Below are 1035264 nucleotides of genomic sequence, written 5' to 3' on the forward strand. Positions count from 1 at the left end.
TGTACTGTTGTCCCAAGCATATTGCAACAAACGGTGTATTTATATCGCTGCTCGTTTAGTTTGTATTGCCGTTTCAAATATACCGGTCATTTTTGAAACACCCTGTAGATTCTTCCTGACTAATGTCTTGAACTTCAGCCTACTCTTCATCACTACTATATTGTGATCTGAGTCTATATCTGCTCCTGGGTACGCCTTACAATCCACTATCTGATTTCAGAATCTCTGTTTGACCATGATGTAATCTAATTGAAATCTTCCCGTATCTCCCGGCCTTTTCCAAGTATACCTCCTCCTCTTGTGATTCTTGAACAGGGTATTCGCTATTACTAGCTGAAACTTGTTACAGAACTCAATTAGTCTTTCTCCTCTTTCATTCCTCGTCCCAAGCCCATATTCCCCTGTAACCTTTTCTTCTACTCCTTTCCCTACAACTGCATTCCAGTCGCCCATGACTATTAGATTTTCGTCCCCCTTTACATACTGCATTACCCTTTAAATATCCTCATACACTTTCTCTATCTGTTCATCTTCAGCTTGCGACGTGGGCATGTATACCTGAACTATCGTTGTCGGTGTTGGTCTGCTGTCGATTCTGATTAGAACAACCCGGTCACTGAACTGTTCACAGTAACACTTCCTCTGCCCTACCTTCCTATTCATAACGAATCCTACACCTGTTATACCATTTTCTGCTGCTGTTGATATTACCCGATACTCATCCGACCAGAAATCCGTGTCTTCCTTCCACTTCACTTCACTGACCCCTACTATATCTAGATTGAGCCTTTGCATTTCCCTTTTCAGATTTTCTAGTTTCCCTACCACGTTCAAGCTTCTGACATTCCACGCCCCGACTCGTAGAACGTTATCCTTTCGTTGATTATTCAATCTTTTTCTCATGATAACCTCCCCCTTGACAGTCCCCTCCCGGAGATCCGAATGGGAGACTATTCCGGAATCTTTTGCCAATGGAGAGATCATCATGACACTTCTTCAATTACAGGCCACATGTCCTGTGGATACACGTTACGTGTCTTTGATGCAGTGGTTTCCATTGCCTTCTGCATCCTCACGTCGTTGATCATTGCTGATTCCTCTGCCTTTAGGGGCAATTTCCCACCCCTAGGACAAGAGAGTGCCCTGAACCTCTATCCGCTCCTCCGCCCTCTTTGACAAGGCCGTTGGCAGAATGAGGCTGACTTCTTATGCCGGAAGTCTTCGGCCGCCAGTGCTGATTATTTATCAAAATTTGGGCAGGGGCGGGGATCGAACCCGGGAACCAAGACGTTTTGATTATGAATCAAAGACGCTACTCAAAGTGCTGCTCTGGATGAACACCATACAATACTCTTACTGCTCGCATTTGTGCAATCAATACTTTAATCGATGTAACGCAGCCATGACACCCTCCGCCTGTCCCCCTGTAGCTTGTAATGGTACTTGAATTACGTAACCATTACGGCACCTCAACTTAACCTCTCGATACCAGCAATATTCTACTGTTTCTGTAAAGTAGTTAACATATTTCTGAGACAACATTATATTTGATTTCATTAATGTAGAGGTACTTTGATACATCGATATGTTTATATTGCAATGATATTATTCTTATGTGTATTCTTTCTTTTGTCACTATGATCTTTGACGTACTTGTAACTCTTGATTTTTGGGCGCGTAAGCGATTATTAGTTTAGTTAGAGAGTCGGACCTTGGGAAAGTCAGGTCTTGGACGTCATGTTGGAAAGACGCATATTGTAGCCAGTTTATAAAATGTGAACTTTAACAGTGAGGAAGATGTTTTCAAGTATGTTTTGTATTGTGAAGTGATGTTTTGTGTGTTACGTGATATTACAACAAAAGTAATAAAAAAAAGTGTAACTTAAATTCGGTGTGCTGATTACTTTTTTACGTGACCATTGTCCTGCAAAAGTGTAATCTTCAAGAATGGTTTGTGAAGCGCATCTACATAACTTTTGAATATCGCAGAATAAAACGTAGGCCTCTTTGCATCCGAGCTTGGAATCATCACCACCTAGATTTTCGACGATTGAGCCATGATTTTACAACAAGACCAGCGTGGGAAACACGAAATGATGAGTGCCTAGTTTATTCATTATTACATGAAATGACTTTATTATCTGTGCTCTAATGACACCTGACACTTAATAACTTTGTTGTTGCCCGAAAATGCAGTATTTAGCAGCGTGAGCAACACCACAGTCGTTATTAAATTTTGACCTTTGTTGTGGTAGGGTTGTTAGTAGTTGTACTACTGCGCTTTCGACAATAGAACACCTACCAAGCAGTTGGTTACCATACATCGTACAGAGTGTCTTGTGGTTGTCTTCATAGCTCTGGGAGTCTCCTATCTGGACGGGGCGTTCCTTAACGCGACGCAGCCCATACCGCCTCTGGATCAGCTGTACTATTACCCCGTCGCCAATGGAACGGCCACCAAGCAGCTGATTACCGGAGGTGTGGTATCTTACTTGGCCACCATGGACGAGGGCACCGGGTACCAGGGAGGAAACTCGGGCAATGGAGTCCTCCTAACCATGGAACACTTAATGTCACATCTGGACTCTACAGCCTGGGAAATATCTAACGGTGTCAACACCTCGTTCGACTGGTTGCTGCCGGGGATAACTGTGTGCTACTGGAACTTCACGAACGCTGTGCTGGGTGGGCTGAACTCTACGGAAGAGGTAAGCTGCCAACTGAGAAACATTTCCAACTCCCATAACCAGTAATAAGTTTAACAAAAACACTAACAACAAGTATAACTTCAACATTCAAAAATAATCAGGTTAATCTTAAAAATGCGTTTGTGTGATATTTGTTATTATAAATAAAGGTATATTTGTTACACAAAATTTAGTTCTAATCCCAAGTCGGGCGGTAAAATTTAGCATGTAGAATAGTCTGTCGTAATCTTTGTACAGGTTATCATGTACTTCAAAATGTAAATGTAAATGCCATGTGGCTAGGGCTCTCGTCGGGTAGACCGTTCGCCTGGTGCAAGTCTTTCGAGTTGACGCCACTTCGGCGACTTGCGTGTCGATATGGATGAAATCTGCTGTCTTTTTTTTTTTCTTTTTTTTTTGTGCATACGGAAGATATTGCGCGCATGGCGTGGTCTGCTCGCTCTCCCGATTTGAATCCCGTAGAACATGTCTGAGAGACGGCTCATATCACGTCAGCATCATCCACCAACCAGTGAGCAGCTCTCCAGGAAGAATGGGCATCATTGCCTCAACACGAGACTGATGACATCATTCACAGCATACCCCGTCGTTGTCAGGCCTGTACTGCTGCCGGAGATGGTTCAAATGGCTCTAAGCACTATGGGACTTAACTTCTGAGGCCATCAGTCCCCTAGAACTTAGAACTACTTAAACCTAACTAACCTAAGGACATCACACACATCCATGCCCGAGGCAGGATTCGAACCTGCGACCGTAGTGCTGCCGGAGATGGTGACACCCCATGCTGAGCACACTGACCAGCGGAGTGTGGTGCAATCCATTAAGTTTGGACAAACGAAGACAATTTTTGTCTACCGTTATGCATGTCGCAGTTGTTGCATTGTTTCTACTTTGCCATCACCAGTTTATACTGTTTTGTACTAAATAAACGCAACCTTGAAAAATTTCCGTTTGTTGCAATCATTTTGGACACCATCGCAAATTGCTTGCAGAGTCTCAACATCTTTAACCACTTTGAATAACACATTATGTCCTCCACCTTCATATATCTTTTCCACTAACTGTTGGTCCTTAAGTGGTTCAGATCCTCATTTTAATATATTCAGTGTCCACCCTACTCTCTTTTTCTTTATGTTTCCAATTCCCTTTTCTTGTGGAGTCTTCTGATCTTAAATAGCTATACACGTACTTACTTACTTTACTTTACATCTGGTAAGAGCCTTACCCATCATACGCCTGCTCTTTGAGCCTCTTCCACTTCTGCCTGTCCAATGCGCTGTTTGTCCAGTTGCTTTGCTGTTCATCCTAGTTGTATCCTCCCGAATGTTATCGCACCATATTATTCTCGGTCTTTCTCTTCCTCTCGTTCCAACTATTGTTCTGCTGAATGCCATTCTAGGTAGTCTATTCTCTGTCATTCTTGCTCTATGGCCTGCCCAATTCAACCTTCTCCTCTTGAGCACTTCGACGATGTTACAGTGTTTGTACAGCCCTCATAATTCTTCATTTCTTCTTATTCTCCATTCCATGTTATTTTCGTCGCATACAGGCCCAAAAATTTTCCTCGGTGTTTTTCTTTCGAATATTAACTGTTTTTCTTCATATTTCTTTCTAAATATTAATGTTTCACATCCATATAACATCACAGGTATCATGGTCGATTGATATAAGCTGATTTTGAAGTTACTGCTAAGGGATCTTTTTCTTAGAATTTGGATGAAACTAAAAAGTGTCTTGCTTGCTGTTGATAACGTGCATCTATTTCTATATCTGTTCTGTTGTTATTACTAAAAAGACTTCCTACGTACTTGAAGTGGTCAACATTCTTGAGATGGAATCCACCTACAGTCAGAGGTGCATCTTTCCTGGTTTTCTTACTTACGGGCAGGTATTCTCTCTTTTCTTCATTAACATGTAATCCTGTTTCCTCAGCAATTTTGTAGTAATTTTGCCTCAATCTGATTAATTCTGTTTTGGAACGACTTATTAGTGCTACATCATCTGCATAGGCAAGTCTTGTAATGTTCACATCCTGTATCTGGATCCCTTGTGGACTGGTTTTAGAAAATTCTCTATCGATCTTCTCTAGGACCATGTTAAATAAATGGCATCCCCTTGTCTCAGTCTAGTGTACACCTTAAGATCTTCAGTTTCTCCTACCGGTGTCTCTATGCGACATAAAGTTTCGTCTATACACATTTTAACTAACCTGATTAATTTTGATGGTATCGTATTTTAAATTCCTTCATTATATTTAGGAGCGTCTGTCGGTGTATGCTATCATAGGCCTTTTTAAAATCTACGAATAATATGTGGACATATACATTGAATTCCCACGCCTTTTCAGTTACTTGTCTTAGAGGTGAATAATTGATCTAATGTGGATCTGTTTCTGCGGAAACCGCACTGGTAGTCCCCAATCAGTTCTTCTGTTATTGGAATCAGCCTGTTTAATAGGCAGCTCGATAAGATTTTGTAGGTGACATCCAGTAAGGCAATTCCACTGTAGTTATCAAAAACAAGTGGATCATTCTTCTTAAATATGGGGTACACAATTGCAGTTTTCCAATCTGCAGGAATGGTTTCTGTCTTCCAAATTGTTTCTATTAACGTCTGTATTTCTAATTCCAGTTGTAGGCCTCCATTCTTTAATAACTCAGGGTATATCTGGTCTTCGCCACAAGCCTTGTTATTCTTTAATTTCTTTATTGCTTGCAGTATTTCATTTAATGATCGGGTAGTAACTGTATCAGCTGTGCCAGTTGTATCAGGTTCTTGCAATTTAAACTAAGAATGTGGGTCATTGCAGCTGAGAAGTTGTGAAAGGTATGTCTTCCATCTTTTTGGTATGTCACTTTTGTCGTTCAGTATTTTCCCATACTGATCCTTTATAAACTGTTCCATTTTATTGAATCTACCAAAGGATTTTTTTATATGTTGATATATTTTTATATGCGTTTCCATATGTCATACAACATATATACAGGATGATCCATTGATAGTGACCGGGCCAAATATCTCACGAAATAAGCATCAAACGAAAAAACTACAAAGAACGAAACTCGTCTAGCTTGAAGGTGGAAACCCGATGGCGCTATGGTTGGCCCGCTAGATGACGCTGCCATAGTTCAAACGGATATCAACAGCGTTTTTTAAAATAGGAACCCCCAATTTTTATTACATATTCGTGCAGTACGTAAACAAATATGAGTGTTTTAGTTGGACCACATTTTTCGCTTTGTGACAGATGGTACTGTAATAATCACAAACGTGTAAGTATGTGGTATCACGTAACATTCCGCCAGAGCGGACGGTATTTGCTTCGTGATAGATTACCCGTGTTAAAATGGACCGTTCACCAATTGCGGAAAAGGTCGATATCGTGTTGATGTATGGCTGTTGTGATCAAAATGCCCAACGGGCGTGTGCTATGTATGCTGCTCGGTATCCTGGACGACATCATCCAAGTGTCCGGACCGTTCGCCGGATAGTTACGTTATTTAAGGAAACAGGAAGTGTTCAGCCACATGTGAAACGTGATCACGACCTGCAACAAATGATGGCGCCCAAGTAGGTGTTTTAGCTGCTGTCGCGGCTAATCCGCACATCAGTAGCAGACAAATTGCGCAGGAATCGGGAATCTCAAAAACGTAGGTGTTGAGAATGCCACATCAACATCGATCGCACCCGTACCATATTTCTATGCACCAGGAATTGCATGGCGACGACTTTGAACGTCCTGTACATTTCTGCCACGGGCACAAGAGAAATTATGGGACGAGGAAAGATTTTTTGCACGCGTTCTATTTAGCGACGAAGCGTCTTTCACTAACAGCGGTAACGTAAACCGGCATAATATGCTCTATTGGGCAACGGAAAATCAACGATGACTGCAAGTGGAACATCAGCGACCTTGGCGGGTTAATGTATGGTGCGGCATTATGGGAGGAAGGATAATTGGCTCCCATTTTATCGATGGCAATCTAAATGGTGCAATGTATGCTGATTTCCTACGTAATGTTCTACCGATGTTACTACAAGATGTTTCACTGCATGACAGAATGGCGATGTACTTCTAACATGATGGATATGCAGCACATAGCTCGCGTACGGTTGAAGCGGTATTGAACAGCATATTTCATGACAGGTGGATTGGTCGTCGAAGGACAATACCATGGCCCGCACGTTCACCGCATCTGACGTCCCCAGATTTCTTTCTGTGGGGAAAGTTGAAACATATTTGCTATCGTGATCCACCGACAACGCCTGACAACATGCGTCAGCGCATTGTCAATGCATGTGCGAACATTACGGAAGGCGAACTATCCGCTGTTGAGAGGAATGTCGTTACACGTATTGCGAAATGCATTGAGATTGACGGACATCATTTTGAGCATTATTGCATCAATGTGGTATTTACAGGTAACCACGCTGTAACATCATGCGTTCTCAGAAATGATAAGATCACAAAGCTACATGCATCAAATTGGAACAACCGAAATAAAATTTCAAACGTACCTACGTTCTGTATTTTAATTTAAGAAACCTACCTGTTACCAACTGTTCGTCTAAAACTGTGAGCCATATGTTTGTGACTATTATAGCGCCATATATCACAAAGCGTAAAGTGGTCGAACTAAAACATTCATATTTCTTTACGTACTACACAAAAATGTAATAAAAAATGGGGGTTCCTATTTTTTAAAAACGCAGTTGATATCCGTTTGACCTATGGCAGCGCCATCTAGCGGGCCAACCATACCGCCATCTGGTTTCCCCTTTCAAGCTAGACAAGCTTCGTTCTTTGTAGTTTTTTCGTTTGACGCTTATTTTGTGAGATATTTGGCCCGGTCATGATCAATGGACCACCCTGTATAGGACAAGCTAAAGGAAAAGAAAATAATAAATAACCAACCAAAGCAAATTCCATCACAGGGCATCGTCCCGCTTGAGGCTGGATCACCTGCAGGCTGGGAGAGGGACTTCCCCATATGGTCCATGGACGAGGTGTTCGTGCACCTGCCAGCGATGGTGACCCCCGAGCTGGAGAGGGTGCGCAGCTGGGCCATCGACTTCATCAACGCCGGCATCGACGCCGCCATCAGGGAGCTGCCCAGCCTCATGGAGAAACGCCGCCGGGAGGTGAGCTGCACCAGAGGTCCTTCCGCACTATCTGTGACTTCCCAGGCACTTGGCCACTGCGTGCCGTGTGAAGGGACTGTCACCTATGCTTATGAACCGCTGCTGACTTCTGCGTGGGTCGCCTCTTAAGTTTTGGATAAATGACCCACTCATGGCCTGTTGAAGTGTGACTTTAGTGTTGGCTAAATATTGTCCCTCCTTATCAAAGAGACAGAATACTACTGGGACGCTTTAACATGGGAAGAATCTTGCGCGCAAATGACGTTAGAATGACGTGTATTCGGGCAGTAGAAAGCAATCAACCCAATAAACCGCAAATGACATTAACTTGTTCTATGTCCTGGTGGACCCTCGGAAATCGCGTTGAAAAAAAAAAAAAAAATCAGCTCAATACTTGAGACAAGCAAGAATATTTACTATCAAAAACAGTTTTGATCATAATTTATTTATTACGGTGACCGGTTTCGACCACTACTGCGGTCATCTTCAGACCACACTAGTCATTTTCCAGCAGAAGGAGGTTCTTACTCATTGGTCTGAAGATGAGCACAGTAGTGGTCGAAACCGGTCACCGTAATAAATAAATTGCGAGCAAGACTGTTTTTGATAGTAAATATTTGTAACAGATTGATCACTCTTCTCTCTCATAATGTATTCAACAGTAAGCAAGAATATAATTAACACTGTTGTTCGTTTCACTTGCAGCAATTTAAGCTATGCTCTCAGGTTCCTGCTAAACCACAGCCTCAGAAATTGCGATGTTTTCGGAAATACGGCATTGTTACATGCAAAAATACAGATGTCTTTGCTGCTATTTTCACTCGCAGCATTTCGTCTTTCATTTATTGAGCAAAATGATACCACAAAACCAAGGAAACAAGTTACCTGACAGAATGCACTCTTGTATCTAAGTAACGCTGAATATTGCAGTACGTACAGTATTATATTAACAAAACGGTCCCAGAATCTGTTACTATCGCAAAGATGAAACAAAATGTCAGCAGAACATGAACCTACAACCTTCGTATTCATAACATCATATCGCTAACTACGATACAACACTGAATTAATACAAGTGTCAACAATAATAGGACTTACCTTAGGATCTCCTGAAACCTTTTACCGTCGACATGTTATTAACTGTCTCCAAAGTTGTTTAGTCGTCGACTGCTACCGACTTTGGTGGTCACATTGTCACTTGAGCACAAGATTCGAATAATGCAGACTGCTCTCCTTGAATGTGGCAGTTTTGGGTGAGGCGTATTTCGAACCATGCCTAGAATACACACCAACAGAGAGACTGGGCCTGAATCTCCACACTTAGGACACTGACAACCTCAGCAACCAATCGCGCTGCAGCCACTGTCGAATGCTTTGTGTACTCCACTTCTCTTTGTGTCGTGCGTTGCTCATTGTTTTCTTTTCTTACTCCAAAATGAGTGAAGGGATTAAAGCTTGCCCATGATGGGATTTGAGTATAGCCCTCAAAACCCCAAATCCCTATGACCATGATGGGGTTCGGGTATAGCCCTCACAACCCCAAATCCCTATGACCATTACGTAAGTTCTGCTCTCGCGGGAGCACAAAACACCGTCGCAGGTTGCCAGCACTTCTCTCCCCCCCTCTCCCCCCCCCCCTTCCACCACATCCGCCCTCTGCACCTCACCAGTCGGCCGGTCCAACTTCTCCGTTGTTTACCGCCGACTATGTTGCAGTGTCGGCACGCTACCAAAGGGACATAGCATCGCGACGACAGTTTCAAATTGGACACCTGTCCGCCATATTTTCTATTGCCAAAACGTATCATAAGCCCTCTTGAAATCAACAAATATTATTCAGTTAAATACCTATGGATTACGAGTGGGGAGGACTTAAATCGGAATCATCGTATAACCAATCTTGTCGGGAAGACGAACTAAAGACTGCATTTTATTGGCAGATAACGTAGAAGTTGCAAGAAATGTACTACGGGTATAACTTGCCCGCCCTCTTCTGAAGTACTGCTATGCGCTATGGAACTTTTATCAGATACGATTGACGGAGAACTTCGAAAATGTTTAATGAAAGGCAACACGTTTTGTATTATGACAAAAAGTGGAGTGAGTTCCACGGATTTGATAAGTACGTTGAGGTGGCAATACTTGAAACACAGGTATTTTTCGTTGCGACCCGATATTTTCTCTAAGTTTCGATAATCAACTTCCTTCAGCTTAATTCCATAATATTTTGTTGTCTCCCATGTACACAGGCAGAAATGGTGATAGTGATCAAACAAGAAAAGTCAGAGGTCGCGAGCGAGGTGGCGCAGTGGTTAGACACTGGACTCGCATTCGGAAGGACGACGGTTCAATCCCGCGTCCGGCCATCCTGATTTAGGTTTTCCGTGATTTCCCTAAATCACTCCAGGCAAATGCCGGGATGGTTCCTCTGAAAGGGCACGGCCGACTTCCTTCCCCATCCTTCCCTAATCCGATGAGACCGATGACCAAGCTGTCTGGTCTTCCCCAAACCAACCAACCAACCAACCATCAGAGGTCGCATGTAAAGATTTAGATTTTATTTTTTCCACACGTGCAGTGGAACGGCAGAGAGATGGTGTGAAAGTGGTTTTATGCACCTTCTGCTGAACACTTCAATGAGAACAGCAGAGTTATGAATTTAGAGTATGGTTGTGAGGTTTAGGATTCGTCCTGCATGCGATCTCCTGTTTTGAAATTCAGCCTGAGTTTCATCATCATCATCTCAGCCTTTTCCCACGTCATGGGGGTCGGCGTTGCTTTGCTGGATTCTTTACTTCCATAAATGCCTATCCAGTGCTTCTCCGAGCCATCCTTTCTCCCGTAGGTCCCCTGCTACCTTGTCTTTCCATCTCAGTTTCGGTCTTCTCCTTCATCCTTCATCCTTCGATTTCTAGGTCTTTAATTCTTCTCCCCACGTAGTACTCCCCTCATCTCTGCACATGTCCATACGATCTTAGCCTACTTTATTGGATCTTCTTCCCTACGGGCCCCACTTTCACTGTTCCCCTGATGTACTCACTCCTTAGTCTATCCTTTCGTGTCATCCCATTCATCCACCTTAACATTCTCATTTCTGCCACTTCCATCTTTTTCTACATGATATTCTCCAGGTATTATTTTATTCACAGCTGTACTTTTCATCAAGTATAGTACATATTTTTCAGAATAAAATTCAGTCGTCAGCTGCAAACATATTTTTATTACGCATTACCGGTTTAGACAAATCAATTTGTCATTTTCAGAAGCTCGATATTGGTTTAGTAGATGTCAACATCGTTTTCATAAAAGTCATAATGCTATGGTACCTCGAGAAGTGCACATACTATATGTGATTAATGTGAACGCAGACTGATAATTTACGGTAACTGAATAACATCTAAGTATAGATACATAGAGCTGATTCACTTTCTGTAAAGCCGGCCTGGGTGGCCGATCGGTTCTAGGCGCTACAGTCTGGAACCGCGCGACCGCTACGGTAGCAGGTTCGAATCCTGCCTCGGGCATGGATGTGTGTGATGTCCTTAGGTTAGTTAGGTTTAAGTAGTTGTAAGTTCTAGGGGACTGATGACCTCAGAAGTTAATTCCCATAGTGCTCAGAGCCATTTTTGACTTACTGTAAATTGTTAATCTGCCTTTAGAATAATGACATATTGTATGTACATTTCTGGACGTACCATGGCATTATGCTTCTATGAAGATGATGTCAATATATTTTAAACCAATACTAATCTACTGAAAATGATAAACTAATTATTCGAAACCGGTAATGCGTAATAAAAATATGTTTGCATCCGACAACTGAATTTTATTCAGAAAAGTTGTCGAGTCAGTAGGTCTACTTCCAGAATGGAATTTTCACTCTGCAGCGGAGTGCGCGTTGATATGAAACTTCTTGGCAGATTAAAACTGTGTGCCCGACCGAGACTCGAACTCGGGACTTTTGCCTTTCGCAGGCAAGTGCTCTACCAACTGAACTACCCAAGTACGACCCACGACCCGTCCCCACAGGTCCAATTCCGCCACTACCTCGTCTCCTACCTTAAAAAACCAAAGAAGCTCTCCTGCGCACTTGTCCGCGAAAGGCAAAGGTCCCGGTTCGATTCTCAGTCCAGCACACAGTTTCAATCCGCCAGAGTTTTTTCAAAGTAGGTCTACTTGTTTTTCTAACTCATGAATTAGGACTTCTGTAGTGGGTTTATAGCCAACTGAGACTAAGGAAATTCCTCTGTAAAGTGATTTCTCCACTTAGTATTCAAATAGGCTAATCACTGTACAGACGCATTCTTTTTTCTCGCCACGCCGGACATCCTGTATCATTTTTTGAAGATTCTGAGCCAGGTCGCTGCATCCTGCGTCCCGTGTTGCAGTCGCTGTACCCGATGGCATACACGGCCCAGCTGCGCGCCTACAACGTCCACAAGGCGTACAACCCGCTGTTCCAGCAGCACTCCAGCCCGGACATCTACAGCGCCTACGCCGAAGCGCGCGACGAGCTGCTGGCCCTGGATGTCATCTCACTGATCCACAGCAAGAAAGCGAGAAAACTGTAAACACGGCTATTTTTCCATGAATTACTGTGACCCGGACAATAAAGAACACTTACTCAACGAAGTAAGTACCGAACTATCAGTGTAATAACTCACAGCTGCAAAATACTAACGCGAATTCTTTACAGACGAATGGAAAAACTGGTAGAAGCGGACCTCGGGGAAGATCAGTTTGGATTCCGTAGAAATGTTGGAACACGTGAGGCAATACTAACCTTACGACTTATCTTAGAAGAAAGATTAAGAAAAGGCAAACCTACGTTTCTAGCATTTGTAGACTTAGAGAAAGCTTTTGACAATGTTAACTGGAATACTCTCTTTCAAATTCTGAAGGTGGCAGGGGTAAAATACAGGGAGAGAAAGGTTATTTATAATTTGTACAGAAACCAGATGGCAGTTATAAGAGTCGAGGGGCATGAAAGGGAAGCAGTGGTTGGGAAAGGAGTGAGACAGGGTTGTAGCCTCTCCCCGATGTTATTCAATCTGTATATTGAGCAAGCAGTAAAGGAAACAAAAGAAAAATTCGGAGTAGGTATTAAAATTCATGGAGAAGAAGTAAAAACTTTGAGGTTCGCCGATGACATTGTAATTCTGTCAGAGACAGCAAAGGACTTGGAAGAGCAGTTGAACGGAATGGACACTGTCTTGAAAGGAGGATATAAGATGAACATCAACAAAAGCAAAACGAGGATAATGGAATGTAGTCCAATTAAGTCGGGTGATGCAGAGGGAATGAGACTAGGAAATGAGACACTTCAAGTAGTGAAGGAGTTTTGTTATTTAGGGAGCAAAATAACTGATGATGGTCGAAGTAGAGAGGATATAAAATGTAGACTGACAATGGGAAGGAAAGCGTTTCTGAAGAAGAGAAATTTGTTAACATCGAGTATAGATTTAAGTGTCAGGAAGTCGTTTCTGAAAGTATTTGTATGGAGTGTAGCCATGTATGGAAGTGAAACATGGACGATAACTAGTTTGGACAAGAAGAGAATAGAAGCTTTCGAAATGTGGTGCTACAGAAGAATGCTGAAGATAAGGTGGGTAGATCACGTAACTAATGAGGAGTTATTGAATAGAATTGGGGAGAAGAGAAGTTTGTGGCACAACTTGACTAGAAGAAGGGATCGGTTGGTAGGACATGTTCTGAGGCATCAAGGGATCACAAATTTAGCATTGGAGGGCAGCGTGGAGGGTAAAAATCGTAGAGGGAGACCAAGAGATGAATACACTAAGTAGATTCAGAAGGATGTAGGTTGCAGTAGGTACTGGGAGATGAAGAAGCTTGCACAGGATAGAGTAGCGTGGAGAGCTACATCAAACCAGTCTCAGGACTGAAGACCACAACAACAACAACTCAACGAAAATTATTTATACCTGAACTTTATTCCTACCTAATTCCAATTAGTTAAAAAACAGTCGTAGGTTGCACAGCGTTCTATATTAACTCAAGGACGGTGCGTTTCGCCCAGATAGGGCATCATCAGTTTAAGGGGAGGATGGCATTACAATCAATCCGGCATAATGTCGTCCTAACTTTACACTGAGGTAACAAAATCTGTTTTTGCTTGGCGTAGCGCAATAACTCGACGTGACATTGACTTTACAAGTCGTTGGAAGTCCCCTGCAGGAATATTCGACCATACGGGCTCTATAGACGTCCATAACTGCGAAGTGTTACTGATGCAGGACTTTTGTGCACCAACTGACCTCTCCATTGTATTCCATAAATGTTGAAAGGGATTCACGTCAGGCGACCTGGGCTTCCAAATCAGTCGGTCGATTTGTCGAGAATGGTCTTCAAATCAATCACCAACAACTGAGGCCCCATGACACGGCGTATTGCCATCCGTAAAAATTCCATCTTTGTTTCGGAACATTAAGTCCATCAGTAGCTGCAAATTGTTCCAGACAGCGGAACATAACCATTTAGAGTCGATGGTCGCTTCAGTTGGAACAGAGTGTCCAGTCCATTGCAAGTAAACACAACCCAGACCGTTATGGGGCCACGACCAGCTTACACATTGCCTTGCTGACAACTGGGGTCCATGGCATTGTGGGGTCTGCGCTACACTCGACCCTACCATCAGCTCTTTTCAAATGAAATCAGGACTCATCTGATCACGTCAAAGTTTTCCAGTCGTCTAGAGTATAACAGGTATGCCCTGGAGACCAGGAGAGGGCCTGCAGGCAATGATGTGCTGTTAGCAAAGGCACTCGCGACTGCCGTGTGCTGCTGTAGCACATTGACGCCAGACTTCGGCTCCCTATGCCAACGAATACGTTCGTTGTACGCCCCACTTTGATTTCTGTGGTTATTTCACGCAGTGTTACTTGTCTGTAAGCACTGACAACATTACGCAAACGCCGCTGATCCCAATCGGTAATAGCCACTGTGTTACTCGTGGTGAGAAGTAATGTCTGGAATTTGGTATTCTCGGCATACTCTTGACACTGTGGATCTAGGAATATTGAATTCCCTAACGTTTTGCAAAATGATATGTCCCGTGCATCTAACCACAAATACCATTCTGGATTCAAACTCTGTTAATTCTCGACGCGTGGCCATAATCATGTTGGAAACCTTTTCACGTGAATCACATGAGTCCAATAATAGGTCCGCTTTCTTTTTTTTTTTTTATTTATTGTAATTTCATTCCCCTGCCCCGTATGGGGTACAGTCCACCGCTCTTCAGCCAATTGGCTTTACAAAGAAACAGAAGGGTGGTTACATAAAAAAGGGGGGATAAAAAGGGGGACTTACAAAACACAGTAAATGGAGATGATGGGACTTAAAATACACACTAAGATGGGGACATGCACTGGAAGACAGTTAAAAAGTCGACATAAAAGAACACAGCTGGCAAATCAATGTACACTTTAAAAAATACTGAAGGCAAACACAAGTTAAAAGTCGGCCACACGATAAAAATCACACACAGCAAGACACTTAAAAACAGACCACTGAGAACGACAGAGCACTCATAAAGAATAAAAAACCGCTGACAGGGACCTGCTGAGGGGCTGGAGGCTGGTGAGGAGGGAAAAGACGAGAGGAAGGTGCAGTGGTGGGCGGGGGTGGGGTGGGGGGGAGGAAAAAAAGAGGTCAGGAGGTGCACCAAGAGGCAGGAGACAGGCAGGGTGGGAAATGAAGAGGGAAGGCAGGAGGGAGTGCAGAGACACTGAAGGGGAGCACGGGAAAGGGAGGGGGTGTAGGAGGGGCATGCCGCTCTGGGGAAGGGAGGGGGAGGAGTGGGAGCCCAGAGGAGGAGGAAGGTGGGGTTAGAGTTGGTAGGAGGAGTAGACGTCGGGGCAAAACAGGTCCGCCACTGAACAGCACTTTTATATCTTGTGTACGTGACACTACCGCCATCTGTATATGTGCATACCGCTGTACCATGACTTTTATCACGCTAGTGTATATTTTCAGTTAACTTGGTGATGCCCTGTCCGCGCGAAAAGCATCGTTCTTGAGTTAATAAGGAACACTGTGGAACCTACATATGACTGCAGCAATGGTAAAGTTTCTGTCTAGCACACCAAGATGGAATGGAATAATTTCTCAGTACAATTGTTCTTGTTTGGTAAAGCTCTTATGAGCCATAAAATTGTCTGCTACACACCCGAAAAAAGATGTAAAGAAGTGGCATGGTGTCCTTAAAAGAACCTCAGAGTTTCAGTGGTATACTCAACAGTTTGATTTATACTATTTACAACATACCATACATCAATTTGAAGGTAAGCGAACCCAGTTTATCGTAAAAACGTTCAGTATGCGTACCTTTTGTTTCATGACACACATCCAACCTAGAATCCATTTCTTCACACACTTTCGTTTATAAGTCCAGAGTAATGAAAGCAATAGGCTTTTCAGTTCTGTGTTTCACCTCTGGCGAATTGTCAGATAGTGGTGGAAAGGTAGTGGTGGAAAATACACACAATTTTTTTATGAAGCTCCAACGGGAAAGAAAATCGGATGGCGTGAGATCAGGTGAAAGTGGAGCCCAGCGTGAAAGTGCTCTGTCGAAATGATCGTTACGACCAAGCCAATGACGAGGAACTCTCGAACAAAGAGATGTGGGAGAGTCTCCATTTTGTTTTGAAATAAAGTTTTCACCTTTTCTTCTAATTGGTGAAAGAGGAATTCTTTTAACATATAGAAATATGCCATGTCTGTTACGGTATTTTCAGCGAGAACAAGTCGTCCGTGCCATAGACGTCGCGGCACACTGAAGAAAACGGTAACTTTTCAGGAAGCTTCTTGATATTGTACAAGTTCATGAGCATGTTCTCAGTTCCAGGTAAGAACTTGATGGGTATTTCCTACAGTTAGATGACAAGTTGCCTCATCGCTGAACATCATATGATCAAGTAAGTCATCTTCCCACTGCACCACTTCATTCACAGAGTTAAGACGTACGAGATGCTCATCTGACTTTAATGCAAGTACCAACTGTAACCGGTATCGACGCATGTGTAACCGTTTCTTTGAAACCTTCCACAGTGTCATCTTTGGCAACTGAAGTTCATCCTCTTCAGACACTTTTGGTCGTCTTGTCCTTTTCCCTGTACACAAGTATTTGGACGATTGGAATCGACTGTAAAATCAGTGGATGTTTTTGCCTCATGGGAGATCAAAATCAAACGTTAAATGGTCCCACAGTGCACGGGTGTACTGCCGGTCCATAGTGTCCAACGGGCACAATATTTTGGCGAGGGGAGGGGATTTAAGACGACCGCCCGCCCTCAGGAGCTCAATTCGTCAGCGCACCTGACAATGGCGACATGTCTCATCGCCGAAATATTGTGCCCGTTGGACACTATGGACCGGCAGTACACCCGCGGACTGTTCGAGTAAGAAATACGCCGGGAGAAACTGAAGAGACACAACACGTTAAATGAATTGCATCTTGAACTGAAATTACAAATTCACTCTTAACAAGATGCAGAATACGAAACGCTTGCCGGCCACGGTGGTCTCGCGGTTAAGGCGCTCAGTCCGGAACCGCGTGACTGCTACGGTCGCAGGTTCGAAACCTGCCTCGGGCGTGGATGTGTGTGATGTCCTTAGGTAAGTTAGGTTTACGTAGTTCTAAGTTCTAGGGGACTGATGACCACAGATGTTAAGTCCCATAGTGCTCAGAGCCCTTTGAACCATTTGAACGAAACGCTTTATGCTCAGGAATCGCAACTTTGCCAATGTGGTGCTGCAAGTGGGAAAACAACAAGCGTACTCATACATGCACTTACCTAAAACTGTTTGAGTTACTATTTAACTGTGACCGTGAATCAACACTCTACAATGCTTACACTTGATAGCATTAAAAATTATAACTGAGACACCCTGTATTGCTCTGATTCTGGATAGTGTATCATATGTGTGGCTTAAAGTGGGCAGCATCAATGGCCCTCTGTTCACTTGTTTTGTAGTTGATACCGTTGCGGATTAAAACAGGAGCACAAGAAAGGAAGGGGGAAATTATGTGCTAGCACATTACATACCCTGTATATTTTGTCTTAGCTTAGCTTAGCTTTTCTGCGTCTCTGAAGAAATGCTGCCAATCACTGTGGTGGTGTGGTGGAGTCTGAATGTTGATTGTGTGTGGGGGGGGGGGGTGTGGGGGTGGGGGTGTGGGTGGGTGTGTGGGTGGGTGGGTGTGGGGGTGTGGGTGGTTGGGTGTGGGGGTGTGGGTGGGTGTGGGGGTGTGTGTGACTGCTTGTTTGTGTAAATCAGGTTATGCTTATGTTCCTCACACGGATCCTAAGTGAATGGTCCACGGAGGTCACAGAATTAGTCAAATATTTGAAACATATTTTTTTACTGATCAATACAAAATTTGTTACAAACATTTGAATGTATACACACTGAAGATAACTCCTAGCCGTCTTAAAGGAAAACAATTTACAATTCTTACTTAGACAGATTGCATTGGCCAGCAGAAATGAAGCAAACTCAAACATTAAAGAGAATCCGCATTATGTGACATTGTTAACATTTTATACATCAGCTACTGAGAGATTCGTCAATAAAGCAGCACTTGGCCTCACATTATTCTGTACGTTGCAAGAACCTAAACATTCCATTGTCATGGTGAAGCAGTGCACATGTTTGTTCGTGAACATTGACTACTATTATGGGCCAAAGTAAGAGTTCTATGATTGTGAAGACTGTTGGTATTCCCTTCACTGAACCTGCGAGGGGAGACGTCACTTGAAAAGGGCAGTATTGGGGAGACCGCGACACGTTTACACACATCACTTTTATCGGGAACCATTCTTGCTAAAGCGCCACCGACAGTGGAAGGGTAGTACTATCATCTATTGGGGGCTCCCACAATCTTCACGACACCAGTTGTGGGAAGAACACGTTTGTTTTTATGTGCAGGGTCAGGTTGTTCAAATGTAGAACCTCCCAGCGAGCATACCTTTTAGAATTGAGAATTGATAAATATATAAATGGAAATGAGCGTTTGGCGTCATTGCAGGGGAGGCCCCTTATGGGGCAAGTCCGGCCACCTTGGTGAAACATTCTCAGACTTGTTGCTCGATCAGTTCAGGGTAAAACCTCGAGTATTCGACGATTTCTACCATCGTCATCATCGGAAGAAACTGACTGTCAAAATCGCTGCTGGGGTGGCCTTATACAGCACATAAAGGGCTTCTTATTTGTGAGTAATTACGTAATGCTAGGCCAGATGGTGTCAACGTCTGCGGTGGTGGCGCCACCAGCCCCGTAGTGACGTAAACATGTTGTAGTGGAGACTTCTGCCACCAAATGTATCAGGATGACCAAATGTAGAGGGAAGACACCAAATGTAGTAGGTGGGTGCCAGGAGTTGCTGTATTAAAACTTGACAAGAACTTTCCAAATGATTTATTTGTTTCCACTACAGTGCTCCGTTCACCTCGGGCTGCATCACAGGGTCCCGCAATGCTGAGGCCACCACCCCAGCACCCAGTGCAATGCGCTGCTGTGTGTCCTTGTATGACCGCGTCGTCAGTGCTGCGCCTGCAGCTGGCTCAGTGGTCTCCTTCCCCGTTGACTCAGCACTGCTCTGCTGGGGGCCACCTAGTGGCCCGCTGCTTCCTTCCTCGCTGTCGTAGCTGGGATCAAGGCGTCAAACAAGCGCCCGTGATCCGGCGTCCGAATCTGTGGCCCTCACCTCGGGAAGTCTCCGGCGGGTGTCGGGAGCCGAGACGGCTGCCCGCTGTAGCGAACCAAAATGTGGCCCGCCACTGGATGGCTGTGGACCCCGTGTTGGACTCAGAGGGTCGAACCAACAACCCGCTGTGGACTGGGATGCTGGCCCCCCATTTGTTGCTACTGTAGCCAGCAGTGTCACACAACTTGCCATCCAGGAGAGCTGCCTCTGTTTTGCCAAGCGCGCCACTTCACGTAACGTATGTGTAACACTTAGGTTGCCCGGTGGCCCTCTTCTGCCTGTGACTTGCGCCATGGAAACTGCTGTGTGCGCCCTCTCCGGCAGTTCTACACCCCTGTGGCCTCCATTTGCCTTCACAACTGCTGGTGTGCATATGTTACTGCAATCTGGCCCACACCTGGCTGTAACTCGTGCTCCAAATATCGCACAAAACTAACTTTCCCTATCCTGAACGGTGGCGCCGCTACAATGCGACAAATATCTCTGCCTCTCCTCTGCATCGAGAGCTCACTTCCACGCACCACTAAGATTATATTCACTGTAATCGTAGAACTTCTTCTCGCACTTTCTTACTACTAGTCTCTTTAATTGCAGAATACCAGTGTGTCGGAAGATGAGACAAAAGTTTTGTTTTTTAAAACAGTATTTTGTGTTTGTGAGGCTGTGCTCGGCAACTGCACATTTCTCGAGTTCTCGATTTTTAATACACTGTGGACGTTCCGCACATCGGCCGTAAACGGTGCAGATGAACTGACCGATGTAACTGCTTCCGCACGCACAAAGGATATTATAAATCGGCGGGATCCTGAGGCAGAGAATGCCCTTAACAGAGCGTAGCATTTTTTTGTCTTCTGAGGATGTGTGAAAACACGTCGCATACCTCGTTACTGAAGACTCTGCCTCTTTTACTCGCACACGCGCGCCCTGGCCACAGTTCCTGTCGCGGCCGTCGGCGTCTCAGGGCGTTAGCCGACGGAAGAGGTCGCGCCATGGCTGAGAGCCCTCTGCCTTTTGCATATAAGGAGGAGCGCTGGCCCCGAGACGGACAGTCTATTGTCGATTGTCTGTTGCTAGCCTTTCGTGGAGTTTATAGCGGAGCCATTGCAGTGTGATTTTTGCTACTGTATTCGACTAGGCTCAGTACACGGATTACTCTTGGATATTACGTCGGCTGCTGGTACACGCTTCGTCAGAAATAAAGATAAGTTATCTCTTCATTCTAGCTGGCGCAATTCTTGTCATTAATTTTTTTCGGCCAACAAACTTAGCTACATCCTGGTCACTACCCACGCTTTATACAATTTGTGGTGGCTGCCCCAAAAGTACCGCCGAGGACCTTGGGTTAGGGATCCGTCACAAAATACTTAATACTGTTTCTTCCAGGAGTGCTAATCTTGCAGGTTTCTCAGGAAAGCTTCTGTGAAGTTTGAAAGGCAGAAGTACTGGCGGAAGTAAAGGTGTGAGAACTTGTGAGATTAATGCATGTGAAACGTCCGTTGGGAGTGCTTTATGAAATTACGACGTTGAAAAGGCGGTTACCGGAAAATTTGCAGTGGAATCTAGTGCACAGTCCTAGCATCTCAATAGACGAATTTTTGGACGGCCATTGAAATTTAAATCGCAAAGTAAGCAGACAAATTGTTTTCACAGTGGAAATCATAACTACAGTCCGAGTAACTAGTATGAAAGACATCTGAGAATGTATCAACGGAACGCAAACATCAGTTTTGATAAGGAAAACGGTGACGGGAACAAAAAAAAAAGGTTCAAATGGCTCTGAGCACTATGGGACTTAACTTCTGAGGTCACCAGTCCCCTAGAACTTAGTACTTAAACCTGTCTAACGCAAGGACATCACGCACATCCACGCCCGAGGCAGGATTCGAACCTGCGACCGTAGTGGCCGCGCGGTTCCAGACCGTAGCGCCTAGAACCGCTCGGCCACCTCGGCCGGCACAGGAACACATCCAATGATAATTTTCAAAGCGGTAATGGGAACGAATACTTTCGTGACAGGGACCGACACCAAGAACGTAGATTTGAGGGACCGGTACCTGGCGAAATGATCCAGCGTAATGGGAGATCGGGAAACTAAGTTTCGCCGCATCTCAGGTCCAGAGATGGCAAATTAAACCGGCGATGAACAGGACGCCACAAAACGGAAATTTGATAGGTGTTAATAAATCGGCAGAAAGGCGTCAGAATTTTGAAATGAAATCAGTAAGAGATGAGAGTCAAACAGGTAAATTTTCAAATCAGATCGTACATAAAACGCGTAATCCTAAGATAATGAAAGATAACGATAAAGGCGATGACGACGATTTAGGGCTAAGTGATTTGTTTTATACATGTGAGACGAAGGAGTGTGTGAATGTTAATACAGTGAAGGGTTTTATGTGCCAAAACGAGTCTGAGGTGGAGCTGAATTTGGTGGAGGTAGATGGTATAGAAAATTCTAGAACAAACACCGTCTTGGCTGCCGGTGGACGTCCATCGGGCACTGAAGAATGTGTATGGGGCAGAATGTCTGCCGAAATTCACGGGGGTGGAATGGAGTGCCAAGAAGTGGTGCCGTTTCATGACGACGCTCGTCCCCATATTTCAAATGTCGTAACGCAGAAGTTGCGCCGGCTCAAGCGGGAGAGACTCTACCACTTTATAGTCGTGATCTCTCCACACGCGGTTATCACACTTTCGATCCCTTAGGAAAAAGCCTTGGAAGGGTCGACGATTCCCGTTGGCCGAGGGTGTGCAGCAGGCAGTTACGGATTTGTTCACACAGCAAGACACGGCGTGTTTTACCAGATGGGTATCTTCAAGCTGGCGCCTCGGTGGGATGGTTGCCTCATCGCTCACGGTGATTTTGCCTAACTCGCAACCAATTTTGGACTGTACGGCCTTCTAACTGGAACATTTTGGTCGCCCCTTATATGTTAATTTTCAATCATAAGACGAATAAAAGTCAAGTGCTACCGATAGTTACAAGGCCATCCATACATTTAAACTATCGATATGTCGATAGCATTATCAGCTATAGCCAAGACCAGCTACTGTACATTGCTAGCCTTAATTGAGTTCAGTTGTTGTTTTGTGAATCAGCTCAGTTCGTACTTGCAAAATGGTTCAAATGGCTCTGAGCACTATGGGAACATCTGTGGTCATCAGTCCCCTAGAACTTAGAACTACTTAAACCTAACTAACCTAAGGACATCACACACATCCATGCCCGAGGCAGGATTCGAACCTGCGACCGTATCAGTCGCGCGGTTCCGGACTGAGCGCCTAGAACCGCTCGGCCCCTCCGGCCGGCATCGTACTTGCAGTTGGATTAATGTTAGTGCTGTCGTTTGTGGTTTTTGTGCAGTGTGTGTTGCTCCGATGGTTTCCAATTTATGGGTAAGTCTGTAAGAAGTTAGAAGGGGAAACCCGACTTTGATTCGTTCATAAGCGTTATGATAAAATAAAAATATGGACGCACTACCATAATAGCCTAATTACCTGTCCATAGCAGTTTAATGATAGAACTGGAGTCGTTATTTGGAGTTTCACAATGCAGCGTAGCGATAAACAGCGTTACAAATAACATTAAATTATCGGTGCATAGAAATGCACTTGGATTTCTTGTGTCGTCCAAAAACAGCGCTGATGAACAAAAACAAAACGCCTAATCTGGTCATCCGAGAGATACTCAATTATGAAAACCGTTTCTGATACTGAAGGATGGGGAGGAGTTTCGGGAGAGCGGAAGGGGAATATGACGACAGGGCATTCTATAGCTCGTTTGTTTCTGAAAGATTCCTCCGAGCCGCCTGCGTCCTGCACCACTCAGTTCGTCCAGAATCTATTTACGATCTTGTAATACTATAATAACTGAAGCCACGATTTTCCTGCATAATTAAATCTTAAAATATCCATGCATTCACGCACTTTCGGGTGACGAAACATGTACAATTGAAGCAAAAACGTGCAGTGTCAGAATTCCATCTTTTGTTGTGACAAATTTCAATTTATTTGGAAACAATGTAGAGCAACAAGTTTTTCCATATTCTCCATTGAGCGCCTTGAGGCGATGAGCTAGAATCCCTGAGTCGGAAGCCGAGGTGGTTCGAATCTATACGTCGCCAACATTGAAACTAGTTTTCTGTGGTTTCCCGTTTTCAGTTTAGGCAATTGCCAGGGTTGGTCCAGCACTGTAGAGGCCACAGGCAATTCCTTTCGAATCCCTTTCTTTCATAAAAAAAAACCACTCCGTCTACAGGCCACAAGTGGCCCATCGGGACCATCCGACCGGCATGTCATCCTCAGGCAGGATGCGGATAGGAGGGGCGTGGGGTCAGCACACCGCACTCCCGGTCGTTATGATGGAATTCTTGACCGAAGCCGCTACTATTCGGTCGAGTAGCTCCTCAATTGGCATCACGAGGCTGAGTGCGCCCCGAAAAATGGCAACAGCGCATGGCGGCCTGGATGGTCACCCATCCAAGTGCCGACCACGCCCGACAGCGCTTAACTTCGGTGATTTCACGGGAACCGGTGTATCCACTGCGGCAAGGCCATTGCCTCCTTTCTTTCCTACCAGATTAAAATTCCCTTGAAGATGTAGCCTCTCTGCTTAAATGAAAAGAGCTCCATCGAAGACGAGACGAACATCTCTTCGGAGACTCCCAGCACTAAAAGTCATAATTACACTGAAAGGTTCCGAGGGATCATCTAAACGACAACGTATGTTGTAATTAGAGGATTTTGTTGGCATCAACGGCTGTACAACCATATTATCGTGGATAAGTACAAACTCATTTATGAAGTCGCATACATTTAATACAAACTCATTTATGAAGTCGCATACATTTGAAATCTAGTTGAAATTAATGCGTGAATTACTGTTATGATGCCAAAACAGCAGCTCCTGGCGGGTGTGTATTCCCTTAAGTTTTATGAATAAAATTATTGCTGTAGTTTCAGGTTGACTGTTGAAATAGCATTTTTTTAAATGTTTTGTTAAATTAAGAAAATTAACAATTTAAAAGAAATGGAAGATACCTTAATAAAATATGAGACTGACTAAAGGGAACTGGGATGTTCTGATGTGCTGAAGAAATTATGACGTGGTTTCAGATAAGTAGTAAATTTAAATACAAGATTTAACTAGGAGAAAGAGAGATATTGTCAACAGAGATTTGAACAAGTTTAACTTTGTAAGTTAATCAACCCATTGTTAAGAGTCTTCTCCTCTGCGATAGTGAACCTTTTATTGAAAGACGGCTGTGTTTTGTTAGCAAAAATGCTATGCATTATATTCGAATATAAATTTGTTTGCCAATAGAAAGGAGCTCAAATGGCTCTAAGCACTATGGGACTTAACATCTGAGATCATCAGTCCCCTAGAACTTAGAACTACTTAAACCTAAGTAATCTAAGGACATCACACACATCCGTGCCCCAGGCAGGATTCGAACCTGCGACCGTAGCGGTCGCGCGGTTCCAGACTGAAGCGCCTAGAACCGCTCGGCCACATCGGCCGGCTAATAAAGGAGTTATACTGTCAAATAAAGGAATACTTAATTGCGCATTTAGATTTTTCCTCTATGCTCTTTAAGAGAAACTTATCTTGCTTATTGTTAGAGACCAAATATTATTTATATGAATACCTTCCGAAAGCAAATTACATGCATTAATAAACAAATATTTATAAATAGTTATTTATAAATAAATATTTCTAGCAAAAAATGAAAAATGAGCCTTTTTAAGATCCTCTTTAACAGATTGGATCCCACACCCGCTTTTGACAAAATTCTCGCTATGTCCTTGAATCCAATAAGAATAAAATTAGTCTCGGAACTTTTTGGACAGACGACATAATTCTGTTAAATTTACCAGAAGAGGATCAAAAGTTCTACGAAGATCATAAGTGAACACTATAATGGCCGGCACGAAAATAGAGCTTCAGCGTCATCTCGCCGTCTTAGAGCACTGCCAGTCTTTTTATAATAATAATTTCAAATATTCGTACAAATTTTAAAAAAATATTGGCAACTCTACTTTTAGTCTAGCATATGATGGAATACTTTCCAAAAGAAAGTTCTCACTAGCTACTAGGGAAAAAAAAATGAAATCAAGCGTTACAAGAAATTTTGGGGGAAATAATTTTTTACTTCAACCTGTGGTAGTAACAGAACCACTAATGTAATTGGACTGAAAAAAAAAATGAACATCCTCAAAGTTGAAAGATGCATATGCTGCGAACCATTGACCTTGCCGTTGGTGGGGAGGCTTGCGTGCCTCAGCGATACAGATGGCCGTACCGTAGGTGCAACCACAACGGAGGGGTATCTGTTGAGAGGCCAGACAAACGTGTGGTTCCTGAAGAGGGGCAGCAGCCTTTTCAGTAGTTGCAGGGGCAACAGTCTGGATGATTGACTGATCTGGCCTTGTAACACTAACCAAAACGGCCTTGCTGTGCTGGTACTGCGAACGGCTGAAAGCAAGAGGAAACTACAGCCGTAATTTTTCCCGAAGGCATGCAGCTTTATTGTATGGTTAAATGATGATGGCGTCGTCTTGGGTAAAATATTCCGAAGGTAAAATAGTCCCCCATTCGGATCTCCGGGCGGGGCTACTCAGGAGGACGTCGTTATCAGGAGAAAGAAAACTGGCGTTCTACGGATCGGAGCGTGGAATGTCAGATCCCTTAATCGGGCAGGTAGGTTAGAAATTTTCAAAAGGGAAATGGATAGGTTAAAGTTAGATATAGTGGAAATTAGTGAAGTTCGGTGGCAGGAGGAACAAGACTTTTGGTCAGGTGAATACAGGGTTATAAATACAAAATCAAATAGGGGTAATGCAGGAGTAGGTTTAATAATGAATAAAAAAATTGGAGTGCGGGTAAGCTACTATAAACAGCATAGTGAACGCATTATTGTGGCCAAGATAGACACAAAGGCCATGCCTACTACAGTAATACAAGTTTATATGCCAACTAGCTCTGCAGATGATGAAGAAATTGATGAAATGTATGATGAAATAAAAGAAATTATTCAGGTAGTGAAGGGAGACGAACATTTAATAGTCATGGGTGACTGGAATTCGTCAGTAGGAAAAGGGAGAGAGGAAGCATAGTGGGTGAATATGGATTGGGGCTAAGAAATGAAAGAGGAAGTCGCCTGGCAGAATTTTGCACAGAGCATAACTTAATCATAGCTAACACCTGGTTCAAGAATCATAATAGAAGGTTGTATACGTGGAAAAATCCTGGAGATACTAGAAGGTATCAGATAGATTATGTAATGTAAGACAGAGATATAGGAACCAGGTTTTAAATCGTAAGAAATTTCCAGGGGTAGATGTGGACTCTGACCACAATCTATTGGTTATGAACTGCAGATTAAAACTGAAGAAACTACAAAAAGGTGGGAATTTAAGGAGATGGGGCCTGGATAAACTGACTAAACCAGAGGTTGTAGAGAGTTTCAGGGAGAGCATAAGGGAACAATTGACAGAAATACAGTAGAAGAAGAATGGGTAGCTCTGAGGGATGAAGTAGTGAAGGCAGCAGACGATCAAGTAGATAAAAAGACGAGGGCTAGTAGAAATCAGTGGGTAACAGAAGAAATATTCAATTTAATTGATGAAAGGTGAAAATATAAAAATGCTGTAAATGAAGCAGGCAAAAAGAAATACAAACGTCTCAAAAATGAGATCGACAGGAAGTGCAAAATGGCTAAGCAGGGATGGCTAGAGGACAAATGTAAGGATGTAGAGGCTTATCTCACTAGGGGTAAGATAGATACTGCCCAGAGGAAAATTAAGGAGACCTTTGGAGAAAAGAGAACCACTTCTATGAATATCAAGAGCTCAGATGGAAACCCAGTTCTAAGCAAAGAAGGGAAGGCAGAAAGGTGGAAGGAGTATATAGAGGGTTTATACAAGGGCGATGTACTTGATTACACTATTATGGAAATGGAAGAGGATGTAGATGAAGATGAAATATGAGACAAGATACTGCGTGAAGAGTTTGACAGAGCACTGAAAGACCTGAGTCGAAACAAGGCCCCAGGAGTAGACAACATTCCATTAGAACTACTGGCGGCCTTGGGAGAGCCGTCATGACTAAACTCTACCACCTGGTGAGTAAAATGTATGAGACAGGCGAAATACCCACAGACTTCAAGAAGAATATAATAATTCCAATCCCAAAGAAAGCAGGTGTTGAAAGATGTGAAAATTACCGAACTATCAGTTTAATAAGTCACAGCTGCAAAATACTAACACGAATTCGTTGCAGACGAATGAAGCGGACCTCGGGGAAGATCAGTTTGGATTCCGTAGAAATGTTAGAACACGTGAGGCAATACTGACCTTACGACTTATCTTAGAAGAAAGATTGAGAAAAGGCAAACCTACGTTTCTAGCATTTGTAGACTTAGAGAAAGCTTTTGACAATGTTAGCTGGAATACTCTCTTTCAAATTCTGAAGGTGGCAGGGGTAAAATACAGGGAGAGAAAGGCTATTTACAATTTGTGCAGAAACCAGATGGCAGTTATAAGAGTGGAGGGGCATGAAAGGGAAGCAGTGGTTGGGAAGGGAGTGATACGGGATTGTAGCCTCTCCCAGATGTTATTCAATCTGTATATTGAGCAAGCAGTAAACAAAAGAAAAATTCGGAGTAGGTATTAAAAACTATGGAGAAGAAATAAAAAGTTTGAGGTTCACCAATGACATTGTAATTCTGTCAGAAACAGCAAAGGACTTAGAAGAGCAGTTGAACGGAATGGACTGTGTCTTGAAAGGAGGATATAAGATGAACATCAACAAAAGCAAAACGAGGATAATGGAATGTAATCGAATTAAGTCGGGTGATGCTGAGGGAATTAGATTAGGAAATGAGACACTTAAAGTAGGAAAGGAGTTTTGATATTTGGGGAGCAAAATAACTGATGATGGTCGAAGTAGAGAGGGTATAAAATGTAGACTGGCAATGGCAAGGAAAGCGTTTCTGAAGAAGAGAAATTTGTTAACATCGAGTATAGATTTAAGTGTCAGGAAGTCGTTTCTGAAAGTATGTGTATGGAGTGTAGCCATGTATGGAAGTGAAACATGGACAATAAATAGTTTGGACAAGAAGAGAATAGAAGCTTTCGAAATGTGGTGCTACAGAAGAATGCTGGAGATTAGATGGGTAGATCACGTAACTAATGAGGAGGTATTTAATAGAATTGGGGAGAAAAGGAGTTTGTGGCACAACTTGACAAAAAGAAGGGACCGGTTGGTAGGACATGTTCTGAGGCATCAAGGGATCACAAATTTAGCACTGGAGGGCAGCGTGGAGGGTAAAAATCGTAGAAGGAGACCAAGAGATGAATACACTAAGCAGATGTAGACTGGCAATGGCAAGGAATGCGTTTCTGAAGAAGAGAAATTTGTTAACATCGAGTATAGATTTAAATGTCAGGAAGTCGTTTCTAAAAGTATGTGTATGGAGTGTAGCCATGTATGGAAGTAAATCATGGACGATAAATAGTTTGGACAAGAAGAGAATAGAAGCTTTCGAAATGTGGTGCTACAGAAGAAGGATGTAGGTTGCAGTTAAGTACTGGGAGATGAAGAAGCTTGCACAGGATAGAGTAGCATGGAGAGCTGCATCAAACCAGTCTCAGGACTGAAGACCACAACAACAACAACAACAACAACATGCTGCGTCTTTTATTCTGGAAACATGAAAGTATTCTGAGATAAAAAATAAAATATTATAAGAGGTGTGAAACTGTGTCGACTGCGTAACGAAAAATGTAGTCGCTGGTGAATTTTCGATCTGTACCACTGCGAAGAAACTTCCCGCGAGAAAGTTGTTAAGAAAACCACAAAATTATTTGTGGTAACATTTCAGACATCATTATCGTATCGTATCACGTACAGAGGCAAATTAGTTCCTCGATATTCCGTGTGCAGCAGCGCGCGAGTCGTCGTAGGCCGTCGCCAAGAGTTTTGTTCGGACGGCCCGCTTTAATGTGACCGGGAATATTTCCTATTTCCTGAAGATATGTTACTGGCTGCTAATACATATCCTTCGTCATTGCATCCATCACACAAAACGCCAATATAAGCTACGCAAAAGTAATTGTAGTTATTTTGAAGCCAATACTTTCACTGAAGTCGAGCAAAATATTTGTTCGAAAGGTTTTGTGAAACCCAAGTTTTATCTAAATTTGCTGTATGCCTATTATTCTCAGCACGCAATACGTTCTTGGTACACAAAAGCCTCGCTCTTACAACTGCAATTTCCCTGTCTCGTGTCACAAATTTCGTCCATCATTACAGTTTCTGAATTAAAAACCAAGTGGTCGAAGAAAACAGTGCATTGAAGTGACTGGCCAGAATAATCGGTTTTATTACGGACGTTACCCTGTATTTGTCTAGCCATCGGATACTATCCTTTGTCATACTACAGTAATACAATTCTGCGTTCTAGCTTTTTGTAGAAGTCGTCAAATATAATAGATTTCTACGCTCTACTTGGAGAATCAGAATAGGTGCTGGGACTGTTCTGATGTTACTGCACTGTATACAGTCGATACAGAAGCACTATAACGTTTCGTCATTTTATGAACTGCATTACCCTTACTACGAAACAGCCAGTAAATCCTTCTATGAAAAAGAGTAAAATGGCTCTGAGCACTATGGGACTTAACTACTTTGGTCATCAGTCCCCTAGAACTTAGAACTACTTAAACCTAACTAACCTAAGGACATCACACACATCCATGCCCGAGGCAGGAGTCGAACCTGCGACCGTAGCAGTCGCGCGGTTCCGGACTACGCGCCTAGAACCGCTAGACAACCGCGGCTGGCTGAAAAAGAGGAGATAAATTTCGAATGTACAAGTAAACCGAATGCGGTAAGATTATATCCGAACGTAAAGATATTCGATACAGGTTTTTAGGAAAAACTTGTTGTCAAATAATGCAGAATTGACAATCTTATTTTAATTGACAGTTATTGTCGAGGAAACTAATGGCCACCACTTGCGATGAATTTATTAGACGTCTACTGTAACGGAAAAACATTCCCAGTATGTCCTCTATGACTGAAATGAATAGACAAACATAGACAATCAAGTCATCTTTTTGCATAGATGGCACTTACCTAAACTGAAGGATCTTCTGGCTTCGTGTCTTCAGATAAACTGTCGCTTGTTTCAGCCAGTTGTATCATAACAGATTCCACTATGGTGTCTCTTAAATCCTGGTTCAAGAAATCAATTTCTTGCAATGCTTGTGCGTGTTTTACGCAAGTCTTCCAGTCCCGCTGAGTAACACTGTCAAAAGCTTCGTGTGTTAGCTTCTCGACGTCAGCAAGTTTGAAAGCAGTATTTCTTTTCACTACTTCTCGCTTTGCTTGGGCCCATATCAATTCAGTGGGATTATACTGGCAATGATACGGTGGTAGACGTACCACTTGGTGTCCCATTTCGTTTGCCAGTTGATCTAATTCGTGTCTTTTTGGTACCTACGATTTCTTCCTTAGACAGGAGTTCAGCCTACGTTTCATCGACGGAAAATGAAACATTCTTTCTCTCTGACGACATAATATCTGCCTTGCGCCAGTTTGTACGTGGCAGCTTTTCTATCTGAATGGAGTGGTAGCTGGCGTTATCCATCACGATAATTGACCCTTCTTCCAGCGCAGAAATTTAAATTAAATTTGTGGTAAGGCCTTATGGGACCAAACTGCTGAGGTCATCGGCCCCTAAGCTTATACACTACTTAATATAACTTAAACTAACTTACGCTAAGGACGGCACACACACACACACACACACACACACACACACACACACACACACACACACACACACACACATACACACTTACACAACAGTCGAATAAACCAATTCTTAAAACCTTCTCCATTCATTTCTGAATGTTAAGCGGATTGGCAAGAACTTTTCCTACCATGAAAAACAAGTTTGGCCTCTGGTATGAAGCCTGTGGTTAATGAACGAGCGTGGGCGATGATTAATCGGTTACATCTACCAGCTGGAACCTTCAAACCGCCGTTTCCATTGGAGTCGTGCCATATATACTTCTTGGTGTGGTTCTGTGAAACCCAAGTTTCATCCAAGGACATTACAGGCCTGTTGTCTTCAGCACGCAAGAAGTGTATTGTACGCAAAAACTTCGCTCTTGCTGCTGCAATGTCTAGGCGTTCCATTAAGAATTTCCGTCTGTCATTACACTCCTTGAATCGGACACCAAGGGAGCGGAGAAGACAAAGAAAGGAGGTCTCTGAGCCCCAGCAATTAATTTTTTCACCAAGATAAGCCTGTATTTTTTTAGCCATTGGTTACTTTCCTCTGTCGCAACATCCAAGTAAAGTTCTACGCACAAGCTCTTTGTTAAAATCGTCAAAGTCGGTTGATTTCCGTTCACGTTCGTATCCCTTTCTTGGAAGCACTCGTTCATATCTGGAGATTCTGTCAATGACACAGATTTGCTAATATGGCCTACAGTTGACTTGGACACACCACACACTTTAGCAGTAAGTTTATGAAATTGCGCAAAATTTATTCCTCACTTCTTAATTGTCGGCCAGATCAGTAAAAAACTTGAGTACATTCAATATGATAATTTTCGATATTTTACGAATGTCTTTCTGCCCTTTATGCACACCGACCGGAGGAGTACTATAAGTAGGCCGTTCGTTGCATCTGCATTGTTGTTCACCATCGAACACATTACAAACAGCCTTTCTAAATACAGTAAGACACTGATATCAGACGTGAACACTCAATATAGCATGGTAACACTGAGCTTTCAGCTGCTCTGACCTACCGCACCGCTAACAGTACCTACATGGCAACAAAGCCGAGAGGCGGCCGAATCACAGCTGGCAGCAGGCAGTGGTCGTGACCTTGAGGAATCTACTTTCTTGCCGGCCACTATAGTAACGAAGAATCTTCCCTTAACAGTGGGTTTCTCATCGCTGACAAGGACAATAAGAAAGTGGTGCATGGAGCAATACACAAGGGTGTTCCTCTAGAACTAAAATTATAAAGAAGAGCCAGTTTCTGGCCTCTAGCATGAATATGGATAAACCAGATCTTTCCTCTTGGAAGGGAATTGAAAATATGTCACCAGTATGTTTGGATCTCGAAAAATGTATTTTAGTCACATATAATGGGTAGGATCCGATTATTTTCACATTACACCATTTCTTCATCTAACCCAACTCCATATCAACAGCACGCTACCCCTGAACACTCTTGCCTTAGCAACTCAGCGGGAACACTCATTCCCATCACAGAAATATCTTTCCTCTCCCTTGCCAGCACTCGGCTGTACGTCTAAGTCGATCTCAGTAACACAAACCCCTCATTGTATCACATAACTGAGTAACATCTTCAACTTCCTTGGACATTTGTACTACAACTGTCTGCCGGTGTTCGTACTTCGGCGGCCAAGAAAGGAATAACAGCAAGTTTGGTCCTGTTTGAACGTATTTGGTAATAACGTCGCACACACGTCGGAAAGACATGAACACCATATTAATCCCATTCCTTAAGTGTCGGTGCTTATATACCCGCATCAGAGTCACACTACGCTGCACATCCGCGGCAGCAACGGCGTCAAACGGAAGATCTTTGATCGACCCTTATATTAAATCCGAAAAGGATAAGTTTATGTTTTTAAGACGTATTGCCTTCGCTTCGTTCGTTGCATTTCTTACTCTTCAGAATTTATATTTCTCAGTGAATCTCTAATAGAACTGATAGCTTCTTATCCAGTAGTCCAACGAGTTGGATTTTGTGTCTTTGGGGTTACGTCGAAGGAGCTCACAAAAGTAGTTTCTAAATACCATTACCGTAGCATACTGTGACCGTATAAAGTGTAAAAGTGCTTAACGTTCGAAGGACAGAGTTGCTTCTGATGTTCATATGCTGCATCTACATCGATCCACTTTCAGACTATGACTCAGGGTCCATCGATCCACTTTCAGAGTATCATTCCAGCATTATATTCTCGAATAGCGCTCGGGAAAACCGAACACTTAACTCTTTCCGTCTGAGATCTGATTTCTCTTATTTTATTACGATGATTATTTCTCTCTATCTAGAATGGCATCATCAAAATATCTTTGCGTCCGGACAAGAAAGCTGGTGATTAAAAACTACTTGAAAATATCCCGCCACAACGAAAATGCCTTTGTTTCAACTACTGTTACATCAATTCGCGTTATGACACCTGTTACACTCTCTCCCCTATTTCACAATAATACAATTCGAGCTGCCTTCCTTTGAACTTTTTCAATGTCCTCCGTCAATCCTACCTGACATGGATCCCACACCACGCAACAATACTCCAGAAGAGGATGGACAAGCACAGTGAAGCGAGTCTCTTTAATAGACGTGTTGCATCTTCTTCTAAGTGTTCTTTCAATAAAACGCAGTCTTTGGTACGCCTTCGGCACAACATTATCTACGTGATCGTTCCAAGTTGCTGGCAATTGTTGTCCCTAGGTACTTAGTTGAATTAACAGCCTCTAGATTTGTGTGATTTATCGTGTAGTCGATATTTAACGAACTTCTTTTAGTGCGCATGTGGATGTCTAGACACATTTCATTATTTAGGGTCGATTTCCACTTTTCGAAACGTTACATACACTATGTGATCAATAGTATCCGGACACCCCAAAATACATACGCTTTTCATATTAGGTGCACTGGGCGGCCACCTACTGCTAGGTACTCCATATCAGCGACCTCAGTAGCCATTAGACATCGTGAAGGAGCGGAATGGGGCGCTCCGCGTAACTCACGGACATCGACTGTGGTGTTTGGGTCTCACTTGTGTCATACGTCTGTACGCGAGATTTCCACACTCCTAAACATCCCCAGATCCACTGTTACCGATGTGATAGTGAAGTGGAAACGTGAAGGGACACGTACAGCACAAAAGCGTACAGGCCGACCTCGTCTGTTGACTGACAGAGACCGCCGACAGTTGTAGAGGCGCGTAATGTATAATAGGCAGACATCTACTCAGAGCATAACACAGGAATTCCAAACTGCATCAGGATCCACAGCAGGTACTATGACAGTTAGGCGGGAGGTGAGAAAACTTGGATTTCGTGATCGAGCGGCTGCTCATAAGGCACACACCGCGACGGTAAATGCCAAACGACGCCTCGCTTGGTGTAAGGAGCATAAACATTGGACGATTGAACAGTGGAAAAACGTTGCGTGGAGTGACGAATCACGGTACACAATGTGGCGATCCGATAGGGTGTGGGTATGGCGAATGCCCAGTGAACGTCATCTGCCAGCGTGTGTAGTGCCAAATATGCGGTAGTTTTATGGTGTGGTCGTATTTTTCATGGAGGGGGCTTGAACCCCTTGTTGTTTTGCGTGGCACTATCACAGCACAGGCCTACATTGATGTTTTAAGCACCTTCTTACTTCCCACTGTTGAAGAGCAATTCGGGGATGGCGATTGCATCTTTCAACACGCTCGAGCACCTGTTCATAATGCACGGCCTGTGGCGGAGTGGTTACACGATAATAACAACACTGTAATAGACTGGCCTGCACAGAGTCCTGAACTGAATCCTACAGAACACCTTTGGGATGTTTTGGAACGCCGACTTGGTGCCAGGCCTCACCGACCGACATCGATACCTCTCCTGTGCAGCACTCCGTGAAGAATGGGCTGTCATTACCCAAGAAACCTTCCAGCGCCTGGCTGAATGTATGCCTGCGAGAGTGGAAGCTGTCATCAAGGCTAAGGGTGGGCCAACACCATATTGAATCCCAGCATTACCGGTGGATGGCGCCACGAACTTGTCATTTTCAGCCGGCTGTCCGGGTACTTTTTATCACGTATTGTATATCTAGTACTACTATGATAATTTTCAGTCGATACTGTCAGCATCGGAGACGAAAGAAAAAAAAAGTACTCCATATTCCACTTGATCTATGTAGGTCAACTAAAGTATGGGATACAAATTTTGTGTATGTCGCTTTTTTTCGCCTGCGCGTTGCTCATCTGAGGTACAGTAAGCCAGTGTCACGTGCGTCGATTTTTTCGTCTTCGCTAGTATTAGTATCCTATTCTTCAGCTGATATATATAGGTCAGCTGAAGTACGGTATATATATTTTACGCATGTCGATCTTTTCGCCTTCACTAGTACTAGTGTCAACTGAAGAATTTCACTTGTCTCGTGCTTGAGAATGTCGGCTTGATACAATGAGCAGTTTTATATAACTGACATAACACTGCCTTCGAAAATGACGGAAAGTCAAAACGCATAATGTGTTGTTGGAAAAATAAGTGTGGTCAAAACATAAGAAAAGGTATTAAAAGTTTATGTGTATCTGTTACGTTTATAAACTTATGAAAAACGTTATGAACTTATGCACAACCCGATGGTTCTGTAATTAGAAGTTTATGTCCTTTATGTCCGTAATTTTGTCGGTCATCGTATAAAGTGAATAAAAAATGTTGTAGTGACGAAAGGATTTATTATAATTAAACAGTCTTCACACAAGAAGTAAAAACAAGCTAGTTCGAAATATTTCAGTTATTAGTGCTAAAACAATATCTAGAGCGACTGTGTTGAAGTTACAATGACGAACTCAAATGGACGTGGATTCGCTACAATAGTGCGATCTTCTCGTGTATTAACAGAGGCCCCGCTGAAGTAGTATCTACAGCCTCCGTGGCGGGGCAGTCTAATCGGGCGGCATACAACATGGCCGCCGCGCCTGTAGCGCCGCCACGGCTCCTGATTGGCTGTTCCGCGCGCAGTACTAATCGGGAACTCGAGCGGCGAGTGAGTTTGGGGTTGGGGCAGTGTTCGCGAATCGCTTTAAAAAACCGGCGGGCGGTTATTACAAAAAGCATTAAGCCGTGCCCGGCGATTTCACAGCGCGCTCGCTTGCACGCGTGGAGGCGTACTAGTGGTATTTTGCCGGCAGTAACTTTGCTCTTTCTTTCGTACAGTCCACGAGGAAAAGGAAGTGTTTTTAATTTTCGCGTAGCAAAAACTTGAAGCGGCAGAAATGGAGACGGTCGAGGAATATTACGAGGGTGCCACCACCAGGCGGAGAACCATCCGGACAAGCCTGAAGATAGAGGAAGTAAGTAGACAATTCAGACTATGCTTTTCTGCTTAGCTGGAACATTTTATACGCACGCGCGCCGGCAGGAGATAGTTTTAAACTGAGCCGCCTTTTCGCCCTGGCCGCTTACGTAGCGGAGGCAGCACTCTTCATTGACACAACCGGACAAAGCTTCGACGCGACGGCTAAATTTAGTGAGACTTCGGTTTAGAAATAGACGTCCCTCACGCTGCGGTTAGCTGTAATTTCTCTTTTTTTTCTACAGCCTACAGGCTTCGAACGATTTTGCAACATCCTTTTTTTTATTTTTAACCCTTTTAAGGGAAAATAAATTGTATTTCATTATATTTACTCCTGTTTTTGGAACCTTGAGATACAAACTGACTATACGACCTCCAATCAGAATTTTTTTACTTTTTTCGCCCCTGCAATGAAATTAACTGCAATCGCTCTTCATGCAACACATTTTTGTTCATAATACGTTACGTACTGTTAACGTTATTTCTTATCTAAGATCTCGCAGAGGTCTGAGGTTGAGAGTGTTTCGGTACCAAACTGTTTTTACTTTGTCGTTCGAGCATGTCGAATCGGACTCTACTAATTTCCGCTATGCTTAATAAACAATACGTTGAAAGTTACACAATTCGAATAGATAATCGGGCTTCGGAAAGGAAAGTGCTAAACCGCAAGAGCATATTTTGGTTTGTTGCATCAAATATTTCGTATAGGAGAATGTGATTTCTAGCGATACCTATGGAATTGCTTATTACAAGCATATAGTGCATTTGAATATACAACAAGGTAGTCCACACGAAATTGCAGATTAGTACTTCCTTGTGCCGACGTCTTTATGTTGAATACACTTATTAACGTATCAGAGGCAGTCGGTTAAAAAAAAAAAAAAAAAAAAAAAAAAAAAAAAAAAAGGTCGGATTTAACTCTAGAAACGCTTATTCAAGATGTAGTAAGATTATGGAACGTATTTCCATCGAAAGGAAAGGTAGTTTTTTGTTGTTTAATCTTGTTTGTACGATCTGTTTCAAAGAACGTTTTTAAGTATATCTGGTTAAAACTTGAGTAATGCTCCCCACATCCCCCGTTGCGTTTTGTTAGTTTCGTTTCTATATGTATACATAATGTGCATCAACTAATCGCCAGAGACTTGACCATTATGTAGGCTCGCAGTAGCTTTTCTTAATTTACCTTGCAGTGTTAGTTTTTAGGAGGAAAATTGCTGTAAATGCGACAAAGTTCATTAAATAAGGCACGAATATAGACCACAGCCTCTCTTTCTCGTTGATATTCGTTGGTTTTTCCACCTTCCAAAGTAACCTAGACATCTGGCTACACTACAAATCACTCAATCTTGACAAATAAGATTGAAGGGCTGAGGGGATGGGAGGCTACCCCCTATTATGTACCTGAATTACAAATTTTGTCTTGGCTTCGCTTTTCAGCATGTTTTGTTTTACTAGTCGTATCTCACGTGGCTCACTAAATACTTTCAATGATTGAGTAGCTTCCGAATATTCCGATCCCAAATCGGTGCGCTGTAAGGCAGATTCTCGTAGTATCGGGTACTACTCAGCGTGAACTTTCAGAGTGCCGGATACGTTTATCAAGTTACACGTTAACGATAGTTCAGTGTTTGTGATAAAGGGAACACATTAAAACAGCACCGATTCTCAGTGTACGATACTGACGAAATTTTATTCATTAAATGGGTACAAAAATGTGATACATAACGCACGAAGTCACACACGCTTTGCAAGGAACGGTCTTTTTTGACGAGAAAGTTCTCTGCGCAAGTCCCAGATGGCAGCACAATGGACGCAGCTGAAAAGTGCACCAAACACAAATGTGAAGTTTTATGAATATCGGAGAAATAAATTAAACAAAAATTTTAATTTATTATCACATCTCTCACTTGAATTACTAAATGTTGAACGATTTCACTGTATTTTGTCTCGAACATCTTCAGTATCGAGAATAAAAATAGCTGTCGTAGTTTATCGAAGTAGCTTTAGTGAATTGATCGGTGAGAATATTTGCTTGTTGATCTCCGGAGATGGCATGCGTCAGACTGAAGATGCCCAAGATGAATTTTTCTCGTGTTAGTTGATACTTCGCGTCTGTAATCTCAAAATATTTTGCAGAAATGACTGGATCCACGTGCTTTCTTTTAAATCTTGACAGGAAGCTATTCTGGTTCTTGTTGTTGACAAGGCTACCACATTCTGAAATTTCAAAGTTTTGGTGCCGTCACAAAGATTAACGACAAAACTTGTGGTTGATTCTCGAATAAGAACATCTACTGTATTGCCTGAGTACTTGAAAACAAACGAATACCCCCACTCCTTACAAGATGTAAGCCGTTAGCGATCATTCTCTTTATGTACTTTAAGGTTTTCTTCACACCATTCCAGTGTTCTGTCCGGTTTTTCGAAGTGCTAACCAGCACTGTGTACTGAGAAACTGATTTCAAATGCTAAGTTAGCTACCAACAGCTTGAACAAAAAGTCAGCATTACAGTTCAAACACACTTTTCCACAATGATATAAATGTTTAGATGGTAGTGATGGTATTAAGACATGCTTAAATACTTAAAACGATAATAAATTCTGACATTCCATTACTCACATCTGGGGTTTTCAGTGACTCTGAGTCACTTTTGTGGACGGGAAACTAAAGAATTTTGCCCACAACGGAATCCTCACACAAGATTTTATCTTCATCCATAAACCGAACTATTTACTATCTCGACTATCCATCGTAGCGGATAGGGGGACCGCAACCACATATGATTCACAATTATGAATAAAATAGCCTCTGGCTGCAGGTTGATTTTATAACTTTTTTATTAAATGACTATTTCGGAAATCCCATTCCGATCTTCAGCTGGACCCCAAGTACGCATTGGTCTATGTTACTTACTATTTTCTCAATCACAGCTGACTGTCAACCGACAGCAAGCGTGCAAGCCCCATGTCCGCTACACGAAAATATACCTCGCTGCTACGCGGACTGGGTGCATTTGAAGTTGGGAATGGAATCCCAAAAATCACTCATGTAATAAAAAAAAAAGCTATAAATCCATCCTTCAGGATGAGACACTTTTATTTATAACTGAGAATTTGTTCATCTTCAAAAATCTTCTTTACATGGGGAAAGTTTTGGTGTGGAAGTCTCTTAAGATCTGCCTTAGTAGCTATATTTGATTGAATAACATCATTTTCACTCAGTGAAATATTTATCCTATAAAACTTTTCTTTACGAACTCCCACAGCAAAAAATGCTCTCCATTGAAGAGTCTGCATGTTGTCTTACCAGATTTAAATGTTGTTCAGTTGTCAAGAGCTGTTCTGAATGAGAAGAAATTGAAGTGAATCCGTGGCACATCCACAACATTTGACAGGTGATTCTCAATCCATCTTTGTCCATCTAAGGCTGAAGAAAATGTTTCTCACCTTTTTCTCGTGACGGGTTGAAGCTACCATAACCAATACAGATTTGGACTCAACTCTCAAATGGACTGTGCTTTCTAAATCATTCAGTTCGATTACTGTGATATGCTTTTGCTGGAGCCAACGGTTTTATTCAAGGAAAATGTACAAAAGTGACCATAAAATACACCTCCAAACCCACACTCTTCCCCCACCGGTCAGGATTTATAGTAAGGTTTTCAGAGCACCCTCACCACTACAAAAATTTGCGACTATAAGAATTGATTCCAATATTTGAGCGTTTTTGGTCTCCGTCAACAGGGCTGTTACGCCACCGACTTAGTCGGCTATCCCGTTTTTGGACTTTACCGTAAGGAATATAAAGGAAAAAGACTTTTGTAAACATTATGTAAATCCTAATTACGTCTACTGTTCGATTTAAACTTAACCCTTAAAAGCATAGTAGTTTTGTAGCAAAAAGCCCAAACAAATAAAACGACCGTGTTGTTAATTTTATACTGCAAACAAAACTAGAGATAAAATTTACAAGAACTTAACAATTTGTAAGTGCACGACTGAGGTGGCGGCGTAGTAGCCCCGTCATTGACGACCAAAAAAGGTAGCGTGTGGGAAATAATCTGTTTAGTTGCAAATTTTTTGTTTAGTGGTAGGAAGGAGCGCCACGCACAGTGCACTGAAAATCCTGACCATTTGGGGGGGGGGGGGGGGAGGGGGGATGAATGCTGGAGGTTTTGAGAGTCGCGTTCGTACGTTTTTTCCTGAGTAAATGGAAAACCACTGCCTCTAGCGAAAGCGCCTTCCAGTATAAGTTTAAGCTGCATTAAATTTCCTATAAACAGGTCTTATTTATTTCTTCTGTAGGACTGGTGGTTTCCGAGAAGAGAGCGAAAAGTTATTGCAAATTTCGCGCAGTGTAGCTTAGGTACTTCTTGTAAGCCAGCTTGAAGCTGTTTCCCGACTTGATTCGAGAGTTTCTTATCAAATTGGTCGTCTCAACTTTCTCTTCAACACCGTGACACTTTACACTTACACGTTCTATGTTATTCCACTTGCGAAACACGACAATTTTCTTAAATGCATTAGGTAATTAATTTCGGTTCGCATAACCATCTTCAGACATATAAAGTACAGAGGTGATTTATCGTACTAAATATAACAAAATTACAAACTGAAGGAATCTGAAATAAATTCATGTATAAACGAAGCAGTCACTCACCTGAGTACACAGTTTGTTTATCTTATGGAGTCAGCACCTGTAAAAACTGGCCAGGTGTGGTAGGACTCACGGTGGGAGTGTTCCGTACAAATTTAATTTTGTGTGTAGACAGTTCATCCAATTCGAGAATAGAGAATACCGTCGATTTTTAGGTGTAATCGTCATTGATCCGGGAAGTCCTGGGGATTCCAAGACTTTCGAGAATGTTTTAATTTCAAGTTTGAAGTCGAGTAACAAATGACAATAGAAAATTTATTTTCGGGTGATTACAAATTAGCAATTTTATGATTTTTTTTTTATTTACTTGTACAGTGAAACCACGCTTTCTGTCAAATTTCTTGATTCTAGGTCAACGGGAAGTTCCCTATAGGTTTGATGAGTAAGTTCGCGAGTATTAAAATGTGACATAAATGGCTGTATCTTCTGATTGCATCGACGTGCGAGCTTCAATTTTTTTACACCGCCAAGGACCGTAGATCTTAGTATGTGACATAAATTTCAGCATGCTATGTTTACCTGTTGCTGAGAACGTGTTTTTAATAGTCGGGGAGACAGACAGACACGGATCCTACATGGGTTCCGTTTTTATCAGCTGAAGTACGGAACCCTATAAATGGCAGAATCACACTAATGATCCAAATAAGCTTCGTAGCATATATGTAAAATTTTAAGTATAATATGCACGGTTGTGATAGACATGCTGACTCTATGAAGAAACATGTCTGCGATATGGCACGTCAGGTGTTCCCATGATTTGTGTATAATTATTTATTTAATAAACGAATGCACTAAATCGTTAAATGCGCTCAGCGGGTGTACTACAATATTATACCGCATCTACAAAGAGAAGGGAGCCTTTATTTAACATCGTTAATGAAACACTATATAACATATTTAAGGGCCCCAGACAGGGGCCGACCGATCGACCGACAAACTGGACGTTCGTAGGCGTTTTTGCCACGTGACCTACCGACTTTTCTCGTCGGGCTGTGGGCAGGGTATGAACAGCCGACACGCTCCCACCACTTCAACCAACAAACTGTACATCCATCTTACGGTGTATAAATCCGGGTGCAACCATTCGATGATCAACCTTTTAAGAGATTACACAATTAATCTGTTTGAAATTTCAATGTTGGAACATGGTGCATTCTCTTTTGCCTGATGAAGTGAAAACTTACCAATTGATGATACATGTATAATGATGAGGAACAGGATCTTCATACAGCTAATGCGGCCCTGCAGAATTTTTATTCATTAAAAATTTTTTGAAGGATTCTTGTAGAATTCGTCGGAATTCCTTCATAGTTACAACCAGCAAGCCGGCCGGTGTGGCCGAGCGGTTCTAGGCGCTTCAGTCTGGAACCGCGCGACTGCTACAGTCGCAGGTTCGAATCCTGCCTCGGGCATGGATGTGTGTGATGTCTTTAGGTTAGTTAGGTTTAAGTAGTTCTAAGTTCTAGGGGACTGATGACCTCAGATGTTAAATCCCATAGTGATCAGAGCCATTTGAACCATTTTTGAATAAACGTCGTTGAAGTATGGAAGGCTAACAGAGTGCACGGTTGGTTGGTTTGGGGAAGGGTACCAAACAGCGATATCATCGGTCCCATCGGATTAGGGAAGGATGGGGAAGGAAATCGACCGTGTCGTTTCAAAGGAACCATCCAGGAATTTGCTTGAAATGATTTAGCCAAATCACGGAAAACCCAGTTGGAGGGGGGGGGGGGGGGGGGGAGGGATAGTGCACAGTTGCATGATGGGATGTAGAGGCAACTGTAAAGGGGTTAAAAAATTTTCGATCTGTAGCTGTTGTGCATTAACGCTTAATCAAATGCTTACTGTGTTTGTCGTTACCAATAACCAGATTCAGAACATTTAGAGCTGTTGCAAAAAATCGAAAAAGTACTTAATTTTTAGTCCGAGTTATGAGGACCTGAACGTTTACAGCAACAGTTGTATAGAACACGCTGGATGCTGGAAAATCTTTGTTATTGCAGTGTATATTCATACATATTCTGTTGGAGTGAGTGATGTGGTAGCAACTGTCCATCAGAATGGAAACAGGCAAATGGATATTAACAACAAAAGCCGCCCATACTGTCGCAAGTCAGCATCCAGCATAACGCTTTGAAAAAGCTGTGCTACCTCCTGTAAACCATCTGAAGATGAGCCTGAAAAGGTTCGAAAACCGGTTCGTCCAATAAATATTTCAAAAGAGAGACTGGTTGGAGTTTTATATATTTACATTGTACAAAACAGTACTGAACGCAAACTTGAGGGCGAAGAGTTTGTTGCCAAGTACTGTGAATGCTGGAACAGGTTTGTTTCTAAACAAGACACAGAGCACACCGTCGACATTTGCACTGATGTGCGATACTTTCAGTGCAGTACAGATGCCAAGCTGATCGGGGCAAGAAATCAAACGAAACGCTGCAACTCTGTAATCACCCGCCGGAGACCGTATATAGCTTCTGCTTGTACCAAAATACGCAGAAGGTATCCCTGAAAAACGTCTGCAAGCTTATCGGCGGAGTTGTGGTTCGCCATGTACTGCAGTCCTCAGTTATGTGAAACACTCTTGAGTGACGGACAGGGCGTTGTAGCCTTTTTTATGTGACTGTGGTCTGAACGCACTACACAGGACGCACTCCCTTCTCCTCCTCTCCCCTCAAATCCCTCCCCTACCGGATTTTAGAAAGGGGCCTATCAGCGAGTGATTTGCAACGTCGTCCAAAGAAACACAGCGTCACGTTTGTATACTTGGCAGGACTACAAAAGGACAGCAACTGGAGCGAGTAGGCTGGTCTGTAAACATCCTGGTCTGACGCGGTTAGCCCGTATCGAAAGATTAAGGGCCGATTGTGAAGGCCGTCCTATCTAAACTATCACGCAGCCAGAGTTTTACCCATCGTAACAGTTTTTGTCCAAAATCTGCAAGTATGGGATTTGAATTAAGAACAAAATCACTGTACTGCCCAACTCAGAATGTTGCCATAAATTCTAGCCATTCGACATTGAAACGCTAAAGCAAGTCGTTTATTCCACAATTCAAATGCCATTCACATTGCTTCGTACCACATGCGTACAAGTGACTTCATTTTATAGCATAGATTAATAAATAATAAGAAGGAAACAAAAGAATGTAAAAAATGAGATATATGTAGCAAACTAAATGACTTTCACTTTGAATCATCGCTTGCCGGCCGGTGTGGCCGAGCGGTTCTAGGCGCTTTAGTCTGGAACTGCGCGACCGCTACGGTCGCAGGTTCGAATCCTGCCTCGGGCATGGATGTGTGTGATGTCCTTAGGTTTAAGTAGTTCTAAGTTCTAGGGGATTGATGACCTCAGATGTTAAGTTCCATAGTGCTCGGAGCTATTTGAACCATTTTGAATCATTGCTTAAGGTTCCTGCAAATAACTGTTTACCTCGCTCAGGGTCTACCAAGATAGAAATAAATGTAACTACACATACCGTGTGTATATATCCTAGTCCCTACCACCCAGTAGCGGGCGTTCCAGCTTTCTTGGTGGGCGGCAGGCGTAATGGGTTTAAAAAACCATTTTCATAGCTTTACATAAAAATTTGAAGATAAAGTATTTCGGAACAAACTATTAATATATGCTTTAACTTAATGTAACTCTGCTTTATAAACTAGATAAAGCACAGTTAGTTCCATACTTCTCAAATCACGATTACTGTGGAATCGGTGGGCGGTTAAAAGAAATTTACTGCTATCAGAGATAGAAAAGAGGGCAGTAGGTGAAAATGGTTGACTACCCCTGCTCTACATGACCGCAATCGATATATACTTGCGTTGCCAAGATTAGAGTACATGCTTTCCCATGTGGCTGCTCATCAGTATCATTTTACTCTACATCTATAAATTCCAATTCTGGTTAGTGTATTACTGCTTTGGAAGTGATACTACTTACCATTTGCAGTAGGGTTTTGGAACATATACTGTATTCGAACATTATGAAGTACCTTGAAGAAAACGATTTATTGACACGTAGTCAGCACAGATTCAGAAAATATCGTTCTTGTGCAACACAACTAGCTCTTTATATTCATGAAGTAATGGGTGCTATCGGTAAGTGATGTCAAATGGATTCCATATTTTTAGATTTCCAGAAGGCTTTCGACAACGTTCCTCAAAAGCAGTCTTCTAACCAAACTGCGTGCCCATGGAATATCACCTCAGTTGTGCGACTGGATTCTTGATTTCGTGTCAGAAAGGACACAGTTCGTCGTAATAGACGGAAAGTCATCGAGTAAAACAGAAATAATATCCAGCGTTCCCCAAGGAACTGTAATAGGCCCTCTATTGTTCCTGATCTATATTAACGACATAAGAGACAATCTGAGTAGCCGTGTTAGATTGTTTTTGCAGATGGTGCTGACATTTACCGTCTTGTAAAGTCATAATATGACCAAAAAGAATTGCAAAATGATTTAGATAAGATATCTGTATGGTGCGAAAAATGACAATTGACCATGAATAACGAAAAGTGTGAAGTTATTTAGATGAGTACAAAAAGAAATCCGCTAAATTTCGATTACGTGAGAAGTCACCGAAATCTGAAGGCTGTAAATTCAACTAAATACTTAGGGAATACAATTACAAATAACCTAAATTGGAACGATGGCATAGACAATGTCATGGGTAGAGCCAACCAAAGACTGCGATTCATTGGCAGAACACTTAGAAGGTGCAACAGGTCCACTAAAGAGACTGCTTACTCCACGCTTGTACGCCCTATTCTGGAGTATTGCTGTGTGATGTGGGATCCGTATCAGCTGGGACTGACGGATGACACCGAAAAAGTACAAAGAAGGGCAGCTCGTTTTGTATTATCGCGAAATAGAGGAGATAGTGTCACAGACATGATACGTGAATTAGTGTCAATCATTAAAACAAAGGCGTTTTTCGTTGCGACGGGATCTTCTCATGAAATTTCAATCACCAGTTTTCTCCTCCGATTGCGAAAACGTTCTGTGTCCCCCCCCCCCTCCCCTACAGAGGGATAAATGATCATCACGATAAAATAACTCAGGGCTCGCACAGAAAAATTTATGTGCTCGTTTTTCCTGCGTGCCCTTCTGGAGTGAAACGGTAGAGAGGCAGCTTGAAGGTGGTTCATTGAACCCTCTGCCAAGCACTTTATTGTGAATAGCAGACTAATCACATAGATGTAGATCTTCTGAATTGATTTATTGGAATCTATTGGTTATTCCAGGTTTAGTCTTGAGCGAAGTGTAGTAGCTACTCTTTAAAATATGGCAAGCGATAATATTAATTCTAGTATATAGATGTGGTCTTTCTACAGTTGTTCCAAGATCCCGATCAAACTACCTAGGTCCAGGATGTTCCTAAAAGTCAGGGAGCCAGAGTACAAAATGACCAGTGGAACATGCTCCGCATTCACAGAGCAGTGTATTCCTACATCCCACCCCATTGAGATGTCTGGGATATGGAGAGTAAGCGTTCTGTTCATTTGGTTTTTTTCTTTCTCGAAAATTTATTCCTATTGTTACAACAACGTTCATATGATGCAGTAGATGGTTAAGGTCAGATATATAGAACATGGATGAACACTCTGTTCATGCTAGTGCGCTAAGGACTGCCACGAAATGTGTACCTGGTGCACCTCGCGAATGAATCAATACAAACAATTACTTGGCGTACCAGATCACAAACTGTATTTCAGCGCTACAGCGTCGTAACTAGAAAATTACGGCAGGGAATTGTCGATTCTTTTGCTAAGAGAGCCATGCACCATGGGACAAAGGCGTACCAGCATGTTCCTTATGCAGACCTACTGCAAGACGTGCGACAGTAGATCAGAACCTTGTCGAACAATAAGTGGCATCTATCGTATCAACCAAAAGGAAGGTATTCAGCATCACTATCACACCCTGCACGACCTTGGTACTCTCTTGGTATGTACCACAGAAAGTTTCTGGTTACCATGTCCCACCTCCACTTCAACCACGGACGGTTCAGACTGCACCTGTTTTAGGTGCAACTGATTTATTCGCCTCTTATGTGACTGTGGCGCGTAGAATGACGCCGACCGCATCATTTTCGGCTGCCCATTGCGATACCACGCGAGCCCAAATCGCTGCAGTGCTAGATGCTTAGAGGAGAACAAGATCCTAGAAGTGTGAAGTCGCTACACACAACGCTTGATCTATCATTGCGTACACATACACGAGGGTGGTTCCATCATTGTGGTAAAAGGGCAAGAAAAATGTTCGTTTCGTATACAATCCACCTAACTTCTCGACGGTCTCCTTTCAGGGACATACACTTGTTTCAACAATCCTCCAGCTTTTTCATCCTATCGGAAAAATCTATTCTGTCAAATTCTGCAAAATGCTCGTTGACTCCAACTGTCATTTCTTCGTTAGATGAAAATTTCCTCCTGCAAAGCAAAGTTTCAAGTTACGAAACAGCAATAAGCCGCTTCGGGGTAAATGTGGTGAATAGGATGGATGAAGATCCAGTTCAAAGCCCAATTCATGCACTTTCGCCATTGTTATCATTGATGTCTGGTCTGTGGGATGGAGCATTATCCTGGTAGAAGAGCACTTTTTTGCTTGCCAGCCTTGTATTTTTTCAGTCAACAACTTTTTCCTAACAGTCACTGTCATTCAAATCTTGTCTTCTTTCTTTATCCCTTCCGCTTCTATAATATTAACCAGGTCCCCAAATGTACTAAACTGATCTGTATTACTCCCTTTACTATTGTTACCGTTTATATTATTTGTTAGTGTCAACTACTATAATTATAAAAATATTATCATTAGTGTCTATTATTATAATTATTATATTCCTGTCAATGCTTTTATAATATCTTTGGTATTTGTTGTTGCTGGTCAGATGTAAGAGAGAGCCTTAAGGCCCTAATGTGGTCAGACTAAGTAAGCAATAAATAAATTACGTAGTCTTTTCACGTCCGCGCTGTCTTCTTCTTCTTCCAACTCCTCTTCCTTAGCGGTTGTCCTGCGTGGTGGCGGGGTCCGCTGTATGGCTTGTCGCCACTTCTTGCGACCCTGTGCCTGAATAGAGAGAAGGCCCGAGGTCTTCACGCAGGGTGTCAAGCCATCGCTGCCTTGATCGTCCTGCTGGCCGTTTCCCATTTACATTTAGGTTGAAACTAGTCTTTGCCATTGTTACCTCGTCTGCTCTAAGGACATGCCCGTACTAACATAGGCGGCTTTCTCTCGTTTTGTCTACTACTGGTACAACACCGTATATCGTGCGAACTTCATTATTTGTGACGTGGTCATGCAATGTTAATCCCGATGACCACCTAAGCATTTTCGTCTGAGTAACAGCAAGTCTTTGCTCTACTTCCTTTGTTGAAGGGCAGCATTCAGCCCCATACAGTGAAATTGGAGGGGTTACCGTTCGCTATACTTTTGATTTGAGCTTGTTTGGAATTTTCTTGTCGCATAGTACTCCAGTAACGGAACGCCATTTGAGCCACGCGCTGCTAAGCCGGTTGGAGATTTCTGCACTGAGATTTCCATCGGCAGCAATTGTAGAGCCCAGGTACTTAAGTCTTTGCTATCGGGAAGTCAATACCTTTGATTCTGATGGTTACAGAATCATCTAAATCTTTGGAAAAGTAATATATTTTCAAACACTAAGCCGTATTCCTAAATCTGCAAGGCGGTCATTCCATGCTTAGACTTGAAGTAGTAGGCCATTCTTATCTTCACTGGCCAGTAGCACATCATCAGCATACAGTAACGTCCAGGGTGATCTGCGGGTTTCTTCTGAGGGTATCCATGACAGTGATAAATTGGAGCGGTGAGAGAGCAGAGCCCCGATGAACTCCCACGGTAATAGGGAAGTTGTCAGATAGTCCGGCAGCTGACTGTGTCCTGCTCTTCGTGTTCTGGTACAGCAGTCTGACCAACCCAACGAGCCGTATCAGGTTCACCCTTTCGTGCACCGGATCCAACGCTCTCTTCAGCAGCTTGTGGACGACGGTTCTCCGGTTAGCTTTATGTGGGTTCCTGGCCATGTCGGTATCCCTGGGAACGAAGTTGCAGATGCCGCGGCCAAGGCTGCGGTCCTCCAGCCTCGGACAGCTTCTTGTTGTAGCAGGGTCATTTGTCGGCGCATTTTATCGCTGTGGCATGCCGATTGGGCTGCACTTACGGACAACAAGCTTAGGGCCTCGAAACCTCTTCCCGCGGCTTGGCCGTCCTCCTCACGCCCTTCTCGGCGGGAGGAGGTCGTTTTAGCCCGGTTACGAATTGGACACTGCCGGTTCAGCCATCGCCATCTGCTGACGGCTGCGCCGGCGCCGTTCTGCCCATGTGGGCAATTGCTGACGGTCCGCCACATTTTAACGTCCTGTCCGGATTTTAACACACTGCGTCTTGATCTTGGCCTGCCATGTACTCTAGATGCCATTTTAGCGGATGACCCACGAGCAGCTGCTCGCGTTCTTCGTTTTATCAACTTGACAAACCTCTCTAAGGACATTTGATTACGCTGTTTTTTTAATCCTATGCCTGTCAGTCTGTCTTTTATCGTGTTTTCCCTTTTAGTTGCTGTTTTAAACTTGTGCCTCGCGGTGCATTCCTAACGTAGTCTGGGCGCTAATTACCATTGAAGTTGTGCGCCCTAAAACCACAAAAAAAACCACCCAACGAGCTCTTCAGGTACTTCATGCTCTCGTAGAGCAAGCCACATTAACTCGTGTGGCACTCGGTCAAAGGCCTTTTCGAGGTCGAGAAAGTTAAAGTGTAGATGTTTTGACTTCTCACGGCGCTTTTCGATAAGCAGGCGAGCAGCATGGATAGCATCTGTCGTCGCACAGGCCTTCAGGAATCCACGTTGATTCATGGACGGAGAGAGTATGTCGGATCCTTTTATCGGTGATGCGCTCGAATACAAAAGGCGTATTAGGCAGTAGTTGTTCGACTTCCCTTCTGCTTCCAAATTGGAACTGTTATGCTACGTGTCCAGTCAGCTGGAATCTTCCCCTCCTCAACGATCTTATTAAAGTAATCCGTCAACCATTCGGCTTAGTCCCAGTGTTTTGATTTCCAGATGTCTGCAGGAAGATCATCTGGCCGCCTTGCCTTTCCATTTTTCATAATGCTTAGACTTCATCCTTGGTGACCGGTGCAATGGGTCCATCTACTGGAGTTAACACTGGAACTGGAGAATGTGGAAACTCCTCATTGCAGACTTCCTCAAAGTATTTCCTCCATCGCTCTGCTACTTTCTTGCTGTTGATGATAAGTTTGCCTTCTTCATCATTGTTTCCACAGAATTTTTCAATGTCTGCAGCTTGTTTATTGCGCTGCTTCGCCAGTCGATAAATTTCTCGTTCTCCGGTAGGAGTTTCTAGTTTATGGGAGACTTGGCTGAAGTGGGCTGATTTGGCTGCCGCAACTGCCTTCTTTGCTGCATTCCTAGCTTCTCGGTAATCCTTCCAGTTTTCATCTGTCTTACAGGCGAGCAACTTTTGGTATAGCTGCTTTTTAAAGTGTACAACCTTCTTCACCTCCTGTCCAGTCGATTTTACGTCGGCCTTGTTTTGTGGTGCCTAATTTTTCGTGAGCCGCTGTTATGACACGGTCTTTCAGGGCATCCCATGTTGTTCCTACGTCAGTAATAGGGGTAAGAGTGATGGATGAAATAATGTCTCTTTCTGCTTCTCTGAGTCGCAACCATTTAGTACGCACTGGGCCGTTGCATTCTCTCTTCCTTTGATTTGGAGGTTTGATGCGCAATTTGACAACTAGCGGGCGGTGTTGTGTGGCAACAGTTTCGTATGGAATAGTTTTTGCATCCTAAACGAAGTTTAGGTCGCGTCGCCGTACAAGACTGAAGTCTATCTGGCTAATGTTGTTACCACTGTAGTAATTCCAAAGGTGGGACATCCTCTTCTTGAAGTAGGTGTTCGTGATGATAAGTTCGTGTGTTTCTGCAAAGTTCAATATGCTCTCCCCATCTACATTTCTATGTCCAGCCCCATTACTACCACGGCATCGGTATCCATTTGAACCAACATGACCATTGAGAGCACAAGATGCGACGAGAGTATCTTCAGGTGGCACTTCTAAGATATCATCTTTCGTCTTTTGCGTGCAGCCTGTTTGCGGAGCGTTACACGAGAATATATGGATGTTCCTCTCGTCCATAGCCAAGACAACTTTCATCAAACGCTCGTCAGATCGCACTACTACTGCAACAGAGTCCATAAATTTCCAGCTAACAATTATCCCAACTCCAGTGACTGATTCTGGGCTGCCATTATAGATGATTTTATATCCATCACCGGTATCTCGTGATTTTGCTCCGCTCCACCTGGTTTCCTTCACTGTGTAGACGTCAATTTTACGCAAGCATTAGCTGCCGCTACTTCACGTGTTTAGGTGTGGTGTTGGGTGTTTCTGTACCTTGAGCGTCGCTTGCGTCAGCAAAAGGGACTGATGACCCCTTAGTTTGGTTTATTTATAACCCAAACAAACCAACCAACCAACCAACTTCACGTGTTCTTCCTGTCATAGAGCCGACATTAAGAGTGGCAAATTTTGTTGCTAGAGCTCGTTTGTTTCGCCGACCTCGCTCTGAAAAAGTCGGTAACCCTTGCTCATTTCTCCCGCCATTCGAGCCTGGATATCGCGCGTCGCCTGTGGGGGGGGGGGGGGGGCTTTTCCATTCCTTTATACACATATCAAAAAAAGTTCTGCACCATCCTGGTTTCCACAACTGTTCAGAGATATCACTAAAACCACTCAAAGATGTAAGCTACCATGCATGAGCAGCACCTATTAGACTGAGGGAGTCCGACAGCCAATCAGTTCGTCATTCCACCAGGAAGGAGGTACACGGCTCGTGTTGCCAATAGTTCAACCATCCCTAGACAGTCAATACCGCGGTTCGATCGTCTCTGCATTGTTACTTTCTGCGAGGAAGGGCTCTCAACAAGGGAAGTGTCCAGGCACGTCCGATTGAACCAAAGCGATGTTGTTCGGACATGGAGGAGATACAGAGAGACAGGTACTGTCGATGACATGCCTCGCTCACGCTGCCCAAGGAATGACCGCTACCTACGGATTATGGCTCAGAGGAATCCTGGCAGCAACGCCGCCGTCTTGAATAATGCTTTACCTGGAGCCACAAGACGTCATGATACGACTCAAACTGTGTGCAATAGGCTACGTGATGCACAACTTCACTCTCGATATCAATGGCGAGGTGAATCTTTGCAACCACGACACCATGCAGCACGGTACAATGGGGCCCATCAACATGCCGAATGGACCGCTCAGGATTGACATCACGTTCTCTTCACCGGAGAGTGTCGCATATGTTTTCAACCAGACAATAGTCGGAGACGTGTTTGGAGGCAACCCGGTCAGGCTCGACGCCTAGACACACTGTCCAGCGAATGCAGCAAGGTGGAGGTTCCACGCTGTTTTGGGGTGGTATTATGTGGGGCCGAAGTATGCTTCTGGTGGTCATGGAAGCCGCCGTATTGGCTGCACGATACGTGAATGCCATCCTCCGACCGATAGTGCAACCATATCGGCAGCATATTGGCGAGGCATTAGTCTTCATGGACAATTCGCGCCCCCATCTTGCACATCTTGTGAATGACTTCCTTCAGGATGACGACATCGCTCAACTAGTGGCCAGCACGTTCTCCAGACATGAGCTCTATTGAACATGTCTGGGATAGTTTGAAAAGACCTGTTTATGGATGACGTGACCCACCACCCACTCTGAGGGATCTACGCCAAATTGCCGTTGAGGAGTGGGACAATCCCCTGGACCAACAGTGCCTTGTGGATAGAATGCCCCGACGAATACAGGCACGCATCAATGCAAGAGGACGTGCTACTGGGTATTAGAGGTACTGGATCAACACCTCGGATGGTCTCGCTGTATAGTGGTACAACATGCTATGTGTGGCTTTCATGAGCAATAAAAACGGTGGGAATGATGATTATGTTGATATCTATTCCAGTTTCCTGTACAGGTTCCGGTACTCTCGGAACCGACGTGATGCAAAACTCGACATTGAGCTACAATGATGTGACGGAAGTGTATCGGCCGGCTTGTTACGAGGGTCTGTCACCGATCCACAGTTTTAAGCTGTGGACGTAGTCCTTGATGAGCCAACATCCGACTGCAGGACGGCAGTTTTCCTGTTAGTCCGCGGGAGGTATTTCATTTCCCTCCTACCACCTCTATCTGGGAGACATGCCCCTATCCGCCACCTGGGGACACGCCCTCTAGGGGTACAGGCTCCACCGCTATCGCTATCAGCAAATCACTCTAGGCAAGAGATTAAGCGAATTGAGACTCCAATTTGCCGCCAGCATCATACCCTCCCATAAAAAAAACCAACTAACTTTAAAATAGTCAGGGACTTTCGCATAATTCTTAGCCTGCACATACACGCTGCTCAGCTAAGCCGTTCACCTAAAATATTTCCGGAACTGTTTAAGACACCGTAATTCTTTTTTCGCCAAGATGTGACAGATGTCACCAAACGACATATAGTCTGTTTTCGTAGCTACCAACTTCGCTTCTTAAAATGGAATTATGGTAAGCCGGCCGGAGTGGCCGAGCGGTTCTAGGCGCTACAGTCTGGAACCGCGCGACCTCTACGGTCGCAGGTTCGAATCCTGCCTCGGGCATGGATGTCTGTGATGTCCTTAGGTTAGTTAGGTTTAAGTAGTTCTTAGTTCTAGGGGACTGATGACCTCAGAAGTTAAGTCCCATAGTGCTCAGAGCCAATTATGGTAATTTCCGCTGCTAGTCTAAAAGGGATGAATCCAACGGCGTTTCACTCTGCAAATCCGATTACAGATGTCGGAGTAATTACAATATTTAGAACTTCGGACAGCAGCAGAAATAACGATAGCTCCAACTGAAAAAGGCGAAGTTGACAGGGATATCTCGGTAATTAATATAGGTATGAAAGACTATACGTCATTTAGTAAGGATGAAAACAGAATTACTTTGTGTTAAATGGTTTAGGAAATTTCTGATCCGAACAGCTTAGCTGAATCGCCGTGTAAGGTACAATTATGTACTGTCGTCGATAGCTTCTGTACCATGCGATACCTGCTTGTCCTCTCCGTATTTTTCCAGTGCCATTCCAAAAACAAATTTTCACCCATTCGGCGAATAGTCGTTGTCAGGCGACAACCACGTAGTGTTTAAAACTTTGAACATAGCTGCTAATGTTCAGTGACCGTGTCAGAATTATATTACAACAAATAAGTCCTCGGTGACGCTACCATGAGCGTCGTCTTCAGAATTAGACTAACTGTTCTAAAACACATTAGGTATATAATACATTAGTAAAATTAAAGTTTGTACTGACTGGAAAAGATGCAGTACTTAAGGCACATATTAAAAAACATCTAAGCCGGAAAGGCGACGTCATGAATAGTTGTGAGATGGCGAGCCGCTAAGGGCTGCTCGTACTGTGAACAAGGTTTGCAACAAGAGAGGGCTTATTTGTTCTAATATAACACATAGAGTTTAATTTATATCTATTGCCAGTTATTGTATAAACAGAAGGTACTGTCGCAAACTCGTTTATCTGTTCTGTTCTTTGTCTTTATGTTCTTCAATAACATAAATGAATTGTGATTCTTGTCTGTTACGGTAACTGTTATCAGCTACTGTGTCGTTTGTATATACTTGCCGAGTTTGTTTCAATCAGTTGCACCACTTACGTAACGTGAGCTGTTAGCGTGGTAAATTCACCAAAAGGCAATAAATAACCGTTTAACTTTTGTACGCACACAACGTGCGAAACATATAAGCAACAACGTCTGCTTAATGTAGCACTCAAAAAGCTATGTCTACATTCAGTGCGTAGAACGAACACGGAGTGTCATACGGAACTGAATACGTAGTGGAATGTTAGTAGACGGTAATATGCTGTAATAGAGAAGCGGGATTATGAGTAGTGCTTGTTTGCTTAGCTGCTGGTGCACTCACATTTCTGTCTCTCTCGGGTCTGCTGATGTTCATAGCGTTGCAGACAGAAACCGGCGTGGCCATATGAAACTCTGCAGGGCGGCGCATAAAAGCCGTAGGTTGCCGGCTAATGGGACGCTGTGCAGCCGACAAATGTTTGAGTCTGTCCGCAGTCAACATAGCGCTGACGCAAACAACCGCTGCTGCTTCTCGCGAATCGTTCTATTTCAGTACTAATAGACCTCTTTCTCTCTCTCTCTCTCTCTCTCTCTCTCTCTCTCTCTCTCTCTCTCTCTCTCTGCCTGGCCGTCAGCTAGCTCTTAGACAGTTTTTTGAATCCTTCCCTGTATCGTCAGATACTACAATGGTGTGGAATAAAGGACTGTTCTCACAGGCAGCTTAAGATGAAATGGAAATGAGCGTTTGGCGTCATTGGCCGGGAGGCCCCTTGCGGGGCAGGTCTTATTACATTCGACGCCACATTGGGCGACCTGCGTGCCGGATGGGGATGAAATGATGATGAAGACAACACAACACCCAGTCTCTGAGCGGAGAAAATCCCCTACCCAGCCGGGAATCGAACCCCGGCAATGCGTCAGGCTGACCACTCAGCTATCGGGACGGACAGCTTAAGATAAACCGTTATCTACATGAGAACGGTAACATCAAGTATAAGATTAAACATAAGAGACAACCAAAAACAAGAGTTAAATGATCCATTAGATTTCGAGCGTGCAGCCGTAGTAACTCCATCTCTTCAACTGGTATTTGGGCCATTTTCGGTGATCTGATAGAACGCCGTTTCCACTTCCAGAAGCAGTCTTGGTACGAGTCTTTCCTGGATCGCACGAAGCGCCGTCTGCGAATTTTCTTTTATCTCGTTTATCGTTGCAAATCATCTTCGTTTCAACGGAGTTTCCAACATTGGAAATAAAAAGTCCGCCGGCGTGAGTACGAAGGAAGTGGCAGCACAGTGATTTCGGTTTTTGTGGAATAGTCACGCACCAACAGAAATGGACGTGCGGGTGCGTTATCGTGATGCAAAAGCCATGAATTGTCTCGCCACATTTCAGGCCGTCTCCTTCTCACATTTTATCGCAGGCATCGCAACACGTCCCGATAGTACCGTCGATGAACAGTTTGTCCCTGTCGCTATCGACAGGGGATCTCAAGTTGATTCCGTATTTCTAGATTTCCGGAAAGCTTTTGACACCGTTCCTCACAAGTGACTTCTAATCAAGCTGCGGGCCTATGGGGTATCGTCTCAGTTGTGCAACTGGATTCGTGATTTCCTGTCAGGAAGGTCGCAGTTCGTAGTAATAGACAGCAAATCATCGAGTAAAACTGAAGTGATATCAGGTGTTCCCCAGGGAAGTGTCCTGGGACCTCCGCTGTTCCTGATCTATATAAATGACCTGGGTGTCAATCTGAGCAGTTCTCTTAGGTTGTTCGCAGATGATGCTGTAATTTACCGTCTAGTAAGCTCATCCGAAGACCAGTATCAGTTTCTAAGCGATTTAGAAGATTGCTGTATGGTGTGGCAGGTGGCAGTCCACGCTAAATAACGAAAAGTGCGAGGTGATCCACATGAGTTCCAAAAGAAATCCGTTGGAATTCGATTACTCGATAAATAGTACAATTCTCAAGGCTGTCAATTCAACTAAGTACCTGGGTATTAAAATTACAAACAACTTCAGTTGGAAAGGCCACATAGATAATATTGTGGGGAAGGCGAGCCAAAGGTTGCGTTTCATTGCAGGACACTTAGAAGATGCAACAAGTTCACTAAAGAGACAGCTTACACTACACTCGTTCGTCCTCTGTTAGAATATTGCTGCGCGGTGTGGGATCCTTCATAGGTGGGATTGACGGAGGACATCGAAAGGGTGCAAAAAAGGGCAGCTCGTTTTGTATTATCACGTAATAGGGGAGAGAGTGTGGCAGATATGATACGCGAATTGGGATGGAAGTCATTACAGCAAAGACGTTTTTCGTCGCGGCGAGATCTATTTACGAAATTTCAGTCACCAACTTTCTCTCCCGAATGCGAAAATATTTTATTGAGCCCAACCTACATAGGTAGGAATGATCATCAAAATAAAATAAGAGAAATCGGAGCTCGAACAGAAAGGTTTAGGTGTTCGTTTTTCCCGCGCGCTGTTCGGGAGTGGAATGGTAGAGAGGATAGTATGATTGTGGTTCGATGAACCCTCTGCCAAGCACTTAAATGTGAATTGCAGAGTAGTCATGTAGATGTAGAATTCATAATGAAGTAATTCGCCAAAGTCAAACAAAACAATGACATTTGACCTGAACTTACGAGCTTTTTTACTCTTTATTTAGAGAATTATCCATAACATCGGGTACAGCTTAGGCACTCACCACAGTATGGCTTCTGCATCATTTTGTGTGTTTCTGTAAAGGTTTTCTTGAGTTTCACGCAAAATTTAATGCAGAAGTGTTGCTCCTCTAACTATACAATCTCGAAATTCGCAAGCTGTGCGACACAACGTTTTACTCAATACGGCACTGAACAGTCATTAACAGGTATGCAACAATGCAACTTCAGGCAGTTACACAGAAACACACGCGTGTGCAGGGATACTAACCGCATTTCGCGACAACACACCATTGGCGCGAAATTACGAATGTTACGGAATTTTTTGGACAGACGTCTTATGAAGCCAACCCCTTCGGTCAGACGCTCGACCAGTGCTAGGATATCGATGCATTAACAAAAGCTGCGCTGTAGCGACGGCTTTGCGGACAGTTGAAAGAAAACGCCGGATTTCCTACTTTGTAAAGTGCGCGTTGCGTAAAACTGCTAAGACACATACTGGGGAAAATGAGGTCGGTTGGACTTCCCCATCACTCGAGAATTTGAACGCAGGTTCAGCCAGTGTGGAATACCACGAACCGTGACTCTTTTCAGGTAACACGAGATCGAGCACGCCAAACCATTGTCAGAACTATCCTCGAAATTGTTTCCTACGAACTTTGTATATGTTCCATAGTTTACAGCTCTTATGATGTACGAGGGTTGTCCAGAAAGTAAGTTCCGATCTGTCGCGAAATGGAAACCACTGGGAACAACCACTAAAGCTTTGCACAGATGTATTGGGGGGTGTCCGTAGTATGCGCGTCGATCGATCTTGTCTCGTCGCTCTTTTCAGTTCTGAGTGAACAGTGAGCACGTAAAGATGCGTGGGGAATAGCGTCTCCCGCCAAGTACGAGGGCCTGTTTAGAGATTTCGCCTGTGTCATGCAGCCCACATAACACAACTGTCGAGCAGTTCCTTCCTCATACCAATTCTCGGCCGCACACTGCAGGGGCAATGAAGACGCTCCTGCAGCGTTTCCGATGAGAAGTTTTTGATTACCCACAATACATTCCGTAATTGGCTCCCCCCTGAGTCCCATCTCTGTTCACAAGAACCGCTGACTATGAAGACAAAATATTTCCACAGACAACGAGCTGCTGACCAGTGCAGATAACTGGCAGAAACCACAGACGGCTGCTTTCTATGACGAGGATATTGCAAAGTTGATACAACATTACGACAAAACTTGAGGTTGGAGCGGCGACTATATAGAGAAGCAGGTGGAAAGCGTGCCTAACTGTTGGAAATAAAACGTTTCTGGTTTTCACTGTGTTTTCCATTTCGCGACCCATCGAACTTACTTTCTGATCAACCCTCGTATTTAAATAGTGAAGGGATGAAAGTATGTTTTGAAAAGTTTCATACCTTTCTGCCCTCAGTTTTTGATTTGTTAAGGTGAAATCGTAACTGTCATGGATACTAACAATATTAGGTAGGCTTCAGACATGAAATTTTACATATGAAAACCCAAGTGACAACTTGTGAGAAGTTATTTTCCGAATTATTGTACAGAGTTTTCGGAGATTCCTCTTACAAACTTCTAGGACCTGTAGAGAGGACTGAGTACATAATGTTTTGGATGGGGACCCATATCTGGAAAAGTACCGTTTCTGTTCTAAGACGGTTTAACTCGTCCCCTTTTGTTTGAGGAATTTAATAGGCGTGACAGTACAATACGAGGGTTGTCCAGAAAGTAAGTTCCAATCGGTCGTGAAGTGGACACCACAGTGAAAAGCCGATGAAGCTTTGCACATGTGTTGGGTAGTGTCCCTAGTATGCCCGTCGATCGTATCACGACGCTCTTTCCGGTTGTGAGCGCAGTGTGAGCGAGTAAAAGTGCCTAGAACAACGATGTCTCGCCAAGTAGGAGGGCCCACCGAGAGGCTTCGCCTTGATGAATGCAGCCCACCTAACACAACTGCCACGCACTTCCTTCTTCGTGGTAATTCTCAGAAGCGCTCTGCAGGGGCAGTGAGGACTCTCTTGCAGCCTTTTCGATGGGAAGTGTTCGATCAGCCACAACACAGCCTTAATTGGCTCGTCCTGAGTATCATCTCTGTTCACATGAAACGCCGGATGCGAAGACAACACTTGGCCGCAGGCTACGCGCTATAGACCAGTGTAGAGAATTATCGGAAAGCACAGGCGGCTGCCTTCTACGACGATGGTGTTGGAAATTTGCTATAACGCTCCGACAAATGTCTAAGTCGACATTTAGCGACCGATCGGAACTTACTTTCTGGACAACCCTCGTAAATAGCTAACAATTCGAAAGGAAACATAGCGAAGCATCCATTTATCACTTAACCATTACGTGTTTACATTATTCCAAAGCATAAAAGAACTCAACATACTGTAAGTACAGAAGTGTACTGTTGTACTACAACAACGGTTGCCGGCCGGGGTGGCCGAGCGGTACTAGGCGCTACAGTCTGGAACCGCGCGACCGCTACAGTCGCAGGTTCGAATCCTGCCTCGGGCATGGACGTGTGTGATGTCCTTAGGTTAGTTATGTTTAAGTAGTTCTAAGTTCTAGGGGACGGATGACCTTAGATGTTAAATCCCATAGTGCTCAGAGCCATTTGAACAACAGCGATTCGACGTGGTGACCACCAGCGTTGTTACCGACATTGTACGTATGAAGCGTGCTCTGGTATACTCTCTCCATTCCAACTGGTGTTTCTTCAGTTTGTAGTGCAGCGGCCAGAGCGAGTGCCAGCATATCTTCCTCTGTCTCTACAAGAGTCCCGTGAAGTAAACTTTGCATACGACCCCACAAGAAGTAATCAATAGGAATTAAACCAAGCGATCGCGGCTGCTGCGTTGTTGATCACTTCGGGCTATCAATCTGTAACCATATCACCTATTGGGATGTCTCCGAACTGCACGTGAGAAATGAGGTGGTGCACCATCGTGCTGAAACCGCGTTTCCTGTCGGACATTCAGTGGCACAGCTGCACGTCACCCTGTCTCCCCCATTGCATACCAGGACAAGCAACTATGAGACTTCTCTCTTTCCCTAAGCAGGCGTGGTTGCGTTACACATCTGAACTACAACTGTCCTAGAGCGGAAACGGTACGTTTTCTGACATGGGTTCCTGTTCGAAATATTACGTACTCTTTCCACTCTACAAGTCGTAGGGGGTTCGTAACGGGAATTTCCGAACAACCTGTATATGCCCCATAGCTTATAGATTTTGTGATGTACTTCAGAACTGAAGGTGAAGAAGATAAGTTTTGTCAAGTTTCATGCCTGTGTTTTTTGATTTAAGGTGAAATAGTAACTTTCATGGATGCTGATTATATTAGATAGGCTGGAGATCCGAAATTTTACATACCAAAACCCAAATGCCAACTTGTGATCAACTACTTTGCGAATTATCGTATATTTTGTGTTTTATTTCTTTGGGTAGCTTAATACATAGTTACGCGAGGGAAATTGTTAGGGAAAACACTTTACCAAAACGTCAATACGCACCTGATGAAACAGAGACACTACTTAAAAGTTGCAACCCAACATACCAGCCACGTTTCATGCTGCTGTAAGAAATCAAAGGCACTTGCACTGAAAACGCGTACTTAAGAGATGTTCTCCACTTGATGGTGGTATAACCGACGATACGCGTACCTGGATGAAATAAAGACCCTGTGAATATAGACAAAGAGAAAAAAGCAGATTTTATGGTGTGCCCGAAGTGTGTACTTTACAATTGTGCTACTTGGCACAGCTTCAGAATATGTTATTAATTTGGTGTTGCAGTATCACGACTAAAATTTAGTAGTTGATGAACTGGGTATTTGATATCAACTGTGAAAATTTATTATTTTCTGCCGGGGTACGCGGACGTGGTGCTGACGAATTAAGTCAGTACGAGTAGAGCATGTACTTAGGCCCCGGAGGTCTTCTTTTCTGAAATTTAAAAATTTAATTGCCTGATAATGACATTTGGTTGATAAATGGTGTCATTTGCAAGTGTTCGTAAAGTATGGCATCATGAGGACTGCGACTTCTGATAAATATAAATGAAAAGAATGAAATTTTCACTCAGCACTGGATTATATGCAGATGTGAACCTTCCTTTCACGGTCAAGTGCTCTAAAGTCCCACGTTAGTCTCGGTCCAGCACACTAGTTTTAATCTGGCAGGAAGTTTTAAATGAAGCGCTTTACTCCATCAGTCACTTTCCCATTTAATTTTATTTTTTCACGGGACTTTTGCACCCAAAGAATTAAATCAAAGGAAGAACTTCAGACGTTAATTTACATATTAAAAGTTAATAAAATGTATGTATAAAAATGTGTTGACATCTGAGGTGTCAGAAGATAAGGTCACCTTATAATGTTTTCTTTAACGTTTTTGCTCCTGCTATCGTAGATTTGTTTCGCTATTTGGGCAGCAAAATAATTCATGTTGGTCGAAGTAGAGAGGATATATGATGCAGATTGGCAATAACAAGCGAAAAATTGTTTCTGAAGAAGAGAAATTTGTTAACATCGAATGTAAATTTGTTAGGAAGTCTTTTCTGAAGGTATTTGCCTAGAGCGTAGCCTTATACGGCAGTGAAACTTGGATAGTAGGCAGTTAAGACACGAAGAGAATAGAAGCTTTTGAAATGTGGTAGTACAGAGGAATGCTGGAGATTATGAAGCTCGAGTAACTAACCAACTGAATAGAACTGGGGAAAAAATTCTGGTACTACTTGACTAAAAGAACGCATCAGTTAAGACACCCAGAGGTATCAAGGAATTATCAGTTTGATAATGGACGTAAATGTGGGTGTGTAAAACTTGTAAAGAGATACCAAGACACTAACGCAGTAAGCAGGTACAAATGCACGTAGGTTACGTAAAGATGAAGAGGCTTGCACAGGATATGCTAATATAGAGTCTTGCATCAAACCAGTCTTCAAAATGAAGAGCTCAAGAACACAATATAATGTTACCTGTCAGTTTTTGCTGTTAATTTTTATACTCCCATCTCATATATTTCGATTTTTTGTAATAAAGATTGTCTTTTATAACCTCGCTTTTACCCTTTAGGCACCAAACTGCACGGCAGACAGCACTCACAACACAAGTAATTTTGGCACTGACGTGTGGAAAAAAAAAAACCACCATTCGCGACAAGCAGGTCTCAGTACAGGTATAATATATCACGGACGTTGCAATACACTCACTTGCCTCAAGTACGCGGTTGAGACAATATTGTGTATGAAACAACAGTTTTTTGGTTTAGGGCGCAAAAACAACTGAGGTCATACGCGCTCAAGTCAAAACTATAGAACACGAAGACGCAGAGTAGTTAAAAAACGACTATAGGTCAGTCCCAATTGACATCAAAGAAGACAGCTAAAAACAGGGACATGGAGAAAGGGCTAAAAGAGACACCAAACAGAAGCTAAAAATTAAATGGCGTTCGCCGTATTGCTTTGGCGGATAAAAAGTAAAACGCAGTCGACAGCCCGAGCGTTATTTGTTTTTATTTTCCTTTCAGTTTTATCTGGGTAAGTTTTATTTCCCATGTGATTATCCTTTATCGTATTATGTCAAGTCTGCATCTTTATTTAGAATTTCATGTGGATATTTTCTTTTATGAGTATGTATATTTCCAGTTATTCGAGGATGTTCATACTAAGTCTCTTCGGTGTTGTTTGTAAATGAAAGCTCCACTGTCACTATTTCTGGTGTTTGTGTAAAATTTCGTCGTTTGGCCAATACAGAAATTGTTGCTGTTGTCACAGGTGATTCTGTATATTCCAGAAGTCGCATATTCTGAGATTTTGGTTATGCTTGAAAGTAATTTCGTGCCGGCCGTGGTGGCCGAGCGGTTCTAGGCGCTTCAGTCCGGAACCACGCAGCTGCTACGGTTGCAGGTTCGAATACTGCCTCGGGCATGGATGTGTGTGATGTCCTTAGGTTAGTCAGGTTTATGTAGTCCTAAGTATAGCGGACTGATGACCTCAGATATTGTCACATAGTGCTCAAGGCCATTTGAACCATTTGAGTAATTTCGTTATGAGATGCATTATGGTCGTCCAACCAGAGGTAAGCACCAGTGGAAATATAAACATAAAACTGCCACGAATTGCTTACAGATAATTTTACCAATGTTTTTTTCGTAGCATAGACTCTCTGTTCCGTCGGTTGTTGGTCTTTTGCACGTTATGAATGACACACAACACTGGCCTAATATTGTGCAGCATTATAAAATATTACATCAGTGTTGTGTGTGTTTCTTTGGAAATAATTTTCACAAGTCACTTGATAATGGCAGTTATGCCGAAGCCGGCGTCTCGTGTAAAATATTAAATATATTATCTTATTGCGGCTATTTTTGGAGCGTTAATTTTCATACGCTTAATAAACGTTATTTCTCATTTTGTTGCCACATTTTTGTAGTAAAGCCGCCCCTGTCAGACAGGTGTTTAGTAATCGTAGTGTGTAACAGCCGTCACTAAGGAATTACAGCATGGAAACGCTTGTCTGCTGCGGCGGATATTTGGCCTGAATTAACAATAGTTCAGTTACTACATTCACAACAGACAAAGTCGCTCTTGCAGGAGGAACTGAAGAAGACCGCGTGGAAGTGCGGAGCGTGTGTACGTCCGGGCAGTGCATTCAGAGGCGGCTGACGGACGCGGAAACAAACACGCCGTCAGCTCGGCCGTCTGTACGCCTTCACTACCTAGCGAACACGTGCTGGCCAGGTGAACGCAGTGTTTGCGAAAACACCGCGCGTGGCGTGTGCCGCGGCGCAGATTTGCCACGTGGACACCTACACCGTGAGGAAATAACAGTACGTGGGAGACCAGGAAATCACTGGTCGCTTGCTACATGTGGACTGTTCCCCTTTCGTGTTTCGAGACGAGGTGGTGAACTGAAGGACTTCAATGAAATTGTTGTGTACGTAGTCGGGCGTACACAACTTTCCCACTTCAGCGCGCCCCGCTAAGCACAACAGCGCAGGCGCAGCGCTCGTCCGTCTCTGCACTACGAGATGGCGCTGCCTTAGAGACGGACCAAATTCTGCTTCCGCCGATCCGTGTATTAATATGTAATGCAGCCAATGAGATTGCTGCTAACGTAGAACCTTTTCTCCTTGCGGATCACACTCGCGCAGTGATACCTCAACGGGCGAGGTATTATAACGAGTGCCCGCATCTCGTGGTCGTGCGGTAGCGTTCTCGCTTCCCACGCCCGGGTTCCCGGGTTCGATTCCCGGCGGGGTCAGGGATTTTCTCTGCCTCGTGATGGCTGGGTGTTGTGTGATGTCCTTAGGTTAGTTAGGTTTAAGTAGTTCTAAGTTCTAGGGGACTGATGACCATAGATGTTAAGTCCCATAGTGCTCAGAGCCATATTATAACGAGTGTAGAGACCTCCGATTAGTCAGTCTGCGTTTGTCTGCACCAGTCTATAGTCAAGATTATCATATTCCTGTACATAGCCATGAAGATAAATGTATAGACACTTTTGTCAAGTATCAGAGATATGTGAGAATAAGATTAACGTACCAAGACCAAAGGAACTTCATATTGTCAATTGTAAATAACATCCAGAATCAAGTTGAGTAATTTTTATGCTTCCAGAATGAGATTTTCACTCTGCAGCGGAGTGTGCGCTGATATGAAACTTCCTGGCAGATTAAAACTGTGTGCCCGACCGAGACTCGAACTCGGGACCTTTGCCTTTCGCGGGCAAGTGCTCTACCAACTGAGCTACCGAAGCACGACTCACGCCCGGTACTCACAGCTTTACTTCTGCCAGTACCTCGTCTCCTACCTTCCAAACTTTACAGAAGCTCTCCTGCGAACCTTGCAGAACTAGCACTCCTGAAAGAAAGGGTATTGCGGAGACATGGCTTAGCCACAGCCTGGGGGATGTTTCTCATTCTGGAAACATCCCCCAGGCTGTGGCTAAGCCATGTCTCCGCAATATCCTTTCTTTCAGGAGTGCTAGTTCTGCAAGTTTCGCAGGAGAGCTTCTGTAAAGTTTGGAAGGTAGGAGACGAGGTACTGGCAGAAGTAAAGCTGTGAGTACCGGGCGTGAGTCGTGCTTCGGTAGCTCAGTTGGTAGAGCACTTGCCCGCGAAAGGCAAAGGTCCCGAGTTCGAGTCTCGGTCGGGCACACAGTTTTAATCTGCCAGTTTTTATGCTTGTTATTATTTTAATAATTGTGTGTGAAAATTAATCAAGTTCTGTTTAAAGTTGGTCACCGTCAATCTGCTACTCCAAGCGTGCAAGTGGCATTTCTATCGTCTGACCTAACGGCAGAAGATAAACACGCCACGATAAGACGAGACATATAGCTGGCACTCGCCTACTTCGTTAGAGCGACAAGTCAAATGATGTGTGTACCGAAGGTCTTACAGTATGCACACCACAGAAATATAAAGGTAATTTATTCCCTCGGAAATTGAGTGTATGGTGTCAGGCTAAACATTCCACCTCCGCTTTCTGGTCGTGAAAGCTGATGAGTTGCCGTGCCGCCCTTTGCCGGTGGCCTCATCTGGATGCAGTACAGGAGGTCGTGGGGTCGGCACACCAGTCTTGCAGGGGTTGTGAACTTCATCTCCTCGCAGTTCTCACACCACGGAAAAACCTCATGCAGTATCGAAAATTGGGGCCGAGTCGAAGTCTCCAGTATACGCTCCTGGATGATTAAGAGTTGTTAGGTGAGGATTCGTCGGTTCTAGATTTTTTAAAAAATGTATGACCACCACAAAACTATTAAAATCTTTGTTCTGCAGCTAGTTTGGACAGTATCTCATCTTACGGCACCATTTATATTTTTGAAATATTGGAACGATATAACATTTATTAAAATTGTGTGTTTTAGTGCTGTGAAAGAAAGTTAGTATGCGGCTATGGCACGACATGAAAGCTAGTTGAATTAGGTAAGGCAATATATTGAAGAGAGTAATGGCGAAAGAATAATGCTGAAATGTGCAATGGACTGTCAGCGAGCCGTGGTCGGCTCGCGTCGATGCTGTTTTTCCTTTCGAGCATTTTGTCACCATCGAGGGGCGTCTTATTCCTCCCTCGGTTACTATCTGAACGAGTTGCTCACTTGCCTCCGTCAGTGGCAGCAGCAGCGTTTATCGATACTGGTACCGCTGTAACTTCTTTGGTGTGGCAGTTATATTTCCGTGTCATGGTGTGTGTGGAAGTTTGTCGGTTGCGGCGGAGCAGCTAGGAAGTCTCTGCAGCGTGTGATCGGGCTGGAGCCGCTGGCGGCGTGCACACGCGGTCGGAGTTCTGTGGCAGTAGCTGCGAGAACTGCCAAGTTTGTCGCCCACTGCACCTGCATACTGGAGTTGAGCAACCAGTGAACCTGTCATGAAAGCTCAACCGTTGTCACATCTCTTCGCTGATTGCTGGTTGTTGCATGTTGCATCCTGAGCTGTCCCCGCAAGCAGCAACGTGTTGGTGTGTTGGAGTCGGCGAAATTTTGCAGCCGTCTCCCTGAATGGTGTTTAACCTTTGAAATGATTATAATTTATTAGTAAAGTGCGCCAGCGGTATCTTCTGCCTTGTGGCCGTTAACGTTCCGGTTACCTGTCCTGGTCGTTAGCGTAGTTTTGCGGCAGGGTGTCTTCCCCGCCGTGTTAATGCTGTCCAGCATGGCGTGTAGTTAGACAGCTTGGTCTTGTTCTCCTTTTCTCTTTGTTTATTGTGCCTTATACGCCAGTTATTAAGACATAATCCTGCTGCAATCCTCGTCTTCGCTGGTATTTTTGGTTGTCGTGCTGTTGGTTGGGTGGAAGGGACCTGATTAGGCGTTTGGTTGTTTCGTCAGCCGTCCATAGGTCGTGCTGCAACTAGATTGTTTAGTGTTACGCTTGGCTGTCTGTCTCACCTAAACTGTGGTTAGTTTCCTCCCCAGGCCGACCCTTGCAACACTTCTGAGCACCACTGTTTGTTGTTCGTGATTGTCGTTGTCATTTTATTTGGTCGCAGGTACTGTGTCAGGCCTTCAGCCGTGTATTAATATTGTCTTTTACGTTTAATATATGGTCTTCAGCCGAACTTCATAACAACTTTGAGATTAAGCCTTCAGCTGCGTTTCATTTAAAAACTTGTTGCTCAGCATTTATGCTTTGTGTTGCGTTTGTTTCAGAATCAGTGGCTTTATGTGTAAATCCTTGTCTCTAAGGTTTTTCTTTAGTTATCTTGAATTCTTCAAACGGCCTTCAGCCGTGTTCTGTAAATTTTTCTATTAGGTTGTCTTTAATTATTCTTGAGTAATTGTTTGGGCCTTCAGCCGACAACATACTTCAAGTTTTCTTAAGATGTTGTTCTGTTGTACAGTCTAAAGGCTTAGCTTTAAAGTCTCTTTTATTATGTAAAGAAATCTTTTTGGGGATTTCAGCCGAAGAATTAACTTGAATTTTCCTTAATATGGCTTTCAGCCGGAATTTGTAAATGCTTGGCCTTTAAAGAATTTCCTTAGCTGATCTGAAATAGATGTTGTAATTTTACTTAAGTAAGGCCTTCAGCCGTTACTCTAAATCCTGGTGTTTTAAAAGCAATCATTTAAACTTATTCTGGAGAAGTTACTTGGACCTCAGCCGTGAATTGATCTTTGTTGTTTTAAAGAGAAAACTGTGCATTGGTTTGTGGAATAAAGTTGTGTGGGTTCTTATGTAACTAACACTAATTGACCTTCGCCCCTTTCCACAACCTGATCCGCTCTGTCCTGCGAAACCACATTTCAGCAAGTTTGTGTACTTTGTCTAATACAAATAAGTATAAGGCGATTGACGGCTCTATGAAGAGCCTTCAGAATGTGAGTAGTGAATGTCTTCCCATACTTAAAGGAACGGTAGTAGAGCGTTGTCGGAAGGCAGTACATGTTTCAGGTTTCCTCCACAAGCAATTCTACACGGATCAGAGACGCATCACAGTGTGAAACTGAAATGACACGGCAACTGGAAATGTACGCAGGTCAGCAGGATTCTTGGGGTCAAAACGTCATAATTGCACACATTGCACCCACATTCACCGGCTAACTGCAACGAAATGATACCATCAATTTGACTGAAGCCGCACTGACGTGTATAAAGCCGAACAGCAGTGGAGGCGATCGAGCACAATTGACATTCTGTAGGCAATCGCAAAAATTAATTCGCAGCAGTCGCAGATTTTCCGACGATGAGGACGTTCACATAGCAGTTCTCGAACGGATTTGCGAACAAGGAGTGAATTTCTGTCGTCGTGGGAGTGAAGGATTGGTAGAAAGTTCCGATAGTTGTTTTCAGAGATTTTGTTTCTACGTTGAAAAACAGTGTCATGTGTGTCTGTGTCACTTTGACGTACACAACACTGTGTAGTTTATTTTTTGAATTCTCATGTGAGAGACAGGTACTCATCTTACATGATACGTATCTGTGATGTCTATACATCTGTGTACTAATTTTTAATATCTCTGCGCGTACCGTAATGAATAGTCTTGTTTAGGTACTGCAACTGAAATTAATTAAATACTTGCCGCCAAGGTAGTTTGCTTTACCTTCGTGTAATTTTATCCGTCAGTGTCTGCTGTTGTTGGGAATGCTGTAACTGAATGTTACTACTAATTCAGGCCAAACATCGACGATAGCAGAAAAGTGGTTTTACCGCAAAAGTACTGTAGATACGGCACATTGCACGCCGTAACTATCAACTTAGCCTGGCAGAACGGCAATACCATTTAAATGTGGCAGTGCAGTAAGGAATAATAAAAAATATTTATTACGAGTACGTCACAAAATGGTACTTAATTTGGGTAAAGTTTGATGTGTAGCACTTGATCTCCTAAATCTAATACGATAGAATGTAAATAACTTTTCTGTATTTTTGTAGTCTGTGATATGAATTGATAGGAATGGTCCAGAGACTCTTGATTGTCGTATTACTCTGACAACAGAGACTGCCTAGTTGAAATGTAGTCCTGTCGGAATTATACTGAGCTGGCTGCAGTACAGAACTAAACAGTGTAACTGCTTATTCGGAACTGTGTGTCCGTGGCTTGTCGTGTTTTGTGCCTGAACGTGGAAGAATTTTTGTCCACCGGTACAAAGGGGACGCAGTGTAGTCCACGGCTGGAAGGACACACTTTGCCGGTTGTCCACACTATCGACGGGTGTGTACGATGTTCTGAGGGATGTGGCGCAGAAGCAGAAACAGGTCTGGGTTTGTGAGCACCATTTGGAGGCGGCCTGGGCTTCGAAATGAGAAGCGGCATGTGAGTGGTTGTCTGTGTTGTCAGAGTCTCTTGTGGTATTTGTTGTGTACCCTTAAGCATGGTACCCCGCACCTACGAGGTGCGACTATAAAGTTATGACACTGATGTGAAAAAAATGTTGCTTATCGGTTTAGTCAAATTTAGTGTTGTCTCCTTCAAAGTAGTTCTCTCCTGATTGCAAACACTTTTTCCAGCCCTTCTGCCATTGATGGTAACATTTCTGGAACTCACCCTCTGTAATATCCTCAAAGACCCTCGTCATAGCTTTTGGACTTCTTGTGTTGTCCCTTGACCGCCGTTTCGACTATTGGAAATAGAAAAAAGTCGCACGAAGCGATATCTGGTGAATAAGGTGGTTGTGGTAGTACTGAAATTTGTTTTTGAGGTTAAAAATTGCTGCACTGACAGAGCAGTATGGGTGGCGCATTATCGTGATGCAGAATCCAATTATCAGCAAAGTTGGCACGGACACGAAGAACTCTTTTACGAAGTTTTTCTAAAATTTCTTTGTAGTAATATTGGTTAACTGTTTGTCCAGGAGGCACCCACTCTTTATGAAATCATAAATGGAATCAAATAAGCACACAAGCATGCATTTCACTTTTGACTTTGACATGCGAGCTTTTTTTGGTCTGGGTGATCCCTTTGAGCACCATAGCAATCTTTGGCGTTTTGTCTCTGGATTGTACTGAAAAAAACAACTTTCATCACCATTGATAACACGGCTCAACAATTCTTGATTGATTTCCGTTTGCTCCAACAGATCGGCTGCCACATTTTCCAGTGTTTCTCGCTGTTGTGGTGTGAGAGTTTTGGGGACCATTTTTGCACAAATCTTTCTTACACCAAGATCTTCAGTTATTATTAGACGAACCGTTTCTCGATTGATGTTCAGTTCTTCTGCAATCATTTTCACAGATAATCTTTGATTCGATCGTACAAGTTCACGCACCCTGGCCAAGTTAACATCCGTCCGTGAGGTTGATGGTCGTCCACTGCGGTCTTAATCTTCAACATTTGTTCTGCCTTCACTAAACTTTTTATGCCAATGAAAAACTCGAGATCTTGATATAACCTCCTCTCCAAAAGCCTTCTGAAGCTTACCGTAAGTTGTTGTTGCGTTTTCACCCAATTTAATACAAAAGGAAATGGTATACCATTCTGCAATATTGTGCGGTCCCATTTCCGTGACGAGAGACACAAACACGTGTTAACTTATTACAGCACGACCCACGAATGAGCAGTTGCATCGATGTGCCGCATGGACTAGAAGCAGCCTATCTTGCAAAGAACATGTCTCATTATTGTCACACCTCATATGTACAATGATTCATCTTTATTATTTCGCTATTTACTGTTTTTTATACATTTTTGTTATTGTGTTGCTGAATGGAAGACGGCCACTTGACTAAAATGGGCTGTCCATAAATAAATAGACAGTACAATAACTTTTGGTGGATTCATGATCCCTTTTTCCCCCCTACATCTTTCCACAGTACAGTGTGCAATAAATCAACCTGCTAGGTCACGCACCTTTTATTATTTGTAGGTTTCCCTATTCTACAAGCAGAGTTATCCTGCAACACGTTTAGCTCAGGACGACACATGTGACATGCAAGTGTTAAGACGACGTACATGATCAAATAATTAGAGAACTGTACTGTGTTTGCCAAACACTTAGCCATGTACAGTGCTGTTGGCGTGCTTGTCAAGCATAGATCGTGTTAGACATGTTTGCGAGAAATACTGGTTGAAGAAAAGTTTGAGAAGATGGCGGACATTGTTCGTGTCAACGCTGCGCCGCATGTTTGGTGAAAGCAGTTTTATTACAATTTATCTCATTGTATAGTGAGTTTCTAGAACTATGTAATCCACGATCAGGGACGAAAACAAAATAGCACTGGCTACTACCAGAATGGTAGAAGTGTCACATCTTTTCCAGACATGTATTACGCACGAAGAGGTTACAAACAAAATCAATAATTTACGTATTAACATACAAGCGGGAGTGCAATAAAAGAAATCGAAGTTATCTGGTTCTTCCACGGCCGAAGTAGGCTATATTTTCCGATGTTGTGTTGTTTTAACCATTTGCTATTACAAGACTAAGCTGAAGTTAATAAATTTTGAATACTTGTTTCTTCTTCTTTCGTGTGAAGACAGAGCACCTCTAAAAAAATTAAGATTTTCGCCGTTTGTCGACAAAGTTCATGAAGTCATCGGTTTCTGAGTGTACCATTTCCTTTAACAGATTTTTGTATTTTTCTCCTCACTTCAAACTATTCGCTAAACCAGCGTCTTGTTTTCTTCTTCATTAAGCACAGTACCACAATGTTATAAATGCTTTATCTGCATTTTTTGCAACTCGCGACAGTGTCAAAAAACAGAAAGTAAGGTTAAACTGACAAGCTTTGTTGGTGCTTGTTTGACACATCTGTAGCTAGATAAGAGAGAATTTGGCAGACAAATTTGCTCTTTTACGAATGCCTCAGCAAGCTATTAAAAGTTTGATTGCCGACCCAAGAAAGTTGAGGTAGCCATCGGGTTCTTAGAGTAAAATTTCCTTAGCTGATTTTCGTGAACTCTAATTTTAAGCCATGCCTTCTTTTTTTAAACACAGTGCCAGAAACGCTTTGTCTGCATTTATGGACGGTCTCACTAATGTCAAAATACTCTCTACCACGAAATGAGGTTGACTGGCACGTTTTATTTGAAGAATCTGCGGCTGGGTAAGAGCGAATTTGACAAGCAAGTATGCTCGTTTACGGAGGTCTTTAGGACCAGACAAGAGGATGTGTAGTACGATACGATGTCCCCCTGGAGAGGTAGCTGGTGAGTCAGAGGTTTTACACCGTGGCACTAGGCACTAGCGCTTGCCAGTAGGACCTTAGCACGTACGCACACAGGCGGCCTACGTCACAGAGGGAGGGGCGGTTGTCACCGATGCTCGCAGGAATAAAAAGACATTTGGCAGCAGCGGCGGTGGCTTGGCATCTACAGGGCACGGCTCGTCAGCCGAGGACGTGCGTCCGACGCCTGTGGAGACGGCTCTCAGGGGCTACAGCTGCAGCAGCTCCGCGAGCTGAGCAAGAAAACAGCTGTACTTCTGAAACCACTGTGAAGTGGAAGTGTTTGGCAGAGGGTATTTAACACAGTCCTGCATGCTGGGGCTCCTTCCCTTTCCAATCGCGTTTGCAGCGCGGAAAGCGCTTCGGCGCCTCTCTCCGCGCTGGTCACTCGTTCTTGGCGGTCGCTACGGGAACAGTGTGTTCATAGAAGCCTCTCTATTGCTAAACGGCTGTTTCAGTCCATTGCGCCACTTAGAGGTTGCCTATCTAGCCCCTTCCAGGACGAGAGAAATTTTATTTTCTATGTTTTATATTGTTACAGAGCAACGGCTTTGCCGCAGTGGATACACCGGTTCCCGTCTGATCATCGACGTTAAGCGCTGTTGGGCGTGGCCGGCACTGGGATGGGTGACCGTCCGGGCCGCCTTGCGCTGTTGCCATTTTTCGGGGTGCAATCAGCCTCGTGATGCCAGTTGGGGAGCTACTCGACCGAATAGTAGTGGCTCCGGTCACAGAAAACCATAACGACTGGGAGAGCGGTGTGCTGACCATACGCCCTTCGTATCCGCATCCTCACCTGAGGATGATACGGCTGAGTGTCCGATTCAGGGCGATCTGGGTGGCCAAATAATATGCTCGAATTGTCCAGAATGTTCTTCAAACCAATGGGGAACAATTCTGACCAAGTGATGTGCCTCACTATCATCCATCAAAATTCCATTGTTGACTGGTAACATGAAGTCCAAATGGTCTCAAAGTAGTCGAAGATAACCAGTGCCTAGTCAACTATCGGTTCAGTTGGATCGGAGGGCCCAGTCCATTAGCGACGCTTGTGTGGAGCTGGGGCCACATCGGCATTCCAGGAAACAAACGTGTCGATCGGTTGGCCAAGCAGGCCACCACTTCGCCACCCCTGGAGCTTGGTCTCGTGGAAAGAGACCTCCGGTCAGCCCTACATCGCACAGTCCGCGATGTCTGGAGCTCTGAATGGTCTGCCTTGAACACGCCAAATAAGCTCCGCACGGTCAAGTCGTCCACAGCCGTATGGAACTCATCCTTGAGGGGCACACTTAGGGACTCAGTTGTTCTCTGCTGTGTCCAAATTGGACATACGCGGATGACCCACAGCTATCTCCTTCGTCGTGAGAACCCGCCCAAGTGTCGCTGCGATGCCAGGCTGACAGTGGTCCATCTTCTGATGGACTGCCCCCTTTTAGCCTCCTTGCAGCAGTCCTTTAATTTACCAGCTGCACTTCCCTTAATTCTAGGTGACGATGCCTCTATAGCTGACTCAGTTTTACGTTTTATCCATGCAGCTGGGTTTTATGACTCGATCTAGTATGGGCGCTCTCGCATGATTTCTCAGGCTACACCAACTCCAGCGACGTCTATTTGTGACGTGGATACCAAAATAGTGTCTTTTATGGTAACAAGTTGCGTTGGTACCTCTATCAACGCTTTCCAGCTGGAAGTTCTTCGTTTGTAGTTGAGTGGTTGACTTTTACCTGATCCATCAACCACTGTATGCTTTACTCTAGTCAACTATTTGCTCTGCTCCTTTTAAGTGCCCTCTATTTTGTGTTATTTTAGCTCTGTACCCCCTGGTGTTCCCTTCCTCTGGGTGCAGAGGTTACGCTTTTACTGTATAGGCCTTTTCCAAGTATGTCTGTTTGGAACAGGGGACTGATGACCTAGATGTTTAGCCCCCATCAAACCCCAAAACCAACCAACCATCCAACTTAGTCCATTCCATCTAAACACAGCCCACACCATTATGGGGCCACCACCAGCTTTCATAGTGCTTTGTTGACAGCTTTGGTCGATGGCCTCGTGCGGTCTTCACCTACCATAAGCTCTTATCAACTAAAACTGGGACTCATCCGACCAGGCCACGGTTTTGCAGTCTAGGGTCCAACCGACATGGTCACGGATCCAGGAGAGGCTCTGGAAGCGATGTCATGCTCTTAGCAAAGGCTCTCTCGTCGGTCTTCTGCTGCGATAGCCCATTAACGCCAAATTTCGCCGCACTGTCCTAGCGGATACGTTCGTCGTACGTCCCACAATGATTTCTGCGGTTATTTCAAGGAGTGTTGCTTGTCTGTTAGCACTGACTACGCAAACGCCTCTGCATGTGGTCGTTCAGTGAAGGCCGTTGGAAACTGCGTTGTCCGCGATGCGAGGTGATGCCTCGAATTGGGTATTCTCAGCACACTTTCGTCCGCAGCTCGTGGTCTCGCGGTCGCGTTCTCGCTTCCCGAGCATGGGGTCCCATTTTCGATTCCCGCCGGGGTCAGGGATTTTCACCCGCCTCGAGATGACTGGGTGTTTGTGTTGTCCTCACAGTTTCATCTTCATTCATGAAAGTGGCGAGTATGGACTGGGCAAAGGTTGGGAATTTGTACGGGCGCTGATAACCGCACAGTTGAGCGCCCAACAAACCAAATATCATCATCTCGGTACACTTTCGACACTGTGGGTCACGCAAGATGGTATTCCCTAACGGTTTCCGGATTGGAACGTGATATGCGTCTAGCTGCAACTAACATTCAATGTTCAGACTCTGTTAATTCCTGTCGTGCGGTCATAATAACATCGCAAACTTTATCACACTAATCACGTGAGTACAAATGACAGCTCCGCGAATGCACTGGCATTTTATACCTTGTGTACGCGATGCTACCATCTGCGTATGTTCATACTCGATGACTTTTGCCAACCCAGTGGATGTGCTTTGTGGCAGCGGAACTCATATTACCCAGATTATATTCACCCAGTATTTGGCAATGAGACAACCTGGCGTCTTTCAACAAAATTTGCGCATAACTTCGAACCTTCAAGAAAAGTTTCCTCGCCAATGGCCCCAACAAAATGATGACAGTAAAAGTTTGTCACTTACTGGATTTTCGTTGTTGATGCAGCACAACTTCAGCATCAGGCGTGACTTCTTTCCCATTAACTCTATTCGCAACACACTTTACAGACGGTACCCACATTTACTACCGAATGTACCTGCAATACTATATCGTTATGCACCGAGCGAGGTGGCGCAGGTGGTTATCACACTTCGCATTCGGGAAGACGACGATTCAAATCCGCGTCCAGCCATCCCGATTTATGTTTTCCGTGATTTCCCTAAATCGTTTCAGGTAAATGCCGGGATGGTTACTTTGAAAGGGCACGGGCGATTTCCTTTCCCATCGTTCCCTAATCCGATGGGACCGATGACCACGCTGTCGGGTCCCCTCCCCCCCTAACAAACCAACCAACCAATATCATTATGCAGTATATACTACGCGAGACATGACCTCATGAATACTAAATTCCTGTAAAACTGGCTCTTGCTCCAAACGGAAATCAAAATACCCACTCTATACTCGTCCAGTATTTCATAATGAGAGGGTTTAGTGACTTCCAACAAACTTTAAACGTAATTTCAATCCTTTTTTAAGCTTTTTTCGTTTACATGCATAAAGTCAAATACCCAACACGATAAGTCACTTCTAAAGCACTTAGAAGTTTGAAACTTTTTATACACTGGCGCTCGACTCTTTAAAGAATTGTTCATTGGTGCATGTACTTTCTTCACTTAAAGATGGCTGTATGACATGGAGAAGTAATGTGGATGTGGATCACTGAAAAATCATAAAGCTTGGAAAATTCTGGAGAAGATCTTTATACAGCAATGCACGAGGATGGGAAAAACCGTCATCGGTATTTTAGTTCTGAATCACAGGTATTCTTCGGCATTGTTTGGCATCGGTTATAACAAGTGTTTTCTATTTTTATGTTTTACTATAAAAACAGAATAAAAGACGAAATATCAGTTATCCATAGGAGAAAAGCTACAATTTTTCGTATTTAAATAAACCTTTGAAAAAAAAAGAGTAATTTATATTCGTAAAATTTTCATTGATTTGAAGTATTAAGTTGTTATAGAAAGCGGGAAAAGCAATCGGTTCTGTTTTAATAAGACTGCCGACAGTAACGAGGAACAAACACATGGCACAAGATTTTATAGGCATTGCTAAGACAATAATATCGCTGTTGCCGTGCGTCATGGCTTAAGGCACTCGTGTTCGTGGAGTGTCCAAGACTTGGTCCCACATGTACAATACTTCATTTGCTCTAAAAAATTAAATATTTATCTGCCACTTCTATGAAGTAATATAACGGGAAGGAAATTATGGTAACAGTAATACATTAAAAACTTGAGAACTCATTCATAGTACACAATAAAAATAAAAAGCAGAATATTTGCTGTGTACATAGCACGCCTATATCTACTTTGTAAGTAGTCTGTCTACGTTTTTATGTTCATAACGCCACATAGCGCTCTCTTAAAATCGCTGACTGCGCTGTGTGCAGTCTGTGGTTGGTTGGACTCGTTGTTGGAAGTTATTCGCCAGTGTAGTGTTGGGCAGTTGGATGTGAACAGCGCGTAGCGTTGGGCAGTTGGAGGTGAGCCGCCAGCAGTGGTGGATGTGGGGAGAGAGATTGCAGAGTTTTAAGATGTTAATATGAGCGGACGATCTGGACGTGTGTCCGTCATAAAAAGGAAATCTGTTAAACTGGATGTCAAGAATTTATAAATAAATTATGACTTTTGAATATTATGAACATAAATACATTGTTTGTCCTCTACCAAAATCTTTCATTTTATGCCTATCAGTAGTTAGTGCCTTCAGTAGTTGGAATCTTTTATTTAGCTGGCAGTATTGGCGCTCGCTGTATTGCTGTAGTCTGAGTAACAAGGATTTTTGTGAGGTAAGTGATTCATGAAGGGTATAGGTTATTGTTAGTCAGGGCTATTCTTCTGTAAGGATTATAGTATTAAATTAAAAACTTAACTCATTCATAGTACACAATAAAAATAGAAAGCAGCAAATTTGCTGTCTGTCTACATAACACGTCTATATCTACTTGTAGCTCTCGAAAACCGACAAATAATATATGAAACAATGAATTCTTCATCTTCAGTTTTCAGCCTTTAGCACTGCCTATTCGTAATGCCCAAATGGCGGTACGATCCTCGATTTCAACATGATTTGTGAGCTGAGTCTCAAAAAATTAGAATCAGTAGAAGAATATTGGTGATTTTTGTTGTAATAAACCACGAGAAAAGCAGCGGACGGTGGATGGACTTTCGTTTATTTCCGAATTTAGTTCAATATTTCGATTCTATGTACCTTGAAACTGAGAGAGTCAAAATTTTTCTGTCTTTATTCGAGTTCTACGTTTATTACAGAAAATAATAGGAATAAAAACCGAAAATCAGTTACTTCAGAAACCGATTATTCTGACCGGTTATAACGGTCAGAAGCTGCCGTGGAAAATAACGATATAACCGAAAACCGGTTGTTTCAGCGATAACTGTCATCCCTACAGAGCACGTCGAATGGGTTATCTTATTAGTCCCTACGTTTGCAGCTGAGTGATCGGTGCGACAGACCTGCGGAGGAACTGGCAGCGAGTTTTCTTCGGTGGGAGTAATACGACAGGGCACACCCAGCCTTGCGAGGCTGCTTCTCTGAGAAGTGGCGGTTACCAAAGATCAGCGGAAACAACGTTCGTATTGGTGGTGTGGTGATCCTCAAATTTATTTTTTTCCCCAGTCAGTCATGGGATTGTCTTCGGCACATGCACTTCAGATTCTCGTATTTCCCGCATATATTATTGTCTGTCTACAGTTTTTGCCTTCTACAGCTCCATCTAGTACCATGGAGGTTATTCCCTGATGCCTTAACAAATGTCCTATCGCCCTGTCCCTTCTTGTCAGTTATTTCCATAAATTCCTGTCCTGCCCGATTCTGATGATAACCTCCTCATTCCTCACCTTATCAGTCACCCTAATTTTCAACACTTTTTCTTCATTCTCTCCTGTTCTAGTTTTGCCACAGTCCATGTTTCACTGCCATACAATGCTGTGCTCCTAACGCACATTCTCAAAAAAATCTTCCTCGTATTATGACCGATGTTTGATGCTACTAGACTTTCCTCGGCCAGGAATTCCCTGCCGGCCGCTGTGGCCGAGCGGTTCTAGGCGCTTCACTCTGAAACCGCGCGACCGCAGGTTCGAATCCTGCCTCGGGCATAGATGTGTCTGATGTCCTTAGGTTAGTTAGTTCTAAGTTCTAGGGGACTGATGACCTCAGATGTTAAGTCCCATAGTGCTCAGAGCCATTTGAACCATTAGGAATGCCCTTTTTGCCAGTTCTAGTTTGCTTTTGATGTCTCCCTGGCTCCGTCCGTTATGGGTTACTTTGCTACCTAGTGAGCAGAACTATTGCACTTCATCTATGTCAGCAGTTTCGACGTAAGCTTCTCACCGATTCACTTCGGTTCCTCCTCAACACTGCCTACTTTTCCTCTGCTTACTCTTAATCCATAGCATTTGTGCTCATTATACTGTTCATTCAACAGTCCCTGCAAATACTCCTCTCTTTCGCCGAGAATAGCAATGTCATCAGCGAATTATCACTGATATGCTTAGACCTTGAATTTTAATCCGACTCATAAAACTTTCTTTTATTTCTGTCATGGCTTCTTTGGTGCGTAAGTTGAACAGTAGGGGTGAAAGACTATCTTTTTATCCGAGCACTTGGTTTTCGTTCCTCTATTCTTATTTTCCTCTCTTGGTCCTTGCACATATTATGTATTACCCATATTCACTTGTAGCTTATGTCCGTTTTACCGAGGATTTGGGACACTTCGCACCATATCAGATTACTGAACACTTTTTCTAGGACGACAGATCCTATCAGTTTGTATTGTTTTTTTCTTACATCTTGCGTCTATCGTAGAGCGCAACGTCAGAACTACCTCTCTAGTGCCTTTACCGTTCCTAACGAAGTTGATCGTCATCTGACAGTCCACAATTTTCTTTCTCGTTATTCTGCGTATTCTTGTCAATAAGGTCGACGGATGAACTGTTGAGCTGATTATACGGTATTTCTCGCGCTCATCTGCTTTCGATCCCATATGCCATCCAAAAAAATCTAATCAGAGCGCATTGTATTTGTGGCAACAGTTACTGTGTAGTCGCCGTCTTTGATCCGATGACTCGTTTGAATTAGCTCTCCGCACTCTTTCTATCCTGTGCAAGTCTCTTCACCTCCGCACGACCGAAACCTACGAGGGGTGTTCGAATAGTAATGCAACACATTTATTTTCTGAAACCAGGTTCGTTGTGGTCAGGATTGCAGTACATCATAGTATTCCCCATTCTTTTGGTTACAGAACCCTGTCTCTCTACATAATCTCCGTTAGTTCGATTGTCTTCGTTACTGGTATGGCCTATATGCCTGCATGGTACCCCTCTACCGGTTGACATTGAAGCCAACGTTCCACTGCATGAATAACGTGTCCATCATCGATGAACTGATTCCCGTGGAGTGCATCCTTCATTGGGCCAAACAGATGGAAGGTGCGAGATCCAGGCCGTAGGGTGGATGAGGAAGAACATTCCAATGGAGTTTTGTGAACTTCTCTCGGGTGCGAAAAATTGAGTGCGTCCTTGCGTTGTCATGGAGGAGGAGGAGAAATTCGTTTGCCTTTTTATGAAGACGAACACGATGAAGTCGTTTCTCCAATTTTCTGAAGGCAGCATAGTTCACTTCAGAGTTGCTTGTTGCATCGTGATGGAGAACATCCAGCAGAATAATCGCTTCAGAGTCCCAGCCTTCACCAGCTGAAATTCCGGCTTCGAACTTTTTCTTCGGAGGGGAGGTGTGGCGCGAGTCCTCGATTGACGTTTCGTTTCCGGTTCGTTGTGATGAACCCATGTTTCATTGCCTGTGACGATGTTCGCCAAAAAATTGTGTCCGTCAGCCTCATAACGCGTGAGCAGTTCCGCACAAATGGTCCTTCGTTGCTCTTCCGTTAGGCAGCGAGGAACCCAGCGGCCGTACACCTTTGAATACCCCCAACAGGTGGGCGAGTGTGTCAGCACTGCCAACAGACGCATCCAGGTGAGCAGCGAGGTCTTAGATTGTGACCCGTCGATCGCTTCGAATGAGAGTGTCCGCACGTTCCAACATTGCCGTAGTTACCACTATGTGTGGCCGGCTGGCACGCGGGAGATTGGACAGGTTTGCGCGACTTTGTTGCGGTGATGACAAATGCCACGCCCATAGACTCACAGTGCTTTCGTTCGCTACCACATCTCCGTAGACATTCTGCAAGACCCTATGAATATCTGCGATGTTCAGATTTTTCGCAAAAAACCCTCAGTGACAAATCTCTGCTTGAGTCGCATCTCCGCTGCAGACTTCATTTTGAAAGCTGCGGACAGCGCTACATCCTATTGGAACTTCATGAAACTACAGGCACTGAAGCGGAAGTATCCCAATGTATCACCAACAAATTCCGAGAAAAAATCTGTTGCCTTACTGATTGGACACCCCTCCTACCTCCATTTGAACCTAATCACAGAAGTCAAACATCACTCCACATTTTTTACTCCTGACACTTCCGATCATTACCAGACTTAAGATTTCTTAATGCTCAGGATGTATAATATCAACAAATCCAGTCCCTTCTTTTAAACAAACTATGCCACAAATTGCTTTCCTCTTTTCTCTGTTCTTCAGTAGTTGTACCATCGACGCATCTAATCGTTGATATTCTTACGTAGTGTTACATTCGAAAATTTTTTGTTCCCTTTCTGTCTGAACTGTTTATCGTTAAAGTTTCGCTGCTGTAGAAGGCTTCACTCTAAACAAATACCTTCAGAAAGTACTTCCTGACACTTGTTATCCAGGTAGCAAAAGTCATTTTCTAATCTAATTTCCTCAGCATTGGCTTATTTCATTTGAATAGATTCCATTATACTTGTTTTACGTTTGTTGATATTCATCTTATAGCCTCTTTCCAATATACTTTCCTTTCCGTTCAACTGCTCCTTCAAGTTGTTTGCCACCTGTAACTAATAATAATATTATCGATAAAACTCAGTTTATAGCTCTTCTTCCTGAGATTCATATTATCTTTCAATATTCTCCTCTGTTTTTTCCATCTGGCTTATAGAACATGATGAATAAGATTGACACATATGCTATACGAATGAATATTTTAAGAGAATGTAGTATACTTGGTATGATAAGAAACCGCCCAAGTCAGGCTGATCTACTATCGAATACTTCGGCGTCATTATGGCACTGAGGATCAGTTAGAATTATACTTTCCTTTTATCAGGAGCTGTACATCATCTCGGTTTGTCATTATGAATATGTGAGCAATAAAAAATTTGTGTATTCGCAGTTTAAATTTTTGGTAATAATGTCGGGATGATCATATGTGTTTTGTATTAAAGTGTAATTAGTTTCTCCAATACTATGGTTACGCATAGTGGTATAATGGACACAGGCAAGTTTTGACTGTCACTGGCCGCTGTATGCCCGACGTGGCAGCTACGTCATCGCTTTGTGACGTTTCCTCGCATTTCATCTTCGATTCTGCATCGCTTGGCACTGGACGTTTTTGATTTTTAAGATGCGAGCTCTCCTCTGACTTAAGTTTTCTATAACTCCGAGTATGTTAATGAGTTATACGAGACGACTTATTTCTTTTTTTTGTAATTTTCAATTTGATATCGATTTTCACTTATATTTTTATTGTTTCACTTTAGGTCCTTGTAGTGCTCCGCAATTCTTGACCGTAACACCCGACCGAATGTCCGAGCTAAATACGGTTTCACGGTTCTCCATTTTATAACGTTATAAAAATCAAAGTCGTAACAGTCACGCTGGTACGATGACGTCAGAGGCAAAAGGAATACTGCGCGACAACCACGTATAGACATGATCTGTCCGTTGTGGGCTCAACCATTGTTTACGTTTTGTAGTCTGGTTGTTGTTAGCGAGTCAAATTTGACGGAATTTTTCGGTTTATAATTGAAGCAACAAGAAGCCACAAGTAATGTTTAACATTTTTTGAGTCGAGCCATCACCAATTTCGGATGTTTTAGAAATCCCTCTTCATATGGCTGTTACAGGTTTTGTTGTTTTGTTGCTAGGGCCCCGTTTTGTATCTGTCATTAGTTTGCTGCAGTGCCTCACGGAATCGTCCTCTGATTCTGTTTTCAAATTTTGAAGTCAACACATATGTTTACGTGCAAACCAATAAAGGATACAGAACGAGTATCCAGCAAGAAAACGGCGGAACCTAAAACAACCATCTGAATATGAATTTGTAAAAAATCCGAAACCGTTCATGGTTTTATCCAAATAATCAGTGTTAACCCTACTTTTGAGTAGAATGAAATTTTCACTGTGCAGCGGAGTGTGGGCTATATGAAACATCTTGGCAGATTGTGTGCCAGTCCGAGACTCGAACTCGTGATCTTTGCCTTTTGGGAGCAAATGCTCTACCAACTGAGCTACCCGAGCATGACTCGCGACACGTCGCCACAGCTTCAGTTCCACCAGTACCTCGTCTCCCACCTTCCAAACTTCACAGATGCTTTCCTACGAAATAGCACTCCTGGAAGAAAGGATATTGCGGAGACTTTGCTTAGTCACAGCCTGGGGATATTTCGAGAATGAAATTTACACATTTCAGCGGAGTGTGCGCTGATACGGAACTTCAAACTGCAGTTTTAATCCGGTAGGAAATTTCATATCAGCGCACACTCTGCAGAGTGAAAATTTCATTCTAGAAACATTCCCCACGCTGTGGCTAAGGCACGTGTCCGCAATATCCTTTTTTCCAGTTCCGCAAGATACACAGGAGGTAGGAGACTAGGTACTGGTGGGACTGAAGCTGTGGCAACGTGTCGTGACTCGTGACTGAGTAGCTCAGTCGGTAGAGCACTTCGCCCCGAAAGGCAAAGGTCCTGACTTCGAGTTTCAATCCGGCACACAGTTTTACGTTTCTAGCATTTGTAGACTTATAGAAAGCTTTTGACAATGTTGACTGGAATACTCTTTCAAATTCTGACGGTGGCAGGGGTAAAATACAGGGAGCGAAAGGCTATTTACAATTTGTGCAGAAACCAGATGGCAGTTATAAGAGTCGAGGTACATCAAAGGGAAGCAGTGGTTGGGAAGGGAGTGAGACAGGGTTGTAGCCTATCCCCGATGTTATTCAATCTGTATATTGAGCAAGAAGTGAAGGAAACAAAAGAAAAATTCGGAGTAGGTATTAAAATACATGGAGAAGAAATAAAAACTTTGAGGTTCGCCGATGACATTGTAATTCTGCCAGAGACGGCAAAGAACTTGGACGAGGAACTGAACGGAATGGTTAGTGTCTTGAAAGGAGGATGTAAGATGAACATCAACAAAAGCAAAACGAGGATAATGGAATGTAGTTGAATTAGGTCAGGTGATGCTGAGGGAATTAGATTAGGAAATGAGACACTTAATGTACTAAAGGAGTTTTGCTATTTGGGGAGCAAAATAACTGATGATTGTCCAAGTAGAGAAGACACAAAATGTAGACTGGCAATGGCAAGGAAAGCGTTTCTGAAGAAGAGAAATTTGTTAACATCGAGTATAAATTTAAGTGTTAGGAAGTCGTTGCTGAAAGTAATTGTATGGTGTGTAGCCATGTATGGAATTGAAACGTGGACGATAAATAGTTTGGATAAGAAGAGAATAGAAGCTTTAGAAATGTGCTGCTACAGAAGAATGCTGAAGATTAGATGGGGTAGATCACATAACTAATGAGGAGGTATTGAATAGAATTGGGGAGAGTAGGAGTTAGTGGCACAACTTGACTAGAAGAAGGGATCGGTTGGTTGGACATGCTCAGAGCCATCAAGGGATCGCCAATTTAGTACCGGAGGGCAGCGTGGAGGGTAAAAATCGTAGAGGGAGACCGAGAGATGAATACACTAAGCAGATTCAGAAGGATGTAGATTACAGTAGGCACTGTGAGATGAAGAAGCTTGCACAGGATAGAGTAGCATGGAGAGCTGCATCAAACCAGTCTCAGGACTGAAGACCACAACAACAACACACAGTTTTAATCTGCCAGGAAGTTTCTTACTCTTGACTAGTTGCTGTTTGTTATAAACCATACAGTATTACAGCCACAGTTCTCAACGTTTCAATTTTCGGTAGATAACGTGACGATATTTCGTCGCACAAGAAAGTTCGACCGACGAGCGAAGAGATGATTTCACGTCAAAACTGACGACTGGAACACGATGGAGGGGCAGGGTGTTTGGGAGACGTCGTCCGCTGGTGTGCAGGTCGCAGCGGCTGCGTGTCGTGTGATTTGCGGCCCAGACCGGGTCGGCAGCTCAGCTCGTGGGCAGACGGCAGCCGGAGCGCCAGAAATAGAGGCCTGCCCGCTTCCCGTGACGTCACGCCGCCTGTCGACAGACACCGCCGGCGCTACAATGGCGGCTCCACGTTCTGACCTCCCCTGCTCGTTACCCTTTCAGCTGGTCTGGCCCTGCCCCCTCTATCTGTCCACAACTTGTGCCAATCAATTGTGAGGGCAGCATGGGGAGCATGCCGTGACAGCCTCTGTCAATGACGACAATCAGTCTACTACCCCGCAAAGCGCACTGAACACCTTGCCAGCGTGGCTGTTGTTTTAAAATGGTTCAGATGGCTCTGAGCACTATGGGACTTAACATCTGAGGTCATCAGTCCCCTAGAACTTAGAACTAGTTAAAGCTAACTAACCTAAGGACATCACACACATCCATGCCCGAGGCAGGATTCGAACCTGCGACCGCAGCGGTCGTGCGGTTCCAGACTGAAGCGCCTAGAACCGCTCGGCCACAGCGGCAGGCGCTGTTGTTTATTTCCGTGACCTAGCCGAAGCCTGAAACTGTGTGGAACACAAAATTCTGCACAGCAAACTAAAGTGTTTCAGCTTCCATACTGTGTTTATGTAATCATGCCTAGCTAACAGATAGTAGATGATGATGATGATGATGATGATTGGTTTGTAGGACGCTCAACTGCGCGGTTATCAGCGCCCGTACAAACTCCCAACCTTCGTCCAGTCCAATCTCGCCACTTTCATGAATGATGATGAAAAGATCAGGACAACACGAACACCCAGTCATCTCGACTCTGGCGAAAATCCCTGACCCCACCGGGAACAGATAGCTGAGGCGTCTCTGAAACAAACTGCATGTCAAGCATGAAAACCGGTTTTACTAAACAGCGATTTTGGAGCTCAGTCCGGTTACAGGTTGTCTATGCAAAGGCTTGCAGGGGCAACAAAAAATTGATTTTCAATATTTCTCGTCATTACTGACCAAATTTAAAAATTTAAAATGCTGTCGTAATCTGCTCATTAAGAGATATAATATTATGTTAAAAGCTTAAGAGAAGTATTACAGTTACAAACTGTGTGTTTGTCTTCAGGCAGAATAACTGATAACACGCAAGTACCCAGACTATATTATTCAGTAATTCAGAATGAGAGCACTTTGCGTCTTTCAATGAACTTTCAACATTATTTCAAATTTTTCTTATACTTATTGTCGCGTAGTTGCGTAACCTAAAATACTTGACACATCAAGTCATCTGTAAAATAATCAGACGTTTGAAGTTGTTTCACACATGAGAGTTGGATTTTTGGTGGATCGAGGGTTTACTGGTAAGAACAGGAGAACTTAACATGTGCAGTGACACAGGGATCTGTACTGTGCCCAACTTTGTCTCTAAACTATATAAATGACCTTCCAGTGACTTTAAGCGAGAATTCGGAAACTGTAATGTTTGATGAGGCCAGCATGATAATCAAGAATCCAAACTGTACCCTAGAGGACAGCTCAGATGGTAGCTCAACAGGCCGACAAGTGGTTCACAACTAACAGTATGACCCTCATTCTCGCAAAAATTCTTATTATGCAGTTTCAAACATGCAGTAATGGCTTTTGAGAAGTGGAGATTAATGGTAAGCTGTATAATAAGTTAAAACGGAGTCGACACGTGGATAAAGTAACCAAGAAGTTCAGTTTAACACGCTCGGTCCCACGACCAGCCAGGTACGGCAGGTGGCCTAAACATTGCCCATCGTGTTCTGACGATCTATGCCGCCTAGTCTACAGTATGTTTTGTTCACTGTGCGGGTCCGATTTTGAAACAGTCCGTACCCGGGTACTCTGTAATCAACGTCTGTTGCGGTTTAGCTGTTGGTTTATCTTTTCTACTATTCTGTGGAGAAACTTCTGCGGATAAATGCATTTCTTTTCAGTTTATCATTCTTTATCTATAAAATAATTATTTTCGGCGTAGTTACACACAAGATTTATCTTCAACAGGAAAGACACGCCTGTTTTGAGGCATTTCTATAAAAACAAAATGTGTGTGTGATGTTTGCACTGCTGATGGCATCGAAGGAGAAGAGAGGCTGTGAACGTTCGTGTAAGTAGGCACATTGTACCAATGAAAATTGCATGGGGGCCGGAAGCTTGACATCCCGCATCCACCTCTCTATCTACGGTAGGCTGTTCGAGGTCGCGTACCCATCCGAGGGCAGCCAGGTAGGCACAGCCACAGGTGGGTTGGGTAAACAGCTGACACTCGGGCAGTTTTTCAGCCGGTCCGTGGCGTACGCGATTGTAGGCCACTGGCCAGACACACACGGGCAAGCAGATCGCACATGGTAGGGAACGTGCCCACTCTCCAGTACGGTTCTGTGTGCCCCGGAAGCGAGAATACTGGGAACGGGACGTTTCAGCCATCGGATCATGTACCTCTCCTTCGCTGGTTTGGGCTAAGATCATACGTCTCTACAGATAGCAGACACCTGAAGATGTAACTGGTATTACCTTGAATGGCACTGTGTACATTGACCCAGACGCAGACGCCGAACAGTTTGGTCTGCATTAAGCTCGAGTCTCAGCGTCCTAGAATTAGCAACCTGCCTGTCGTGTTATAAAACAGCGGGTGGAGCGAAAGCGATTATCAGAGTACACTTGGAGCCTTATAAAGCTCCAGTCAGCGAGTGAGAATTCGGCAGTGTCCTAGCCCATTGTCCTGATACAGCCCCAGGGCCAGACTGCATCCACAGCCAAATAGTGTCAGCGTCATATCGTTGCCATCTTTAACAGCATCTGATGTGAGGGCAGTACTGAAACCGGCTAAGCACCCTCTAGAGATAGACGGTTGTCACTCAACCTCACTAACGTTCTTTGTAAGTTGCTTGAACGCATGTTGAACCAGCGGCTGTGTTGACCTTGAGTCTCGAATTCTTCTGGGTCCTTCCCAGGGTGGTTCTTACCAAGGCCGTTCCGCTACTGACTGGTTTATCTAGAGTCTGGTATCCAAACAGCTTTCTGCCGACGTCAACACCTTCTTCGACCTGTAAACGGCTTATGACAGCACATGGCGACCATATCCTTGCTACCTTACACGAGTGGGGTCTCAGAGGTCCGCTCCTGATTTTTGTACAGAACTTCCTGTAGCACTGTGCTTCTTGTGTGAGAGTTGGTGCTTCTCTCAGATCCCCCATATGCAAGACAATGGGGTTCCGCAGGACTCTTACTGAGTGGCCCTCTCTCTCTAGTGGCCATAAATGGTCTAGCAGCAGCTGTGGGGTCCTCATATCACCTCCTTGTGTTCTAACGATTTTTGCCGCTACTATTGCTCCTCTAATGTGGATGTCGCTGAAAGTCTTCCCCAAGGCGCTGGCGTGGGTTTCAGCTGCCAAGATTCGCGTCATGCACTTCTATCGACGTCGTGCTGTTCTTCCACAACCAGAACTTCACCTCGACGACCAACTACTCCATGTAGTGGAGACATTGCTTTTTAGGATAAGTCCTCTATTCTCAGTCGATGTGGATTCTCTATCTTCGCTAGCTTAAGCGAGAGTTATGGCTGCACATCAATACATTGCCTAACACCAGCTGGGGTGCAGACCACACTACCATTCAGCAGCTTTACAAAGCCCTGATACCATCCCATGTTGATGAAAGGGTCTGGCATATGGTCTGGCATCACCCTCAGTGTTGTAGAGTCTGGATCTGATGCACCACTGTAGTGTTAGACTTGGGGCAGGAGTCTTTCGAACTGCCCTGTGAACAGCTTACTCATGGAAGCTTGCAAGCTTGCTACTTTCTTTTGTAATCTATACTTTAATGACGGCTGGGGTGGCCGTGCGGTTCTAGGCGCTACAGTCTGTAACCGCGTGACCGCTGCGGTCGCAGGTTCGAATCCTGCCTCGGGCATGGGTGAGTGTGATGTCCTTAGGTTAGTTAGGTTAAAGTAGTTCTAAGTTCTAGGGGACTGATGACCTCAGAATTAAGTCCCATAGTGCTCAGAACCATTTGAACCATTTGATACTTTAATAAATATGGCAAAGATAATGTTAATCAAGACACAGGGAGGAGTTGTGATCTGTATTCATTCTTAACATCACAAGACAAATAACTGCTAAAGAAACGTCACACAAACATTTTCATTTGACAATATGGGGTCTATCAGTGATCAGCAGGGGATCGACACACGACACTAACCAGAACACTAATTGCTTTATCTGACTTCATACACGTGAATCCAGAAAAAAACGCCACCATCAAGCATTAATAATGTAGTGGCGTAGCAAGACAGCCACGCCACTCGGAAGTAGCCGAAAGGCACGCGTTAAGCTCACGCAGGCTGGCGTGAGGTCTGAAACAGAAAAGTACGTAGCTGCTGGAATACTTAACTTTAATCCACAATTGGTGAACATTGGTCTTGTTACTGTACATGCTTCATTAGATACATAGCAAAGGATAAATGGCGCCTTGCTAGGTCGTAGCAATTGACTAAGCTGAAGGCTATGCTAACTATCGTCTCGGCAAATGAGAGCATAATTCTCAGTGAACCTTTCCTAGCAAAGTCGGCTGTACAACTGGGGCGAGCGCTAGTAAGTCTCTCTAGACCTGCCGTGTGGCGGCGCTCGGTCTGCAATCACTGATAGTGGCGACACGTGGGTCCGACGTATACTAATGGACCGCGGCCGATTTAAAAGCTACCACCTAGCAAGTGTGGTGTCTGGCGGTGACACCACAAATACTATTCCAAGGAGAAAAATATGGTTCGAAAGAACATGGTGCTGAGAAGCATATATTGGAGCCCTACGCCATAGCAGCTAATACTTTACCCTTCTCCTGGTCAGGGCGGCACACCACGATGCGTTCAGCGACTGAAGTCATGGACGGCAGCGGGCGCCCCAAAAATGCAAGTACACGGCCTTGCGTTCAGCTAATTCGGAATGCAGATACTTCCCTATGGGCCTCTGAAACCACGGTGGATTCCAGTGTGCAGGTGGACCCGTTTGCTGGTCTGCCAAACCAGTTTGACTCTGTGCCACGGCTATGCATGACGAAATATGTCAAATGTTTAGACGGCCGACTGAAGACAAGTAAGTCCACCCACGCATCCCGCGTTGGGTGCATGATGATAGAAGCAGTACCTCTAACGGTTGAGAAGGTGACTGGCACATGCTCTAAGTGGCACAATAGCAAAGGACGAAAGTCTCACTGTTTAGGTAGAGACCTGCAGTTCTTTACTAGCGAAGTGCCAGCACAAGAGTGACCACTTCTCTCCTTCTCTCCGCTTTCCTCCTAAGCTTGGTAGCAAAGCACATTTACATCTGACTGCTCCCACCTTAGCAGAAGCCAATCACGGGCTGGAGCGCCACATTCGAAGATGGAAGACTGCCCCTTGCTCTGCATACGTAGATTTGACCAATCAGAGACTTTAAAGTTAATTGAGAGAAAAGGAAAAAAAGATTCAGTTTCGCGGCCTCTTTCCCACGCGTTTACGCCGTGTCTTTGCTAACAACGTGACCAGGATGGAACCACAGCCCTCCATAAAAAGTTATATCCCCTGTTCCGCCAATTTCTAATTTTCCAAAGAACGGCCATAAACTAGCTAAAAGCCTCACGCCTTCACAACAGAGTCTGGACGTCTGGGCACCAGTGACCTGTCCCATGGAAAGTCGCAGAAACTCACAGTTGCCACGTCGGCTTCCTGCCTAACAAGGACCCATCCTCTACTTTATTGGTGGTCTTCAATGCACTGCCCTTTGCAATGGCGACTTCTCGGCGCTAGTCAGTCTACTTGGACGGAGCTCCCGACCAACTGACGCCATCCAGTGTGTCTGCACAATGAGACTGCAGAACTCGGCAGTCCGCAAATGTTTTCACCCAGGTTCTGCAGAAAAAATGTTCCTTTCTGTCCTCAGTTGCCATAAGCTTTTACTGCAGTCGTTTAAAGCAGTACCCTATTACTTTGAGCACATTTAAATCTTACTGCTATTCTTTCACTAGACCACACAAGCAAGAGCGTTAACTACTGCCCACGATTTCATCATGATGTATGAAGTCAGATCGTAATACAGATCACCTTCCCTAAGAACATTAAGCGGCATGACACCGAATCAGAAGCGAGAGTACCCTGTAGTCTCTCAAGCTGTGGTCCCTCCATTGTGGATCAGGCGCCAACAACAGCTTATCAATTATTCTACCATCGTTTGCAGTTCCTCTTCGCATTTGAACTATCATCTTCTCTTTGCAAGCAGTCCAGATCAGGGATTACAATCGCAATCCGCATCCCTCTCTGAACTCCAGTTGTTTGCTCGTCCACCTTTCCTCAGGGACCACTCATGCACACCTCCTTTCAGACCCACCAGAGGCCGTGTGCCACCAACTCTTCTCCATCCTTGTTGCATCCAGGGGTTCAGAAATAATCTGTACTGATAGCTTGCTGGCCATGTGGGCTTTGCTTGTACTCACACTGGAGATGTTGAACTATGATCCTTCGGAATAGCTGTAGTGTTTCCACTGCAGAGTTGGTAGCCATCTCTCATGCACCAGTGGGGTCATTTCTCACCTGCAGGGACTCCTTGAGCAGCCTGCAAGCTCTTGACCAGTGTCACCCTCACCATCCTTTGGTCATTGCTATCGTGGATTCCCTGTATGCCCGTGAACAATGTGGATGCCCAGGGACCTTCGTCTGGATCCCAGGCCATGTTGGAATCCCAGGAAATGAACTTCCTGATAGTCTGGCCAAACTGGGTACCAGTAAACAGACACTTGAGATTGGTATTCCAAAAACAACCTCCAATTAGTATAATGTCATCAAGTTTTAGGAATTTGGAATGGCTCACTATGATTCTACTATGATGAGGCTACAAATCTGTTGAGGTCCTCCATGAATACCTCTCACAAGGACACTACTGTCCTTTAGCAGCTCTGCATCAGCCATACCTGGCTGACTCGTGGATCTCCTCTGTAGCGAGGACCCACTCCATTGTTGTTGTGGCTCCCGTTTGATGATGGTCCACATTTTGCAGGGTAGTCCCAACCTAGCTGCCCTTCAGTGGACTTTTAATCTCCCTGACTCACTACTCCTGGTATTGGGAGAAGATGCATCAATGTCTTAGTTTTACATTTCATTCATGAAGGGGACTTCCACTAGTCTCTCTAAGGTGTGCCACTTAACCTTATTGGCTTATTGAGGGGTTGGCGGAACACACTGTGCCCTCGAAACTTCCTAGCAGATTAAAACTGTGTGCCGGACCGAGGCTCGAACTCGGGACCTTTGCCTTTCGCGGGCAAGTGCTCTACCATGTGAGCTACCCAAGAACGCCCCGTCCCGAGTTAGAGTCTCGGTCCGGCACACAGTTTTAATCTGCCAGGAAGTTTCATACCAGCGCACACTCCGCTGCAGAGTGCAAATCTCATTCTGGACACTGTTCCCTCCTCTGCCCAGATCGGGCTGTGGCTGGGCTTGGTGGTCCAGCCCAGTCCTCACCCTACCTGCTCTTTTACTCGTCTTCGCCCTCTTGAATGGTCTGTTAGACTTGATCATCTTTTGTCTCTCTGTGCTTCTCTTGCCCTGTTCGTATTGCTAGTCTTTCCTAGGCAATTTCTGGGTGGTTTACCTTCTGATAAGTGGCTGAGCCTGGGAGACGTATGCCTCCTCATTGAGCTGTGCTTTAGGGGGGGGGGGGGGGAGGGTTTCAGGCTGCTCCCTAGATGGGGCACCTTGCCTGCTGCCTGCTTTTCTTCTTTTATCTCCCTTTCTTCTTTTTGTCCTATATTTCACCTTCATTGACATTTAGTAGATGTTGGGTATTTTCCCTCTAGATTTTGCTCAGTGGGCTATCTCTGATCTACAGTCATGTAGCCCAGTCTGTTCGAGAAAAAAAGGAAGTGATAACCTAGTAGTTCCGTCCCTTTAATCATCCAACCATTCCAACATGACCCTCTGGCGGATGGCATGCACTATTTGCGCCAGTCTGATAGTGTAATAAACAGCGCCTACGAGCGCCTTTGCCTGATGAGAAGAAGAAACCCTACAAAAATCTGGAATGAATCCTGGAATTTTGGGGTAGGATGTGGTGATCAGGGGATGAGTCACCACATCTGTCCCTCATGTCAGATAAATCCTGGCAAGAATAGTTGTTTCTTGGCCATTAAAATTACAGTGTCATGAAGACAGCGTGCAACAGTTGTCGAACTGGAATGAAGTGTACTACATGCTTGGATATGCATATGATTTGCAATTTGTGCAAATGCACAAACGTAAGTGAACCCATGTACATGCTGTTTTTAAGAAAATCTCCAGCCTATAGACTCCCAAAATGAGGTGTCACACTGTGTACTAAATGTCACACCATGTATACCCCCAAATCACCTGTAAATTTAATTCTGGATACTTCATACTATTTTGCATACGAGCAATAATTAAAATATTGTTAGTTTCTATGCTGCCTAGTGTTGGAATTTAAATGACTAAAAGTGTACATCGCTTCTGAATCCAGCAGCTTCTTTGTTTGTGGCAGCAATTCAAGAATAATAACAAAAATGTAGAAGGAAATAGGCTAATAAATTGCATCCATGATTCCCAGGAACTGCGCAGTCTAATGATGGATCGGTTATGGCCAATGCAGAAACCATTTCTTTAGCAATACAGCGGCCTCGTCTGCTGGCAAGAGCGTCCTCGCCTTGGAGATGGCACAGCCTGTTTATTGTATTTCCCGAAGGTTGGCCAGCGGACTCTTCCTCCGTGTATTTACGCGCTCGTTGCGATACGGCCGGCTGTCGAGAGATGCGAGGACGGCGGGCACTCTGGAGCCTTCGAGATCGCTGCCAACCGATCACGTGGTTCCGCTGTCGAAAGCGCCGGGCGCTGCGCATATTTTGTGCTCGCGGACGCGCCCGGTTTCTTTCGTTTTGCAACGTTGGCAAGGCCGCCTGCAAGCGGCGCGCTCTCCATCACGGTGTTTACACCACCGGCGGTTCATATGGGACCGATCACCTCCACGTGCGACCAAGCCGACGTCTGTTGTTCAAACATTTCCTGTCGGAAAACAAGTCTCGTTGTCTTATTAGTAACTGCGAATATTAGGGTTTCACTTCCGTTGCTTTTGTCTGTGTCGTAAAGAATGTCGGACTACCAACACATAATACGCGCTCGCCCGGTTGGCCGTGCGGTCTAACGCACGGCTTTCTGGGCGGAAAGGAGCGCCGGTCCCCGGCACGAATCCGCCAGGCGAATTTGTGTCGAGGTCCGGTGAACGTCTGTGGATGGTTTTTAGGCGGTTTTCCATCTGACTCGGCGAATGCGGGCTGGTTCCCCTTATTCCGCCTCAGTTACACTATGTCGGCGATTGCTGCGCAAACAAGTTCTCCACATACGCGTACACCACCATTACTCTACCACGCAAACATAGGGGTTACACTCGTCTGGTGCGAGACGTTCCCCCGGGAGCCGAACCGCACAATAACCCTGAGTTCGGTGTGGGGGGCGGAGGGGTGAAGTGGACTGCGGTAGTCGTCGTGGGGTTGTGGACGACTGCGGCTACGGCGGGGACGGAGCCTCTCCATCGTTTCTAGGTCCCCAGTTAACATACAATACAATATAATCTGCAGTTGGTTCAAAATTTTAGTACGCCATTTACGGTACTTTAATTTGTGGAAATAACTTTTATACGTTTCTTAAACGATCAAATGTTTTGTGAAATGAGTTGTTTAAAAGTTAGAAACAAAATATATTAGAGAAAAAATTGTCGCAACTTTGAATGATGCTCGAAGTCAAAGTGCGCATTCTACATAATCCACCCGAGAAATGTCGTCTAACACTCTTTAAAATTCTACGTTAAATACTGAACTTTAAATTTTATATGTACTCCTGATTGGTTGCACATGATTCTACCGTCAAAAGTGGTTAAAATGGCTCTGAGCATTATGGCACTTAACTTTTGAGGTCATCAGTCGCCTAGATCTTAGAACTACTTAAACCTAACTAACCTAAGGACATCACACACATCCATGCCCGAGGCAGGATTCGAACCTGCGACCGTAGCGGTCGCGCGGTTCCAGACTAAAGCGCCTAGAACCGCTCGGCCACTCCGGCCGGCATTCTAGCGTCAACAAATGTTTCTCTAATCTGTTTAGTTCCTTATTTTTAGAGAAACTATTAAACAAAATATTCAACTGTTTTTCCTACACTTCTTTTGTTTTGAACTTTTATTAAGGAAGCACGAAAAACATGTATAACAAATTTGTTCAAAAAAATGGTTCAAATGGCTCTGAGCACTATGGGACTCAACTGCTGAGGTCATTAGTCCCCTAGAACTTAGAACTAGTTAAACCTAACTAACGTAAGGACATCACAAACATCCATGCCCGAGGCAGGATTCGAACCTGCGACCGTAGCGGTCTTGCGGTTCCAGACTGCAGCGCCTTTAACCGCACGGGCACTACGGCCGGCAACAAATTTGTGATAACATTCTTACTAGATATTTTTATTTTCATGTTACCTTCAGAATAATACTGTACTTGTCAATCAGATCACTACAGTAACAAAGTTTTTGCTAATTAGTGTCATTACTTTGAAGCAATTAAATTTTTTTGAAAACTAGACCTCACTGCGGTCAATTTGGTATCCCATTTGTCCCTTTCACACTCTCAGTTTAACTACGCAACTTCGAACAAAAATCCATTGTGTAATTTGTCTTATTTTCGTTCCACTGAAACACTTGAAAAAAAATTAGCGGCCACAGGCACCGTCTGCAGGGGAACAACCGCTGTTAGAAATTAAAATTGTATAGCAGCCACAACTCGCATGATACTTTCCTTTCTTTGACACGTTTCACTCCACCTGTAGACTCTTGTACCACAAGGAAACAAGGGAGAGAATGATGTTATGAGTGGCTGGTATTCTATCTCTACAACACAAATGCACATATCGATTAATACGGTTCTTTATTTACAGAAACTTGAATAGAGTCCATGTTTGTGGTACAAGCTCGTCAGCAGTAGTCTCGCTATGGTCACTAATCTCCTCACTACGTACTGTCATAGCCTGTGATGAACTAAACCCGCTCTGCGAGTATACTGACAGACGTCAAACTGGATGATTGGATGTGTGAGTGAGGGCCCCCCCCCCTGTCAGCGGTGGCGGTCTGGATACATGTTGTCGAGAGGGCGTTGGCTGCGCAATGGTTGTGGGTGCGTCTTTGGCCTGTCTCGTGATACGCGCGCTTGATCCAGCGCCTAGTAATCGATCTTTGCGCTTCATCTTTGCTGACCAGTGTGCTGGCGACAGCTTAAGCCATCACACAACCAGTGCGAGCATCTTGAGAAATAGCATGGCTGAGGGCCACACGATACAAATGTTGAGTTGTGTAGAGCGCCACCGCTGTACATTAAAAATGATAATAAACGTATGATGGCGTCGCTCTACACAGCTTAGTATTTGTATCGTGTGGCTCCCGCCACGTAATTCCTCAAGATGCTAGTGTTGGTGGAGTGAAATGTGTCAAAAAGAAAGTTATATGTGACCTATGGTTGCTACGATAAAAATGTGTGTGTGTGTGTGTGTGTGTGTGTGTGTGTGTGTGTGTGTGTGTGTGTGTGTGTGTGTGTGTGTGTCATGTCTGATGATGATGATGATGATGATGAAACACGAAATAAAACAGCCGGACCCCTGATTTGGGATTCACACTCCAAGAAAGAAATCCAGACAAGGAATTGAAAGTGAACTGTTAGTTTGTTGTACCTTTTTGGCAACAGCGAATAGATCGGGCTTCGCGTTGAGCGCTGTGGAGGAAACCAGCTCCAACACGCTAAGTGCCAATTGGCAAGTGACTTTATTAATACAAATATTATAAATACGAAAGTAACTATGTTACGTTTTCACGACTGAACCTCTGGACGGATTTTGATGAAACTTGGTGTGGAGGTAGCTTCAATGCAGAGGAATAGTGTAGGCTAGTTAGAAAGTCTGTAGTACAAGATATTTATTGATTTAAAGTATAGAACTCGAAATATGGAAACATAATTACCGTTTGAGGAAACTATTTCCTCTTTGACCTTTGCTGTTGGTCACATTATTTTATGAAGTAGTTCCACATAACACGATTCAGCGTAATGAATTGGATGTTTATACAATCCGAAACGTGTTTAATCCACACTTCCACACTAATATCAGTCGCAAGCCCGTCGCGTTTTAGTCGCTGAGTGTCACGTGTGTCTCACAGCGTCAGGGACACTTTGAAGACACACAGCGACGGCGTTATTGAAATGCTGCACGATAAACAGAGAAGCGTCGTGCTTTAACGTGGACAGCGTAGGAGGCCTTTAGAGAGGCTGCTTTTGATTATGGTATGCGAGAGATGGCATGGGTAACAGGCAGAAGAGTGAGGGCAGCTGACGTTATTACAAAATTTTGCGCTGCACTGAACTACTACTTACTTGCCGATTGCATCAAATTAGAAGCTTCTATTTTCTTGCTAGTGGTGCCACTGGATACCTCAGCACGTGACATAAATTTCCAGACGATAAATGTAAACGTTTCCGAGAGAAAAGCGACCAATTTTAGAAACTCCACATTTTATTTTAGTGGCATTACCATTACTCACCATAACAAAACTACTTTTATGTGTCAACAGCTTGTAGTTTTGTACTCCAGTCGGCATGTCACCACCAATATTCGCGTATGACGCAGAACCCCAGCCGCAATATGTGCAGTGGAATTTCACTGTCGGAAGTCACAGGGTGAACGAATCTCTCCATTTCACAGCTTTTTTTTTTTTTTTTTTTTTTTTTTTTTTTTTTTTTTTTTTTTTAATACCAACAAGCGTTTAGCATCCACAAGTAGGCCCATTTTGCAGGAGTTACCCATCGACAGACTGTAGTAGCGTTTGGCGAAATGCTCGTCAAAAATTCCTACCGTCAGATATCAAATGCCCGTGGTTGGATGTAATCTACGGAAAATAGTTCAAATGGCTCTGAGCACTATGGGACTTAACTGCTGAGGTCATCAGTGCCCTAGATATTAGAACTACTTAAACCTAACTAACAGGACATCACACACATCCATGCCTGAGGCAGGATTCGAACCTGTGACCGTAGCGGTCACGCGGTTCCAAACTGTAGCGCCTAGAACCGCTCGGCAACCCAGGCCGGCAATTTACGGAAAGGTACAACGCATAGCTACCCAAGCCCCTCCACATGCAGGGCTCGGCTGTGCTGTGCTAACCCGAAAAGGCAGGCAGGTGAGGGGAGCTGATGTTGTTGCACGTACGGCAGCTTACTAACTCACCATCATTCATCACAAGAAAACAGCCGATAAGCGAGCACAGCCGCGGGAAACAGGTAGTCAGACTATAGTTTTAGTTGAGACACAAAGCAGTTACAGACATTGGCTGCAAGTAGGCATTGATTTAAATCAATGAGGGACGTTGAAAATTTGTTGTAGACTGGGATTCGAACCCAGGTCCCCTGCTTATTAGGCAGAGGCTTTCACCACTGAGCCATTTGGACACTGCACGGTCTATCTTAGCATGGCTCGCGTTAGACCCAAATTCTCAACTTATCCACGCACTACTAATATTGTTCCCCTTCGCGGTCTGGCACAAATTTTCAACTCTCTCCATTGATTCAAATCACTGCCCACGCGCAGCTAGTGCCTGTAATGCCTTCGTGTTTAATTCATAGTGGATGATGTTGTTGTAGTCTTCAGTCCAGGGACTCGTTTGATCCAGCTCTCCATGCTACTCTATCCTGTGCAAGCTTCATCTCCCAGTACCTACTGCAACCTACATCCTTCTGAATCTGCTTAGTGTATTCATCTCTTGGTCTCCCTCTACGATTTTTACCCCCCACGCTGCCCTCCAATACTAAATTGGTGGTCCCTTGATGCCTTAGAACACGTCCTACTAACTGATCCCTTCTCCTAGTCAAATTGTGCCACAAATTTCACTTCTCCCCAGTTCTATTCAATGCCTCCTCGCCGGCCGTAGTGGCCGTGCAGTTCTAGGCGCTAGTCTGGAACCGAGTGACTGCTACGGTCGCAGGTTCGAATCCTGCCTCGGTCATGGATGTGTGTGATGTCCTTAGGTTAGTTAGGTTTAATTAGTTCTAGGCGACTTGTGACCTCAAAAGTTAAGTCGCATAGTGCTCAGAGCCATTTGAACCAATAGCTCTTCATTAGCTATGTGATCTACCCATCTAATCTTCAGCATTCTCCTGTAGCGCTACATTTCGAAAGCTTCTATTCATGTCTAAACTATTTAACGTCCATGTTTCACTTCCATACATGGCTACACTCCATACAAATACTTTCAGAAACGACTTCCTGACACTTAAATCTATACTCGATGTTAACAAACTTCTCTTCTTCATAAACTTTTTGCTTGCCATTGCCAGTCTACATTTTATATCCACTCTACTTCGACCATCAGCTATTTTGCTCCCCAAATAGCAAAACTCCTTTGCTACTTTAAGTGCCTCATTTCCTAATCTAAATCCCTCAGCATCACCCGACTTAATTCGACTACATTTCATTATCCTCGTTTTGCTTTTGTTGATGTTCATCTTATACTCTCCTTTCAAGACACTATCCATTCCGTTCGACTTCTCGTCCAAGTCCTTTGCTGTCTCTGACAGAATTACAATGTCATCGGCGAACCTCAAAGTTTTTATTTCTTCTCCCTGGATTCTAATACCTACTCCAAATTTTTCTTTTGTTTTCTTTACTGCTTGCTCAATATACAGATTGAATAACATTGGGGAGAGGCTACAACCCTGTCTCACTCCCTTCCCAACCACTGCGTCCCTCTCATGTCCCTCGACTCTTATAATTGCCATGTGCTTTCTGTACAACTTGTAAATAGCCTTTCGCTCCCTGTATTTTACCCCTGCCACCTTTAGAATTTGAAAAAGAGTGTTCCAGTCAACATTGTCAAAAGCTTTCTCTAAGTCTACAAATGCTAGAAACGTAGGTTTGCCTTTCCTTAATCTTTCTTCTAAAAGATAAGTCGTAAGGTCAGTATTGCCTCACGTGTTCCAACATTTCTACGGAATCCAAATTGATCTTCCCCGAGGTGGGCTTCTACCAGTTTTTCCATTCGTCTGTAAAGAATTCGTGTTAGTATTTTGCAGCTGTGATTTATTAAACTGATTGTTCGGTAATTTTCACATCTGCCAACACCTTCTTTCTTTGGGATTGGAATTATTATATTTTTCTTAAAGTCTGAGGGTATTTCGCCTGTCTCATACATCTTGTTCACCAGATGGTAGAGTTTCGTTAAGCCTGGCAATAAAATTGCTACACCAAGAAGAAATGCAGATGATAAACGGATATTCATTGGACAAATATGTTATACTAGAACTGAAATGTGATTACATTTTCACGCAATTTGGGTCTATAGATCCTGAGAAATAAGTACCCAGAACAACCACCTCTGGCCGTAATAACGGCTTGATATGCCAGGGCATTGAGTCAAACAGAGCTGGGATGGCGTGTACATGTACAGCTGCCCATGCAGCTTCAACACGATATAGTAGTGACTGGCGTATTGTGACGAGCCAGTTGCTCGGCCACCATTGACGAGACATTTTCAATTGGTGACAGATCTGGAGAATGTGCTGGCCAGGGCAGCAATCGAACATTTTGTGTGTCCAGAAAGGCCCGTACAGGACCTGCAACATGCAGTCCTGCATTATCCTGCTGAAATGTAGGGTCGCAGGGATCGAATGAAGGGTAGAGCCACGGGTCGTAACACTTCTGAAATGTAACGTCCACTGTTCAAAGTGCCGTCAGTGCGAACAAGAGGTGACAGAGACGTGTAACCAATGGCACCCCATACCATCACGCGGGGTGATACTCCAGTATGGCGACGACGAATACACGCTTCCAATGTGCGTTCACCGCGGTGTCGCCAGACACGGATGCGACCATCATGATGCTTTAAACAGAACCTGGGTTCATCCGAAAACATGACGGTTTGCCATTCGTGCACCCAGGTTCGTCGTTGAGTACACCATCGCAGGCTCTCCTGTCTGTGATGCAGCGTCAAGGGTAACCGCAGCCACGGTCTCCGAGCTGATAGTCCGTGCTGCTGCAAACGTCGTCGAACTGTTCGTGCAGATGGTTGTTGTCTTGGAAACGTCGAGACGGCTGCACGATCCGTTACGGCTTTGTGGATAAGACGCCTGTCGTCTCGACTGCTAGTGATACGAGGCCGTTGGGATCCAGCACGGCGTTCCGTATTACCTTCCTGAACCCACCGATTCCATATTCCGCTAACAGTCATTGGATCTCGACCACCGCGAGCAGCAATGTCGCGATACGATAAACCGCAATCGCGATAGGCTACAATCCGACCTTGTTCAAAATCCAAAACATGATGGTACGCATTTCTCCTCCTTACATGAGGCATCACAACAACGTTTCACCAGGCAACGCCGGTCAGCTGCTGTTTGTGTATGAGTAATCGGTTGGAAACTTTCCTCGTGTCAGCACGTTGTAGGTGTCGCCCCGGGCGCCAAACTTGTGTGAATGCTCTGAAAAGCTAATGATTTGAATATTGCAGCATCTTCTTCCTGTCGGTTAAATTTCGCGTCTGTAGCACGTCATCTTCGTGGTGTAGCAATTTTAATGGCCAGTAGTGTATATATATATTAGTGTCTAGAGGTACTTGAATTTGTACGAGGCATCTGACCAACGTACGCTACAAGACGGTGCTGCCATGTTCGTCGGCTGCCCTGCCACATAACTGGGTGCAGTGCGGCGTCAGTAAGGCGCCTCCCACCGCCCACGCAGCCGCTGTTACGCGAGCGTGCGCCCACAATGCGACAATCTGCATTCCGCGAGCCGACGCCAGCGGCAAACGGCCCGTGCACCGGCCACAAAGCGCCGTCTCTCCAAACAGGCGGCTCTCGTGCCAGCGGAATGCTATTCTGCTCCTCACTTCACTCTCGTGTAAGATTGGAATCATTTATCACGGTTTCACACGTACGGCGGGTCCCTGAGCCTGAAATGAAAATATTTCGGAACCTGTGTGGTGTCCTCGATACGTTACACGGCCATTATAAGCTTCCACCTTCCTCTATCACCTATATTTATAGCCGTTACCTGTCCCAAATTCAGTTAAAGGTAGTCAGTCTACACTTCGGTACACATACGCTATCTGAGTAACACTATCCGGACACCTGTTGGTGAACATCATCTGCGGTCTGCCCACCGCTGGCCCTTATAACGGCGTCAACTGTGATGGCGATACTTACTCTGAGGTGTCTGAATCACTGTGCAGGAATGGTATCCCACTCTTCCTCATGAACGGAAAGCAGAGAAGGTACTGATGCTGAATGCTGGGCTCTGGAGCGAAGTTGACGATCTGACTCATCCCAGAGGTGTTCCTTCAGGGTCAGGTCAGTACTCTGTACAGGCCAGTTCATTTCAGGAATGTTGTTGTCCACAAACGATACCCTCACACACGCTATTTAATGATGCGGTGCGCTGACATGCTGATACAATCATCGTCTCTGAATTCTGTTACTACACTACTGGCCATTAAAATTGCTGCACCAAGAGGAAATGCAGATGATAAACGAGTATTCACTGAACAAATATGTTATAGTAGAACTGATATGTGATTACATTTTCATGCAGTTTGGGTGAATAGATCCTGAGAAATCAGTACCCATAACAACGACGTATGGCCGTAATAACGGCCTTGATACGCCTGGGCATTGCGTCAAACAGAGCTTGGATGGCGTGTGCAGGTACAGCTGCCCATGCAGCTTCAACACGACACCACAGTTCATCGAGAGTAGGGACTGGCGCATTTTCTGTATCCAGAAAGGCCCGTACAGGACCTGCAACATGCGGTCGTGCATTATCCTGCTGAAATGTAGGGTTTCGCAGGGATCGAATGAAGGGTAGAGCCACGGGTCGTAACACATCTGAAATGTAACGTCCACTGTTAAAAGTGCCGTCAATGCGAACAAGAGGTGACAGACACGTGTAACCAACGGCGCCCCATACCATCACGCCGGGTGATACGCCAGTATGGCGATTACCAATACACGCTTCCAATGTGCGTTCACCGCGATGTCGCCAAACACGGATGCGACGATCGTGATGCTGTAAACAGAACCTGGATTCATCCGTAAACTGGCGTTTTGCCATTCGTGCACCCAGGTTCGTCGTCGAGTACACCATCGCAGGCGCTCCTGTATGTGATGCAGCGTCAAGGGTAACCGCAGCCATGGTCTCCAAGCTGATAGTACATGCTGCTGCAAACGTCGTCGAATTGTTCGTGCAGATGGTTGTTGTCTTGCAATCGTCCCCATCTGTTGACTCAGGGATCGAGACGTGGCTGTACGATCCTTTACAGCCATGCGGATAAGATGCCTGTCATCTCGACTGCTAGTGATACGAGGCCGTTGGGATCCAGCACGGCGTTTCGGATTACCCTCCTGAACCCACCGATTCCATATTCTGCTAACAGTCATTGGATCTCGACCAACGCGAGCAGCAATGTCGCGATACCATAAACCGCAATCGCGATAGGCTGCAATGCGACCTTTATCAAAGTCGGAAACGTGATGGTACGCATTTCTCCTTCTTACACGAGGCATCACAACAACGTTTCACCAGGCAACGTCGGTCAACTGCTGTTTGTGTATGAGAAATCGGTTGGAAGCTTTCCTCATGTCAGCACGTTGTAGGTGTCACTCCAGGCACACAGCGGGAAGCTGGGGCGACGCCCTTACCTCGCCACGATGCGAAGGGCCCGTCTGACAACGACAAGCTTGCCGAGAGCTGATGGACACCTGCAGCCATTAGGATGGAACGCCAAGAATGGACGAGCGGCAGTCATTTTACCTGCCTTAGAAAACAGGGATGCGCCGACATTTGCAGCACCCCATGGGCACAGGGAGGAGCATGCAAAAAGCGCGGGGAATAGGCGCAGGGAGGCATGTGAAAGAAACCAGCAATCTTAAGACGATGTTTCCCTGGACAGTGACAACATTCCTTGGAAAAGACGGACGCCGGCACATTTTGAGATGGAGCCTTAACCTGAGTCTGTCCAGGGCTCACACGGAGAGCAGTTATAAACAAGTGTTGTGTAGCTGCTCTCCCAGGAGCCTCAGAATTCAGGAAAACATGTTAACAATGTGAAGTCGTGAGGAGGATGCCGATTCACGAGTCACACGCCAGGCCACGCCAGATCGAAAATTTCCACTCTGCATGGAGGGGCGTGGCGATGAAACGGCGATCTCTCATTGGGCGAAATTGAAAATTTCTTCCCCCAATGACAACGCTGTAAGGAATAATGTTTCGAAGAGGAGTTGTGCTAAGAGATGGATGAGAAGGGAAATGGGGAGTCGTGGAGATACCGCGGAAGTGAGAGGATATGGGCGCTCCTCCACCCAGCGCAAACATCCGCCTTACGACGCCGTGATAGCACAGCTTCGGCCACGCTACAGACAACGGGCAGACAACGCGGAGACCGGACCTGGGACCCGCCGTAACGCCGCTTATTTAAAGCAAGCCTGATTTGCGTCATCAGAGTGGCGCTACCAACAGCACTCTTACGCGACTGCCACGGAGTTAGAATAGACGTAGATACACGCCTACCAACTTTCGCTTATGTGGCCCAATTACTTCTTGGTGTTAAGAGTTCTTTTCCGGGAGTGTAAACGACGTGTCTAGCAGGACACTAGTAACTCTGAATTCGGATGTCACGGGTTTGTTTTTCATATTGATCGGCATTAACGTACATTTTTCTACATTTAGGTCCAAGTGCCACTCACCACACCAATTAGATATACTATTCAAGTTCTCTTGTATTGTGCTTGAAACGTCCCCTTAGAAAAATTTATGAATTACTGTGCTGGTAAACCTCTTACATTATTTGATTTTCAAACAGCTGAGCAAAACTGAACGTACTTAGACATTTCACTCTTTTACCTATTCTGGTCAACTGACACACAATATTTTTAGCGCAACGCAATCTGAATTTCAAAAATCCCTACAAAAGAATGGCCCTGATTAACAATAACCTATACCTTTCATGAATCACTTACGTCACAAGAATCTTCGTTACTCGAACTACTGCAATACAGCGAGCGCCACTACTGCCAGCTAAATAAAAGATTCAAACTACTGATAGGCATAGTTGGAAAATGAAAGATTTTGATGGAGAACAAACAATGTATTCACCTTAATAGTGTTCAAAAGTCATAATATACACTCCTCGAAATTGAAATAAGAACACCGTGAATTCATTGTCCCAGGAAGGGGAAACTTTATTGACACATTCCTGGGGTCAGATACATCACATGATCACACCGACAGAACCACAGGCACATAGACACAGGCAACAGAGCATGCACAATGTCGGCACTAGTACAGTGTATATCCACCTTTCGCAGCAATGCAGGCTGCTATTCTCCCATGGAGACGATCGTAGAGATGCTGGATATAGTCCTGTGGAACGGCTTGCCATGCCATTTCCACCTGGCGCCTCAGTTGGTCCAGCGTTCGTGCTGGACGTACAGACCGCGTGAGACGACGCTTCATTCAGTCCCAAACATGCTCAATGGGGGACAGATCCGGAGATCTTGCTGGCCAGGGTAGTTGACTTACACCTTCTAGAGCACGTTGGGTGGCACGAGATACATGCGGACGTGCATTGTCCTGTTGGAACAGCAAGTTCCCTTGCCGGTCTAGGAATGGTAGAACGATGGGTTCGATGACGGTTTGGATGTACCGTGCACTATTCAGTGTCCCCTCGACGATCACCAGTGGTGTACGGCCAGTGTAGGAGATCGCTCCCCACACCATGATGCCGGGTGTTGGCCCTGTGTGCCTCGGTCGTATGCAGTCCTGATTGTGGCGCTCACCTGCACGGCGCCAAACACGCATACGACCATCATTGGCACCAAGGCAGAAGCGACTCTCATCGCTGAAGACGACACGTCTCCATTCGTCCCTCCATTCACGCCTGTCGCGACACCACTGGAGGCGGGCTGCACGATGTTGGGGCGTGAGCGGAAGACGGCCTAACGGTGTGCGGGACCGTAGCCCAGCTTCATGGAGACGGTTGCGAGTGGTCCTCGCCGATACCCCAGGAGCAACAGTGTCCCTAATTTTCTGGGAAGTGGCGGTGCGGTCCCCTACGGCATTGCGTAGGATCCTACGGTCTTGGCGTGCATCCATGCGTCGCTGCGGTCCGGTCCCAGGTCGACGGGCACGTGCACCTTCCGCCGACCACTGGCGACAACATCGATGTACTGTGGAGACCTCACGCCCCACGTGTTGAGCAATTCGGCGGTACGTCCACCCGGCCTCCCGCATGCCCACTATACGCCCTCGCTCAAAGTCCGTCAACTGCACATACGGTTCACGTCCACGCTGTCGCGGCATGCTACCAGTGTTAAAGACTGCGATGGAGCTCCGTATGCCACGGCAAACTGGCTGACACTGACGGCGGCGGTGCACAAATGCTGCGCAGCTAGCGCCATTCGACGGCCAACACCGCGGTTCCTGGTGTGTCCGCTGTGCCGTGCGTGTGATCATTGCTTGTACAGCCCTCTCGCAGTGTCCGGAGCAAGTATGGTGGGTCTGACACACCGGTGTCAATGTGTTCTTTTTCCATTTCCAGGAGTGTATATATCAGTCCATGACATCCAGTCTTACAAATTTACTGTCTCTGTCCAGATCATCCGCTCTCAAAACCCCGCCATCTCTCTCCCCACATCCACCACTGCTGGCGGCTCACCTCCAACTGCGCAACGCTACGCGCTGTTCACATCCAACTGCCCAACACTACAATAGCGACTATTCCAACAATGCAGACCAGCCACAGACTTCACACAGCAGTCAGTGGTTTTCATATAGAGCGCTACGTCGCGTTACCAACATAAAAACCTAAACAGCCTACTTACATACTACAGTCACACGTTGCAGTACACCTCAGCAAACAACCGCAGACTGCTGCTCACACTGTCCGTCAGATAATTTATGTACATAGGAAATAACAGCGGTCCTACGGCATTTCCTCAGGGCACTCCAGACGATAGCCTTGACTCTGATGGACAGTCGCCGTCAAGGACATCGTACTTGGGTTGTTTTTCGAGCCAGTCAGATATCTGGGAACCAATTCCTTACGCTCGTATCCTTGTTAACGGTCTGCAGTGGGGCGCCGTGTCAAATGCTTTACGGAAATCTAGTAATACGGAATCCGCCTGTTGCTCTTCATCTATAGTTGAATATTACGTGAGAAAACGGCAAACTGAGTGCTACATCTAGGTCACTCTAGGATGATTCCGTCACCTGTAAATAAACCAACTACTGGTGCTGTTGTCTCGAAGGTATTTAATGTAGGAATAAAGGAATTGCATAATGGATTACCCGTGGACCGAAATATGTCTACCTGTGCCCGGATCGACGGCGGTAACGAGATCGCGTTACGCCTAAAGACGGCTTCGGGCACGCCGGTGATCGGTACCCCCTCTGGGTGGACGATGAGGCGTAACGAATGCAGCCCCGTCTGAGCCGAAAGCAGCACACAGGACATCCATCACCGGCGACAGGTGCTGGACGGCGGCCCAGCTGCGTGCTCCTGCGTCCAATCCCCCCTCCCCCTCTCTCTCCCGCTCCCTCCCACTACACGTCGCAAGTGCTCTGTTCCAAGGACAGACAATAGGCGGGTAAGTAATAGTGAACCCCACACTAGATTCTCTGAATTAGGCGTGGGCAGCATTTGGTGACCGGCGGCTCTGATTGAAATAGCCAGCCGGAGTGGCCGAGCAGTTCTAGGCGCTATAGTCTGGAACCGCGCGACCGCTACGGTCGCAGGTTCGAATCCTGCCTCGGGCGTGGATGTGTGTGATGTGCTTAGGTTAGTTCGGTTTAAGTAGTTCTAAGTTCTAGGGGACTGATGACCTCAGATGTTAGTACTCATAGTACTCAGAACAATTTGAACCATTTTTGTATTCAAATACTTAAGCTCGCGAGCCGCTCACAAGCTTTGTTGGGGAATGGTGCAGTGCAGAATTGTTAAATAGGGTTTCTCAGTATTTAATTCACCAGTTTTTTTATTTAATGTGCTAATAAAACCTTATCGTGAATTGACCATCGCCGGTGCTTCATCAGAATTCTAAAGGGCTGAGTTCACTCAGGGCTGCCAGGTATCCCGATTTTGGCGGAATTGTCCCGAATTTTCAGCGGAGAAACTGACTGTCGAATAAACTTCGTCGCAATAGGTAAAAATCCCGATTTGTACCATGGCCGTGAATCGAACGTTCTCCTGTTTATTGGGTAGGTGCGTTAGCCACTGAGCCACCTGCACGGCGGCCGGCCGGGGTGGCCGATCGGTTCTAGGTGCTACAGTCTGCAACCGCGCGACCGCTACGGTCGCAGGTTCGAATCCTGCCTCGGGCATGGATGTGTGTGATGTCCTTAGGTTAGTTAGGTTTAAGTAGTTCTAAGTTCTAGGGGACTGATGACCGTAGATGTTAAGTCCCATAGCGCTCAGAGCCAGGCCTTTCGTGAGAGGGGACCGCTGCTGTAGCACTTTGACCAGTGTACGCCCACTGACTTCGCAGTTCTCAGGGACTTTTTGTGACCATCGTCTACTGTGACGATGCATCAAGCGTGTGGCTGGAGTTATCAGTTAATTCTCTGAAGTGAAATTTTTTCTCTGGTACAGTTCTCCAAACCGTCTGCAATTCGCAGGGCTCTAGCGTTACTGCTGAACTGCAGTATCCTAAAAGCTACTCTTTTCTACTGCTATCTGCATTGTGTCTCTGATTTCCTATCTTGTAGTGCCCTTGCTGGCTTCCAATAGGCTTTAACAATGAACAAGCCAACACATTGTCAGTATGTGACAATATCTTCATAACGAACGAACTAGAAGCTAAGCAAGATTTTTCTGAGTCGGCTTTTATTTTTTCCGCCATCCCTTGGTTGCTTCTGTATTCTTGAAAGGTAGCCCGTCTAATGCAACTAAATAAAAGTATGTTTATTTTGTGCAATACGCATTTCGCTTCTTTGTATTTGTGAATTGGCATGTAATACAGAATAATAATAAAAATGGTACACTTTACATACTAACAGAGATCAACACACAGAATAGCAAATATAGTGACGAAACAAGTGTGACGTATCCCGTACAGAACAAGAAACACATCCCAAACACCAACAGAAAAATCAGACGGAAGTCAAGTAGCTGGTATATTCCAATTATACAGAACAGTTAAATCACGATGCCTGAAAGTAATGTATATGTGTCTATACAATGACACGTCTTGCTTTGCAAGTAGTGACTTCATAGTGATAGGAAACTGCCGTTCACTAACGACCAAGCACTGCACCAGTACGGCTGTCTTGTGGCATGCCAGTAGGCAGCCGAAATGAAGGGGTCGATGTCTTCCTTCACTCTGCACTCACAGAAAGGCGAATAAATCACCTGTAGCCGGTAGAGGTGCAGCCAGAACCGCCCATGGTTGAAACGGAGGTGGGACATAGTAACTAGCTACACGCGAAGGGAGTACCACGTCGTAGGATAGCTGCATAATGCCTTCCTCTTTGTTGATACGATAGGCGCCACTTATTGTTCCACAAGGTACTCATCTGCTGCCACACGTCTTGGAGTAGGTCTGCGTAAGGAACATGTTGGAAGGCCTTTGTCCTGTGGTTGATGAAACTCGTAGCGAACGTGTCGACAGTTTCATTTCCCCTAATACCATTCTGACCCCTTTACCCACAGCCTTCTGCGAGGTAAAATGTAATTTGGTGAGGGATAAAAACAAAGGGATTCAGTTGTGTTTCGATCACGAAACTAAATTATTTTTGAAGATCATCACTCTTTGATAGGATGTTAATACTGTATACGTATGTTACCAATAATTTTTTTTTTCAAATACGAACAATATTGCGTAACAAAATGTGGTTGAGGTTACAGCTTGTGAAACGAATCTGTGAACATATCCCTCACATTCTCCTCCCACTATACACATATTTTGCACTTACAAATAAACCGATCCAAGGGTTACAGTTCGATTTTGATCGGCTCTGAATAGGTTCTAGTGAAGAGCAAAATAACACACACACACACACACACACACACACACACACACACACACACACTTTTTTTTATCCCCTCAGGGGGCTCGCCACTCTTTAGCGGGTTCGTGCTTGGCTCTCATGGGGCCCCAGCCTTTGCAGCATATTTTCCCTTCCGTCCTGTATGTCTATCCTGCTAAAATTCTTTTTCCCCTCCCTTGGGAAACCTGTTTGGGGTGTTACAGGGAATGTTCTGCATTGTCTGTCGCTGACGTAAGAACAGTGTCACATTTATTTTTCGCTACCTTTTCATTTCTTTGTTTCCCTTCTCCCCTCGTTCCTCCGCTTCGGCGTTTGAGGTTCCTATCTTTCTTCTTCCTTCCTGTGCGATCTTGAAAGCCGGCCTACGCGTCCGACGCGTAACAGGTGACTGGATAACGCGTAATTCCCAACCCCGGGTAGACAGGTAGGGTTTGCACATACCCAATAGTACAGGCCAGGCACAGGGAGTGGTGATTGCCTGAGCTGCAACCTTCGCAAATCCCTCGGTCAGGGTGTTCGGGAGGTGTGACCTGAGACGTGAACAATCACGTAACGCAGGTGTGCCCCCTTTTGAAGTGGGCCCCCAGACGCATGGAGTGCGCCATCAGAGACGCTGGTAATCGTGGGGGATTTTCCCGCAGTCAGCCAATCATCTTCACAATCAACGTCTACAAAACGTAAACGTAATGAGGCTAATGATTCAAAGACCCTTCAAACTGCACCACAGTTCCTCATGGTCTCACATACTGACGTCAGGAAGGCCTTTGGCACTGTAAATCCGTTTATTATTCAGAAAGGTGTTAATGCAATTGCCAGCCTTCTGAAATCCTGCTCAAGTTTACAGAATGACACTTTGCTTTTGAAGCCTACTTCTGATTCTCAAGCACAACAACTGCTTGCCACCTCGCTTCTCCACGGCTACCCTATTCGTGTTGAGGGCCATAGAATTTTGAGTTCATGTGGTGTCACTTACACTAGGCTGCTTGACGGTCTAACCGAGACCGAAATCCAATCTTACCTCTCTGATCAGGGTGTCACTGCTGTATATCATGTAAAAAAAAAGGTAGATCCCTCCTTAGTGCCCACCTGCACTCTTCCTCTCACCTTTGATAGAGTGGTGCTTCCGTCCAAGATCAAAACAGGCTATGAAATTATCACAGTGTGGCTGTACATTCCGAACCTGAGTGCGTCGTTTCAATCACACTAGAACATCTTGTCGACACCCAGCCAAATGTGTAACTTGTGGTAGGGATGTGCACGAGGGAGATTGTCTGCCTCCTCCTCCCCGCTGTATCAACTGCAGTGGCGGGCTGTCCAACAGATCCGCATAAAGGAAAAAGTGCGTTACCCAGTCGCTCGCAAGTTATTGGCTAGTCGCAAACCCTGCATTCTCCCGTGTGGCACCTATAGTTCAGTTCTTGTTACCCCTCGCTCCATGAAGGACATGGCCATGCTGTCATGCGTCCTCCAGTTCAGCTCTGAGGTTGTGAAATCGCCCAGTGTCAAGGTAGCATCGCCGATCCCCGTCCAGCAGTGCAGTACGCCTCAAGGGGCGAAGCCACCAGGTACACAACCAGTAGGTCGGAAAGGACAGGAGTAGTACTCCCGTGACGACTTCCACCGCCCCTCCAGCCAAACAACTCCTTAGTCTTCCTCTAATCGGAAAGGCTCTAAGAAGTCCACCAAAGGCAAACGGTCTTCTCCTTTGCTGACTCGCAGTGCACACCACCAACCGTTTTTCAGCATTGGACTCCACAGACCGACCGCACAAGCAAGCCGATGCTTCTGTGGACCCCATGGAGCAGCATCCTTCTGCTTCTGTGCCCTGTAGTGTCGACTCTTCACAGGCTGTCACTCGGCAGCCGCCGAGATGACTCCCCTCCAATGGAACGCTCGCAGTCTTTGGTTCCACAAAGAGGACTAATGGCTGCTTTTAGCATCGGAGCGTTCCCTCGTACTCTTTGTTCAAGAAACGAAATTGCGCCCACACGACCACTTTGAGCTTTCACAATTCTTTCCGGTGCATTTTGACCTTCCCCCTGTGTTCGGCATTCTATCTCATGGGGGCATCATGGTGCTCATACGGGATGACCCATCTCCCTCACTACCCATCTTCAAGCTGATCGCCTTTTCCTTCCCGACCTGACTTTTTCCCTCTGTACCATTTACGTCCCTCCGCCATGTCACCAGGGCAGACTAACTTCAGCTTATTGGGCAGCTACCTCCCCCATTTTTGCTACCCGATGACTTTAGTGCACATCATCTCCTTAGGGGTTCTCCCAGGACCTGTCAGAGAGGTGTTCTCTTGGCTGACCTTCTTAACCAACTTAACCTCTTCTGTCTTTGGAGCACCCACTTTCCTTTCAGACTCCTCGCACACCTATTCCCATTTGAACCTAGCCTTCTGCACTGCCCAGCTTCCCCAGCGTCTTGAGTGGTCCGTTCTTTCTGAAACCCTTATCGAGCGACCATTTCCCGTGTTCTATCCGTTCGCTGAATCCTGCCTCATCTGTGTGCACACCCAAATGGGAGCTTGTTAAGGCTGACTGGCAGCTTTACTCCTCCCTGGCATCATTCGAAGAACATCATTTCACCAGTTGAGATGACCAGGTGGAATATCTCACAAACGGTATCCTTACCGCTGCAGAACGTTCCATTCCTCGCACTTCCTCTTTACCACGTCATGTCGCAGATTTTTGGTGGACTGAAGCATGCCGCGACGCAATTCGCTCATGTAGACGGGCTCTCCGCGTTTTTAACTGTCATCCTACGATGGCAAACTGCATTCGTTATAAACAGATGCGTGCAAAGTGTCGTTGCGTAGTTCTTTTAACAGTTCCACTCCTCCTCCTCCTGTCGTGTGGGCCAGCCTCCGACGGCTCTCTGGGACCAAGATCCATTCCCCAGTTTCCTTCCTGACAGTGTCAATGTCATCAAGGATCCTGTTGCTATCTCCAACACCTTGGGCCGCCATTTTGCGGACATTTCGAGCTCTTCCCACTATCACCCTGCCTCCCTCCATCAGAAACGAGCGGAGGAGTCTTGGGCGATATACCCTTCCCTTCTCCAAATCGTCAGTGCTACAATACCGCCTTTACTACGAGAGAGCTAGATCATGCCATCAGTTCATCTTGAACCTCCGCGCCAGGGCCAGACGCCGTCCACATTCAGATGTTGAGCTTCTTTCTCTTGTGGGCAAGCACTTTCTGCTTAACACGTACAACTACATGTAGGCAGAGGGCACATTTCCCGGACATAGGCGTCAAGCCACTGTCATATACATACCTAAGCCTGGTGACGACAAAAACCTAGCTACTGCCCCATCTCTCTTACCAGCTGCAAGGTGATGGAACGTATGATTCATGCCCGACTGGTATGGTGTCTCGAGTGTCGCAATTTACTGACGAATACACAGTGTGGATTTAAAGCGCGGCGTTATGCAGTTAACCATCTCTTTACTTTGTCCACCTATGTCATGAATAGTTTTCTGCAGTTCCGCGGAAATACTAGACAGTGGCCGTGTGTTTCGATTTGGAGAAGGCCTATGACACCTGCTGGAGAACTGGTACCCTATGTACTCTTTTCACGTGGGGCTTCCGCCTGCCCTGTTTTCTGCAGGAATTTTTAAAAGACAGAGTTCTTAAGCTACATGTGGGTTCTGCCTTGTCGGACACGTTTAACCGGGAAAACAGTGTGCCTCAGGGTTCCGTCCTCTTTGCTATCGCCATAATGGCCTGTCTCCCACTGGACATTTCCAGCTCCCTTTTTGTTGACTATTTTGCCATCTGTTGCAGTTCTCCGCGGACATTTCTCACTGAGCGGCTTCATCAGCGATGTCTTGATCTTCTTTACTCCTGGAGCACCGACAGTGGCTTTCGCTTCTCCCCTGTATGAATTTCTGCGGCGCAATTGGTTTCTCTCACCATCTTTCGTCTTGGGCCTGCTGCCCTTCCGTTCGTTGAAACTACGAAATTCCTGGGGCTCATGCTCGATAGGAAACACTCTTGGTCCTCCAATGTCTCTTACCTGGCAGCCCGCTGTATGTGGCTCCTCAATGTCCTACGTGCCCTCAATGGTACTTCCTGGGGTGCTGATCGAACCACCCTCCTCCGTTTGTATCGGTCCCTTGTCCGACTATGGGTGCTTTGTGTGTGCACGTCCATCCCCCTTACGCCGTCTCAACACTATCCACCATCGTGGCACCTGTTCGACCATTGGCGCCTTTTACACTTGCCCAGTCGAGCGTCTGTATGCAGAAGCTGCTGAACTACCGCTGTCGTACCCCGGGACTTTCTCCTCAGCGGGTATGCATGCCGTTTGTCTGCCATCATGGCCTCCCATCCCATGCCTCCTTCTTCGATGGGTTCTTCTGATACCTCCTGGAGTTCAGTTTCGGAATTCATAGAAGTGACTTCTCGACGTAAACTTCGTGTAGACGAGGATCTGATGATCGAAAAATGTGTGAAATTAAACGCCTTTCTTAGGGAAAAAAGGAGACCTTTTTAAGCTCATTTAAACTGTGAAAATTTGTTCAAAGTTGTCTATTTCCATTCCAGTACCGCTCCAGGACGAATTTTCAGCCAGATGAGGAAAACGTGGCGAGCTAAGAGAAACGCTTTTCCAATGGCTAAATTAGAAGCTGAATAAATGGTGAAAATAAATTACTCATTTACTTTCCTACCGATTCAGTTTTCTCGACGCGGAAGAAGTGAAGATCCTACTAAGGAGACTGAAAAGCGAGCAGAAATATCAATAAGGCAAAACGCAGTGCTTTTTTATATTGTTTTTGAATTTTAGCCTGCCGATTCAGTTTTCTTTGGGTGCGCATGCGGTATGCAGAGATAATTATAGCTTATTTCTGACAAATGCGCCTCTGGAATACCAATTCATTATATGACTGAATGTTATATTAACGATGCTATATGTTCTGCTTTTAGTCAAATGTCGAAACGAAAAAAAATGTGGGGCAGGGATTTCGAAAACAACGACTTGATCGACAAATCTGGGTATACCAATATAACGCACATCAAAAAACCACAGGACTATTTGATGTTATTTTATATTTGTAACCGTTTCAACGGTATCCCTTCGGAAACGTCACCCCCTTAATGACCATATGGGCACGTACAACAAAATAAATCTCTTATTTTGCTCTGCACTCCAACATATTAGTCAGCTTAAAATCGAAGTGTACCCAAGGGGTACTTGTTAGTACCATGTGTCTAAGAGTAAAATTGTGGCGTATGCATCACACATGGTTAAATATCTCATGAAAATTTTCTGCGAGTTTTAGGTAATTCCCACAATAGGTCAGAAGTGGATTCATTATTCACTTCGTATGCCTTCTGCACTGCTGTAGGATCTATACTGTATTATTATTTTCATTATTATTAGCGGCGGGGGTTAGACACAAAGCATTGGCACCCAAAAGTCTTCCAATTTCTGCCAGTTCAGAAGTAAAAAGTTCAGCAATCAGGTGATTTACAGACAATAGGCCTAATTTATTTTATTTTAAATGGGCGTACAGGGTGTGGGTGAAGCATGTGTCGCTAGGGAGATGAATGGTACGGACAAAATGTTTAGTAACCAGTGTATACCTCAGTATGAGTTGTATGTAGCACTTGCGATGCGCTGAGGACTGCTTGAGCATTCTATAAAAGAAGGTTGTTAGAAACAAACAGTTTGGTTATCTCATTAACTTGTTAGTTCGTGATTTAATAAAGCATCTACAAAAGCTAAATATTATTTGTCTTTTGTAATTGTAAAAATCGATTTTCAAAGAATTATTTTTCATTCTAAAGCTTAGTTTATCGCTAATGTTGATGAAGTTGTGGGTGATGGTAACTAGTTAATATCGGACTGGATTCAGGGGTAATAGTGTAGAAAATGTTTGGAGTTCGCACGTCTGTACGGCAAATCACTGTACTGAAAGATGACAGACAGGAATTTCAAAAGTAGATGTAAAGAATACGTAAGAAACTGAAAATATGATGGCCATTCTACCTTCGCTGTAGACATAATGAAACATGGACATAAAGCATATAACATTGAGCACGATATAGAAATTGTTACGATGAACAGTCACAACAGAAGACCGTAACTCCGCAGGAAAACTATCACATAGAAAGAGCCCTTGCAATAAACAGGAAAGTGATAAATGACCGAATCAACATAGATAACAAATCGTTGATCGTTAGCCATTAAAACAATGTAAACAGAGAAGCAGAACATAACCAGACAAAATAACTCTTATCCCAAAAAAAGACGCCTACAGACTTGCACACATGCATGCACAAACATGACTAACAAAAAGTATTAAGCTACATGTAGACACCACAACACAAACCAATGACAAAACTGTCGAATATGGGAAACTATTCGTATAGTCACCAATTTTTATTCTAGGTGGGAATGCCATGAACAACGTACAAAAATTATGATCGGTGGGATGTGAGCGTAGCTGTGGGGGGTGCGTCTAAATGTTATTTTTTATGTTTTTCTCGAATAACTCGAAAACGTCGGTTTCTACCACTAATGTATCGCAGTACAAAAGTAATCTACATTAAAATTTCTTACAAAATATGTCATGTTCATCACTTCTCTAGAAATAATTGTTGCCGCGTTGCTGGTGATAGAAAAATAGCAATCTCAGAATTTTTAACATGTTGCATCCCTGTCAGCAACTGTGATAAATTGTGTCGAAAAACCGCCTCAATTGCGAAATGTTACTGGTCTTTATCCAGGTTTCAGCTAGAGTAACCTAGCCTTCTTCTTAAACATAAAATAAACTAATACATATATTAGTTTCTGCTTCTGGAGAAGGCTAATACATGTATTAGTTTATTTTATGCTTCTGAAGAAGGCTAGATTACACTAGCTGAAACCTGGGTAAAGACCAGTAACATTTCACAACTGAGGCGGGTTTTTGACATATTAAAAATAGCAATTATTAAAAATGTTTTAATGGTGTAAAGTTAAATTAAGAATAAAATTCAGTCATCAGTTGCACAGATATTTTTATTTCATTTTACCTTTTCAACAAATTAATTTGTTAGGGGAATCATAAGTCATTGGACTTTGTAAGATGTAAGATATTATGTAAAGTACTGAGCTGGAACATAAGTTCGTAGCGTTTTTCCGTAAGTTTATTAAACGCAACAGATACACGTAACAGAGACGTTTGTGATCAATAATACAGGGTGTTACAAAAAGGTACGGCCAAACTTTCAGGAAACATTTCTCACACACAAATAAAGAAAAGATGTTATGTGGACATGTGTCCGGAAACGCTTAATTTCAATGTTGGAGCTCATTTTAGTTTCGTCAGTATGTACTGTACTTCCTCGATTCACCGTCACTTGGCCCAATTGAAGGAAGGTAATGTTGACTTCGGTGCTTGCGTTGACATGGGACTCATTGCTCTACAGTACGTAGCATCAACAGGTTAGTGTTCATCACGAACGTGGTTTTGCAGTCAGTGCAATGTTTACAAATGCGGAGTTGGCAGATGCCCATCTGATGTATGGATTAGCACGGGGCAATAGCCGTTATCGAGACAGATTTCCAGAACGGTGTCCCGACAGGGAGACGTTCGAAGCAATTGATCGGCGTCTCAGGGAGCACGGAACATTCCAGCCTATGACTCGCGACTGGGGAAGACCTAGAACGATGAGGACACCTGCAATGGACGAGGCAATTCTTCTTGCAGATGACGATAACCCTAATGGCAGCGTCAGAGAAGTTGCTGCTGTACAAGGTAACGTTGACCACGTCACTGTATGGAGAGTGCTACGGGAGAACCAGTTGTTTCCGTACCATGTACAGCGTGTGCAGGCACTATCAGCAGCTTATTGGCCTCCACGGGTACACTTCTGCGAATGGTTCATCCAACAATGTGTCAATCCTCACTTCAGTGCAAATGTTCTCTTTACGGATGAGGCTTGATTCCAACTTGATCAAATTGTAAATTTTCACAATCAAAATGTGTGGGCTGACGAGAATCCGCACGCAATTGTGCAATCACGTCATCAACACAGATTGTCTGTGAACGTTTGGGCAGGCATTGTTGGTGATGTCTTGATTGAGCCCCATGTTCTTCCACCCACGCTCAATGGAGCACGTTATCATGATTTCATACGGGATACTCTACCTGTGCTGCTAGAACATGTGCCTTTACAAGTACGACACAACATGTGGTTCATGCACGATGGAGCTCCTGCACATTTCAGTCGAAGTGTTGGTACGCTTCTCAACAACAGATTTGGTGGCCGATGGACTGATAGAGGTGGACCAATTCCATGGCCACCACGCTCTCCTGACCTCAACCCTCTTGACTTTCATTTTTGGGGGCATTTGAAAGCTCTTGTCTACGCAACCCCGGTGCCAAATGTAGAGACTCTTCGTGCTCGTATTGTGGACGACTGTGATACAATACGCCATTCTCCAGGGCTGCATCAGCGTATCGGGGATTCCATGCGACGGAGGGTGGATGCATGTATCCTCGCTAACGGAGGACATTTTGAACATTTCCGGTAACAAAGTGTTTGAAGTCACGTTGGTACGTTTGTAACGCCGGAAATGCATATCCTCCTATTTCCATCTATTGTACTATAATTTGTTTTCCTTATTTTTGTTACCTGAATATATGACATTTCTGTGTCTTTACATATTGTAATTGTTTTACTATTTGTATATATATATTTATGCATTTATGTTGATGTATAATTGGTTTGTTTCGTAAATATTATTTGTATTTTTACGCTGGGTCTTGCCTAGGGAAAACTGCTATCGAACGATTACATCGATAGGTCGTGTGAAGACTCAGTGTGTAGGATCTTTGGTAGTGTTAACTCTGCCGCGTGGAGCGCGGGCGGGGCTGTAGAGAGTCTGGCTGGAGTAGCGAGTGGAGCAGGTGTGTTGTGTGACGCTCCCGCGAGTTGCCGCGCTTTCGGGGTTTGGCAACATGTAATTGCGCTCGACTCGCGATGATAGTTTCTGACATGGTGTCGCGGACGGGAAGCATTAGCTGGCGCACATCAAGAGCCCGTTTCGCCTGGTGACCGTGTCGAGAAGAAGGCGCGCCAACATCCAGCTTCTGCAACAGCGACGGCCGACAATGAGTGACTGTCGCCACCTCCTCGATCGACGGCTTCAAACCTTCAATCAACCAACAAGGAAGACTAAAAGCACGTCAAGTTTCAGAACTGTATGGCAGACCTCAGCTTTTCAAATTGTTCCATTTGCCTCGCAAAATTACAGCAACTTAGCATGAACCTTTGTTGCTCATTGTCCCAATTGCATTGCCAAGCAGGGTCCCTTCCTTTTCCGAAATGAACCCGAGTGTCGTTGAAATTCAAACGCCAGCATAATTCCATTTCACTGCTTTAATTTCAAAGTTCAATTTAAGTATTCATAGCTGGCTACAATAGTTAGATTACACAAGCACAAATTAAGAGTGCGAGTTTTGTTACCGTATTTTAGCTTACCTGTGACTGCAGCTCAGCTTGGTACGTACTAAATTTTACTATTGTTAATTGTTCAGAATCGTTTAATTCAAGTTCAAAGTTAAATCTCTTCTTTCTAAATTGCGTAGATTCAAGTAGCTTTAGAAATGATTGTTGAGGTAGTCCAAGACTAACTGTATTTCGATGTGCTTCAGGAAGAAAGCTCACTATTAACTTCAGTCACTGAATTAACTTTCGATTTTCCGGTTTCATTAATTCTTTTGCTAAATTAAGTGTAGCGAAATTTATTACTTCTGACAAACTTTCAGTTTTCACACTACACGTGTCAACCTTCAGTTGCCACGCTTCTAGTGCTAATTATACGTGTAATAACCTTTCCTTTTCAGTTATTATAGTAATTGTCCATAGGACTGGCGACCGTAATTTCCCCCAAATCTCAAATATCTAATTACCGCTAGTTGATTGTTAACGTAACGGCCGCACATTTACTTTCTTTATTAACTTCATCCCTATTTCAAAATTAATTTCCACCAGTTTCACTTGCAGTTTTCCTTTCATTTAGATGTAACCCTTTCCTCCCTCTTTACCGACAGGTTAACTTCGGTGACGATTGCTTTTCCAAAATTCCCATTAGGTACACGCGGTTTCATTTTTCACTGTCATTAAGGTCGATAAGTGAGGGGGAGGTTACACGTTCTGTTGCTGTGTGTTTCCATTCCATGATTAATGTGATTCGAAGAGAAGTAATAAAATGAGCTCTAACATGAAAAGTAATCGTTTCTGGACACATGTCCACATAACATATTTTCTTTCTTTGTGTGTGAGGAATGTTTCCTGAAAGTTTGGCCGTACCGTTTTGCGACACCCTATATAACTTCCTCCACTATTTACAACAGTCTGCCAGCAATGGGGTAACTTTTCGGTTCTGTAAGTCGAAATGTCGTAGTTTTGAGTTGAAGAATTCGTAGACACATGTTCGAAGCGCATTATAATCTTGCAAAAAGGTTCCTTGAGGATTGCTAGACAGATGATGATGTTTGGTTTGTGGGGTACTCAACTGCGCGGTTATCAGCGCCCGTACAAATTCCCAACCTTTGCTCAGTTCAAACTCGCCACTTTCATGAATGATGATGAAACGATGAGGACAGCACAAACACCCAGTCATCTCGAGGCAGGTGAAAATCCCTGACCCCGCCGGGAATAGAACTCGGGACTCCGAGCTCGGGAAGCGAGAACGCTACCGCGAGACCACGAGCTGCGGACGTGTTAGATAGAGAGAGGAAAATGTGAAAAGCTAGGGGCGCCAGATCAGGTAAACATGATGGTTTCCCAACGAAACTCGGATGTTGGGTTTTTGTCATTCTAACGGAATACAGGCGGTCGTTATCGTGGAGAAGCAGCACTTAACGCAGTCTTGCTAGTCGTGTATTAACAATATATGTGAGCAGTTACGTCTCGGGGAGGGAAGTCGTACTACACCACACTGTCGTTGTACCACCAGATGGATAACATTATATTTTGCGGATGCGCGCACGTCCTCGTACGGCGGATTGGTACTTTGTTTGGACTCAACCATTGCCTTCATTTCTTTACGTTAGCATGAAGACAGCATTTCCCGTCACCAGCAGGGATACAGGATAGGTATGGTCTGTAGATGGTCGCGAGCAGATTGATGATAAGCAAGTAGAGATATACATATGCCCAGCTGTTGATCTTCGTGATTTTAGCTTAGATTATGTGGTGCCCTTACACACGATTTTTGAAGGTTTCTCGTTGGATGCAAATGCCGCACGATGGTGGAACGATCATAGTTTATTACCTTTGCCTGTTTTCGAGTACGTTGACCTGGACCATTGTGGATTAATGCGTTCAGACGATCTGCATTAAACAATGTCTTCCTGGACGTGGAAAGTCACTAATGTCAGACCGAGAGAGGTGGCGCAGTGGTTATCACACTAGACTCGCATTGGGGAGGACGACGGTTCAATCCCGCGTCCGGCCATCCTGATTTAGGTTTTCCGTGATTTCCCTAAATCGCTCCTGGCAAATGCCGGCACAGTTCCTTTGTAAGGGCACGGCCGTCTTCCTTCCCCATCCTTCCATAATCCGATGAGACCGATGACCTCGCTGTTTGGTCTCTTCCTCTAAACAACCCAACCCAGTCACTAATGTCAACAAATTATTCACTGGAATTATCCAGAATGCTCTTCAAACCAGTCACGAACAATGGTGGCCTGGCGACATGACGCACTGTCAACTATAATTATTTCATAGTTGCTTGGGAACATGGATTCTGTGAGTGGCTGCAAACGGTTTCCACATAGCTAAACGTTACCAGGACCCAGTGCATTCCATGTAAACACAGCCCACGGCATTATGGAGTCACCAGCAGCTTGTACATCCCCTTGTTGACAACTTGGGTCCATGGTTTCTTGGTGTCTGCGCCTCACTCGAACCCTACCATCAGCTCTTAGCTAATGAAATCGGGACTCTTCCGACCAGGGCACGGTTTTCCAGTCGTCTAGGATCCTACCGGTGGCCATGAACTCAGGAGAGGCACTGTAGGCGATGTCGTACTGTTAGCAGAAGCACTCGAGTCTGTCGTCTGCTACGGTAATCCATTAGCGCCAAATTTCGCCGCACTGTCCTAACGGATACGTTCATCGTACGTGTCCGCCCTCGGTAGCTGAACGGTCAGCGTGACGGATAGTAAATCCTCTGAGCCCGGGTTCGATTCCCGGCTGGGTCGGGGAATTTTCTCCGCCTAGGGACTGGGTGTTGTGCTGTCATCATCATCCTCATCGGCAGCAGGTCCCCGAAGTGGCGTCAGATCGAAAGACCCGCACCTGGCGAACGGTCTGCCCGACTAGGGCCCTAGCCATACGATAAAATAAAATACAATCGTGCGTACCACATATATATTTTTGGTTGTTTCTCGCAGTTCTGCTCGTCTGTTAGCAATGACAACTCTACGCAAACGCCGCTGCTCTCGGTCGTTAAGAGATGTCTGTCACCACTGCGTGCCCGTGATGAGGGGTAATGCTTGAAATTTGGTATTTTCGGCTCTGTCTTGACACTGTGAATCACGCAATACTGAATTCCCTTACTATTATCGAAATGAAATATCGCATGCGTCTATCTCGAACAACCATTCCGCGCTAAAGTTCTGTTAATTCCCGTCGTGCGGCCGTAACCACGTCGGAAAACTTATCACTTACGTGCACATCGTTACCCCATGACCTCGGTGATTAACAATGCCTCCTATCGAAGCTGTCGGGCACGACATGAGGAAGTCGCTTTCCCCTTCAGTTTTTTGGGACGGGGTACGGCAGCTGAGCGTGGACCAGCCTGTTGTAGGACTGGAGGCTCTCCAGACGGCCGGGGTGGAGCTAGGTCGGGCCGTCAGCGATATAAATACGGAGCCGCGGGCCATCTGGCGCCGAGAGGCGCAGAAAAACCCGAGGCGCCGGGCGGCGTGGTCGCGCCTGCACTCTCCCACTCACAGCCGGCGCCCGCCACTGCTCTTTCTGCTCCACTTCCCGGTCCTGTTCTGCTTCACTCAGACTCCAACATACTTCTCCTCTCGTCTCTTACTTGCACTTCTTTTAATCGAAGATACCATTGCTGACTAAGGTTTCCTAATGTTATCTAGCTTCCATTGGGTCGCTTCTTTCCTATCCGTTGCAATCAAGCAAAGAACGTCGTTGGTCAATGTATACAGCTGACCGCTAAAACTGCATCAAAATGCGGACGGCATCAAACGTCAAATTGACATACAGCCTTTCCCAAGCTGCGATTTGCAAATGATTGTCGTTACAGTGCAACCGTACAAAGAAGAAAGGACTAACGCATCTGTAAAGTGCGGTGAGTTTTTTTTTGTATGTTGGATTCCAGTTGTTATGGGTTTATTTTTGTTATTTGACCTTGCATATTGTCAGTTTGTCACTTCGAGGTAGTGGGTGGAGTTTTGGACGCTAGAAAATGGAGTGGCAAATCGACAAATCGGAAATGTTCCCAGAGTTCAATGGAGGGGTGACAGCAGCGGAGACAGCCAGTAACATTGTTTTCTCGTTTTAAGGAGGATCGTTTTGACATTAGTGAACCTCCACGTTCAGGATGTAGGACGTGTATATTTCTATTGTCTAACAACAATTTATGAAAGATGTTTATATTTTATTAATAGGATTAAGTAGGAATAATTAATATTTGTCATGTTGGAAACAATTGTGGTAGCAGGGAATGTCTGCACCAAAGTATTGTTGGCAGGAGGGGCCGCACATTGATATAAATTTAAAAAGAGCGGGACAGACCGCGTATGGATACATTTTTAAGAAAAGAGTGAGAAAGACCGCGCATTGATACATTTTGTAATGGTAACACGGATTGTCTGCACCAGAAAGCATTGTTGGCGGGAGAGACCGCACTTTAGCGTTCGTAGGAAGTCAGTAGTAAGCGAGAGGTTGAGAAGAGCGGTGTGCCTGCCAGCCACTAGCTATGATTTATAAGAGATTGTAAACGGATGTACAGAGACATCAGCTAACTAGTATCATACGAGGAACTAATATTATTGAATTATTTTTTGAGAAACTCAAGACTACTGAAAGTATGTTTGTGCAACGCTAGTTGTAAGATTATTGTAAAAAGTCCCATTTGAACGTTTGTAAAATCATTTCATTCAGAATATAATTAATTTTTGCCAGGAATATTGCATTACTCATTATAATCCAGCCCAAAAACCATCAACGTAAAACTTTGCAAAATTTTATTGTTTTCAAGAAAAAGTGTAACTATGAATTTCGTAACTTCAGTCAAATTAATTAAAGAATAACCTCAGCTCTGCTATTAAAGAATAACGTGAGCTTTGGTAATAAATACAGCCACTTATTATGACAGCCCACCAGCAGTTAATAGAGTATAGTAAAATAGAGTAAATATATTCATGTCGCAGTTCGATGTAGCGGTCAGATGGCGATCCAGTAACAGTAAAAAAGGTAAGGAACAGTTTTGGGTTATTGCAGGTAACGACTGAGGGCCACGGCGACGACACATTCTATGTTTCGTCGAAATAATCAGCAAATCACTTTCAATAATCAGCATTAAAATTTGTATACGAAGATTGAGAAAGAGAATTAATTTGAAAGGGAAGATTTCATTTGTTGTTATTAAGCAAGAGATAGAAGTCCTAAGGGAAGGTTTCATAGGTTATTGTAGAAGGCAAGGTTAGGTAACAAAAGAAAGATAGAGGAGACGGGAAGGTTTCAAGGACGACCTGCGGGGTTTGGTGAAGTGCGTTTAAACGCCTTAATCAACAACGACCCCTGTCAGTGTACTCGAGAACTACCAGTCGTGATGGACTCTCCTCATTCGATCATCGTGCTTCAGCTGAATGCAATGGAGAAGGTTCAATACTGTGCCGCTGGTTCCGGCGGAGGTTCAAGTCCTCCCTCGGGCATGGGTGGGTGTGTTTGCCCTTAGGATAATTTAGGTTAAGTAGTGTGTAAGCTTAGGGACTGATGACCTTAGCAGTTAAATCCCATAAGATTTCACACATTAAACACAAGGTTCAATAATGGGGTGTATGGGTACCACATGCTCTAAACCATAATCACAAAAAACAGCAGGTCACGATGTGTGGATCTCTGCTTGCTCGTCATCGTCTGGCTCTTGAACAACGACGATGATTTCTATCCTGTATCTCTACTGATGACGAGATATGCTGACATAATGGAATGTTTGAGATAAAACAAAGCAACAAGTCTCCGTACAAAGACCTGCGCGCATCCACAAAATATAATGTTACGCATCTGGTGGAACAAAGACAGTGTGCAGTACTAAGAATTCCTCCCCAGGCGTAACTGCTGACGTGTATTGTTAACAACTGAGACGTCTTGCAGACGCAATCCAACAACCACCACCACCACCACCAAAAAGACTGCGTGAAGTCGTGCTACTCCACGGTAACTCCCGCCCTTGTGGTAGAGTGACAAACACTATACAGGCCTTGGATCTTACTGACCTGACCTTGCGCCCGCGTTGATCATGCCGTAGCTCGTTAACGCCAAATTTCGCCGCACTGCCCTAATGGATACATTCGTCGTACATCCCATATTAATTTTTGTCGTTAGCTCATGCATTGTTGCTTATTTGTTGTCACTGATAATTATAAGCAAACGCCGCTGCTCGAGGTCGTTAAGTGAAAACCGCACACCACTGCGTTGTCCCTGGTGACAGGCAACGCCTGAAATGTTATTTTCGGCCCACTCTTGACACTGAGTATTTCGGAGTATTGAATCTCCTAATGATTTTCGAAGTGAAATGTGACATGCGTGTAGCTTCAAGTGCCACTCCGCGTTCGAAGTATGTTAATTGCCGTCGTGCGGCACAATCACGCCGGAAACATTTTCACACGAATCACTTGAGTAGAAACACCAGCTCGGCCAATGCGCCTGCTTTCATACCTGGTGTACAAGATACTACTGTCATCTGTTTACGTGCATATCGCTATCATATGACTTTTGTCACCTCCGTGCATTTTTGGGCAATAGATTTCGGACACAATCTGACTAGCCTCGTGCCGTCTGTACCGCAGGGAAGAACTGTATGTCAAGTACATACAGTTACTTTACATAATTCGTTAGAAAACATCTTCCATCGAGTGTAAATATGTTATATTGTCACTGAAGTATACAAAGAATATACTTACAAAAACATATTCAACTGTGCATTACAGAATTGGAATAATAAATCAAAATCTTCATGATCCACTTTGGTATAATTTATTAAATTAACCCGCCAGGGTAGCCGAGAGCGCTAACGCGCTTCCTCCTGGAATCTGGTAGGCACGCCGGCCCCGGTTCGAATCCGCCCGGTGGACTACCGACGAGGGCCGGTGTGCCGTCCAGCCTGGATGTGGTTTTTATGTGGTTTTCCACATCCCGCCTGGTGAATACTGGGCTGGTCCCCACGTTCTGCCTCAATTACACGACTCGCAGACATTTGAAACACGTTCGGGCTATTCCATGGAGTACACTAGGCGCAGACAGCTGGAGTACACATATTCTGTACTGGGAGGGGGGGGGGGGGGTTTACAGGGTGGTGACAGGAAGGGCACCTGGCCACCCATTACGAATTAGTAGCACGACAGATGTGGTTAACTATGACAGCAGACACAGCAAGTTGGGATTAATGCTTGGAAAGAAAAAGAGAGAGAGAGAGAGAGAGAGGAGGGAGGGGGAGAGAGATAATTTATTAAATTAGTAATATTAACGTTCTGTTGTCTTCCAGTGAAAAGTACGAATGCGCTTGGAATAGACAAGATACTAGTGTTGTACCAAGAGTGGTGATAATTTACGCTACAGGAGAGAGGTAGATGATTATTTAAATCAGCAGTTGTTGCAAAATCGGATATTTTCAAGCTCTCGATGCATTACTGCATTTACCAAATCCACAGTTAAACAGATCTTTCATAAGTAAATTTTTTGTATTCTTCAGTGACACTCGTGTATAGATGGTCGTGTGTTATGGGGTACTGTTTGGTTTTGTAGTTGCACTTCTCTCCAAAAGTGAACTCATTTTTAGCTATGACACATTTTATGATAAAGTTTAAATATTCGCAAATAACTTTCTGTATTTCTCGTTGTACTATATAAACCCCTATCGCCGAAAAAAGTATCTTTTTAAAAAATTGCACTTGGAGGCTAGTATGGAATAGTCTGAAAATTTGGAATATATCCATAAAAATATAATTGTGTAAATTTTGGAAAAAGTTATTTTGTGTACACAAAGTACAATTCTGAGATTATTTATCACAAAAGAATTAGGGATTAGTAGAAAGACCTTTGATTCGATAATAAATCTGATATATTCATTAACTTCAAAGCAACTTTCTGAAACAAATATTTGTTTATTCAGTAGAACTTATTCGTTTCTGATTGACCTATTTGGACGTCACGAATCTAATCTTTGTTCTCAGCATCTGCACAGTCTGTGTGGGTTTTATGGAATTCCAACTATTCCGTATTGCCAGATATGCCATCTAGATTTCCACAGCATAAAAAAAGAACCAACTGTATCCGAAGTCGCCGGCCGTGGTGTCCGAGCGGGTCTAGGCGCTACAGTCTGGAATCGCGCGACCACTACGGTCGCTGGTTCGAATCCTGCCTCGGGCATGTGTGTGATGTCCTTAGGTTAGTTAGGTTTAAGTAGTTCTAAGTTCATGGGGACTGATGACCTTAGAAGTTAAGTCCCATAGTGTTCAGAGCCATTTGAACCATTTTTTAGAACCACAACTAAGCGATGCAAACGCCCGTAACAGGAAAACGTGGTGCCGATCCAAAAAATTTCAACTGTGGAGAAATTGAAGGAGGTCATGGGACCGGATGGACGTTGTTTCAGGCTGTTTCCAACAGTGAAACGGGACTTCGGTGATTCGGGGAGCCATATCGTAGTATTCAAAAAATGGTTCTGTGGTGTGCGTACTGTTTAAGACCTTCAGTACACACACCATCAGATTATTTGACATGTCGCTCTAACGAAATAGGCGAGTGACAGCAATATGTCTCGTGGTGTTATTGTGGCGCGTTTATCTTCTGGCGTTAGGTCCGACGATAGAAATGCCACTTGCACGCTTAGAGTAGCAGATCGACAGTGACCAACTTTAAACAGAACTTGATTAATTTTCACACACATTTATTAAAAATAATAACAAGCATAAGAATTACTTAACTTGGTTCTGGATGCTATTTACTATTGACACTCTGAAGTTCCTTTGGTATTGGTGCGTCAATCTTATTTTCACATACATCTCTGATACTTGACACAAGTGTCTATACAGTTATCTTCATGGCTATGTACAGGAATATGGTAATCTTACTAGGTGCAGACTGAAACTTGACTATAGACTAGAAGAGTCAAATGTAGAACTCGCACAGGCTGGTACAGACTAATGCAGACTGACTAATCGGAGGTCTGTACACTCGTTATAATACTTCGCGCGTTCATGTATCACTTCGCGAGTGTGATCCGCGAGGAGAAAACGTTCTATGTAAGCAGCAGTCTCATTGGCTGCGTTACATATTAATACGCGGATTGGCGGAAGCAGAATTTGGTCCGTCTCTATGGCAGCGCCATCTCGTAGCGTGGAGATGGACGAGCGCTGCGCCTGTGCTGTTGTGCTTAGCTGGGCGCGCTCTAGTGGGAAAGTTGTGTACGCGCTGACTACGCGGAACTATGTACAGTGCAGGTTCAAATGGCTCTGAACAGTATGGGACTTACCTGCGGAGGTCATCAGTCCCCTAGAACTTAGAACTAGTTAAACCTAACTAACCTGCGGACATCACACACATCCATGCCCGAGTCAGGATTCGAACCTGCGACCGTAGCGGCCGCACGGTTCCAGACTGTAGCGCCTAGAACCGCTCGGCCACTCCGGACGGCTCGTGGTATTCCTCGAACCCCAGGGTTACTCCGCAAGGTCGCTTTACTGCCTAGGATTATGTGACCATTTGGCTGTTCAAGTTAGTCCCATAGTGCAATGTTTGTTCCCCATCGGTGATGGTCTGTTCCTAAAGGACAGGGCCCCTGTTTACACAGCTCGCATCGTCTGGGACTGGTTTTTTCACCACGAGGATGAACTGTCGCATCTCCCCTGGACGTCACAGTCACCAGATCTCAGTGTTATTGAGCATCCGCTTTCTACTATCGAGAGAAGAATGCATGACCGCCATCAACCTCCACCATCGTTACCTGAACTTGACACTGTTTTGCAGGAAGAACTGTACAGGAGTTCCCAGAAAACCATTTAGGGCCTTGTATTTATCTATCCTGACATGACTGAAAGCTGTTTTGAATGCGAACGGTTTTCCTACATCGTATTAGGTATGGTAATGCGTATTACTACTGGCCATTAAAATTGCTACACCAAGAAGAAATGCAGATGATAAACGGGTATTCATTGGACAAATATATTATACTAGAACTGACATGTAATTACATTTTCACTCAATTTGGGTGCATAGATCCTGAGAAATCAGTGCCCAGAACAACCACCTCTGGCCGTAATAACTTCCTTGATACGCCTCGGCATTGAGCCAAACAGAGCTTGGATGGCGTGTGCAGGTACAGCTGCCCATGCGGCTTCAACACGATACCACAATTCATCAAGAGTAGTGACTGGCGTATTGTGACGAGCCAGTTGCTTGGCCACCATTGACTAGACGTTTCCAATTGGTGAGAGATCTGGAGAATGTGCTGGCCAGGGCAGCAGTGGATAATTTTCTGTATCCAGAAAGGCCAGTACAGGACCTGCAACATGCGGTCGTGCATTATCCTGCTGAAATGTAGGCTTTCGCAAGGATCGAATGAAAGGTAGAGCTACGGGTCGTAACACATCTGAAATGTAACGTCCACTGTTCAAAGTGCCGTCAATGCGAACAAGAGGTGACGGAGACGTGTAACCAGTGGCACCCCATGCCATCACGCCGGGTCATACGCCAGTATGGCGATGACGAATACATGCTTCCAATGTGCGCTCACCGCGATGTCGCCAAACACGGATTCGATCATCATGATGCTGTAAACAGAACGTGGAATCATCGGAAAAATGACGTTTTGCCATTCGTGCTCCCAGGTTCGTCGTTGAGTACGCCATCGCAGGCGCTCCTGTCTGATGCAGCGTCAAGGGTAACCGCAGTCATGGTCTCCGAGCTTATAGTCCGTGCTGCTGCAAATGTCGTCGAACTGTTCGTGCAGATGGTTGTTGTCTTGCAAACGTCCCAATCTGTTGACTCAGGGATCGAGACGTGGTTGCACGATCCGTTACAGCCGTGCGTATAAGATGCCTGTCCTCTCGACTGCTAGTGATACGAGGCCGTTGGGATCCAGCACGGCGTTCCGTGTTATCCTCCTGAACCCACCGATTCCATATTCAGCTAACAGTCATTGGATCTCGACCGACGCGAGCAGCAATGTCGCGATACGATAAATCCGCGATCGCGATAGGCTACAATCCGACCTTTATCAAAGTCGGGAACGTGATGATACGCATTTCTCCTCCTTACACGAGTCATCGCAACAGCTTTTCACCAGGCAACGCCGGCCAGATGCTGTTTGTGTATGAGAAATCGGTTGGAAACTTTCCTCATGTCAGCACGTTGTAGGTGTCGCCACCGGCGCCAACCTTGTGTGAATGCTCTGAAAAGCTAATAATTAGCATATCGCAGCATCTTGTTCCTGTCGGTTAAATTTCGCGTCCTTCGCACGTCATCTTCGTGGTGTAGCAATTTTAATGGCCAGTAGTGTGCGTGTGCGTGTTGTTTCCATATTTTTGTGCTGCCCCTCTATTTCTCCACAATTTGTAGTACTTGGGAATATTTTCGTTTGTACTTTATTTATAACACAACTATTGGCCCTTTTACTGATCAAGTGTAGGATTCGGCAGATAGCAATGTATTGTCAGGGAACGGAAAGTTGGAGGGAAGCTCTTCCCTGTGTAAGAGGTTGGTTAGCGCAAAAAAATAAAAGCCGAGAAGACGCGTAGTGAGTGCAGCGAGAGATAAACGGCCACCACTCAGTCGCTGTTCTTTAGAATGTCAACACAGTGGAGAGGAAGCGGAGCTAAATTACATGCGGATTTACTCGAAGTGAGCCTCTGATGGGCGCATTACCAGGTTACTGCAGCACTCTGTGGTGTTTACATGTGGAAGGAAGAATTACGTTAGAGCAATTTGTACTTAGTGCCACGCTTGCGCAATACTGGCAACACCACCATCACCGAAGCTCGTTTATCGTCGCCTCCAGGCAAATAACTGTTCCTTTAGCTTCGTAAAAAAATCATTAATCATTATCGTTTTTACTGTGGTTAACAGATTTAATCTTCATATATCCGTAGTCACCTAGTCTGTGTTAGGATAATGACCCGATCCCTAAAGTTGTCTTGGTATTCATAATGGTGAATCTTATTAGCAAAATAACTTATTGTTCTCGTTAATATTAGAAATAATAATAATAATAATAATAATAATAATAATAATAATAATAAACCATTACGGGAAATGAGACTAACCACTAGTAATGAAATTGGCCAGGTGCTTGGATGACGAGCGTACTGAGGGTTCCGTACAAGAATAATTATGTATATAGAAGATTCATTCATTCCGGGACTCGTGAAGCTCAAAGAGTTTTGCTTGTTATCAACATTGATTGAATTGCGTAATGGGAGACGAACAATTTCGTTTCGGGCGAGGAGTGGGAACTAGAGATGCCATTGAGTTACTGAGAGTGATAAGGGGAGAGGTACATGGAGCAAAAAAGGAAGGTATATGTTGTGTCCATTGATCTTGAGAAGGCTGTTGACTGTGTAACGTGCGACAAACTGATGGAAATCCTAAGGAAACATGGCGTTGACTGGAGGGATTGACAGCTAATTAGAAATTTATATTTGAACCAGAGAGCAAGAGTAAGAATAGTTGTGATGAGTGAAGAAACTGAACTGGGAAGAGGTGTAACTAAGGATGTTGTTTATCACCAACACTGTTCTATATATATCTGGAGGAAATAATTAATGAAAGTTTTGATGGAAATAGAGGAGTCTGTGTAGGGGGTCGGAGAGTGGAGTGTGTAAGATTTGCAAACCACATGGTTGTGATAGCAGAGAGTGCGAGAAAGATGGAACAAATGTTAGATGATCTAATTTTGTGTTTAGAACAATATGAAATGGTCAACAAGAAGAAAATTAAAAGTACGGTAATTGGAGGAAAGGGGAGAAAATGTCGTATGGAAATATGGGGAGAGGAAATAGAGCAAGTCAATTACTCGAGAAGTGTAATAATGGATGATATGTATTGCTAAACAGAAATTACTAAAACAATTGCAATGGCAAAAGGAGGATTCGAGAAGAAACAGAAATTACTTTGCGGACCACTAAACGAAGATCCGAGGAAAAGACTTGGCAAATGGTACGTCTGGAGCGTTGCACTGTATGGTGTGGAGACCTGGGCATTGAGGAAGTAAGATGAAAGAAGATTGGAGGCACTAGAGATAGAGATATGGAGAAGAATGTAAAAAGTGAAATGGGAAGACCAAGTAAGGAATGAAGAAGTATTAAGAAGAGTTGAAGAAGAAAGAAACATGATGAAAGTAATCAGAAAGAGAAAACTGAAGTGGATTGTACATTGTTCGAGGAGGGACTGTTAATTGAAGGAAGGAATAGGATAGAAGGAATGGTGGAGAGAAAGAGGGGAAGAGGAAAAAGAAGATTTCAAATGCTGGACTATATCGAAGGAGACAAATATTCAGAAATGAAAAGACTTGCTATGGACAGACGAAAGTGGAAGAGGCTGAACCCGTGACAAGACCTGCAGAAAGGCAGAATACCATACTACTACTACTAACATTGATTCTGGTAAGATAACGGTCCCAGGAAGACGAAGATTTTCGAGAATATTTTAATTCCAAGTTTCACGTCGGATAACAAATGATAGAAGAAATATTTTTTCGTATGATATAATCACAAATTAACAATTATTGGGTTGTTTCCTTTACTTGTACAGTGAAACATTACTTCTTACCATGTTTCATGATTCGAGACCAACGGAAGCACCATATAGACTCTGATGAGCGAATTTTGGAGTATCAAAATATCAAGTAAAGTAAATAGCCGTATCTTTTGGTTGGTTTGACTTAGCTCACATGTATTGTAGCGCCAAGGGACTATAGATCTTAATATGTGACGTAAATTTCAACTTGATACAGGGTTTTCAACAGACAACAACAACGTGATCCTGTAAAGGGTTCCTTTTTAACCAACTGAGGTACGGAACACTAAAAAAAAATCTTGGGTTCGATAATCTGAACCGAAAAATCTTTTCGTGAGGAAAATAACTTCTTTTCCCATCCTGTTTTGAAGCAAGAGTCTTCCAAACATGTGCTGCTATGTGTTATCTTACTGGGAGAGCTTCTGTAGTCTAAGAGCAGGTTTCCTCATGCATTGAATAGACATCGTAAGATAGATATCTTTTAGACAGACAGTTCGGCCAACGAACGGTATCGCGACGGAGCCTGTTAACATCTCACTGTAGGGAGCTATATAGAACCTGCTGTTTGTGATCGGTTTTGCGAATATTTCGTCACCGAAAGTGGAAGCTACACGACTACATTTTATCTGATGAAGTATGAAATTATTAACACTTACTTAAGAATTCCCTGTCAGATTTGGACCGAGGCTGTATTTTTACCGGACTACATATATTGGGTGGGTGCCCAAGTTCGTCGGGTTTTTCGGTAAGTTTAATAAAGACGTTGCATGGGGGCTTAATTATTTATAATGCAAATTATTTTAATTTTAGTCGCTGTTTGTCCGGTTACGCTGTCTTGTAACCGGTTGGCCCTGAGTGGTATTATTACGCAACCTGACTGCATAGAACAACAACAAGGAATGAAAGGAAATTTCCGTTAACACAATTAATTAATTAATTAAGTCCCCAGCAACTATAAAACCTACGAAACCAAAGCACAAGTGTACCTGTTCTGTGTGTAGAAGTGTGATTCAACGTACACATCTGGCACGGTTCTTCCTCAATACGACAAGCCATTTACCATGAAGAAATTAAAAAAATAAACATAAATACTATAATTGCACATCGAAACCAGAAATACAGTCTAATACAAGAACACGAGCCAAATGCTTTGTTGACTGAACCTGTGACCAAGGGGCATTATTGTTTAACACATTTGAAATAAAAAATAAGAAAATTTTCTTCTACCTTTATATATCTTGACGAAAAGTACTCTGATCATTACAATATCTCCATTCGAACAGCATCTGGTGTCTAGCCCATCAAAACATCTGCACACAACATGGCCTCAAATAGTACAGGTATCAACATCCTCTCTCCAAAGCACTAACTACCACCACATCTCAACAACGACCGACTACTGCTACTTCTCAACAAGCACTGCCAGTGGAGGCGGCGGAATAATACTCTCTGGCGCGATCTCTGGCGCTGTGGATCAGTGTAACCACCTTTCATATGCCCCTCCTCCACGGGCTAGAATTTGATGGTATTTTTGCCAGCATTGGTGGTGAAAATACCACCAAATTCGTCAAAAAAAATACAGACAAAAATAAAAGATAATATTAATAAGTAAATAACACGTAATTAGATAAATTTTGCACTGACCTTTCAATAACCTAATATATAAAATACAGTAAGGAATACAAATGCTTTCAAACATGTGATTTTACATAATAGTTTACACAAGTATCATGTGGATAAACAATTCAATCAATAGCGTCAGCAATGACGAATATGTACAGGTAAGTCTCATAACATTTCATAAACAGTAAATACACAAAAAAATCAGTTTATACAAATATTCACATAACATCCTTTCAATAGTTCAATAAACAGGTAGCACTTCTCAGAGTAGTTGACAGATCCAACAGTAGCACCTAGCAATGGTCAACAGGTGCAAATAGCAGTCTCATAACATTTCATCAACAGTATTTAAACAGCTCCAACAGTGGCACCCAGCAATATTGAATAGGTGCAGACACCAACAAGTGACATTATGTCAGTAGAAACAGTTCCATCAGTGGCACCCAGCAATGTTGAGCAGGCGCAGACACCAACAAGTGACATTATTTCAGTAGAATCAGTTCCATCAGTGGCACCCAGCAATGTTGAACAGGTGCAGACAGCAGTCCGTAGTATTCACTATCACTAATCACACTGTTCATCAGAGTTTATCAGCAGAAATTAAACATGTCCTAGTGGCACCAATCATGTAGAAAAAGTGCAAGTAACAGTCCATAATATTCACTATCACTAATCACACAGTTCATCAGCAGAAATTAAACATTTCTAAGTGTCACACATCAATGTCGAACAGGTGCAGGTGTGAACAACAGTTTGAATGCACACACAATTGCTTTTACCAAATTATTATCAATGCTCTTACACTAAACATACAAATTATAATAAACACACAAATGATATCAGATAATTGTCATATTAAATATTACAAATACACAAATATCAGTAAACCAATAATATTTATGGTGTCAGTGCAAGCCACAACAAACAAGTAAAATAATATTTAGTAGATAGGTCGGTACCAATTATCTGGGATTAGGAAAGGAAAACACACAAAACACACTCACTCATCTCTCATCCACATTAAGTACTACTGTGTAATTGAATAGTGTTAACTGTGTAAATGCAATTCTGTCAAAATTTTATGTTCAACTTGTGTATCAAGTAGTAGTGGCAGCAATGTAAAACAGTCGATACTAGTTAGTCAACCTCATAGTCATAATGTCAAGACCAATGTTTGCCAAGCCAAATCAAATGTACGGTTGCTGAAAAACTGTCAGTGTGCCAAGATATGCAATTACTTCCTCTCTCAAAAAAAAAAAAAAAAAAAAAAAAAAAAAAAGTATATACTGCTTATTGATTTAACAAAGTGTGTGTGTAGACAATCTTCCTTCCACTTGAGTGTTCTAGTCTGCCATCTTCATCCTCCTTGTTCCATATAAACCAACAAAAAAAAAAAAATATGCTCCTCACTTACTTTACCTCTTGTCCACCAAAACTCCAATAATCACCAACTTCACATAATCTCAATACCTCAATAATACCTCTTCAATACGTCGATACATATAAACCATAGCACCAATATCATTTTACTTCCATAAGAACTCTTTCCTCTAGTCAGTCTCCTCGAACAAGTACAGATAAAATCCTAATGCAAACTTCATCATCCCATACAATCCGAAGACACAATGTCCACACACAACCTCTGTGTAATCCATCTGACCCAAATCTTCTACTCATTATGAATTATAAGATACATTTTGGTTACCTCGTCCATCATTAAACAAAAGAAATGCATACATGACCTTTAACAGCCTTTACTTCGAATAACTTTCAGTAAGTAAGTACGAGTACGGAGTGTGAATGATCATAATATTTCACAGTGTGTACACCACTTCAAGAATTGTGGCAAAACAGAAGAAAGCATGTGGAGTATTTTTTTGTGTCAAGTGTCACTTGCTATTTCAATTGCTCACGAAGAATGCAGTGTAACAACTGTCAATGGTCTAAACCTAATGTTGGTATGTCATGTCGTTATCTTCCTTCCTATTAGCATAAATTTATACAGCTTCCATAAAACCTCCAGCTCGTGTGACTTCAATGATGTTTCTTGTACTAATGTCGTTCGTAGCATTATAGCAATTTATTTTCTTATCTTAAAATATAAGGCACTAAGCGTAAGCAAAACATGCAATAGCGAGTAAATATACCAGTAGAGAACAGAATGTCAACAAGTGGATGCAGCACAATTCCTACAACGAGGCTCTGCCAAGCGAACAATCTATAATTAATACCATGGTGTGACCCAAACTCCATGTTCGTACACCGTATATCAGCATTTCTATATACTAAATTAAAGAGTAGTTATGACAACGAAACAGAAATGTGTAAATATGCAATCCATACGCAAAGCAGCAAATAGGTATCTTACATAATAAACAGGTCATTATCGTCATATCAGCATAAGCAAATAAATGTTCATACGTAATCTTAATAAGTAAACATGAAGGCGCAAGCAGATAAATCGCAAAGTATAACTTACACACATAACCACACTCAGCACAATTAATCAGGTGACAATTATAATTTAAATAAATAAGCACAGCGGGCACATAATAAAAAAATGTGACATCAGTGAATAAGCATAGCAGCCATTCAATGCATAATATACACAAATAACAACCCTGTTCATTAATCAATCATTGTCAAAATCAGTAAATGTACGCAAGCACGTCGCTTCATAAGTAAATTCATAGAACATGAAATTTAGCACAAAGTATGAATCACGTAATAGCGAGCAGCAAATTACGTGTAAAGTACGTACCTAAGTGGAAATATATTACCTGAAAAATAAACTCAATTAATAATTACCCTTTTCAGTTTATTACTTTCTTCTTCGAAATTACATTCTTCCTGAAAGTTTCTCGATAGCAAGTCGCCTTAACATCGGTCACACACAGAATTTACCTGAAGTTCTTAAATATTTTATTCAACCATATCCTGAAAAATACTGAACGTTAATAACATAATTTATCAAGTCACTATAGCTTTATACTGAATTTATTCAGAGAAAGTAGACTGTGTATTTGTTTACGGCTGTCAGTGCATTCGCACTGAGCGCTCGATCAGCTGTAGGTACGCGTGACGTAGGAAGTAATTGTTTGCGGTCAACGACTGCCTTGTGTGGCGCGCAGACTTCACTGTTGCTTTGAGTATCTGCCGCCGCCGGAACACGGCGCGGTATCCTTATACTCTCCGTGTGTTTACGTATAACTGCTGATGTCTCAAAAGTATGTCATTCCACAAAAATTTTAACGTTAGATATATGATGTATTCCCTTAGAGCGTCGAGATTTGAGTTTCTACTTCGACAGTGTTATCATGAATAATTTTGCGAATTCTATATGGACCGTTATAAAGCAGAAAAAATTTGCGACACAAGCCTTTTCCTTTGTGAGACAAACGATGAGACTTAATTAACACCTTTTGACCAACTGACAAGGTTTTTAAACGACCAGGACGTTTAGCTGATTTCTCTCTTCTAGCAGCCGCAGATGCAATATTTTGTAGAGCCAGGTTGACAACTTCAGAATGCCGCAGTTTCCGTGAAGGCGGAAAAGGAACGATTTCAGAAATGCGATTTGACGGTGCTTTATTTGTTAATATCAATATAGGCGGTAAAGAAGTTGAATCATTAGGGAGTTCATTAAGAATGTTTTGAAAAATATGAAGATACTGATCCCATGTTCTGTAATTCTGATGACAATAAAGTCGACACTATTTATTGATTTCCTTCATCCATCTCTCTGAAGCGTTAGATTGAGGGTGAAAAAGTGAAATGAAAATTGGTTTAATCTTACGACACCGTAGAGTACGAAGCCAAATTTTAGAGCGAAACTGTGATCCATTATCTGATATAACCTTATCAACATGACCCACTTCTTTAAGAAAATGTTTGATGAAAGCGTTAGATACTGCACGAGCTGTTGCTTTGCGTAAAGGTGTACAACACACATATTTTGATGTCAACTCCACTGCTACGAAAATGTACGCAAAACCATTAGTAGAACGAACCACTGGACCGAACAAATCGACTGCAGCCATGTTTTTTAATTTCGCTGGAATGATAGGAAACAACGGTGCTCTGTGAGAAATAGTTGCCGGCTTAGCCTTTTGACATAATTTGCATTTAGCAAGAACAGATCGAATACGTTTTTTCCATATTACTGAAGTAACAATTTTCTCGTAATTTATGAAAGCATTTTCTGGGACCAAAGAGTGCATAACTGAAATGTGTGTACCAAATCAATTTATTGACCCACTCATCAGGAATACAAACTAACCAAACAGAGTTGTCGACCGATTTTCGTTTAAAAAGAATATCATTGCGAACTAAATAATGCTGTCTAATCGCTACGCTTTCCTTTCTCCTCCACTTCTCCTTAATGTCCTTCCAGATTGGATCCTTATTTTGCTCCTTAGCGATGTCCTGGAGCGAAGACGAAATAAAATTCTCAAACGCAACACCTTGAATATACATCAAACAATAATTGTTTTCTTTGCAGTCCTCCTCAGCACTTTGTTTCAAACCCACAGGTGCACGTGATAAAGCATCAGCAATAATATTTGAAGAACCCTGTATGTAAACAATACTAAAATCAAATTCCTGTAGATACAACGCCCATCGTGACAATCTTCCATGCATTAATTTTGTTGACATAAGAAATTCCAGAGCTCGATGATCGGTGTAAACCTTAGTATGTCTGCCATACAAAAATATGCGAAATTTTGTGAAAGCCCAAATAACAGCCAAGGCTTCAAGTTCCGTAATCTAATAATTCTTTTCTGATTTAGAGAGAACACGACTTCCAAATGCAATAGTTTTCTGTACTACGACGCCGTTTTCTTCTATCTCTTGAAATAAATGTGCACCTAGGCCTTTGTATGATGAGTCTGTCGCCAAACAAAAATCTTTAGATAAATCCGGATGTGAAAGAAGTGGAGCAGCAACTAAAGCATCACGAAGTTGTTCAAATTCTGATTGAGCTTCCTCATCCCAACACCAATTAGAATTCTTTCCAGATAGTTCACATAAACGAGGTGTGGCCAAATTGTCCAATCTAACAAAGCGTCTAAGAAAATTGCAGACACCAAGGAAACTACGAACATCACGTTTTGTGGTAGGAACAGCATAATTACGAATAGCGTCTAGTTTCTCTGGATCAGGAAGAATACCTTCTGTAGAAATAATGTGACCGAGAAATTTCACCTGAGAACGACCAAATTCAGATTTTTCCAAGTTCACTGCAATGCCAACTCTTGCAAAGATACGTAATAATGAATCCAAAATTATGTTGTGCTCACTCCAAGAATGTTTAGCAATAAGAATATCGTCAACATATGAAGTAATATTGTCACGAAGATAAACAGGTAAAATTTCGTTTAAACTACGAATGAATGCTGCTGAAGATACAGTAAGTCCAAACGGTAATTTCCGAAACTGGTAACAGTTACCAAAGGCTAAAAAGGCAGTGTATTTTCTACAATCAGGGTGGAGTTCTATCTGCCAAAAACTTGCGCGCATATCAATCGTGGACAAAACTTTAATTCCATGGAAATGTTGAAGAAGTTCATCTAAATTTTGTGGACGGTCAGTTTCAGGAATGATGATAATATTATTTATCTGTCTGGAATCCAGAACCAAACGAATTGACCCATCCTTTTTAAGAACGACGTGTAATGGGCTGGTATAAGGACTGACTGCTGGCTCAATAATGCCTTGATCTAACATGTATTGAAGTTCACTCTTAACCTTGTCTCTGTAAGCCAAAGGAATACCGTACGTTTTCCCCCGAAATGGTGTGTGTTCTTTTACTTTAAATAAATATTGTAAGCCTTGTATAGTTCCTGTGTGATGACTAAATACTGTAGCATGTGAAGTCAAAATTTGGTGCAGTTCTTCTCTTGCAACGTCATCTGGCGCTTCAGCTTTCTTAACCTTTTCATTAATTAATTCTTCACTATTAATTATATCATCCATCGCGTCTCTGTATCTATTGTCGTTGTCATGAATAAACACACTGTCGTCATAATGCTAAACGAAAACATCAGAAGTAAGAAACCTTAAACATTTTGTATCTGACTCAGATCTTGTTAAACACTCGAAAAATTTCAAACATTTCGGCATTCCGGCAACAGTCAAATTCACACTTCCTTCTTTAAAGTTCAAAATTGCCTTATGTATGTTAAGAAACTCCATACCTAATATAATTTGTGTACTGAGTAATGGAACAATAATAAAATGAGCAGAAAATTCGTATCCTTGACAAATGAAATTTAGGTTGGTCTGTTGTTTGACTTACACACTTTTTCCAGAAATCGCTCCTCGAATTGTAGTTTTAGAAACAGGTAACACAGGACAAGCAATAGTTCTTACACATATACGAAAAACTGATTCACTAATGACATTCAATGGGCTCCCAGAATCTAAAACTGCAGTGAACTTATTCTTACCCACACATACTTCAATAACAGGATGTAAAAATGCGTCTACATTATTTTCCTTTTCGTCTAGCAAAATGTCCCTCATGTCTTCCAGGCGTACGTAGTGTAAAGTCGTAGTGTTATTACTTTCAGAACCGTCTATATTGCTGCCAGAAGCCGAAGCTACAAGTCATTGTCGATTGCTTGCGTCACGTCTTTGATTATTCGCGTCATTTCGCGGATCAATTTCTACGATTTGCACTTGTCTCTCTGAAGTTCTGTCACGTGGAGGATGCCAATTAGGTCCCTCCTGTCTGTTAGATGCAAATTCTTGGTTGTGTCTGTTATTAAAATTTCTATTTTCCTGTCTATCTGCTTGAGTGCTTCTTGTGTAATTTCGACTGTCACTTCTGAAATTATTGTTGTATCTACTACCCTGGTTATTTCTGTAGTAAGAATTTCTATTACTGTACGAATAATTTCTGTCTTGATGATACCGATTACTGTTTCCGTATGATTGATCATTCCGGTAGGAATTTCCGTTATTATAACTGTCTGTGTAATTTCTGTTAGAGCGTCTGTTATTGTCATAAGGCTGATACCTATTGTCCTGTCTGTTTCGTCTGTCATTCTCAAAATTACCGCTATAACGTCCGTTCCGATCACTATCCCTTTTCTCTGAAAATCTATTGTAATTACTGTTACTGAAAAAATTACAAGAAGTCCCGTCGTCGTTGTCATACTCAAGTTCTTGTAGCAAAGTCTTAAAAGTCTCAATGTCGTGTTTACATCTTCCAGCTAAACCAATTTGTCTTATGGATTGTGGCAGCTTAGTTAAACAAATGCGAATTAATTCAGTCGGGCTATAAGGGTTGGAAAGGAACTGATTCTTTCGAATCATGTCTTCAAAATATTCTGCTGGCGTGCGGAACTCAGACTGTTTGAAATTACGCTGCATAATAAGACTATGTTTGACTCTGTCTTGCGTGTTTTCGGACCAATATGCCGATAGAAATGCATGATAAAAATCATTTAGATTATTACAATCTCTAATAAGTGCGCGCATCCGCGTCGCCGGTTCGTTTTCTAAATATCCACACATAAATTCCAGTTTGTGACTTAGTGGCCAATTTGGTGGAAGTGCGTACATAAATTGATCTAACCATGAACATGGATGTATGTCATTCATAGAATTGGGAAAGATCTTAAATTTCCGAACAGTCAAAAAGTGTTTATAGTCAAAGTTTTCACCTCGTGGCGACAAAGACCTACCGCGTCTGTCCCAGTCCGAATGCCGATTATTGTCAAGTTCGCGCGCCTGGCGCTCTCTTGTTGCATCCCGTAAATGAAACAAATTACTTTCTTCAAACCCCTCTGCTATCTGTGATTCTAAATTTCTTTTGCTGTCTTTTCCTACGATTTCGCCTTCAATTTGTTTGACTTGCTTTTGTAATGCCTCAAATTCCCTTTTAACGCGTTCATTAAATTTTCCCTGATTTTCAACATGCTTATTTATGTTCTGATACTCTTCGGTTTCTGCAAATGGTAATGGAACTGTATCATCCGAATCTCTGTCCCCATTTAAACTAAGACATGTCAATTTATCTGAAATCTCCTCAACTCTTTCCGATAAGTCACATATTTTTTCTTTCTGTTTATTTACGTCTTCCGTAAGTGTCGCGACTCGGGTTTCAGTATTGACACATTTGGTAGTTAACTGTTCATATTGTTGTGTTAGGTTATTTAATATGTCATTTGGTACGGATTCCTCGATTCTTTCAAATATTTCTTCCTTATCGTGTGCACGTTGTAAATTTAACTCTGAAAATTTTTGTACTATCAAGTGATCTTTCTTCCTGTTCTCTATCCTGTTCCTTTTGTCTAATCTCTACTGCAATTAATCTATTATTGTGAGCATTCAAAATCGGCTGTACTTCTTCTCTGATTTCTTTCTTTAATTCATCTTTCATATTTTTGAAACATGTCCCTATTCGTGAGTCTAACCGTGTTTCCATTGTTCCCATCTCAGTTCAAATTGTTCCTATTTGTGATCCCAGTGAGTCTAACCGTGTTTCCATTGTTCCCATACCAGTTCTAATTGTTCCTATTTCTGAGTCTAACCGTGTTTTTAATTCAGATCCCAAATTTAATATTACACCCATCAAGTGCTCCATATTAACTGGTTCAAAATTCTTTTCGCCCCTAACATTTCCCGCAAAACCAACTTCTTCCGTGAAAGCTGTAAACCTATCTGTGTTTGATACTATTCCAGAATCATCTCGTATTCTGAAAATTTTTTGATTGTGAAAAGTTTTGAAATGGTTCCGGACTATTTTCCCGACTTATTAAATTGTTTTCAACTTCATTATTCATCACACTGTTCTCCTGTGTTGGCGAGTTCGCCATGTTAACAATTTCGTCATTCTCACTATCCATCATTTTCGCCTCTTTCATTGATCGTGTAAACATTTACAAAACATAGAAAACTCGTCACTATACGAAAATTACACACAATGACACTGTATCTCCAACAATACCATTCACACGAAATGTTTCCCTCAAACACGATTAACGAACAATTGAAATAATTGCACTAAATTGTCAAACCCGTAGACAAGACAACAAAAATTAAATTCTGCAAAAAAAATACCATTAGAAGAATGACAATTACCAAATCTACACATGCAATATAGACTACAATTACTAAACTACAAATTACTACAACAATACTACTGTCTGCTATTTTTACGATCAGAAGAATTCCAAGGGACGATCCGAAGCGGCGGTCGCCACGTGCATGGGGGCTTAATTATTTATAATGCAAATTATTTTAATTTTAGTCGCTGTTTGTCCGGTTACGCTGTCTTGTAACCGGTTGGCCCTGAGTGGTATTATTACGCAACCTGACTGCATAGAACAACAACAAGGAATGAAAGGAAATTCCCGTTAACACAATTAATTAATTAAGTCCCCAGCAACTATAAAACCTACGAAACCAAAGCACAAGTGTACCTGTTCTGTGTGTAGAAGTGTGATTCAACGTACACATCTGGCACGGTTCTTCCTCAATACGACAAGCCATTTACCATGAAGAAATTAAAAAAATAAACATAAATACTATAATTGCACATCGAAACCAGAAATACAGTCTAATACAAGAACACGAGCCAAATGCTTTGTTGACTGAACCTGTGACCAAGGGGCATTATTGTTTAACACATTTGAAATAAAAAATAAGAAAATTTTCTTCTACCTTTATATATCTTGACGAAAAGTACTCTGATCATTACAATATCTCCATTCGAACAGCATCTGGTGTCTAGCCCATCAAAACATCTGCACACAACATGGCCTCAAATAGTACAGGTATCAACATCCTCTCTCCAAAGCACTAACTACCACCACATCTCAACAACGACCGACTACTGCTACTTCTCAACAAGCACTGCCAGTGGAGGCGGCGGAATAATACTCTCTGGCGCGATCTCTGGCGCTGTGGCTCAGTGTAGCCACCTTTCAACATCACATACACATAACGACATTAGCCGTCAATAATACATTTCCCTTAACTATTTACGTCTACCAATGTTGGCATAATTTTTCGATTTCGGGACTGTAGAAATTACGTGGTTTTGAGACGAAGAACTGGCCGGCCGCGGTGGTCTCGCGGTTCTAGGCGCGCAGTCGGGAACCGTGCGACTGCTATGGTCGCAGGTTCGAATCCTGCCTCGGGCATGGATGTGTGTGATGTCCTTAGGTTAGTTAGGTTTAAGTAGTTCTAAGTTCTAGGGGACTGATGACCACAGCAGTTGAGTCCCATAGTGCTCAGAGCCATTTGAACCATTTGACGAAGAACTCTTCGAGCCTTGTTTGGAGCGAATTTTCATCCGCAAAGGAAGTTACTAGAAGGTTGTTCGACAGAATGAGGAAAATGAGAAAATCTTAGGGCACAAGATCAGGTGAATGAGGTGCGTGTTGAATGACTTCCCAATCCAACTCCTGCATAATGTTTTTCGTCAGTCTAACACTATGCGGAAGAGCGTTATCAAGCAGTAGCATCATTTCACGCAGTCTTTCTGTGGTCGTTGTTGTTGCATTCCATCTGCAAGACGTCTCAGTTTTTGACAATAAATGTCAGCAGTGATGGTTACACCTAGGGGAAGCAATTCGTAGTACACCGCACCGTAGCTGTTCCAACAGATGCATAGCATTATCTTTTGTGAATGCACAGACGTCTTTGTACGGGAAGTTGCTGCTTTGTTTGGGCTCAAATATCCCCTTCTTTTTCTTATGTTAGCATAAAGGCACCATCTATCGTCATCAGTAACGATAGAGGGTAGGAATGGTCGGTGTTGCTCACGAGCCAATTGATGAAGGGGGCAAGCAGGGATGCACATACGGCCAGCCGCTGATGTTTGTTATTTTTGTCTTAGAACATGTGGTACTCATACACCTGATTTTTGAACCTTGCCCATTGCACGCAAATGTCGCATGATGGTGGAATGATCGCAGTTCATCACATTTTCCAATTCTCGACTACACTGACGTGGATCATTGTGGACTGCCGGCCGGTGTGGCCGAGCGGTTCTAGGCGCTTCGATCTGGAACCGCACGGCCGCTACTGTCGCAGGTTAGAATCCTGCATCGGGCATGGCTGTGTGTGATGTCCTTAGGTTAGTTAGTTTTAAGTAGTTCTAAGTTCTAGGGGACTGATGACCTCATAGTGCTCAGTGCCATTTGAACCATTGTGAACTAAAGCGTGCAAACTACTTCAATCGAACCACGAAATTATTCCTGAGCGTAGAGAATCGCTAATGTCAAAACAATTCGCCTAAAAACTAAGAAACCATTTACTTGCCGTTCTGCATCCAATGGCTTCATCCCGATACATGTTTCTGGCTGCCTCCGCTGCTATCACCCCTCTATTGGACTCGAACAGAAATGTCGGAAATCAAATTTCTCCTGGAAGCCGTTAGGATAGGCAACCTGCAACTGGCAGCGGGTTCTTACAAGGGAACCTCCCCATCGCACCCCCCTCAGATTTAGTTATAAGTTGGCACAGTGGATAGATCTTGAAAAACTGAACGCAGATCAATCGAGAAAATAGGAAGAAGTTGTGTGGAACTATGAAAAAAATAAGCAAAATATACAAACTGAGTAGTCCATGTTGAAGATAGGCAACATCAAGGCTAATGTGAGCTCAGGAGCGCCGTGGTCCCGTGGTCCCGTGGTTAGCGTGAGAAGCTGCGGAATGAGAGGTCCTTGGTTCAAGTCTTCCCTCGAGTGAAAAGTTTACTTTTATATTTTCGCAAAGTTATGATCTGTCGGTTCGTTCATTGACGTCTCTGTTCACTGTAATAAGTTTAGTGTCTGTGTTTTGCGACCGCACCGCAAAACCGTGCGATTAGTAGACGAAAGGACGTGCCTCTCCAATGGTAACCGAATACATTTGATCGCAAGGTCATAGGTCAACCGATTCCTCCACAGGAAAACACGTCTGATGTATTCTATTCGACACTGGTGACGGCATGTGCGTCACACGACATGAATATGTTGTCGACCCACCTAACTTATACGCTTGGCGAATGGGTAAAAAGATTCTTCTACCTTGCCCGATTAAGGTTTTCTTGTGGATGTGATAACCACTCCCAAAAAAGTGATCGCATCGGACGGACAGATAATTGTCTGAAAATAAAAAATTAAACTTTTCACTTGAGTGAAGACTTGAACCAAGGACCTCTCGTTCGGCAGCTGCTCACGCTAGCCACGGGACCACAGAGCTCCTGCGCTCAGATTATCCTTGAAGTTACGTATCTTGCGCATGGACTACTCAGTTTTTATATTTTGCTTTTTTTTAATAGTTCCACACAACTACTTCCTGTTTTCTCGATTGATCTGTGTTCAGTTTTTCAAGGCCTATCCACTGTGCCAACATATAACTAAATCTGAGGGGGGTGCGATGGGGAGGTTCCCTTGTTAGATGGTAATATAGGTAGTAAACAGAGGCGCACAACTATAGTCCTGTATTGCTGACTTGTTTGTTGTAGCATATAAGAACCCCTTTTTATGCCCTCTTACGACTATTTTAGAGACGGAAAATCATCTTCTGCAGGAATAAATATGAACTCCGAAAACACCGATCGTGTGAAACACAGATCGTTCTCTTCGTCCACGAGATCCAGAAGGCAGTAGATACCAGCGCCCAGGTAGATTTTATGTTTCTTGACTTCAGGAAAGCGTTCAGTACTGCTCCGCACTGTCGCGTAGTGGCCAACCTCGAGCGTGCACTAATCAGCCTGGATTTGCGATTGGATTGAGGAGTTCCTACAAACAAACACGGCATGTTGTTCTTTACCGAGACAAGTCGTCAGACCTTAAGGCAGCTTAGAGCGTATCTCACGGGCATGTTAAAGGACCATTACTTTTCACAACATGGGGGGGAACCAGAACTCCGAGAAACTTCCAAAGTTGGTAGTATGGACCAAAATAAGAAAGAAAGTTGTGTAAGCATAGGCTCTAAAATGCGTATCTTAGGAGCTATGAACACTTCAATAGAAGAGATGTTTCAAAGTATCGAAGATGAAAAAGTGATTATAGATCTTAAGCATTTTGCTTCTGTGGCCGTGTATACAAGTCCTGCTACGCCGTTCCACAGGTGCTGTGGACGTGTAAAAGCTCGCCGCTTTGGTTTCCCTACAGTGCTGTGGACGTCTGAATACGACCTGAGCCGCCGACGTCTCACTGCTGCGGACGAGTTAATTCCATATCTCGGTGAAAAAGTAGTATTTATCATACAACTTACGTGTCTCATCATCGCGTGCTATCGTTTGCAGAAACCCTAGTTTCTATACTTTGAATAGTTTATGATGTATGATGATTGTTATGACAACATGATTCGCAATGCGCAACGATGTGAATGGGCGCATCACGGGCGACCGTCCGTCGAATATCTAACGTAGTGACTCGAGAACGAAATGGGATATCGTCCTGCTCTCAATTGTAAATAAAATTTGCATAGCTTACCTAAATTTCATTGACTGTAATGTGTGAGCTAAAATCTACCACACGCAAAGTTTGCTCAATGCGTTTTTACCTCTGCATAAAATTTCGCGCAGTGTACTTAATTTTATTCAGTCCAGTAAGCACGACGGATAAACAAATTCAGGGCTTTATCGAACGAAGGTATCAGACTGTGAGAGGTGCAAAAATCAAATTTTTTCACCTAATAATTTTCAAAAAATATCGGCGAGAGCGCCGTCTCTAAACAAGGACTCCAGCATTTGGGGAGCGCCACAGGCATAACAAAAGCCATCCTCAGCACCGAATGCAGACATCACATCTGTAGCAGCGAAACTGCATTTGAACTCATGTTAACTAGACATTCTTTCCTTGTTTTGGTCCATACTACTACCTCATAAAGTTCGTCGGTTCACCTTATATATAAAAGACCAACATGGATAGCATCGAAAATTCCTTAAGCTTTTCGCGGGTGCTGATGATGTGTACGGAAAAGTTAAACATCTCTGGAAAACAGACTTGAGCCAAATCCAGAAAGACGTGGAGCGAATGGACGCTTGGTACAGGAAATGGTAGTGAACTGTCAACATAAAGAAATGTAGGCAGAACGACCCGTCATTCCGTTGTTGCACGATTGCAGAAAAATTAACGGAAGCAGTCACATAGACTAAACGTTTGAGGATTGCATACAGCGCGATTTAAAGTGCACCCATAACATTGAAACACGTATTAGGAAAGGCAGCTCCCTAACTGAAATGTGTTGGAAGTGTGATAAAGGTGTGTAGTGGATCTACGACGGAGATAGCGTACGAAAATCTTGTCAGACAGATACTTGAGTATTGCTTATCATACTGGAGCCCTTACCTGGTAGGATTAATAAGTGAGAGAGAAAATATTCAAAGAATAGAGACGCGTCCCGTCAGAGGCTCTCTAGTCAGCCCAGAAGCGTAACGCAGGTGCTCATTCAACTCTAACGTCCCGTCCACATCCCGGTCATTAGAGACAGAACACATTCGGAATGTTTCAAGGATAGGGAAACAGATCGGTCGTGCCATCCCGGCATTTTCCTCGAGCAAATTAAGGAAATCTCGATGGCCGAAAGCGTCGTCCTCCCAAACTATAGTGGCAGAAGCTACAAGAGAGGCGTTGTGAATCTGGCACTAGTTTAAAACTACGAGATGAAACTAGCCTAGGAGAGTGAACCAATAGCTTGCTTTTTCCTGTGTGTATCTGGCGAAAACGACCATAGGGCGAAATGAAGACATTGCTTACATAGAGGATTGCCGACTTCCATTCTTCCTTCGGTCCTTTCACGACTGGAACAGGGGCGCGGGGAAAGTAACGAGGTACGAGAAGCACCCTCCACCATGCACCGTAAAGTGGTTCGTAGAGTGCATGTGTAGACGTAAACTTAAATGGTCGCAGATGGAAGAAGATACACGTCGCTCCTACGCGAAACGGGACAGCGCGCTCGCTTTTTGGACCGCGGCACGCCTTGGCAACAAAGAAGCGGTTTGCCGGCGATCGCACATCAGACACGCGCTGCCGTGTCGTTGCCGCTGTTCCTGCCTGTCTGCGGCGTGTGGCAGCGGCAACCTGCGGACAGTAAATAAGACTCGCTCTCCCACTCTCGCGTCGTTAACTGCAGCGCCTCCCGCCGACAGGATTGCACCTGCTGCAGTGCCAAGAAACGTGCCGCCGGTGCGTTCACGTGGAGCGGCTCCAGGAGCAAAGACCCCATCAAGATCAGAGGTCCAAACTGCCAGGCTGTTAAAATAGTGCCACACGTATCACACCGGATGTAAGTGTCCTCTTCTTGGTGACATTATTGCGTTTGGACTTCTGCGTAGGTGTTAGAAGTCACCGTTAAACAAGTCTGCCCTCACACCTTGGAAAAAGTCGGACTCGTACAAAAATGTAGTAGATATGCCCGGGGGAGTTAGATCAGAATCTTTATCTTGTTCGAAAACTGAGAGAAGTGGTAATGAAGATACTGTGCAACCATTCCGGTGCCTCAGTCGCGTGTCTTGTGCATGGATAGTCAAATATGAGAGAGGTTGTAACACGTGCAGAGGCTACTGTCTCATCTCCGCCTACGTTTTGTGACGAGACGTGGTCGACCAGTGCCATACGGCCTAATCGTTACTTCACCACCCTTCAACCAACTCACGACAGTAGTACGTCAATAGGCGACCAGATTCGCCGTTTCAGAGAGTGGTCGTTTCCTGCCACATGAATGTGCCTTAGTCAAAACCGCTTATATTAGTGGGTATCTACATCTACATCCATACTCCACAAGCCACCCGACGGTGTGTGGCGGAGGGTACCATGAGTACCTCTATCGGTTCTCCCTTCTATTCCAGTCTCGTATTGTTCGTGGAAAGAAGGATTGTCTGTATGCTTCTGTGTGGGTTCTAATCTCTCTGACTTTATCCTCATGGTCTCTTCGCGAGATATACGTAGGAGGGAGCAATATACTGCTGGACTCTTCGGTGAAGGTATGTTCTCGAAACTTTAACAAAAGCCCGTACCGAGCTACTGAGCGTCTCTCCTGCAGTGTCTTCCACTGGAGTTTATCTATCCTCCGTAACGCTTTCGCGATTACTAAATGATCCTGTAACGAAGCGCGCTGCTCTCCGTTGGATCTTCTCTCTCTCTTCTATCAACCCTATCTGGTACGGATCCTACACCAATGAGCAGCATTCAAGCAGTGGGCGAACAAGCGTACTGTAACCTACTTCCTTTGTTTTCGGATTGCATTTCCTTAGGATTCTTCCAATGAATCTCAGTCTGGCATCTGCTTTACCGACGATCAACTTTATATAATCATTCCATTTTAAATCACTCCTAATGCGTACTCCCAGATAATTTATGGAATTAACTGCTTCCAGTTGCTGACCTATTTTGTAGTTAAATGATAAAGGATCTTTCTTTCTGTGTGTTCGCAGCACATTACGCTTGTCTACATTGAGATTCAATTGCCATTCCCTGCACCATGCGTCAATTCGCTGCAGATCCTCCTGCATTTCAGTACAATTTTCCTTTGTTACAACCTCTCGATTCACCACAGCATCATCTGCAAAAAGCCTCGGTGAACTTCTGATGTCATCCACCAGGTCATTTATGTATATTGTGAACAGCAACGGTCCCATGACACTGCCCTGTGGCACACCTGACATCACTCTTACTTCGGAAGACTTCTCTCCATTGAGAATGGCATGCTGCGTTCTGTTATCTAGGAACTCCTCAATCCAACACACAATTGATCTGATAGTGCATATGCTCTTACTTTGTTCATTAAACGATTGTCGGGAACTGTATCGAACGCCTTGCGGAAGTCAAGAAACACGGCATCTACCTGTGAACCCGTGTCTATGGCCGTCTGAGTCTCGTGGACGAATAGCGCGATCTGGGTTTCACACGACCGTCTTTTTCGAAACCCATGCTGATTCCTACAGAGTAGATTTCTAGTCTCCAGGAAAGTCATTATACTCGAACATAATACGTGTTCCAAAATTCTACAACTGATCGGCGTTAGAGAAATAGGTCTATAGTTCTGCACATCTGTTCAACGTCCCTTCTTGAAAACGGGGATGACCTGTGCCCTTTTCCAATCCTTTGGAACGCTACGCTTTTCTAGAGACCTACGGTACACCGCTGCAAGAAGGGGGCAAGTTCCTTCGCGTACTCCGTGTAAAATAGAACTGGTAACCTATCAGGTCCAGCAGCGTTTCCTCTTTTGAGCGATTTTGTTTCTCTATCCCTCTGTCGTCTATTTCGATATCTACCATTTCGTCATCTGTGCGACAATCTAGAGAAGGAACTACAGTGCATTCTTCCTCTGTGAAACAGCTTTGGAAAAAGACATTTAGTATTTCGCCCTTTAGTGTGTCATCCTCTGTTTCAGTACCATTTTGGTCACAGAGTGTCTGGACATTTTGTTTTGATCCACCTACCGCTTTGACATAAGACCAGAATTTCTTAGGATTTTCTGCCAAGTCAGTACATAGAACTTTACTTTCGAATTCATTGAACGCCTCTCGCATAGCCCTCCTCACACTACATTTCGCTTCGCGTAATTTTTGTTTGTCTGCAAGGCTTTGGCTATGTTTGTTTGCTGTGAAGTTCCCTTTGCTTCCGCAGCAGTTTTCTAACTCGTTTGTTGTACCACGGTGGCTCTTTTCCATCTCTTACGATCTTGCTTGGCTCATACTCATCTAACGCATATTGTACGATGGTTTTGAACTTTGTCCACTGATCCTCAACACTATCTGTACTTGGGACAAAACTCTTGTGTTGAGCCGTCAGGTACTCTGAAATCTGCTTTTGTCACTTCTGCTAAACAGAAAAATCTTCCTACCTTTTTAATATTTCTGTTTACGGCTGAAATCATCGATGCCGTAACAGCTGTATGATCGCTGATTCCCTGTTGTGCGTTAACTATTTCAAATAGTTCGGGTCTGTTTGTCACCAGAAGGTGACAATACAGTTAATACTAAAATTAAGGCAGCTCGCTGCACAGCAGACGTGAAGCAGACTGCGGTTAGAACCGCATTTACGGCCCGTGTCTTAGCTGAAATGACTGCTGATTGGTCTGTCTTCAGTTTACATCTTTCCTTACTGCGTCACGTGCCTGCGACACCAGAAGGAAGCATTTAACACCGTGGTGGGCAGTGGTCATACTGTTTCGGCTCGTCAGTTTAAACACAGCCGATATCATTTTGGAACCACCACCGCCGGCCGAAGTGGCCGTGCGATTAAAGGCGCTGCAGTCTGGAACCGCAAGACCGCTATGTCGCAGGTTCGAATCCTGCCTCGGGCATGGATGTTTGTGATGTCCTTAGGTTAGTCAGGTTTAACTAGTTCTAAGTTATAGGGGACTAATGACCTCCGCAGTTGAGTCCCATAGTGCTCAGAGTCCTTATTTTTTGGAACCACCACCGGTGTAAACAGTGTCTTGTTGACAACTTTCGCCCATGGCTTCGTGGAGTCTCCGCCACATTCGACCCTTCGATCAGCTCTTGCCAACTAAAATCTGGACTTATCTGACCAGCCACAGTTTCCCAATTGTCTAGGGTCCAACGGACATGTTACGAGCCGAGGAGAGACGTTGCAGGCGATGTCGTGTTGTTGGCAAAAGAACTCGCGTCTCTAGTGTGCTGCCATAGCCTATTAACGCCAAATACCCCCTGCGGGTCCGGGGATTAGAATAGGTCCGAGGTATTCCTGCCTGTCGTAAGAGGCGACTAAAAGGAGTCCATCCCCCTCACGGGGGTAGTTAGCGCCTGCGTCCGGAGACGGACGGTTTCACGACCTATAATCGTGGTCTCTTTGGTTTTTCACTTCTCGTTTCTTCCTTCCTTTTGTTGGTTCCTTTCCTTGCTCTTCTCCACTTCACTGTCTTCCTTACTCTTTCCCTTGACTTCTCCTTGCCTTCTCATTGCCTTTTTCTCCTTTCCTTCTCATTGCCTTTTTCTCCTTTCCTTCTCATTGCCTTTTTCTCCTTTCCTTCTCATTGCCTTTTTCTCCTTTCCTTCTCATTGCCTTCTTCTCCTTGCCTTCTCATTGCCTTCTTCTCCTTGCCTTCTCTGGTCTCCGCCTCGGCGTTTGAGACAGTCTGTCCTCTTTCTCCCTCTCTCTCTTCTTTTTCCTCTTCTTCCTTCCTACCTGTGCGTGTCTGAAGGCCGACCCACGCGTTCGCACGCGTAGCCGGTGACGGGGTAACGCGTAAGTCCCCGCCCTGGGTAGACATGTAAGGCACGCGCGTACCCCCTGGTAAAGGCCAGGCCCGGGGAGGGGTGATTGCCTGAGCTGATACCTTCTGACCATGCCGATTGGTCCCTCCGTCTGTTTCTCGGGAGGTGTGACCTGAGATGTAAACATTCACCTAAGGCGGGAGTGCCCTCTGAGAGGGTCCCCACAAGGAAGGAGCGCGCCATCGGAGACGCTGGCAATCATGGGGGATTCCTCCGCAATGGATTCTACTCCATCGCTTTCGACTTCGACCCAAAAACGGAAACGTGACCAGCCAACAGTGACAAAAGTACTACCGCCTGCCCCACAGTTCCTCGTAGTTTCTCGATCTGAGGACGGAAAGGATTTTTCCTCTGTCAACCCTTTCGTCATTCAGAAGGGCGTAGATGCCATAGCCGGATCTGTCAAATCTTGTACCAGGCTGCGTAACGGTACCTTATTACTAGAAACTGAGAGTGCCTTTCAGGCGCAAAAACTGCTTCGGGCCACACTCTTGTACACGTTCCCTGTCCGGGTGGAGGCCCACCGCACTTTGAATTCGTCTCGTGGTGTAGTCTATAGTAGCTCCCTCGACGGATTGACTGACGAGGAGCTTCAATCTTTCCTCGCTGAGCAGGGTGTGACGGCTGTCCATCGGGTCATGAAAAAGGTCAACAATGACCTTGTACCGACCCGGACACTTTTCTTGACCTTCGATAGTGTTAAGCTGCCATCGCGCATCAAGGCGGGCTACGAGGTTATTTCTGTTCGCCCCTATGTCCCGACACCTACGCGCTGCTACCAGTGTCAGCGTTTCAATCACACTCGACAGTCTTGCTCCAATGCGGCTAAATGTGTCACTTGTGGCAGGGATGCCCATGAGGGTGACTGTCCACCTCCGTCTCCTCGTTGTGTGAACTGTCAGGGTGACCATGCCGCATCCTCCCGCGACTGTCCTGTCTATAAGGAAGAACGCTGTATCCAGGAAATTCGAGTCAAAGAGAAAGTGTCCACCTCGGCTGCTCGCAAGCTATTGGCTAGTAGGAAGCCCACGCTGCTCCCAGCGGGGAAATACAGCACTGTCCTCGCCTCTCCTCGGACTACCCGGGAGGTAGCAACCCAGACATGCGATCTGACCTTCAGCACCACGGTCGTCCGTTCGGCCAGTGCTAAGATCGCGCGGTCGACGTCTCCTCTTCCTCCCGTCACCCCACAGACACCAGCCACTTCCTCAGTTTCTGCCAAGTCGAAGACCACGAAGTCAGATGCACGGGCCTTCAAGAAGGAACCATCCCGTGCAGACTTCCTCCGTCCCTCGACCTCCCAGCCTTCGACCGGTACTTCCACCAAACGTCCTTCTAAAAAGGCGCATAGGAAGCACAGTTCTCCTTCTCCGCCGCGGCGCCTTTCTTCTCCTGCGCCACCCAGCGGTTGCCGCCCCAGGCCGTCATCCGTTTCGCCTGGCCGCACCGCTGGTAGCCGAACATCTGGCCGTTCACCGGCGGAGGAAGCTCCCCCTCCCGGCCATCCTCCCGAGATGGCCGATGACCCTATAGACCCAATGGACGATGACTGTCCGCCTCCTGATAGCGGCGGCAGTGCTCGCTTGAAGCCAGGCCCTAAGCGGCCTTCGAGGTGACCACTTCTATCATCTTCCTTTTCTTACGATGGCACTTATTCACTGTAATATTCGCAGCATTCGCTCCAACCGAGAGGACTTGAAGTTGCTGCTCCGCTTGCATCGTCCGCTCGTCGTAGCCCTCCAGGAAACGAAGCTACGCCCATGCGATCAAATTGCCTTGGCACACTACACCTCTGTGCGTTTTGACCTACCCCCTGTGGTAGGTATCCCAGCTCATGGAGGGGTTATGTTGCTGGTCCGGGATGATATTTACTACGATCCCATCACGTTGCACACCGGCCTGCAGGCAGTTGCCATCCGCATTACTCTCCCCACTTTTACGTTTTCCTTTTGTACCGTTTACGCTCCATCGTCATCTGCCGTTACCAGGGCAGACATGACGCAACTTATTGCTCAGCTACCTGCACCATTTTTGTTAACTGGAGACTTCAATGCCCACCATCCCCTTTGGGGCTCTCCAGCATCCTGCCCGAGGGGCTCCTTGTTAGCAGACCTTTTCACCCAGCTCAATCTTGTCTGCCTCAATACTGGCGCCCCTACTTTTCTTTCGGACACATCTCACACCTATTCCCATTTAGACCTCTCTATATGTACTCCCCAACTTGCACGCCGGTTTGAGTGGTATGCACTTGCTGATACATATTCGAGCGACCACTTCCCGTGTGTTATCCATCTCCTGCAGCGTACTCCCTCTCCGTGCTCCTCTAGTTGGGCCATCTCCAAGGCAGACTGGGGGCTCTTCTCTTCCAGGGCGACCTTTCAGGATCAAACCTTCACAAGCTGCGATCGTCAGGTCGCACACCTCACGGAAGTCATTCTCGCTGCTGCTGAATATTCCATCCCTCACTCTACTTCTTCTCCACGTCGGGTACCGGTCCCCTGGTGGACCGCAGCATGTAGAGACGCTTTACGTGCTCGTCGACGTGCTTTACGCACCTTTAAACGCCACCCTACAGTGGCGAATTGTATTAATTATAAACGATTACGTGCTCAGTGTCGTCGTATTATTAAAGAAAGCAAGAAAGCCAGCTGGGCTGCTTTCACAAGCACCTTCAACAGTTTTACTCCTTCTTCTGTTGTCTGGGGTAGCCTGCGCCGGCTATCTGGCACTAAGGTCCACTCCCCAGTTTCTGGCTTGAAGGTCGCGAATGAAGTCCTTGTGGCCCCTGAGGCTGTCTCCAATGCCTTCGGCCGCTTTTTCGCCGAGGTTTCGAGCTCCGCTCATTACCACCCTGCCTTCCTCCCCCGCAAACAGGCAGAGGAGGCTAGGCCACCTGACTTCCGCTCCTCGAATTGTGAAAGTTATAATGCCCCATTCACCATGCGGGAACTCGAAACCGCACTTGGCCGATCACGGTCCTCCGCTCCAGGGCCTGATTCTATTCATATTCAGATGCTGAAGAACCTTTCTCCTGCGGGTAAAGGTTTTCTTCTTCGTACATACAATCGCATCTGGATTGAGGGACATGTTCCCGCATGCTGGCGCGAGTCTATCGTTGTCCCGATTCCTAAGCCGGGGAAGGACAAGCACTTGCCTTCCAGTTATCGACCTATCTCGCTTACCAGCTGTGTCTGTAAAGTGATGGAGCGAATGGTTAACTCTCGATTGGTTTGGCTGCTCGAGTCTCGACGCCTACTTACCAATGTACAATGTGGATTTCGTAGGCGCCGCTCTGCTGTTGACCATCTGGTTACCTTGTCGACCTTCATTATGAATAACTTCTTGCGGAAGCGCCCGACCGCGGCTGTGCTCTTTGATTTGGAGAAGGCTTATGACACCTGTTGGAGGGCGGGCATTCTCCGCACCATGCATACATGGGGCCTTCGCGGTCGCCTCCCTCTTTTTATTCGTTCCTTTTTACTGGATCGACAGTTTCGGGTACGTGTGGGATCTGTCCTGTCCGACACCTTTCGCCAGGAGAATGGGGTGCCACAGGGCTCAGTTTTGAGCGTCGCTCTCTTCACCATCGCGATCAATCCAATAATGGATTGCCTCCCAGCTGATGTATCAGGCTCCCTTTTCGTGGACGATTTTACCATCTACTGCAGCGCGCAGTGTACACGTGTCCTGGAGCGCTGTCTTCAGCGTTCTCTTGACCGTCTTTACTCCTGGAGTGTCGCCAATGGCTTCCGTTTTTCTGCCGAGAAGACGGTCTGTATTAACTTCTGGCGCTACAAAGAGTTTCTCCCACCGTCCTTACGACTCGGTCCCGTTGCTCTCCCATTCGTGGAGACAATCAAATTTTTAGGCCTTACCTTTGACAGGAAACTTGGCTGGTCTCCACATGTGTCATATTTGGCCGCCCGTTGTACCCGTTCTTTAAATGTCCTCCGTGTTCTCAGTGGTATGTCGTGGGGAGCGGATCGAACCGTCCTACTTCGTCTATATCGGTCGATCGTCCGCTCCAAGCTGGATTATGGGAGCTTCGTATACTCCTCTGCACGGCCATCCATCTTACGCCGCCTCAACTCCATACAACATCGGGGTTTACGACTTGCGATCGGAGCATTTTATACCAGTCCCGTAGAGAGTCTTCATGCTGACGCTGGCGAATTGCCACTCACCTACCGGCGCGATATACTGCTTTGTCGGTATGCCTGTCGGCTACTGTCAATGCCCGACCATCCGTCTTATCGTTCCTTTTTTGACGACTCTCTTGACCTTCAATACGGGTTGTATGTCTCTGCCTTGCTACCCCCTGGAGTTCGCTTTCGTCGCCTCCTTCAACACCTTCATTTTTCACTCCCTGCAACCTTTCGAGTGGGCGAGAGCCACACGCCACCTTGGCTCCAGGCTCAGGTCCGCGTTCACCTCGACCTCAGCTCGCTCCCAAAAGAGGTCACCCCCGGTTCGGTCTACCACTCCCGTTTTTTGGAACTTCGTTCGAAGTTCATCGACATGACTTTAATTTATACAGATGGCTCTAAGACCAATGACGGGGTCGGGTGTTCCTTTATTGTTGGGGCACAAAGTTTCCAATACCGGCCCCATGGCCATTGTTCGGTCTTCACAGCTGAGCTCTTTGCCCTCTACCAGGCTGTTCTTTACATCTGCCGCCACCGACATTCTGCTTATGTCATCTGCTCAGATTCCCTGAGCGCCATCCAGAGCCTCAGTGATCCGTACCCGGTTCACCCTTTCGTACACAGGATCCAACGCTCTCTTCAGCAGCTGGTGGACGTCGGTACGCCGGTTAGCTTTATGTGGGTTCCTGGCCATGTCGGTATCCCTGGGAACGAAGCTGCAGATGCCGCGGCCAAGGCTGCGGTCCTCCAGCCTCGGACAGCTTCTTGTTGTGTCCCTTCGTCCGATTTTAGCAGGGTCATTTGTCGGCGCGTTGTGTCGCTGTGGCATGCCGATTGGGCTGCACTTACCGACAACAAGCTTCGGGCCTTAAAACCTCTTCCCGTGGCTTGGACGTCCTCCTCACGCCCTTCTCGGCGGGAGGAGGTCGTTTTAGCAAGGTTACGAATTGGACACTGCCGGTTCAGCCATCGCCATCTGCTGACGGCTGCGCCGGCGCCGTTCTGCCCATGTGGGCACTTGCTGACGGTTAGACACATTTTAATGTCCTGTCCAGATCTTAACACACTGCGCCTCGATCTTAACCTGCCTAATACTTTAGATGCCATTTTAGCGGATGACCCACGAGCAGCTGCTCGTGTTCTTTGTTTTATCAATTTGACAAACCTCGCTAAGGACATTTGATGATGGTTTTTAGTCCTATGCCTGTCAGTCTGTCTTTTATTGTGTTTTCCCTTTTAGTTGTTGTTGTCAACTTGTGCCTCGCGGTGCATTCTTAGAGTAGTCAGGGCGCTAATGACCACTGAAGTTGTGCGCCCGAAAACCACAAAAAAAAAAAAAAAAAAAAAAAATTAACGCCAAATTTCATTCACTGTTCTAACGGAAACGTTGGTCGTACGTCCCACATCGATTTTTGAGGCTATTTCAGGCGGTATTGCTTGTCTGTTTGCACTAAACGCCGCTGATCCCGGCCCTTAAGGGAAGCCCGACGGCCACTGCCTTGTCTGTGGTGAGAGGTCATTATCATCGTGGACAGTTTCTAGCCTCTGGCCGGATCTGTATGGAACATAGGCCTCTCCATCGTCTTGCGAATCTCTCCGTCTTCACCTAGGTCCAGTCTTCTCCTTTCTTCTGGACGCATTCATCTACTCATTTCAGCCATCTGTCTCTTGGTCTTGGTCTCATACCTTCCAGTTTCATCTCGTGTATCCTCCTGGGTATACTCTTCTCCTCCATTCTCTTGATGTGTCCGTACCATCTCAGCCTTGATCTCTCACTCTTCTCCCGTAACGGTTCCACATTCATTAACTCTCTGATCCTATTATTTCTTAACCTGTCTATCTCTGTCACTCCAATACTGCTCCTCAAGAATTTCATCTCACTAGCTTGTACTTTGCTTTACTCTCTTCTTTTCATAACCCAGGTTTTGGATGCATATGTCAGGATCGGCACATAGTATGGCCGGTATATAACCTTTTTACTGATTTGGGGTACATCCTTGCTCCATATCAGGCTTATGACACTATTCCCCAGAAATAATAATCCACTACTAGAACCGCACGGCCACTCCGGCCGGCATATATCGTTATGCCATGAGTTTTGTCATGGCATCTTCACCAGTGCTCCGTTGGCCGTCAGTTTTCAGGGTTCCTGTAAGACCTTCACTGCTACCGTGGCGGTCCCGGGGCATACACAGACGCCACTGTACCTCGCTCCTACAGGCAATCCCCTACTTCATGCCGTTGCCCGTCTCCCACGACTTGAACGAGGGGTTGGACTTGTGAGAGACCACTTGTCCGTTGTGAGAGGTATTGCCTGAAATTCGGTATTCTGGGCACATTCTTAACACCGTGGATCTCTGAATACTGAATTTCCTAACGGTTTCCGAAATAGAATGTCGCAGGCGTCCAGCTCCAACTACCATTAGCGTTCAAAGTCTACTAGTTCCCATCGTTCGACTATAACAACGATGCAAACCTTTTTACATGAATCTCCTGTGTACAAATGGCAGCTCTGCCAAGGGTCTGCCCCTTTATACCTTGTATATGTGATACTACCGCTATCTGTATATGTACATATCGTTACGGTTCAAATGGCCCTGAGCACTATGCGACTTCTGAGGTCATCAGTCGCCTAGAACTTAGAACTAATTAAACCTAACTAACCTAAGGACATCACACACATCCACGCCCGAGGCAGGATTCGAACCTGCGACCGTAGCGGTCGCCCGATTTCAGACTGTGGCGCATAGAACTGCACGGCCACTCCGGCCGGCACATATCGATATGCCATGAGTTTTGTCATCTGTATGCACGTAACGTACTGCGTGTAAGTGAAAAGAATCTGCTACTTTAAGAGTACAATATTGGGGAAGCGTCACTAAAAACAGTAGCTTCCGTAAAATACCTAGGAGTAGGTCTAAACCATCTGTAGCTACCTAAATTGAGATGACCACCTAAAGCAAAGCGTATTAAAAACGTGTCAGGCTGGCTTTCATTGGAAGAATCTTGTAGAATTGTAATTCATCTAAGAAAGAAATGGCTTACAGAATATTTGTTCTACCAGTGATGGGGTACTGTATCAGCACGGGACACGTATCAGGCTGGATTAATAGAAGAGGTGGAGAAGATCCAAAGAAGAGCGGCGTGTTTCGTCACGGGACCGTTCACTGGGCGTTAGTGTTTTACGGAGATGCTCAACGAACTGCACCGGCAGACGGCATAAGGAGAGCTTTAACTGTTAATATTCCGAGAGCCTACGTTGCAATAAATCAGGCAACATACACTGGTGTGCAAAACTTAGGACGAAAGTAGCTTGGGCACCATTACTTTCAAGTAAAATGCCTCGAAGAAACTTTGACCATACACAGAAATAGCTGCTACAGAGAGTACAGCAGGTAACTGAAGGAAACAGTCAATGAGGCGAACAGAAACGACACTTTTATTCAAAGACAATAACTACACTAGAATCAAAGCGATTCGCTATGGTGACCTGGACGTGCTGCACTACGCATCCCAACCGTGCTCGATGGGATTTAAGTCCCCGAAACGGGCAGGCCAGTCCATTCACCGAATTTCCTCTCGAAATTAGAATTATATATTAATATCTTCAGATACTGACGGTCGTTTATATATATCAACGGGGACAGATGAAAACGTGTGCCCCGACCGGGACTGGAACTAGGGATCTCCTGATTACATGGCAGACGCTCTATCCATCTGAGCCACCGATGGCACACAGGATAGTGTGACTGCAGGTACTTACCCCTTGCATGCCTCCCGCGAGACCCACATTCTCACCTCGTATGTCTTCACACTACATTTGTAGTTCATATGTGTGTGAAATCTTATGGGACTTAACTACTAAGGTCATCAGTCCCTAAGCTTACACACTACTTAACCTAAATTATCCTAAGGATAAACACACACACCCATGCCCGAGGGAGGACTCGAACCTCCTCCGGGACCAGCCGCACAGTACATTCGTAGTGTCCAACACACTCATTACTCGTGGAAGAGATTCTTACCAAGTCCCGTAAGAGTTCGGGTAATATGTGTGCATCCGCACAGAAGTAGGTCATGGCCGGCATTGCCAGAACTATATACTTATATTCGGACATGTCCGAAAGAACAGACACCATATCCATATAAGAATTTGCTCTCGTTCAAATACTTCCTCCACTTGCACTGTTCGGTGCGACTGTACATTGTCGTCCAGAGCCGAATGCACCCCTGACAGGACGCATACGGGAAAGGAGTACAGTTTCAAAACAACATTAACCGGGGAGTTTATTTCCTTCAAGGACTTGGGGATGAGTACGCCCGTACAACATTTTGTCCTCCCTTACCATAAGATTTGAACCACCAAAAGGGTCATATTCTGCATGATCCTGGGGGTACCCTCTTATGGGGACAGTTGGGAACATGTAACAGACGTAGGAACATTGTCGATGATGATAGTTTTGGTTTCCTAGATGTTATTGTGTGAGGACACACAATGTTGCATATGCGTACTGGCCTCCAACACTCACCGCTCAACGTTACTGTCACCATGTATTCCTTCCCCATGTGCATGTTCTCGGAATTTTATTCGATCTCGACTTCATTTTTATGGATGAGAACGCGTGACCGCATCGATTTCCGCAGGACTTCTGAGAACGGTTGGATATTCGGCGATTGCATTGGCCTGCCAGTTGCCCAGACTTGAATCCCTCCGAGCTCGTGTGGTGGGATGCATTGGGGAAACGCACTGCAGTACGTAGACATGCACCGACGATCATCGAGCAGTTGTCAAACTTAATGGTGAGGGAATGGGGGCCGGCATTGGAGCACGCTGCAGAGCATTCATTGCCATCCTTGGCGATCAGAAGCCCTGTTAAGAAACGCGATGCGCCTTTTGTAATGTACAGGGAACCATCATAAGTAGCGGTGATTTCAATCCAATTACTGTCTTGGTTAAAAGCGCGATTTCTGTCTGTCTCACTGCGTATTTCTTTGCTACATTCTGTACTATACTGTAGCACTTGTTTCTGTGTATGGTCCAGGTTTGATAAGTTTAGTTACTTGACATTGACAAATTACGCGAGAGCTACTTTCATCCTTAACTGCATACTCTTGCCCGTTGCGGCCGCTCTGTGGTCTTTGTGTGGACCCCCGGTCATGTCGGTATCCGGGGCAATGAATATGTTGACCGCCTGGCGAAAGAGGCCATCAGTAAACCATCTATGGACATTGGCCTCCCAGAGACTGATTTGCGAGCAGTCCTCCGCCGAAAAGTTTTTGCGCTTTGGGACGCTGAATGGCGCGATCGGGTCACGCCCAATAAACTCCGTGCCATTAAGGAGACGACGACTGTGTGGCGGTCCTCCATGCGAGCCAACCGCATTGGCCACTCTTGGCTGACACACAGTTAGCTACTGCGTCGGGAGGACCCTCCTCTGTGTCGCTGCGGGGCGGCTTTGACAGTGGCCCACATTTTGTTGTCCTGCCCCCTTTTAGCTGTGGTCAGGCAGAAATTTGCGCTGCTTGATACGCTCCCTGCCCTTGTAACTGATGACCCTGCTATGGCTGGCTTAGTTTTACGTTTTATTCGGGCAGGGGTTTTTTATCATTTAATTTGAGTGTTTATGTTTTATTTTATTGTTTTGTGTTGATTCTGGCCTTTGGCCTACGGTTTTAAACTGAGTTTTTAATGTGTTCTCGGTGGTTGGCTTTTCCTTTTTTATTCTATGGTCGGCCAACCACCGCCACACTCCGTGTGATTTTAATTTGTTATGTCTGTTCTTTGAGTTTTTATTGTCCTGTGTTGTCTGTTCTCTCTATTTCCGTTTTTTTACTCCGTGTGGTAGTTTTTAAGTTTTGGAACAAGGGACCGATGACCGTTGCAGTCTGGTCCCTTTAATCCCACAAACCAATCAACCATCCTTAACTGCCGCGTGGGGTAGCCGCGCGGTCTGGGGCGCCTTGTCACGGTCCGTGTGGCTCCCCCCTTCGGAGGTTCCATTCCTCCCTCGGGCATGGGTGCGTGTGTTGTCCATAGCATAAGTTTGTCAGATTAAGGAGTGTGTAGGCTTAGGGACCAATGACTTCAGCAAATTGGTCCCATAAGACCTTAGCACAAATTTCCAGTCCTTTCGCACAGCAGTATATTACATTCGCCCTCATACGTCTCACAAAATGATGAATGGTAGCAAATCACAGAAACCTGATAGCAATACGACGTTTACTGACAATAATTCTCACGCGCACTTCGCGAATGGAAGAGGAAATGGGGAGAAAACATATTGTCAGATGTGCCGTCCGCCACACGTCGTAATGTGCCCCGCGGAGTATATATGCATCTGTAGATGGCTCGTGTTGTTGTTGTAATTGTCAGCAATATTGTCAAGTAGGCGCAAACTGTACTCCTACGTTTCGTAGGTTTGTGAATGGTGTACAGACGCATCAGCTCGCAGACGGCCCACGCCCCCGTGTTCTGCATAAAGTCTCGTCGCGAGTGGCCAGTGATAGAGTGGTGCGCAGATGCGGCTGACGTCAAATCCGGGGGCTGTTTTTAGCGGCACACCGCAGTGGTACGAAACAACAAAAGCTACGGCGCAATTCCCTGACATAGGATACTCCTGCTGATCGGTCCACCGCATTGCGCAACCGGAGAAATTTCTCGGTCTCTCTCCTCTGTTTCGGTCCCTGGCCGCTGACTAGCTCGTTGGCAGTGAAGTAACCCGTGGTTCACCATTGGGAAATGACACTTCAAGACAGTGTCCAGTAGCCATCTGAGAAGAATGCCAGCGGACAGCAGAGGAACAGCCCTTCTCCTCGCACGTGGTTGCCTGTAATCTGTACTACTGGCCGGGCGAAAAGTACCGGCAAATCACAACTCAATGAACTCCCATGTCCCGACCGGGGTGACTGAGCGGTTCTAGGTCGCAGGTTCGAATCCTACCTCGGGCATGGATGAGTGTGATGTCGTTAGGTTACTTAGATTTAAGTAGTTCTAAGTTCTAGGGGACTGATGACCTCAGAAGTTGAGTCCCATAGTGCTCAGAGCCATTTGAACCAACTCCCATGTATAGAAGAGCGTCGAACTTCCGATTATCCTGTAAATGTTGATGTGTTACGTACCTGACGTTAAGCATGTAGGCCAGAAAATTTTTTGAAAAGGCTACAAATTGTACTTAAAATCTGCTGAAAGACGCCACGTGTTCTCGTTATGAAACACTGCATGAATATATACTGAAGCGCCAAAGTAATTGTTATAGGCAAGCGTATTCAAATACAGATTCTGCCTGTTTATAAATACGCCGCTACTCTCGGCAATGCCTATATTAGACAGCAAGTGTCTGGCGCAGTTGTTAGATCGGTTACTGCAGCTACAATGGTCGGTTATCAAGATTTAAGTGAGTCTGAACGTGGCGTTACAGACGGCACACGAGGAGATGATTCTTCATGACAAATAAAAACACCTACAGCCGGCCTTATGATTTTATTTTATCGCTACAAGTTTCAACGCTTCAGTGCGTCATCTTCAGGCTGTTTTTGATGCGATACAGGTTGGTATGATCACCATCAACTGCCAACAGTTGATGGTTGGAGTGCTGACGCATTATCTGCGTATCCCGTAAAGCTGGCAACTGATGTGTTATGCATGGGGATCATACCAACCTGTATCGCATCAAAAACAGCCTGAAGATGACGCACTGAAGCGTTGAAACTTGTAGCGATAAAATAAAATAAAACACAAGCATAAGGACGGCTTTAGGTGTTTTCTTTGTCACGATAGTAAACATCCGTCGTCCCAGAGACCTCTTGCTAAAATGATGGACATACAAGAGATTTATTCAAGTTTCGAAACTTCTCAAAAACTGGATGTTTCGATCTTGGGGCTCAAATGATCAGGATTCTTTGCGTGTCCCCCTATGTTCAGCTGTTTCAATGAGAATAGCTACGAAAGCCCACAGACTTAAACAAAAAGCGATATTTCTCGAACGATATCTCCGAAAGTAGCAAGGATAAAGTACAGTGAACGATAGGTCACCTTCAACTTGTACGGAACGAGATTGCAGTTTTAAGAATCGACAGACGCGGCGAAGCAAGAGTTGAAGAGGGAGTGAGACAGTTGTAGCCTATCCCCGATGCTGTTCAACCTGAACATTGAGCAACGTGTAAAGGAAACCAAGGAGAAATTTGCAAATGGAATTAAGGTTCAAGTAGAAGAAATAAAACCTATGAGGCTTGCCGGTGACATTGTAATTTCGTCAGGCACAGCAATGGACTTGGAAGAGCAGTTGAACAGACTGGATTGTATCTTGAAAAGGGATTATAAGGTATACTTCAAAAAAGTAAAGCAGAGGTAATGAGACGTAGCCGCTCTGTTCCAGCAGTTCCTGAGGGATTATTTATTTAGAGTATGGCGCTACACACATGGTTTACACTTATTACATTATGAAATTATATGATAAAATACACTATAAAATAAATAAGTGGAGGATACATATTCAAATAAAATATAATACATAAACACAATAAAAAGTAACATCACAGCAGATATTTTGCGTTACGTCAATTCTGACGTCGAAATTGGCGATCCATTCGAGGCAGGGCGGTGTGGCGTTGAGGCGTTGAAGTAGTCAGCCCGACTACACTGGTAGGCTCTTAATTCACAATCCTGGGTGATGTGCTGTATTGTTTGATTAGGTGCCCCACAGTCACAGGTAGGGCTGGAAAGATTTCCCCACTTGTGTAGATTGTGTGCACATAGTCCATGTCCTGTTCGGATTCTGTTTAGGCTTTTCCATAGCTGTCGTGGAAGTTCAAAGCCCTTAGGTTTCTCTGATGGACAGATAAGTTTATGGTTGTCAGAGGAGGCACTATCACTCCAGTGCCATTTAGTATCAATGCTGAAGTTAGCAGCTGACAGTTGTTGGCCCAGTCTTAAAGGGGGATTTCTGGAGCGGAGTCGTGTTCTTTCCAAAGTTGGGGCATCTTCATGGATAGGAAGTAGGGGGTTATTCATTATTTTTGTGCATTCCTTCATCAGAGCTTCCTGTCTTCGCAGGGAAGGTGGAGCTATATGACTAAATGTTGGAAGCCAATATAGTGGGGTAATCTTTATGTATCCATTTATGGTTCTCATAGCAGCGTAGAGCTGGGTGTCCACCTTGTTTACATGCTTGCTGGTTAACCACGCTGGTGCACAGACTCGGCTGCAGCGTACAGTAAGGCGAGTGCAAAAGTTCATTAGATCAGGAAATGACGCATTAAAATTAGTAAATAAGCTTTGGCACTTGGGTAACAAAAATACTGATGATGACCGAAGTACAGAACACGCTGTGTAGCCTTTTACGTAAGTGAAATATTCGTGATAGAGACAGTCGAGAAGAAGCGTTTGGAAGCTTTTGAAGTGTGGCGCGGCAGGAGGATGCTAAGGATTAGCCGGTAGACTGAGGAACAATTGAGGAGGTACTCAATGAAATTGGGATGAAAATAAATTTATGGCACAACGTGTTTAAAGAAAGACACTAGTTGACAGGACAGATCTTGAGGCATCGAGGAATCGTCAGTTTGATGATGGAGGCAAGTGTGGGCGGCAAAAACTGCAAACTGAGTTCACTTCTGTAAGCAGGTTCGCGTGGGTGGAGGGTGCAGTTGCTCTGTGGAAATGCAGAGGTTTCGGCAAGATAGACGAGCGTATAGATCTGCACCAAACCAGTCTTCGGCCTGAAGAGAGGCAATCCTACCACACACTAGCTCGCCGTTGCACTCTGCCACATCTGGCGCAAGCAGGTTCAGGTGGATGTAGGTTGCAGTAGCTATTCGGGTTCCAAGCGACTTGCACAGGGTAGATTACCATGGAGAGCTGCATCGCACCAGTCTTCAGACCGAGGAAAGTCGAGAATTGCTATATAACAATACACCAGCCCACTGTCACGAAAGTACGAGGCGTTTGATGGGGGAGCGTTTGTAATGCGACGTATTTACCTGTACACAGCGAGACTTAACTCGTCAGGAACCCGAGTCATGGCGTGCAGATCGGCTTACGGTGTCACGTTTATTTCCGAAGACGCCAACAGCTGCCCGCGACACCTTGGCCGTCGCACGCCTGCGCCCTTGGAGACCGTAAATCCGCGGGCCGCCACTTGGCAGGCGAGCTGCTCCCGCTGGTCGTTAGCCGCTCCGAAGATGCGCCCTGCGTGGGCGGCGACCACTTGTGCTGGTCGTAATGGATGCTGCTTTCTGTCGTCAGGAGCAGTAAACATGTGTCGCACATCCGTGACTGATTTAAGGGGGTGGGGGGAGTAACCGCAGGAAATGTCGTTTGTTCTTTCGTGTCCGGCGTATTTGCGGTGCTAAACAATAGCTTAAGAACAGTACATATTGCCATTGATTGTTTCATTCATTTCACATCTGGAAGGTAGATATAATGAAGGCTCTTCAAATTGCTCCAAGCACTATGGGACTTAAAATCTGAGGTAATCAGTCCCCTAGACTTTGAACTACTTAAACCTAAGTAACCTAAGGACATCACACACATCCATGCCCGAGGCAGGATTCGAAACTGCGACCGCAGCAGCACAGTTCCGGACTATAGCGCCTAGAGCCGCTCGGCCACAGCGGCCGAAATGAAGACTGTCCTCCAATGTCAACCAATAACGAATAGGTGTGGTGGTGGTGGTGGTGGTGGTGGTGGTGGTGGTGGTGTGGTTGCTTTTCTTGATTAACACTTCCGGGGAAAAAGAATGCAGCACCATAAGGACAGTTATTATATTGACACGGGAGGTGACACACAGTTCATCATTGTAGGTGTATGTTATTGTTGTGGTCTTCAGTCCTGAGACGGGTTTGATGCAGCTCTCCATGCTAGTCTATCCTGTGCAAGCTTCATCTCCCAGTACCTACTGCAGCCTATATCCTTCTGAATCTGCTTAGTGTATTCATCTTTTGGTCTCCCTCTACGATTTTTACCCTCCACGCTGCCCTCCAATACTAAATTGGTGATCCCTCGATGTCTCAGAACATGTTGTAGGTGTATATGATAACAGAATCACAGCAAATGAAGTACAATTTAGATAAAAGGGTGCCCATACAGTCGCATCAGTACACAGTGTCCCTCCCCTGGTGACAACGCCGGTATTTATTCACGTAAATGACATTCCACGGTAGATTGTTCCAAGCATTTTGGGCCTTCCATTGGAATCCGGCAACGGTTGTTCCAGGCGCTGGGGTACGAATAACTTCCCGCTGAATCGTCTCTCATGCGTGCTCAGTTGGCGAGAGACCTGGCGATCTTGCTGGCCTGGACAGTTGTTGTACACGCCGAAGAGCATGTTGGGTCCCAGCGGCCGTATGTGGACGTACATTGTCCTCCTGAAAAACCACACCACCTTCCTGGTGAAGGAAGAAATGACAGTAGCATGGGCATAAGAGCCTATACGATCCCCCCAGGGGATCCACATCTCTTTTGTGGATACGTGCGTAGCGAGCACGGGGCCCCGAGCTAATGTGGCCTTCCTTCCTTTCCGGGCTGCATACCTTCCCTTTCCGCATCCTTCCCCATCCCCTGTCTTCACCCCCCCTCACCTCTTGCTCTTTCCTTTACTTTCTCCCCCTCTGGGAGCATGGTTTGCGCCTACGTCCGGAGACGGACGCTTGTAAATGTACCGCATTCTTCTTCTTCCCTGCTTGTCTGTCTTCTTCCTTCCTTTGTCCTTCTCCTTTCCTTATCTCTTCTCTTTACCCTTTTCTCCGCTGCGGCGTTTGAGACCCCCTCTTCTTTCCTTTCCCTTTCTCTTTCTTCCTCCCTGTGCGTGTCTGAAGGCCGACCCACGCACTTCCATGCGTAGCCGGTGACGGGGTAACGCGTAATTCCCCGCCCCGGGTAGACAGGTAGGACACGTACGTACCCCCTGGTAAAGGCCAGGCCCAGGGAGGGGTGATTACCCGAGCTGATACCTTCCGAAAGTGCCGATTGGTCCCTCCGTCCGTATGTCGGGAGGTGTGACCTGAGGTGTGAACAATCACCTAAGGCGGGTGTGCCCTCGGTGAGGGCCCCCACAAGGGAGGAGCGCGCCATCGGAGACGCCGGTAATCATGGGGGATTCTTCCGCAATGGTTTCCTCACCTTCCACTATGTCTGCTCACAAACGTAAGTTCACTGAGTCTCAGCCACAGACGGTTCTTCCATCGTTGCCACAGTTCCTTGTTGTTTCTCGGTCTGACGAAGGTCACGACTTTTCCACGGTCAACCCTTTCATTATTCAGAAAGGTGTCGACGCAATTGCGGGTCCTGTAAAGTCTTGTTCCAGATTACGGAATGGTACCCTGTTGTTAGAAACACACAGTGCCCTCCAGGCTCAAAAATTGCTGCGTACTTCTCTGCTCCATACCTTCCCTGTCCGGGTGGAACCGCACCGTACCTTAAATTCCTCGCGTGGAGTCGTTTATACACGCTCCCTCGATGGATTGTCTGACGAAGAAATTCAGCACTACCTGTCTGACCAGGGCGTCACCGCTGTTCATCGGGTTATGAAAAGGGTTGACTCGAACATCATTCCAACCCGCACTGTCTTCTTGACTTTTGACAAAGTTCAACTCCCATCAAAAATCAAAGCAGGCTATGAGATAATTTCCGTTCGCCCGTATGTCCCAAACCCTACGCGTTGCTATCGATGTCAGCGGTTCAATCACACCAGCCAGTCCTGTTCCAATCCGGCCAAATGTGTTACATGTGGCAGGGATGCCCATGAGGGTGCTTGTCCACCTCCATCCCCTCGCTGCATCAACTGTATGGGTGACCACGCTGCTTCCTCTCGAGATTGCCCTGTTTTTAAGGACGAAAAGCTGATCCAGGAAATAAGAGTGAAGGAAAAGGTGTCGACCTTTGCTGCTCGAAAGTTACTCGCCAGTCGACAGCCCACCGTGCCTCAGAAAGGAAAATACAGCGCTGTCCTTGCTTCTCCTCGGCCAACAAAGGAGGCGGCCACGCAGACTTGCGACCTCACATTTAGTACCACGGTCGTCAGATCGGCCAGCGCAAAGATCGCCCGTTCAACCTCACCTCTTTCGCCTGCCCACTCTATGGCTCACCCTTCGTCGGGTTCTGCTAAATCTCGAGCCCAAAAGTCAGACGCCAAGTCTACAAAAAAAGAGCATTCTCGTGAAGAGTTTTTACGTACTGCAACTTCACAACCATCGGTTCCTCCTTCATCTAAACATACCTCCAAGAAGGCTACGAAGAAACACAGTTCCTCTCCTTCTCCGCCAAGGCGTGTCCCATCTACAGCACCACCTGGCGGAAATCGCCCTCGGCCATCTTCCGTGTCGCCGAGGCGCACTGTTGGTGGCCGGTCAACTGGCCGATCGTTGGTGGCAGGAGCTGCTCCTGACCAACCTATGGATCAGGATCTTCTGCCTTCGACTGAATGCCATTCCATGCTGTCGGTCGCAAGCTCTGAGCAGTCGTTGAGTTGACAGCACCCTTGGTGCCGTTCCTCCATTTTCTGTTCACCCTATGTCCATTATCCACTGGAATATCCGCGGCATTCGCGCCAATCGGGAGGAATTGTCGATCCTCTCACGATCCTACTCGCCGGTCATCTTCTGTCTTCAGGAAACAAAGCTGCGTCCCCATGACCGCTTTGTTCTCCCTCATTTTCAGTCCGTCCGATATGACCTCCCCTCAGTTGAAGGCACTCCAGCCCATGGAGGACTCATGATTCTGCTCCATGATACTCTCCATTATCACCCAATCCCCTTAAACACTTCCTTCCAAGCTGTCGCCGTCCGTCTTTCCCTTTCTGGATACACGTTCTCTCTTTGTACGGTATACATTCCATCGTCTACACCAATGGCACGAGCTGATCTCCTTCATCTTCTTGATCAGCTTCCACCCCCCTATTTGCTGGTTGGGGACTTCAATGCCCACCACCCGCTTTGGGGATCTCCACATCCTTGTCCACGTGGCTCACTATTGCTAGACGTCTTCCACCAAGCGGATCTAGTCTGCCTCAACACTGGGGTCCCTACATTTTTGTCTGCCTCCACGGCAAATTTATCCCATTTGGACCTTGCGGTCGGTACTGTTCCGCTAGCTCGGCGCTTCGAATGGTTCGCCCTTGATGATACACACTCGAGTGACCACTTTCCATGTGTTCTTCGACTGCAGCCTCAACTGCCATATATGCGCTCGCGACGCTGGAAGTTTGCCCAAGCCGATTGGACACTTTTTTCGTCTCTAGCGACATTCGATGACCGTCGCTTTCCCAGCGTCGACGATGAGGTCACACATTTTACCGACGTTATTCTCACAGCTGCGGAACGTTCAATACCACGCACCTCCGAATTGCCCCGGCGCCCTCCAGTTCCGTGGTGGAACGAGGCCTGCCGTGACGCAATACGTGAGCGGCGACGTGCTCTTCGCATTTTCCGTCACCATCCAACTTTGTCCAACTGTATCCGATATAAGCAGCTCCGTGCGCGATGCCGTCGCGTCATCCGCGATAGCAAGAAGGCAAGCTGGAAATTCTTTACTAGCTCATTTAACAACTTCACTCCCTCCTCGGAAGTTTGGAGTCGGCTTCGACGGTTCTCAGGCGCGCCTAGTTTCTCCCCGGTCTCTGGGCTCACTGTCGCGCATGATACCTTAGTGGACCCCGTCGCAATTTCTAACTCATTGGGTCAGCACTTTGCTGAGATTTCGAGCTCTTCAAATTACCCGCCAGCGTTTCTCCCGAAGAAACGTGCAGCGGAAGTGCGACATCTTGCTTTCTCCTCTCAAAATCGCGAAAGCTACAATACTGTTTTCTCCATGCGCGAACTCCAACATGCACTCTCTACTTCTCGCTCCTCCGCCCCAGGACCGGATGGTATCCATGTCCAAATGTTGCTGCATTTATCAACCCATAGCCTGCGTCACCTCCTTCGCCTTTATAATCGAATTTGGACCGACAGTACCTTTCCCAGGCGATGGCGGGAAGCTATTGTCGTTCCCGTTCCGAAACCTGGAAAGGACAAACATCTCCCCTCTAGCTATCGCCCCATTTCTCTCACGAGTAGTGTCTGTAAGGTTTTGGAGCGTATGGTGAATTACCGTTTAGCTTGGTGGCTGGAGTCCCGCAGTCTTTTAACACCAGCCCAATGCGGATTCCGAAAGCATCGTTCTGCTGTTGACCATCTTGTTGCTCTCTCCACTTATATCATGAACAATTTTCTCCGGAAACGCCAAACGGTAGCAATATTTTTTGATCTGGAGAGAGCGTACGATACCTGTTGGAGGACAGGCATCCTCCGCACACTGTTCTCTTGGGGCTTTCGAGGCCGGCTGCCCCTTTTTCTTCGCGAATTTATGGCAGAGCGCACATTTAGGGTGCGGGTGAACACTACTCTCTCCCGTACCTTCTCCCAAGAAAACGGGGTACCCCAGGGCTCCGTGCTGAGTGTTGTACTGTTTGCCATCGCCATTAATCCAATTATGGATTGTCTCCTTCCTGATGTCTCGGGCTCCCTCTTTGTGGACGATTTTGCGATCTACTACAGTTCTCAAAGGACCAGCCTTCTTGAAAGACGTCTTCAAGGATGTCTCGATCGCCTCCACTCGTGGAGCATCGAAACCGGCTTCCGTTTCTCACCCAGTAAGACCGTTTGTGTTAATTTTTGGCGACGTAAGGAGTTTCTTCCGCCCTCCTTACATCTAGGTCCTGTCAACCTTCCGTTTTCCGACGTCGTTAAATTCTTGGGTCTTATGTTTGACAGAAAACTGTGCTGGTCCTCCCACGTTTCCTATCTTTCGGCTCGCTGTCTGCGTTCCCTTAACACCCTCCGTGTCCTGAATGGTACCTCTTGGGGAGCGGACCGGGTGGTCCTTCTCCGCCTCTATCGCGCCTTAGTGCGCTCGAAATTGGATTATGGAAGCATAGTCTACTCCTCTGCTCGGCCGTCTATTCTTCGGCGTCTCGACTCTATCCACCACCGTGGATTACGTTTAGTGTCTGGAGCTTTTTACACCAGCCCTGTGGAAAGCCTTTATGCTGAGACTGCTGAACCTCCGCTGTCCAATCGGCGGGCAGTCCTTCTGAGTCGTTATGCTAGCCATCTGTCTTCCATGCCTGCTAATCCAGCCCATAACCTTTTTTTCGACGCCTCCTTTGATGTCGGGTATGCAGGCCGCTCCTCCTCCCTACTACCCCCGGGAGTCCGCTTCCGTCAACTGCTCCATTCTCTTTCCTTCCGCTTTCCTAAAACCTTCTTGACAACTTGGGGTACAGCACCGCCTTGGCACCGTCCCCGGATCGACTTGCTCAGAGACCTATGTCAATTTCCCAAGGATGGTACCCCTACACTTGTTTACCGTCGGGCATTTGCTGCTCTATGTGCACAAATGACGGAAGCCACATTTATTTACACCGATGGCTCGAAAACATCGTTAGGTGTAGGGAGTGCCTATATTGTTGGCGACACCCCAAATCACTTTCGGCTTCCCGACCAGTGTTCGGTTTATACTGCGGAGCTTTACGCTGTTCTCCAGGCTGTCCACTACATCCGCCGCCATCAGCGGATACAGTACGTAATCTGCTCAGATTCTCTCAGCTCTCTCCTAAGTCTCCAAGCTCTTTACCCTGTGCACCCTCTGGTCCACCGGATTCAGGACTGTCTGCGCTTGCTCCACCTGGGGGGCGTCTCAGTGGCGTTCCTCTGGCTCCCGGGACACGCTGGTATCTGTGGAAATGAGGCGGCCGATATAGCGGCCAAGGCTGCAGTTTCTCTTCCTCGGCCAGCTCTTCAGTCTCTTCCGTTTAGCGATCTACGGAGCGGTTTATGTCGCCAAGTTACTCATTTATGGCATGCGCATTGGTCAACACTTTCCCACAATAAATTGCGGGAAGTGAAAGCCTTTCCTTGCGCTTGGACCTCTTCCTCCCGAACGCGTCGTCGGGAGGAGGTAATTTTAGCTAGACTCCGGATAGGGCACTGTCTTTTTAGTCATCGACATCTTTTAAGCGGTGATCCTCCCCCACTCTGTCCCCACTGCTCTCAGCTGTGGACGGTCAGACACCTTTTAATTGAATGCCCCTATTTTAATCCGTTACGCTCCCGTCTACAGCTATCGCCTGATCTATCGTTGATTTTAGCAGATGACACGCGCTCAGCTGACCGCGTTCTACAGTTTATTAGTGACAGTGAAATGACGTCAGTCATTTGAACCTTTTTTTTTTGGGGACAACCAACCCCTTTCTATAGTGGACTTTTAAGCATTCCTTCTGCCTTTAGTTTCTCAAATTTTCTGACTTTGTTTCCATTGCTGCTGATTTTAAATTTCGTTTTTTTCCTGTTTTCTACGTCACGGGCTGGGCGCTAATGACCATAGAAGTTTTGCGCCCTAAAACCACAAACAAAAAAAAAAAAAAAAAAAAAAAAAAAAAAAAAAAAAAGAGCCTATACGATATAGCAAGCACTGGTTACTCTACGCTGCAGAAACATCATTTGGGACCGCGAGTTTTAACTGATGCAGCCCCCTCCCTCCTCCCCCGCCTCACTCTTCGGCGAACATGCTTTGAAGCCTGGGATACCTCCCACACTTTGAAGTCTGGTGTGGAACCTGTGGATTGTGGGCGAATGTAGATTAGGTAGATCACCAGGTCTAGGCCATACACGCGAACGTCCATCACTTGCAAAAGGACAGAACCGTCTCTCGTCACAAAAAAACAACAAAAAAACGCCTTTTAACGTTCATCTCTTTCACGACGCTACAGCAGCCATGCTTGGCGGTGTCGTGGTTTCAGTGCTAGCCTGGCTCGAGGCACACGTGACATTAGCCCTGTTGCAAGCAGACGGTTCCCAATAATCTCTGATACCAGAACAGGTGCAACATGTATAAGGATTTCGTCCCCGTCGGCCACCGGTGCTCGCACAGTGCATCGATCTCGACTTACGCCCAGAACCTGGTTTACAGGTGTGAGAATGTTCCGCGAATCACTTTTGGAAGCATTGACGCACCTCCGAGACGCTGTGCCCGAGATGTGCAGCAGTTTGTGGATATGTCCATCCAGCTGCCCGCACACCCCCAATACCACTCCACAGAAATGGCTGAACGAATGCTGCCAACACTGCTGAGTTCTAAACTCAGCACAGGGTCAAAACAAGGGGCCCCACACACAGGACTCCTGAGCGCCAGCTGATCTCCGATGACTGGGCCAAACGAATCCCTAGCACTACAGCCCCTCGCTAGGCACACACTACACTCTTGCCCCACTGAACACTGTCGTTGGGTGTTGCACTCTTTTCCGGCAGTCTATAGCTATGATTTGCCACTAAATACGACAACGTGCACAAAAGTTTATTCTCTCTGCAAATAATACAATTGTTATTATAAAATACGTTGAACGTAATATAAAACTCTAGCATAGTTCCCACTACTTCGCTCGCACAGACTGTATTGTCTGCATAAATTTTGTTTTTTGTTTTTCTTTAATCATATTTTTATATTGTTCACAAATTGCAACATCTTCTTAACTTTTCGTGCCATAGAGGCATGGTCTTTTCCGTATTTGCTTCTGACCAAAAAGCGGTTCCGGTAGCTGGAGTCAAAAGTTTTTGCTATCATGCCTTTTGCGTTCCTGTGGTGATATTTCCATAGGAACTTTCGTCCCGTAACACACATTTCTTGATATCTGACGGAGAAGTGAGATATCACTTTTCTTAGATTTAGGTTAGCAAAATTTTTGACATCACGACATATTTTCTAAAAAATTTTCATCCCTTATTTCGTCCCCTTAGGGGATTAATTTCCAACAGTCAAACATGTATTTATATCTAAAGGAGAACCCAACTACAATTTTTTTTTTAGAAAAATGCTTTCATAATAAATAATTTCAACACTTTTCATTCCCTATTTCACTCCTTCATACGGTCGAATTTTCAAAAATAATGAGGCACTTATTTTTTTTTCTAACCAATAAATGAAATATCAGTTTTCATAGATGCAGTTTTAAAAATGCGTTAGTAATTCTTTAATAATGATTTATTTAAAAAATCTTTCATCCATTATTTTAGACCCGTAGTGGTTAAATTTTCAAAAATGCTGAGACACGTATTTTTTAATACCTGCGTGAGAACCCAAATATCAATTTGTGCAGTAGTAGCTTCAAAATTGCCTTGATAATAGCATGTTTTCAAAAAGCTTTTCATCCCTTATTACACACCATTAGGAGTTAAATTTCGAACAATAAACGATGCCTAAAGTATAATTCCAAATTTCAGGTTTTTGTACTCAGCGGTTTGTGCTAGGCGATGGTGAGTCAGTGAGTCAGGACATTGCCTTTTATGTACAGGATGATTCATGAAGATAAGCAAATATTTTAATATGTTAACCTACAAGTAAAACTAAGGAAAAAGTTTAGTCATGGAGTTACGGCTCATAAAAGATTTTGCCTGAAATTTAGCAACTTCGCTAATATGAAGCCACCGCAAAGCCGTGAGAGGTGAAAGTAAAGAAAGATTTTCATTTATTTTGTTGTTATTGATTTGGTGAATCTAATGAAACACGTCCCAGACATGTATATGCAGTAGTTTTCCAGAACATCGAGACAAGCAAAGAAGTAATTTCATAAAATGTTTAATTTATTGGCCCAATTTGTTTTTTTAAATGCTAGACAATTGCACAAAGTTTTCAACGGAAGTTGTAGAGAATTTAATTTTGGAAAAATGATGATAATAACGTTAACCGAAACTGTCTGAATGTGTCAGATAATCTGCATTTATTAATACCATATCACACGTGAATTGATGTTAAACCGGAAAAAACAAAGCTCAGTGTTAAGGAAGTTGTACAGTGTACATATAATTTCACAAATGATTCACAATAAATGTTCAAAAATGCCTCCACCGACTTCAGTGCATTTAGTTGCACGTCTATGAACAGATTTTGTTCCTCGTTTAAGTTTCACACGGTTGTTCATCATATCGTCTATTGTATTCACAATGCGAGCAAGTAATGCCTCATTTGTATTGAATTTGTCTTTACAAACTATGTATTTCATCCATCCCCATACACAAAAATGCGTTGGTGGGTGGCCACAGACGTGTAGCATCACGACCAGTCCATTACTGGGGAATATGTTCATTTAATTGTGTAGTAACGGCGTTGGTGGAAATGTTGAGGCGCGCCCTCATGTTGCAAATACATCTGCAATCGCGTAGCAAGCGGGACATTTCTTCTTGAAGGAATTGCACGTCTCGCCAGTTAGATGTCTTGGGAAAATAAATGGTCCAATAAAGTGTCTGTTGATTATACCACACCACACATTCATGCTAAATCGCTGCTGGAAATTGCGTTGCACTGTTGCATGTGGGTCGTTATGTAAATTATTTATAGCATTTCGAGTAAACTGTGCCTCATCAGTAAATAAAATGTATTTGTGTAACTGCCGATTAGTATTTAACCAGAATGAGATTTTCACTCTGCAGCGGAGTGTGCGCTGATATGAAACTTCCTGGCAGATTAAAACTGTGTGCCCGACCGAGACTCGAACTCGGGACCTTTGCCTTTCGCGGGCAAGTCCTCTACCAACTGAGCTACCCAAGCACGACTCACGCCCGGTACTCACAGTTTTACTTCTGCCAGTACCTCGTCTCCTACCTTCCAAACTTTACAGAAGCTCTCCTGCGAACCTTGCAGAACTAGCACTCCGCTGCAGAGTGAAAATCTCATTCTGGAAACATCCCCCAGGCTGTGACTAAGCCATGTCTCTGCAATATCCTTTCTTTCAGGAGTGCTAGTTCTGCAAGGTTCGCAGGAGAGCTTCTGTAAAGTTTGGAAGGTAGGAGACGAGGTACTGGCAGAAGTAAAGCTGTGAGTACCGGGCGTGAGTCGTGCTTCGGTAGCTCAGTTGGTAGAGCACTTGCCCGCGAAAGGCAAAGGTCCCGAGTTCGAGTCTCGGTCGGGCACACAGTTTTAATCTGCCAGGAAGTTTCAGTATTTAACCAGTTGCGCAACTCCAAGCGAAGGGCAGGATCTCCCAGATGTAAATAATGCACGTTTGGTTTATAGTAAGGATAGAGATTATTGTACTTCAGTGTATGCCATAACGTAAACTGAGTAATGCCTAATCATTGAGAGATACGTCGTGGACTCGTACCCGGGCTACGTTGAACAGCATCGATAATATTCTCATCATCGTCTTCATGTATCGAGCGCTCGTACTGATTATGAGCGATAGGTTTCCTGTAACATTCGAAATATTCCGCTAATGTTTCGTGCATTCGGAATCCTCCGAGTTGGATAACGTACGCGATATTCGTTAAATGAAGCCATAGTATTACCATCACATTTGGCATAAATAAACACCATATCAGCGTATTCAATTTGAAAGGCATCCCTATTTCATAAATAATCTAGAAACTACGACAGTTACTATGTGGTTTCACTTGAATACACTGTTGTTATTATGTTCTTTCATGGAACAATACAGGGAACTAAAGGTTAGGAAACGACTGAAACAACTCATTAACTGTTGCCAACAATGACATAAACGTTTCTACATCGTTAATGGAAAGAAACAAATTTGCTCCTCTGGATGGGCTTGAAAACTACTGCAGATACACGTCTGGGACACGTTTTATTGGATTCACCAGACCAATAACAACAAAATAAATGGAAATCGTGCTTTACTTTAACGTCTTACAGTTTTGCCATGGCTTCATGTTAGCGAAGTTTCTAAATTTCAGGCTAAATCTTTTATTAGCCGTAACTCCGTAGCTAATCATTTTCGGGCCTATGTTTAACTGAACTCTTTTCTTTAGTTTTACTTGTAGAATAACATATTAAAATATTTGTATACGTGTATAGGGATGTAGGTGATAGGGTAGTCTCCTTCAGAGAACAGATTAACGCTTCACTGTAACGAAACGCAGTGCATGCAGTTCTTGAAACGATACTCTTCTGAAAACAAAATTTTACTGTCCGAAGGTAGTCAGTCACTGAAGGCGAACATTTAATATCCTTAGTACTGAGGGCAGGTAAAAAGCTTTCTTGGAAGTATCACGTTCAAGACCTTGTGCCGAAACTGAACTCTGCTTTATTCACTGTAAGAATGATCTCCACGGCCTCTAACACTGAAACGCGTAGACCTGTTTTCAGTACTTACTTTCATCATTACTATGTCGTATGGTGTTCCAGTATTTCGAGGCAACTCCATGCACTCACCAAAACTATTCTCAGCCCAGATACGGGTACGGGTACTCAGACTCTACTGAGTTGTCAGTTTGCGAGCTTCGTGCAGGCCCCTGGTGAGGTGTCTCGGAGTTCTCTCTAAAAGCTTTGTATATTTATTGCATCGCGGGATGTGTCGTTGGCAATATTGGCCCATTCAGAAGAAACTGCAGTATTCATTCTGTAGACAGAAAATAGGTATGCTTTTGTATAACACATCCTTAAATATTGTACGGGAAGCTGTGCAGTACTTTGAAAGTTACTTTTTCAATGTGCTTCGAGAAGAACTGAAAAAAAGGAGTGACAGACCCCAAGTATTCAAATCCAATTCGAAAGGTTTCCTTGTGGTTCAGCCCTTTCGTTCTGAAGAGACTTCCTCTCAATACTTGACAACTTTATTTATTCGTATACTCTGCTTTTTCGTGTTTTAGTAATTCTTTAAACTCTTTGTTTATTAATTTTCTATTCTGCATTCTGTAAACTACGTACTGATTCGTTGGATGACACAGTAGTTTTGGCCTACATGGTTCAACAAAACCTGATAAATAAATTAAAATAAAAGGGGCGATCTTAAGAGGGGGACACGCACCAGGGTGAATTATGAAGAATAATATTCTCTCTGCATAGTTGAGATGTGGGTGTCATGACCGAGTTGGGTTGCCCTGGAGATATTGTAGACGTCTTGATGAGATGGGAATGATGAGCGCATAACGTTTTTAGTATTAGCTCCTTTTCTAGCTGATATTTTAGAGATTCGCTTGCACAGTGGAAACTCTCCTGCGTCCTGAAAGTAGCTCATATCCACCCTGTTTACAAAATGACTAAAAGATGTGCACAGAATTATAGACCAATATAGTTGACGTCAGTCTGAAGCAAAATCCCTGCTCGTGTTCTAAGATCAGGTATTACGGCTCTTCTCAAACAGAATCAGCACTGCAGTCATGGACTGTGCGGCTGGTCCCGGCGGAGGTTCGAGTCCTACCTCTGGTGTGTGTGTGTGTGTGTGTGTGTGTGTGTGTGTGTGTATGTGTGTGTGTTTGTCCTTAGGATAATTTAGGTTAAGTAGCGTGTAAGCTTAGGGACTCATGACCTTAGCAGTGAAGTCCCATAAGATTTCACACACATTTGAACTTTTTTTTTTTTTAAATCAGCACTCTTTCAGGAAAACACTCTCTTGTGAAAGACAGTTCGCATAATTCATGCACGACACCGTGGAAAAATAGATTCACGTGAAGTGTTCGGTTCCATCTGCCTAGCTTTCCGAATGGCGTTCGACACGGTATCATGTCGTAGAAATAGTGTAATTTGGTCGATCACTTCTGACTAATAGAAGCCAGCACGTATGCTAGACAGCGGATTTGCACAGAAACGAATCTACCATCTAGCGTTCCCCGAGGTGGTGAAATACATGGGGTGGACAGAAATCTGGAAACACCAAAAACATATTATTCCTAATACGGTGTACAAAAACCGTTGGCATTCAAAAAAGCTTCCTGTGGTCTCTGAATGGATAAATACAGGTCCTGTATGGTTTTCGAGGAAATATTATACCATTCGTCCTGCAAAATAGTGGAAGTTCAGGTTACGATGAAGTAGACCACAAAGGCTCAATAACATTGAGATCTGGTGGCTGTTGTGTCCCGGGGGGATGCTACAGTTCCTGTTCGTGTTCACAAAACCAGCCCTAGACGGTTGGAGCACTGTGAAGTGTTGTCACCGTTGGGGAACAAACTTTGAACCATGGGATTGACCTAAACAGCCAAATTGGTCACGCAATCCGTGGCTGTAATGCGACCTTGCAGAAATCCGATATCACGATATGGCTGGCCAAATCATCACTCAACCCCAACTGTGTTTCACTCTCGGCAGCGAGCAGTCTGCGACGCAGCTGAGGACGGCGAGCATCAGGCGTTAACTTGGCCAGAAGTTGGAAACAGTGCGCAGCGAGACTCGTCCGACAAAATCGGCGCCACGTTTTCCCATGCGTGATCAACTGGGAAGCTTCGGTTCTCCATATTGCTGGTGTGACCTTTTACCTGTAAGACAGATGCAGTTGCTAGTAGGCCTGTGGCTCCCTCTGGCCCACATGCGACAAGACAAGGCGCAGCGCAGTGCCGGCAACCGTTATTTTTAAAGCGGCGCCGTCTGGTCGGGTTTTTCCGGGCACAGTTGGCACCGCTGACGACAGGTGCCGCATCAGGGGGCGGGCAGGCTACGGACATTCATCACGCTCTCCTCAGAACAGCAGTGGCACGAATCTCCCAGTGTCTCAGACTTCTGCTCACAAAGCCAGGCCAAAGGTCATACGAACACCAGTTTAGATCAATGGACAGGGATATTAGTGATTGCAGAACCACACCACATGTAGAAAACAGAAACGCATTAGTGGATATGGCATTTCTCAAAGTTCTAATGTACATGAATGTGGGCACCGTTTGTGATGCGGTACACATCAATACGTGAGTGCAATTCATTGAAGTTGATGGCAAAAACAGTCCGGAAAGACGCAATAGCAACCCGCTTTGGAAATCTGTTAGGAGCGAAATCTAGAGGCGCGAACTAAATTGGACACAACAGGTTGAATATTTATTTATTTATTGTTCCGTGGGACCAAATTAAGGAGATGTCTCCATGGTCATGGAACGAGTCAATACATGAAATTATAACACGATATTAGAAACAGATAAAATGAAATATAAAAAAACATATTCAGGTGACAAGTCGTAAGCTTAAATAAAGAAAATCAACAATGTAACACTGGAATTTGCTTAATTTTTTAGCTCTTCCAGGAGCTCCTCGACAGAGTAGGAGGAGTGAGCCATGAGGAAACTCTTCAGTTTAGACTGAAAAGAGTTTGGGCTACTGCTAAGATTTTTGAGTTCTTGTGGTAGCTTATTGAAAATGGATGCAGCAGAATACTGCACTCCTTTCTGCACAAGAGTCAAGGAAGTGCATTCCACATACAGATTGGATTTCTGCCTAGTATTAACTGAGTGAAAGTTGCCAACTCTTGGGAATAGGCTAATATTGCTAACAACAAACGACATTAAAGAAAATATATACTGTGAGGGCAATGTCAGAATTCCCAGACTATTGAATAGGGGTCGACAAGAGGTTCTCGAACTTACACCACATATAGCTCGAACAGCCCGTTTTTGAGCCAAAAATACCATTTTTGAATCAGAAGAATTACCCCAAAAATAATACCTTATGACATAAGCGTATGAAAATATGCGAATTAGACTACTTTTCGTGTTGAAGTGTCACTTATTTCAGATACTGTTCTAATGGTAAATAAAGCAGCATTTAGTTTCTGAACAAGCTCCTGAGCATGGGCTTTCCACAATAGCTTACTATCTATCGGAACGCGTAGGAACTTGAACTGTTCCGACTCGCTTATAATATGCCCATTCTGTCTGGTCAAAATATCGGTTCTTGTTGAATTGTGAATTAGAAACTGTAAAAACTGAATCTTGCTGTGATTTAGCATCAAATTATTTTCCCTAAGCCACGAACTTATTTCATGAACTACGTTATTTGCTACTGTTTCAATATTACACACAAGATCCTTCACTATCAAGGTGGTGTCATCAGCAAACAGAAATATTTTTGAATCACCTGTAATACTAAAAGGCATATCATTTATACAAATAAGAAACAGCAGTGGCCCCAGCACCGACCCTTGGGGAACGCCCCACTTAACAGTGCCCCATTGGAACTGAACATCACTACCACTCTCAACATTCTGCTTTCTGTTCTTAAAGTAAGAGGCGAACCAATTGTAAGCTACTCCCCTTACTCCATAATGGTCCAACTTCTGCAGTAATATTTTGTGGTCAACACAGTCAAAAGCCTTCGTTAAATCAAAGAAAACACCTAGCGTTCGCAACCTTTTATTTAATCCGTCCAAAACCTCACAGAGAAAAGAAAATATAGCATTTTAAGTTGTTAAACCATTTCTAAAACCAAACTGTACATTTGACAGCAAATTATGTGAATTTAAATGCTCCACTAACCTTGTACATACAACCCTCTCGATAACTTCAGCAAACACCGATGGCATAGAAATATGTCTAAAATTGTCAACATTATCAATGTCTCCCTTTTTATAAAGTGGCATCACTACCGAGTACTTTAATCGCTCAGGAAACCGACCACTCCTAAAGGAAAAGTTACAGATATGGCTAAGTACTGGGCTAACTTATATAGAACAATACTTCAGTATTCTGCTAGATACCCCGTCATATCCATGAGAGTTTTTGGTCTTTAGTGATTTAATTATTAACTCCTCCCTCTTGTCAGTATCATGGAGGAGCATTTCAGGTAACAGTCTCGGAACACTTTTTTCTAAGAGCGCTATATGATTTCCTGTTGGGACTAGTTTTCTATTTAGTTCACCTGCTATATTCAGAAAGTGATTATTAAATACTGTACATATATGCGACTTATCAGTAACACGGACATTCCCACTACGCACTGATTCTACACTCCTGGAAATGGAAAAAAGAACACATTGACACCGGTGTGTCAGACCCATCATACTTGCTCCGGACACTGCGAGAGGGCTGTACAAGCAATGATCACACGCACGGCACAGCGGACACACCAGGAACCGCGGTGTTGGCCGTCGAATGGCGCTAGCTGCGCAGCATTTGTGCACCGCCGCCGTCAGTGTCAGCCAGTTTGCCGTGGCATACGGAGCTCCATCGCAGTCTTTAACACTGGTAGCATGCCGCGACAGCGTGGACGTGAACCGTATGTGCAGTTGACGGACTTTGAGCGAGGGCGTATAGTGGGCATGCGGGAGGCCGGGTGGATGTACCGCCGAATTGCTCAACACGTGGGGCGTGAGGTCTCCACAGTACATCGATGTTGTCGCCAGTGGTCGGCGGAAGGTGCACGTGCCCGTCGACCTGGGACCGGACCGCAGCGACGCACGGATGCACACCAAGACCGTAGGATCCTACGCAGTGCCGTAGGGGACCGCAGCGCCACTTCCCAGCAAATTAGGGACAATGTTGCTCCTGGGGTATCGGCGACGACCATTCGCAACCGTCTCCATGAAGCTGGGCTACGGTCCCGCACACCGTTAGGCCGTCTTCCGCTCACGCCCCAACATCGTGCAGCCCGCCTCCAGTGGTGTCGCGACAGGCGTGAATGGAGGGACGAATGGAGACGTGTCGTCTTCAGCGATGAGAGTCGCTTCTGCCTTGGTGCCAATGATGGTCGTATGCGTGTTTGGCGCCGTGCAGGTGAGCGCCACAATCAGGACTGCATACGACCGAGGCACACAGGGCCAACACCCGGCATCATGGTGTGGGGAGCGATCACCTACACTGGCCGTACACCACTGGTGATCGTCGAGGGGACACTGAATAGTGCACGGTACATCCAAACCGTCATCGAACCCATCGTTCTACCATTCCTAGACCGGCAAGGGAACTTGCTGTTCCAACAGGACAATGCACGTCCGCATGTATCCCGTTCCACCCAACGTGCTCTAGAAGGTGTAAGTCAACTACCCTGGCCAGCAAGATCTCCGGATCTGTCCCCCATTGAGCATGTTTGGGACTGGATGAAGCGTCGTCTCACGCGGTCTGCACGTCCAGCACGAACGCTGGTCCAACTGAGGCGCCAGGTGGAAATGGCATGGCAAGCCGTTCCACAGGACTACATCCAGCATCTCTACGATCGTCTCCATGGGAGAATAGCAGCCTGCATTGCTGCGAAAGGTGGATATACACTGTACTAGTGCCGACATTGTGCATGCTCTGTTGCCTGTGTCTATGTGCCTGTGGTTCTGTCAGTGTGATCATGTGATGTATCTGACCCCAGGAATGTGTCAATAAAGTTTCCCCTTCCTGGGACAATGAATTCACGGTGTTCTTATTTCAATTTCCAGGAGTGTATATCCTCGACCTGTCTCTGCAGACCAGCCACTTCCTTTACGACTGACCATATGGTTTTAATTTTATCCTGAGACTTAGCTATTCTATCTGCATACCACATACTTTTTGCCATCCTAATAACATTTTTAAGCACCTTACAATACTGTTTGTAATGGGCTGCTGTATTTATATTTTGACTGTTTTCTAACTTTTGATATAATTGCCACTTTGTTATACAAGATATTCTTATCCCTCTAGTCATCCACCCAGGCTGCCTGTTCGTGCTAGTATCCTGTTTTGAACGCTCTAACGGAAAGCAGCTTTCAAAGAGCACGAGAAAAGTCTTGGTCAGTATCTTATGATACGCCTGCCACCAAGTACAACTATGCCATGGAACTTATCATTAATCTAAACTTGGAGATATTCTCGACCTACTTCTACGCACATAGTACGGTACCAATATTCTCAAAAAATCTGCTCGTGAAAATGTGATTTTTCCGGGTGTCGTATCTCAGGATTTATTGATAAGAGCGTTAAGTTGCTCCATTGATCTACATCAATGCCCACTAACTGCTAGTGTCTTTAATTCCCTTGTGTATTAATTCATAGTGGCTGCAGGGTCAAACTGGTTTCTTGACTTTGAGACATGTCCTAAAATACAGATGTGACATAAAGACTTAGTAAAACACAAAAATCGGTGTGGTTTTTTTTTTTTTGCGTGTGATCTATTTCTGTTGAGCTGAATCACTATTAGCGACTGCGCCAGTGTACTCTTCTGAAACTAGTACACAGTAAATTAGGCCCCATAAAATAACTCTTCTTCATTGGCAAGTGATCTCTTCCAGTCGTAATGTCCTCCAGAGACTTACTTATGTCCGTATCGAGAAAGCAGCGCTAGGGCTGCGGTGGTTCCATTACCAAATTTGTATTCCAGTACGGGATCTGTCCGCCCCACTTTCTGGTAACTTCATAACTGTGATGGTCTTCTATAGAATGCGACCCTCGGACCATAGATTGTAACACCGCACGGACTGCTACAGTGGATCCGTATGATTGGCTGTCGACGCCAGAGATAACGACCTCTTCGCCCGTTGGATCTCCGGCTGATGTTATGGTTACCCGTGGCTGGTGTCCGTGAGAGGTGGCGCTAACTGGTTCCTTCGCCGAAATGGACCTCTGTTGTCAGCCACCGAGGCTGCTCATTATTTTACCTGCAGAGCTGGCAACCCGCAACACAGCGATGTGGAGCGGGATACAACCGGCAGGGGTAATCGGAAACTAATATGAATCAATGAAGTGCTGAGAGTACAAGTGGTAGGAATGCGCGCTGAAGCAAACTGAATAAATGACTGCCAAAGTTAAATGGCTGTTTATCAATTATGAGAGTACCATCGAAACATCAGATATTTTTTCCTAATGGTCAGCTAGTCATTGTATAACTATAGGTATAGTTCGAAACTGACTGCTTATGAATTATTTTTATAATATAATAAAATAGTTATTCTGCTTGTATCTTAAAGCTTTTTAGACTAGAACAGATACAAGAGCAAAAAAAATTTCTTTGTTTTGCTTTATTTTGAAGATTTTTTTTTTTTTAGTACACATGATGCTTATAGTACAATACATGCTCGTTGTAAAACAAGAGCATGTGCGTAACTAATGCAAAATTAATATAAGAAGCTCAAATAAAATAAAAATAACAAAACTAATGTATATTGGTATGGTTTCAACATGTATGAGCGATTGTTAATTTTTATTTTCTGTAATTCTCTCATAGTGGTATTTCTTGAAGAAGAAGATCCTTCCTGGCCAATACTCGCAATGCTGCATCATTGTAATGTGCGTCTTTCAGCCTTTGTTTTTCTCTTCCTTGACCACGTCCTCGTCTTTCGCTGCTCCCTCCTCTTACATCCACTGTAACCACTGTCCGGTAATGGAATATATTGTTATCGAACAACTGAGAAATTGGAGGGATGTCGTTCTTTATTTCCTGAAGAGTCCTGCACTTCTCAGATTTTATTTCATACTCATTTTGATGCAAAGACTTTAGAAGAGGATCTGATCGGTGATCAGTATTATGCCTCCTAAAATCAGCTTCAACAAGCTCAGTTTCAGTTTTAGTAGACTCTTGAACTGCACCGTTACAGGATTTTCTTTCCTGATTTTGATCCTACTAATATTCATCAACCGTATTCTCTTTCCTTGAAAGTGTTTAACAACTTTGTCCTTTGCTATGGTATCTTTGGCTTTAATTTAAGAACGTATTCTGTTTCCATTCCCACATCGGAAAACTGTAGGCTGGCCTTCTTATCTGCTGTTACTTTACCCTGTCTTGCGGAAAAAAAACAGATATTTCAAGTGTTTCTCTGCGTTATCACATTCCATGTACGTATGTCCAGGTTCAACGAACTTGTGACGGCGTGTCAGTATATTGGTCCTGCGTCAAGATATGCATCTACTATCTCAAAGTAGGGCGTATTTAAACATGCATTAATACAATAATAAGTAATCTTAAAAGCCTAGACATCAGGCTATTGCTCTGCTTTCAAAAAATACACACCCGAAGCTTCTCCTTTCGTCTGGCATTTGACTTGGACCAGTTGTATTTTAAATGCAGTCTAGGCATTGGCTTAAAGCCTGAACATCAGACTGCAGAGCTCTGCAGGAAATAGTCTGTACTAATTTTACTCTAAACAGGTCCACATTCATCTTAACGGATGTGCGCTAAGATTATTCTCTTGTGAAATATTAATTGTACCAAGTGTAATCTCAGACCCTCAAATAATACATTACAGAGAAAAGTTCTCAAGTACTGTGAAGAATTCCCATTCAGAATGGAAAGAGTGTGCCGAGAGGAAACCTTCCAACTAATATTTCAATAATCTGGGATTATCACTGTTTCTTTCTGTTCTGCTGGAATCATATTTAAAATGAAACCTGCTCAATTGTGCATACCTGTCTTGCAGAAGTTACCCAAGTATATATCGCTTTCCTGTCTAGAGTTTACCGAATGAATGTTGCAGTTCCTTCTGAATGAGTCAGTATTGCCAACAACAAACCTCATCATGGAATATATACTTACAGGGACGGCAGAGGCAGGATTCGGAGACACCTGAAGGACGACCTGCTAGAACTTCAGGAATTGACCCAGCAGATAACTCTGGCCTCTTGTTTCTGCGCTGAGAATATTCTTGGAGAGTTAGTGTGGGAGGCATGGGCTTACTGGTAGGATACTAGGAAAATGCATTCAGTCTACAAAGGAGGCAGCTTACGAAACACGTCTTCGTTCTATCTTAGAATGTTGCTCAAGTGTGTGGAACAGACTCGTTGTGGTCATTCCGTCATTCATAATGTCGTGCGCAACCGTGAAAAGACAATTAAGAATTTCAGTGTTGGTATTTTTATAGTGAAATAACTCTTCAAAACAGTGTCGGACTTCGTAGAAAAATCAATGTGATTGCGACATGCAACTAAAAATACAACTGAACGCTATCACACATTAATTTTAAACTACATATACACTCAATCTTGTCATCTTTAATTTGAGAAGCTGTCAGTGTTTCTATGAATGTTTCATTATATCTTCCGCCGTCGGTCATTTCTGACGTTAGTGTACACAGCACCATGACAGAAGGGATGATGAGCGTGTTCCGGCAGACTGCTGTCATTGAATGATACACGACCTCCTAGAACTGTTTCTTCCCCGCGCGCGTGACGTAATACACTACGTGATCAAAAGCATCCGGACGCCCTCAAAAACATACATTTTCCATATTAAGTGCTTTGTGCTGCCACCTACTGCCTGGTACTCCATATGACGGGCCGGAGTGGCCTTGCGGTTCTAGGCGCTGCAGTCTGGAACCGAGCGACCGCTACGGCGCAGGTTCGAATCCTGCCTCGGGCATGAATGTGTTTGATGTCCTTAGGTTAGTTAGGTTTAAGTAGTTCTGAGTTCTAGGCTACTGATGACCACAGAAGTTAAGTCGCATAGTGCTCAGAGCCACTCCATATCAGCGACCTCAGTATTCATAAGACATCGTGAGAGAGCAGAGAACTCGCGTACTTCGAACGTGGTCAACTCATAGGGTGTCACTTTGTAATACGCCTGTGAGCGAGATTTCCACACTCCTAAACATCCCTAGATTCACTGTTTCCGATGTGAAAGTGGAGTGGAAACGTAAAGGGACACGTACAGCACAAAAGCGTCTGTTGACTGCCAGAGACCTCCGACAGTTAAAGAGGGTCGTGATGTGTAATAGGCAGATATCTATCCAAACCATCACACAGGAATTCCAGACTGCATCAGGAGCCACTACAATTAGGAGGGAGGTGAGAAAACTTGGATTTCATGGTCGAGCGGCTGCTCATAAGCCACACATCACGCCGGTAAATGCCAAACGACGCCTCGCTTAGTGTAAGGACCGTACACACTGGACGACTGAACAGTGGAAAAACGTTGTGTGGAGTGACGAATCACGGTACACAATGTGGCGATCCGATGGCAGGATGTGGGTATGGCGAATGCCCGGTGAGCGTCATCTGCCAGCATGGGTAGTGCCAACAGTAAAATTCGTTGACGGTGGTGTTATGGTGTGGTCGTGTTTTTCATGGAGGGGACTTGTAGCCCCCGTTGATTTGCGTGGCACTATCACAGCACAAGACTACATTGATCATTTAAGCACCTTCTTGCTTCTCACTGTTGAAGAGCACGGAATGGCGATTGCATCTTTCAACACGTTCGAGCACCTGCTCATAATGCACGGCCTGTGGCGGAGAGGTTACACGACAATAACATCCCTGCAATGGACTGGCCTGCACAGAATCCTGACCGGAATTCTACGGAACACCTTTGGGATATTTTGGAACGCCGACTTCGTGCCAGGCCTCACCGACCGACATCGATACCTCTCCTCAGTGCAGCACTCCGTGAAGAATGGGCTGCTATTCCTCAAGAAACCTTCCAGCACCTGATTAAACGTGTTCCTACTAGAGTGAAAGGTGCCACAAAGGCTAAGGGTGGGCCAACACCGTACTGGATTCTAGCATTACCGATAGAGGGCGCCACGAATTTGACATTTTCAGCCAGGTGTCCGGATACTTTTGATCACGTAGTGTATGTTCGCCACACGCATCACACATCTGGGTATGAATTTCACTTCCGGACACTCGTTGCGCAATCAGAAACTGCATAACACCTCGCTGTTGCTCTTCCTCCGTGAAGTCGGACAGACGCACTTGCGACTCGCTGGCCTCACACGGATCACGTCTTACAGACAAATGTCACAGCTGTGAACGTTTGCGCCGTGATTCCCAAAAGAGGTCACTGCCATGCACACAACTACATACGTTACCCTTACAGATTTTCATTCACCTTTCTTGGTACTGCTTCCTGCTGCGTGATACATTGAATGCAGGGTCGAACGCTTAAAAACCTACACACGCAAGCTTCTGAGGCGAATAGCGTACAGATAATTGAGAATCAGATGATACCATTTTATTTATCAGGTATCGTAGAGGCACCAAATAGGTAGGTGGGTCGTTGCACTTGGCAATGGCTGCAAAAGGCCAGGAAAACCAAACAGTTTTATAGTATTTGTCGAATTACAAGGAGGACTTGACAACGTAAAATGGAGCAAGTTGTCTGAAAAGATGCCGACTCAAAAAGTCTCATTCAAGGCTAAGTGCGAAAGTCCGCTGGAGAAATAAAGGGCAACAGCGCACTATAAGCAAATGTTCACAATAAAAGTTATCCTACGTCACTGCGTTACAGAGACTGCAACACTTCGTGCTTCAGACTCGGAGTGTGCCTAGAATTTTGTGACCCTCAACTTAAAGTGCGTTAACATAATGCACTAAGAATTACGTAGAACGCAGTGTAAGAAGTCGCTTTTGATGCAGTCGCTTAATGTCACCATTAAAGTATAAGTACATTTTAAGAGAAAATAAATATATCGCTACACTAGTGTAGTGGGAATTGAAGTGATACCGAGAGTAAATCTCGCGCAAAAAAGTGGTGTTGCTATTCAGAGACGCATTTTTGTTGCAAGTGCTGGGCGAGTGAGTCCAGTTTCTAAGGGGCAGCCGCCTCGGTTGAGTCGTTTGCCGACATGCGCAGACTTGTAGCGCAACTGTTGCCTCTCTCCCCTACACAGCACGGCGCCGCCGTCTCCACAAAGGTGCCATAGGTCCAGGGAAACTTTTTCATAAACAGCGATTTAGTTTATGTTGGAAGCAAAAATCTCATTATAAAGTGTGCGTGAGGGATTTGTACGAACCATTAGATACAGATACAGATTATAAAAATGCATATACATGTGATGGTTGTAATGCATATTCCACAGCCCGTAAAGCACGTAACCAATTTCAACGAAACTTGGTACACACATCATTCTCTGTCTGGAAAGAACCAGTGTGGAGGCAAGGACAACCCACCTATCGAAGGGCTGGGAGTGGGCATGAAAAAGCAGTGTGGCTCACGACGCGAGAGTGCCCATACTTCAGTCATCCAGTCAGAGTGATAGCGCTCAGAGACTTGCAACAAGCTTTACGCATAATTTCGAACTTTTATGAAACTTTTTGTCACTGACGACGCCACTAAATGATGAAACAGTTTATCGCTTACTAAGTTTTCGCTGTTCAAGCAGTAAAATTGCCGCGTGAAGCATGACGTTTTAATTTATTGCTTCTCCAGTACTGAGTATATTCGCACCTCATCTTGCTGACAGTGTTCATTTACAGCAGTGAATACACCAGAAAAAGTAAATCACTGTACGAAATTTACTTCAGGAGATATGACGTTTTATTACTTTCGTACTACCAACTCTATTCACTACACATTTCGCAGGCTGTAGCCGCGTATAGTACTGGGTGTATGTGCACAGTTACATCATTGTACAGCACATAGTTCACGACATACGGCGTTATAAACAGTGATCTGCGTGAAAATGAAACTGCAAGACGAAATTCGCTGGAAATACAGGTGAAATATGTGAAAAAATACGCATCAGATATGACAAATGTGTGTGACAGATATTGCGAGCAAAGCGACGTGTAAAATGCTCATCCAAAAAGTCTGGAACGATTTCAGTCGACGATAGTGATGGAAGCTGCAGGAATTTGATTCACATACACTAGTATGTGTACTAAATTTGATTGAAATCAAATTTGGTACATATACTAGTTACTGTCTTGAAAGAAATGCTGTAGCGGTAAGAACCAGCCTTCCACTGCAGTGAGTGTGACAATATGGAGCGAGGAGTACAGGCAGATGTACAGACAGACAGGGGGACGTATGCACGGTGAGGAGGAGTAAGAGATGGACAGAGATATGGGAGGGGGAAATGGAAAGAGAGAGGGGGGAGGAGGTGATGGACAGGAAAGAGGGGGGGGGGGTGATCGACAGAGATGGGGGGGAAGGAAGGTGCAGGCAGAGAGGAGATGAACAGACAGAAGGGAAGACTGTAATGAGCAGAGTAAGGAAAGACGAGGATATGGAGAGAGGGGGAAGAGGAGATGAGAGAGAGAGAGAGAGAGAGAGAGAGAGAGAGAGAGAGAGAGAGAGAGAGAGAGATATGGGGGGAGGGGAGGAAGGGACAGAGCAGCAAGAGTTGGACAGAGGGACAGAGGAAGGAGAAGAGGGGGAGCGAGAAAGGGGGAAGAGCGCAGGAAGAGTTGGACATACTTTTTTATTTATTTCTCAATAAAGAACTGCCGCCTGTTAAGTAGCAGGTCGTACATTGTGTGATTTTGTGAGTTACAGCAAACTAATTTATTGTTACTAGCACATTTTTTGAAATTTTTACAAAAGGATAAAATAAAAAATAACAAATGAAAATATACGAGGTGTGGCTAGAAAAAAACCGGACTAGTACTGGTGAAACAATAAAACGAATGCAATAAGGCTGAAAGTCGCGTGGCCTGTCACGTGACTCTCGCTCCGCCTACTGCTCGAGTTTCATCTGCCTCCTGCACTCAGTCTGCCCGTGGCGTCTGTTTTAAGTAGTTGACGTTTTGTCTGTGCGTCGGAAAATGTTGAGTGTACAGGAAGAACAGCGTGTTAACATCAAATTTTGTTTCAAACTAGGAAAATCTGCAAGTGAAAGTTTGTAATGTTACAACAAGTGTACAGCGATGATTGTTTATCGCGAACACAAGTGTTTGAGTGGTTTAAACGATTTAAAGATGGCCGCGAAGACACCAGTGATGACACTCGCACTGGCAGACCATTGTCAGCAAAAACTGATGCAAACATTGTTAAACGGCGATCTTGTCGAACAAGTTTACCGATTTTTTCAATCAGAGCAGTGTCTGAGTTAACAGGAGTTGACAAGGAAAGTGTTAGGCAGATTCTTCATGAAAGTTTCAACATGAACAAAGTGTGTTCAAAAATGGTTCCAAAGTGTCTCACAATTGAACAGAAGGAACGCCGAAGAATGAAAGTGATCCCACCGTCTTACAAAATGTTATTACTTGCGATGAATCGTGGTTTTTTACTTACGATCCCGAAACTAAACGCCAATCGATGCATTGGAAAACTCCTGGTTCTCCACGACAAAAAATAGCACGAATGTCAAAATCGAAATTCAAGGCAATGATGATTGTTTTTTTTTTGACATCAAAGGGATTGTGCACATTGATTGGGTACCAGAGGGACAAACAGTGAATCAGCATTACTACATTAGCGTCCTGGCTACCCTACGTGAGCGAGTACGGAGAAAACGGAACGATTTGTGGAGAAAAAAGTCATGGATCCTTCACCAAGACAATGCCCCAGCTCACAGTGCGTTGTCAGTGAAGACGTTTTTGGCAAAACACAACATTCCCATCTTAGATCATCCACCCTACTTACCTGATTTGGCCCCCTGTGACTTTTTTCTTTTCCCTAAAGTCAAGTCAGCTTTGAAAGGAACTAGATTTGAGACTGTTGAAGCAGTAAAAGAAAAAGCGACGGAAGTAATGTGTGGACTTACCGAAAATGATCTGCAGCATTGCTATGAACAGTGGAAAATTCGTATGGAGCGGTGTAGAGACCGAGGAGGAGAGTACATTGAAGGAGATAACATGAAATTGTAAATAATTGTAAATAAATGTGTTTTCCAGCATCAGTCCGGTTTTTTTCTAGCCGCACCTCGTATATAAAAAGGTATAAATGTACAGATAGTGTAGTAACTTTTGGAGCTGTCGTCGTCTTTATTTTTCGCCGCAATCCTTTTCAGTGGCCATCTGTCACGATCACTCAACACAGACTTCCGTCCGCTTTGTGACACAGGGGATGCCGCGTGGGATTAAGCGAGCGGTCTAATGAGCTGCGGTCATGGGCTGTGCGGCTGGTCCCAGCGGAGGTTCGAGTCCTCCCTCGGGCATGGGTGTGTGTGTTTGTCCTGAGGATAATTTACGTTAAGTAGTGTGTAAGCTTAGGAACTGATGTCCTTAGCAGTTAAGTCCCATAAGATTTCACACACATTTGCAGATTTTTGAACACAGGGGATGGTGTTCTTCCGCGTTCTCTATATGCGGTATAAATCTTCGATACGGCACCTCGTGAAACACCATACCCTTCAGCTATTGTGATTTCGAAGCCCGCACCATACCAACACCGAATTGAGGGGATTGCGCAGGTGCTTTTCGAGATGAAATAGAGCAGCACGCCGCGCAGGCTCGCCTAGCGTCTGTATTTATGTTCAAGCGTGCATCTCTCGCGTCGTTTGCATATTTTCGTGCAACCCCTGTATTATAGTTTAGTTGCCACCTCGCGTGCTCACCACGCCACGTGACGGCATTCAGTATCGCGGTGGGCAGTGGTCATCGAAGTTTGGCTTGTCATTGTAATTGAGGAATTGCTATAAAGAGGTATAGGGTTGGCACAGTGGGCCGGCCGCTGTGGCTGAGCGGTTGTAGGCGCTTCAGTCTGGACCCGCGCGACCGCTACGGTCGCAGGTTCGAATCCTGCCTCGGGCATGGATGTGTGTGACGTCCTTAGGTTGGTTACGTTTAAGTAGTTCTAAGTTGTAGGGGACTAATGACCTGAGATGTTAAACCCCATAATGCTCAGAGCCATTTTGGCACAGTGCAGGAAAACACGGCTGGACGTGTTGGACGAGAGAAAGGAATTGATGGCGGCGCTGGTTTTAGGCTCGTACCGCGGTGACGCGCGTCGCGCGCTCTCGCTGTAGACATAGTTGGCGAGCGCCGCGCCGCCGGAGGCCTTGCCCGCTCGCGTAACCGCCGGCCAGACGCCGCTTGGCGCGCCTCCCAGGGCAGGCGTCGCTCTGACCTCACCGACACCTCGCTCTTACTCCGGCCGCGCTTTCCCCATACTGTACGTCCATCCACACTGCCCGGCTGGAAAGGGCACCGTCAACACAGTGAGAGCACGAAAAAGAATAGTTCAACTTACTAACAGCCTGCTTGCTGGAATGTCATTCCAGGTCATACTGGACAATGAGATAAGCTCTTCAAAAACGCTAAACGGTGCACTACACTTCATCCCACTGCTGTTCAATCTGCACATCTCCTGTATACCTATACAGTACTTCCCGCCTCCTCATGTTCTGGCGGGTCCGCTTCTCCTGACAACTAGTGGTCAATTCTTCATTACACAAAGGTGTCCGGATACTTTTGATCAGATAGTGTATAGCACGTCTACATAATGTAATACTGATACAACAGCTGTTCTGTTAAGAGGTGAATCTGATCATCACACTGTGAGATTTACTTTTGAAATTTCGGGACAGCACTTTTCAGGAGTCAGGCAGCATATCATTTTCCCCAACGTACATCTCACATAGTGCTCAGAGCCATTTAAACCATTTTTGGAACTGCGTCAAATAACCGCAGAAATTAGTGCGGCGAAATTTGGCGTTAATGGGCAATGGTAGCAGACGACCGACTCGAGTGCCTTTGCTAACAGCACGGCATCGCCTGCAGCGCCTCTCCTACGCTCGTCGCCACCTCGGTTGGACCCTAGACGACTGGAAGACCGTGGCCCGGCCAGATGACACCCGCTTGCAGTTGGTAACAACTGATGGTTCGAATGTGGCGCAGACCCCGCGAAGTCATGGACCCGGGTTGTCCAGAAGGAGCTGCGCTAACTGGTACTGGCTCCGTAATAGTGCGGGTTGTGTTTACGTGGAACGCTCTGAACCCTCTGGTCCAAATGAACCGATGTTCGACTATTTGGAAACCATTTACAGTCATTCACGGATTTCGTTTCCGAACAACGATGGAATTTTTATAGATGATAATGCACCATGACGGGCTTAGACTATTCGGGATCTGTTTGAAGAACATACGGGCTGAATTATTCGAGCGAATGATTTTGCCACCCATCAACATTTATGGCACATAAGTGGTCAATTCCCCTGCACAAAATACTGCACCGGCATCACTTTCTCCATTGTGGACGGCTATAGAGGATTTCTGCAGGGGATTTCCAACGACTTGTTGAGTCTATCCCACGCAGAGTTGCGGCAATACGTCGAGCCAAAGGAGGTTCGATATGGTATTAGGAGGTATCCTATGACTTTTGTCACGTAAGTGAAGATACGTAGACATGAAGAATGAAGATCTAGAATGTGGAGAAAGTTCGCTTTACTTTCAAGGCTTCCAAGCGCTTATACATAAAAAAATTCGGAGTCATTAATTTTCAGCACGGCATCGTATATTAATGACATGTCAGAAAATATTAATAGTACCCTCAAAGATATTAAAGATGCTGCAGTTACCTATAATGTAAGTGTTCTGAGAAAGCTGCACAAGTATTCAGTTGAAACTTGATTAGAATTCAAAATGGGGCAAAGTATTACAACCTGCTTTCTTGCTTAAGGCTTTAACTACTAAAGGAAGACGAAACTGCTGACTTTGTTGTTCCGTCCCTCTTGAACTTTCTAATCAATAAACCAAATCATGTCAAAAATGGAGATTTTTTGAATCCTATTGGTACGTGGATTCCCTGATTGTATCACACTTATCTTAGATACCATAAAAGAGGAACCGGGATGGAATCATGGGTGGGAGTCACAATTTATAATTAAGATAGTTTATTGACATTATGCGTTTTAACGAATTTGACAATTACAAATTGTGGACGAGCCACTAGATAAAGCTTTACAAATACCGTTAGAAACCCAGCGTACTCAGTACTGAAATAAACAGTCCCTTAACAGAAAGCTATAAGAAACTCAATGTGCCAGGCATTTATAGAAAACTTCAGCATAGCACTTATCAGTTACTTCATACAGCCACTTCATCAAACTCCTCAAAACTAATTATATTGCGATGGCCACACTTAAAACATTCTTCAATAAAGTACCCTTACAACTTACTATTCCAATCCGTTAAAGAAGCAACAGCTTAACCCGCCGTGGCAGGAGGAAGATAAATAGTAAACTTTGGAAGGCGGTCTGTGAACAACTCCCGGTAGTGGCCAGGTTCTTAAACACTGCCGGGCCTAGACCTCGGATGACATTTCACTCACCGCCAAGGCGCTGGCACAATCAAAGGTTTTTGCACGAATTACAAAGACATTACAATAACACTGAAACATAGAAACACTCGGCAGAACCTTTGGTTCGATATATGGGTGAACGTGTAGAGGAACACGTTACACTACTGACAAATTCGCAAATTTGGACTTAAGCATTTTACACTTGGACAAATGTATTACTAGAGTGCAGGCTTTGAAAACGCCAACATAAAATGATTTGATTACAAGAAACACAGAGCACTAGTAAAACTATTGAGAAAGCTTTCAGATAAAGGCCACCATTTAACTAGGCCAATTGAACTCTTGCACACCATCTAAAAAGTTCGACTATGAAAGTCTCACAAAATAATAATAAAATTTAAATGCCTCTGAGTGCGTCGGGCAACAAAACTCATATCATGTACACAATACTAAGGAGCAGGTTCCACAGCTTCACCGGTTCATTTCAAATTTTGTTCCCAGTGAAGTCGGAGAACTTGTATCTCCAACCTGCCCATGTCGCCAAAACGCCCGACCAACTTCACACCACACCACATCATATCGGTCATCACGCTCGTTCGGCAGCCGTTGACACTGTTCTCCCAGCGAAAGTCACGAGATCTCGAGGGTTACCCGTCGAAGGCTAACAACGAAATCGCTTCGCCCGGCAACCCAGAAGATAAGACACGCGAAAAGCAAACATAGCTTAGCTGAATCACAATCGATCTCAACGATACATGGACAAAATAACACTGGCGCCAGCTCGCTACGGCTCACCTATTTCACAACATTCTACGAATAAATGTTGTTGAAGTTATACCGAAGTGGAAAAAGTCGTAAGATGCCTCCTAATGTTGCGTCGGACCTCCTTTTGCCCAACGGAATAATGCAGTAATTCGACGCGACATGGATTCAAGTCGTTGGAAGTCCCCTACAGAAATACTGAACGATGCTGACTCTATATCCATCCACAATTGCGAAAGTGCTGCCGGAGCAGGATTTTGTGCACGAACTGACCTCCCGATCATGTCCCATAAATGTTCGGTGGAATTCATTGTTCATTGGGGGGGGGGGGGCGGCATCTGGTGGCCAAATCATCCACTCGAATTTTCTACAGTGTTCTGCCATGGCGCATTTTTTGGTAACGTTAAGGCCATGAATGGCTGCAAATAGTCTCCTAGTGGCCGAACATAAACATTTCCAATCAATGATCGGTCTAGTTGGACCAGAGGACCCAGTCCATTCCATGCACACAAAGCAAACGTCGTTACACAGCCACCACCAGCTTACACAGTGCCTTGTTGACCAATTGGGGTCTGCGCCACGCTCGAACCCTACCATCAGCTCATTTTTTTTTTTTCCTAACTGAGTCCGTCCCAATAGCTGTGTGGTCAGCGTGGCGGTATGTCATGCCAAGGGGCCCGGATTCGATTCCCGGCTGCGCCGGAGATTTTCTCCGCTCAGGGACTGGGTGTTGTGTTGTACTCATTATCATATTATCATCATCAGTGGAAGGCAACGGGAAACCACCATTGGAATCACCTCCCTAGACGCTCATGCGGTGGACCTCTCTGACGAGGCTCCCCCCATGGCAAGACAATGTTCATAACTGAAATCTTGATTCATCCGCCCAGGAGACGGTTTTCCAGTCGTCCTGTTAGCGAAGACACTCGCGTCGGTCGTCTGGTGCCATAGCGCATTAACGACAAATTTCGCCTGGCTCTCCTAACGGATACGCCCGTCGTCCGTTCCGCATCGATTTCTGCGGTTATTTGACGGAGACCTACGCGCGTGTTAGCTCTGACAACTCTACCCAAACTCCTCTCTGTCGTTAAGTGAAGGCCATCGGCCACTGCGTTGCCCGTGTGAGGTAGTGCCTCCTGACTGTTTCGATCTCGGAATACTGAATTCCCTAACGATGGAATGCCTCATACATCTCTCTCGAACTACCATTCCTTGTTTAAACTCTGTTAATTACCGTCGTGCGGCCATAATCGCGTTAGAAACCATTCCACGCCAATCAGCTGAGTCCGAATGACTGATCTGCCAAAGTACAGCCTTTTTATACCTTCTGTACCACGTATTACCGCCATCTGCACATGTGCGTATCGCTGTCCCACGACTCTTGTAAGTACAGTGTATATTCAGACTTTAACTTGGACATAAACGCCATCGTCAACTAACGAGCTGGGAACTGCTGAGTCAGCTTGTGTACGCGTAACGAGCGTGGGCGAGACACGTTTACGGCGGTCTCGCGGTTTCTTCAGAAAGACGGCTGTTTGCGTCTGGTTTCGACACAGGGAGGATGGTGGGGGGGGGGGGGGGGGTTCTGCTCGGGCAATTGCAGAACCCCGTCCCACGCGCAAGACCTGTTTTGTTCCAGCACCGAAATAAACGGCAGAGACTAATAGCCCGCGATCCTGCGTCGACCTGACCCACGCCACATCGATTACTCACGGTCTCACTCGGGTACTCACCGACGGCCTGTGGCGGGCACGCGGCATCGCTGATGATGGACCACACCAAATATACCCACTCGGATTAACGCGCCACAATTGGGCGCGTATAAAACTGTGAAACGTAACTCCGTGCACAGGCCCTGGTGGCAGCAGTGTACAAATTCACCTCCCAGCCTGCCTGCCCGCCCCCATCTCTGCCGCAAGGATTAAAGCAGCTCAACCTGCAGCAACAGAGAAAAAAGAATGTGTGTTGTGTACAGAATCACAGTGGTTAAAGCAGGCCAGCCTGGGTTTTCCGCTAACCTGACAACAGGTTGCGCTATCAATCCAGCGTGACTACAGAATAACCAGGTATATATTTGCGTAGGTAGTTTCACTGCACTCATTTATCGTAAAGGTTGGTGTAGCAAAATAAACAAGCCTAACTTAAAGGAGTTTGAGGTGAGGGGGATATATACCAGTGACTCAAGAGAGCGCAAGTCCAGCAGGGAAAAGCTGTCGTGTGTTTGTGACACACCTTCATATATATCGGCAATTGTCTGGCAGTACAAATTATGTAAGAAAATTACTAATCACTCATTTTGTAACCTCTAATATCTTACGACATGTTTGTAAATTTGACCAGCAATTTCCTCCTTCCATAAATACTTTGAAAGATGACGAAGACTTGGTGGATGACAAGTGTGTGGAAATGTGTGCTAAGTAGTTGAGGCCATTTAGCAGTTTACGGGCTTTCTAAATTTGGGTCAAACAATTATCGAAATAGCAAAAATATATGGCTCAATGGATATTAAAAACGACATTCTGTGGTGTGCAGTTTAGTGCGAAGATAACATAATGTGAAAACAAGCTGCTTCTTTCAGACAAGTGCTTTTTGGATTAACATAATATGAAAAACGAACTTCGTGTTTGTTAAAATGAATTTGAGGAATTACGAATGAACTATTTTGGCAACCAGAACGAATTCAGCGAACCCGCAATACACATCAGGGAGAAAAGTAATTGAAATTGGTATTAATGGGGTCATATTTGGCTGGAACACACTGCGGTTAGAGAAACTAGAGTTCCAAAACCTTACTTTAGTTAGCTTTCCAATAGAATAGACATCTCAGGTTCTTAGGTGCAAAGGACATCGACTTCCAGAAATGTTTTTCATTATTACAGAAAACATGTCAGAGGTGCCCTGCTAATGGTTCTAATTGAGAATAGTACTAATCGAAAGAGGTGAAGTTGCTGAGAAAACCTTTCATATCGAAATAAATAAGCTAGAAATACGCTGAAAAGAAAAGTAAGGGCAAATGAGTCACTGACCTACAGTGACCCAAATTGAATACCCCCATCGGAGGTTCGAGTCGTCCTTCGGGCATGTGTGTGTGTGTGTGTGTGTGTGTGTGTGTGTGTGTGTGTGTGTGTGTTGTCCTTAGCGAAAGTTAGTTTAAGTTAGATTAAGGAGTGCGTAAGCCTAGGGACCGATGACTTCAGCAGTTCGGTCCCATAGTCCTTACCACAAATTTCCAAATTGAATACGTAGTTCACAGAGCGTTTTCTTGTGACACTCCTATATTTTCATCACCTTCCAAACCCTACTCACAATGCTACAGTGAAAGAGTACAGAATAAAATGCTACGTAACGTAGCACAGTGGGAAGACGGGCAGACAGGATAGACTCCTGTAGCCTGCTTGGGGTGGCCATCGCTTGACTTGGATGGGAGGAAAATAGCCTGTCCGTTGTGCCGATAGCGCGCGATAGCTTCCCTGTCTAACAGGCACTGGGGGACCCTTCGGTACCGACCGTCCGCCGTGTCATCTTCTATCAACGACCTCTCTCTATGCGGAACGGAGGGATGTGGGGTCAGCACACTGCCCTCACGGCCGCTGGATTTCATGACCTGCAGCCGTTACTACTCTCGCAAGTAGCTCCTCAATTGGTATCACGACGCTGAGTGCACTCCGTTCCAGCCTTCCTACAGAGGAAAAATTCCTGTCAGTGCCAGGAATCGAACCCAGTCCTCTGCATGTCAGTCAACCACGCTGATCACGGAGTTGGGCATAAAATAGTCTGTCTTCCATTCAAAGACAGACAAGAAGAGTTAACACATAAGATCCTCTCCAGATTTCTCTCCAGTTTGTGGCCTGTACCATTAATAAGAAATAATGTGTGACAAGGATAATCCGATTTGTACTGACGCATGACAGCATGCTGCACTGCCCCTGCCAACAATACACCACTCCACATTTACATCTACATCTACACACTTGTTCGCAGCTCGTGGTGTAGCGGCTAGCTTTGCTACCTCTGGATCACAGAGTCCTAGATTCGTTTCCCGGCCCGGTTGCAGATTTTCTCTGCCGGGTGGCTGCGTGTTTGTGTTGTCCTCGTCATTCCATCATCATTCATGCAAGTGGCGAGATTGGATTGTGTTCAGATTGGGAATGTGTACGGACGCTGATGACCGCGCAGTTGAGCGCCCCACAAACCAATCATCATCATCATCATCTACATACTTATTCTGGAAGCCACCGTAGAGTGCATGGTGGATGGCACATTTCCTATTCCACTATCAAATGGCGCCACTCTCTATACGCCTCTGTACGAGCCCTAATTTCTATCCTCAAATGCCACTTCTCTAAATTTTCTCAACAGTGTTTCGCAAGAAGAACGTCGTCTTCCAACCAGAAATTTCCAATTGAGTTCACAAAGCACATGCATGTTAATCACATGTTGATCGAAGTAATCGTAGGTGCATGCTACCAGGCAACCAGTTGATTCATCTGTGGTGCCAGTCGTCCTCATCGAGGCGCCTAACACTACTTGAAAGGTTTTCTCTTTAAAGATATATTTTTAAAATTCTCGACAAATGTGGACGGATGCCACCTATGATTTTACCGGTCTTGCAGGTCCTCGAAGGACCATTTCCCGTTTTATTCACATATGTGTCAATGTCGGGCCTCCCCATGATGACGCCACAGGAGGATATGAAACAGAAGCACTGAAAATGTGTAAGAACGCCCCAGATCATGTTCAAATTTCGTCGAATGATTTTGGATGGTCCCTAGTAGTCCCACCCTGTACACGATCGCACTCCATACTCCATTCCAAAGCGGTGGGATCAAGTTCGGTGGGGCTGCTAGGCCACGATGTCCTCAGAGTAGAGTTGAAGCCTCAGGCAGAGGTCAGCAGTAACTAAGGTTGTCAACAACACTACTACACAGAGAATAAGAACTCTGGTGAAAAAAACTTCGTACTTCATAATAAAACATGATATGCTATATCTGATAACTTGCTAAGGTTGCTTCCATTTTGGTATTGTTATAAAGTAGCGTTTTATTACAGTTTCACCGGCTGATATTATGAGGGAAGGAAAGGATTTAGCAGTCGAGGCATGTACAACATTTATGTTATTTCAAGGACCCCCATCATCCAGTAAAAGAAGAAATGACGCCAGTGGATTACCTCTCTTTTTTAAAAAGTGTATTCCGGGGCGTGGAATGAAATTTTCTCATCTTAAAGATGAATTGGAATATGGGCTGCTATATAATTTTTCCTAATGACAGCTTCAGATTTCGATGTTATCAAATTCTGTAGGCTCTTTAGGAGTTACATACGTGCAGCAGAAAGATTAATGGTCACTCTGAAATATTTAGCTACTGGTCATATGCCACCTTAAAGCACATCTTTAGCTAGTCTGAAAAATTCTACCACCGGCCGGAGTGGCCGTGCGGTTCTAGGCGCTACCGTCTGGAGCCGAGCGACCGCTACGGTCGCAGGTTCGAATCCTGCCTCGGGCATGGATGTGTGTGATGTCCTTACGTTAGTTAGGTTTAATTAGTTTCTAAGTTCTAGGCGACTGATGGCCTCAGAAGTTAAGTCGCATAGTGCTCAGAGCCATTTGAACCAAAATTCTACCTAAAATTTATTCAGCTATTATCGAAAGTTTACAGGAATATGTTAAGATAGTTACTTTTGTCATGTTCAGTAATATTGCCTATATTCATGAAGTGGGACACAACATAAGCAGTAACAATACATTTATAGTAGAAAGTAAGTATTAATTTTTGAAAACTGACCATCTTCTTGTAATATCTGCCTGCTGTGGTAATGATGTATGAACAAATTGTGCCAATAGTGAGAAATCTGAGTCTTACGGAGGAACGTGTGCAACTTCATGAATCGACTGTGGAGGTGCTGTGTAGATTAATGGTATATAGGTACTGTAGTGTTGCTCAGCATCTCGGGTTTCGGAAGTAACTGACTGGGATGTGCACTTGGAACGAGAAGTTCGTGGCAGAGGTGGAGATGGCTATTTCTGACATGTGGCTTATAAGAACTACACACTGAAGTGACTCAAGTCGTGGGATAGCGGTGTGCACATAAACAGATGGCGGTTGTATCGCGTACACGAGGTATGATAGGGGGCAGTGCATTGGCGGAACTGTCATTTGTCCCTACATGATCCACGTGAAAAGGTTGCCGACGTGGTTACGGCCGTGCGACGGGAATTAAAAGATTTTGAACGCGGAATGGTAGTTTTTCATCATAAGAATGAACCTGATGTAAACATTACGCCGTGTATTCTTCTGCGTTTCCTTGAATCTCATTGGATTTCGTTTAACGTGGAGCGGATGCCAGTACAGTCAAGCACGTTTTATGCTGTGTTACACGCACATAGACTGAGCGGTAATGCGGGAAACAGCTTTACCGGAGCATTAAAATTGGACAACACTGGTCAACCAACTGGTACAACTACCCTGCAATGATGTGAGCAGTTGCAGTTCAGAAGTAAAAAGAGACTACCAAGAAACGGTATAGCTTAACTTTTAGAGTGTATGAAATAATATTCGGCAAATCTCCAGCACTACTGCGCTTCTTACGTTACCGGACGGAAAAGCAAAAAATGCTCTCGGTATCAACTGACATAGTATTCTAATTACAAAGTGATGAAAATTCCTAACTTTAACGAAGGGTAATTTTTCAGAGCGAGATATGTGTGATGCAAAAGCATACTGCAAGGATTTCACCGTATTGTTGAATACTGGAGCCAGTGAAAGTATTAATTCCAGTCAGTCGTCTCGTAATCTCTTAGCTCCTCCGAGGAATACGTTTCAGTTCTGAAACACTCATCTGCTACGTTGATAACGAGGCGATCAACAATGGAATCCACGAACCCAACTTCTCGTCTCCTTTTAAAATGTGCTGTTTTATATCCCACCAGCGTTCGGCAGTGACATGCGAAAAAGCTGCGTGCTTTAGCTCCGGTACGTCTGACAGCTTAACAGGCTTGTCATTTCTCGGGCCAAATCCCTTATCTTGGGTCCATATCAGTTCTGCTGGTTTCATGTTGTCATGGAACGGTGACAAACGTAAAAATACAGCATTTGTGCGTGTGTTCGATGGTGTAAAAATGATTGTTTTTCTTGTTTCTACGACACTTCTGTGGTATAAAACAATGGAAATAGTTAAAGTGTATTTGGCTTTTCATTTTTCCCTTAAGAAATTAAATTGTTACGCTTTCTTAATTTAAGCAACCTTTATTAAGTCTTTCATAAAATATTGATGATTAAGAATTTGTTGTAAATGGGAACAGGAATTTCGCGTGCTGTATGTAATTAGAAACAAGAAGAGTTGCATTATTCATACAAAATGATGAATTTTACAAATATGAGATGTAGGTATTTCAGAATGGACGAGGAAAAAAATGACTGACGATGAGATTTGAACCATGGTACCATTAATTGCAGTTGGATACGAGTCTACCACGCTACCAATGTCGCTACGCATCTGGCTATTACTTTGGAATCAACTGTAGCTAATACAGTCCCTCAGAGAAGTTCAAAGCCGATTATCTCTCAAAATTTATGAAAAGAATTAATAACGACCTATTTCTCGGCACTTTTTAACCACGGTCCACACGTGTGTTTCACTACTGAACAGGAAGCAGCCTCAGCCATTTTCATACTATTAGCAGCGCTGCAATAAGGTCACAACAGTGAAGTTACTGTGACTGTACACGATTTTTGAAATAAAAACGTACATTGCTAAAGCGTGGTTAAGAAAAAGTTGATGGCTGTTAATACATTTGAACATGTTAAAGTTAATTTAACATAACTTAGTACTAATACATCTAACACATTAGTAGGACCTACTTCCAACAGCGTATCACCACCAGTGTACGAGCGCTATGACTTCTGACCAATCATCGCGCTTGTGATTTTTACATCAGGTTTATTCTTATGATGAACGGAATATAGACGTATGGGACATCACATTTCGGAAATGGTTGGGAAATTCAATACTCATAGATCCACGCTGTCAAGAGTGTGCCAAGAACACTACATTTCAGGAGTTACCTCTCAGCACGGACAATGCGGTGGCCGACGGCCTTCACTTAACGACCGAGAGTGCGGGGTTTGCGTAAAGATGTCAGTACTAACAGACAAGCAACACTTCTTGAAACAACAACAGGAATCAGTGTGGGACATATGACGAACATATCTGTTAGGACAGTGCGGCGAAATTTGGCGTTAATGGGCTGTGGCAGTAGGAGACAAAGGCGAGTGCCTTTGCTAGGAACACATCGCCTGCAGTGCCTCTCCTGATCTCGTGACTTTATAGGAAGGACGCTTCTTTTTTTTTTTTTTTTTTGAAAAAGCTTTGTGTTCTGCCTTACGGCAGGTCTTGTCATGGGGAAGCCTCGTCAGAGGGGTCCACCGCATGAGCGTCTAGGAAAGTGATTCTAGTGGCGGTTTCCCATTGCCTTCCACTGATGATGAAATGATGATGAGGACAACACAACACCCAGTCCCTGAGCGGGGAAAATCTCTGAGCCAGCCGGGAATCCATCCCGGGGCCCTTGGCGTGACAGACAGCCCCGCTGACCACTCAGCTATTGGGGCGGACGGAAAGACCCTAGACGACTGGAAAACCGTGGCCTTATCAGGCGAGTCCCAATTTCAGTTGGTAAGAGGTGATGGTAGGGTTCAAGTCTGGCACCAACCCACGAAGCCATGGAACCAAGATGTCAACAAGGCACTGTGCAAGGTACTGATAGCTGCATAATGGTGTGGGCTGTATTTACATGGAATGGACTAGGCAATTGAACCGCTCACTGACTGAAAATGGTTATATTCGGCTGCTTGGGAACCATTTGGAGCCTCTCATCGACTTCATGTTCCCAAACAACCATGTTATGTCACCGGGCCACAGTTGTTTGCATTTGTTCTGAAGAACAACACAGTGCGAGCGACTGATTTGGCCGAAACGAATCCCATCGAAAATTTGAGGCATAATTGAGAGTTCAGTTGGTGCACAAAACCCTGCGTCGGCAACACTTCCGCAGTTACTGACGACTGTACAGGCAGCGTAGCTCAGTATGTCTGCAGGTGACTTGTTGAGCCCCTGCCATATCGAGTTGTTGCAACACGCCCCGCAAAACGGGGTCCAACACGATGTTAGGAGGTATGCCGTGACATTACTCCCTCAGTGTGTATGACCTCTGATTTTCTTGTCACGACCTCCAACAAATTTTGAACGTTATTTCAGACCTTTTCCAAAATTAATCTCGTTTACATGATGAAAGTCAAATATTAGACATCAACTCATTTATAAAGTAATGAAACGTTTGAAGCTGTTTTGTACACGTGAGTTCGATTCTTTAAGGAATCGGGATTTACTGGTTATTTACGATTGTAAAGGTTACTTAACTTCCCACAGTATTATTTCTGTCTTGCCAAGTAATTTGAGTTATTACAGCAGAAACAGTTAATTTATTGAGAAAGTCAGATAAATCAATTTACTCATTGTTGATATACTATTCTCGCCACTTTTGATTGCTTCGGTGGTCTTACGTGTGATGACTTGTCGCCACCATGCCTTGCCTCTGGTCTTAGCCGTGTTAGGAAAAGCGTAACTGTTCGGAAAGAAGCACTGAAATTTTTTTCTCTTCGTGGGTAGAGATGTTCATAAACCCACTGACAACCTCCGTCAAAGAGAAAGTAAATGCATTCTACAAACATTGAAGGTAAGAATATCACACCCGCGAACCATCGCCTACACAACTATGAGAAATTCAGCTATTTGCTATTAATTATACGAGTATCACAACTTTCAGGGAAATGAAGCAAAAAATGTTTCAAATGGCTCTGAGCAGTATGGGACTTAACATCTGAGGTCATCAGTCCCCTAGAACTTAGAACTACTTAAATCTACCTGACCTGAGGACATCACACACATCCATTCCCGAGGCAGGATTCGAGCCTGCGACCGTAGCGGTCCCGCGGTTCCAGATTGAAGCGCCTAGAACCGCTCGGCCACACCGGCCGGCGAAATGAAGCGCAGAGAGAGAGAGAGAGAGAGAGAGAGAGAGAGAGAGAGAGAGAGAGAGAGGGAAAGTTATATGCACTAACACAAAGTGCCATTAGTCAATGGCAACCTACAAATAAAAGTAATTTTTTTTTTACTGTCGTATGTCTGGTATGATGCATTCTGAAGACATTGCTAAACTTACGTGCTTAATTATACAATGTGGGTTTTGCAGTGGAGTACGACATGTTTGTAATCCGAAAAACTAAAGCTATTTACTACTAGAGTTTGGTTGATCAAGACCATCGTACTGTGTACTGATTTTTACCTATAGACCATCTCAAACTTTGAGGACTATCTCCTTTTTCTTTTTATTATTATTATTATTATTATTATTATTATTGGTAGCTTCCACATTTGCATTCAGAACAAAATTTGAATCGTGTGACAATAGGTGTGGGTGATCACTAATGTGCGCTATAAACAAGAAAGTTCTTAAAATAAAACCTTGTGGTACGCAATATTTGCTAGTTGAAAACTCACACTCTAACATCGCATAACGTTAGGGAAAAGTGAAGTGCTACAGGTTGTATGCTTGCTTTCTGCTCTGGCCAGCTATGCCTGGTACGTATTTATAGAAAACGGTCTTGTTTCCGGAAAAAAACGTACAAATGTTTGGCGGTATGTTGCATAAGCGCTGTCTATACAGACGAGCTGTTACGTTTATTTCTGTTGGCTGATTCGTGAGATGAGTGACATAGCTGCTTCTGCATTCAAGAAACTGTTCTTGTTCATTGTCAAGTAGCTGCTGTGCTAGTGTCGGACAGGAAACAAACACACAAACACGCACACACGCACACATTATGTACACTCCGACCACACCGCTCTAGGCAACGGTGACAGATGTCCACACAAAACAAACTCGCGGAAATTAAGTTTGCTGCGCAGCTGTGGAATATGTGTATAACTTGGGTACAGCTGTGTGGAAACCGGACAACTCCAGTATAAGAATCGACGTGGACGTCTTCCTGTGGGATGCGGTTTACTATTTTCCTTCGCGCTCTGAGATTCTCGAGCTTTGAAAAACCTTCAGTACGCTGCATGTAGTAAGGAAAACACGTGCTATCGGAAAATTGGACAAACTATGTAATTCCCATATATGCTTCTTGTTCGTTTTCTTACTCCCATAAATGCTTCTTGTTTTTTTGAGGAGTAGGCAAATCGCTTGTTCTGGTCACAGAGGAAGTTGTTGCCAACGTTTTCCTTGTCCTTCAGTGTCTCTTATCATTGGATCTATGTCCTAAAACTTCTTTTCGCACTCTTTCTTGCTTTCTCTCCAGGTGTGAGAGGGATCCTTCTTTACTGTGGTTAATTTAAATTCTACTTCAAAAATAGTTGTCTCAATACAGACCGTTTAAAATCCATCTGATCTCGTACAGCCCTTCGAATCTCATTTATGATCCCTGTACCTTACTAAAATGTTTAATATTCGTCACTTATGTCCCTTAAACCTTGAGCTATCTTCAAATTCTGTAGCACTGGCTTTTTCCACAACTTGAGGAGGCTCCGGTGACTTCATTTACCAACAGGATGGAGCTCCAACACATTGGCCCACCAACGTATGTCAGTTTCTCCATGAGACTATGCGTCAACTATAGATAGGGCGCTCGGGATCCCCAAACGCTCCCCTGCATCTTGGCCTCCAAGATCGCCATGCGATTTTTTCTTATGAGGGTATCTGAAAGAAAGTGTGTTCATCTCTCATTTACTTCGTGACATAGAAGAAGTGAAGAACAGAATAAGAGCCACTATAACTTCTGTAAAAGTAGGTACGTTGTGTAAAGTTCATGTGGAATTTAGCTGTTACCTATTTGTAGTTCGTGCTGTTGGTGGTGGACACAGAGGATTTGTAATAGAATAGCTAAAAGTTTAAGATTTTGTGACTGTTTTGCAATGCAACCAATATTTTCTTCTTATGAATAATTATGGAGTTTTTAAGTCAAGTCATTCTTTTTGAAACACCCTGTGTTATCTATGTGAATATTAAAAACTGCAGAGGACCGGCTACACCCCTGAAGTACGCTTCTTCAGATAATTGGTTTTCTGTTCCCAGTATTATTTGTGTGTCATGAAATAAGCTTTTGACATCGACAAGATGTAGGGGATATTCTCGTTTAATCATTGTCCATAGGAGGAATCTTTTGACTCTGTCAAAGGCTTTTCACAGTCAGTAAATGTGAACTGTGAAAGAAGTCGAGAATTTAATCTTGCACGCTCAGTATTTTCAAAGAAAATACTGCGTCTATATATAATCGACACTTTCTAGACCTATCTTATTCTACAAGCAGCAATGTGACGATCGCCTGCGATCGACGTCAACGCCCAGTAACCACTCACAGACGGCAGGTGGAATCATTAGCAGCGGAGGGTGTATAAAGCTCGTCAGGGGACTCGGAAAACAGTGTAGTCGTTGTCGTAACGCGGCAACGGAGCGATTTAGCTGATGTTCAGAAGGGCACGTTCACTGGCTTATAGGCCATGGGGTGGAAGCATTTCCGAAAGGACTAAATTTGTAAAACTGTTCGTGTGTCGCCGTGGTTAAAGTACATCGTGCAGGGCAAAATGTCGCTATCCAAAACCGGCGCCGAGGCAGCTGTGGTGAATCACAAACTATAGATGATAGGGCTGAACGATAGTGGCCGAGGCGTGATCAGACGTCTGTCGAGCAGCGTACCGCCCAGACACGCTAAGGTGCTTGTGATCTGGTTGTCAGGGAGAGTCCGGATAAGGCAACGATTGTGGATGGGGCCGTAATCAGCTACCGTTGGATACAGTAAACACATACACTTTGAGGAAATAATTTTCAACGATCATTGTAAAAGATTTTACCACACTGACGGCTGAAGGCCTTACTAAGAAAGAATTTTTTTTTTGTGTGCTGACGGCCACAAGCAACTTCAGAATACTCAACGGCTGAAGGCCTGAACTTCAAGTGAGGAAGGTAGTTACACATTAACAAATACTAACATATTTTCTTCTTAAACAATCAAAACTGTAACAAGCTACAGTAAGGGCTGAAGGCCTTATTAAGACAATTGAAAACTATTTGTCGGCTGAAGGCCAAAAGCAGTGTTACACACAATCAACGGCTGAAGGCCTGATTAAGAAAAAGTTTCAAAATAATTCGTCGGCTGAAGGCCGCAAGCAATTTCAGAATAATCAACGGCTGAAGGCCTGAATTACAAGTGAGGAAGGCAATTACACCTTATAACATTAGGGTAAATTTTAAACAATTATGACAAGTTGACCAAGTAAGACGGAGCGATCCGGGATCGACCTGAGGAAGGTGACTACAACTGTGTAACCTGTCAGACTGGCAACCAAGAGTAATGTTCACCTAAGGAGAGAAACTCAAACTAGAGACGGTTTAAACGCCGACCAACCTTCTTAGCAAATCCACCTAACGCCAGACAACCAGTACACCGAGTACAGGCGAGAGCAAAGTGACGGACAGCACTGCGTCTCCAGAATCCGGTGTTTAAAACACAAAGAGACAGAAGGAACCACTATATCCCAGGCAGACAAGGAAAACAATTATCCATACCACACTCAAGGAAGCTGATTTAACGCCATGCTGGACAGCATCGGCGAGGAAAGTACACTGCCGCAAAATACGCTAACCTCCATGGCAGGTAACTGGGGCGTTAGCGGCCCCTAGGCAGTAAGATACCGCTGGTTGCACTTCAGCAATAACAACACTAAATCCAAACTAACATCAAGCAGTAGAAGGCGGCTAATAGCGTCCGCCAACCTGACAGGCTCCACTTGCGGTTGGTCTCATCGACCCTGGGAGCAGCAACGTGCAAAAAACAGCGAGGTCCCAAACAGCGAGGTCGCAAGCAGCGTTGGTTTCACTGCTGGATAAGGTTCACTCAACTTCAAACGTCCTGGGTTCGGTTGTCAGCTACAGCCCCTACACCTACATCTACATACATACTCTGCAATCCACAATACGGTGCGTGCCAGAGGGTACCTCGTACCACAACTAGCATCTTCTCGCCCTGTTCCCCTCCCAAACAGAACGAGGGAAAAATGACTTCCTATATGCCTCTGTACGAGCCCTAATCTCTCTTATCTTATCTTTGTGGTCTTTCCGCGTAATGCAAGTTGGCCGCAGTAAAATGGTACTGCAGTCAGCCTCAAATGCTGCTTCTCCAAATTTCCTCAGTAGCGATTCACGAAAAGAACACCTCTCGAGGCTACCACCCGAGTTCCTGAAGCATTTCCGTAACACTCACGTGATGATCCGACAGTGCCTGCACGCCGCCAGCGGTCCCCGCCTGCCCGCGCGCTGTGGACCTCCTCGCTGCTCTGTCCGAAGCCGAACTGCCTGACACACACGACGACCGGAAATACTAGCCGTGGCAACAAAGATTGTACTACAGTACTGGCTATCGATAACCGCTGCTGCTGCCGCCACCCGCGGACAAACAATACTATCAAACTCAGTGGCGCCATTAAGAGGAAACGAGACGCCACTACCGCTGTTACAAGACGCCAAGTTACGAACGGCAAGAACGGAAGCCGCACACGGCTCAGTGCTACCTCCGTGTCTCCTCAACAAGTGTTCAGCGAACGTCCCTGCGTACGGACCTCCGCAGGCGTCTGGCTCATGTGCCCATGCTGACAGCTGTTCATCGGCGACGAAGGCTGGAATTTTCACGCCAGTACCGCAAATGTACACTGAGTAGCGACAGGTGGTCTTGTCAGATTAATTACATTTCATGCAACATTGGACTGATGGCCGTTGGCGTGTGCAGCGTGGAACGTCTGAATGCAGACACTTTGAAACTGTCTTCGGAAGGGTCCACGCCAGAGGAGAGAGCAATAATTCAAGAACAGTCTTAATCGCATTTATTATTGTTATAATACCGTCAACCGGTTTCAACTCGACGTAGGGGTCATCTTCTGGCCGTTTACACCATTGGTCGACTGCTGGTGGTGTCACTCCTGTCTACATAACGGCCAGAAGATGACCCCTAGGTCGGGTTGAAACCGGTTGGCTATATTATAACAATAATAAATGCGATTACGACTGTTCTTGAATTATTGATTAATCATACTAATCGCTGCTTCTCTCCACAACCATGTTGTCCAAAAATCAGAGGAGAGAGGGTTGTCGTATACTGAACGTTTTAGTCTCATTTCCTAGGCGATCTCGTCATTCTAGATGGAACATTGGATAAAAAAAAACCATGCATCTGTCCTTGGGGACCATATTCACCCCTACATGCAGCTCGCTTTTTTTTTTCAGCACGATGGCATCTACCAGCAGGACACTGCAACGTGTCATACAGCTCGCAGCATCCGTGCGTGGTTCGAAGAGCACCAAGATCAGTTTACCGTACTCCCCTGGCCACCAAACTCCCTGGATTTAAACGCAATCGAGAATCTGTGGGACCACCTCGGTCGGGCAGTACGCGCCATGGATCCTCAACCGAGAAACCTAGCGCTGCTGGACACGACACAGGAATCAGCGTGGCTCCGCATCCCTGTCTCTATCTTCCACAACCTCGTTGACTCTCGTCTTGCACACCTTGCAGCGGTCCGCACTGCAAAATGTGTTATTCAAGCTTTTGACAAGTGGTCACATTAATGTGACTAGGCTGTGTAGAACGTGTAAAGGAAACGTAATAGGACTATTATTCTTTATTTCTTGATGCAATAACTCACCAACAGCCGTACGTATTGTAGAAATTTATTTATACTAGTTAATTATTATTTTTAAAAAAATTCTTCCACTGTTCCATTGGACATACCGATGTATGCAGTACAACTGATATGTTGCATGGCCTATTACAACTGTGTTACGATTTTATGAATAATAGCGTATACACATGTTCATATATCATGCTTTATTTGAGTAAAACAGTGAAAACTATTAACAACAGCATGACATAGGCAGAAGCATATGTGCCCTAATGTTACATATAGTTTTATGATATACAATATATCTCTTTGAGCCACTTACATGATACCTGTCAATTGTTAACGTATGTTCTACGTTTTTACAATTTTTGTGATAGTAAATTTCTTCTACTCATTGTACAAGGGCCTGAGGGTGGCATCAATGTAATGCCGAAACTGGTAGCACATAGAAGTTCATAAAATAAAACAAACTTCTACAAATCATACAGCTGTTGGTAAATTATTGCATCAAGAAGTTCATGCCAGCCGTCGTCCCACGATCCATGATGGATCAACGAAGATATTATTCTTTATGACGTCAATAAATGGCGTGATAGAATTATCATTTCCGTTTCTAAAGCTGATAACAGACATTGGAGTTCCCTACTAGAATGTCACATCGTCGGAAAAATTTCCAGATGGTCAACGCTTAGAGGCAAAGTTTATCAAGTGACTCTGAAATAAATACAATCTAATGCTCACAGATAAATGAAATGACACTGTGTTCGATTTCCAGTCAACAGCAGAGAGAAATCGTAAACGATTTACATGGTAAATCACCTAAAACTTGCACCGCAAATATTGCGGAACTGGGAAGTGCTATTACTTTGTAGTTTACACAGAATGGATTGGGAGTCAAGGTCTCATAAAAATGTTTAAATGTGTGTGAAATCTTATGGGACTTAACTGCTGAGTTCATAAGTCCCTAACCTTACACACTACTTAACCTAAAGTATCCTAAGGACAAACACACACACACACACACACACACACACACACACACACACACACACACACACACACACACACACACACACACACCCATGCCCGAGGGATGACTCGAACCTCCGTCGGGACCAGTCGTACAGTCCTCAAGGACTCATATTGTTGGCCAATCAAAAGATTGTAATAACACTTAGAAAGTGTATGTTTTGTGTAAACATGTTTTTACCTGGAACAATGGGTATTGATATTAACAAACTAAAAGTTGGGAAAATTAGAATGTTAGTGGTGCATGTTCCAGGATTCCCGTGTGAGTCGTTTATGAGATACCATATTTAGAAAAGTTCCCATACCGACACTTGTTTATGCCATTAAACCTGTGCAGTTGCTGGGTACGATGTTGTCAAGTTTTCTTGCAGTGTGCTTGTTTGTTCCCTGAGTGGATTATGACTTGCTAATCAGTCAGTGTATTACGATCCAAGCTGTAGCTCGTGAGTGGACGATGGGGTTTACCTATGGTGTATGGAAAGTGTAGGAAGAATGCAGTTCGTTCTTGTAGGACGTAAGCGTGCAAGGTATCCCAGTATGTCAACCATCTTGGCAATTATTTTTCTGCCTCCTGCACCACTTACGTAAAGGTGTTAGTGTAATACGTAAAGAAACAGAAGGAAATAAGTGACGACAGAAGGTGGGAGAAATTAATGTTCTTGCTGCTGTTGGATGTGATCCGCGTAATCGCACGCGGAAGTAGCATGAGTCAGACAAGTGTCCTACACTCTCCATTCACATAGGTCTGTCTGGAAATGGTTATGAGAATCGTGTTAATTTCTGTACATGGACATTAAGAGTATACTCCAGATGTATCATGCATCGTGTTTAGTGATAAAGCCACAATTAACGATCATTGTCAGGTAAACCGCTGATGCGTGTACTATAGGGCTGTTGACAATCATTGTTCTTAATTCAGGTGGAACGTCAGCGACCACGGAGTGTAACCGTGTGTTGTGGAATAGTGAACCGTAAGCTCAAGCCCGTTTTTCGTAGACATATCACTGAACGGCAGAAACATTGCAGCCTCTTAACAGACCATTTCCCACAGATAGTAGAAGACGTTCGTCTGCAGACTAGGCGGAACTGTGGCACCAATTTGATGGCTGCGCAGCTCATACTGCACAAAGTAGTACAGCATGTCTTTACGTATTGTTTCCAAATCATTGGATTTGACGCAGAGGACCTGTACCTTGCCCTACCCGCTCTCTGGTTCTGATGCTTGTAGTCTTTTTTTTTTTTTTTTTCGTGGTGAAAGCTGGAAGATGCTGTCTACAAAGAGTAGCAACTACACTCAGTGATATTAGAAACAAATAAGCCCTCGGTCACAAATATTAAGTCAAAATTGACCAGGTTTCGACGCTACTATGAGCGTCGTCTTCAGAATTAAACTAACTGTTCTAAAACATATTAGGTATATAATTCATTAATAAAATTAAAGTTTGTACTGACTGGAAAGAGATGCAGTACTTAAGTCACATTTTAAAAAATCTAAGTCGGAAAGGCGACGTCATGAATAGTTGTCAATAAGATGGGGAGCCGCTAGGGGCTGCTCGTACTTGAACGAACAAGGGTTGCAACAAGACTTGTTCTTTGAAAACCGCTCATTTGCGGTGCAAGTACCTGAATGATTTAATATGGGTCTTATAATTCTTTGGAGGAAGGCGTCAAAAGCTGGGCTCGCTACGGTAGCTAAACGCCAGTGCTCTCCCCCCTGTGCTGATAGCATCTGCTAAACAGGGGACTTTTCCAATAATCATGACTCAGGGCTCAGCTTTGATTCTCTACTGCCAGGCATAATTAACGCCAGAGTTTAGCTTCATCAGATTTAACATTATTAAATCTCGTATTGGAGATAGACAAATCTTAAAACACTACTCACAAGGGGAGGCCGCCAATTGTGAAATTCAGATTCGATTCATACTGCGCATAATAAAAGCTCATGGCCAGAGGTGTAATGTGGCAAAGCACCAAGACGCACTTCTCAGCCGTTGTCGAGAAAATCGACCGACAGTTAAAAGAAAGCGTTGCGGTGAAATACTCTCTACGATTAATAATTCTCTACAGCGTCGTGGCGCAGCGGTAAGCGCTCGGGTTCGTAATCCAAAGGACGCCGGATCGAATCTAGCGCTATGCAACCTTTTTTTTAGTATTTGTTTTTTATAATTCAAATATATATATATATATATATATATATATATATATATATATATATATATATATATATATATATATATATATAAATTCCCGGCAATCAGTTGCAACAATTACGCATATAATAAGTTGTTGAAAGTCGTTTGTCGTGGAAAAACTGGCGACTTCGAACATCATTATGTTTTCCGCAAACAAAGTTGTATTTCACAAATGTTATTAATTGTCTTCATAATGTTAACGACGTATAGTTAACGGAAGACGTAAAAACGGTATTCCGAAACGAATACGTATAGCGTAAGTCAAACGTTCGATTTAAAATAGAGACCCCACGAACACAAATTTGCTGTGGCAGGTATGAAATATAAACCCCGTTACTCGCTCGTTACACTTGAATGACAGATGTTGAATGGGCCGAAACGAGCCGCCGCATAACAGCGTAGTTGCCTTCTAACTTCGAAAGAAGGTAAATGCGGTCCCTAGCGCAACTTATAACATCGTCGAAAATCAGTGCGGACGGGCCAGCTTTGGTACACCCTGTTAAAAAAAAAAACGGAAAAATGGAGGCGGTACAATTGGAGAGCGATCCGCCTTCACCAACATGCATAAGCAATTCATTAATACTTTATATATGTATATATTTGAATTACAAAAAACTAATAATAAAAAAAATTTCATGGCGCGAGATTCGATCCGGCGACCTTCGGATTACGAACCCGAGTGCTTACCGCTGCGCCACGACGCTGTAGAAAATTATTAATCGTCGAGAGTATTTCACCGCAACGGTTTCTTTTAACTGTCGATTTTCTCGACAACGGCTGAGAAGTGCATCTTGGTGCTTTGCCACATTACACCTCTGGCCATGAGCTTTTATTATGCACAGTATGAAACGAATCTGAATTTCACAATTGGCGGCCTCCCTTTGTCAGATTAGAAACAGTTACACTGAAGCCTCCCAATTACAGACACAAAGCAGCTCTGTATTGCCCAACTGTAATAGCACTAAAATAGGTATCAGAGAGTTCTCAAATTCTTCAACATGAAGATGGAATAAATCGGCAGTCGTCTCTCATTCTATTGAACATTAAATATCACAAGAAATAAAGAACAGTAGATCAAGAGGTGACCGAGAGGGGTCATTAAATGTGGTATAAGCAGCAATATCAGCAGGGCATTCGATGTTACCTGAGAAGCAGCTTGGATGAACTCGTGGCTCGGTAGCGGTCACACTTTTGAGCTATCATCGTTGATTTAGCTAAAAGAGTTATCGTCACTAGTGAGCAGTAAATTAATCAAAATTATTGATTGTTGATGGTAGACTCCCTTAAACTTCTGAGGCATGAGCAATCGGGTAATCGTTTATAGATCGGCCCATAAACTGCAGGTCCATTCACTCCAGACGCTGGAACGGTAGGCGTGTTGTGCTCGCGGAGACCAGCTCAGTGGTGACAGTGACTGAGCTTCCCAGGTCCTGTTTAAAAGCTCGTATCGCAAGAAAAGCAGTCCGTCCTCACTGGTGCTCTGTAGCAAGTTCTTGAAGAACCAGTCTGTGATGTTAGCTTACGACGCCCTAGCAACGTTTTAACTGCGAGCTTTACCCTGTAGGAGTGTCCCTACGCCTGAAAGCGGGCTCTTATCCAGAAGGACTGGGTTTTAACGAAAATCGTCATTTCTCTATTATTTCTGTACCACCGGAAAGAGCCGTTGAAGAGGACGTAAACGGCATAACGTGTGGTACACACAAGATAACAGCACTGCAAAGCAACTGTCCCGTCGTCACGAGTATTAGTCCCAAAAATGTCTCGTCTCCTGTACCATGTGTTTCCAAACACGTGCGATTCATCTGTTTAATGTATTGTGATGTGAAGTGCTCAAAATTTTGGCCTTAAGCGTTAAGTACGACCACCAGACTTGTAATATTTGGACGTTTATCTGTGGGGAAAATTAAAATAAGAGGTCTAAAAGGAATCACCATCAGACCCATGAAGACACCGGCCTATATCTTGATTAAGTCCAGATGAAATTTCACCAATTCTCAACGTCAGTACGCTGAATACGTGATACGATGACGACAACGGAAGGGACGATGGATCTGGAGGATACGATGGAGAGCGAAGAGATGCAGGAGACAAAAGAGATGATATGACATGGAGATGATACATATCTTACCTGAATGATGTGATTGTTTATATTTCGTACTGCAGGGCAGACAGTGGTATGTGGCACAGTTAAGTTGTTACTGTTTGATCAAGTTCAACACGTTATGCTGTTGAAGTCCTTTGAGATGGCTGCCTCCAATGCCATAGAAAAACAGTGCATACTTACACTAAAACAGGACATAAACGTTAAAAATTACTTGCATTAGTTAGAAAATTCTACACATTATCCGCTATAACTTAGCGAAAATCGTTTCTCGATGCTTTTACTCACTCTGAATATATACATGGTGTGTGTATGCATGGTAGCCTGACTTCGGAGCGTCACCCTGTATGTTATGCAGTTCTTTGTATCAGTTTTTTTAAGGACGATTAATCCTACATATTATATTGGGAACGTCAGCTATTGGGCAATGGTTTCTCGTGGCACATTCAGTGTCATGCTCTTTGTTGATAACACCAGAACTTCTGTGCTTTCTGCCAGAGAATAACAAAGGTGTGTACCCCTGACATATTTGTATAGCGTGGTACTGCAGAGTTTGTCTTGTTTAGTACAGATTTTGAGACATTTCCACATAACATAGAACAAATCATGCCACATAGACAGGACTCTAACATCGGCTCGCCACCATAGACGGGACAACGCTCTATGATGTTGAGTGATCGAGCGACCTTGGTAACGAAATGTTCCACGTGGCGCGCCCACGTCAGTATGCTGTCGACCTACAGTCCAAGCTATTTCACTGGACTGGAATAGTGAAAGGCCCAATTAAGGTGGTGGTGTTGTACATCTCTGGCGAGTGAAGACTGCCCCTAAAAATATGGTGTCTGCCAGGTTGAGTCCACTTCTACCCATTCACCAGAACCATACGTCCGCCGCTCGTTCCAACTAGTTTGGCGTCACCTCGTGCTCCCCTGGCATTTCCACTTCACAATAACGTTGTTAACAGTGCATCTCTTCAGTTGTGCCCTGTTAAGGGTCTTTAACTTTCCTCTGTTGACATAATTTACGCCTTACGACGGTGGTGCAGTGTTGTGGCCACCCATTCATAGGCTTACCCTCTGCCAAGCATGTCTGCCCCAAAACGTTGACGCTGACGCTAAAAAAGACGCGTCTGTCCTTGGCTCGAGGTGGTGCAGTTTAGACAAAAATTGTCATTCCTGCGGTTCCTAAGCGGGAGAAAATAGATATTATCTTTCTTCTTGATTCATCCTTGCTGTAAAAAAGAAGTAAACACACTCTACTGGGGGATTAGTAAGACTTCATCCCTCAGCAGGTCAGGCCAACGAGTGGTTGGGGGTGTGGCCCGCTTTCTTGTAGAACTTCCTGGCGATGGCGCGGATCCTATCCCGAAGCGGCAGGACCCCGGTGTCCTCGCTGAGTTGGTGCGTCGAGAGGCGCCTCGGATGATGCATGGCAGTCTTAACGGCGCGATTCTGTATCCACTGCAGAGTCATAATGTTGGCATCTGCGGCTTTCCCCAGACCACGGCCGCATACTCTAACAGTGGGCGGACCAATGTTGGGTAAAGCGTGATGCCGTGTCGCGGTGGCAATAACGACTGCGGGTTTAGCAGCGGATACAGGGAGCGAAGGCGTCCTATTGCTCTCCCTTTGACATCACGAATGTGATGTTTCCAGGTGAGCCTGCGGTCTAGGGTGACCCCAAGGTATTTCTCCGTCCCACTCCATGGGATAGGTTCTCCCAGGATTTCGACTGGCGTAAGCCCTGTTGGCAGGTGTCTTAGGGTGAAGACAACTGCCTGGCTCTTCGTGGCGTTGAATTTCAGCCGCCCATGAGTCCAAGGCGTCGCAACCGCGTTGGAGGCTGTTTCTCAGCACTTGGGCGTTCATGCTGTATCATCCACTTACAGCGACAGTTCAACTCCTGCCACTTTCGGGCCCCAAAACGTTCGTGGGGTATAGGACTTGATAGCGGTCGGGTACAGGGTCCACCGGCGCACCGGTACCTGCTTGCCCCACCCCCTATCTGCCACTCCCCACTCCATCTTTTTCTCTTCTGGCCGGCCGCGGTGGTCTAGCGGTTCTAGGCGCTCAGTCCGAAACTGCGGGACTGCTACGGTCGCAGATTCGAATCCTGCCTCGGGCATGGATGTGTGTGATGTCCTTAGGTTAGTTAGGTTTAAGTAGTTCTAAGTTCTAGGGGACTGATGACCTCAGCAGTTGAGTCCCATAGTGCTCAGAGCCATTTGAACCATTTTTTTCTCTTCTGTTTTTGCATGGTGAAAACTGACACGCAACTTGGGCGCAACTAGGGTCGGCCACGCAGTTTGAGTGTGCCCACACACACAGTCAGATGGGTCGGTAACCCCCTCAGTGGGTGGCGAAGCTTGGGTGGGAGGGGGAGGGGGCAGGGCGGTTGCCCGACTCGTCGGCCTGTGAATGGGCGGGTTTACAGTCTCCTGAGGGGGCACCGACCGCTATTGGTGGGCCGTCCGGAGGAGAGCCGCGAACTGCTGGCCCGAATAGTGCGTGTCGGCCGTCGAGAGAAGAGTGGGACGGGCTGACAGGTACACGTGTGGCAACAAGCGGCAGCAGGGGGCCGTCAGCGCCGCCGGGCCCTCCTCCAGCCACAGCCGCTTTCATTAACCCACTTCACGCCGCCTGCCACGCAGGAATAGAATAGCTCCACGCGCTCTCAGCAGCCCAGACGCGCGCCCTTCTGACGCAACTGTACGTCTGTCTGTGTGCATGTTGCAGCCGTCACACCACCGCCTGCAACCGCTGTGGTGCCAAACATTTCTTTTTCTTTCATTCCCCAGAAAGGATTTTTGCTCTGTAACGGAGAGTGCGCTCACGTGAAACTTCTTGGCAGAGTAAAACAGTGCGCCAGTCCGACTCTAACCTGTGACCTATGCCTTCGCTACCAGCGGAGCTCCCCAGGCACGGCACAGGACCCGCCCTCACATTTTTACTTCCTCCAGTACCTTAACTTCCATCTTCCAAACTTTAAAAAACTTGAAACTTTCTGGCAGATTAAAACTGTGTGCCGGACCGAGACTCGAACTCGGTACCTTTGCCTTTCGCGGGCAAGTGCTCTACCAACTGAGCTACCCAAGCACGACTCACGCTCTGTCCTCACAGCTTCACTTCTGCCAGTACCTCGCCTCCTACCTTCCAAACTTTACAGAAGCTCTTGGGTAGCTCAGTTGGTAGAGCACTTGCCCGCGAAAGGCAAAGGTCCCGAGTTCGAGTCTCGCTCCGGCACACAGTTTTAATCTGCCAGGAAGTTTCATATCAGCGCACACTCTGCTGCAGAGTGAAAATCTCATTCTTTAAAAAACTTCCCTTCCTCAAGAAAGATAATATAAGTCATGGAACAGCGATGTGAACATAAACAGAAGGCCTTGGTATCGAGTACACAAGGTGTAAAAGGCCAGTGCATTGGCGGAGCTGTCGTTTGTACTCTCACCATATGTGGCAAGGCATTACGTCGCCGAAATATAAGTGAGGCATGCTGCGGCTTCCGTTAGTACTGTTTGTAGGTTTCCATCCTCTGTTGGAGGCTAGACCGTATCGTTTAGTTGACATGGTTGCGGTTTTGTCGTCTTTCCGTGTTGACTGGCGCCACTTGGTTTCGCAAGCGTTGCCTGTCCGCCAGTGGCAGCAGCGGCGGTTATCGATGTGTAGTAACTGTGGCCCTATCTTTGGGGTGACGTTGTTGTTCTTCCAGGTCGAGTTAGAGTGCAGTTCAGCAGGGGGGGGGGGGGGTGAGGGGGTGAGACTCAGGAGGAGCCAGGTCCGCATAGTGCGGAAACACGCTGGGACCGCTGGCGGCGCGTGTGGACTGCCAGGTGGAAGGGCTGTGGTCACGACGGTGCACGACCTCGTCATAAACCGGATCCTGCAACCTTTAAGTTGAGTGCATTTGGATTCAAGTAGAGAAACCTTCACCATTGTGTTTTTACTCAGGTGATCCACGTGAAGAGGCTTCCATCGTGATTGAGGCCACATGACGAGAATTAACAAACCTTCCATGCTGAAGGATAGTTTGACCTAGAAGCATGGGACATTCCATTTCGGAAATCGTTAGGGAATTCAATATTTTGAGATTCACAGTGTCAGTAGTGAAACGGCTGGTTAAATCCGCAGGACAGAACAGGTAGATGGAATTGTGGAAAAAAATGATTGGGTGTCAGTTACACTCGAACACAGTTGTCCAAACATTACAGCGCAAATTTCCGAGCTTAACTATCGACTCAATATGTCACACGATCTTATGGCTTAAGGGCACAACCTCTTTAATTTTTAAAACGGCTGAAGGTCCATGATTTAAAACACAACGTGAATAAATCTTCAAAAGGCAGAAAGTGCAAGGATTTATCCTTAAATTATATTTCAGATGATGCTGAAGGCCCAAACAATGCAAGACTTGAAACTTCCTGGCAGATTAAAACTGTGTGCCGTTCCGAGACTCGAACTCGGGACCTTTGCATTTCGCTGGCAAGTGCTCTACCAACTGAGCTACCCAAGCACGACTGACGCCCCGTCCTCACAGCTTTACTTCTGCCAGTACCTCGTCTCCTACCTTCCAAACTTTACAGAAGTTCTCCTGCAAGACTTGACAAATAAGGAACTTTCAGTTTTAAAACGGCTCAAGGCCCATTGCTTAAAAGTCAACTAAAAGCATACAAATTCAAACCATCGGCTATGGGCCATTAAAATACACAGTCAAACACCAATAAGAAAAGGCAGTACAGCCAGTGGCGCTCAGAAGTTTCCGGGGGTCGGTCTGCACTTGAAATATTAACGTTCGCTTAGGGGAGGCAGGTAGTTCGCCCCAACTGTATCCAATCCGCCGGGAATCCAACCAAGAGACAGTCAACGGACCCATCGACAAGACGACATGCTTTCCAGCCGACCAGCACACAAGGAACTCCAAAGCCAAAACGTAAAAGGCGTAGCCGCCCACAACCAAGTTTGCATAGGCTGTCAAAACTACACAAACGTCTTGGACAGGGACGAAACGGTTAGGAAAAGACACTGCCTGAATTTTACGTCAGCGGCCAGGGCAGGTAACCGGAACGCTAACGGCCACACGGCAGAAAATTCCGCTGGTGCACTTGGACTTCAGATAACCAAACACAGTTAAACTTTCGCCAACTCGAACACTCGCTGTTGCTCACGGGAATACCCCCAACAGCCAACATTGATAAGCAGCGGCACAATGTGAACAGACTGGTTTAGGTAATTAAATCACCACTCAACCTTGATGTCCCGGGTCGGTGAGCCACGAACCTCGTAGCAATCGGAACAGCTCCCATACACTCAGAAACTGCGTAGAGACCGCCAGAGGGACCGGCCCACCGCACCGGGCGGAGATTTCCTGGCTGATCCACACCAACCGACCGACTGCCGCACACCGTCTAGCCGGAAACTATAAGCAAGAGACAAAGATAGTACAAGGTGCGAATATCGATACACACAGATGCTGCCGCACGTAGAAAGAGGAAGAACCACGGCATAACCGCAATAACCGAGGGAAGCCAAACGCAGAGTAACAGTCAAGGTTTAAACCAACGCATAAGCTGGGGCCATCACGGCTCAAGTAGTGTGCCTAGAATACAAATTTCAGACATTACCCCTCACCACGAAAACGCAGTGGCCGAAGGCCTTCGTTTAACGATCGACAGCAGCGGCGTTTGCGTAGAGTTGCCAGTGCTAACACACAAGCAACAGTGCCTGAAATAACCGTACAAATAAATGTGGGACGTACGACAAACGTATCAGTTAGGACTGTGCGGCGAAATCTGGCGTTAATGGGCTATGGCAGGAAAAGGCAGGCGAGAATTCATCTGCTAACGTCACGACATCGCCTGCAGCTCTTCTCCTGGGCTCGTAACCATATCAGTTGGATCCTAGACGACTGAAAAACCGTGGCCTGATCAGATGAGCTCCGATTTCAGGTGTCCGACATGCAACGGAGGCCTCCACGAAACCGTGAACCCAACTTGTCAACAAGGCACTGCGCAAGCTGATGGTTTCTCCATAATGGTGTGGGCTGTGTTTATATGGAATGAACTGGGTTCTTTGGCCCAAACTAACCGACCATTAACTCTAAATGGTTATGTTCGGCTAATTGGAGACCATTCGCAATCATTCAACTGTGGAATTTTTATGGGTGACAGTGCGCCATATCATTGGGCCGGAATTGTTAGCTACTGGTTTGAAGTAAATTCTGTACATGATTTGGCCGCCCATGAATCCCATCGAACATTTATGGGACATAATCAAAAGGTCAGTTCGCTCATAAGATCGTCCACCGGCAACGCTGTAGTAGTTATGGACATCTGTAGTGGCAGCATGGCTCAGTACTTTTGCAGGGGGCTTTCAACGACTTGTTGAGAAGATGCCATGTCGAGATGCTGCACTACGCTGAGCGAAAGGTGGTCCGATATTGGATGGTATATCAAGAGTTTCGTCGCCTCAGTGGAGTTCCGGCAGTACCTCAGCTCCTATATTCCATACTGCACAGAAGTCCCCTTCGTTAAGAAGCCTTGGGAATAAGACTGTCAGCATGAAGTTTTTTCTACTTTCTTCTACAAATGATCGTTGCTTTCATCCCTGAATATTGACCATACAGCCTGGTACACAATGTATATAGCTCTGATGTAATATTAAAGTGATGTCCACGTCGGGGACATCCACTATTCACGTCACACCTGTGTACCCATACATATGTCCGACATAATATTAAAATAACTCCAAGGTAAAAGACACGTACTACTAGATGCAGTGCCCGGTGTTGCTCAGTATGTTTAATATATGCCACACAAAGTGAATGGCCCTGTGCCTATTAGCATTTTAGTTCCATTTATTCAAGAAAATTTTCGCAAAATGTATATTTTCCTGTATGAAAAGATGAATAGCTGCGCCATGTGATGTTAAATATTGCGATAACTATCTCACTCTATTTTTGTGGAATTCGTCTTCTGTTGTTTCAGCACAGTTTTCACTATAAGTACGGCGGTGTCTGAGCACTGTTCGAACAGTTTACTTCACAGTTATGGAAATCGCGGTTCTGTTAGATGTTCTAATCGGCCCGAGATCTAGTGACATTTTTTTGATGCTCTATCTACGACCTGTCTTAGGGTTTGTATGGCACTGTGGATTTTAATAATAAAAATAGCTCTGAAAGACGGGCTAAAATATTATTTAGGGTGTCTGTCATATGTAACAACGGGAAGTCAGCAATCATATTTCTGTCAAATTACCAAGCTTACGCTCGTCCTGCAATCCAATCTAATGACGTCCAAGGCAGATATTGTTACTGCAAATTATGCTCGTGACAGGAATTACTGAAGTTCACCAAGATATATTTCGTTTGTTTCGCATTTGATTTTTCATTAAATTTTTCATTAATTTTCTCTATTGTTTCATGTGAATTTAGAAATTTGAAGTAAATCGGCCAAGAACTTTTAGAGACTTTTGGTAACAACCTTCTCCCTCTATATTACATAGTTATGTTGCAAGTCAGATTACGAAACCTTATGTGGACAGTGATCTTCCTCTTGTCTTGAAGGTATAGTGTCCAAAGTTTCATCAAGATTGGAATAAAACTGTGGATTTTTATGAGTTACAAACAAATGAACGGACACTTCTTAGTGCACTCTCACAATGTCTATATATATGGTAATCTGGTTCCGCAGGATAGAGCGGATCAGGTTATGGTTGTGCAAATGGGCCGTAATGAGTTACTGTTAGTTGCACAAACCTTTATTTTCCTAAGAACGATTTAATTACATTTTGCCTTAAAAGGATCGAATTTTAAAAAATGTTCAAATGTGTGTCGAATCTTATGGCACGTAACTGCTAAGGTCATCAGTCCCTAAGCTTACACACTACTTAACCTAAATTATCCTAAGGACAAACACACACACACACCCATGCCGACGACTCGAACCTCCGCCGGGACCAGCCGCACAGCCCATGACTGCAGCGCCCTACACCGCTAGGCCAATCCCGCGCGGCATCATATTAAAACAATACGGCTGAAGACCTAGTTAAGAAAACTTGCAATACTGAAGACAAGTTAATAAAAATGCTTCAAGGAATACACACGGCTACAGGCCTTTAAAGGAGAAAATAAATACTTGGCTGAAGGCCACACACAAGATATTGAACAACTCAGGACAGGGCCTGAATAACAAGAATTTCAGGTAAAAAATTGTTTTAAAATATTTAGTTTTAAACAAATCAATTTCCAAAATTTAATTTAAGATGCCTGAAGGCCTTTAAAAAAAATTAAAGCAAGGTAAATTAATAGACGGTTGTAGGCCTCCCACAGTACTTCAGACTAAAATGATCACAATCTAAAACCAACAGAACAGTGGTGCTCTGAAGTGTTCCAAGAGCCGGCCTGAGGAGATTAGCTGTAACGTAAGGTGAGGTGAGACAGGCAGCCAAGAGTAAGGTTAAATAATCGGATGGCAACCTGACCCAGGGACGGCTGAAGGATAGACCAACAACCTAATCAATTTCCTTCCGCCCGACCAGCGGGACGGCAACGGAAAGTATCAGCCGAGGACGAAGATACCAACAGCACTACGTCTTCAAAATTGGCGTCGAAAAACAGCCAGGGCACAATAACCACTCTAAGAAAAAATATGAACAAACAACTAAAAGCCGATAGAACTACTCACCGTGCCGGACAGCATCAGCATGGCGAGGAGAAACACACTGCCACAAAACCACGCTAACGACCAGGGCAGATAACTGGGGCGTTAATGGCCATCAGGCAGACACTTCACTGATAAGTAACAACCAATTTAAAAGAGACCATACAGGAAGACGACTGCAAAATTTCGCCAGCTGCAACACACCATACGTTGCTGCTAGCCGGAACGGCCCAGGAAGCAACAACTAGCAATGAACGAAGAGATGTCACAGCAGTTGAGGTTTCATAACAGGTTAACTGATCACTCAACTTCAGTAGCTCTCGCAGTTAGCGCCTCACAATGCGTGGACAATATTCAGTATTGCAGAACGCTCAGTGTAATATTGAAAATGAACACACACTCTCGAACAATCACTATGTAGACGACCATCCATCAAGAGCGTCGGTGAGGTCCGTCGGAGCTGGTGCTAGCTCGGCAGGGAACTGGCTGTACTGCTGCTGCGCTGGCCTTACAAAGCCGGCGGTGGCCGGAGGAGTACTTCAACTTTCCCTGTGTCTGTGAGGCGGCCTCTGCAGAAAAAGGTTCGCATTAGTCTCTAGCAAGTTCTGTTCGTTTTGAAGAATTGTTTTCCTCTTGGTTGCACCTACAAGTGCTTGCGTATGTTATGTGGTACACAGGAGTGTCTTCAGTGTAGTCTGCATGGCAGGGGCCGCCTGTGGCAGACGTAACAATGCGACTAACAAGGGAACCTCCTCATCGTACCCCCCTCAGATTTAGTTATAAGTTGGCACAGTGGTTAGGCTTTGAAAAACTGAACACAGATCAATCGAGAAAACGGGAAGAAGTTGTGTGGAACTATGAAAAAAATAAGCAAAATATACAAACTAAGTAGTCCATGGGCAGGATAGGCAACATCAAGGACAAATTGAACTCACGAGTGCCGTGGTCCCGTGGTTAGCGTGAGCACCTGCGGAACGAGAGGTCTTTGGTTCAAGTCTACCCTCGAGTGAAAAGTTTAATTTTTTGTTTTCAGACAATTATCAAAGTTCAGGCACTCACACATAATCAACTTCGCTCTCCAAAATTCCAGGACATGTTCAGATTTGCTTGGACATATGCAGGATCAGACGGTCTGCACACGGAAAAATTTGAAAACGTTAAAAACATACGTTTTGGCAGAGCACAGGGAAAACTGTGCGACTGTGAAACTGTTGCATTCATTTGTTGCAGTTTATGTGACAAACTCTTATGTTTTCATCACTTTTTTGGGAGTGATTATCACATCCACAAGAAAACCTAAATCGGGCAAGGTAGAAGAATCTTTTTACCCATTCGCCAAGTGTACAAGTTAGGTGGGTCGACAACATATTCCTGTCATGCGAAGCACGTGCCGTCACCAGTTTCGTATAGAATATATCAGACGTGTTTTCCTGTGGAGGAATCGTAAGACCTTGCGATTAAATGTTTTCGGTTCCCATTGGAGAGGCACGCCCTTTCGTCTACTAATCGCACGGTTTTGCGGTGTGGTCGCAAAACACAGACGCTAAACTTATTACAGTGAACAGAGACGTCAATGAACGAACGGACAGATCATAACTTTGCGAAAATACAGAAATTGAAATTTTCACTCGAAGGAAGAGTTGAAACAAGGACCTCTCGATCCGCAGGTGCTCACGCTAACCACGGGACCACGGCGCTCGTGAGCATACACTACCATGATGTTGATGTTGCCTATCTTGCGCATGGACTACTCAGTTTGTATATTTTGTTTATTTTTTTATAGTTCCACACAACTTCTTCCTGTTTTCTCGATTGACCTGTGTTCAGTTTTTCAAGGCCTATCCCTGCGCCAACTTATAAATAAGTCTGAGGGGGGTGCGATGGGAAGGTTCCCTTGAAAGTGTGCATGCCGCCAGTGGTCCCGGCCTGATTGCGCGCCGCGGAAACTTCCTCGCTGCTCTGTCCCAACCGAACGGCTGCCACCCACAGCACCACCCAGAAAAATAGCGGTCACACCAAATATGATACAGCAGTACTAATATAGATGAGCGCTGCTGCTGCCACTGACGGAGGCAAGTCAGCAACTCGCTGACTGATTTTGCTCTTTCTTAGGACAATATCAGAAAATATAATAAAACAATTTCCAGTTTTATCCTTACGCTCATCTGAAGACAGTTGTCCAGAACACGGCTTCAGTTAGCACTCGGTAGTCAAACTACAAGCATCTGTGTGTCTCTGTTAATTTCTTTCAGTCGGTCACTCTGCAGTACTTACACGCAAGTCGCCGAAGTGGCGTCAACTCGAAAGACTTGCACCAGGCGAACGGTCTACCCGACGGGAGGCCCTAGCCACACGGCATTTACATTTTACTCTTATTGTTAATATATCTGTGGTGCTGTCAGTTAATGATGTGTAGCCAGTACCACGTCAGTGTAATACACAGTCTGCAGGTATCAAACACTCCATTCACATTGTGTATTTGTGACTCTGTGTGAGTGGAAGAAATTTCTGTGTGCGTCATATCCATGTAACTCTTTGTAACACACTGTCACACAGTCATATCGTGTCGGATCTCCATTTGCCTGTCTTTGTGCAGCATCTCGAAGTGGCATGTTCGCTGGACGTCTGCCACTCGATTGTGAAAAGATGCCAAAGAACAAACGGCATCCATGCGAGCCAGTTACAGCTCATTGTTAGATTGCACTAATATCTCACTTGTGCTGCTAGCGTCAGCCGGCCGGTGTGGCCGAGCGGTTCTAGGCACTACAGTGTGGAACCGCGTGACCGCTACGGTCGCAGGTTCGAATCCTGCCTGGGGCATGGGTGTGTGTGATGTCCTTAGGTTAGTTAGGTTTAAGCAGTTCTAAGTTCTAGGGGCCTGATGATCTCAGAAGTCCCATAGTGCTCAGAGCCATTTGAACCACTTTGCTAGCGTCACCACTGGGGTAGGATAGTATGAGAGCAATGTCTTTAGTAAAATGTTGCCTGTTGCGCCCCGCCCCGCGAGGTGCGTTCCACCTCGCCCGCCGTCCTCAGTCTGTCGACTGAGCCGTGGAGTGGGAGGCAGCGCCCACAGTGGGAAGTCAGACCGCGACCAGCTTCACGCGTCGCTGCTCGCCTGTGTGGCAGAGGTGATGGGGTACGAAGCAAGTGACAGCACAGTGGACGGCGTGCGTAGGCACTCTGTCAATGTTTATAAACACCCTCACGCATACACTTTTTCTCGGCTGTATTAGGATTTTAATAGTCCTCAGAATACTTCCCATTATACCTCTCGCAACTTCATGTAGGAGAAACATTTTTTTTTTTTTTACCTTGGCACAATGTTTCGCTTTTCTCTCTCAACTGTCGCTCGAATTGAAACAGATGGCTTTCCCTGGCCCATACAGTTTTCCCACATGCTCCATACAAAGAATGTATAGAAAACAAATTGCGTAACACAGTCTATATTTCCAATAATAGCACAGGGTTATTACAAATGATTGAAGCGATTTCAGAGCTCTACAATAACTTGATTATTTGAGATATTTTCACAATGCTTTGCACACGCATACAAAAACTCAAAAAGTTTTTTTAGGCATTCACAAATGTTCGATATGTGCCCCTTTAGTGATTTGGCAGACATCAAGCCGATAATCAAGTTCCTCCCACACTCGGCGCAGCATGTCCCCATCAATGAGTTCGAAAGCATCGTTGATGCGAGCTCGCAGCTCTGGCACGTTTCTTGGTAGAGGAGGTTTAAACACTGAATCTTTCACATAACCCCACATAAAGAAATCGCATGGGGTTAAGTCGGGAGAGCGTGGAGGCCAATGTCATGAATTGCTGATCATGATGTCCACCACGACCGATCCATCGGTCTTCCAATCTCCTGTTTAAGAAATGCCGAACGTCATGATGGAAGTGCGGTGGAGCACCATCCTGTTGAAAGATGAAGTCGGCGCTGTCGGTCTCCAGTTGTGGCACGAGCCAGTTTTCCAGCATGTCCAGATAGACGTGTCCTGTAACGTTTTTTTCGCAGAAGAAAAAGGGGCCGTAAACTTTAAACCGTGAGATTGCACAAAACACGTTAACTTTTGGTGAATTGCGAATTTGCTTCACGAATGCGTGAGGATTCTCTACCGGCCAGGTTCGCACATTGTGTCTGTTCACTTCACCATTAAGATAAAATGTTGCTTCATCACTGAAAACAAGATTCGCACTGAACTCATCCTCTTCCATGAGCTGTTGCAACCGCGCCGAAAATTCAAAGCGTTTGACTTTGTCATCGGGTGTCAGAGCTTGTAGCAATTGTAAACGGTAAGGCTTCTGCCTTAGCCTTTTCCGTAAGATTTTCCAAACCGTCGGCTGTGGTACGTTTAGCTCCCTGCTTGCTTTATTCGTCGACTTCCGCGGGCTACGCGTGAAACTTGCCCGCACGCGTTCAACCGTTTCTTCGCTCACTGCAGGCCGACCCGTTGATTTCCAGAGGCATCCAGAAGCTTTAAACTGCGCATACCATCGCCGAATGGAGTTAGCAGTTGGTGGATCTTTGAACTTCGTCCTGAAGTGTCGTTGCACTGTTATGACTGACTGATGTGAGTGCATTTCAAGCACGACATACGCTTTCTCGGCTCCTGTCGCCATTTTGTCTCACTGCGGTCTCGAGCGTTCTGACGGCAGAAACCTGAAGTGCGGCTTCAGCCGAACGAAACTTTGAGTTTTTCTACGTATCTGTAGTGTGTCGTGACCATATGTCAGTGAATGGAGCTACAGTGAATTTATGAAATCGCTTCAATCATTTGTAATAGCCCTGTACATACTTCTTTCAATAAAGCCCTTTTATAGTAACCTCTGTCGTTTTAATCTACTAATAATCTAGGGTGCTTTATATTCGTTTCCAGTTGGCGCGACACCCTGTGATGCATCTGCTGTCAGTAGCCCAGCAGCACCATCTGATTTTTCCTTATCCCCCAAGGCCAAAACAGAGAGATTTCAGTCCGTTGAAGCTGTAAAGCGGTACGCGTCATCAAGAAGCTCACAGGGGAAGACTACCAGAACTGTTTCCACCAATGGAAAATTCGCATGGAGCGTTGTCCGGGATAGAGCATCGGAACATCTTGAATGTATCAGTAACTGAATATGCGTGTTTTTGAAATAAAATGCTCTGCAGCAATAGTCCCCTTACTTCATAGCCACTCCTCGTATGTCAATACGCCGTTACCTTCGACGTAATTCATAATGTTCGGACACACCATACGTTCCAAAATTCTACTGCAAATAGACGTCAGTGGTACGGGTCTGAAATCCAGCGCGTTACTCCTGTTTGCTTAACTGAGTATTGGTTTGACCTGTGCAACTTTCCAGTCTTTTGGTACGGATCTTTGGTCTTGCAAGCGTTTGCATGTCTTGATTTGCATTCTGGAATATTTACTTCGTCTTCTTTGGTGAAGGAAGCAACTCCAGATTTGGGGAGCGCTGTCATCGGTAATTTTACCGTTAGTAAACCGCAATGGAGGTATTGTGTCTTGCCTTGGCGTACTGTACATATGACCCGAATGTCTCTGCATTTTCTGTCAGATTTTGAGATAGAGTTTCGTTGTAGAAGCTATTAAAAGTATCTCACATTGAAGTCTGAGCTAAGTTTCCAGCTATAGTTAAACACTGCCAATATTAGAGATTTGATGTTCTTTCAAATTATGCGTGCTCTTATCGTCGCTTCTCAACAGTTCTAACTTGATACTGATCCCATACGGTACATAAAACATCTTTTATTAATTTATTCGGTATAAATCTCTCAATTGCCTCATATACTACTACTCTGAATTTGAGCCACATCTGATTTAAACTTAAGAAGTTGGGAATGAGCGGAGACACTCTCTTAGGAAACCATCAAGTTAATTTTTGTCTACCTTTTAAAACACACATAGTTGTATTTGCGTTTACTTTTGATGAATTTGGATCTCCCGATGGTTAGTCTCGCTACAACGCCCTTCAAATCACTAATCCTGGTCTCCTCACAATCCCCCCTATTTGCTCTGGATTACTTCTTGCTATAAGAGGTCGAGTACGTTTTCGCAAACATTTACACTTCTAGCAGGAGCATGAACTAATTTATCAAAATAATTTTTGGAAAAAGCCTTCAGTAAAATTTCGGAAGACGTTTTATGTATACCACCGGCTTTAAATAGGTATTTTCGCCAACATATCTAGGGTAGATTGAAGTCGCCACCAACAATTTATGAGTGGGTTACCTATTTTAAGTAAGATTCAAGTGTTTTTCCTTCTTTAGGGCCAGCAGTATAATATGTCAGATAATGACATTATCGTTAGAGAGATGCACCAGAACAGCTGCTTGTAATGATTAATCCTGGTTAATGACAGACTGTTTCAGCATTTATCACCATTGTCTAGCGCGTCTAGAATTACGTATCGTCCATATTACGTCATTATTGAACTTTCAATGTTTTGATTAGATGGCAAATGACGTAAACACATTGAAAATAATAACGTTAATTATGGCTCGACAGCAGTTTGACAGTCCTACTCTTACGACGTAAGACGCTTCCGTGAATTCGACGTGAATGTAATAGCACCGCTGTTGCCTTTTAAACTCTTTTTTGTTCACCTCTCTGTGGAGCTATTTATCGACACTCCTAGGAGGAATGGTCAGTATTCAGGAATACACAGGGACGCTCTTTCGGAGCAAAAAACTTCATATGGACACACTTACTTCTCCGAATGGTTTCAGGGACAGAATATACTAATTGACATTTGTCCTTTGGGTAGTTATTACGTCCAGTCATTGTAGAAGAGCGGATGAATGCACAGAATGATTTATGGTTTTTGGAAAAGTACTTTGTTGAACACTTTGAGGACGTTTCTTCGGCCACACGGACCGCAATGTTCTTCCAGCATGAAGGACCCAGCCCTCATTGTACCAGATGTCTGAGGAAACATGTCAAAGCACACTTACCCTAAACGCTGAACTGGTCGTGGTAGCATAGATAGGCCACTGAGATAGCCAGATCTTGGGCAATTAGATTTTTGTTTATGGGGTTGGAGGAAGTCTGTGATGTAGAAACGAAAGATGGGTAAGCGAGATGAACTGCTTGGTCGCCCCATGGACTCTACATTACGGAACGTGCAAGGGGCTCCCAGACAGGAATGCACAAGCGCATTGAAGTTGACGGTCGGATATTAGAACATTTACTGTGAACTGTGCAACAGCTGTAATGTCACGTACACGGTAATGTTTAGAGGTCAATGCGTTAAAAACACTTATTTTTTACAGTTGACACTACAACAAACGTTATTAACTGATTAATATACGTAAACCTGTCAATTTACGGAAGAATACACGAAATAAATAACTATGTATATTAAATTTATTGTATCAGGGAGACCATTCTGAACAGAGCTTATGCTCTTCTGAAGTCTTTTGCTTGAAATGATCGGTCCAGCCACATCCCTGCTTATTGACCATTCCTCCTGAGACGCCCTATGTTAAACGGCTATGAACAACAACAGAAACCTTGAAACTCCGAGAGATTTGTGTGCCGGACCGAGACTCGAACTCGGGACCTTTGCCTTTCGCGGGCAAGTGCTCTACCAACTGAAATCTTAGTAAAATCTCTTGTTATACTCTTGATACCTTTGTGTCATGCTCAGATACAATCCGAACCACATATTTCTCAATAAGCTGGTTTGTTACATAGACAACCTTTGCCATTTTATTTCCATAACGAACACCATACACACAAAATTATCAGCATTATATGAATAGTGGATTATCCTTTTATTTTCAAATAAGTTTGCGTTCAAAAATTATGCGATGAGCACGCAAAAACTTAGAGATTCGTTAAATGTCATATTCGCTTCAGTCACACCATTATACAGGAAACTTACCTCGCTCAGATGCTCTTCTCTTTTTCACATATTGCTACTGACAGAGGGGATGGACAGTAATCCAGAATACGATATTGCCGTGTCTGTGTTATTCTGAATTACGATGCAAAGTTACTTTGGATATGCATTCGCGTCGAAAAGAACAGCCTCTGCGGCGATTACAGCCGTTATTAAATACGTTAAATGTATTCGCAATTGCTATTATGGATAACCATGAGCTGTACAATGAAATGAAGGTAGTGAGAATTTGTGCCGGACTGGAACTCGAACGCGGATTTCCCGTTTATCGCGATCGGTCACCTTACCGCTAGGGCAGGCTATCCGAGCATTACACTATAATCAGGAATAACACAGGCACTGCGATATACGGGGCAGCGACTTACAGTTCAGATGTCTCCCCTGTACGGGAATGTGCAAGAGGGCTGGAACTTGAATAGTGGCAACTATTTATTTACAGCTCGTACAAAATACACTCCTGGAAATTGAAATAAGAACACCGTGAATTCATTGTCACAGGAAGGGGAAACTTTATTGACACATTCCTGGGGTCAGATACATCACATGATCACACTGACAGAACCACAGGCACATAGACACAGGCAACAGAGCATGCACAATGTCGGCACTAGTACAGTGTATATCCACCTTTCGCAGCAATGCAGGCTGCTATTCTCCCATGGAGACGATCGTAGAGATGCTGGATGTAGTCCTGTGGAACGGCTTGCCATGCCATTTCCACCTGGCGCCTCAGTTGGACCAGCGTTCATGCTGGACGTGCAGACCGCGTGAGACGACGCTTCATCCAGTCCCAAACATGCTCAATGGGGGACAGATCCGGAGATCTTGCTGGCCAGGGTAGTTGACTTACACCTTCTAGAGCACGTTGGGTGGCACGGGATACATGCGGACGTGCATTGTCCTGTTGGAACAGCAAGTTCCCTTGCCGGTCTAGGAATGGTAGAACGATGGGTTCGATGACGGTTTGGATGTACCGTGCACTATTCAGTGTCCCCTCGACGATCACCAGTGGTGTACGGCCAGTGTAGGAGATCGCTCCCCACACCATGATGCCGGGTGTTGGCCCTGTGTGCCTCGGTCGTATGCAGTCCTGATTGTGGCGCTCACCTGCACGGCGCCAAACACGCATACGACCATCATTGGCACCAAGGCAGAAGCGACTCTCATCGCTGAAGACGACACGTCTCCATTCGTCCCTCCATTCACGCCTGTCGCGACACCACTGGAGGCGGGCTGCACGATGTTGGGGCGTGAGCGGAAGACGGCCTAACGGTGTGCGGGACCGTAGCCCAGCTTCATGGAGACGGTTGCGAATGGTCCTCGCCGATACCCCAGTAGCAACAGTGTCCCTAATTTGCTGGGAAGTGGCGGTGCGGTCCCCTACGGCACTGCGTAGGATCCTACGGTCTTGGCGTGCATCCGTGCGTCGCTGCGGTCCGGTCCCAGGTCGACGGGCACGTGCACCTTCCGCCGACCACTGGCGACAACATCGATGTACTGTGGAGACCTCACGCCCCACGTGTTGAGCAATTCGGCGGTACGTCCACCCGGCCTCCCGCATGCCCACTATACGCCCTCGCTCAAAGTCCGTCAACTGCACATACGGTTCACGTCCACGCTGTCGCGGCATGCTACCAGTGTTAAAGACTGCGATGGAGCTCCGTATGCCACGGCAAACTGGCTGACACTGACGGCGGCGGTGCACAAATGCTGCGCAGCTAGCGCCATTCGACGGCCAACACCGCGGTTCCTGGTGTGTCCGCTGTGCCGTGCGTGTGATCATTGCTTGTACAGCCCTCTCGCAGTGTCCGGAGCAAGTATGGTGGATCTGACACACCGGTGTCAATGTGTTCTTTTTTCCATTTCCAGGAGTGTAGATACGTGTTTTAAAGTTTTACTGACCTTCAAAATTGTCACCAGTATTGTGTATAACCCGTTGCCAGCGATGTGGAAATCGTAGGATACTCATAGCAGTGCCAGTTGTGTTGACAGTTAGAGCGGCGCGGTCTGATGCCCGACGAATTTATAGCAGTTGTGAAGCGAATGCCGTGAAGTGTTTCCTTCAGTTTAGAAATCGAGTTGAACTCACGAGGGCTTAAGGCAGGGGAGTGCAGTAGGTGGTATGGCACTTAGCAGCTCCATCAGTGAAACAAATCAGTAACAGCTTGCACTGTACGTGCTTGAGCATTGTCCTGCAAAATGATGGTCAGGTTGTGCAGAAAGTGTCATCACTTCTGTCTCTAAGCTGATCGTTGGTTGTGTTCCAAAAATGAACAGCATAGAGACAGAAGTGATGACTATGTTTTACGTTTCAAACAAATCATTTTCGAATAACGCTTAAATTGAAGATTGACAATTTCAGTGTTGTTATAAGTAGTTTACTTTTAAAGAAAAGACAGGAGGATAACTCAAATTGTTCAAATGGCTCTGAGCACTATGGGACTTAACATCTGTGGTCATCAGTCCCCTATAACTTAGAACTACTTACACCTAACTAACCTAAGGACATCACACACACCCATGCCCGAGGCAGGATTGTAATCTGCGACCGTAGCAGTCCCGCGGTTCCGGACTGCAGCGCCAGAGCCGCACGGCCACCGCGGCCGGCCAGGAGGATAACTATGTAGAACAAAAATGTTCTGTACGATAGCTGGCCCTATATATATATATATATATATATAATCACTCCCTTTCTAAACGGTTGACCACTCCCGGTTTTTAGGGGAATCTAATAAGACGCTCGTTGCATACATAAAGAAAGAGACCGTTATGAGTTAACGCCCAATAAGACACTTAACGCCCAGGTAAAGCGGGTATGACCTTAACTAACTGAATTTACTCTGCAAACATCCGTAGCGTATGCTTTCTTATGGTAATGTACAGTAGTTTTCAAACTGTAAGTAAAAGCCTAAGGAAAGGCAACTAATATTGGAAGGCGGCAGGGTTAGGGGGAAACACCAAATGATATCTAGCATGTATGGGGAAACGTTCTGGAAGCGGCCATGGGTGCAGGTGAATGGACAAGTGTAGGCCCCAACAAGGTGACTGCAGTGGGATGGGGCGTGCAGAATGTGGGCCAGCCCCGCAGCGTTGGGTGTTATTACCGGTGCCGGGGCAGGACGAGAAGCAGATGGCGCCATCCGTCCGTCTTCTGTGCGCTTTCAGAACTGCCGGAACCGCCGTCCCAGTTCGAGGCGGCGCCGCCGAGTGATGCAACCTTTATTTACCGCTCCCACGGCGAACCGCCGTTGAATCATTTTCTGTCTCCGCCTCATCGCGCTCAGCACTTTGAAGTCGCTCTCTGTGCCGCTGTCCTTATGTAGGTTATGAGGCGCCGTGTGGAAACTTGTTAAAATAATAGGAACGCGTGAAATCATGTCAATAGTGTCGGGGTTGCCAAGTAGGGTGCGCGCAGAATAACGCGGCCGGTAGATGAGTACTAGGCAGGGCACGCACGGGGGAAGAAGGGTAGTGGTGGGGGTTGTGGTCAGCGCGCTACAGAGAAAATGCCGCTCTAAACTGAAGTCTACATTTGTATCCTGCCTGGGAGGCGGCGCGTAGGTAGGAACAGGAAAAGGAAAACGTACTAATTAATCTCTCGGTACTGCAGATACAGTTAAAGCACCTTGTAATGTTGTTGCTTTAATTTGCTATGAAAGCGGTACTGATAGACAAAAAAAGGGGGTTAAAAGCTGTGAGCTGTCTGAGGAAGTTAACCTTGCATTACTGCGCAACTGTTTCCAGGTATCCAGTCTAGCTTACCAAATTCCCAACCAGACTAACATTACTTATAATCTTTTAAGAGTCATACGACAATATATATATATATATATATATATATATATATATATATATATATATATAAAGAGAATTTAAATAAAAAGAAATAAATCAGTTTATACTTGGAAATTTATTTTAAAATTGATCATTGAAATTTCAGCATATTTAACTTGAGTCGTAACTAAGCTGGTGCCTTATTTACGACTGTGAAAATGTGAGATATTGTAATCTTACGGAACACATCAAATATGGAGCCAAGATTGGGAGACTGCATTCATAAAATAACACACGAAGAACGTTGAAACATATGCAAGAGGAAATTTTTCACCCAAAGAAGTTACGTTCGTAGCACAATCCTGTCCGTCATGTAATTACCACACACTGGTATACTAAATTCATACTAACTCTCTGAAATCTTCCCGAAAAGAATAGCTGAGGGCTACTTTGATGATTACACCACATGCTACACGTGGTCAACTTGGTTTACACAAAGCGTGTAACTCAACAATAATTTTGATAATTAAAATAAATTAGATCGAAAAGCAATTTACAAAAGAAAAACCTCGAACTGGTTACTATCGTCTTACTATTAACCTGATGGGTCAAAATTCTATAAGCACGTGGTACTGGTCTCACAAAGTACACCCCACGTGGGTTGAACATAAAGAAAAGTTGCTATATTGAAAGATATTGTCAAGACGAGACGATATAATCTCACGCACATTCGCATTGAAGATTGATGATGCTAGTTAGTTACTGATCAACACGTGGTTCCACTTTACTCACAAAGTAGTGACAAAGCAACTACCGGAAGATATTCTGAACTGTACACTCAAATCACACTGCGTTGCAATTTAAGATAACATTAGATATTTTAGAGCTAAACCTGAAATGAAGGTGATTAAATTTTCAGTTAGGCTGAACTTAAGAAATCCATTGTCCTACGGACTTAGCAGACACGCGCTTAGCCGGAGATCTTACCACTTCAGACGCTCGCCGCGGACAGACTGAGCTGGTCCCTTCCTGAGGCGTGCCTCACAAATACAAACGGAAGTGATCAGAGAGGCAGCTTCCTATACCAACATGACAAGGGACGGACAGGACCATACTAAGGATAGAAACCTCTTTGCTTTTAGAAAGCGTAGCTACCTGTTCCGACGTTGGTCCTACTGTTCTCTAGCAGACAGGCTTGTCTGCTACCATCCAGCATGCAACTACAAATACGTTTGCTCATTCATCCTCTCACACAGAAGGGAAGGGGGATGACAGTATCTTATCATATACAGTAGGTTCCGTATGAGACTGTGAGACATGAATTACATATAAACTGTGCTTTAAAGTGTAGTAGTGTGACAGATAGTTCTTGTTTATGTGTTAAAATAACACGTTCCACTGCTCAGTCTCCTCCCAGATAGTCAGAAACAGCACAGTAAATTTAGAAGAGGAATTTATGCCAACATGAAAGGAATCCAACAGAGACCTTTCAACCTTTACTAGTGGATAAACATATGCAAACACATTATGTAACATGCAAGGTGATGCGAAGTTGAAGCGAAGTGTCCTGGCTGGCTGCACCTGGTGAAATGGGCGAAGCAGTTGCGGAGCTCGTAGACCTCGACAGCACCGGCTGGAGGGCGCTGTCGTCGGTGTCTCTCGTAGTGCCAACCTAGCAGAGCGGGACTACGTTGTAGCATCGTAGCTATCGATACCACACTACATTTGCATTTTTTGTAAATGTTAAGTGGAACATCTCCTCTCCTACACTTGCATGGTGACCATACGAAAGATCTACACTCACCTCTGCTTTGGTTAGTATCAAGAAAAAAATTCCGCTGTAAATGCAACAAAAGCAGCGATTGCTTTTCACCTGACTTGTTCACCATTTATAGCTTTCACACTAGCGTCATGTGTAGTGAATTTTGAGTAAAACCTGTGTTTCTCTTGTTGCCGTGTTACAATTTCCTTTTGTCAAAATACGGTGGAGTTTACTCAGTCTCGCCTCACTAACACGTCGTACAGACGCAATTGTGAGAAAATTCTGAAACAGTGGTATATTAAGTTAATTGACTGAGCAACACAGGGCAGTAGTATACAGAGAACAACATCCTCAGTACAAAAAAGTGTGTAACGTCTTCAGTTACGTTGTTCAAAAACCCACATTTTTCGTTTCACCAGTTACCGATGGCTCTTAAAAATTACGTTCTTTCATCGAAAAAGTCTATAGTTAATGTAGTAACACTGTAGATAAAGAAGTTTTGCGTAATAACTATGTGTCAAAATACTCTCCTCTTTTCGTGCTATCATCTGCAGAAATCTCGTTTCGACACCTCAAAAATTTTATGAAATACAAGAAAAGTTGTGGATATTTCACTCTGGCTGTATCGCCGGAACGCGCGAGCGCAAATGAGTGTGCTACATCAGATCAATGTTTTCGAAATTGGTGACAGATCTTTATCGAAGTCTAATGCAAAATTAAATATGTCATCTGAATTTAATATGTAGCAACATATTATGAAATAGGCACCAAATGCAAAGTCATAACGACTCCTATTTTGCGTTGCAAACTTTTCCGAATCTCGAGCACTGTCTTACTTAGTTGCAAATGTCACAATAACTATCGCCATTCACGAAGTCTTGGAGATGTCGTGATGAAGCTTACACACAAAGCTGTAGGTAACAGAAAAATGAAATTTTTCTAACGAATAGTTTCTGTAAAATCGTCTGAGAAACACTGCGGAGGGGTGCGCCTATATGCTGTCATCGCAATCTGTCGCCAGCCGGACGTAAGCAGACAAAAAGCGTTTGCCTTCCCTTCCGAACAAGCGAACGAACACGCCCGGCGCTTCGGACGAAAACTGGGCACTGGTCATCGGTCAGTGTATCCTGCACGGACTCATCAGTATGTGGCCGAAATTAATCCGCAGTCTGGTTTTATACAAGAAAATGAGGATAAATATAATAGGGATGCGTAAAAATCGAGATCTCACGAAAAAGGTAATGCAGTCTGTATATTATGTATTCAAATTAAGAGACAGTCTTGTAAATGTAACGAAATTAAAAATTCAGCCATGTGCATCAATAAACGGATAACTCGGTTTATGGTGCACGGTGCCAATTGTAGGTTGTCTGCCTAGCGACTTCAAAGGGGAGCAAAAATGTGATTTTAACTACTATTTTTGATGAAACATTTTAAAAATTTAAAATGCTGTGATAACATATTCATTAATATGCATAATTTTATGTTAAAGATAGAACACAGAAAGTGAAGTATTTAAGTTAGAAACTGTATATATATCATGCTGCGAAAATTACCGAGACATTATTGTTCCAGTTTTGAGAATGAGACCACATGACAACTTCAAAATTAACACAGAAATGCTAACCTTTACAAAACTTTTTCTCGGTGACATTCGCCACAGAATCATGAAAGGAAAACGTTTATCTCTTACTAAATTTTCGCTGTTCATACACTTAAAGTTCAGTACGAGACAAGACTTCATAATCTGTTCCTTATTTACAGCTAACTTATTTCGCAACAGAGTTTGCAGACAGCATCTGTTATGTATCACTGAACGTACTTGCTAATTATGACATTGTGCGACAAGAATTCAGGAGACATCATGTCATAGACATTAAGATGCAGGAAAAACTAGTTTTTGCTGAAAACGGAGCATAAAGTACCTAGAAGGTATTCACCTATTGTTGCTTACTGAGAGCTATTGGTGACTTCCAACAAAATTTAAACATAATTTGAAACCTTTTCCAAACGTTTTATTACTTACGTGCTTCATGTAAAACTATCACATTAACTCAGATGTAAGCTGATTCAGCATGGCAGTTCGATTCTTTAAACAATCTGTAGCGGGGACTGTATTCATTACTCCTAAAAGTTTTCAGGTGATCACGATGAGTGCTGGTTGCTTTCGTATCCCTGTACTGGTTATAATGATAACGTGGGAATCGAAACCAATTAAATGTCATTAACCAAAAAAAAAAAGATCCATCAATATATTTATTTATTTATTTATGCATTTATTTTACCTGGCAAGATTAGGGCCTTCAGATGTGAGTAAAAAGTTATTTTACAAAACAGATTGCGTGCTGCAGTTTGGCAGTCAAATTTCACTGAACTATTTGCATAGTTTTCTCATCCAGGTTTTTGCTGCCTTTAGGCCAGTTCAGAAGGTTCCGCCCATACTAAAGGAACTCACAGAGGAGTCCAAATACTCGTGCAACTACTCTGGAATAGGAACTCACATTCTTGGAAGTAATCCTGAGCCAGTGAAAGCCTCAGAATGTCAGGAGTGACAAGAGCGATCAGTGCACACGACCCCTACGTTCAGCGAAGTCAGTGGACTGTTTGTGTGTGCGTGCGGTAGCAGGCAACTACACGCAGCGCCTGCACACTTCTCTGCGCAAGTACGTGACGAACTCAGTGTCACGTAGCGCAGTGGTTGTAACGGAAGGGAGTGAAGCGGTGGTAATCTCAACCGATAATCTATATTACTGACAAGAGGAGGCCACGACGTTCGGAACACATACAGGATGTTACAAAAAGGTACGGCCAAACTTTCAGGAAACATTCCTCACACACAAAGAAAGAAAATATGTTATGTGGACATGTGTCCGGAAACGCTTACTTTCCAGGTTAGAGCTCATTTTATTACTTCTCTTCAAATAACATTAATCATGGAATGGAAACACACAGCAACAGAACGTACCAGCATGACTTCGAACACTTCGTTACAGGAAATGTTCAAAATGTCCTCCGTCTCGTGGAATCCCTGATGCGCTGATGCAGCCCTGGAGAATGGCGTATTGTATCACATCCGTCCACAATACGAGCACGAAGAGTCTGTACATTTGGTATCGGGGTTGCGTAGACAAGAGCTTTCAAATGCCCCCCATAAATGAAAGTCAAGAGGGTTGAGGTCAGGAGAGCGTGGAGACCACGGAATTGGTCCGCCTCTACCAATCCATCGGTCACCGAATCTGTTGTTGAGAAGCATACGAGCACTTCGACTGAAATGTGCAGGAGCTCCATCGTGCATGAACCACATGTTGTCGTACTTGTAAAGGCACATGTTCTAGCAGCACAGGTAGAGTATCCCGTATGAAATCATGGCGGTGAATCGAGGAAGTACAGTACATACTGACGAAATTAAAATGAGTTCTAACATCGAAATTAAGTGTTTCCGGACACATGTCCACATAACATCTTTTTTTTATTTGTGTGTGAGGAATGTTTCCTGAAAGTTTGGTCGTACCTTTTTGGAACACCCTGTATATGCTTAAAACTTTGCACGCTTCTAGTAGTCCATTAGGAAAACACAGTGTGCAAGTAGAGAGGCGTACTACTTAGGCGATTTCGAAAAAATGGCAAGAGAAGTCTTGCGCGTCGATGATGTATCGGTGTGGTGTTGCGACTCTCAGCATGGGCTAGCGGCAGTCATGTGGCTAGCGTTCAAGCCCCATAATTAGTGGATCGTTGGATCGACACGCTCTCATTTTTTTAAATTTATAGTTTTTCAAAATTATTATTTCATATGTACACTACTGGCCATTAAAATTGCTACACCTCGAAGATGACGTGCTACAGACGCGAAATTTAACCGACAGGAAGAAGATACTGCGGTATGCAAATAATTAGCTTTCCAGAGCATTCACACAAGGTTGGCGGCGCTGGCGACACCTAAAACGTCCTGACATGAGGAACGTTTCCAACCTATTTCTCATACACAAACAGCAGTTGACCGGCGTTGCCTAGTGAAACGCTGTTGTGATGCCTCGTGTAAGGAGGAGAAATGCGTACCATCACGTTTCCGACTTTGATAAAGGTCGGATTGTAGCCTATCGCGATTGCGGTTGGTTCAAATGGCTCTATGGGACTTAACTTCTGATGACATCAGTCCCCTAGAACTTAGATCTAATTAAACCTAACTAACCTACGGACAACACACACATCCATGCGCAAGGCAGGATTCGAACCTGCGACCGTAGCGGTCACACGGTTCCAGACTGTAGTGCCTAGAACTGCACGGCCACTTCGACCGGCGCGCGACATTGGTACTCGCGTTGGTCGAGATCCAGTGACTGTTAGCAGAATATGGAATCGGTGGGTTCAGGAGGGTAATACGGATCGCCGTGCCGGATCCCAACGGCCTCGTATCACTAGCAGTCGAGATGACAGGCATCTTATCCGCATGGCTGTAACGGATCGTGCAGCCACGTCTTGATCCCTGAGTCAACAGATGGGGACATTTGCAAGACGACAACCATCTGCACGAACAGTTAGACGACGTTTGCAGCAGCACGGACTATCAGCTCGGAGACCGTGGCTGCGGTTACCCTTGACGCTGCATCAAAGACAGGAGCGTCTGCGATGGGGTACTCGACGACGAACCTGGGTGCATGAATGGCAAAACATCATTTTTTCGGATGAATCCAGTTTCTGTTTACAGCATCAGGATCGTCGCATCCGTGTTTGGCGTCATCGCGGTGAACGCACATTCGAAGCGTGTATTCATCGCCATACTGGCGTATCACCCGGCGTGATGGTATGGGGTGCCATTGGCTACAAGTCACGGTCACCTCTTGTTCGCATTGACGGCACTTCGAACAGTGGACGTTACATTTCAGATGTGTTACGACCCGTGGCTCTACCCTTCATTCGATCCCTGCGAAACCCTACATTTCAGCAGGATAATGCACGACCGCATGTTGCAGGTCCTGTACGGGCCTTTCTAGATACAGAAAATGTTCGACTTACGTCGTGGCCAGCACATTCTCCAGATCTCTCACCAATTGAAAACGTCTGGTCAATGGTGGCCGAGCAACTGGCTCGTCACAATACGCCAGTCACTATTCTTGATGATCTGTGGTATCGTGTTGAAGCTGCATGGGCAGCTGTACCCGTGCACCCCATCCAAGCTCTGCTTGACTCAATGCCCAGGCGTATGAAGGCCGTTATCATGGCCAGAGGTGGTTGTTCTGGGTACTGATTTCTCAGGATCTATGCACCCAAATTGCGTGAAAATGTAATCACATGTCCGCAGCTCGTGGTCGTGCGGTAGCGTTCTCGCTTCCCACGCCCGGGTTCCCGGGTTCGATTCCTACATCTACATCTACATTTATACTCCGCAAGCCACCCAACGGTGTGTGGCGGAGGGCACTTTACGTGCCACTGTCATTACCTCCCTTTCCTGTTCTAGTCGCGTATGGTTCGCGGGAAGAACGACTGTCTGAAAGCCTCCGTGCGCGCTCTAATCTCTCTAATTTTACATTCGTGATCTCCTCAGGAGGTATAAGTAGGGGGAAGCAATATATTCGATACCTCATCCAGAAACGCACCCTCTCGAAACCTGGCGAGCAATCTACACCGCGTTGCAGAGCGCCTGTCTTGCAGAGTCTGCCACTTGAGTTTATTAAACATCTCCGTAACGCTATCACGGTTACCAAATAACCCTGTGACGAAACGCGCCGCTCTTCTTTGGATCTTCTCTATCTCCTCCGTCAAACCGATCTGGTACGGATCCCACACTGATGAGCAATACTCAAGTATAGGTCGAACGAATGTTCTGTAAGCCACCTCCTTTGTTGATGGACTACATTTTCTAAGCACTCTCCCAATGAATCTCAACCTGGTACCCGCCTTACCAACAATTAATTTTATATGATCATTCCACTTCAAATCGTTCCACACGCATACTCCCAGATATTTTACAGAAGTAACTGCTACCAGTGTTTGTTCCGCTGTCATATAATCATACAATGAAGGATCCTTCTTTCTATGTATTCGCAATACATTCCCGGCGGGGTCAGGGATTTTCTCTGCCTCGTGATGACTGGGTGTTGTGTGCTGTCCTTAGGTTAGTTAGGTTTAAGTAGTTCTAAGTTCTAGGGGACTAATGACCATAGATGTTAAGTCCCATAGTGCTCAGAGCCATTTGAACCATTTTTTGTAATCACATGTCAGTTCTAGTATAATATATTTGTCCAATGAATACCAGTTTATCATCTGCATTTCTTCTTGGTGTAGCAATTTTAATGGCCAGTAGTGGATTATACATAAAGGGTAAATCAAACCTAGGAAAGTCGAGTTAGGAATATCAATAATGTATGAATATCAGTAATGTAGGAAAAGACAGATTGCTCCTTACCGTAAAGAAGACACGTCAAGTTGCAGACAGGCACGATTATAGTTTTCGACCACAGCCTACACGCACTCACGTCCGCACGTACCAGCATCACGGCCAGGAATGTAACATCACGGAGGATGCAAGTGTGTGTAATCAGAATAATTGCTGGAGCCCACCCACGGTCATCCTGCAGACATCTATTTAAGGATCTAGGGATCCTCACAGTAACCTCACAGTATATATATTCACTTATGAAATTTGGTGTTAATAATCTAACCCAGTTCAAAAGTAATAGCAGTGTGCATAGGTATAACACCAGGAGAAAGGATGATCTTCACTATGCAGGGTTTAATCTGACTTTGGCACAGAAAGTGCTAAATTATGCTGCCACAAAAGTCTTTGGTCACCTACCAAACAGCATCAAAATCCTGACAGATAGCCAACTAACATTTAAATATAAATTAAAAGGATTTCTAGATGACAACTCCTTCTACTCATAGGCTGAATTTTTAGATATAAATTATTGGGGGAAAAATATAAAATAAAAAAACAAAAAACTTAAACATTAGTGTTATGCAATATTTTGTGTAATGTAATATCTTGTACAGACATCTTTTATTAACCTGACACGTTCCACATCATAACGAAGTGTCGTATTCATGATCTATGGAACAAGTATTAATCTAATCTACTTACTACCGATGAGGACCTTATTCATTGTAACGAAGTAGATAGAGGTGGTCTATTACGTGAAGATGAAGATTTTTTCCGATAATGACGATTCAATTCGCTTCAGTTTATTACTACGAAATTTAGACCTGTTCTCTGGAAACTCTATACTGGTTGTAGAGATTCAATAATCATGGTGACATACAGTGTTATATAATATGCATGTAGTTGTAAATCTTATTAACAGCAACCATTGGTAATACTAATCTATGTGTAAAACAGAACATTTGAAAAATAAGAGTCAGTTAAAAAAAAAGGAATTATCTTTAGTTCCATTTGAATAGCTTCCATCTTACATTATTAGAAAGATAACTGGCAACATCGGAAGAATGAGAGGTTTGCCGACTAACTAAAACTATCAGCTACACGTACTACTAAACCTATTGTTGGTACTCTTTGTGTGTATGTGCCTATCACCTGTTACCGAGGAAACGCTTCTTCTCACCTGTTTACATTATTTTGATATTTAGAGAGTCTACTTGATCTTATAGACCGAAAGTTAAGCAGTTGTCTTTTAGATATTCGGTGTGGTATTATATTGTCTGTAATCCTCAAGTTTTGGTCACTTAAAATTGTTTGTAGAAGACAGTCTAATTGTCTGCAGTGTCTCTGTCTGTCTCTCTCTCTCTCTCTCTCTCTCTCTCTCTCTCTCTCTCTCTCTCTCTCTCTCTCTGTCTGAAAAAGCGGGCATCTAAGATAGACATAATTAGCCGAAGCTTCCTGTCCACATTCACAGACATCCCACTCGATGCAAATGTGTGGGATATGCACCGTGACCAGTTGATAGGTGCATCACACCTCGAAAAGGGGCGATGTCGAGTAGTTTGGACAGGCTCCTGATATTTGGAAATATGCTGTAAACACGCCTTACGGTGCTCCTAGTGGCCCAGTCATACTGCCATTCATGTAACTTCCAGGCTCGTAAATGTCTTTTATCAGAAATATTCGTTGCTGTGATCCCATACGCACGATCACATTGTCCATGCCCCCCGACAAATATAGCGCTGCCTTGTTTAAATGTTTCAAATGGCTCTGAGCACTATGGGACTTAACTTCTGAGGTCATCAGTCCCCTAGAACTTAGAACTACTTAAACCTAACTAACCTAAGGACATCACGCACATCCATGCTCAAGGCAGGATTCGAACCTGCGACCGTAGCGGTCGCGCGGTTCCGGACTGTAGCGCCTGAAACCGCTCGGCCACTCCGGCCGGCCGCTGCCCTGTAACGTACCACAATACCCATCGGACATGTCCCGAAGATTGCCAATAATACCTCCAGAGATGTTGGGCGGAAGGTACCGGTACACCTCAGAAGTACTCTCCGCTGAATTCGTCGCGGTATTTTTTTATAGCTGCGTAATTGAAGGCGGCGTCCCCAGACGCTAGCAGCGAAGCCCCACTGGCGTTGAAGATAGCTTCGTGATATTACTGCACCACATGCAATGATAATTTATAGTCAGCAATGCCAGCACGGGCAGTATCACGCATAATTTGGCCGCTTTCCGAGTAACAGATTCTACATGTTCTAGACAGTTTCTGGTCTCGTATAGAAGAATGCCTAAATACAGGGTGGCGCACGAAATGTGTTACCAATTGTTTCTTTCACAATTTACGACGCACATTAGACATCCCGCTGGGATCTCTACAGCAGTACCAGCAGAGCTTGGAAAAACAAATGAGTTTCGAAATGACGTGTAATTCACGATATTGCCGCTAGGAGACTAGTAAGCAGCAATGTCTGACAATGGAAGACTGACGACACATCAACGATTGGCAATTGTTACTTTTCCATGAAACGAAAAGCCTTGTTGTGATTCAGAAGCGTTTTCGACAACAGTTTAACACACGATGGGTCCCTTGCAAGAAGACCATCCACAGGTTGTGCGATACATTTGTACAGGAAGGAACAGTATTGAAAGCGAAGATACCTCGGCCTAAGCCTGTTTGTTCGCCGGAGAATATTGAAGCGGTACGAGTTGCTGTACAGAGATGTGTAGAAAGGCAGCAGTGCAACTGGGAATATCCAGACGCTTCGTTCAACGCATTCTTAAGTGACTTCGATATGTACCCATACAAGATGACCTGTGCACAGAAGCTCACTGAGGGACACAAGCAGCAGAGACTACTGTTTGCTCCGTGGGCGGAGGATAGGGAAGAAACTCTCAACAGCGTTTGTATTTTCATTTGGACGGTGTGGTTAACAAACAAAATGTACGCTTTTGGGCCATTGAAAACCCACACGTGCTTCATGAACGACAACATTATGCTCCGAGGATTATTGCGTGGGCAGCAGTTTCCAGTCACGGATTTACTGGACCCTTTTTCTTTGAAGAAACTGTGAACAGCGAACGTTATTTGACCATGCTTCGCAATTGCTTCATTCCACAGCTTCTTGCTACTGCCTTGCCCTTCAACACGCAGTGGTTCATGCAAGATGGAGCAAGGCCACATACTGCAAACACTGTGTTGGAGTTTTTACACAAGCATTTCGACATGCGGATCATTTCACTCAGGTTTCCAGTTCTCTTCAGCGACGGACAAAATATGCCCCCCAATAGTACAGACCTCAATTCATGTGACTCTTTTCTTAGGGGGTACCTAAAGGAAAAATTTTTCCCGAAACGTCCACATGATTTAATGGAGCTCAGAAGACTTATTCTTCAAGCTTGCAGTGAAATTACGAAAGACATGTGGCGTAGTGTAATCACTAACTTCAGTGTTCGTTTGAAGGAAGCTAGGAAACAAAATGGTGGACATATCGAACATGTGCTGAGTTACAACAAATCTCCATGGACGGCTCTTCATTGTAGTATATGTTCCTTTCAGATTTTATTGACAATAAAGTTTATATTCAAAAACAAAATGGTGACACATTTCGTGCGCCACCCTGTAACTACAAACCGTCCAGCCTCAGGGAAGCGTTTCTGACAAGAGAGAGTCTTGCTTTCGGAAGTATGTGTGTCTTTTATGAGCAGCTATAGTCAGTTTGGTGCCCTTGAACCAATGCTGCATCTGAGCAACCACATCGGTCGCCTTTTTCTCAAGTGTGGCTCTGGCGTCTGCATACACACGTACTAGAATGTCATTTGCTTATGCAACAACACCTTCAATAGCATTTATCCTGTCTAATGGAGTTAAGTACTAAGATCCCAGAACAGAGGACCTATGGAGCCTTGAGGATAACCCTTGGTAAAATTTTGGTTACCTCGCTCCGCCCCATAAGGCACTGTACGCTACGTCCTCTACAACAATATGCAAAGCTCTTACACAGACATTTTGAGAACTTGGTGTCTTGAAGGCATGTGGATAATGAGCCAGCTGGAAAAAAGGCAAAAACCGAATATATTCCGTTGGAGACACAAAGATAAGTAGTGAGCCTGGAAAAAGAACGCGGAACGTGGTATTTACAAATTTTATTAATTTCGTGCAAATACAGGTGATTTTTCATTCCTTCATATCTATATATATAAAACAAAGTCGGGTTTGTTACAACACTTATAACTCGAGATCTGCTGGACCAATTTTCATGGTTTTTGATTTGTTGGATTTGTCTCCGCCCCGAATAGCAGAATACATCTTAAAAATAATGAAAAATTGACGAATAAAAATTTTCATGGTTTTTGATTTGTTGGATTTGTCTCCGCCCCGAATAGCAGAATACATCTTAAATATAATGAAAAATTGACGAATACTTGAAAAATGCGTTATTTTCCCTAAAAGTTCTTTAGTTTCGGAGCTGTCAAATTTTTTTGTCAAAATCTGTAAGTAATGATTGACATTTATGCATGCGTTCATAAACTATTTAAAATGGATGAATAAACTATTATGTGTATTTTTTTAAAAAAAGATTGAAAAATATTACGCGTGCGTTCAGAAATGTGTAATGAATACTTAATCTATATATATATATATATATATAATAAAGTCGTGTTAGTTACACTATTTATAACTGAAGAACGGCTGGACCGATTTGGCTGAAAATTGGTGGAGAGGTAGCTTAGAACCAGGAGACGGGCATAGGATACTTTTTATCCCGTTCGACCGCTATAAAACGTAGTATAACAGAAACGCATCTGGCGTGGAATAACAAAACGCAAATTAGATTTAGTAGTTCAAACGAATGTACCCCTGTTGAACCCCCAACAAAAGGAAGTTTATGATACATTAATGAAGGCAATTGATGATGGAAATAGTGGTTCATATTTCCTGGATGCCCCTGGTGGAAGTGGCAAGACATTCCTCATGTCAGTAGTTTTAGCCACTGTTCGTGCGAGATCCAACATTGCGGTTGCAGTTGGTTCTTCCGGAATAGCAGACACATTGTTAGAAAGATGCCGTACGGCTCAGTCAGCATTAAAATTACCGTTAAATCTTCAAGCTATTGAATAACCAACATGTAATATTACAAAAAACTCAGCAGTGGCCGAAGTTTTATCAGCATCCAAGATCTGGGACGAATGCACAACGGCTCATAAATGTGCATTAGAGGCACTTAACCGAACATTGAAAGATCTACGCAATGACTCCAGATGTTTTGGAGGAGCAATGATTTTACTGTCTGGCGAATTCCGCCAAACACTGCCAGTAGTTCCAAGATCAATGGCTGCAGATGAAATAAATGCTTGCCTCAAATCATCCAATCTATGGCGCTTTGTGAAGAAACATTAACTGACAACAAACATGAGAGTTGCATTGCCTAATGATACATCTGCTGAAGATTTCTTTGAGCAATTGCTGAGTACCTGTCGAAGAATCGAGCGGATTGATTTCATTTCCTCATAATTTCTGTAACTTTGTCTCATCGAAAGACGAACTTATCAACAAAGTATTCCCAAACATCATTACTAACTACAAAAGTAATGAATGGTTGAGTGAGCGAGCAATTTTAGCGGCTAAGAATAAAGATGTATATGACCTAAACTACATAATTCAGAATGAGATCATTGGTAAAATGCATTCATTCAAATCTATTGACTATGTAACAAATGAAGATGAAGCCACCAACTATCCAATTGAATTTTTAAACTCTTAGGATGTGCCTGACCTACCACCGCACAATTTACGCCTAAAAGTTGGCTCCGTAGTAATCATGCTTCGAAACATAAACCAACCAAAACTGTGCAACGGTAAACGTTTTGAGGTAAGTAAATCGATGACCAATGTTATTTACGCGACGATACTCAAAGGAAAATTCAAGGGTGACGAAGTTCTCATTCAGAGGATCCCGATGGTCCCAACCGATGTGCCGTTTGAGTTTAAAAGACTTCAATTTCCGATCCGTCTTGCATTCGCCATGACCATTAACAAATCACAAGGCCAATCGTTGAAAGTTTGTGGTTTAAATCTGGAATATCCATATTTTTCAAATGGTCAATTATATGTGGCATGTTCACAGGTCGGAAGACCATCTGCGTTGTTTGTTCTTGCGCCTGATAATAAAACAAAAAATGTCGTGTATCACAAGGTACTGAATTGAAGAGTGGAAGCTATGCACCAAAAAACATAAAGAATCATTAAAATACTTAATTTTTATTTGTCCTAATAAAAAATTGAACTTAACATCAAAAATCTGATTATTTATTGGCTTTAAGGCGGAACAGAGTTCGCCGGGTCAGCTAGTCATATATAAATAACATGATCATTATTGAAAGAAATACGTATTAAAGAAAATACGTTAAGCGGGACTCGATCCAGCGATCCACCAATTGCAGAGCTTGAACGCTAACCACTTAACCGCCGGTACATAGTTTTTATTGCCGTTTCAAATATACCGGTCATTTTTGAAACACCCTGTATCTTACCCCTAGTGATATATGCCTCTACATCCTTACATTTTTCCTCTAACCGTGCCTGCTTAGCCATCTTGCACTGCCTGTCGATCTCATTTTTGAGACGTTTGTATTCCTTTTTGCCTGCTTCATTTGCTACATTTTTATATTTTCTCCTTTCATCAATTAAATTCAATATTTCTTCTGTTACCAAAGGAATTCCACTAGCCTCCGTCTTTTTACCTACTTGATCCTCTGCTGCCTTCACTACTCCATCCCTCAGAGCTACCCATTCTTCTTCTACTTCTTCTTTCCCCCATTCCTATCAATTGTTCTCTTATGCTCTCCCTGAAACTCTGTACAACCTCTGGTTCTTTTAGTTTATCCAGGTCCCATCTCCTTAAATTCCCACGTTTTAGCAATTTCTTCAGTTTTAATCTACCGTTCATAACCAATAGATTGTGGGCAGAGTCCACATCTGCCCCTCGAAATGTCTTACCATTATATAATCTATCTGATACCTTTCAGTATCTCCAGGGTAATTTGTGGTACTACATTTTCTATTTGTACCACACAAAAACTAAAATTGAGAAAGATTTGTATAAGAAGCACTGGCCGCAGAGTTCGTGCGTACCGTTTAACCTCCTGCCTCCATGTTCTCTGTTCCTGGTCTCTACTGTTACCGGCGGTGTGGACAGCTTGATCTCGGCGTTTATTTTCCTTGCCAGTGCTACGTCTTGCCGCGTAACATCATAATCCCGGGCCGCGGTGAGTTCTCCGTCGCTCCGCTAGATGGCACACGACTACGTCGCCTCGAACTCGGCAATACTGCATCGATTGAACTAGATTCGCTTGGAATGAAATGAACCACGTGTGGGCCAGAGGCAGAGGCAGTTTCCGCATGTGACACATGATGTAGGGACCTCGCTGTGCACTGCACCACTGTAGAGGCAAAGTAACCTCTGGGGGTTTCGAATTGAAAATAATGCTTTTTGGAGTTACGTACGTATGTTAGTGGAGTAAAGTGCTGGATATAATAGTTCTGACGTATCATTGTGTGTACTTTCGTAGATTTGAAGACTACGTTCGTTGTTATTCTACTTTACCGCAGCACATTTTACGTATTACAAAGAGTTTTATTTACGTTACAATTGGTCTGATTGCCATTATTGCGAACTTGTGCGACACACGAGCGATTTCCGCCGTGGGTAACGTAGATTTGAAGCCGATTTTTGAATACCTGCGGTCCTCTCCCGCGCGTTATTGCAGACGCGACCCATACTTTTGGAAACCAGGAATCCGGACTCTAAGCACGCGCCGATTTCTGCCCCCGCCCCCCCCCCCTCCCCCTCCGTAGAAGATATTCGCAGTTTTTCACCAGTTCACTATTTTATTTAATAAGAAATGCTGCATGTTTTCTCGGATTATACAAGTGCATTCTTGTATTTAAAAATGTTTATTAAAAGCAGTTTTTCACTGGTTTTCTGTTTTATTTAATAAGAAGTGCTGTATGTTGTCTCGAGTCCTTGTTTCCTAGGAATAGTATGACCTGCCCCCCCTCCCCCACCCACCCCCCTAGTTCAGATCCTGGGTACGCCCTTGCCGTCAGGAATCGGCAGAACGGCGCTCTCACCTCGGCTACCCCGCAGTCTTTCTCTGAAGATTTTAAAGAAAATGTTCAGTAAAAAAAAATTGATTTTTACGTCAGTTACAGCTTTACATGTCAGCTTCGTCATCAGGCATTTTGCAGGTGGTGTGTCACGTTAGCACGCTGCTATCGTCTTTTGGGAAGGCGACCGTTAGTAAATCGAAACTTCGTGCAACGTTTTCCACACAGACTGAACAGTTTAATTGAAGGGGGCCAGGGAGAGGGAGAGGGAGAGGAGCTCAACATTACGTACGCCTCTAATGTCTATGACACTAACAGTGATTGTTGTTCGAAGTCCAGTGATAGAATAATAACACTCGCACTACACAATAGCAGCAGCAGTTTTTACATTATGACGCGGTACCAAACTCAGGAAACTATTATGTCGACGGACTCTGGCCGCGGAAGCCCACGTAATTATAATCGCACTACAGTTCGGACATATGCCATAGGCGCGCCTGTTCCAAAACTAAAGTGGTAGTGAAACTTGCTGCCGCACTGGGACTCTAACCCGGGACCTTCGTCTTTATGAGGGGAGTGCTCTAGCTGTCCTGGCGTGGAACGGGATAGGCCCAGCCCTCTGCTGTACTGGCGGTTCCTCTGTGTGTTTTTTTCTTTCCCTGAGGGTCGTCGTTTGTCCCGGTGCGTCACGCACGGTTCTAATTTGCCAGGAGGCTTCAAATGAGCGCAGTGATAATTACTACGTTCTGCATCACCAGAGTTTGTCAGTACTACGTGAGACCTACATCTATATACTCCGCAAGCCGCCACATGATGATGACCGAGCGAGGTGGCGCAGTGGTTAGCACACTGGACTCGCATTCGGGAGGACGACGGTTCAATCCCGCCTCCGGCCATCCTGATTTAGGTTTTCCGTGATTTCCCTAAATCGCTTCAGGCAAATGCCGGGATGGTTCCTTTGAAAGGGCACGGCCGATTTCCTTCCCCATCCTTCCCTCACCCAGACTTGTCGACGGGACGTTAAACACTCATCCCCTCCTCCTCCTCCGCCACATGATGCGCGGCAGTGTGTACACTGTACCACTACTTGTCATTTCATTTCGTGAAACTTCCTGGCAGATTAAAACTGCCTGCTGGACCGAGACTCGAACTTCGGATCTGTGCCCTTTGCGGGCAAGTGCTCTACCAACTGAGCTACCCAAGCACGACTCACGACCCGCCACAGATTCAGTTCTGCCAGTACCTCGCCTCCTACCTTCTAAACCACAGAAGCTCTTCTGCGAACCTAGCAGAAAAAAATGGTTCAAATGGCTCTGAGCACTATGGGACTCAACTTCTGAGGTAATCAGTCCCTAGAACTTAGAACTACTTACACCTAACTAACCTAAGGACATGACAGACATCCATCCCCGACGCAGGATTCGAACCTGCGACCGTAGCGGTTTCGCGGTTCCAGACTGTAGCGCCTAGAACCGCTCGGCCGAACCTAGGAGAGTTAGCAGTCCTGGAAGAAAGGCTACTGCGGAGACATGGCTTAGCCACAGCCTAAGGGAAGTTTCGAGAATGAGATTTTCACTCTGCAGTAGTGTGTGCGCTGATGTGAAATTTTGTGGCAGATTAAAACTGCGTACCGGATCGAGACTCGAACTTGGGACCTTTGCAAAGGTCCTAAGTTCGAGTCTCCGTTCCGCACTCAGTTTAATCTGTCAGGAAATTTCACATCAGCGTACGCTCTGCTGCAGAGTAAAAGTCTCGTTCTGATTCCGTTTCGTGTTCTATTCGGAAATGGAGCGATGAGAAAAACGACCGTCTATATGCTTTGCTACCGAGCGCTAGTTTGTCTTATCCTGTCTTCGGGTCGTATGCGAAATGTACGTTGGCGGCAGTAGAATCGTTCTGCGGTCTGTCTAAAATGTCGGTTCTCTTCTGCAGGACTGGCCATAGGAAGAATGAAAGAGAGGAAGTAGTGTTTCACTAAAAGAAAATCTAATCTTTCAGTTAATAACGGAAGTCGACCGAAACGACTTCTTGCCGCTTCTCCTCCGCTGCTAGAGACTTCACCTGCTCGTTCATTTCATATCGCCTTGCAATGTTGCGCCTCGATGTTTAATCGACGTTACTGTATCAAGCATCACACCATTAAAACTGAATTGTACAATACATACGCACTTAGAGGAAGCCGCCATTCACCACATCATACATTTTGTTTGTCATCCTATATCCTCGCACAGTCATTCAATGACGATGCCTTGCCGTACGCCACAATGTGGTCAACAGACAAGCACAGGTTGCTGTTCACACTACCCGTCAGATCGCTTAAGTACGACGGGCGTTCAATAAGTTTAAATGGCTCTGAGCACTATGGGACTTAACATCTGAGGTCGTCAGTCCCCTAGAACTTAGAACTACTTAAACCTAACTAACCTAAGGACATCACACATATCCATGCCCGAGGCAGGATTCGAACTTGCCACCGCAGCAGCAGCGCCGTTCCGGACTGAAGCGCCTAGAACCGCTCGGCCACAGCGGCCAGTCCTCAGTAAGTAATTAAGTGATACAACATATTCTTTTTCTGAAACCAGCCTGGTTTTATTCAGGTTTCCAATAGACCATATTATTCCGCACTTCTTTGACTATGAAACCGTATTTTTCAACATAATCTCCGCTGAATGCTACGGCCTGACGTCACCTTACTGGCAGGGCCTGTATGCACGCATTGTACCACGTCCGAGCGAACGTCTTGCTGCATTAGTAATCTCCCCATTACCCACGTACTGCTTCCCGCGGAGTACTGCCTACTTTGGGCCAAAGAGATGGAAGTTGGAAGGCGGGAGTTCCGGGCTTAAGAGAGCGAATGAGAAAGAACAGACCATTCAGTTTGCTGAGCTCCTCTCGTGAGCACTGTCATGCAGAACGAGGTGTTACTTCGTTCGAATTTTTGTGGCGACAAACACGCTGCAATCGTTTCTTCAGCTTCCTGAGAGTAACACAATACACTTCAGAGCTGATCATTGCACCATGAGCAAGGACATCAAACAGAGTAGCGGTTCAGCAGCGAGATGTTTCATTGTGTTCCGTGTGTCAGCACGTTCCAGCATTGCAGGAGACACGAGGGAGACTGGACAGGTTTGTGCGACCTCGTTGCGACGGTGAAAGAAGCCTCGCCCAAAGACTCATCGTGCTTTTGTTCACTGTCAGGTCTCCGTAGACATTCTGCAAGCGCCTGCGAATATCTGCGACGTTTTGCTTTTTCGCCTAAATAAACTCGAAGACGGCTCTCTGCTTGGAACACACAGACGCCATTTTGGAAGGTGCGTATAGCGTTGCCACCTTACCGGAACTTCATGAGGCTATAGGGGATCCCTAAAACTGAATGTCGCACTAGTGTTCTATATACGATCTCCTTTACAAATCGACCACATATTCGGAAAATTCTCCGAATATTTATTTATTTAATCGTGTGGCTAGGGCCCCACGCCGGGCAGGCCGCTCGCCGGGCGCCGGTCTTTCAATTTGGTGCCATTTCGGCGACCTGCAGTCGATGAGGGTGATAGGATGATGATGATGATGATGATGATGATGATGATGATGACAGCACAAGACCCAGTCCCTGGGCGGAGAAAATTCCCCGACCCAGCCGGGAATCGAACCCGGGCCCAGAGGATTGACAATCCGTCACGCTGACCATTCAGCTACCGGGGGCGCACCAATTCTCCGAATAAACCGAATTATTCACCTACCCTACTACAGTTCTTAAATGCTTATTCCATTTCATGTTGTTTTGGAACATTGTGCCCAGTATTCAATCGATATGACTGTGTCAACTAGCACACTGCTAGTATTGTATTCGAACGGTACGGGTTTGTTTTTCCTACTCCTCTGCATTAACTTAGTTTTCTGCATTTACAGTTAGTTGTGATTCATGTCGTCAACTACAAATTTTGTCTAAGCCATCTTGTATCTTTCTACAGCCTCTCAACGACTATACCTTCCCGGACACAACAACATCAGCAGCAGACAGCCACAGACTGCTGGTTGCACTGTCCACCAGATCATTCATTTCAGAGGTCCTATCACATTTTCTGGGGCAGTGCTGACTACACCTTTGCGTCTGCCGAACACTCACCATCGAGTTCTGTTACTTAAGTCTTCGAGGTACACACCTATATGAGAACCTATTCCGTATGCTCATACCTTCGTTTCTGTCAGAAGCAAAGTGCTTACATTTTACATTCTACCTTAGAATGTGCCTATGACATCTGCAGCAAATGATCTTGAGTGTGTGTGTGTGTGTGTGTGTGTGTGTGTGTGTGTGTGTGTGTGTGTGTGTGTGTGTGAGAGAGAGAGAGAGAGAGAGAGAGAGAGAGAGAGAGAGAGAGAGAGAGAGAGAGAGAGAGAGAGAGAGAGAGAGCGAGAGAGAGCGAGAGCGCCGGCGCGGCTTGCTGAGCGCTGCGCACTTCTGGTCAACTCTGAACACCGCGTTGTACAGCAAGGGAAGGCCGGAAATGTCGTTGAGGGGTCCCATCGGACGTGGCTAGACTATAAATAAAGACTAGGCCGGCCTTGCGGATTACGACACGATGGACGGTGGTGATCCCCGAGGGCATCGCCCGAAGCGACGACACCGATCGCGACTGGATGTCCCAACAGTTGACGCGAAAAGAAGAGTGGCCAATATCTCTCTCTCTCTCTCTCTCTCTCCTCTCTCTCTCTCTCTCAGCACACGCAAACAAGCCAACCAAAGTGGCCCGTCGCTGAACTAATCTCCTTAACTCTTTTGTCAAATTTGCAGCTGTCATGTACTGAAGAACAACATAAATTTGCACCGCAGTCCCCAAGCAACTGCGGTACTGAGAACCATAAAGGCCTAAAGCACAAAGTTTTGGTGAAAAAAAGGTTTTTGTGAAAATGAAATTTGTAGGCAAAGCGTCACTCTCATAGGTTTGACTTTTTTTTCTAAACAACTCTCAATATCCTACATTTCCTATAAAAAGTACCCTCTATATGGTACGAAATTTTAATCATTATGTAGTATTATTATTAATGTTACTCACCAAAGTTTTCTGACCTGCAGGTTAGCCGAGAGCACTCGTGTGCTGCTTCCTGGCTCAGGTAGGCGGGCCGGACTCGGACCGAATCTGCCGGACGGGATACTGGCCAGCCTGGATGTGGTTTTTAGGCGGTTTTCCACATCCCGCTAGGTGAATACCGGGCTGGTCCCCACGTTCCTCCTCAGTTACATGACGCATGGATTACACTAGTCGCAGACAGCTGGGGTACAGGGTGGTGGCAGGAAGGGCATCCAGCCACCCCTTAAAATTAAGCTTGCCAAATCAGATCCTAACTATGGCGACTCTGCGAAAGTGCGGGACAGGACACCAGCAAAAGAAGAAGTCAGCATAGTTTTCACATATAGGCTAGTAGCAATAGTGTCTTTTTTACTATTTTCAAGTCTGTAGTCAATGCGAAACTAGAATTAGAACAGAGATGACAGATATTAAAGGCACCACATGTACAATTATGACCTGTCCCACCATTTCATGTTCCTGGTTATCATCGTATTCATTAAGTGGGGACGTTCATGAAAAACCCATCTATTTAATAGATACACCACATCCACAATTTTGAAGATACGAAAATGGCGTTTCATATTACGCTTTACATTAAATTGACACATTTACTTTTAAGTTCCTTGAATTGCACATATTTAACATTTTTGTATAATTTAAACATATGTACCTTTTTCTCAAACTATTCGAGAGATTTGTACGAAATTTTCGCTGCATAATCTCTTTGCATATGCTAGATTTCCCTCATGAGGTTTCCGAAAATAGCGAATGGGAGAATTTCAATAATTTTTTTATTCTATTCTTTAAGTATAACATAAAATTCTTGTAAAATTTCAAGCACTTTGCCCCAATATCTCAACTTACATACAGAATCTCAAAATTTACTCTTGAGACAAGCATTTATTGGGTTTTCACTTTATCTGTCTCATTCTTGAGTTTTACGAAGCAGTGTATTTAAGGTGTTATTTTTCACACGCTCCATACGCGAGTGGAACGAGAAAAAAACTCTAAAACGAGGTACCATGGGAAGTACCTCTTGTCATACACCTCAGTGACTTTTAGAGTAAACATTTACAGCCAGGTAAATTTTTATTTTAAGGTTTTATATAATGAAACTGGCAAATTGGAAATGAATCACATACGCTGCCAAGTATTTTCTTCTTCACTGTTATTTCATCCCCCCATCGCACCATGTATGTGGAGGGGGTGTGCTAGCAGCGGTACAGTAAACGCGCTCTTCAGCCAGTAGACATTTTCTAACATAGACAATAAACACAAAACCAGGAGACACACAAATCATGAACTTAAAATTATTTTAAAAGGCGATGTTAGTGAGAAAATGTAAGAAATAACCCTATCTTCATGAACACTTTAAAAAAAGTGATAAAAAGTGACAGCACAGTGAAAAACACTCGAAAACACACTAAAAACTTCAAAAACACTGAACACGACAGAAGAAACACTGAGCATTAAAAACGAAACGCTGTACACTTCCACCAAAACTGGAGAAGGATCTGCCCTGGGGTGCCAGATTGTTGGTGGAAAGAAAGGTGGGTGTGGAGGGAGTCAAGGTGATGAGGACTGTCAAGAGGTGGTGGTGATACAGGCGTGGAGGAGGAGGAGGAGGAGGAGGATAGAAGGGTAACTACTGTTGGGATCTATAAATTTGTAAGACGTGGAGGGAGCCCTTGAGGGGTGGCAGTGGGGTGGGAATTGGTGTGGTGGATTCAAAATTGGTAGGATGGGTATGTGTCGGGGCGGAGTTCGTAGTCTGGGAGATGGGGACTATTGCAATTTCTTTGGGAGAGTACGTGGAGGGTGTGCAGATGAAGGTCGCACACTAGGATTGGAAAGGAGAGGGGACACAATAGTTTGCGGATGGTGTAGGTTGTTCGAAGGTGTTGCGGAGGGGGAGGGGGGGGGAGGCTGGTTCAAGGTAAGCAGATGGAGAAAGCGAGGCGGAAAGCGTGCCGTTCGTGGATCTGAAAGGACTTACAGATCTCGGCTGTGGCGGATATCCATACAACATTTGCATAGCAATGGATGGGGTGAATTGGGGGACTGTATGTGTGAAGGACAGTGGAGAGGTGAAGTCTCCATGTTAGGCCAGTTAGTAGTTTTAGTCTATTGTGGCCTATCAAACTTTCTTATTAAATCGTTATATTATGAAATTTATGCCAAAGAACGAATAAATTTATTGCGATATATGCTGACCCAGGGGACACAGAGACATAGTAAAATTACATTCCGGTGGAATAAGTGTGTTAAGCTAGAGTTCTTGATTAACTTGACACACACAATTCGAATAAAGTCCCAAATTTTCGATGACTCCATCATCGTCGTCGTGGGGTTAGCCTAAGTCATGTTGAGCGGACATCGGCCGTAGAGGCGAGAAAGAAAGTCACTGATGTCAGAAAACACGCATGCCATTCGAAACGTGGCATGCCCGAACGACTGTTTGTATCTGGCGCCATGCGAAAATCGACGCTGGCAACTCTTTCCACTGCCCAAAGAGAGTAGGAAAAGTGCTCCATACGGCACATGCGGCGACCTCTCGGCGAGGACGGGAACTAAGTCGCAAGTGCGAGATTGAATTTGCCGGTCGATGCTGCCTCCTGGTGGAGCTGGATGGAACTAAGACCTCGGCGAAGGCCTCCTCCGGTCTATTTCGGTGCGTCCGAGCGCGCACGCACTAGATTTTTAAAAAGTAATTTTCCACCGATTTCAGTTGACGTCAGAAACCGCAAGTGTGTTGCCAGCTGGCGCGGCGGTCAAGAGCGCTATGGAGAACTAATAAAGACGCCACGTGCGCAATTGCCTGTGGTAATAGCGCTGCTCGCCATCCCGCGCGTAAAATCGCTTTTTGGCCGGATTTCATTCATTACCACAGTGTACCGTCCAGCGGGGGCTCAAACTCTAGGCTTACGCTCTTCCAATTAATTATATCCTCCTAACAGGTTCGATTCTGAATAACAATAACACCGCTCAATAACCATACAAATTATCATAAAATTACAACAATTAAAAGGTGAAGAGTGATGACGTGTTTACAAAAGCTGTATAGCTGTATGAAGGTTCGCTGCTACCGGTTTCGCATCAGTACAGACGTACCTTCAGATTTATAATGGTTATATTTCCATAACGTAGACAGACAATTGCGGAGTCCCAGCTTTCGGGAAGTTGTCCACGTTAAACCAGAATGATTGGTTGCCATAATAAAATTGAGTGCACCCCAAAGATGCACAAAGCACGACTGCTCTGTGAGCCTTTCTGTCTAATCGTCCACCCTCCGTCCACAGGTAACAGTACTCGTTCCCGTACTTTCCAAGCCGCTGCTGCTGCGCCCCAAGGCTCCGACCTTCCTCCTCTCCTTCACGTCCTGCACACTGCTGATGAACCTCCGGCATTCTGATGGACACAGCTTTTGTAGCCCTCTATTCGACGCTCCAAAACTCCAAACGATCCCTCTTTCTTCATCTTAACTAGTTTTCCCTACCGAGCGAGGTGGCGCAGTAGTTTGCACACTGGATCGCATTTGGAAGGACGGCGGTTCAAACCTGCGTCCGGTCATCCCGGTTTAGGTTTTCCGTGATTTCCTTAAATCGCTCCAGGCAAACGCTAGTATGGCTCCTTTGAAAGGGCTCGGCCGACTTCCTTCCTTATCCCTCCCTAATCCGATGGAAACCGAAGACCCTGCTGTTTGGTCCCAAATCAACTCCAACAACCAAACAGTTTCCCTTACATCGTATACCGAGGTTCCTGAAGAGAAACCGCTCCAAGACACCGGCATACGTAAAGTGAAGGTGCCGGTAGTGCTCATTGGGTACCCCGAAGCAGACAAGGCCTATACAAGCTGGACTGACACTGCACTATCATGACAGCCGAGCTGATTCCCATTTTGGAACCCTACTATTCGCACAGACGTCCACATGAAGAAACATTAGTTTGCATCTCTGACAGTATGTCAGCCCTACAACTGATTAGAAACCGTCATGGTCGGACTAAACTATTAATTGGATCGTTTTACCGCCCTCCCCCCCCCCCCCCCCCTCTCAGAAGATTTGTTGCTGAGCAGTTCAAAGAAAACTTGAGTCTCAGGTACCCCACTCACATAATTATAGTCGGTGGTGACTTCCATCTACCCTCGATATGCTGGAAAAATTATACATTTAAAGCCGGCGGCAGGCATAAAACGTCATCCGATATTGTACTGAATGCTTTCTCAGAAAATTATTTTGAACAATTAGTTCATGAGCAGACGCGATGCGTAAATGTTGTGTAGTGGTTAATAAAAAAAAGAAAAGAGAGAAGAAAAAGAAAAAGGTTGAAAATGTGGGAAGAAATCGTAAGTGAAAATGGTTTTTTTAAAATCGTTAATGACCGTGAAGAAAAGGGAAAGAATGAAAAGCAAATCGGACTTCGTATTACAGAAAAGCTATTGTTGGGGTGGTCCTTGTGGCGTTTTTGAGCAAACGTTAAACCGATTTCCACTACAAAAAGTATTGAAAAAGAACAGAGAATAACAAAATGTAACTGACAGGGGGAAATTGCGTAGATAAGAGTTCATCCTTTACCAGGTAAACTTGTCTTCTTTCGTGCGGCGTCCAGGTCTTCAAAAATCTCTTTCATTTCTGCGTGAAAACTCTGCTCCGAAATCTTGCAATCGTCCAGGAATCACTAATTTATACCAATTAAAATCATCTTGATACTGTATGCAATTTAATTTACTTTGCTACTCCCATCCTCCGAATTTCTTAACAACTTCCACAATATGTCTACACATTAAAATCAGATCAAGACTAGCTAATAAGTTTTTTTTTTTTTAACGTCTTCATCAGATCACGTCTGCCTTCAGCTTCGGCTATCAAGAGACAATCAAGAAAGGAGTAGAAAACAAAAAAAGAGTAACAATTTTAGTAGTTTCTCTTCCGTCGAGCGCTCATACCGCTGCGACGGGATACTTTTTATCTGAGGGAACGAGTGTAGCGCGGCGAAATTCAAAGTCCCGCTTCAGTTGCGAAAGCGTACTTGACCTTTTAGCAACAAGTAATCCTGGACAAATAGCGAGTATCATGACAGATACAGGGATTAGCGACCACAAGGCAGTTGCTGCTAGGCTAAATACCGCAACATCCACAACCACCAAAAAGAAACGCAGAGTACATGTATTTAAAAAAAAGGAAAAGATGATGAAAACGCTCTTAACGCCTTTTTAAGAGACAGTCTTCACTCCCTCCGATCCGATCATGAAAGCGTAGAAAAGGTGTAGAATGATTCCAAGCAGGTAGTATCGACGGCAGTTGAGATATATATATACCACATAAATTAACAAGTGATGGTACTGATCAGCCATAGTACACAAAACGGGTCAGACCGCTGTTGAAACAACGAAAAAAACATGCCAAATTTAAAAGAACGCAAAATCCCCAAGATTGACAAAGTTTTGCAGAAGTTTGGAATATAGAGCGTACTTCAATGCGATATGCTTTTAATGATGTCCACAGCGAAATTCTGTCTCGAAATCTGGCGGAAAACCCAAAGAGATTCTGGTCATGCATAAAGCACGCCAGTGGCAAGACGCAGTCAACACCTTCACTGCGCGATAACAACGGTGAAGACACTAATGACAGTGCCACTAAAGCAGAGTTATTAAACACGGTTTCCCGAAACTCCTTCACCAAAGAAAGCGAAGTAAATATTCCTGAATTCCAATCAAGAACAATTGCCAAGATGAGAAACATAGTAGACATCCTCGGTGTAGCAAGGCAGCTAAAATCACTTAAGAAAGCCAAGGCATCCGGTCCAGATTGTATACCAGTCAGGTTCCTCTCTGAGTATGCTGATAAAATATTTCCGTATTTAGCAATTATATACAACCATTCGCTCACAGTAAGATCCGCACCTAAAGACTGGAAAGTTGCACAGGTAACACCAGTACCCAAAAAGGGAAGTAGGAGATCCATCTCGCTAACGTCGATTTGCAGTAGGGTTTTGGAATACATACTGTGTTCCAAACATTATGAATTACCTCGAAGAAAGCGATTTATTGGCACAGAGTACGGATTCAGAAAATATCGTTCTTGTGAAACACAACTAGCTCTTTATACTCATGAAGTAATGAGTGCTATCGACAAGGGATGTCAAATTAATTCCATATTTTTAGATTTCCAGAAGGCTTTCGACACCGTCCCTCACAAGCGTCTTCTAACCAAACTGCGTGCCTATGGAATATCTCCTCAGTTGTGCGACTAGATTAGTGATTTCCTGTCACAAAGGTCACAGTTCGTAGTAATAGACAAAGTCGTAGAGTAAAACAGAAGTAATATCCGGCGTTGCCCAAGGAAGTGTTATAGCCCCTCTATTGTTCCTGATCTATATTAACGACATAGGAGACAATCTGAGTAGCCGTCTTAGATTGTTTGCAGATGATCCTGTCATTTACCATCAGATGACCAAAAAGAATTGCAAAATGATTTATAGAAGATATCTGTATGGTGCTAAAAGTGGCAATTAACCCTCAATAGAGAAAGTGTGAAGTTACTCACATGAGTATTAAAAGGAATCAGCTAAATTTCGATTACGCGATAAGTCACGCAAATCTGAAGGCTGTAAATTCAAGTAAATACTTAGGGATTACTATTACAAATACCCTAAATTGGAACGATCACATAGATAATGTTGTGGGTAGAGCCAACCAAAGACTGCGATGAATTGGCAGAACACTTAGAAGGTGCAACAGGTCTACTAAAGAGACTGTTTACACCACGCTTGTCCGCCCTATTATGGAGTATTGCTGTGCGGTGTGGGATCCGCATCGTATGAGACTGACGGATGACATCGGAAAAGTACAAAGAAGGGCAGCTCGTTTTGTATTATCGCGAAGTAGTGGGGATAGTGCCACAGACATGATACGTGAATTGGAGTGGCAATCATTAAAACAAAGGCGTTTTTCGTTGTGACGGGATCTTCTCATGAAATTTCAATCACCAGTTTTCTCCTCCGATTGCGAAAACATTCTGTTGGCATCCACCTACATACGGAGAAATGATCATTACGGTAAAATAAGAGAAATCATCGCTCGCACAGAAAAATGTAAGTGCTCCTTTTTCGCGCGCGCCGTTCGAGAGTGGAACGCTAGAGAGACAGCTTCAAGATGATTCATTTAACCCTGTGCCAGGCACTTTTTTGTGAATAGCAGGGTAATCACGTATATATATATATATATATATATATATATATATATATATATATATATATATACCAACTTCATAGCTGCAGTAATTGTCGACGCAGCGTTTCAGGTACAGAGGAACTGTATCAACATCGTGGTGTTGTGGACGAAACACCAGGAAATGAACAAGATGATGCCCTAGCGAAGTAGGCATATCTGTATGGAGTTATCAAATATGATAAACTCGCTCTCGCAGATATGATGCCCATGCAGCGATTGTCCTCGGATTGGCTAAAGGAATGGTGGCGGACGTGTAAAATCAAAGGCTGTCACTATCAATACGCACTAGTTCATTCAAACATCAAGAAGCTACACGGCAATTACAGCACAGCCAGGTGTGAACGAGTAATGTCGTGCTGAAAAATGACACAGGTTGTCCGAAACGAACCGCTGTGCCGTGGAGTTCCCTCTGTCACTACCGGCCGCAACACCACAATGGCCATCCGGGGCTGTGGAGAAACGCGATTCACCGCTGAACACAGTCCGACGCCTTTCGGCAGCAGTCTATGCCTCAAGGAGACAGTATTGCGAGTGCTGCGAGCGCCGTTTGTTAACGGCAGGCTGTACATGGGACGGTCATTTCCTGCTCCGGCTACTGCTAGTCTCCGACCAGTGGTACGGTGCCTAAATTGTTTCGGCAATATCTGAAGCGAGGAGCTGCGTTGAACAACGCTATACTGCAGTACTGTTTAGTCATTAAGTAAAGCCGGCTGCTGTGACCGAGCGGTTCTAGGCGCTTCAGTGCGGAACCACGCGGATGCTACGGTCGCAGGTTCGAATCCTGCGTCGGGCATGGATGTGTGTGATGTCCTTAGGTTAAGTTAGGTTTCAGTTGTTCAAAGTCTAAAGGACTGATGACCTCAGATGTTAAGTCCCATAGCGCTTAGAGCCATTTGAATCATTTTTGAAGCATGAAAGAAAACGCTAAAAATTTCGAATCTTCCTATATGGAAAAAGCTTTTGACAATGTTGATTGGAATACTCTCTTTCAAATTCTGAAGATGGCAGGGATAAAATACAGAGAGCGAAAGGCTGTTTACAATTTGTACAGAAACCAGATGGCAGTTATAAGAGTCGAGGGACATGAAAGGGAAGCAGTGGTTGGGAAGGGAGTAAGACAGGGTTGTAGCCTCTCCCCGATGTTGTTCAATCTGTATATTGAGCAAGCAGTAAAGGAAACAAAAGAAAATTCGGAGTAGATATTAAAATCCATGGAGAGGAAATAAAAACTTTGAGGTTCGCCGATGATATTGTAATTCTGTCAGGGACAGCAAAGAACTTGGAAGAGTAGTTGAACGGAATGGACAGTGTCTTGAAAGGAGGATATAAGATGAACATCAACAAAATCAAAACGAGGATAATGGAATGTAGTCGAATTAAGTCGGGTGATGCTGAGGGAATTAGATTAGGAAATGAGACACTTAAAGTAGTAAAGGAGTTTTGCTATTTGGGGAGCAAAATAACTGATGATGGTCGAAGTAGAGAGGATATAAAATGTAGACTGGCAATGGCAAGGAAGCGTTTCTGAAGAAGAGAAATTTGTTAACATCGAGTATAGATTTAAGTGTCAGGAAGTCGCTTCTGAAAGTATTTGTATGGAGTGTAGCCATGTATGGAAGTGAAACATGGACGATAACTAGTTTGGACAAGAAGAGAATAGAAGCTTTCGAAATGTGGTGCTACAGAAGAATGCTGAAGATTAGATGGGTAGATCACCTAACTAATGAGGAAGTATTGAATAGAATTAGGGAGAAGAGGAGCTTGTGGCACAACTTGACTAGAAGAAGGGATCGGTTGGTAGGACATGCTCTGAGACATCGAGGGATCACCAATTTAGTATTGGAGGGCAGCGTGGAGGGTAAAAATCGTAGAGGGAGACCAATAGATGAATACACTAAACAGATTCAGAAGGATGTAGGTTGCAGAAAGTACTGGGAGATGAAGCAGCTTGCACAGGATTGAGTAGCATGGAGAGCTGCATCAAACCAGTCTCAGGACTGAGGACCACAACAACAACAACTATATGGAATCAGATAGGAGTTTAGGTATTTATGTCCCTTACGATGAATCTAAAATCCGTGTGTAATAATAATACCACATCGCATCTTTCTCTGAACCTGAATCTGTAACCCACATACCAAGTGTAACAAAAAGACGTTCGTGCGGCAGTAGTACCATCTGTCCTCCAAACTCGAATGCTTGACCTACACTTTCCATCAGTAGCCCTCTGTGTGAAATCGCGTTGGCATCCGGTCATTAACCAACCGGTGACTTAAATTAGCTGCTACAGCGTGTATACAGCCCGGGGTAGCCGGGAAATAAGTGAAAAATCCGAGAATTTTCTCATCCGGGAGAAAACCGGGAAAAACTGGGATTTTTAAAATTCCGGGAATATTTTGTTGTTTTTAATTTTCAGTTATTTTTTTATGATTTTGTCTGGCAAGAAATGACACTCTAAGAAACAGTTTTACTGTAGCCCACTACTCCATCATAAAACTCCAGCAATAAAACATAAACGACAGAAGAGCACCATAAAAAGTTCAGTTGCAAAGAAAACATGCCATTCACAACATTAAAAATGGCTCTGAGCACTATGCGACTTGACATCTGAGGTCATCAGCCCCCTAGACTTAGAACTACTTAAACCTTACTAACCTTAGGGCATCACACACATCCATGCCCGAGGCAGGATCCGAATCTGCGACCGTAGCGGTCCAGCGGTTCCGGACTGAAGCGCCTAGAACCACTCCGCCACAACGGCCGGCTTCACAACATTAAAACACAGTGCACACCCAAGCGTCTGCCAACAACAAAATGTGCTAAAGATTGCGCAATACTTCGTAGCAACAAACTGCTTTCGATTAACACGACGTCACAACTGTTCACATTTCTAACAGGTCGCCAGGAGATATTGCGAATGGTGGTTTTTGGAACCTTTGCTTTCAAAGTAAATTTCCGTTTTCTCAAGATAAGTTGTGTTACATGCGAGAATGTGCGATGAATTTCTTAAATCGCGGAGCGTTTGATTCTCATTCACAACTTAACACTTCGAGGTCTAGCCTATTAAAAAAATTTTGAGCCCAAAAATCTGCCATTTACGCATTTACGCCATTATTTAAAAGTTTACAGCCGCATTTGTATTTGATTTATGTTAAGGGTAACACAAGCTAAAAATGACCAAGTTTCAAGGTTAGCTTTCCATATTTATTTCAGTTCTTTAATACATTACAATTGATGCAATAACGATGTCGAAAAGTATAATTATCCTTCAAAAAACAGTGCGAAGTGAGTTATGTAGTCCTGCTCTTAACTGGCTTTTCGATGGTCAAGTCGAGGTGCTCGACGGAACATTCTTTCACCAACCATGTAACCCATGAGATATTCGGTGCACAGTGGTGAAATTTATAACTGCGCTTGTCAGAAATACTCTGCTGTGCTCTTAAGATACTACCTAATCACACCCTTCAGAACAGAACAACTAAACATTAAGTGTTGCCGCGCATTAAATATCTTTCCAAAACGGGGTGTGCTTTGCTGTATTTTGTTACCTAATATACCGGGAAGTTCCACGCCGATGAAAAAAACCTTCACCAGTCGAAAGATTGATAGGTATTAGAATCCCACGGAAAGTATCGTAACGTAATTCGGAAAAAAGAATTTTCATCAGGGGTACAATGTCACCTGGAAGAAAACGTGCTTTCGCCTGGGAAAAAGCGTATTTGTAACCGGAATTTCCGAAAAATCTGGGAATTTTTTTTCCTGTCTGCATATACACCCTGTGCTATTTCGTTTGGTACTGAATAGCTCCTTGGACGGACGGCCCAAATTGACTGTGTTCCCGCACGACTACACCGCGTTGGCTCGTTACAAAGAACACGGTTGTTGTACTGAAACGTGGTACTTGCAGTAATATACCTCCCATATACATGGTGTCCCAGAGATAATGGTCAGCATCCAGGGATACGACAGGAACGATCATTCGAAGTAAAAAGGTATAGTAAACATGGACTCTAAAATGCATATCTCATGAGCTATGACCATTTCTTTATCTTCGATATTGTGAAACACATCTCTTCTACAGTCAGCTCTTTGCTTTCCATATTTTGGGAGGAGGTACTTTGGACCAAAACGAGAAAAAAATTGTGTAATAAATATAGACTTTAAAATAAGGGGGGCGACAGTTATGAAATTGATCGAAACTGTCAGTTTTAAATATATTATGTATTTATTAATAGAACTCGTGGACAATAAATTCCCAGATTTTCAATGATGAAATCGCATACGAAGTGCGTAAAATAAGTGTGACGCGATCTTCATGCCACGCCCACTTCTTGAAGCAACACGTCAGTACCATTTCGGTGGACGATTCTGTGGATTACATCTACAAAAAGAGGCTTCCAAATGCTATCCTGGATGTAGTCAAGCCCACTTACTGATTTATGGTACATCCCGAACTTCTAAAAAAGTGTATCCATGGCAAAACCCATAATCTAAATGAATCTCTAAATTCAATCATGTGGAGACGATGCACTGAAACCACAGTCTCATCTGCTACAATTTTTAGTATTACAACTTATTATGGAGTTCTTGTATTTAATGATAGGCATGTACGGAAAATGAAGTTATTAGAGAGAATGGGTTTTAAGACATGACATTTCTCTGAAAAGAATTATTGAGCAAAATAGATTAACAGCACTTCTCCGCTGCTGCAAAATCGGAGACTCGGTAAAGGAAGGAAGACAGAAAACAAGAAACGAGAAACCTTGAAGGGAAAGAGGATTCTAAGTACAAATCTGGGGCTTTCTGAAGAGGTGACGCAGGAGAAAACGTTACGTTGCACTATAAATTGCATTTCCTGAAGATTGTTTTTGAAAGTTTATGTAATTTTTTCTTAGCATCTATGAAGACTAGAATTATGAAATTCTGTACTCTTATTTCTATAACCCCAATAAATGTTGCTCATTTTGAAATTCCTATGTAAAACCTGAGATATGGGGTAAAATGCTTGGAATTTTGCATGTATTTTATGTTACACTTACAGATTTATAATCAAACATTATTAAATGTCTCCTATTTTAAACAATATAAAAACCCCATGAAAGAAGCTTACTATATGCAAAGAGATTAAACCTAGAAATTTTTTTAGAAATTTCTTGAATAGTTTCTCAAACAAAAGTACATATATTATTTTTTTTAAATAAACATTTTAAATTCTAAAAAGTTAAATATATATATATAATCCAAGGAACTTGACAGTGAATGTGTTAATTTCATGTAAAGCATGGTACAAAATTTAATTGGTGTTTCTTAAAAATTGTACATCCTTTAAGTACTGTGTATTTTTCATACATGTCCCCCTTAAGAGGTATGAGAGCTTGTTCAGTAAAAGAGATGTTTCCCAATATCGAATATGTACATGTGCTTATAGCTGTTAAAATATACTTTTCACAGCTCATTTACTGGACGCGTTTGCTTGGAATAATCCTTCCTGTCGTGTCCCTCAATACTGACCATTCCTTCTGGGACACACCGTATGTCAGCGTATTGTACTTACTTTATGTAAATCTAGAATATCTGAAACACTGTGCTTTTACCGAGCGAGGTGGCGCAGTGATTAGCACACTGGACTCGCATTCGGGAGGACGACGGTTCAATCCCTCGCCCGGCCATCCTGATTCATGTTTTCCGTGATTTCCCTAAATCGCTTCAGGCAAATGCCGGGATGGTTCCTTTGAAAGGGCACGGCCGACTTCCTTCCCCATCCTTCCCTAATCCGATGGTACCGATGACCTCGCTGTCTGGTCGCTTCCACCAAATCAACCAATATTGTGCTTTCGTTCATTCAATAACAGCGAATATCGGAGAACAAAAACGTGTAATTTTAGTTATTTATCATGTGCTTTGAAGAAAGTCATCAGAAATTGTATAAAAGATCATACATTAAATACTCTAAGATATTTGTTACGAGTAATGCAGTCCTTTTTTGAGATAGAGCAATGTTTACAATACTCCATTTCGAAGCTTGGATTCGGCAAGACCTTGGTAATGTTCCAAAGGTGTGTGGCACCAGGTGTCTACACACAGGGGAGACAGGTGGTTTGTGGGCGTGGAGCCGGTTCCCTGTACCCCCACAGACGTGTTCCGTCGCGTTCAAACGAGGCGAATTTGGTGGCCAAGGTGTTAACTTGAGTTCACTATCACCTTAAAACCACTGTAGCACTATCCTGGCCTGGAGCAGCAAAGCTGGATGGGGCAACGTTAAAAATTGCACTCTCCGCCACTCAACACAAAGTGACTTGCGGAATATAGATGTAGGTCTAGAATGACAATTGCCTTACTACTACTTCTACCGTGAATACGATCTGTGTGAAACGAACAAACTACACTGTCTGCAACGGACGAATACTAAGCTGTGTGAACCCGTGTAGTGTCCACAAAGAACAATTCACTCTGCAGTGGAGAGTGCCATGATTTTAAAACTTACTAGAAAATTAGTGCCCTGTTCCATACGAGGACTCGAACCTGCTACCTTGCCTTCTAGGGGCTTCACTGGTGGTGAATAATCGTATGGTATTGACAGTCAGGAGTCCCCACCCGGCGGACTTGGCAAGTCTTTTCCGTTGACGACACGTGGGCGACTTGGGCATCGACGATAATGAAAATATAACACCCAGTCCCCGAGCTGAGAAAATTTCCAACTACGCCGAGAATCAAACCCGGGCCCGCTGCGTGGCAGTCAGACGCCTTAGCTATTCAGCTAAGGGGTCGGACAGCCCGTATTAAAATTTTATGAGACTAGCGTGGATGATGATCTGAAAATTATGAAAATCTTTTTTCTGAAAGCAGGTTGATTTTATTCAGGATTCCAGTACACCATACTGTTTCCAGTTTTTTGGCTACAAAACCCCCCCTTATTTTTTTTTTCTTCAAAACAAACTCCATTCAATGCGACAGCCTTACGCAGACCTACTCGGAAACCCGGTAAGCCCGCGTAGAAACACTGTTCGAGTCTTGTTGCATCAATAACCTCCCATCATCCACGTACTGCTTCCTGCAGAGTACATCCTACACTGGCCGAAAGAGGTGGAAGTCTGAGAGTTCCAGGCTGTAGCGTGCATGAGGAAGTATAGTCCAATGAAGTTCTGTGACCGCTACCAAAAAAACATCCAGTGGGGAAAAGAGGTATTTGATTGTGCCAGTATGAGATTTCCACTCTGCAGCGGAGTGTACGCTGATATGAAACTTCCTGGCAGATTAAAACTGTGTGCCGGACCGAGACTCGAACTCGGGACCTTTGCCTTTCGCGGGCAAGTGCTCTACCAACTGAGCTACCCAATCACGACTCACGCCCCGTCCTCACGGCTTTACTTCTGCCAGTACCTCGTCTCCTACCTTCCAATCTTTACAGAAGCTCTCCTGCGAACCTCCTTGATTGTGATTCGCAAATAATTTCCAGTGAGTGTCTCCTCACATTGCCGGAGTCACAGCTGTGTGCGGCCAGCAGGCATGGGGGTGATCGGACAGGTTGGCGCGACTTTGTTGCGATGATGGCAGACGCCTCGCCCAACGGCTAACCGTGCTTTTGTTCACTGCCATCTCTCCATACACGTTGTGTAAACGCCTATAAACGTCTGTTATGTTCTGGTTTCCCGTCAAAAGAAACTCGGTGGCCGCTCTCCACCTGTAACGCACCTCTGTTACAGACGCCATTTTGAAGCCATCGCATAGCGCCGCCACCTACTGAAACTCCATGAAGGTATAGGGGCTGAAACGGGAATATTGTATGATGTAAAAATATGGCATTTCAGTCTTTGATCGCTATTTTTTATTCTCAATGACCGGTTTCAGGCTAGCTGCCCATCTTCAGATCATATGTTGCAGTTACAGAGTAACCTGTCAGTATAGAACTATTGGTTGGCTGTCATGAGTTATGACAGCGAAACAATAGTTCTGTAGTGACAGGTTACTCTGTAACTGGAATATATGATCTGAAGATGAACAGCTAGTCTGAAACCGGTCATTGAGAATAAAAAATAGCGATCAAAGACTGAAATGCCATATTTTTATTCAAAGAACGATCGCGGCAATCGCAATAAGAAAATCATGTCTAGTTTCGATAAAATTGTATGATGTCGCACAACAAATTCCGCGTTTTTACACCGAAATCGCATCTGAGGGACCTCCTACAGTTGCACGGGTCTCTGATTCATCAGCGAAATAACACCCTACAGCAGAGCGGTACATTGTGTGACGTCATGTTCCTAGCTGGCACGTCTCACCTTTACAGTTCAGATTATGTCAATAGCTTGCTCCTGTTTTGCAAGCTGTGTGAGGGGGATCGTGGGTCCTCCCTGGCTATCTTAGTCGATATGAGTTTCGTCCGAGAAAGGCCACATAACGGACCCGGGTGCCGATTTGAAGTTTGCAAGTGTAGTCACTTTGTTGCCGCGAGGATTGAGGATGTGGGTGTAAGTTGTCGGTAACTGTGTGGAGTAGGGGAGATGGTGGGGGATGGGGGGAGAGTGCTTGATGGAGGTGCGTGCGTCTGGCGTCCAGAAATAGACGCCGGGTCCAGAAATAGCGCGGACCGGCGGGGACGGAAGCCGTAGCTAAGGGTCGGCCAGCAGCGGGCAACCAGGCCGATCACCGCCGTGGCTGTGGGGGCAGGCAATCGCGAAGAAGGAGCTGAGGGAGACCGTCTTACAGCGGGCTAAACCAGCCTCCAACCGTCAACATCTGCGCAGTGGCGCAACTTACGGGGTGCGATCTAGAGCTCATGCATAATAGGCTGCATCGTCCGCCATGTTTTACCCAACTCAGACTTTCAGCAATGTTTACCTTATGGGTGGTTAACCTATTCATGCAACTTTTTACAATATTTCTTATAAAACATTCAATTTGATGTGTATGAAGTGCACCAAACAGTAATTAATGTATATAGAAATTTTTAGAATGCCCTTTTCATATAACATAAAAATTGAAATTTAGTCGTAGAAATTTGTAAATATTAAATGTAATGAATGAACAACTCGGTACCAATGTTCGTCAATGTCAATGAAATTCACCAACAGCCGTGTAACCTAAGATGTGATGTTATTTTATTTTGGAGACCACCAGTTTAAGCATTTCACTAACCTATCTTCAGAACCCATCAAATCAAATGGCTCTCAGCACTATGGGACAACTTCTGAGGTCATCAGTCCCCTAGACCTCAGAGATACTTAAACCTAACTAACCTAAGGACATCACACACATCCATGCCCGAGGTAGGATTCGAACCTGCGACCGTAGCGGTCGCGCGGTTCCAGACTGTAGCGCTTAGAACCGCTCGGCCACCCCGGCTGGCTGCGTCTCTCCAAATAGACGAAAATGTCATACAGAACCATAAATCTCCGGATGTCGCTAATTCAGTCCTTACGGTAGTGCTTCATTCGACAACTTGATAACAAGCTGCTGTCAAGTCTTCGGATGAAGTACTAGCGTAAGGTCTGAATTCACGACATACGGACATTTTCGTTTATTTCGACAGATGCACAAGGAGCCTGAAGATGGAACAGTGAAATGCTGAAGCTGGTGGCCTTCAAAATAAAATAAAACAAAATAACATCGTAAGTTACACGGCTGGTGGTAAATTTCATTCACATTGATAGTTACTTAACCAGCCGAAGTCCCCTATCCGTGATAGACCAACAGAGACTCACAGCACCAGTGTGTTCAAATGTGTGTGTGTTATGCAGTAACAGACTGTGCCTCTTCGTTTTTGCCTGCATGTAGACACGTGCAAAAGTGGTCATTTTTTAATCATATGTAGGTATTTTAAGAAACTTGGAGCTATGAAGCCCTTCGATTAGTATCATGCATGAACTCGACCCTAGAAGCATAGTCATAGAGGCCTGTTACCCAAAACGAATAATATTGTGTTATTTTTCATTCATTAGATTAAATATTAAATTAATTCTTGCCCAGCAGTGAGATCTAAGTAACACCCCCCCCCCCCCCCCCCCTCACACACACACACCAAACACCAACTGCAAAATCTGCGTGCCTGGAATTCACGCTTTTATTAAATGTCTTTATTATTAACGCAAAAATTCAAAAATTACGCAGAAAATTTGTTACTTGTTGAGTTATAGTCAGAACTTTATTATTTGAAGGTTATGATACTTGTACAGGTTCGCTTACAATGACCAATCCGCTATAAAGATACCTTAATTATCACTCATCCCAGCGTACCTCGCACTGCAGGCTGGAATAGTTTCCAGGTATGTGAGTGGCTCAGTGAGTGTTCATCAGAGACAAGGCTGACGAGTGACGGCACTGCTGTTGCTCTCTGCATTCATAAATGATTCGGTGGACAGGGAGGGCAGCAGTGGGCAGTTGTTTCTTTGTGATGCCGTGGTGTACGGTAAGGTGTCGAACTTGAGTGACTGTAAGAAGAGGCAAGGCGACTAAGACAAAATTTCCATTTGGTGTTATGAATGGCAGCTAGCCCTGAATGTGGGCAAATGTAAGTTAATGCAGATGAGTAGGAAAAACAAAGCTGTAGTGTAACATTAGTGGTGAGCTGCTTAACACAGTCATGCCGATTAAATGTCTAGGCGTAACGTTGCAAACCAACATGAAATGGAACTACTGTATAATGACCGTCGTAGGGAAGGTGAATAGTCGACTACATTTAGTGGGACAATTCCAGGAAAATGTGGTTTATCTGTAAAGGAGACCGCATATAGATCACTAGTGCGAATCATTGTTGAGTACTTTTAGAGTGTTTGAGATCCGTACCATGTTGAATTAAAGGAAGACATCGAACCGATTCAGTCTCGTGCTGACAGATTTATTATCGGTAAATACGATATTGCAGCGCCTGTGTTGTCCTGATTCGGATGCGAAGTTCTTTTGGACACGCATGTCCACAGGAACTTTGTATCGTAATCAGAATGAAACAGGCACTCCAATATCATATTTATCTGCAGATACTGGGCAAGCGACTTTCAAGTACATAATGGATGTACGAGTACTGGCCGTAGATTCATGGTTGACGACATACGGAAGTTTGGGTCGTGAATCGTGCACGGATAGCCGAATGGTAAGGCGAACGCTCGCGGTAAGAGAAATGAGGGTTCGAGTCCCCGTCCGGCACAAATGTTCACTGTCGTCATTCCATTCTACAGCTGATGGCTGTCATTATTCGCAATTGAGAATTCATTTGATGTATTATTACCGGTAGGTTCGAATAATTCGGAGTTGCTTCGAAAACTCAAATGGGAATCACTGGAGGAAAGGCGACGTTCTTTTCGATGAAAGCTACTGAGAAAATTTAGAGAACCGGCATTTGAAGCATGCAAACATGTAGAGGTAGAGTTACACAACGATGACAATGAACTTCGTCCGATAGATATATTTATTACTGTAACATCAGATACGAAAATTCATTTATGATGAGATTCCTCAAGATGGTATCCTTGCAGAAATTCCATGCCTCCGAAGATTTCTGCAAGCAGCCAAATATCCAAAAGAAGATCTTAGTGGTTGGACATATTTAATATGCTTTTAGTTTGTGGCTGAATGTGAATGTTCAGAATCTGTTCCAAAGGTCGATTTGAATTAAGATTTTTTTAAAGTTAATGTGAGAGGAAATTTTCAAAACTCAATTTAATTAAGAATCGTCTTAGGTCCACCGTGAGTCAAGCGCGAAACCTCTATTTTGGCAATTTTGTCAACCGAAAATAATGTCGCTAAACGTATCGATTTTATTGATACAGTTTCAATTCATCCAGAGTTGTTGCAAAGGGAGACACGTACATAGAGTCTTTCACAGAGCTCCGCATGAAATCGCGTACAGTCAGATCACACGCCCATGGAGGCCGTTGGTCCAGTGCAACATCCGTGCAGCTGTTAGGGTCGATCCATCGTAGGGACAGTTCGTTGTTAAAAAATGCTCTCACGTGCTGATGCCATTGCGGTGATGCTCCGTCCAAATGAAAAATTAAGTTTTCGACTTGTTGCCGCAGTTGTGAAAAAGCCTCGTTTCCAACAAAGCCAGATACGTGATTCCTGTGAGCTAGCCAGCTATATAGCTCCACTCTGCACACCCCCACAGCGAACATGGGCAACCGGCAGTAAGGCAAACTTCCGCTAGTTACGTAAGTTGTCATTTATGCCAAGTATCTATGTTCATTCCTGTACTGGGTGTGTCGAATGAATCTTCTTGAAATATCTCTTGCCTCACACAGCTTTTATAGTGGTCAGTAGACAGAGGTGTATCTAGTTCTCGTATAAGCTACACCTGATGAAGGATATCGTCGTACAAGCAGAAGGTAGTATCACCACGAAACAAATCAGTCTTTATCAATTTTTTAAAACAAAACAAAGAGAATTTCTCTAGTTGCTTACAACCATGGTTTGTTATTAACACTCACTATTCTCTTATTTACTTATAATCGTCTTGTTTGGTCAGCAGATGTTATTTATGTAACAAGGTACAAGCTTTCAGATATGTGTATCAAAAGCCAATAAATAATTAAAAAGTTTCTTTATTTTCTTAATTTAACCGAGAACGTTGTGAAGTAAAGCATGCAGAATACATACAGGCGATTTCCAGTGGTTTAGCTTCGACGTTAGAAACACTGTGTGCTATTAATTGTGTTGATTCTCTAGAGTATCGGTTTCATCGGTGCAATATATTAAAATTTAAATTAAGGTGTGTTAATAGCTGCAACGTGCATTTTCATTACTGTTGATTTTAATACATCTATTTCTTTCTTTTTCAGGTAAGTTTATTGGACAGCAGCTTGTGAGTATAAAGCTACAACTCTTGTTTCAGTAATACTCCAAAAATTATGATTGACGATACTTCCTTCAATGTAACTGCGTGTTGTGTAGATTACTCATTAGCTATTTATCCTAACCTGTTCGAGTTAGATAAACAAAGAAAATTTAGTAGGCTTCCTGATTACTTGAATGAATTTCACAAGTGTTTAAATGTGTATTTCAGAGTGTGGTGTCGGGAGAGTGGTTTGTTCTATTAGTGTTGGTACAAAATTCTTGCACTCAAACTGTATGAGAACTAACATTTTTTTGTGTAGCCTTCATGCATCAGAAAACTCGCTGGAGCACAGTAATCTGTACGTTCCACAGTCAGGGGAATGACGAATGCTATGATTAGAACTATAGATTCAGAATGTTTTGGTTATGTATGTCTCCTTTTGAAAGCTGATCACGTTTTATGTAGAGTTTTCTCGAATTCTTAACACATATTTCTAGAGGCCATATGGGTAAATTTACATAGAAACGTATATCTGGAAACGGTACCTTTAAAATTGCAAGAAAAGCGTACTCGACTAACACCTTTTCTCTTCAGATGGTGATGTTATTTCTTCGTTACGTACCCACTGGAAATTCTCTATATGAGACACCATATCCGTTGTCTGAGATTTATCTGTGCAGAATTTTATGATATATTTCCCGTTTCACGGCGAATAATATCAGCACGCTCGTAACTTCCAGGCTTCCTTCCAACCGTACAGGGCCCCGAAAACAAAAAAATACTTCACATTTAGAACCTCTAGAAAAAGTCTGAGGGGTCCAAATCAGCTTTCTCTGGCGGACAAGTAGTTAGGGTTGCTTCAACCTGTCCGTTTCCCTCCACATTTTGCTTCAGGGTAGACTCAAAGGCAGGCTGAAAAATAGGTGGCAATCGAGCCTCTTCTAAGATCGTGACATCTAAGGATCCAACAGGGTAGTATATTACACAGGAGAATAAGTGGGAAATAAGCTCACCAACAAAATATTTGTCGCCAGTTTAAGGGGTCTGGTTCTGAACACAAAGAGTAATGACGAAAAATTTGTTCGTTTTCTATGTAGTGTAGTTCAATGAAAAAGAGACTGCAAGCACATGTATCTAATGTTTATCATCTTTTAACATATCTTCTGGGAACAATTTCATGTATAAACCATAGCTTTTGATCTCTCATATTTCTGAATTGGGTTTTGTGTTCGAAGTGAAATAAAGCACGTTGTTTACTTTCGTACAGCATCTCACTTGTAGAAATTGACACAAAGTACAAGCCTGATTTTTTTTCTGGAAGTTTTTTACGCTATCATGTTTAAAGCGGAGTTTTAATGATGATGTCGCTGTCATAAATTATTGTTCAGTTTTTTAAATAATGTTTATTAACTCATAGGTTTTGCTTAAAGTCTGCAGTTTTCAAATTTAAGTAATAAAAATAGTCTACTTTTTAGTTACGTGTGTTTTAAGATAGTTCACAAAATTTCAGCCCTCTGTCTTTAATAGTTTCTAACCATTGTGTACCAGAACACCAAACACTTCTGGGAAACTCAAGTTAGTTTGTTTATCTACCTACCTTTCGTAACCCCAGTGCATCCCAGGCCATATCCATCGTGTTTCTATTGTTGTTCTCTCTCTCGTTTCCTTTTCAGACTTCTTATTCTTGCTTCTTTGGTGGCTTCTAACACTGACTTCTCTGCTTTTAAGAGTCTCCTGCTGTTAGCGGCAATTAAAGTTCCTCGCATATTTAGCGCACCGGGCTCTCCCGTCAGTTCCATAACTTTAAACCTTGACAGTTTACCATTATTGAAACGTAACAGAGCACCCACCACACCTGTTTCCAGAGTATTTCGTCCTACTAGAACATTTTTTAGTATCCATTCCCATATAAAGTTGTTAAAACTCTCATTTAGGTTTGAGTGCTGTCATGTAATTACTTCTCTAATACTCTTGTCACTAAGATATTAGAGAGTAAGAAGTTATAAAAAACAAACAAGAGAGAACAAAATTCTGTTCTTAACAGAGATGTCTGCGTGACAATGGCGCGTCATCACGTGTGCAGACACTTTTAAATTCCTCTGATATTGGGGCTTCCTTCGGTACAATAATCCTCGAAGTAAACCTTTTTGTTCAGAAAAGTACTGAGAATTTTTTAAGATAACAATTTAAAAAACTATTTTTGACACTCACGTGCTGGTCCCCTTAGAAGAGCACACTGGTCTCCTAGGCGCTCAAGATCTGGTACCGCGCAGTCCCGTGAAGCTGCACCGCTGATGGGTAAGTCACGGCAGTGAAGTGGCGTTTATTCGCCATTGCGTGCATGGAGACATTGCAGGAAGGTGGATCGATGTGGAGACGTGACTGAATGCGCGGAAAGGCGTTGTCCTGCGTTGGCGTGAATGAAGCTGCCCGATTTGTCTGTGTATCAGTGTGGACTGTCCGCTGTTTCTACGAGGAAAAATGGATACTACCATTCGCGGTCGCGAAATCTACATCTACATACATACTCCGCAATCCACCATACGGTGCGTGGCGGAGAGTACCTCGTACCACAGCTAGCATCTTCTCTCCCTGTTCCACTCTCAAACAGAACGAGGGAAAAATGACTGCCTATATGGCTCGTACAAGCCCTAATCTCTCTCATCTTATCTTTGTGGTCTTTCCGTGAAATATAAATTGGCGGCAGTAAAATTGTACTGCAGTCAGCCTCAAATGATGGTCCTCTACTAAATTTCCTCAGTAGCGATTCACGAAAAGAACGCCTCCTTTCCTCCAGAGACTCCCACCCGAGTTCCTGAAGCATTTCCGTAACACTCGCGTGATGATCAAACCTACCAGTAACAAATCTAGCAGCCCGCCTCTGAATTGCTTCTATGTCCTCCCTCAATCCCACCTGATAGGGATCCCAAACGCTCGAGCAGTACTCAAGAATAGGTCGTATTAGTGTTTTATAAGCGGTCTCCTTTACAGATGAACCACATCTTCGCAAAATTCTACCAATGAACCGAAGACGACTATCTGCCTTCCCCACAACTGCCATTACATGCTTATCCCACTTCATATCGCTCTGTAATGTTATGCCCCAATATTTAATCGACGTGACTGTGTCAAGCGCTACACTACTACTGGAGTATTCAAACATTACGGGATTCTTTTTCCTATTCATCTGCATTGATTTACATTTGCCTATATTTAGAGTTAGCTGCCATTCTTTACACCAATCACAAATCCTGTCCACATCATCTTGTATCCTCCTACAGTCACTCAACGACGACACCTTCCCGTACACCACAGCATTATCAGCAAACAGCCGCACATTGCTATTCACCCTATTCAAAAGATCATTTATGTAGATACAAAACAACTTCCCTGGGGCACTCCAGATGATACCCTCACCTCCGATGAACACTCACCATCGAGAACAACGTAGTGGGTTCTATTACTTAAGAAGTCTTCGAGCCATTCTCATAGTTGGGAACCAATACCATCTGCTTGTACCTTAGTTAGGAGTCTGCAGTGGGAAACCGAGTCAATCGCTTTCCGGAAGTCAAGGAATATGGCATCCGTCTGATACCCTTCATCCATGGTTCGCAAGATATCATGTGAAAAAAGGGCGAGTTGCGATTCGCAGGAGTGATGCTTTCTAAAGCTGTGCTGATGCATGGACAGCAACTTCTCTGTCTCAAGGAAATTCATAATATTCAAACTGAGAATATGTTCGAGAAACCTGCAACAAACCGATGTTAAGGATATTGGTCTGTAATTTTGAGGATCCGTCCCTCTGCCCTTCTTATATACAGGTGTCACCTGTGCTTTTTTCCAGTCGCTCGGGACTTTACGTTGGGCAAGACTACTTTGAGATGCCTGCAGGTGGCGGAAAGTTATCGTGCATCTGCACTAAAGGTGGTGGTGTAACCGTCCATCTAGGCAAATCAATTACATGAATGTGTGGGAATGTGGGTCGGCTGGTAATCGTGCCAAGACAGTCCGCACAATTGCAATGAACACTGTGTCCGGATGGCACAGCAGTTAATGCAACTGCCTAATAAGCAGGAATTGTTGGGTTCGAATCCCGATCTGGTACACACTTTCACTTATCACCACTGATTCTACGTGACGTTCCTATACAGCTAATGTCAATAGTTCTTTCCCTTTCCTTCCCCCTCCCCCCTCCTCCAATTTACATAATATGTATCGCAGCTGTGGAGTCTGTTCTTTCAGACACGTCCAAAAGAACGGACACCGTGCATTCGTACAATTGATTTGTCAAGAATGACAATGAATCCACCACCTTCAGCGCAGGTGCTCAGTAACGCTGGATCTCCTGTGGATGTATCACAGAAGTGAGCACGGAGGACAGGGACAGAGACTGCAAACAGGCGGCACCCGGCGGGAGCGCGTGCAGGCCGGGAGGCACGCAGAGGTAGTACGTCCGATTGCGATAAACAGAATCGGAATAGTGCAGTGGTTAACTCAACTGCCCAGCAAGCAGGTGGTTCCAGTCCGAACACGTTTTCACTCTTTCGCTGCATGAAGTTCCAACGCAGCTGACATCAATAGCTCCTTCCCTTTCCCCCCCCCCCCCTCACCTCCACCCTCACCTTCAATTTACATAATATTTTTATGACAATGGAATTAAGAACTAGACTGTTTGATACAATAAGTACCTTAATATTTGTGGAAACTAGGTCAGAAAACTGATTGCAGTAAAGGCTTTCGTGTAACAATACAACTGTTTAAAAATACGGTGTAAGAACAGTGGTCGTCAAATAAACGGAGACGAACGTCAACGCCTTGTATGTGAGAAGCTGCTGTCGGTGAATGCTGGTGCGTCTCAACCAGTTTCCAATCGAGTACTGCAAAGGAAAATTGCGTGCAGCGTACGTTTGGAATCGGGTATTCTTGCAAAAGACCAATGCTCGCAGCGGCACAGTGGGCCAAAAAATACAGAAACTGGAGGCATGTAGTGTCATCAGACAAGATGCGATTTTGTCTCTTTTTCAAATAATACAAAGCGTCGAGTGCACGGACAGCTCAGTGACACGTTTAACTTGCATTCTGTGTTGACAGTCCTGTTCAGATCGAAGGTGGTTGCGTGATTTTTTGGGGCAGTTTCTTGTACCGCGACTTGGTCTCACTGAGCTTAGCAGACAGATTTGTCAGCATGTCGGAATACAGACCTTCGCGGCGGGAAAAGTGAATAAAATACTCTTGGGCTACCAGCTCAATCTGGAGGTCAAAATACCACGTCCTTTCGACCAAGCACTTCTTGGACACTGTCAAGTGAAATGGCTACTGGTACGCCATTATACAAGGTGTCCCACCTAACTCTGCCACCTCATATATTTCCGAAATGAAACAAAATGTGAAAAATGCATTTGGAAAGGGATGCACCTATGTCAGGGGCTTACACAATGGGCAGGCATGCACTTTGAGTAAATATGAACAAACGTCACTTTCAGCAAGAAGTTGCGTTTTCCTTAATGGCACATCTATGTTTTTTCTATGAAAATGAAAAACTAGAGGTACTATTAGTGACGTCAGACTTGTTTTCATTGTTCTGAACTTCACAGCTTCCGAAATCCGTAGACTTCAAAGAACGCCATCGTTTGTGTTAATGCGTAGAGCAAGGGGTTCCCTGCAGTGCAGGCAACCCGCATTACGTCAGAAACAGTGCCACCGTTTCCATTATTTAACGTCTAAATAACCCAAATGGAATAAGGCGTCGAGCAGTGAAACCAAAACTGCCATCACTAATTCTACTTCTAGTTTTCATTTGGTAGAAAAACGTACATGCACCATTTAAAAAAGGCATTCTGTGTTGAAAGTGATGATTGTCTACTTGTAGGCATTTTCCACTGCTGCCCGCTGTGTAAGCCCCTGACATGCGTCAATCCCTGGAAATTGCACTAATCACAATTAGTTTCATTTTGGAAATATGTGAGGCGGTAAAGTTACACGGGATAACTGTATACTCCAGCTGTCTGCTGTGACGTCAGTGGTGTTCACGGAATCGTTATACGTGGGCGTACGTTGACTCGGCGTTCAATGCGCCGCTTAAATCTGGAGATGGCTGGGTACCACGCCGCGCTGAACTGCAGGCCGACTACTCTGTTAAGGGACTTACCGATGATTTTTATTTCCATGGCTTCTTTAATCACACAGTCCCAGAAGCCGTTAGCTGTGACAGAGCTTTCGTCAAGCTTCATCCTTTTTTCCAGACCACGCTCGGTTACAGCGGATTTTTGGCGGTAGCGTGGACGATAAAACTTCCCATGCACCTCCCTGAATTGTTCTACAGGGCGCACTGTTTGTCCGATCTAGGAGTGGTTGCGCAACGTATCTTGCACACCCCAGGTGTTCTGAGACCTGCCGCATCTTTAATTGGTCTTGACCACACCGCCTTTCAGAGAGAGCGCTGAATAAGCTAAGATGCCTTTTTTATTGCTTTTATTATATTCGATGTTGGGTCGCATGGGACCTTCCGATAAGTTCAAAATGGTTCAAATGGCTCTGAGCACTACGGGACTCAACATCTTAGGTCATAAGTCCCCTAGAACTTAGAACTACTTAAACCTAACTAACCTAAGGACATCACACACACCCATGCCCGAGGCAGGATTCGAACCTGCGACCGTAGCAGTCCCGCGGTTCCGGACTGCAGCGCCAGAACCGCACGGCCACCGCGGCCGGCTTCCGATAAGTATCTTTGTCCGGTAGCGAGGAGATGTTCGTATCGTGTCCACGTATTCCATAATTACGGGTACATTATCCTTACGTGGAGGAACAACCATAACATCTGCGTAGTGCCCGCAGGGCATTGTGCTTATTTCTGGTCACAATGATTTCGTCAAAAAAATGAATTTCAGTAATGTATCTTCAATGTTACACATCCATTGACTTGTTCTGAGATTGGACGTTAGCCATTATTTTGAAGCGAGTTGCAATGAAGGGCATTATCCACACATGAGGATATGAAATTTTAATTAGCTGGTTGTCTTCTTTGGTTGTATGCTAACGTTCGTAGGTTTTCTTCTAGTAAGGACCAAATGAATTGTTAAAAAGATTGTAAAAATGCGGATAATTCTCGGAATACTAAATCAATTTAAGTATCAGAACTTTTAAACGTTTGTATTCTGCAACATTGTCATATTGTGACGGCACAGTTTGGACAAACAAAACAAAAGATACGAGGTGAGATCAAAACGTAACAGGAAATATTATTTTCAGACTTCATACATTCGATTTTCAAAATATTTTCTTTTATGTTATTAGTACACATGCTCCTGAAGTATGTTTGCATATTGAGCTGCTTTGAATACTTTAATTGCTGACAGTCGAAAAGGTTGTGTGTGATTTAGGGTGTTCCGCAAATTTATACTTTCGAAAAAGATGGATCAAAGAATTTGCATTAAATTTTGTCTGAAAGATGTAATAAAATGGAGCATTCGAAATGGTGACTGTGGCTTTTGACGAATCCGCTGTAAGACAAGAGTTACCGAGTGGTATAAAGATTTCAAAGAGGGTCGAGGAGACGTTGAAGTCGACGACCGCCCAGGATGCTCCAGTACATCAATTACTAATGACAATGTGCAAGAAGTAGAGAGAACCGATCTGTAATATCGTCGAATCACCATCAGACGGGTTGCTGATGATGTTGGCATATCCTTTGGCTCATGCCAAGCATTTTTTGGGGTGTTTTGGACATGAAACGTGTAACAGAAAGCTTTGTTTCAAAATTGTTGAATTTCACCCAAAAACGGTGTCGCGTATACATCGCTCAGGTGTTGTTGAATGATGTAGACAACGATCCAGGAAAGTTATAAAAAGTGACGAAACATGGGTATATGGGTACTAAGTCGAAACAAAGGCCCGGTCATCCGAATGGAAACTGCCTGAAGAGCCCAGACCGAAAAAAATCGACTAGTTCGATCTCATGTGAAGTTTTTCTCGCTGTTTACTTTCCTTACAATGGGACAGTGCATCACGAGTTCCTACCTTATGCTCGTACTGCCAATAAGGAACACCACCGGGAAGTTATGTGCCGTTTGCGTGAAGCAATCCGAGGTAAAAAGGACCAAATTTGTGGGAAAGCCATTCCATGAAATTTCATGGCGATAATGATCCCTCCCACACCTTAATGCATATTCGTTATTTTTTGACAAAAGGCAAAACAGTGATGTTGCTTCAGCCACTGTATTCACCTCCCACTACAGTCTCATAAAACGACCCGACCTTCATTTGCATCCACATCACACCTAGTCTCCATACAATGAAGGAGAGTAGAGATACTATACAAAGCAAGGAGTTAACGTCTTTGTCCCAGAGAATCGCTGAAACATATTTAGTAGAATTAACAGAACTGTGGTTACAAAATTCTGGGTGAAAAAAATTCGATATTATATATTTACGGAATATAAATATTTAGGAGTGAAATGGTTGATTTTTTATGGACACATTTTTACATGAATTTTTTTTTTTTATATAAACATGTACCGATACTCACCGATAACCTAGGATTCCTGACATATGATGTATTGGCTTCATTACATTAAACGTTTCACTGGGGAATTTGCGAAGCGCTAGTTCGACGCCACTTACTATTTCACAGACGGAGATGTCCCAGGGCGAATGTGCGATCTTTTCTCAAGTGCTTAGGTGGCACCCGTGTCTGTGCCCCTGGCCGCCTTCGACTTAAGGTCAGTTCTGATGTGGCGGCGCGGTTTAACAGATGTGCCTATCGTAGACTCTTTGGGGCCCAGTAACACAGTTCTTTGAAAGTGACGTGGTGGAGTTATTTAGGCACACTCGTACGTCATCTCGTATTTCTGTAGAACTGCCTGCATTACGACCAGACGGACAGCGTTGTGATGGGAAGCCCATTAGCTCCAGCTGTTGCAAATATTTTTAGAGAAAATTCGAGGATATTGCCTAAGACATGGTCCGATTACAGCTTTGTTGTTTCTTCTGAGACGTTGACGACACGGTCACCATATGGTCCCACGACCATGAGGAATCAGACGAGTTACTAGAACATGTTAACAGCATTCCCAGGAATATCTAGACGATTAATTGCTCTTCCTCTACGTCCTCCTTCGTCACAAACTATATGGATGCCTTGGACACATCTTTTACAGAAAGTTGCACACAAACACCGAATTGTTCTTGCATGCTATCAGCCATTATCCGCCGGCACGGAAACGCACTGTGGTACAAACATCGGTACAGCATGCAAGAACGATATCAGACACCGATAGCCCGTGAACTGAGCCACATACGCAAAGGTCTTGAGGCACATCGGCTACATGGTTCACCAAACAAAAGAACGAATCTGAAGAAAGAATCACAATACGACCATCGACGAGCAGAAGAAAAGAACATTGTTTTCTTCCGTTCTGTGGCTCCGTGTCGGGCAAGATAAGCCGTCTGCCGAAAAAGATACGTAAACTCAAATCAGACTTCATCCCTCTGACAAAATTCCGCCAGTTACTGAGACCAGTTAAAGACGCAGCAGGTGTGAGAACACTGTACTCGTGTGACCAGCCTTACGTCGGACAAACAGGTCGCACTGCAGAACAACGCAGCACGGAGCATGAGAGATTTTATCACCTACGCCACCCCGAGAAATTCGCTTTGGTTGAGAATGCTCTAGAAAATGGTCATCGGATCAAATTTGATGAAATTGTGTCGTGACTCGCACCAGCGGCTTCTGGGACAATGCAATTAAAGAAGGCACGGAAATAAAAATCACAGATAACACGCTAAGTAGAAATGGTGCCCTGCAGCTTAGATTAGCCCTGCGTGGGATCCAGCTATCCTGGGCTTGAAGCGGGGGCACGGAACGCAGAGGCAACTTATGCCCGTATATGGCGATACTGTGATCACCACTGATGTTACAGGCAGCAATAATAGACAGTAAGTAATCGAGTGAAACAGAAGTAATGTCCGGCGTTCCCCAAGGAAGTGTTATAGGCCGTCTGTTGTTCCTGATATATATTAACGACATAGGAGACAATTTGAGTAGCCGTCTTAGATTGTTTGCAGATGATGCTGTCATTTACCGTCTTGCAAAGTCATCAGATGATCAAAAGACTTGCAAAATGATTTAGGTAAGATATCTGAATGGTGCGAAAAGTGGCAATTGACCCTGAGTAAACAAAAGTGTGAAGTTGTAGTACTAAAAGGAATCAGCTAAATCTCGGTTACGCGATAAGCCACACAAATATGAAGGCTGTAAATTCAACTAAATACTTAGGGATTACAATTACAAATAACCTAAATTGGAACGATCACATAGATAATATTGTCGGTTAAAAGCAAACCAAAGACTGCGATTAATTGGCAGAACACTTAGAAGGTGCAACAGGTCTACCAAAGAGACTGCTTACACTACGCTTGTCCGCCCTATTCTGGATTACTGCTGAGCGGTGTGGGATCTGTATCAGGTGGGACTGACGGATGACATCGAAAAAGTACAAAGAAGGGCAGGTCGTTCTGTATTATCGCGAAATAGGGGAGATAGTGTCACAGATATGATACGTGAATTGGAGTGGTAATCATTAAAACAAAGGTGTTTTTCGTTGCGACGGGATCTTCTCACGAAATTTCAATCACCAATTTCCTCCTCCGATTCCGGAAAAATTCTGTTGGCACGCGCCTACATAGGGAGAAATGATCATCACGATAAAATAAGAGAAATCAGGGCTCCCACAGAAAAATTGAAGTGCTCGTTTTTCCCGCGTGCCGTTCGAGAGTGGAACGGTAGAGAGACAGCTTGAAGGTGGTTCATTGAACCCTACGCCAGACACTTTATTGTGAATAGCAGAGTAATCGCGTAGATGTAGATGCACATAAGTCCAGTGGGAGTCATACCACTTCGCAACGGCCAAGAAGTGCTTGGTCGAAAGCCGGTGGCATTTTAATCAGCTAACTCTGCTGGAAGCCAGAGATCATTTTATTCAGTGTGCCACGATGTTGAAACGTTGTCGGTGACCAGGTGTGACCTATTTTCTACTTCTTTTGAGATGACGATAGCCGTGTTAGCCGGGCTACGCGCACACGTTACTTGTTTGACAGACGGACACTATAATGCCCCTTGACTCGGCCGCTAAATTACCCAATCTTAATCCCATAGAGTGTCTCAGGGGATATTTAGAACAGCGAGTAATGTGTAGCAGTCAACATTGTCACAGTTCGGTAGCTGTAAGACACGTAATATCAATGAGCGGCGTAAGTTGGATATGACAAGGAAACTTTTGGTCTCTCTTCCACGCAGAATAAAGTCCATTCATTATCAAGTGCCGGAGCGTTTCTGCACGGTGTTAGCGTAATTTCTCTTGGCACTGACCATGTTGTTTATAGTTTGCGTTTATTTCTAAGCTATGCGATAAACAGAGAAATGCGCTTCTTGAGTGAGAGGTCGCAAGTTAAATTTTAGTAAGGCACATTGGAAACTGCTATGTTAGCAGTTACGACAGGAAAAAATATTAGCTGCTTTCGACTCATCAAGTAGATCAGGAGGACGACAGAAAATGTGTGTCCGGGGGGTGCAGAGATCAACCTTCTATGGGATGTATGCATTACACTTCACAAATGGAGATGGTGTACATTCAAGAAATGTTGAAAACAAACCGTTAACTTGCAGTATGAACACCTAACGAAAAATGGCACGCCACAATGAACACGAAGGTTCGCACCACCAAGATCGAAGGCGAACTCTTTGGGAGTTACAGTGTAGCACGTTCAGCTGGGTAGGATCATACTGGTGTAACGGAGTGATGAGAACCGATGGAATGTGATGGCACGCAACCGAATGCGAAATAGCCTGTCGTGAAACTGGCTATCCTTTAAGACGTAACTGCAGATAGTCCGATAATACGTTTTATTGGCACGGAAAAAAATCCAGGGACTGAATTTCTCGAGTGGTTCCAGGTGGTATGAACTGCAATGTCACACACTTTTCAGGAGTAGTGGTTTGCTGTAAAGGAGTATGATTTTTATACGCAGACCAGTAATCCTGCACATCCTATAAATTGCATCGAGCATCCTTGAAACGCGCAAACACCAGCTTCTGTAACGTGCGCCTTGTGCTCCCTTCAATATCTGTAGTTTTTCTTATTCGCTACGTAGTCATATTGCTGCGCACTTACTCGAAATCTGTTCATAATTTTTTTTTACTAAGCTGCGGAAGTTCAATGTACGTAATTAGGTTTAGTACCCGCTCCTTGGACAGCGATTGTCCTTTGCTATGTTTTGCTGAAGAGAGTATTTGTGACTGCCCGTCTGACAACAATGTTGAACTACACGGCTCGACACCTGTTTAAATATCACTTTCACTTGTTAACCACGTATCGTCGTCATTGTCGAGACAGTCTAGCGTTACGTGACCACACATTCCACTGACTCATCTTGCAGAAACGCTGATATTTCATCTGTCGCTTCCTTCTTACTCTGCGATATTCCTTGTGTTCGTTTCTGACGAAATGTCAACTTCGACAACTGTTGTTGTACACTCATGCTCATGAATTAAGGATAATTACAGAATGTGGTGCCACACAACGTGGCACTACACAAAACTGGCACCAATAGCATAGGCACATAGGGAACACACACGACACAGATCTGCGAGTCCACGGTATTGGTGATAAGTTGAGAAAACCGTCCCGAAACACATGTGCTACAAATAGCCACTGTTACCTGCGCATGTACCCCGACATCAATATGGGATATGATCACCATGCACACGTACACAGGCCGCACAGCGGGTTGACATACTCTGGATCAGGTGGTCGAGCAGTTGCTGGGGTAAAGCCTCCCACTCTTGTACCAGTGCTTGTCGGAGCTCCTGAAGTGTCGTAGGGGTTTGAAGGCGTGCAGCGATACGTCGACCGAGAGCATCCCAGACGTGCTCGATGGGGTTTAGGTCTGGAGAATAGGCAGGGCACTCCATTCACCTGATATCTTCTGTTTCAAGGTACTCCTCCACGATGGCAGCTCGGTGGGGCCGTGCGTTATCATCTACCAGGAAGAAGGTGGGACCCACTGCACCCCTGAAAAGGCGCACATACTGGTGCAAAATGACGTCCCGATACACCTGACCTGTTACAGTTCCTCTGCCAAAGACATGCAGGGGTGTACGTGCACCAATCATAATGCCACCCCACACCATCAAACCACGACCTCCATACAGGTCCCTTTCAAGGACATTAAGGGGTCGGTATCTGGTTCTTGGTTCACGCCAGATGAAAACCCGGCGAGAATCACTGTACAGACTATACCTGGACTCGTCCGTGAACATAACCTGGGACCACTGTTCCAATGACCATGTACTGTGTTCTTGACACAAGGCTATACGGGCTCCCCTGTGACCAGGGGTCAGTGGAAGGCACCTTGCAGGTCTCAGAGCGAATAAATCATGTCTTTTCAGTCGTCTGTAGACTGTGTGTCTGGAGACAACTGTTCCAGTGGCTGCAGTAAGGTCCCGAGCTAGGCTACCTGCAGTACTCCGTGGCCTTCCGCGGGCACTGATGGTGAAATATAGGTCTTCTTGTGGTGTTGTACACTGTGGATGTCCCGTGCTGTAGCGCCTGGACACGTTTCCTATCTGCTGGAATCGTTGCCATAATTTTGAGATCACACTTTGTGGCTCAAGGAGGGCCGTGCTACGACCTGCTGTGTTGGACCAGCCTGCAGTCGCCTTAGTATTCTACCCCTCATAACGTCTTCAATACGTCTTATTTGAGCCATTTTCAACACACAGTCACCATTAGCACGTCTGAAAACGTCTGCACACTCACTCGCTGCACCGTACTCTGACATGCACCATCACACCTCTGCGTATGTGGACTGCTGACAGCGCCACCGGGCGACGACCGCAGGTCAAATGCACCGCATGGTCATACCCCGAGGTGATTTAAACTCGCAAACCCTCCACCAGTGCTTTGTTTCACCATCTATGAGCATTACCTTTAATTTATGAGCACGAGTGTAGATGTAATGCAATGTTTGCTTTGTTCTACACCACTCGCAGTGTACCACCGTTATGAGTTACTCGTCGACGAAGCAGTTCAACTACGCTCCGTAGGCTTATACTGTGCTTACCACTGGATACCTCCAGTCCCTCCCCCAGTTGCCATTAGCAGCCAATATTGTGGTGGTATGATACAGATACACAATATGTGGGGCGTCGAATGCGATAAACATCATTGGCCTTTCGCGATCTTGCACTCGAGGGATTCGTTGTCTGCAAAGTTCCTCGCACAGAGCGTCGCCCTTCGTGAACGGGAATATGCACCGTGTACCGTGCACTTGAACCTCGTTCGCTGCAAAAAATGGCCGCACGCAATCTGGGGCGCGGATACCCAGCCGAACGGTCAACAGCTGCCGAGGTAGGCATTCGCAAACAAGCGGCCGACGTGATTCAGCTGTCGCCGAAGTGGGTCAAAGGCGCGAGATTCAGAAAGATGGCGCCGCCAGGAATGCCAACCGGCCGCCAAGAATTTCCCCGTTATTGGCGCCCGGCGCCTCCCACGCACGGCATCGACGCCGGTGGCGAGGTCGCGGGAAGGACGTCCGGCCAGAAGCGCGGGACGCCGGCCTTCTGCAAGGCCGACGCGACACGACGCAGCGTGGGAGCGGCTCTCTAGCGGCGGGGTGGTGGCCTGCAAATAAAAATATTCCCCACGAATCTATGGCCAGCACCGTAGGTCGACACAGTTCTCAGGCGTATGGCATTATGGTCGAGGTTTTGTCTAATTTTATATTCAGATGTGGGATGCTGGCAGCTCACTGTTTTCGTTTTTACCAACATAAGCTAAACTGAAAAACATTTTCGGCGTTGAGTGTAGGTAATTCTCACGTAAATGAAAGAAACACTCTCCCACTATAATAATTCAAAGAAGTGATGTAAGAACAAGAGACATTCACTTTTAATATATAAGAAACTATAAGCCTCGATTGCGGTAATGAAACCAACCTTTACCTAGGTTTCAGCCCCAATAATTGAGCCTTCTTCAGAAGATATACCTGAATCTATAATTTTTCTAAGAGGGCATCGTCTAGAAATAAAAGAAAAACTGCGTTTTTAAAATGTGACTACGCTTATTCAGGCTGTTTTAGTTTTGTTTCTAGACCATGCCCTCTTAGACAAATTATTGTTGTTATTGTTGTCTTCAGTCCCGAGACTGGTTTGATGCAGCTCTCCATGCTACTCTATCCTGTGCAAGCTTCTTCATCTCCCCGTACTTACTGCAACCTACATCCTTCTGAATCTGCTTAGTGTATGCATCTCTTGGTCTCCCTCTACGAGTTTTACCCTCCACGCTGCCCTCCAATGCTAAATTTGTGATCCCTTGATGCCTCAGAGCATGTTCTACCAACCGGTCCCTTTTTCTTGTCAAGTTGTGCCACAAACTCCTCTTCTCCCCAATTCTATTCAATACCTCCTCATTAGTTATGTGATCTACCCATCTAATCTTCAGCATTCTTCTGTAGCACCACATTTCGAAAGTTTCTATTCTCTTCTTGTCCAAACTATTTATCGTCAATGTTTCACTTCCATACATGGCTACACTCCATACAAATACTTTCAGACACGACTTCCTGCCATTTAAATCTATACTCGATGTTAACCAATTTTTCTTCTTCAGAAACGCTTTCTTTGCCATTGCCAGTCTACATTTTATATCCTCTCTACTTCGACCATCATCAGTTATTTTGCTCACCAAATAGCAAAACTCCTTTACTACTTTAAGTGTCTCATTTCCTAATCTAATTCCCTCCGCATCACTCGACTTAATTCGACTACATTCAATTATCCTCGTTTTGCTTTTGTTGATGTTCGTCTTATATCCTCCTTTCAAGACACTGTCCATTCCATTCAACTCCTCTTCCAAGTCCTTTGCTGTCTCTGACAGAATTACAATGTTATCAGCGAACCTCAAAGTTTTTATTTCTTCTCCCTGGATTTTAATACCTACTCCGAATTTTTCTTTTGTTTCCTTTACTGCCTGCTCAATATACAGATTGAATAACATCGGGGAGAGGCTACAACCCTGTCTCACTCCCTTCCCAACCACTGCTTCCCTTTCATGCCCCTCGACTCATAACTGCCATCTGGTTTCTGTACAAATTTTAAATAGCCTTTCGCTCCCTGTATTTTACCCCTGCTGCCTTTAGAATTTGAAAGAGAGTATTCCAGTCAACATTGTCAAAAGCTTTCTCTAAGTCTACAAATGCTAGAAACGTAGGCTTGCCTTCTTAATCTATTTTATAAGATAAGTCGTAGGGTCAGTATTGCCTCACGTGTTCCAACATTTGTACGGAATCCAAACAGATCTTCGCCGAGATCGGCTTCTACCAGTTTTTCCATTCGTCTGTAAAGAATTCGCGTTAGTATTTTGCAGCCGTGACTTATTAAACTAATAGTTCGCTAATTTTCACATCTGTCAACACCTGCTTTCTTTGGGATTTGAATTATTATATTCTTCTTGAAGTCTGAGGGTATTTCGCCTGTCTCATACATATTGCTCACCAGATGGTATGGTTTTGTCAGGACTGGCTCTCCCAATGCCGTCAGTAGTTCTAATGGAATGTTGTCCACTCCCGGGGCCTTGTTTCGACTCAGGTATTTCAGTGCTCTGTCAAACTCTTCACGTAGTATCTTATCTCCCATTTCATCTTCATCTACATCCTCTTCCATTTCCATAATATTGTTCTCAAGTACATCGCCCTTGTATAGGCCCTCTATATACTCCTTCCACCTTTCTGCTTTCCCATCTTTGCTTAGTACTGGGTTTCCATCTGAGCTCTTGATATTCATAGAAGTGGTTCTCTTTTCTCCAAAGGTCTCTTTAATTTTCCTGTAGGCTGTATCTATCTTATCCCTAGTGAGATAAGCCTCTACATCCTTACATTTGTCCTCTAGCCATCCCTGCTTAGCCATTTTGCACTTCCTGTCGATCTCATTTTTGAGACGTTTGTATTCTTTTTTGCCTGCTTCATTTACTGCGTTTTTATATTTTCTCCTTTCATCAATTAAATTCAATATTTCTTCTGTTACACAAGGATTTCTACTAGCCCTCGTCTTTTTACCTACTTGATCCTCTGCTGCCTTCGCTACTTCATCCCTCAAAGCTACCCATTCTTCTTCTACTGTATTTCTTTCCCCCATTCCTGTCAATTGTTGCGACATGCTCTCCCTGAAACTCTGTACAACCTCTGGTTTAGTCAGTTCATCCAGGTCCCATCTCCTTAAATTCCCACCTTTTTGCAGTTTCTTCAGTTTTAATCTACAGTTCATAACCAATAGATTGTGGTCAGAGTCCACATCTGCCCCTGGAAATGTCTTACAATTTAAAACCTGGTTCCTAAATCTCTGTCTCACGATTATATAAGCTATCTGAAACCTTTCAGTATCTACAGGGTTCTTCCATGTATACAACCTTCTTTTATGATTCTTGAACCAAGTGTTAGCTATGATTAAGTTGTGCTCTGTGCAACATTCTAACAGACGGCTTCCTCTTTCATTTCTTCCCCCCAATCCATATTCACCTACTATGTTTCCTTCTCTCCCTTTCCCTACTGACGAATTCCAGTCACCCATGACTATTAAATTTTCGTCTCCCTTCACTACCTGAATAATTTATCTCGTCATACATTTCATCTATTTCTTCATCATCTTCAGAGCTAGTTGACATATAAACTTGTACTACTGTAGTAGGCATAGGCTTTGTGTCTATCTTGGCCACAATAATGCGTTCACTATGCTGTTTGTAGTAGCTAACCCGCACTCCTATTTTTTTATTCATTATTAAACCTACTCCTGCATTACCCCTATTTTATTTTGTAATTATAACCCTGTAATCACCTGACCAAAAGTCTTGTTCCTCCTGCCACCGAACTTCACTAATTCCCACTATATCTAACTTCAACCTATCCATTTCCCTTGTTAAATTTTCTAACCTACCTGCCCGATTAAGGGATCTGACATTCCACGCTCCGATCCGTAGAACGCCAGTTTGATTTCTCCTGATAACGACGTCCTCCTGAGTACTCCCCGCCCGGAGATCCGAATGGGGGACTATTTTACCTCCGGAATATTTTACCCAAGAGGACGCCATCATCATTTAACCATATATTAAATTCTAGATTCACTTATATCTTGGTTTCATTACCGCAGTCGAGGCTGATAGTTTCTTATAATTTGATTATCACGATTGCTGACTGTGCTGCAGTGTTGAAAGTACAAGAACATACACTTTTGGCCGGAAATGAGATTTTACGAGGACTGTTCGCAAAAGAAAGGTCTGATCAGCTGCGAAATGGAAACCACAGTGAAAATCCGAGGAAGCTTTCCATAGATGACTTGGACAGCGTCTTTTAGTAGTCGATCGCGTCACGTCGCCCTTCAGTTCTGAGCGCACAGTAACCACGTAAAGGTGCCTAGAATATAGCGTTTCCGACAAGTATGGGGGCCTAGTGAGAGATTTCGCCCGATGTCATGCTATCTCCCATAACCTAAGTGCCATGCGTTGCCTTTTTCAAGACAGTTCTCAGCCGCATTCTACGGGGGTGATGAAGACGTTCCTGCAGCATGTTCGACGGGAAGTGTGTGATCACACACCGTACAGCCCGGACGTGGCTCCCTCTGATTTTCATCTGTGGTCACATGAACGGCTAACTATGAAGACAACATTTTAATTCAGACAAGAAGCTGCAGATCAGCGTAGAGAATTGGCGGAAAGCACAGGCGGCTGCCTTCTGTGACAAGAGTTTTGGGAAGTTGGTACAATGTTACGGCAAATGTCTGAGTCGGGGCAGCGGCTACGTAGAGATGTACCTGGAAGCTATAGCTAACTGTTGCAAGTAAAACATTTTTTATTTTCGCTGTTGTTTCCATTTCACGGCAGATCGGATATTACTTTCTGAATAGCCCTCGTAAAAAAACTACCGTTGCATGTTCAGAAAACTGCTGTACCATGTGGTCCAAGAATGAGACCCGTCCAAGGGACCAGTTCAAAATAACATAGGGAGTAAGCTTGTCGACGTCGTGTATTGAGGGCAAGAATCAAACATGTCCAGGGCTTGCTTAGTTCAAATGGTTCAAATGGCTCTGAGCACTATGGGACTTTACTTCTGAGGTCATCAGTCCCTAGAACTTAGAACTACTTAAACCTAACTAATCTAAGGACATCACACAAATCCATGCCCGAGGCAGGATTCGAACCTGCGACCGCAGCGGTCGCGCGGTTCCAGACTGTAGCGCCTAGAACCGCTCGGCCACCCCGGCCGGCGGCTTGCTTAGTCGTTGCACCATATAGTAGTCATATTCTGTCATTGAAGTGCATCCAAGAAATTCACTGCAAGATCTATTTTCAGACTTTGTGTTCTATCCAAAAGAGATTTTTCGGTCTAACATTGAGTGCTCTTAATGAGGAGTTCACGATTTCAAAGGTCAGGTTTTTTGAGCGCTGCTCTGCACACTAGCATGTAGTGCGCTGTCGTGCATCAACATCACAACTTAATCTAATTCTATTTCGTCATTCAAAAAGTCTCGGTTTCATTGACTTTTCCTGAGGAAAAAAATTTAAAAAGTTCCCCTGGTAGTTAAATCTGAGAATCATCAGATGTCATGTGGTTTGTCAAGGACTTTGTGTCAGCCTCAGACTTGCAGTTTTGTAATAAGGTGGTCTGTGACAGAACTGTTACAGACGCTACAGTGCGATACATAGAAGCCTGAACATCTTTAATGAGTTCTGACATTTGAACCAACAATGGAACACGTTTGTAATTCTGGGAGAGGATAGTAAGCAATCGGAAGGTTAGACACAGACGTACATACGTCCAAACAAAATCCTCACGACAAATGCCCTCCATCAGCATTGATGCACCACTGCACACATTTCACCACACTCCGCGACGCTCTGTCACGTGTATCCTCGCCAATGTTGCGTATTTCGTATGTAATGGTATCACGGATTTCTGCAGTTGTCCATGGTCTACTCTTGTACAGTTTCGCAAAACCCTCGGTGGCATCCGCCCACATTTATTTTAAAAATGTGGCTTTACAGAGAGAACCTGCGAAATAGTCCTAGGCACCTGCAGAAAGGCAATTGGCCTCAGAGGTGCGTCAAGCGGTTGCCTACCTGCCGGCGTCTGTAATTCTGTTGCTCCGTGTACCTTCACACTGATACCTGCCTATACCATCCTATCTCCTCTCCTGAACAGCTTTCGCTGCAAATGCGCCACAAAACTTTTCAGGCGGTTGAAACAACGCGGCTGTATTCCTAATTTTATCGTATTACTCCCTTATTTCAGGGTATTTATTCGGTTCTTCAATAAACAATTCCACATCAAAAGGGCCTGTACCCAGGGCAATCTGATCGCAGCTGTTGCTAGCGTTGCGAACTCGTGTACACTGGGCAGTTTCCTGCTGCTGCAGTGGTTGGCGAGCACACTGCCGTAGTGTGCGTGGCTCCGCTGTATACAGGGTGGTCCAATGATAGTTACCGGGCCAAATATCTCACGAAATAAGCAACAAACGAAAATATTACAAAGAACGAAACTCGTATAGCTTGAAGGGGAAAACCAGATGGCGCTATGGTTGGCCCGCTAGATGGCGCTGCCATAGGTCAAACGGATATCAACTGCGTTTTTTAAAAATAGGAACTCACATTTTTATTACATATTCCTGTAGTACGTAAAGAAATACGAATGTTTTAGTTGGACCACTTTTTTCGCTTTGTGATGGATGGCGCTGTAATAGTCACAAACGTATAAGTACGTGGTATCACGTAACATTCCGCCAGTGCTGACGGTATTTGCTTCGTGATACATTACCCGTGTTGAAATGAACCGTTTACCAATTGCGGAAAAGGTCGATATCGTGTTGATGTATGGCTATTGTGCTCAAAATGCCCAACGGGCGTGTGCTATGTATGCTGTTCTGTATCCTGGATGACATCATCCAAGTGTTCGGACCGTTCGCCGAATAGTTATGTTATTTAAGGAAACAGGAAGTGTTCAGCGACATGTGAAACGTCAGCTACGACCTGTAACAAATGATGATGCCCAAGTAGGTGTTTTAGCTGCTGTCGCGGCTACTCCGCACAATAGTAGCAGACAAATTGTGCGAGAATCAGGAATCTCAAAAGCGTCGGTGTAGAGAATGCTACATCAACATCGATTGCACGCGTGCCATATTTATATGCACCAGGAATGGCATGGCGACGACTTTGAACGTCGTGTACAGTTCTGCCACTGGGCACAAGAGAAATTACGGGACGATGACAGATTTTTTGCACGCGTTCTATTTAGCCACGAAGCGTCATTCACCAACAGCGTTAACGTAAACCGGCATAATATGCACTATTGGGCAACGGAAAATCCACAATGGCTGCGACAAGTGGAACATCAGCGACCATGGCTGGTTAACGTGTGGTGCGGCATTATGGGAGGAAGGATAATTGGCCCCCATTCAATCGATGGGGAACTAAATGGTGCAATGTATGCTGATTTCCTACGTAATGTTCTCCCGATGTTACTACAAGATGTTTCACTGCATGACAGAATGGCGATGTACTTCCAAAATGATGGATGTCCGGTACATAGCTCGCGTGCGGTTGAAGCGGTATTGAATAGCATATTTCATGACAGGTGGATTGGTCGTCGAAGCACCATACCATGGGCCGCAGGTTCACTGGATCTGACGTCCACGGATTTCTTTCTGTGGGGAAAGGTGAAGGATATTTGCTATCGTGATCCACCGACAACGCCTGACAACATGCGTTAGCGCATTGTCAATGCATGTGCGAACATTACGGAAGGCGAACTACTCGCTGTTCAAAGGAATGTCGTTACACCTTTTGCCAAATACATTGAGGTTGACGGACATTATTGCATTAATGTGGTATTTACGGGTAGTCACATTGTAGCAGCATGGATTCTCAGAAATGATAAGTTCACAAAAATACATGTATCACATTGGAACAACCGAAATAAAATGTTCAAACGTACGTACGTTCCGTATTTTAATTTAAAAAACCTTCGTGTTACCAACTGTTCGTCTTTGTGAGCCATATGTTTGTGACTATTACAGCGCCATCTGTCACAAAGCGAAAAGAGTGGTCCAACTAAAACATTCATATTTCTTTACGTACTACACGAATATGTAATAAAAAATGGGGGTTCCTATTTTAAAAAAAAAACGCAGTGATACCCGTTTGACCTATGGCAGCGCCATCTAGCTGGCCAACCATAGCGCCATCTGGTTTTCCCCTCCAAGCTAGACAAGTTTCGTTCTTTGCAATTTTTTTCGTTTGCCGCTTATTTTCTGAGACATTTGGCCCTGTCACTATCAATGGACCACGCTGTATATGCTGCCAAGAGGCGCGAACAAATGACGCTACACGCTCGCAACAATAAATCCATCGATCACAGCGCGACAGGTTGGCTGCATGTCTGGCTGTGCTGCCTTCTAGTCTCCACAAGTTCCGGTCACATATTTGAACGGAGCGAGAACAAGACTCCCTACAAATTACACAATGGATTTTTATTCGAATTTTCATAGCCAAACGAAGAGTGGTAACAAGTCTAATAGGATATCACATTCATCAACGTGAGATTTGCTTGTGTATAGAAAGATTTGTTTGAAAGTAGTAGCGGCGTTCAGTAGGTATTGCAACACACTTTTTTTCTCAGCCAAAGTCGGATAAAAAATGCGGGATTTGTAGTGGGACATGGTGAATATTTCCACGTCATGCTCTATAGTTTCAATACGTTCCGATAGCTGGCGGTGCTATACGTAGCCTTCAAAATAACCTCTGTAACAAAGGTGCGTTCCGGGCAGAGAGCTGTCTTCGAGTTTCTCATGGCTCAAAATCAGAGCGTCGCAGTGATTCATAGGCCCTTTTAGAATGTCTACTGAGACAAGACAGTGAACAAAAATACGGTCAGTCAACGGCCGAGTCTGCTGCCGCTATCGGAATAAGGTCATACTATCCTGTCTGATCTTCCGCGTGCTGGCCTGCCGCGCACAGCTGTGATACCTACAGTGTTGGAACGTCCGGACACTCTCATTCGAGGTAAGCGATCGATCTCAAACACCTCGCAGCACAACTGGACGTCTCTGTTGGTAGTGGTCACAAAACTTCATTGGACTGTTGTCCCTCTTTCACCCTACAGCCTTGATCTCGCACCCTGAGACTTCCATGTGTTTGGCCCAGTGAATGATGCAGTCTGCGGGAAGCAATACGTGGATGACGGGGAGGTTACTGATGCAACAAGATATTGACTCCGACGTGGACAATTACAGTCTTACAATGCGGCCATACAGGTCCTTGCAGTAAGGTGGCGTAAGGCAGTGTAATTCAACGGAGATTATGGGCAAAAATAGGGACTCGTAGCCAAAAGCATGGGTAATAATATGGTGTATTTGAATCCTAAATAAAGCTTACCAGCTTTCAGAAAAAATGTTTTGGATTATTTATTGAACGCCCTTCGTAACCCGCGTTGTTAAGAGAAACTTAAATAATTAAGTGAAAATTGTAACGTTTCAGGAATAGCTGTTTCTGTTATGTAGATGAAGTGTCAATGTCATCTCTCCAGCGCCTAACTGTTTTGCGTATAAAAATTTACATTGGTGCGACATGTAACTATGATGCAAAAATTAAAATAGTTTTGGAAAACAACGGTCAAATGTTATTTCTCTAAAAAAAGAGAGAGATAAATATCAGAGAAATGTCTTTTAATGTTGCTCTAACTGATGTGCAGCAAATAAGGTGCCTACCAAAAATTTAAAATTCAGTCTATCATTTAGAATCTTAGAACTTAAAGAGCCCTAGAGGATATTAGTCTGGTGGATTACGTAGACTGTGCAGTCGGATTTGCGATGCATGATTTCGAGCATCATTCAAAGATATCAAATGCTTCTCAAGTATATTTTTTTCTTACGTTTACACAAATCATTTCACAAAGATTTCGCCAATTTCTTATTTTTTATTTTCTAGTCTTCCATCAAACACGTGCATTGAACAGCCATTAGAGTAATAATATAATAATACACAAAGCAATCACTCATATAAATACATCGGCTACACCACTGCAATTTCATAACCACTTCTACAACCCTTTATATCACATAACATCAACAGATACAAAGAAAGTAAATTGGAAAAAGAAAACACTACATGGCAAGCACCCGTATCATCTAACACAGCCACACATCGATCAAGGCGCATCCAACACATGGCTAAGAAAAGGCAATATATACAGTGAGATGGAAGGATTCATGATAGCAATACAGGATCAAACAACAAACACCAGATATTACAGCAAACATATTATTAAAGATCCCAATACCACAACAGATAAATGCAGACTTTGCAAACAACAAATAGAAACAGTAGATCACATCACAAGCGGATGTACAATACTAGCAAATACAGAATACCCCAGAAGACACGACAATGTAGCAAAAATAATACATCAACAGCTTGCCTTACAACATAAACTTATAAAACAACACGTTCCCACATACAAGTATGCACCACAAAGTGTACCGGAGAACGATGAATACAAATTATACTGGAACAGAACCGTTATAACAGATAAAACACCACCACATAACAAACCTGACATTATACTCACCAATAAAAAGAAGAAATTAACACAACTAATCGAAATATCCATACCCAATACAACAAATATACAAAAGAAAACAGGAGAAAAACTTGAAAAATACATCCAACTGGCTGAGGAAGTCAAGGACATGTGTCATCAGGATAAAGTTGACATTATACCAATTATACTATCCACTACAGGAGTCATACCACACAATATCCACCAGTACATCAATGCAATACAGCTACATCCAAACTTATATATACAACTACAGAAATCCGTAATTATTGGTAAATGTTCAATTACCCGAAAGTTCCTAAATGCAATATAACATATACCGTACAGTTAAAAGAAAGTCACACTTGATCAAGGTCCGCGTCACTTTCCATTTTTAACCAGACATAACGTCTGAGAAAGGAAAGAAATAATAATAATAATAATAATAATTGTGAGCAAGCGTTGCAAGGTAGTGTATAAAAGCGAAATATGGAATAGTTAAGAAATATTCATTTATTTACCGATACGCTTTTGCGCGTATTACAATGACGCCATACCAGCCAATAATTTTCCTCCGCCTCCGAAGTTCAGTGTCAGCATGTCTGGAGGTTATGCGTAAGACACGGGTTCAGTTCCCGGTGCTGCCAGCGATTTTTCCTTCGTGGGCGCACTGTTACGAGGTTTACTCAGTCTCGTAATGTCAGTTGACGAACTACGTGAACGCAAAGTATGGCCTCCACAGTCAAGGAAGTCCACAACGGCCAGGAGAGCGATGTGCTGACCCCATGCCCCTCCATACTGCATCCAGACGACGACATAGGATGATACGGCGCTCGGCCGGTCCCGAGTGACGCATCAGGGCGAGAATGCGGAGTTTTATTTCGCTTCTTTATTCTAGCTTTAACGTACTATCTTCAGATGGATTAATAGATTTCTTCATAACGATGTTTCGCCTGTTATCAGGCCAAAACAAGGAACTTACAACACAAACTTCAGTGTCGATTGCAACAAAACCTATAAACTATGGGGCACTGGTTCAGCAACTTCTGTTTCTATTTATTGTAGCTACGCATTTCGATGGTCATGCCATTGTCTTCACAACGATCGTGGTCCTTTTTCGTATGTTGCGAGTCGGTACCCATTGTGTTCCTCCTAACAATAAATGGGTGGAAGGTGGCCAAAGAATCAGTCGCCTTAGCAATCTGGACAAGCAATCAAAAGCTATGTTGGTAAGATGCACTTTAAATAAATATATTGTACTGAGCTTGTGCGTAAACAAATGCTACGTTGTGGCAGATGCCCGACACGGGCGTGCGTATAAGTACACTGAATGTTTCCTTACATCTTACTATCAGCAACTAGGTGTAACGTTCGGCGGCAGCTGTCAACTAGAAGTGTTCTTGAACTTTTACTAGAAGACTGGTGTCCAGGTGCCCGTCGCTTGAAACACCTTCCTGGCGGCCTTCATTGGTCAGTGGCCTGAAGGTCCTTCATTGGTGGCGACATCAAAGCGCCGCTAACCGCGCCCGCAGGAATCTTCCAGGCACCGGCTACGGCAGTACCGATAAGCTACGGTAGTACAGTTTTACACGGCTCAATTTGTTTGCGAGAAATCTTAAGAATGAATCTACACTCTGCAGAAGTACTTCACACATATTCTCTGTTTGGTAGTGCTGCCGCAGGGATACAGGTGGAGCGACGTTTGCGTCGTTTGCAACACTGAAAGGATTGACGTTTTTCTGTATGTAGTACGTGGAAGTTTTAAGTACTGCATATTTGGGTGAATATACAAGGGTTGTCCAGAAAGTAAGTTGCGATTGGTCGCGAAATTAAATGCGGTAAAGCTTTGCACAGATATGTTGGGCAGTGTCTCTAGTATGCCCGTCGATCGTGTCGCGTCGCTCTTTCCAGTTTTGAGTGAACAGTGAGCACGTAAAGATGTGTAGGGAATAGCGTCTCCTGCCAAGTGTGAGCGCCTGTTTAGAGATTTAGCCTGTGTGATGCAGCCCACATAACACAACCGTCGAGCAGTTCCTTCTTCATGCCAATTCTCGGCCGCACACTGCAGGGGCAATGAAAACCCTCCTGCAGCGTTTCCGATGAGAAGTGTTTGATCATCCACAGTACAGTCCGTAATTTGCTCCCCCTGTGTCTCATCTCTGCTCACAAGAACCGCTGGCTATGAAGACAAAAATTTTCCACAGACAACGAGCTGCAGACCAGTGCAGATAACTGGCCGAAAGAACTGGCGGCTGCTTTCTATGGCGAGGACATTGGAAAGCTGATACAACACGACAAAAGACGAGGTTGGAGCGGCGACTATGAAGAGAAGTAGGTGGAAGTTGTGCCTAACTGTTGCAAATAGAACGGTTCTAGTTTTCACTATGGTTTCCATTTCGCGACCGATCGGAACTTACTTTCTGGACAACCCTCATATTAGCTGTATGCTGTCGTAGCGAACTCAGTGTGTTCGTCGCTACAAACTTTACAGTGTTACAATATTTACAAGACACAGTTCAAAGAGGTTTTCTTTTGCATAGAATCATACACTAAGAGTTGATTCGACGATATAGCATATATATTACTGTTATGCAATCTTTCTTCCTGATAATAGTACAGTGAAGTGAAGCTAATAATAACAATTATTGTTATTGTTATTATTGTTGTTATAAAATGAAAAAGTGCTGAAATTCGTTATTTGTCTTTTATGACTGGTAACTATATATTATTGCATATGTACTTACTCTATTTACAAGCTTAGTTTTGTAAAAATTACAAATAGAGTTGAATTATGTAACTATCTTGTTTTGTAAATAAAACCAAGTTTTCTTGCTGCAACTTAGACCGGCCTGAGGGGCCGAACGGTTCTAGGCACTACAGTTTGGAACCGCTCGACCGCTACGGTCGCAGGTTCGAATCGTGCCTCGGGCATGGATGTGTGCGATGTCCTTAGGTTAGTTAGGTTTAAGTAGTTCTGAGTTCTAGAGAACTGATGACCTCAGAAGTTCAGTCCTATAGTGCCCAGAGCCATTTGAACCATTTGAACATCGTTTTTCACTAGGTAAGTCGGCGTCAACAAAATAAAAAATGATTTAAATTTAATGAGAAGATCCCGCCGCAACGGAAAACGCCTATATTTTAATTGTGTTCACCCCCAATCCTGTATCATGTCAGTGACACTCTCTTACCTATTACAAAACGTGCTGCACTTCTTTGAACTTTCTCGATGTGCTCTGTTAATCCCATCTGGTAAGAATCCCAGACCGCGCAGCAGTACTCCAAAAGATGACGGACAAAAAGGATGCACGCTAGTGACTGGTGCTCTTCTATTTCTCCCTGCTGTTGCCTGTGTAGAAAAGGTCCTGCTTGGTGCTATACCTATTCAAAAAAATGGTTCAAATGGCTCTGAGCACTATGGGACTCAACTGCTGAGGTCATTAGTCCCCTAGAACTTAGAACTAATTAAACCTAACTAACCTAAGGACATCACATACATCCATGGCCGAGGCAGGATTCGAACCTGCGACCGTAGCGGTCTCGCGGTTCCAGACTGCAGCGCCAGAACCGCGCGGCCACTTCGGCCGGCTATATCTATTCCTTCGGAATGTTGTCTGCATGTGCTTCAGCTCATTTGGAAAGCTGTCTTGGTCACAGATATATCACGTCTTGTGAACAAGTTGTGTGTGTGTGTGTGTGTGTGTGTGTGTGTGTGTGTGTGTGTGTGTTGACGCGCTGGGAATTGTGACTAACTGGCCCGGGCACAGATGTCTAAGAAGTAACAAGTAGTACCTAGCGAATAAGCGAATTAATTGCATCCCATAATAGAATTTTTATTAGCAGAAACTGTTAAGTTTTGTAAAATTTGACAGCTGTCGGTGTCGTGAATTTGAATGTTTCTATGGGCTTTGTGAGTCCAGTTTTGCCGCCGAAATAAAAATAAATAGCAGTGCAACATTACTAAAAAGCTTAAAATAAATTAAAAAGAATTTCGACACCGTACTGTTGTTGTCCACTTCTTGTCATTTGTCTACTACGAGCAGATGTAGTTTTGGAATAGAAACAAAGCGTTTCTAGAGCAATGGCTGGACAACATATTTTCTTCTTGTATGTATGAGGAATGTGTCCTGTAAGTTTGCGTGTAGCATTTTACATCATATCTGTACAATGCGAACGATTTTTCAATGTCATCGAAGTACTTACTGTCGTCCTGTTTACGACTGTACCGGGCGCTACACACTGGACTTTCAAGAGTTTGGCTCGAGCCCCCACGTGCTAACGCACTAAAATAACTAACTTAACGGAGTGGCCCAGAGATGTGGCTAGAGTCAATGTTTGGCTTCGTTTCGGTCAGAGTGCCAGCTCACACTTGTCGTAAACTGAGTTTTTAAGCTGAAATAAAATATAACAGCCGGCCGTGGTGGCCGTGCGGTTCTAGGCGCTTCAGTCCGGAACCGCGTGACTGCTACGGTCGCAGGTTCGAATCCTGCCTCGGACATGGATGTGTGTGATGTACTTAGGTTAGTTAGGTTTAAGTAGTTCTACGTTCTAGGGGACTGATGACCACAGAAGTTAGGTCCCATAGTGCTCAGAGCCATTTGAGCCAAAATATAACAAAACAATGCAGGAAGGTATTGCGGGGAAATTTAAAATATCGAGTCACTCACGTTGATTTACAATTTGAACAAGTAGTTTATTTTTCTTCAGTATGTTCACTAAACACTCAAAATGCAGTCTTGAGGGGCTTTTACGTTAGGGCGACCTTTAACAACTGATGCCACAACACTTCACTATAAAATTCATATGTCGCGATCACGGCACTCGACAGTATGTTCACAATTCACAAAATACTCTCTTCTCTACTGTCCTAAACTACAATATTGCGCTCCACTTGGTCGCTTTCGAACGTCGCCACATACGTACTTCTCCTCGAACGTGGCTACCAACCAACTACTACCCCCAGATCTGCGGCACGTCCGGCTCTTAGCGTTGCTCACAAGGGAACATCCCCATCGCACCCCCCTCAGATTTAGTTATAAGTTGGCACAGTGGATAGGCCTTGAAAAACTGAACACAGATCGATCGAGAAAACAGGAAGAAGTTGTGTGGAACTAAGAAAAAATAAGCAAAATATACAAACTGGGTCGTCCATGTGTAATATAGGCAATATTAAGGGCAGTATTGGTCGAAGAGCACCGTGGTCCCGTGGTTAGTGTGAACAGCTGCAAAACGAGAGGACTTCAGTTCAAATCTTCCCTCGACCGAAAATTTTAACTTTTTATTTTATGTGAAAAACTCTTATGTTTTCATCACTTTTTTGGAGTGATTATTACATCCACAAGAAAACCTAAATCGGGCAAGGTAGAAGAATCTTTTCACCCATTCGCCAAGTGTAGTAGTTAGGTGGGTCGACAACATATTCCTGTCGTGTGACGCACATGCTGTCACCAGTGTCTTATACAAAATATCAGACGTGTTTTCCTGTGGAGGAATCGGTTGACCTATCAAATGTTTTCGGTTCCCATTGGAGAGGCACGTCCTTTCGTCAACTAATCACACGGTTTTGCGGTGCGGTCGCAAAATACAGCCACTAAACTTATTACAGTGAACAGAGACGTCAATGAACGAACGGACAGATCATAACTTTGCGAAAATAAAGAAAGCAAAATTTTCAGTCGAGGGCAGATTTGAACCAATGACCTCTCGGTCCGCAGCTGTTCACGCTAACCACGGGACCACGGCGCTCCTCGCCTCACGTTGCCCTTAATATTGCCTATCCTACGCATGGACGACCCAGTTTGTATATTTTGCTTATTTTTTCATAGTTCCACACAACTTCTTCCTGTTTTCTCGATTGATCTGTATTCAGTTTTTCAAGGCCTATCGACTGTGCCAACTTATAACTTAATCTGAGGGGGGTGCGATGGGGATGTTCCCTTGTCAGAACCAACTCTTCTGTCATCAAAGATGGCCATCCTATCCACCCTCAAAACGACTGCCTAACTCCAAACAATATATGATGTATTGAAAAATATGGATATTTTCCGCGAAATAGCAATTTGAAGTCGAATTTTTTCTATCTGCCAACGTTTTTTCACAAATAACGTTCTCGTGGCGAGATTTTTCTTTTCCCGGATTTTTGATACTGAACATAAATATATATACTTCATTATTCATTTACCTCTTAAGAATGCTACCGCTAGTTTCGTCTCTTTAAATTTATTTATTACCAAAAACAGTTTCTATCAGTCGAACTTTATATAAATCGGCTATGATTGCTCGATGCAGTTCTACTAGCCGCATCCGTAGACACTTTGTTTATATTAATGGGCTAAAGCATTGCCGAGATATTAGCTTTTAAACTTTCATAAATTTACGATTTTTAAGACAACAATAACTTATTAACTATTATATATTTTTGTGCCGCGTCTAGATAATTTAGCTTCACATATTTTTCTGTCCATGAGTAGCAACTCACACCTCCGTGTCACTCTTAGTTTTGTTTTTATCAACTTTTCTCTTGCATATAAATTTCTTCAAGTGCCCCAACACGGCCACAGGCGCCCCTGCCTAGCGTCTACTCGTGTTTTCCAAGGCCGCGTAGACGCTAGCCGCTCGCCACGGCCCCGTAGCAACCGCCAGCCACGTACTCTGCGGCGGGAAACTGCCGCTCTAAACTCACCCCACAGCTTGTACGCTCACATGTTCCTTTGTTTTTAAGCACTAGTGGCTGCACACCTCATCTACGTCGGCTATTCATAAAGTACTATCATCTTGAAAAAATGCACACTCCGCTACGGAATTAAAAATCCAGTTTTGCGAAACCCCGTAATTCACACCAGTTGCGACCATTTTCGAAATTTTTATCAAAGGTGCATAAAATCTTCCTTTGTAGTGGTGCAAAAACGTGGCGCCCTGTGACGTCACCTTCGGGATAGATGACGCTTCAAATAGGAAGGCGTCGACACATATGAAAAAAAGACCACAGCTCACAAGTTTATGTGGTGCCTAAGGTGGGTTAACCATGTCACGTTGGTACCAAATTTCATCACGATTTCACCACAATTCCCCCCAATGCCACGGTGAAAAGTGTCAAAGGATGTGAAGGTTGTCACAGCCCCCCTTACCCACATTTTACCCTTTCTGCAATGGAGGTCAGAACCGTGACACTCAGGATTGAAATAGCGCGGCTTTATTATGAACGGCCGACGAAAACATTTCAGACGCCCTACGGCTCAGAATCGGCACGAGAAGGCTCCAAGGGGTGGCATAATGGGTATCAATGAAACCATCCCTTTCTCTGAGGCGTTGATTTTCGCATATTTCTCAGCCGAAAGTGAGCAACAGTACGACATCCTTGACAACCTTGGACACCGCTAACACACTCTGACGTTTCACCCCGCTATATTGTGGGGTTTCACCCACATTCAACGTGATCGCAATCGTTTGGAACGCAGTGCGACCGCAGTTTTGGCTGTCGTGTACAGGTTGGATCCACTAGAGGCTGTTCAAAAGATTCAACAAAGTTTGAACGTGATCAGAAGCAGCAAAGGGCTTTTACAGCCGTCCTGTCTCTGCCATCCCGCTCCTGTGGCGTGATCATGCAGGGGTGCAAGGTTAATATGCGCATGAGTAAACCGGGGAAGAGTGAGTCGTTTTAAGACCCCCCCCCCCCGTTCGGCAAAACCGTTGGTGCCACACACACACACACACACACACACACACACACACACACACACACACACCTCTCTTGAGCACCTTGAAAATGTACCTGCACAGACAGAACTCGTGTCCAGAGTACTAGGCGCCTGCAGGCAGGCTACACTGCTACTCTTTCTGCGCTCGACTACTACTATTGCGCCTGATAGCAGGCCATCTGGAATCAGTGTGTGTCGAAGGGTATGCCGATCTGCATGTGTCTAGGACGTCATCAAGGGTTTGTCTGCACACACACATTTTTAAGGTGCTCAAGAAGGGCGAGTGTGTAACACTCAGGGTTTTACAGAACTGGAGGGACTTAGGACACTTCGCCATTTAATTCACGCATGTGTCAATGTCGCACCCCCCTGTAACCATCCCAGAGGAGGACACAAAATAGGATTGCTGAAAGACCGTAAGCACCCTTAGCTGCTACGGATGATATACAAATTTGTTTGAACGGTGCCTGGTGGTTCCAATTGTACATTAGGCCAAAAACGCCATCATGCTGTGCCCCAAACAGATGTGATTACAGTCTATGGGCGTGCAACCACAATGTGTCCTTAGAGAAGAGTTGAAACGTCAGAGGGGTGTCAGCAGCGCCAAAGGTTCTGAATAAAATCTTCCTGTTGCAAAATGTGTGGGAAGCAGCGCCCCAGGGAAAGGGGTAGTTTCATTGAGGTTATTTACGCAATTCCTTGCGGTCTTTTCATGCAGATTCTGAGCGTTGGTGTGCCTAAAATGTTTTCCTCGGCCACTCGTACGAAAACCGTGTAATTTCAACTGTTTGCGCCGCGTTTCTAACCTCCATCTCAGACGCGTTAAAAGAAGGTGAGTAAGAGAGGGTGTGATGACCTTTCGACTGTGCGACACATCTGTGGCGGCATTCGGCAGAATCACATGTATGACGGCATTGGGCAGAACTGGAGTGAAATCTGGTGCCAATGGGACCTCGTTAAGCCATGTTACACTTCACATAAACTTTCAGAGCTCTGGCCTTATTTTCTTATCTGTCGACATCTAGCTGTCTGAAGCATCATAGAGTTCAAGTGTTGCGTCGCAGAGCGCCACTCTTTTGCATCAGTACAGAGGAACTTTATAGGCGCCTTTGAACCAAATTTGAATCTTCGTCGCTATGGGTGAAAATTTCGATAATGTGATGTTCTAATTCTGTTGCCTAGTGTAGAGACGTAATTAATTTTTGGCTGGTTGCACGTCCTGGCACTCACTGTTATGCCCGCCCCTTAGTACCGCAGCTCGCCACTAGAGCAGTCAAAACGAAATGGCACCACGCAGTGACAAACTAGAGATTATTAGTACTTTGACTACTCCACGTGGTGTACAATAGGTGCATTACACCACAGTCTATTTCAGTTTAGGTTGGTACAAAATAGCGGTAGGTAATCATTTTTGTGGTAAGGCAGTTTCCCCATCCACGATACTCCAGAGCATTCCAATGTAACAGATAGTTCCATTCAAGAGCGAATTCTTTCAACTCTCCTGGAGGACACCCAAGAATTGCGAAACAGGCATCCAGATGAGTGCGAAAAATAGGCGGTAATAGGTGCTTCACGAAAGGCAGATATAGATAGCCCCGCAGGCAGCAAAACAAAAGATTATGTACTGCCGACGTGGAAGGTCGGACGGAGCGGAAAAATGATACCAGAGGGCGCGTTGGCACCTTAAGTGCGACCACATGTTGGCGTGTGCAGCTGTTTACCTTGCGCCACCCGACTCAGGAATGTAGCAGATATTGCTGTGGGGCAACCTCGCGTTTCTGCCGCTCCCGCTCGGCCTAGCGACCTTCCAATGTTCCAATGCTTGACAACTACTAAAGAACACGGACATTGTTGGACAGAAATAATCGCAGGCTATCGTGGACAACATGAAACATGGTACATAGGTAATAAGGGTGAAGTGGTATATTTATAAGAAAAAATGGTACAGATTTCACCACATGGGAATACAGTATAGCAGACATAAATAACGTCCATGCTCGGCACTGGTCAGACTCCGAACATAAAGGTCGATATATGCTTCTCAATGAGGAATGTGCTGTCCCCGAGGACTAATGCCCATTTTACTCTTGTTACTCATGCTGGCTTCAAAACTGTTGAGGAGTCATTGGAGGAAGGGGGAGGGCAGGCCAAAAGGGAGATATTGTCCCACTCCTCTCTCAAGGTGGTCTTCAGTTCTCGCACTGTTCCGGGAAGGGTTGTTCATTGAGAAACACATCTGCCAAGCTCATCCCGGACATGCACTATGGGCTTAGGTCAGGGGAGTACACAGGCCATTGCATACATTCGATGTCTTCACTTTCCAGTGTGTCCAACACCTCAGTGGGCCTGCGTAGGCGGGCACTGTCCTCCATTAACAGAAAGTTGGGACCTATCGCATCCCTAAACAGACGGAATGTCCAGAATAACCCCCCTGCAATACCGTTGTGCTCTAACAGTACCTCCCGCAAAGACATTCAGTGCTGTTGGACCATCGTTCAGAATGCCTGCCCATGCCATAGCGCCTTGGCCATATCGATGACGTTCGTGAACATTGTGTGGCGTGTAATGTTCTTTTCCCTCTTTGCACAACTTGATGGCCAAAATCACTTGTCGCCGTGAAGCGGGATTCGTTGGAGAACGTCGTTTCTTCTTGTGGTGTGCATACTGTAAGACCATCGGTACACACACCATCAGATTATTTGACTTGTCGCTCTAACGAAGTAGGCGAGTGTCAGCAATATGTCTCGTGGTCTTATCGTGGCGTGCTTATCTTCTGCCGTTAGTTCAGACGATAGAAATGCCACTTGCACGCTTAGAGTAGCAGATTGACGGTGACAAACTTTAAACAGAAATTGATTAATTTTCACACACATTTATTAAAATAATAACAAGCATAAAATTACTTAACTTGATTCTGGATGCTATTTACAATTGACAATCTGAAGTTCCTTTGGTCTTGGTATGTTAATCTTATTCTCACATATCTCTGATAGTTGACAAAGTGTCTATTCATTTATCTTCATGGGTATGTACAGGAATATGATGATCTTATTAGGTGCAGACTGAAACTTTACTATTGACTGGTACAGACAAATGCAGACTGGTACAGACTGGTACAGACAGGTACAGATAAATGCAGACTAATGCAGACTGACTAATCAGAGGTCTGTACACTTGTTATAATACCTCGCGCGTTAATGTATTGCTGCGAGAGTGTGATCCGCGAGGAGAAAAGGTTCTACGTTAGCAGCAATCTCATTGGCTGCGTTACTTATTAATACGCGGATCTGCGGAAGCAGAATTTGGTCCGTCTCTGAGGCAGCGCCATCTCGTAGTGCGGAGATGGACGAGCGCTGCGCCTGCGCTGTTGTGCTTAGTGGGGCGCGCTCTAGTGGGAAAGTTGTGTTCGCGCTGACTACGCGGAACTATGTTCACAACATTTCTTTAGTCGATGGCTGAAGCTAATATCCTGACACTAATAAAACCAACTTAATTATAGTTTTGCATCTTGAACCATAAAGGTTTCACATGTTTAGCACTAAATTTTTAATGCATTAACTCATTTATAAGGTAATCAGACGATTGAAGTAGTTTTAGATGGCAGTTGATTCCTTAACGAATCATTATGCGGGTGGGGTGTTTATTGGTATTAGTCATTCAAAGAACTTTCGGGCTTGCTGTCTATCATCATTCAGTTCACTCCACTGCAAGATACTCTTATTTCTACTGGGCAGCTGCCAGTCACTCTGAGGCGAGCCATCGAATACTGGCGACGACTTCCCTCTCTCGCAATCTGTAGAGCGGTTATAATTAAACTTCTGCTGCTTCAGCCATTGTAGACAGAAAACTATTTACCGTGAGGGTACCCACCTCTCCTATTTAAGATGTTCAGACAGTCCGCTGCAGGATTTGCGTTGTTAGTAGTGTTGTTGCCGTCCCTTGACCTTAGGAGCCGGTACGACGACATAGGCTTCAAACAAAAGCATCAGTATGCACTTCAGTTGCTGACAGTCAGCATGGGTCTGGACAAGATGGACAGGGCTTTAGTCCTACACCTGTTTTATCAAAACAACAACAACAACAACAACAGCAGTAGTGCTGCGGTTTTTTGCGAATGTCTACACATTAAAGGAATGCTTAGAGGTCCTCTTTTCGCACCGGGGTTAAAAAAACACCATTCGGAATTAAATGGCGTTTTCGGAACTGGTCTTTGGAGAAAGGGCAAAGGCCAATTGTGCCACAAATTGTCGAAGAATTTTCCAGAATGAAATTTTCACTCTGCAGTGGAGTGTGCGCTGATATGAAACTTCCTGGCAGATTAAAACTGTGTGCCGGACCGAGACTCGAACTCGGGACCATTACCTTTCGCGGAAAAGTGCTGTACCATCTGAGCTACCCAAACATGACTCACGACCCGTCCTCACAGCTTTAATTCCGCCAGTACCTCGTCTCTTACCTTCGAAACTTCACAGATGGTAGAGCACTTGCCCGCGAAAGACACACAGTTTTAATCTGCCAGGAAGTTTCATATCAGCACACACACTCCGCTGCAGAGTGAAAATTTCATTCTGGAAACATCCCCCAGGCTGTGACTAAGCTGTGTCTCTGCAATATCCTTTCTTCCAGAAATGCTAGTTCTCCAAGGTACGCAGGAGAGCTTCTGTGAAGTTTGGAAGGTGGAGACGAGGTACTGGCGGAATTAAAGCTGTGAGGACGGGTCGTGAGTCGTGCTTGGGTAGCTCAGATGGTAGAGCACTTGCCCGCGAAAGGCCAAGGTCCCGAGTTCGAGTCTCGGTCCTGCACACAGTTGTAATCTGCTAGGAAGTTTCATGTCGAAGAATTTGCTGTTGCCATGGCTGAGAATGCTGGACGCAACGTGCGATTTTCATGCAGTGCACGAGCTGTCACGACAGCCGAATATTCCACGCTCCACCGTGTGAAAAGTGCTGCGAACGATTGTGAAACGGCATCTCTACTGCGATTTCAAGCTGTCGGAAATGCAGGTGATCTTCACATTGAGCAAAGTTTGCGACCTGAAATGTAACCATGGTACGCAATTAACAGATGTGGAAGTAAATGTGTTTGTGTCGTTGTTTATACGTTATTGCATGAGACCTGGTACCAAGGGAGGCAGGACTGGGTTAAGATTGTGGACGGGGCCGTAATCAATTGCTGTTGGTTAGTTTATTATTCAATCACGTACACTTTATTTGGACACAACAACAAATAAAAGGTGATAAATTAAGAAGTGTTCCACGGCTGAAGGCCTTAATGACAGCAAATTCAAAACTATTTGTCGGCTGACGACCCCATTAGTAATAATTTAAAAACTGTTACACGGCTGAACTGAACAGCAATCCTTTAAGAACCAATTAAACATCTTCAAACTTGAAATTACAGTTATTAAAATATTTTTTTTAAAAAAAAAAAAAAAAAAAACAATCATCAAATCTGACCAAACCAAGGAGAGGCGGGAGGGCCGCAGACGTTGCTCCAAGGATCGACCTCGGAAAGTCCCTCAAAACTTCGCAGGTGATTAGGCAGGCAGCCAAGAGTTGCATGCACTTCACGAGATGGTAACTCAGGCTAATGGGAGTTCAAACGCGTGACCAATAATCGTTTGCCGAATCTACCTAACGTCCGATGACCAATGCAACGATGGAATGACACACCCAAGCCGGAACCGGCGGTCAGTACTACGTCTTCAGGCCGGTGTTTAGAGCATCCGAAAGCAGCAAGGAACGAACCACTACTACCAGAGTAGGAAAAAAAATACCACCCGGTCCACAAATCAAGGAAGCTGTCGAACTACACGCCTTACCGGACAGCAACGACAAGGCGAAAAAAAGTACACTGCCGTAACATACACTAAACTCCAGTGCAGGTAACTGGGGCGTTAGCGGAAACTAGGCAAGAAAAATACCACTGGTTGGACTTCACAAATAACAACACATAGTAGGCAACAATTAATAATAAGTGCAGGAACGCTAATTAGGTTCGCCTTCCCCAAACGATCCGCTCGCTGCTCTTCGTCTCGGCGACACTGCGAGCAGCAACACGCAAGCAAATGACAAGATCTCACAACGGTGGAGATTTCACTACTTGAATTAAGGTCCACTCAATTTAAACTTCCTGGGTCCGGCTGACAACGAGGTTGTACCCTTCACGACTACAGCCCTTCCTTCCAGCAGTGCATGCGTGCCGCCAGTGGTCCCAGCGTGTTCTCGCGCTGCGCGGACCTGGCTGTTCGTCAGTCCCAATTTGAACTGCCGACACACAACACACGGAAACACCACAACGTCGCCCCAAATATAGTACCACCGTTACTAGATATCGATAACCGCCACTGCTGCCTCTAGCGGACAGACAACGCTTGCAAACGAAGTGGCGCCAATTAACACTAGAACAACAACCGTAACTATACCAGGTAAACGATGCCAGCCTTCCAAATGCTTCCATGAAGTTTCGTGGTCTTACGATCATTGATTTTTCACTGTGGCCCTCTCATGTGACGATAGTCTACCTGTAACGACCCTGTATAAAAGCTCTAGACGTCTTCCGTGCGTGCACCAAGGTCATGCTGAGAGACGGACCCAGTGGACATCGCCCTTGCTGTTGGAACTGTGGAACTCGTCCGCCTCGGTGGCTGCTTGGTGAGCGCAGCCAGTGCACCGGATTGCCAAGCGAAGCGGCCCGGGTTCGACTCCCGGTTGGGTCGGAGATTTTCTCCGCTCGGAGATTGGGAATTGTGTTGGCATACGTTTGTATCGACGTTACACTGTTGGGCTGGCTAAAAGGGCATCTACCGAAATAAAAAAAAAACTCCGGAACTCAGCTTTCCTCGGAGTAGCCACTCACCGTAGTCATCGGGCGTCGTCTTTGTTGAGAGCAAATCGTGAAGACGATAGTGAACCGTAGATTTACTTTCAAAATCTTTTCATAAAGAATTTACCTTACTAGCGATTCATCAAGAACATTAACACATGTAATCACACTATGTGAGCGTGGAAGTAGTTGCCAGTGGGTAACTGATGAAAACAAATTTCTTTGAACAAATGGAAATTTTATACCTAAAAACCCTTCACTTTTTAAAAAAACATATTTAAAAAATTATAATCAGAAAGCCCCCCTAAATATCAAAGTTACAATTTATTCAGAGGCAGAAAGAATTTCTTTGACAGTATGAGCTTTTGGGCTAAGAACCTTGCCGCTCCCTTTTAACACGGCCGTAGTCACGACCGCTCACAACCACCTCTGAAAGACTACACTGGTGCAAATCTGCAACACACCAGATTACTTTAAACTAAAAATTTTAACAATTCACATAAACACAGAAACTATCCATCCCGTAGGAGGGATGGAAATGTTACCACACACTCACATTAAAAAAAATTTACTTGCTACCGAAAGCGCAACTTGTTTTTAAAAGAAAACTCATACGGTGGAAGACTGAGCGAGGTGGCGCAGTGGTTAGCACAATGGACTCGCATTCGGGAGGACGACGGTTCAATCCCGTCTTCAGCCATCCTGATTTAGGTTTTCCGTGATTTCCCTACATCGCTTCAGGCAAATGCCGGGATGGTTCCTTTGAAAGAGCACGGCCGAATTCCTTCCCCATCCTTCCCTAACCCGAGCTTGCGCTCCGTCTCTAATGACCTCGTTGTCGACGGGACGTTAAACACTAACCTCCTCCTCCTCTTACGGTGGAAGGGTGGCAACTTTATATACTAAAATGACCATTTAAATAAAAACCCATGAAATGCAATCTCTCATAGAATGTACAAACATGCTCTACATTACACATATACCGCCTCTCAAGATGATAGGCAAGATAAAAACATATTTCAGGAATTCGGACGTTACACTTCAAGCAATAAATTCGTTAACACCGATTCCGACAAACACGACAGAGGCAGCTATTAACGTACGGCAGACCGACCAACAGACAGACACTAACTGCCTAACAAATACAGACGGTAGACACACGAGCAAGCTGGGAACGAGAGACTGACCAAGAAAACAAGTAGAATTTAACAAGTAAATGAAACAACATATCAGGAATCACTTCTAATAAACTGCGATGCCTGGCGAAGACCTGGCGCAGCACCCCCAAATCGCTCTCCCGAACCGCCCGCTGCCAGCCGCTTCAACGGACGCAGGAAGGCGCGCCGATCTCTCGTCTCATGGCGTCGCAGCTCGCACCGGCCAGACTGATGTGGGTTGACTCTTGTTGCTCTCGTGTCGGCCGCAAAGTCACTACACCTCGCTATACGGCGCGGCCCACTGGACTCACGTGGCGACCTCACACGCGCCGACGCTCAAGACGGACAAGTCATCTTGTGTCTCACAAGGGGAGGCCGCCAATTGTGAAATTAAGATTGGATTCATACTGCGCACAATAAAAGCTCATGGCCAGAGGTGTGATGTGGCAAAGCACCAAGATGCACTTCTCAGCCGTTGTCGAGAAAATCGACAGTTACAAGAAACCGTTGCGGTGAAATACTCTCTACGATTAATAGATTTCTAGAGCGTCGTGGCGCAGCGGTAAGCGCTCGGGTTCGTAATCCGAAGGTCGCCGGATCGAATCTCGCACCATGCAGTTTTTTTTATTATTAGTTTTTTGTAATTCAAATATATATAAGTATTAATGAATTGCTTATGCATGCTGGTGAAGGCGGATCGCTCTCCAATTGTACCGCCTCCATTTGTCCGTTTTTTTAACAGGGTGTACCAAAGCTCTCCCGTGCCCACTGATTTTCGACGATGTTATAAGTTGCGCTAGGGACCGCATCTACCTTCTTTTGAAGTTAGCAGGCAATTACGGTGTTATGCGGCGGCTCGTTTCGGCCCATTCAACATCCGTCCTTCAAGTGTAACGAGCGAGTAACGGAGTTTATATTTCATACCTGCCACAGCGAATTTGTGTTCGTGGGGTCTCTATTCTAATTCGAACGTTTGACTTACGCTATATGTATTCGTTTCCGATTATCGTTTCTACGTCTTCCGTTAACTGTACGTGGTTAACATTATGAAGACAATTAATAACATTTGTGAAATACAACTTTGTTTGCGGAAAACATAATGATGTTCGAAGTCGCCAGTTTTTCCACGACAAACGACTTTCAACAACTTATTATATGCATAATTGTTGCAACTGATTGCCGGGAATTATATATATATATATGTGTGTGTGTGTGTATATACACATTTGAATTACAAAAAACAAATACTAAAAAAAAAATTGCATGGTGCGAGATTCGATCCGGCGACCTTCGGATTACGAACCCGAGCGCTTACCGCTGCGCCACGACGCTGTGGAAAATTACTAGTCGTAGAGAGTATTTCACCGCAACGGTTTCTTTTAACTGTCGATTTTCTCGACAACGGCTGAGAAGTGCATCTTGGTGCTTTGCCACACTACACCTCTGGCCATGAGCTTTTATTATGCGCAGTATGAATGCAATCTGAATTTCACAATTGGCGGCCTCCCCTTGTCAGTGCGCGACCGACCAACCAGTCGATCCAACCGCCAATGACCATTGCCTGAACAAACTCGAGCAGACTGGCAGCCTAACACGTACTAGCACTCCGACAACGGACAGTCACTGACTGCCCCACACTGACCCGGTTGACCAACTGATTCGACTCGCCGCCTAGCGAGCTCGTAGCGCCCCTTAAATGCACGTCAACAGGCAATCTTTCCCATTTCCCACCAGAGAGAGAGACACCAAAGCTGCGATTGCCACAGCGGCGCCACCGCCAGGTACGCAAGGCGACTGCTTCACACTACGCGCTACGGCGCGCTCTTCAAAACAGCAATATTTACCACGGCTCAGATAGGCTTCCATGCGTTATCCAACTGGTACTCCCTATCACACTTCACAGAATTCTCCGCCACGCGCATTTCCACGCATTTCTTTAATAGCGGCGTCCCATAAATATGCTGTTCTGGCATCCTCCATCGAATGCCCGATGCGAGCGAGGCAAGACCTTTCAACACGCTCCCCGGAGCCTACCTACCGAAACGGCCGTTTGGGGTCCCTCGAAACCGCCGCCTGCCGCTATATCTGCTGCCGCACTCGCCGGGTGCCAGCGAAATATTTTCGGATTCCTCTTGATGTCCCCGCGTCGGAACTGTGCCAGCCACAGAGGAATAGGGCTCTTGTGCAGTCGCGAGACCGCCGACCGCCGACACACGTCCACTATCGTTATCAAGTGCCACACAACCGGAACTTGAGCGGCGAATGATGCCGCTTGTTCAGCAAAAGACGGAAAGACGGAAGCTACTCGAAAGCTACTATGAAAATCCATCACCTAAAGAGTTAAATCGTGTACATTAAATGCATACGCAGTTGCGTTATGAACAACCATCAGCTATAGATAGGACGACAAGGAAAATTTGTGCCGGGCAGAGATTCGAACCCGGACTTCGCGCTTACTGCCAGCGGCAGCCTTACCATTTGCTTTGCGTGCACGGCTAACGGCCAGATCCAAACCTCCATATGATGTCAACCATGCGTCTACAACATTAACTCGTACATACATTGTGTGTATTCCCGTACTGGTGACACATTGGAAGTCGCTTGCCCGGTGTCTATCCTTCGACACAATATTTTAGTACGTGTGTTACTCCGAATTACGATGCAATGTTTCTTTGGACATGGATGCGTGCCCAAAGGAACTTTGCATAGTAATTTAGAATAACACAGACACTACAATATCGTATTTAAATCGAAGCGGTTTGAGTTGGACCAACAACTTCAGCTTCGGAACTGTAGTACAGCAACACATGGTGACGTTAGGTCTTTTGTTTGTTATGACTTGTTTTTCCATAAAATATTGATTTGTGCTCTCTCTCTCTCTCTCTGTCTGTGTGTGTGTGTGTGTGTGTGTGTGTGTGTGTGGTCCCTCACGAAATAAGCGTCAACCGAAAAAACTGCAAAGAACGAAACTCGTCTAGCTTGAAGGGGAAACCAGATGGCGCTATGGTTAGCCCGCTAGATGGCGCTGCCATAGGTCAAACGGATATCAAGTGCGTTTTTTTTAAATGGGAACCCGCATTTTTTATTGCATATTAGTGTAGTACGTACAGAAATATGAATGTTTTAGTTGCAACACTTTTTCGCTTTGAGATAGATGGCACTGTAATAGTCACAAACATATGGCTCACAATTTTAGACGAACGGTTGGTAAAAGGTAGCTTATTTACATTAAAATACAGAACGTAGGTACGTTTGAACATTTCATTTCGATTGTTCCAATGTGATACATGTACCTTTGTGAACTTACCATTTCTGAGAACGCATGCTGTTACAGCGCGATTACCTGTAAATACCACATTAATGCAATAAATGCTCAAAATGTGTCCCGTCAACCTCAATGCACTTGGCAATACGTGTAACGACATTCCTCTCAACAGTGAGTAGTTCGCCTTCCGTAATGTTCGCACATGCGTTGACAATGCGCTAACGCATGTTGTCAGGCGTTGTCGGTGGATCACAATAGCAAATATCCTTCAACTTTCCCCACAGAAAGAAATCCGGGGACGTCAGATCCGGTGAACGTGCGGGCCACGGTATGGTGCTTCGACGACCAATCCACCTGTCATGAAATATGCTATTCCATACCGCTTCAACCGCATGTGAGCTATGTGCCGGACCTCCATCATGTTGGAAGTACATCGCCATTCTGTCATGTAGTGAAACATCTTGCAGTAACATCATCAGTAGAACATTACGTAGGAAATCAGCATACAATGCACTATGTAGATTTCTATCGATAAAATGGGGCCCAATTATCCTTGCTCCCATAATGCTGTACCATACATTAACCCTCCAAGGTGGCTGATGTTCCACTTGTCGCAGCCTTCGTGGATTTTCCGTTGCCCAATAGTACATATTATGCCGGTTTACGTTATCTCTGTCGGTTAATGACGCTTCGTCGCTAAATAGAACGCGTGCAAAAAATCTGTCATCGTCCCGTAATTTCTCTTGTGCCCAGTGGCATAACTGTACACGACGTTCAAAGTCGTCGCCGTGCAATTCCTGGTGCATATAAATATGGTACGGGTGCAATCGATATTGATGTAGCATTCTCTACACCGACATTTTTGAGATTCCCTATTCTCGCGCAGTTTGTCTGCTACTGATGTGCGATTTAGCCGCGACAGCAGCTAAAACACCTACATGAGCATCATTATTTGTTGCAGGTCGTGGTTGACGTTTCACATGTGGCTGAACACTTCCTGTTTCCTTAAGTAACGTAACTATCCGGCGAACGGTCCGGACACTTGGATGATGTCGTCCAGCAGCATACATAGCACACGCCCGTTGGGCATTTTGATCACAATAGCCATACATCAACACGATATCGACCTTTTCCGCAATTGGTAAACGGTTCATTTCAACACGGGTAATGTATCACGAAGCAAATACCGTCCGCACTGGCGAAATGTTACATGATACCACGTAGTTATACGTTTGTGATTATTACAGCGCTATCTGTCACAAAGCGAAAATAGTGGTCCAACTAAAACATTCATATTTCTTTACGTAGTACACGAATATGTCATAAGAAATGAGGGTTCTTATTTAAAAAAAAAAACGCAGTTGACATCCGTTTGACCTATGGCAGCGCCATCTAGCGGGCCAACCATAGCGCCATCTGGTTTCCCCCTTCAAGCTAGACGAGTTTCGTTCTTCGTAGTTTTTTCGTTCGATGCTTATTTCTTGAGATATTTGGCCCGGTCACTATCAATGGACCACCCTGTATATGAGATTAATGCAGCATCTGACGAGCCCTACAGCGACATCTGCAGGAATTAGGTTAGTGCATAATTTCGTAGCCTTTTTCCATAAAATAGACACAACAGACACACATAACAGAGACTTCAGTCATCAATAACATATCCTCCTTCACTATTTATAGTAGTCTGCCAGCACTTGCGGAACTTCTCGATTTTGCGATTGTAGAAACCGCGTGGTTTTGAGACTGAGAACTCGTCGAGCCATATTCGGGGCGCAAGTTCGTTGAAGTCTGTTCGATAGAGAACGGAAAAGGTGAAAATCTGAGGGTGCAAGATCAGGTGAATAGCGTGAGTGCGGAAAGACCAACCCGACTCCTGTACAATGTTTTTTGTCTGTCTGACAGAATGCGGGCGTGCGTCGTCATGGAGTAGCTCCACTTCACACAGTCCTCCTGGTCGTTGTTCGGTGGCGCAGTGGTTAAACACTGGACTCGCATTCGGGAGGACGACGGTTCAATCCCGCGTCCGGCCATCCTGATTTAGGTTTTCCGTGATTTCCCTAAATCGCTTCAGGCAAATGCCGGGATGGTTCCTTTCAAAGGGCACGGCCGACTTCCTTCCCTAATCCGATGAGACCGATGACCTCGCTGTCTGGTTTCGTTCCCCAAAACAACCCAACCCTGGTCGTTGTTCTTCGAATGCATCTGCAGGACATCGGTTGTTGATAGTAAATGTCAACAGTAATGGTCACACCTCGCGGAAGCAATACGTAGCTGTTACACATGATGCGTAACAGTACCTTTTGTGGATGCGCGGAAGTCTTTACACGGGAAGTTGCTGCTTTGTTTCGGCTCAACCATCCGTTTGTTTTCCTTATGCTAGCATCAAGACTCCATTTCTCGTCACCAGTAACGATACAGGATAGAAAAGGTCGATGTAGTTCACCATCTGATTGATGAGGAGCAAGCAGAGATAGAGATATGGCCACTTACTGATTTTTTAAAATTTATTTTTAGAGCATGTGGTACCAACACACACGATTTTTTAATCTTTCCCATTGCATGCAAATATCGCACGATATACAATGATATCAGTTCCTCATATTTTCCAGTTCTATAGCATACTGACGTGGATCATTGCGAATTAATGCTATTAAACGGTCTTCATCAAATCCCGAAGGTATTCCTCGTGAGTCACTAATGTCAAAACGCATGTCCTGAAATCGAGAAAACCATTGTCTCACCTGATCTGTCCAGTGGCATTATCCCTGTATACGACGCAAATGTTTCTGGCAGCCTCCACTGCTGTCATGCCTCTATTGAAGTCAAACAGAAGAATGTGTGCGAAATGATTATATTACTCCACTTGGCACTCCATTCTCTAGCTTCCACAGCTCCACTCACTACCTCCTAATGACAATATGTAAACTCAAATATCAACAGTGAACTACAAATAAAAAATGACAATCGATAAATAAATCCATAGCAACCGGAATACCAACATGCAAGGCCGGCCGCTGTGGCCGAGCGGTTCTAGGCGCTTCAGTCCGGAACCACGCTGCTACTACGGTCGCAGGTTCGAATCCCACCTCGGGCATGGATGTGTGTGATGTCCTTAGGTTAGTTAGGTTTAAGTAGTTCTAAGTTCTAGGGGACTGATGACATCAGTAGTTAAGTCCCATAGTGCTCAGAGCCATTTATATTAAGGCACCGAAATTCCAAATGGTAACTGTATATTTGACTCCGGCACTCATTTTAAGCACCATGTTTCGGTATTCATATGTGATGCTTCAAATGGCTACACTGGAGTCAAACATGCGATTACAATTTCGAAACTCGATTTGTAAGTAAGTATATTAATATATTCCAATATTGTCACTTTCAGTGTCTTCACGCAGCCGTACGTCTCCCTGGCCAACATCACATAATTTGGCTTTTGTGTCAAACGGTGAACTCAAACATTCAAGGTGTAAAGACAAAACTGAATGTAAGCACCTGAGAATGTGCGTAACATCGAAACTGATCTTTTTAAATAGACCGCCCTCAAAAGTGACTGGTTGCGGATTTTCTTCAACATTATTCTTAAAATAATGTCTCTATATAGATAAAATAGGTTTATTTTCCTGTTAATAGATGACTGGATTAACCAGCTAACTTGGGGTAATCGGTGAGTTAAGAATGGATGTCATAATAGATTTTAATCAGGCTTACGTAAAAGCGTTGTTTGAGCACGTGCACTATAAAATTTCTGATAACGACTGCGTTTGTTCAAATAGTGTGTAGCTAAATTTTGACAGTATGTAAAGAGAAAAAGTGTTAGTCCGTTTCACAGGGCAGACGGTGGACCTGCTATGTAGACAGACGTCTTCATTTTTTGAGAAATGTGTCTCTCTTTCTTCCAAGAAAAACAAAGCTACGCGAGCGCCGGTACCAGCAGTTATTCCTAGAAGTCTTGACAATCTGCTGTCCTCACGTTAAACTGGCGCCGCTCCACAGAAAAGCAGTCAGTGAAATTCTGGGAACCACCTCCAGAGCTCAGAGACAGTCTGATGTCTGTCACGGCAACCATTTGTCTGGCCGCTCCTCAAGGGTGGTCGTCGAGGTTCGTAGCGCTAGTATCACACTTAGCCGTCTCACCGGGTAAGCCTAATACATGCTGCTAGACACTTGCGCAATTTGCCTTTAGGCACTACGTCTGTAGGCGCTGTGTTTCGAATAGGTCTCTAGCCTGAGTGTGTGCTCGATCCATTGTGTAGACTGGTTCTGTGCTCGGCCTATTCTATCGTCTGTGTCGAGCATCCACAATTGCGATTGTCTGTACTTCGTGGTTTATCACATCGTGTTACGAGCCCTCCCAAAAACGCCACACGAAGTCGCGAGCCCACGGGCAGCGGTGCAAGGACGGAAACGAAGGGCGAGTCGAGACTAGCTAATGAATATGAAATCGGGTGACAAATTCGGGACCTTTTGATCAGGAACAAACCTCTGCTCTATCAATGATTTGAGTAACAATGTAACTACATAAAAGCCGGCCGGGGTGGCCGAGCGGTTCTAGGCGCTTCAGTCTGCTACGGTCGCAGGTTCGAATCCTGCCTCAGGCATGGATGTGTGTGATGTCCTTAGGTTAGTTAGGTCTAAGTAGTTCTAAGTTCTACGGGACTGATGACCTCAGATGCCAAGTCCCATAGTGCTCAGCGCCATTTAACTATATAAAATTGCAACTTGTCACATTTTTTGAAATAGTTGTTTACTATACCATGAACGATTTTTCTAACCTTTTCAAGCTATCTTCAGTTTTCTGGAAGTTAGATGTATTAGTATTAGTATTAGTATTAGTATTAGTAATAGTAGTAGCAGTAGTATCCATCTGTCTCCTCTTCCACTGAGAGGCCACGTGGCACCACATCACACACCTTTACGCAAGAGGTAGGCATGTACACTGTGATAATGAAACTTTGCCATCATCTAGCATGTGCTATACAAATTTTACACAAAGATTCGTGTCAAGATCTTTGCAACAAATAACAGCTGTCTAACATTTGCTGGATGCTGGCAACGTTTTGTTATCACAGTGTACGTGCCTACCTATTGCGTAAAAGTGTGTGATGAGTTGCCAAGTGGCCATTGCAGTAGAAGGCGACAGATGGATACTAACAAACAAACAAACAAAAAATAGAAGCCGTCCGTACTGTCACAAGCCAGCACCCAGCATTAAGCTTGAAACACACAGGTAACTTCGGGAAAGCTATCAGAAGATGAGCCTGAAAAGGTTCGAAAACCAGTTTATACAATAATAAATAACTATTTAAAAAAAAGTGACTGGTTGCAGTCGTACGCACTTAAATTGAACATAGTCACAGGTTCTAAAACATCCGTTATGGATAAGCTTAATTTGAATAACAGTTTCATTTTGAAGCATCTAAAGATTCAACCACTAGGTAAAGCGTCTAAATAATAGCAGAAAACAAGACTGAGCCGTGTTGTGACTCACGTTGGTGCCGTTGGTAGGTTGGCATCGCGTAAGAGGGATAGTGTCGTCTAGTTTTCTTCTGGTGCTTACTGGCGCCACTACGTTTGCTAGCGTTGTCTGTCCACAAGTGGTAGCAGCAGCGGTTATTGACATCTATTATGGTGGTACTATCTTTGGAGGGACGTTAAGTGTTTTCCAGGTCTGAGTGTGTCAGGGAGTTCAGTTGGAACGGAGCGGCAGTGAGGTCCGGCAGTGCGAGGACATGCCGGGACTGCTGGCGGCACACTGGATCGAGAGGCTGTAGTTATGAGTGCGACAGCCTCGTTCTCCACCGTACCCACGACGTTTGAGTTTAGTGAACATTAATCCAGTTGTGAAACTTCCACTATTTTGAGATCACGCTGTTTGTTCGTGTGTTGCTGCTCGCAGGGTCGCTGAGACAAAAAGCAACGAGCGGAGTTGGCAAAATTATTAGCCTTCCTCCACGTTGTTATTATTAATCGTTGAATACCAGCGGTATTTTTCTGCCTAGTGGCCGCTAACGCCCCAGTTACCTGCCCTGGAGGTTAGCGTATTTTCGCAGCAGTGTACCTTTCCTCGCCTTGCCGCTGCTGTCCAGTAAGGCGTGTTGCTCGACAGCCTCCTTGTTTGTGGTTCGGATATTTTGTTTCTTTTGGACTGCTTTAGCTGTAGTGGGTCCTTCTGCTTCTGGATGTTCTAGCAGCAGATTCTGAAGACGCAGTGCTGTCCGCCAGTTCCGCCTTGTCTGGGTTGTTCCATCGTTGTTTTGATTATCGTACTTTAGGTAGATATTCCAAGAGTGTTGGCCTGGTTAAATAAATACAACTCTTGGCTGCCTGTCTCATCGTTTACGAAGTTGATCGACTTTCCCAGGTCGATCCTTTGAGCACTCACTGTCCGATGGTCCACTTCTCTCGCCGGCCGAAGTGGCCGTGCGGTTAAAGGCGCTGCAGTCTGGAACCGCAAGACCGCTACGGTCGCAGGTTCGAATCCTGCCTCGGGCATGGATGTTTGTGATGTCCTTAGGTTAGTTAGGTTTAACTAGTTCTAAGTTCTAGGGGACTAATGACCTCAGCAGTTGAGTCCCATAGTGCTCAGAGCCATTTGAACCATTTGAACCACTTCTCTCTTGATTTGGTCACATTGTGATGATTGTCAATAAGGCCTTCAGCCGTGAATGCAATTTGTCTTAAGAATTTTCAATTATATATTTTCTCTTAATAGTGAAAATTTGATGGTTGTCCTTTTTTTGTAATATTGTAGCATCTCCTGGAGAAGAAAACTCGTTCTTAAGAATTTGCTATCTAGGCCTTCAGCCGTCAAATTGTTTTTGAGTTATTACTATTGGGGCCTTCAGCCGACAAATAATTTGAATATCTTGTCAATAAGGCCTTCAGCCATGAGTGCAGCTTGCTTAAGAAATTTTTTATTAGACATTGTGTCTTAACAGTCAGATTTGATAATTGTTCATTATTGATAACTTTATGTCCAATTGTCTTCAAATAAAGTGTATGTGATTTTAAAAAAATTGAGCAAGCAACGGTGAGTATGGCTCCGTCGACACTGAATCCTGCCTTTCCATAAGTACCACGTCTCAAAGACCTAGCAACAATCATTTCCTACATACAGAGGAACCGAAATCCGTAAACAGATGTCAGCTGCCGTCATTTTGAGGGAAATTAATAAATTGTTCAATATGCCGGCGTTTCAGGGAGAGCATAAGGGAATAATTGACAGGAATGGGGGAAAGAAATACAGTAGAAGAAGAATGGGTAGCTCTGAGGGATGAAGTAGTGAAGGCAGCAGAGGATCAAGTAGGTAAAAAGACGAGGGCTAATAGAAATCCTTGGGTAACAGAAGAAATACTGAATTTAATTGATGAAAGGGAAAATATAAAAATGCAGTAAATGAAGCAGGCAAAAAGGAATACAAACGTCTCAAAAATGAGATTGACAGGAAGTGGAAAATGGCTAAGAAGGCATGGTTAGAGGACAAATGTAAGGATGTAGAGGCTCATCTCACTAGGGGTAAGATAGATACTGCCTACAGGAAAATTAAAGAGACCTTTGGAGAGAAGAGAACCACTTGTATGAATATCAAGAGCTCAGATGGCAACCCAGTTCTAAGCAAAGAAGGGAAGGCAGAAAGGTGGAAGGAGTATATAGAGGGTTTATACAAGGGCGATGTACTTGAGGACAATATTATGGAAATGGAAGAGGATGTAGATGAAGATGAAATGGGAGATATGATACTGCGTGAAGAGTTTGACAGAGCACTGAAAGACCTGATTCGAAACAAGGCCCCGGGAGTAGACAACATTCCATTAAAACTACTGATGGCCTTGGGAGAGCCAGTCATGACAAAACTCTTCCATCTGGTGAGCAGGATGTATGAGACAGGCGAAATACCCTCACACTTCAAGAAGAATATAATAATTCCAATCCCAAAGAAAGCAGGTGTTGACAGATGTGAAAATTACCGAACTATCAGTTTAATAAGTCACAGCTGTAAAATACTAACACGAATTCTTTACAGACGAATGGAAAAACTGGTAGAAGCGGACCTCGGGGAAGATCAGTTTGGATTCCGTAGAAATGTTGGAACACGTGAGGCAATACTAACCTTACGACTCATCTTAGAAGAAAGATTAAGAAAAGGCAAAACCTACGTTTTTAGCATTTGTAGACTTAGAGAAAGCTTTTGACAACGTTAACTGGAATACTCTCTTTCAAATTCTGAAGGTGGCAGGGGTGAAATACAGGGAGCGAAAGGCTATTTACAATTTGTACAGAAACCAGATGGCAGTTATAAGAGTCGAGGGGCATGAAAGGGAAGCAGTGGTTGGGAAGGGAGTGGGACAGGGTTGTAGCCTTTCCCAGATGTTATTCAATCTGTATATTGAGCAAGCAGTAAAGGAAACAAAAGAAATATACGGAGCAGGTATTAAAATCCAGGGAGAGGAAGTAAAAACTTTGAGGTTCGCCGATGACATTGTAATTCTGTCAGAGACAGCAAAGGACTTGGAAGAGGAGTTGAACGGAATGGACAGTGTCTTGAAAGGAGGATATAAGATGAACATCAACAAAAGCAAAACGAGGATACTGGAATGTAGTCAGGTTGGATCGGGTGATGCTGAGGGGATTAGATTGGGAAATGAGACACTTAAAGTGGTAAAGGAGTTCTGCTATTTGGGGAGCAAAATAACTGATGATGGTTGAAGTAGAGAGGATATAAAGTGTAGACTGGCAATGGCAAGGAAATCGTTTCTGAAGAAGAGAAATTTGTTAACATCGAGTATAGATTTGAGTGCCAGGAAGTCGTTTCTGAAAGTATTTGTATGGAGTGTAGCCATGTATGGAAGTGAAACGTGGACGATAACCAGTTTGGACAAGAAGAGAATTGAAGCTTTCGAAATGTGGTGCTACAGAAGAATGCTGAAGATAAGGTGGGTAGATCACGTGACTAATGAGGAGGTATTGAATAGGATTGGGGAGAAGAGAAGTTTGTGGCACAACTTGACTAGAAGAAGGGATCGGTTGGTAGGACATGTTCTGAGGCATCAAGGGATCACCAATTTAGCATTGGAGGGCAGCGTGGAGGGTAAAAATCGTAGAGGGAGACCAAGAGATGAATACACTAAGCAGATTCAGAAGGATGTAGGTTGCAGCAGGTACTGGGAGATGAAGAAGCTTGCACAGGATAGAGTAGCATGGAGAGCTGCATCAAACCAGTCTCAGGACTGAAGACCACAACAAACAAACAAAATGGCGGCGACCGCTTAAATAATCCAACTTCAAACCTAGCGTCTTCCTGGTCTTGAGGCGCGCGCGACCACAGAAAGGCCGTCCGTTCTAATCGCCGAGGCTGCGCCAGGTTAGGAAACCTCTAGTGCAAAAAAGAAGCGACGAGTTGTACGGCCCAGCAGGGGACAGCTAGCCGCTTGGCCACCCAACAATTTGGCACCGGAACTACTTCCTTTCAGCTGTAGGACCACTAGTGCGGCGTACTGACCGGTAAGCAAAACACCTGAGCATCGCCGCTCTGGCCCACATTCTGGAATGTCTTCTTGGAAGTGCCACCAATTGCCGTCTCACCTGTGACCTCCTATTGTCTATAGAAACGCTCCGACATGACATGGAAAGTTTAACGGCCCGTCGCTTCGGGCACATTCTAACAATAATGCCCGAATTCGACCGCTTTTTTGATCGTTTGCCGATCGGGTTACTTCACGATACTATGGGGGAACAGGGGCTCCAGCCGTGCGGTAAGGTCCACCGAAATCTGCCCCACCCATTTTCTGTAGCCGAAACCTAGTTCCCATGGTCCAGTGTTCTCTCTCGTTACCGTTCTCGAGTTAAACTTCTGCACCCCCCAGGGGGTCCACAACTCTTTCGTGGATACGTGCGTGGCGAGCACGGGGCCCCGAGCCATTGCAGCCTTCTTTCTCTTTCGGGCTGCATTTCCTTTCCCTTCCCCTCCTTTCCCCTCCATACCCCTTTCCCCTCGCCATCTCCTCCCCCTCTATTGGTGTCCTTGCTTATGTTGGCCCCCGCTATCCTCCTGGTTCTGTTGGTTTTACACTCTGGCTTTGTTGCGTAATCATCTCCTCCTTTTGGCATTCCTTGGTCCCCCTCTGGGGTTTGACTTCCATTCCAAAATTTCTCTTCCGTAGTGTGAGCCATTTGGGGAAGAGCACCTTACCTAGTGTCTCCGACGTGTGCCCTCCTAGTATATTCCACCTTTCTTCTACGTCGTTGTCTGATGCTAGGGTGCATAGCCAGCACGGTAGCCAGCCCGTGTGGTGGGGTCGCTATGTACCCTTTTGGTTGAGCCCCCTGAACACACAGGGATCACACTTCTGATACCTGAGCTGTGACCTCCTCATGCATGCCTTGGAGTGGTTGCTCGTCATCCTGGAGCATCGGAACTCCCGGCAATGGCCGCCGTGCCAGACGGCCCTTGCTGTGGCTGGGTGGCGCCCGTGAGGAGAGCCCCTGATCGGAGTGGGTGCTATCAGGGCGGACGCTATGCAGATGAAACGCATACGGGTCCAAAACTCTGGCCGCTCTTCTGCGGCCGTCTCTCTGCGTGGTACTGATTCCTCAAGTGCTGCTTCTCTTGCCCTTTCGGCCTTCCCTTCCGTGGCTACCCCCTGGGAGGAGGGTCAGGCCCGTCGTCTAGGGGCAAAACCTTTCCCCCGTTATCTAGTTTGCACCAGGACTGATGGAGATACTTTCACCAGTGTCAAACCTTTATTCTTTGTGGAACACATTGAAGACAAGTTCGGCGAAGTGGACTCCCTGAGCAAGATGCGGTCGGGTTCGTTGCTGATAAAAACTGTTTCGGCTGCCCAATCTGCGGCCCTTCGTGCCTGTACCCATCTTGGCACAATTCCCGTGTCCATTACCCCTCACCAGTCTCTAAATATGGTACAAGGTGTGATTATTCACAGAGACCTCATCCTTCAAACTGATGAGGAACTTCGGGACAATCTCGGACGGCGGGGTGTTCACTTTGTTCGGCGTGTTCAGAAGGGTCCTAAAGATAATCGTATTGATACTGGTGCCTTTATCCTGGCCTTTGAAGGGGATACCCTTCCTGAGAAAGTTAAGATCATGGTCTATCGCTGTGATGTGAAGCCGTACATCCCACCTCCTATGCGGTGTTTTAAGTGCTTGCGTTTTGGCCACATGTCTTCTCGCTGTACCCAGGACCCTCTCTGTGGTGACTGTGGACGTCCACTCCATGAGGGGAGTCCCTGTGTTCCCCCTCCTGTATGTGTAAATTGTCATGGTAGTCATTCTCCACGTTCAGCAGATTGCCCAGTTTATAAGAAAGAAAAAAAGATACAGGAGTATAAGTCTCTTGATCGTTTAAGCTACACAGAGGCCCGTAAGAAATATGCACGATTGCACCCTGTGTCCATGACATCTAGTTACGCCTTGGTTACATCTTCATCCCTTCCTCCCCCTTCCTTACCCCCATCCCGGACCCCTCTCCTTCCCCCCTCCCCTGCGGCTCCCACACCTTCTCCCCTGGGCGCTGCTCCCCCTCCCCAGCCGGAGAAGTGTCCCACTCCTTCGGCGTCTGCCGGTCAAGGGCGCCTCTCCCGGGATGCCCCTTCCCGGCACCTTCCAGGTCAAAGGTCTGCTGCAGCGCGGCGACCGCGAGAGCCGCGGTCTATCGGCCCCCAGGTCGCCCGGTCACTTTCTGTTCCTGATCTTGCTGCAGCTGGCTCCATTATGCCACACAGCCCTCCTCGAACTCAGCCTGAAAAGAAGAAGAAACATAAGTCCCGGGACAAAGAGCCTCTGGTGTCACCGGAGGTCCCTTCCCCGGCTTCACAACAGGATTCTGACCTGTCGTTTATGGATGTCGCCCCCTCCTTGTCGGTGACGGGTGGGGACCCGGCGGTATGACTGGATTTAGCGTGTTCAGCCCTCATTTAAACCATCGTTCTGTGGTTCTCCAATGGAATTGTAATGGCTACTATCGTCACCTTCCGGAATTGAAATCCCTTCTTTCGTCCTACTCAGCAGCTTGTGTGGTTCTCCAGGAATCTCATTTTACTGATGCTCACTCACCGACCCTCCGTGGGTTCCGTGTTTTCTGTCGAAATCGGGTCGGACCCTTGCGGGCTTCTGGTGGCGTTTGTACGTTGGTCCGTACAGACATTGCTAGCACGTGGATTCCTCTCCAAACTACATTGGAAGCAGTTGCTGTTAGGGTCCACTTAGACTCTGCAGTCACAGTATGCAATCTTTATCTCCCTCCTGACAGGACTCTTACACCTGCTGCCTTAACCACCCTTCTTCAGCAACTTCCTCCTCCCTTCCTCCTCCTTGGGGATTTTAATGCTCATCATCCTTTGTGGGGCAGTGCCTTTCCATCTAGACGAGGTATTCTTATCGACCAATTTATTGCAGACCACGACCTGTGCCTTCTTAATGATGGCTCCCCTACTCATTTCAGTGCTCGTCATGGTACCTTTTCTGCCATTGATCTTTCTCTTTCTTCTCCCTCTCTCCTCCCTTCATTACACTGGTCGCCACACGACGACCTTTGTGATAGTGACCATTTCCCGTTGATTATCACGCTCCCTTCCCGCTCCCCGATGGAGAGGTTACCTCGTTGGTCTTTCCACCGCGCCGATTGGCCTCTATATACTGCACAGGTCGAGTTTTCTCCCTCTTTGTCGGGTTGTATTGATGACGTCCTACGTGACGTGTCTGACGCGATTGTTCACGCTGCTAACCTTGCTGTCCCGCGCTCATCTGGACAATTTCGTCGTCGGCAAGTCCCGTGGTGGAGTACGGCCATTGCCATTGCCATCCGTGATCGCCGTCGAGCTTTGCAACACTTTAAGAGGCACCCATCTGTAGCCAGCCTTTCTACCTTTAAGCGCCTTCGCGCTAAAGCCCGTTATTTAATCAAACAGAGCAAGCGGATATGTTGGGAACGATTCGTTTCTTCCCTTGGTTCCACTGTCCCTCTGTCACGGGTATGGGCTACACTTCGCTCTCTCCAAGGTTGCCATCGGCAGTCCACCCTCCCAGGCCTTCACCTCCCAGATGGCATTTGTACGGACCCATTAGTTCTTGCAGAACATCTTGCGACCCATTTTGCAGTGGCATCAGCGTCGGCCTCCTATCCAGCTGCTTTCCTTCATCAAAAACAGCAGGCTGAAGCTGTCACCTTATGTTTCACCACTTGTGAGTCAGAATCTTACAACGAACCTTTCACTGAATGGGAATTTCTTTCTGCTCTATCTGCTTCTCATGATACGGCTCCTGGCCCAGATTCCATTCATAACCAGCTGCTTCAACATCTCAGTGCTCCACAACGGCACCATCTTCTTCGGGTGTTTAACCGTATCTGGCTCCAGGGTGACTTCCCTTCTCAGTGGAGGGATAGCATTGTGGTTCCTGTCCTTAAGCCTGGTCAGAACCCCCTATCTGTTGACAGCTATCGGCCAATTAGTTTGACCAATGTTGGTTGTAAGTTACTTGAACGGCTGGTAGCCCGTCGGCTCACTTGGGTCCTCGAATCTCGGGATCTATTGTCCCCTTACCAGTATGGCTTTCGAGAGGGACGATCTCCAATCGATCATTTGCTTCGCTTGGAATCCGCAGTTCGGCAGGCTTTTTCCCAGCGCCGCCATTTGGTTGCAGTGTTTTTTGACCTTCGCAAGGCCTATGACACGGCCTGGCGCCATCACATCTTACTAACCCTTCATCAGTGGGGTCTTCGGGGCCCACTCCCGATTTTTATCCGCCAGTTCCTGATCCATCGGTCATTCAGAGTTCGAGTTGGTACTGCTTTTAGTTCTCCACGGACCCAGGAGACGGGCATCCCACAGGGTTCTGTCTTGAGTGTCCTTCTTTTCCTCATTGCTATCGATGGACTTGTGGCCTCTGTCGGTCCCTTGGTCGCCCCTGCCCTGTATGTGGATGATTTCTGCATTTGGGTTAGTTCCTCCTCGATGCCATCTGCAGAACGGCAGCTCCAGGTGGCTATACGGCGTGCCTCTGCATGGACCCTCTCCCACGGGTTTCAATTCTCTCCTTTAAAATCGCGGGTGGTCCACTTCTGTCGCCGTACTACGGTCCACCCTGATCCAGAGCTCTATCTCGCTGCACAAAGATTGCCTGTGGTTCCACAGTTTCGTTTCCTAGGTCTTCTTTTCGACAACAAGCTCACTTGGCTGCCCCATATCAGACTCCTGAAGGTAGGATGTTTCCGTAAACTCAATGTCCTTCGCTTCCTTGCCCACTCCTCCTGGGGTGCGGACCGTTCCCTCCTCCTCCGTCTTTATCGTGCTCTAGTTCTGTCACGTTTGGACTATGGTTGTCAAGTTTATGGTTCAGCTGCTCCTTCCACGCTGCACGTGCTGGATCCAGTCCACCATCGTGGTATCCGTTTGGCCACCGGTGCCTTCCCTACTAGCCCTGTTGATAGTCTCCTGGTTGAAGCTGGGATCCCCCCCCTTTCTGTTCGGCGGTCCCAGCTTCTGGTGTCTTATGCCCTTACTATCCGTTCTTCTCCCGCTCATCCTTCCTATTCTATCCTATTCCCAGACCATGGACGTCGCCCGCCTGACTCCCGCCCTCGGGCGGGTTTACCGGTTGGGCTGCGCATTGCGTCTCTTACCCGTGATTTTCGGCTTCCTTCTTTGTCCTGTCTTCCTCGCTCCCTCCCCTCCACCCCTCCTTGGTTAGTTCCTCGGCCTCGACTTCGGATGGATCTCCGCCGCGGACCGAAAGATTCCATCCCCCCGGTGGTGTTCCGTACCTTTTTCCGCCAAATTTTATGGGAGTTTCGGGATGCTGTTATTTTTTACACTGATGGCTCTAAATCTGCTGATCATGTTGGGTATGCCTTCACGTCCTCTGTTGGAACGGAAAATCAACTGCTGCCACCTACATGTGGGGTGTTTACTGCGGAATTGATGGCAATTTCCCGGGCCCTTACCTTTATTAAACAATCCCAACACAACCGCGTTTTGTTATGTACGGACTCGATGAGTGGCCTTCTTGCTATTGACCGGTGTTTTTCGCGCCATCCCTTGGTCTCTGCCATCCATGACCATCTCGCTGATCTTCACCGTGCTGCTTGTTCCATTGACTTCTTATGGGTCCCGGGCCATGTGGGTATCCCGGGTAATGAGCTCGCTGATCGTTTGGCTGGGGGAGCAGTTACTTACCCCCCGTTTTCCGTAACCCCTCCTGCAGCGGATTTACGGCTTCACATCAAATCCCACTTTGCACAGTCATGGGCCAATTCTTGGGAGGCTACTCCACTGTCTAATAAACTTCGTGCCATTAAGGTGAATACAGGCCCATGGCGTTCTTCCTTTAGCCTCTCCCGCAAGGACTCGACCACACTGTGTCGTCTCCGCATTGGCCATACCAGGCTGACCCATGGTTTCCTTTTGCGTGATGAGCCACCCCCGCTATGTGGTTGTGGAGCCTTCCAGTCAGTGGCCCACATTTTGGTTGAATGCCCCCTTCTTTTGGCTCTGCGTGCTAAGTACAGACTCCCCCACACTTTACCTTTGATGTTGGCTGACGATTCCCGGATGGTCTCTCTGGTTCTAGGTTTCCTCCGGGAGAGTGGTTTTTATTCTCAGTTTTAAAGTTTTTAATCTCCCTCTGGTGTTGGGGCAGGGCGGTGAGTGTTTGGGTGTCTCCCACTGTAGGCAGTGTTCAGAGATTCCCGATTCACCTCCCTGACCAGAATCCTCTTTTCTTTCCCTTTTACTCTGTTTTTACCCCTTCTTTTTAAGGCTTGGTTAGTTTTTGTATTCCCATACGTACTTTCTGCATTATAGCAGTTGTACCTTTTAAGTCACAGGTGGTCTTGCCTATGCTGTTTCAGCATAGTGTTGGGTTCGTTCTCTTGCCAACTTCCCTCATTTGTTTTTACTAATGACATCGTGACTGCCCTTTTACGTTTCCCCTTTATCCGTTTTATTTTTCTGACTATACTGAGATGTCCCGTTAGCAGAATGGAGTCTATTTGAAACAAGGGACTGATGACCTTGCTGTTTGGTCCCTTTAACCTCAAACAACCAACCAACCAAACTTCTGCAGTTATAAATGAAGGTTATCTCTAAATGTCGTGCTGCCAATGCGTCCGGCAGTGGACACTGCCCTCAGTTAAGACCACGTGTTGTTCTGTCCTACTTTCAGAATACATATCTTTGTGCTGCTTTCTAAATCTTTTATTTGTGCTGCGATTTCTACCACCTCCTTCCAATGTCCATTCAAGTCAGTGGCTCGCGGTCGCGTTCTCGCTTCCCGAGCACGGGGTCCCGGGTTCGATTCCCGGCGGGGTCAGATTTTCACCTGCCTCCAGATGAGTGGGTGGTGTTGTGTTGTCCTCATCATTTCATCATCATTCATGAAAGTGGCGAGACTGGGCTGAGCAAAGGTTGGGAATTTGTATGGGCGCTCATAACAGCATAGTTGAGCGCCCCAAAAAATGATCATCATCATCATCATCATCATCATCATCATCATCATCTTCATCATCATCATCATCTTCATCATCATCGTCAAATCAGTGGCTCCCTCCAAGTAGTCGTAGTCCACCTGAAAGAGGATAGAATATGACATCCCTGTGATCCATAAATATTTAAAATCAGACATGGTAAAATAGTCTATATTGAGCTGAATAACAGTCCAAATCCGCAACAGCTGTTTATTGTGTTTTCACTATATGACGACCCATTTCACACACTGGAGGTATATGTTCAGGACACACAAATCATATGCCACGACTTCCAAGACCCAATTCTCCTCAGCAAAACTTCGGTGAAACGGCAGATGGGCATCCGATCCGTACGATGCATGATCAGTAAAACATCTCCAAAACTGTCAAAGACTCAGCCCGGACTGTGCATGACAATCCACGTATGACAGGATGAAACCATCGACAAAATCCGAGGGGAAAACAAAGAATTAAGTCTCAAAATCCTTGAGAATCGTCAATATACTAACATATATTGGCAGGTGTCAAATAGAACTGCACGTTACAGCGCTAGCCACATGTTTTAATGCGCACTTGGACCTTGGAAGTCGTGTCACATAGTGTATTAGTGAAAATACAATAAACAGCTATTGCGGATTTGGACTGTCGCTCTGTTTAATACATGCTGGTTTTAAATTGTTTGATTGTCCTTCACATTTTGCACAAGTCCTCAGTTTAGGAGTGGTAGCGCAGTGGCCAAGTACTGGTGCTCGAACGAAGTACCGCGAAAACTTAAACGTTTGTGAGCGTGTGAGATTTTCGGAGAAGTGCCCAATGCCGGGATTACGTTGTCAACAAAGTTTACATCAGAAACTATGGATTTCTGAAATTTCATTCTACAGACGCCTACTAATATTGCTAACGCGTAGTGCCGTTACGGAGATACATGCGCGTCAGAGTTAGTTTTTGTTGACGTTTGGTTTCACAGTCCTTTGAAAGATAACATAATTATATCAACATAGAAAAGTTTTATTTAATTCACTTGGCTTGGATTCAGTATTCGTTCCACAGAACTAAAAAATGAGATGATTCTCGTGGGTGTGGAACATGTCAGAAAGTATAACGTAAAAACACAAAACATTCGAATAATATACTTTGTCGAAATAGGTAAACTGGAACAGCTAATATTTACAGAATTATCACGCTGTCAGAATGAAACATTGTTATGTACTATTAATTAATTTATAATACACAGAATACCTAATCTTGACTATTATGACCAAGTGCTGTTAAAACTGAAATCTAACAGACATTTTTACTTAAGGTGGCTTAGCAGTCTCTGTTAAGATATTCATCTATACAATAGAAAGAGTTGCCTATAAAAAAATTATTTCAAACTCTGTTTAAGCCGTGTTTTATCTGAAACCAAGTTTTTAATGGTTGCTGACAATTTATTGAAGATGTGTGCTCCTGAATATTGTAACCCTTTTTGGACCAAGGTAAGTGATTTTAGGCCTTTATGTAGCTTCTTCTTATTCCTAGTATTGATACTGTGCACTGAGCTATTGGTTGGAAATAGAGATGTATTACTTGCAACAAATTTCATTAAGGAATAAATATACTGAGAAGCAGTGGTTAGAATACAAAGTTCCTTGAACAGGTTTCTACAAGTTGTTCTTGAATTTACACCACAAATTATTCTTATCACACGCATTCGCACCCTAAAAACTTCTGCTCGGTTTGATGAGTTGCCCCAGAATATGATCCCATACGACATAATAGAATGAAAGTAAGCAAAGTATGCAAGTTTTTTTTATATTTATATCTTCTACATCTGTCATCATTCCCACGGCAAATACAGACTTGTTTAGGCGCTTAAGCAATTCTGTGGTATGCCCTTTCCAACTGAATTTATTATCGAGTTGTAATCTCAGAAATTTAACACTGTCAAAGTCTACGATCTGTATGTCTTCAAATGTTATACACACGCTGGAAGGAAATCTCTTACAGGTTCTTAAATGCACATAGTGGGTCTTCTCAAAGTTTAATGACACTGAATTAGAATTTAAACAACTTATTAATGTCAGTGTAAATTTGATTATCACCTACTTCTAAATCTGTACTTGACTTGCTACTTATTGCAATGTTTGTTTCATCTGCAAACAAAAGAAACTTAGCATGTGGCACTGTAACAGATGAGAGGTCGTTAATGTACACAAGGAAAAGCAATGGACCCAAGATGGAACCCTGAGGAACATCATATGTAATGAAGACTGACTGCTTACTGCACAGGTATTTCCCAACGACACCCTTAGTTTCCTGTTAGATAGATAAGACTCCAACCATTTCGCAGCATTGCCGGTGACACCACAATATTCTAATTTACTTAAGAGAATGTTGTTGTTCGCACAGGCGAAGCCTTTTGACAGGTCACAGAAAACGCCAGTAGCCTCTAATTTATTATCTAATGAATTAAGTGCATTCTCACTGCAAGTGTAAATAGATTTCTCTATATCAGAACCGTTACGAAATCCAAACTGTGACTTAGACAATATATTATTTGCAGTCAGATGCTTAAGGAGAAGCTTGAACACAACCTTTTCAGATATATCTGAGAAAGCCGGCAAAAGTGAAATTGGTCGATATTTCGGTGGTATCTCTTTATCCCGCTTCTTGTAATGAGACTTAACGTCTGCATTTTTAGCCAGTCTGGAAATGTTCCGCTGCTAAGAGATTGATTACACAAACAACTTAAGATAGAACTCAACTCGCATGAGCACTCTTTGATTAACTTTGTTGATATGTTATCACAGCCACTGGAATACTTGGATTTTAAGGATTTTATGAAATCCATTTTCGGCTGTACCGACTTTTCAAATAGACAAGTCGATAAATGTAAGTTGTATGAATCCAAGTAACATCGAGGACATCTAATTGTTATCACACAGTCGGCAAGCATGTGAGTACGAGTCCTACTCCGCTGAGTCAAGTACATCTTTTCACTTGCACTGGCGTAGAAAACCAGCATTCGTTACTCATGAAACATTACCAGTAAATCATCTCGTAGTACCGGGCCTGCTGTCGTAGCCTACTGAGTAGACTGCAAGGACCCCAAATCCATCTCAACCATGAAGCTATGGTACGAATCCTTGTCAGGTTCCTTTTTTTTTGTTTTGTTTTTTAGACGTTCGCTCCCTAGTTATTGTCATTCATAGAGAGGACATCATCTCGTCGCATAAGTCTGTTATAGGCATGTTTTTACCCAGCGAACAACCATAACTCGTCCTTTCAATTTCATGTAGGGCAGCTTTCCAAAATGGAGTACATTATGAAATAAACAATGAATACTTCGATATGCTTTTTTGTGCTGGATGTGTCCGATACACAAGCTACTGTTGCTCGTGCGTTAGCTGCATGGTACCCTCAAAATCGCCATCGCGGTAGGAATGTTTTTCGTCGCCTGGAGCAACGTTTTCTGGAAACTGGTAATCTTCGTCGACAAGTAATGGACAGATGTCGTCCAAGAACTAGACGTACTCCACAAAGAAAGGACGCGATTCTTGTAACTGTTCACCAGTCACCTCAGCGAAGTTGCCCGGGGTATTCTAAGGCAGTTCCAGATATCTCAAAGACTAGTTGTTGAAGTATTGCACGACGAAGAATTACATCTATATGATTACACGTCAACTCAACACCAGCGGCCGAAGACAGCATTCGAAGAGTATGGTTTTGTGAGTGGCTGTTGCATTAAGTGGAAAATAACGAACGTTTTACAAATAATATGTGATATGAACTTCTAGCTTCACTGCACAACAACCATTATTGGTCGGTATACAACGATGTGACCCTTGAACGTGGCTTTTAGGCGCGCTTTGGCATAAATGTTTGGGGGAAGGAATCGTGGAAGGAATGCTTTTCGGCGCTTAGTTTATATATATGTAAGGGGCGAGTCAGGAGGAAAGGTACATGCTTTGAGACGCGATAGTGTTAGTGATTCTGAACAAAAGAACTTCATATGGATATGTGCCCTATTGCGAATGGTTTCCGGGATAGAACACGTTTAATATCACTTTTGTACTTTTTTCTTTAATAACTCGAAAGGCGCGCACTCCAACGAAAACGTGACTCTGTAAACAATTAAACTAAATTAAATTTGCTACAAAAAGGTCCTATTTCTATTTTTGTCCAGGACTAACAGTTTGAGCGGAGAGATCGCGAGAATATTGAAAATCTGCGATGTAGCTTAGGTACTTTTTGTAGACCAGTTTGAGGCAGTTTTCCAAATTTGTAGGCAACAAGCGTCCTGTATCAAAATGTTCGTCTTAGCTTCGTGTATATTACTGTGGTACGTTGTAAACAATAATACAGAAAATAAATAGAAATGTACATTAAAAGTGTTCTATCTCGGAAACCATTCGGAATAGGGCGTATGGGCACATCAAGCTTTTTGTTCAGATCAGTAATGCTATCACCCGTCAAAACACGTACCTTTCCTCTTGACTCACCCTGCACGCGTTACAAACCACGCGAAGCATTTGGCTACTTGTTCTTCTTCCAGTACTCTTTCATTCGTTCGCTAAAGACCCTTTTCCTCTTTTCGGTACACTTTGGGCTTTAGGTACTGTCTTCTCTGACACTACTCCCTTGTGTACTGTTGTGACTTGGCAAGACAGCCAAACCACTATGAGAGGAAGCCGAAAGGCACGCGCTTAAGCGCACGCAGGCTGGCGTGAGGTCTGGAACAGTTAAAGGAATAGAGACTAGCAAAAAAAGGTACGTAACTTCTGGAATACTTAACTTTAATCCATAATTGGTGAACATCGGTCTGACGGTACATGCATCACAAGATTAATAGCAACTGATAATGGCGCCTTGCTAGGTCGTAGCAAATGACGTAGCTGAAGGCTATGCTAACTATCGTCTGGGCAAATGAGAGCGTAATTTGTCAGTGAACCATCGCTAGCAAAGTCGGCTGTACAACTGGGGCGAGTGCTAGGAAGTCTCTCTAGACCTGCCGTGTGGTGGCAATCACTGACAGTGGCGACACGCGGGTCCGATGTATACTAGCGGACCGCGGCCGATTTAAAGGCTACCACCTAGCAAGTGTGGTGTCTGGCGGTGACACCACAGTGTACTATGTGTCTACAGACGCTTTTGTCTCTGATGTCCGCTGAATTTACCTGTGCTTTTCCCAGATCAGTCTTGACATGTGCCATCCAATGTGTAGTGGTGTTGAGCCTCTGTATGTATCTGAGTATTCTGTTAGTGAGTCCGGTCTGTGGGGGGTCTGCTGATGTGGCTGTAGAATTTTAGTCGCCTTTTCCTGATGTCCGCTGCGAGGTTGGACAACTTCTGTGTGGTGTCTCTGGAGTCAAGCCTCTATCCTTCGTCTGTCAGTTTTGGTCCACTAATTTTCCTGATAATTTTTCTTTTTTATGTGAGGATCTTCTCGAGGTTGCCCTGTGTGTGTAGTCAGTGCCTCGCAGGCGTATAGCGTCTCAGGTTTTATTACAGTATTGTAGTGACAAATTCTGATGGAGGTGAACATTTTTTGTTGTAGATATTCTGTGTTTAATATAAGGCTCTTTTCATCTGCAGTAACCTGGTGTTTTGCGTGATTTTCTCCTTCCCTGTCGGTTCGAGCTCTTTCCCTAGGCATTTAAAACCTGTTACCTTGTTGGTCTTGCTATATTTTTGTTTAAATTCAGTATGTTGAATTTCGGCAGAAGAATTCTGTTTTTTTGGAAGGCGATCTGTACCCCTACTTTTTCTGCGCACTGTTCGAGTACTTCTACGTGCCTGATTGCTGTTGTTTCTTTATTTGCAAGTACTATCAGGTCACCCACGAAGGCTAAAGAGCCAACTTCTAGTTCATCCTTAGGTCGTTCTAGTCGCACTGGCTTGCAGTATCGTTGTAATTTCAGCTCTTTCTCCAATTTCTGAATGACTTTGTCCAACACTAGGTTGAAGAGGTGTGGTGAGAGATCATCACCTTGAAGCATGCCTGCCAGAGATTTCCCCTCCAAACTTCACTTTTGGTGCCGTGTTTGTCAGTGTCTCACTGATCAGTCGCAGTGTCTTGTAGTCCAAACCTTATTCGCCTAGGGTGTTGAACAATGACTGGCTTTCTTAAAGTCAGCGAATGTGCATATGGCGTATTTCTGAAGGCTTTGATTTTCAGCGTAGTTTTCAAATTGAAGACTTATTCCGAGCAGGGGCGACCAGGTTGGAAGTCCGCCTGGTACTTGTCGTTCTTGTGTTCCAGCTGGCCATGTGTCCTTTCGAGTAGGTATGCTGAAAGGATCTCGTATGTGACTTGCAGTAGAGAAATGCCCCTGTCCTTGCGGTCGCCTTTTTTTATGTAATGGATGAATCAGGGCGCATTTCCAGTCATCTGGCAGCTTTTCTGATGTCCAGATGTCTGTGATAATGTGTGTGGATTCCCTAAGTGAGTTTGGTCCGAGGTTTTTCAGTAGTTCGGCCACTGTACCGTCTTCACCAAATGTTCTGCTGTATTTCAGTTTCAGGATGTGTCTGTGGGGACTACTTCTTGTGGTGGGGGCTGCTGAATGTGTGTGCTTCTATATCGGTTTTTCCTCTATGAATCTTTATGTGGGTTCTGGGCAGTTCAGAAACACTGTGCCAGCAGCTTGCAGTTATCCTTATTTTTAAGTGCCAATTTCTCATCTCTCTTCCTGAAGTAGTGGTTCGGTTGTGTGTGTCCTCGGATTTCCTCTGCAAACATCCTGCAGAAATCTCTGTGTCGTAGGGTATATGGTGTCTGGCGCATGGGTCGTGAGGCGCATTTTCTTTGTTATTTGCAATTTCGGTTTTGCAGCGTGTAGCTGGAATCAACCCAACTAACCAACTAATATGGCTCGTCACGTCTTTCATACGACGTCCAGCATCGATGGAAATAGTCGGTTTGTTCCCCGTTACAAGCAAAAAGATGTGTGTACTACCGGGGAAGGCTAACGACTACTCCATCAGCGACAGCACCGCCCTGCCACGCGCTGCTGACTGCTGCCGCCATGCAGGAGCGCTGCTCAGTCGTAGGAAGCGAAAGAGAATGCCGGCGTCGAAAAACGTGGTCTGCGACTTAATGGCGGGCTTTCAGCGCCGTCTGTGCAGCTAGAAGAGGCTTGGACAGTGGACGGGCCCACTGCCACATTTTACGAGCGCTCGCTGCAATGCCACGGCCGGCGGGCCACCCGTGTGCCTGTTCAGTGCTCCGGGGCCTGTGTGTGTGTGTGTGTGTGTGTGTGTGTGTGTGTGTGTGTGTGTGTGTGCAGATATATATATATGAGAGAGAGATTAGGGGGTGGCGGTGTTGCTGTGACAGGCAGCCGCGAATAAACCCCGTACCACACACAGCACGATGTGCTGTTAACTTTAGGTGACTTCTAGGCTGCTTGCCTGCAGAGCACGTTCTCCGGTGAGACCTCCCGTATTATTCTACTTGTAAAGCTTCCTTTAGCCTGAAGGAAACTGCAGAAAGGACGAACAATGTCATTTTCACTCTGCAGCGGAGTTTGCATTGCTGTGTAAAATGTTCAGATATACACTGCTGACAATTAAAATTGCTACACCAAGAAGAATGCAGATGATAAACGGTTCTTCATTGGACAAATATGTTATACTAGAACTGACATGTGATTACATTTTCACGCAATTTGGGTGCATAGATCCTGAGAAATCACTACCCAGAACAACCACTTCTGGCCGTACTAACGGCCTTGATACGCCTGGGCATTGAGTCAAACAGAGCTTGGATAGCGTGTACAGGTACAGCTGCGCATGCAGCTTCAACACGATACCACATTTCATGAAGAGTAGTGATTTGCGTATTGTGACGAGCCAGTTGCTTGGCCACCATTGACCAGACATTTTCAGTTGCTGAGAGATCTGGCGAATGTGCTGCCCAGGGCAGCAGTCGAACATTTTCTGCATCCAGAAAGGCCCGCACAGGACGTGCAACATGCTGTCGTGCATTATCCTGCTGAAATGGAGGGTTTCGCAGGGATCGAATGAAGGCTAGAGCCACAGGTCGTAACACATCTGAAATGTAACGTCCACTGTTCAAAGCGCCGTCAATGCGAACATACCATCAAGCCAGGTGATACGCCAGTATGGCGATGACGAATACACGCTTCCAATGTGCGTTCACCGCGAAGTCGCCAAACACGGATGCGACCATCATGGTGCCGTATAAAGAACCTGGATTCATCTGAGAAAATGAGGTTTTGCCATTCGTGCACCCAGGTTCGTCGTCGAGTACACCATCGCAGGTGCTCCTGTCTGTGATGCAGCGTCAGGGGTAACCGCAGCCGTGGTCTCCGAGCTGATAGTCCGTGCTGCTGCAAACGTCGTCGAACTGTTCGTGCGGATGGTTGTTGTCTTGCAAGCGTCCCCATCTGTTGACTCAGGGATCGAGACGTGGCTTCACGATCCGTTACAGCCATGCGGATAAGATGCCTGTCATCTCGACTGCTAGTGATACGAGGTCGTTGGGATCCAGCACGGCGTTCCGTATTACCCTCCTGAAAACCCACCAATTCCATATTCTGCTAACAGTCATTGGATCTCGACCAACGCGAGCAGAAATGTCACGATACGATAAACCGCAATCGCGATAGGCTACAATCCGACCTTTATCAAAGTCGGAAACGTGATGGTACGCATTTCTCCTCCTTACACGAGCCATCACAACAACGTTTCACCAGGCAACGCCGGTCAACTGTAGTTTGTGTATGAGAAATCGATTGGAAACATTCGTCATGTCAGCACGTTGTAGGGGTCGCCACCGGCGCCAAGTTTGTGTGAATGCTCTGAAAAGCTAATCATTTGCATATCACAGCATCTTCTTCCTGTCTGTTAAATTTCGCATCTGTAGCACGTCATCTTCGTGGTGTAGCAAATTTAATGGCCAGTAGTGTAAAAACTGTGTGCCGTAGCGTGTCTCGAAGCCGGGACCTCTGCCTATTTCGGGCAACTGCTCTGCCAACAGAGCTGTGCAAGCACGATTCACGACCCTCCTCGCAGATTTACTTCCGCCAGTATCTAAGATCGTGGTCAGGTAGTGAGACTTTTAGTATCTGTCGTAGTGTATCTTCCACGGGTAAACTTTCTAGCCACCGATTACACGCAAGCCTGTAATTCTAAAGAGAGAGAGAGAGAGAGAGAGAGAGAGAGAGAGAGAGAGACAGTAGAGCATCGACGGCGTCAGGTGCGCAGCAACTGCGCAGGCAGAGAGCGAGCAGTGCGTCTCGCGACGTGGACGTGGAACAAATCCGGCCATTACACGGAACAGCTGCTGGCCTGCGGCCAAGGTCGCCGTGAGAGCCGCGGGCATCCTTCCCTCTCTCTGTGCGCCGCCAGACCACCGGTCACATTAGAGACCCTCCGGGCGCTCTACAGGTGCTGATGCGTCGCCCCACTGCCGCTCAGCGGCGTGAGACACGAACGCGATCATTAGGCCGCTGTACCGAGATCCAGCGGTCGGCGGTCCGAATCAAGTTTACGTGGAATCAAGTTTACTTGCGGCTTTGGTTCTCGCCTTATGTTTTGTAATAATATACGTCTAGCAAGTAACAGCAGAGGGTATAGCGTAAAACGCTGTACCTGCTATTATAGGGGATTCTTAAAACGAAAGCCGGCAGGTGTGGCCGAGTGGTTCTAGGCGCTTCAGTCTGGAACCGTGCGACCACTACGGTCGCAGGTTCGAATCCTGCCTCGGGCATGGATGTCTGTGATGTCCTTAGGTTAGTTGGGGTTAAGTAGTTCTAAGTTCTAGGGGACTGATGACCTCAGAAGTGACATAGTGCTCAGTGCCACTTGAACCATTTCTTAAAACGAAGCCTATAATAATAACCCTGTTAAGAACAGAAAAGTAGCGATATCTTTGAATACACCTGGACAATAAAATTCAGTGAGCCAGCAAGACTACTGACAAAGCGATCAGAATACTGCATAAACTTCGTCTTCAGATGAGAGGTGGCGTGGCACGACTCCATGGGCTGCCGTTAAGTTTACGGTTCCAAGTGATGAACCCACGTTTCATCTACCCACCCACGATATTCGACAAAAAGTTGTCACGATCAGCCTTCTAATGCGCAAGCATTGCTGCGCAGATGGTTGTTCATTGATTTTTATGGTCTTCTGTAGGCAACGGGCAACCGAGCGGCACACACCTTAGAAGGCTGCCCCAACTGGTTGTCATATGTGGCAGCATTATCAGCGGAGACGTCCACTTGAGCATCTAGGTGTTTGAATGTGATCCAGCAATAAACGCGAATGAGACTGTCCGCACGTTCCAACTTTGCACGAGTCACAGCCGTGTGCAGCTGGCAGACACGCGGGGGATCGGACAGGTTTGAGTGACTATGTTACGATGACGACAGATACTTCGCCCAACGACTCACCGTGGTTTTGTTCACTGTCGGGTCTCCGTAGACTATATGTTCTGGTTTTCCACCGAAAGATACTCAATGACAGCTCTCTGGTTGGAACACACTTCCGGTACAGACGTCATATTGAAAGATACGCATAGCGCCGTCAGCTGTCGGAACTTCATGAAGCTATAGAGGCTGAAGCGGGAATGTTCCACGACGCCGCACAACAAATTCCGCATTTTTTCAAATGAAATTAGCCGAGGAAAAAAGTGTTTTGCATTACTTGTTGAACGCCCCTAGTATTAATGATCGTTTTAATGCTTCACACGCGTATAACATTACCGATATAAGTAGACTTATAAAACACATCTTGAAGATAGTATTACGTGATTTCTACAAAATTTTGAGAACCGTGAAAAGTATTTTGTTCGCTGTTGCGAGACGGGCATCTATTTTTATATCCGTGCAGTTGGTGGTATTGAAAGGCATCCCTAACTACGTGAAGCGATCAACTTTCTTAAAAGTGAAACCGTCTTAGCCAGAGCTGTAACTCTTCGGATTTTCTTAATGAGCCTATGTTCTGTCTTTTCTTCATTAACAGGTATTCCTATTTCATAGTCACCTCGTAATAATTTTGTCTCTCTCTTGCCAAGCATCAATCCCGACGGGCGGGGTTTGCTGGTTAATCGGATGTGGCATGTTAATGGTTAATGTTAAGCAGTGGTTGGATGCCCTTCCTGTCGCCACCCGGTACCCGCCCCCCTCCCCCCGCCCGGAGGAAATTAGTGTACCCCGTCTGCGTCTACTGTAATCCATGGAATAGTATGAACGTGTTCAGATGTCTGCGAGCCGTGTAACTGAGGCGCAACGTGGGGACCAGCCTGGTATTCACGTAGAAACCACATCCAGTCTGCTGGCACAACGGGCCTTGTCGTTTGTCCGCCGGGCGGATTCTATCTGGGGCCGACGCGCCTACCCGAGTCCAGGAAGCTGCGCGTTAGCACTCTCGGCTACCCTGGCGGGTCTCGTAACAATTTTATCTCACTCTGATTAATTCTGTTTTAGAACTACCTACTAATTCTACATTGTCTGCGTAGGGCACACCATTAATGTTCGTCTCCTGCATTTGTGTCCCTTGCGGATTAAATTTACTACATTCTCTATCGATCTTCTCTGTTAAGTAAGGTAGGTGAAATGGAGTCCTCTTGTCTCAGTCCCTAGTACACTTCAAAACTTTTCAGTTTCTTCTACAAATGTCTCTATATGACATAACATATTGTTCACACACATTTTAACTAAGCTGATTGACTTTCTTCACGCCTTCTCAGTTATTTGTCTTAGACTGAACAAATGATCGGTTATGGATCTGTTTCTGTCGAAAGCGCTTTGATAACCCCCAAATAGTTCTTCAGCTATTGGGATCAGCCTGTTTAACACGCATATCGAATGACTTCAGATGGTTCAAATGGCTGTGAGCAGTATGGGACCTAACATCTGAGGTCATCAGTCCTCTAGACTTAGAACTACTTAAACCTAACTAACCTAAGGATATCACACACATCCGTGCCCGAGGCAGGATTCGAACCTGCGACCGTAGCAGCAGCGCGGTTCCGGACTGAAGCGCCTAGAACAGCGGCCGGCTCTTGTCAAATCCATGGGATACAAAATAAGTACTGTATTGCGCTGCAAAGGTACATCAACATGCTTTTAAATACATCAGCCCCCCAGGGGGTCCACAACTCTTTTGTGGATACGTGCGTGGCGAGCACGGGGCCCCGAGCCATTGCAGCCTTCTCTCTCTCCCGTGCTGCATTTCCTTTCCCTTCCCCTCCTTTCCCCTCCGTACCCCTTTCCCCTCGCCCTCTCCTCTCCCTCTATTGGTGTCCTTGCTTATGTTGGCCCCCGCTATCCTCCTAGTTCAGTTGGTTTTACACTCCGGCTTTGTTGCGTAATCATCTCCTCCTTTTGGCATTCCTTGGTCCCCCTCTGGGGTTTGACCTCCATTCCAAAATTTCTCTTCCGTAGTGTGAGCCATTTGGGGAAGAGCCCCTTACTTAGTGTCTCCGACGTGTGCCATCCTAGTACATTCCACCTTTTCTTTTATGTCGTTGTCTGATGCTAGGGTGCATAGCCAGCACGGTAGCCAGCCCGTGTGGTGGGGTCGCTATGTACCCTTTTGGTTGAGCCCCCTGAACACACAGGGATCACACTTCTGATACCTGAGCTGTGACCACCTCATGCATGCCTTGGAGTGGTTGCTCGTCATCCTGGAGCATCGGAACTCCCGGCAATGGCCGCCGTGCCAGACGGCCCTTGCTGTGGCTGGGTGGCGCCCGTGAGGAGAGCCCCTGATCGGAGTGGGTGCTATCAGGGCGGACGCTATGCAGATGAAACGCATACGGGTCCAAAACTCTGGCCGCTCTTCTGCGGCCGTCTCTCTGCGTGGTACTGATTCCTCAAGTGCTGCTTCTCTTGCCCTTTCGGCCTTCCCTTCCGTGGCTACCCCCTGGGAGGAGGGTCAGGCCCGTCGTCTAGGGGCAAAACCTTTCCCCCGTTATCTAGTTTGCACCAGGACTGATGGAGATACTTTCACCAGTGTCAAACCTTTACTCTTTGTGGAACACATTGAAGACAAGTTCGGCGAAGTGGACTCCCTGAGCAAGATGCGGTCGGGTTCGTTGCTGATAAAAACTGTTTCGGCTGCCCAATCTGCGGCCCTTCGTGCCTGTACCCATCTTGGCACAATTCCCGTGTCCATTACCCCTCACCAGTCTCTAAATATGGTACAAGGTGTGATTATTCACAGAGACCTCATCCTTCAAACTGATGAGGAACTTCGGGACAATCTCGGACGGCGGGGTGTTCACTTTGTTCGACGTGTTCAGAAGGGTCCTAAAGATAATCGTATTGATACTGGTGCCTTTATCCTGGCCTTTGAAGGGGATACCCTTCCTGAGAAAGTTAAGATTATGGTCTATCGCTGTGATGTGAAGCCGTACATCCCACCTCCTATGCGGTGTTTTAAGTGCTTGCGTTTTGGCCACATGTCTTCTCGCTGTTCCCGGGACCCTCTCTGTGGTGACCGTGGACGTCCACTCCATGAGGGGAGTCCCTGTGTTCCCCCTCCTGTATGTGTAAATTGTCATGGTAGTCACTCTCCACGTTCAGCAGATTGCCCAGTCTATAAGAAAGAAAAAAAGATACAGGAGTATAAGTCCCTTGATCGTTTAAGCTACACGATTGCACCCTGTGTCCATGACATCTAGTTACGCCTTGGTTACATCTTCATCCCTTCCTCCCCCTTCCTTACCCCCATCCCGGAGCCCTCTCCTTCCCCCCTCCCCTGCGGCTCCCACACCTTCTCCTCTGGGCGCTGCTCCCCCTCCCCAGCCGGAGAAGTGTCCCACTCCTTCGGCGTCTGCCGGTCAAGGGCGCCTCTCCCGGGATGCCCCTTCCCGGCACCTTCCAGGTCAAAGGTCTGCTGCAGCGCGGCGACCGCGAGAGCCGCGGTCTATCGGCCCCCAGGTCGCCCGGTCTCTTTCTGTTCCTGATCTAGCTGCAGCTGGCTCCATTATGCCACACAGCCCTCCTCGATCTCAGCCTGAAAAGAAGAAGAAACATAAGTCCCGGGACAAAGAGCCTCTGGTGTCACCGGAGGTCCCTTCCCCGACTTCACAACCGGATTCTGACCTGTCGTTTATGGATGTCGCCCCCTCCTTGTCGGTGACGGGTGGGGACCCGGCGGCATGACTGGATTTAGCGTGTTCAGCCCTCATTTAAACCATCGTTCTGTGGTTCTCCAATGGAATTGTAATGGCTACTATCGTCACCTTCCGGAATTGAAATCCCTTCTTTCGTCCTACTCAGCAGCTTGTGTGGTTCTACAGGAATCTCATTTTACTGATGCTCACTCACCGACCCTCCGTGGGTTCCGTGTTTTCTGTCGAAATCGGGTCGGACCCTTGCGGGCTTCTGGTGGCGTTTGTACGTTGGTCCGTACAGACATTGCTAGCACGTGGATTCCTCTCCAAACTACATTGGAAGCGGTTGCTGTTAGGGTCCACTTAGACTCTGCAGTCACAGTATGCAATCTTTATCTCCCTCCTGACAGGACTCTTACACCTGCTGCCTTAACCACCCTTCTTCAGCAACTTCCTCCTCCCTTCCTCCTCCTTGGGGATTTTAATGCTCATCATCCTTTGTGGGGCAGTGCCTATCCATCTAGACGAGGTCTTCTTATAGACCAATTTATTGCAGACCACGACCTGTGCCTTCTTAATGATGGCTCCCCTACTCATTTCAGTGCTGGTCATGGTACCTTTTCTGCCATTGATCTTTCTCTTTCTTCTCCCTCTCTCCTCCCTTCATTACACTGGTCGCCACACGACGACCTTTGTGACAGTGACCATTTCCCGTTGATTATCACGCTCCCTTCCCGCTCCCCGATGGAGAGGTTACCTCGTTGGTCTTTCCACCGCGCCGATTGGCCTCTATATACTGCACAGGTCGAGTTTTCTCCCTCTTTGTCGGGTTGTATTGATGACGTCCTACGTGACGTGTCTGACGCGATTGTTCACGCTGCTAACCTTGCTGTCCCGCGCTCATCTGGACAATTTCGTCGTCGGCAAGTCCCGTGGTGGAGTACGGCCATTGCCATTGCCATCCGTGATCGCCGTCGAGCTTTGCAACACTTTAAGAGGCACCCATCTGTAGCCAGCCTTTCTACCTTTAAGCGCCTTCGCGCTAAAGCCCGTTATTTAATCAAACAGAGCAAGCGGATATGTTGGGAACGATTCGTTTCTTCCCTTGGTTCCACTGTCCCTCTGTCACGGGTATGGGCTACACTTCGCTCTCTCCAAGGTTGCCATCGGCAGTCCACCCTCCCAGGCCTTCACCTCCCAGATGGCATTTGTACGGACCCATTAGTTCTCGCAGAACATCTTGCGACCCATTTTGGAGTGGCATCAGCGTCGGCCTCCTATCCAGCTGCTTTCCTTCATCAAAAACAGCAGGCTGAAGCTGTCACCTTATGTTTCACCACTTCTGAGTCAGAATCTTACAACGAACCTTTCACTGAATGGGAATTTCTTTCTGCTCTATCTTCTTCTCACGATACGGCCCCTGGCCCAGATTCCATTCATAACCAGCTGCTTCAACATCTCAGTGCTCCACAACGGCACCATCTTCTTCGGGTGTTTAACCGTATCTGGCTCCAGGGTGACTTCCCTTCTCAGTGGAGGGATAGCATTGTGGTTCCTGTCCTTAAGCCTGGTCAGAACCCCCTATGTGTTGACAGCTATCGGCCAATTAGTTTGACCAATGTTGGTTGTAAGTTACTTGAACGGCTGGTAGCCCGTCGGCTCACTTGGGTCCTCGAATCTCGGGATCTATTGTCCCCTTACCAGTGTGGCTTTCGAGAGGGACGATCTCCAATCGATCAATTACTTCGCTTGGAATCCGCAGTTCGGCAGGCTTTTTCCCAGCGCCGCCATTTGGTTGCAGTGTTTTTTGACCTTCGCAAGGCCTATGACACGGCCTGGCGCCATCACATCTTACTAACCCTTCATCAATGGGGTCTTCGGGGCCCACTCCCGATTTTTATCCGCCAGTTCCTGATCCATCGGTCATTCAGAGTTCGAGTCGGTACTGCTTTTAGTTCTCCACGGACCCAGGAGATGGGCATCCCACAGGGTTCTGTCTTGAATGTCCTTTTCCTCATTGCTATCGATGGACTTGTGGCCTCTGTCGGTCCCTTGGTCGCCCCTGCCCTGTATGTGGATGATTTCTGCATTTGGGTTAGTTCCTCCTCGATGCCATCTGCAGAACGGCAGCTCCAGGTGGCTATACGGCGTGCCTCTGCATGGACCCTCTCACACGGGTTTCAGTTCTCTCCTTTAAAATCGCGGGTGGTCCACTTCTGTCGCCGTACTACGGTCCACCCTGATCCAGAGCTCTATCTCGCTGCACAAAGATTGCCTGTGGTTCCACAGTTTCGCTTCCTAGGTCTTCTTTTCGACAACAAGCTCACTTGGCTGCCCCATATCAGACTCCTGAAGGTAGGATGTTTCCGTAAACTCAATGTCCTTCGCTTCCTTGCCCACTCCTCTTGGGGTGCGGACCGTTCCCTCCTCCTCCGTCTTTATCGTGCTCTAGTTCTGTCACGTTTGGACTACGGTTGTCAAGTTTATGGTTCAGCTGCTCCTTCCACGCTGCACGTGCTGGATCCGGTCCACCATCGTGGTATCCGTTTGGCCACCGGTGCCTTCCCTACTAACCCTGTTGATAGTCTCCTGGTTGAAGCTGGGATCCCCCCCCTTTCTGTTCGGCGGTCCCAGCTTCTGGTGTCTTATGCCCTTACTACCCGTTCTTGTCCCGCTCATCCTTCCTATTCTATCCTATTCCCAGACCATGGACGTCGCCCGCCTGACTCCCGCCCTCGGGCGGGTTTACCGGTTGGACTGCGCCTTGCGTCTCTTAACCGTGATTTTCGGCTTCCTTCTTTGTCCTGTCTTCCTCGCTCCCTCCCCTCCACCCTCCTTGGTTAGTTCCTCGGCCTCGAATTCGGATGGATCTCCGCCGCGGTCCGAAAGATTCCATCCCCCCGGTGGTGTTCCGTTCCTTTTTCCGCCAAATTTTATGGGAGTTTCGGGATGCTGTTGTTTTTTACACTGATGGCTCTAAATCTGCTGATCATGTTGGGTATGCCTTCACGTCCTTTGTTGGAACGGAAAATCATCTACTGCCACCCTCATGTGGGGTGTTTACTGCGGAATTGATGGCAATTTCCCGGGCCCTTACCTTTATTAAACAATCCCAATACAACCGCGTTTTGTTATGTACGGACTCGATGAGTGGCCTTCTTGCTATTGACCGGTGTTTTTCGCGCCATCCCTTGATCTCTGCCATCCATGACCATCTCGCTGATCTTCACCGTGCTGCTTGTTCCATTGACTTCCTATGGGTCCCGGGCCATGTGGGTATCCCGGGTAATGAGCTCGCTGATCGTTTGGCTGGGGGAGCAGTTACTTACCCCCCGTTTTCTGTAACCCCTCCTGCAGCGGATTTACGGCTTCACATCAAATCCCACTTTGCACAGTCATGGGCCAATTCTTGGGAGGCTACTCCACTGTCTAATAAACTTCGTGCCATTAAAGTGAATCCAGGCCCATGGCGTTCTTCCTTTCGCCTCTCCCGCAAGGATTCGACCACACTGTGTCGTCTCCGCATTGGCCATACCAGGCTGACCCATGGTTTCCTTTTGCGTGATGAGCCACCCCCGCTATGTGGTTGTGGAGCCTTCCAGTCAGTGGCCCACATTTTGGTTGAATGCCCCCTTCTTTTGGCTCTGCGTGCTAAGTACAGACTCCCCCACACTTTACCTTTGATGTTGGCTGACGATTCCCGGATGGTCTCTCTGGTTCTAGGTTTCCTCCGGGAGAGTGGTTTTTATTCTCAGTTTTAAAGTTTTTAATCTCCCTCTGGTGTTGGGGCAGGGCGGTGAGTGTTTGGGTGTCTCCCACTGTAGGCAGTGTTCAGAGATTCCCGATTCACCTCCCTGACCAGAATCCTCTTTTCTTTCCCTTTTACTCTGTTTTTACCCCTTCTTTTTAAGGCTTGGTTAGTTTTTGTATTCCCATACGTACTTTCTGCATTATAGCAGTTGTACCTTTTAAGTCACAGGTGGTCTTGCCTATGCTGTTTCAGCATAGTGTTGGGTTCGTTCTCTTGCCAACTTCCCTCATTTGTTTTTACTATTGACAACGTGAGTGCCCTTTTACGTTTCCCCTTTTTCCGTTTTCTTGTTCTGACTTTTCTGAGATGTCCCGTTAGCAGAATGGAGTCTATTTGAAACAAGGGACTGATGACCTTGCTGTTTGGTCCCTTTAACCTCAAACAACCAACCAACCAACCAAATACATCAGCGATCGCTAAGAATTCGACTGGCGAGGCGTATTCTCGACGGTATGCCACACTCGGACTGCGCATTTTTCCCACCCTCGCGGCAGGCTGTCTGAGCGGGTACAGGGGGAAGAACGCGGCGTACTTAAAACGGCAGTGCACTACATTTGCATGCCTAATGGTTTCATACTCTGAGGTGACAGAGGTCATAGGGTAGCGATATGCACATAGTAGTATCGCGTACACAAGGTATAAAATGCCAGTGCATTGGAAATTTTGGTAGTTTGGGGTAAGGTCCTGTGAGACCAAACTGCTAACGTCATCGGTCGCTAAGCGTTCACACTACTTAATCTAACTTAAACTAACGTACGCTAAGAACACACACACACACACACACACACACACACACACACACACACACACACACGGCTGAGGGAAGATTCTAACCTCCGACGGGGGGAGCCAGTGCATTGGTGGAGCTGTCATTTGTACTCAGGTGAGTCATGTGAAAAGGTTTCCGACGTGATTATGGTCGCACGATGGAAATTAGCTACTTACAAGGGAACCTCCCCATCGCACCCCCCTCAGATTTAGTTATAAGTTGGCACAGTGGATAGGCCTTGATAAACTGAACACAGATCAATTGAGAAAACAGGAAGAAGTTGTGTGGAACTGTGAAAAAAAAAAAGCAAAATATACAAACTGAGTAGTCCATGGGCCACATAGGCAACATCATGCACAATATGAGCTCAGGAGCGCCGTGGTCCCGTGGTAGCGTGAGCAGCTGCAGAACGAGAGGTCCTTGGTTCAAGTCTTCCCTGGAGTGAAAATTTTACTTTATTTATTTTTGCATAGTTTTTATCTGTCCGTTCGTTCATTGACGTCTCTGTTCACTGCAATAAGTTAAGTGTCTGTGTTTTGCGACCGCACCGCAAAACCGTGCGATTAGTAGACGAAAGGACGTGCCTCTCCAATGGGAACCGAAAACATTTGATCGCAAGGTCATAGGTCAACCGATTCCTCCACAGGAAAACACATCCGATATATTCTATACGACACTGGTGACGGCATGTGCACCACATGACAGGAATATGTTGTCGACCCACCTAACTTGTACACTTGGCGATTCTTCTACCTTGCCCGATTTAGGTTTTCTTGTGGATGTGATAATCACTCCCAAAAAAGTGATGAAAACATAAGAGTTTGTCACATAAACTGAAAATAAAAAATAAAAATTTTCACTCAACGGAAAATTTGAACCAAGGACCTTTCATTCCGCAGGTGCTCACGTTACCACGAGACCATTGCGCTCCTGCGATCCTATTGTCCTTGATGTTGCATATGTTCCCATGAACTACTCAGTTTGTATATTTTGCTTATTTTTTCACAGATCCACACAACTTCTTCCTGTTTTCTCAATTGATCTGTGTTGAGTTTTTCAAGGCCTATACACTGTGCCAACTTATAACTAAATCTGAGGGGGGTGCGATGGGGAGGTTCCCTTGTTAGAGCAAGATGCGTGGGACATTCCATGACAGATATCGTTAGTGAATTTCGAGATCCACAGTGTCAAGTGTGTGCTGTGAATGCCAACTTGCAGGTATTACGTCTCGCCATGGACTACGCAGTGGCCGACGGCCTTCATCTAACGACCGGGAATAGCAGCGTTAGAGTCGTCAGTGCTAACAGACAAGCAACACTGCGTGAAATAACCGCAGAATATTGGGCGGACGACGAATGTATCCGTTAGGCCGGTATTACGCTATCAACTTTCTTTGTCAAAGATTTGATCAAAGATGTGATCCAATATTCCGTCCAATATATTTGACAAAGATCTTTGATGTAGCGCTAGAAGGGGTATTACACTGTCATCAAATTTTTCGTCAAAGTTCAAGATGGCTGATAACAACTTGTTATTAACCGCAGTAGTTCTACGTACTCCAATTGCATTGTGTGCACATGCGGAAAAGAAGTGGGGCAAAAAATGGAACCATACATACGAGGTTGACAGTCTTAAAAGTCCTGGGATTACAACTTGATAATAAATTCAGTTGGGAGGAGCACACCACAGAACAGCAGAAAGGCCTTAACAAATCTGTATTTGCAATTCGAGTGTTAGCAGACATAGGCAACATAAAAATGAAAAAGCTTGCATACTTTCATTCCATAATGTCACATGGGATAATATTTTGGGGTAAATCTTGAAGTCAAACAAAAGTTTTCAAGGTCCAAAAGCGTGTAATACGTATTATTTGTGGAGTAAATTCACGGACCTCCTGCAGAAACCTCTTCAAAGAACTGGGTATACTAACTACTACCTCTCAGTATATTTACTCCTTAATGAAATTTGTCCTAAATAATATATCTCTTTTTCCAACAAACAACTCAGTTCATACATACAATACCAGGAACAAAAATGATCTGCACAAGGACTTAAAAAGCACTTACTTTAGTTCAAAAAGGGGTCCACTACTCAGGAACACTCATCTTCAATAATTTGCCAGCAAACATAAAAAATTTAGTTAGAAATAAAGATCAGTTTAAAAGGAGCCTGAAAGACTTACTACTGGCCAACTCCTTCTACTCCATTGGCGAAATTTTTAATTGAAACAAATGATGTATTGTATTTATTCATACTATTCGTATTGTTATTTCAGCTTTAAAAAAATCGACATGTTCCACATCCACGAGGATCTCCTCAGCACGGATCTATGGAACGAAAAACTAATCTAATCTGGGTGAAGCCCTGGGTTTTACGACGACACGATAAAAGCATTCAACAAAACTTGTTACGTGAGCTTACACTGGAAGACGTCAAGTCGTACATCAATTACTTAAGAATGGATGAGCATACATTTCTGTATGTGCTCAATGAAGTGTATCCTCATATCACAAAGCACAATATTCACTTAAGAACTGCTACATCTTCAGAAGACAGGCTATAACACTCAGATTCCTTGCTACAGGAGAGGGTTAGGTCAGGTCAGGTTAGGTCAGGTCAGGTTAGGTCTCCAATCTTCTTAATCTATTTTTGTATTCAGGGTGCCTCACGTTGTAAAACGCCTCATCAGCTTCAGACATCTCTATTAATTTTGTAGTTGTCGGCACACACCAATTGTATTTATTGGCAATGGTTATAAAAGCACTACAGACGACAGAACGCTGCAGCGATGCTGGCGCTCCATGTGGTAACATGTCACATTGCAGTGAACAGAAGACAAGCGGTTTCTTTGATCAAATATACAGCGAGGCCCTAGATTTGATCAAATATTGGACGACATTTGACAAAGTCCCTATTACACTATCAAATATCTTTGACAAAGATATTGGACAAAGAAATTTGATAGTGTAATACCGGCCTTAGGAGAGTGCGGCGAAATTTGGCGTTAATGGGATGTGACAACAGGTGACCGACGCGAGTGCCTTTCCTGAGAGCACGACATGGGCTGCAGCGCCTCTCCTGGGCTCTTGATCGTATCAGTTGAAATCTAGTCTACTGGAAAACCGTGACATGGTCAGATGAGTACCGATTGGAGTTGGTAACAACTGATGGTAGGGTACGAGTGTGTCACAGACCTCACGAAGCCATGGACCCAATTTGCCAACAAGACAGTGTGCTAGCCGCTGGTGGCTGCATAATGGTGTTCACGTGGAGATCACTGACTGGATATGGTTATATTCGGCTAATTGAAGACCATTTGCAGCGATTCATGAATTCCATTTACCCAAACGACAATTGTGGCTAGATCTTACGCCACTTTCAGACAACCAACCGATGTGTAGGAAGACTCCGCCTTTTGTCTAGTCAAAATAGAGGTTTCCGTAAATTATTGAGGCAGTGATAACGTCAAACAGGGATGTCTCGATAACCTACGAATAGCAGTCTCCGAATGCTGGCCACTGTTTTGAATGCACCAAAGGTGGGAATCTTCCTACACTTCAGTCAGGGGGCCTGAAGATGGCGTCATCTATCGCCGAAACCGGTCGCCCAATTAAATAACAATCCGTAAATTTAGACGGCTGAAAGGTATTCGATTTGACATCCTGTACAGGAGTTGGGTTGGAAAGTCTTCCACACAGACATTTTTCATCTGAGATAGCACCCTCAGATTTTCTCGTTTCCCGCTCTCTACCGGCCAACATTCAAGTAGGTTCATTTCCGGATGGAAATCACATTTCTGTAGTCGCCGGAATCGATAGTTACCCCAGCGTTCGCAGACTGTTGTGGATAGTGAAGAAGAATATATTATTGATGACTAAAGTCTATGTTATGTGTACAAACTTACGGAAAAACGTTACGAACTTATGCACTGACCGAATAAATGGAATGTAGCGCTTACGAAGTACTGGCGGGAAGGACCGAAGAAATCCGAGAAAGGACGAGCTTGGGCCCGCACGCGACTTGGACGTCGTGCTCATGTGCTGTTCGGTACGCCGTGGTCGGCCTTGATGTAGGTGATCGTAATGTTTCGACTGTGTGTGTGTGTGTGTGTGTGTGTGTGTGTGTTTTAAGTGTTGATTATTTTGAGGTGGTGATCAAAACAAGCGAAAGAATTCTAATAATAACACCGTGTTTGCCTCGTGAGGACCCGTAGCGACGAAGCGCGGTCGGTTCCGCGAGGTCGGCGCCGCCACCCACCCGCTGACAGCTGCTAGCGGCGTCCGTCACGCCCCCTAGATGTGCCAATTAGCGCCGGCTTTGTCGCGGCGTGGCGGGCGCGCGCTCTGCTGCGGACAATGGCCACGACAGCTGGCCGCGCACTCTGTCATGCGGCGCCGGAGCTCCCCAATTAGACGGGGGCTACACCCGGCAGAGCTGCGCGGCGCGTCCGCCATCTCGCCTGGACGGCGGCCAAACGCGATGCGGCCGCAGGGGTGGCGGCTATCGCTCAAACAACCGGTTTGAGGTTATGTCGGTTCCTAACCTGACTGTTGAAACCACTCAAAATATCCGGTTTATGAACTGATATTTGCTGTAAGGAACGTAGAAATCGAACAAAATTGAAATACTTCCGCCGGCCGCTGTGACCGAGTGGTTCTAGGCGCTTGTCTCGAACCGCGCTCCTGCTGAGGTCGCAGGTTCGAATCCTGGATGTGTTTGATGCCCTTAGGTTAGTTAGGTTTAAGTAGTTCTAAGTTCTAGGGGACTGATGACCTCAGATGTTAAATCCCACAGTGCTCAGAGCCATTTGAACCATTTTTGAAAAGCTTCCTCTCTGTGTTTCAGAATACGTAGTCTCAAAATATTAAATTAAATAGGTAAATAAGAGAAACCTTTGGTCGTTCACCATTCGCCAGTCAGCGGGGCTCCGTTCGAAGCGGAACTCACGACTGAAGACAATTCTACTCCAGTCAATGTGATTCCAAGCTGAAGACGCGTCTCGGGTCGTACTAGACAGCAGTTGGATACCAACCTAAGTGTCATTCCCAGTCTTCCCGACAGCCAGCAGTGATTGTCTGGGTGCAATTTGTTTTCGTAGCAGAACCCATTTGGTTGTCCTGCGCGGTTCCCTTTCACCGCTGCAGTGCATCAACGATATTATCTGCCCGATTTTTTGCCCTTCATGGCAAGACATCCGGTACATTTGAACAAGATAATGTCTACCCGGACAAGACGAGAGTTTCTACTGCTTGTCTTTGTACTTGCCAAATCCTCCCTTGGCCAGTTGAGAACGTTTGGAACATTGTGGACAGGGCCGTCCAACCAGCTCGGGATTTTCACAGTCCAACTCACTAATTGGACAGAATTTGGCTCGACAGACCTCAAGACGACATCCAACAACTCTATCAATACCAAGCCGAATAACCGATTGCGTAAAGACCTGTGGTGGACCAACGCATTGTTCACTTGCTCAGTCTATGAACCTCTCCATCTTGAATAAACCATGCAATTGTTTTCAAACTGTAATCGTTTGCTTGACTGTACATGTACATCACATCCGCCGATTTCCGTCTCATTAGGATAATTCCATCGTGATGCATCCTTTATTCTCATTTTGTGCCTCAAGGTGTATTTCTTGGTCAAATTAAGGCAGATGTTTGATATTACACTACTGGCCATTAAAATTGCTACACCACGAAGATGACGTGCTACAGACGCGAAATTGAACCGACAGGAAGAAGATGCTGTGATATGCAAATAATTAGCTTTTCGGAGAATTCACACAAGGTTGGGGCCGGTGGCGACACCTATAACGTGCTGACACGAGGAAAGTTTCCAACCGAGATCTCATACACAAACAGCAGTTGACTGGCGTTGCCTGGTGAAACGTTGTTGTGATGCCTCGTGTAAGGAGGAGAAATGCTTACCATCACGCTTCCGACTTCGAAAAAGGTTGGATTGTAGCCTATCGCGATTGCGGTTTATCGTATCGCGACATTGCTGCTCGCGTTGGTCGAGATCCAATGACTGTTACCAGAATATGGAATCGGTGGGTTCAGGAGGGTAATACGGAACGCCGTGCTGGATCCCAACGGCCTCGTATCACTAGCAGTCGAGATGACACGCATCTTATCCGGATGAATGTAACGGATCGTGCAGCCACGTCTCGATCCCTGAGTCAACAGATGGGGATGTTTGCAAGACAACAACCATCTGCACGAACAGTTCGACGACGTTTGCAGCACCACGGACTATCAGCTCGGAGACCGTGGCTGCGGTTACACTTGACGCTGCATCACAGACAGGAGCGCCTGCGATGGTGCACTCAACGTCGAACCTGGGTGCACGAATGACAAAACGTCATTTTTTCGGATGAATCCAGGTTCTGTTTACAGCATCACGATGGTCGCATCCGTGTTTGGCGACATTACGGTGAACGCACATTGGAAGCTTGTATTCATCATCGCCATACTGGCGTATCACCAGGCGTGATGGTATGGGGTGCCATTGGTTACACGTCTCGGTCATCTCTTGTTCGCATTGACGGCACTTTGAACAGTGGACGTTACATTTCAGATGTGTTACGACCCGTGGCTGTACTCTTTATTCGAACCCTGCGAAACCCTCCATTTCAGCAGGATAATGCACGACCACATGTTGCAGGTCCTCTACAGGCCTTTCTGAATACAGTAAATGTTCGACTGCTGCCCTGGCGAGCACATTCTCCAGCTCTCTCACCAGCTGAAAACGTCTGGTCGATGGTGGACGAGCAACTGGATCGTCACCATACGCCAGTCACTACTCTTGATGAACTGTGGTATCGTGTTGAAGCTGCCCATACCTGTGCACGCCATCCAAGCTCTGTTTCACTCAATGCCCAGGCGAACAAGACAGTTATTATGGCCAGAGGTCGTTGTTCTGGGTACTGATTTCTCAGGGTCTATGCACCCAAATTACGTGAAAATGTACTGACGTATCAGTTCTAGTATGATATATTTGGCCAATGAATACCCGTTTATAATCTGCATTTCTTCATGGTGTTGCAATTTTAATGGCCAGTCGTGTAGTTAACTTCGTACTGCCAGTAATGCTCTATTCGCCTCTCTTATTTCCGTCATCTGTCTTGTGTTACTTCACTTCCAAGACAGTAGAATAGTGTCGTCTACCTTGTGATTGCAATTTTGATGCGTCTCTAATTTCATTCCTGCTTCTCTTTAATGCTTTCTTTAGTTTACTCTCGATGAATATTCTGTCCTGATTAAACTGTTCCTTCAATCAGTAGGTCGTGTATCTCTTCCTCGATTTCGCTGAGAATAGCTCTGTCATCAATGAATCTTATTAATATCTTCTCTCGCTGATTTGTAATCGCACTGTTGAACCTTCGTTCTTTTCGATTCATTGGTTCTTCAGCATACAATTTTGAACAGTTAAAGTCAAAGACCAGATGCGTGCCTTAAGCACTTTTTAATCCGAGCACTTCTCTCTCTGTCTTCAGTTGTTCCCATCTAGTTCTTATACGTACATGTTGTTCGTAACCCTTGCATTCCCACGTGTACAACTAGTAAGTAAATGAGTGTTTATTTACATATGAAGAGATTTTTCAAAAAATCCGACCCATCTGCTGTACTACGTTGCAGACTTCGGTGTGGCAGTTTGAGTTATGTCCGGACTGAATGTTTTGTGGGACAGGTGATGCGCACCTGCTGTGCAGAGTGTCCGCACCGGTAGGGGCTCGGAATTAATGGGACCAGGTGTGGATCGCTGCCAGAGTGTAAGTGACACAGAAAACCCTCTGTCGATGGAAAACACAGAGGAGCACTAACAGCCACTTTGTCCTGCCTTGTACACGGCTTCATTCTAGACTTCTAGCTGAGCTGAAACAGGTGATCAATGGCCTGTCAACCTTATGCGTTTGGATTCCATTCTCAACGCTGTGCAGTGACTCAGTGGCCCTATGTGACTAGCGCCCGAGAGGAAAAACATATTGTCGGCATGTGAGAAGACTGTATTGTATGATTAAAAAGCGGCCAAAGGGAGGACATATTGTATCTTACATCAGATATCATATACCAGAACGCTGTCTTCAGGGTGTGTTAAGTCACAAATACTGAGTGACAGTTTCGAATGTCTAAGCACTGTTCTCCTCGTCTACCTCATCCACATCCTTTGAATAGATAGAGGGCGTAATGTAGACTGTGTAAAGGGTGATGTCAGGTAAACAGGATAAAAATAGTCTGTTATTTTAGTGGTGCTATTTACTCCAGAACAGAATAATTTGTTTGTGTTTAGCTTTCTTATACCGCAGTTTCTGCATGACTCCATTGCTTAGCATCTTTGTCTTCTTTATTGAGTTCGATACCGCCTCACTCTCTCTGTCCAAAGAAGTGGACATTGTGGAAATTTCTGCCGACTCTGACACAGGAGTAGTGTGTCGTTAGATGTTGCGCTATGCTGTTCATGTTTTTATCACCTAGCGAGCTGGCACAGTGGTTAGCACACTGGAGTCTTATTCGGGTGATCCTGATTCAGGTTTTCTGAAATTTCCCTAAATCGCTTTAGGAAATGCCGTGAGGGTTCCTTTGAAAGAACACAGCCGATTTCCTTCCCCATCCTTTCCTAATACGAGCATGTGCTCCGTCACTAAAGATAACGAGACTTTAAACAATGACCTCCTTCCCGTCTTCTGTTATCTGCCTGGCTCATACGATTGTTTTAAAACATAAGTAATATGATTATGGGATATTATGAAGAAAATAGCACAGTATATCCATGAAATTATCCCCCACAGTAATGTCGCTAAGGCCATGTCTTATTTCTGATCTTATTTTTAATGAACATTAGATTTTTTTGATAAGTGAATTCTGTACTTACAGCAATGGGCAGGTCGGTAGTATCCAGGGCATTTTCATATGATGATGACGTGACTGTATTCCACTTGTATGATTACTGGCGTGTTCCTATACGGGGGAAATGTGACTGTAGAGCCATGCTGACAGTCTTCACTTCTCTTTGCCAGGTAACAATAGGTAACGTAGTGTCTATTTACAAATGGGGAAGTGTTTCAAAAAAACTACTTCAGACTTCCGCGTGTCAGTCTGAGTCTTTTTCGTGACGAATGGTGCGCACCTGCTTCGCTGGCAATGTGCTCCCCACTGACCCACACCGGGAGGGACTCATAATTAACGGGACCAGGTTTGGAGCGGTGCCAGGGAGTCAAAGGGGCGGCCAGCCCGACACAGAAAGCCCCCTCCTGTGGTACCGGCACTACAGCCCTGCCAGAGGGAGGTAACAGACTGCAGTATGGATGGAAAACAGGGAGGGCCACTGAGATCCTGTCTCTCTTGCCTTGTACATGGCGTGGTTCTTGAGATCTAGACGAGCAAAAACAGCTAATCACTGTCCTCTCACTCTACACAATTTGATTTACACGTGTTTGTTTTTGACAAGATCTTATTGTTCGACCAAAGACCAATTAAACACAGGATATATTCTATCTATCAACAGCAACTTTCCGCTGTATTTGTTGTTGTTACAGTCTTCAGTCCAGAGACTGGTTTGATGCAGCTCACCATGCTACTCTATCCTGTGCAAGCTTCATCATCTACAAGTACCTACTGCAACCTACATCCTTCTGAATCTGCTTAGTGCATCTCTTGGTTTCCCTCTACGATTTTTACCCTCCACGCTGCCCTTCAATACTAAATTGGTAACCCCTTGATGCCTCAGAACATATCCTACAACCGATCCCTTCTTCTAGTCAAGTTGTGCAACAAACTCCTCTTCTCCCCAATCCTATTCAATATCTCCTTATTAGATATGTGATCTACCCATCTAATCTTCATCATTATTCTGTAACACCACATTTCGAAAGCTTCTATTCTCTTCTTGTCCAAACGACTTACCGTCCATGTTTCACTTCCATACATGGCTACACTCCATACAAATACTTTCAGAAACGACTTCCTGCCATTTAAATCTATACTAGATGTTAACAAATTTCTCTTCTTCAGAAACGCTTTCCTTGCCATTGCCAGTCTACATTTTATATCCTCTCTACTTCGACCATCATTAGCTATTTTGATCCCCAAATAGCAAAAAAAATTATTGCCGCTGTATTTATTAACTCACCAACTCTCGGCGACCTGTTCGAATTTCTGAGTGCTGCTCTCCTCATATACTTCAGATCTTCCTTAGGCATATTCATTGTAGAAAATGTCAAGCGGTTTGTGGGCAGCATGGACCAATGGCTGTGGCAGGAGCTAATGAGACATATACGCAAAAAATTATGCATACCTTATATTGATACAAGGGCGATGTACTTGAGGACAATATTATGGAAATGAAAGAGGATGTAGATGAAGACGAAATGGGACATAAGATACTGCGTGAAGAGTTTGACAGAGCACTGAAAGACCTGAGTCGAAACAAGGCCCCACGAGTAGACAACATTCCATTAGGACTACTGACAGCCTTGGGAGAGCCAGTCCTGACAAAACTCTACCATCTGGTGAGCAAGATGTATCAGACAGGCGAAATACCCTCAGACTTCAAGAAGAATATAATAATTCCAATCCCAAAGGAAGCAGGTGTTGACAGATGTGAAAATTACCTATCAGTTTAACTTGGAAGAGCAGTTGAACGGAATGGACAGTGTCTTGAAAGGAGGGTATAAGATGAACATCAACAAAAGCAAAACGAGGATAATGGAATGTAGTCTAATTAAATCGGGTGATGCTGAGGGAATTAGATTAGGAAATAAGACACTTAAAGTAGTAAAGGAGTTTTGCTATTTAGGGAGTAAAATAACTGATGATGGTCGAAGTAGAGAGGATATAAAATGTAGACTGGCAATGGCAAGGAAATCGTTTCTGAAGAAGAGAAATTTGTTAACATCTAGTATAGATTCAAGTGTTAGGAAGTCGTTTCTGAAAGTACTTGTATGGAGTGTAGCCATGTATGGAAGTGAAACATGGACGATAAATAGTTTGGACAAGAAGAGAATAGAAGCATTCGAAATGTGGTGCTACAGAAGAATGCTGAAGATTAGATGTGTAGATCACATAACTAATGAGGAGGAATTGAATAGAATTGGGGAGAAGAGGAGTTTGTGGCACAACTTGACAAAAAGAAGGGACCGGTTGGTAGGACATGTTTTGAGGCATCAAGGGATCACAAATTTAGCATTGGAGGGTAGCGTGGAGGGTAAAAATCGTAGAGGGAGACCAAGAGATGAATACACTAAGCAGATTCAGAAGGATGTAGGTTGCAGTAAGTACTGGGAGATGAAGAAGCTTGCACAGGATAGAGTAGCATGGAGAGCTGCATCAAACCAGTCTCAGGACTGAAGACCACAACAACAACAATATTGATACAATTTATAGTCGTACTCTCTAGTGGATTTCTCATTGGGAAATAGCATTTCAGTGTTGGTTGTTTATGAAAACTTTGTGTAACAAGGGGAAACATGCATCAGCATGTGTTGGGATCCCAAGACTGTCGTTAGAAAGTGGACTCGATGGGTCCAGGAGAGCTGTAGTGAACGCTATGCAGTTTCTCAACAGTCCCACGTGACTAGCATCTGATAGGACAACGATATTGTTTGCTTATCCATGCAGTATTAAATAGCCGTGTAACATGCCTTGAGGCAGGGAATGAACGTATTTGGAGCAACACGTGTACCCATCAGACAATGCGACGATAGTTGAAGCACCACGGGCTGTCCAAATAGAAACTATTCTTCTGGCTTCCCTGCACACAGCAGCACAGAGAGGAGCGCCACCAGCGGTGTGCCCGAAGATAGCATGAGTGGCACCATGTCAGTTTGTCAGGGAGAGTTCCAGTTATGCATAAAGTTGCACGATGGACACATTTGTATTGTCGAAACTCTGAGCAGGAGAAAGGTTACCAGACTGCATTTGTCACTGGCACCTGGATCCAGCATCTGGCGTGGTGCTGACATTGGGCACACAGTACGATCACGTCAGGTCCATGTAGTCAGTAATTTGGTCTGCAACCAAAGCATTTCTATTTCTGGCGTCTAACTGGTAGTGGCTGTCTGAGAGACCTCTGTGTTGTTATCTTTCAACAAGATAACGCAATATGGCACGTTGCTCCTGTTGTTGTGGCTTACCTCGATACAGAGGATACTCGACTGTTGGCCTGGACAACACGTTCTCCTGACCTCAGCCACTGGAAACACGTGATCATGGGCTGGCCAGAGACCGGCGCACCACCACTCCCCAGACGCAGCAGTTAATGAATTCTGACATACAGCTGATACAGTATAGGGGCCACTCTCTGCCAGGCTCGAAACGTCTACTAATTCGTCACAATGCAGACCGAGGGCCTGTCCGGTGTCATTAGATGTAACAAAACAGTATTCAAAATTATTCCGTTTATTAATCAAAATACGAGTCATTGCTGCTTCTTCTGCATCGACTGGCGGCTACGCAACCCGGAGAAAAATCCGCGAACGACGCTGCGTCAGCTGTGAGTAGAAGTCGATGATACCCTGATACGTTGGTATTGCCGTCCGCTGGCGACGTAGGCACTCCCTCTCCGTAGCTCGGCTCAGAACAGTAAGTACGACTTATGTGTTTTGATTCGCACGCCGTTTCAGGAGGTCCTCGATCCCTCCCAGATCACTGCCCACGTTATCCCCTCAGGTGAACCGCGATGTCGGATATTGTGTGGTCGTGCTGAATGCTGAACTTGGGCTGCCGGTTTAGTAGGCCTTCATACCCGTGCAATGCTGGAGTTTGGGGCAGCTTCCACCCGGTACTGGAGTTGAGTTGGTAGACCTTCGGTGTGCACTTTGCTTGGTTGGTTTGTTGGTTGGTTGGACCAAACAGCGAGGTCATAGGTCCCATCGGGTTAGGGAAGGATGTGTAAGGAAGTCGGCCGTGCCCTTTCAAAGGAAGCATCCCGACATTTTTCTGAAGAGATTTATGGAAATCACGGAAACCTAAATCAGGATGACCGGACGCAGGTTTCCTCCCGAATGCGAGTCCAGTGTGCTAACCATTGCACCACCTTGCCCCCCCCCCTTTTTTTTCCACAAGTCAATGCTGACTGCTGTGCTGACGTCAGTAATGGACGCTCGATTCCGACAGCCATGGTTTCGGATCGCTGATCCTCTCGTAGAGCAGCAAGTGCAAGACTAACACTGGAACATTCTCACACACAAGATGTTAGCATCCCATAGCCAGCGAATCGAGTGCGATCGACATGAACGCCATCAAAAAAATGGGTCTGAGCACTATGGGTTCAAATGGTTCAAATGGCTCTGAACACTATGGGACTTAACTGCTGAGGTCATCAGTCCCCTAGAACAGAACTACTTAAACCTAACTAACCTAAGGATATCATACACATCCATGCCCGAGGCAGGATTCGAACCTGCGACCGCTGCGGTCACGCAGTTCCTGACTGAAGCGCCTAGAACCGCACGGCCACACCGGCCAGCTGAACGCCATCGATCCTACCGATTAAATGCTCTTAAGCTAGTGGGGATATAATATTTATGTCGGCGAGGAGAGGCTCTGCTCTGCGTCGTCATTCGCAGTGACCGAATTTATTCTACTCTTCCCGGGGCGTCAGCAGTCTTCATTTCCGCTACACATGTTCGACTAATTATTTACAGGGTCTCTTCTGCTTAGTTACTATGTCCTACCAAGTGTTTCCTGTGTAATATTACGGGAGTAAAGAAGGCGTTCTGTTTGCACTGTTCTAACGATTCCCTCCTGCGTTACTTGCAGTCTCTCTTAAAGAGTGTCGAGGGAGCTGTCTTCCTGGCCGAGTAACTATTTTGACATGTTTATACTTCCTGGTTGGCAGCTGGCGACAGTTCCGTAACGCCAGCTGTTGGAACTTGAGTTTTACTCTCACATTCTCTTAGTAATTCTGTCGCATAAAAGCAGCCTGGAATAACCCGTATCACTGATCCAAGCTCTGTTAGAGTCGACCCCCAGCTATCAGAGGTGGCACCTCAAAGTTTCGCAATATTTGTATCCACTAATCACTTCCTAATTTAATCATGCAATCTTCCTACTGTACAGTACACGTACAATAATTAAAATTTCTGTATCCGGTATACTTCTTGGTGTTACAGCTTTAATGCCCAGCAATGTACAAGATGTTTACGAGGGTAATCCCAAAAGTAAGGTCTCCTACTTTTTGTAAGTATATAGACCTGTTTATTTCTACAATTGTTTACATCAGTTTACAGCTTGAACATTTAGCTATTTTTCGACATAATCACCATTTCTGTCGATGCATTTTTGTAGACGCTGTGGCAGTTTTTGTATGCCCAAGTCATACCAGCTCGCCGCCATGCTGTTCAGAAAGTTATGAACCTCTTCTTTCACCTCGTCGTCGGAGCCGAATCGCTTTCCTGCCAAATGTTCTTTTAACCTAGGGCACAGGTGATAGTCACTGGGCGCCAAGTCAGGACTATAAGGTGGGTGGGTAATTTTGTCCCACTGAAACCGTTGCAGGAGAACAACGGTTTGCCGAGCAATGTGTGGGCGAACGTTGTCATGGAGAATGTGTACAGTCTTGCTCAACATTCCTCTTCTCCGGTTCTTAATTGCCCGTTTGAGTTTTTTCGATTGTCACAGTACCTGTCAGCGTTAATTGTGGTTCTAGCGATTCAGCCCCGAGGACGAGGTGAAACAAGAGGTTCATAACTTTCTGAACAGCATGGCGGCGAGTTGGTATGACATGGGCATACAAAAACTGACACACCGTCTACAAAAATGCATCGACAGAAATGGTGATTATGTCGAAAAATAGCTAAATGTTCAAGCTGCAAACTGATGTAAACCGTTGTAGAAATAAACAGGTCTATGTACTTTAAAAAAATAGGAGGCCTTAATTTTGGGAAAACCCTCGTGCATTTAAAATTGCAGTTTCACTACTCTGTAGAAAGAGAACCTCTGCTCAGAATGGCGTTAAATTTGAGCAGCATATTATTAAACAGGGGGGAAACGTCATGGAACAAAAACAATTAACAAAAATTTTACCACTAGATGCCGTTGTAAGCGTGTTGAAAGCCAGAACCCTGAAGGCACTGAACATCCTCAAGGGCCTCAGCCACAGGTCTTGGGGCCGAACAGGGAGCGTCTCCTCCAGTTCTACCGGTCTTTCGTGCGTTCACGGCTGGACTACGGCTGCACAGTGTATGGGTCAGCGAGGCCGTCTTATTTGCGGGTCCTTGACGCTGTCCACCATGCAGGGATTCGAGTGGCCACGGGTGCTTATCGGACTAGTCCCATACCCAGCCTCTGTACTGAGGCTGGCGAACCGCCACTTACCATCCGGCGGCAGCTCCTGCTGGTGCGCCAGGCTTGTAAGTTTCTTGCAGCTCCCAGCTCGCCTGCTCACCGTCTTGTTGCCCATCCACCTCTGGACCGCCTTTTTTCCCGACGTCCCCGGGCTACATTGCCGTTTGGGATCCGTGTGCAACGTGTATTAGAGTCCCTCGGTGTGGAGTCTATACAACCCCAAATCCAGGGTTTTAACAGCCTGCCACCCTGGTTACTGGGGGGACTGATAACCACAGCAGTTGAGTCCCATAGTGCTCAGAGCCATTTGAACCATTTTGCACCTGGTTACTGGAGAGGCCCAGAGTGATTCCAGGTTTGGTGCAGTACAAGAGAGATTGCACTCCTGCAACCGTTTTTAATGCAGCCATTTTATCTGTGCACCACGACTATGTAGCTGTTTTTACGGATGGGTCGAAACAAGAGGATTCCGTTGGTTGCTCTGTTGTTTTTCTGGATCGTGTCCTCAAGGTTCGACTGCCTCCGACTTTTACTGTCTTTGATGCAGAATTGTCTGCGATCTTGCGGGCACTGGAGCAGATGAGACATTCTTCCTGTCCTAAATTCCTTGTCTGTTCCGATTCACTAAGTGCCCCTCACTCATTGCAACGTTTGTATCCAGCAGATAAAATAGTCCAGACCATCCAGGATGCCCTCCTCCGACTACAGCGACTGGGGAAGCAGGTGTCTTTCTGCTGGGTTCCGGGGCATGTCGGCATTGCAGGGAACGAAAGGGCAGATCTCTCAGCCAAGGAGGCGTGTCTCGATCCACAAGTATCTCAGTGTGCTATCCCCCTGCGCGCACTCACCCTGCGCGCTTACGAGTCATGCGTCGGTGGGAGGAAGAGTGGCTGGAAGCGACTGACAATAAACTCCGTTTGGTCAAGCCCACAACGCGTGTGTGGTGCACTTCCTTTCAGCCCCGTCGACGGGACGAGGTTCTCCTGACTCGGCTTCGGATGGGACACAGTCCTCTGACGCACGGCTTCCTGCTCCGGCGAGAGGACCCTCCAATGTGTGCTGCTTCTGGCGTCCAGGTCACTGTGCGCCACGTTTTATTGGACTGCGTTTTATTTTCTGACCAGCGGGCCGCGGCTGACTTGCCAGCGGACCTACCATCTCTTTTAGGCAACACTCGGACGAATGTGGTTAAAGTTTTAAAGTTCTGTGCCATGTCAAATGTTTTTACAAAGATTTGCTCACTGTGTGACAAGCTCGCCCATATTTTATGTAAGTGGCCAGCCAATGGCAATTTCCTGTGGCATTCTTGCTGCTAAGTTTTCCCTTTCCTTACGTTTTACTTTCTTATGTAGAATTTTCCTTCTTTTCCTGCTTTCTTTGCGTGTGTGCTTCAGTTTTATTAGGCCTGTCCAACATTCGTTCCTTTTAACGTGTGCCAGGGCGCTGATGACCTCGACGTTGAGCGCCCACATACCCCAACACACATACATACACACACACATACACACATATACACACACACACACACACACACACACACACACACACTTGTAAGCGTGTTAACGTAAATTGGGTTGGCTACAAAAGGCAGATGAAGTACAGTACGACGGCTGTGGTTTGGGTTCAACATTACACCAGTGCACTGTTCAGTGTGCACGACTGCACGAAGTCCGGTAGTGAACAGCTGTGGCACTGTTAGATAAGGCCATGCACGCGGCAAGGTCGTGCTACAGCGGATGGCAAAAGTCAGTGTTTAATTGTCTTGGGTTCGAAAACCGCATTAAACAGCAAAATGGCATCGGTGTTTGGTTGTTCTTGGGCCAAAAATCGGTTAAAAAGGAAAAATCGCATCGGTTTTTCATTTTCGTGAGACTGGCGCAAGATATGTTCAATATGCTGTCCAGCGTTTTCTGCTAAAAGTTGAATTCGAGGAACAGTATGTACCACAACAGGTCGGAGTGTCTCGGGTCACGTTCAGAATTCCTTGCGCAATGCGTGCTTTCATTTGAACTACGTTCATAATTGAAGTACTGAACAGATCATCTTTCACATAACACCACAGCCAGAAGATAAGGCTGTAAGGAAATGACGGCTGATAATTCCAGCATTTCCGAAATGCCTCTGTAGCAGCCGCTTCACTGGCTGTGAAATGTATGGAGTACGCATTTCGCATAAAAATGATCCTACTCACACGTCCACGCTGTTGAAGGGTTGGAATCACGTTGGTGCGCAAAAGACTCTCATAGCGTTTACCAGTGGATCACCTTGTCTCGGACGCAAACTGAGGAACAGCCGTGTGCCCCGCGTTTCATGATGTGCGTATTGACGTCATTCTGATCAGTGGGTGTCTTTCTACGGCATTTTGAAATTGGAACTTTAATTATGGGCACCCTGTAAACACTTATCCTTTCCTCTCCCCATATGTGAATGGAGTAGAATAGTAACTGGCTGACTTTTGTACCACGGGCCTTCTACAGCCATGGCTTCCGAAACTTATCTGAGGAGGTACGTGTAGTAGAACCTTGAATATTTTACTATTTTATAGGCGGATGGGAAAGTCACTGTTGGCATGAGGCTGTACTGATGCAAGGGACTTGGTGCGGGGACGGGATTTTATGAAGTCAGCAGGTAAAAATTAAATTATGTACACAAGGGGTCTCTCTCTCTCTCTCTCTCTCTCTCTCTCTCTCTCTCTCTCTCTCTCTCTCTGGATATCCGCAAGGACGCGCACGCAGCAACACATGAGGTGCTCTTACCTCTTCTGCCGCACGTTCTGGAGTCACGTTTCCACGGAGCATACAGACGCAAGGTCAGCCGGGGGCGAGAGAGCGCGAGGTGAGATATGCGTCATCTTAGAGGCCGTATCCCATCCTCGTTATGCAGCCGCTACAATCCCAGAAGAAGCGTCTCTCAGAGGGAGCAGTTTGACGACATGTCCGTGTCTCCCCACAGTTAGTTCACCAGTGTCACGCTCCTACGCGCCGTGTGTCTCGCATGGTACGTGTTCTTGTTTTAGAAGTACACTCCGTAAAATTTCTCTGCCTGTTCTAGATTACGTTGCTCCACCTCGGTGCCATTTAGGCATATTTCAAGAGCACACCAAATAATACTGAGGTTGAATTTGGAGCATTATTCAGGTTAGCAAATTGGACAATAATAAAAGTAAACCTTTCTTTCAGCCCTTATTTGCTTGAAGCCCCTGAAAACGGACAAATTAACACGAAAAATAGTTCCGCAACCTCAGTTTTTAGCGCTGACGTCGAAAGCGGGATGTAAAGAATAGGAGAATACTGATGGTTTTCGTAGTAGTCAACCAGTTATCACTTTTCGAGAGTGAACAGTGGACGATGTTTCATTTTATTTCAATATTTAATTTAATATTTTGGTTTTATGTATCTTGAAATTTTTCAGTGTTTCTTAAATTTCTGCGTTTACTGCAGGAAATAATGGGAATAAAAAATCTAAAATCGGTTATTTCATAAACCGGTTATTTTGAGCGGTTTCATCAGTCGAGTTAAACTGGCGTTGAGAAAAACGATGTAACTGAAAGAGCTTATTTCAGCGATAGCCGCCATCTCTAGTTTCAGCTACTGCGTTCCGGGTAGAAAACTGCATCCGTCATTGAGGTCTTTTGGCATCTTCTTTGCCTGTGGGCTGACAGCCAGGACTTGTGGCTTTCCGACGGTCATAAGAGTTGGCGATAAGTGCGCGTGTCGCGACACACAACTTGCGCGCGCGCGGTAAATGTATTGTTAAGTGCCGAGCGGCCGTTTGTCAGGAGCTCAGACAATGAATCCGAGCGAGATGGGCGCAGGCGGCGAGCGGTCGGCGCTGGCATCCGACGAAAGGGCGCGCGCCCACAGGGGCCCTGCCCTAGCGCCGCCGTGATCAGGGCTGCGCCGTGGCAGAGGCGCACGTGACAGTGCGGCGGAGGGGGATCGCGTAGGAACCAAAGTGGTTCTGAAGGGAGCTAGGCACTGCAGGAGGTGTTCACTGTGTGTTAATCGACGAAAAATGGGGAAACTGCATGGAACTTATATTAATGATCTCCATTATTCTACAGAATTTTTTTTTCTGTGTTCGTAGCTGATGATACTATATCATGAAACGAATCATCCCCAGCTATGGTTGGTTGGTTGGTTTGTTTGTTTATTTATCCACTAGCGTAGAAATCCTGCGTTGCCCAGGAATTTATTTGCATCCGCGCCCTTACCACGCAGCCTCAGGACTTGAGCTTAATGTTTATGACGTCATACCTCCTAAACCCTCGGCCCTACAATGATACAATTTGTCTGCTACAGTCAGCGCGATATGTGGATACTGCATGCAAAAGGTGTTGCGAATACAAGTAGTAGCAGAGAAATAATAAATTGTAACGTCATGCCTCATGCGGAACTTTCAGTGCATGAACAGTGGAAAAGCAGTAAGCGATATAATTTTTCCCTTAATCATTTTGTACGGGTTGTCGGAGAGAAGAAATTTCCTAAAGGTTTGAAATTATATGTAGAGTTTGTTGCAAATCGCTATGTACTGTCATTCTCGATTACTGGATGAACAAAGTCTGAGAATTCACTCGTTGCAGGCTATTCTGCTTTTCCACTTCCATCCCTTATATAGGTAGGTGGTCCTTAACCTCACATCGATTGTCTGACAGCAAGGGACATCATGTGTGGCAACGTAACTAGTTTGGCTGAAATAGGTCAAATAGTTTAGGACGAGATGTCAGAAAACAAACACACACACACACACACACACACACACACACACACACACACACACACACACACCCGCGCGCCTTGGTATTGATGTCAATTACGAGAGGGAGAGAACCCACTCGTTGATGCGTAGTTCCCGTAGGATACGAGGACGTTAATAGCTCGCAAGTCATAGCACCAAACACACCTGCAAATCATCAGATACCAATTACATCTGATCTGAACTCCAGCCTCCACCCACGGCTAATTAAACACCTCATTGTGCCATCGGTGGACTCCATGTTTAGCATCACGGGAAAGAAGAGAATATTTCTGACCCGTCAGACCACACTAAAATCCTCGAGTTCCTAGACTGTTTGCCGCTGAAGACGTGCATCTTTATGTATTGCCCTGGGGTGTGACCTTTTCTGCAGTACCCAACTTCATTGTTAATGTGTCAGGAATGGCGAGGAAGCGACAGCATTGGGCACCCGTTGAGGTGAAAATTCAGACAGATTTTAATTCCAGGGATGTTTAATGCTGTAAAAAGGAAATGCAGGCCTAGAGAAGCCGCCGAAACTGAATGGGCTGCTGCCCAAGAGAGCAGGAGAGGAGAGCGTCTGGTCTGGTCGGAATCTGTCAGCAGCTCGCCGCGGCTCAACCCCCAACTGACCGCCTCCACCCCCCCCCCCCCACCCCCCTATTGGACAGTCAAGTGTAAACGCGCAGTTAGGTAGCGTTACCTCGTGAGCAACACGTCAGTTTAACTGTTGATGTTTCAATACGTGAGTTTCAAAGTGGTTCTGTCCGGTTTTGTGCAACGTGACTGATATGCTGGAACTAGACGCCAGGCAGAAGGCACTGGCGAACATGAAGTGAAAAATAAAAATAAAATTTTGCGCTATTAAATCCATTCAGTATTGGCTCCCACTGTACATCATATGTCACTTGTGTGGAATTACCATCGCAAGGATCATTCGGAAATTGGTCATGATGGTTCAAATAGCTCTGAGCACTACGGGACTTAACAGCTGAGGTCATAATCCCCTAGAGGTTAGAACTACTTAAACCTAACTAACCTAAGGACATCACACACGTCCATGTCAGAGGCAGGATTCGAACCTGCGACCGTAGCAGCAGCGCGGTTCCGGACTGAAACGCCTAGAACCGCTCAGCCACTCCGGCCGGCGGTCATAATGGATCTGTGTTCATTGTGAGCAGCAGCTCGCCTCTTGTACGAAACCGACTGTCACTGACGAGGTGTGACACTGGCCTTGGATCCCTGTCCGTTGGAATCATCTGACGACCACTGTTGTGACGCCGGATTACGTAGCTGAGAGCTGTATACCATTCCTTGTAGACTCACCGGAGGGTTCGCGTTGATACGCAAACAAATCGGGTAACTTCATTAACAGTGTGGTCATGGACACGCCCAAACATGGAAACTGACCTATACTACTGTCACCTCTCCACACCGACCCATGCCACTGCACTGATTCCATACAACCGACCTTATGATTTGTCTTAGAAGATAGGTTAAGGAAAGGGAAACCTACGTTTCTACCATTTGCAGGCTTAGAAAAACCTTTTGACAACGTTGACTGGAATACTCTCATCTCAATTCTGAAGGTGGCATCTGTGAAATACAGGAAGCGAAAGGCTATTTACAGTTTGTACAAAAACCAGATAGCAGTTATGAGAGTCGACAGGCAGGAACGGGAAGCAGTGCGTGAGAAAGGAGTGAAACAGTTGTAGCCTATGCCCGATGTTATTCAATCTGTGTATTGAGCAAGCAGTAAAGGAAACGAAAGAAAAATTCGGATTAGGAATTAAAATCCATGGAGAAGAAATAAAAATGTTGAGGTTCGCCGATGACAAATTCTGTCAGAGACAGCAAAGGACCTGGAAGAGCAGCTGAACGGAGTGGACAGTTTCTTGAAAGGAGGACATAAGATAATATCAACAAAAGCAAAACGAGAATACTGGAATGTAGTAGAACTAAATCGGGTGATGCTGAGGGAATCAGATTAGGAAATGAGACGCTGAAAGTAGTAAATGAGGTTTGGTATTTGGGGAGCAAAATAACTGATGATGGTCGAAGTAGAGAGGATATAAAATGTAGACTGGCAATGGCAAGGAAAGCGTTTCTGAAAAAAAGGAAAATTTATAACATCGAGTATAGATTTAAGTGTCAGGAAGTTGTTTCTAAAAGTATTTGTACGGAGTGTAGCCATGTATGAAGGTGAAACATGGACGATAAATAGTTTGGACAAGAAGAGAATAGAAGCTTTCGAAATGTGGTGCTACAGAAGAATGCTGAAGATTAGATGGGTAGATCACATAACTAATGAGGAGGTATTGAGTAGAATTGGGGAGAAGAGGAGTTTGTGGCACAACTTGACTAGAAGAAGGGATCGGTTGGTAGGACATGTTCTGAGGCATTGGGGGATCACCAATTTAGTATTGGAGTGCAGCGTGGAGGGTAAAAATCGTAGAGGGAGACCAAGAGATGGATACATTAAGCAGATTCAGAAGGATGTAGGTTTCAATTGGTACTGGGAGATTGAAGCTTTCACAGGATGGAGTAGGATGGAGAGCTGCATCAAACCAGTCTCAGGACTGAAGACCACAACAGCAACATAATTACAAATTTAAAGTTCTCAAATTTTTCCTTTATTTTTACTGTGAAACCTTGCATCTTGCCAAATGTCATGATTCTGCCAGCGTGATATACCGTATAAGTTTTTGTGAGTGAGTCTATGTGTCACAAATGGCCGTATCTTTTGACTGAATTGTCATAAAACCTTCACTTTTTTACATCGCCAGGGAATTGTAGACCCTAATTTGTGGCATGAATTTCAATTTGATACGTCTATTGGTTCCTGAGAAGGGGGTTTCTAAGAGTCGGACAGACACATTTCCCTCAGCATCACTTAGGAAAGGAATATGTGGAAAACACTCGTAGGAAAAGGAATACGATTATGCTTACAGCAGACGTTGGGAATAACTTTCGATGTAGTAGGAGGAGACGTAGAGGGAAAACATTGCACAGGCTTTGAGGTGGAGAGTTTGCCGCCGAGGAGGAAGTCGTAGCGAACCACGTCAAACAGGTCAGAACACTAACGACGAAACAGTTATTGAGATGACTCCGCATCAGCTATTTGATGCCTTTTCAATATTCTACCAAGCTCGAAATATGTCACACTTTACGAAATTCCATAGGAGCTTTAAAGAGCCGAGATGGAGTCGTTATTTCATACATCATAGACATAGCTGTGGCACCGCGAAGATGAAACCCTTGAAAAGACTATCTGACTGAGAATCGTAAACAGCCATAAATTTACTTGTATCTCTCTTTAAGACGTGTTGCAACCCAGTAGAACCAGTGACTCTCTTCTTAAAACGCACACGTCAGCTTCTTTTTACGTGTCGTTAAGAGGAAAACCTTGAAATTGACTGTAATTAAGGTGCGTCCTCAGCTCGAAGGCCAGGCGTGATGGTGAGGTGATCCTCTCGTTACACAGTTCTCAGAAAACTCGTAATCTATTGAAATATATCCTTGTCTCCCACAATAACGTGTCCATAACAGTGAGGCTAAAAATTGTGACAGAGTAATCATCTGCAACATCTAATAATGTGGCCAATTATTGCAACAGTTAAGATAAACTACACAAGACTGTGAAACTTGGCTTTCTTCCGGCGCAGTATATCTTCAACTTACGGAAATGCAACCGGGTGACGTGTTTGGCAACTGCCGATATTTCGACAGGTGTACACATCATCATTTTCAAGGCACAAATGCAGCGAAATTGCTCTGTGCAATGACATTTAGAGCCACAGTAAGACGAATAAGAGCCGTAATAGGGTGTACGAAGAAACAGATATACCCATCTAACGCCACCACACAACGAAACATGACCAACGGCGCAATTTATCGATAGTTAAAATTAATTACCTACGAGTAAAAACTTCGTCCCTCTGTTGTTTGACCAGGGAGGGAGGAGAATTCCAAGCGGAATTTAAGCGAACACCTCCGCTTCTCTTTGTTAAGTTCGATTCCTGGTTATTTTCATGAGTCACGAGGTTCACTGTTGGTTGACAGCGCAACGAACGTTTGATCTGTCTTTCGCTACAACTATTCTGACGAAAGATGACTTCGAGGTGGTTTAACTCAGGTGATAAACTATCAGATTCTGATAAGGAGACCACCAGACTTGTTAGCCACGAATTTCAGTGAGTTTTCGGTGTGTTGTAGGCGCACGTGTCCTGAGTACCCGATTAGCGACTTTTCGTGCGATGGCTCCTAGTTTGTGAGAAAATTGGTGTTGGAAGTTTTATGCATACCGTCCATACGTATAACGTTACATATTTTTCGAACAAGCGACCGTTGTGCAGTGGTTAAAGTTCATGGTTATTACGCTGATTGTAAGAGTTCAAACGCTGCCCAGATATCTTTCTTTTCAATTTCATTGTATAAAATATCATTAAATGGTATATGTCACATAAAATTATTCAAATGTAGTTATTTTCGCAGTAATGATGTAATTAACAAATCAAATAAGACGCCTTTGTGGTACATGAAAGCTGACGTCGGTTATCTGGGGTGCATCGAAGATCTAGTGGGTGTGGTAAGTCATACATACGACACACTAAGCACTGGGTCTCCGTACACCGCAGTGGAGAAATATGCAGCGTTAAGACTGAGCTAGGAAGGAAAATTGCTGAGCACAGGTAAATGGCCCCAGGTCAGAGAACACTGTATGCCTAATCCTTATTATATACAACGTAGATAAGAATGGTTCAAATGGCTCTGAGCACTATGCGACTTAACTTCTGAGGTCATCAGTCGCCTAGAACTTAGAACTAATTAAACCTAACTAACCTAAGGACATCACACACATCCATGCCCGAGGCAGGATTCAAACCTGCGACCGTAGCGGTCACGCGGTTCCAGACTGAAGCGCCTTTAACCGCACGGCCACACCGGCGGGCAACGTAGATAAGACTCAGGTACGTAACATGTCCGTAGTATATAGAACAATATATAGTGACTATGATAAGTTTTATGTTGGGCAAATAAGGAGGAACTTCAAAATCAGGCTTACGGATCGTTTTATGTTAGTGAATTAGCTGTTGCAGCATTTAGTATCATTTAAGTCATTCTGTTAATGACATTGAACATCACCATTGTTCAGAAAGCAGGAAAACATAGATTACGTAATATCTCAGAAGTAGAGACATACATTCACTTCACGGATCACCCAGACAATGTCCTTCAAGAACAGAGGTACTTACGAAATAAGATTATATACACGCTAAAACTAAACCAGACCGCACCGTGAGGAATAGTCCGAATGGGACAGAAATCGGAAGAGGTGACGTACATGTACAGACAAACCAAATGATTATAATTTCATAAACGGTAGGAAGTATTCCCGTGTGTGGGTGGGCACGATGTCGCTGAAACGTAAGCCCAGGACGGCTTGCCATGAAGGGCAACAAAACAGGGCACAGAATATCGTCGACGTACCGGTGTGCTCTAATGGTGCCTCGGATGACAGCCAAGAGGGTGCCACTATGAAAAGAAATGGTATCCCAGACTATCACTCCTGGTTGTCGGGTCAAATGGCGAGCGAAAGTCAGGTTGGTGTCTCACCGCTGCCCGGGCTTCTCCAGACACGTCTTCGATGGTCATAGGGGCTCAGTTCGAATGTACTCATTACTCCAGTCAATCAGATTCCAGGCCAAAGACGAGCTTGGAGATGCCCTGGACCACAGTGCCATACCAACCGGACTTCCACCCGCCATTTGACCCGATAACCAGGAGCGACGGTCTGTCTGGTGTCACCGCCAGACACCAGACTTGCTAGGTGGTAGCCTTTAAATCGGCCGCGGTCCGCTAGTATACGTCGGACCCGCGTGTCGCCACTGTCAGTGATTGCAGACCGAGCGCCGCCACACGGCAGGTCTAGAGAGACGTCCTAGCACTCGCCCCAGTTGTACAGCCGACTTTGCTAGCGATGCTACACTGACAACATACGCTCTCATTTGCCGAGACGATAGTTAGCATAGCCTTCAACTACGTCATTTGCTACGACCTAGCAGGGCGCCATTACCAGTTTATATTGATATTGTTATTAATGTATCAACAAGAGCGATGTTCTCCAATTATGGATTAAAGCTAAGTATTCCAAGAATTTCGTACTTTATTTAGTAAACTCAACTCCTTTAACTGTTCCAGACCTCACGCCAGTCTGCGTGATATTAAACGCGTGCATTTCGGCCTCCTCTAGCAACACGGTGTGTCCGCAGCTCGTGGTCGTGCGGTAGCGTTCTCGCTTCCCACGCCCGGGTTCCCGGGTTCGATTCCCGGCGGGGTCAGGGATTTTCTCTGCCTCGTGATGACTGGGTGTTGTGTGCTGTCCTTAGGTTAGTTAGGTTTAAGTTGTTCTAAGTTCTAGGGGACTGATGACAATAGATGTTAAGTCCCATAGTGCTCAGAGCCATTTGAACCATTTTTGAGCAACACGGTGTTCTTCTGCCAACACAACAGTCTGGGGTACCATTTCTCTTCATAGCAGCACCGCTTTGGTTGTCATCTGCTGCACCATTACAGCACAGTTGTACTTCGGTACGATGACAATATTCTGCACTCCGTTTTGTTGCCCTTCGTCGCAAGCCGTCCTGGGCTTACTTTCAGCTATATCGTGCTCACCCGCACGCGGGAATACTTGCTACTGTTTGTCTTCCTGCTAGCCAAACCCAACTTCGGCCAGCGAGGTCACCGGATGCCTCCACAGTGACAACGTCTGAAACATTGTGAGGGAGGGTGGGCCTTTCCAATCAGCTCAGTATTCTGACGATCTAACGCGCCAATTGGACACAATTTGGCACGATATCCGTCAGGTCTGTCAATCAATGCCAAGTCTGATAACTACTTGCAAAATGTCCAGTGGTAGACCAAGTCGTTACTGTCTTGCTCAATTTGTAAAGAAGAAATCATCCAATTTTTCTGAAATTATAACCACTTGTTTTGTCATTGCATTTACATCACATCTACAGATTTCCGTCCCATTCGGATTATCGTTCGTGGTCTCAAAAAAAGTTTTTACAGTTTCTAACAGACAATTCAACAAAACATAACGTTTTAATTTTCTCAGAATGGGCATATAATTAGTGAAACTGAACAGTTCAAATTTGTAGGTGTTCAGGTAGATAGTAAACTGAAGTGGGAAGCCCGCGTTCAGGATCTTGTTCAGAGACTTAGTGCTGCCATTTTTTCTACTCGAGCGGTATCTGAAGTGAGTGATCGTTCGACACGAAAATTAGTCTACTTTGCTTATTTTCATTCGCTTATGTCGTATAGTATTATATTTTGGGGTAACTCTTCCCGTTCCAAAAGGATATTTTTGGCTCAGAAACGGGTGGTTCGGGCAATAAGTGATGTAAGGTCACGAACCTCTTGTCGACCCCTGTTCACGAGTCTGGGTATTTTGACATTGGCCTCTCAATAAATATATTCCTTACTGTCATTTCTTGTTAACAATATCAGCTTATTCCCAAGAATAAGCAGCTTTCATTCATTTTATACTCGGCAGAAATGAAAGCTTCATTTGGATCGGACTTCCTTTTGTGCACAAAGGTGTGCGGTATACTGATGCATCCATTTTCAATAAACTAAAGCTCCAATTCTAAAAGCCGGCTGGTCCCTCGGTGCGCTCAAAAAAATGAACGTCTGACGTCGTGCAACTTTGTGCCTTTGTCAGCATATGCTTCTGCAGGGTGCCGACTCCAAATGTCCACTGCAAGCAGATACTTTGGCCGTGTTCGCTGGCTTAGATGGACGTGGATGCACTGACACCAGCCAACTCCTGTCGGGTTTGCTCCCCGTTCTCGTTCACAAGGCGTGTCGCCCTTCTCTACTCCCTGCGGCACTGGACACTTCTTACGACCACTGTTCTTGTTGCGTCTGTGACTGTGACTGCCACACTGACGAGACTCCTGTTTGCAGCCGGCCGTTGTGGCCGAGCGGTTCTAGGCGCTTCAGTCCAGACCACGCTGCTGCTGCTACGGTCACAGGTTCGAATCCTGCCTCGGGCATGGATGTGTGTGATGTCCTTACGTTAGTTAGGCTTACGTAGTTCTAAGGCTAGGGGACTGATGGCCTCAGATGGTAAGTCCCATAGTGCTTAGAGCCATTTTTAAATCAAAGATCTTAGCAGTAACCCACGAGCTTTCAAATCGAAACTGAAGAGTTGCGTCATGGGTCACTCCTTCTATTCTGTCGAAGTTCCTTGAAAAATTAAGCTCATTCTTGTTGTATTGTTGACTGCGTTTAGTTGAACTTACGGACTGAATTTTTTTCGGGCTCATAAACATTTTATTTCTGCCTATTTTTTGATGTTGTAATTTCACGTACTGACATGTTCCATGAACTTGGAGATTTGCTCCTCAATTTTGTCCTACGGACCTCGACGTGTAAATAAAGTATGTAGTGAGCATCTCTGAAGAGGATCTGGAAGTTGGAGTCGATGGGAGCGTCCTCTTGCGTGTTACGCAATGCAGCGTCTGCGCGCCGCAGTGAAAAAGGAAAGTAGCAGAGGCGGGTTAGCGGCGATCAGGCCGCTCCTCGAGTCTCGGGCTGGCTGGCGGCCAGCCGGCGACATCAAAGCCGCGGCCCGATAGCCGCCGTAATAGCCTCAAGTGGCGCCCGCCGCTCTCACCGCGTCTAAAGACCAACTCCTCTCCTAGCAGCGGCGCACGCCGTGATGCGACGCGTACACACGGCGGGTCACCAGTTCTGCTCACCGATCCCTCTCATACAAGTACGTGGGACAAAACACTCGTCACGTTAGGTGCGCTTCTCAACCGCTTCCGAAAATGGAACTTCATAGTACCGGTTGATGCCACAACGGAAGCGCCAACACTGGAGTAGCGGCTGGAGCGAAAGACGCAGAGTTCTGGCCGGGCTGTCCCCCTTTTTTCCCCTCGTATTCCACCAAAAAAACTATATCACTATAACGGATCATATTTCTTCGGAATGCAATCATCATGCCCGGCCGCTGTGGCCGAGAGGTTCTAGGTGCTTCAGTCTAGAACCGCGCGGCTGCTACGGTCGCAGGTTCGAATCCTGCCTCGGTCATCTCTGTGTTGGTTGGTTGGTTGTTTCGGGGAAGGAGACCAGACAGCGAGGTCATCGGTCTCATCGGATTAGGGAAGGACGGGGAAGGAAGTCGGCCGTGCCCTTTGAAAGGAACCATCCCGGCATTTGCCTGGAGCGATTTAGGGAAATCACGGAAAACCTAAATCAGGATGGCCGGACGCGGGATTGAACCGTCGTCCTCCCGAATACGAGTCCAGTGTCTAACCACTGCGCCACCTCGCTCGGTATACCATCTCTGTGTGTGATGTGCTTTAGTTAGTTAGGTTTCAGCAGTTCTAAGTTCTAGGGGACTGATGACCTCAGATGTTAAGTCCCATAGTTCTTACAGCCATTTTTGAAATCATCATGACAACGGCGACGACGATGACCAGTACGTTTCTGGCGACAAAAAATGGAGGTACAGTAAGAAACTGTGATGAAATGAACACTTATATATCGATTGTTTTCATGCGTGTAGCGAGTGTACAGTGTACGTTAAGAAAGTATAGTCCGTCTTAAAATTATAAACAGCCGACCAGTTGCAGTGGATAAAGAAATTCTTTATCTAGGTTTCGACAAATATAAATTTGTCTTCTTCAGAAGGTAACAATTTTACATAAGTAAGGACTAATGTACCATCGCCGTTTTTACACAGATTGTCGGCATAGATCCATGTGTCAAAAATAAAATATAGCCCTAGAATTAGGGTTTGTCACGTTAACATAAAATAGCTCATGGATCTTGCAGAGCTCACAACCGTATGCTACAAGATTTGTAGTTCTCACGCTTTCCTAATTGAAAATCGCGTTGAGCTGGTAAAAAATAATAATCCCCTCTGATTCTACTACAAGTCGATGTGCAACGGCTTACTCATACTTTGCTTTACATGTGGCAAGGGACTTATCAACCATAGGCCTGCTCTATGAGCCTCTTCCACTTCTGTCTGTCCTATGCGCTGTTTGTCCAGTTGCTGTTGCTGTTCATCCTAGTTGTGTCTTCCCGAATGTTATGCCGCCATCTTATTCTCGGTCTTCCTCTTCCTCTCGTTCCATCTATTGGTCTGCTGAATGCCATTCTAGGTAGTATATTCTGTCATTCTTGCCATATGGCCTGCCAAATTCAACCTTCTCCTCTTGAGCACTTCGACGATGTTACGGTGTTTGTACAGCCCTCTAAATTCTTCATTTCTTCTTATTCTCCATTTCACGTTATTTTCGTCGTATACAGGTACAAACATTTTCGTTAATACTTTTCTTTCGAATATTAACAGTTCTTCCTCATATTTATTTCTAAATATTAATGTTTCACGTCCATATAATGGTCGATTGATATAAGCAAATTTTGAAGTTACTGCTAAGTGATCATTTTCTTGGAATTTTGATGAAACTGGGAAGTGTCTTGTTTGCTGTTGCTAAATGGCCATCTATTTCTATATCTGTTCTGTTGTTATTGCTAAAAAGACTTCCTACGTTCTTGAAGTGGTCAACAGTCTTGGAATTTAATCCGGCTTGTACGTGATTTTCATTATTTTAATAAAGCCTTTTTTTACTTTAAATTCTTTTTAGTTAATATTCATGTTTATAGCTAGGCTCATCATCTGTTTGGTATCGATTCGTTTTGAAATTTTGCACAAACGCAATTACAGAATGATAGTCTGTGGGAATGAATTTAATCTGAAATACAATCGGCTTTCTTTTACAGAATATGACAGGTTCTACTTCGGAAACACTAAGAAACTGAAAATGGCGCTCAACAATGACTTCCTTAACATTACGAATGGACACCGTTTATAAAAGTCGGCCACATTTGCTTTTATTGTACTGATGCGGAGGGTAACTTTAAATAAGTAACACGACACATATTTAAAAAAAACGATTATTTCTATAATACTAATCTCTTACACAAAGGATGACACCCAAGACAATACGGCACTCTAATCAGCTTCAGAGACAGAGTGAGCTCAACATTGATAACGTTATCGGTTTTGAATGTCAAAAACAAAGATCATCTGTCGTTGTTCAGTAACGTGTACATTGATTTTTATTATTGTTTAGGTTTATTACATTGATCACTCTCGTATGATAATTTCACTACAAAATATAAGTGCTATACACAAAAAAGGGTCACTAGAACCGGTGTGGCGTCACTGAGATAGTGCCATATTGTCTATGACTCTTTGATAAAGTATGGAAACCCCTGGTAGGACGGTTAGTAGCAATCTTTGATAAAGAAGATACTGGGTCGGTGAGAACACCCTGTATATCTCAAACCCCTGTATATCTCAAACCCCTGTTTAGCATCAGCTGCTAGTTTCCAGGTTGGTAGCTATGTTACTGCTTGGAAATTGGAATTCATATTTTCGCGTTTTCGCAGTCTCAGTCGAGTTTTAACGTGTTCCCAAGGCAGATATGAGTGGTCATACGAGGGCTGTCTGGAAAGTATGGCCTGATCGGGCGCTAAAGGGAAACCACATTGAAAATCCGATGAAGATTTACACAGATGTGTTCGGTAGTTTCTCTAGTATGTCCCTCTTTTCAGTTCTGAGCGCTCGGCGAGCACGTAAATATGCCTAGAATAGTAGTGTCTCCCGCCAAGTATTAGCGCCTGTTCAGAGATTTCGCCTGATGTCTGGTAGCCCACATAACATAACTCTCACGCGTTTCCTTCTTCATGACAATATGCTCGTCCGCACTCTGCAGGGGCAATGAAGATGCTTCTGTAGCATTTTGACTGGGAAGTGCAGCCCGTAATGGCCTCCCCCTGAGTTCTTAGTCTCTGCTCACATGAACCGCTGGCTATGAAAAAAAAAAATCTTTTGGCACAGGCAGTAAACTACAGACCAGTGTAGAGAATTGGCGGAAAGCACAGGCGGCTCCCTTCTACGACGATAGTACTGGGAACTTGGTACAATGGGACGATGGATTTTTTTAGTTGGAGTGGCGGCTATGTAAGAAGTAGCTGGAGGGTGTAGCTACTGTTGCAAGTATAATATTTTCGATTTTCGCAGTGGTTTCCATTGCGAGACGGATCGGACCATACCTTCTGAATAGCCCCTGAAGTTACATTACTGAGGAGCGCTTACTGACAAGTGTGTGGCTACACGAACACCACTACACAGGCAGACATAGATTATGGGAGCTTTGCAGGAAAGATTTGATAAGGCTCCCCTGGGAAAGGCAGCACTTCTGGATTAGGAAATACTTGCTTTTGCTTTTCGCAGTGTTAAAGAGAGGCCGTGGAGTGGAAGGAAGAAGATTCGAGAAGAAACACATTAGGGATTCTCTGGTTCGACTGAACAATCTCCTATGAAGTCGATGCATTAACGTGTTTCGAAACTCGATGTACCGAGGACAACAGTGCGAAATCACATGGAAAAAGACCGTAAGATCAGACCTTCCCGATCGACGCTCGTAAACGAACTGTTCGAATGCTCCCACAGTGGCAACACCTCTGCTAGCACTGGCAACTGGTCGCGGGTCTCCTGCAGTCAGATGCGCTGTCCACTCTGGTCTGCAGGCGTGAAAGTGTAGAGCGGAGAGAGGAGAGGAAAGGAAAGGGAACGAACGATATCACCGGCATCGGGACTTCATGCTGAATCAGCGGCGACGATTGAAAATGTGTGTCGGACCAGAACACGATCCCGGGATCTTCTGGCTACTAGGCAGTTGCGTTAACCGTTTTTCCAACCAGATGCAGCGTTTATCGCAAATACGCGGACTATCTCGGCACGCTCCCTTGCCGTGCCCTTCATGCTCGCTGGTTTGAGGTTCCAGCGGCAAGTCAAATGTGCATCTGCACTGAACAGACATCACACATTCATATAAGGGACATTAAATCCCAATCTCGCCTCCTCCGCGTAGCTTCACAATATGTTGCTGGTGTGCCTTCACGATTCTGTTAAACTTCTTTTAACATTTTAATGTTCGGATAATAAGTTGTCATCTCTTTAATCAAAGAATAGATGATCAATGCAGCTAGCCGCTATCTCTGTGTAATGTCTTGTCTGTATAGACGTGTATCTGTTGTCTTTAAGATCCCTTCACCTTCACACATAAGTCTATACAGTAAAGTAAGGCCCTCCCAGTTCTTGGCTGATCCGTGATAAGACAGGCGAAAAATTAGACTAATGGAGGATTATTAGTATTATCTCTATTTCATTCGCTCTCTCTCTTTCTCTCCTTTATCTATGTATAGTTTTTAATATAAGATTTCATTACGTGATATAGTGATAAAAAGAATCGGCCAAATATAATCTTTGATGGAGACCTTCGTCTTGGTAATCAGCGGCTGGCTTGCTGTAAGAGATCTTTACACTTATTATTACTTTAACCACTGCAGTCAGTCGGGGGAATCAATCGTTTGGACAATTTGTTCCTTTTACGAAAGATTGCGAATTCCAGATGTGTACGAAGCCTTTTTGGACGATTTAACACAGACTCAGTGATTGCAGGCGCTCTTCGACACAGCTGAATCTTCCCCACTAATTACAGGGCCAACGTGATCAACAAATGATTCAGAAAAAAAAACTCATTCTTTCATTCACTCCAGAATAAAAAAAGTCACAAACCTTATTTATGGAGGAAATCGTGTATTAAATCCATCTCCATTACATGTCCAGATCTCCGGTGATTCCACGCCTTAATTATTTTCCTTTTACAATCTCTTTCTCTTCAAGACAAACTGCTAGCGGCACAAATTTTAATCGGCTCGCTTTAGCGAGAAGAAAAGCAGAATATGTATCTCTCAGAAACACGCCAATCCCTCAACAGATACTCCAGAAGCTGTCCTAGTTACCACTCCAACAACCATGGAGAATGCATATATGCATCTCTGTTATTTCAAAGAATAAATGCACTAGAAAATACTTTGGCGTCGACCAGCTGTCGCCGCGTATATTACGAGAAAATCAGATCAGATAACTTTTCCAAAGTGAATGAATGTGGATGGTTTGATTGAAAATGGTTAATTGGTGCGTGGTAGAGGGTATTTCCTGTGGGGACATTACATTCTGTAGAATGCTGCCCGTGCAGTCGCAGTAGTTGAGCACTTAGCACGCCGCAGCGTCTACTGTGACGAGTGATGGGCCCGTGTTTTGGTTGGCCTGCCCGGCTCGCAGGCGCAATTCTGTTGGCTGCGCCCGGCCCGGGTATTTATACGGGCGAGCGCGGTTCGCGGAATGTGCAGTCGACGACGCGCCGTTGCGGTTCGCGCTGACGCCGCCCGCCTGCCAGGCGGGTGGCCTAGGCGCCAGGCGCTGCCGAGGGGCCCCCAGCCGCTCCTCCCACACACCAGCGGCTCCCACCCCCATCTACATCCGGTTGCAAATAGATATTAGCTGGAACCACTCTCCTTCCACACACCCAAGCGCCCTCCCATCCCACCATTAGTGTCTGAGTATACAGTGAATAAGAATTTTCTTTGACCATCACATTTTTAATGTGACGAAACATGAATGATATTGAGTTTTTGCAGGTGTTTTACTTGACTACTAATGACTCAGTGAGACAATTAGTACTGCTTATCTCTACCAACCTCGTTGTATGGAATGATGAAGCCATTCTCAAGGCATCGTGAGTGCTACAACCACACTGAGGCTAGACACTAGCTAGAAAACATGCCTCCTAGCTGCATTTACTTCACTCACAATCTGCACCCCCATTTAAAGTCAAAGGGCTTAAAACATTTGCACTGTAATTAGTGTACTTGACCCACTTGATTGCTGAACTCCTTACATCTGAACTGGCATAAATTGGTAGACTGCACCCTGAAAACGCTTCGCGTCTTATCACCAAATAATAATAATAGTGTGCAGACCCTGCAGCAATATGGTGGCCATTTTACAGTTACTGTTCACTTGTGTCAATTAATTCGTTTCTATCCCAAGCTGTGCTTAAATGCAGACCGTCGTCTTTTCAGACAGTGTTGCCTGAAATTTTTGTGTTGATCGCTTCTTTTTTAACGTTATCCCAGCAATCATACGTTCCTTTATAATGTACAGTATGGTTCGGTGAATGCAATTCGTTGTCTGTTTTTAGTGCATTCTGTGCTTCAAAACGGTAAAGATGCCGAAAGCTAGGATGATGGCTGCAGTAGCAACGCGTTGCCTTTTGGTTTCTCTCTCTCTCTCTCTCTCTCTCTCTCTCTCTCTCTGTGTGCGTGTGTGTGTGTGTGTGTGTGTGTGTGTGTGTGTGTGTGTGTGTGTGTGTGTGTGTGTGTGTGTGTGTGTGTGTGTGTGTGTGTGGTGGTTGTTGTTGTTGTTGTTGTGATAATTACCGAGCCATAGGTCTTGTAAGTCTACAGGCTTTCGTGGCCGTTGTCACTGAAGTTAAAATATTCTTTTATGGGCAAGAGGTTTACACCTTCATCAGAAGACTGGACAGCCTTCGCAGAAGAAGAGGTAAATTACCAAGCGATTTGGCCTTTGTATCCCGGTGCCGTGATAATGATGTTATTACTAGATTCGCCAGAAGTAGTCAGCCTGCGCAGACAGTGAAAGCCAGGAGAACCTACCAAAGGCCCAGCCAAGCACTTCTTCGTGAAAGAATCTAGAAAATACGCAGGGACTTGCATTATGTTAGATCCGTTTTAACTGATGTGCATTTTTCACTGGCGGTAACTCTCCCACCCCAGGACTGGGGTAAAGTGGACAGAATAACGTTTGACCATTCAACAAGGTTTTAGGATTTCAGTTCTATGAAACAACAAGATAAATTCGAGAAGCTAGCGGTTAAAGTTCAGAAGGAAGTCGCTAATGTGGATCCGAAGCGAGTTCTGCGCAAAGGTGTGAATTTCGCAACTACACCGAAGAGAATACGTTGAAGAAATTGTAAGTGCCGTCGAAGCATCCTTGTTTCGTCTTCCGAAGGTGCAGGCCGAAGAAGTAAGACAAGATATGTCGAGAGTTCTACGGAAATCGAAACCTCCGAAAAGCAACTTATCGGCGCAGGAAAGGCTATCTCTTATTGAACTCGTGAGAAACGAAAGCATCGTTGTAACAAAATCGGATAAGGGCAATGATACTGTTGTTTTGGACGCCGTGGATCATCACAGGAAGATGGAACAACTACTAGCTGATCCTGTGCATCGCAAGTTAAAAAGCGATCCGACGAACAGAATCGTTCGGAAAGTGAAAAACCTGATATCAGACTGGACAGCTCTATTCCAAAGAATCTAACACCTCGTATACTTGTCTCACCAGAATGTACGGACTAACGAAATTAGATAAAGAATCGGTTCCTTTGAGGGCTATAGTCAGTGGGATTAACTAGGCGACTTATTTTTTAGCACGTCATTTATCTGGCAAACTGAGACGTCTAGTTGGTAAAACAAACACTTTTATAAAAGATTCGAAACATTTTTTAGAAATTATACTCGCACTGAGGATATCTGCAGGTGACATTCTTGTTAGCTTCGATGTGACATCGTTATTTACTAACGTCCCAGTATCAGATACAATGGAGATCATAAGAGAGAATGTTGCTCCAGATGTCTGTGACTTAATTGAATTATGTCTTCGTTCGAGCTATTTTAAGTACAATGGTGAATTCTATGAACAGGCTGACGGCCTTGCTATGGGCTCACCCGTTTCGCCAGTTGCAGCTGACGTTTTATTGGAACATTTCGAGGAACCAGCGTTCAGTAGTGCTCCTTTGAAGCCTTCTTGCTGGCTCAGCTATGTGGACGATACATTTGTTATATGGCCACACGGCGAAGAACAACTTCATGCGATCCAGAATTTCTTAAATGGAATTCACCCCAAAATTAAATTCACCTTGGAGGCTGAGAGTGAGGTCGGTCTCCCGTTCCTAGATGTGTTGGTATACAGAAGATCTGACAACACTCTAGGTCACAAAGTGTACAGAAAGCCGACCAACACAAACAGGTATTTAGATGCCACTTCGCACCACATTTCGAGCAACAAGCGTTAAGTAGTGCTCCTTCGCACGCAAGCAGTACTCAACACACTGTCTTCACGTGCCTTCCGTATAAGCGATGACGACAACTTGGAATCGGAGTAGAATTTTTTGAAGAGGACATTGAAGGCAAATGGGTATGGTAGTTATTCAATCGACAGAGCTTTTAGGCGGAATACTTATACCGCTTATGAGAATGACGAGGAACCGCCTTCTCACTCTTTCAGGTTACCGTTCGTTTCTGGGGTCACTGACCGCATAAGCAGAATTTTAAAGAAAAATGGTATTCAGACATCTTTCTTTAGTCAAAACAAAATAAGACTTTTTCCGACGGAAAACGGATGCACCCGATTACCTCCACAATGCAGGCGTCTATCAAGTGTCATGTGGCTGCGGCAAAGTGTATACAGGCGAAACGGGAAGAACTGTTAAAGAACGCATTAAGGAACACGAACGACACATGCGGCTAAATCAAAGTGCAAAATCGGCAGTAGCGAAAGATCACGAGAATTGTGGCTCTGACATCGATTTTAATAACAACGTACGTGTACCGGATAAAGAAACAAACATTTATAGAAGAAAGGTCCGAGAAGCGGTTGAAATTTCTAAGAATTCATCTAATTTCAATAGAGAGGACGGCTATAGGCTTACGGCATCATGGCTCACCGCCATCAAGGAAGTAAATACGCGGCCGCGGTGTAAACAACGCGCTGCAAGTCACCTCGACGGACAATAATATTTTGGGTAAACGTTCCCCCTCTCTTGCTCTGTCCGTTTCGGATTTAGTCAATGTTGACGACCAACCAATAGCGGTAGCAGGAATTTCAACCAATAACCCTTCTCCAGCGTACGTGTTGAATAGTGCCTTTCTATCCAATGACTATGGGCCGCCAGTGTTATCCATAGGAGACTAGCTAACAACGCCTCTTCTTCCGCATTAGAGCGGGAATAATATTAGCGTATGACTATGGCCCACCGATGGTATCCATATGAATTTCAACCAACACTATCACTTCTCCAGCACGAACGCGAGAAAACTCCCCTTTATAAGAGGACGCGACACTCGTCTCTAACAGTGTTCTAGCAGTAGTGGACACAAGAAGATCCTGAGGAAGATCCCAGTCGAAACGTCGATCATTTTAGAAGAAACGTGACGCGGCCTAATAACACAGAAGATTTTTAACTTCTTAGGTCTTGTGTTGTTTAATAGTGTTTTCATTGCGCTTAAATCTTCTTTATTTGGTTTTTTATCGAATATAATGGCTAAAAGAAAGTGTTCGTCACTAAGCATGTCAGTGACATCGCCAATTTGTGCTTGCAACTACAGCGCAACAGCGCTAGCCAGACATTACACAGGATCTATTTCAGGCGAGAGTGTGTAGGCTTTTGGCAAAATGTAGTTTCGAAGCACTTAATTTATTAAACTCCTGTTCTGTTGATTACCTCCGCGTATCATCTTACGACGGCGAGGCGGGAAGACGAGACGCGCCGTGTTGTCCGTACGGGCACATTTATTACGGCGAGACGAGTCGAGCGCAGCTGACTAATCGGCAGGCTACGCACGGGCGATTGGAGCGGCCGCGTCATGCGGTCAGAAGCCAGCAGCGCTGCACGTGTGTGCGAGAGCGAGCGCGCGGCTGTCAGACGCGGCCGGCGGTCGGCGCCTCACCGGCTATTCCTGGCCTCACCAGCACCGCGACTCCGCTGCAGTGGGCCGCTTTTAAGCTGTCTTCCTGCAGCGCATCGCCGGTCGATCGAGGAGTTAGCAGCTGGCTCCCTATATCGCCTGACTTTGTAACTACGCGGGTTTCACGGATATTGGAAGACACTTTCCAACCACCAGGCAGGAAGCAATTAGAATTCCTAGACTTGGAAATACACACAGTGGTGACAAAAGTCGTGGGAGACCTGCTATTGTCGTGTCGGTTCAAATGGCTCTGACAAGGGGACCTCCCCATCGCACCGCCCTCAGATTTAGTTACAAATTGACAAAGTGGATAGGCCTTGAAAAACTGAACACAGATCAATCGAGAAAACAGGAAGAAGTTGTGTGGAACTATGGAAAAATAAGCAAAATATACAAACTGAGTAGTCCATGTGCAACGTATGCAACATCAAGGACAATGTTAGCATATGAGCGCAGTGGTCCCGTGGTTAAAGTGAGCACCTGCGGAACGAGAGGTCATTGGTTCGAGTACTCCCTCAAGTGAAAATTTTAATTTCTTTATTTTCTCAGAGTTACGATCTGTCCGTTCATTCATTGACGTCTCTGTTCACAGTAATAAGTTTAGTGTCTGTGTTTTGCGACCGCACCGCAAAACCGTGCGATTAGTCGACGAAAGGACGTGCCTCTCCAATAGGAACCGAAAACATTTGATCGCAAGGTCATAGGTCAACCGATTCCTCCACAGGAAAACACGTCTGATATATTCTTTACGACACTGGCGACGGCATGTGCGTCACATGACAGGAATATGTTGTCGACCCACCTAACTTGTACACTTGGCGAATGGGTAAAAAGATTCTTCTACCTTGCCCGATTTAGGTTTTCTTGTGGATGTGATAATCACTCCCAGAAATGTGATGAAAACATAAGAGTTTGTCACATAAACTGCAACAAATGAATGCAACAGTTTCACAATCGCACAGTTTTCCCTGTGCTCTGTCAAAACATATGTTTTTTGCGTTTTCAAATGTTTCCATGCGTAGACCGTCAAATCCTGCATATGTCCAAGCAAATCTAAACATGTCCTGGAATTTTGGGGAGCGAAGTTGATTATGTGTGAGTTCCTGAACTTTGATTATTGTCTGAAAATAAAAAAATTGAACTTTTCACTCGAGAGAAGATTTGAACCAAGGACCTCTCGTTCCGCAGCTGCTCGCGCTAACCGCGGGACCACGGCGCTCGTAAGCTGACACTCTCCTTCATGTTGCCTACCTTGCCCATGGAATACTCAGTCTGTATATTTTGCTTATTTTTTTCGTAGTTCCACACAACTTCTTCCTGTTTTCTCGATTGATCTGTGTTCAGTTTTTCAAGGCCTATCCACTGTGCCAACTTATAACTGAATCTGAGGGGGGTGCGACGGGGAGGTTCCCTTGTGAGCACTGTGGGACTTAACATCTGTGGTCATTAGTTCCCTAGACTTAGAACTACTTAAACCTAACTAACCTAAGGACATCACACACATCCACGCCCGAGGCAGGATGCGAAGCTGCGACCGTAGCAGTCGCGCGGTTCCGGACTGAAGCGCCTAGAACCGCTCGGGCACAGCGGCCAGATATCGTGTCGGAACTCATTTCGCCCGGCGTGGTGCAGCAACTCGACGTGCTGTGGGCTCAACAAGTCAGTTGAATTCATAGTATGAAGGCTTTCACGACCGGATGACATATCTTCTGGTAAACCTTGCGGGATGTAAGGTCGTGGTCCAAGAAACTCTTCAGCTCCTAACGTTTCGTCCAGTGCTTCGCTGGACATCTTCAGAGGGGTGTTTCTCCTCCGGTGAGTCTTGCAAGAGTCGGCAAGACTCACCGGAGGAGAAACACCCCTCTGAAGATGTTCAGCGAAGCACTGGACGAAACGTTAGGAGCTGAAGAGTTTCATGGACCACGACCTTACATCCCGCAAGGTTTACCAGAAGATCAGTTGAATTCCCCTGCAGAAATACTGGGCCTTGCAATCTGTATAGCTGTCCATAAATGCGAAAGTCTTGCGTAGGAGTATTTTGTGCACGAACCAACGTCTCGATTATGTCCCATAAATGTTTCATGGTACTCAAATCGGGCGATTTGGGTAGCCAAATCATTAGCCTGGATTGTCCAGAATGTTCTTCAAACCAGTCCCGAACAACTGTGGCCTGGCCACATGCTGCACTGCCATTCAGAAAAATTCCATCGCTCTTACCTACAAATGCTCTCCAAGTAGCCGAACACGCCCATTTTTAGTCAACGAGCGAAATACGAGGGGCGTTTGAAAAGTTCGTGCAAAGTCCGAGAGATGGCACCACCGGCGCGTATCTTTGGAAGCCATATTGGTCTATTTCTTTGTGTTTGATCACCGCACGAAATTCTTTCACACAAATACAAACATTACTGTATGAAAGGCAAAACGGCTCAGGAGACTAAAGAGAAGCTTGATAAACATTATAATGACTCTGCGCCTTCGATTAGAACATTTTATAGGTGGTTTCAAAATTTTCGGAGTGGCCATATAGGTGCACGTGATGCTGAACGTTCTGGACGCCCTGTGGAGGTTACGACTCCAGAAATCATTGATAAAATCCATGATATGGTGGTGGAAGACAGAGTTAAGGTGCGTGAGATTGCTAGTGCTGTGGGCATCTCGAATGAACGGGTACATGATATTTTGCATAAATATTTGGACGTGAGAAAGCTATCCGCAAGAAGGGTTCCCCGATTGCTCACACTTCACCAAAAACGGAATCGTGCGAAGTGTTGTAAGGATGGTTTCAGCTCTTCAGGAAGAATCCGCAGGACTTTAAGCGTCGTTTGGTCACTGTGGATGAAACATGGATGCATTAGTATACTCCTGAGACCAAAGAACAATGTAAGCAATGGGTTACCAAGAGAGAATCTGCACCAAAAAGGGCGAAGGCCATTCCTTCGACCGCAAAGGTTATGGCGACTGTCTTTTGGGATTCGCAAGGGATAATCTTCGTCGACTATTTGGAAAAGGGTAAAACCATTACAGGCACATACTATTCATCGTTATTGCACCGTTTGAAAACCGAGCTGCAAGAAAAGCGCCGGCGATTGGACCGCAAAACAGTCCTTTTCCACCACGACAATGCACCAGTACACACCTCAGCAGTTGTGGTCGCAAAAATTAATGGCAATAGGATTGCAGCTCGTTTCACATCCCCCATATTGTCCATACTTGGCTCCCTCGGACTACTATTTGTTCCCCACTTTGAAGAAATGGCTGGTGGGACAAAGATTTTATTCAAACGAGGTGGTGATTGCACTAACAGCTGTTTTGCAGACTTGAACAATTCCTATTATTCGGAAGGGATCAACAAATCAGAACAGCGTTGGACGAAGTGTATAAGTCTAAAAGGAGACTATGTCGACAAATAAAAAAGGTTTACCCCAAACACGTAAGTAGTTTTTATTTTTGCACAGACTTTTCAGACGCCCCTCGTAGTTGGACCACCATTCCATGTAAACTTAGCCCACAACATTATGGAGCCGCCAGAAGTTTACACGGTGCCTGGTTGATAACTTGGGTCCAAGGCTTAGTGGGGCCTGTGCCACACTATAAGGCTACCATCAGCTCTAAACAACTGAAATCTGAACTCGTCTGACCAGACCGTAGTTTTCCAGTCGTCCAGGGTCCAAGCGATGGAGTCAGGATCCGAGCAGAGGCGCTGCTGGTAACGTCGTGCTGTTAGCAGAGGCACTCGCGCCGGTCGTCTGCTGCCGTAGCCAATTAACGCCAAATTTTGCCTCATTGTACCAACGGATGCGTTTGTGGTTCGTTTCACATTGACTTCTGCAGAAATTTCACTCAATGTTGCTGGTCTTTTATCAAGACGCCACCGCTCTCACGCTTAACGGCGCCGGCCAGTGCGGTGTCCGTGGTGAGAGGTAATGGCTGAAATCTGGTACTCTCTTCCCACTCTCGACACTGTGGATATTGGATTATTGAATTCCGTAACGATTTCCAAAATGTATATTCTGTCTAGATCTACAATTCCGCGTCAAAGTCTGTTAATTCCCATCGTATGGGGCCGGTCGCTGTGGCTGAGCGGTTCTAGGCGCTTCAGCCCAGAACCGCGCTGCTACGGTGGTACGTTCGGATCCTGCCTCGGGCCTGGATGTGTGTGATGTCCTCAGTTAGGTTTAAGTAGTTGTAAGTCTAGGGGACTGATGACCTCAGATGTGAAGTCCCATAGTGCTTAGAGCCATTTGAACCATAGTACGGCCGTATAGCACGCTGGGTGACGGACTTTGGTACTGAGTATATCATTCCTCCCGCCTTCCATTCGCACATGGAACAGGGCACGGTGAAATCGTAGTGGTGCACCTAGTGCCCTTTAATGCAGACCATAGTTCTGTGCTTCGTCGAGGTTGGAGTAATTCACCGCGCTTGTTAGTAAGGATACCTAGGATTATTTTAGACTTATCAGTATCCAAAACGAATCATACTGCATGCACTGCGACTGCGTTTTAGTTACGCTAATGGGTTTCAGTAGCGGAATTCCACCAGCTGCTTTGCATTATGTACAGAATATGGTCTCAAGATCCTGTATTACGTTATGAGATCAAGACTGCTATGTTTGATTATGTTTCTTATTACAATAGACCAATCTCTGTGTTACTGGCATCTTCAGGTTATCTATGAAAATTACATAATTTGGTACAATATTTCAAATTTTTAAGCAAATAATTTAACACATTGTAGAATTATGGTTCGCTACGTATATCTGGTGGTATTGATATCCATACGACATCCTTGTCTCAGTTGCGGTCACACTATTTTTAAGTTTGCCCCTTCGATGTTGTTGGAGCACTTATTTGTGAAGTTTTCGAATTATAAAACTTTATTTCATAACGACGTTTCGTTACAGCTATATTGACAGTCGAGTCAGCGATGATATATGGTTCTAGGCTGTTTGCCTCTAAAGTATTCTGCAAATCATATTATTGTTCTAGATTATATTGTTTGTGTGATTCGTGTCTATGTGGTTCTACATTATTATGTAATTTAATCTTCTTTCTATAGAACTGTTCATGCTGCCTCAACTGTCACGGAACGTTATTATGAAATAAACTTTCTTAATTCGACAACTACAAGGACCAAACTCATACAATAATGTGGCAGCAACTGAAACATCGATATCGTATGGATACCATGACCACATGATGTTGGTAGCAAACCACAATTCAATAATTCGTCAGATTATCTACTTCAAAATTTTAAATATTGTACTAAACTATATACTACTCCCAGATAACCTGAAGATGGCAATGACGCCAGAATAGGCCAATTGTAATAAAAAACATAATCAAACAAAGCAGTATTTTGGTCTCATAACATCATATACAATGTCCTTATATAACATATATGATGCAGCGGTCCGATAAGAGTACAAACTCTAAAGTTTCGCTCACTTCATACCTTAGCAGCGTATGACGCTGAATTATATACGATCTGGAAGCTGCTGTAGCTCCCACAAAATTCTTCACCTGCAACGACTCCCTAAGTGCCCTTCAGGCTTTGCCTCACGTGTATCCAGCAGGAAAGAACTTACAGTCAGATGATACGCGACACGTTTTCCAGTTACAGAGGTAGGGGAAGGAGGTATTACTGTGCGGAGTACCAGGCCACGTGGGCATTCAGGTGTAATGAAGCAGCACCTCAGAAAAATTGGTTTGAAAATGCAATTTCCGAATGTGCTGTCCGTGTACCTGCAGTTACCTCGCCGTTGCGGCACAGGATTATGTGTCTGTGGGAGGAGGGATGGTCAGAGTTGCGGAACACCTAGCTGTGACATAAACGACACGGCCGTGGCGCTGCTCCTCGTGTCCGCTGCAGCAGGGGAAGTACTCTTAACGCGCCTCCGGATACGGCACCGTCGTCTAATGTGTGCCCCGTTTCGTTGCCACCCATGGCAAACCATGGGCTTATATTTCAGTACGATAACGCCCGCTCGCACACGGTGAGGGTTTCTACTGCTTGTCTCCGTGCTCGGAAAACCCTACCGTGGCCAGCAAGGTCAGCCGGCCGGAGTGGCCGAGCGGTTCTAGGCGCTTCAGTCTGGAACCGCGCGACCGCTACGGTCGCAGGTTCGAACCCTGCCTCGGGCATGGGTGTGTGTGATGTCCTTAGGTTAGTTAGGCTTAAGTAGTTCTAAGTTATAGGGGACTGATGACCTCAGATGTTAAGTCCCATAGTGCTCAGAGACATTTGAAACATTTGAACCAGCAAGGTCACCGGATCTCTACCGAACTGAGAACGTTTGGAGCATTGTGGGCAGGGCCGTCCAACCAGCTCCGGATGTCGAAGATCTAACGCTCCAATTGGAAATAATACGGCACGGTATCACTCAGGAGGACATGCATCATGTTTGTTAATCAGTGCCAAGCCGAATAACTGCTTACGTAAGAGTCACAGGTGAACGAAAACTCGCGCTATTCGTCCACGAGACTCAGAGGGCCATAGACACGGGTTCCCAGGTAGATGCCGTGTTTCTCGACTTCCGCAAGGCGTTGGATACAGTTCCCACAGTCGTTTAATGAACAAAGTAAGAGCATATGGACTATCAGACCAATTGTGTGATTGGATTGAAGAGTTGCTAGATAACAGAACGCAGCACGTCATTCTCAATGGAGAGAAGTCTTGCGAAGTAAGAGTGATTTCAGGTGTGCCGCAAGGGAGTGTCATAGGACCTTTGCTATTCACAATATACATAAATGACCTTGTGGATGACATCGGAAGTTCACTGAGGCTTTTTGCAGATGATGCTGTGGTGTATCGAGAGGTTTTAACAACGGAAAATTGTACTGAAATGCAGTAGGATCTGTAACGAATTGAGGCATGGTGCAGGGAATGGCAGTTGAATCTCAATGTAGACAAGCGTAATGTGCTGCGAACACATAGAACGAAAGATCATTTATCATTTAGCTACAATATAGCACGTCAGCAATTGGAGGCAGTTAATTCCATAAATTATCTGGGAGTAGGCATTAGGAGTGATTTAAAATGGAATGACCATATACAATTAATCGTCGGTAAAGCAGATGACAGACTGAGATTCGTTGGAAGAATCCTAAGGAAATGCAATCCGAAAACAAAGGAAGTAGGTCACTGTACACTTGTTCGCCCACTGCTTGAATACTGCTCACCGATGTGGGATCCGTACCAGATAAGGTTGATAGAAGAGATAGAGAAAATCCTACGGATAGCAGCGCGCTACGTTACAGAATCATTTAGTAATCGCGAAAGCGTTGCGGAGATGGTAGATAAACTCCAGTGGAAGACTCTGCAGTAGAGACGCTCAGTAGCTCTGTAAGGGCTTTTGTTGAAGTTTCGAGAACATACCTTCACCGCGAAGAGGCCATGAGGATAAAATAAGAGAGGGTAGAGCCCACACAGAGGCATACCGACAATCTTTCTTTCCACGAACAATACGAGACTGGAATAGAAGGGAGGACGGATAGAGGTACTCAAGGTACCCTCCGCCACACACCGTCACGTAGCTTGCGGAGTATGGATGTAGATGTAGTGATTTGTTAAGTTTCTGAATCCCTTTTTCTTGAATAAATCACACAAGTTTTCGGAAATGGTGATCATTTGTTTGTCTGTACATGTACGTCACACCTACCATTCGCCTAATTCGTTCATGGCGCACCGCCTTCTTTTTTTGTCCTAGAATGTAGTTGGATTGTTTGAAAACTGCTGTCTTTCACATGTCTACAGCTTTCCCCGTTCATTCATTGATTTCTTAATTATTTGTGGCAATTGAAACAATTGCGGTAGGAGAATAGATCTGATGTCCCTGCGGTCAGTGTACAGGTAGCACCAATGCTTCTTTCAAGGACAGGTAGCACCAATGATTCTTCCAATTATTCTTCAAAAAGTGTGTACATTATTCTGCAATCTATAACATCACTATCACCATTGAGTACTGACTTTACACTACTTCTAGTGTGAACAGAGTTCCGTTGGAAGGTGATGTCGTCTTTCGTCCAGCTGACGCCTGGCGCGAAGCGACGATTGTTGTACACTACTGGCCCTTAAAATTGCTACACCACGGAGATGACGTGGTACAGACGCGAAATTTAACCGACAGGATGAAGATCCTGTGATATGCAAATGATTAGCTTTTCAGAGCATCCACACAAGGTTGGCACCTACAACGTTGAGGAAAGTTTCCAACCGATTTCTCATACACAAACAGCAGCTGACCGGCGTTGCCTGGTGAAACGCTGTTGTGATGCCTCGTGTAAGGAGCAGAAATGCGTACCATCACGTTTTCGACTTTGATAAAAGTCGGATTGTAGCCTATCGCGATTGCGGTTTATCGTATCGCGACATTGCAGCTCGCGTTGGTCGAGATCCATTGACTGTTAGCAGAATATGGAATCGGTGGGTTCAGGAGGGTAACACGGAACGCCGTGCTGGATCCGAACGGCCTCGTATCACTAGCAATCGAGATGACAGGCATCTTATCCGCACGACTCCAACGGATAGTGCAGCCACGACTCGATCCCTAACATACGAGGACGTTAGTAAGACACAACCACCATCTGCACGAACAGCTCGACGACGTTTGCAGCAGCATGGCTATCAGCTCGGAGACCATGGCTGTGGTTACCCTTGACGCTGCATCACAGACAGGAGCGCCTGCGATGGTGCACTCGACGACGAACCTGGATGCACGAATGGCAAAAGTCATTTTTTCAGATGAATCCAAGTTCTGTTTACAGCATCATGATGGTCGCATCCGTGTTTGGCGACATCGCGGTGAACGTACATCGGAAGCCTGTATTCGTCAGCGCCATACTGGCGTATCACCCGGCGTGATGGTATGGGGTGCCATTGGTTACACGTCTCGGTCACCTCTTGTTCGCATTGACGGCACTTCGAACAGTGGACGTCACATTTCAGATGTGTTACGACCCGTGGATCTACCCTTCATTCGATCCCAGCGAAACCCTACATTTCAGCAGGATAATGCACGACCGCATGTCGCAGGTCCTGTACGGGCCTTTCTGGATACAGAAAATGTTCGACTGCTGCCCTGGCCACCACATTCTTCAGATCTCTCACCAACTGAAAACGTCTGGTCAATGGTGCCGGAGCAACTGGATCGTCATAATACGGCAGTCACTACTCCTGATGAACTGTGGTATCGTATTGAAGCTGCATGGGCAGCTGTACCTGTACACCCCACCCAAGCTTTGTTTGACTCAATGGCCAGGCGTATCAAGGCCGTTATTACGGCCAGAGGTGCTTGTTCTGGGTACTGATTTCTCAGGATCTGTACACCCAAATTGCGTGATATGACATGTCAGTTCTAGTGTAATATATTTGTCCAATGAATATCCGTTTATCATCTGCATTTATTCTTGATGTAGCAATTTTAATGGCCAGTAGTGTAGTTCTGGTCAGCTCTCCGCGTCGCGGCATGTCAGGTGCCGGCTGGCGCTGTGTGCAGGGGACAGCGGTGTGGGCCAGATGTGGCGGTACTCGGCCACGGACGGAGACAAAGTGGCGGACAGTCGCTTTGCACACCAGAATAAATGGGCCGGCTGCCGAGGTGCTCCTCTGTGCCGCTGCCAGGCGCTCATAGCGCCGAAGAATCCGCGAGCGGGGCGCATATCGCGGGGGCGAGCCCCCCCTAGCCCCCCCTCTGGAGGGGGGAGGGGCGCTGGACGCCCCGCGTCGCGACGCCGGCGCGACGCCTCAGTTCCTCGCCGTCGCTGGGCACCGGAACACTCGCCAGTGGGATAGGAGCCACCTCTCCGTCACCGCAGCCAGCCATGGGGATGGAGTATTTCCAGGAGTGGTCCCGGGAGGTCAAGGTCAGCGGGCCGCCCCTGCCACTAACACTGACTGAGGATGCGCGCTCACCTGCAGAAACGTCTCCTCTGAAAGCGGCGACAATAAAACTCCCGTGCGAACAAAGTGACGCCGTCCAACGGTACAAGTGCGACCGCTTTCTCAGCTGTCAACTACGGTCAAACATATCTAAAACGACAGTTCTCATAAAGTGATACTGATAGGCGAAACGACGAATAATTTGTGTCATTGTGTGTACGTATAATTAAAATTACGACGACGGTTGCACCGTAACGCACGGTATGTCATAAGCAACGGCGAAAACTGACACGGATGACAGGATGATAGAAGCAGTAAACAAGAGTCCGCCGTTTGCGGGATATCCGGCAATCTGTTTTTATGACCCGTGACTGACTTCGTTATGAAATACTGGGTGCGCCTAAGAGCTTTACTTGATTTAGAGTTATTATTTCTAAAGAACTATGCTGGATACAGCTGTGTGGCTTGTTGTAAATGGTTGGTTGACTCATAAAGTTTTTTTTATGTATACACTTCCACACGTGCTCGGTTTGTTGCCTGTGAAACGTTTGGACGATACTCAAATTCTCTCCACGTCTTTTTCAACATGTCTCCGGCGACCTGGTCCCTTCAATCCCAGAAACCAACCAACCAATCTCCGGCGACCGTGTCTACGGCAGCTCGTGCAAACTCCTACGGCACGAATACATCAGAAACCGGTGAACTGAACATTTTATCCTTAACGTAGTCCCACAATACAAATGAAGAGAAGTTACGTTTGGTGAACGTGTTGGGTCGTCTCTACCGATCTGTGTGTTCTCAGTGGTTCCATCCAAGAAATGACTAACAAATAACCTCCGGTGCGGCAGCGGACTGTCTTGCTGAAACACTAGCTATGGTTGTGATCCTTGCATCTGAGCTGTCAGAGCACATCTAGAAGATAAAATTCTGCGAGTTACTCTATCATTTGCAACAAACCGTACAGTTATATCTAGCGTAGTTACTTAAAAATAACTATTTGTACTCACTCCGCATTGTCCTAATTACTGTGAATGTATCCGAGATGCGAACTTTCCGACTACGACCCCATCTAATGGCCTGTCTTAACGAGGAATAAAATACTGCTTCAGCTGGTTGCATATTACATTTTACTGTACACTCGAACATGTTGAAGGAGGCATTCCAATTGCCGTGGTCACATTTGGATGCATTACTACACCCGTCTGTGCGGTGAGCCACGTATTCTTTCAGAGCCGCCGGACCATCTCGTTAAGCTTTACACGACTCTACAATTCGCTGCTCTACTTCAACTCCATCAACGTGAGTGTTGAGCACTATACAGCTGAGATGTCCTGAGACAAAAAAAAAAGAGGACTGAAGTCAGGCGATCCTGGCGCCCGAGATACAGGTTGTGATCGACCTGTCCATCTTGGACCATACTGGTGCATCAGAATCACGTCTTAAATCATCAAGACCATCATAGCGTATACCACATACCCCAACATTGCGCAGTCGAATATGCTTTAACAGGCCTAGAAGCCCATTTATAAACGATGACTAATCGGAAGTTTTACATTTCAAATAGATTTATACTACCTAGCACAAAAGTAGGACAATACTTAATACCGAAGTGGCTGGCAGTTCGTAGCCACTCACTGGCAGCTATCTTGCAAATGGCGGTTTTGTGGTCTCTGATTATTTGGAGACTCGTTGCCTCTCTCGCAGTATTGTTTCACCGCAGTCCGTTATCGCTGTTAGTTGCCTCACTAACTTAATGCAGTTCGTATTTCGGTACTCTGTCCAGCACGTGTTTATATGTTCGAATCCCGGCTTACCGCCATGTGCCCATCATTTACATCTACATCCATTGGCGGAATATTATACCATTAACTGGATTTTCCGTCGGTGCTTGGCAGAACATGATAATATTAAATAGGAAAAACATCTTAATGTTCTGTTAAATTACCAGCTTTCGGCCTCTTAGTAAAAGGTTGCTGTACTGGTTCTAAGGGTTGCGGCTGCAGCCTGAGAATAGTCTTGGCTACGGTTTTGTGGTTAAGGGCAAACATTTAAGAATGTAAGATTCAATCTGTCTAACCTTGAGCCAATTCAATAATTCATGACTGATGAAAAACAATGACCTGTATTAATTACCTGCGCAATGAAGTGCTGTAGGATGCGGCCTGTATCAGAGGTGGACGAGGTGTGGGATGAATTTCAGTTGTGGGAAGCCTCACCATATTTCTGGCTGAGAATGAACAATTACTGACTTCGATATTTAACTAAAACACTAGTGAACACAACAAAATGTCACCATTGCTGGTGCCAGATATACAGGGTGGTCCATTGATCGTGACCGTGTCAAATATCTCAAGAAATAAGCGTCAAACGAAAAAACTACAAAGAACGAAACTTGTCTAGCTTGAAAGGGGAAACCAGATGGCGCTACCATGGGTCAACTGCGTTTTTTAAAATAGGGACCCCTATTTTATATTGTATATTCGTGTAGTACGTTAAGAAATATGAAAGTTTTAGTTGGACCACTTTTTCCGCTTAGTGATAGATGGCGCTGTAATAGTCGCAAACATATGGCTCACAATTTTAGACGAACAGTTGGTAACAGGTAGGTTTCTTAAATTAAAATACAGAACCGTAGGTACGTTTGAACATTTTATTTCGGTTGCTCCAATGTGATACATGTACCTTTGTGAACTTATCATTTCTGAGAACACATGCTGTTACAGCCTGATTACCTGTAAATACCACAATATTGCAATAAATGCTCAAAATGTGTCCCGTCAACCTCAGTGCACTGGGCAATACGTGTAACGACATTCCTCTCAACAGTGAGTAGTTCGCTTTCCGTAATGTTCGCACATGCGTTGACAATGCGCTAACGCATGTTGTCAGGCGTTGTCGGTGGATCACGATAGCAAATATCCTTCAACTTTCCCCACAGAAATAAATCCGGGTACGTCAGATCCGGTGAACGTGGGGACCATGGTATGGTGCTTCGACGATCAATCCACCTGTCATGAAATATGCTATTCAATACCGCTTCAACCGCACGCGAGCTATGTGCCGCACATCCATCATGTTGGAAGTACATCGCCATTCTGTCATGCAGTGAAACATCTTGTGGTAACATCGGTAGAACATTATGTAGGAAATCAGCATACATTGCACCATTTAGATTGCCATCGGTAAAACGGGGGCCAATTATCCTTCCTCACATAATGCAGCACCATGCATTAACCCGCCAAGGTCGCTGATGTTCCACTTGTCGCAGCCATCGTGGATTTTCCGTTGCGCAATAGTGCATATTATGCCGGTTTACGTTACCGCTGTTGGTGAATCACGCTTCGTCGCTAAATAGAACGCTAGCAAAAAATCTGTCATCGTCCCGTAATTTCTCTTGTGCCCAGTGGCAGAACGGTACACGACGTTTAAAGACGTCGCCATGCAATTCCTGGTGCATACAAATATGGTACGGGTGCAATCGATGTTGATGCAGCATTCTCAACACCGACGTTTTTTAGATTCCCGATTCTCGAGCAATTTGTCTGCTACTGATGTGCGGATTAGCCGCGACAGCAGCGAAAACACCTACTTGGGCATCGTTTGTTGCAGGTTGTGGTTGACGTTTCAACTGTGGCTGAACACTCCCTGTTTCCTTAAATAACGTAACTATCCGGCAAACGGTCCGGACACTTGGATGATGATGTCCTGGATACCGAGCAGCATACATAGCACACGCCTGTTTGGCATTTTGATCACAATAGCCATACATCAACACGATATCGACCTTTTCCGCAATTGGTAAACGGTTCATTTTAACACAGGTAATGTATCACGAAGCAAATAACGTCCGCACTGGCGGAATGTTACGTGATACCACGTACTTATACGTTTGTGACTATTACAGTGCCATCTATCACAAAGCGAAAAATGTGGTCCAACTAAAACATTCATATTTCTTTACGTACTGCACGACTACTTAATAAAAAGTGGGGGATCCTATTTATAAAAACGCAGTTGATATCCGTTTGACCTATGGCAGTGCCATCTACCGGGCCAACCATAGGGCTATACGAAAACATCGGCTGCGAAATGGAAAGCACAGTGAAAATCAAATCTGTTTTATTTGCAACAGTTAGCTACACGTTCCAGCTACGTCTTACATAGTGGACGCTCCAACTTAGAAATCCGTCGTTACGTGGTACCAACTTTCCAATATCCTTATCACAGAGGGTAGCTTCCTGTTCTTTCCTACAACTTTCTACCCTGGATTGCAGCTTACAGTCTCTGCCAGAAAGTTGTCGTCATAGTCAGCGGTTCCTGTAAGCAGAGATGGAAAATCGGAGCCAAGTATGGGCTGTATGATGGGTGATCAAAGACTTCCCATCAAAAACGCTGCAGGAGCTTCCCCATTGCCCCTGCAGTGTGTGCGGCCGAGAACTGTCATGAAGACGGAACCGTACGACAGGTATGTTATGTGGACTGCATGGCCTCAGGCGAAATCTGCCGGCAGCCACCCATACTTGGCTGGAGACTCTGTTGTTGTAGGCATCTTCACATGTTCGCTGTGTGCTCAGAGCTGAAAAGACTGACGTGACGCGATCGACATGCCTAATACCTCTGTGCAAAGCTTCGTCGTGTTTTCACTATGATTTTCATTTCGCAAGCGATCGTTCCGTACTTTCTGAATAGCTCTTATACTAATTGCACAGTAAACTGGACTGACAGACATGGAGATGTGGTGAACTTCAATAAAATCTTAAGAGGAGGCTCATACAGACAGAGACCCTTCAGTAGGAAAACTTAATGGTGTCATCGAAAGCTGGCCTAAGAAGCCGAAAGCTGATTCGTGACCCAATTTTGCAATATATTAGGAAGTATTTTGTATGGAATATTAGACATTTTTACGAAGCTTGGTACAGGATAGGAACGGAGTGCTGTAATATGGATATTGGAAGATATAGATAAAAAAATTTTCATTTCGTCTTTAAAACAATTAACAAAAACCTTAACATCCAGTTTTGCAACTTGTTGCAGACAGCTTCAGATCAGTAAACGTGACAGAAGGGTCAAAAAACATGACGACAGACTTTCATTATCAGGCCATATAGTTAGAAGTTAACAGGAAAGGAGGGAGAGAAAACAATCCTATACCGTTGTTATTGTCATACTAACGAGTCGTAAGGAATATACGTCACCTGGAAGGTCGTTAATGCTCTTAAAAGGTGAGCGAGATTTAGGCGAACCAAATAAAGCACATTTAACGCCAGCCGAGTCTACAAGAGGCAGAGTTATGTTAGAGTCTTCGTGTTCATTAGCAGTAATAAATAATCAAAAATGGTTCAAATGGCTCTGAGCACTATGGAACTGAACATCTATGGTCATCAGTCCCCTAGAACTTAGAACTACTTAAACCTAACTAAGCTAAGGACATCACACAACACCCAGTCATCACGAGGCAGAGAATAAATAATCAATGAGAATATGAACTTCGGTAATAGAGATACCTAATAAGAGCGGAAACAAACCCTGTATAACTGGTGTGATTATGGGACGAAATTACTACAGTAAAGCAGTCATGATTCCGAAGATAGTTTTGAACACCACAGTGCTGTACAAGACGCGGCTCTGTTGAGTTGGTACACGCCGTTGTCCTCCTTCGACCTTCGAACTGACTTACCGAGCTAGCTACAGTCTTAACGTCAGTTGCGAACCAAAGTGTAATTCGACATTTTTCACACCAACAAAGAAGTGATAAGTTACAGATCAAAACCGTAGGAATGATCAGGGGTCAAACTCCAGGTTTTTGAATTTGTCTGGCGTTTCACCATTGAGCCACCGACCCACACGAATTGCATTGTAATAGACAAATTTGTTTGGTCTCAGTTTAGAAAACTACAATATTTTAATATGTGAACTCGTGATATTCGAGGTCTGACAAAAAGAAATATGACGAATTATACTTTCTAGCAGCAACTGGTGACTCTGCAACCATTCCTCACAATTTGCCTAACAAGCTTATCCGATGACACAGGCAGTGTCAAGACGGAACACGCTCTGACTTGTCAGTCAGCGTCCAGAGACGCTAGAGTGAGGTTGTGTTTACGGTGTCTGTGGCGCATCGTGGATTTCGACCAACGCGTGAACGTTTATTTCTGTTTCTAGTTAGAAACAGGTGCCAAAGAAACTCTCGAAATTTTGAAATTGGTCTGTGGTGACAATGGTGTAACTCTGAAGACTGCTTACAAGTGATGCGGACGATTTAAAAGCTGCAATGAGTCGGTAGAAGACGTGCAACGTATGGGACATCCATTGACCTCTAAAACAGAATAAAACGTGCAAAAAATGGCCAAAATTGTTCTTTCAAACAGGCGAATAACTATTGGAGAGCTTACAGAAAAATTTAGCATCTCATACAGGTTTATGCGTAGAATTTTAACCGGTAATTTACACATGAGAATGCAAAATTTGTTCCCAATCTTTTGAGTGCTGAACAGAAGGAAAATCGTGTGTCATTTTGCACAGAGCTGAAGGATAGTTTTCATTCATGTCGGAACTTTATGTCCAAAAATTGTAATTGGAGATGAAACTTAGGTCTATGGATACGACTCTGTTATGAACAGTCAAGAGTTCCCAAGGACTGTCTGCGTGTACACCTGCAAGAACATGTGGTGATATGAACTGCCGCGAGTCCGTTGAATTGTAACGAAAATGCACTGAAGATGGCTATTTACAGCCGAAATCTAGATTTGCGAGGGTAAGAAAAGCTGATGGAAATCTGCTATGTTGCTCTCTTTTCGTATAATCTATGATCACAACGGTTCGTGATAGAATCAAAGTTGATTTGAATAACACTACCGCTGTAATGTAATACGTAATACGGACTGGGCTATAAACTTATAATAACACAGCATTGTGCGATGTATATAATGTGTGTTATACGTCGGTTTCAGAGTAAGCCATTTAAAATGGCGCATCTAAATCACTTTGCCTTCAGTTGATAATATCTAAATCAGTTGATAGTGTGAAAAGACATGGATGTGATGATAATACAGACACAGTATAAAATAGAAAATTGTAGCTGGTGCGTGGGGTATGAAAAAACGCATCCCAGTTCAGTGTGATGTCCTTTCAGTCTATTTCTCATTATCTGGACAGTTAAAAGGCTTCTTATTTTTTTCATTTTTCTCCAAAAGCTTTTTCTCAGTCCATCAAAGACCGTATATCTCAGAGTACATTTTTTATTTTAAAAATGTTGTCGTGCGAGGTCTACGGTCTAAGTGGCGTGAAGATGTACGCTAAGGGTGGGAACCGATATTATTAGCCGGAGGTCGAGCTTCTGAAAAGCGAGCAACGACCACACGTCTGCTCACCAAATAAAACTGCTAATGCAAATAATTTTCTATTGACATTAAATTATCCATTTTACAGGCTTCTGAGCTCCGTGGCTGTGGATTATCTTACCTTAAACAGTACTGGGTGCGTGGTGATGTATTTTTTTAAAGTAGTTTGTTACCCACCTACGAGAACAGTCAGTGTAACAAAACTTTTTGTTATAAACGACGTGCAGGTTTTTGATTACACAGGGCAACGATTAAACAGTTTTTAATGAACATGCTGTTCAGTCCTAACACCCCAAGAAAAAAGATATCACTTTTTTTTTTTTTTTTTTTTTTTTTTTTTTTTTTTTTTTTTTTGCAATTAACTCTCGATATTTAAGAATTGCATTTTAGGTAATTTTGTGATATGTGTTTCATACACCATTTCTGTCGCATTGCAAAGTACCCTTTTTCTTGTGTCAATGTGATAGGACAAAGGATCAAAATTGGTCTAGAATAAACTAGCCACCGAGAATATCTCTCAAGAGTAGCGAGGAGAACATTTTGGCTAAGAACCACGTTGACCCTAAAAAAAAGTTAAAATTATTTGTTAACAATCGTTGCTGATGGTAAATTATGAGTGGACTATTTCCATAAGGACTAGTGATAGCTGATAAAACGAAACCAGTGGTTTATTCAGGATTTCATGTCCCCACTCAAGCAAAGCTGCGTGTAATCATTCGATCAACTTCTCAACTGTTGATAATGACAGTAAATCGTATCTCTTTGCTGACTACACTTTTGTTCGCTAGGTGCGGGATATGTAAATAAAAGTGAGAGCATTAAAAAAAATGGCCAATTGCGAGCAGAAGTCGCACACTGAGAGTTCCGCGCGAACTTAATTATGTCTACAGACAGTTCACACATCTCGGAAATAGAGAATCTCTACGATTTCTGCCTGTTATTGATATACTTATTGATATAGACACTGGTCCTGGAAATTCCGAGACCACATCAAAATCTGACTAGTCCGAACATGCAAGTAACCTCATGTTACATTTATGGGGAGAGAAGATTCGACAAAACATTTTTGAGTTACTAAAACATGACTTCTACTAACATTTTATGTTTGCATGCAGTAATGTTCGCCTATTATGCTTTTGAGGGATGATTAATGCAATCTACCTTCAAATGGAAAAAGATGTTTTTACGTGATATAATGACAATTTAATAAGTTTCAGATTATTTACCTCACGTGTACTGTGAAACCTTGCTTCTCGCTGAATTTCGTGATTCTGTGTCAACGGGAAGCACCTTATAAGTTTTAGAGTATCAAAATATGTGACATAAATGACCGTATCATTCGATTGAATTGACTTAAAAACTTGAAATTTTTATAGCTCCAAGAGACCATAGACCGTAATATGTCTCACAATACTGAACTTCATGCGTCTATCCGTTCCTGGGACAAACTGTTCTTAACAGTCTGACAAACAGACAGACAGACAGACAAATAACGAAGCAATCCTATAACAGTTTGTTTTGCAGATTGAGACACGGAACCCTAAAATTACTATTATCATCTCTGCATATTAAGTCGTCCCTAACGAAGCAGTTCATGTAAGCTTTTACAAATGATGATGAATTTTTGAAGTGTAGATGCGAAAAATCCCCTTACGTGTCAGGTGCGACATGAGGAGAAGAAGGTGTGTTTGTTCGACCTGTCATGGAAGAATCTTCGTGTCCAGCTGTGAATCAAAACTTACTGTAACTGCGAAGAAGGCTTGGGTATCACTCTATGATGTTTTTAAGCAACACAAAGCACCCGCGATATATTAATGTAGTAGCCAACATGCTGGGAAAGCTTAAGAAGTTCAGCAGTTGGCTGAGCATCAAGACTGTATCAGGATATACTATTACGTTGCTTACATCATGGAGAAGCCATTGGGCATACCAGTAAACCTAAAGTACAATCTTTAAGAAAAGGAGAGACAGGAAGTGTTAGCAAATGGAGACACAGTTACCATATACGAGGCGTGTTTTTTAAGTAAGTACCGTTTTGAAATTTAAAAAAAAAACACGTGCTAAGGTATCTCAATAGTTTTATTTTTACATGAAAGCATGTACCTTAATCTACGCACGGACGCCATTGCAGTCTGATTCTTCCTTGTTTACGCTGTGTTCTGAGTGTTTAAGATGCCTCCGATAATCGTGAGTCCCGCCGACTGTGAAGTACGGGCTGTTATAAGATTTCTTAGTGCTAAAGGCCTAAAAGCGATCGATATTCATCGTAAGATCTGTGCAGTTTACGGATAAAACGTTATGAGTGATGGAATAGTAAGTAAGTGGGTGAGAGCATTTAAAGATGGCCGCATAAATGTGCATGATGAACAATGGAGTGGGCGTCCTTCGGTCGTTAATGAAAGTTCGTGCAGGAAATGGACAATAATGTGAAAAAAACAGACACTTTACGATTTCCTCCTTGCGGGATGACTTTCCTAATGTTTCTCGTAATGTTTTGCATGGCATTGTCACCGAGCACTTGAATTACCGAAAATTGAGAGCACGTTGGGAACACACAATCAGTTTATCACCAACGTAAATCAGGATGTTTATTGCAATGTTCTGCCTGATCAAGTTTTGTTCTGCGTTTCACGTGATCATTTTGGGTATACTGTGGACAGTCCTATCTTCGAAGACGTCAGCGCCCGTCCTCATAGGGCTGCACACGTGTTCCAAATTTCTCGAACACTGTGGCATCATGTCATACTTCCGGGTATGCGTACTAAGTCACCCGATCCTAATCGCTTAGGAAACTTACAGCAGTAGTTTGAACACGAGACAAAACGCAGAAGTCTTGCATCCGGGCAATTTGGTAGCTCTGTGGAATCCACTCGTGAGTGAGTGGTTTCAGGCTATTACCAAGGATAGAGGCGCTGGGCGTTACACGATAACAGCGTAATAGTTTTTTAGGGTGACCAATACTCCATACCGTGTGCTTATTATAACATGCTGTAGAGTAGATTTCTGATTAAACACTGAGATGACAAAAGTCATGGGGTACCTGCTAATATCATGTAGGACGTCCTTTTGCCAGGCATTGTGGAGCAACTCCACGTGGCATGGACACAAGGAGTCGTTGGAAGTCCCCCTGCAGAAATATTGAACCCTACTGCTGTAAGTAGGCTGTTTAGGTTTTCTTATTGGTAACGCCACCTCTGTATAAAAATCACTGGCTGTGTTGTGTGCAGTCTGTGTCTAGTTTGCATTGTTGTCTGCCATTGTAGTGTTGGGCAGCGGCAGCTGGATGTGAACAGCGCGTAGCGTTGCGCAGTTGGAGGTGAGCCGCCAGCAGTGGTGGATGTGGGGAGAGAGATTGCGGAGTTTTGTAATTTGTCATGAACTGCTATATATATAATGACTTTTGATGATATTAAGGTAAATACATTGTTTGTTCTCTATTAATATCTTTCATTTGCTAACTATCCCTATCAGTAGTTAGTGCCTTCCGTAGTTTGAATCTTTTATTTAGCTGGCAGTAGTGGCGCTTGCTGTATTGCAGTAGTTCGAGTAACCAAGATTTTTGTGAGTTAAGCGATTTGTGAAACGCATAGGTTAATGTTAGTCAGGGCCATTTTTTTTGTAGGGATTTTTGAAAGTCAGATTGCGTTGCGCTAAAAATATTGTATGTCAGGTTAAGCACAGTCTTGTATAAATTCTTCGAAAAGGGGACGTTTCACTGCCTCTATAGCCGTCCATAATTGTGAAAATGTTGCCGGTGCAGGATTTCTTGTGCACGAACTAATGTCTCGCTTACGTCCCATAAATGTACGATGGGGATGTTGGGTGATTTGAGTGGCCAAATCATTCGCTCCAATTGCCCAGAAATTAGCTCGAATAGTCCAGAATGTTCTTAAAACCAGTCGCGAACAATGGTGACCCAGCGACATCACACCGCTGATGGAAACATGAAGTTCGTGGAAGGTTGCAGGTAGCCGAACATAACCATTCACATTAGTGATCAGTTCCTTTGCACCAGAAGACCCAGTCCATTCCACATAAACACATCCCGCATTATTATGGAGCCACCTCCAGCTTACATAGTGCATTGGGGTCTGCGTCACACTCTAACCCTACCATCAGCTCTTGCCAGCTAAAATCGGGTCTCATCTGACCAGGTCACGGTTTCCCAGTGGACGAGGGTCCAACCGACACGGCCACGAGCCCAGCAGAGGCTCTGCAGGCGACGTCGTGCTGCTAGCAAAGGCAGGCCCGTTTGTCGTCTGCTGCCACAGCCCATTAGCGCCAAATTTCGCGGCACTGTCCTAACGAATACGTTCGTCCAACGTCACATACTGATTTCAAAATGGTTCAAATGGCTATGGGACTTAACATCTGAGGTCATCAGTCCCCTAGAACTTAGAACTACTTAAACCTAACTACATCACACACATCCATGCCCGAGGCAGGATTCGAACCTGCGACCGTAGCAGCCGCGTGCTTCTGGACTGAAGCGCCGAGAACCGCTCGAGCACAGCGGCCGGCCATATTGATTTCTGTGGTTATATCGCGCAGTATCGCTTCTCCGTTAGCACTGACAACTGTACGCAAACACCGCTGTTCTCGGTCAGTAATTGAAAGCCGTCGGCCACTGCCTGAAATTTATTATTCTCGGCACAGGCTTGACACTGTGGATCTCTCAATATTGAAGTCCCTGACGATTACCGAAACGGAATGTCCAATGCATCCAGCTCCAACCACCATTGCTCTTTCAAAGTCTGTTAATTCCCGTCGGTCTCGCGGTTGAGGCGCTCAGTCCGGGACCGCTACAGTCGCAGGTTCGAATCCTGCCTCGGGCATGGATGTGTGTGATGTCCTTAGGTTAGTTAGGTTTAAGTAGTTCTAAGTTCTAGGGGACTGATGACCTCAGAAGTTAAGTCCCGTAGTGCTCAGAGCCATTTGAACCATTTAATTCCCGCCGCGCGGCCCTAAATGAGTCGGAAACCTTTTCACGTGAACCACGTCTCTGCATCAGGATAAGAACCGGTCACGTCTTGTGCAATGCTCTGATGCACAAGTGGAGACTTTCAGAATCGTCAGCCTGTGATTGTGGGGCCCAAGGACAAACCGTTCAGCATATTGTCTGATAAAGTACCCAAGAGTATTCAGTGATTTTTATTAATGTTGATTCCTCTTCCATCAATTGGCTTCATTCATTAGATGTTGAACTCTCATGAAATGTACCTTTTTAATTAACAGTCCTAATTTTGTGCTTTAAATGTCCTGTTTTTAGTATTATTTAATTATTAACGTTAAGAATTTGAATATATTAGCTCTGCCTAAATCTTTAAATGTATAATTGTAAACTGTGTGTGTTCCTCAGCATTTGCTTTTGCCACAATACGATAAATAAATGAAGCGCAAATGACAGCTCCGCCAGCGCACTGCCACTTTATTCCTTGTGTACCCGATACTACTGCCATCTGTATGTGTGCATATCGCTATCCCATGACGTTTGACACCTCAGTGTTCATCTAGATGCTATGCAGTGACAAAACCACATTGACAGGCTAAAGCTTGACTACTAATACTTTCAACATTTCGGGGCCCTGTCAGCAACTGTATAAATATTAATTTTAAATTAACAACAGCCTCAGTTGCAATGTTTACGCACATTTACCTAGGTTTCAGTTGGGATAACCCAACCTTGTTCAGAATAAAAAGAACTACGATTTGTCCATAATCGACAACGTCAAAAAGTAAAAACTATAATACAGGGTGATTCAAAAAGAATACCACAACTTTAAAAATGTGTATCTAATGAAAGAAACATACTATAACCTTCTGTTGTACATCATTACAAAGAGTATTTAAAAAGGCTTTTTTTCACTCAAAAACAAGTTCAGAGATGTTCAATATGGCCCCCTCCAGACACACGAGCAATATCAACCCGATACTCCAACTCGTTCCACACTCTCTGTAGCATATCAGGCGTAACAGTTGGGATAGCTGCTGTTATTTCTCGTTTCAAATCATCAATGGTGGCTGGGAGAGGTGGCCGAAACACCATATCCTTAACATACCCCCATAAGAAAAAATCGCAGGGGGGTAAGATCAGGGCTTTTGGAGGTTGTCCAGAACTTTTCCCTTTCCACAAACACCCATTCTCTGTAAACTGTTTATACCAACGTTTAGTACACCACCTATCAGGAGGTTTAACACCATACTTCGTTCGAAATGCACGCTGAACAACTGTCGTCGATTCACTTCTGCCGTACTCAATAATACAAAAAGCTTTCTGTTGAGCGGTCGCCATCTTAGCATCAACTGACGCTGACGCCTAGTCAGCAGCGCCTCAAGCGAACAAATGTACAACTAAATGAAACTTTATAGCTCCCTTAATTCCCCGACAGATAGTGCTTAGCTCTGCCTTTTGTCGTTGCAGAGTTTTAAATTCCTAAAGTTGTGGTATTCTTTTTGAATCACCCTGTATAGTAATACATCGTCATATTGTAATAACTTATCTGGGAAACAGCCACGGTCCCAGTTCGCGACCGCAGTATGGGACGATGTATTACTATGTTATAGTTTCTACTTTTTGACGTTGTCAATTATGGACAAATCGTAGTTCCTTTTATTCTGAACATGGTTGGGTTATCCCAATTGAAAACTAGGTAAATTGCCGGCCGAAGTGGCCGAGCGGTTCTAGGCGCTACAGTCCGGAACCGCGCGACCGCTACGGGCGCAGGTTCGAATCGTGCCTCGGGCATGGATTTGTGTGATGTCCTTAGGTTAGTTAGGTTTAAGTAGTTCTAGGGGACTGATGACCACAGCAGTTAAGTCCCATAGTGCTCAGAGCCATTTGAACGTAGGTAAATTCAGGTAAACATTGCAACTGAGGCTGTTGTTAATTAAAATTAAAACATGACTACGTCCATAATGGTGTGGCAGTCCTCCTTTGGAACGGAATAAACTAACGATTGTGCGTGGTATGGATTCTGCGGGCCCTTGGTAGCTTTCCACAGATATGTCGCACCGCGTGTGTGCTGATTGGTCAAGTAATACCCCGTAAATTACGGTTCAGTGACCTGATGCCCGCTAGCGTCGGAAATCTTTTATTTCTGGTTCAGATCAGCCGAATTTGGTGGCCAACAGATCAACGTGAGATGATCATGGCACCCCAACCAGTGTAGTACAATTCTGGTCTTGTGACAGAGCTATCCTACTACAGGATGGCATCGCCGTTGGGGAAGACATCGAGCATGCTTAGGATGTAGGTGGCCCAAAATAATAGTCACGTAGTCCTGAGCTATCCTGGTGCTTTCGATTACTACCGTAAGTCCCACTGAGGTCCCAAGTGAGTGTCAATTGTAGCACAATGCCGCCCCCACCGACCTCCGTCCGTTGCGCGGTGCGTGTTTCGAGCATCCGTTCGCCTGGATGGTGGCGCATTTGGACACGACCTTCGACCTGCTGCAACAAGTAACTAGATTCATCCGACCGGACGAGACGTTGCCGCTGATTCAAGGTCCGATGTCTGTGTGCCCGTGGTAATTGACGACATCGTTGATTCGAGATAGGAACACGTATGGGTCGCCTGCTGCGTAGCACTATGATCAACAACGTGCGCCGAGCGGCGTGATCTGAAACACCTGTGCCTGCAGTACCACTGCAGTGTTTATACGCCCATCCTTTGGGGGACCACGGCCGTCCACTATTGTAAGAAAATGTAACGCCCACAGCCATCCTTATGATCTTGAAGCCTTAGTTAATGCTGAAGGGGTTTTCAAGATCCGTGTATACGCATCAGTGGCCAACATAAGTGGTTTTCGCAGATCATCTGTAACTGTGATGTCAGCACTCCAACCATCAACTGCCAAAAATTGGGGGTTGGAGTGCTGACGTCACAGCTAAAGATCTGCGTAAACCAATTATCTTGGCCACTGATGCAGCATATATGGATCGTGAAAAAATAATGGAGAGTATGAAGTGTTCTCTCTATCAGCTAGCCGCTAGCCTCACCACTGCAGAGACAGAGAGACATCTCGAGCAAAATCATTTTGTTTCTTCTTTTTACCAAGAATTGTTTCGCTGAATTTACAGTAACATCAGTGGGTTTTTACTGTCTTTTTACTAAATTACAGGAAAATTGCTCTTTACTATATGTACATACTGAAATTTCAGTTTTTAGGAATAGTACTCACAGATCTGGAAACATACCAAAAAACTGCATGTACCTCGTTAACTGTCACATGTTATGGTTTTTATTGTTTCTTGTGTTTTACAGTATAGCTGTTTTTCTTTCACACTTTCATTGCAGCCATAGAGAAGTTAATGTAGAAAGGTTACTTACATCGAAGACTTGCTTATTTTATTGTGTGTGGTAAAACAATCTTGCAAATAATAGATTTCAGCTATCAGTCGTCCTTTTTAAATTTTATTGGCAGATCTAGATTTCAGCTAGAAACTAGCCATTCTTAATGCGCTATCATTTTTGATCAATGCATGCAATATCTGTTGGTCGGGCTTCATCCACAGTTCATTGAATATTCAATCTAGGTCTGCCAATGAAATTTAAAAAGGACAACTGATAGCTCAAATCTATTATTTACAGGTCAATATAACAAAATGGTTCAAATGGCTCTGAGCACTATGGGACTTAACTTCTGTGGTCATCAGTCCCCTAGAACTTAGAACTACTTAAACCTATCTAACCTAAGGACATCACACACATCCATGCCCGAGGCAGGATTCGAACCTGCGACCGTAGCAGTCGCGCGGTTCCGGACTGAGCGCCTAGAACCGCTAGACCACCGCGGCCGGCTTTCTTGTGTGTGTTCACCCGTGCATCCTCATTTGTCTCGTTTTCCAAACGGAAGATCGTTGGTGCTCGTCTTGGAAAGTCAGTTTCTTGTGAATGTTTCTTAAATCCTGTTATTTCTATATGTACAAGTAGTAAAGACTGGAAAGTAGCACAGGTCACACTAATATTCAAGAAAGGAAATAGGAGTAACCCATTGAATTACAGGCCCATATCACTGACCTCAAATTGCAGTAGGATTTTGGAGTGTATACTGTACTCGAACATTATGAATCACGTTGAAAAAAATGACTTATTGATACATGACCAACACGGATTCAGAAAATATCGTTCTTGTGCAACACAGCTAGCTCCTTATTCCCATGAAGTAATGAGTGCTGTCGACAAGGGATCTCAGATCGATTCCATATTCCTAGATTTCCAGAAAGCTTTTGATACCGTTCCTCACAAGAGACTATTAATCAAATTGCGTGCATATGGAGTATCGTCTCAGTTGTGTGACTGGACTCGTGATTTCCTCTCAGAGAGGTCACAGTTCGTAGCAATAAACGGCAAATCATCGAGTAGAACAGAAGTGATATCTGGCGTTCCGCAAGGTAGCAGTGTCATAGGCCCTCTGCTGTTCCTGATTTATATAAATGATGTAGATCATAATCGGAGCACCCCCTTAGATTGTTTGCAGATGACGCTGTAATTTACCGTCTAGTAAAATCATCAGACGATCTATTCCAATTACCAATCTAGAGAGACGATGCGAAAGTGGCAACTGGCACGAAACAAAGAGAAGTGCGGGGACATCCACATGGGTACTAAAAGAAATCCGATAAATTTTGGGTATACGATAAATCGCACAAATCTAAGGGCTGTCAATTCGACTATATACCTAGGAAATACAATTACGAGCAACTTGAATTGGAAAGACCACATAGATAATATTGTGGGGAAGGCGAAACAAAGACGGCGCTTTGTTGGCAGAACACTTAGAAGATGCTACAAACCCACTAAAGACACAGCCTACATTACACTTGTCCGTCCTCTGCTGAAATATTGCTGCGCTGTATGGGATCCTTACCAGAGGACATCGAAAAAGTGCAAAGAAGGGCAGCCCGTTTCGTGTTATCGCGAAATAGGGGTGAGAGTGTCACTGATAAGAAACGCGAGTTGGGGTGGCAGTCACTGAAACAAAGGCGGTTTTCTTTGCGGAGAGATCTATTTATGAAATTTCAATCACCAACTTTCTCTTCCGAATGCGCAAATATTTTGTTGACACTCACCTACGTAAGGAGAAATGATCATCATAATTAAATAAGAGAAATCGGAGCTCGAGCGGAAAGATTTAGGTGTTCCTTTTTCCCACGCGCCATTCAAGAATGGAGTGGTAGAGAAGTAGCATGAAAATGGTTCGATGAACCCTCTGCGAGACACTTAAGCGTGAATTACAGAGTAGCTATGTAGATGTAGATGTAGATGTAGAGAGCAATTTCCCTGTCATTTAATGTAAAGAAAATAAAACAACCACCTGATGATCCTGTAACTTCAGTGGAACGTGCCTGTGTAAAAGGAAGGAATAATTGCTTTTTCTCAAGGAAAATCTATCGAAAACAGATTTTTCATTTTTGTTTAAAGTGCACTGGTATGTTAACTCGTTGTTAGAGAACAGGTAAATTCCACGCCTTGCGTAATTTCACTTGTTTGTGGTTGTTGCTCTGGAGTGCTCACACCAGTCACTTGGTTGGCCAGGAGAGTTGAAGGCGTTAGGGTGGTCAAGGTTGTACCAGACCAAAATGAAACTCCAATGGATAAGCTGCTGGCTGGGTAGGGCTGTGACATTGTAGTAGATTGGAAGGACTGCGGTGTGTGCGCCGTTGAGAAGTGCAGGGCCACCGGCTGGGCGCTGCGTGCGTAAGTCTGCGGCAGGGGGGCGGGGGGCCGCTCTCCCGAATTACCAGCGCCGGCGCGTGGGAGGCGGGGGGCGGGCCGCCAGGAATAGCCGGCGGGATGCGCTGCGCGACCATCAGAGCAAGTACACTGGTCAGTGGCGGTCTGCCACCTGACAACACCTTCCTCCTGGGCGAGCATTATGCACTTCTCACTCGAATTTTCAGTGGGTGAATAAGGTACAGTAGGTCCAGGACTTCAGTATGTATCACGCAGAACCTGACAAGAACAGAAAGTTCTGAGGGCAGGAAATTTAGTCGAGCCCCCATTAATTGACACCAAAATCCACATCTCAGGTGGATGTACTTATATTAGCGAACGTACTTTCGCCCAGGATTAAGGACCCACGACTTAAAATGTAGTCAGAGGTCATGTTTGAATAACAGACAGAAACTTCAAGCGATAGCAGTAAACACCGCGAAAAAATAGAATTATCGAGTCTGATGTGGCTGCGACAGTGTTGCCACCATATTAATGTTCAAGAACATAAATGCAGTGAGATCTCAAGAGGCACAGCCTGCCAGTACTGTCGTTCTCTGCCTGCGCACTGTCTACACATTTTGTCTCGCAGTATGTATGCTTGTGGCACCAACGTTACAAGTACAAACTGACACTTGTTTTACATTATCTTTCATATAGTTTCAAATTACGGTGAAAGCATTTCAACTTAAGATTCAGTCCACTAAGATAAAACAGAAGTTAATTACATGTCGCCGGTTCTGTTCGCATGGATGTCATATAAGTAATGTGTTAAGGGGCGAGGGGGTAGGACGTCAATCACGCCGACTTGGAGCAGGAGAGGCACCACAGGACATCTTAATTTCCACTGTCTATACTTTTACATGTAAATTCATGAAACTTTGTCAGCATGATCAGGAAGGATTCAGGATTCACACTCGTAGCAGCGGAAGTTCAAAAACATAACAAAATAATTTCTTTTACATGTGAAATTTCATCATTTTTTCACTTACTATTGGCTGCATTTGTTGCTATAGGTACACTTTTCTTCATAGGTAAGAGAGACTGTTCGGTGAATTTTGCACAGCATACAAACCATACTTACAGGTGTCTGAAACTCTACAATCTATTTAATTTATGAAAAAATGAATGAGCTGTTACGTTCTAAACTTTATGTTTAGAAAAAAATCAACTTTTGTAGTTAATTATCTCAGTTTTCACCACAGTTTTTAATAAATTTGGAAAATTATAGAGTTTCATACACCTGTAAGTATGGTTTGTATGCTGTGCAAAATTCATCAAAGAATCTCTCTTACTTGTGAAGAAAAATGTACCTATAGCAACAAATGCAGCCAACAGTAAGCGAAAAAATGATGAAATTTCATATCTAAAAAAATTTATTTTGTTATGTTTTTGCACTTCCACTGCTATAAGTGTGAATCCTGAATCTTTCCTGGTCATGCTGACAAAGTTTTATGAATTTATTTGTAAAAGTATAGACAGTAAAAAATAAAATGTCCTGTGGTGCCTCTCCTGCTCCAAGTAGGCCCGTTTGACGTCCTACCCCCCCCCCCCCCCTCCCCCCCCCCCCGCCTTAACTGACTCGATATGGGAACGGCAGGGCTATGCAGTAAACATACACATAAAAAGAAGCGTTTAAAACAGCAACAGAAAAACTGATAAGAGCGTTATTATTACGTATAACAGAGCATTATCATTAGATATATCAAGTAGTCCTTTGCGGTTAGGATGGTAGTAGGTAGAAGTCTGCGCTGTGGCCCTGGGCGGGCGAATCGGGCCCGACCGACCGCCGTGTGACCCTCTGTCAGTGGCGTCATCGGATGCGGCACGGAGAGGCGCGTTGTCAGCACAGTGAGTGTAACCGCCACCACTCGATCCAGATGCTCCTCAGATGGCACTCACGGGCCTGAGTGCTCCCCGGCAGTACCGGGAGTCAAACACGGGTCCTGTGTACGGCAGGCAGCCACTGACTACTCAGGTACAGAGGCGGACGGATAGAGTAGTACAAATTTGGACTTTGAACTTGAAGACAAACTATTTTGAAAGTTATCGATGCTGTTTGTCGGTACTTCAATTACATTATCTTCGTTCAAATTTCATCTTTTATATGAAACTGGTCGCCTCAAGCAAGGTATTTTCACTTTGAACTAGGCTCGAGTACCTCTCTTACTTCAAAACGCTTTTTAAAGTAAACTGCAGAAAATAATCAGAGGAGCGCTGTTGTTCGTGGCTTGGCGGGATTAGTCCATTGTTGGCATCCTCCACAATTCCTATGATGTCACTGACTTCAATTAATTTTACTGATGTTGAGAGTAATTTCTAAACACGAAGCTGAAAGTGAAAACATTAATCACACGGTGGCTGCTGATTAAGTAAATATAGGGTGCATCACAAGTAATAGTTAAACTACGAGGTGCATTCTCAAGTTCTAAGGCCTCCGATCTTTTTTCTAATTAAGTACTCATCCGAAATCGATGAAACTGGCGTTACTTCTCGACGTTTCGCCCTGCAGACGTACACATTTTTCACAACGCTGACTCCATGATTCCATGGCAGAGGCGAAGGCTTCTTTAGGAGTCTGTTTTGACCACTGGAAAATCGCTGAGGCAATAGCAGCACGGCTGGTGAATGAATGTGCGGCCACAGAGAGTGTCTTTCACTGTTGGAAAAAGCCAAAAGTCACTAGGAGCCAGGTCAGGTGAGTAGGGAGCATGAGGAATCACTTCAAAGTTGTTATCACGAAGAAACTGTTGCGTAACGTCAGCTCGATGTGCGGGTGCGTTGTCTTGGTGAAACAGCACATGCGCAGCCCTTCCCGGACGTTTTTGTTTCAGTGCAGGAAGGAATTTGTTCTTCAAAACATTTTCGTAGGATGCACCTGTTACCGTAGTGCCCTTTGGAATGCAATGGGTAAGGATTACGCCCTCGCTGTCCCAGAACATGGACACCATCATTTTTTCAGCACTGGCAGTTACCCGAAATTTTTTTGGTGGCGGTGAATCTGTGTGCTTCCATTGAGCTGACTGGCGCTTTGTTTCTGGATTGAAAAATGGCATCCACGTCTCATCCATTGTCACAACCGACGAAAAGAAAGTCCCATTCATGTTGTCATTGCACGTCAACATGCCACATGGGCAGCTGTGTGGTCGTCCATCAGCATTCGTGGCACCCACCTGGATAACACTTTTCGCATTTTCAGGTCGTCATGCAGGATTGTGTGCACAGAACTCACAGAAATGCCAACTCTGGAGGCGATCTGTTCAGCAGTCATTCGGCGATCCCCCAAAACAATTCTCTCCACTTTCTCAATCGTGTCGTCAGACCGGCTTGTGCGAGCCCGAGGTTGTTTCGGTTTGTTGTCACATGATGTTCTGCCTTCATTAAACTGTCACACACACGAACGCACTTTTGACACATCCATAACTCCATCACCACATTTCTCCTTCAACTGTCGATGAATTTCAATTGGTTTCACACCATGCAAATTCAGAAAACGAATGATTGCACGCTGTTCAAGTAAGGAAAATGTCGCCATTTTAAGTATTTAAAACAGTTCTCATTCTCGCCGCTGGAGGTAAAATTCCATCTGCCGTACAGTGCTGCCATCTCTGGGAAGTATTGACAATGAACGCGGCCTCATTTTAAAACAATGCGCATGTTTCTGTCTCTTTCCAGTCCGGAGAAAAAAAATCGGAGGCCTTAGAACTTGAATGCACCTCGTAAGACAGGTGAAAAGAGTCAAATAAACGTAAATCCACAAACGACCCGCTTGTGAGGCACTTACGGATGCGTGGTCACAAGCGGCCACGGACTATCGTACGAATTATTGCCCTATTTAGTACAAGTGTCCAACACACAAAGTATACAGCCAGCGGATTGCGTAAGTTCAATGCAAAAACCGTGAGCAGGTGTCAACACCACTAAGGATATTTTCTTCAGATGAACTCACATATAACGTTTCAAACATATTACAAAATAAACGTCTAAAATTCTTAACACTTGATAACACTGAAAAGGAGAACATGCAGTAAATGTGGTACAGCAGAGTCCCGCTAATCCGAACCCCGGTAATCCGAACGTTCGGTAAATCCGAGCATGAAAAATATTAGTCTAAGTATGGAAAACTGTGCAGAAAACAGCTGTATATACACAGTATTTTAATTTAACAGTACAGCAAACATTTATGAGAAAAACTGGCAAGAAAGCATTAGGTTTAAACAATGCATAACAACGAAAGAAAAGCTGTCAAACTTACTAAAATACAGCAGACATTTTATCCCTAATTTTTAGATGACAAAAACTCAGTTATTGCTTTTTGGCATAATGAAGACAGTCTGTTATAAGACGCATAGTTCCGCCATCGTCTCATAAACATAAAATCAGCAGGTGTAGCAATGGGCTGTTGCTCCAAATAACGTAGCGCGAGGCCAAACGCTTCTGCTGCGTCACTGTGTGCCACCAGCTGTCCTCTGTCGCCCTCAGGCTCATTGTCACTTCCGTCACAGCAGTCCACTTCTTCCTGGTCTTGAGTCACAGCAGCAACTGAATCAGCGTCAGTAAGGTTCTCCACACATGCCCCGTCCGCTGCCATCCACTCGTCTACGTCTTCTTAAATAGCTTCTTCCCAACCCGGGATTGTCTGTATCATTTGTAGTAGATTTTCCTGAAATTCAAGAGATGTCCACAGTTTTATGCACGAATTTGTCACAGTATTTTCTGAAATATTCTGCCATGCCTCAGCGGACCAGTAAACAACATCCTTCACATTGTTTTTTTTTTATTTTGTTCAGTAAAGGAATGCTATCATCTTGGATCAGCATTCTTAAAATTGTTTTCTGTAAATCAGTTTTAATGTTTGCAGTACGCCATGGTTCATCAGCTGTAGAAGTGGTGTAACATTCGGCGGAAAAAACTTCGCCACAGAATCTCCATCACATTATTCCTCAGTGCTGGGGTGAGATGGCGCGTTATGAATCAAAAGGATTGCATGGGGAGACAAATGATTTTCCTTATAAAACCGTCGAACAGAGGAAACAAACTGGCCGTGAAACCATTCTTTTGAACAGCTTACCATCCATCCACGCTTTTTTCTAGTTGCGATAATATACGGGCAGGGACTTCATGTTGCCGTTTTTAAAAGCTCTGGGCCAAGCAGATTTTCCGATCAGCATTAAAGGCAGCTTGTGATTACCAACAGCGTACCATGGTGTACCTACTTATCTGATTGGTATACTTCATTCTAGAAGTTCTTCACCGTAATTCCGGCTAATACGAACAAACTGGTAATCCGAACAAGGTCCAGTCCCAATTAGTTCGGAGTAACGGGACTCTAGAATTTTAACGTCCTCCAATTTACGTAAGTACAGTAAACATACGTGATGAGCTACGGAGCTCAAGTCAGACACTAGAAAATATGGAAAAAGTCCTCTAAGGAAATAGTAAAAATTGTTAGCTTGTTAGGAGCAGACATTGGACTCGATGCGTGACAACTAGTAAGGTGCCACGTAAACATAGTGTAGAGCACGCCACTTACACGGCACTAGTAACGTGACAAACGCTCAACCGCATGAAACACGCAACTGTTACAATAATAAGTATGACACATATTTAGATGTATTAAACAAAGTAATTTATGTGGTATAAAAAACAGGATGCATAAAATTTTGGTAAACATTTTTGGAAAGCAGTGATCAATTAGTTGTTATATTTTGACTAAAGTTCAGTCTTGATCACATCATGTATGTTTTAATGATATATCAGTTGACTGCGTAGCAGCGAGGAGAGCTCCGCCTACCATCCTAAGGGAGGCTTGGGTCTGATGATGGTTTTGTAGAAAGAACCGAAACCGGTTACCTATATGATTAAAACATACATGATGTGATCAAGACTGAACTTTAGTCAAAATATAGGATGCATAAAACATACAAATATACTTGAAGTTTGAGCTTCTCGATTAAGTTCACAGCTAATTAGGCTAAAATTTCAGTCGTGGCCTACCTCAACAAGAAGTACAATACCGATAAAGTCCGCTATATGTTACAAATTACTTGTCTTGCTCTCATCTGCATGCAGCGCTGCAGCGAGTTACGGATTCTTTCAAACAGCCCCCGATTATCTCTTAAATGTTGGTAAGTCTGCACAATTCGCTGCTGCAGTTCTTAAACGGCATCAAAGGCAGTGCTACACACTTCACTTCTGAGGTGAGCCCAAGCAGAGAAATCCAGAGGGTTGAAGCGAGGCGATCTCGAAGAACAGTGTACAGGCCGTGCTCGACGTGTCCAGCTGGGACCGTAAAGCGCCTTGCGCGGCGTCTCTCATCAGCGAGGTGTGGCCGTGTTGAGGAAGGAGTCGGAGTCGGAGTCTGTTGTAAGTGGAACTACATACTTGGCCAGTGATCGGTATGGCTGTTGTCGGTGCATACTGCCTTGTTGGACAGCCGTAATGTCATCACTGCGTTTCGTATCTGAAAGGTAAAAATTTGGGTCGTACCTCTTGACGCAAATTATTCCTACAGCCAGCCATGTTTTTCAGCGAGCCACGTTTTCGTTTAGCATCACAAGAAACAGATGAGTAACATAATCTAATACTGCTCGATGTTCCTTCTCAGACATTTACCAGCTGCACTACACTGGCGTTGCCACTGCTACAAAAGTGCACCTGATTTGCCATTTGCTATTTTTCGAAATTTTCTGTGGCTTTTTGTAATAATAGAGGGGAGGGTCGTCGCAATTATCTTTTGCCCCTCAGCTGGTACTTAATAACTTCTTTTGGTTCCCATTCATTTCCTATTGGAAGTACATGTTGCGGATTGAAGGGCAGATGACTGATTTGTAAGTCGTATTGGCATCGGTGCACACAGATAACTATAAAGTGGATTGAACGAACAGCGAACGTGATAAGAAACTGTGACTTGTCACCCTCCACTACTCTTATTTAACACATTTATTGACGAATAAGTGAAGGCCTTAAATTTGAAACCCAACGGCAAAATACAAAAGCAAAGAAATAGAAAACCAAAGGAATGAACGTAAGTGGCTGACCAGTACACTGCATAACATTCATTGACGACGTTACTCTAGATACTGACTCGGAGAAAGCACATGAGCAGCATGCTTCTTGTCTTAGGCAATAAGAGTTAAAGATAAGTACAAAACTGTTAGTAATAAGAAAAAGTCACCAGACAGAAAGTACTACACACTGCATAATTCCAAAATTCAAGCGAAAATTTTCAATACTAATAAAGTTAGCACGTACAATTCAGAAATTAAAAAAAAGACGAAAACCGTAGAAGACCTAAATGTCGATGGCCAGTATGGTAAATGATTCCTGTATCCCTGTTAATGCTGAATGCCTTGACCGCTATGCCACCTCCATCAGATTTAGCCGACAGAGTGCGCTACCTAGAACAGTGATCGTTTAACCTATTTAAAAACTACTGAGCTCTAGGTTTAGTATCACTGATCAATCCAATATAACAATAATAATCTTTACGGCGTCCTTTGACAGTAAATTTATACAAAGTATCACAAATGATGCATCAAATTTAACCTATGGCCGAAGACGAGGGAATGTCTTAGATCCATCATGTTAGGTCAAGAAGACAAAAGATACTAAAACTCGCAGCATATCGATCTTAAAGCATATCGATTTTTATAGCCAGAGAAATTTATGCATGATTAAATATTTCTCTTACAAATGCTTTCCAATTATCACCCAGAATAAATTATAGAAATAACAACAATCTCAATAATTTCAAATGCAGTTATAATGTTGAATTAAATCGGTACCGTAATACAAAAAATATGCATTGCTTGAACTCTTTTGAACATAAATTTTTATATTTGAATATAAGTATTTGAATAGGAATGCAAGCCTAAACCATAAGGGGATGTCCAATAAGTACGCGAGGGATTTTACTTAAAATCTGTGACCCCTCCCCCCCGCCACCACTTGAAGTTTACGGTGTAGTCGAGTAAAAACACGTAAAAAAAATTGTTATACTTTGTTCTAAACTTCAATCAAAACACTTTAATAAAACCGTTTTATTTATAAAGTATACTAAACAGTGTATTCAACACATGATTAAAAACACTTTATTTTAAACATACCAACCCTGTGTAGTGCGTCGCGGTGTAGCCGCGACTTTCCACGGTTCGTGCGGTCCCCGGCTCGGGTATTCGAGCCCTCCCTTGGGCATCGTGTGTGTGTTGTCCTTAGCATAAGTTAATTTAAGTTAGATTAAGTAGTGCTTAAGCCTAGCGACCGATGACAGCAGTTTGGTCCCATTATCCTTACCACAAATTTCCTTTTCCCTATGTAGTATTCGGACATACAGAATAGAATCAAATGGAGAAAATGGCTCGACAGAAATAATATTAATTGCTTTGATGGTCCTGTGAAAAACTGACCTTTTATTGGTATATAATATACATTAAATGTCTAGTGCCTTTATTTACATTGCACATGAAAGACAATATTGTTCGTATTTTCCATAGAACCATATGATAAGATAGTCTTTCAGTCTCTTGATTAACATGGTTACCAAGAGCATTCTTGACTGTGAATTTCAGCTTAGCTTCCTTCCACTAACGTTTAAGTTCTCGCTCGCATGTGTGTTTCGACTTGTCTACATGTCACTTAACACAAGCATTGTAAAACTTTGCCGGCAGGGGTGGCCGAGCGGTCCTGGGCGCTTCAGTCTGGAACCGCGCGTCCGCTACGGTCGCAGTTTCGAATCCTGCCTCGGGCATGGATGTGTGTGATGTCCTTAGGTTAGTTAGGTTTAATTAGTTCTAGGCGACTTGTGACCTCAGAAGTTAAGTCGCATAGTGCTCAGAGCCATTTGAACCATTTGAAACCTCCCCTTGGAAAAATTAATGAATTACCTTATTTGATTTTCAAACAGCTGAGCTGAACTGAACGTATTCAGACATTTCGCTCTTTACTTATTCTGATCAACACTAAACTGACACAATATTTTTAGCGCAACGTAATCTGACTCTCAAAAATCCCTACAAAAGAATGTCCCTGACTAACAATAACCTATACCTTTCATGAATCACTTACCTCAAAAAAATCTTCGTTACTCGCACTACTGCAATACAGCGAGCGCCACTACTGCCAGCTAAATAAAAGATTCTAACTACTGAAGACTGATAGGCATAGCTACCAAATGAAAGATTTTGATAGAGAACAAACAATGTATTTACCTTAATAATGTTATATATATAGCAGTTCATGACATCCAGTCTTACAAATTTACTGTCTCTGATGGACACACGTCCAGATCATCCGCTCTCAAAACTCCGCCATCTCTCTCCCCACATCCACCACTGCTGGCGGCTCACCTCCAACTGCGCAACGCTACGCGCTGTTAACAGCCAACTGCCCAACATTGCAATAGCAAATTCCAACAATGCAAACCAGCCACAGACTGCACACAGCACAGTCAGTGATTTTCATATAGAGCGCTACATGGCGTTACCAACATTACAACCTAAGCAGCCTACTTACACATTTTGTAAAAGTGAGGCAGATGCAGATAGAACGCAGTAACATCAGCTTTCTTACGCCACTTATTTCAAAACAGGGAATCCCAGACAGGCACACGTTTATAAAGATTGAGGGGCACTTTAACACTGTCTGTGCTCGGGATTAATTACATAAAACATATTATCCATTATAATATATTTGAATTCAAAAGTTTGAGAGATTTGCTGAGATTTTCCCGAACCACTCCACCTCTTATTTTGAACGCACGTAATTGATAGACATCCACTAAAGTATCCGAATATCATGGTTAGACTGATGGAACGATAATCCTTGTCAGCTGATCACGCTGCAATACTGTGGCTAGGTGATAGTATGAGGTAGCGATAGGGTGGGTTCGCATTACTATTTCAGTATTATGCCAGTATTGTTTTTTCCAGCATCTTCTAGGAGATGGAAAAAGTTTCTTTCGCAAGAATGTCTACAAATTCCGTTTGACAATGACAGCGTTTGCAGGTACCGAACCCCAACAGAGCTAGCCCTAACTGCTCCACTTCAGACGGGCTTCGGCCAGCCTGTGTTTGAGCCTGGCGCCGTTTGCACTGGCGCCGGTGGGCCTTCTTCCCGCCCAGCCGTGTTTTGCCGCCAATGCTGGGGACACACAGACGGCGCCCGGGCTATTCCTGGGCGCCCTCTACTCGCCACTCGTTTGCCACCGTACGCTACACCAGCAAGAGGTGCACGCTGCACTGCTTTCTGTCCTAGTCGCCCACGCTCCTAAGGACTCTATGGGCGGCAAGTTGTTGAATAAAGAAAGCGAAAAAGTTAGTACGAAAGTGCCCAATTGCGTGCGCCTAGATATCCTGCAGTCAAATGGTTCAAATGGCTCTGAGTACTGTGGGACTTAACATCTGAGGTCATCAGAACTACTTAAACCTAACCTAAGGACATCACTCACATCAATGCCTGAAGCAGGATTCGAACCTGCGACCGTAGCAGCAGCGCAGTTCCGGACTGAAGCGCCTAGAAACGCTCGACCACCGCGGCCGGCTATCCTGCAGTCAGTCATGTTACATAAGTGGTATACAGGTTGTTACAAAAAGGTACGGCCAAACTTTCAGGAAACATTCCTCACACACAAAGAAAGAAAATATGTTATGTGGACATGTGTCCGGAAACGCTTACTTTCCATGTTAGAGCTCATTTTAATTTCGTTAGTATGTACTGTACTTCCTCGATTCACCGCCAGTTGGCCCAATTGAAGGAAGGTAATGTTGACTTCGGTGCTTGTGTTGACATGCGACTCATTGCTCTCCAGTACATCAGTACTTAGCATCAACAGGTTAGTGTTCATCACGAACGTGGTTTTGCAGTCAGTGCAATGTTTACAAATGCGGAGTTGGCAGATGCCCATTCGATGTATGGATTAGCACGGGACAATAGCCGTGGCGCGGTACGTTTGTATCGAGACAGATTTCCAGAACGAAGGTGTCCCGACAGGAAGACGTTCGAAGCAATTGATCGGCGTCTTAGTGAGCACGGAACATTCCAGCCTATGACTCGCGACTGGAGAAGACCTAGAACGGCGAGAACACCTGCAATGGACGAGGCAATTCTTCGTGCAGTTGAAGATAACCCTAATGGCAGCATCAGAGAAGTTGCTGCTGTACAAGGTAACGTTGACCACGTCACTGTATGGAGAGTGCTACGGGAGAACCAGTTGTTTCCGTACCATGTACAGCGTGTGCAGGCACTATGAGCAGCTGATTGGCCTCCACGGGTACACTTCTGCGAATGGTTCATCCAACAATGTGTCAATCCTCATTTTAGTGCAAATTTTCTCTTCACGGATGAGGCTTCATTCCAACGTGACCAAATTGTAAATTTTCACAATCAACATGTGTGGGCTGACGAGAATCCGCACGCAATTGTGCAATCACGTCATCAACACAGATTTTCTGTGAACGTTTGGGCAGGCATTGTTGGTGATGTCTCGATTGGGCACCATGTTCTTCCACCTACGCTCAATGGAACACGTTATCATGATTTCATACGGGATACCCTACCTGTGCTGCTAGAACATGTGCCTTTACAAGTAGGACACAACATGTGGTTCATGCCCGATGGAGCTCCTGCACATTTCAGTCGAAGTGTTCGTACGCTTCTCAGCAACAGATTCGGTGACCGATGGATTGGTAGACGCGGACCAATTCCATGGCCTCCATGCTCTCCTGACCTCAGTCCTCTTGACTTTCATTTATGGGGGCATTTGAAAGCTCTTGTGTACGCAACCCCGGTACCAAATGTAGAGACTCTTCGTGCTCGTATTGTGGACGGCTGTGATACAATACGCCATTCTCCAGGGCTGCATCAGCGCATCAGGGATTCCATGCGACGGATGGTGGATGCATGCCTCCTCGCTAACGGAGGACATTGTGAACATTTCCTGCAACAAGGTGTTTGAAGCCACGCTGGTACGTTCTGTTGCTGTGTGTTTCCATTCCATGATTAATGTGATTCGAAGAGAAGTAATAAAATGAGCTGTAAAATGGAAAGTAAGCGTTTCCGGACACATGTCCACATAACATATTTTCTTTCTTTTGTGTGTGAGGAATGTTTCCTGAAAGTTTGGCCGTACCTTTTTGTAACACCCTGTGTATGACGATTGAAACAAAATACATCAGAGTGGCGTTCGATAAGTAATGCAGCATATTTTCTTCCTCGGCCAATATCAACTGAAAAACTGCGGAACTTTTTGTGGGACGTATTCCACGTTCGAGCCCCTAAAGTTCTGTAAAGTTCCGATAGGTGTCGGCACTACACATAGCCTGGAAAACGACAGTGAAAAGCACAGTCATTAGGCGAAGCGTCTGCCATCACCACAGCAACGTCGCGCAAAACTGTCCGATCTCCCGTGCGCTGGCTGGCAGCACTCAGCTGTGACTATCGCAATGTTGGAACTTGCGGACACTCTCATTTGACCGAGCGAGATGGCGCAGTGGCTAGCACACTGGATTCGAACCCGGGAGGACGACGGTTCAATCCCACGTCCCGCCATCATGATTTAGGTTTTCCGTGAGTTTCCTAAATCGGTCCAGGCAAATGCCGGGATGGTTCTTTTAAAAGGGCACGGCAGACTTCCTTCCCTAATCCATTGGGACCCATGACCTCGCTGTCTGGTCTCCTCCCCCAAACAACGAAACCCAACTCTCATTTGTGGTGAGATCTGCTCAACTGGACATTTCATTTGGTACTGCTCGTCACACTGACTCAACAGTTGGGGTACTGAAAGGTGTGTGCTTGCTGGGTTTCATGCCGCCTGACAGAAAACCATAAAGAGCAACAGAGGACCATCTGTTGGGCCCAATCAAGGATACACTACACAGGAAGCAGTATGAGGATAATGGGGAGGTTATTGATGCAGCAAGACATTGGCTCCGACGTCGATCATTACTGTGGTACCATGTGAGCATGCTGGCCCTCCCATTAAGGTGACCTAAGGCAGTTACACTGAACGGAGATTGCTGAGCCGGCCGGTGTGGCCGAGCGGTCCTAGGCACGTCAGTCTGGAACCGCGCGATCGCTACGGTCGCAGGTTCGAATCCGCCTCGGGCACGGATGTGTGTGATGTCCTTAGGTTAGTTAGGTTTAAGTAGTTCTAACTTCTAGGGGTCTGATGACCTCAGATGTTAAGTCCCATAGTGCTCAGAGCCATTGGAAACATTTTTGAGATTCCTGAAAAATAGACTTTCGTAGCCAAAAGAGTGTGCATAATATGGTATTCTAATTCAGAATAAAGCTCATTTAAAAAAAAAAGTGTTGCAGTACTTATTGAACGCCCCTTGTGCAAAGCACAAAAGTTTATGGACAAGGGGTAAGACTTCATGGTTTCCTTTGACATTGTAATTGTGTCAAGCACAATGAAGGACGTGAAAGAGCGGCTGAATGGAATCGGTAGTGTCGTCAAAAGAAGTTGTAAAGTTAATATCAACAACAGTAAAACAAGGGTAACGGAATGTCGAATACAATCAGACCATACTGAGCGAACTAGATTGCGAAACGAGAACTAAAAGTAGTACGTGAGTTTTGCTAATTGGGCAATAAAGTAACTAATGACACCCGAAGTATGCAGGATACAAAAAGCAGATTGCCAATAGCGACAAAACAGTTTCTGAAAAACAGAAAATTGGTTGCATCTGAATCAAATTTGTGTGTTACTAAGTCTATGTAAAAGTATTTTTCTTTAATATATAGCCTTACATGGAAGTGAAACGTCGTCGATAAAGGTATAAACATGAACAGAATACCTTCTGAAATGTGGTCCCAGAGGCGAATACTTAAGATTGTGTAGATAGATTTAGATTGGGTAACTAAGCAGGAAGTAGTGAATGGAAATGGGGGAGTTGGGAGGGGGGGGGGGAATTTATCTAAAAGATTATCTAGAAGAAGGGCTCGGTTGATAAAACAAAGTCTGTGGCATAAAGGAGTAGACAGGTTAGCAATGGGGTAAGTTGTAGAGCGAGACCAAGTACTTGATACAGTAAGCAGCTTAAGATGACTGTAGATACCAGTAGCCCCTAACTCTGCAGGGATCAAAAGGCTTTACAGCGTAGATTAGCGAGGAGAGCTGCATCAAACAACACATGAGAAATAGGTAATAGCTGGTAATAGGTCATAACAACACATCACGGCAACAGGCATCCAAACCTCGGCCTCAGTGCAGCTTTTTGTAGTGACTTCTTGATATCATTTTCATGCTTTGTGACAATGTCGCTATTCAGATGAACGAATTTATATTGACTTCAATATACATGTTAGTAATGTCTTAATTACATCCACACAAGTTGGCCTGCACCATATATCATCTACGCATGCTGGGATCATTCCATACCAAATTAATTTGGCAGTCATATGGACGCCTGGAGATCCAGTTCTATCACTGAGAAATAAAAGCAACAGGTTAGATTAGAACTTGTCAGACACACACTGAAGCGCCAAAGAAAAGGGTATAGGCATGCACATTCAAATACAGAGCTATGTAAACAGGCAGAATACGGCGCTGCGGTCGGCAACGCCTATAGAAGACCAACAAGTGCCTGGCGCAGTTAGATTGGTTATTGCTGCTACAATGTCAAGTTATCAATATCTAAGTGAGGTTGAACGTGGTGTTACAGTCGGTGCACGGGGACACAGCATCTCCAAGGTAGCGATGAAGTGGTGATTTTCCCGTACGACCATTTCACTAGTGTACCGTGAATATCAGGGAATCCGATAAAAACATCAAATCTCAGACAGCGCTGCGGCCGGAAAAAGATCCTGCCAGAATGGGACCAACGACGACTGAAGAGAATCGTTCAGTGTGACAGACGTGCAACCCTTCTCCAAATTGCTGCAGGTCTCAGTGCTGGGCCATCAACAAGTGTCAGCGTGCGAACCATTCAATAAAACATCATCGATGGAGGCATTCGAAGGTCCACTCGTGTACCATTGATGACTGCAGGACACAAAGCTTTACGTCTCACCTGACCCACCATCACCAACATTGGACTGTTAATGACTGGAAACATGTTGCCTGATCGGACGAGTCTCAAAAATGGTTCAAATGGCTCTGAGCACAATGAGCACTTCTGAGGTCATGAGTCCCCTAGAACTTAGAACTACTTAAACCTAACTAACCTAAGGACATCACAAACATCCATGCCCGAGGCAGGATTCGAACCTGCGACCGCAGCGGTGGCGCGGCTCCAGACTATAGCGCCTAGAACCGCTCGGCCACTCCGGCCGGTGGATGAGTCTCATTTCAAATCGCATCGAGAGGATGGACGTACACGGGTATGGAGACAACCTCATCCAGCTCAAACCTGTAAGCTAACCGTGTTGTTTCCAGCCACAACCAATTTAGGATGGTTAGAAAAAGATCAGCCCATCACTTTCTTCTCCCAAACCCCTGTTACGACGCCCGGAAATGACGTGTTACGATCTCTGTCCACATGCTGGTCTCTAATTTTCTGTTCTTTACGTAGACCGATTTAATGCCCACATGCCAGTTACAGCTACGTTACTAGGCAACGTGCCTCGATTATGCATTTTGGCCTCTTCAGAGAAGATAGTGAGTGGTGAATCTTAAGTCAAAGAAAGACATCTGATCTCGAGCGAATAAGTCAAGCGCACCCTCCACCTGCGTTAATCAAAAATGGTTCAAATGGCTCTGAGCACCTATGGGACTTAACATCTGTGGTCATCAGTTCCCTAGAACTTAGAACTACTTAAACCTAACTAATCTAAGGGCATCACACACATCCATGCCCGAGGCAGGATTCGAACCTGCGACCATAGCGGTCACGCGGTTCCAGACTGAAGCGCCTAGAACCGCACGGCCACACCGGCCGGACCTGAGTTAATCCTTATTACGTATATGAAATGCCATGTCCTGACTGGGTGACTCATCATATACACACACGAAATTTCCAGAGAATGTTGATCCTATACTTAGGCGTCGTCTAAAGAGAGATTTTCAAAATTGGATCCCTGAGAGTGTGAAATAGGGGATGAAAGGTTTTTGAAAATATGCCGCTATTAAGGTAATTTTGAAGCTATACCTACGAAAATTCGTACTTGGTTTCTAGGTCAGAAATTTAAAAAAAATACTTGTTTCAGTATTTTTGGAAATTCAATCATTAGTTACCTTTGAGATTGGAGGTGATGAGTTGGTTGGTCAGCAATGCCTTTTAAGGCGATAAATACGCCACTATCGTACCTCACTGAGAGTGAATGAGATCTAGTAATAGGGCTATGAGAAGCTGTACGTAGCTTCTGCGATATTGCAGAACGACTTGGCAGGAGTGTAGCCGCTGTACATGACTGCTGGCAGCGGTGGCCACAAGAATGTACGATCGCAAGAACACCGGGCTCCAGACGGCCACATGGCACTACCGAGAGGGAGGACTATCGTATTCGGCGTATGGCTTTGGCGCACCGTACTGCATCTGCAGCAGTAACATGTCCAGCACTGGCACAACAAACTTTTTCAAATAGGTTACTTCAACGGCAACTCCCATACAGACGCCCTGTAGCGTGCATTCCACTGACCCCCAAAACACTGCCACCTCCGACTTCACTGGTGTCAAGCGAGAGCTTATTGGAGGGCTGCGTAGAATTTTGTTGTGTAACACCCCACCCATCACTTACCTGATTTTGGCGTGTGTTCACCCCAACTAATTGACTAACAGGTGAACAGAGAGTGCAAAACTGCCGCAATGTCGGATAACGCAAAGAAAGTAATAAGCTCTGTGACTCCTGATTGAACTGCGGTGGCAGTGTTGACATTAATTGATTCAGAATTGATCACTTTTAATTAAAGAGGGGTGCACATTGATTTTATATTCAGCTATTGAATACCAAATGCAAATGTTGAACATAAAATTAATTAAGAAAGTGACTTGGGATTTCAACTACTTGATTGAAAACAGATGCAATTGATTAGAACCAATTTATTTTAACTCAAGGCGTTCAATCATCACATTACAAGACTCTCCTTTCAGGCAGTGGTAATAAATTGCGTTTGCATGGAGTAAAGTGCGATAACTCAAAAGTAACTCCTATCAACTGACCCAGGCGTAATGCGAAGTGTGAGAAGAATTCTACAATACACCAATACACGGCCCATGAAACCCTCATGGAAACTTTGCCGACGTGATCCAACAAATTAATCAGTGGCCGGAGCGGACGCAATATCACCGAATACAGATTGGCGGAGGGGTGTCGTTGTGTGGACGTCGGCCGACCTCGTGGTGCTGCAAGGCTGCGCTCGTCTATTCGCTCCTAGCTATCTTGGTCAGTACATAGCTGAACCAAAACTTCGTATCTCCAAGCTGAATCGTTCCATTTGCTAAGTTCTAAACTGCAGAGATGCTCACTCTTTCCCAGGCAAGCTGAGTAAAGAATGCCATGTCCGCGCTCTAGGCAAGCTGGGAACGGAAGACCTCTACTGAGACTTCTGCCAGTCCGCTCTTTGCCTCGGTTTCCCGTCCAGCAAAATCACTTACGCCAATTGCAGTGCAAGCCGCGTTAATTATGCGTTGCTTCCCACCGCCGACCAATGCCTGCTCTGCAAAGTGAACAAATTCCCACAAAATTTCCCTTCCTCTCAACTTCTTCTATTTAGCTCCCCCCAGGCCACCCATCAAGGTTAGTGTCTGCACAAACACCAAGTTTTCCGGAATTCTGACTCCCAGGAGAGTACTTCAAATTCCTTGGTCCTATGTTCCCATCGGGGGCCGGCGTATTTCATGCTGTCACTCTTCATCTGATTTACTTCAGGCTCTGCTGACCGTGAATTCAGCGTGAAGTTGCTATAGTCACGAACACACACATTTTGACCTCTGTTGACCACTCCACTGTAGCTTTGCGTGGCTTTGTCGCATGTTTCACATAAAACGGGACAACGGACATTTATCAACAGGCGTACAAGTTCTCCGTCTGTTTCCCGGTACATTGGCATGGAGTCGGGGTCAACCACCCACTCACTGTTACTCATCTTAAGGCGGCAGCAGGCCGCACACTGTTACCACTTTCTCAGAGCTTGAGCCGCCCTAAGCTGCCTATTGTCACTTCCCTTAGCCGCTCCCCCAGCTGGTCATGGTCAAATACTTCCCTGGGGTAAACTAGTGTCCAGTAAAGCGACTCGTTTCCACAAAGTTTTCATATCGTGTGAATTACTTTAAAACCATTACCTGACATTAATTATTCCACTACATCCATACTATACCCTCTACAAGATGCATTGTGCCTTGTCAGTCATTTTGTTCAGCCCTACTGTTCGCTCAACGTGAGTTAGTTGATCTTTAATGACTTCATGTAACGGGCATAGTTCTTGCCATCTTACAGTTGTATGTTGTGATGAAAGCCGATTTTGCCTTGATGCCAGTGATGGCAGTGTGTTGGTTACGAGGCAGCCAGTAGAGGCCCTGCAACCAACCTGTCCGCATACTGGACCTCAACCTGAAGCTATGATAGTCTGGGGTGCGATTTCGTATGACAGCGGGAGCACTCTCGTTGTTATCTCACACAGACTGCAAATTTACACGTCACTCTAGTGATACAACCTGTTGTTGTGTTGCCAGTAATGAACAGTATTCCAGGGGGTGTTTTCCAACAGGATAATGCTCGCTCGCATAGCGCTGTTGTAACCAAAATGCTCGACAGAGTATAGACATTTTGCCTTGGCCTGCTCGATCACCATATCAGTCTACAATCGAGAACACACGGAACATTGTGGGTGAAGGTCTCTCGGGCATGTAGCCGGGTTGACTGGTAGAACTACGACCAGTCAACCCGGCTACATGCCCGAGAGACCTTAAAGCATCTCATTCGCCGGGAAAATCTACGAACACACTCGAGACATCGTCGAACAACAACTACAGCGTCATCCATAAATTACGTTAACCGCCCCTGTATTAAGTACAGGAGGCATGAAAGCCAATCCAACACTTGTGCAACACAAGGCGTGCACGTTCGCACTCTTGCGTCCAACATTCTGGCGGTTACACCGGTCATTATGTACAAGCACTTCACATTAGCAATGGCTTACCTCGTGCTTACACCAACCTGTGATCTTGCAATGTTAATCAATTAAATATATTACTAGATCAATGTATTACTGAAATTTCGTTACTCTACATTAATTACACTACTGGCAGTTAGAATTGTTACACCACGAAGATGACGTGCTACAGACGCGAAATTTAACCGACAGGAAGAAGATCTGTGATATGCAAATGATTAGCTTTTCAGACCATTCACACAAGGTTGGCGCCGGTGACGACACCTACAACGTGCTGACATGAGGAAAGTTTCCAACCGATTTCTCAGACACAAACAACAGTTGACCGGCGTTGTCTGGTGAAACGTTGTTGTGATGCCTCGTGTAAGGAGGACAAATGAGTACCATCACGTTTCCGACTTTGATAAAGGTCGGATTGTAGCCTATCGCGATTGCGGTTTATCGTATCGCGACGTTGCTGCTCGCGTTGGTCGAGATCCAATGACTGTTAGCAGAATATGGAATCGGTGGGTCCGGGAGGGTAATACGGAACGCCGTGCTGGATCCCAACGGCCTTGTACCACCAGCAGTCGAGATGACACGCATCTTATCCGCATGGCTGTAACGGATCGTGCAGCCACGTCTCGATCCCTGAGTCAACAGATGGGGACGTTTGCAGGTCAACAATCATCTGCACTAACGGTTCGAAGACGTTTGCAGCAGCACGGACTATCAGCTCGGAGACCGTGACTGCGTTTACCATTGACGCTGCATCACAGACAGGAGCGCCTGCGATGGTGTACACAGCGACGAACCTGGGTGCACGAATGGCAAAACGTCATTTTTTCTGATGAATCCAGGTTCTCTTTACAGCATCCGTGTTTGGCGACATCGCAGTGAACGCACATTGGAAGCGTGTATTCGTCATCGCCATACTGGCGTATCACCCGGCGTGATGTTATGGGGTGCAATTGGTTACGCGTCTCGGTCACCTCTTGTTCGCATTGACAGTGGACGTTACATTTCAGATGTGTTACAATTTCTGGATACAGAAAATGTTCGACTGCTGCTCTAGTCAATGGTGGCCGAGCAACTGGCTCATCACAATACGCCAGTCACTACATGTGATGAACTGTGGTATCGTGTTGAAGCTGCATGGGGGCTGTACATGTACACGCCATCCAAGCTTTGTTTGACTCAATGCCCAGGCGTGTCAAGGCCGTTATTACGGCCAGAGGTGGTGGTTCTGGGTACTGATTTCTCAGGATCTATGCACCCAAATTGCGTGAAAATGTATGTCAGTTCTAGTCCAATGAATACTTGTTTTTCATTTGCATTTCTTCTTGGTGTAGCAATTTTAGTGGCCAGTAGTGTATTTCTCGGTCTTGTAATTCTTTTCTGTCAATGTATTTTCACGTAATGAAGTAATGAAATACCGTCGATAAGATTATAGCATTAGACAAAGCGCGAGTGAGGGCTTGTTTCGTTTCCCACGACCTTGGGCAGCGTTCCCGTTCTATTCCAGACATGCGTCTTAGAGCAAAAGAGAAAGAGTCCTAAAAGAAGGAAATATAAATGCGCGGGCACGGAACTAAAAAGAAGGCGGCGGTGATGGTGATGGTGGTGGTGGCGGTGGCGGTGGCGGCGGCTGTGTTTTGCTGGCAGCCGGCCGCGCGCTATAAATAACGACTCCATAGAGGGCGGTGGAGCCGGCGCGGACACCTGTTGTTGCCGCGGCTGTCCCGTCCACCGCCGGGAGGCGGGCGCTGCACTCGCAGCCCAGTAGTAGCCACACCACACCACACACACGCAAGTGTGTCCAATGAAACACTGCACCGTAAATCGGAATAACACAGGCACCGCAATATCGTATTCATCCGCCGACAGCGGGCCAGGGACGTCCAAGTAAAATGACTCCCCTGTGCGGGAGTATACATAATGGATGTAAGAGTTCATGTTGTAGACACATGGTTGACGGCGTAAAGTACCTTGGGTGTGGCCATATGTCGGGCTCAGATAGCCAGATAGTAAGGCGACCGTTCGCGATAATTGGGAAAACCTCGTTCGAGTCCCGGTTCCGCACAAATTTTGATTGTCGTCATTGCATTATACAGCTGATGGTTATCCATATTCGCAACTACTAATACATTTGATCTATTATAAGGGAATGGCCCAGTCCGACATACGGAAATATGCCGGGTGATCAAAAAGTCAGTTTAAATTTGAAAACTGAATAAATCAGGGAATAATGTAGATAGAGAGGTACAGATTGACATACATGCTTGAAATGACATGGGGTTTTATCAGAACCTAAAAAATAGCAAAGTTCAAAAAATGTCCGACAGATGGCGCTTCATCTGATCAGAATAGCAATAATTAGCATAACAAAGTAAGACAATGCAAAGATGATGTTCTTTACAGGAAATGCTCAATATGTCCACCATCATTCCTCAACAATAGCTGTAGTTGAGAAATGATGTTGTGAACAGCACTGTAAAGCATGTCCGGAGTTATGGTGAGGCATTGGCGTCGGATGTTGTATTTCAGCATCCCTAGAGATGTCGGTCGATCACGATACACTTGCGGCTTCAGGTAACCCCAAAGCCAATAATCGCACGGACTGAGGTCTGGGGACCTGGGAGGCCAAGTATGACGAAAGAGGTGGCTGAGCACACGATCACCACCAAACGACGTGCGCAAGAGATCTTTCACGCGCCATCTCTCGGACATTTTGCGAACTTTTTTTGTTCTAGTAAAACCCCATGTCATTCGAAGCATGTGTGTCAATTTTTACCCCTCTATCTACATTATTCCGTGGTTTATTAAGTTTTCAAATTTATACTGACTTTTTGATCACCCTGTACACTGAATTTTTTTTAGGCCGGAAGTATACCCCGAAAGAAAGGCCCTGTCAAACTTTTAGCTGATAAGACGCATTGCAAGTATTTTTTTGAAAATCTTTGAAGTCACTGGTTTTTTGTCGCACAGAGAAACGCTTGTGACAGCGGTTCGTACAGCGCTACCTTCCTAGTGCGCGATCGGCTGACCGCAGAGCGACGTAGTCCAAATATGCATAGTGACACAAGCGAATTTGAAGCACGTAAACCATACAAAAAATGTCGCGTATCATTAAAGTTTTCAATAACAGGCAGTTCGTATAGATAGCTAAACTGTTGCATATGTAAGTCCTACAAAGGTGACCAGCAGAGGAATATAATTTATGGCAGTGCCTGATACAGACTATTTCTAGATTGTGATTTTAATTAATTAAAATGAATTATTTCTTACACGCACATAATTTTATAACAACTCCACTAACACAGTTTTATGTTAGTTGTTGAATAATGTATTAGCACTGAAATAGTTCCTTGTCTGCTGCCCGTTGTCGTCACAATGAAGCGAAGTGCCCTCTCAATGATGAAAACAAACAGTTCTCTTACGCCAGCACCCCTGACGAAATGAAAATTAATGCTTTCAGGCACATCACACTAATTTCTAATTCCATTTTGACATAGTTGCCGTGGGTCAAGAAATAGTCCTGGCCGTTGCTGTGCTTTTTGTGCTGCGTACCGAGCATAACCCAAGCAATTTGTAAAATTTGCCGATGCAAACTGATAATGCACAAATCAATGAAATTTTAGCATACTTTTCTCTGATAAACGTCAAACGCCGTGTAGCTATCGCAAATTATATTGTCCGTCAATTTCTGTAAAAATAATTTCCACAGTCGAAAAAAAAAAATTCAACAAGAGTCACATTGGTTGTTCCAGGTGAAGCCTGAATTACATCAACAGTTTTTTCGTCATTGTCCTGAAAACCAGATATATCGTTATGTCGAGATATATCGTTAGGCTTGCAGTGTAGCCCCTAAGGAGTTTTCGGAAATAAAAAATGTATAACATCAATCGATACATTAATTTTATGGGAGGTTATACATAACAACATTGAAATTCGCTTAAATTTAATGATATAGTGCTAACTTGGACTCTGTTTTTGGAGATTTGTTTCACTCTTTATGGCTTTACACAAAATAGTCAGTATTAACAAATTTCATGTATTATGTTGACTTTTCGCGGTCAAAGATAGAAGTTAAAGCTTGAACCGTTTTTATTTCATGCTGCACGCAGTTTTGAAAAATCGTTTCTCCATAAAAACTTTAAAAAAATGTTCAAATGTGTGTGAAATGTTAAGGGACTTAATTGCTGAGGTCATCAGTCCCTTAGCTTACACACTACTTAACCTAAATTATCCTAAGGACAAACACATACACCCATGCCCGAGGGAGGACTCGAACCTCCTCCGGGACCAGAACTGTTTAAAGTTTGAGGGAAAGTTTCATATGTATTATTAGTTCAGTTTGTGTAAACTACTTGTTGTTAGACATTTTTGATGTCGCTGAACACGAATCTGAAGTTAGATTTTCAAAATATGAAATGGGTAATCCAATATGGCGGATCAAAAGTTACGTTTCCACCCCAACTTGACCAAAAAAGGCGTTTTGTTTCTTACGTTTAGTATGCAATTCCAGGACCGTATATGGACCCTTCCTCTAACTCGAATTATTTGTGGACAATAATTCCCTCGTTCTTCATGGTGAGAATAGCCGATCTGGCTGAGCTCGATATGCTGCGTACGTTTATTGTGCGTACGTTCCTCCATTCTTCTTCTTCTTCTTCTTCTTCTTCGTCGTCGTAGACAATTAAATCCTTCTCCGCTCAGTCCTGCAGTATACTTGCACACCACCTACTCGCTCAACATTTTACATTTTGTTTGCATGTTAGTCACTTCTTTTTATCAACACGATCACTCCTTTTGTCTTCTCCTCGTCAATAAATTTAATGACTTCAGCAGCAGGCCGTTTTGTGTTTCTGTGGAAACAGTTCCAGCTATCACTTTCCAGGGACGTCAGCGAACATTTTGCCTCCAACAAAAGTTGTTTCCCATTATGTGATCTGTCACTCGTTTGATGCAAAGACTTGGAGGCACCCTGTATTTACAAGAGAGACAGAGAGTGACAAGAATTTAAGGAGGGGTGTTATTCTCGGTTCGGTTTCTCATTGGGAAAGTCAAGATAAAAGATTCACCGATCCGTTAGATTTCTAGCATGCAACCGCTTTAGATGAAGAAGAAGGATTTGTGGTCGCTCGCGCGATATCTAGTGGATTATTCATAGCTCCAAAAATCCCCACCGTGAACACAAGAGAACAGAGATGCGAGCATCATCCAGAGAAAGACAGAGTGCCGTGATTGCAGAAGTAACAGGACAAACAATGTTTCGGAATAGTGTCCAGCACGCTGTATAGTGTGTTTGTGAGCAGGTAGAGGTTCTGTCTGCGTCCGTACGGGGAGGGCTGGCATTACTCAAACAAACTACTGCTCAACGATACTAAGGACTGACGCATAAAAACGACCAAATAAACCCCGCAATGGTCTTCATGGAGTCTCCCTGCTACTTCTTCCTAGTACTACATCAACAGAAAGGCCCCCTTGTTCACTGTAACGCCACGCTGTCTTTTCAGACAATTGAGAGAGTCACACATCGCTTGAATCGGCGTGTAGAACAAACGACCCTTCGCCTGGTACTTTAGTAGTGCTGCGTGTGCTCTTTAGGCAGTTTTCGACACTCCTCTCGGCAAACGTTGGCGATTGCCGTTTCGCCATCTCTGCCTCAGAAATACAACACACTCGCCTAAAAAGCACATGTAACATACACTAAATAGAATATACGCTATTCAGGCAGATGTCATCGTGTAAGTTAACTGATGTTCGTACTGACAGGAACTGCATCGAGCAACGTAACTTAAGATATTGTAGAAAACCGACAGTTCTCGGATGGGTGGTCAGTGGGTAGTCAGATACCTTTTTGACTGAGTACCTCACTCTATTCTGTTCCTCATTAACGCTGAGTGTCCTTTCTCATTTCAGTATCGTGTTTATGAATGTTATTGTTGATTTCCAACTGTGAATGACTGTTAACAAAAAACTCCGTGAGAAAGTAATAGTATTTTGAGGCCGTTGTCAGTGTGCTCAGCTTCTTAACGAGATGTCTTTAAGAGGTTCTAGAGTGATCAGCACGTAATATTCTTCTTACACCCTTCTATGTAACAAATAATATTTCCTTCGGTGTCGGGTTACCTCGGAATGTGATGCCAAGAGACAGTAATGAATGAAAGACGGGAAAGCAAGTCAAAATTTTTGACGTATGCATGTCTAACGTCTAGTGTTATGTGTAATGCAAAATTTGTAGAGCTTGCATGTTTATGAATTATGAAGACCTCTAACATGTGCCTGGCAGTTCAGGTTATTGCTAGTATCCCAAGGAATTAAGAATGTTTCGTTTCATTTAGAGATTTTTTTTTCCTCTCTGACAAAATTTCTAATGGTGTGGTCACAGCCCTCTGCAATGCGGAATTGCAATGAATTCTGTTCTACTGAAGTTGATCGACAGTCCATTTGCTCAGCATCAGTCCGTAATCATGAAGAAAAATTTATTTATATTTTCAAGCGTCGAAGTTATTCATTAATTTTAGCTTCTAGGATATATAATGACATACCATGCATAAATATATAAATAAAACAAAATTATTGGACGCAGTATCGACCCTGCGGTAAACATGTACCGATTATTTGCAACGCTGACGATGCTCTTTCTTTGTGTTCGCTTCCTGGGTGTCACAATGTGACACGTTCAGCTGGCTAGCATGGTGACACGGTACCAGCAGGAATTGTGATGCTACGTCACTTGACTTCACAACTGTCGGCCTGAAGGAAAAGATGGGTTCACCGACACTGGAACTCGCCACCTCGTGCAGTGGGGAACGCTAGCCGCGACGTTGCCTCAGCCTCCGCGCCGACACAACAGCGTTTCTGTGTCGAAACAGTTTGGCAGCTCTGTGGAGTAAACAACGTAAATACTGGATGCCTCTGGGGTGTCACATCAATCACCCCCTCACATCGTTGCGCTAAAGAGAATAGCTCGTTCCCCGTTCGCTGAAGAAACGTTCCGCTACAACTCACGACAGCAATTTAAAAGATTAATTGGAGCAAATTGCGCATGCGAAATGTCGACTTTAGTTGTGAGATAGTATGCATCATGCTGCAATACTGAACTCAGAAGTACCATAAAAAATCGGCCGGTTTACTGTTTTCCGATTGTATTTCTCTTATTGCATTTCTGTGTCTCGGTCGGACTAGAGGCTGAGAAACAAAATAAAAGTATTTCGTTACAATATAGACACAGTGTTTCCTTTTATGCCTACTCTGTGTAACGTTAGTTATTCACGGATTAAGCAAAGAAGTGGCTTAAAACCTTTCATCGTGTTTCATCGTACAACACATGGTGAGTCACCTAACGTTACCGCTGGATATATTTCGTAAACCACATCAAATACTGACGAACCGATTCCACAGACCGAACGTGAGGAGAGGGGCTAGTGTAATTGTTTAATACAATCCATAAAAAAATGCACGGAAGTATGTTTTTTAACACAAACCTACGTTTTTTAAAATGGAACTACGTTGGTTTTGTTAGCATATCTGAACATATAAACAAATACGTAATCAGTGCCGTTTGTTGCCTTTTAAAATGTTAATTACATCCGGAGATATTGTAACCTAAAGTAGACGCTTGAAACCTCCGACGTTCAGTTGCGTGTTGTAACAAACACGGGCCACGGTCGGCGAGCAGCATCTGCAGAGACCTTTTTACGATGACGACCTGTTTCTCCTGATCTTACACCTCTGGTGGGGTAAGTTAAAGGAGAATGGGTACCGTGATGTGCCTACAACCCCAGAGGATATGAAACAACGTATTGTGGCAGCCTGCGGCGACATTACACCAGATGTACTGCGGCGTGTACGACATTCATTACACCAGAGATTGCAATTGTGTGCAGCAAATGATGGCCACCACATTGAACATCTATTGGCCTGACATGTCGGGACACACTCTATTCCACTCCGTAATTGAAAACGGAAACCACGTGTGTACGTGTACCTCACCCCTCATGGTAATGTACATGTGCGTCAGTGAAAAAGACCAATAAAAAGCTGTTAGCATGTGGACGTAATGTGCTGTTCCAGTCTCTTCTGTACCTAAGGTCCATCACCGTTCCCTTTGGATCCCTACGTAATTCGGTGCTCTCCGATACACACGATCGAACAGCGGAGGAGTGGTACTCAAGCGTCAACTTTAGGTTACAATATCTCCGGATGCAATTAACATTTTACAATGCAACAAACGGCACTGATTACGTATTTGTTTATATGTTCAGGTGTGCTAACAAAACTGACGTGGTTCGATTTAAAAAAAACGTAGGTTTGTGTTAAAAAACATACTTCCGTGCATTTTTTTATGGTTTGTATTAACCAATTACACTAGCCCCTCTCCTCACGTTCGGTCTGTGGAATCGATTCGTCAGTATTTATGTGGTTTACGGAATATATCCAGCGGTAATGTTAGGTGACTCACCCTGTATAGTTTGTGAAAATTGCTATGTTAAAGAGGAGACATGCACTGAGACGACAAAAGTTATATATATATGACGGTCGTATCGCCTATACAAGGAGTAAAAGGGCAATACATTGGAAGAGCTGTCATTTGTACTCAAGTGACTCATGTGAAAAGGATTCAGATGTGATAATGGCCGAACGACAGCCATTTCGGAAATCATTGGAGAATTGAATATTCCGACATGCATAGCGTCAAGAGTGTGCCGAGATCACCAAATTTCAGGCGTTCTCTCTCACCATGGACAACGCAATGGGCCTTCACTTAACGACCGAGAGCAGCGGTGTACGCCAAGAGTTGTCAGTGCAAGTAGACAAGCAACACTGCGTGAAATAACTACGTACATAAAACGTATCTGTAAGGGCAGTGCGACGAAATTTGGGCTGTGGAAGCAGACAACAGACGTGAGTGCCTTTGCTAACAGCACGATATCGCCTTCAGTCTCTCTCCTGTGCTCGTGACCATATCGACTGGACCCTAGACGACTGGAAAACTGTGGCCCAGTCAGATGAGTCATGATTTCAGTGGTAAGAGCTGATGATGGGGTTAGAGTGTGACGCAGACCCCCCGAAGCCATGAACCAAAGTCGTCAATAAGGCACTGTGGCACTTGGTCCTGGCTCCATAATGGAGTGGGCTGTGTTTACTTGAAATGAACTGGGTTCTCTGGTCCAACTGATCCGATTATTGACTGGAAATGGTTATGTTCAGCTACTTGCGGACCATTTACAGCCACTCATGGACTTCATGTTCCGAAACAACGATGGAATTCTTACGGATGACAATGAGCCATGGTTTAAAGAACATTTGGGACAATTCGGGCGAGTGATTTGGCTACCCAGATCGCCCGAGATGAATTCCATCGAAAATTGGTGGGACCTAATCGATAGGTTAGCTCGTACGCTAAATTCTGCACTGGCATCACTTTAGCATCTATTGACTGCTATAGAGGCAGGATAGCTCAGTATTTCTACAGCGGACTTCCAATGACTTGAGTCCATGCCACGTCGAATTCCTACACTATGCTGGGCAATCACGGGGCACAGATCTGTCGCCGAACTAGCTGCCGTTCAAGCAGACGTTCGTGACTTGGCTGAGTGACTCATGATTGGATAGAATTTAGTCAGGGAGTCGTCAGAAAGGTCTCTTTACAGAGCCAAACGTACAGGAAAAACTGCGTTTTAGGTTGGTACTATTACTTGGAAGACTTCCAACCTAAAAGGTCAGCGCGGGAAAAGGAAAGCCAACATCGCCAGCTGATGGAGACTGCTGAATATGGAAATAAAATAAATGTACCTTGCTCCAATCCTCTTTCCAGTTTCATTATGCTGCCGATACTGAAAAAAAATCAATATTGCCGTATCAGTAATGATAATAATGTGACTACAATATCGTAAATGGTAAATAAGTGAAAGAAGTGCAAGGTAGATGCAGGTCTTTCAAAGTGTTCCTCGATCATTGGTTTACCTTTCGGCGATACGCGGAAACGACGTCGGTTTTCTTCCATCGATTCCTATACTGCCGGGAAAAAAAAATGGCACATCCTTTTAGACGTTTCTGATCACTCACAAGGGAACATCCCCATCGAACCTCCCTCAGATTTAGTTATAAGTTGGCACAGTGGATAGGCCTTGAAAAACTGAACACAGATCAATAGAGAAAACAGGAAGATGTTGTATGGAACTATGAAAAAATAAGCAAAATATACAATCTGGGTCGCCCATGTGTAATATAGGCACTATTAAGGGCAGTATGAGACTAGGAGCGCCGTGGTCCCGTGGTTAGTGTGAACAGGTGCAGAACGAGAGGTCTTCAGTTCAAATCTTCCCTCGACCGAAAATTTTAACTTTTTATTTTCAGTTTATGTGAAAAACTCTTATGTTTTCATCACTTTTTTTGGAGTGATTATTACATCCACAAGAAAACCTAAATCGGGCAAGGTAGAAGAATCTTTTCACCCATTCGCCAAGTGTACAAGTTAGGTGGGTCGACAACATATTCCTGTCATGTGACGCACATGCTGTCACCAGTGTCGTATACAAAATATCAGACGTGTTTTCCTGTGGAGGAATTGGTTGACCTATGACCTTGCGATCAAATGTTTTCGGTTCCCATTGGAGAGGCACGTCCTTTCGTCAACTAATCACACGGTTTTGCGGTGCGGTCGCAAAACACAGACACTAAACTTATTGCAGTGTACAGAGACGTCAATGAACGAACGGACAGATCATAACTTTGCAAAAATAAAGCAAAATTTTCAGTCGAGGTCAGATTTGAACCAAGTACCTCTCGTTCCGTAGCTGTCCACGCTAACCACGAGACCACGGCGCTCCTCGCCTCACATGGCCCTTAATATTGCCTATCTTACGCATGGACGACCCAGTTTGTATATTTTGCTTATTTTTTCATAGTTCCACACAACTTCTTCCTGTTTTCTCCATTGATCTGTGTTCAGTTTTTCAAGGCCTATCCACTGTGCCAACTTATAACTAAATCTGAGGGGGGTGTGATGGGGATGTTCCCTTGTCAGTACTTACTGTTGCAACAACGCACATGGAGTACATGAAATGATTACATTTACATACCAATAGCACACGCGGTCCTAAGATACCAGGTATGGACCCATGTTGAAGCACTCATATCAGTACGTGGTGTAGCCTCCCCGCGCGGCAATCCAGTCGATCGTACAGACGGGGGAATACTGTCCTGGGATACACCCTTATGCCACGCCTGCTCCACCTGTTCACGTCGTTCTGTAAGAGTTGTTGGTTGACGACTCCCACGAGTCATTTGTCGTCCCATATCTCCCATACATGTTATACTGGATACAAATCTGGAAGTCGTGCTGGCCGGGGACACGGCTGCACGTCTTGAAGAGCACGTTGAGTTTCACTGGTAGTGCATGGGAGACACTTGTGATGTTGGAACAACACATCATCGTCCCGTTGCAATAACGACAATAGAACAGGTCTAACAACATTCTGCACGTACTGAGCGGTGATTAGCGTCTCCTCCAGAAAAACGAAAGGTGAATAAGAGTTGTAGTTTATCACAAGCCACAGCATAAGGCCTGAGATGGGGCAGTGCGTCTTGGGCGAACGCACTCTATGAGGCGTCGCTCACCAGGTTCTACGTCGTACTTGCAAATGACCATCATTTGCGTGCAGGCAGAATATGCTTTCATCGCTGACGGCCACGGAGCGCCGTTTCTTCTTCCAAGAGATCCTCTGACGGCGCCAGTCGAGCCGTGCACGTCGATGCCGTGGAGTGAGTGGAAGACGGGCTAGAGGTGTGCGTGCCTGCAGTCCCACTCCTAATAACCGGTTCACAGCAGTTCGTGCTGACACGTCTGAGCTAACAAGCCCTGTTATCTGTGCAGTGGCAGCTGTACGAGCTGCCACTGCTACCCCAACAATACGACGATCCTGGCGGGCGTCTGTGCTGCGTGGATGTCCAGAACCTCTTTTATGTGTGTGAGAATCACGGATACCAGCACGTCCAACTTGTGCGGCAATTCTCCGAAAGGACCATTCCGCCACTCGGAAGGCCGCAATTTGACCCCTTTCAAACTCGCTCAGTTGGTTGTAGCAAGCATGAGTGCGTGTACGTGGCACGGTTGCCTTCTCGCTTCACAGTTTTGCACCACACTGACCTTCCTTATTAAAGAGTAGACACAGACGGCCCAATGATAGCTATGCCACTACGCACTGTGTTGGCGGAAGACGTTGAAATCATTATCAGTACATCTACTATCCCTGAGGCGTCATATGCCGTCACCGCATCAAAATCAACGTAGTCTTCCCAGATGTACTAATTTTTTCCGGGAGTGTACTATTCTAACGATAGTTTTAGGGACCTAGCAGAGCGTTTCGCAATTCGTCAGACGTATGCTATTACGTTTGCTAGCCGAAGACACCAAATGGTACAACAGGGCTCGCCAATTGGTCGCACCAGCGCTTGTATGCGATTCTATTTACAGACGCAGTGCACTCTCCTAGCAGCCTACCAACAAATTCCAGGCTTCCATTCGCCTTACTTCATACTGATTTTACATGACCATCCCGCCGAGTGGTTCTACGCGCTTCAGTCCGGAACCGCGCTGCTGCTACTGTCGCAGGTTCGAATCCTGCCTCGGGCATGGATGTGTGTGATGTCCTTAGGTTAGTTGGGTTTAAGTAATTGTAAGTCTAGTTTATTGATGATCTCAGATGTTAAGTGCCATAGTGTTTACAGCCATTTGAACCATGATCATCCCAAACACTTCACAGTATTGGTCCTAAATACACGATGTGATGTGGTTAATATCTTCATCGCTAATTTCGTAACCGGATTGTCTGATCCTCTCAGTTAAAGACATTGTATTTCACCCGTAATAATAGAGAGGTGCCATTAATTACAATATGTGGAAATTTTGTAGAAACCCTTGTGCATTTCCTTTCGATCATGCAACGAGAATACTTTCCTGTAGAGGACAGCATCGTCAGTGAATACTCAGTGTGTTATCGACCCCATTTGATAAATCGTTATTGTGTATTAAAAACATTGTAAGTCCTGTGACGCTTTTTTACTTCCGTTTTTATAAAAGGTTCGCAGTTCGTTATACCGATGTGGGCTATATTAGACATCAGTGCAATCAGTCGCCCATTAGTTAGTAGTTGACGATGATCTTGGCACCAAATCTTTCGGAAATCTAGGAAGAAGAAATCTACACCGCACAATACAATTAAATAACCACTTTTTCGAAATCTCGTAACTGTCTCCCATTGCGACGTAGGTGTATGAAATTTGACTCAAAGGTACCTACAGTCTGCCTGGGTAATGGTGCAAAAGCATATAAACTTGCGTCATCACCCTCAGGATAACCGACACCACAAATAGCAAGATGTCGACACATGTCAGCTCAAAAGTTCATGTGAGGTATAAGAAGCATTACTGACGTCACATTGGCACCAAATTTCACCAAAATTCTGCCCAGTGCCATCGTGGACGTGTCACACGATGGAAACGTCGTCACAGCCGCTCCTAGCCACATTTGACCCTTCCTTTGGCGCCTCTACGATTGCAGTCGAAACCGCGACACCCAGCGTTGAAATAACTCGGTTTTCTAGGTGGTGGCCGACGGAAACATTTCAGATACACCACCTCTCAGTATCGATACAAAAAGACCTCAGGAGGTGGCATAAAGCCTGCCAATAAAAGCATCCCTTTCCTCGGGACGTCCATTCTCACACATTTCGCGGTCGAAAACGACAGCCGAAGTGCCGTGAGTGACAGGACGACGATGTAGACAGCGCTGACACCGCCGGATGTTTCAACGCTGCAGTAAGAACACCGTAGTGTCCTATGCTCAGCATAGGTTGGAGGCTATCGCTGTCGCTGTTACTGAACTGGGGTCTTACAAGGACCATTTGTCATTTTTTCACTCATATGTCAATTTCTCCCGCCTCCGTGATCACGCCGCAGGAGGTCGCGAAACAGGACCACTGAGCCGGCCGGAGTGGCCGTGCGGTTCTAGGCGCTACAGTCTGGAACCGCGTGACCGCTACAGTCTACATCTACATCTATACTCCGCAAGCCACCAGACGGTGTGTGGCGGAGGGTACCCTGAGTACCTCTATCGGTTCTCCCTTCTATTCCAGTCTCGTATTGTTCGTGGATAGAAGGATTGTCGGTATGCTTCTGTGTGGGCTCTAATCTCTCTCATTTTATCCTCACGGTCTCTTCGCGAGATATACGTAGGAGGGAGCAATATACTGCTTGACTCTTCGGTGAAGGAATGTTCTCGAAACTTTGACAAAAGCCCGTACCGAGCTACTGAGCGTCTCTCCTGCAGAGTCTTCCACTGGAGTTTATTTATCATCTCCGTAACGCTTTCGCGATTACTAAATGATCCTGTAACAAAGCGCGTTGCTCTCCGTTGGATCTGGTTCAAATGGCTCTGAGCACTATGGGACTCAACTGCTGTGGTCATAAGTCACTTAGAACTGCTTAAACCTAACTAACCTAAGGACATCACACACATCCATGCCCGAGGCAGGATTCGAACCTGCGACCGTAGCGGTCGTGCGGTTCCAGACTGTAGCGCCTTTAACCGCTCGGCCACTCCGGCCGGCTCCGTTGGATCTTCTCTCTCTCTCTCCTATCAACCCTATATCTGGTACGTATCCCACACTGCTGAGCAGTATTCAAGCAGTGGGCGAACAAGCGTACCGTAACCTACTTCCTTTGTTTTCGGATTGCATTTCCTTAGGATTCTTTCAATGAATCTCAGTCTGGCATCTGTTTTACCGACGATCAACTTTATATGATCATTCCATTTTAAATCACTCCTAATGCGTACTCCCAGATAATTTATGGAATTAACTGCTTCCAGTTGCTCACCTGCTATTTTGTAGCTAAATGATAAGGGATCTATCTTTCTATGTATTCGCAGCACATTACACTTGTCCACATTGAGATTCAATTCCCATTCCCTGCACCATGCGCCAATTCGCTGCAGATCCTCCTGCATTTCAGTACAATTTTCCATTGTTACAACCTCTCGATACACCACAGCATCATCTGCAAAAAGCCTCAGTGAACTTCTGATGTCATCCATCAGGTCATTTCTGTATATTGTGAATAGCAACGGTCCTATGATACTCCCCTGCGGCACACCTGAAATCACTCTTACTTCGGAAGACTTCTCTCCATTGAGAATGACATGGTGCGTTCTGTTATCTAGGAACTCCTCAATCCAATCACACAATTGGTCTGATAGTCCATATGCTCTTACTTTGTTCATTAAACGACTGTGGAGAACTGTATCGTACGCCTTGCGGAAGTCAAGAAACACGGCATCTACCTGTGAACCCGTGTCTATGGCCCTCTGAGTCTCGTGGACGAATAGCGCGAGCTGGGTTTCACATGACCGTCTTTTTCGAAACCGATGCTCATTCCTACAGAGTAGATTTCTAGTGTCCAGAAAAGTCATTATACTCGAACAGGTTCGAATCCTGCCTCGGGCATGGATGTGTGTGATGTCCTTAGGTTAGTTCGGTTCAAGTAGTTCTAAGTTCTAGGTGACTGATGACATCAGAAGTTAAGTCGCATAGTGCTCAGAGCCATTTGAACCAGGACCATTGAAAAACAATAAGCACCCTTTTCTGCTTTGCATCACGTTCACATTTCGTTCAATGCTGTCGAACAGTTGCGAAGTGGTTCCGCCCAGTACACAAGAGCGAAAACTGCCGTCACACTGCACGCCATAGGGGTGTGATCATGTTCAGTGGGGTCGGTGGGCCACAATATCCTCCGATAAGTGTTTAATTGAATGGGTGCGGGACGGGCAGCTTCAGTAGTGTGAACGCCCTCCTGTTCCTCATCGCACTGCGAAATATGTGGAAATCAATGCCCCAAGATGAGAAGTGGATTTATTGACGCTCTTTATGCCACCCACTGAGGAATTTGTCATTTATATGCGACGGTGTGTTTCCCTCGGCCATCCACAAGAAAACAGCCTGATTTCAACGCTGGGTATCGTGATTCTGGCCTCCATGGCGGAGGAGACAAAAGAAGCGGTGAGATGTGAGTAAAAGGGGATGTGACGATCTTCCGTTCATATAGCAAGTCAACGATGCCATTGGGAAAGATTATGGTGAATTTTGGTGCCAATGTGTCATCGTTATCCCACTTCACACGTTGCATGAACTTCTGAGCTCTGACCTTTCTTCTGCATGTGTCGACACCTTGCTGTTGGAAGCGTCGTCAAGGCCGAGGGTAATGTCGCAAGGCGCCACATTGCAGGGACAGATTGTAGGGACCTTTCAGACAAATTTCGAACTTCAGTGTCGCAATGGATGACAAGTACGAGGCTTCGAAAAACTGATCCTTTAATTCTGTTGCGCAGTGTAACTGTTTGCATCCATCTGTTTTTTTGTAGGATAGGTGGTGTAGAGGTACGCTTAGAGGGAGCCGTGTTTCACAGGATCAGCTTTTCCCTGAATTCGTGTTGATTCCTGAGGAAAGTTTGTTTTCGCCAGGACAATAAATTCTTTTAGAAAGCAGCATTGTTGCTGCTCTAGCATACACACCGGTATGTCGAGCCGGTACTGACCTTGAGTCATAAGTTAGAAAGTAGGCTGAAGAAAGGTGAACGTAAGTCCGTAGCACTTGTGGATTTAGATAATGCTTCCGGCGGTACTAATTGGAATATACGCACTGAAATTCTGGAGAAAACGTAGGAAAAATGCAAGGAGCGAGAAGTTAAAACCGTCTGTTGTTATCAGAGTAGACGGGCATGAAAAGGAGGCATGAATTGAGAAGGGAGTGAGACTGGCTTGCAGCGTATCCCCCGTGTTATTCAATCTGCATATTGAGCAACCAGTAAAAAAAAAAAAAAATCCAAAGAGGGGAATTGAAGTTCAGGGAAAATAAATACAAGCTTTGATGTTTCTTGATGACATTGTAATTTGTCACAGACGGAAAAGCACTAGAAAGAGCAGTTAGAGAATGAGTAGCGTCTTGAGCAATAGTTACAAGGTTATGATAAACAAACGTGAAACAAGTGTTACATTAGGCGTTATTTTGTTCCGTTTTTGTTCAAAAATGGTTCAAATGGCTCTGAGCACTATGGGGCTTAACATCTGTGGTCATCAGTCCCCTAGAACTTAGAACTACTTAAACCTAACTAACCTAAGGACATCACACACATCCATGCCCGAGCCAGGATTCGAACCTGCGAACGTAGCAGTCGCGCGGTTCCGGACTGAGCGCCTTAACCGCGAGACCACCGCGGCCGGCGTTCCGTTTTTGTTTTGCTTGTTGTTACTCCGGTTTCTATGGGCTTATTCATTGACTGCCATTTTTTATTAGTAGCTCACTGTTGCTATCTGAGTTTACATATTCTCATTTTGTCATTTGGAAAATGGAGTGCCAAATGGACGAATCGGAACATTTTCGACGTATTCTTCTGTTTATGGACGGTGACAGCAGTGGACGAAGTCAGAAACATTTTTAACACGTATGGGGATAATGTTACTGCACAGAGCACTGTGAGAAAATTGTGTTCTCGTTTTAAGGACGATAGTTTTGTTACCAGTGACTCTCCACGTCCAGGAAGACCTTCGTGGTATGACGAAATCGTTTAAACGCATTAATCCGCAATGATCCACCTCGCTGTAATCGAGAACTGGCATTTGTGATGAGCTGAGATCATTCCAGCATCGTGCGACATTTCCAGACAGCGGGAAAGGTTCAGAGATCGGATGTATGGGAACAGCAAAGCCAAAATCACAAAAAATATGAGCATCTCTGCTTGCTCGTAATCAATTGGCTCGTGAACAACACCGACCATTTCTATCCCGCAACCCTACTGGTGCCAAGAAATGGTGTCTTTAGGCTAGGATAAGGAAAAAAAAATGAATGGTTGAACCGAAACAAAGCAGAAACTCCCCATATAAAGAACTTCGCGCATCCACGAAAGATACTGTTATGCATCTGGTGGAACTGCAAATTGCTCTCCCGAGGCGTAATGGCTGACATTTAGTACCAACGACTGAGACGTCTTGCAGACGCAATCCAAGAACAGCGAGCAGGAAGACTGTCATGTTACTCTGCGATAACGCCCGCCCGCGTTCTGCTAGACTAGTGGTTCCCAACCTTTTCTTAGACCATTACCCCTGACAGCTGTTAGACATTAGCTATTAGCCCCGCCCTCAACAATCCCACCCTCTCACCCCCGCCGTCTGTTTGCCCCCCCCCCTCTTCCCTGGAATACTTCTATTTTTAAAATGATGGAAGATGAATGATTTTCAGTTTGTGTGTGTGTGTGTGTGTGTGTGTGTGTGTGTGTGTGTGTGTGTGTGTGTTTGTGTTTTGAATGAGGAAGAAATTCATGGTGCATCGCAACTCCTTCTCAGATAAGAAAGCTAACTATCCACAGTGAGGGTACACATTTGTTACAGAAAATACCTTCCCTGCATTACTCCTCTCCATTGAGGTACTTGCTTGTCCACCACACTGCAACGCCAGTTAAAACCAACAAAGTTAAAATATGTGCACTATACTTAGTGTTCGTAAATCACTTGATTGCTGCGCTGTTTACTTCTGAACTGGCAGTAATTGGAAGAATTCAGGTTGGCCGGCCGGAGTGGCCGTGCGGTTCTAGGCGCTACAGCCTGGAACCGAGCGACGCGCCGGCCGGTGTGGCAGTGTGGGTCTAGGCGCTTCAGTCTGGAACCGCGTGACCGCTACGGTCGCAGGTTCGAATCCTGCCTCGGGCATGGATGTGTGTGATGTCCTTATGTTAGTTAGGTTTAAGTAGTTCTAAGTTCTAGGCGACTGATGACCTCAGAAGTTAAGTCGCATAGTGTTCAGAGCCATTTGAACTTCAGGCTGTTAATGCTTTTTGTCTGACGACAGCCAATACTACTACTACTACTACTACTAATAATAATAATAATAATAATAATAATAATAATCTTGTTTACAGTACTGTAGCAGCCATTATGTAATTACTGATGTGTCGTGCTATCAGTTAATTCGTTTGTCTGTTTCGAAGCAAGTAATGATGCAATTTCTGAACTACTGCAGATACTATCTACAACTTGGGGAAGACATTTTCTCGAGATATTTACCATTTGTTACTTGTATGTCTGTTTTATCATCAGCGATGTACAGGACACGTCACAACATGCGTGTGTTATGGGTGGACTATGTGAGGAACCTGTAACCTCCACCACATTAATGCTACTAATTGAAAAAAGTAATTATTTATAACATATATGGTCAGTATTATAGGCTTACAAAACTGTGGTAACAGTAATCATCTTTTGAAAATAATTTAGCTTCCTGACTGAAACAGAATCGAATCGTTTAGTTTTTACCCCTCGGAAAACTTCATTTTACCCTTCAGGGGGAATTACCCCAGGTTGGGAACCACTGTGCTCCCCTGACAAAAAACACTATACAGGAGTTGGATTGGAAGTTCACCTGATCTTGGCCCTTCACATTTTCACGTTCTCCGCTCTCTATGGGACAATCTTTAAAGATCTTCGTTTCCGGGTGAAAATAAGCTGCGAACATGGCTCGAGGAGTTCTTCGCCTCAAAAACCGCGTGATTTGAACAGTCGCGGAATATAAAAGTTACCTCATCATCAGCAGGCTCTTCTGAATAGTAAAGGACAATTTGTTATTGATCCGTAAAGTACCTGTTGTGTGTGTTTGTAGCGTTTATTAAACTTACGCACCAACCTAATAAAATGTAATGTAGTGTAATTAAACAAAGCGATGCTGAGAGAATCAGAGTAGACAAATCAAATGGTTCAAATGGCTCTGAGCACTATGGGACTTAACATCTTAGGTCATCAGACCCCTAGAACTTCGAACTACTTAAACCTAACTGACCTAAGGACATGACACACATCCATGCCCGAGGCAGGATTCGAACCTGCGACCGTAGCAGCCCGCGGTTCCGGACTGCAGCGCTAGAACCGCACGGCCACCGCGGCCGGCTCAGAGTAGACAATAAAACACTAAAAACAGTTGGCGAATTTTGCTATTCGTGCAACATTAACAGTGCCCAAAGTAGAAAGAATATACTGTTCCGAATGGTAACAGCAAGAAAAGGATATCTGAAAAAGAGAGATTTCTTGACATCCAGCAGAAGTTCTAGTTTTAGGAATGTTTCGCGAAAAATTTGTTTCGTGTGTAGAGGATAAACAGCTCAGAAAGAAGAGACTGGAAAGTTTTGAGGTAGGGTTCTAAGGGAGTACGATAATTATATGGGTAGGTCAAATAACAAATGAGGAAGTAGTGAATGACAACTATTGATTGAGGTGTAAAGTAATTATTAATTTGGTAATAGAGGGGAGTGTGGGTGGTAAAAATTGTAGAGAGAAAGCGAGGACTGATTAAGCGGGATTGTGTGGATGTGGGTTCCAGCAGCTATGCAGAGTTGAAGTAATTTGTGAGGGACAGAACAGTCGCATTATACCAGAGTGAACACCACGGCAGCAACAGAGAGCATTCTGCGGACTTGATGCAGAGTGAACTTTTATTTTTCGCGCGGGCAAAGTGCCAGCATCCAGCCAAGTCGCAGCCTGCAGGTGATAAACAGACGGAAACATTTGGCAGCGGCTGCAGCGCTGGAGCGGAGAAATTTGCCCCGCGCGCGCGATGCACGCACGCACATAAATGTCCTTCCCAGCAGCGCGAGCTGCGACTCGTCAGAGGAGTCCGCGAGTGGGTCCAGACAAATATACCGACGGCGGCGGGGGGGGGGGGGGGGGGCGCTGCTCCAAAGATACTGGCGGGGCCCCGACCCGACAGATATTGCAGCCGTTGCGCGCCGCTTCCGCGATCGCATTAAAACGAGAGCACGCGTTTTGGCTGTGGCGCGCTATAAATAGTGGCACGTGCGAACACGGCAGAAGCGTGTCGCGGGTAGGTCGTTACACTCTGTGACGGCGGCGGAGGCGGCGGGGGTGTAGCGGCGGCGCTGCAGTGGCAGCGGCCCGTCCGGCACTCCGGGCAGCCTGGCCGGTGCCAACGCACACACACAGGCCTCTGTCTGGCCGGCCGTTAACGACCGCCATAAACACGGTGGGACCACCGGTTAACCGCCGCATAGCCGCTCTCCGGCTGCTTACTCTGCATGCCAGCCCTTCCGCCGCGCAGTTGACCTCCACAAAAGAAACGCAGTTCGCGCGAAGGGCAACTCACGCAGTCGCCTTCAGTTTTCTTCGTACTCATACACCGTCCAATGACTTTAGTGTGGCCACCGCCTATGTTGGCCCGCCCGGTTGGCCGTGCGGTCCGACGCACGGCTTTCCCGGCGGGAAGGAGCCGGCACGAATCCACCCGGCGGATTTGTGTCGCCTTCCGGTGAACCGGCCAGTCTGTGGATGGTTTTTAGGCGGTTTTCCATCTGCCTCGGCGAATGCGGGCTGGTTCCCCTTATTCCGCCTCAGTTACACTATGTCGGCGATTGCTGTGCAAACAAGTTCTCCACGTACGCGTACACCACACGAGGATAGGGGTTACACTCGTCTGGTGTGAGGCGTTCCCTGGGGGGGGGGGGGGGCGGGGGCGGGGGTGGTTGGGGGGGGGGGGGATTCCACCGGTGACCAAACCGCACGATAACCCTGGGTTCGGTGTGGGGCGGCGAAGGGGTGAAGTGGACTGCGGTAGTCGTCGTGGGGTTGTGGACCATTGCGGCTGCGGTGGGGACGGAGCCTCTTCGTCGTTTCTAGGTCCACAGCTAACATACAATACAATACAATACAATACCGCCTATGTTCGGCGTCAGTGTGCAATAACCACTCACGGATGCCAGGTACGAGCAACAGAGGTGGAGGGTATATTTCTCATACACTGAGATGCCGAAAGTCATGAGATACCTCCTAATATCGTATCGCGTCTCCTTTGAGCTGGCGTAGTCCAGCAACTAGATGTGGCATTGACTCAAGAAGACGGTGGAACTCCCGTGCAGAAATACTGTGCACCTTGCGACTAGTCACCGTGCGTCTGCCCTTGCCCCAAACACCAGCAGAGGCGTCCAGTGTGGACACAGGAGTCGAAGGAACCATTCGTGCGCACATGTTGTGGAAAGGACATGCAAACCACAGGTGTGCATTTCTTTGCGCTTGGGACAAGCACTGCTGCACGGCAACTAGGCGCAAGTCGCACGCGTGTAAACATACCTTGAGCCGTGCTGCCTCTACAGCCGTCCACAATTGCGAAATCGTTGCCGGTGCAGGATTTTGTACACAAATTGACCTCTCGATTTCGTCCCATGAATGTTGTATGGAATTCACGTTGGACAATCTGGATGGGCAAATCACTCGCTCGACCTGTCCAGAGTGTTCTTGAAACCAATTGGTAGTGGTAAGTTCCTGTAGGACCAAACTGCTGAGGTCATCGGTCCCTACGCTTAAACCCTACCTAATCGAACATAAATTAACACACACATATATATAAATGGTGTTACAGAAAGGTGCGGCCAAACTTTCAGGAAACATTCCTCACACACAAATAAAGAAAAGATGTTATGTGGACATGTGTCCGGAAACGCTTAATTTCCATGTTAGAGCTCATTTTAGTTTCTTCCACCTACGCTCAATGGAGCACGTTATCATGATTTCATACGGGATACTCTACCTGTGCTGCTAGAACATGTGCCTTTACAAGTATTACACAACATGTGGTTCATGCACGATGGAGATCCTGCACATTTCAGTTGAAGTGTTCGTATGCTTCTCAACAACAGATTCGGTGACCGATGGATTGGTAAAGGCGAACCAATTCCGTGGCCTCCACACTCTCCTGACGTCAACCCTCTTGACTTTCATTTGTGGGGGGCGTTTAAAAACTCGTGTCTACCCTGGTATCAAATGTAGAGACTCTTCGTGCTCGTATTGTGGACGGCTGTGATACAATACGCCATTCTCCAGGGCTGCATCAGCGCATCAGGGATTTCATGCGACGGAGGGTGGATGCATGTATCCTCGCTAACGGAGGACATTTTGAACATTTCCTGTAACAAAGTGTTCGAAGTCAAGCTGGTACGTTCTGTTGCCGTGTGTTTCCATTCCATGATTAATGTGATTTGAAGAGATGTAATAAAATGAGCTCTAACATGGAAAGTAAGCGTTTCCGGACACATGTCCATATAACGTATTTTCTTTCTTTGTGTGTGAGGAATGTTTATTGAAAGTTTGGCCGTACATTTTCGTAACACCCTGTATATATACGCCCGAGGGAGGACTCGAACCTCCGACGGGTGAGCCGCGCGAACCTTGGCAAGGCGGTCGAGAGCCGGCCTGGGTGACAGAGCGGTTCTAGGCGCTACAGTCTAGAACCGCGCTCCTGCTACGGTCGCAGGTTCGAATCCTGCCTCGGTCATGGATGTGTATGATGTCCTTAGGTTAGTTAGGTTTAAGTAGTTCTAAGTTCTAGGGGACTGATGACCTCAGCTGTTAGGTCCCATGGTGCTCAGAGCCAATTACTTCCTTTCTTTACTTACGTGGAATAATATTCAAGTGATCATCACCATCTAGACAGACATGAAACATCTAACATACGTCTTTGGACGGTTGCTTTCTACCGCAGGTAACACATTACTATTTTGATCTTTGCCCACTTTTTAAATATTTCTTTCTGTCTTTCCTTTTTTGAGACTCAAATAGATTTTCCCCTAATCAATTCTGAGTCAAATGAGAAATTGAGAGTTGATTTTTAATTTTTCACCAATCAAATATTTATTGAATCTATTTTATCTTCACAACAATTTATCGCCGAATATGAACGAGTGCGAGCAAAGCTGGTTCCCCAGACCAACAACAATAGTGAATAATTAAAAAATGAAAACAAAAAACATAAGCGCTACCACCAGTTTAGTAGGCTTTGAAGTTAAACAAACGGATCAAAATTCTACCTCTTCGCGTGTTGGCAAAGTGTCTCACTAACGTTTCCTAAATGAATGAGCACTTGTCACAGTAAGTCTTTATGTGGATAACAAATCTGTACAAAGCCCACATTAATGATTGCTTTAGGATTCAGTGCCTTAACATTTCAGAGAAAAATCTTCAAAAACTTTCAAGCGATGCGCGCTGTATCACCACAGCGAAGTTCTATTTTAAAATCTCTAATGCCTGTTAAACAAAATATCCAGCAATTGAGTCAAAAAGTCGTTCAGTCCAAATCACCAAACCAAACACAAATAAAACATTAGAGGGCGCCGAACAGATCCGTTAGCCACAAGGTACGGAACAAATCGGATCACAGCCAGATCTCAACAGATCCTCATACCATACTACTATTAGACTAACACTAGATTGGTCAAGATACAGCTCCACAAGTAGAATGCTGCAATAATGTAACAATTCATGTACGCCCACCCTTTTTATCATTATTTCACAATATTCCGTATTATCAATTCTATCACGCATTTAAAACCAGAACAATGATAATTGGAGCCGGATCTTTTGTATTTAATAGGCAGAAAAGTCTAGGAGCTACGAAGTTTCCAGGAAATCATTCTGTAGTTGACCTACAACTACTGTAAGTTTGCAACCGACTATGTCTGGACTCCCGGATATACAGAATGATTCAGCTGCCCTACTTATGAATTTTATGCAACCTGCAACACCATCAGAAACCGCACACGATATTTTCGTATTCTCTCGCTCGCTATGCGCAAACTATTAGTCCTCCCAAAATAACAAAATAAAAAGAAAACCTGGACATTGTGCAGGAAATGTAATGTAGTTAAATTTTTTACTGTGGTATGTTTTTACTGGAGGCCGCAGTTTTCAAGTTATTCAAGAAAAACGTGTTCGAAAGTCACTTCTCTAAGTCTTTCCTGATTAATTCAAAAACTATGGCCTCTAGCGTAAGTATCCCAGTACGGAATCTAATATCGTAAAATTTCCTACAGTGACGCCCTGTTCATTTTGTTGTGTAGGACTTACAGACTGCACATAGTGAGTGAGAGAATATGAAAATCTCGCGCATGGTCTTTGAAGGCGTTGCAGGTTCCGTAAAACCTACAGGTAGGGGTAGCTGAAACAGCCTGTATGTGGTCAGTACCGATTCTGGCTCTGTCAGCACCCGAAGCTCAATTGCAGCTGCCATAAGTCCCATGTTAACACATTTTGTAAGCATTAAAAAAAAAAAAAACTGAACAGCGCTACCGACCCTATTGACAGTTTGTACAATAAGGAGGATGGCCATCTGTTCATCTTGCATCGTACTCTTATGCTTTTGCAGCGCGAGATGTTATCTGTTTGTCAATCTATATGCGACTGATTTTTGGCAGTGACACTCGCTCATTTTGTTCTATACCATATATCTGAACACCACCATATCAGTAACAATTTACATCTATGTCCTGGGCCATCAAGTTAAGCTGATAAAATTACGGTGGCGCCAAATACCATAAAATCTTTTGACCTATCGCATGGCGTCATAGGAGGGATGTTCAGTAAGTAATGCAACACTTTTTTCTCGGCCAGTTCTGGTTGAAAATTTGTTCTAAGACATCGTGTAATATTCCCCCTTCAGCCCCTACAGTATTATGAAGTTTCGATAGGTGGTGGCCCTATATCTCATCTTCAAAATGGCGTCTGTAACGAAGGTGTGTTTCAAGCAGAGAGCTGTTATTAAGCTTCTTTTGGAGGAAAACCAGAGCAACGCAGGTATTCATAGGCGCTTATAGAATGTCTACGGAGATCTGGCGGCGAACAAATGCACGAGGAGTCGTCGTGCGTGGCGTCTGTCATTATTGCATCACGGTCGCGCACATCTGTCCGATTTCCCGCGTGCCGGCCGCCCACACACAGCTGTGAATCCAGCATTGTTGGAACGTGCGGACACTCTCATTCGAGGCGATCGACGGATCACAATTAAACGCTTCATGGAGACTGTCTTCTGGGACTCGTAAGGGGTTAATCTGTTGGATGCCCTCCCTGATGGTGCAACGACCAACTTGGCAGCATATTATGCTATCCTCAGGAAATTGAAGAAACACCAGCGTGTTCGTCGCCACAAAAAAAAAAAAAAAAAGCAAACGGACTTCTCCTTCACGATAGCAATGCATGGTCTCTCACAAGCTTGCGCATCCGAGAGTAGTTAACAAAACTTCGTTGGACTGTTCTTCCTCATCCAACCTGAACACCGGATCTCGCACCTTGCGAATTACGTCTGTTTCGCCCAGGGAAGGGCGCAGAAAGCAGTGTGTGGATGACGGGGAGGTTATTTATGCACCAAGACGTCGACTAGTGGCAGGACCCCCGATTAAGGTGACGTAAGGCAGTCCTATTCATCGGAGAGTATGTCGAAAAATGGGGTTTTGTAGCCAAGAGTCGGCAAAGATATGACGTACTCTGATCTTGAATAAAATCAATCTGCTTTCAAAAAATATGTTGCATTACTTACTGAACGCCCTACCACCACGCCCCTCCCCACACGCATGCCAGCCGTTACAGTCTAGCTCTACTCACGAGGGAAATACGGCAAGTGCCATAACTCCATTTCCCAGAATCTTCATTCAGTGGAAGAGGAGCCAAAATAAGCGAACACGTGTCTCGGCTTATTCGCAGACACTCGATCGGTTTCCAGGAAACGACCGTCATTCGGAAGCCTTTCAGCACGCAATTAGCTCACCCCAACTGATTGTACAGTGACTAGCGTCACCGCTTTTCGCTTCCGCGTCCCGTGTTTGAAACCCGATCATTGTTCCTATTTATTTTTTCATTTATCTGCCCATGTCCGTAGGAGGTTACTACACCAATTGTTTATCATATTAGGGGATATAAGGGCATTATATTAATTGCAAAATTACAAACAGGTATCACAATAAGTTTCATACCTCTTTCATTTAACAAGCGTGTTATGATATTTTCAGGGGTTACAATATTTTTCAATTCTCATATTCTTGTACTTCATTTTTATATCAATTCTTGTATTTCATTCTTATGTTTATTCTTCAGGAATATTTGGTGCATTCCCTTGGATGATACCGATAGTACAAACATTCTAAACACAGAATTTCAGTACAACAGGAACATCTTCCGTAAGAGGTTTGCTCAAAAGAATCTCACTCGAGAAAGAAACGTTGTTAACATAGCTGGAGATTTCACGCCTTGGCAGTAATTTCGCGACAAACGACGTCAAGGGATAACTTTTCCGGAAATTTGTTCTTGCAGTACATTATGAAGCAAGATATACTACGGAAATGTGACCGAAAACAATTTCAAACAATTCTTCCATTATTGCTTTAATTTTTTAAATTCATTGATCAGACATACAATTAACAGACGAATAAGGGAAACGTCATTTCAGTATACAGTGAAAAAAAAATTGTTGTGGTAATCTTCTACATACATCAGTAGATAAATGAAAAACACAAATAAAAACAATGAGGTTTCGGACACAAGAAGCAAAAATGTGAATGAGCGAACTAGCCACTGCATGCCCGCTTCGGGTAAACTGCAGATTCGCTGAAAGACTCGTAAAGTACCTCGAAAACTTTGATCGTCGTTTTCTCCGATCAAGTATCTACGAATAATCTGATTCGCTTGTTCGCTTATTTTGACCCCTCCTCCACTGAGCGAAGTTTCTGTGTAATGCGATTATGGCACTTACCGTGTTCTGCTCGCCAGGGGTATTGGCTGCAACATCCAGAAATGCAACAACTGACACCTGCCGACGTGGTACAGCAATATTTAGCGTAACAGGATTTGCTGTAGAGCTGAATGTACAGCGTGGGAAAGTGGCGTTAATTACCCGCGTCAAGTACGCCGTCTCGCTGCTGGATACGCAGCTATCGGCTGCGTGCTTTAGCCATAACGGGAGTGGCTCGCGCCACCCCGAGTAACGCCCACGCCTCGCCGGCCGGCTACCACCAGCCGGCTTTCTTTTGTCCCTGGCAGCGCTGCAGGTGGATGGTGCCAACTGTAACACGGCTGTTGTCGTGTGCGGACTCCCAGCCGGTTCCCAGTACCCCGTGATTCCTCTTTATTCCTGCACATTACATCTGTGAGAGGCAGCAAACGCCTGGCTCCGTAGCGTGGTACGGTTTCAAAACTAGCTGCGCATAATAATATCAACAGACCAAAGTCAGCAACATTTTAACGAAAATCCTCAGCCACTTCTTCTAAAGCTTTCGTTTGACTTGTTATTTAGCGCCAAGAGTGAATGGAATGACCAGTTCACCAAAAAAGTACACTGAGATAACAAAAGTCGAGGGATAGCGATATACACATATAGTGGTGGCGGTAGAATAGCGTTCACGAGGTAAAAAAGAGCAGTGCTAATTAATTTTAATTTTAATAACGAACAGCCTCACTTCCACCGTTTACCTAGAATTTACCTAGGTTTCAGTTGGGATAACCCAACCTTCTTCAGAATAAAAGTAACAACCGTTTGTCCATAGTGGTTATCATCATATGGACAAATGGTAGTTACTTTTATTCTGAAGAAGATTGGGTTATCCCGACTGAAACCTAGGTAAATTCTAGGTAAACGGTGCAACTGAGGCTGTTGGTTATTAAAATTAAAATTAATATTTATACAGTTGCTGACAGAGCCGCGAAATGTTGAAGATATTTAAAGAGCCGTGCTTTTCTACTCAGATGCTTCATGTGAAAATGTTTCCACCGTGATTATGGGCGCACAACGGAAATTGATACTGTGAACGCGGAATGGTAGCATGGGTTATTCCAATTTGGAAATCGTTGGAAAATTCAATATTCAGTGTGTGTCGAGTGTAGTGTTGGCAGAAGAGTCAACACTGTTTTTCTAGAGGAGGCCGAAATGCACGCGTTTAATTACACGCTGACTGGCGTGAGGTCTGGAACAGGACAATATCTTGAGAATTGCAAATAAAGTACGTAGTTGATATAATACTTAACTTTAATCCACAACTGTAGAACATCTCTCTTGATGATACATGCTTCACATAATAAATATCAATTGAATACGGCGCCTTGCTAGGTCGTAGCAAATGTAGCTGGAGGCTATGCTAACTATCGTCTCGGCAAATGAGAGCGTATCGGTCAGTGTAGCTTCGCTAGCAAAGTCGGCTGTACAACTGGTGCGAGTGCTCGTACGTCTCTCTAGACCTGCCGTGTGGTGGCGCTCGGTCTGCTATCACTGACAGTGGCGACACGCGGGTCCGACATATACTAATGGACCGCGGCCGATTTAAAGGCTACCACCTAGCAAGTGTGGTGTCTGGCGGTGACATCACATCGAGAATACCAGCCGTTACCTGTCATCACGGACAACGCAGTCGCCTACGACCTTCACTTAACGACCGAGAGCAGCGGTGTCTGCGCAGAGTTGTCAGTGCCAACACATAAGCAACACATCGTGAAATAACAGCAGAAATACGTATGAGACGTCAGACGAACGTATCCGTTGGGCCTGTGCGGTGACATTTGGCGTTTCTGGGATATGGCGGCAGACGAACGACGTGAGTGCCTTTGCTAACAGCACGACATCGCCTGCAGCGCTTCTCCTGGACTCTTGGCCAAATCGGTTGGATCCTAGACGACTGGACACACGTGGCCTGGTCAGTTGATTCCCGATTCCAGTTGGCCAGAGCTCGTAGTAGGGTTAGTCTAGTGCAGACCCCACGAAGCCATGGACCCACCTTGTCAACAACGCAGTGTGCAAAATGGTGGTGGCTCCGTAATGGATGGTTGGTTGGTAGGTTGGTAGGTTGGTCGGTGTTGAAGGGACCAGACTACATAGGCCATCGGTCCCTCCGTAATGGTGTGGGCAGTATACCACTGTACTGGGTCGTCATGGTGTCGGTGGTGTTTACGTGGAATGGACTGGGTCCTCTGGTCCAATGGAACCGGTTATTGACTGGAAATGATTATGTTCGGCCTCTTGGAGACCATTTGTAGCAAGTCATGAACTTACTGTTCCGAAACAATGACGCAATTCGCATGAATAACATGCGCCATGTCACCGGGTCACAATTGTTGACGATTGGTTTGAAGAACATTCTGGACAGTTCAAGCGAGTCATTTGGCCACCCAGAACGCGCGACATGAATCCCACGTCGGACATTCGTGGAATATAATGAGGTCAGTTCGTGCACAAAATCATACACCGGCAACACTTTAGCAAATTACGAATCGCTGTAGAGGCAGCATGCCTCAATATTTCTGCACGGGACTTCCAACGACTTGTTGAGTCCATCCCACATAGAGTTGCTGCACTGTGGCGGACAAAAGGAGGTACGACACGATATTAGGAGGTATCTTGCAACTTTTTTCATCTCTGTGTATACCTAAGATTAACGTAAAACTGTCATCCACCCGAAGGCTGGTTTAACAACACAGCGCTTTACTTGCCATGCTCCTAGTGAAAAAGCATATCCTTGACGCCCTCCGATCTTTAAAATTAACAGACACTAGCTAGTTACTGGTGTCCTTTGATTTAACGTGGACTCCTAGCTGCAATGAAACTCAGCATCTCCCGCATTAACACTTCACTGCCAGAGCTCAAAGAAGTAGTAAGTAACAGGTGAAAATCTTACGATAGTCCTGGTTCCGAATCCGAGATTTTCTGATCTATACTCTGGCACTCCGACCACACAAAATTAAGACGCCTGTTTCAAAAAGGGTTCAAATGGCTCTAAGTACTAATGGACTTTACATCTGAGTTCATCAGTCCCCTAGACTTAGAACTACTTAAACCTAACTAAGGACATCACACACATCCATGCCCGAAACAGGATTCGAACCTGCGACCGTAGCAGCAACGCGGTTCCGGACCGAAGCGCCTAGAACCGCTCGGTCACAACGGCCGGCACTTCTGTTTCCTTGGCTCACGACGGTACAGGTTCTTACGTACCAAGGGAATGATCAGATCTGCCGAGATCTGCTGTGGTCTTTTTACAGTTCTTATAATCAAGAAGTTACCGTCTGAAGGCGCTGGTGCACCATATATGCAACGTAGCATGAGTCTGAAGGTGATTCGGCTGCCCCTACCTATGGGTTTTATGCAATCTGGCGCGCCTTCAAGTACCATGCGCTAGATTTCGTATTCCCTTGTTCTCTACGCATAAACAATTAGTCGTACAGAAAAAATGAATCGGACCTTTATGTCGTAAGTTTAAGGCACATATATTTTGTACTGGGGTACGTTTTCGTTAGAGGCTGTTCTTTCCGAAGCATTCATAAAAGCGTCCAGAAGTGACCTTCAAACGCGTTTTTCTTGGCAAAGTGGAAAACAGCGGCCTCTGGTGAAAACGTAACCCAGAACAAAATTTATCTACGTTAAAGCAGCGATTCACCAGCTGCCTCACAAGGCACTGTATGCTGACAAAAGCCGGCCGGTGTGGCCGAGCGGTTCTAGGCGCTTCAGTCTGGAACCGCGCGCCCGCTTTAGATGGGTGTGATGTCCTTAGGTTAGTTAGGTTTAAGTAGTTCTACGTTCTAGGGGACTGATGACCTCAGATATGCTCAGAGCCATTTGAACCATTTTTATGCTGACAAAAGAGCACTGCATAGCGCAGCTGCAGAATTCAGGATTTTACATCAGGCAGCTTCAAGCGCGAAAAGCATGCGAAAAAGTCATCCTTAGTAATTGTTTCTCAGTGACTTTCATTTCATGTCGGCAGGTGAAATTTTGTTTGTGGATTTTCACTGACGTTAACTATGAGTGACAAAATTCACGACTAGTTTCGACGTGACAAGCCTGAGTATTCTCTTGACAAGCCATTGACATCGATATCGACTCAGGGCAATCGCTGACACACGCCGCGGTTTCTGCAATGGGACTCGCCATAAACAGTAGTTTAGACAACATAGAAGTGGTGGTAAAGCGTCTGAACTTCAAACTCTCGTGTAGACAATGGTAGTGACAATAGCTTACGTTCACAATCAAAATTTCCGCATGAGGCGATGGCTATCAGTGACATCTGTGCAGGTAAATCGGGTAGTGAAATCGTCTCAACATATCGAGGAGACCTTCTATTGCCTGTGGACGTCCACACTTACCTGCTAAGCACACTGGAGGATTTCGTGGCTGTATAAAATACATAAAATAAATAAAAAAAATGTTGTTTTAAATATGTTAATTATTCTATCTGTATGATGGTGATTGTGATTGCAATTGTAATTAATATTTTGCTTATCTGGAACGTGGACGTTTAATTATTGGGTATCAGACGCTTGACAATGGCTTTTTCGTAAAGGCAATGTTACTCGTAGTTGACCGTGAAATAAAACTGAAATAATCGGACTTCGTAATTAAATCGTTTCCAAAGACTGCTGCGGTAGGTGCGGACTCATAATCTAAATCTCAATATTACAATAATTTGCCAGCCATGCCAATACGTCGTACAGAGGTGATTGTCTACTAAACATAAAAAAGTTACACAGTTAGTTAAATCAGATATATTCAATGAATAAGCCTACAGTTCATAATCCTACTTACTTTTTATAAATATAAATTCTTTACAGAATCGAGTGCCTAGTGTGGTTGCAACTCGCAGTATTCTTCTATAACATGAAATATGGCGGTGTGCCAGAGAATAAAATAAAATACGTGCTTCTCGCACCACTTCAACCAGAGCTCTCCCTTTCTTAATCAAACATAAGAGTAACGTAATTGTGCTTTTGTTTTATCAGCGACACAGCGCTGCAGTTGTGTGCCATAGGCTTTATTTATTTGTCACTGATTATTTATTTAATTAATATTTCGCGTTTCCGAGGAAACTCACGCTCGGCATGCAAATGTGCCTTTATAGCTGCATACTACGATTTCGCTTTGGGTCCCTCTAAATTATGGTTAAACCATCGTATGCAATTCTGGACTCTAGTAGACTCTGACGCGGCTCAGAAAGGTTCCCAACTTTTTCACTTGTTGCATTGTGTGTTGAATAAGAGTAAATCAGTGTGTTTGTCAATGTCACAGATTCGAGTTTCTGAATAGCGTTACTCCATAAAACACTTTTTCCCCACCCACGCACATGTAAATGACGTTGTTTGCAACATTCTGTAACTCACGTTTTTCGAGCCGATAAACATAACTGTATGGCGAGTCCCAGCGTGCTGCAAGGATTTCAGTTAGACGCCATTGCGACAGCTGCTGAGTCAGTTTAGCTGCTTATTTATGTAAGCAACTCCACATTTCACCTCACCAGCCTGGGTGGGCGCCGTTTCAAACATTTCCTCTCAGAAAAATCGGTTATGCTCATCGGGAATCGAACCCAGGATCTCCACATTGGTAGCTATCAATGCTAAGCGCTATATCGTGGAGGCGTCCGCGAAACAAATAAGGAAAGTAATTTCAGCTGCGCTCGTATAGTAGAAAAAATTAGTATCTACTTTTTATTGTTTTATTATACGAGGGCAGTTCAATAAGTAATGCAACACATTTTTTTTCTGAAACAGCCGTTGTTTTATTCAGCATTGAAATACACCAGGTTATTCCCCAATCTTTTAGCTACACAACACTATTTTTCAACGTAATCTCCATTCAATGCTACGGCCTTACGCCACCTTGAAATGAGGGCCTGTATGCCTGCACGGTACCATTCCATTGGTCGATGTCGGAGCCAACGTCGTACTGCATCAATAACTTCTTCATCATCCGCGTAGTGCGTCCCACGGATTGCGTCCTTCATTGGGCCAAACATATGGAAATCCGACGGTGCGAGATCGGGGCTGTAGGGTGCATGAGGAAGAACAGTCCACTGAAGTTTTGTGAGCTCCTCTCGGGTGCGAAGACTTGTGTGAGGTCTTGCGTTGTCATGAAGAAGGAGAAGTTCGTTCAGATTTTTGTGCCTACGAACACGCTGAAGTCGTTTCTTCAATTTATGAAGAGTAGCACAATACACTTCAGAGTTGATCGTTTGACCATGGGGAAGGACATGGAACAGAATAACCCCTTCAGCGTCCCAGAAGACTGTAACCATGACTTTACCGGCTGAGGGTATGGCTTTAAACTTTTTCTTGGTAGGGGAGTGGGTGTGGCGCCACTCCATTGATTGCCGTTTTGTTTCAGGTTCGAAGTGATGAACCCATGTTTCATCGCCTGTAACAATCTTTGACAAGAAATTGTCACCCTCAGCCACATGACGAGCAAGCAATTCGGCACAGATGGTTCTCCTTTGCTCTTTATGGTGTTCGGTTAGACAACGAGGGACCCAGCGGGAACAAACCTTTGAATATCCCAACTGGTGAACAATTGTGACAGCACTACCAACAGAGATGTCAAGTTGAGCACTGAGTTGTTTGATGGTGATCTGTCGATCATCTCGAACGAGTGTGTTCGCACGCTCCGCCATTGCAGGAGTCACAGCTGTGCACGGCCGGCCCGCACGCGGGAGATCAGTCAGTCTTGCTTGACCTTGCGGCGATGATGACACACGCTTTGCCCAACGACTCACCGTGCTTTTGTCCACTGCCAGATCACCGTAGACATTCTGCAAGCGCCTATGAATATCTGAGATGCCCTGGTTTTCCGCCAAAAGAAACTCGATCACTGCCTGTTGTTTGCAACGCACATCCGTTACAGACGCCATTTTAACAGCTCCGTACAGCGCTGCCACCTGTCGGAAGTCAATGGAACTATACGAGACGAAGCGGGAATGTTTGAAAATATTCCACAAGAAATTTCCGGTTTTTTCAACCAAAATTGGCCGAGAAAAAAAATGTGTTGCATTACTTATTGAACTGCCCTCGTACTTGGGGAAAATCCTCAAATACCTTTTCGAAAGGTCTCAACTGACTCGTGATTTAATCCAAAGTTTTCCGTAAAACTAGACCTATGTTTCGAAGTGACATCATACCATGAACCATTTTTCGCGTAAGTAATGAAGGCGTTGTTGGAAACAACTTCGACTGTAATTCTTTTATTGCATTTTCACTCTCGGGTTACATAAATAGTTCCACTATCGGTCTAGACTTGTTATCGTGTCATGAGGTGATCTCTTTAAAATGAAAGAAACAGGGTGAACGTACACTACTAGAAGCGGTCTGACTGTTGGAACTGAAAGTGACCGTAAACTACGTAGCGGTATTAACTTGATACCTTGAGATTTAAAATATTGAGAATGTAAACCTAACTGTGAGAGAAACACTTCTCAAAGTGAAAAGTAAAAAATTACGTAATTACTGGGATAGGAAAGGTAGACGTGCACTGAAAGACACGATCCGCGAGTGGGAAACTAGAAGCAGCAGTCGCAAGTGTACAGCAAACAGCTGCTTCTGGTTGGTTGATTGGTTGATTTGGGGGAGGGGACCAAACAGCGAGGCCATCAGTCCCATCGGATTAGGGAAGGATGGAGGAAGGAAGTGATCTTTCCACGGGAACTTCCGGAATTTCCCTGAATCGATTTAGGGAAATCTCAGAAATCTAAACCAGGATGGCCGGACTCGGGTTTGAACCGTCTTCCTCCCGAGCGCTACTGCAGTGTGCTGACCACTGCACCACCTCGCTCTTTACTGGCATTCAGAGTGTCCACTGTTAGCTACGAAACACTTCTGACATCAGATGTAAATTATTGGAATCTGTCAGCAAACGCTTCTTGCCGAATCGCTCGAAGCATCGTGGTCACCTGTTGCTAGATATCCTCAAGGCCTGCAAAGAGTAAACCATTTAGGGCTGGTTTAAGGTGGCGAGACAAAAAGGAGTCTGCCGGTGCCAAATCTAGAGAATAAGGATGATGATGAATGACTGTCACCTTGTATACAGCGAGAAAGATGAGCAAGCACGCAGTTTTTACTAGATTTCTCTTTGAATAAGATTATAGTACAGTGAATATTTTGCGAATATTCCTAATAAATTTGCGATTTAAAAGTTGACAACTTTGTACAGCTGCATAGTCAGTTGTGGCTTTCAGTATCAGCAGGCAGCCTATTATGGCAGAGTCGCCGCGAGGTTGAACGCCGTCCCGCCTCCACTACAACCGCGGACAGCTCCTCAACCGGCTACGTCTGATTCATTCACTCCTATGGCGACCACATAAATTTCGGCTGCCCACTGTCATGCCACAGATAGCACGCGGCAACCGAACTGCTGCAGTGCATGGTGCTTGAGAACACTACCGATGTGAAGCCACTACTCGCAACACATGAGCTATCATTTTGTAGACATATACACTGGCAGAAAAAAATTGCAACACCAAGGAGTAGTTGTGCGACATAATCGAAGTTGGCAGGCGTGTTTTTACATCTGAAAGATCATTCTATTCAAATTCCGTACCAGTCGCATATGAGTGGCGCTAGTAGCGCCCACTATGAGGATACAAACCAGGTTTCCTTTAAGTACATGGTAAAACGGTCGTCAGTGTTAGTTGCCTTTAAAATGTTTCAAATGGCTCTGAGCACTATGGGACATCGGAGATCATCAGTCCCCTAGAATGTAGAGCTACTTAAACCTAACTAACCTAAGGACCTCACACACATCCATGCCCGAGGCAGGATTCGAACCTGCGACCGTAGCTGTCACGCGCTTCCAGACTGAAGCTCCTAGAACCGCTCGGCCACGCCGGCCGGCAGTTGCCTTTAAGATTGAACGAGTTGATGTTACGACCAATAATGGAAAGCTACAAAGACGCCATAAAATCTCAACTGTAATTGAACGAGTTCGTGTAACAGGGCTACGAGGTACTGGATGTACCTTCTGCGATACTGCAGAAAGACTTGACAGGAATGTTGCCACTGTACATGACTGCTGGCAGCGGTGGCCACGAGAATGTACTAGACGTGGCACTACGGAGAGGGAAGGCCATCGTGTTCGGCGCATGGCTCTGGTGCACCGTACTGCATCTGCAGCAGCAGTTACAGCAGCAGTCGGCACCACCATGGCACGACGAGATGTTACAAACCAGATACTTCGAGGAGAGCTCCGAGCCAGGTGCCCCGTAGCGTGCATTCCACTGACCCCAAACCACTCCCATTTGCGACTTCAGAGATGTCAAACGACAGCTCATTGGAGGTCAGCATGATGGTCTGTTGCTTCTTCTCATGAAGGCCTCTTCTTATAAAACACTAATACGACCTATTCTTGAGTACTGCTCGAGCGTTTGGGATCCCTATCAGGTCGGATTGAGGGAGGACATAGAAGCAATTCAGAGGCGGGCTGCAAGATTTGTTACTGGTAGGTTTGATCATCACGCGAGTGTTACGGAAATGCTTCAGGAACTCGGGTGGGAGTCTCTAGAGGAAAGGAAGCGTCCTTTTCGTGAATCGCTACTGAGGAAATTTAGAGAACCTGCATTTGAGGCTGACCGCAGTACAATTTTGCTGCCGACAACTTACATTTCGCGGAAAGACTACAAAGATAAGAGAGATTCGGGCTCGTACAGAGGCATATAGGCATCATTTTTCCCCCGTTCTGTTTGGGAGTGAAACAGGGAGAGAAGATGCTAGTTGTGGTGCGAGGTACCCTCTGCCACGCACCGTATGGTGGATTGCGGAGTATGTAGATGTAGATGTAGGTGTAGATGTACCTCGGTGCCAGTGATGGCCGTGTGTTGGCTAGGAGCAGGTCAGCTGAGCGCCTGCGACGAGCCTGTCTGCGGGCTTGACACACTGGACGTACACCCTAACTTATGATCTGGGGTGCGGTTTCCTATGGCAGCAGGAGCGCTCTCTTGGCTATCCCACGCACCCTGACTGAAAATTTGTACCTGTTGTGAAGCCATTCATGAACAGCAATTCAGAGGGTTTTATCTAACGGGATAATGCTCGTCCACATACCGCTGTTGTAGTCCTTCTCCAATCGAGCACATATGGGACATCATCGGAAGACAACTCCAGGATCATTAACCGTCCCAGTATTGACCGACAAAGTGCAACAGGCATGGAACTCCATACCACAAACTGACACACGGCAAGTGTGAAACACACGGCATGCACGTTGTCATGCTTGCATTGAACATTTTGGCGGTTACACCGATCATTATTGCATCAGCATTTTCCTTTTGCAATGGCTTACCCTGCGCTTACATTAACCTGTGATTTGCAGTGTTAATCACTTAAATATGTCACCTACACAAATATATTCCCCTAATGTCATTGCTCCACGTTAATTATTTTTGGTGTTACGACTTTTTCCTTCAGTGTGTTTTCTTCTTGGGCATCCGAACTCTTCTGAATAAACCAACGTAAATATTCTGAGAGTATTGGCTACAAATTCGTTATGAACGTTATTGGATGTACCTTTAAAAATGTAATGCATCATATTTTGGCATATAAAGGCACAATACGGAAGTACCAATATTCAGCATATTGCAGGCTGGCTGAGTGGATAGAGTCCGAAGGCAACAATAGTAATAATAACAAAAATGCGGCCGAATGGTGTTGCGGCCACCGCGACGTGTAAAGGAAAATATGTGGGTGGGGAAGAAGCGAATAGGGTACCATCCCAGCGGCGATATGACACAAAGGGGGAAAATCCAATTACACAAGATAGTGTGACAAAGGGCAGATGAAGTGAATTACGTCCATAATGGATGCAGTTGCACTCCGTGACTGCTCCTTTATAGGGCGTAGAATAATAACCGCTACCAATCTCAGTCCACTTTTCCAATACATCTTAAAGAACATGGCCAGACAAAGTATTACAGATGAACTGCAGATACTACACACTGTCAGCAAGGGAACGAAAATGAATCTTCTTGAAGAGCTTGAAATTTACATCCATACCTCCAGCTTACCACACCTTATTTGCAGGCACTCTCCTGACTTAATCCATCGTGAGTTCAACTCGATTTCTAAACTGAAGGAAACACATCACGGCATTCTCTTCAGAACTGCCACAAGTACGTCGCTCGAACTGTCAACACAACTGGCACTGCTAACACTATCCTACGACTTCCGCATCGCTGGCAACGGGTTATACACAATGCTGGTGACTACTCTGAAGGCCAGTAAAACTTCGAAACGCCTATCTATTTTGTACGAACTGTAAATAAGTAGTTGCCACTATTAAAGTTCCGACCCTTGTATTTTTGTGAAAAATGGATGGATGTAATGCGCAAACGACATGGATACTCAAGCTGTATGTAAGTACTATAATCCTTTACTACACATGTCGCTTAGCAACTTCCGTTTCTTTGAGTTGGATCTGTTTAGTGATACTAACGGCCTTGCCGCAGTGGTAACACTGGTCCTTATCCTGTCGGATGGATGACCGTCCGGGTCTGCCTGGAGCTGCTGTCAAGTGGGATGCACTCAGCCCTTGGGAGGCCAACTGAGGAGCTGCTTGACTAAGGAGTTGCGGCTCCAGTCCCGAAAACTGACAATGGCCGGGAGAGCAGTGTACTGATCACATGCCCTGCGGTATCCATGTCCAGGGACGCGTATCGCTGAGGATGAAACGGCGGTCGGTCGGTACCGTTCGGCCTTCCGAGGCCTGCTCCGACAGAGTTACTTAGTCAGCACATTGTTTGTTTTTGTTTAAACGCTGATCTCAAACATTGAGCATTGTGATATATAATTAAATGTAATATCACCCGCAGACGAATGCAAGACCGAAGCCGGTCGTGCATTAAATAAAATCACCTTCTGTTGTGACGTAGCGGTTATTACTCTACACACTATAAAGGACAGATTGTTACGGCGTGGCGCTTGTTGACGAAAATCTTTGAAATAGTGAAGCTGGTCGGTTGTTCGCGTGCTACTGTCGTGAGTGTGCACGTACATTGGTTGAAGGACGGTGAAACCACGAGTAGTTGACGAAGTGTAGAATGTCCACGTATCATCACAGAACGTGGAGGTCAGAGACACGCCGGCTGTTTAAAGCAGTGTAGGTACCGATCTGTGGCAGGTCTGACGACGTTGCGAAGGCGCAAGTGTTTTGGAGCACGCCGTTCAGCTCATATTGCCCAATGTGGGGCTCCACAGCATACGGGTGCAACGTGTTGCCATGCTGTCACGACGACATCGTCAATTACGAGTCCGTTTGTGCGTGGGATCATAGATACTGGACCGTGGACCAAGAAAAAGTGTCGTCTGGTAGGGTCAAGTCACTTGTTACAGCAGGTCGATGGTCGCGGCTGGATAAACCTCCATCCAGGTGAATGGCTGCTCGAAACTCATTGCACCACAGGTGATGGCCAGTGGGGTTCGTGTTGTGCTATAGGGCTGGGGAGGGGAGGAGGGAGACGTTCACCTTGGCTTCCATTGGACATTTGGTAGCAATCAAGGGTACCACCCTAGCTGTGAAATACGTGGATATTATTGCCCATCCTTTATGCTAGATGCCTTTTCTGGTTATTATGGTAGCTTGCAGTGGTATAACTGCCAATGTTACAGATCAGAATCGTGCCACGCTGGTTTCAGGACATAGTCAAGTAACCTTGATGTCTGGGCCACGAAATCAGCCTGATCTGAACGCTATGGACCACACCTCGGGCGCTATCGGACGCGAGCCATTCGTGGCCACAAACAACCGGGCAACAACTTAATCGCGTGACCTGTGCACAGATATCTGGTGCCACAAAAATGGATCAAATGGCTCTGAGCACTATGGGACTTAATATCTGAGGTCATCAGTCCCTCCTAAGGATATCACACACACTGCCCGAGGCAGGATTCGAACCTGCGACCTTAGCGGTCACGCGGTTCCAGACTGAAGCGCCTAGAACCGCTCGGCCACTCCGGCCGGCTTCTGGTGCCACATACCTCTGGACCACTACCAAGGCCGAATCCATGACAAGCAGAATCACTGCTCTACTGCGTTAGAAAACAAGACCGATACGCTGTTAAAGAGGTGGCCGTGATATTTTGATGCATCAGTGCATATCGATGAAAGATTTGGTCTTTAATGCGTCGGGAAGATGACTATGTTACTGTCACAAGTAACCGCCACTCGTCAAGAGAGAGAGCGCTATCAGATAGTGCGCCTGGCGCGGCCTGCGGGGCTGGACAGGTGCGGCTATTCCCGTCCCGCTGCCAGCACGTGGTCGACGCCCAGAAACCCGACCTCCAAGCACGTGCGCCGCCGCTGTTTACTGCGCTGTCACGCTACGCTCGCCACGGCGCTGGCACTGCAGCGGTCCTGGAGCGGTCGCCAACTTACTGTTCTGCGTCGCTGCTAAGTCAACCAGTACTGGTGTTCACAGAGCATGGGACAGAGGCGCTCTTTTGGGAAATAAGTAACCGAATTTGCACGATTAAAACTTATTTAGAGGAAGTCCAGTAATTACCTGAGAGGTTTTCCTCCAAATTTGGAACCCCTCTCGCCCCTTGGAGAGAGATTTGCTGAGATATGATATGTATGGGACCGCTCCATTCCCCTCGCGTGAACTTCAATCCGTTTTTTTTTTCTCCTCTCAATCACTCTTCTGACTGGTATGATGCAGCCCGCCACGAATTCCTCTCATGTGCTAACCTCTTCATCTCACAGTAGCACTCGCAACCTACGTCCTCTATTATTTGCTGGATGTATTCCAATATCTGTCTTCCTCTATAGTTCTTACATTCTACAGCTCCCTCTAGCACCATGGACGTCATTCCCTCATGTCTTAACAGACGTCCTATCATCCTGTTCCTTCTCCTTATCAGTTTTTCCTGCATATTCATTTCCTCTCCAATTCCGCACAGAACCTCTTCATGCATTACCTTATCAGTCCATCTAATTTTCAACATCGTAGCACCACATCTGTCTGTAGCACCACATCTCAAATGCTTCGATTCTCTTCTGTTCCAGTTTTATCATAGTCCATGTTTCACTACAATACAGTGCTGTAATCCAGACGTACATTCTCAGAAATTTCTTCCTCAAATTAAGGCCGATATTTAACATTATTGGACTTTTCTTGGCCATGAATGCCCGTTTTGCCAGTGCTAGTCTGCTTTTGATGTTCTCCTTGCTCCGTCCGTCATTTGTTATTTTACTCCCTAGATAGCAGAATTCCTTAACTTCATCTACTTCGTGACCACCGATCCTAATATTAAGTTTCTCGCTGTTCTCATTTCTACTACTTCTCATTACCTTCGTCTTTCTTCGATGTACTCTGTACTCATTCCATTCAGCAGATCATGTAATTATTTTCACTTTCACTCAGGATAGCGATGTCATCAGCGAATGGTATCATTGATATCCTTTCACCCTGAATTTTAATTTCACTCCTGAATCTTTTTAAATATATATTTCCATCACTGCTTCCTCTATGTGTAGATTGAACAGTAGGGGAGAAAGACTACATCCTTGTCTTACACCCTTTTTAATACGAGCAATTCATTCTTGGTCGTCCACTCTTATTATTGCCTCTTGGCAGTTGTACATATTGTATATGACCCATCTCTCCCTATAGCTTACACCTACTTTTTTCAGAATTTCGAACATGTTACACCATTTTATACTCTGGAAAACTTTTTCCAGCTCGACAAATCATATGCACATGTGTTGATTTTTCTTTAGTCTTGCTCCCATTGTTAACCGCAATGTCAGAATTGCCCCTCGCTTGCCTTTGCCTTTACCTTTCCTGAAGCCAAACTAATCGTCATCTAGCGCACACTCGATTTTCTTTTCCATTCTTGTCAGCAATTTGGATGCATGAGCTGTTATGCTGATTGTGCGATAATTATCGCACTTCTCAGCTCTTGCCGTCTTCAGAACTGTGTGGATGATGCTTTTCCGAAAGTCAGATGGTATGTCACTAGACTCATACATTCTACACACCAATGTGAATAGTCGTTTTGTTGCCACTTCCTCCAATGTTTTTAGAATTTCTGCTGGAATATTATCTATCCCTTCTGCCTTATTTGATCTTAAGTGCTCCAAAGCTCGTTTAAATTCTGATTCTAATACTGGATCACCTATTTATTCTAAAGCGATTCCTGTTTCTTCTTCTATCACATCAGACAAATCTTCCCCCTCTAGAGGCTTTCAATGTAGGCTTTCCACATATCCGCTCTCTCCTTTGAATTTAACAGTGGAATTCCTGTTCCATTCTTAATATTATCGCCCTTGTTTTCAATAACATCGAAGGTTGTTTTGACTTTCCTGTATGCTGAGACTGTCCTACTGACAACCATTTCATTTTCGATTTCTTCACTTTTTCATGCAACCATTTCGTCTTAGCTTCGCTGCACTTGCTGTTTATTTCATTACTCAGCAACTTGTATTTCTGTATTCCTGAGTTTTCGGAACATTTTTGTACTTCCTCCTTTCGTCTATCAATTGAAGTATTTCTTCTGTTACCCATGGTTTCCTTGCATTTATCTTCTTTGTAACTACGTTTTCCTTCCCAACTTCTGTGATGGCCCGTTTTAAGGATGTCCGTTCCTCTTCAACTGTACTGCCTGCTGAGCTATTCCTTGTTGCTGTATCTACAGCCTTAGAGAACTTGAACCGTATCTTGTCATTCCTTAGTACTTCCGTGTCCCACTTCTTTATGTATTGATTCTTCCTGACTAATGTCTTAAAGTTCGGACTATTCTTCGTCACTACTATATTGTGATCTGAATCTATATCTGCTCCTGGGTACGCCATACAAACCATTATCTGATTTCGGAAATAGTGGGATAAAAATACGTAAAAATAGATTTTTTTTAAGTCACAAAGGAATTAAAGACATTAGCAGCCAGTGGGCATTGATTAATATCATTGTGGCGAGTTGAAAATTTGTGCCTGTGTGGTACTTGAATACGGGTCTCCTGCTGGCAGGCAGATGCACTCACCACTACACCATCTGGACACAGTGGACACCACAACCTCACCGACAACCCTAGCACGTTTCCCATCAGAGCGAAATTTTCACTTTATACCACACACTGCTGATGTGCAAAACACTGATTCAAACAGTTTAATAAAACCATGTTTTATTTATAAAACGTGTTAAACAGTGTCTTCAACATGCGATTCAAAACACTTTATTTCAAAGGCGCCAATCTTGGGTAGCATTCGGCTGGATGGACTGACAGACTGCAAGAAAATAGTATTAACCTTTTTGAGAGATGCCTAAAATAATTATAATCAATTATTCAAAACGACAGTCAAAATCGCACAATTTATTTTGCCGCCAACCGGTTTCAAAAGATGGTTCAAATGCCTCTGAGCACTATGGGACTTCACTTCTGAGGTCATCAGTCCCCTAGAACTTAGAACTACTTAAACCTAACTAACCTAAGGACATCACACACATCCATGCCCGAGGCAGGATTCGAACCTGCGACCGTAGCAGTCGCGCGGCTCCAGACTGTAGCGCCTAGAACCGCTCGGCCACCCCGGCCGGCGCCAACCGGTTTCAACGCGCGATGGGGTCATCTTCAAGGCAATTTACACCATTTGGTCGCTCGCTGGAGTCGTCACCTTGCCCGTGGACAGGCAATGGATTACTTTTCTTTTGTACTTACAAAGGGCGTTCAAAAAGTTTTCTCATTCGGGAGGACGACGGTTCAATCCCGTCTCCGGCCATCCTGATTTAGGTTTTCCGCGATTTCCCTAAATCGTTTCAGGCAAATGCCGGGATGGTTCCTTTGAAAGGGCACGGTCGATTTCCTTCCCCATCCTTCCCTAACTCGAGCTTGCGCTCCGTCTCTAATGACCTCGTTGTCGACGGGCCGTTAAACACTAACCACCACCACCACCACCACCAAAAAGTTTTGCACAGTCCTCTCTAATTTTTTTCAATTATTCAAAATGACAGTCACAATCGCATTATTTATGAGATAGTTACCAACAATGCACAGGCACGGTGACGACTCCAGCGAGCGACCAAATACCGGGTGATTCAAAAAGAATACCACAACTTTAAAAATGTGTATTTAATGAAAGAAACATAATATAACCTTCTGTTGTACATCATTACAAAGAGTATTTAAAAAGGTTTTTTTTTTTCACTCAAAAACAAGTTCAGAGATGTTCAATATGGCCCCCTCCAGACACTCGAGCAATATCAACCCGATACTCCAACTCGTTCCACACACTCTGTAGCATATCCGGCATAACAGTTTGGATAGCTGCTGTTATTTCTCGTTTCAAATCATCAATGGTGGCTGGGAGAGGTGGCCGAAACACCATATCCTTAACATACCCCCATAAGAAAAAATCGCAGGGGGTAAGATCAGGGCTTCTTGGAGGCCAGCGATGAAGTGCTCTGTCACGGGCTGCCTGGCGGCCGATCCATCGCCTCGGGTAGTTGACGTTCAGGTAGTTACGGACAGATAAGTGCCAATGTGGTGGCGCTCCATCCTGCTGAAATATGAATTGTTGTGCTTCTTGTTCGAGCTGAGGGAACAGCCAGTTCTCTAACATCTCCAGATACTGTAGTCCAGTTACAGTAGCACCTTCGAAGAAAAAGGTACCAAAAACTTTATTGGCTGAAATGGCACAGAAAACGTTCACATTAGGCGAGTCACGTTCATACTGAGTTGTTTCCCGCGGATTCTCAGTGCCCCATATACAGACATTGTGACGGTTGACTTTCCCATTAGTGTGGAAAGTTGCTTCATCACTAAACACAATCTTTGAAACGAAAGATTCATCTGTTTCCATTTGAGCAAGGATAAAATCACAGAAATCGATTCTTTTAATCTTATCAGCTGCAGACAGTGCTTGAACCAATTTCAGACGATGAGGTTTCACAACTAACCTTTTTCGTAGGACTCTCCATACAGTTGATTGTGGAATTTGCAGCTCTCTGCTAGCTCTGCGAGTCGATTTTCCTGGGCTGCGAACAAATGCTTGCTGGATGCGTGCTACATTTTCATCACTCGTTCTCGGCCGTCCAGAACTTTTCCCTTTGCACAAACACCCATTCTCTGTAAACTGTTTATACCAACGTTTAATACACCACCTATCAGCAGGTTTAACACCATACTTCGTTCGAAATGCACGCTGAACAACTGTCGTCGATTCACTTCTGCCGTACTCAATAACACAAAAAGCTTTCTGTTGAGCGGTCGCCATCTTAGCATCAACTGACGCTGACGCCTAGTCAACAGCGCCTCAAGCGAACAAATGTACAACTAAATGAAACTTTATAGCTCCCTTAATTCGCCGACAGATAGTGCTTAGCTCTGCCTTTTGTCGTTGCAGAGTTTTAAATTCCTAAAGTTGTGGTATTCTTTTTGAACCACCCTGTAGTGTAAATTGGCCTGAAGATCAGCGCATCGCGGGTTGAGACCGGTTGGCGGCAAAATAAATAATGCGATTGTGACTGTCATTTTGAATAATTGATTATAAGTAAATTAATCGCTGTTATCTCCACACAACTATGTTGTCTTAAAAAAAACTAAAATAATTGACGCTTTATTGATATGTTGTACACATTAAATGTTATTGAATCTTTCTTACTTACAGTTGAATGACAATATTGTTTGTAGTTCCCTTTGAACTGTATGCTTAAGTGGATTTCCTGTCTCTTGGTTTATATGATCACTAAGAGAATCCTTGGGGGTAAACTTCAGCTTAGCTTCCTTCCGCAAACCTCTAACGTCTTGCCCAACATGTGTCTCGACTTGTCCACCGCTTAACATACGCATTGTAAAGGTTTGGTACAAATTCATGTTTAACACAGTAACATCGACTTCATATGCGTTGCAAAAAATATCACGAATGGCTCACTGACTGACATGCGGCGATTGCGACCGTCATGGTGGAGAGCTCTCCGAACACGTGTGCGGCACTTGTTTCATATTGGCGAATTCCGGGCACGCACACCAGTTCAGTTCAGAGACGTCATAAAGATCGATGGGAACTACAATAGTGGCTGTGCTCGGGATTAATTATGTAAAACAAAAGGCCTACTTTATAGTAATAACGTAAATTAAAAAGCGGACCTGAGATTTTCATTGACCCCTGACCCCGTTCCCTTTAAATGAGATTTGGTGAGATTTTGTTGCGCCCTACCCCTCCTACACCACCACCCCCCCCATTACGAGTTCACATAAATGCACAATCGTTGGTTTTAAGAATGGGAAAGCCACCACAGAAGTAGTTCTGACGTTGTACTTCGTAATGGAAGCAAGATCTAAGATAAGTGGAGGTACCTCCACAGGGTTTGTCGATCTATAAATTAAATGGTGCAAGATGCTCGAAATTCTCGGGAAAGAAGCGACAGTCAAAGACGGGTAATATAGAATACTAGCGATCCGCCACAGATTCACACGGGTAGCTCCAAAAATGTAATGGGATACTCAAATGAAAGCTAGACACAAGGAAAAGAGATAAGTAAATTGCTTATTATTTCAAAAGTAATCGCCGAAACTGCTGATATTTACTAAGATAAAGGGAAAAAAAGACGACGCACCGCGAAGAAATAATCCGAATTGGACGGTGATCGGTTGATGTGACGTAAATGTGATTACAATTTCAGGAAAATGGGATGGTTTATTGAAGAGAAAGAGCTTCACAAACTGAGCAAGTCAGTAACGTGTTATTGGTTAACCTCTGGCACTTACGCAAGCAGTTATTCGGCTTGTCCATAATTGGTAGAGTTGCTAAATTTCTCTCTGGGGGATATCGTGCCAAATTCTGTCAAAGTGGCGCTTTAGATCCTCAAAATGCCGAGCTGGTTAGGTGGACCTGCCCATAAGGCTCCAAACGTTCTCAATTAGGGAGTAATCCGGCGACCTTGCTGGCCAACGTAGTGTCTGGGAAAAAACCGAACACGAGCAGGCGGGCATTAGCTTGCTGAAATGTAAGAGCTGGTGGGTTTGCCGTGAAGAGCAACAAAACGGGGAGTGGAATGTCGCAGAGTACCGCTGTGCTATAAGGGTGCCTCAGATGACAACCAAAGAGGTCCTGCTATGAAATAAAACGGCATCCCAGGCCTCCACTCCTAGTTGTCGGGCCGTATGGCGAGCGGCGAGCGACAGTCAGGTTAGTATCCCAGTCTAGAACATCTCCAGACACGTAGCCCACTTCAGTCTTTTCAACAGCAGCAGCAGCGTGTTTCCGCTGGTCACCTTCTATTCCTTGTCGCGGCAGAGCATGTAACTCATACCAAAACAATTTTATTTTTCATTAAAATTTAGATAGTTCATTTACGTGAAATTGTTATAACGCAAAACTAATTTTATAGCTCAGATTGAATTTTAAGTGCAAAAAAGTACTCCAGTACCACGGCATGACGTTCCCAAATAACAAAGGAGAGAATGAGATTTTCACTCTGCAGCGGTGTGTGCGCTGATGTGAAACTTCCTGGCAGATGAAAACTGTGTGCCGGACCGAGACTCGAACTCGGCACCTTTGCCTTTCGCGGGCAAACTGAGCTACCAAGCGCGAAGTTTCATATCAGCGCACACTCCTCTGCAAAGCGAAAGTCTCATTCTGGAAACCTCCTCCAGGCTGTGGCAAAGCCATGTCTCCGCAATATACCTTCTTTCAGGAGTGCTAGTTCTGCAAGGTTCGCAGGAGAGCTTCTGTGAAGTTTAGAAGGTAGGGGACGAGGTACTGGTAGAATTGAAGCTGTGAGGGCGGGTCGTGATCGTGCTTGCGTAGTTCAGTTGGTAGAGTGGTTGCCCGCATAAGGCAAAGGTCCCGAGTTCGAGTCTCGGTCCGGCACACAGTTTTAATCTGCCAGGATGTTTCAGCAACGGAGAGACTTTGCAGCATGTTTCTCCGTGCTAAGTCATTTTCAACTGAGGTGAAAAGAGTTAAGGTTGGTTCGAATGGCTCTGAGCACTATGGGACTTAACATCCGAGGTCATCAGTCCCCTAGAACTTAGAACTACTGAAACCTAACTAACCTAAGGACATCACATACATCCATGCCCGAGGCAGGATTCGAACCTGCTACCGCAGCGGTCGCGCGGTTCCAGACTGTAGCGCCTAGAACAGCTCGGCCACTCTGGCCGGCAAAAGTTAAGGGATAGCGATATGTACATATACAGATGACGGTGGTATAGAGTATACAAATAGGGCACTGCATTGGCGGAGCTGTCATTTGTCCTTAGACGATACAAGTGAAAAGATTTCCCATGTGATTATGGCCGCAAGACGAGAATTAACAGACTCTGAACGCGGAGTGGTAGTTCGAGCTAGACGCATGGGACATTCCATTTCGGGAAGCGTAAAGGAGTTCAATATTACAAGATGCGCAGTGTAAAGAGTGTACCAAGATACCAAATTTCAGCCATTGCCTCTCACCACGGACAACGCAGTGGCAAACGGGCTTCACTTAACATCCGACAGCAGCGGCATTTGTGTAGGGTTGTCAGTGCTAACCAGGGTGCGATTTGTGCTTTTACCAGTGGGGGGGGGGGGGGGGGATGTCTTAGGGGGTTATTAGAATTATATATGTTACTAGCTTGGACCGTGGCGTTAACCATGGTTAAACAGCTATTTATAAATAGATGTTAATGCTGAAACTCACTATTGACGCGTATGCACTATCAGAAAAGCCATCCCTTGTTATATCTTTAAAAGTACATTACAGGTAAAGCTCATTTACAAAAACATCTACATACGGGTACGGATATACGAGGGGAATTCAAAAAGTAGAGGCACATTTGTGGAAAGTTGTACTTATTCTGATGATAGAAAACTGAAACATATTAATAGTAAGACTTATTAAAAGCTTTTAGTGTTCGGCTCCACAAATTTAAATTATATGTAAAGGTTTACTCCAGTGCGTGGGAAATAAACATCCCAGGTTGGGATGCATAAACTAAAACCAGAGGGGGGGATGGTCTGATGCAGAGGGGGGGAAATCCCCTCCATCCCCCCCTGAAAATCGCACACTGGTGCTAACAGACAAGCAGCATTGCCTGAAATGCAGAAATCAATGTGGGACGTACGACAGGAGAGTCCTGCGAAATTTAACGTTAATGGGCTGTGGCAGCAGACGACCGACGCAAGATCCTTTGCTAACAGCACGACATCGCCTGCAGCGCCTCTCCTGGGCTCGTCAACATATCGACATAACTGTTATCGCGCTGGGTCAACGCAGGAACACGTAGAAGTCGCTGCTGCACAGCCCTAAGCTCGATAATGTGCTTTGAACGGTGTGCTCCGAAACACTTGTGGCTCAACTAGCATTGTACTCTTCGTCAGATTTGCCACAGATGTCGTACTTTCGAGAGCGAGCAAACTTCTGACGTGACCGTTCTGTGACGACTTGATGAGGAACGGACGTCCAACACCTCGACGCCTGCTCACGGTTTCGCCGTCCTTCAGTCACCTCCCACACATGGTCCCCACAGTACCACGGGAACAGCCAAACAGCTTGACTGTTTAGCGGATGCTCAAGGTTGCTTACATCAGTGGATACCTAGTTTGCGGCCCTTACCGTCGGTAGAATGATTTCTCGTTCGTCTCTGCTCCGCTTACAAACTTCCCTTAATCCGTAAAGGTCAGTACATACTTGCATACAAAATCGAGCGATTGTTGACGGATATTGTAGAGGGACTATCTATATAGAAGTGGCTAAAAAATGTATACAGACAATCTAGATACACTGTGTCGTGTATGCACTTCGAATGCCTTGTTCCTCGATATTTTCGATATTTGCTACACAAGAAGACAGCGGTTTTTTTTCTTTTTTCTTTAAAAAAAAAACACATCCGTCACTGATACTTATTATTCTTTGTCCAGCTCTTGGATAACCAACATCTTGTTTAGATTTTTATCTTCGGAATTTCTAACTTCCCTCAAATGTAATGCTGCGTGAAAATCTTCAGTCTGCTGCACCACTTTCACACTTTTTCCATTGGCTATATCTTGATAAGTGACTTATAGCAATAAGAAAAACAAAAATTATAAAATAACCGACGGAGCTTTTTCCAAGTCGCTAGGAGAATAAGTGGAAGCCATGTATAACAATACGTCCACTCTACGAAACGTCGCGCAACATTCTCTAAGAACTGTCTCATGTCTCCCATTTCGAACGGGAGTCAAAAGTTCTGCGATTTTGTTGCAAAAGTGTGTCTATAGAAATGAAATGTTTCTCACTCGTATATATACAAAATCGCTCGATTGCCTATAGACACTGTCTAGGTACAAAAGTCGCTCGACTTTGTACACTAGTGTGCACAAGGCCTAACATCACCAGCTGATATCCTGTCTCGCAGTGTGCTGTGCTCACAGTATTTTTGTCTCATCAGTGTTTTCAGTGCTGGTGATCTCGTCTCTGAACTCAGTGCCATGTTCATATGTCGTTCTTTTCTTTTGTTGCAGGTAAGTACCTTGTCGCAGTTACTGACATACAAGCAGAGCAACCCTGGAACTGGTCTTCTTCAGTCGACCAGGCCCACCGTAGCCTGTCTGCAGCGCGGCGTTGAAAATTTGGGACGACAAGTAAGACAAAGTGTATACAGATTTAGTGACGTTAAGTGGCGAAGCATTCCATACCACTCGTGGAAAGCACGTACAGTGTTTTACTCTACACATTGCGGTTCTGAGTGCTGACCAATGCAGCCGGTTAAATTTTACCATCATGTTATTGAAGCCGTCTCGGAATGCATCTATATTCGTCGTAAAAAGGAAAAGTACAGGCTGAAATTCTTAGGTAAAAATGAGTGGTTGAGTGCTATTTTGAAAGCCTCTCCTTTCTTCACCAACAGGGATGTTCCGTTATCCATTGTCGCTCCGATTATTTATTCTACCGTTCACCAAAAAATATAAATTATGAACGAATCGCGCACGACACATTTGTAACATTCTACGCAATTTATTATCTAGCGAACTGGTTTTAGCTGTCGGAGCATCCTCCGGTATAAAGATAAGTATGTGTGAATTTTGTGAAACCAAAGATTTTAGAATAAGTGCATCTAAAGAGTCTCTCAGTTGGTTGTCATACTTAAGTAGTTAACGTCCGATATAAAACTAAAGGAGAGGAACTATTGCCATAAAATCTGAAGTAAATGCTATTTATCTTAGATAAAGTATATGACACATTCAGTTACTGAAGTACATGGCATATAACAATAATTTTTTCCATTATTGTGGTTTCATTTGCCCTATAATTTTACATTGTATAATTAGAATTGCTGGTCTTACCAATTTAGCCGCCTCATGTGTCTCAGTTGTAGTACACTCTAAGATAAAAAATAAACGACGCACCACGAAAGAATTACCCGAATGCGGCGGAAATGGGTAGATGTTATGTACATGTACAGGACAACAAATGATTTCAGTGGGTGGTTTATTCAAGAGAAGTAGCTTCACAGTTTGATCAAGTCAATAATGTGTTGATCCCTCTCTGACCTTCATGCAAGCAGTTATTCGACTCGGCATTGACTGGGACAGTCTTTGGATGTCGTCCTGAGGGATATCGTGCCAGATTCTGTCGCAGTAGATTGTCAAAACAGATATTTCGAGGGCCCTGCCCACAAATGCGCCATATGTTCTTATTTGGGGAGAGATCTGGCAACCTTGATGGGCAAGGTAGTCTCGTTGGCTGGAGATACTTAAGCTCCGATGACCAGCCAAGACGTGCCTGGAGAAGCCCCGGACAGTGATACCAACATGACTGTCACCTGTCGTACGGCCAGACATCCAGGAGTAAAGGTCTGGGGGTGCCGTTTCTTTTCGTAGCAGAGCACCTTTGGTTGTCATACGCCGCACCCTAACAGCACAGCGGTACACCGATGAGATTCTGTGACCCGTTTTGTTGGCCTCAATGGCAAGCCGTCCTGGGCTTACATTTCAGCAAGATAAGGGGCGCCCTCACACGGCGAGGGTTTCTCCTGCTTGTCTTTGTGCTTGCCAAATCCAGCATTGTAGATAGGTTTCTCCCCAATTGAGAATGTTTGTAGCATTACGGGCAGGGTCCTCCAACCAGCTCGGCATTTTGAGGATCTAACGCGCCAGTTGAACAGAATTTGGCACGATATCCCTCAGGAAGTCGTCCAACAATTCTGCCAATCGATGCCAAGCCGAATAAGTGCTCGTACAAGGCCACAGGTGGACCAGCGCGTTACTAACTTGCTCAACTTGTGAAGCTCTTTCTCTTGAATAAATCATCAATTTTTTCTGAAACTGTAATCATTTGTTCGTCTCTACATCTACAGCACATCTACCGATTTCCGTCCCATTCGATTAATTCCTTCGTGGTGCGTCATTCAATTTTTGTGTATTAGAAATGGGACACAAGATGAAGCTAAACTGGTGACACAATTGTAATTATACAAAGCAAAATTATAGGGCGAGTGGAACCACAATAACTGAAATAAAGTTATTGTTTCCTCAATTTATTTTTCTTCTCTGAAAAATTGTAGTTTGTTACCTAGTTCATTCAATCAGTGTGCCATACTTTATATGTAACAATAAGCTACAGATTATTTGCTGTTCTCCTGGGTCCCCTCGTAACTTTCTGGAACCTTGTAGATCACGCGAAAGGACGAAATAGTAGCAAGCGAGCAGAAGGGATAAACAGACAACACCATACCACGCACAATGCGTCTTACATGACAAAGTATCAACCATTTATTGCCAAATTAATTATTTCAAAAATTCATTTCTCAGTATGCAGCGATTCATTGACGCTTTGTTATTTAACAGCTGTGTATTTACTTGTCTAGGGCATTTTTGTGTACTTTTGGTACGTAACCACTGTAATGGTGTCGAAAACGGGTGAAAACAGTGCCTGAATGGATATTAATGACATACTATAACTGGCCTTCCTCAAACGTAGTACAGTTTTTTTACCTAGATTCTCTAATACGGGTCTACCTAATATTTCGACTAGTTTTACTGAATTTGGAGTCAACACGGAAAGCCGTGTACAATACTAATGAAATAAGATTGTAAGCTCTATCCTGGCACCGAAAGCCAAGCATAAATTAAGTGCAGTTAAGTCTGAAATGTGAAGCTGTGTTTTTCACTGTTTACGGCCATGTACTCAAAGTCAAGCTGTGACCAACCCAAGCAGGCTACAGGAGTTTCGCTGGCGTGCCCGTCTTCCCGCTGTTCTACGTTACGTAGCAGTTTATTCTGCACGCGTCTGATGTAGCATTATGAGTGGAGTTCTAAAGCTGATGAAACTACCCGAATATCACAGGGCGACACTCAGTAGAATGTATATTCGTTTTGGTTCGTTGTAGGACAGAAAATGATGGTTTTTGTTTGTCCTTCTCTCCCTTTCCCTAATATTTATTTACTTCGATATGAACGGTTTTCTCTCAAACTTCACACTCTGTCCACCGGTACTGGCTATTCTCATGATACATGTTTTCTGTAATAATGAAAAAGATCTCCCTGAAGTCGAGATCCCTTGCACACAAGAGGAGGAGGAGGAGGAGATTAGTGTTTAACGTCCCGTCGACAACGAGGTCATTAGAGACGGAGCACAAGCTCTGATTAGGGAAGGATGGGGAAGGAAATCGGCCGTGCCCTTTCGAAGGAACCATCTCGGCATTCGCCTGAAGCGATTTAGGGAAATCACGGAAAACCTAAATCAGGATGGCCGGACGCGGGATTGAACCGTCGTCCTCCCGAATGCGAGTCCAGTGTCTAACCATGTGGCTGACAACTGTATTCCCTTTTTTAGTTACAGTAATAATTATTATTATTAGTTGTTGCAAGTCTTTCGACTTCGGCGACTTGAGTGTCCGTAACCCACTTCATGTGTCTAACTTGGCGAAACTACAGTCTTACGTGGAATCTTTAATGAAATTACATTAAAGAATAATCAGTTACCCTTTTTAAATTTGTTTTTAGTCAATTTACCTTTCTTTCCTTCTGTACGTATGAACTTTGTTGTAGAACCTCTTATTTACGTGTGGTAATTGTTGTGTCTAGACAAGACAGCCTAGACACAATGAGAGGAAGCCGAAAGGCACGCGCTTAAACTCACGCAGGCTGGCGTGAGGGGTGAAACAGGATACGTAATGAATGCTATAAAGAAAAGTACGTAGCTTCTGGAATACTTAACTTTAATCCATAATTGTATAACATCGCTCTTGTACAGATATAATCTCCATTTCAGTATACTTGGTGATGGCGCCTTGCTAGGTCGTAGCAAATGACTTAGCTGAAGGCTATGCTAACTATCGTCTCGGCAAATGAGAGCGTGATTGTCAGTGAACCATGGCTAGCAACGTCGGCTGTACAACTGGGGCGAGTGCTAGTACGTCTCTCTAGACCTGCCATGTGGTGGCGCTCGGTCTGCTATCACTGACAGTGGCGACACGCGGGTCAGACGTATACTAACGGACCGCGGCCGATTTAAAGGCTACCACCTAGCAAGTGTGGTGTCTAGCGGTGACACCACAGTAATAAAAATTCATTTACACAGAATTAAGTACATTTAAAATTACGTGAATTCATATTAACCGATTAATAATATTTAGTTGAGAATTAAATCCTTTATATAATTCGGCCTTGGCACACATTTTCTAAATGCAGTGGTTTTTTTTATATATTTACTGAATTCTTTCCCGGCGTTAGCTATGGAACACAAGACTGTCTCTATTAGCAGAAAATGGTTAAATATTGCCAAGCCGACGTTTAATTATCTTTGATAAAACACACTTCACTATACATTTAAGTTATTTGAAAGAATGAAAATTGTTAAATTTCAACGTTAACTATCCGCCTATGAATGCCTGTGAAACTAGTAATAAATTCCGTCAGTCTCAGGATCGCTGTAAAAGAAAAACATTTTCTTAATTCACTGCTAATTTTTATCTGCTCCCGATTTACGGGTTTGGTTAATTTTTCTTAGCGGAACAATTTTTTAAATGTGCCGTCGCTGCAAATCGTTCGGTCGCGGCACAGCCCAGCAACACCGCTAAAAATGCTGAAAATTCTTTAAAGAAATATTATAGATGACATGGGCAAGCTAATTTACATTAGTAATACACACTTTTGTTAAATTATAATGTATTTAGACCACAACAATAATTCAACTTACATTAGTTTGTAATTTCTCCTCTAATGGCGGCTAAATCTAGATAAAGACAAAAGAAGTCTACCCATTCATAAAATGCTACGTCACAGGTTCCTCTCACTTTCAGCTCTACAGGGAGACGACAAAGAATACACACTACGTGGTGCTTTTATACTACTGCTGACCATTAACATCTCTTTGTAATCTTACATTATTTTCCTCTGTGGCTGAATTTTACATTTTTGTTATCGCAGATATTGACACATTTCGCAATTACATTATGAGTATAGAAATATTACCATCCTAAATAGATCGAGAATACTACTACAGAAAATATTACAATAATAACGAATGTCCTTTACACAAAATTAAATAATAATAATTTTTTGTTAAATAATTACAGTATATACAAATTGCTTCATAGCGGCGTATATGGTACAATTAAATTTTAGTTTATTAATAGTGTGAGTTTGCCAGGGAACGTTACAAATCCCAACCACGTATCGTTTCTGGTGAAGCTTCAGATCACGGAGATGTAAAGCTTAGGTCAAATGCAGACTGAAATAATCCGTGGTCCGACCAGGGTTCGATCCCACAACCTCTCGCACGCGCTTTACCACTAGATCACCAAGCCTGACATTTTGAATTACATATTATTATTGATCAGTCAGATTCTCTGTAGTATTATTAATGTACAGAGGTCTTACTGGTTGCACCAGCTTTGTCAATCACATTAGAGATTTTTGTTTGTAGCACACGTGCTGCTCATAAGGTGGATGAGGATGAAGTTGTTTATGTATGGTGTGTGATAAATTTTGTTGGTGATTTGACTTTTTATTATCATAAATAAAGATCCATTTCCCACCAACAAGAGAACATATTGATTTTGCCGAAAGCCGAGAAGCGATTGTCCTTGCTGCTGTAGATGGCAGGGGCGTTCTGTTGATGTGTTCTGTGAGTCACACATGGAACTGCATAGCCTTCTGCGTCATAATAGTGTACTTCGTGTACATACCAGCTCCAGCCTGTCTAGTTTTCTTGAAGGCTGAGGTAGAGTTCCAAACTTCCGGAAGTGGTTTGCAATTTTTATAACGCCAAGCATATGTCACCTATTACTCACTCGTGGTTATCACCCCTTTCTTGCAACCTCAGATGATATTTTCTACAATCACTAATATTTTTGTCATTCCTATGCACACTCCTGACGGGAACTGCACGTCACACTCGCACTGTCCCGCTGCTGTCCCTCTAGTATGGTGTCTTTGTGTCTCCATGGTTGTATGAATACTGTGCCTGGTAGAATTTTCGCCGATACAGAAATCTGTATAATTCAAATTCCTCCCCCTACCACAAGGTGCACCTACACCATGAGAGGCCTCACCCACCAGTGATGCTCCATATGCCGTCAGTCACGCCCTGTCTGAGCCGCATCGATACTGCCAGGTAGATGCTATTTTCCTTGACTTCCGGAAGGCGTTCGATACAGTTCCGCACTGTCGCCTGATAAACAAAGTAAGAGCCTACGGAATATCAGACCAGCTGTGTGGCTGGATTGAAGAGTTTTTAGCAAACAGAACACAGCATGTTGTTATCAATGGAGAGACGTCTACAGACGTTAAAGTAACCTCTGGCGTGCCACAGGGGAGTGTTATGGGACCATTGCTTTTCACAATATATATAAATGACCTAGTAGATAGTGTCGGAAGTTCCATGCGGCTTTTCGCGGATGATGCTGTAGTATACAGAGAAGTTGCAGCATTAGAAAATTGTAGCGAAATGCAGGAAGATCTGCAGCGGATAGGCACTTGGTGCAGGGAGTGGCAACTGACCCTTAACATAGACAAATGCAATGTATTGCGAATACATAGAAAGAAGGATCCTTTATTGTATGATTATATGATAGCGGAACAAACACTGGTAGCAGTTACTTCTGTAAAATATCTGGGAGTATGCGTGCGGAGCGATTTGAAGTGGAATGATCATATAAAATTGATTGTTAGTAAGGCGGGTACCAAGTTGAGATTCATTGGGAGAGTGCTTAGAAAATGTAGTCCATTAACAAAGGAGGTGGCTTACAAAACACTCGTTCGACCTATACTTGAGTATTGCTCATCGGTGTGGGATCCGTACTAGATCGGTCTGACGGAGGAGATAGAGAAGATCCAAAGAAGAGCGGCGCGTTTCGTCACAGGGTTATTTGGTAACCGTGATAGCGTTACGGAGATGTTTAATAAACTCAAGTGGCAGACTCTGCAAGAGAGGCGCTCTGCATCGCGGTGTAGCTTGCTCGCCAGGTTTCGAGAGGGTGCGTTTCTGGATGAGGTATCGAATATATTGCTTCCCCCTACTTATACCTCCCGAGGAGATCACGAATGTAAAATTAGAGAGATTAGAGCGCGCACGGAGGCTTTCAGACAGTCGTTCTTCCCGCGAACCATACGCGACTGGAACAGGAAAGGGAGGTAATGACAGTGGCACGTAAAGTGCCCTCCGCCACACGCCGTTGGGTGGCTTGCGGAGTATCGATGTAGATGTAGATGCATGACCAACAATGTAAGGAAACATCCAGCTGCAGGAAGAACAGCATTGGCCGACTACGACATGCCCTGTTCCATACACACATTACACTGCTTCTGGTTGTCTTAATGTGTATAACCTGCTATTCCTTCTTTTACAGTGCATACTCCGTCCTAGTACGAAAAAACTTTACGCATTGTCACCTTAAAAACTTTGTTATTACATAAGTCATAATGTTCATGTATCTTGCAACAATCAGAAATAATCTTGTTATACAGGGTGTTACAAAAAGGTACGACCAAACTTTCAGGAAACATTCCTCAGACACAAAGAAAGAAATATGTTATGTGGACATGTGTCCGGAAACGCTTACTTTCCATGTTAGAGCTCATTTTATTACTTCTCTTCAAATCACATTAATCATGCAATGGAAACACAACAACAGAACGTACCAGCGTGATTTCAAACACTTTCTTACAGGAAATGTTCAATATGTCCTCCGTTAGCGAGGATACATGCATCCACCCTCCGTCGCATGGAATCCCTGATACGCTGATGCAGCCCTGGAGAATGGCGTATTGTATCACAGCCGTCCACAATACGAGCACGAAGAGTCTCTACATTTGGTACCGGGGTTGCGTAGACAAGAGCTTTCAAGGGTTGAGGTCAGGAGAGCGTGGAGGCCATGGAATTGGTCCGCCTCTACCAATCCATCGGTCACCGAATCTGTTGTTGAGAAGCGTACGAACACTTCGACTGAAATGTGTAGGAGCTCCATAATCATGATAACGTACTTCATTGAGCGTAGGTGGAAGAACATGGGGCCCAATCGAGACATCACCAACAATGCCTGTCCAGACGTTCACAGAAAATCTGTGTTGATGACGTGATTGCACAATGCCGTGCGGATTCTCGTCAGCCCACACATGTTGATTGTGAAAATTTACAGTTTGATCACGTTGTAATGAAGCCTCATCCGTAAAGAGAACATTTGCACTAAAATGAGGATTGACACATTGTTGGATGAACCATTCGCAGAAGTGTACCCGTGGAGGCCAATCAGCTGCTGATAGTGCCTGCACACGCTGTACATGGTACGGAAACAACTGGTTCTCCCGTAGCACTCTCCACACTGTGACGTGGTCAACGTTACCTTGTACAGCAGCAACTTCTCTGACGCTGACATTAGGGTTATCGTCAACTGTACGAAGAATTGCCTCGTCCATTGCCGGTGTCCTCGTCGTTCTAGGTCTTCCCCAGTCGCGAGTCATAGGCTGGAATGTTCCGTGCTCCCTAAGACGTCGATCAATTGCTTCGAACGTCTTCCTGTCGGGACACCTTCGTTCTGGAAATCTGTCTCGATACAAACTTACCGCGCCACGGCTATTGCCCCGTGCTAATCCATACATCAAATGGACATCTGCCAACGCCGCATTTGTAAACATTGCACTGACTGCAAAACCACGTTCGTGATGAACACTAACCTGTTGATGCTACGTACTGATGTGGTTGATGCTAGTACTGTGGAGCAATGAGTCGCATGTCAACACAAGCACCGAAGTCAACATTACCTTCCTTCAATTGGGCCAACTGGCGGAGCATCGAAGAAGTACAGTACATACTGACGAAACTAAAATGAGCTCTGACATGGAAATTAATCGTTTCCGGACACATGTCCACATAACATGTTTTCTTTATTTGTGTGTGAGGAATGTTTCCTGAAAGTTTGGCCGTACCTTTTTGTAACACCCTGTATATGTATGAAGGAGTGTGGGTGTGTGTATGTATCTGGGTTTGTCTCCGAATCTCATGGATCGATTTCAACCAAATTTTGCACAGAAACAGCAGGCCTCATGAGTATGAGCATCGTGAGGTTTTGGAACCTCCTAGCGCCAATAGGATCGGATATATGGGCAAAAATGCGTTGTTCCCACTCCCTGGTGCATAGGCTACCCCGCACAACAGGAATGTTGTGTGGGAACAGCAGGAGCCTGCCAAAACAACCTGCTGTTCAGGACAGCCTGATTGTTAGGGACAAGAAAGGATTTTCCGTACCATGATATGTAGCCTGCCGTTCATGACAGGCGTGTTATGGGAGTACTATTGATATGCATCATTAAACTGTACTGCATGGGCTACATAAGCCGACCAAGGGAGGCGGGAGAGGAAATGGGCAGAGAGAGGGGAGGAGGGGGAGGTGTGTAAGGCTGTTGGAAGGTGCAGACAGGTAGTAGAAAAGGAGCAGGTGGTGGTGGAGATGCAAAGAGAGAGGGGGAGGAGGCTATGGTCAGAAGGAAGGGGAAGAAGATATGGTTAGAGAGGGGATGGAGAAGATGATGAGAGCAAGTGACAGTGGGAAGAAGGAGATAGGCAGGTAAAGGTGAAAGATGAAGTGGATAGATAGAGGACAGACGGTGGAAGAGTTGGTCACAGAGAGGAGGGATGACGTTCCTATTCATTTCCCGTGTTCTTCATAAGCACAGTTCATAAGATCGCTCGGCTGTGCTACATGCCAGGAGTTGTGGAGTTCAGACTTGGGAATTAGTTGACGTCTCCTCGGCAGAAATTTCACTGTGTCCATCTCCCTGTAACGCTCTGGTTACGTCAGTAGCAAATATAGTGTACACCGGAAAGTAGAATGCTCCAGCCAGTGGTAACGGTGTCTGGCTGCTAGATTTTTTGACTACCGCTTGCTTTCCTCCTCTGAGAGGTCCGCCTGCCTGTCTGTGACTCACCGGGTAGGCCCGTTTGTTGTGTCTGGAGCCAGCTCAGCTCAGGTCAGCTCAGAGCGACCCAGCAGAGGCAGTGTTTACGCCGGCCTCTGTGGCGTCGAGGAGCGAACGTCGACGCCCGCTCTGCCGTATTTCTGCTGCGGCCCTCCCAATATAGCCCGCCACGTTCTCGTTTCCGTCTGCCGACCGGCTCCTGTATAAATCGCTTTCCACTTGCACGTCGCCCTGATTCGCCCTGATTATTTCGGTCTGAGATACAACTTCTGAAGGAACCACACACACCTGGCATTCCGGAAGCAAGTTAGCTACTATTTCAGACACCACTGAGTCATCACAATGAATTTTCACCCAGCAGCTGGTTGTGCACTGATTTGAAACTTCCAGGATAAAGAAAACCGTGTGCTGGAACGAAGGTCGAACCTGGTACCTGTGCCTTCTGCGGGCAAGTGCTCTATCGACTGAGCTATCCAAGAACGATTCCTGACCCGCCCTTACAGCTTCGGTCAGTACTTCGCCTCCTGCCTTTCGTGTCTCCGCAATATCCTTTCTTTGAGAAGTGCAGGTCCGACAAGGTATGCAGGAGGACTTCTGTGAAGTTTCGAAGATAGGAAATGAGGTACTGGCGCAAGTAAAGCTATGGAGGCGGGTCGTGAGTCGTGCTTGGATAACGATACCACAGCGCTACCCTGTCCTAGCATGATTGAGTCTAATTCCTTTCAAAAGGACTAGCCGGCTCAATAGCTCAGCATCTTTGGTCAAGTGACTGGCCAACACCTATAACAAAAAAAAAAAAGACTGAAGTTCTCATCGATGAAATTTTCATTGATGACATGTCACTCGCGTAGAACCATTGACGAATAAACGGCGAAGAAACAGACTAAAGGAAGAAGACAAAACAAGTCGTTGGAGCTCTTGCCTGCAAAGATTCCAGTTTTATCTCGGCACACAGTTTGAATAAGCCAGGAAGTTTCAAACCACTGGCTCTCTTTTTTTATTTGGTATTGATTTAATGAGCTATACTGCCAACTGTTTGGTACAAATGAGAAATCGTTCCCAGGGTGATTCAACTAACCTACTGACACATTTCATGGAATATGCACTACCGCATACGGTATCAAGAGAGGCGAAAGCCACATAATAGATATAAGCGCCCTCAGAACTTTGGGCTATTCTTAGGAAACGGAATTATATTGTAAAAAATACAGGTGACGATTGGCCATGAGTTGAGGGTATTTTTGGACCAAAATATACCTTACCTCTGCCATATTTATCCAAGAGTCTCCAATCTTTCTCTCTGCAGTTAGCGGTGTACTCACGCAGATTTTGGGTGTCTCCGTAAATTTATACCGTTTATAGTACGTACTCTTTCGTAAATGGTTCAGAAACGATGAGTCACAAAGTGTGTTTCAGCATCATAAACAAAGGAATCGACTGGAGATATCAAAATGGGAACCGAGCTAGGTGACGCAGTGGTTAGCACACAGGACTCGCGTTCAGGAAGACGACGGTTCATTCCCGCGTCCGGCCAGCCTGATTTAGGTTTTCCGTGATTTCCCCCTAAATCGTTCCAGGCAAATGACGGGATGGTTCCTTTGAAAGGGCGCGGCCGACTTCCTTACCTAATCCGATTACGCCGATGACCTCGCTGGTCTCTTCCCTCAAACAATCCAACTCCCGAAAATGGGAAGCGTGCAAGTAACAGCTTTCTGGTATATAACCCAGTGAAAAGATAAATGTATCACTCGCTGCATTAATGTGTCAAAGTAGTTTTATAAACAACTTTTGTATAGTAGGTCCATGATACTTTCGTGTACATCACCAGTTATTCTGACACATTTTGACAATGTGCATCTCCAGAGCAAACTAGTGAACAACATCGTTCTGTTGTGTGGGGTTGCATAAAACTACATCGGTAGGGGCAGCTGAATCACCACGTATACAGAGAAATCACAACATGAATAATTTAGAGTAATTTTAAATCATTGATCGGTGTCCACACAGGAACAATACGTGTGTGTAAAGAATCTTGACATGATATCAACCGTAACAAAAATACAACATAACAAAGAACGCAACAGAGACCGCAGTACATATGCCTGGAGATTGCAGTATTTATGCAAGCTGAGATTGTACACCAGTTTTCATTTCCACTCAAAATGAAAACGATCTTCGTATTTTCCATTAGGACAGAATAAAACAGGAGCACTTGTTAGACAGAGCACCTTCAATTTCACGTTTGGCAGTAAACTTTCATGCTGTGCTTCGAAGCAACTGCAGGAAAACAGCAAGATGTCTGCAATCTTTGACGTCTCTGCGATGTAAGTGGGAAGAAGCTGAACGAGTGTTGGTCTCCATTCTTACAAAGGTAGTTGTCAATTTTCAGCTCGCCTGTTATTTTCGAAACCAAGGGGGAGCTTCTAATGGTGCTTGGATCGCAGTGTAGTGTTGGCCTTTGTGGCTGACTGAAAGCTGTCAATCCTCTGCCATTTCTCCTCCACCACTTTCTGTATCCACATCTTCAAATGGAGGAGGGCCAGGGCCAGAAACAATGGTCTTCGTCCTCGTGGTACACCAATCCTGAGAGATTCTCGTGCCTGCTCGTTCTTGCAATGATTCTCGTGTAATTTCCAGTATTGTTCCACTATGGGTTTACAATAGACTGCAATAGCTACTGACGTTCCGCTATGCGAAATTAAGTGCTGGGCTTAGCAGCAGTTGCAGTTGATCTCAATTTGGCTACTAATACTTAAATAGATAAAAGAAAACGGAAACTGTCGTTCATTCGATTTCTTATGAAGCGCTTAACTTAGGAACAGTTGTGTATATATATATATATATATATATATATATATATATATATATACCATTTTTAGCTGAAGCCTAGTACGTTATATACAGCTTTCAAGTCCATATTTCGCAAATACGCCTCAAACTCACGAATCCGTTTTTCATTTATTAGTCTTGTAGTTTAACTGTAAGTACTTACATTATGGTTTTGAAATGTCTGTACATCCATAGAACTGTTCTAAAACGCAGAATGCGGGTTCACGAAATTCTTGTTGCAGATTGTATGAAGATGAGTTAGACTATACAAAACGATCAGTGACTTAAGTATGGCTATTGAATACGTCATCCGTAAATTTTTAAATTAAAATTTCCTCTGAATATTACCTAATTCTACTAATAACAGCTCAAAATCACCACCACGAATCCACTATATGGTGTTCGCTGTTATGAACTGATCATGAATTTCTAGTTCCTCGGCACAAGCTCCAAAATGCTCCTCACTACGAAATCTGAGGGTGTCAAGGTTTCTAGCTCTGTATGCTTTCTTAACACAGGTGGTAGCTTCCTGGAGTGTTTCGTGTCCTTCGGAACTACAAATACTAATGTAGTGTTACAACAGACGTGGGCATCGCGAAACGAAACAAAATTATACTACCATTCTTAAAAACTGCAAACGATTCACAGCCATAGTGCCACGCATCGCATGTGATTCGTATGGAAATGACGAGAAATCAGCGATCGACCTCTGTGATCAGCGATCTGCGTTCCACACACGTGCTGTCTATGGACAGATCGCTTCGTTCCGTCGCTCGTGCGTGTGCGTGTGTTTTTGGAGACTTCCGTAGCAGCATACCTGAATATAACCTTCTGTGTTTTCAAGCCACGTCATTTCGAGTAAAGCATTAGAGATTTCGATGACTATCTCTGGCATCGTCGTCAGGAGTAAAAACTTCTTGTGTGTTGTTTGCCTCGGAAGCTGCAAAGGGCTGTGTCTGTCTGACTTCTAGCAAGGCTGAAATGATGGTAGAAAATGGCGGTTGTTATAAGCCTGGACAACAGTTCGTTTTTATGAGTGTTGTCTGTATACTGTTATTGCCTAAACAGTCTTTTAAGAGTGGGAAAAGGTTTCTTGTCTGAAGCGTTTGGTTAGTGAGCACGTAAGTGGTGAATGAGATGATTGGTCGAACTGGGACCCTGCACGTAGAGAGATTTCCACTTCTTTTTAGCGTAGTAAAAGATTGATGGTTCGTCTAGTTATCTCTAATGTGCGTATTGGGCGTAAACCTATCGACATTGGTTACGGTATGGTGGATTCTACTCCGTAGTGACTCCAGTTTTGATCAGACGTGTGGCCCAGGACAACTCATACCTCAACATACGGCATCGTCGGAAGGATGACGCACCTACAGGGTCATAGCTTCGTCGTGACTGATCAAAAAAGGTAATGTTATTCATGTATCGTTCCCAAGCGTGCCTGTCGTCTGGAGTCTTCATTATTTTTGCAGTGTTGAGCTGCACCACAATAATAAAGGTTAGTCAGGACTGAAGACTGAAGTAATTTTTGTTTATTTGTGGGTGGAAAAGTCTGTATGAATTTGTGAATTGTGCGTTGAGAGGAGAGAGATTTCCTGCATATGTCAACAATTTGCTCTTCTCAGTTTAGATGCTTGATGCTCGTCCAAGATTATGGCAAGGTGCTTGTCTTTCTTTTTTTCCGAATGTTTGAACAGAGTAAATAAAAGACTCCCTAGAAATCTCAAGGCCACACAGCAGCAGCAGCCTCCACTGTCTACATTACGCACCAGACAAATGTCCTGTTGTAGCCTTTAAAATTATAAGTTGAACATTGTACGTCAAATATTCGGCACAAGATTTGCAGTATATGATTTAGAACACAATTTAGAGGCCTGTCAAATATTAGTATAATCTGTTTTACCTCTTACTTTTAGTCAAATCACTTCACTAACATTTCACCGATTTTTTCAATTTTTTAATTATAATTGTAAACCATTAATACGTACTGGAGGATTGCTTCGTGAAAATATCCGTTGGTCATTTGTCGGTAGCCAATGTACTCCTGTGACAGGTGCAAGATTTCGAGCACTTGGATTGATGTTCCAGCCGCCGATTCACTTGGGGTTTAGAATAAACAGTTCTTTTAACCAGGAAACTGACATTCGTCTGTGTAGTTAAACTCGGCTTTTAACTGTTTCAACTATATTTGACTGAATGCTTATGAGAACATCGGACTTCGTGCAAGGATTCGTTCTACCCTAGAAGGCAGGAGTCTCGGAAATCGGTCTCGAAAAAAATAGCGAGCTGTCCGCCAGGAGAGCGATGGAAACAAAGAAGAAAAATATGTTAACTTTTCCAGAGTATAGAGTTCGTTACGATGTACACGCTCTACTTTAACTGGACGCTACAGGTTGTCCTAGTGTTAGGGCGTTGAGCACGCATGTTATATATATTTTAATTTACACATACGACTATAAAGGCTTTTGTTTGTGGCATGAACCATCGGATTTGACATGCATTTACGATTGAACGTCCAACTTAGAGGTACTTTCTGCAATTATGTTTAGGAACAAATTTTTCACGTACCGTACCAAATGTTCAGTATGCCCTACAATGGATGCATGACCAGCATCCACATGACACTCAAACTGGTCCCATACGTCGCAGAAGTTGGTTCAAATGGCTCCACTACGGGACTTAACATCTATGGTCATCAGTCCCCTAGAACTTACAACTACTTAAACCTAACTAACCCAAGGACATCACACACATCCATGCCCGAGGCAGGATTCGAACCTGCGACCGTAGCGGTCACGCGGTTCCAGACTGAAGCGCCTAGAACCGCACGGCCACACCGGCCGGCCGCAGCAGTTGGCACATCGTTATAGGAAGCGGAGACACACAGAAGGAGTTTTCCACAAAAGTCCACAACAGCATCAGAAAACGTGAGACCCGTACAACCCTTACGGTGGATTCGTCGCTTAGGCAGCTCATTGTGAAGAAATGCTGTCAGATGTAGGTACCAGGGCGCGGCGGTGCTCCGTCCTGTTGAAGAATGAACTTTTCGGTATGTTCTAAAAGCATATCTCGGGCGTATGTGGTCCCCCTTTTCCGCAAAAAAAAAAGAAAGATAGGGTCGTAAATTTTTTGTCGGGAAAGTGCAGAAAACACACGCAACTTTGGAGAGTCTGATTTTGGTCGGCTGTGGTATGTGGCTACTCCGTTCCCCACGTTATTATGCTACGGCGGTTCGCTTTGTAATGAATCTAGCCCCTGCGGAACTTTCGCTCGATTAACGCATTTTACGATACCAGCTGCAATTTTAGTCCGTCAGTTGGTCTTCTTACGTAAGTGATATACTTCCTCTCTGCGGATGCTCAAAGCGTTTTCTGATTGTCAGACACAATTTTTACGTCACTATATTTTTATTATTTAAATATCGATTTGTTTGCATGCGTTGATTATACACCATGGAAATTGGTGGACACATTATTATTAACAACATATGCTCTGAAAATAAATCTACATAATTGGCAGTTTCTTTATTTTCCAGTTCTATATAGAATCAAAATACCAGTTTCAATTTATATTTTTATTTATTTTGCTACCATGCGAAATTGCTACTTTTAAGTAAAAGGAAGTTTCCTATTTCATACTGATAAATTTTACAACCTATGTATTTGATATGCCTACTAGAATCCTTACGTAGATATAAACTTTCCGAAAAATATATAAATTTGTTACATAATCTATAAATCGGAAGTCATCAAAATCATATTTTGTCGTAGTGTGTTCTACATTCAGTTTTTGTGTCAAATCATTTTCAGATCGTTTCACTTGAGTTGTTTTTGGAATCCTCGATGACTTTGTAAATGTAATTTTTGGTTTTGATCTGACGTTAAGGAAAAACTATGAAATTACATGTGAAAGTATTTATAAATTGTAAATGTTTCCTCAAAGCTATTAATCTCTGACTGTTCATCTGAAAGATCACTGGCACTTAAGATTACCTCGTAATATGTGCAGAGACGCTGAAGCTAGACTGAAAAGCTAAGCGCATTTTCTAAGTTGATATGTGATGTTACCTGCCTTTAACCTAGGAAATCATTGCTTACATAATGATGAACATTATTTAGCAATGTTATTATCAGGAGTATTTATCAGCACTGAAATTGCGGAGTGTTAAAGGATGTTGTGTAAACACCATATACCGGAGGAAATAGTGATATTAAAGCACTACATATTCATTACCAGAATAAAATCACACAACTCTGCGCGTAGTTGTTATTTAGCACTATCATAAAGGAGCAATTGAAATCTTGAATGATTTTTAAAACAAACATCACGCAAAACACACTAGAAAGGCACGCGAAGAATAACTGCTAACTCTCTGGTGGACTGTGTGCGAAAGGGTGTTCGACGCACTGTACGTCTTGAACGAGCACAGTCGGGTGACTTGCGGTTTTCCCCGTACACAAACAACCGGTGACTTGAAACTGCTGATCCGACCGTCGAATGCCGTGATCTCCACGAAAATTGTCACACTTCTCTTGTAAGTATATCATCATACAATCTAGAATGAGATTTTTACTCTGCAGCGGAGTGTGCTCTGATATGGCAGATTAAAACTGTGTGCTGGACCGAGACTCGAACTCGGGACCTTTGCCTTATGCCCGGCAAGTGGTCTACCATCTGAGCTACCCAAGCACGACTCACGACCCCTCCTCACAGCTTCAGTTCTGCCAGTGCCTCGTCTCCTACCTTCCAAACTTCACAGAAGCTCTTCTGCGAACCTTGCAGAACTAGCACTCCTGGAAGAAAGGATATTGCGGAGACATGGCTTAACCACAGCCTGGGGGATATTTCCAGGATGAGATTTTTCACTCTGCAGCAGAGTGTGCGCTGATATGGAACTTCCTGCCAGGTTAAAACTGCAAAGATCGCAGAAGAGCTTCTGTGAAGCTTGGAAGGTAGGAGGCGAGGTACTGGAAGAATTGAATCTGTGAGGACGGGTCGTGAGTCGTGCTTGGGTAGCTCAGTCGGTAGAGCACTTGCCCGCAAAAGGCAAAGGTCCCGAGTACGAGTCCCGGTCCGGCACACAGTTCTGATCTGCCAGGAAGTTTCATCATACAATCTAATATATTATTTCTTCCGGAGATACTAGAGGACGAGAAAAAACTGCTCCGTTTACACCTCATGAATATGAACATTAGTCTCCGCGTCCATTGTCTGTACGGAGAAAGCCCCTCTTAGTTCTCAACAGCCTCAGTGTATCAAACATGACTGCGACCTTTGCAAGCAAGAGTAATGTAACATCAGGTTACCTTCCAGTCAGAAAGCTGTTGCATTCAGCGACTGTTATATTGACTTGTAATTAATAGATTGCAGCAATTAGTTGTCCTATTTTAAAGTTTATTGTGCGGATCTAGATTTCGGCTCGAAGCTACCCATTCTCAAAGCACTATTATTTTCGCTCAATGTCCTGTTGATCGGGCTTCACCCACATCTGCTCAAAGACACTTCCTTGTTCCAGGAATGTATATAAGGTCTTGTGTACATCCACCTACGGGCGATGCATCTAGCATTATTGTTGATCGTTTGTATACATTGTGGCAATATGGCCACTGTAACAGTGTTTAATTAGTTATTAATGTTGTCAATTTACATAATAAACTACGATTTTTTATTTTGTGGGAACTTACCTCTAAGAATACGACGATGTGTAATGATTGTCACACAATGAAGAACATTTCAGAACGGTATCTATTGCATAATGAAATTTCAAATATTGAGGAGGGTATTTTTACTGTTGACTTTTTGTATGCCATTTTCTGTATTTTAGATCTGAAGATGGCTCGCCAGTGAGCCAAACCCAGTAATCAATAAAGAAGACTTGCGATCTTGAAGTATGATTTTCATCCACGCATGTTAGAAAAATGTCGGTCAGTTACCTTTCATGATATGACGCTGTTCTGAATCGAGAATAATTTTACTCGCGCTTTTCAGATACTTCCGAAGTGTATCGTTGTCCAAGTAAACACTGTACTTCATCATCTTGTATCACGTATGTCTGGGGTAGTAGTCCGCCGCGTTGTGACCTGACGCAGCTACAGCCGTACGCTCATAACATAACTGGTGTGGGTTTTCTGATTGCTCTGGGAAATCGTTAATCGGAACTACAACATATGAAATATTAGTTCACTGTATTACAGCAACGATAAAAAGGTTAACTTAACTTTACACAATCCACAGCCACGGAAATGTTCCGAAAACTTGCAATTATCTTTAAATGTTAAAGCATCACGTGATGGTCACATTTAATAAACCTCTTGATGTGCAAAATCCACAATTAAAGTTCAGCGTAAAACATAGCATAGGCATCTGTCCTGACTAGGCGATGTTGTCTGCTGGGTCGGAGGTCGTGGACTGAGCAATTCCACGTTCAGCAGTACACTGAGGTGGCAGAAGTCATGGGATACCTTCCAATGTCGTCTCGGACCACTTTCTGCCCGGCATAGTGCAGCAACTGTACGTGGCATCCACCCCATACGTCGTTGGAAGTCCTCTGCAGAAATTCTGAGCCATGCTCCCTCTACAGCCGTGCATTGCTGCGAAAGTGTTGCCTAGGCAGGATTTTGTGCACGAACTGACCACTCGATTATGTCCCATAAATTTTCGAAGGGATACATCTCGAGCGATCTGAGTGGCCAAATCATTTGCTCTAACTGTCTAGAACGTTCTTTAAACAAATCGTGGTCCGGTGACATGACATTGTTATTTCGGAACATGAAGTCGATGAAAGGCTGCAAATGGTCTGCCAAGTAGGCGAACATGACCATTTTCAGTCAATGGTCAGATCAGCTGGGCCAGGTGACCAACTTTATGGAGCCACCACCAGCTTGCACAGTGCCTTGTTGACGACTTTGATCCATTGCTTCGTGTGGTCTGTTCCACACTCGAACCTACCATCAGCTCTTACCAACTGAAATCTGGACTGATCTGACCAGGTCACGGTTTTCCAGTCGTCTAGGGCCCAACCGATGTGATCATGATCCCAGGAGAGAGACTGTAGCCGGCCGGGGTGGCCGAGCGGTTCTAGGCGCTAGACTGGAACCGCGTGACCGCTACGGTCGCAGGTTCGAATCCTGCCTCGGGCATGGATGTGTGTGATGTCCTTAGGTTAGTTAGGTTTACGTAGTTCTAAGTTCTAGGCGACTGGTGACCTTAGAAGTCAAGTCCCATAGCGCTTAGAGCCATTTGAACCATTTTTGAGATACTGTAGGTGATGACGTGCTGTTAGTAAGGCCACTCGTGTTGGTTGTCTGCTGCCATAGCTAATTAACACCAAATTACGCCATACTGTCCTTACGGATACGTTGTCGTACGCCATCACATTGATTTCTGCAGTTCTTTCTGTCAGTGTTGCTTGTCTGTTAGCACTGACAAATCTATGCAAACGCCGCTGCTCTTGGTCGTTAAGTGAAGGTCGTCGCCCACTGCACTGTCTGTGCTGAGATGTATTGCCTGAAATTATGTGCCTTTGGCACACTGTTGATACTGTGGATTGCGGAATATTGAATTCCGTGTCCAACTACCATTCCGCATTCAAAGTCTGTTTATTCCCGTCATGTGGCCGTAATCACGTTCGAAACCTTTTCACATTAATCACCTGAGTACAAATCGCAGCACTGCCCTTCTTTTTCTTGCGTACGCTACACTACCGCCATCTGTATATGTGCATATCACTTTCCCATCTCAGCGTATAAGGGTCTCACTGTGACGGCACTGCACAGCAGGGAGAGGGAGTGTGGCTTCCCCATCACCTCCCATTCGTAGTTGCAGTACGCATCGAGACGTCGCTATTTTACCTGGTATCGCAGCGAGGTTCCGACTCCGTTACGGTACCGCGACCATTGGACGATACCACAGGCCGCCTGTGTTTACAGTGGTACAGCCTTCCCCTGGAGATCGGCGAACACTTTGCGTCACCACTCGCTCGTCGCTGCCTTAAAATAGGCCTCGGACAAAACACAAACGCCGAGCTATGTATAATACCGCCCATCTCCGCCGCCGGCCGTGTTGACTCTCCTGCGCGGCCTTGCCCACTCGTTAACGAGAGCGCACACAGGTTGCTACATTGTGCGTGTGTGACTGATGTGCCTTCCACTCGTCTGACGTCCCGCAAACGCCGGGGCTTAGACAGGAGCGCAAGTTCCCGCTCTCGAAACGTAGCCGCGCTACATGCCGCAACATAACGACCTCCTGACATTCTGCCCTGTTCTTGAGTATCTACTCATTCTGGACTGCAAAGTGTCAGATATTTGATTCGTCGTCTGGAAATACATAGTTTCTGAGCTTTCGTCTCAGCATCTTCAGCTGCCTTGTGTACCGTGATTTTTCTGAAATTTATTTTTATCTGTAATAGTTACGAGGTAGTGATAATTACAGTCTATATAAAATTTCAGCTCAGCCATGTCCGCCTGCTTAGCTGGCTGGTAATGTGCTTGCCTCCCGTGCAGTGGACCCGAGTTCGATTCCCGCCCGGGTCGGGGATTTTCTCCGCTCGTGGACTGGGTGTTGTGTTGTCCTCGTCATCATTTCATCCTCACCACCGGCATGCAAGTCGCTCAATGTGGCTCCGCTGAACTAAGACTTGCACTTGGCGGCCGAAAATCCCCGGGTGGGGCCTCCCGGCCAACTGTGTCAAACGCTCATTTTCGGATCAGCCATCTTTCACAGCGTAAAAACATGAAAATTCACCTCTTTCTAAGCAGCACTTCACCATTGCCCGAATTATTATACAAGAATCTCTAAAAGCTATCAAGATAAAAATACATAGGTGTGCAAAACATGAGGACTAAAGCAACTTCCCCATATTGTGTCACTTTAAAGTAATATAGCTCGGTGAAACGTGGACGATATGTAGAAAGAGTTGCTACACTATGATACACCAGGTATCCGAAACAAATACGCTATTAGATGAAGGGAAATGATGATTTCTTCAAAGACAACAATTAGACAGAGATTCTGCCAATGCATTATATTGTAAAGCATGCATTCATAATAGTGGGTGATCAGTTTTTGCTGCTATATAGTGTGAATTGGCAAAAGACTAAATATTCATACCAGGTAGCTTAGTACCTGATCTCAATAATTTCAATATTCCCTACAGTCTGTATAATTTTGACCTATGGGTCTGAGATACGCTGTAGAGGTGAATGATAAGAATTATGTTTGGTATTCATACATTTTCTTTTGTTCAGAAAAGCAGAGCAGATTATTCTTACAGTACTGCAATAGTGTTTAAAAACGCTTCAAGAGTTTAATCATTGTTCCCAAATGTGGATTTTTGGTATATGTATGGATACTGATTTATCGTTTCCATAACGAGGATTATCACATCCATGAGAAAGTGGTCCTCACTTGGGATTTGAGGCACCTGCATATTGTAAATCTTGTCATTATATGTCGTAAGCTCTTCACTTTGAGCAGCACAATACACACATGAGGAGTATATATTTTATCTACGTCATACATATCTCAAGCTTTTCTCCGTGTCTATAAACTTAGAGAAGACAGTTGTCATGTCACAAGGATACACAGATGCGCCTGTCATCAAACTGGACGGCTCCTAGTTGAAGGTAGTCGATAAATTCTGCTATCTTGGTTCAATAATGATAGTTATGGTTCAAATGGTTCTGAGCACTCTGGGACTTAACTTCTGAGGTCATCAGTCCCCTAGAACTAAGAACTACGTAAGCCTAACTAACCTAAGGACATCATACACATCCATGCCCGAGGCAGGGTTCGAACCTGCGACCGCAGCGGTCGCGCGGTTCCAGACTGTAGCGCCTAGAACCGCTCGGCCACTCCGGACGGCAATGATAGAAGATCTCTCCCTGGATGAGGAGATAAATGCAAGAATAGGAAAGGCTGGCAGCACTTGCGGAAAGTTCTGCACACGAGCATGGGGCAGCAAACATCTTACATTGCCGACAAAAATACTCGTGTATCAATCACGTGTGCTGAGTACTGTCCTGTACGGAGTTAAGACATAGACGTCATTTGCCAAACAGGAACGAAAACTCAACGCCTTTCACCTGCGGTGCTTACGGAGCATCTTGGAAATATCATGGAAGTATCATATTATATGGTTCTGAAAATTGCAAAACAACTAAGTGTCACTGACACGGTGAAGCAACGTCGCCTGCGCTTGTTAGGACGTCTGCATCGCATGGACCACTCCCGTCTGTCCCGGCGCACATTACTCAACGAAACAGCAGGAGCAAAGAGACCTCGTGGAAGACATTCATTACGCTTTAGGGATTGCGTCAAGCGTAATATGTGCGCATTTAATCTTGACAGTGACAAGTGGGAGCAACTCTTCGACGATCGCAGCAAATAGAGGAAACTGACTGCAGATGGAAGCAAGATGCATGACCCAGTATGGCTAAACAACTTAGCTGCAAAACGATCGTGCAGACATAAGGTTATGACTAACCCTCGTGCTGGAGCGACTCATATTTGCCTCGCTTGTAGGCTGTCTTACGCCGCAAGGTTTTTCAGCTTTGGGAGACGGAATGGCATAATCTCAGTACCCACAACAATCTGCATTCACTAAAGGAGACTACGAATGTGTGAAAGACCTCCATGCGCGCCTCTCGCAGGGAGTCTATGGTTCTCTGCCGGCTCCGCATTGGCCATACGTGGCTAACTCACGGCTACCTCCTCCGTCGCGAGGACCCACCTCGGTGTTACTGTGGCTCGCATAAGACTGTCGTCCACATCTTGCTGGACTGCCCACTTTTAGCCGCTCTGCGGCGGGCTTTTAACCTTCCGGGCACCCTACCTTCAGTGTTGGGCGGCAATGCCTCAACAGCAAATTTAGTTTTATGTTTTATTCGTGAGGGGGGAGGTTTATCGTACCGTCTAAGGGTGAGTATTTAGCCTTCTCTCTGAGGGCGCCACCCTCCCTCCATTTTGCATTTGTTTGTCTTGGTGGTCGTCTTTTCACTACATGTGTTCATCTCGCCTTGTCTTTTTGAGGTGGACATTTCAATGTGTTGAAGGGTGGCTGGCTCATCCTCTTTTATTATTGTGATCAACCAGCCCAGAACAAATGCTCTACGGTGTTAATATCCCCTTCTTTTTTCCCTTGTGGTGTATGTTTTCCCCATTTTTCTTTTTAGGTATGGTGTTAGGTGTTTTTGTACCTTGAGCCTTGCTTGCATCAGTAAAGGGACTGATGACCCTGTAGTTTGGTCCCTTTACACCCCAAACCATTCCGTTCAACTGCTCTCCCAGGTCCTTTGCTGTCTCTGCCAGAATTACAATGTCATCGCCAAACCTCAAAGAATTTAGCTTGGATTTTAATTCCTACTCCAAATTTTTCTTTTGTTTCCTTTACTGCTTGCTCAATATACAGACTGAACAACATTGTGGACAGGCTGCAACCCTGTCTCACTCCCTTCCCAACCACTGCTTCCCTTTCATACCCCTCGGCTCTTATAACTGCCACCTGCTTTCTGCAAAAATTGTAAATAGCCTTTCGCTCCCTGTATTTTACCCCTGTCACCTTAAGAATTTGAAAGAGGGTATTCAAGTCAACGTTGTCAAAATCTTTCTCTAAGTCTACAAATGCTAGAAACGTAGGTTTGCCTTCCCCTAATCTATTTTCTAAGATAAGTCGTAGGGTCAGTATTGCCTCATGTGTTCCAACATTTCTACGGAATCCAAACTTATCTTACCCGAGGTCGGCTTCTACTAGTTTTCCCATTCATCTGTAAAGAATTCGTGTTACTATTTTGCAGCCGTGACTTATTAAACTGATAGTTCGGTAATTTTGACATCTGTCAACACCTGCTTTCTTTGCGATTGGAATTATTATATTCTTCTTGAAATCTGAGTGTATTTCGCCAGTCTCATACATCTTGCTCACCAGATGGTAGAGTTTTTTCAGTGCTGGCTCTGCCAAGGCTATCAGTAGTTCTAATGGAATGTTGTCTACTCCCAGGGCCTTGTTTCAACTCAGTTTTTCAATGCTCTGTCAAACTCGTCACGCAGTATCATATCACCCATTTCATCATCTTCATCCTATTCCATTTCCATAATATTGCCCTGCAGTACATCGCCCTTGTATAGATCCCTCTATATACTCCTTCCATCTTCCTGCTTTCCCTTCTTTGCTTATCTGAGCTCTTGATATTCATACAAATGGTTCTCTTTTCTCCAAAGGTCTCTCTAATTTTCCTGTAGGCAGTATCTATCTTACTCCTGGAGATATATGCTCTACATCTGTACATTTGTCCCCTAGCCATCCCTGCTCCGCCATTTTGAACGTCCTGTCAAACTCTTTTTTTGAGACGTTTGTATTCCTTTTTGCCTCCTTCATTTAATAGATTTTTATATTTTCTACTTTCGCCAGGTAAATTTAATATCTTTTGTGTTACCCAAGGATTTCTACTAGCCCTCGTCTTTTTACCTACTTGCTCCCCTGCTGCCTTCACGAAGGCAGCAGATCATCAGGCATCGACGCAGACTAGTTATGCCGCGTTATTTTAGGAGGAGAAGGGGTTCGCGCTTTACAGTGTAGAAAGCTATTGATAATACAGCTATTACTACGAAGAGCATAGTAGGTGCGCAAGCTATTCTGCGTGGTCCTTCAGTGTTTTGTGGATGCGTACTGAATTTTACACTTACTAGTGCGGATGCTAGTGCACACGATAATGGTTGCGTTACTGTGGCTCTAGTACACGGTGGTAAAGTGGAGACTGTATAAGGGCTGTAGACTTGTTAACAGCTGAGAAATTATTGCTTATCGTGCATTTCATATATGTGAGATGTATAACAGAGATCGTGGTACATCTTACTGTGTGTCTACAATGCCGTTGGTTCTTAGGACGAGGAATCGTCGTAAAGTAAATGACTGAATTGCACAAAGATTAAAGTTGTTGGTGATGTCACACATTATTCTAGAAACTGAAATAAAGCACCTGTCCTTTCCTTATTTGACCTTGAGAAAATGAGAAGAAAAAAAAAACATTATACGACAGCAAGTCGTCCAGATACCCCAGAACTCGTGAAGACGTCCCTTGATGACGGTCAGTCGATTGATGCTGGTATTGAAAAGAGTGTTCCTTCATCAGCAGCTCTGAGTTGTTTTGAAATGACCGTTTTGAATCAGTTGCGAGCAGTGGGGGAACCAGCTTCACAAAAGAATGGTTCAGTATCACGGTACTCGCAGCAGCTTCGTGTGGCTCCTTAGTAGGTCTAAGTACCAGCTTCCTGTTGGTGTCTACTTGCTGCCGTCGTGACGACGCGGCTCGAAAGAGCGGAAGCAGCCGCAGAGGTAGAGAGAGGCGGTCAGCTGGTGGCGTCGCAGCCGCACTGGACAGAGACGGAGTGGCCAGGCCGTCTAATTTTGGAGCCGTGCTGTGGAAACTCCAGGGAGGCGGAAGACCAGTGGGAGGTGCGGAGCAGAGCAAGCAAACAAACAAACAGACGGGCGGACACACAGTCGAATGGGACACGAAGTCAAATGGGGCAGCGGTGCCAACGCGGAAGCAACAGTGCTCGACAGCCGAAGGGGCCCCGTGGGCGGAGAGCGGACCGAGGTGGCTGCCTTTCTCAAGTTTCTACAGAAACACTGAAAGGCTAACACTCTCCTGGCGTAAATACTTTAACTAAAGCGAATCTACAGTGTCAACAGCTCCTCAATTGTGTGCTGCTGTTGGCAGTACATTATTGTTGGTCTTATCTGATGGGTGAGAGCATGTGCTAGCCAATGAGAACCGCTCAGTATAATGATCTATATCAAGTTCCTTATGGTTACCATTTTCGCAGTGGCTGTATATAAATTGCACTACTTTACAGGAAAAACGCCTTTTGTGGGAACAAAACGCCTTTTGCATGCTGCACATTAGTCCTCTTTAAATTTTGCTTATATGCCCAGAGGTTTTTTGCTGATTTTGACAAGGCATTTTCGGCGGGTGTCGTCAAATATTAAATGATTTTTTTCTCATGGTTTTTTCGTTGCCACTTACTGGTTATAGATTTAAAACTGCCCATTATACTTTTTTGATAACAAAATTGAAAGGTCAGTACAGATCAGCATCTAATTCATTTTTAATTGATCAGCTTTCTCTAATGTAGAACACTGGTTGAAAGCTTGTAATGCTTTTAGTGGTCACTCTGTTTCCGAAAGAATACCAGTTTTTCATTTTTCCATTTTCTGTGTCTAGAGATTCATTATGTTAAGTGTTGCGAATTTTCCAAGTTTTTGCTTCCAATTTTTTTGTGTATGTTTATTGATATTTTGTGTGTGTGTGTGTGTGTGTGTGTGTGTGTGTGTGTGTGTGTGTGTGTGTGTTTAGAGACACTTGAGAAAATGGGATTGTCTGTTGCAATCAATCAATGTCAACAGTGAGTGTTATATTTATTTGGTTATTTAGTAGTAGGTCCTTTTCTGTCTGTTTTGTGTATGCGATAATTTTCTTGAAAAGTTTTATAAGAAAACTATCATATACACAAAACAAACGCAGAAAAGAAGCTACTATTAAATAACCAAGTGAATGTAATTAACCACTCACTGCATACCGTAACTGATCACAGACAAAAATTTAATTGATGATCTCAAATCGCATTCCTTTGCTAAGTATGTGACTGAAAACAGTAAAAGTACAAAGAAAAATGCAATTGAAAGCAAAAAATTAGAAAGTTGTCAACGCTTAATAAACGAGTCTCTATGCGAAAATGGCACTTAAAATACTATGTTTTGGAAACAGTGACCACAAAAAACTGCAAACTTTCAATCAGTCTTCTACGCGTGGGGAAGCTGCCTGGGTTTCAAATAATGCAGTAGACGGTGATCTGTAAGTACCTCTCCCTTTTATTGTTATAAAAACTTCCGCTACGTGTTTCAAATCTGTGACCTATATGCGACAATTAAAAAAACCATGTATTATTTCAGGTTACCCACTTAAAGCGCCTTGTTGAAAAGGTGAAGCGCGTCTGCGTGCATAATTGAAATAAAAAAATTTGTTTATAGCATGCAAAAGGCGTTTTTATTGTAAACTACTGCAATTTGTAATTATTTCTAATGTTGTCACAAACATTTGGTTGTTTCTTCAAAATATCTCACGATTTCCAACGTTGAGACTGCGGTGGGACCTGGTAGCGTACCTTAAATTGTGGTGAGTGAAACAAAATGAGAGACAGCTTCACTGACGAAGCACGAGAAACTGCTCACCTGCCATGTGATTGGCTACCCGCAAGCGAGTCGTGATTCGTCCTGTCCATTTGCCCTCGCTAACCACGCAAACCGTTACCAGTGGCAGCACACAAATGTCACCGCCTCTCTTTATGTTAATTGATGTTACGTAAAATAACTGAAAAATGAAAATATTAACTTTCTGTAAATTCTTACTTGAAATAATTATCAATAACGGCAACGTTAAAGAAAACTGGGGCCTCTTGTCATGAAACATAAATTTATTTGATTCTATTGTTAGTGCTTCTACGTAAATTACCAAGGAATTTCAGTAACAACTTTAAAATACCTACGGCCCACAGTTATCTTGGAAGGCCATTCTTTAGGTAATCGATCATCTAACGTTGAAATTTTATGCTGTTTCCTTCTGTAAAAAATATGTGGTTTACAATCGGACTCCGTAACGTAAAAATTATTGCAGATTCTATCGGATTTTAAAGACAAAAGATAGTTGCGTATAAAATGGTATTTGAAACTTACGCGGACCAAAAGAAAAGCTTCTGTATTTAATTATTCCACAGTTATTTATCTTGTGAGGTAAGGAGTGGTATTTTAAATGAAATAAAAAATTAATTTAGCAATATCTTTTCAGTGTATTTGACACAAACAACTTACATTTGGTCATCACAGCGACTAATCGATAGTTACGACGGAAAAAAATGTCTGTCAACATAAAACTTCTACGGTTCCTTTACATTTAATTATTCTCTGAAATCTGACTAAACATTTACTCTCCAGAAGAGAATTAAAGCTCAGCTTCCAGCTAAATTAACATCAGATCAAAGCGAGCTAACTAAGCGTGAGAGCATAATCGGCAAAAAATGAGATCAAAAACTGAGATAGAGGACCCTTGTACAATGGTTTATATAAATCACTTATGTCGACGATCTTTGAAATAAAATACACTTCGTCTTAAATTGCATTGAAAAGTATCTATTATTTTTTGATGGCGACTAGTTTCGGTCACTTGTGTCCAGTTTCATACCATCCGTGTTGTGAGTGTGACATACATTTATTTCAGTTTTAAGACAAGTTCCGGACCTAGTCTTCATTTGCAGCATGTTTCAACTTCGTCGATGATTTTCGCCCATTTGGAGATTACATTTGTGTTACAGTTCCTATATACCTGAAGCTTTATACTTTTTCCTTTGCACACTTCATAGTGTCTGCTTTCACATATTTAAATTAATAAAATTCGGGGGAATATTTGTAAATTTCGTCTGTGGCTTAATAACACGCGAGTCGCGATTCGTCCTGTCCACTTTCCGCCATACAGCAGCACACAACGGAAAATCCGCTGAAATCGTAAATAGACTTTTTCCAGTGCTTTTATTCCTTACCAGAATATGTGCCTTTAAAATTTATGTACTCTTCTGCATCTGTACATAGCAATTCTGGAAACATTTCTTCTGCAGGGATGTTGCTGCTGTAAACAAACTCAATTACAGGCCACTGATGATGCTTTACCTCAATAAAGCGAAACACATCTGGTGAAAAGAATCACATTGTTGTAGTTACAACAACGGATTAAAAATACCCTCACGGATTGTGAAAGAATTAAACAGCGTCTTGAGGTGACGAAAATTTTTCTGCAGTAATTTTTACTTTCGTGTGACATAAGAGACGAGAATGAAAATTCCATCTGCTTTAGTTTGTAGTAGCAATTTAATTTTATCAAATGATTACAAGTTTCGCTGCGAAGTACTACCATGAGACCGACGCTCATGTACTCCAGTGGGTGTGCCACACGTGGGTAAATAGCACACACACACACACACACACACACACACACACACACACACACACACCTGGTGTGCTGGAACTCGATAACTCGCGACAGCTGGTGGTGATACTTTTTACCGAATCTTGATCTCGTTCGGGAAAATAACACTTCGAGTAAAGAACTGCGGTCGTTATTTCAACTGACGATATGTCGGAAATATAGCAGAAGAAGAAGAAGAAGAAGAAGAAGAAGAAGCCTTTATGTGATAAACCAGGTGAATATCGCCACTGAGACAGTACCTGCGTGCTTTTCTGCTGCAAACTGTCGATTGTTTGGATGTGCTCCGTACCCGCTGACAACTGCGCAAATGATTAGACTTTTCAGTTGTTGTTTTCCTGGTTCCACTGATGACTGTTGGCAGAGTGCTGTATTTCATTCAGTATTACATGTTCTTTGATCTAGTAAAGCAATGTTTGCGACATATCCAGTGTAACCGAATAAAGAATCGATCATTTCCTGGTGCACAGGGGTCACTACCATAAACCCCTTTGTGTTGTTGGCTTTTGTAGCTACGCATCGTTACATCGTGCACTCTGGCGGCCATGCTGTAGACGACTAGGCCTGGCAGCAATTTTTGGATGACGAGGACGACGTACTCGGGGTGGAAACGAAAAAAAAAAAAAAACATGCCTAACACTGTGTAGGAAACACGTTACCACTCAAAACAGGTTGCTGTCGTATCGAAATGAATACAGGTCCTGTGTGGTTCTCAAGGGAATCTTACGTTATTCTTCCTGCAAAATAGTGTCATGTTCACCTAATCATCGAGATGTATACTGTAGTGAACCCGAGAAATTATTTTGTGACATCACATACCATGGAAATTACCAATCAGGTGGCCGCACGTTGGGCGCCAAAAATATAGTGAACTCGAGAAGTTAAATGAAATAAAACACAAATGGTTCGTAATGAAGGGGTTCATGTATGAATGTAAAAGAGTGCATATATGATCAAAACATATAAATGTATTTATTTTTTGTGCTGTTTATACAAACCAAAACAAAATTATAAATCTCAGGGCCGATTTGACTGGGCGTGGACAGGACTCAGTTCTTAAGGGGAAGGAGGAAGGAACGAATCGTCTGACCATTATTCATTATCGTTCGTCGTGTAATGCTGTCGGCGGCAGGCGCTGCGTCGGTGTGGTGCGCGTCACCTCGGAGCTGTGCGGCGCGAGTCGACCGCCCTCATAAGCAGTCGCGGCTTTGCGGCGGATCCCAGGTACGATCTCCGCGTGCTCCGCCCTTTGTCGGTTGCGTGGCAGAAGCTGTGCTGCCACGGTGTCGGAAGGCGGATGTTGGCGATGGGTGCAGGAGCGCCCGTGTCCTCTAGCTTCTCATCGCTCTCTCAGCTCAACTCCTCTTCAAAACAATATTCCTTTTGGTGTTGTCATTGGCGGACAAATTTTCAATGTAGCCCAATGACAGATCGCCGTTTCATCGCCACGCCTCTCTGTGCAGGGTGGATATTTTCTACCTGGCGTCGGCTGGCGTGTGGCTCGTGAATCGACATCTTTCTCACGATTTCGCATTCTTAAGATGTTTTCCTGCACCCCGACGCTGTTGGCAGAGCAGCTACACAACACTTCTTTATAACGGCTCTCTCTGCGTGAGCCCTGGACGGACTCATGTTTGGGCTCCGTCTCAAAATCTGCTGGCGTCCGTCACTTACAAGGAATGTCCTCACTGTCCAGAAAAACATCATCTTAAGAATGCTGGCTTCTCTCACACGCCTTCCTGCGCCAATTCCTCGACCTTTTTGCACGCTGCTCCCTGTGGCCGTGGGGTGCTGGAATTGTCGGCACATCCCTGTTTTCTAAGCAGGTAAAATGACTGCCGCAAGGCCAGAACAACTCAGATGATTTTGTAGGTACATTCTTGGCGTTCCCTCCTAATGCCTGCACCTGTTCATTAGCTCTCAGCAAGCTTTTCGTTGTCAGACGGGCCCTTCGCATCGTGTCCCTTCTTGAGTGAGGCGAGGACGTCGGCCCGACTTCCCTCTGTGTGCTTGCAGAATTACTGCACCACTTCCTTCTCCACTGCCGCTCGCAGCAACTTGGTGCAAGTGGCTGCGGTATTACAACAACTGCCACGCACGTTTCTCTCCAAAGTAGATTACAAAAGCTCAATAATATTGAGATTTAGTGACTGTGGTGTCCAGAGGAGATGCGACACTTCATCCTGCTCACAAAACAGGTCCTGGACGGTGCGTGCTGTGTGAACAGGGGCCCTGCCGTCTTGGAACATAGCGTCGCCATTGGGGAACAAATAGTGTATCACAGGATGGACCTGATCAGCCGAAATAGTCACATAATCCGTGGCAGTAATGCGACATTGCAGTGTAACCAGGGGCCCCATGAAATAGCAAGAAGCAGCGGACGAAATCGTCACCGAATGCCCACCATGTTTCACTCCTGTGACGTAATCTCGGCCAGAAGTTGGAAACAGTGTGAAACAAGACTCATCGTACAAAGGACTTTTTTTCCATTGCTCATAGCCCAGGCTCTATGGCTTCTGCACCACCTTTCGCTGTTACAGACATTTCAGAGGTGATTGGTTTTGGAATCCGTACTGGCCTTGCTATTACGGAGCTTCATTTGTGTTGTCTTGGTGCTGACAGCGTTCACAAGTGCAACATTCAGTTTTGGACCGACTTTTGCAGCTGTCATCTTCTTATTTTTCGTCACAATTCTCCTCAGTGACCGTCCGTCGCGATCACTCAACACACGCACTTTCATCTGTGTTGTGACTTAGCGGATTATGTTATTCTGCTTTTCCTGTATGCGGTGTAAATCTTCGATACGGAGCCTCTTGAAATACCAGACAGTTCGGTGCCATTGGTTAGGGAAGCACGCACCAAACGAGCACCAACAATTTTGCTCCCGGTCGTATTCACTTAGCTCCGACATAATGCACAGTGTTCTGACGACGACCGACACTTTCATCGTACTGAGTACGTTGGACAGCTGCCGCTCGTCGTCGAATACAACAACGCAACCTGCAGGTTTAGCTAGCATCTGCATTTACATTCAAGCATGTGTTTCCTTGTTTTTGCACAACCTCTGTACTGGGGTTGGAACGTTAATAGTGACAACTATTTATTTACAGCTCGTACAAAATAGATACGTGTTTCAAAGTTTTACTGACCTTCGAAGTAGTCACCAGCATTGAGTATAACCCGTTGCCATCGTTATGGAAGTCGCAAGATACTCTTAGCGGTGCCAGTTGTGTTGACACCACGGCGCGGTCTATTGCCCGACGAGTTTGTAGCAGTTCTGAAGCGAATGCCGTGAAGTGTTCCCTTCAGTTTAGAAATAGAGTTCAACTCACGAGGGCTTCATCACTTCAGTCTCGTAGGTTGTGTTCCAAAAATGAACAGGATAGAGACAGAAGTGATGACACATTCTGCAGGACCTGACCATCATTTTGCAGGATAATGCTCAAGCACGTACAGTGCGAGCTGTTGCTGATTTGTTTGACTGGTGGATCTGTTACGTGCTGTAACACCTACTGCACTCCCCTGACTTAAGCCCTCGTGAGTTCAACTCGATTTCCAAACTGAAGGAAACACTTCACAACATTTGCTTCAGAGCTGTTACAAATTCGTCGGGCAATAGAACGCGCCGCTCGAACTGTCAACACAAATGGCACTGCTAAGAGTTTCCTACGACTTCCACATCGCTTGCAACGGGTTATACACAATGCTGGTGACTACTCTGAAGGTCAGTAAAACTTTGAAACAAGTATCTATTTTGTACGAGCTGCAAATAATAGTGGCAACTATTTAAAGTTCCAACTCTCGTATATGTAAATGATTAGCATTTCTGCTCAACCACACAAAATGTCAAGTGATTCCAGCACTCTGCAGATAAGAAAAGATTACGCAGCGGGTCCTTCATTCAGAAATCCATGAAAACGTTGTTCGTGACAAGAGTTTCGTGCATCGTGTATGAAGAACAAGTGGAATCGGTGGGTTCAGGAAATTCGACCTCAACGCCATGCAGGATCTCAGCGGTCCCCGTTGTAACAGATGCACGTCTTCGTGACATGTGTTGCAACTGACAAAACATTACGTATTGGACGCGAAGGAACGTTTCTTTAATGCGATGCATTGTCACACCGAAAGCGGAGATGAGGAATTAACCAAACCATCTCGTCTGTGAATTAAACGTATATTACAGCAGCCTTTATTGGTTCAATGATTCAGTTGTTTAAATACTTGGTGTTAAAAAAGTATTCCATATTGTACGAGGTGGTAGAATCGACCGAAACAAGAAAGAAATGTCCAGTGAAAATGGGCTGAAAAGTGCATACTTAAAGAGCTATGAGCACTTGTTCCCCTTCGCTACTGTGAAACACGTGTCTTCTATTGCATCGAACCTACCGGTAACAAATCAAGTGGCTCGCCTCCAGATTGCTTCGATGTTCTCTCTTCATCCTGCCTAGTGAGATCCCAGACACTCGAGCAATACTCAAGAATGTGTCGCACAAGTTTTTTATGTGCGGTGAGGTTTTTATATGAGCTACACTTTCCTACAATTTCCGAATAAATCGAAGTCGAACATTCGCCTGCCTTACGTGCTTGCCCATTTCGTGTTCCTCTGCAACGTTATTTCTACATTTAAAGCAAGCTGCTGTTAGCAGAGACTTTCCCGTACACCACAGCCTCATCAACGAACGGTCGCACATTGTTGCTCTCCCCATCCGTCTGAGTGCGAAGTGCTGGAAAAATGCCCCCCTTGTGATTGGCTCATTTTGTTTTGGCTATCCCTAGAGGAGCGATATACAGAATATGTGGATGTGTAAGGCCTCCCCAGCAGTTTTTCGTTTCATCTTTGTCACCTTTCACAACGAGTTCAGTAGCATCCAAACGGCCGGAATAAGACGGATGATTTGGTAGGTGGAAATGGAGTAAGTAATTACGACACATTTACACGATTAAAATGACCGAAGACAGAAGAAAATAACGAGGAATGGCCACATCATAAATCATACAGAGATTGAGGGGGGACGGGGGGGGGGGGGTTAGATAGAGAAAAATTGTTTCATCTATAGGAATAAAAATGTAGATGTTTGTTTGTTCAGAATCGTGTATCTCCGACAGATTTTCACCGACTGCTTTGAGATTTTGACACAGCGTTGCGTTCGAATAAGCGCGTGTCTGTACATGCTTGCACGAACGTCATATGGTGTGTATACACGGTGAACATTAATGAAACCGACAAACTGCAGGGACGCATTCCTGACTGGAAGCGGAGCAGAAAAGGTTCTTTGTATATGTGTCCGGAAATGCATCGCTGCCAGGGTATATATGTGCCATCTGTTCCTTGTGTGTTACAGGCTGTGTGATTGACGCAGCGTACTGGAAGCAGGGAAATGGTCCGGTATTAATGGCAGGAACGAGATAGTTTATACGACAAAGCATATTGAACGGCTATACCAAAATATGTACACTCACAGACACCAATCACATCACACAACATTTCAAGTCCTTTTTGGGCGTTTGTATGATCATGGATACTTTCAGGCGGACGGACGTGCACTGCCGCAGCGGATTGTGCGTACACAAGATCTGGAGGACCGGGTTCTACAGGATATTGGGATAAAGCATACTACACGCTCAAGGCCCGCCAACACCGTATAAGCCAAAATACGATTACGTGAATCCTGCACAACGGCTGCTACTACGTCTGTCACCTGCAACGAGCGCATGGATTATCAGCAGCGGATTTCTGTCTGCGGGAAGGATTTTGCCGGTGGTTTTTGCCATCACAATTAGGGAATTTCTGTTATCAGTTCTCTTTACTGACGAAGCGACCTTTACCAGAACTGGCATTATCAGTCTTACACAATCGTTATCTGTGGGTTACTGATAATTCTGAGGGGACGGTTGAAGTGTGTCATCAGCATCCGCTCAGCCTCATTGTTTGGAAAGGGATTCTTGGCGACCACAAACTTAGCTCGGTTTTTATTCCACAACGCCTCGACCGAGGAATGTACCTGGAATTCCTGTAGAATAGTCTGCCTGAGTTGCTTGACAGTGTGGCTTTGGCAGTACGACGGAGCACCACCGCACTTCCGCTATACAGTTCGCCACACCTCAACATCATCTTCCCCGGACATTGGGTAGGAGATTAGATCACTCGACTTAGACCCCTTGGATTTTTACCTGTGGCGGAATCTGGAAAGCGTTGTGTACGCTGAAGCAGTTCCTGATATGTAGACGCTTCAACAGTGTGTTCACGACGTATGTTACGTTATTAGGAGAGAGGCCGGAACGTCATAATAGCGCGGCAATCCGTGATGTGACATGTGAACGCGTACATTGCATTCCATGGAGGCCACTTTGAACATTTGTTGTGACGAGGATGCGATGTAGCTCTGTAATGTGTTCCAGAGTCTCGTTTCACGCGCACACTGTCCATTTCTGCACACATGTTCATAGGACCTTATTTCCACCATTACCATATTATGCCCCCGTAGATATATAAAAACGCGCATATTCGATTGCAGCGATGTGCCAAATTTATAGGTACCTGTGAAGGTAAGCTTTTGAACAAAGAAGATGGAATTTTGGCTAACAACGTACATAGAGCTTCGGTACGTATATAGCGTGGTCCATTGATAGTGACCAGGCCAAAAATATCTCACAACATAAGCATCGAACGAAAAAACTACAAAGGTCGAAACTCGTGTAGCTTGAAGGAGGAAACCAGATGGCGCTATGGTTGGCCCACCACGTAACATTCCGCCAGTGCGGACGGTATTTGCTTCGTGATACATTACCTGTGTTAAAATGTACCGTTTACCAATTGCGGAAAAGGTCGATATCGTGTTGATATATGGCTATTGTGATCAAAATGCCCTACGGGCGTGTGCTATGTATGCTGCTCGGTATCCTGGACGATATCATCCATGTGTCCTCACCGTTCGACGGATAGTTACGTTACTTACGGAAACAGGAAGTGTTCAGCCTTATGTGAAACGTCAACCACGACCTGCAACAAATGATTATGTCCACGTAGGTGTTTTAGCTGCTGTCGCGGCTAATCCGCACATCAGTAGCAGACAAGTTGCTTGAGAATCGGGAATCTCAAAAACGTCGGTGTTGACAATGCTACATCAACATCGATTGCACCCGTCCTATATTTCTATGCGCCAGGAATTGCATGGTGACGACTTTTAACGTCGTGTACAGTTCTGCCACTAGGCACAAGAGAAATTACGGGACGATGACAGATTTTTTGCTCGCGTTCTATTAAGCGACGAAGCGTCATTCACCAACAGCGGTAACGTAAACCGGCATAATATCCACTATTGGCCAACATAAAATCCACGATGGCTGCGACAAGTGGAACATCAGCGTCCTAGGCGGGTTGATGTACGGTACGGCATTATGGGAGGAAGGACAATTTTATCGATGGCAATCTAAATGGTGCAGTGTGTGCTGATTTCCTACATAATATTCTACCGATGTTACTACAAGATGTTTCAGTGCATGACAGACTGGCGATGTACTTCGAACATGATGGATGTCCGGCACATAGCTCGCGTGCGGTTGAAGAGAGATCGAATAGCATATTTCATGACAGGTCGATTGGTCGTCGAAGCACTATATTATGGCCCGCACTTTCATCGGATATCTTTCTGTGGGGAAAGTAGAAGGATATTTGCTATCGTGATCCACCGACAACGCCTGACAACATGCGTCAGCGCATTGTCAATGTATGTGCGAACATTACGGAAGGCGAACTACTCGCTGTCGAGAGGAATGTCGTTACACGTATTGCCAAATGCACTGAGGTCGACGGACATCATTTTGAGCATTTATTGCATTAATGTGGTATTTACAGGTTATCACGCTGTGACAGCATGCGTTCTCAGAAATGATAAGTTTACAAAGGTACATGTATCAGATTGGAACAACCGAAATAAAATGTTCAAACGTACCTACGTTCTGTATTTTAATTTAATAAACCTACCTGTTAACAACTGTTCGTCTAAAATTGTCAGCCATATGTTTGTGACTATTACAGCGCGATCTATCACAAAGCGAAAAAAGTGGTCCAACTGAAACATTCATATTTCTTTACGTACTACACTAATATGTAATAAAAAATGGGGGTTCCTATTTAGAAAACGCAGTTGATATCCGTTTGACCTATGGCAGCGCCATCTAGCGGGCCAACCATAGCGCCATCTGGTTTCCCCCTTCAAGCTAGACGAGTTTCGTTCTTTGTAGTTTTTTCGTTTCATGCTTATTTGGTGAGATATTTGGCCCGGTCACTATCAATGGACCACCCTGTATAAAGACACGCGAGTATTCGAATGTAACATTGTGTCAAATTATCAAAGCATTCGTTGACGAACTTTCGGAAATATACGATTTTGTATAAACGAACATCTACACGTATATAAATAAAAATGTAAATGTTTGTATGTTCAGAATCTTAAGTCGTCACCGATTATTATGAAATTGTTGTTTTCATAGGGCAAACGCTATTACTGAAACTCTCGAAAGTTTCTTGACCGATTTATTTCAAATTTTTGCACTATACTCTAATGAATATTCGGACGGATTTTTACAAAATGTATAGTAGTGAGACATCTTCAGTAAACAAGAGAGTTGTATTTATAGCTTGTCGGCTTAGGATTGGAATACTACTACCGAATCTGAATATACATTAACAACAAACAAGACTCAAGGTGAGAGAAAGGGGGAAGGAGGAGATGGACAGAGGGGTGGGAGTAAATGGACAAAGAAAAGACGGAAGAGGAGATGGACAAAGAGGAGGTGAAAAGAAGATCGACAGAGAAATGGGGATGGAGTGATAGAGACGGGGATAGGTATGGGCAGGAGAAGATGGAGAGATAGAGGATCAGAAAATGGGCAGGGGGAAGAAGTGATGGACAGAGAGGGAAGAGTAGGAGACAAACACGTAAGTCCAGTCCCCAAACGTATTAGAAACGTGTCCTTTCTTTTTTCGTTCTTTTTCATTCAATCAGACTGAACCATAGCAACGCGTTACCTGGAACAGCTAGTATCCCCACACCTAGCCTAAACAAAATTTTTTCTTGTGCTGTAAAGTGAAGAAAGAAGGAGCAATTATTTGATTAGTCACTAAAATAAAATAGGCACAATTTTTTCCCTAGAATTACATTCCAGAAGGTGAAAAGATAAAAAATAATCCTATTCTTCTTTCTGGAAGTTACAGTGTGCCTACAGAAGCGGTACAACAATCTCAAGGCTAATACTGTAACACTGCTCGTTATTGCTTCTGGCACATCTCGTACGTTATGCAATACGTGTGTGGGTGAGGGACGGCGAGTGCTGTTTTGATGTTGGGTGCTCCGCATTTCTTATCCTATTTGGCCGTCTCGCAGAACGCTTCTTGGCATTGGAGGGAAGACACAGAAATGTGGCGCGTGCATTTGTAAAGCGCGAGAGCAGACAGTGGAGCGATTGTTCTGCGGCCAAGGGCCTCGCGTCTCAACTCGCCGGCGCTTAATTCGCTGTCTGCGCCTGACAGATGTGCGTGTAGGCTGCCCGCTGGGCGCACCTGTCGGGCGGGAACCCAGCCGCTGACATTGCAGGGGTTACCGACCTACGCGCGTCTCCAAGTGTCCTGAATTTGATGCTGAGCAGGAAATGGATACGCTAGCGCTCGGCATCAGTGGCTTCCGCGGGTTACTGTTTGCTCACCCGCAACCAGGCAGTTTCGGAAAATGTGCACAGCAGTCGTCGATAAACGAAATAAAAATGCACGTTTGAAACTTTTGTGACTGTTCATGACTAGCCGATGCTGTAAATCCACTGACGGAAAAATAATTGCCACCTCAAAAAATAATTAATGTAGTGTTATGTCTAGGTAAAAAATTTAAGTGATTACAATTGCATGATCACAGTTTAATGTACGCTACTGGCCATTAAAATTACTACACCACGAAGATGACGTGCTACAGACGTGAAATTTAACCGACAGGAAGAAGATGCTGTGATATGCAAATGATTAGCTTTTCAGAGCATTCACACAAGGCTGGCGCCAGGGACGACACCTACGACGTGCTGACATGAGGAAAGTTTCCAACCGATGTCTCATACACAAACAGCAGTTGACTGGCGTTGCCTGGAGAAACGTTGCTGTGATGCCTCGTGTAAGGAGGAGAAATGCGTACCATCACGTTTCCGACTTTGATAAAGGTCGGATTGTAGCCTATCACGATCGCAGTTTATCGTATCGCCACATTGCTGCTCGCGTTGGTCGAGATCCAATGACTGTTAGCAGAATATGGAATCGGTGGGCTCAGGAGAGTAATACGGAATGCCGTGCTGGATCCCAACAGCCTCGTGTCACTAGCAGTTGAGATGACAGGCATCTTATCCGCACGACTCCAACGGATCGTGCAGCCACGACTCGATCCCTAACATACGAGGACGTTAGCAAGACACAACCACCATCTGCACAAACAGCTCGACGACGTTTGCAGCAGCATGGCTATCAGCTCGGAGACCATGGCTGTGGTTACCCTTGACGCTGCATCACAGACAGGAGCGCCTGCGATGGTGCACTCGACGACGAACCTGGATGCACGAATGGCAAAAGTCATTTTTTCAGATGAATCCAAGTTCTGTTTACAGCATCATGATGGTCGCATCCGTGTTTGGCGACATCGCGGTGAACGCACATTAGAAGCACGTATTTGTCATCACCATACTGGCGTATCACCCGGCGTGATGATATGGGGTGCCATTGGTTACACGTCTCGGTCACCTCTTGTTTGCATTGACGGCACTTTGAACAGTGGACGTTACATTTCAGATGTGTTACGATTCGTGGCTCTAACCTTCATTCGATCCCTGCGAAACCCTACATTTCAGCATGATAATACACGACCGCATGTCGCAGGTCCTGTACGGGCCTTTCTGGATACAGGAAATGTTCGACTGCTGCCCTGACCAGCACATTCCCCAGATCTCTCACCAACTGAAAACGTCTGGTCAATGGTGGCCGAGCAACTGGCTCGTCACACTGAACTGTGGCATCGTGTTGAAGCTGCATGGGCAGCTGTACCTGCACACGCCATCCAAGCTCTGTTTGACTCAATGCCCAGGTGTATCAAGGCCGTTATTACGGCCAGAGGTGGTTGTTCTGGGTAGTGGTGTCTCAGGATCTATGCACCCAAATTGCGTGAAAATGTAATCACATGTCAGTTCCAGTATAATATGTTTGTCCAATGAATACCAGTTTATCATCTGCATTTCTTCTTGGTGTAGCAATTTTAATGGCCAGTAGTGTGAGTGCGAGATAAGCTATTGCAAATGTGGAATGCTGGTACATTGATAGTCTGTGTAACGTACAGAGTGTTGAATACAAGCATGTAAAGGTGCCTTCATTGTGTTGTATAGATGCCGGATGTCAGTCCATAAACGTTTAATTCTGTTTGTGGATGACGGTGGAGTTGTCGTCCAATGATGTCCCATATGTGCTCGATTGGAGACAGATCTTCCCTCAGTAGAGCATGTTGAGTTAAAACATCGGTATGTGGGCGAGCGTTATCCTGTTGGAAAACACCACCTGAGATGCTATTCATGAATGGCAGTAGAACAATCACCAGATTGACGTTCAGACTTGCAGTCAAGGTAAATGGGATAACAACGAGAGTGCTGGTGCTGTCATAGGAGATCGCTCCTCATACCTTAACTCCAGGTACAGGTCCATTGTATCTAGCACCCTGACAGGATGGTTGCAGGCCCTTAACTGGCCTCCTCCTTAGCAACACACGGCCATCACTGGCACCGAGGCAGAACAAAATACGACAGGTCCTACCCTGCCCTCCAGGGAGCTCTCGCTTGACACCACTGAAGTCGCAAATAGCGTTGGCTTAGGGTCAGTGGATTCCGGACTGTGCTGCTTCGAACTGAACCTTTTTGATCGCCCCCTCGTACGAGAGAGATATATCAAGGTAGCAGCAGGCTGGTCGCACACTCGTAATCGAATACAGGTTCTCTAAATTTATGAGACCGCGTTTCGCGACAGCTTCATCTCCTTTCTTCCAAGACTTCCCATTTCTTCTCTTCTAACTTTTCTGTTAGACTTTCGATGGGCTATACCGGTCTGTTGCGATCCTAGCCGCGCACGTCTCATATACTGAAGCAGTGCTCTAGAACTGGTCTTACCAGCGTCTTGTTCGACATCCTTTACAGACAGACCGCACTTTCCCAGAACGTTCCAGTCGGCTTCCCTCATACTCATTTTGGATCATCGTCTCATTTCACATCGCTAGTAGTATTACCCCTAAATACAGGGAGTCCACAATGAGACTCCAACATTTGAATTCATAAAATCTGAAAGGAAACACAATTTATTGACGAACAAATACAGGGAAATCATACAGCAGCTCATCAAGCTTTCGCACACAGGTAGACGGTTCAGTACACTTGAACATCGGCGCCACGGGTAGCGCGAAGAATATCAAGTCTATAATCGATTTCGTGCCATGTGTTGCGGAGCATGTTCTGTGACAGAGTTGATGACAATTCTTATGTGCTGTTCCAAGTCTTGCAGGTCCTTTACTGGTATAGCGTATACGTGGTCTTTCTTTCACATAACCCCGCAAGAAAAAATTGAGCAGGGCTATGTCGGGCGAACGTGGCGGCGAGGAATTGGACCTCCACGGCCAATACAGCGTTGCGGGAATGTGTCATTTAAACATTTTCGGACAGCAAGGCTCCAATGGGAGGGTGCACCGTCCTGTTGAAACATCACATTTGGCTGCGGGTCTTTTATCTGTGGCACGACAAATTGTTCCACCATGTCCAGGTGTCCCCATCCACAGTCGGCTCCTGAAGGAAAAACGGTCCAACAATGCGATTTATCATCAAACCACACCAAACATTAACTTTCGGACTGTCGCGCATGTGTTCCCTAGGTGCATGTGGATTTTCGGACCCCCAGATGCGCACATTTTGACGATTGACAGCCCCTGACACGTGAAAGGTTGCCTCGTCAGTAAATATCACGCGTGATAAAAATGTCTTGTCCGCGGCAATGCGATCTGACATGACACGTGCAAATTCTTCTCGCTTTGGTCGATCATCAGGTTCGATTTCTTGCACAACCTGCACTTTATATGCGTACAAACGTAATCGCTGATGAAGCACTTTGTGCACTGTTGAACGTTTCATACGAAGTTCTCATGCTGCCTGTCGCACTGACTTCTGTGCACTTTGTTCGAATGACCGCCGCACTTGTTCCACGTGATGTTCGCTGATCCCCGGGCTTACCACCACCGTGCCCTTTCGCAACACTCCCAGTAGCCAAAAACTGATCACAGCAGTTCTTTATAGTCTTGAATGACTGATTGCAGCTCCACTACGGCCACTTGGCTTATTAAATTTGCACACCACAAACTTGTTGAGTTGCTCTATCTGCCCCTTCAGGATTCACAGCTCCACCATCTCAAATGAGAAAGGTATAGGATATTAAAATGTTGGAGTCTCATTGTGGACACCCTGTACTATGACGATGTGACATTCTCAGATATTCACCACCAAACTGGTATAGATACCAAAGGGTTCTTTCTCTTTGTTATAGCCATTATCTTACATTTCGTCTAGATTTAAAGATAGCTGCAGTTAATTACACCAAGTGGGAATTCTCTCCTCTCTCTCTGCGATGAATCCCGTACGTACAGCATCGTCAACCAGCAGTATTACAATTCTGCTGGCCCTGTTTGATAAATCGTTCATGAATGTGGTGTTAAAAGGAGAGAATGAAACCCAGTGCCGGAACATAGTGAGATGCTTCTTTACAAAATATGTACGTTTTTCTTATTGATTTCAGGGTATTGCGTAGCTCTAGTACGTATGTGCATCTTTAAGTATTTATACACAAATTTCGTATAAATCGATATTGTGAAATGCAGAGATCTTTCTGGAAAGTCGTAGACCGCCAATATTCGATTCCTAAAACAATAAAATGTAACTGAAATTATTTTTTGGAGCACTATCTCGCTTCTAGCTTACCTTTCGTCTTCACTGCAGCAGATTTGAGTTACTCTGTAAGAGTCTGCCAACGTACGTCTGTTTTCGCTGGCATTAAATAAGATCAAAATACTGTCTGTGACCTGTTCTACTGATATCATTTATAGAATACTTTCATTTCCTCAAAATTTGACATTCATATGCGTTCATTCACTACTTTTCAGAATATTCAGGCGGCTGGAACAGCCGAGTCGCACACGAATTGCTGTGATACGTAATAACTGAAGATATACCGTGTTTAGTCATTAATCTGTCTTTGAACAAAGTACACAGTGGTCCTGAAATACGTTACCGGCCATCTAAAGCATCTTGCAGTAATTTTTGTGCAAGCTATGCCGAGGATGATTCGGTCATTGGTCTGCAAACAATGACATTGTCGATCTTCAATACCAGTCTGACACAGGCCCCGCCTCTGCTATAGTCGATCGATGATGGTAGAGAAAAGATAGTCTTCTCATACTGAACATATGTACCTTTTTCTGAATCACGAATCCCGTACGATAAGAGAAGCACTTTCCGTCATCAAATGAAGTGTCGTCCTCTCATGCCGGTTGTCCACTGCATCTGTTACATATATGTAGTTTAATTTAATTCAACTGAATGGCCTCTGAAAATTTTCCCTGCTTCAGAGGAAGCGGAAGAAGGAATAGCAACAAGGGGGCCCCCAAGCTGAATGTCCTCATCTGACGGACGAATCACGATGAATAGTGTTATATGATTATACTGCATGACAAACTCCGATGTTCGGAATTTGATCCACGATACTGGTGTGAAGCTATGTGACGAGAAACAATAATAAGGCAACTGTCGTCGGTAGAAGGGGAGGTCGGTTATGGGGTCGCTGCCATATGAACCGGTTCACCATCATCGGCGGATTGGCGATCACACGACCTGGCCGCTACTGACGGATTGGAGCCGTGGAAAAGGATATGGCAGGGCAGTGTAGGGGGCAAGGAGGTAGAGACGCTCCCCTACCTACTGTCTCGGGGTCACTTGCGCAGTTGTCCATATTTACATATCCCGAATTGTGACATTAATGTAACCAACTAAAATATTTATATGGGAAAATTATTAATCTGTCATGTTTGTTTTTGTTTTATTAAGCGCAAATAGTGCTAAGATCTTCATTCTCTATTGTTTTGTAATTGTTGTTTTTTTCCACTTAATTGTGTGTAAAAAAGGGATGGCGGAGGGAAGGGCATAATTGTTAAATAGCGATAGTAGCGTAAACAGATAGTAGTGGCCCACCTCCAAGTCGGTTAGGGACTGGTAACACGCCGGCCGGGATGGCCGAGCGGTTCTAGGCGCTACAGTCTGAAACCGCGCGACCGCTACGGTCGCAGGTTCGAATCCTGCCTTAGGCATGGACGTGTGTGATGTCCTTAGGTTAATTAGGTTTGAGTAGTTCTAAGTTCTAGGGGACTGGTCACCTCAGCAGTTAAGTCCCATAGTGCTTGACTGATAACATCCTGGGGCTAGCCCAGAGCGGCTAAGGCGCCATGCACTGTATCCAATCATATTATAAACATTTACTGTCTCTAGTTTGTTAATCGAGTAATTCAGTCCCATTGTGTAGTAATACTGCCCACTTCATTATATCTAAATAGTGGGCTTTACGACTGTACAGTATAACTGTAAAGGCAGTGTTCCTGCGGATACTTATACACTGTAAACTAAGCCATTTCCAGACTTAAGGAACGTGATGTGGCTGTCCGATCGTTCACGGACTAACGAACAATATGTCCGTCCTCTCGGGTGCTAATCGTGTGGGGGCGCTGAGATCGTGCATGGAATCCAGCACGCCCCTCCTGAACCCATCTATTCGTGTGACGGTGATGGGATCCCAAGCAACGCGAGCAGCAACATCGCGGAACGATAAACTACAGTCTTGAAAGGCCGCGATGATGCGCTTGACAGTTCTGAGATGTGCTGGCAGACATTTGTCCTTCTTGCGCGGGGCACAGCTCGGTGTTCTCGCAGACAAACATTCATATGCGATTTCAATGTCGACACTGGTGCTCACTTTGTGTGGTTGCGCTGAAATGCTAATCATTTGCATCTCGAAATACACATATTGTGGCGCAAAATCGAAAGTATTTAGTGTGCTTTATTTGTGTGCTGTAAATGGTTCTCCTTGTGATATTTCTGCATTGTAGCTGTGAAAATTCTGTAGCTCACTCATCGGTGTCTCAGTTCACATTTCAGAATGGAAGCAGTAATACTGGAACAGCGTTGTTGACCGTTAATGCATTTTACGCAAGTGCTGGACGTGTCGTTATGGAGAGATGCGCAGTCAACATCGCATTTGGTCGAGCACCATCCAAGTTGGCCATTTCTCGGAGAGATCGCGGTACAGAACTGAAGTAAAATTGTGATGACAAAATTTAAGAATACTCTGACACAGATTTTGTTTAATGTTTTCTGTTTTTTTTTTAACATGTTGATGGAATGTTTCGGAAAGACCAGGAAGGGCCAGTCAGGACGACCAGCCACAGCTGAAACCCTGAAGAATGTGGAACGAGCGCGAATCTTATTCAATGGCGAGTCCAAACAAGACGTGCAACACAGCAACCCAGAATGTCACGACGGTCTCTCCAGTGGGTAATGAAAGGGAAACGTAACCTTTTCCCTCAAGAAATTCAACGGTGTCAACTTTCGAAGGACAGGGACGTGGAGTGGCGGTATTGGTTTGGAAATGTGATGACTGAGGCTTTCGGAAATAGAAGCGTCGAGAAGGATCAGGTTTGGTTTAGTGACGAGGCACAGTTCCATTTCCATGGATACGTCAACAAATAGAGCTGTCGCCACTGGACTACTGGGGATCCACAGGTTCAAGCTGCTGGTCCACGCAGTCAACAAAAGGTCACCGTTTGGTGCGCAGTCGGTGCATAATTTATTACTGGGCCCCATTTTATTGACGAACCTGTCACAGTAGACTAATACATACAGGCACTGGAACATGAATTTGTACAGCATGCATCGATGTGGCCGAATGCTCCCGAACTACTGGTTCATACTGGATGGAGTGAGTCCTCATCGTGCTGTGGCCGTCTTCGGTTTCTTTCAGGTGACGTTCAAAGATCATATCTTTGCCCTGGACACCTCAGCATTCACTGGATCTCGTGTGGAATGTCTCCCTTATAATCCCGATCTCAGCCCGTGTTAATATTTGTTATGGGATTATCTGAAAGAGGGACTCTTCAAGGATCCACCTTCAACATTACAGGATGTTGGTTCTGCAGTTTGCAGAGAGATTCGAGCATTCTAAACTGAAGTTCTCCAGAAAATAATCACGTAATTCTGTTGAATTCTCTACACTATCATTGCTGCAGAAGGACAAGACTTTGAAAACATCCCTCCATCCTTCCTCCCTCCCCTCCTTCCCTCCCCGAACTCGTACTGCTCTATCGCTGTGTCCTCCTCACCCTATCACCGTCAGTGTTGCGGATATGGAGGGACATTTGGTCAGCACACTGCGCCTTCGGCCGTTGTCAGTTTTCGCGACTGGAGCATCTACTTCTCAGTCAAGTTGCTCCTCTATTTGCCTCTGAGTGCACCTCGTTTGCCAGCGGCGCTCAGCAGACTGGACGGTCACCCATTCAAGTGCTAGTCAGTCCCAACAGCGCTTAACTTCGGTGATCTGACGGGAACCGGTGTTACCATTGCGGTAAGGTCGTCGCCACTTCTAGAACCTACTGTATTTAATTCCAGGTTGTCTGCTGTAGCAGATCACAAGAATGACGCTCTATATTACGTTGTAGCAAACAAGAACTCTCTAACACCTATTTTGCACCATCGTGCAGTACACTTCACGCCTTGGAGGATGCTGACTTGATGGTGTTCCAGTCTTACGCGCGATCAGTGTACATTCTCATGTAATAGAGGCATCAGAACGCTGGTCTGTGCACGGCGACCCTAGAGGTCTCGTCTCGGATCGAAGCGATAGCGACCATCGGGTCTTCCCGCCTACGCATTGCGGCTGGCTGACGTCACGAACAGCGGGCGCCCGCGTGTCTAGACGCAGTGGTGCGTACAGGCGCAGCCGCCTACGCGTCCGCCGGCACTCGATCGATGCGACGAGACAGCGCGATGGATCGATACTGCAGAGCGCACACAGCCGCAGTGGGTCACGGCCAGCTTCGCGTACTCCGTGTAAAATCGAATTGGTATCCCATCAGGCCCAGCGGTCTTTTCTCTTTTGAGCGATTTTAATTGTTTCTCTATCCCTCTGTCGTCTATTTCGATATCTACCATTTTGTCATCTGTGCGACAATCTAGAGAAGGAACTACAGTGCATTCTTCCTCTGTGAAACAGCTTTGGAAAAAGACATTTAGTATTTCGGCCTTTAGTCTGTCATCATCTGTTTCAGTACCAAATGGGTGCAAATAGTCTCAGTGTAGCGGAACATGACCATTTCCAGTCAATGCCCGGTTCAGTTGGACCAGAGGACCCAGTCCATTCCATCTAAACACAACCCCACCATTATGGAACCACCACCAGCTTTCACTTTGCCCTGTTGGCAACTGGGTTCACGACCTCGTGCGGTCTGCGCCACCCTCGAACCCTACCATCAGCCATTACCAACTGAAATCGGGACTCATCTAGACCACGGTTTTCCAGTCGCCTAGTGTTCAACCGGCATCATTATGAGACCAGGAGATGCGCTGCAGGCGATGTCGTGCTTTTAGCGAAGGCAATCGCGTCGGTCGTCTGCTGCCATAGCCCATTAACGCCAAATTTCGCCGCACTGTCCTAACGGATACGTTCGTCGTACGTCCCACATTGATTCCTGCGGTTATTTCACGCAGTGTTGCTTGTCTGTTAGCACTGACAACTCTTCGCAAACGCTGCTGCTCTCGGTCGTTAAGTGAAGGCCGTCGCCCACTGCATTGTCTGTGGTGACAGGTAATGCTTGAACTTAACGCTGTGGATCTCCGAATGTTGACCTCCCTAACTATTTCCAAAGTGGAATGACCCATGCATCTAGCTGAAATTACCATCCCGCGTTCAAAGTCTGTAAATTGCCGTCGTGCGGTCATAATCACGTCGGAAACTTTTTCACATGAATCACCTGAGGAAAAATGACAGCTCCGCCAATGCACTGCCCTATTACACCTTGTCTTCACGATACTTCCGCTGTCTGTATATGAACCAGATACACTGTCTGGCCAGTAAGACGAATGCCACGTGGTTTTAAAGTTCAGAAGAAAAACGTGGAAAAAAGAACGCGGGATTTTTAATACCGAGCGCATACACGCAAATCTTGAGAACAGCTGAGGCTTAAGTGTCACAGAGTAAAAACAAATAGCGAAATATTGTGATAATAAAGGCTATAAAGCCTAACAGTTTGTTGGTGGCTCGTGCTTGGAGCGTTGAATTTGTAGAGTGCAGTATGTGGGACAATAAAGTTGTGAGGCGTTTCAGGGTAAGCTAACATAAAGAGTTACCTGCGAAGGAAACGTTTTGGCACGTAGTGTTATTAGCTCCTGTGATTATTACAATTTCACATAATGTAGTAGTAATTTAGAAACAGTAACTTTGTGAGAAAGATGTCCTATATTGTTCATGGCACGCATTACGTATTTTGAAAGCATCCTTCAGTCTTTGAATTCCATTACGATGAATCAAATTTAAAGCTGTGAATGTTAGTGCAAGCATCGGATACCCTCTTGTAACGCACATGGAATTGCTGTTTCTCGCCTTTCAAGTCAAACCTAGATGAGTTTTCCATGTTTGCAGTCAACACGCCGTATACGAAAGTGGACCTGTAAACATCGTCCGAGCACGTACAACGGTGCAATGTGTTTGAAGTTCTCAGTAAGTTCTCGTGAAGTGCTGTGTGGAGGAAAACATGCTGTGAGCATAAGAATCTTTATTGTAATATAGCTACATAATGCTCAACGAGGCGAAATCACGTAATTGCTAAATAATGAAATAAGACTATTTGGATATAAAAGAACAACCTACCAAGGAAAATAACTTTCTGAAAGCCGATGTGCACCCGTACGCAAAAAAGACTGACTAGACCTTGTGCAGAAACCACACAATAGTGATAAGTCAAAGGACATGAAAGACGCGTGGTAGTCGAGAAGGTTCGCGATGCCACTCAGTAGAGGAAACCAGGGCTAGATCTAGAAAGGGAATTAAAGTTTTTGCCAGTGATTATGTACTTCCGTTGCAGACTGAAAAGGAATTGGAAGATTAGTTGAACAGAGTGGATCGTGGCTTGAAAAGAACTAATATGAACACAATAAAAGCAGAACAAATGTAACGGAATGTTGTCAGATTAAATCCGTAGACGGTAAAAAAATTAAACTAGGAAATGAGACACCGAAAGGTGTAGATGAAATTCGCTCTTTGGACAGCAAAATAACTTCTGACGGACGAAGCAGAGACAAAATAAAATGCAGGCTGTAAATAGGAAAAAAACCGTTTCGACGTAAAAGAGGAATTTCTCAATATCGATTATATTGGTCAGTTGTTCTCTCTACAGTCCACAGTTCAGCGGTTTGCAGAGTATATATACAGGGCTATTACAAATGATTGAAGCGATTTCATAAATTCACTGTAGCTCCATTCATTGACATATGGTCACGACACACTACAGATACGTACAAAAACTCATAAAGTTTTGTTCGACTGAAGCTGCACTTCAGGTTTCTGGCGCCAGAGCGCTCGAGAGCGCAGTGAGACAAAATGGCGACAGGAACCGAGAAAGCGTATTTCGTGCTTGAAATGCACTCACATCAGTCAGTCATAACAGTGCAACGACACTTCAGGACGAAGTTCAGCAAAGATCCACCAACTGCGAACTCCATTCGGCGATGGTATGCGCAGTTTAAAGCTTCTGGATGCCTCTGTAAGGGGAAAACTGATGGATCGATCATGGTGGAGATCATGATCAGCAATTCATGTCATGGCCTCCACGCTCTCCCGACTTAACCCCATGCGATATCTTTCTGTGGGGTTATGTGAAAGATTCAGTGTTTAAACCTCCTCTACCAAGAAACGTGCCAGAACTGCGAGCTCACGTCAACGATGCTTTCGAATTCATTGATGAGGACATGCTGCGCCGAGTGTGGGAGGAACTTGATTACCGGCTTGATGTCTGCCGAATCACTAAAGGGGCACATATCGAACATTTGTGAATGCCTAAAAAAACTTTGAGTTTTTGTATGTGTGTGCAAAGCATTGTGAAAATATCTCAAATAATAAAGTTATTGTAAAGCTGTGAAATCGCTTCAATCATTTGTAATAACCCTGTACATATTCCAGGGTGATTCAGCTACCCCAACCGCTAGCTATTATGCAACCAGCAATGCCTTCAAATACCATGCACAGGATTTACATATTCTCTCACACACTACATGCAAACTATTAATCCTCCAGAAAAAAGACAATACTCTTTTTGTAGCAAATTTAATGTAGATAAATTTTGTACTTGGATGCATTTTCGGTAGAGATCGTAGTTGTCGAATTATTCAAGAAAAACGTACGAAAGTGACTATCAAATGCGCTTTTCTTGATTAACTCGAAAGCCATGGCCCGAATCTAATACGTATTCTAGTACAAAATTTAAGTAGATTGTTTTCTACAAAACCGTACTATTCATTTTTTTTTTTTATGTAGGGCTAGTAGCTTGCACATAATGAGCGAGAGAATATGAAACTCTTGCATGTGGTCCAGAATGAAATTTTCACTCTGCAGCAGAGTGTGGGCTGATATGAAACTTCCTGGCAGATTAAAACTGTGTGCCGGACCGAGACTCGAACTCGGTACTTTGCCTTTCGCGAGCAAGTGCTCTACCAACTGAGCTACCCATGCACGACACACGCCCTGTCCTCACAACCTTACTTCCGCCAGTACCTCGTCTCCTACCTTCCAAACTTTACATAAGCTCTCCAGCGAACCTTGCAGAACTAGCACTCCTGAAAGAAAGGATATCCTGCGAGGACGGGGCGTGAGTCGTGCTTGGGTAGCTCAGTTGGTAGAGCACTTGCCCGCGAAAGGCAATGGTCCCGAGTTCGAGTCTCGGTCCGGCACACAGTTTTAATTTGCCAGTAAGTTTCATATCAGCGCACACTCCGTTGCAGAGTGAAAATTTCACTCTGGAAACATCCCCCAGGCTGTGGCTAAGCCACGTCTCCGCAATATACTTTCTTTCAGGAGTGCTAGTTCTGCAAGGTTCGCAGGAGAGCTTCTGTGAAGTTTGGAAAGCAGGAGACGAGGTACTGGCAGAAGTAAGGTTGTGAGGACGGGGCGTGAGTCGTGCTTGGGTAGTTCAGTTGGTAGAGCACTTGCCCGCGAAAGGCAAAGGTCCCGAGTTCGAGTTTCGGTCCGGCACACAGTTTTTATTTGCCAGGAAGTTTCTTGCTTGTGGTATTTGAAGGCATTACGGGTTACATAAAACCCAGCCGTAGGGGTGGCTGAATCTCCCTGTATATCGGAGAGGTCCAATGTAGGCTGTAATTATCGTGTGACAGTGAAACTTGGCAGATTTTCTAATGCGTTAATGTGGAATTGGCTTATGCCGCTGGAAAAAAAAATTGTTCCAGTTTTGGCCACCAGGTGCAAATCTGTCTCTTTGAATGTACGAAAGACATATAAAAATGTTTCCATATGTAATGGATTGGGAATGGGAGGCGAGGAAAAAAGGTCAAACAAGTGAGGAAGTCATAATGTTGATTTTATTATTAACCACCGATTATACAATTTGTTGAATATGAGCACTGCAGATGTCGACGAGATGCCATACAGCCGGCCGAGGTGGCCGAGCGGTTCTAGGCGCTACAGTCTGGAACCGCGCGACCGCTACTGTGGCAGGTTCGAATCCTGCCTCGGGCATGGATGTGTGTGATATCCTTAGGTTAGTTAGGTTTAAGTAGTTCTAGGTTCTAGGGGACTGATGACCTCAGAAGTTAAGTCCCATAGTGCTCACAAGGGAACCTCCCCATCGCACCCCCCTCAGATTTAGTTATAAGTTGGCACAGTGAATAGGCCTTGAAAAACTGGACACAGATCAATCGAGAAAACAGGAAGAAGTTGTGTGGAACTATGAAAAAATAAGCAAAATATACAAACTGAGTAGTCCATGTGCAACACAGGCAACATCAAGGACAATATGAGCTAAGGAACGCCGTGGTCCCGTGGTTAGCGTGAGCAGCTGCGGAACGAGAGGTCCTTGGTTCAAGTCTTCCCTCGAGTGAAAATTTTACTTTATTTTCGCAAAGTTATGATGTGTCCGTTCGTTCATTGACGTCTCTGTTCACTGTAATAAGTTTAGTGTCTGTGCTTTGCGACCGCACCGCAAAAGCGTGTGACCGTGCGATTAGTAGACGCTTTTGCGGTGCGGTCGCAAAGCACAGACACTAAACTTATTACAGTGAACAGAGACGTCAATGAACGAACGGACACATCATAACTTTGCGAAAATAAAGTAAAATTTTCACTCGAGGGAAGACTTGAACCAAGGACCTCTCGTTCCGCAGCTGCTCACGCTAACCACGGGACCACGGCGTTCCTTAGCTCATATTGTCCTTGATGTTGCCTGTGTTGCACATGGACTACTCAGTTTGTATATTTTGCTTATTTTTTCATAGTTCCACACAACTTCTTCCTGTTTTCTCGATTGATCTGTGTCCAGTTTTTCAAGGCCTATCCACTGTGCCAACTTATAACTAAATCTGAGGGGGGTGCGATGGGGAGGTTCTCTTGTCAGAGCCATTTGAACCATTGATGCCATACAGCTCCAGATCTGCACCTGGTGGTCAAAATTGGGACTAATTTTTTTCCAGCGTAAATAGAATATGTACCAAGTTTCGCTCAAATACCATAATTGCAGTCCACACTGGACCTTCAGTAGCTGCACTTCAGTTACAACCACCTGTTATAATCTCAGTTCCCTATTCTGATCCTTTTGGTGGACGTTAGGTGGCCTGTGCCACACGTCAATTCAGCAAGCCACGGCCTTCTACAGGCAGGCTATGCAGTGACGGTACACGCTCGACTGAACTGGTCGGAGGCCAGTGCAGTGTTTGGCCATCGGCAGGCGCGCCAATTGTCCCGAAATAGGCTATCGGCGGCGGCGCGAGCGGGCGTTGAACCCGGCGAGTGCGGCCGGCTGGCTATTAGTCTGGACCGGTGCGCCCTGGCTCCGTGTCAGAGCTCGGGGTCGCCTCAGGCATCCGTGTCTCTGCCACTGGCAGTAGCAGCACCGGGTCACGCGTGTCGTCTCGTCTCGGACGGCGCCTGGCTACGTGCCCGCGGCTGGGTCACCCTCTCTCCCTCTCTCCTCTCTCCCCCTCCCCGCTCCTGTCGCCATTCAGCGGTGCCGCCCGTACAAATCAGTCCAACAGCCGTCTGTCTCTCAACACCTCACTTCTTACCGGTTGGCGCCATTAGACATACGTGTGTCTATTCAGATCCTTCAGTGGACACTGTGCCTAATGCGTCCTCTTGACTGCCCTCTATGTATGTTCTCTTGGTATGAACATCTACTAGTCCTTAACGCAATGTCCGCAAATGACGCTAATTTACTTGTCCTTCGCCAGGCACCAAACCAAATTGCCCGTTAACTTTTCTTCACGAGGAGAACGTGGCAAGTGCCATCACCTGGTTTCCTAGGAACTTCGCTCTGTGGAAGTGGAGCCAAAATAAGCAAATACTTGTCTCGGCTAATCCGCTGATACTCGACCGATTCTGAAAAAAACGGTCGAAGTTTTCGAGGTACTTTGTGCCTTTTACCGCGCTATAGTCTCCGACATTGTGCTACAGTGGTTAGCGTCGCGGATTTACCTTCACGCTCCGTGTTGAGAACCAGATTATTACTTCATTCCTGTTTTTCGTGTATACGCCAGTGTCTGTAGAAGACTACTACAGGAGTGTTTTCCAGTATGTATTGATATGACATTATCCTTATTGCTCTACTAATCGTATGTCAGATGAATGAATGAACTGAAAGAAAAGAGAAATTATTTTGAAATTGTTTTCGGTGAAATTCCTATGGTATATCTTGATTCATAATGAACTGCAAGTCCCAGTTTTCGGAAAAGTTATGCGTTATGTTTTCAATGCGCGAAATCTTCACTATTGTTAACGATGTTTCCTTCCCGAGTGAGATTCGTACAGAGAAATGTGAGTGTGGCAAACTTGTCTTCTCGCGGGGCTCTTCGTGTTTCGACTGCCTCTACGATCAGTATCATCCAAGTAAATCCACCAAATCTTTCTGAAGAATAAATATGTGAATAAAATTAATGTAAGAACTAATATGACCGTGATATATCATAATATGATAAAGTTTTTATCCCTTCAATATGCTATACACACACACACATTGTATAACAAATGTGGGACACTGTTAAATCCAGTTTCAATTTTACAATTTAACGCCTTTACGTCCCCTAATTTAATAAGAAATATTCGTGTAGTAAGTTTATACGGACGTGGGTAGATAAATGAAAACAAAAGAAATAAAGTAACTGAAAACAATAAACCAGTTTCGAACATGGGACGCAAAATTAAGAAGTCATGTGTCTGGACACTGGCCACTGACCCACTATTTCATCTGAGGATATCGCGCTGTAAAAGGCACATAAAGCACCTCGAAAACATTGACCGTGGTTTCCTTCAGGAACGGTAAGCCGAGACTCGTGTTTGCTTTTTATGACTGCTCTTCCACTGAGAGACATTCGTGGGAAATCGGGTTATGGCGCTTGCTGTGTTCTCCTCGTCAGTGAGGAAACCACTCACAGATTGCCCCGGCTTTCTGTCGTAAGAGACCTGGAAAATAACTACTATTCACTTCAGACACCTGTTGCAGACGGTAACTCACGAAATGGAAAAATAACAAGGCAGCGCGCCAAGGATCAAACAAATTAAACACTTTGTGCCAAAACCTCTTAAGTGGCTAGCAGATCTATTGAACAACTGCAGCAACACCATGCAGATCACGACGGTCTGGAGCAAAGCAAGACTGATAGCCCTATTAAAACAAGGCAAGGAACCAACAGACGTTACGAACTTTCGTCCAGTATCTCTGCTATGGCAGCTGTCTAAGGCCCTCGACAGAATGGTGCTGAACAAGCCGGCTTTACACGAGGACGTTCATGCCCTGCGGAAATTTTGAATTTAACCCAGGACACTTAAGATGGATATGAAAGAAAGAAGGTGACTGGTATGGTTTCACCGATCTGCAGATTGATATATAGGGTTCAATGGGAGACAGGATTTTGGGTTTTCTAGATTTTTGCAGTCTGTACTACAGAACAGGCGCTTCTGTGTTACCATGCAGAGAGAAAGTAGTAGGTGGAGAAACCTAAGAAAAAAATTCTCCTTCAGGGCAGTGTATTAGCTCCGTTGTTGTTCAGTATTTACATCAACGACCAGCCAGCGCATCCAGATGGCAAGCAGTTTACATACTCAGATGATAAAAGTCGTGGGATGCCTCCTAATATTGTGCCGGACCTCATTTTGCCCAGCGAGTTGCACCAACTCAGCGACTCATTGACTCAACAAGCCGTTGGAAGTCCCTGCAGAAATACCGAGCCGCCCTGCCTCTATAGCCATCCGTCGCGAAAGTGTTGCCAGTCCTAAATTTTGTGCACGAACTGAACCGTCGATGACGTCCCATTAATGTTCGCTGGGATTCATGTCGGGTGATTTGCGTGGCTAAACCATTCGCCCGAACTGTCCAGAATGTTCTTCAAAGCAATCGCCAACAATTGTGGCCCGGAAACACGGCGCATTGCCATCCCTAAAAATTTCACAGTTGTTTGTCAACAGGTAGTCCATAAATGGCTGCAAATTGTCACCAACATAACCATTTCGTCAATGATCAGCGCTATTGGACCAGCCCACACCATCAGCTTGCACCGTGCCTTGATGACAAATTGGTTCTGTGGCTTCGCGGGGTCTGCAACACACTCTGAACCGACTACCAGCTCTTACCAACAGAAATCGGGACTCATCTGACCAGGCCACTGTTTTCCAGTCGTCAAGGTTCCAGCCGATGTCATGAGAAAGGAGAGCCGCTGCAGTAGCCGTCGTGCTGTTAGCAAAGGCATTCGCGTCGGTCTTCTGCTGCCATACCTCATTTACCAAATTTCGCGGCACTGTCTGTCGTACATGCGACATTGATTTCCGCAGTTATTTCACGCAGTGTTCTTTGTCTACTAGCATTGATAACTCTACGCAAACATTGCCGCTCTCGGTCGTTGTCTGTGGTGAGAGAACACCTGAAATTTGATATTCTCGGCTCTCTTGACACTGTGGATCTGGAATATTCAATTCGCTAACGATTTCCGAAATGAAATATCCCTAGCTCCAACTACATTCTCAGTTCAATGTCTGTTAATTCGCGCCAGGCGGTGTGGCCAAGCGGCTCTAGGCGCTTCAGTCTGGAACCGCGCGACCGCTATGGTCGCAGGTTCGAATCCTGTCTCTGGCATGGATGTGTGTGATGTCCTTAGGTTAGTTACGTTTAAGTAGTTCTAAGTCAAGTTGACTGATGGCCTCAGGTGTTAAGTCCCATACTGCTCAGAGCTATTTGAACCATTTGAGCCATGTTAATTCCCTTCGTGCGACCATTATGACATCGGAAACTTTTTCTCGTGAATCTCCGGACAGCTTCCCCCAAGGCAATGCCTTTTTATAACTTGCATACGCGATACCACCGCCATCTTTATATGTGCATATTGCTATCCCACTACTTTTTTCACCTTAGTGTAGAGCACATTACGAGGGTTATTCGGAAAGTAAGAAACAATCGGTCTTGAAATGGAAAATACAGTGAAAATCTGATGAAGCTTCGCAGAGATGCGTTGAGCACTGTCTAGTACGCCCGTCCATCGCATCATGTCGCTCTTTTCAGTTCTGAGCTCACAGTGAGAACGTGAAGATGGCTACAAATTAGCGTTCCCCACCAAGTATGATGGCCTGGCGAAAGATTTCGCCTGAAGCTATGCAATCCACATAACATAACTGTCATGCGGTTAGTTTTGCACGCCAATTCTCAGCCGCACTCTGCAGGGGCAATGAAGATGCTCCTGCAGCCTTTTCGATGGTAAGTGTTTGATCACCCACAACGCAGCCCGTAATTGGCTACCCCCTGAGGTTCATCTCTGCTCAAATGAACCGCTGGCTATGAAAATATTTTGACACACACAACGAGCTGCAGTCCAGAGTAGAAAATTGTCGAAAAGCACTGGCGGCTGTCTTCTATAACGAGGAAATTGAAATGTTGGTACAAGGCTACGATAGATGTTTGTCTGAGCGGCGATTGTGTAGAGAAGTAGCTGGAAGGTGTAGCTAACCGTTGCAAATAAGTTTTGATTTTCACTGTGGTTTCCATATCGCGACCTATCGTTCCTTACTTTCAGAATAGCCCTCGTATATTATCACGTATCGGACGTAACTTCCGACGTGTTCTGCCGACGCTGCTACTTTGAACACTTTTTTTTCTACGCTTCCCAAGATGCACACGACTGGTTGATGAACGGATGTGCTAATGTACGGAATGTACGACATCCTTTGTAGACAACCCTTTTGTTCTGCAGTGCAGTCTGCGCTGACGACAGTTCAAAGATAAGGCACAAAATATACAGAGAACGACATATGGGATCGTTACAACGTGTAATGAAAAGTGGACGCGAAGAATAGCGGTTTGGGGCGGTCTAGGCGCTCGGGTCCTATTTGGGCGAAGAACATGGAGAAAGAGTGCTTTTTTACGAGTAAACCATGCTACCGCAACGTAGTGAGCTCTCTTAGTTGCGAGGTGTTGGCACACCTGCGTCATGCAATTTGTACATCGTAAATTTTAATGACGCGTTGCGTCATATTGCACGACAGGCCACGTGCCATGTACGGTGACATGATGGCATTTGTCATGTTATACGTGTCGTCATGTATCAAGTCACTTTGATATCATGCATTATATTACGCATTATGTTACATGACGTGGGTACTAATACTAACGAGTAAAACGGCGCGAATCTGTCAAGATGTTTTGATCTAGATGTCTTCGAAGCTGCCAGATAATTCTAAAAGCTAGTTCCCTTCTTTTAAGTCTCTAACTCTGCCCACAAGATAACCGCTTTTTTGTGTTATAATAGCATTTTTCATTCCGGCTCTTCACGTGAGTTAATTTGTACAGATGTTCTAGACACAACCCTCTTCTGTTACATTGTATCCCTCGACTCTGTCGCGTCCATCATCTGCGGTGGCCACAACTCGAATGACTGACATCAGTACAGTACCCTTACGATTTTGCATTAGTCTTCGTACGCCTTGTCAAACCTCCATGGGTGACTGAGTTGGAATGCGATTCCTACTTATTACTCTCAAACTGTACGATTTATTGATTTCCATAGTCTCGCATACTCTTCTTATTAATTTATTAATATTTTTGGCTTTCCCTGACTCTTTGTTACTAACTGTGCACTGCTTTCGATATAATTATACTATATGAGTATCCAGCATTGCCCGGGTATTAGTCCATCTCCCCCGCCCCCTCTATCTCATCCTTCACTCACTCTATATCCATCTCCTACACCCTTTTTCTCTTTCCAACATCTCAACACCCCCTTCTCCTGCACCTCTCCCTGTACAACTCCCCTCCCCTTGTATTTGTCCGTCTCCTCAACACCACTCTCGCTGTCCATGTCTGCCACTGCCCACTGTCGACCCATTTCTTTAATTTCTCCATCCTCTCCTGTCACCATCTCCTCCTTTTCTCTGATCATTTCCTCCTCCTCCTCCTCCTCCTCCTCCCCCCTCTCTTTCCACCTCCTCCATCCCCTCCCTTTCCACCTCGTCCATCCCCTGCCTGTGCCAATCTCCTCCACCTCACTTGTCTCTCCAAATTATCACACTCACACACGAGACTGGTAGTTCTCCGCCCAACAATATTTCTCTCCGGACTGCACCTGCGTACGAAATTTGGCTGAAGTCGTTCCAGAGGTTTAGGATGGCCTTTATTTAGACGTTATCTTGCCTGCGTATGCACATTTAAAATATATTTCGCCGATTTTTAACATCTTCCACGAATGTTTGTAGATATTTTTCACCTGTATCGATAGCGAATTCCCCACTACAATTTCATTTTCACGCAGCCCAATGTTTATGACGTAATACCTCCAGAACTGTTGTCGTACAGTAATATAATTTTGTTGTTACGTCCAATGTTACATGTGGCTACTGTCTGTGCATTGTGTTCAGAATACATTTAGTAGTAAAGAAGGAATAAATTAGAAGGTTATGCTTCATGGGACAGTTTTACTGCATGAACAGCGAAAATGTAGTAAGCGATAAACTTTTTGCCTTTCATCTTTTTGTGAGGATTATCAGCGAGAGAACGTTTAATACAAGCTGTAAAATGTGTATTGTTTGTTGTAAGTCACTAAGTGCTCTCATTCTCAAATAGCTGGTGATTAAATTATAGGCGTTCGAATATCGTGGCCTACACTTTTCACCCCATCTACACACTTTTGATGTGTAGAGGCTCTTGCCCCCAGAGCGTTTCTTTCGAGACAGTGACTGGAACTTTACACTGCGCCTCTCAAATCACTCCGTCACACTCCTGGTTTTCGGACATGGCGCATTGTCTTACTGAAAAAAAACCACTGTCGTCGGGAAACAACATTATCATGCACGGGTGTATTGTTCGCGCAAACAAAGTTGACACTCGGCGCGGTGGCTCATGGGAGCAACTATAAATGGGAAATGCCTTTATGGTCGCTCCCATAAGCCACCGCGCCGAATGTCAACATTGTTTGCGTGTGTAGTACGTGGGCTGCAACCATTATACAATACTCCTTCGCCGTCATGGTGTCTTTCACGCACTGCACCTATGGATGCCCACGTGCATGTTTCCCAGAGCATAATGGAGCCGCCGCCAGCTTGTCTCCGTCCCGTAGTAGAGGTGTCAGGAAGCTGTTCGCCTGGAAGACGAAGGGTTCGCGCCCTCCCATCGCCATGATGTAGCGGGTTTCATCAGACCATGCAACGCACTGCCTCTATGCCTACGTTCAAAAAATGGTTCAAATGGCTCTGAGCACTATGCGACTCAACTGCTGAGGTCATCAGTCGCCTAGAACTTAGAACTAATAAAACCTAACTAACCTAAGGACATCACACACATCCATGCCCGAGGCAGGATTCGAACCTGCGACCGTAGCGGTCACGCGGTTCCAGACTGAAGCGCCTTTAACTGCACGGCCACACCGGCCGGCTATGCCTACGTATATTGCTGCTGGTCACGTGCCCATTTCATTCGTAGTTGCCGATATCGTAGGTTAACATTGGCACATCAATAAGTCGTCGGCTGGGGAGGCCCATCGCTAGGAGTGTTCGGTGCACTGTGTGTTCAGCCACACTTTGCCCAGCATTAGTTCCGGTACAGTTCGCGGCCTGCCCTGTTTTACCAGTCTGCCCAGCCCACGACATCTGTAATGAGGGGTGGCCGCACAAGACGTATGGACGTGGTGCCGCCGTGTGTCGAAGACACTCACCACAGCAGTTTCCGAAATGCTCGTGACAACTCTCCGGGCCACCACAATCTGCCCTCGGTCAAACTCAGATTGCGCGCCTTTCCCATTCTACCCACGGACAGCACGCGCACTGACACTACATGCACAGTGCGTGTGTCTGACTAGAGGCCACTCCTCGGCAGGTGGGTCGGTGGTCATAATGTTCTGGCTGGTCATATATATATATATATATATATATATATATATATATAACTCTAGCATTTGTAGACTTAGAGAAAGCTTTTAACAATGTTGACTGAAATACTCGTTCAAATTCTGAAGGTGCAGGGGTAAAATACAGGGAGCGAAAGGCTATTTACAATTTGTACAGAAACCAGATGGCAGTTATAAGAGTCGAGGGACATGAAAGGGAAGCAGTGGTTGGGAAGGGAGTGAGACAGGGTTGTAGTCTCTCCCCGATGTTATTCAATCTGTATATTGAGCAAGCAGTTAAGGGAACAAAGGAAAAATTCGGAGTAGGTATTAAAATCCATGGAGAAGAAATAAAAACTTTGAAGTTCACCGATGACGTTGTAATTCTGTCAGAGACAGCAAAGGACTAGGAAGAGCAGTTGGATGGAATGGTCAGTGTCTTGAATCGAGGATATAAGATGAACATCAACAAAAGCAAAACGAGGATAACGGAATGTAGTCGAATTAAATCGGATGATGCTGAGGGAATTCAATTAGGAAATGAGGCACTTAAAGTAGTAAAGGAGTTTTGCTATTTGGGGAGCAAAATAACTGATGATGGTCGAAGTAGAGAGGATATAAAATGTAGACTGGCAATGGCAAGGAAAGCGTTTCTGAAGAAGGGAAATTTGTTAACATCGAGTATAGATTTAAGTGTCAGGAAGTCGTTTCTGAAGGTATTTGTATGGAGTGTAGCCATGTATGGAAATGAAACATGGACGATAAATAGCTTGGACAAGAAGAGAATAGAAGCTTTCGAAATGTGGTGCTACAGAAGAATGTTGAAGATTAGGTGCGTAGATCACGTAACTAATGAGGAAGCATTGAATAGGATTGGGGAGCAGAGAAGTTTGTGGCACAACTTGACTAGAAGAAGGGATCGGTTGGTAGGACATGTTCTGAGGCATCAAGGGATCACCAATTTAGTATTGGAGGGCAGCGTGGAGGGTAAAAATCGTAGAGGGAGACCAAGAGATGAATACACTAAGCAGATTCAGAAGGATGTAGGTTGCAGTAGGTACTGGGAGATGAAGAAACTTGCACTGGATAGAGTAGCATTGAGAGCTGCATCAAACCAATCTCAGGACTGAAGACCACAACAACAACATATATATTCAGCGATTAAAGTTTGCTGTTGCCTGGGCAAACCATTTTAATTAATTACTCCCCATGAATGTATTCGCTATATATCACTAACATTTCCAATTGGCAATACCAAGCCTTACAGAAGATGGGGATGCATGGAAAACTCCTGAGAATGGTTAAAATGATGATGTCTGACGTAAGAAGCTGCTTTCGAGTTTGAGGAAATTACTCAGACCCCCTGGAAACAACAAATGGGCTACGTCAAGGAGATGCATTAGCATGCTCATTATTTAATGTAGCAGTCGAGGAGGTAATTAGGGAAGCAGGCCTGCAGACCAGTGGCACCATCTTCTACAAGTCAATGCAGATTGTAGCATATCCAGATGACGCAGGCATCAAAGCACGGACAGTACCAGCACTGAAAGAAGCTTTTATTGCCTTAAGTCAAGCAGGTAAGAAGACGGGTCTTACGATAAATGCAGATAAAACTGTGGGAAAGCACATCAACCGAATATGCCGTCAACTTTCAGTGTGAATGTATACACATTTGAAAGAGTTGATAGCTTAAAGTATCTTAGTTCCACAGTCACTTGCTTTCAAAAAATGGCTCTGAGCACTATGGTACTTAACATCTGAGGTCATCAGTCCCCTAGAACTTAGAACTACTTAAACCTAACTAACATAAGGACATCACACACGTCCATGCCCGAGGCAGGATTCGAACCTGCGACCGTAGCGGTCGCGCGGTTCCGGACTGAAGCGCCTAGAACCGCTCGGCCACACTGGCCGGCCACTTGCTTTAATGACATCTCAACTGAAAGTAAGATTAGGCTGATATAAGCAAATATCCCTTGAGTAATTTACTGCGGTCAAGGCACCTCAGTCGCCCAACAAAATTGTTAGACCAGTTCTCACTTATGTTTCGGAAACAGGGCCCTTGAGGACAGTAATTGGCCCAGAGTATGAGAGAGAACAATGGAGGAAAAGGTACAATGCAGAATTCTACACTATGTATGCCGATGTTCCTGTAACAATCATGCGGTGAGGGAGGATAAGATGGATAGGTCATGTGGCAAGAATGGAGGAGTCTGAAGTGATAAATAAGATTCCGGGATGACAAAGAGGGCGAGGTCGACCTCGAGCAAGATGGCTGGATGGAGGGGATGCGGAAACTGGAGGAGGGTAGGAGGTGACCTGGGTGGATGGCGGAAGCTCGTTGGCAAGGCCAAGGTTCATCCTGGACCGTAGCGCCACAGAAGAAGAATACCCTAACAATTTTTATATTATATTTAAGCTACGCGTGTCTTTTTGAAGAGAGGATGGCAGCTGCAGTCTTCCGCACCCCCCTTAAAAGGGAAGTGCTACAACTTCTACGGCTATGTTATTCACTAAGTTAATCATTGATCGAAAAAAATGTGTCTCATTAAAGGCCTGAATACGTAGTGGATGGCCAACACCAAGTTGGCGCAGGTTAATTTTTCTCGGGGAATTTAATGCTACCCCCTTTATTGTACTTCCCATCAGCGATTTGCACCAACTTCCTCTCCAGTGGCACTTTCTTCATCTCAAAGTAGCACTGACACACAACATCATCAATAGTTTGTTTAATGTATTCCAGTACCCATCTTTGCCTACAGTATTGTGTCCTCCATGGCTCCCCCTCGTAGCATGGGAGTTACCCTTTTATTTCTTAACACACATCCTGCGGTACGACTGCTACTCCCTGATCGGTTAAATGACAATGGCCGTGTGATTGAGAGACTAACATTTTGGAAATCATGAAATCCGTCCCAAAACACTGCCGAAACGAGATGGAAAAATTCCACATTTAGTGTCGGAAATGACTGTCTCATCTGCATAGTTGTGAACTGGGCGGTTTAATACTCTTAAGTTCTTTAAAAGTGTCCCAGTAAAATTTTGTATTAGTAACCTCATTATCTTTATTGCACATATTTAAATTATAACCTGTTTAAATATTTACGTCTAACCGTCAAGCAGATTAGAGGTGCAGAACGATTGACTTCTGACTTAAACTCGGGCCTTCTGAGTGGTCATTACCTTCCTGCAGAAAAAGCACTCCTGTGTGAAGTTCTTTCTCCGCCAAGAATTCTCGCATTTCAGTTTCCCACCCACCAGGGCACATTATCGACTGCTCTGCCCTGTGCGATTTTCCTCGTACGTAGGCAAATGGTTCAAATGGCTCTGAGCACTATGGGACTTAATTGCTTAGGTCATCAGTCCCCTAGAACTTAGAACTACTTAAACCTAACTAACCTAAGGACATCACACACATCCATGCCGGAGGCAGTATTCGAACCTGCGAACATAGCGGTCGCGCGGTTCCAGACTGTAGCGCCTAGAAGCGCTAAAGCAGTATGATGCATTTTTCAAAACAACTGAAATACATCGACTTTGAAGATTAGAAGATATCCATACATACAGGCATATGTCTATAACACGTGGTTCATGGTGCACAGTAGTAGGTGAATGCGCAACTTTGTCATGTAATCCCGAGGTCACTAGTTCAAATGTTGGTAGCAGCACTGTTTTCACTTCTATCTACGAGTAAATCCTATGTTTATTGCCAACTGGAAGTGTTAATTAACAATCTTTTATAAGGTCTTTATTTTTAATCACTAATCATATGAAAATGTGCATATTCAGAATAAATTAGAATTCTTAAAAAATGCTGAACACCAGATACAAAATAAAATTCCTTTTTTTCTACAGATGGCTGATGTATTAATGATTTATATAATTCTTTCATTAAACAACAAGGTATTTGCCTATCAAATTTCTGTTTATTTTCAACTGGTTAAAAATTAAAAGATGTTATTTCTATTAAAAAATGTGATCCATTATTCCTTAATTAACAGTATCATTTGCTGATAAGAATAGAATTTAAATAGAAGCGAATAAAGCTACTGCCAACAAGAATCGTACCAGGGACTTTGCGATTTAAGACTTATGTGCTACACACTCTGCTACTAGCGAAGTTTCATACTAAACGGTCTCGAAAATCTTCTGATCTTTAAAAGCTATTTTTCCTAGTTTTTATGAGGATTGTGTCCTATTGCCTTCGTTCAGACGCTGCCTTCGAATTCTATAACTATGATGCAAACTGAATAGCGCCAGATTGTAAAGTCCTTTGTTAATGGTACTGGGTGTGAAAATCTGACGTCTTCAGAAGTCTCAGAGGCTTGAGCGATCCTAGCAGACCGTAAGCCCAACATTCAGAACTTCAGTGTGTGTCTCCAAAAATAAATAAATAAATTTGCGAATTGCGGAAAACGCAACCTGGCCGCAGCCACCAATGAGCGTTTCCCCCCTATGGGGCCTATAGACTGGACCTCACTCTGGAATTCGCCTCGTTGACAGTCACCATCATTTCTCAAGACCCAGGTGGGCGAAAAGTTCCTGCCTCACTTCAAGTCCGAACTAGCTGTTGTTCCACAAACATTCCGTGTTTACAGGCTCTGGTATGACATGCTAGAACCACTATTACAGCCGTCGAGCTCTCTTGCATTAACTCAGCTACTACAAAACTACTCTATACCCACATGAAATGTATTCGCATTTGCAAACACGAACAACCATCCGTTGTGTAAGTTGATGCCGGAGTGGCCGAGCGGTTCTAGGCGCTACAGTCTGGAACGGCGCGACCGCTACGGTCGCAGGTTCGAATCCTGCCTCGGGCATGGATGTGTGTGATGTCCTTAGGTTAGTTAGGTTTAAGTAGTTCTAAGTTCTAGGGGACTGATGGCCTCAGATGTTAAGTCCCATAGTGCTCAGACCCATTTTGTTAGGGGACGCCGACGACGATGAAAATTTGTGCCGGACCTGGACTCAAACACAGAGTTCCCGCTTTACGCGACGGGCGTCTTTAACTGCTTTGGCTATTCATGTCCGAGTCGGAACCGGCCCCAGACTTCCATACGTCGTCCTGCCTGCGTCACTACCTGCACTCGTCCACACATACGTAATTCATGTACAGAGGAGGACATTTTAATTGAAAGTTGCTGCCTGGTATCGGCGGGTAAGTACGATATTGCAGTGCCGGTGCTGTTAAGAAGTGCGATGTAATGTTCCTTCGGACATCCACACATGCAGTGTCGTATTTATCCGGCACATGCTTGCGTGTCCGAACGAACATGGCATCGCACTTCTTAACAGCAACGGCACTGCAATATCGTACTTACCCGCCGACACCGGGCAAGGTACTGTCATTTAAAGAGGTCTCACCGGTACGGGAATACACGTACTGTAATGGACGTACGAATGCAGTTGGAGACAAATTATTGGCGACATATGGAAGTTTGGGCCTGGCGGTAGATCGTGCTCGAATAGTATAATGGTCGCCGGCACGGTAGCTCACCATGTTCGACGTAATAAATAAAAGTAAAAGAAAAACTGAACACACTATTCAACGAGAAACCTGAAGGGGTGTCATGCGACGTCCGCCCAGACCAAATGATGAAAATCGTGATAAACAAAATAACGAAAATTAAAAAAAAAAAGGTAAGATGACCAGTGGTGATAAGCGCCACAAATTTTCATTGTCGTCATTCCATTACACAGCTGATGGTTGTCCGTATTAGCAACTTCGAATACATTTCGTGTAAACTACTGTATGTTTGTTATGTCGCTAACAGTATGTCTTGCTGAACTGATACCGTGTGAATCAAATTTTCATTCGTAAAAGTTATTGCACACACACACACACACACACACACACACACACACACACACACACACAAACTATCGCAAATGACGCGTGAAGCATTTCCTGTCAATTAATTTCGACTTACCTGTGAACAAACGTCACCCGTGTAGACTGTGGTTCCTTCACACTCCATTCAAGAGGAAACACACTACCGATAAAGTAACTCCTATGACGAGAATGCTTTTCAGCTTTAAGCTTGGCATACGCCAAGGGAATTAGTTTTCCCGCTGCTCCCTTCCCCCCACCCTTCTCATATAGTTTATGCATTTATGCCGCTCAAACATTAATTTTAAAGAGAGAAAGAGTCATTAAAGAAATGCCAAAGAGAGAACGAAAATTAATCAAGAAATATTTAGGTCGAAATTATGGGGAAGAAGCAATAAACAGATGAGAGCAAATACGGATACGAAAAAAGCAGGCGAAAATTCTGTGTGTACATTGAAGGATGGAACCAGCCAAATTAAGTACACACGTTGCATAATTCTACGAAAATAGCAGTAAAGCTAAGATTCATATATATGTATTATAAAAATATACGTATGTATGTATTTGCGTTTGTATGAATGTTCCACAACTCCTCCTAAATCGCTTGACTAATTTCAACAAAACTTAGTACACACAGCCCGTTCTGTCAGGTAGCAACTGCTTTGGGTGTAAGAACCACCTACCTATTGCAGTTCAGGAGATATGACGTCACAAACATTGAGATGCGTGGAAAAATGCCGCATCATGCATGAAGCTTTAATATATTTTTCACTACTAACACATTCCTACAGCCGACTCAACTTCAGGAAATACTGGCACTGCTTTTAACAGTTTTCACCTGTGAAGCGCAAAAGGCAGTGGGCGGAAAAAACAGCCCACTGTAGACAGACTAAGCACCTGCGCCCAGCGTACTTTAGTATTGTTTCTTATTCTGGATATTGTACACATGTTCTGTTGTACTACTGTTTAATAATTTCAAAGGTGTTTTCACGAATACATGTGAATAAAATTTTTCGGTGTTATACTGAGAACATACTTCAATTTTGTTTTCGTTTCTAACATAAAATTGTCAAAATGAAGACCTGGGTTTGTCAGCTAGTAGAAACATTAAAAGGAATAATTAGAGTAAAAGTAGATCTGTAGGAACAAAGAATAACAAAACTTGATACAGCAGATAGAAAAAAATCGGGCAGAAAGTTTACGTCTGGACATTTGAGTTGGCAACGAAGCCCACAAGACCGGAGAATTTGGTGTAGTGTAATGTCAAACTGCGTTCTGTAGAATGAAAAGTTACGCTGTCATCAAGTTCAAAGAATCGTCAGAACTGGTGGAAAAACGTCCGAAGTTTCAACTTTTTTGGCACACATGTGCGTGCTGGTCCCAGACCATCTAACGCGGGGGCGTGGTTCGCAGACTACGCCGGAAATGGCGACAAAACGTCGCGGCTGTCGCGACACAAGGCACCGCCTCCCGCCGTGTACACAGCTCGGTATAAATACCGCGGCCGCTCGGCTCCGCGTTCCCACGGCACGCCAAGGACCGCCTGGCGCAACACCTGTTGCGGAATACGACCGGAGCGCCTCTCTGCCCACAGCCGCAAAATCTCACAGGTCCGCCCCGCCCCCTCCTCCAACAGATTCTTTCTGCTTTGGGCGAGCAACCACGACACTATTACGTACTTCTAGGCTGTGACACAATTACCCTACTTAGATTTTCAAACTACCAGAACCAGCACAGTCAAGGACGTTTCACACGAAACTGATGACACCGAAATTTACAGCTGAGAAAAATTTCTTTCATTTGGTGTAGGAGCTGTAAGGAGAGAAATCAGTGAACACAACTAACAAGAAAAGTAAAAACACTTTATTAATTAAGGAACGTCTTAACTCTCATTGATAACCCTACCTGTGCCTGTTTATAATAGTGCGTGGTTCGCTGGCACTTAAGTGACCTAATTGTTCCAGGTACGTAGCAGCCGAACAGAAACTGTGCTGCGACGTAACGATTGTTCGATAGGTCCACCCCACTGCTGCGCATCACCAGGTACACCGTTCAGATGCAGTACCAGCGAGTACCTTGAAGAAAACACTGTAACGTACAGTAATACAGTGAAAACTTCTAAGGACTGTGTGTTCGATGCACAGCAACAAGCTCTATCGTTGTTGTTGTTATTATTGTTGTTGTTGTGGTCTCCAGTCCTGAGACTAGTTTGATGCAGCTCTCCATGCTACTCTATCCTGTGCAAGCTTCTTCATCTCCCAGTACTTACTGCAACCTACATCCTTCTGAATCTGCTTAGTGTATTCATCTCTTGGTCTCCCTCTACGATTTTTACCCTCCACACTGCCCTCCAATGCTAAATTTGTGTCCCTCGATGCCTCAGAACATGTCGTACCAACCGGTCCCTTCTTCTTGTCAAGTTTTGCCACAAACTCCTCCCCAATTCTATTCAATACCTCGTTATTAGTTACGTGATCTACCCACCTAATCTTCAACATTCTTCTGCAGCACCACATTTCGAAAGCTTCTATTCTCTTCTTGTCCAACCATTTATCGTCCATGTTTCACTTCCATACATGGCTACACTCCATACAAATACTTTCAGAAACGACTTCCTAACACTTAAATCTATACTCGATGTTAACAAATTTCTCTCCTTGAGAAACGCTTTCCTTGCCATTGCCAGTCTACATTTTATATCCTCTCTACTTCGACCATCATCAGTTATTTTGCTCCCCAAATAGCAAAACTCCTTTACTACTTTAAGTGTCTCATTTCCTAATCTAATTTCCTCAGCATCACCCGACTTAATTCGACTACATTCCACTATCCTCGTTTTGCTTTTGTTGATGTTCATCTTACATCCACCTTTCAAGACACTGTCCATTCCATTCAACTGCTCTTCCAAGTCCTTTGCTGTCTCTGACAGAATTACAATGTCATCGGCAAACCTCAAAGTTTTTACTTCTTCTCCATGAATTTTAATACCTACTCCGAATTTTTCTTTTGTTTCCTTTACTGATTGCTCAATATACAGATTGAATAACATCGGGGATAGGCTACAACCCTGTCTCACTCCCTTCCCAACCGCTGCTTCCCTTTCATGCCCCTCGACTCTTATAACTGCTATCTGGTTTCTGTACAAATTGTAAATAGCCTTTCGCTCCCTGTATTTTACCCCTGCCACCTTCAGAATTTGAAAGAGAGTATTCCAGTCAACGTTGTCAAAAGCTTTCTCTAAGTCTACAAATGCTAGAAACGTAGGTTTGCCTTTCCTTAATCTTTCTTCTAAGATAAGTCGTAAGGTCAGTATTGCCTCACGTGTTCCAACATTTCTACGGAATCCAAACTGATCTTCCCCGAGGTCGCCTTCTACCAGTTTTTCCATTCGTCTGTAAAGAATTCGCGTTAGTATCCTGCAGCTGTGACTTATTAAACTGATCGGTAATTTTCACATCTGTCAACACCTGCTTTCTTTGGGATTGGAATTATTACATTCTTCTTGAAGTCTGAGGGTATTTCGCCTGTCTCATACATCTTGCTCACCAGATGGCATAGTTTTGACAGGGCTGGATCTCCCAAGGCTGTCAGTAGTTCTAATGGAATGTTGTCTACTCCAGGGGCCTTGTTTCGACTCGGGTCTTTCAGTGCTCTGTCAAACTCTTTACGCAGTATCGTATCTCCCATTTCATCTTCATCTTCTTCCATTTCCATACTATTGTCCTCAAGTACATCGCCCTTGTATAGACCCTCTATATACTCCTTCCACCTTCCTGCTTTCCCTTCTTTGCTTAGGACAGGATTTCCTTCTGAGCTCTTGATATTCATACAAGTGGTTCTCTTTTCTCTGAAGGTCTCTTTAATTTTCCTGTAGGCAGTATCTATCTTACCCCTAGTGAGATAAGCCTCTACATCCTTAAATTTGTCCTCTAGCCATCCCTGCTTAGCCATTTTGCACTTCCTATCGATCTGAATTTTAAGACGTTTGTTTTCCTTTTTGCCTGCTTCATTTACTGGATTTTTATATTTTCTCCTCTTATCGATTAAATTCAATATTTCTCCTGTTACCCAAGGGTTTCTACTAGCCTTCGTCTTTTTACCTACTTGATCCTCTGTTGCCTTCACTACTTCATCCCTCAGAGTTACCCATTCTTCTTCTACTGTATTTCTTTCGGGCATTCCTGTCAATCGTTTCCTTATGCTCTCCCTGAAACTCTGTACAACCTCTGGTTTAGTCAGTTTATCCAGGTCCCATCTCCTTAAATTCCCACCTTTTTGCAGTTTCTTCAGTTTTAATCTACAGTTCATAATCACTAGATTGTGGTCAGAGTCCACATCTGCCCCTGGAAATGTCTTACAATTTAAAACCTGGTTCCAAAAATCTCTCTTACCATTAAATAATCTATCTGATACCTTCTAGTATCTCCAGGATTCGTAGGTTTATTTATTTATTTATTTAAATTGGCAGTCCTCTGACTGATTTGATGCGTCCCGTCACGAATTTTTCTCTTGTACCAATCTTTTCATGCCAGCGTATCACTTGCAACCTACGTCCTCAATTATTTGCTGGACGTATTACAGTTTTACCCTCTACAGCTCCCTCTAGTACCATGGAAGTAATTCCCTGATGGCTTAACAGATATCCTATCATCGAGTCCCCCTTTTAGTATTTTCCATATATTCTTTTCCTCGACGATTCGGCGCAGAATCTCCTCATTCCTTATCTTAACAGGCCACCTAACTTTTAACATTCGTTTGTAGCACTACATTTCTATTCACGTCTGTTCCAGTTTTCCCACAGTCCATTTTCACTTCTCCAAATGTACATTCTCATAAATTAATTCCTCGGATTAAAGGCTATGCACGGTCCTGGTAGGATTCTCTTGGCCAGAAGTATCCTTTTTGCGAGTGCTAGCCTATTTTTTATGTCCTCCTTGCTTCGTCCATCATGGGTTATTTTGCTCCCAAGGTAGCAGAATTCCTTGACTTTGCCTACTTCTTGATCCCCAATTCTGATGTTGTGTGTCTTCCCATTTCTGCTACTTTCTCATTACTTTCGTCTTTCTTCGATCCTGTAGTCAATAGACTTCATTCCATTCAACAGACGCTGCAATTCTTCATTTTCACCGAGGATAGCAATTCATCAGCGAATCTTCTCATTGATATCCTTCGACCTTGAACTTTAATGCCACTCTTGTAACTTTCTTTTATTTCCTTCATTGCTTCTTCGATGCAAAGCTGAACAGTGGGGTTGGAAAACTACATCGCTGCCTTACACCCTTTTCAATCTGAGCACTTCTTTCTTGGTCTTCCAGTCTTATTGTTCCCTCTTCGTTCTTGTAGGAATTGTATATTAGCCGTCTTTTCCTATGGTTTACCTCTATTTTCGCCAGAATTTCGAACATCTTGCACTATTCTACACTGTCGAACGCTTTTTCCAGGTTGACAAATCCTATGAAAGTCTCTCGAGTTTCCTTCAATCTTGTTTCCATTATAAAACGCACCGTCACAACTGCCTTTCTTTGATGCCTTTACGTTTCCTAAAGCCAAATTGATCGTCATCCAACACATCCTCAATTTTGTTTTCCATTCTTCTATGTACTATTCTTGTCAGCAACTTGGATGCATGAGCTATGAAGCTGATTGAGCGATAATTGTCGCACTTGTCAGCTCTTTCAGTCTTCGGAATTGTGTGGATGATGCTTTTCCGAAAGTCAGCGGGTACATCGCCAGACTCGTACATTCTACACATCAACGTGAATAGTCGTTTTGTTGCCATTTTCTCCAATGATTTCAGAAATTCTGATGGAATATTATCTATCCTTTCTGCATTAACTGATATTAGGTGTGTCAGAGCTTTTATATATTGTGATTCTAATAATGGATCCTCTATATCTTCCCTGTCGACTCCCGTATCTCCTTCCATCGCATCAGACATATCCTCCCTCTCATAGAGCCCTTCAGTGGTCTCTTCCCACCCATGCTCTCTGTACCGTGCAATTAACAGTGGAATTCCCGTTGCACTCACAATGTTACAACGCTTGCTTTTAATTTCACCGAAGGTAGTTTTGACTTTTCTGCATGCTAAGTAAATCCTTAAGACAGTCATCTCTTTTTCGATTTCTTCAAATTTTTCACGTAGCCACTTCGCCTTATCTTTCCCGCACTTCGTATTTATTTCATTCCTAAGTAACTTGTACGTATTTCTGTATTCCTGGATTTTTTTGTACTTCCTTCTTTCGTCTAGCATCTGAAGTATGTCTTCTGTTACCCATGTCATTGTACCTATGATTTTTTCTCAAACTTCTTTGACCCCCCCTTTTAGAGATGTCCATTCCTCTTCAACTGAACTGCCTGCTGAGGTATTCATTATCGGAGTATCTGTAGCTTGAGAGAACTTAGTCTTTTTTTATTCCTTAGTACTTCCGTATCCCACTCTTAAACTTCAGCCCACTCTCCATCACTATCAAATTGTGGTCTATGTCTGCTCCTGGGTTCGACTTACAGTCCAGTATTTGATTTTAGAGTATCTTCCTTACCATGGTGTGATGTAACTGAAATCTTCCCGTATCTCCCGGCCTTTTCCAAGTATTCCTCCTCCTCTTGTGATTCTTGAACAGAGTAATCGCTATTACTAGCTGGAATTTAATACAGAACTCAGTCTTTCTCCCCTCTCATTCCTAGTACCTAGCCCATATTCCCCTGTAACCCTTTGTTTCACCCCTTCGCTTACAACCGCGTTCCACAGTACCACGGCAAGGTGACTCCCAGCACACTAGAGAACTGCTTGTGTGGTGCGGCCGTTCTTACGACAATGCCGCGCAGTGGTGGCGTAGGGAGCTCTGAGGGACGTGGCCCGAGGGTCGCTCGGATTGGCCCCGCCGCTGACGCTGCGCTGGCGTACGGCATCTTTGCTGTTGTTGACCTATTGCCCTGAGTTTCGATATTCGTCGACGGCGTAATTTCAGCCGAGACATGCAGAAAAAAAAGAATTCGTCAATTTCGTCAAACTTTATTACAGTACCATGTGAAGCGCCTCCTTTTCTCCCAGTAACTCACCGAAAAATCTGAACACAAGCTTTAAATAAAAATTTAATTCTAGCATTACTGAGTATGAGGAACCGGGGAATATGAATCACGCAAAGCTTCTGTTTAAGTTTGCATTTATTTCAACACAACCAGTTAAAACACCATCAATTACATGTTGTAATTGATTCGGTAGGTCACAGCTATACTGGCAACAATTTACAGAAAACAGATTAAGGCTTACAAATTTAGAAAATTTAAATGCCACGAAAATTAGGGAATAAACAGTTAAACTGGAGAACAACTTGGTTCAGATTTGACCGGTATACATTATAGCACCGAAACACCTTTCGACGAGATAAATCATAGATCACGGAGAACTAAGCAAATTCACGTGTTACAGTTTAATTTAAGAGTGATACTTCAGTGGACTTAAACACTAAATAAGTCAGGATAAATACAGCACCCGTTAAAAGGGGCATATACATCAAATCATGGAAATAGCACAATGAATATAATGTGTGTGTGTTTGTTTTGTGGCCGAGCGGAGCTTCAGTCTGGAACCGCGTGACCGCTACGGTCGCAGGTTCGAATCCTGCCTCGGGCAGGTATGTGTGCGATGTCCTTAGGTTAGTTAGGTTTAAGTAGTTCTAAGTTCTAGGGAACTGATGACCTCAGATGTTAAGTCCCATAGTGCAGAACCGGTTCACAAAGCCAAGCGGTAACACAGCAACAGTAGCAGCTATTGTTCACTTTCTTTGATCAAACGAAACCAGGAAGTCAGTATGTGTTTGACATCGTGGTGGCAAAAAAACAGGTATCCGTCCCAGAACCGAGATATTTTCGTGTTAAATAGTTTTTGTTTCGGTTAAAACAAAATAAAAATAAGAAATTATTTCATGTTAAGCATTTTCATGTCTTAATGTTTTCAATGTAGAAGTTCATAAGTATTGTAACGTTTATTTCTTTGGAAATTTACCTGCAAGATTTCCTGTACGTCTATACAAAAGTGTCAGACGAAAATACACAAAATAAAGCTACTAACCGAAAAATAGTATTGACTTTGACGTCTCTGGATCAATCGTATGCTTGTTGTAAGATTTATGGAACAAATCTGTAAACTGTGATTCTTTTATATCGATTCCTATAAAGTTCATAAAGTGTTACATACATGTGCGTCAACGTACTTGGCGTGATTAAATTTGTAATAATAAGTATGAGCATTGTAGGGTATTGATTCAGGTCTGTACTCAATAATTAACTTAAATTAAAAATTTAAAACAACTGGCACAAAAGAAGTAAAGAGTAAACAGAATAACATGTATTGCACCTTTTAGTTCAATATAAGCAGTAATATTTTGATCCGAGCATCGTAGTGTCGGGGCCCACTAAATAAATTTTAAAAAAATCATGTTTTTACGTAATTAAATACGAACTTAGTTTCTATGTTACAAGACCTATATCCTGCAGTGGTCTGGTGATAGCGTACTAACTCGCGCTTCGTTAAACCACGAACGGGCGGTAGCGTGAGAGCTCGCGTCCTTGACGGTTGCGTTTACATTGTGAATTTTTCTGAGTAAATTATTTAGGACTTAGGCTCAACCACTTTTATATTGTGGTTCTGATATTCACCTACGCCATTTAGGTAGCATACTTGTATTTAAATTTCGTACTTTATCATTTTTAGATGTATTCTATTTTTATTTTATTTACTTAGCCATCCCTCGACCCTGTATAATAAATGTATTTCACTTTTTGTGAAACCCAGACGTAATTTTACAATTATTACAACGCCGTTGTATCCTCAAACTCGATAAGAAACGTTCGTGTAGTAACCTTCTATGGACATTAGACAGATGAAAAACTAAAATAACATTAAAACACACACACTAACCGGGTTTTGAACACAAGGCGCGAAAGTACGAGATTGCGACGCTAGCCACTCTGCCACGATTTCAGATAAGATTATCGCGCACTAAAAGGCATCTAAATGACTTCGAAAACTTTGAACGTCAATTTCCCAGAAACGGCCGACTATCTTCGAATCTGCCCGGACGTGTGTTGGGTTATTTTGATTCTCCTTACACTGAGAAAAGTTTCTGGAAAAAGAATTATGGCACTTGCCGTGTTCTCCTGCAAGCGAGACACCGAAAACAGAGATGAATTCCTGCCTGACCCGTGTGTTACACACTGGGCGGCGGCACGGCTTGTGTTGCGGGTGTAGCGGCGGCAGGCGCCGTCCGCTTAGCAGAGGCGGAGGGCGGTTATCGCTGAAACAACCGACTTTCGGTTATATCTTCAGCGCCATTTTAACCGGACTAGCAAAAAAGCTCAAAATAACCAGTTTCTCAAATAACCGATTTTCGGTTTTCGTTCCCGTGTAATAAAAGTAGAAATCGAACAAAAATATCGAAAAATTTTGGCTCCCACACGTTCAAGATATATAGAATTAAAATATTACTTGAATATACAAATAAAGATGATATCGTTGTTCGGGAACGTGGAGTCCATGAATGGCTGCAGATGATCTCAAAGTAGCCGAACAATTACATACAACCGCTCGCTCGCCGGCCGCTGTGGCCGAGCGGTTCTAGGCGCTTCAGTCTGGAACGGCGCGACCGCTACGATCGCATGTTCGAATCCTGCCTCGGGCATGGATGTGTGTGATGCCCTTAAGTTAGTTCGGTTTAAGTAGTTCTAAGTTCTAGGGGACTGATAACCTCAGATGCTAAGTCCCATAGTGCTCAGAGCCATTTGAGCCAACCGCTCGCTCACAGAAAGATCCGTACCTAGAGACTGGAAAATTGCTGAAGTCACACCAATACTCAAAAAGGGAAGTAGGAGTAATCCGCTGAATTACAGGCCCATATCACTAACGTCAATTTGCAGTAGGGTGTTGGAACACATAATGTAGTCGAACATATGAAGTACCTCGAAGGAAACGATTTATTGAATCATAGCACGGATTCAGGAAAAATCGATCTTGTGAAACAAAACTCGCTCTTTATACTAATGAAGTAATGAGTGCTATCGACAGAGGATGTCAGATTGATTCCATATTTTTAGATTGTTAGAAGGGTTTCGACACCGTTTCTCAGAAGCGTCTTCTAACCAAACTGCGTGCCTATAGAGTATCGCCTCAGTTGTGCGACTGGATTCGTGATTTCCTGTCAGAAAGGTCACAGCTCGTAGTACACCGAAAGTCTACATTAACGACAGAGGAGAAGTTCTCAGTAACCAAGTTTAGGGGACCAACAGCGCAGGTATGCAGATCGGTAGCGAGAGACAGCTACGCCACCTATCGGATGATGAGCGCATGTGCAGAGGCTGTCAGTCATACTGTGCTCCATGTATGAATACGTAGCGCCTGTTTTGCACTCTCTTCATTCAATGGAGACGAAAAAAGTCGAAGTACCGTGCCTGGACGTGTTGGTGCGAAGAAAAGATGATTACAACCTGTGTAACGCTGTCTAGTGTAAACCTCCACACAATGATTTACACTTACGGCTCACCAGCTGTCACCTTCCTGGGCAACGAAGTGACGTACTTGGAACGTTGGACGACAGTGTGCGAGCCATATCGATTCTGACAGCTTATCTGATGAGCTACGCCGACTCCGTACCGCAGTTTTTAGGGAATGAATACTCTGAAAGGGGAATTCGCCGTGCCTAGAGAAAGTGAGGAGCTGGAAGAAAGTGATGAACAAAGAGGAATGGTGTTTTGCCATACGCCAACGGTGTTCCTTCGGAAATGGGAAGATTACTGGAGAAACATAAAGTTAAAATCGTCTTTCGTGCGCCAATGAAACTCGGTGCTCTTTTAGGATCAGTGACAGCAAATTGATTTAAGAAGACCTGGTGTCTATAAGATTCCCTGTGGCTGCGTTATGGCATACATTGAACAAACTTGTCACACCGTGGAGGACAGATGCGACGAACCTCGATAGACGACACACAAGTCGGGCCCATCCAGAGAAATCTCTCAGCAGCGGCCGAGCATTGCCTCAGTACAACACACTATACCGAAGACAAAAACACCGAAATTATGTCATCGACGTCTTCGTGCTGGGACAGCACTATTAAAATAGCAGTGGAAATTCGTAGCTCGACTGAACTGCTTAACAGAGGCACAGGATACCGACTAAACACAGCATGGGATCCAGCGCTGGCCATGTTAAAATCACAGTGAACGCAAGAAAGAACTAACGCGACGACGGGAAATGGATATTCGGTTCACAATCGAAACACGTCAGCGCGGATATGTATTTCGTCAGACAGGCTCCCGACAGAGGGCGTCGGGACGGCCGACGGCAGCGCACAGTGTCATAGGTAAGTTGAATGTCGAGAGAGGAAGAAAGAAAATGGAGAGGATCACTGCTGTCAGCTGCTTCCGGACATTATGCGGAATCAGAGGCGAGCAGTGAAAATGTGTGTCGGACCGGGATCTCTTGTTTACCAGGCAGGTCCGATAACCGCTGCGCCACCCGGGACACAGTGTTATCGTAGCAACGCGGATTATGTCGGCACGCTTCACGGTCAATTCAAATTCCTATCGAGCTCCACCTATGTGCAGTCTCTGTCCATTTCCCCCATGTTCGTTATGCTGAAGGAGGTTGATCCATTGCCCAGCTAAGCCAATCAAATTATATAGATGCGTTGTTTCGGATATGCACTCATATAAAACGCACAGAATGATTGACAGCCTAGCTCTCTTTCTAGCTACCGATACGCATATCTGCGCTATTGGTCAACGAAATTTGGCGCGTTCGCATTTGCGCAGTTTCTTCCCTGTCATAAATAGGAGACTTCTGTCACAGCCTGAGCGGTGTGTTTACTGCACTGAAGATGTTCGTCAACTGCGCCGACGAAACGTTGCGGTATTATCACAACATTCTGAAGACTGTGTGTGTGTGTGTGTGTGTGTGTGTGTGTGTGTGTGTGTGTGTGTGTGTGTGTGTGTCTCTCCTCCTGGCGCCTGGCCAGTGTGGTGCAGCACCTCTCTCCTCTCGCCCTCCCTCCCTCCCTCCCTCCCTCCCTCCCTCCCTCCCCCCCCCACTCGCCATCAGTACTCCCTCTTGTCTCTGCCCCATTACCTGGCGGCGCCTTTTCTAAAATAGACACACACAGCCAACAGCCGCTGAGGTCACTGACACTGCCCTGTACTGTTAGCACCCAGCCAGTGGACGTTCAACAAGCAATACAACATATTTTTTCTGAAAGCAGGTTGGCTTTATTCAGAATTCCAGTATACCACATTACTCCCTCTTTTGACTACAAAACGCCATTTTCCTATATCGTCTCCATTCAATGAGAAAGTCTTACACCACCTTACTGGGAGGGCCTGTATCCCTGCAGGGTACCACTACACTGGTCGACATCAGAGCCAATGTCTTGCTGCATCAATGACCTCCGGTGCAGTGCACTCCTCATTGTGCCAAAGAGAAGGTCTAAGATCCAGGCTGAATGGTGGATGAGGAAAAACAGTCCCATGAAGTTTTGTGAGCACCTCTTGGGTGCACAGACTTGGGTGCAGGGTTTCGTTGTGTGGAGAAGGAGAAGTTATTTTACATTTTTGTAGTGACGAGCACACGTTGTTCCTTCAGTTGCCTGAGTGTAGCACAGTACCCTTCAGAGTCGATCGTTACACCATGAGGGAGGATATGAACCCCTTTAAATTCCGAGAAAACCACTGCCATGACTTTACTGGCTGAAGGTGCGGCTCTGATCTTCGGAGGAGAAGTCGTGTGGCATCAATCCATGGACTGCCGTTTTGTTTCAGATTCGAAGTGATCAACCCATGTTTCATCGACTGTGTCGATGGTAACAACACTACAGCCTCGTAACCCGCAATGAATTTCGCACGGATGGTCTTTAACGTTTCTGTTAGGCGACGAGGGAACTAGAGGGAATACATTTTTGAGGATCGCAACTGCTGGACGAGTGTGTCGGCACTATCAACAAATGCGTCCAGTTTAGCACCGAGGTGTCTGACTGTCATCCGTCGATCACGCTGAATGAGAGTGTCCGCACGCTCCAACACTGCAGTAGTCACAGCCGCCGGCCGGAACGTGTGAGATCGGTCGGGTTGGCGCGACCTTGTTGCGATGATGTCAAACGCCTCTCCCAACGTCTCGCCGTGCTTTTGTTCACTGCCAGGTTGCCATAGACATTCTGCCATTGCCTACGAATACCTGCGATGCTCAGGATTTCCGCCAAAAGAAACTCAGTGACAACTCTCTGCTTGGAACGTTACTGACGCCATTTCGTGGTTACACATGGCGCCTCCACCTATCCGATCTTCATGGAACCATAAGATCAGAAGCGGGAATATTCCACAACGTCCCACAGCAAATTTCACATTTTTTTAACCGAAAATTGTCAAAAAAAGTGTTGCATTACTTATTGTACGAGGGACGCTTGACAAGTTATTACAAAAACAATGAAACAAGTGCAGTTGTTGGTACAAATCGTTTCACCATTCCTCAAAATATTCGCCTCTAACACACATGCATTCCTTGCACGCATGGAATGAAATTCTGGAAACATTACTTCCAGTCTGATGTCGGTACCTCAAAAATTTGAGTTCATTAGAACTGAACAGCTTCTCGAGGTTAGGAAAATCGCTGTTTCTTCGACAGAAGGCAATAAAAACAAATAGTTACAGTATACAGGGATACCTAAAGTTAAGCTTTCAAACCGCTGTAGTAATAACACCATTGGTCAGAATGACGTCAAATTGCAACGGAATATTATCGGCGAAGGGGAAAACATATGTCAGAAGAAATATAAATAGTTACAAAATGTAGCAGTAGATGGCACTGTAAGCGTCATAATTCAATAGCGGTCGCCTACAAATCACAAACGAATCATACACCAATGCCTAAGGTGTACGTTTGACATTAAACAAACTGTACTACTCAGTGTGGACGGGTGTACTGGTGTGATACTGTTCTGTAAGCCCATCCACCACGGCGATGTCATATCACATTGGATAGGAAAAACAGGTTTTTAATTGTCCTAGTGCCAAAAACCGCATAAAAAGCATCAGTCAAAATCAAATCGGATAATTAATTTGCAGTGTGACTAGCGCAAAACATGTTCAATATGCTGTCCACCATTTTCTGCAATAAGTTGAAATCGAGAAACAGCATGTTCCACAACTGATCGAAGTGTTTCCGGCGTCACGTTCAGAATTTGTTGCGCAATGCGTGCCTTCAATGTAGCTAAGTTTGACAAAATGGTGCTATCCAACACTGAACACAACATCTTTCAGATAGCCCCACAGCCAGAAATTAAGGTGATCGGGGCGGCCAGGCTGCAGGGAAATGGCGGCTGATTATTCCAGTATTTCCGAAATGGCGCTTCAGCAGCTGCGTATCTGGATCTGCAGTGTGCGGAGGTGCGCCATCTTGCATAAAAATGATCCTGTCCACGTCCACGCTGTTGGAGAGCTGGAATGACTTGGTTGCCAATAATTGTCCACTTCCATGCGAGCAAGAAATTCTAAAGCAAAGGTCTCTCTTGCTGGCATGTCAACAGGAAGCAACTCCTGCGTATGGGTAATATTGAATGGATAGCAAAGAATGATGTTTCGCAGGATTTTACGAACCGTGCTCACGGGTATGTCCAATGTCCGGGCAATTCTCCGCGCACTACACGTTTGTACACCACCACTCGTCTCCTCCTGCTCTGCTGTGACCACTGCTTCCACTGACGTCGACTCAATTCGTTTCCTCCCTCTACCAGGTTGCACAACAAAAGAACCCGTCCTTTCGAATTTGCGAATCATTTTCTCCAGACCCACGGCAGTCGTCTGACCAACGCCTTTTTTCAAACCCTTCAGTGTCCGGAACTTCTGCACAGCGACGTGTGCACAGTCACCATTCTTGTAATACAGCTTTACAAGCAGAGCGCGATCCTGCATTGGGGCAGTCATAGCGAACGTCGCAGACGCGAAAGGAGGAAAATCCGTTTTTTTTTTTTCCTTTATTGAGTTTTTATTCCCCCTAAAGGGGGGCGGGCTGGCAGCTTATTACGCCGCTCTTCAGCCTACAGAATTTGTTTTAAAAAGATGAAGATAATAAAAAAATAATAACAGTTGGCGATAAAATCGGTGACTTAAAGGTAAAATGGCAGAAAATACTGGAGCTTAAAACATAAAACACAGGGTGGATGATGCTAATAAAATACACAGGAAGCAGAAAAATAATAGACGATTAAAAAAAAACGGCGACAGTCTGGTTTCTGTTCGCAAGAGATATAAAAAGCACGCCCAGCGACAGCATGATTTCTGTTCGCAACACTGTGGAAAGACGCACAACAGTGAACACTCACTTAAACACTTCACTAAAAAATTGGCACAAATATGACATACCACACCCGAGAGCAGGTGGGGGGAAACTGGTCAGATGACGGAAAAAAGGGGGGGGGGAAGGAGAAGAAAAGTGAAGGAGGGGTAAAAGGAGCCAATGGAAGATGAGGATACATAAGAGGAGGGGGGGGGGTGGAAAATCCGTGTACCAGGCGTGTTTATACCAACTTCAGTGGGTCGTGCGCATGACAGGTGTTTTCATTTACGTATTCTGACACATACAGGCCCATCTATTGATAACTTTTCTCACTATTTCTTCTTCTGCCATACTTTTTCCCCCTTCTCCGATAATATTCCGTTGGAATTTGACGCCGTTCTGATCAGTGCTGTTGCTTGTACAGCGTTTTGAAAGTTTAGCTTTAATTACAATCACTCTGTATACCTGGGGAATACGGGCAACGACACATTAATTTAGTGTTTGTCTGCGCCAGTCAATCAATTATTTCACATCCAGTGTGACAGCCGGCATTTTCACTATGAAGAATGAGCGTTTTCGGTTTTTATTTCTTAGTTCATCGATGACCTGCGGCAAATAAGTTGTTGTATACATTCAGCATTAACTGTTCCTCGATCGTCTGTGGTAGCGGTCTCGACGTGTCCATTGTAACCAAAGAAACAAGCAATCGGTCTCTTGGAAGAGCTTTGCGAGCGAACCACTTTTGTTGATTTCGGTTAGTGTTGGGACGCACTAACAGTTGGTCATTACTTAGTTTCCGGCTTGCGCGAGTAAGTCAAAGTTTAGTCTGCAGTTACGACGTTAGAAATGCAATGGATGAACTCAGTGTGAAATGTAGAGGTTATCGTTGCTCTTACGCAGGGCGTTTAAAATTTAGCCTCATAGATTCCTATAGGAGGCTTTATTGGGCAAAAAATGGTTCAAATGGCTATCAGCACTATGGGACTTAACATCTGAGGCCATCAGTCCCCTAGACTTAGTACTACTTAAACCTAACTAACTTAAGGACTTCACACACATCCAAGCCCGAAGCAGGATTCGAACCTGCGACCGTAGCAGCAGCGCGGTTCTGGACTGAAGCACCTATAATGGCTCGGTCATAGCGGCCGGCTATTGGTCAAAAGTAGAAGAAAAGTTCCTATGATGGTATGCGTGAAAACCAATGCTTTTTGAGGTAGTAGCCGTTTTACTTGTGAAGCGTAATCTGTAATATTCGGCGGCGAAGGCAGATGAGGCTGGGTTCACAAGAGACAGCACGTGTGGGACATATTAATCCTCGAGCATTCGTCGAGGAGACCCACCACGATCTCTGACAGTGTCCTTGCATCGCGGAAGTCCTGTAAGAAATATGTATGAAAACGTCGCGGGCAGAATTGTGGTTTGGGGTAAAGGAGGGGGCGGGCAGGGGGGGGGGGTGGAGGGAGAGTTAAGCTGCTCGATTTATATTTGAGCTAGGAACATAAAGTAAAAAGTTTTTGGTTTAGCCCGGACCAGTAGCCATTTTTATATCTGTTCGAACATCTGTCTTAATGTTACAGCGTATTAAGCAAGGTTTGAACGACGAACTGGAACTGGCGTCCACGCAGATTGTGCTAATCGATTAATTCCTTTTGTAAAGATGTTAACTGGGCTGAAATTAATGCTCAGCTATTGGCACCATTAAAATTTGCACCGTTCGGATTTTAAGTGCAAAGAAACTACACTCCTGGAAATTGAAATAAGAACACCGTGAATCCATTGTCCCAGGAAGGGTAAACTTTATTGACACATTCCTGGGGTCAGATACATCACATGATCACACTGACAGAACCACAGGCACATAGACACAGGCAATAGAGCATGCACAATGTCGGCACTAGTACAGTGTATATCCACCTTTCGCAGCAATGCAGGCTGCTATTCTCCCATGGAGACGATCGTAGAGATGCTGGATGTAGTCCTGTGGAACGGCTTGCCATGCCATTTCCACCTGGCGCCTCAGTTGGACCAGCGTTCGTGCTGGACGTGCAGACCGCGTGAGACGACGCTTCATCCAGTCCCAAACATGCTCAATGGGGGACAGATCCGGAGATCTTGCTGGCCAGGGTAGTTGACTTACACCTTCTAGAGCACGTTGGGTGGCACGGGATACATGCGGACGTGCATTGTCCTGTTGGAACAGCAAGTTCCCTTGCCGGTCTAGGAATGGTAGAACGATGGGTTCAATGACGGTTTGGATGTACCGTGCACTATTCAGTGTCCCCTCGACAATCACCAGTGGTGTACGGCCAGTGTAGGAGATCGCTTCCCACACCATGAAGCCGGGTGTTGGCCCTGTGTGCCTCGGTCGTATGCAGTCCTGATTGTGGCGCTCACCTGCACGGCGCCAAACACGCATACGACCATCATTGGCACCAAGGCAGAAGCGACTCTCATCGCTGAAGACGACACGTCTCCATTCGTCCCTCCATTCACGCCTGTCGCGACACCACTGGAGGCGGGCTGCACGATGTTGGGGCGTGAGCGGAAGACGGCCTAACGGTGTGCGGGACCGTAGCCCAGCTTCATGGAGACGGTTGCGAATGGTCCTCGCCGATACCCCAGGAGCAACAGTGTCCCTAATTTGCTGGGAAGTGGCGGTGCGGTCCCCTACGGCACTGCGTAGGATCCTACTGTCTTGGCGTGCATCCGTGCGTCGCTGCGGTCCGGTCCCAGGTCGACGGGCACGTGCACCTTCCGCCGACCACTGGCAACAACATCGATGTACTGTGGAGACCTCACGCCCCACGTGTTGAGCAATTCGGCGGTACGTCCACCCGGCCTCCCGCATGCCCACTATACGCCCTCGCTCAAAGTCCGTCAACTGCACATACGGTTCACGTCCACGCTGTCGCGGCATGCTACCAGTGTTAAAGACTGCGATGGAGCTCCGTATGCCACGGCAAACTGGCTGACACTGACGGCGGCGGTGCACAAGTGCTGCGCAGCTAGCGCCATTCGACGGCCAACACCGCGGTTCCTGGTGTGTCCGCTGTGCCGTGCGTGTGATCATTGCTTGTACAGCCCTCTCGCAGTGTCCGGAGCAAGTATGGTGGGTCTGACACACCGGTGTCAATGTGTTCTTTTTTCCATTTCCAGGAGTGTAGTTTTTCTGGGAGGTTTTTGATGCATGCCACTTGTGTGTTACAAACTTGTGCAAATCGGTTCAAATTCCGTAAGAAGGTAGAAATACAGGTGTAATTAGTGTTGTTTTGTGAAAGCTTGTGTGTGAAAGCCGTTGCCAAGATATAGCGGTCTGGAATTGAACATAAAATGCATGGCAACTGCGATTTTACGCGAATCGCTTGTGCTGAGAAGGTTTAAAGCGACACAGATGATGATAAAAAATATATTCGTACTGTGTGGTTGTCAGTCGATTGTGTGTCTATACAGTTCTCCTGCCTCAATGATTCATTAAACGCAAAGTATAAAACTTGACCTTTCGTTTTGCTGTATTCTACGGCGATGATCGAACAGAATCATTCGAACCGCTTATTGACCAAGTATTAAGAGTTGCTTCTTTCTAGGATGTGGTTCGCAATATAGTTAAGTTCCTAGTCTGAACTTACACAAGCTGTGCTCGTGTGATTGGCAAATGAAACAGCTTTATATTTACCTGTCACAACTGAAAGCAAATCGTGGCATATGCCAAAAAGAGTAGTAGTCCACATGTAATTGCTAACACGGAATAAAATGACCTTAAGATAGGGAGATATGTCTGCTCCCCGACCCATCACGGTCATTGATGTGTAAAACTCTGCATTCTGTACAATTTGTTTCATGGTTAACGAACACAGTGAGTGTAGGTGCGACGCCTGTGGCTTTTGATACCGGACTACTGGAGCGCGGATTTACCGCAGACGATGTGGCGTGCCCGTGTGCTGTCCTTCATTGCTGCATTCCGCTGTGCTTCAGTCGCTTCATTGAAACTCCTCATTTGAACTTGGATAACGAGTAAGAAAAGTCTGTACAACGCAGCAACTACTGCTGTGGGAGGTACCACTCTACAAGTACTACTTGCGTCTACATACAATATTCAAAAGAATGTCCAGCTTTTCGCCAAACAGTACCTCATTTATGACCGTTGTGAATGTCCTGGTGATAATTGTTCTGTACGTCATTTTGTTTCTCCAGAAATTTACGCTTCTGTAGTATGTAAATTCGTCAACATTCAGACATCGATTATTATACAAAAATGCACAGTTTTATACAGGGCTATTACAAATGATTGAAGCGATTTCATAAATTCACTGTAGCTCCATTCATTGACATATGGTCACGACACACTACAGATACGTAGAAAAACTCGTAAAGTTTTGTTCGGCTGAAGCCGCACTTCAGGTTTCTGCCGCCAGAGCGCTCGAGAGCGCAGTGAGACAAAATGGCGACAGGAGCTGAGAAAGCGTATGTCGTGCTTGAAATGCTCTCACGTCAGTCAGTCATAACAGTGCAACGACACTTCAGGACGAAGTTCAACAAAGATCCACCAACTGCTAACTCCATTCTGCGATGGTATGCGCAGTTTAAAGCTTCTGGATGCCTCTGTAAGGGGAAATCAACGGGTCGGCCTGCAGTGAGCGAAGAAACGGTTGAACGCGTGCGGGCAAGTTTCACGCGTAGCCCGCGGAAGTCGACGAATAAAGCAAGCAGGGAGCTAAACGTACCACAGCCGACGGTTTGGAAAATCTTATGGAAAAGGCTAAAGCAGAAGCCTTACCGTTTACAATTGCTACAAGCCCTAACACCCGATGACAAAGTCAAACGCTTTGAATTTTCGGCGCGGTTGCAACAGCTCATGGAAGAGGATACGTTCAGTGCGAAACTTGTTCTCAGTGATGAAGCAACATTTTTTCTTAATGGTGAAGTGTACAGACACAATGTGCGAATCTGGGCGGTAGAGAATCCTCACGCATTCGTGCGGCAAATGCGCAATTCATCAAAAGTTAACAAGTTCTGTGAAAAAAACGTTACAGGACACGTGTATCTGGACATGCTGGAAAATTGGCTCATGCCACAACTGGACACCGACAGCGCCGACTTCATCTTTCAACAGATGGTGCTCCACCGCACTTCCATCATGATTTTCGGCATTTCTTAAACAGGAGATGGAAAACCGATGGATCGGTCGTGGTGGAGATCATGATCAGCAATTCATGTCACGGCCTCCACGCTCTCCCGACTTAACCACATGCGATTTCTTTCTGTGGGGTTATGTGAAAGATTCAGTGTTTAAACCTCCTCTACCAAGAAACGTGCCAGAACTGCGAGCTCGCATCTACGGTGCTTTCGAACTCATTGATGGGGACATGCTGCGCCGAGTGTGGGAGGAACTTGATTATCGGCTTGATGTCTGCCGAATCACTAAAGGGGCACATATCGAACATTTGTGAATGCCTAAAAACGCTTTTTGAGTTTTTGTATGTGTGTGCAAAGCATTGTGAAAATATCTCAAATAATAAAGTTATTGTAAAGCTGTGAAATCGCTTCAATCATTTGTAATAACCCTGTACATAAATAGCACTGATATGTGGCAGAGCAGAGACAGCGACGTATTTTAAAATCTTTCTTTCCTCGCTTTTACTCATGGAACTGTGGTACTTCGCTTATAAGTTCAAATGTAATAACTTTCTTTGAAATAGGAGAGATACTGTTTATGAATCTGCATGAATATAGAAAGTGTTGCTCGTGCGAAAAAAGACTTGCCCTTCTCTCACATGTCATCCTGTGAACCATTTATGAACGGCAACAGGTAGATTCCATACGCCTAGGTTTCTGGAAGGCGTTTGAAACTGTGTCCCACTGCAGGCTGAGCGTATGGAATAGGTTCCCAGATATGTATGTTGAAGACTGCTTAGGTAATAGGACGCCGTACGTTGTCCTCTACGACGAGTGTTCATTAGAGACTAGGGTATTACCAGGAGTGCCTCAGGGAGATGTGATACCACCGCTTTTATTCCTTGTATACATAAATGATTTGGCGGACGGGATGGGAAGGAATCTGCTTTTGTGTTCAAAGATGATTTCGATACATTACACGTCCGACTTCAGTGCTCTCTTGTTCTCACTTGACAAAATCGTGTATTGCTAATCTGACGAAGTCTCCGTTTATGCTTTTAAGAAGGAAGCACTATTGATAATCCGATCTACCAATTCGTCTGTAGTACCTAGCTCCTTACTGCAGACGTCGCGTTTCGACCCATCCCCACAGGCAGAAATGTCGAGGGATAAGGTGCGGATTCATCTTCCGGGGAACTGCGGGTTTGGCTGATGATTCCAGGGTGTACAGTCATGCTGGACATGTGTCAAGTTAAAGTAAGACAATAGAACTGGGCAACAGATGACATTCACTGCAGAAAAATTCAATTGTGCAAAATCATGCACAACAGTCCATCTTGAATTTCAAAATAAAAATGACAATCGAGAAACGGCTAGCTACTGAGGTATCACGATGCGAAATGGAAACTTACCTCCGTAGACAGCTATAAGTCTGTAACTAATAAAAACTGGACACAACTTATATGGACCTTTCGATTCAAATCTTCATTGGTACTACCTCCTACAATGTTTACTACATATTCACTGCGAACTGAGTACTTCCATTAGCCCATCTCCTCCTTCGCCACATCTCTGTCCATATCCACCACCCCCTGCCTCTGTCGGCCTGCTCCACCCCCTCTCTCTGTCCATCTCCTCGTGTTCACTTTCCCTGTCCGTTTCCTCCTCGCTCTCTGACTGTTCTTCTCCCCCATCTCTCTGCCTGTTTCTTCCTCCCCCTGTCTCGGTGCATCTCCTCCTCTTTCCTGTCTCTGTCCATCTCCTCCAATCCTCTCCTTTCTCTCTGTCCATTTTCCCCTCATCTATGTGTACCCGTCTCATCCTCCACATATCTGCGCCTGTCTCCTGCACCCTCCTCGTTTTTCCATTCCGTCTGCGCGTTATCACAATCATCCCAGTAGACGGCTGCTGTTTCTTAAGCCTACAGTACTACTTTCCAGAGTGTAACCAACACGAGTATCAAGTTTTATTGAAATCGTTCCAGGGCTATGGATGACCTTTTTACCCGTCGCTTTGCTCACATACGCACACTTCAAATATATTTTACACATGTTTCATGAATTTCACGTGTATTTGTACACACATTTTACCTCAGCGTCTAGCGAATTTCGTCCTGCGATTTCATTTTGACGCAGCTTAATGTTTATGATGTCAGGTTCCATGAACTATATGTTGTACAATGATACATTTTTGTATTCAGCGGTAGATGTGGATGCTGTCTGCGAAGAGAATTAGAAGCAGAAAAGTAATAAATTTAAACGTCTTGGATGATACTGTAGTTTTTCGGGCATTCAGTGTTATTGTTGTCGTACGTCCTGAAGTAAGTATCGTATGAGGATGCAATTTTTTCTGGTACATTCAGTAGTATATGCGCATATTGTCTGAGGAATTCAGTTAGTAGTAAAGAAGTAATAAATTAAAATGTCGGGCGTCAGAGGCAGTTTTAGTGTACGAACAGCGAAAATATGGTAAGCGATAGACCTTTTTCCTTTTGTCATTTTGTGGGGGTCGTCAGCGAGAAAAAGCTTCTTAAAGGATTGACATTATGGGTAAAGTTTGTTGCAGGTCTTTTAGTGCTCTCATTCGGAAATACTGCATGACTAAAATAGGGTAGTCTCGTGTCATGGGCCACACTGCTGTTTCAGCTCCATCCTCCCCCCCATGAACCATGGACCTTGCCGTTCGTGGGGAGGCTTGCGTGCCTCAACAATACAGATAGTCGTACCGTAGGTGGAACCACAACGAAGGGGTATCTGTTGAGAGGCCAGACAAACGTGTGGTTCTTGAAGAGGGGCAGCAGCTTTTTCAGTAGTTGCAGGGACACCAGTCTCGATGATTGACTGATCTGGCCTTGTAACACTCACCAAAATGGCCTTGCTGTGCTGGTACTGCGAACGGCTGAAAGCAAGGGAAAACTACAGCCGTAATTTTTCCCGAGGGCATACAGCTTTACTGGCATGGAGAGCTGCATCAGACCAGCCTCAGGACTGAAGACCACAACCACCACCTCACCACTTTGGAAGGTGAGTGGTTCTTAGTCCCACATTGATTTTTTTCCAAACAGTATGATGTGTGTTCCAAGTTTGGTTACAATCGATTCAGGGTTTAGGAGTTTTGTATCCCGCCTGGAAAGGCGGCGCGTGGGTCTGCTCCTGAAAACTGAAGGGTAGCCCGAATGTACGAAGCGAGTAGGAGCAGGTGAAGGTGAAATTCTTCGGTACTGCGTTAAACTTAACAGAACATTTATTAGAGAAAGTTAGTCAATGACCTACGTAACTTTGCACTGAAGGTGAGCACGTAGGTGCGAAGCTGTACATCAATCAAACATCGGCTAGAAGGTACAAAGGCAAAATCTGTAGTGGCTCGCCCACTATGAAATGGAAACGGTGTTGCTTGGTCGTCTCCTCGGAAACAAATGGGCTGAATCCGGAGCGGCGCTCGTAGAGCTGCACAGCCCCGACAAGAGGGAGCTGTCGTCGGCGTCGGTGTCGTAGTGCCAACCTACGAACTTGCACCTTCGCCGTGGCATCGTAGCTATCGATAGCACAAGGAGGAAATGTGGAACATACATACATACATACTTTTATAGTTTGTATGGATTCCTCCCTATCTCTCTGCACATGCCCGCAGGCTTCCGTATGGTGGCCAATGTCGTCGATGTTAATGATAATGTCCGCTACACGAAGAGAGTTACGAGCATTCAACTGTTCGCGTCCCTCTGGTGCGGCCACAAGTGCGCGGCTGCCCCTGGGTTCCCGCGCAGCGCCGCGCTACTCCGGCGTCTGCGGCGCCGGGAGCGCTGCCAACGGCCTATACTTGGACATCGGCGGCACGCTATAAATAACGGCCCGACAGAGACGGAAGCACCGCCAGAGGGAGACGGGGGGAGAGAGCGAGAGCGAGAGGAGCAGTCGGCGGTGGCGGTCGTGCGAGAGAGAGAGAGAGAGAGAGAGAGAGAGACGCTGCTGGCGCCGGGCGCCGGGCGGCGGGCGGCGGGCCGATGCCAGCGCCGCGACGCGGGGCGGCAAACGCTGCAAATTCAAAACCACCAATCCCGTCAACCACCGGGAGCACTATCAGTGTTCAAAAAACAAAGCCGCATCTCTGAAATGTGGAACCACTCAGATTTAGCACAAACTTGCACGCTACTGGGACACTGCCTGCCAAAAGCGCACCATTGAATAGTCTCACATTAATACAAACCAATCGAATTTCTCGGGCTTAAGGTGACGTCAAATATCTACGAGCTTTCTGACGAGTGCTCCTTGTCCATTGTCAAGCCGCCACTTGGCAGTGGCTTGGTTGGTTGTTTGGGGGAAGAGACCAAACAGCGAGGTTATCGGTCTCATAGAATTAGGTAAGGATTGGGAAGTAAGTCGGCCGTGCCCTTGCAAAGGAACCATCCCGGCATTTGCCTGGAGCGATTTACGGAAATCACGGAAAACCTAAATCAGGATGGCCGGACGCGGGATTGAACCGTCGTCCTTCCGAATCCACTACTTGGCAGTGGCCAAGAAGATTTTTCCGAAACCTTGAGGATATTTAGCAGAGTGGCGTGACTGGAAGCACGATTCCTCTGCGTCTCCATAACTTCTTCGGCCTGGAATCTCACTGACTGTAGCAGAATTGTTATCAGTGACGAGTCCCGCTTCGAAGTGAGCTCCGATGACCAGCGTGGACGTGTCTGGAGACGCCCTGGTCAGCGGTGGGATCTGGCCTTCCCCCGCCATACAACAAGGAGTGATGGTTTGGTGTGCCATTTCACTTAATAACACAACCCCTTTGTTATCCGCGGCACCTTACAGCAACAGTTGTATGGCTAGTCATACTGGGCTTACATTTCAGCAAGGTCGCCGGATCTTTCCCCAGCTGAGAATGTTTGGAGCATTATGGGCACGACCCTCCAAGCAGCTAACCAGTTTTACCATCCAACGCGCCAATTCGACTGAATTTGGCACGATATCTCTGAGGAGGGAATCCAATAGCTTTGTCAATCAATGCCAAGCCGAATAACAACTTCCATAAGGGCCGAAGTCGACCAGCGCGTTACTGTCTTGATCATTTTGTGAAACTCTTTCTTTTTAATAAACCATCCTTTTTTTCTTTTTGGAAATTATAATTTGTTTGTCTGTAGAAATTCTTTGTCGCAAATAATACATCACAATTTTAGAATAGTGATGTACGTACCAACACCACTAGAGGGGAAAAATGACGTTTATTACCCATTGTTAAAACTATCATTGTCTGACAGGAGTTGAGGATGCAGCAATAAAATTTTTTTTTGTAATTTGCCCTGGGCGACTTCTTCTATTCCACTGACGAATTTTTTCCTAAAAAACTGTTAGTAAAATAAACTATTTTCAAGTGTAGTTGCATGAGTAGGAATAAATGATGTGTTCCTTAATGTTCACACAGCATACTGTAAACTGACTCGTTCCACATCATTTGGATCTAAGAATAGTTCAAATGATTTACGGCCCCCCAGGGCACCCACAGTCCCTTTTGTGGGTAATTGCGTGGCGCGCACGGGGCCCCTAGCTATTGCAGTCTCATCCTTTTTCCAGAGTGCATTACCTCCGACTGGGCTTGGTGGTTCACCCTCGCCCTCTGCCTTCCCACTCCTTTCTGTATGGGGTCTGTTTTATCTTGAGTGTCTATCTTGTCTACTTCTGCTTCTTCCTTCACGCCCCTTTATTGGCCACTTTCTTTCCCTCCTCTCTTCTTCCGCCTTCTTCCTTCTCTGTCAATAATTTGTAATTTTATGGCCATTATAGTTCCCTTTTATAGTGTGAGGTTTTATCGGTTTTAGTTATTCCAAGGTCAGAACCAACCAACCAAATAATCTACGGAACATGAAAGTAACTAACAAACAAACTAACACCATTTACCGATTTCCGTTCCATTCGGATAATTTCATCTTGGTGCCTTCCTTTTTTATCTTAAAGTGTATAAAAAATGTGGGAAACTTTGTGTACAGTACCAATAGAAAGAAAAATCCTCCAGAGATAGACAATTGCACGGGAAATTTAAGTACAGTGACATGCACAAGCACCCCTCACATAAAATACTTTAAAAATAAGCAAGTTTTTTCCCTGATTACTGTGCAGGTAAACTGCCGTCATGATTAAAAAGCGCAAAAAAGACCTATAAAAATCCATTTTCACAAGCAATGTAATTAAACGAGAGCGGTCGAAAGAGATTAAACACTAGGAACATGTTATAGTTTTTAGCCTGCAATAGAAAAACAACCATGAATTCTGTATGATATTTTACATTAAAAAACGTCCAGACCTCCACAGGGTGACACATGGGTCGAAACATGTCTGGGTAAATAAGAAAACAAATACATTGTGTTTACCATAAAGCGGATTAAAATAAATCGAATTCGCAAACACGGAAAAAATGTCAACCGGAGCTTCCAGCTCGAGCAAAGCGATTCAGACGAAAGAAATGGCGTAGAAAACACTGGTGAGGCCGGTTACTGAGCAATGGTCATCATTGTGGGGCCCTCCACTTCATAGCGAAAACTTGCTCTCGGTGTTGTGTAGTGTATGACGCCTATCCTGTTGAGGAGACTGGGAAACTTTCCGTGATAGAAGTAGATACCTATGATGCACAATTAAATTCTGTTCAACTCTACGGAACTTCGTAAGGCCTAGCCATCAATTAAGGCAGAAGGGATGGATAAAAAAATCTTCCTAATTCTTCATTGAGGGAAGTGGTAAACAAACAAGTAGGTTTGTAGAATTTTTGAGTCTAGTGACGTACCATCAGATTTTCGGAAAATCATCATCCCCACAATCCCGACAATAGTAAGTGCATACAAGTACGAGAACGGTCTCAAGATGGGATTAACAGCTCATACAGGCAAGTTGCTTACAAGAATAATTCACAGAAAAATAGAAAAGAAAATTGAAAATCTATTAGATTCTGGTCAATTTGGCTTTAGGAAAGCTAATGGCATCAGAGAGGCAGTCTTGACTTTGCACTTAGTAATGGAAGCAAGACTCTAAAAAAAAAAAGTTAAATGATGTTCATAGGTTTTATTGAAATAAAAAATCCGTTCGACATCTTAAGATGCTATAAGAGGTTAGGTTCCATATTCTGAGAGAAATACATGTATACTATAGGGAAAGAAGAAAAGAATATACCAAGAGCGAAAGGTAAGAGTGGAAGACCAAGAGCGAAGTGCTTAGAGTAGACAGGGATTAGTCTTTCATCCATACTGCTAGATTTATTCATCAAAAGACAAATGGCGGAAATAAAAGAGAGGCTGAAGGATAGGATCAAAACTCAAGGTGAAAGGATATCAATGGCAAGATTTGCTGACGACATTACTCTCCTGGGAAAAAAAAAAAAAAAAAAAAAAAAAAAAATTGCGGGATGAGTTGAATGAAATGAACAGTCTAAAGAGTATAGAATGGAAGTATATACTCTTTAGACTGTTCATTTCATTCAAGGGTCTTAAGAGACAGTCGGACACACAGACGGACAACAAACGACGAAAGACATATTTTTTTCGTTTGATATTATTACAAATTAACACTTAAGGTTTTCTAGTGTGCATTTGTTGTTAAACGTTGCTGAAAATGCTTATATTATGTAGTATAACTACATAACTGTGGTATAACAATTTTCGAATTATGTAGTATGACTACAGTATTAAATTATAATATATTATATCATAAATGAGTATATAATATATTATATCTTATTATGATATTATATATTGTTTTAATATTATATATTATTTTATAATATACTGCATATTATAGAGTATAACTACAGATCAACAATTTTATAACTTTTTCCTTTACTTGTACTGTGAAACCTTGCTTCCTGCCAAATTTCATGATTCGGGCTTTGATGAGTGAGGTTGTGAGCATCAGTGGTCGTATCTTCTGTTTACACCGACTTAACAGCTAACATTTTTTACACCACTAGGGTACCGTAGCGTTCGACATAAATGTCAGTTCGATACCTTTTCCCTTTCTTGAGATAAAGTGTCTTAACGGACGGACGGACAACAAAGTGATCCTATGAGTATTCCGCCCTTGCCGACTGAGGTACGGAACCCTAAAAAAGCTGAACTTCAGCTATTATCTAATACCTTAAAAAAAAAAAAAAGATATTTTGGAGCGAGCGGGTTGGACATTATAGGGCTAGCTGCCCCTCTGCCGTTAAGTTTCCATCGATGAATTATGTGCCCTATATTTAAGATCAGGGATGTAGTAGGATGAGTTGAATTAACTATAGATTAGCAAGTGCCCGTTGAGCGCTGCTTCCTTATTTAGCTGGAGGGACACGTGGAGAAGACATATATCCAGAAAACGATCGGTCAATTATACCTACCGATACCGGGCAGTGGCATGACACGTGAGTTAAAGATGTGGCGTGTAAAGTCTTAAGTGCTTAAACAGAAACATAACAGTATGTTGGCAATGTTAGTGGTGTACTTCCGGGTGTACAACTCGGCTGTATGCCGGGAAGTGTACCAGTAATGTCACCTAGAAAAAGTCTGTGAAACTACTGACAATGTTGTTTTGCGCCTGTGTTATTTTTAAAATGTTGAATGAGCTGATAAAATGATCGGTAGCGTAGCTCGAGGTCTACATTAGGTTTAAAGGTGATAGTCGGCTTGTGAGACGGAACGAAAGACTTCACTTAAGCCCGAAGGTGATAAAAGTTCCAAACCGCTCTAGCTCAAACACGGCATGCATTACGTGTGGAAGATAAACGTTGTTACTCCTACACATTGCTGGTGCGATGAGAGCTGGTAGTACAGTTCTCATATGTGATCAGTATCTTGTTCATTCCTTGAGCCTTGACCAACTGGGACTGTTTCATGGTGGCTATTGCCTCCATAGTGAACATTCCGTATTTTGAGAGAGAGAGAGAGAGAGAGAGAGAGAGAGAGTGTGTATGGTCATTCATCCACCTCGCCAGCCGAGCGGTCAGAGCGTCCGACGGCTATACGGAGGACCGGGTTCAACCTTCACCCTTCCTAAAGTCAAATGGGTCATCACGTAACAGGTCCTCAATTTTCTTTTCCATTCTCGTGCATATTATTCTTGCCAGCAGCTTGGATGGATGAGCTGTTAAGCTGATTTTGCGATCGCTCGTACACCTAGCTTCCTTTATATCTTTGGGATTGTGCGCCTGAGATTTTTCCGAACGCTTGATGGTATGTCCCGAGACTCACGGATTCTGTATTAGCTAAAAAGTTCTTTGGCCTGTAGGCCTGTCAGATACGTCTTCCGCCTTACATGTTGCAAGTCTTCAAAACCTTGCTAAGGCCTGCAGCATATGCGAGTGGTGCCACGTGACGGATGAAGACGCGACAGCCGTTAGATTGATGCTTTACTCAATAGCGTAATAGAGTATGGCCGCTGCATTTGTGCGGTTGTTGTTGACATGTAGAACAGGGACGAAGGTAAAGGAAGTAGGCAGTGCGTCCCAACACAGCTCTTAGGCTGTTAAGCTGCTGCGCAGACTGCATTCTCCGCGTAGGCTTGCTGTTGTCGTCTTCCTGGTTGTCCTCATACGGAGAGACGCGCCGCTACCCACACGGCAGAGGACTTCTGCAGGTGTGTGTGCGCGCGTGTGGAGGGGGAAATAGAGAGAGAGAGAGAGAGAGAGAGAGAGAGAGAGACACTGCATCCGGACACGCCTACCTGTGGATAGGTCAGGAGAGCTTAGTAACTTCGAACGTACTTAGTCACCCGAGTAACAGACCCCTCTCGGACAGTTCATCCGTTCTACAGTGATAGAGGGTAAAAGGATTTTACAATCCCTGCCGTAACAAATGGAAGACAGTTTGCTGTTATTATTGGTTTACTAACGAATTTATTGCGGCAGAAATGACTTTTTCAATAATTTTACACTATGTATAGTGTTTAAAGACCTTCTCTACGGTGACATCGAAGAAAAAAAGATACATGGGTAGGGTTTGCACCGGCACCGCCAGCGCTGTAGCCGTGAACCTTAGCCCCTGCGATACGCTCGCTTGATCGGAGCAGATTAACGTTACGCATATCTGAGGGCTGTCACATGATAGCCATGTATCCTGCGCATATTCCTCTACAGGATACCCGATAGTCATTAAAATCTGTGATTAATAGCTCTCATGCTGCCCTTCTTAGCATCTTTGAAGGTTCCTACCTTCTTGTTCTTCTGTGTGTGTGTGTGTGTGTGTGTGTGTGTGTGTGTGTGTGTGTGTGTGTGTGTGTGTGCGCGCGCGCGATCACAAAGAAAAAAAGACTCATTACGGAGGAGTTATCCGAATGGGACGGAAACCGGTAGATGTGACGTCACGTACAGACAAACAAATGATTAAAATTTTAAAAAATTGTACGGTTTACTCAAGAGAGAGAGCTTCACAAATTGAGCAAGTCAATAACGCGTTTGCCAACCTCTGTCCCCTGTGCAAGCAGTTATTCGGCTTCGTTTTGATTGATAGTTATGCTCCTGAGAGACAGAGTCCCAAATTATGTCCAGCTGGTGCCTTAGGTCCTGAAAATCCCGAGCTGATTGGTGGGCCCTGCCCATAATGTTCCAAACTTTCTCAATTGGGGAGAGATTCAGCGACCTTGACGGGCTCAGTTCGAAGCAGGACTCATCATTGAAGACAATCGAAGTCCAGTCAATGAGCTTCCAGGCAGAATACGTGTCTGGAGGCGCCCCAGACAGCGGTGGGGTACCAGCCAAACTGTCGCCCGACAACCACGAGCGTTGGTGCAAAAAATGGCTCTAAGCACTATGGGACTTAACATCTCAGGTCGCCTAGAACTTAGAATTGCTTAAACCTAACTAATCTAAGGACATCACACACATCCATGCCCGAGGCAGGATTCGAACCTGCGACCGTAGCGGTCGTGCGGTTCCAGACTAGCGCCTAGAACCGCTCGGTCACAGCGGCCGGCGGGCGTTGGTCTGAGGTGCCATTTATTTTGGTTGTCATCCGCGGCAACCTTACAGCCCTGCAGTACATCGACGATATTGTACGCCCCTTTTTGTTACCCATCATGGCAAGCTATCCAGGGCTTACATCTCAGCAAGATAATGCCCGTCCACACACGGCGAGAGCTTTTACTGCAAATCCTATCACACTACAGTGTGCCGGATTTTTCTCTTTAATTCATTAAACTCAAACCTACAGTAAGCTGAGCAGTGGCCATTGCTTAACAAGTTCCGTCATCTCGGACAAAGTAGTGTTCCCCATAAGCTGAGCAGCAGAGGTATAAATTCGTGGGGACATAAGAGGACGTGGTTGCAGAGAGATTGCTTTCGAGGAGGTAACCAAGAAAAAGCTGGAATAACATTGCCTTTGGCGGAGCTTGTGTAGTACGCATTACTGCCGCTAGGCCGGCTGGTGTGGCCGAGCGATTCTGAGCGCTTCAGTCTGGAATCACGCGACCGCTAAGGTCGCAGGTTCGAATCCTGCCTCGGGCATGGATGTGTGAAGTCCTTAGGTTAATTAGGTTTAAGTAGTTCTAAGTTCTAGGGGACTGATGACCTCAGATGTTAAGTCCCATAGTGCTCAGAATCATTTGAACCATTTTGAACTGCCGCTAGGCGTGTATAGCGCAACTAATTGCCTGTTCAGTGCCGCCCGTGTTGTCGTCCTGGCTCTGCCTGGCTTGTCCTGTCCCTCTGCAGTGGTCGTTTTTGCTAGCGCTGTTTTGTTGTTGTTTCGCGTGTATATGTTGGCAAGTTCAAGTGAACTACGTGCACCTGTGAAAAATGTTGAAAACAGCTTACCGTGACGACGCAATGGGAAAAACTCGAGTGTACGAATAGTTTTCTCGATGTAAAAATGGCGACATGTCGTTTGATGACAAACCTCGTTCTAGACGTCCATGAATTGCCCGAATTGAAGAAAATATTGAAAAAATTCGAGAGCTTTTGCTCACAGACCCGACAGACAACTGATGAACTCAGAATGAGATTTTCACTCTGCAGCGGAGTGTGCGCTGATATGAAACTTCCTGGCAGATTGAAACTGTGTGTCGGATCGCGACTCTAACTCGGGACCTTTGCCTTTCGCGGGTAAGTGCTCTACCATCTTAGCTACCCAAGCACGACTCACGACCCGTCCTCACAGCTTCAATTCTACAAGTACCTCGTCTCCTACTTTCTTCCAGGAGTGGTACTTCTGCTAGTTTCGCAGAAGAGCTTTTCTGAAGTTTGGAAAGTAGGAGACGAGGTACTGGCAGAATTGAAACTGTGAGGACGGGTCGCGAGTCGTGCTTGGGTAGCTTAGATGGTAGAGCACCTGCCCGCGAAGGGCCAAGGTCCCGAGTTCGAGTCTCGGTCCGGCACACAGTTTTAATCTGCCAGGAAGTTGATGAGCTGTCAGAGGTTAGTGGGTTATCTTGGAGCTCGGTTCAGCGAGTTTCAACGGAATGAAAAGGTTTGCTGCCAAGTTTGTTCCTTTGGTTCTAACTGACAATCAAAAGGAACGCAGAATTGAAACGTGCCGTTCTTTGAAACGACAGCTTAATGCTGACCCAGATTTTCTGTCAAAGGTGGTGAGTCATGGTGCTATGGCTACGACCCAGATGCAAAGCATCAGTCAAGCCAATGGAAGACGTTGTCATCACACCATCCAAAAAAAGTGTCAAGTCAGATCAAACATCAAATCAATGCTGATTTGCTTTTTTTCATGCCAAGGGCGTAGTTCATTCAGAGTTTGTTCCCCCAGATCAGACTGTGTATCAAGGCTTTTATTTGGAAGTTTTAAAAAGATTGCGCGACGATGTTCGTGAAAAAAGACCCGATTTGTGGCAGACAGGAGACTGGTTCCTCCATCACGACAACTCACCTGCACACAAAGCCATCTCTGTCAGACAGTTTTTGGCTAAAAATGGCACGGTTCCGCTGCCCAACGCGCATGACCCGGCTCCGTGCGACATTTTCTTACCTTCACGCATGAAAAGTGCCATGAAACGACACAGATTTTACAACATCGAAGAAGAAAAGAAAAAAACCGATGGAGGAGCTGTCAGCAAGGTCTAAAGATGACTTCAGAAAATGTTTTGAACAGAGGAAGTACCGGTGGGACAAACGTATTAGTTGTAATGGAGAGTAGTTTAGAGGTGACAAGATTGTTTTGTAAACTATTTGAAAATATATAGCTTTTAAAAAATTATGCCCTTTTTTGTACCTCTCGTACATCTACATCTACATCTGCGTCTGCAAACCTCGTGAACCACCTGGCAGTGTGTGGCAGAGGGTAATTCTGATTCTTTTAATCTTTTCTCCTTTTCCTGTGGCATTCATGAATGGCACGCGGAAAGAGCGATTTTCGACAAAATTCCGTATTAACTCTGATTCCTGTGGTCTTCTCGTCGTGATTATTTCGCGAGACGTATGTGGGAGGAAACAATACGCTGTGAGGCTCCTTCCAGAACGTACTCTGGCGGAATTTTCATTGCAAACCTCTCTTGTTGAGTATCTCTGTAACGCTGTCGCGCAGAGTAAACGAAAGGCGCCGCTCTTTGTTTGATCTTCTCTATCTGTTCTTTTATTCCTGCTAGGTAAGGCACCCAAATTCATGAACAATACTCGTGAATCGGCCGAACAAGCATTACATAAGCCACTTCTTTCGTGGGTAAATTACACTTCCTTAAGATCTCCGAATGAATCCCAGCCAAGCACCTGCTTTTCGTACAGTTTGTTTTACGTGGTCAATGCACTTTAGAACGTTAACAGTGGTTATTCGTAGGTATTTCACGGTAGGTACCGGTTCCATTGATTTGTCGTCTATTCTGTAATCGTATTCTAATGGATTCCTTCGCCTATTTACGCACATTATACGATTTTTTTATCTTCAGGATCAACACCAGGCATTGAGACAATCACTAGTAAGCGTGCTGTGTGTGTTCTAGACCAAATGAGGTATTAAGTATGGTATGTCGCTGACTTGCAGTGCAAAACACCAGTGCGCGTTGTCTACTTGCAGGAACGATGTTTGCCAATAGTGGTGGTGGTGGTGGTGGTGGTGGTGGTGGTGGTGGTAACTGATAAATAAAAATATGGCATTTCAGTCTTTGATCGATATTTTTATTTTCAATGACCGGTTTCAGGCTAACTGCCCATCTTCAGCAGCTAGCCTGAAACCGGTCATTGAAAATAAAAATAGCGATCAAAAACTGAAATGCCATATTTTTATTTAAATAACGATCGCGGAAATCCCATTAAGACAATCATCTCTAGTTTTGATCACTGATAAGATTGCCCTGGCCCCGCGTGAGGGCAACCTGCAATAGCATTTGCATCTAAGGTAAAGGGTATCGCATACTTCAATACCTCATTTAAATGCAAATCTATTATCACTGATCCTATGCATATCTTCCCGCATTTCGCTACTTTCTTGTGGTTTTGCAACCTTACCGTACACAACGGCATCGTCGACGAATGAACTCACGGAGCCTGCGACGTTGTACTCCAGATCACTAAAAATAAACTGTAAACAGTACGGGACTTGCGGCTGTGGTGTGGGTGCTGCGCGCGGCCCGCAGCTGTGCCGCTCCCGCTGCCGTTTCCCGGGAGACGGCAGGCGGGCGCGCCGCGGCGCCTCTGCTATTTTGCGAACAGCACTTGGCTCGCCGACCGCTCGGATGAGTCTAATTCGGCGAGACGGGGAAGTCTGCCCTCCGGTTCGCGGCTTCTAGTGTCTCCATCTCCCCCCCCCCCCCCCCCCAACACATCTCTCTACCGCTCTGCAACAACGAACACGCTTCTTTCTCAGTTATATCTGCCAAAATGAGGCGTCATAAATTTAAGCCGCATTGTTGTGGTCCGCTTAACTCGAAGAAAAAATCAGATAACTAATTACAACTCAGTGTTCTGCACAGAATTAGTCAATTTACACAAGACTTTTCATGGGTACAGGCGGTTTTTGGGAGTCGCAACAGACCTGCTGCTAGCGGCAACCGCAATAGCGAGGAGAAGTGTCACTCTGCAGAGTGAATTTATTAGCTTGGTGCACAAGATCGAGCCGTTTTAGTTTTGCTTTCCGATTGGTATCCCGCTTGCTCTGGATTTATTTCTCAATTGTCATTTGTCATTTGTTATTTGTAGATCCCTGTTGCTAAATGAGTTTACATATTGTCGTTTTGTCATTTCGTGATAGCGAGTGGATCTGTGGACGCTAGAATATGGAGTGCCAAATGGAGAGATCGGAACATTTCCGACGTATGCTACTATTTCGGTTCAATAGAGGGTGTAATGTTATGTGTGCCTCACTGTTTTTTTTTTTTTTAGCTAATTTGTGCCTGGTATCATTCTGAGAAGCTCAGTAATGTATGTAACTACCGAAAATGTAAATGTGATTCAAAAAGGACTTGAAGTGAAGCGCAGCTGGACAGGAAGAAACTCTTTAGCGCGCAACCCCCACAACGATAGTAGTTGTTAATCTGTGAGTATGGGCTCTAAAAGAAAAAAAAATACGATTTATTAAAAGAGACTGTTAATCTGTATCTTGTGGAAAGAGGACGTGCTGCTAGGCCGTCGCTCAGAACGTATTGTTACATTTAATGAAAACTGATATTTTAGTGATAAAACCGAGTAAAGTATGTGTAAGAGTTGCCAAACATTTATGTATACAAATTTTCTGGAAGTGAAGAATCGAAATATCTTGTTTTTGGAAAAGGAGGTAAACTTCATTGTCGTTTGCCGTCTATCAATCGGCAGAATTGTAAGTGTACAAAGTTCACTAAAATACAGGAAAAGAAATGCATTCTCTATAGTTTTCATTCAATAAGTAACAACCTCTCATAATTTCTTAATTACAGTAATTGGATTGTGTTCTTGTACAATAGTATGGTGCTGAACTCCACTGACCAATTTTCAGGTAGCAGGACGTGTAGTTTGAAGGACGTTTGTGTGCTAAGCAATCTCCTTTTCTCACGAAAAGCAAATTGCTGTTTGATCTTATTTACTTACAACAGTGGACCCTTAGGTATGAAAAGCTACGAAAACTTGGGCTCATAGCTATCCGCAATACGGCCAAGTAACTAACAGTTGTATTTTAAACTTTAAAGAACAATAACTTCCTCCAAATTATAATACGTCACCAACTGGTGCAGAAGCTTTTCATTCAAGGAGGCAGCAACCAAAATTCAGGTACCAGTTACGACTTACAGTAAAAATCTCAATCAAAAATCAATCTCTCTCTCTCTCCAAACACATATATAAATATTCATATTATAAAAAAAGTCATTTTATAAGGAGTCACAGCAGCGGCGGCAACCAGAAACATTTGCACCGTCTGTGGGGATAATCTCACTAGACAGGGCACGGTGAAAACCTTGTTTCCTTGTGTTAGTAACGTTAGTGACTCTCCACATTCAGAAAGACCTTCGTGGTGTGGCGAAGATCGTTTAGACGCGTTAATCCATGATGAGCCTCGTCAGTGTACTCGTGAACTGGCAAATGTCATGAGCTGCTATCATTCCACCATCGTGCGATATTTCCATACAGCGCGAGAGGTTCAGAAACCTGGCGTATGGGTACCGCAAGCTCTATGCCGAATCGCAAAAGTCAGTGGGTGACCACATGGGCATATCTGCTTACTCTTCATCAATTGACTCATGAACAAGAGCAACCATTCCCATCCTGTGCAGTTACTGGTGACAAGAAATGGTGTTTTTATCCTGACATAATGGAATGGAAGGAATGGTGGAGCTCAAACAAAGCAGCAACTCCCAGTTCAAAGACCTGCGCGCATCCACAAAAGATAATGTTGTTCATCTGGTGGAAGAGAGACGGTTTAGTCTACTACGGATTGCTTCCCCGAGGTATAACCATCACTGCGGACATTTGTTGTCAACAACAACTGAGGCGTCTTGTAAATGCAGTCCAAGAACAGGAAAACTGAAGTGATGCTACTCCACGACGGCGCTGGCCCGCATTTTGCTAGACTGGTGTTGTGAGTGTGAATTTCTAAGGGACCAAACTGCTGAGGTCATCGGTCCCTACAGTAACACACTACTTTAAACTAACTTATGCTAAGGACAATATACACACACCCATGCCCGAGGGAGGACTCGAACCTCCGGCGGAAGGGCCGTGCTAGACTGACAGAAAACCCTTTATAGGAAACTTCCTAGCAGATTAAAACTGTGTGCCCGACCGAGACTCGAGCTCGGGACTATTGCCTTTCGCAGGCAAGTGCTCTACCAACTGAGCTACCGAAGCACGACTGACGCCCGGTACTCACAGCTTTACTTCTGCCAGTACCTCGTCTCCTACCTTCCAAACTTTACAGAAGCTCTCCCCCAGGCTGTGGCTAAGCCATGTCTCCGAAATATCCTTTCTTTCAGGAGTGCTAGTTCTGCAAGGTTCGCAGGAGAGCTTCTGTAAAGTTTGGAAGGTAGGAGACGAGGTACTGGCAGAAGTAAAGCTGTGAGTACCGGGCGTGAGTCGTGCTTCGGTAGCTCAGTTAGCTCAGTTGGTAGAGCACTTGCCCGCGAAAGGCAAAAGTCCCGAGTTCGAGTCTCGGTCGGGCACACAGTTTTAATCTGGCAGGAAGTTTCATATCAGCGCACACTCCGCTGCAGAGTGAAAATCTCATTCTGAACCCTTTATAGGGGTTTGCTTGGGAAGTCATTCCGCACCCACCTTATACACTTGATCTTGCGCCCTCAGATTTTGGCTTTTTTTTGCTTTCTATCTAACATCCTCCAAGGAATTTCCTTTCCGGCGGAAATACGCTCCGACCATGGCTCGACGAGTTCTTCGGTTCCAAACCACATGACTTCTACTACTGCGGAATCGAAAAGTCACCTCAGCGTTGACAGACTGTTGTAAATAGTGATGGAGACTATATTATTAATGAATGCAGTCTTTGTTTTGTGTATATGTTTTGTTTATTAAACTTACGGAAGTTCAAAAAAAAATGTTCAAATTTGTGTGAAATCTTATGGGACTTAACTGCTAAGGTCGTCAGTCCCTAAGCTTACACACTACTTAACCTGAATTATCCTAAGGACAGACACACACACACCCATGCCCGAGGGAGGACTCGAACCTCCGCCCTGACCAGCCGCACAGTTCATGACTGCAGCGCCTCGGACCGCTCGGCTAATCCCGCGCGGCCTTACGGAACTACACTACGAAAATTACACACAACTCAATATATTAGAATACGTGTTCATTGGGGTACATCCAGAATAAGAACTTGCTGATCTGCAATTTAAAGGAGGAACATTTATTTAATAGTAGACGCATATTAGTATCAAATGAAACTCAAAAGTACGAGAAGTTTCAGTACACTGAACAAAAATACTCAGCACACTGAAGAAAGATTTCGTATGGATGAATTGGTACGTTTTACGAAGATAACTGGGTCCGGTTGAAAAATTTATTACTGCGGAGCGCAGCTTGGCAGCGGGGTGGATATATAGTTAAAACTGCAGTGACCCATGCAGCGTCTCTCTTCGTTATAAGTTGTCACGTTTCTCTTAGACATTATGTCCAGTTATGTAATTTATAGTTGCAGTCAGTCTTCTGACTGGTTTAATGCGGCCCGCCATCACTACCTATCCTGTGCCAAGCCCTTCATTTCAGAGCAGCAGTTGCACCCAACGTCCTCTGTGACTTGTTGGATTTGTTCCAGTCTCTGTCTTTCTCTACAGTTTTCTTACCCTGTGTAACTCCCTCTAGCATCATTTCATAACGTCTCAACACATATCGTATCGTCCTGTCCTTCCTTCTTGTTAATATTCTCCATATGTTCCTGTCCTCCTCGATACTGTAGAGAACCTTCTCATTTATCGTATAGTCCACCTAATATTCAACATCCTTTTATAGAATCACGTTGTTTAAACTATGCGTCACTCTGTGTAGTCGCCTATTCAGATGCCACCGACGTCAACTCGTAATTCGTCCAACCGATTTCTCATACACAAACAGCATTTGACCGGCGTTGCCTAGTGAAACGTTGTTGTGATGCCTCGTGTAAGGAGGAGAAATGCGTACCATAACATTTCCGACTTTGATAAAAGTCGGATTGTAGCCTATCGCCATTGCGGTTTATCGTATCGCGACATTGCTCCTCGCGTTGGTCAAGATCCAATGACTGATAGCACAATATGGAATCGGTGGGTTCGGGAGGGTAATACGGAACGCCGTGCTGGATCCCAACGGCCTCGTATCACTAGCAGTCGAGATGACAGGCATCTTATCCGCATGGCTGTAACAGATCGTGCAGCCACGTCTCGATCCCTGAGTCAACAGACGGGGACGTTTGCAGGACAACAACCATCTGCACGAACAGTTCGACGACGTTTCCAGCAGCACGGACTATCAGCTCGGAGACCGTGGCTGCGGTTTTCCCTTGACGCTGCACCACTGACAGGAGCGCCTGCGATGGTGAACTCGACGACGAACCTGGGTGCACGAATGGCAAAACGTCATTTTTTTCGGATGAATCCAGGATCTGTTTAAACCATCGTGATGGTCGCATGCGTGTTTGGCGACATCACGGTGAACGCACATTGGAAGCATGTATTCGTCATCGCCATACTGGCTTATCACCACCCGGCGTGATGGTATGGGGTGCCATTGGTTACATGTCTCGATCATCTCTTGTTCGTATTGACGGGACTTTGGACAGTGGACGTTACATTTCGGATGTGGCTCTACCCTTCATTCGATCCCTGCGAAACGCTACATTTCAGCAGGATAATGCACGACCGCATGTCACAGGTCCTGTACGGGCCTTTCTGGATACAGAAAATGTTCGACTGCTGCCCTGGCCAGCACATTCTCTAGATCTCTGAAAACGTCTGGTCAATGGTGGCCGAGCAACTGGCTCGACACAATACGCCGGTCACTACTCTTGATGAACTGTGGTATCGTGTTGAAGCTGCATGGGCAGCTGTACCTGTACACGCCATCCAAGCTGTATTTGGCTCAATGCCCAGGCGTATCAAGGCCGTTATTACGGCCAGAGGTGGTTGTTCTGGGTGCTGATTTCTCAGGATGTATGCACCCAGATTGCATGAAAATGTAATCACATGTAAGTTCTAGTATAATATATTTGTCTAATGAATACCCGTTGATCATGTGCATTTCTTCTTGGTGTAGCAATTGTAATGGCCAGTAGTGTATGAACGGTCATTGCACGCTGACGTCGAACATGGGCAGTGGTCGCTTTAATTTGACTGTACCGTGTAAAACCACATCATGTTAGTGGCCTTTCCTGTATCGAGCCATCTGTTTCTGAAGTCAGCGCACTGATATTCACATGTATCAGTCTCGCAGACGTCCGGCGGTCGAATTTGGGAAGTGCGTTGCGATCTTCGGTGAAGCAGCTTCGCAGGGCAGTAGTGGATTGTGTGAGAGGTGGCAGTGGACAGCAGTTGGTGGGGAGGATTTCCGCGCTGCACTGGCCACATCGATCGCCGTCTGAAATAAAACGCGAAGCCGTACTTCCGTTCTGTCTGGCCAGCGGGTATTCCCGTCCCTCTGCCCGTGCGCTGAAGCCACCAGGAGAACACTTCCGGCGGCCACGATCCTCCCCCCTGTGGCCGTACAACTCTGCCTAACATCTGTCTAGACATCAGTTCTGCATCTCTATTTGTACGCCATAAGACACCTTGCGGTATGTGGCGGATGATTACCTTGTCCCATTTACCCATCGGCGCGTAGGAGGGACGATTGTCGGTAAACAATGACATTAGCTCTAATTTCTCGGATTTTCTCGTCGCGATTATTTCGCGAGACGTGTTTGGAAGGAAGTAATAAGTGGTTCTCTCGTCTTGTAACGCACTGCCTCGGAATTTCAATAGTAAATCAACAACACCTGTCGGCAGCTGAGGTTTTCAGTTAGTCATCATTTATTCCAGGGAAAAGCTGCACGGTCATCAACACTAACTGTTCTTTCGAGAACAAGTTACTGTCTTCGTATAAATAGTAAATATGTCCGTGGTGCACAACGCCTCTGTTGCAGCGTCTGTGAGATGCCCTGCTATACCCGCAGGACAGGACAGATAGTTTAATTTGTGGAAAGGGGCCAAAATGAGTGGCTGTCAGTTCCACTCGAACATACTACTTTATTCATTTGACAAACATTGCAAGAGTAAAAAATGGTTCAAATGGCTCTGAGCACTATGGGACTCAACTGCTGAGTTCATTAGTCCCCTAGAACTTAAACTAGTTAAACCTAAGGACATCACACACATCCATGCCCGAGGCAGGATTCGAACCTGCGACCGTAGCAGTCTCGCGGTTCCAGACTGCAGCGCCAGAACCGCGCGGCCACTTCGGCCGGCTTGCAAGAGTAAAGAAAACATTAAAAACAGAGCAAGGCAAACATTAATTTTAGAACTTAATTCCCGGCTAAATGCGCCATTCAGTCTCACGCCTCAAGGGCAAAACAACTTTAATTTAAAACCGGCCGAAGGCCAGTCACTTAAGACTCAAAAAACAAGCATTTGAATTTTAAAAGGCAGAAGGTCACGTCTTAAAACATTTCTCTAAATTAGGCTGGAGGCCCAAACAATCTCTCAACGTAGGGGCAAAACAACTTTAATTTAAAATTGTCTAGAAGTCATACATAAACAAACAACAAGGAGAAATAAGGCAGCACATCAAACGACGCTCAGCAGTATCCAAGGGTCGGCCTGGAATTCAAACGAGCGCTCTATTAGCTGACACAGGCAGTCGCCCCAATAATTTTCAATCCGACGCCAACCCCACCGACAGTCAATCAACGTACCAAGTGACAGGATAACTTCCGCTCCACCCGACCAGCACACAACAGTGGGTTCAATGGAACAACACAGAAGATATCGGCGCCCACAACGAATTACACGTTCAGCTGTCAAACTACATGCCGTGTTAGACAGCCACAACACGACGAGGAAAATACACTGCCTGAATTGACGTCAACGGCCCGGGAAGGTAACCGGAATATTAACGGCCGCAAGGCAGAAGATTCCACTGGTGCACTTCACTTAAAAAGTAATAAAGTTAAGTGAAACTCCACCGGAGGGCGGCTAGAATTTCGCCAACTTGAAAACACACGTTGTTGCTTGCAGGAATGTCCCAACAGCCGACAACGAAATTCAAACGACACAGTGTGAACAGTTGGGGCTGGCTGGTAGATTAAGTAAAGGCTCAGCTTTCGCGTCCGGTATCGGTGAGCCACGGAGCTCGTAGCAATGGGAACAGCCCCTCACACTCCGACCGCGCGTGGACCCCGCCAGCTGCAGCGGCCAGATACGCGCCACGGAGACTTCCTCGCTGCTCCACGCCAACCGACCAACTGCCCGCACGCGGCACAGCCGGAAACTATAAGCGCGAGGCCAAATATAGTGCAAGGGTGCGAATGTCGATACACACCGCTGCTTCGACTCGCGGAGAGAGAGGATAACAGCATAATCGCGATACCGCAAAGCAAAGTTTAATGCAAAGCATAACACGAGCCAGCTACGGCTCGGTCTACTAGTGGAGTTCGATGAGGCTGCGGTAACACTGGCGCCGACATCGCCGGATACCGCCGACGACCGGCGGCGCCTAAGACGCTCCATCCTTTCAAACCATTACCTCTGTACGTGCACGGACACTGTGCAGCCGATGACAACTCCCAAACTTACAGTCCTCGGACGACAATCGCTGGAATTAGTTTACTTCGATCGACCGAGAAAGGTGGCGCAGTGGTTACCACACTGGACTCGCATTCGGGAGGACGACGGTTCAAACCCGCGTCCGGCCATCCTGATTTAGGTTTTCCGTGATATCCCTAAATCACTTCAGGCAGATGTCGCGATGGTTCCTTTGAAACGGCACTGCTTTCCCCGTCCTTCCCTTATGCGATGGAACCGATGACCTAGCGGTCTGGTCCCCTCCCCAACCCCACTTAACGACGAACCAACTAACCAACTTCGATCGAATCGGCCGACGTTCTCACACACGAAATAAGGACTGTCATAAACTGATAGCTTTAGTGCAAGAAAGGAGTTCGTGGAATCCTGAAAGCCCGCATCTCGTGGTCGTGCGGTAGCGTTCTCGCTTCCCACGCCCGGGTTCCCGGGTTCGATTCCCGGCAGGGTCAGGGATTTTCTCTGCCTCGTGATGGCTGGGTGTTGTGTGATGTCCTTAGGTTAGTTAGGTTCAAGTAGTTCTAAGTTCTAGGGGACTGATGAACTTAGATGTTGAGTCCCATACTGCTCAGAGCCATTTGAACCAATCCAGAAAAATGTCATAATTTGTGGACTGAAATCGCAGGTTTATTGCAAACCACAGAATGGCAAAATTTTTAACGGAAATTTTAGGCATCAGTTATAACGTAAAAAAAAAAAAAATTCTTCGTATGAGACGCGTGGCCTATCTTACGCCTGAAGTGACTGTAGTGGCTCTTCTTGGCTTGTGGTAGATGAATATGAGCTGCCTACGAGTTATTACTGCTTACTCGCCGTCCGGTGTGGCCGTGCGGTTAAAGGCGCTTCAGTCTGGAACCGCGTGACCGCTACGGTCGCAGGTTCGAATCCTGCCTCGGGCATGGATGTGTGTGATGTCCTTAGGTTAGTTAGGTTTAATTAGTTCTAAGTTCTAGGCGACTGATGACCTCAGAAGTTGAGTCGCATAGTGCTCAGAGCCATTTGAACCATTTGAACTGCTTACTCGTGTTTTCATGCGAGCAGGGTGGCGATGGTTCCCTTAAAGGATGTGGTTTGCCAACGTGGTGTGTGTGTGTGTGTGTGTGTGTGTGTGTGTGTGTGTGTGTGTACGCAGTGTTTTAGGTATTCAGAGTATCTTATTCTAAAATATATGTTTGTCTTTCACGCATATCCTGAATGATAGACATTGGGGGTTAACTAACATATCTGTGATTTGCTGAATTTCTTTGAGTTTGTGCAGAGTGTTTGTAATCTTGCTTTTCAGTTTTCTCATGAATAGCCTCTAATATGTAATACACACATCAGAAAAAGTTCTGCATCACCCCGGTACCCAGAACTCCTGAAGACAGACGTTGACTGTGGATGTTGTATCACAGACACAGTCCCTTTGACTGTTCAGAGATGTGTCTAAACCTGCCCAAAGATGTAAACAACCACACATGAGCAGCGCCTATTAGACAGAGGGGGTCCGACAGCCGATCAGTTCCAGTCATTCCACCTGGAAGAAGATACACGGCTCGTGTTGTCTCTAGTTCAACCATGCCTAGAAGGTCAATACCGCGGTTCGAGCCGGCGGCTGTGACCGAGCGGTTCTAGGCGCTTCCATCCGGAACCGCGCTCCTGCTGCTACGGTCGCAGGTTCGAATCCTGCCTGGGGCATGGATGGGTGTGATGTCCTTAGGTGAGTTAGGTTTAAGTAGTTCTTAGTTCTAGGGGACTAATGACGTCAGATGTTAAGTCCCATAGTGCTTAGAGCCATTTGAACCATTTCGAAGCGCGGTCGGTTGCGTCCGTGAGTTCAACTCGATTTCTAAAGGAAACACTTCACGTCACTCGCTTCAGAACTGCTACAAATTCGTCGGGCAATACACCGCCCCGCTCGAACTGTCTACACAACTGGCCCTGCTGAGAGTATCGTACGACTTCCACATCGCTGGCAACGGGTTATACACAATGCTGGTGACTACTTTGAAGGTCAGTAAAACTTTGAAACACTTACCTATATCGCCGCGTGGGATTAGGCGAGCGGTCTACGGCCCTGCAGTCATGGACTGTGCGGCTGGTCGCGGCGGAGGTTCGATTTCTCCCTCGGGCATGGGTGTGTGTGTTTATCCTTAGGATAATTTAGGTTAAGTAGTGTGTAAGCTTAGAGACAGATGACCTTAGCAGTTAAGTTCCATAAGATATTACAAACATTTGAACTTCCCTATTTTGTGCGAGCTGTAAGTAAATAGTTGCCACTATTAAAGTTCCAACCCTCGCATATAGTGAAAAGTAATGGTCTTATATCACTCCTACTGGGTAAGCCCGACGCTATTTTTTGCGTTCGCAGACGTCTCTCCGTTCACAATGACGTGCTGCGTTCTGTTTGCCAGAAATTCTTCAGTCCAGTCAGACAATTGACCTGCTATTCCGTACGATCTTACTGTTTTCCTGAGGCGGCAGCGCGGAACTGTATCGAACGCTTGCCGGAAGTCAAGGGCGCCGGTACCTACTGCTTTCTGGGCCTCGTGGACAAAGAGAGCGAGCTGCGTCTCACACGATCGTTGTTTCCGGAAACCATGTTTATGTATCCTGAAATTGACGTCGTTTATACAACAGAAATGTTTCAATATTAATATCGCGAGCTACATAGTCGACTAATTTCCGTAGACAGGCGCAGTCGCGGTTATAAAGCGCGTGACCGTTGACCGGAGCGAGCGTTCGTCACGTGTGACCAGAGAGCGGAAAATTGCCTTTGGCCGGCCAGCTGCTGGCTGGTTCCAGCTGTGGTCTCCACACACACACACACACACACACACACACACACACACAGGGAGACGGCAGTGCGTGGGCGCTCAGAGCCGCCATTGTGCGGTCGGCGTCTGCGGTGGGGCGTTGAACCTGTGCCGGCGCTCCGCTAGAACGCCCGGCCGCGCCGCCGCGCTCCGGTAGCCACCAGTGGTCCGCACAAGGAAATCCACTTTTGTAATTTCCTGACGGCCGCGGTCGCGCCGTTCCGCGCGGTTTCGGCGCGCTCTGTGCGTCATCCGTGTTCCGCCTACCTTGCCTGCGGAGCGAACTTGGACGACTTCTCAGCCGTAACAATTTTAGTATTTGGGTGTGGTGTCTGTGTACTAGTGCTGGTAATAATACCGGGTGATCAAAAAGTCAGTATAAATTTGAAACCTGAATAAATCACGGAATAATGTAGATAGACGCGTACAAATTGACACACATGCTTGGAATGACATGGGGTTTTGTTAGAACCAAAAAAAAAAAAAATACAAAAGTTCAAAAAATGTCCGACAGACGGCGCTTCATCTGATCAGAATAATCAGCATAACAAAGTAAGACAAAGCAAAGATGATGTTCTTTACAGGAAATACTCAATATTTCCACCATCATTCCTCAACAATAGCTGTAGTCGAGGAATAATGTCGTGAACAGCACTGTAAAGCATGTCCGGAGTTACGGTGAGGCATTGGCGTCGAATGCTGTCTTTCAGCATCCTAGAGATGTCGGTCGATCACGATACACTTGCGACTTCAGGTAACCCCAAAGCCAATAATCGCACGGACCTGGGAGGCCAAGCATGACAAAAGGGGCGGCTGAGCACACGATAATCACGAAACGACGCGCGCGAGAGATTTTTCACGCGTCTAGCAATATGGGGTGGAGCGCCATCCTGCATAAACATCGTACGTTCCAGCAGGTGTTTATCAGCCAGGCTGGGGATAATGCGATTCTGTAACATATCGGCGTACCTCTCACCCGCCACGGTAGCAGTTACAAAACCAGAATCACGCATTTCCTCGAAGAAAAAAGGCCCAATAACGGTAGACGTGGTAAATCCAACCGATATCATGACTTTCTCGTCGTGCAATGGAGTTTCCACGACAGTTCTAGGATTTTCGGTAGCCCAAATTCTGCAGTTGTGGGCGTTGACAAACCCTCGGAGCGTGAAATGAGCTTCGTCGGTCCACAACACGTTACTCAACCAATCGTCATCTTCCGCCATCTTTTGAAACGCCCACACGGCAAATGCCCTCCGCTTCACTAAATCGCCAGGTAACAGTTCATGATGCCGATGGATTTTGTACGGATAGCATCGCAGGGTACGCCTAAGTGCCATCCAAACAGTAGTGAATGGAATGCCGGTGCGACGTGCGACTGCACGAGCGCTGACTTCCCCGTGCATAGAACAACCCGCTACAGTCTCCATTTCTTCCTGAACTGTCTCAGAAGCATTACGCCTTGTGCTCGGTCGGCCACTACGGGGTCTATCGTCTAAGCAACCCGTGGATTCGAACTTCGAAATCATTCTCGCCACAGCTGCATTTCTCAACGCACCTTTACCCACTGGAATCCCCGTCCTATGGCGATAGGATCGTAACGCTGAACTAGCATATTCCCCATTCTGATAATACAGCTTCACTAAAAGAGACTTTTCAGGTAACGTCAACATGCTGCGACTGCTCGCGCATCTGATTCTGTCTCTCTCTCATAACAGCTCTTTTTATACACGATTGTCTTGCGCAGTCACTGACGTTTTCTGTCCACCGCCATCTGTAGGACATATTGTGAACTTTGTTTTTTTTTTTTTGTTCTAATAAAACCCCATGTCATTCCAAGCATGTGTGTCAATTTTTACCTCTCTATCTATATTATTCCGTGGTTTATTAAGTTTTCAAATTTATACTGACTTTTTTGATCACCCGGTACATCCTAGCATCACCTAATGATATAGGCAACGTGTTCACTATGACTTCTTATCAGGCGCGAGTATTATTATTTTTTATATTGTTAAGCCTTTCTGTATTCAAGTGCCCGATTATTAAATCACATCGGAATGTGAGTATAGAGTTAAAATAAATTAGGAACAGCTAGATGTGAAGCACCTTAATCCTTCACATTTCGAAATGCCTCAGCTTTGTAATCGAATGTCCTATCACATCAATAATGATTTATGCTGAAGTTGAGCCACTGTTTAAGAAGGGAGATGACGAAATAGCATCAAATTTCTGTAAAATTTCACTTTTGCAGCATTCTCAAACATTTTAGAAAAGGTAATGTACAACCTGCTTTATAACCATCTTATCATAAATAACATAATGTCAAAGTCGCAGTTCGGTTTTCTAATGGGTTCTGATACTGGGAAGGCCATCTACACTTAGTCAAAATGTACTCTAGTCATTAGACTAAAATTTTCAGGCAACTGATATATTTTGTTATCTGTCAAAGGCATTTCACTGTGTAAATCGCAATATTCTTTTAAGTAAATTAGAATATTATGGTGTAACAGGAAATGCTGCAAAATGGTTCAAATATTATCACTCTGGCAGGAAACAAAGGGTGTTATTAGGAGAAAGACATGTATTAAGCTATCAGGCATCACAAACTGAAAACTAATTACATCTGGCGTCCCACAAGGTTCCATGTTAGGGCCCTTACTTTTCCTTTCATCAGTAACATTACCAGATGCCAAGTTTGTTTTGTTTGCCGATGATACAAACATTGCAATAAATAGCAAATCAAGTGTAGTCTCAGAAAGATCGGCTAATAAAATATTTGTGGATGTTATCACTGGTTCCTAGCCAATTCTTTGTCACTGAACTTTGAAAAAACACACTACATGCAGTTCAGAACTCGTAATGGGTGTCCCACGAATATATACCAGACATATGATGACAAGCAGAAAGAAGTGGGTAGTGTTAAGTTCTTGGGGTTACAGCTTGCTAATAAATTCAACTGGAAGGAGCACAGCGCAGAACTGCTGAAGCGTCTAAACAAATCTCTATTTGCTATGCGAATTCTTTCGGACACAGGGGATATAAAAATGAAAAAGCTGGCATACTATTCTTACTTTCACTCCATAATGTCATATGGGATTATTTTTTGGGGTAATTTATCAAGCCAAGCTAAAGTTCTCCAGGCACAAAAACGTGCATTAAGAGTTATATGTGGTGTGAAGTCAAAAACATCCTACAGAACCTGGACTATGGCTACTAACTACTGCTTACCAATATATTTATTCGTTAATTAAATTTGTCACTAAAATTATATCGCTTTTTTCAGACCAACAGCTCAGTTCATGGAATCAATACTAAATATAAGAATAATTTCACGAGGATTTAAAGTCACTTACTCTTGTACAAAATGGCGCTCATTATTCAGGAACACACATGTTCAATAACTTGCCAGCAGCCATACAAAGCTTAACAACCAATGAATTTCAGTCTAAGAGAAAAAAGATTTATTGTTGGCCAACTCCTTCAACTCCATTGATTAATTTCTCAATAGAACCAACATATATATTTTGTGTGTGTGTGTGTGTGTGTGTGTGTGTAATCTATTGTAGTCGTTCTATTATATGTTTATTACTTTATAAATAAATAAACATTTTTTTTTAATTTTAACTTCAGTGCATTAATGCGATCTTAGTAAATGAGTGTTGTAAAATGATCCTTTCATATAGTGTTCATTAAAAAAAAATGATCATTCCACTTGGGAGCTGTGGAAGGTACATCAGCTAATTTGTTGTAGTTGCAAATATTTGTCATGTATTATTGTTTTTCTGACATATTCTACATCCTGGATGACCACCTCACTACGGATCAACTGGAATGAAAGCAAATCTAATCTAATTATGCTTCCGTGGATTCGCGTGGACAAACACCATTTGCGTGGTACACTTATTATTAATTCAAAGCTAACAAGAGAGGTGTCGCAGTGGTTAGCAGACTGGACTCGCATTCGGGAAGACGGCGGTTACAAACCACGTCCGGCCATTCTCAATTAAGCCTTCTGTGATTTCCCTGTATCGTTTCAGGCAAATTGAAAAGGGACGGCCAACTTCCCTCCCAATCCGATGGGACCGAAGACCTCGCTATTTGGTCCCCTCCTGAAACAACCAACCAGTGAACCAACTGAAAGCTGAGAACTTTAACTGTGAAAATCTCGTCACTTGAATAAAAGATAGCCTTGCAGCGGCAACCACAAGAATGCCCAGCTTTTTGCAAAATGAATGAAATTAACTCGACTTTCGTATGTTTACTCAAAAATTAACTGTAAACCCTCCCCATTTTGCTTTATATCACTTAATATTGGAGTAATATGAACAAGAATCTGCCGTCTTGCAAATGGCGGCTGACAATACAAATTACAACTCGCGCTGTACCGCACATTATTAATCTCTCAAAAAACGTACAATTAAATTTTCACACATGCAGGAACGCTACCGCTACTGAAATAAGTGGTTCGATTATAAATAGCAGCATATATTTGCCAGAAATGCTTTACAAGGTACATATCTCTCCATCCTTGTCTCTATCATATGAAGATTCGGAGCAGAGTAAAATAATTATGAAAATATATTTCTCTTGTTTTCATTTTTCTGCAAACATAGATTATCCTGCAACATCGATACTGCTTTTCATATACATCACAGTGAGATAATTAATATTTTTGCGTTCTCTGTTGCACACAGTATAACAGTTTGTTTATTTAAACGTTTCGTGTCAACCATAAATAATGTTTCTCGTTGCTAGATGACCAGTGCACAATTTTTCTGGTGCCTCGCGAGCTCACCAGTTAAGAGTCGAGAGTTTCGATCTTCAAGAGGCTGTACGATTAATTAGTGCGGCGTACCGGCCTTATCGAGTACCGGGCCAGATTTTTGGACAGGATACGACACTACCTTGCAGATAGAAGTGAACACATTGTTCTTGACAGAACTAACTACAAACAGTTTAATAGACGAGTACCGCGCCTACGTAAACGTCGCAGCACATCTGCCTTAACAAAAGTAACAGGTGACCTGTAGCAATGGGTAACCAGAGTTTTGTCAAAGGGTCCGATTTATTAAAGAAAACCTTAAAGAGAAACAAGTTTTTCATTCATTCTGAAAATATCCGTAAAGAACGATCAAAGATTTAAGTCTGAAATGATCTGGGTGTTTCCACCAAGCCGAGATCAATCTCGTTACTTAGGAGTGTTGTATCTTGGCAAACCACTAACAAGCAGTCATGATCCAATCTCCCTTCACCCTCCAAGTTCATTTTATACTCTTCTTCTTTCAGTCTGTATTTGGGCTGAGGAAGTGATCACGAATGCAGTAGGGCTAATTTTTTGGGACAACGTGATTATTAGCGACAGGGCTTTTCGAATAACGAGATCTCTGCTGGATAATTTTTAGCGACGAAAAGGCACATTTGCCAAATTACCTTATTTAAGAACGCATCTGTCACTTCTTTATATGTAAGAAACATCATTTTCTGGATAAAAGAATGTCCTGGCAGACATGTGCATGAGGACAATTCCGATTATGATTTAATTATTATATGCCATTTACTGCTGGGAGACTCCGAAGACTCACCTTTGATGCAGCTTTTTTCTTATCAGCAGAGGCGCGGCATATTTAACGGAACTCGAGTCTGTCAGGAAGGAATGGTATTCGGAAGGAGTTTGCTGTGGCTTGCAGTAAGAGACCAACCCTGGAATTTGCCTTAATTGAATATGGGAAACAACAGAAAACTATTTTCCGGCGGATGGATTCGAACAACCTCACCTCCCGAACCCAGGAACTGCTAGTTCAGCTGCTCAACACACAGAGTCGGTGGAGAATTTGGAAAAAACTGATTATTGTACATTGTTTTAAAACAAAAGAAAATACATCACAACAAAAGATAGAACTGTGTCATTGAATGTTTTTCCTTTGGCTGTGCATGTTCACTCATTTGCTAGTGCTTGAATGCATGCATATTTTAAGACTTACTTTTGCACGGATGCTAACTTCAATTCAGTCATCGTAGTATTTCAAGAACGTAAATAGATTTTGGACGAAAGGGGGAGGGGGAGGAAGGGATGCAGGGCGCAGTCGGCTCGGACCAATTCGAGCAGCCCGCTGAAACAGTCTTTTAGAAACTAAAGAACTATAGAATGTGCTGTCATCACATACGCCTTCACAAGCCTCTCCCCATCGTTCCGTATTGGAACTGATTTTCGTAAGTGAGTACAGCTGGGGTGATATTTTGCCAGTTGTACTAGTGATGGAATAGTAGACAAATTTTTTTAAAGAAATTAAACCATCGCCACTTGGGCTGTATTTTCACTGATCAACGCGACTTTTGGGCGGCACAGATAAATGCAAGTGTATTTTTATACACTGATTTTAATTTAATGTTATTTTTAATGATATTTACCGCTCCGCCGCATTGTGAAATACTGAAATATTGCAACCCCACAGTTCTACTAGCCTCAAAGTAACTACTCCAGGTAATTAGGCTGTTATACTAGTGCGTACATATTTTTAACTTGCCGTAACGCTAACGGACGAATCAAAAGCAGTTATGCTCTACTTTCTTATTACAAACTTATCCATAATTCATAACAGCAGACGGCTCAAAAACAATGAACGGTAGCATTTACATTCAATTCAACTGCAAATAAGAACCGAGCTAATTTACAAAACAACAACTGAACTCAAGCAGGGCCAACAACTGGTCTTGGCTGAAATAGGGATGGGCAATACCCGTTAGTGCTATGGATGTGGAGACAGTTTAAATGTATCGTTGGCCTCGATTACTATCCATAGTGCGTATCCCTGTTTCGTCGTATGATTGAAGATCAAAACATCTTTCAATTTCACTAGGTCGTGTGTAATTTCATTTGTGTGAGGGGGGGAGGGGTTTCTGGAACCTCTGGACCATCCCTTTGGCTACGTCCTAGCCTGAAACATGCCATAAATGCACAAGGAGTGACTATCGTGCGCTCCGTAAACTTTTCAGCAAAGTGTTTGGCATTGTCCACTTCCACGCTTTGCTTGTCAAACTTGGCAGCCTAAATTTCTCGCCAAGTGCAGTGTAATGGTTTCACTCATACTTCGTCTTGCCAGCAGTGCGCAATGTCCGGCACCATAAAGCCACAATGAAGGCAGGTAGTACCACTTGTCCCCCAGGGTCCGGTATTAGGTCTCATGCTCTTTTCATTCTACGTAATTGTCGTACTGCAAATACCACATGTACGCTGACGACCTCCGGCTGTATCTCAGTGCAAAACATATAAACGTGAAGACAACTATCGTGAATTACAATATGCACTTTCAAAATGGGCGCACGTTATACGGTTGAAGCTCAATCTGCTCAAAACTTAAGCGGTACTGGTTGGTTATTCTTGGTTCATTAGCCCGAAATGTCGGAAATCCCTACCCTTCTTAACCCTAAATGGCACAAATATCAACTTCTCTCCTGCGAAGAGTCTAGGAGTAATAGTAGATGAAAATCCAAATTGGAATGACCACGTAACTTAGAAGCCGTCAACAAATTTCGATGCCCTACAAAAATATAAGAAGCTGTTCCCTCTTGCCCCGAGAAAGAAACTTGTACGGTACGCTTAAACTTCCAATTATTGAATGTTATCCTGCAAGCTTTTCTCAGGAAAGCTGACGGCACCTCGAACTGGTTATGAATGTCTGCGTTCGTTAGCTCTGAGATGTTCGAGTCTTTGATCATTTTTCACCATCGTATACTCAGCTATACTGGCCGCGTGCAGAAAAGCGCAAGGATTTTCATACCCTGTGTCTTCTCTATTGTCTTCTCAACGTTCATTGTCCCCTCACATCTCTCCTCGACCTTAACGCTCTTGTCTGAACAACAAAGCAGAAACATCCGTTCCCATCAGAGCAAAATCATTTCCGTCCCACTCCAGCCATCTTCTCGAAGTTCTTGCCAGCAGCAGGAACCCGACCTCGGAACAACTTCCCGCTCTGAACTAGACAACTAAATAACATCTCCACTACTCTTCCATTACACTGTTGGTGACAAATCATTAGAAACAGTAACTGTCGTCAAATATCTAAGAGTGACCATCAGGAGGGACCTAAAACGGAATAAACACACAAAACAAATAGCAGGAAAGGCAGGGAGGCCGAGATTCACTGGAAGAATCTTAAGCAAATTCAGTTTATCGATGGAAGAGATGGCTTAAAAAACACACATTCGACCGATTGATGAGTACTGCTCATTACTTTAGGAGCGTTGCCAAATACTGTAAATAGATTAGTTAAAAAAGATCCAACGAAGAGCGGCGCGTTTCGTCGCGGAATCGTTTAGTCGGTGCGACCGGACGTTACGGAAATGTTCAACAGATTCCAGTGACAGGAATGCTAGGATTAATAGTGCGGTAGGATTTAATAGTGCGGTAGGATTTAATAGTGCGGTAGGATTTAATAGTAACTTACTGTAAAAACATCAGCGGTGATAGTTGACACCATAGTAGTCTCTACATTTGACGACTGTCGTAGTTGTCATCAAACAAGTATCACTTGCCCCGTTAATACGGGTGCACGTCACACATTTTAAATAATATGTATTTCTACGTACCATCGCACTCGAACTGCGCATTGTGATCGCATACAATTAATGTGGGTATGGCACTAAGGAAAATGCTGTTAGAAAGAGCTTCTGCTAATGTAAACAACAGACATACAGAAGTGCTGAGAATTCTATCAACTTACTTCACTAAGAGTTCGGAGTAATGGTATAGTTTCAATAAGGTGTTCAAGTTACGAGTCGAGTAAAATGAAATGCAGTAAATTGTTACTCTTGCAACTATACAACAAAATAAAATCATAACGACTTATCATTGTATGCCTACATGGTTTCCCCTGCCCCTCCCCCACCCTTAGGTCTGTCACCAGACCGAAACACTTCGTCGTCACTTTTTTGGAATAGGGAAAAATTCTCCAGAAAAAATGGTTCAAATGGCTCTGAGCACTATGGGACTTGACATCTGAGGTCATCAGTCCCCTAGAACTTAGAACTACTTAAACCTAACTAACCTAAGGACATCACACACATCCATGCCCGAGGCAGGATTCGATCCTGCGACCGTAGCAGTCACGCGATTCCGGACTGAAGCGCCTAGAACCGCATGACCACCGCGGCCGGCATTCTCCAGAAAATTTCCGTTCGTAAAGTCCTTTTGTTCATTGGAACTCTATCGGATTGTTATAGATTACTGTCCCCTCCTTCACTCCCATTACTTTGCAGTCGTGTGGCTCATGCAGAAACCTCTAACAGCTCCGTAATCCTAAGTACTTTGCGCTTGGAATCCTCTAACTATGTAGCGAAGGTGGAGGGGTTAATGTTATATAAGGATGTGTTCTTTTCAAACCGGGTGCTGCTTTTCCTTCCCGTTTGACCTTTATCAAAGTTTTTCCACAATTTTATATCTGTCTGATTGTGGAACAATCTCCGATTTACGTGACATACGTCACAATAGCCATTGTTCCTGTGATTCGTTCTCATTTTTGTATTCGTACAGCAGCTAGCTATTTCGTCGCAAACAGGACATAAATATGATCATTCAAGATTTTTGTTTTTTTTCTGTTGTCATGTGTCCTTAGTAAAAGACATTTCTTCTTCGCAGTGGGGGCGTCTTTTATAGGTTTTCGTCTTAAGTAATGTACCGTCCATGTCCATTGAAAGACCATGCCGTCCGGTGTGGCCGTGCGGTTAAAGGCGCTTCAGTCTGGAACCGCGTGACCGCTACGGTCGCAGGTTCGAATCCTGCCTCGGGCATGGATGTGTGTGATGTCCTTAGGTTAGTTAGGTTTAATTAGTTCTACGTTCTAGGCGACTGATGACCTCAGCAGTTGAGTCGCATAGTGCTCAGAGCCATTTGAAAGACCATTATTTTCAGCCCCGTTATGGAGAATGTTTAGTTCTGTTGATTTTTTTTCTCCTTTTTCAGAGATGGGCTGACAAATATACGAATCGCAGCGCGAAAATATGTAAGTTCATGTGTCCTCGGTTGGGATCTCTGGTTGTAAATTGTTACGTTGAGTTGTCGAAGGCTTACGAAATATATTATGTGTGTCTTCTAACCATTCTTTCGAAAACTTTAAATCCAAAATTAAGGCTTTTGTCTCTTTTCTGCCCCCATTACGCATTTGATCAGTCAAAAGATACGACTATTTATGTTCCATATCTTGATACTCGCAAACTCACTCATCATATCCTATATAGTACTTCTCGTCAACTTACACATATAAAATTGGCCAAGGTGTAAGGTTTCACAGAGGAAGTAAATTGAAAAACCTGAAACTTGTTAAACTGTAATTATATCACGTATAAAATACCTCTTTGCTACGCTTTCATCATCCGTCAAAAGCGTAAAAGGCGAACATTACTGCACGAAAGCGTGAAATTAATTTATTTTCATGTTTTAGTAAGCAAATAAAATTGTTTTACGAAATCTTCTCTCTCTAGATATAAAACCTAAAGTTCAGCGCTCGCTTATGTTTGTGTGTCCGGGCTAGTCTGAGGAACAACTATAGAGATTTTGATGCTGTCTTTAAATTTCCAGGACCAATATTTTCCCAGTATCGATACCGATAACAGGGAAAAACCGTTGAGATATATATATAGAGGTCACCCATCCTCGGAATGGAGAAAATATATATATATATAGTCACCCATCCCGGGAATGGAGAAAATATATATATATATATATATATATATATATATATATATATATATATATATATATACTTTTTACAGAATCCTCTGAGGATAAGCCCTACTCGCACTTGCCCATTATTTTTTTTATTTTTATTTATTTTTTTTTTTGATGAAAATACGCGACCGCATAGGATAGCGCAGTTGGAGGAGCCCTCGGAACGAGAGGGTATTTGGTGAATGGATTGTCCTGGCCGTTCTCCCAGCGAGCATTAGGGAAACATACTGCAGCACACAGACCATCCAGCAGTTGTGAGGCTCGTTGGCCCAGGAATGGTAAGAACCATCTCCATGGTTTTGTAACGTCCAAGGGACCCTCATAAATCGCTCTGACTTTAGTGTAATTACTCTTTTTAAACAGAAATGTCATTTCTGTTCGCCTCATTGCCTACTCTTTCAGTTGTCTTCTGTACTGTACTGTAGCAGTTCCTTTTGTGTATGGTCTAAGTTTCATCGAGCTATGGTACTTGGCAGCGACACATGATTACTTACTTTGGTCTTCAGTTTTCCAGACCAGTCTAGCTTCAGTTCGCGGTAGCTCCGTATCGAAACGCAAGCAGCTCATCACTAGCTGAGTTATCAAGCGCTGATCGTGTCGAATCTCTACTCCCCTCGGGCACGTCCTCTTACCTGACAAAAGGCAGTCGTCGTTCGCGTTCAGGTTCGTGCTGTATTTGTTCTGTTCCCGCAGACCTGTCGGCAGCTTTCGTCCGAGTGACGCTGAGGTAGAAGAGATCCGTCCGTCTGATGCAGACGCCGAGCCTTTATTCGCGGACGTACGATAGTCGAGTTGTGATACATCTACGTCTCCATCAACGTACATACTGCACACATTATAGCACAACGTGGAAGGTACTTCGTACTAGTGTTATCGACTTTATGTCCTATTCCATTTGCTTATTCTTCAGTCTGTTCACTGAACGAGCAGTAAAAGCAAATAAAGGAGAAACTTTTGAAAGGGAATTAAAGTTCAAGGAGAAAAAATAATAACATTAAAGTTTGTTGATGACATCGTAATTTTAACAGAATCAGTGAACGCCTTTGAACAGTGGGTGAACGGAAAGGATGGTGTCTCCAAAACAGGTTATAAGTTGAGCATTAACAAAAATCAAAACATGGATAAATGAACGTAGTCGAATTAAACCAGGTGAGGCTGAGGCAATTAGATTAGAAAGTGAGACATTAAAAGTACTTGGTCATTTTTCCTATTTGGGCAATAAAATATTTAACGTTGGCCGAAGTAGAGAGGATACACACTGAAGAGGTAAAGAAACTGGTACACCTGCCTAATATACTGTAGGGCCCCCGCGAGCACGCAGAAGTGCCGCAACACGACGTGGCGTGGACTCTAGTAGTGCCTGAAATAGTTCTGGAAGGCACTGACTCTATGAATCCTGCAAGTTGTCTATAAATCTGTAAGAGTATGAGGGGGTGGAGATTTCTTCTGAACAGCACGTTGCAAGGCATCCCAGATATGCTCAGTAATGTTCATGTCTGGGGAGTTTGGTGGGCAGCGGAAGTGGAGCCACTGTGTAGCAATTCTGACCGTGTGGTGTGTTTCATTGTCCTGCTGGAATTGCGCAGTTCCGTCGGAATGCATAATGGACATAAATGGATACAGGTGATCAGACAGGATGCTTACGTATGTGTCACCTGTCAGAGTCGTATCTAGGCGTATCAGGGGTCTCATATCACTCAAACTGCACACGCCCCACACCATTGCAGAGCCTCCACCAGCTCAACAGTCCCCTACTAACATGCAGGATCCGTGGATGCATGAGGCTGTGTGCACGTCTATCCGCTCGATGCGATTTGAAACGAGACTCGTCCGACCAGGCAACGTGTTTCCAGTCCTCAACAGTCCAATGTCGGTTTTGACAGGCCCAGGCGAGGCGTAAAGATTTGTGTCGTGCAGTCATCAAGGGTAACGAGTGGGCCTACAGCTCCGAAAGCCCAAATCGATGATTTTTCGTTGAATAGTTCGCACGCTGTCACTTGGCCCCCGCATTGAAACCTGCAGCAATTTGCGGAAGGGTTGCACTTATGTCAGATTGAACAATTCTCTTCGGTCGTAGTTCGTCCTGTTGTTGCAGAATCTTCTTCCGGCCGTAACGATGTCGGAAATTTTTTGTTTTACCGGATTCCTGTACACTCGTGAAATGGTCGTAAGTGGAAATCGCCACTTCATCGGTACCTTGGAGATGCTGTGGCCCATCGCTCGTGCGCCGGCTGTAAGACCACGTTCAGACTCACGTAAATCTTGATAACCTGCCGTTGTAGCAGCAGTAATCGATCTAACAGCTGCGCCAGACGCTTGTTGGTCTTCTATGGGTTTTGTCGACCGCAGCGCCGTATTCTGCCTGTTTGCATATCTTTGTATTTGAATACGCATGCCTATACCAGTTTCTTTGGTGTTTAAATGTAAAATGTAGACTAACAATGGCAAGGAAAAAGATAATTGGCCAACTCCGAGTTGGACTCGCGCACTGAGCATTCCGTATAAACTTAATTATGTATGTATTTATATAGTCCATCCATCCTGGGAATCGAGAATCTCAGCGATTTTTGCCTGTTGTCGATATCGGCCCCGGGAATTCCATGACCGTATCAAAATCTCTACAGTAGTTCGTACTTCCTGAGATTAGCTACCCCGGACATACAAAAGGTAGCGAGCTGGGGACTTCACTGTGTGTGTGTGTGTGTGTGTGTGTGTGTGTGTGTGTGTATATAAAGGAGAGAAGATTTAATAAACCATTTTTTATTCATTAAACTGAACATGAGTGCTTGTTACTTTTGTATTTGCATGCAGTAATGTTCGTCTATTATGTTTTTGACGCGTGATGAGTGCAATGTATGTTCAAATGACAAAAGATTTTTTTATGTGATGTAATTACAATGTTTTTATTCGTATTGTGAAACCTTGTTTCTTGCATAATTTTATGATTGTAGGTCAACGGGAACTACCCTATAAGTTTTCATGAGTGAGTATCGAAATATGTGGCAAATAACCGAACCATTTCATCGCATAGACTTAGAAGCTTAAATTTTCTACACCGCCAAGGTTACGATAGACCTTAACACATGACATAAATTGAAACCTGACACGTCTATCCGTACCTGAGAAAAATGATTCTTAAGACTCGACAGACAGACAACCAAGCGATCCGATGAGGTTTCCGTTTTTACGGATTGAGACGCGGAAGCCTAGAGAAAAAAAAAGACATGGAATATAAATTTGTTGTTGTTGTTGTTGTCGTCGTCTTCAGTCCTGAGACTGGTTTGATGCAGCTCTCCATGCTACTCTATCCTGTGCAGGCTTCTTCATCTCCCAGTGCCTACTGCAACCTACATCCTTCTGTATATGTTTGGTGTATTCATCTCTTGGTCTCCCTCTACGATTTTTTTTACCCTCCACGCTGCCCTCCAATACTAAATTGGTGATCCCTTGATGCCTCAGAACATGTCCCACCAACCGATCCCTTCTTCTAGTCAAACTGTGCCATAAACTTCTCTTCTCCCCAATCCTATTCAATACCTCCTCATTAGTTATATGATCTACCCATCTAATCTTCAGCATTCTTCTGTAGTATCACATTTCGAAAGCTTCTATTCTCTTCTTGTCCAAACTAGTTATCGTCCATGTTTCACTTCCATACATGGCTATACTCCATACAAATTCTTTCAGAAACGACTGCCTGACACTTAAATCTGTACTCGATGTTAACAAATTCCTCTTCTTCGGAAACGCTTTCCTTGTCATTGCCAGTCTACCTTTTATATCCCCTCTACTTCGACCATCAGTTATTTTGCTCCCCAGATAGCAAGACTCGTTTACTACTTTAGGTGTCTCATTCCCTAATCTAATTCCCTCAGCATCAGTCGAGTTAACTCAACTACATTCCATTTAAAACACACAAATTTATGCGTTAGGAAGTCGTTTATGAAGGTATTTGTCTGCAGCTGTCTTCATTCAGTTCTGTATACCTCTACTGCCGTGTTAGTGCACTGGCTAGAGTTTTGCACAGGATTCTAGAGTTCGACAGTTTGATCCCAGGTCTACTTGTAAGCTCGTTATCGTCTGATTTTAGACTGCGTAATGTCGTATCTGGCTATTTAATCGTTACACAGCAATGCATACTGGTTGGAAGACAGCGTAGCGATCAGTGACAAATGTGTGATATCGTGCTCGAGAAGCACGTTTCACTGTAAACACGCTGTTCGCACGGCGCCCTACGGGCCGTCCTGTGGCAACAGCGGGACGTGTGTGTGTGTGTGCCCCAGTCACTGCTAGCCGGATGCAGGCACTTGGCGCCCGCTGTTTGCGCAGGAAGCGGTGTCCCACACCGCGCGTGCGAGCTGCCTTCCTCCCAGTCCGTGCCTAAAGCCGAGCGAGCACACACGTACAACTTTTTGGTTCACATCGACGTTTCACAAAGCACTGTGAATTGCATGGCAGAAGGTACTTCCCATTGTAGAACATCTCAAGGTTCCTTCCGGATCTGGTCATGTACGGCGCGGGGGAAGAATGTTGGCTAAAATGCCAGATGCGTGCTGCAATTAGTGCGTTCTATTCGCGATCGCTACTGAAGCCATACTTGTGATATAGCTACACTCATCAAGCAGAACATAATGACCTAGTATCGACATGAGCGCATCCAGGCGATAGCAGCATCGCTTGGCGAGGAATGACTGCTAGTCAGCCCCACTCAGGGAGTACGTAGTGAGCGTGCTGTTCGTGTGGAAGGCGCGCCATCTCTCTACCTTCAGCAGCTCGTGCTCGACGTATCTGTTATGGGTTCAACGAATCTGAGCAACACTATAGGGTGGGTCGAACGACACTAGGCTAGCAATCTCCTCTAGGCGGCGCGCGAGGTAGCACAGTGGTCTCAGGCGCCTTGCCACCGTTCGCGCTGCTCCTCCCTCATACGTGTGTGTGTGTGTGTGTGTGTTTGTTTGTACGTGTGTGTGTGTGTGTGTGTGTGTGTGTGTGTGTGTGTGTGTGTGTTTGTACGTGTGTGTGTGTGTGTGTGTGTGTGTGTGTGTGTGTACGTGTGTGTGTGTGTGTGTGTGTGTGTGTGTTTGCACGTGTGTACGTGTGTGTGTGTGTGTGTGTGTTTGTACGTGTGTGTGTTGTCCTTACCGTAATTAGTTTGTTATATTAAGTACTGTGTAAGCCCAGGGACCGATGACCTCAGCAGTTTCGCCCCACAGGAACTTAACACAAATTTACAAATTTTCTCCACTCTAGACTGGTTGCATTTTCCCAGTATTATAATGATAAACCGAAATCCGCCACCAGCGTTATCTACCAATGAGCTTTTGTGATCGTTGGTCTTCGTGTCCAAATAACTTGTTACACTCAGCTTTTTTTATGACTTGACCAGTTCCAGTGGAGACTCACTGGTATTGAGATCAGTGTAAAATAAGATTTTTTTTGTGAGCTGTACTATTTGCTGTTTCTGAACGTTTAAAACAAGTTACCAATCCTTATATCACTTCCAAATCTCATCAGGATCTAACTGACTGCTTTAGGTAACTGCATCACCTGCGAATAGTCTCAGGTCACTATTTAAATTTTACGCAAAATCATTAATATTCAGTATTAATAACAAGGGTCCCAATCAGCTTCTCTAAAACTACTTTCACATCCGTTGATAACTCTCCGTACAAGGCAATATTCTGCGTCCTCCCTATTAAGAAATCGTGAAACTAAATTGTTCGGAAGTCAAGAACACAGTTACTCGACGCAGAAGTCGCGTAGCCAGATGGAGAAATCGCTCTTCGGTATAGCAAAAGAGCTAACTGTATTTCATTCACTAGTTGTTTTTACAACGTCCACCCCTGCTTCTGACGTATGGGTCAACCTCCGACGGCTCTCTGGGACCAAGGTCCATTCCCCAATTTTCATCCTGACAGTAACAGACAATGTCATTGAGGACTCCGTTGCTAGCTCCAACACCTTGGGCCGCCATTTTGCGGACTTTCGAGCTCTTCCCACTATCGCTTTGCTCCTGCATCGGAAACGAGCTTTACTATGAGGGAGCTAGATCACGCTCTCAGTTCATCCCGATCCTACGCCCCAGGGCCAGACGCTGTCAACAAACAGATGTTCAAAATAGTTCAAATGGCTCTGAGCACTATGGGACTTACCATCTGAGGTCATCACTCCCCTAGAACTTAGAACTACTTAAACCTAACCTAAGGACATCACACAACACCCAGTCATCAGGAGGCAGAGAAAATCCCTGACCCCGCCGGGAACATTCAGTTGTTGCAGCACCTTTCTCTTGCAGGCAAGCGCTTTCTGCTTAACACGTACAACCGCATCTGTGCAGAGGACACATTTCCGGACGTTGGCGTGAAGCCACCGTTATACCGATCCCTAAGCCCAGTAAGGACAAAAACCTTCCTTCTAGCTTCCGCCCTATCTCTCTCACCAGCTGCGTTTGCAATGTGATGGAACGTATGATTCCTGGCCAGCTGGCATGGTAGCTACACTCTCGCAATTTACTGACAAATGCACAGTGTGGATTTCGAGCGCGGGGTTCTGCAGTTGACCATCTCATTACTTTGTCCACCCGTGTCATGAATCGTTTTCTGCGGAAATCCCAGACTGTGGTCGTGTTTTTAGATTTCGAGAAGGCCTACGACACGTGCTGGAGAACTGGCATCCTCCGTACGCTCTACACGTTGGACTTCAATGGCCGCCAGCCCTGTTTCCTTCAGACCGAGTTTTGAAGGTGCATGTGTGTTCTGCCTTGTCGGCCACCTTTATCGAGGAAAACGGTGTGCCTCAGAGTTCCGTCCAGAGCGTCGTCCTCTTTTTTGCTATCGCCATTAACCTTACAATGGCCTGTCTCACTCCGGCCATCTCCGGCTCCCTTTTTGTTGACGATTTTTCCATCTATCGAAGTTCTACACGGGCCTGTCTCACTGAGCGGCGTCTTCAGCGATGTCTTGATCGTCTTTACTCCTGGAGAATCGACAATGGCTTTCGTTTTTCCACTGACAAAACCGTCTGTATGAATTTCTGGTGGCGCAAATGGTTTCTCCCACCATCTTTCCATCTTGTACCTGTTGCCCTGCTGTTCGTTGCAACTACGACATTCCCTCACTCTTGGTCCTCCCCTGTATCTTACCTGGCAGCCCCCTATACGCATTTCCTCAATGTCCTATGTGCTGTGCCCTCAATGGCACTTCCTGGAGTGTTGATCGAACCACCCTCCTCCGTTTCTACCGGTCCCTTTTCCGTTCGAAACTCGACTATGGGTGCTTTGTTTACGCATCTGCACGTCCATACCTCTTACGCCATCTCAACACTATGGTTGGTTGTTTCGGGGAAGGAGACCAGACAGCGAGGTCATCGGTCTCATCGGATTAGGGAAGCACGGGGAAGGAAGTCGGCCGTGCCCTTTGAAAGGAACCATCCCGGCATTTGCCTTGTGCGATTTAGGATAATCACGGAAAACCTAAATCAGGATGGCCGGACGCGGGATTGAACCGTCGTCCTCCCGAATGCGAGTCCATCTCAACACTATCCACCATCCTGGTATCCATTTGGCCACTGGCACCTTTTACATTAGCCCGATTGAGAGTATGTATACTGAAGCTACTGAACTACCACTGTCCTACCACCATGGCTTCCTCCTCAGCAGATATGCATGCCATTTGTCTGTCATGCGTGGCCACCCCTCCTATGCCTCCTTCTTTGATGATTCCTTAGATCATCAGTATGGGGCTCGTCCCTCTTCTCCGTTACCTCCTGGAGTCCGCTTTCGGCACTTCCTAAGGGGGATTAACTTCACGCTACCTGCAACTTTCCCAGTGGGTGTGAACCCTTTACCACCTTCGCTTCGTGAAGCGGCCCATATTAATCTTGGCCTTCGTTCTAAGAACATTACTCCAGCCTCGGTCTATTGCCTTCAGCTTCACGACCTTCGCATGGAACTTCGCGATAGTACCTTTGTATACACTGATAGCTCTCGGACTGACCTTGGGGTCGGGTGTGCCTTCGTCATTGGCGCAGACGATTTTCAGTGTTGGCTTCCGGGACACTGCTCAGTATTTACAGCCGAGCTCTTCGCCCTGCATCAGACCACTGAGTACATCCGGCGGCACAGCCTTTTCAATTGTGTCCTCTGCTCACTTAGCACCCTTCAAAGTCCCTGTGCGCTGTACACTGTCCATCCCTTAGTGCAGCGGGTCCAGGAAAACTGTCACTTGCTCACTCTTCGTGAAGGCAGTATCATATTTCTGTGGGTTCCTGGTCATGCCTGCCAAGGCTGCAGTCCTCGTACCTCAGACCACGAGTTCCTATCTACCCTCCGATGATCTCTGTGTTGTCGTCTGTCAGGTGGTGGTTTCCCTTTGGCATCGCCAATGCTCTTCCCTTCATGGGAATAAGCTCGGGCTTCTTAAGCCTCTCCCAACGGCTTGGACGACCTCCTTTCTGCCCTTCCGCCGGGAGCAAGGGAATTCGGTTGCATATTGTTCGCTGCCTTTTTTAGCCATCGTCATTTGCTAAGTGCCGCTACCCCACCACTTTGTACACATTGCGCCTAGGTTTTAACTCTCCACCACTTCCTGACGGAATGCTCATTTTTTTAACTGTTCACGTTCCCGCTTGGGTTTGCCGCCTGAGTTATCGGCCGTTTTAGCAAATGACGCGAGGGCTGTCGACTGCGTTTTACTTTGTATCCGCCAACGCAATATGGCGAAGGCCACTTAATTTTTAATTTTGGACCATTTCTGCACGGTGTCTTTTTTTGTCCTTTCTCCTCGTGCCTGGTTTTAGCTGTCTTCTCCAATGTCAGTTGGGACTGACATATAGTCGTTTTTTAACTCCTCTTTGTCTTAGTGTTCTATAGTTTTGACTTCGGCGCGTATGACTCCAGTTGGTTTTTTTTCGCCCTAAAGCAAAACAAAACCAAACCGAATTTAATCCAAAAATGTAGTTAACCTTTCGAAAGAAAAATGTACTCGAAATGCAGAACAACAGCTCGTAATAGTCTTAAGTGGAACGAATTTCCCTTCCGCGACTCACCTCAGTAAATCGCATAAAAGGTTTTGGATGAGAAAATAATAATAACGCGGTTGTGTGACAAGCAGAAGCTACGGTTACGAGGAGGCGACGGCAGGAAGTGTGTGGAGGCCGTGCGGCAGGTAGGTAGTTACCGGTAGGTCCGGATCCCGGCCACAATAGCCATTGTGGTCCGGCGCCTCTCGCAACACATGTTATCTGGCGCCGCTTCCTGGGATGTCGCGTTATTTGCGGCACAAATGACAGGAAGTCCAGCACGTTGGCCTCTGTGCGGGACGCGCTGCCAAGGCAGCCGCCGACGCCACAAAGCTGAGGGACCCTGGTCAGCATAGCTGTCGCAAAATGCCAGACCTACTGGCTTTGTTTCCCACTTTTCTTATCTACATTGCGTGTAAGATAATGTAAATTGGTAATGCCTAACGTGAATAGCAATAACACGGTTACTGGCATCTTATCATAAACATGGCTGGCGGAAAACTGACTGGTTGGCACCAGGAATCTGTGGGTGGCAGTGGGGAATCTGTGGGTGGCAGTGGGGAATCTGTGGGTGGCAGTGGGGAAACTGTGGGTTGGCGGCAAGAAAGTACGGGGTGTGATTGGAAACTGGGGATGGAAATTTGGAGTGGTGGTGAGAAACTGAGGGTAGCAGCAGAAGACTGGGGTTGGTAGCTGGGAACTGAGGACGACAGCTGCGAAAGTGGGGATGGCAAATGGGAAATGGGGTGGTGGTGGTGGTGGTGGTGGAGGACTTCGGGTGGCGGTGGGAAACTAGATGTGGCAAAAGGTACTGCAGGTAGCAGCGGCAGGAAATTGGGTGTGGGGTTTCGGTGGGAAACGTGTGTGTGTGCGCACACGCACACGCACACGCACAGGCACGAACGCACGCACTTCCATTTAATAAACTTTTAAATTGTCAAACACATCTTTCTCTCGACGTATTTAGTAAAAAAAATGTTGGGACTCACCTTTATTCAATTCTTCAGCAGTAATCTCACACGACATACGACAAAAATTTCTGCCTTAATCAAAAGTGATATTTTCGTTGACGTTAATAGCTTGGTAAATGGCTAGAGGGTAATTCGCTCACAATCCTAGAAAATGTCATCCCTACGAAACAATACATTTTCTTTTTCTTTAACAATGTGGAATAATGAAATATCAGTGACGCAGAGACATCATTGTCTATTGACTGACCATCGGCTGCTAGGTTTTCCGCGCCCAGCGCTATTCAGACACGTCACAGAGGAGGCATACCACGCGGGCCTCGCTCGCTTTCAGTAGACAAAATTAAGACGATTACATAGTTTGGATTACTGCTTTGATCCTAATACATCGAACGCATTACTTGGAAATAACACGAACTGACCTACCGTCACTCATCCATCGAAAAACGGAGTGCGCCGAAAAGCACGGCACACTACATACTGCAATTATCTTTTAGAAATTTCAGAACCCTTTTGTGAAGGTATACCAGAGCAACGGTGCCCGTAATCGATTCCACCTGGCTGACCTCCCTGACCGGCGAGCCAGCACGCAACGTGTTTCGCAACGTAAGCAGATCAATAGCACAGCCCAGCAGCATTTACGTTATTCATGCCGCCACTTTCCCAGGGACGAGTGGATTGATCTGCTGACCGGTGCTTGCAATGGGTGAGCCAATGCACTCGCGTCCGGGAGGGTGGCGGTTGGAGGCCCCGTCCGGCCATTACAGATTAAGCTATTGTGCGCTTTCCCCAAACCGTTTGAGGCAAATGCCGGGATGCTCCCTTTGAGGACAAGGCCAGTTCCTGATCTCCCCCCCCCCCCCCGGCCCCCTCCCTGCCAACCTCTCCCGCTGTGCTCCGTCCTTATTGATCTCGACATTCACAGGACGTTAATACCTTATTTTCCTTCCAAGATTTTAAACATGGCTGAAACAGCAACTGTTTAAAGTCTTCACGGTAAATAATGACAGCCAAAACAGTTGCAGGATACAGATTCATTAAAATTCTTGACCACGGTTTCGGTATATCTAAATATACCTTCATCAGAAGTAAAATACACTAAAATCACATCCTGCAATGGAGATTAATAAAACAATTGTGGCAAAGGCGTCGTCAGTAGTTACATCATCATCTCCATTTATACAACATAGGCGAAGTACTGATACTGTGTTCGCATCGACCCTCTGTCCATAATCATGTTTTATAAATGGAGATGATGTTGTAACTACTGACGACGCCTTTGGCACAATTGTTTTATTAATCTCCATTGCAGGATGTGATTTTAGTGTATTTTACTTCTGATGAACGTATATTTAGATATACCGAAACCGTGGTCAATAATTTTAATAAATCTTTATTCTGCAACTGTTTTGGCTGTCATCATTTACCGTGAAGTATTTTCCTTCCTTAACACCAACTTCTATTTATCACATAACAGAACACTGGGAACGTCATAACCACGTGCTCTAGTCATTTACATATGTTTTATGTCGGCGTTATAAAATTTTGGATAGGAAACTAATGCAGGTTGCCGTGGCAGTGGGAATAATGTCTCTCAGTGTGTCTGATCATACGATAAAGTTCCAACATGACGGATGTCCCATTCCTCAATTATTGGCCATTTTAACGTAACGTTTGGTGGCCGTTGGAAACACGAAATAACCTACACGTTCACAGCCTTCGACTTTAAACCCGGAGAAAAAATTAAAACAAGAGACCTACAAGGAAACACCGATTACCCGTGAGGACACGAAACGCCAAATAACACGGGCTTCTGCTGGGAAGAGTCCAAGTGAGATACAAAGGGCTGTGTTGTCTGCCTGGAGTCGCTTTATAGAATGCATCAGTGCTCAGAGCCAGTATTTTGAGCACTTGGTGTGGCAGTTGTTATAACACACACACAGACCGTATCTGAGTCACGTGTTTATTTACATGAGATCCTGCATGGCGCAGCAACAGCTTCCGCGCTATTATTCTGTTACCAATTCTAAAACAAAATCAGTATCATTATATGTTATTCGCGCACGTCATAAAACTCGTCACGTTGTCTCCTTCAACAAAGTGAGACCCGCACCTTTATATTTTTATTCGTTCTCGATATACCTGGGATCCCGGGTTCGATTCCCTGGGGGTCAGGCATGTTCACCTGCCTGGGGATGACGGTGTTTGTGTTGTCCTCATCATTTCATCATTATTCTTGTAAGTGGCGAGATTGGGCTGAGCAAAGTTTGGGAATTTGTCTGGGCGTTGATAACCGCAGCTGAGCGCCCCACAAACCAAACACGTCGATATACCTGGTGTGGCCTGTTTTAGCACCCTCACCGTGCCAGTGACGAGTTTTTACTGTGGTGGACACAAATATGGTAACACCAAAGACACAACACATTACCATGACTAATAAGGAGCAGGAAAACCGCTGGCGCCGGCCGGAGTGGCCGAGCGGTTCTAGGCGCTACACTCTGGAACCGCGCGACCGCTACGGTCGCAGGTTCGAATCCTGCCTCGGGCATGGATGTGAGTGATGTCCTTAGGTTAGTTAGGTTTAAGTAGTTCTAAGTTCTAGGGGACTGATGACCTCAGCAGTTAAGTCCCATAGTGCTCAGAGCCATTTGACCTATTTTGAAAACCAGTGGCATTCAAAACAGCTACCATTCCCCTCGGAATGGTCCACTGTGGTTTTCAAGGCAATCGTATACCATTCTTCCTGGAAAATTGTGGCATGTTCAGGTAACAGCGATGAAGATGGATAACGACCACACACCCTTATCTCCAAAGTAGACCGCAAAGGATCGGAAACTGAGATCTGGTCACTCTGGTGGCCAGGAGAGATGCAAAATCCATCCTCGTACCCACAAAACCAGTCCTGGATGATGGGAACTGTCTGACCAGGGGTCCTGCCATCCTGGAACACGACGTCACCACTGGGGAGCAAGCACTACATCATGGGATGGACCTGATGAGCCAAGATGGTCACACAATCCTTGGCAGCATTGCAACCGTGCACAGTAACCTTGGGGCTTTTAAAATACTGCGATACGGCATCACTGAACTACCGCCATGATTCACGCTTCGTACGTAAAGCCGGCTACAAGCTGGAAACAGTGTGCAACTAGACTCAGCCAACTAAATGACTTTTTTTTCATTTTATGGCTTGGGCATCAAGTTTTCCTGTTACAGGTATTTGCATCGGTGACGAGTGGTTTCGGAATTCCAGCTCGCCTGCAGCCCCTTGCTTACGGACTTCCTTCGTGTTTGTCGCCCTCGCGAACACTTTCAGCACCATTCAGTACTGCAGTGACTTTTGCAACTGTCGTCTCGTTATTTTTGCTCAAAATCCTGCTCAATGACAGTTCGTTACAATCACTCAACACACACTTCCGTCCACGTTGTGACTCTGTTAATGATATTTTTTCGCTTTTCCTGTATACGGTATAAATATCCGATATGGTGCCTCTTGAAACAGAAAACACTTTGCTTCGTTGGTTACAGAAGCGTCCACCGTACGAACGCCAACAATTTGTCCAAGTTCCAATGCACTTAGCTCCGACATAACGCACTCACAACTACAAAGAACATTGTTCAGACCCGCCTGCCACTCGCAACGTACTGAGGACATTGCACAGGTCCTGTTCGTGGTCAAACAAATCAGCGCCGCGTGCAGGCTTGATTGGCATCTTCACGGCATGTACAAACATGCATTTCTCGTAGAGTTTCCAGATTTTTGGCCAACCCCTGTATCTTCTTTTGATAAACTGCAAAGAGCTTAGGAGTAGTATTCTGCAGCAGTTACGGGTCGCAGACTTCGCCCTGCTACTGCAACCGGTTGTAAGGTTTCTCTCGGGAATTAATGGATGGCTGGCAACTTAGCGCGGCTGCACAATCGTTGTCGGCTTCCGGGATCGTGCCATCCGCAGAATCCCCGCCTGTTGAAACCTCACGGGCTGCATGTCTGGAAAAGAACGTCCTCTCCCTGCAACAAAAGTCCGGTTTGTCTGGTGATAAACGAACGCCCAGAGTCAGGGGTCATAGATTTACTCACACGCCAGCTGATTACCTGGCGTTTGCTGGGTTTTATCATTATTATTATTATTATTATTATTATTTTATTATTATTATATTGTTACTATTTTCATAATTATAGTTATTTAAACAGTTATATACAAATTTACAAAATATCTACAACGTATTAACAGAATATACAGAATATTTCAACGCGTCACATTCATTTAGAGATCCAGCTGTACAATACTCCTGCAGAACGTTGAAAAGGATGTTACACTCAGATAGTAAGGTACAAGAAGAGTAAATGTCATTTTTGACAGTCCTGTGGTAACGTAAATGAGCATGTTAAATCTAGGGGACTGATGACCACAGAAGTTAAGTCCAATGGTGCTCAGAGTCATTTTGTTAAATCTAACAACAAATAAATAGACAAAAATTAACAACAGTAAACATCAGAAAATTAAACTCTCTCTCTCTCTCTCTCTCTCTCTCTCTCTCTCTCTCTCTGTGTCAGACACACACACACACACACACACACACACACACACACACACACACACACAGTGTGGGTCGTGAACATAATTAAATTCCTAATAGGTATAAAAATACATGTAAGATTTAAAACGAAAAACTTGGTGTGATGATGCTTTATCTATTTATTTTTATATATTATGAAAACTTGAAGTTAATGTTATTCTGCCCGCTTCACAACTGGAAAATTATTTACGTCAGTAACGCAGTTGTGGCGTTTCTCGCAGCGCCCGACACGGTGCTTTTATATTAAAAGACGCCACCACAAACTTAGTACAATGTGCTGTTTAAAATAATGCGTGCATTGCAAAATAGCAACTCAAAAGAAAAAGTGAGAAGCCCGCGGGTCACGGCTTTCTGTTGTTTTAGTTGTATGAACCGCTAACTCTGTATCAGAATGAAAATCTTTATAATGCGTATGGCTTAAGCATACGACTTTCTTCTGTCTCAGGGCTTTATGCCAATATGCAAACAAAATTCCAAATATATGACTGTATTTGTTATTAAAATTGATTTTTGGTAATTATTTTTACTTTTGTGAAAATGTAAGGATAAGATGATTCTCGCGAGGATCGAAAAAATTTACTGAAATTAGTTTACTCAAATATGATTCAATTTTGAAAATATTGATTATTTTTATTTTTGCAAAGGAAAAACTGCTAATCAAGAGAAATCTCTTACATTTACAGTTATTTTTCGTTGTCAAAATTAGAGAATATTAAGATGTTTATTACGACTCAGGACCGTTATCATTTAGAACAATGGCGCTGACCTCTGCACCAATGTTGCCCTATACAGTTTGCATAAAGAAATTAATTTTACCATTTCATGAAAATAGGAGGTGGTGCACATAAAAACTGACTACATTTTTAAGTGATTGTATTTAGGCTAAATATTACATGAAACTTACACGTTTTCGTGCCTCGTTACAAAACGGCTTCTTCCACTACGAAAAAAAGGGAAGAGAAGGAACCTTTTTGCAAAAAGAGAGATTGCAATTACATTCGCAGACCATATTAGGTATTCTTTGTTATTTTTGTGAGAAGAGGGAATATTTATATCTTTGAAAGTTCACACAATAACATATTTCGTTACTTCAGTTTTGGTATATTTGCGAAGTTATTTAATATAATTTTTATCACATTATGTGGCGTTCCGCCACGGTGGGGTGCAAGCAATAGATAACTGACAGGTGAATAGTCCACTTCCTTACTCCGAGGGGTGTCCAGAAAGTAAGTCCCGAGAGGTCGCGAAATGGAAACTATTGCGAAAATACAAGAGAGCTTTGTACAGATGTGTTGGGCAGTGTCTTTAGTATACCCATCGATCGTCTCACGTTCCACTTTGCAGTTCTGAATGCACAGTGAGTACGTAAAGATGCCTACAAAATAGTGTCTCCCGCCAAGTCTGGGTGCCTGACGAGAGATTTCGCCTAATGTCATGCAGCCAACATAACGTAAGTGTCATGCACTTTCTACATCATGCTAGTTCTCAGCCACAGACTACAGGGTCAATGAGGACGATCCTGCAACGATGGTAAGTGTCTGATCACTCGCCATGTAGCCTGGACTTTGCTCCCTCTGAATTCCATCTCTGCTCACATGAATCGCTGGCTATGAACACAATTCTGTCACAGACAACGAAATGCAGACCAGCCTAGGGAAGTGGCGGAAAGCACCGGAGGCTGCCTTCTATAATGAGGGTATTGGGAAGTTCGTACAACGTTATAACAAATGTCTACGTTGGAGCGGCGCCTATGTAGAGAAGTAGCTGGGAGGTGAAACAACCTGCTTCAAATAAAACATATTTTATTTTCAAAGTGGTTTCCATTTCGCGTCCCATCAGAACTTACTTTGTAGACGATCCTAGTATTATGCTAGTTACTAACTGATGCATAATGTACTGCATGCACCCCACCATTTTTGGCTTAAATCTTATAAGTATTTTCAAAACTATTGAGAATGCACACACACTCATTTTCAGCACTGCCTGCATAGGATAAGGAATCTGTATAGGGCTAGAAGAAATTATTTTACACTTTTTAGTGCTATTTAAAACGTGGTATATTAAAAATTCATTTTTATTTAAATAATTATTTCGTTCCAGTGTTGAACCTGTGAATGACTCTGTTAATCTCAAACTAAGATGGATTGTATACAGCATATTACATATGTGAATAAATATACTTGAAGCTGTGGTTAACATTCCCACCGGCCGAAAGAGTAGCCTGCGAGACGTACACGCAACTGTAAGACTTTCTTTCGGACAATGGCTTCTTTTTACCCAAGTGTGGAGTTACGCCCAAAAATTATCTCGTAAGATATCAGCAAATGAAAATACGCAGAATATGTTAACTTACTGACTTCTTTAACACCAAATTTGGAAATAATTCTTACTGCAAAAGCAGCCGAAGCTAATGGTTTCATTGGGTTATTACATTCTTTTGCCAGTTCACGTTTTCTTCAGTGTGCACACGTAGGACCTTAGAACTTTCTACACTGTTTAATGTTTCTTGATGGTGAACTACGTCAATACGATGGACACTACTTTTGACTGCCAAAACCTGGATGAGATGTGCGTTTCCAAAGTATAAGTCTAAGTCACTTGAGCAAAACCACACAGTAATGTTCATAAAAATATCGTTTTCTATTTTTTCTTATGATGGTTCTCTGTTCGTCTCTGTCATCTGCAGACAGAGCTTATTCTGCTTTTTTAAAGTATCGCCCGTTTTTCGTTCCAACTCACACCACATCCACAGGGTTGAAATGTCACTGGAACTGCGACTCCCGGTAGGCTGTCACGAAATGTTGAAAAGCCGGAATGGCTTCCATATAGGACTCTACTACAGACGCTTATGTATAGCTCCCGTACAGACTGTGAATATGAGATCCGTTAAGGATACAGGGCACTTTTCCGGCTCAACATTATGTAAAAAATCAACACCTATTTCTTTCAGGCACTGTTTATAATGTATATGTTTTACAGATTTTTGTTCATATCAGGTAATGCAGCACACTTTCTAAACAAATTAGAAGTATCTTGAATATTTTTGGACCTTCTAACGGTTATTAAAGAAATTGCAAAAAAATTGATGCAATTTTTTTCCAAAATGCTTCTACAAATTTAGGTACCATTTAATCCAGTGTTGTACATTTGAAGGAGACCAAAATTTTACCAGATATGCATGACATGATGGTTGAGGCACTAGACCTATTTAATTCCACCTATTATGTATATTACAAGGATAAAAAATATCACATCTCACATTTTAATTTTTATAAATTTTTTTTCTAATGAAATTTTATTTCTTTTATAATTTAGTTATTTCTGCGATAACGCTTAGCAAGTTACAGAAAAAAATTAGAACAATGCTTTATAAACGTCAGGAAATATTTGTGCCCGAATTCTGAAAAATACAACTTGTGGCAAATTGCGAAGGAAGAAATGAGTCCAATTAAACTGTGCCTCAGAACAATCCAGAAGCATACTCTTCATCCTGCAGCAGTTCATCTTCAAGCTTCCTCTTGGCATTCCTTTTAGCACTTGAAAGAATCTTTCAGCTTCATGCACCCGTTTCCTGTCACACGCAATCAAGTGATCTTACGTATTAGAGCCACATTTTATGCCTAAGTTTCTCAGGATTTCCAACCTCCGCAATAGGGGGGGTGGCGGCATACATGACCGCAACTTTAGAATTTGGTATTGATAGGTCACTCCTCGTTTGAAACTCGATAATGTATATATCTATCTGATCAGGAAAGGCTACAGAATTTAATAAAGTCATGAAAAATTTCGATTTCTCCACTATTTATAAGCACCCATTATGCGTAAATTACTACACGTAGAGAGATACTTGAGCAGTCTTGTGCTCCATACGCGACTGCTTCGGAAGAAAACCGTAACATCTGGTTACATGCTGAGCAGTCTCTGCGACGCATTTCACCCCTGGTTTGCGGAATATGTACAGGGGCTAGACAAAAATATGGAAACACAGTGAGAGATGAATTCTTGGACATAAACGCAGATGCTGGCCAAGCCTGCAGGTTGTGCAAATAGTTGCTGTGCAATGTGCTCAGTACGATGTGCGTTTCAGTCGTTGTCAGGACAGCGTTCCGTGTAGTTGCGTTCGTGTTACGTCGGAACTAAGCGAATACGAACGTGGGCAAATTGCTGGTGCTCGTAAGGTCGGTGCTTCCGTAACCAAGTTGGACGAATGTCTGGTGTTGCAGGAGGCACTGTATCAAAGATATATACCGTATAGAGGGAAGGCGGAAAAACATCATCCACTAAGTCACAACGCTGGTGAAATTGTGTGACGAGTGATCTCGTCGGACGGTCATTGAAGAGGATTAGGACAAAAAATAAGGTGGCGACAGCGGCAAAACTCACTGCACAACTGAATGTCGTACTCGCGAACCCTGTCAGCACCAGAACAACATCAATGGAGCTCCACAAGCAGAGAACTGTATGGTGAGCTGGAATTCCAAAACCACTCAAAAGTGACGCAAATGCCCATAGCAGGAAAACACGGTGATGAAGTCACAAAACCTGGATGCGGAGCCGGCCGAAGTGGCCGTGCGGTTTAAGGCGCTGCAGTCTGGAACCGCAAGACTGCTACGGTCGCAGGTTCGAATCCTGCCTCGGGCATGGATGTTTGTAATGTCCTTAGGTTAGTTAGGTTTAAGTAGTTCTAGGGGACTAATGAGCTCAGAAGTTGAGCCCCATAGTGCTCAGAGCCATTTGAACCAACCTGGATGCGGAGCAGTAGAAAAAAGTCATTTGGTCGGATAAGTCTTATTGCAAAGATTGCAACTTCTGACCGAGAGTGAAACATGGTGCGGACTCGGTGACGATTATCTTGGTACTCCAAGAGCCCCACAAGTGCTCTGAAAGGTCGCATTTCCGTCGAGGATCATGTCATCATTTTGGCTGATCACATCCGTCGTATGGTGATGCTGTGTTCCAAGGCGACAGGGACCCCGTTCACACGGTTCGCAGCTACCAAGACTGGTTTTGTGAGTGCAAGGATAAATTGTCGCATCTCCCCTGGCTGCCACAGTGACTAGATCTCAACATTATCGAGCATTTGAGGTCTACTCTGGAGAGAAGGATGGATGGTCACTATCTACATCGTCGTTACCTGCAGCTGCCAATATTTTGCAGGAATAATGGTGTAAGAGTCCCTTGGAAATCATCCAGGACCTTTACTTCTCCATATCGAAACAACTAAAAGCTATTTCGAATGGCCAACAAGTATTCTATACAGATTAGGCGTGCTAATGGGTTCTGTTTTAGGTTTTTCCATATTCTTGTCCTCCCCCCTCCCCCCGTTTGTAGACGTAGGAGTTGTCTTTGCGTTGGGCCAGCTGCCTTATAGTACCAGGTGCTGGTTCTGGTCTCGAACGTTGTCCCTGACATCGAAGTGGGTCAGCTAGTGTAGAGTACCACGTGCTGTTGCTGTGCCCGTGTAGACGCCAGCTCGGCCGGTCCCCGGATTCCGGAGTGCCGCCGGCTGAGTCACGTCGGCCAGGCAGGGGCAGGGGCACGCTCCGAGGCGGACAAAAAGGATGAGCCTTCTGCGGGACCGGTTCCTCCAGACGCCAGACGTCGCTAACGGGAAAACTCCGCGCCCAGACCAGCTGGCGTGAGCGCGCTCCTGCCGCACTGGCCGTCCCACTGCCCTCTCTGAGTCCCGGAGTCTCCAGCTCCACCGCTTACCCGCTTCTCACTCTCCTCGCATCACTCCCTTTGTTGTTGTTGTTGTTGTTGTTGTTGTTGTTGGCGTTGTCTTCAGTCCGAAGACACTTCCGATCCAGCTCTGCAGGCCACTCTATCCCGTTACTGATACTAAAATGTAGACTTTCACGGCCGGAAATGCCATGTCCATTATAATTATCCGGGCTGTTATGCCGTGGTCGGTTTATGAATTCTCTGTCAATTCCCAACGTTTCGTCCCCGTCTGCGGAGGACATCTTCAAGGGGGTCTGTAGCTCGATGGAAGGTCCAACACACCCACTGGCTCGCTAGCTCTCGTTGCATCCACATTTGGAGCGCGTGTAATGTCTTCCCGATCCGTACGGTAACGATGCGTAAGGTGGTTGTAATGAATTCCCAGGTTCTTGACTTAAAGCTGATTTTCGAAACATTTTAAGTACACTTTCACAGGACAACGTCTGCTTCAAGCGTCTGCAAATTCAGTTTCTTACAGTTCCGTGCCTCAATCGGTAAAAACGGAACCTTTATAGCGTCGCTTTGTTGTTCCTCCATATGTCTGTCCGACTATTGAAATTCCTTTTTCTCAGGAACGGGTAGACGTGTCAAGTTGAAATTTACGTCGCATACTGAGGTCTACGGTCCCTTGGCGGCGTAAAATTTGTAAGCTTCTAAATCAATGAAATCAGAAGGAACGGCGTTTTATATGACAAATTGTAATGCTCGCAAACTCAATTGTCCAAATCTATAGGCTGTTCCACCTGGTCTAAAATCAAGCAATTTGGCAAGAAGCAAGGTTTCACAGTACTAACAGGGGGCTATTCTGCAAATTTTTGCTTCACGTCCAACTTGATACGCCATATATATGTGCAGTAATCGCTCTTGGATATCCTTATGATGCATAAATTTCGAAATGTGTCGTATGAGCAATAAAGTCCTGTTTGACTTTTACCATTGCGACGCTGTCAACCTGAATGTACTGATTATTTTAATAATGATCGCCTGCCTCCTGAATGAGTTTGTCACATTTGTATCACTCAAATTAAAGCGTTCTTGAAAATGTTGGAATTGCCAGGACCGTTATCTTGCCAGCATCATTGTCAATAACAGGCATCGAACAATACACACAGTTAAGTTTATAAAGAATCCTCAGTATGCGAGTTCTTCTCGCATATGGTCAGTTTTATTATTCTTACTGTGTCTCCCATGATGGTATGTTATTCTGTGCTGCTAGCTTTATATGTACTTTGCAATATAAAACCTGTCACTATTCCATGATTTCTGTTATTGTAGTTGTGTGTGTGTGTGTGTGTGTGTGTGTGTGTGTGTGTGTGTGTGTGTGAAATCTTATGGGACTTAACTGGTAAGGTCATTAGTCCCTAAGCTTACATACTACTTAACCTAAATTATCCTAAGGACAAGCGCACACACCCATGCCAGAGGGAGGACTCTAACCTCCGCCGGAACCAACCGCACAGTCCATGACTGCAGCGCCTTAGACCTGTCGGCTAATACCGCGCGGCATATTGTAGTTCTGTTTCCCGATGTTTTTAGATGTGTCAAAACACTTCACTGTCGCTTTTTTAACCGATATACACGCATTCTATTCTTTTAATCAGAAAACAACGTTTTTGTCGTCAATTCACATGTTGTTCTGGCTGCAATATCAGTTTTGTTTCGGTTAAAAACAGCAACAGTAAAGGAAATACGTACTTTTACATCGTCAAGTGGTTCAAATGGCTCTGAGCACTATGGGACTTAACATCTGAGGTCATCAGTCCCCTAGAACTAGTTAAACCTAAGTAACCTAAGGACATCACACACATCCACGCCCGAGGCAGGATTCGAACCTGCGACCGTAGCGGTCGTGCGGTTCCAGACTGAAGCGCCTAGAACCGCTCGGTCACTGCGGCCGGCTTACATCGTCGAAAGAGCAACGGAGAGACTAGAATATCACGAGACAAGAAACCATGAATGCATGGCAGGCTGTATAATGTATGGTACACACAAAACTAGCAGCAAAAATAATTGCCAACATGATGTGAGCCACAATAATAAAAGAAACTATTGAATGTAGCACGGAAAGTGCAGGAACATGTTTGAGATTACAGTAAACGAACTGCTTCTGCGAGGGCTGTTCGGAAAGTTAAGGCCTGACTGGTTGCGAAATGGAAACCAAACCGAAAATTCGATGACGTCTTGCATCGATGTGTTCGGCAGTGTCTCCAGTATGCCCTACCGTTTGGTCTAGGGCGCCTTGTCACGGTTTGCGCAGCTCTCCCCGTCGGAGGTTCAAGTCCTCCCTCGATCATGCATGTGTATGTTGTCCTTAGCATATGTTACTTTAAGTTACATTAATTAGTGTGTAAGCCTAGGGACTGATGACATCAGCAGTTTGGTACCATAGATCTTACCAGAAATTTCCAGAATTTTCTAGTGTGCCCATCGAACTCATCACGTTGCACTGAGCGCATACAGATGTCTGCAATATGTCTCCCGCCCAGTATGGGTGCCCGCCGAGACGTTTCGCCTGATGGCATGCAGCCAACACAACATAGCTGTCATGAGTCTCCTACGTCACATTAGTTCTCGGCACCACACTGGAGGGGCAATGGGAGCGCCCCTGCAGTGAGAAGTGCTTGATCACCCATCATACAACCCGAACTCGGCTCCCTCTGATTTCCACCTCTGCCCACATGAATCGTTGGCCGTGAAGACAACATTCTGGCACACACAGCAAACTTCACACCAGCCTAGAAAAGTGGCGGAAAGCACCGGACGCTACCTTCTATCATGAGCGTATTCGGAAGTTGGTAAAACGCCACGACAGATTCCTACGTCAGGCCGGCGCCTATGTAGAAAAGGAGCTGGAAAGTGTTGCCAACTGTTGTAAATCAAACCTCTTTGATTTTCACAGTGGATTCCATTTCGCGACACATTGGACCTTACTTTCCGAATAGCCCTCGTACATCCACATCTATACTCAGCGAGCGAATTTACAGTGTTTAACAATGCCACTTCGCCTTTCCTGTTCCAGTCCAGAATTATTGTTTGTAAGCCTTCGTGTCAGCTGGTATCGCTCTAATTTTACCCTCATGTTTTTTTCGCGGAATATACAGAGGAATAAGCTCTCCTGGGAACATGCGCTCTCGGACTTTTAATAGTAAACCGTGTAGTGATGGAGGAAGCCGCTCTTGTTGCGTGTACCACTGTTGTTGAAAAAGCAACCCCACTTTCGTTGTTACTAAATGAATGTGTAACGAAAAGTGCTGCTCTTCTTTGGATATTCGTTATGTCCTCCATCAATCCTATCTGGTACGGATCACCGATTGACGAGTAATATTCAAGCATTAGTCGAACGACAGTTCTGTACGCTACCTCCTATGTGGGTGTATTACACTTCCTGAGGATTCTTGCAATGACTCTGTGTGCGGGACCTGCGTTATTACCATTAATTTCATTTTATCCTTCCACTTTAAATCCCATACTCGCAAATATTTAATGGTTATGTCTGGGTACACAAATGGCGAACCACTGCTTGTAATCACACATTAATCGGGATTCCCGTATAGTTGGTTAGTGCGTAAGTTCACGGCGTTCTTTTTATTTTATTTATTTATCGATTGTCATTTTTATTCATAGTTCACTGTTACTATTTGACTTAACATGCCGTCTTTTTGTCATTTGGAGTAATGAGTGGAGCTATGGACGCAAGGAAATGGAATGCTAAGTGGAGTAATTGGAACATTTTCGACGTATTCTCCTGTGCGAGTTCAGTACAGGGAGACAGAAGTGAAGGCAGCGGGAACCATTTGCGCTGGATATGGGAATAATGCCACTGGACAGACCAGGGCGAGAAAATACTTCCCTTGTTTTGAGGAGGATCTTTTTGACATTAGTAACTCTGCAGGTTCAGGATGATCTTCAGGGTTTGATGAAAGTCGTTTAAATGCATAATAATCCACGTCAGTGTACTCGTGAACTGGCACACGGGATTAACAGTGATCATTCCAACATCGTGCAACATTTTCATGCAATGGGAGAAGTTCAGTATGGGTGCTGCAAGCTCTAACCCAAAATCACAAAAATCAGCGGTTGGACATACGTGCATCTCTCCTTGCTCTTGTCAACTGGCTCGTGAGCAACACCGACCATTCTTAATCTGTATCATTACTGGTGAGGAGAAATGGTGTCTTTATGTTAACACAAGGAAAAGAAAGGAACGGTTGCAGTCAAACAAAGCAACAACTCCCCATACAAAGACCTGCACACATCCAGAAATAATATTATGCATTTGGTGCTTCCCCGAAGTGTAACCATCACAGCTGACATTTATTGTCAACAACTTAGACGTCTTACAGACGGAATATAAGAACAACAACAAGGAAGCCTGCGGGGAAGTGATGCTGCTCCACTTCCCGGATGAAAATGAACTCTGATTATGGCCCGGAATCAAAAAGTTACTCCAGCGTTCGTAAACTGTTGTAAATAGTCGCCAGAAGGAAATTTTTACTCTGCACAGGAGTGTGTGCTGATATGAAACTTCCTGGCAGATTAAAACTGTGTGCCGGACCGAGACTCGAACTCGGGACCTTTGCCTTTCGCGGGCAAGTGCTCTACCAACTGAACTACCCAAGCACGACTCACGCCCCGTCCTCACAGCTTTAAATTCCGCCAGTACCTTGTCTCCTGCTATTCAAACTTCGCAGAAGCTCTCCTGCGTACCTTGCAGAACTAGCACTCCTGGAAGAAAGGATATTGCGGAGACATGTTGTAAATAGTGATGAGGTATATTTTATTGATGACTAAAGTCTCTGTTACTTGTAACTGTTGTGCTCATAGGCCTAAAGCTCATGTAAAACCCTATGAACTTTTACACCAACCCAATATTTATGCGCAAAGCAAAACTCGGCAAACTGTGTCTCGTATTACACGAAATTTCTCTTCGAAAATTACACTGCGTTGTTGATGCGGAGAGCTTTTACCTCGGGACACACAGTATAACGGGTCGCCTTAGACTGGAGAGGGATGTCGTCACGCCAGACAATCGGGTGTCTCCCGATTGTTCGGCTGCGCGAGGTTTCCGTGCGTGGCTGAACACAATGGCGCCACACCACGCTACGGCACGGCCCGGCGGGCGCGACAGAATGCCGCAGGGAAGGAAGTGAGTCTCCGCGCACCACGCCGCTACTCGCGGAGACAGCGGCGCGGGGAATCCCCGGGCTGCACGGCGAGGTACGATATACTGGCGGAGACAGCGCCGCGGGGAGTCCACGGGCTGCACGGCGAGACACTCTGGTATGAGGGTAACAGAGGGTACTTAACACTGCTCAACATGGCAGGGCGTCTTCCCGTTCCATCGCGCATCTACTGGCACCGGAAGATTGACTGCTTAAATCACTTCGTGCCTGCTGCTGTTAGCTTACTCTTGTCTTCGCGATACCTGCGGGACTAATAAATACGGCGCAGGGTTGCCAGGTCTCTCGTATTTACTGGATTATCACACACTTTGACCTTTTTCTTCAATCCCACGTACTTTAGAACATTACTCACGTATTTCATTCTAATACTCTTATAATATTGTGTGGTTCAAGTGCAATGTTTTTCTTGTTTTTAACGATTCAGCTTCGATTATCGAAGTATTCCGAGCAATATATCGAGCTGTACAGTGGCCAGCTAGGTTTCTTCTGAAGCAGTAATAAACCTACTATGCAGTGCATCGGTGTCACTGCCAACAATACATTAGTTTTAGAACCATATACTCGAATGCGCATGTATGTAAGTTCGTGTTGGTATTAGGTTCTAGAACTGCTACGGGGAACTAGCTTATTGAGCCGCATAAGCTTGACATTTGAAAATGAAAAATACGGAAATGGTAATGTTTTTTCTCACTTTGGCAATATTCTTATCAAGAGTTCAGCGTAAATGAAAAATGCAAATCCGTCACGGGAACTTACACTGCCGTAAAGGGACTTCTTTAGAGAATATAACAGAGAGAGCGTGATAACTTTTTTAATTACGACACACAAAGTGTTGAATTTGTTAGACACAAATGTCTAAAAAACCAACAAGCGTAATTTCAGTGGTTTCAATTACACGTGACATTCCTACTTCCCCAAGCATTTCTAATATTTCATAGAATATGGAGGTTAATGATCTTCTTCCTCTTTTCCTAACAAAGAAATTAGTTTCAGTGAGCTACAGGATTCTTAAAATATTCTGAATTTGATGCGAGTGATGTGAATTGTATGATGAGTTGTGTAGTGCTGGGGAAATTTTCAATGATAAAGTCCATGTTGCTGGTAATGCTTGAGAGAGATACTGGTATCTCTATTTTGTGATTCTAAATACAAAGGAATTAGTGTACAGAATTTGAAAAATAAAATCCTGTGTTTTGTTATAAGTATCCCAGGATCTAATGGCCACACAGAAAGTGTGTTTTCAATTACGAACAGTAACTGGACAGGTGTGAAAAATAGAAGTTCTGCTGAACTTAATAAAGTTTAACTGCAAATTGTAACAAACTTTTGAAATATGCGAAAGAAGATGTTGAGTTTGCAAATAAAATAGATGCGCATCGGATTGTAAATATTTGTATTCATGTTTGTGCATTCAAGTGTTTTAAGTATGCTTGTGAGAGTAAAAACTCCATTCCACTCATCGAAGCTAAAACTTGAAGTACTATAGGAAACATCGACAGTGCTATGTTGTGTAAGGTATTAGTAATTTTCAGAATCTGCCTCATTTTCAATTAGAAAACCTGGCAACCTTAGTATGGGGGGGGGGGGGGGGGAGGGGCTGAAGAATATCTCTGTATTCTTCGCTCAATGTTTACAGGTAGCTTTTTATAGGCAGGCTTTAGCGGGATAGTTGCCGTCTGTCTCCAAGAGCGTGCCAATTCAGGCTTTCCATGTGTTCGGTTGTGCTGTCCCGTGAACCACACAGACATGTGACCATTCGTACTGCCCTTCTACGTATACATTCAATATCCCATGTTCATCCCATTTGGTACTGGTCCCAAACTTATCTATGTTCTAGGATGGGTCACGCAAGCAGCTAAAAAGCAGTCTCCTTTGTACGCCAACTGCGTTCTTCCTGTATCCTCCCAGTGAACAGATGTCTGCCACCTACGACTGAGTCTGTACATATTTCCAGTACATGTTTCTACAAACTGTAACACCCTGTTTATATGCGATGACTGATTTGTGATTTACTGACATTGTAGTGAAAGGATATTACTCTTCTGAATTTTCCAAAGTGTGTTATTTTACATATCTGAACATTTAACCCCGTATTTACTGTAAGAGCAAAAAGTGTAAAATCAGAATTCAAAATTTTTACTTTAACACTTGATGAATTCTTACTGAATTAATATGAAATTATTTTATTCCAAAAAATCATAAGGTCATTGAAATGCGTGAAAAGTTCAGAGGACTTGCAAGTGCCGACAGAATTATGTAGGCGAAGTACAATAAGGGACTGCGAAGTCCCAAAAGAATCATACAGCTAGTATTACTGCTTTTGGTGATACTAATAAAGACAGTTCTTTATTTCATTAATACACACAAAACGACTATGCTCCGACTACTTTGAATGTCGTGTAGATTCCAACTTCGTAGATGAGAAAAGTTCACATCTGCCTGTTTAACTGACAAATGTTGGCCAGTAAACGAAGTGTAGCTTTATGTTTGGAATCAATAGCTGGAAGTAAGAGTCCCTTTTACTTTACAGTATGAAATACAGGAAGGTTCATTTCCACCATTGCATAAAAAAATCTGTATGAATAATTTTTTGACTTCCTCTCTATTTCATAACGAGAAGTTGCCACATCACCTTTATCTGCTCCATCCACGTATTCATTATAATCTTGTACGACTGTCAGTGCTCCACTTCAATCTTTTTTCCATATTTTTGGTTTCTCGATACACTGCGTGCTTTATTTCCATGATGATTTGAAGGAAAATGAACTGCACAATTGAGACGTAGTGCCACATACCTGAAGAGATAAAGTTTGAACATTTTCTTCATTGTCTGCTTCTTCCTTATTGGCACTTACTTCACGTTTTGTAATATTTTGTGAATTACTAGCTCGAATACTACGCATAATTTCATCTACCCTGTCACACTACATCAGGTGGTGTATCAATAGTAACTTGAAAAATTTTCTAGTTCAGAAGGAATTTTTTCGTCTGTAAGGCCTCTTCTGTAATAGGTAGCCACAACCTGAAACGAGACACTTAAGTTTCACAAGTCACGCGGTATTTGTAGTATTGTTTATAAAATGAAATGCTATGTGGCCCTTAGGAAGGGTATACTTTTTACAAAATGTCCTGAGAGCAGAAAAAAGTGTAAACATAAAAGAAAAGCAGCCAAAAATCAATGTAACCTCGACTTCTGAAATCACAGCCCTGGATCGATGACTTTGCTAAGTCCCAATCACATTTTACGTTGTAATTGAATACTGCAAGGGTACTGTAGTGGTATTTTATCCAGATTGACATTAGAATATATAAAGATAAAAACATTGAAATTCTTACTCACCTCATTTCACATATGAACCTTATTACTTTTTTGTGTATCCTCGCAGTGTTGTATCACACACACCAAGCGCCATTTGCATCACAGCTGTTCACATTTCAGGCTGATATATAGGCTTCGGAATGGCGTCCAGGCTGTATCCAGCGTAGGAAGCACAGCCTGAGTGGAATGGGACCATTGGATCCCTACAGGTGTAACAGGCGGCTGAATTATGTAATTCTACACAGAATCTGCCGAGACTCTAAAGTCCCGCCAGTAAATAAAGCGCTAAAGCGAGGTTGCAGTCTTCCAGCACTTTGAAATCATAGCAGTGCCTCACTCGATGTTTGTGCACTATTCTCTACGTTACTGTTAATATTGTCTACCAGACCACTGATACACAACAAGGACAGGAAGGGTCACAACAAATGGGTCCCCATGCAAGATAATATTCTGAGTCCTTCCTAGCAACATATCCTCAGTCCAGTCTAAATTTTCTTCGATTCCCCATATGATAGAACTTCCGTAAATAAGGGTTGTTGTGCCACATAGTCCAATGCTTTGCACAAGCCAGTAAACACTGAATGTACCTGATTCCCTCGTTCCATGCCTTTCAGGACGTCAACTGAGAAAAGTGTAAATGGGGCTTCACATTACCGATGTTTTCGGAATCCGTACGGGCTTGTCATGAAAGAGACCATTCCGCTTGAGGTATCTCCTTATGTCTGAGCTCAGTGTGTGTATTTATTTGCTGCGGGGATTTCATTCTAATGTAATATTTGCCACAGGGAAGTGTGTTAGACTCCCGTTGTTATGTCGTTGACCTGAGAGAGGACATTACTATTAATGTCAGACTTCCTGCTTATGATACAGTAACGCTGTAACCTACAATAATGTAGGATCTGGAATAAAGATCTGTAAACCCTAATTCAGTTCTTGATAGCATTTCGAAGTGAGGCACAATCTGCCAACATTTTTAAAGCGGCTACACGGGAGCAGAGACAGTCTCCGTAGTACTGGGAGTTTTTTTTAGGTTACAGGGTCTCGGGAATTTACAGAAAGAGCAAACACAACAATCGGTACTGTAGATATAAACTGCCGCAGCTATGTTGGTAAAGAACCAGACATCCAAGCACTATTTCAAAGCACTAACTCTCAAACTGTTATATGTATGAAAAGCTGGCTAAAGCCACAAATAAGTTCAACCGAAATTTTTGCAAAGGATTTTACCTTTGTCAGAAAGAACAGATTAAATAAAGACTGTGCTGGAGTGTTTATTGCAGTCAGTAGTAGTTTGCTTGAAGTTGTGTGTGTTCGTATGGGTAGAGGTTATACTTGACAACCGGAATAAATTAACAACTGGCTTCTTTTACCGAAGTTGGTTTAAAAAAAAACTATCTGGCTGTGTTTTCATCTGACCAATCAGGGTCTCAATGTTGACCTTAAGCTCCACCTACAAAAATTCTGTCTATCCAATGAGAAACGTTATACTTTTCGTGGTAGGGCAATGTTTTTAAAGTTTGAAACGTAACAGAGACGCGAAAAAGTCTCACGCTTAAACTTGCAGCTGGTGTGGCCCTTTCAGTGTTATCGTAAGATCTATACTGTTCTTCTGGAGGGCTCTATCTTTTAACATGGGCTGGGGGGTGGTCCTGTCGGCTAGCTGGCGACGTGGGTGTCCGTCCCTTATCGTAGGGCCTCCTAGCTTAACACGGTTCTGCTCTCGGTTTCTGTTCTCGTTTCTCCCCTCGGAACTGCGTCTGTCTCACGGTGGGAAGGTATGACATGCATTTAGGCATTCTTGTGTTAGTCTGTGGTATTCCATTTGCTCACTCGTATTACTTTGGTTAATTTAATGTCACGATTTATTCGGAGCTGTGTGACATACTACTGGATTTGCTTATCATGTCAGGGCTTTCATTGAAGATGTTGGATTTGCCTGACACCTTACAACGAGAGTGAGTGCCATGGACATGATAAGTCAATTGGGGTGATAATCATTAAAACAAAGCGTTTTTTGCTGCGGCAGGATATTCTCGTTAAAATCCTCCTCGGGAGGGTGAAAATATGTTGTTGCCGCCCACGTACAAAGGAGAAATGATAGTGAAATAAAGTAAGAGAAATCAGATAGGAAGTTCAAAGTGTTCATTTTTTCCGCACACTGTTGCAGAGCGGAAAGGTAGAGAAAAAGCGTGAAGGTGGCTCGATGAAACCTCTGCGATGCACTTTATTGTGAATTGCAGAGTAGCCAAGTCAATGTAAATGGAGATGTAAATGTACAGAATGAAAAATTATGCATTTTATAAAAAGCAGGAAATGATTAAAATATAAATGAGAAACTGAATCACTTCATTCATATAAGCCGGCCGTTGTGGTCTAGCGTTTCTAGGCGCTACAGTCTGGAACCGCGCGAACGCTACGGTCGCAGGTTCGAATCCTGCCTCGGGCATGGATGTGTGTGATGTCCTTAGGTTAGTTAGGTTTAAGTAGTTCTAAGTTCTAGGGGACTGATGACCTCACACGTTAAGTCCCATAGTGCTCAGAGCCATTTGAACCATATAAGAACCAGAATGAAAGCATTTGTAGGGGTATAAAGTAGAACGATTACGTAGGCTCAGTCGTATACATAAGACAGGTGGCAGACACCACATACGGAGAAAGAACACTTGTGTGACACATGTTAGTTCGGTTTAAGGCACTTCGGCCGGCAGTGGATACTGAGCGGGTACGAATTGTCACAAATGCTTTATATATAATCGAAGTGGCAGACCGTCACTTAGATGCTGAAAAACATGACACTGCCACACACTAGAAGACAGACACAAACTATTCTGCGAAGTATTGCTTCCAAAGTTTCTACAACCACTATCTAGGGTCATGCTATAGGCCCGTACGTAGGTTTCGCGTAGCGACTGCGAAGACTAGGCTAACTATATCGCGCACAGAGGGTACAAGCACTTCTTCTTCCCGCGCTCCACGCGTGAATGAAACAGGAGGAGACCCTAATACGTGGTTCAATGGGAATTGCGCCGTGCCATGCAGTCCTGCTGTTCGCAGAATACAGATGCAGGAGTCGCGAGGCGCTGCGAGCAGCAGAGGAATGTGTGACGAAGCGCCGTTTCGGGACCGCGGGAGTCTGTGGTGCCCAAGGCCGGGCCGCGCTTACGTAACCGCGGCTTGCCCAACACTTCATTGAGGCCGCCGCTGCCGTTCCTTCCGCGCGGGACCCAGCAAAGCGCCGGCTCTACCTCCGTATCGCGCCACCCGCTGACTGTCTAGCTGTCACTGGCGCGCGAGTTAAAAAGAGTGTGAGCAGCAAAACGGGAGACGGCGCCGCTGTTGTCGAGCTATTCCTACTACGCACGTGCGATGCAGGTCTGCAGTGTCGCCTAGTAAATGCAGTACCAACTTACGGACTACCCGACCAAATTATGACTACACTCAGGACTTTCTATCGGACACATCTATATTCTGCAAGCCTCCTTAATGGTGTGTGTGGCGGAGGGTACTTTCTGTACTATTGCCACTTTCGGAGTTTTCTGTTCTAGTCACGAATGGTCCGCCAGAATAAATATCTGTAAGTCTCCGTGTGACCTCACATCTTTCTGCTTTTATCTTCAGTGTCTTTCCGCGAGATATGCGTATCAGGAAACAGCATATGAGGGGCTATTCGGAAAGTAAGGTCCGATTTGTGGCGAAATGGAAGCCACATTTAAAGTCCGATTAAGCTCTACACAAATGTGTATGCCTGTTGATCAGGTCACGTCACTCTTTTCAGTTCTGAGCACATAGTGAGCGCGTAAAGATGCCTGGAATAATAGTGTCTCCCGCCATGTATGAGTGCCTGTGAAAGATTTCGCCTTATTTCGTGCAGCCCACACTACGTAAACTCTTATGCACTTCCTTCTTCGTGAGAATATTCTCGGCCGCACACTGCAAGGGCAATGAGGATCCGCTGCAGCGTTTTCGATTGAAGGGTTTGATACCCACCCTACAATTCGGACTTCTCTCCCTCTGATGTTCATCTCTGCCCACGTGAACTGCTGTCCATGAAAACAACATTTTGGCACAAACAACGAGCTGCAAACCAACTTGGAGAAGTGGCGGGTCTTCTATGACGAGTGTGTTGGGAGGTTCAAAATGTTTCAAATGGCTCTGAGCACTATGCGACTTAACTTCTGAGGTCATCAGTCGCCTAGAACTTAGAACTAATTAAACCTAACTAACCTAAGGACATCACACACATCCATGCCCGAGGCAGGATTCGAACCTGCGACCGTAGCGGTCGCTCGGTTCCAGACTGTAGCGCCGAGAACCGCACGACCACTCCGGCCGGCTTGTTGGGAGGTTCGTACAAGACTACGACAAATACTGAAGTTGGAGCGGCGACTACATAGAGAACTAGCTGGAAGGCGTAGCAAGTGTTGCAAATAAAACATTTTCGATTGTCACCGTGAGTTCCATTTCTTGACCGCAAAACCCTTCGTTATTCGACTATTCTAGGAATCTACGCTCTCGGAATTAACAGTAAACCACATAATGCTGCGTAACGCCTCTGTTGTTGCGACTGGCACTACGATTCAGATGAGCGTCTCCATCACGCTTCCGTGATTACTAAATGAACCTGTAACGAAACATGCTGCTCTTCTTTGGATCTTCTTTATTTTCTGTATCGCTCCTTACTGATGCGGATCCCACACTGATGAGAAATATCAAGTATCGGCCGAACGAGGCTTACGCAAGCTACCTCCCTTGTCTATGGATTATACTTCCTGGGAATTGTGTTAATGAATCTCTTCAGTATCTGTCTACCTTAGGATTACTATCGTGGTCATTCCACTTTAAATTACTGCGTATTCATACTCTCATGTACGTAATGGATATCACTGCGAGCAGGGATTGTAGTCATACGATAATGGTTTTGTCCTCAAATTAACAACAACAACACGTAACATATAGATCTGTCGAGGGTCAAGTGCCTACAGAGGAGACTTTCTGCCTCCAGAAACATCATAATATGTGAGCGTAAAACATGTTCTAAAATTCTGCAACACACCAACATCCGTATAGTTTTGTGCGTCTGTTCGACGACGGTTCATAAAAACGGGAATTTTTCCAATCCTTAGGAACGCTTCGGTCCTCCAACGACCTACGATACACTGCTGTTAGAGGAGGAGCCAGTTCATTCGCATACGCTGTCTCGAATAATATCCAGTCCTCTTTGCTCCGTTGACCTGTTGCAGTTCAACTTCTGTCCCGTGGTCATTTACTTCGGCACGGGTCATTTTGACGTGCGCACTGCGATGTAAAGGAGGAACTCCACTACGATCTTCCTCAGTGGAAACAGTTTTGGAAGAAATAGTTTAGTATCATGGCCTTCTCTTCGTCACCAGATACAAGTCAGCAGGTCATTCTTCACTGAGCGGAGCTGTTCTTTGTAAAAGCAACTTTGAGAGTGTACTCAATAACTGTTATACCGCCGGTATTGCCTACGATATTTATAAATGACCTAACACTCTAGCTGAAGTCCGTCCCCTCTGTTGAGTGATGGCACGTCTGACTCACATACAGCAGGCCGGGGTTCCATTCCCTGCCGCGTCGGAGATTTTCTGCGCTCCCGGACTGCGTGTTGCGTTGTCCTCGTCATCAGTTCATCATCATCAACATCCAAGTCATCCAGTGTGGCGTCAACTGAAGAGACTTGAGACTCGGTAGCCGACCTCCCTCGTGGGGACTCCCGGCCATCAGTTCCATACGATCATTTCATTTTCACTCTAATTGCTTACGTCGGAAGTTCCACTTGGCTGTTTGTGAATGATTTTTTTTTTTTTTTTTTTTGCAGCAAATTGGCAAAGGCAAAAAATGAGCGAAATACTGGAAGTTCTGCCGAGTATCGGCGTTTCGTGCTCGGACAGCCACCTCATCTTGATCATACATAAATGTTGCCCTTAAAAAACGGAAAGACCTGTTACCGACCAACTGCACGACTGCTAGTCACTAACTACAAACAGTAATAACCGCCTGAAAACAGTAACAGTCTGGCTGAAAATTTGAGAAGTATTTGTCACGCAACCGATATAAGAACTATAATACCAACAAACTCCAATATTAGACGAAGTCGTAATTTACACAGTATAAAACCTTCATGGCAACCCATCGCGTGCTTACATTTCAGCAAGATAATGCCCGCTCGTACACGGCGAGAGTTGTACTGGTTGTCTTAGTGCTTGCCAAGCATTACCTTGGCAAGCGAGGTCGTCGAATCTCTCCCCAAATTGAGAACGTTTGCAGTATTACGGGCGGCGCCCTCCAAACGGCTCGGGACAACCTAATGCACCAGTTGGATAGAATTTCGCACCATATCCCTCAGGACGACATCCAACAGCACTGTCAACCAATGCCAAGCCGAATAACTGCTTGCAAAAGGGCCGGATATGAAACAACGTGTTATTGACTTGGTCAGTTTGTAAAGATTTCTCTTGAATATGAAATGCCGGCCGCGGTGGCCATGCGGTTCTAGGCGCTTCAGTCCGGAACCGCGCCGCTGCTACGGTCGCATCTTCGAATCCTGCCTCGGGCATGGATGTGTGTGATGTCCTTAGGTTAGTTAGGTCTAAGTAGTTCTAAGTTCTAGGGGACTGATGACGTCAGATGTTAAGTCCCATAGTGCTCAGAGCCATTTGAATTATTTTTTGAGTAAGTAATTCGACCTCTCTGAAATTGTAAAGATTTATTGGCTGTATATGTTCATCGATTTTCGGCCCATTCGGAAAATTCCTTGGTGGTGCGTCGTGTTTCGTTTTTTTTCTTCAAGTGTGTGTGAGTGTGTTTCTGAACGAAGTGACTTTGCCGCCCTCATCTTGTCATTTTGCACTCTTATCCGTGGCTTCACGGGTCTATTCGGACTTGACAGCCTATGAACAGGCGGCTGCAATATTTCCTCCGAGCCCACCCACGCGGGGTTGTCCTCGAACATCCAGATGAAAAGGATCCCGTGTGTGTAACATAGCTTGCAATTTGTACAATTCCTTGGATTTTTGAAAGTCATACTTTTCATTCAACTTTATTCTACAAAAGTTAGCTGAGAAATTTCCAAATTTTTGTATGTAGAAATATGAACGCATTTACTAAAACGTTTTCTTTGAGAGAAGAGGTGTTGTAGCTCCCATTACCCTAAAAAGGAACGTCTTTAATTTACATATCTAAATTTTCCGTAGAGCACCTAACCGAATTTGCTCCTGCTACAGCTAGTCAAATAACTGTCCTAACGTTAAATCTGGCCACTGTATACACGGAACGACACCTAGCTCGTACACAACAAAGCACTACTTCTTGTACACCATGCTGTCTTTATCCGATCTACCCGGGAAGCTATGGAACAATTTGAGGGTCTTGTAAAGGAAGTCGGATCTGCTATTTATTCTAAAACTGGACAAGAAGGGCCACAAAGTTATTTATGTTTAACAGAACTTTTTAGTTTTACTTTGGTTACCGTAACTTTACTCCCAGCATAATTTGTTTTTCTCTGAAATTGAGCAAATATTGAACCAACGTTGACAATGAAAGTTACAGTTAATCTTATTTTCGCATAACCTGATTTTGCTCTTAAATTGCTCAAATATTAAACAAATTTTCGACAGTGATAGAAATAAATCAGTTAACCAACTGGATGAGATCAACATTATGGAAGGGTGCTATGGAAGGAAGACTATATTGAAGCAATAACCCCAATATACCCTTCTTTCTGCAGATCGCTGATGCAAGATAAGAGAAACTAAATTCCAATTGAGTCAACGGCTTGCATTCCACATTCAAACGCGTGAACAACGTGATAACACATCTCTGCTACAAGACAGCAGAATGCCGCAACCCGCCACAAATGGTCAGCACCTTCTCTCTCTCTCTCTCTCTCTCTCTCTCTCTCTCTCACTCTCCCCGCGTCTGCGCCACTCGAACCTCTGTCATCGACACGACGATAAAATGCCTTCGTACCTCTCAAGAATCAGAGGTGGAGGGGCTAATCCCATACACTACTCTCAACATGACGGCCGAGAAATAGTACAAAATTTCCTATACCACAGAATGTTTTCTCATTTCTGTGTTCACCATGCAAAGTTTCCTGTTATTACCGTATTTACATAATAGCAGGGGGGGGGGGGGGCATACGCCAACCGCCAGCCTCATGGCGCCAGTCACCAAAACACACAGGGGGGGGGGGGGGGGGGGGGAATGCGTCCTTCAAATGGACGCCAGAGGCTCTGGCACCCACCATGGAGGCGCTGTTAGCACAGCAAGAACTACCAGTGGGCTCCTCAAGCGCTGCGAAACCACACTCTGCTCGATGCGAAGCTTTCTCCTTCCACATATACAGCCCAACAGACCATCAGAGCAAAAATGGAAAATATGCTGACCCTGACATGAATCAATGTCGCATAGCAATATGGCGCAGTGGCTAGCTCACTGGACTCGCATTCGGGAGGACGACGGTTCAGTCCCACGTCTGGCCATCCTGATTTAGCTTTTCCGTGATTTCCCTCAATCGCTCCAAGCAAATGCCGGGATGGTTCCTTTGAATGGGTAAGGCCGACTTCCTTCCCCAATCCGATGAGGCCGATGACCTCGCTGTTTGGTCCCTTCCCTCAAACAACCCAACCCAATATGTGACGGTCGTGTCACAATCCACTACCACCACACCCACCCCGTTGGATCCGCTCCCACATCGATATACAGCCTCCGACCACAAAGCATTCTGCATAAGGGTCAATTTTGACAGTAGCGACGCTCCGCGGAGGGTCGACTATGTGTGGAAGAGTTGTTTAGTGTATTGCGAGATGATAATCTATACTATCGCATAAACACGAGTTGTAGTTTAACGTAGTTATAAAAAAATCTCGGAAAGTTCGTGACCGATTTGCTTCAGATTTTTACACGGTACTCTAATAAACGTTCGGATGGATATAGGCTGCATAATTTGTGATGTATATGGTACATAAACACACATGTAACGCATGAAGGGGAAACGTTGTTACTAAAAATCTCGAAAAGTCCTTGAGCGATGTGTTTCCTATTTTTACACCTTACTCCCATAAACATTCGGACGGACATAGGCTACATACTTCCCGAAGATATATAAATATATATCTAATACATAAAGGGGAAATGTTGTTAGCAAATAGCCGGCCGAAGTGGCCGTGCGGTTAAAGGCGCTGCAGTCTGGAACCGCAAGACCGCTACGGTCGCAGGTTCGAATCCTGCCTCGGGCATGGATGTTTGTGATGTCCTTAGGTTAGTTAGGTTTAACTAGTTCTAAGTTCTAGGGGATTAATGACCTCAGCAGTTGAGTCCCATAGTGCTCAGAGCCATTTGAACCATTTTGTTAGCAAATATCCCGAAAAGTTCTTGACTAATTTATTTCAGATTTTTACACAATGCTTTAATAAACATTTGGACCGACATTGCCTGTTTCAAAATATGTAATATATAACTACATATTCAATTTACAAACGGGAAACCTTATTAGGAAAAATTCTCGAAAAGTCCTTGACGGTTTTATGTCAAATTGTTACACGATACTCTTCTAACATTCGGGCGGACATAGGCTATATATTTTTCAAAACAACAATGTATAGATTTGCTGTTAAACCCGACTGCCAGTAAGAAAATGTAGTGCTTGTACAATGTGCGGTTTCAGTTTCTCCCTCGCAGTCAGTTTTAACTTGGGTATCAGGGCATTTACCTTTAGAGATGTTATTTCTTTTACATATAGTCTTTTTTCTTGTATATAATTTTAAACAAAAAGTCGGCCGCGGTGGCAGAGCGGTTCTATGCGCTTCAGTCCGGCACGGCGCTGCTGCTACGGTCGCAGGTTCGAATCCTACCTCGGGCATGGATGTGTGTGATATCGTTAGGTTTAAGTAGTTCTAAATCTATGGGACTGATGACCTCAGATGTTAAGTCCCATAGTTCTTAGAGCCATTTGAACCATTTGAATTTAAACAACAAATTGTTTACACAACAGCGTGTTTATTGTGTTCTTCCTCACAATCAATTAAGAGGAAAGTTGTTTTCTTATGGCTTATCAACTTATAATTGGGATACTACTATGGAATCTTAATCATCCGGAACGTTGCAATTCTGCCCGTTAACAGGTTAAATCACCGAGAAATTCTGTCATTAAAGTTGCTATCCTCACAGATCTAGCAGCTGCAGACGTCTCTCCTGTACCTGTTACGTTAATGATCCCAAACGATTTGCCCATTCACTTTAAGTGGCTGTGTTTTCACTTCCCAGTCGAGGTTTCGTTCGCAACAACAATAAAGAAGGCAAAGTAGAAAGAGAGGCAGGAAGGGATCGACAGTGAGGGAGGGGGGGGGGGGAGGGGACTGGAGATTAGGGCGTATATACGATTCCCCTACATACTTAGCAATTGCGTTCGTTAATAATATTAATAAAGTGAAGGTAGTTTCAGGAATACCGTACGTCACTGAAGTGTGATAGGGCCAACACTGTTTATAATGAGTATAAATGCTCTAATACATAACGTCGGAAGCTCCATAGCGTTGTTCGCAGATGATGTGGTTGTCTGTAAGAAGGTAGCAACGGCAGAAGACCGTACCGATTTTCAGGAAGACGTTCAAAAGGATCGACGGTTTCTGTAGGGACTGGTGGCTTAACCTGGGACTAAATAAACGTAGCATAATGCGCATACACAGGAGAAGGTATGCAGCACTGCACATTACTGGAAACAATAACTACCGTAAAAGACTTGCGAGTAACCATCTGGAGCGACGTAAGGCGGAATAACCACATAAAAGAAATTGTACGAGAAGTTTATGCGAGCCTGATATTCATAGGAAATATCTGAACGAGCTAATCTGTATCCTGGTGAAGGAAGCTTCTGAATTGCCAAATTATTTAAGTGGTGAAACTTCCTGGCAGATTAAAACTGTGTGTTAGACCGAGACTCGAACTCGGGACCGTTGCCTTTCGCGGGCAAGTGCTCTGCCATCTGAGCTACCCAAGCACGACTCACGCCCCGTCCTCACACCTTTACTTCTGCCAGTACCTCGTCTCCTACCTTCCAAACTTTACAGAAGCTCTCCTGCTAACCTGTGAGGAGGGGGCGCGAGTCGTGCTTGGGTAGCTCAGATGGTAGAGCACTTGCCCGCGAAAGGCAAAGGTCCCGAGTTCGAGTCTCGGTCCGGCACACAATCTGCCAGGAAGTTTCATATGAGCGCACACTCCGCTGCAGAGTGAAAATCTCATTCCTATTTAAGTGGTGCTCTGATATACCAATAATTTCAGAGTGAACATCTATAAGCAGTTCACTAACTTTATCTGTAATACCGCTTCTTTTTTGATGAAATATGCTGATTCCTTCTCTGCTTGGAAACAATTACATCCTCAGAAGGTGAGCCCTTAGTTAGAGGGACTTGCTTTAAGCACGTATAACTATCAGCTATTACAGGAATTTTTCGATAAGTGATCCCACCACCACCACTACCCTCTACACTGCCGCCTACAAGCTTTGCCAGCCTCCCTTTCCCACACTTACTGAGGTGCAGGCCATGCCTAGTGAATTCCGATCTACTCATAGATTCTTTCGGTATCCTTACTGGTTAGGACTAATAAAAGAGATACAGAAGATCCAACGAAGAGCGGCGTATTTCGTCACGCGGTTGTTAACTAGGAGGCAGTTACGAAGAAGCCAAACAAACACCAGTCGCAGGCGGTACGAGACAGCGGTTGTGCATCATGTTTAGGTTTACAATTGAAATTCTCAGAGAGTGAGTTCCGAGAAGACTCGGACAACATATTACTTCCTCCCACATTCTTCTTGGGAAAGGAACACAACAAGAAAATTCTAGAAATCAGGGCTAATGTAGGGGTTTACCGTCGATCATACCTCCCACGCGCCGTTCGCGAATGGAACACGGAAAAGTGGTGGGGAGGGGTCGGTCAGTGGTACTAGAAGTACCCTCTGCCACACACCGTCAGTTGGCTTGCGGAGTACAGAGGTACATGCAGATGTACGGCTCACCGCCCTGGTGCAAGTCTCTCAGTTGGAAGCCCGGAACCGAGCTACGATATAGCAAGTGCTCTCTGATCCCTGATGGCCCTCGCTGTGCGCTGACGTCACGCTACGTCACGTCCTCTTTCGGCGGCCATGAATCACCGGTACTCGGCGAGCGATCGGCAGCTGTTAAACGCGGCCGCTGACTCAGGCGGCAGTGTTTTGTCTCCGCAGTGCAGCCACCACTGCTGCCGAAGCTGGCGGCGCTCCACCGACCCACCAGCGCTTATGTCACGTTTCGTTTGCAGCCCAGGATCGTTTGCTCCGTGGGCGGATCGCTTTACTGCCGGCGACACGCATTCCGTATCGCGACCAGTCATCTCCCAAAGCGACTCCGCGGCATCAGAGCACTGTTTGTGAGAACGTATCAGTTACCAACTAATACCTCTATTAGAGCTTCTCCACGTATATGCTCTGCAAAAGACTGAAGTGAGAGGCGTAGAGTTCAAATGGCTCTGAGCACTATGGGACTCAACTTCTGAGGTCATTAGTCCCCTAGAACTTAGAACTAGTTAAACCTAACTAACCTAAGGACATCACAAACATCCACGCCCGAGGCAGGGTTCGAACCTGCGACCGTAGCGGTCTTGCGGTTCCAGACTGCAGCGCCTTTAACCGCACGGCCACTTCGGCCGGCAGATGCGTAGGGTACTTGATAGGCTAGCACGTGTTAGCGTTTCATCTCGTTCGAATCCTGTGTGGGCGCGAGGATGACTGTTAAATACCATGCTGTAACTAATCTCGTGTTTGCAGTACTAAAACACGTTTCGACAGCCCTCACTTAAGCTCCTCAGTCCTGACCCTAGATTTTATGAATGGAAAGCTTATATTGGTGGCCAATGCGTTGTTCTGGGGCTAAATAAGACTGAAATACTAAATTAAAAAATAGCGTGACACATTAAAATTGTAGGACGTGTAGCATATGCCCTACTCCGTCAGACCAAAAAGTTGCGAAACGGTCAATAAAAATTAGAGAATAATTAAGGAGGTTGTTTTAATGCTTCAGGTTTCGTAAATAGCTCCCCCGCAACGCGCATACACACTAGAATAAAACGCATAGAACGTTCGTAAAACAATGTGAAACTGTAAGAAAAATTCGTCTTTGGGCTGTTCTTTCCACTCACGTGGCATGTTGGCTTGAAAACAGGTTATGTTGACAATACAATGGTCCTTCATGTGACTTCCTGCACTTTAGCCGTTTTGTGGTAGGTTCCTATTGATTACACAATCTCGTCACACATGACTATATTTTTCGAGGAATGAAACGTCCGCGTTTTTCAGTCAAGTTGCGGGAATCGTCCACGAGTCATTGGCTTTGCTGGGGAATCACAGTGTACGGAACAAACTTTATACACACTTTCCTGTTCTTCAAAACAATCTGAACACTAGGTTTGGAGAAGTTCCTGCATTGCGATTTGTGACGCAACAATATGAACTCGCTACGCCCACACGTCCACCGCTTTACGCTGCCCGCTCACAAGTGACTGGTCGACCGCACACCTGTTGTTTACAGCTGTTAGTTCAAGGTGCCTCCGCAGTTACTACAGTGGCGCCTTCTATATGGAAGGAATAAAACGAGTCTCAGAACTTTCTGGACGGCCGTTTTATGCTACATGACGACTAAAGTACGTTTTTAATCTTAGCAATAAAATATTTTCAAGATATGCTTGTAACTGAAATGCTTAAACATACACTCTTAAGAAAAAAAAAAGATGCACCACGAATGAATTATCCAAATGGGACGAAAATCAGTAGATGTGATGTACAATATAGACAAACAAATAATTGCAATTTCAGAAAAATGGGATCATTCTTTCAAGAGGAGCAGCATCACAAATTGAGCAAGTCAATAACGTGTTGCTCCGCCTGTGGCCGTCTGCAAGCAATTATTCGGGTTGGCATTGACTGACAGAGTTGCTGAATGTTCACCTCATGGTTATGGTGCCAAATTCTGTCCCAGTGACACGTTAGATCGTCAAAACCCCGGGCTGGGGAGATTATTCGGCAACCTTGTTGGGCAAGGTAGGGTTTGTCAAGCACGAAGACAACCAGTAGAAACTCTCAGTGTCCGGTCAGGCATTATCGTGATGAAAGGTAAGCCCGAGATGGATTCCCATAAGAGGCTGCAAAACTAGGCGTATAATACTGTCCGAGCGGTCTAAGGCGCTGTAGTCATGGACTGTGCGGCTGGTCCCGGGGGAGGTTCGAGTCCTCCCTCGCGCGTGGGTGTGTGTTCGTCATTAGGATAATTTAGGTTAAGTGGGGTGTAAGCTTAGGGACTGATGACCTTAGCAGTTAAGTCCCATAAGATTTCACACACATTTTATAATATTGTCGACGTATCGCTGTTTTGTGTGTCGCGGGTAACAAGCAAAGAGGTTCTGTTATGAAATTAAGTAGCGCCCTAGACCATCACTCCTCGTTGTCAGGCAAAATGGCGGCGGTAGTCCGGTTGATATCCCACCTCTGTCCGGGGCGTTTCTCTAGTAGTCATTGGAGGTCATATCGGAGCGGGAGGAATTACTGAAGACAATTAAACTCCATTCAGTGAGATTCCAGGTCGAATATGCCCGATAACACTGGTGTACACAGGTCAATGGTATTCGGCGCAAGAGGTGCCGTGAGCTTACCCACTTTCTGTAAGCCGCCTGTTAATGGTCCTTGTGATCAATGAAGCACCAGTTGCACGTCGGATCGATGATAATGATGAATCTGGGGTTCTGAGTGCCTCTCCGACGATTGCTGGGTCGTAACGTTTTGTCGTCGCTCTCTGTCTACTGCTTCCATCTTTGATGCTGTGTGCGGCCACTATTCACTTACTTCCGCCAACATCGTCGAATAGCGGCATCGCTCCTGTTCAAATGTCGAGCGATTCCCCGACTATTCCAACCGGCTACTTTGACCCCCCAACTACGCGTCCCCTCAAATACTGGCGTCTGCGTATGATGTCCACACGCCAGTCGGCGGTTACTGTCTAACTGACAAATTCCGAAATCCTTTATGCCCTGCTATCACCTGTTTACTATTCTTGCTAGCTGCACAGCGAAACTGCGCTACAGCGTCACGCATTCATCCATCGGCCGTAAAAGTTTTGAAGGTTTGCATTTTCCGTCGATACCTGTGGGAATATCAGTGTGTGAACAATTTGTGTGAATATACAGTCAGAAATTTTTTCATAATTCTAGTACTGTTCGTGGTATTGCAAAAAAAAAAAAAGAAAAACATTTTGCATTTAGTGCACCGCGCAAATGTGAAGCACTTGTACCCAGAGAATCTACAATATAAACGACTTTTACCATTTTTACTTATCATCTCCCGTATGTGCAGAGTATGGAGCGTACTTGCTGGTGGTGGCACAAGATTTGGTGTTCCTGTGCGCTTCATCTTTGGAACTGCATCATGTCATCACAGACCGAGCGAGGTGGCGCAGTGGTTAGCACACTGGACTAGCATTCGGGCTGGCGACGGTTCAATCCCGCGTCCGGCCATCCTGATTTAGGTTTTCCGTGATTTCCCTAAATGGCTCCAGACAAATGCCGGGATGGTTCCTGTGAAAGGGCAGCCGGCCGCGGTGGTCTAGCGGTTCTGGCGCTGCAGTCCGGAACCGCGGGACTGCTACGGTCGCAGGTTCGAATCCTGCCTCGAGCATGGGTGTGTGTGATGTCCTTAGGTTAGTTATGTTTAAGTAGTTCTATGTTCTAGGGGACTTATGACCTAAGATGTTGAGTCCCATAGTGCTCAGAGCCATTTGAACCATTTGTGAAAGGGCACGGCCGACTTCCTTCCTCGTCCTTCCCTACTCCGCTGAGACCGATGACCTCGCTGTCTGGTCTCCTCTCCCAAACGACCCAACCCAACCCATGTCATCACATTCCTCCTCCTCCTCCTCTTGCATTCTCTCTTTCGAATGCAAAAATATAGGTCTTCGCTGAATGTAGACCCATTACTGTACTCCGGTGATGAAATAAACAATAAGTTACTCGACAGTGTAGGGTATATTGAAATTTTATAGCATATTATTAACACATTCTAACTCCAAATTAATAAAAACAAACAGAAATTGCCTTTATTACTTTAAGTCATTCTCACACTGCTGTAAACAGTTTTCTTCAAGTCGTTGCTGCCACACAGTGGTAACATGAGGAACGACAACAGGTGATGAAAAAGCACGCGGTGCGAATCATATGCTACATTCAGGCACGGTGTGTTTAGCCCTGAGACAGAATAAAGAAATGAATGTAGTGTATATGCTGCATAAGGACTGAGGAGGTTGACACTGGATCTTGAAACTTCGGAAGTAGTCTTCCAAGGGCTCATGAGCGTCTCTGTCCAAACCTCTAACTAATTCATACTACTCAGCATTTCCGTGACGCCTTTACCTGACTCAAAATAAATCTTTGTGCTACTTTTCCTTGTATGCGTGCAGAATCTTACTTGGTATGGGTTCCACACCGTTGGGCGATATTGTAAGATGAGACACGCGTATTATTTGTAAGGAGATTCATTTGTGGGCTGACTGCGTTTCCCTGATATTACACCAAGGATTCCAAGTCTGTCCAGAGCTGTACTTCAAACTGGGCTCATGCGATCTTTCCACATCATATAGCCACGTAGATACTTATGAGAGTCGACTGACCCTAACTTTGACTCACTCATATTGTGACCCTAGGACGCTACTTTATTGCATTTTGTGTATTGCACAATTTTACATTCCCGTACACGGAAAGGAAGTTGCCGATCTTTGCACCATTTTAGATACCTTATCAAGACTTGACCGCATATTGTGACCCTAGGATGCTACTTCATTGCATTTTGTGTAATGCACAATTTTACATTCCCGTACACGGAAAGGAAGTTGCCGATCTTTGCACCATTTTAGATACCTTATCAAGACTTGACCGCATATTGTGACCCTAAGATGCTACTTTATTGCATTTTGTGTAATGCACAATTTTACATTCCCGTACACGGAAAGGAAGTTGCCGATCTTTGCACCATTTTAGATACCTTATCAAGACTTGACCGCATATTTGTGCAGATTTTCTCAGATATTACTCCATTATAGATTACTGGATGTAACATAACTTTCCTGCCACTGGAATATCACTACACATGTCACATAGCCTTGATGTATATGACACTTAGCTTAAAACATTGTTTTCCGTTATAAATCATGTTCATTTTGTTTACGCACATAACACATACTAGCGCTGTTTCCTGTGCAAACAAAAACGAACAATCCGACATCCTCTTGTGGTTGGACGGTTAACCGCACCTAGCTTAACCTCATATAAAGAATTAAATCTATTATTAAAATGTTAAAAGATAAACCATAGTTTGTGAATAAAGCCGTCTTGATTGGTTAATATATGTGTTTGTTTATTACGTGGTTTCGGCGACTGCGTATCAAGAGCGAAGCTTAAAACCTGTAAAATGAACGTTCATTATCAGTTTCAGTGGTAGCTGTGTTTACGTGTGAGACTTCAGGTTCTCTGTTTTGATCTGATCACGAGAGCAATCGAAAGGAAGTTATAAACAGAAAAACATATTTAACAATTTGGATTGTTTTATTCGCAAAATATGCACAATGATTGCAGCCTCATTCAGTAAATCTATTTTTGTTACGATAAATAATGGTTCGTTAACGTTCGAACAAAGAAAACTCCCGGGTTTTTATGCAGAACTCTTTATTAAGTCAAGAAATAATGAGTCAGTGATACAGAAAGGGAGCACGGAAGATGTGAGCAACTGCTGACCAATAACTCTTTCGTCAATGGCACACAAGATTTTAAGAAACATTTTTATTGATCACCTAGAAGAAACATACTTCAAGCAGTAAAGAGAACAAGATGACGTTATCCACTTGAGCCTGCTTACTCTGTTGCCAAGCCTTGATCTCACTTCACAATTCTCCCCCCCCCCCCCCCCTCCACCCTGCAGCCCGTATCCAGTGTTTCATATTTCCTTCACTACCAAATTGACGATTGTTTGATGCCTCAGGGTATGATCTGTAATACAGTCCCTTCTCTCTGTCGAATTTTGCCCTAAATTTCTTTCCTCCCCAATTCCATTAAGTACCTCATCATATGATATCCTGTCTACTCGTCTAATCTACGGAGTTATTCTTTAACACGACACTTGAAAAGCTGTTCTCCTCTTGTCTCAACTCGCCCATGTAATGCTACATTCCCGGCAAACGACTTCAGAAAAGACTTGCTAGCATTTAAATTTATATTAGGTGTTAAAATGCTTCTCATACCTTAACCTCTAGTGGGAAGTTACGTGCCAGTACCGATTTCTTTCTCCCCCTGCGCGACCTGGATACTAAAGAGGGGTAAAATCGAACGGTTAAAACCTATATGGATATTCCAGTCCTGAACAACTGGCATTATTCGGTATTTTTGTCTCGGTTATAACAGGTATTTTTCATTTTTTACTGTCAACCGAGTAAATAAAGTTAAATATAAATTAGCCACAGCAGCAGTGCAAAAATTTTTCGTTTTCCGTTGACATTTTTGAAAAGGGAAAAATTTTTATTCGTAAAATTGTTTGAAATATTGTGTTGTTATGGCGACTGGGAAAAGTGATCAGAATTAGCACAGCATCGCCGAGACAATATTATCCCTGTTGCCGTGTGTCGTATTTTAAGGTATACGTGTACGTGCAGTGTGCAAGACCCCCCCCCCACTTGATGTGTACGGTAGTTTCTCGCTAACGTCGGCGAACATCCATTGTGTTGCCGAATGTCATCAATAGAAGTCTGGAAATATTTTTACGAAGTGACGTAGCAATGAAGTACAGTGCTGCACTAGCTTTAAAAGATGAGAGATTTGTCTGCCATTTCTCTGAAGGAAATTATGGTAACAGTAATAAACTGAAAATCAGACAACAATTCATTCACAGTATCCAATAAAAATAGAAAGTAGGTGATATGCTGCCTGTGTCTATATTGTTGTTGTTGTGGTCTTCAGTCCTGAGACTGGTTTGATGCAGCTCTCCATGCTACTCTATCCTGCACAAGCTTCTTCATCTCCCAGTACCTACTGCAACCTACATCCTTCTGAATCTGCTTAGTGTATTCATCTCTTGGTCTCCCTCTACGATTTTTACCCTCCACGCTGCCCCCCAATACTAAATTGGTGATCCCTTGATGCTTCAGAACATGTCCTACCAACCGATCCCGTCTTCTGGTCAAGTTGTGCCACAAACTTCTCTTCTCCCCAATCCTATTCAATACTTCCTCATTAGTTATGTGATCTACCCATCTAATCTTCAGCATTCTTCTGTAGCACCACATTTCGAATGCTTCTATTCTCTTCTTGTCCAAACTATTTATCGTCCATGTTTCACTTCCATACATGGCTACACTCCATACAAATACTTTCAGAAATGACTTCCTGACACTTAAATCTATACACGATGTTAACAAATTTCTCTTCTTCAGAAAAGCTTTCCTTGCCATTGCCAGCCTACATTTTATATCCTCTCTACTTCGACCATCATCAGTTATTTTGCTCCCCAAATAGCAAAACTCCTTTACTACTTTAAGTGTCTTGTTTCCTAATCTAATTCCCTCAGCATCACCCGACTTAATTCGACTACATTCCATTATCCTCGTTTTGCTATTGTTGATGTTCATCTTATATCCTCCTTTCAAGACACTGTCCATTCCATTCAACTGCTCTTCCAAGTCCTTTGCTGTCTCTGACAGAATTACAATGTCATCGGCGAACCTCAAAGTTTTTATTTCTTCTCCATGGATTTTAATACCTACTCCGAATTTTTCTTTTGTTTCCTTTACTGCTTGCTCAATATACAGATTGAACAACATCGGGGAGAGGATACAACCCTCTCTTACTCCCTTCCGAACCACTGCTTCCCTTTCATGTCCCTCGACTCTTATAACTGCCATCTGGTTTCTGTACAAATTGTAAATAGCCTTTCGCTCCCTGTATTTTACCCCTGCCACCTTTAGAATTTGAAGGAGAGTATTCCAGTCAACATTGTCAAAAGCTTTCTCTAAGTCTACAAATGCTAGAAACGTAAGTTTGCCTTTCCTTAATCTTTCTTCTAAGATATGTCGTAAGGTCAGTATTGCCTCACGTGTTCCAGTGTTTCGACGGAATCCAAACTGATCTTCCCCGAGGTTGGCTTCTACTAGTTTTTCCATTCGTCTGTAAAGAATTCGTGTTAGTATTTTGCAGCTGTGACTTACTAAACTGATAGTTCGGTAATTTTCACATCTGTCAACACCTGCTTTCTTTGGGATTGGAATTATTATATTCTTCTTGAAGTCTGAGGGTATTTCGCCTGTTTCATACATCTTGCTTACCAGATGTTAGAGCTTTGTCAGGACTGGCTCTCCCAAGGCCATCAGTAGTTCTAATGGAATGTTGTCTACTCCAGGGGCCTTGTTTCGATTCAGGTCTTTCAGTGCTCTGTCAAACTCTTCACGCAGTATCGTATCTCCCATTTCACCTTCATCTACATCCTCTTCCATTTCCATAATATTGTCCTCAAGCACATCGCCCTTGTATAGACCCTCTATATACTCCTTCCACCTTTCTGCTTTCCCTTCTTTGCTTAGAACTGGGTTTCCATCTGAGCTCTTGATATTCATACAAGTCATTCTCTTATCTCCAAAGGTCTCTTTAATTTTCCTGTAGGCAGTATCTATCTTACCCCTAGTGAGATAAGCCTCTATATCCTTACATTTGTCCTCTAGCCATCCCTCCTTAGCCATTTTGCACTTCCTGTCGATCTCATTTTTGAGACGTTTGTATTCCTTTTTGCCTGCTTCATTTACTGCATTTTTATATTTTCTCCTTTCATCAATAAAATTCAATATTTCTTCTGTTACCCAAGGATTTCTACCAGCTCTCGTCTTTTCACCTACTTGATCCTCTGCTGCCTTCACTACTTCATCCCTCAAAGCTACCCATTCTTCTTCTACTGTATTTCTTTCCCCCATTCCTGTCAATTGCTCCCTTATGCTCTCCCTGAAACTCTGTACAACCTCTGGTTCTTTCAGTTTATCCAGGTCCCATCTCCTTAAATTTCCACCTTTTTGCAGTTTCTTCAGTTTTAATCTATAGGTCATAACCAATAGATTGTGGTCAGAGTCCACATCTGCCCCTGGAAATGTCTTACAATTTAAAACCTGGTTCCTAAATCTCTGTCTTACCATTATATAATCTATCTGATACCTTTTAGTATCTCCAGGGTTCTTCCATGTATACAACCTTCTTTCATGATTCTTAAACCAAGTGTTAGCTATGATTACGTTGTGCTCTGTGCAAAATTCTACCAGGCGGCTTCGTCTTTCATTTCTTAGCCCCAATCCATATTCACCGACTATGTTTCCTTCTCTCCCTTTTCCTACACTCGAATTCCAGTCACCCATGACTATTAAATTTTTGTCTCCCTTCACAATCTGAATAATTTCTTTTATTTCATCATACATTTCTTCAATTTCTTCGTCATCTGCAGAGCTAGTTGGCATATAAACTTGTACTACTGTATTAGGTGTGGGCTTCGTATCTATCTCGGCCGCAATAATGCGTTCACTATGCTGTTTGTAGTAGCTTACCCGCATTCCAATTTTCCTATTCATTATTAAACCTACTCCTGCATTACCCCTATTTGATTTTGTGTTTATAACCCTGTAGTCACCTGACCAGAAGTCTTGTTCCTCCTGCCACCGAACTTCATTAATTCCCACTATATCTAACTTCAACCTATCCATTTCCCTTTTTAAATTTTCTAACCTACCTGCCCGATTAAGGGATCTGACATTCCACGCTCCGATCCGTAGAACGCCAGTTTTCTTTCTCCTGATAACGACATCCTCCTGTAGTCCCCGCCCGGAGATCCGAATGGGGACTATTTTACCTCCGGAATATTTTACCCAAGAGGACGCCATCATCATTTAATCGTACAGTAAAGCTGCATGCCCTCGGGAAAAATTACGGCTGTAGTTTCCCCTTGCTTTCAGCCGTTCGCAGTACCAGCACAGCAAGGCCGTTTTGGTTATTGTTACAAGGCCAGATCAGTCAATCATCCAGACTGTTGCCCTTGCAACTACTGAAAAGGCTGCTGCCCCTCTTCAGGAACCACACGTTTGCCTGGCCTCTCAACAGATACCCCTCCGTTGTGGTTGCACCTACGGTACGGCTATCTGTATCGCTGAGGCACGCAAGCCTCCCCACCAACGGGAAGGTCCATGGTTCATGGGGGGAAGTGTGTCTATATAGTATACTTTTATCTGCTTATAGCCCATGAAGACTGACAACACTAAAATCACAGTTCTTCGACCTCAGTTTTCATTCTTTAGCAATCACTATTCGTAAAGCCCGAGTAGTGATATGCTCCCCGATTACAACATTATTTTTGAGCAGAGTTTCAAAAAATTAGAATCAATGGGAGAACACTGGTGGTTTTTTTTTTTTTTTTTGTAGTATTCAATCAATTATCACTTTTCGAGAAAAGCAGCGAACGGTAGACTGACTGAGATTCCTTTTATTTGCTTATTTAATATAACATTTTGATTCTAAGTCTCTCTAAACTTGAGAGAGTCAAACTTTTTGAAGCTACGTCTCTTACATGAAATAATAGGAATAAAGAACCGAAAATCGGTTATTTCAGAAACTGGTTATTTGGAGCGGTTTTAACAGCCGCGTTGAACTGGCATGGGAAAAAAGATGTGACCGAAAAGTGTCTGCTTCAGCGATAGTCGCCATCCCTCGCGTATACATGAGCAGGCAAGGCAGCTGCTGCTTGCGATAGCGTCTTCTGCGCGGAAGAGAGTACCTCCACATGGTCCCAGGTCGTCTTATCTCCTACACGTAATCCAAAGCCTTCTCATCGCTGATAACAGCCGAAAGAGCGCAGACGTGCTTATCGCCACGATAACTCCGGTTGTAATAGTCACTGCTCCATTGACCTTCGAAAGTTACTGAGGAAGGAAGTCAGGATGATTAGGGTTTCGCATCCCGTCGACGAAGCGGTCATTAGGGACGGAGCACAAGCTCGCACTGAAGGAGGACGGGTAAGGAAATGGAAACCATGCGAATATTCGCCTTCAACGACTTACGACAAAGTAAATCTGGTAGCCGGACCCGTTGTAAAAACCACCTAAATCCGTACTTTGCGAATTGCTGTGAAATGTTGGCCAGATGACACATGTCGAAGTTTCTTCCCTTTATAACACTTTCATTGGAACACGTCTTACATAACCGATGCACGGCGCGTGCGGTGGCTCACTTCTACACATAGAACAGCCATCTGTCGTAATAAACGCTTAACGCGGTTAATGGTGCACAGGCTCCGTTGCCTAATGCATGTCTAACGCCTACCAGAGGCGACAAGATTTCATTTTCAATATTTCATATAAATATTCATCGAATTAAAAAATTTAAAATGCTGCGATGACCTACTGATTAAGAGGTATGATCTTACGCTAAGTCTTTTAACACAGAAAGGCAAGTATTACAGTTTCAAAAGGTGTACTCAGCGCGTAAATTACCCACACTACATTCATCCAGTATTTGAGAATGAGAGCACTTAGCGGCTACCAACAAACTTTACACGTAATTTCGAGTCTTCATGAAACTTATTCTCCATGACACCTGCCAGAAAATGATCAAACAAAATTATGCACTGTGGGACAACAGCTGGCATGTATTTCTTGATGTAATAATTTACCAACAGCCGTATGTACTGTAGAAATTTATTTTATGAACTTCTTATATGCTACCAGTTTCGGCGTTACATTGATGCCATCTTCAGGCCCCACACGTCGTAGTCGTGGCTCTTCGTGGCCTGGCCACTAATAGCTGTGGCATGCCGATTTGATTCACGGATCCAGTTATATGGCTCCTTCCGTGTATAGCGATTTTACGACTATGACGTGTGGGGCCTGAAGGTGGCATCAATGTAACGCCGAAACTGGTAGCACATAGAAGTTCATAAAATAAATTTCTACAATAAATACGGCTGTTGGTAAATTATTGCGTCGATGAACTCAACGAGATCGTTGGAAGGCCCTGCATAAGCACTGACCCATGCAGCCTCTACAGCCGACGGTAGTTGCAAAAGCGTTGCCGGCGCAGGATCTTGTGCAGGAACTTGCCTCTCGATTGTGTCCTGTAAATGTTCGACGGATTTCGTGTCGGGCGATCTGGGCGGCCAAATCGCTCTTTCGAATTCCGCAGAATGTTATTCAAAACAATCGCGAACGATTGTGGCCGGTGACATGTATGGCTGCAAATGGTCTCCAAGTAGCCGAACATAACCATTTCCAGACAACGATCGGTTCAGTTGAACCAGAGGATGTAGTCCATTCAATGTGAACACAGCCCACACCATTATGGGGCCACCCACCAGCTTGCACGGTGCCTTCTTGACAACTTTGGCCCATGGCTTCATGGCTCCACACACAAACACTACCATCATAACTCTGAACGATAGCGAAATAAATTCTACTAAAAATGAAAATGACAATAAAAATAAAAACCATGCGATTCCTGGCGTGTATGAGATGTCACACCATTTCAGTTACGGGTAGTGTGCCGTGAAGAATGAGTAAGAGGTATTAATTCACTACTTTTTGCACATAATCTCTACTGGACAGACACGTAGGTAGCTGATGGATTGCGCCTTATATGCTAACGATAAGGCAGCAGCTTTCCTTGATAACTAGTTGTCCCCTGTTTGAAACAACAGTGATGTAGAAAAGGTTGTAAGATTTTATATTTTTGTCCAGAGTCCTGCGCCAATTACTGGGTTCGTTAATCTAATGTGTCCGATTTACTGACTCATACATTTTTAGTCAGTGGGAAAACCAATCACAGTATCTGAGTTGTACATCTACAATTCTGTCTGTATCATTTTCTCTTGTAATATTCTGAGACTCACGTTTTCTTTTTTTAGAAAAGAAATTTTAAGATCCTTATAGAGAACTATTGACAAGCTTTTACTTGTTCCGAATGTGAATGGCTAGCTCCGTATTTTTATAAGTGGTCGGCAGGAAAAATGTGCCGCGCGGGATAGCCGCGCTGTTTGAGGCGTCTTGTCAGGGTTTGCTCGGTTCCCCCCCGTCGGACGTTCGCGTCCTCCCTCGGGCGTGGGTGTGTGTATTGTCCGTAGCGTAAGTTAGATTAATTAGTGTGTAAGCCTAGGAACCGATGACCTGAGCAGTTTGGTCCCTTCGTCCTTACCACAAATTCCCAAAATTCCCGGACAAACGTAGCTTTAGCATTTTCTTCAGCTAATTTTCTTTTCATCTGGTATTTTATATAATGCGTATATTAAAGTATTATTGAAGCGTGATGGAAGTGAAAGCGCATGCATGTAGACATGCACGCTGCCAATCATTATATTTTACGATCCATTTTAATATATTGTTTAGCAAATGTTGTCTGTACAATCTTTCAAATGTCTAATATGCATGCTTGAGCCATTGTTCTCATAAAAAAGCTTGCGAGGAAAAAATTGATTCTTGCTTAAGCATGTGGTTCATATTCTGCAACGACGCTGATAATCATGCCGTTGACCGTTCTGGAACTAGTATCAACATAATTGTAGTTTCTTTTTAATTTTACCAATATTTCGCAGCTTCAAACGTGACTGTATTCAATACACTGGAAATGTGATTGAAGGCGTTTTTTGATACATACCTCCAGTGTCTTGTAGTTTGTGCCCAAAGAGACCGCCAATAGGACATGGTCCTCAGATCCATGAAAGTTCTGTGCTCTGGCTGTCTGAGTCGGTCTCTTCACACACACGACCCCACGTCTTTTAATACCACTGCCCGCACTATGGCAATAAACTGTCATTGTTCTGCTAATAATGTGGCGTCCTGGAGAATTCTTCATTGTAAAAACTAGATTCCTGATCACCATTATAAAAATTCGAGTCGTGAGTCGTCCCATATTTCCACTGAACTAAGAACGATATTCATAAAGCAACACCAGAGATATTACAAATTTCGTGAGAGTCGAGATTAGCCCTCTGGAAGGGAACCAACTGTCTTCAATTGTCTGTTGTAGCAAACTGTGGGAGGAAACATGTTTCATAGATACGTATCATCTGTGGACGTACTGCGTTCCGATCCGCTTAAACTCCCTTACCAGGCTGAAGTTTTGTTCATTTCGTGAATACATTTGTCTAGGTAAAATATTTTAGTTATTAACGTCGCAAGATCATAGGTTAATGTAAGCGAGCGATAAGCCATTGCAAATGTGGAATGCTGGTACATTAAAAACCGGTGTAACCGCCAGATTATTGAATGCAAGGATAGAAACTTGGATGAATTGTGTTGTATAGGTGCCGGATGTAAGTTTGTGGGATGGAGTTCCATGTCTGTTGGTCGGTCAATACAAACACGGTTAATGCTATTCGGGGATTACGCTGGAGTTTTCATCCGAGGATGTCCCATATGTACTCGATCTGAGATAGATCTGGTGATCGAGCAGGCCGAGGCAACATTTTGACACTCTGAAGAGCATGTCGATTACAACAGCGGTATGTTGCCAAGAGTTACCCTTTTGGAAAACACCCGCTGGAATGTTGTTCACGAATGGCAGCACAAAATGTCGAATCACCAGAGTGAAGTACAAATCTACAGTCAGGGTGTGTGAGATAACAAAGAGTGTGCTCCCGCTGTCATACGAAACCGCATCCCGCAGGTGCAGGTCCAGTGTGTCCGGTCTGCAGACAGGTTGGTTGCAGGGTCTTGACTAGCCTCCTCCTTAACTAATACTGGGTCGTTAATGGCACCGAGATAGGACCGGCTTTCTCCGAACAGATCTCCGCTCCGCCCTCCAATGAGCTCTCAGCTCGACACCACAGAAGTCGCAAATGACGGTGGTTTGGGGTCAGTGCAATGCCTTGATCCATCGAACTCTTCTATCCCTGACGTTTCGTCCAAGGCTACGTTGGACATCTTCCGAGGTGCTCCTGGTTGTGCTGGGTCGGCAAGACTCCATGGAACTCTTCTATCCCTGACGTTTTGTCCACGGCTACGTTGGACATCTTCGGAGGTGCTGCCATACAACCCGGAAGAACTCTCGGCAGCTGGCACACCCGGTCGTGAAAGCCTTCATTGTGTGGCCAGTGGAATGCTTGCTACGGGGCATCTGGCCCGCAGCTGTCCTTCAAGTAACAGTTCGTTGTATCACTGTGGTGGCAACTGCTGCAGATGCAGTTCGGGAGACCATAGCCATGTGCCGAACACGATGGTCTTTGCTCTCGATAGTCCCACGTGCCCAATCTCTTCTTGCGATCGTACATTATCGTGACCAAAGCTGCCAGCAGTCACGTACAATGGCTACACTCACTGCAAAGCCTTTCTGTAATATTGCAGAAGGAACATCCAGCTTACTGTAGCCATATTACACGATCTCTTTCAAACTCAGTGAGTTGTTGATAATGACGTCTTTATCGCACTGCAGGCATTCTTGACCAGCATCAACTAACCACATCCAGTCTCGGTGATAAGTAACGCTCACGGCCGCTACAGCGTGTATTTAAAGCAAACTTCATTTCCATCCTCATAGAGGCGCTGCTAGCACCACTCTTATACGACTGGCGCGAAATCTGAATAGACATCATCTTTCAGATGTAGAAGCACGCCTACCAACTTCCGTTTATGTCGCGCAACTCCATCTTGCTATTGTGATATTTTTTTTTTCCCGTCAATGTACATGCATGGATACATACATACAGATGGATCGATGGATAGGTAGGTAAGGGGGGGAGGGAGAGAGAGAGAGAGAGAGAGAGAGAGAGAGAGAGAGAGAGAGAGAGAGAGACTGTTTATCGGGAACGGGGTCGTGACAGTGGAGCCGGTACGAATGCCCCCGGGCTCCACCGCTTTCTACCTACTGCGGCCTCGGACACGCCCCCGCATCACGATCGCACGACCATATCGCAGCGGTCCGCCTCAGTTCAGCTTACTGGGCCGACTTCCAGATATTCTGCTACTCTCTTCGCTGTGGAAATCTGTCGCGTAGCTGGGCCGTAGCATTCTTCCGAAACATAAAGACAATCGGTTTGCATGATAGGATGGTCTATTTTCTGCACAATTCCGTGACATTTGGTGTGTAGCCAGTTGTTTATGAACTCAGCCAGCCACTAATTCGATTCCCGGCGGGGTCAGGGATTTTCTGTGCCTCGTGATGACTGGGTGTTGTGTGATGTCACTAATTTCGTCGCTTACGTGGAGACAGCACTAGGCGTTTCGTTTCTCCAATATTCGACGCCCTATTTGGTTGAGTCTAACATAAAACATATGCTAACTTAACCTATTATAGCAGTCTCATTGTTGCTGTTTACTGTTTTGTTGCAACACCAGCCAGGCAGACTCAAGGGGTACTGTAAATTCAGTATACTCACAATGACGTAACGTTTTTATAGCCATATCTGTAAATGTTATCAAAAACAATACAACAGTGGATCATGTATTTATCAGGTTCCGTGGGACCGTGCGAACCAGAGCTAATTTGTTGTGGAATGAATCGGTACATAGTTTACAGAATACTGACGAGAAAATTTATAATTACAAGAATTAATAAAAAACGAAAGGAAAATTTTGGAAGGTAATAGCAGTAAATGACACAGAGGATAGTTGTGAACTACTGCGAGGAAATTATGTACAGAATAGGACACTGCCAAACGGAAGATTTATTACTTGTAGTTTATCGCACAATTTTCTACCAGTTCTGCTGCAAGCCCATTAAAAATGAAATCTGCTGGATAGTGCACACCTTTCTGTACAATTGTTAATGAAGTGTTATCCAAGTTCAAATAGTTTTTTTCCGTTTGGCTTTCACTAAAAGAATGTTGCAGTTTATTGTGGATGAGCCAATATTGTCAAAGACAAACTCAATGACGGATTGTATGATTGCAGCCATCATGAATTTTCAACCAATGTCAGTATTATCGTATGTTTTTGTCACAGATTAGGCTGGCTCTGAGCACTATGGGGCTTAACAGCTATGGTCATCAGTCCCGTGGAACTTAGAACTACTTAAACCTAACTAACCTAAGGACATCACACAACACCCAGTCATCACGAGGCAGAGAAAATCCCTGACCCCGCCGGGAATCGAACCCGGGAACCCGGGCGCGGGAAGCGAGAACGCTACCGCACGACCACGAGCTGCGGACGGCACAGATTAGGGATATCGGTAGACTAAGGAAAGCGTACTGCGGACGTTGCAAACATGAAACAATAAATATCACATGGTTTTTAGCGGAAGACTGCGTATGCTTGTGCTTGTATGTTCCACATATCTTCCTAAACCAGAGGAGAGAATTCAACCAGACTTGGTACACACATACCTTACTGTCATGTCACACTCGCTATGGGGTTAATAACCACTTGCCCGTCAAAGGGGTGGGCGTGAAAAAGAAGAGTAGCCTGCGACGCGTGACCTCACGGACATCTTTCATCCTGTATTTGAGAATGAGAGCACTTAATACTTGCGACAAACATTACACAAAGATTCAAACCTTTACGAAATGTTTTCTCGCTGACAGTCCACACAAAATGAAATAAAAGATGTTTATTGCTTGCTACCTTCCCCCTGTTCGTCAAATAACAGCGCCTTATGAGGCATGGGGGGAAAATGCTCCTACCGGAGCGCAAAAAATGCTGATATATTTCTGTTTACTTAAAAGACGCCGACTGAGAACACGGGAACCAGCTGCCTCATTCTACCTTCCCCAGCACCTTTAAAATTTTCGCGCAAAACTTTTAGCATCCGAGCCGGCCGCGGTGGTCTCGCGGTTCTAGGCGCGCAGTCCGGAACCGTGCGACTGCTACGGTCGCAGGTTCGAATCCTGCCTCGGGCATGGATGTGTGTGATGTCCTTAGGTTAGTTAGGTTTAAGTAGTTCTAAGTTCTAGGGGACTGATAACCACAGCAGTTGAGTCCCATAGTGCTCAGAGCCATTTGAACCATTTTTTTTAGCATCCGAACATGCACCTCTTCTCAAACTCCGACAACTCCCTTACTGTAACTCAAACTCACTAGTCCACTGCTGTAAGTCACAGCTGCCCTTTCTCACTCACTCATTCAGCCCCAATTGATTGTCATTATCTCTTTATGGCTTTCCACATGTCACTGCCTTTCGTCTTATAGCCAAGTCCCCTTCGTTCTGTACTACTACTACTACTACTGTCTCATCCAACTGTCACTGGCCGGCCGCGGTGGCCGTGCGGTTCTAGGCGCTGCAGTCTGGAACCGCGGGACTGCTACGGTCGCAGGTTCGAATCCTGCCTCGGGCATGGATGTGTGTGATGTCCTTAGGTTAGGTAGGTTTAAGTGGTTCTAAGTTCTAGGGGACTGATGACCTCAGATGTTAAGTCCCATAGTGCTCAGAGCCATTTGAACTGTCACTGTCCCCATCCCTCCCCCCTCCCCCTGCCACTCTCTCTCTCTGCAAATATCTCATTCATCATTCATTCATTCCTACTGCTGCTGTCTCTTCTCACTGTCACTATCTATCTCTCTTCCTCATTGTCATTTATTCTCTCATTATAACACTCATCCAGTTCCACTTTTTCTTTCTGCTGCTCTTTATTCCTTCCCCCTCCCCCGGCACTGTCTCCTTCACTCTTTTTCTGGCACTGTTCTGTCACTCTCAACTATGTTCCACTGCCACAATCTCCTTCTCTCTCTCTCTCTCTTTCTCTCTCTCTCTCTCTCACTCTCTCTCTCACTCACTCACTCATTACTCACACACACACACACACACACACACACACACACACTGCCATTGTCTCCTTCGCTCTTTCTGTAACACACGCACTATCTTCCAGTATTTGTTGGTTTCCCTTCTGCTATTGCCTTCTTCTCTCTCAGTACAAAAAGCGAAAATTTTTAAAGTTGCTGAGAAAGATAAAATGAGGCAGCTGGTAAGCTTTTCAATCACAGTCTTTTAAATAAACAGGAACATTGTCTTTTTTTTCTCCGACAGAATCATTTTTCTGCTCGTTCCCTTCTATTCTCTGCTGCAGCAAGGCATATAACCTCAGAACGGATTTTATACGCAAAACATTTTTGCATGTGCTTCAGTACTACAACATGGGGTTCAGAGATCATAATAGATATGCTTCATAGCATATTTATCTGTGCGTATTTTGCGTGTACTAGTAGTAACTTCGAAGCTGTGTGTCTTGGAAACAGAAAAAGATATCAAGAAAATTCGGGATGTTAGGAATATTTCATAAAAGTTTTAGGCATATGTTGTGCATAGCCATCTTGGAATCCTCGGTGTGATTTCGGTCCGCTTGCGGCTTGTAAAGGCGAAAATATGGTGGACGGGGGAGGAGGGGGTTTCTGAGGAAGCGCCTACGAACTAACCGTGCCTCCATAAGTCACATCAAGCGCACCGTAGACAACATTAAATTCAAGGAGAACCACCTGATTTGTTCCATTTACATGAGCAGGAGGAAGTATGTAAAATTCATACTTTGGCCCTGTACTGTAAGATAGTGACACTATTGTTGGGTATATAGACGGTCTCTAGCTCAAGGGCTATCGAAAACACTTGACACTACCTTCTTACCGCCAATAGAACCCGAGGTATGAGCACCTGAAAACCGCATTATTATGCACAGCGTTTTGCATGCATACCGATTGCTTTTAGCCGATATTCACTGTGATCCGTTAAGGCGGTGAGTGTGCTTATTCTGTGTAAATCTTGTTCAGTTAGAGATGCTATTTATCTGCCAGTCTCTAGCACTGTGTTCGAGATAGCTATGTGAACTTTGTGTACTACAAAGGAATATTGGACTGCTGCTGTTCTTCCATATTTTAGCTTGCTGATACACAGTGTAGTTTACAGTTTACATTCGCTGCGACTGACAGCTAACGTCAAATGCTAATCCATTGTTTCTTTCTGTTCTAGGTAAGTACCCTTCTGCACTTGCTGATCTACTTTCTGCTTAGCGCAGAAGTCAGGAGTCTCCAGATGCTCGACGAGATGACAAGTAAGGCAAAGTATCTACAGACAGAATGCAGACCTTTCAACACGCGCACGAATACAAGTATCTGTCTAACAGTGGTCCCTCTTCCGTTTGGTACAGGATTTGACGGACAGTGCCTGAACATCATTTTTGTAAAGCAACACGATGCTGTTCTCAACAAAACTCGTGGAAATCGATTTTGACTATTTAAACATTTCCAAGCGCAGCTATGTACAATCCATATCAGGTGAAGTCTGCGGTTCGACTCTCGCTTGCAGAAACGATTCTTTTCGATTCTGTGTTTATTACCAAATACTGAACCACAGTTTTTAAATAAAAGTAACATTTTTACTTTCATTAGTAATCACATGAGGCCGCAGTGGCCCAGTGCGTGGAACCATAGACTCCAGGCCTGGAGATCCCCAAGCGAACCTGGGACAGGGACGGGAAGTTTTCCTCGTACCTGAATCCGGTATAGGGACGGAAATTTTTCCTCACTCCAGTCCCCTGCAGGAAGGCCCCAGGTCCAGTCGGCCTGCTGTCATAATGAGTACCGGTATGGGCCCGCCACCCAGACACTCCTAGTGCAGCGGCGAGCGCAAGGCTGCAGTCAGGCCACATACTTCACCTTCACTTTACATTCGCATTAAATACCAAACATTACTGACAAAATAACATACTTGGTTTCTTCTAAAGACTGAACAGTGTTGCTGATATGGTTTAAATCCGATGGGCGTTCAGTGAGAAATGAAACACACATTTGTTTTTCCATGAAAGCAGGTCCGTTGTGTTCAGGATTCCAGTACACCACATTATTCCCCACTCTTTAGGCTACAAAACCCTACTTTTCTGTATAATCCCCGTTCAATGAGACGGCCTTGGGGCACCTTATTGGCAGGGTCTGAATGCCCGCGCGGTACCACTCCACTGGTCGACGTCAGAGCGAACGTCTTACTGCTTCAGTAACCTCCCCATCATTTACATACTGCTTCCCACGCAGGGCATCCTTCATTGGGCCAAACAGATGGAAGTCGGAAGGTAGTTGATCTGCGCTGTGGCGGGGATGAGGAACAACGGTCCATTGAAGTTTGGTGACAGAGAGATCATCTTATGGGACAACAGCAACTGAAGAAATCGCACAACAGTTACTTAATCCACAGTCTTTTATTGTGCTCACAACCGGTTTCGGGACACCAAAAGTTCCTTCATTTGGTGTAAGCTGTAATAATGAAAATATTATGTTACACGAGAATGGGAGGTGATCCTCGAGTCTGAAATAATAGATAAGGAACTATGCGGCTAAAATTTCCGCATGAAAAAAGAGAACAGGGCGTTGCTTAGAATTAAAATCACTTATCTATCGCCGGCCGCTGTGTCCGAGTGGTTCTAGGCGCTCAGTCCGGAACCGCGCGACTGCTACGGTTGCAGGTTCGAATCCTGCCTCGGGCATGGATGTGTGTGATGTCCTTAGGTTAGTTAGGTTTAAGTAGTTCTAAGTTCTAAGGGACTGATGACCACAGCACCCATAGTGCTCAGAGCCATTTGAACCATTTTTGAACGTATCTATCTGAAGTCATCCTCACCCCGAATGTTTTCATGGAACCAAAGTTTCCGTGTCCAAGGGATAAAAAGGGACCTAAAACAACCTGAAAAAATAGACGTCATGACCGGACACCAGAACTTACCAGAATATTGAAACTAGCAAAATGCAATAAAAATGGAAGGGAGGGGGGGGGGGGAGGGAGAAATCAAACATTGTGTGGAATTACCTATAGAAACTCCATAAAAATCATTCTCCCCTGCTGTTCGAGTGGGAACACAAACAGGGAAACTATGTAATAATAAATAACAGCCGTGAGTACTGAGGTAGCACACGACCTATAACGCAGTCGCAGTATGAAACAGACATGAGATTCATGAACTGTTTGAACTGTAAAAACGAAGTAACAGCAGAAGGGAGACGACACCATCACATCATCAACATTGTGGTAATTTCTGGTGTGCGGTCGTGATGTCTGTTTTCTTTCCGCATTGTTTTAGGTCCCTTTTTATCCTTTGGACATGTAACCTTCTGTTCCATGACAACGTTGGGATGAGGACGACCTCAGCTAGTTAACTGGTTTTAATTATAAGTAGCGTCCCGTTCTTTATTTTAATTTAGGAATATTAGCTGCATAGTTCATAATCTGATATTTTGGAGTTAAAGATCCTTACCCATTCTCGTGTAACACACTATTTTCATTATTACAGTTTACACCATATGACAGAACTTTGTTTCGAAACCGGTCGTGTACATAATAAAAGATTGCGTACTAAGCAGCTGTTGTGCGATTTATTCATTTTGCAAAATGAAGCTTTGTCAGTTCCTTTCAGGTGCGCAGGCTTTTGTGAGGCCTTGCGTTGTCATGGAGAAGGACAAGTTCGTTTGCATTTTTGTGGCGACGAACACGCTGAAATCGTTTCTTCAGTTTCCTGAGGGTAGTACAGTGCACTTTGAGTTAGCCAACTGGTGGACGAGTGTGTCAGCACTACCAACAGAGACGTCTAGTTGCGCAGCGAGGTGTTTGACTGTGATCCGTCCATCACCTCGAATGAGAGTGTCCGCACGTGCTAACGTTGCAGGAGTCACACCTGTGAGCGTCCGGCCGGCCGGCCGGCACGCGGGAGACCGGACGGGTTTGCATGACATGTAGCGATGATGACAGATGCCTCGCCCAACGACTCAACGTGCTTTTGTTCACTGCCATCTATCTGTAGATGTTCTCAATCGCCTATGAATATCTGCGATTATCTGGTTTATAGCCAAAAGAAACTCAGATCTCTGCCTGGAACTCACCTCCGTTACAGACACCATTTTGTAGGCTACGTACACCACCACCACCACCACCACCTATCGGAACATCATGAAACTATCCGCGCTGAAGCAGGAATGTCGTACGATGTCTCACAGTAAATTATACATTTGTTTTCAGCCCGAAATGACCGAGAAAAAAATGTTTCAATACTTACTGAACGCCCCTCGTAGTTTTTTATTTAATAATGAGTCATTTCGCGGTTTTGTATCGTTAGACTGCTAATTAAAAATAGAAGACATGATTTTATTAAAAACATGGTTCAGTATTTGTTAATTAACAAGTAAACATTTCTTGTTGATAATATATACGTAATTAGATTTTAAAAGTTGAAAAAGATTGTTGGCAAGTTCGCGAGTCTATTGAAAATGATATAATTTACCTATGTTACAAATGTCAAACTGCACTATACTTCAGAACAGATATTTTGAGTAAATAGAAAGCTAACGATATAATGCAATAGCGTCTGGGATACTACATAGCCGATCAGCCGACCTTATGAAAGTCTCATAGCACATTAATCTTGCAAAATTAATTATAATTATTATAAAAGTTAATGCCAACAGTCATTGTAAATGGAGGCAACTAGAGAGCCATATGTTGTTATATCCTTTTATTATTATTTCAGCTAAATAACAAAATCAAAATCGAAACTTATTCTTTCAATTAAATAGTAAAATCACAGAGGGAACATGACAAGGACAGAGGGATGAAGGTTAGACCAGGTGATCCAGGAAACAGCCTACTGAGGCGCACTTCCATTTGGTCTCCGTTTCATCATACGCTTTAAAAAAAAATGAATTCGACGAAATGTATCATGGACTTTCTAATGTTACCCACTATGTCATTTACAAATATTGTTGAAAGTAATCTCTGCATCTCTAAATATTATAAAAATGTATGTATGTACAGTCAACATCTGTTCCTAAACTACCGGATAGAGTTCAAGCGAACTTGGTGCACGTAGCAACTGCTATCTGGAAAGAAGCACTGCGAGGGTAAAAAAACGTCCTCCTCCTCAAAGGGGTGGAGGGTGGGCGGTACAGGTGAAAAATTAGCATGTAACGTACCGCTCCCAAATACCCCCCCCCCTCCTCCTAAAAGTATTTGAGAATGAGAGCACTATGAGGCTTTCATAAAACACTACAGACAATTTCAAAACTTTAAGAGTCTTTTCTCATTGACACCTCTAATAATGGAATGGACAGTGTCTTGAAAGGAGGGTATAAGATGAACATCAACAAAAGCAAAACGAGGGTAATAAAATGTAGCCGAGTTAACGCGGGTGATTCTGAGGGAATTAGATTAGGAAATGAGACACTTAAAGTAGTGAATGAGTTTTGCTATTTGGGGAGCAAAATAACTGATGATGGTCGAAGTAGAGAGGATATAAAATGTAGACTGGCAATAGCAAGAAAAGCGTTTCTGAGGAAGAGAAATTTGTTAACATCGAGTATAGATTTAAGTGTCAGAAAGTCGTTTCTGAAAGTATTTGTATGGAGTGTAGCCGTGTATGGAAGTGAAATAGTTTGGACAAGAAGCGAATAGAAACTTCGGAAATGTGGTACTACAGAAGAATGCTGAAGATAAGATGGGTAGACCACATAGCTAATGAGGAGGTATTGAATAGAATTGGGGAGAAGAGGAATTTGTGGCACAACTTGAGTAGAAGAAGGGATCGATTGGTAGGACATGTTCTGAGGCCCTCCGCCACACACCGTTGGGTGGCTTGTGGAGTATAAATGTAGATGTAGATGTAGATGTAGATGTAGAGGCATCAAGGGATCACCAATTTAGTATAGGAGGGCAGCGTGGAGGGTAAAAATCGTAGAGGGAGACCTAGAGATGAATACACTAAGCAGATTCAGAAGGATGTAGGCTGCAGTACGTACTGGGAGATGAAGCAGCTTGCACGGGAGAGAGTAGCATGGAGAGCTCCATCAAACCAGTCTCAGGACTGAAGACCACAACAACAACCACCTCCCATAAACTGAGGGAAAATTTTTCTATCACTTATTAAATTTCCGCTGATTATCCAATAAAACTGCCACATCAGGCATAACTTTTTAGTGTGTTACTTCTTTGCTACTGACCCCATTCCCAACACATTTAGCATACAGTATCCACATATACTTCTGAAAGTTCCTGCTAAATTATATCAGTGAGTGACACAGATATGACGTCACAAACACTGAAGTGTGAAAAACTCCGTTACCTTAAAACTAAGTACGAATTACTTAGACTATTGTCATCGGGAGGGGAGGGGGGGGGGGTTACTGGTTACTTAATATCTGGAAAACTGCACTGTAGGGTTAAGAACCACATACAGCCCACAGAGATGGGAATGAAAACGGAGTGACGTTGAAGCATAAACCAGGGATATTTGGAGCAGTTTGAACCAAGTTTGTTAGATCGTGACTTGCTACTTTTATAAAAATATTGTGAGAGTAAGATTCTCCACAACCATTAGGAGTAGGAGTGTGGATGAGAAAACGACGTGAAAATGTTCGTAAACGACCAGTTGGTATTTATTTTCTGTATTTAGTTGACTTTGGATATTTTTGAAAGTATGAAATGAAAATTGTGTCTTAGTTGTGCTGTCTCTAATGCCTCATCCATGTTCCAAGAATGAGCTCTCCAGCGACTCATTTATTTTGTCAAGGTGCTTGAGGATCTAAGATACAGCTACACGAGTAAATACCATAGATTAATTTAGCATCTTTTCTGGAGTCGTATTGTTGAAAACAGCAGACATATGTGTGCAATATACGTCACTTATGTATATCTTCAACTTCTAAGTTCCTGCACCGATTTCAACCAGCCTTGGTACATATATTACTTACCATCCGGAAAGAGCTACTATGATGGTAAAGAAATCACCAAAGTTCCATTGGGGTGGGAGTGATGGACAGAGAACGGGGAAGGAGAAGCTGGACAGAGAGAGGGGTGATGATGAGGGTGGGTAAAGAGAGGGGGGGGGAGAGAGAGAGAGAGAGAGAGAGAGAGAGAGAGAGAGAGAGAGAGAGGGGGGGGGGGAGGGGAGGAGAATATAAAGAGAATGAATAAATAAATGCCAGGGTAACGCCAGCTAGACATTCTATAACAGTTACCTTGGGATATTACTGTTACGCCTGAATAATTCGTTCCTTTAAGAATGGAATGCTGTGTACTGTTCGCTAGAAACTCTTCAGTGCAGTGACACTTCTAGCAGCCGGCCGGAGTGGCCGTGCGGTTAAAGGCGCTTCAGTCTGGAACCGCGAGACCGCTGCGGTCGCAGGTTCGAATCGTGCCTCGGGCATGGATGTGTGTGATGTCCTTAGGTTAGGTAGGTTTAAGTAGTTCTAAGTTCTAGGGGACTGATGACCACAGCAGTTCAGTCCCATAGTGCTCAGAGCCATTTGACACTTCTAGCAGAATTTTGTGCACGCTTGTTTTGTGTTGATCAGGCGGTAATGCGAAACTGTACCGAACGTCTTCTGGAAACGTCAGCCTAGACGCCATTATCTGGTTCCTTCTGCGTCTCGTGGACGACCGGAGTAAGAGGAGTGCCACACAATCGCTGTTTGCAGAACCTACGTCCGCTCCTCCCTACCGCATTTTTCAAGTAACTTCTGCCTAGGCAGCATGCGGCGAGACCTCTCTCTCTCTCTCTCTCTCTCTCTCTCTCTCTCTCTCTCTCACACACACACACACACACACACACAGAAAGAGAGAAGGGTGCTTACGTCTTGTCTCGTTATTTGTTTACGTTAAGCTGCCATGCTTCGAGGCTCATTGGAGCCCGAACTTATAGCGGCCAATGCGTGCGTGCTGTTTTTCCCGCCTGTGAGTGTTTCCGCAGTTTATTATGAGCCAAGGACGGCCATTACTGTCGCCTTTTTAAAAGTCTTGTGCGGAGTTATTGCTCGCGCTCGTCAGCTGCTTTAAGAACGGAACACAAGCCGCTCTTAGTTCGCTGCCAGGGTCGCCCCCGCGTGTTCTGAACAGAGCGCGACCCCGCGTGGCGCGCTCCCCACACAAGCGCTCCTAACGGGGAAGCTAACAGTATTCCCCTCTAGGAAAGTGCTTTGAGAAACTTCCTCCGATACAAACCAAACTCTGATGGAAGCGAGCTTTTTGGCAGTAGCGTGACGAGGCTCTGCTCGTGACGTGCTGCACTTCTCTGGCTACTGATGTCGCCTGGTTCCTGGTGCGTGCTGCCAAATATTTGAAACTTCCTGGCAGATTAAAATTGTGTAACGGACTGGCACTCGAACCTGGGACCTCTGCCTTTCGCGGGGAGTGATGTACCAATTTAATTCATCAAGCGCTACTCACGAGTCGTATTCGCAGCTTCTGCTTCATTCTGAAAACAATCCTCCAGGCTGTGGCTTAGCCATGTCTTCCCAATATGCTTCCTTCGAGGAGTACTAGTTCCGGAAGGTACGGAGGAGGCCTTCTCTGGGGATTTGAAGGTAGAAAATGAGATACTGGCAGAAGTAGCTGTGAGTTGGTTGGCCGATTTGAGGAAGGGGAGCAGACTGCGAGCTCATCGGCCCATCGGATGGAGAAGGAAGTCGATCGTGCCATTTCAAAGGAACCATTCCGGCCTTTGCCTGGAAAGATTGAGAGAAATCACGGAAAACCTAAATCTGGATGGCCGGCCACGGGTTCGAACCGTGGTCCTCCCGAATGCGAATCCAGTGTGCCAACCAATTCTCACCTTGCTCGGTTGCGGGTCGTGAGAGCACTCAGCCGACAGAGGCAGAGGGCCCCGTATTGGAGTCCCAGTCCGCCACAGAGTTTTAGTTAGTCAGGGAGTTTCAAATCAGCGCACATTCCGCTGCAGAGTGTCAGAGAGAAGATAGGTAAGGGGTGCTCTTATTCGAGCGTGTGGGCAGTTCTAACTGAATATGATTGTTTTAAGGGTATGCAGCATTTATTACATTCAACTTATGATTATAAATAATGCATCAGATGAAAGAGCAACTCAAAAAGCTTTGTTTCTGTACCTGCCCGCAAAGGGAAGAATGTAGAACGACTAACAGTGACTGAAGAACATGTTGAACGAGGGCGAGTCTTTCACGAAATCGGTTCCGAAAGGTTTGAACTCGAAAGAGAGTTCCTAGAGCCACTCTGTAGCAATTCTGGACGTGTGGAGCATCCCATTGTCTTGCTGGATTTGCCCAGGGCCTTCGGAATGAATATAGGTGATCGGACAACGTGCTTACGCACGTTTCATCCGCCAGAGTCACATCTAGACGTATCAGGGGTCCCATATCGCTCCAGCTGCACTCCCACACCATTACAGAGCCTCCACCAGCTTAACAGTCGCCTACTAACATGCAGGGTCCGTGGATTCATGAGGTTGTGTCCATAGCCTTACACGTCCATCCGCTCGATACAATTTGAGACGCCCAGGTGAGGCCTAAAACTCTGTGTCCTCCAGTCATAAAGGGTACACAAGTGGCTCCGAAAGCCTATATCGATGATGTTTCATTGACCGGTTCGCACGCTGACACTTGTAGACGGCTCAGCTTTGAAATCTGCAGCAATTTGCAGAAGGGTTGCACTTCTGTCACGTTGAAAGATTCTCTTCTGTCGTCATTGGTCCCGTTATTGCAGGATCTTTTTCCGGCCGCAGCGATGTCACAGATTGTTTTACAGGATTCCTGATATTCACGGTACACTCGTGAAATGGTCGAACGGGAAAATCCCCACTTCACCGCTACCTCGGAGATGCTGTGCCCCATCGCTCGTGAGCCGACTATAACACCACGTTGAAACTCACGTAAATATTAGTAACCTGCCATTGTAGCATCAGTAATCGATGTAACAACTACGCCAGACACGTGTTGTCTCATATTGGAGTTGCCGAACGCAGCGCCGTATTCTACCTGTTTACACAACTGTATTGGAATACGCATGCCTATACCAGTTTCTTTGGTGCTTCAGTGTAGAAATCACACCACTGCGATTGGGAGTGATCTCAGTCCCATTGTACACCGAATTTACAACTGACTTAGCCCCTATTTTAATTGGAATGTGTTGGAGGTATGTCAAACATGTAACTGTGGTCAGACGTTAAAAGAAAGCACAGGCCACAAACGAATACAAGAAGGGTAGCACAAGCGACCCACAAAACCACCGTCCATTATCCTTGGCATCACTCGGTTGTAGAACCACAGAACATATTCTGAGGCATCTCGATTAGAATGACCACCTCGCCGCCACGCAACATAGATTCCGAAGACATGGGTCCTGTGAAACTCAGCTCACCCTTTTCTCGCATGACACCCTAAAAGCCATGGAACAAGGCAGTCAGGTAGATCTAATATCTGTCGATTGTCGGAAAGCATTGGCTAGCTGCCACATCTAAGGCCTATTGCCCAAAATACGATCATATAGGGTATCGAGTTAAATTTGTGATTGGAATGAGGAGGTTTTGGTAGGGAGGACACAGCATGTTGTCTTGGACGGCGAGTCGTCAAAAAACGTTCAAATGTGTGTGAAATCTTATGGGACTTAACTGCTAAGGTCATCAGTCCCCAAGCTTACACACTACTTAACGTAAATTATCCTAAGGACAAACACAAGCCGGCCAGTGTGGCCACGCGGTTAAAGGCGCTTCAGTCTGGAACCGCGCCCCCGCTACGGTCGCAGGTTCGAATCCTGCCTCGGGCATGGATGTGTGTGATGTCCTTAGGTTAGTTAGGTTTAAGTAGTTCTAAGTTCGAGGGGACTGATGACCTCAGATGTTAAGTCCCATAGTGCTCAGAGCCATTTGAACCATTTTTGACAAACACAAACACCCATGCCCGAGGGAGGACTCAACCTCCGCCGGGACCTGCCGCATAGACCGCTCGGCTAATCCCGCGCCGCGGAGAGTCATCGGAAGATGTAGAATTAAGTTCGGGTGTGCTCTATGAAAGTATGTTGGGAATCTTGCTGTTCGTGTTATGTATTAATCATCTTGCACACAATCATGACAGTACCCTCGGACTTCTCGGAGATGATGTTCTTATCTATAATGTGATGCAGTCTGAAATCTTCTCAAGATCCGGTTGAACATATGTGTAGCTTTTTCAGATTGGTGATAAGATTGGCAACTTGGTTTAAATGTTCAAAACTGTGAAGCTGTGCACTTCACAAAATGAAAAACGCATATAATCCAGTGACTACATCATCAGTGAGTCACAGAATCAGTCAAAATGGGTAAAGCCGACGGTAGACTTCGGTTTATCGGTAGAATACTGGAGAAGTGCAATCAGTCTACAAAGAAGACTGCTCTCAAACACTCCTGCGACCGGTTCTAGAATTTTGCTCAAGTGTGTGGGACGTGCACCAAATAGGAGTAACAGGGGATACTGAAGGTATACTGTGAAAGGCAGGTTTGTTTGACCCGCGGGAGAGTGTCACAGAGATGGTGAAAGAATTGAACTGGCAGACTCTTCAGGATAGAGAGAAACTATTCCGAGAGAGTCTACTTACAAAGTTTCAGGACCGAGTTCAAATGATGACGGTAGGAACGTACAACCACCCCTACATATCGCTCACATATGGATCGTGAGGACAAGACTAAATTAATTACAGCAATCACAGACATTTAAACAATTAATCTTCCCGCGCTCCGTACGTGAACGGAACGAGCAGCAGTCCTAATAACTAATGCAATGGAACGCACCATCCGCCATGCACTTCACAGTGGTTTGCAGATTGTACATGTAGATGTAGAATGTCGGGGAAATGATTTCAGCTCCCCATCCCTTCAACACGATCCAGTTTATTAGCGACCCTCCGTCTCGTATTGCAGTACAAGTTTTTCCGTAATATCTCCACACTTACAATTCACGGTATTTGCGATAGTGTCAGCTATCTTCTCGACACTTTGGCCATATTTACTCTCGTAATCATCCTTTGATTTTTGTATTGTTCTCCGTTTCTTCCTGTATCGCACTCATCGTTTTATTTCCACATGATGTGTCACATTCCACCATGTTTGAAAACCTGTTTCACACTCTCTAAATATTGTGTCTCGCCACACTTTACCCTTTTTCCGTTATTTCCTGGCTCCGTTTAACTATTTCACCGAACTTTAGCTCATGATCAACTAACCCACTGCTTCATCGCTGCTTGTTGTGGAGAGATAGCATACATTATTTTTATCTTGCTCGTTGGCAGAACGATAAAGATAACACTGTTGCAAGGTTTTGTAAATCTTGATGATATTTGTTAGCATTCGCTAGTGAAGTGGTCCATTCCTAAGAGCGGCTGTGGGAAGATTTAAGTCTTTTCTGACAGTATTTGCATGGAGTGTAGCCTTGTACGGAACTGAAGAGTGGACGATAAGCACCTCACACAGGAACAGAATAGAAGCTTCTGAAGTGCCTTTTTAGCAAAGTGTGAAATGTGGTGCGCACACACACACACACACACACACACACACACACACACACACACACACACACACACACACACTTCCAGTGTCAGAGAGAGAGAAAGAGAGAGAGAGAGAGAGAGAGAGAGAGAGAGAGAGAGAGAGAGGGGGGGGGGGGGGACGAAAGACAACGAAAACGATTAATAACCATGGTATGGAAAAATCACCTCTAGAAAAGGCCGCCTGTCCTCTTTAATTTCAGTGTGTGCAAAGAGGATTGGAAGGGAATAAATAAACGTTTAAAATAACGACTACGATAAAATGAGATGATATGAATGATGTATAAGCCCACCACCAACCAAACGAAGGTAACTAAACCCTATGCATGCGTCACCGTTTTGCTTCTACCCTACGCACTTCCCGGTTATGTGGTTGTTTCAGAAAGGATCTGAGGCCCGCCGCTCGCTTGCTGCCCATCTTAACCTAACTACGCCATATCCAACATGTTCAGTACTGCACCACCTCCTAAGTGTTTCAGAACCGGTCGAGTCTTTGTAAGTTCGGGAGAGTTCTAATATTAATCAAATATCCTCGTCATTATTTATAGTGACACAGAGCAAATAAATAAATACGTACATATTAAATTTAAATATTAATTAACGTAGATTACTCCGAAGAGGTCGCGTCAATAAGTAGTGACTGACGGTAAAGGTCCAACGTGGTACAACAGCCATATTAGAATCTTACTTCGAAATCACAGAGCTTCATCACCATTTTAAACGAAGTCAGAGTCTAATTGGCATACAAAACGTTGACGAAGCAAAAACGAGCGCAAGCAGAGCAACGCGAGCAGCGTTTATTAAATGAGAAAGTTAAATTTTGACGCACGAATAACTAAACATCCCAGTATGTTTTGGTCTTACGTAAAATCGGTAAGCGGATCGAAATCGTGTATCCGCTCCCTTATCGACCAACTGATACCGAAACGGAAGAGGGCAACAAGAAGACCTGAGTACTGAATTCAGTATTCCGAAATTGTTTCACTGCAGAACATGATAACACGGTTCCTCCTTTCAGCCCTAGCACGCCGACGTTCCATAAGGCGAATACAATCTTCGGCACTGGCTGTTAAAATACGACCATTAAAAAGTCACTACCGGTTTCGCATTAGTAGAGATGCATCTTCAAGTGATAGGTTTTTAAACACTCATGGCGCACGCGGCAAAGTGATTGTTCAAGAGTAAAGTCCCATCGTTCATCAAGATAAAACCGATAGCACGTCAAGATAAAACATGTCACCTGAAGATGCTTCTCTGCTGATGCGAAATCCGTAGCGACTTTTTAAATAAATGTATTTTAACAGCCAGTGCGGAAGATTTTATTCACCCTGTGGGATATTAGCTGCTGTTGCCCGACCTCTGAAGTAGTAAAAATACGAGGGCGGTTCAGAAAGTAACCTCCGATTGGTCACAGTGCGGGTTGTGGGGGGAGTAGCGACGCCATCTGTGCGTTCACGCACTCAACAGGTCAGTCGGCATCAAGCCGTGGTCGAGTGAACGTCGTACCTGCGCTAGTTTAGTTTTTGTGGCAGTTTGAACTGTGTGCTGCAATAGAAAACCCCGCCAAATGTGAAGTGCGTGCTGTCATAAGGTTTTTTACAGCCAAAGGATATTCTGCAGCAGCTATTCATCGTGAGCTTTGTGCCGTGTACGGACCAAGAGTTATGAGTGAAGGAGTTGTCCGTGAATGGATACGTTTATTTAAAAGTGGACGAGAAAACGTTCATGATGAAGAGAGGAGTGGTAGACCATCATTGGTGACTGACGAACTCGTTCAGACACTTGATGCAAAAGTTCGTGAAAATCGACGTTTCTCAATGTCGGAGTTGTCTACTGGTTTTCCACAGATTTCTAAGACTCTCTTGTACGAGATAGTGACAGCAAGATTGGGTTACCGTAAGTTCTGTGCACGATGGGTGCCCAAAATTCTTACCGACCACCACAAAACTCAAAGAATGGCCTCTGCATTAGACTTTCTGTCACGTTATGAGGACGAAGGAGAACCATTGTTAAACAGAATCGTGACCGGTGACGAAACCTGGATTAAGTACGTGAACCCTGAGACAAAAGAACAATCAAAGATGTGGGCACATTCAAATTCGCCTACCAAACCAAGAAAAGCCTCGCAAGATTTTTCTGCCAGAAAACTGATGGCAACGGTGTTTTGGGATGCCAAAGGGGTGTTGTTGGTTGAATTCATGGAACGTGGTACGACCATTAATCAAGACGTGTACTGTGAAACAATAAAAAAGTTACGACGGGCTATACAGAACAAACGCCGTGGTATGCTGACTTCCGGTATCGTTTTTTTGCACGATAACGCCCGTCCTCACTCTGCTCGCAGAACAACGGCCCTTCTTGAGTCCTTCAAGTGGGACGTTATCAACCATCCACCTTACAGCCCAGACCTGGCGCCAAGTGATTATCACCTCTTCATGCATTTGAAGAAATGGCTCGGGTCACAGCGGTTTGATGACGACGAAGAGCTCAAAGATGCGGTCACAGGCTGGCTCCAGGCACAAGCAGGTGATTTTTATGCAGAAGGAATTTCAAAGCTTGTGAAGAGATACGATAAGTGCCTCAATCGCTATGGAGACTATGTAGAAAAATAGTGCAAAGATGTAGTTGTAAGATGTATATATTAAAATATTTTTATTTAACTTGGTGTATTTTTTTAAATCAACCGGAGGTTACTTTCTGAACGGCCCTCGTATATATATTGAGATACGCGATCATGGAATAATAAACAGCTAAAAATGCTCAGCTGCGGAAAGGGATCTGGACTGAATGAGATAGCTTTGAGACTCTGCAGAGATTGTGGGAAAGAACGTGTGCTCACTTTGTAGAAGTAGTTTATCAAAGGGAACCACGCGATTGGAAAAAAGCACACGTCATTCCTGGATCACTGGCTCCTGGGGTCGATTCCCGGCCGGGTCGGTGATTTTCTCCTCCCGGGGACTGGATGTTTGTGTTGTCCTCATCACATTTCATCATCATTCGGGAAAATGGCGAGACTGGATAGTGAAAAGATTGGAAGTTTGTAAGGGCGCTTATAATCATGCCGTTCAGTGCCCCACAAACCAAACTCCTCATCATCATCATCACGTCATTCCCATTTTCAAAAGGGATCGCAAATTGATGTACACATGAGAAAAGTTCCATACCGATTTAAACTTTAATTTTTCCATCATTCATGATGCGCCATTTGTGTCATCGTTACAGATGCAAGTATGTAATACTTTGGTCTAGCCACACAAACTGGGTGTTTGAGTCGTCCTCATCATTTCCTCATCATTCATTCAAGTGGTGAGATTGGACTGAGGAAAGGTTGGGAATTTGTACGGACGCTGATAACCGCGCAGTTGAGCGCTCCACGAACCAAACATCATCATCATCATCATCTCCATCGAGAAACAGTTAATTACGAAATGTGTTGATGTAATTATTCAAGATTCTTTGCTCACACATTTGGAAATGCAGAAGTCAACTTGTGTCTTTACTCACCTTTGCGATCTCAAAATTTGTCAGGGAAAAATGGTAAAACTTGTCTGGAAATCAGGGAAATACCAGGGAATTTCACTCGGGGCAACTTGTGGCAACCCTGTCACTACACGACGTGGGTTCCATGGAAGGACGGTGTAAACACAGCAGATATTCGCAGGTGATTGGCGACAGTGTGTGTACAGTCCGGACCGTCACGAAAAGCACTCTTGCAACACGAAATCGCTGGTGGTCATACTTGTCGGAAGACAACGACTGCCCTCGTGGAAATGGGGTTCCAGGTACTGCCACACCCACTGCAGTCTCCGGAATTGGCCTCCTCTGAACACCACCTATTCGGGGCTGTGAAGAAACGTCTGCGCGTTTATCATTTTGCAGGCACCCGGGAACTGCGAATAGCTGTCCTGAGAAGGGTGTGACAGTGGTTCGATGGGGGCCCACAGGAATTTGAGAGATACTCAAAAAAACTCCGGCGGCAGATACTGCAAGAGAGGCGTTGCGTATAACGGAGAGGAGTAGTGCTGAAAATACCGAGAGCATGGAAAGAGAGGCAACATATTACTTCCTGCCACGGATGTCTCGCGAATTGACCACGACCACAAACCTAGAAAGTTAGAGCTCAGAAAGAAAGCTTAACCGACAATCTGTTCTCACGCACCAGTCGCGAATGGAACAGAGAAGAGGGGGAAAGTAGTGATACCAGACCTACCCTCCGCCACACGCCGTAAGGTGGCTTGTGGAGTGCAGCGGATGGACGAGCACAACGCATTACCGTGCCTAATACGGTGCAGGGAAACCGCTGGGATTCAAAACAGCTTCCAGTCGTCTCGGAGTGGATAAATACAGGTCCTTCTCTTCAAAGTAGACGGCAAAGTCTCGGTAACAGTTGATGATGCCAGCCGGCCGGAGTGGACGTGCGATTCTAGGCGCTGCAGTCTGGAGCCGAACGACCGCTACGGTTGCAGATGCGAATCCTGCCTTGGGCATGGATGTGTGTGATGTCCTTAGGTTAGTTAGGTTTAAGTAGTTCTAAGTTGTAGGCGACTGATGACCTCATATGTTGAGTCCCATAGTGCCTAGAGCCATTTGAACCATTTTGATGATGCTAGCGATGATGGGATAATTCATCATCGTGCTTACAAAACCAGTCCTGAATGGTGCGAGTTGTGTGAGCAGGGGTACCACCGTCTGGGAACACAGCATCACCAGTGGGGAACAAAGATTGCTCCATGGGTCGTACTCTGATAAACCAAAATGGCCACATGGTCCTTGTCAGTGATGGGAACTTGCAAAGTACCCACGGGGCCATTGGAATACCGTGATATGGCTGCGCAAATCATCACCTAAACCTCGCTATGTTTCACTCTTAGGACGTAAAATCGATCAGAAGTTGGAAACAGCATGAAAGAAGACTCATCCGGCTAAATGACAGTCTTGCATTGCCCCAGAGTCCACGTCTCGCGGCTTCGGCGTCACAGTTTCCTGTTACGGAAATCTGCATCACTGATCAGCTCGACCTCCAATTCCGTACTTATCGGGCTCCCTTCGTGTTAAGTTGATGCTGACAGGGTTCGCGTGTGCGGCATTCAGCTGACATCCTTTTATTTTACATCACAGTCCTGTTCAATGATCGTCTGTCTACATCTACGTCATACGCCGGAGCCAACTAATGGTGTGTGCCGGAGGCTACTTTTTGTACCACTAACAGAGCCCTCCAGCCCTGTTCCACTCGCAAATAGCGCTTGGGAAGAGTGATTGTTGGTAATCCTCCGTATTGGCTCTAATTTATCGATTCTTTTCCTCCTGGTCACTACGCGAGTCTTATGTAGGGGGAAGTAATATCTTGTCAGATTTTTCCCGGAAAGTGCTCTCTCGAAATTTCGATGGTAAACCCTCCGTGATGCACAACGCCACTCTTGTAACGTCTGCCAGTGCAGTATGTTGAGCATCTCTGTAACGCTCTCGTGCCGACTCAACGATCCCGTGACGAAGCGCGCCGCTATTCGTTGGATCTTCTCTCTATGTTCTATCTCGTACGGATCCCAGATAGACGAACAGTACTCAAGAATGGTCGAACAAGCGCGTTATAGGCCACTCCCCTCGTGGGTCAATCAATCGCAGTCTGGTATCTGCTTCTCCTAATATTTGTTTTATATGGTCATTCCGCTTAATGTCGCTTTGGACAGTTATATTTTAAGGTGGACGCTGTTTTCACCAGTTTGTTATCAACAGTATAGTTGTACCGTAGTGGATTTCTTTTCCTATTTGCGCACAGTATGTTACATTTATTTACGTTGAGGGTCAACAGCCAGATCCTGCACCATTCATCAATTCTCCGGAGGTCACTCTGCAAATCGTTACATCTTCTGGCGTTGCTACTTTCTTATAGAAAACCGCATCATCTGCGAACAGCCTTACAGAGCATCCAACACTTTCTGCTAAATAATATATATATATTTTGTAAACAACAACTGTCCTATCATACTTCGTTGGGGCACACCGGCAATAACCTTTACATCTGACGATTTTGTTCCTTTAAGAGCGATGTGTTGAGTTCTGTCTGCAAGGAAGTATCGAATCCAGCCGCTATTCTACTCCTATACACGATAATTCTTGAGCATACAACACGTCACGATCATTCCTCACACACTTTCGTCCGTGTTGTGACTTAGTGGATGATGATCTTCGGCTTTCCCTGCATGCGGTATAAAACTTCGATACGGTGCCTGCTGAAACACTAATCACTTCTGCTACTTGGTTACGAAAGCACACTCCATATGAGGACCACCATTTTGCCCACGTTCGAAGTGACTTAGCTCCGACATAAAGCATTCACAGCTACACAGAACACTGTTCTGACACGACTACAACTTGCACCGTATTGAGGGCATTGTTCAGCTGCCGTTCGTCATCAAATACACTACTAGCCATTAAAATTGCTACACCACGAAGATGACGTGCTACAGACGCGAAATTTAACCGACAGGAAGAAGATGCTGTGATATGCAAATGATTAGCTTTTCAGAGCATTCACACAAGGTTGGCGCCGGTGGCGACACCTACAACGTGCTGACATGAGGAAAGTTTCCAACCGATTTCTCGTACACAAATAGCAGTTGACCGGCGTTGCCTGGTGAAACATTGTTGTGATGCCTCGTGTAAGGAGGAGAAATGCGTACCTTCACGTTTCTGACTTTGGTAAAGGTCGGATTGTAGCCAATCGCAGTTGCGGTTTATCGTATCGCGACATTGCTGCTCGCGTTGGTCGAGATTCAATGACTGTTAACAGAATATGGAATCGGTGGGTTCAGGAGGGTAATATGGAACGCCGTGCTGGATCCCAACGGCCTCGTATCACTAGCAGTCGAGATGACAGCCATCTTATCCGCATGGCTGTAACGGGTCGTGCAGCCACGTCTCGATCCCTGAGTCAACAGACGGGGACGTTTGCAAGAAAACAACCATCTGCACGAACAGTTCGACGACGTTTGCAGCAGCATGGACTATCAGCTCAGAGACCGTGGCTGCGGTTACCCTTGACGCTGCATCACAGACAGGTGCGCCTGCGATAGTGTACCCAACGAGGAACCTGGGTGCACGAATGGCAAAGCGTCATTTTTTTGGATGAATCCAGGTTCTGTTTACAGCATCACGATGGTCGCAACCTTGTTTGGCAACATTGCGGTGAACGCACATTCGAAGCGTGTATTCGTCATCGCCATACTGGCGTATCACCCGGCGTGACGGTATGGGGTGCAATTGGCTGCACGTCTCGGTCACGTCTTGTTCGCATTGAAGGCACTTTGAACAGTGGACGCTACATTTGAGATGTGTCACGACCCGTGGCTCTACCCTTCATTCGATCCCTGCGAAACCCTACATGTCAGCAGGATAATGCACGACCGCATGTTGCAGGTCCTGTACGGGCCTTTCTGGATACAGAAAATGTTCGACTGCTGCCCTGGCCAGCACATTCTCCAGATCTCCCACCAATTGAAAACGTCTGGTCAATGGTGTCCGAGCAACTGGCTCGTCACAATACGCCAGTCACTACTCTTGATGAACTGTGGTATCGTGTTGAGGCTGCATGGGCAGATGTACCTGTACACGCCATCCGAGCTCTGACTCAATGCCCAGACGTATCAAGGCCGTTATTACGGCCAGAGGTGGTTGTTCTGAGTACTGATTTCTCAGGACCTATACACCCAAATTGCGTGATAATGTAATCACATGTCAGTTCTAGTATAATATATTTGTCCAATGAATACCCGTTTATCATCTGCATTTCTTCTTGGTGTAGCAATTTTAATGGCAAGTTCTGTACAACAGCGCGAGCTGCAGCCTTGGCTAGTATCTGCATTTATGTCCGAGCATGCAATTATCGCGGCGTTTCCGTATTTTTGTCCAACCACTGCAAATACAGAGTGCAGAGTTGGGTTGAAGCATACTTTGGAGGCAAGACGACAAGGACGACGACGACGACGACGCTGGTAGCTGGCTGAGAAGTGAGGAGGAAATGACAGACGTCGCCTTCTTACGGAGGAAGTGGGACGGCCGGTACTGGCGCGGTCCCCTTACACCAGACAGCCCGCTTTCTCCGCGCTGCAGCGCCGTGCAGCCCGTGGCTGGGTTTCAAGGTGAAGCTCGCTGCTGGAGTGACGGACGCACTGCTGATGATGCGCTGCGACTCCCGCCCCGTGCCCTGAGCTGGCGTCGCGGCGTCGCGGCGTCGCGCCGAGTCCCGAGTCCCACTCGCCGTCGCGTCCACAACACGTGTACACTTTCACATCGTCCTCGCACAGAACATAAAAGCTGAGGTGGAAGCGGAACGATACTACACTACTGGCCATTAAAATTGTTACACCAAGAATAAATGCAGATGATAAACGGGTATTCATTGGACAAATATATTATACCAGAACTAACATGTGATTACATTTTCACGCAATTTGGGTGCATAGATGCTGCGAAATCAGTACCCAGAACAACCACCTCTGGCCGTAATAACGGCCTTGATACGCCTGGACATTGAGTCAAACAGAGCTTGGATGGCGTGTACAGGTACGGCTGCCCATGCAGCTTCAACACGATACCACAGTTCATCGAGAGAAGTAACTGGCGTATTGTGACGAGCCAGTTGCTCGGACACCATTGAACAGACTTTTTCAATTGGTGAGAGATCTGGAGAATGTGCTGGCCAGGGCAGCAGTCGAACATTTTCTGTATCCAAAAGGGCCCGTACAGGACCTGCAACATGCCGTCGTGCATTATCCTGCTGACATGTAGGGTTTCGCAGGGATCGAATGAAGGGTAGAGCCATGGGCCGTAACACATCTGAAATGTAACGCTCACTGTTCAAAGTCCCATCACTGCGAAATAGAGCTGACAAAGACGTGTAACCAGTGGCACCCCATACCATCACGCTGGGTGATACGCCAGTATGGCGATGACGAATACACGCTTCCAACGTGCGTTCACCGCGATGTCGCCAAACACGGATGCGCCAACCGTGATGCTGTAAACACAACCTGGATTCATCCGAAAAAATGACGTTTTGCCATTCGTGCACCCAGGTTCGTCGTCGAGTACACCGTCGCAGGCGCTCCTGTCTATGATGCAGCGTCAAGGCTAACCGCAGCCACGGTCTCCGAGCTGATAGTCCGTGCTGCTGCAGACGTCGTCGAACTGTTCGTGCAGATGGTTTTTGTCTTGCAAACGTCCCCATCTGTTGACTGAAGGATCGAGACGTGGCTGCACGATCCGCTACAGCCATGCGGATAAGATGCCTGTCATCTCGACTGCTAGTGATACGAGGCCGTTGGGATCCAGCACGGCGTTCCGTATTACCCTCCCGACCCCACCGATTCCACATTCTGCTAACAGTCATTGGATCTCGAGCAACGCGAGCAGCAATGTCGCGATACGATAACCCGCAATCGCGATAGGCTACAATCCGGCCTTTATCAAAGTCGGAAACGTGATGGTACGCATTTCTCCTCCTTACACGAGGCATCACAACAACGTTTCACCAGGCAACGCCGGTCAACTGCTGTTTGTGTATGAGAAATCAGCTTTAAACTTTCCTCATGTCAGCACGTTGTAGGTGTCGCCACCGGCGCCAAATTTATGTGAATGCTCTGAAAAGTTAATCTTTTGCATATCACAGCATCTTCTTCCTGTCGGTTAATTCGCGTCTGTAGCACGTCACCTTCGTGGTGTAACAATTTTAATGGCCAGTAGTGTAGTTTTCTGACAACAGTTACTGTTATTCCGCATCGAGGAAGCAATTCCGCACGTGAAACACGAAATAAGTTCTGCGATATTTCGTTGACGTATACCGAGCGAGATGGTGCAGTGGTAAGCACATTGGACTCGCACTCGGGAGGACAGCGGTTCAAACCCGTGTCCAGCCATCCTGATTTAGGTTTTCCGTGATTTCCCTAAATCACTTCAGGCAAATGCCGGGATGGTTCATTTCAAAGACTATAGCCGATTTTGTTCCCTCCTTGACACAATCCGAGCTTGTGCTCGGTCTTTAATGACCCCGGTGTCGACGGGGCGTTAAACCCAATCTTCCGGCCGTCTCTTCTTCCTTCTGGCAACGTGTAATGAAACATTTAACTCCTAAGAGGTAAGAATTCTCTCTACGTCAGAACCTGAACTTGGAAGAAGCCGTGTTGGATTTCGTCTTTTTTAGGTGATGTGTTTTGTATTACATCTTACGTCCTATGAATATATGCCGCTTTAAAGCACCAGCAGTTTGGGGATCTCTAGAAAACGTATCGTTACAGGTACGATATATTGTAATAAAAAGACGGGAAATGTCATACTGGATGGTGAAAGAATTTTCGTATTTCGTTATTTTCGTACGCATCGTAAATTGCGAGTTACGAAATATTCTGGTTCAAATGGCGCTAAGCACTATGGGACTTAACATCTGAGGTTATCTGTCCCCTACAACTTAGAACTACTTAAACCTAACTAATCTAAGGACATCACACACATCCATTCCCAAGGGAGGATTCGAACCTGAGACCGTAGCAGCAGCGCGGTTCCGGACTGAAGCCCCTAGAACCGCTTGGTCACAGCGGCCGGCGAAATATGCTGCTTCAAAACAAAGACACTGTGAAGATTCATCAAAAGTGCGTTGTTCTCTGTACGATTCGTTATAATCGTTCCTATTTGAGTTGGGAACATGGCGTAAAAAGTTTTTGGTTTGGCCTGGACCACCGGTCATTTGTACAGTTATTCCAACAGCTATCTTACTGTAGCGCTGTTACAGTACATAAAGCAAACTTTGAACGACGAACCGGAGTTGGTGCCCAGGCACGTTGCCCGAATCCATTAATTTCTCTTCCAAAAGATGTTAATTGGTATGAAATAATGCTCGGCAAATGGCGCGTTTTGTATGTGTACCGTACAGATGTTACGTGCACATGCGCGCAAAAACACTTTTTTTGGGATGTTTTTGAAGCGTGCCACTGCTACACTTCAAACTGGTACGAATTGGTTCAAACTCTGCACGAAGATAGATAGATGGGTGAAGTCAAAACGAAATTTTTTTTATCCATTTGATCTTGACCCGTTGTAAGAATACGATAGTTTAATGTGGAGCTAGATGTGGCATGTAAAGCTCGTTCTTGCGTGAACTGACTGCGCGGAAAGGAATTAAAGTGAATTGAAATAAATTTAAAAAATACATTGTTACTGTGATGAAGTCCCATACCTCTCGACAGAGCGTAGGGGACGATGCGGGAGACCCGCACCGCCGTACTAGGCAAGGTCCTAGTGGAAGTGGTTTGTCATTGCCTTCCTTCGACTATAAAATTCAAAACTCGCTTTTAAAATTCTTACTTCATTCAAATTTTACGTGCAAGAAATACGTTTTTGTGAGTTTTTTTCGTATGCGTACTGGTTCAAATTTTGGAAGAAGGTAGACAATACCTGTAATCAATGGTCTTCATGATGTTTTGTGGAAGCTTTATCCGTTGGCTCTAAATAATATAATTCAAAGGTCAGTAAAAAACGTATGCTAAATCTGTTGTTGTCTGAGTTAACAAAAATTCTACATCGGGTGCCACGCTATGGCGATCCAAAGTCAAAATTCTGGTTGAGTAACATTTGGAAACCAGAATGAAAAATGCGCCTATTATAGCACAAAAAAGGGGCTGTGAAAGTAGAAAATTAGTTTTTCGACATATCTGGCAGCTCGAAAAACGTTGTAATCAAAACACGTTATTATATTCGCACTTTTTTACGACACGACCCTACTTCCCAACGCAGTGTGCTTTGTTAGCTTCAAGCTGTTCGCAAACATTTTAACTTTTAGGCTAAAGTCTCTGATCCTATGCCAAATATCTAGAAAATTTTCCAGTCATAGTACGCAATACATAATATCATATGGATGAAGAGCATACTTGTAATAGCTAAAAATGTTTTCCTGGAGAGATGAAATTTCTGGGGGTGAATGTTTGCTGGGAGATGACATCATCTATCATGTTACTTTACGTGATACGATTCATTATATTACACGACATCAATACTAATACCAACAAGTAAAAAGAGCGAATATGTTAACATGTTTTGATTTAAATGTCTTTGAAGCTGCCACATAAGTCGAAAAACTAGTTATCTTTTTCCACTTTGCTCAAGTCATATCGCCTTTTTTGTTCTGTGATAGCAGCATTTTTCATTCGGATTATATACATTTAACACACATCAGCGATTAAAGCCTTCGGGAGAACATAACGTAAAAGACGTCGTATGCTACAGAGGTCCAGCATACTGTAGTGGACTGAGGTACAGAGGTAGCCGGTCGAAGTGGCCGTGCGGTTCTAGGCGCTGCAGTCTGGAACCGCGAGACCGCTACGGTCGCAGGTTCGAATCCTGCCTCGGGCATGGATGTGTGTGATGTCCTTAGGTTAGTTAGGTTTAACTAGTTCTAAGTTCTAGGGGACTAATGACCTGAGAAGTTGAGTCCCATAGTGCTCAGAGCCATACAGAGGTACAAAGTAATGTGTGTCTGCTTCACATTTGTGAAGGATGAGCCAGACAGTAGGAGATTTTATTTTATTATATGTGATTCCAAACGGCATCTTCATTTTTCCATTGCGGCCAAACCACGGCTGGCAGTGTTAGCTGCCTGTAAATGCCTGTAAATTCTTTCGTCCCACGGTCTAGTAGCAGGAAGTCAGCACCGAGGAAGGGCACCTTGGCTACGCGCCTCTCATGTGCTTACGCGGTAACACCGCCCAAGGCGTCGCTTAGCAGGCGACACTGTAGAAAATTCCATGCTGCCCTCACGGTTTTCTCGGTCCTGACCAATCAGGGCGGAGGAAGGCGCGTGGCGCGTCCAACATACCCGGCCGCCCGTCGCCGGGCTCGCTCTCTTGTATTCTTGCTCACCCGCGAGTCGGATGCGCGCCCTGTAGCACTGAACATCTCCAGCTTCTCCTGGTGCTGCGGCACTGCGGACTTAGTTTTGGCAGACAACAAATGTCGGTAGCTTCGCGAACAATGTTCGCCAAATTGTAAGCTCTGGCTCACCCTCACCTCCCTAGGCCTATGTAGCCCGTTTCAACACGCTTTCGCCAACAAATGGCCTTTCTCTAAAAATAACCCTAATCATTCCATAACGCCCACCGCCTGCCATACGCCCGTCCTGTACACATCTCACTGTACCCAAAAAAAATTTTATTCACCTTAGCATTTCCTAAAAGGTTCTGGGACTTTCTTAGTAATTTAAAATAGTAGTTTATTTCATAATATTCGATGTTATTTACGAGTATATGTAAGAGCGCTCTCTCTCTCTCTCTCTCTCTCTCTCTCTCTCTCTCTCTCTCTCTCTCTCTGAAGTGACTTTGTTCGAGTTTGCGAACTAATATTGACCAAAGAACTGCAAGATTGATTTCTACATCATTGCCTGATTCGAGTGCAATTCAGTATTCATTCTAAAAACGTTCTTGTTTTGTTATAAATATTGTTTAAGATCGTGTGAGTGCAGCAGCGCACACGCACGCACACGGGCTCGAGTAGCTCGCATCATCCAGGACTGGTTTTGCGGCTACGAGAATAAATTTTCGTATGTCTTCTGGCTCCACAGTCATCAGATCTCAATATTAGGGAGCCTTTGTGGTCTACTTTGGAAATAAGGGCGCGTCATCGCTACCCACCTCCATAATCTTTACCTGAATTTCCCACAGTTTTGCAGGAAGTATGGTTTAAGATTCCCTTGACAACCATACACGACATGGGTTTATGCATTCCAAAACGAATGGAAGCTGTTTTGAATTTTAACTGCTACCCCGCGCCATATTAGGCATACCAGTCTGAATCCTGTTCGAAAAAAAAAATTATAAATTGTTGACTGGGCTCATGTTTATTTACTCCCAAACATTTCCGATGATTTCGGTTAACTAAGCAATTGGCTTTCAGACGTCAGCGAATGTTGATGTATTCGCCTGGTGCCTTACTGTTCATAATCGACTGGATGACTGGTCGGACTTCTGGGTTGGTTATCTGAACTTGTATAGGTTTGAAAATACCATCTGCGCCTGACGATAACCCAGCATCAGAAGACGAAATATTAGGCACAGAACCATGCTTTATATAACGACCTGATGTCCTAAAAACGAAAAAAAAAACTATGGGATGAAATGTTAGGCACAGAACCATGCCTTATATAACGACCTGACGTCCGTAAAACGAAAATAAAAAAAACTATGGAATGCTACATGATGTCAACGGAATGGATGGCTCCTTCCCCCGAGCTTAATCTCTTGGATTTTTGTTTGTGGGAACATGTGAAATCTTTAGTGTAGACACGTCCCCATTAATGATGTACAGGCACTACAGGAACGCGTCATCAATTCCTGCCAGCGCATCCTTCAAGACTAGAGTGTTTCATAGAGTGCGTGATTCCCTAAGACGTCGGACAGAATCGTGGCTTACTACGAATGGACGCCATACCGAGCGTCTGCTTTAGCGACGGCTCACAAGTGGAAGTTCTGCTGTTCCACATTAACAAGGTAATGTTCTCATTTGTTTACTGCATTCTGTAGCTCGCGCGAAGTGGCAAAGAGCTTGCACTAGAAGACATTAGGAGGTCAATACAAGACTTTCTTTTACAAAGATAAAATTTTATTGGTCTCTTTTTATCGCAGTTTTGCTGAATTACAAAACTCAGCGCGCCGGCAGAAAGGTGCTTGTCGCTACTGACGTTGAGAGGCGTGCTGAAGGAGGCCGGCGGCCCACGGCTACTCGGCACGAGCTGCGCCGGACCCAGAATTGACCCCCGCGGTACTCCGCAGCGCTATTCCTGGCCGAGCGGCCGCCCACGCTACTGGCGGTCAAGGTGGAGCCAGGCGCCGAAAACAAGGGAGAGCCGACCTCCAGGCACGCGTGCCTCAGTGTCTCCTGTCGCCGATTCACTATAAATTTTACTGTTGTGTGGGCAGACTCTTGGGAACAAAGTGTAGACTATATTTCAGATCGCTATCTCTCTTTGTCTAGGTGCGGCACCTACTGTTGGCTTTTTCCCAGAAGCTAGTGGCAAAAATTTTGACCACGTCAAGGTATAAGTATTTTGGTGTAGTAGTTAGAAGCGTTGCTGAGGGAATTAGATTAGGAAATGAGACACTTAAAGTAGTAAAGGAGTTCTGCTATTTGGGGAGCAAAATCACTGATGATGGTCGAAGTAGAGAGGATATAAAATGTAGACTGGCAATGGCAAGGAAAGCGTTCCTGAAGAAGAGAAATTTGTTAACATCGAGTATTGATTTAAGTGTCAGGAAGTCGTTTCTGAAAGTATTTGTATGGAGTGTAGCCATGTATGGAAGTGAAACATGGACGATAAATAGTTTCAAGAAGAGAATAGAAGCTTTCAAAATGTGGCGCTACAGAAGAATGCTGAAGATTAGATGGGTAGATCACATAACTAATGAGGAAATATTGAATAGGATTGGGGAGAAGAGAAGTTTGTGGCACAAGAAGAAGGGATCGGTTGGTAGGACATTTTCTGAGGCATCAAGGGATCACCAATTTAGTACTGGAGGGCAGCGTGGAGGGTAAAAATCGTAGAGGGAGACCAAGAGATGAATACACTAAGCCGTTTCGGAAGGATGTAGGTTGCAGTAGGTACTGGGAGATGAAGCAGCTTGCACAGGTTAGAGTAGCATGGAGAGCTGCATCAAACCAGTGTCAGGACTGAAGACAACAACAACAGTTAGAAGCGTATTACAAAATGTGACGGACACGTAAAATCAGTATTAGGAAAGGTGACTGTATTTCTTGAAAGGGTTTTAGTTTCTTCCGTAAAGAGCCGCATACAAGACGCTAGTGCAACCGGTTCTAGAGCGCTGTACCAGTGTTTGGGGTGCTTACTAAGTAGACAGCAGACATGGAACGAATGTCGGACGTGATGTTGGATCGTAGCAGCTCGGTACAGCTCATAAGAAAGTGGAGGACTAAATTATTCCGTAATTTTTAAAACGCTATGCAGTGCAATTGACACTGGATGACTGATTTTTACCACATTCTTTTCAGAGATGTACATTGTCCCCTGAAATTACACAGGAATGACGGTTTGGTCATGGTATTAATTTTAACAAAATCTCGCTTTATTAGCACTCGTGTGACATGTTCTTTTAATCTTTTAATATAACACGTTCCTTCCTCGTGAGCTTGAAAGATGAGTTATCGAGTTAAATATTTGACGTTAACCGTCGCAATACCAAAGGGTGGGGGTAGGACGGGGGTGGGGGGTTACTTTGTGCCCACGTTTTGAAAATATTGTGATTCTGTCAATTACTTTATATTTTAAAATTAAAAAAGTATTTGTCTTTAATACATTCTTGTAATAGATTCCATATATGTTTTGAATTTTTCATTTAAACTTAGTCCAAAAATGAAGTCGTAATGGCACATGTTACTGTCTCCATTGAATTATACAATCAATATTTTCAGGTTCAGGACCTTACTGAGACATCAGTATCTCTTTAAAAAATACGTTGCGAGTAAAAATGAACACGAGTTAACGAAATCTGAATTTTTAAATATTTTTAGGGTGGGCATAAAGTACCCCGGCGTTGACAGAACACGTTTTTGAAAATACTTTACTGCTGCTAAAAGTGTGCTAACAGATACTTTAAGGTTCTGGAACCTTTTTACATATCGGAATCTCTTTAAAGAGTATGTTCCTAACATAAGTCAACAACAATTAACGAATTTTGTTTTTTTTCCTAGTATTTTTAAAATGGCATTTAGTAACCTGCTTAGTAACGCGCTTTATGGTATTGCTAAGATTAAGCATGTAAGTGAGAAAAGGTTAGAAATTATGTGCAAAGTTTGTTCAAAGTCGCTTAGTGCTCTCATTCTTAAATGCTAGATAAATATAGGTCCTTTAATATTCTCTCTATGCGTTAATGTTGTCTCAAGATATACCCAAAGTTTATAACTGTAGTGTTTGACTTGTTATGTTAAAACTCTAACGTAAGATTATAGCTCTTAATGAGCGATTATTGCAGCTCTTAAATTTTTAACATGGGTTAACAACCGTATGAAATATTGAAAATCAGATTTTTGTTGCTGCTAAAAGCTATTAGACAGACAAACAACCAACAATTGTACCGCGTGCCGTGCGTTGGGTTAGCCGCTCAGTAATACAGACAATTTATTCACAAAATTGGAAAAAGACAGGAAATCTCAAAATTTATTCATTTCATGAAACTTCCCCCTATCAGCAAAAAGTTTTTTTCGAATTTTAAACTCTGTTCTTAGACTTGTACAGCATTTCGTTTGAATCATTCGTGAATTTGGGACTGGAGTTCATTTAAATCAATGATACTGAATAGCAACGATATCAGATATCACCAAAACTAAACAGCAGCGAAGGCATATAAACTAAGTACGTAGCGCGGCGACAAGAAAAATAATGTATGGTCACGAGATGTCGATTTCCGGTCGGTAAACTTCGCCCCAGCCGGGTGCGTCCTAGCGAGAGAAACTCCTTTGAAGGAGAGTCCGGTGTCGTCATAGACGTGTGTCTTGTCAGAGTGAGTTAAAGCGAACGGCTATTTTTGTTATTAACATCCGCAGTATATTAACAAACACACTCTTCCGGATAGACGTGCTTGTTAAAGCGCCGCTCCCGGGAGAGTCCGCTCGTCAGATTAACGACCAGGTCGTATTTGCTGGCCAGCCTAGATGTGGTTTTTAGGCGGTTTCCCACATCCCACTAGGCGAATACCGGGCTCGTACCCAAGTCTGCATCTACATGTGTGATTCAGAATGCCTTCTTTGAACCATCTTCAGATTATCTCCTCTCTGCCATTCCACTATCTAACAGCACGTGGAAAAATGAACACTTAAATCTTTCTGTACGAGCTCTGATTTCTCTTATCTTATTACGATGACCGTTTCTTACTACGTAGGTTGGTGACAGTGAAATATGTTCACATTCAGAGGAGAAAGTTGGTGATCCAAATTTCTCGAAACTATCTCGCCGCAACGGAAAACGACATTGTGTAAATGATTGCCGTTCCAATTTGCTTGTCATATCTGTGACATTCCTTCCCGTATTCCGTGATAAGACAAAAGGAGTTGGTGGTCTTTGAACTTTTTAGATGATCTCCGTCAGTGTTATCTGGTAAGGATCACCATACCGCACAGCACTACTCGAGCAGAGGACGGAGAAGCGCAGTGTAGGCAGTCTCTTTAGTGTTCTGAGCGTTCAGCGAGTATGACTCAGTCTTGGTTTGCCTCCCCACAACATTTTCTACGGAATCGTTCCACTTTAAGTTATTCGTAATTGTAATTCCTAGGCATTAAGTCGAATTGACCGCCTTTAGCTTTGTGTGTTTTATCGTGTATTAACGGAATTCTTTTTGTACTCACGCAGATGACCTCAGATTTTCCTTATTGACAGGCAATAGCCACTTCTCGGACCATTCAGATATCCTGTCTAAGTCATTTGGCAGTTAATCTTCTGATGACTACTACACGGTGTATGAGTGCACTATCTACACTCTACACTGAAGAGCCAAAGAAACTGGTACACTTGCCTGATATCGCCGCTAGCTCGCAGAAGTGCGGCACCGCGACGTGGCATGGATTTCGCTAATGTCTGAAGTGGTACTGTAGGGAACTGACACCGTGAATCCTGCAGCGCTGTCCATAAATCCGAAAGAGTACGAGGGGGTGGAGATCTCTTCTGAATCGCGCGTTGCAAGGCATCCCAGATGTGCTCAATAATGTTCATGTCTAGGGAGTTTAGTGGCCAGCGGAAGTGTGTAAACTCAGGAGAGTGTAACTGGAGCCACTCTGTAGCAATTCTGGAAGTGTGGGCTGCCGTATTGTCCTGCTAGAATTGCCCAGATCTGTCGGAATGCACAATGGACATGGACGCATGCAGGTTATCAGACAGGATGTTTACGTACGTGTCATCTGTCGAGTCGTGTCTAAACATATCATAAGTCCCATATCACTGCAACTGCACATGACTCACACCATCACAGAGCCTCCACCAGCTTCCGTCACATTGAACGATTCTCTTAAGTCTGTTGGTACCGTTCCCGCACGCTCTTTTTCTGGCTGCAGCGATGTCGGAGATGCGATGTTTTACGGGATTCCTGATATTCACGGTACACCCGTGAAATGGTCGTACGGGAAAATCCCCAGATGCTGTGTCCCATCGCTCGTGCGCCGACTGTAACACCACGTTCAGATTCACTTAAATCTTGATAACCTGCCATTGTAGCAGCAGTAACCGATCTAACAACTGCGCCAAATACTTCTCGTCTTACACTGCATTTCCGACCGCAGCGCCATATTCTGCCTGTTTACACACCTCCGAATACGCATGCCTGTACCAGTTTCTTCGGCGCTTCAGCGTAAGAGACCTACATCTACATGGATACTCTGCAAATCACATTTAAGTGCCTGACAGAGGGTTCATCGAACCACCTTCTCAATTCTCTATTTCTCCAATCTCGTATAGTGCGCGGAAAGAATGAACACCTATATCTTTCCGTACGAGCTCTGATTTCCCTTATTTTAAGGTGATGATTGTTCCTACCCATGTAGGTCGGTGTCAACAAAATATTTTCGCATTCGGAGGACAAAGTTGGTGATTGGAATTTCGTGAGAAGCTTCCGTCGCAACGAAAAACCCTTTCTTTTAATGATGTCCAGCCCAAATCCTGTATCATTTCTGTGACACTCTCTACCATATTTCGCGATAATATAAAATGTGCTGCCTTTCATTGAACTTTTTCGATGTACTCCGTCAGTCCTATCTGGTAAGGATCCCACACCGCGCAGCAGTATTCTAAAAGAGGACGGAGTAGCGTAGTGTAGGCAGTCTCCTTAGTTCGGTCTGTTACATTTTCTAAGTGTCCTGCCAATAAAACGCAGTCTTTGGTTAGCCTTCTCCACAACATTTTCTATGTGTTCTTTCCAGTTTAAGTTGTTCGTAATTGTAATACGTAGGTATTTAGTTGAATTTACGCCTTTTAGATTAGACTGATTTATCGTGTAACCGAAGTTTGAGTTCCTTTTTGAACTCATGAGGATGAACTCCACTTTTCGTTATTTAAGGTCAACTGCCACTTTTCGCACCATTCCGATATTTCTTCTAAATCGTTTTGCAGTTTGTTTTGGTCTTCTGATGACTTTATTAGTCGATAAACGACAGCGTCATCTGCAAACAACCGAAGACGGCTGCTCAGATTGTCTCCCAAATCGCTTATATAGATAAGGAACAGCGAAAGGCCTATAACACTACCTTGGGGACCAGTTCAGATTTTCTCCTAGATCGTTTATGTAGATCAGGAACAGTAGAGGTCGTATAACACATTGTTGGGGAAACTCCCCATATCAGTTTTGATGCACTCGACGATTTTCCGTCGTGTACTACGTACTGTGGTCCTTTCTGAGAGGAAATCACGGATCCAGTCGCACAGCCGAAGCGATACGCCGTAGGAATACAATTAAATTAGAAGTGTCTTTTGAGGATCGATGTCAAAAGAATACAGAAAATCTAAAAACACTGAATCAGTTTGAGATTCGCTGTCCCACCTCAGTTACTCGATTGGCAAACATTTAGCAAACTTTCGCCCACTTTCACACGTATAAAACGACAGACACTCACTTGGGTTACACATATTCCTTCCGTGGTGGTGACAGAACGGGCCACCTCTTAGACTAACCAAGACGTAGTTAACAAACACACCAGCTCTGCGCCACGCGTGACTAACGCACTAGGAAGAGACGAAGCCATGCCGTAGACACGCTACCAACGAAAGTCGCTAGGGCAAACGCCTGAGCAGAATCAGAGCTAACTTGAGCTACCCCCTCGGAACCAAAGCAACACGGCGTGTCCAGTGTAGTGTGCCGAGACTTTCAGTGCCTGAAGCGCACGCAGCTCTCGGTACGAAACTCTCTCGGCGAGTACTCCGTGGCAGTTACGGGCGTAAAGAAAGCGTGCCGGGCCGCCGTCTCTCGGCAGATAAGGGCGCCGAATGAAAACCTGCGCGGCTCACCGTGCTAGGCTGCCGCGGCTGTAATTGCCGGACTTCTCCGGACAGGCAGATTACATTGGCAGGCGAGCGAGCACGCACGTCACCAGCTTTCGTCTCCCTAATTGCCCTCCCCACAAATCGTTAAGGCCCGGACTGTTCGCGCACGGCGCGTCGACCGTTCTGGAATTGTACTGCAGTGCGTGTGTTGTTCAGAAGTACAACGCATGCAGGGCCGAAGGAACAGGCATTGCGGTGACTACAGGCGTTACGAAATAGACGAAATGTATTCGCAGTTGCGAATGCGGACAACCATCAGCTGTATACTGGAATGACTATGAAAATTTGTGCCGGACCAGGACTCGAACCCGGATTTCCCGATTATTGCCTTATTAGGCTATCCGAGCATGCTTCACGGCCAATGCCAAACTTCGATACGTCGTCAACTATGCATCTACAAACTGCACTCGGACATATATTATGTGTATTCTCATAAGCGACGTATGTCCGAAGGAACATTTCATCATACTTCTTAAGGGGAGGATTACTATCTTTGGCCCGAAAAAAGCATGTTCTTTGAGATATTTTTTTCTCGGGATGTGTTATAGATATCAATGTCAAATTTGGTCAAAATGATTATTGCTATTTCCTCTACAAACTGGAATATTTTCGACTGGAAATGTCGAAGAGCAAAGGCGGAAGTGCCGTCGGAACGAAAGAAAATTTCGAAGTACACCTTCACGAGCGCTATGTCACGCCAGCGAGTCTGAAATCAAAATTGAGTTGACGTTAGCGAAATATATAAGATTCTTTAGGAGTTTTACCTCGCTTAAGTTATTTGGACCATAGGAAACAAAATGGCGGCCATTTAAAAAAATAGAGCTTTTTTCATCAATTTTTCGATTTCGTCGGCCAAGTAAAAATATTTATAGTTGATAGATCGGAATAAAAGTGGTAAAACTCCTAGACAATTTAGTTAGCTTCGTCGGAAACCAATAATCGTGCCAATCGGTTCAATAGATCTGAAGTTACCATACCGCGCAATAAAAAAAAAGTCATTTCGAGAAAAACGCGTTTGGAGTTTTGACTACATATAAATGCAATACGTACGTACGTTCAATCTGCTATCCCGGGTCCATAAACTAGTCCTTCCTCTTCCTCCTAGAGGGCGTTCTGCTCGATCTTGGCCATCCTGCTCTGCTCCAGCGCCGCTCGTACGGCCGGTGACAAGCGGTTTTCGGCCGCTTGAATCCGGTGGTCGTCCGAATGCTTGGCGAACTGCGTCGAATAGAGTCCCAGGGTAACGTCCAACGTTTTCACGGTCTTCAGAATTGCTGAATACCCTTCGCTGAAGCTGCTCACTGCCAGGAAAGTCGCAATCTCCACAGGCTTCGCCCAGAATGCAAATGCTTGGGGGCTAACTTCCAAACACACGCGTTCAAACTTTCGTTTGAATTTTGTATGTTTCCCCCCAAGCACCGGTACAATAACTCGTCCTCCGAAAGGAAAAAAACTGGTACGTGGAAACGGCCGATTTCAGGCACATGCATTTTTTTGTTCAACCGTTCCGTATTCGGAAAAACCGTTTCAGAGGTGGATTCTAAACACTTCTATGGATCCAAAAATGCAATTTTAAAAAATCGATGCTTAGAACCAAAAAATAGTAAACCTCCCCTTAACAACACCGGCACTGCAATAACGTATTCATCCCCCGGCATCAGGCAAGCGACTTCCAATTAAAAAATATCTCCCCTATACGGCAATATGCATAATGGGTGTAAGTGTACGTTGCAGACACAGGGTTGACGACATATGGAAGGTTGGGACTGACCGTGAAGTGTGGTTGTATAGCCTAATGTAAGGCGACCGCCCGCGATAAGCGGCAAATGCAGGTCCGGCACAAATTTTTATTGCCGTCTTTCCAATATGCAGCTGATTGCTTTTGATATTCCGAACTGCGAATACATTTCATGTACTTCATACAGTTCTGGAGTTAGGCAGCCACCGAGTAGCCGCCATGTTGCGCCAAACTGCGCGCGAGACGTACTATTAGTTAGCATCGGATGCAGACATGCAGTCACCAACCTGCTATAACGAGACTAAGATTCGCACTTTATTATAACAAATAAATATAGAGCAAAAAAGGATAACAATGTTCTCGTATGTGCACACCTGAATTTTTTTTTATTATTTCAGTACAGATACAGTGGCATAGATAACAGCACACGTGTATGCGCGCTTCTATGTCCGAACGAGGCTCTCTTTGGAGAAAACATCATAAAAAAGCATTTTTCAGATTCTTAGGTTGGTGTAAGGAGTCTTTCTTTTCTTCTTACCGAAAGAGTAGCGTGGTGGTGGAGCCTTACGTGTATTTCCTGAGTGAAAAATATAGTATAATGTTTACGCGAAGTGTGTTCTGTTTTGTCAACTGAATTTACTGCAACCCTACGTAGACGAAGTCACGTACTGTGCATGACCAGATCATAGAAAAGACAAAAATACATTGGGCGGTTGCCGACACGTCATGAAGCTAATAATGTAGAAAACATAAATCTCAAAGAAATAGGTATTTGTTACTTTAATATGTTAATGAAATTGTACGTTCTTTCTTCCGTTTATGATGCGTACCATAGGCGTAGCCACAGCTGGCTAATGTACTGTAATTTCACGAGTGGAAAACTAGTAATACAGCCCACATATCTGACAATATTCAAAATATTCTCAATCAAAAACTCTCTCTATAAAAATTATCACTTTTTCTTTAAGTATTGCACTACAACTTGTAATCCATTACTTGACAATTGGTTAAAGCAAACGTCATACCTACTATATTGAACTCGCATTCGCGTGGACGACGGTTCAGATCCGCGTCCCCCCATCCTCGTATAGATTTTGCGTCATTTCCCTAAAATCGGGGCTAACGAGATACACGGGCCCTGCAACGAAATTGTGACGTCACGCTCGTCGGCTTGGCAGCCACACTTCGAGGACACTCGGCTCCCTGCTAATACAAAGAGAAATGAAGAGGTATCGACTAAAAGTGTGAACTTTTTCGTGTGCTATAGAGAGCTTCAATGCACTTAAATGCGCGGTCAAGAATTATTAAACTTGGCGGAAACGGTTGCTCACTTCTAGCCGGAGACGGCTGCCGGCACTCGTTATGTCCTGCAGTGTAACGTGATGTGAAGTACGCGCCACGGCCTCTCTCTCTCGTGGGCCTCGCCTAAAGTCGCTGCCGGAATGGTTCTTTTGGAAGGTGTAAGGCTGATTTCTTTCCCTAATCCGAGCTTCTGCTCCGACCCTGACGACTTCATTGTCGACGGTACATTGAATCCTAATGTTCCTTCATCCTTTACATGGCAATGTATTTAAACTAACGAGTGCGTAATTTTTTTGGGAGCAGTGTAGGTATCTGTTGTTGTGGTCTGCAGCCTAAAGACCGTAATGTCCGAATACAGCGTTAATACTGTCTTTCTTGACGCAGTCACTTCGATTGAATATCTAGACGTAACATTGCAAAGTGATATGAAATCGTACATATTAGGATTGCACTAGGGACTTCGAATGGTCGACTTCGGTTTATTGGGAGAATTTTAGAAAAGTGTGGTTCATCTGTAAAGGAGACCGCATATAGGAAACTAGTACGACGCATTCGTGAGTACAGATCGAGTGTTCGGTACGTGTAAAAGCTCGGATCGAAGTAAGATATCGAAGCAATTCAGAGGCGGGCTGCTAGATTTGTTACAGGCAGATTCGATCAACATGAGAGATGCTACGGGGTCTCACATGGGAATCCCTGAAGGGAAGGCGACGTTCGAGGAACACTATTGAGAAATTTGGAGAACTGTCATTTGAAGCTACTGCCGCCAAAGTACATTTCGCGTAACGGCTATAAAGATAACAGAAATTAGGGCAAGTACAGAGGCATATAGACAGTCTTTCCAGTTAGTCCATTTATGAGTGGAACAGGAAAGGAAGCGATTAGAAGTTATACGGGGTACCCTTCGCCACGCGCCGTACGGTGGCTTCCAGTGCGTGTTTGTAGATGTACGAGGGAATTTCAATAAGTAATAAAGCATATATTTTCTGAAAGCAGGTTGGTTTCATTCAGAATTCCTATATGCCGTATTATTCCCCACCCTTTTGCCTTCAAAACCTTGTTTTTTAGCACAGTCTACGTTCAATGCGCCGGCCTTACGCCATCTTACAGGGAGGGCCCGTATGCCCGCATGGTACCACGCTATTGGTCGACGTCGGAACGAACGACTTGCTGTAACAATAACCTCCCCGTCATCCAAGTGCTGATTCCCGCGGAGTGTATCCATCACTGGGACAGATAGAAGTCGGAAGCTGTGAGATCTGGACTGTAGAATGGATCAGGAAGGTCAGATGAAGTTTTGTGAGCACTACCAGCAGGGACGTCCATCTGAGCATCGAGCTATTTGATTGTGATCCGCTCGATCATCTCTAATGTGTGTGTCCGCAAATTCCAACATTGCAGGAGTCACAGCTCTCCGCGGCCGGCTGTTGCGGTAAGGACAGACGCCTCGCCCAACTACTCACCGTGCTTTTGTTCACTCGCGGATCTCCGTAGACATTCAGCAGGTGCCTGTGAATATCTGCGATTCTCTGGTTTTCCACCAAAAGAAACTCAATGACTGAACCGTGATTTATTTTCAAAGAATATTCTTAAGAATTTATTCTATTTACTAGTGATTCATCAAGAACATTAACACATTTAATCACACTATGTATGCATGGAAATAGTTGCCAGGGAGTAACTGATGAAATCATAACCAAATTCCTTTTAACAAATGGGAATTTTATTCACTCCAAAAGCACCTTTTAAAAGAAACAGATTTAAAATTATAATCAGAAAGCACCCTCTAAATATCAAAGTTACAATTTATTCAGAGGCAGAAAGAAACAAGTTTTGACCGTATGAGCTTTCGGGCAGAGAACCTTGCCGCTCCCTTTTGACACTGCTGTAGTTACGACCGCTCACAACAGCCTATGAAAGACTACACTGGTGCAAATCTGCAACACACCAGACAATTTTAAACTAAGAGGTTTAACAATTTACACAAGCACACAAACTATGCACTCCGCGCAGGAGGGATGGAAATGGTACAAAACGCTAACAATTAAAATATTAACCTTGCCATCGAAGGTGCAACTTGATTTCAACTTCTAAGTGAAGTCTTACGGTGAAAGGGTGCCAATTTTATATACTAAAATTATCATTTAAATAAAAGCCCATAAAATACAATCTTATATAAAATTCTACAAGGTTGGCCAAACAATAGTTAAGATGCTCTACAGTACACAGATACCGCCTCTCAAGATCATAGGCAATAATATCAAAGTTTCCAAAGATCAAAACATATTTCAGGTATTAGGCCGTTACACTCCAAGCAATAAATTCTTTAAGACACCAAATCCGACAAACATGACAGAGGCAGCTACTAACGTACGGTAGATTGATAGGGAGATTACCGAACAACCCGAACCGCAGATTACTCTAACCCGCCCCTACCGCACAAGGAAAAATTTAAGGAGAGTAAATCAAACAAGATATCACCAATCACTTAAATTCTAATAAACTGCGATTTCTCGAGAAGACCTGGCGCAGCACCCCTAAATCGCTCTCCCGAACCGTCCGCTGCCAGCCGCTTCAACGGACGCACGAAGGCGCGCCGATCTCCCGTCTCACATTGTCGCAGCTCGCACCGGCCAGACAGATGTCGTGGGTTGATTCCTCTCGTGTCGACCGCGAAGTCACTACCGCTCGCTGTACGGCGCGGTCCACTGGACTGACGTGGGGACCTCACATGCGCCGACGCTCAAGACGAACAAGTCATCTTGTGTCTCAGTGCGCGACCGACCAACCGATCGATCCAACCGCCAGTGGCGATTGCCTGAATAAACTCGAGCAGACTGGCGGCCTTAAAACATACTAACACTCCGGACGACAGATAGACACTGACTGCCCCACACTGACCCGGCTGACCAACTGGCCGACTGGCGAGCTCATAGCGCCCCTTAAATGTATGTGAACAGGCAACCTTTCCCACCAAAGGGAGACACCAAAACTGCGATTGCCACAGCGGCGCCACCGCCAGAAACGGAGGACGACTGCTTCACACTACGCGCTGCGGCGCGCTTTTCAAAACAGCAATTTTTACCACGGCTCAATGACAGCTCTCTGCTTGTGACGCTGCTCTGTGAGAAACGGCGTTTCGCGGGCCACGTATAGCGCCGCCACGTGTCGGAACTTCATGAAACTACAAGAGCTGAGTCTGGAATATTCAACGATGTCCCACAACAAATTCCGCATTTTTCAACCGAAACTGGAGGAGTAAAAACCTTTTTGCATTACTTATAAAACGCCACTCTTAGATTAAAACTAGTTTGAAGCTGTTCAGCACGCTAAGACGAGTTCGTGTCTTCATAACTACAGCAACTTCGTGGCTCCGATGGAACCCATTTACTGAGATCATGCTTTTCTCTCCACCTACAGTTAAAGCACAACAGTTCCCTGCATTAACAAAGCGACCATCCCTTGATGTCTCGGAACGTGTCGTGTCAACCTGTTCCAGCAAATGAGAAAGACACTTAAAAATATTAAACTTCGCCGGCCGCGGTGGTCTAGCGGTTCTAGGCGCTCAGTCCGGAACCGCACGACTGCTACGGTCGCAGGTTCGAATCCTGCCTCGGGCATGGATGTGTGTGATGTCCTTAGGTTAGTTAGGTTTAAGTAGTTCTAAGTTCTAGGGGACTGATGACCACAGATGTTAAGTCCCATAGTGCTCAGAGCCATTTGAACCATTATTAAACTTCTGTGTTTAACTTATCATCTAGAGGATATTTGGTGGATTACGTAGTTCGCGCAGTCTCATTTGCTCTGCGAAATTTCGGGCATCATTCAGAGGCGCGTCATATGTTTCTCTAGTCTGTTTCATCAGGTTGGTGCACAAATTCGTAGCGTTTTTCCTTATGTTTAATAAACAGAAAATGTACATATAACGGAGACTACAGACATCAATAATATATTCTCCTTCAGTATATGTAACAGCCTGCCAACGCTGCGATAACTTTTAGGATCCACAGGTGTGGAAATCATGTGGTTTTGAAGCAAAGGACTCGTAGAGACATGTTCGGAGTGCATTTTCATCCGGAAAGAAAGTTCCTTGAAAGTTGTTCGACAGAGAGCGGAAAAGTTGAAAATCTGAGGGCGCAAGATGTAGTAATTATGGCGAGTGTGGAATGACTCCCCAACCCAACTCCTGTATAGTGTTTTTTGTCAGTCTAGCGGAATGCGGGCGGGCGTTCTTGTGAAGTAGCATCACTTCACGCAGCCTTCCTGGTCGTTGGACTGTGCTGCAAGACGGCTCGGTTGTTGACAATAAACGTCAGCAGTGAAGGCTACACCTCGTGGAAGCAATGTGTAGTACACCACACCGCCGCCGTTCCACCAGGTGTGTAACATTAGTTTTGTGAATACGCGCAAGTCTTTGCGCGGGAAGTTGCTGCTTTCTTTGTGCTCAACCATTCCTGCCTTTTCTTTGTGTTAGCATAGAGACATCATTTCTCGTCATACGTAACGGCTCTGGATAGGAATGGACGGTGAGATTCGCGTTCCCGGGTTCGATTCCCGGCGGGGTCAGGGATTTTCTCTGCCTCGTGATGGCTGGGTGTTGTGTGATGTCCTTAGGTTAGTTAGGTTTAAGTAGTTCTAAGTTCTAGGGGACTGATGACCATAGAAGTTAAGTCCCATAGTGCTCAGAGCCATTTGAGATTCGCGAGTCATTTGCTGACGAGCAAGCAGAGATGCACATATGTTCACAAGCTGATTTTTGTGATTTTGGTTTAGAGTATGCTGTACCCATACATCCGAGTTTTGAATCTTCTATACTGCATGTAAATGTCGCAGGATGGTGCAATGATCGCAGTTTATCACATTTGCCAGTTCTCGAGTACACTGACGTGGATCATTCTGGATTAATGTGTTTAAACGATCTTTTTAACAACCCGAAGGTCTTCCTGAACGTGGAAAGTCACTAATGTCAAAGCGATCCTCTTAAAACGAGAAAACCATTTTCCTGCTGTAGTCTGTCCTGTGGCATTATCCCCATAGAGAACGCAAATGTTTCTGGCTGCCTCCGGTGCTGTAATCCCTCTATTGGGCTCAAGCAGAACAACATGTCGGAAACGTTCTGGTTTCTCGAATTGACACTCCATTCTCTGGTGTCTACAGCTCCACTCTGTACCTCAAAATAACAAAATGTAAACTCAAATAGCAACACAGAACGAAAAAATTAAAAATAATAATCGGTAAATAAACCCATAGCAACCGGAGTACGCTACGAGCTTTCGTACCAACCTAACATTCTTTTAGATAAATCTTTTCAAAAAACTACTACCCGTTTCTTTTTCAAACTTTTTTTTCGTATGATACAATATTGAGACAAATAAGTAGGCGACTAGTTGCACGTAATTAGCCAGAAAAGACGATACAGCAGGCTGCGTGTTCAGAATTAGGTTCTACATACGCATCTACACTCCGCAAACCACCGTATGGTGAGTGGCGAATGCTACTCTGTGTAATGCTGCACTTCCCGCCTTTCATTTGACAGTCGTGAGTGGTCCATGTGGAGAATAATTGGTTAGCAAGCTTCAGTCTGAACTTGGATATCTCTAATTACAACTTAATGATGTTTTCGCGAGATGTACGTACGAGAAAGCAATAAATCAGTTGACTGTTTTAGAAACATTGGATGTAGGAATTTTAGCAATAAACCGCACTGCTATGCACAACGCCTCTCTTGTACCGCCTCTCACTGGTGCTTGCTAACTATAGAGGAAGCTCTCGCGCTTACTAAACGAACGCTGTTATCTGCTTTCTTCATCAGTGCCGTCTGGTACGAATCCCAGACTGACGAGGAGTATTCAAGTATTGGTCGAACGCTGATTTCGTAAGCTACCTGTTTCGTTGGTGAATTACATTTCTGGAAGATTTCTCATCGCCCCTTCTAACTGTCACTCCCAGAGGAAGCCAAATCTACGTTTATAGCGTTTGTTGATTTAGAGAATACTTTTGACCCCAATATACTCTTTGACGATGTCAAGGTATCAGAGATAAAATACAGAGCGAGAGGTTGTTTACAAACTGTACAGAAACCAGACTGCAACCACTAAAATCTAATTAATTGAAAGGTAAGCATTGCTTGAGAACAGAGTGAATCTTTGTTGTACCACAGCCCTCATGTTATTCAGCCTGTACGTTGAGTAAGCAGTAAACCAAGTGGAATTTGGGGAGGCAATTAAAGTTCAGGGAGAGGAAAATAAAAATTTTAAGGTTTGTGATTACGTTGTAATTCCGACACAGACGCCAAAGGACTCAGAAGAGCACTTGAGGCTGCGCGGGATTAGCCGAGCGGTCTAGGCGCTGCAGTCATGGACTGTACGGCTGGTCCCGGCGGAGGTTCGAGTCCTCGCTCGGGCATGGGTGTGTGTGTTTGTCCTTAGGATAATTTAGGTTAAGTAGTGTGTAAGCTTAGGGACTGATGACCTTAGCAGTTAAGTCTCATAAGATTTCACATACATTTGAACATTTTTGAGCACTTGAGTGCAATGGTTAGTGTCTTAAAAAATGAGTAAAAGATGAGCATTAAAAACAATAAAACAAAGTTAATGGAATACAGTCGAATTAAATCAAGTGTTATTGAGGAATTAGATTAGGAGATCAGACTCTAAATGTAATAGATAAGTTTTGCTATTTGGGCAGTAAAATAACTGATGATGGCCAAAGTCAAGCACATATCAAAAGCAGATTGCTAATCGCAAGAAAATAGTTTCTTCAGAAGATAAACTTGTTAATATCGAATACAGATGTAAGTGGTACGAAATATTTTCTGGAATTTCTTTTTCGGGAGCGTAGCCTCGTATAGAAATGAAATGCCAGACAAGGAGAGAATAAAAGTTTTTTCAAATGTGGTGCTATAGAAAAATGGTGACGATTAGACGGGTAGATCGATTGACTGATAAAGTACTCAGTCGAATTGGGGGCAAGAGAAATTTTCGGCACAACGTGACTAAAAGAAAAGATCAGGAGACAAGACACATTCTAAGATATCGAGGACTTTTCAATTTGGTTATGGCGATAGGAGTAGAGGCTAAAAATTGTAGAGGGAGACCAAGGCGTGAACACAGCAAGCAGATTAAAGTACATGTAGGTTGCAGTTGTTATACGGAGTTAAAGGAGCTCGCACGGGGTACAGTTGCATGAAACCAGTCTTCCGACTGAAGACTACAACAACAACAACAACAACAAAAACAGCTCGCAAAGTCGTTGAGACCCATGCTAAACCCGCAAGTCAGGACGGGTAGTTTAAGATGTTGAAAGGGGCCAAAATAAACGGCTGTCAGTTACACTCGAACATACAACCTTTTATTTGATCAAACATTTTAAAAAAAGCTTTAGTTTTGGAACTTAATTAGCGGCTGAATGCGCCGTACAATCTGACGCCTTAAGGGCAAGACCACTTTAATTTAAAACCGGCTGAAAGCGAATAAATTAAGCTCAATCAAAATCAAAAATTTAAAAGCCAAAGCCTTATCTTAAAACAGTTTCTTAATTAGGCTGAAGGCCCAAAGAATCTGACACTTTAAGAGCAAACACCTTAAATTCAAAATCGGCTGAAGGCCCAACACTTAAGACTCAATAATAATAATTTTAAAAATGCCAAAGGCTTTACGTAAAACAGTTCCTAAATTAGGCTGAAGGCCCAAACCTTCTGACGCATTAAGGGCGAAACACCCTGCCGCCGTTGGATAAGCAGCTGAGCAGCAAGTCGTATACTCCTAGCTCACTCGTTTGTTACATAGTTTAATTCTTAATTTCTTTGCGTGTTTTTGGTACTTGCATTGTTTAATTCATAAATTTCGGGCGTATTATAGTATTTGAGAGTTGTAGCATCGCGTTTTAGTACCTGAATAGTGTAAATTCGCGTAGTCGTTTGTCTACTGTTTTTGTTTTGAACGGCCAGTGTCGGTTGGTCACAGTCAGTGTGCTCCCTGCCGCCGTTGGATAAGCAGCTGAGCAGCAAGTCGTATACTCCTAGCTCACTCATTTGTTACATAGTTTAATTCTTAATTTCTTTGCGTGTTTTTGGTACTTGCATTGTTTAATTCATAAATTTCGGGCGTATTATAGTATTTGAGAGTGTAGCATCGTGTTTTAGTACCTGAATAGTGTAATTTCGCTTAGTCTCCTTCCGCCGCCGAGCAGTGTCAGCAGTGCGCAAGTAGCAGCATTACTGCATTTACTAGGCAATCTTGTATTTTAATAACCGTTTAAATTTTGTCGATTTGTTTGCGCTCTCTGTAGATTAGTTCAGACGTTCTTTGTAAAACAGTTTTTAGCATGGATAGGGACTGCAACTGCTGTGTTCGGATGCAGGCTGAGTTGGCATCCCTTCGCTCCCAGCTTCAGGCAGTGTTGGCTTCGGTCACACAGCTTGAGGCTGTTGCCAATGGGCATCACTGTGGGGGTCCGAATGGGGGTTTGTCGGGGACGGCCAGCTCGTCCCACGCATCCCCTGATCGGACTACGACTGTGGTTGCCTGGGATACTGCCCGCATTGAGGCTGATCCCTCACCTGTGGTAGAGTGGGAGGTCGTCTCAAGGTGTGGCAGGGGGCGAAAGACATTCCGGAGGGCTGAACGGAAAGCCTCTCCAGTTTGTCTGACGAACCGGTTTCAGGCTCTGTCTCAGGCTGATACTGATCTTCGGCCTGACATGGCTGCTTGTCCTGTTCCAGAGGTTGCCCCTCAGTCTGCAAGATCCGGGCAGTTGCAGAGGGTGGGCTTACTGGTAGTTGGGAGCTCCAACGTCAGGCGCGTAATGGGGCCCCTTAGGGAAATGGCAGCAAGAGAGGGGAAGAAAACCAATGTGCACTCCGTGTGCATACCGGGGGGAGTCATTCCAGATGTGGAAAGGGTCCTTCCGGATGCCATGAAGGGTACAGGGTGCACCCATCTGCAGGTGGTCGCTCATGTCGGCACCAATGATGTGTGTCGCTATGGATCGGAGGAAATCCTCTCTGGCTTCCGGCGGCTATCTGATTTGGTGAAGACTGCCAGTCTCGCTAGCGGGATGAAAGCAGAGCTCACCATCTGCAGCATCGTCGACAGGACTGACTGCGGACCTTTGGTACAGAGCCGAGTGGAGGGTCTGAATCAGATGCTGAGACGGTTCTGCGACCATGTGGGCTGCAGATTCCTCGACTTGCGCCATAGGGTGGTGGGGTTTCGGGTTCCGCTGGATAGGTCAGGAGTCCACTACACGCAACAAGCGACTACACGGGTAGCAGGGGTTACAGAAGTGTGGGACCCTGCACGTGCGCCATTAGCGCTGATTGGTGGGACGACACCAGACAATGCGTCCATCGACCGGCTCCTTACCCCTGATATTCAGACCAACCCCCGAACACAACGCAACGCCGTAACGCAATGGTGTGGCTCTTGGGCCACTCTGTATATGTACATTAAGAAATTAGACACAGAAGTACTCCTGTGTGAAGGGAGTTACATATAGTGACAGTAGAACATTTATATGGTTTTGGGCTGGGCGGTTTTTTAGGTTAGATGGCCTTGGGCAAGTACAGAATGGGCAACAGCCTCAACGGGTGCGGGGCAAAGTCAGGACATGCGGGGACCAAGCAGCAATCGGTATTGTAATTGTCAACTGTCGAAGCTGCGTTGGTAAAGTACCGGAACTTCAAGCGCTGATAGAAAGCACCGAAGCTGAAATCGTTATAGGTACAGAAAGCTGGCTTAAGCCAGAGATAAATTCTGCCGAAATTTTTACAAAGGTACAGACGGTGTTTAGAAAGGATAGATTGCATGCAACCGGTGGTGGAGTGTTCGTCGCTGTTGGTAGTAGTTTATCCTGTAGTGAAGTAGAAGTGGATAGTTCCTGTGAATTATTATGGGTGGAGGTTACACTAAACAACTGAACTAGGTTAATAATTGGCTCCTTTTACCGACCTCCCGACTCAGCAGCATTAGTGGCAGAACAACTGAGAGAAAATTTGGAATACATTTCACATAAATTTTCTCAGCATGTTATAGTCTTAGGTGGAGATTTCAATTTACCAGATATAGACTGGGACACTCAGATGTTTAGGACGGGTGGTAGGGACAGAGCATCGAGTGACATTATACTGAGTGCACTATCCGAAAATTACCTCGAGCAATTAAACAGAGAACCGACTCGTGGAGATAACATCTTGGACCTACTGATAACAAACAGACCCGAACTTTTCGACTCTGTATGTACAGAACAGGGAATCAGTGATCATAAGGCCGTTGCAGCATCCCTGAATATGGAAGTTAATAGGAATATAAAAAAAGGGAGGAAGGTTTATCTGTTTAGCAAGAGTAATAGAAGGCAGATTTCAGACTACCTAACAGATCAAAACGAAAATTTCTGTTCCGACACTGACAATGTTGAGTGTTTATGGAAAAAGTTCAAGGCAATCGTAAAATGCGTTTTAGACAGGTACGTGCCGAGTAAAACTGTGAGGGACGGGAAAAACCCACCGTGGTACAACAACAAAGTTAGGAAACTACTGCGAAAGCAAAGAGAGCTCCACTCCAAGTTTAAACGCAGCCAAAACCTCTCAGACAAACAGAAGCTAAACGATGTCAAAGTTAGCGTAAGGAGGGCTATGCGTGAAGCGTTCATTGAATTCGAAAGTAAAATTCTATGTACCGACTTGACAGAAAATCCTAGGAAGTTCTGGTCTTGCGTTAAATCAGTAAGTGGCTCGAAACAGCATATGCAGACACTACGGGATGATGATGGCATTGAAACAGAGGATGACACGCGTAAAGCTGAAATACTAAACACCTTTTTCCAAAGCTGTTTCACAGAGGAAGACCGCACTGCAGTTCCTTCTCTAAATCCTCACACAAACGAAAAAATGGCTGACATCGAAATAAGTGTCCAAGGAATAGAAAAGCAACTGGAATCACTCAATAGAGGAAAGTCCACTGGACCTGACGGGATTCCAATTCGATTCTACACAGAGTACGCGAAAGAACTTGCCCCCCTTCTAACAGCCGTGTACCGCAAGTCTCTAGAGGAACGGAGGGTTCCAAATGATTGGAAAAGAGCACAGATAGTCCCAGTCTTCAAGAAGGGTCGTCGAGCAGATGCGCAAAACTATAGACCTATATCTCTTACGTCGATCTCTTGTAGAATTTTAGAACATGTTTTTTGCTCGCGTATCATGTCATTTCTGGAAACCCAGAATCTACTATGTAGGAATCAACATGGATTCCGGAAACAGCGATCGTGTGAGACCCAACTCGCTTTATTTGTTCATGAGACCCAGAAAATATTAGATACAGGCTCCCAGGTAGATGCTATTTTTCTTGACTTCCGGAAGGCGTTCGATACAGTTTCGCACTGTCGCCTGATAAAGTAAGAGCCTACGGAATATCAGACCAGCTGTGTGGCTGGATTGAAGAGTTTTTAGCAAACAGAACACAGCATGTTGTTATCAATGGAGAGACGTCTACAGACGGTAAAGTAACCTCTGGCGTGCCACAGGGGAGTGTTATGGGACCATTGCTTTTCACAATATATATAAATGACTTAGTAGATAGTGTCGGAAGTTCCATGCGGCTTTTCGCGGATGATGCTGTAGTATACAGAGAAGTTGCAGCATTAGAAAATTGTAGCGAAATGCAGGAAGATCTGCAGCGGTTAGGCACTTGGTGCAGGGAGTGGCAACTGACCCTTAACATAGACAAATGTAATGTATTGCGAATACATAGAAAGAAGGATCCTTTATTGTATGATTATATGATAGCGGAACAAACACTGGTAGCAGTTACGTCTGTAAAATATCTGGGAGTATGCGTGCGGAATGATTTGAAGTGGAATGATCATATAAAATTAATTGTTGGTAAGGCGGGTACCAGGTTGAGATTCATTGGGAGAGTGCTTAGAAAATGTAGTCCATCAACAAAGGAGGTGGCTTACAAAACACTCGTTCGACATATACTTGAGTATTGCTCATCAGTGTGGGATCCGTACCAGGTCGGGTTGACGGAAGAGATAGAGAAGATCCAAAGAAGAGCGGCGCGTTTCGTTACCGGGTTATTTGGTAACCGTGATAGCGTTACGGAGATGTTTAATAAACTCAAGTGGCAGACTCTGCAAGAGAGGCGCTCTGCATCGCGGTGTAACTTGCTCGCCAGGTTTCGAGAGGGTGCGTTTCTGGATGAGGTATCGAATATATTGCTTCCCCCTACTTATACCTCCCGAGGAGATCACGAATGTAAAATTAGAGAGATTAGAGCGCGCACGGAGGCTTTCAGACAGTCGTTCTTCCCGCGAATCATACGCGACTGGAACAGGAAAGGGAGGTAATGACAGTGGCACGTAAAGTGCCCTCCGCCACACACCGTTGGGTGGCTTGCGGAGTATCAATGTAGATGTAGATGTAGCATATAAAAATCGGCTAGAAGGCATACAAGTTCAAACAACAAGAACAAACAAGAAAAGGCAGCACACCCAAGGGCGCTAAGAAGTTCCGAGGGTCGGCCTGGAATTCAAACACTAACTCTCGCTTAGGTGAGACAGGCAGTCGGCCCAACCATTGTCGATCCGACGGCAACCCAACCGACAGACAGTCAACAGACCCACAGACTGCCTGAATTTACGTCAACGGCCAGGGCAAGTAACCGGAACGTTAACGGCCACAAGGCAGAAGATTCCGCTCGTGCACTTCAATTCAAATAACCAAGTACAGTTAAACTCCAGCGGGCCCAGCCAAACTACGCGCCGTGGATATTTCCTCGCTGCTTCACGCCAACCGACCAATGGCCGCACACAGCCCAGCCGGAAACTGTAAGCGCAAGGTCAAAGATAGTCCAAGATGCGAATATCGATACACACCGCTGCTGCCACCCACGGAAAGAGAGGGTTACAGCATAATCCCGATAACCGCAACCAAGATTTAATCCAATGCATAGCATGAGCCAGCCACGGTGCAGTCGTTACAGTATAGGTGTGAGCAAAAAAGATTTCTTGTTACAGGCGGAAGACAAAAAAAAATGGACACACAAAAAACACAACCCAGTACCATGTCTAACATGCTATAAGAAAATGGTTGCCATTTAAAACATCTTCCAGTTGTCTGGTAATGGATAAAAACAGATCGCGTACTGTTTTCAAGGTAATCTTACACCATTCTTCCTGCAAAATAGTGGCGAATTCAGGTAACGATGATGGAAGTTGATAACGGCAACGGATCTTTCTCTCCAGTGTAGACCACAAAGACCTGGTGATGTGGCGGCCAGTGGAGATGGGTCGTGCGCACAAAACCAGTCCTAGAGCTGCCTTAACAGTGGTAGAGTCGTCTTGAAACACAGAATTACCACTGGCGAACAAACACTGAACCATAGGGTGGACATGATCAGCAGTAGTAACGCGACCTTGCAGAGTGACCATGGGGCCCATAAAATACCACGATTTGGCCTTCCAAATCGTTACCGGACCCACGCCCAGTTTCACTCTTGGTGCATAAACCCGACCACGACTTGGAAACAGCGTGAAATCGACAAAATGACTTTCTTCCATTTCTCCATAGTCCAGGTCTCATGGTTTCGGCACCATATTTTTCTGTTACGGGCATTTGCGTCATTGACATCTGGTTTCCGAATTCTAGCTCGCCCGGCAATTCCCAGCTTATGCAGCTCCCTTCGTGTTGCTTCGGCGCTGAGAGAATTCGCGGGTGCGACATTCAGTTCTGCACTGACTTTTGCAATTGTCGCCTTTCTATTTTACATAACAATCCCCTTCACCCACGGTCCGTCAAGATCACTCAACACACACGTCTGTCCACGTTGTCACTTGGCGGATAATGTTTTTCCGCTTTCCGTGTATGCGTTGTAAATCTTCAGTACGATGTTTCCGTATTTTGTCCATCCCTCGTACTTATTACGTTGGTGCATAAGATCGCAGAGCTTTAGTTTTGTACGTTGATATTACCGTTGTTACAGGTTTATGTATGGATTGTCATTTTTTATTTGCAATTCAGTGTTGCTATATGAGTTTACATATTGCCATTTCAAGACAGCGAGTGGAGCTGCCGGCGCTAGAAAATGGAGTGCTCATAACAACATTTTCAGCGTGCTACTCTCTCTCAGTATAGTAGGGAGGTGACAGCAGCGGGAACAGCTAAAAACTTTGTACCATGTATTGGGATAAATGTCATTGGACGGAGCACGGCGAGTAAATGGTTTTCTCGTTAAGGAGGATCGTTTTGACATTGGTGACTCTTGACGCCCAGGAAGACCTTCGAAGTTTCATTAAGGTGATTTAAACGCATTAATCCACAATGGTCCATATCACTATACTCGAGAACTGGCAAATGTCATGAACCGTGACCATTCCACCATCGACGAATTTACGCATGGTGCAGGGAATGGCAATTGAATCCCAATGTAGACAAGTGTAATGTGCTGCGAGTACACAGAAAGAAAGATCCTTTATCATTTAGCTACAATATAGCAAGTCAGCAACTGGAAGCAGTTAATTCCATAAATTAGCTGGGAGTAGGCATTTGGAGTGATTTAAAATGGAATGATCATATAAAATTAATCGTCGGTAAAGCAGATGCCGGACAGATTCATTGGCAGAATCCTAAGGAAACGCAATCCGAAAACAAAGGAAGTAGGTTACAGTACACTTGTTCGCCCACTGCTTGAATACTGCTCACCGGTGTGGGATCCGTACCACATAAGGTTTATCCAACGGAGAGCAGAGCGTTTCGTTACAGAATCCTTTAGTAATCGCGAAAGCGTTACGGAGATGACAGATAAAGTCCAGTGGAAGACTCTGCAGGAGAGACGCTCAGTAGCTCGGTACGGGCTTTTGTTGAAGTTTCGATAACTTACCTTCACCGAGGAGTCAAGCAGTATATTGCTCCCTCCTACGTATATCTCGCGAAGAGACCATGAGGATAAAATCAGCGAGATTAGAGCCCACACAGAGGCATACCGACAATCTTTCTTTCCATGAACAATACGAGATTGGAATAGAAGGAAGCACCGATAGAGGTACTCAAAGCACCTTCTGCCACGCACCGTCAGGTGGCTTTCGGAGTATGGATGTAGATGTAGATCGTGCTTCATTTACATGCAGTTGAGAATGTTCAAAAATCGGGTGTATGGGGAAGGGCATGGTCTAAACCAGAATCACAAAAACCAGCTTGTGGTTTTTTGCGCATCTCTGCTTTCTCGTCATCCATTGGCTTATGAACACCACTACCCATTCCTAACCTGTATCGTTACTGGTGACGAGAAATGTTGTCTTCATACTAACATAAAGAAAAGAAAGGCATGGCTGAACCAAAACAAAGCAGCAACTCCCTGTACAAAGACCTGCGCGTATCCACAAAAGCTAATGTTACGCGTCTGGTGGAACGGCGACGGTGTGTTGTGCAACACGTTTGCCGGCGTGTACCCATCACTGCTGACACATATTGTCAACAAGTGAGACGTCTTGCAGAAACAGTCCAGGAATAGTGACCAGGAAGACTGCGTGAAGTGGTGCTACTCCACAATAACGGCCGCCCGCATTCTGATAAACTGACAAAAAACACTATACCGGATTTGGGTTGGGAAGTCATTCCGCACCTACCTTATTTGCTAGATCTTGCGTCCTCGGATTTTCACCTTGACTCTTCTCTACCGAATAACCTTCGAGGAACTTCCTTTCCGGATGAAAATGAACTCCGAACAAGGCTCTACGTGATTTCTACAGTCGCGGAATCGAAGAGTCACCCCAGCGTTGGGGGAGTGTTGTAAATACTGAAGGAGAATTTATTATTTATGACTAAAGTATCTGTTATGTGTATCTGTCCTGTTCATTGAACTTATGGAAAAACGCTACGAACTTACGCACCAGCCCAGTATAATTCAGAAAGCGATGTGAGTACTCCGTTGTGTTCCTGTTACGTAGCTGAACCTTCGTAAGTTCTCCCCGTTTTCGGGGGTCGCTAAGCGTGCTCCGCAGAGTTATTTTCCTATCGCGAGTCATTGAGGAATGATGTTTCCCAGCCCGTTTGCCCTCACTGCCGCTAGCTTCACGATCCAGCAGCGCCCTTACTAAGTCTATATACGGAAGCAGATTTATAGCCGAAATAATCTGCCTTTCTCGGAGAACTTGCTCAACACGGACCGCCGTGCGCCGATCCGGTTTTGCCGAGCGAGATGGTAATTGCGACCGACTGACCCAATACGAGATGAGATGCACGTTGTCCGCACCGAACGCGGCGAGAGTGCCGACGAGAGAAATGGCGACCCTCTCCCCTGAGGCGCGGATGCCGGCCTATCGCTAATATTCCCCTGACGTAGCCCACCGTGGCAGAGCGCTGGAAGCGTTCCTAGCGAGCGGTGCGGCGTTCAGCTCGCTGGCCTGCTTTCGTGCTGCTCTCTGGTCTTGTTCGCACCAGTCTTCATTCACCGACTGAAAAAGGTGTCGAAGTGGTTTGAAACAAATTTCACGGAACACGGTGTATCACATTCACACATTTATACTTGTTTACACTACTGGCCATTAAAATTGCTACACCACGAAGATGACGTGCTACAGACGCGAAATTTAACCGACAGGAAGAAGATGCTGTGATATGCAAATGACTAGGTTTTCAGAGCATTCGCACAAGGTTGGCGCCGGCGGCGACACCTACAACGTCAGCACGTTGACATGAGGAAAGTTTCCAACCGATTTCTCATACACAAACAGCAGTTGACCGGCGTTGCCTGGTGAAACGTTGTTGTGATGCCTCGTGTAAGGAGGAGAAATGCGTACCTTCACGTTTCTGACTTTGGTAAAGGTCGGATTGTAGCCAATCGCGATTGCGGTTTATCGTATCGCGACATTGCTGCTCGCGTTGCTCGAGATCCAATGACTGTTAGCAGAATATGGAATCGGTGGGTTCAGGAGGGTAATACGGAACGCCGTGCTGGATCCCAACGGCCTCGTATCACTAGCAGTCGAGATGACAACCATCTTATCCGCATGGCTGTAACGGGTCGTGCAGCCACGTCTCGATCCATGAGTCAACAGACGGGGACGTTTGCAAGACAACAACCATCTGCACGAACAGTTCGACGACGTTTGCAGCAGCATGGACTATCAGCTCAGAGACCGTGGCTGCGGTTACCCTTGACGCTGCATCACAGACAGGAGCGCCTGCGCTGGTGTACTCGACGACGAACCTGGGTGCACAAATGGCAAAACGTAATTTTTTCGGATGAATCCAGGTTCTGTTTACAACGTCATGATGGTCGCATCCGTGTTTGGCGACATCGCGGTGAACGCACATTGAAAACGTCTGGTCAATGTTGGTCGAGCAACTAGCTCGTCACAATAAGCCAGTCACTACTCTTGATGAACTGTGGTATCGTGTTCAAGCTGCATGGGCAGCTGTACCTGTACACGCCATCCAAGCTCTGTTTGACTCAATGGTTCAAATGGCTCTGAGCACTATGGGACTCAACTGCTGTGGTCATCAGTCCCCTAGAACTTAGAACAACCTAAACCTAACTAACCTAAGGACATCACACACATCCATGCCCGAGGCAGGATTCGAACCTGCGACCGCAGCAGTCGCACGGTTCCGGACTGCGCGCCTAGAACCGCGAGACCACCGCGGCCGGCTTGACTCAATGCCCAGGCGTTATTACGGCCAGAGGTTGTTGTTCCGGGTACCGATTTCTCAGGATCTATGCACCCAAATTGCGTGGAAATGTAATCACCTGTCAGTTCTTGTATAATATATTTGTCCAGTGAATACCCGTTTATCATCTGCATTTCTTTTTGGTGTAGCAATTTTAATGGCCAGTAGTGTATTAATATTATCAGTAAGGCGATGATCAGTCGTTGATTAATTTCGTAAGTTTCACTTAATAGGTCAGCAAACTCACGTAGAAGAGACAGTACTGAAAAATTACACTACATGAGATCGTTTGAAAGTATGCTGATTGGCACAGAGGTTTACAAGCTCTTTGTACTCGAACTGACAACATGACAGAAAAGGCAGATAAGTAATACAGTAACTACATTCTCAGAATAATAGCCTCCGACCAACTGACACCTCAAGGATGCTGGGCGCCGGCTGACTTTAAATATGAGAACTTGTAGCATTGCAGCGCGTCAGCACTCGTGAATAATTTTTGATGATAAAGAATCCGCCTGTATTGCAAATAGAAACAGGATGTTGACTTAGCTGTCGGCGCGGATAACGACGCCTTCTTCGGAATACACTAAAATTACAAACTGCCTAAAGAGGCATGGTGCAACATTGATACAGAACGCCCGAAAGGGCAAAAGACTAGCATAAAATGTAAAATAAACGGTACGTGTGTACCATGTCAGTAGCTGTACTTCGCTCAGACGTCAGAAGCGTGCTTCCTCACCCCAGCCAAAACGTTGGGTGGGCCGCGGGCTCTCAGGTAAACTGAGGTGGCGCCTGCAGCTAGGCTGTGAGAATGTCAGAAACGAACGCGCATGTGCAATTTCAGAAATCGTCTTCTTCCATGTGATTGCCATAAAATGTGTTACTAAAGTGATCCGATGACCAGGTCGAAGGCGCAGGAAGTTAATGCGTGTGTATGTATAATGTCCTTGCTAGAGGACGATTTTATAGAACTATAGAACGTGGATAGGCTGAAACTATAAATGTGGGATAGCAAATTCCACGGATGGTCAAAACGCATTGACTTTAAATTATTTATGATACTAACATAGTGTTCCTACTTGTTTGTTGCTGGCTACGGCTAAGCCAATGAAACAACTGACTAAAACAGAGTAACCATGCTTTCTGAATGTTAGCTGCTGACGTCTGTTTTGAAGACGCATGTAGTAAACATAACAAAAAGTTAAAGTATATTTTAATATTTTAGACACTAACGTCTGTATTACTAACCGACTAACCTGGTTCTCGAACGTATATTCTTTAGGCAGGATGTCTTTGGGACGATGCCGTTTACTATTGTGACAAAATAAAATACCCACAGCCGTCCTTAAGATTTTATGTTATTTTATTGCAACCGTACGCCGCTCGTGGTCTCGGGGTAGCGTTCTCGCTTCCCGAGCACGGGGTCTTGGGTTGGATTCCCGGCGGGGTCAGGGATTTTTCACCTGCGTCGTCTTCATCATGATCATTCATCCCCCTTACGGTCGGAGGAAGGCGACGGCAAACCACCTCCACTACGACCTTGCCTAGTACGGCGGTGCGGGCCTCCCGCATCGTTCCCCTACGCTCTGTCAAGAAGCATGCGACTTTATTTCCATTTCTTGAAACCAGTTTCAGCACTTCAATGCGCCATCTTCAGGCTGTGGTTGATGCGGAATGGGTTGATATGTTCAAAAAATGTTCAAATGTGTTTGAAATCTTATGGCACTTAACTGGTAAGGTCATCAGTCCCTAAGCTTACGCACTACTTAACCTAAATTATCCTAAGGACACACACACACACACACACACACACACACGCCCAAGGGAGGACTCGAACCTCCGCCGGGACCAGCCGAACAGCCCATGACTGCAGCGCCTAAGATCGTTCGGCTGTTATGACCACTATAACTGGACACGCAGCTCAACTGCAAACTGACTGAACAGTTGGCAGTTGATGGTTAGTGCTGACATATTATCCGCGTATCCAGTTATGCTGGCAACTGATGCGATATATATATACAGGGTGTTACAAAAAGGTACGGCCAAACTTTCAGGAAACATTCCTCACACACAAATAAAGAAAACATGTTATGTGGACATGTGTCCGGAAACGCTTAATTTCCATGTTAGAGCTCATTTTAGTTTCGTCAGTACTTACTGTACTTCCTCGAATCACCGCCAATTGAAGGAAGGTAATGTTGACTTCGGTGCTTGTGTTGACATGCGACTCATTGCTCTACAGTACTAGCATCAAGCACATCAGTACGTAGCATCAACAGGTTAGTGTTCATCTCGAACGTGGTTTTGCAGTCAGTGAAATGTTTACAAATGCGGAGTTGGCAGATGCCCATTTGATGTATGGATTAGCACGGGGCAATAGCCGTTGCGCGGTACGTTTGTATCGAGACAGATTTCCAGAACGAAGGTGTCCCGACAGGAAGACCTTCGAAGCAGTTGATCGGCGTCTTAGGGAGCACGGAACATTCCAGCCTATGACTCGCGACTGGGGAAGACCTAGAAAGACGAGGAAACCTGCAATGGACGAGGATATTCTTCGTGCAGTTGACGATAACCCTAATGTCAGCGTGAGAGAAGTTGCTGCTGTACAAGGTAACGTTGACCACGTCACGTTATGGAGAGTGCTACGGGAGAACCAGTTGTTTCAGTACCATGTACAGCGTGTGCAGGCACTATCAGCAGCTGATTGACCTCCACGGGTCACTTCTGCGAATGGTTCAGCCAACAATGTGTCAATCCTCTTTTCAGTCCAAATGTTCTCTCCAACGTGATCAAATTGTAAATTTTCACAATCAACATGTGTGGGCTGACGAGAATCCGCACGCAATTGTGCAATCACTTCATCAACACAGATTTTACGTGAACGTTTGGGCAGGCATTGTTGGTGATGTCTTGATTGGGCCCCATGTTCTTCCACCTACGCTCAATGGAGCACGTTATCATACGGGATACTCTACCTGTGCTGCTAGAACATGTGCCTTTACAAGTACGACACAACATGTGGCTTATGCACGATGGAGCTCCTGCACATTTCAGTCGAAGTGTTCGTACGCTTCTCAACAACAGATTCGGTGACCGATGGATTGGTAGAGGCGGACCAATTCCATGGTCTCCACGCTCTCCTGACCTCAACCCTCTTAACTTTCATTTATGGGGGCATTTGAAAGCTCTTGTCTACGCAACCCCGGTACCAAATGTGGAGACTCTTCGTGCTTGTATTGTGGACGGCTGTGACACAATACGCCATTCTCCAGGGCTGCATCAGCGCATCAGGGATTCCATGCGACGGAGGGTGGATGCATGTATCCTCGCTAACGGAGGACTTTTGAACATTTCCTGTAACAAAGTGTTTGAAGTCACGCTGGTTCGTTCTGTTGCTGTGGGTTTCCATTCCATGATTAATGTGATTTGAAGATAAATAATAAAATGAGCTCTAACATGGAAAGTAAGCGTTTCCGGACACATGCCCACATAACATATTTTCTTTCTTTGTGTGTGAGGAATGATTCCTGAAAGTTTGGCCGTACCTTTCCGTAACACCATATATATATATATATATATATATATATATATATATATATATATAAGAGAGAGAGAGAGAGAGAGAGAGAGAGAGAGAGAGAGAGAGTGGGGGGGGGGGGGGGGGAGATCGTATCAACCCGTTCCGCATCACCTACAGTCTGAAGATAGCACACTGAAGCGCTCAAACTGGTTGCAACAAAATAAAATAAAATCATAAGAACGGATGTAGGTCTTTCCTTTTGTCACAACCTGGTTCTCGGTTGATGGTTCACGATCCATGTCGCAGGTTGGCTATATGTTTCCGGGGACTACAATATCAATATTTCATATAGCTATTTACCAAATTTAACAATTTTTAAATGTTGTCATGATCTATTCATTAAGAGGTGTACTCTTACGGTGAAGTTTTAATATATTAGGATGGTGCGTCAATTCGTACCGTTTTGCATGCCGGTATTCCGATTCCTATGGCTTTATTTATCGACTGTCATTTTTTATTTATAGTACATTGTGAGTTTCTGAGTTTACATAGTGTCATTTTGTCATCTGGATGTAGTGAGTGGAACTGTGGAAGCTAGAAAATCGAGTGCCAATCCGAGAAATCGGAACATTCCGACGTATTCTTCTGTTTTAGTTCAGTAGAGAGGTGACAGCAGCAGACGCAGCCAGAAACGTTTGCTCCTTGTATGAGGATAGTGCCATTGGACGGACGACGACAAGAAAACGGATTTCTCGTTTTGAGGAGATAGTTCAGGAAGACCTTCGGGGTTTGAAAATCGTTTACATGCATTAATCCGCAATGATCCACGTTAGTGTATTCAAATGGTTCAAATGGCTCTGAGCACTATGGGACTTAACATCTGAGGTCATCAGACTAACTAACCTAAGGACATCACACACATCCATGCCCGATGCAGGATTCGAACCTGCGACCGTAGCGGTCGCGCAGTTCCAGACTAGCACCTAGAACCGCTAGGCCACCCCCGCCGGCCCCACGTTAGTGTACTCGATACCTGCAAATGAGATGAAGTGTGATCATTCCACCACCTTGTCACATTTATATGCAATGGGGAAGGTTAAAAAATCTGGTGTGTGGGTACCGCATGCTGTCACACAAAATCTCAAAAATCAATGGGTGGCCACAGTTGCGTGAACAACACCGACCATTCCTATCCAGTATCGTTACTGGCGGCAAGAAATGGTGTCTTTATGCTAACATAAGAAAGAGGAAGGGGTGGTTGAGCCCAAACAAAGCAGCAATTCACCGTACAAAGACATGCGCGTATTCAAAAAGCCAATGTTAAGCATCTGGTGGAACAGTGACGGTGTGGCGTACTGCGAATTGCTTTCTCGAGGTGTAACCATCACTGCTGACACAGTCCAAAAACAACGGCCAGGATGACTGCGTGAAGTGATGCTACTCCACGTAACAACCGCCTGCATTCTACTAGACTGACCGAAAACACTATACAGGGATTGGGTTGGGAAGTCATTCCACACACACATTATTCACCTGATCTTGTATACTCAGTTTTTCACATTTTCCGCTCTCTATCGAACAATCTTCAAAGAACTTCTTTCCGGGTGAACTTCGCACTGTCGACGAGTTTTTCGTCTCAAAACCACGTTATTTCTACAGCCGCGGAATCGAATAGTTACCCCAGTATGGGCAGACTATCGTAAATACTGAAGAAAAATAAATTATTGATGATTAAAGTCATTGCTGCGTTTATTAAATGTATGCACCCACCCAATAGTAAGTCAAGAACTGAAGTCAGAAACTGTTGACGCAGCGTAACTCACAGCGCGCAAATTAGCCAGACCAAAAATGGTTCAGATGGCTCTGAGCACTATGGGACTTAACTTCTGAGGTCATCAGTCCCCTAGAACTAACCTAAGGACATCACACACATCCATGCCCGAGGCAGGATTCGACCTGCGACCGTAGAGTTCGCGCGGTTCTAGACTGTAGCGCCTAGAACCGCTCGTCCACTCCGGCCGGCTAGCCAGACCATATTCATCCAGTATTTTAGAATGAGAGCAAGTAGCGACTTGCAACCAACTTTAAACGTAATTTCAACACCTTCAATAAACTTTTGCTTGCTAATATCCTTCGCAAAATAATGAAACGAAAACAAAAAAAATTATCACTTGCTGAAGTTTTACTTCAAGAAAAGAGAAAATTTAGTATCAGGAATGACGTTTTAATTTATTACTTCTAAGTCTATCGGCAACACACTTCTCAGACAGTTGATACATATATCACTGATTTGCAAAATCGGCAAAATTACGTTTCTGTAAGTCACACAATTCACGAGATATGACGTCGTAAAACATAGAGATGCGTGAGAAACTGGCTTTTCCTTAAAATGGAGTGCACAGTACAGAGATTCTATTCCTCTAGTGCTTCATAATGAGAGCGCTTGCGTCGTCCAACAAAATTTAAAAATAATTTCAAACCTTTTCCAAACTTTTTCTTGCGTACGCACTTAACGTCAAATATTTAACACATTAACTCATTTGTAAACTATGTGGAAGTTCGATTCTTTAAAAAATCGGATATTTTTCTGGTAAAACACAGAAAAGGTAAAGAATACAGATACATACTACGCAAAGATACTGTTCTGATTAACAGTTGACTGCATGTCCTTAAATTATTTCAAATGATGGATCTATTTCATGGAGACCAAAATTTAAGTGTGCACTGGGACTTCCAAAAACCGGCAAGGTTTCTCCAGAAACTCGGATTTACCAATCGAAATATTTCGTGACCTAACATGTTATTCTGAGACAATTTACACATTTATGGGAACATGAAAATCAATGCTGTAAGATAATAACAGTTGTATTTTGAAATGATCACATTCTAAAAGGCGAACATTCTAGAAATAAACAATTTTGAATAAAGATAATGTAAAAAAATCGCCTCTGAAGTACAAGTTTTCATAAATGATAAGCTATCAATAAAGTAGGAATTGAGGGCTTTCGAATAAGGTAGCTTAGTCCAAAAACAAGACCATGGCCGATTTTCTTCTCCCTCCTTCTCCAACCTTCGCCAACCGAGTTTGTTCCATCTCTGATGAGCTGTTAAACTATGATATTCCTTCCTTTTATTGGAACCGAGTGGTTGCTGATCTTCCGCTGGAGGCACCAGCGTCATCTTTATGAGGAATGTAGTAGGCTACCCAGACCCTTAAGGTCAAAATTATGCAGTCCGTAGAGGTACATCACAGAGTATTTCGAGGTAAGTGATCAATTGTCGGTAATTAATAGATCAGCTGGTTTTTATTTAATCGTGTGGCTAGGGCCCCCCGTCGGGCAGGCCATTCGCCTGGTGCTGGTCTTTCAATTTGACGCCACTTCGGCGACCTGCAGTCGATGAGGGTGATAGGATGATGGTGACAGCACAACACTCAGTCTCTGGGCGAAGAAAATTCCCCGTCCTAGCCGGGAATCGAACCAGGGCCCAGAGGATGATTGACAATCCGTCACGCTGGCCATTCAGCTACCGGGGGCGGACAATTTCAGCTGGTGTTAATTATTCAAAGGATAAAGCTCGTTTGTAAGCCGCCTGCTACAGAAGTGTTGTTGGCCCAACCACAGCCGTATCGAGGAGTAACTGCGCCTCACGCAGAACTGCCAAAAAGTGCCCCCCCCCCATCCTCTGAAAGCAAACCCCGCAGAGACGAATAGGGAGTTACCAGTAACCCCCCCCCCCCCAATTCTTTAAAGAATCCAACTCGCATGCATAAAAAGAAAGCTTTGGACTTAAAATTTCTTTGCCGGCCGGAGTGGCCGTGCGGTTCTAGGCGCTACAGTCTGGAGCCGAGTGACCGCTACGGTCGCAGGTTCGAATCCTGCCTCGGGCAGGAATGTGTGTGATGTCCTTAGGTTAGTTAGGTTTAATTAGTTCTGAGTTCTAGGCGACTGATAACCTCAGAAGTTAAGTCGCATAGTACTCTGAGCCATTTGAACGACCAAGTCGTGCAAATAAACGTGTTAAATATTTGTCTTTAAGCATATAAGAGAGAGAAATTTCACAAAAGGTTAGAAATTTTGCTTAAAGTTTGTTGGAAGTCACTAAATGTTGTCATCACGAAACACTGGAGGAATAAAATCTGGGCGTCTTACGTTGGACCGGCGGCATAATATACGTCGGCATAAGACATTACGGAAATGAATGCTCCAAATCAGCTGCAATAAGGTAATGTTTTTTTAATATTGTATACGACATTCCTATTTTCGCTTACTGCCATTTTAGGTGACCTTCGAAATAGCATTAGTAAGATAATCTGTACATACATTGTGACTATTTTACGTTTACATTTTCGCTACTACTTACGTCTAGCTGGAAGTGACGACCATACTGCATCTGCAGTAAATTAGTTCTGTCATGTCTCGGTATGTATAATTGTTCTTCTAATTATCAAAGTGTAAAATTAAGTTTCTGTCAGTTAACGTTTGACAGCTCTTTACTATGATGCTATATGTTTAGAAAGTATATACAGCTTATCAGAGATGATGTTACTTTTCGTTTTCCTTATTTTCCTTCAAATTTTATCTATGGTCCGCGTAAGATTTGCTTACCATCTGATTATGTCTTTTCGTGTTCAGTGAATAAAGTTTTCTAGATAGTATTTATGTTTAACATATCTGTGGCTGCGCCATGTCATGGATTGCGCGGCCCCTCCAGCCGGAAGTTAGAGTTCTCCCTCGGGCATGAGCATATGTGTTGTTCTTAGTATAAGTTAAAGTAGTGCGTAAGTCTAGGGACCGATGAACTCAGCTGTTACGTCCCTTAGGAATTCACACACATTTGAACGTTTTAAAATCAGTGTGTTCATTTGGAATTTCGTGCGCATATTTCCTTGTATGAATACTAATTTCCAGTTCCTCGAGAATGTTCACACAAGCGGAGAAAATTGAAACTGCGTTAGAAATATTATACAAAATACTGAAAGGACTTGGAACATTTAGGATCCTGTAGGGCGATCTTGGTGACCAAATCATTCGCTCTAACTGTCCAGAATGTTCTCCAAACGCCCGCATCTCGTGGTCGTGCGGTAGCGTTCTCGCTTCCCACGCCCGGGTTCTCGGGTTCGATTCCCGGCGGGGTCAGGGATTTTCTCTGCCTCGTGATGGCTGGGTGTTGTGTGCTGTCCTTAGGTTAGTTAGGTTTAAGTAGTTCTAAGTTCTAGGGGACTGATGACCATAGATGTTAAGTCCCATAGTGCTCAGAGCCATTTTGTTCTCCAAACAATCATGGCCCGCTGATATGGCGCACTGTCATCCACAAAAATTCCATCGTTATCTGGGAACATGAAGTTTCCAAGTAGCTGAATATAACCATTCCAGTCCTTGATCGGTTCAGTTGGCCCAGAGGACCCAGTCCATTCCATGTAAACGTAAACCGAACCATTGTGGAGCCACCACAAGCTTCCACAGTGCCTTGTTCACAACCTGGGTCCATGGTTTCTTGGGGTTTGCGCCACACTCTAACCCTGTCATTGGGTCTTACGAAATGAAATCGGAACCCATCTGGTTTTCCAGTAGACTTGGTTTCAACCGATATGGTCACGAGCCCAGGAGAGGCGCTGCAGGCGATATCATGCTGTCAGCAAAGGAACTCTCGTTGGTCATCTGCTGTCATAGCGCATTAACGCCAGATTCCGCCCCACTGTCCTAACGAATGTGTTCGTCGTACGTCCCAAATCGATTTCTGCGGTTATTTCATGCAGTGTTGCGTGTCTGTTAACATTGACAACTCTACGCAAATGCAGCTGCTCTCGGTCGTTAAGCGAAGGCCATAGGCCACTACATTGTCCGTGCTTTTTTGTGTGTGTGTGGTTTTAGGGTGCACAACTACAGTGGTCATTAGCGCCCAGACTACGTTAGGAATGCACTGCAAGGCACAAGGTTAAAACAGCAACTAAAAGGGACAACACTAAGAAGACATATTAACAGGCAAGGGATTAAAAGAAAAGAGCATAATCAAATGTCCTTAGACAGGTTTGTCAAGTGGATAAAACGAAGAACGCAAGAGGTAGTGCCTGAAATTTGGTAATCTCGGCACAATCGTGACACTGAGGATCTCGGAGTACTGAATTCCCTAACCATTTTCCATTAATCTAGCTGGTACTACCTTTCCGCGTTGAAAGTCTGTTAATTATCGTCGTGCGGCGGCCATAATCACGTTGGAAACCTTTTCGCATGAATCACCTGAGCAGAAATAACAGCTCCGCTAACGCACTGCCCTTCTATACCTCGTGTAAGCTATACTACCACCATCTGCATACATGCTATACCATGAGTTTTGTCATCTGAGTGTATGTACGGATAAGAAAATTTAAGCAGCGGAGCTAAAAGAGTGGCCACAGTATATGTCCATCTGAAATAATAACTTCGCACATTTTACAAGAAAGGTAACGTGATGTATGTTAATGGTATGAATTATTTGTTCAGAATATTTGTAGATGGAAGTCATTCGCGCAAATGCAATTCCGATAACATAAAATATTAAAAAATTTTTTTTTACTTTCTGCAGCCCTCTGCTGGGTACCGCTGTCCTATATGGTAATGAGCTGCTTCCTTATCGGTCGGCTGCCAGTAATAGACTACGCCCGGTGCTGCCCTGCGGAGCTGCCGTTTGTGCTTCGCGTAGAATTGCCGGAAACTGAGGGTCCTTCTGCTGTATGCTGTTGCGGCGCGCGATGTCGAACCAGATACAAGCGAAAGTTTCTGGAGCCCCGTGTGAAAGAAGCGGCGGATGCTGCGGGGAACTAGCTACGGGCGACTTTCGCCTCGCGGTGCTTTCATTAACGGAAGGCCCGGTTTTCTTCCGCACGCCAAGGACGGCGAATAATTACCTTGCCGCCACCGTCAGACTCCCATCTGGGTCAGCTCGACCATCGTGGAGCGGCGGCGCTATTGCAGCCAGAATACGCATGGGCCGAATCGCGAGAGACGAGCGGTGAAGGTGGACCGAGCTTGAGGAATGAGATCGGGCACAGATCATGCGTTTTGAAAATGCGTTGACAAGGTAATTGTTGTTCATTTATTTGGACTAAGTATGTCGATGCAGCGCGCCAATTCTCCGGTGATCAAAGAGCGTCACCCACTGCGCTACTCGTAGTGGTAAATTTCCCTCTCTTCGCTAAACATTGTAACACATTTAAACTCGATAGCGACTTTCTATTTCACATCTGGCAGACCAGCTAGGCACGTAGTTCTCGAATTGAAGGATGTAACTGGGGATGGGCGACCCTCGTGCTGTCAGGTGCGCCATATACACTGAAGCGCCAAAGAAACTGGTATAGGCATGCGTATTCAAATACAGGTATATGTAAACAGGCAGATTACGGTGCTGCGGTCGGCAACCCCTGTGTAAGACAAGTGTCTGGCGCAGTTGTTAGATCGGTTACTGCTGCTACAACGGCAGGTTATCAAGATTTACCTAGATTTACCTGAGTTAGAATGTGGTGTTACAGTGGGCGCACGAGCGATGGGACACAGCATCTCCGAGATAGCGATGAAGTGGGGATTTTCCTGTACGACCATTTCACGAGTGTAGCGTGAATATCAGGAATCTGGTAAAAAATCAAATCTCCGACATCGCTGCGGCCGGAAAAAGATCCTGCAAGAACTGGACCAACGACGACTGAAGAGGATCGTTCAACGTGACAGAAGTGCAACCCTTCCGCAAATTGCTGCCGATTTCAATGCAGGTCCATCAACAAGTGTCGAACTGCGAACCATTCCACGAATCATAATCTATACGGGTTTTCGGAGCCGAAGGCCCATTCGCGTGCCCTTGATTACTGTACGACACAAAGCTTTACGCCTCGCCTGGGCCCGTCAACACCGACACTGGACTGTTGATGACTTGGAACATGTTGCCTGGTCGGACGAGTCTTGTTTCAAATTGTATCGAGTGGATGGACGTGTACGGGTATGGAGACAACCTCACGAATCCATGGACCCTGCATGTCGGCAGCAGACTGTTCAAGCTGGTGGGGGCTCTGTAATATTGAGAGAGTTGTGTGCTGTTGGAATGATATGGGACCCTTGATACATCTAGATATGACTCTGGCAGGTGACACGTTCGTAAGCATCCTGTCTCATCATCTGCATCCATTCATGTCCATTGTGCATTCCAACGGACTTGGCAATTCCAGCAGGACAATGCGACACCGCACACGTCCAGAATTGCTATAGACTGGCTCCAGGAACATTCTTCCGAGTTTAAACACTTCCGCTGGCCACCAAACTCCCCAGACATGGACACTGTTGAACATATCTGGGATGCCTCGCAACGTGCTGTTCAGAAGAGATCTCCACCCCCTCGTACTCTTACGGATTTACGGGCAGCCCTGCAGGATTCATGGTGTCAGTTCCCTCCAGCACTACTTCAGACATTATTCGAGTCCATGCCACACGTCGTGTTGCGGCACTTCTGCATACTCACGGAGAGGGGGGGGGGGGGGGGTACCAGTTAGGCGGGTGTACCAGTTTCTTTGGATCTTCAGTATATATTAGCAAAGGGTACTGGTTTTCTGGATCAACCTGGCCATCTGGAGCTCCCGTCACTTTCATTCCTGCCCAAGTGCTGCATATACTATAAGTTTGCATGAAATAGGTGGAGTTCGTGCAGTCCCCTTGTAAGATAGAGTATTGTTCGTGATGTTAAAGACGATCCAAGTCTGCGAAAGCCGGGTGTGTATCGCATTCGTTGCGAATGTGGCATGTCTTCTGTGGAGCAGAGTATCAGAAGACGCGCAGGGGATATTAGCAACACACTCGACGAAAACAATCAACCAGATCGGCTGTCGCCGAGCACTGCCTCAAATGTAATCGTGAAATGAGACCAGTACCGTGGTGCAAAAGATTCTGGGGCAGCGTAATTAGGGCGTTTATCAAAATAGAGATGCCAGTACCCAATAAAGTAAACAGATTCGGCGCTTCAATCTAAACAACTCTTCGCACTCAATTTATTAGGATCTCTCCGACCATCGCATCCATCAGAGTTGTAAGACGATGAAACAATTTGCGTTTCATGGAATGTCAGTGCCAGCTCTAAGAAACGAAAGAGCATCAACAGGCGTATTGGGCGTCCGGGAATCGAATTCGGCTATAAATAGCGGCGTGAAACCAGCAGTTGTTAAGTCTGGTTGGAATCCAGGCAACGAGTACACACAACAGCAAAAACTGGCAGCACCAGAAGAAGACAGGCTGTGGCGGTCACCGGAATATCGTGAGGAAAATAGAAACAACAGATCGGCAGAATACCCGGAAGCAGACTACAGCAGGGATCGAAACTTCGTCACCTGTATAAGGCTTGGTGGGTTACGAAAAAGGCTACAAATTGTTACATGTATTCCCGAAATTTATCCTCCGCTGAAGGCAAGTTACAATTAAACTGTTAACATATTAAAGCCTGTATTTGAGTTAAACGTTTACACAGCCAAAACAAAAATACATAAAAAGTTTTCACAATTTCGTCCCTCATAAAAATTTTCTAAGGTACAATTAATTTAAATGCGTTTCTCCATTCTAACATTGCCAGGAAGTTTCACTACTATGGATCACTTGAATTCATGAATGGGCAATCTATTCTAGTTTTTTCAGCCTTCCAGTGACGTGTACCACATGAATTTGAATGTCTATTTAGATGAACAGCATGTTTCATGCTAACAAACTTAGCATTTTGTGCATCGAATCCGTTTATCCCACCTTGCCTTTTCCCATATAAAATGAAGTACATTACATAAATATCGAGTAAAATCAGTGGTTAATAACAGTTACTAATTTCGTCCCCGGGACGGAGGACGAAATTACGAACATCCCAGATTTATTATATTGCCCGCAAGAGCAACATTGGCGAAACCCTTGACTGTAACGATTATACGCCAGAAATTAAAACACGCGACTGAAATACAACCCAATATTTGAACAGAAATCAATGCTCACGCTAGGAATTGCAGGCTGTTAATTTGATTACCACACTAACTTACCTCAGCATAAAAAAAATGAATTCCTTCGTACACGGAATCTACGCGTGCTCCACACAAACGCACTCAACAATACAGTGAATAGGGGTCCTGCATGTACGCGCAACTAAACATTTGTTACCAACTGTGGAAACCGAAAATTCCTGGGCGACGGAGGGACGGAGGGGAAATGAAATGAAACGGGAACGATATTAGGGCCTCTTGCGTTATGAAACTCTTTCGTTTGGAGAAAGTCTTACTGGTGAATCTGGGGAAGAAGGTACTATGATTTTTAAAATACGTACCTAAGGAGCTTGCCCACATGTAGAGAAGTAACAACTTTTCTCGAAAGCTAAAACGACAGCTACTCAACGGCGGAGTTATTTAAAATGTTACGCATTGTATTATAAAAGCAATGAAGTTGTCATTATTTTCCGCTATAAAAATAGTATTGCTTATCTTAACGGCATGTACGTCTAGCATGAAATGTACGTCGGGAACTATATTTTCATTTGTATTTGGAATATTTGTTCCTAATTGCTGCAGTTGGAATTTGATTTTATACTATATTTGGCTCGTACACACATGAGATACTACATAATCTTGCCTTTTACTCAAAATGGGTATTTTTGGTGTAAACAGAACCGTAAAAAGTCATTTAAACAACGATCAACCCTTGTGGTACTGAGCTTGCATGCATCCTACAAACTTGGGGTGCACATAAAAATAGATCTTCGCAGTCGCGTTTGGACTGAATCGGTTTTGGTACAATGGTCAAGTATCGGTTTTCCGAGCGCAAATTGTTGCATACGTATAGAGTCTGTAAACAGCTGTTTCGGTTTCTTTATCACGGTGAAGTGAGGTTATCAAAACCTTCGTAATATTTTTGACAGAGGAAGACTATATTTCCTTATAGATGTCAAAAAACGCTTAAGGAAGATCAGGAAATCGTTCAAGAAAAAGTGTTTACATAACTTACCCATGCCAATTTATGCGCTCAGAATGTCTTATTACATCCTCTTAGATCACAGGCGTTATGGAAAAAGTGTGTGGGATGATTAGTCGAACTTTATTACGGTCCTTAGAATTACTAGAAATCGTCCTGATGAGGAAAGGCACAAAAAAAAAAATGGCTCTGAGCACTATGCGACTTAACTTCTGAGGTCATCAGTCCCCTAGAACTTAGAACTACTTAAACCTAACTAACCTAGGACATTACAGACATCCATGCCCGAGATAGGATTCGAACCTGCGACCGCAGCGGCTCCAGACTGTAGCGCCTAGAACCGCTCGACCACTAGCGGGGAAAGGCACATTGCCATTACAGTGCATTGATGTAACGGATGTTTTGCCGCCAGACATTAATGTGAGCCCTCACCACTAATTTGGCACCATTACATTTGGGCTATAAACCGCCAGAATTTCAAGGGCAATTTGAGTGAAATTTGGACGTTTTGCATACAATATTCCTACTGTTCTGTGTACGTCAACTTCGGAGTAGGTTCCCCGTTGCCTTGCCATTTCACTTGCACGCTATGATGCCCCTATATCTCAGCAGAAATGAGTCTGCAGGACATCCAGGACATGTAGCCCCTTCTGACAATGCTCCATTCTTGTTGGGCAATCGTCGTAGCGTGGGACAAGTTTACAAATTAGTCAATAACGCTGGATACAGGGCTTGATTTTGGTAATTCGTCGGATACATTGTGTCCGCATTTATGTGCCTCTTTCTGTCTAATAAGGTAAAATGTGGCGTAAATGTGTATTACTGTGCCCGCGGCTTTTCTGTTGTGTGCTGGTGTTGGTGACAGTTCGGGTAATGAATGATGGAAAGCAAACAAGACGAGCCACGAGTCGGACACGGGTACCCAACCACATCGCTCGTTCGTAATTTCTTATGCTCCCTAAGTGATTTAGCTAGTAGTGTGTTCCACTCGCATCAATTTAAAATGAGCTAGTAAGTCCCACCACCTTGTAAATCGCGAAATATTCCGAAAAAACAACCACATACAAATTCTGTATTCACATCGGTCACATTAAACAACATTCAAAAAGAAACACTCACCAACATTTTAAAAAGCAACCTGACAACCGGATTAGGACACAGATGTAATAGGACGTTTAGTAGAAGCGGAAACCAATTGTGAGAGCGGAAATCCGGTTTCCCAATCCCACATTTCAAGAAGCGGTATTGGGAAATAGTTTTACTGAAAATCTTATGTGGAAGCCCGTGAACGCAGTGACTTTTGATGTTGCTGCGTCTGTTTCGATTTTATCGATGAATCGATTCGATTTCAGGTCTGATACCGGTACGATATATTGATCGTATCTAGTATAGGAATGTCTCTAGTTATTAAAGATGTTCATTGGAACAATTCTTACAGCTTTTTAGATCGAATCGTCGCATCTGATTAACGACCACTGCACCAGAGAAAAAAGTGTTCCTCCCGTTCAGAGCAAAAAACTTCTCTTTACACCGAGTAATTTATTTGTCTTAAAATCACAGTTCAGTGGAATTAATAACTTGAGTGTCACTGAGAAAGAGCGGGTGTATCTTAAGTCGTTTATCGTTGAGGCTCAGCCATCTTGTCAAAGACTAAAGACAACAACTCATTAACACGTCCAGATGAGTGAAGACGAAAGGTTAACTGAAGTCCACAGCACCGTGAGTATATTGATCCTCGATATATTGTTATAGTGCTGCTGAAATCTAGTCTTTTTTGACATAACTTATCTGGAATATAAAAAAGCAAGTTTAAATCCGTATCATTCACAAACAATTTTATAATAAGTAACACTGTTCAAGGTTTAATCCATAGTTTTAAGATGCTTTTAATGTACAACAAATGAGGTGTCTTTCTGTGAACTCGTACTGTGGTATTACGGCGAGTTGCCGTGTTTACCATTGCTAGCAGCACTAAAAATGGTTCAAATGGCTCTGAGCACTATGGGACTCAACTGCTGAGGTCATTAGTCCCCTATAACTTCGAACTAGTTGAACCTAACTAATCTAAGGACATCACAAACATCCATGCCCGAGGCAGGATTCGAACCTGCGACCGTAGCGGTCTTGCGGTTCCAGACTGCAGCGCCTTTAACCGCACGGCCACTTCGGCCGGCTAGCAGCATCTAGAGACACAATTATGTGCTATTATCTGTAATGCAAAAGTTTCAATGCTAGAAATTTAAGAAAATAGAACAAGTGACTTCTAATGCAGCTGCTTGGGAGACTCGATGCCAGTAAATTTTGGGAGTCTTGTTTACTAACAAACCTTCAAAGAAAAAAATACGAAGTCATTAGACGTTCACACATCGTAATACAGGTTAAAAGTGAAATGAATTCACCTATTGATGCAAATCTTCAGTTTTGTGAAGTGACGCTATATGCTAAAGCAAACAAATCTGTCCCGTTCTCCTAGCATACCTTTCAGAAACTTTTCTACATCATCTAAGTTAAGAGAATGACATGGTTCATGGTAAGTGCTAAGAACTGCTAAACCGCTTGATCTGGATTCGGACATTTTCTATGGAACATTTTGATTAGTTTCAATTTAAAAAATTATCTTTCTGCCGTAGCAGAAGTAACTGGTACAGTCAAGTACAGTTGAAGAGCTGTGTCTACATCAAGGAGACTACGTGCAAGAAAAAATATTTTGAACAACAAAAATTTTCCGTCATATTTGACAACATGTATCATTTATTGCCAAATTCGTTCTACATTTTTACCAAAATTTTCCAAATTCTCACTTTAAAATACGAGAGACACGGCAAAATCAAAAGTTTCCATATTTTTCATCAAATCAGAAGCATCTTCTCCCTCTGATTTCGTCTTAGTCTTTAAAATGACGCTGGATAGGCACTAAAAAACTTGAATGAAATTCTTTTGATAGCCAACAATTATCAGACTTTGGAAAACGTCCTCTTAGAGACAATTTCTTCAGAGTCGTTGAAACACGTTTGCCAGTTGCAGTAGTTTCATTTATTTGTTGCCATCGAACCAACCACACGCGCGCGCGCGCGCGCACACACACACACACACACACACACACTCTAAAGAAAACATAAATTCTCATAAAACTGTTGTAGTTCCACTGTACTCATGACGGAATCATTTAGCGCCAAATTTAAATTGTGTGTTGAACATTGTATAAATTCAAGATTTGGGACCGATGCTTTAATTCTTGACTACAGACGTGCGTAGTTGCCACTCATAGAGTCAGCATCATCGTATTCTTGACCTATGCACCTATCCGGTCGCCTATTCAGTTGTATGTTCATCTTCTGTAAATTAGTTATTATTTATTTTTCAGATCTCTCCGCATCATGCCCTTGTGCCTCACGGAATACTAAAAACGATTTTTTATTTCAAACTACTTTCTACGTGATTCGCTTAAAACTGGGTGCGAATATTTTTACAACCTTAAAATGCTCTTATCGTGATACGTTGGGCGGGGGGGGGGGGGGGGGGAGGGGGGGACGTTGAGTGTACAATAAGTGAAAATAGTGGCTGCTGTTTAATTTAATCGATGATCCACTCTACAACAATCCTTTCACAGTTGTATCATCTCCTGAACTTACGGGTTCAGATATTTTGTTTTAGTTTTTTCGCGAGAATGATGTGCCCTTTCTACCCATAGATATGATGATTAATATCGTTAAGTGAGAAGCTGTGTGGTAATTGTTTATCGAATACTTAATTCAGGTAAACTACTTTGGGGTGTACGCATGTTTTTGTAAAACGTAGTGACAAAAAAGCATTTAAATTAATGAACATAACTGAACCACCTTAAAGTCAGTGAAATATTGCGTGTGTAACTAATATTTCAGCTAATTTGAAACGAAACATTCAGGACAGTTTCAATCAATTAACAAATATACAGCCACTCTCGTTGCTGTACTATCTTTAGCTGTCCCAAGTCCAAGTTCGTCATCGGTATCGACAGAAAACCAATTTATCAGAATCGTCCGAAAGGAAATTGGTTTGGAATATAAACGACACAAAAACCGAAAAATCATTAATTATTAGCACACCTGTTTGCATCAGACAACGAGCCATTATCTATCGCAGAAAGAACCGGATTTACAGGACTCGTAGAACTAGCTTTACCTCGCTATAAAAAGTCAAGCTATAGGCCTACAGACATTTCCCAAAAAATCTTCCTGGCATATACGACACAATTAACGAAAAAATCAGAGGAATCATATCAGGTGCTCTCGCGGTTTCGAAATGTTTTTTAAAACTTTATTATGAATTTTTTAAATATGTTGTTGCATGTGAAAATTATCTCCCGCCTCTTGCTTTTTTTGTGCGACATCTGAGGATGGGCTTATGAGAGATCGAAACCGGTCTCACAACTGAAGCGGTATTTTTAAATTCTGGAAAAATTTTATAATTCATTGAAAAGCCAGTAGCTGATGGACTTCGAGCTACTATCTGGTATTCGGCTCTGTTCTCGCTGGATATCTGTTTCATCTTTAATAAAAAAATGCAAGAATTTAGAATACTTTGTTTCATTTGTTGATTTTTTCCAGTGTTTTGTATCTGACAGTCTGTTCAGGTCTTGTTGCAGCGTATTATTGCATGTATTGTGTTTTATCTGACTTGTGACAATCCATTTTTTCAGGATATCCATTGAAAAATCAAGTGAAATGCCGTGTGGCTAGGGCCTCCCGTGGGGTAGACCGGTCGCCTGGTGCAAGTCTTTTGAGTTGACGCCACTTCGGCGCCTTGCGTATCGATGGGGATGAGATGATGATGAAGACAACACGACACCCAGTCCCTGAGCGGAGAAAATCTCCGACCCAGCCGGGAATCGAACCGGTCGCGCTGACCACTTAGCCATCGAGGCGGACAGGGTATCCATTGATAATTTACGAGAAAATTTAATTTTATTTGTTGTAACTAACCGATTACGGGGATATAAAGTGCATTTCTGTAGTGCGATGCTACTGTCCTTGCACACAGTATCACGTACACACAAATTTCGAAGTCTCCAGTCCATAATAATCACAGTCCATAATAATCTGCACACACGCCAAGTCTCCAACACTTGATGACGGTCAACTAACCTCCGCCGGTTCCGCATATTGCCATTGTTTAGCCGACATGGGGAAGGTCTTCTATGGTCTACAGATTGCTCCGACACTCCTCGTAATGTGGGCAATGTGAACGAGAAAGTTTCTACGGCCTTCAATGTAAGGAACGAACATCTCTCTCTCTCTCTCTCTCTCTCTCTCTTTCTCTTCCTCCTCCGCTCTCCCCCATCACACACACACACACACACACACACACACACGATGACTTTTTTGCGTCACTTGTGGCGTTGCAAGTTAAAGCATACATTATCACGCGTTGTGGCAGCTGACAGAGTCGGGAGTAGAATTTTTTTATTCCATCTGCTATGTGTAACATGTGTTGTCTGCGTTCTTATATTACACGGGCTGGTAGAAAGGTAATGACTCATCTGTTTCTGAGTCCAAAAGTACTAGCAGGTATGCTAAATCATGTTGACCTGTATGGTGTATTCGAATGTACCTGTCGCACCAAGATCCTTAGCTTCTATTCCGTGTAGCCTCATAAAGTTTTTCTCATCCTTCAAAAGAATTTCAGACACTCAGTTCTTCACACACATTTTCAAGCATTACGCTTACCGTGTTTCGAATTTCTTTCGGAACAGTGACGAAAGCGTGTTTATTTGCTGTATTATAGGTTGCTCTCTTTGTAAACTCTTCGTCACTGTTGTTTATATAAGGCTACTTGAGTCTCAATGTTTATTACATATATACCATAGCGAACAGCCGCTAATTGTAACTGAAGTTTATTAACACAGTGCGACATATAGTCGCAAGCTCTGGATAACACATTACTATCCTACCTTTATGATCAAAGACTGAGCACTTGTTAATATCAAGAGTTTCACTCAAAGAGTAACATGTCTATTTTTGGTAGTCAGCTGACATGTTACCTGATGATCGCCAAAAGACGAAAACAAGTTCATAACAAATGAATGCTAAAACAATCGCAATTAGTGTGTTTCGTCTTTAAATATATCTGCATTTCTGCGTTAAACGAACCTATGTAACAAAGCCGGAAAGTTTTGCTTTTACACGTCTAGGTATGCACAGAACTGCGTAACGCGGAACAGGTAGATATTGTCCTTTAAACAGTAAAAACAGGAAACTTTTAGCTCTCCTTACTGTTGTGAACATAATCTACCGGTTCAGTAGTTGCATGTGACTTACACTCTGAAAGGCGTAAAGTGCAAATAAAACCTTTCCCATTGCAGATATTATAAATAAGCAAAAAGCATTTCATTAAAAAAATCTACGGTTTCCTAGTCAATATTTGTAAGCTGCGAGATTTTACACTGATAACACGTACTGCAAAGTGTGTACTGATATTAATGAATGACACACGTTTATCTTGCTTATTCACGTACGAGTGAACTGGCAACTTGATCACTGTTCGATGCACAGCATTCTTCCAAAATTTTGCTGCCACTCGCTCTGTTGAAAGAGCAAATGCTTTATTTCTGCTACAAGGTGTGTCGGGCGTTCTAGCTCTCGGGTCAAGAAGTGGCCGTGAACTCTGACCTCTGGTACGTCCTTAACAGTCGACAATTACGACAAAAACTCGCGCTGCCTCTGTGTGCTGACTGAACATGGCGCTCCTTTCACCGATAGCCCCCCACCACTGACCTTTTCCACGCAATGGATCTCGCGGATGGCGAGAGGCTTGCGAGAAAGCGTTCCACTTGTTAACAAACGTCTAGACGCTCGTGCGGTGGCTGGTCGGGTGGGCGTAGTGTCGCTGAGTTCAGTTGTGCTCCGGAGAACAGGCGAGCTTCAGTGTACCACACGAAGATAACGATTCTGCAACAGGGACAGATCTCTCAGGGGGACCTGGAGGAACAGGCTGTAAGTGCTAAACATCTTCGACACTCCTTTGAGTCACAATAGCCGTGAGTCAGGCGTTGGAGGTTAATGTACCGAGCTATTGATCGTGACCTACTGCCGGAGCCGAAGGGTGTTGGCCTGCTTGTTTCAGAGAACTATTTTATTTTTTTTTCTGCCGCTAATAGCACACCGCCGAAGCATCAGGATTTTTCGCTGCATTTTATACTGAAACCTCTCATCTTTAAGTTCGTTTTTATGAAATTAGTTGTTATCGTGAGTGGAATATTACTATAGCTTAGTTTGTTTACGAGTGGTTTTTTGCTTAATTTTTTACAGACTTCCTCGTCTACTACGACGACTACCATGACAACGGCGGCGAAGTTGTACGGGAAGGATGTGAGCGAGTATGAACACCTGGACGTGGATCAGCTGCTCAATCAGTTAACCCCGGAGGAAATAGACATCCTAGCCAAGGAAGTGGACCCAGATGTAAGTGGCGACAGCTATCGCTTGCAATCTTGTAAACCTTAGAAGATTTTTTTGTGGTTAAATGAAAGACCTCTTGAAGTAAACACTCGACGCCAATGAATCGGCGAAGGTAGGCGGTGCCCCATGCGTTACGCGACGTAATGTTAGAACTTCATAAATGATAACTTAGCACCATAGATAAAAGTATTGTCTCGTTGTGTACACTTTATTTTTTTTCTAAAAAAAAAAAGAAAGATGCATTATGGAAGCGTTCTAGAAAAAAAGCCGTCGGTGCAAATGAAGACTAAACAGCATGTGAAACCAAACCATAAAACACATGAAAGTTAAAAGTTGGTGTTGAAAGACAAACATGCCCAAAGTACGTGGGAATGGAGTTAGATAACTAAGCACCTGAAAATGACGGCAGTTCTCTGTATACACGTAAAAGTTCTATATTGAGAAGCAATCAGAAGTTGGAAATAAAGTAATATTGTCCTTCTAACCCATGCATATTTAGTTTACAACAAAATTATCTGCACCATACATACTTTCGTGAATATGTTACCATTCCATTATTTAAATGGGGATATAATCTGTTGGCACTGATAAAGATAATGGAAACTTCTGTGATATTACAGTTGATTTAGGATCCTATCAGAACCATATTATCCCCCCCCCCCCCCCCCACACACACACACACACAAATCTTGTGTGTAAACTGTTTGGATAGTACTCCAGTCTTTACAGTTTGTCCCAATAAAGAATCATAAGCAAAGGAGGAATGTAGTAACAGAGGTTTCTTTTCTGCGAAAAGATAATGGTAATGACAACTCTGTTGACACAAAGCTATGTCACAACCTTTCAATTCTCATTTTTGTAGTTTTGTTTGTCATAGTGTTGCGTACTATGCTTGGCAGTTCCGTTGTATTTATGGGCAAAGAAATATTAAAATTGCAACAACGCACAGTAGATTCTCACAAAATTCTCACTCTTTGTGGCAGTCTTTTGTTATTAAAAATGGGTTTGTCAGGTAGTGACTATAATTCTGTGTTGTCAAAACTTCAATGATTCTTAAGGAAAAAATCTAAAAAAATAGCCTTCTGGGCCTTTGAAATGAATAAATTGTTGACAAAACAGATACAAAGCTACTGTTTTATAAGTGACAGTGAAGCCTTTAATGCTTATGATATGTAAACAACGGGAAATGGAAATCAGTTGGCAGAAGCTGAGCTATAACCAATACTAATTGAGTAGAATCAGTCTGGTTTGACATAAACATCGGTCAAAAGTTGCAACAGATAGGTGGTACTGAAAGATGGCATTTCTGCAAAACCACTCTGTGAGAAGCTCTATAAAATTGGTCAGAAGTTATAGAAGTTCATGGGTGGAGTACAATCAGTGGAATGAGCAAAAAATTTCCAAGTATCTTAGAGCCAGTGTGTTAAGCGAAAAAATATAAATAAAAAATGATGTTTGAGTGCACAAAACACACTGTGTGGTTTGTGTTTCCATTATCATGCATTTCTATACTCAGCTCAGACATGAAGATCCTCCAAACAAAAGATTCACTTTCTGACATAACAATTTTTTTTAACAGTCACTATTTGCAACATTCTTATGCATGTGTGAAACACATGTCTACATCAGTGTATCAACCATCGACTTATTTGAATATGGCAGCATTCTTACAGTAAACAAGAAGGTAGAGAAAGATTTTGCCCATTTGATTGTCTGATCAGATAAGTGTCTCACTAAACAAGGTGTAGCAATATTTAGCATTGGACTCTCATTCAGGAGGACGATGGTTCAAACAAGTGTCCGGCCAACCTGATTTATGCTTTCCGTGACGCCCCTAAATCGCGTAAGGCAAATGCTGGGATGGTTGCATTGAAAGGGCATGGCCAATTTTCTTCTCTATCCTTTCCCAATCCGAGCTAGTGCTCCATCTTTAATGACCTCGTCGACGGAACGTTAACACATTAATCTCCTCTGTGTAACCGAAGTTAAACAGATTCCTTTTAGAACACATGTGGATGACATTCCATTATTTAGGGCCAGGTGCCAAGTTTTGCCCCATACATATATCTTATCTAAATCTCGTAGCATTTGGTTTTCGTCTGCTGATGATTTTACTAGCCAATAAATGACAACATGATCTGCAAACAACCTAAGACAGCTGCTGTTTTCAGATTATCTCCTAAATCATTTATTTATTTAAGTAAGAAACAGCAGAGGGTCTATAACACTACCTTTGTGAATGCCAGAAATCGCTTCTGTTTTGCTCGACGCTTTACTGTAATTTACTGTGACCTCTTTGGCAGGAAATCAAGGGTCCAGTCACATAACTGAGACAATATTCCATAAGCATGTGATTTGATTACAAGCCACTTGTGAAGTACAGTGTCTTCAAGCATTTCGGAAATACACAAATACGGAATCAATTTGAAATCCTTTGTCAATAGCACTCAGCACTTCATGTGAGTAAAGATCTAGTTGTTTCACAAGAATGATTTTTTTTCTAAACCTGTGTTGACTGTGTGTCAATAGACTGTTCCCTCCGAGATAATTCATAAAGTTCAGACGCGATATGTGCTCCTAAATCTTGCTGCACATTGACGTTAATGGTATGGGCCTATAATTTAGTGGATTATTCCTGTTGTTTTTCTTGAATATTGGTGTGACCTGTGCAACTTTCCAGTCTTTGGATACGGACCTTTTGTCGAGTAAGTGGTTATGTACGATTTGTAAGAATGATGCTATTGCGTCGTCATATTCTAAAATGAACCTAATTGGTATACAATCTGAACCAGAAGACATGCATTTATTAAGTGATTTAAGTTGCTTCTCTTGATGTTGCCACTTCATGTTGGCAGTTGTTCTTGATTTGAATTCTGTGATATTTACTTCATCTTCTTTGATGAAGGAATTTTAGAAGTCTTTCTACGCAGTATTTGATCTCTGAAGGCATCCCTGCAGACAGTGACAAAATATTAGTGAAAAGCTTTACACTCTGACTATGGACTAGAATGTGATGACACATGTTAAGGAACTAGTTCTCATTTCTACAATTTAAATGTTTTGAGGAGGAGGAAGATGCAAGTGAGTTATATTCCCATTACATTCCCAGCAACAGGATACTAGTGTAGATCAAAATATCTGGATGTTTGTTTCGACCGATGGCCGTATCAGTGTAACATTATGTACAAGACTTGGTGGGGCCTTTGGGTCACCACGTATATGTTTCGGCAAGTTTGTCACTTCTGGCATAGGCAATGGGGAGATTAGTTGTGCAATAGGCAGGCTAGGTTTTACAAGATAGTTGATGGAATGCAGAAAAGTGCATGTAAAGTACATTTAAAAATGGGATAAGGATCAGGCCAAGTTCTTCCTCCGACATGGTAGGAAAGGAGGTTTGTGTTAACTGCGGACATGTATGTATGTGTTACACTTGTATGAATGTCTCTGTGTGTTTCTACGTCTGAGAAATGATTTTGTGTGATAGCTTAGTCTACATTTAAATGTACTTGAAATGTGCCTGTCCAGCACTCAACACCTCACCTGTGTGCCAAGTAGCAATCTATACTACATCAATGTTGTTATTCCATCCCTGATTTTTCATTACTGTAGTTATCTTTTGACCTTGATCACAGTATGACTAAAGATTGTGGCGTGTGCTTCTGTAAATAAAAGAAAGTCATTGCATCAGTCATTGCATTCTTCAAAATGACTATTGTCACATTTAACATATCAGAAAATTAACTTAGACATAATATTCAAAGTACTTCAGTAGTAAAATTACTTTTTCTGAAGCTAGCCAGTTCCATCTGCACCTTGCGTAATCTCTTTAACATGTAATGGTTAAGTTCTATTTCTTTCTCTCTCATGTTTTATTTCTTAGATTTTTAATCTCCTTGTCTCCTCACAACTATAAATGACAGTGAGGTTCAGCTTCCCATAAGACAGTGTGATCTTTAACAGTCGTAAAAGTGTAATAGAATGCACATGAAGTTGAACAAAATTGAATGAACCAATCCCTTAATGTGTGTCAATCATTTTTGGTTTACTTGTTGTGTCAAATCTGAGTAATATCAAGGGCATTCAACAAAATCCTCTGTTGTCTTCTGCAGGAGCAACTGACTGTCGTGCTGCTGTTGTCACCATGCTTGTGACTGGTTGGTGTATTATTATTATCCAGATTTGATGCGACAAGGAAATCAAGAATATTGTATACAGGAATGTTGTTGAGAAACTTCTGTCTAAAACTCCCTAATAAGCTGTAGGGCTGAACAGCCTAAAATCTGTGATGCACTTCTTGCTTTTTCTTTCCTAAGTGACTTACATCCCTGTTTTCTTGATCTGTACTTCCTTCTTCCATCAATCATCAAAGTATTTCTTCCTTGTACTTATATATGTCTGTGTAACTTCTGTGCTTTCCCTTTTGTAGATATATATTCCTCTGCAACTGAACTGCCTACTGTAGTATTCATTATCACAGTATCTACAGCCTGAGAACTTCAGACACCTCACATCATTATTCAGCACTTCATTATCCCATTCCTTTGCATACTGATTTTTTTCGCAATTCTCTTGAGGTACAGTCTACCATTCATCATTATTACAGTGTGATCAGAGTCTATATCTGTTCCTGGGTGTGCCTTACAAACTGGTACCAGTGTCCAGTGATATTGTGACTACATACTTGAATGAAATCCATGCTTTTCTTTGTCTTAAAATGGTTTATGCACAGAATTTAATTGCTCTGAATGAAATAATTGACGGTTTGTTTCCCTCTACTATAGGATCAGTTTCTGCCACCTTCTCAGCGCTGCAACTACTCCTGTGAGAAAAGTCCAACAGGCCCACTGAACCGCAAGAAGCTGATAGAGCATATCAATAAGCAGGCTCTAGAGACTCCTGACAAGCCGGAGCTGAAGCCGTACGTACCTGGCACCGTCCGTGGCAAGAAGGTGAGTCCTGGCTGGAATACACATAATGGAAGTTGAGGTGTCGTGTGCTCAACAGTCGCAAATGGAGGTTCAAGGTTGTCACTATGGTCCACAGGACAGAAGAAAATCCCTGACGGTTAAAAACACTCAGTGCAGCAACTTTGCATGCCTTCCACAACCAAACAAAAAAAGCAATTTTATATTGCTTACATTTTTATTATGATGCGTCAGCATTGCCACTGACGTAGGCAACTGTGGCCTTCAGGCAGTACTTGACAGCACCCTTTTACATCTTACAATGCATAATTATATTGTGAAGTATGTACGGTATGGACATTTTGGTTGGAAATGCTTTTCATGCATTACTTTGTCCATCTCTCGACAAGCAGTAAGATGGTGATTCAGTGAAGGAGGGACCAGAATCAACCACAGTAGTTGATAGAGAACCTCAGTTAATGTTAGTGAGTGCACTTGATATTTCTGACAGGAATAATGACATTATCTTTACTGTCCAGCTGTTTTTTTCACTCATTACACTTTAAAGTTTGTCACTTTCAGGAACAAAATTAGGATTTACATCCAGCTTGTCAATATCACTTTCTAATAACAGTTTTTAAATTTCTTCCTCATTTCGTGGATGCTGCCAAGACACTTTGAGCTAGCGGAGGAGGGGGGGGGGGAGGAGGGGAAAATCAGGGATGTATGTCCCCTCATTGTACTCCAGTTTTGCACCCTAAATGGGGCACCCTGCTGCATTTCTTCCTTTGTCTCCCTTTCCTCTGTCTGTCCCTTACCTTGCCTTCATTGACCTTATGTAGACCTTGGGGTTTTTCTTCCCTTGGGTTTTGCATGGTAGGCTCTCTGATCTACAGTCATGTAGACCTGTCTGTCTGAGGAAAAAGGGACTGATGGCATAATAGTTCGGTCCGTTGAATCATCAAACCAAACAACCATTTTTGAGCAGTTTGTCCGTGAAACAAGAAGTCTCTATAAGTGCAGAAAAGAAGGTTGGTTAATGTTTGTATTAATTTGTTTCTTTATTTCATTGTTTGGTGTGTTGTTTTAATCACAGTGAAAAGTAAATTAATAGATCTGTATTGTTCTAATCACAGATTGCAGGTACTGCCCGCATTTTAAGATATAAGTAGGTAATGGTGAAACTTGATATTTTGCAGTTAATGGATTGATTGTGTCTGTCTCTCAAATGGGGTGGATTTTTTTATTTTTTTTTTCTCAGTGGATACCTCCACCACCTCCACAACGTGAAATAGATGCTGATGAGCAGATTGCCATAGACCTGGGTGACGAGTATGAAACTGCTCTCGATAAAGCGACGCAGGAGGAAATCATTGATCTTGCAGGTGAGCTATTGTGTCATTGAAAGATGGCCACTGTGGTATTTCAAAGTATCCCAGACACTTCCATAATAATATGTATTTTATTCAGTGATACCTTCTGGTAGTTTAATACTACATACTTTAGAGAGTAGGTAGTATAAACATGTCATTTGCTGTCTCATTAAAGTGTGTGTGGAAGGTTTGTTTTATTATTGTTTGTTTTATTATTATTATTCCTCGCATATTAATTTATTATGTCTGATACTTCTCTTGGATCATTGCAGTGGTTGTTTTGTAGGTAACTGTTTTTAATCATCCTTTAAAAATAAAGGAGTTACTTGGAATGTAAGTACTATCACCACGCATTCACAAATGTGCACAATCTTTGTTTGAGATACTTTTACATCTCATTCACTGAAAGTGACAAATCATTTTAAATATAGTATGTTCTTTATCATATTGAGCTATAGGAATGAGCAGAAATGAACAGGCATTAGTCTGGGTAATAGGACTGCCACTTTTAGCACTAATGTCTGATGTGCAGGGCCATTGTCTGCTGTAAAACAAAGTTATTTGGCCTGTTTTTGTGGGCGTGTCTTACTGGCCATAGGGAATGACTATTAAACACACAGTATTCTCTTCTAACAGATGAATACCAGTTCATTCAAGAAACACTCTGTGCCACCCCCTTCCCTACCCCCCCTACCCCCCTACCCCCCTCCCCGACCACCCCCCCCCCCCCCCCCCCACACACACACACACACACACACACACACACACACACACACACACTGCTTTCCATTTATTTTGTTAAAGTTAATTGACTTATTAGTACTATGTAAAGGATAGTTGCTACTCACCACACAGCAGAGATGGTGAGTCACAGTTATGATGACAAAATGACTGTCAGAAAGTGAGCTTTCGGCCAACAAGGCCTTTGTCGGAAATAGACAAAACACACACACACACACACACACACACACACACACACACACACACAGTCTCTGGCAGCTGTGGCTAGACTGCAAACAGCAGTGCGTGACGGGAGGGGCAATACAGCAGTGCGTGACGGGAGGGGCAATAGGTAAAGGCAACCGAGTGGTGTGGGTGAAGGAGGTGGTGGGGGGGGGGGGGGGGGGAGATAGCAGGATAGAGGTGGGTGACAGTAAAGTGCTTGCTGCTTGTGGGAGCATACAGGGATGAAGTGGAGAGAGGGTAGGGCAGCTACGTGCAGTCGGGAGGTTAGACGTAGGGCGGGGGGGGGGGGGGAGATGATACAAATAGGAGAGAAGTAAAAAAGACTTGGGGAACATCAGTGGAATAAATGGCTGTGTAGTGCTGGAATGGGAACAGGGAAGGGACTAGATGGGTAAGGACAACGACTATTGATCGTTGAGGGTAGGAGGGTTATGGTAATGTAGGATATATTGCAGTGGGAGTTTCCACCTGTACAGAAAAGCTGATATTTGTGGGAAGGATCCAGATGCCGCTGGCAGCAAATCAGTCATTGAAATGAAGAACGTAGTGATGAGTGGCGTGATCAGCAACAGATTACTCCAGCTGTTTCTTGACCACATTCGTGTGGACAGATGGCTGGTCGGTTGTCGTGCCCATAAAGAATGCAGCACAGTGGTTGCAACTTAGCCTGTAGATCAGATGGCTCGTTTCACAGGTAGCCCTGCTTTTGATGGGCTAGGTGACGCTTGTGAACGGACTGTAGTAGTAGGTGTTGGTGGGAGAATGTGTGTTGCATCTAGGTCTGTTACAGGGATGTAAGTCATGAGGTGAGGGATTGGGAGCAGGAGTTGTGTAGGGATGGAGGAGGATATTGTGTAGGTTTGGTGCTGAGTGGTACTGAGTCACGAGGGGAATGTACCTCCTGTGGCAAGTTGGGGGACTTTGGGAGGTGGTGCATGACTGGAGAGATAAGGCACAGGAGATCTGTTTCTGTACAAGGTTGGGAGGGTAATTACGGTGTACGAAGGTGTCAGTGAAACCCTCAGTATATTTCGAGAGGAACCATTCGTCACTACAGATCCGATGGCCGTGGGTGGCTGGGCTATACGGAAGGAACGTCCTGGCACGGAATGGGTGGCAGCTGTCAAAGTGGAGGTATTGCTGATGGTTGGTAGGTTTGATACGGACGGAGTTACTGATGTAACCACTTTGAGGTGGTCGACATTGAGGAAGGTGGCTTGTTGGGTTCAGTAGGACCAGGTAAAGCGAATGGGGGAGAAGGTATTGTGGTTCTGACAGAATGTGGACAGGGTATCCTCATCCTCACAAAGATGTCATCAGTGAATCTGAACCAAGTGAGAGGTTTGGGATTTTGGATGTTTAGGAAGGGTTCCTATATGCGGTCCACGAATAGGTTGGCACAGGATGCTGCCGTGTAGGTGCCCATTGCCATTTCCCAGAAATGTTTGTGGGTAGTGTTTCAAAGAAGAAGTATTTGTGGGTGAGGAGATATTTGGCCATGGTGACTAAGAAGGAGGTTGTAGGTTTGGAATCTGTTCGGCATTGGGAAAGGTAGTGTCCAATAGCGATAAGGCCAGGGGGATTAGGAATGTCAGTGCAAAGGGAAGTGGCACCGATAGTGATGTGCAGGGCACCATGTGGCAAAGGAACAGAAACTGTGATGAATTGCCCGACCACCCGCCCGTCCTCCGTCTGACCTCATGACTGCACTTGGCTGCTTTACCTTCTCTCCACCTCATCCCTATGTGCTCGCACAAGCATCCTCCATCCCTGCCGTGCCACCCCTCCCCGCCCCAGCCTCCTCCTTACCCCCACCACCTGGTTGCCTCTCCCATCGTGCACTGCTGTTTACAGTCTGGCCTCAGCAGCCAGAGACTGTGGTCATTTGTGTGAGAGTTGTGTCTGCATGAGTTTATGTTGTCTACTTCCAATGAAGGCCCTGTTGGCTGAGTGGTCACTTTCTGATAGTCTGTTTGTCGTTCCTATCAGTGACTCGCCACCTTCACTGGTATGGTGAGTAGCAATTATCCTTTTTGTAATATTGTTAAATTCTGTCCTGTATATGCCATTGTTTAATTTACCTATTAATACAAATAAATAGAATGCCTGGCTAGTGCATACTTCAGGAGGCGAAATTCAACTACTGCCAATACACACATTTATGAGTGAAAGCACTAATTTTGCCTTTTAACGACAGGCAGGTCCCTTTCACTCGTAGGATCAGTGTGTCCTGGTGCTCCTTCCTAACTTTCTGGAACTTATCCCCCTTTGGCAGAACAAGAATATCACCTCCCAAAGGTACTGGCCAGCATTTCTATCTCTTTGTTTTCTCAAGTAGATTTTCCTTTGCTCAGTTAATATATTTTATCTGCACATGGAAGTGGGATATCTAACTTTATTGCTGGTCATCCATCTCCTTTATCAGAAACTAGTCGGTTCCGCTGCATAAGCCATGGCTATGGGATGGTCTGCTATTAACATCAGATCTTCCTTCATGCAGGAGACAGCACTTTTGGAATGATATGTAAAGAATAATGCAGTGCATGCCTAATACACACAGTCTGAACAGACCTGTGTGATAAATCAATTTCAGATGAAACATTGTCAATTGTTTATCAGTCTGGATGTGTGTGCAAAAGTGGTGTTTTGCTACAAGCAGGTGTGTCTTAAATTCTTGCACAGTTTGTCCTACTTCAAATAACTGTAATTTTTTCTGTACACTTCGGTTACCATCTGTTGTCTGCCAGATAGTGATTGTTGTAGGAACCATAGGTTCAAAACCGAGCGGGGTGGCGCAGTGGTTAGACACTGGACTCGCATTCGGGAGGACGACGGTTCAATCCCGCGTCCGGCCATCCTGATTTAGGTTTTCCGTGATTTCCCTAAATCACTCCAGGCAAATGCCGGGATGGTTCCTCTGAAAGGGCACGGCCGACTTCCTTCCCAATCCTTCCCTAATCCGATGAGACCGATGACCACGCTGTCTGGTCTCCTTCCCCAAAACCAACCAACCATAGGTTCAAATGCTCTTATACTTCCCAGTTGATGACATATTGAAATCATGTGTTTGGCAAAAAATTTCTTAGCTGCATCAAGAACTGCACAGCTGGTGATACCTAAGTGATATTTCTCGCTGCAATTCAACTTTTTGGATAGTGGGCCACAACCTTTCCACTGACTGCATGAATTTTCTCACTCTAACAGTGGAAACTCCAAGATAGGTTTATATAATATCATGAAATGATAGATCACTACTCACTGTATAGAGAAAGCATTAAGTCGCAGACAGGCACAGTGAAGAGACTGCTAAACATTGATGCTTTCACAGATGTGTAACAGCAAGTAAAAACTCGTCAAAAAATTGAAATTTGTATCTGGGTATAATGTAATCGAGCTGTTTTCCAACATGCTGTGACTACAGATTATATGTTCAAACTATGTTTTTGAGAGATCATCCTTTGTGCTCACCCAGAAAAAAGCAAAAATTAATGAACATGTTGAATTAAACCAAAAACATCACAGCAGCTGAGTGGTTAAACCATAAGCATAAATATGGATTTCTACTTAATGACATACTTTGTCACCATTGCTGTTATGATTAATGCTTTTCTTATGAGCCACTTCATATGCTCACCACCATTAAAGTGTTATTTTAGGCTTGATGAGAGAAACAAGAGATGTGAAGAAATGAGTTTACTTCTCCAATTGAAAATGATTTTACTTCTCCCATTGATGTTACAAGTTTATTAGTAGTCAACTCAGTGAATATCTGTACATCGTGTAAAATGTATATTTGAAAGAAAGCTCAGGTGCTACAGTTTCGTTTCGTGCACTCTATCACTGCTGTCAATCTGTACAATCTACAGTGTGTGGTGTGAAGTATATACATGAGGAGTTTATGTGGTTGTTGCAACTGTATCGTGTCAGATTTGAACACGAAAATCTTTAAAATGTGCTATAGCAAAACCTTTGTTCTATTTCTGTGTGACATGTCTGTCATAGCACATCAGCTGCATGAAAAGTATATTTTCAGCAGTTCACAAAATGCTTTCACCCCTACCCGCTGAAGGGCCACTCCCATTTACCACACATCCAGTACGTGAGCTCATTTTACATGTGTTAGTGTGGTGTGGTGGCTGCACTAACTCTTGGGTGACTTATCAATCGCCAGCCAATAATAGTTCACCAGCTGGAAATTGGTGACATTTCTTCGATTATGACCAAGCATGTTCTTAGAGATTCAATGTTTGAATTTAAAAAGTTGACAGTTGATATTGTTGCTGAGTACAGTAAGTCGGAAATACATGCAAAAAAAGACGAGACAGAGTTATAAGTGACACAAGGAAAGGTGGTGGCTGGTCTCCTTCGTCACGTATTGGCCCGATCCGGAACACTTTACGTTGACTGTCTTCTTTTGCCATTATGGCTGCAACCTATAAGTAGTTGCAACATTTAGCTTCACCATGCAATTATGATAAAAGTTGTGTTGGCAACACCAGTCATGGATTATGTCAGCATTTCTTCTCTCACATCTCCCTCACCACAATGGCCTAAAATATTCCCTTAGTTCCACCACCACCTGTCATGTGAACCATCTTTCTTTTGAGCCACTTATAACTTATTCAGTCACATCAAATGTCAACAGGAAGTCAAGCGAGAAGTTGAGTAAGAACTTAGAATCGAGGTAAACCTTACTAGGAAGAAATGTAAAATCAGGGAATTTTTAACATTAATCTTATGGGTTTTTCACAGGGGCTACGAATTTGTGGTGTAAAATTGCAAAAAACCTAAAATCGGAGAATGTAACGTCAAATTTCCACTGTATTGTTAATATTCTCAATCTGTGCTCATGACTTTCAATACCAAAAGGTTTTTTCATCTACAAATACAGATGTATACATTGCTCAACGTGTGGTATTCTGTACATATATTGGCCACTTTATATCCTATTCCACTTGCGTACTGATTGAGGTAAGAATTACTGCCTATATACCTCGATGTGCAACCGCCTTCTGTATCTTCCATTTTACTATCATGGTTCCTACATGAGATATGAGCTACAACAGAATTCTCTAAATCTACTGAATGGGATTTAGAGATAACAAAATCACATTTACTTTGAAGATTCTCATTTAAATTTCCCTAGCACCTCTGTTACACTCACATGTGAGTTTTGCTGAGCTGTAGGGTCCCTGACTGCATGACTGATTTATTTGATCTATGCTGCTGTCACACTTGCTTGGTAAGGACTGCGAATACTAGCATTTTGTATGTGATTTCTTCTACATTTGCACTAAAACAAATCTGTCTTTCATTCACTTCGCCTAATGAAGTTTTGTGTGTTTGTACCTCATTTACATAATGTGAAGAGCTACAGATTTTAACTACTCAATCTCGTAATTCGATACTATTGTATTTCACATTTATGAAGCGTGAGTTTTTCCAGTCATATTACTTGTGAGGATTTGTAATTGCGTTGAACATAATATAAATGACTGAGCTCCACAATGAGCCGACGAACTGTGTAACAAGCCAAAACGGTAGTGGTGGTTCATCAAGTGAGGGAGAAAAAGGGGAAAGGGGGAATTATTGTACATCCTAATGCAGTCAACTTCATCAAGGCTATAAAATTTTGACATTTTCATGAAAAATTAACCTGATTTTCTTGGCCAGATAATTAAAACACATCACCACATGCCACTGATGAAGTGGACGTTGTTAAAATAGTAATAAACATTTTATATTTGTTACTTACATTTATTTTGGATGAAGAATTATTAGGTGGTGAGTTCTTATTTTGTAATAATCTCACATACTTTTATTCCAACATTTATTTTCTGCAGGTGCAAGACAGAGTTATCAATGTCATCAGTATCATGGTGTAAATACCAATCATAAAACAGATTATAAGATATTGAGCACAACTACTACTTCCAAATGGACTCTGCCACCTGCCTATTTATAAAAATATAATGATCAGATAGTTACAATCTGTTGTTGTTCATCTTAATTGCAATTTCTTCTGCTATTTTACACACATTTTCTATTATTTACTATATCATTGACAGCCCATTTTAACGATTGTTTTTCGTGACAAAATAGCTTTAAATTGATTACATCACTTCATTTTTTCTGCTGTTATGGTTATATTGGTAATATTGGGCCTTTTCCAATTAATGTTTGGATTTTTTATATTTTCACTGTACATGAACAATGAGCTGCATCTTACATCTGTATTTTTATCAGACATTATTATTTTAGCCATCTTCGTACAAGTTTTAAGTGAAGAAAAATTCTCTAAAGAATAATCATAATTAAGAAATACCACTGCAGAAATTGAAGAGAGAAATTATGAACATGAAATATAAATATGTGTTGGCCGTACATTAGTTTTGTGTATCATGTTCTACAATACTATTCGATATTGACAGTTATATCATAATATGAAGCTTGAAAACTTTATTTTCTAGATTACTATCAGACATAACATTTTGTGTAAGTGTCTTTTCCTTGCAGTTCTGCAAGTTTTCTGTACTCCTTGGAAGTACATAGATGGTGACATTTTAGCAATTCTTTGACAGCTATCCTGGGCTTCCACTCGATGATGAATCAGGAGCAGTACCACGCGTCTCTGCTCAACAAGGACCAGCCAGTTGGTCTGGGCTGGGATGGCATCACGAAGGCTTCGCAGCCGAAGCCGTACCCAGCTGACCCGCCCAACCTCACAGATCCCGACTCAACTATTCAGCAAGTCAAGGATGATGACCCCACTCTTATTGACCTCAACTGGAACAACATTAAGGTCTGTTGGTGGATTTTCAAATATCCATATCAGATTCATCCCTTCCCCCCCCCCCTCACTCTCTCTCTCTCTCTCTCTCTCTCTCCTCTCTCTCTCTCTCTCTCTCTCTGTCTCCCTCCCTCCCCCCCCCCCACTCTCTCTCTCTCTCTCTCTCTCTCTCTCTCTCTCTCTCTCTCTCTCTACCTCCCCCTCTCTCTACCTCCCCCCTCTCCCTCTCTCTTCCTCCCTTCCCTCCCCTCTCCCATATTCTTTCCAGTGCCCGGTTCTGAGGTAGTGCATGCCACAGACAATCCTCAATTTCAGAGACAATCCTCAATTTCAGCACATTATGTTGCCTGCTCACATAACTCCGTGTAAGATGCAGTGTAAGAAGTATCATTATTAAATTTTATAACTTTTGTGCCAATTAGATAGTATCTGGTATTAATAAGATTGAATAGCAATTTTACAGTTTTATTGTTCAGATGGTGTAACTAGTTACTTTTTTTCCAAAAAATTAAAGCCTGTGTATGTAGTGTATTAACTGATGTATTATGAAATTCCTTTTATTTTAGACACAATCTCATTTATAATAAAATAAAGCTTTGTTCAGCACCTGTGCCGTATACAATCTGAAGGTGGCCAACTTACTGCAAAAACTGGCCATAGTTGTCACGTTATATGATAATAATAACTCTTGTAAGTTCCTATTAAATGGAATTCCTATGAGACTGTGTATTTGTACTGTTGTTTTTATTTGTTTCAGAATATTTCTGAAGAAAAATTTGAGCACCTTTTCAATGCCCTGCCTGAGAACACCCATTTGGAAACACTGAGTTTGAGCAATGTGGGAATGACGGACAACTCTGCTATCAAGTTAGCAGAAGCACTCGAGCGCAACACTACTTTACGTGTCGTCAAGTGAGTAATGAATTATTTTGAAACATCTCAGACTCTCAAAGCTATTTGTTACCCAATGTTGTTGATTATCATCTTGGAACAAAAGTATTTCATACCCCTAGCTCAGTGAAACATGTCTTAGTTTTATTTGTAACTGATATTTATATTCCAAGAAAAATGCAACAATTCTAAAGAAGGCAGGTGCTATCAGATGTGAGTATACCTGAAGAGTTAGTTTCAAAAGTTATGCATGCAAAATAGTGGCATGACTTACTTACAGAGGAATGGAAAAACCAGTAGAAACTGAACTTGGAAACATCAGTGTGGATTATGGCAAAATTTAACAAAACATAAGCCAATACTGATCCAAAAACTTAACTTAGAAGACAGACTGATGAAAGGCAAACCTGTATTTATAGCATTGGTATCTTTAGTAGAAGCTTTTGAAAAAGTGATGAGAATACTCTCTTCGAAATTCAGAAGGTAGGTAGGGGCAAAATACAGGGAGTGAATGGTTTTTTAAAATGTGTACAGAAACCAGACTGCAGTTCTGAGTGTCAGAGGGCATGAAAGGGAAGCTGTGATCGAGTAGGTAGTAGAATTCAAGCCACTGAAATTAAATTCTTTCAGGGAAAATGAGGAGAGAGAGTGTGAGAAATGAAGATGTTAGAAATGGGATTGGAGTATAAAAGCAGAATGAGAGAATTGAGAATAATATGTTGTAACATGTCAAGAGAAATGGAAGAATACCAAAATGAAGACAGGAGGGAGAGCTAGAGCAAGATAGACTCGGTAAAGAAGAGGTTTAAGAAAAAGGAATCTGGACTGGAACAAAACAGTTTCGGAAGAAGAACAGTGGAAGGAGAGAGGAAGGGGAGAAATACGATAGATGTCCCAATGCGGCCTGATGCTGGATAAAGGGGAAACAAAGACAAATGATTTCCTGCTAATGGTTGGAGTTCTTATTCCTGCTGTATTTATTAGCTTTTCTCATGAGTATAGTTTCTCATCTACCTTTAGTTTTCTATTAATTTCTCTTACTTCTGTTAATTTTTGAAAGTAATTGTCCAAGTAAGTTTTATTTTAATTCTCACTTTTATTTTTCAGTGTGGAAACAAACTTCATCAGTCCACCCGTTATTGTGAAGCTTATTAAATCCCTCTTGGCAACCAAAACAATTGAGGAGTTCAGATGCTCTAATCAGGTATGTGCAATAAACATTTTCTCTTCTAATTCACTGTTCAGGTTGGTGTTACAACAAATTTTAATTAGTAAGTTTATGCAGCTGCTGAATTTCATTATAAATATTTTGGGGTATCCAAAAGTTACGGATATATGAATTTTTTGCGGCACAATTTTTTAAAGTACAAACTGAAATACCTGTAGGGCTCTTGTCATACTTGTTTCTTGTGTCAGTGTGGCAAGTGACTGTATGATGAGTGGTTTTAGTTAGTTATTGGTGAGAATGTTTCTATTGTAATGTTTCCACAAGTTTGCAGGGGTTCACTTGAAAGAGCAATTTGTCTATTTCATTTGGAACTTGGGAAAATTGTTGCAGAAAGACACCAAAAATTGCACCAAGCTTTTGCAGATGACAGTTTATGTCAAACACAGACTTAAACACTGGCATAAGCATTCTAAAAAAAGGGCAAAAATTGAGTGATGATGACCACTATTCTGGTCAACTGGCATTTTTCATCAGACCAGAAAATGTTCAGAAAGTGATGATTCTGCAAGATGGTAGACAGACCATTCGGGAACTATGTTAAACTTTGGAAATAGTTTTGGTACACCTGAACGTTCTGTCAGAATAACTGAACATCAGAAGGATTATGCCGGTTTGTAACACAATAGTTTCAATACGATCTGAAGCAGCATCACTTGTAGGTCTGCAGGAACATAAACACGAACACTTGTTTCAAGATGATCCAGACTTCCTTTCAAAGGCTGCTCATGGCAACAGAAGTTGGATTTATGGCATGACCCTGAAGCGAAGTATCAGTTCATCACAATGTTAGTCTCATTCTTCACGTCAGCCAAAAAAATCTATAAAACTCAAGACTAAGGTTTTTTTAAATACTGCCAGAGCTCGTGAAGATTTTATCCCTCCTAGTTAGATGGTCAATAAAAGTTCTATCATAATCTTTTAAGACGTTTGAGGAAGGAATGGAGAAGAAAATGTCCACAAAAGTGGAATTCAAATAACTGCAATAACTGCCTATTCCGACTTGGCACTGCAGGACGACGCACTGCCTTCATTAATCAGAAATTTTTTACCAAAAATAAGATTTTTTTTTTTACCAAAAATAAGATAGCAGTTGCTCCCCAAATCAAGTTAAAGGGGCGAAGTTTTGACACAGAGGAGATGCAAATGGAATGGTAGAGGGTGCTAAACACCATAAAAGACGTCCAGGATGCAATTCAAAAGTGGCAGAAGTTTTCAGATTGTATTTTCTCCCGGGACTACTACTTTGAAGGTGGTGGTGCAGTATATGAACTAGAGAAAGAGTGTTAATTTTGATATATATCAGGAACTTTTGGATACATCATCATATCAAATTGGTATGTGAAAGTCGGGTACAGTGAAGGACAGCTCGATAAGGTGAACTTGCACTTTATTGAACAAATACATAGACAGATAATGACACACAACTTTACAATATGGACACTAAGGTCAAACTGAAATATCTGGTCAAGTCACAGATATTGCACTGACAGTCCATCAGCTGTGTATCTCGTAGTGGGTGTCCTCCACAAGTAACCCATTATCCTGTTGCTCTGTTAATTGTTTATCACAGTTTTATATTAGATAGGGAAGTTATATCCTGCTATGTAATAAGACTTAATTTTTAAAAGTATGTGTACAGTATACAAATTATAATGTAAACTCTTTTACTACTCCATTGTAATATTAACATGAAACTTATAATATTTTTGTTTCTCCTCACTCACACCCACATCAATAGGAGTCTTAAGTTGAGGAAAGTATGCAGTGATCCTATAAGAAAGTTCAACAATAAATAATACACAACAATTATGGTGATAGAATGTATTGTGACAACGTGTATTAAGACAGATTGTTACTCACAACATAGTGGAGCCATTGAGCACCAGACAGGTGTATCTAAAAGCCCGTTGGCATAGAGAGGGGAGGGAGGGGGGGGGGAGAGAGAGAGAGAGAGAGAGAGAGAGAGAGAGAGAGAGAGAGAGAGAGAGAGAGAGAGAGAGAGGAGGGGTGGGGTGGGGGGGTCATATTTTGCATAACTGTCAGCCGCTGTGGCTAGTTTTTAACAGATTCAGCAGTCGCAGACTGATTTTGTGAATCATATTTGTGCTCATATCAGTTTATAGAAAGTGAGTGTTATGCAATTACAGTTTGAAAAATCAGCTAGAGACCACTACTTGCTTCAAAGTGTCTTGGACATGCGGTTGGCTGGATTGGTCATTGTAGAACAAATTTTCAATGGCATTACACAAAATCACCAGATTACTCCTGCTGACCGATGTCCTGAGCTTGAGAATGTGGTATGTAATTATGTCTCTGCTGCCTCCACTCCAGACTGAACCACAGTGGTGAGCGTGGCTCGTTTCTGGGTGGCTCTCAGTCTGTGCTTCACATTTGCACTGCTGTGTGTTCTGACCTCACTGCCTTTGGAGCAGCATCTGTGCTAGGTTCCACCACTGGCTGAACTGAAACCCATTTTCCTTGTAGATTACGTTATTTTTTTCTGAATCCTGATAGCCTCTGTGTATACAAAGTCCCAAAAAATGGATGAGAGTTCCAAAATTTTTCTATCTTCATATCTCATTTTAAAGTTTGACATTGTGCAATGATCAGGAGTTGTTCATGTTGTTTGCTGCTTAGAAGGGAGCGTGGGGGAGGGAGAGACAGCAGGTATGTACATCTAGCCCTCTATCTGGAGATGCCAGTCTTCACAGGTACCCTGAAGATAATGGCCCATTACATTATCAAAAAGTCCTTCAACAACCGATCCATCTGTCTGCATGCTACACACACTTTCAAGTGGTATTTCACCAGGAAACCAATGCACACATAAAATGTCCTGTACATTTAAGTAACCTACTCGATGTTGGAGGTATGACCCCATAAACTGTGTAGGGGAGAGACAAGGAAAAATGAGTACATTGTTTGTCACCTTCTCTTTACAAACATCAACCTTCGCCGCAACCAGTTATTATTGGGACTGACACTGGCAAATGTTTTCGTGATTTTGAAACTGAAACCGTGGGTCGGTCATCACACGTGTTTGGACAAACATTTTGTAATTGATAAGTATCTTTTGTGGCATTTCTTAAGAGACCGTAATATTGTAATGTGGTGCCAGGCAAACTTACTCTCTTGCAGAGGTCGCAGGTGCTGGGCAACAAGATAGAGATGGACATAACAGGCCTGGTGGAGCAGAACCCGACACTTCTGCGGCTCGGCCTCCACCTGGAGTACAATGACGCACGCCACCGCGTTGCAGCTCACCTCCAGAGGAACATCGACAGGAGTAAGTGTCCGGGTTAAATTGTATGGCTCTCGCAGTTAACTTCCTTTAGCTGTTACGTGTTTTTACTCAGTACTGTAATGCAGTTTCCAGGTGTGGCAGCAACTACAATGCAGAAACTCATATTTCAGCAGATACAAGAGAGTTGGTATCCAGTGTTTGCTGCCAGAGTGTTTGAATTGCAGTGTTAGTTTTATTTTGTGTGAAATAAATATACAGTGTGTCTGAGGAGTCGTCATATCCCAGTACAGTACAGGGTACGTTGCAGTACTTACATATAAATGGATCTGTATGGACACTATTTGAATTGTGCTTCAAAAGTATGCTGGAGCTCTATCCTCTTGTAACCACACACAATCTCTGTCCAAATAAGAAGTACAATTACTGTACCCTTTATTATAGGGAGGGGAGAGGGGGGAAGGGGGAGGGGGGATAGTCCAGGCAGTTTTCGTGATGCCGTCCCACCCATATCATAATATGACGTCCCACCCATATCATAATGTGGGGCAGGTACCTACCCAATTCATGCAAATAATGGGAATCTGATTTAGACCATAAAATCACATCCCTCCTGTGTGCAATATATCACGTGTCAGAAAATACTTTTTTGAGAGAGAGACAGTGTGTGAAAAAACAGCGCACAACAGGCTGCAACTCTTTTCAGTGTCATCATGAGATAACCCATTCACAAACATCAGAGTAAATGTTTCTGTTTCAAAATCTTTACTAATGTGGTCCTACATTGTTTACTACAGTATTCGAAGCTTAGCTGCTTTTTTTGTGAAGGCATTTTCTTGGCACCTCACTTGATCGAGCAATGGTACTGGGACTTCTCAGACACACTGGTACAATAAATATAAAAGACAGAAATGAATTTTATTGACTTTTAACACAGAAAAGGAGGATGCTAGAATGGGACGTCTTTCTGCCTTGCTCCGATTGCAACTGCTTCGGCGGTGGTATGAAAGTGTTTCTTTTATGTATATGAAATGGCCTTCGTTCAGCAACCAGCCAGTACAGAGTGCTCCAAAATTGTAGTTGTCTTCCTTATCACGAAAGATCGTTACCATTTTGTTGGCTTTGTTCAAAACATGAATAGTAAACAATCATCTTTATTTGTATTTGCACCGTACTCCTCTTGTCACTTCTTCCTACAGGATCTTGTTAAATCTGTATCAGTGGTGCAGCACAACATCCTCCCTAATCTAAGGTTCAGATAAAAAATTTATGAATCAAAATAAAGAATCTGTATTAACATGAATTATACCTATGGAGTGGGAAGTTTTATTGACTTGTGTTGCCATAGTCAAACTTTAAAGTAAGTGATGAAATGGTTAAAAGAAAAGAGGAGGAGGAGGAAGGCCTTGCAGTGTTTGAATTGCAGAACACATTAATGCAGTAAGGCATTCATTTTAGCAGTGTTCAAAGAGATCTGCTCTAAAAGATGCTAGAGCTCTTCAATTATGTGATCAGAGTGTGCATCGAAGTTTGCAATAGGAGTTGCGTATGTGTCTGTACGAGAAGAGTGCTGATCAACAATTGTTTAAGTGATTTCCACAGTTGTGTGAAGTCATATGCAAACATCTGTGAAGATGCTGTGGTGATGAGCACAATGATTGGCACGTACTTAGCAGTACCCATTCGTCGAAATTGCCGATTTCGGAGTGGACAGAACCCTCGTGAACTTAATGTAAAACAACTGTGTAATGGTTGCGTTACTGTTACTGTATGGTGTACAATTAGAAGATTTGGGGTAACTGGTCCTTACTTTTTGGGGCGGATGGTGCTACTGTGACAGTAAAGTTTCAGTGATACACTCACATGATCAGTACTTCTTTTGCATCCAGACTCAATGCGCTGCAGAGTAACCAAGTATGGTTAGAGGCAAATGTTCCCCTGATGATTAATTTCTTCACATCACAATGACTCTTGGTGAGTACGATCACCAGACATTAAAAGCTGTGTGCCCCCACTCTTTCCCCTGTGTCCGGCCACCTTAAGGCTGAGATATTCAAATACAGCCGAGGACTTTGCCAGCCTGAGAAATGCAGTACAGGGAGATATTGGTCTTATTCCTCAAGAAATGCTTGTTAGAATGGTGTGGAATTTGACATGGTGCTTTCAGCAGTGCATTGATAGTGGAGGACATCACTTGTGTGGTGCATTGCTTCAAAATTCCCATTGTGTGAATACCATTCAAGTTTATATAGCTTATTTATTTTGATCTATTTGTTTTTTATTTCAACTCAAATTAAGGAGGATGTTTTGCCGCACACTGCAGAGTTTATGGTTAGATTTCTGGACACCGTACTACAAGAGTGTTCTTAGTATGTTGATGGTGTAAACCTACTCTCGTGACCTATCAGTATGGTGGACAAGTTATTTCTCTTTGAGTCAATAGATTGAGTTTGGATGGGAGATGATAGTAAGAGCATCACATTTGTCAGGCATTATTCTTGTGCGGGTCCACTGTTAGGAATAAGATTGTGAAGTGGAAATGCCATGGAAACACTTGATATGGTCCTTGTGCCAGTTGGCTCAATAAATAACTTATTGGCATCCAAACTCAGAAGCATACTATACTAAACAATCAAAAGATAATTTTCCATGTTGGCTGTTGCACGAGATTTTAGTCACAGCTGAGGTATGGCAGCCAGCAAAAGGCTGATACATTAAGAGGTAACTGAAGTAAGATTTTTTAACTGTGAGGGATAACTATAAAGTTTTAATTATCACATAAAAAATAAAGACGTATAATTAAGTTTTTGTTGTTTGAAAGTAAAGGCCTTGTACACCTTGAAATCCCCACACCATTGAAATGTAGCATACCACTAGGGGAGCAGAACAAAATGTAATACTGCGCAGTAATTTGTGGAGCAGAGGGTTCCAGCAGTGTCAGGCCACCCACATGACTTCTTTTGGTGTAGTGGTCAGTCTGACAAAGCTCCATTTCCATTGAGGTGCAAAGAGATTACTGCATGATATTCCATTTTGTTTTGTCTCCTCTGGCAACAAGCTGCAGTACTGTGGCGCAAGGAATTTTGATGTGTGCCAGGTCTGTGGAAGCGTGTAAATTAATTATGTATATTTTTTTGAGGTTATAATTAAAACTTTTGATCTACCCCCTGTAGTCTGTCAATAAAGGTGACTCACCCAAAGAACTGATGTGTGTTACCAGTTAGGATGATACGAACTGTGCTGTCATTGGTCTCAGGGGCAGTGAAGTAAGATTTTATGAAGTGGCAATAGTATGGGTGTGTGTAGACCTGGCGAACATTTGACGAACACTATTTCCCCTAGTAAAAATCTTCAACTTCTTACAGTCACATGCACGCCAAGTGGTTAAACTGCCACAAGTTTTCAGCCAAGTACTCCTTGGCTGTAACTGACTGCCTTATTGTCTATGGTCTGGTCCTTACAACAGTGGATAATCCTGTAGTATGCAATCACCAAAATGTATGACACAAAATGCAGAGTAATGTAACAACCATCAGATTGGGGATAACTGAGCATAGTGATGGCGTGCTACTCTCCTGTTGGTTTCAGTGAACCCATATATAAGGTGCCTATTCACCAGCTATACATCAGTAAACCTATCTGTACTGCTGTATCACTGTTAGTGTAAAACTAACACTGCCAGAAAAGCAAAGCTGCTGACAGACTTGAGTAGTACCAAATGCAAAGTTGAGGATGAAGAGTGAAGTGAGCATTGCTATTGTCAAAAACAGGTACCACAAGTGAACAGAACAAGTTGAGCACATATCAGTCAACATATTTTGTGCTGCATAGATATTTTGAGTGTAGTACTGACACAAAGGTAAACTATGTAAGAAATTAAACGAAAAGGAGATTGCATTATTGAGCCACCAGAGAGCACAGGTTCCTTATATCAGTGTACTCAGAAAATGACCTCCAAAATTTTGTTGATGGAGTTTGAGTACTTTACACTGTGAATATAAGAATTGGGGGACCAGACTTCCATTCAGTACATTCTGAAAGTTAAATAACCACTCCTTCATTTTGTGCTTGGCTGGTTGCTACAAATTTAAATGAAAATATTTTCTTAAAATTGTGTGACTTACTAATCTTTGACTTTAATTACTTTTCGTCCTGCAGTCACGATGCTTCACAAATATATAATTTAAATGAAAATTTTGTTATTTAATTCTTGTATTTAAATTGCTTTTCATTTAAGGTAACTGTTCTCTTCCATGAGATGTAATTTAGCTGTCTGAAGAGCCTAGTGGTCCACTGGTGGTTTTGATGCAAAATTTATTAACCCCAAAAGCATTTGTTTTGGCAAGATAAGAATGACAACATCTGACGTCGCAAGGATGCAATGAAGTCCATAAATGTCTCATTATGTTTCCTGCTATAGCACATCTTGAGAAACTGGTTGCAAGCAAATTGACAAAGGGGGAGAGGAGAACAAATACTAGTTTTCTTGCTTTTGGAATTCTGCACAATTTTTATGCTTTATATTTTGAGGGAATCCTGCTGTGGTCAGTCATTCACAAACAGAATACTGTTTCCTGCATTCTAGAAATCGTTCTTGACTTTTGTGCAGTGCAATTCTGGATATGTAGGTGATGTTTACTGGATCAGAACATTATAGCTTATCTTTTTAGCATTTGGGTTTTATGTTGTGTTAAGTTTGTAAATTGTTTACACATGGTGTACAAATATGGAAATGTGCAGATTTCACAAACATTGCAATGGCAAAAATTTGTAAGAATGTAGTGAATTATTGGACATCTACAGGAGATGCTTTACAGTGTTTAGAGTTTTCATATTATCTTCGTGTTATCAGTGTCCTGTCACTGGTATCTCATTGTACTGATTTCATGAAATGATTAGATTTCCATAATTTTTTTAATAGAAAGTTGTCTGTACTCCTTTTCTTTGTACAGGAATGCACTCTCAAGAATTCTAAGTCAACATAGTCATCTCATAGTTCAGAATAGCATTTTATTCTACTAGCAGCAGGTGAACTGAAAATTTCTGTGGTTTAGTTTAGTCAGGTTTAGTTTTTACAGTTTTGTGTACATCATCTGACTAACAACTGGTCTATACAGTGTGCAGGAGTGTCCAAGCACAGTTTGTCTTGTTTTTGAGGACTTGTGGCATGGGTCTAGATCAGTAACATCATTAGAGGCAAGTGTTAAACATATAGAAGAGTGCTTTTGAAATTGAATTTTTGTACCAATAGAAGCTTTTGACACTGTGCGATTGATGGCAAGCAGTGAGCAATGGGCTTCTCAGAGGAATGAGGTAACAAGCAGCTGTAGGATTGAGACAGAAATGATAAATTGGAGTTTTTGATACAGCTAATACACAGATTATGCCATAAGTTCAAAAACAACATGATGAAAGCCTAAGTGAAGTAAGTTTAAAGTTCAAGTAGTTATTCCCTTGCAGGCACATGAATATTTGGAAATATGCAATTCAGACCACTTGTAACACATGTGTTTCCATAGATTCTTAGTATCTGATTATACCAAGCATTATTGGTCATTTTGGTATACATTATAATTATGCAGCAAACATCCTTTGCACTCTTTATTTAGGACAGTGAAATTGCAGTGTCATGCAAAAAATTAGTATCTGTTTAATTAACATAGATTACTTTCTTTCCTTCAGGAACATGGACGCCACATGGAAAAAGTGCTGGGTGCAGATTAGTTTACTCGAAAATTTTCTCACTGTCATTATATTTAAGTTACGTACAAGGTTGCAATTTCATTTAAAAGATAAAATGATTTTATCTATACTTTCTGTCTGTAGGGACTGTGTCTTCTCTTTAGCTCTGTGTAAATGTTGCTTGTAATGTATTAAAGGATGTCGCTTGTAACATGTTAAAGGAACTTCAGATCATCGAGGAGCTTTGAGCTGTGGGTGTAAATGTCTTTGTCAATTTATGCTTCTGCTGCTTTGCAGGCTTACCTTTCTGATGCAGTCAACATCTGCAAGTGCTGAATTTTATGGTAGTCTGATGTTTGAGTAAAACTATCTGTGCATTGCCTTAAATATTACATCGATGTATTGTCATTTCTCATTTCTACAGTTAACACAGTGGTCAAATTTTTTGTCACTGGCAAAGATTATTGAAGTGATAATTTGTACATTATTTAATGTGCCTCAAATAGTTTACATTCTTAGCAAAGTTTGGTTAAAATTGGACACTGAACATTTCAAAAATGTAATGGAATTATAATTATGCAGATTTTTATTTTTACTATTACTTTAATTGTACATGGAGGGGAAATGAAAAATCCACAGTGTTTTAGTAGAAAAATGGATACATGGGAATACTCGTCTGTAAATACGGATCTGTATTACTGAGGCTCTTGGGAGCTGTCAGCGGAACTGCTGAACTTGCGCAATATTTTGAAATCATCTGCTCATTATTCTCTATGATGTTGGCTGCTACAAAAAGGACATTTTATGGTACAGTTTATGTAATGAAAAAAAATGGAGCTCACTAGCATCAGCTGAAAAGCAGCACAGAACAGTCAAAATAACTAAAAAACAAAAATGGGGCTGTCTTGAAATTTTTATCAAATGTATGAAGTTGAGCAGTTGCTACATGAGATTATTGCGAACTTTCAGCAGTACCACAAAAATTTTACACCACGTCTGAGTATGCTATAAATTGTATATTTTGAAATAAATTAGGCGAGTTTTATTCCCAGATAACTTCATTTCATAAGGAGAGACCACTGTGTGAACTGAAACAGGGATGTGCTCATCTTAGCAATCAATCTTTTCAAAAGTTAGTTAGTAGTAACAGCTTATTAAAAATTCTAGGCCTCTAATTTCTGCATTGCTTATTTTATTTATTTATTTTTTTACACTAAAAGTGTGGAATTAATTTGTTCTGAATACTTCCTAATTATAAGGAAGTTGGTGTATAACTCTTTTTGGTGCTTCCTGACATCACAGTTATGTGGAGAATTCAGAAACTAGCAAATAAGTAGTAGTATCAATAAACTTAACATAGCAAAAACACTATTTTCCTTAAAAAAATGCTAATAATCCATTGTAGACATAGATTTCATGCTTCAAATGCTTTCCTTAAGCTTACAGTGACACATGATTAGACAATGCTGAGGCACCTTTAGATTACTTGAAATACTTTACTGAAACCCCTTAGGTAATGTAAGTCTCAGAAGGTTAATCACTTTGTAACCAATTTTCAAGCAAAGTATTTTTGTAAACATAGTCGCAGAATTTATCTTAGGAAATTAATATGTGACGTGGCTGTTATGGTCCACACAGCCTGCACTGTTCCTTGACAGTAAGTGGTAACTGATAGATGCCATCCCACTTCTGTGGCATCTTTATATGTGCCACTACTCAGTATGCAAAATGCGTAACGTGTTCTGCTGCGTTGCACATGCGGACCTTATAGACTGGTCCTCTTTCATTTCCTGTGTACTTCATAGCTCAGTGTCTGGAAACCATCAGTTTCCCAAAGCAGTAAGATGTGGTTCTCGGGAAATCTTGAAAAATTGACTTTGAAGATATCCAAGCTCTGTTAAATACAAAACATTTCTGCAGTTGTAACGGATCCATCCTTACCCGAGTGCTTAATGTTGTAACTGTCCAGTTGGAAGGGCAATGGCTCTCATCAAATGCATTTTTTTTTTTTTTTTTTTTTTACTTTAATTCAAATATTGCAATATAATTTTTATTTTTAATTGCAGTTTACATGAAAATGCGAATACTCATAATACATTAAAATTTGGTACAAATACTTGAAATATCTTATTGATAATACAGACATTATTAATAATACTGCTCAGTTATTTTATCATTAATATGTTACATTGTATTTTAGCCTATTAGTTGGAGTTTACAAGTTATTTTTATTGGAAGTCTTGCATGAGGAAAAGGACGGAAATGTAGGTCGAAAGAGAGTAGATGTTGCTCACTATTTGCATTTCACAGTTACTTTCAGAATGGTGAAACTGTAGTACAGTTAAGTATTGTTATTTATAAATATAGTAAATAAGGATTATTATCATCTGAGGTGCGAAATCTGTCGACAAATCTGTTACCCTCAATTCTTGTGTGATCAGTGATTAAAAAAAGAAAGACACTAATTTAATTAAAAATTATGATTCAACATTTGTTGATTAACATGTCAGTTTGATGACAGAATTCAAATTAAAGTAGAAAACACAGGACAAATCCGAGCTGGACTCGCACTTGGAGGGTTCCATACCAACTTGATTGTGTATATAGGTGTCTTGAGGTGTCAGGTATTCTGCCTGATATCAGGATTATTCTTGCACGATATTTAGACAGCGTGACTAGTTACCTTCATTTTCTACCATAAACTGCTTGTCGATTCGAATGGGTCCATTATTTATACCTGTGGTCGTGCTGCTCTGTGGTCAGTTCCAGGTGCTCCATGTATAGTCTGCTCCTGCTAGAAATGTCCTTAGATGTTTCCTCTTCTTCGGTCCTGTGCACCCATATGTGTATGTGTCATAGGCATAGACTGTCAGTGGAATGAGCAGTTCTTAAAGGACCTGCAATGCTAGTGCCAGCGTGGCACAATAGTTGGGTGGCCTTTACGCATGTCACTGCTAGATGGTAAAGACACCAGTTTTCACAGCGGAAGGGACGTTAAGTTCATTGTAGCTCAGTCAGCTACCATGAAACAGTTGTAAATTATGTACACAAATCTCTCCCTGGGAATTATTCCAACTATTACAGAAAATTGGATCAAAGTCCTTGCAGTAGTTCCTGAGATTCTTGATGGATGATGAATGCAATTTGTTTGTAATGGCAAGAAATAGTTTTTATATTATATAATTATAAATTAACAATTTTCTGGGTATTTTAGGTACTTGTACTGTGAAATCTGGTCTCTTGCCAAATTTCATGAGTCTACATTAACGGGAAGTGCGATTAGTGATAACTTGCCATATTTTTTGATTGCATTGACTTAGACCAAGGGATTGTAGATCTTAGTATATGACATAAATTTCAGTTTGATACCTCTAGCCATTTCTGGGAAAAAGGGCCAATAATAGACAACCAGACAGACGCCAAAGTGAATTTATAAGGGTTCCATTTTTATTGATTAAGGTATGAAATGCTAAAACCAAGTTGCATCCAGCAAGAATCAAACCAGTGAGCTTGTGACAACAAAACTACAACACTGTACACTGAACTAAAGGGCAGCTCTGTTACAAATCAACAGTTTTCATACTTAGGTGTTCAGGAAACTTCAGAGTCAATTTTTTCATCTGTTTTGAGCAATGGATTCACACTGCTATAGCAAATTTGTGTCCAGGCACTAAGCATCTGTATTACTGTAAGAAAGAAGGAAATGAAAGAAGGCCAGTTCTTATTCTCTATAGTGAATAATTGTAGAGCACTTAATATTAATGATAATGACTATGTGAGTATACTGTAAAGGGTCTGAGACTGGAAGTCTTGGTTTAATAGAAATCTTCTGCACATATTGTAAGACAGATTGTGCCCGCAATGACTAGTCATGTGTTACTGGCTTATGCTTTTGTTCAAGCTTATTGTATTGTCTCACGTGCCGTTCAGCGTAATTAATGTACTCAAATGTTCTCTGTTTTCTCTCCCTCTCCCAACATCCACCCTGTTTCGCCAACTTGCCGGTGACGTGGCTCGCTCTGGGATCTGTCCCTCTGTGCCCCCTCCCACCACCAATTGATCCATCTGGGCCCTCTTCCCACTTCTTCTGGCACTGAAGTCTGTCGGCTGGGTGCTAAAGCTCAGTTCAAGATATCCCTGGGTCCGGGCAAGGCCCCTTTTCAGATCGTCTCGAGAAAGTGACGATGCAATGCCAAAGTCCCTTCCCTTTTCAGCAACAGTGAGTAACAGCATCACTTACATTGTTAAGTGGTGGTTCATTAATGTTAAGCATTTAGTGTTTTTATTTGTTTTTGTCCCTGTCTGTTTGTACTTTTTGTTCCCAGCATCGTGACGAGTTGGACCCAAGCAACTCGGGGAACAGGAATGTGTTTGTTTAGTCTTTGTTTGTGTCCTTTTCTCTCTCTTTCCTGTCACTTTTGCAAAGTGGTTCAGAAAAAATGCGAGCCAATAAGGTTTTGTGCATATGTCGGTCGCTACTGTAAAGACTAGTCATGTGGACTGCATGAAAAATCACCATAGTTTTTTATGATTTCGTGGTTTCTGAGTGGCTTTATATATGGAAAGATTGCTTGTCAATGAGGAGGGATCCAAGAACATTTTCCCTTCTCTGTATTAAGAGCATGTACAGTGTTTACAATGAGAACCACTTTCAAAAGCAAATCTCCTACACCACCCCCTACTGCTGTTATCCTGTAGAAGCTGATGTAGGTGCAGATGTAATGAAAACTGTGGGGAGAAAGAATTGAAACCTACGGATATGTAGTGTAAGGGAAGCAGTTCGTGTTAGTATATTGTTTTTATAAACACAGAAAGCAAGTCACCAACATTGTGTATTGTTTGTACCTACAGTACGGAAAGACCTAACACTGCGCCTGCAATTCAGGTTCTTTAACAACATCCGCAGGAAAAGTCTGATCAAGTAAAGGTTTCAAAAGGTACTACACAAGGGAGGTGAGGCATTTTAGCAATGCCAGTTCACTCCCTGGAATATTATTTTCTTTGGCTGCAACTTTGCAATCTACTGAGTATGGCTTCTGTTTTAACATGACTAGCTGTATGCTTGTGTGCCCGTAAAATGGGGTGCTTTATAAATTGCGTGGGTAATGGTCAGGTGAGCATGAGTGAATCGATCAGTAAGATTTGACACTGTACAGTCAAGCTTATTAACAGGCATGTAATGCCAGATGCCCAATAACCAATGTAACACATATATTTGAAATACAAAATAATGTTTCTGCAGGTCACAGCCTTCAGTAAGCAAAAATATTTCACATCCACTGGTAACAGTAAATTTTCTGCAAACTGGTTATTTCTCCAGTCAGAGTAATTTTAAGTGGTTCAGATAATCAATTTTATCATTTGAGGTGTATTATAAAAAGACAACAATTAAAAAGAAAATAATATTCAATAATAAAAGAACACCAAAATAAAAAGGGAAAAGTCTGCTTGCAACAAAGCAGCTGACTGATACATATGTACACAAAAGCTGACAGATTCACTAAGGTTTGGAACTTGGTCTTCCTCCCAGGTAAGAGGGACAGAAAACAAAGGTATGGAAGAAACTTGGCTTTTGGAGGAGTCCACAAGTGTGTTTCTCTGGTCTCGGGGCAGGAGATGTGCAATAAGGTGGAATGAAAACTGGGCCAATAATAAAATATGTCTTATCAAATGTAAGAGCCACAACACAGCAAAACTGAGCTGGGAGAAATATTTCTTATTATTTTAATTACAAATCATATAGGCAATATTGGTGAGACTTGTCGATGGTAACTACTGTAACAGCAAATTGTTTTGCTGCAGATATGCATAGAGTGTTCTCGGCCTGGGATGTAGAAAGAAATTTACCTAAGTTTTCTCATATAAGGGTCCTGGTTATAGCCGTGGACTAATATAAAATCGGGACACTACTACCAAGACAGTAAGTCCTCAAACGAAATCTGTTACTGTATGTAAGAATGAAATATACAACTGCAGGCTCTTAGGCATAACAAAACATCTTTATAGATTTTTAAAGTAATGAATACTTTAATTCTGTGTTACTATATAGTGCTCACAATAGCAAATAACTGCTCTGAATCAACCAAGAAATATCTTTTAGCAGGAAAATAGTTTACCATCTTTCAACATTCTTGAACAAGCAGTATTACTCTGTCTTGTCACTCCATTACTGCCATTAAATATTCATTATGCTAGTGAAAAGTATTCTCTTATTTATGGTCATTGTTACTCATGTAATATACATGGATTAAGAACTTTTCAGTGAATGTTTCATGTGTTCACTGAAGTTCCCATTTAAGATGACATGTAACTACAGTAATGCTTATATGAGTAAAGGCATTTAAAGGTGTGAGGGACCATACAAACATTCATATTTACATAGCTCAAGTTGTCTAAATTTATTGTTCGTTTTGTTGCTGTCATTTAATTGTGATTTTTACATCTCATAATAATGGCCTTTCTCAATCTGAGTGACTTTTCTGCCCAGTCCTTCAAAAGACCAGTTTATAGAATGAAATTTTCACTCTACAGCGGTGTGTGCTCTGATATGAAACTTCCTGGCAGATTAAAACTGTGTGCCGGACCAAGACTCGAACTCGGGACCTTTGCCTTTTGCGGGCAAGTGCTCTACCAACTGATCTACCCGAGCACGACTCACGCCCCGTCCTCACAGCTGTAAAGTTTGGAAGGTGGGAGATGAGCTACTGGCAGAAGTAAAGCTGTGAGGACAGGGCATGAGTCGTGCTTGGGTAGCTCAGTTGGTAGAGCACTTGCCCGCGAAAGGCAAAGGTCCCGAGTTCGAGTCTCGGTCCGGCACACAGTTTTAATCTGCCAGGAAGTTTCAAAAGACCAGTTTCTTTAAATTCCTTCCTGTTTTCAGCCAATGGAAAATCTGCCAGGTTCTGAGTAATAGTGACTGATCAGCTTCTGCGTATATCAATGTACCATTATGCAGGTTAGGTAGACATTTATACTTCACAGAACTAGGACTGCTCAGTAACTCCAAATATACACATAAAACTGACTTAAGAAATCAGCAGTCTTCCTTATCTCTGCCAGTGATAATACCAGGATGAATACAACATTTATGTTGATTACTCTTACTGTAGGCTTTATTTGTGACACACTATTAATCACAAAGCCAGATTATTAACACTGTTTAACTGAGCTGGCTTGTTATGAAATAACACTTCTTTGAGTAAAGGTGGTTTCATTAAATTTATGCTTACATTAACTATCAGTAGATTGTGTTATGACACAGTTAATAAAAGTGAAAAATATGTGACACAACACTCCAAACAAACCACTGCAAGGGGAGAATGGTGCTCACCTATTATGACAAAAATACTGCCAAAGCAATACAATATGCAAGCAATGTATTTCAGGCTGCTGGAATTTGAGTTCTTTCATCAGTAATAGAATACAAAATAAATACTCTCCCTTTTGGTGCTTATACCTTCGTATTCCCTAGAATTCTTTGTTTTTTGTTGAAGAGAGAACACGAAGATATGAGCAGTTACGTTATGTGACATGTGAAAACATTCAGTGGTCACGAAAATCCTTTTCCTTAATTTTTTATCGTTTCATTATTTCAATTTCAGTATTTGAAAGATCATTCACAGCATTTTTTCCTTCCTTTTCATTTTTGTACCTGTTCTGCAAAATATGCATTCTTATTGGTTTCACATAATTTCTGCCACCCCTCTCTGTTACAAGGAAAAAAAGGCAAAGATTTAACTTAGATTCAAACCAATTAAAATATGAGTAGTGCAAATGAAACAGCTACCAAGTTTCAGTTCAAATAACATAGCTACTAGATCTCAAGAAATTTAGTCTGAATCTTTGTGGTCTGTAGCAATCTTCCAGGGTATTATTGTCAGTGGTTTAAAAAAAAGAATAAAGAAAGAAAAGGATACTGCCACCACCAGTAAAGGGGAATAGTCTTGTAATTAATAGTAATCTGTACCGCAGCTGCTGTAAATTTCTCAAAGGAAGTCATTTTATTGCATAGGCTGCTGTTTCATTTAAAGAAAAAAAAATTATTTCCTTATTTGGCAATTAGCTAACATGATAGAAATTTTAAGGTGCTTACCACAGCATGTACGTTTTCGCTTCAATAATTACGCCAACATATTTTAATGTATTACATATGGCAGCACAGTGACAAGCTTTTATAAGGGTTACGCTTTTCCCATTTTATGTATGGACAGGTGTGCATGTAACTACTATGGTTGTGCTAAACTGTTATTAGGGATGCCATTACACGTTGCTTCCTCACTGATGTATGGAATTTATATCACACTATAAACATAACAGTTTTTATTGTGTGTAGCTCAATAATATCTGAGGGGGGTTAAATTAAATAATTGCTAAATAATGAAGTGAAATGTTTGTTTCAAAATAAAACATCATACTACACAGGACAGTGATTTCCTTCAAGTTGTTGAAATTAGTTATAAAACAATAAATTATCATCTTGTGTTCTTGACCAATGATCATATCTGCCTCACTTAGTTGTCATATACAACTGTGAGAGTAATTAGTGTATTACATTTTTAGCTATTACTTTGCCCTGGTGGCAAATATTTACCGAGTGGTACACCTGACAATATTTCCACTATTTTTAGTGCTTTTAATGGTGGTGGTTCATAGTAACTTTATTCATGGCACTTCCAAGTTTCGATTAGCAGCACAAATATCTTCAAGCAAATGAGGAATGTTTCACCCATAAAAAGTGGCCACTGATTGTTTACTACCTAGATACTATTTCACAAAAGCTGTGTATGATATTGCTGCAAATGGCTTTACGCAAACAATTTGTAACTTACTGTCTTTGTTCATCAATTTTTTCTCACTATTTTTAACATTTGCTTGTAAGGTGACAACATTGTTTTTAGGTTTTTACAGAATCAGCCAATGTGAATTTTTGAGTTTTGTCATTTATATCAGTAATTGATGACTAGGTCATGTAATTTTTGAAACAGATATACTTTTTAAAGTGTTTATTTCTTTTTATCAGTTTTCCTCAGTTTCCTATCCTTGTGGCAATGAGTGCATCTTTTAGAAAGATTTTTGTAAAATAATGTTTTCAACCAAAAAACATGAAAGCTGCTCGCAGAACGTTACAGAATATCTTGTGATGGAGCTGTAACATGGAATTTATCATATTACTGTTTGCATTACTCTGAACAACTGACTCACTCATTACAATGTCCCAATACTCTTATTCCAGTTCCTATGGACCAGCTTGGGTACATTGTCCCAATATTCCCGATGATAGTGTCTGTTTTGTTTTGTCATGGTGATCATTTGTTTGGTATTTTTATTTTGGTTTTGCTATTTTTAATGAGATAATTGGTAGTACTTTTTTTATAGTTACAGTCTCACCTCTTGGTTTCTGGTGGGAAGTATTACCACTCAAACAAAAAAAGCAAACATCAAGTCACAGTAAAAGAGGATAATGGTTCCAATTTATATCTCTTCACTTGATGTGAAGTATATTACAGCATTAATGTAGGGGAATTACCTCTGCTAATGCTATTAAATTTGTATTTTGCAAGTAATTTTGTGTGTTTGGTTGTGTAATTTTTGTGTGGTGTGTTTACTAACTTTAAATCTGTTGAAGGCATGGAGCATGAAGCAGGCGAAACAGGCGGGGAAATGGCTTTTACCCATCAATTATGACCAACATACACATAATGAGAAAAAAATGGCTGGGCGTAAAGAACGTGCGTGTTCTCTCTCTCTCTTTCTTTTTCTTCCTGAAACTTAGGTACATTATTTGTTTCACTGAATGACCGTAATAATTTATCGCAGTAGGCCAAAAGAATTGACTTAAAATTACGTAGAGTGAAGTAAATGGAATTGGAAGTAAAGAGAGCAGGAAAGTTATGAACAGGTTGAGGAAATTGCAGGAGAGAAGTGAAAATAAAGCTGAAACTGGTGTTGATTGTTAGATATTTTGCCATATTTATATCTGTGACACTTTTAATAGACATATAAAAACTTTAACATAATTCCAATCTCTTGGAGGCATGTGATGACGTCATTGTAAGCAGTTTTTTAAAGTACTAAACTTATTTGTCCTTGAAATGATGATGATGATGATGATGATGAAAAATTTTCCAATATATTTTTTGGACCTTCATGTTTTGTTTCCTGCCTTCCATCAAATTATGAAAAACTTCACAGTCTCATCTGGTTTTTTTTTCCCCCACCCTCTGGATATGATAGTTATCTGAAGGAATCCAAACACCTTTTCTTGAGTTTCTGACTTTTTACCATTTTTAATTTTTAGTATGGAAAGACTTTTTCATGAAATTCCCAATGGATTGACACAAAGCCTGTCTCCATCCTTGCCGTTTACCTGTCCCTGCTACTGTATCCCAAAGCAGTTTGGTTGGAGTTACATACCACACGCTTTCCCCTGTAACTAGCATCCAAGAAGCCGTTTCCCACCAACCTGTTTGCCTGCTCTGTGTGTTGAATGTTTCATAATGAAACACAACTGCTAGTGGTGAGACCATTTTGCATGCCTGTACTAATCTTTTTTTGCCATAGGTGTTACCAAAAACTGTTGTCAGGGGTCAATCATCTGGAGCATTTTTCTCTAATAATGGATTGATAACTATTTAATTTTATTTTAAAATTTTTAAAAATTACAATTTTCATTAACATTAAATCTTAAAGACCCTTTTAGCCTGAATATTGAAAATTTTTGTCTCTCAGTTTGATCATGCTATCTGTATGTTATCCTCTGGGAAGGCTGTGAAGAAGATATTTATTGCTTCTTGTTCAGACACACTCCCATCCCAGATTTGAATAGTGGTTGTTGGTAGCACCATTTTGAGTAGTATATTTTAAACTCAGATTTTGTTGTTCCTTGTTTTTGTTTTTGGAGTTTAATTCTGAAGGTGTGTTCCTCTGTTTTACAGTACGCCTGTCTCGTGTGGGAGCGACAAACTCGTAGTGTGCGATGATGTCTCTAATAGGTAGTAATACTATACCTTACTCTAATAGAAGCTGGATGATCTTTCCCAAAACACTGGTGTCCACATAAGATTTAATATATGGGCACAAGTTTACATTGTGCGTACGCTAGAGAGTTGTTTGACTGTTGCACATGTTTTAATCTGTCAGATGACTCACTTGTCTTCAATTCTGCGCACTCTTTACGAACTGATAGAGGTCAAGCTTTTGTGTGAATTCCAAAGATCAGAAGCCATAAAAAGTAAGATTATTATGTACAACTAACGTTACTTCTGTGAGACTTCCAGAAATTTTTATTTGGGAAAGACATCCATAAACAACTAATTTTTTAGAGAGATTATTAGCCCATAATACTGAAACTTCTGTTACATATACTATCTAAAAAATTAGCTATTTAATTACAAAAAAAAAGTGTGAAGTTACATTGATACAAGCTGTCAGCACTGTGCTAATCTTGTATAACTGGAGCAATAATTTCAATATTCCTTACATCATCAACCTGATTGGAACACAGATATACGATGATTGACACACTGAGTGATATTTCTTATGGTATTTCTGAAATCGTCATAAATTGAGGATAGAAATAATAGTTAAATGGTTGAAGTGTAGATTCAGTAGTAGAAGAAAAACACAGGTGAGATATCAAAATGGTTTCTGCTTTATCATCCCGAGTTAATTATCCTGTAACAGAATTTTCACTATTCTCAGAATTTCCATGCATTACACGTATCACATGAACGTCCCAGCCTGACCCCACTGCACTGGGGAAAGGTAGGTTTCTCACTTGTATTACTGATTTCAAAACCAGAGTAGCAAGATGTGAAATTATTAACACAGAATGTTGTGGTTTTTGTGTGTGTAACTTTAAGCAATCAGGTAAAAATCATTACTGTGAAAGGGGATATTATTGTTTATCTATTTTTCGCTTCTTACAAATCATGAAGTGGCTTATACAAATACACTGGCAAAGTTATGTCTTAATTATTAATTTTGTTTTGAAGTTGCATTGGCTTTAGCGTGAAACCATCAATACTACAAAAGCCATGAGGTACTTTAAAGAAAGATGCTAATAAAATGGTTGATTGCAGCATAAACCACTGGGGCTCAAAATGTTAAAGCTTTTCCAGTGGACAGTACTGATCTTGTAACTGAAATCTTCATAGAGTAAAAAGAAAAACAGTTTCAGCTTACACCTACTAAACATGTACCATATTTACCCGAGTAAAAGATGACCCCCCCCCCCCCTCTTTTTTTTTTTTTTTTTTTTTTTTTGAGAGGCTCTTTGATAAAAATTTATTTTTAACACTTTCAGACTAATCAAAATTACAAACTGTTTTATTGACATAAAATATGTGTCAAATAGTTAATATTATACCTCTTTTAAACAGCCAGTTTTTGATTGTCTACATTTTAATACTACATAGAGGAAGAAAATAAACAGAAAGAAATGGTTTACATTCATTTTCAAACCATTTTCTTTTCTACCTTTTCAGCTTACTATCATTGTAGTCCATGGGATCACTATTTATTTCTCTCTCTCTCTCTCTCTCTCTCTCTCTCTCTCTCTCTTTCTTTCTTCCCCCACCCTTTCCTCCTCCCTGAATACGTGTTTACACTGTCTCTTGCTTTCAAACACATTACCTGACTGCTGCTCCGTCATTGGCCATATTGAACCAGTTGACACACACTCCTTTCATTCCCATCATACGAGCGACGACAACATTGCAGAAGAAACAAATAAGTACACCACTGGCCCTTCTCTAGACTTTTACCATCTCCTGCATAAATCAATACTATTATTGAGTGTGTATCATCCAATTTTAAAGTCAGTTCTATTCTGAACACAAATGGATTCAAACAAACTGCAGCTTAAACACAGTAGATGTCCATAAAAAGCCAAAAGGTTCCTGCGGTTGGTAATTTCTCACTTACCGCTTCCCTCTATGCAATCAGCTCTCACTATTCCCCTTCCAACTCTTCTGTAGTGCTGAACTTGAGCAACTGTGAAAAACTGACTGCAATATTTTATAGTGTGCAGGTCACATGTAACAACATAAACTAATACATAAATAAAAGATCATAATTACGATTCAGTCCCATTCTCAAACTTCCACTCATCCCACGATCTGGTGACATCTGTTGGTGCTTTCTCCACAATGGGTGTTGCTGCTGTAATTTATTCTCAAGATAACAATCACCATCAGTTTAATATGATTTATTTCATTTGTTGACATTTTATTCTGGATTAATTTTCAGTCTTGTTTCAACTGCATGTCACCATTGTGTTCTAAAGTGATTAAGGTAACATTTTTACCCAGTAAATGTAATACGTGAACAGCAACTGATTTTCTCATTTGCAACCCGCTCAGTGAATCATTACAATCTCTCGTAACCAAAGAAAATATGGGTCTTAGTTATGAATCAGCTAATGTTTCTTGAAATAAGACATTTCTGTTTTTGAATGTTACCTTTATTTAAAAATAATGTTTGTTTGCAGTATCCATACAAGTATGAAAACATTTATTGCAAACCTGTTCAAGTACACAACTGTCAAATTTTAATCAGAGCAATAGACTGTTGTTGTGGCTAGTTCACAGTTTCTTACCACTCTCTTGCACTAGCACTGCATGAGTCAATGTCATGTGATTGTTCAAACAATGATGACACTGCATCAAACAGTTCAGTGTATCGGGAAATCTTGAGCCTGTTGGAACGCAAGTGTCATTTCCTGAGACCTGCCTTTCCAAATTCTTCAAAATAAATTTACATCTGACCTCAACAGCAAAAGCTCAATCTCTAAATGTAAGACGACCCTTATAAATGTAAGACTATCATTGTAAACAATGTAAACATTTTAACCTTGGCAACAGTAGTTTAATCTGTGCATATGAGAAGACCCTGTATTTTTCGTACGATGAATTTGGGGAAAAAACTTCTTATGATCGGGTAAACATGGTACTTGACACACTGATTTTTGTTAAATTATAGAACCATTTTTGATGTAATTACTACATTTAAGGTTGTAAAAGTAGGTCAAATACAACAGGACAGAATAATCTTCCATTGACAATCATCAAAAACAGTACAATGGCCATAAAATATAGAACACTAATCTCCAATCCCAAAATTATGAAATGGAGGACATCTTACATGTGTGTGTATGAACTAAAAGTGACATCCATGTTTGTAGGGAAGCGTGAAAGTTGTTCAGAAAATGTATGAAGAATAAGATAATACACAGCGCTTCAGGAAGGACAGTTGATATTTGAGCTGATGTCTATACAATCTTGATTAAAAAGGACTGCATAGAGAGAGTTTTTATTTTCAGTAGATAAAACTGCATGAAACTGATATGTGTGTTTATGATGGGCAGATCTGGAATTTTCAAGCAGTGCAAGAACCAACCTGCAACTTTTTCTTTCTTCATTGAATTGGATAACAAAAAATAACTGGTTTCTACTTTTACAATTACTGGTTTCAGATAGGGCCTACAGATATAAACAGGTCACTATTGCAGTGTAAGAAGCCTCATATGACAATCTGTGCTTCTCTGTGTAATGGTGGGTCTTATGTTGGAATACTGATCTGAAGATGGCTGTGCAGATCACAGCTAAAACCAGTAATTTCAAAAGTAAAACTAACGATTGTCATTTGCTGGTACAAAAGAAAAAGAATATTTTTGGAATCTTGTAATTCTCCAGAACTACAGTTATATAATACTTCACACAATGTGCAATTACTGGTGCACACTTCCACATACCTACAGACAGATCCTTTGGTGCAGTTGACACTCTAATGTGGCTGTTTCCTCAGCAGACTTACAAGGATTGTGGACATATATCTACTGAAAAAGTGGCAAGGTGAAACAGCATTTGTACCAGCATGTGTCTGACAAGCCTTTGAAAGGGATGGCTAATGAATTTTTTTGGGAGTAATAATACTACTTTTTTGTTTCCATATTTCAGCTTCCTTGTCTTCCAACCCTTGCCTCCTGAAACTTATACTGCTAAAACTCCAATTCACTTGACGGGACACTATTTTGGGACTGACCAGTTCAGGACTACTCCAGTTCGTAAATTCATGTGCTGGTTGATAGAAATTGCGTGTTACGGCACTGTAGCTTTCAAAGGGAGCAATTCTCAAGGTGACAGATTCAGTTACTTAATTTTCTTGACATAAGAAAGTTGTAAACAAAGTCAGTCTCATTACTTCTCATAGAAATGCTGTACGTAGGAATCGCCACCATATAATATTCTTCATAAGAGCAGAAATTTATTACCTCTTGGCACAGAATCATATTTAACTTATATTTCGTGTGCACAGAGTACACAACTTTGGATACTGTTCCAAGGAGCACTATAATAATTACGTCAGTATCTTCGTAAAATATGAATAAACAGGGCATATCTTCCATTTTTGGTTCAGTAAATGACAGTACATGGCTTGCAAGAAATGATATGTTGCACATAATTTATATGTGCCATACAAAGTGGTAGTAAGCATGGAAGTAAGTAGTACAAATAAAATGAGAAGCTGTGCTGTATAAAATGGATGTAAAATCATTGAAATCTAAGTGTGTCTACTAGAGGTTGAACTGCTGTGGAGAATCAGGGGGCTGGACCTAGTGAAAAATATTGACAAATTTGAGAGTTCAGCTGTGTGCACTAGGGTCAGGGGATCACCTTATTTGCATCCTTAAAATTGTCATAAATTGTCAGGAAACTTCCCGACACAGTCAATCTGAGAAATAAATGAATTCGAATCGTTCGGATCTGCCAGTTTGTTGAGCACAAGTACACTTGTCCTTCTGTCTCTCTTGTATATGTTAAAATGATTTTAACAAAACTGTTTAATCACACAGAATCAGTAAGCGTGCGACACCCCCCCCCCCCCCCCCCCCCCACACACACACAGACACACAAAAAAATTCCAAGGCTGTCAAAATCATGTCGTGTGTGTGTGTGTGTGTGTGTGTGTGTGTGTGTGTGTGTGTGTGTGTGTTTTGTGCATTGTACTGTCCAGTGTTGTATGTGTCTGCACATCACCACTGCATTCCCCCATTTTGAGTTTCGCTTTTTTGTGTGGTGATTGCCATTTGTGTTTCCTAATGATTTTGTGAAACAGTCTGCAGTATGTTGCTAAATTCCAATAACTTTTTATATATTTAAGACTGAAAATCTCAAATATGTTTGCATTACTAAACAAACAGCATAAAAACCTTTTGTAAATAATTAAACATATACATGTTTTGTTAATTACTTTAAACACCATATTCCAAATTATAGGTGGTTTTTCTTTTAGCAATAATGTGCAGAAAACTTGTATTTTTAAATTATATATATATTTATATGCGATTTAATTTTGTTGTTTATTCTAGGGGTCAGTGTGCACAGAAATCTCAGCTTTTTTTGTCTTTTAAACAAATGTAATTAAGACTACCAGTGATCTTTCGAAAGCTGGCTAACTTCCTTCTTAAATGCTAATAGAACTGTAACATTCTAGCCTCAAACAGTAACAACATGATTAAACATTTGGTATTGTTATAAGTATTGTTTGTAAACTGATTTAAATACTTCACACAGCTCTGGCCATAATAATACCTATCAATCATCATCAGTTTGAGCGATGAGGCTGATGCATTTGCGGAACATTAAAAGTAAATCTTTCTGACTTAAAAAGAAAAGAACACTATTTTGTTGTTAATTCCTGTAAAGAAAAATATTTCATTTATAATTAATTAATTATCACTGATATTTATTATTGTATCTGAAATATACTCTGACATGTACATTGCAACATTTTTAAAAATTCGTAACTGTGTGTTTAATGACTATTATTCCTTAAGTGTTCGTGATAAAAATATTTAAAACTATAATGATATCATTCGTATTTAACAAATGGAACATTGCGTTCAACTGAATTTCAAATGTGGCATGTTTTAGGCATTAAGAATTTCATTTCCTGTACTTTATATTTTGTGTGTGTGTGTGTGTGTGTGGTGTGTGTGTGCGTGTGTGTGTGTGTGTGTGTGTGTGTGTGTGTGTGTGTGTGTGTACGAAAGAGGGAGGGAGGGGGGGGGGGGAGAGGGAGAGAGAGAGAGAGAGAGAGAGAGAGAGAATTCTTTCATGTGTTTTGTGTAGTTTTGAACCCATGAGACTTGTTGCAGCATAAGATCTTAGTGGTACAAGGATTTCACAAGAGGATATGCAGTGTATGAACAAGTGTGTGTTTTCAAAATACAGGTATATACTGTGCAAAAGTGTCTCCTATGATAACAATTTTTATGTTGTCTTAACTTGTCACTGAGAGCAGAGTACTGCATATTCTACACCAAAAAGGATGTGTGCTAAACACGCCCCCCCCCCCTCTCTCTCTCTCTCTCTCTCTCTCTCTCTCTCTCTCTCTCTCTCTCTCTCTCTCTCTAGTATATATCATGTAGACCAACTTGGGCATAAAAGCAAGATAGCAAGAAAATATGGGTATGATCTGATACTGTTGCTGAAGGTTTTCACCCTGGAATTGATTGTTTTGTGGTGGTTGTAATATTATTGGAAAAATTTAAATTGATCGCAACATATTCCTTTGAAACTGCTTGTTATCAGTCTGTAGTTTAAATCTAGGACTAGAATGATTCAGCGAGAAGTTATGTCCACTTTGTTGTAGGTGGCAATTTCACTCAGATGATATAGTAATGTGTGTTGTATTACACAGCTCTTAGCCACTAAAATGCACAAATTGTGAGCAGAAGATCTGGATATTTGGGAAACAAAGTAAAAAGAAAGAAAAAGTTAGAAAAATCACTTCCTTGGGTATATTGATAGGCAAATGTCATTTAATCACAGATGCTGTTCAAAAAAAGGAAGGGGGAGGGTTGCAGTGTGATTTTCTCTCTACCGTATGCTTTTAGCTGTAAATAAAATGTTCATTGAACAAAGTAGTGTTCAGTTTTTCGTGTAGAGCTAACAGTAAAACAGTTCTGAAAAGAAAACTGGGTAGTTTTTGATAATTTGATGTGCATCATTTAGTCAGTCACTACCTTGTGCCCGGCCTACAGGGAAAATAATTAGACTATAACTGCTCTCAGTATTTTGTCTTTAACAAAAGACTACATATTTTCTGTAACACAGCACAGAAAGGCTACAATAAAAAGTAACTGAGGTCAGAACTCGTATAAAAGGGTAGAGAGCAGACCATGAGGGCTGAAAATGAATGGTTCATACTGGTTTCCAAGAAACTATGGAATAGAGGGCCAAATTATAAACAATCTAGTGACAAGACACCAAAGTACACTAGAAGAAGAGCACATAAAATATTCTGTTTACTTAAATCTTTCATTGTGAACATTCTAAATTTTTCATTTTGGACATTCATCAGTCAATATCTGCACACTTTTTTACGTGACTGCACCTCCTCTCTCTACTGAGTTTACCCCTATTTTTTCTTTTTTATTTGATTCCACTGTGATTGATGTAATTTGCTATTGTGGGATATTAAATTTAAATATGACACCTTGTGTCTTACATGGTTTAAGTTTCTCATACTGTGTGTGCATGATCTAATCTCATGTAACAAGAAAAACTTGTATCTCCTAATGTGATTTTACATTGTACAGTCACACACATAATCTTTCCTTTATTTTCCTCATACCCATTGTGCTACTATTCCCCTTTTTTCTTCATTAGGGCACTGTTGTCCATTTGCAGATTTGTTGAATGAACATTTACTGACACCACAGCATTAATTAGTCAACACAACCACAAAAAGGAAGCCTCTTAAGCAAAGCAATGCACTCAGCATTTTAAAATGTTAGTACAGGTCAGGAAAGTATCCACAGTTGAAAGATGAAACACCACGAAGATCGAGTTGCTCTTTGTCACGGGGTGTACTGTACATGGTAGTGCAGTAGATTTGCAGAAACTTGCCAATGTCATAGTGTAATACTGGCCCATGTCCGCCTCCATAGTGCAACGGTACTGTTATCACCTGCCACGCAAGGGGGCCCGGGTTCAATTCCTGGCAGGGGACTGGGTGTTGTGTGTCCTTCATCATCATTTACTCACAAGTTACCGAAGTGGCGTCAATTAAAATGAGACTTGCAATACGGCGGCCGAACCTCAAAGGAGATATCCTGGCCAATAAATGCCATACGATCATTTCATACTGGCCCATTAAAAGGTATATTCCGTTTCATAATTTGTTTTATGTACACATTTACATTCATTTCCTCTAAATGTTCCTTTGTTTCTGTGCTTTGTCCAAAAAATTATAATTCTATGCCACAGAAGGTTTCAGGACTGAAATTTGTCATTATTCCTTATTGCCACTGGCTGGGTAACAAGGATATGTGAAGCTGTTAGTTTTTTCAAACTAGAAAAAGGATGGTTTTAAGACATGTTACACACACATGGATCACTTGATGATTAGAGATTTTTAAGGTTGGTTGGTTGGTTGTTTGGGGAAGGAGACCAGACAGCGTGGTCATCGGTCTCATCGGATTAGGGAAGGATGGGGAAGGAAGTCGGCCGTGCCCTTTCAGAGGAACCATCCCGGCATTTGCCTGGAATGATTTAGGGAAATCACGGAAAACCTAAATCAGGATGGCGGAAAACCTAAATCAGGATGGCCGGACGCGGGATTGAACCGTCGTCCTCCCGATTGCGAGTCCAGAGATTTTTAAGGATCACACAGTCACTATTGCATTACTCAGTAGTATCACTACTGTTGTGAGTGTGCTGTGTTCAGTTCAGCGTCTATTTATTACCATTGTTTGGTTTTCATTTCATTTCATTTCACATCAGTGAATGGACAGCATGTAAAAGTCAAAATTTTTACGAAATGAAGTATTCATCTATTCAGGAGCTGATGGTTTATGTGAGTAGCAGTAACTGTAAAATACTTTTAGATCATTTAATATAAGGAATCAGGATCTTGCACGAAGTACTGTTTCTTCCCTGACTGAGTTAAATCACATATGACAATTGGAGTGTGCAAACTGTTTAGTGATCTGATCCTGTACTGAGTCAGTTTAACTGATTTTGAATTTTTGTGTTTAAGGGGCCAGGACACATTCTATAGCCTTGCTTCTTTTATTATTATTATTATTATTATTATTATTATTATTATTATTATTATTATTATTGTAATTACTATTTTTAGCAGATAATTTATCAGTTTGCCATGGGTTCAGATGAAGGTTTCAATATTAGTAATATTTGTGGTGTTGGAAAAAATGGAATGTAGTGATTAGACAGTGTGAAACACATGGTTATTATAAACCATTCATTCATTTTCAAAGTTCTATATTTTCCAAAGTATTGCCTGTACAAATATGATTGATGCATGAACAGAGCTGTAAACTCACAAAGTTCTCATTGTGTCCACCAGTTGATGTTGCTAGTGCAGTGTCTTGTAAAGCAAAAAAAAAAAAGTGTTTTTGTATACTGGAATATGTAACACCTTCTATTTATCTGGAAAGGTTAATCACCACAATGTTAGAGCATGGGGCACTGAAAATCCCCACGAAATTGTGGCATATGAAAAAGATGTGCTCATGGTTAATGTTTTCTGTGCATTTCCACAAACAAGGCTGTTTGGGCTATTTTTATTTTATGGGAGAACTGTGACAGGTACCTCTTACCTTGACATGTTGCTGTTGTGGTTGTTTTCACAACAGACTGCTGATTTTCAGAATTCATTTTGCAACAATAAGGGGCACCCATTCATTGGAGCATCTGTGTTTGTCCCTACCTAAACAGTGAAATTCTGCATCACTGAATTGGGCATAGTGGTTAAGATTGTGTGGCCCTGTTCACTTGGGCCCATCCCACTTTTCCCTGTGCCCTTTCACCCTACAATATCTCCCTACCCACAAATTCACACAGAAAGACTGAATATGAAGAGTATACCTAATAAAGTAATCTGAGAAACAAGTAATTAGAAGGATCTGGTGCGCCAATGGGTGGAGAAGTTACAAAATAATGTGCTTAAAAGAACAGCTGATGGAAAAAGTTCACATAGGATCTTTACCAGGTGAGGGGACATGTTAGACAGACATTTGCAGCAGCTTCCAGAAGTAGTTGACTTGGCACTGGAAAGAGTCATAGAGGGTGAAAAAATGGTAGGAGTACACAGACTAGCATATACAAAACAGGTTAGACGATGCTGGGTGTATTAATTACGTAGAGATGAAAAGATTAGCACAAGATAGAAAAATCTCACTTACACAGTTAATTTTATTGTACAAGTGAGATTGCATTACATATTAAGTGCACAGGGGAAGTAAGTACACTCCCAGGAGACATTACACTAATGCCTTATACAACCACCTCTAGTCTTTAAAATGTCCTCTGTTGTGTGAGGACATTCATCCACAAAATTACTGTGGTATCCTGACCCAGCTGAAGCAACTTGTTGATGATTATGTCCCGTAGAGTTACCCAGTAGCTGGGATTTTGGTTGCTACATTTCACCCTTTGTTCCAAATAGTCCCACACACTTTCTACTTGAATGATTAGCTTGGCAGTCGAGGTGCAACAGTGATAGTCCCTGACTGAGTGTTCATCAAACCTGGAATGTGTGTGTGCAGCTTTATGAACAGGGCTGCTGTCTTGATTGATTTGAGTGTCCACAGCATACTCATCACAAGGGTGTAGAAGAAAGGGCACACTGAGAATATTGAAATAAACATCTTGTTTAATGTTCACGGTAACTTGAATGGGGGGGCCACAGGTTTAAGAGTGATTGTAATTGAGAAGTTTGGCACTTGTCCTGTTCCCTGTCACCTATGGTCTTTTTACGTGGTCTTGTTGCAAAAGGCCATGTCGGGCATCCACAAATCGAGTAACATCATTCATAGATTAGTTCAAACATGAAAGTTCCTTTCTGCCATGCGTTCAAGTCAACCCATCTTACTGTGTTAATTTCATACAAATGGCTGGCACATACACACCAAGTAGTTACAGTTCTATAGCACTCCAAAGCAACCAGTTTGCTCTGTTAAGCTTACAGTGTGACCACTCTGTTTCTCCATGACACTATGGCAAATATCACCAGGATAAAAAAGATGGAGAATTGTGTCAAACTAGTCACAGTCCAAAAAATAAAGTAAACTGTGATCACTTCCAAAGGCTAGTGGCTGTCTGTGCTGGCTGCTTATGTGAAGGTTCTGAATTAAATGAACAGAATCGTGTCGGCTATTTATAGTGAATGCTTGGGACTTCAGACAAGAAGCTGCTTGAATGAATGTCCAACAGTTTCGATACACAAGTCATGAAAGTGGTGTCAAATAGAGCAACAATCACTTGGATGGAAGCTGTATATCTTTTAGTGAAATACCCCATTCCAGATCTGAAACTTTTGAAAAGTATTAAATTGTTATTATTAAATATATTACTGAATAAGAAAAAATGATCATATGTCATATTTGTTTTGATGTGCTACAAAGTGATGAGTCTGTGGGAATTAAAAAGTTAATAGAATTTCTGAATTTACTGTATGTGGATTTTGTTAACAGGGAAAAGATAGTACTTTTTGTAGAGATTCTGTTTGTTGTTGTTAAAACACATTTTAATAGTTGCTTTCTTTCTGTTCTTCTCTTTTCTCCATTCGCGGTTACTTAATGGCCGCAAATAACAGGTCGCCTCCGTCGGATAGGCAGAGCTTCGCGCAACTACACCATTGGATTCGTCACACACCACAAGAAGTCCATCCACGAGTGATTTGGCTACCTCCAACAGAAGTTCTGTGTGTAGTGTGTCACTGTATGCTGCTCCATAGGTGTTGTTGTGGACGATAGAAACTGTGCTCTGTTTTTGTCCTCTACTCGCTATCTGTGAAAGTTTTGTAGCTGGAAATGGGAGGGAAAAAGTGAAAAGTGCAGAGGAGCACCAAGTTTGTAAATGTCCTGTCAACGAATTACAGATATGCTGAGCTATTTGTTTCTTTTTTCCCCCCCTTGCTTTTTGAAACAGAACACTCGATATTTCCTTCTTGTGTATTTTAGGATATACTCCCTCTTTCTTCTTCAAAACCCTTCATAGAACCATTCAGTGCTAAACAGTGAATGTTATGTGCACAATTTATCAGGCTTCAGATAGTTGTAGTATGTATAAAATTTCACACTTGATGATATATGGCAACAGCAAATGTTCAGCTGCTTGAGGTGGCCTTGAGCCCTGTAAATTTTTTAAGTTTCTGAATACAATGCGTACAGAAAAAGAATGAAAAGAATTTCTTTGTTATTGTTTGAGAAACTGGCATTTTCTCCTGTTCATAAACATGTTTTAAGCAGTCACTAATGGTTGTGAAGAGAATTAGCTTTGAAGCTGGGACAATAATATTTTCTGACATGCACGTCATACTCGAATTATAAGAAACCGATAGCTTTATCATTTTTCCGTTGTGTCATATATGTTAGGCTTTTATAGCAATAGATTGGAAAACTTTGTAGATTATATCAGCACTGATGTTTCCCATTTTAATAAAATGATAGAAAATTTTCACATCAAACAGCTGTGCCTCACATAGAAATGTTTTGCTATGCACAATTTAAACAAAATAATGTGAAGAATTTTTTTACTTGCACCGCACATTTTTTTATGTGAAAATAGTTCTTCGCATTGTATGTCCATCGAGACCCAGTGTCACAGAGGTAGTTATTTCTTTGGCATTTCTAGATGCAGTGCTTATTGCAAAGTCGTAATTGCATGAAATAGCTGTTTGTAAAGAAACTGCTTTTATGTGACTTCTTGTAAATTATCTATTGTAAGTATTTTGTAAAGTTTTTCCCATATATTAGATCAAATTAAAGGTCTTAAAAAACTGTTTTGGGCTTCTCTTTCACCCTCCATTGCTGAGACAGTGTTTTTATGACAGTGACTTGTATTTGAGAGCAGCAGAATTTTAGACACCAACCTGCTACAGATTGCTGATGTTGAAATAGATTCTTAAATGGGCTAGGGACAATTCTTCTCCATCTTTTCCCAATGACCCATAACTGCGACAAGGACTCATATTCCTCTGGAATGTATTGGGTGTCAACCTGTAAGAGGTGGCACTGCTGATTATAACATGAATACAGCTGCAGAGATGGAAAAATTTTACCTGTAAATCATAAAGTGACTGGTGAGTATTAGATGAGATTATATGCAAAATGTTCAGTTGATGAAGTGGACATGGGGTATAGACCATCGTATAAAAGTTTACTTCACTAAATGTTTCTCAAGTGATCTGTTAGGTTAAATTGTTGGCTTCACACATTTTTTGGCAATGACTTGCTGCAATCTGCAGACATCTGCTGGTGAATGCCATACTGACGTGCAGCAGAATGTCCTTTTATATCTGTATTACTCTCACTATAGTGGTACAGCTTGTAAATTAAAACATATAATACTGTAGCATATATACACTACCCTTACTTCAACATATAAATTACCCTTACTACACCACTGCCATTCCACAGCTCTGATCCAGCTGAGGGTACACTGAAGAGCCAAACCATTACAGCCACTGCCCACCAAGATATTTAATGCCACCTGGTGGTGTTTAGGGCACACAGTGTGGAAAGGAATATTTAAGTGGAGCAGAGATTGGGGAACCATTCGAGCGACAATAAGAGCCGCAAATAGGGAAGTCCACTGACATAAGTGACAATGACAAATGACAGATTGTTATGGCACAGTGTCTGGAACTCAGCATCTTGGTAAGAGCAATGCTGGTCAGCTGTTCACATGCTACTCATAAGCATCTAAAGAAAGTGGTTGAAGAACAGAAACTGTGATTAGGTGACTAGATGTTGGAAGTCCACATCTCTTCCAGAATGTGGAGGTCAGAGGCTTGCTCATCCTGTAAAGCAGGACTGGTAGCGATTTATGCCAGCTGATTACAAAGTGCATTGCTGATGGATGCAAAAGTGCACATTGTTGGATTTAGGACTCCACAGCAGATGAGCCCCACATTTCCAACGACACTGTCAGTTATGGTTGCAATGGACATGGGAGTGTGGAGATTAGACTGTAAATCAATAGGAATGTGACACTTGGTCAGATGAATCACATTTGTTACACCAAGTTGGAAATTCCACCATCCAGGCAAACAGTTTCTTGAAATGTTTACTGTGTCAAGGACACAGGCTAGAGGGGGTGGAGTATTTTGCTATGGAGGACACTCCCCTAGGCTTCCATCGAGCCTGTGGTAGTAATCAAAGGCACCACAATAGCTGTGGACTTTGTTAACATTATTGTGGATCACCTGCATCCCTTCATGCTGAAATGTCTTCCCTGACATCAGGGGCACCTACCAGCAGGATAAATGTTTGTCACAATGCCAGGATCATGGTAGACTGGTTTGAGCAGCATGATAGTGTACTACTGTTGTCTTGGCCACCAGATTTGTCTGATCTGAATGCAGTGGAACACATGTTGGATGCTAATGAGCAAAACTCTGGCCTGTAACTTATGGGAATTGTGTGATCTGCATGTAGTCATAATGCCACATAACTCCAAAAACTATCAAGAACATCTTAAATCTGTACCATGCAACTGTATTGTGTTCCAAAAGAGGACTAGGATGCAATTAAGCAGGTAGTAATGAATTTTTGGCTCATCTGTGTATTTCATTTTACTGTGTTGCTATTTCGTGGAACGTAAATGACCCATTAGGTGTTGTGTGAGGCTGCAGCAGGTTGTTATTGTAGTGTACAATATTAACTGAACCAGTTTCATTCACAAAAATGTTTTTAAATGTAAAATTGTTTCAGTATGCTAGATGAAAATAACATGTTTTAAAATTTGATCTGGGTACAATCCTTCCTGTAAATGAGGAAGTGATATTCACCAAATGTTGGAGTTTAAGACTAAAATTATGACATTCGGAGAAGTGAGCAGGTCCAGAGTGATTCTGTTAACAACCGCCAAATAGCTGAATAGGGTGACAAATTCTTAGTGGGTAGTGGTGTTTTGTGTGTGTGTGTGTGTGTGTGTGTGTGTGTGTGTCCATCCAACAAAACATTGGAAAAGTGTAAATATTTCAGTGTATGTGCTCCATAATTAATGGGAGGTTTGGAAACAGCAAGTGAGAAACAAATTTAAAGTTTTATGAAATAATTGTAGTGTCAGTATTTCTGTATGGCTAATGCTGTTGACACTACCAAGATACAGGATAGAGGAAAAGATATCTGAGCATGAATAAATGTCCTTCATTGTGTGGGGTGTGCATTGTTTGATATGGTGGCTAAACAACTGACATTGGAAGGGTTCTAATGCAAAAAAGATTAGGAAGAATAAAATTACTGACAATCAGTTACAGGTTGTATTAGAAGACAGTGTTTCCAAGTACAGAGATAAAGAATCTCAGGAAGATGGCTGGAATCTTGAAAATTCAGAAACTTGACATAGTGATGATAGTATGGAAGTAGAACTTGCATGTGTGTTTCATTCAGTAATTAGGAGGGAGAGAGAGAGAGAATGATGGTGATGAAACTGATGATGAGGAAGGATTCCTAATATTTGAAGTAAACAACCATGAGATGCGTAGAGTATGGAACCATGTGACATGCAGTATAATCTACAAATCAAGAATATTTGCATATTCATCCAGCTAGCAAAACACCAATCAATTTTTTTAGCCTACTGATTGCAGATGACATTCCTATTTTTAATGCTGAAGCAAAGTACAATGCAGTGAATATATTTTTGAGTGAAAATATGAAAGATGGATTTAAGATTTGTTTCTGGAAGCACATACGTATGCAACAAATGCTTGTCAGTTTGAGAATTTCGTAACATGTGTAAGGTAAAATCCCTCTGTTTAGAGGACTACTGGTAGAAAAATTTACCATATGAAATCGAGGAATAGTTATGATTATGAGCAGAGGCAGACATATGATCATCGTAGACTCATACAGTGAGACCCCTTATTTTACATTTTCGTGTGGTATAAATTTAAAAAAAATTCATAATTGAAGAAAATTTTAAAATACAAGCAAACACACATGTGATTGGCATATACAATTAAAAATCTCAATCCTCTCCAATACTTTGTATAAAATCTGTCTAAGTGAAAGTAAGTAAATGTGCAATACAATGTTCATGCAATAATTCATGCTAATGAATTTCATCAGTTTGTAAAAAATCACAAACATGTAACAGCAACTAAAACTCATCAAAAAATTGAAATTGGTATCTGGGTACAAGTTAATCAAGGTGTTTTCCAACATGCTACAACTACAGATTATACAATCAAAGCCCATGCTTTTGAGAAATCATTCTGTATGCTCATCCAGAAAAAAAGTGAAAATTGATGAACATGTTGAATTAAACAAAAAAACAAAAAATAAAATTGCAGCAGCTAAGTGATTAATCCATAAGCATAAATGCAGACATTTGCTCAGTGACAAAATTTGGCACCACTGCTGTCACTGTTTAATGCTTTTCTTACGAGCTGCATTTCATATGCTCACCACTGTTAGTGTTATTTTAGGCTTGATGAGAGAAACAGAGCTGTGAAAAAATGAGTTTACTTTCCCAGTTCACATTACAAGCTCGTCAGAAGTAGGCTCAGTGAATTTATGTACATTGTCTAAAATGTAAATTTGAAAGAAAGCTCAGGTACTAGAGCTCCACTTCATGCCATAGTTGTTGCAACTGTAGTATCATATTTGAACATGAAAGTCTTTAAAATGTGCTGTCACAAAACCCTTGCTCTACTTCCGTGTGTTGTAGCACATCACCTGCATGAAAAGTATATTTTCAGCACTTCACAAAATGCTTTCACCCCTACCTGCACTCCTGTCATTGAAGGGCCACTGCCCCTCTCCACACCAGCAGGTGAGCTCTTTTTACATATGTTAGTGTGGTGTGATGTCCACTGGCTATTGGGTGATTTGCCAAGCCAATAGGAGTTCACTAGCTGAAAATGGGCAACATTTCCTCAATTATGACCAAGCATATTGTTAGAGACTCAGTGCTTGAATTTAAAACTGTAACGATTGATAATGTTGCTGAATACAGTACATTGGAATTACATGCAAAAATATGAGACTGAGTTATATGTGGCACAAGAAAAAGTGGTGGCTGGAACCCTTCGTCACATAGTAGCTTGGTCCAGAAAACTTTGGGTCGACTGTCTTGGTTTTCCATTAACCTTGCATACTAGCAGTAGTTGTTTCATAATTGCCTGGTGAAGCTAAATGTCGCAATTTGTGTTTCCAATGCTAATCATGGATTGTGTCAGCATCTCCTCTGCAATGGCCTAAAATATTCCCTTAACTCTGCCACCACCCTTAGTATGAACCGTCTGTCTTTTGTGCCATTTGCAACATCCAATGTTAAAAGGAAGAAAACTGGACAAAGTAGAGTAAGAACTTAGAATCAAGGTAAACCTTACTAGGAAGAAATGTAAAATCAGAGACTTTTTAGCATTGACCTTATGGATTTTTCAAAGGAGCTACAAAGTTATGGCGTACAATCATGAAGAACTTAAAAAATCAGAGTTCCACTGAATTTTGCTAAAAACCTCAGCTGGAGCACATATAATTAGGTGATACTGAACTATTTCAACAACAGGATGTGTCAAGTGTATTAGATAGGGAGACTTGTGGGGGGGGGGGGGGGGAGATTGTCATATATAAATATATACTGTTCAAAAAGCATAAATATGGCATCAGGGAACATTTTGTCCTGTTGAAAAGGACATTTTTTTCATTTGTTGGAAGAGAAGCTGCATGTTGTCCATCATACATTCGTGAATATGGTCATGGGAAGTCCTTGGTGGAATATAATTTAAGAAACACAGGTAACATCTAACTGAACAGACGAGTTGCTGAGTCATCAGAAAGGTTTCTTACATTTTGGGATACATTGTTAAGATTGCCAAAAGCACATTAGCAAAGAATCAAAAATCAGTGGCAGTTCTCAAATATATGTATTATTGGAACTGATTTTATTAAGAAGGACCACCTCATGGCATAGAAGAAACTATTCGTTCATAAAACTGATCTGCTACTTTTTAACTCTCATATTTGGGGCATAATTTGGTACTATATGAACACAAAATAAAAATAATAAATGGATTGCTTCTGACAATGGAGATTCCAAGGAATATAAGAAAGATATCTCACAAAAAACGTGCAGGAGTGGGTATCAACTGAGAGGAAAAGCAAACATTTCATATCATAATAGTAACTCTTTCTTTTTATAGAAAAAGAATTGTTCCTTTTTAACATATAATACATTCCGAGTCAAAAAAATACAATGTGTGATGAAAGAATTATCCAAATGGGATGGAAATCTGTAGATGTAATTTACATGTACAGACAAGCAAATGATTACATTTCAGAAAAAAATGGGTGATTTGCTCAAGAGAAAAAGCTTCAAAAATTGCGGAAGTCAGTAAAGTGTTGGTCCACTTCTGGCTCTTATGCAAGCAGTTATTTGGTTTGACACTGACAGATATGAGTTGCTGGGTGTCCTCCTGAGTGATATTGTGCCAAATTCTGTCCAATTGGCATGTTAGATCATCAAAATCCCGAACTGGTTGGAGAGCCCTATCCATAATGCTCCAAACATTCTTAGTTGGAGAGAGATCGAGTGACCTTGCTAGCCAAGGTAGGAATTGGCAAGCCTGAAGAGAAGCGGTAGAAACTTTAGTTGTGTGCAGGTGGGCATTATGTTGCTGAAGTGTAAGCTAGGATGGCTTGCCGTGGACAGGGCGCAGACTGTTGTCGATGTGCTGTAAGGGTGCCATGGATGACAACCAAAGGGGTCCTGCTTGAAATGAAATGATGTCCCAGACCATTACTCCTGTTTGTCAGGCCATGTGGTGGGCGACAGTCAGGTTGGTATCCAATCGCTCTCTGAGAGTGTCTCCAGACACACCTTCGCCGGCCATCGGGGATAGATTCAAAGCAGGACTCATTGCTGAAGACAGTTCTACTCCAGTCAATGATATCCCAGGCCGAATGTGCCCAACACTGCTGTAACTGGGCTTGTTGGTATCAGAGGTGAATGGTAGTCAGCACAAGGGGTGCCATAAGCTCAGCCCCCTTTCTGTGGTCCGCCTGCTAATGGTTCTTGTGCTCACTGAAGCACCAGTTCTCCATCACATCAAGGATAATGATGAGTGGCTCTCTGCCAACTGCCCAGTCCCCACATTCTGTCATCTGTCTAGGTCAACCGCTTCCTTCTTGATCGTGCATTCACCAAGTTCACCCATTCTTGCCAACATCATGGAATACTGGCATCGCTCCTTTTCAAATGTTTAACCATTCGCCACTTACTCCTACAAGCTTTTTTGAGCTCAACTACACATCCCCTCTAAAATGTTGACATTTGCGAATACTCTTCACGCACCTGTCTATGAGGTATAATTACTGTCCAGCTGTCTACACAGAATGAAATTCTGACATCGACATGTTACCTGTTTACCATCCTAGCCAGCTGTGTGATGAAATTGCATCTACTGCCAAAGTTTACACATTCATCTATTGGCTGCCAAAGTTCACAGTTTTGCGTTTTTTTCATCAATATCTGTATGAATATAAATTTGCAATTTGCATAACCCCTTCATGGTGCATCCTTTATTGTATTAGAGTTTATTTTAATTTTTTACCTTTAAATATTTGATGACGTTTCAGTTTTATTCTCCATCAAAGATGAGCATTTGTCTCTTGTTTAAATTGCATTTTCTTTGCAATGGCAATAAATCAGAGGTGCAGGCGCCATTTATGTGCGTCTCTGAATCTACTACACAGGAATTATATTATTGGTCAATATTAAAAAATACAGTATACAAACTTCCAAATTTTGCAAAAGTGCGATTGCAGTCCAAAACCTGTGCATACTTAGAATTATCTGCATTGTGACTTAGTGGCCCACAGTGTTGCCTACACAAAATATATTTAACTGAATGAGAAAATAATAAAATGCAGAAAGAAATGAGACATATAATAAGAATGAATGATGTCAGACTACCAAAGACACTGATGAACTACAAGCCAAACCACCAGGATGACCAAAGATTGGCTGTGCAAAGAAATCTAAAATGATTTAGTACACATTGCTGCTAGTGAAAGTAAAACATAGACAGCGGAAATGTAGGTAACAAGACCACTGAGGGTGACAATAGACAATGCCTGTAACTGAAAATTCCTGCAGCACCATCTCCGTCCAGCATAGGGTGAAAGTGAGAATGTTTCACAGAAATTGCAAATACTTGGAATGTGTGTTTATAATAGCGTTCTCAATAGTATGTACCATTCTGCAATTCTGTGTGAAATGTGGCTAGACTGTAAGTACACCAGAGGGATATTTACAATGGCTGGATACAAAGTAGTGATAACACTGCTGTAACAAACCAGTGAGTCGGCATCTGTGTTGACACAATGAAGGCCTGTGAGATGAGCTTGTACAGGGGCAGTACTGTGAAAATCTGCTGCAATGTGTAGACTGTTGAACGTCATAGCAATAGTGCCCCAGCATCATGTTTACAAAGACAGAGTAACGTTCTTGGCTCCACACTGCTTATGGTGATGCAGTACTGCGACACAATGGGCTAGAGCGTTCAGACTAGACAGAGTTGCTGTGAATGATGACCCCACATGGAAGACAACACAGTTCAACTCCTTGCTTCCTTGTTGGACATTGATCACTGCTGGACTGTGTGCGAGTAAGCAGCAGAAGGCAGAGTACATCACATTCTTCACAACATTATGGGGTACGCGTAATTGCAGAACGTTGGATACCACATGAAATGCCCAAGGTGCAACAATGGCACGGCTATGCTATCGCACAGGATTTGTTGGGCCAGTACCAATGGGAAGATAACGACTTTCTTTGACGCACCGTCACAGTCAACGAAACCCGGGTAGTCTCACACAAACCAAATTTGAAATTCCAATCCAATGACTGGTTCTCTTCCATCCACAGAAAGTATGCCACACCAAGTGCTGTGAAGATGATAATCGTTGTGGCATATGGCACTGATGGGGCAATGCTGTGTCATGCTGTATCACCGAGAGTGACAATAGACACTGCCTATTACTGCAAATTCCTGCAACACCATCTCCGTCCAGCGTAAGGTGAAAGTGAGAATGTTTCACGGAACAGCACCCTACCATTCTGCATGACAATGCACGATGTCACACCACTGCTGTTGCCGAGGACCTCTTGCACTGCTGACAGTGGGAGAGTCTGGAATATCCACCACACTCACCCAACATGAGTCCCCGTGATTACGATCTCTTTGCTAAAGTGAAATAACCACTGTGAGGGATCCAGTACAACACCAGAGATGGCATTATCCATGCCACAGGGCGGTCAATATGGGGCATCAAGAAAAATAGAGGCATAGTTGGTATATGATGCTTTCTGGACTTTTGGAAAAAGGTCGTAAATAATGGGGGCAATTATATTGATGGTGTGTAACTGTAAGTACCTTTGTCAATAGTCATTTCAGAGAAAAATAATAGTTCTCATTACTTTTTATCCCGCCCTTGTATTTACCATCTGATGTGTGCAGTTCCCTCGTAGAGCCAATTAGTTAAGACATAATGGTACTTAGAAATTGAAGAAAGCGCCTGGTCCTGTTTCATTGGAACCCAAGATAAAGAGATATGGCAAACAGTTACATTCCAGTAGGGATTATAAGAGGGGGTGTGAAATATTGTCAAATGTTGACAGCAATGCATGTAGGGGCATTCTGAAAGTGGTGGTGATACTTTGATCTTAAATTCCAGCTTTCTGACAGTATCTGAAGCTATGGAGGTGGCAAACTGACTAAATGATACTGTAACAATCACACATTTCCCATTTACTAGAACTGAGAGAATTCTTATTTTTTCCTGGCAGTAACCAGCGTATGGATTACTTTCCTCTTTTGTTAGGAAAAAATTCCACAAAAATGTGTACATTTGACTAATTACAATGTTGTGCAGGTGTTTTTGGACTCAGTAACCAGAAACAATGTTGCTTATCTTTCAAACACTGTTCCTTTTCTTCCAGTTGAAAGACAAATGTACAACAATGTTTGGTTGGTTGGCTAATTTTGGGGACCAAACAACGAGGTCGTAAGTCCCATCAGATTAGGAAAGGATGGGGTAAGGAAATTGGCCATGTCTTTTCAAAGGAAACATCCCAGCATTTGCCTGAAGTGATTTAGGGAAATCATGCAAAACCTAATTCAGGATGGCTGGATGCAGGTTTGAATTGTCGTCCTCCCGAATGCAATTCCAGTGTGCTAACCACTGCGCCAACTCGCTCAGTACAAAAATCTTGATGAATAAGTTTTCCCACCTGGACAATGTGAAAATGAACAGGTGTTCTTCACTTACCAAGAAATCCTACACAGTTATTTCACTGCAGGCCTAAAATAAGGCTGGGAAGTGAGTTTCAACTATAAGATGAAAGCAACATATTATGATGGATGTGCAGTACCCTTAGATTAATCTATGATTCTCTGAAGAGGTTGACAGTCATTTTGCCAATACGTCCCAAACACAGGAAACATTATAACCACCATCCACTGCAAGCCTGAATGCTGCATGGTGGTATTGCGGGCATGTGACATGGTAAGGAAGGTATATAAGCAGAGCAGAGGCAATGAGGAATCAATCTAGTGCAGATATGGGCCACAAAAGGGAAATCCACTGATGTAAGTAACTTTGACAAAGGCCAGATTGGTTTGTGCGTGTAGGGGCACAGTAGTATCTCAGATGTATTCAGTCGGATTTGGATCAGGTCAATTTGGTGGCCAAGACATCAATGTGAGTTGACTATCTTGCTCCTAATACCACTGTGCACAACTGTATTGTTGTGACATTGATAGTTATCCTGATGGAAGATGCCATTGCTGCCAGGGAAGACATCAAGCATGAAGGGATGAATGTTGTTGGGTCACCACGGGAACGTGTAGGTGTCACTTACTGTGCAGCGCTATGTTCAACTGTGTGATCCAAAATACTTGTCTGCACCACCAATGTACTCTATCATAAGACCCGCCACAGTTCCAGTTTCCACATTTTGTGATGATGTGTGGACATCTGACACCTTGCCCTTGTAATTCCTCCTCCTCCTCTTCCATCTTCAACCTTCTCAGTCCACTGCTGAATATAGATCTCTTCCATATGTTTTCATTGTCTTCAATTTCAAGCCACCTGGTACAATTGTGTCCCAGCCACCAGCATCGTGTCATAAAGCCACTTCTTATGGGGTCTTCCTCTCTTGTGGTCTCATGGCTTCCAGTGAACCCGCTGTGATCTTGTCGAGCTGTGTGTCCAACATATTGCCACTTCAGTCTTGTAGTTCTCTCTGTTACTCCTGTTCTCCCTTCTACTGTCACTGAAGCAGATTTATAGCCTATCTCTGAAACTGATTTTGAGCATCTGTTGCTCCTTGGTTCATTGTGTGTGTGCCTTAGGTTATGAGCACTTGCCTTATTCAGGGTTATAGTTTCCATATTGTAGGTTGTAACCAGTAATATGCACACATTATAAGCATTAGCCTTCAGGATATTCAGGACATGCTCATTAGTCAGGATAAATCTTAGTTTCTGAAATGCTTTCCGGCTCAGTCCTGTAAGGAATTTCAGGATTTTGATTTGTTTTTCCCCAGTTTAACTCTGTGGGCAAGGTAGATGCATTAATCAACAGCTTCTATAGACTGGTTTTGACTGTAAGTAGTTGGTTGTGGACTAAGAATTTTGTTTTTGTTTTATTGATATTAATTTCCAAGCCAGTCTTTGCAGAGGCAAGTTTTAGTTCTTCGGTCATCCTCCTTATTCTTACAAGTCTTCACTTATGAGTTCAACATCATCAGCAAACAACAGATGGTTCAGATATGAACCATTGACTTTTGTTGTTCTGTTACTACAGTCAAGGGACTTGAATACATCTTCCAGTGCAAGGGTGATCAAATTCATCTGCACGATCAAAGTAGTGTTAAATTTCCTCAGATCTTTTCTTGTTTCTTTTCCAATAGTCTTATTAAGAGTTGTGTATCCCACTGAATCCTTGTCTGCTGTTTTCCTTTCTTCAGTGAGCTGAGGGGTACTAACTGAAAGACAGCTGTTGTTGTTAGATTTCTGGATTGGACCTCATTTGCTGCAATTTGGATGCTGCTTCTAATTTTCTCATTCAAGTTCATTTTTCTTCTGAGGACTTCAGCTCTTCTGTTAGGCCATGTTTCCTGGATATAGTTTGCTGAAATGATGCTTCCTGTTTCCTTAAGTCATTCACTCATGGAACAAAATGCTTTCTCTCATTTTTGATCATTCAAGTTTGAGGTCAAATGTGAAGATCGCTCAAACTATTGAGTACAGACACATTTTTGTAGTTCTGTTTTTGTTAGTGTGAATAAAGTCTACTTGACCATCACTTACATGTCCATTTATGTTGGTTGGTGTTCTTAAAGAAGGTATTCATACAATAGAGATTTTCAGCTCTAAGATATTCTAGCAGTCATTCACCTACATTGTTTCTGCAGCCTAACCCATAATTACCAATGTTCCATGGGTCTCTATCTTTCTTTTGCCCTATTTTTGCACTGGAATGTCCCACGATGGTATCCAATTGTGTCTTCTTGGAATTTATGTTTTAATGAGATCTTTGTATAGTTGCTCAACCTCGACTTCACCAGAATTGCTGGTTGGAGCACAAACCTCTACAGAAAATTTGCTGTTCAATTTGAGGATAAGAAGAAATGCATTCTGTCTTGCTTAAGAATTCTTTGATATTCCTGTTCGCTAGAATAACAACTCCATGTGCAGAAGCGACCCCAATATGTCATACGATGATGTGAATCAATATAAGGGTCTCAGCCTTTTCTCCTCGTAGACGTGTCTCACAGATATCCAGTATATCTTGTTCAATGTCTTCCAGTTGTTGTTCTAGTCTTTCAAGGTCTTCGGCTTGTTCAAATGGTTCAAATGGCTCTGAGCACTATGGGACTTAACTTCTGAGGTCATCAGTCCCCTAGAACTTAGTACTACTTAAACCTAATTAACCTAAGGACATCACACACATCCATGCCTGAGGCAGGATTCGAACCTGCGACCGTAGTGGTTCCAGACTGTAGTGCCTAGAACTGCTCGGCCACCCTGGCTGGCTCTTCAGCTTGTCTCATAGTTCATATGTTGCAGATGGCTGCTCTTTGCCTCCCCCAGAATCCTTGAGGCAGACTCATGAATCATCAGCATCAGATTCTGAGAATTTCACTTTACTCATGTAGGGTAGTATCATTTGAAAATTCAAAGTAATTGTTTGGATTTATGGAAGGTGATTGACATTTAAAACATCATGCTTGCCAGATGTGTTGACAAGTTAATGCTCAGCTGCCCCTAATGTGGTGAACAGATGCCGTCGGCAGCCGCCCCTACCCTGGAGAACAGTTGCTACCACTAGACATTTCTTTTACATCATCCATAAAAGTAGGGATGTCTTGTCTGAAATTACTCCCTTACTGATGATCTTCATCTCCATATTCACTGCCAATGAGATCTCTGCTTCCTTAAAGGGAGCAAATAAAAACTGTTGATTTATTGTGTTTTAGGAGTTGAGAGGGAAAGAGCTCGTGTTCTTTACTGACTGTAACTTAAGATGCAGTTTTATTTTATTATCAGGAGATAGTTGCACCCACAATGTCCATTAGGGGATAGGAGGGTAAGTGTGCTGCGTGCCCGCCACAGAAGTATTCACAGTCACGTATGATGGGGCAACCTCATGAGTGCATTCTATCTGTATGTTGGCAGCAATGATGATGGAAACCTGTAATTTGTACTGCAGTTCATTTTGGTGGGCACTTGAGTATTTCAGTTGACACTCATGCCTTTTTTATGAAGGTAAACTGCTGCCTGGCTAGCATCTAGTAGTACACAACATGTAAGTACACCATTTTACAACATGAAACAATGGGAACTCGAGGTTGGAATATCAGCAATATAAAGAAAAAGATAGATTGCTACTTACCGTAAAGATGACATGCTGAGTTGCAGACAGGTGCAGCAAAAAGTCTGTTATACATTTAGCTTTTGACCAAAGCCTTCTCCATAAAAGAAAATACACATATATACACAAAAACATTCATTCACACAAGTAAACACACCTCACGCGCAATGATAGCCATCTTTGGCAGCTCGGAACAGTTTTTTCATGAGCGTGGTGCTTATCCCTCAAACTATACAGTCACTGTTCCCCAGGAAGATTAGCTTGGATGACAAGGATGCCACTAAACTGTATTGGTTTGTATCCACCTTATTTTTTCAACCTTTGGACAAACCGATGGCACAATTCTGGCATGTAAAGAATACAATGAACCCACAGATTCTTGCTTCTGCAGCAAGAATAGCAAAAATTTAGTGATGGCTATAGTTGACCTCAAGGTAACTAGCTTATATCACAGGGACCCATAAAAGTTTTGAAAACTTCCATTTCTGTCAGTAAAGAGATAGAAGAAGATGGACTGCTCATTAGTAGTGACCACAGGTTATGCTCAGATCATGGATAATGTATGCCCAAATTGTGGATAAAATTTGTAGTGATCCATGCCTCCCACACATCTCTCATGATTTCTTACTGTCAAAAGACAGTCGGTGTTGGCCCGACAAGGAAACAGTAAAGTAAACTTAGATTTATTGATGGAAATGAGTTGTCTGATTAATTCTGTCAAGCACGTATTTTTTGTATGTATTCCAAAGTCATCTAAGGACGAAGTGCATCTTCGCTTCTTAGCAGACATTGCAAAAGTAGTATATAAAAGCTCTGTGGATTGCTGCATTCCAGCATAGAAAAGTGCCAAATTCCTTGGCATCTGCCAACAACAAAAATTTTAAAACAAAGGAGGGGTGACGGAATGGAGATATAGAGGCAGTTGAAGTTTGGATCTGGAGGAAAAACTGCTAGTTGTCGTTTGGAGATACGTAATTAAGAATAATGGAAAATACATTTTGATTGATTAAGTGTGTTAGAGAAATTTTATTTTGAATGGCTGGGGAATGTGAAGATGACAATGCTGATCATTTGTTTACTACAAGCAAGAACTGAAGGAAACAAAGTCTCTATATGTGGGAAAGAAGAAGAAGAAGAAGGCACCACTGCAAATTCTGCACTCTTGATTAGTCATCCATTCACCAGATGCAATATTAAGCTTGGCAGCATCCAAAGCAATTTTTGAAATTAGGCTATTAGTTGCTAACACTATGTTGCAATGTCTTCCCCTGCGTCTCCCCTGTCATTAATCAGGGCTATGGGCATACTACTTCTGATATACAATGCATCCTAGTGCAATTATACAGCTATTAATACATGGTGGCTCCCCATGTGTATTAACACTGCATAAATTGAGTGAAAAAGGTTTTGTGTCATTCTTCAGATGTTCTACCAGCAGAACACATCTGCCACTTCTAGTCAGAGGAAAAGCGGCATGACAGAATATAAGTAAAAGTAAAAATAAATAAAATATGCACCACCCATTATAGCTACCCATGTTCTGATATTGTATTTGGACAACAGTTTTGATGTCCTCAAAACACACATTTACTGACATGTACCAAACACAACAGCAAAATAAAGGATGCAGACATATTTTGTAGAAGCAGATTCTTGCAGACAGTTTCAGGTGCGATGACTGCCTCTGACATTAGCAGTAATATCAGTTTTTTTCCCTATAATGTCTTTCATAGAAGATAATAAAATAAATATGTCTCTGCAAATTTCTTCAAGATTAGAGCACAAAAAGCTGATACTATGTACAAAGGTGCCCACGGCTGCGCAGACGTGAGTGGTAGAGAGCCGACGCAGGTATTCCTGTTGCGCTGCTGGGTGTGAGGCTTCCATCTAGTCTGTGATGTCCATAGTAGAGGTTCTGACTTCTCTTCTCAAGAATCTGGGCTTCCTTCCACTCTTGCTCAAGCCGCATGTATGTACCGCCTGTGGAATACCACTTTACTCACAGTCATTCACAAAATTATTGTCGGGTAAATTTAAAATGAATATAGTGATTACAAATGGACATAACTATTTAATGTGTAGGGGTACATCAATAAAAATGGCAGAGGTTGTGCGTACATGCGTGCGTGCGTGCATGCGTGTGTGTGTGTGTGTGTGTGTGTGTGTGTGTGTGTGTGTGTGAGAGAGAGAGAGAGAGAGAGAGAGAGAGAGAGAGAGAGAGAGAGAGAAAGAGAGTTGTGCTTGTAAGAGTGTGTGTGTGTGTGTGTGTGTGTGTGTGTGTGTGTGTGTGTGTGTGTGTGTGTGTGTGTGTGTGTGTGTTTCTACTTTGGAAGGACCTTACCTGGAAACATAAACATTTTAGTATTCTTTCTCATTGTGGCTATCTGCACCTTAACTTGCTTCTATCTGGTGAGTAGTAATCTGCCATTTACATACTGTTGTTATTCCATCCTGGAATTTCCATAGCTAGACAACGTAAAAGTAAGTTAACTTTTTTATTTTTATGGTTTTTTTATATGATTCTCTTTGGCCACATGGAAAATTTCTAAGCAATAATCCATTTCACACCATACGTTCTGAATGGCATGTGGAGTCACCAATGCAAGTGCTTTAGGAATGCACATTTGAACCATACACAGATGGTCTTTCACTTAACCCTGTAAAAAGAAATCCATATGTCAGGTCCGGAGATCTAGTTGTCCAAGAACAGAACATGACATTGTCATGTCCAGAACGACTGATCCAGTGGTTCAGTAGAAACTGGTTTCAAAATGTGCAAAACTTCCATACCCTAGCATGGTGGGATGCAGAATTTTGCTGAAAAATGTAACCCTTATAATCTGTATTGAAGGTAGCAACAGCCATTTTTCAACTCTGTAAATGCTTGCTGGAACACACAGCCCAATGATGAAAAAGGGTTTGTGCAGTTTTTGTATTGACATTGCACAAAACATGTCAATTCTTGGTCAGTTATGCCCGTGTTCAATTACACATAAAGGCTTTTCTGTACCACATATTTAGATGTTGTGCTACTTAAACATGCCACTTGATTTGTTAGGTTGCCTTACCACCAAAAATGGGATGTTCAGCAAATGTATCTTCCTCCATGTCTTCTAGGATTATCGTAGCATAATTTGTGTGTTTGACATAGTCTTCCTCTTCAAATTCTTGTAAAAATTAAATTATGTGTGGTTCCATTTTCAGCATTGTTTTGAGAACATGTCAACCTTTGTTTGTGGCATTTGTAACTCCCTGCTTGCTTTGTTTGTTAATTTCCAAGGACTACCTTCAAACAAAATGTGAATTTCTTCAACGTTTTGTGCTGATACACATAGTTGGCCAATATGTTTTCCTTTGTTTCTTTGAAGAACTGATCTCATTTGCAAATGATATTGGCACTTGGAAGTGCTTGATTGTGTTTTTGATGAAGTCTCTGGACAGTGATGACAGAATAACAGTTGTTAAATTCTAACACATGTAATGCCTTCTGTACAGGATCCATCATTTTCACTTATGTATCACCACACATTTGCTGGCTTTCAATTCGTTGCATTTTTGCAAAGATCAAAATTCTGAACATACTGTGTAATTCTTATCAGTGTGTCATTCTGCATTAAATAGATATAGCTATTTGAAGTTGCTATATTCATTTCGAATTGCCATCTGTGTGCCTTATTTATTTATTGGTATTTGGCCTTGAAGCAGTGAGGTTATCTGAATAGAACTGAAATTTTAATTTTATCTTACATAACATTTCAAATGATTTTTAAAATTAGTGTACTGTCCTGAAACACTCTTCTGTGTTTCATTGTTTTTATATGAACAAGGATTGCTTAGGATGGCTGATAGATATTATAGAAACAGTCCTTAGCATGATTCTAGCTGATGGAGAATGAAAGTGGGTATGGCAATAGTGCCTTAGGTGCTTCAAAAGAAACGATACTTAAGCTTTACACGACACGTTCATGAGAAAAAGTTTGTTGATCTGGTGGCTGCCCCATTTGCTGTGATGGACAACAAGCAACTGTGGCTTTCAACTTCAAAGCTATGCTTGGAGCAATTTCAGCGATATCTGAAAGACTTTTTGCATTGCATTGTCATATTTAAGGAGTCCTGGATTCATCATCTGAATAGAAATAAGTAACAGTTTAAATATTGTGTTTCTTATAGTTAACATGCTCCAAAGAACTACACTCAGCTGGCGGCTACACGGGTAGCGGAGGCTGTCTGGCATGGACTGAGCGGTTTTTTAGGTTAGAAGGCCTCGGGAAAGCACGGGATGGGCTGCAATCTCAAAGGGTGCATGGCAAATACAGGACGTGCTTGGATCAAGGAACAGTCGGAATTGTAGTTGTAAATTGTTGTAGTTGTGCTGGGAAAGTCCCTAAGCTTCAAGCGCTAATAGAAAGCACAGAAGCTGAAATTGTTATAGGTACAGAAAGCTGGCTAAAGCCTGAAATAAGTTCTGCAGAAATTTTTACGAAGTCTCAGACGGTGTTCAGGAAAGATAGATTAGGCAGAATTGGTGGTGGAGTGTTTGTGTCTGTCAATAGTGGTTTATCTCGTAGTGAAGTCGAAGTAGATACTGTGTGCGAATTGGTATGGGTGGAGGTTATACTTAAAACAGCTGAACTAAGTTAATAATTGGCTCCTTCTACCGACCCCCACACTCCGATGATATAGTTGCTCAACAGTTCAGAGAAAATTTGAGTCTCGTAACAAATAAATACCTCACTCATACGGTTATAGTTGGTGGGGACTTCAACCTTCCCTCGATATGTTGGCAAAAATACTTGCTCGAAAACATCTTCTGAGATTGTCCTAAATGCTTTCTCTGAAAATTATTTCGAGCAGTTAGTCCACGAACCCACACGAATTGTAAATGGTTGCGAAAACACACTTGACCTCTTAGCCACAAACAATCCAGAGCTAATAGAGAGCATCATGACTGATACAGGGATTAGTGATCACAAGGTCATTGTAGCTAGGCTCAATACCGTTTCTTCCAAATCCACCAGAAACAAACGCAAAATAATTTTATTTGAAAAAGCTGATAAAGTGTCACTAGAAGCCTTCCTAAGAGACAATCTCCATTCCTTCCGAACTGACTATGCAAATGTAGACAAGATGTGGCTCAAATTCAAAGATATAGTAGCAACAGCAATTGAGAGATTCATACCTCATAAATTGGCAAGAGATGGAACTGATCCCCCATGGTGCACAAAACAGGTCCGAACGCTGTTGCAGAGGCAACGGAAAAAGCATGCGAAGTTCAGAAGAACGCGAAATCCTGAAGATTGGCTAAAATTTACAGACGCGCGAAACTTGGCACAGACTTCAATGCGAGATGCCTTTAATAGGTTCCACAATGAAACATTGTCTTGAAATTTGGTAGAAAATCTGAAGAAATTCTGGTCGTATGTAAAGTACACAAGCGGCAAGACGCAGTCAATACCTTCACTGCGCAGTGCCGATGGTACTGTTACCGACGACTGTGCCGCTAAAGCGGAGTTATTGAACGCAGTTTTCCGAAATTCCTTCACCAGGGAAGACGAATGGAATATTCCAGAATTTGAAACACGAACAGCTACTAGCATGAGTTTCTTAGAAGTAGATACCTTAGGGGTTGCGAAGCAACTCAAATCGCTTGATACGGGCAAGTCTTCAGCTCCAGATTGTATACCGATTAGGTTCCTTTCAGATTACGCTGATACAATAGCTCCCTACTTAGCAATCATATACAACCGCTCGCTCACCGATAGATCTGTACCTACAGATTGGAAAATTGCACAGGTCGCACCAGTGTTTAAGAAGGGTAGTAGGCGTAATCCATCGAACTACAGACCTATATCATTGACATTGGTTTGCAGTAGGGTTTTGGAGCATATACTGTATTCAAACTTTATGAATCACCTCGAAGGGAATGATTTATTGATACATAATCAGAATTGTTTTAGAAAACATCGTTGTTGTGCAACGCAGCTAGCTCTTTATTCGCACGAAGTAATGGCCGCTATTGACAGAGGATCTCAAGTTGATTCCGTATTTCTAGATTTCCGGAAAGCTTTTGACACCATTCCTCACAAGTGACTTCTAATCAAGCTGCGGGCCTATGGGGTATCGTCTCAGTTGTGCAACTGGATTCATGATTTCCTGTCAGGAAGGTCGCAGTTCGTAGTAATAGACAGCAAATCATCGAGTAAAACTGAAGTGTATCAGGTGTTCCCCAGGGAAGTGTCCTGGGACCTCTGCTGTTCCTGATCTATATAAATGACCTGGGTGACGATCTGAGCAGTTCTCTTAGGTTGTTCGCAGATGATGCTGTAATTTACTGTCTAGTAAGCTCATCCGAAGACCAGTATCAGTTGCAAAGCGATTTAGAAAAGATTGCTGTATGGTGTGGCAGGTAGCAGTAGACACTAAATAATGAAAAGTGTGAGGTGATCCACATGAGTTCCAAAAGAAATCCGTTGGAATTCGATTACTCGATAAATAGTACAATTCTCAAGGCTGTCAATTCAACTAAGTACCTGGGTGTTAAAATTACAAACTACTTCAGTTGGAAAGACCACATAGATAATATTGTGGGGAAGGCGAGACAAAGGCTGCGTTTCACTGGCAGGACACTTAGAAGATGCAACAAGTCCATTAAAGAGACAGCTTACACTACACTCGTTTGTCCTCCGTTAGAATAGTGCTGCGCGGTGTGGGATCCTTACCAGGTGGGATTGACAGAGGACATCGAAAGGATGCAAAAAAGGCAGCTCGTTTTGTATTATCACGTAATAGGGGGGAGAGTGTGGCAGGTATGATACGCGAGTTGGGATGGAAGTCATTCAAGCAAAGACGTTTTTCGTCGCGGCGAGATCTATTTACGAAATTTCAGTCACCAACTTTCTCTTCCAAATGCGAAAATATTTTGTTGAGCCCAACCTTCATAGGTAGGAATGATCATCAAAATAAAATAAGAGAAATCAGAGCTCAAACAGAAAGGTTTAGGTGTTCGTTTTTCCTGCACTCTGTTCGGGAGTGGAATGGTAGAGAGATAGTATGATTGTGGTTCGATGAACCCTCTGCCAAGCACTTAAATGTGAATTACAGAGTAATCATGTAGATGTAGATGAAGGTGAAGATAATCCCATCAGATACAAAAGTTGTGACAGTGATTTTTTGGGATGCAAATGTCTTGTACTAGTAGACTTCTTAGAAAAAGGAAAATTAATCACTGGAAAACACTAAAATGAAACATTGCATTGCTTCAACAAGTAATTGGAGGAACCATGGTTCTGCCTGAAAAAGAGTAAAGTGCTGTTTCACAATAGTAATGCAACAGTACATTCATCTGTAGCTGTCAACATAAAATTCCTAGAATTACTGTGACAGCCTCAGTATTATGCTGACCTGGCTCCCTAATGTTTTTTCCAAACAAAGCAAAGGCTCATGGTTGAAAGATTTCTCAAATGTGGTGGTCATCATTGAGACAGAGGTGTATTCAGAGAGACTGATAATTCCTGTATTTTGGAGGGGTTAAAATGGCCAGGATATTGGGAAAAGTATATAGCCTTGAAAGGTGACTGTGTTGAAAAATAACGAATTTGTTTTTGACATAAATGGTTTCTTCACTTGTACTTCATCAAATTGCTCTTGTACTATGATACACTGGTCAGCCAGAACATTATGACCGCCATCCTACTATTGACATAAGCCAATCCACGTGATGGCAGTGTCACCTGGTGAGAAATGACTGCTAGTCAGACACATGATATATGCATGCAGTATCAGTGAGCGTGTTGTCCATGTGTATAATGGGGAAGACGCCAGAGGGTCGGCACGAGCATTTCAGAAATTTCATGACTTGTCAGTTGTTAGAGGAGTGCTGTGGTGAACGTGTTCAACACTTGGCGAAACCGAGGTGAATTCATGTCCAAGCATCTTGGGGTTGGGCGGCCGCCACCCATTGTAGATCTCGGATGTCAGGCTGGGCAGACAGATGAAACAAGACAGACGGCAAACTGTTGTGGAACTAACATCAGACTTTAATGTACATGTTGGTCTGAACACACAGAGCACCAAACACTCTTAACGCTGGGCCTCTGCAGCCAAAGACACGTGCATGTGCCAATGTTAACACCACGAAATCAGCAACTATGACTGAAATGGGCAAGTGGCCATTGGCATTGGCGCAGTGGCAGAGCATTGCATGGCCTGATGAATCCTGATACCTTCGCCATGCCAATGGGAGGGTGTGAATCTGTCATTTTCCAGGGGAACGTCTCCTGGTCACCTGTTCTGTGGGATGGAGACAAGCTGGTGGCAGCTCCATTATGCTGTGGAGACCATTCACATGGGCATCCATAGGTCGAGTGAAGCTCATGTAAGGCAACAGATGAGTAGTGTTCACGATTTGCAGACCACATACACTCCTTCATGACAATCATGTTTCCTGACAGCAGTTGCATTTTTCAACAAGGCCAGGAATGTGATGGAGTGGTTTGAGGAACACAGTGGTGAATTCCAATTGATGTGTTGAACATATCTGGGAATGTGGCGTGAGGGCTTCTCAGGCCCCTCCACAGAATTTACGGGAATTAGGTGACTTGTGTCAAGATGTGGTGCCAGCTCCCTCCAGTGACCTACCATGGCCTCATTACTTCCATGCCATAACACACTGCTGCTGTTACTCTTGCCAGAGGTGGACATACTGGCTATTAGGTAGGTGGTCGTAATGTTCTGGCTGATCAGTGTATGTTCTGCAGCAACAACATTCTTTTCAGTATGAAAATGTCTTCCATTTTATACTGTAAAACAAACTGATAGGAAAGTTATTGCATACAGCAAATGTCGAAGGTATGGAAGAAATATGTTCTCAGACCACCACTGCAACAGGACAGATACTACCACCTAGCTATAACGAATCAGACAAATACAGTTAATCAAGTTTGTATAAGGGCACACACCATGGCTGCTGCAAGTTTTATATTTGGAGAACAGCCACATTACTTCATAACCAATACAAATGACTCATCATGTCAATTTTTAAATGTATGAGACAAGTCAGCAGTTATAGCTCATCTTTTTGTGAGCAAATATAACTTTAGAGCAAGCTTACTATCCTAGGGGAGTGGTGATATACAGACAAATCCTACACCCCAGAAATATTTTCAATGTTCAGATGGAACATGAATATTTCAAATAACTTCTGGGAATTCAGCCAGGTAGCACTTTCAGTGACCGCCGATATTTCGGTGGGAGAACACCCCGCCATTTTCAAGGCAAACTGCAACGGACAGGCGGCGTACATGCAAATTTAATACCTCGGTTCCCGGACTGAAGCAGGAAAGATAACACACACACACTGAACACTAGTGCCACCAAAGATCACCAAGTCAGAGCTATCGATAGTGAGACTATGAATTCGCAGGTGAGGTAGCATTGACTCCGTCCCTCTGTTTTTTGACAAGGGAGAGAGCCGGATTCCAAACAGAGTTTAAACAGAAACCTCCATCCCTGTTAATGAGGTTGCTTGCTAATTTAATCTCAACTGCCTCCCTAATAACACTGTCCCAATAGCTGGACGTGCATGCCAATATCTCGATGTTATTATATAACATGGGGTGACCAGTATCCAAGCAATGTTCGGCAATAGTAGATGTATTTGGCTGCTGTAATCGTGTGTGCCATTTATGCTCAGTACATCGGTCCTCCACGGTCCTGATAGTTTGACCAATATATGCCATGCCGCAGCTACAAGGAATACGATATACACCCGCCTTATGCAGTCCAAGATCATCCTAAACGGAACTCAAAAGTGCTCTAATTTTAGATGGAGGTCGGAAAACACATTTCACATTGTATTTCTGTAAAACACAACCAATCTTGTTGGAGGTGTTTCCTACGTAAGGCAAAAAGGCAGTAGACTTAGGTGTTGACTCAGAATTATCATCAATCACCAGATGTACAGTTGGTCGATAGCGCAATGCACATTCAATCTGTCTATCACTATAACCATTTTGACGAAAAGTAACTTCAAGATGGGACAGCTCAGCTGGCAAAGTCTCAGCGTCAGAAACGACATGTGCCCTGTGTACCAAGGTAAGAAGTACCCCATCACACTGAGCCTGATGGTGACAACTATTAGCCTGTAAGTACAAGTCGGTGTGAGTACGTTTCCTGTAGACTGCATGTCCCAATGATCCATCATCCTTCCTCCTAACCAACACGTCAAGAAAGGGAAGGCAACCATCCTCTTCCATCTCCATCGTAAAACGAATGTTCGGGTGGATCGAGTTCAGATGTTCTAGGTAGACATTCAAATTCTCCCTACCATGGGGCCAAACAAAGAAGGTATTGTCAATTTATCCAAAGAAACAGGTGGGTTTCAAAGGCGCCAACTCCAATGCACGTTTCTCAAAGTCTTCCATAAACAAATTTGCGATCACAGGAGACAATGGACTACTCATCGCAACTCCATCTGTCTGCTCATAATATTGGCCATTAAATAAAAAGTAAGTGGATGTCAACACATGCTGAAAGAGATTAGTTAATTCAGCACCAAACCTGGCCTCAATTAACCGCAACAAATCAGACAGAGGAACACGAGTGAAGAGAGAGACCACATCGAAACTCATTAAAATATCAGAGTCATTCAACCTCAGTCCCTCCAAACGACGTAAAAAATCAGCTGAGTTCCTGATATGATGTTCACACTGACCTACTTGTGGACTCAACAGAGAAGCAAGATGCTTGGATATGCGATATGTCGGAGCGCCGATGTTACTCACTATAGGACGGAAAGGAACCCCTTCCTTGTGAACATTCGGAAGGCCATATAACCTAGGGGGAACGGCACTATAGTTGTTAAGACTCTTGATAGTGTCCTGCGACAAACCACTTTTCTTCAGGAGGCTGTTGGTCTTTCTCTCAACAGTTTTTGTGGGGTTTAGCATCGATTCTGTGATATGCTGAATCAGATAGTAAACGTTGCTTCTTTTGTACATAATCATGTTTATTTAAAACAACGGTGGCATTACCCTTGTCAGCAGGTAAAATAACAATACTAGGATCAACTTTGAGAGAGCGTAAAGCAGCCCTCTCTGCTGCTGTTACATTACTCTTGGATGGACGAGCCCTAGTCAAAACACGGCATGCCTCCCTCCTAACCTCCTCTGCAGCGTCAGGAGGTAGTTTGCAAGCTGCCTGTTCAATTGAACTAATAAAATCAACTACCGGCAAATTCTTTGGAGTGGGTGCAAAATTTAAACCCTTCCCTAGCACGGATAAGGTTGCATCGTCAAAAGATTTCTCTGTGAGATTTATCGCAGAACGTCGAGATATAACATCCAACTCAGCGTGATGAAAACGTTCAAACTTTGCCAAATGCCGGACAGTGACGGAGTTGTATTTCCAGTCAGCTTGGGTCCATGAGGCACCGTCCAACCAATCCCAAGTGAAATCAGGCACTTCAGATGCAACCATTAAATGAAAACGATACAATTCTTTGGAAACTGAATCCAAATGTCGATGAGTAAAACGAATCCTTTCACGAACAAGAGCCAAGCCAGCATGTTGCTTGATACGATTGGTGGCAGGAGAATTAATATGGTGCACAACGTTAGCAAATGTTGGGACATGATTTTCATCACGACACCTCAATAAAAATGACAAAGCACATTGCAGTCTAACTCGACAGCTATGAAGTTTATCCAACTTACGTAAACACCGATACATTTCCTCCCCGTAGAGGTAAACAATGTGAGACCTGAGTTCTCAGTATTTAGCAAAGAGTACTTCCTTCTGCAGCAACACAATAGTGTCCTTATAGAAGTGCATAAATAATCACCTACCTTGAAAGATATGTAATAGAACAATTCATATAAAAGATACAATATGTAAAATAATTTTTACATTTGGTGTAGCAGAAGTCAAATATCAAACAGTGGAAAGTTCAGGATGGAATAACAGTGATATGAAGTTGGAGGGAGCTTTCCTGGGATCCATAAGCCTTCAGCAACTGGTTTGGTTTAGATACACTGGTGACATATTTGCCATATGGACTCATGGTGAGACTGACCTGTTAGAATTCTTGGAATTTCTAAATACTTTCTCCCAATTAAATTCCACATGGTCTATTCTGAATCCCATGTAACTTTCCTTGATGTTGACTTCATCCCTACTGAAGTCAGCTACATATTTCAGTTCACATTAAATGTACTAACGAACAACAGCACTTACATTTTGACAGTTGTTATTCCTTCCATACCAAACATTGCCCCCATACAGCCTTGGCATCCAAGGCATATATATTTGCTAAAATGCAGACTCTTCACAGCAATACACCACCATTCTTGCCGCAGCCTTCACTGGATGTAATTACCCCACTAGCCTAGTTCAAAAGAAAATTTCCTGGGCCATCATATCTAATCTTGGTACCCCCCTACAAAAAACAACTTAAGAGCGTGCATCTTATCAGCCAGTAGATCAGTAATATTGCGAGTATGTGTGATGTGAAAATGTACTAGGATATTGGGTAGATGGTAAAATACCACTTTGGAACGGGTGGCAAGGAGTTTGGATACAATATTCCTCATTTCTGGGTAAGGGTTAATACGGAGGATGTGCTTTTGCAGCACGTTTCTGGGAGTGATTGGAGGATTCGGGAAATCTGCATGTGGACTAGGTTGTGGGACTAATGTTCAGTCAGTGAAAGCCTTAGTAAGACCTTCAGCGTACTGGACAAGGGAATTCTTGTCACTGCAGATGCACTATCCACTGGTGGCCTGATTATACAGAGTGGTTCAGAAGTGGGCTATTAGGCTGCGTCATGTTCCTTCTAAAATGTTTGACCCCTCTGCTGGGATCTTCACCAGGATCTTTTGGTGTCCACTACTGCTAGAAGTGTGGTCAATAATTCACACATGGAAAATACAGGCCAAAAGTAGTTAAAAAGCTTCAGTAAACATAGGTCCACAAATCACTCACTGTTGAGGTACAACACATTTTCTGTTGCGGTTCATCAGTGTCTAGGAACACATGGCATCTCTAAACATTAGACTAGGTGTTCGAAATGTTGTCCATGCATCTGAATGCAAGATTAAGCTCATCTCTGAAATGAGTTGCGAATCCTCTCAGACAGTCCTGGTGAATTATGCAATTGCTGGATGGCTGCTTCAACCACAAGCATAATTCCTCAAGACAGGTGATCTGGGTAGTGTAGACCAGGCTTTTGACATGACTCCACACACAGAAATCCATGGGATTTAAATCCAGGGACCTTGGAGGCCATGGCACAAACCCTCCTCTACCTATCCAATGTTGACCATACGTCTGAGTTAGAAGGCAGCACACTCATAAATGAAAATGTGTTGGAGCGCTGTCACACATGAACCACATATTCAGGCACTTGTCCAGTGGGACATCATCACATAAATGAGGAAGTACAGTCCGCAGAAACTGCGTGTATTGCTGTCCGGTCAGTCTCTGTAGTAGGAAGTGTGGTCAAATTTTGTGGTCTCCGAGCAGTCCTGCCCAGATGTTCAACGAATAATGTTGCTGGTGTCATGATACATGTGTTGCACTAGGATTGACATTAGCCCAAATGTTACAGTTATGGTAGTTAAACATACCATCACAGGTAAATCCAGCCTCGTCTGTGAACAGAATACTGTTTACAAACAGGGGATTCAGGGTACACTGTTGTTACACCCATTGGCAGAAATTCTCTCTAGGAGGGAAGTCTGCATTATTGAGGGCTTGCACTCTCTGGAGCAAATATGGATAGAATACTTGCCGATGTAAAATGTGCCACATACTTCTATGACTCAGGACACAATCTTGGGTAGCAATCATTCTTGTTGAAGTATTCGGATGTTGGTGTACAATGTGTAACACCCTTTCCACAATGTCAGGTATTATGGATCTGGGTCAGGCTTCCCGTACACAGTTTGTGAAACTCCTGGTTTCTCTAAGGTGCTGATGTAACCAGCTAAATGTACACCTGTTGGGCTGCCTGCAGAGAGGAAAGTCTTTTTGAAACAATCATGCAGCCTCAAGGGCACTACCATTTACTTTGCCATACCTGAATTGCATGTCACCATACTCTTCATTGGTGTAACCACTGTCCATGGTGCCTTCATGTTCATAACTAATTGAGAGGCTGGTACAGTACAGAGCATGGAGGGAGAAAGGGAAGTAGTTGTGCATGCACAAACAGATAGTCGATCCCAAACCTTGACATACCAACATAAGTACTGTGGTATCCCGCGGCATTATAGTGGTTCGCAACTTGAATTAATGCAGTTGATTTGCAGACCTACGTTTATTGCAGCTTTATAGTGTGTTTTAGCCTGTACTTTACGTGTGTGAGTTATTGAGCATCACTTCTGAAGCACCCTGTAAAAGAGTAATATTTTGGAGTTTAAGAGGTGGAAGGTAATGTTGATGTTTAGTGTGCTGGATGTTGGTAGAGGTTTGTATGCTTTCATCAGTGGTGGAGGCCAACACCCATGAAGGTGGCAGATTGGGCAGAGGAGGGCCACGTGAAGCAGAAATGAGAGAAGGCATTGAGGATGTGGAGGAATAAGGACAGAATCTCTGTCATGAGCTCATATCATGAAGATATCATCCATGAACCTGTACCAGACAAGGGTTTCCTGGTTTTGTGTGACTAGGAAGATTTCCTCTAGAAGTTCCATAAACAGATTGGCATAGGACGGTGCCACGCACATGCCCACAGCCTTGCCACAGATTTGTTTGTGCATCCTCCACTCAAAGAAGAAGTAGCTATGTGTGAGGATGAAATTTGTTAGATATATACGCAATGAGATGGTGGATTTGGAGTTGGAATGCCATCATGAGAGGCAGTGCTTATAAGTGGCAAGGGTATTGGCGTGGGGAATGTCGGAGCATAGAAAGGTGGTGTCAACAGAGACAAGGAGGGATCAAGCTAGTAATGAGATGAGGATGGTTGAAAGTCAATGAAGGAAGTGATGACCCTCCCCTAAGTCCACTTGTCCTCATCCCACATCCTATTCCCTGTGGTCTCCCTCTTCATCTCCCAGTCCCAATCCTCTCCTACAGATCATCATGCGCTGTGCACAACGTGCTCTGACTGCAATGGGAATGAGCTCACTGGCACCACATTCCTGTTCCCTGTTCCTGCTGATTCACCTCTCAAGTTGGCCACCCTTCCCCAACACTCCCTCTGGCTCTCCACCTTCTTCCTCCTCTCCCTCCCTCCACCTGACGTGACCCTTCACCCCAGTTGAGATGCCATGCTGGCACATTGTAATCAGCCAGTTCAATGTAGCTCTATGAGTGTATGTGCACTCTATAGTCCTCAGAAAGAATTTATCCAGAGGCTAGTAAATTTCTCAGTCTTCAAAATGTTATTAATTTGCCATGACAAAGAAAAATTTGTGTCAGACTTGGAGTTGAACCCAGGTATTGTACTTATCATGAGCAGGTGCCTTAATAGCTTAGCACAGCGGAGGGTGCCTCCAGGACCAACACAAATATCTGACAAGATGTATTCATTACATTGCAGGTATACTGGCTATGAAGAGATTTCATTGAATCGTTCCATGTCATTAAGTTTCACTGATTATACTCACAGTTATTTCATTCATTTCATTTCAATGAATTTGAAATTTGATTAAACTGCTTTGTACTCCAATGGTAGGGCAAGCCCTGATCACCAGTGCAATCCCCTTCCCCCTTCCCCAGTGTTGCTGCTCCTACATATCCCTTTCAGGGAATTTCTGCATATAGCGATCAGAAAAAATTAGACAAAATGTCAGTGACCATGAAAATCTGAGTCAGATCTGGAATTGTGATCCGATAGCCTCACAGTTAAAGTGACAGCTTGGGAAAAGCAGGAGATCCAGTTTCAAGCCCAGTCTGTTTCAAAGTTTTCATTTTACTGGAACAGTTTTCATTGCCACCATTTTGCATCATTGCATCTTCATTTATTTCATGCCCATTAACTTCATTTAACTTAAATAAATTTAATTTATTTCCTAAAAATGTTCTTATCAATACCTCTTAACACCTGTAAAAAAAAAGGTAAAGTTTGTTACACAAGCCTGTGAACGGGCTATTGGCCTGACTGCAGTAAGAGAGCAGCCTTTCTTCACCACAGTACTAGGAGGGAAATGTGGAGAGCCCATCACCTGGGACACCTTACTTCCCCCATCACTCACGTGATGACAGGCTTAATGGATGTGGGGCCATCCTGAAGGTAATCAGGAAAAATCCCCACCCTTATCTGGGACTGAACCTGTGACCTATAGGGCCAGAGTCTAGCGCTCTACCTGCTACATCACCTGCTGAAGATGAACACTTCATGGTCATATGTAGGTGATTAACTCAAGCAGACTTAACACCCCAAAAAAAAGTCAATATAGTCCTTGAAAATTAAGTAGCAGCTCTGAAATGTGTTGAACTCTACTAGGAAAATAACATATCATGGTTGAATATGGTATATCATTAACAAAAATATCCCTAAACTCTATCACTTTTTTTAATTGGAAAAACAACCCTCATTTTAGCACTATCTACTCTTTCACACTTCGTACATGAAGATGCTTAGATCATTTCCTTTCCAGGATTGAATTACTATATTATATATATAAATAAATTAATCATGCATGCATGTATGTAAGGTACACCTCAGAAAAGATGAGAGGAGTTTCTTCAACATTCAATCATTTCAGTGCACAAAAATGTCTCATATTAAACACGTCACATATACCTGGTGGAGTGACATGGGGACTCCAGCGCCATTTCCTGTGTCCCAGTCCTCCTCTACGAACCATTGTAGCAGGTGCTCCAGCTTCCCCACAGATGCGACGTGTGAGCACGGCCGCAATTCGCTGCATGGCACACTCTTCATACTCACGTTGATTGTCCTGGTTCTGCCGAGTCGATAGGCCTGGAATCCACTGGGGTGGTCTGCAAGTCAGAACTTTAGATTAGTATGTTTTGCACCACCTTCATAATTCTGTTACTTTATGAGGTTGTACAGAATACGTATGCAGTTAAATAAGATGATTAAAAACTTTTCTGTTAACAAAAAAAATTACTACAAAAAATAAGAAACATTTAGTAACAAAGATCCAAGCATTCAAATGTATGGCAAAATTTCCTGCTACTTGCTTACACTGTTGGATAGGTGCAGACTCGTCCCCCCCCCCAAAGCATAATGAGGAGAAGGTCTGAAGAACGTAATGGAAAGCTGGCGCTGAAGCCAGCTGAATGTGAGCGTGAGCAGTTACTAGTCATTACAGATATGAAGATGAATAATGTAACATTAGTTTTTATACCATCAGATCACTCATTTCCGTATATGTATGTGTAATAGGTCATTAATCAGAATGTATAAAATCTTGTGAAACTGATCTGTAGGAATTATATGCTTTTCTGTGTCTCTGTTGTAGTTCTCAGTCTGAAAATTACTTTGACACATCTTTGCACACTAGTCTGCTGTGAAGGCCTCTTTGTCTCTGCATAATTATTGCAACCTACATCCATTTGAACCTGCTTACTTCAATCAAACCATGGTCACCTTCTACAATTTTTACCCAACAATTTCCTTCCATTACCAAATGGACTATTCCTTAATACCTCAAGATGTGCCCTTTGAACTGATCCCTTATTTTAGCCAGGTTTGGCAAAACTTACTTTTCCTCTTATTTGACTTGGCACCTCCTCATTATTTACTCAATCTGCCTGCCTAATCTTCACCATTCTTCTGCAGCAACACTTTTCAAAAGCATCTATTCTCTTCTTGCGTGAACTGCTTATTGTCCACATTTCACCCCTGTTAAGGTTATACTCCTCTGGACAAATACCCTCAGAAAATATTTCCTAACACTTAAATTTATAATTGATGTTAACAAAGTCATGTTTCAGAAATTATTTTCTAGCTACTGCCAGACAGCATGTTATATCACCTTTACTTCAGCCACAACCAACTTTAGAGCACAAGTAAAAAAACTTATCTCCTATTTTTAGTGTCCCATTTTCCAAACTGATTACCTCACCACAACAAGTTATTTTGCTGATAAAGTAGCAAAACTCGTCCACTATTTCTGGTGTCTGATTTCATAATCCATTTCCCTTCACCCTGTCTAAATGCTGTACTGTTAATTTGAGGCTTTTATTAATTAGCATTTATATTTATATAATGGGATTATAATTTTTGTCAATGAGCCTAATAAAGAATACAATGAAGCAAACAGAGAAAATGGTTTGGCACATATGTGGCACGAATCACTACCAAAAACAGTGGTCGAAGGGATGGCAGAGAAAAAGAATCACAATGGCAGGCCTAAATGTGAGTGTAAAAGGTAGATAAATTATGATGTGGAATGCAGCAGTTGTGCTGAAATGAAGAGCGAAGCGAGCAAGTGAGAGGAATGGAGAGCTGCATCAGACCAGCTGTGGGGTGCGTTTATGCTGACACCTTGCTGCTTGCTGGCACAGGCTGGCGATGATGGTGAAATGAGTCTTTGTGGCCCATTTAACCTGCACCATCACTGCTGCTGTTTAACCTGCACCGTCACTGCTCACCCTGCTGCTCACTACTATCCTCGTCAGGTGACGATATCGAGCTGTTTGTGTTTCACGTACTTAAACTTGAACCATGAGTGGCTGCTTTGTTTTCACTTCAGTCGGTGTTGTGTTTGACTCTGCTAGCTTCAGAACAGTTACTACCAGCGAGCAGGGAGGCTGCACAGTAAATGTAATAAGACCTCCAGTGATTAATGAGATATGACGCACCAGCACCGAGCAGCAACAGCACAGCATAAGTGTACCCTTAGTGCTGATGACCAAAACAACAATGTAAATGTGCCTAACTATGGATGAAAGCAATGGCTCTTAGTACAGAGTTTGTTGCAACTGAATCAACAGCTGCCTCTCAATCTATGAATCTCAGACAAAGTTGAATTTAATGATCATTGCTCTGTTCTACAATTTCATTCACAACTTGCAAATGGTGCACTTCATTACATCTACTTCTAAAGCTCCTTCTTCCTTTGTGTGATCAAAAATAAATGCTTTCCTAGACTGACATCTTTGTTAACCTGATGATCAGTACCAGAGCACTCTTTTCCTCTGGTTATAGAAACATAAATCTTTCGTGTACAGTATAAAGAGTGTGCCAGAATGTTTACCCCACTTTAAAATGGCCACAACTCTATAATTAACATAGACAGAAATACAATATTTGATGCATGCATACATGCAATTGTAAAGTTGGGTAATGTTTAGCTACTTTGGTAGGGAAATTCCTTCCAATACACCAATTCGGAAAGTCTTAATCCAAAGATTTGCTAACGCATTCCGCAATGAGGCGGTAATCCTTCTAATCTAAAGTTACATGAAATTGCACCTCCTGGACTTGGGGTTCATATCGCACAATTCTGAAACACATCAAAGTACACAGTATTAGTATCAAATGTTTTGTGGAAGAAGAATGAGCTTACAACTTTGTCATGCACACCACACATTGATCTTTGAGCCATCCCTTAGGTGCTCTGTTATAAGCCTTGGTGTTTTTGTTAACCCAGTTAATACGCATGTTACATCAGTTTACAACACCCCTTAGATGAAGTGTTGCTTCATCTGTAGATGTTATTTTCTGCAAGAAATTTTCATTCTTTTCAGTGTGGAATAACATTTAAATAGCAAATTCTTGCCACTGTTCATAATCACATGGTTTCAGTTCTTGTAAACTCTGACTCCTGTCAGCTTACAGTAGCAACCATTTGTGAATAATCTTGTGCACTGTAGTCTTTAGTATCTTTAATTGGCTTGATGCTTGTCTCACTGTCTAGTTGTCTTTGCAGGTATTGAAAGATTGTCTGCTGCTTTTCTTCTTTTCAGGTGTACCTGTATTTAAAATAATAATAATAATAATAATAATAATATGTCCATGCATGAAGTTACTTGGCATCTGGTGTCACATCTGAACCTTCATTGCAGCATGACTGGAAATTTTGTCAAACCCAGCCACACAACATGCAGATACTGATATTCTAGAGCTTCTATCAATAGTGGAGCTCTCAGTAGCAGATTCGAAGTTGGAATACTTTATCATGAAAACTTAATGAGTTCGTCAACACATTAAAAACAGGACATCATGGATACACAGCATAAGTAAATCATAATAGCTGTTAAACTCAGTAAAGACATTCTGAAACACCCTGTATTTTAATTATTGAGTCAAATCTGGACTCCTCCCACTGTTATGACAGTAGTCATCGCCTTTCTTTTCACACATATCCCCATGACCATGCCAGCTCTTGGTACACAGTTGTCCATTACAATTGCGACACCAAGTAAGACTGCAAGTAAAAAAAATAAAAAAAAATCTTTCTGCAGTCTGTTACAAGTACTGATTCTCTAACTCTGTCAAAAGTGTTTCATAAAAAGAACCTCTTCTACTTCCAAGAATTCCCATTTCAGTTCATGGAGCATCTCAGTAATACTTTGTGTTGATTAAACCTACTGGCAATAAATGTAGCAGCACACCTCTGAGTTGCCTCAATGTCTTCCTTCAATCTGATCTGGTCGGCCTTCCAAACACTCTGGTATTACTCATGAGTGAGTAGCACAAGTGTTCCATAAATATTCACCTTTATAGATGACCTACTCTTTCCTCAAATTCTCCCAATAAACTGAGATTGACTGTTTGCTTTCCCTAGAATTGATCGTACATGCTCATTCCATTTCATGTTGCTTTGCAGCATTATGCCTCGATATTTAACCATCACAGCTGTATCCTGCTCCACATCTTTAACACTGTATTCAAATGTTATAGGATTGTTTTTTCTACTCATCTGTATTAATTTACATTTTTGACATTCAGAGCCAACCACTATTCATAATACTGAATAGAAATTCTGTTCAAGTCATCCTGTATCCTCCTTTCACATATAGATGATATTATACCATACTCTACACATCAGCAAACAGTTACAGATTGCTGCTCACACTATCCTTCAAATAATTTATGAATATAGAGATCAACAGCAAACCTATAACACTTTCTTGCAGTAACATGACGGTACCCTTGTCTGTGATGAGCACTACCCATCCTGGACAGCACACACTAAGTTTTATTATTTAAAGGGGCACTGATATCTGAGAACCTATACTGTGTGTTCTGATCTTTGTTAACAGTCTGCTGCTTAATACTGTCAAATGGTTTCCAGAAATCTAGGAGCATGGAATCTTTCTATTGTCATCCATGGTTAGCAGGGCATCATGTGAGAAAAAGGTAAACTGAGGTTTGCACATGAAATGATTTCTAAATTTTTTGTTGATTTTCTGGATAGAAGCTTTTATTTCTATGAAAATTTATTATATTAAATTTGAGAATATGCTGAAGAATTCTGCAACACACTAGCATTAACACCCTCGATCAGGTGCATGGCATACTTTGTACATATGTAACGATTTGCTGTCTTTATGTTTCCAATGTAAACATGTATGAGCAAAATCACAGTTTAATCTTAGTTTAACTAAGCAAAGATAAAATAATCTTAAATTATATGAGCCGAATCACTTTTTACTTAAACAATAACAGGGTGTATACATAGACGAGGAAAAATAAAATTCCCGGATTTCCCAGTTAAAAATACACTTTCTCCTGGATGAAAATACATTTTTTCCTTGTTAAGTAACCCTATAATTTTCCTCAGAACTGTAAAACTTATCAATCCTTTCAATGGTTGTGGTTTTATACACCAGCGTAGAATTTCCCGCCACTTTAGAAGATTAAACACATGGGGAAAAATACATTTTGGAAAGATGCCTGATGTGCAGCAACATGTACACTGCATATTTCGTACCACAAAAGTATAAATTCGAATTCCACCAAACCCCGCATGTTACTTTCCGAAGGATTGAAATTGAGCCGGTCGTATCTCATGTCAAGCAATCTCACCAGCCGATGACAGCGGATATTCAGAGCATAGGACACGTGATGTAGTCAGCCAACAGTAACACCACTGTTAAGTAGCGCGAACACACAAATAGGGAAAGGCAATGGTTTAAATTGATATACATAGTGTTGCTAAAAGAAAAGAAAAGCTTTCATATACCCTATAATATTGGCCTCTAAGATTAATAAGCTGCAAGAGAAGCTAGGCTTTCACACGTAATGTCGATCTTTTCTGCGCGCGTTACACTTTAAGATACATCACACAAATGTGCTAGTACATTTTTTAACAATGACATAAGTGTCTGAGCTTCTGGGCTTGAAAATATTCTAAATGGTCGTTCTCAAATATTTGAATTTTGAATGAGAGTCAAATGCTCTGTGATTTAAGAAATTCATCGGACATTCGCGCACAGAGTTCATCTTTTGTAAAAGGAAATTTACTTTACTTGAAAGTAATGCTTTTCAAACAGCCATTCAGAATATTTTCCCACGACCGGTTAGAAATAGATTCGTTTCAGCAGTTGCACCAGATGACAGGCGTCACTGTGCTTGCACAGCTATGATGACGCAGGAAGCCCATACTTTCGTATGTGTAAAACATTAAAAGATCTTACATTATGTCATAAAAGAACCAAGACATTAGAGGATACTCCAAGAGTGTGGGAATTTTGTGAACCCTACTAAAATGCATAATTCAGCTTAAAGTGCACATTCGTATGTCCAGATTCAGATGTAAATTTTCTTGGAGTAGCTACCAGTACCACATTATCTCATGTTTGGTTCTTTATTATGGCATAATGCCACACGTGCTAGACAATAAAAATGTGAACTTGAAATGTAGCGAACAGTTGAAACTAGGCAAAAGTGTGGAATTGAACACTTCGTTTCAAATAAATTGACTGCCTCAGCAGAAAAGATTAATAAAAGTCAAATTTCTTTAATAAACCGACAAAGATAACTTCATTGTTATGCAAGGCGATTAACGCTTGACTGTCAGAAAGGTAGAAACAAAATAAAATCTGAAACTAATAACTTATTTTAGCCTTCCGTAATTATGAGTATGTATTTTAATTCACTTGATAGCTCCCGACCACAGAAATCCATTTTGTTTTCATTTGACGTGAGAGTAATAAACGAAGAGGAAACAGCAAAATCACTTAACGTAAACACGGGTCTCGTGGAGGCTACCACCTCCCCACTACAACTTAGACTGCTCTGTGCATCAGGTCCAGATCTATGATATTTCCGAATCGGGCCAATATTAGATAGTGGCGCTCCCCACCCCTCAAGCGTTAGAGGTAGAACGCCAAAAATTTAAAAAATCGGCTTTTCAAAAATACCTTCATTTTGTAGTGCACATCTTTCTGAAGAGTCTGATACATAAAATATATATTATCGAGGCAACATAAGACATGTTATTTGGTCTTAAGTGTGCCAAAGTGCAGTGCCATGCCTCTTCACACAGCATTCTTCCATCGCACTTCTCTGTATTTCGCTCTGTGGAATTCAAATGTGTAATATTTTGTAATGAGTGCTATCAAACTATATTCAGGCCAGTGGAAATTAAAGTGTCCTGTGGTGCCTCTCCTGCTCCCAAATGGCTCTGAGCACTATGGGACTTAAGATTTGTGGTCATCAGTCCCCTAGAACTTAGAACTACTGAAACCTAACTAACTTAAGGACATCACACACATCCATGCCCGAGGCAGGATTCGAACCTGCGACTGTAGCGGTCACGCGGTTCCAGACTGAAGTGCCTAGAACCGCACGCCCACACCGGCTGGCACCTGCTCCCAATTGGCCGGTCTGACATCCTGCCCCGCTTAATAAAAATCTCGCTATTAATAGTGGATGGGATTATTTGTAACTGGGAGAACAAGAACTCTTCAGAAAATTAGCAGTCTTTATTGCCTATTTGCTAATAACTTGCTGTTCTGTGTGACATAAAATTATATATAGGATACATAAAACGAGTAAAGACAAGAGACAAGCAAGATAGTACACATTTCTTCAATCCTTAAGTCCTAGCTTTTTTTTCTCTCTAATCTTGCCACAGCTTTATATGGCGTACTTTCCTTTCTGGGAAAGAATCTACTATGCCATCAAAGTTCGTCAACATTTTGCTACATGAAAAAACGAAATGTCGTTGTCTAATACCAGAAAAGTTGTTAATATAAATAGTAGTGAATAGTGAATAGTGTTTTATTTATCTCATAACATACAATTTCTAATCATATGATTAGTGTACAGGAGACACATCAAAAAATGGATAACACAACTTAGGCCTAATTGATACAAAGAATTTTAACATTAATATAAACTTTTATTTGTGAAGGACAGCTACATTTACACACAAGATTATATGTAAATTTATCCTGCTCAAATGTTCAGTTCATCCTTCATGAACTCCTCAACAGTGTAGTAGCAGCGTTTGACAAGTATATCATATAGCTTTGTTTTCAGTGTCTCTAGCTTCATACTCAGAACATTCTTCCCTTTTAGCTTGTTATGGATTTTCATTGCCGTATACTGAGGAGACTGCGCATATAGGTTTAACCGATGAGTGGGAAGCATAAAATTGTCTTTGTTTCTTGTGTTATATGAGTGACTGAAACAGTTTTTCTCGAATAACTCTAAATTGCTATGTAGAAAGATGATAATATCATAGATGTATAAGGAGGAAACCGTTAATAACTGTTGTTTTTCAAATAGTGGGCGACATGATGTCCTTGGATGGGCAGTACACATGTTCCTTGTTATTCTTTTCTGTAGCTTTAGTATGCGCAATATATTGCTTGAATTTCCCTAAAAAATAATACCGTACCTTACAACTGATTGAAAGTAGCTGTGGTATGCAATTTTCCTTGTATTCATGTCTGTTGCACCAGCTAATATTTGCATAGCAAATGCAAAGCTACATAAGACTGGTGTGGTTTCTCGATCTGATTACGTGTATTTTGTCACTGTCTGCTAGATAAAACGAGATAGGCCTGCCTAATAATGCAGCAGTTGTTACACACACTAAATAAACGAGACTGTTTTGGCACAAATGGTCATTTTTATAACACGACAGAATATAATTCACGAAGTACCAATATCAAAAGCCCATTAGGCCTACTACAAGCAAAAAGTTATTTTAGGAAATAATTTCACATTTCATTCATACTCTCTAGCTTCTGAAGCATGAGACTGAAAAGTAGTAGTACGTAATTTTTAAATAAATTTGGAAGCGTCATATACTTCCGTAATTTGTGACAGTGTCCCTTTTTTCTCCTTCGTCGTTCTAACAAACGATCTTGTCATCACTAATTCTGTAACTATTCCTGCCAGTCTCAAAATTTATTCTCTGGTTAACTTCACTAACCCCGCCACAATCACCGGTTAAGTATCCCGCATTTGTTCTCTGGTTAGGCGTTGTTAAGTGCTCGTAAAACGCGTTTTCCGCACTACTCCCAAAATTTCATTTTTTTGGATACATGGAGAAGACAACACGTAATCTTAGTTCCCTGTTAGTCATTTATTTCCACTCTGGTAGCCTGACTCTATGGAATTCGCTAGTAATTATAACAACGCCGATGATTTGCAAACCCAGTCAACCACAAAAACAGCAATTGTCATTCACGCTTTTGGCTTTATTTGCTCAGCTCATATAGACCCGTCCCCTTTTGCCTGCAGGAAGATTTTTTTCTAGATGCGACGGAAATCCCCCCCCCCCCCCCCCCCCCCACCTGTACTGCCCCCGATCCCTGGCTGCTTGCTGCTATTGCTTATATAGCTAACTGCCACACTTCTGTAGCCAGAAGCAGGAGAAGGTACTACTCATACACGACTCAACTGCACGTGCGCATAAACTCGCCCGCAACTGCCCAACGAATCTAATGTAAACAGTTGTGAAGTCACGCTCATCGGAGGCAATTTGTAGTTATGAAACATTGCACAGTCTCCCTAATGCCTTGACACATTTTGCTGTTGGCAGACGCTTGTATGACCACTGTGTTTTGTTCCTGTATATGGCACATTTTCTTTGCAACTTAGGATTTATTTTCTTTTTTCTCTCGTTCGTGTTTTATTGCTGGAGTATTATTCTGCAGTAGCGAGATACAGTAATATTCTTTGTTAGAGAATTGGTTCTTAGTAGTCAAAGTTACAAAAGTGTAACCAAAAACTAAAACAATGAAAAATTCCCAGAATTCTAAAAAATTCCCGAGTTTTTCTCGGATCTCCCGGTTGTCCCGGATCGTACACACCCTGAATAAAAAAATAAACTTTCATTATCTCACTCAGATATCATGTACAAGTGATACTCCACAGGAATGACCCACTTGAAGAGTTAAACAGCACAGCTGCATCAGATCCCAGCCAACTTCTTATTCAATTACTAATTATCTCATAGACAATTGCTTTGTTGTTGGAGTGTTGACCCTCCATCTAAGATAACATGCTGCATCCTCAATCCAGTCACAAATTTCTCTTGATGCCCCATATGATTATACTTTTGACAATAAGCATAGGTGTGGTACTCAGTCAAATCTTTTTGGACATCAAAAGGTACTGCATGTACCTGGTGTTTGATCGAAAGCTTTCAGTACGTTGTGTGAGAAAAATGCGAGTTGGGTTTCACATGATCACTGTTTCCGGAATTCATGCTGTTTGGCATTGGGGGATCACTCTGTTCAAGGTACCTCATTATGTTTGGGCTCAGAAAATTTTCTAAGATTCTACAACAAATCAATGTCAAGGATACTGAATGGTACTTTTGTGGGTCACTTCTACTACCCTTCTTGTAGACAGATGTGACCTGTGCTTCTTTCCAAAACATGGGCACAATTTTTTTGTTTAAGGGACCTACTATAGATTATAGTTAGGAGATAGGCTAACTCAGCCGCAAATTCACTATAGAATCTGACAGGGATTCCATTGGGCCCTGGAGCTGTGTTCCATTTTAATGATTTCAGCTGTTTCTCAACATCACTGACACTCACACTTATTTCATTCATCTTTTCAGTGGTATGGGGATTAAATTAGGGCAATTCTCCTGGGTTTTCCTTTGCAAAGGAACATTTTAAAGCAGAGTTAAGCATTTCAGCTTTTGCTTTGCTATCCTCAATTCCAGTTCCTTTCTCATTTGCTAGGGATTGGACACTGACTTTGGTGCCACTAACAGCCTTTACATACAACCAGAATTTCTTTTGGTTCTGTGAAAGATCATTTGCATAATTCTGCAACTGTAGTCATAGAAGGCTTCGTGCATTGCTATCTTGACAGCCAAACACATTTCATTTAGCATTTCTCTACCTGTAACCCTACACTTTGTTTTATACCTGTTACGCAGTAATCTCTGTTTCTTTAGAAGTTTCTTAACAGTGACTGTATACAATGGAGGTTCCCTCCCCTTATGAACTGTTCTGCTGGGTACATATCTGTACAGTCCATGGTCAAATATTCTTTTAAACTTGAGCCATAGTTCCTCTATGTGCTCGTGCCCTGTGCTGAAAGTTTCAAGTTCATCTTTGAGATACAACACTACTGATTTTTTTATGTAATTTACTGAACATATATATCTTTCTGCTTGTTTTGGTTGTCACTTCCACTTTGGTAATCACTGTGGCCACAACCACGTCATGGCAGCTGATTTTGGTTTTGATGTGGACATCCTCAAAGAGGTTGTGTCTACTTGTTGCTATTGGATCCAATACATTTCCATAATGAATGGGGTTCCTAGCTATTTGGTCTATTTAATTTTCAGAGAAGGCATTTAGTAATCTTTCAAATGATGTCTTATCAAGCCCACCACTAACAAAACTGTATTTTTCTAATTAATTGTTGGATGGTTAAAGCCTCCCCTGACCATCACAGTATGATTGGGGAACTTATGTACAAGTGAACTGAGATTTTCTCTAAAGTATTTGGTTACATCAGGAGTTTGGTGGGCATTAGAAGGATCCAGTTATCATTTTATCCCCACCCTTGATATTGAGCCTTGCTCAAACAATCTCACATGCAGCTTTAATTTCTATCTCGGTAGATTTGAGTTTCTTGTCCATTGCTACAAATATATCACCTCCATTTCCCATTTGCCTGTCCTTTCGATATACACTTAAATTTTCCCCAAAAATCTCACTGCTATCAATTTCAGGTTTCAACCAGCTTTCTGTACCTAGTATTAAGTGAGCTTCACTGCTTTTCATGAGTGCTTCAAACTCTGGCACTTTGTTGCAAATGCTTCAGCACTTTACCATTAGGGTTTTAATACTTTCAACTGTGGGAGGCATTTCTTTTGAGCTGACACTGATACTTCTGGGTTGCCAACAGCTGTCATTATTTGGATTGGATGGAGAACTAATCTAAAAATCCCTTGTGTGCACCTCACCCACAGTCAGCTACCTGGGTAGCAGCCTCAGTTGTGTAGGGGGACACTACAGTTCTAAAACTTATGGTGCAAGTCCAGGAAGTTGCAGCCTAGCTTGTCACAGATCCTTCAAAGTCTCTGGTTCTATCCTTCCACTAAACTCAGAACCAAAGGGCCATGATCAAATCTGGGGGCAATGCTCTTAATTGTACATGTTACAAGAGGGATAGAATATCTTGCCGTAAGAGGCACATACTTCAAATCTGAAAATTTTTTTGTATGCTGAGCATGAAATAGCATTAAGTCTGGTGGAAAGTGTGTGACTGTGATACTTGTACTGCAATTAGTGGAGACAATTGAACATACATGTTAGCATAAGTCAGATGAAAAGTACAAACTAAGTTCCTTTTTGTGTAGCAAAGATGAAACATCACACCAAACAAGTCTAGTCACTTTAAGGTCTATGTGTGCACAGTCAATATTGATCAGTATGAAGTCCCCACAGAGCCTTCTGCTTGAATGCAGTGCATCAGTGGGCAGGCTTGGCAGTAGTAGCGGCACTCTCCAGTCAGCTGGTGTGTCACAATTAACTGTTCTGTTGCAGACTGCCAAGAAGAGTAAGGCCGGACTATTTCTGTGTGGTTGACTCCGAGGTGGTATACCTATTTACCTACTCCTGCAGGTACTCACTCCATAGAACGGAACTCTAAAGACCCAGCTGCATTGAGACCAAGGGGCGCAATTGGTATCATCCTGTTCAAACAGAGGCGTTTCAATGTCGATTGATTTTGAAACTCTTTAGGGAATGTTTCAGCTTGCAAGAGTCACACTTCAGGTGAAGCGATTTGTCCATTATACACTTCTGGATTTTTTAGTACCCATACTGGTTTCAGACAGTGGACGGAAAACACAGGAAGTTTCCCATTTATAAGTATTTTGAATGTTTGTTCACCGTGTTGCAAGACCCTATGTGGTCCAGTATAACATGGTTGCAGGTTGTGTTGTTGTGATGAATTATATGTTCACAATCCACCAATGTTTTACGAACAATTACTTGTTGCTCAATGTGACGCTGTGGAGGAGATGTGCCAACATAGGTAATATCTTGCTTCACTCATCTGACTAGTTCCAGTAACTCAGTGCAGCTGGTGGTGAAACAGGAAGCAGTGAAATCGACCAAAAGAATAAGGTACTCACTGTGTAAAATCTTTGCCATGGATGCTTGCAAATCTTCCTTGGAGGTCGAACGTACCCCAGGGAGAAGCCAAGGGAGTGCTGGTCAGTGTGGCACATTAGTGCTGCCTTGCTAGGGAAATGTCAGCATTCGACAACGATGTTACTCTGCAGACAGTGCTCTGTTGTCCAAAAGTGTTGTACACCACACAATTTGCACAGTTTAGAGTACAGATTTGACTCAAATTGGTGTTCTCAGTCTGTGGTAATTGATGCAGGGCACCTATCCACATCTGTAGGAAAGTCAGAGCTGTGCTTTCTGTTGTCATGCCCATGAAGGGCACCATCTCTACCCAGTGAGTGATACTGTCTACTGCTAACAGGATGTAATGGTAGCAGTTGGATTCTGGTAGGAATACTGCTAGATCGAGATGTGTGCTTGGTAACTGACCCTTTGGTTTTGTATGTCTATCATGTTTTGGAAATGTATAACATCTGACCTTGCTGCACTGGCATATGACACACAACCATTTCCACTTCCTGCAGTTTTCCACATTAGGCCACACAAAATGTTCTGTGGTCAGCTTTGTGGTTGGTCTGATGCTGGGGTGTGACATGTTATGCAAATTATCAAAAAACACTTTGCAAAATTTTTGTGTGAACAAGTGAGCAGTAATGTGTAATAATAACAGATTTTGGAGTGTCTTTGAGTTCCATAGGAATCTGTAGATATGTGTTCTGTTAGTCAATGACACTGAAACTGATGCACTGGCTAATGCGTGTGGGAAATCATGAAAGCTGGGTATGGGGTACCTATCTGGCATTGTATGAGTGTTCAGAGCCTAATCTGCATTATCTGTAGGAATCATCGTTTTTCAACAACTGGTGGATCAGGGTAGCCCAAGTGCTGTTTTCAAGGGTAACAATTCATTGATTGCCGCCTTAAGGGCATATTAACTTTCCTGGTGCCAGCCACCTGACCATGTGGAAGACAGGCTGCAATGTAGTAATGATTTAATGCATGATACTGTCTCTAATGCCTCTCATCGCCAGTAGAAGGTTTGTGAAAGCTTTATCTTCTCCCATGATGGCTACTAGTGACTACAGCTGATGCATAAAATCCTGAACACAGTGGGTAGCATCCATGTGCACTTGTTACACATCCTTTATTGCCATCATGTCTAACTTCAACAAAATCCTAGTTAGTGTCTTGTCCAAATAAAGAAAATGGTTGTCCTCCTTCAAGGAACCACAAAAATTGTTCATCAAACATTGTAGCTTTTCCACATCCAGTAAAAGTGCTATGATGTGGTGGTTCAGCACTGGTGACAATCCTGCACAGCATGTCATATTTGTCTTTAACTGTAACAGCTGCTGCTTAGCAGCTTCCAACTTTTTTCTCTTGTTAGTCAGTGTTATGTGTAGAACACCATTTTCTCTAAACAAAGATGTATGCTTCGACTTCAAGTCATCACATTTCATGTTCATATCAGCCAGGTTTGATTCCAAAGAACCATAGCAGCGCATAGTTGTAAGGAAGATTGCAAAATTTGATACACGGAACAGACAATGTGCCTAGTAATATCTGAAAGTACTGTGTGGGGGATTTTACTCACCTCCAAGCCTCTCTCTATAAGGAAATACTGATTCATATTTTTGTCAGGAACATATAATCTGCAACTGTATGTGGAGTTCCAAGCTAAACTAGTTCGGCTCCTCAATCGTTTTGAATATAGGTGCTCCTGAAATGTGCCATGACCCGTGGCACATATGGAGGTTGTTTCCAGAGTTTTGGTGGGAGCAAGGTGCAGAAAGTTTGCTAGTACTACTCCTGAAATGTGCATGGAACCATACCCTCTATTGGCTGTAGGTAGAACCCTGATGCTTGGCAACTGTGGTCTGATCTGCTGTGACCAGCTGATAACTGGGATTCCCATGAGCAGTCCGTTGTTTACCTGCTGTAACAATGTTGTGTCCCTCTGTATGTGCTCAACTCTCTTCTGCCACATTTCCTGGTCAAGAGACGTTAATGGCTACCCCTGCAGTAAGTTGTCATTGCCTCCATTGTAGTAATGGTGTTGTTGCAAAAGCACAAAAATGTGATCAGCCATGAGTAATCTGTCCTCTCACATATCGCCTTCACAAGAAATCGTAAAAACTTGTACGTGTCTGGGCAGTTTACTAAACCATATAGTCCACAGTGGGTTGTTCACCATTAATGTTGGATTAGTTAACTTGTCTAGATGCCTCCAGAACTGGGATGATGTTCTGCCATACAGCTTTTCCCAGAATAAAACACACACTGTTTCTGTTGCTCAGGTGATGAGGACAAAATAGTAAGACAGCCTTTGCTGCATCAAATTTTCCCAAGACTGGAGGCGATTGATTCATGTCACTAATCAGGAATGTGTAGTCATCATCACTGCTTAATAATGTGAAAAACTTCAATGCACCCTTTACGATGTTTTGGCTAGCCAGAATAGTCTCATAACAAACCAAGCCTGTAGATGTTCTGCTAGAAATGGAAGTAATGCTGGTGATGGTCATTGTGATGCTGAGACATAATGGAAAATGGGTTCATATGGTGCTACATTATGTGATCAGAGGGTGCCAGCACACATGATCCCATTGATCATACATGGTGAGGGAGAAAATCCAAAATGGTTCTTGTGTAACCCACCTGAGTGAGTTCCATATTGTGGGTGAAGTGGATTCGACAGTACTGTTCCTGGCACAGAAGGACAGTGTACTAGATGTGAGGCATTGTCATGCTGGTGTGAAATCAAACAAAAACCAGAGTTGGTCACATAAACACTGTCTTGTATTCCGTTAACCTATTCAGTACCATCTGTGAAGTCAATGAGCTTAAGAGTTTGTGCCACACTGTGGTGGTAATGTTGCTCCATGTGATCATCAAGTGCAGGAGGTGAAACAGTCACTTTCAGATATCCCTAGGCACATTGGCTGTCATGTATCGTTCACTACACATTGAGGCCCATTAAGGAGATCATTGGTAAAATGGTTTAAGCAACCTTTGTGGACAACTCTGGTGTGTGTTTGGGATGTAAGAATCAGTGTGTTTGTCATGGGTCACCACCATAGGAAATCAGTGCAATCAGGTACCACTATCCGGAATAACACTTGTGGATGAGAAAATGAAATTGTGATACTTTATTACAATTAGCACAGACAATCATATAAGCATTTTAGCATAAGGCAGATATAAACAGCACACTATGGTAAATCACTCTTTTATAGCAAAGATAAAATAGCACATGAAAGAAAACTAGTCACCATAAGGTTGATGTATGCATAATTGATACTGATCATCAGCAAAAAGTCTCCACCAAGTCCATGTGTAATCATTATAAGTAGATTCAATCATTTTATTACACGAATAAATTTACATCAAAGTTATGAGAGAAGATTGTGTTGCCAGCTTGGACAATAAATGACAATTACACTGGTCAAGAAGGTTTTCATCACAATAAATCTGATTAGTGATTCTAGTGCATGTTGTTACAGATACATAGTCAGAATTTTTCCAACAGGCTCAGTTTTTTGTGACAGCTACTTTTTAAAATTTGATTTTAGCATTCTCTTTGACCTGTCTTAGGAACCTGTGCCACATACGTAGCAATTTTACTCCCACTGTATTTAAGAAAATGATTTGTAATATCATGCTCAGGCACCAAATGACAAGGCTGCACAAATTCATTCATGTTTTGAGATGTGCAAACAAGTACAGACTTGTTAATCTGGCACTGGGATGTGTCAGCATTGAGCTGACAGTAAGCATGTCGGCTTGAATATTGCTAGTGAAATATTATTCCTTCCTTTGTGTGTAGTGTATTGTGTATGTTGTGTTTTAGTGTTTTGTTGTTTCATCATGCCAAGAAAGTGCGTGAATCATGTAGATAACTTCTACTATATTTGTGGTGAGTTGACATTCAAGTACCAAAGGTGATATTTCACATGACCTGTGAATGAGTGTTATGAACTTTGCTTTCGCTGTCATGTGGGTGATTTGGATAAGAACTGGGCCCCAAGTATATTCTGTACTTCATGTGCTAGACTGTTGATTGGTTGGGAAAAATGGTATGTATCATATGCCATTTGCAATTCGCATGATTTGGAGGGAACTGATGGATCATCTAACGGATCATTATTTTTGCTCAACAGGTATTAAAGGATTCACATCTAAACCAAAAAAAATGCAGTGAAGTATCCTGATTTGCCATCTGCAATAAGGTCTGTCTTACGCAATGAAGATTTCACTGTATGCAGATCCGATCTTAATCTATAATTCTGATTCTGACCTACCTCAAACTGAAAATGATTCAGATGACATTAAAAATTATCCTAAATAAGAAGGCAGTAGCTGTTCATCAAAACTACACTTTCCCAGTCAAAAGGACATAACGACAGGATTATGAAAGGGTTAAATTGCTACTAACCAACTAACGGAGGTGTTGAGTCGCAGACAAGCTCAACAAACAGACTGCTAAACAAGTAATTTCTGGCCAAAAGGCCATCTTCCAAATTAGATAAAACTCACACACACACACACACACACACACACACACACACACACACACATTCACACAAATGAAAGTCACATACACATGACCACTGACTCTGGCTGCTTGTCTGCTGAGGCCAGACTGCAAGCAACTGCACATGATGGGAGAAGCAGCTTCAGTGTGATCACTTCTCCCATCATGTGCAGTAATCTGGTCTCGGCAGCTGGAGACAGTGGTTATGTGTTTGAGTGTGTTTGTGTGAATGTGTGTGCAATGTTGTCTAATTCAAAAGAAGGTCTTTTGGCCAAAAGCTTACTCATTTAACAGTCTTTTTTGTTGTTCTTGTCTGCAGCTCATCATCTCCATTATATTGTGAGTAGCACTCTATCGTTTTCATAACATTGTCTGGCTGTACGAATACGAAGTTATCACCACTGTCATACTGATTTTAAAGACTGCTTCTCTGAAGCAAAAGGTATTGCTTTGCAATGATATTTGTTCTATTATGGAAACTCTTGGACATCAACCCCCAGCTCGATGACTGGCAATTATTCATATTTGATTTGATTTGATTTTTTATTGGTCCAGTTTTATCATATAGCACAAATTGTACAATTGATATTGGACAGGTCAAAGATAAGTTACAATAATACATAGTATTAGCAATTAAAATTAGGTACCTACTACAATTAATTTTCTTACTTGTTCAGAAATTCTCTGACAGAATAGAAACAGTGCTTTATTAGAAATGCCTTTAGTTTAGCTTTAAATATTGGATGAGTAGTATTTTTTAATTCCTCTGGTATCTTATTGTGTGGTATTACACCAATGTTAATTATGCTCCTCTGACAGGTGGGTGTTCTGTGATATTTTTGATGTATATTTGATTCCCTTCTGGTACTATAGTTGTGTACACTTTTGTTCTGTAGCAGTTTGCCTGTTTTCAGGAGGCAGTCCCTAGTGAACAAGATAGTTTCAAAAATGAATAAACTTGGAGCATTTAGAACACCAAGCTCAGTAAAATGGGATTTACAGGACTCCATCTTTTTAAGGCCACAAATTATTCTTAAAGCTCTTTTTTGTATTCTAAAAACCTTTACACTGTGAATTGAGTATCCCCAGAAAATGATCTCATATTGGATTAGTGAGTGGAACTGTGCATAGTATGCCTGCAGTACTGTTATTTTGCTTGTTGTAGCCTTTAAAATTCTTAGGCCATAGCACACAGATGATAGTTTTCTACACAAGTTATTTATATGTGTGTCCCACTTTAAGTGTTGCTGAACCCAAAGACCCAAGAATTTTGTGACACATACATTTTCTAGGGGATCATTTTTTAATTGGGCTTGAATAGACATTTGATTAGTTGGAGGAATTAAATGGAAATCGACACACACAGTTTTTTCAGTATTTATAATGAGTTTGTTTTTTGTGAACCACTCAGAAAGTCTTTTCATAGAACTTTCTGCTGTGGACCACAAAGTTTCTGGACTGGATCCAGTGAGAAATATGCTGGAGTCATCGGCAAACAGGATGGTTTTTGTAGGACTCATATATTCAACTAAGTCGTCCACATAAATCAAGAAGAGTAGTGGACCTAAGATTGAGCCCTGTGGCACACCATATTTTATTGGTAATTCCCTAGAAAGAAAGGAGTTGTTTCTTGTTTTATTCATTTTGTTGAATTCATACTGAAGTGATACCTTCTGCCTGCGGTTTTTTAGATAGGAACACAACCAGCTATGTGCTACACCTCATCTTTCTAATTTATGGTCCAGGACGTTGAAGGCTTTTGATAGATCTAGAAAAATACCTGCAGCTAATTTATGTTGATCAAGGGATTTTAAAATGCAGTCTAAGAATTCGAAAATTGCTGTCTGTGTAGATTTAGACTTTCTAAAACCATGTTGTTGTACTATAAGAGGTGCATATTTATTTATGAAACTTAAAAGCCTGTCATAGAAGAGTTTTTCTAGAATTTTTGAGAGGGAGCTTAACTGTGACATGGGTCGGTAATTTGATATTTTTTCAGAAGAACCTTTTTTTAACAGTGGTGAAACTTTTGCTATTTTAAAAATATCTGGGAATACACCAGTTTTTAAAGAGAGGTTGAAAATTTTTGCCAAGGGGTTTGCTATGTGGTGAGCACATGCTTTTAATATGAAATCAGGTACTTCATCAAGACCACTTGACATTTTATTGCTTAATGATTTAATTTTACTTATAATTTCATTGGGGTTTGTTTCATACACATACATAGAAGCATTGAAGGTTGCTGGAGAAACTTGGGACTGGTCCTTGACAGTGTACTTCAATGAGGTCTTCAGCTACTGAGGTGAAGTATTCATTGAATTTTTCCACAACTGAACTTGGGTCTGTGACTTTTGAGCCTTCTAGTGTTAATGATACATTCTTTTTCTTTGGCACTGAACTACAAGTTTCTTTCTTTATAACTCTCCACGTGGATCTCATTTTGTTAGATGAGTTTCTTATCAAATTGTCATTCCACATAATTTTTGCCTCTTTGACTACTCTACCATATATTCTTTTGTAGCCTTTTGAATAATCTGCGAATTCTTGGATTACTCTATATTTCTTACAAGAGTACTGCAGAAATCTATTTCTCTCACTGGAAATTTTTATGCCTTTAGTTACCCATTCCTTATTATTGTTAGGTTTTACTGTTTTTACTACTTTTGGAAATGCTACATTAAAATAGTGAAGAAAGATGCTCTGAAAACTCGTGTACATGCTATCGACATTGTTCTGAGTTGCGATGCTTTCCCAGTTCTCCTTCGCCAGTAAGAGATTAAAAATTCTAATGTTATCTTCAGAAAAGGTTCTTTTTTCCACTACTTTTCCGGAACTGCTACTACTTGTTGGCATTTCTATACACAGCAGCTGTGCCTCATGATACTATAACCCATGCTCAGTACTCTGCTTGTGAATCTGTAAGTTGTTTCTGAGATGAATATTTGGTCAATAATGGAATTTGTGCATTCTGTTAATCTTGTTGGATAGTGTATTGTGGGGATCATATTGAATGTGTTGGTCATATTTATCAAAGCATCTCTGCTGCTGCTGTCTTTTGAAAAATCAATATTGAAATCCCCGCAAAGCACTATCTTCATATTTAGTGTACTGATCTTATTCAGCAGAACCTCGAGTTAATTCATGAAGACTGACAGGTTTCCACTTGGTACTCTATATATGTTAATAACTATGAAATTAAGCTCTGGCAGCTTGGTAGTGGAAAGTTCAAAGTCTTTTTCAATTGTATCAATATAACTTTTACTGACATCACAGAACTTTATTTGTTCTTTCACAAAGATAGCATAACCACCATGTTTGGAAAACTCTCGGCTAAAATGACTTGCTAATCTATATCCTGAGATTGAGGTTAATTTTACTTCGTCATTTCGTAGCCAATGTTCAGTAATGCAAATAATGTCTATGTTTAGTGCATACTGGAGTAGTGCTTCCAACATGGAAATTTTATTTGTGAGTGACTGGACGTTATGGTGCAGTATAGCAAAATCTGGATACTTAGTAACTTTAGTTGAAACGGTTTCTGATTCTTTATCTAATGGGATTTCCAATACAGCACTTACCCTAAAAAATTTTCTGTATCTTTCTTGTGTGTGGCTTCTGTTTGCTGGTGGCAATCAGCAGGTGAGTTAACTTCTGGAGCGTGTATAAGTTTTGCTTCATCCACATCTGTCCTCTTCGGTTTAAACCATTTCGTAATTTTCGTTTGGCTGACGACTTGATTGATTGTTTCTTGCCTAATCGGTTTAAACCACTTCGTAATTTGCGTTTGGCCGATGGCACAGCTTGGAACTCGTCTAAAGCACTTCTTAATCTCCGTTTGTTTGTCACTTATACTTTTTTCTTCACTCTTCATCGAAATGCGAGTACATATTTTTTCGGCTAGTAATTTCTTTCCTGGCGTATTTAAATGAAGTCCATGGACTGTATGGAACCTTCGCTACAATCTGTTTATGTCTACAATATCGCCATTCTTAAAGTTAGTGCATATTTCAGCGATACACTCCTTTGCAACATTAATTTCGCGGTTCACACATGACCAGGGTGGTAAATCATGATGATGCGGGATATTCACAATGAGTACATTTGTGTGGGTTAAATTATTTAAACATTTTCTCATTTCTGTAATCACCTTGTGTGTCTTGTTTCTATAGATGTCATTTGATCCTCCAATTAAGACGGCAAAATCGTCTTTATTCAAGCTAGCTACGTCAGTTGATGTTCTTAGGTCCGTTATTTCACTCAATGGAGCCCCTAGCTTTATGAAACCAGCTGTCTTGAAAGTACATGTTCTCATCAACATTGCAGAAATTTCATGGCCATGACTATCACCTAACACACAGATTGTTTTGTGTTTCACACTTTTTGTAACCGGAGGATTTAAGATTCTTCTTCTCACCTGACCAGTGTTGTTTTTTTGCCGCACGTATTCTAAATGTTCTTCAGTTTGCAGTTTCGCTGGAGATAAGTTTTTTAACGTAGTTTCCTTTGTTGCATTGAAGTCTGTGGTAGTGTAGGTGTGCGCACTTATTTTCAGAGCTTTTAGAATATCTCCTGATGCAGTATTTTCACTGTTTGACCTACTTACAACGAGCAACGGTTTGCCTACTTTGTTTTCCAACTTTTCAACCCTTTCCAACGTGTTCACTGAATCCACTGCAGAAAGCACTTCAAAGAAGATTTTTTGCACTGAATTTTCACTGTCTTTCACATCTTTTACCTTCTGAGTACAACTTCCTTCAGTCATTCTCTTCCATTTTCATTGTATTGTTTGCAACTTGGGATCACCGCATATTGCTGTTTTTTGTGTGAATGTGACTGCTGAGACAAGAAGTCTCACTCCATTGGTAAATCATGGTCCAAACATGAATCTCTTATCCCTGGGCACAAAAAGTGTGTCATGTTCCTTTGGTAAATACTGAAAAAATATATTTGCCTCCACAGCACATTTAATTGAGAGTAATGAAAAATGTTGTCATAGCTTTGGATAAACTTTCTAATGGATTCTTGTGTGTGAAATTTAAATCGCCCAAAGTCAGTGACGCTAAACTGAAAGAGGAAATTTTTATATGACCACAAATATTGTCAATTAATGATTGATGAACATTTTGAAGAACTGTTAAATCCACTGGATAAAATAGCCTGGCAGTCTTTCAAAAATGTATGTTGCAGTTTCCCTGGAAACCATAAAGCAGAAAACTACTGTGACATAGTGACTGATCTTCTGCATTCTGATAAAGCTATGGGATACAACATGTCCTTAATAATTCACTTCTTAGACTCTGACTTAAACTTCTTCCTGAAAAATCTTGAGGCTGTCAGCAATGAGCATAGTGAGCATTTTCATCAGCAAATTTCTTCAATGGAAAGGCAAGTGGAGTTCTAATATGCTGGCTAAGTACTGCTGGACCAAGGATAGGGCTGTTTTAGACACAAAATATGCCTGAAAATCACTATCCATCACTTTCTAGGAAACTCAGAATGAGTAGTATATTATTCAAAGTTAGATAGCTAGTTACTGATTTTATTACAAATTATTAAACATTCAAATGAATATCATAAAAAACTTTTGCCAGATGAGGAAAAAAAAAAAAAAAACGGAAATGATATTTTTAGTCAGCATGACAAATACTTCTAGAATTCATATTTTTATTCTTGTGAAAGAAAAAGGTTCAGTTTTGTTGACCAGTGTTATCAGTTATCCTTTTGTGCTCCACAAAGTAAATGTTATTATATTTATACATTTATATGTTTAAACAAAATGCTATGGCATGTAGATCCACATACATCTATAAATTTATGTTAATATCCTCTTACATCACCCAACAGCTAGGTGAGTTTGTGTCTTATTTAAAACCAAAGAGTTTTAATGAATACATGAAAAAAGCCTCATATGCGGCAATGTGTCTAGTAAAATCAAACAATGGAAAATCTACGTTGGAATGTAACAATATTATGAAAAGGATAGTTGCTATTCTTCATGTAGCAGAAATTCTGTCGCAGACAGGCACAACAGAAACACTGTCGAAAAGTGAGCTTTTGGCCAACAAGGTCTTTTTTCAAAAATAGACATGATGTTGTTGTTGTTGTTGTTGTTGTTGTTGTTGTGGTCTTCAGTCCTGAGACTGGTTTGATGTAGCTCTCCATGCTATTCTATTCCGTGCAAGCTTCTTCATCTCCCAGTACGTACTGCAGCCTACATCCGTCTGAATCTGCTTAGTGTATTCATCTCTTGGTCTCCCTCTACAATTTTTACCCTCCACGCTGCCCTCCAATACTAAATTGGTGATCCCATCATGCCTCAGAACATGTTCTACCAACCAATCCCTTCTTCTAGTCAAGTTGTGCCACAAACTCCTCTTCTCTCCAATCCTATTCAATACCTCCTCATTAGTTATGTGATCTACCCATCTAATCTTCAGCATTCTTCTGTAGCACCACATTTCGAAAGCTTCTATTCTCTTCTTGTCCAAACTATTTATTGTCCATGTTTCACTTCCATACATGGCTACACTCCATACAAATACTTTCAGAAACAACTTCCTGACACTTAAATCTATACTCGATGTTAACAAATTTCTCTTCTTCAGAAACGCTTTCCTTGCCATTACCAGTCTACATTTTATATCCTCTCTACTTCGACCATCATCAGTTATTTTGCTCCCCAAATAGCAAAACTCCTTTACCACTTTAAGTGTCTCATTTCCTAATCTGATTCCCTCACCATCACCCGACTTGATTCGACTACGTTCCATTATCCTCGTTTTGCTTCTGTTGATGTTCACCTTATATCCTCCTTTCAAGACACTGTCCATTCCGTTCAACTGCTCTTCCAAGTCCTTTGCTGTCTCTGACAGAATTAAAATGTCATCGGCGAACCTCAAAGTTTTTATTTCTTCTCCATGGATTTTAATACCTACTCCGAATTTTTCTTTTGTTTCCTTTACTGCTTGCTCAATATACAGATTGAATAACATTGGGGATAGGCTAAAACCCTGTCCCACTCCCTACCCAACCACTGCTTCCCTTTCATGTTCCTCGACTCTTATAACTGCCATCTGGTTTCTGTACAAATTGTAAATAGCCTTTCGCTCCCTGTATTTTACCCCCGCCACCTTCAGAATTTGAAAGAGAGTATTCCAGTCAACATTGTCAAAAGCTTTCTCTAAGTCTACAAATCCTTGAAATGTGGGTTTGCCTATTCTTAATCTAGCTTCTAAGATAAGTCGTAGGATCAGTATTGCCTCATGTGTTCCCATATTTCTACAGAATCCAAACTGATCTTCCATGAGGTTGGCTTCTACCAGTTTTTCCATTCGTCTGTAAAGAATTCACATTAGTATTTTGCAGCTGTGACTTATTAAACTGATAGTTCGGTAATTTTCACATCTGTGAACACCTGCTTTCTTTGGGATTGGAATTATTATATTGTTCTTGAAGTCTGAGGGTATTTCGCCTGTCTCATACATTTTGCTCACCAGATGGTAGAGTTTTGTCAGGACTGGCTCTCCCAAGGCTGTCAGTAGTTCTAATGGACTGTTGTCTACTCCCGGGGCCTTGTTTCGACTTAGGTCTTTCAGTGCTCTATCAAACTCTTAGCTTAGAACTGGGTTTCCATCTGAGCTCTTGATATTCATACAAGTGGTTCTCTTTTCTTCAAAGGTCTCTTTAATTTTCCTGTAGGCAGTAGCTGTCTTACCCCTAGTGAGATAAGCCTCTACATCCTTACATTTGTCCTCTAACCATGCCTTCTTAGCCATTTTGCACTTCCTGTCGATCTCATTTTTGAGACATTTGTATTCCTATTTGCCTGCTTCATTAACTACATTTTTATATTTTCTCCTTTCATCAATTAAATTCAATATTTCTTCTGTCACCCAAGGATTTCTACTAGCCCTCGTCTTTTTACTTACTTGATCCTCTGCTGCCTTCACTACTTCATCCCTCAGACCTACCCATTCTTCTTCTACTGTATTTCTTTCCCCCATTTGTGACAATTGTTCCCTTATGCTCTCCCTGAAACTCTGTACAACATCTGGTTTAGTCAGTTTATCCAGGTCCCATCTCCTTAAATTCCCACCTTTCTGCAGTTTCTTCAGTTTTAATCTACAGTTCATAACCAATAGACTGTGGTCAGAGTCCACATCTGCCCCTGGAAATGTCTTACAATTTAAAACCTGGTTCCTAAATCTCTGTCTTACCATTATGTAATCTATCTGAAACCTATCAGTATCTCCAGGCTTCTTCCATGTATACAACCTTCTTTTATGATTCTTGAACCAAGTGTTAGCTATGATTAAGTTGTGCTCTGTGCAAAATTCTACCAGGTGGCCTCCTCTTTCATTTCTTACCCCCAATCCATATTCACCTACTATGTTTCCTTCTCTTCCTTTTCCTACAATCGAATTCCAGTCATCCGTGACTATTAAATTTTCATCTCCCTCCACTACCTGAATAATTTCTTTTATCTCATCATACATTTCTTCAATTTCTTCGTCATCTGCAGAACTAGTTGGCATATAGACTTGTACTACTGTCATAGGCGTGGGCTTTGTGTCTATCTTGGCCACAATAATGCGTTCACTATGTTGTTTGTAGTAGTTTACCTGACCTCCTATTTTTTTATTCATTATTAAACCTACTCCTGCATTGCCCCTATTTGATTTTGTATTTATGACCCTGTATTCACCTGACCAAAAGTCTTTTCTAATTCTCACTGTATCTAACTTTAACCTATCCACTTTCCTTTTTAAATTTTCTAACCTACCTGCCCGATTAAGGGATCTGACATTCCACGCTCTGATCTGTAGAACGCCAGTTTTCTTTCTCCTGAGAACGACATCCTCTTGAGTAGTCCCTGCCTGGAGATCTGAATGGGGGACTATTTTACCTCCGGAATATTTTACCCAAGAGGACACCATCATCATTTATCCATACAATAAAGCTGCATGCCCTCGGGAAAAATTACGGCTGTAGTTTCCCCTTGCTTTCAGCCATTCGCAGTACCAGCACATCATGGCCGTTTTGGTTAGTGTTACTAGGCCAGATCAGTCAATCATCCAGACTGTTGCACCTGCAACTACTGAAAAGGCTGCTGCCCCTCTTCAGGAACCTCACGTTTGTCTGGCCTCTAAACAGATACCCCTCCGTTGTGGTTGCACCTACGGTATGGCTATCTGTATCGCTGAGGGACGCAAGCCTCCCCACCAACGGCAAGGTCTATGGTTAATGGGGGGAAGAATAGGCAACATAGATTCATGCATGGCCTGGTTTCAGTTGCCACATCCTGTATGTGTATGTATGTATGTGTGTGAGTCACAATAGGCAACATAGACTCATGCAAATGTGACACACACACATACATACACATACAGTCTGTGGCAACTGAAACCAGGCCATGTCTAGTATGTGGTCATACATATTTTATGATTTTAGATGTGATAATTGGGAGTTATGTGGCACAATATGAGGCACATACTTCAAAATGAAGAGTTATGCCAGACTGTGTCTAGTATGTGGTCATGCATATTTTATCATTTTAGATATGATAATAGCGAAGTTATGTGAATGAGGCACATACTTCAAAATGAAGAGTTTTCTCATGTAGTGTGTGAAATAGGATATTATAGGTACAGTAGACATGACAGGTTGTGTTGAATCAAGTTACTCATATGCATTATTATGCACTACATGAACATAACTAAAAAATGAACAGGTAAGTATTGGCCATGAAAATATTGGTCTGGAATGTTGGTATAAACTATAGAGATAAAATACGGGGTGAATTAAAAACTTGCTAACCCTTCTGGTGTTGCAGGTTTAATGACCAGCAGTGTATCTGATTAATGTAATTTGTTTCACACCCTACAAAAAATTATACTTGAAATTGAAACACTTCCCTCAAAACTGGTAAAGTGTGTAGATAAGTATAACTGAATGTGGCTGTGGAAACAAATTTCAATCAGATATCCTGCCATACATGCATGGTAATTGTACGGTGCTTGCTTGCCAAACATGTCCCGAACCCATAACATACCACTTATGACTAAAGAATGACTATATTCACCAAAACAACGTAGGAAAAGACAGAGTCCTACTTACTGTAAAGAAGACACATCAAGTTGCAGACAGGCACAATCAAATGACAGTTACATATAGCTTTTGGCCACAGCTTTCAACAGTACAAGAGAGACACACACACCATTCACACACAAGCAAACACATTTCATGTACACATGACAGCCAACTCCAGCATCTTGGGCTGGGGAAGTCATGCTAATTACTTCAGTTCAGCATTATGTTGAGTACAAATATTAATCAAGTTCCTCAATGAAAATCACAGTAATTACCCAGTTGGAGTCTTGTTTACTACTTGACCAGAAGGGACAACCCTGTGCTGCAAATGCCTTGGCAGGCGGCTCTGATCTTCATCACTGTCAACCTCTGTACCCAACCGCAGATGATCATTACCTGAAAAATATGGTTTCCTGGAATTCACTTGCCTAAAATACGCAGCACCATTATCTGTGCAATATCAGTAAAAGCCGGGGGAACACAGAAGTAAATTGTTATGTAGATGATGGAAGATTTAAACAGAGAGTACAGAACTTAAAGAAATACAGTAAAGAAAGTTCTTGCAGAATGTAACCCCCCCCCCCCCTCCCCACTCCTTCCCCTCACTACTCTCTCTCTCTCTCTCTCTCTCTCTCTCTCTCTCACACACACACACACACACACACACACACACACACACACACACACACACTTGTGTGACTACACTGTGCCAGCTCAACACACAAGGTTGGGATTGCAGTTTGGCAGGTGGACTAGGATGGAGTAGGGGTTGTGTCAGGTACAGATATGGTATATAGAGAGAAAAAGAGGCAGGAACCAGGAAGAAGGGTGGAGGATGAGTAGCTAGTGCTTCAGAAGGAGGGGTCCAGATGCATCAGAAAGGCACATGATGAAGATGACTCATGGGAGTGGACTGGGAGAGGGTGACATGGCAGAGGAAGAGGAAGCTGTTGAATAAGAGGTGTGAGGACAGTAAGTTAGCAGACATTGAGACCAGGAGGGTTAAGGAACTGGAGGATGTGTTACATGCATAACTCCCATCTACATAGTTCAGAAAAGCTGTTGCTGAAGGAAACAATCCAGATGGCATGAGTTGTGAAGCTACCATAGAACTCTAGCATGTCGTACTCAGCAGTTTGTTTAGCAATTGAGTGGTCAACTTTGTTCTTGGCCATATTTTGGTGGTGGCCATTCATTCTGGTGGTAGATGGGTGGTTAGTTGTCATGCTGACATAAGAGCTGTGCTGTGACTGCAGCAGAGTGGGTTATGATATAGCTGCTTTCACGGGTGGTCCTATTCTGATAGGATAGGATAAGCCTGAGAAGGACTGGAGTAGGAAGTGTGGGGTGGATGAATTTGGCAGGTTCTGAATCTGGGCTTTCCACAGGGATATGACCCCTGTGTCAATGGGTCCATGGGGGGAGTAGCATAGGAATGGATTAGGATGTTATCTAGGTTAGCTGGTTGACAGAATACCTCTTTAGAAGGGATGGGAAGGATCTTGATGATAAATAATCAAATCCCTGGCGAAGGATGTAGCTCAGTAGCCCCCTTCCAGGGTGATATTGGTTGACAAGGTGACAGGTGCCCCTTGGTAGCTGATTCTTAGGTTTGGTGGGAGTGTTAGGTGTGTGGAGGATACGGCATGGGAAATCTGTTTGTAGACAAGGTGTTGGGGGTAATTCCTGTCTGTGAAGGCCCTCATGAGACCTTCAGCATACTGCGCAAGAAATTTCTCATCACCGTAGGTACACTGCCAACAGATGGTCAGGCTCACAGCTAACAGTGTCTCCAGTGGCAAGAATTCCCTTGCCTGGTACTGTCTCATGGGGGCCTTCACTGACAGGCACTAACTCCTAAACCTGGTCTGAAAATAGTTTTCCTGTGCCATATCCTCACACACCCATAACCTTCCCACTACCCCCCCCCCCCCCCCCTCCCAAAGAATAAGTTTCAAAGAAGCAACTCCTCATCATCCAGTATTACATTAGACTGGATAATCATGTCCAGAAATGAGGGACATCCTACTCAAGAACCTTCCCAACACTACTAAAGTGGTATTCTGTCACCCACCCAACACACTAGTCCATCCCTATGCCACACCCACTCCCAGCCCCTTGCCACAGAAATCATATCACTGTGGAAGACCAAGGTGCGAGACCTGCCTGATTCACCCACCCAGCACTTCCTACTCCAGTCCTGTCAGAGGCTTATCCTATCCCAACAGGCAATATCATCTGTGAAAGCGCTATATTGTACGCCAACTCTGTTGCAGTGACTGCACAGCTCTTAGGTCAGCATGACAACCAACCAACTGTCTACCACCAGACTAAATGGTCACCACCAAAATGGCTCAATATGCCACTGAGCACAACATGCTCAAGTTCAGTGGTTGCTTCACAAATTGCGCCATCTGGATCATTTCCTCCACTACCAGATTTTCTGAACTATGTAGGTGGGTGTTATGCTTGGCACACATCCTCAACTCCTGTAACCCTCCTGGCCCCAATCTTAGCTAACCCACTGTCCCCACACCTGTCATTTAAGAGCTTCCTCCTCCTCTGCCCTATCATCCCTTCCCAATACACTCCTATGTGTTATCTACATCATGTGCCATATCTCACCGGCCTAGCATCTGTGCCTCACATGCCTATCTCATGCACCAACACCTCTCCCTGTGAAGCACTAGCTACCCATCCCCAACACCACACAATATTTATCTCTTAGAAGTAATCACACTGTGTTGCAAACATATCTTCCTAAGTTTCCCATGTGTTCAGCCTTCAGTGAAAAGCCTCCTCACTCATATACCAGCTTGGTGTAGTGCAATGGTGGGGGAAACCAGAGTGCTGAGAAACCTCGGTTGCGCTAGCAGAGCTGAGCGCACTCTGGGAATGGTAATCTTGGATTCTGGGAGTGCTAATCTTGGCCAGGCCTGTATTAGAATTTCTTCTAATTCCATTTGCATATGGATACTGGGGGAAATGACTATATTAAATATCTCTCTGCACCCTGTAATTGGTCTAATGTTATTTTTGTAGTCCTTATGAGAGCAGTACACATGGGTTTACAGTGTATTCCTAGATTCCTCACTTAACACTGGCTCTAGAAGCTTTATAAGTAGGCTTTCATGGGATATTTGGTATCCCTCTTCAGGTTTCCAAGTATCTCCATGGCACTATCATGTGGGTCAAACAAACCTGCGACCATTTCTGCTGCCCGTCTTCATATACATTCAATATTTCCTTTTAGTCCTATTTGATATGAGTCTCAAACATTTAAGCAGTATTTCTAGATGGGTCACATAAATGATTTGTAAGTATCTCCTTTATAAACTGGTTACAATTTTGCAGTATTGCACCTTAGAACCTGCTTTACGTATGACTGAGCCTACGTGCTAATTCCATTTCATATCCTACAAATTGTTACAGCCATGTGTTTGTATGTTTCACATTCAATGCAGTTCTATGATCTTGTAAGGTAAAGCTGTTGTATATCCCAAAGTTCAGGTGAACACTACTGTGCTTTATTAATTAGGGCACTATTCGAGACTGAAATGTAGAAATGTGGATATTGTTCAGAAATTTAAAAAACAACTTAACAGGCAATGTTAGACAAGGATAATTGAGAGTATATATTCCTGAAACTGCCAGAATGGGGGCGATCTGTAGTATAATGAATTCTGGAAAAACCCCTAACAGCCAAGACCACAAGTAATATAGTACCTGCCCAATACAATGGGGTTATCTAGGAACATGCTTTATTGCTGTGTTACAGCATTTCTTCTATATATCAAGAGTGAGCCATGTAATGACAAACTACTCACGGAAAGTCACAAAGAACACATAATGCAATATTATACATACTGTACTATATTGTATTTAAATTTAAAAAACATTAGAAGTAAAGCATTTCAGAAGCTTAACAAATAGCATACAGAAAATAGACAAACTTTACTCCAATGTCAACCAAACAACACACAAGTTTCAATATGGTATATAAACCACACTATCAAATACAGTACGATAATTTACAACACTGCCAGCAAGCTACAGTATGTCAGTATTCTACTGTTTACTGCAACACTTCAGCAGGTGGGTAAGCTGGCCAGTGATCATGGATTATTAGAGCTTCTTCTCTCAGCTTAACTGGTCATAGGTGCTTTCTCACAGATGGAACAAAATTTTCTTGAAACCAATTGGTGAAAATGCCTCATGTCATCCAAGCATTCTTTGAGTGCCTGCAAGTGAATTGTAATGATGACATGTTTACATGCTTTAAACATCTTGGGCTTTTACTTTTACCTACACAAAAAGGTTTCAGTTCATGGCTGCCCAATTTATTTGTGGCAAAGAGAAGGGTTATCTGTCTTTATTCATTTTCAAACCTTTCTTACTTCCTGATTTTTTAAAAAAATTTTTTTATTTTTTTATTTTTTTATTTTATTTATTTATTTATTTATTTATTTTGTATCAAGAGTTCTGACTGGAAGCAATCAATAATAAAGTGCCTTTCATGTCAATTATATATTTGATGAGCATTTAAATTTTCATCTACCATTACTCTGTGTAGAATTTCAGGAACCTGTGAATAAGGTTCACTGTCCCAAGACATTGCTTCTCTTCAGTGGTTGTTTGGCAAATTCCATGGTGACATTTCCATCTTGAAAACCACCCATCAGAAGCTATAAAATCTTTGTTGCTATGCATATCAAAGTGAATTTTTTCAGCTTAGACTTTAATAACTGGTCCAGAAAGAGAGGTACACCTTTGCTTCACTTTTTTAAAAACAACCCATAAAGGTATTGAAATTACAGCGAAATCCAGACCATTAGGTGTCTACAGGCGTTGATAAATATCAACGGGTACAATTGAAAATGTGTGCCCCGACTGGGACTCGAACCCAGGATCTCCTGCTTGCATGGCAGACACACTAATCCATCTGAGCCATCCAGGACACAGAGGATAGTGCGACTGCAAGGACTTATCTCTAGCATGCTCCCCGTGAGACCCACACTTCCGACTTACTGTCCACACACTACATTTGTAGTGCCCCCGCCCACTATACTCAATGATCTTCTTCAGTGCAAATGCACTTACATTGCTCAAACTCTTATGGGAATCAGTAGATTGACTGCTGTGGGTAATGAGAATAGTGGGGAAGGACACTACAAATGTAGTGTGTGGACAGTAAGTTGGAAGTGTGGGTCTCACGGGAAACATGCCAAAAATAAGTCCCTGTAGTCGCACCATCCTCTGTGTCCTTGATGGCTCAGTTGGATATAACATCTGCCATGTAAGCAGGAGATCCGTGGTTCGAGTCCTGGTCGGGGCACACATTTTCAACTGTCTCCGTTGATATTTTTCAATGCCTGTAAGCAGCTAATGGTCTGGATTTCATTGTAATTTCCTTCTTCATGAGCTGCAAGATCACCAATGGTATCTGTTCTTTCGAATATGTCCAAAAGAACAGGTACTATCTTCATATATAAAGGTGGGTTGAGTTCACTGTCTTTTCCTAGTTCAGTCCTTTTTCTGTCCATTCCCACATCACATTCAACTGTGTATACAAAACTTCTAACTTTATTCTCTTCTTTCACCAATCTTCTAATTGTTCCTTCACATACACCACACTCACATGATAAATTTGCTTTAATTTCGCCATTATGAATAGACTTTCCATTTCTGTGACATCGTAACCATCACATTATCCACATGACAGCTGTGCTTATTTCAATTACTGCCAAGCACTGTTGCATAGTCACTTTTCTGACTACACCACAGTGTTAACCGTGAGAGGTGTATTCATGACTTCTGTCCAGCAACAACCTGATAGCTTGATAAAACAAACCAGTGGTTGTGTTTAATTACATCCCTCTATTTTTGTTATTGTTTAGTGAGCTTGTAAGTTGCAGCAGTAAATTACATTGCAGAAAAACTACATGCATTCTGTAATAAGATTTTTTCCAGATTTATAAAATATACTGCAAGTGCAGAAATCATTCATAAATGATATTTTATTTTTGGGGGATGTACTTTATACTGCAGTATATCTGAACCTATGGTCTATCAGGCTTCTACTGTATTTATTTAGATGACACCATTTCAGTAAGACTGTGTTACCATCTTTGGATCTTCAACTTTACAATTCATACAGTCTCCACTATCTGTGCTTTGAATCGTGTCATATCACAAATGTATGTGTAAGGATCATGGAACACACAGGATGTCAACATGTCATAATTAAAACAACTGTACACTGGATGATGGCGCAATTGTTACATTTTGTACATACAGTTATTTTAATTATGGCATGCCAACATCCAGTGTGCTCCATGGTCCTTACACATATATTTGTGATGTGACACAATGGTGGTATTAGTCTTGCCAAAAATAGTCACCTAAATAAATACTTTAATACCAATTTTGGCTGATTGGAGTTTTTCTGGAGTTCATTAATTGAGAGTGATCAATTAGATCAGGACACGCTGAGGGAATTCTCTTGGCAATCTGTGATATTTTCACTACAAGTGAATGTAATTGTGGAGATAATTGTGATGGTCCTATTACTCCATAAATAGTGACTGCTCAGTCAGAACGTCGTCTTCCCAATGGAACTCATAGAACTGTGTATGTAGCATAATTGCAGGTAATGTACTAAGCTGGCTGCAAGCACTGAACTGTTTCATCTAATTTCAAGTTTGGGACTGTGTGCGTGTATATGGTGTGTAATGTTTTGTGCATTTTGATGGAAGGATTTCCATACCCACAGTACAAGATGGAAGCAGTGTAGTCCACACCTGACAGAGAAACTATCAGTTGTAGATGAATTTTGCTATTTGGATGGCAAAATATTTGAACACATATAACACATATATATAGAGGACACACGTAAAACATATACTGACAGTAGCAAGGATAGATTTTCTGAAAAAGAGAAATATTTTAACATCAAAAATAAATTTAAGTGTTAGGAAATATTTCTGAAAGTATTTCCCTGGAGTGTAGATCTTGCATACAAAGTTTAAGAGTACACAAGTACCACAAAAAGCCACCACCGCATGAACACAACCACTAGCCTGGTGCCTCTCAGTTTCAAGCAGCAGCCTCCAGATTGTGCTCACAAAGTTGAACCGCTTTCTGCTTCTGTGTCACGTCCATCTGCATGTCATACTTGTCCAACAGTAGTGTTGCCATCTCTCAAAGAGAACTCTGTCAATTGCAGACTACACTGCTTCCACCTTGTACTGTGGGTGTGGAAATCCTTCCATTGATACGCACAAAGCATGACACACCATGTACAGTGGCAGCAGGGGAACACACATACAAAAAGTATTATTTATGCAAGCTTTTGGAGCCAGTGGCTCCCTTTTCTGGGAGAAGGGTTGAAGTGGAAGGAAGAGGGGTGAAGGAAAAGGACTGTTAAGGGTTATGAAAAAGGGTAGAGTTTGGAAAAGTCACCCAGGACCCCAGGTCACAGGAGACTTACTGGACAGGATGAGAGGAAAGACTGATTGTTGGGAACTGCACCAGAAAAGATTTGAAAACCTGAGAGCTTAAAGGTGGAAGACAGGGTAATATACAAGACAGAGATTACTCCAAAAAGCTAAGTGCATTGTATGTGATAGAGGTGGGAAGGGGACAGTGAGAAATGGACAGATCGGAAAATGAAAGATGTAGTAAACTAAAACGGAGTGATGAAATGAACAGTTACTGTGAAGAAATGTTGAGACCAAAGAAATTAAGGCCTGGTGGATGGTGAGAACCAAGGACATGTTGTAGTACCAGTTCCCACCAGAAGGGTTCTGAAAAACTGGTGTCTGGGGCAAGAATCCGTATGGCACATGTGGTGAAACAGGCACCTGTCAATTTTCCGCCATCCCCCTCCAACCTCTGTCACATACAATGCACTTAGCATTTTGCTCATATTAACTCACACGCAATGTTAATCTTTATCTAGCGTATTACCTTATCTTCCACCTTTAAGCTCTCAGGTTTTCAAATCTCACCTGGTGCAGTCCCCAACAATTAGTCTTTCCTTCTCATCCTGTCCGGTGAGTCTCTGCAGACCCAGGGTTCTGGGTGACTTTTCCAAACTCTACCCTTTTTCCTAAATCTCAACAGTCCTTTTCCTTCACCCTTATTCCTTCCCCTTCAACTCTTCTGTGAGAAGGAGCCACTGGCTCAAAAAGCTTGCATAAACAATACCTTTTATATATGTGTTCTCCTGCTGCTGCTTGGTGAGTAGTTTTTCATCCATCCAATTACATTATATTTTCAAAAATGTTTTTCGATAAACTGCTCTGATTGACTTTTACTGCAGTCTTCTACATTACTTTAATTGTCGCAGTAGTTTACATTTTCTCCTGTGATTTCCTGTTTCTGTTTGCCCAGTTTTTAAAATTTTGTTCTTTTCATGACTGTCCATATCGATCTTGACATTTGCCAATAACTTATTTGTGCCACACAGACTACTTTTCTAGCAAGAAATTCTCGCCCACTCATTTGTTCACCTTGTCTGTTCTCACGACTTTTGTACAAATTTTTCCTGATTTTTCCAATGTTTTTCCTTGCTTTTCTCTGGTTTTTCTACCTTTTTCCACCATCTGCTTTTCTTTTTTGCCACTCCCATGATCTCTAACACTCCAAACCGTCCTCTCTTGCTAACATGAATCCCATCATGTATTACATCTGTACTTTTCGAAAACATACTTTTGCACTATCAAAACTAAGGTCTTACACTCTATTTATTGAAACCTGCTTGTCCCTTGCAGTCCTTCCCAAATGTCTAACATTGAAAGCCCCTGTTTCTGAATGTAATCCTACTCTACACCAGCCTCTTTTACAGTTTCAAACATGGCAGTTACTTGCACTTACCTGGCTAATCTGTGACCTGTATGTTCTTCTGCCAATTTCCACTCCACCAGACTTCTCTCCTCCTACAAAATCCTACAGTTATCTGCCCCTCATGTTTCCTTGGATGTTATCATCCACCAAGCCAACATCAAACTGCAACAGCATGCAAGACTTCACCTCAAAAGGCTATCCCACTTTCTCCTAAACCACTTTGACAGTGGTGTTTCCTTTCTTGTCCCTCTGCAGCTCCCTAAACAACCACTCCATCAACCACCACTCCTATCCTACAAACTGAGCTTGGCCAACCTCCTTAATATTCTCCTTCCATCACCATTGCCTCCTAGACCAATAATAACTCACAACCACAAGAACCAGTCACAAGACTACAGCATTCTCAACCTCTTGTCTAAAGCACTCTTCTCTCCTGAATTATCTGTATTACCCAAGGGTCTCACTTTCAGCCCTAAACCCGCATTTTATCGTGCTGCTTTGGTAAACGACCTACTTTCCTTCACACATAGTGTCAACTGGAAATATCACTTCGCAACCCAATCCCAAAACCTTCCCAACAGCAAACCTGACATTGAACCCTGCCTTGACCAGTTCTGACCACGAACCCAACTTGATTCACTACCTCAAAATCATACCTTACAAGCCTTCCAAAAAATCCTCACATCCAGCACTGCTTCACAACCCTTCCTCAGGTCCCTACAACATGTCCCTAACCTGTCCTCTACAGAACTCCAGGCTCTTCATCCCCTAAAAGCTGATGACTCCTTTATTATCCTCCCAGGAGACAAAGGATCTAAAGCTGTGGTACTTGACCAATAGGAGTATGTTGGGGAAGGTCTAGGCCAGCTGTCTGACACCTCTACATGGAGCTTCTGCCATCAAGATCACATCCCTATGATTCAAACTGACCTGCAGTCCTTCCTTGAAACCTTGGGCCCTTTGCAAGGACCAACACCTCCATTCATAGAACTTCTCATCCCACCCAAATCAAGAAATCCCCCAGTGAGAACAGCACTGCAACTTTGGAACTTTACTGTAGACTACCATGGGGAATCACAATGGAGACAAGAAGTGAAAACTGTAACCTCATAAAAGACACAACAATCAAAGTTACTCATTTTGACCAGAGGAGAAGGTTATGATGCAACCTCAACAGAATCTGCACTTCACAGGGAATATGAAGAAAATCACTGTTTCAGTGGGGGATGGGAATGCCTCAGAATGGCCAAATACTCACTTTTAAGGTTCACTGCAAGAAATCCATCACCTTACACCTGCAGCACTGGACTGGCTGAAGAATTGTAGCCTGTACTTGTGATATGCTGGTATTCAGCTTTTAAATTTTAAACTTCTCTTTTTATCCATATTTTACTATTTCCTGTTCTTCTATATGTTATTTACCTGTCACTTATAATGAATGTGTAATGTTCATATGAAAATAAATAAATAATACTCACATCTTGATGTTTTGAATGATAATTAAATCTTTGTAAAAGGTGCATGTTCCAAAGAACAAGGTGCAAATAACACAGCATGATTACAATTGGGACTGACCAAACTGTTCCCAAGCTCAAAGCATTTATTTTGTGGATGTTAAATTTATCCAAACATAATGCAGCTAACAATTTCAGATGCCACAAGCCAATACCCCCTACACACTTTTAGTTTTGACGGGCACCCCTTGCCCCTTCAAAATTATCTATTAAGAATATTACCAAAAAGCAATACAACATTGTTTAGCACACTTTACCTGCATCCTTTATGAGCAGCTCAGCAACCCATGACTTTGACAGGAAATTGGATGGAGCTGGTTGTGCAGGGGCCAGTTCAAGACCCTCCCACCAGTATTCTTTCCTGTTACCACTGTGACTAGGGTCACTGCAATCTGAAAACACAGTCTCACAGTCAATTATTGCACAATTATTACTGTAGCGTTTACAATTACCTAAATTACTAACCATGAATTGACCCAATATAAAAACATCAAAGTATATTCTACCTGACAAAAACGAAACACACAGAACACATAGTCAAATTTCAGTGTATCTTTATACACATACACATCACTGGCAAGTACATAACTCAACAGGTTGCTATTTTCTCTGACAACTAGAACATCTACCAGAGTATATTATTGTTGTCTATGAGCAGTGTTGTTACTAGGCCTTGTAGGGTTATGTAACAAACGTGAACAGCGTCAGATTTTCAGTGATCACTGTGAAGGACACGGAGATGCAACATACTCATGTGAGACAGCATTATCAGCACTTGAGTGACATGTCACAGTGGTCAGCACACTGGACTTGCATTCAAAAAGACAGTGGTTCCAATACCTGCCTGGCCATAAAGATTTAGGTTTTCCATGATTTCCCAATATTCAGACAAATGCTGGAATCCTCTTTTGAAAAGTGCACAGCTGATTTCCTTCTCCATCCTTTTGCCATCCGAGCTTGTGCTCTGTCTATAATGACTGGGCTGTGGATGGGACATTAAACTCTAATTTTTCTTTTTCTTTACCTGACAGAGTTTGAAAGCAGCTTCACTGTACATTTCCATTCAGTTGTCTGGTCAAATCATGGACCATTGTAGATCCCTCGAACAAAAAACGATGTCCAGTTCTTGGAAGTAGCCTCAGGTCACACCCATCTACAAGAAGGGTTGTAGAAGTGATCCACAAAACTACCTACCATACAATATCTTTGGCATCGATTTGTTGTAGAATCTTAAAACATATTCTGATCTGAAACATAATGAGGTATCTTGAACAGAATGGCCTCCTCAATGCCAGTCAGCATGGATTCTGAAAACATCAGTCATGTGAAACCCAACTTGCATTTCACTCAAATCACATACTGAAAGTGATTGATCAATGGAACCACGTAGATGCAGTGCTACCTGATTTCTGAAAACCATTTGACTCAGTACTGCACCTACACTTATTGTCAAAAGTACAATCATATAGGGTATCAAGTGAAATTTATGACTGGACTGAGAACATTTTGGTAGGAAGGACACAGCATATTATCTTGGATGGAGAGCCTTCGTCAGATGTAGAAGTGAATTCAGGTGTGCCTCAGGGAAGTGTGTGGGGACCCTTGCTGTTCATGTTGTATATTAATGACCTAGCAAACAATATTAATAGTAAAATCGGGCTTTCTGCAAATGATGCAGTTATTTATAAATAAGTACTATCTGAGAGAAGCTACATAAATATCCAGCCAGATTTTAATAAGGTTTCGACATGGTGCACAATTGGCAACTTGCTCTAAATGTTCAGAAATTTGAAATTGTGCGCTTCACAAAAGGAAAAAATGTAGTAGCCTATGACCATATCAATAAGTCAATGCTGGAATCACACAACTCATACAAACACCTGGGTGTAACACTTTATAGGGATATGAATTGAAATGATCAAATAGGTTCAGTCGTGGGTAAAGCAGGTGGTAGAGTTCGGTTACTTGGTAGAATACTGTGGAAGTGCAATCAGTCTAAAAAAGATTCCTTACAAATCACTCATGTGATCCATCCTAGAATATTGCTCAAGTGTGTGGGACCTGTACCAGATACGACTAACAGGGTGTATTGAACATATACAGAGAACGGCAGCACAAACGGTCACAGGTTTGTTTGAAGCAATGGAGAGTGTCACTGAGATATAGAAGGAACTGAACTGCAGACTCTTGAAGGTAGATGTAAACTATCCTGAAAGCCTATTAAGAACTGGCTTTAAATGATTACTCTAGGAATAAACTACAACAGATTACGCATTGCTCACATAGATATTGTGAGGGTAAGATTATAATACTTACTGTATGCACAGAGGCATTCAGACAATCATTCTTCCTGCAATCCATACATGAATGGAACAGGAAAAAACCCTAATAACTGGTACAATGGGATTTACCCTCTGCTATGAAGGTGGCAGGGGTAAAATACAGGGAGCGAAAGGCTATTTACAATTTGCACAGAAACCAGATGGCAGTTATAAGAGTCGAGGGACATGAAAGGGAAGCAGCGGTTGGGAAGGGAGTGAGACAGGGTTGTAGCCTATCCCCAATGTTATTCAATCTGTATATTGAGCAAGCAGTAAAGGAAACAAAAGAAAAATTCGGAGTAGGTATTAAAATCCATGGAGAAGAAATAAAAACTTTGAGGTTCGCCGATAACATTGTAATTCTGTCAGAGACAGCAAGGGACTTGGAAGAGCAGTTGAACGGAATGGATAGTATCTTGAAAGGAGGATATAAGATGAAAAGCAACAAAAGCAAAACGAGGATAATGGAATGTAGTCGAATTAAGTCGGGCGATGCTGAGGGAATTAGATTAGGAAATGAGACACTTAAAGTAGTACAGGAGCTTTGCTATTTGTGGAGCAAAATAACTGATGATGATTGAAGTAGAGAGGATATAAAATGTAGACTGTCAATGGCAAGGAAAGCGTTTCTGAAGAAGAGAAATTTGTTAACATCGAGTATAGATTTAAGTGTCAGGAAGTCGTTTCTGAAAGTATTTGTATGGAGTGTAGCCATGCATGGAAGTGAAACATGGACGATAAATAGATTGGACAAGAAGAGAATAGAAGCTTTCGAAATGTGGTGCTACAGAAGAATGCTGAAGATTAGATGGGTGGATCACATAACTAATGGGGAGGTATTGAATAGAATTGGGGAGAAGAGGAGTTTGTGGCACAACTTGACAAGAAGAAGGGACCGGTTGGTAGGACATGTTCTGAGGCATCAAGAAATCACAAATTTAGCATTGGAGGGCAGTGTGGAGGGTAAAAATCATAGAGGGAGACCAAGAGATGAATACACTAAGCAGATTCAGAAGGATGTAGGTTGCAGTAAGTTCTGGGAGATGAAGAAGTTTGCACAGGATAGAGTAGCATGGAGAACTGCATCAACTCAGTCTCAGGACTGAAGACCACAACAACAACAACAACATATGCACCTCTAAGTAATTTACAGATTGCAGATGTAGATGCGAACAGGAAGAAATCCTAATAACTGGCAAAATGGGACTTACCCTCTGTTATGCACCTCTAAGTAGTTTTCAGATCGTAGATGTAGATGTAGATGTAGATGTAGATGCAGATGTCCAGATTTGTGGGATACTTAAATGTGACAGTGGCCGGATGCTGGACTGCGTGGAAACATGAAAGTAGTCACACTAGTTGTCAAGGTTCCAGTCAACCACATCCGACCACCACAATGGAAGATTGCCGTATTATCGAATAAGCAAACTGCGATCCCTCCATGTCTCCTTCTGGAATCTGAGGGCGACTAATGAACCTTCTGTGATATTCTCATCCTGCAGCATTGGTTGGAGACTAGCAGCAGATGGACTAGGGAATTACCATTCCATGTGTAAGCTGCCATAACACCACGGCTGGAGTTGGAGTGGCATTCTGACCGGAAAGCATGGTCTGCTGACAAATGGTATCACATTGTGCAACAAATTGTCAAGTGTGGCAGCTGACTTCTGAGGAGAGATCCTATTCTTCCAGTTTTCTGGGTAGGCACAGCATTGTTACTCCTGGAATCATGACATGGGAAGCCATCAGATACGGCTTCAGCTCATGTAGTGATTATGGGAGCTCTGACAGCACAACGGTGTGTCACGGACACTCTGTGTTCTTGTGTGTTACCTCGAACTGCCTGTGTGATGTTGAGATACGCCTGTAGTCTGCCAGATCACCAGACCTGTCCCCGATAGAACACATGTGGGACCAGCTCGAATGTCAGCTCCATCCAAGTGCCAGTATCCAGAATACTGAGGACCAGTTTGTCTCAGCAAAGGATACAACGGCTTTATCACATCCTTCTCAACCAAATCAGTATGCGCATCTGGGCCAGAGAGAGTGCAACATAATACTGATAACTGCCAAGTTCTTTGTATATCTGACTTTTTAATCGCTGAATTTCCTCCTCCTCTTCTGGGTGCTTCACTTCCTCTTTTGTGTCTTCCCCTTCCCCTATGCTACACTATGGTGGTTACATTGTGGCAGCTGTTGCAGCTGTGGAGATAGTGATTGTTTGGTCATAGCTGCTGTAGCTGTGGAGATGTGGGTTTTTAAAGTGGTCACCATCACATCGTGGTGTATAGGAGGGCATCTTCTGTCTGTTTGGCATCAATGAATTTTTAAGGAAAAAAATTCAAGACTGTGAGTTGTTCATGCATTGTTCAGTTGGTGAGCTCACTGCTCGCTAAAGGCAAGGTTTTAGGTTACAGTCCTGATGTTGTACACAATTTAATCTGCAAGTAAATTTCATAATAATGTACATCCCACTAAAGAGAGAAGCATTGATTCTGACAATATGTAACAAGTTTTTTACATTAGAATATCATCATCTGTGCGACCAGAATGTGGTTGTCAAGGGCAAGAAATTTTGCAAATCCAATCTGCTCGTGTAGGTGTTGCATGATTCGGTGGTGGTGCTAGATGTAGAGGTAGCTGGTTTAATCCCGATAACGGAAGAAATTTTCACCACGTTTCTGACTGTCAAGGAGAGGAGAGATGGTGGTATAAAGTACATCGTAATCACCCGACTCTGTCCCAATGTCCTGGATTAAATTCCAGAGTCTCGTGGACTGAGTGCATGTGACACTGTTGATGGGGACATTAAATTCAGTGGTTCCTTTGGTGCTATTTGAGAGGAGTAGACCATGTAGACCATGTGACAGCACAGTGTTTCGTTCTCTCCCTTCTCTCTGATCAACATACAGCACGTACACTATGTGATCAAAAGTATCCGGACACCCCAAAAACATATGTTTTTCATATTAGGTGCATTGTGCTGCCACCTAGTGCCAGGTTCCTCATATCAGCGACCTCAGTAATTATTAGACATCGTGAGAGAGCAGAATGGGGCACTCTGCGGAACTCATGGACTTCGAACATGATCAGGAAATTGGGTGTCACTTGCATTTTACATATGTACACGAGGTTTACGCACTCCTGAACATCCCTGGGTCCACTGTTTTCTATGTGATAGTGAAGTGGAAATATGCTGGGTTACGTACAGCACAAAAGCGTATAGGCCAACCTCATCTGTTGACTGACAGAGACCACCCACAATTGAAGAGGGTCATAATGTGTAATAGGCATACATCCATCCAGACCATCAAACGGGAATTCCAAACTGCATCAGCATCCACTGCAAGCACTATGACAGTTTGGCGGAGGTGAGAAAACTTGGTCGAGAGGCTGCTCACACGCCACACATCACGGCAGTATATGCCAAACGATGCACTGCTTAGTGTAAGGAGCGTAAACATTATTGGATGATTTAACAGTGGAAAAACGTTGTGTGGAGTGACAAACCATGGTACACAATGTGGCGATCCGATGGCAGGGCGTGGGTACAGCGAATTCCCGGTGAACATCATCTGCTAGCATGTGTAGTGCCAACAGAAAAATTCGGAGGCGGTGGTGTTATGGTGTGGTCATACATGGAAGGGGCTTGCACACCTTGTTGTGTTGTGTGGCACTATCACAGCATAAGCCTACACTGATGTTTTAAGCACCTTCTTGCTTACCACTGTTGAAGAGTAATTCAGGGATGGTGACTGTATCTTTCAACATGATCGAGTACCTGTTCATAATGCATGGCCTGTGATAGAGTGGTTACACAACAATTACACCCCTGTAATGGACTGGCCTGCACAAAGTCCTGACCTCAATCCTCTAGAGCACCTTTGGGATGTTTCGGAATGCCGACTTCATGCCAGGCCTCACTGACCGACAGCGATACCTCTCCTCAGTGCAGCACTCCATGAAGAACGGGCTACCATTCCCCAAGGGACCTTCCAGCACCTGACTGAATGTATGCCTGTGAGAGTGGAAGCTGTCATCAAGGCTAAGGGTAGGCCAACACTATACTGAATTCCAGAGCTACTGATGGGGGGCGCCATGAACTTGTAGGCCATTTTCAGCCAGGTGACTGGATACTTTTGATCACATAGTGTATATGGTAGCACACTGTACACACATCCATAATAGTCACTTACAATCATCAGATGCACTGTGTGAGGTGGCGCACTGGTTAGCACACTGAACTCGCCTTTGGGGGGACCACGGACTCAACTCGCATCTGGCCATCCAGGTTTAGGTTTTCCACAACTTCCCTAAATCACTCCAGACAAATGCCAGGATGGTTCCCTTGAAAGTGCATGGCCAATTTCCTTCCCCATCCTTCACACAATCTGAGCTTGTGCTCCATCCTTCATGAACTCAATGTCAATGGGACATCAAAACCCAATATTCCAGTTCAACAGATACACTTAAGAGACAAACTGATACATTATGAGGAAAGGGGCCACTGCGCATGGAGGAAGTAATATATTTTCAATTTGGTGACTGAATCCATCCTTTCGATTCTCCTAGCCAACAATGGCATACAACTCTTTCTTTGCCCATACAGAATAAATGTGATGCAATAACATATGCGAAAAATATTGGGTCGGTGCATAAGTTCATAGCATTTTTCCATAAGTTTAATAAATACAACAGATACCCATAACAGAGGCTTTAGTTGTCAATAATATATTTTCCTTCACTATTTACAACACTCTGCCAATGATGTCATAAATATTTGATTCCTTGATTTCAGAAATCATGTGGTTTTGAGATGAAGAACTCTCTGGAGTACTTTTTCATCCAGAAAAGAAGTTCGTTGAAGGTTGTTTGATAGTGTGTGGAAAAAGTGAAAAAGTAAGGACACAAGGTCAGGTGAATAAGGATGATATGGAATGACTTCCCAATTCAAGTCTTGTATCATGTTTTTTGCTAATCTAGAAAATTGTGGGTGGGCATTATCGTGGAGTAGCATCACTTCACGCAGTCTTCCTGGTCATTGTCCTTGGATTGCACTTGCAAGACGTTTCAGTTGTTGCAATAAATGTTAGTAGTGATGGTCATGTTTCAGGGAAGCAATTCACAGCACACCACTCCATTACTGCTCCCCAGATACGTAACATTATCTTTCGTAGATGTGTGCAGGTCTTTGTATGGGGAGTTGCTGCTTTGCTTGCACTCAAACATACCTTTGTTTTCTTTATGTTAAGATAATGACACCATTTCTCATCACAAGTAATTATTCAGGATAGGAATGGTCAGTTTTGTTCATGAGCTGATTGGTGACGAGCAAGCAGTGATGCACATATGATCACCCACAGATTTTTGTGATTTTGACTGCGAGCATGTGGTACCCACCCACCCTATTTTTAACCTTGCCCAATGAATGCAAATGTTAAGATGTGGTATGATCACAGTTCATAATATTTGCCAGTTCTCAAGTTCAATGATGTGCATCATTGCAGACTAATGTGTAAGAACGACTTGAATCAAATCCTGAAGGTCTTCTTGAATGTGGAGAGACTCTAATGTCAAAATGATATTGCTTAAAATGAGAAAACCATTTTCGTGCCTTGCTGTGTCCAGTGGCATTATCCTCATACAAGGTGCAAATATTTCTGGCTGCCTCCACTGCTGTCACCCTTCTATTGAACTCAGACAGAAGCAAATGTCATAAAAGTTCCAATTTCTCCACTTGGCAGTCCATTTTCTAGCGTCTACAGCTCCACTCACTGTCTCCAAATGACAAGATGACAGACAATATGCAAACTCAAACAGCAACAGTGAACTTTGAATAAAAAATGACAATCAATAAATAAATCCATAGCAACTGGAATACCACCATGCAAAATAAAAATGCAGCGAACATATGCACCAACCTAATATATTCATAAAGTGTGAAAAATTTTCAAAACTGTGTACAAAGTTAACAAAATTAAGACTAAATAATTAACACAGGAAAAAGTGAGTGTCAGACCAGTCATGACGGAAGTCTGTGCCTAGAAAACGTTTTGAATTCTCTTCACAAGAGAATGTGGGAGCTGTAAATTTATATTTTCCAGACACAACATTGTACATCAGGGATGGAATATAATCACATGGAAAAAGGGACTTTGTTAAAAGATACAAGGCATGTCTGGAGAGTAAGTACCATTTCATTCTACAGCCACTGCAGTGCTAGTGTTGCAGTTTCACACATTCTCACTTGTCTCTCTGATTCATTGCCTTTCCAGTCAATTGTGTTGTGTTTACATTTGTTAGTGATCATTCAAAATGTTTAACACAATATCTGGGCCCATTGACTGTGAAGTGCGTTCAGTAATATGGTTTTTGAACACAAAGAGTGTTACGCCAACTGAAAGTCATTATCAGCTCGTATATATTTATGGTGAAAATGACTGATGGACTGGTGAGAATGTGAGTGAGACAGTTCAGTGGTGGATGAACGAACATTCATGACAAAGCTTGGAATGGGCGGCCTTCTGTTGTCAACGATGGTTTGGTTGAGAAAATGAATGAGAAAACTTATGACAATAGACAGTTCACAGTAAGAATGCTTCGTAATGAGTTTCCATAGATTTCAAAAAGTGGTTTGCATGAGACTTGTCACTGGAAATACTTACAGATGTCCACAAAATGAAGCGATTTGGCAGTGCTTTGACATGTCTTATCCAATATAGTTATGAGGGAGATGAATTGTGAATTGTGACCAGGGATGAAACTTGGGTTTGCCGTCTCACTCCAGAATCAAAACAACAGTCAACAGACAGAAGGACTCATGATCCATCAAATAAACAAAAATTAAAAACAATGCTGTCAGCATAAAAAATAATGTGCACTGTGTTCTGGAACAGAAAAGCTTTCCGTTTGTTAAGTTACTTCCCAGAAGTAAAATCATCAATATGGTACAATACTGTGAAACAGTGAGAAGACTTTGGCACACAATTCAAAACACAAGGCATGTAATGTTCAGTCAAAGTATTGTGTTGCTTCATGACAATGCATGTCTCTATTATACTGACATCACTCAAAACCTTATTCAACAGTTCAGGCAGCAGATGTTCAATCAGCCACCATATAGCTCTAGTCTTGAACCTTCTGACAACCACTTGTTCTTGAATTTGAAGCAGGATTTTGGAGAAAGAAGCTTTGACAGTGGTGACAATGAAAAAAATGGTGGTAAGGACTGGCTGTCTTCACAGGTGGCATCTATGACAAGGGTATAGAAAAGTCGTTTTCTTGCTATGTCTGAACAATGGTGGCAATTATGTAGAAAAATAGTTCAAGAAATGCAAATAAATCTGGCTTTGAAAAAAATATTTATGAGGTTTTTTCTCTGAAGCAGTACTTGCTTTCTGGACAAGCCTTGCAAGTGCATTTTTTAACTGAAAAACACATTTATTGACAGGATGAGAACTTCTCATATTTACCTTGTATCTATATGCTATGCTTTTGTTGCTGCTGGCTCTTGACCATTTAGATGCTGCTATCCTATATATACAGCTATGTCTAAATATATTTGCATATGCCACAAGCCTCTACACAGTGCAAGTCAGAGAATACTTCATTCTAATGTCAGTGATTTTCCATCCTATTCCATTTGTGTATTGAGCAAGGAACAATGTCAGTTTGTAAGCCTCTGCGCGCTTTATAGTTTCTGATGTTTTTCTTATGATCCCTATGCAAGCAGAATAGTTGCACACACTTTCTCAAACAAAGGGTTCTCTACGTCTGCCACACAGGGCTTTGCTAAAATTAAGTTGCCTTTCTTCCAAACATTCCAAATTAAGCTCTCCAAGCATCTCTGTTCTAGCTACATATGGGCTTTACTGACCCTTTATAATCCTAGCACTATAACTCTGATTTTTTTTTTTAGTCTGTCATCATGCCTACTTGATAAGAACTCCAAACACTAGAACAACACATTGACAAGTTGTACTAGCATCTTGTATGCATATTCATTTACAGATACAATGCACTTCTGCAGAACACCTAAATAATTCATTCATTTACCTAATACTGAATTTTAGGTGTTCATCCCATTTCACTTCACTTAAATGATGTGACACACTCCAAATGTTCACCACTAATCTAATTGTGTGCTACCGCATACTTTCTATTTGTTACAGACATTATCTTACATTTATCTACATTTAAAGAGAGCTGTCATTCATTACACCAAGTGAAAATTTTGTCTTAAGTCTTTCTGCACTTCCTTACAGTCACTAGACAATATACCTTTCCATAGATAATAGTGAACAATTTCTATTGCTTCAAACTATTTCAATTAATCACTTTAACAATGTGTTTAATTATTATTCTGAGTAACAGCATGACTGAAATATGACATATATGGGCATCATGTGGAAAATTCTGCAAAATTTAAGAAATACGCATAAGACAAAGTTTTCTATTGTGGCTGTTTGTACTTAGATGTTATAGAAAAGCAAGTTTTATTACCATTTGGGCTGATAAAATATGTTATCCTTTCTGGAAACATTAGCTGTGGAGGTTCCACAGCAATTTGCTCTATGTGTGCTATAAAAACATTGTGAACAGCTGAATCACATATTGATTCCAGTTCTAGAGTGTGAGTTTTAAACTGACAACCCTGCAATGAAGAGAAACACTTTATTTACTTATTAAAACAATGGAAAGTTACAAAAAGAATATAATGCTGCTCACCATAAAAATGACACATTGATTTGCAGAGAGACAAAGCAAATAGCTGTTGCACATCTAGATTTTGGCCAGAGCCTTCTTCAAAAAAGAAAACACATATACATTCACACAAGCAAGCACATCTCACACACACGTGTTGCTACCTCTGGCTGCTCTCACCAGAGCAACAGAATCCCATTTTTTCTCCCTGATAATTTGTGTTTAAAGACATTCAGGATGGAAAGTAACAATATTAGAGAAGGAAAGTTGGTACACACACACACACACACACACACACACACACACACACACACACACACTCACGCAAACGCAACTTGCACACACATCTGCAGTCTCAGACGACTGAAACCACACTGCGAGAAGCAGCACCAGTGCATGATAGGAGTGGAGACTGGGTGGGGGTAAGGAGGAGGCTGGGGCGGGGAGGGGGAGGGATAGTATGGGGTGGGTGGCGCACAGTGAAGTGCTGCAGTTTAGACGAAGGGCAGGAGAGAAAGGGTGGCGGCGGGGGGAAATAAATTAAAAGACTGGGTGTGGCGGTGAAATGATGGCTGTGTAGTGCTGGAATGGGAACAGGGAGGGGGCTGGATGGATGAGGACAGTGACTAATGAAGGTTGAGGCCAGGAGGGTTACGGGAACGTAGGATGTATTGCAGGCTTCAATGAGACCCTCGGTATATTTTGAGAGCAACTGCTTGTCACTGCAGATGTGACAACCATGGGTGGCTAGGCTGTACGGAAGGCACTTCTTGGTATGGAATGGGTGGCAGCTGCCGAAGTGGAGGTATTGCTGGTGGTTAGTAGGATTATTATGGACAGAGGTACTGCTGTAGCCATCTCTGAGGTGGAGGGCAGCATCTAATAAGACGGCTTGTTGGGTTGAGTAGGACCAGGTGAAGCAAATGGGGTTGAAGTTGTTAAGGTTCTGGAGGAATGTGAATAGATTGTCCTCACCTTCAATCGAGATAGCAAAGATGTCATCAATGAATCTGAACCAGGTCAGGGGTTTAGGATTCTGGGTTTTTAGGAAGGATTCCTCTAGATGGCCCATGAATAGGTTGGCATAGGATGGTGCCATAATTATTGTTCACTCACATTTCATTTTAGCAGAACAATTTTTTTTATTTTTGGCACAGCTGCATTTAGATAGTCTCAACTACTGACAATAGTGCTCAGAATAATGAAAATTTAAGCTACTGTAGTTTATGTTATCTAAAACATTTTTCACTAATTTTAGCATACTCAGCTCTAGTGAAGCATGTGTCCGTTACTCTAATGTCAGAACTTATTATATTTAAATTATCATACGAGTTTGATACATCCATGAGTTTCATGTTTACTACATTATTTGATAACTGAATGCAGTCTTGCACTGCCGGTATTTCTGTGTGGAATGATTTTTGTTTTATGGACATTAGGCCATGGTCCAAGGCGTAATTCTCTGCCCAATATTTTGTCTTCCAAGGCTTGAGACATCATCAGGAGTTTTAACTGCCTGACATTTTATCTTTCAATACTGCAGACATCATCAGAGAGTTTATGACTCAGAAAGCAGTTAGTCTCAAAAAAGCTTAGCAAGCTGAACTGTTTGTATTTATCCATGCAATGGTCAGTGTATGACACAGATAGACATAAACAAAGGGTATGCACCCTTTTAGCTTACTTGATCACACTAGAAGAAGACAAGTACTTTTGAGCCACACATAGTATGCTTAACACTACTGACTACTAACAAACTACATATCTGCACCTACATCTATACTCCGCAAACCTTCGTCAAGTGTATGGTGGAGGGTACATACCATTGCACCAGTTATTAGGATTTTTAGCGCTGGAATTATTCTAATTTTATCCTCATGATCCCTATGTAAGCAATATGTAGAGAGTTTAGTATATTCCTCGAGTCTCATTTAAAGGTGGTTCTTGAAACTTTGTTAATAGACTTTCTTGTGATAATGTTCATCTCATGGAGTGTTCCATTTCAGTTTCTTCAGTATCTCTGTGACACTTTCCCGTGGATAAAAAAAAACCTGTGACCATTCATATTGCCTTCTCTGTACACGTTCAGTATTCACTGTTAATCCTATTTCGTACAGCAATATTCTTCAACTGGTTGCATGACTGATTTGTAAGCAATCTCCTTTGTAGACTGTGTGCGCTTCAGATGTATTCTACCACTAAGCTGAAGTCTACCACCTGCTTTACCATGACAACCTATGTGAGCATTCCATTTCATATCCCGACAGAGTGTTACTCCCAGGTATTTGTATGAGTTGGCCAATTTCAACAGTGGCTCATTCATATTACAGCCATAGGATATTATGTTTCTCCATTTTTTGAAGCAAACAACTTTAGATTTATGAACATCTAAAGTAAGTTGCCAATCTCTGTACCGCTTTGAAATCTTAGCAAGATCTGACCAAATATTTATGCAGCTTCTTTCAGATGGTACTTCAACTTAGATAACAGCATCGTCTGCAAGAAGTCTGAGGTTACTATTAATATTGTCTGCAAGGTCATTAATATACAACATGAATAGCAATAGTCCCAACACACTTCTCTCGTGCACACCCAAAGTTACTTCTGCATCTACTGATGGCTCTCCATCTAAGATAAAATGCTGTGTCCTCCTGACCAAAAAGTCCTCAGTCCAGCCACAAATTTCACTTGATAGCCCATATGATTGTACTTTTGACAATAAGTGTAGGTGCGCTATTGAATCAAATCAGAAATCAAGAAAAACTACATGTGTAACTGCCTTGATCTAAAGCTTTCAGTATGTCATGTTAGAAAAGTGTGAGCTGGGTTTCTCATGATTGATGTTTTCAAAATTCATGTTGGTTGGCACTGAGGAGATCATTCTTTTCAAGATACCTCATTATGTTTGAGTTCAGAATATTTTCTAAGATTCTACAACAAATCAGTGTTAAGAATATTGGAAGGTAGTTTTGTGGATCAGTCTACTACTCTTTTTGTAGATGAGTGTGACCCTAACCTTTTGCCAAGAACTGGGTGCGGTTTTCTGTTCTAGGGATCTACAACAGATTATAGTTAGAAGGGATAACCTGTAAAGGAACATTTGAAAACAGACTTAAAGCTCCTGTTGATGTCTCAACCGTTAGAAGACAACATATTAGGCAGAAAATTATGCCTTGGACCACGGCCTAATGGTCATAAAACAAAAATCACTTCACACGTCAAAACCAGAAATGAAAGCCTGCATTGAATGATCAAAAACTGGTGAGCAAAAAGAAAAAAAAGGGGGAGGGAAGGGAGGGAGGGGGGGGGGGGAGAGAGAAAGAGAGAGAGAGAGAGAGAGAGAGAGAGAGAGAGAGAGAGAGAGAGAGAGAGAGAGAGGCTCATATGGCAGCAGTTTCAGATTTAAAATATTCAGTTTATCATAACTTTATATAAATGCAATTTTTTTTCACTGGTCGTGTTATAGATGCTCACTTCTTGGGTCACATTTATACTTGCTTTGAGCCACTAGCAACCCATGGGATGGACACCCCTGATATGAACAGTTTGGCTTGCTGAGCTTGTTAGCGACAGTAACTGCTTTCTGAGTCATTAAAGCTTCTTATGATGTCTGCAGTATTGTAAGATGAAATTTTACGCGGAGAATTATGTCTTGGGCCACAGCCTAATACCCATAAAACTAATATAATTAATATACTATTTGAATTTACATCTATACAAACGGCACTAAATATAGTAATGTCATTAGGACCAAGTACACTACTTAGTCTACCCCTGAAAAACATTACATCAGCATTTGGTGGGTTTGATCTCATGATGCAATGCATAATTTTCAAAAATTAGCAGGATAATTCCATATTTTCTTTTGTTGCTACACCTATACACATCACAAGAAGGCATATTGCAGCTTTCTTGGTGAAGTTCATTGTCCAGTGCTGACAACAATATTGAAAACAGCTACCAATAAATGACTGTGCCTTGTTTGAAATTGTAGCAACCTGAGGATTGACCGATCGGACCTGAACAGACAAATGACTAATTGTGTGTGACGTATCTTTTGCACTGTGTTTTCTCGATTAGGAAAGTGTGCACTTTTGTTGTGTAGCAAGCTATTACATGATGTTAAAGAAAGTGGGTTAAAAATGTATATCCTCAATTGTGTGTGCCTAACCATTTAGTGTTTTGTTTACATTTTGTACCAACCAAAAGGTTCTTATAGTGGTGACCCTGAGCACGAATATGAAGTATGGATAACCTAAACACGAGCAACAGCATCAACAAAGGGGACCTTATGTGGCAACATAGCCATCACCCCTTGTAGCAGCAGGTACTTCCACAGTACAGCGTCCCACACAGTCAGCATATCCAATAAAAGGTAGGACAGCACATCGTGTTAAGCTGCCATTGTTCTTGATTATGTGACTAGACTTGTGATTTGCTCAAGCTGAAAGCATTTTCAGCTAACATGGCATGAGTAACAGTACACTTCAGTTTTGCTGTGTTAATGTTCTTATGAACACAACTCAGACATTTCAGAGGAAGTTTGCAGAAAGTCTCTCAGATGCACAGTCACGTTACTTTAAGAACATGCCTCTTCAAACATTTCCATCTACACCTGAGGCAAGGCTGCAGCCATTACTAATGGACAATCAATTGGAAAACAGATCCTCCAAGTAATTATTGTAAGAGGTTTGGTCATTGGTGGGTTCTGATCTATTACCAGAAAATTTAGTATGGATGCTGTGGCTAAAATCACTTCCTACAAATGTGCAGTTAGTTCTGGCTGTGGATAAAGAGCTGCCACTCACATCATTAGCAGATAAGACAGAAGCCATTGCAGGTTGCTTTCAATTTAATGCTGGCAGCATCACAGCTAGGGTCAACAAGGCAGGTAGCCCCAAACCACACACACTAGAGGTGGAGCCAACTGGCAGTCCAGAAAAGCATCCAGATAGACACATCTGAGACCTACATATTAGCTAGGGGAGAGCAGCAAAGTGCTCAGCATGCAGATTGCAACACCACAAAATGTGCAACATTATGATGACAAAATGCAAAGCAGATAGCATCATATGTTTAACAGGCAACAGGATGCTAGGGCAAGTACAGATAAATCCTACGGGTGCTGGTGTCATCAATGTTTTGGAGTTGAGGCACAAAAATGCGTGGCTCCTAGCAAATGCATTTGACCACCACTAATGAGTGCTAGCAGCAATTGTCCTACTCATAATTGTTGCCCATCCTCTCATTCCCCTGCCGTGTCTAAGGTGCTGGTTCTTCAGGTGATGCCTGCAACCATTAATGCCTATAGTGTGCACTCGGATCCACAGTTCATGAAAATGTCCATGACTGGCTCATCACTCAAGCTCCCTTCCTTTGGAACAACTGCAGCAAATCAGCTCAGGTCACACATATCTCTGACTTCAACAGCCTGAAGTCTCCCACTTAAATGCAACACAAGCAAGAGCATCAAATTTCTTATCTGGGCAAGATATAGCCCACAAGCACTTGACAATATTTGCACCCAAGCTAGGTGCAGAACTGATAAAAACAAGATGCCACTGAATCAACTTCGTGCCAGGTTGAGACGAACTGAGATTTGAAGAGATGCACATTGAATTCCAAATGAATTCAGGTGAATCACACATGTTGGGTCAACAGCTACAGACAATAGGTTTCATGCAAGCATTCAAAAATCCACAAAGGCTTTTTGTGGTGGGCAACACATTAGGAACCCATTTTTTGGTTGACACTGGTTCTGACCTCAGTGTGCTACCAGAACATTATTTCGAGGCAAATGATGCTGTGGGACTGCACAGACAGTTTCTGTGGATATTCACTGTGATGAGTGTCAGTGAACCTATCAGCGGTGATAAAACAGTTTCTGAGATCAAATGGAGGGAAAACACTTCACTGTTTACACAGATCACACTCATCTCACGGCCTTCTCCTCCAAGATAACCACTTGTGGACCATCGAGACAGAGCAGATAAGCTGAATACGTTTTACAATTCACTATAGATGTGTGTCACTCAGCTTAAAAAGCTGAAAATAAACTGATTGAACACAAACAGACTAATAATTGTGTGTGATTTATTTTTTGCATAATTTTTTTCAGACTGGGGAAAGGCGCACTTTTGTTGTATAACAAGCTATTATGCGGTGGATTAAAAGTGTATTCCTCAACAGGGTGTATAAATTCATTTGGTGCTTTGTTTGTGTTATTGTACCAACCAAAAGAATTCTACAAAATGTTTTGTTTCAGGCACCGAACAAAAATAAGTTTATTTATGTTATGTTTATTAATTTTTATATTGACTGTGTACTAAGTGATTGTTAAAGAAACAATATTAATTTCACTTAAAGTCTCATTACTTTATGTTATGTACCCTCTCTCTCTCTCTCTCTCTCTCTCTCTTTCCCTCTTTCCCCCTCCCCTGCCCACCCCCCTCTCCCCACCACCTTATGCCACGTGAAATTAAAGAGCAATTGTCACACTCAAATGACAGTTTGGACTCACTACTGCTAAGTGGAATTGAATGAATATTCAGGTCTTACTGACTGATGGGGAAGAACTTCAAAGCGGTAAGCCCTTTCTCCACAGCAGGGGTACCGGCCGACAGGGTAGGCGGCCGTACTGTGCTGCTCAGCAGGGAAGAACTGCGGCGGTTTGGGATGGTGGAGACACCACCGGGCCTGGTGCACAGGGAAGGAGCTATTGCATGCCGAGCACCGCAGGAAGTGGCACTCGCCCCACAGCCGCCAGTAGACAGCCCGCCACGAGTGCAGCTCATGCCGCAGCTGCTTCACGTGCTCACTGAGGCTCCAGCTTGTGTCCCTGGGAAATAGCCACTGTAACTGAATCAATTACAAGTAGCTTTATAGCAGAAAGTGTGGCACATAGATTAGCTTATCTGGCAGCAATACTCACAATATTTAATGGGAGTCAAGCATTTCCAGTACAGTAATATCTGGCTGTGTTTGCACTAACGTAAGTTGAAATGTAGGGGGCCTGGCCAGGTGAATGTATAACAGCAGATTGTCAACAATTTCCATCTGTGGACATATATTGATAATACAAATATTTGCTAATCTGGGTAATAGTTAATGCTGCAGATGACTCTGCCACAGCTTTGATATTATAATGTGGCATCTAGTACAATGTAACCAAAAGAAAATGCAGATGGGTACCAAACAGAAAAACAGACAATACTGGTCAGTGATTAGCAGCAGGCAGTCTCAACAATGGGTGCTTTGTTTATGCATCTGCACACTCATTCCTCCTATGCCATCTCAATACTACCCACCATCATGGCATCTGTTCAGCTTCAGGTGCCTATTACACCAACCCAGTTGAGAGTCTGTATGCTGAATGAAGCTGCTGAACAACCACTGTCCTACCGCCATGATTTTCTCCTCAGCAGGTATGCGTGCGGTTTGTCTGCCATGTGTGGCCACCCCTCCTATGGCCCCTTCTTTGCTGATTCCCTTGATCATCAGTATGGGGCTCATCCCTCATCTCTGTTACCTCTTGGAGTCTGCTTTTGCCACTTGCTAAGGCGGCTTAACTTCACACTACCTGCAACACTCCCAGTGGGTGTGAACCCTTCACCACCTTGGCTTTGTGAAGTGGCCCATGTTAACCTTGGCCTTCATTTGCTTCCTAAAGACACTATATCAGCCTTACTCCATTGCCTCCAGTTTCATGACCTTCGCATGGAACTTCATGATATTACCTATGTCTACACTGATGGCTCTCGGATAGACTGTGGGGTTGGCTGTGCCTTCATCACTGGCACTCGTGTCTTTTGATATCAGCTTCCAGCACACTCATCAGTATTTACAGCCGAGCTCTTCACCTTGTATCAGGCCATGGAGTACATCTGGCAACACAGCCTTTCCAATTGTGTCCTCTGCTCAGACACACTCAGTGGCCTCCAAAGTCTATGTGCACTGTACACTGCTCATCCCTTAGTGCACCGAGCAAGGTGGCACAGTGGTTAGAACACTGGACTCACATTCGGGAGGACAATGGTTCAATCCCGCATCCGGCCATCCTGATTTAGGTTTTCTGTGATTTCCCTAAATCGTTCCAGGCAAATACCGGGATGGTTCTTTTGAAAGGGTGTGCCTGACTTCCTTCCCCATCCTTCCCTAATCCAATGAGACCGATGACCTCGCAGTCTGCAAGAAAGCGCCAGGTAACTGGCGTCACCGTGCTTGTGCAGCTATGATGACTCAGGAAGCCCGTATGTTCGTACAAGTAAAACATTAAAAGATCTTACATTATGTCATAAAAGAAACAAGACATCAAAGGATACTTCAAGAGTGTCGGGATTTCGCGAACCATACTAGAGTGCATAATTCGGCTTAAAATGCACATCCGTATGTAAATTTTCTTGAAGTACCAGTACTCATGTTTGGTTCTTTATTATAGCATAATGGCATACGTGCATTTGAAATGTAGCGAACAGTTGAAACTAGCCAATAGTGTGAATTTAAATGCTTCGTTTCAAATAAATTGACTGCCTTGGTAGAAAGGATTAATAAGTCAAATCTCTTTAGCAAACCAGCAAAGTAACTTCATTGTTCTGTAAGGCGATTAATGCTTCACTGTCAGAAAGGTGGAAAAAATCAAACTATTAACATATTTTAGCCTGCCATAATTATGTGAACGTATTTTAATTCATTAGATAGCTCCCGGCCACAAAAATCCGTTTTGTTATCATTTAATGTGAGAGCAATAAACAAAGAGGAAACAACAGAATCACTGAACGTAAACACAGGTCAAGTGGAGATGACCCACCTCCCCGCAACAACTCAGACTGCTCTGTGCGTCAGCCTTGGATCTATGATATTTCCGAACTGGGACAATATTAAGTAGTGGAGCTCAGCCACACTTTCGTAACCAAAAGCGGGAGAAGGTACTACTCATACGCGATTGAACTGCCCATGCGCAAGAGTCCGCCCGCAACTGCTCAAATGCATCTAATTTAAACAGTTGTCGCATCACACTCATCGGAGCCAATTTGTTGTTATGAAGCATTGCATAGTCTTCCTAAAGCCTTTGACACACTTTACTGTTGGTAGATGCTTGTATGAGCACTGTTTTGTTGTTGTATATGGTGCATTTCCTTTGCAACTTAAGTTTTACTTTCGTTTTCTTTTTTTTCCCCCCCCAATCCCTGTTTTGTTGCTGCAGTATCATTCTGCAGTAGCGGGAGTATTGGTTCTTACCCGTCGAAATCACAAAAATTTAACTGAAAACCAAAACAATGACAAATTCCCGGAATTCTAAACAATTCCCGGGGTTTTCCCAGTTTTCTCCCGGATGGAAAAATTCCCAGGTTTTTCCCGGATCTCCCAGTTGTCCTGGGTCGTATACACCCTGTATATAGTCTTTCATGGTATCTTCTTGGGGCTTCCAGGAAGCAAGTTTTATGAAATCAGACCCAATGGTCACCTGGATGTGAAGCATCTTTGACAACAATTGGCCCATCAGTTTCTCCCCTTGACAGGTGTTGGAACAGTTGAATCTAATTTTTTCTGCCAATATGGCAGAAGTGTTTAAATACTGTCTCACGAACACATACTACAAGTGGAATGATGGATTCTGTGAACAGACAGGTGACATCATTATGGAGACAGGTGGCATCATTATGGAGAGTCCCTTGAGCTTGGTGATAGAAAATTTTTTCACCAAAAAATCTGAAGAACAAGCATTGGAAACCGCTAACAAAACATCAGATATATGGTTCTCTGTTATGTAGATGATATGCTTGTGTTGTGAAACATGGCAGAGAGGAACTAGATCATTTTCAGGCATATCTCAATGTGATAATCTGAAGATTCAGTTTACTATGAAAGAGGAGGTAGACGGGAGATTACATTTTTTGAATGTGCTGGTCTTCAAGAAAGACAATGGTAGCTTGGGCCACATGGCATACTGGAAACTCATGCACATGGAATCTTACCTACACCAAGATTTCAATCCCCAACCAAAACTGTAGTGAGGTGTTATAAAAACACTAAAACAATTAGAGTAAGCAACGTCGGCAAACTGGACATGCTCGTAGTGGAATTGAAATATCTCACCAATGCACTGAACAAGAATGGATACTAACCTGCTGAGATAAAAAGGGAGTTAAGACAACCACAAAATATTCATAGAGATGTACTGGTGTCTGTGAAAGCCAAGGTTTTCTGGCCATTCATTAAATATGTTGTAGACTGCTTAGGAAAGATCTGCTCAAAACTAAATATTGCTATAATCTACAAGACTACCCATAAGATTCAGGAAGAGCAAAAGTCAGCCAAGGATGCTTGAAAACTGGTGCAAAGAGCAGGAATTTACAGTATACTATGTAGTTGTAGAGATGTGTAGTACTAAAATAGTCATAAATTGACCTGAAGAATGCAAGGCCAACTGCAGAAGTGGAGAAGCAGACAAATCAGCTGTTGCATAACTTGCTTTGCAGCCAAGAGGCCACCAGATTCCGTTTGACAAAACTCAGGCACTGCCAACTACAAGCAGTTACCATGAAAGACTATATAGAGAGGCCATTGAAATTGATAAACACACCAGTAATTTTAATTGGAAGGCAGAATGAAATCTGGATTCCAGAGCTGAAGGAGATGTGGCTTCCACCACAGGGAAGCAACAATGGACAACAGCAACCAACAACAGCCAATTGGGCTCAAATATTTAAACATATGACATCACATCTCTGCATGGAAGCATGCAGAAATGGAATTTCACTTCAGTTAGTATGAGTCAGAGTGTACACTGGGCCTTCAAAGAAGCTACAAATAGCCCATGAAGGTGCTCTCTGCAGGTGGGAATGAAATCTTGGGTTTAAATAAGAAATTCACATAACCAAGGCATAATATACCAATTTTCAGAGTTAATTTTTTCTTCCTTGGGAGGAGAGGTGGGGAGGTTGGGGCAGGTTAAAGAAGAATGGCAGGTCACTCAGACTTGTGAGGATGAGGGGAGACAATGATAAACTGGGTGGGAGGGGGGGGGGGGGGGGGGGTCAGAGAGAGTAGAACAAAAACAGTACATTGGTAAGCACCGTGCCATCTTCAGTCCAGATATAATGAGGACAGAGTGAAAATTAAGAATGAATTAACAGGGAGAGAAGTGAATGGTGCAATTAAGAACTGTGAAAAAGAGGATGGGAGGACAAGAGAGGGTTGGCGAAGAACAAAGATAAGTAAAAGAAAGAAGGGAATAAAGGAAACAGTGAAACATGTTCAATAAAAAATATATACAAAATATAATGAAAATATTATGATAATGAAAAATGAGAGGGGGTGGGGGATATGTGTTAAATGAGATTAAATGCAGGAGAATGTCAAGATGCAAGGATGTGTCTGAGGGCAAGTTCCCATCTCCAGAGTTCAGGGAAACTTGTATTGGGTGAGAGGATCCCAATTGCTATATGATGAATCGAGCAGTCATCTCCCTTTAGTCATGCTGTACCCTGTAGAACATGTTCAGTAACTACGCACTGGGTATCCACAAGGTGGAGAGTTCTCCTATGCCCATTCAGTCCTCAGCCAGTTTATTAGTGGTCATCCCTTTCTAAGCATTTTATTCAAGAATGACCTGTTACACCACATGGACTATTTAGATTCTCAAACCTGATACTAGTTTCCCTAAACTGAGGAGACAACAGCTCTACAGCATGACTCGAGGAACCTGAGTGCTTACTGCACCACATGGGCTATTTGGATTCTCCCACCTGACATTATAATTGAGTTGCTGTAAGTTGATGCCTGACAGTTGCAGTGAGCTAGGCTTGGCAGCTCTGCAGGTCTACTTCAACTAACAGCATAATGTGACCTATGGCCTATGGCACAGTGTTGTAACGGCTCTGTAGACAGCTACAGTTTTGGCCTGCAAGGGTAACAACACTATGAACTGTCAGGGATCTCCTTCCGCAATCTCAAATACAATTTCCTTGAACTCTGGAGATAAGGACTTGCCCTTCAGCACATCCTCACATCACAAAACCTTTCTGGACTTAGCCTCCATTAACTCAGTGCCTCTCTTATTTTTCATTACCATCTTCTTTTCATTATGTAATGTTTTAATTATTCTGTTTCCTTAATTTTATGTCTTTTGTCCTTAAATGGTGCAAGAACAACATATAATAAAGTCAGCTCCCAGAGTACACTGAAAGAAACACGGAAATGAACAGTTCATAGTTCTGACATGAAATACAAAATAATAATCACTTCTGCTAGAATGATAAAGTCTCTCAATTGGAGTCCAGGTCAAGATACTTGATCAGGGTCCAGTCAGGTCCTAGACAGTAATCAGCTCGGTTAGGAGCAGGCTAGTTGATGTGGCATCAGCAGTGTGCCTTCAGCCAATGGAAGTCCATTGCTCAAACCAAAGGCAGCTATTGGGAGGTGAGGGTGCTGATGGGCTTGGCCAGGCAACAACATCCTGGCATGATGGTGATGTCTGGTCGGGTGCAGGCTGGCTGACTGGACGACAGCAGAGCACTGGCAGCTGACAGAAGACTCGTGCTTGGATCAACAGCAGTTGCAGGGATGTGAGGGTGCCAACAGGCTCAGCAAAGTTGCAATGTCCTAGGTGGTGTCTGGCCATTCTCTATATTGGAGTCCAGTTGGAGTCTTAGGCCACAAAGGGTTGATGTCTGATTGAAATGCTGGAAATGCTGCCAGTCAACACTACTGTTAGACGGACTGCTGGCACAGCCAGCATTGAGCCTGAAGTTTAATGAATCCTATCAACTACGTGTTGTGCAGCATTTTAAATTGTGCAGCAGAAGGGTTTGCTTAAGGTGTCATATGACTGCAGACACAACATAGTGCAGAGCCCACAGTGCCACAGTTGGATGTGTGCACTGCTGACAATTGATGCTGATGCCTCTTGTGGAGTCCATTGGAGTCTGGCATGTACACAGAGTGACAAATTGACGGGTTGCTGTTGTGGTCCACCAATGTTTAGTAAGCATGCGGTGTGTTCAGCCACCTGTTGAGGCCTCCAGCTGACAACGCCAGGAGTACGGCAACATGCCAGCCTGTACCTGCAGCAGCAGTGGGTGGGTGACTGGACTGGCCGCAATACTTAATTTCTTTTTGCTATTACTGTTCGTCTTCATTCTCCTCTTCTCTGCCCCGCCCCCCCCCCAAAAATCCCTTCACAGCCTCACACCCTCTATTTTCTATAGTTCTTCATTGCATTATTCATTTCTTTTCCTCCTAATTCACTTTTACTTTTCATTCTGTCCCCATCATCTGTGGACTGAACATCGCATAGCACTTACCAATCTACTATCTTCCACCTCCTAATCTCTCTGTCACCTCCATCCTTACAACAGTTGGGTGCCTCTCAAGCTGGGGCATCTGTTTTAACCTGCCTCAACCTATCCCTCTCCTCCCCCAAGAAGAAGCCATTACTTTCAAAAGCTGGGATAGTCTCATGTATTTTTATATGTGCCAATCATGAGTACTTATTAAACAGTTTAACTGATCCACTACAAGTACCTTATCCTGTGGGGTTTGGAGGAGGTGGAGGGGAGGGTGAGGTGATCTGTATTTTGCACAGTAACTTACAAATTACTACAGCTACAGCTACAGTGTGTTTAAAATAAGTTGTGACTTTTGACATTTGGCACACCAGAGGGAACGTGACACCATTGCCCAGGTAACAGCAACGGCAAGCCGACTTTCCCTACCATGCCGCCAGCAGTTTGGTTGGTAAAGTGCCCTTGTTGCCATGGTGTCATGCTTAGATGCATACCTGCATTCATCAGCTCTTGTTGTGAAATGGTATATTGTGGCACTGAAGTGTTCTACAGCCATCAGGTTCTGTGAGCAAGTGTTTTGTGTTGGTGTTGCACTAATAACCGCAATTCATCATGACTGAACATGAAATTCGCATTAAAAGTTGTCATCCAAGAATACGTTCATCAGATGTGAAGATAATGTTCTACTGCAAAATATTCCTCCAAATTTTACAATGGTAATGGACAATGCACACAGCACTCTGTTGTGGCTGATAAAGCTTCAACAGTGCAGTGGAATAAAGCAGATATTTTCCTCAGGGTAGACAGAAATGTTCCATTGGATAAAGTTGAATGTAGCATGTAAAAGGCACAGTTAATGGAACTTGTAATGCTACTCCACATTACCAGGTTGATGAACTAACTAAGGCAATAGGGCATAGTCTAATCAGGCTTCTTCTGTATCATGATCCTTTAAATCTGACTGAGACTATATGCACCTAGATGAAAAGTAATGTGGCAAAAAATAAAAAGAAATTTATGCCCAGTGAGGTTGAAATGCTGACAAAAGAAACCATTGCAAATGTTACACCACAGGACTGAACTTGAGATGTCAGCAGTCGAAACACAGCAGAATATCACTAACATTCTAATGCAGTTCAAAAATAAACTGCAACAGAATCTTGAAACAGTATGATGTTAAATTAGGAAATGTGGGCAAGACAGTTAGACAGTTTATGAAAAAGCCCATTCTCAGAACAAAAATCAACATGCAGCTTCTTCACTTATACTGTTACAAAACCCACAGCAATTCTCTTTTCACCAGCTATCAATGGTCCTTAAAAATTATGTTTTTTCACTGCAAAAATCTGTAGCTGCTTGAATATTGTGGTGGATAGGGAAGTTTCACATATTAATCAAATGGCAAAATACTCTCCTCCTTACATACTATCATTTGCCAAAATCTTGTTTCAACATCTCAAACTGTTTATTACAGATGAGGGATTTGTGAATATTTCGTTCTGGCTTTTTCACTGGTTCATGCATTCGTGATGGGGTGCTCTATACCCACATTCCATTTTCTAGTGACTGGAGGCAGATTGCGACATCCTCCCAAGTTTAAAGAATAATCCAATATGTTATCTACATTTCATAAGCAACAATGTGTGGCATAACATGTACCAAATGCAGATTCATAGCAAGCCTTTTTCTACACTGCACACTTTAAGACTTTCATGCAGTAGTTTACCTGAGATAGAAATATGATAACTATGACCATTAGCATTATGATAAGCAGTTCATCATTAAGCTGATGAAATAAGCTATAAGATGTGTGAGAACCAGAGCTTATTACCAAATAGTTTCTTTAAAATGATATGAGAAAGACTGCAGATCAGCCAGCTTGTGGAATATGCTGTTCATGGAGGCAAGCGAGCCTGACAGGTCCTGTGCCAAGTAGGCCTGGCATTATAATCACCTGCTAACACACACAGCACACACTGGCAACTGCACTTCCCTCCTTTCACTCCATATTGAACTGTCAAATGTCACAACTCAATTTATACACACTATAGTGTGTATTCACACACCTCACGAACTACAGATTATACTAACCTGACATGCCTGCTCTCAGTTTTACCACAGATATCAACATGCACATTCTTGGGGTGACATGGAACCTTATCAGAGAAGTGCCACTGCATGAGTTTGCCGCAGCTCACACACTTGTACAGATTTGCCAGGCTGGCAAAGTGTCCACGAGCCATATCGGGAGTTGGTGCTGCTAATGTAGCTATCAATTTGCAGAATAGTTTGTTCTTTAACTTCCCCTTTGGATCATTCAGTTCCTCCAGTTCTGTGTTTGAAAACATCTCAGCCAGCCTAAGTATGTCATGCAGAGGGGGAAAGAAAGAGGTCAGTTGTAATTTTTATCTGGTAAAGTTTGCAGATGACAATCAGCATGAAAAGATAAACAAAAGCTACAGTCTAACTAATTTAAAGGAAGGTTGAGACTCTGATCAGTAGATGGACATGGAAACAAAAACTGAAACACTGGAACACAATAGCTCTGCTTACCAACTCTCATTCTTCTTCAGAGTAGACAGGCATATTTTCTTGACACCGTCATTCCATCATCCAAACCTCCAATATACTATGAAGTGTTATGTACACATATTAAAGTCTAGAATGAGATTTTCACTCTGCAGCAGAGCGTGCACTGATATGAAACTTCCTGGTAGATTGAAACTGTGTGCTGGACCGAGACTTGAACTCGGGATCTTTGCCTTCTGTGGGCAAGTGAGCACTTGCCCGCTAAAAGGCAAAGGTCCCGATTTTGAGTCTCAGTCCGGCACATAGTTTTAATCTGCCAGGAAGTTTCACATATTAAAGTGTTTGCAAGTCACCAATATCATATTAAGTGAGGCCTGGCTTTAGCTCTGGAGAAAAATATTTTATATATATATATATATATATATATATATATATATATATATAAGGAGACTACAGGAACACGATTTGTTTTTTTTCTACTCAAGTTGCGGTTTCTGAAAACATTAAAGTTCATGCCCAAGAACAATGAAAGAAAATGGCACTGCAATTAGTTTAAATTTTACAAAAACAATAGCATTTTTTTAAAAAAAGTATAGCTCGATGGCTCGGTGGGTAGGTGCCAATTATGAATACAAAGATCCAGGGTTTGAAGCTGGGTTGGTCCTTGTATTTGTCTCAGACAGTTATCATTTCTTTCACTTTTGACAACAATGCATTAGTTTTGACAGTTCTAAGCTGCACCATGGTCCACTGTAGGTCCTTTGGCTGGAAAGTGATTTCCAAGGTTGGAAGGAAGGCATCTCCAATTTATACCACACCTGTTAAAGTAATGCTTTGTTCAAACCAATCTTTCATTTGACGTCAGCTTAAATAAAGGTTGTAAAAAATAAAGAGTACATCACAAGATGAACTGCCCAAAGTGATCTAAAAGGGAAAAAAATATTATGTGCTCAGCTAACAAATACCCGTTGAAAAAAATTAACACTTATTTCCAAAATTAGGTTCAAAATTAGGCATCAGATGAGACTAAACACAAAAAAGGACAAAGGATTTGCGACATTACATTTCATTTCTTCACAAATAACAGTGCCATTTGCCACACAACCATTATGTACTCCACCAATGTGAGGAGTGCTGGTTCTCAGATGGCACAAACTACAGCACTTATGTGAACAGGGTATTCTACATAGTGACAGAACTCTGACACTAGCCAGAAAAAGCGCGCACAAGTATAATAGGGTGAACCATCTAAAACTTGGATTAAAATATAGCAGAAATGGAAAGTGTTATTGATTTGTGGTTTTCACAGAATGGATTGTCAGTCAGGGGCTCATATTGTTAGCCAATCAACAGATTGTAATAATACTTATAAAGTGTATTTTTTTGTGAAAACACACACTTCTTTAAATGGTACAATGCCTACTGATATTATCCAATTAAAAGTAGGGTAAATTAGAATGTCAGTGGTGTATGTTGCAGGTTTCTAATGTGTGTTGTTTACGAGATATCATATTTTGAAAAGTTCCTACAGTGACACTTGTTTGTGCGATTCAACCTGTTTAGTTGGTAGGTACATTGTTGTTATGTTTGCTTACAGTGTTCTTGTGTGTTCCTTGAGTGCACTGAGACTTGCAAGCACAAGCAGTAGATGAGTGGATGATAGGATTTACCAATGCAGAAAAAGCTGACATACTTACGGTGTGTACAGAGTGTAAGCAGGATGCAGTTTGTTCTTGTACAATGTATGCTTCAAGATATCCCAATAGATGGCAACCATCTTGGCAACCTCTTCAACCAGTTACATGAAAGTGGCATTGTAGCACCTAGAAAATATAACAGAAGCAAACAAGTGGTGACAGAAGAGGGTGAAATTAATGTTCTTGCTGCTGCAGTTGATCTGGATGTTAACTCTGCACAATGGCACAAGGAAGTAACATGATTCAAGCAAGTGTTCTATGCACTCTCTACCGATATAGGTTCCATTCCTATCACATCTCTCACCACCAAGTGTTGCATGGAAACAATTATGAGAACTGTGTTAACTTCTATACATGAACATTAAGACAGGATACTCCAGATGCATTACTATCTTATTTAGTGATGAAGCCGCATTTACCAATCGTGGCCAGTAAACTGCAACATGCACTATCGGTCTGCTGAGAATCCCCACTGGCTTCATCAGGTGGAATGTCAGCATCCACATAGTGTAAATGTGTGGTGTGGGATAGTGAACCATCAGTTCATAGGCCCATTTTTCATAGACAGGACACTGAATGTGCACAAGTATCACAGCCTCCTAACATACCACCTTTTGCGGATGACGGAGGATGTTCCACTGCAGACTAGGAGGAACCTGTGGTATCAACTTGATGGCTGTCCAGCCCATAAAGCATGAAGTACTTAGCATGTTTCCAAAATGTTGGACTGGACACAGAGGATCTGTACTCTAGCCACCTCATTCCCCATATTTGATGCCTGTACACATTTTTCTGTGGGGAAAGCTGAAAGAATCTGTCTACATGGACATACCAACTACACCCAATGATAGTCAATGACATATTACTGAAGCCTGCTTGGACATCTCCACTGAAATGCTAGCATGTGTGCAGCAGTCGTCCCATACCAAACTGTAAATGTGTATTGTCACTGTCGGTGGTCATTTTGAACACAACCTGCAATGGTCAGTTGTCTCATTGCTAGTCACAATCCACATAACTAGTGTATGCACTTGTGTTGTTCTGTAGCGTGTGCTACCACAGGTTTTGTACAAGTGTGAGTGTGGGAAATTTTCAAAATATGATTTCTCATAAACGATTTGCACTAGAATCCCACAACAAACACCATTGACATTCTAATTCAGTCTACTTTTAATTTATCAATAGGCATAGTTCCAATTAAAAAGTATATGTTTGCAGAAGAAGTACACTTTTCTAAGTATTATTACAACCTACTTATTAGACCCTGACAACCAATACATTCTATGAAAACTGCACATCAATAACACTTTCCATTTCTGCAATATTTGAGATGCAAGTTTTAGGTGATTCAGCCAGTATATTCATAGTAATGAAGGATGTATGGGCTAGCAGGTTCTCCCACATGACTGAAGCTCAGCCATTATCCACACAGTTTGCGAAAAAGAAAGCAAAATGGACAGAGAAATATTGTTCCTTGCAGTCTCATTCAAAATATTTTCCAAGAGTCTTAAAAAAATATCAAGAAATTTTCACAGTATAAATATCCTGTATTGAACAAACACAAAGCTTCACAAACATCCTCCAATGCAACAAGAAATGAGCCACGCATTGGGTAGCTAGCTTTGCAGACTTCCAAATGGTGCAGGACTTCATGGGTAGAACCACTCCCTTTGTAATACTAAGAAAAATTGGATTTGATGGAAAACTCAAAAGGTTGGATTTATGCCACTCTGTACAACACCAAATCCAAAGTAATGTATATTATTTAGCTGTGCCATGAAAAAATCATCGGAGAGTGGACCAGATCTTTACCAGCAAATATTGGATTATGGATGAAGATTGAAGCAGATAACCTAAAGATGCCATGGCTGGCTTTTGCTGATGACATGACTTTACTGGCAAATGATATAAGAGGTTTCTAAGCATTTAGCATCAGGGGAAACAAGTCTATTGATCAACATCGATTGAATTGAATTCATTACCAGTATTAAAGATGCCTCTGGAATGATGAGAGTCAGAACTACCAGGCATATCAAGAGAGCAAATACCATAAAGTACTTTGCAGAATGGATTTCAGAGAAATAATAGCTCTTGAGCAAACGGAAAATCAAACTGAAAAGGGCTTACTATGCTTGCAGAAAAATGTGTGCCTCAAAACACACAGTAAGCGGACCGTTAGTCCTATATGCAGAAAAGTGCCTATCCTTAGCTCAGTAACAGTCCTTGAAAGGAAATACCTGCAAAAGACAGTGCGAGCAAGGATCCTACCAGATGGGAGATGATGGTAAACCTAACCATGAACTCTACCAACAGCAAGAAAACTGCACTGATGCCATCACAAGAAAGAATTAGTTTTCTATGGCCAGCTCTTCAGAATGGACCTCCATAGATTGCTCTATAAGATTTTCAAAGTAGCTAACAAGGGTAAAACCAATGTATCAAGTGAATAAAGAAGACCTTGCAGAACTTCACATTAAGCAAGACATAGTAAATAACAGAGGTGACTACCATGTAGCTACCAAATCCAGACCCTACCTAATATCTCTTTCAGATGTCAACCAGAACGAGACCGGGAAATGGTCCAAGGAATGCAAGGTAAGAGTTCAGCAGGACAATGAAAGATTACTGGCCTAAGAGAAAAGCTCAAGGTACTAACACAAAAACAGCTACTAATGTTCACCAAAACACCAGAAGTGGTGGATGACAACAGCACAGCAAAAACACAAGCAGTGTGGTCCACATGAGAGATGAGGAATGGGGGAAGGGGGACAGCAGGTGTCATCAAAACTGGACCACATGCTGACATACATATAATAATATAAATGTAAAATATAATAACATGAAAAGTAATTGAGATATTTATTGATGATATGTTTCTAAAGGTATGCTAACTCAAAATGTTGTTTTACACACCTAATATGTCTTGATGTGTGCACAATTAGTGGCATGAAAAATATCTAATCTGTGCTCAACATCTCTCCAAGTGTTTTTTCAGCAGTGCAGACTTATCATCTGTGATAGCTGCACAAATACAATGGCGCAGATCTAATAGATCATGAACTGATGTCTCTGGTAACTGGAATTGCCTACTTAGGAGGGCTCTGATGGAGGGACATATGGATTAATTCAACAGTAGCCTCCAGAATTGTGTGCTTGGCACGGTGGCCCAAGATCAACAGCAAACTGCCAGTTTCCTGGAGCTACTTGTCCCATTTCGTGATTGTTATGTAAGTGGAAACACCGTCAGTTGGTCGTAGTCCATGCTCGTACCAAAAATGACATTGCACCAGTGTTACAGACTTTAGTTCTTTGAGAGAAAGCACAAGAACACCTTATGCTGTGGACCACATGGCTTCTGACACACATTTATGTTACCAAAGTGGTTACAGGCATGAGCACATGGCACCAACTGCCACAAGGAAACACAGATATTCATATACTTCTGAAAGCCATTTGCCAATAAATATCTCAATTATGTCTCAAGTTACTACAATTTACAATATTATACATTTGACACAGATATCCTGTATTATGAGAAACATTATTCGTGTGCACACACATGCTTGCACACACATGCATGCACGTACATGCACTCCCAATACCTCTGCCCAACAGGATGGGAGACAACACGGGTTGCCTGTGTTTTGTGTATGTGAAATGATCTTTCTCAAAATATGTAAAAATATTATAGCATAGCAAATGCAAGAGATACAGTGACTGCAGTAATTAATCTATAGATAAACCACCATATGTCGTGTGTTATTCCATTTATTGACCAGCAGTGATCATCAGATCCACTGCCCTGGTGGCGGCACTTTAGAGACTTAAAGTATCACTTGGCAACATCATTAGCATGAAGCGGTGTGAGTTGGGTCTGACATCATGGCCATGGATATCTTAGGCAACTTGTTCCTGATGAGCAAAATTAGTCAATAAATCAAATAATACACAACCCATGGTAATTTATCTGTATATTAGCATCAAACTAGCATCTAACTTTGGTGTCATGTATCTTTGTAATTAGTCAACTATGTACAAAAAGACAGATTGCTACTTATGTACAGAAGACACATTAAGTTGTGGACAGGCACAATTAAAAGACACTTACATAAACCTTTTGCCATAGCCTTGATCAGTAAAAGAGAGGCACACACGCCATTCATACACACAAGCAAGCACATCTCATGCACACATGACTACCAACTCCATCATCTCAGGCTGCAATCTATGTGAAGTGCAACTTCTGTTTACATGAAAGGTGTGCGAACATAATTTGGAGTTCATAAATGATGTTAGTAATTGGTCATATCATGACTGTGTTTGCAACGAGTGTGAAAATATTGTGTGTATGAATGGTGTGTATCTCTCTTTTACTGTTATTAAGACTGTGGCTGAAAGCTTTATGTAAGTGTCTCTTAATTGTCTCTACCTGCAACTTGGTGAGTCTTGTTTGCAGTAAGTAGAAATCTGTCTTTCACTACATTGTTGATATTCCTACCTGGAGTTTCCATTGTTTGTAATTAGTCCAATTTTTTTGTTTTTTGTTTTGTTTTGTTTTTATTGACTCTTAGGACAGACATTTGTAAGTTATTGTCCTTTTCTGTGTATTTTATATTGGAGGAAGCCATTTTCCTCCTGTTCTTTCATTTTGAAATAAAAACTTTACTTTATAATTTAGGAATACAAGATGATGCCAACAGATCAGTGCAGTGGTAGATCAGTCTCAGTTAAAAAGCAGTTTTATAATAACTCTTCATGTAAAGAATGCAAAGAAGTGTGATGAAGGACATACCATATGTGAAACGCAACTTCTGGTTACATGAGAGGTGTGCGAACATTACCTGGAGTTCATAAATCATGATATTAATTGGTCATGTCATGACTGTGTTTGTAACAGATGTGAAGATGTTCTGAGCATGGTAAATACAAAAAAAAAATAAAAAAATAAATCGAGTTAGTAAATAAGAAAAAAGCAATAGTTTTCTTGAAATAAAAAAGACAAAACTGTTTAATCAAAAAAATAAATTTCTGGACCTACAAAAACAGTGCCAGAAAATAGAACAGTTAAATTCAAACTGTTAAAAGTGATTAGCAAACCAAAAAGACTGATCTTTATGAGGTGACTGTATAGATAAAAAATCTATTCACAAAATGACAGCAGGAGAAAACACACACAGAAGCTATGGTTATGTGGAAGCTTTTGGAACCAGTGGCTCCTCCTTCTGACATATGGGCAGAAGGGGCAGGTAGATGGATCGAGAAAATGTGCTGGCAAGGGTTAGGAAATGGTGAGAGGTACAGAAAAGATGCACAGAATCCTGAGGCAGCAGAGACTTACTGGACAGGATGAGTTGCAAAGCTGGTTGTTGGGGATGGCACCAGACAAGATTTGAAAACCTCAGAGCTTCAAGGTGGAAGATAAGGTAATAAACAAGAAAGTGATTACTGACAAAACAGACTTCGCAGAACTCAGGCTCTTTGTTCCCTAAAAGGTGATGACTCCATCATTACCCTCTCAGCAGACAAGCGCTACCAGAAGGCAGTGGAGGAGATAGAGGTGGATGCAATGCCTGTGCTCAGAGCTGGAGCTGGTTGTGGTGGCAGCAATTTAGCCCCTTTTGTTTGTACCAACGTAACTCATTGCCCTTTGCACTCCATTACTGTCACTAGCATCTAAACCAAGGTACTACAGATGAAAGCGTTGTAGCTAGCCCACAATATCTTGGACATTAGCACAGTCCATAAAACTATCACCCAATCTCTCTTCTTCCATTACTATCAAAAATTTTTGAAAAGGTAGTCACAATAGAAATTCAAAATTCACAGAAAAATTTAACATAATCTCAAAAAATCTACATATCTACATAGATTTCGAAAAGGCTAAACCACACTATCTGCTATAAATCATTTTGTAGATAAAATTAGCTCCTCTCTAGAAAACTCACTGCATGCCACAGGATTTTTTTATGACAGTGTGACAGTTTGAAACACTCCTTGCTACTCTGTAAACTGGAAAAATATGGTATTAGGGGCACTGTATTAGAATGGCCTACGACCTACCTAACCAACCAAATACAAAGAGTGGTTATATCAGAGGGAGTGGAACTTATACTTCAAAACAGAAAACCATTTCACAAGGAGTACCCCAAGGTTCTACCTTAGGCCCCATTCTGTTTCTGTTTTACATAAATTATTTACCACTTAATATTGAGTGTCACTCAGTTTTATTTGCAGGTGACACATCTGTAATCATTGAAAGTAACATTATTGACCAAATTCCTCAAACTGTGTTAAATACTTTAGAAAAATTAGATAGCTGGTTAAAATTAAACATGGAAAAGACACAGTCAAAATAGTTTAAAACAAAACAAGCAAAAGTAAACGATATTCAAAGTAATCATAAAAAACAGGATACACAGGACAATAGCTGTGTGAAATTCCTAGGAATGCAAATGGATAAAAATCTATCATGTGATTCACATACACATTACATTGGAAACAAATTAAATAGCGTAGCATTTCTAATGAGGATATTCTACAATAATACCAGTGTGGACATAAGAAAAGTAGTATATCACAGCTACTTCAAATCAGTAATAAGGTACAAAACTATATTTTGGGTAACTCCACCAAATGTGAGCAATATTAAAACTTCAGAAAGCCATCATTAGAAACGTGCACAATGTAGAATGAAAACAATCATGTTACCCATTCCTAAAAATCTAAGTAATTAAGTGTTCCCTCATTATACATCTATGAGCTGATTATCTTTGTACATAGTAACCCTAACTTATTTGTAACAAATAATTTTCAGCATGATTACAACACCAGAAATCAAAATAATTTCATGTTGCCCATTCACCATTTAAAACTTTATGCTCAAATCCCACAAAATACATGTATGAAAATTTATAACGAAGTGAAAGGAAGATAATTGCTCAGTACAAATTTAGAAAAACTGAAAAAAAACTTTACATGAGAAACTAGTGCAGAAATGTTACTATTCAGTAGAAGAACTCATGAATGACAACCTGAAAAATTGAGCAGGAGAAAGCAAATAATTAGCACTGTTAATTTTTAAGAAAAATTATTAGTTGCACATCAGTTATTTATCCAATACAGTATATTATATTAACGATAAAATTGTAAACCAGTTTTTGTGTTTTGATGAGTCTCCTGTACATTGAGTCAATGACTTGAAACTGTATGTTCCGAGACAATAAACTTCTATTCTATTCTATCCATAGAGAGACACATCATATGTAAACAACCACTGCTCTGTTGAAACATGGTATGAGTTACTATTTTATGAGGTAACCTATGAGGGCACCGGGTGTCTGGCATACAACTGTGTTACCAGTTGCCACGAATGACAATTAGAGGAGATCCAATGTCTCCCAACTACATGATAGTGAAACTAACACCAATACAAGGTGTGTTCACCTTGCATGTTGTGTTACACCAATTGCTTGATTTTTTTATTGCTATGTCTGAAAACTGTGTACTGCATCAGCCATTTTGAATATTTCGTATGCTGTCAAAAAGTTTAGCTATGTTTAGGCAGCATCAGCAATTATTTAATTTGTATAAAACTAGATCAGAGAATTTGCATTAAATTTTACTACAAGAGTAAATAAAGTGCAGCAATACCAGAGAAAGAAAGTTGCTACTCACCAAATAGTGGAGATGCTGAGTCACGATAGGCACAACAAAAAGATATACACAACTATACCTTTTGGCCATTAAGGCCTTTGTCAGCAGTAGACACACACACACACACACACACACACACACACACACACACACACACACACAGATGCAAACGCAACTTGCACACACGTCTGCAGTCTCAGAGAGCTGAAACCACACTGTGAGCAGCAGCACCAGTGCATGATGGCAGGGGGGTGAGGAGGAGGCTGGGGTGGGGAGGGGAGGGATAGTACGATGGGAATGGCGGACAGTGAAGTGTTGCAGTTTAGACGGAGGGCAGGAGAGAAGGTGCGGAGGGGGGAGGGGGTAAATAGCGGAAAGGAGGGAAATAAAAAGAAATTAAAAGATTGGGTGTGGCGGTGAAATGATGGCTGTGTAGTGCTGGAATGGGAACAGGGAGGTGGCTGGATGGGTGAGGACAGTGACTAACAAAGGGTGAGGCCAGGAGGGTTATGGGAATGTAGGATATATTGTGCAATTCAGAAAAGCTGGTGTTGGTGGGAAGGATCCATATGGCACAGGCCGTGAAGCAGTCATTGAGATGAGGGATATCATGTTTGCAGCGTGTACAGCAACCGGGTGGTCCTCTTGTTTTTTGGCCACAGTTTGTAGGTGGCCATTGATGCAGACAGACAGTGTGCTGGTTGTCATGCCTAAATAGAATGCAGCACTGTGGTTGCAGCTTAGCTTGTAAATCACATGATTGGTTTCACAGGTAGCCCTGCCTTTGATGGGATAGGTGAAGTTAGTGACCGGACTGGAGTAGGTGGTGGTAGGAGGATGTATGGGACAGGTCTTCCATCTAGGTCTGTTACAGGGGTATGCCTTCATTACCTACAAACAAATGCGCAGTACGGCTATGGGCGGCCGCATGGCACCATCCTATGCTAACCTGTTCATGGGCCATCTAGAGGAATCCTTCCTAAAAACTCAGTATCCTAAACCCCTCACCTGGTTCAGATTCATTGATGACATCTTTGCTATCTGGATTGAAGGTTAGGACACCTTATTCACATTCCTCCAGAACCTCAACTTCTTCCCCATTTGCTTCACCTGGTCCTACTCAACCCAAAAAGCCACCTTCCTAGACGTTGACCTTCACCTTAGAGATGGCTACATCATTACCTCCAACCATATCAAACCTACTAACCACCAGCAATACCTCCACTTTGACAGCTGCCACCCATTCCATACCAAGAAGTCCCTTACAGCCTAGCCACCCGTGGTTGTCGCATCTGCAGTGACAAGCAGTCCCTCTCAAAATATACCAAGGGTCTCACTGAAGCCTTCACTGACCACAGTTATCTTCCCATCCTTGTACAAAAACAAATCTCCCATGCCTTATCTTTCCAGTCTCCCACCATCTCCCAAAGTCCCGCAGTCCAGCCACAGAGGAGCATTCCCCTCGTAACTCAATACCATCCGGGACTGGAGCAACTGAATTACATTCTCTGCCAGGGTTTCAATTACCTCTCGTCATGCCCTGAAATGAGGAATGTCCTGCCCACCGTCCTTCCCACCCCTCCTACCGTGGTATTCCACCCTCCACCGAACCTACACAATATACTCGTCCATCCTTACACAATCCCTGCTCCCAATCCCTTACCTCGTGGCTCATACCCCTGTAATAGACCACCTAGATGCAAGACCTGTCCCATACATCCTCCTACCACCACCTACTCCAGTCCGGTCACTAACTTCACCTATCCCATCAAAGGCAGGGCTACCTGTGAAACCAGTCATGTGATTTACAAACAACACAACATAATAATGTTAATACCAAAGCCTTATATTGGCAATGAGACATTACGGAAGAGATTGATTTGAAGTTTTATATGAATTCCTTTCAATTATTTTTTAGAGAATCACAACGTATGTGAATGCTGGCTACAAACAGTAACTCACTGAATAACTAAACAGTATCTATCACCATTGCAAATTTTGGTATTACTTTGTGCAGACATAACATTATGCCTGCAGCATGCACCAAATCACACCATACAACCCAAGTATATGAAAATAGCAGTTGCAGCATATGCACTGCCGTTGTGTTATTGGGTCCAGACAAAATACCTCACCAACACTCCAGACATAAGATGATAGGCAAAAGACTATGAGCTCTCTCTTGCATGCTTATTTAAAGGTTCGGTCGCATGACCATTTGTTGATTCAATACAGATACTTTCATCCTGACTACCAATCATAACTTTCATCCCAATTTCATATAATTACTTATGATAAAACATATGAAAATCTTTGCAGTCATTCTCCAAATTCTTAAATTTATTTATACATTATTTTAACAATTTTAAACAAATATCAAACTCTTAAATCTCAACATCCATCACTCTTGTCAAAACACTAATTTGACCTATTTTTAAATCACAGCTACAACTCATACACATCAAAAGTTATTGGAATGTTAAGGAAACAAACTCAAGCTGATAAGATAAATTGTGTCTCTGTGGAAGAATTCATAGTTATGACATTATTTACATAAATAAACTAAATTGTTTATAATGTCTTTATAGTAGTTTGATTAGAAATAATCTGTTCATTATATTGCATGCATTATCCTCTTTTGTGGAGTTTATCATAAGTGTGACTTTCATTATGGATCCAGTTGTTATAATTTACTGTAAACAATAATGGTAATAATGTCAGTAACTTTTTAACTGTTAAAGCTTCAGACATGGATTCATGTTCAATGAACTTGCCCCAATGCCATGGTTCCAAAACTGGCACACTTCTAATGAGTTTTAATGTATTTTAATTAAAACCATATTAATAATGACATTTCATGTCACAGACCCCTCAATATTAGCTCAACCCATGACTGTGTCACTGGAACACACCCCTTTTCCTGCCTGGAAAAACCCTGAGGACTGCTGGGCCTCATGGCTTGCTAGCTGTCTTTACTGCCACTAAGCTCACCTGTCACAGCCATCTGACAGCTGCTGCCCCCCTCCCCCCCCCCTCCTACCCAACATATTTCATAATGCTGGAAAAAAAAAAGATCAACAATGACTTCAAACTGCTATGAACTTACCAAGCTTTTTTGACCTTGGAGAAGATAATTTTTGCTTCATTTCAGAGACCCAGTTTTCATAACAATTTCATATAATTGTGAAAGATAAAACATATGAAAATCTTTGGAGTCATTTTCCAATCTCTTAAACTCATTTATATGTTAATTTAATAAATTTTAAACAAATATCAAACACATAAATCGGAAAATAAAAACTACAATCACCTGTTATGACTCTGGATAAGAATTTTGGACACTCTTTAACTCTTTATTGTAACTCAGTGTGCATCTGAATTTTGGGATTTTGTTGGCCGATGCTGAGAAGACAAGGGACAAACTTCACTGCCTTTAACCTCATGATCAGTTCATCAACTACAATTTATTAACATGTACAATGCAACAGCCCAACCGTGTTCCAGACATCGAGAATTGTCTGTCTTCGGTCTTCATGAATCACACATTTTAATGATCATTTCTGGTGTTGTGCATGTTGATGGTTGATCAAAATATTTGTCATCTTCCACAGATTACTGGCCTTTCTTGAAGCACTTGAACCACTCAAATGTTCTTACTTGACTCAATGCACTCTCACCAAATGTCTCTGTGAGCATGCAGTTGGTTTCAGTTGCAGTTTTCTTCAATTAGAAACAGAATTTGATGCAAATCTGCTACTCCTTTGTGTTTTCCATTCCACAGTCTGCAGAAGCACTGACAAATATTCTGACATACATCACTACAACTGACAACTGCATGTGCTAAAGATGACGAAAGTTTGTGTTGCACTAGCTAAGACTTACGAAGTCTGTTCAAAAAATTCCAGAACATTCATAATTTTGAACCAATGGTGTGTTGGAGCAAAATACGGTTGGCATCCCTGCACAAGCCTGTGTTTAATTTGTAACTGGCAGAAGTTTCATTGTTGTATGTCTGTTAATTACTGGTCAGTACTGTATTGAGTAGAATGTTGTGTCTCAGAGTTAGCAAATTTCGATACGGCAGAGTTAGAGAAGCAATACATCTGCATTAAATTTTGTGTGGAAGTAAAGAAAACCTTTACAGAGATACACCAAATGATGCAGGAAGCCTATGGTGATGAGTGCTTAAGCTGCACTCAGTGTTACGAATGGTTCACACAGTTTAAAAGTAGCCAGACAGAAGTTAGAAGTAACCTTCATTCAGGATGCCTGCTGACGTTCATGCCACAGGAACAAACTGTTAATCAATGGTACTATCGTGATGTGTTGTGATGCCTGCAAGAAAACCTGAGAAGGAAATTACCTGAAATGTGGTGAGAAAATTCATGGCTCTTGCATCACAATAATACACCTGCACATTCAACTCTGATGGTGCACAAAAAAAGAAATCACTGTGCTGCCTCATCCCCCGTACTCTCCAGACTTTTTTTTTCCACAGTTGAAAATCCCAATCAAAAGACAAAGACTTGGAATGATAGACAAGCTAAAATAAAATTCACAGATGGCACTTCACGCAATTCAGCAAGAAGCATACCAAGACTGCTTACGGAAGAGGAAAGACATTGGAAGTGGTGTATCAATTGTGGAGGAGGAGAGGATTTCAAAGGAGACCATGCAGAATAAGTAAAAGGTAAGCATAAAAAACTTTGTGGACAAAGTTCCTGAATTTTTTGAACAGACTTAGTATACCTCAAGACATAATGGCAGAATGTCATACTGCTACTGGTTTGATCAGTGCAATGAAATTTTCAGATATTTTTTATAGCAACTTGTACATCCTGTTTATTTATGGTAGCAACTTGTACATCCTGTTTATTTTTGGTAGCAACTTGTACATCCTGTAAGAGCTGTTAATATGTCACATGATAACAATATTAAAGCAATCTGGTGGCTATTCTAGCCTCCATAAATGTTTGCAAGTTTAGTAATTTACATATCTGCTTATAACAAGATGCAGTCATACAATTTTAATTATCAGCTGAAAACAATAAAGTTACATAGTTAATTTTCTGTTTGTGTGTACATGTCTGCAATCCAGTTACACTCTGAAATCTTTGTGCCACAATACCACAACATGCCACTACAAAATCCAAAATGAAGTGGCATAACTCAGTGATAATGTTGAATACCATGCTGTAATTCATTTTCAGCAGCACCAGAAATGTTGCAGTTCTCAAGGGAACATCCTAAAATGTGAATAAACAACATTGATGTAACTTGACAGGTGTACAGACAGGGAAAAATTGTACAATACACATTTTTTGTTTGTGCCCAATTTCACTTTTAAGGCATAAAACACAACCAGAAAGGTAATTTGGCGTTTTAGGATGACATGGAACATCTTTGAAATGACTATATATAAAAAGTGTTACTCATATAAAAGTTGATATGTAACTGATGTTCTTGAAAACTGTATTATCAACTTTTGTAACAATTTGAAATTTTGCGAAATACCCCATTACTATTAATTAATTTTGAAAACTGAAAACTTTCGTTACAGCATAAATTAAAGAACATCTTTTTGTTGTTGTTGCATTGTGTATAGCTTATGATACCATATTTCAGAAACTAACTTTATTAGACAGGAATGTATGCGGCTTGAAAGCTTCTTTAGTTTATGTTGTAACGAAAGTTTTCATTTCTCAAAATTAATAAATGGTGATGGAGTATTTTGCAAAATTTTAAGCTAGCACAATAGATTATACAGTTTTCAAAACATTAATTACATATCAACTTTCATATGAAAAACAGTGTTTACTCATCGGTGTTTTGAAGATATTCCCTCAAAACCTAAAATGCCAAATTATCTTATGGGTTGAGTTTTACCCCTTAAAAGTGAAACTGGGCACAAACAAAAAAATATATATTGCACTATTTTGCCCCCTCTACCCACCAGCCAAGTTTCATCAAGATCAATTGTTGAGACCTGGGAATGTTCCTTTGTGTGTTTCGCCAATTCAGATCACTTTTTTTGTAATCTAGATTGACCTGACATCATTACATTTAATTTTTGGTAGCACTGGGACTGTTGCAGCTGTGTCAGACCAATTCAAATGATTTCTTTAGCTGTCTGGATCGGCCTGAAACAGTTGCAACAATTCTGGTGCTATCAAAAATGAATCACTGCTCGATACTCACTTTACCAACGAGTTGCATTGTTCTGCTTTGGCTCCTATAGGACTATGGCATGAGGATTTCAGTGTGAAACAAGACTGCAGACATGCCCACACAAACTAACTAACTAATCATAGACCTTTTTTTTTTGAGGTGACAATTAAAGCTTTATGAGTACCTCTTGTAAATGTTCATCTACGGAATAGTGGGTACTTCAAACTTATCCTGCCAGGTGCTTAACTTGTTTTGTCAGGGAATGTATGCTCAAAAGACAGGAGAGCTAGTGGCCTTCTCCTTATGTTATATATTAACCAACAACTTCTGTTTCCTTTTTCTTGGCTTTAACCTGTATATTCATAGAGTCAGCATGTTATACTGGATTTGGCAATGGTAGGAGTAGAACACAGCCCAATGCCCTTCCTGTCACCACTACTTCCTGCTGGGGTAGAAATTGTGTACCTCGTCTGTCTGCATCTCGTGTTTTCTCATTTCTGAAGCGTTTACATATTGTGTAACAGAGGTAAGACATAGGTAAAAGCCTAAATTCACCTAGTAAAATGAGGGAAACCATCTAAAACCGCATCCAGCCCTCATTGTTAATCCACTGGAAAAATTTGATTCAGGGCCAGCACACCTATCTGAATCTTGGAAGAGGCTTGCTAACACACACATCTATCTGGGTGAGTTTATTTAACAACTTCAGTATTTCATTTCAACATTCAATATTGTTCTTAATGATAGTGCAATGTTTTTATCATTATGTGCGTAACCACTAACCTATTGCAATCAACATTATGTTTAGATGACCATGTACTTTCCAGTTGTAACATAGTTGTCTTTCGCCATACAATTGTGTGTGCTACTACAGAATGCTTTCTGAAATACACTGGAAAGAATATTCTTAATGTTCTTACATATACACACATGCACTATATAATTTTACCTTGAGATTATGTTGTCATTTAAATAGTGTAGTTTTGTAGATTTCTCCAAAATTTCAGTAATGTTATGGCGAAAGAATACCAGACAGTCCTCAAATAAGGGTGCCATTTGAAAGAATTCAGCGGACACCACAAGAGGCACAACGTTTTCCGCATCTGTAAATAACATGTCATCAGCTCTGCTGCCTAGATAGTTATAGATGCATTTAACATGGACATTATGTGAACAAGATGAATACACCCTACGGTCCTGATCTTACATGCACATTGCTTCACTGCTTAAAATGAGTAAAGCAAAGAATACAATAGAGACAGGGGAGAAGAGTAAACAAAGAAAATTAGAATTACTATCACTTGAAGTGTTTCTTTTTCTGAATTCTACAGTTTGTAAAAAAAGTGCAGTATCAGTGGTTTAAGATATAGAAAGTATCTAGCAATGAGCTGGTAAGAAACAAGAAACTATAACTTTAAAAGAACTGTGGCTGATGTATTGGAGTTTACATTGCTGAAAAGACAAACTCAAAAACTTTTGTCAGTTGGAACACAATGTGTATATATTAGTTAGTCATGTCTGTGATCATAGTCACAATCTGTTGCTATGATGTGGACTGAGCCAATTCTAAAATTTTAGTACACTTTCTCAGTGAAAAATCTGACAACATGCTGATGATGTACATTATTTCTTAAATTATTTTTTTTTTCATGCTTACAATGCTTTATATGTAACTCTGTTAAATGTCTTAAACTCTGCGCACGCGCGCGCACACACACACACACACACACACACACACACACACACACACACACACACACACACACATATTATCAATCAGATATGATTTTGTGTTTGAAGTTTGTATTATAAATCATTAAATTCTTTATTCACTGGATAAATGGTCAAAGATTTTATAGGGCTGAATACCTCACTCCCTTCTGTCCAAACTATGACTGAATGATGAATAGTGTAAATTATTTCTCCATGTGCCATATTATTATATTTATCAAATTACTGTCGTTTTCAAACTGTGATTGATTATTGATGACAAACTTCATATGACAGTAAATGTATGGTAAGGTGGTTGTCAGTATGCTCAACTGTTTAAAGAGCTGTCTAAAAGAGGTTCTAGACAGGAAACAATGTACTATCCTTATTATACATTTATGTGAAGAAAAAAAAAGAGAAAAAGAAAAATAATAATAAAATTTCCCTGTGTGACGAGTTACCCCCTGAACAGGATGCCATAAGACAGTAAATGAAAATAGAAAACAGTAAGTGTCAACTAATTGAAATTTTTGTTTTCAAATTATGATATTATTAGTAATACATAAGTTCCAGAGCTTAGACATTTCAGAAAATCTGTTATGTATTTCTGCTGCAGTCTCTTGTCAATACAAGCACCAAAAAATTTCGAATATTGTTTTTCATTTATTTACTTACCCTCTTGCATTATTTCTAAAGGTATGAACAGGCCTCATGCAGGACTGAACAGCAAGTATTTTGTCTAAATTCTATGATTGTTCATTAACAGAGAAACAGTTATTAATTTTTGAGAAATTATTCTTTGCATTCCAAGGTGTTAAAGTTGCTTCATTAGGCTTAATTGGGCTTACTGTAATACTTGCATCATCAGCAACAAGAACTATTTATGCCTCTTAGATCTATGGTGAAAGATCATTTATGTATAATAAGCACAGGGGCAGACTTAATACTGATTGCTGTGGTACACCTTTGCTCATGATTCCCTATTCTGAAGATGCTTTTTCATTGTGTACATGCTCTGAATTTCATAATGCAATTTAGTTAGGTAGGATAAAAACTAGTTGCTAGTGATATCTCTGGTGCCATAATATTTGAGCTTCTCTAGGTAAACATTGTAAAATGCTTTTCACAAGTATCAGAAATTATCAGATGGCAATATTTTGTCATTTAATATCATGATTTATGGAGAGGTCTCTTTGAAATCAAAATAGAGGCTGACTAAATATCTTATATTGATAGAGATGTTATGGTTCTTGTATACATAACCTTTTGCAGTATAGTCAACAAGAAGTTTAGCAGTGACACTTGTCAGAAATTGTTAATATCTTTGTTATTGTAGTGTATGCAGGGCAGGGCTCCTGCATAGCCAGCCACTCCTGTTTCCGACACGACATCTGCGCCTTTCAGGTTTCTGGCCCTCATCCCAATGAGAAAATCTCCTTCAGAGATGTTTATGTGCTTCACTAGTATATTATGTGTTTGGATTTTGTGTTGATTACAAACACTTTGTCTATAGGCTTAATGCTAGCAGGGGTCACTAGGAACCACCACCATCGTTCACAGCCAGCATATGCAGCAGCTATGACAGCACTGCTATTGGGGACTAGCTTGCACCCGTACGTCACGTGGTCATCTACAGCCCACAGGTATCCCTCCACCGAGGTGCACTTAAGCTGTGGTACAACCTCCAGCAGCCAGCTAGAGTCACAGATCCACTGCAGGCCACTGGTGCCAGCCACCTTTGGCGACCGAACTGTTGGAGCTTCAACCAAGTCTGAACCACACAGTATTGCTCTACTACACTGATATGACTGTCGAGTGGAAACGTGAAAGAACAATCACAGCTAAATTGAGACCAGGCACACCTAATTTACTGGCAGACAGGAGCTTACAAGCATTACAGAGGGTTGTTGCGAAAAAATTGGTTGAAATTGGTGGAAGGAATCACTCGTGAGTTCCAAAGTGCTACCAGCAGCCTCTGTATTGTACTGATAGTAATAAGAGACGTAAAAAGAGTGGGGTACAATGCTCAAGCAGCTCCACATAAGCCGCACATTTCTGTGGTTGTACTAAGTGACACTTAAGACGGTGTAAAGAACAATACCACTGGACAATGGATGATTGGAAACAACTGATGTGGAGTGATGAATCACACAACACTCTGTGGCACTCAGAACAGTATGTGTTTGGCGAATGGCTGGAGATTGTTACTTGCCTTCATGTGTAGTGCCGAGAATAAAGCAGGGAGGAGGGGGTGTTGCAGTTTGGGAGCATTTGTCAGGGTTAGAGTGTGTTCCCCTTATTGTGCTTATGAAAACTGCTACGATACAAACATATTTTACAACATTGTGCACAGTAGAGTAACAGTTCACAGGTGTCAACTGTTTGTATTGGCATAACAATGCACCCAATTACAAGGCACTGTCTGCAAGGTAATGGTTTGCGCAAAATAACATTTCTCAACTAGACTGGTCTGCCCAGATTCCCAATCTTAACGCTGCAGAACACCTTTAGTATCAGTTTGATTGTTGACTTTGCTCCAGATTCCAATGTCCAATATCACTGTCTTCTCTCGTTTTGACTCTTGAGTAAGAATGGACTGCCATTTCTGCACAGACATTGCGGTACCTCATTGAAAGTGTCCGCAGAAGAGATCAATCCATCATGAAGGTGAAGGACAGATACACCTCTTACTAATGTCCACTACTAGATGTTTGAATACTTTTGATCAGATATTGTATCTGATGCTTTAAATGGCATCTTGCCTGAATTAAAAAAAAAATGTAAATTAATGCAGATAGATACGAGCAAGATTCCCATAAGCATCCAAAATTAGTATGGTACATAAGTTCGTAGTGCTTTTGTTTTGCATGTTGGTATTCCAATTGCTACAGGTTTATTTATCAACTGTCATTTTTTGTTGGTAGCTCACTGTTATTATTTGAGTTTACATATTGTCATTTGGAGATAGTGAATGGATCTGTGGACACGAGAAATGGAGTGTCAAGTGGAGAATTTGCAACATTTCCAATATATTCTTCTGTTTGGGTTCAATAGAGGGACAACAGCAGTGGAGGCTGTCAGAAACATTTGTGCCATGTATGCAAATAATGAAAATGGACAAAGTATGGCAAGAAAATGGTTTTCTCATTTTAAGGAGGATCGTTCCGACATTAGTGACTCTCCACATTTGTGAAGACCTTCAGCATTTGATGAAGATCATTTAAATGCATTAATCCACAATTATCCCCATCAGTGCACTTGAGAACTGGAAATGTGATGAACTGTGATCATTACACCATGCACACTCTAAGCCAAAATCACAAAAATCAGAGGATTGCAATATGTGCATCTCTGCTTCCTCATCATCAATTGGGTCGTGAACAACACCAGCCATTCCTATCCTGTACCATTACATTTGATGAAAACTGGTGTCTTTACACTAGCGTAAGTAAAAACAAAGGAATGGTTGAGCTCAAACAAAGCAGCAACTCCCCATGCAAAGACCTGCATGGATCCAAAAAGAAAATGTTATGCATCTGGTGGAACAGCAACGGAATGGTGTACTATGAATTACTTCCCCAGGTGTAAGCATCATTGCTGATATTTATTGCAACAACTGAGACGTCTTACAGATGCATTTCAAGAACAATGACCCATAAGACTGCATGAAGTTATGATACTCCACAATAATGCCCACCCGCATTCTGCTAGCCCAACAAAAAGCGCAGTAAAGGGGTTGGGTTGGGAAATCATTTCACACCTACCTTATTCACCCAATCTTGTGCCCTCAGATTTTCACCTTTTCCACTCTCTGTCGAACAATCTTCAAGGAACTTCCTTTCTGTATGAAAATTGCACTGAAAATGACTCAATGAGTTCTTCACCTCAAAACCACACGATTTCTACAGTAAGGAATTGAAAATTTACCACAGTGTTGGTAAACTGTAAATAGTGAAGGAGGATACATTATTGATGACAAAAGCCTCTGTTATGTGTATTTGTTTTATTTATTAAACTTATGGCAAAACGCTACTGTAGTTTCATAAACCTCTGAACTATAACAGAAATAAGCCTTTTGTGACTCCACACTTAACAAGATTAAAGAATCATACACAAGATGCAACATAAGCGGTATGCAGAACAAATGATGTGAGCGGTACAAATCAAAAGAACGGCATCAAAATGACTCAGTGCTGCCCTGTGCATATATAGGTACAGGTCGCTGATAGATGGCGCGGTGAAGACCATGCTGTGTGCCTACTTCCTACAGGCAGCCTCTAATGGTGTGGCTGGCTTGTACTGATACAGTTGGCTGTTGATATATGTGCAGCTTTTTAAGTAAGGATTTTATTATGTCAGGTTTTTTTTTTTTTTTTTTTTTTTTTTTTTTTTTTTTTTTTTTTTTTTTTTTTTTTTTTTTTTTTTTTTTGCCGTAAGACAACAATTTCATTAATGACTATGCATACTGCATTTTGACTATTGAATTTACAATATGGTTACTCATGTACCCTAGAATTTGTGCCCTCTACTGGTCTAATTTATGTGTATAAATACTAAATGCACATCTGCTATTACAGGACTCACTAATGTATCTAGAGGTATAGACTGATGTCAAACTTACATCAGAATATTCTGTTATGTATGACTGGTATGCAATACTATTAATCATTTTTATTTTTTTATGTATCACTAGGCCTATTGTAGAAACTGCTGCAGCTGATTCAGCTTACGTTATCATGCCACTGTTTTTCTATGCGTAACAGACCTGAAGATGACATCGGTTGAAACTGGTAGCTGTGAATTGTGCAATTTATGTGATCAAGATGGACCTTTATAGAGTGTGATAACATGATTGTGGACTCACGTATAGTCTTTATACATACATCAAAAAAGTTTTGCATCACCTGGTTCCAAGAGTTCCGGAACTTGTGCAGAAAATTGGAATAGAGACCAACATAAACATCATTTCTGCCCTTTTAATTGCTCATGAAAACCATATATTGCATGTTGTACCACCATACTGCGAGACCTTCAGAGGTGGTGGTCCAGATTGCTGTACACACCGGTACCTCTAATACCCAGCAGCAAGTCGTCTTGCAGTGATGCATGCCTGTATTTGTCATGGCATACTATCCACAAGTTCCTCAAGGCACTGTTGGTCCAGGGGATTGTCCCACTCCTCACCACAACGTCCTGTGGCTGCACAAAAAGCATTATTCAACATGGTGGAACTGCTGTCAGGGGTCCTCCAAGCCATAATCTGTATGTCACTGTTATCCACTGCAGTAGTAGCCCTTGGGGGGGCCTGAGTAAGGCATGTCATTGACAATTCCTGTCTCTCTGTATCTCCTCAATGTCTGAACAACATTGATTTGGTTCACTCCAAGATGCCTGGACACTTCCCTTGTTGAGATCCCTTCCAGGCACCATGTAACGATGTGGATGTGATCGAACTGCCGTATTGCCTGTCTAAGCATGGTTGAACTACAGATAACACGAGCCGTATACCTCCTTCCTGGTTGAATGACTGGGACTGGTCGGCTGTCGGACCCCCTCTGTCCAACAGGTGCTGCTCATGCATGGTTGTTTACATCTTTGGGCAGTTTTAGTGACATCTCTGAACAGTCAAAGGGACTGTGTCTGTGATACAATATCCACAGTCAACGTCTATCTTCAGGAGTTCTAGGAACTGGGGTGATGCAAAACTTTTTTTGATGTGTTTACCTTAATTTGAAAATGTATAGAGGATTTGTAGATTTAGAGAAAGAGTTGTCAATGTTGACTAGATTCCACTATTAGAGATCCTGAAAACAGCAGGGATAAAATATAGGGATCAAAATGTTATCTACAACCTGTACAGAAACAAGACACATTATAGGAGTCAAAGAACATGAAAGGGAAACAGGAGAAGGTCAGGACTGGTTTTGGCAGAATTTATAATGACAACTGTTTTGAGTGATTGTCATTTTTCCAATGGGTGAGTTTCATGGACAGCATGTGGTGATGAAATTCTGCTTTTGATCAGAAAAAGTGGAACAGAAGCGCCTGAAATGTTCAGAACAGCGTACAAGAATGATGCTACGGGGAAAACTCAAGTGTTTGAGTGGTTTTCCTATTTCAAAAATGGTGAAATGTCAGTTGATGACAGTTATCTACAACCTGTACAGAAACAAGACACATTATAGGAGTCAAAGAACATGAAAGGGAAACAGGAGAAGGTCAGGACTGGTTTTGGCAGAATTTATAATGACAACTGTTTTGAGTGATTGTCATTTTTCCAATGGGTGAGTTTCAGGGACAGCATGTGGTGATGAAATTCTGCTTTTGATCAGAAAAAGTGGAACAGAAGCGCCTGAAATGTTCAGAACAGCGTACAAGAATGATGCTACGGGGAAAACTCAAGTGTTTGAGTGGTTTTCCTATTTCAAAAATGGTGAAATGTCAGTTGATGACTAACCTCCTACTGATGGTCTTTCCACAGCCCAAACATATGAAAATGTTGAAAACATTCATGCATTCATCAACAAATATTGACAACGGATAATTGAAGAAATTGAGACACAGTTGGGAGTCACTTGGAGTTCAGTACAGCAAACCTGTGACAGTAGATTTGGAATGAAAAGGGTGGCTGCCATATTTGTGCCAAAACTTCTGACTATTGAATGATAACAAGGTCTTGTGAAGCATTCTGTGCTTTGAAAGAAGAATGCTGAAATGATCCAAACTTTTTTTTAAAATTATCACAAGTGACAAAACTTCGTGTTATGCTTATGACCCTGAATAAAAGCAACAATGAAGTCAGTGGAAGACTTCAAGTTCACCTCGCCCCAAGGAAGCTCATCAAGTGGTCCATTCAGAGTTTGTTCCGCAGTGTCAGACTCTTAACCAAGCTTTCTACTTGGAAGTTTTGAAAAGATTGTGTAACAGTGTGCACTGGAAGCAGCCTGATTTGTGAAAGTTGGGCAACTGGTTTTTCCACCATGATAATGCTCTTGCTCTCACAGCCCTGACTGTACAACAGTTCTTCACCAAAAAATGGTATGACCCCTGCTCCTCATCCCCCATACTCACCCAACCCTGCCTCATGTAACTTAGTTTTGTTTCCTAGAATGAAAAAAGGCAGGAAAGGAAAGGGTTTTGCTGATGTTGCTGAGGTCAAGAAAAAAAAACAATGGAGAAGAATTTAAACAATGTTTTGAAAAATGGAGTAAAAGAATAGACAACTGTAATAGTGGAAGTGGAGAGTACTTTGATAGGCACTGAAAGTTTGTGCTTAAAATGTGAATAAGTTTGTTTAAAAAAAAGTTCAGTTTCTTCTGGGTACCCCGTTATGTAGCCAAAATAAGAGTGCATTTGGTACACATTTGGATAAAGAATAACATGTGGTAGGAAATATGGAGGAAGATATGGAAGTGTTGCATAAGGAACCAAAAGGACAATTATTGAACCTCCCAGAAGAAATGGAAGTTTACGAACACAGAAAATGGCAACTGGGATTCCTGCTGAATGAATAGAATGAGCTTAACTTGTATGCTTATTCGAATGTATTCAGAAACCTGCTAGTTTTAGCAGTGCCCTGGATCTCAGCAGCTTGTTGTGCAGTCATGTGAGCTGGCCACCAGTGGTGAGCAGACTGTACTTTCTTCCACAGTCTCCGACGCAGGAGAACAAAACCTCCTTACGGAGAAACCACAGGGAAGCACCACTGAGATTCCACTCAAAATGTGTCATTGTCTATTAAGATTTTTATTAATAGTCACTGTGTGTTAATTATCTTACTTATGATTATGTTTGTTTTGTCATGCTGATAGATTTTGATTAATAGATGTGATGTTCCTTTTAAACTTTTTATTCTGACTTTAGCACAAGTATGTGTTATTTATTTTGCCAGGTTAGGAGCCTCCTATTATTACTGTTTACATTTTTTATGTGAATTTTTAAGCATGAGTTTTATTTCCATAGACTGTATGCTGATTCATTTTTTGCTGTCAGATGGCCTTTTTTGCCATATGAAAAAAAATTAATTGGTGACTATGCATACTACATTTTAACTATTTAATTTATGATAGCGGTTAGTCTGTACCCTGGCATTAGTATCCTCCACTGGCCTCAGTTATTTATATAAATACATGGTGCACCCAGACCATTAACAGCTTTATTACATACCTACATATACAGAATATTTTTATGTTATGTATGTTTGGTATGCATGGCTGTTAATCATAATGTACATATTTTTTTCTGATATATCACTAGACTTGTTATAGAAATCAATTAAGCTAATGCAACTTATGTTCTTGCACCACTGTTATTCTATTCTAACAGAACCAAAGAGGACACTGGCCAAAATCAGTAGTTGCAAATTGTACAATTTCTGTGCTCAAGAAGGATCTTTGCAAATAAAGTGTCTATATGCATTGGTTTACCTTCCTTTAATCCATCTTCTTGGATGTATTCTAGGGTCAGTATTGCTTTGCATGTTGCAACATTTCTTTGCAACCCAACTGGTCTTCCCTGAGGGTGGCCTCTAACATCTTTTTTCAGTTCTTCTGTAAATAATTGATGTCTGTATTTTGAAACTGTGAGTCATTCAACTGACGGTTTGGTAATATTCACACCTGCCAGCACATTCCTTTTTTGGAAATGGAAATACTACATTCATCTTCAAGTCTGAGGATATTTCATTTGTCTTATATACCTTGCGTACAAGGTGGAATAATTTTCCCATGGCTTACTCTCCCAAGGTATAAATAATTCTGATGAAATGTCATCTGCTCTGCAACCCTGTTTCAACTTAGGTCTTTCATTGTTCTGTCTTATTCTTCATGCAGTATCACAGTTCCCATCATCTTCCTTTACTTTCTCTTTCATTTCTATAATATTGTCTTCATGTTAATTTCCTTTGTATAGCCCTACCACACAATCCCTCTGCCTTGCAGTTTTCCTTTATTTCTCTTTGGTACTGGCTTGCAATCAAGGATCTTAATATTCATACAGCAGCTTCTTGTTTCTCCAAAGGTCTCTTTAATGCCCATATAGGTGGGATCTACCTTTCCCATACTCATGTATGCTTCTGTACCTATGCATCTGTCCTGTAGTTATACCTCTTTAGTCATTATGTGGTTTCTGACACTCTTGTTTTTTAGGTAACTGTATGCTCATTTGCCTGCTTCATTGGCTCCATTATTATATTTTTTCCTTTTGACAATTAATTTCAGTACATCATTTGTTATCTAAGGGTTTCTACGAGGCCTTGTCATTTTGCCTATATTATACAGTGCTGCTTTAAAGATTTAATGTCTCAAAGCTACCCATTCGACTTCAACTGTGTTTCTGATTTTTGCCAATTGTTACATAATGTTCCTTTTGACAATATATTGTAACTGGATAGATAAAAAAAGGGCCAGAGAAGTCTAGGTAAAAGGCAAGATTTCACAAAAGTCACCCAGAACTGTGCTCACAGGAGACTCCGGTCTGGTAGTCTGGTAGGTCTCCCTGACTCACAGTTCTGGTGACTCTTCCGAAATCTACCTCTTTTCCTAGACATCTCCAGTCCTTTTCCTTCACCCTTCTTCCTTCCCCTTCAACCATTCTGCCTGAAGAAGAAGCCACTGGCTCTGAAAGCTTGCCTTTTACGTGTGTGTTCTGTCGGCACTTGGTAAGTAGATTTTTTATCTATCCAATTACAATATATTGTCAAAAATCGATTGTTTTTGTTGTTATACCAGCTAATGCTCCTTTTGAAACTCTCAGCAAACACTGGTCCTTTTCATTTATCCACACATTTCTGCAGTTTCTTCACTTTCAATTTGCAGTCCATAACCAATAAATTACACGAAGAGTCCATATCTGTCACTGGAAATGTTTTGCAATTTCAAATCTGCTTCTGAAATCTCTGCCTTATCATTATATAATCTATCTGAAATCTTTTGGTATCTCCAGGTCTCTTCCATGAACACACCCTTCTTTTTTGGGTCTTAAACCAGATGTCTTTAATGATTAAATTATACTCTGTGCAAAATTATACCAGGTGGCTTCCCCTTTCATTGCTTTCCCCTAGTCTATGTTCTGCTAATAGTTTTCCTTCCCTTCCTTTTTTTACAGTTGAATTTCAGTCTTCTGCCACAATCACAATTTCATTTCTGGTAACTATCAGAATAATTTTTGTTATCTCATTATAAAATCTTTCAGTCTCTTCATCATCTGCCATCTGTAGATCTACTAAGCATATACACCTGTATTAGGTTGGTGCATAAGTTCATAGCATTTTTTCATAAGATTAATAAACGCAACAGATATACATAAAGGAGACTTTAGTCATCAATAATATATTCTCATTCACTATTTACAACAGCCTGCCATACTGGGCTAACTTTTCAATTCTGTGACTGTAGAAATCATATGGTTTTGAGGTGAAGAACTTGTTGAACCTCATCAGGAAAGGAAGTTCCTCGAAGGTTGTTCGATAGAGATTGTGAAGGGTGAAAATCAGAGGGCACAAGATCAGGTGAATAACGTGGGGACCGAACGACTTCCCAATCCAACTCATATAGACTGTTTTTGTCAGTTTAGCAGAATACAGGTAGATGTTTTCATAGAGTAGCATCACTTTGCACAGTCTTCTTGGCTGTTGTTCTTGGATTCTGTCTGTAAAATGTCTCAGTTGTTGGTAGTAAATGTAAGCAGTGATGGTTACACCCCAGGGAAGCAACTCTTAGTACATCATACTGTCATTGTTCAACCAGATGCATAACGTTATTGTGGATGTGCGAAGGTCTTCACACAGGGAGTTTCTGTTTTGTTGGGCTCGTCAACCATTCCTTTCTTTTCCTTATGCTAGCATAAAAAACAAACTTTTGTCAAAAGTAATGATACAGGACAGGAATGGCTGCTGTTGCTGTGAGCGGATGTACGATGAGCAAGCAGAGGTCCATATGTGGCCACCTTCTGACTTTAGTGATTTTTGGTTTAGAGCATGCAGCACTCATGCACCCAATTTTTGAGCCCTCCCCACTGTATGCAAGTGTCCCACAATGGTAGATGATCATAGTTAATCAGATTTGCCAGTTCTTAAATGCACTGATGAGCATCAATGTGGATTAATGTGTATAAACAATCTTCATCTAACCATGAAGATCTTCCTGAACATGGAGAGACACTAACATCATAACGATCCTGCTTTTTTTTAAAAAAAAAAAAAAAAAAAAAAAACATTTTCTTGACATGCTCTGTCCAATGATATTATTTTGAACTCAAACAGATGAATATGCCAAAAATGTTCCGATTTCTCTGCTTGTTACTCCATTTTCTAGAATCTATAGGTCCACTCACAGTCTCCAAATGACAAAATGATAGTATATGATTCAAAAAGGAACACTGAACTACAAATAAAAAATGACAATTGATAAATAAATCCACAGCAGTCGGAATTACAACATGCAAAACTCAAACTATGATAGTGATGATAGCTGAAGAAATAAATTAAATTTTGTGCCACAGCTGGGACATGAACCCAGATTTCATTGCTTACTACATGGGTGTGCTAGCCATTACACCACCATTGTAGTATAGGTAACTCAGCTACACAGACTACCCTAGTCCAGTGCCCTCCCTAACACAAACTTAAATTCACATCTTCAGCTTAATTTCCCCCTCCTAAATTGTCACTATTTCTGAGGCTCTCCATCATTGTCATAGATAAAGTCAAGATTCGTACATCTCAAAGAAAATTTAATTATATGAGATCTACAAGACAAAAACGTTAAGAACTTATGCACCAATCTAATAGTATTGGGCCTGATATCACAATACTAATAACAACAACAATAATACTAATATGAATAATAATGATGATATTTATATACCGTACATGTAATAGTTTTAAAGCCTTGACCATTTTCATTTCTTTTCTGTATTCATATCAATAAAATTATATCAAAAATGTAATAGAACACATACAAGAAGAAGAAAATAGAATACAGCATATTAGATCCAGAATGAAATTTTCACTTTGCAACAGAGTGCATGCTGGTATGAAACTTCCTGGCAAATTAAAACTGTGTGCCAGACTGAGACTCAAACTCGAGAAGTTTGGAAGGTAGGAGACCAGGAAATGGTGGAAGTCAAGCTGTGAGAATGAGCTGTGAGTCACGCTTGGATAGCTCAGATGGTGCAGCACTTTCCTTCGGAAGACTAATGTTGCGAATTCGAGTCTCAGTTTGGCATATAGCTTTAATCTTCCAGGGAGTCAGCATATAGATGTTGTGATGGAAATATCTTCAAATAAAAGTTTACAACCAGTAATTTACTGGAATTGGATACATACCTAAAACAGTACAGCAGGTAACAAGAGTTCAGAAACATCTAACAAGGATAGGCCAAGACATTGGGATCACGGGTTTACTTCAAACTTTGTACATCTTTAGTAGGCGATTAAAACAACATAATGTGCACATGGTAAGGTTCATTATTCTGGCAGTCCTGAGAAAATTAGAAGAAAAGTTTTTCACGTCTGTTATGAAACTGATGTATCTATGCATAGATGCAGGATGTTAAGAGTTCATAGTGGTCAAGAGGTTAGTGTTCAGCTTCATAAGAAGAACATGTATGAGGTGACAGTTTGATTCCCACTTAAACATTCATTTTGGTAGTACAATGAACATTCTGTGGTATTCAATAATGTACATCTACACTATTCATTCTTGCTGCATTAGCAATGTCTCAATACTGTGTAGGTTAACTGCCAAAGGCAGTCAGCCTCTGTGTCTAAAGTCCAAATTAGTTCTGGGTAACTTACTAGAGAGCATGTTTTAGGGATTTCACAAATCATGAGAGGCACACATTTTCAGAAAAATCTCTATGCATTTCTTAATTTACTTGTCAATAGTTATAAATATGTTTGTTCTAATAATTAAATTTAATTAAAAATAGTAAGTAGTCAAATAAAATGAAATTCAATACAACTTCAAGCCAATACATGTGGTTTCCTTAATTATATTACCCTCAAATGTCACAAATTAAATATTATGACCAGTGATGAAAAAAATATAGATTAAAAATTAAGTCTGAGTGAAAGTCGAATTGTTGCCTCATACGGGTTCATCTTAGAAAGCTCGAACGCGATCCACTTATCCACGAACTCCAATGTTCCACACCGATACATTAGCTACACAATAGATGTGTAAAACTTATTTTGCGATTTTCTCGGAATTGCCTCAGTAATGCACCTTACTGCTTGCACATTATGTTGTTTTAATGCCCTACTAAAGATGTATAAAGTTTGAAGTAAATCTGTGATCCCAACATCATGCCCCCCCCCCCCCCCCAAGTTATTTTAAATAATAACTCTTTTAAAGTTCAACTAAATGAAGTCTGTGGACTTGCTTTACATCATCTGACAATCCATTAAAGAAATGTCTTTCTGCAGCATATGGGCAGCAGTCGATGTGATCAAATCTAGTTTGTTCACTTTAATGATATCTGTATGTTCATTATGCAATTTACTAAATTCTCTTTTACAAACATAATTCTGGTAAGATCCTGTACCAAGTACATACTTAGCAAATTGTCCTTTACGTAACAGTCCCTATGGATTGATGTTTACTCAGATTAACAGTTCTTCTGAGTACACTAACCACACAGACTGCAGGTATCCCAACACAAATCTGAATCCCGTGTTCCAGACTGGAGTAGATCAATCCACAGCAGATGCCTTTTTAAGTTGCTGGTCTGCAAGAGAGTCTAATAAGTATTCAGGATGTTGCAAAATGTCACATGCTCTTACAGGAGGTAGAATTGGTCAAAACTAGAATAAAAGTTCCCAAAAAGAAATTTTCACTCTGCTGTGGAGTGTGTGTTAATATGAAATTATGTACTAGATTAAAACTATTTTAGAAGAAAAGTTCCTATAATGAATCCACTGAAGCCAATCTATCCTCTCATTCCCACCTGTGTTTTACATAGAAGCAGACTCTATAGCCAGTGCTGTGTGGTTACCACATCTTCTTCACAGTGAATCATGCACTCTTTCAAATACACTTGGACATGTTTGGTTTACATCACATACATTGACCATACACCTCTGTAATGACAGCACAATGTCAAATGGTTGGACATACGTCAATGTTTTTAAATATTGCCATGATCAGACGCCCAACACATTACATTCCATTGAATGGGGAGGCAACATTATGAGATGTCCTTGAAAAATCCATCACTCCTGAAACATTGCAGTGAGATATTGTCGCACAATCCATGGGAAATGCGATAGTACCCCATCATGCATAAACAACAGTCACTGTCTTTCTTCAAGAGCAACATTTTCCAATAGCGCTGGTAATTTATCACACAGAAGTCACTGATACACAGCACCTATTAATCTGTTTGGTACAGCATATGGTCATAAGAGTCTGTCAGCGACAATTTCTACCCGTAAATGACTGCTTGAGAATTTGCCTCTGCCCACATGTGCATACTGTGGTTTACTATGCCACCTCTTGTGACAACCTACATCACCAAACTTCACATTGCTTGTCTCATGTAAAATGGCTCATACCTCAACAGGTATTGGTTTTCAGAAGTATCACTACAGGAACGTTTCTTCTACCTGTGACCAATACTACCTGTTGTATAAACATGTGACGTTTTTTAAACACCATTTGTGTTGCAGCTCCCAGTAATAATTTTTGTTGATATAGCTCACATTTGTGTTGTAATGCTGTGACTTCCCAGCAACTAGATAACCTGTATAATATCAAATAGTTATAAAAGCGATAAAAAGTATTTGTATTCATGTCTGCCACAATATAATCTACATGTAGTTACTCACCCACTTTCAGGGGTATCCCATCTACATTTGCACTTTTCTTCACCCATTTCATGAGCCATTCAAATATTCCTATATCACAGTGAACTGTTATGTCCATATTCTCCAAGTTCTGACCTGAATTCAAAAAGAGATGCTACACAATATGACATACCTGTAGCAATAATTCAAAACAGTAATAAAAAGAAGGTAATGGTTGGTACCTCTTGCCAACTCTGCAAAATACTCCATTTTGGAAATGAGAAGATTCTGGGAACATTTAAAATCCTTTTTCATTTTGTTTGCTTCATCACAGACATGAATTTCCACTTCAGACCTTCAAGATGAATTTGTAACTTCAGTTCAAGCATTTTATATTTTTATTAGAACTACATAAATTAAAAATAAATTAAGTGATAAACATGATATTTACTTAAAATAAAAGGGTGCAGTGTCTTTTGATTCAACATTATAGGTGATGAAGAGAAATATTAGTTCTGTACTTTAAACAAATGTTGAAAGCAGTAGGTATCTCGATTCTACAACGAAACTAAGCTTTGTACTTTAAACATTACAGGATTGACAGTTCATATTATGACTGTTTTAGCTAGCTCCACAGATGATGAAGAGATTGAAGAAATGTATTATGAGATAAAAGGAACTATTTAGATAGTCAAGGGAGATGAAAATTTAATAGTCATAGGGGACTGGAATTCGATAGTAGGAAAAGGACGAGAAGGAAAAGTAGTAGGTGAATACGGACTGGGAATAAGGAAGGAAAGAGGAAGTTTTCTTTTTTTTTAGAGTGCACAAGTACAGTGGTCATTCGCGCCCAGACTAAATTATGAATGCACTGCGAGGCACAATGTAAAAACAGCAACTAAAAAGGACAACACTATAAAAGGCACATTAACAGGCAAGGGATTAAAAGAAAACAGCATAATCAAAATGTCCTTAGACGCGCTTTTCAAGTGGATAAAATGAAGAACACGAGCAGCTGCTCCTGGGTCATCCGCTAAAATTTCACCGAGAGTACGTGGCAGGCCGAGATCAAGGTACAGCGTATTAAAATTCGGACAGGACGTTAAAATGTGGCATACCATCAGCAATTGCCCACATGGGCAGAACGGTGCCGGCGCAGCCATCAGCAGATGGCGGTGGCTGAACCGGCAGTGTCCAATCCATAACCGGGCCAAAACAACCTCCTCCCGCCGAAAATGGCGTGAAGAGGTTGTCCAAGCTTTGGGGAGAGGTTTCAAGGCCCGAAGCTTGTTTTCAGTAAGTGTAGACCAATCGGCATGCCACAGTGATAAAACGCGCTGGCAAATGACCCTGCTAAAATCAGATGAAGACACACAACAAGAAGCTGTCCACGGCATCTGCAGCTTCGTTCTCAGGGATACCGCCATGGCCAGGAACCCACATGAAGGTAACCGAAGAACCGTCATCCGTCAGATGCTGAAGAGAGCGTTGGATCCGGTGCACAAAAGGATGAACCGGATACGGATCACTGAGGCTCTGGATGGCGCTCAGGGAATCACAGCAGATGACATAAGCAGAGTGTCGGTGGCAGCGGATGTAAAGAACAGCCTGATAGAGGGCAAGTAGCTCAGCTGTGAAGACCGAACAATGGCCATGGAGCCGGTATTTGAAACTGTGTGCCCCGACAATAAAAGAACACCCGACATCGTCATTGGTCTTTGAGCCATGTGTATAAATGAAGATCGTATTAATGAACTTCGAACAAAGTTCGACAAACCGCGAGCGGTATACCGAAGCTGGGGTAACCTCCTTTGGGAGCAAGCTGAGGTCAAGGTGAACGCAAACCTGAGCCTGGAGCCAAGGTGGTGTTTGGCTTTTGCCCACTCGAAAGGTTGCAGGGAGTGGAAAATCAAGTTGCTGAAGGAGGTGACGAAACCGAACTCCCAGAGGTAGCAGGGCAGATACATACAACCCGTATTGATGGTCGAGAGATTCGCCAAAAAAGGAATGATAAGACGGGTGGTCGGGCATTGATAATAGCCGACAGGCATACCGACAAAGCAGTATATCGCGCCGGTAGGTTAGTGGCAAATCACTGGCTTCAGCATGAAAACTCTCGAAGGGACTAGTATAGAATGCTCTGATCGCAAGGCGTAACCCCCGATGTTGTATAGAGTTGAGGCAGCGTAAGGTGGACGGCCGTGTAGAGGAGTATACAAAGCTCCCATAATCCAGCTTTGAGTGGACGACCGATTGATATAGGCAAAGTAGGACTGTTCAATCCGCTCCCCATGATGTCCTGCTGAGAACACGGAGGACATTTAGGGAACGGGTAATGCACAGCCAAATATGACACATGTGGAGACCAGCTAAGTTTCCTGTCAAATGTAAGACCTAAAAATTTTGTTGTCTCCACGAATGGGAGAGCAACGGGACCGAGATGTAAGGACCGTGGGAGAAACTCTTCGTAGTGCCAGAAGCTAATACAGACCGTCTTCTCGGCAGAAAACCAGAAGCCATTGGCGACACTCCAGGAGTAAAGACGGTCAAGACAACACTGAAGACAAACCTCCAGAAAACATGTATGCTGCGCGCTGCAGTAGATGGTAAAATCGTCCATGAAAAGGGAACCTGATACATCAGCTGGGAGGCAATCCATTATTGGATTGATCGCTATGGCAAAGAGAACGACACTCAAAACTGAGCCCTGTGGCACCCCATTCTCCTGGCAAAAGGTGTCGGACAGGACAGAACCCACACATACCCTGAACTTTCAATCCATTAAAAATGCACGAATAAAAAGAGGGAGGCGACCGTGAAGGCCCCATGTATGCATGGTGCGGAGAACGCCCGCCCTCCAACAGGTGTCGTAAGTCTTCTCCAAATCAAAGAACACAGCCACTGTCTGGCGCTTCCACAAGAAGTTATTCATAATGAAGGTCGACGAGGTAACCAGATGGTCAACAGCAGAGCGGCGCCTACGAAATTCATATTGTACATTGGTAATTAGGCATCGAGTTTTGAGTAGCCAAACCAAACAAGGGTTAACCATTCATTCCATCACCTTACAGAAGATGCCTGGTAAAATTTGGCACAGAGCATAACTTAATCATCACTAACAATTGGTATAAGAATTATGAAAGAAGGTTGTATATGTGGAAGAGATCTGGAGACACTGGAAGGTTTAAGATTGACTATATAATGGTAAGACAAAAATTTAGAAACTAGGTTTTAAATTGTAAGACATTTCCGGAGCCAGATGTGGACTCTGGCCACAATTTATTGGTCATGAACTGTAGATTAAAACTGAAGAAAGTGCAAAAAGATGGGAATTTAAAGAGTTGGGGCCTGAATAAACTGAAAGAACCAGAGGTTTTAGAGAGTTCTAGAGGGAGCATTAGGAAACAGTTGACAAGAACAGAGGAAAGAAATACAGTAGAAGAAGAATAGGCAGCTTTGAGAGATGAATTAGTGAAGGCTGCAGAGTATCAAGCAGGTAAAAAGTTGAGGGCTAGAAGAAATCCTTGAGTAATACATGAGGTATTGAATTTAATTGATGAAAGGAGAGATGAGGCAGGCAAAAAAGAATACAAATGTCTCAAAAACGAGATTGACAGGAAGTGCAAAATGGCTAAGTGTGAATGGCTTGAGGACAAATGTAAGTATACAAAAGCATATATCACTAGGGATAAGATGTGTGCCACCTACAGAAAAATTAAAGAGACCTTTGGAGAAAAGAGAACCACTTGTATGAATATCAAGAGCTCAGATGGAAAACCAGTCCTATGCTAAGAAGGGAAAGTGGAAAGGTGGAAGGAGTATATAGAGGGTCTACATAAGGGCAATGTACTTGAAGGCAATATTATGGAAATTGAAGAGGACACAGATGAAGATGAGATGGGAGACATGATACTGTGTGAAGAATTTGACACAGCCCTAAAAGACCTAAGTTGAAACAAGGCTCCAGTAGACAACATTCTGTTAGAAGTACTGCTAGCCTTGGGAGAGCCAGCCATGACAAAACTCTTCCATCTAGTGAGCAAGGTGTATGGGACAGGTTAAATACCCTCAGACTTGAAGAAGAATATAATAATTCCAATTCCAAAGAAAGCAGGTGCTGACCGGTGTGAAAATTACCAAACTATCAGTTTAATAAGTCATGGTTCATAATACTAACACGAATTCTTTACAGACAAATGGAAAAAAACTGGTAGAAGCTGACCTCAGGGAAGATCAGTTTGGATTCTGTAGAAATGTAGGAACACACAAGGCAATACTGATCCTACAACTTGTCTTAGAAGATAGGTTAAGGAAAGATAAACATAGGTTTATAGCATTTGTAGACTTACAGAAAGCTTTTGACAATATTGACTGGAATACTCTCTTTCAAATTCTGGAGGTAGCAGGGGTAAAATACAGGGAGGAAAAGGTTACTTACAATCTGTACAGAAACCAGATGGCACTTACAAGAGTTGAGGGGCACAAAAGAGAAGCAGTGGTTGAGAAGGGAGTGAGATTGGGTTATAGCCTAGTATCGACGTTATTCAGTCTGTATTCTGAGCAAGCAGTACAGGAAACAAAAGAAAAATTTGGAGAAGGAATTAAAATCCATGGAGAGGAAATAAACATTTTGAGGTTTGCCGACGACATTGTAATTCTGTCAGCGACAGCAAAGGAACAGGAAGAGAAGTTGAGCGGAACGGACAGCATCTTGAAAGGAGGATATAAGATGAACATCAACAAAAGCAAAATGACGATAATCAAATTAAATCAAGTGATTCTGAGGGAATTAGATTAGGAAATTAGACACTTAAAGTGGTATATAAGTTTTGCTATTTGGACAGCAAACTAACTGATGATTCCAGAATGAGATTTTCACTCTGCAGCGGAGTGTGCGCTGATATGAAACTTCCTGGCAGATTAAAACTGTGTGCCCGACCGAGACTCGAACTCGGGACCTTTGCCTTTCGCGGGCAAGTGCACGACTCACGCCCGGTACTCACAGCCTTACTTCTGCCAGTACCTCGTCTCCTACCTTCCAAACTTTACAGAAGCTCTCCTGCGATGGTGGTCGGTCGGAGTACAGAGGATATAAAATGTAGATTGGTGATGGGAAGGAAAGTGTTTCTTAAGAAAAGAAATTAGTTAACATCAAGTATAGATTTAAGTTTCGGGAAGTCTTTTCTTAAGGTATTTGTATGGAGTGTAGCCATGTATAGAAGTAAGACGTGGATGATAAATAGTTTAGACAAGAAAAGAATAGAAGCTTTTGAATTGTGGTGCTACAGAAGAATGCTGAAGATTAGATGGGTAGATCATATAACTAATGAAGAGGTACTGAATAGAATTGGGGAGACAATGAATTTGTGGCACAACTTGATTAGGAGAAGGGATTAGTTGGTATGACACATTCTGAGGCATCAAAGGATCACCAATTTAGTATTGGAGGGAAGCATGGAAGATAAAAATCATAGAGGGAGACCAATAGATGAATACACTAAGCAGATTCAGAAGGATGTAGGTTGCAGTAGCTATTCGGAGATGAAGCTTACACAAGAGAGAATAGCACGAAATGATAATGTGTAGTTGTGGTGATAAGTTTTGACTTTGTGGTGCAAAAAGTTGGTTCATTAACAGTCATTGTTTTTTACTAAATGATCATTAAGATATGAAAAGATAAAACACATATGCTCTTCTGCACACATACACTTAGAATACTTCTACAAGATTTATCAATAGAAGAATGGAATGACTGGTAGAAGGGAACTTCGGAGAACATCCACTTGAGCTCTAATGGCTCTATTACTTATTCAGAAGATACATTTTAGAGTGACAACTGCACATTTATGGCATCTTTAGGTTTAGAATAATCTTTTGAGATCAGTGACTGAAATGAGGTCTAAAAATTCTGAAGGTAGCAAGAAGAAAATACAACAAGCAAAAAGTTTTCTACAGCATGTGCACACTACAGAATGTAGTTATAAAAATTGAAAGACACAGAATAAATGCAGTAATTAAATAGGCTGCACCGTTCTTCAATTTAGTCTGTATACAGAGCAAGCAGTAGGGAAACCTAGCACAGATTCAAGGAGAAGAAATGAAGACTTCAAGGTCTGTTGACTGCACTGAAATTCTGTCAGAAATTGCAAGGAATTTAGAAGTTTAGTTGAACAGAATGGATACTGTCTTAGAAAGAGGTTATAAAATGAGCATAAACAAAAATAAGAGTAGAATAATGAAATGTAGTCAAATTGACTGAGGCGATGCTTATGGAATAAGACTGTATAATGAAATGCTAAAGGTGTTAAAAGAGTTTTGCTGTTTGAGCAGCAAGCTGATTGGATATCACAGAAATAAAGAGGATATAAAATGCAGACTGGTAGTTGAAAGTAAAGCGTTTATGAAAAGTGAAACATGTTAACACAGACTGTAAATTTGATGGTCAGAAAGCCTTTTCTGAAAGTATTTGTTTGGAATGTTGCCTTATAGGGAAAAGAAACATACTTCTAACAAGAAACTATTGATATGTTGTCCTACAGAAAAGTGCTGTGGTTGGTTTAAAAGAGAGGGGGAGGGGCCAAACTGCTAGGTCATAGGTCCCTTATTCCAATTAAAATAATTACACAAGGGTGGGAGTAAAATAATCAAGACATACAAAACACAGCTGGAAGAAAGGAGAAAACCACAAGAATGACAGAAGGGCAACAAACACTAAAATGGATCAAACTGGACAAGAAAACCACAGAGAGACACAAGAAACATGTAGAAGAGATCAAAACAAGAGAGCAGATTACCATGGCTGGCTGACCATGAGAATAAAAAGGAGAAGCCAGACAGTCTGCAACATGTTAAAACTTCCACCCAAAAAGCACTAGGGTGGAGGACACAGAGGGACAAAGGACATGTGCTAAAACTTAGATCAAATGATAAAACCAAACCTCATGAATAAAACATAAAACTAAAGCTGATGTTGAGGCATTGTCACCCAACACTGAAGGTAAGGTGCTGGGAAAGTTAAAAGTCCACCACAGAGCGGCTAAAAGTGGGCAGTCCAGCAAGAGGTGGACGACTGTCATTTGTAAGCCACAGCAAAAACAAGGTGGGTCCTCGCAATGGAGTAGGTAACCACGCGTTAGCCACATATGGCCAATGCAGAGCCAGCAGAGGATAACTGATTGTCTGCAAGAGGACTGCATGGAATACTTCCACACATTCATTGTCTCCTCAATGACACGCAGTTTGTTGTGCATAAGCCAGAACGCAGATCAGTTTTGGAGATGCCTATCTCCAGAAGCGGTTTCTGTGTAGCCTGTCGGCAAGTTTGTTGCTGGGGATTCCAACGTGTCCTGGGGTGCACACAAATACCACTGAACAATGGGACCATTCCATGGCATAGAGGGACTCCTGAATGGATGCTACCAAGGGATGACGAGGGAAGCACTGGTCGACAGCTTGTAGGTTGATCAAGGAGTCAGTACACAGGAGAAATGACTCACCAGGGCATGAGCGGATTTGCTCAAGAGCACGAGATATGGCCGCCTGCTCTGCAGTGAAAATACTGCAGCCATCTGGCAAGAAGTGCTGTTGTCCTCCATGAACGTACGCAAAGCCTACGTGACCATCAGCCATCAAGCCACCAGTGTAAACCACTTTATGGCCCGGGTACATGTCGAGAATTGAGAGGAAGTAACAGCAGAGAGCTGCAGGACTAATGGAGTCCTTAGGGCCATGTGAAAGGTCCAGAAGAATCTGTGGCCTAGGTGTACACCATGGAGGTGTACGTGAATGGACCTCAAGGAGAGGTGGTAATGAGAAATTCTGTAGTTCAGACAGAAGGGACGCGAACCGCAATCATAAGTCCTGACCTGGGCCGCCAATGCGGGAGACGACCACCATAGTTGCGCAAAGAAGACGGTAATTCAGAATCACAGGAGAACTGTGAACATGTGCAACGTAACTGGCGAGCAGTTGTGCACGACTAACCTTCAATGGACGGATTCCGGCCTCCACCAGGACACTGGTCACCAGACTCATTCTAAAGTAAACTCAATGCTGAGGATTCTGCCGTACCATAAACCAAACTTCCATACTCAAGGTGGGATTGAACAAGTGCTCTGTAGAGCTGTAGCAGCGTAGAGCGATCTGCACCTCCGTTGGTTTTGCTCAGGCAGCGGAGGGTATTGAGGTGCTGCCAGCACTTCCGCTTAAGTTAATGAATCGATTGGGCACCAAAAACCAGTCGTGATAATCGATATGCCTCCACTACAGTGAGTGGATCATCGTTAAGCTAAAGTTCTGGTTCTAGATGAACGGTACGATGCCGACAGAAATGCAGCTGAAAACTGGAAGCTGTGGGCCAGAGCCTATGACTGCGCCTTGTGAATGGCTCCCTGTAGGTGCCACTCAGCAACACAAGTACTGGAGGAGCAGTACGAAATGCAGAAGTCATCCCCATACAGAGAAGATGAGACGGACGGTCCTACAGCTGCTGCTACACCGTTAATAGCCACTAAAAATAGAGAGACACTCAATACAGAGCCCTGCAGAACACCATTCTCCTGAATATGGGAGGAACTATGGGAGGCACTGACTTGGATAAGGAAAGTATGAAGCGACAGGAAGTTTTGGATAAAAATTGGGAGCGGGCACCGGAGACCCCATTCATACAATGTGGCAATGAGATGATGTCGTCAGGTCGTGTCGTATGCTTTACGTAAGTCAAAAAAGACTTCTGGAAAAGGCTGTCCGGATGGCAGACTCAAGAGACAGAAGATTATCAGTGGTACAGTGACCTTGACGGAAGCTGCACTGTCATGAAGCCAGTAGCCACATTACTCCAGGACAAAACCCAACCGCTGACACACCATACGTTCCAGCAGCTTACAAACAATGTTTTTAAGGCTGATGGGCCGGTAGCTATCCACATCAAGTAAGTTTTGACCAGGTTTGAGCACCGGAATGAGGGTGCTTTCCCACCACTACATAGCCACTACAATGGAAAGACGCTATTGCACCAGATCCGGTTGAAGATGACGAGGAGATGGCGCTTGTAGTCAGACGAGAGATGTTTAATCATCTAACTGTGGATCCGATCCAGCCCAGGAGCTGTGTCGGGGTAATGTGCAAGGGACTGAGGAGCTTCCACGTACCTCTCTCGGCGAAGACTCCTGTTTCCGTCATTTTATAAGCTGGTGAACACGGGCACGATGCCGCTTAAAGACTATTAGGTGCTCTGAGGAATGGTGCCGCTTATGTCACTGTAGAGCTCATTGATACTCTTTAATTGCCTCAGCGATTTCCAGCGACCACCAAAGGACTGTCTTTTGCCAGGGGCATCCTGAAGAACGCGAGATGGCGTTTTCTGCCGCAGAAATGATCGTTGTAGTGACCTGCTCAATGACAACATTAGTGGCACCATGTGTGGGAGATTCAGCGGTGACAACAGAGGTAAAGGCTTCCCAGTCTGCCTTGTTTAAAGCCCATCTGGGTAGGAGTCCGTGGGCATGAAGCCCGGGGAGTGACAGGAAGATGGGGAAGTGGTCACTACCACACAGGTCGTCATGTGCTCTCCAGTGGATAGATGGGAGAAGGCCAGGACTGCAAAGCAAGAGATCAATGGCCAAATATGTGCTATGTGCCACACTGAGATGTGTGGGCGCACCTGTATTTAAGAGGCAGAGGTCGAGTTACAGTTAATTTTCGACCTCTCTATTTCGGCCAGTAAGCATGGCGCAACCCCACAAGGGGTCATGCGCATTAAAATCTCCCAAAAGTAGGAAACGTTTAGGGAGCTGATCAATCAGTGCAGCCAATACGTCCAGGGGTACTGCGCCACCTGGGGGAAGATATACATTGCAGACAGTTATTTCCTGCATTGTCCTTATTCTGACAGCCACAGCTTCAAGAGGGGTTTGAAGGGGCACAGTTTCACTACATAGTCAGTTCAGGACATAGACGCAAACTCCACCTGACACTATTATAGTCACTACAGTTCCTGTAATATCCCTTATAGCTGCAGAGGACAAGGTTTGCATTGCCGGGAAGCAGCTTTCCTGGATGTCAATTCCACTGGAGGATTACGTGATCATGAGACTGGGAAGGCATGATTACGTGATCATGAGACTGGGAAGGCATTAAACAGTCAATGAGGCAGTCTATGCCTCAGGGTCACCTGCTGCCACCAGATGAGTACCTGTGTGATCGACATCCATTGTGTCTGAGGGCCCAGCGAGATCTAGATCCTCAGCGGATGCCAGAATATCCAGCTCATCCTCAGACATAGAGCTCGTAGGTAGTGCCCTTTGTTTTTGGGGGTCTTCTTCTTTTTAAGTTTCTCTCACTGCTCCTTAGGTTTGTCTGGCTGGGAGGGCTTCACTGATTCAGTCTCAGGGACTGAGGAGGCCCGTGAAGCCCATGACCAGCTACCTGCGGTTGCTTCAGCAATTGGCGGGTGTCAACTTTGCCACTGGTAGGAACTTGGGAAGGGAGTGACCCAAGGGATCCCTTCCTGGCGAGAGGAGCCGAAAAAGACTTACGCTTCTCTGGCTGAGAAGTGGAGACTGACGCCCCCGATGGTTGGGGAGGGGGGTTGCTCCTGAAGTAGGCTGTGCAGGAGCAACAGGGAGGGATGTGCCCCCCACCATCAAGGGGGCAGGTGGAGTCTAACGGCTCTGAGAGCCAACTGTACACGGCGGAACGGAAGATGGTAGAACCGTTGTCATAGCGGTGGTATAGGTTGACGTCATATGCACTGGATGTAGCGTCTCATATTTTCTCTTAGCATCGGTGTAGATCAATCAGTCCAGGGTCTTTCTTTCTTTCTGGAGAACCCTGCAGTCTGGTGAGCAAGGCAGATGGTGCTCACCGCAGTTGCCACAAATGGGAGGCGGGGAAAAGGGAGTATTGGGATGTGAAGGACATACACAACCCCGGCAGATGACACTGGAAGTACAGCAGGAAGACATATGGCTAAACATCCAGCATTTAAAGCACCACATCGGAGGAGGAATATATGGCTTTACGTCAGAGCAGTAGACCATCACCCTTGAAGGCCAAGATGAAGGCATCGATGGCCACCTGATTATCCCTCGGGCCCCGGTGGATGCGCTGGACAAAATGGATACCTTGTCACTCTACATCGGTGCACAGCTCATCATCAGACTGCAAAAGAAGGTCCCTATGAAATATGATGCCCTGGACCATATTTAAGCTCTTATGGGATGAGATGGAAACAGAAACATCCCCCAGCTTTGGACTGCAGTCTGCATCCTTTTCAATGCTTATCATTCTGTGAAAATTTTTCCTTCCCATATATTGTAATTAGTGTTTGTCACATTATGTCCTGCCACAAATATGATTGCCTGCAGCGTGTACAAAGAGTAGATGGTAAGAATTTTATATTTTCTGAAAATTTCTCTATAAAGCTTTTTCTTTTTTACCTTATCAGCCAATCTTACCGCCCTTGAAAGGCTGTCTCTACAGGTACAGGATTTGAGGGATGATACTGAACAAAAAACTTCATATGGAGATATACCCTATTGCAAATGGTGTCCGAGATAGAACATATGTAATAATACTTTGTTACTTATTTTCTGTGCTATTCAAACATCGTTATTGTCCACAATGTATGGCAGTGTAGAGGAAGCTGAGACAAACAGTTTGATACGGGACACTTGTATTCCATCAGGTCGGGAAACTACTACAAATTGGGCTACAAAGAATACCTAAGCTACAGCGCATGAGCGTTGCATCACATCAGATTTTCAGTATCCTTACATTGTATTTGCATAAACTGTAAGTCCTAGAGAAACATGAATAGGTCCTTTTTTTTGTAGGAAACTGAATGTAGTTTAAATTTGTACTGTGACATGTTTTTGCTGGAGGGTACAGCTTTTAAGTGATTTCAGAAATTGTACAAAAGTGATATTACATGTGTTCTATCTCAGAAAACATTCGCAGTAGGGCATATGTCCATATGAAGTTTTTTGTTCAGAATCACTTATATTATCACCCCTCAAATCCTGTACCTTTCCTCCTGACTCACCCTGTATACAGTACAGGTAGGCTGAGACCCATTTTAGTAAATATATATTTGTATTGACTTTCCTACAAATATGACACACATTTTCTTTTCAAGACAGGTGTTCATCCATAATTATAACCAAAAATCTGTGATTATGTGTACAGATATATGCCAATGGAGAGGTAAGTTTGTATTAGATTATAGCTAAGCAGTAATCACATTGCCACTGTATTCTCTTAATTTACAAGTAACTTACTTGCAGTTAGGTTAAGTTGACAGAATATTGTAGCTGATCTCACTGCTTTTGGCACTTATTTGCATATCACTGCCCCAGGTGACAAGGATGTGTCATCTGCATAGCTTATGACCTCAAATTTTGGGGTCCAATAAGATCATTAACATACACAATGAAAGTGTAAAAGAAAACCAAGCATTGTCTGTAGGGTTACTATTAGATAATTGAGAATCAGTCCTCACAGAGATTGTAATAAAATACACTGAGGTGACAAAACTCATGAGATAGTGATATGCACATATACAGATGGCGGTAGTATCGCACACACGAGATATAAAAGGGGCAGCACATTGATGGAGCTGTCATTTGTTCTCAGATGATTCATGTGTCAAGGTTTCCAATGTGATTATGGTTGTATGACGGGAATTAACAGACTCTGAATGCAGAATGGTAATTGGGACTAGATGCATGGGACATTCCATTTTGGGAATTGTTAGGGAATTCAGCATTCTGAGTCCATAGTGTCAACAGTCTACTGAGAATACTAAATTTCTGTTATTACCTCTCACCACAGACAACACAATGGCCAACAGTCTTCACTTAACAGCAGTGAGGAGCAGCTTTTGTGTAGAATTGTCAGTGCTAACAGTTAAGCAACACTGTGTGAAATAAGTGTAGAAATCAATGTTGGACATACGATGAATGTATTCATTAGGACAGTGTGGTAAAATCTAGTGTTAGTGGGCTATGGCAGCAGACAAAAGACACAAGTGCCTTTGCCAACAGTGTGACGTCACCTGCAGCACCTCTCCTGAGCTCGTGACCATATCAGTTGGACCTTAGATGACTGGAAAACCATGGCCTGGTCACATGAGTGCAGTTGGTAAGAGCTGATGGTAGGGTTTGAGTATGGCACAGACTCCATGAAGCCATTGACCCCAGTTGTCAACAAGGCACTGTACAAATTGGTGGTAACTTCATAATGGTGTAGGCTGTGTGTACATGGGATGGACTGGGTCTGTTGCAACAGAACCAATCACTGGCTGGAAATAGTTATGTTCAGCTACTTGGAGACAATTTCCAGCCATTAATAAACTTCATGTTCCCAAACAGTGATGGAATTTTTATGGATGACAATGAGCCATATCATCAGCCCACAGTTGTTTTTGTTGTATTCAAGAACATTCTGGACGATGTGAGTGAACGATTTGGCCATTCAGATCGCCTAACATTAATCCTATCAAACATTTATGGAATATAATTGAGAGGTCATTTCATGCACAAAATCCTGCACTGGCAACACTTTTGGTATTATGGACAGCTATAAATGCAGTACGGCTCATTATTTCTGCAGGGGTCTTCCAACAGGTTGTCAAATCCATGCCACGTCAAGTTGCTGCACCATTTTGGGTAAAAGGAGGTCTGAAATGACATTAGAAGGTATCCTGTGACTTTTGTCAACTGACTGTATAACTCCCCTCTCCACCGATGGAATGAGAGACTCACAGTGAGAGGCTATCGGGTGCAAGAGGCATACTGGTTGCTTTTCTCCTGTGCTTTGAAAGAATATGAAATAAGAGCTTAACTGGTAAGTTAACATGTTTCACTCAATTTCAAAATGTAAGGCAGCTTGTGAAGTATCTGTCCAGGTGTAGAATCTTCCCAAATTTCTTAAGTGAGACATCCAGTATCACAACTGGTCAAGTCACAAAATTTACAAAAATGAGAAAGTTATCAATTCAAAGTAGAAGGATACAACTACCAGGTAGTACAAGAACATGTTTCAAAATCAGCCACACCTTCATGTTACAGAGCACATAATTCTTGGTCATATGACAGAATGGGGCAAGTCTTGCAGGCAGTGAATTTATGACCAGCCATGTCAAGGAACAAGCAACAATCTTCATGTCACAGCATTTTTTGTGTAACCCTGTGCTGTTAAATTATGCAACAATGTGATTGTACCAGTAGGCAAAATAATTCTTTATATTGTACATGCTTTGAATTCACAATATTTCTTTGAACACTGACAACACCAATCTTTTACGCTAATTTCTGCATTTGCAGACTCCTTACCATGATCACACAGTGATCAAAGCCATTACTCTTCTTGTCTCTAAAACAGAAGACATAAAAAATCCACTGCAGAAACATTTTGATCCAACATGGAAAGATCTTCTGTCACTGCAGTGTTGTAAAACAATAATATTAATTAATTAAATAGGTTACACTGGTAATGGGAGTTCCATTACAATCTTCGAAGTCTGCATCAGTGGTTCACATGGAATGCCTGTTATTGTAACCTTGTTGAGAGCAAGTTGGAGACTTAGAACAACAATATCATTCAGTATGTGTGAACAGTGGCTATCATAATAATGATTCTACCAATATACTTGATCATTTGCAGATCATTTTCCTTTTATTATTTTCAACATTTAAGTGAACTGCAAACTTTTACTGGGAGAAATCGCCTCAGTTTTTTGTTGTTTTTCTTCATATGTTATTATCCATTTTATGCTGAAATGCTTTTTTTATTGCTACAAAGAAAAGCTTGAATATCACTTCATTTTCATTTTTTTCACAATACTTTTGAATTTAAAAAGAGAGCAGTTTTGAAAAAAGAGTAAAATCATATAAAACCTCAACAAAACCATCCAATCAAAACATAAATTAACAAAAAAATTGTTTGCTTTTAAACAAATTTCACAAAACACTAGAACTTATATATTAAACTCTTAAGAAATTAATTATGAAAGAAAAATGTTTGTGACCATCATTGTTTTCTTCCTCGAGGTTTTTCATCCATATTGAAAAATATGCCTTTGGTGACTTGGTTGATTCTACATCTACATCTACATTTATACTCCGCAAGCTACCCAATGGTGTGTGGTGGAGGGCACTTTATGTGCCACTGTCATTACCTCTCTTTCCTGTTCCAGTCGCGTATGATGCCAGATGCCTCAAATGAATTTTTTTTCCAGGCTCCAAACATTTTTCCCAATTTTATTCCTTACTTTTGTGTTAGTTTATTGATGATTATGATGAAAAGGATATTTGGAATCAAACATCTGAGCCTTGAGGGCCTGAAATAGCATGAAGACTGTACCAAAAGTTAACCAAATGTGCCATAGTTCATTTATTAATTGGTGTAGACTTTTTGCACTACACATATAGTTGAAGTGATTCTTTCTCTATATAGATATTTCAGAATCCTGCTTTCCTCTGCTGTGGAGTAATGTAAGCATTGTTTGAATAATGCGTATACAAAGCCATGAATATTTTTCATTTGACCACGAGATATCAGCATCAGGCTGATGATGAGACATAATTGTGAAAAATAGTGAATTCTCAAAAACAGCTAGATTAAATAAAACAACCTTTCATAACACTAGGCGTAGAGATGAGTAATGGATATGTCTCAGCAAGTGGCCACTATTTTTCAATTTTTGTATGAAGAGGGCCAAACGGCAAATGAAACTTATCTTCAAATACATGCCCCATATGTGGAAGTATACTTCAAATGTAAGGATATCTTTTTTTACAATATTATGAAATGGAAAGTTGTAACTCACCACATAGCAGAGATGCTGAGTCACAGATAGGCACAAAAGAAAGACTGTCACAAATAAAGCTTTCGGCCAGTAAAGCCTTCATCAACATTAGATGACAGACACACACACAAACACACACACACACACACACACACACACACACACACACACACACACACATTGCTTTTAGGAATACTAGTTGTGAACATTTTCTTGATAACAAACAGAGTGGGTTGAGGAGAGCAGACAAAAAAAAAAAAAAACCTCAGTCAAGCACACAGCCCACTCAAGCAAAGGAATGGTGCAAAGTGACGTGTTTTGTGTTTTGAACCTAACAACTACAAATTTGTAGGTATACAGCAACCCACTTTTTTTACGTGTATTTTAGGTATGTCCTACAGTGTGTCATAAACTGTCTGATTACTCAGTCATTCTTTGTGATCTCAAGAAGAAGGAAAATCTTCAGGGATGTAGCACAAGTCAATTTAAAGAAGGATAGCTCAAAAACTTTATCATTATACTGCTTAATGTAATTTATGATCATACTAGCTAAGTTTAACCAAGTAAATCAGGAAGAAAGTTACCACTTTGAAAAACACTGTTCAGTTTCTATCTCAAAAATAAAATAGAAAGGCTTTTCTTTTCCCACTCCCTCCTCTCTGCCCCTCACATCTTCCCAATGCTGCACCTGGTAGCCTTGTCCTACTGCCAGGCACCATCTAGGACCTACACACACTGCCAGACAGTGCTGACTTCTCCCCCCCCCCCCCCCCCCCCCCGCCCCCAAATCTGTACTCCACCATCCCTCCTTCTTCCCCATGCTACTCTGAATTTCTGCTTTCCTTTAGTGTGACAGTTGCATTACGGCCAGAGCAGCCAGAGACAGCAGTTGTGTGCATGCAGTGTGCTTCCTTGTGTTAATGTGTGTGTGTATGTGTGAGTATGTGTGTGTGTTGGGGAGGGGGGGGTGGTACATGTCATCTTTAGGTCTAAAAAATCTTTTTGTTCTGTAATGTGTTCATTTTATATTGGACATCTAAAAACAAAGATGAAGTGACTTACCAAATGAAAGCGCTGGCAGGTTGATAGATACACAAACATACACACAAAATTCAAGCTTTCGCAACCAACGGTTGCTTCATCAGGAAAGAGGGAAGGAGAGGGAAAGACGAAAGAATGTGGGTTTTAAGGGAGAGGGTAAGGAGTCATTCCAATCCCAGGAGCAGAAAGACTTACATTAGGGGGAAAAAGGACAGGTATACACTCGCACACACACACACATATCCATCCGCACATACACAGTCACAAGCAGACATTTGTAAACGCAAAGAGTTTGGGCAGAGATGTCAGTCGAGGCTGAAGTACAGAGGCAAAGATGTTGTTGAAAGACAGGTGAGGTATGAGTGGCGGCAACTTGAAATTAGTGGAGGTTGAGGCCTGGCGGATAACGAGAAGAGAGGATATACCGAAGGGCAAGTTCCCATCTCCGGAGTTCTGACAGGTTGGTGTTTGTGGAAGTATCCAGATAACCCGGACGGTGTAACACTGTGCCAAGATGTGCTGGCCATGCACCAGGGCATGTTTAGCCACAGGGTGATGCTCATTACCAACAAACACTGTCTGCCTGTATCCATTCATGTGAATGGACAGTTTGTTGCTGGTCTTTCCCACATAGAAAGCTTCACAGTGTAGGCAGGTCAGTTGGTAAATCACATGTGGCTCTGCCTTTGATTGTGTACACCTTCTGGGTTACAGGACTGGAGTAGGTGGTGGTGGGAGGGTGCACGGGACAGGTTTTACACTGGGGGCAGTTATAAGGGTAGGAGCCAGAGGGTAGAGAAGGTGGTTTGGGGATTTCATAGGGATGAACTAACAGGTTACGAGGGTTAGGTGGATGGCGGAAAGACACTCTTGGCGGAGTGGGGATGAATTCATGAAGGATGGATCTCATTTCAGGGCAGGATTTGAGGAAGTCGTATCCCTGCTGGAGAGCCACATTCAGAGTCTGATCCAGTCCCGGAAAGAATCCTGTCACAAGTGGGGCACTTTTCAGGTTCTTCTGTGTGAGGTTCTGGGTTTGAGGGGATGAGGAAGTGGCTCTGGTTATTTGCTTCTGTACCAGATCGGGAGGGTAGTTGCGGGATGTGAAAGCTGTTTTCAGGTTGTTGGTGTAATGGTTCAGGGATTCTGGACTGGAGCAGATTCGTTTGCCACAAAGACCTAGGCTGTAAGGAAGGGACCGTTTGATGTGGAATGGGTGGCAGCTGTCATAATGGAGGTACTGTTGCTTGTTGGTGGGTTTGATGTGGACGGATGTGTAAAGCTGGCCATTGGACAGCCCCACTCCCAGATTCAACCAAACAGCCCTCGTAAAAGATTTACTGTCCTACACTCGTACTCTCTGCTGGAAATATCCCTTTGCCATGAAGAAAACTGATCCTAATCCTACTCCTAATGATCCAACTCCCCAAGACACTATCCAAATTGAACCCTGCCTGGAACAGTTCCGTCCTCCGTCACAGTGGGACCCACCTTCTCTTCCTCTTCCTCAAAATCACCCTCTCCAAACCTTCCAGGAATTTCTGACTTCCAGCCTTGCCTCTCAATCCTTCTTAAAAAACCTTAATCCTACTCCCAATATTACCACTGCTGAAGCCCAGGCTACCCGTGATCTGAAGGCTGACCGATCCGTCGTCATTCTTCCGGCGGACAAGGGTTCCACGACCGTGGTACTTGATTGTCGGGAGTATGTGGCTGAGAGACTGCATGAGCTTTCAGACAACACTACATACAAAATTTGCCAAGGTAATCCCATTCCTGATGTCCAGGCAGAGCGTCAAGGAAACCTCAGAACCTTAGGCCCCCTACAAAACCTTTCACCTGACTCCATCAACCTCCTGACCCCACCGACACCCTGCACCCCTATCTTCTGCCTTCTACCTAAAATTCACAAACCCAATCATCCCGGTCGCCCCATTGTAGCTGGTTACCAAGCCCCCACAGAATGTATCTCTGCCTACGTAGATCAACACCTTCAACCCATTACATGCAGTCTCCCATCCTTCATCAAAGACACCAACCACTTTCTCGAACGCCTGGAATCCTTACCCAGTCCCGGAAACCATCCTTGTAACCATTGATGCCACTTCCTTATACACAAATATTCCGCACGTCCAGGGTCTCGCTGCGATGGAGCACTTCCTTTCACGCTGATCACCTGCCACCCTACCTAAAACCTCTTTCCTCATTACCTTAGCCAGCTTCATCCTGACCCACAACTACTTCACATTCGAAGGCCAGACATACCAACAATTAAAGGGAACAGCCATGGGTACCAGGATGGCCCCCTCATGTGCCAACCTATTCATGGGTCATTTAGAGGAAGCCTTCTTGGTTACCCAAGCCTGCCAACCCAAAGTTTGGTACAGATTTATTGATGACATCTTCATGATCTGGACTCATAGTGAAGAAGACCTGTCAGAACTCCGGAGATGGGAACTTGCCCTTCAGTATATCCTCTCTTCTCGTTATCCGCCAGGCCTCAACCTCCACTAATTTCAAGTTGCCGCCACTCATACCTCACCTGTCTTTCAACAACATCTTTGCCTCTGTACTTCCACCTCGATTGACATCTCTGCCCAAACTCTTTGCGTTTACAAATGTCTGCTTGTGACTGTGTATGTGCGGATGGATATGTGTGTGTGTGCGAGTGTATACCTGTCCTTTTTTCCCCCTAAGGTAAGTCTTTCCACTCCCGGGATTGGAATGATTCCTTACCCTCTCCCTTAATACCCACATTCTTTCGTCTTTCCCTCTTCTTCCCTCTTTCCTGATGAAGCAACCGTTTGTTGCGAAAGCTTGAATTTTGTGTGCATGTTTGTGTTTGTTTGTGTATCTATCAACCTGCCAGCACTTTCTTTTGGTAAGTCACATCATCTTTGTTTTTAGATATATATATCACTCTTAGATGCTTGTTACGTCACGAAAACACAGTACACAACAGCACACCTGTTTACATACGCTGGACATATTCTAAACAGCAACAATCCACCTTAAATGGCGTATAAGGTGCACATGGCAATTTGCTCAAGGTGCTTTACATTTTTAAATATTTTAGTTATGACAAAAGTTTTACAATGTGCTGATTTTTATCCACATGACAACTTGGCATGAGGTCCAATGTAAAATGAACATGTTTCACAACGAAAAGGCCTAAAGATGCAGCAAACTTTGTCAAAACTGGTTGTCTTAAATAAAGAAATATTTATGCGATCTGGGCTACCAGTATTCTCAAAATGAGAAAATTCAATCAATGTGTAAAAGTCTTTTCATTCTGCCTGTCTGTAACTCAACGTGTCTTCTTTATGAGGAGCAGTATATCCTTTTCATAATATTGTTAATTTACTACCACTTCTCTTCTTTATTTATATGGATGACTTTGTTGAATATATGAGCCTACAAAACATCATGATGCCAACATGTTGCTCAGTGGATGCAGCCCGAAAATCTCACATCCAGCAGCAAGAAGGTCTATAAAAATACTTTCAGAGTGGTTCACCAAAAACAATTTCATTGTAAGTACTGAAAAAAAACTGTTTGTGACCTTTGATTTATTTCAATTATCTAGACAAATGTATATTCATGCAATACTAGAAAATGATCCTTTAGAAAACAAATGCAACAAAATTTTGGGTCTGTGGGTTCAGCAGGATTTAAAATGGGTCACACATGCAAGTAACTTGTCAAAGAAATGTACATTTGCGTATTATGATCTAAGAATATTAAAATCTACAATTAGCAAAACAACATTACTGCAGACACACTATGCATAACTCATTGCACCAGTATGAGAGCATTTTATGGGGACACTCAGTTCAGTAGTTAGAATGCAAAATTGAGCTCTAAGAATAATTTGTGGCCTTAAAAAGATGGATCCCAGTACATTTCACATTACCGAGCTTTGTGCTCTGATTGTTGCATGCTTATTCATTTATGAAATTATGTTCTTCACCAGAAAATACCTCTTCAAAACCTCTTGAAAACAGACAAACAATTACTGAAGGAAAATGTATACAACTAGCCTACTGTACCAGAGTGCAATAAAATATGCATCAAAAATATACCAGAACAGTGTCCTATCAAATGGGTATGTTTAAACACCGATGACATGCTACGCAATAAGATACCAGAGGAAATAAACATTGCTATGTATTCAGTACCTAAAATGAAACTAAAGACTGTTCTAATAAAACACTGTTTCTCCTATGTAAAAGAATTTCCGAATATTTACACTAAAATAAATTTTACTTAAAAAATTAGATTGTAAAAATAAGTACCTAATTTTAATTTGCCTACTATTTTGCTGATACTATATACATATTTTGACATGTCCTTAAACAGTTCACATATCTACTCTCCTTCCAATAAAGATAACGATAGCTGTAGGAAACCCTGAAGTTTCATTGTAAGATTGAAAGAAATGGCTCGCATAGGTGAGAGTATTAAAATCCTAATGGTAAACTGCTGAACCATTTACAACAAAGTGCCAGAGTTTAAAGCCCTCATGAAAAGCAAAGAAGCTCACATGGTAATATGTACAGAATGATGGTTGAAATCTGAAATTGATCGCAGTGAAGTTTTTGGGGAAAATTTAAGTGTATATTGAAAGGCCAGGTAAATGGGAAATGAAGGGGGTGTATTTGTCGTAGTAGACAAGACACTCAGCAATGACCCATACCAGTGTTGGGCTGGTGCCCACTTTCGTGCGGCATGATCAGCCCCAGTTGAACTGCTCTGTCAGGAGGGTAAGTATGGAGTTGGATCAGTTGCATAGGGCGGCCACTCTTTCAGACATTGAATTGGTTCCTGTCGAGGATATTGATAGGGGGGATTTCACAAGGCATGGCCTACACCTCAATAGGAAAGAGAAGGGTAAACTGGAAGGGTTGTTAGCGAAATCCATAAGGACAGACACTAGTACTCATGGATGTACCTCTTTTTTAGACTAATATCAGCATCCAATGAGAAGTTCAGGAAGGCAGGTGCTAAAGAGGTCCAAAGCTCACAAAATTCTCACAACAGGAAAGTAAATAATAATGTTACCATATTTAACCAAAATATGGATGGATTAAAGAAAAAAGTAGCTTCCCACAAAAGTAAAGTAAAAAATAATGTCACCATTTTTCGCCAAAACATCCCGGGATTTAAGAATAAAGTAGATGAACTCCTGGTTTGTTTAGATGACACTAAATCTTATAATGCAATAGATATACTATGTCTGTCTGGGCATCACAGCATGTCTGATATGGAAAAGGTAAATATCAGTGATTATAAACTAACTGCACATATGAGCAGAGAGAATAAGGTGAAAGGAGGAGTTGCCATATATGTCAAAAGTTATCATTGTGTAGAAAGCTTAGATACAAAAAAAGTTTTGTTTAGAGCAACATATAGAAGCATGTGCCTGTCAACTTAAACTGAAGGAGGGCTCTTTTATAATTGTAACAGTATATAGGTCCCCCTCAGGAAACTTTCATTTATTCCTGGAACACCTGGATGCCTTGTTGTGCTATCTGCCAGATAGGGGAAAGCAAATTATTATTTGTGAGGACTTCAATGTCGAGTGTAATAGGAAGAATGATCTGGAAGTGTTGCTCGGGTCTTTCAATTTGACATCTGTCATTAATTTTCCTACTCGGATAGTAAAGGACAGCAGCACATTGATAGATAACACTTTTATAGACCAAGATAGGTTTAAAAACATAAATTCTTGTCCTGTTGAGAATGACCTTTCTGACCGTGATGCTCAGCTAGTTACAGTATATGACATAGCTTCATTCAGTAATTCAAAACTATCCTCCAAAGTTGTGTGTTCAATTAATTAGAAATTTCAGAGAAAATCTTCAGCAGTTTGACTGGGATGAGGTGTACAACGAACCTGATACTGCTAATTTAAAATAGAACTTATTTTATGATACACTTGTAAGAGAATTTGAAAACTGTTTCCCCAAGAAAGTAGTTAAATCTAATTATAAGAAACCATGCAAAAAACTTTGGCTTACTAAAGGAATAAAAAAACTTGAAACCACAAAAGGGAACTGTATCTAACAACAAGAAAGAGTAATGATGCAGAAACAGCCAAATATTATAAAAACTAATGTGCTACATTAAGAAAGCCTATTAAAAAGTCCAGAAGCATGTGCATCATGTCTGAGATTAATACCTCTGATAACAAAATCAAAACAATTTGGAATATTATTACAAGGGAGACAGGGCAACCAAGAGTACAGGATGATGGCATCACCATCAAAGCGAATGGAAACTTGATAAACAACAAGCTGGAAGTTGAAAATATTTTGAATAATCATTTTTTAAATGTTGTAGAGAAAATAGGATCTAAATGTTCATTAGAAGAAGCAAGGCAGTTAATGGAAGAGGCCTTTCCCACACCATTTGATACAATTGAAATTCCACCCACCTCTCCTTCTGAAATTAGGAAGATAATAAACTCTCTCAAGAATAAAAGCTCACATGGAATTGATGGCATTTCCAGCAGGATAATAAAAGCTTGTTCCCAAGAAATAAGTGAAATTCTTAGCCACATATGTAATAGCTCCCTGAAGCAGGGTATTTCCCCAGATAGACTGAAGTATGCCATTGTTAAACCACTGCATAAAAAAGGGGATATATCTGATGTCAACAACTACCGCCCAATCTCTCTAAATGTTCAGAAATGTAAAACTGTGCACTTCACAAAATGAAAAAATGTAGGAGCCTATGATTATAATATCAATGAGTCACTGCTGGAATCAGCCAATGCATACAAATACCTGGGTGTAACACTTTGTACGGACATGAAATGAAATGATCACACTGTGGTAGTCATGGGTAAAGCAGGTGGTAGACTTTGGTTATTTGGTAGAATACTGGGAAAGTACAATTAGTCTACAAAAGAGATTCCTTACAAATCACTTGTGTGACCCATCCATACCAGATAGGACTAACAGGGTGTATTGAATGTCTACAGAAAAGGGCAGCATGAATGGTCACAGGTTTTTTTAAAGCATCGGAGAGTGTCATTGAGATACCACAGAAACTGTACTGGCAGAGATCTACTGCACACACAGAGACATTCAAACAATCGTTTTTCCCACACTCCATACTTGAATGGAACAGGAAGAAACCCTAATAACTGGTACAATGGACTGTACCCACTGCCATGCACCTCACGGTGCTTTTCAGAGTATAGATGTAGATGTAGACTTACTTTTACTTCTTTTTTACTGAAACTAAAAACAAACTGTATCCTCATTTTAACCTTACCAATATCAATTGTACAACTTATATTGTATGATAAAACGCAGTCTTCTTCATACAATGATAACATTTTGGTTGTATGCTGCCAATGAACCAACGTCTACCATATGCATCACCTACAACTGAACCTATGTGATCATTTCAGTTCATATCCTGCACACTGTTACATCCAGATATTTGTGAGAGTTCACTGCCTCTGTGTCTCAATGATGTTGTAGTCACAGGATTCTACTATTCTACGTTTTGTGAAGTGTACAATTTTTCATTTATGAACATTTACAAAGAGTTTTGAATCTTTGCACTACTTTGAAATTTGATCAAGATCTGCCTGGGTATTTCTGCAGCTTTTTTCAGATAGTAAACTTGCATCAACTGCAAAAAGTCTGGGAGGATTAATAATGTCTGCCAGACCAGTAATACACAAAATTAACTACAAAGTTCACAACATACTTCCCTGGGACATGCCAGAGGATTCTTCTACAAATCAGAACATCATATGCATGTAACTGAAAATAAACACTAATTAGGAATTTCATATAAAAATGTCATTGAAGTACTAATGTATTAAAATAGACGATATTGGGTTCATGCACACAAATGTCTGTGAGGGTTAGGACTTCTGTTTTGAGAGAATATGTTATGAAAGACTGTGACAGTAGGAGGGAAACAAAAACATACATTTGAATAGTCTTGATACTCTTTTACAACCCAAACATCAATCAACAAGAGCCATCAATGCATGAAAATGAAGGTGAAAATGGCTACTTTTTTTAAATTTTACGAGTGACTAACTGACATTCTTGGATAGCTTCTATTATTTTAAAACTTACATTTCACTTATTGACTTTCTTTTCACAACTGCTTTCTTCTTCTTTGGTTCTGGTGGCTGTTGCTGACAGCTCTTTTTAGACGTTTTTCTTGCAACTTCAGTCTGAATTTCTTTATCTTCTTGCAGAGCGGGAATTCCCAATTTTGGTACAAAACCGGATACGGCTGTCTCTTGAAGACCTTCCTCAATGGCTTGATTTAGCTTACATTTCATGAGAAATTCCACACTTTGTCGGTCATCTAACTTCCTATTTGGATGTATGTCACTTGCTGACTCTTTTCCATAAAGTTTAGGCGTTTCCATTGGAAATGATGATGATTTTTTCACCTGGTGTAACGAGCTTTCCGCGGTTTTATTCCTCGCCCGTCGCTGTTTTACATTTTTGCGCTTATTCATTTGCGATGACTTCTTAATTGTTGCATCGCTCAGCTCCATCTGCGAGGTGACTGACTGGCTTCCCACATCTTGACATTCCGTTGCCACCTCACGCGATTTGTTTCCGGTGCTTCCTGATGTCTGATATGCTGTTCGCAGAAAGTGTAGAAATTCCGCGAATGATATTTCGGAATATGATCGTTTGAAATCAAACATCTTTTTTTCTGAAAACGGAAACCGGTATTCAGAGCGCAACTGACGGACCAAAATAAATCTGTGATGGCAATTTTACATTCCTAATTTTGTGTTACTGCACAGATCAGAATTTTTACATCATTACTGATATTTCTCCCTGATACTGAGATTGTTCTTTGCAATGTCTTATTGCAGTAAATTATCTGTGTAATATACCGTGTATGTAATGTGTACTGTGTATTAAACTTCTTAATTTCTTACGTCTGTAAATAACTTTGATCAGTATGTTATTGATGAACGTGCAATTGCTTGATTCTGGTGTAACAGTGCACAAAAACTGTGACTCAACATTGTCGGAACGTAATAGTTTTATCCTCGCTAAGTATAGTACTAAATAAGTTCATGCATCCACATAACATGTCACGGGGATATGTTCCTACCGACAGAGTTATCCACTCAAGAAAAGCATTTCATTGTTTAAAGCAAATGAATGAAACTCAATCTCCAAAATTTTCCAGCAGCAAGTCACATTATTCTCTTACCACAATACATTTCAAAGGCACGTTAATGGAAATTACTGGTTTTAAGACGAATCGCATAAACGTACCATATTTGTTTAAATCTGTTAAGTGAAGGATGATTGGATCCAAATAATTTGTCTTTCATATTTGTGGGAACAATGTAAATACTACTTCCTTTTGACAAACTAAAATTCTAATTTATGAAACGCGAATGGGATCATGGGCAATAGTAGTTAAACAGATTAAATTCATAAAAACCAGACAGTACTCGGTGTAAATAAACAAAATTTCTGTAGTGATAAGTGTTTTTACAGCTTTAAACAGCACCAGCAATTCAGCATTCTTCTGATCTATAATTATCTTCGACACGTTACTATATGGATGTACTTCTGAACAAAATCAAAATGAGGACAAATATCAGTACGGTACTCTTAAGCTTTCTCTGAAATTAACATATCGTTAAACGTACGTGTGTAATATCACTTCGTAACAATGTATCACTTGTTCCGTGGTACTGATGCTTTGAGGAATTTAAATCCTGTCAGGTGTTCGATGAGAAGCTCTTCAAATTGTCTACTTCGCCACCGCCGTTCAACTGCCCAATTTGAACTTCGCGGCAGTAGCCCGAAGTATTTGCATATGCAATAATCGATATGCCTGTCAAACCGGCAACTCGATCGATCCATTGTCTACTACCATTTCAGACGGATTAATAAATTTGAATCTTCAGCGATAGACAAGCAAAACTAGCCTAACAATTATCAGCTGACGTATATCATTATGCATAATGTCAACTGAGATTTGCAGTGAAATAGTCAGGAATTTATTTATTTGTTCATAATAGTATAGTATGCTTCGTATAGGCAATAAAGTGTCGGACTTCCAACTTTATCTCGCAATACTCTTCCTTGCACAGTGGTTTCAACGAGAAAACTATTACTGGTATCATTGTTTACTTTATTTTTTCTGATTATTAAACACGAAGACGTTTTAATCAAACCTTATTCAATAGCACAAATATTTAGCCATTATTTTCTAAATAAACTCTGTCAGGAAGACCAGTGTGAAAACCACTGCGTACGTTGCAATCACAACTGTTATTGTGTGAGATCTTTGGGTATTCTGTGTTTGAACACATACACGCATAGTGTCGTATTTGTCCATACGGTAGTTTTGTGATTGTGGCACAGTTATAGAAAACGGATAGCTAATGTCAAACCTTCAGATTTACTACAGAGTGGTGGTTTGCTCACGCGGTAGTTTCGTGATTGGTGCACAGTTATGAGAAAGGGGTGATTAATCTCAAATCTTCAGAAATATTACAGGGTGGTTGTTGATATCAATAACTGAACGTTGCAGTTAGCGTTACCGAAGTCAAGGAGGTATCAGACAGCGGTTTCGTTTCTAGTTACTACAGCATCTGAGCGCTTGACACGACAAAAAGATTCGCCTTTGCAATGTGTGGACAAAAGCGTTTGGAAAAGAAAATGAAATCAAATAATCTGATGACACTTCAATGAGTTAATAGCAATTTTGTCTTGGGTTCGCCTATCAAACCACCGTGGATGAGTTCAGCTTCCATAAAATATGAGCAAATTGCGTATCAACAGATTTTATTACACAGAACAAGCGTGAACGTGCTGAGATTTGCTGGTGTAGTTCACCATCACAAGAATGGTGTCAAAGCATTTTTATGCAAAATAGCAATAGAGATAAACATTTATGATCTAGAATCAAAATGATAGAAAATGAAACGGAGCGCCTACGATATCCAACAAAAAAACTCTGTTGTGTGGCTCACAATGAGTGGGAATCCATGCTCATGCAACAATGACACTTTTCTCTACTCGTTCTACTCCGTACAGTTGCATTGAGATGCTAATCATTACAAGCCAATTCCGGTTCGAAGTTTGTTGCGTTTCTTCAGGGTGTTGCAGTTTTAATGGGCAGCCGTATATTGTATTTATGTATCACAAAGAGAAAAGCTAACTGCGTCACACACATTCTAACAAGGGAAATTCCCCATCGCAGCCCCCTGATTTAGTAGTAAAATTGCCCAGTGGATAGTCTGTCAGAAACTGAACGTAGATCGAGTTTGAAAATAGGAAGTAGGTGTACTGAACTGAAAGCAAAATAGGAACGGGGAAGCGTCCAAGCTTAAATGTGCAGCATCAAGCGAACTGCTAGTAGAGTTGTGGCGATTCGTGAATGAGTCGTTCATTTGAACGTCTCTACATAAAGAATCGAATCGTGATACGGACGAATCGTCGTTCAAAAGAATCGTAAGAACGATTGCGTGTTTCCGAGCCGTGACGATTCCGAGTTCCAATGCTTCGAAGGCAACTTCCGAATCATGCAGAGTCGTGCCGAATGATTACGACCGCCAGATGGCAGTCAAGTGGAGGATGCGTGTGAACAAGGAAGCAATTTTGAACCACCTTTCGCACAAATCGACTCCACTTTCCTGGCATACTGAAATAAAACAATAGATACAATCAAATCAAACGTAACCTTTTATCAATTAAGGCATTACACTTAGAAATCGAGAATCACACTTGTAACGTCATATGCATGTTTACTCATTAATAAACTAATTCTGGCATATCTTATCATGATACAGTTCGATTCTAACCCCATTGGTGATTTCAGACATGTCCTGCCATCTGTGAGTAAGATGTAGAACTTTTTGCATTCCGTAAGAATCGTGCCATCGCAGACTAGAATGAATCGTGAAAGAATCGTGAACGAATCGTAGGTTTCGATTCGCAATGTGAAATTGAATCGTAGGAATCGAATCGGGAAAAAGAATCGTGTTGCCCAACTCTATCTGCTAGGTCCTCGGCGTCCTTGTCGTGTCGTCTTGGTGTTACACTGTAAAGCGGGAGATCCCTGTTCATATCTCCCTCGAACCCCAGTTTTTTCTCACAAAATTATGAACTTTCTATGTGGTCACGGTGTTGAACAGCAAGTAGGCATATCCGCACCTAAATCTCCTTCGTGCGTCACTTTTTTCCACAAAATTATGAATTATATATAACCAGCCATGGATGTGTCTGTTCTCCTTCTGTAGTCTTGACAATTGTCATACTATACATTGGTTATAGGATATGAGTCATGTGGTGAGAATATACTAGTATTACCGTCGCCAGTAAAAGTGATGAATAGTGTGAGCAGACAAGATGCCGCATAGACGTCTCACAGGAATTAGAAAAACAAATAAACGGGTCATAACTATGTTACAACAAAGGACTTAAAGAAACAGACCCAATTTTAGCGAACACACACGTCAATGACTGGACGGACAGTTTATAATTTTGTGAAAAAAAATCGCTTGATGTTGCGCTTCTTGAGCCTGGACTGTTTTTATTTCTATTCTGTTTCTTTTTTCACAGTTCTGTACAGCTTCTTCCTGTTTTCATGCATGATCTGTTTCAGTTTTTGACAGGCTTTCCACTGGAGCATATTACTACCAAACCTGAGGGGGTTGAGATGGGGAGTTTCCCTTTTGAGAAGGTGGTGACAACTTTCTGGTCCTTCAACATTCATTGGGAGTGACTTAAAACATTGTTGTAAAGATAATCTATTGCTTGCGATGTCGATATTTTCAAGACGACACAAAATCAACTTTTCCACAGGTTCCTACGGCTGTTACTTTCGTTTGCAATTCTCTTTACAGTTCTCTTGCCGATACCACAAACTTCTGCAGGCCATTTTTCCATCTTCAATGGTCAACAGTATGAGCCCCTTTCAAAACAATGTTCGAAAAAGTCATAAATATGGTAAATAATCCCTCTCGCCTGCACCTCACGTTTAGATCGTCACCTGACTTTACTTTTTAATCGCACTAAAACACTTCCAGACACATTCAAGTCTATATTGCTAAACTACGGAAGCAGTGCAGCGTAAAGAAGAGGTTCTTCTCGCCGTCAAGCTGTGGATAGCCGCTCGGAAAGAGAAGAATCTTATTGGCTGCCAGCGGTTAATGGAGGGGGATGCGCAGAACGGGTAAACATTGGACTGCCCTCCTATAAGACGCGGGCTTTAAAGCAAGTTCAAAAGAAGAAGAAAGGCCATTAATAGTAGACTGTAGCGTAATGTATAAATCATAGACGACGTTTTGAGATGTTAGGGTGGATGAATTCGAAAACCAGAAAATTAAGAATTATTCTTACGAGGTGTTACTCACCAAATACAAAGGCAGGTAGGCTACAGCTACTAGGGAAGACTTAAAAAAAAATTAAATACAAACATAGAGGAAGTTTATCTCTCTCAACCTCGGTTTTATTAATACGTTTTCGTGAGTGAAAGTTTGCCGTTATACCAATTTTACATCCATCTTTTTTTCTAATACATAGACTGTGATAAAACTGAAATACGACAAAAGAATAACTGAATTATAATTGTACACTGAAGGGAATATTTTTCGAGTTATTCTTTCACAATTAGCGGGGGTTTTGTATAGCAATATCTTTGCTCGGGTCTTCACTAGCTTTTATTTCATTTTTCACGCCTTGCCGTTTTTGACACAACAAAAATGTATGAGACAAGCTCATACTTCAAATTGTTATTAAGAGCGTAGAAATGTGGATCAGCAGTGTCCATCAGCATTGCGTTATATAACAAGAGATGGTTAATTTCTCGTAAGGACATAAGCAAGAAACCCGACCGTCGAGTGATCCACTGAAAATCTCAATCCATGGAACAAGTTTTGACTGAAGACGGTAAAGTGACAATAATGAGGAAGACTTCCAGGCGAAGAGGTGTGTTTCTTAACCGAAAAATGTGGGGAAATCTGAAAGGTTATTTTTCTACTGCTGGTGTTGCGTTAATAATCACATTTTTGTTAACCTCTTTCAAGGGCCTGGTCGCAGAAGAAATTTTGTCCAGGAAAATATTACATTTCTCAGAGAACTGCAAACCACACTACAGGAGAAGAAGACCGCTGCAAAGGTGCGAACTCGACGTAAAGCTCAGAATCAAAGATCCTCAAAATCATCGAAAGTGGGCGTAAGTTTTCTTTTTACGATACACTGCACTCATATAGATTATCATTATAATGTGTTTATGTAAGGTGACCATATTTTCTAGACTCAAATTCGGGACATTAACATATTTCCTAGGCCCAAATACGGGACACATTAAAAATTTTGCAAAATAGGCTATATTTATTCATTATATGAGAAGAAGGTTTCAATTAAATGTAATAAATACAAAATAACAGTTAAATTTGTTACAAAGAAAAGCACATTTACATCTTATTAATACCATCTAAGATGAATGACTGTGATCAGGGCAACTGTATTTATCAGTGCTGTGAATTTTCTTTATCAAGCCTGTATTTTTCAACAAATTTCATCATAATTTATTCTACTTACTAACATTGCTTTCATGGTTTCTACAGCCAACTGTGTTTTGTCACTTGTCCATATATTGTTCATGTGGGAAAATACCCTTTCAGTAGCAGCATTAGTGCCAGGAAGGCAGAAAAGAAACTCCACTAGCTTGAGTACATTTGAGAATGGCACATGATTCTGGCTAAAATGAGACATCATCTCAACCCATCTTTGACCTGGAACAGTGTTGTTGACACAGCTAAACTTATCAAACGTAATACACCATAACACAACGTAACACAAAATTCAATCTGATATAATATGGCGAACACAGATGACAAATGGTAGTATCCTAGGGACCAGCATACACTGCGTTGGCGACGCCAAAGTCAACGAGAGCGTATATTACTGTTCGTCTGTTCGAGTTACTTTGTATTTCGTCTGCATGTTTGCCATAAAACCTCCTCTGTCTCTTCCATGGCTAACAGAAAATATGCAGATTTCTTTCTTCTTCTGTTCGAGTTACGGTTAGAACCGTTTCGACCGCACGAATGCGTTCAAGTGCAACTTTTTCCCAGTTGCCGTCGTCTCTGACTGCCCATTAGCTGTCCGAGCTGCGGCCAACACGTGTTTGCACAGTAGAAACAGTTCAATAACGATTTCGACAATTTGTCGTACCCTCTTGTCAAACAATTTCCCACCATGACTAAAACTAATAATAAAATATACCGATACAGGTGAAATGAATGTCTAATTCGGGACAAATTGGGTCATGATTGTTAATTACCTTTGAAAAAATTCGGGACAGACACACAAAAATCGGGACTGTCCCGAAAAAAACGGGACGGATGGTCACCTTAGTTTATGTGACTTGCTTTTTAAGGAGTATGCACACGTAACTGCATACTTGACACGCACACATGGTCAAGCGTGCACAAATCCCTCACGCCTCCACACGGTTCAAGCATTCATGCACAAGCATTAGCTCGTATCCGAAGTACGTCGAACTCAGAAAACGATGCGCATGCATGACTTGTCTAAGATCACGAATTACTTCACAAGGAAATCGAATTTTCCGCACTGTACTGGCTGCGTTGATGAAAAACATGCAGTAACGAAGGTGAGCAAGTGCTCGTGGCTCTTAAGGAATGCATTTTAGAGCCTATGTTTGCTCACAATTTTTTCTTGTTTTGGGCAATCAGCGCCTCTTCCCAAAATTCAGAAATCAAAGACCTTTCAGCACAAGCTACTTGTTTCATACTGCAGTAAAGAAATGTTCGTAGCTATTACGGTAGCGGTACGCATTTTAGAGTCCATGTTTGCAAGACTTTTTTTGCTTCAAATGGTCGTTCCTTTCGCATCTCTGAATATTGACCCCCTTCTGGGAACCCTGTATAGTTCCTTTACCTGCAAGTGGCTTATTCTGTTTTAATTACAAACTTACAGTACTGCTCTACCTGCTGTAGCAGATGCAAGTCCTTGGGTTCGATTTCGGCTCAAATAGCAGGATAGTGTATGGCAGTATTCTTCTGAATAGGAGACTTTTGCATGTCGTTGAACATCTGAAAGAGACTGAAGTCGCAAACAGTTGCCGAAAACTGTCATATGTATTCACAGGAGACGGTGCTTTTACTTTGAAGACTGACACTCAAAATGGTTCAAATGCCTCTGAGCACTATGCGACTTAACTTCTGAGGTCATCAGTCGCCTAGAACTTAGAACTAATTAAACCTAACTAACCTAAGGACATCACACACATCCATGCCCGAGGCAGGATTCGAACCTGCGACTGTAGCGGCCGCTCGGCTCCAGACTGTAGCGCCTAGAACCGCACGGCCACTCCGGCCGGCAGACTGACACTCCAAAACCAGTTTTTCTCCTAAGTTAATTTGTTCTCTGTGTATTTATCTTTCTTATTACTACATATTTCTCTGCTGCTCGATTAATTGCTGTATACCTGACAAGAAGATCATATGTTGCGTCCCTGTTTGCTGTTTCATGATAAGCGTTTGATTTGACATTCCACAGGAAAGGCTTAACTTTCTTAATCATGAATAAAATCTTCAGCAGTTCGCGGTTGATGCATTTCAAATTTTTTGAAAACTCATAACTGACTTATGCTTGGACAACCCTCCCTATTGTTCATGGGCGTCCGCCGAAATTATTCCAGTGTGTGGGGGAGCAAGATTCTAAAATTGCCATTTTTTATTGTATCCCATACCATAATTGTTCACTCAGTAATTGTTCTAGCTAGATTACATTCATACTTGAAAGATGAGAATGTTTTCATGCCTACCTTGAAGGTAAACCTATTTGCGTTATTTAAATGAGTATGGATATGACACATTTTTGAGGTTGATGATCTAAAATTATATACTTTCATGATTAAACCTGAAAGATGTTCAACGAAATGGCCAATAAGTTAATGAAATAAAGCATAAAATATATTTTTATTCAAATCCAGATAATGTTTAGCTGATTTGAATGTGAAAATTGCAAAGCGGGAAAAAATCGAAAATAGAATAATGCTGGTTATAAACAAAACTAAACTGTCATGAAGAACCCTTCACTAATATGCCTCGAAAGTGCAAATGCAGAAAACAAATTTTAAAAATGCTTATACATTTTTATCTAAAACTCTGCTTAAAAAAATACTTCAATTCACTCTGATAAAAATCAGTTTCAATCATATCAAATGAATGTTTACTAATTACAGTTCAAAATAATAAAATAATTATTTCCCTGACAAGAGCTGATGATGAAAAGAAAAACCACATCTGCTATGAAATTGCACAAATAATCTTGTTTGAAGGCGAATAAAAAACAATCGCTGAGATAGTTGCCCAAATTTGTCAACGAAAAAATTAGTAAAATCAGATTTTTCAGTCACTTTTGTTCAGAGAACACTTAGCATGGACTCACATAACTTCTTTTCGCTCACTTTAGAATACAACCACAGTTTATTTTTCCTGTAGCACTGAAGGACCGTTGAATTGTGCATGTAGTAGTACGCAAAGCACCAGCAATTAATACGCCCTTTTTCATTGCAGGAAAAAAATTGTATGTTTATCAATAACATCGATGATTGACACATTTATAGGTATTTGTGCTCTCGCAGACTAAAAATCAGTCCACAGAGCTGTTTCAGAGAAGAAGTTGTCGATATTATAACAGTTTTGAGCTGTTTTAGCCAAGGAAACACTTTGCTTTGCCGAGCTGTAAATTGATGATGATGATGTTTGGTTTGTGGGGCGCTCAACTGCGTGGTTATCAGCGCCCGTACAATTATCCAATCTTTGCTCAGTCCAATTTCGCCACTTTCCTGGATGATGATGAAATGATGAGGACAACACAAACACCCAGTCATCTCGAGGCAGGTGAAAATCCCTGACCCCGCCGGGAATCGAACCCGGGACCCCGGGCTCGGGAAGCGAGAACGCTACCGCGAGACCACGAGCGGCGGACGAGCTGTAAATTACCAAGTACATATGTCACAGCACACTAAACTTCTTGTGATTATTTGCGACGAGAGAAACACTGGTTCCCATTCTGTGCGCATCCAGATGTCAGATACGTGACGAAAATTGATGAGTAGTGTGATTTGAGAAATACCGTGAAGAACAACTCACAATATTGGTAACTACCAATATTCGTCCACCTAATCCAGATCAAATATATCGGAAAATAAATGTCGGAAGTGATTTTTTTAACAGGAAAGAAAAGACTGCTGGAGAACTCCCAAGATAGCGGAAAGTTGACGGGTCTGTAACCTTGTATCCTTCTGCCCTAAGTCCTAATTATTTAGAAATGGATTCGGCTGACGATTTGTGACGAATTCTTTACTATTTAAAACATCAGTCGCTGACTCCAGCCTGCCATGAAGAATGTAAATGACAGTTGTTTCTGGCATTAGCCTGCTAAAACCTATGGGACTAGTCTCATTTCGTGTTTGAATGTCCGGAACTGGCAGCAGCGTGCCCTTGTGTTAAAGAAACATGATACACTGACTAACCAAGTTACCTTTAGCAGGCTACACTTCCTTCCAGCATTATGAAATGACGAAACTGAGAGTATCGCAAGTGTGTACCAACATCGATTTATCATTTCCTATTGTGTTACCAGTAGGATTTTGTAGCTTACTACCACTGTGTATCCTGTGATACATCTTCGTGGATGTAAAATTTGTTTTGTCGGAATCATTTGCTAAGCCTATGTAACTTTGCAACAAGGTACGACTTAAACCAATGTATACTCTGAATTGTCAAAACCTGTAATACACAGTAAGTTATCCGGTGTTGAGACAGTTGCATGGGCCCGTTTCGAAAGCCAATAAATTAAAATAAATGGCGAAATGTACTCTTGGATCTTGTGATAAAGACAACAAAGCTGCTGTGAAAGAAACCATTACGACATAGCGCAGTGTACACGGGCGCACGTGGCGTTCTATGTAACCATAACAATCCTCCACGGAGCGATGTGGTTAGCTGTTGTTCGAGACTGCGACGGTGACTCCGGTACAGTTGGGATACACCTCTTAGTCAGCCTTGACAACAGTACTTCGAAGCTCATAGAGGAAGTTGGCTCGGCACACAATAGCGTCTTGCCTCCGTTTGGTCCGTAGTACAACGGCGTGCTCATTATTATGCAAGGGAGAGCGACTAATAAATGAAAGAAGCCCGCGTTTAACCCTAGAACGGTCGGGTTGGGTCTGTGAGACCCACTGGTTTTTGTTTCACTGAGTTTATGTTATAGTTGTTGATTTGACTCGAGCGCCCTGCTGCCTTTCTGAAACATCCGAGAGAAAGCATTATTGTCGTGAATAAGGTTTTTCTTTGTTTAGTCATTGTTTGGCAGTCTTTCAAAAGGCGCGAGGGTCTGTCAGACTCAGCCCGACCGTTTACGTAACCAGTTTCTGCCGGTGCAACCCCATTTTTATGTTGGTGTATCATTGAGTATCTAGTTATTTTGTGAACTATATGTGATGCCCTAACACCGAATTATCATTGTCAGTAGTCTGCAGTATCACGTGGCAACAGAAAGTCTTTCTTACAGTGAAATTTGCAGAATTTTGTATGATGATCAGACTGAAGCAGACGATTCTGGTGCGGACCCAGACTTCGAAATAAATAGTTATCATGACAGCAATAGTGAAACAAGCGTTGACGAAGAGGAAGATGTTCAGTCATCTGCTGACACCGATGCACCTGCTATTGCTGATTCAAGTACAGCTCCTCTAACTGACTCACGTACGTCACCTATATGCTATTACAAAGGAAGGAATGAAGCAACTAAATGGCGAAAAAGCATTCGAACAAGACGTCACAATACAATTACAATGCATTTGCCTGGAAGTATTCGAGCTGTGATGGATGTACACTCACCGCTAGAATCATGGCAGTTATTTTTTAGCAATGCATTGATTGATACAGTTCTTGAATCAACAAATATCTATATTGATTCAGATCGAAACAATTATGCAAGTGACCCGAACATGGCTAGGCCTACCAGTTTTGATGAACTGAAGGCATATTTTGGCCTACTTTACTTAGCTGGAACATTGCATGGCGGTAAAATGAATATTGAAGACTTTTGGAATACAGATGGGACAGGAATAGAAATCTTTCGTGCGGTATGTCACTGAAGAGGTTCGTATTTTTGACTCGCTGTATCAGGTTTGACAACATCCATACAAGGGAAGAAAGAAAAGCACAAGATAATCTTGCTGCCATAAGAACCATTCTTGATATGTTTGTCTCCAACTGTAAAGCATATTTTGCTCCGTCAGAAAACGTTACTTTGGACAAAATGCTCGTTCCATACAGAGGCAGGTGCAGGTTCAGGATGTATATTCCAAATAAACCTGCCAAGTATGATCTCAAGGTCTTCATCCTGGCTTGTTCTAAAACGTACTACGTAAAACATTTGGAAGTTTATACAGGTGCACAACCCCAAGGACCGTACAACGCCAGTAATAAGGCAGATGATGATGTTTTCCGTCTTGTAGACCCAGTAAAAGGGTCTGGAAGAAATCTGACGATACACAGTTGGTTTACTTCTTACTCAACCGTCAAAAAACTATTACAAGAAAAGAAAATTACTGGTGTTGGTACGTTAAAAAAATAAGCTTGAATTTCCGTTTGACTTTTTACCCAAAAATCCTAAAGAGAGTAAGTACTCAAATATGTTTGAATTTCAGGAAGATGTCACATTACTCATATATATATGCCAAAACAGAACAAATCATTACTCCTTTTGTCGTCAATGCACCATGATGATGAAATTGACAGTGACAGCGGTGGAAAGAAAAAACCAAGTGTAATAACGTACTACAACAAAACCAAGGGTGGCAAAGACGTCGTTGATGCTATGTGTGGTGAATATACTGTTGCTAGAGGAACAAGACGGTTGCCTCTGTGTCTCTTTTTTCAGTTGTTGAACATTGCGGCTCTCAATGGCTACATTGTGTTCAAAGCCAACAAAAATGTATCAGTTAGACGAGAATACCTCAGAACACTAGGCAAGTCTCTCATAACACCATATTTGACAATGCGCGCAATCCAACCAAACCTCCAGCGCGATATTCGCAGGCTTGCCTCTAACCTCTCCAGTACCGAAGAACAAAGAATAGTCGAAGATCCACAACCAGGGAAAAGGGGAATATGCTACAAATGCAAGGACAGCAAAACTAAATACTTTTGCAAAGTTTCCAAATTGTGGTTATGCTTGGCGCATGCAGAAATGGTTTGCGGCGACTGTTTTGAAAAGTGATAACTTTAGAGGATGATATTTCATGAACTATTCTTCAAATTCATGATTTCCATTTATATAACGAAAGTTCATCATTTTTGCTTCTTATTTCTACAACTTACTCTCATTTATATTCTTATTTCAGTCAAATTTACTTGTATTTTCAGTTTACTGTCATTTAGTACTACAAAGATGTGTGTGTTTCAGTTTTTTTTTTTACAGTAATTGTTGTATGTTGCAGAAAGCTGAACTAAAGTCACTATAGCATTTAGTAGGACCTAATCAAAATAAAAATTCGTCATTTGATCTAAACATACTGTTTGTCATTTGTTACAAGTGATTTATTTATTGGGTCCCACAGACCCAGCCCGACCGTTCTAGGGTTAATAATAGAGTGTACCTGATGTTACACTTTCTAATTGCTGACTGCTGTGTGTAGGAGTAATTTCTGTAGTACCGTACTGTCTCGCTGCGATCAGCCGCATAGTTCTACAATTGGTGAGAGGTTTTGCGGAATCTTTTCTAGAAGTGTATGAGAATTCTTAATGAATAAAAACTCTGTACTCCACTTTCGAGGGGGGGGGGGGAGGGGGGGGAGAAGGTTGCAAATGGTATTGTTACTACGAACACTCAAGTACACACATGTATGCTTGTGCAGTCTTCCATAATTTGAAAATCGATCAAGAGTAATTAGAATTCGAACAAGCATCAAGCAGCTTATATATTCTCAATGCTTGTGAAAATACACTGGCGCAAAAAGCCGTAACAGGAAGAAGGAGTTGTGAGACGTAAAACAAAATTGGTAGGCGTGTTTCTAAATCTGAAATATGATGTCTGCAAATTTTGCACCATTCACATAAGAGTGCCATTAGTAGCTTCACTGTGAGAATGCAAATCAGATTTGATTTAAGTACACGTTCTGGCAGTCGTGAGCATTAGTGACTTTTGAGATTGGACGTTCTGAGATGATGTTAGTCAAGAATGGCTTTAAGGGGCAAAGACACCGTTATCAACACCTTACTGAATCTGCGGGCAGCTGGATGTCCTTCTGTGTGCTGAAAGACTTGGCAGGAATGTAGCTGCTGTATGTGACAGCTGATAGCTGTGATCGCGAGAATGTACGGTCGCAAGGAGAATGCTCCAGATGGCCACGTGGCACTACCCAGAGGGGAGACCATTGCGTTCAGCGTATGGCTCTCGCGCATCGTACTGCAGCTGCAGTAGCAATCTGAGCAGCAGTTGGCATCACAGTAACACAACGAAGTATTTCAACAAATCGGTTCCTTCAAGGCCAGCTCTGAGCCAGACCCCTGTCCCCCACCATTCCACATGACACGGCATATGAAAGGGTGGTGGAGGAAGGGGTGGGGAGCAATCAGGGTATAAAGGAGTTGGGATGTAGCAAAGATGCTCATCAGGCACGCACGCACACGCACTCCGCTGCTCGACTCGCTGCGGCTCACTTCGTTACCGTCCATCGCACACGCCAATGCCACTAGCCCAACACCATGTCGGGACACTGAAAGGGAGGTAAACTTGCTGCTGTGGCCCAGCTTCTGCTCACGCTGGCAGGAGATGGCCGTGGCAACAACAAGAAGAAACGCAGCCGACCGCAGCACAAGAGGCAGTGCTACCGCTGCCAGAAGATCGGACACATCACCAGTACGGGCCAGGATGCAGTCTCATGTTTGAAATATGCCAAGGCACATGACACACGTGATTGCGACAAACCACCAGACGTCGCATCAACGTGCGTCAACTGTAGCCACGTGCACACTGCAAACGCTCGCAGCTGCACATACTTGAAGTAGCGGACATCAACCACCAAGAAAGCAGTACTTGGAGAAGAGGCAGTGGTCCCGCCACCCCCTCCCAAAGGGGGAAACGGAGAGGCTGCAATCTCGCCCAGCGGCGCTGTGGCCGTCCTCAAAGCTGCGATGGTGGCAGAGAGGGTAGCAATGCAGAAGGAGATCGTCGGTCTCCACCGGCATCTGCAAGAGTTGCGGGAAGAACTCAGGACACTGCAAAAGAAGAGACCTGCCCCCGATGCCACCCCCACGGTGGTACGATAAGCTGGGGAGGGATGTGTCTACACAAACGGACGTCCCCCAGGAACCTGTAGCAATACAGGAGACCAGGGAGACGCCCATGGACGTGGTGCAGCCTGTACCGCAGCCACCGCCAGATGTGGAGAAGAAGACGCAGCAGGATAAACAAGATCAAGAGGGAGGAGGGATGCACTCTGAAGTCATACCTTTCCCGGACATCATGAACCTGCCTGTGATACTCAAGAAGATTGCAACCATGGTGCGAGATGGGCGGTACGATGTCCACAGAAACCCTTACCTTTTCATGCAAGCGGAAGGGAAACAGAAGCCACCACTTCCACACCGGCCATTTGAGCTTCGTGGTGGATGTCGAGCAATTATGCTCGAATTCGTCACGAAGAAGGACCTTCACACAATAAACTCGAACCCAGTCTTCACGCTGCGCGACTGGAGCTTCATTTTGGAGGATGCGGTCGCGCGGCTGAAGAAAGAAGTCCGCGATGGAGAGAGGAAGCTCTCACCCGAGCTGGAGTCTGCACTGAATAACATTGCGTACGAGGGGAAGAAGAACCAATACAACGTCAACAGCCAACTCCACTGCCAGCATGCCTGCATGCTGGCAACCAGGATTTATCACCCATACCACGCAAGGACCATCCACAACGAGAGGCACAACTAATCCATCCCGTAAGGATCTTGGAGGAACAGCTATCCACAGCTTAGACTCCAAACCTGGGGCCAAGGACTAGGCCTGTATGTACAGCGTCAGCGTCAAAGATGCTCATTCTACAGGTATCACCTGAAGATGACGGCAAGGTACGCTGTCGAAATATCGTGTTATAGAAATAACTGCACCCAGGTGGACATCATAGAATACTAAAAACACTACTTAAGTAATGCTCAAAGATCTAGGACCATTGCCAGATAGGATTAATAGAGCAAATGGAGAAGATCCAAAGAAGAACTGTGTGTTTCATCACATATTCTTTTAGTGAGCACAAAAGTGTTCCAGAAATTCTCACGCAACTCCAGTGGCACGAGCTAGAAAAGAGGCAATGTGCATCGTGGTGCAGTTTACCATTAAAATTGCTGCAGCATATGTCCCTAGAACAGTAACTTATATATTGCTTTCTCCTATGTATAACTCGGAAAGAGACTGTGAAGGTACAATAGAAAGATTTGAGCTCACACAGAGGCCTACCAACAATTATAGATGTACCACAGTTGTGTGGGGCTGTTTGACAAGTAGGATTCATTAACATTTCTTAAATCCCATCAGGACAGAGCTCTTCCAGATATGTGGAATGAGCTAATGTATACATTAACAAAAGCGAAGCTACCTTTAGAGATTTAATCTGTGCATTGCGTTTCTAATATTGGAAAGTCCTAAGTGGAACAAAACACTGAGAATTGTAGAGGCAGCCACTCACTTCTATATTATACTCCGTAAGCCACTTTATGGTATGTGACAGAGGATTCTTCCTGTAATCCAGTAACTTTACCTACGCCATTTGTCAATGCTGCACTGGAAGTATAGCTGTCAGTAAATTGTATTACTTGAGTAAAACATATTACTTTTAGTTTCTCTGATTTTCTCATTAGAACTCATAGGAGTTAATCAACCATTGTTCTTCCCACACACTATTTGTGAATGGTACAGAGTTGTATGTGTGAGTAAGAATATGTTTCTGACCTCTTCTTGGGATGTACACTCTCAAAATTTGAACAGTAACTTGTAGTTACTGCAACTTGAGCCTGTTGAGCATTTCCATATATTCCTAACACATTTAATGGAAAACCAGTAAGCCCCCACCCACCATTCTTTAAAGAATTGAACTCTCCAAGTATAAAATGTCATAACTCATGAACTATATGTCGTACAATGTAATTTTACAGGTAAATTCAGTGGTATATTTGAATACTGTCTACAAAATGTGTTGTGAACAAAGTTATTAGTAAAGAGTTAATAAATTAAAATGCTGTGCCTGATGCTCCAGTTTTACTGCATGAACAGCAAAAATGTAATAGCCAATTAACTTTTTTCCTTTCATCATTTTGTGGAGGGAGTCAGCAAGAAAAAGTTTCATAAATGTTTGAAATTATGTATAAAGTGATTTGGAAGTCAGTAAGTGTTCTCATTCTCAAGTACTTTATGTACACTCTAAGACAAAAAGAAACAATGATGCATCACAAAGTAATTATCCAAATGGGACAGAACTCAGTAATCTGATGTACATGTAAAGCCAAACAAATGATTCCAGTTACAGAAAACTTGGATGATTTACTCAAGAGAATGAGCTTCACAAATTGAGCAATTCAATAAAATGTTGGTCCTCCTCTGGCACTTATCAAAGCAGTTATTTGGCTTGGCACTGATTGGATGTCCTCCTGAAAGATACTGTGTCAAATTCTGGTCAATTTGCATGTTAGATCGTCAGAATCCTGAGCTGGTTAGACTGCTTTGCCCATAGTGATCCAAATGTTCTCAAATGGGGAGAGATCAAGTGACGTTGCTCGCCAAGATAGAGCTTGGCAAACATGAACACATGCAGTAGAAACTCTCACCATGTGTGGGCGGGCATTTTCTATGTGAAATGCAAGCCTAGGATGGCTTCCTATGAAGGCAACAAAATGAGGTGTAGAATATCATTGATGTGTTACTGTGCTGTAAGGGTGCCTATGATAAGCCCCCACCCACCATTCTTTAAAGAATTGAACTCTCGAGTATAAAATGTCATAACTCATGAACTATATGTCGTACAATGATGTAATTTTGCAGGTAAATTCAGTGGTATATTTGAATACTGTCTACAAAATGTGTTGTGAACAAAGTTATTAGTAAAGAGTTAATAAATTAAAATGCTGTACCTGATGCTCCAGTTTTACTGCATGAACAGCAAAAATGTAATAGCCAATTAACTTTTTTCCTTTCATCATTTTGTGGAGGGAGTCAGCAAGAAAAAGTTTCATAAAGATTTGAAATTATGTATAAAGTGATTTGGAAGTCAGTAAGTGTTCTCATTCTCAAGTACTTTATGTACACTCTAAGACAAAAAGAAACAATGATGCATCACAAAGTAATTATCCAAATGGGTCAGAACTCAGTAATCTGATGAACAGGGTGTTTCAAAAATGACCGGTATATTTGAAACGGCAATAAAAACTAAACGAGCAGTGATAGAAATACACCGTTTGTTGCAATATGCTTGGGACAACAGTACATTTTCAGGTGGACAAACTTTCAAAATTACAGTAGTTACAATTTTCAACAACAGATGGCGCTGCAAGTGATGTGAAAGATATAGAAAACAATACAGTCTGTGGGTGCGCCATTCTGTACATCGTCTTTCTGCTGTAAGCGTGTGCTGTTTACAACATGCAAGTGTGCTGTAGACAACATGGTTTATTCCTTAGAACAGAGGATTTTTCTGGTGTTGGAATTCCACCGCCTAGAACACAGTGTTGTTGCAACAAGACGAAGTTTTCAACGGAGGTTTAATGTAACCAAAGGACCGAAAAGCGATACAATAAAGGATCTGTTTGAAAAATTTCAACGGACTGGGAACGTGACGGATGAACGTGCTGGAAAGGTAGGGCGACCGCGTACGGCAACCACAGAGGGCAACGCGCAGCTAGTGCAGCAGGTGATCCAACAGCGGCCTTGGGTTTCCGTTCGCCGTGTTGAAGCTGCGGTCCAAATGACGCCAACATCCACGTATCGTCTCATGCGCCAGAGTTTACACCTCTATCCATACAAAATTCAAACATGGCAACCCCTCAGCGCCGCTACCATTGCTGCACGAGAGACATTCGCTAACGATATAGTGCACAGGATTGATGACGGCGATATGCATGTGGGCAGCATTTGGTTTACTGACGAAGCTTATTTTTACCTGGACGGCTTCGTCAATAAACAAAACTGGCGCATATGGGGAACCGAAAAGCCCCAAGTTGCAGTCCCATCGTCCCTGCATCCTCAAAAAGTACTGGTCTGGGCCGCCATTTCTTCCAAAGGAATCATTGGCCCATTTTTCAGATCAGAAACGATTACTGCATCACGCTATTTGGACATTCTTTGTGAATTTGTGGCGGTACAAACTGCCTTAGACGGCACTGCGAACACCTCATGGTTTATGCAAGATGGTGCTCGGCCACATCGCACGGCCGACGTCTTTAATTTCCTGAATGAATATTTCGATGATCGTGTGATTGCTTTGGGCTATCTGAAACATACAGGAGGCGGCGTGGATTGGCCTCCCTATTCGCCAGACATGAACCCCTGTGACTTCTTTCTGTGGGGACACTTGAAAGACCAGGTGTACCGCCAGAATCCAGAAACAACTGCATGTGAAGCCATTCCGCCAGACATGTTGTCAAAGGTTTCGGGTAATTTCATTCAGAGACTATGCCATATTATTGCTACGCATGGTGGATATGTGGAAAATATCGTACTATAGAGTTTCCCAGACCGCAGCGCCATCTGTTGTTGAAAATTGTAACTACTGTAATTTCGAAAGTTTGTCTGCCTGAAAATGTACTCTTGTCCCAAGCATATTGCAACAAACGGTGTATTTCTATCGCTGCTCGTTTAGTTTTTATTGCCGTTTCAAATATACCGGTCATTTTTGAAACACCCTGTACATGTACAGCCAAACAAATGATTCCAGTTACAGAAAACTTGGATGATTTACTCAAGAGAATGAGCTTCACAAATTGAGCAATTCAATAAAATGTTGGTCCTCCTCTGGCACTTATCAAAGCAGTTATTTGGCTTGGCACTGATTGGATGTCCTCCTGAAAGATACTGTGTCAAATTCTGGTCAATTGGCATGTTAGATCGTCAGAATCCTGAGCTGGTTAGACTGCCTTGCCCATAGTGATCCAAATGTTCTCAAATGGGGAGAGATCAAGTGACATTGCTCGCCAAGATAGAGCTTGGCAAGCATGAACACATGCAGTAGAAACTCTCACCATGTGTGGGCGGGCATTTTCTATGTGAAATGCAAGCCTAGGATGGCTTCCTATGAAGGCAACAAAATGAGGTGTAGAATATCATTGATGTGTTACTGTGCTGTAAGGGTGCCTATGATAAGCCCCCACCCACCATTCTTTAAAGAATTGAACTCTCAAGTATAAAATATCATAACTCATGAACTATATGTCATACAATGATGTAATTTTGCAGGTAAATTCAGTGGTATATTTGAATACTGTCTACAAAATGTGTTGTGATCACTGCTATTACATGAAATGGCATCCCACACCACCACACTTTGGTGTTTGGCTGTGTGGTGGGTGACAGTCAGATTGCTATTCCAGCGTTGTCCAGATCGTTTCCAGACACATCTTCCATGAGGAATCTCATTGACAGCAGGAGAATGTCTTCAGTGATGAGTCCCACTTCGAACTGAGCCCCAATGACCAGCAAAGACATGTCTGGAGATGCCCTGGACAGCAATTGGACACCAATGTGACTGTTGCCCACCATACAGCCCAACAACCAGGAGTGGTGGTCTGGGGTGATTTTTTTTTTCATAGCAGGACTCCTTTGCTTGTCATTCGTGGTTTCCTTACAGCAAAGCAGTGCACTGATGATATTTTATGCCACATTTTGTTGCCCTTCATGGCACACCATCATGGGTTTACATTTCAGCAAGATAATGCCTTCCCACACACAGTTAGTGTTTTTAATGCTTGTCTTCATGCTTGCCAAACCCTGCCTTGGCGAGCAAAGTTGTCGGATCTCTCCTCAACTGAGAACGTCTGAAGTATTATGTGCAGGGTTCTCCAACCAGCTCAGGATTTTGATGATATAATAAGCCAATTGGACAGAATTTGGCATGATATCCCTCACAAGGACACCCAACAACTCCACCAATCAATGCCAAGTTAATTAACTCCTCACATAAGGGCCAGAGGTGGACCATAGTAGTACTGAAGTGCTCAATTTGTGAAACTCTTCCTCTTGAATAAATAATCCAATCCAATCAAATCAAATTTTCATTATCACATAACTTGCCCCATATAATCAAAGATTGTAACATACGTGACTTGCCAATTCTAAGATGAGATACAGACTAATAAACTTAATCTAAGGTTGCAATATGTATGTTGTTGCTTCTTCAGACAGGTAATATTTACACGGTTGTCAATAATCTGTGGTTATAATATGGTCATCATTCAAGAAACCTTCTACACCATAATAGCATTTGCTTCATCAAATATTTTTTCATGTCTCCTGAAATATTTTTTTATAGTTGGGTCACACTTCCCCTTCCATATTTTATTTAAAAATTCCATGCCCATTGTGTGTGGAGTTTTCTCATAGAGTTTTAGTCTGTGGGAAGGTAACATGTAACTTGCCCTATGTCTAGTCTCATACTGATATAAGAAGCAATTGCCCTCAAAAAGTTGTGAGTTTCCCTTTGTGAAAATGAGAATCTCATTTAGAGAGCTGCTTGGAATAGGCATTAGGTCTAGCTTTTCAAATACAGGTTTTCAATGTCAGTTCTTTTTAGCTCCCACAATGGCTCAGATGATCTTTTTTGTAGTCTAAAGGCTTTGAGCAGATTAGTTTTCTCAGATACTCTGAAAATTATGCTAAACGTAACTGCTGAAACAAGATATGCATAATATGCATTTTTTTTAACAGTTAAATCAGTGATACTATATGAGACATTAGTGAGATTGTAATCATTTGTTTGTCTGTCCATGTACATCACATCTTCCAATTTCCATCCCAATCAGATAATTCCTTTGCAGTGCTTGTTGTTGGTTTTTCCACCCCCCAAGTATACATAATCCAGTTATTTGTGCAACATAAGTTATGCTGCCCCAAGACAAACCGCCATTTTTCTAATTGTGACTTGTACTACTGTGTTAATCTTTTAAAATAAGATTACAGGTCTTAATGGGTAGGTTATGACAGCATTTTAATTTTTTAAATTCACTCAATAATTATATTAAATGCTGAAAATCGTATTTTTGCTGCTGTTGAAAGCCAGTAGATAGGCAACCTATGACCTTTGTACATCTCGAAATCACTTTGTCAGCATGCTGCCGAGCTGTGAAGTGCCCACCTGCAAGCACAGATCTCTACACCGCCTGAATGCATTCACTTGTGTAAAGTCTTCGACTAGTGTTGGTAGCATTTGTGTAACACTGTATGTGCTTTTACACAAGGCTATACCACCTTCGATTTGGTGCTACATACAGCAGCAGGTTGGGGCTTCCGTGTTCAGACAGTCAGCTCAGCTACACAGATTCTCGATGTGTGCTAAAAGGAATGTGCAAATGGGCACAGGCAACAGATTGCAGCAGTCTGTTGCTAGGTCACGTTCCTTCTCTGTGGAGATCACAGATAGAGCCCACTAAGTGGGTTACATAAGAGATTTTTGGTGTACAGCAAACAGCAAAGATCCTTAAAGGGGTCTAAATGACCACACACTTGTCAAGCACACACGATCAAGAGTTTTGTGCAGACATGCATGGTCGAGTGTAAGATATACACTGATAGAAATAAAATCACAACACCAAAAAGTAATCCATGTAAAATAACGAAATTTTGGTAATACATTTATCTAGGTAACATATTTAAGTGATTAACATGACAACATCACAGGTTAATGTAAGCGCGAGATAAGCTATTGCAAATGTGAAATGCTGGTACCGTAATAACAGGTGTAATTGCCAGAATGTAGAATGCAAGCATGCCAATGTGCATGCATTTTGTTGTACAGGTGCCGGATGTCAATTTGTGGGGTGGAGTTCCGTACCTGTCGCACTCGGTTGGTCAATACAGAGACGGTTAATGCCAGTTATGAATGATACTGGAATTGTCGTCCGATATGTGCTCGACTGGAGACAGATCTGGTGATCGAGCAGGCCAAGGCAACGTGTCGACACTACAGAGAGCATGTTTGGCTACAACAACGATATGTAGGCTAGCGTTATCATGTTGGTAAACACTCTCTGGAATGCTGTTCATGAATGGCATCACAGCAGATCAAATCACCAGACTGACATTCAAATCTGCAGTTAGGGTGTGTGGGATGACCACGACAGTGCTCCTGCTAACATATGAATTTGCACTTTGGACAATAACTCTAGGTGTAGGTCCAGTGTGTCTAGCATGCATACAGGTTGGTTACAGGCCCTGAACTGGCCTCCTTTCATCAGAAAACACAACAAACCTCCATCCTGGCCACCAATGAGCTCTTACTTGACACCACTGAAGTCACAAATGGCAGTGATTTGTGATGAGTGGAATGCATGCTTGGGGCCCCACAGTGTTCCGGTTGCCTCCACTGGGCACAGAAGTCACTGTCAACCAGTGCTGTGATTTCAGTCAGCTGAGTCAAATCATTGTCTCCATTAATCTGCCTGGCCCAGAGATTTCAGAAGCCTCCTTCTGATCACAATCACAAAATGACAAGGTCTGTCTTAACAGTTCCATTTCTTCATACTTCATTGTGTTTCTTGTGGCTACGCAGTGTTCTGCAACCACAGATTTTGTCAGTTGTTTAAGTTGGTGTATCTTCTGCAGTCCTTGCATCTTTCTTCAATTATCCACACAGCCTGCCCGATGTATGCCTTACCATATTTACACTGAATACGGTAAACACCCAGTTTACAGATCTCCAACCGAACAGTGCACACAGTTTTGGAGGTGGATGGAAAATGCATTTAATGTTTCATTGAGCCAGGGTGCTGCCTATTTTGTTCGATGCTTCGCCAGTGAATCTCAGATGCATCACTGTCTTATCCTCCTCGTCACATTCTCTTTGCTGAACTTGAAGCTTCTGCCTGAAAGCACACCACCGGTGTATGTAGCACACTCTCACATTGTGAAGAATGATGGCAGCTGGCGGTGTGGAGATACAAATCAGTCTGGGTAGTTTTCCCATACGTGCTGTGTCCCATGGGGCTTTGTGCCTGACAAAGACATCCAGAAAAAGGAGTTTCCCATTCTCTTCCACGTCCACGGTGAATTTGATGCTGGAGTGTAGAGAGTTCAGATGCTGGAGGCACTCCAGAAATCTATCATTCCCAGGTGGTCACACCACAAATGTGTCATCACCATATCTCAAAAGTATGTAGGCTTCAGTGCAGCTGTTTCCAGGGCTTCCTCTTCAAACTCCATTCACATCCATTCATTATTTGTGGCTCTGTAAACCAAGTGTGTGGTCAGGCATACATATGGCACGCTGTGCAGACAATCAGAGAAAGGTGCAAGAAACACAGAAGCTACACCGAACTTTAGCAGCCAACAAAATCTGTGGTTGCTGAAAGTTGCGTGGTCACAGGGAACTCCACTAAGTATGAAGAAACTGAAGTGTTAAGACAGACTTTGTCATTTTGGGACTGCGTTTGGAAGGTGGCTGTTGAAATCTCTGAGATGGGCTGATTGATAGAGACAGTGACTTAGACCCTCACCAAAGTGTGGAACCCCACACTCAGCCAATTGAGATCACAGTGTCAGATGAGAGCAACTACCGCACCCGACAGGGGCGACAGGAGTACAGAGGTACCGAGGTTTGCATCCAGCTTCCAATGGTTCCGTCTCCCCCCACTGCACCCGATGCAGCATGCGACTGGCTAGGTGTGGGGAGCAATCAGAGTATAAAGGCGGTAGGATGTAGCAAAGATGTTCTTTCTACAGGTATCACCTGAAGATGACGAAGAGGTATGCTGTTGAAATGCTGCGTTACGGAAACGACTGCACATAGGTGGACATCTTAGAACAGTACAAACAGTACCTCTTTCAGGAGTGGACTACATTTCCTAAGGGTCCTTCCAATGTATCTCAGGCTGGCATTCTACCTTTCCTACGATTAGTTTTATGTGGTGGTTCCAATGAAATTGTTTTGTATGCATGCTCCAGTTGTTTGAGGGATGTGATGACTTCCAGTGAATCTTTAGCAATCGTCTGATCTTACAGTAGTGAATATTTCTGTCTATTTATGTGCAATACATAATGTGTTTATGTTGAGGGTCAACTGACAGTCCGTACACCAAGCATTGATCCTCTGCAGGTCTTTACACATTTTACTACAATCTTCTAAAGTTGCAACTTCTCTATATATAACACCATCATTCACAAGCTGCTTCACCACACTTCAGACATTATTTCTCTAGGTCATTTATATATATGTTATCACCAAAACTCGATTTCAGGATGAACTAGTTTCGCCAAGGTTAAACTCGTTCATCCTGTGCCCGATAGGGTAAAACAGTTTAGCCTAGGTCGAATCGGTTTATCCTAGTTAGAATTTACATGCTTTAGGATAAACTAGTATGTCCAAGTCTGAACTAATTTTGCCTAGTCAAAACGCATGTCACTGCCTGTACAAACGGGGAATCCCCAAATCATCTCTGGCTCACCCATCACGGTTGTCAACTGCTCTTTGCTCACACTGTTCTTTGTTTAAAACGGTATTTTGCATCTACGAGAGTGCATGTTAAGTTTCTGGTTTTGTTTAAAAGATTTTATTATAATTCTAGTATAATTATTGAAGCATTTCATCATGGATGAGCCTTCGTGTAGTAGACAAGCCAATCAAAAGCTGTGGGGAGAAAAGTTTCTGGAGGAAATTTTGCAGAGTGAAAACAAAAAGTCTTCTCATTATAATGTGTTATATGTAAATGAATATGCGGATTTGGTTAAACAAGTAGAAGATGCAGAAAAGTTTGAAAAAAGAACATTGTTACAAAAAAGAAAACTGAAATGATTTACTGTTTTGAAAATTGGTGACATGAAAAAACTCATTGCACGGTGTGAAGGGAATGTTAAATACTTGTTCCAGTTGATGAACTTTGTGATGTGATTGATGCAGCTCATGTAGCTGTGTGTCATGGTGATCAAAAAATGGTTGAAATGGCTCTGAGCACTATGGGACTTAACTTCTGAGGTCATCAGTCCCCTAGAACTTAGAACTACTTAAACCTAACTAACCTAAGGACATCACACACATCCATGCCCGAGGCAGGATTCAAACCTGCGACAGGAACGGTCGCGCGGTTCCAAACTGTAGTGCCTAGAACCGCTCGGCCACCACAGCCGGCTCCATGGTGATCATGATAGGATGTTAGCCGAGACATCAAACAAATATGCCAATTTCACATAGGAAATGATATGCATCTACACATCAATCTGTGATGTTTGTCAACAAAAGAAGACAAAAAAAGAGGGCTAGTTTCAAATGCAGTTCTCCATTCAGAAATGAATAGCAGATGCCAAGTTGATTTGATTGATTTCCAAACACAACCAAATGGGAATTTAAAATTCATTCTAGTTTCCCAAGACCATCTCACAAAATTTGTTCTCCTTCATGTGTTAACATCAAAGAGGGCTGAAGAAGTGGCTTATCATTTGAATGATATATTCCTAACAGTAGGGGTGCCATGCATTCTTTAATCTGATAATGACAGAGAATTCATCAATAATGTTATAAGTGAACTCCCAAAGCTTTGGTCAGAACTGAAAATTGTGCATGGAATACAAAGGCACAGCCAAAGTCAGGGTTCTGTTGAAAGTGCCAGCCAATATATTGAAAACATATAAGTTCTTGGTTAAAGGACAACAATTCAACGAAGTGGTCAGAAGGATTAAGGTACGTCCAGTTCCTGAAAAATTGAGCTTACCTCTCTGACATAAAACAATCACCTTACAAAGCATTACCTGAAAACAAACCAAGAGTAGGACTTTCCACTTCCTCATGGCCTTAAGAAATCCTAAATGATATTCAGGGTGAAGATGGCCTAAAGAAGGCAATTAAAAATGACAGCAATACTGAACAGTATGAACACAGTGATGATGATAACCTTGTGAAAATTGACACAAATGACATTCAGAATGCTAGAAAAATTGCGATAGAAAAAAAAAAAAAAAAAAAAAAAAAAAAAAAAGCTAAAAAAATGAAAGCTTCCTCTGACAAATCCCATCCACCAACTGGCATTGGAGACAATGAAACCACCTCTGACAAATTCCATCCACCAACTGGCACTGGAGACAATGTAACCATACATATTCCAGATGTAGATAAAGGCAGACTTCAAAACATAATTGGAGTAATACTTCAAAAGACTGATGAGAGCCTCTACACAGTTGGCACCAAACATGGCATACTTCAAAAACATTATTGCAGGTATAATTTTATTAAAATTTTCCATAGTTTTTTGTGATAAAATATTAAATAATGTTTGTTTTAACTTCTTTTTTATTTTTTAGAACTGATTTTGATTTCTGCATTCAGGAGTTTTTAGATGTGGGAGATATTAACCAAGATACTGAAATATCTTTAAGGACTACAGCCACAAAACATTCTGCTGGATTAGGGCAAGGCTAAGTGAAATGCAGTTGCATGAAAAACTGTACAACAAACAAATGAAATTGTAAGAAAAATGAAGTACTCTGCAATTCTAAGTGCCACTAAAGTAAACCTTGCAAGAATAAGTAAATAAGCATATGCAGATAAGGTGATTTCTGTGGTCGGATATATGTAAATTGATCTAGTGATAGATGTGAAATTACTGATTAGTTAATAAATAACTTTAATGAATCGTATTGACTATTTTATTTCTATTTCTTTATTCAGTTTACTTTGAAAAGCTTATAGAAGGTACAAACTAGGTGAAATTAGTTCAGACTAGGGCATACCAGTTTATCCTAAAGCATGTAAATCGTGGCAAACGTCCCACTGGTAATCAATTTACTCCCACACTTGTTGCAGGAAATTGGGTGTAAGTTGTGCAATGGCAATGTAGATTTGATTTTTCAGGTCAGTTAAACTGTTTGTTAGGGGAGAAACATACACACGGTCTTTAATGAAACCTCAGAGAAAGAACACCAGTGGTGTCAAGTCCAGGGAGTGAGGTGGCCATGTGATTGGCCCTTCGCAGCCTATCCATTGACCTGGGAAGCAGTTATCAAGAAGTTTCGAACTTCTGTAATGGAATGTGGTGGTGCATCATTGTGCTGGTAGTAAAGTATCCCTTCTTGGCTATCTTCATTTATCTGTGAAATTAAAAAGTTTTTAAGCATATCCAGATACACAGAACCAGTGGCAGTTTTCTCCATTAAAAGGAAAGGGCCCCACACTTTCAGTTTGCTGACAGCACAAAACACATTAACTCCGGGGTTGTCACAAATGTGTTCCAGGGTTGCATGTGATTTTTGCTGCCCCCTATTCTACAGCTGTCGGTGTTCACCATGCCACTCATATGAAACACTGACTCATCACTGAAGGTTATTGTGTTCTGGAATGTCTCTTTGTCCTCTATCCGATACAACATTTCCGCACACAATTCCCCATGAGCAGCCTTATCTGCATTGCTGATGTTGTGTGTCATTGTGAATCTGTATAGTTTCAAGTGTAAACATCTATGAAGTACTTGTCAAATAGTCTTTTTTGGAATGCCAGTCTCACGAGACACACATCGTGTTGATTTTTGTGGACTGTGGGCAAAGCTCCCTTCAACTTGTTCCATATATTCATCAACATTCAGGTGATCTGGTAATTTATCATGTCACAGTGAACAACCCGTCTCAACAAAGTTCTAGTGCCAAGAGTAAATTGTAGTCCTGCTTCGAGGTTCTTCAGCATATTCTGTGAAAAAATGTATGCCAAATAGTTGGTTCGGAATCTGTTTCATGAAACCAAAATGCGCTGTGAGCACACTCCACTTTAACTGTGCACTACGCTGGTGGCAGAATGGGGTACTGATGCACTATGTGAATCAAAATTGAGGTTGTTCACTACAAAATGACACATCTACTGATTCTGTAAGTTATCTCAATAAATTTCTATATCATTCTGAAGTTGTAAAGTCCATTTTGATTCACCCTGTGTATGTCTGAAAATTTAAGAATGCCAGGCTTTATTTTATTTATTATTAACTATTAATTTCCTTTATCACACCCTCCACTTCCTAACATGCCCCCCCCCCCCCCCCCCCAATGCTTTTCACTCACTCATCCAGCAGCAGCATCGTCATAGATGGATATCTGAGGAGGTTTTTGTAGCTTTGTGTGTGTGTGTGTGTGTGTGTTGTGTGTGTGTGTGTGTGTGTGTGTAAGTGTTTTAACTAGAAAAATATTGACAGCTTGTAGCTAGTAAAGTTTTTCTGTTGTTACATGTCTGTATGTGTCATTAGCTGGCCCGTTAAAAGTGGGTGGGTGGCTTTTCTCATTTTTGTTTATTGTTTTCATCCTGTAATACACTTTATGGCAGTACCATTTAATTTTTATTTTTCTCTGTTATAGGCCTCACCAAGAGGTCGCAAACAACGTGCTCAAACTGGTAAACACTCAGCTCGAAAGGGGAAAAATTCACCTAAATTTGAGCCATATGAGACTGATGACAATGTGGGGAACATTGACATCAAACTTACTACAGAGGAACAACTTTTACTGAAAGGCTATGGGTCACTAGCAACACAATCTAATACTGATTTATTATCAAATTTGTCATCCACAGATCATGACCCAGGTAAGGCTTTCATAAAGGAGATGGAGAAAGTTCTCCATGCAGCATGTACAGTTCACAGATATCACTATTGATGACAATATACAGATGCCTTTTGCTGCAGACATTATTGAAACCGCTGTAGAAGATGGAACTGGTGTTGATAGAACTTCAAAAAATTCTGAAGAAACCAAAAGTCACATCTCTCTTGAGAGACAAGTAAGTATAAGACAGTAGTCTGGAACATTAATTTGAGGCTAAGGTGCAAAAAATTTTCAACATGGCGTACAGATGGCATTTTGTGTATGACATTTTGTTTTTCATGTCAAAGTAGCTACTCCTTGCATACTATGCCTTTTTCCACATGTGCATAAGCTATGGTGTAATGATGTAGGTTAACGCTACTGGAGCTAAAGAGATTTTCTTGGGCAGAAAAAAATCTATTCAGTATGTGTATGGTCTAAGAGCCAACTGTCCTTGCAAAATGTATTTGATTGAAAACAAAATAATGATTGTCTCAATTTGAAAGAGATTTCACACTCTTGATCACATCAAGATCAGTTGGTATAAACATGATACTAGATCAAATATTCACTCTTATAGAACTAGGAACTCTTTGAAAATTCTCTGAACTAGGCTAAAAAAATCCTTATTGATTAATTTCCCGGTAGAGTGAAATAGTTGAAACTAATAAGTTTAGAAAAGGCACAGAAGCCTGGGTGAAAAAAAAGTGCCTTTGTACACAGTTGGTGAATTTGCAAATACTGAATTAAGTGATGTATTAATTTAATTATTAAAAAAGTCTTTCTGTTCTTATTATTCTTAAAAGTTTAAGTATAACTATGTGTAGTACACTGGTGTGCAAAACTGATGGACTGTGTCCCTACCTAGTAATGCAGCTCTATGAAACTTGGACCATACATAAGGAGGACTACTATGGTATAGTACAGAAGTTATCTGAGAGGAACATGGAATGACATAAAAATAAATGATACATTTATTCAAAAAGAATAATTATTCTGAAGTCACTGTGATGTATGATGGGTTCCTAGGCATTAAAAAAGACGGGACATGATTCTTAATAGGGTGTATGATCATCAAAGACAGTAATGGGTGCCCTGCAACATGCTCCCATGCTGACAACAAGGTTCATAAGGAGTTGTGGTAGGGTGTTCCATTCCTCTAGCAACACAGTTGACGTCTGTTGGATGGTTGTTGGTGCTTGTGGATATGGTGCAATATGTCTCCACAAAGCACCACATGTGTTTACTGCAACTTATGTCAGGAGAATGGGCAGACCAGTCCATTTTACTGAATGTGCTCTCTTTCCAAGCATTGCTTCACCTACGTGATTCAATGCGGTCATGCAGTGTCACCCATAAAAAGGGAGCCAGGTTCAAACTCATCTCTCAAAAGATGGACATGGGGAATGAGTACACTACCACAATAATGTTGACCAGTGAGTGTACAATGTTCAAAGATTTGGAAATCAGTAAAGAGATGTAACATCATGGACACCCCCCCCCCCCCCATACCATAACACCAGGAACACTAAAATGATCATGTTTGCCAATGCAAGATGTACTCTTGTATGGCAAGAGGTAGGAACACTTAATGCACCCAGGAACATTGTCAAACATGATCATTTCGGTGGTCGAGGCATTATTGTGGGAAGTTATAACGTTGTATGGGCATACTGACAGCCAAATCTTTGAACACAGTACACTCCTTGGTCAATGTTATTATGACACCATACTCTTTCACCATGTGCATCTTGTCAGGGTGCATTCAACAGCACAAGTGTAAGAGCTGTAGCAGTTCTTGTTATGTTTAGTCCAAGTTCCACTGCCTCACAGATTCTGCTTTGTGACAGGCTACATTTTGATGCTGATACGAACAATCATTGTCTCTGAACTGTTTTTCTACTCCGTGCTGCACACAGTGCTGTAAAATATGTTTGTATCCTTCCATATTTATGTGTCCTTAAGTGCAATAAGAGGAGTACATCCCAGTCACGAAAAACATCCACAAACTGTAACAATACCTCCTCTGTCCAACACTGTTGGCACTCACATGACGGCAGGTAACATTCTCCAGGCATTCACCAAACCCAAACTTTCAGTCCAATTGCCACATGGCAAATCATGATTCGTCACTGAAAATCACTTGTTTCCAGTCATCCACTATTCAGTAGTTTTGCTCTTTACACCACCTAATGTGCTACTTACTGTCGGCTAACAGAAATGCGTGGATTATTAGGAACTGCCTGACCATTGTATCCTGTTCTTTTTTAACTCCCTATGCCCTGTCATTGTGTTGACTGGATTACTGGTAGTGCTCTGGAGTGATTCCTTCTACTGATTTCATTCAATTTTTTACAACCGCCCTCCAACAATGCTCTATGGTTCCTAACCATCATTACACGAGTTCTGTCTGGTCTTGGTTTAAATGTGGGTGTTCCTTTGCATTTCGACTTCACGATTTCATCACCAAAAGTCAAATTTGGCAGCTTTAGAAGGTTTGAGATAAAATGTAAATGTCGTGTGACTAGGGCCTCCCATCAGTTAGACCATTCGCCAGGTGCAAGTCTTTCGATTTGACGCCACGTCGATGGGGATGAAATGATGATGATTAGGACAACACAACACCCAGTCCCTGAACAGAGGAAAATCGCTGACCCAGCCAGGAATCAAACCTGGACCCTTAGGATTGACATTCTGTTGTGCTGACCACTCAGCTACCGGGGGTGGACAGGTTTGAGAAGCTCTTGGCAGATTTGTTACTCAAGCGTCTTCCAATAATTAGTCCACGTTTGAAGTCACTGAGCTCTCCCGACTAACTTCTTCTGGTCTTCCTGCTTCTCTACAGACAACACTATATTCCCTACTTCCTTCATATTCATACGTTTGCCCCTTGTGACACCTAGAGCTCAATTTTACATTAGACTGAGGTGACAAAGTCATGGGATACCTGGTAACGTGGAGCTGGATCTCCTTTTGCCAGGCATGGTGCAGGAACTTGACATGGCAAGGACTCAACAAGTCATTGGAAGTCCCCTCCAGAAATATTGATCCATGCTGCCTCTATGGCTGTCCGTAATTCTGAAAATGTTTTTGGTGCATGATTTTTTCCGCAAACTGACCTCTCGATTATGGGATTCATGTCAGGTAATCTGGCTGGCTAAATCACTCACTCCTATTGTACAGAACGTTCTTCAAACTAGTTGCAAGCAACTGTGCCCAGTGAAACGGTGCATTGTCATCCATAAGAAATTCCATCATTGTTTGGCAATGTGGAGTCCATGAATGGCTGCAAATGGTCTCCAAGAAGCCAGACATAACTACCATCAGTCAATGATCAGTTCAGTTTGACCAGAGGACCCAGTCCATTCCATATAAAAATAGCCCACACTATTATGGAGCCACCACCAGCTTGCAAAATGGTTCAAATGATTCTGAGCACTATGCAACTTAACTTCTGAGGTCATCAGTCGCCTAGAACTTAGAACTAATTAAACCTAACTAACCTAAGGACACCACACACATCCATGCCCGAGGCAGGATTCGAACCTGCGACTGTAGCGGTCGCTCGGCTCCAGACTGTAGCGCCTAGAACCGCACGGCCACTCTGGCCCGCCCACCAGCTTGCACAGTGCCTTGTTGACAACTTGGGTCCTTGGCCACATGGGGTCTGCACCACTCTCAAACCCTACCAGAAACTCTTACCAACTGAAATCAGGACTCATCTGTCCAGGCCACGGTTTTCTAATTATCTGGGGTCCAACTGATATGGTCACAAAGACAGAAAAGTTTCTGCAGCCAATGCCATGCTGTTAGAAAAGGCACTCACGTCTGTTGTCTGCTGCCATAACTCATTAATGCCAAATTTTGCCATGCTGTCCTAACGGATGTGTTTGTTGTACAGGGTGTTTCAAAAATGACTGGTATATTTGAAACGGCAATAAAAACTAAACGAGCAGCGATAAAAATACACCGTTTGTTGCAATATGCTTGGGACAACAGTGCATTTTCAGGCGGACAAACTTTCGAAATTACAGTAGTTACAATTTTCAACAAAAGATGGCGCTGCAAGTGATGTGAAAGATATAGAAGACAACGCAGTCTGTGGGTGCACCATTCTGTACGTCGTATTTCTGCTGTAAGCGTGTGCTGTTCACAACGTGCAAGTGTGCTGTAGACAACATGGTTTATTCCTTAGAACAGAGGATTTTTCTGGTGTTGGAATTCCACTGCCTAGACCACAGTGTTGTTGCAACAAGACGAAGTTTTCAACGGAGGTTTAATGTAACCAAAGGACGGAAAAGCGATACAATAAAGGATCTGTTTGAAAAATTTCAACGGACTGGGAACGTGACGGATGAACATGCTGGAAAGGTAGGGCGACCGTGTACGGCAACCACAGAGGGCAACGTGCAGCTAGTGCAGCAGGTGATCCAACAGCGGGCTCGGGTTTCCGTTCGCTGTGTTGCAGCTGCGGTCCAAATGACGCCAACGTCCACGTATCGTCTCATGCGCCAGAGTTTACACCTCTATCCATACAAAATTCAAACGCGGCAATCCCTCAGCGCCACTACCATTGCTGCACGAGAGACATTCGCTAACGATATAGTGCACAGGATTGATGACGGCGATATGCATGTGGGCAGCATTTGGTTTACTGACGAAGCTTATTTTTACCTGGACGGCTTCGTCAATAAACAGAACTGGCGCATATGGGGAACCGAAAAGCCCCATGTTGCAGTCCCATCGTCCCTGCATCCTCAAAAAGTACTGGTCTGGGCCGCCATTTCTTCCAAAGGAATCATTGGCCCATTTTTCAGATCCGAAACGATTACTGCATCACGCTATCTGGACGTTATTCGTGAATTTGTGGCGGTACAAACTGCCTTAGACGACACTGTGAACACCTCGTGGTTTATGCAGGATGGTGCCCGGCCACATCGCATGGCCGACGTCTTTAATTTCCTGAATGAATATTTCGATGATCGTGTGATTGCTTTGGGCTATCCGAAACATACAGGAGGTGGCGTGGATTGGCTTCCCTATTCGCCAGACATGAACCCCTGTGACTTCTTTCTGTGGGGACACTTGAAAGACCAGGTGTACCGCCAGAATCCAGAAACAATTGAACAGCTGAAGCAGTACATCTCATCTGCATGTGAAGCCATTCCGCCAGACACGTTGTCAAAGGCTTCGGGTAATTTCATTCAGAGACTACGCCATATTATTGCTACGCATGGTGGATATGTGGAAAATATCGTACTATAGAGTTTCCCAGACCGCAGCGCCATCTGTTGTTGAAAATTGTAACTACTGTAATTACGAAAGTTTGTCTGCCTGAAAATGTACTGTTGTCCCAAGCATATTGCAACAAACGGTGTATTTCTATCGCTGCTCGTTTAGTTTTTATTGCCGTTTCAAATATACTGGTCATTTTTGAAACACACACTGTGAATCTCAAAATATTGAATTACCTAATGATTTTTGAAATGCAATGTCCAAAGTGTCTAGCTCCAACTACCATTCCAGTTCAAAGTCTGTTAATTCCCATCCTGCAGTCATAATCATGTCGGAAACCTTTTCACAAGAATCACCTGAGTACAATGCACTGGTCTTTTATACCTTGTGTATGCAATACTATTGCCATCTGTGTATGTGTATATCATTATCCCATGACATTTGTCACCTCAATGTATATATGGGTGTGTGGATACTTTTGAGCAGATAGTGTACTTGAAAACAGCCTCTTTGCTAATCCATCCCAAGGTGTTTCTCTTTCCTTCCTGAGGAAGGACCTAACAGTTCCAAAAACTAGGATAGCTTCTTACTTTTATACGTGTCTACTACTTGTTGTTTGGCCTTTTATTTTTATTTTATGGAGCAATAACACATGTCAAGTGTCAACATGATCTGTGAAACAGCTTTTTTTGTATATTTTGCTAAAGAACTATGCTATGTGTGTGCTTCAAATAGAGGAACTGGCAAAATGTATTGCCATATTTCTTATTTTGTAATAGTGGAAAATCTATCTCTACCCTATGACAGATCTCATAAATCATAGTGGCTTGCAAGTGATGGCGAACCAGTATCTCATCAGATGTTTTCAATGGGTGAGATATCTGGAGAACATGCTCTGTACCAAGGTAGGCAAGGGTAGCATAACATGAGATCTCTAAGATATGGCAAAGCTACCAGCCTTAACACATCAGAAATGGAATGGCTGCTGTCCAAGTTACTGGCCATGTGCAGCAGAGGTCATTGCGTTTTGTACCTGATGGAACCCTGAACATTCGATGTGGGGCCCGTATGATGATGACAAATGCAATCTGGCAACATTTGTTTACCTCAGAGCCTGTGGACACAGATATGTACATTGTGATATTCTAGTCAGAGGCAGGATTCACCTGAAAAGACAGTGTGGTGCTACACCTGTGTCCAGTGTTATTGCTGTTGGCACGGCACACTCTTCTGCCTCATTAGTGGAAGCAGCAGCAATGAAGGCCGTGCTGACTGCTGATTTTATTCGTGGCCTACAAGTGACAGCAGCAACTAACTACTGTAAACAATATGCGTGCATTTGACCAGTCAGTTGTGGGCAACCATTGCAACGTAGTGGTCCTGTGATCGTAATGTGTCAACGTTATGTGACAAATCGCAATGAGACAACATCTCTAAATCAAGAGTTTGAGACATCCTCTAGAATGTTTTGAAGAAGATAAATGTGTGTGTAAAGTTTGTTCCAGACACCTAGACTCCTGAACAAAAACAACAATGCATGACACTTGCTGTGAGTGGTGGACCTCAAATGTGACAAACAGGAAGCAAAGAGTTATAATAACATCTACCTCTGCAAATTACTCATCGAAATGGGAAACTATCTCACTAGGTGATCCCCAGGGCTTGGTTTTGGAACCAATTCTCTTCCTGTTTTATATAAATGATCTACCATTGAACATCAATGCAAAGTCAGTCCTATATGCAGATGACATTGCAGTGCCGATTGAAAAAAATAGCTCTGCAGAAATCACTGACTGTGTTGTAAACACTTTGGATTCTCTGGAAGCCTGTTTTCAGTTAAATGGTCTGAAACTAAACATTACAAAAATGCACCTCACACAGTTCAAAACAAAACAGTCTTAACCAAGTGAGATCTATGTCTTACATAAAAATGGGAAAATAGAACCAGCAAGCACAGTGATATTCTTAGGACTAAACTTGGATGAAAACTTAAGCTGGCAGACACACTCAGAATATTTAGTTAACAAACTGGATAGCCTTTCTTTTGCACTGGGAATGTTTCATGATGTAATAGACATGGACAACCAAAAAATTGTGTACCACAGTTACTTCAAATCTGTCATCAGATATGGCTTAATTTTTTGGGGTAATTCAAGTTATATTGTATGGATATTAAAACTTCAAAAAAGAATCATTAGGAAGATGTGTGCAGTGCATGCCTAAAAACCTCAGGTCACCCATTGTTTAAAAAACTAAATATATTATCTGTCCCATCAATATACATTTTTGAAATTCTAATTTTCCTGTACAGTAAACCTGAACTTTTCAAAGAATTTCACTACAAACACACATACACAACCAGGCAAAAACAAAATTTTATGCTCCCTCCACACATATTCTATGACTTCTCAATACATGAGCATGAAAATATACAATAAAGTAAAGGGCTCTGATATTCTGAGCATCGAAACTGGTCACCTAATGAAAAAGTTACATGAACTCTTAGTGGAAAAATGTTATTGTTCAATGGAGGAGTTTATGAATGATGAGGTGATAATACGAACAAGGCAACTAACATCTCTGTAAAAATAATAATAATAATAATAAAATAAAACCTTAACCCGAACATCGGTCTCCGAGACCCCTTGTTTATTTTAAATGTCGAGTTGGCAGCACTGCAAAAAAAAGCACGGCTTCACTTTCCCAGTACCTTCGCCGCAATACTTGCCATGTGTAAAGCAGCAGTCAACAATCAGTTTTACTTTGTCAGCGAAGAGATACAGAGTATTGCTTAGAGAAGTGCGTGATGTTATGTGCCTGAGATACCACATGTTTTGTATCATGTACAAGAATTTGGTAGGTCCAATAGACCACATGTTTCTAATTATGACATGTTTTACTTTCAGCGGCTGTTATTTTATAGCATCTTCTTCTATGTGTAAATTTGTGTCATATTTCAGGTAAAACATGGATTGACTTTCTAAGAAAAGCAACATATCTTCAGCTAATCCAGATTTGGAAGCTTGGGTGCAGGCGCAGTTAGGGGATTTAGATGAAAAGGAAAATGGGATTGATGATGACACATTTGACGGTTCTCATGATGATTCAGCTTTCATGATAGGTGATAGTCATCATGAAACAGAGAGTGATACTAGTGAAGAAAATGTTTTATTGGAAGAAGAGCCTGGAGCAGTCTATACTACAGGTAATACCTCACAGCAAACACAGTTCTTCTATGGTAAAAATAATTTCCAATGGGAATGTCCTGAGCATGTTAGAATGAGAGAAACACCAGAGCACAACACTCTGAAAGGAGGAATGCCTGAGCTAACAGCCAAAAGTTGAAGTTTGGGACAAAGTCCTACTAAATCTCAAATATAGAAGAATTTATTTGATGATAACATGATAGATGAAATAGTTTTACATACAAACATGAAACTGACTACAATAAGGGCATAGTTGAAGGAAACTACTAATCTGTCCAATTACAGAGATACTGACAATGTTGAAATCAAAGCTTTCATAGGCCTTCTAATGATGACATCATGAAGATATGTTGTTGTTTTTTGAAAAGGATCTGACCAGTCGTCCTATATTTGTGGTGACAAGTAGGCAAAGCGCTTGGAAATACTTTTAAACAGCCTGAGACTTGATGATGCGACTACCAGAGATGAAAGTAAGAAGTCAGATTGCGCAGCTGCAATATTGAACATTTTTGCGAAATTGATTTTCAATTCTTAGCAATTATACTGTGTAAAAGGCAATGTTATAGTGGATGAAATGTTAGTACCATTCATGGGAAAATGCCTAGCAAACCAGCCAAATATGGCATAAAAATTATATGCCTGGCAAACTCTGGAGCGCATACCTCTTTAATGCCTAGATATATTCAGAGAAAAATAGTGATGGATGTGGTCTGGCAGAAGAAAAGAAAAAGCTTGCCAAACCAACACAGGCTGTGTTATGTCTGTGCAAACAAACTGAAGGAAGTAACAGAAACATTACCGTTGACAACTGGTTTACATCTATAGAATTCATTTGTGAGCTGAGCAAGAGAGGACTAACATACGTAGGAATGGTCAGAAAGAACAAACGCGAAATTCCCCAAGAGTTTTTGGCTGATAAAAGTATGCCAGTTGGGTCAGCATTATATGGATTCTCTGAGAATACAACACTGGTTTCATTTGTTCCTAAGAGAAACATGGCAATAATTCTTGTGTCTTCAATGCATCATTCCATCGAAAATGATACCATAAAAAATAATGCAGAAATTATTTGTTACTACAATGCTTCAAAATCCGGAGTAAAATTGCTCGACATGAAATGTGCCAATTATTTGTCAAACAGACGTACAAGGCACTGGCCAATGGCAGTCTTTTACAGACTTGTAAACATCAGTTGCATGAACATTTTTGTTCTATATTTGTGCTACAGAGGAAACCCCATGCTAAGTCATCTCAAATTCATCAAAAGCTAGAAATATCAAGGAAATGATCCACAAAGTTCTGAGAGACACTCAGCAATCAAGCAAAGGCATATCAAGTGATAGAATGGACAGAAGGGAGACATCTATTAAGTGCCCTGCATCCAAGAAGAGGAAAACAGCATATAAGTGCCTCAAATGTGGAATGCAGAAGAAAGATATGTGTCAACTGTGCAAAAGAGATGTGATTTAATATTTCAGTTGAGTTGATTATTATCTTTTTTTACATTTCCTGCAATATTTTATTTATATTTAGGAATATACTGTCTGGTATAAGTGATGAAAATCATATGAAATCTGACGCTGAATGACAGCACATACTTGTGGTATTTCATGTTTATTTTATGTAATTTAAAAAAAAAAAAAAAAAAAAAAAAAAACCCGGAGTCTTCATATGGGCTGAAAAGTGTTAAATTTACTTATAACATGAATTAACTGACTATTTACTTGATTTCTGTCAACTTATGTGGAGTTCTGTGATATAAAATAATGGGTGGTCTGAGAGACCACATGTTTCTAGTTATGCACATTTCAGAGATGTTTCAGGTTAGGGGTTAATGTGGTGTCAACGCCAGACACCACACTTGCTAGGTGGTAGCCTTTAAATCGGCCGCGGTCCGCTAGTATACGTCGGACCCGCGTGTCGCCACTGTCAGTGATTGCAGACCGAGCGCCGCCACACGGCAGGTCTAGAGAGACTTCCTAGCACTCGCCCCAGTTGTACAGCCGACTTTGCTAGAGATGGTTCACTGACTAATTACGCTCTCATTTGCCGAGACGATAGTTAGCATAGCCTTCAGCTACGTCTTTTGCTACGTACTTTTCTTCCTACTATAAACTCCTATAACTGTTCCAGACCTCACGCCAGCTTGCGTGAGCTTAAACGCGTACCTTTCGGCTGCTGGTCATAGTGGCTTGGCTGTCTTGCCAAGTCACAACAGATAAGATATGCAACACAGCTGTATGATCCTGCACAGACAAGTGGACAATATGTCCATCATCACTGGTGACAGTTACATGGAGACAATGAGATCCTGAATGGCATTGAGCATAGTTCACCAGAGGCCACTGATTGTATATTTGCATGGCAGATGTGGGATCCTGACCTATGTAAGCAGCGATATTGCATAACAGTATGTTGACAGTTGTGATTACTAATTTTTACTGTTCAAGATAAATGTTGTGAAATCGATCTGATTGAAAAATAAAGGTATATTATCAGAAAAATAGTATAGATTGAAAAATCAGCCATCCAGTTGCAAATACCAATATTTTATCTTGTGATGCCTGTTGCATCATCTGATGTAATAAGGCCAATACTTCTGAAGAAGAACACCACATGTAGTAGTTCCACCTGCTTTATTTATTTTATTTGCTGCTCTCAGTGCTGACATACTGCGTTGCTACACTGGCTGAAAAATGGGGTTTGTAATTTGGACGCTGACTACGGTAAATATTGTAGCTGACAGATGCTCAGTTACATTTCACTGCCTTTTGCTTTCACTGTCACACAACCCTCCCCCCCCCCCCTCCCCCCCATAACTCACATTTATATATGTATGGACAGTGCACTATTGTTTTAAACTTTCCATAAGCCTCATTAATAGTTTGCAGGCGAACCTCCACATACCGCTTCAATAGTTTACTGTTGGCTGTTGGACATCTACGAGCAGTAATAACATAACCACATAGTTCACAGTCCTCCAAATAAATTAAACTGTCACTGTCATTGCTTTAACACATGGCCTAGTGGTGTAACACTTATTTCACTGTTAGGTTGAAGCATTGTTGTTGTTCTAAGCAACACAGGTTCCTCGTCTGAAACTCGGCCGTGAATTGACTGTTTCTGGACTAAAAACCGGGCCCTTATACATTCTCACAATAATACGTGCTGAATCTACACATTGATCAAAGTTAAATTTACAGAAATTACAATTAAAACTTAACTCATTAAATTAACTGAACATATCAAAAATTCCATCTTTGTAACACTTTCTTCTACTACAAGAGCTAGGCTAAATTATTTGTTTAAATCGTGAAATTAACAAATATAGTTATGCAAACAATACTTTTGACAAAACTGTTAATTACTTTGGAATTAATGACGGGCTGGTTTTGCTAACATGTTTTCGAATAGAGCCAAATGGATATTTTCAGATTACTAGTATTTTGTCTCCAAAAGGTTTATAATTAGTTCAGAATTTATATTTGTTTATAGGCCAACAATAGAATTTTAGTTACAAAACAATTACTAATTTCACCCTATAATGAAAGATACCAATGAAGAATAGTTGAAATAAATTAGAAAATCAATTACATACATAAAACTAAGCACAAAATTAGATCTAGTGATATATTCTTTAAAACTGAGGGCCAATATTTTTCTTTTATGAAAATGCAGATTATATTAATGTATGCTAATGTTAAATATTTAAAAGTAACAAAACGAATTTAAAGAGGCAGATGAAAAAACAAGAGGGGGAATTAAAATTATCCCAGCTTGCTTCATCATAACCCCTGTCTAGTAAAAGTATCTGGACACCCCTGTCTAATCAAAAGTATTTTGACCCCCTACATACTGCAGAATTTACCACCAGATGTCATGAGAGGCAGACCCACCACTATAAAAGTCAGTACAGGAACAGTAGCAGTAGAATTGGTTAGTCCATGTCTCTGAATTTGGACTAGTCATTGGACATCAACCGAGTAATAAATTTATGAGGATATTTCAACCCTAAGACTGCCCACATCGACTGTCAGTGACGTGATCATGAAGGGGAACACGAAGGAATGACTGCAACTAAATTGAGCCCAGTTGGACCTCATGTACTGACCAACAGGAACCATTGAGTATTGTGGTGGGTGGTTGTAAAAAAGTGAGTGAAATCGATGGAAGGAATCATTTAAGAGTTCCGATGTGTTACCAGATGTCCAGCTAGTACAGTGACAGTGCATACAGAGTTGAAACGAATGGAATGGAGTGCAATGTCGAGCAATTCCTTTTAAGTGACACATTTCTACCATTGATGCTAAGCGTTGCAGAGGTGGTGTAAAGAGTGATAGCACTAGACATTGGATGGCCAGAAGTGAATGGTTTGGAGTGAAGAATTACACTATACTGTGTGGCAATACGAAGGAACAGTTTGGCTTTGGCAAATGCCTACAGAATGTTATGTGTTGTCACCTATAGCACCAACAGGAAGTATGGAGGATATGGTGTTATAATACGGGGGGGTGTTTTGTTGGGTATGATGTGGTCCCCTTATTGTGCTTAACAAACCACTATTTTTTGAAGGATATGGACCCTTTTCACACCTACGTGCTCTATGTACAGAAGAAGAACAGTTCATAAATGATATTTGTTTATGTCAATGTGACAGTGCACCCTGTGAGACAGTGGTTTAAGGCGAATAACATTCCTGAAATGGACTGACCTGCTCAGAGTCCTGATGTGAACTCATTGGAACATCTTTGGGTTAAGTAGGAAATTGACTTCTCTCCAGACCCTAGCATCCGACGTCACTTCCTCCTCTGGTTTTTGCCTGCGATGAAGAATGACTCGACATTCCTCTACAGACACTCAGACACCTCATCTACAGTGTTCCCAGCAGAATCTGAGCTGTCATAAATGTGAAGGGTGGACACAACCTATATTAACATCTGCTGATAGTTGTGCAAATGATTTTCATCAGATAGCGTATATCCTGACTCAATCAACATCCCTCAAGGTTTTCCTTTGCAATGTGATTTACAGAACACAGTGTGTGACTAATTAATTAATTAATTAATTAATTAATTAATTAATTAATTAATTAAAGTGTTCCATTCTGTTTCAGGATTCAGTGAGAGGCACACGCTTGGGCAAAGAGACAACCTCTGTAAGGCAGGGCTCGGCTGCTTGTCCTTTGGGGGAGGACTTGACTGACAACTCACTGCCCCACACATTTAGTGTGACAAAGCAGCCATCCATAAAAATGACTGCAAAAGCAATGGCTGCAAGAAAGAAAGTACTCGCTCCCTCGACTCCGGACCCTCTGAAGGCACCTCCTTCGTATAAAAGAGGTGTTGTCCCTAGGTAGTAAATGCATTTTCTAGTCTGTTTCATCCAGTGTGATAAAATTTATTAATGCTACAAATGTGACATTATTACAGTGTGAAAAAGTAGTTCTTATTTATATGGAACTAGCTGGTTGCCCTGAGTTCACTGCTTGCTTTACCCCTAACGATGAAAAACTGTGCTCAGTAGTTAGGAGAAAGCACAAACCACACCCCTTACAAAAAGGGAAGAGATCTACAAAACTACTCTCCAATATTCTAAGATCAAGCCTAATATGGTATTTCAAACAATGACTCCATTGTGTCATCCAGCAAGCCTCAAAAACACTGGCCACATGCAGGCCAACTTATGCTTATATCATGACATCCGGAATGCTGTGGATTAAGGCAGTCAGTTAAATTGAATTTTTCTTCACTTTTGGAAAGCATTTGATGCACTACTGTATGAATGCTTATTAGAAAAAAATACAATAAAATGGGGAGTACACATCATGTATTTTGTATGGAGAGCCATAAACAGATCTAGAAGTAACTTCAGGCATGATGCTGGGAAGTGCAGTGAGACCCTTGCTGTTTGTGTGGTATACAAATGACCTGGCAGATAATATAGGTGATTGAAAATGAATTTTCTGCTTAAAACAGCTATAGCTATTCAGCGGATATTGATAATAACTATACATCTACGTACATACTCCACAATACACTGTATAGTGCCTGTTCCACTCGCTAGTAAAATAAGCAAAAAATGACTGTCTATAGGCCTTTGTACAAACCCTAATTGCTCTTCTCCTACATTTGACGTCCTTATGCAAAATGTAAATGGCGATAATAAAATCATCCTGCAGTCAACTTCAAATGCCATTTCTCTAAATTTTTTAAATATTTTTTCACAAAAATAATGTTGTCTTCCCTCCATAGATTCCCATTGGAATTCATGAAGCATCTCCAAATACTTACATGTTCATCAGACTTAATATAAATCTAGCAGCTGAACTATCATAGATAAAGATGAGATTTAAATGTCCTATGGAAAATTTAATTATAAGATCTGTAAGATCACCTGTGGTACCAGACTTCCCCATTACGTCCAACCCTGGGGTGCTGTTCCAATGCCAAAGAGCCCTGGAAAGAGTGACAATTTAGTGGGAAAATAAGCTAAAGATATGAACTGAAGTTTGTTGTTTTTCTATTCATTTTCATTAACTTAAATTTATCTACATTTACAACTAGCTACCTTTCACTGTGTCTAAGTCATCTTGTATCCTCCTACAGTATTACAAAAAGGATAGATTGCTACTCACTATATAGTGGAGACGTTGAGTCACAGAGAGGCACAACAAAAAGACTGCTAAACAAGTGAGCTTTCATACAAAAGGCCTTCATTTAAAACATTCAAAACACACACACACACACACACACACACACACACACACACACATATTCGCTCAAACACAACTCACACATACATGCACACATGGCCACTGTTTCTGGCCTTGGCAATGCTCCAAGCTCAGAACATCTTTCCCTCACATTAAGGTCAATGTTTAGTACTAGTAGACTTCTTCTAGCCAGTAATATCCTCTGTATCTTCATCTACATATACATTTATATCCTGCAAACCTTTGTGAGATGTGTAGCAGAGGGTACATCCCATTGTAACAGTTTTTACGGTTTCTTCTGATTCCATTCACATATCGAGTGCAGGAAGAATGATTGTTTAAATGCTTCTGTGTGCGCCATAATTACTGTAATCTTGTCATCACAACCCCCATGGGAGTGATATATAGGATGCTGTAGGGTATTCCTAGTCTGATCACCTAAAGCCAGTTCTTAAAACTTTGTAAGTAGCCTTTCTTGGGATACTTTATGTCTAAAATTAACAGCAATGGCAGCTCTTTGTCGCAAAACAGGAGGACTTTAACACAGGTTTCGGCATCACTATGAGTGCCTTCATCATAAATAAATCTCTGATGAAGGCACTCATAGCAGTGCCAAAATCTGGGACAAAGGACTTCTTTTTTTTGTGACCAAAGGTTGCTATTGCTGTTAATTTTACTTTGTAAATGGTCACTGGCCATGCAGCTGTGTTCAAAACTTTATATCTATCTTCAAGAGTCTGCCAGCTCAGTTTCTTCAGCATCTGTGTGAACTCTCTCAGATATCAGACAAACCTGCTGCCCTCCTCTGTATATGTCCAATATCCCCCATCAGTCCTATCTTGTACAGGTCTGTGGCACCTCTGGCGTAGAGCCCCTATCTTTGACTCTGACATTTTTGGACTATGTTCTATGCTCTCTCAGAATGCAACTTTCATGCCACCATGTTTGTTCTTGCTTGCTTCGATGTCTAATAAATGCATTTATGTTATCTAAAGTGTGTTATTACCGATCTGCAATACGTAATAACCACTGTGGTGACCCCGACATCTTCATCGTATCTTCGTGAGTTATTTTGTGCTTCTGTTCATCATTAATGGACTTCATGTGCCAGCCTACATTGTGTTCAGAACAATGGATCTACCAGTGTCTTTTGGTGCTAGTGCTACACATCCTATTAACTGTGCTTGTGACCACGAGTGGTCAAGCCAACCTAATGTGCATTTGGTTAAAAGTGAACTAGTATCTATGTTCGGCAACACCGGTGGCCACTTAACCTTAACCAGCTCAACATGACCACTGTCAAGTGCGACTATGCAGCAACGGGCACTAAATGGACAGTGCATGCCGCCTAGTGACATCGTGGACGATAACCCAGTTAAGGACATTGTGGTTTATCCCTCAGCGACACAACCTCCTTCAATTTGGTTTGATGTGCCAATGAAGTTTCAGAACTGTGATTCAAACATTCCAATGAAGGGGGTTGCACATTCTTATGTACCTAGTGTCACAACACCCCTGCCGCATGCTGTCTTAGCTACACTGGTCACCTCAACCGAGCTGGTTTCCGCAACCGTCGCTCCGTGGTTACACCACGATCTCCTTGCACTCACTTTCATAACAGCACTGGCTGATCTGTCCACACCTATTACCGGGTCAGCGGGAGAGCGGTGTGCTGACCACGTGCCCTTCTGTATCCCCATGTGGTGATGCATAAGGGCTGAGGGTGACACTGTGGCTGGTCCATACTGTTTGGTCTTTAAGGCCTGTTCAGATAGTGTTCATTGTTCAGTACTCTGTATTTATGAACTGAGATGACTATTTTCTTTGAAAAATACTGATGTATTCAAATAAATATTAAGCTACCAAATAGAAGAAATAATAGTTGTTTAATATTATCTCCTACCCCCATGAACCATGGACGTTGCCGTTGGTGGGTAGGCTTGCGTGCCTCAATGATACAGATGGCCGTACTGTAGGTGCAACCACAGCGGAGGGGTATCTGTTGAGAGGCCAGACAAACGTGTGGTTCCTGAAGAGGGGCAGCTGCCTTTTCAGTAGTTGCAGGGGCAACAGTCTGGATGATTGACTAATCTGGCCTCGTAACACTAACCAAAACGGCCTTGCTGTGCTGGTACTGCGAACGGCTGAAAGCAAGGGGAAACTACAGCCGTAATTTTTCCCGAGGGCATGCAGCTTTACTGTATGGTTAAATAATGATGGTGTCCTCTTGGGTAAAATATTCCAGAGGTAAAATAGTCCCCCATTCAGATCTCCAGGCGGGGACTACTCAAGAGGACGTCATTATCAGGAGAAAGAAAACTGGCGTTCTACGGATTGGAGCGTGGAATGTCAGATCCCATAATCGGGCAGATAGGTTAGAAAATTTAAAAATGGAAATGGATAGGTTAAAGTTAGATATAGTAGGAATTAGTGAAGTTCGGTGGCAGGAGGAACAAGACTTTTGGTCAGGTGAATATAGGGTTATAAATACAAAATCAAATAGGGGTAATGCAGGAGTAGGTTTAATAATGAATAAAAAAATAGGAGTGCGGGTAAGCTACTACAAACAGCATAGTGAACGAATTATTGTGGCCAAAATAGACACGAAGCCCATGCCTACTATGCTAGTTCAAGTTTATTTGCCAACTGGCTCTGCAGATGATGAAGAAATTGATGAAATGTGTGGTGTCACCGCCAGACACCACACTTGCTAGGTGGTAGCCTTTAAATCGGCCGTGGTCCATTAGTGTACGCCGGACCCGCGTGTCGCCACTGTCAGTGATAGCAGACCGAGCGCCACCACACGGCAGGTCTAGAGAGACGTCCTGGCACTCGCCCCAGTTGTACAGCCGACGTTCATAGCAATGGTTCACTGACAAATACGCTCTCATTTGCCGAGACGATAGTTAGCATAGCCTTCAGCTACATTTGCTACGACCTAGCAAGGCGCCGTATTCAATTGATAATTAATATTATGAAGCATGTACCGTAATGAGAGATGTTCTACAATTGTGGATTAAAGTTAAGTATTACATCATCTACGTACTTTATTTACAATTCTCAAGATATTGTCCTGTTCCAGACCTCACGCCAGTCAGCGTGTAATTAAACGCGTGCATTTCGGCCTCCTCTAGAAACACTACAAAATGTATGATGAGATAAAAGAAATTATTCAGGTAGTAAAGGGAGACGAAAATTTAATAGTCATGGGTGACTGGAATTCGACAGTAGGAAAAGGAAGAGAAGGAAACGTAGTAGGTGAATATGGATTGGGGCTAAGAAATGAAAGAGGAAGTTGCCTGGTAGAATTTTGCACAGAGCATAACTTAATCATAGGTAACATTTGGTTCAAGAATCATAAAAGAAGGTTGAATACATGGAAGAATCCTGGAGATACTAGAAGGTATCAGATAGATTGTATAATGGTAAGACAGAGATTTAGGAACCAGGTTTTAAATTGTAAGACATTTCCAGGGGCAGATGTGGACTCTGGCCACAATCCATTGGTTATGAGCTATAGATTAAAACTGAAGAAACTGCGAAAATGTGGGAATTTAAGCAGATGGGACCTGCATAAACTGACAGAACCAGAGTTTGCAGAGGTTTTCAGGGAGAGCATAAGGGAACAATTGACAGGAATGGGGGAAAGAAATACAGTAGAAGAAGAATGGGTAGCTCTGAGGGATGAAGTAGTGAAGGCAGCAGAAGATCAAGTAGGTAAAAAGCCAAGGACTAGTAGAAATCCTTGGGTAACAGAAGAAATACTGAATTTAATTGATGAAAGGAGAAAATATAAAAACGCAGTAAATGAAGCAGGCAAAAAGGAATACAAACGTCTCAAAAATGAGATCGATAGGAAGTGCAAAATGGCTAAGCAGGGATTGCTAGAGGACAAATGTAAGGATGTAGAGGCTTATCTCACTAGGGGTAAGACAGATACTGCCTACAGGAAAATTAAAGAGACCTTTGGAGAAAAGAGAACCACTTGTATGAATATCAAGAGCTCAGATGGAAGCCCAGTTCTAAGCAAAGAAGGGAAAGCAGAAAGGTGGAAGGAGTGTATAGAGGGTCTATACAAGGGTGATGTACTTGACGACAATATTATGGAAATGGAAGAGGATGTAGATGTAGATGAAATGGGAGATATGATACTGCATGAAGAGTTTGACAGAGCACTGAAAGAAGTGAGTCGAAACAAGGCCCTGGGAGTAGACAACATTCCATTAGAACTACTGACATCCTTGGAAGAGCCAGTCCTGACAAAACTCTACCATCTGGTGAGCAAGATGTATGAAACAGGCGAAATACCCTCAGACTTCAAGAAGAATATAGAATTCTAATCCCAAAGGAAGCAGGTGTTGACAGATGTGAAAATTACTGAACTATCAGTTTAATAAGTCACAGCTGCAAAATACTAACGCGAATTCTTTACAGAGGAATGGAAAAACTGGTAGAAGCCGACCTCGGGGAAGATCAGTTTGGATTCCATAGAAGTGTTGGAACACATGAGGCAATACTAACCCTACGACTTATCTTAGAAAATAGATTAAGGAAAGGCAAACCTATGTTTCTAGCATTTGTAGACTTAGAGAAAGCTTTTGACAATGTTGACTGGAATACTCTCTTTCAAATTCTAAAGGTGGCAGGGGTAAAATACAGGGAGCAAAAGGCTATTTACAATTTGTACAGAAACCAGATGGCAGTTATAAGAGTCGAGGGGCATGAAAGGGAAGCAGCGGTTGGGAAGGGAGTGAGACAGGGTTGTAGCCTATCCCCGATGTTATTCAATCTGTATATTGAGCAAGCAGTAAAGGAAACAAAAGAAAAGTTTGGAGTAGGTATTAAAATCCATGGAGAAGAAATAAAAATGTTGAGGTTTGCCAATGACATTTTAATTCTGTCAGAGACAGCAAAGGATTTGGAAGAGCAGTTGAACGGAATGGACAGTGTCTTGAAAGGAAGATATAAAATGAACAACAACAAAAGCAAAATGAGGATAATGGAATGTAGTCGAATTAAGTCGGGTGATGCTGAGGGAATTAGATTAGGAAATGAGACACTTAAAGTGGTAAAGGAGTTTTGCTATTTGGGGAGAAAAATAACTGATGATGGTCGAAGTAGAGAGGATATAAAATGTAGACTGGCAATGGCAAGGAAAGCATTTCTGAAGAAGAGAAATTTGTTAACATCGAGTATTGATTTAAGCGTTAGGAAGTCGTTTCTGAAAGTATTTGTATGGAGTGTAGCCATGGAAGTGAAACATGGATTATAAATAGTTTGGACAAGAAGAGAATAGAAGCTTCTGAAATGTGGTGCTACAGAAGATTGCTGAAGATTAGATGGGTAGATCACATAACTAATGAGGAGGTTTTGAATAGAATTGGGAGAAGAGGAGTTTGTGGCACAACTTGACAAGAAGAAGGGACCGGTTGGTAGGACGTGTTCTGAGGCATGAAGGGTTCACAAATTTAGCATTGGAGGGCAGTGTGGAGGGTAAAAATCGTAGAGGGAGACCAAGAGATGAATACTCTAAGCAGATTCAGAAGGATGTAGGTTGCAGTAAGTACTGGGAGATGAAGAAGCTTGCACAGGATAGAGTAGCATGGAGAGCTGCATCAAACCAGTCTCAGGACTGAAGACAACAACAACAATATTATCTGGTAAGTTCTGTGTCTGGGCATTTATTTATAGCTGTCCCTGAGACTTCATGTGCGTGGAATGTATATTCGGATCATAAAGTTTCTTTGTATACATCAGTTGAAGCAGAGGAGCATGTTTTCTTCACTAAAATAAACAGAGCCACATAGAGCTGACCATATGAAAAGCAACTGTACCAGTTATTAGGGTTTTTCCCATTCGATTCATGTAAGGAGTGTTGGAATGAAGATTGTTTAAATGGCCCTGTGTGTGTTGCATTTAATCTGGTCTCGCCCTCAGAATCCCAATGGGAGTGATACGTAGGACGTTCTAGTATATTGCTAGACCATCTAGTCTTTCTTGGGCCATCTATTGGGTCTTTGGTGTCCTACACCATGATAATTAAACATCCAGAAAGCTAAGCTGAGCAAACAATTTTAGATAAAACTTTAAATTATGACACCTTTTTTCTGTACTCCAGTTCTGATGAAATAAAGCGCATATGTTTCCCCAAGCTACACTCAAATTATCTATGAAAACCTCACGAAAATTGTGCTAGTAGTTTTAGAGATTAGTGTATTCAAACAGCCAGACATGACAATTTTAGACAAGACCTTAAATCACTACATCTTTCTCTGTTTTCTGATTTTGATGAAACAATGCCTATATGTAGCCCCAAGCTATGCTCAAGTTGCCTGTAAAAATCCCACAAAAATTTTTCTAGTAGTGTAGGAGTTTAGCTTGTTCAAACAGACAGACATGATGGTTATTGATGAATCTTTAAATCATATCTTTTTTTCTGTGATTTGATTTTGATGAAATAACACCTACATGTTCCCGAAGCTACACTTGAGCTACCTCTGAAAACCCCATGACAAATAGTTCACTAGTCCCTATCCTCCACTGACCTACCCCCTTCCCTGCTCCCACTCCAGCACAGCGCAGCCTTCTATTCTGGCAACACACCTACTGCTCTTTCTTCCCCTTCTCTACTTACCTGCTTCCCCCAAACCTCCTAACTGCACCTATTATCCCTACCCTGTCTCCACCACATCCCAGCACGCTGCCACAAGTGGCACTACACCTTCCCCCATTCTTAGTTGCTATCCCTCCTTCTCCCTGCCCCAAGCCACCTGCTTACCCTCCACTGTCCACCCCTGGTTGCTGCTCACGTTAGACGCAGTTGCAGTCAGGCCACAGAGGTCAGAGACAGTGGCCGTTTGTGCGTGAGTTATATTTGTGTGAGTGTGTGTGTGTTTTCTATTTCTGGAGAATCACTTTTTTTGTCCGAATGTATAAATGTTTAAAAGTCTCTTTATTATGCCTGTCTGTGGCTCAACTCACCCTCTATGTAGTGAGTAGCAATCTATCATTTTCATACCATTGTTGTTATTCCATCGTCGACTTTCCATTGTGTGATTTTTTTTGGTCTTTTTTAAGGTTTACCTTGACTCATTTCACTTCCCTTAAAGTTCTCTTTCTTGATAGAATTTACGGAATATGGATGATGGATGATTGAATGAATTGGTGATTGTACACTGAGGTGACATAAGTCATGGGTCACCTCCTAATATTGTGTTGGACCTCCTTTTGTCCAGCTTAGTGGAGTACCGTATTTACTTGAATCTAAGCCGCACTTTTTTCTGGTTTTTGTAATCCAGAAAACCGCCTGCGGCTTAGAATCGAGTGCAAAGTAAGCGGAAGTTCTGAGAAATGTTGGTAGGTGCCGCCACAACTAACTTCTGCCATCAAATATATGTAGCGCTACACAGGCATGCTTTGCATGCACAAATACAAATACAAAGATAAATACTGGCGCCAAAACCACTGCATCAGCAAATACATTTAAAAAAAAGCTGGAAGATGAGATTTTTTTCTCCGCCCCGAGTTTCGACCACTGTATTTTTATACATTATCCAACGAAATAAATACAAATTCCTTATTGTTCATCTTCGAATGTAGCAGCATTTCAATGTACTATGAAAATCCAACTTGCAAGACTGTTTGGGATGTTTGTCAATATGGCCAACCCTATGTTCTGAATTTTTTACTACTTGTGAGAAGAGATGGTTGCTAATAGGAACTCTTGTGAATCACATGCAGTATTCTCTGCACCGTAAGAATAATATGAATATAAACATTTTGCCATGTAATCTTTCATGTTTGCTAATATCTCATTTAATCCTGTCTGTCTAATGAACTATGAAACTAGAGTGAGACAACAGCAAACGTGGAAGAATATACATATCATGTCATGTTTATATGTTTATATTCGTATTATTCTTATGCGGAATAGCAATACATTCAGAAATGAAGCATGGCAATTGACTAGATTTTTAAATCTAAGATGATTCTAATTTCTGTGCAGAATGTAATATACTAAAGAGGCATCTGCAAAGATTTTCAAATGGAGAAAAATTTTCGCTAAAATCTCGTTCAGAACATCTTCTATCATGCAGTCTATTATTTGGTTCTTGTTGATCACTATCAAAGAAAGGAGCAGTGTAAGTAAGAACAAATAGCAGTCTCTTGCCATATTTTCACTTACGAGACAATTCCTCTCTTTTTTTTTTTTTTAATTGTAAGCGGCGGAAGATCGCACAAAAGCAAGCCATGCCGCGTGCGACGACAGGCTGTAAACACTCATTATCAGAATGCGACAAACAATGCATGACACAGTACAGTAATGCATTTTCAGCTTAGTGTGATGTAAACACCTATAACAAAGAGAACATCACTTATCACATCAAAGAAAAATAAGCAATCAATTCAAACCAGACGAAGCACATGAAAAAGGAAGGGTACCCATATAAATACGGACGGAGCGCCTGACGCATAGCAATGGCTACCTGGTGAAGCTTAACTGCTAAGCTTATGACTCAAACCAAACTACTGTAGCTGTATCGTCATTCATTTGACCTAAATTGTGTCTCATATTACAATGGACCAACTTCGTTTCGATTTGGAGGTGCGGCCTAAAACTTTTCTCTCCCCTTGAATTTCGAGTCTCAAATTTCAGGTGCGGCTTAGATTGGGGAAATTTTTTTTTCCTATATTTCGAGTCTCATTTTTCAGGTGTGGCTTAGATTTGAGCAAATACAGTAACTTGATGCAGTAAGGACTCAACAAGGCATTGGAGGCCTCTGCAGAAATATTAAGCCACGTTGCCTCCATAGCTGTTCCTAATTGCAGAAGTATTGCTGGTGCAGGATTTTGTGCATGAAATGACCATTTAAATAGATTCCATAAATGTTCAGTGGGATTCATTTTGCATGACCTGGCTGGCCAAACCCTTTGCTTGAACTGTCCAGAATGTTCTTCAAACCAATTGCGAACAACTGTGTCCCAGTGACATTGCGCATTGTCATCCATAAAAAATCTATTGTTGTTTGGGAACATAGTCCACGAACAGCTGCAAATGTTCTCCAAGTAGCCAAACATAGCCATTTCCAGTCAATGATCAGTCAGTTGGACTGCGTTAACACAAGCTGTACCATTATGGAGCCACGACCAGCTTGTGCTGTGTCTTGTTGACAGCTTGGGTCCGTGGCGTCCTGGAGTCTGTGCCATACTTAAACCCTACCATCAGCTCATGCTAACTGTAATCAGGACTCATCTGATCAAGCCATGATTTTCCAGTTGTCTGGGATGCAACCAATATGGTCACAAGCCCAGGAGAGATGCTGTGCTGTTAGCAAAGGCACTCGCATGGGTCATCTGCTGCTGTAGTCCATTAACACCAAAGTTTGCCACACTGTCCTAGTGGATACAACAGTCATACATCTCACTTTGATTTCTGCAGTTATTTCATGCATTGTTGCTTGTCTGTTGGCACTGGCAATTGTACGCAAATGCTGCTTCTCTTGGTCCTTAAGTGAAGGCTGCCAGGCACTGCGTTGAGAGGTAATGCATGAAATTTGGTATTTTTGGCACACTCTTGATACTGTGGATCCCAGAATATTGAATTCCACAATGATTTCCAAAATGGAATGCCCCATGCATCTGGCTCCAACTGCCATTCTTCATTCAAAGTTTGTTAATTCCCACTGTGCAGTCATAATCGTGTTGGAAATCTTTTCACATGAATCACCTGAGTACAAATTATGGATCAGGCAATGCACTGCCCTTCTAAACCTTGTGAATGCATTACTACTGCCATCGGTATATGTGCATATTGTTATCCAATGACTTTTGTTACCACAGAATATGAAAAAAATAATGAACAGTCTTTGTAAACACAACAAAAAAATTCACATATTATTCTTTTGCTATAAACAAATTTTTCTGTATTTATAGCAGTGTTATTTCGTTTCTGTCCTTTAATTTTATGGCTTGTTTCAGTAATAAGAACAAGTTTCATTATATAATACAGACAAGTTATAATGAATGTGTACTATACTATAGAAGGATTCTGACATTATCAATTCAAATTGCAGGTACCTGCGGTCTCAGAAGAAAGAACAACAGAAAGGAGATGAAGAGTTATTTGATTCCCAACAAGGATACATTCCTCTCCCAAATGACACTAGGAAAGAAGTGCTTACATTGCTCAGGAAAAGTAGGAAATATCTCCTTCTTAGTTGCTGTTGCTACATAATTCACTGGCAAATTAAGGAAAATTAGGCTTTAACATGGAAGTATTATCGATGACAGTGTTGCTAAGGCAGAGTTACTAAGCACAGCCTTCTACAATTTCTTCACCAAAGAATACGAGGATGACTAGCTTAGAAGTAGATATCCTCAAAGTAGTGAAGAAAGTTAAATCACTTAATAAAAACAAGACTTCCTGTCGAGACTCTATACCAATTATTGAATTACAATGAAATACAGACAATTAGCTGCATATAGGTGTTGATAAATATCGATGGGGACAGTTGAAAATGTGTGCCCCGACCAGGACTCGAACCCGGGATCTCCTGCTTATGTCTCAGATGCTATATCCAACTTAGCCATCGAGGTCACAGAGGATAGTGGACTGCAGGGACTTATCTCTGGCATGCTCCCTGTGAGACCCACATTTCCAATGTACTATCCACACACTACATTTGTAGTGCCCCTGCCGACTATACTCATTACTCGTGGCAGTCAGTCTACTGATTCCCGTAAGAGTTTGAGCAATCTGAGTGCATCCACACTGAAGAAGGTCATTGGCCGGTAAGCCTTATCTGTATGAAGATTGTATTTGTTCTTTCGGACATGTCCAAAAGAACAGATACCATCCTCATATTCATATCTATACCAATTAGGTTCCTTTCAGAGTATGCTGATGCAATAGCTCCATACTTAACAATCACTTATAACTGCTCACTTGACGAAAGATCCATACCCAAAGACTGAAAAGTTGCACAGGTCATACCAGTATTCAAGAAAGCCAGTAGGAGTAATCCATTAAATTAAAGGCCTATCTCATTAACACTGATCTACAGCAGGATTTTGGAACATATATTATGTTTGAACATTATGAGTTACCTCGAAGGGAACAGTCTATTGACAAACAGTCAATACAGATTTAGAAAATATCAATCTTGTGAAACAAAACTATCGCTTTACTCATACAGAGTGTTGAATGCTATTCAAATTGATACCATATTTCTAGATTTTTGACACCATACCTCACAAGTGACTAGTAATTAAATTGCATACTTGTGGAATATTGGTTCAGTATGCGACTGGATTCTTGATTCCCCATCAGAAAGATTACATTTCATTGTAATTGACAGAAAGGCATGAAGTAAAACAGAAGTGATCTCTGACATTCTCCAAGGCAGTGTTATGGGTCATCTGCTGTTCCTTATCTACATAAACAATTTAGGAGACAATCTGAGCAGCAGTCTTAGGTTGCTTGTAGATGATGATGTCCTTTAGTGCCTACTGAAATCATCAGAAGGTCACAACAAATTGTAAAACAATTTAGAAAAGATCTCTGTATGGTGCAAAAATTGGCAGTTGACACTAAATAATGAAAAGTGTGCAATCATCCACATGAGTGCTAAAAGGAATCTGTTAAACATCAGTTAAACAATACATCATTCAAATCTAAAGGCCACAAATTTAACTAAATACCTAAGTATTACAATTATGGACAACATAAATTGGAAAGAACACATGTAAAATGTTGTGAAGAAGGTAACCAAAGACTGCGTTTTATTGGCAGAGTGCTTAGAAGATTCAAGAGATCTACTAAGGAGACTGCCTGTATTACACTTGTCCATCATCTTTTGAAGTAATGCTGTGTGATTGGGATCCTTACCAGACAGGGTTAATAGAGTATATTGAGAAAGTTCAAAGAAGGGCTGTACATTTTGTATTGTTGAGAAATAGGGAGAGAGCATCACACACATGATACAAAATTTGGGGTGGACATAACTAAAACACACACATTTCTTGTTGCAGCAGGATCTTCTCATGTTATTTCAGTCACCAACTTTCACTTCTGAATGGAAAGATATATTTTTGATGCTGACCTACATAGGGAGACATGATCATCATAATAAGGGCAATCAGAGTCCACATGGAAAGATACAGGTGTTCATTTTTTCTGCACGCTGTTTGAGAGTGGAATAACAGAGAATTATTGTGAAGGTGCCTCAGTGAACCCTCTGCAGGCATTTAAGTGTGATTTGCAGAGTATCCATGTAGATGTAGAACATACTGTCAATGACAAGACTGTAAGTGACAAGTAGAACTGGACTCTTAACATTATACCGATTGACTTTGCCACAGGTGTGGAAGGTGGCTTCATCACTGAACACAGTTTTATTAAGTTAATCATCTTCAGTCTGCATTTTATTAAACATTTCTAGTCAAAACTCACATCTTTTTTTACCACTTTCACTTAAAGCTTGCAACAGCTCCAATTGGTTTTAATGACAGGTGTTTATGTAATACCTTCCACACTGTAAGACTATGCATATTCAGTTCTAAGCTGGCGCATTCCATTGATTTACTGGGACTACGAATGTAAGACTGCCAAACTTGTTCAATAACTGTGTCAGACACAGCTGGCCAACCTTGACTGGTGTCCTATGTGGTACACAGCCAGTTTTGGTGAAAACATTGTATCAATAATAACAGTTTGTCTCTGAGGTGGGGGCTGTGTTGTCTCTGAACTGTAGTAGCAGATTTGGATTCATGAAACAATGAACAACATTGCTCACACTCTGCACCGTTATATGACTCCATGTTGACTCGATGTCTTTATCCTGATCACGCTTCTCACATTTGTTCCCTCTTCTATGTTTTATATATTGTGTCACTTCTTTACCTGTTACACCTCTATTGTATATTATAAATTCCTCCTCTTTCTTTCTCATTCTGATATTTATCTTGTCTCTTGTCATATTTATATAAAACCTTATAATGATTTTTATGGTTACCCATAAAGTTTTATTTATCATGTGTCTTGTATTGGTTTATCAGCCTTCCCTTCTTTTCTGTTGATTTTTAATGTATTTGTTTCAATACCTACACAATGTGGACTGATGGACCAGTCAGCCTTATTAATATTTTATTCATGTCTCATTTTTGTACCATCCACATTTCCTATTGGGTCATCTGCTCCCTGTATGCACTGTTGCATCCTCTTAGCCCCTCAGGAGTTTCAACCAAAATACCCCCCACTGACCTCAGAGACATGCTCTGATGGCTGCTCTTAGCATAAGTGGTACTATATTTGCTCTTTGTATGGCGTTTTAGCTATCCAGTCTCTGTCTGCTGAATGTGTTGTGGTTTTCAGTCCCATACACTGGGGAGGATTTGAGTTTGACTTCCCATATTGACTGGCTCAACTGCCTTGAGTATATTAAGTGATAGTTCTGTGCGGATTTTCTCATTTTTCATAAATCCTGCATTGAGTTTATAAGTAGCCTTTACCATTTGTCTTTACATCTGTTAGAACCTGAGGATGAGCTCTAATGTTTTACAGCTGAAGCAGATTCTTACTTTATGAATATGTTACTCAGTTGCAGATGTCCACCTCATCAAGTTCTCTGTAATTAAGAGATGAATCTAGAGATATTCATCACAATTCTCCTGTAGGGGCTGGGAAGACAAGATTAGATTATACTGAGAATGTACAGATGTAGTTAAGCAGCTGTTCTTCCTGCTCTGCATATATTATTGAAACAGGAAGAAACTATAACATGTGGCATAGTGCTAATTACCCTTTGCCACGAACTTCAGAGAGCTTTGCAGAGTATGGGCAAACACATAGGTATCCTCAAGTGCCTGCCAGTTCAGGTTTCTCAGAAGTTCTAGTTCCAAGAGATAGTGTTCAGTCAACTTGTTTATATTTCTCAATCTCCCTGTACAGATTTCAACCAAATTAGGCATATGATCAGCAGACTTCATGACTGTCAGTGCTATAGAGTTTATAACCTCTTAGCTCCAATAGGTGTGGAGATGCAAACACGTGTTTTTACGGCCCCTGCAGAATAAGCTGCCCTGTATGACAGTGCGTTTTGTGGGAACAGTATCAGCCTGCCTTATCGACCTGATTTTGCAGGGCAGCCTGCACATCAGCTGCAATAAATGGTTTTTCTGCCCCCTTAGAAGCTGCCATCTCTCTGTCTATTTACTCCACCACCACCACCAACACCACCCTCTCTCTCTGCCTATCCCAACCTTCTTCACACTCTCTCTGTTGATCTCATTCTCCAACTCTCCATCCATCCCCTCCTGTGCCTCTCTCTCCCTGTCCATACTCTCCCAGCTCCCCTCTCTCTGTCCATCTCCTCCTCTCTCCTCACTCTGTCCATCCCCATCTTCCCCCTCTCTCTGTTGATGACCTTGTGTTCTCCTCTCTCACTGTACATCCCCTCTTGTCCTCTATCTCTGTCCTGTCCTTCCTCTACCTATCTCCGACATTCCCCAGCTGTACCCATCTGCATGTGTAGCCCCTGCAAAACAGGATGATAAAGCAGACCATTACCTCTCCCACAACATGCCTGTTTTCCACAGATGGGAAAGAATGGCATGGATAGGGAGTGGATGGACAGAGAAAAGACTGAAGAGAGAATGTACCGAAAGAGGGGGAGAAGGAGATGCACAGAGAGAGGTCAGAGGAGGAGTTGGACAGGAAGAGGGAGGAGAAAAGGGAGATTCAGGAGGTGAATGAAAGTGGTAGTGGGGTAATCAGCTTGTATAACAGGAGGAGAGGTGCTGGAGGATATTAACAGAGAGAGAGGGAGGATGATATAGACAGAGGAAAGGGAGGAAGGTGTGATCAGAGAGAGAGAGGACAGAAGAGTTGGATAGAGAGAGAGGGAGAGGTGGAGATGAAGAGACATGGGGAGTGATGAGAAGGAGATAGACAGAGATGGAAGGATGTGGTGGACAGAGATGGAGGGAGGAGGAGATGGGCACAGAGGAGAGAGGGAGGTGTGTGCAGTATATATACAGTGTTTGTTGTAACTTGACAACTAAATACCTCAAAAATGATGAATTGCATGAAAAAAAAATCTGGCTGAAAAGTAAATATTTGTAAAGGGGACATTAGTCTGTGCTACAACTGGTCACCTTCCCCCATTTTTATTGTGTATTCAGATTATATGCTAAGAAATATGTGTGGTTTACTCAAACCATTGTTTTCCATTTGTAGTAGGTGGTGCTGTGATTGACAAACATCATGTGTTACTGTTTATACAGTTAAGAATGGACACATTTTATTCTGTATTTCATTTTGATATAAATGAAAACCTTTGTGTTCTAACAGTTGGGCCCAGGAACAATGACAGGAATGTAATAGTCCTCATTGGAATGCTTAATATCAGTGAGTCCCCTTGCCTCTCATCATTGGGGTGCTTAATTTTGAAGAGCCCCTCATCTCTCATCATGGTGTGCTTGATTACAGTGCATCTCCTTGCCTCTCACCATTGGGGTACTTGAGTTTGGTAAGTCCCCTTGCCTCTCTCCACTGGGGTGCTTCATTTTGGTGAGCCCCTTGCCTCTCACCATGGGGTGCTTGATTGCAGCGAGTCCCTTTGCCTCTCACCATTGGCGTACTTGAGTTTGGTGAGTTCCCTTGCCCCTCACCATTGTGATGCTTGATTTCAGTGAGTCCCTTGCTCTCACTACAGGGTGCTTGGTTACAGTGAATCCTCTTGCCTCTCGCCATTGGGTGTTGGTTTCTGACAATCCCCTTGCCTCTCTCCATAACTGTTAATTCACAATAAATGCTCAAACACAAAGGTTTACATTTACATCATAAATTAAATGTAGATTCAAATGCGTTGGTTCTCAATTGTAAAAACAGGCAAACTTGGTATTTGTGAATTACAGTGCTATCTATAGCTAACGAGAAACAGTGGTTTAAGTAAAGTGTATGTATGTTTTGGCATAGAATATGAATATGCAATAAAGATGAGAGTCCCCATTTTAAAACAGAAAGTTGACTCCATCCATGCAGGACAGGTGGGTAGGATTTGGCCACTTGTGCACAGACAGTTGTCCTCTTTACTAATATAAACTTTCCACACAGATATTTTCGTACGAAGGACCATTTTCAAGATATTTAGTTACCTCAAGTTAAAAAAAAAGGAAAAGAAACACCCTGTATGTGTTGAGCACACACATGGACAAAGAGGCATGGAAAGGCTAATAGAACATTTAAAAAGAAACCGTGTGCTAACATTTATTTCATTCTATCCCTTAAACTTATGATAAACCTTAGAACATTAATTTTCTTTGTAGCATTAATCCCTTATAGTACAGGATCTGCTTTACTGAAATCTGGAAAATTTATTTATTTTTGTTTAATTTTGTGGTGGGATGACCTCCTTGTCGCCAGAGTCATCAGTTGCCTGAAGGAGGGAGTCATGTGCACCATCTGCCTGTCAACTGTGTAAACATAGTTGGGTGTGTGATTATATTTTAACTGTTTGTGTATAATATTTTCTGAAGAGGGAATTGGGGACCAGCCCTGCATTTTAAACGGGCACAGGAAATCACTTGAAGTCCACAGTCTGGCCGGCCAGTTCACCAGCTGTGATCATTGATCTGCTGCACATATTTGATAGGGGACTGGCTCACTGTCCCATGTCACAAGCTAGAGTGCTGCACTTTATGCTATGTGGCAGATCAAATGCTATGTGAGCAGATCAAAGCTCAGTAGACTGACGATAGTTTTATTTCAGGTTTTGCCGATTTGGCTCATCAGCTAAACATGCTGCCACTTCGACCGCCAAACCTAGAGATTCGAGAAAGGAGAATGGACATTGAGAAGCAGCTGGATAAACTAGAAGAAGCAATTCAAGTATTTTCTCAGCCTGAAGTATCTGTGAAACTTGCACTTCACAAAAGGAGTGCGAAAAGTGTCTGAGTAAAGGAGCACAGTGTTACCTACAGTTAACAGACAGTTTACTGCCTGTCCCAATCAGGCAAGAAAAACGTAAGAACTGTTGCATTTTAACATATCAAGTAATCTATTGTTCCTGTGTCCCCTGTAACCAGTGTCACGAAAGTTCCCATTGTCTTCACACAAGATCGATGTGTGTATTATTTCCACAGAAGAAAAATAAATGATTAATTTTCATTTTATTTGTTGTTGCTTTTGTTTTAGTCTTTAGTCTGAAGTCTGACATGTTCCACATCCACGAGGATCTCCTCAGCATGGATCTATGGGACGAAAATCTAATCTAATCTAATCTAATCTAATCTGATTGATTGCAGCTCTCTGCACTAGTGTGTCCTGTGAAAGACTCTTCAGCTCTGTTTAGCCGCTGCAAGCTACATCCATTTCAACCTTTCTACTGCCTTAAAACGTTCATGTCCTCCTACTGTTTTTATCCCCCTACACTTCTTTCCATTTTATTACAAACACCTCTCTGTTACTTCTATAACTCATCAATTATTATTGATGTGCACTTTTTTTAAGTATAGTGACACTAAGACAGTGGAAACATTTTAAGTGAGAAGGAAGCTGAAAATAAGTAATAAAACAAATTATCGTCTGGTTCTTGCATCTCCCTGTCGATATTTGTGGCTAATTAGAAATCATGGCTCACTGAAATAAGCATTCTTACATCTAGACAGTATGATCAGGTTTATACTTTAAATTTGAAAACTGCTAGTTCTTGTTTCTTTCATCTTTTGTTTTCTTCATGTCATATAAAGCACTTTTATTTTTACATAAACTCTCATTTCTAACAAAACATTTCTTCCATTACCAGTGCACGATTTTACAGTACAATTGCTCACAATGGACATTTTCCACAACTACGTACATATATCAACAAGAACCTAGATAGTGCAAGATGGTGCAATTAAACTGTAAATATGAAAAATAAATATGTTTTCTGAAAAATAAATCTTGTGTCAATTTCATATTTTATTTATGTTTATAAAAAATGTAAGACGAAGTTATGTTATCAGAATTATGATGAGTACAAACTTAACGATTTTGGTTCCACTGGAACATGTCATCAATTTGGTGTGTGTATTGTATTGCACAATACATCATGAAAAAAAAGGAGCACTGACCAGTTCAATTACAAATACTAAATTAACAATGTATCGTATCGGCTTATCACCTTTCTTAGTCAAGTTATTCTATAAACCACTATTTTCCCTGACTTACTTACTATCTCTTCATTTCTTGTCATCTACCATCATTGATACCCATCATATTTTCTTCAGTACTCAGTTGTAGCACCATATTTAAAAAGTGCATATACTGTTCGTCATCCGCATTTCACTGCCATATAAAGCTACAGAAAAAGATACTTTTGGAAAAGAATTCTGAACATTTAAATTTATTACCATATATGTATACATTCTGAGCACTTTTTATGTTAGATATTGTGGAACAAATCTCTTTTACTACAAGCTCTTTGCTGTCCATGTTTTGGGAGGAGGTAGTGAGGACGAAAACAAGAAAAAATGTTTACTTAATACGGGCTACAAAATGTATATCTTAAGCGATACAAGCAGTTGTTCAGAAGAAGAGATGTGTTTCACAATAGCAAAGATGAGCAAGTGCTCTTATCTCTTAAGATATGCCTTTTAGAGCTCATATTTGCAACAGTTTTTTGCTTCAAATGATTGTTCCTGTCATATCCCTGAATGTTAACTATTTCTCCTGGGACACCCTTATAAACCTGCCAGTGAGAGTAGACCCTAAAACAAATCCAGTTAACAAATTATTCAGTGCCACACGTGATCAGTCAAAAGAAACTATCTATTATTTTTTCGTGACTAAACTGCTGAACTGATTTTGATGAAATTTGGTATGGAGATAGCTTGAACCCAGAGGAAGAAGACACGCTACTTTAGAGAGTTTAGAAAAATTGAGCCCTAATAGTGTGAATTAGGGGATGGAACATCTATTTTTACATCAGTGATGTGCCCCTCCATATTACTTGGTCATTTACCTTACTATTTAATTTGCTGACTTAAGGATATTTATTATATATTAATTTTAGTACTTCAACACAAGACTTTGCTGAGAGCAAAGGTAGACACAACTGTTGCACTTATGGATGCATACTAAAACACAAAAAATAACTGAGACTGCCTACTTCATCACTGCATAGCTACTGCAACCCTCACATTCATTTCAACCTGCTTAGCATATTCAGACGTTTGTCTCACTCTTCAACTTGTACCCCCACATTTCCCCCCATTACAAATTGTCTATTCCTTGATATCTCATGTGTGTCCTATCAACTAATACATTCATTTGGTCATGTCTTACCATATTTTTTCCTGCCCAATTTGATTCAGTGCCTCTTCAGTAATTAAGCAATCTACCCATTTATAGAAAGGTCAAATTATTAGATTTTGCCCATCATTAACACTGAGATTTTGCCGTCAAATTTGAGTTTCTTGTGTACTGTGAAGAATATCCCATTAAACAATAGAAAATCCTGTATTACAAAACAGATAGACTGCTACTCACCGTACAGAGGAGATATTGAATCACAATCAATCACAACAAAAAGACTGTTATACATTTTAGCTTTCGGCCAAAATGCCCTCTTCTAAAGTGGAAAACACTGACACAGTCACACAAGCATAACTCATACACACGTGACCACTGTCTCTGGCCACTGAGCGGGTCTGGCTTCAATGGCCAGAGACAGTGGTCATGTATGAGTGAATTGTGCTTGTGTGAATGTGTGTTTTCTTCTTCACAATAGGCCTTTTGGCTGAAAGCTCAAATGTATAGCAGTCTTTTTGTTGTGCCTGTCTGTATCTCAATGTTTCATCTCTATGGTGAGTAGCAGTATGTCCTCTCCATTTCCTGTTACTTAGATTTACCCAATAATGCAACTGATAATTAGGAAATACACTGAAGAACCAAAGAAACTGGTACACCTGCCTAATGTCATTTAGGGCCACTGTGAACACACAGAAGTGCTGCACCACAACATGGTATGGGCTCGACTAATGTCTGGAGTAGTGTAGTGCTGGAGGGAATTGACACCATGAATCCTGCACAGCTGTCCATAAAGCCATAAGAGTATGAAAGGATGGAGATCTATTCTGAACAGCACTTTGCAAAGTGTGCCAGATATGCTCAGTAATGTTCATGCCTGGGGAGTTTGGTGGCCAGCGGTAGTGTTTAAACTCCGAAGTGTGTTCCTGAACCCACTCTGTAGCAATTCTGGATGCGTGGGGTGTTGCATTGTCTTGCTGGAATTGCTGAATTCTGTCATAATGCACAATGGAAATCACAGTAAAATTCAATGAAGAAAACTAATAAATTATGAAAAAGAATTGCTTTCCTTCAGAAGGTGAAATAAACAGTGCTGCCAATAGCAACATATGCAGCCTTACAAAAACACTGAAGCATCCACAAGGGGTGGAGGAAAATAAATGTAATATCACTGGTTGAGAGGGCGTGCGATGATACTGCAGTGATTACAATATTGAGTCAAATTTCCAAACAACTTGGCAACATGTGACCTGTTATCAGTATGAAGTCCTCTCTGGTCTGGATGCATACATTGATTCAGTTGGGAATGGTGTTCTAAAGTCGTCATAACCTCTCATGAGGCAAGCCGGTACACAACTGTCAAAACTAATCCTCGACATCCCGGATGCTGGCACTCTGACGGAGCTGACATCTTGGCTGGCACCACAAGTGTTTTACTGGGGACAGATCTGGCAGTCTTGCTGATCACAGATGTATCTCGACATCACAGACACAGTATGTAGAAACATGTGGTGAGAGGACAGACATTGTCCCATTCGAGACTGGTTCTGTTATACTCTCGCATGAGAGGTACATGTGAGGATGCGGGATGTCCGTGATGTATTTTTATGCTGTCATAGTTGAGTTCCTCCATCACTACCAGCATTGACCTGAAGCCACACTGTGGTGCTATTATTAACACTGTGTTACCCTAACAAAATATCGGAAGAATGATGCCTCTCCCCAGGTCACCACCGTACTTGTCAAGAGTTGTCATGTGAGTTAGTGCAGGGCCAAGATTTGTTGCCGAATTTGATGTGACACCATCTATAGGCAGTCCATGCTTCCTCTCCCGGGATTGGAATGACTCCTTACCCTCTCCCTTAAAACCCACATCCTTTCGTCTTTCCCTCTCATTCCCTCTTTCCTGATAAAGCAACCGTGGGTTGCGAAAGCTTGAATTTTGTGTGTGTGTTTGTGTTTATTGGTGAATCTATCAACATACCAATGCTTTCGTTTGGTAAGTTACATCATCTTTGTTTTTAGATATATTTTTCCCATGAGGAATGTTTCCCTCTGTTATATAAATATGAAATAAGATATGTTTGGATACACCCCAGAGAGTGATGGGGAGAGTTATGGGCAGACCGTTCCAATCATCTCAGGATTTTGATGATCTAACACACCAGTTGGACAGAATTTTTATGGTATCTCTCAGGAGGACATCCAACTACTCTATCAATCAATGTCAAGCCAAATATGTGCTTGGATAGTGGCCAGATGTGCACCAATGTATTATTGACTTGCTCAATTTGTGAAGCTTTTTCTCTTCAATAAATCATCCAATTTTTACAAAATTGTAATCTCTGTTTATCTCTATTTGTACATCACATCTAGGTGCTTAACCTTTTTTTGTCATGTGGAGAAAAATACTAAAAAGGTCACAGTACCTACTTTTTGGGACTAACACATTCTAAGACAAAAAATGAAGGAGTTATCCGAAAGGACCATAAATCAGTAAATGTGAAGTATGTGTATAGACAAACAAATGGTTACAATTTCAGAAAAATTAAATAATTTATTCAGGAGAAAGACCTTCACAAATTAAGCAGGTTGATAACGCATTGATCCACCTCCTGCCCTTATGCAAGCACTTATTTTGTTTGGCATTGATTGATAGAGTTGTTGAATGTGCTCCTGACAAATATGGTTCCAAATTTTGTCCAACTGACATGTCATGATTTTCAACCCATTTCAGATAATTTCTTTGTGTCGTGTCACTGTTTTTGTATTAAAGTGTAGTTCCTTCAACTGGGAAGAGAGAGAATCTTCTTAGAGAAAGTTAAAGGGGTAGGGCCAGTGATCCACACCGTAGCACAAGAGAAACCCACCTGCATGAGTATGTGTGTAGGTGAATCTCTCATCCCCAATACAAGTGGGTCTCTCTCAAACTAGTCTTCCTTTTTAACCTGCTCCAACATATCTGTATCTCATCCCTGACAATGGAACTATTAGTTCTGGAAAGTAGGCACTGTGATCCTTTTACTATTATATGTATGTATTGGCAGAATTATACATCTCTCCTTCTTTAGATATGTACCATTCATAAATTCTGTCTCATAAATTACTGCTAGATATTAATGTTATATAGCCATATAGAGGATGGTGGACAATCAGCTACTGATGAAAACATATTTTTTACCCCCAATAATGATAAAACACAAATTATTATTATTGTTATTGTAATCATTATTAGTCATATGGCAATTACACATCCCTTAAGAAATGTAAATAAAATGTCTACATAATTTAAAAATATAGTATTTACATATTTGATCATGTGCTGTAGTGTCATGAAGTGTGAAGGGTTTTCCGAGTAAGAGTTTTGAGGGCCCCCTTCAATAATATGTCTGACAGTTTGTCTTGAAAAGCCACAGGTACACTCCACAGTGGTAAATTTCGTGTCCTATGGTGTACATCAATTTCGCATGGCTCAGCACTTACTCGGAGAAAGCAATTAAGCTGTGGTGGAGTGTTCAGATGGATTGATTAAGGTATTCCTCAGGAACTGAAGGCCACTGTCTCTTGCAGATTTTGTTATAATTCATTGACCTAAGTTTAGATGAAGATTGCTTAAATGACAGCATTCTGTAAAGTATAAATCCAAGCTACTGTGGATATTTGCTATGGGTCACACGATTACCCTCGAAACATATATCCAGTTCATGGTTGGCCAGAATATTACTCAGATGAAAACATGTGAATCCAGTTTTGTGATGGTTAAGTTGATGTCCCTGTTTATGAAAATATTGTCCCATTTTGTTGATACATATAACCTCAGTTTGTTTGTGCTGTGTTGCTACCACTCAGTCATCAGCATAATCAGACTTCCTTGTTTAAGTGTCTGGCATATCTTCAAAATACAAAGTAAATAGTAGTGGAACTAGGACTGTTCCTAAAATACAAAATATGATGTGTCCACAAAAACAGATAAATAAAGTAGGGATGGTACATCAGTGGACAGTTGGACTGTAATGAACACAGACTAGTTCTTACTAAATAAATGAAAAGTGAACCACACTGACTAGAAGTAATGTTAAATGTGATGTAAGCCATATTTCTTTTCTGAAAAACAACAGGTGGTAGAAATATGTAATGAAAATATAAATTACTTTTTTAGAATAAAGGAAAGTTTGTTATGGAGTTCCTCAAGGCTATCTGTGAAGCCCTCTGTTATTACTGATTTTTGTAAGTGATTTACTGTGCAATTGCTCAGCAATAGAGTTAGTGTTGTTTGTGGACAATGAAACTAATTTAGAGCTGAATATCTCTGTGACAGGAGAAAAAGCAGGAGTATGGTTTTGGGTACTGCTCCATGGAAGCATGTATAATATTTAATTGTTTTTGTACCTCATTAAGATTCAAAAATGATATTACCTACATTTTGTGTAATGTACACATTCTTAAAAGTTACTTGTGTATATCATTACCCATAATGAACAAAGGATGAATATTTATTTTAGCTGGCAATTGGTAGGATAAATATTATACAGCCATATAAATTACACAGACACTTCAAATAGTTGTTACACATGTGTCCTTAAATATTTATTTTCTGAAAATTGCATATTTAGGCATAATGAGCAAGAGTTATATTCTTTAATTTGAGAAGATGCAAAGAAATTAAAATGTCATCCGATATATACAGATGGAGCTGGCATGAAGAACTGTGAGATAAGCACAAGATTGTTGGTCACAGATTTTTTTTAAATATTCCATAAAGACCTGTCTGTGAAAACTGCATTTAGAACAAGCAAACAAACTATGATTCAGAGAAGCATAAGAGATATTGTCATATTCAGAAGAAGGGGAATTCAAGATTCATAATTGGTAATGACTAGGGTGACCAGATGCAATTGTTTAAAAAGGAGGACAAACAGCTTCAAAAAGGAGGACAAAGGAAGGAAAAAGAGGAGACATCAAACGGGTCAACTGCAGATGAGGATACCACCTGTCAGCTTTCGACAAGTCACGTGACTGGCGGGAATTACCGGTAAAACTAGTAGTTAATTGTTACAGATGGTCAGGTGGTTAACTGAGCAATATAAAAAAATTAAAAAAATTGATTGTGGTGACATTGTGGCGTCAATTGTATTTATATTTATGCGTAGTTTAAAGATTTAACAAAGACGCCTGCCTAAACGCCATTCCTGATGGCTACTTTCATGTGACTTGTCCAAAGCTGACGGGTGATATCCTCAGCTGGAGTATTCCCCATCAAACATACATTCAATTTTAATAAATGAGTTTATTATTTGTAGACATAACATACATACATAGACATAACATACATACATTCCTTCACAATTATTGATTGAGCAATAGAACGGGACGAATTGTAAATTTAACTGTATTATGCTCAACTTTGCGAAAAAGCTGGATGCTGTAAAAATCCACCCAGACCCCGGACAAAGAGCTAAAGAGGAGGACATGTCTAGATTAATCCGGATGTCTGGTCACCCTAGTAATGACTTGCTGGGAAGTATCCAAGGTTGAGTGCATCTCCATGACACTTGTTATCAGTTTCCTTGTGAACTTTTTGTAACTGGACCAAGGTTTAGGTGGAACAGCTTTTTTTTATATTGAAGCATACCATTTCATCTACATCTACATACATACTCTGCAATCCACCATACGGTGCATGGCGGAGGGTACCTCGTACCACAAGTAGCATCTTCTCTCCCTGTTCCACTCCCAAACAGAACAAGGGAAAAATGACTGCCTATATGCCTCTGTACGAGCCCTAATCTCTCTTATCTTATTTTTGTGGTCTTTTTGCAAAATATAAGTTGGCGGCAGTAAAATTGCTGTTACAAGCTACAGATAAAGTTCAGTAGTCTTTCCAATAGGTATAATAATTTTTCTCTTCAATCCACAGATTGAACAGTGATATAGGAGTAGATGAGTGACAGAAAATTCCTGATATAATTGATTGCAGACTTTGGTAATTGATCTACCTGATCATTGTAAGTAATTTCCAAGTGTGAAAGCATCCAAATGAAAGAACAAATGATTCCTTTATCACTGTTTTCATATTGTCCTCTTTGACTGCCAAATATTAGTGTTTCTTTGATGGCTACCTTGCTTTAGCTGTGAAGATGGAAGAGGGGTCTGGTAGGATAAATTGTCTGATCTGTGTTAGTTGTTGACATAAAAAAGTGAGTGGTCCAGTTTACGCCTGGAGGTGTCAGTGATACAGTGATATCTGCAATAATGTTTATTTATTGTGTTGAGTTTACAGAATAATAAAGTGTCTTCAGGGTGGCAGTCAGTGGCAGGTGTAACCATGTTCTGCAAAGAAGTGCTGATGCCTCATCAGCAAGACACGATATCAACCCACTGGTCAGTGAGCCGTGGCTGCGTGCTGTGCTGGCGGCAAGGTGTGGATGAGAAGGTGTTGCCCACATGAAGTTCCAAGGTATAGTGCAGCTCTCACCTCAGCACTCTCGAAGACAGCCCATTCCATGCTCAGGTGGGGACTGTTACTGTGGTTCAGGCTGTAAGTTGTCATGAAGACTTGACCTCAGTCATCCACTACGGATCAAATGAGACTGTAGCAAATACTCATAAATCAGCCAGGTCGCAGCTTGAACATGATGTGTCCGGTCGGTGTGGAGATGGCAACTTCCAAATCATCTGTGATGACCTGTAATGGAGAAGGGCTGTCCACACACCAGTCTTCTCATTAGTGATGATCCACTTGCAGCAACAGAATGCTACAGCTGTGGTATGCTCCAGGTTGGCTCCATTTCGCTGTTGAAGTGAGCAAGAGGATAGCTGGCAGACCTTCACTGATCAGCTTGTTGTGGTTTCAGCAAAGTTCAACAGATTGTCAATCTCTCTGGTTCTAGTGACACAGAGGGAATGACAGCATGACTGAACATATCTATGAGCTCTGAAAGACTTGTTATTTAAAGGGCCAGCCAGGCCTGTGCAGTGGTTCTGGGTGCACGAGTGTATTTGCCCTTATTTATCAGTCATGTCTGTGCTTGTTTTCTCACTGTGGTATTAAAGAGCTTTATGGACCTATCCGCTCCTCATCAGGAACACTGAAAGGTGCTGACAACTCCATCATTCTTACTGAAAGTCAGGACATCTTAAATCGTTGGAAAGAGCACTTCAGCTCACTGTTAAACCGTCCTTCTATTGCTGCTGGAGATTTTCTCAAAAATGTCCCACAGCACCCTCCACAACCATGGATGGCTGATCCTCCAACTTTTCAAGAATTTTGCAAGGCACTCAAAAGTGTGAAACCTGAGAAGGCTCCTGGACCTGACAGCATCCCGATGGAGCTTATTGAGGGTGGCGGCTTGCCTCTAAAAACTAGACTCTTCTCACTCATTCAATTGATGTGGGAAACCCGCAAGGTATCAGCTGACTTGAAGAACTCCACAATTGTCACCATCTTCAAGAAGGCTGACAGAAGCATCTGTGGTAACTACCGGGTAATATCTCTACTCTCTGTCACTGGCAAAATTTTTGCAAGAATCCTTTTAAATCGCCTCCAGACACTTTCAGAGACTATACTACCTGAGTCTCAATATGGGTTTCGACCTTCAAGAGGGACAATTGACATGATTTTCTCTGCATGACGACTACAGGAGAAGTGCAGAGAACAGCAAAAGCCTTTACTACTTGTTTTCTATGACCTAGAAAAGGCCTTTGATACAGTTCCCAGAGAAGCCATGTAGATGGTCTTAAAACGCTTCGGCTGCCCTGAACATTTTGTTGACTTGATTGAAGCTCTCTACGATGATATGACTGGACCGGTCCTCTGCCAGAATGAAACAACTGGTGAATTCCCAATAACAAGTGGGCTTAAACAAGGATGCGTTCTTGCACCAACATTATTTGCATTGTATCTGGCAGCTATGCTTTACGAGACATCCGTAAACAATACAGGAATAGAACTAAAGTACAGGTTTGATGGAGGATTATTCAACCAGTCCAGACTCCATTCAAAAAGGTTCACCAGTTCCACTCGTGTGACAGAGCTACAGTATGCTAATGACAATGCTCATTAACCTGCAGAGTTGCAGCTGTCAGTTGATTCCTTCAGCAGGGCGTACGAACGATTTGGTCTCTCCATCAATATTCCAAAGACAAAGGTGATGGCACAGCCAACTCCTGGCTCCTCTGTTCCTGATTTCAGCATATCCATTTATGATACACCCTTGGAACAAGTGGACCATTTCCTCTACCTGGGAAGCATACTGTCATCTAACTGCTCATCTAGAAAAGATGTGGAGAATAGATTATGTGCTGCCCATGTAGCATTTGGACGTCTTACAAAGCGTGTCTTCCTGAATAAAGACCTAACACTGTACACCAAACTGATGGTGTACAAAGCTGTAGTTATTTCCACCCTGCTATATGGTTGGGAAACCTGGACGGTATATTGCTGTGATCTGAAGAAACTAGAACGCTTCAACCAACAGAAGCTAAGATATATCATGAACCTGAAATAGGATGACTTCATATCCAGCACGGCTGTTCTTGAGAAAGCAAAAATGTATAGCATGGAAGCTCTTATCATTGGGCATCAACTCAGATGGATCGGACATGTCCAGCGGATGAAAAATGACAAACTTCCACACCAAATGCTGTACAGCGAAGTGAGCACAGGTAAAAGGCCACGAGGTGCCCCTCTCAAACGTTATAAGGATCAGTACAAGAAAAATCTGAAAAACTTGAACATCGATCCGAGTAACTGGTCCACAATAGCAGAAGATCGAAGTCGCTGGCGGTCATTTACCTCAAATGCTCTTCAAAACTTTGAGCTGGAACGTCGAAGAATAAAGAATGACAAATGCCGGAGACCTAAACTCCTCCAGGCTCAGCCATGTCCTCCACCTTCCATCAGCTGTAATGTCTGTGGCCGCCCGTTCCACGCTAGGATTGGATTGCTAAGCCATCAACGACACTTCCACGCCTGAACCGTGACAAAGGAAATCTCAGGAGAGAAATGAAAACTCGGATACAAGTATCAGCCGACGACTCAATAATTATTCTGGGTTGACAAGTTTGGTCTTTCGCCTACCTTTGACTTTGTGGTAGCCACACCAAAAGAAATGAGTCATGCTCGAACAGTGCACTGTCACATTGTGTCCTTGAACTCAGCCTTTGGTATGGAGAGTTGTCGGGTAACAAGTTGATGCGGGTGGCACGAGGCGGGTGGTCTTGGCATAGTCATGACATGGTAGACTGTTGAATATCTGACATCTCTCCGTGCACCAGATGGGCTGATGATTTTGGGAAATTTGTCCAGAATGTCTGTGTACACTCTGGGGCAGATCACTGGCTTCACACCCAGTGAAAGTAGTCTGGCATTGCTGTCGTGCTATCTTCAAATTTATCGAATCAATCAACTGGGCATTTGTGATCAGCTACCAATCTACAGTGGCTGAGAAAATCCACCTCGAAATTGGCTTGAGGACATCAATCAGAGTGAAGGTCCATGCGAATGTGCAGCATAGTCCAGATTCTGGTGAAGTGTGCCATGCTGTATGTTTTGACTGTTCACAGCCGTGAGGGACATTGCCTCAGTGGTCCAGTGGCCCCTCAGCTTAGCTCGTGGGGATATTGAGAGATCAGTACCCGTGTCAACAAGGTATCTATCTGACACATGTCACTATCACACTGTTCCGACACAAAGAGATGTTTCAGTACGGCACTGCAGCCAGGTGTGTCTAAGCTTTGTTTCACCTAGCATTCGTGACCGAGCAGGGCAGCTGGTACTTTGGTCATCTCATTGCTGAAATGGGCACGATACCAGCAAATGGTATTCCGCAGCTGCTCTGAAAATGGTGGGATACCACTAGAATGGCAGGTGCCTGTTGCCGTCTGTCTGTGGGTGCCCCAATGGTGGACCAGCATACTGAGTGCTGCCACTTGGGTGGCCAGATTTTGCACTGGGTGGTGCAGATCGGCATCTGAGGTGGGAGATGTGGTAGGCACATGTTGCTGCAGACTGCAAATTGCTAGGGCTGGGACTTAGTAGGTTGCCGTGCCTGAAAAACTGGGTGCCATAGCCAGTGCGTCATGCAACCGATCGGCAAAGTCCACAATGGCATTGCTGTCTATGCAGTATCTGCTTGCACTTGGTCTGGGAGGCTGCACGCCCAGATTCCACGCAACAGTGAGTTCAGATCCATTTTCGACTGTGTGATTGTCCACAGGTGGCAAAGGAACTGAGATGGCCTGCTGTCACTGCGCAGCAACTGATGGACACATTTTCCTGTGGTGATGAAGTACACATCGGCAGCTTAATTCTGGCCAAGCTGACTCACATTATGTCTGAATTTGGTGAGGTCATAGGTGATTTGTTACTCATGAAAAACTGCCTCCTCTGGTCTGAACCACCTGAATGGGAGGTAGCCTAGCTAAAACCCTCCCCTGGTTGTCACCACTCTAGTAACAGTAGAAGGTGTCAGTGGTGTGGCACTTTGCATGTGTAAGATGCTAGCTCTGGATGGGCAGAGTCAGTTCCTGTGAGGCATTCCTGCAACTCAGCCTCCAGCCTCTGATTGTAGTCTTTGTTGGAGGGCCTTGCTCATAATGCACCAAATGTTCTTAATTGGTGAATGATCCAGCGACCTTGCTGGCCAAGGCTGGGTTTGACAAGCACAACAGCAAGCAGTAGAGACTCTCACTGTGGTTGGGTGGGCTTTGTCTTACTAAAATGTAAGCGCAGGATGGGAGTGGTGAGATGCCAACCTAACCGTTGCCCGCCATTCAGGCCGCAAGCCATTAGTGATGGTCTGAAGTGCCATTTCTTTTCATAACGGGACCCCTTTGGTTGTCATCTGTGGTACCCTTGCAGCACAGCGGTATGTCGATAATATTCTACAGCCTGTTTTGTCGTCCTATATGGCAAGCCATGTGGTGCCAATTGAGAATATTTGGAGCATTATGGGCAGAGCCTTCCAACCATCTTGGGATTTTGACGATCTAACACAACAATTTGCCAGAATTTGGCACAATAGCCCTCAGGAGGGATCCAACAACTCTACGAATCAGTACCAAGCCGAATCTCCATCAACTGGCAATCACAACAGTGGCATCTGCACAATAGTTCCACTCGAAAATTGTCCTTGAGGGTATACACTTCACAGTGACAAGCTCATTGACTTACATGTGACTGCAGGAAAACAATTGACACATATTTGTAATGAACTGAACTTTCTTTACAATTGCAGGATACTGTGTGCTTTATAGACATAATGAAATGAAAACAAAAACGAATGAATTGTGCCAAACAAACTTCAATTTGTGTTGGTGAGGAGCTTGCTTTGAGCTCAACCCACATGGTCTGCAGCTTGCAGACATAGACTCTGGAAAAACATATTTGCATTGTAAGGTGGCTCAGCTTGCACTGTTTTGCATCCCTTGCTTCGATGTGCACTGCACTGTTGCACTGAAGCCACACGCTTTGTGCTGGCTGTAATGGTAGCCCTGCTGTTCTCACACTGCTGCAGTACAGCTGCCACTACTCTGCAGTGGAACTTTGGTTTGAAGTTACTTAATGTTACTTCGCAGTGCCATGTTATGTAGCACTGCAGAATTTGCGGTTCTGCCTTCCTCGCTCAGAAGTTGTGTGGCAATGCTCGCTTCGTGCCCTGACGTTCATCACACTGGTGATACGTCTTGTTGGCATTCTGACTGTTACACCAGTCCAGAACTAGTCTTCTCTGTTCTGAGCTCGCCTGGCAGAACTTTAAAAAATTTAAAAATACACTATGAATATATTCTACTGTGCAACATTCCTCCCCTGTTTATAAAAATTCATCCTGAATTTTGCCTTTGATTATCTTCTGCAACAATCTCATAGATGTATGTACATAATTGTAAATTGTGCCTGTTGAACCAATGCAGTGACCACTTCCTGTCACCAACATTGAGACCCGGTCACTGGGACCGCGGTCTGAACAGGAGGCCGAGCATAGATTGTGGGCAAGTGGTTCAGTTTCTGCCTGGAGGTGCCAGTGACGTTGTGCTATCCACAATAAAGTTTATTCATTGTGTTGCATTTATAGAGTTACGAAGGGTCTTCAGGGCATGGTCAGCAGCCAGGAGTAACCGTGTGCCGGGAAGAAGTACTGATGCCTCATCAGCAAGAAGTGATGTTGCCCTGCAGATCAGTGAGCTGTGGCAGTGTGCTGTGGTGGCAGCAGCATGAGGTCAAGAAGGTGTTGCCCACACGATGTTCCACAATACAGTGTAGCTCTCACCTCAGCCCATTGCTCGCACATGTAGAGACTGCCAACTGTGGTGCAGGATGTCTGTTGTCTTTAAGACTTGGCCCTGATTATCCACCATGAATTGACAGAGACCGCAGCAGATATTCACGGGTTGGCAGGGAGGCACCATGAATGTGCAGTGCCTGGTCAGTGTGGAGATGACAGCTTGTAGATCATCCGAGATGACACCTAGTGGAGGAGGGCTGGCTGCACACCAGTCTTCTCATCTGCGATGACCCAATAGATGGCAATGGTAGACCACAGCTGTGATGTGCATCAGATTAGCTGCATCTCGGTGTTGAAATTAGGAAGGAGGAGGCAAGCATACCATCATCCATCAACTTGCTGTAGTTTCACTGAAACTCAACAACTGTCATTCTTCTGGTTCTAACGACAAGGGCAGAATGGCTGCATGACTGAATTTGCCTTTGGGCTGTGTAAGCCTCATTATTTAAAGAACCAAGCCTGTGCCTATGACATGGTGGTATGGTGTATGCAAGCATTTGCTCCCCTTTATTGGCCCCATCAGCACTTCTTGCCTCACTGTGATAATTCAGTAATTGTTCTTGGTAACCAATCTTATATGTTTCTGCCAATGTTTGGTTTTGAAGTTATGTAGTGTTACTTCAACGTGCCTTGTTATGTTGCACTGCAGTGTTTGCATTTTTGCCATCCTCTATCGGAGTGTGTGTGACAACTCTCACTTCATGCACTGACGTCCATCACATCGGTGATATCCGGTACCGGTACGTCTTGCTGACACTCCGATTGGAACACCGACCCAGAGATAGCTTTCTCTGTTCCGAGCTCGCCTGGTAGAAGTTTGAAAAATTTAAACATAGAGACCTACACTAAAATTATTCTGCTGCGCAACAACATACTTTATTTGTGTAAATATTACGTTGCTCTCGCAGATGGGATTCGCTAATAATAATAATCGTCGTAAAGGAAACTGACTTTAATTTAGATAGGCGATATAATCCATTGATTCAAATAAATGGAGGGATTCACGAAAAATGACTCGACTCTTGCATGTGATTTAGAAGAAACTTGTTTGCAGGTGCCTTCTTATCGAAAGTGGCTTTTCCGCTGCTTCACCTAACAATGCATTTTCTTGCTGTTGATCGCATTATTTTGTATTCTCG

The 1035264-nt window shown here is 43.3% G+C and overlaps 5 protein-coding genes and 2 pseudogenes across 9 annotated transcripts; 4 read left to right on the forward strand and 3 right to left on the reverse strand.

The window, feature by feature from the left end:
* Nucleotides 1–24021: 24021 nt before the first annotated feature.
* LOC124719263 lies at nt 24022–24139 on the reverse strand (annotated as a pseudogene).
* A 26363-nt stretch (nt 24140–50502) lies between these two features.
* LOC124718683 lies at nt 50503–168548 on the reverse strand. Its single transcript, XM_047244307.1, has 2 exons — nt 168408–168548; nt 50503–50952 (listed from the first exon to the last, which is right to left on the reverse strand). Exons 1-2 carry the CDS (start codon nt 168546–168548, stop codon nt 50503–50505), a joined length of 591 nt encoding a protein of 196 aa, XP_047100263.1.
* Nucleotides 73349–73466, forward strand: LOC124719240 (annotated as a pseudogene).
* A 240893-nt stretch (nt 168549–409441) lies between the features above and the next one.
* LOC124718933 (tropomodulin) lies at nt 409442–806300 on the forward strand. 5 transcript variants are annotated; one of them, XR_007005943.1, is made up of 11 exons: nt 409442–409573; nt 757262–757414; nt 762193–762360; nt 763577–763700; nt 771236–771456; nt 772202–772356; nt 773443–773539; nt 776702–776849; nt 786586–786705; nt 793421–793477; nt 805113–805197. XR_007005943.1 is itself a non-coding variant. In XM_047244596.1 (10 exons), exons 1-9 carry the CDS (start codon nt 409532–409534, stop codon nt 793453–793455), a joined length of 1143 nt encoding a protein of 380 aa, XP_047100552.1. In that variant the 5' UTR covers nt 409442–409531; the 3' UTR covers nt 793456–793477; nt 805113–806300. The 5 variants fall into 5 exon arrangements, 2 of the variants coding, with proteins under 2 accessions (XP_047100552.1, XP_047100551.1); XR_007005945.1 differs by lacking the exon at nt 786586–786705 and adding an exon at nt 787338–787423; XR_007005946.1 differs by lacking the exon at nt 409442–409573 and adding an exon at nt 756786–756946.
* Nucleotides 806301–820990: 14690 nt separating this feature from the next.
* LOC124718684 (SANT and BTB domain regulator of class switch recombination-like) lies at nt 820991–944812 on the reverse strand. Its single transcript, XM_047244308.1, has 11 exons — nt 944781–944812; nt 932980–933092; nt 932780–932893; nt 917192–917345; nt 900287–900553; nt 891468–891747; nt 884709–884859; nt 874143–874277; nt 863800–863920; nt 836159–836358; nt 820991–821391 (listed from the first exon to the last, which is right to left on the reverse strand). Exons 1-11 carry the CDS (start codon nt 944810–944812, stop codon nt 821207–821209), a joined length of 1752 nt encoding a protein of 583 aa, XP_047100264.1. The 3' UTR covers nt 820991–821206.
* An 8211-nt stretch (nt 944813–953023) lies between these two features.
* LOC124718685 lies at nt 953024–987392 on the forward strand. The gene is made up of 3 exons (XM_047244309.1): nt 953024–953119; nt 963640–963788; nt 987173–987392. Exons 1-3 carry the CDS (start codon nt 953024–953026, stop codon nt 987321–987323), a joined length of 396 nt encoding a protein of 131 aa, XP_047100265.1. The 3' UTR covers nt 987324–987392.
* A 13571-nt stretch (nt 987393–1000963) lies between these two features.
* Nucleotides 1000964–1019684, forward strand: LOC124719083 (enkurin domain-containing protein 1-like). Its single transcript, XM_047244763.1, has 3 exons — nt 1000964–1001190; nt 1012624–1012745; nt 1019320–1019684. The coding sequence occupies exons 1-3, from the start codon at nt 1001090–1001092 to the stop codon at nt 1019502–1019504; spliced, it is 408 nt and encodes a 135-aa protein (XP_047100719.1). The 5' UTR covers nt 1000964–1001089; the 3' UTR covers nt 1019505–1019684.
* Nucleotides 1019685–1035264: the final 15580 nt, after the last annotated feature.

The sequence above is a fragment of the Schistocerca piceifrons genome, chromosome 10 (genome assembly GCF_021461385.2).
Source record: "Schistocerca piceifrons isolate TAMUIC-IGC-003096 chromosome 10, iqSchPice1.1, whole genome shotgun sequence".
In the NCBI taxonomy this organism is placed as follows: Eukaryota; Metazoa; Arthropoda; class Insecta; order Orthoptera; family Acrididae; genus Schistocerca; species Schistocerca piceifrons.

Bases quoted from the DNA above. Each gene is read 5' to 3' on its own strand.
- LOC124718933 (XM_047244595.1), top strand. From the start codon at position 409,532: ATGGGGATGGAGTATTTCCAGGAGTGGTCCCGGGAGGTCAAG. The intron at 762,361-763,576 runs GTGAGTCCTGGC...TTTTTTTCTCAG, and splicing joins GCACCGTCCGTGGCAAGAAG to TGGATACCTCCACCACCTCC. The intron at 772,357-773,442 runs GTGAGTAATGAA...TTTATTTTTCAG, and splicing joins ACTACTTTACGTGTCGTCAA to TGTGGAAACAAACTTCATCA.
- LOC124719083 (XM_047244763.1), top strand. From the start codon at position 1,001,090: ATGACTGCAAAAGCAATGGCTGCAAGAAAGAAAGTACTCGCTCCCTCG. The intron at 1,001,191-1,012,623 runs GTAGTAAATGCA...TTCAAATTGCAG, and splicing joins AAAAGAGGTGTTGTCCCTAG to GTACCTGCGGTCTCAGAAGA. The intron at 1,012,746-1,019,319 runs GTAGGAAATATC...GTTTTATTTCAG, and splicing joins GCTTACATTGCTCAGGAAAA to GTTTTGCCGATTTGGCTCAT.
- LOC124718683 (XM_047244307.1), bottom strand. From the start codon at position 168,548: ATGTTTACTGCTCCTGACGACAGAAAGCAGCATCCATTACGACCAGCA. The intron at 50,953-168,407 runs GTCTCCAAGGGC...ACGAAAAATTAG, and splicing joins TGGCGGCCCGCGGATTTACG to GCACCACAAAACAAGGCCGA.
- LOC124718685 (XM_047244309.1), top strand. From the start codon at position 953,024: ATGTTGCTCAGTGGATGCAGCCCGAAAATCTCACATCCAGCAGCAAGA. The intron at 953,120-963,639 runs GTAAGTACTGAA...ACCTCTTTCAAG, and splicing joins TCACCAAAAACAATTTCATT to GGCCTGGTCGCAGAAGAAAT. The intron at 963,789-987,172 runs GTAAGTTTTCTT...TCTCTGTTATAG, and splicing joins CAAAATCATCGAAAGTGGGC to GCCTCACCAAGAGGTCGCAA.
- LOC124718684 (XM_047244308.1), bottom strand. From the start codon at position 944,812: ATGGGTCTCAGCCTACCTGTACTGTATACAGG. The intron at 900,554-917,191 runs GTAAAATTATAT...TGACATACTTAG, and splicing joins AATGACAACATAATCTCAAG to GCTGGCTGAGATGTTTTCAA. The intron at 836,359-863,799 runs GTAATTACTGTG...TCTGACTTGCAG, and splicing joins GTAAACAAGACTCCAACTGG to ACCACCCCAGTGGATTCCAG.